The 1,153,433-nt window shown below is 37.0% G+C and overlaps 1 protein-coding gene across 13 annotated transcripts; it reads left to right on the top strand.

Annotated features, from left to right (window-relative positions):
- Positions 1-375,963: 375,963 nt before the first annotated feature.
- GRIK2 (glutamate ionotropic receptor kainate type subunit 2) lies at positions 375,964-1,117,955 on the top strand. Of its 13 annotated transcripts, none has more exons than XR_015132343.1 (19): positions 375,964-376,313; positions 381,426-381,830; positions 664,462-664,629; positions 668,520-668,777; positions 720,187-720,368; positions 728,081-728,134; positions 732,088-732,261; positions 845,399-845,542; positions 849,366-849,473; positions 868,685-868,798; positions 900,016-900,222; positions 956,959-957,182; positions 990,162-990,280; positions 993,886-994,103; positions 1,077,229-1,077,454; positions 1,100,338-1,100,588; positions 1,112,025-1,112,111; positions 1,113,688-1,113,822; positions 1,116,251-1,117,955. XR_015132343.1 is itself a non-coding variant. In XM_086316362.1 (18 exons), the coding sequence occupies exons 2-17, from the start codon at positions 381,716-381,718 to the stop codon at positions 1,113,805-1,113,807; spliced, it is 2,682 nt and encodes an 893-aa protein (XP_086172488.1). In that variant the 5' UTR covers positions 375,964-376,313; positions 381,426-381,715; the 3' UTR covers positions 1,113,808-1,113,822; positions 1,116,251-1,117,955. The 13 variants fall into 13 exon arrangements, 10 of the variants coding, with proteins under 10 accessions (XP_086172488.1, XP_086172489.1, XP_086172495.1 ...); XR_015132344.1 differs by having other exon boundaries at positions 1,113,688-1,113,826; positions 1,116,251-1,116,528; XM_086316362.1 differs by lacking the exon at positions 1,112,025-1,112,111.
- Positions 1,117,956-1,153,433: the final 35,478 nt, after the last annotated feature.

Here is a 1,153,433-nt window from a genome sequence, read left to right as displayed (position 1 = left end):
GGACTGTAGGCCTCTCTGTCCATGAAATTCTCCAGGCAAAAATACTGGAGTGGGTTGCCATTTCCTCCTCCAGGGGGATCTTCCCAAGCCAGGGATTGAATCTGTCTTATGTCTCCTGCATTGGCAGGCAGGTTTTTTACCACTAGCACCACCTAGAACTCAAATTTTTATTCTCCCAGCTTCTTGCAACTACTCAAAGCACTACTTATCAGCTAATTTCTGCTGCTTTACTGACCAGATTCACATTTCTTGCTCCAAAGTCCCAAAGACTTGAAAAATATCTCAAAGGGGAAAACTATGATCTAATGGCATATAATTATTTATAAAAAATAAAACATCAGGGTAACATGTTAATCAAATCTTAGTCCAGAAAGGAAGACTGAGCAGCCTCAGAAGGAGATTTAAACTAAGGAAAGACTACTACAGGTCATAATTCATATGAGAGACATCAGGTTACCATTATTTTACCAATATTAGAATATTAGATTGCTATCAAACAAAACACTAACTGGGGGGAGTGAGGCTCAAGAGGAAGAGGATACATGTATACTTATAGCTGATTCACATTGTTGTACAGAAAAAACTAATACAACATCGTAAAGCAATTATCCTCTAATTAAAAAAATCCTACAGTAAACTATGATGGAAAAGAATATTTAAAAAAGAATATGTACATAACCAAATCACTTTGCTATATCACAGGAATTAAAAACCATGTAAATCGACTATACTTCAATAGAAATAAATAAATAAACATTAATGAAAAGAGTCTGGGTAGGTTATCTTAATAACCCAATGAGATTTAACAGGCATTTTTCAATGCCTTTTGTAAGAAACATTTTCTTACTCTTGAATAAGAGCTATCCATTATGGTTCTTGATCCTATTTCACTTGTTTTCAATGAGAAAAATCACTTTTTTCTGTAGCAAGTTCTCACAGGAAGGCTTGCTTAGATTCCACTTCCTCTGCAGGAAAAGCAAGAAAGTCCCTACTGCAGAGTGTCCTGACAGTAATTTTTGAGACCTGCTTTTTCTGACCTGTTAAAAACAGTGGCTTCTGGGTAGCTCAGGTAGTAAAGAATCTGCCTGCAATGCAGGAGACCCTGGTTCGATTCCTGGGTCAGGAAGGTCCCCTGGAGAAGGGATAGGTTACCCACTCCAGTATTCTGCCTGGGAAATCCCATGGACAGAGGAGCCTTGTGGGCTCCATGGGGATCACAAGAATGTCAGACACGACTTAGTGATTAAACAACAACAAAAAAACAAAAAAGACCTGTGCTCACTAAATGCCAGTAGCACCACTCTGCCAGCAGTGACAACTGAAAGCTCTCCAGACTTGCTGAGTGTGCCCTGGGGGATGAAATCACTTCTAGGTTAAAACTGTTGCCTTAAAGAAATTTTAAACTAGTGGGAGACAACTGAGAAGTTGATTAATGCTCTATATAATGCAAAAAGTATGGTGAATGGGGAATGCAAACATTATTGGAAAAACAAAGAAGAGGAATACTTAGCTGACTCTTAGATCCACAATGGGTGCAGATATGGTTTTGGTGGAGTCTGAGTTAATTTTGAGCTGAAAGTGAGATTTTGTTCCCTCACAAGTTACAGTCAGTATGTGTAGCAAGAATTGCATGAGATCTGAAATCAGACTGGGTTCAAACCCCAGCTCCATCAGGGCTAGCAAGGTGAGTTTGGATAATTGACTTTTTACCCTGATATTCCTTCAGGGGAAAATCAGAATACCTTCTTCAAAAGTTGTTGTACAAATGGAATTAGGGAACCATGGGGAAAGCTTTGCTCAAGACCTGCATGTAATAAGCATTCAAGAGATACTAAATATCAGTTATGTTGTTGTTGTCAACGTTGTTAATAATCCTGCAGAAATTCTCTGAACAGATCAGATCAAATCAGTTGCTCAGTCGTGTCCGACTCTTTGCGACCCCATGAATCGCAGCACGCCAGGCCTCCCTGTCCATCACCAACTCCCCGAGTTCACTCAGACTCACGTCCATTGAGTCAGTGATGCCATCCAGCCATCTCATCCTCTGTCGTCCCCTTCTGCTCTTGCCCCCAATCCCTCCCAGCATCAGAGTTTTTTCCAATGAGTCAACTCTTCGCAGGAGGTGGCCAAAGTACTGGAGTTTCAGCTTTAGCATCATTCCTTCCAAAGAAATCCCAGGGCTGATCTTCAGAATGGACTGGTTGGATCTCCTTGCAGTCCAAGGGACTGTCAAGAGTCTTCTCCAACACCACAGTTCAAAAGCATCAATTCTTCGGCACTCAGCCTTCTTCACAGTCCAACTCTCACATCCATACATGACCACAGGAAAAACCATAGCCTTGACTAGACAAACCTTTGTTGGCAAAATAATGTCTCTGCTTCTGAATATGCTATCTCTCAACAGGTTTACTCTAAAAGCTATCAAGTCCCCAGGTTTGGAAATAAACAGTTCTATTTGGAGGGTGTGCCTGGGGTGTGGTCAGGTTTCCAGCTGCCTCAGTTTTCCAACAGGGAAGTCATTTGGAAAGGTGCATTTGGCTCAGACTCCAGCTGAAGATCTTGGCTACAGGGAAGAATCCTGTGAAAATCATTGGAGAGGTGAGCGATGTCTATTAAAAAATACACTGTCTTGTTTTTCCACACACTTCTAAAATAGAGAGATACCAGAAGCACTTTAAGAAATATGAAAAGAAGGCCTGAATGTTACACTGAAAAGAGAAATTCAGAGACTCAGTGAGTATATATACCAGATGAGACAACCATATGAGATCTGCTGCTGCTGCTGCTAAGTCTCTTCAGTCATGTCCAACTCTGTGCGACCCCATAGACGACAGCGCACTGGGCTCCTCTGTCCCTGGGATTCTCCAGGCAAGAATACTGGAGTGGGTTGCCATTTCCTTCTCCAAATCTCTGAGCTGACTAAATCTACGCTGTACTCACTTACCCCAAACAAGCTTTCTGAGTATTTCTTGGTTTGTTTTAACTGGAACATAGCATATTACTCTTTAAAACACTGAAAGAGATCTATCTTTCTTTTGTAACTCAGATCTATGAATTACAATGTTTTTATTCTATGCAAAGTATCTGGGAAAACTAGGTATTTTATGTCACTGAGTAACATGAAAAATCTATAACCATAAACAAATGACACAGTGTCCTATGTGTATAAGGTCTAGATATACATACTGGCATATCCTTTGGGACTGGTAGGTTTTCACAACAAACTCTTTCATACCCAGGAGCTACCTGCTTTCGTTGTCTGTTTATAGTTCTTAGATAGACTACTCTTTTGCTGCTGTCTATTGTAATAAGTAAAGTAGATGGATTATTTCTAATAAATGGCATGCCTGTATTAAATATGATTGATCTATTATGGAAGTGATCTTTATCAGTTTGCATATGATTTTCATTGGTGACATCTGGCAGTCAATGACTTTGCAAGACTGAAGTTGTTGTAGTAGGTTGCTCCTGTTTACCTCATGGTCTAATTAAGCTCTTGAAAAAGCTACATTATTTTAATGACAGCAGACAGATACATTAAATAAATATTTTGGGTATTAACAATCTTATTCTGTGATTTGACAAACAGGATGGCCCCAAAATAATGCTGGACGATTACAAGGGGCCTCTTCTAAACTTAGCTTCTATGGTTCCTTTCCTAAGGGAATGATGACTCTCTTTCTCCAGCTGGAGGGGCTGCAACTTCTTATGAGCTCAAGGTCCTGAGATGTTGGCTTTCCTAGACTACTCTTTTTTAAAAAAACTTTTTATTATGCATTGGAGTATAGCCAATTAAGACAATGTTGTTATAGTTTCAGGTGAACAGCAAAGGGTCTCAGCCATACCCATAAATGTATCAAATTTCCCCCAAACTCCCCTCCCATCCAAGTTGCCACATAACATTGAGTTAAGTTCCATGTACTCTACAGCAGGTCCTTGTTGGTTATCCATTTTAAATATAGCAGTGTGTGCATGTCCATCCCAAATCCCCTAACTATCCCTTCCCCTCATCCTTCCCCTGGAAACAATGAGCTCATTGTCTAAGTCTGTAAGTCTCTTTTTGTTTTGTAAGTTCATTTGTATTTATTTTTAGATTTCACATGTAAAGGATGTCATATGATATTTCTCTTTCTCTTCCTAGACCACTCTTATACACAACTGACACTCAGACTCCCTAGATTTAGGTCTGTGCTGTTCAGTATAGTAACCACCAATCATATATGGCTGTGAAGGACTTGAAATCAGGCAAACCTGAACTGAGATCAGATCTGCTGAATTATACACTGTATTTCAAAGTCTTTGCATGAAAAACAGGTAAAATATTTTAATAATAATTTACTTCCCATTAGGTAAACACTGAAACCGTAATATTTTGGATATATCAAGTTTAAAATAGACATTAAAAGTAATGTCATTTATTTTTTAAAATGTGGTCACTTGACAATTTAAATTTCAATATGTAGTATGCATTAAGTATTATTGGATAGTGGTGCTCTAAGCAGTCTGTTTATTTTCATTTTTCCACTGATAATATTGCTCTTACCTTGTCCTAGAGGAAGGACCCACAGCACTTGTGCAGAGGGCCTTAGTGTTGGTATGACACTCTGAGATTTATGTATTCTTGTGTAGAATTTGTGGATCAACTTGATCCTTTCAGTCTCCACTTCAACCTCCCCCGACCCCCACCCCCACCATTTCTACTCATTTTTTTTTTTTTTTTTAAAGAGAGTTCATAGAGTAGCCTTTATTCTAGGGTCAGTTTAGCTCTACTTTTTATTTTTATTTTTTTTATTGAAGGATAATTGCTTTACAGAATTTTGTTGTTTTCTGTCAAACCTCAACATGAATCAGCCATAGATATACATATATCCCCTCCCCCTTGAACCTCCTTCCTATCTCCCACCCCATCCCACCCAATCCAGAGCCCCTGTTTGAATTTCCAGAGCCCCTGTTTGAGTTTCCAGAGCCATATAGCAAATTCCCGTTGGCTATCTATTTTACATATGGTAGTGTAAGCTTCCATGTTACTCTTTCCATACATCTCACCCTCTCCTCCCCTATCTCCATGTCCATAAGTCTATTCTCTATGTCTGTTTCTCCATTGCTGCCCTGTAAATAAATCCTTCAGTACCATTTTTCTAGATTCTGTATATATGCATTAGAATATGATATTTATCTTTCTCTTTCTGACTCACTTCACACTGTATAATAGGTTCTAGGTTCATCCATCTCATCAGAACTGACTCAAATGCATTCCTTTTTATGGCTGAGTAATATTCCATTGTGTATATATGTATATATACCACAACTTCTTTATTCATTCATCTGTTGATGGACATATAGGTTGCTTCCATGTTCTAGCTATTGTAAATAGTGCTGCAGTGAAGAATGGGATACATGTATCTTTTTCAATTTTGGTTTCATCAGGCCTAAGAGTGGGATTGCTGGGTCATATGGTGGTTTTATTGTAGTTTTTCAAGGAATCGCCATACCATTTTCCATAGTGGCTGTACCAATTTACCAACAGTGTAAGGGTGTTCCTTTTTCTCCACACCGTCTCCAGCATTCATTGTTTGTAGACTTTTTGATGATGGCCATTGTAGTTTTGATTTGCATTTCTCTAATAATGAGTGATGTTGAGCATCTTTTCATGTGTTTGTTAGCCATCTGTATGTCTTCTTTGGAGAAATGTCTGTTTAGATCTTTTCCCCACTTTTTGAATGGGTTGTTTATTTTTCTGGCACTGAGTTGTATGAGCTACTGTAGGATTATTTTGGAAATTTATCCTTTGTCAGTTGTTTCATTTGCTATTATTTTCTCTCATTCTGAGGGTTGTCTTTTCACCTTGCTTATAGTTTCCTTTGCTGTACAAAAGCTTTTAAGTCTAATCAGGTCCCACTTGTTTCCTTTGTTTTTATTTCTGTTACTCTAGGAGGTGGGTCATAGAGGATCTTGCTTTGACTTATATCATTGAGTGTTCTGTCTGTGTTTTCCTCTAAGAGTTTTATAGTTTCTGGTCTTACATTTAGGTTTTTAATCCATTTTGAGTTTATCTTTGTGTATGGTGTCAGGAAGTGTTCTAATTTCATTCTTTTACATGGAGCTGTACAGTTTTTCCAGCACCATTTATTGAAGAGGCTGTCTTTGCCCCATTGTATATTCTTGCCTCCTTTGTCAAAAATAAGGTACCCATAGGTGCATGGGTTTATTTCTGGGCTTTCTATCTTGTTCCATTGGTCTATATTTCTCTTTTGTGCCAGTCTTGATGACTGTAGCTTTGTAGTATAATCTGAAGTCAGGAAGGTTGATTCCTCCAGCTCCGTGCTTATTTCTCAAGACTGCTTTGGCTATTCGAGTCTTTTGTGTTTCCATATGAATTGTGATATTTTTTGTTCAGGTTCTGTGTAAAATGCCCTTGGTAATTTGATAGGGATCACACTGAATCTGTAGATTGTGTTTGGTAGTATAGTCATTTTCACAATATTGATTCTTCCTACCCAGGAACATGGATATATCTCCATCTGTTTATGTCATCTTTGATTTCTTTCATTAGTGTCTTATAATATTCTGTGTACAGTTGTTTTGTCTCCTTAAGTAAGTTTATTCCTAGATATTTAATTTTTTGTTGCAATGGTAAATGGGATTGATTCCTTAATTTCTATTTCTGATTTTTCATTATTAGTATATAGAAATGCAAGTCATTTTTGTGTATTGATATTGTATCCTGGAACTTTGCTAAATTCACTGATTAGCTCTACTAATTTGCTGACACTATCTTTAGGGATTTCTATGTACAATATCACGTCATCTGCAAACAGTGAGAGCTTTACTTCTTTTCCAATCTGGATTCCTTTTATTTCTTTTTCTTCTCTTATTGCTATAGCTAGGTCATCCTGAGCTGTGTTGAATAGTAGTGGTGAAAGTGGACACCCTTGTCTTGTTCCTGATCTTAGGGGGAATGCTTTCAGTTTTTCACCATTGAGAGTAATGTTTGCTGGAAGCTTATCATATATAGCCTTTACTATGGTGAGGTAGGTTCCTTCTATGACCATTTTTTTTTGGAAAAGCTTTAAGATCATGGCATCTGGTCCCATCACTTCATGGGAAATATATGGGGAAACAGTGGAAACAGTGTCAGACTTTATTTTTTGGGGCTCCAAAATCACTGCAGATGGTGATCGCAGCCATTAAATTAAAAGACGCTTACTCCTTGAAAGGAAAGTTATGACCAACCTAGATAGCATATTCAAAAGCAGAGACATTACTTTGCCAACAAAGGTCCGTCTAGTCAAGGCTATGGTTTTTCCAGTGGTCAGGTATGGATGTGAGAGTTGGACTGTGAAGAAGGCTGAGCCCTGAAGAATTGATGCTTTTGAACTGTGGTGTTGGAGAAGACTCTTGAGAGTCCCTTGGACTGCAAGGAGATCCAACCAGTCCATTCTGAAGGAAATCAGCCCTGGGATTTCTTTGGAAGGAATGATGCTAAAGCTGAAACTCCAGTTCTTTGGCCACCTCATGCGAAGAGTTGACTCATTGGAAAAGACTCTGATGCTGGGAGGGATTGGGGGCAGGAGGAGAAGGGGACAACAGAGGATGAGATGGCTGGATGGTATCACTGACTCGATGGACGTGAGTCTGAGTGAACTCCGGGAGTTGGTGATGGACAGGGAGGCCTGGCGTGCTGCGATTCATGGGGTCGCAAAGAGTGGGACACGACTGAGCAACTGAACTGAACTGAACTGAATCATAAATGGGTGGTGAATTTTTTCAAAGGCTTTTTCTGCATCTATTGAGGTTATCATATGGTTTTTATCTTTCAATTTATTAATATAGTGTATCACATTGATTGATTGAAGAATCCTTGCATTTCTGGAATAAACCCAACTTGATCATGGTATATGATCTTTTTGATGTGTTGCTGAATTCTGTTTGCTAAAATTTTGTTGAGGATTTTTGCATCTATGTTCAGCAGTAATATTGGCCTATAGTTTTCTTTTTTGTGTTGTCTTTTTCTGTTTTTTTTTTTTTTTTTTTTTTAATCAGGGTGATGGTGGCCTCATAGAATGAGTTTGAAAATATTCCTTCCTCTGCAATTTTTTGAAAGAGTTTTAGAAGGAAGGCATTATCTCTTCTCTAAATGTTTGATAGAATTCTCCTGTGAAGTCATCTGGTCCTGGGCTTTTGTTTTTTGGGAGATATTTGATCACAGCTTCAATTTCAGTGCTTGTAATTGGGTTGCTCATAATTTCTACTTCTTCCTGGTTCAGTCTTGGAAGATTGAACTTTTCTGAGAATCTGTCCATTTCTTCCATTTGGTTATCCATTTTATTGTCATATAGTCGTTCATAATAGTCTTTTATAATCCTTTGTATTTCTGCACTGTCTGTTGTAACCTCTCCTTTTTCATTTTTAATTTTGTTGATTTGTTCTTCTATGTTTTTTTCTTGATGAGTCTGGCTAAAGGCTTATCTGTTTTGTTTATCTTCGCAAAGAACTAGTTTTTAGTTTTATTAATCTTTATTATTGTTTCTTTCATTTCTTTTTCATTTATTTCTGTTCAGATCTTTATGATTTCTTTCCTTCTACTATTTTGTTGTTGTTGTTGTTCTTTTTCCAGTTGTTTTAGATGTAAAGTTAGGTTGTCTATTCAATGTTTTTCTTGTTTCTTGAGGTAGGATTGTATTGCTATAAACTTCCTTCTTAGAACTGCTTTTGCTGCATCCCATAGGTTTTGAGTTGTCACGTTTTCACTGTCATTTGTTTTTAGAATTTTTTTTAATTTCCCTTTTTATTTCTTCAGTAACCTGTTGGTTATTTAGAAACATGCTGTTTAATCTCCATATGCTTATGTTTCTTACAGTTTTTTTTTTTTCTTGTAATTAATACCTAGTCTCATAGCATTGTGGTCAGAGAAAATGCTTGCTATGATTTCAATTTTCTTAAATTTACTGAGCTTTGATTTGTGACCCAAGATGTGTAGACCAAGATGTGGTCTATCCTGGAGAATGTTCCATGTGCACTTGAAAAGAAGGTGTATTCTTCTGCATTTGGATGGAATGTCCTGAAGATATCAATGAGATCCATCTCATCTAATGCATCATTTAAGACTTGTGTTTCCTTATTAATTTTCTGTTTTGATGATCAGTCCGTTGGTGTGAACGGGTGTTAAAGTCTCTTACTATTATTGTGTTACTGTCAATTTCTCCTTTTATGTCTGTTAGTGTTTGTCTTTTGTATTGAGTTGCTCCTATGTTGAGTGCATAGATATTCACAATTGTTATGTCTTCCTCTTAGATTGATCCCTTGATCTTTATGTAATGTCCTGCCTTATCTCTTGTAATCTTCCATATTTTAAAGTCTACTTTGTCTGATATGAGGACTGCTACTCCAGTTTTCTTTTGCTTCCCATTTGCATGGAATATATTTTTCCATCCTCTCACTTTCAGTATATATGTGTCTTGAGCTCTGAAGTGGGCTTCTTATAGACAGCATTTATTATAGGTCGTATTTTTGTATCCATTCAGCCAGTCTGTGTCTTTTGGTTGAAGCATTTAATCCATTTACACTTAAAGTAATTATTGATATATATGTTCCTGTTGTCATTTTCTTACATATTTAGGGTTGATTTTGTAGATCTTTTTTCTTCTCTTGTATTTCTTGACTATGTAAGTCCCTTTAACATTTGTTGTAAAGCTGGTTTGGTGGTACTGAATTCTCTTAACTTTTGCTTTCAGAAAAGCTTTTTATTTCTCCATCAATGCCAGGTACTGTAATCTTGATAGTAGGTTTTCCCTTTAAGTACTTTAAGTATATCCTGCCTTTCCCTTCTGGTCTGCAGAGTTTCTGCTGAAAGATCAGCTGTTAAGCATATGGGGTTTCCCTTGTATGTTACTTGTTGCTTCTCCCTTGATGCTTTTAATATTCTTTCTTTGTGTTTAGTCTTTGTTAGTTTGATTAGTATGTGTCTTGGCATGTTTCTCCTTGGGTTTAATCCTGTATGGGACTCTTTGTGCCTCTTGGACTTGACTATTTCCTATTCCATGTTGGGGAAATTTTCAACTATAATCTCTTCAAAATTTTTTTCCTACCCTTTCTTTTTCTCTTCTTCTTCTGGGACCCCTATAACACAGATGGTGGTGCATTTGACATTGTCCCAGAGATCTCTGAGACTATCCTAAGTTCTTTTCACTCTTTTTACTTTATTCTGCTCTTCAGAAATTATTTCCACCATTTTATCTTCCAGCTCACTGATTTGTTTTTCTGCTTCAGATATTCTGCTATTGATTCCTTCTAGAGTATTTTTAATTGCAGTAATTGTGCTGTTTGTCTCTGTATGTTTATTGTTTAATTTTCTAGGTCTGTATTAATTGATTCTTGCATTTTCTCCATTTTCAAGGTTTTTGGTCATCTTTACTATCATTATTCTGAATCCTTTTTCAGGTAGTTTGCCTATTTCCTCTTCGTTTATTTGAACTTCTATGTTTCTCGTTTGTTCCTTCATTTGTGTAGTATTTCTCTGGCTTTTCATTATTATTTTTTTAAACTTATTGTGTTTGAAGTCTCCTTTTCCCGGGCTTCATGGTTGAATTCTTTCTTCCTTTTGGTTTCTGCCCTCCTAAGTTTGGTCCAGCGCTTTTTGTAAGCTTTGTATAGGGTGATATTTGTGCTGAGTGTTTGTTTGTTTGTTTGCTTTCCCTCTGATGGGCAAGGCTGAGTGAGGTGGTAGTCCTGTCTGCTGATGATTGGGTTTATACTTTTTTAACTTTTACTTTTGTTTCTGGTGGGCAGTAAGGATAGAGTGGACCATTTTAACCTGAACAGACATTGAGCTGATTTGAAGCTGGGATTTAGCCTTTGCAAACACTCACTTTAGACATTGGTTGTAATTCTTTGTTTTCTCAAATGAAGACCTTCAATGTTTTAATCTGTTTCTTCTTTTTGTCATCCAAACTCTATGAAACTACTGACTTGCCTGCTAAGCCTCTCAGCTTCCAGCTAATGCTTCCAAGCGACTAATGCCTTCAGGTTAAGAGAGGTTCCCAACATTTGCTTCACCTTTCAGCTTCCCTTACTTTTGGAATTGTTTCCTTTCAATGTTTACTTTGGCAGTACTCCCATGTCTTCAGACATGATTTCCATGTTTCTTCCCATTCTTCAGGTTATTCTCAGTTTTGTATCAGTCCTGAATAACAAGTTGATCATTTGCTGGAAAAGATGCTTCCTCATGGTTTGGAATTAGAAGGGTAAAGTATAACACAACTTTCTCATCAACTAGAGAGTATGTTCCATGAAGGCTGTCTCCTGCCTTTCAGCTCTGCTCATATTGGCTATACTTTCTCCTGCTTCAGGGCCATTGTATCTGCTGTTTCCTCTAACTAGGGTGCTCTGTTGCCTTTCTTCATTTTACTTACACACACCCATTTGGAAGGTCTTAAACAATGTTCCACTTCCAAGTCTTTCTTCACCTCCCAGGTCAGGTTATATTTCCCCACATTTTTCTTTTAGTAATTTGCACATGCAAAATTATTAAATTAATTGTAACTTAATGTGTGTCTTACCCAGACAGAAATTAGGTCTGCTTCCTCAGACCATGCTAGCACAATGCCTGTCATACTGTATAGATGGTCTGAAAATAAATGAAATCTGTACTGGCATACTTTAAGCTCAATTAATATTTCCCAAAATGCATTCTAGGAAAAAGGGGTTTCAAGGTCAAATAACTTTTGGCAACATGCCATAGGGTATCTGCCTTTAAGAAAATCACAATAGGCACTAATATATTTTTAAAAGCTTAGAAATTTCATAGGAAATAAAGCTGTTCAACTTGCTTATTCCTGAATTTAACACTTAAAAAAATCTTGAATATTTATTCTGCAGAATGCACTTCAAAAATAATCTGGTTAGCTAGTTTGTAGAAATGAAAGTCAGAGGGTTTTTAGGTTTAGGAAAAATAAACTTCGTCCAGAATTAGTCAATGTATTACAAATTCTAGATGAATTATATGAAAATCAAAGAGGCTCAAAGGTCAACTGCATTATAGCAATATTTACAGGACTGGAGTTGAGCTGGCTTGAACAAAAGATTTGCTTCTAGTTGACCATAATCTTTCTATGTAGCTCCACAAGTGGCACAAAACAGAGAGGTTTCAAACACTGATCTCATGAGACTGCCTTCACGAGCTAAAATTGAATTGCGTATATTGCGTTGACTATTTCAGTTCCACACAGTTCTTCTGCAATCAGGAAGACACAGCCAACAAGTGGCATTTCCCAGATTTGTGCTGATACTTAGTTAGTTCTTACATCAGTGATGAATGATATAAGAAGTAAAATCAGATGCAAGTGGCATTTCCACTTGTAAATAAAACAATTTTCTTTTTCAGAGTATTTCCAGTGGCTAGTTGTAAATTGAAAATGGTTTCATCATTAAGCAAGTAATAACTAATTTACTTTTATTCCTATTGTTTTTCCCTCTTCCCTAGCTCTCCCCCAGCTCCTTCCTTTATTTAATACATTTGGAAATAATCACTAGAAACACGCCATAATTATGCTCCGTATCTATATAACTGCCCCTTCACTAGTCCTTCAACTGTTTTTCTTCTGCTTCAAAATATACTTCCCCCTTCAGATTCTATGCTGAATCCCCTCTCCTGCCCTCTACTTCCTTCTGTTTCATCAGTCCTTTGTCCCTCTCAATCCTCACAGTTCTTTTCCTCTTTATCATAAAGAGGCGGTTGTCTCTTTTCAGAAATGGTGGTATGTTTAAAACATAATTGAACAGTTGGAGATGTAAAAATGATGTGGGGACATCAAAATCAAGCTGAACACCCATGAAAACTGTGATGGAATTAATCTGAGCCTCACAGCCTTTCCATTAGCTCCTGTTTGCCATAGAATCTGTCCTTTAGAATTCTCAACGGTATCTTGCTTCAGGATGTCAGACAAGCTTTTTCTTCACTATCACCCAATGCTTGTGGGCTGTTGACTTGGCCAGGTTTTATTTCTATCAAGTATTGTTACACAGAGTTTGAGATGCAGGGATCTATGCTGGATGGATCCCATTATCCCTGATGGATGAATCTAAACTCTACATGTCTTCTTCCATGACAACTGGACTTCAATCTCCACTGTGTTTTGGACATGTTCTAATGATTATTCCAATAGAATCTTACATTCAGTATATTCAAACTGCATGTGAACATCCATAATACTTCTCTCTCAATACTTGGCATATGATAGGCACTCAAAAAAAATTCCTGTTCTGTTTCTTTTTGCATCAAACACACTAGTTTTCATGATTCTTGTCATTTTTTACATGAATGATACTATATGGTGAGTTATCTACACTTAAACATTCAGCATCTTTCCTCTAGTTTCTATTTTTCTCTCTGTTTTTTCCTTCAACAGTATTTAAATAACTCTTATGTGTTTAAGGAAATATGTTGAGGTATAATAATTAGGAGGATACAGTTGAGTTCATCATAAATTTACAGTCTGGTAGAAAGTCAAGGAGAGAAACAAATGATAAATTAGCAAGTGCAGAGGTAAGCACAGGAGCACAGACGAGGACACTAGACCAACTTGGGGGAGTCATAGAAGCTCACCAGAGGAAAGGAGGAGGACGAGCATGCTGGGTTATGAAACACAAGTAAAAATTATCCCAGAGAAAGGTGAGGGAGGTGAATGGTGACAGGAAGAGCTTTTCAGGAATTGGAAGTAAATGTGTGATGTGAACATGCCCCATTATGCTTTAGGATGGGCAAGGTTTGGGGAGATAAATAGGAGAGTTCACAGGTCAAGATGATCCCTGCATACCATGTTAAAGGGTCCATCTTGAGGGCAAATTACCAATGATGGTTGGCATTGGGCAGGGCTATGTGACTGCTTCTGGCCAGTGGGCTATAACAGAGGGTGATAGTGAAAAGCCATTGATTGTGCTGTTTTCCAGTCTTTGTTTTCCTGCCATATCAGGTGGAGAAATGGGGTCTTTCAGATGGTGCAGTTGGGAAAGTGAAGACCTCACTAGCCTGTATTGTTGAATTACTGTAAAAATATCAGTTATTCTGGGGGTTGTTCTGAATTGGAGCAGATAGCCCTACTGAGATATTGGGATCACTTCTTACCACAGCAGAATATTGGCTGTCTTGTTGGATATTCATTCACAGAACATCTTTCCCTCTATGTAATCTAAAATTGCTGCCACCTTCTCAACCATTTTATATATTGTTGCTCAGTCCCTAAGTCATGTCCAACTCTTTGTGACCCCACGGAATGAAGCATGCCAGACTTCCTTGTTCTTGACTATCTCCCAAAGTTTTCTCAAATTCATACCCATTGAGTCAGTGATGCTGTCTAACCATCTCATCCTCTGCCACACCCTTCTCCTTTGCCTTCAATCTTTCCCAGCATCAGGGGCTTTTCCAATGAGTTGGCTCTTGGCATCAGGGGCCAAAGTATTGGGGCTTCAGCTTCAGCATCAGTCCTTCTAGTGAATATTTAGCATTGATTTTCTTTAGGCTTAACTGGTTTAATCTTGCAGTCCAAGGGACTCTTAAGAGTATTCTCCAGTACCACAGTTTGAAAGCATCAATTCTTTGATGCTCAACCTTCTTTATGGTCCATCTCTCACATCCATACATGACTACTGGAAAAACCATAACTTTGACTATAGGGACCTTTGTCAGCAAAGTGATATCTTTGCTTTTTAATATGCTGTCTATAATTGTCATAGCTTTTCTTCCAAGGATTAAGTGTTTTTTAATCACAACATAAAACTATCTTTCATTTGTTTATTGCATATATTTCTTTTCCAGAATACAAACTCTGCAAAGCAATGACCTGTTTGTCTTGCTGAACTTTGTAATCCAGAGTCCAGGTCAATGCTTGGTACATAACACAAGAAATATTATTTTAAACTGAAGATGATAGTTTTGCAGAAAAAGTGAGCAAAGAGCACAAAACTCACTCAACCATTTTGTGAATTCTTTACAAAAAGAGAGATTTGATTTGATTTCTTACATATTAATGCACACTGAAGGAGAGAGTGGAAGGTATTTTATAGATGATTTCAGTCAGGAAAAGATTCCTGAGCACCTCTTGGGGTGTGAAGATAACAATAAGGGAGCTCAGATTTCAATTAACTTGAATCATTGCTGTTGTCATTATTGATTTCACACCTTGTGATAGTAATAACTTATGGTCACAGATTTGGGGACTTTTAGTATTTTATGGTTTGTGTGTGTGTCTCGCAGGTGGCCCTTTTGTTATTTGTTTCACACAAGTACATTTTCATTCCTGATCTCTGTTACTGCAAGAAATTTTGCCCCTATTGCTCCTATTGATTTTCCTAAATTAAGATATCAAGTTACCATGACAGATAGCAGTGCCTGATATTTGGAGACTAGATGGTGATAAATAAAGAAATGTCTTAGTTTCTGACTTGTGAGCCATGAATTTTGGAGGAAAATATGAGGTCATTAGGCAAAACGAATTAGTGGCATATGATGATCACTAAGAAAATATGATGAATGCTCATTGAAACAATAAATCTGTAGGAAATGTTAAGATTTAGCCATTAGTCTAACAAACAGCATTCTCTTACTGATATGTTTGCAGGGATTACAAAGTATTTTCCTAGCATTCCTTGCTGAGCTTGAATTCTTGCTGGTAATAAATTATTGAATCACATAGAATTTGGTTTGAGTTTTATCTCTTTCACTCATCTGGGTGATCTTGGTCAAGTTTCTGAACTTTATCATGGCCCATAGTTGTAAAATAAGTACTCATAAATTGTTACACTAGGTTACAGTAATAATTAAATGATTTGAAATAGTAAAAGACTTAGCAAGGACCTGGACTAAATGATATTAGCAATTGCTTTGGGGATATCATATTTGAAATATTACCTGATTTTTTTTTCTTCTCAGTGATCCAGTGGGATTCTTCAATGGAAAGGCCAGTGTTACAATGGGAATGTCTTTTTGTCTCTTTCTGGCATAAAGAGAGAATAGAGAAAGTTTTTGGTGCTGGGAGAAGGAGAATACTCTATTAGATTATTGTTCACATATATTCACCTGCCTTTTCCCCATCTCCATGGATGGAATTTACATCACTACCTCATTCATGTTGGATTCTGTCATGTGACTCAATTTGGCCTTAAAGTAGGGGGAAAGTACTTTGACCAAGGCAAAGGCTAATGAATATGGCATAAGCACAGCCTTGAAATGTGTCCATGTGGTTGAGCTTCAGCGCTTGCAACATGGTCATGACAAGAATGTGTCCTGGTTAGTCCACTGGGCCAACATGCATGAGAAACAGGATATGGTGACTGGGATCTAACTTTCAGCTTGGAGCTAAACCAGCCAACCCTGACTAGGTCCCACGAGCCCCAGCTTCTAGCCTGCAGAAGCACTAGTGGAAATATATGATGGTTTTTTAAGTCACTTAGTTTTTGAAATGACTTGTTCGTAGTATTAATGTGGCAGTAGATGACTGATAAAAGGAGCCAAAGAGAAAGAAATCATAAAAAGAGCCAGGATAAGAGGTAAAGTCTTAACTATTCTTTTCTCTGGAGAGAAACTCTGGGAATAGGGAGAGGCAGGTAAAAATACCAGGTATATTTGAGTGAACCCCAACATTTCAGACTAATGCTTCACTTTCTCATGTGTACCTCAGAACATTTGCAAGCCTCCCAGAGAAGTTTTCTTTCTAGTTCAGAGTAGCATCCAACATGGTGCAAGAGCAGTGAAGTAGCATCAGTGAAAGGAGGAGCAAGTTAGATGGTCCTAAGATTGCTCTTTAAGCTACTCTGAGATTGAATGTGACACACTGAATGTGATCCAGAATTTCCATATGTTCCAGGATGGAACTGGTGGGCATGAAGATGCCTAGGGAAGGAATGAAAGAGATATCAGAATGACAGGAGAAGATGACAGAAACCATATATTTCAGCCACAGGCTTCAGTACAATGGCTACCCAAGCCAGAAGGGGCTACCCACCTATCAGTGGATGGTTACTGTGGGCACCTGGTATCCAGACAGGACTGGGGACGTCGTCACAGTTTCCTGTGAGAATTCGGAGAACAGCATAAGAAGCAGCAGCTCCCTACCCCCGAAGTCCTGTGTATCCTTCTGCTCAACTATATCCCCACATATAACTTTAGGAAATGAAGAAAACTCTGATTTTTTTGAAAAAGGTTAAGAACCTGAGAGAAAATATTTATATTAAGCTGGAAGAAAATGTGTTCTGTACTGTCATCATTAGGATTTGAGCTGTAGAGCAAGATAAAGTCAGTATAGTAAATAAACACTTTCTTTTTTGCACACCTCAATGTTAGCATATATTTTGGTTTCAGTAAGATATTGTTACTTATCATCATTATCATCATATTTTTCTTTTGGAAGGATCATCTGATCTAATTCTTCCAAAAATGCTTGAAGCCTCTTAAACACCATCAGAGACAGAGCATTTATCTCACTCCATTTCTGAATAGCTACAGATACTAGAAAGGTTGTCCTTATACATAACTAAAATCGATCTTCCTGTAGCTTAAGTGAAGTGAAAGTTGCTTAGTCATGTCGGACTCTGCGACCCCATGGACTGTCCATGGAATTCTCCAGGCTAGCATACCTTCTCCAGGGGATCCTCCCAAGGTGGGGATCAAACTCGGGTCTCCTGCATTGTAGGCAGATTCTTTACCAGCTGAGTCACAAGGGAAGCCCAAGAATACTGGAGTAGGTAGCCTATCCCTTCTCCAGCAGTTTTCCTGACCCAGGAATCAAACCGGGGTCTCCTCATTGCAGGCGGATTCTTTACCAACTGAGCTATAGCTTATAGCCTGTAACTTATAGCCATAGCTTTGTTTGTCTCCCATGGAGTCACTTAGAAATTTATATTCCCACATCCACATGACACGTGGACTTATAGATAATAAAAGAGAAAATAAGAACTGACTATAAAGTTTTAAATTTACCCATAGATTTAACCATGTTTCTTATATTTAATTACAGTTCATGATTATCAAATAAAAGTTTTCCAGAAATGAGAACTGCCACATATTGGATCAGGAGGTTAAAAAGTTATATACCAAATAAAGGATCAGGGACATTACTTTGGCAGAAGTTTAAAGTTTATGCAAAAAAAAAAAAAAAAAAAGAGCTAGGGATCTAATTGGTTAAAACACTAGTGTGATATTGAAAAAGCAATCGTGCTGCTTTAATGGAAGGACAGTATCCCACTTGATAAAAAGTAATTGTTTTAGTGTTTTCTGTGTTGATAGTATCATGCATAATCATCTCAATATCCAGTCTTCATCCTCAACTCTTTCCTTTCCTTCAACTCCGCTGCTAAGTTGCTTCAGTCGTGTCCAACTCTGTGCGACCCCATAGATGGCAGCCCACCAGGCTCCCCTGTCCCTTCAACTCTACATCCAATCAAATACTAAGTTCTGTTATATCTACCTTCTTAAAAACAATCAATTCTTTCTTTCCACCCCCAATGCTGCTATCTGAGTTCTCACCACCACTGTCTTTCTACTGGGAGTCGTACAACAGACTTCATGCTGGTCTCTTTCCTATCAACTGTTTTCCACATTGAAATAAAAATGATCTTTCTCAAATGCCAGTATGATCTCATCTCTTTTGTATTTATTCCAAGGCACATTGAATCTACTCTTACCACAATGAATCCTAATCTCTTCACACTTCTCATGCTGTGAATTCCTTGCTGGGCTTAGTGCAATTTTAGTGATTAAAGGTAGGTATTTTTCATACATGACTTTTAAAACACAAGCCCAGTATTCTACTAAGCTCACTCAAAATGAATGATAGTCTTCAGTGCTGGGGGAAGATCTGGTGGAGCTGGACTTACTAAATTACAAATTAAATGTAGGTCTCAAGTGGAGACTTGGATGAATTTTTAAGGGCAATTTTAACTAGATTTTTTGCTTAATCCTATAATAAAATTGATTTCATTATCATATGTGAGACAGTGAGATAGTAATGTCATTCTTGTTCACTATCATTTTTGTTTGATCATTTTTTCATGAGACAGAAACATTATAAGCACAGTTCTCAAGGAGGGAATTATCTTGATTTAAAAAAATACTTTGGGCTGTATTTAATAATTTGATATAAAAAATACTTTGAGAGATATTTGCTCTGAAGGTGAGATCTTTGGGAACCAGTGTGAAGCTGGCAGTAAGGATGAAGAGTTGGAATCTATTTTACATAATACAATGAAAAAAATTTAAAGTTACTCCTTAAAATTTAAAGGATTGGTTGAGTGAACTGAGAACTCCCAGATGTTCAAGCTCAATTTATAAAAGGCAAAGCAACCAGGGATCAAATTGCCAACATCTGTTGAATCATAGAAAAAGCAAGAGAGTTCCAGAAAAACATCTACTTCCACTTCATTGACTATGCTAAAGCCCTTGACTATGTGGATCGAAACAAACTGTGGAAAATTCTTAAAGAGATGGGATACCAGACCACCTTACCTGCTTCCTGAGAAATCTGTATGCAGGTCAAGAAGCAATAGTTAGAACCAGATATGTAACAACAGACTGGTTCCAAACTGGATAAAGAGTACATCAAGGCTGTATATTGTGACCCTACTTATTTAACTTATATGCAGGGTACATCATGTGAAATGCTGGGCTGGATGAAGTACAAGTTGGAATCAAGATTGCTGTGAGAAATATCAGTAACCTCAGATATTCAGATGACACCACCCTTATGGCAGAAAGTGAAGAACTAAAAAGACTCTTGATGAAAGTGAAAGAGAAGAGTGAAAAAGCTGGCTTAAAACTCAATGTTCAAAAAACAAAGATTATGACATCTGGTCCCATAATTTCATGGCAAATAGATGGGGAATCAATGGAAACAGTGATAGACTTTATTTTTGGGGGCTCCAAAATCACTGCAGGTGGTGACTGCAGTGCATGAAATTAGAAGACCTTGTTCCTTGGAAGAAAAAACTATAAGCAACCTAGATAGTGCATTAAAAAGTAGAGACATTACTTTATTGACAAAGGTCCATCTAGACAAAGCTATGGTTTTTCCAGTAGTCTTGTAGGGATGTGAGAGTTGGACCATAAAGAAAGCTGAGCACTGAAGAATTGATGCTTTTGAACTGTGGTGTTGGAGAAGACTCTTGAGAGTCCCTTGGACTGCAAGGAGATCAAACCAGTCAATCCTAAAGGAAATCAATCCTGAATATTCATTGGAAGGACTGATGTTGAAGCTGAAGATCCAATCCCTTGGCCACCTGATACAAAGAGCTGACTCTTTAGAAAAGACCCTGACTCTTGGGAAGATTGAAGGCAGGATAAGGTGATGTTTGGCTTCACTGACTTGATGGACATGAGTTTGAGCAAGCTTTAGGAGTTGGTGATGGACAGGGAAGCCTGGTGTGCTGCAGTCCATGGGGTGGCAAAGAGTCAGACACGATTGAGTAACTGAACTGACTGACTTAAGAGCAAAGATTTCAGAATTATTTTTAAAAACTCACTCATCATTCATTTTATATGGTTTAAAGAAGTTAAGTTATGGTGGTTAATCATGTAAGCTTTGCACTTAAGTTAAATTCAAGAACCCAAACTTTCTAGTGGTAGGACTTGAGAAAGTTATAAACTTTCTCAATTTTTTAAACTCTCAGTTCAAAAGTATAAAGTGGAAGTTATAACACCATCCAAATCTTAGGGTTCTTATGGGAGATTAGATAAAATAATCCACGTAAAGCAGTCATCATGTTACTTGACACTTCCTAAGCACTTTCTAAAAATCTTTATTTTCTCCTTTTTACCTTTTTCCTTTTCTTATTTTACTTTTGCCCAAGTTCCCAGAGTGAGTGAATGGTTTTACATTCCTAACAAGTTCATTCTGGATCCAAACTTCAGTGCTACTTTATTATGCACTTCTGTTTATTATTTGTGCTACCAATCACACATAACAAGGAGGGGATTTTTACAAATCTCCTCAAGTAGCTCTATAATCTCTTTATTGGGTTTGGAATTATTATTATTATATATATTTTTTCTACTCAGCCTGCTACCTCAACTTTATTATTTTTTTTGCAAGAGCATGTATCTTTTCTTTGAGGATTCACTCTTTTTTCACCACCCGTTATACTGGATTTGGTGGGGCTGCCAATTTTAGCATTTTGGTCCCATGGCCACAAATGTAAGCATGAGATCTATTACAGGATTGTATCCTTTCAGATACCATCATGATTCTGATAGTTGGACTTGTGACTTAAGTTGAAATATTGTAATAAATAAATAGTCTGATTCCATACTTTTGGCAGTTGACAAACTTTTCAGCCTACCCCTTGCTCATCCCTTACACCTCGCATCTGGACATGATGTTAGGAAAGGACTGGGGTTCTCCTTTGGTGCTGATGGGCAAGCACCTGCCCAAGCATGGGAACCCTCACTCCAACCCCACTTCTTAATCACAGCAAAAGCTTCACTCTTTCAAGTGAAGTCAGTCCCCTTCACTCTCTCAAGCCATTTTCTGACCAGTATGGAAAGTCTGCCCTGCTCTCTCTAGAAACCCTTGCTACAGAGTAGCAAGCCTTCTTTATACTCTTGTGGTGTTTGTGTTTATGTTTCATCAGTCTTGACTTGATTTAAACTTTAGGTAAGGATCCATACTGCCTCTGAAGAATGGCAATAACAGATTAAGTAGGCCTCTTGGTCCTCTTCAGTTGTGAGCTCTAATGAAATGATTCTATCTTCCAGTTGTCAAATCTCCAAAAACATGGACAGGTAGGAGAGAACAGAGCACTGAAAGAAAGCAGGAGAGTCAGTGAGAAAGTCTAAATGGTACAGTTTTAAGTCCTAGAATCCACCTCCAACTTCCCAGTTACATGAGTTAATAAATCTTGTTTTGTGGCTAAAGCTAATTTGTTTCTTTCAGTAACTTCCCACTAAATCCTGCCTTAAAGGAGAGAACTTTGTTTTGAAAAACTGTTACGCTCCAGGTATAAAAGATGACACCCCAAGGACCTGAGAATTGAAGGCAGTTTTAGAAAAGGAGGTGATAAAATACTTTTTGTTGCTATGGCTCTTTGGTGTGAAGGAAGATGAGAAAATTATGATGCCTCAGGAAGATGTGGAGACTTGGAGAACCCTTCTCACATTGTTAGAATCTTAAAATTGCTGTGTGATTCTTCCTCATGATCCCTGATCTTTGGGAAGGTGTTCAATTCTCATTAATGCTTTCAAATATATATATGTGTATTTGGCTGTGTTGAGTCTTAGTTGTAGCACATGGGAACTTCAGTCTTAACTGCAGCACGCGGGCTCTTAGTTGAAGCCTGTGGGATTTAGTTCCCCAACCAGAGATTGAACCTGGGCTCCCTGTATTGGGAGCTTGGAGTCTTAGCCACTGGACCACCAGGGAAGTCCCCTCATTAATGCTTTGATGTAGCTTTTGAGGCAATGGGTGGAATGGCTGTTGAATATCACATTTGATTTGCTGAGGAGTGAAAGGTTGTCTGCCTGTGAGAAGGCAGAGGTTATATGTTCACTTGGGCTTGTCCAGGCCGTAGAATAAGGGGAGGGGTTTTGTTTATCTGTAACTCAAGGGGTAGAGGATTTCATTCACTATAAATACAGTTTATAGTGAATAAGTATGGGTCTAGTTTGTAGGCAACACTGTTGGAGTAAGTCAGTATAAAAGCTTCATTGTTTTCCCCCCCAAATCTTATGTGTATCATTTAGTAATTATATTTCCTCTACGCACTAAGTAGTAATATGATGGCTTGCAAAAGCTCATTTTCTTTATGTGCCTAATTGATGTCCATGTCATAACTTAGGTACTGTGGAAAGCTCACTCATTATATGCTCAAAAATAGATTTAAGTAAAGCAGTACAGGCAAAAATTTATTACTGTAGATTCTAAAAAATAAGTCCATAATTTTAGTTTTGGTTGTAATTCGTTTGCATTGATTTAAACTAAGGGCTCATTAACTTAGTTTTGCCATATTTTTGCAAAGTAGAATATCATAGTATATTTATTAACACAGCATATTGTATGAATTTTTCAATCTTTGTATAAAGACTTTTTCATTCTTTTGTATAAGTAGAGAAATCACATTATTTATCTAGGCTTATAAATTAACATTTTTCAAACGTATTTAATAAGCATATAGAACTATTAGAATTGCAGAGTTAGAAGGGGCCTTTAGTATCATCATGTTTCCTTAATCTTTACATGAGGAATCGAGGCTGGGGGGAAATTAAGTGTTTTGCCCAAACCACACATGTGGGACTAAAACCAGAAAACAGATGTGTGGCCTTTTGTCACATCTTTTTTCTACCATGCCATTTTCCTGTCTATAAAAATGAAGGGGATGAACTGGATAATTTTTATGGCTCTTTTTAAACAGTTAAAAGATTATTTATCTATTTATAGCTGTGCTGGGTCTTCGTTGCTGTGTGGGCTTTTCTTTCACTGTGGCGAGGGGTACTTCTCTCTTGTTGCGGTGCATGGGCTCCTCACTGCGGTGGCTTCTCTTATTGCTGAGCACGGCTCTAGCGTGAGTGGGCTTCAGTAGTTGTGACTCCCAGGCTTTAGAGTACAGGCTCAATAATTGTGGCACTCAGTTGCTCTGAGGCAAGTGGGATCTGCCCAGACCAGGGATCAAACTCGTGTTCCCTGCATTGGCAGGTGGATTTTTAACCACTGAGCAACCAGGGAAGCCCTATGGTTCATTTCTCCTCTAAAATCCATTTTATAAAGAATCTGAGGATTTTCTTAATTTCTATACTTGTACCAAAGCTTCTAAGTAATGGGCAACAAATAACTACTGAACTGAACAGAACTGAAATATGTCTTGCGGGGCAGAGCAGCTCTCAACAGGCTTCTCCAATCCAGGAAACCACATAGCTTTTAGTCACTCCATTGCCTGCCACGAAGTAGAATACTTTCTCTGGTTGCTCACATTATTACAGCACTTTGTGTAAAGTGCTACATTTCAGAAATAAACAGTTTCAACTAAGAAAGGAGATGTAAAACCTTATGAACTCAGCTCAACAATCAAGGAACAAGGTTTTACTGAATTCCTGCTGTGTGTTTAGCATGGTGCCAGACACGAAACCAGATAAAAAGGAAGTGTGAGCTATGGACCCCAAGTTTAGTGGCATCATCCAGGAGAGGGGATAAAGCTATCTTAGAAAAAATAACAGAAAAATGGTGCTTCATGTTGTGTGGTTATGACACCAAGTGAAACAAGATTTCCATGAAGAAAGAATGACCTTTATAGCTCCCTAGTTCTTTATACTTTTCTTAGGCATTTTATGTCTTCCATCCTCTAGAAATAAAGTTGAGATCATTAGGGTGTGATATTCAGGGATTTAAAAATAAAGATGAAGAATTTTGACCTGATAAGGTAAAGAAAAGAAGTCATTAATGAGACTTCCCTGGTGCTCCAGTGGTTAGGACTCCATGCTTCCACTGCAGGAGGCATGGGTTCCATCCGTGGTTGGGAAATTAAGATCCTGCATGCTGCAAGGTGGGGCCAAAAAACAAAAAAAGTCATTAATATGTGTTTGTGTAGATAAGTGAGTTGAGGAAAGTGTGGTATTAAGATTAGCGTCAGGCAGTGGTATGCAAACTGGATTGAGAGACTGCAAGCCTGAATGAAGGAAGTGAGACCAGTTTCAGTAATCTTTGATGATATCATGTGGGTGTGTAATGTGATGCGGGCTGTGCAATAGTTCCAAAAGTCAGTGGCTAACCACAATAAAGCTTTATCTGTCTTTGTATTGAACTAAGTGTAGGCCAGTAGGGGACTGAATGCTACAAAGTCATTTATAAACCCATGTAATTTGTGAACTGTGGGTTAACCATCTTTAACTTGGGGTCTCAAGGTTACCTTAGAGTGTACACAACCAACAGACTGGAGGGAGGGAGGTGAAGAGAGAAGAGACAAACTATCTCTGCTGATGTGGCTAATTTCATGAAGTCACGGAGAAGCAAGAAGACCTGGGAATTGTAGTTTAACAGTGGGACCAGGAAGAGGAAACTGGTTTGTAAGTTTCCCTCAGCTTCCCTCTGTGGGTCTCTAGGAAATAAAATTTGATAAACAGAAAGGCACTAATATTTACTAAGTAGGACATAAACTGTGAAATACAGCAATATCTTCCAAACTTGCTTGATAATACTGATCATTTGAGATACTTACTATCTCAAATGTAGGGATTTGTAGATACTTACTATCTCAAACGTAGAGGATTCAGGGAACCCTCTGAATCCTATTCTCCTGAAAAATGGTCCTAGAATTTGTGTTTTCACTGTTCTAGGCAATTTTTATCACTAGGCAAAATTTGAAAACCCTGCTTTACACAAATACAACCTTATTTGTAAAAGCTGATTTTATTCTGCACTTTATATCTTAGGTTATTGAACTTAATTAAGTTGCTCAAAGTCACAAAACTGGGGTGTGGCAGAAATGGGACCTGAACTTGGTTTTGCCAGACTCTATGACCTAAACACTAAAATTGTCTTTTATCCTGCCTTCCCATGAGAAGCCATTTTAACTGGAATTATTGAGAGTTTTAGACATATATGACATATTTTCTAGTAAATGCTATAATATTGGATTTTTATTTCTATGTTTGAATGATAGGATATAATCCATAAACAAAAAATCATGACATTCAGGTCCCAACGTCTTGTCCCCTTAATTGCAAGAGAAGCCTAACACATATGTAATACATGTTCATAGTTGCCATTTTTTAATGGATCTCAAAAACTAAGAACAAATTGAGTTAGTTTCATGGTGCCTGGAAAGATAGGTGTGGCCATTTGCAGGAAAAATGCCTCATCATCTTCAAGAGTGGGATAAGTAAGGCTTCGATCAACTGACCGGATCAAGTCAGCCAGTGTTGACGTTGCGAAGAGTAGAACAAACACATAAACATCCCAGAGCAGGAATACGTCACCTTAGTAATCACAAGTGCTCCCTGAAAGTAGAAATGTGAGTGAACAATCTTCAGTGATGAAAAACTCAAAGGTAAAGAAAATTTGCCACTCAGAGAGAAAAAAAGAATATTCTGTTTCTAGGTAAAACTGAAACAGAAGTTGAAACAGAAGTTGTTAAACTCTAAAATAGGGTGTGGAAATGTCAGCAAGAAATAGTGATTGCTAGAGCTGCATGGGCAGGGTGAGAGCTCATCACTGGTCAGGTCAGATCTTCCTAACTTTCCAGTGGAATATCTAGGTATTCACAAGGGATGGTGGGAGACTTGAATGATCAAAGGATGCTGGCTAGGAGAAGAAGTAAGATCAATAAGCTAGCTTTGGGTGCCACAGTTGAATGCACAATCAGTGCACTGTGCAGTTTGAGCCAGCAGACAACATAGCAGTGAAATGATCACACCAATACACCAAGCACTGTGTGGGCAAATCCTATCAGGGAAGGATAGTGTTACAAGCCTCCACACCTGCCTGCATAAGATTTTTTTCCCCTTTTGGGGACTGTTGAATTGCTTATTTTATACATAGCACTTTATACCTCTTACAGGGCTTCCCTGATAGCTCAGTTGGTAAAGAATCCACCTGCAATGCAGGAGACCCCAGTTCAATTCCTGGGTCAGGAAGATCTGCTGGAGAAGGGATAAGCTACCCACTCTAGTATTCTTGGGCTTCCCCTGTGGCTCAGTTGGTAACGAATCTGTATGCAATATGAGAGACCTGGGTTCAATCCTTGGGTTGGGAAGATTCTACCCACTCTAGCATTCTAGCCTGGAGAATTCCTTGGACTGTGTAGTCTATGGGATCTCAAAGAGTCAGACACAATTGATTGACTTTCACTTTCACTTTCAAAATTCATATGTTGAATCCTCCCCACCCCCTATGCTTCATAATGTGACCTTGTTTGGAAATAGGGTCACTATGTGTGCTAAGTCATTCAGTCATGTCTGACTCTTTGCAACCCCATGAACTGTAGCCCACCAGGCTCTTCTGTCTTCTGATTCTCCAGATTCTTGCCTGATTTTTGCCTTCTTCCTACTCTAGTAGTCTTGCCTAATTCTCCAGGCAAGACTTCTGGAGTAGGTTGCCATGCCCTCCTCCAGGGAATCTTCCCGAACCTGTCTCCAGAGGCTCCTGCATTGAAGGTGGATTCTTTACCACTGAACCACCGGGGAAGCAGGATCATTGTAAGTATAGTTAAGATGACATCATACTGAAGTAAGGTGAACCCCAAATTCAAAATCGTTAATGTCCTTATAAGAAGCAGAAATTTGGACAAGACCCACATGCAGGAAAAATGCAATGTAAAGTTGAAGGTTGAGATCGGGGTGATGCAGCAAAAGTCAAGGAATACCAAAGATTGCCAGTAAACCATCAAAAGCAAAAAGAGAGGAACAGATCTTCTCCCATGCAGCCTCCAAGGTACCATCCCTGCTGATATCTTGATCTAGGAATTCTAGACTCCAGAACTCTGAGACAGTAAATTTCTGTTTATTCTGACACCCAGTTTTTAGTACTTTGTCACAGCAGTCCTAGGAAACCAAGGCAGGGGCTATAAAAGGCAATGAGAAAACTAAAACTAAATACAAATAAAAATCCCCCCTTAGGGCACTTTGAGAATTGTAGAATACAGTTTGCAGTGTGGTATAAATGAAAAATCAGACAGATCTGTGTTCAAATATTGTTATTCTTGTGTTCTGGGTAGGCATTCTTGAGCAAGTTATTCAGCTTCTCTGAGCCTCCATATCTTTATCTAAAAAATGAGGAAATAGTGTTTAATTTGTTTGGTTTTTGTAAGGATTAAATAAATAGCTCTGTTTCAATTACTGTCTCAAAAATGTAACTTCTTCCATTCAACTGCTTGACACATTATTTCACAACAAGCCAGTGATTTATGGTATCACTTCCATTTATAGGAAGGAGGTTAGGCTCATGAGTCATTCAGTTAATAAGAGCTCTTCTAACTTTATTTATTTTATAAGCGCTCTTTTAAAACATAGACTTGCCATCTAAGTCCAGGGCCACAAATACTATACCTCCCACCTCCCTGGGTTTTCTGCCCAGTGAAGAAAATATAGTATATGTTGCATTTGCTTTTTGTTAGTTTTATATAATACACATATAAAGATATATATTATGTAAATATATATCATATATATTTATTTTTTATTTTATATTCCAACTTGGACTTGCTTGCTGGGCTATTTCCTTGATTTCTGAATGGTTTCATCATAAAGTTCTTGGTTTCATTAGAAGTATGACTCCTTCATGATTCAGAGGTCTCCAGAAAAATGATTAAATATGGATTAATATGGCATCAAACAGTTAAAATATCAAGATTATATTTAATGTATAAATATTAAACCAAATGAGAAAACCACACATCAATTATCTTTTACAGAAAAAGGCTTTTGTTCTATCCAAAATGCAACAAATCATGGTATATCAGACATCCTTCTATGATTTAAAATTTGATATATATTTATTTGTCATTTCACTATAATATCTGAGGATACAATATTTTTGAGTTTTTACTATGAATTGTTTGCTACTCCAAGAGAAAAAATAAAGTTAAAATCGAATTAAAAAACCTTTCTACTTCATTTAAAGAAATAATTTTATTATACATAACCCTCATGGAACTATGGTATTAATGATTTACCTGTCGATTATGATCTCTTTAGGAACCATATATTTTAAAAGAGCGTATACTCATTGCTTCTCAGTAGAATTGATAAAAGGAACTTGAACAAATTGTGTGTATAATAAGGTTTTCTGATGATAGTGCAGATCACTCATGTTAAGCATTTAATTTGTAAGTATTGTATTTGCAATATTGTATTTGTATTTGAAATACAATACAAAATATTGTATTTCTTTCATTGATCCTATAATTTTTATTTTGAATATGCAAATATTTTACTCAAACTGGGAAAAAACAGTAGTTTTATTCTTACATTATGATTGTATAATGATATTAAACCCCCAAATGTATCTATACTGAGTAAAATTTATGCATCACAATGACAGAGAGGAAATGAATGATTTTGAACACTGTTAGAAGCTCTGAGGACTCAGTGAGGGTTGAACTGAATGGCATAGTGGAATATGGGTGATCATTTCCAGTTATGGAATATCCCTTGCAGTTCCAGGATACCAAGACTCTTTAAAGGAAAAAGAAATGCATGAGCTCAAATGTTGGTTCCCTAATGTTATACAAAATCCTGTAAGTTGCATGAGCTCAAATGTTGGTTCCCTAATGTTATACAAAATCCTGTAAGTTAAGGGTTGGAAGTTTATAACACTAAGTTTGGAAGCAACGCATTTGGTGAAATTTATCCCTGATGCCTTTTGTAGTTCAATCCTAAACTTCATTTAGCCTACAAAGTCCATATGGGCAGTTTAAAGACTTAGCTTAACATTCTGTTTTTAGAGTATGTGAACCAATACATTTGGACTATGAATCACCATTTGGTAGTCTTTTAATTCTAGGTGACACTTTGTTTCCTCCAAATAAGAACCAAACTTCAAGAGAAAAATTTCTCTGACAAATAATAGCAAATGCATGTTAGTAGTTTTATATCATTTTGCCTTTTTAAATAATTACCCTTAAAATCCATCATGAATCCTGCTTACTGTGCTTGGGGAAAAAGGACTCAGAGGTCTGAGTACTTGCCAGGTATGAGTATATCCGACACGAGAGAACTTTTGCCTTATTTTTCAAAAATGACTGACATTTAAGGGGAAAAAATGAATAGAATATAAATTCTGATATTCAGACAGTTGTTCTGGTAGTCACTTTTTTTATTTTAAATTTTAAAGTAAAAACAATCCTATAGTCATTGTTCCATTTGGGACATTGACATTTGATAATAAAAGTTCTGTCTATGCCTCAATAAATGACATATTCTGTAAAAGGAAAAGAAGTCTTAAGATCTTCAAAAGCTTCATATTAAAGTATACTTGGCAGTATATTTATATGTGGCATTTTATAATACTTTATGAATCTATACCCTCCAGGCATCTTGGTTTTAAGGACCTGCGGGAAAATTTATTAATTTCTTTGGACCTTGAGCAGCAATTTTAGAAAATTAATCTATTCACACCTTCTTGATGGTATGGCATAAAGGTTCAGAATACTGACTGTGGAGTTAGGCTACCTGGATTTGAACCCTTATTAGTTTATTATTCGGAGAAGGCAATGGCACCCCCTCCAGTACTCTTGCCTGGAAAATTCCATGGATGGAGGAGCCTGGTAGGCTTCAGTCCATGGGATTGCTGAGGGTCGGACATGACTGAGCGACTTCACTTTCACTTTTCACTTTCGTGCATTGGAGAAGGAAATGGCAACCCACTCCAGTGTTCTTGCCTGGAGAATCCCAGGGACAGAGGAGCCGTGTGGGCTGCCGTCTATGGGGTCCCACAGAGTTGGACACGACTGAAGTGACTTAGCAGCAGCAGCAGTAGCTTATTATTAACTGTGCAAACTTGTTAGCCACATCATGTAAGCTTTTCCGTAACCTCATCTGTAATGAGGATATCACTGGTGCCCTTTTTCCTAAAGTTTCTGTGAAGATTAAATGAGGATAAAGCATATAAATCAAGTTCTCAGCATAGTGCTTGGCATATAGTAAGTGCTCACACATATGTATAATACTCCCTCTTTCAAGCCAAGAAGCAGGGGAGCCATCAGGGTGTACAAGAGTAAAGATGGAGGCCCCTGTGGTCTGTATTTCCCTTTGCCTTTTCTTATTTGTACTACCCCGGCGAGCTTCCCGGGAAGCCACAGCAGAGATGCCAAGTAGAGCTGGAAATGAATTCAAAAAAATCTGAGGGCTGCATTTGTGTGCAGTAACCACAAACACAACACTGTTGTTCATGTAGAATGAGAGAACGCCACTTAGTCTCCCAGTAGTAAAATTATATAATTAGAAGAACTGTTGAACATTTTTACAAAATGGAAGAGAGTGTCATACAAGATCTAACAGAGCTCAAATTGAAATACCCAGCTCCAGTAATGTGCTTCTAAATTTAGCTTGGTTTCTTGCAATCTGCATGGCTCATCTTCCAGCAAGAAGATTAGCATGTGCTCATAGCCATAAAACTGGCAGATATTTAATTTATAGTAACTGGGTTTTTAAATTTAAATATTAGATTTAATAGGCTAGATAAAATGTAACAATTATGTATGCAAAAATTGAGTCCATTGTAATTCATTCAAATAATGCTTACAATACAGGATAAAGAAATAAAGGGAAAGTAAATCAAAAATACCCCACTTACCTTCTTTAGTAGTTGCACAGTTCTTCAGAGCAATCAGTTTTATGGCATATTTCTTATTTAACAGGTATACTTATCTAGGCACACTATGTAGAAGATATCAGAGAAAATAATTGAATAGGTTATGATGGGTGTTGAGATCTACTCCATTTGGTTCTTTATTAAAGTATCAGAAAAAATATGATCAATTAGTTGCCCAAACCAAACTTTAGGAGCTACTTTTAAATTCAGACCCATCTTCCTAGACTTTGGCTTCTCCTTTATTTAAATTGTTAAGCAAAAACAAAACTCACGCAGCAGATGTTTTTGATGTCCCATGTCATATTCTCTCAGCTAATTTGTGAGTTCAGTACTGGGTTGGGGGAGAGAATTCTAACCTCCTGAAGGTCCTCGTCCTTGGTGTGCACATCCTTTTCCAGTCACTGAATCAAACACTAATGTAGATGCTGCTGTGAAGGGATTTTTACAAATGTAGTCAAAGTACAGATCAGTTGACCTTAAAATAGGGACATTATTTGATTTCGTCACATGAACCTTTTGAAAACAGAGTTTTCTCAACTGGTGGCAGAAAAGGAAGTCGGAGAGATGTACCCCTCCTAGCTTGGAAGAAAGCAAATGTGCGTCTTGTGAACTGCCTGCCTAGGGAGGGTCTGTGTGGAATGAAATATGGGCAGGCTCTTATACCCAGGAACAGTCTCCAGGCAACAACTAGCAGGAAAACAGGGACTTCAGTCCGACAACTGCAAGGAAGTGCCTCCTGCTAATGACGAGTGAGTTTGCAAAAGGACCCAATGTCCAGATGAGAACCACAGCCCCAGCCAACACTTTCATTTCAGTCCAGTGAGGCCCTGAGCAGAGAATCAAGTTATGCCTGGACTTTTGACCTTCAGAAACTGTGGACAAATTCATGGGTATTATTATTATTATTTAAAAAAATAAATTTATTTTAATTGGAGGCTAATTACTTTACAATATTGTATCGGTTTTGCCATACATCAACGTAAATCTGCCATGGGTGCACATGTGTTCCCCATACTGAAACCCCCTCCTGCCTCCCTCCCCATACCATCCCTCTGGGTCATCCCAGTGCACCAGCCTGGAGCATCCTGTATCATGCATTGAACCTGGACTGGCAATTAATTTCACATATGATATTATACATGTTTCAATGCCATTCTCCCAAATCATCCCACCCTCACCCTCTCCCACAGAATCCAAAAGATTGTTCTATACATCTGTGTCTCGTTTGCTGTCTTGCATACAGGGTTATTGTTACCATCTTTCTAAATTCCATATATATGCATTAGTATACTGTATTGGTGTTTTTCTTTCTGGCTTACTTCACTCTGTATAATAGGCTCCAGTTTCACCCACCTCATTAGAACTGATTCAAATGTATTCTTTTTAATGGCTGAGTAATATTCCATTGTGTATATGTACCACTGCTTTCTTATCCATTCATCTGCTGATGGACATCTAGGTTGTTCCATGTCCTGGCTATTATAAACAGTGCTGTGATGAACATTGGGGTACACGTGTCTCTTTCAATTCTGGTTTCCTTGGTGTGTATGCCCAGAAGTGGAATTGCTGGATCATAAGGCAGTTCTATTTCCAGTTTTTTAAGGAATCTCCACACTGTTGTCCATTGTGGCTGTACTAGTTTGCATTCCCACAAACAGTGTAAGAGGGTTCCCTTTTCTCCACACCCTCTCCAGCACTTATTGCTTGTAGACTTTTGGATTGCAGCCATTCTGACTGGTGTGAAATGGTACCTCATTGTGGTTTTGATTTACATTTCTCTGATAATGAGTGATGTTGAGCATCTTTTCATGTGTTTGTTAGCCATCTGTATGTCTTCTTTGGAAAAATGTCTGTTTAGTTCTTTGGCCCATTTTTTGATTGGGTCGTTTATTTTTCTGGAATTGAGCTTCAGGAGTTGCTTGTATATTTTTGAGATTAGTTCTTTGTCAGTTGCTTCATTTGCTATTATTTACTCCCATTCTGAAGGCTGTCTTTTCACCTTGCTTATAGTTTCCTTTGATGTGCAGAAGCTTTTAAGTTTAATTAGGTCCCATTTGTTTATTTTTGCTTTTATTTCCAATATTCTGGGAGGTGGGTCATAGAGAATCCTGCTATGATTTATGTCGGAGAGTGTTTTGCCGATGTTCTCTTCTAGCAGTTTTATAGTTTCTGGTCTTACATTTAGATCTTTAATCCATTTTGAGTTTATTTTTGTGTATGGTGTTAGAAAGTGTTCTAGTTTCATTCTTTTACAAGTGGTTGACCAGTTTTCCCATCACCACTTGTTAAAGAGATTGTCTTTTCTCCGTTGTATATTCTTGCCTCCTTTGTCAAAGATAACGTGTCCATAGGTGCGTGGATTTATCTCTGGACTTTCTATTTTGTTCCATTGATCTATATTTCTGTCTTTGTTCCAGTACCACACTGTCTTGATGACTGTGGCTTTGTAGTAGAGCCTGAAGTTAGGCAGGTTGATTCCTCCAGTTCCATTCTTCTTTCTCAAGATTGCTTTGGCTATTTGAGGTTTTTTGTATTTCCGTACAAATTGTGAAATTATTTGTTCTAGCTCTGTGAAAAATACCATTGATAGCTTGATAGGGATTGCATTGAATCTATAGATTGCTTTGGGTAGTATACCCATTTTCACTATACTGATTCTTCTGATCCATGAGCACGATATATTTCTCCATCTATTAGTGTCCTCTTTGATTTCTTTCACCAGTGTTTTATAGTCTTTTGTTTCTTTAGGTAGATACATTCCTAAGTATTTTATTCTTTTCATTTCAATGGAATGTGAATGGAATTCACAATGTGAATGGAATTGTTTGCTTAATTTCTCTTTCTATTTTCTCATTATTAGTGTATAGGAATGTAAGGGATTTCTGTGTGTCAATTTTATATCCTGTAACTTTACTATATTCATTGATTAGCTCTCGTACTTTTTTGGTGGAGTCTTTGGAGAAGGCAATGGCACCCCACTCTGGTACTCTTGCCTGGAAAATCCCATGGACGAGGAGCCTGAAAGTCTGCAGTCCTTGGGGTCGCGAAGAGTCGGACACGACTGAACGACTTCACTTTCACTTTTCACTTTCATGCATTGGAGAGGGAAATGGCAACCCACTCCAGTGTTCTTGCCTGGAGAATCCCAGGGACTGGGAAGCCTGGTAGGCTGCCATCTATGGGGTCGCACAGAGTCAGACACGACTGAAGTGACTTACCTTTAGGGTTTTCTATGTAGAGGATCATGTCATCTGCGAACAGTGAGAGTTTTACTTCTTCTTTTCCAATTTGGATTTCTTTTATTTCTTTTTCTGCTCTGATTGCTGTGGCCAAAACTTCCAAAACTATGTTGAATAGTAGTGGTGAAAGTGGGCACCCTTGTCTTGTTCCTGACTTTAGGGGAAATGCTTTCAATTTTTCACCATTGAGGATAATGTTTGCTATGGGTTTGTCATATATAGCTTTTATTATGTTGAGGTATGTTCCTTCTATTCCTGCTTTCTGGAGAGTTTTTATCATAAATGGATGTTGAAATTTGTCAAAGGCTTTCTCTGCATCTATTGAGATAATCATATGGTTTTTATTTTTCAATTTGTTAATGTGGTGTATTACATTGATTGATTTGCGGATATTGAAGAATCCTTGCATCCCTGGGATAAAGCCCACTTGGTCATGATGTATGATCTTTTTATGATCTTTTTTCCCCCGAATTGTTTATCAGGTAGATGCCCTCTCTCTTCCTCTTTTGTTTGGTTTGGTGGGCATTTGTCCTGTTCCTTTACCTGCTGGGTATTCCTCTGTCTCTTCATCTTGTTTATATTGCCTTGTTTGGGGTGGCATTTCTGTATTCTGGCAGTCTGTGGAGTTCCCTTTATTGTGGAATTTCCTCGCTGTGGAGGGTGGGGGGGTTGTATGGGTGGCTTGTCAAGGTTTCCTGTTTAGGGAAGCTTGTGTTGGTGTTCTGGTGGGTGGGGCTGGATTTCTTCTCTCTGGAGTGCAATGAAGTTTCCACTAATGAGTTATGAGATGTCAATGGGTTTGGAGTGACTTTGGGCAGCCTGTATATTGAAGCTCAGGGCTGTGTTCCTGTGATGCTGGAGAATTTGCATGGTATGTCTTGCTCTGGAACTTGTTGGCCCTTGGTTGGTGCTTGGTTTCAGTGTAGATATGGAGGCTTTTGCTGAGCTGCTGTTGATTAATGTTCCCTGGAGTCGGGAGTTCTCTGGTGTTCTCAGGATTTTGACGTAAGCCTCCTGCTTCTGGTTCAGTCTTATTTTTAAAGTAGCCTCAAGACTTCTCCATCTATACAGCACCATTGATAAAACATCTCCTTTCGAAGACAATGGGCTGCCTTTCTGTGTGCCTGATGTCCTCTGCTGGCATTCAGAAGTTGTTTTGTGGAATTTACTCAGTGTTCAAATTTTCTTTTTATGAATATGTGGGGGAGAAAGTGGTCTCCCTGTCCTATTCCTCCACCATCTTCAGACTGCCTCTCCATGGGTATTATTTTAAGCCTCTGTTTCTGGTAGTTTATTACACAGCTATAGAAAACTAATACTACATAGCCTTAACTGCTGCATGTAGTTCTGTGTGAGCCCAGGCTCATCTCTCACTGGCTTCATCCTTTCTTCAGAGTACATTGTGTATCCATGCTCTTCCCACCTCAGGGTCTTCTCCAATGCAATTGATGCCTCTTTGGCTCTGTTCAGTCACATAAGCTTGTAAGGATGAGGAACTTAGTGCTTTGGTGGTGGTGGTAGTTTAGGCACTAAGTTGTGTCCGCCTCTTTTGTGGCTCCATAGACTGTAGCCCGTCAGGCTCCTTGTCTGTGGGATTTTTCCTGGCAAGAATACTGGAGTGGATTGCCATTTCCTTCTCCATAGGGATCTTCCCAACCCAGGGATCAAACTCAGGTCTCCTGTGTTGCAGACAGATTCTTTACTGACTGACCCCCCAGGGAAGCCCTTAATGCTTTGGGGGAATGACTAACTCAGTGGAGGCTAGAGTCAGTAGAGAAAAGGTCCAGTGTTCTTCAAGCAGACATCTATGTTTCCCAGAAGTGCTGGGATGACTGTATCAGTGACCTCAACAGGTACCATCTCATTAACTAGTCATTCCCTGTCTCACTTTGCCTCCACAATAAGTTTACTTGCATACACGTACTCATTTTAGCCTCTTTTTTCTAGAAAATTCAAACCAAGAGATTTATAAGCCTTTAGGTGAACTAGATAAGACATAAGTAGACCTTATCCCCCCTAGTATAACATCTTTAAAATATTAGCAAAAGATGGAGTATTAAAAATTAAAAAAAAATGTTTCTTGAGCCAATCACAAAAAAGAGAATAAAACATTTGGTTTGAAAGAGTCAAAATCATGAGGTTGTGTAAAATACCCAAGAATCTGCTGTGTAATCACTTGTATCAAGTCCCCCAAAATGATTATTACAATTCATTTCATGTGACTAATGTCTTATATTTATAAAGTTCCTTTATATATATTATCTCTTTTATTTCCCACAGCAATCAGTATTATTATTTCTTTATTTATTTATTTTACAGTTCTAGTGATCTTGGTCTCTTGAATAGCTTGGATGGTATTGTTTTTGAGCAATATATTCACATAATTGTTAATTTGAAATTAAAAAAAATGATTTAACTGTGTATTTCAAGTAAAAATTTAAATGCTTATTCATTTCAAAATCATTTCATCATTCAATAATGGTCAGTTTTTTGTTCCCTGGTTTGCCAATTCTATAACAGTTAAAAATTCTTTAAATAGAAGTAGCATGTAACTTCATGGAAGTTGTACTATTTTTATTGTGGGCAGTCTATTTCCTTAATATTGATTTTACAGTTTGACTTACTAATATTTACTCAGTTATTTTTAAGAAGTTAGTTCTGTGAGATTTCTGTTTGGAATAGTGATGTTCTTTAGAACTGTGAGTTTTTAAACGATTCCTGGGTCTTAAATTCTCTGTATTCTGAAGCTCTGTCATTATTTTCAAGATGAATCCTGTGTGATTGTATTTTGTGAAAGTGGCCTAATAGAACCTATAAAATCTCTTTGGGAAAATTAGGCATTCTCTGGAAGATCATTTCTGTTTCTACATTATGTTCTCTGAATTTCTCTCGCTTAGTTCTTTGCTGGGATTTTTTAAAAAAACGTTTGACAGTCATTTCCTGCTGATTTTTCAAATCTCAAAGAGTAGTCCTCTGTTTGAGGTATCACAGTTGGTTGTCACAAAAAAGATTTTTTATGTCAGAATTGGAAGATTATGACTGCAGGCAGGGGAAAGTAGCAAAGGAAACAGAACTCAAACCAAAATCTTCAGTGGGGAAAAATACAAGGAAACATGTAAAACTGGTTCCAAGTTTTCAACTACATTTCAAAATTATATTTCAATTATGTACCCTATGATCCATCATCATTCATGAACTATGCAAATATGTATGGTTTGGGATTAGCGTTTTCACCTTTACTAGGATGTTTTTGTTTTTAGAGATTCTGTTTATTTATCAACTGCTCTCTTATGATTTAACCTTCACTAGTGTTAACAAAATAACTACTTTTGAAGATGATGCTATTCTTTAAAATATAAATCAATCCATATATATATATATATATATATATATATACACACACACACACACACACACATATACATACATGCATACACCTATAAGTGCCCTAAACAGCTGAATGCTAAATTTTGGAGATTTTCATGCTTTTTCCAAGTGGCAATTCCTTTTCCCACTCTTGCGTTTGTAATAAGCCACTGTTGTCTACAGCTAGCGGGGAAGGCAATGGCACCCCACTCCAGTACTTTTGCCTGGAGAATCCCATGGATGGAGGAGCCTGGTGGGCTGCAGTCTATGGGGTCGCTAAGAGTCGGATACGACTGAGCGACTTCACTTTCACTTTTCACTTTCATGCTTTGGAGAAGGAAATGGCAACCCACTCCAGTGTTCTTGCCTGGAGAATCCCAGGGATGGGGGAGCCTGGTGGGCTGCCGTCTATGGGGTCGCACAGAGTCGGACACGACTGAAGCGACTTAGTAGTAGTAGTAGTCTACATCTAGAACTGTGACTAACATGTTCACAGGTAGCCAGTAGCTACCCTGCCTTATCAATTCTTTGGCATTCCGAAGAATTGATGCTTTTGAACTGTGGTGTTGGAGAAGGCTCTTGAGAGTCTCTTGGACTGCAAGGAGATCAAACCAGTCAATCCTGAAGGAAATCAGTCCTGAATATTCATTGGAAGGACTGATGCTGAAGCTGAAGCTCCAATACTTTGGCCACCTTATGCGAAGAACTGACTCATTAGAAAAGACCCTGATGCTGGGAAAGATTAAAGACAGGAGGAGAAAGGGACAACAGAGGATGAGATGGTTGGATGGCATCACTAACTCGATGGACATGAGTTTGAGCAAGATTCCAGAGCTGGTGATGAACAGGGAAGTCTGGCATGCTGCAGTCCATGGGGTCACAGAGTCAGAAATGACTCAGTGACTGAACTGAACTAAACCTTGTCTTATAACTGACTGTACACCTGGACGAGTCTTTTGGGGGGCCTGCACTCTTATACCCTCGTATATCATTAATTAATGAATCATGTGCATTCTTGACTCTGTTGTTTATGAACAAATGATCATTTTCTCATGATCTGTGATCAATTAGCTGCCTAAATTGTTTCACCTATAGTATTTCTCGCTTTTAGTGTGTGATGTTGTATGTATCTTTATGCTCACAAAAATTTTCCATGTAGTCAGATTAAGATTATGGTTCAACACACCTTATTGTGATCATCAATTGGTGTACTTATAAATTAAGCCTCTTTTATTGCTCTGAATAATAGACACTTGTATAAAAATAAACATTGATGACACAGGAAATAGTCTTCATGTCTCCTTACAGGCAGTGATTACCAAAGTTGATCCTATACTTTTGAAGATGGTGGTGGTATGGTTAGTCACTGAAATGAATAGGAGGCAAGGGTCAAACTTAATCTAGAATTAAAAATAGCATCACTGAACCCTGAAATCTATATTGCTGTGTTAAAATGGAGCTAAATCAATACGGAGCCCCAATTTGTCAGATCCTAGTGTCAAGGTAACAATCAGAGGCCCTTCCTTTTGGAAGACTGATTTGGGTTCAGGGGATATTTGAATGGGGTCCAGAAATTCACGTATAAGGTGTACTCTTCTCGTTGTCATTCTTTTTCTCAGAAAGGGCATTATCTACCAAAATAGCTTAACATAAACAAATAACTTTCACACTTTAAGACCAGGCTACATCAATATCTTGCCATTTCTTTTAAAATTAGCAGCTGTATTTACAGCTTTGTCAGCTAAGTAATCAAGTATGTAGAAGTTTAAGTATGGAACTTTATCTGGCATGAGAAGATTAATATGTGCTTTGCTAATAACTACATTTAGCAGGATGGATTTCTTCAGGAGTTCTATTTGTCTATTGTGCAAATTCACAATTACATTCCCCAATTACCCTAGACACTGCTGTCATTATTTTTCTTCTCTAGAGGGCTTCAAGTTTTAATTCTTGGAATTAATTATATTGTAAATTACTTTATAAAAGAAATTTGGACAAATTTTCTTATTTTGGAATAGCAACATAAATTGGGATTTTAGCAAATATCTCTTTTTTAGCCCCAACCAGCTCTTTTATCTTAAGCTTTAGAAAAGAAACATATTTCTTCCATCTCTTGTTAAGCACATGGAAAGTTATTCGCTATAATTCAAATATTCAGTGAGCACTTACTATAGCTATCAGTTCAATTCAGTTGCTCAGTCATGTCCCACTCTTTGCCACCCCTTGGACTGTAGCACGCCAGGGTTCCCTGTCCATTACCAACTCCTGGAGCTTGCTCAAACTCATGTCCATCGAGTCAGTGATGCCATCCAACCATCTCATCCTCTGTCATTTCTTTATCCTCCTGCCTTTAATCTTTCCCAGCATCAGGATCTTTTCAAATGAGTCAGTTCTTCACATCAGCTGGCCAAAGTACTGAAGCTTCAGCTTCAGCATCAGTCCTTCCAATGAATATTCAGGACTGATTTCCTTCAGGATTGACTGGTTTGATCTCCTTGCAGTCCAAGAGACTCTCAAGAGTCTTCTCCAACACCACAGTTCAAAAGCATCAATTCTTCTGCACTCAGTTTTCTTTATGGTCCAAATCTTACCATCCATACATGACTATTAGAAAAACCATAGCTTTGACTAGACGGACCTTTGTTGGCAAAGTAATGTCTCTGCTTTTTAATATGCTGTCTAGGTTCGTCAGAGTTTTTCTTCCAAGGAGCAAGCGTCTTTTAATTTCATGGCTGCAATCACCATCTGCAGTGATTTTTGGAGCCCAAGAAAATAAAGTTGGTCACAGTTTCCATTATTTCTCCATCTATTTGCCATGAGTGATTGGACCAGATGCCGTGACCTTAGTTTTCCGAATGTTGAGTTTTAAGTCAGCTTTTGCACTCTCCTCTTTCACTTTCATCAAGAGGCTTTTTAGCTCTTCTTCACTTTCTGCCATAAGGGTAGTGTCATCTGTATATCTGAGGTTATTGATATTTCTCCTTGCAATCTTGATTCCAGCTTGGGCTTCATCCAGCCTGGCATTTTGCATGATATACTCTGCATGTAAGTTAAATAAGCAGGGTGACAACATACAACCTTGACATACTCCTTTCCCAATTTAGAACCAGTCTGTTATTCTTTGTCTGGTTCTAACTGTTGCATCTTGATCTGCAAACAGATTTCTCAGGAGGCAGGTAAGCTGATCTGGTATTCCCATCTCTTTAAGAATTTTCCAGTTTGTTGTGATTCACACAGTCAGAGGCTTTGATATAGTCAATAAAACAGAAGTAGATTTTTTTTAGAACTCTCTTGCTTTTTCAATGATCCAGCAGATGTTGGCAATTTGATCTCTGGTTCCTCTGTCATTTCTAAATCCAGCTTCAACATCTGGAAGTTCTTGGTTCACATACTGTTGAAGCCTGGCTTAGAGAATTTTGAGCATTACTTTGCTAGCATGATAGATGAGTGCAATTGTGCAGTAGTTTGAACATTCTTTGGCATTGCCTTTCTTTGAGATTGGAATGAAAACTGACATTTTCCAGTCCTGTGGCCACTGCTGAGTGTTCCAAATTTGCTGGCATATTGAGTGCAGCACTTTCACAGCATCATCTTTTAGAATTTGAAATAGCTTAACTGGAATTCCATCACCTCCACTAGCTTTGTTCATAGTGATGCTTCCTAAGGCCCACTTGGCTTCTCGTTCCAGGATCTGGCTGTAGGTGAGTGATCATTCCATCATGGTTATCTGAGTCATGAAGATCTTTTTTGTATAGTTTTTCTGTGTTTTCTTGGCACCTCTTCTTAATATCTTCTGCTTCTGTTAGGTCCATACTGTTTCTGTCCTTTATTGTGCCCATCTTTGCATGAATGTTCCTTTGGTATCTCTGATTTTATTGCAGAGATCTCTAGTCTTCCCTGGGAGAAGGAAATGTCAACCCACTCCAGTATTCTTGCCTGGAGAATCCTGTGGACAGAGGGGCCTGGTGGGCTGATGTCCATAGGGTTACACAGAGTCAGACATGACTGAAGTGGTTTAGCATGTATGCATGCACTGGAGAAGAAAATGGTAACCCACTCCAGTATTCTTGCCTGAGAATCCCAGGGACAGAGGAGCCTGGTGCTCTGCCATCTATGGGGTCGCACAGATTCAGACACGACTGAAGTGACTTAGCAGCAGCAGCTAGTCTTCCCCATTCTATTGTTTTCCTCTATTTCTTTGCATCTTTGCATTGATCACTGAGGAAGAAAAGAAACATATTTCTTTCATTTCTTGTTAAGCACATGGAAAGTTATTCACTGTAATTCCACAAATATTCAGAGAGCACTTGCTATATCTACATACCAGGTATAGTTTCAGGAATGAAAATAAATAAAACATGGTCCTTGTTGTCAGTTAGCTCACAAGGAAGAAGGGAAGGTACGCATTGGCAGAGTGGTTTTAAAGCTCAGAGGAGTGAACATGTACTTCTATATATAATATTTCTATCTAATCTTCAGTAAGAAGTTTCGATTATTTTTATCTGGCCTTAGAGGATGTGTATGAGTTAGACCGACAGAAAAGGAGAAAAGGGTTTTTCAAACAGAGAAAATAATATAGAAAAAGTAAGAATGGTAGTTTTAAAAGAGGGGTGTGTGGAACAGAGAGAGTTGTATTAGAAGAGCTCATTTCCAACCCTGCTAAAATTCTTATGTGTTCAATAGGATGAATAGAGTAGGCAAATAATTTTTGAAAGGAGTATCATGACAGTTCTGAATATCTGCCACAACTCATTCCTCTTCTGGTCACCAAACTGAGAACCTATTTTGCATTAGGAAGATCACACACTTTGAAATCCTACAGATCTATCACTTGTTAGTTTTATAGCCTTGAGAAATCTAACCTTTTTGTGCCACAATGGTCCAACCTATAAAATGGGATGACTATAGCTTTACAGGGTTAACTGTGAGGGCATAATTAGAAAGCATATGTAAGAATCTTGGGACACTGTAGATGTTCTGCACCTGTTAGTTTCAGTCTCCTCTGTCCTCCAGCTCATGTGCAAAGCACAGAGGTATGAAGGTATGCACTTGTTTGCAGAATACTGATCAGAATCTAAGGGCTGAACTGTAATATAGATAAGCTTAAAGGTTGGAGTATAATGCTGAACATTTGTATTACACTTTATGAAGCATCTGATTATTATGAGAGTTCATATTTCTGACATTATATCCAATGGGGAGTTTATCTGTTATTGTTATATAACAAACAGTCTCAAAACTTCTTGGCTTTAGATAGTAGCCTGCTGCTGCTAAATAGCTTCAGTCGTGTCCAACTCCATGCAACCCCATAGACAGCAAGCAGCCCATCAGGCTCCCCTGTCCCTGGGATTCTCCAGGCAAGACTACTAGAGTGGGTTGCCATTTCATCCACCAACGCATGCATGCACGCTAAGTCGCTTCAGTCGTGTCTGACTCTGTGTGACCCTATGGACAGCAGCCCATCAGGCTCCTTTGGCCATAGGATTCTCTAGGCAAGAATACTGGAGTGGGTTGCCATTTCCTTCTCCATATATAGTAGCCATTATTACCATTATTAGTTAGAAGCTTTGCTGGTTGGTAATATTGACCTGGTCCAGGTTCCACTGAACTTGACTAGACTTGCTCATTGCTCTGTGGTTGCCTGGGTCAGATGGCCCTACTCACATGTCAGGTGGTTGACTGGCTTTTAGGGATGACAGAGGTTATCAGACCAAGTGTCTCTTGTCATCACTCAGGGCAGCTTAGGCTTGTTCACAGATGGCAGGATTCCCAAGAGTGAGGGGAACTAGGCTGTACATTTTGATAAGAGGACCAGTCACATCACCTTTGCAAAGAAGCCTGGGTATAGGGAATAGAGGAGAATTGTGGCCATTTTTTTTTTTCAATTTATAGCAGAAACTATTTAAATGTTTTAGAATGAACAATAGGATAAAATTTGTAACTAGAGTAATTCCTCTAACAGCAGTGAGGAAAATGAAAAGGAGGGAAAGCAGAAAAGAAGTAAGAATAGCTTTGAGAAGATTTTCGCATTATACTGGGAAAAATTATCATATGAATATTCTGTGTTTCCTGTACCCTCGTAAAGGAGGAAGAGGAGATCTATTTTGACCACTTATTTTGTTCTTCATTCATCTTCTCTGGGGAGATTTTTGGCAATATCAAGCTCCTTCTGGACTGTTGTGAGACAGAAGAGTAAGAAGAGGTAAAGAATGCTGGAGTTAGGCAGGATTTCCAAGTCCTTTTTTTCTGGTAGTTTGGGAGAGGGTAGCATCTTGGAGTTGTGGGTGTGAGAAGTCAATGGAAGAGAGAATAAAGAGTTGTATAAAAATTGTCATGAATTGTATTCCACTTTCATGGTGTTCAAGAAACATCAATGAAAAATGTCATGTGTCAAGTACTTTCCATTTGTCCCTTCAAATTCTCTCTTTATCCTTCTCTAGCCTTCTCTCTTACACAAGCCTGATCTAATATGGGTCTCACTTCTGGATGGGCAATGGGAGCCTTGCAGGCAGAAGGAGTGAGGAGAGTGAGATTATAGCATTTATTCCCTCTGTCAGCCAGCCAACCAACTAAGATAGTAGAACATCATTATACACTTTCTGATTAGAAATTACTCTTCTTCCCAAATCCATACTTTTTATTCCAGATAAGTTGACTATTATTCATCTAGGTTTTAAAAATATATATCATATTTAATCTTATAGCAATTCTTATGGGGAAGATAATACTACTTTTATTTTATAAACGTGGAAAATAAAAAATTCAGAGATTAAGTAAGTTATCTACCATCCAAGGTTTTATTTTCCTTTTTAAAGCCACTTTAGAAGGGAATTTTTGTATCTAAAATTGATTTGGGGGTTATATAAACTTTCAGTAAGCTAGGAAGAGACAGTGGTCAGTGTTGAATTTTTTCCCCAGTCTTTATTCAGGGAATTAAGGTTAAAATTATTCTTTTAACCAGTTAGCCAACATTTCTATAAGAAAATTTAGGTAGGTAAACAAATGGAGATGGTAGAAAACTGTCTCATTTTCTTTAAAAAAAAGCAATTTTTCCATTTTCCTTCTTAACTGCTTGTATATAGGAAAAGTCTAAACCCACAAACCAGGCTATTTTTTCTTAATCCGTACAATAGTAAATTTTCACTTGTTTGGAAAAGCTATTCTTGTGACATCTAAATGTTAAAGAATTTCCTAGGTCTTGTGGAAGTGCTTATACAAATTCATGTAAGTAGCATCTGTAATGTACATGAATGCTTTTTAAACATTCTTTGTGCAGTTTATAACAAATTTAAAAACAGAATTGTTTTACAGGTCCCTTTTTCATATATAAGGTCATATCTGCTTCAATCTGTAACTTATAATGTCATCTCTATCTATATCTTTCCTAATAAGTATTTAAATCTTTACTCAGAACTTTTCTTTTTGCCATTCTGGACCACTATATGCTATTAACATTTGGGAAGCTCAAGAGGTAAATTGAGAACAGCTGTGGAATGATTAATATTGATGCCTCGGGTGTAACGTTCTGTCAGCCTTGTGAGTGGCAGTAAATCAGCAGAAAAGTGGGATTGAACTGTATCTTTTCCTGTCTTGTTGCATATATTATCATAGGATAAGACTGACGAAAATGGATATCTCTCCCCACATTCTCTGGCTAACAAGTGCCAAAGAAAATCTTCTGTACTTAAGGTATATTTGACTATATACTTAGTTATTTTGATATTAATTAATTGATATGAGTTAAATTAATATGAAATATATATTAATTTTCCCATTTCAAATTGCCTAGCATGGTAATTGGTTTGCAAATGATTTCTAACTCCTTCATCAAAGATGGAGGGTGAGTAGTTATTTTTCACATTCAGGCATTTGATTTCATTTCAATTTGTTCTGTTTCTAAATGCAAGTGATATTCAAAGTGCTGCCTCACAGTTTTCAAAACAAAATATCTTTAGACTAGTACTAATGGCTAACTCTGCCAATATAGGTGAGAAACAATGCCAAAGAAGGTCCCATATGGTGCAATTGTCAAGGAGAAAGGCAATTGTCAAGGAGAAAGGCAATTGTCAGGGAGGAAGACAATTCTCTATCCTTCTAGGTTCTTCTGCCTGCTCTAAGAATTAAGTTGACATGAGACCAAGAGAATCAAACAGAAGTGTAATTACATGTGTGCATGGGAGAGACCCAGGAAAACTGAGTAACTCACAGAAATGGTGGAAATTTAACCTCAGAAACCATCTTCAGCTAGAGACAAAGGAAGATGTTGGGGATGGTGACGGGATTTCATTGGGGAGAAAGGCAACTGACATGGAGATGGAAATCAAATGTTTAGTGAAGTAGTATTTGCTGCACCCTGCAGAAACAATGGGACACAGAGTGGATGTTGATCTGCATTTCTCCCACCACGAATGTGCTTGCTCAGTCGCTCAGTCATATCCAACTCTTTATGACCCCATGGACTGTAGTCTGCCAGGCTCCTCTGTCCATGGGATTTTTCAGGCAAGAATATTAGACTGGTTTGCCATTTCCTCCTTTAGGGGATCTTCCTGACCCAGGAATCAAACTCCTGTCTCCTGCATCTCCTGCATTGCAGGTGGATTCTTTACCACTGAGCCACTGGAGCAGCCCTTCTTCCACCACACCTTGTCCATATTCTTTGCAGCTATATCTGGTGATAGCTCTATTCCTGAAACAGAGCCTTTTTCTGAATCTTTAGGCAGCTAAGGGGGAGGTAAAAAGAAGACTTTCTGAGTTTTTTGTTTCTTAAAAATAATCAGCCTCTTGTAACTAAGTGAAAATTGCTTAGTTGTGTCCAACTCGTTGAGACCCCATGGACTATACAGTCCATGGAATTCTCCAGACTAGAATACTGGGGTGGATAACCAGTCCCTTCTCCAGGGATCTTCCCAACCCAGGGATTGAATCCAGGTGTCCCACATTGCAGGCAAATTCTTTACAAGCTAAGCCACCAGGGAAGCCCAAGAATACTGGAGTGGATAGCCTATCCCTTCTCCAGCAGATCTTTCTGACCAAGGAATCGAACCAGGGTCTCCTGCATTGCAGGCAGATTCTTTACCAGCTGAGCTTCCAGGGAAGCCCTAATCCTTATATCCAAGAAACACATTTTGGGGTGGCAAAGTTTGCTCCCCTACATAGACAGTTTCAAAGATTAACAGTGTAGAAAACTACTCTTAAGAGTATTTCACCCAGCAAGTGATGAGTTTTAAAATGATGTTTCATTTATATTGTAATTATTGGACTCAATGCTATTAGCATTCAAATTGTCACTTCTTCATTCTAATTCCAGATATTTAGGATAATCCTCTATTTTAGTCTATTTATCTCAGAGTGTTACAAACTGACAACTTCTTCTGGATATTGGAGAAGAAATAAATGGAAGATAAATTTTCCTATGAGAAATTAGCCCTTAGACTATTTAGTCCTCAAACCAATCTGCTAAAATCCTGCACATGATATGTTCCAGGAATCATGTACCTCAGTATCACCATACAGTCAGACTATATTCTGGTATATTTTGAAGTTGAAGCAATTCCATACAAATCTGCAAGTCCACTTGCCAGTGCAGAAGACTCAAGAGATGTGGATTTGATCTCTGGGTTGGGAAGATCTCTTGGAGGAGGAAATGGCACCCCACTCTAGTGTTCTTGCTTGGAAAATTCCATGGGCAGAGGAGCCTGGCAGGCTACAGTCCATGAGGTTGAAAGAGTTGGACACAACTGAACATGCACATTACATTTTATAGCAGAACTGCTCCTATACTACACTGGAAAAACATACTTTCAGCTCTCTGGCATAGGGAATTTTGATCATAATTTCCGTACTGATCATTACAGAATCTCATAAAATATAGAAATTTCTCTATTACTACAGATGGGGAAAACAACTGAGTGCTGTTACGGACTGAATGTTTTTGTCCCCTCCCGGGGGAGCCTGATAGGCTCTTGGCGTACATGGGGTTGCTAGGGGTCGGACACGACTGAGCGACTTCACTTTCACTTTTCACTTTCATGCTTTGGAGAAGGAAATGGCAACCCACTCCAGTGTTCTTGCCTGGAGAATCCCAGGGACGGGGGAGCCTGGTGGGCTGCTGTCTCTGGGGTCACACAAAGTCGGACACGACTGAAGTAACTTAGCAGCAGCAGCAGCCACCTTCAAATTTATATGTTGAAATCCTAACCCCACAGTATGATGATATTAGGTGGTGAGGCCTTTGGAAGATGATTAGGTTATGAATGTGGAGCCCATATGAATGGAATTAATACTTTTATGAAAGAGACCTCAGAGCTTTCATACAATGAGAAATTCCAGTCTATGACCTAAAGGAGGGTTCTCATCAGAATCGATCCATGATCTCAGGCTTGCAGCCTCCAGAGTGTGAGAAATAAATTCCTGTTGTTTATAAGCCCCTCAGTCTATGGCACTCTATTATAGCAGCCTGAGTGGTCTAAGATGGAAATTAGTTCCTAAAAGTGGGACTGCTGCTATAAAAATATGGATGTGGCTTTGGAACTGGTAATGGGTAAAAGCTGGAGGAATTTTGAGGTGCATGCTAAGAAAAGCCTTAATTGCCATGGGCAGATTTTAAAAGATGATTCTAGTGAGAGCTCTGAAAGAAAAGAGGAAAGCCATAGAGAGAGTTTTCATCTTCTTAGAGAATATCTAAGTAACCATGAACAGAATGTTTGTAGAAATATGGACAGTCAAAGCCCAATCTGATGAAATCTGGAACAAAAATGAGGGACATGTCATTGGAAACTGCAGGGAAGGCAATCCTCATTGTAAACTGGCAAAGAACCTAGCTGAATCATATTCATGTTTTAGAGTTTTGTGGAAGGTAGAACTTGCAATTGACGAAATTAAATATTTAGCAAAGGAGATTTCTAAAAATAAATGTTGAAGAAACAGCTTGGTTCCTCTTGACTACTTAAAGTTGTGAGAGGAGAAAAATGAACTAAAGATGAAATGGCTAAATAAAAGGAATTAGATACTTAAAGAGTTGAAGATTCTCAACTTGTCCATATTATGAAAAATGAGAAAATTTTTCAGAAGAGAACACTAAGGGTGTGATAGGTTGGACAGGAGATTAGAGTGGGTGTGACCCAAGGATTTAATCAACCACCCCAACAAAAGGCAGGAATAGAGATGAGAAGATAACTGCAGACACATTGCCACCTGGGGCTAAAGGAAACAGAGAAAGAGGACAGAGAAAGACCCTGCAGGATCATACCATAGAACCATTCAGCTGTGAACTTGAGCTACTCTTCAAGTGATGGGTACAGGGCCCCAAAGCTGCTTCAGAGATTTGAAGCTGCCTTTCTGCCACTCTCACCACAAGCCTGAAGTGCAGTGAGATGGAGAGAGCACCTCTCTCCACCTTGTTTTCAAAGGATGAGACTAACGCGCAGTGAAGCCATGGGGAAGGGCAAGCCAATGGAACCCCCAGGAAGTACAGACCCCATCCTGACAGAGAACAACATGAACGTCTTGAGACCTGACCAAGTTGTACCTTTAAATTGCAGTCAACAATCATCTCCATCCTGTGTTTATCCTCAACGATTCATTTCCAATGGAAGTTTTCAATACGGATGTAGAAACAGTGTTACTCTGTGTTACTGTGATAATTGGCATTTTGGTATGTGGTAACTTGGTTGTAAAAATGCTTGCCTCTTCTCTATATCTGGCCCTTTTCAGGGTGACTTTATAGATCCTCACACCAAGAAGTGGAGTCTATTTGGTCTCTTTAAAGTAGAGTGCTATGTCTTGCTTTGGCTGGAGAATGTGGTGAGATTATGTAAATTTCAAGCATAGGTCTTGACTGTGTCTACTGGTCCTATTGGTTCCCTGTCATAGTCATAAGAACAAGTCCAGGCTATGTTGCTGGATGATGAGAGACACCTTATCATTGATACACAGTCAGTGTTCAGTAAAATGTATTTATAAGTAAATGACTTCTAGCATTCCACAACATTTTATCCTTGTCCAGTTCTGGTCATTTATTGTCGCTCTGAGTGTGGTAGAATATAAACTTCAGCTTTACCAATATTTGTTTTCCCTCCCCTCCCTACAGGAGAATTACACTCTTTCATTCTTTAAAGTCAGGCTTATCCATGTGACTAGAATGACCAAAGATATATGACTGGAACTGGTATGTGTTACTTTCAGGCAGAAGCTTTAAAAAACAGCTTTTGTTTTGTTACATTCTCTTTTCCCCTCAACATTACAAAAGGCAACTGCTCCATAAAGGGACAAATCCATCAGCCTGAATACCAGAGTAAAGATGAAGTAGAATAGATGTCCATCCACATGTGAATGGATAAACAAAATCTGTATCCATTGAGTGAAATACTAGTCAGCAATGAAAAGGAATGAACTACTAATACATGTTCAGGAAACAAAATTTGCTATCCCCAAATGTCTCTTTGGAATGTGGATTATTTCATGTTGAAACAAGTCAAGGTCCAAAAGACTTAGGAAGAAACTTTGACCTTTCCCCCTAACTGTCTAAAAGAATATAGATAGAGAACCTCTTCCGGGAAGGAAGCTATCACCATGGATAACCACTGGTAAGAACTAGGTAAAGTAGACAGGGAGGAACTTAGAAAAGTCTTTAAAATTCTTCTCTGTGTCCCATTGTCTCTGCATGGTCCAGGAAACATTTACCAAACATTTGCTTTTTCAGCTCCATGTGAGTTGCCTTCCTTCACTTTGAAGTCCCAAACTACTACCTCCAACATCCTTTTTTGTCTTTGTTGTCAGGTTAAGATGGTGTTTGAAGTGAAGGCTTCAGTCATTTTGATAATTTTCTGTTTTCCTGTGTCTCTCCCATGTATCCATGCTATCAAACTTCTGTGTGATTTTCTCCTGTTAATCTATTACTAGCGCAATGAAAATAATTTAGAAGGGCAGAGTAAAACTTCTTTTTCCTGACACATGCAACAAAATTATGCAATGGGAAAGAAGCTGAAATTTCTAAAACTACACAGACACAGTGTAGATCTGTGGCTGCATGGGACTAGAAGCGGGAGTGTTGTAAAAGTGGAATGTCACAGTGATTGCACGACTGCAAAATTTACTAGAAATCACTGAACTATACATTTACAATGAGTGAATTCATGGTTTACAAATTTTACTTCAAACTTAAAGCAAATTTATATAAACCAATTGTTCCTGAATTATAGATGTATATCTAACTACTTGCTAGATATTTCTATCTAAATAGCTCACAGATACTTCAAATTACACAAAACTACATTATCTTTTTCCTTTACACATCACCCCAAATTATGTTTCTGAACAGATATTAACTGTGGTATTGGCATACAGAAGGTTGCTCAAGTTAAAAGTATTGGTTTCCTTCTAAACTGTTTATTCCTTTTACGACTTTATGTAAGTTGTCAGCTATTAATTCGATCTTTTGAAAACCTCTTGAATAGCTCTTCAGCTCCTCTCATTTCTCGCTTTTATTCACTTACCTGATTACTTTTTCCCTCCTGTCTGGCATTACTCTACATGCTTTTAATTCTAATGTTACAAAATGTTCAAATACTTACTTTTTTAAGGTCTATTCAGTGGCCAGAGGCTCAAGATGCTTTATAATGAAAGGATAAAAAAAGTTCATGATAAATATTACATTTGCTTTATAAGTATATCATGGTTTGCCCTCCAGAGATCATTTCACTGAAAAAACTACATAAGGATACATTCTAAACTACTCAATATATTTAACTACTTAAAATAAAAAAAAAATAGTTAAATACCACAGTATTAGTCATTCTGCATATCCTTAAGTGCTACAAAAGGTCAGCTCCTCTGAACGGGATGTTTGGAGTGGAACATAGAGCATCAGGGTTTTAAGGTCTCAGAGTCAGGGTGACCTTAGTACTTAAGCTGAACTTCAGTTTACTCTGTGATGGGCATGCACAGCCTACAGCTCTTAGACCACTTGAGCTATTTTCAGTCTTTCAATTCATTTAGAACACTGAGTTTAGAGTGGAAAATGCTTCCAGAACAAGATCCTGAATAGAGACTGCCATTAGACATACAGGTGTGGCCCAAAATGGGGGAAGGGATGCTGCTTCTTTGGAAAGTACAGGGCTGCCATCTTTTTAGGGCCAGGATAGGCTTGATCCCTGAGTCAGGAAGACCCCCTGGAGAAGGGAATGGCTAAGCACTCCAGTATTCTTGCCTGGAGAATCCCGTGAATAGAGGAGTCTGGAGGGCTACAGTCCATGGGGTCGCAAAGAGCTGGCTAACTTTTGTCGTCTAACTTCCATGTTAGTCATGCAGCTGGGTCAGGGCGTTTAGAGCACTGAGCAGCTGTGTGCTCAGAGATGTTAGGTTTGTGAAACTTGGGTTTCATTAATAAAATATGGTTTTTAGTTTTTCTGTTTTTCAAGGGCTGAAAGAGCTGTGTGTGCATGTGTGTGTCTGTGTGTGTTTAATATCTTCTTTTTAAGGTATTTAAATAGTTCTTAAGTGTGCATTTACATCTTGAGACCTCAGAATGATATATTGAATTACAATTTTGTTTTGAGTTTATGTGCCCTCACTTTGAAATGATTCTGACAACCTTCTTCACTTGTTAAAAACCCTTGTTAAAAAAAACCCTTAGGCAAGATCTCAAGATATTAAAAAGGTTGAATATCTTTTCTTCTGTTTATTAGTCATTTGATCCAATTTGGGCTTTAATCTTTGGTTGAGGTTTCTGGTGCAGTGTTTCTTAAAATAGAACAGGGCTGTAGAAGCCAGTGAGGAAAAGTGAGGGGGGGTGTGCCCTGGGGATATAAAAAGAGGAGAAAGAGTGGGAAATATTACCAGACCTAATGTCCAGCCTTTCTTCTGGAGCTGTGGGGACCACTGCATCCTAAGGGCTGGATTCCAGCCCCTCTCCTCCTCTGCTTCTCCCCCAGGTCCTGATTCCTTCTCTTCCTTTAGGATAATTTATTTTACTCAGGACTTTCTTCCCCAGTTATCTTATCTAGAGAGACTTCATCATAAATAACAGAATAAATTCAGGCCTGGACCCAGGTCCTCTTCTGGGTAGAGCAGAATCTGAGGGCAAAGTGTAGACCATGACTCTAATTTAATGAAACTCAAGTAATGCAATAAACAAAACAGAAGTTGAACAGATATTCTCATTTCTACTCTAAATTATACTTGTTACCTCGATTTGGCTGGCCAGTTAGCCAGGAGGTCTTCCAACCAGGCGGGAAGTGGTAAAAGCAGTTAGTAGATTTTATTTAGCTTTAGCACAGTGCTGGCTCCCCAAAGGCCCTCAGCCACAAGGTCTTCATAGAGAAGATTTTAAAACTCTATGAAAGAATGCAAAAGTATCTGAATCAGTATATATATATATATATATATATATATATATCTTCTTCATAGATATGTGATTAGTATTGAAAACAATGTCAATCTCAGATAATTTTATAAATTAAATAAAAATCAATGAAAAATTCAGCAGCCCTTTTGGAAGAACTTAAAAAATTTCTAATTATCCCTCTAAATAACATGCTTCTGTTTCTTCTGCTAATAATCAACTCTATCAAGACAGTAGATACAGACTCCCAACAGTGCATGATCAGGATTTAACTCACCAAATTCTACCCTTCCTTCTTTCTCCTACTCTAAATTTGATTGTTTATTGGAGTTTTAAATAGTATATTTTTGCTTCCATTTATTGATCCTCCGAGTTAATCACTGCAGACTTCCATTTGTATAATATGACACCATTAGGCCCTTATGATTTCTCTTTACCTTCCCTCCCCATCGTATTCATCTCCTACTGTTTCTGAGACATAGCTACTGTTGCAAGATCACATTTAATTCAGTTCTACAATAAAAATTAATCTTCTATGCTATCTCTGAAGGTTTTTAAAAACTAAATTTTAATTACTTTCTAGATTGGTGCCTAGAATAAAGCCAATGAATGAATGAAAGCAAAAATCCAACAGACAATGTTTATATTTTTAGTAACAAAGATTTCTAAGGGTTACAAATTTTGGTTACGAATCCCAAATGATGACTTCTGCCTTCCTTAAACTAGAATGTTTCTAGCCACCAAGTCAAATAGACTGTTATTTTTCACTTTTCAAATAACTGTGTAATATTATATCATGTTTTATCTTCTTGTACACCCTTTCATCCTTCTCCACTCTGAAATCTATACATCTTTCTTTTTTTTACTGTCAATTAAAAAAAAAAAAAAGAGTCTTTGCCATATCCTTGAGTTTTACAGCCTTGCAATCTTAACGCCTGTTGCATGAAGTAACCCTCTTTTTCTAAGAAATCTGTCTTTCTTGGGGTCTTTTGGTTACAATCTACATGACTTGTTCTCACACACTTAGATTATCCTGGAATTTCCCTTTACTTCTTCCTCAAGTGGATTCACCACTTCCCGAACAGTTCTTTTTGTTGTTGTCATTGTTAGAAGTACAACCTCAAAGAAGGATGTGTGGGAGATAAACTTTCCCGAGTTTTCACATGTAAAGCAAATACTTGCTTCCATTCACTAACCCTCCACGCAAAAACAAACAAACAAACCACAAAACACTGCACAGTACTAGCAGGAAATGGTTGATTGTCAAGAAAGGCTGGGTGTTACTTCTCTGTCCTTCAGGGGTTTCTTTTTTCTACTGTTCTGAAATTTGGTTGGCCAGTGAAGAGTGACTAGCCCCAGAGCAAAACTTAGATATCCTCAAGCTTACAAGAGGATAATGTGCACCAGAAAGGAAATTCAGTCCTTTACAATGAGAGCTAATACGATTGCTATTGCTGCAGCTAATAGACACTTAGGCTGGTCAGTTCATTCTCTTTCCTTTAAAGAAGATGATTTGGAAATTGCATGTAGCTTGGAGAGCAGCTAACTGAACTTGCAACCTCAGAACTATAGGAAGAAGATGACAGAGATAAACCTCTCTGAACAGGACCAAACTTCCCTGTCTAAGAATGACTTCTTGAATCTGTAGACAGAATATCCTCATGTCTCTCTAAACCCTTTGCCTATATTACAGTTTCCCTTTAAATTCTGGTAACATCAAAGTTTGCATAAATTTATTCCTGATTGCCCTAAAAGCTTGAGGCAATGTGGCTGAGTCAAATGGAACTTTAAAATCTTAATCAAATATAGTAGTTTGATATTAGAAGATAGGTCTTCTCAACAAATACCAGTTATTTGTATAGGAGTGATAAGCAAGAGTACATCATGAGAAACGCTGGACTGGAAGAAGCACAAGCTGGAATCAAGATTGCCGGGAGAAATATCAATAACCTCAGATATACAGATGACACCACCCTTATGGCAGAAAGTGAAGAAGAACTAAAAAGCCTCTTATTGAAAGTGAAAGAGGAGAGTGAAAAAGTTGGCTTAAAGCTCAACATTCAGAAAACTAAGATCATGGCATCTGGTCCCATCACTTCCTGGCAAATAGATGAGGAAACAGTGGAAACAGTGTCAGACTTTATTTCTGGGGGCTCCAAAATCACTGCAGATGGTGATTGCAGCCATGAGACGCTTACTCCTTGGAAGGAAAGTTATGACCAACCTAGATAGCATGTTCAAAAGCAGAGACATTACTTTGCCAACAAAGGTCCATCTAGTTAAGGCTATGGTTTTTCCAGTGGTCATGTATGGATGTGAGAGTTGGACTGTGAAGAAAGCTGAGTGCCGAAGAATTGATGCTTTTGAAGTGTGGTGTTAGAGAAGACTCTTGAGAGTCCCTTGGACTGAAAGGAGATCCAACCAGTCCATTCTAAAAGATATCAGTCCTGAGTGTTCATTGGAAGGACTGATGCTGAAGTTGAAACTCCAATACTTTGGCCACCTCATGCGAAGAGTTGACTCATTGGAAAAGACTCTGATGCTGGGAGGGATTGGGGGCAGGAGGAGAAGGGGATGACAGAGGATGAGATGGCTGGATGGCATCACTGACTTGATGGACATGAGTTTGAGTGGATTCCGGGAGTTGGTGATGGACAGGGAGGCCTGGTGTGCTGCGATTCATGGGGTTGCAAAGAGTCAGACACGACTGAGTGACTGAACTGAACTGATAAGCAAGCAATGAATTTAAAAGTTTGAAGTTCCAGAGCTACCTATAAGGAAACCCAGGAAAATATTATGATTAAGGAAGGAAGTCTAAAACCTGGGGGAAAAAGTCTTAATTAAATGCATGGAGATTTGAGATTGGAAAGAAATCATTTAGAGGAATCTGAAATAAAATTGCAGTAATTAATTTATGCCTTCAGTGAAGAATTTGCCTTCACTGTAAATAGTTGCTTTCATTTTTAATGACTCATTTTTATTTACAATTATAACTGCAAAGCATCTATTTTGTATATGACTAGAAAGACATTTATCTGACTCTTCCCTTCCTTTCTCTCTCTTTCTTTCTCTTTCCTCCCTCTTTCCCTCCCTCCCTCCTTTCAACAAATTCTTATTGAATGACTACCTTGTGCCACAAACTGTGGTAAGTACTATATCTCCTGGGATTTTTCCTCTTCCAGAAAATAATTTGATCTGTGTTAACAAGAAACTATTATAGTCTAATCTTGTCAAAAGGGTATATAAAAGATGTAATGCTAAATGCATGGACCATGTAGTTATTTTATATATCTAACTGATTTTAAACACACATACCAGCTACATGCCAGAAGGATTCCAATATCAAATGTAAATAAAATGAATCTTTGCTGTTAATGAGCATGGATATCACTATATTTGGAAATGTCATGTTATTGGGGAAAGACTTGATATTTTTATGCATGTTTTTTCATTTTTTTCTGTGCTTCAGAATAGTGATTAAAAAAAGTGTTTGGCAAAAGACACTGAGTTTTTAATCTGAAGTTCCTCATAAATAAATGATCTCTTTTTTTCTAGCTTTTGAAAGATCCAGTTCCATTTCTGATAAACTTCTCAGAGTTTTCTACCTTACCATCTGTGACATGAATGGAGAAAAAAAAATTATATTATCTATCTGTACACTTCTATAATTTTGTTTTGGCTTCTAATAGTGCAACATTCTGAAAGCATGAGTTTCATATTTCCTTTTGTAGGAGAACTAGGATTTTACTTTTTAAGTTGGAAAAGAAATGCTGCTAAGTATATTTTCCTATTTTCAAATATGTTCTATTAGCTTTACTTAGCTTTTATAGTTCTGTGGTTATATGAAGCCACCAAAGCACTAGACGCTTGTAAAAAGGAACTGAGTGGCAGTTAATTAATGCCTCATTTGAATTTTAACAACTATGCCAGTGGAAAGTGCACTAAGAGGTATTCTAAATGAATGACATGAACAGGTGTTAGAGCTTTTAGATGACAGGTGAGGTGCAGTGTTTCATTGGCTCTTTTCTAATGTTTAGCAGAAATTTTCTAGTCTGTTAGAGAAATATTAATTGATTACCAACTTTACACAAGTGATTAATTTGGATGCTGTTACGAAAAGGTAAGAAAGATAAAGTCTGAGATTTGAACAGACCAGGGAGAAGGAATTGCAAAAGTAACTGTTACATATCCTGGGTCATCCTGGATATCAAAGAATTACAAAGGGAGCAGGAGAATCCTTGGATGAAGATATCTTTCCTGGATGGGAAAATGAGAAAATGCTTAAAGATGGGACTCTAAAAGGAGAAGAGGATTGCATAAAATGATATATAGAGGTGGATATTTCTCCTAAAGTTGCTGAAATGTAACTCAGCAAATCAAATGGTGAAGTATAAGAGCAAAATAGACATTTGGATACCAGAAAAATTTTGGAAATTCCCTGTTCCCAGGCCCTTGTTCTAGCAAGGATGGAAGAATGGAAGAAGTCATTCAAAACTTGTTCCTAGTCTTAGTGAGAAAGCATTCAGTGTCCCACCGTTAAGTCTGATGGTAAAGTTTTTTTGCAGGTGCCTTCTTCAGGCTCAGGAGGGGCCTTCTATTATAATGTATTAAGGTCAGGAATGGATGTTGAATATTTTGGTATCAGTTGAAATGATCAGATTGCTTTATCTCCTTTGTCTATAAATATGATGGATTATGTTGACTGATTTTTGAATGTTGAGTTAGCCTTGTATTCCCAGGATAACCCTACTTGGTATTGAGGCACTATTCTTATATATTGCTAGGTTCCTGACTTATTTTCAGTGCTACCTATATCATATATGTCCATACGTGACCAGAATATGGTCAGTTTTTGTAAATGTTTCCTGTCTACTTTGTACAACTTGGTTAAAATTTAAATGTAAATGTATGGTGTTAGAAAGTGTTCTAGTTTCATTCTTTTACAAGTGGTTGACCAGATTTCCCAGCACCACTTGTTAAAGAGATTGTCTTTAATCCATTGTATATTCTTGCCTCCTTTGTCAAAGATAAGGTGTCCATATGTGCGTGGATTTATCTCTGGGCTTTCTATTTTATTCCATTGATCTATATGTCTGTCTTTGTGCCAGTAACATATTGTCTTGATAACTGTGGCTTTGTAGTAGAGCCTAAAGTCAGGTAGGTTGATTCCTCCAGTTCCATTCTTCTTTCTCAAGATCGCTTTGGCTATTCAAGGTTTTTTGTATTTCCATACAAATTGTGAAATTATTTGTTCTAGCTCTGTGAAGAATACTGTTGGTAGCTTGATAGGGATTGCATTGAATCTATAAATTGCTTTGGGTAGTATACTCATTTTCACTATATTGATTCTTCCAATCCATGAACATGGTATATTTCTCCATCTATTAGTGTCCTCTTTGATTTCTTTCATCAGTGTTTTATAGTTTTCTATATATAGGTCTTTAGTTTCTTTAGGTAGATATATTCCTAAGTATTTTATTCTTTCCGTTGCAATGGTGAATGGAATTGTTTCCTTAATTTCTCTTTCTGTTTTCTCATTATTAGTGTATAGGAATGCAAGGGATTTCTGTGTGTTGATTTTATATCCTGCAACTTTACTATAGTCATTGATTATTTCTAGTAATTTTCTGGTGGAGTCTTTAGGATTTTCTATGTAGAGGATCATGTCATCTGCAAATAGTGGTAACAATAACCCAGTGTACGAGACAGCAAAAGAGACACTGATGTATAGAACAGTCTTATGGACTCTGTGGGAGAGGGAGAGGGTGGGAAGATTTGGGAGAATGACATTGAAACATGTAAAATATCATGTAAGAAATGAGTTGCCAGTCCAGGTTCGATGCACGATACTGGATGCTTGGGACTAGTGCACTGGGACGACCCAGAGGGATGGTATGGGGAGGGAGGAGGGAGGAGGGTTCAGGATGGGGAACACATGTATACCTGTGGCAGATTCATTTTGATATTTGGCAGAACTAATACAATTATGTAAAGTTTAAAAATAAAATAAAATTTAAAAAAATTCATCCAGAAAAAAAAAATAAATAAAAACTTCAAAAAAAATTTAAATGTAAATGTATATTTGTTCATTAGGTTATTTGCTATGTTACTCACATTGATGAAGTCTTCCATATGCATTTTTTGGGTTCTATTTTCTCAATTACTGAGAGAGATAAATGGATTTTTTTGGTAAGTTATTTACAATTCCTCTTTTTAAACAAATATATACAAATATCCAGGGTAATTGTTTCAAATTCTTAAGAATGGTTATTTGAGCTGTTGCTTCTTTGATTTATTGCCAAGCTAGAACTTGGCAACGTAGGACCATAGGAGTCCTACCCACAGGTATGTAGGGAACATTTCAGAAGAGCAACCTCATTCAGATGCATGTCCTAGATCCCGTATGTGTTATCTAGAAACAAAACTGAACCTGAGAGTAGGGCAGGATGAGGCAACAGGGTGACTGGAAGTCTCACGGCTGTTGTTGGGTCACTGGATCTGAACTTGGAATTGTGTCTCCATCATGTGTACCAGCCTCACAAAATATATTACCTGCATATGCCTGGTTAGATACAGGACTGGCATAGGGCTGCATCTGCCAGTAAAACCTATGGAACTTAATAATATATTTAGTTTTAGGAATCAGGATTAGATAGTAGTGAGGAAACCAGAGCTGATAACTAAACTTTAAAATTATTTATTTAGTTGCTAAACACATATTGAATCAAATCTTCCAAATTTTTTTCCTCTTTTTGATGAATGTGTTAAATTTACCCTCTCTGCTCTGTATCTACAAGTTCTAGTCTGTACAAAGGATGCAGAATGCATGTATTGATGCATACCTGTCAGATGGCTGCCTTTTTTTTCATGTCAATTTTCTTTGTTTACTGTGATTTGAACATTATTTGTAAGTTCCTAAGCCTGATCCAGAGAAGGCAATGGCAACCCACTCCAGTACTCTTGCCTGGAAAATCCCATGGGTGGAGGAGCCTGGTAGGCTGCAGTCCATGGGATCGCTAAGGGTCAGACACAACTGAACGACTTCACTTACACGCATTGGAGAAGGAAATGGCAACCGACTCCAGTGTTCTTGCCTGGAGAATCCTGGGGACGGGGGAGCCTGGTGGGCTGCAGTCTATGAGGTCGCACAGAGTCAGGCACGACTGAAGTGACTTAGCAGCAGCAGCAGCGGCAAGCCTGATCCATTACTTATGGCCTATTTCTGAGTCTCTACTGTCTAGGATGACTTGATGGATTTCTTCCTGACAGAATGAATTATGTCATATGGTCTATTTTCTCTTGCTGTGTTGAGCTGATACTGGGGAAAAATGTTAATATTTTCAAAGCTTGCACCAAGGGAAGACTGGGTATTGAAAACAAGATGAAATTCTACTGAACTTTTCCACAGTGGGTGAGGAACTTACAATAACAGGGTCTAGAAAAAATTTTCTATAAATAAAGTGTTTGGATTTGTAGTTCTGATAACTTCTATGAAGTTATGAAAATATATTGTAATTTCAAACTTCTTTCTTATCGATATATAAGACTGACTTTATGTTTTGCTTTCAAGCTGAAAATTGAAAGGTGGTTTCAAAAGGAGAGTGACTGAATAGCTGATATGTGAGGCTGTTAAAGCATTTTATTTTAACATCTTGCAGTTCGTTTAATTGAGTACTGTGACTATAGACTTCACTTATTCAGGATTTCTGTTTATTAGGAAGCAGTCTAGATGAAAGTTCATTTTCACATTAGTTGAAATGTAAATTTTTAAGGAAATAACATAACTATGGGAAACTTTGTTACAAAGAATTTTTTCAAAAAATTTGTAGGTTTGTTTTATAATTATTAATTTGTATTCAAAGATATATTTATTCATTTGTCAAAACACATTAAACCCAGTTCAAATGATATATATTTAAAATAAGTTAACTTTCAACAAATTTGGAAATACTTTCAGCAATACTATACATTTAATTGTCAATGTACCTCTAATTTTAATAGTGTTATATTTCCTGTGTGTCATCATCAAGTTTTGAATTAAACATCTGATGCCCACTCTGTCAATTCTCTTCTTATGCGTTTCTGTGACTTTCAAAGCTTAAATAAGAGCTATGAAATAATTTTGATGTGCCTTTTCTATTTTTGTGAAAATAAAAGTAGCACTCTTTCCTAGCATCTTAAGGCTTCTCTACATGGGATTGGAGGTGGGAGTGGGAGTATTCTTCAAACTAAATTGTGGAAATTCTAGAGTTTTCTAGGTGCCTGGTCAGCATTAGTCAGGGGAATGTGCATCATTTCAATTCTGTAAGTTCAGCAATAAAGTATCTACCGATAAGAGGGAGGAAATATGCACATAAATACAGCAATGGATATAGTCCTTCATTTAAGTCTATATTCTTTACTGGAGTCATATGTGCCAACTACAGTCTAGGAGAGCCTGGGAGGTTAACGTCTTCTTCATGTCCAGTTAGGCAATCTTCTGAAAACTGTTTCATTTGGGAAACAGGGTCAACTTAAATCAATTAAGATCACAGGGATAAGATCTACTTCAAATGACCAACAAAACAGATCAAATAGTTCAAGGTGTGATATCCAAGATATAAGAATTTTCTTAAAAATAAAATCTTACAAACAAAAATCTATACAAGAAAGATATAATCAATGTGCACTTATGAATCAGCTGTTATACTACTGTAAACAAGATGGCAATTTAACAAAAGCATGATACGTGTATTGGGAGAATGGGGAGGGAATGTACATGTGTGTGAGTGTGTGGTTTATGCTTTGTCTGTGCATTTTCTGTGGATATTATCCTGATTTTTCATCATAAAATATCGATATTATAAATAATTTAAAAATTAATAAATAGTAGTTTCAGATTCAGTTCAGTTCAGTTGCTCAGTCATGTCCAACCCTTTGCAACCCCATGAATCACAGCACGCCAGGCCTCCCTGTCTGTCCATCACCAACTCCCGGAGTTCACTCAGACTCACGTCCATCGAGTCAGTGATGCCATCCAGCCATCTCATCCTCTGTCGTCCCCTTCTCCTCCTGCCCTCAATCCCTCCCAGCATCAGAGTCTTTTCCAATGAATCAACTCTTTGCATGAAGTGGCCAAAGTACTGGAGTTTCAGCTTTAGCATCATTCCTTCCAAAGAAATCCCAGGGCTCATCTCTTTCAGAATGGACTGGTTGGATCTCCTTGCAGTCCAAGGGACTCTCAAGAGTCTTCTCTAACACCACACTTCAAAAGCATCAATTCTTCAGTGCTCAGCCTTCTTCACAGTCCAACTCTCACATCCATACATGACCACTGGAAAAACCATAGTCTTGACTAGACGAACCTTTGTTGGCAAAGTAATGTCTCTGCTTTTGAATATGCTATCTAGGTTGGTCATAACTTTCCTTCCAAGGAGTAAGCGTCTTTTAATTTCATGGCTGCAGTCACCATCTGTAGTGATTTTGGAGCCCAGAAAAATAAAGTCTGACACTGTTTCCACTGTTTCCCCATCTATTTCCCATGAAGTGATGGGACCAGATGCCATGATCTTCATTTTCTGAATGTTGAGCTTTAAGCCAACTTTTTCACTCTCTACTTTCACTTTCATCAAGAGGCTTTTTAGTTCCTCTTCACTTTCTGCCATAAGGGTGGTGTCATCTGCATATCTGAGGTTATTGATATTTCTCCCGGCAATCTTGATTCCAGCTTGTGTTTCTTCCAGCCCAGCGTTTCTCATGATTTACTCTGCATATAAGTTAAATAACCAGGGTGACAATATACAGCCTTGATGTACTCCTTTTCCTATTTGGAACCAGTCTGTTGTTCCGTGTCCAGTTCTAACTGTTGCTTCCTGACCTGCATACAGATTTCTCAAGAGGCAGATCAGGTGGTCTGGTATTCCCATCTCTTTCAGAATGTTCCACAGTTTATTGTGATCCACACAGTCAAAGGCTTTGGCATAGTCAATAAAGCAGAAATAGATGTTTGTCCGGAACTCTCTTGCTTTTACCATGATCCAGCGGATGTTGGCGATTTGATCTCTGGTTCCTCTGCCTTTTGTAAAACCAGCTCGAACATCAGGAAGTTCACGGTTCACATATTGCTGAAGCCTGGCTTGGAGAATTTTGAGCATGACTTTACTAGCGTGTGAGATGAGTGCAATTATGCGGTAGTTTGAGCATTCTTTGGCATTGCCTTTCTTTGGGATTGGAATGAAAACTGACATTTTCCAGTCCTGTGGCCACTGCTGAGTTTTCCAAATTTGCTGGCATATTGAGTGCAGTACTTTCACAGCATCATCTTTCAGGATTTGAAATAGCTCAACTGGAATTCCATCACCTCCACTAGCTTTGTTCATAGTGATGCTTTCTAAGGCCCACTTGACTTCACATTCCAGGATGTCTGGCTCTAGGTCAGTGATCACACCATCATGATTATCTGGGTCATGAAGATCTTTTTTGTACAGTTCTTCTGTGTATTCTTGCCACCTCTTCTTAATATCTTCTGCTTCTGTTAGGTCCATACCATTTCTGTCCTTTATCGAGCCCATCTTTGCATGAAATGTTCCTTTGGTATCTCTGATTTTCTTGAAGAGATCTTTAGTCTTTCCCATTCTGTTGTTTTCCTCTATTTCTTTGCATTGATCAATTTCAGATTACCACTTAGAAAGATATAAGCATTGCTGTGATTATAATTGTTGACTTGAACCAGATTTGCTTAGGTTAGGATCCTGACTCCATGACTTACTGGCTATGTGACCTTGGGCCAAAGTTACTTGACCTTTCTCTGCCTCAATTTCCTAGCTAGAAAGTAGGAATAACCGCCTTATAGTTTACTACAAGGACTCAATGAGTTAGTATAGTAAAGTACTTGGAAAGCTCTTGGCATGTTGTAAGCATTATGAAAGCAATTGTTCACTAAAAGAAACAATATATTCTTAAATTACAGAATAATCAGCTAAGAGAGTTGACAGAGGTTTCTTTTTTTTATTGGAAATTTTAAGAGGGGGATATACTGAGTTGGGATACTGAAAATTTTTATTGTAAGGCTTGTAGTACTATTAGACTTTTAAAGCTTTGTGAATGGTAGTTGGATAAAAATAAAAATAGGAACAATTAAAAATTGAACTTTAAAATAAATATTTATATTGGAATTCATTGGAAATCATCATAAGCTTGTGAGGAGAAGCTTAATTTTTTATTTGTAATTTTTTTAACAGACCATCATGGTAGATTGTTGGCTCAGTAAATACTGGTTGAATGTTTAATAAATAGTCCAGTTGGCTTGTCTTCCACGTGGAAGGAAGACCTTCCTTTCCCCCAAGTGGTGCAACCATTCTGAAGCTATGGACTGTAACCACTTAAGATAGATGATACGACTATCTCAATTCTACATACAGCAATGCGTTGAACAAGTCCTCATAATCAACAGCCACATTGGAGTGGATCTTGAAACTGGTGCTACTTCTAAAAAAAGGACTGAATTGGGAAAAGCTTGGAGGTTGATGCTGTAAAGACTTCACAGCGTATGGGTGGCAAGCTGAAGAGGAAAGGCACACCAAAAACCAAAAGCACGTCTAGATGATTACACAAAAGGACTTCCAGAGGATGCTGGCACTGAGCAATGAAAACCTAGGTGACCTCTGTACTGATGACTAGGGGTCACTTGAACACAGGAAGGTTAGGTGGCCTAGTTTCAGAAAATAGGAAGTCAATTGCAAGGATATTTTCCTGAAGGCAGGAAGAGACCCTATCCATTCAGCTCCACATGTGTGCTTTATACAGGTTTTGGGTAGTAGCATGATAGATGCTACCAGGCAGAATCTGGGACTTTGATTAATTAAGCAGAAGTGGCTAGAACTTAGGGATCAGAAGTTTGAGGAGTCTACTTTCAGAGATTCCAAAGTTTAGAATTAGGAAATACTATTAGGTTAACTCTATGAATGTGCTTATGTTTCTCCAACATTTTGTTATGAAAAATTTCAAATATATCGTAAAATTTTAAGAATTTTTAAGGGAATAGTATTCAATCGTTACTTAGCTATGAAAAAGCGATTTCATTTTGCTTACCTAATACACCTTGACCCAGTGAGCTTAGGCTGGGTGTTTAATTGATTTGTTCTTTGGCCTCCTAAACCCCACAAATCCAAGTATCATGTCCAGTACCTATGAGTATGACTGGCTATGTGAAGTACAGAGAATCATTGTAGGTAAGATAGTGATGCACAGAACAAAAAATCTATCCAAGTATATTTCATTTCCTGTCACATAGACCCAGGTAATAAGAATACTTCATAAAGAATAAAATATAAACCAACAAAAAACTTGATTCTTTGGAAAGGAAAATATATTTGCTTATTCAGAAGTTCTGATGCTTTTATGAGAGAAGCCTTTAGTAGATCATTATTTTGACTTTCTTCATATTTGCATAGATCATATTTTCTCATTATTTTCATTTTGTGAAAACAGGATTCCTGAAGGAAGCGGTAGACAGGCTAACAATGAAATGGTAACTGATTTGAATGTAAAATAATCTCTCATGATTTTCCCATGCTGGTAGATAAAGATCAGGTTGGAGATTTTCAGCCCAGAAAAGAAGCCTTTTGTGCATCTCCCTAGTCTATTAATCTTCCACATTAGTCAGTATTCTTTAAATCAATTGAATCACTTTTTTATGCCTGCCTAGCGATGGCTTCTTGGAAACTATAATAATAATTGAACTAGGACAGACATCTTGATTCAGGAAAAAAAAAAAAAAACAAAGAAAAAATGTCCAAGCTCTGGGCCATGCTGATGATTTCTGTGAAATGGATTTGGGTTTAACACAGTTAAGTCCTTTTTACCCTGGAATATTATTAGGTGATTTAAAATAATTATAGCAACATTTATGAGAAACTGTTGGCATTTAAGCTTATGAAATTGCTTTTTAAATGTGCATAGAATGTAACGCCTTTGTTCCTCAAGCTACAAGCATTGAACCAAAACTAATGACTGTAAGCCACTCAGCACCACACCTCCACACCTGACAAATTGTGATTTGCTGCATAACTTAGTGGTTGGGTAAATTTGCTGTAACTGGAACACACACACCCACACCCACACACACCATGTACTAAATTCTCTCATTGGATCTTTTCTTTCAGTGTGTTCTGGAATCAGTCATCTTCCACCTCTTTAACCAACAATGTTTTTAGCTAGAAAAGTACAAATTTGGAAGACATTATTACATGTTTTAAAATATTTTCAACTATTATCTTTAATAGAGTATCATGCTTTTAAAATGCTATGATTTTCAACTATACTAGTCAATTCTTCTTTTATCTTTGGTGCCATTTGGTTTTTCAGCAGATGGCTATAAGGGCAGATGGCCAATTAACTAAATATAGAACTATAGAACAGTTGTGCACTTAAAATAGTTGATCTCCTTTACTGATATGTGAAGGCTTCCCCAGTGGCTCAGCGGTAAAGATTGTCTGCAGTGTAGGAGACATGGATTGGCTCCCTGGGTCAGGAAGATCCCCTGGAGGAAGGAATGGCAACCTACTTGAATATTCTTGCTGGGAAATCCCATGGACAGAGGAGCCTGGTGGGCTGCTGTCTGTGGGGTCACAAAGAATCAGACTTGACAGTGACTGAGCACGCATGCACTGATACGTGGAAAATGTTGGCTTTTGGGGGTCTAGTAAGGGTTTGGGGATGTTAGAAGGAAAGTTCTAGAGTGATGATGAGGGGCTAAGGGTTATATAGATGACAACTTCTCAACTAGATGAATATGTCTGATGTGACAGAGAGATAAAGTTATGTAGAAAGATACAACATTAGTGCCAGTTATTTATAAAGTTTTTTCTTTGAATGATTACTATGGACGTTATAAGCATTTCATAGTTAGACTGTGCTGTAAATGGGCAATTAAGTTCACCTATGAGATCTTTAAGGATCATTCCAGCAAATCCATTTCTGGAATTACATGTGGAGAGGCATATGAAATTAAAGGATTTGTTATATTCACAGGTTCTGGAAGAGGTAGGCCCCCATGTACAGGGGCTACACGGGGAGAGGTCAAGGGAGCAGGCTTAGCCAGGGAGATGGGGAGTCGGGAGAGACTGAGAACTCGGGGGCAAGTGCCTTTATTGTGGATGGAGATGGAGCACACAGATAAAAAGGCATGAGGAGATTTCGTGGGTCTGTTTGAATGTCGCAGGCCACAGTCAGGAGACGGCACGAAGGGGAAGATGGGGCAGGACCAGCCTACACAATAGTTCACTTGGTCCCTTGCATGAGCTGCTCACAGCCTGTTTGTGGGGATGCTGAAGCAGCAGGAAAATGTGAAGTTTTAAAAATTTATTACAGTCACATAGTATTGTTTACAATGATTTATATAATTTATCCAAGCTCCTAAATGTGTAAGTACTGTTGTATACAACATAGCTTTTCTTTTTCAGAATAAACTAATTTTCAAGAAGAGAAATGCCTTTATTTCCCCCAGCAACATCAAGGAATCATATATAGATTTTTGAGATCATTAAAAAACCTAAAGCTGCTTCATTTTAACACTATTCATGAAACTTTTTCCTAAAAAGATACGAGGTAGCAAAATAATGGCCCCTCAAAACTGTGCACATTCTAATCCCTGGAAGCATAATGAGTATGTTATGGTTGCCAGTGGAATTAAGGTTGACTTTATGGCAACCCACTCTAGTACTCTTGCCTGGAGAATCCCATGGAGGGAGGAGCCTGGTAGGCTACAGTTCTTGGGGTCGCAAAGAGTCAGACATGACTGAGCGACTTCAATTCACTTCACTTCACTTCACTTTAGGATAAGGAGATTAGTCTGAATTATCCAGGTGGGCTCAGTATAATCATAAGAGGAAGCACGAGTCAGAGGAGTTGGGTCAGGAGTTGGTCAGCAGTATGGCCCTGGCTGGCTTTGGAGATGGAAGGGGGCTTCGAGCCAAGGAATAAAATGGATTCTCTCCAAGGTTCTCCAAAAGGAACACAGCTCTACTACCTGGATTTTAAGCTGGTGAGACTCATTTTGAATTCTGACTTCTGGAAAGGTAAGAAAATTCATTTGTGTTGATTTAAATTGCCAAGGTGGTGGTAATTTGTTACAGCCACAGTATGGAAACTAACACAATGTAACATACTTCTTTCTTTCTTTTTTTTTTTTTTTTAACTAAGAGCATTAACTCTGGATCCTCTTCAGAGCTCTGATGGTGGTGGTGGCTTAGTTGCTAAGTCATATCTGACTCTTGTGACCACATGGACTGTAGGCTGCCTGGTTCGTCTGTCCGTGGGATTCTCCAGCTAAGAATACTGGAGTGGGTTGCCATTTCTTTCTCCAGGGAATCTTCCCGACCCAGGAATGGAACCCACGTCTCCTGTGGCTTTTGCATTGCAGGCGAATTCTTTACCATTGAGCCACTAGGAAAGCCCATCAGTGCTCTGAAGGATGCTACAATTCTGATGTTGAAGCTGTTTTCTTTCCCTCCCAGACTTGGCAGCCATCCTTATTTCCATTAGTGTGCTGCTCCTAATACCTGCCAACAACATTGTGGCTCAGACAGTGAAGAATGTGCCTGCGATTCAGGAGACCTGGGTTCAATCCCTGGGTCAGGAAGATCCCCTGGAGAAGGGAATGGCAACCCACTCCAGTATTCTTGCCTGGAGAAGCCCATGGATGAAAGAGTCAGACATGACTGAGTGACTGACTAGCACTTTCCTAATACCTGCACTCTTGATTCCTGTGCAGCCTGGGGGCATGGTGGTTCAGGCCAAATATCCTTACAGGTCTTCACTCTGCCACTTGAGATCTTGTGAGACCTTGGGGAAGTGCCTTTACCTCATCACACCCCAGTTTAAAAGGCAGACAAGAACTAGCCTGTGGGAATGAGGTAGATGATGTCTGCTGACAGGCACAGGTAAGGACCTAGTAATCTCATGGCTGGTTATGATGAAGCTACAACCAAACCCAGAGGTCTTCTCTGCCTCATTCACCTTGGGGATGGGCACCTGGGTCTATGTGAATGACCCAGGGATTGAACCTGTGGCTCTGGCATCTCCTGCATTGTCAGGCATATTCTTTACCACTGCCCTACCTGGGAAGCCCATGCTATACACTTTACTCCTAACCTTATCCTTCCCACTGAATTTTTCTGAAGTAGAATTTTCCATTTTTTCCAAGTCACTGCAGTAAATAAATGCAGTATTTATTTGAGTATCAAAAGAACAAACATGCTTATTTTGCACTTTTTTCCAACACAAGTATGCCTACCCTTGTGTAGGGATAAAGTGGACTCTGTGATAAATCAGAAAACTATTTCTTTGGACTTAAAATAAGCTTCAACTTTTTAAAATTTTTAAACTTTCAATTTTTAATGTGCTGTGACTCATTAATTATTCTATTCATTTAAAGATGGCTATCTAACTGGCAAGAAAGTGTATATCAGAAATAGCTAATCTTTGCCATTCACTCCTCAAAATTCCTCTGCATTTTTCTCAGAATACAGACTCTTTATGAGCACATATCATCTTTTTACACCTGCCCAATGTTTATAATAATCATTTTTCTTTCCCTTTTTGGTATCTGTAGGTCTCTTTAAATTTTGCTTTCAAAATAGTTTTTCTATCCTCTAGCTTGCCTGCAGTTTGTCTTTCTTTGTCATTTGGATTTTGTTGTCTATATCTGAGAAGGAAATATTTCACAGATAGAACTCCAAATTATGAATTGTCACGATAGTCAAAGCTTAAGGCCATGAGGATTAAAAGAGTAGGGTATGAAAGGTAAGAATTTTGTAAAAAAAAAAATTTATGTTTACATACACATATGCATGTACACATATATCTGTGTACATACATACTTGTGATTTTTACTGTATAAAATTAAAAATGGCTTGCAAAACTGTCTCATAATTGATTTTTTGCCTCATGACCCTAGAATGCAATGTGAAACTTTGTAGATTTCAAAAGGACTATTTTGGACACTCATGAGAGATTCGGAAAAGAACTCAGAAGGCCATTAATTTTAGCTCTGACCGTGCAGCTATGCTATGTATTAATCTTCTCTGTCATTTTTCTTATCAAACTTATGATATCACAGACTCTAAGATAGATTTTTAAAAATCTTTCTCTCACTCTATGTCCCAGGCAGGTGGCTGATTCTTGATCTCAAAATATATGTCATTTTTTATGATGAGTAACTACTGACTTTTTTTTTCTTTTTGAGATGTAATTGGAGATTTAGCACCTTCTTCCACAAAAGAGTTTCTCAATATAGCATTTACTTTTATCTACTATAGAAAGCTAGGCTGAAATCTGGGGGAAATAACAGCTTTCTCTCTATTGAACTGTAAATTTTATTGGTACTATGAAGTTCAAAATTCTTGTTTTAGTTCTTAACAAACAATATTGTTAGTATCTATGATTTAGACAACACCACCCCCCCCTTTCTCTGTTCAAGAACCCTACAGACATAGATGGTATGAATTATATCTTCCATGGACTTTATATTGAAATACTTGTTAATAAGAATATGTTTATTTCCCTTTTAGTTATCAGATCATTTAAAATTGATGCTGTTGAAAATTCCAGGTAGTTTGCTTTTGATTGACACACTCTGAGGTATCAGGGATCTTAGGAATTATATTTCTTTTCTTTTTAATTTAATTTTTAAATTTAAATTAATTTATTTATTTTAATTGGAGACTAATTACTTTACAATATTGTGGTGGTTTTTGCCATACATCAACATGAATCAGCCATGGGCGCTCATGTGTTCCCCATCCAGAACCCCCCTCCTATCTTCCTCCCCATCCCATTCCCCAGGGTCATTCCAGTGTACCAGCCCTGAGCACCCTGTCTCATGCATCAAACCTGGACCAGCGATCTGCTTCACATATGATAATACACATGTTTAAACGCAACCCTCTCAAATTATCCCACCCTTGCCTTCTCCCACAGAGTCCAAAAGACTGTTCTTTACATCTATATCTCTTATTGTCTCGCTTATAGGGTCATCATTAGCATATTTCTAAATTCCATATATATGTGTTAGTATACTGTATTGGTGTTTCTCTTTCTGACTTACTTCACTCTGCATAATAGGCTCCAGTTTCATCCATCTCATTAGAACTGATTCAAATGCATTTTTTAATGGCTGAGTAATATTCCGCTGTGCATATGTACCACAGCTTTCTTATCCATTTGTCTGCCAATGGGCATCTAGGTTGCTTCCATATCCTGGCTATTGTAAACAGTGCTGTGATGAACATTGGGGTACACGTGTCTGTTTCAATTATGGTTTCCTAGGTGTGTATGCCCAGCAGTGGGATTGCTGGGTCGTATGGCAGTGCTATGGAGAACAGTGTGTAAACTCCTTAAAAAACTGGAAATAGGAGTTAGATTTCTTTAGAGGACAGCATAGTTATCCTATATTGCCCAAGGCATTCTCGGTCAACTTATTTTAAGACTTGTGAAGATGTGCTCACTCATGTTTCAAAGGGACAGATGTTTGAATTGTTCTTTCCTTGGTGGTATTATTTAAAGATCTTATTAAATAGCACATCATCTGCAGTAGGACTTTAAAAAGCATTTTTATGCAGTTATGTTCTAGATAATGCAAAAAAGTTATTAAACATTGACTGTCTTCTAGGATCTTAGTGATATTATCATTTTAGGGTGTCTCTTAGAGACTAATTTTTCTCTAATAAGGGGAGAATCTTGTAAGAAATCTGAGGTTCCTTTAAAATTCTGTATATCCTATATTTTTTATAGGGATGTCCTAAATTATGTTGTAGGTAAGCTAGAGGCCTGTTCATAGGTTTCTTAGATATTGGAATCTACATAAAGTCCTCTCTATATGGGTCTCTTGAATAATTTCATCTCTGGAATTCCTTCTCTGGAAGGAAATGAGCTTGTGGAAGTTTTTAGTCATTACCTTTACATGTATAATTCTTGTCTCTGTAGCCTTTGCTTTCTTATCCCTATTTAATCTCCTGTTGGTGCCTTTATATTCCTCTCCTCCTTAGCCACTCATATTTTCTTCCTCAGGCGCTAGTTGGGTGGATGCCAAAGAGGTTATAATGGCACTGCTATGGGTTGTTTTCATCAGTGCTACTCTTCATTTGGTGGTTTAGTCACTTAGTCGTGTCCAACTCTTGCTACCCCATGGACTGTAGCACACCAGGCTCCTCTGTCCATGGGATTCTCCAGGCAAGAATACTGGAGTGGGTTGCCATTTCCTTCTCCAGGGGATCTTCCTGACCCAGGAATTGAACCCAGGTCTCCTGTATTGCAGGCAGATTCTTTACTGACTGAGCTATGAGGGAAACTCTTCATTTAGAGAAAAGAAAGGTAAAACCAGTATTTCTAGTGGGTAGACCAAAACAGTCATCTGAACTAGTGCAGGCTCAGACCTACTGAAACATGTAGTTATGAACTAACACAATCTTAGAATATTTGCACTAAAAGAGCTTTAAATATTTTTTTCTAATAATATACTGTAAAAATTATGTATAGAGATTCAGGCCTTGCCTAAGATGACACAATGAGTTAGTGGTAGAGATAGACTGTACACCTAGATCTTCAGACTCCCATCACAAAGTTACATGAATTTGTAAATTACTTTCTATTTAGAATTGGCTGTCTAAAATGTGTCCACATCCATTATTTCAATCCCAGTCAGTGATATACATCTTAATAAGCAAAACTGGATATTTAAATCTCAAACCTACTTTTGGACCAGTTAACTCTAGCTAAGCACCATGTAGTCCTGTGTATTGGAAAGTGGACCGGTTTGTGCTATCATACTCCTCTCTGCTCATGTTGATTCCAGCCACTTGTATAAGCGAAGGAAATGGATGGACTATGGGAACTGTTCCTTAAAGCTACACGTAGTTCTTCCATGTATTATAAAGGAGATAGTCAAGGAGAAAAGAAGTTAATTTCTGTAATCAGGAAAGTAATTTATCTAACCAGGAAATTACTTACATAACTAATTGGATGAAAATTTAGACTTCTAATGTCATTTCCACTCAAGAATATACCTTAGAACTCAACCAACAACTTACTGGGTGTATTAGTTTTCATTGCTGTACAATGAATTACATATTTAATAGCTTAAGACAATATTCATTATTATTTTACAGTTTCTGTAAGTTAGGAGTCAAGGTATGAATTGGCTCTGTTTAGGGTCTCACTCAATTAAAATCAAAATATCAGCTGGGCCTGTAATCTCATCTATGTTTTGGAGTCCTCTTCCAAGCTCATTCAGGTTGCTGGCAGAATGCAATGACTTGCAGCCATAGGACTGAAGAGCTCCGTGCCCAGACTGTACGTTCAAATGCAATTCATATATGACTATTTGTTTCTCCAAGGCCAGAAGGAGAATTCTCTTGACTTCTCCTGTCTCAGATCTCTAGACTCTCTTTTTTAAAATAACAGGTATGTTGGATTAGGTGAACCTCACCTAGGATAATCTCCCTTTTAATGAATTTAACCTGATTAGGGACCCTAATTACTTGTGCAAAATCCTTTCACCTTTTCAATATAACCCAACGTAGTTATAGGTGTGATATCCTATCAAGTTTGCAGGTCCTGTGCCCTCAAAGGGAGTCTTGGGGATCATCGTAGAATTCTTCTTCCCTACTGGGTAATAGGAGAGTCCCTTTGTATTAAAATATTGAAAACAGCAAACTTATCACATGAAGGAAAAATTATTTTTCTAGCTTTTTTCCTCTTTAATTTTTAAATGATGTGTTTTTCTTACAGGAGATTAAGATATAACCCTAACTCAGAAATGGAAAAAACAGTCCTGCAGGCAGATTTAGTGAGCTGAGCTCCATCTTCATTGACCAGCTCTTTTGGAGTATTGTTACAGCTTGGGGATGGTTGTTTCCAACTCCAGTTAAATACATAATAGATTATATTCCAGGTTAAACAATTAAATGACTCCTAAATTGCACTGTTTGAGCCCACTGAGCATCTCTGGCAGGTATGTGATTTGATTCTAAACATGATTTCACCCCTTCTACCATTTTGCTGGGGCTTCTCCTTTGCTCTTGGATGTGGGGTATCTTTTTTTGGTGAGATCCAACATTCTCCTGTCAATGGTTGTTCAGCAGCGAGTTGTAATTTAGGAGTTCTTACAGGGGAAGATGAGCACACGTCCTTCTACTCCACCAGATGGAGAAGCTATATATAGTCAGCAAAAACAAGACTGGGAGCTGACTGTGGCTCAGATCATGAACTCCTTATTGCCAAATTCAGAATTAAATTGAAGAAAGTAGGGAAAACCAATAGACCATTCATGTATGACCTAAATCAAATCCCTTATGCTATACAGAGGAAGTGACAAACAGATTCAATGGATTAGATCTGATGGACAGAGTGCCTGAAGAACTATGGATGGAGGTTCATGACATTGTACGGAGGCAGTGATTAAGATCATCCCCAAGAAAGAGAAATGCAAAAAGGCAAAATGGTTGTCTGAAGAGGCCTTACAAATAGCTGTGAAAAGAGAAGCAAAAGGCAAAAGAGAAAAGGAAAGATATACCCATTTGAATGCAGAGTTCCAAAAAATAGCAAGGAGAGATAAGAAAGCCTTTCTCAGTGATCAATGCAAAGAAATAGAGGAAAACAATAGAATAGGGAGACTTGAGATCTCTTCAAGAAAATTAGAAATACCAAGGGAATATTTCATGCATAGATGGGCACATAAAGGACAGAAATGTAATGGACCTAACAGAAGCAGAAGATATTAAGAAGAGGTGCCAAGAATACATAGAAGAACTATACAAAAAAGATTTTCATGACCCAGATAACCACGATGGTGTGATCACTCACCTAGAGCCAGGCATCCTGGAATGTGAAGTCAAGTGGACCTTAGGTAGCATCACTACAAACAAAGCTAGCAGAGGTGATAGAATTCCAGTAGAACTATTTCCAATACTAAAAGATGATGCTGTGAAAGTGCTGCACTCAATATGCCACCAACTTTGGAAAACTCATCAGTAGTCACAGGACTGGAAAAGGTCAGTTTTCATTCCAATCCCAAAGAAAGGCAATGCCAAAGAATGTTCAAACTACCACACAATTGCACTCATCCCACATGCTAGCAAAGTAATGCTCAAAATTCGCCAAGCCAAGCTTTACCAGTATGTGAACTGAGAACTTCCAGATGTTCCAGCTGGATTTAGAAAAGGAAGAAGAACCAGAGATCAAATTGCCAACATCTGATGGATGATAGAAAAATCAAGACTTCCAGAAAAACATCTCAGTTCAGTCAGTTCAGTTCAGTCGCTCAGTCGTGTCTGACTCTTTGTGACCCCATGAATCGCAGCACGCCAGGCCTCCCTGTCCATCACCAACTCCCAGAGGTTACCCAAACTCATGTCCATTGAGTCAGTGATGCCATCCAACCATGTCATCCTCTGTCATCCCCTTCTCCTCCTGCCCTCAATCTTTCCCAGCATCAGGGTCTTTTCAAATAAGTCAGCTCTTTGCATCAGGTGGCCAAAGTATTCGAGTTTCAGCTTCAACATCAGTCCTTCCAATGAACACCCAGGACTGATATCCTTTAGGATGGACTGGTTGGATCTCCTTGAAGTCCAAGGGACTCTCAAGAGTCTTTTCCAACACCAACAGTTCAAAAGCATCAATTCTTCGGCACTCGGCTTTCTTCACAGTCCAACTCTCACATCCATACATGACCACTGGAAAAACCATAGCCTTGACTAGACAGACCTTTGTTGTCAAAGTAATATCTTTGCTTTTTAATATGCTGTCTAGGTTGGTCATAACTTTCCTTCCAAGGAGTAAGCGTCTTTTAATTTCATGGCTGCAATCACTATCTGCAGTGATTTTGGAGCCCAACAAACTAAAGTCAGCCACTGTTTCCACTGTTTCCTCATCTATTTGCCATGAAATGATGGGACCAGATGCCATGATCTTAGTTTTCTGAATGTTGAGCTTTAAGCCAACTTTTTCACTCTCCTCTTTCACTTTCATCAAGAAGCTCTTTAGTTCCTCTTCACTTTCTGCCATAAGGGTGGTGTCATCTGCATCTCTGAGATTATTGATATTTCTCCCAGCAATCCAGATGACAATATACAGCCTTGACGTACTCCTTTTCCTATTTGGAACCAGTCTTTTGTTCCATGTCCAGTCCTAACTGTTGCTTCCTGACCTGCATACAAATTTCTCAAGAGGCAGGTCAGGTGGTCTGGTATTCCCATCTCTTTCAGAATTTTCCACAGTTTATTGTGATCCACACAGTCAAAGGCTTTGGCATAGTCAATAACCAGAAGTAGATGTTTTTCTGGAACTCTCTTGCTTTTTTGATGATCCAGCAGATATTGACAATTTGATCTCTGGTTCCTCTGCCTTTTCTAAATCCAGCTTGAACATCTGGAAGTTCACGGTTCACATATTGCTGAAGCCTGGCTTGGAGTATTTTGAGCATTAGTTTACTAGTGTGTGAGATGAGTGCAATTGTGTGGTAGTTTGAGCATTCTTTGGCATTGCCTTTCTTTGGGATTGGAATGAAAACTGACCTTTTCCAGTCCTGTGGCCACTGCTGATTTTCCAAATTTGCTGACATATTGAGTATAGCACTTTCACAGCATCATCTTTTAGGATAATTCTGCTTTATTGACTATGCCAAAGCCTTGACTGTGTGGATTACAACAAACTGGAAAATTCTTAAAGAGATAGGAATACCAGAGTACCTAGCCTGCCTCCTGAGAAATCTGTATGCAGGTCAAGAAGCAACTGTTAGAACCAGACATGAAACAACAGACTGGTTCCAAATCAGGAAAGGATTACATCAAGGCTGTATATTGTCATCCTGGTTATTTAATTTATATGCAGAGTACATCATGAGAAATGCTGGCCTGGATGAAGCACAAGCTGGAGTCAAGATTGCCGGGAGAAATATCAATAACCTCAGATATGCAGATGACACCACCCTTATGGCAGAAAGTGAAGAACTGAAGAGCCTCTTGATGAATGTGAAAGAGGAGAGTGAAAAAGTTAGCTGATAACTCAACATTCAGAAAACTAAGATCATGGCATGTGGTCCCATCACTTCATGGCAAATAGATGGGGAAACAATGGAAACAGTGAGAGACTTTATTTTTGGGTGCTCCAAAATCACTGCAGGTGGTGACTGGATCTACGAAATTAAAAGATGCTTGCTCTTGGTAGAAAAGTTGTGACCAACCTAGACAGCATATTGAAAACAGAGACATTACTTTGTCAACAAAGGTCCATCTAGCCAAAGCTATGACTTTTCTAGTAGTCATATATGGATGTGAGAGTTGGACTATAAAGAAAGCTGAGTGTCGAAGAATTGATGCTTTTGAACTGTGGTGTTGGAGAAGACTAATGAGAGTCCCTTGGACTGCAAGGAGATCCAACCAGTCCATCATAAAGTAAATCCGTCCTGAATACTCATTGGAAGAATTGATGCTGAAGCTGAAACTCCAGTAATTTGGCCACCTGATGCAAAGAACTGAGTCTTTGGAAAAGATCCCGATGCTGGGAAAGATTGAAGGCAGGAGGAGAAGGGAATGACAAAGGATGAGACAGTTGGATGGCATCACTGACTCGATGAACATGAATTTGAGTAAGCTTCAGAATATATTGATGGACAGGGAAGGCTGGTGTGCTGCAGTCCATGGGGTCACAAAGAGTCGGACATGACTGAGTGGCTGAATTGGATTCAAATTGCATTGGTAATGGAAAATCTATTTGATCTGAAAAACAGAAATGGTAATAGAATATCTATAAAAGAAATAGTTTTAGGTTTTTTTTCCTCCCAAACACCATTTAGTGATTTTGAACATTAATCCTGTTATAGGCTTGTGTCTATATATCCTGATCAATTTTCCTCTGAGAGTAGAAAGAAGTTTTTTTTCTCCTCTTTTGATATCTCTTTATAATACCACTACTAATGCTTTGCCATAAAATTAGTATATGGCTTCTTGTATGGGCGTATCTTAAGTTAGGTTCTAGTTTAAGAAATATCTCCCTACATTTGGTTCCTAAGCTATTAAGATCTATTTTTTGGTTCTATAGAACACACTGGCTAATAGGAAAAAAAAATGAATTATTTATCAGTAAGTGCCTTCCTCAAATGCCCATACTTCAGAGACTATATGCTGAAGCAAATTGTTTATATTTATGAAAAGTGCTGTGTAAACCATGTAAGTATAGAAAAAATATCAATGTCAACTGTAGGTTTACAATTTGCTTCTATTAGATCTGAACAAACTTTGGAGTGTGTACATTCCATAAACCTTGCTTTAAAATAGTTTTTTTTTTTTTTTATTAGTTTGTCATCCAAAGTTCTCATTGAAGAGACAAGTTTTAAGGATTGGTTGAATAGTTTACGTCGTAGAGTGGGGGTGAATGGGGTTATGTGAGGTCAGTTTCAAAAGGCTCCTTCTCTCTCCATTTATCTGATGACACACAGATTTGTAGTTACCGAGCCAGAGGGTCAGAAGATGTCTCACCATCTCTGTGAATACTCTGGTCATATTAGTCCATCATCTGCCTATCACTCAACCTTTTCCAGCTCAGGCTTTCCACCTGACTCATCAGAAGGGACTCAGCAGCAAACTGCAAACCTCACTAAGATGCTAGCAACATTATTTCCACTCTCGAAAACTTTGAACTTGTTTCATTTTGGGGATTGGTCCAAGTCCCTCTCACAACCAAATGGGAAGGGGCATTCACATTCCATTTACTCAGTACAGCAGACTGACCTTCACTGTGGATCTTATAAAAAAAAAAACAAAAAAAACTTTAATGAGAGCCCAGGGAGGCACAGGATGGCTCGAAGGCCATTTCTAGTAATAGCTTGGCTTTTTAAGGTCATTTCTTGCTCATATAGGTTATAAGGTTTTAGCTTTCTTTTAATATATGTTCTGATACTTGGGAGAGATACTGAAAAAAATCTCCTTCCCTTTTAGGAGTAAGACATTTTCAGCAGTTAAAAATGTGTATTTCTGGGCTTTATGGCTGTATGAAACTTATTAATTATAATACTTAGGATCTCATTTATTTAACAATGTTTCTTACCAGTAAATTTCAGTTGAATTTCACTTTACTGTTCTCATTCTTATTCTAATAGGTTTAGAATAGAAATTGAAGGAGGAAGATCAAAGTTTAATGTGCTCTTCCCTCTAAAACAGAAATATATTTTAAAATAAAGATTTGGATATTGCCAAATTGTTTTCCAAAAAGCTGGCAATAATTTAGACTTTTATCCACAGGCGTAAAATATCTATTTCCCTGCATCTTAGCCATTTTTAAAGTTTTCACCAATTTCATAGGTAGCATGTATACACTGCTATATTTAAAGTGACCAGCAAAGACCTACTGTAAGGTACATGGAATTCTTCTCAATGCTATGTGGCAACCTGGATGGGAGGGGAGTTTAGGGGAGAATGGATACATGTATATGTATGACTGAGTCCCTTCACTGTCCACCTGAAACTATCACAACATTGTTAATTGGCTATGCACGTCCAGTTGCTCAGTCATGTCTGACTCTTTGTGACCCCAGGGACTGCAGCCCACCAGGCTCCTCTGTCCGTGGATTTCCCAGGCAAGAATACTGGAGTAGATTGCCACTTTCTTCTCCAGGGAATATTCCCGATTCAGAGACTCAACCTGCATCTACGTACATATCCTGCTTTGCAAGTGGATTTGTTATCACTGAGCCACCAGGAAGTCCAATCAGCTATACCCTAATACAAAAAAAGTTTAAAGTAAAAAAACATTCATAGGCAGCAACTGAGAATAACATCACAAAGGCTCAAAGATTTGATACAAAAAGCACGTTAGAATGTTGAGGTGCAGTTGAAACAGAAGTGTGTGGAGGTGGCGAGAAATGAGATTAGATATGGGAAGAAATCAGATGGTTCTGGGTGATGTGAGGTGTGAGCTCACGTATGATGTTGAACCAAGGTTTGGGACTTTATCCTGAGGGAATAAGAATCATTGAAGGGTTTGAAGTGGAGTTGTGTAATCAGATATCATTTTAAGGGTCATTTTGGCAGCTGTGAGCAAGATGTATTGGAGGGGTTTCCAGATTGGAAGCAGAATTTTTAGGAATTATTACTATATTCCATATGGAAGATAACCTACACACACACACACACAAGCACACATACACACATACACATACATACACATACACAAACATCCACACACACAACCAGCAAGGTTTAAAGAAAATCAGAATGGTAGCTGAGGAAATACTTATTTTTGCCACTAAATTATTTTGTTGTTTTTTAACCTCTTTAGTTTTTATGTGAGGTTTGAAGTTATAAATCTCAAACATATTCTTAAAACAGGAATTCTTGACTCCATGGCAACATTAAAATCTTGTGCTATTAAATGTGAAAATTTTCCCAAGAAATGGGTTGAGGGCATTATATATTTTTAAGGATCTTATGGTATATTGAAAAAAGAGATACAGAAAGTACTACCTTGGTAGATTGATTTTTTTTAAATGGCCTTAGTTTTCCACTCCTCCCTAATGTGCCTTTTGCGATATGACTTTACATTGAAAGATGGGGTCTATTTTTCCACCCCCTGTATCTGGGCTGGCCATGTGGCTTACTCTGGCCAATTTCATGATATGATAATATTTAGCTCTTAAACCTAGACCTCAAGAAGGCTTCTGCTGTTCTCTTCTGTCTTTGGGGACTCTGCTACCAGAGGTTAATCTGCTGGCATGTGAGAGACTGGTTGTCTTAACTAAGATTATTTTAGACCAGCCTGTTTCCATTTGACCTGCCAACAGACACATGGTTGAATCCCACTGGGCCCAACTGAAATCAGCAAAATCAGTTAGCCAACCCATAGACTTTTGAGCACATATGTTTCTTATTATATGCCACTGAGATCTTATGCTTATTTGTTATTCCTATTGTACAGATAAATTATAAAACCAAATTAGAGTGAAAATTATAATGATATATCACTTTTATGATTTGGGGAGACTTTAGGCAATCCAACAAAATAAAACAAAATTGAACCCATATTCCATCTTTTAATTCTAGATTGTGCATTTCACCTCTTCCTGCATCTAAGTGATTGAATATATTAAATATTTCCTTTGGAATAAAAATTATAATCAACATTATTCAATATCTATAACTAATTAGTACATTTCATTTTTAAAAGATAATTTCATTTATTTTAGAAACCTGAATATATACATTCTAAAATTGAAATTGCAATCTGAAATGCCTATAGAGGCCAGGCATGCATCATGATTGAGTGACTCATGCTTGGTATAAAATACTAGGCAGTATGGGAGATTTGGCAGAGTGAAGGACACGTTTCCAATCCTTTAGGTATTACATTCGATTTTTTAAGAATACTTCGCCAGCCAAAAACAACATACATGTGAATCAATTCAGTCCACAGGCTACCAGTTGATGACCTGTACTCTAAAATTTTGATTTCTGGCCTATGTTCAAGCACTGGCTCAAGCTTTACCTTTAATAGGCTTGAAGCTGAATTTTGTGACTAAAACAGTAGGAATGAAGGGTGAGTTGTTTTTTGTCTTTTACTTCCTCCATCAGTCTTCCTATAGTAATCAGTATATGTTAGGTTGGTTCCAGCATCTTTCCTTTTTATTATTCATCCAGATGGAATAGAAAAGAACTAAGTCTTCCAGAAAAGTAGGTAAAACACCCTCATTCTGGAAGGCCTATCTCTGGTTAGTACCTAGAAAGAATTATTGTGGCTGTGGTAAGTCTAAAGCTCACCTTCTCTCTGGTATGAAGAAGAGGTCCACTGAGGTACTGAGCTGGCACAAACTCACAGTGCCTTGTCACAGCTATCACAACCTACCCTGATGTAGATCTTGCAAGCAGACTCCAAGAACTGGCTCTTCATGTTTTTCACACAAGGTTTCAGGTTAGCTACAAGACATTTTTCTCCCTGAATATTACAAGAGGTAAAAACAAACTTTGATTTAAATGTCCTTGTCCTCTTGAGTATGGTTCAGAGATTCAGGAAAATTGAATATCCAGCTTATTTAGAGTGAATTCATTAACAGTATATTTCAGAGTCCTTGCCATTTTGTTCCCTCTATCTCTCTCCTCACTCCTCACATACATACATGCATATGTATGCTCACACACACAACAGCTCTGAGAGTAAGAGAGATTTTTCAAAAGAAATTTTAAAAGTGGATCCCCTAAAAAACACTTTCAGAGCTATGAAGTAGGAAGATGCAGAAAAGAAATGTTGAAGAAGAAAATTATTTTGCAATTGTGTTAGTAGTTTTAATTGCAGAGTACGCTGGAGAGAGAATAATGGTGGCCACAATACCTAGTGATTTAAGAAGCAATGTGGTAGGGTGCTGGTTTTCAAATGCTCCCGTGGCTTCTCATGGTTTGCAGAGAAAGGATGTTGTTAGCACAGAGTGTAATAGCTACTAAGTAAATAATTGTGTGTGGCATGTACGTGGTCAGTCGTGTCTGACTCTTTATGACCCCATGGACTGTAGCCTGCTAGGCTCCTCTGTCTAAGGAATTCTCCAGGCAAGAATACTGGAGTGGGTAGCCATTTCCCTCTCCAGTGGATCTTCCCTACCTAGGGATTGAACCTGCATCTCTTGTATGTCCTGCACTGGCAGCAGATTCTTTACCTCTTGTACCATCTGGGAGAGTAGTAAATATAAATGTTACATGGTTGACATTGTTGATATAGACCATGTAACAGAATTTTGTCACAGAATCCAGGTAATCCAGATATAATTTCTCTTAATTTTATCAACTCCAGTTTGAGTAACCTTTTTATTCTTTGAGTTAATTAAAAAAAAATAGGTAAAACATTTACTGCATCTATCAATAAAAGTCTGTTACCTATGACATTTTAGTTTTTATTTAGTTAACTCTGTAGAAAGCAACTTTTGAATCTCCTGGCTGATTATGAGCAATTTATTCATTTATTTACTCATTCAAATAATATTTATTCAGTGTTTTAGGCACAGTGCTGGGCACTGGAAGATAGTAATAAACTCATTTTCCTGTTATTAGGGAATTTGTGTTCTAGTTGGGAAAAATATATCATTTAAAAATAATTAATAAGTAAATGAATAAAAGGACAATTTCAGATTGTGAAAAATGTTATAAAGGAAATAAAGATAATATGAAGGAAAATAAAGAAATGGGAATTGGAATGATTTCATTAATCCATGGTGAAATAAGTCCTCTCTGAACAAAGTAATATTTTTGCAGTCATCTAATGTTTAAAAAGAAACCACCTAGAGATCAATTTTCAGTAGTGACAGATTAATTTGTTTTCTACCACCCCTCCCACTGGGAATAATTATAAAGCTGGAATAAGTAAAAGCAGTATATTTAATGGCATTAGAGAGATAGCAAGATAGTGAAGATGTATAAGGAAATACCTAGAACTGAGTCCAGTACTTGGCATTGGTTTTCCCCTTGAGGCATTTGCTAATTCATAAGTGGCAGCTGAGAAACTGAAGTTAAAACCGCGGCTTAGAGGATAAATTGAGCTGAGATTTTAGCAGTTTCTGGGTATTGCTAGTGTTTGGACCTCTCTGAGGTAGAGAGGCCCTGCTAAGCATCTCTTAGATGGAAGTTTTTAGTTGGAACCCCAAAGTGCTGATACCTAGTAGAAAGCGTATGCTGTAATAAACAGCTCCCCAAATAATGGAGGCCCTGTCTTAAATTAGCTCAATGCCTGATTACATTATGGTGATCTCTTACTAGCCTAGTTGTGTGCCCAACAATTGTATATCTTCTCTGATGAAAGATAACATTATTCAGAAATTTCACAATATTTAGCATTCAGTCTAAAGTAACTAGATGTATAGAAAGATAAGAACTGAATGAAAGCCAAGAGAAAAAAGTCCTTGTATAGTATTGTATATGTATTGTACATACCTTGTATCAGATCAGATCAGATCAGTCACTCAATCGTGTCCAACTCCTTGTGACCCCATGAATCGCAGCACGCCAGGCCTCCCTGTCCATCACCAGCTCCCAGAGTTCACTGAGACTCACATCCATCGAGTCAGTGATGCCATCCAGCCATCTCATCCTCTGTCGTCCCCTTCTCCTCCTGCCCTCAATCCCTCCCAGCATCAGAGTCTTTTCCAATGAGTCAATTCTTCGCATGAGGTGGCCAAAGTACTGGAGTTTGAGCTTCAGCATCATTCCTTCCAAAGAAATCCCATGGCTGATCTCCTTCAGAATGGACTGGTTGGGTCTCCTTGCAGTCCAAGGGACTCTCAAGAGTCTTCTCCAACACCACAGTTCAAAAGCATCAATTCTTCGGTGCTCAGTCTTCTTCACAGTCCAACTCTCACATCCATAACATGACCACAGGAAAAACCATAGCCTTGACTAGATGAACTTTGTTGGCAAAGTAATGTCTCTGCTTTTCAATATGCTATCTAGGTTGGTCATAACTTTCCTTCCAAGAAGTAAGCATCTTTTAATTTCATGGCTGCAATCACCATCTGCAGTGATTTTGGAGCCCATAAAAATAAAGTCTGACACTGTTTCCACTGTTTCCCCATCTATTTCTCATGAAGTGATGGGACCGGATGCCATGATCTTCGTTTTCTGAAAGTTGAGCTTTAAGCCAACTTTTTCACTCTCCACTTCATACCTATAGAAGGTTCAAATATTGAAATTATGATATTATCAAACTTGGAATTTACAGTAATATGATTAATATGTTTTATAAGTTAAAAATACAAGTATTTTGATAGAGAAGTAGAAATTATAAGAAAAATAATTGGTAGAATTTCTAGAAATTTTTGTCTGAAAAGGCAATAACTGAAATTAAGAATTTAAAGAATGGTTTAATATCAGATTACTCACAGCAGAAGAGAGAACTGATTAACTGGAAGATAAATAAGAAGGAAATATTCAGACTGAAGCACAGAAAGGTGAAAGGATGGAAAACATAGAATACATATGTTATATGAAACATGGTGGAAAATTTCAACATATGTAATTTTAGTCCCAGATTGAGCAGAGAGGGACAGGATTTGACAAAAATTACACTCAAACAGATAACTTCTAAAAAATATTTAAAGTACATTTGCTGCTGCTAAGTCACTTCAGTCGTGTCCGACTCTGTGTGACCCCATAGACGGCCACCCACCAGGCTCCCCCGTCCCTGGGATTCTCCAGGCAAGAACACTGGAGTGGGTTGCCATTTCCTTCTCCAATGCATGAAAGTGAAAAGTGAAAGTGAAGTCGCTCAGTCGTGTCCGACTCTTCGCGACCCCATGGACTGCAGCCTACCAGGCTCCTCCGTCCATGGGATTTTCCAGGCAAGAGTACTGGAGTGGGGTGCCATGGCCTTCTCCAAAGTACATTTAGAAAGCCGAAATCAGCCCTAAGCTGGATGAATACAATGACAACTGTACTTCGAGATGATGTAATCAAACTGCTGAAAAACCAAAGAGGCAATATTGTAACCAGTTAGAGAAAAAAGACCTAATATCTTCAACAGAGCAATAATTAGACTGACAACGGAATGGTCTCTTCAAAATACCAAGAGAAAATAATTTCCAATCTAGAATTCTCTACTCAATGAAATATCCTTCAAAAAATAAGCAAAATTAAGACATTTTCAACAAAAAGTGACAAAAGTTGTCACCAGCAAACTCAAGCTAGAGAACACTAAAGGGTATTCTTTAAGCAAAGGAAATGATCATAAATGGAAGCATAGAGCCACAGGAAAAAATACAGAACTCTGGAGAGGGAAAATGTGTGAATATATGAATATTGATGGGAAAAAAACAGCATTGTTTATGAAAGCATGAAAACAATCAAGTACTTCTTGTGCAGTATAATTATTTTATGTACACGTCCTCATAACTGTGTGTGTCTTGCATATTGTGGTATGTAGTACATACATATATATGTGTGTATACATATATTCTATATAGTGTGTGTTACCAAAAATCTGTTCTAGTTACTATGCCTTCAAAATTTTGTGGCCTAATATGATTGCAGAGAAGGCAATGGCACCCCACTCCAGTACTCTTGCCTGGAAAATCCCATGGACGGAGGAGCCTGGTAGGCTGCAGTCCATGGGGTCCCTAAGAGTAGGGCACAACTGAGTGACTTCACTTTCACTTTTCACTTTCCTGCATTGGAGAAGGAAATGGCAACCCACTCCAGTGTTCTTGCCTGGAGAATCCCAGGGATGGAGGAGCCTGGTGGGCTGCTGTCTATGGGGTCGCACAGAGTCAGACACAACTGCAGTGACTTAGCAGCAGCAGCAGCAGCAGCAATATGATTGCAGCATATATTTTGCTCACAATTGGGGCATGGGTTGGCAGAGATAGTTTAGCTCTGCTCAAATTGGAATCAGCTAGAGTGGCTCAAAGGCTGGGAAGCACGATCATCTGGAGGCTTGCTCTCATATCTGGCAATTGATGCTGGTTGTTGGCTGAGACCTTTCCTGGGGCTGTTGACTTTGCCCCATATGGCAAATAAGTTCCAGGAGGAGCTGCCTCACACGTGCACACACACACACACACACACACACACCCCTAATGAAAGATTATTAGGTTATTCTATGTAGAGGAAAACAGCAGTACTAGCGTCCTGAGGTAGGAATTACTCAGTGTGTTTGAGAGACAGAAAGGAGAGCAGTGAGACAAAATAGGGGACACAGTGATATGAGATATTGTTGCGGCTGGTTATGGGATGCAGGTGAGAGTGTTTCCACTTCCAGTCAAGAAAATGGTACCACGGGTGGTATCTGGTGTACTGGCTTGTGCAACCCCACATGTATCTCCTACATAAGGATTCCCAGGAAGAGGAGATAATGTGTTAGATAATGGGATATTTTCTTTGTGAACATATGTTAAAAACTGTATTAAAAATTTATCATCATGAACATTCTGATTTCTGTTTTTAAAAACACCTTTAGATTTAAGAACAACAAAGAAGTGTTCTGAGTATACCATATTGGGTAAATAACCTGGTCCTTTATTATACTAATTCTATACAACGTCACATGCCAAACATATTGTAGTCATCACTGAAATCTCACTGGGGGAGATGTCATCAGCCATGATACACTAAGGATTCGACGATATCCTAATCTGAACCCAAACCATGGAAGATTACTGACAACTCACTCTTAGTAAAATATACTACTTTGTTTTAAAAAGAAATAATCCATCCTAAACAAAAATAATGAAATGATACTGGAAAAAGCTTCCTGCCGCTACCCCAACTCTTTCACCCTCATCTCACTTTTAGGCCAAGCAGCTGAAGAGACTTAAGACCATACTACCTTCAACATAACTGGACTTGAAATATCAGTATGGAGCAAAAGAAAAAAAAAATTGCAACAAAAAGAATAAAGTACTTTTTCCTTCCATAGGGTCTAACTCTGTAGACTTTAATTGGATTATTAAACCCAGAGAAAAAGGCCCTTTAGCTGCTTTCAAAGTGCATCGACAGACACACTTTGCAATTGTTCGGCTTAAACGCCTTGCCTTAATGGCTTTAATAATACATTAAGTTTTCTGGCATGAGATAAATTCCTTCAGAATTGTCCAATCCAAATAAACAAAGAATTACTGGAGTGCCCTGGGGCCATAATTTGATTTACAAACTGAGAGAGTCTTGTCTTTTGTGGGATTCCTGGTGTTAGAACAAGATAACGTTCTTCTTCCCTGGCGAGTCCATTTTGGGGGTCTAATCTGTCTTTCTTCTGCCTGGAATCTTCATTCCTCTCTCAGGATCTAGCCCAAGGAAGCTTGAGAATCCGGTAGGAATCACCACATAGATTTTCCAGTGAGTTCTCAGATCTCCCAGGCTAGTCACTCTTTGCTGTGGGGTCCTGCAGCAAGTAATTCTTAGAGAACATTTCATTGCTTTGTAATTCATCATTATTCTTTACCTAGGTGGTCAGTTCTTAAAGAACAGAAACTATTGGTTCTTCTCTTTCATTGAGGGCAACTCTGTCCATGGGTAGGCTGCAGTCCATGGGGTCGCTAAGAGTCGGACAGGACTGAGAGACTTCACTTTCACTTTTCACTTTCATGCATTGGAGAAGGAAATGGCAACCCACTCCAGGGTTCTTGCCTGGAGAATCCCAGGGACAGCAGAGCCTGATGGGCTGCCGTCTATGGGGTCGCACAGAGTCGGACATGACTGAAGCGACTCAGCAGCAGCCTCAGCACCATTCCAGGCGCACAAAGGTGGCCTGAGAGAAGCCTGCTGAACCAGGCTCTGAGCTCCAACATGCAGTTACACAATCTTCCCATAGCCCATGCTTTTTGTTACAATATCCTTTATTAGCCATGACATGATCATTGAGTTGCAATGAGTATTAAGGAAAAGTACAGATTGATTATCTGACAGAGCAAAATGTCATGACACTTTCAAAATGATTCATTGCAAACAAAAGCAGTCAGATAAAACACTATAACTGAAATCCATTTTTTGAAGTAGATGTGTTGACAAAAAAAATTATCCTGGATTATCCCCCCACAATAAAGCATATGTTATTTGATTTCCTGTCACAATTAGGGGAATTGATATGTAACATGTAACACTGTTCAACTTGTGTTCTTTTCCATCACCCCCTGGTTCAACTGACTCTCAATACAAGTAGTTTGAACTAATGAGTATATTATGACAGTGAAAATGAAAATTATTCCAGCTATGAAAGGTGCTTTGTGCTTCACGTTAAAAATGAAAAAAGACAAATAGATTATTGATAGACATCTGCCTCTGGGGTGGCAATCTTCTGTATATTGTTTCACTTTATTTTATGAGGATTAGAGCTAAGTCTAAATGCTAAAAGATTTTCATAAGAATAATTTTTATAGTCACATGAATAAAGTAATAGAGCTACAACAATCAAAATGATGACAAATACTGATTCTTATTTGCAAACAAGCAAGCTTTTAATCTATTCAAAATAGAAATAAAAGTTTTGCTTACAGTATAACATTTACTTTATTAGTTTTTGTCTGAATATGGCATTACTTTTGAAATTATTTTTAAAATTTCCAACAAAAATAAAGAGCCACTTTAACTTTATAGTGTACCATAATGTACAAATAAATTATGTTGGTGTAAAAGGAAACTGTACAAAACAACTGGTAAATAGTTGAATTGCAGGTAGGAAAGAAAAACCCAACACCAACGAAAAGCAATGTGGTCATAATGGCCTGAACAACGGAAAAAAGCCAGCAGGAAGTACAGAAGGGCACTAAAAGACAGTTACTGGCTAATACCCTTGTTGTTACATTAAATTGAATGTATATAATTTGTTGCATATTTAATACAGTTTATTATAGTTGAATCTAACCATAATATTTTATTAATTGTATTACAGGCATGACTATGTTAAAGAAATAAAAAGTACATGCATATATCCTTTTGGTAGTCTAGTTAAGACTGCTACTTCTACTGTTAATTCTTTTCTCAGAGAACAAAAAAAGTTACATTGTGAACACATTCCCTGCCACTTACAGAATATCCTTAGGTGTGAATTGGCTGGGTGTGCACCAACTGAGCTGTAGTACACACTACAAGTCTGTGTGTGTGTTAGTTGCTCAGTTGTGTCTGACTCGCTGCAACCCCATGTACTGTAGCCCACTGTCCATGGAACTCTCTAGGCAGGAATACTGGAGTGGATAGCCATTCCCTTCTCCAGGGGAATCTTCCTGACCCAGGGATCAAACCTAGGTCTCAAGCATTACAGGTGGATTCTTTAGCATCTGAACCGCTAGGAAAACCCACACACTACAAACTGACTTCTAAGCACACTGCATCGATTTACACTCCCACTAGCTTTTGTACAGTTTTGGCTTCTCAACAACATTGACATACTTGGTATATCTTTTTCATTTTTAGTCTTTCTAGGAGTCTAGAGTTATATCTTCAGAGAAGGCAGTGGCACCCCACTCCAATACTCTTGCCTGGAAAATCCCATGGACGGAGCAGCCTGGTGGGCTGCAGTCCATGGGGTCACTAAGAGTCGGACATGACTGAGCGACTTCACTTTCACTTTTCACTTTCATGCATTGGAGAAGGAAATGGCAATCCACTCCAGTGTTCTTCCCTGGAGAATCCCAGGGACGGGGGAGCCTGGTGGGCTGCCGTCTATGGGATTGCACAGAGTCGGACACGACTGACGAGACTTAGCAGCAGCAGGAACAGCAGCAGAGTTATATCTTACTGTGCTTTCAATTAGTATTTTTTTAAAACAGAGATAACGCTGGTAGTAATATGGATTGCACAGGGGAGAGGACATAATGGCTACAGAATGAGCAGGCCTTGGAGTTTGGCCTTCCCATAGAAGGTAATAGCAGAGTACCTGAGGTTGAAAGGCAGGATAACTAGAAGGATGATAATACCATTTTTGCTTTTAAAAATCATTTGTGTGAGTTCTCTTAAGTTTTATATCCATGTAACTATTTCATTTTTATATAGCTATGATTATTACAGGAATATTGGCATTGCCATTTTTAAAATGGGGATGTAGCCAAATAAATGCTTTTGGGGAGAAGATGATGAGGGTACCTGAGTTTGAGGTATAATGAATACTTCACATGGGGTTACCATGGTTTTGGACATCTCAGATAACCATTCCCAGATCATTAAAAACTGTAGTTTAAAAAAAAGGTAAGGTTTAATTCTTACAAGCCATGTTGTAATAATAAATCAAAGTAGGCTTTGAAAAAGATATCAAAAACCATTAAAGGGATTTACAAAAGAATAGCTTTCTGAAAGGCTAGGTCTGTACGCTACTACCCAATTTTTTTGTAGTGTGTTTTTACTCTACTAATGCTGAATTCTGCCGATAATTACATAAATTTTACGTAGAGCTAAAGTCAAATTTTGGGAAAAGGGTGAGTTATTTGGTAAAGTGTGGTTAGATGGGCATTTTCTGAGAGAATTGTCTGTTACAGGAATAGATGTTTGGACAGAGTTCCTAATTTTTTCAAAAAACTTCAGGAGAATTTATCCACACTTTCATAGAAAACTCAAGCAGTATTAAAATTTGATTGTTCTTTGATTGCCACTAATCAGCCTATTTTTTTTTTTAATTTACTCACATAAATGAGTCCTTAAATAATTAGAGGAATTTCAAGTAATATACTTACATACTGGCTCTACACATAAATTGAATGTTATCTCCCCTTTCTCAACATTTATTCCTCTATACAATATTTTTGGGGATTTTTAAAAACTTATTATTATTTTGGCCATGCCCACAGCATGCGGGATCTTCCCCAACCAGGGATCCAACCTGTGTCTCCTGCATTGGGAGCACGAAATCTTAACCACTTGACTGTCAAGGAAGTCCCAGTCCAACAGTTATTATGTTTCTTTGATTAGAATGGTTGATGCTTTAAACTAGAATTGATGCTTTTCAAATGTGTGCTGAAGAAGACTCTTTGAGAGTCCCTTGTTCTTCAAGGAGATAAAACCAGTCAATCCAAAAGGAAATCAGCCCTGACTGTTCATTGGAAGGACTGATGCTGAAGCTGAAGCTCTAACAATTTGGCCACCTGATGCAAAGAGCTAGGTCATTGACAAAGACCCTAATGCTGAGAAAGATTGAAGGCAGTAGGAGAAGTGGGTGACAGAGGATGAGATGATTCGATAGCATCACCCACTCAATGGACATGAATCTGAGCAAACTCCAGGAGATAGTGGGGTACAGAGGAACCTGGCATGTTACAGTCCATGGGGTTGCAAAGAGTTGGACACAGCTTACTGACTGAAAAGCAACTAACTAGAATGGTATGCCCATGAGAGCAATCTACTCTCTACAATATGGCTAGTTACCACCTGTTGAAAATAGGCATTTTGTTTGAGATTTTGAATATTATTGGGTTAAAGAATTAAATTTAGAGATAAACTATGGTCCTTGTAGTTGAAAATTTTACTTGAAAGTTTGCCTTGAAGTTTAGCAGGTTTATTCTTCTCTCGTTCACCTTTTGAATTCCTACTGATTTTTCAAGGCTGAATTAGTTGGGCGCTAGGAGAGGTAATTACTGAGTAATGAAATCCCCACAAATATTTAGAACTTACTGCACTAAAGGTTTATTTCTCATTCACATCATAGGCTAGTGATGGTCTGTGGGAATTTTATCCCATGTAGCTAAGATTTTTGAGATCACCAGGAAAAATGGGTTGAGTGCTTGGTACTTGTGTGCATTTATACATCATTAGAAGGATTCAGTCAGAAACAGCTATTGAGTATCCTTTCTTATTATGTGGTCATTAAGAAAAAACTAATAGGAAGTGATATTACTTAAGATAGATAATTTTTCTTAGGTTTTCATGTCCATAAAACCAGCCATCAGTACAATAGGGCAGTGTCATCATGGATGATAGTGACCAAGATGGTCTTAAGTTTCCCCTCAATTTGACATAATTTTATACAGACTTCTTCCTGACTCCAGGCTCCTGACCTTCCTTTTCCTAGAGCACTTATATTAGAAAACTTGTAATTGTGAATTCTTTCTCCGCCTCCTTGAGATGGAAATCTACAATTCAGGACTCTCTTTCTCAAGGACCTGGTGTCATTCCTCTAAAATGAAATTATTAAAAAAAAATATGGTTCCCTAGATTTTAGTCTCTATGGGAGGTAGGAGCCTAACTTCTATAAGTACCAACTGGCAGACACAGATGGCCTAATCTTATTGACCGCCTCACCTCAATGTCCTTCAGTACTTTTCCACTAGCTCACCCCAGCACTTAAAAACTCTCCTAACTTTGGTCCAGGGACATTGAATGCAACCTCTTATCCATATTGCATTAGTCTTGAATAAAATCTTCCTTGCCTGTTTAACTCCTTCCAGTGTGGTTTTTCTTTGTCAAGGGTCTCTGTGCTTAATCACCCAGTTATGTCTGACTCTGTAACCCCATGGACTGTAGCCTACCAAGCTCTTCTGTCCGTGGGGATTCTCCAGGCAAGAATACGGGAGTGGATTGCCATGCCCTCCTCCAGGGGATCTTCCCAACCCAAAGATCGAACCCAGGTCTTCTGCATAGCAGGCAGATTTTTACCATTTGAGCCACCAGGGTAGCCCACTGTGAAGGGTAGCCAATACACAAAATACAGAAGTGAATTTTAAATAAAAGTGATTTTTAGCTACTAATTACCCTGTAAACTTTGTTCTTATGGTGGCTGTTCTGTATTTTGAGTATACTTTTCTTTTTCTATGAATTTTAACATCTAAAACCACAGAAAAAAATATTTTTAAGCAACAAAGGGTGTTTCTTTTGAGAACATTAACCACCATCTATATCAATCTGTCATTATTACAACTCATTCCTAAGGAGATTCTCAAGATGAAGTCAAAACTTTAATTAAAAACATATTCAAATTAAGATGTTACTTATAATAGCTAAATTATGATACATCTCACAAGAAAATACCGATGATATGTTGTTAAAAAATAAGACAGGAATCAAGTGGCATAGTCAGTACTGGAATGTAAAGAGGGGCTGTGTTTACTTGACTTATTATAGTGATTTTTCCTTCTTTATATTTTTCTGTATTTTAAATTTAAAAAGATTACTGTATCAAAAATAAATATTACTTTAAAAGGTCACCATAAAACAATTTTATTGACTTAAACCTCTAAAAGAAAACAACCAAGAACTTTGCTTTCCAGGATTATAGATTGAGAAAAAGTGAACAATACATTGTAATTACAAGGTTTTAAGCAAACTTTCTTTTAGAATTAATGCTATTCCCATTTGCTATTTGAAATGTTTCTCTACATGAATATTCATAAACTTTAGTAATATAATTATCTACCTTTAAAATTCATATTATAGGATTTTGAGAACTATGATGGCTTTTTATGTAAGAAATTACTGATTTTTTGTATGATGAGGTAGATTTCACTTGATAGGGAAAACTACTTTTTAGTGACTCCTAAATGAACATTGTTAGTCATTCTGAAGTTTTTTTTCTGTTATATTTATTTTCCATGGCACAATACTTGTAAACTAGAGCATCACATTTCTAAGGTGCTGAGCCTTGAGTATTTTATCATAAAGTAATTAAATATAATTTCTAGTTATGCATAGAGAAGGTTATGAACTATTTCTGTAGTCTCAGAAGATTTATGTCCCTGACTTCCTCAAATGTGCCTGAAGTAACACAAGTCCTCATAGCCTAGATTTACTGATCCCTTTGTCTCTTTGATCCTCCTCTGTGAGGCAAGGTTGTTTCGATGGGCAGATTGGCTTGTTCTGGGCTTAAAAATGTCTGTCTTTCCACCTGGAATGGGGCCCTTCTCACTTGTAGAACTGTGACTTGTGAAAGAGACTGAACTAACCAAAACAAATAGGGTACTTAATCTTCATTTGTCAAAGCTGTGGGTGCTCTGCTTCTTCGATTTACATAATGAAAAGTTTAATAAATTTCTGCAAGATTCAGTTTCTACAAATTTTCTATTTTTAGGCTGTGCAAATAACTTTTTATAACCTACTTGATAAGAATGATGAATAAGAAAAACATTTCAATGTTTATTTGAATCTGCTATGAAATAACCCTATTTGTCATATTCATGTATTATTTTTTCTCCCTATTTATCTATAGTAATTTCTGAAATATTATAAGATGGCCATGTGTAATTTTGTAATGATAAGGAAAATTCAGGAGATAAGCCTCTGTTTTATACAATTAAATAGATCCACCTGCTTCTTAAGAAATTTTCTTAAAAACACGTATAAAGTTATTTCACACCTTAAGTAAAAGCTAAATTCTGTCCATTAGGAAATATATACAGTTACTAGACTTGTATTTGATTACAAACTATGATCTCTTTCCTATCCACCCGCTTTATTCAATTTCACTGATAATTTCCAAAGGTGGTCCTGGAAATTTCACAAGTTTTTGAGTTTGAAGCTACTCTGTACTCTTTCTTCTTTGATTGACATGATTTTTTTTTTTTTTTTGCCAAATGATTAATTTTGTCCTAGGTAACATTACTGTCAGATGGGATCATAAAGTAATCATTTATAGAAATTACCTAGGTTAGATTTCAATGTTCAAAACTACTGACCATTTGCTAATTGCTTAATAGATACATATTACTATACTTATCTTTAGGAATCAAGGGACTGTGATGCTTGGTGGGTACTATAGAAAGATAATTCATGGTCCCCTATGTTTGAGAAATACAGTTTCTTCTCAAAAGAACTGTTTTCCCCTAATTAATAGTATCTAAAGTGGTAAATCAGCTTAGCAGGAAGAGAGCAGGGAAGAAAATATTTATTTTTTCTAAAATAATACATGTTCTTCTTTATTACTTTCATCACTTAGGGTCCTGGCAGGAAATAAATGGCACACTCCACTCTAGTAATTAGGCGCAGTTAATGAACAGACTGTTTGTAACGTGTGGGCAGAATTAAGGTAACTCAGCAATGCTAACCACCACAGGGATCCATGTGAAGAGGAGTGATTATCAAAATCCTAGGAGAACTATAACTGAAAGACAAGGGGATCAGCAGGAGCTGTGGGCTTAGACAGAAAAACGTAGCTGCTGCTAATAGGTTCTTAGCAGAGGGGGGACCAGGGAAATAAATACCCGCATCTCTCTTTCCTTCCACCCTCCGATAGCCTGTTGGTGCTTCTCACTGGCCAAACCCAAGCAGAATCCAGAAGGCAAGGCATAGAGGTCAGCTTCCTGAGCACACAGGAAGAGCACACAGGTGGAGAAGGATGGAAGACATGTCTGGTGAAGGGTGGAGGGGAGAACAAATGGAGCAGATTCAGGACCACATTTACAATTTGACCATAAATGTTGAGATACTACAAAAGTAATAAGGTTCCTTAGTATTTCCATGAAGTAAATAAGATGGACTTGACAAGATTACATAGTTCAAATGTAAATGGCTTAATATTAACTTGTTCAAGCAATTCTGGAGCTACATTTGAACACTGAACAGTGCTGTGGTTAGGGGCACCCACCCTCCTGCAATTAGAATCCATGTATAATTTATAGTCAGCCCTCTGTATATTCAGTTCCCCATCCTTGGATTCAACCAATTGTGGATGGTGTAGCACTGTAGTATTCACTATTAAAGACAATCTGCATGGGCCCAAGTAGTTCAAACTCATGTTGTTCAAGGGTCAACTGTATTTTAGAATAATGTCCTAATAAGACATAAATTGTGTTTTACACACTCAAGAGAGTAGTACTTGATTCACTAATGATCTTCAATTTTCATGAGTTACTGTGATTTTTAACTTAAGAACCATAGCATTTTTGGGGCAAACTCATACACAGCTCCTCAGATTTAGTGGGGTCCAGGGTTAGGGTTTTATGGGTTTTACTAACACTAGTAAAGACTGAGTGTTACAGGTACATATTTCATACAACTCACCATTTCCAAGGTCAATAACTGTTTGGCATGCCTCAATTATTATGCAGTGTTGTGCAGAAAATTTGTTTTGGATTGGCTTGTATGGCAGTCTTAAGTTGTACTTGGCAAATTGTGATTAAAAACAAAGGGACAAATCTTAGATTATAGAAATGAGTTAGTGCTATGCTCAAGAGAATCAGATTAATAGTTAGTTTTCAAATGTTTCTTTAATTATTGAACACATTCCTTCTATAATTTAATTTTAGAACTTCAAATTGTTTTACTTAGAAATCATTAATTGATAGCAGTAAATGGATATTTTACTTAACTTTCATGTTTTCAATATGAAGAACAAGTAATAATTTTATTACTAAAATATTCATAAAGTATTATCCAAGCAACACTTAACACAATATTCAGGAGAAAATTGTAACTATCAATTGTTGAATTTCCCTGGTATTTTTCTGGACAAGTTGATTTGCAGATTAGAAAAACACTGCATATGCAATTCAATATTTCAGGGAATTGCAATACATTTATACATTAAACTATTTTTTTGTCTATAGAATCTAGCAGTATAAAAACACTTTAAATGCTTTCAAAGGTATGAAAAGCATACTTTTATGTGTTTAGAGTTAATGGTAATTTTTTTCCTTCTGCCTTTAATGCAAGAGGAAATCATTATAAATCTTTTCTAAAGGTTCTATTTAGTTTTTCTTTCCTTTGAGCACAACTATTTTTTTCCCTCTGAGGTAGATTTTAGTATTGTATTTTTCTAACCTTTTTGTAATCATAAATAGTCAAATTTTTGATAAACTTCTAAAAACAATCATTCTTACATGAAGTAATTTCTGATAAACCAGCCACTGCTATTGTTGGGCTATGGGTATACAAGCTGGTGAAGGACAGGGACGCCCGGAGTGCTGCAGCCCATGGGGTCACAGAGAGTCACACATGACTGAGTGACTGAGCAACAACAACATATAAGATGGAGTTTCTGTAGTCCTGTTGACAAAAGTACCTTCAGCTGTTATCTGTCTTGGCATTCCATATCCTCCTTTCCTTCTCCTATCTACTTTATGAAATTTAGATGCATTACGGTTTTCCGCATGCAACTTCAAAACTCTTAGTTGATAAAGTAAAATGTGATAATATAAATCACATGATAAAAATTTCTAAATTACTCTAACATTCATATTTACATTTCAAAACCCATTTTAATGCTTTAAACTGCCTTCATGCAACTCTTCTGTGGCTTTTTACCCCATCCATTCCCTATTCATTCATATGTTTGTAAACATTTATTGAGGACCCACAGAATTCCAGTTGAGCTATTTCAAATCCTAAAAGATGATGCTGTGAAAGTGCTGCACTCTATATGCCAGCGAATTTGCAAAACTCAGCAATGGCCACAGGACCAGAAAAGGTCAGTTTTCATTCCAATTCCAAAGAAAGGTAATGCCAAAGAATGCTCAAACTACCACAGTTGCACTCATCCCACATGCTAGGAAAGTAATGCTCAAAATTCTCCAAGACAGGTTTCAACAGTACATGAACTGTGGACTTCCAGATGTTCAAGTTGAATTTAGAAAAGGCAGAGGAATCAGAGATCAAATTGCCAACATCCTTTGGATCCTTGAAAAAGCAAGAGAGTTCCAGAAAAACATCTATTTCTGCTTTATTGACTATGCAAAAGCCTTTGACTGTGTGGATCACAACAAACTGTGGAAAAGTCTTAAATAGATGAGAATACCAGACCACCAGACCTGCCTCTTCAGAAATCTGTACGCAGGTCAAGAAGTAACAGTTAGAACTGGACTTGGAACAACAGACTGGTTCCAAATAGGGAAAGGAGTACATCAAGGCTGTATATTGTCACCCTGGTTATTTAACTTATATGCAGAGTACATCATGAGAAATGCTGGGCTGGATGAAGCACAAGCTGGAATTAAGATTGCTGGGAGATATATCAATAACCTCAGATACACAGATGACACCACCCTTATGGCAGAAAGAGAAGAAGAACTAAAGAGCCTCTTGATGAAAGTGAAAGAGGAGAGTGAAAAAGTTTGGCTTAAAACTCAACATTCAGAAAACTAAGATTGTGGCATCTGGTCCCATCAGTTCATGCAAATAGATGAGGAAACAATGGAAACAGTAACAGACTTTATATTTTTGGGCTCCAAAATCACTGCAGATGGTGACTGCAGCCATTAAATTAAAAGACACTTGCTCCTTGCAAGAAAAGCTATGACCAACCTAGACAGCATATTAAAAAGCAGAGACATTACTTTGCCAACAAAAGTCTGTCTAGTTAAAGCTATGATTTTTCCAGTGGTCATGTATGGATATGACAGCTGGACCATAAAGAAAGCTGAGCACCGAAAAATTGATGCTTTTGAACTTCAGTGTTGGGGAAGACTCTTGAGAGTCCCGTGGACTGCAAGGAGATACAACCAGTCCATCCTAAAAGAGATCAGTCCTGGGTGTTCATTGGAAGGACTTATGGCATCCAGTCCCATCACTTCATGGGAAATAGATGGGGAAACAGTGGAAACAGTGTCAGGCTTTATTTTTCTGGGCTCCAAAATCACTGCAGGTGGTGACTGTAGCCATGAAATTAAAAGACACTTACTCCTTGGAAGGAAAGTTATGACCAACCTAGATAGCATATTCAAAAGCAGAGACATTACTTTGCCAACAAAGGTTCGTCTAGTCAAGACTATGGTTTTTTCTGTGGTCATGTATGGATGTGAGAGTTGGACTGTGAAGAAGGCTGAGCGCTGAAGAATTGATGCTTTTGAATTGTGGTGTTGAAGAAGACTCTTGAGAGTCCCTTGGACTGCAAGAAGATCCAACCGGTCCATTCTGAAGGAGATCAGCCATGGGATTTCTTTGGAAGGAATGATGCTAAAGCTGAAACTCCAGTCCTTTGGCCACCTCCTGCGAAGAGGAGGGTGACTCATTGGAAAAGACTCTGATGCTGGGAGGGATTGGGGGCAAGAGGAGAAGGGGACGACCCAGGATGAGATGGCTGGATGGCATCACTGACTCGATGGACGTGAGTCTGAGTGAACTCTGGGAGTTGGTGATGGACAGGGAGGCCTGGCGTGCTGCGATTCATGGGGTTGCAAAGAGTTGGACATGACTGAGTGACTGATCTGATCTGATGCTGAAACTGAAACTCCAATTCTTTGGCCACTTGATGCAAGGAACTGACTTATTTGAAAAGACCCTGATGCTTGGAAAGATTGAAGGTGGGAGGAGAAGGGGACGACAGAGGATGAGATGGTTGGATGGCATCACCGACTCAATGGACATGAGTTTGAGTAAGCTCCAGGAGTTGGTGATGGACAGGGAAGACTGGCGTGCTGCAGTCCATGGGGTTTCAAAGAGTCAGACATGACTGAGCAACTGAAATGAACTGAACTGAACTGACCTACCAGAAAATGAACAAAGCCCTGGGAAATCAAAAGATGAATTAGATGCAATTCTGCCCCCTCAGAGTCTAATGGTTGAATTAGACATATAAACAGATAATTAAAAGACCATGCTTTCAGGGCCATAACAGAGCATGAACATGGAACAGGGACATAGAAGAAAGAAAATGGAGTAGTGAAATTAGAGATCAACTGCATCTGGGCAATATAGGAAAAAGTGAGTACTCCAGAGAACTCAAAATGTATCTTGAAGGATGAATAGAAGTTTCCTAAGCACAAAGGGCTATGACATGCAGTCCAGGCAGACAACACCAAAGTCCTGTGTAAAAAGTGGAGGAATAGGATCTGCTTGAGGAACAGAGTTTAACTTGGCTAAAGGATGAGCCATGAGATGGGGAGTAGTGAGAGGCTGAGATTGAAGATGTAGGATGTGCCAGTTTATGAGGTGTGAGGATTGGGGAAGAGATGATTATCCTTTAAGATTACCTTTATCCCTATCTCTTCCACCACCATTTCATCTCCTCCGAGTTCCCATTCAAACTACATCTCAGAAACTGTGGTGAAAGCAACACAATTTACTTTAAAGAAATTAATAGACATCTCTTTAACTCTTCTTTAGGTATCTATCTGATAAATCTTAGAGTTTCAGAGTCAATGGGTTAAAAGAGGGATCATTCAGTAGGACTATTTCTCCATAAATCATACTGTTCAGTCTACTTTTCTCAGATGCTTAAATTATAAAATGGAGGTAATAAAACATATCTCACCAGGCTATTGTAAGGAACAAATGAGAATATATGTGAAAGTCTTTAGTAACTGGCAAAGTACTGTCTCCTAATGGTATTTTATTTAAAGTGGCCCTGGATCCTGACTTTCTATTTCTTGCTATAAATCTTCATTTTTCCCTTTCTGTAACAGTCTTTTTCAGGGTTTTTTTCCCCCACATCTCCCTCCTGGAGAAGGAATTGTTATTGGTGCTCTGCAAACAGATGCTGAGATTGGGTATATTGGGGAAAAGTTGGTTCATGGGGAAATCTCTGTGGTGATACTTTATAGGAAAGTGAGAAAGGCCCTTCAGACTTGTTCCCATTTGAGGCAACAGGCCAACCCTTGGTACCTGCATCAGTGAGTCAAAGGCTGGGAGCCGCCTCTGGTTGAGGCAGTTCCCACCCTCCCAGCCAAAGGCATTCCAAGCGAGCAGGGAGCTCTGCAGCTCTGCAGCATCAGTGACAACCCCAGCAGCCGGGACATGATGCCTCTGGACTGAAGAGGGTATCTGGTCAGTGCACCGCAGCTCACACCCACATTCTCTTCCTCCATCTGCTTCCAGGGTGAAGTCTGAGGTGTAAGCTTCTTCGTTTGTGAAAATATAGGGCTCCCAATTAGAGGATGTTCAGGGTAGCCCTCAGTGAAAAATCAGGGAGACTCTAATCTTGAGGGTCCTTTGTGTTATACATTCAGGGGTTCCCAGAGAGATTTTCAATGCCAAGTTGTCTCTTTACTACTCACTTTTTATCTTTGCTTTTTAAATTTACTAAACGGTTTTTGAAAGAAAATTTTGGATAATTTTATGCCAATGAGTTTTATAGAAAGTACATTTTTTTTGAACATTTAATTTTGTATTGGGGTATAGCCAATTAACAATGTTGTGATAGTTTCAAGTGAACTGCAAAGGGACTCAGCCATACATACAGATGTATCTTTTTTTTTTTTTTTTTTTTCTGCTTAACCCAAGTCTCCCAACACTGGTTTTGATTGTGGAAAACTCTTTCCCCCCACATTTATGTATCTTCATTGTCACATACACCTAAAGACGATTTAAATTTGTGTACTATTTTTTACATGAGGAAACCAACTTTTAAAGCAATAAGCATAGCATAATGCAAAATTTTAAAAGATTTATATACATATACACATATATATATGCATAGAACAAAAACTAGAAAGTCATACAGTGAAAAGTAATTATAACTGTATGATAAAAATTATTAGTAATTTGAAAATGTTTACTTTTAAATAAAGCTTGCATTTCTTATTTTATTTGAAAAACTTTTATAATCATAAATAAGCAAGAAAAATTGTTGAAAATTGTATAGTACTTTATAGTATATACATTATTACATGTAATCCATTTAACTTCTTACCATGTCAGACGATGGAAGGACTTACAGGGATTAATTTGCAGATGTGAAAACTGATTATTCATAAAAGTTCACATACATGTTCACTCTACTATTATGTTGTTAGGATCTGTCCTATAACTTGGGTCTTATACTTCCAAAGCCAGTGCTTTTTTCAGAAGGACCATATCCTTCTTCCCTCCAACTGTCATACATCACAGTAATTAGTATTCTTATTATTTTAACTATTAGATACATTTTTAATAGATTTACAGTCTTCTTGGTTTGTTTCACATGTAGCATGATTATCTTCTCCCTACTTAAAAAATTAAAAAGACCCATGGTTACAACAGTCAGCAGAAAATTATTCAGGCAAGAATATTCATTAAATTCAGCTGACTCTTTTTTCCCAAGTAAGTTAACTCAGATCTAAGTCTTCAGGGAAGTATAAAGTTAAGTTTTTACAGAAACTGTAAGGTATATTTCATAACTCACCTATTAGAATATTTTGAATATTACATCTTGCTCATAATGTAGCAATTTAAAGAACTTAAGAATCTCTACTTTTTAACATTTTATGTATAAATTTTATATTGCCTCAATATGTCTTGTGATTTTTTACTAAAGTGATGTTTTATATTAGATATGTATATTAGATTCTAGCAATATATGAGAAATTTGGTTAATCAACTTGGTTAGTTTTCCTTTAAGATCTGTGCTTGAGGAGACATTTCTCAATGAAAGCTGAGGTAGTTCATCCAGAACAATATAAAATATTGATAATAGGATTTATATAAAATAATTTGAGGGCACAGTTAGTAATATACTGAATGTTTGTTTTACTGAGAGTTCAAGTATCAAGAGTCTCAAGTATCAGTACCAAGAGTTCAAGTAGCACACTGAATACAAACTAGATCTTTCTTTACTTTTGAACATAGGTGGGTGTGAGCAATTCTCTGTGGTTGTAAATGGAAAAATATCTACTTTGTACTAAATATAACTAAGACCTTTAAGAGGAGACCATGAGTTCTCTGGGCATTTTGAGGCTTTTTGAGGAGAAGCTGGCCAAAGAGGTATTAGTAGTTTTGAAGCAGTAAGAGGTTTTGAGGTGATAGCAGAAAGTGAGCAGTCTTTCAGGAGACATAGCGCTGAAATATGTGGAATGTCAGGAAATAATTCCAGGTGAGGGAACAGTGTGACTGAAGACACGAAAGTGGGACTGAACTTTGACATCTTTGGTTGGCAAAGACACTGGTCTCACAAGTAAAGGCACTCAAGTTGGAAAGTAAGATTAAATAAATGAGATGAGAATAAATCAGAGAGAACCTGAACACCAAACAGAAGAGATGAGATTTAGAAAATGTGAGGAAATAATAAAAAGTGCTTGAGTAGACAAGTATTGTGTGTGGTACCATCTACATCACACAATTAGTCTAGCAGTAAAACTAGCTAGGTTTTGGCAACATAAAATTGAAATTAGAGGACCAAGATTTGGCTGGTGGTGTCAAAAATTAAGAAGGGATGTGTATGAGATTATAAAAGTTCAATAAAAGATTTTCACTGATCAGACATAGGATATAAATCTTCATTTATAATATATTTTTTCAGTTACTTTGAACATCTTCTTTTTTAACTTCTATAAAACACAAAGAATTTAGACCCAGAAGGGCTAGGAATTAGTAGTTATATAGTATAGTGATGAGAACTGAGTCTGTAGAGAAGGGAACTGTTGGTCCAGGGCTATACAGATGTAGTGGATTTGTTGTCAGGAGGCCTGGGTTCAAGTTTGAGCTTTGCTGCTAACTATCTTCATGACCTAGGGCTTTCCAGGTGATGGGAAACAGTCTGCCTGCCAATGCAGGATACACAGGAGATGTGGTTTTTGTTTTTTACTTTTTGAGCTTTTGTGTGTGTGTGTGTGTGTGTGTGTGTGTAAACAACCATCCTGCTAGGTCAAGCATTCTGACAGGCCTCAATCACAATTTTTGGAAATATTTTTAGAGGTTCAAATACTTGTTTGGGTCTGAGAGAAAGGTTCTGATGCTCTCTATGGCTCATTCTTCTAAATCTGACCTATTATCATGTAAAGTTCTTTGGGAGCTATTTTGTATTTTATTGTACCAAAGTTAAAATTCCCATAGCGTTTCAGTGGCCATAGCGTTTCAGTGGCCTTCAGGTGGCGCTAGTGATAAAGAACCTGACTGCCAATGCAAGAGATGTTAAGAGATGCGGGTCTGATCCCTGGGTCAGGAAGATCCCCTGGAGGAGGGCATGGCAACCACTCTATTATTCTTGCCTGAAGAGTCCCATGAACTGAGGAACTGGCTGGCTACAGTCCATAGGGTCGCAAAGAGTTGGACATGACTGAAGTGACTTAGCACAAAAGTTTCTTTTTCCTATTCTCTCTTGAATAATAAATATATACTAAATAGAAAGGAGTTAAGAGACAAGAAACTTTGCAGTTTTGAAAAGCATGGTTCTAGTCATAAGGCAGTATATTCCAGGTGGGAAATAATGATGACAATTATGAACTTCTAGTTTGATCAGAGAAATGACTACTGTCTGGGCTGGAGATAGCAAAATTGTCGCCGATGAGAAATAAAATTGGTTCCATAGATAGCCTAAGGAAAAGCTGAGAAGGCAAGTGACTCCAGTTATGGGTCTAATAAAGATACTGGAAAGGAGTAATGCAGGCTATTATGCTTGATATCTTGTATAACACAGGTTAGTGTTCTTGCATCCTTTTGGCTAAAGTTACATGCTTTATAACTGACACTTTCAGTAGCCATGTTTTTAAAATCATATTGACTGTTACTTCTAGATCTTTTATCTTTTTGAACTTATTGAAAATGGGATCTTTACTTCATAATTTTTACTGTTTTTTTATAGTAAAAAGTAATTTTTTCATATTTACTTGGTGACTAATCTCACTAGTTCTCTTATTACAAAATTTTAGAGTTGATTTTTCAGAAGGTTTAAATAGGTAATCATATTGTATCCTACATTCACATACATATAACTCATTATTTCCTTTTTTTCTTATGGAGACATTTCTTATTTCCTTCATGAGAATTTTCAAAAAAAAAAATACAAAAAAATTTATGGTGTTACTTGTAGGCATGCTGTTTTTCTTCCTGGATTCAATGAGAATTACTACCATTTCAGTTGAGAGTGACCCCATGGACTTTTAGCCTGCAAGGTTCCTCTGTCCATGAGATTCTCCAGGTAAGAAATACTGGAGTGGGTAGTCATTCTCTTCTCCAGGGGATCTTCCTGACCCAGGGATCAAACCTGGATCTCCTGCATTGCAGGCAGGTTCTTTACCATCTGAGCTACCAGGGAAGCCCTATATTGGCTATTAGTTGATCACATACCTTTTAAAATAGCCTTCAGTTCTATCAGTTAGCATTCTGGTAGATCCATTAAGATGATGATATAATTTTTCTTCTTTGACTTATTATATTTCATTAGTTACATCAAAATAATTCTGTTAATATAACTATAGTAATATAATTAATTATATAATTAATATAATAACATTTATGTGTAATGTAATTAATAATTATATTAATAGAATCTCTATGTTCTTACTTCACTGAACTGACCCATACTTACTTTACAGAGCTTGAATACTATTACTAGAACATCATTCACTTCTGGCTTGCTTACTATTTTTTTTTCTCTCCCTCTCAGTTTCCTTTGTTGGTTTCTTCTAATCTCTTAATGTTTAAGTGCTACAAATAAATCTGATTTATTGCTTTCTACTCTTGAACCTATGTAGTCTCATGGCTTTAAATACTATAAATATGCTGAAGATTTATAAATTTATGTCTCCAGTTTTGATTCTTTCTCAAGCTCCAAAATGACCACCCACTCCAGTATTCCTGCCTGGGAATTCCCGTGGACAGAGGAGGCTGGCGGGCTACAGTCCCCAGGGTCACAAAAGAGTTGGACATGACTGAGCAACTAAGAAACAATGCTGAAGATTTATAACCTTGTATCTCTAGTTTTGACTCTTTCTCAAGTTCTAAACATGTTTCTCCAGCTGCCTACTTGTCTCCTCTTAGACATCTAAATTCCTCTTGTGTGCAACATGTTCAGAACATTTTTTGATCTTCCCCTTCAAATTTGCTCAGTTTATAGCCTTCCCAATTGCAGTTGATAGTAGCTTCATCTTTCCAGGTGTTGAGGACAAAAACCACACAGTCACTGTCACCTCCTCTCTCTCCAATACATCAGCTATGTCTGACGGTTGTATTTTCAAAATATATCCAGACTCCAACCACTTCTTACCACCAAGCCAGGTACCACACTGATGTAAGCCACTCACTTGCCCAGAATACACAATGATCTCCTGTATTCCCTGATCCCATCCTTTCCCACTACAGTCTACTCTTAGTACAACAGCCAGAGAGATTCTTTTACAATGTAGATCATCTATGTTATTGCTCTGCTATAGTCCCTCAAGTCTCCCCATTTCACTTGGGGTAAAAGCTAAAGCCTTTAGCCTGGAACCCTAGAGGATCTGGCCCTGTTATTTCTCCGAGCCCAGTCTCCAACTCCTCCCATACTTCACTCTCCTCCCACTCCACTGGCCTCTGTTGTTCCTTGAGCCTCCCAAGCATAATCTGGCCTTAGGGCCTTTGCTCTGGCTGTATCCCCTGCCTAGAATGCTATTCCACAGAGTGTCCATAAAGCTAACTCCCAGGTCTTCTTTATGATTTTGCTCAAATGCTATCAACTCAGTGGAGGTCTCTTCCTGAACATTTTATTTAAAATGGCAATCCACTCCTGTTCTCATCACCCTAATCCCTTTATCCAACTCTAATTTTTCTTTTCCTATCTCATTTGTCACTAACGTACTGTGCAATGTACCTGTTAATGATACCAGTGTGTTGCTGTTGCTCAGTTGCTAAGTCATATCCAACTCTTTGTGACATGGACTGTAGCATGCCAGGCTCCCCTGTCCTTCATTGTCTCTCTGAGTTTTCTCAAATTTATATCCATTCAGTCAGTGATGCTATCTAACCATCTCATCCTCTGCCACCCCCTTCTTCTTTTGCCTTCAATCTTTTCCAGCATCAGGGGCTTTTTCAAATGAGTTGCTCTTCACATCAGATGGCCAAATATTGGAGCTTCAGCTTCAGCAACAGTCCTTCCATCAGGGTTGATTTCCTTTAGGAATCCCCTGCATAAAGTAATTTCCATGAAACAAATATCTTTGTTTTATGATGATATACTCCAAACACTGAGAATTATGATTGTATTATAAATGCTTAATAAACATTTGTTGAATGAATTAATAGATGTATTGAATCCCACTTAATTATGTCAGATACTTTCTTTGATTAATTACAGGATATGATTTACTAACATTTTGCTTTGGATTATTGTATTTATGTTAGTGAGATTGCTATTTTAATATATTTGGGGGGGGTGATACATCTACTCTGGTTCTAATATCATTATAATAGCTTTTTATAAACAATCAACAAGTTTTCAAGATTTTTCTACACTGAAGGAATTAAAATAGTCTAGAGAATGATCTGTATTTTGAAGAAAAAATTCTTCCCTAAAACTGAGTTTGGCTTCTCTTTGGACATCTTGTTCAATTTCTTTCAGCTTTTATCCTAGAAAATTATTTCATCAATGATTCTAATTTTAATATTATCATAGTATTGCTCATAATTGAAAAATCTGTTTCTGAAGTTAAATCTCTCTTCTGATTCCTTATGTTAAATGTTTGTATTATTGTTTTTGATGAACTCATAGCTTATTTCCCCAGCTGCACATTGGGTTTCCAAAGTATAAAGAAGGTTATCATCCTGGCTTCTTTTGAATATAATTCACTCCAATGTCTGAATGTAGCATTTCCCCAATTAAAAGTATTGTGACAACCAGAACTTAAGTTTAATGCGTAAAATGTTTTATATCAAAATGAAAAATAAAAGTCAGCTTTTATTGATTTTTATCTTTGGAAGGGATTCTAGAAATCATGTTGGCCAATGGCCTACCCACCATTTGTGTGTGTGTGTGTGTGTGTTTATGAGGAAACCAAGCCTCTAAGTAACTGATTTGCCCAATAACACACCTATAGAGTTAACATATAGAAAAGAGGATATTTTCATTTGTTTGTAAAATTCATAACTTTTTAAAATTAAGAATTCATCAAAATGTTACATAGATAAAATGATGAAGATGCGCAATGTAGCATTTTAACAGATGGTTCTTTTTGACATAGTGTGTTAGAAAAGTAACACGATGACATTCTGCATTTGCTGGAGCAGACAGACATTTTGCAAATGTTAAGGCAGCTTATATTTAAAAATACTGAAGAACTGAGCCTGGGAATTCTGACCTCAGTCAAAGCTGCCTAGCCTAATTTCTCAAATCAGTCTTCTTTACCACTGGTGCGGACATTTGACAATATCTACAGACATTTTTGGTTGTTATAGCTGGGTTGGGGGGAGATGGTGGTTGCTACTGGCATCACTAGGGCTCACTAGTGAGTACTGTCAACATGCTACAGTGCACTGGTCTACCCCCCACAGCAAAGAATTGTATGCCCTCGGCTATCAATAAGGCCAGGTTGAGAAAATCTGACTTGTGGTGATGACTCTAACATTGATTGTGCCAGTTCTGTATTTCCAGGTGTTTGTAATCACTTCAAAATGAACATTACGTTGTATTTTTTAATGAGAACATGTTACCCAACTGTGTTCTGTGAAACATAAGTCCTATTAGATATTCTGTGAAGAAACAGCCAAATATGCTTGGGAAACAATGCATATTATAGTGCCCTTTTAGTGTTCTTCATTGGAAGGACTGATGCTGAAGCTGAATCTCCAATACTTTGGCCACCTGATGCAAAGAACTAACTCATTGGAAAAGACCCTGATGCTGGGAAAGATTGAAGGCAGGAGGAGAAGGGGATGACAGAGGATGAGATGGTTCGAGGGCATCACCAACTCGATGGACGTGAGTTTGAGCAAGCTCTGGGATTTGGTGATGGACAGGGAAGACTGGTGTGCTAACAGTCCGTGGGGTCACAAAGAGTCAGACACAACTGAGTGACTGAACTGAACTGAACTGAAAGTTCCTCAGCAAAATCCAGCATATTAAAAGCTCTGATATGTCCTGCAGTGAAAATCACTATAACATTGCTTCACTCATAATATTCTAGCTTTATTATATCAGTGCAATGTTTTGACATAAACTCTCTATGCATTCCTGAGAAGAGGCTTCAAGAAATTCAATCACTATGCTTCTCAGTTCTCAAACTTCTTTCATATTTGATCGCATTGGATTCTATCAATCATTCTATAAGATATAATTCTAAAATAACCTCAGCAATCCCCCAAATAATCTTCCTATCCTAACATATCCTTTCTCCTTCATTTCTTAGAGCAGTAAAGATTTTATGTCAATTGAGATGAATTTATTATTACTAGAAATAGACTATTCTTTTAGAAAATACACAAAATGCAAAGAAATAAAAAAGTTCTATAACTCCTTCATTGTTGACATGTTCTTATATTTTCAGTTGTTTTCCTGTCAGTATCTTTTAAATAAAATAACAATGTAAATGCTTTTTATAAACTTAGAGTCTTTTTAAGTCAATACCTTTAATATTCTAGCATTTTCTTTTAGTACTATTATTACTATCACATGATAACAACATAACATGGATAGTCAAGTGTCAACTGGATAATTGCTATATATTTCATTACATAGAATGTGATGCTTTATTTAAGGAGTCCTTTATTAATGGGAAACTATTAGTTTCCTTTTTTGCCTAATTTTCAGTATACTCTAATTAACAGCTTCATACATATCTTTTCACATATTCTTAATCGTTTCTTTAAGAAAGTTGCTAGAGATGGAATTATTGTATCAGTAGGTAGGGAAAAGAATATTGTCATGAGAGTGGTGACAATGTTGATAGGTATATTTTAAGGCATTCCTGGTGAAAAACTGCCTTTTAGAAAGCCTATACAACTTTAACATTTCCAACACTAGTTTATAAAAGTGACATTGGGCTTTTTATTTTATTTTGGAAAGAACACTTAATAAGAGATCTATTGTCTTAACAGATTTTTAACTGTGTAATATTAATACATTATTATATTTTACTGTTGCTTGGATTTGGGTCTCTTTCTTTTCATTCCCCTGCTGTTAGACTTCCCTTTTGGCTTCCTGGTTATCATATTGTTTTATTCACCTCCATTTCTTTGTTCATGAAAACTCTGTCTAAATTCTTATTTCTCTAAAAAGTCTCCCTATATCAATCAGCACCAGATTCCATATTTCAGTTTGACATGCCTTATGTTGTGTTTAACTGCATCATACATGCATGTCTTAGCTATTTCACCAGGTTGTTAGCACTAAAAGAGTACAGATCCAAACACTCAGTATGACTCAGTCTCTGTGTTAGGCTCCAAGGCCATGGGAATAAAAAGCCCTTGTTCTTGAGCTGCATACAGTTTATAGAGAAAATAGAGAAAAGGCAGACTATAGAAAGCACTATGACAGCAGTAAACAGAGTACTAGAGGAATATAGAGTGGGATTTGGTGCCAGGAAAAACTTCCTGGGTGAAAGGTCCTCACAGGGATTTTTAAAGGATGAAAATGAGTTCTGGGTAGTGAAAGATAAGTGTGTGAAGACATAGAAAAGTCTTTGTGCTGTGACCATATATGTACATTTGTATGTGTATACTATGTCAGGAAAAGATGTGAAAGAGCATTAAATGTACATGGAGGAGTAGCAAGAAACGAATCTGAAGATATAAAGAGAATGAGGACAAAGTCAGAAGGGCTGTATGGGTGCTACTAAGATATTTATGCTTCATCCTGATGATGCAAGGAGTATGGAGGGTGAATTGACTGAGGCAAGGATGCTGGGAAACCATGTTTACAGTTCTTTGCAAGCCCAGGGTACCAAGTGAGGGACTGGTCCCAAGCCTATGTGTGTGTGTGTGTCTTTTTGATTTGTTAAGATTCCTGGACCGATCATTTAATTTTCTTGATCCCTAGCATCCTAATCAATGATTATGTTCACAATTATACTTCTAATACAAGACTTAGAATAATACAAATGGGAATGGAGCATACTGTTTAGTGAAAATTGTCTGAAGTAATAGGGAAGTTATATTAATAGTTTCCCTCCTCCTGTTTGGCCTAAGTATGTTTTAGATGTGTGTATGTCCTGCTACTTCTACCTTAAGCTCAGTTAATGAGGTTGTGATATGTAAGGCTGCTTTATTGAATCATTTGAGTTGCCTTGGGAGACTTTTTCTTGATTATGCACAGGAGAGAGATAAATAGAGTTAGATAGACAAGAATGACCTCTCTCGGAGAAATCATATTTTTGTCAGGAAATGAAAATCATTTTTATTCTACTGAGATAAAAGGAAGTTTTGTTTATGAAATGATTTAATATTTAGAAATCTAATTATAGCTTTTAATATAAAACTTTGGATTCTCAAAGCATAATAGTAATAACAATAGACACCACTGAATTCTCTTTCTTGCATAGGGATTTCTGCTCAATTTAAGAACTCATTGTTTAACAATGAGGCTTAAAATCACGTTTATTTGCTGTCTTACTCATATTTCAACCAGATAAAAGACTCTGCAATTTTATCATGAGAGCTTTTTTAAATGCAGAATGAAGATGCCGATAGTAACTTTTCACACTTTGCCAGCTACGTCTACCTAGTTAGAATAATTTACTACATTGACAAAGAGTGCTCGGTAACTGGAATCACTCAGGAGAAAAATATTCTTTAAATTCAAATTGCTATACTGTAATTATAAGTAAATTGTATTAACTTTCTTTAAAGAACCTTATTAAAAGCCTGAAGCAGACTTGTCATCCCATGAGGTGTTTGCTTCTCACTTTATGGATGGAGAAACTGAAGGTAAATGATTTACTCAGTCAAGGGAAATGATTATGTGAGACCTGGTATTGAGAAGAGGTACCATTTTTAAATGTATATATATTTATTTATTTTTGTCCTTATTGGTTATTTATTTTAAATATAGCAGTGTGTACATGTCATTCCCAAACTCTCTAACTATCCCTCCCTGCAGGTAATAAGTTTGTTCTTTAAGTCTGTGAGTCTGTTTTGTAAATAAGTTCATTTATATTATTATTTTTTTAAGATTCTGCATATAAGCCATCAGTTCAGTTTGGTCTCTCAGTCACGTCCATCTCTTTGCGACCACATGGACTGCAGCATGCCAGCCTTCCCTGTCCATCACCAACGCCTGGAGCTTGCTCAAACTCATGTCTATCGAGTTGGTGATGCCATCTAACCATCTCATCCTCTGTCGTCCCCTTCTCCCACCTTCAATCTTTCCCAGCATCAGGGTCTTTTCCAATGAGTCAGTTCTTCACATCAAGTAGCCAAAGTATTGGAGTTTCAGCTTCAACATCAGTCCTCCCAATGAATAAACAGGACTGGTTGGATCTCCTTGCTATCCAAAGGACTCTCAAGAGTCTTCTCCAACACCACAGTTCAAAAGGATCAGTTCTTCGGCACTCAGCTTTCTTTATAGTCCAACTCTCACATCCATACATGACTACTGGAAAAACCATAACTTTGACTAGATGGACCTTTGTCAGCAAAGTAATGTCTCTGCTTTTTAAGCATATAAGCCATATCATATGATATTTCTCTTTGTCGTATTTCACTCAGTATGACAATCTCTAGGTCCATCCATCTTGCTTCAAATGGCACTATTTCATTATTTTTAATGGCTGAGTAATATTCTATTGTATATATGTACTACATCCTTATGGATTCACCTGTCGATAGACACTTAGGTTGCTTCCATGTCTTGGCTATTGTAAACAGTGCTACAATGAATATTGGTGTACATGTGTCCTTTCAGACCATGTTTTTCTCCAGATATATGCCCAGGAATGGGATTGCAGGATCATATGGTAGTTATTGAGTTAGACAATGCTGTGGTCCTAGTGTGATTAAATTGACTAGTTTTCTGTGATTATGGTTTCAGTGTGTCTGCCCTCTGATGCCCTCTTGCAACACCTACCATCTTACTTGGGTTTCTCTTACCTTGGATGTGGGGTATCTCTTCACGGCTGCTCCAGCAAAGCACAGCCTCTGCTCCTTACCTTGGACGAGGGGTATCCCCTCATCACCGCCCCTCCTGACCTTGAATGTGGAGTAGCTCCTCTAGGCCCTCCTGTGCCCACGCAGCCACCGCTCCTTGGACATGGGGTAGCTCCTCCAGGCCTCTGCCCCTGGCCTCTGGAGGGGCATAGCTCCTCTCGGCTGCTCCTGTGCTGTTGCAGCCTGTCACTCTCGGCTGGCACCCCTCACCTCCAACGTGGGGTAGCTCCTCTTGGCTGCCGCCCCTCTGGCCTGGGGCCCTCCCAGCTTCTGCTCCTGACTTTGGAAGTGGGGTAGCTCCTCTCGGCCGTGCCTGTGTTCCGTCACAGCCGCCCACACTTGTGCTTGAGAACCCCATGAACAGTATGAAAAAGCAAAATGATAGGATACTGAAAGAGGAACTCCCCAGGTCAGTAGGTGTCCAATATGCTACTGGAGATCAGTGGAGAAATAACTCCAGAAAGAATGAAGGGATGGAGCCAAAGCAAAAACAATACCCAGCTGTGGATGTGACTGGTGATAGAAGCAAGGTCTGAGGCTGTAAAGAGCAATATTGCATAGGAACCTGGAATGTTAGGTCCATGAATCAAGGCAAATTGGAAATAGTCAAACAGGAGATGGCAAGAGTGAATGTCGACATTCTAGGAATCAGTGAACTAAAATGGACTGGAATGGGTAAATTTAACTGAGATGACCATTATATCTACTACTGCAGGCAGGAATCCCTCAGAATAAATGGAGTAGCCATCATGGTCAACAAAAGAGTCCGAAATGCAGTACTTGGATGCAATCTCAAAAACAACAGAATGATCTCTGTTCATTTCCAAGGCAAACCATTCAATATCACAGTAATCCAAGTCTATGCCCCGACCAGTAACGCTGAAGAAGCTGAAGTTGAATGGTTCTATGAAGACCTACAAGACTTTTTAGAACTAACACCCAGAAAAGGTGTCCTTTTCATTATAGGGGAATGGAATGCAAAAGTAGGATGTCAAAAAACACCTGGAGTAACAGGCAAATTTGGCCTTGGAATACGGAATGAAGCAGGGCAAAGCCTAATAGAGTTTTGCCAAGAGAATGCACTGGTCATAGCAAACACCCTCTTCCAACAACACAAAAGAAGACTCTACACATGGACATCACCAGATGGTCAACACAAAAATCAGATTGATTATATTCTTTGCAGCCAAAGATGGAGAAGCTCTATACAGTCAGCAAAAACAAGACCAGGAGCTGACTGTGGCTCAGATCATGAGCTCCTTATTGCAAATTCAAACATAAAATAAAGCAAGTCAGGAAAACCACTAGACCATTCAGGTATGACCTAAAGCAAATCCCTTATGATTATACAGTGGAAGTGAGAGATAGATTTAAGGGCCTAGATCTGATAGATAGAGTGCCTGATGAATTATGGACTGAGGTTCGTGACATTGTACAGGAGACAAGGATCAAGACCATCCCCATGGAAAAGAAATGCAAAAAAGCAAAATGGCTGTCTGGGGAGGCCTTATAAATAGCTGTGAAAAGAAGAGAAGTGAAAAGCAAAGGAGAAAAGGAAAGATATAAACATCTGAATGCAGAGTTCCGAAGAATAGCAAGCAGAGATAAGAAAGCCTTCCTCAGCGATCAATGCAAAGAAATAGAGGAAAACAACAGAATGAAAAAGACTAGAGATATCTTCAAGAAAATTAGAGATACCAAAAGAACATTTCATACAAAAATGGCACAATAAAAGACAGAAATGGTATGGACCTAACAGAAGCAGAAGATATTAAGAAGAGGTAGCAAGAATACACAGAAGAACTGTACAAAAAAGATCTTCACGACCAAGATAATCACGATGGTGTTATCACTCACCTAGAGCCAGACCTAGAGCCAGACATCCTGGAATGTGAAGTCAAGTGGGCCTTAGAAAGCATCACTACAAACAAATTTGGTGGAGGTGATGGAATTCCAGCTGAGCTATTTCAAATCCTGAAAGATGATGCTGTGAAAGTGCTGCACTCAATATGCCAGCAAATTTGGAAAACTCAGCAGTGGCCACAGGACTGGAAAAGGTCCATGTTCATTCCCATTCCAAAGAAAGGCAATGCCAAAGAATGCTCAAACTACTGCACAATTGCACTCATCTCACATGCTAGCAAAGTAATGCTCAAAATTCTCCAAGCCAGGCTTCAGCAATATGTGAATTGTGAACTTCCAGATGTTCAAGCTGGATTTAGAAAAGGCAAAGGAACCAGAGATCAAATTTCCATCCTGATCATGGAAAAAGCAATAGCGTTCCAGAAAAACATCTATTTCTGCTTTATTGACTATGCCAAAGCCTTTGACTGTGTGGATCACAATAAACTGTGGAAAATTCTGAAATAGATGGGGATACCAGACCACCTGATCTGCCTCTTGAGAAACCTATATGCAGGTCAGGAAGCAACAGTTAGAACTGGACATGGAACAACAGGCTGGTTCCAAATAGGAAAAGGAGGATGTCAAGACTGTATATTGTCACCCTGCTTTTTTTAACTTCTATGCAGAGTACATCATGAGAAACACTGGGCTGGAAGAAACACAAGCTGCAATCAAGATTCCTGGGAGAAATATCAATTACCTCAGATATGCAGATGACACCACCTTTATGACAGAAAGTGAAGAGGAACTCAAAAGTCTCTTGATGAAAGTGAAAGAGGAGAGTGAAAAAGTGGGCTTAAAGCTCAGCATTCAGAAAATGAAGATCATGGCATCTGTTCCCATCACTTCATGGGAAATAGATGGAGAAACAGTGGAAACAGTGTCAGACTTTCTTTTTGGGGGCTCCAAAATCACTACAGATGGTGACTGCAGCCATGAAATTAAAAGACACTTACTCCTTGGAAGGAAAGTTATGACCAACCTAGATAGCATATTCAAAAGCAGAGACATTATTTTGCCAACAAAGGTTCGTCTAGTCAAGGCTATGGTTTTTCCTGTGGTCATGTACAGATGTGAGATTTGGACTGTGAAGAAGGCTGAGCACCAAAGAATTGATGCTTTTGAACTGTGGTGTTGGAGAAGACTCTTGAGAGTCCCTTGGACTGCAAGGAGATCCAACCAGTCCATTCTGAAGGAGATCAGCCCTGGGATTTCTTTGGAAGGAATGATGCTAAAGCTGAAACTCCAGTACTTTGGCCACTTCATGTGAAGAGTTGACTCATTGGAAAAGACTCTGATGCTGGGAGGGATTAGAGGCAGGAGGGAAAGGGGACGACAGAGGATGAGATGGCTGGATGGCATCCCCGACTCGATGGACGTGAGTTTGAGTGAACTCTGAGAGATGGTGATGGACAGGGAGGCCTGGCGTGCTGCGATTCATGGGGTCACAAAGAGTCATACACGACTGAGCAACTGAACTGAACTGAACTGATGGTAGTTATATTTTTTAGTTTTTTAAGGAACTTCCATACTGTTTTCCACAGTGGCTGCACCAGTTTACATTCTCACCAATAGTGTAGGAGGGTTCCCTTCTGAGAAGAGATATTATTTCTTAGAAAGGCTTCTAGGACTTGACTCAGATTATTGGTCCAGACTTACCCTACCTTCCTACATAAAAATGCCTTGGTCTACATGTGCTGTCAGAGGCAATCTGGCAAGTTTCAAAGGGTCTCTTCTTTGATCAGCCTCAAGGGTCAAACAATTGACATCCCAATAAAATCTAAATGATAGGTCACCAAGTGTGTTTTGAAAAGAGATTGTGAAGCATTTCCTATTTGTCATATAAATATCTAAGAAGCACAGATATCAACTGAAGTTTAGTTATATATACTTATATACTTATAAGAGACTGATATCTGATGTATCAAAAAGGAAGGAGACATACAGATTTACTGGCATTTAAGCATTCAAGACGGAGAAGGCAATGGCACCCCACTCCAGTACTCTTGCCTGGAAAATCCCATGGACAGAGGAGCCTGGTAGGCTGCAGTCCATGGGGTCGCTAACAGTCAGACACAACTGAGCGACTTCACTTTCACTTTCCACTTTCATGCATTGGAGAAGGAAATGGCAACCCACTCCAGTGTTATTGCCTGGAGAATCCCAGGGACGGGGGAGCCTGGTGGGCTGCTGTCTATGGGGTTGCACAGAGTCGAACACGACTGAAGCGACTTAGGAGGAGGAGGAGAAGCATTCAAGACACTCAGTCATGTATGTTTTCCTAAAGAACTAAGGAACCACTAAGGTGGTTCATTGCAGAAATATGTTTTCTACCTATAAATAAGCATAGTAACATATTGTTAAATTATAATAGAAGATAATTTCCTATTTATCAATTTATTTTGGAATTTTTAGTGGTTCATTTACCTTGTCTTCTTTGCCATCCCCAAGGACTCATGCAGAAAATGTTCTTCTTTTCTGTATACTTTGGAAATATTGTTGTACATGGAGAAAAATGAACCATTTAATGCTTCAGTTGCATTAATAATCATTAGCAGCAGAATCTAACCTGGCAACTCTGACAGTTCCGGTCTACAGCTAGAATCTACGTCTCGGATGAAATGTGCATGTCTACCTCCTCTCATGCCCCTTAATGATCCTTGCATGACTAATACACAGTGACATTTAAGGAGCACTCATCTAAAACTGCTCATGTTCATTTTGAAAATATTCATCTGTGGCATATTCACCAGCAAGAAGTGCAGCTGAAAAATTGTTAACCCATTCTTCCTCAGTATTATGGGATCTGGCTTTCTGATCACATTCTGCTGACATAACCAATGCAATACTATAGAGTAAGGTATTTAAAACATAATCAAAGACATTATTAGAGATGCAGTCTATAAAATAATAAGAAGCTTTGGGGAGGCCTATAACATAGGGATCCCAGAGTAGAAATCAGTTCAATGGGAAATAGCCTGAGGAGATCATGTAGGAAAATGATTAGAATAGTGATGTCGGTACTGAGATGAAAGGAGTCTATTGGCTGGTTGGATTGCTATATGATATAGTTTATTTGAAAATGTCTAATGTTTGTACAAGTTAGTATGGCAGCCACAGGTCTCAATCATGAGGTTCTTCATGTTGTTTTAGGATAGTATATTTGGAAAAATTTTGCGAGTGAAATTGTTCCATTTGACTTCATTGGTTTTGCTAGTAGTGATTCTCCTTTGAAACTTTCCAAGTCTGTGTATTAAGCTAAGTTTGTCATATCTTTCTCTTCTATATGCTAGTTCTCATTTTATTTGTCTAGCATCTTTATCTAGCTTTATCCAGGACTGCAGAGAGAAGAATAGGGAAGGGGTACTCAATAAGGTATCTTGATTGTCTTTACCACTAGTTGAAGAAATTTCCAGCATTCTCTCAGGTATGACCAGGCTTCTTTTGATGGGAAGGAAGTTCATTACTCGTCAAAAAGGCCTACTAACTTTGTATTTGTCAATTATTTGTTGCAACATTTTTCTGCATATTTAGTTTAATTCTGTGATCTCTAGCTCCTGATTCCCAGTAGATCTGGAGACTTACTCAAGCACTCCTTCCTGTCATGTTTCCACTCAGTACGCATCTCAGTTTTTGAATTGTAGTACCACTTTTTAGCATATTTACCTTTCTCTTGTCCTTGATTTTCTTAATTCCAGTAGTATTCCCTGTGCCTGTGGAGGTTTAAGAAATCAACAGGAATTTGCTAAGCAGATCAGTGAATGGTCTTTGTCTGATCATGATGGTTTCTACCGTTAATCTCTTGTCTCCAGGCAGGTGTGGTTGAACTCAGCCACTGCATGTACCTGTGATCTGACCCAACTATACTCTGCACTAAAAACACTTCTGCAGTCAGTTTTCAATGACTTGCTCTGTCCCACTTAGAATGTGGTAGAATCTACAGAGGAAGTTTAAATGCATCTGGCCAGCAGTACCATCTTCCATCTCCAGCTTCAGAGGCAGCTAGAGTTTGCTATTCTACACACACGTTTGCACAGCCTTTTGATATGTTAAAGAAAGATGATGGAATGTTGAAGGGTGTTTTCATTCTTCATATATTTTTGTGTTGATGTGTGTATGTTAAAATTATGGATCTTCAAACATTTTCTCTTTTCAAATACACTCTATTTGTTAACCACTAGGCTGGTACCAAAACACGAAATAGTGATTTACATTTTTATTACTTTTTTTAGACATTGAGACAGTAAGTAACAATGTATCCTTCTTATAGAATGTCACTTTTAGGAAGATGTTATGATCAGCAATTGCATTAAAAAAGCAAGAGTCAGTAGAGATGAGAGTACATAACAGGGATATGTTGAGTCACTAAAAATCTGTATATACTCCTTTTATGATTAATACAAAACAAAGACAGGTGGATGAGAAGAAATGAAAGCTAGAGAAAATCAGCACACGTGCTGAATGAGAAAATGTAGAAGATTTAGTTGAAATTTTAAGTAAAGTTTTGCAATTGAGGAGAGACGACATGGAAACAGATTTAAAAGGAAATTAAAGTGCAATTGTTAAAATCAAGAATTTAGTGCCATGAATAGAGATGGAGAAATACAGCTGGGAGGGGGGAAAAAGAGTGAGGAGGAAGTAAAATTAGTCACAGATGTGAGTACTTAGGGAATTCAATACTTGTTGATTTGCTGTTTGCAATGATGGTGGATCCATAGGTTGAGCAATCAGTGTTAGGGTTCAGAGCTATGGAGGAAAGAAGGAGAAAGAGAGAAAGCTCACTCTGGAAAAGTGGTTCTCAGTTTTGGCTACACATTGGGGTAACATGCGGAGTTATATACATTACTGATTCTTCGGTTCCCCCCTCCTTTCCCCTAAGACTCACCTACTGGGCTGAGTTTCAAAAACTGCAACTCATTCTATTGTGCGGCTAAGATTGAAAACCACTGCTCTAGTTTGTACCAGCCCTGCAGGTGGCGCTAGTGGTAAATAACCCGCCTGTTAATGCAGGCAGACCTAAGCAACACGATTTCCATCCCTGGGTTGGGAAGATGTCCTGCAGAAGGCCATGGCAACCCACTCCAGTATTATTGCTTAGAGAATCCCACGGACAGAGAAGCCTGATGCGCTACCGTCCATAGGGTCGCAAAGAGTCGGACATGACTGAGCGACTTAGCACGCACGCACGCCCTGGGGAGGAACATCTGAAATGTGCCACTCTCAGGACACAGTGGAATCGGGACCACGGGGATATGTGCTAGTCCTTACCCAGTGGCCTCTGGGCTCCACAGGACCCAGTGATCAACACTGAGGACTCTGCAGTGGGCGAGACCTTGTTTCGAAGATTGGCTATTTTATGCAGTTTGGCTCTTCAGTTGCTGTTTCTTGGTGTGTCATTTTTAACTAAATAAAGTCATAGAGTTTGGCATCAGAAAAAGAGAGAAGGCTAAGATAATGTTTTAGGAAAACAAATGAAGAATATTAGTTAGAATTCAGCACCTTGTCAGGACTCAAAAAGTACTTGAGAGAGGAAAGTAAGGATATACAGAGAAGGAAATAGAAAACTAGAATTGGAAGCCACTTAGACTGGGAGCACAGCATTTTTACCAAGAAAAAAATAAGAAAAAAGTGAAAATTAAGAGAGTAGAATGTGCAGCTGAAAGCAGAATCATCATCGAAACTTAGGTAAGGTTCATTTAATTATTCATTTAACAACTATTTACTAGCACCTACTACTATACATAATTCTGGCACTGAGCTTGGTGTTCTATATACAACAGTAATCAATAGAGTTGCTTATTTCAATCCAGCTAAAATTTTAGTAAAGGAAAGAGGGGAGGGTGGAGAATGTGAAATTCTTCTCCAGGACAAGAATCTGGGCCTCATCAAAGAACATTCTCCAGCCCCAGGTGGGATTTCACAATTACTGTGGAATATTGACTACTTTGTGTTTTCCCATTCTTTTGCTCTCTGAATGAGAGTGTTTATTGCACTTACTCTGTTCCTGTTCCACTACTGTCTGCAGGGAATATATAGTGAAGACAGTTCATTTTTAAACTTTTTAGTGTTTCGAGCTTATTATACATCACCAGGAAATGCTAAACACTGAGCTTGATACTGGGGCCAGGTGCAATGCTGAGTAGCTTCCATAGCATGATGGATAAGCCCAGGGTCTGTGTGAAAGATGATGAATAGAATATTTGATTACAGGAGGGGCAGAGAGTGGTAGTCATTAGTCAGATCAGATCAGTCGCTCAGTCATGTCCTACTCTTTGCGACCCCATGAATCGCAGCACGCCAGGCCTCCCTGTCCATCACCAACTCCCGGAGTTCACTGAGACTCATGTCCATCGAGTCAGTGATGCCATCCAGCCATCTCATCCTCTGGCGTCCCCTTCTCCTCTTGCCCCCAATCCCTCCCAGCATCAGAGTCTTTTCCAATGAGTCAACTCTTTGCAGGAGGTGGCCAAAGTATTGGAGTTTCAGCTTTAGCATCATTCCTTCCAAAGAAATCCCAGGGCTGATCTCCTTCAGAATGGACTGGTTGGATCTCCTTGCAGTCCAAGGGACTCTCAAGAGTCTTCTCCAACACCACAGTTCAAAAGCATCAATTCTTCGGCGCTCAGCCTTCTTCACAGTCCAACTCTCACATCTGTACATGACCACAGGAAAAACCATAGCCTTGACTAGATGAACCTTTGTTGGCAAAGTAATGTCTCTGCTTTTGAATATGCTATCTAGGTTGGTCATAACTTTCCTTCCAAGGAGTAAGCGTCTTTTAATTTCATGGCTGCAGTCACCATCTGCAGTGATTTTGGAGCCCAGAAAAATAGTCTGACACTGTTTCCACTGTTTCCCCATCTATTTCCCATGAAGTGATGGAACCGGATGCCATGATCTTTGTTTTCTGAATGTTGAGCTTTAAGCCAACTTTTTCACTCTCCACTTTCACCTTCATCATGAGGCTTTTTAGTTCCTCTTCACTTTCTGCCATAAGGGTGATATCATCTGCATATCTGAGGTTATTGATGTTTCTCCTGGCAATCTTGATTCCAGCTTGTGTTTCTTCCAGTCCAGCGTTTCTCATGATGTACTCTGCATATAAGTTAAATAAACAGGGTGACAATATACAGCCTTGATGTACTCCTTTTCCTATTTGGAACCAGTCTTTAGTCATTAGTGCTGTATACCGATTATTTCTAGTTCTTTTCTCTTCTCCGTCACTCAGATGTCATGATTGATTGCAGCAACAGCGTTACCTATCTTGACTAATTTTGGAGGCTTTTGCAGAAACCTCCTGAGAGATAATGGTGGCCATTAATAGGGTGATTGCAATAAAAATGGAAGAAGTGGTGTAACTCAAGGTATACACTAAGGATAAAAGCACACCTGCTAAGTCGCTTCAGTCGTGTCCAACTCTGTGTGACCCCGTAGACGGCAGCCCACCAGACTCCCCTATCCCTGGGATTCTCCAGGCAAGAACACTGGAGTAGGTTGCCATTTCCTTCTCCATAGAAGCATACAGACATTGCTATTAATACTTAGATATGGGGAGGGAAGGAAAGGAAGAATGATGGGTTGTGTATTATTGCTGTTTATTGCGATCAGAAAGAAAGAAGGAGGGGCGACACTGAGAGGATAAATGTTTAGCTTTAGACACATTAAGATTGAGATTTCTGTGAAATATCCAAGTATTAAATGGATATGACAAATATTAAAAAGCAGCTGGATATATGAGCATGGGGTTCTCAGTAAAGATTCATGCTGGAAACCTAAGTTTCCAGGAGAAAAACATATGAATAGTATTTTTTTTTCTTTTTTAAAATTTATTTTTAATCAGAGGATAATTGCTTTACAATGTTGTGTTGGTTTCTGCCATATATCAACATGAATTAGCCATAGATATGCAGATGTCCCGGATTCCCTGGTGGCTCAGATGGTAAAGAATCTGCCTGCGATGCAGGAGACTCAGCTTCAGTCCCTGGGTGGGGAAGATACCCAGGAGAAGGAAATGGTAAACCATTCCAGTATTCTTGCCTAGAGAATCCCATGGACAGAGGAACCTGGTGGGCTACAGTCCATGGGATAACAAAGAGTTGGACACGACTGAGAGACTAACACACACACACGTCCCCCACCCCAACCTTGAACCTCCCTTCAACCTCCCACCCCATCCCACCCTTCTAGGTTGTCACAGAGCACTGGGTTTGAGCTCCTTGCATCATACAGCAAATTCCCATGATAATGTGTAGGTTTCAATGCTACTCTCTCAATTCATCCCACCCTTTCCTCCCCTCACTGTGTCCACAAGTCAGTTCTAATGACATATATGAACCGAGAGCCTATATACAGTGTGGAGTAAGTCAGAGAGAGAAAAACAAATATCGTACATTAGTGCTTATATATGGAATGTCGAAAGATGGTGGCCTTCCGTTGTGGCTCAGATAAGAAAGAGTCTGCCTGCAATACGAGAGACCTGGGTTCATGATGAACCTATTTGCAGGGCAGCACACATGAATAGTATTTTAAGTCAAAATACACAAGATCCCATAAGGTGGGAAAGAAACTTGAGCCAGGACAGAGTGTGGAGAATCACCAACATTTATAGGTTGAGTTTGGGGGAGAGGAAATCTCAAGAGGAGATTGAGAAGGAGTGACCAGGGAGGTAGAAGAAAACTCAAAGAGTATAGAGTCCCGTGCTCAGTGGGGGGATGGAATTGTCACCTCTGATGAATGCTCCTGAGAGCTTTGGGAAAAAGAGGTGTTCACCAGAATGGTGGGGGCAGAAACCAGACTGAAGTGGGTTGAAGAGTGAAAGGGAAGTGAGAGAGTGGAGGCAGCACAGGTAGTGCTTCTTTAGAGGAATTCAGCTATGAAGGAGGTAACAGAATATTTTGGGATTGAGAGAGTTTTGGTGTTTTTTGTTTTTTGGGTTTTTTTTTTTAGATCCATGATACTGCAGCATGTTTGTATAAAGATAGCACTGCTTTCGTACAGAGGGGAAATGCTAACATAGAACAGGGAGGAATTGACTAAAGCAGTGACATCCACCAGCTAGAGGGTGGGAACCTGATCACACAAGGAGGGACCAGGACTTGATAGGAAGCAAGAAGGAAAAATTGTGCACATGCTGAGAAGATGAAGCAGATCATTGACTTTCTTATTTTCAAAGAGTAATGAGGCGAAGCCCTCATACTAGAGGGAGGATGAAGTATGTATGAAATAGTTCTTGGTGAATTAGAAGTAATACTCCTTGAGAGAAACATGGTAGGACTGTCAGGCATTAGTGAGCACCCACCTGTCTGTGGTCATGAATTTAAAGTGAAACCGGTCAGCTGGGTTGAGTAATTTTTCTTGAGGAATGTTCAGCTGCTTATCTGTAGGCATAGATAAGCCAGCTTATCCATCAGTTTAATGGAGGGAGAAAGGAGTAAGGGAATTGAGAGTATTTGCAAGGCAGGGAATAAATATTGGATCTTGAGTACCTGGGCTGGGTAGGAGGGCAGCAAATGTAGGAGGGGACTGATGGAAGATGAAGTAAGTGGTGACACTGAAAATGATGGTAAGTGTGTGGTTGAGGGAAAGTTGTGAGCTAAGAGTTAAAATAGTCAATAAATGATTGTGCATGAGTAGGGCTTTGGCAGATGATTGCAACCAGTGTGGGGATAGAGTGATATATCTGGTTAGCAGGAGCTCAAAGGAGCAAGGATTTTTGTTAAGAGTCAGGAAGAGATGAGTGAGGGGAAGTGAAAGTTGCTGGGGAGGAGCACAGGGTAAGATAAATAAAAGAGCGTTTCCTTAACAGGGATTCAGAGCAGGTGTTCTCCAAACAGAGATTTTTAACAAGAGGTGGAGTGTTGCAAGAAGAGCCTGAGGATGAGGGGGCTGGATGGCTCCAGGGGTCACAAGTGGGAGGGTTTGAGATGGGGTGGGGGGAAGCAGAGATGGGAGATTGGATCACCTTAGGGACTTTGTGGGATGAGAAAATGCCTAACAATGTAGAATTGGGGAGAGAATTTGGTGGCAATGTTACGTGAGTAGATTTTTTTCTATGTGTGTATGTTATAGTCATTCAGTTGTATCCAACTCTTTGAGACTCCATGGACTGTAGCCCACCAGGCTCCTCTGTCCATGGAATTCTCTAGGCAAGGATGCTACAGTGGGTAGCCACTTCCTTCTCTAGGGGATCTTCCTGACCCAGGGATCGAACCCAGGTCTCCTGCATTGCAGGCAGATTCTTTACCGTCTGAGCCACCAGGGAAGATCCCTCTTTTTCTATAGTCGTCCATTATATCTGCATTCTGGTTGCCTATTTGCCCTCAGCATTATTTTTCCGACCCTAATTTGCCACCTGCTTCTGTTAGGTCTTCCCTTTTGCTAGGGGAAGACCTGGAGTTTGCAGTGACATACTGGCATTGCTTCCCCACACTAGATGTCACTGTTGCTCGCCTCCTCATTTCCGTCTTTCCACAGCTTATTCAGTGTGACCGTCAGGGTGGCAGCGATCATTCCTGGGCCACCCCGTGCCTTACCCACACACAGACACACATAAGATTTAATAAGACTCTGGTGCTTACAAAACCACTGAGATGTTAAATAGCTTAGGGTTAAACAGAACTTCTTCTGTGTGTATTCTAACAGGCTTATTATTTAGTTGTTTCTCCCCCCTGCATTTAGGAATTAAAAGACTGAGTAAGAAATTAGACTGAAATTCTTTGCAGAAAACACATCTACTTCCTCCTGTGAAAATATGGCATTTCGCACTTACATTCAAATTTGGTTAATGAGCTGCCTCCTCACCCTCTGGTGTGGGGAGCTGGAAACCTGCCGTGAAATTGTCCTCAGGTACTTCTGATACCTTGATGTGCACTAAGGAAATATTTTGTCCTGACCTTGGGTGTGGTGTTACCACACGAGGGTGTCTGCTGATGGTCTGATCTAGGGGGACAGCACTGGATGGCTGGTTTCTTAGTCCAGAGAGGAGCACAGAAGACCCTGTTGGCAAAAGAAAGTCCAGGCTGATGTTTGGAAAAATGGCAGACTCTATACACTTTTTTTTTTATTGGAGGATAATGGCTTTACAATGTTGTGTTGGTTTTGCTGTACAACAATGTGAATCAGCCATAATTTTATATATATATATAATTATATATTTAATAATATACATTATATATATATATATATATATATATATATATATATATATATAATTTTCTCAATCTTGAGCTTCCCTTCCCCTCCCATCCCACCCCTGTATGTCATCACAGAGTGCCAGGCTGGGCTCCCTGTATACACTCACTTGTAAGCCCCTTTTATTAGCCAAACCAGAAATTGCTGGCAACTGTGGAGCCATTTTTTTTTCTCTCTTTCTGGCACCTACTCAAGAAATGAGAGGAACTTTCAGAAAGAGGAATGAGGTGTAGCTGGGAGAGACCATTATCTTTTTGGGTTTCCAAAGCAGACCAAGCATCCATTGCTTCAGTCAGGCAGGCAGATAACTGGTATTTACTGCGTAACTTCAACGTGTCAAATGTGGCTTAAGGCACTGGGAACATCTACAGAGCTGGATTGGTTCTTGCTTGCATTGAGCTTAATTTCACTGGTACCTGGGGGAGAGAGAAGCAAACATGCCAAATTTTTTCCAGAAAGCAGCTTTGTAGAAAATAAAGCAGAGTGATGGGATTGAGAGTCCTTGGGTGATGGTGACATCTAAGCTGAGAACTGACTCAGGACATAACTAGGAAATGATCTGAGGGTTGAAGGTGGTTTGTGCCGCAGGAAAGCTGACACGGAGGTCCTACAGCGGGAATTTGGTGGCTTGTTCAGGGAAGGGAATGAAGGCTGGATGGGCCAGCATGCAGTGGGTCAGCCCTTTAGCAATGGGCAGCTTTGGACTGTCAACCCTACTTTCAAGTCAATAATTTGAACCTTCAGGATGCTTCTGTCTTCAGTCAATTCCAGGTCTAAGGTGAGGAATGGAGGTAGGGCTGGGCAATGCAGCAATGGAGGAGGAATAGGAGGAAAACATCGTCCGGAAGAAGCCGGGGGAATCCAGTGGTGCTTCTCTGTTGCTTCTCTCCTTGTCTAAATGATGAGGGTGTTGCATCTTGTAATAAACTTCCTGATACTGTTTTCAAGGCAGAGTTGAGGTTTTGTGTTTTGCTTTTCCTTTCATTTAATGTGACAGAGGCCGGAAAACAACCATGCCGACAGCACCACTGCCACCGGGAGATTCCAGGGTCTGATACCTAGGGGGAATGACTGGGTCTTTTGGTGAAATCCCTGAAAGACCAGGGGAGAGAATGATAATCCGATCTGTGTTAACCTTTCCAACATAAATTCCAACAAATCTACATGTGGGAATACAGGAGAGGCTTGTGGTGATGAGTGGTGCTTTGGGGCCACACATATAAGTGGGGACAAATGTATCATCAGATAATAGACTTACTGACATATAGGCCTCCATCATTTGTAAGCTCTTCTTATGTGTTAGTACTGTGCTCCCAGATTCTGAGATTAACTCTTATGTTAGTCCTGTGAACTCAGTGGTATCAGAACACACATTGCATAAAGAAGAAGGGTGTGATGTAGAACACTTAAAATCACATGACTAGAAAGCGGCAAATTAGAATTAAAACCCAGGGGCTTCTGTGTTGGTCCAGTGGCTGAGACTCTGCTCCCAACGCAGAGGGTCTAGGTTTGATCCCTGGCCAGGGAACTAGATCCTGCATGGTACAACCAAAGATCCAACAAAGCCCTTGAAAACTCAAATAAATATTTTTTTAAAAAGGACTTGAAATCCAGGTCCCTAGTCTTAATAATTATACTATGCTGCCTCTTAAAGTTTTTTGCTAGTGATGGGTTTCTCAAGTGACATTTTTACTTACATACAGTTGGACATTTGTGAATTTTTCTGTTTAGTCTCTATAAACAAAGCTTTAAGAGCTGAAAGTATTCGTTTCCATGATTTTTAGTAGCTAATCTTCTGTTATGCCTACTATATGACATATAACACAACCACAATATTAATTTTGAATAATTCTGACTAATCTATCTCTAAAGTGATATTTTACACTGGTGACTTTGAATTATGAGGCTATTTATTATACAAATAGTCACATGAAAGACTGGGTAAAGTTTTGTTCATACTTAGAACAAAACTACTGGAGCAGCGCTGACAGCACTTAACAATAAGTAAACCCTCTTTTTATCAGTTAGTGTTCTTTGTTGTAAGCATCGGAAGCTGATTCTCTTTAACTTCAGCAAAGAGAGAGCTGCTGGCAAGCTATCAGAAAGCTCACTTGTTTGCTGAGATGCCTAGAGACCGTGTAAATTGCAGGAATGCAGGTTCAAGCAGGAGGAACCAAGGCCAAGGTCATGCTGCAGAAATAGCCTGGTGAGGACATTCCCCCTGAACTCTGCTGACTACCACGCCTCCCCTGGCCACCACCCCAGACAGCGGATGCTGCTACTGGCACTGGGAGACACCTCTTGGAATGAATTCCAACCTGTCCCTGTTTCTTTCTTTCACTTGCTCACAATTCAGGCAAAATCATCAGATTGACCAAGGCTGGATCACCTGTCCTACCTGTCTGTGGCAGACAGAGGCAGTCTCTCACCTGCTAGGATTTTCAGAGAAAGATGAAGAGTTGCCTTTTACCAGTTATAGGAAGGGGTTTCAGATGCTGGACAGTTAAAAGAATGGTATATATCTATTAAACTATAAAAGTAACATTTTAGGATTAAGGGCTCCCATAGAATTTTTCAGGTTTCTTGAAAAGGCAACATAGTTCTGGAGAGAAACTACTTTCCTATATAGTATAGATTTCGATTATCTCAAAATAGCTGCTGAGCTGGGAGGGGTCACTCACTCTGCATTTGCATACAGATGATCTTGCCAGCCATTGGGTTTTGTGTTGAGAATTCCAATATGACATTCAGCAGTTATTGGAACAAAGACCGCGTCTGCGTCTTCCTTCCATTTATTTCATTTATCTCTGATAGGCTTTGTGGGAACAGTTGTCTCTAATCCAAGCCATCAGAAAGCCTTTTACACGTTCCTTCTGGCGATGTCTAATTTTCAGTGTTCTTGGAGTAATCAGTTGGCATTTTTTGTTAATTGAACTCATTCAAGAGCAACTCCTCCTCGCAAAGGAATGTTATGTTTTTGAATTTTATTGTTTTGCTCAGAAATTAAGCATTTTGTATCACCATAATCTGAAACCTATCCTGCCAACCTATTAGTACCATGATGAAATTGATGTGGCAAAGTTTTAATTCATGCAGTAATTTTAGCATTTACCCCTCTAGCTTTAAAAGCACAAAGACCAGAGGACATGCAAAAGGCCACATGAAATTTTTAATATAACACGTTCACTGTCATTTTGCTGCAGTGTTTATTCTCATGTGATAGAAGCTAGTCAAATTGGGTCTATAAAAAATGAATTAAATGCCATTATTAAAAATACAGACAAAATAGTAAAATTAACAGTGCTACATGTTATGGAAACTGTAACTGTTAGCAAAAGGCATTATAGGAAGTGTAATAGCATTAAAAAAAAGAAACCTACTTGAAGCAACCAAGCATTAATCTTGTCCCAACAAGGGCACTCAGTATAATCTAGACCTAGTGAGACTGGATTCACAAATTATTTATGCCCCACTTGACAGTAGAATCCATGAAACTTACGTGATACTAAGAAAAGTAGATTCATCCTATCCAGGATCCCTCAGTACTCCTTCAGCTCATACCTAACAAGCCTAAATTCATTTCTGTAGTTTGTAAGTATGCTGTACAGAGAAAATCCAAAGAGTCAACCTCAAATAGACCTCCTTTGAAAAAAGATCAAAGTATAGTACAAATTAGAGAAGAAGAATCCAGGATTACCATCTACAGAAAGTGAGTATGACAGTCAAGCCAAAAATTCTTACCTGTGGATATTACAGAAAATAAAAGGTTTTCATTGGGAAGAAAGTCAAAGAGTGTAAAAATATTTTATTCTTTTTGCACACACTAATTAGTTATTGTTTCTTGGCATTATGTTAACTCTTATTTTATTTTTCACATGCCAGTCACGGTGCTAAGCATTTTGTATACCTTATCCAATTTGATCTCTCAAATAGCCCCATGAGGTAAGCATCACTAGCTCCATTTTATAGTTAAGGAAACTGAGGCTTTAAGAAGCTAAACTGGGACGTCCCTGGTGGTCTGGTGGTTAAGAGTTTGCCTTCCAGTGCATGGGGTGCAAGTTCAATCTCTGGTCAGGGAACTAAAATCCTACCGGCTTCTGAAACATAAAACAGAAGCAATATTATAACTAATCCAATAACAATTTAAAAAATGGTCCACATTAAAAAAAAAAAAAGAAGCAGAAACTCCTTTGAAAATAAGCAACTTAGTATCTGGACCCTGTCTAGGATTCAGTGTCTATACCTTTTAACCCCATGTGCACAACTGCCCTGAAGTATACTCCTTCCTTTAATGCTCATAAACTACTCAAAGCCATGCCAAGTCTCACTCTATGCTACTTGAGGGCAGGGATAACATTCCACATTTTAGACACCATGGTCACCTAGGACAGTGCCTGACTTCAGTTCACTTCAGTCGCTCAGTCGTGTCTGACTCAATCAACCCCATGGAATGCACCACGCCAGGCCTCCCTGTTCATCACCAACTCCTCGAGCTTGCTCAAACTCATGTCCATTTAATCGGTGACGCCATCCAACCATCTCATCCTCTGTTGTCCCCTCTTCTCCTGCCTTCAATCTTTCCCAGCATCAGGGTCTTTTCAAATGAGTCAGTTCTTCACATCAGGTGGCCAAAGTATTGGAGTTTCAGCTTCAACATCAGTCCTTCCAGTGAACACCCAGGACTGATTTCCTTTAGGATTGACTGGCTTGATCTTGCAATCTAAGGGACTCTCAAGAGTTTTCTCCAACACCACAGTTCAAAAGCATCAATTCTTTGGTGCTCAGCTTTCTTTATAGTTCAACTCTCACATCCATGCATGACTACTGGGAAAACCATAGCTTTGGGAGATGGACCTTTGTTGCTAAACTAATGTCTCTGCTTTTTAATATGCTGTCTAAATTGGTCTTAACTTTTCTTCTAAGGAGTAAGCATCTTTTAATTTCATGGCTACAGTCACAATCTGCAGTGATTTTGGAGCCCCCCAAAATAAAGGCTCTCACTGTTTCCATTGTTTCCCCATCTATTTGCCATGAAGTGATGGGACCGGATGACATGATCTTGGTTTTCTGAAAGTTGAGTTTTAAGCCAACTGTTTCAGTCTCCTCTTTCACCTTCATCAAGAGGCTCTTTAGTTCTTCTTTGCTTTCTGCCATAAGGGTAGTATCATCTGAGTATCTGAGGTTATTGATATTCCTCCTAGCAATATTGATTCCAGCTTGTGCTTCATCCAGCCCCGCATTTCTCATGATGTACTCTGCATATAAGTTAAATAAGCACAGTGACAATATACAGACTTGATGTACTCCTTTCCCTATTTGGAACCAGTCTGTTGTTCCATGTCCAGTTCTAACTGTTACTTCTTGACCTGTATACAGATTTCTCAGGAGGCAGGTCTGGTGGTCTGGTATTCCCATCTCTTTAAGACTTTTTCACAGTTTTGTTGTGATCCACACAGTCAAAGGCTTTGGCATAGTCAATGAAACAGAAATAGATGTTTTTCTGGAACTCTCTTGCTTTTTCAATCATCCAATGGATGTTAGCAATTTGATCTCTGCTTCCTCTGCCTTTTCTAAAACCAGCTGAGCACCTGGAAGTTCATGGTTCACATATTGCTGAACTCTGGCTTGGAGAATTTTAAGCATTACTTTGCTAGCGTGTGAGATGAGTGCAGTTTTGCGGTAGTTTGAGTATTCTTTGGCATTGCCTTTCTTTGGGATTGGAATGAAAACTGATCTTTTCCAGTCCTGTGGCCACTGCTGAGTTTTTCAAATTTGCTGGCATATTGAGTGCAGCACTTTCACAGCATCATCTTTCAGGATTTGAAATAGCTCAACTGGATCCATCATCTTCACTATCTTTGTTCATAGTGATGCTTCCTAAGGCCCAGTTGACTTTGCATTCCAGGATTTCTTGCTCTGGGTGGATGATCACCATCATAGTTATCTGGGTCATGAAGATCTTTTTCATATAGATTTTTTGTGTATTCTTGCCACCTCTTAATATCTTCTGCTTCTGTTAGGTCCATAACACTTCTGTCCTTTATCGAGCCCATCTTTGCATGAAATGTTCCCTTGGTATCTCTAATTTTCTTGAAGAGATCTCTAGTCTTTCCCATTCTGTTGTTTTCCTCTATTTCTTTGCATTGATCGCTGAGGAAGGCTTTCTTATCTTTGCTTGCTATTCTTTGGATCTCTGTACTCAAATGGGTATATCTTTCCTTTTCTCCTTTGCCTGATCCTCTCCCAAAAGAGTTGAAATGATAAAGTTGTTGATTTTTCCAGACTTGCAGTAAACTCCCAGTAATAATCATTAGAGTCTCAAAAATCAGACTTCATGATACTAGATTTGGGGTTCAGTTTTGTAATTAGCCCACATAGGCAACCTCTGTAGGGAGAGGGTGCAAATTTTGCTGGGCTCTTAAAATTGTGACTAAAGAAAAAGTCCTGACAAGGTTACACTTGAGACCTTTCCTCCTAGGATAAAAAGAGTATTCTGTCAAAGCTGTACTGCTTTCTAAAATGTTAAGCAAAAACAAACAACAACAACAAAAAAAACTGGATCTGGTTGGGATCCATACATAAACAAATTCTATTTCATTGAGAAATGTCAGTAGAATGGGATAAAAGAAATGATATATATTTTCTTATATTTTCTTAATATGCTTCGATTTGACCAAGACACATTAGTCATATCTTCCCTAGTTTGTATCCCATACTTCTACTTCAATATATGAATGAGTTATTTCATTTGTTTTAACTTGTATAAAATCTCAAATACTTAAAATCCATTAAAAACAAACAAACAAACACATCCCCACATTCCAGCCCTCCCAGTTGTTCATTTAAAAGCAAGCCCCCAAAATCAGTTCACAGGAAAACATTATTTATTTTCCACTGCAAAATATTCTCAATGAGAACAGGGTTATTTTTATAGTGATGTTGAAAGTCTGTTTCTCATGAAATCTGAGAAACAGATACATAGGACAAATGGATTATATTTGATATAGAGTCCTGAAGTTATTGCAGGGACTCTTTTATTGTGTTATAAACCTGTCTTTCAGACACTGTGGGATTGCTTGAGGGCATTATATTACGTCATATTACATTATTAACTTCAATGTTTGAAAGTGTTTTGAGGAGATGAGATAACCTTGCCAAGAAAGGAAGGGAGGCGTATATAAAAGCTCAGCACTTAGAGAGGATATCTGTATTCAAATATGAACATGAACCATCATATCCACTGTTTTTCTGTATCGAGAACTCTACCTGGCATGAGGCATCAGCATTACATATCAGTGGCATCAGTTGAAGTTTAATTTCAGTGGAGATGAAACTTGCATAAGGAAAATTTTCTTGTTAAGATTGCTGGGTTTATTCTTTTACTGTGACAGCAGATTGAATAGTGTCTCTCACTGTGTTGGAGGACTACTTTAGGTGATAATTACATGAAGGGAAGCATATGTGTCATTTTACATGGGACCATCTTGTTGCCACTGTTCAAAAAATCCATAACACATATGTTATGCATGCATGTGCTACAGTACAGGAATATAATGATGAAAGCAACTTTACCCCTGCCCTAAAGGAGTAGGTGAAATGAGATTGTCAGAAAATTTCAGTTTAATAGAGTTTGTTGATGATATACCCAAAGTGCAGTCAGAATGGTGAGGTGGGACCTCTGTCCATCCTAAGGATTCAGAAAATCTTCCTGGACATCTGAATTTTAAAGGATCATAAGGGCCAAGTTTTTTATCAACAAAGATAATTATTATGGAAACATGACATTTTACTTCCTTCTATATAAATAAGGAGGGTTATTTTATTTGTTTTTCTTATCCATTGTTTGTTCACATTTCCAATAAAACATGATACCCAGGTACAATAGAGTTAGCTTCTTACCTACAGGAACACAAGCTACTAGTCACTCCTAGTTACATTCCATTCTCAGAACGAGTGCAAATATCTCTATTTCAGGGTATAAGGCAGGGATAGGAGAAAAGAGAAGTTTTTTATTTTTTTCTCCAAGCTGAAAATACTTATCAAAAAGGAAGCCAGCATAGTGGGGAGTGTGGGAAGGACATTAGGCAAAACATTTCTGACATTTCTGCCCATTATCGTTTGGTTTTTGTTTTTTCAGTTCAATCACTATAGGTCTTCTAGAGTATTTCTTAGTATCTCAGCTTTCCGAGAATAATGCATTATTTTCTGTACTATTCTTATCTCTTCTGAGGGAACTTAGAACTTTAAATCCATCAATCTATGTCTGAAAGTTGCTGAGACATGCTTGTTAAATGGCCTAATTCTAGCACGAAGAATAAATCCAGGTAACCTTGTATCTGCTCCTGTTTTCTGCTTCTATTATGTTCATGCACGAATGTAGTCTTTTGTCAGTGGTCATGTTTTGCGATCCATTCCAATCACCAACCTTTTGAAATGTCTTTCTCCCTTTTTCTCTCCTCTGATTCCTCCCTTCCTTTCCCTTTCTTTCTCTCTTTCTTCACTTTTTATATATTGACTGTATGTCAGATATTATGCAAGGATTTGAGGATTTGATAGTAAATAAGCAGATGTGGTTCCCCACCACATTAGACTTCCATGTTTTCGGGGCAGATACTCATTTTAACAAGTAACAGCAATGCAAGGTAGAGTATGATATCGTCTATATGGAAGTAGAGACTGATGGGAAAAGTGAGGGAAGAGTGCCCTTAAAGAGGAGTGTATTACATTCAGACATGAAAGGTGAATAAGATGTTTAGACACTAGTCAGGCAATTTACCAATTTTTAATCATTAGTGGATTTAAGCACTGATATTCATCGACTGCTTACATTACAATAAGAGGGACAAACCAATATTATACATCCTTTGAGTGAAGAATAAAGCACAACTTATGAGGTAGTCCTGGGGGAATAAACACTTGGTTCTTATTGTTTTTAGATCCAATTACCCAGTTACAGCAAACATGGAAGCCAGAAAGTGAAAGTGAATTCGCTCAGTCGTATCCGACTCTTTGCGACCTCATGGACTGCAGTCTACCAGGCTCCTCCATCCATGGGATTCTCCAGGCAAGAATACTGGAGTGGGTTGCCTTTTCCTTCTCCAGGGGATCTTCCCGAGCTAGGGATCGAACTTCCCGAGCCAGGGATCGAACCCAGGCCTCCCACATTGCAGGCAGACGTTTTAACCTCTGAGCTACCAGGGAAGCCCTGGAAGCCAGAGGATCATGTTAATGATACAACAAAAATGCAATCAGAATTATTCGGAATGTGGGGCACTCTGCTAGACAGCCAACCCATTTTCTTCAATTAATAAATTGCAAAATATGGAAGAGCTATCTGAGATTAAAAAAGACTTCAGAGCTGTATCAATTTATCACAATGTACTAAACTTCTGTGGCTCTTGAGTCACATAAAGGAATTATAAGTATAAATAATTTTACATATATGGAAAATATGAGGCAGTTGGATGCTTGATCTCTCCTGGATAGTTTAAGATTTTAATTAATTTTTAAAATACAAAATAGTGATGTAGTTATGGTGAAAAAAGTCTTTATAATTTAGAGGTACATATTGAAGATTTCACAGATTTTACAGAAAATGTAATGGTTATAATCCCAGCTCTTTGAAATTTATTGAGACTAGCATTACATTTATTTGATAAATTTTGTAATTGTTCTCTGTGAGCTTGAAATTAATATGTATTCTGCAAATGATGAATCTAGTTATTTATTATGTTTATGTATATAAAGCTTATTAATTACATGAATTAAAGTTTTCAGTATCTCTACTAGACTTATTTAGACTTACTTGTCTGCTTAATTTTTCCTGTAATTGCCTTGATTTTTTCTCATTATATGTAAAGACAATGTCTCTGTTTTTTCAGGATTTTTATATATTTTAAATATATAAAGTTTTATAATTATATATTTATACGTTTTAATATATTTTCTGAATTTTTATGTGTTTCTGAATCTTACTAAGTAGTGACCTTTTATCTTAAAAAAATTTTTTTTGAGTTTAAATCTATTTTGTGTTATAATAAGAGAGGGACACCAATTTATTTTGGTTAGTGTTTGAGTGATCTATCTTTTTCCATCATTTGTCTTTCAATATATCTGAATTCTGTATCTTTTTTCTTTTTTTGTATCTTAGATGTTCTTTAAGAGAGCCAAGATAGACATCCAATAAATTAGTCATGATATTTGTCTTAAGTGGAACATTTTTTCATTTATATTTATTGCAATTATTAAAGTATTTGATTTTATTTCTACAGCCGTATTTTTTTATTACCTTGCTTATTCTGTATTTTTTCTTGATTCTTGCTTTTTTTTGGATTAGTTTATTACTTTAAAATGATTATCCCAGAAAATTTAGCATGCATATTTTTCAAGTCTAAATTTAATCAGTTTTACGCTCCCCCTCAAAAAAAAAAAAAAAAAAAGGGCCTTAAAATCCTTAAATTCAGTTACTTCTTTCCTAATTTTATGTTATTATTGTCATCTATTTTAGTTTATCTTTTTATGCCACTGCTGCTGCTGCTAACATTATTATTGTTTGATTATTATTGTTAAACATTATTATTGTTTAATTCAGTCAGTATATATTTTAAGTAAAGTAAAGTGAAGTCTCTCAGTCGTGTCCGACTCTTTGCGACTCCATGGACTGTAGCCCACTAGGCTCCTCCATCCATGGAATTTTCTAGGCAAGAGTACTGGAGTGGGTTGCCTTTCCTTCTCCAGGGGATCTTCCCGTCCCAGGGATCAAACCAGGGTCCTGCATTGCAGGCAGATGTTTTACTGTCTGAGCCACCAGGAAATCTATATATTTATATATATTTAGATTTATCCAAATACTTACCAGTGTGTCTCTCTTCTTTATTTTCTCTTGCTTCTCAATCTTATTTATTCTTGTTACTCAGATCATTTTTTTTTTCTGATCTAAGAATCAATTTCCTATTGGCTAATGTGTATCATTTATGTTTAACTATAGTAAGTTTCTATAGATAAGCAAACCCTCATGTTTTCATTATATAATAGTGGCTTATTTGTCCTTTTCTTTGGTAAGATATTTTTACTTGATTTAGGATTCTAGACTGATGTTTGCATTTTTTTCTCAATATGTTGAAAGCATTCCACTTGCTTCTGGCTTGTATTGGTGCCATTGAAAAGTCTGCTATCAGTATAATTGTATTTTCTTTAAAATTCAGCCTATCTCTTCCTTCTGTTTTAAGATTGTCTAATTTTTTTGCAGATTTACAGTCATTTCACTAGGGAATTGGTATCTTTTTTATTCATCTTGCTTGATATAAATTAAGACAGGAGAAATGTTAGACTTTCTTATTTTCTCTTCCATGTTTCTACATTAAAAAAAATTTCTTTTTAAGTCTCTTTGTCTTTCTGTGCTGCAGTTTTCAGATGTATTGTACTGTCCAATTAAACTCATCTATTAAATCCATTTATTGAGTTTCAACTTTCAATCATTTTTCATTTGCAGAAATTTTTTGATTATTTTTCGAATATGACTGGCCATTTTATACTCTGTTGTTCTTTATTTACTTTACTGTTCCTTCATTATTTTTGAAAGCATAATAAACATACTTATTTTATATTCTATATGATAATTTCAACGTCTGAACTGTGTACTTGTTTGATATGTCCTATGTTTTTCCTGTGGCAATTTATTCCTGTGTTTTCTGATTTTGGCTGATAGTATTTCTTGGAGTTTAATCTATAGGAATAATTTGAGACCCAGGATAAATGTATGTTCATACAAAGAAGAGTTGTATTTTCTTCTGCTAGTTCTAGCCCAGAAACACTTGAAATTCTCATCTTGAGGTTTTTCAGATTAAATGAGCAGTATGCATTTAAGTAAAACCCATGTGAGGCCTGGATTATGGTTAAAAGTTCTCAAGGGTGTTAACCTTTTGCTCAGAACCAAGGCAACTCTCTTTGCAGTCACTCTCTGAGGGGTAGGTGGTTGGATAGAATTGTTTCAAGCTCACTCTCACCTTTCCCCTGAGATTATAGCCATTTGAGGTCCAGTTTTATGGTGGGAGATCTTTTGACATTCTCCAAGTTAGGAGACCCTGAGTTTTTTTCTTCTGTCTATATTCTCTAATTTCAAAGTCATAGAAACCGAGCAGAAAATGTATCACAATTTGGCAAATATTCACAAGGTGAAAGCCAAGTTTTATCACTTTGGTTTTCTCCCTCCAGTATTTCCTACTTTCTTTTCAACTCATAGATAAATTTAAGATTTTAAAAAGACGTTCGATCCATACTTTTTCTTCATTTCCCCCCCTCTTTTTTGGTTAGAGTTTCTATCAGGGTACTGAGTCCACCAGATTGTTACTAAAAAGTGAGTTGTGGTATCAGTAACTAGGGGCATTCTTGAGAGAGTATTTCAGAGGATTGGTAGGTGGTTTAAGCCAGGTGATAGCAGATTAAGGAGCGAGCAGAGGGTGAGGCTACATGGTGGGAAGGGAAGGAGTCCAGAACTGTAGTCTCTATTTAGGCTCATCCCACAGAGTCGGACATGACTGAAGCGACTTAGCAGCAGCAGCAGGTCCCCTCTTTCTTGCTCACTTTCACACAGTGCACATCTCAGAGCTCTACCAGGATGGGGGCCACAGTATCTATTATACAATCTTAGTCTTTTATTCATAAAAGATTCAAATAAATTGAATTAATTAAAGATTCAAACATTAAGGGACTTTTAGAGCCCATTGAAACCAAGTTTTATTCTTTTAATTTATTTATTCAGAGCCAGGTAATAAATCTTGGTATGATTTATCAACTTCACTGATTACTAGAAAGCTGCAATATTTTCTCCAATATTTGACTCTTTATTACATTCCAGGCTTATAATACCTTGTGTCAATCTTGGGTCTCTTTTGGCTCAACTGGCCTTTTTGGAAGCCATTCTACCTCTGACAGGAGGTGCCATTTCCAGATATGTGGATTCAGCATAGCTGAATAGAATAGGCAGCCCAGCAGGAGCAGCAGCAAACCATAAAATCCACAATTTTAAAGTGTCAGGATAAGTATTTCACGGACCCATCCTGTTACTCTAAAATCAGATCAACTGGGAGCATACTTTCCAGCCAAATTTTGACAGGTGCAGCTACTGCCACGGCTCTGCTGTTCTTTCTCTAATCTGCCCATCTGCTCCCAGGATTCCTCTGTTTCTCTTAGAATATTCCCTCTTCTTCTTTCTGTAGCCTCATATCCTCCACTTTATAGTTTAAGACAAGGTCCACACAAACAAGTCAAAACAGACAGGAACAGAGCTATTATTATGTAATTAGAGCAGTAAAGCCAGCCAGTTTGAATAATTCCATCTTGCAAATTGGTTTTCTTGTCTGTATTAATTTACCCAGTATTCTCTGAATTTGGGGGGATTTTGCTGGCTGTATATAAGCAAATGAGATAACTAATTAAGCTGTTAATAATGGATAAAAATGTTTAAATAAATTTATTAATATAAAAGTTTTCCATGAGCATCATCTAAGTACTAAGTACTATCTTTCCTTCATAGTAGTTAACAAAAACACTATTTTGTATTTTTCAGAGTTTATTAAAAGAAATATTTGTTAAATCTTTATCATCTTTAAATTTTGGTATGAATTATTAGGTTAAATTTTTAGTAGGGATCAGAAGAAAATAATTTCACATTGCTGGTTATATCCCTTACAGGATATACTAGAGATAGCTTACAGCCTGTACAAAAACAGGAGATGAGCTAGATTTGGCTGATGGGCCAGAATTTGCTAACCCTTAGAACAATCATAGAAAAGATTTATTATTCTCTTTTTTCAGAAGAAATGGACCAAGAGAAATTAGGTCAAGAGAACTTAGGAGCAAGAGAACTTAGGTAGCAGAGCTAGAATTTTTTCTCTTATTTCACAAAAGCCTGTGATTCTCCCTTTCTCAGTTGTACAGGTTCCTAGGAGGTATGGGGACATAGACTGCAGCGTTATGTGGAAAGTTGGGGAATTGGGGACTCCTAAGGTAAATGACATCTGTATGTCTTTAAAATCCTGTGTCTATAAAACCTGGTCCTCTCTTGAGTTGGTGACTCATGTGACTGGTACCTCCCTACCTCCCTGAAAGCATATCTAGCCAGGCTGATTCCATTCTAGATCTTGAGAGTATGAAATGTATTTGAAATGCAGTGAGTGTCTCCCACACCCTTTTCTCTTGTTAGTCAGCCACCTTTGGGTTCTTAGATTCTTTATATTCTTTCTAATATCCTGGTAAATCCCTACTTAAGGAGAAATATCATTATACTAAATTGTTAATGAATGAGGAGGCTAGTGATGTTCCCCTTCTCAAGGATTTGTATTTTTACTTGGGACAAAGCCCTGAATCACAATATTTAATATCCTAATGCTATATCTATCATCTATGGGTAATGTAGGTATGGAGAATATTTTTGTGGGCCCCATAAACAGATGTCCATACTTTATATCTTGTCATGAAATTGACATGAGCCAATGTTCCTTAAACTATTCCTCAATTTACTCTTAAACTCTTTCCCAACTTGCTGGAGTCTTTAATCTTTTTATCACTAAAAAAAGGTAGGGTCTAAACATATATATATATATATATATATATATATATATAAGTGTGTGTGTGTGTGTGTGTGTATTTCAATGGCATAATAGTTTGTATTTTAGTAAGCATCATATTTGCTAGTTTTATACTATCGTACAGTAAACACATCTATGAAGAATTCATAAGATCAATAAAAGTGCAATTAAAAGGCAGAAATATCAATGGTTCACACAATGTAGAGAAATATCACCCAGACATTTTATAACATTTACTTTCCCATTGTCAAGAACAGAGGTAATATGTGGAAGTATGCTGACAGGAGGATAGTCTGTGTCTGTGTGTGTATGTGTGCACACACACATGTGCACGTGTATGCTTATATGTGTGTAGAAAAATGACACTGTATCACATCAATTAGCTACTGTTAGTAACAGACTGCCCACAAATTATTGGATTAAAATAACAACCATTTATACACTGATGCTTCTTTAGTTTTGGCTAGGTTCAGCTAGTGATTCTTCTGCTGATCCTGTCTGGAGTCATTCCTGTGTCTGCAGTCATCTGGGGTTTCACTTGTGGCTGGATGGTCCACAGTATATCACTTGCATGTCTGGGGCTCTTGGCCGAGGTTGCTTAGTTCTCTTCCATGTAGTTTCTCCAGCAGGATAATTTGATGGGAGTCTTCCAAGAACATGCACCAACATTTTAGCACTTATTAACCCTCTGCTTGTGTTATATTTGCTGTGTCTTACTGGCCAAAGAAAGGCATGTGGGCATACTGAGAGTCAGTGTGGGAGCAGACTACACAAAGATGTGGCTACCGGGAGGGGGGAATTTATTAGGGGGTTTTATGGTAGAGATAAGATCTCCCTCCAAAATGTTATGTTGAAAAAAGTTGATGATTCTTACTACTGCAGAACAAATGATCCATAATGGATATTTCACAACTTTATATAGCTGATTTTAAGTATTGCTCTGTTTAATGTTCTGTGCTATGGCATTCTGAACAATTAAAATTATTTTCCTAAGATGTTGTGCCCTTGCAAGAGGGTAGAGGACATGGAGTGAAGCTACATTATATTTCAGCAGTATACTATGATGCTCCACACTGCTTAGGAGAATTTTGGTTAAAAACATGGGCTTTAAGGGACTTCCCTGGCCGTCCAGTGGTTAGAACTCAGTGCTTCAAATACAAGGGGTCTGGGTTCAATCCCTAGTTGGGGGACTAGGATCCCACATGGCACAGCCAAAAAATTGAACCACCCCCCAAAACCGTGAGCTTTAATTGCAAACTCTGCCATTTGCCGAACATCAGACAAACTAAGCCTCTCTAAATTTTGTCAGCCATAATAGTTGATGGTAAGAGTTTAAAGGGCCCTTACATATACTTTTCCCAGTGACTGGTACATATTAAATCATAAAAAGTTTATCTATTATTATTATTTAATAGTAGTAGAGAAAATTTTCACTGTGTATTCAACCTGGATTCTTCAATAACTCATCATCCATGTATCTGCTTAGTCTTTTCTTTACCAATTTAGAAATAATGAAATTATTGTTATACATATTATATATAGGTGCCACCATCACAAAAGACAACAAGCAGTTTACTTCCAGTTGGCTCCCTTTCCCACTGTATCTGCTGGTTTGCGTAGAGAAACCTATGTTATATCCCTTGCAGGATATACTAGAGATAGCTTACAGCCTGTACAAAAACAGGAGATGAGCTAGATTTGGCTGATGGGCCAGAATTTGCTAGCCCTTAGAACAATCATAGAAAAGATTTATTATTCTCTTTTTTCAGAAGAAATGGACCAAGAGAAATTAGGTCAAGAGAACTTAGGAGCAAGAGAACTTAGGTAGCAGAGCTAGAATTTTTACACATCATTCTCCTGAGATCTTCCTGAAATGAGCTAATATTATTTGGGGATCATAAAATTTTTGTAGATATTTATATAACCCTATTTCTTTTCATTCTACCTTTTATTAAAAAAAAACACCAAGGTGACAGAGTAGTGGAAATCTGAGAATTTGGAATCAGGGAGAGCTGTACGGAGATCTCACTGCTGTCACATATAGCTATAAGACTCACATATAGCCACATATAGCTATATGAGTTCAGTTTTTCACCTGTAAAGTGGGAATGATAATATAGCCTTAGCTGGATTGTAAAAATTAAAAAAGATAATATTTATAAAATGGCTAGGTCAGAACTGGGCTAAATAAATGGCTTCCTTTGCAATAAATTTAAAAGTGCTTTTGCAGGATTATGTGGATTCATTATCTAATCACAGTCTAAAAATCAAGCTTTATGACACCTTGGTGTATAAGAATATTTCTGCTGCCAAAGCTATCACTGTAAGTTTTAATCAAAGCTTCTGGATAACTGTGATTACTTTGCATTTCTGTGTCAAGATTGCCTCGGGACATATCCAAGAACAAATAGCCTACTGTCGGGTGGAAATATGGAAACAGACTTTGGAACGCTCGCATGCAGCTAGCTCACCACGACTATCTCTCAGACACTTCAAAACTACTCCAAAAAACATAAAAGACAGAAGGAGCCATCAGGGAATATTTATGGAAAATAATCAAGAGAAGACAAATTAGCTTTAGAAGTGTTCTGTAATAATTTTCAACTTATATGCCTTTTCAAATGAATGTGATAGTTTTAAAATTTTGAGGGAAACTGTACAGAGCAAAACAAATACCTGAGCAAATTAAACAAAACCTCATTTCTTTCCCTAAAGATTTGACCTGATTATGTTCAGCTCATTTTAAAGTGACATTAACTCTTTAAAACCTTCAGGTTCCTATTTAATAAACTGCACATCTTCACTGCAGTTAATAGAATCTTAGGGGACTGATGTTAAAGATCTTTCTAAAAACATCAGGATTCTGGCCATGGTATAGTGGGTGTGGTGGGGCGGGATTGGGGGTTGGTGAAAGATATAATATCTACTTTACTAACCAATTTCATGTTTCCTGGTTCCCTTTGGTCCAGACTGGCTGGGTGTCTGGGAGTGCAGCCTGTAGAGGTCACCATCTCTTAGATACAGAGCTGAGTGGAGGAAGGGCTCAGAAGGAATTTGAGGGCAAATTAGGTGAGCCAAAAACCAGCACAGGAAGCCTGACACATGAAGACTTATCTTTTACCACAAGAAGACTGAAGATCAATGGTAAACATATAAATTATTTCATATTGTGTTAGAAGAGGATGAGAGCCAATGGGGGAAAAAGTAGAGGAAGTCGAGAGAGACAGAGATTGCCAGATAGGATGAAAAGATCGGGTTGCAGAGTTAAACAGGATGTTTAGGATATGTTTCCTTGAGAAGGTGAGAAAAACTTGAAAGAGGTGAGGAACCAACCACACAGCCTTCGGGGGCAGAGTGTTCTAGGTTGAAGGAGCAGTAAATGGAAAAATGCCCCAAGGTGTGTTGGGCAAGTTCAGGGACCAGCAGAGGCCAGTGTGGACAAAGCAGTGGGTGAGGAGGAGGATGGTAGGAGAAAGGTTCAGAGGGCCAGCTGGAGCTGTGTCATGTAGAGCTTTATGGGCCAGTATAAAGGTTTTGGATTTACTCTGGTGAGTGGAGGGCCTTGGCAAGGTTTTGAAGAAAGGGACACTGCATAACTTCAATTTCTTAAAGATCCATCTGGCTGCTGAGCCAGGAATAATCTATAGCAGTGGTCCTCAACCTTTTTGGCACCAGGGACCAGTTTCATGGAAGACAATTTTTCTAGAGACCAGGGTGGGAGGGGGAGATGGGATGGTTTCAGGATGCTTCACGAGCATTACGCTCATTGTGCACTTTATTTCTATTATTACATCATCTCCACCTGAGATCATCTGTCATTACACCCCAGAGATTTAGCACTCCTGCTCTACAGGGATGAAGGTGGAGGAGGCAAGGGTAGCGTTCAAGAAACTTGTTAGGAGGCTTTTGCAGTAATCCTGACGGGAGATGATGGAGCCTCAGACTGTGATGAGCTACCATCATCTCATCATCTCATCATCTCAGTGTTGTATTCTGAGATGATCAGAAGTGTCATATCATGAAGTTATTTTGAATGTAGAGCCAACAGGATTTCCTAATGGAAGTCAGTGAGGACTGTTCAGCACGTTCATTTTTGTTAGTCTACCAGTGATTCCGAGTTTCTAATTATCGGCTGAGCAATCAATTATAATCCTTCCCAGCTGCTCAAGGCAGCACAGTGAATCAGACAGTGATGCATCTGACCTTCCAGGCACACTGGGATTGAAGCAGAAGGAGCCAGAAGGGGCAGGATTTGAACATGCAAAGGTAACTCCCCATGTAAGGAGGAATAGTCTCACAGACAGTGAGGGACTGATAGTTCACAGAGGTGAGAATGAAAGTTGGGGTTCAGAATGCTTTGTGTCTCCTAAAGCCTTTTATTTACTCCATCACAGTTTATAGGGTACTATTCTTTCTTCACTGCTACTGTAACTTTTATGTGAAAGAAACCTGAAGAAGCTCTAAATTTCAGTGGACATAATTGAATAAGTCACTCATCCAGAGCTTAGTGCAGCTTTTGGCCACCTCAACCCTAAAGTTTCAAGATTTAAGAAATCCTTTATTCTATTCAGAGAAGGTCTAATTCCTATTGACCTAATATCTATGTATTAGTTTGTTTCTTAAGGCAAACATTTAGGGATATTAACTAGTCATTCTCTTTAATCTGTTCAGTACCGCTGGAAGAAGGGTCACCAGTAGGTCTTGACACTCACAATTCCTCTCTTGCTGTGTGGCCTTCCATATCTTGCCCTTGTTGCTGCAGCCTCCTCCAGGGGACCATTTTTGTTGTTCCTGTTGTTGTTGTTCATGAAGTTTTCTAGTTTCAAGCAACAAAACGAAATCTGACTATTTTAGCTGAAAACGAATTGACAAAAACACTAAAGGATTAGCCTAGGAATAGCAAGCAACAAGGCATTTGTAGCAGGCAGTGCAGCCGAGGTCACGTGTCAGAGCAGTCTGTTTGGGTTTCCTGCTGGAGACTTCTATATTCTGCCTGATGACTGGAGCTGACATGGCTCTAATCTGAGTTTCTGCATTAGACTCCAGTCACTGGAGTGTGCATCACACCCACAAGACTTCCAGTCCTCAGTGGGAGCACCAGTTGGCTAACCATAGATTATATACATTCACTCTCTCTGAGGGCGTGAAGTTCCTGGGAATCAGAGGAGGAGACTTCCCTCATAAGGTACAATTAGGGATTTTCCTCCATAAGAAAGTATTTGGATGCCGGGTAGCAAAACATAGTAATGAAATGAAATAATGCAACTGGAAACATTTTAAAGGAAATACATTTGCATAGCAATGCATAATGATTTGGATATGCCTTACATTTGCACTAACAGACTCACTCCGTACTCTATCCTCAGATACTTTTCTATTTAAAATGTTATTACTGTTGACTTGGAAATATTCTCCTTTTTAAAAATAAAACTTTTCAGAGTTCTTCACTGTTTATCATCTTCCGCTCTTCTTGCTCAACTTTTATTTCTTCCAGTGTGTAAGCATTTCTTTTCTTCCTTTTTTTTTCACTTCATTTCTTATTGACTTCATATCCTCTTTCTCCCTACTTATTTGATTGAAAACATCTTGCTGATATCTTATTTTCCTTTCTTATACTGTTATAAGAAATGTACTGGTAAGCACACAACTGAAGTCATGTATCAATAGTTCTGTTTATTTTCAATCCCACTTCACCATTAACCCTTTCCCCATCTCCTGACTTTGACCGTTATCACTTTCAATATTTTCTGCTATTTCCCAGATATCCAGGGATTCCAAAGAGATTGCAGTTAACCTCAGAAAGAGTACATGACTGAGAGCATGTCCTCTGGAATCAAACTGTTGCATGCGTGCCAAGTCACTTCAGTCATGTCCGACTCTTTGTGACCCAATGGACCATAGCCTGCTAAGCTCCTCTGTCCATGGGGTTCTCCAGGCAAGAATACTGGAGTGGGTTGCCATGCCCTCCTCCAGATAAAACTGCTAGTATCAGTACTTTATTGGGTTTTTAAGAAGTTTAAATGAGTTATTACTTATTATGTATTTAGAACAGTGGCTGTAACACAGCATACACAGTGTAGGTGTGAAGCTGCTCTTGTTATTATTACTATTTTCAGTATCAAAGTATATCTGTTCTCAGTCCCATTATTCCAGAGCCTCTGTCTCTGATTTCTGAAGTATTAGGAGGATGTCCTTAGCATCATGTGTTCATGGATTTAAATGGTTTAAGTTGTGGTCTCCTTCCAGGAAACATGTCTCTATTTCCACGGGAGCCTTATAGAGCTATAAATATCTTATCCAAAAGAGATGTTAATGTCTTTTTGGTACCCCAGTGAAGGTGCCCATGGGCCTTTAAGCCTTTTGGTATTCTTTGTAAGCAACGTAATGTCTAAGAGTTTCCTTTCTAGTTGGATCTTTTAAACTTCTAGGTATCTCGTTAACCCCAGATGGTAACATTTTATTTTGAAAATTTTCAAACACCAAACCAAGTCGAATGAATTTTGCAGTGAATTCCTTAGTTCTACTACAGATTCCTAGAATCTACACTGTACGTTTTTTCTATTTTGTTCATCATTAGATTTAGTTGTATTAGAGGAGCAACATAGAAAGTGGGAAAGGATGAACGTTACATTCAGAGACCTATATCTGAGTCCTTTTGCTTGGCTTAGAGATATATTCCTACAGTTGATTTCTTAAATTCTTTGAGTTTAGTTTCTTTAACTATAAAGTGTGAATACTAATACTGACTTTAAAGTATTACTGTGAAGTTCAAATGACACAGCTTATGTATATAGTAAGCACTGCTGCTGCTGCTGCTAAGTCGCTTTAGTCGTGTCTGACTCTGTGCGACCCCATAGACGGCAGCCCACCAGGCTCCCCCATCCCTGGGATTCTCCAGGCAAGAACACTGGAGTGGGTTGCCGTTTCCTTCTCCAATGCATGAAAGTTAAAAGTGAAAGTGAAGTCGCTCAGTCGTGTCTGACTCTGAGCAACCCCATGGACTGCAGCCTACCAGGCTCCTCCATCCATGGGATTTTCCAGGCAAGAGTACTGAAGTGGGGTGCCATTGCCTTCTCTGATAGTAAGCACTAGATAAACGTAAATGTACTTTTTCCTGTATTTTTTTGCATAGTTTATTTACTGCAATCATTTAAAAAACAATTACACTCCAGATCATTGGCTTTTCTTTAGTGTTTTTCATCTTTCAAATTCATGAAAGAAATGAGACAACAATCATGTTTTATAAAAAAAAAAGTTTACACTAGCTATTGTGGTAACCTATTGTGGGTTAATCCTTTTATTTATTTATTTTTTTTATTGAATGATAATTACAGAACTTTGTTGTTTTCTGTCATACCTCAACATGAATCAGCCATAGATATACTTATATCCCCTCCCTTTTGAACCTCCCTCCCATCTCCCTCCCTATCCTACCCCTCTAGTTTGATACAGAGCCCCGGTCTGAGTTTCCTGAGCCACACAGCAAATTCCCCTCGGCTGTCTATTTTACACATGGTAATGTAAGTTTCCATGTTAGTTTTTCAATACATTTCACCCTCTTCTCCCCTCTCCCCATGTCCATAAGTCTGTTCTCTATGCCTGTTTCTCCATTGCTGCCCTGTAGATAAGTTCTTCAGTACCATTCTTCTAGATTCCCTATATATGTGTCAGAATACAATATTTATCTTTCTCTTTCTGACTCACTTCATTCTGTATAATAGGTTCTAGGTTCATCCACCTCATCAGAACTGACTCAAATGCGTTTTTGATTATATACTTTCATGACCTTTAGGTGTTCTGTTTAGCTGTTTGCAGTCTTCTCTGTAGTTTCAAGTGAGATTTTATTGTTTAAATCTCTTTTATTTTCTTGGCATGTGGCTGACATTTATGTCTGTGCTTCAATATTTGAAACACATTGCCTCTGTTAATTTTTATTTTTGGTATATCCCATATCTGTGTGACCTTTTCCAAATCTTTTATTTCTGCTTAAATTTCCCCCCTTATTTCTGTATGTGTGATCTGGGTTTATCAGTGCCTGCATGCTTATTTTCTCCAATTCGCACTGCTCATTTTTACTCCATCCATTCTTCTTTGCAGTGTTTCTTGATCTTATTCTTAAATTCTACAATAAGGAAGCACTTAAGTCATTTCTGCCTAGCTCCTTTTTCTATTTGGAAAAATGCAGACATTTCTTCCATCAATCAAGCTACTCCTCATGCATATTTATATGTTATTCTTACTGGCCTTGTAGCATTGTGGTATCATTCCTTTTCTAGTTCCTTCCAAGTTTTCAAGCCACATTATTGAAAGATGTTCTTATCAGTGAATGTGATTCAGCTTTTCATTTGTTATTAGTTTTTATGTGCTCCTGCATTTATCCAATCTGGTCTTTACCTTACTGGATGTACTGATTTCTACTTTTCCTTTGTACAAAACATTTCAGAAACAACCAAATTTAAAAAGCCTTTTGAATTTATTATTAGCAGGTTATTATTTTCAATTTACATTTTAATAATATATTCCTTTAAAAGATGCTTCCTGGTAGCTCAGAGGGTAAAGCGTCTGCCTGCAATGCAGGAGACCCGGGTTTGATCCCTGGGTCGGGAAGATCCCCTGGAGAAGGAAATGGCAACACACTCCAGTATTCTTGCCTGGAAAATCCCATGGATGGAGAAGCCTGGTAGGCTACAGTCCACGGGGTTGCAAAGAGTTGGACACGACTGAGTGACTTGACTTTGCTTTTTAAAAGATGGCTTACTGTTTGATAAATTCTAATGGCTATGATAGCTTATATTTCCATTTATCTTTATATGCCTCACAAGTATTTTATTAATAATTGTACTTGTGATAGATGTTTCACCTGTAGTTATAAACCAAATAAGTGTAGTTAACATTGTAATTATTTGGCATCTTAATTATAAGAAACAGGTATGAGTCCAAAAGTAGATAATACAACCCCAAGTTTGAGAAATGCAAAAAAGTATCTCAGAAGATGTAAAGATGAAGAGGTACTATGTTCAGCAAAGTTCTCTAATCCTAGTGCTCTGTTCTTACTTGAATTTGGTGGGATTTCTGAAGGTTAATCCCACTGTGGTTGGGAGCCCTCCTAAAACTGTGACTCTGAGGAGTTTCTTACTTTGATACTAATCCACACTCAACTTCTAATAATGTCTAAATTATCTTTATGTGCTCCCACTATTTAGTGGCTTTGTGTGTGTGTGTGTGTGTGTGTGTGTGTGTACTCAGTCGTGCCCAACTTTTTGTGACCCCATGGACTGCAGCCCACCAGGCTCCTCTGTTCCTGGGGTTTCCCAGACAAAAATACTGGAATAGGTTGCCACTTCTTACTCCAGGCGATCCTCTCAATATAGGGATCAAACCTGCATTTCTTCTGTCTCCTGCACTGGCAGGCAGATTCTTCACTACTTGGGAAGATGCTTCACTACTTGGCCACCTGGAATGCTTAGTGGCTTCTACTCTTAGATTAAAAGATTAAGCTGCGATTCTTTACATTCACTTGTCTCTCCAGGTTCAGGGGGTGGCAGTTTGCCCTGCAATCTCATTTCTCTGTTGGGTCCAAGAAAAGTCATAGATTTTCAGTTTGTTCGGTATTTTTCTTGTAAGGATGGGAGTGATGACTTCCAAGCTCTTTGCATGTTGGAACTGAAGCTGGAAATCCAGGATTGTTTTTCAGCAGATGGTGCTGGAACAATTGAATATCAATGTGAAACAAAAAAGAATCTTGATTCATACCTTGCATCCATTTAAAAATTAACTCAAAGTAGATCATAGACCACAATGTAAAACCTAAAACTATAAAACTTCTAGAAATAAACATGGGAGAAAATCTTTGTGATTTCAAGTTCAGCAAAATTTTCTTAGAAATGATATCCAAATCTTGATGAATAGAAGAAAAATTTGATTTCATCAAGATTAAAAACTTTTATTTTCCATAAGGCACAGTTTAGAAAAATCAAAAGATAAGTCACTGAATGAGTAAAAATATTTTCAAATCCCTACATCTTTTATGAAGAACTAGTATCCAGAATCAGAAGATGATTGCTTCTTGGCAGGAAAGCTATGACAAACCTAGAGAGTGTATTGAAAAGAGGAGACATTACTCTGCCAACAAAAGTCCATATAGTCAAGGCTATGATCTTCCCAATGGTCATGTATGGTTGTGAGAGCTGGACTGTAAAGAAGGCAGAGAGCCAAAGAATTGATGTCTTTGAACCGTGATGCTGGAGAAGACTCCTGAGAGTCCCTTAGACTGCAAGGAGATCAAATCAGTCAATCTTAAGGGAAATCAACCCTGAATATTCATTGAAAGGACTGATGCTGAAGTTCCAGTATTTTGGTCATCTGATGGAAAAAGCCAACTCATTGGAAAACTCCCTGATGCTGGGAAAGATTGAGGGTAGAAGGAGAAGAGGGCATCAGAGGATGAGATGGCTGGATGGCATCACTGGTGCAATGGACGTGAACTTGGGCAACCTTTGGGAGATTGTGAGGGACAGAGAGGCCTGGTGTGCTGCAGCCTGTGGGGTCACAAAGAATCAGACATGACTGGGCACCTGAACAACAGTATCCAGAATATAGAAAGAAATCTCATAACATAATCATAAATTTTTTTTTAAAAATTAATTTAAAAGTGAGTAAAAGATTTGAATATACACTTTACCAAGAAGATGGATGGCAAATAAGCATTTTTCTTGACAAAAATGCAAATTAAATCCACAAAGAGATAACACCATACACTTGTTAAAATGCTTAAAATACAAAAATAAAACTGCTATTACCAAGTACTAGCAAGGATGTGGAGCAACTGGAACTCTTAGGCATTGTTGTTGTTCTGTCGCGAAGTCATGTCCAACTCTTCGTCTTCCCAGGGATTGCAGCACAGCAGCTTCCATGTTCTTCACTGTTTCTCAGAGTTTGCTCAAATTCATACCATTGAGTCAGCGATGCTGTCTAATCATCTGATCCTCTGCCTCCCTCTTCTTCTTTTGCCTTCACTCTTTCCCGGCATCAGGGTCTTTTCCAATGAGTTGGCTCTTTGCATCAGCTGGCCAAAGTATTGGAGCTTCAGCATCAGTCTTTAGGCATTACTGATATGAACATAAAATAATATAGCTACTGTAGAAAATAGTTCTCCAGTTTTTTATGAAGTTTAATATAGCACTTAAAATAAGGTCTGGCATTAGTACTCTTCCTAAAAGAAATAAAAAAAAAATTATACACTAATGTTTATAGCAGGTTTATTTGTAATAGCTCCTAAACTAGTAACAACCAAAATGCCTGTGCTGTGCTTGGTCACTCAGTTGTGTCTGACTCTTTGCAACCCCATGGACTGTAGCCAACCAGGCTCCTCTGTCCGTGAGGATTCTCCTGGAGTGGGTTGCCATGCCTTCTCCAGGGGATCTTCTCAACCTAGGGATCAAACCCAGGTCTCCCGCATTTCAGACAGATTCTTTATCATCTGAGCCATGAGGGAAGCCCACCAAAATATCTAGCAGCTGATAAATGTATATATCAACTGTGGGACATCCATAAAGTAGAATACTAAGCCATAAAATGAAATGGACTACTGATACAGGCAATGACGTAGCTGACTCTCAAAAATACTAATGTGTTGGGTAAAAGGAGCCTCTGGGAGACAGTGAAAGGAAAATCTGGCATGCTGCAGTCCATGGGGTAGCAAAGAGTTGGACCTGACTGAGCGACTGAATGACAACAACACTGAATGATTCCATGTGTATGATGTTCTGGAAAAGGCAAAAGTGTGAGACAGGCAACAGATCAGTGATTGTCAGATAATAATGGGTGTAGAAGGAGAGTCTTAATATGTTTGGGCTGCCATAGCAAAAATGCCATAGACTGGGTGGCTTAAAAATGAAAGAAATGTATTTTTCATAGTTCTGAAAGCTGGAAAGTTGAACATCAAGGTACTAGCAGATTCAGTGTCTTTGCTGTGTTCTCCATGGTGGTAGTGGTTGGAGAGTTCTGTGGGTTCTGTTTTATAAGGGCACTAATTTTGTTAATGAAAAACACACCTTCATTACCTAAGACCTCCCAAATACCCTATCTCTTAATACCATCAAGTTGGTAGCAATGTACAAGTTTTGGAAGGATCCAAACATTCAATCTATAGCAGGAATTTTATGGAGTGATGAACCTGTTTGTTGGTTCTGTGAGGGTTATATAATTCTATGCAGTTACCAGAACTGCCTACAGAACTGAACACTATAAAGTATGAAGTTTGTTATATGTGTAAATTGTACATCAATAAATATGACTGAAATAAAGAAGTAAACAATCTATGAAATTAAAGCCAAGAGTTAGTAAAAAAATTTTAGTATAAAATACACATCATATCCTGATGTGTGATTGTTGCTGTTGACTGAAGAATAGCAACAACACATCATACCCTATTTATCATCTTTATTTTCCAAGTATTGTCCTTAGGGCAACACATTTTATACATGTAATTCATGGGGTTCTTTTTCTCCCTTTTGTAATGCCACCAGTCTTCATATTTGAAGAGATGATATTTACTAAAGAACTGTTAATATAGCAGCATATCAGGATCTTTTTAATTAATGAAATTTACAGTAAATATGTATTAATAGATTTCATCTGCTATAATCTATCTGAACAATAATGATGGTCTCACATGGTTCTAGGTTTATAATTTCAAATTAACCATGAAACAAGACAGACTTGATTCTGTATGCCCAGTGTCTATAACGTTGAGAATGCACATCCATTTATTTTGCTTCTACTATTTTATTCAGGAAGCATTATTTTAGGGCTTCATGTGTGTAATTTTTAAATCATACTTCTAAAGCCAGGGGTGTGAAAAAGCACTGTAGAATCTATTGGGCCTTTTATTTAGTTCTGTAATTCTAAAACTTCATGATACAGCGATGACTCTTTTGGGGAGAAAAAAAAATGCATGTACCTGTAGAGTAGTTAAGGATTAAAGCAACTTGAATTTTCCTTTTTCTATGATTTTAGGGTGTATCAAGACTTTTCTAAATCTATATCTCCCATTAATATTCTAATTCAGCAATTCAGTTTCACCATAAGTGGTTTGATAATTGAACAATTTTTCACCCGTAGGTTCTGATTTAAAGTAGAGACAGATTATCTTTAACAACAAACTTGACCAGTTCTCATGACTTCTCTACCATGGGAGTGAGACTGAAAGTGAAAGTGAAGGTTGTTCAGTTGTGTCCGACTCTTTGTGATCCCATGGACTATACAGTCCATGGAATTTTCCAGGCCAGGATACTGGAGTCAGTAGTCTTTCCCTTCTGCAGGGGATCTTCCCAACCCAGGGATCAAACCCAGGTCTCCCACAATGCAGGCGAATTCTTTACCAACTCAGCTATGAGAGAAGCCCATGAGGGAAACAACTTATAGGAATTAATTAATCTAATAGAGTATTTATAGCCCAGTTTCATTAGTTTCTAGTACCACAAATTGAGTGTTATAAATCGATGAAGGTAAAAGAGGAGACTGAAAAAGCTGGTTTAAAACTGAACATTCAGAAAACTAAGATCATGGCATCTGGTTCTATCACTTCGTGTAAAATACATGGGGAAAAAATGGAAACAGTGGCAAATTTTATTTTCTGAAGCTCCAAAATCACTGTGGACAGTGACTGTAGCCATGAAATTAAAAGGCGCTTGTTCCTTGGAAGAAAAGCTATGGCAAACCTAGACAGTGTATTATAAAGCAGAGACATCACTTTGCTGACAAAGGTCTGTATAGTCAAAGCTATGATTTTTCCAGTAGATATGTATTGATGTGAGAATTGGACCATAAAGAAGGCTGAGCACTGAAGAAGTGATGCTTTCAAACTGTGGTGCTGGAGAATACTCTTGAGAGTCCCTTGGACAGCAAGGAATTTAAGCTAGTCAATCCTACAGGCAATGAACCCTGAATACTCTTTGGAAGGACTGATGCTGAAGCTCAAGTACTTTGGCCACCTGATGGGAAGAGACAACTCATTAGAAAAAGCCTGATGCTGGGAAAGATTGAAAGCAGGAGGAGAAGGAAATGACAGTGATGAAATGGTTGGATAGCATCATGGACATGAGTTTGAGCAAACTGCGGGACATGGTGAAGGACAGGGAAGCCTGGTGTACTGTAGTCCATGGGATTGCAAAAAGTTGGACACAACTTAGTTACTGAACAACAACAACAAGCCACAAATTCAGTGTTATAAATGGAAGAAACTTATTGTCTCACAGTTCTGGAGGTTAGACATCCAAGATCAAGGTGTTTACAGGGTTGCATTCCCTTCTGGGGGCTCCAGCGATGGACCTGTACCAGACCTCTCTCCTAGCTTCTGGAAGTTGCCATGGTTTGGGACAGCATAACTCTAATTGTCACATGGTGTTCTCCCTGTGTGCACGTCTGTATCCAAATTTCCTCTCTGTAGAAGGATTACCTAATCCTGTATGATTTCATCTTATCTAATTATATCGCCAATGGCCCTATTTCCTAATAAATTCACATTCTAAGATACTGGGGGTTAGGAGTTCAACATATGAATTTTGTGGGGAAGATACAATTCAACTTATACACCTGTATTCTGACACTTGATGTCAGAGACAGAGGTTTCAGTGAAGGGCCAGCCAGCTCTTCTGACATATGATTTCCATAATATGACTGCAGGCTATTGTAAAAAGTAAGGAATGAACATTAGTAGCAGGCCATTCCACTGATTTGATTTGATTTCATTTGAGTTGACTTTTTACTGAAGTATAGTTAATGTGCAATATTATGTTAGTTTTGGGTGTGCCATATAGTGATTAGACATGTAAATATATTATGAAATGATCACCATGATAAATCTAGTAACCATCTGTCAGTATACAAAATTATTACAGTATTATTATGAACTATACTTCTTATGCTGGCTTCCCTGATAGCTCAGTTGGTAAAGAATCTGCCTGCAATGCAGGAGACCCTGGTTCGGTTCCTGAGTTGAGAAGATCCGCTGGAGAAGGGATAGGCTTACCCACTCCAGTATTCTGATCTGGAGAATTCCATGGAGTGTATAGTCCACTCTTGCTCTCACTTTCACTTATGCTATGTATTACATCCCCATGACTTACTTATTTTATAACTGGAAGTTTGTATCTCTCAATCCTCTTCACCAGTTTCACCTAACCCTCCATCCACTCCTCTCTGGCCACTGCCTCTTTATTCTTTGTATCTGAGAGTCTGTTTCTGTTTTGTTTTTTAGATTCTACACATAGGAGAGATCATATGCTATTTATCTTTCTCTGTCTTATTTCACTTAACATAATACTCTCTATGTCCAAAAGATTTCATTCATTTTTTATGACTATTCATTAAAAATTTTTTTCCCTCTCAACCTCTATGTATTTATCCATCTCACATTTTCTTTATCCATTCATCTGTTGATAGACACAATTGCTCCCATATTGTGGCTCTTGTAAATAATGCTGCAGTGAACATAGGAGTTCATATATCTTTTTGAATGAGTGTTTTTGTTTTCTTTGGATAAAGGCTCAGAAGGCCACCCCACTGATTTTAGTGTTTAGAGGAGTCTTTCCAACTTCTTTTGTTAGCATACCTGCTTAACAAATAAGTTACTTTGATTTTTGTGGTTTGTGATATTATATTCCTCTTACTCTCTTTGAAATAAGCTGTTCTTAAAGCAATTACAGAGACAGATCAGATCTTTATGACAGAAGGTTAGTAGCTAATGCTTATGTTTCAATTTGTCCTTTGTTCCAACAAAATGATGAAAAAGATTAACTTATACCTTTAGAAGATGATTTTGTCATATAACAGTTTGCTTTGTCCAAATTCCTTTTCATTCCATGTAGTTATTATTATTAGCTTCTGGTCATTAAATCTTTTCTCCTCTCTCATTTTCACAGCATGATGTAGTCTTGGTCCTTGACTATAAAGGTTTGATGAGAAAAAATATAGGAAAGAAAAATTTAGGAAAGCTCACATGCTAGATGTAAAATGTCAACCACACTTTTGCACCCCCTGCTTTGGTTGGCATTTTTCAGTCAATGTGCTGGGTGTTATTTCACTGCTTTTATTTTACTTTTATTTCTTTATTCTCATAGTAGACATTTTCTCTTTTTAAAAATTCTCTTTTCATATAATATTTAGAAATATTGTTTCTTTATTCATTTTATATTACTCAGAATTATTAGTTAAAAATATTTCCTCCATGTTCTCATTGTATATGTTGCTATTATCTATTTGCACATATTTTCTTTTACTCTTTTCAGACTTCTTCAGTTTTTCAGGTGGAACTGACCTCTACTTTCGGTTACAATGTAACTTCAGACAGGAATGACTACTCTACTACTCTCTGTGTTAGATCAAAACTGAGGGTTTGGGGAAGCTATTTTCAGAAAGTAGGCACAAACAGGATCTTTCACTGTTTTAGGTCTGGTAGTCAGACAGCTAGAAAGTCACTAAACATCATTCAACTGAAACAGAAGGAGTCATTGCTCCCAGCATTCATTCAGGTCATTCACAATGTCCACCCCGCAAAGGGAAGCTGAGTATTGCTTCCGTGTAAAACAGAAAACTAAATGAACGCTGGTCCACTTGAGGATTCTGTTGTTGTTGTTTTAATATTTATTTATTTGACTGCACTGTGTCTTAGTTGCAGCACCTGGGATCTTTGATATTTGTTGGGGTATGTGGGATCTTCAGTTGCAGCATAAAGGATCTAGTTCCCTGACTAGAGATCAAACCCCACCTGCCTGCGTTGGGAACACAGAGTCTTAGCCAAGGGAAGTCTCATGGATTCTCTTTTAAAACAAAGGCCAAAATAGATCTTTAGTTTCCTGGAGAACAAGAACCATGCAGTTTTTAATTTGATGTGGCACCTAACCCTCTAAGAACTAGATCAAACAATTAACCATTGGTTCTGGAATTCACATTCTTCTGGATTGTTTGACTCCTTATTCACATAGACTCAGTAGAATTTGACTGTGAGGTTCTTTATTTAAGATCTTTATCCACTTCTGTATTTTGGTTTAAAAAACAAGTCAAAAACCACTGAAGTGTTAGTGAAGACTTCCTCTAGTGATGAAGAAGAATCCCCTATCCCCACTCGAGAGGATGTCAAAGAGGCACATTGGAAAAGTAGGGGAGGTTTCAAATCCTGCTCTTGAGATCCCAATGGCTCCACAGGGATGCTTCAGGATGGTGAAATAGCAAAGTATTCGCCACCCAATAGTTAAAATTTTAACTGCCCAAAGAACTCACCATTTTTTCCATTTTGTATAATGATGTATATCAAGTACATTACATGATATATGTTATAAATATGTGTCATATAATAGAATTCTATATTGAAATATAAAAAATTAACTGCTAAGAATGTTTATATCATATATGTGCCTTAATGTTTTGGGGTGAGAGCAAAAAGGTCTTCTCCTAGACATCTTTTTGAAAAGGAAAGAGATGAAATCTGTTCCTTTCCAATCAGCTTGTAAGTTCCCTGAAACATTTCTTTATAATTTTTATTACTTTTTTCTTTGTTATTTGTTGATTCTCTGTGGCCAGCACATTGTAGGCCTCCATAAATTTGTATTCAATGAGTAATTGAATGAATTGGTGAATATGGGCCAATAAACGTACAAGCAAAGACCCTGTAGTATTTTGTTTTGGTGGCCGACTGGCCGCAAACAGCCTGACTTTGGACAAGACAGCTAATATGGAAATAAGAGAGTTGTACTAAAGTTGAGCTGTACTAAAGTTGCAACTTTCTCCTGTCTTGTTGGGAATTTGGAAGTTCTATTCTTGCTCTGCCCTGATTCTGAGCATCAATGGACTAGTATACATGGGGTAGCAAATAGGCCGGGAGATATTACCCTTTCATCTTCTGTTATAAAAGTTAGCATTTTTGGATTTTTGACATTTAGCTTAGTCTTTGTGACCGTGCTTTCACTGTAGCTTCCTACAGGATACATGGGACAAAAATCTAGTACAGCAGAGTCCCATCTGATTGCCTGTTGTGAGTGCAATAATAGAATTGGTGAGGAAATTACTCTTTTTCTTTTAACTATGTGTAGGCGCAAAACTATAAAAACTATAAATAGAGAGATAAAGAATAACGCAATTATACAACTGCCAAGGAGGTATATGTCATATCAAGAACGAGAACTGGTGTATTTTTCATAACTTTTGGCTGTATGTGTGTGTATATATACATATATATATAGGGTTTCCCTGGTGGCTCAGTGGTAAAGAATCTATCTGCCAATACATGAGATGTGGGTTCAATCTGTAGGTCAGGAAGATGCTCTGGAAAAGGAAATGGCAACCCACTCCAGTATTCTTGCTGGGAAATCCCATGCACCAAGGAGCCTGGCAGGCTGCAGTCTTTGGGGCTGCTAAAGAGTCAGACATGACTTAGTGACTAAATAATAATAATATATATATAAAATATACATATAATGTATGATAATATGATATGACAATTTTTATTTTCCATTTTGATTAACAATTATTTAACAGACCACTATGTGTAGGTCAAATATGAAAAATGGGTTAAGATATACACTTTGTGTTCAAGAGGCCCTGGAATTCAAGGTATTAATAGAACACAAATAATTATAATTAAGAACAAATAAGAAAAATACCAATAGTTTATATGGAATTGAAGAGCAGAAACTAGTTCATGTAACCGAAATTCATGAAAAGGGTGACATTTAAGATGGACATGAAAGGGTAGGCTTTTGTTTGGTGGGGAGCAAAGGGATTGGAGAAAGAAGAGCATGAGCAGAGCTTTGCTAGTGGGGAAGTGTTCTTATGTTTTGAAATAGTGAATATTTGAATACTCACTATTTTGTAATTGTTGAATGCATCTAGATCTAAGTTCACTTGGACAAGTGGTGGAAGATGAAGTTAGACAGGGTGGCCTTACTGCAGAAGGGCCTAAATATTAGTTGAAATATTAGGTGAAATATCCCAGACTTCATTTAACTGGAAATGTGGAGCCACTGAAAGAGTCTGAGGAAAAGAAGAGTAGGTTTGGTGCCATGGTATAAGAAATGTGGTCTGGCAGATATGATGGTGGGGAAAGATAAGAGGTGAGAGGTTGAGAAGTATTATATCATTGCAGTACTCTGGCACCTAGATTATTGAGAGAGGATTGGAGATTTAGTAAGAATGTAAGAAGTATTACCTAGGGTCCAGATAGGAAACAAATGACACATTCAATTTGGATCATGGAGGAGAATTTAATAAAAGTAGTTTTCAAAGGTATGACTAGTTATGTGGGGGGAACCATAAAGGATAGATAACACAGTTCTTTGGGCCTTGTTAAAGCACAAACCATCACCATTGCTAGGTCTGAAGTGGTATGAGACAGAAGCTTTATCAGGACCAGGAGAAAACTCTGCAAAGCAGAAAGCCTTTGGGAGAAAGAGGCAGCCAGTTCAGAGTAATTTTAGGGAAAATATCCTGACCTTATTCTCCTCCCTACTTCTGCTTTCTCTTGAGATCTCCCATCTTGACCAAGCATGAATGGAAGCCAAAGGTCAACAGAGCTGTTAATGTCTTCCATTTGGGTCAGCCTCCAGGGCACACAGCAGGATGGATGGTGATCTGGAGGGCAATTGAAAGCTGTCCTGTGTAGTTATAGACCAATGCGGGCACTTTAGCTGAGATGTCAAGCAGAGTTGAAAATGCGATTTGGAGCACATGGTAACATTGGGCTCAGGAGGAGAGGTTTGAATTGCTGAAGTTATGAGAGTGGATGAGATCATGGGGAAGGAGAATATACAGAAAGATGAAATAAATTCACAGGATAAAACTTTCAGGAAAAACTATATTTTTGCAGAGGAGAGAGTGAAGAAGATGAGGATTGAAAGGAAACAAAACCATGAGGAAAGAAGAATGGGAATCAGGAGAAAGAGGGGGATCAGCAGAAAGAGGCAGAAAGGAAGCCAGGGGCAGACAATATTTTAAAGACATGTTTTGCAGAAATATTGCCATTGGCTCTTTGCCAGTGTAAGGTAAACAGTCAGCTTTGTTCCTGATGCCCAGAACTTCCATTGTGGTTGTGGTTTGAATTTGGGAAGATATGAAAGAGAATAACAATCAATGATTGTGGTTAAAGTGAAGGAGTTGAAGCTAAAAATGAATAGTTATATCCTCCCTTTTCCATTTGATTCTGTTTTCTTCTTAGTCTCACTACTTCTCTTATTTCTTTTTTCCTCCTTTGCATTTATTGAGCATCTATAATATACTAGACACTTAACTTACAGCATCCCATTTCAAAGCAACGGAGTCAAGTAGATACCCACATCATACATGAAAGAAAGTTTCAAAGAGCTCATCAATTTGCTCATTGTCATGCATTTAGTAACAACTCTTGATGAAGGTGAAAGAGGAGAGTGAAAAAGTTGGCTTAAAGCTCAACATTCAGAAAATTAAGATCATGGCATCTGGTCCCATCACTTCATGGCAAATAGATGGGGAAACAGTGGAAGCAGCAACTGACTTTATTTTTCTGGGCTCCAAAATCACTGCAGATGGTAATTGCAGCCATGAAATTAAAAGACACTTACTCCTTGGAAGGAAAGTTATGACCAACCTAGACAGCATATTGAAAAGCAGAGACATTACTTTGTCAACAAAGGTCTGTCTAGTCAAGGCTATGGTTTTTCCAGTGGTCATGTATGGATGTATGGATATACGGAGAGTTAGACTATAAAGAAAGCTGAGTGCTGAAGAATTGATGCTTTTGAACTGTGGTGTTGGAGAAAACTCCTGATAGTCCTTTGGACTGCAAGGAGATACAGCCAGTCCATCCTAAAGGAAATCAGTCCTGAATATTCACTGGAAGGACTAGTGTTGAAGCTGAAACTCCAATACTTTGGCTACCTGACGTGAAGAGCTGACTCATTTGAAAAGACCCTGATACTGGGAGGGATTGGGGGAAGGAGGAGAAAGGGACAATGGAGGATGAGATGGTTGGATGGCATCACCAACTCAATGGACATGGGTTTGGGTAAACTCTGGGAGTTGGTGATGGACAGGGAGGCCTGGCGTGCTGAGGTTCATGGGGTTGCAAAGAGTCGGACATGACTGAGTGACTGAACTGAACTGAAGTTCATTTTCAAAAGCAGAACACTTGGGCTCCAAACCTGTGTACTCTTTTCATGGTATCAAGCACTGTATTTGACACATAAGAGTTATTCATCCATTGGTTGAAGAAGGAATGAATGAAGTGTGGCATAGAATACTGCCTAAGAGATAAGCAACCTGGGTTTCCAGTGCTAGCAATGCTGTTAAATACAATGCAACTTCTCTGTTTAAAAAAAACCCTCAAACACTTGCTTTTAACTGTTCTGAGAATAATCATGTCATGAAAACACTTTCCTTAGAGAAAGCTACTATGTAAATATTAGATGAATCATGAATATTTTCCATAATGCAAATATTGGAGGTGGATTAAATATCTTCTTTGTAAGATCTTTAAAGTACAATATCTTTATCATGTCATTGTTACTGATTTTGCCTCAAGGAAATGGATGACATAATTCTAGATGCTTTGTCATGTGCCATGTCCATTTTTCAGTTTACAGTATATAAATCAAGATACTGCCAATTACTCACAATGTGATCATAGTAAATTGTTGTGAAATCAGTGGCATCTAAGAGTTCAGGCCAGATGATAATTCAGAATCCTGTGCAAATAGGAAATGATGAGAGCCCTCTGACTAATGCCCTTCCTCAAAAGAAAAATGAAAGCACCCACTGCTCTTCCTCTTTGCTGAAAAATCAGAACTGAGCAATCTGGTCTGTTCTTGAAATGTTTGCCTTAAATAGGAAGTGTCCATATTTTTTTTTAGCATCCCGCCAACACAATTAACACTTAGCCTTCCATTCATGAACTTTTGCTATATTGTCAAGAGAACACCGTCTGTCTACCATATAACATTTTGTAATGAGTCTGTGATTTTTTTGATATCAAATGCATTGAAATGACAGAAATTATTGGCTAAATACCTTGATCATCTTTTAAAACTTGTAATTCAGCCAGTATATACATTTTCTCATTTTTTCCCCTCCATAAATCTGTTTCTCTTTAGAAATCCCTTCAGTTTTGTGTAGTTCTCCATAGTGCTGTCCTCAGACTACTTGAGACATATTGTAGATAATTAACATCCCCTCACACTTGTAGAAAAGTGACATGTTTTTATAATCCTTATAGCACAATCAGAATATGATAATTAGATATGTTAAATGATTTATTTAACATTGAGATTAATGTGGAATTAGTGGGGTGCAAAGAATGACCCAGTGTCCAAATAATAAGTCCAATGCTCTCAGTTCAGTCGCTCAGTCGTGGTTGACTCTTTGTGACCCCACGGACTGCAGCATGCCAGCCTTCCCTGTCCATTACCAACTCCTGGAGCTTACTCAGACTCATGTCCATCTAGTCGGTGATGCCATCCAACCATCTCATCCTCTGTTGTCCCCTTCTCCTCCCACCTTCAATCTTTCCCAGTATCAGGGTCTTTTTCAATGAGTCAGCTCTTTGTATCATGTGGCCAAAGTACTGGAGTTTCAGCTTCATTATCAGTCCTTCCAATGAATACTAGGACTGATTTCCTTTAGGATGGACTGGTTGGACCTCATTGCAGTCCAAGGGACTTTCAAGAGTCTTCTCCAACACCACAGTTCAAAAGCATCAATTCTTCTGCACTCAGCTTCTTTATAGCCCAACTCTCACATCCACACATGACTGCTGGAAAAACCATAGCTTTGACTAGACAGACCTTTGTTGGCAAAGTAATGTCTCTGCTTTTTAATATGCTGTCTAGACTGATCATAGCTTTTCTTCCAAGGAGCAAGTGTCTTTTAACTTCACGGCTGCAGTCACCATTTGCAGTGATTTTTGAGCCCCCCAAAATAAAGTCTCTCACCAATTCTCTAAAATTCACCAATTAATCTATGTTCAGAGCACTATATTCTTTCATTACAGCCATAGAATATTCTCCATAGAATATTCACCCACTTTTGGACATACCAATCCATTGGTTAAAATGGATGCAGCTCTGCAGTTGAAAAGGTCTGAGGTCTTCTGGATCTCTCATCTTATTTTTGTGTTCATTTACAGACACTTTCACAGTTAGATTTTAATTCCCTTCTGTTTCTTCTATTGCATATCTTTTAGTAACTTCAAAAAAAGCTCCTTCAAGGCAAGAATGAAGTCATTCTACATATTGCTAAAAATGAAAAACTCAGTATTACTTTAGAACTTTTCATCTATGATGAATTTTGAGGGAAGTGTTAGGAATCAAGTGAGAGCAAATTTTTCAAGCAAATAATGTTCACATATGACTGAAAAATGAAAATGCAAAGAAAGTCTGAATGATTATGACAAATTTAATGCAGGGATTAAAATATCAAGGAAATAAGAAAATGATGTCTTTGAAGTAGTAGATCCTAAATTCATTTCATGATAAAGAAATCCATTCATTTGATCAAAGATGTTAATGTAAAAGGTTTTAGAGTACGTAAAATGAAATTTATTTTCTCCTGACCTCATAGTCTCCTAAATTATCCACATGAATAACTTTTGTAACCAACCAGCTTATTTATTCAGCAAAAATAGCTTTTAAAGGGTTTGTGTTGGGATATTCTATCTTCAATGAGAAGCTATGATTATTTAATGTAGTATCTAACACAGACATAGTGAACTGGATGGTTAGTTGGGATCCAGACAAAAGGAGAATTTGGGAATCCTATGTTTGTTTTGTGAGCATAGTGATATCACTGTTATTTCTGGGTGAGTCAGTATTTTCTTAATATATCAGGCTTATTATCATCATGTAAATGAAGCGAAGTCACTCAGTCGTATCCAACTCTTTGCGACTCCGTGGACTGTAGCCTACCAGGCTCCTCTGTCCATGGGATTTTCCAGGCAAGAATACTGGAGTGGGTTGCCATTTCCTTCTCCAGGAGATCTTCCCAACCCAGGGATTGAACCCGGGTCTCCTGCATTGTAGGCAGATGCTTTACTGTCTGAGCCACCAGGGAAGTCTTTATCATCATATATATACATTGAATTAAAAAGCAGATGATTTCTCTCAACTATCATGCGTCATTTGGAAATAGTGGCAATTATCTGCTTGTTTGAAGCTGTTAATTGATGTATTAAAAAAACAATTAAGTGCCTTCTATGCCCAATTGTTGTGTTTGGCATGGAGATTCAATTCATGCTACTAGCCCTCCTGAGCTAACAATCTATGGGTCTTTCTGGACAAGATGCAGAGCAATGTAAATTTTGACATAAAGAAAATTGAATTGCAAAAGAAGTGAGGAACAAAAACTTAGAGATACTTGAAATTTTATCTGAAAAGTTCTTTTATTTTTTTCTGGGAATAATTTGGAGATGTATTTGATTGGGGGTTGGAAGATTCTAGAAGTACCCTCTGCACATGCTTTCTCTGTGTGGTTTCTTCACTAGCAGTACTTGCCTCTTCTACCTCAGGATCAAGGTGTTAGGTAGTTAGAATAGGAAACAAGAGTCCAGGATGGTGGTGGCTAAAAGACAAGGAAGGGAAAAGCCTGCGAGAATAGAACAAAGGAAGGTCCGAGAACCCGAGTGAGGACCTCAGGTAGAACAAACAGCACTCCTGGCTAGCCCAATTTACATAGGGCAGGCCCAGGGGGAAGGAAAAGACACATAAAAAGAGGACCCAAAGGGCCAGAAGTCTCTCTCTCTCTCCCGCGCTGGGGTGCTCTTCTCTTTGCATCTTTGGGTCGACATGCCCTCAACGCCTCGAGGATGGGTTTTCCTGCTAGCTTCTAAATAAAATAGAGCTGTAACACGGAGCTGTAACACTGATTTGTCTAAGAGCTATAACACAGTCTGTCCAAGACCTGTGAGCTGTGACAGGCTGAGGGCTTTAATGTCCGTCACTCCAAATCTTTGTTGTTATGAGACAGAACTGAGGAGCATACACTTGCCTGACAAAGGGAAGGGATTGTGTGAGTCCACTCACAGTGTGAGTGAACACACTGTGAAAGCGTCATCTGCCTAGACCGTTAGCATTCCATTCTAGAGCCAGTGAGTGACCTAAAGCACATCTATTATTACTGAAGTTTACATTTGTGGGTAGGGTTAAGGTGGCAAGGGAAGAAAAATATCACAGAGGTTTAGGGACTCTAGTCTTAAAACTTCTTCTGTGGAAAATTCTGAAAAGAGATGGAAATACCAGACCACCTGATCTGCCTCTTGAGAAACCTGTATGCAGGTCAGGAAGCAACAGTTAGAACTGGACGTGGAACAACAGACTGGTTCCAAATAGGAAAAGGAGTATGTCAAGGCTGTATATTGTCACCCTGCTTGTTTAACTTCTATGCAGAGCACATTATGAGAAATGCTGGGCTGGAGGAAGCACAAGTTGGAATCAAGATTGCCGGGAGACATATCAATAACCTCAGATATGCAGATGACAACATCCTTATGGCAGAAAGTGAAGAGGAACTAAAAAGCCTCTTGATGAAAGTGAAAGAGGGAAGTGAAAAAGTTGGCTTAAAGCTCAACATTCAGAAAACAAAGATCATGGCATGCGGTCCCATCACTTCGTGGGAAATAGATGGAGAAACAGTGGAAACAGTGTCAGACTTTATTTTTCTGGGCTCCAAAATCACTGCAGATGGTGATTGCAGCCATGAAATTAAAAGATGCTCATTCCTTGGAAGGAAAGTTATGACCAACCTAGACAGCATATTAAAAAACAGAGACATTACTTTGCCAACAAAGGTCTGTCTAGTCAAGACTATGGTTTTTCCAGTAGTCATGTATGGATGTGAGAGATGGACTATAAAGAAAGCTGAGCACAGAAAAATTGATGCTTTTGAACTGTGGTATTGGAGAAGACTCTTGAGAGTCCCTTGGACTGCAAGGAGATCCAACCAGTCCCATCCTAAAGGAGATCAGTCCTGGGTGTTCATTGGTAGGACTGATGTCGATGTTGAAACTCCAATACTTTGGCCACCTGATGCGAAGAGCTGATTCATTTGGAAAGACCCTGATGCTGGGAAAGATTGAGGCTAGGAAAAAAAAGGGATGATGGAGGATGAGATGGTTGAATGGCATCACCGACTCAATGGACATGGGTTTGGACGGACTCCGGGAGTTGGTGATGGACAAGGAGGCCTGATATGCTGCTGTTCCTGGGGTTGCAAAGAGTTGGACATGACTGAGCGACTGAACAGAACTGAACTGGACTTGGTTTCTAATTTCACAGAAAAGGGCAACGTATTTATGATCAGAATTAATTAAATGGAGGTGGGACCAGAGTGTTGGTCTCAGGAATGGGAATACCGTGTCTGTTCTAGGACCACACTGCCCTTCACAGTGATTGGCAGAGGCAGTGTTGAGGGAAGAGAAACTTTAAATAGCTAGGATCATGGAGCACAGAGCTCCTTTCCATCTTTTCATGGGATTTATTTTCTCTTTCTGCATCTTCATCTCTGAAAGACAAAGTCTTTTTTAAAATTTTTAAATGAAAAAGAAATTTATTTTAAGCTACAAGCATGCCTTTAATTCTTTAACCACATTCAATTCCAAATTAGAGGTTCAGCTCTGCAAAAAGTGTCTGGTGTTCCTTTTTTTTTTTTTTTTAAGAAATTTTAAATTGAGGTATAATTGATGTACTACCTACAACACAATAATTTGATATTTATACATATTGCAAAATGATGACCACAAGTGTGATATTATCCATCACCATATATAATTACAACTTTTTCTTCTGATGAGAACTTTTAAGATTTACTTTAACAACTTTCAAGTTTTTAATACAGTATTATCAATTATACTAGTCACCATGCTGTACATTATATCCCCATGATGTATTTATTTTGTAATTGCAAATTAGTACCTTTTGATCCTCTTCTCTCATTCTGCCCAACTCCTAGCACCCACTTCCAGCAACCACCAATCTGTTTTCTGTATCTATGAGCTTGATATTTTTGTTTAGATTCCAAATATAAATGAGATCATATGGTATTTGTCTTTCTGTGTCTGACTGACTTCTCTTAGCATAATCTCCTCAGGTTCTGTCTGTGTTGTTGCAAATGGTAAGATTTCCTTCTTTTTTTAACTGGATAATAGCCTATATAATCACATCTTCTTGATCCATTCATCCATCAATGAGCAGTTAGCTTGTTTCCATATCTTGGTTATTTTAAATAATGCTACAGTGAACATGGGGGTGCATATATCTTTTTGAGTTACGGTTCTCATTTTTTTGGATAATACTAGAAGTGGAATTGCTATATTACATGATAATTCTATTTTTAATTTTTTGAGGAAGCTCCATACTGTTCTCCTTAGTGGCTTCATCAATTCACATTCTCACCAACAGTGCACAAGGGTTCCTTTTCCTCCACACCCTCCCTTTCACTGGGTACTTCTTGCCTTTTTGATAATAGCCATTCTAACAGGTGTGGGATGATACATTATTGTGGTGTTAGTGTCCCTAGTGGCTAGTGATGATGAGCATCTTTTCATGTACCTGTTGGCCCTCTGTATGTCTTCTTTGGATACATGTTATTCAAATCTTCTGTCCATTTTTTACTGGATTTTTTTTTTTTTTTTTTTGCTAATACGTTTTATACTCTTACACACTTTGGATATTAACTCCTTTTGGGATATAAGACTTGCAAATATTTTCTACCATTCAGTAGGTGGCCTTTTCATTTTGTTTATGGTTCTGGCTGTGCAAAATATTCTTTTGAAATGTAGATCAGACCCTGGCCTGGGAGGAGAGACAGTCACACATTAGTTACTAGTTACTTATGGAACCTCAGACTAGTTTCTGAATTTTGAAGGGCTTCAGTTTTACAAATCTGTAAAATAAGAGCTTGAATTAGAAGATTTCTAACATTCTATTTCACTTAAAAATGCCACATTGAGTTATGTTTTTATTTGGTGTCAGTAATGTTGTGCATTAAAAAACATCATTGTCTCCTAAAATGTTTACCTAAAAATTAATCAGCAACACAGTGTGGGAGGGATTTGATTAGATTCAGGAGGTCCCCTGGTCCTGGTAAAGAAGATTGTGACTTAAACATGTGAAGAAAATTAGCAAATGCTGCTAGCCTAGGACTTATAGCATTTAAATACACAACTCGCCCTGAGAGAAGTAAAAATATTGTTTCAAGTCAACTTTCTGGGACAATCTGAATGTCTAAGTTACTTTCTCATAATAAAGCTTCCACAAATTAAAAAATATTCTGTTTTTTGTTGACACCAAAGCATTCTCTGACAGTATTACCTGTTGCATGTTGTCTCCTCTATCGGAAGTGTAAACTCCTGGAAAGACAAGCTAGAACCAAACACAGATTTGTATTCTCTACAGTGCTGCATTCTCTACTGCCTTCCATATATTACATGCTCAACAAATATGATTGAATGAATGATGCTACGGTAAGTGAACTGGTATTGGAATATAGCTTGAAGGAAGACCTGTGGGGTAATGAGGTAAAACATAAATCAATATCCATCATCTCAGTCTGTCTACTGCTAAGATCAGCATTTTAAATCAGGTTTTGGAAATTTGGAAAAGATGAAGAGAAGAAGAGGACTGATTTCAGCTTTGAGGGAATAGGCTTTGTGAGAATAATCTCAAGGTGATGGCATTACCTAAAAAAGAACAGATTATTTGAAGAAATAAGGATAGACTACACTCAATTAGGTGTGAAGGCATGCTCTCATCACCTTTTATAAAGGTGGGCAAAGTTAAAATTTGGTTAATGGTAAATATTTTTGGAAATGATTTGAATTTCATGTCATATATTAATTCATTAGGCTGAAAATATGTCACTAAAATCATGTGCTTTCAGTTTACACCATGCTTTCATAATTATTATTTCATTTGTTTTCTTTTGATTCTCAAAAAATATCCAGAAAGACAGGTAGAATAGATACTCATTTCATTTCAGGAAAAATAAATCTGCAGCTCAGAGAGGTTTTGCACTTTTTCCAAGGACTCATGATAAGCAAGGGGAAGATGGAACCAGAACACACATTTCCTGACTTCACCGTAATATCCTTTGCATTAGGTCACTCAGCCTGAAAGGTAAGAATGGAGTCACTTCTTGTCTAAAAACTTTAGGTTCTCAAATAACATGCAATGGCTTCATGCACAATTAAATGTTACGTTTATATCAATCTTTTGGATCACACCTGGTTAGTATTAACAATGCCTTATATTTGTATAATCACCCTAAATGTACAAAGCAAGTTTAAAGACATTGTTATGAGATCTCTTAATCTGAATTCATGTTCCTAAAATTCACTTGGTTCTAAATTTTTGAGGATAAAGTTGTGACAACAGTCCACACTGCAATGCTGATGGGTTAATTTCCTCTTTCTACCTTTAGATTTGTAAGGAAAGGCACTTTCTCTCCCTGGTTTGCCTCCTTACTTCAGAAGATGAAGCAGGAACCCATTGAGATAAATGGCTTAGGTACACCATATGCTGTGTGGATCATAATAAACTGTGGAAAATTCTGAAAGAGATCGGAATACCAGACCACCTGATCTGCCTCTTGAGAAACCTGTATGTAGGTCAGGAAGCAACAGTTAGAACTGGACATGGGACAACAGACTGGTTCCAAATAGGACAAGGAGTACGTCAAGGCTGTATATTGTCACCCTGCTTGTTTAACTTATATGCAGAGCACATCATAAGAAACGCTGGGCTGGGGGAAGCACAAACTGGAATCAAGACTGCTGGGAGAAATATCAACAACCTCAGATATGCAGATGACACCACCCTTATGGCAGAAAGTGAAGAAGAACTAAAGGGCCTCTTGATGAAAGTGAAAGAGGAGAGTGAAAAAGTTGGTTTAAAGCTCAAGATTCAGAAAACGAAGATCATGGCATCCGGTCCCATCACTTCATGGAAAATAGATGGGGAAACAGTGGAAACAGTGTCAGACTTTATTTTTCTGGGCTCCAAAATCACTGCAGGTGGTGACTGCAGCCATGAAATTAAAAGACGCTCATTCCTTGGAAGGAAAGTTATGACCACCCTAGATAGCATATTCAAAATCAGAGACATTACTTTGCCAACAAATGTTCGTCTAGTCAAGGCTATGGTTTTTCCTGTGGTCATGTATGGATGTGAGAGTTGGACTGTGAAGAAGGCTGAGCGCCGAAGAATTGATGCTTTTGAACTGTGGTGTTGGAGAAGACTCTTGAGAGTCCCTAGGACTGCAAGAAGATCCAACCAGTCCATCCTAAAGGAGATCAGTCCTGGGTGTTCATTGGAAGGACTGATGCTGAAGCTGAAACTCCAATACCTGATGTGAAGAGCTGACTCATTTGAAAAGACCCTGATGCTGGGAAAGATTGAGGGCAGGAGGTGAAGGGGACGACAGAGGATGAGATGGTTGGATGGCATCACTGACTCAGTGGATGTGGGTTTGGGTGGACTCTGGGAATTAGTGATGGACAGGGAGGCCTGGCATGCTGTGGTTCATAGGGTCACAAAGAGTTGGACATGAGTGAGTGACTGATCTGAACACAGTATGAGCTGTCTAAGCTGGCTGAAAGCAGCAGTTCAGGCAAAAAGAAAAACTAAGAATTTCAGTTGTCTGCTGGAGCACCCAAATGGAATTAGCAAGAAACAGATAAAGACTATAGATAATAATTATATTCTATCAAAAAGATCTCGAGCAGACATTTCCTGAAGTTATCATCAAAAAAGGAGGAAAAGGCTAAAAGTGTAATTTTCTCCTGTATCATTTTTTTGCCACTTTAGTGATTAGAATAAATTAAGCAAGTGAACAAAGAAAATTACCTACTGGGTCAATGAAAATCAACTTGTTTCCTCAAAGGAATGGTAATGTAGATGAGTTTTTTCCCTTTCTAATTATGAAATAATCTTTAATGAGCCTCTTACTAGAATAATTCATATACTTACCCAAGCCTAAAATTCAGTGAATATTTGTGTAGCTCTTCCATTGCATGAGGCACTGATTGAGTGTTGCCTCCAAAGAATTTGCAGTGATGTGGAGCTTCACATAGTATTAATAAATAGCTCTAATAAATGCTAGAAAACGATAGTCTTGATTCAAGAGATATAGGAAAGAAACGATGGGAATTCAAAAGCAAGAGAGATTATTTCTAGATAGAAGAAATCAAAGAAAGCTTTTTGGAGGAATTAGGCTTTGGCTAAATTAGGAAAATTTCACATATTTGAATATGTAGAGATGGTAGGGGCATCATTAAAATATTCTAGGTGAAAGAAACTGTGAAAAAAAAAAATAAGGATCCCACGTGCAGCAAGAAAATCACAAAAAGTCTCAGATCACACACAGTGAAGTTTAACCAGGGCACAGGGCCTGTGAAGATTAGTGGGAAAATAAGATTGGAAAGGTTGGTTGGAGGCCATCAGGAATGTGGATTTATTCTGTGGGCAGTGGGAAACCAGTCAAGGTTCCTGAGCTGGGAATGAAATGATCAGGGTTCTACATCTGGAAGATTCATTTGGCAGTGAATCATATAGTGTGCTAAAAGGGGGAGAGACTGGGAGGTGGGGATTCCAGTTAAGGAGTATTACAGTAACCTAGGAAAGTGATGATGCATATCTGACTTGGGAGAGGCACTAGGTATGGGGAGAAGTGGGTAAGTCAAATATACTGTGTGTTCATTCAATTAATATGTACTGGACACCCCAGATTCTGCTAGATTCTGAAATAACCCTGGCAAGCAAAACAGAAATTGACTTTGACTTCATAAGATTTATGACATAGTAGTGAGCAAGAAACTGGAGTCCATGGGGCCGCAAAGAGTTGGATATGACTGAGGGACTGAACTAACTACTTAACTAGTGGGCAAGGACCTATTCAAACAATTGCAAATAATTATGTAATTGCAATCACCGGGCTATGAAGGGAATAAACTTGGTGCTACAAGATCATGGATTAGATGATCTGACCCAGGGAAGGGTTCCCTGTGGAAGTAACATTAGATAAAAGGGTAAGAAGTACATACAAAATAAGGGGGGAGAATGAAATAGTATTCTAGGCAGAAGGACTAGCTTATTCAAAAGCTCAAGGTGAGGGAGAAACTGGTGTTATATTCAGGCAACTGGGTGGAGACCCGTGAAACTGAAGCAGAGGATAAGAGGGAGAGCAGTATGAAAGGAGAGGCCAGATCATTCGAGGTCTCAGAGGTCAGATTAAACCTTTGCATTTTACCCCAAGAATGAAGGACTGAAAACAGTAGAGACATATGACGCTGCAATCCCACTACTGGGAATAGTTTCCTGAGAAATACTGGGAATATGGTTTCCTGAGAAAAACCATAATCAAAAAAGATACATGCACTCCAGTGTTCACTGCAGCATTATTTACAGTAGCTAGGACATGGAACCAACCTAGATGTCCATCAACAGATGACTGGATAAAGAATTTGTGGAACATATACACAATGGAATATTATTCAACAATAAAAAGAATGGATTTGAGTCAGTTCTAGTGAAGTGGATGAACCTAGAGCTTGTTAGGTTAAGTAAGCTAGGATGAACCTAGCTTACTTCACATAGAGTGAAGTAAGTCAGAAAGAGACAAATATCATATATTAATACATATATATGGAATATAGAAAAATAGTACTAAGGAACCTATTTGCAAGGATGGAATGGAGATGCAGATATAGAGAATGGACTTGTTGGACACAATGGCGGAAGGAGAGAGTGGGATGAATGGAGGAAGTGATATCGACATATATACACTACCAAATGTAAAATTCATAGCTGATAAGAAGTTGTTATGTAACACAGGGAGCCTAGCCTGGCACTCTGTGATAGCCTAGAGAAGTGGGATGGGAGAGGGGAGGGAAGTTCAAGAGGGAGGGGATTTATGTATAATTATGGCTGGCTTGCATTGTTGTAAGGCAGAAACCAACACAACATTGTAAAGCAATTTTCCTCCAAATAAAAAACAACAACAACAACAGACATTTGGTTATGATCTAAACTTAATACTCTTGTCAGATAACATGGAGAATGGTCTTGTGGTGGGTAAAACAGACCTGGGGGGACTGATTAAGAGGATATTACATGAGTGAGGTGATAGTTTGAACAAAGTTGGTTGAAGGGTATTACACAAGTGAGGTGATAGTTTGGGCCAGGTTGGTTGCAGGGCAGAAGAGAAAAGTATTAGTAACTTATGTAAGTGAAAGTGGAATTGCTAAGTCATGTCTGACTCTTTGCGACCCCATGAACTGTAGCCCAAGGTCTCTCCATCCATGGAATTTTCTAGGCAAGAGAACTGGAGTGGGTTGCCATTTCCTTCTCCAGAGGATCTTCCCTACCCAGGGATTGAACCCGGGTCTCCTGCATTACAAGCAGATGCTTTTACCATCTGAGCCATGAGGGAAGCTCATGTAAGACCAATTAATAAACTGTATGTGGGGTTAGAGAAAGGGAATTATTTTTGTTGTTGCTGTTGGGGTTTATAAAGCCATTCAAACAATTAGGGGGGAAAACTATGATTTTGGATTTCAGATGACAACATAAATGTCCTTTGAGACATCTAAGTGGAGAAAGCTGGTGGGCTCTGGTTATTTGGGCCTAGAGCTGGAGATAATTTGAGAGTCATCAGATGGATTATAGCATGAGTAAGGTGAAATCACCAGGAAGATCAACAAATATGTAACTATAGAGAGCAAAGAGAGGGATTAAGCCTGGCATGTGAAGATATTGACTGTAGTGGCCAGTGTGGGGAGAGGGAACCAGTGAGTTAAGAAAGAGAAGGAAGGGCCAGAGGTTTTTGAAGAATTAAGTGAGGGGTGTCGTGGAAGCAAATCAAAGAGAAAGGAATAGTGACAAGCACTGTTGAGTGTCAGATAAAGTATTTGTCTCTCAGTCGTGTCCACTTTTTGCGACCCCATGGACTGTAGCCCGCCAGGCTCCTCTGTCCATGGGATTCTCTAGGCAAAAATACTGGAGTGGGAGCCGTGAAAATATCCAGTGAATTTAGTTATTCAGATGCCATTGCAGACCTTAGAAGGTGGCACTTCAGTGGTCTGATTTTGCCACAACAGATTAAAATCAGATTAGAGAAGTTTGAGGAGAAAGGAAATTGATCAGTGAGTTAGAAAATCCTTAAGAGAAGCTTGAGTATGAAGCTTCTTAAGTATGAAGTATGAAGGAGATGAGATAAGCTGTTTGTTAGAAAGAGGAGTAGAATGAAGAGATTAAAACCAAAATGTTACTTCCTATAGAAGGTAATTTGTATAACTTTGTGAAAAATATTAAATATTTAATACTGTCTAAACAAAATGACTGAACTGACCAACTGAAACAAAATAAAAAAGCAAAATTTTGTAAAAGCAAAGATAGAAAATAGTCTGTTCATGAGGGGTAATTTAGTTAGTACACTTGAAAGTTAAATTTTACTCAGGACTCCCCAGATACTTAGGCAAATAGGGAAAGACAGTGATATGTATATGCTTCATTCAATTCAGTTCAGTTCACTCGCTCAGTCATGTCCGACTCTTTGCGACCCCATGGACTGCAGCACGCCAGGCCTCCTGTCCATCATCAACTCCCAGAGTTTACTCAAACTCATGTCCATTGAGTTGGTGGTGCCATCCAACCGTCTTATCCTCTATTGTCCCCTTCTCGTCCTGTCTTCTTTCTTTCCCAGCATCAGGATCTTTTCCAATGAGTCAGTTCTTCGCATCAGGTGAACAAAGTATTGGAGTTTCAGCTTCAGCATCAGTCCTTCCAATGAATATTCAGGACTGATTTCCTTTAGGATGGACTGGTTGGATCTCCTTGCAGTCTAAGGGACTCTCAAGAGTCTTCTCCAACATCACAGTTCAAAAGCATCAATTCTTCAGCACTCAGCTTTCTTTATAGTCCAACTCTCACATCCATACATGACTACTGGAAATCTGATAGTAATTATAAAAGCAACTAATATTAATGAGTGATTTCTGTCACATGTGTAGTGTCTCACTTAATCTTCAATAAGCAGGCAATGTAGGAGACTCAGGTTTGATCCCTGGGTCAGAAAGATTCCCTGGAGAAGGAAATGGCAAACCACTCCAGTATTCTTGCCTGGAAAATTCCATGGACAGGGGAGCCTTGTGGGCTACAGTCCATGTGGTTGCAAAGAGTCAGACACAACTGAGCACACATGCATTCAAAGCCCATAAATTAGTTACTACAATAATATTCATTTTCTGTATGTGGACTCCGACCGAAAGATGGTACATCTAAATGGCTTCTTTTAGAGAAGATGGCTGTTCCTTTTGGTTCTAAACTCTAAAAAGAATTGGTCACGTGGGGTCTTACACTAATGAATATCGAGGTGGATTGGAATTTTAACACCTATGTTCTGGTTCTTACCTGCTGCCTATAACAACAGCAGATGCAGTTCCCCGTGTCTGCTAAGAAAATTTGTCCAGGTTCTTCCTACACTCAGTCTTTAAAGCCCTCGCTTACCTGTCCTATAGGGTTTCATTCTTGTCTCCTATACATACTTCTCCTTTGCTGAGCTTCTTAGTTATTGGTTACTTTCTGAGACAGTCAGAATGAGGTTTTGTTGTTGTTGTTTTAAATTATAATAATAATATCTATTATATAAAATTCAGAGAAATCAGAAAAATATAAAGCAGAAATCAAGGATCACTTGTAATCTCTCTACCTCTACATAACCATTGACAACATTACACAACCTACTGTCCTTGTTCTCTGGATTTACATGTGTTTTACAAGTATCATTTGATCTATGCTCTGTGCTAGATACTTTGTACTAATATTTATACAGGTGAAAATATACTATAAATAATGTTTTGTAAAATGCTCTTTTTACTTACATTTTTGGGATAATTTCCCAGGGTATTAAATATTTCTTTTTGAAACAATTTAATCTTATTTTGTCAAAAGGGTGAACATTTTGTATTTACCCAATTCTATATTTTTAGGCATCCAGGTTTTCTTCCCACTGTTTTGACAGTTATGGGTGATGCTGCTCTAAATGTTGCATATAAATTTCTGTGCATGATACTTTTCCCCTAGAAAAAAATTTAGAAGATAAATTGCTGTATGAAAAGAAATTTTAAAATTTAATCTGCTTATTTGGGAAAAATTGGCTCTTCTCCAGGGTACTGCGTCTTTTTTTTTTTTTATTGAAACCACTTTGTTTAGTTATGGTTGACATACAAAAAGCTGTACATATTTACTGTTTAATATGTCACGAGTTTGGACCATGAAGCTATCACTATAATCAAGGCCATAACCTTACCCATCACGCCCAAAAATTATCTCCTGCCCCTGCTATTTATTTTTGAAATATTTTTTCTTTTGTGGGAAGATCACTTAGCATAATATCTATGTTCTTAGCAAAATTTTAAGTATGTGATATTGTGTTGTTAATTATAGGCCTTATGTTATCCAGAGCTAATCATCAAGTGTAACTGAAACTTTGTAGGAGGTACCAAGTTTTAGATTAAATCTGAATGCATATAGTAAATAACACAGTGCTTTGTACTTAGTAGTTCCTCAACAAATGATAACTATTATCATTTAAGATGAGCAAACTGTAATATGACACTGAACTTAATTATAAGGAATATTTGCATAAAATGGGAATTATTTTCAAATTAACCATTTTACTATCTAATTTTCTTACACAGAGTCCATGTTCTTCTTGGAATAAGGAATAACCATTATTCCTATATAATGATGATGATGATGATGATGGAAAACACTTAGGTTTTTTCCCTTATGTAGCAGACACTGAATGAAACATTTTATTTGTAACATGTCATCAACCTTTACATGCACAGCCACTATTATTATACCCATTTCACAGACGGGGAGGTTGAGACTGTAAGGCAATATGTACAAAGTTACATAAATTTTAAGTGGCAGAGCCAGGCTTCAAAAAAGGTATTCTGATGCCAGAGTCTGCACATTTCACCACTGTTCTATGAGAGAGAAGGCAAATAATGTGAATCTACCGCAAGAACCTGTGATTCTCTTTCTTGTTACTGAAAACATAATTAATGCTGACTTCAAAGTTAGTCACTTGCAGTTTATCTGTATCATGTTGAACAATAATTTTTCTGTATCATTTTGGGAAATAATTTCTCTCTCTCTTTTGTTTAAATTCGTTCTCAGGTTTCTCATGTTTGTCATCCATTACTGCTATCATGCTGTAGTCTTAAAAATGATCTCATACATCACTTAAGGTTTCTCAGAATTTGCAATTGTAATTTAGTAGGAGCTAGCATTTTAATTCAAACTCTTTTCTAAGTCTAATGACGGCATTTTCAACCTTAGAAAGTTGGTCGGGTAAGGAAATTGGTGAGGTGGGAAGCCTTTCTGAACAGGAGGTAGACAGCTACACACAGCGCCCACTCAGAATGCCAGCCCTTAACTTTGGTCTCTTATTTCTCTCTCTCTCTCCTTCCCCAACTTCTTTCCTCAGCTATTTCTTGAGAGCAATTTAGGGAAAGTGTCGTTAGGAAAGTAATAAAAATGAATGCACCAATGCTTTTGGAAGCAAGCAAAGTGATTGAGAAGTGATGTTTATGTTCATTACTTTCTCTCTCTCTCTTTTTTTTTTTTTCAAAATGATGGCTTTTGGCTTCAGAACCTTTGGTCCACAGGAAAAGCATTATGCTAGACTGGTTCCAATGAAGAGGAATGGAGACAGACAGCAACAGTGGGAGGGCAGGGGTGAAGCAGCTGTAGATATTAGGAACCTGCACTGTGCTTTTGTTTTAACCCTCTGTGTGGCTTAACGACACTGTGTGGCTCCGAGTTGACAGCTCTTAATGGAAGGATTTCCTTCAACTAAAGGAAAATGTTTAAGAAAATGATGGATTTTTCTCCCTCCCATTGGCTGTGAAACTAATAAAGTTTTTGCCTTGATTGCTTTTTCAAGAAGAAATTGGGAGTGGAAATTACTCAAGGACATCAGCTTTTATTGATTTTTCTCATTTCTTTCTCCAGGTGGGTGGAGGATGATTTTGTGAAGTTGGGAGACATGCAAGTAAATATATAGGGCTTCCCTGGTGGCTCAGAGGGTAAAGCATCTGCCTGTGATGCGGGAGACCCAGGTTCGATCCCTAGGTCGGGAAGATCCTCTGGAGAAGGAAATGGCAACCCACTCCAGTATTCTTGCCTGGAGAATCCCATGGACAGAGGAGCCTGGTGGGCTATATAGTCCACAGGGTCGCAAAGAGTCGGACATGACTGAGCGACTACACTACACTACACACACTACTGAACAGTGGTGAAGATGGACAGAGGAAGTTGGAATATATATGCAATGGCCCTGATAATGTCTAGAATCAGCCATATGTATGTGTGCGTGTTTGTGCGCCCAGTTGTGTCTGACTCTTTTCCACCCCATGTACTGTAGCCCGCCAGGCTCCTCTGTCTATGAGATTTCCTAGGCAAGCTTAGTGGAGTGGGTTACCATTTCTTCCTCCCCGGGATCTTCCTAACCTAGGGTTCGAACCACATCTCTTGAGTCTCCCACATGAGCAGGTGAGTTCTTTACCAGTAGCTCCACCTGGGAAGCCCAGGACCTTTCAAACCAAGTTTTGACTTCTACTACAACGAACGTCCCAACCAAACAGACCAGCCAAAGAATTTCACTGGACACAAGGGGCAAATTGACAGTTTTAAAATGTTATCAGCAAAAGTCTTCTTCTAAAATTTAGAGAGAAATTATTCATTTACAGTTATAAGCTTAGGCTCAGCAATATCATAAATGACATGATTTATGACCCCACTGTAGTTTATCTGGTATACCTTAAGGGTTTGCTGGTCCTTGCCTGTATTTTGAGACCATGGAACTAACCAACTGAGCTATATAGCTCAGATAGCTCACTGATTTTTAGTGAAGGGAGGTAGCTGTAAAAGAGTTTGAGAATTAAATTCTTGTTTCTGGTTTTTTTCTAAGGTCACTATGTTCTTACTTTTTATATTAGTTTGTACAGTGTAAGAGGAGGAACTGAGGTAGAAGTGAAATTTGATTCCTTCCTTCAGCTCCATAACAGGTGGACCAGGAGGAAACAAAAAACTTTCATCTCTGTAGTATCTCTAGTTCCATTTTGACAACTGGGTTCACTTTTGAACTATTTAAGTCAAAAAGAAGGAGAGCCATGATAGGCTTCTCTGAAATGCGGATTGAAAACTGAATTTTCAGCCTGTATATGTGATCTGCCAGTTTGGTTTCCAAACAGCTTCTAAAGTCTGCCTCCTCCACGCATTTTCCCCTCCCAACCCTCTAATTCTAGCTGCACTAAAGAAGTACTCCAGTCTTCCTCTCACGATCCTCATGGTGTTGGGGTTGATAATCAGGGTATATAAAATTGTGAGGTCAGATAGGAAACTGAGACTAAGGAAATCATTTTCAGTTCTCTGATATGGCCTTGTTGCGTGAAACTTGAAAAATTTGTGAGGAATTCTGATGATAGATGGGGGAAAGAAAACTTCTAAAACAAAGTGTGTGTATACCACACACACAAAAAACAGTGTAAACAAGAAAAGAATGCAAAATAGTGCAACAATACAAATCTTTCAAGTTCACTGGGGGCTCTTTGAGCTGCTTCTGCTGATGCTTATACAGATTCTTGACCCTTGAATGTGTCCATGCTTGTCCCGGTGTGGACACGTAGAAATATGTTTGTAAATTTTTGCCAAGCAAAGGCAAAGGAGGGGAGCCATCTGGTGTGGGAGGTGCATGCTGGTTAACTCCATCAGGAAGCAGGTGGCTGAGCTGCAGGAGCTTTACAGAGAACTAGAGAACTAGAGAAAGGGCAGACTTCCTTGGTGGGATGGACACTGAGACCTCAAAGTAAGAGAAAGGCACTTATAGACCCAGGAGAAAGAAGTTCAGAAGGAGACACCACTTCTTTTGTTCTATTTTCACATCGGCTAGCATTCAATTTTATTCGGCAAGCATTTATTGAGTGCTACCAGATATAAGACTCTGTGCCTTTTGGGAAATAATATGAAGAACTGTCATGGAAAAGAAGGAAGAGTAATTCTATGGGGAAGAAACAGTTCTAATGGGCATGATGCCTCATAACTCCCTAAATGCCTGAGAGACTGTAACACACACTGTGCAGATTCTTTCTGAAGCTGAACTTCTCCAGGAGGCAATAGTGTATATACACAAGTCAAATAAAACTAAAACCTAGGTTTGTTTTAGAAAGGGATATTCATTTATCTTAAACACATATGTATTCTTTTAGGTGTGAACTCGTTGTCTCTTTTTCTCACATATACACCCCTCCTTCTCAAATACAATTTATTTTAACCATTTGATATTTGTTACTCTTAAGTTTCTGAAAGGTTGGAACAAAGTAAACAATGAGTATTGAGAGGGTTGCAATAATAAACACAGAACAAATGTAGAAAAATTAGAAGTTTATATAGTTTTCTATATATTTTAATAAAATAAACATATTTATATTTGTAATAAAATTATAATTGAAATCATCGATCCATTCATTCAATAAAAAGTCAAAGTTCAGAGAAATTGAATGACTTGCCCAAGGTCATACAACCCATTAGAGGTAAAATTGGGGAATAAGTCAATTCACTTGCTTTTTAATCTAGAGGTTATAAAAATGACAATGTTGCTTCTTTAATTTGAGAAAACAAAATATATCATATTGGAACATGTAGGTGAGCTTTATCTCCACGGTGGGCTACAGTCCATGGGGTCGCAAAGAGTTGGACACGACTGAGAGACTTCACTTTCACTTTCTTTTCTTTAGTATTGTCTGGGAGACTCACTTTGTTGTTGTTGTTTAGTCCCTAAGTCATGTTCGACCCTTTTGCAACCCCATGGACTGTAACCCACCAGGCTCATCTGTCCGTAGGATTTCCCAGGCAAGAATACTAGAGTGCGCTGCCGTTTCCTACTCCAGGGGTTCTTCCTGATCCAGGGATTGAACCTGCATCTCTCGTGTCTCCTGCATTGGCAGGTGGATTCCTTACAACTGAGCCCTCAAGGAAGCCCCCAGGAGACTCACTAAGACTCAACAAATTCCTTTTTTGCCTTGTGTAGTTGCCCTTCTGCAATGTCTGTGCTTCTAATAAATTGTTTTATTTTTGAAAATATGTGCAGCCTCTAGTCAGTAATCATTTGATGAAGCTTTAGCATTTATTCTTTCATATTCTACTGACAGATTAAGTTTTCAATTATTTTCTAAATTAGCTGTCTATTCATGGTTAAGCTTTCTGGAATTGCATTTTGACTGAGGCTGGATCTTTGCACAATACTCTGCCAAAGTTTAGCATGATGCTTCAGCCCCAAATCACTGAATTCCTAGGCTATCCCACACAATGGATTATATTGTCATAGGGAGTGCCACTTCAGAGAAAATCAGAAAGAGCCAGAGCATTCTTGAGTAAGTTTCCCAGTAATGTAGTATGACCTCCTCTCTTTAAATCTAGAATTCTGTGGTGTAGAATCTTCACAAAAATTTATTTTGATAACTTGTCTGTTGTGAGCTGGGGGAAAATATTAGAGGGAATATTTTTGATATGATAGAAAGAATGTTAATTCTTGGTTTTGAGGATAATTGTAAGATATATATATATGTGTGTGTGTGTGTGTATATATACATATTCTTATAACAGTAGAGATTTTATCAGGAAAAAATGCAGAAAAGCTAAGGAGGTGGAATCAGTTTCAGAGTAGATTTTAGTTAGTTTTGACAGGAAAGATCTGTTCTTGTCTGTATTTTGTTTATAACTTGTTCTTACAGAGACACATTATGTGAACAATACTTTCTGGTGATACACTGGGTAACTGTAATGAAATCATGACACTGTTGTCCTGATAGGCTGTAAATAGTCAGTAGGGCCCTGGTGAAAACAGCAGTTTATTTCTGCTACTGAACCCTTCATGTGCTTTTGCCCTGTACATCGTACCTTTGCCGTGAGTCTACCAACCACAGGTTAGAATTCTTTATGCACAGGTACTTTGATACTAGATTTAAGGCTTTGCAAGCAATTCTTTAAAATATCCCCTATGCCCCTTTAATGGCTAACATTTATTGATTGCCCATTGACTTCCCTGGTAGCTGAGTCTGTGAAGAATCTGCTTGCAGGGCAGGAGACTTAGGTTTGATCCCTGGGTGGGGAAGATCCCTCAGAGAAGAAAATGACAAACCACTCCAGAATCCTTGCCTGGAAAATCCCATATACAAAGGAGCCTAGTGGGCTGCAGTCCATGGGATCGCGAAGAGTCAGGCACGATTGAGTGACTCACATTTTCACATTTTTCATGGCATTCAAGGCATCATGCTAAGGCTCTTAAAGATAAATACCATTTATAATCCTCCCAACAGCCTTGAAGACAGCTACTTTTATCTCCATTTTACAGATGAGAAACCTAATAGTCAAAGAGGTGAAGTTACTTGCCAAGGTCACCTAACCAGTAAGTGGGACAATTAAGACCTGAAATTGTAACACCCAGAGATTATGTCCTCTGTCACTGTGCTCTGGTACCTCACTGCAGATTCAGATGGTCCTGCTCCTTCACTAGAAAACTTTACTGGTAAATCGAGAGCTGGTGATGCTCTTTGAGATTGATCTCTGTTGTCAGTGGGCTCATAAAGACGGATGTTAAGTAGGAAATGAAGATAAGATAAAATCCATCAAGGCTTTAGAAAGGGGCTTGAGAGCATCTAGTGACTTATGAAAAGGCCAGCGACATTAGCACCACCTGGAAGTTTGTTGGAATTGTGAACTCTCTGCCTCCCCACCCAACCAGCCTCTCAATTAGAACCTAATTTGATGGTTTTCACATACTTGGACTGCATAAATTTCTAGACTCTGAAAGAGTCTGCCTGGGCTGTTGAAGCCTGAAGTGTTCATTCTGCCCTTTTTAGTCAAAGAAGCTCAGGTTTGACTTTTTTCCCTTTCATTTCAAGCTTTTGTCAAATCTGAGACTCCAGTATTTCACTTGAACAGTACATTTTGCTGCTTAAAAAAAAAGTTAAAAATCACTAATGTATACATGATTATGCAACTTATAAATGAGGAAACTAAAGTTCAGTGAATGACTTGCCCCAAACAAATTATGGCAAATCCAGAACTGGAACCCAGAATTCCTGCCTTTTGTTTAAATGTGTTTGAGCATTGTGTTGTATGGGAATGGGGAATGGCTTTAGAATCAGAAGACCAAGGCTCTGCCTTGGTTTCAGCTTCAACATCAGTGTTATTGTCACCCAATTCCTAAAATGTCTAATGTTTAAAGCAAGTTTAAAAATAATATGAAAATAAAGGTGAAAGAAAGTGAAGTCACTCAGTCGTGTCCGACTCTTTGCGACCCCATGGACTGTAGCCTATCAGGCTCCTCCGTCCATGGGATCTTCCAGGCAAGAGTGCTGGAGTGGATTGCCATGTCCTCCTCCAGGAGATCTTCCCGACCCAGGAATCGAACCCAGGTCTCCCTCATTGCAGGCAGACGCTTTATCGTCTGAGCCACCAGGGAAGCCCTTGGAAAATAATGCGATGGGTAAAAAAAAAAAAAAAAAGAATCAAATAATACACAGGAGTCTAAAACAACGATGAGTCTCCTTTCTTGCCTGTTTCCACCACTGGTCTGTGCCACACAAGCAAGCATCAGTGGTTTTTGTTTTTTACTTCTTTCAGTGATTACCATTTAAACAATATACTTGTAGGTTGATTTCTAGTTTGACTACTAGAAAGTATTGATTTCCTTTATAAAAGATGAAGGGAAAACATAAGTCAAAAAACAAATATCAGGGTTTTCCTGGTGGCTCAGTGGTAAAAAATTTGCCTGCCAATGCAAGAGACAGGTTCAGTCCCTGATTTGGGAAGATCCCACATGCAGTGGAGCAATTAAGCCCAATTGCCATAACTCTTGAGCCTGTGCTCTAGAGCCTGGAAGCTGCAACTGTTGAACGCCATGTGCCCTAGAGCCCGTGCTTTGCAAGAGAAGCCACCACAATGAGAAGCCAGCAATGCAACAAAGGGTAGCCCACACTTACCACAACTAGAGAAAAGCCTGTGCAGCAACAAAGACCCAGCACAGCCAAAAATAAATAATACAATAAATAAAATTCAAAAAATTTTTAAAAAGCTACCAGGAAACTATTCACTTTCCTCCTATTTTTTTTAAATTATGTCTTATTTTTAATTTTTCCAGTGGTCACCTTTATGACTTTCAATAACATATTCTCCATTTATTCATTTAACCACTTTAGAACATATCTTTTAATATTTTTCATCTCTCCTGTTATGAACTTTATAATGAATATTAATAGCTATTCTTTGTAAGTTGATTCTGAAATTTCAAAAGCAAATTAATGTATAGTAATATTATAGTGCAAATGTTGTTCATACATGTAGCAGACAGACCCTAGGATGACTACCATGTTTCTGTCTGGCCCTTGAGTGTAGATGAGACCTTTGACTTGCTTCTAAAAATAGAATATGGCAATGGTAATGGATGTACTAGGTAATATAATCTCTTCCATGATTACATTAGGGTGTGTAGCGGGCTTCCCAGCTGCTGCTAGTGGTAAAGAGCCTGCTTGCCAATGCCGGAGACCTAAGAGACTTGGGTTTGATTCCTGGGTTGGGAAGATCCCCTGTTATAGGAAGTGGCAATGCAATCTGGTATCCTTGCCTGGAAAATCCCAAGGACAGAGGAGTCTAGTGGGCTACAGTCCATGGAGTTGCAAAGAGTCAGACATGGCTGAAGTGACTTAGCACAACACACACTTGAGAGAGAGAAGATACTTGGTTTTCTTGGAGAGTTTTGGCTTCATTCTGCTCTGAATCTAGGTTCTTCTACCTTCAATGAGAGGTTTTCCAAAGGACAGAAAAAAAACTCAAACCCCAATTTAGGGTGAACAGAAGTGAGGGGACATGAGCTGTGAAGTCAGGAAGTTGAGGTGTCAGAGGTCAGACTAAAGTCCTTCTGTCCATCTGGGTCCTGGCATTTGGCCTGATGTGGCTTTAGTGTAGTGGCAGGTAGAGGGCCTGCCCATCAGAAGTCTGTGTCCTTATCAAACAATTTCAAAACTTTGCTCCAGTAATGTATCTGAGCAATGATTACCAGTGTACAGCCCAACCATTAGGTGAGAAGTTGGTTGTACTGGGACCAGGTAATGTCCACACAGGCCCAGTTAACCCAGACCTGGATTAAATAGTGTTCCCTATCATTAAAGCCCTTATAAACTTGAAGGCGAGGGGAGGTGGGCATGGGTTAGGCAGACATGAGTCAAATATGTACAGTAAATTATAATAGATGTTATGAATAAAACTGTGTATGATATAAGACTTAAGGGACAAAGGAGAGAGAAATTGAATGTCTTAGGACATAAGAACTCTGAGAGTTGGTATGGTGGTTGAGCTGAGTGTTGACGAAAGCACAGAGGCTCATTCTCACGACACATTGTATTTTTCTTCTGGAGCACTAACAAATTCTAATTTATTAACTATTCATAAAATTAAATTTCTTAAAATTGTTTTTCCTGCTTGAGACTGTAAGCTCCTCTGGAGCTTTTGTTCACCTTCATATACACAGAGTTCTGTGATTTTACTCCACACTGTATATATTCAGCACTTTAAAACATTTTATTATGGAAATTTTCAAAGATACAGAAAGTAGAGAATGTTGTTCGGTGAACCCTCAGGTACCTATCACCAGCCTCAATGATTTCCATAATTTTTCCAATCTTATTTCAACTATAATCTACTCATTTTTTTTTGCTTAGGTATTTTAAAGCAAATTCCATGTCATTTCACCTAACATGAATCTCTGACTGAAAAGAATATTTTAATACAAGAGCCACATAATTATAATATCTAACTAATTAATGATCATTTCTTTATATCATCCAATACCCAGTACATACTCAAATTTTCCTAATTATCTCAAAAATATCTTTTTAGAGTTATTTTGTTGGAATTAGGAGCAAAATAAGATCAACCTATTGCATTTGGTTATGATGTATCTTTTATTCTGTCCCATATTCTGCCTTTGGTTAATTGCTTCTTTGGGGTGTCATTTAGCTGGTTTTTCTGTTCATATGTTTCCAATAAACTGATTGTTAGATTGAGGAGCTTGATTAGATGGAGTTTATACTTTTTTGCAATTATATTTTATAGGCAGAGATGAATATTTCCTAATGTATCACATCCATATCATGAAGCATGTAATGTCTGATTTTTCCATCATTAATGCCCCACCATATTTGGAAAGATTTATTTGAGGAGGTTTCATTTGAACAAGAGTCTTGAAAGAGCCTTGGCCAAGGGGTCAAGGAGAGTGGGTTCTTCCCAATTGAAGGGAAAAGCAAACACAGAAGCTTAAAATCATCACACAAGGGCATGATGTGAAAACTAGCAAATTCTGCTTTTCTTTTTATCTCAGATTTAGAATTGATAATGCCTTTCAATTTTAAGATTGAATTTTAAACTCAATTTCATTCACCATTACTTTCAGGATAATTACTTTTGAGACTGGGACATTCTGCACTCTTGCTAAACATAGATTTTGCTATTTAAGTCACTCTTAATAATAAAATTTTCTTTTTTATGCCTTAATGGAGAAAGTTTACTATTTTAATCTTGAGAGATATTTTCTGGCCTGTGGTGTGGAGGTCATCTCTGACACGAGAACTTCTAGTTTGATATCATTGTCTGATCATTTAGCAGCACATAAATAAAGCTCTTAGCAATGGAATTTGCTAAATTTTGCTCAATTAAATCTCAGGTTTTCCTTTATGAAGTCATTGACTCTAGAGATCAAGAAAGATATTTTACTGAATGAAGAATACTGTAGAATTTATCAGGAACATCCTGACATGATGATATATCAATTTTATTAAATTAGAGACCTTGACATTTGGTTAATAGGAAACAATAGAACCTGATAGGAAATCTAATTATTGGCAGTGATAGGAGAGGCTGTCATTTAATTAATGTCTTCAGTGGATGCTTAGAGTTTAGTCATGTTGCTCATTTACACTTTGGAAGGCTGAGGACTGAGGTTAGGAGGTCAGTCCATTTTGTGTAGAAGAGATATGTAGGTTCCTGTGAGAAAGATTTCTTCCCTGGAATATCTCCTCTTAATTTTGCTGCTGATGACTGAGATTTGACCACTAGTGAACAGTTGCTCATTGCTAGAATGAAGCTACTCGAAGCTTGATTTTGTAATAAGCTTTACTAGTATTAGCAACTTAGTGTGTATTAGTTTTGGTGGGAAAGTCTCTCCTTGAGAGGATAAGCAGATGTCAGTAGAATAATGAGACAAAAATGGTCAAAATGAAGCAAAAGGGAACTTTCAAGGAAAGTGAGGCTCAGGAGAGGGAAAGTGACCCAATGAGTTGGGCTGTGAGGTCATTGGATTGAGATAAGGTCTGCCAATCCTTGAATGACAGTAAGTCAGGCTAGGCGTGGTCACAGGTGGGTGTGTTTATTTTTATGGCTACAATGTTTAGTTGCTAAAACTGGCAAAAGGTGAGAGTTGAAAAGATGAGCTTCATGTATCTGATAATTTGTCATGCTGAGAAAGTCTATGTTAAACATAATGTATCAGCACGTATAATAATGTACGGTTTGCATGATATATTCTATTGTAGCCCAAACTATTGTACGAATTCTTTCTCTAAGCTGGGGACAAACAGAGGAAAACTACCACCTGGGGTGGTATATGCGTCTAGAGTTCTAGTGGGTATAAACAAAGGGGCTTTGTTTCTGGGAGTATTTGCCAAAATGGAGAGATGAAGCCATAAGCAAGAGAATAGCCAAGGTCAGAAAACTAGGATTGACAGGATTGTGTGTCAAACCAAGGTGTCAGCTAGTTCATGAGAGTCACCCATTAAGGAGAACTTGGGTCTGGATGCCCGGTATGTCCTCAGTGGCATATGCTCCTGGGACAGACGCACTTGCTATAAAGAGACATCATGGGGAGTGTCCCAGGAATTCAGCAGTGTTTTTTTTTTAATGTTAGTATTCAGGAGAATCACACATGGGTGTGTCAAACAATAAACAAAGTGAATGTCACCTAGAAAAAACAAATTCACAAAGTCACTTAAACACTCAATTTAAAGTGTAGCTGTGCTTTAAGTAATGACTTATCCTATGTTCTGTTCTGAATTGGTGTTTGGGGACATTAAAACCTCCCAAACAAATAGCCATGGAATACATTTGGTGGTAGAAGAAGACGAGTTATTTCTACAGATCGGTATTTGAGCCAATATTTTTCTTAATTATAAACATAAAATGTGACTAGAATATATTCTCAAGCTATTCCACAATCAAATGGGTGCCATGAATGTGTGAACTTCACAAGTAAATAAAGTAAATGTGATTCTGAATATGCATGTCTGTGATATAGAAGTAAAACTGAGCTGTTGGTAGAGCAAATTGGCAAAGAAGGTGAGACAGGGGGTGACTAGGGGATGCCCTAGCCTCAATAGTACCATTTCAGAAGAGAATGTTATATTTCAAGAAAGGATGTTAGGTGTCAGCAGTGATTAAAATATAAAAAGATACTGTCAACTTCTTTGCCCAGGGTGGCTTCCTTCAGGAACCTCATAAAACTCGAATGGTAGAGACAGAAGATAAAAGACAGGGGGTCTCTCATGCTGTATTTTTCTCTGCTCCTTTGTGTGTGGCGGTCACTGATGGATAACATCTTCCATGAGCTAACTTCCTGTGTTTCTGTATCCTGCTTGGCTATGCTTCCTTCTTACTACAGAGCTGCCTGGTCATTTATTCATCCAGTAAACATCTATTGCACACCTTCTATGTGTCACATATTATGTGCCTGTTGGGGCTAAAAGATATAAAGAAGACACAGACCTTGTTCTCCAGGAGCTCACAGTCTAGGAAGCTAGTTTATAGCATATTCCTTAGAAGGACAACTGCTTGATGTTGCCTGTTTCAGATAAAAATAGAAAATATGCTATTCCTTTTCTCTCTTTTTCTCTCCTGTCTCCCTGTGATGCTCACCTTCCAATCAGCAACAGTTATATCTTTCCCAGCTTCTGTCAGTGGCTATTTTTATTTTTATTCTAGCTAAGGCACCTACCCTCCTTGGCGCCTCCCTCCTCCCTTCTTTTTTGCTCCTGATCATTAGCTCCTAAAGATAAGGTTTTCTTTACTGAAGCAAGTGGACCACTGATTTCAAAGTTGCTTCTTTCTTCCCTACCCTTTCAAACACATTTTTAATATACCAAACACATTTTGTTCAAAAAGCATACTTTTCGAAGTGCTTTTTTATTATGATCCCTATTCACCAATTGTATAGATCAGGGGTACCTGATATTCTGAAAAAGATGTGTGAGGGCTTGTGTACTCAATTCAGCCAAGGAAGCCGCCATCACATTTAGAGGAGTTTTATAAATTTCTACTATCACTGCCTCTTTTAAATGAAGGCTGCCTTGACAGAAGGGAAATTCATGTTCTCAGGGATTTGATGACTTTCTCAAAGGCCAGTGTGTTAAAAGCTGAAAAGAAGAGCATACACTATAATCCACCCAGCTTTCCACAGAGGAAAACAAGATGGATGTGTAGCTACTTCCCTAAAGTGGTAGACATCTGCTCACTCAGTCTTTGGTCTATTATTTGTTGTTGGTAAGACACTGCCACCCCTGTGCTGAGATTTCAGTTGATAGTCTCTGAGTGGTGTTATGTTGGAACCTGCTTAATGAAAGCAAGCACTCTTTAGCTTTCACTGTATCTCAGGGAAAACAACCTTAAAATATCCAAAAGAAAGTTTATTTTTAAAGGCAAGGGAGTCTAATATTTTCCTTTTTGAGAGCCTATACTGTTGTGAATTCTTCTTTGACTTTGTTTGGTTGTAATGGCCTATGCTGCTGCTGCTGCTGCTGCTGCTGCTGCTGCTGCTGCTTCTAAGTCACTTCAGTCATGTCCGACTCTGTCCTACCCCATAGATGGCAGCCCATCAGGCTCCTCCATCCCTGGGATTCTCCAGGCAAGAATGCTGGAGTGGGTTGCCATTTCCTTCTCCAATGCATGAAAGTGAAAGTGAAAGTGAGGTCGCTCAGTTGTGTCCGACTCTTAGCGACCCCATGGACTGCAGCCCACCAGGCTCCTCTGTCCATGGGATTTTCCGGGCAAGAGTACTGGAGTGGGGTGCCATTGCCTTCTCCAATGGCCTATGACAAGATGCCATTGTTTGAATGTCCTCAAGTTGGACCGCGTATCTACAATATTCAGGATCTTTAGGACCTAGTATAGCCTCTCCACATCCTTTGAACATCCTATTAATGAAAACATAATTCATCTCCAATATATCACTATCATTGAGCTTAATTATAAATATATCTGAAAGCTTCAGTTGAATCAACTGATTCAATGGAAACTACCAAAACCTATACTTCCTGTAAGTTAGGTATTTATAATCTGATATCCTTTCAGTCTTCCCTGCTAATGCATTAATTTTCTTCTTTTGATGGTGTAACCTTTTCTCCAGTCAGTAATCTAGAGGTGATGGAACAGTATTTTAACAACTATCTCTTTTTTTTATATTGTATCCTCCAGAAAATGTGTGTCTTACATGTCTACTCTAGATAGAGGAGGAACTGGTAAAATATTAAGCCTTCTATTCTTGTACATACTCATGCTCTGCATTTTTAAGAACAACACTCCTCCCTTTTAAAACTTTGACTTAGGGGGAAAATTTTTTTTAAATCTGTACCATCAAAACTTTGGTAAGTTGTGGAAATATTTCAAGCTTAAACAATACGCTTTCAAATGAAAGCTTATGAAAAGCTTGTGCTAGTGCTAAGTTGCTTCAGTCATGTCCAACTCCTTGAAACACTATGGACTGTAACCAGACAGGCTCCCCTGTCCATGGGATTCTTCAGGCAAGAATACTGGAGTGGATTGCCATTTTCTCCTCCAGAGGATCTTCCTCACCCAGGAATTGAACCTATGTCTCCTGCATTGGCAGGTGGATTCTTCACCACTGTGTACTCAGTCACACAGTAGAGTCCGACTCTTGGCAGCCCCATGGACTGTACTTCTCTGTGCATGGAATTGGCCAGGCAAGAATACTGGAGTGGGTTGCCATTTCCTTCTGGAGGGGATCTTCCTGACCCAGGGATCAAACCTGCATCCCCTGCATTGGCAGGGGGTTTCTTTACCACTAGCATCACCTGGGAAGCCCATGAAGAGCTTGGTAGAGTAAAATAACTGGGAGAAAAAGACTTTCAAGTACACTTTGGAATGCAAATCTGGAAATTATAAAAGAACAAAGATTAGTAGAGCGATGTTAAATATTTTTATTTTATTGCAGGTATAAACTAGGACCACTCATGTATTGAAATATAGCCCTTAGTTCGTGGTATACTTTTTGTGGTAAACTCAGGGAAAGCAGCACACATATGTGTTCCGGTTTGTGGAGTACCTCTCCCAGAGGAGTGACTCAAAATATTTAGCCACGACTCTCCAGAAAACAGAGCCCGGAGTGAAATATTTTGCCGTAACATCATTCTAGGAAGCGGGGCAGTAGTGAGGCAAAATGGAAGGAGAGGCAAGGGAGGAGAATCAGTCAGTGCGGGGTGGTTCATTACCAAACTTGCATGACAGTGAAAAACCACAGCGAGTTGTGGATGAGACGAGCTGTGGAGCCCACTGCACTTCAGAACAGTCTCAGAGAGGGAGGAAGGGACAGGAATCTGGCAGCTCCTTATTGTCATCTTCTGCACTTCTGGGTTTGCCTCTTAGAAGCTAGATCATATGTCCCATGGCACGGCACTTTACATGAATATGGAAGAGTGGGAAAAGTCAGAATCCTGGGTTGGGCCTGGGGCCTGGAGCTGTGGCAGCTGCTGCCTCAGTGGTGGAGCAGAGGCCGGCATAGCCCAGCCCTAACACAGGGCAAGGTGTGGTGCAGAAGCAGCCATGTGACCTTGGACACTTTTTTTCTCTTTAAATCTTTTTTTGGCTTCAGAGTCCTTACCTAAAATGAGGGGTAGTGCATGTCTCTCTCAGTTCCAAGTCTTATGAGCTGTCACTAAAATCATATGATGTTGGCAAGGCATGCCCTCTTTAGGCTCATTACTGTCTTCAGGCTCGTTTCTGCAAATTGAAGAAACTGATACAAGGTAGAGAAGATACTTGGTGGTGCAGTGCAGACTGGGGCTTACAGGCAGAAAGATAGAAATGTATTAAAGCAGATACAGATAAAATATTTTTTAAAAATCTTCTGAAATGAATATGATTAAAATAATCACTGCTACATGAAGCTGATAAATATAAACATATACAGGGAACAAGAGTTGAAAGAGACAAGAAACTCAATGCAATGTCTTTGCTTTTTAATACCACTCATTCTCACTGTCTTTTGCATAGGTGCTAGAGGCATTAATTCCAAAGCTGCTTTTCTTAGGAGCAGAAGTGTTGGCGGGTCAGCTGGTGAGGGCACCTCTGCCATTGTTTGGCAGCTGGGTGCATTGGCCTAAAATCCCTGCAGCCCTTCTCCCTGAACTGCTGCCTCATTATGTAGGAAGCTGTCACTTCAACCCTCAGGTTCTGTTCTTTGAAACAGCCACTGATGGGACATCATAGGTTTGGCCCATTGCTCATTACATATTTATGTTGAGGGGAGTCTTCAAATTAGCTTTTAGTTTCTCATTATCATTTAACATTTCCTACTTCCAAGTGAAATCAGGGTAGAAAGATGGAGAAAAATTATGCACGGGTACTCTTATCTCTTTCTATTGTTGAAACTCCTTGGTTTCATCTTTCAAGCAAGGGGACTAACAGGAATGATAAAGTAACTGCCCTGAAGTTGTTACAGACGTTCTTGCCTTGCTTTGATTTCACTGTTTAGGCTTCTCAGTTTCCCAGCTTCTTACGGAAACAGGTACTTTAGCATGAAACCAGACTATTGCTTCTTCTAAACTCTGAATTTGTTTGATTTTTAACATTTTATACTTATTCTTACAACTCTCAGCTTCTCTCCAGTCATCCACTGAATTATTTTTAAAGTAAGCATATTTTTAAAATTTGCTCTTGTTCCCTGATTGTTCCTTTTTCATTAAAGCTTAGTTTTGATTTACAAGGTAAAAATTCCTCTGAGAATAATAATTGTGTGTATATAGATTATATATATAATATGTGTATATATATAATTTATGTGTGTATATATATATATATATATATATATGCATGTGTGTGTGCTCAGTCGCTTCAGTCGTGTCCAACTCTGTGTGACCCCATGGACAGTAGCATGCCAGGCTTCTCTGTCCATGGAATTCTCCAGGCAAGAATACTGGAGTGGGTTGCCATTCCCTTCTCCAGGGGATCTTCCTGACCCAGGGATCAAACCTGTATCTCCTGCATTGGCAGGCAGATTCTTTACCACTGAGCCACCAGAAGAGCCCAACATGAATCAGAATCCCAATGAGGATACTAGGGCTTAGAAAGGTTTGGAAATCTGCTCAAAATTATAGAATCATGCATAGAGAGGCTTGGAATCCATCCCAGGGGGTCTGATTCTAAGCACACATTCTTAGCCATTTCACATTCTGCCTCTTGATACTAAAGGACAGAATTATTTTCCAACAAAATGTTTTGGTTTCTTGCTGAGGGGAGGGTAGTATTCTATTTTGGTTTATCTATGATTGTGATTTATTTCATTAATATGAAAAAATAAGAACTAATTAAGCTAGACATAGAAAACACCACTACATAATTATGGGAATACCCAGAAAATTTGCCATATTCACAAGAGATAAGTACTAGAAATAATGCATTTAAAATTTTACTTTTATCTGTAAATTGCTGTGAAGTTGTTCTGTGTGTATGTATTTTAAAGACTAGAAGTATCAAATTTTTACTACTCTATTGTTGATTCTAAAAAAAGCTACATATATGGAATCAGTCTTGTTAAAACAAACCAAAATAACACTATAAACAATTTTAAGTACCTTATATTTTAAAAGCCCTGGATTCAAATCTGAAACTGATATACCATTTTTATTAAAAATGTCTCAATGCTTTGTTTTTCAAGGTCAAAAATTTTCACGACTTAATTTTCAAGGTTTATTTTCATGTGAGATTCTTGCTATGTAAGGAATTTTTCTTTCTTTAATTTAAAGAATGTTTACAGTAAAAGAGATTTTGATTGCTTTGTCCCTCTGTGTCCTTTTCTAAACATAATTTTGAATAGCAGATGGTTAGATTCAGAAAACATAGGATTTAGTTCATTTCTTTGTCATTACTCATAGCTTGAAATTTAGAAAACTTGAATTCAGGGAAAGAAGGAAGATAATCAATTTATAGTAAATTTGATCTCGCATTTCCCACTCTGTGTGAGTAGGATTAACCATGTCTTTATAGTGTCGAGATGCATTTTACATCTATTCTAGGCATTTGAAATGTTTTGGATCAGGTTGTTGGCCTGCCCTCAAATTATCACATACTTTTCAAGCTGCTTTGACTTCAGAGGAGCTCAATGAGCTCTCTCTCATTTTTGAAAATGGAAATGAGGCGATGGTTTAAAATATTTTAAATTTCTTCTGGTTTTGTCAGTCAATAATACTTATTTCAAAACCACTCTCGGATGAGCGATTTTCTTGGTGGCATAAAGTATTGAGGGTGAAAGTGAAACTGTTACTTTCATTTAATGTTGCTGTAATATACAAAACATGAGATCTGCTATTATCCACCTTTTTCAGAATGCATTAGAGACAAAGTCAATATCATCTGTTCTGGCATCTATAACATCTCATCTCTTTTCTGAATCCTTTTGCCATTTAAGAAACAGAAGTGATACATTCATTCTTTTTTAAAGTGAGATAATTGACATAACATTTTGTAAGTTTAGGAGATATAAAGTATTGATTTGATACACTTATACACTGCAGTCTGATTACCACCAAAGCATTAGCTGACACCTCTATTGCATCCCATAATTATTTCTTTTTTTTGTGATGAGAATAATTATGACCTATGCTCTTAGCAGTGTGAAGGATACAGTATTATTGGCTATATATAATCACTACACTGTGCATTGGGTATCCAGAACTAATTTATCTATTAGTTGTGAGTTTGTAGTCTTAGACAAGTTCTCCCCAATCCCAGTTTCTGGCAACCACCATGCTATCTCTGTCTCTATAAGTTCAGCTTTTTTAGATTCCATGTATAAATGATATCAAACAGTATTTGTTTTTCTTTGTCTGACTTATCTCACTTAGCATAATGTTCTCAAGCCCCATCCATGTGGTTTCATGTGGCAAGATTTTCTTCTTTCTCATGGCTGAATAAATTCCACGATTTCCTTCTTTCTCATGGCATAGGCAGAAATTGAACTGTGATGTCGGCGTAATAAGAACCTCAGCCAATCATAAGGGAAGCTCTGGACTGAAGTGGCTGTTCACAGTTGTCCCAGGTTAGGCCATGTCAAGCCCCCATTAGATGTCAGAAATCCAGGGAAGAGGTATCGCCCAGGGGACTCTCTGCAGCTGATGGGGCTGACAGTGGAATATGCTCACAGTTAGGGTAACAGGATCTTCCTGGATAGGAATCAGGGTAGCACACCACAGTATCCACCATAAAGACCCAAAATCCCTCTTAGAAAGATATTTCAGTTAAAAACACACACACACACACATATATATATAAAAATTATATATATAAATCTAATTATTAACCTCAGAAGAATGTTTGCCCATGAATCAAGAATAAGCTTTAATGGAAAAGAAACAGAGAACAAGAAAAAACTTAAAATTGTTTACTTAAATAAAAACCATTCATTGGATGACTGAAGAGTAAAATAGACTTGTGTGAATACTAAGCCTATTATTTGGAAGATAAACTTGAGAACACCGAGCTAGGCAATAAAAAGTTGAACAAAATATTAGAAAAGCTAAAATACATCAATGAATATTATAACTGATATGATATTCTTCTAATGTGAAGTTTAAAAATAGGAAATAAAGTTGAGGGAGGAGAGGATATTAATGAGCCATGAAACAAAAAACAAAACATCAGTGCAGGTCTGAAGAAATAGATAGTTTTTAAATGGAAAAAGTCCATTAAATTCCAAGTGTGTTTAATAAAAAACAAAACAAAACAAAACTGAGGAAAACCTCCAAACCACACCTAGATACAATCTGGTGAAATTTATAACCCATAGGACAAAGAAAATTCTAAAAGCCTTTTGGAGAAAAAAAGGAGGTCACTTGAAAGGGATGAGAACTACTCTGGCATCAATGGAAAGCAGATGATCACGGAACAATTTTTTCAAAGTTTTGAGGGTTCTTAAAAATTTTTTTTATGCTAGAGTACTGCTGATTAACAACTTCAGTGGACAGCAAAGGTGCTCAAGCCCTACATATACATGTAACCTTTCTCCCTCAAACTCCCTTCCCAGCCAGGCTGCCACATACAAGCAGAGTTCCCTGTGCTATACAATAAGTCTTTGTTGGTTATCCATTTTAAGTATAGAAGAGTGTATTTTAAACCCAGAAATTTATATCCAGCTAAATTATCAGAGAAATAAAAAAATAATTTGAACACAATAGTACTTGGAACACTTACTGTTCATATACTCTACCTGTAAAGTATCATTCTCAGGGAGTAAGTACTTCAGTAAAATGATCAAAACAATAAAATGAATACAATAAAGATGGAACAGGATACAATAAATAAAGGTAGGCAATTATATCTAAGAAAAGTGAAATTCGGGAAAAAGTTGAAAGAGAATTCAGAACAATAAGATGCCAGTTGCTTGTCTTTTAAGGGAAAGGAATTATAATTATTTCACCTTAGGTCCAGTCACACCACTTACTACTATCATAAATAGTGGGAAGGTAATGAACAATATCTCATAGTGTGAATCAAAAATTTGAGTCTTCAGTGTGCTATTTAAACTTAAAAGAGAAACCATTAGAAGAACTACATATAATAATATAATGAAACAAAGTGTAGAAGTGGCAGGAATTATAGAATATAGTATAAATTCATCTTTAATAAAAAGTATCAGACATTATATTTATAAACTATAAAAAAGAAGCTCAGTCACATTATGTAGAGTTGTGATGGCAGTCTCCCCAAAAACCAAAACACACACAATATAAAGTGGTCATTTTTGGGACCTAGACTTCAGAAAAAAGGGTAAAGGGAGATGTTACTTATTTTATATTCTTCTGTGTAATTATTTTTTCTATCATGTAGAAATTATATTCATTATATAAGTGAAGTGAAGTCACTCAGTCGTGTCCGACTCTTTGCGACCCCATGGACTGTAGCCTATCAGGCTCCTCCGTCCATGGGATTTTCCAGGCAAGAATGCTGGAGTGGATTGCCATTTCCTTCTCCAGGGGATCTTCCCAACCCAGGAATCGAACCCAGGTCTCCCTCATTGCAGGCAGATGCTTTACCGTCTGAGCCACCAGGGAAGCCTTCATTATATAAAACCTAGTCTAAAAACACTTATATGAATAGAATATGAATGTACTGATAGATTTCTCTATATTAGAATAGTATCCAGCAATTGGTTTACAAAAATATATGAGGGCAGTAACAAAACAACTGCAGGTCTAAAACCCACAGTGTAAAATATTCTATTGAGTGGATTTAATGTAAAAATGTGCACACTGACTAAGCCTTTCAAAAATACTTATAATTATTGATGCAACAAAGAGATTATTCAATATAAGGTTATCTAATTTATATAAATTAAATCTTGCTCCCCAACACTTTTGGGGGGAGGTAGAATGGGCAGAAGGCCACAGTTCCTTTCTTATGTAGGTTTCCCTGGGAATCAGACTCTGGGACAGAGATTTGCATGCAAGTGATGTATTGGGAGTGCTTTTGGAGAAAACACCTGTGAGGGAGAGAGGACAGATGGGTTGGGCAAGGGAGGAGCTGAACTATCATGAAGTTGCAACACTCAGTGGGCCCCATGGGGATCTCTGGGACTGTCATGGACGCTCAGAGTTGTCCTACCTTGAGTCAAGGGTGCTGGGCTTTTGTATCCCCACACTGCTTAATCACTGAAAATAGGTTGCCCCCAGTGAGGGCATAAGGTTGGGTGAAGACACTCTCTTTGGTTGAGGGTAATGCTTTCCTGATGGCTCAGATGGTAAAGAATCTGCCTGCAATGTGGGAGACCTGGGTTCTATCCCTGGGTCCAGAAGATGCCCTGGAGAAGGAAATGGCTTTCCACTTCAGTATTCTTGCCTGGAAAATCACATGGACAGAGGAGCCTGGAGGGCTACAGTCTATGTGGTCACAAACAGTTGGACACAACTGAGCAGTTAACATTTTTCAATGCTTACTTATAGCGAGACTCAGCTGTGAACCATTGTTGATGAGCACTTCTGGCAGCTGTAGAAGTAAGTGTCTCAGTTGGTCCTAAATGGATTTGGATGGGATACCAAAGCATCGCCTTCAGGACATCAACTTCAATCTGGTTTCTGTGCTGGTCCCTCAGTCCTCTGGGAGTGTCTCCCCCATTTGACTGCCTAGATGATCACTGTGAGTAAGAATATCAGGAAATCTGGTCATAACAGGGTCCAGAGCTGTGTCAAGTCTCAACCTTCAGTCTCGGGAGAGTGGGAGGGCAGTAGGCAGTTCTGCAGATGTAATGAATGGTGAATGCTCAGGGTTTGTTATGTCTAACAAATCCTAATATGTTGGATCTAGATGTGAAGAGGAACATTCAAGTCTGCTACAACCTACAAATTTTGATCACAAAGATACTGATGTCCAATATATATCTGAAGTTTCAATAACCTTTTTCATGAAATGGAAGAGTGGAAAGTGGTAATTATAGTAGACATGACGAGAATCAGATCCTTTATAAACATTTTGAATTTTTGTTTTATAGATTTTTTACTGAATTCTGTGGGCTTCCCTTGTGGCTCAGCTGGTAAAGAATCCACCTGCAATGGCAATGTAGGAGACCTGGCTTTGATCCCTGGGTTGGGAAGATCCCCTGGAGAAGGGAAAAGCTACCCACTCCAGTATTCTGGCCTGGAGAATTTCATGGACTGGAGAAGTCCTTGGGGTCGAAAAGAGTCAGACATGACTGACTTTCACTTTCACTTTACTGAGTTCTGTATAAGGTACAGAAAAGATGTCAGTAAATTTTTGCATTTCTCTTGCAAGTTATTAATAAGAACCATGATTTAGTGTGTGTAGAATATACTATTGCATACATGAATAATTAAAGACCATTAAGTCTGGAAAGAATCGCACAAATCACTGGGCGCTGCCTTCTTATTGCAGATGTCTTGTCTTAAACCAGTAATCCAGAGAGAGAGCCGTATGACTCACCCACAGTCACATAGTGACCTGCTATTTGAGACAAGACTCAAGTTATGTAAGCTGCCATCACTGCTGGACCAAATTTGTGTTTGTCTTAATATTTGTATCAGATCTCTGTGTGATTAAGGAAAGTCACTTGTTCTTCTGGATCCCAATTGCTTATAGAATTAAAGTTGTTGTATGAATTAGATAATCATCAATTAGTATCTAATTATGAATTTTATTGAACCAAGAAGTGATCCTTTCCTTCATGTTTAGTATGTGATAGCATATTTCAGTAATTCTAAGATTCCCATTTTTTCATAATTAACACCTTTGAAGTGAAAATGTGGCATATAGTTGATGGCATAGCATAGTTTAATGTCCAATATCTGTTTTTAAAATGGCATATAAAATAATTGTGTGCCATATACTTGATAGTGCCTTACATTCAGTGAGATACAGTATAATAGAAGCAGACATCCAGAGTAGCACAGAATTAGTAGCAAAGTATTGGCTTAAATATTGGCTTACAAAGTATTGGCAAGTGTGGTGATGCTTGAGTTCCTGCTGTTTTGCCAGGTTGCCAGTATTGTTTAGCTTCTTTAGACCTTAGTTTCTTGAAAATTAAGCAGTTTGGCAGCTTTATCTCTAATATTCCTTCTAGTACAAACATTCTATCATTTTTGAGGATGATGACAATGATGATAATGACAATTGACACCATGACTGAAAAAAGGGATGATATACCTGCAAGTTGACACATTCAAACCCAGTAAACCATAATTATCTGACTCTGTCCTTCAGTCTAGGCTTCCTGGGTGATGCGGCAGTAAAGAATCCTCCTGCCAGTTCAGGAGACACAGGAGACTCAGGGAAGATCCTCTGGAGGAGGAAATGGTGACTCACTCCAGTATCCTTGTCTGGGAAATTCCATGGACTGGGGAGCCTGGCAGGCTGCAGTCCATGGGTCACAAAGAGTCAGACATGACTGAGCATGCATACACCATCCATCAATCTACTCTATTTCAAAAATGATAGGAGATAGCTTAATTTTTGACTGGTTAAAGGCCTATATATTCGTGCTACCAAAGAGGAATGATTTCATACAATGACTCATGGATGGCTTTCCAAAAAAGTGTGGTTGCCTAAGTTTAGTAAAAATAAAATGTCACTGAATGCTATTTTATATCCATACAGTTAAGTGCATGCATCAGATCAATTATATATTGAATATCATGAGAGACTAGTTTAAATTTCAAACCTATCTTCTTAAATGTATTTTTAGCTTTCATTATTCCATGCTTTCAAATCCTGTGGGTTAATGCCATTTTGGTTAGATTCTTGATTACTCTTTAGAACTCTATCTGGGTTTAGGATATAAAAACAATAATTTTAATATTCCCAAGTAAACTGCTGAAAGATGCTGTGTGTGTGTATGTAGGATCGGGGCTATCTTTATTCCTTTGTCTACTACTTGCCATCAGTCTTTTGTAAGCAGTAAGTGAGAGTGGAAGCTGTCATCCAGACCTCAGTGTCTACTTCAGAGCCTTCAGGCAGCACATTTCCATTCACTTTTCTTAAGCACTGAGCTTCTTTCTGTCCTCTCCTGATAACCAGAACTTGACTTTATCAGCACCTGTCACTCCAGCCAGTACACAGATTTTCTCATTACACTTGTCTGTCGTATCATTTAAAAGACTTAGCTATGATTATAGCTTGCTTTCAAAAACACTTCCTTCTGATCATAGCTGTTTATATCTTCTCATGCATAAAAAATATGTGGACATGAAGGCCCTATGGCAGCAGAAAGAGTGCCCATAAAATGCGGAGGATACAGTCTAGTATTAATGCACCAACTCAAGTTAATAGAGGTAAAGCTGAATTTTCCAGACTACCTTTATGCTCTTGTATTCAGGAACTGAAAAGAGTCTGTTAAGTAATGCATGTGCAGCAGTACTTTGTACAAAGCGATTATGAAAAATGTGCCTTCTGAGTTTTTCGCCTTAATGATAAATGTGATCCAATCAAACCATTAAAATGACTTAAATGCAGCTGAATGTCATTTGTTGCTTGCCATAGTGCTTTAAGAAAAAATAGTCATTATGAACTCTTAAAAAGGTCTTAATTGCTTTATAATCTATGACAGCTCTGGGTGACTGGCAATAGTCATTTAACTTTTGTGGAAATTATGAACTTTGGAGGTCTAAATGTCATGTCTGTATGAGGGTACAAAAAGTGTTCCACTTATTTTTTCTTTTTTTAAAAAAATTATGTTTTTATAATCATCTAGAAAGATCTGAAGAAGTTAGAAGTTGAAATAGCCTAATGACTTGTTTCATTCAGTCAGTATGGTCTCCTGTGCTCTGACCTAATTTAAGACATTTGAGGTCAGTCATCATTGACCAAATAGATGAGGTAGTCTTGGCTCTATTATCTTCTGGGTCAAAAATAGTTTTTATTGAGAAGAAAAGACTCTGGTCAACAAATGTGCCACCCCTAATTAAAACTTTTATATATGTAAGTTGTAGAATATAGTGTTTCATAGATTAGAAAAGAGAGCAGTAAGATCAAAATCTTTGAGAATATTATATAGAACAAGTAAATGGAATATCATATCATTCAGTTCAGTTCAGTTCAATCGCTCAGTCATGTCCGACTCTTTGCAACCCCATGAATCACAGCACGCCAGGCCTCCCTGTCCATCACCAACTCCCGGAGTTCACTCACACTCACGTCCATCGAGTCAGTGATGCCATCCAGCCATCTCATCCTCTGTTGTCCCCTTCTCCTCCTGCCCCCAATCCCTCCCAGCATCAGAGTCTTTTCCAATGAGTCAACTCTTCAAATGAAGTGGCCAAAGTACTGGAGTTTCAGCTTTAGCATCATTCCTTCCAAAGAAATCCCAGGGCTGATCTCCTTCAGAACGGACTGGTTGGATCTCCTTGCAGTCCAAGGGACTCTCAAGAGTCTTCTCCAACACCACAGTTCAAAAGCATCAATTCTTCGGCACTCAGCTTTCTTCACAGTCCAACTCTCACATCCATACATGACTACTGGAAAAACCATAGCCTTGACTAGATGTATAATTCAGCTCCATAATGAGTATAAAGATAGGATGATTTTCTTTATCATTAATTTGCTCACTGATTTGGCAAATACTTATTGAACTTCTATTGTGCTTAAGATGTTAGAATGTATCTTTTGGATGTTGGTAGTAATAATCATTTAGCTTTTATTTTTTTAACTGGGTTGCCATTTATAAAATTACACACAGCATCTGGTATTTTTCTAAAAAGTTTCCCCTTAGATGAATAGGGGTAGAGCAGACTAAGGTTTTCTCTGAGTCTTGTTATTCAGTGAGTGAAGAGCAGTGAGCAGCTGACAGAAGAAGGGCACCCTGTCTTTAAGTGATTCTCAGTGAGGACAAGGCCAGAGGATAAATGTGATCCTTAATTCAGATAAGGAGAGAAGACACCACAGCAGTTTTTCAAATAGAGTTGGGTCAAAAGAAAGCAGCTGACACAGTAAGAACATGTATGGCCCTGGAGCCTTGAAATATTATATGTTTCAAAGTAAGCTTTGATCTTAGATCTATAGATCTGTAATGATTTTATATCTACAATATTAATAATTTTGTCAAGCAAATAAAATTTTAGTCACTGTTATGTTTAGGGTTTTTGCAATTATAAATCTTGCTCCAAGTTGCAAATAAGTCCAAATAAGAAGAATATCAGGAGTGTGTGTTGAAGTTGAGGAGACCACATATGTTCCATGTATGCTACCAGAAAAAAAAAAAGAATTGTTGCTTAAAACTGACTCTTTAAATTATGAAATATAAGTCATATTCTAATATACAAGCTGGTAAGAAACATATTTATCCATCAAGAGAGAAAATAAAACAAAGGGACCCCAGGTGCTTTAGCATCCTTCAACTGATGATGTGTTCTAGTCGAGATGGTCAAGCCTGGAAGATATTGGTCCTACTCATTTGCTCATGTTGACTGTTTCCATTTGCTCTACATTTCTTGGTACTCATGTTTCTTATTATGCTTCAGTAACATAATACTTTGGCAAGAACTACCGCATCCTATGTCTTTGAAGATTTTGTTTCAAGTATTTGAAATTGATGTCATTAATGCCTGGACCATTGTCTGGCATGTTGTAAGCATTCAGATGCTTCTTTACTTAGTGGATCAAATCGTGTCTGTTGACTCAGTTCTCTTTCTTTCTCTCTAGCCATCTCCCAGGGACCCTGCCTGTCCCTTAAAAATCCTTAGACCGTTAATTCTCCCTATTCCCTCTCAATTTCTGCTCCATCACAACATCCCCTCTCCCCTGCTACTTTAGAATTCTCTGCACAGATGGTTCAGCAAGTCATCAATGTTCCAGAGATGGGTAGTGTTGACTGGGGCTTCCAGATAATTGCACATATGTGCTACCCTGCTCTCTGTTTTACTTAGCGTAGGGCAGCTCTACTGTTTTTTCATTTCAAGTATTTGTGCAAACTGTGTTTCAATATTGAATTTCATTTTGTCTATCTTCAATAAAAATTAAATTTTCTTGATTATTGAGGTTATAGGCAAATGAAATATTAGTTGAGTTTAGTTTGGTTTCCTAGATTAAGCGCAAGCTTTGTAAAGTTCAACCATCATTATAGAAATTTGTATTTCTCCTAATACTGAGATTGAGGATAGATTTTAAATTATTTAAATATTTAATTTAAATTTTTGGTTTTCTATGTATATTATGTAAAGTAATATTAGCAAAAAGTAAGACTTCCACTCCTATGCATGGTTCACCACTGTATTATAAGATAACTTATTTTTACATGTTCTAAAAAGCCTCTTGATGAAAGTGAAAGTGGAGAGTGAAAAAGTTGGCTTCAATGTTGAGTTGAAAAAGCTCAACATTAAAAGCTCAACATTCAGAAAACGAAGATCATGGCATCTGGTTCCATCACTTCATGGGAAATAGGTGGGGAAACAGTGGAAACACTGTCAGACTTTATTTTGGGGGGCTCCAAAATCACTGCAGATGGTGACTGCAGCCATGAAATTAAAAGACTCTTACTCCTTGGAAGGAAAGTTATGACCAACCTAGATAGCATATTCAAAAGCAGAGACATTACTTTGCCAACAAAGGTCCATCAAGTCAAGGCTATGGTTTTTCCTGTGGTCATGTATGGATGTGAGAGTTGGACTGTGAAGAAGGCTGAGCGCCAAAGAATTGATGCTTTTGAACTGTGGTTTTGGAGAAGACTCTTGAGAGTCCCTTAGACTGCAAGGAGAGATCCAACCAGTCCATTCTGAAGGAGATGAGCCCTGGGATTTCTTTGGAAGGAATGATGCTAAAACTGAAACTCCAGTACTTTGGCCACCTCCTGCAAAGAGTTGACTCATTGGAAAAGACTCTGATGCTGGGAGCGATTGGGGGCAGGAGGAGAAGGGGATGACAGAGGATGAGATGGCTGGATGGCATCACTGACTCAATGGACGTGAGTCTGAGTGAACTCTTGGAGTTGGTGATGGACAGGGAGGCCTGGCGTGCTGTGAATCATGGGGTCGCAAAGAGTCGGACACGACTGAGCAACTGAACTGAACTGAACTGAACCAGGGCAAAAACAAAAATACAAAGAAAACATTTTCATAGAGCCAGTATTCTAAGCTCAGAATTCATCATGATATCACCATACATTTCTCTGGACTCTTGATAACTCATGAATGAAAGAGCTTGGAATCTCAGGGAGAGTTATTTTTGTCATTTTATTTAGGAAAAACATGCTATTGGATAATTAAAAACTTCATAACAATTCATTTAAAACTATGGACTACATATGATGTATGATCCAAGTGTCTTACAGAAAAAAACGTTATTACAAAGTAGCCTACATTCTAGCAAAACATATATGAAGTAAACAAGGATTAAGAATGAAGAAAAGAAAGCTCATATGTTTCTTTCATTTCTCCCTCACCCTCAACTCAAGAGGCAGAGTGTATGCTAAGAAAGAAAGCTGTGGAATAGGAGCTCCACCGCTATCCACATCACCATCAATTAGGGATTTGTTTGTTTAAGGATTATAATACTTCCGGAAATTACTACCTGGAAGATTTATCTTTTCCAGTTTATAAACCAAAGTCCCCTGCTTCAAACTTTGCAGAACACAGAATGTGATTAAAGTTTTAAGCTAAATGAAGCAACTGGGAAAGAATTTCTGATATTAACATGGTCAAAAACCTCTCTTCATTTTAGCCTTTACTTCTTGCTTACATGTTTATCAACACAAGTAAAATCAAGTGATTTGAGGTCCCAAGTTTTAGTGTATCCCTTTTCAAAACAGAAGCTCTTTTAATCCCTCCCAAATACTGTTAACTTACTGAACAATCTCTCCAAAATGTGTGCCGTTCTTTGGCTTATAAATGACAAACCTGAAGTTATTGGTCAATATTCCATGTGAGATATAAGGAGGTGGTAGTGGTGGGTTGTAAATGCCTATGATAGTTGAGTTTTGTACAAGTGAGACGGGCTTCCCTGGTGACTTAGCAGTAAAGAACCTGCCTGCCAATGCAGGAGATGATCCTGGGTTTGATCCATCCCTGAGTAAGGAAGATCCCCTGGAGAAGGAAATGACAACCCACTCTAGTATTGTTTCATGGGAAATCCCATGGGCAGAAGAGCTTTGTGGACCACAGTCCATGGGGTCACAAAGAGTCAGACATGACTTAGAGACTAAACAGCCCCAACAACAACGAGTGAGATAGCTATGGTTCCTATCCTCAGAGCTTACAGTCTAGCCAGGAATATTAAATATATCTTGACATCAAGGTTTGGTTACAACCATGAAAGATTATGGACCCATTAACTGACTGCTGCTGCTGCTGCTGCTGCTAAGTCGCTTCAGTCGTGTCCGACTCTGTGCGACCCCGTAGACGGGCAGCCCACCAGACTCCCCCGTCCCTGGGATTCTCCAGGCAAGAACACTGGAGTGGGTTTCCATTTCCTTCTCCAATGCGTGAAAGTGAAAACTGAAAGTGAAGTCGCTCAGTCGTGTCCGACTCTTCGCGACCCCATGGACTGCAGCCTACCAGGCTTCTCCACCCATGAGATTTTCCAGGCAAGAGTACTGGAGTGGGTTGCCATTGCCTTCTCCGTATTAACTGACTAGTTATTCCATTTAAACTGTTTAAAGCTACTTGCTCTGCTTACTTCAGAGAGATGAAATGGACTTACACGAAGTCCATTGTATGTCCTTGTAAGGGGATTCATTGGTCTGTTCACCATGTTTAACATGGCTATGCTCACAGCACGTTTCAGGAAGTATTAACTCCCTAATGCTCACTATCTATCAAAGCTTTGGTTGAAAGAAACTGTATTTAAGAGGGATTGAGTTAAAAAATATGCTCTTTATCATCCTTTATATACCCTGTCTTGGATGGAATCAGTACAATAGGTTGCTGTCTGTGTGGACTGCATTTTATTGCTCACCTTCCCCTGTGGAGTTTGTATTGATTCTCACTTCGGCACAATGCCATTAACTTATGTTGAAGGATGTTGCAGTAAACAGCCTGATGAAATGCATTGCTATGCACTGTGAGGGTGTTGTCCATTTCATTTATACCTTGTCTTCCAAGAAAGCCCAGGGGGATTTTCCTGCAGGGTTTATGGACAAGTATTTGTACTTCTTCCTATCAACTAGGTTGTCTTTATTTCATTATCTATGTCAATTAAATAACTACAACTACTTTCTGTCTTCTCATTTGATGCTAGGTTTGTGGTTTATGTGTAATAAATATATAGTATTTTAAGACATGCATTAAAAAAACATGCATTCTTTCATTTTCTTTGTTTCTTCCTTACTTTGTTTTCCCGTCTACAATTCGTCTTATCTTGCTGTATGATACATACCTTAGTAAACCATCTTAAACTGTTTAAGAACAAAGAGGGGTATGAAAAATAAATCTAGTGAATAGCTAAGCAATTAGCCTAGTAGTATTTATCATAAAATAATTCCACTCTATTTTAATCCATGATGTCTACTTTATCATATATTTAATACTTTCATATACTGAGCTCTGTTCAGGGCAGTTCATTTTGTTTTGTTGTTGTTTAGTTGCTAAGTCCTGCCTGACTCTGTGACCCTTGGACTGTAGCCCATCAAGCTCCTCTGTCCATGGGATTTTCCAGGCAAGAATACTGGAGTGGGTTGCCGCTTCCTCCTCTAGGGGATCTTCCCAACCCAGGGATCGAATCTGGGTCTACTGCTTGGCAGACAAACTGTTTACCACTGAGCCACCTGGGACACCCTTCATTTTGTTTTTTGCCCAACCCAGGGATCAAACCCACATCTCCTGTGTCTCCTGCATAGCAAGTGAATTTTTCACCCACTGAGCCATCAAGGAAGTGCTTCATTTTGTTTGCCCATTTGCAATACTGTATTGACTCAGAAATTTCACTGCTTGAAATTCATCCTAGGAAAACAAGGATAAGTACAAAGATTTAACTATAAAAATACTCAATGGGTCATTTTTTATAATAGTAAAAATTGGGAAACAAGCTAAATATTTAGATATAGAGGGTAAACAGCAAACTGAAGTTTAGTACTGTCATGGAATACTTGCAAGCAAGATAATATTATGGTTTGTTTATTGACATGTTCACAATTTAGTAAGTGGAATAAAGCAAAGAAAATGTACAAATGGTCATATTTATGTTAATACATAGTTAGCTGTGATTCTCTCCTTAATTATTTAGGGAGAAAATAATGGTTTTCAATAAGTAATACCCAACATCTATGTTATGACCGTGGAACATCTTCTTACAAATAGTAATAAAATGTTTTTTTTTTTCACTTTGGTTCCTTCTTCACTGATATTTCCAAGAACACCTAGGGATGATTTCTCAAGTTGAAAGGACCCATCCTGCTATTACTAGCCATGTTGCAAGAGTCAGAATTAAGCCACTCTGCATTGAATGCTGGTTGCTTTACCAGGTTTCCAACAAGGCAGGAAGCAGGTGTTGCCCCTGTGGTTTGTCAGCATGAAATGATAGGGTTGGGGCCAAGCCTCCTGCTCTTTCACCGCTCCCTCCATGGGTGCACATCCCTGCTCAGCCCAAGGATCCTCTGGGTGTGAGGGAGGAACAGTCTTTATTCAGTGTTCTTTTCTTCAGCCAGAAATTCTCAACAGGAAGGTTGGTTCTGCTCACAAACTTCCGATCCTTTTAATGTTCACTCATAGCCCTGTTTTCAAGGCAAATCCACAGTAGCTGGGTCCAGAGGGTTTTTCAAGTTGTCACAACTGTAAAATCAGCTCATCACTTTTGTCCAGCACTTAGTTCCTATTGCTACGGATAAATTATATTTCTTCAAGTACAAACCACCACTTTTTTATACATGCACATACTTTGAAAAAGATTTGGAATGGTGTTTATCACAATGACATTGTAATTTCAGTTTTAATTGTGCTTATCTATGTATTTTAGTTTTTCTACAAACCATACATTACTAAATAAAATCTTCCACTACATCTAAATCCATTTACTTCTTAAAGTTAGAAAAAATCTTTATATTATAGAAACTTTAAAATATACACAAAAATAGAGAACACAGTATTATATAATTATCTCCAATGTACTCATCACCTGGAGACAAAAATCATCATTTATTTTCATCATTTTTTATCACTATTATACCCAACATTCTATTTTGCTGAGATATTTAAATTTTCCTTGCCTTTATCTCAATGTTCCTTAATGTTTACCATGTAGACATTTTATTATTTTACATATATATCTTAAAAATTGAGTTTGACTTCTTCTTTCACGTCCCACCTTGCTCTTCATAACTTTTTTATACAGAGTAACCATGAAAGATTCAAGAATACTGAGATAAAAGCTCGTGGGAAAAGCAAGGTATGATGTGATTACAGCAACAAGAGTGAATCATCACAGCAGTGTGTGAATTCTAACCAGAAAAATCTTGGCTAATGCTCATCTATTTGCCAGTACACAGGGTGGGATTTTTTTAAAATGTTCTTTTCAATATTGTAGTTATTTTGTTTATCAGATCACCAGTTTGTGAGTAGACTGCAATTAGAATATCTGTTCTTTTGATTTTTAACATTTATCACAATTTGCAAGAATATATTCACGTATCTTTTCATGGTATAACACTGATCACTTGCTGAACAGTGAACTCCATGAAGACAGAGTGTAAGTCTGTTTTGTTCGTCAATCTATAACACTTGACCTATAAGGGGGTTTCATAAATAACGACTATTGAATGAATAAATGAATGAGAGGAAATACTACTGTTAACTGTGTGTTGAGGTTAGTGTTTGTCATTCACTACTGATTGAATTCTTAACTTATTCTTCCAGCTTTGACTGTAGAAAAACAGACTGGGTATATATCAGAGATCAAGGCCCTGCTAAACTTTCTGTCACTTCATTTTGATAACTTACCAGTAGGAAGAAAGTGAGTTCTTTCAGCTTAAAAGGAACTAGACAAAGGGGGGAAAAATTAGGGCAGATAATTGGAAATGCTATAAACAATAAACTATATTATATAGAAAAGATTACATTAAAAATATAAAAATTTTTATATTTTTAATATGTCTAAGAAATAGTAAAGAAGCTATGTGATTTTAAAAAGCTGTAAAAGTATAGTGTTGTTTATACTGAAGACATGAAGTTTAATAGCAATAATTATTTTAATGTTTCCCAAGACATGATTGCAAGATACGAATGTACCATAGGGCTTGAGAATCACTACTGACATAAAAGTTAAATTTATCATTTAAAAATGGAAGCAATGACCTTGAGCATGGTGAGTGAATTTTGTTGTTTTGAAAATACCATAAAACCTCATTAATTCAGAGTCTATTTAATTTGGAATTGGCGATCATTTGCCAAGACTGACATTTCCTTTCGTATTACATTGAAGAAAATTTTAACTGAACAGATGAATAGCTTAAAGAAGATGATGGGAGGTATTTAACCTTTATGAAAGAGACAACATAATTTTAGAAGACTTTAGAACACTGTTCATATGTAAATGCATGCTATTATTTATGAATTGATTTTTGTCTGTTTATTAAAGCAAGCCTAGAATAATTTGTTTTTACAAATATAGATTTAGTTACTTTAGCATACATATAATAATTCCAACTAATTATTAAAGACAGTAAATTGTAGATGCTTATTATTCACTTATCTATTAATAGTATTTATAGAGTGTAATCATGTGCAAGGCCATTTGAAGGGGACAGAGACAGACATAATCCCTCCTCTTGTGGACTTTATGGTCTACTGCAATGTTTTTAATGTTTGATTGAATAGCTTTATTAGAAAAATATTTTTAGAAGCAACAATTAGCATATGCATCAGTTCAGTTCAGTCGCTCAGTCCTGTCCGACTCTTTGCGACCCCATGAATCACAGCACGCCAGGCCTCCCTGTCCATCACCAACTCCAAGAGTTCACTCAGACTCACGTCCATCAAGTCAGTGATGCCATCCAGCCATCTCATCCTCTGTCATCCCCTTCTCCTCCTGCCCTCAATCCCTCCCAGCATCAGAGTCTTTTCCAATGAATCACCTCTTCGCATGAGGTGGCCAAAGTACTGGAATTTCAGCTTTAGCATCATTCCTTCCAAAGAAACCCCAGGGCTGATTTCCTTCAGAATGGACTGGTTGGATCTCCTTGCAGTCCAAGGGACTCTCAAGAGTCTTCTCCAACACCACAGTTCAAAAAAATTGCATGCCTGTACTATTTTACTAATTTACCAAGTGCATAAAATAAATACATTTTGATGGGATGAAATAAAAAGAAACATAAAAAAAACATTTTTAATAATGGAACCTCAGATACAGCCCATGTCAACCTGCTACCCTTGTGGGAATCTCAGCCCAGTAGGTGAGATAGACATTGAATCATTAGAAAGAAAAATGTTTGTATAATTTTAAATATAACAAGTTTGTGAAGAAAATACAGTGTTATGGGAAGGGATAAAAGGGAGATCTAAGTTAGACAGTAATGTTGGAAAGAGGAAGTGTGTCTTCTGAGGAAGACACATTTGAGCAAAGGTCAGAATTAACCAAGTCAAGTAGGGTGGGCAGAGCATTCCAGGATGACAGTAACCCAAGCTCAGATTTGTTGTGGTAGCAAAGAATTCAGTGCATTTGAGGAGCTGAAAGAAGTCACTTTGGCTGGAACACAAGTACTGAGAGTATGTGTGGCAGATAAGTGAGGTTAAAGATCCTGGAGGGCTTATAATAAGAAATTTGGACTTTTTGTCTAAGTTCACAGACAACATTTTGAATGGTTTTAGGTAGGGGATTGTCATAATCTATGTTTCAGAAGTAGATGTTGGGCTTATGACACCAAGGTGTTAGTCCCAAGAAGCTGAGTGGTTGGTGCTACATTTATAGAGATGGCCAAGAGTGGGCAAGGAATGTCCCGGAGATGGAAAGTTCTACTTTGGATATGTTACCCTTGAGACATTATACTCAGAAGATCAAACCAATCAATCCTAAAGGAAATCAACCCTGAATAGTACGAATTGGAAGGACTGATGCTGAAGCTGAACCTCCAATATTTTGGCCACCTGATGTGAAGAGCTAAATCACTGGAAAAGACCCTGATGCAGGGAAAGATTGAAGGCAGGAGAAGGGGGCGACAGAGGATGAGATGGTTGGATGGTATCACCGACTCAATGGACATTAGTTTGAGCAAACTCCAGTAGATGGTGAAGGACACAGAAGCCTGGTGTGTTGCAGTCCATGGGGTTGCAAAGAGTTGGACACGACTGAGTAACTGAACAACAAAACCCTTGAGACATTATCCTTATTAGACTGATGCTGGCTGTCATCACAACTAAACTTCAAATTTCATTGGCTTAGAAACATAGAAGGTTGTTTTCCTGGTGGCTTTTGTCTGTCCATTGAATGAAGGATTCAGGCTATTTCCACCTTAAATCTCTCCATAATAGAAGTCCTTAAATTCCTTTGAATTACCAGTTGGTGGAAAAGGAAAGAGAGTAGAAAGAATGAACACTTGCTTCTTCTTACTCTTAGAACAGAACGACTTCCAGTTCCCTCTGTTCATGTTCCTTTGGGGGAGGAGGAACTAGTCATATGGCCCCACCAAGACTGAAAGGGTTGAGCACTTCTAACAGATGCCTGTTACTTAATGGACATGAACTTGAGCAAACTCTAGGAGATAGTGGAGGGCGGGGAAGCCTGGTGTGCTGCATCCATGGGGTCACAAAGATCCTCCCAGGGAGGACCTCCACCCATGTATACTATTTCCTCTGAGTCCATTCCCAGGGGCACGGGTCCTGACCTGATCACTCCTCTTCCGCTCCTACCCAAGTCCATGTGGATCTTTTTCACAGTCTTGGTCATACCAAGTCTTTCAACCAGTTTTCGGTTAGTGTTCAGTGAGAGTTGCTCCACATGTAGATGTATTTTTGATGTGTTCTTGATGAGAAATGAGTTCTGTGTCCTCCTAGTCCATCTCCTTGATCTGAATCTTAGCTTATATGATTTGAATTCATAGTTGTTTTCACAATTTATCTAAATGAATGTACTTTACTATATACTATGAAATACAGTTTTTAACTGTTATACTGAGTATCTTTTACAGTTTTATGTTTTAAAAGGTAACACAGCATTCATTACAAAGCATAGGCATTAACTTTTAGATTTCATTTTTTTTCTTTTGAACTTTTTTTTTGTATTGGGATATAACTGATAAACAATATTGTGATAGCTCCAGGTGAACAGCAAAGGGACTCAGCCATCCATATACATGTATCCATCAGACTTCATTTTCAAATTAATGAAATTAAAAAATTTAACATTGGAATAATCACCTTGATTTTAGCCATAAATTTCTACTTAAATTTATGGGATTGTTTGGATGCTAAAAAATAAACACATAAGTAAATGGAATCCATAGAGGCATAAAAGTGAATAAAAGTAAGTGGATCTTTCATTAAACCATCAGTTTAATTTAATTTTTTAAAATACCACTACTTTAGTTTGTTAAAGTACAGATCACACTGGGGTAAATTTAGAGCAGAGATTAGCAAACTCCAGTCTGTAGGTCAAATCCAGTCTGACACCTGTTTGTATAACTCACATGCTAAGAATAACTTTTGCCTTTGAAAACAGTTCAAAAATAGTTACAAGAAGGATATTTTTGACATAAAAATTTTTATGAAACTCTAATTTCAGCCTAAACAAATAAAGTTTTATTGGAACAAGGGACTTCAGTTATGTACAGTCCATGGCTACTTTCATGCTATGTTGACAGTTAGTAGTTGTGACAGAGATAGGTAGAGTCTAAAATACTATCTAGCTCTTCACAGAAAAAAATTTGCCGACCCTTGATTCAGAGTACAGAAGGGAAGTCAATTGCTATTGAGGATGATCTAAGTAATATGCTGAAAACAAAAAAGACACAGAGAAAGGCCTTCAGGAAATATTATTTCCTTTCCCATCCTTTTCTCTATCATTTTTCATGTTTTTGTAGAGTCATTTGAGGAGATTTCAGAATATTCAGAGCACACTCATACTGTTGAATTCAAATACATTTGCTTATTATGTTTACTTACTAGGAGAGCTTTATATATTTGAATTTGGATTAGAATCACAATTTTTTGTTAAACATCTTAAGTATATAAAAGTGTTCTAAGACAGACTGTTGTAAATTTATAAAATGGTTGTAGTAGGCGTTTAATAGCAGTATTACATAAAGGTGACATCTTCAGTTCACAGAATTTCCCTTGCATTAAAATTTGCTGTCTTTGAAAATCCAAGTATTTGAGGCAAATATGGAAATTCAACTTTGTCTTAAATCTTTTTTTTATTTAATATTTTAGAATTTTGGTATGGTGATCAGATTAGTTGAATATCTCAGCACTAATATAAATTAAATCTAAATAAAATTGTCAAGCAAAAAAGCATAATAGAATAAATATATTAATATAATACTATAAATACTGCAATAATCAGGAACTCTGTCTTTTAACTCTTGTATTCTCCTTTGAATAGAACAAAAGTGTTTCATTTGTATAATGTAATGTAGTCAGTTAAAAAAATTGAACATCCATTTTTGACAAAATATTTGATCTAGTTTTCCATTTTGACAGAATTTAATCTAATTTATACATATTTAAATTTGAAAGTTATGACCAACCTAGATAACATATTCAAAAGCAGAGACATTACTTTGCCAACAAAGCTCGGTCTAGTCAAGGCTATGGTTTTTCCAGTGGTCATGTACGGATGTGAGAGTTGGACTGTGAAGAAAGCTGAGTGCCGAGGAATTGATGCTTTTGAACTGTGGTGTTGGAGAAGACTCTTGAGAGTCCCTTGGACTGCAAGGAGATCCAACCAGTCCATTCTAAAGGAGATCAGCCCTGGGATTTCTTTGGAAGGAATGATGCTAAAGCTGAGACTCCAGTACTTTGGCCACCTCCTGCAAAGAGTTGACTCATTGGAAAAAACTCTGATGCTGGGAGGGATTGGGGGCAGGAGGAGAAGGGGACGACAGAGGATGAGATGGCTGGATGACATCACTGACTCTATGGACATGAGTCTGAGTGAACTCGGAGTTGGTGATGGACAGGGAGGCCTGGCGTGCTGCGATTCATGGGGTCGCAAAGAGTCGGACACGACTGAGCGACTGAACTGAACTGAACTGAAATTTGACAGAAAACTATGCTACTATAAATTTTAATGCCAAGGGCTTGAATTTTGATTCAAATCATTACCTTGTGATTAAAAATAATTTCTGTCCTGGTAATCATGTAACTTTCTTCTTAAACATTTCATTTTTTCCTTTTTGCATATATCCTTGTTTTGGGGGAATGGCACTCATGGTTAAATACCTTGAAATGCACATTTCTTTTAAGGTAGCCTGAAAAATAATATCCAAAATGTCATCCAAGTGTAAAGATGTAAAGAAAACAAATTTCTCTGCAGTTGTGCATTATAATGGAAAAAATAAACTCCTCACTCCCCGGGATTGCCAAAAATATTATTTCCTCTAGAACATCAGCTTTAAATATTTCATGGAGATACTTCTATGCTAATAGAAGAAAAGCTTAACTCATCAAGAAGTTAAGAATAAAACTTACTGCATATATAAAATGTATATATTATAAATATATATGTGTATATGAATATATATACATATATACATATGTACCAGTTTATGTCACAGGTGGTAAAATACATGAAGTCAATCTGCTTTATAATATTGTATACATTTTTCCTGAGTGTGTGTTTGAGAATGTGGTACAGCTGTCTCTCAGGTTGATGAGAAGGAAAGCATTTCTGTGTTTGTGGAAAGAATACAAGAGGAGATGTGGTCAGAGACAGACCTTTAATCATGTCTAGGGTTCTCCATGTGAACAAAAGAGAACATTAATTTTGGATGTTGGTATAGATATCAGTCCTGATTTGTCCAGCCTGAAGCCTTGAGACAGGTGTTTGTTGTCATTAATGAATTTTTTCTTTTCATGTTTGCCTTTTGTGAAAGGATGGGAGGGATCTCACCGTGTCTTTCTACTGAGTATAACTTTGCCCATTATTTTTCTTATTACTTTGAGGTTTGAGACAAATCTAACTAGATTTCTCAGCTGTAGCTAAGATTTTGTGCTCACTCATATGTTATTGGCAGTGGGTGAGAAGAGATATTAGATATTCCTTAGTTATGTGTGAATAACTGAGCAGCCTCAGGAATGTGCAAACGGATTTCACCGTGGTCTCAGAAAAGTTCATGTTGATATTTATTTGTAATAAGATATGTATATATAAGGCAACTACATTTAGCCATAATAACAAATGAAAAAGGAAAAACAAAATTTCTGCAAATGGCATCTGTCTCTCTTTAAATATAACAGTAGTTTTTAAAGATTTAATTGATTACCAGGTCTGACAGTTGACACTTTCATTCCTCTGAGAAAACTTGTTCTATCTCTCCAAGGTTATCTCACTCATCAACATTACTATTTGGACCAACTAGGTCAGATCTGCTCTTTCTCTTAAAAACAACTTCTTTGTACAAAAATGCTCTCTTTGAGCGATTAAACTTCCATTCTTCTTACAGTCTCAGCCTCATGCCTTTTCTTTTCTAGTAAGCTTTTTTTTTTTTATTAGACTTGGCTCTTGCATTTTACAATATGGCCTCATGTTCTGAAGGCTATGCCATCATTTTTCCTTATAAAGTCCACAAAAATTAATGCAGCTTAGCAGAAACTAGATTTTCACAAAAATGGATATGTACTTACTGAGTATAAAATAGTTTTAGTTGATACTCATAGAAACAAAATACCGTTGATACATTTAAAGGAATGTAATAAGTTTTGAAATAATACTGAAAAACCTACTTCAATGATTACTCTTCTTAAATCTTTGAAATAAGGGTATCATTCACTGATTATATTTTTTGAGATAATCAAGCAAATGACCTTCCCCTCCATCAACTACCCAAATATTTAATTTCAGATTTTATTTTAGAAGATTAATTATTCTTAATTTCTTTTGTATACATTATTAGTAGCAACAACCCTTTTGGAAATGGAAATCTTTGTTTTTCATATATAAGTTAAACATATATCACTTTTCTTTTTAGTTGCCTAATTTTTATATCTTAGATTTATTAACCACAGGTGGGTAAGTATGAAATATAATGCAAAAGAAAACTCAAAATAGGTTCTCATTTTCTGGAGGTTGGAGTAATGATATTTGTAGATTTTCTCAAAAAAAAAAAAAAACCCTGAATATTTATAGCATACATCTCTATACTGCTTCAAAAGTAAGTTCCCATAGAAATCCTATGAGATATTATTATTTGGTCCAGTTGATACATGAGACAGATTCAGGGAATTTACAGATAATGTCAATGTCCCACTTGTATCCCTTTGGCTTTTATCATTTCTGTGCATGCCAGCTTGCTTTCAGATTGACAATAAATGTGACCTTTTGCCTTTCCAGCAACCACAATCAAAGGGCCCACAGAATGTCTGATTTATCATAATGGAATCCCACATGACATTGCTTGGATCAAGGGAAGCACTTACAGGGTTAGAGGTTCAACAATGAATATATGACCTAGGGACCCATTAGTTCTACTATTAATGCATCACCCAGAAGATGCTGGCCTAATGGAATGCTGTTCTTTAGTTTTTAAAGGCATGGCTATAAAGCCAGCTGGGGATGAAGCTTTGAGGAGGTGGGGTGCTGCTTTCAAGAGGTATTATGTACTTTGACTTTCTTGCCATTGTATGACTCTGTGTCCCTGACAGAAAAAGAACTGAGGGATGTAAGTCAGAGTGGCCCATCAGTTTGATTGCAGAATTTGTGATTCCTCTCTCCACAACTTTAAACTCTGCTGGATTAGAGGTCTTGGTTTCCAGAATGGGAAGTAAGTCCTCTGAAAACAGACGTGGTGAGTGTTCCATTCAGTCTTAGCCAGGACTACCATCTGGTAATTCTGCGCTTCTCACAGCAGTAGTAGTTGTTGTTCAGTCGCCCAGTTGCATCCAACACTTTGCAACCCCATGGACTGCAACACACCAGGCTTCCGTGTCCTTTACCATCTCCTGGCGTTTGCTCAAACTCATGTCCATTGAGTCGGTGATACCATCCAACCATCTCGTCCTCTGTCGTCCCCTTCTCTTCCTGCCTTCAGTCTTTCCCAGCATCAGGGTCTTTCCCAATAAGTCAGCTGTTTGCATCAGGTGGCCGAAGTACTGGAGCCTGACAAGCAGGCAAAGAAAGAAATTACCATACTGGCAGGATAGCATACCCTGATTATCAAGAGGGGATAGAGTTGCTGGTAGCTAATGAGGAAAAGAAAGAGCATGTCTGAAACCCAGGGGATTCAGTGAGATGTCTCCCATGCCTGATAACTTTGATTATACACTGCAGCAGTCACATTCTGACACGGTTATGAGAATCAGGACTCAGACCCCTCAGGGATAAGAGTCTGGGCTGCCCTACCAGGCAAGCAACCTAGAGAAACTGAATTGCTGGATGAAAAGGAAGAAAAAGGTAGCAAGAATGATAAAGTACATAGGGCATATCAATTATGGTCTCAGAATCAACTGGAGCAGTGGGAACTGCTCATATTCCTAAAGTCATTTTACAAAAGAAATTGTGAACCAGTGATATGATGGAGTGACCTTCATGATGTATGAGAGAATCTGAATGGTGCAAGGGACAGAATGTAGCAAGATACCACAGGTGTCATACTCACAGCCCTTTGATGATCACTACTTCCACGCACCCTGCAAAATCTTCAAACTAGTAGGATTTGTGGCTCTTTGACTGAGTGTTTACTCTGATCAACTGATCCTTCTCTGTCTGTTCTAGAGGAACACTATCATAGAATTAACATCTCCTCCCTCCATAAAAAAACTCCCAATCGATGTCTGATAGAAACTGCTGTTTAAATACCCCGTCTTCCTCATCCTGGAGTGAGGTAACTCTGAGGGTATCTTCTTTACAGTCTCTCTGAGTTCCAGAAGGAAATAGCTCCAGTTGCCCACAATGATAATTTGATTCATAATTTGTTACTCCTTTTTATAAATGTTTTTATTTTATATTGAAGCATAATTAGGTAACAATATTATGTTAATTTCACGTGTACAACAAAGTGATTCAGTTTATATACATGTATCCTTTTTCAAATTCTTTTCCCATTTATTACAGAATATTGAACAGTGTTCCCTGTGCTATACAGAAGGTCTTTGCTAATTATCTATTTTAAACATAGCAGTGTGTGCATGTCAGTCTTAAACTCCCAATCAACCCCTTCCTCTCACTCTCCTCACCTAGTAACCATTAGTTCATTCTCCAAGTCTGTGAGTATGTTTCTGTTTTGCAAGTAAGTTCATTTGTATCATTCCTTTTTTTAGATCCCCCATATAAGCGATATCATATATTTGTCTTTCTCTGACTTTCCTCACTTTATATGGTAATATCCAAGTCCATTCATTTTGCTGCAACTATCATTATTTCATTTCTTTAAATGGCTGAGTAATAGTCCCTTATATGTATGTGCTATATCTTCTTTATCCATTTATCTGTTATTGAACATTTACGTTGCTTCCATATCTTGGCTATTATAGTGCTGCAGTGAATGCATTGGGGTGCATGTATTCTTTTGAACCGTCTTTTTCTTGGGATATATGCTTTTTTGTGCAGGAGATAGTCAAGTACTATGGACTTGAACTTTGTAAAAAGAAAATAAGATATTCAGCACAGTCATAATTTTTCTCACTCCAGTGCCGACTTTAAAGGAGGGATAATTTAAAGGATGGGTCAATTTCCAATTCCTTTCTTGTACAGAGTATGGCAGAGTTTGGCTGATGTGCTGATTCTTGTGAGAGAAGCAGATTCACTGCACCTCTTTCCTCTGCACTTTGGAATGTTCTGGAGAAGATTGGTGGATGGAGTGATGGCCTGAGGGTGAAGGGAGGGAAATTGGAAAGCAGTGTGCAGACCAGGGGAGCTGCATTCATGAACAAAAGGAAGAGTGATTTTTAACCATTAACATTAGAGAGAAAATATGGAGAGAAGGAAAATATAGGTTGAATTTTTGAGAGCATCTTTGCCTGTGTAGAGAATATTGAGAGTAGCAATGATGGCTAGAAAGGATTTTTAAGGCTGGTTCACTATGCCTTTTGGGCTTTCTTAAGGGATAAATACAGATTTGAAATAACTTTTACTTACTTTTATTTGTTTGCCTATGTTTCTTTGATTGTGGCACCCTGCTAGACGAGATCACAGCAGATCGCTGTAATTTCCAGGTTAGAAGTAATTATAAATACTTGAGGAAATACAGTTCAAATAGACTTCATATTAAGGTTAGTTTGTGGACCCTCTTATACCTGTGAGAGAGGCTTGTATTTCTGATGAGGCAGCGAGACTGCCCCTGGGATGAGGGGTAAAGGAAGAATAAAGAAGAAAGCAAAGCACATTTAATTTACAGAAAATATCAGGAGGAAAGGTCCCCAAACTCGTAAAGCAATTTTCACTGCTTCCAGTTTCGGTCTACAGCTAAGAGCTCAGGTATCACTAGTTCAGGTGTTGGAGGAGTCAGGGGAAAGCAACAGTTGAGCCATTTGCTCAGGCTACTGTGGTCCTTGTGGAGGGGGAAAGGTACAGCGGGTGCCCACCAGGGGGCGCTTGCTTGTGCTGTGCTGTCAACGGAGGTCCTCAGCTCAGCCAAGCCTGTGTCCTGCAAATGGGGAATTTCAAAGTGAGGAGTGGTAGTGTGAGAAGCTGAGCTGGTGTGGAAAGAGAAACAAAAGAAGGAGAGAAAAAGGAAAACAAGCTCACCTTGTTGGCTTACATTTTTTTTTAAAGATAAGGACCAGTTTCAGAAGGAGTTTTAGAGTAAGCTTGTAAGATGTTGTTGAGGCTCTAAAAGGATGCTGCTGGCAATGCCTTGGAGGGAAGAATTGCAGCGAAGATTTGCCACAGGAGGTTGAGCCGAGTTGTTCAACCAGGGAACACTGATTAGAAACTCAGTTGGACTGAACACAAGAGGCATGTTTGAGATAATTAAAATCCTTGTTATTAATGGATTTTCTGTAAGCTTCAAATTGGTGGGGAAAGAAAAAATGGATCAGACTTTGGAGAATGCATGAGGGAAGAGAAGCCAGGACCCTGAAGTGATTTTAGTGATTCCTCTGAATAAGTTAAGAAAAAAGAATGCTACACAAAAATGTAAAGGTCAGAAAAGTTGTGCCTGAGAGACACTGTGACTTTGCTAGAAGTAGAAATAGGGAAGAAATAGAATTGAAAACTATGGTCAGAATGGCAGTAGATCAAGAGGAGAATTCAAAGGATGTCTTGGGAGAGTCAATTAAACACACTGTATTAACAAAATGAGAGTGAGAACATACTATAGAGTAGGGTGGCATTGCTATTCTGATTGGCAGAGAGAGATTTAAAGGAATAGCTGAGGACAAGAGTGTCATCTTGGGAAGAGGAGGACAAGAGAAAAATGGTTGTTTAGAAGAAGCCAAAAGAATAAAAATGGCAATGAGAGAAGCCAAAGTAAGATTTTAGTTCTCTTAAGATATTTGAAAGACCACAGCAGCAACTCTTGTTTTCTTTAGAGAGCAGGGAAAGCCAGTCACTGAGGTAGATAGAAACAGAACACAGAGTCGGAGTGTAGCAGTCCTTCCACCATTGCATTTCATCATCTGTCCTCTTCTAGGCTTCAGAAAGGTAGCATGCTAATGCTGCTGCTGCTAAGTCGCTTCAGGCGTGTCCGACTCTGTGCGACCCCATAGACGGCAGCCCACCAGGCTCCCCCGTCCCTGGGATTCTCCAGGCAAGAACACTGGAGTGGGTTGCTATTTCCTTCTCCAATGCATGAAAGTGAAAAGTGAAAGTGAAGTCGCTCAGTCGTGTCCGACTCTTAGCGACCCAATGGACTACAGCCTACCAAGCTCCTCCGTCCATGGTATTTTCCAGGCAAGAGTACTGGAGTGGGTTGCCATTGCCTTCTCCAGAAAGGTAGCATAGAGCTATATAAACATGCAAATAAAAAAATTAGCAACTCCTGTTCTCCAGAGTGAAGAGACCAGAGAACTGGAAGGTAACTCAAATGGAAAGAGGTATTTCTAGATCCCATAAGAAAAACTGAGTCAGTGTTAATTTATACATATAAGTGTCACTAATTTATTACATTAGAGCAGGAAGAAATTACTTAGCAATGTCTGCATGACTGTTTTCTCCGTTGTATGAGAAGTGAGGATATGGGGATACAAGAAGAATAAATGAGAATTATTTTAAGTTCTAACTTCACACATGAAGATATATTTTCTATGAAATCTCCTTTATGGCCACAGCATATTAAAAACACAAATATTTTGAGCTTTTAGGAAAAGTTGCCTATTTAATATATTCAGTTTAGAATGACAGAGCTGATGCATTTTGGAATCATTTTGAATTTACACATTCAAAATATGGATTTATTTCTAATTTAATATTTAAGCTATTACTATTATGCTTTTCTACTAGTCAGCACTGTTTTTTTTTGTTTAGTTGCTAAGTTCTGTCCAATTCTTTCATGACCTCATGGACTGTAGCCCACCAGGCTCCTCTGTCCATGGGATTTCCCAGGCAAGGATACTGGAATGGGTTACCATTTCCTCCTCCAGGGGAATCTTTCTGACAAGGGATCAAACACGCATCTCCTGCATTGCAAGTAGATTCTTTACCACTGTTCCATGAGGGAATCCCAGTCAGTACTAACTGCTGCTGCTAAGTCGCGTCAAGTCATGTCTGACTCTGTGCGACCCCATAGACGGGCAGCCCACCAGGCTTCCCCGTCCCTGGGATTCTCCAGGCAAGAACACTGGAGTGGGTTGCCATTTCCTTCTCCAGTGCATGAAAGTGAAAAGTGAAAGTGAAGTCGCTGAGTTGTGTCTGACTCTTCGCAACCCCGTGGACTGCAGCTTACCAGGCTCCTCCATCCGTGGGATTTTCCAGGCAAGAATACTGGAGTGGGGTGCCTAAGGACCTCCCCCAAAAGTAATATCTGTTTCATCCATGTGCTCTTTGTACTTGTAAACCCTTTTCTTCACCCCAATTATTCTAATGAAGTAAGTATACACAATATGCCTCTCCTTCCCTTTGAAACTCCTTCTTGAAAAGACAGGGCTGAAGAATGGGGAAATTCCTTGCCATGTAAATATGTTAGCATTATGCTTTAATTCTCCTTTGCTCCAAGTTCTCTGCCCAGGTAACATGAAAAGATGATGGTTTAACTGGGTAAAGGGGCATCTGAGGCAAAGAAAAATGGGTATTTTGAGATCTAATTTACAGGTGGAAATAATAGGCAGGTCTTAAGTAGACTAAATTGGGAGAGGGGAGGAAAGACATCCAATGTAAGACTATATGTTTAGCCTGTGTAACAGGAAAGGGGTTGGTGCCATTTACTGAGATGGGAAAGATTAGGAGAGGGGGTTATGTTAAAAGATTGGTCTGGAACATGTCAAGTATGAGATTCCTGTTGTATATCTAACTAGAAATACAGGATGTCTATGAGAAGAGCGTGGTGCCAGAGATAAAATTTTGGAAGTCAGTTCAAAAGCATCAATTCTATCTGTGGAGCTGGAATAGATTACAGATGGTGAGGCTAAATACAGAAAGATTAAGAACAAACCTCTCGGGACTGAGCCTTAAGATTCTCCAATATTTAGATGTTTGGAAGAAGGATGAAGCAGCAAAGGAGATAGAAGATAGAATAAAAGGAAAATCAAAATGTGTGACAACATGGAGGTAAAGGGAAAAGTATTTTAATAAAAAAGGGAGTGTTCTGTGAATTCTACTAAGAGGCTAAGGAAGAGAAGACCAGAGAGATGGGCTTGGATTTGACCAGATGATGGTTTATTGGTTGCCATATAAAGAACAGTTTTGATTCCACTGTGAAGGAAACCAGAATGATTGAAGAATGAATCAAAATTGAGGGAATAAAAAGGAGAGCAGATTTTTGAGCAGTTCTGCTGTGAAGTGGGGGTCGGAGATAGAATATTAGCTACGTTAGCTATCGGATTAAGGAGAAAGTTTATGTTTTAAGGAAAGTATGTCCTAGAACATATCAATGGCAGATGGGAATGGCATGGTCAAGAAGAAGGAATCAATAATGCAGGAGAGAAAGAGATGACTGCAGAGGAAAAGCCTTTGAGAAGGGAAATGGAAGTGGGATCTGGAGCACAAGCAAAGGATTGGCAGGCCATGTCTTCCATTATAACAGAAGACAAGGTAAAAAATAAGGGTAAGGATACAGTTAGATTCATTGATTTCATTATGAGAAGACAAAGGAGTTCCTATGGGGGAGAGGGGGGAATCTGCATGTGACAAAATCCAGAAGAGGTTCCAGGCAAATGTCACTTTGATCACACTGGCCAAGTGACGTGCCAGTTCCTCAGGGAAGAGGAGGTGACCTGGAACTGATGCTCACACCTTAGAATACACTTTATGTAGTTTCTTTAGAGTCAATTTAGTCATTGCCAACAAATCCTTTTATCATTGTCAGAAAATCTCCAAATAAAGAACTCTTCTATGTATTATTAAAAATAGATCCAGAGATCTGAAGGACTCCCATCTTTCCGCTGGAGTCATGGTGTGGCACCAGGAGGTGCCAGGAGGAGTGGAGGTTCTTGTGGAGGTGTGGAGGTCCTCTGTCCTGGTGTGGATGACAAAGGAAGTTGACTTGTCTCAAGGAGCTGAGTTACATTTTGCATGTGAAATAATATTAAAATAGAAGGTGGAGAAGAAGAATAGCTTAAAACTTACTAAGTACTGGCACTGTGTGGAACACTACCCTGTTTAACCAGTATTCTATGTAATTCTCATAACAGAGCTCTAAGGTATGTTTTGGAAAGGGAAATGACAACCCACTCCAGTATTGTTACCTAGGGAATCACATGGACAGAGGGGTCCGGCAGGCTATAGTCGATGGGGTGGTAAAAAATTGGACCTAATTGAATGACTAAACAATGGCGACAACAAGGTAAGGATATTATATTCTTTTCACATTTGAGGAAACTATGGCTTAGCAAGGGACGTGTACAGCTAGGGTTTGAACTTAGACCAGTATGATTTCAGAAGTGGCAAAGTGTGTGTATGTGAGTGTGTATGTGTGCTCATGTGTTCACGAACTAAGCAGCTTAACAAATGTTGCCAGATTTGAGACTTATAGAGCAGAACATTTACAGATTTTGGAATCTGATTTCTCTGGAGTTCAGACCAAAAACAAGAAGAAATAGACAACAAATAAAGTAGAAGTTAAAGTAAAAAGGAGAAGAAAAATAATATTGCAGAATTTAGGACTGGAAACTCAGAGAAAAGTTTGGTTCTAGTCTTATGTAAAAACAGAAAACGGAGAACAAGATGGCTAGATATAGATGTGGCCATATAGGCACAGATACTGTTACTGATTCTTAGAACTATAAAATTTCTAGCATGGGCTATAACCTCACACAGCAACCCCAATGAGTTTTCTTATTTACAGAGAAGGAAAGAGAGGCCCATGGAGGGGCAGTGGTTTTCCTAAAGCCAGAGAGAATTAATATGCAAGAATTCACTCCAAATCTCTTGCCTCTCCAGTGCTTTTCCCTTGTATCATGGGGCCTCCTGTATGCATAGATAGAAAAAAAATGAGGGTGAAAAATAAAACATAAATAGTTAAAGAATATAATTAAGAGATGGTGAAAAGGCTAAGAAAGGAAAACCAGAAACAAACAAGAGAGTAGATGCAACTTACATATACGAAAACATATCCAAGTAAAGCATATTGACAGTTGTAAGAGAACCGTGGTCAGACTTATATCAATGCACCAAAGAAGAGGGAAAGCATTGAAAACATTACATAAAACGAGTTCAGAGATCACTAAAGAAACAGAATTGGGAGAAGAGTGTCAAAGTCCATGAAGCAATGGAAGAAGAAAAAGTTTTCACTGAAAAATTACAGAAGTTATGGTGGGTCAGAGATATGCTGAATTTTGGATGTTTGAAAATATTCTTATCTAACTCAGATGGAAATCTTCAACGATGTATGGAAAATGTCAAATGACTATTGAAATAATAACGTTATTTTAAAAAGAATATGGCAAGAGAGAAAACCTTGATGTTGGTAAATGTAATTTTCCAGTCGTCTTTTTTTTTTTTCCTAGTAATCCTGCTGCAAATGTTCTCATGAATAGTTTATTGGATGACACATGCAGCACAGTGGTATACCATAAATCAGAAGGAAATGATCAGTGAGTAGCAAAATATGCTATTTGAGGAAGGTAGGGAGAACACTTTAGATTAGAGAGACTGTGCTTTTCTCCTCAGGACCATGCTGAGATATGTGAGAACATGACATTCAAATGAACCCAGGGTTCCCACACAGTAGTGATGGGAAAAGATAAAATGATAGGCAGAGTGGGATAAATGATCTTTCTTTAGTGGGTGGCCCTATGTTCCTCCTCATAAGGAGACCTGTCACATTTATGCTAAGCTAAGTTACAGTGAGAGGCTTTCAAAAAAAAAAAAAACAGTTGTATGGGCTTTGCTTGTCAGATGACGTTGTCTGGGCAGCTACAGAAGGATGGACGAGAGCATGTGACAGACTGTAGCAATGGGGATAGTATTAAAGATGAAAATTAGTAGAGCAGTAGGCAATAAATCTTTAAAAATACTTTTATTGTTCTTTGCATGCTTTATAACTTACTAGTCTCAATAATAACATGGGTTTTATAGTTATAATGTGGTAGGATAAAACATTGAGCTATTGATTTATGGCAGGTATAATCACAGGTTTTTAATTTGAAAAAAATAGAAAAGTCCACCACAAATGACAACATACTTTACAATATGCAAAATATTTCTCTCTGTAGTAAAACATGCTAGTTAAAAAAAATCATAAACTTGGATTAAGCTTGAAGCTAGACATGGTACGTTTAAAGATTACGTTTCTAAGTAAAGTAAATGCAACAAAGAAAATGAAAACATAGATCAGGTATTCATATTTTTATATCATGTATTATGTTAAGAAAGTTGAAATGTGCTATTTTTATTTTGTTGCATTTTCTATCATTTGAGTAGAAATTCTTTTGTTAGAGAATCAGTGCTTGTGTTTCGTTCTCTTAAGGTATAGTCTAATTAAAACTGTCATTCCTACATTCTAAGAACATTTAGATTTTAATCATGCAATTGTATAGGGACTTATTTTTAATACTGTACTTCCTAGATAACTGTGTTTCCCTCATATTGCTATCCTGGTTAAAATATACACACACCTGTTGGATTTTAATTATGAATCTTAGGATATTCCAAAAGGAATATTTTAAAAATATCATCTGTAGCGCAATACTCTAGGATTCTTTTTATTCTTTGTTTTTAATTAAATTCCCACAAGATAAGTGTATTGAGAGGGATATTCAGTGTTTATTCTTACTTCATTTTACACTGTTCCCTGTTTTGTGGGCCCAGAATCCTGGGAAATAAACTCCCCTAATTCTTTTGTTGGTATGATTCCAGTTTTTATCAATGAAAGTCACTTGATAAAATTTGAAAGTTGTAAGGAAAGTAGAGAATATTGTTCTTCTGCTAATAGTAATAAATAGATATGTGTGCTTCAGTAAATATGACTTTTGAGAAAACTTTCAGTTGAGATATAACATATATCCTGTAAGGTGCATTAATATTAAGTTTATGGCTTGATGAATATTTACTTATATGTGTATTTATTTATGTAATCAACACCCTGTTAAAGACACAGAATATTTTTAACACCCAAGAAAAATCCTTCCTGTTACATGTCAATCAGTCTCACTCTCTAATCTCTGAGGTGACCACTCTTCCAACTTCTGACACCTTAGATCATCTTTGTTTGCTTTTGGAATTCATATAAAGTGATACACACAGTATCTACTCTTCCCCAGATTAATTGAAATATAATTTACAAACAGAATTATAATATATTTAAAGTGTTGATTTGATATATGTATGTGTTGTCATCAACCACTTCACATATTTACTTTTCTTTGGTGAAAACACTTGTATTCCTTCTTAGGAAATTTACACAATACAGTATTATCAACTATTGTCACTATGTTATAAATCAGATCTTCAGACCTTATTCATTTTATAATTAAAACCTAGTAACCTTTTACCAACTTCTTTTTTTTCTTTTTTAATTAATTTATTTTTTATTGAAGGATAATTGCTTTACATAATTTTGCTGTTTTCTGTCAAACCTCAACATGAATCAGCCATAAGTTTACATACATCCCTTCCATTTTGAACCTCCCTCCCGTCTCCTTCCCCATCCCACCCCTCTAGGTTGATACAGAGCCCCTGTTTGAGTTTCCTGAGCCATATGGCAAATTCCCGTTGGCTATCTATTTTACGTATGATGAGGTAAGTTTCCATGTTACTCTTTCCATACATCTCACCCTCTCCTCCCCTCTCCCCATGTCCATAAGTCTATTCTCTATGTCTGTCTTTCCACTGCTGCCCTATAAATAAATTCTTCAACACCGTTTTTCTAGATTCCATATATATGTGTTAGAATACGGTATTTATCTTTCTCTTTCTGACTCACTTCACTCTGTATAATAGGTTCTAGGTTCACCCATCTAAGAACCGACTCAAATGTGTTCCTTTTTATGGCTTAGGAATATTCCATTGTGTATATGTACCACATCTTCCTCATCCATTCATCTGTTGATGGACATCTAGGTTGCTTCCATGTTCTAGCTATTGTAAATAGTGCTGCAATGAGCAATGGGATACATGTGTCTCTTTCAGTTTTGGTTTCCTCAGGGTATATGCCTAGAAGTGGGATTGCTGGGTCATATGATGGTTTTATTACTAGTTTTTAAAGGAATCTCCATACCATCTTCCATAGTAACTGTATCAATTTACATTCCCATCAACAGTGCATGAGTGTTCCCCTTTCTCAACACCCTCTCCAGCGTTTATTGTTTGTAGACTTTTGGATGATGGCCATTCTGGCCAGTGTGAGATGCTAGCTCATCGTAGTTTTGACTTGCATTTCTCTAAGAGTGAGTGATGTTGAGCATCTTTTCATGTGTTTGTTAGCAATCTGTATGTCTTCTTTGGAGAAATGTCTGTTTAGGTCTTTTCCCCACTTTTTGATTGGGTTGTGTGTTTTTCTGGTATTGGGTTGTATGAGCTGCTTGTATATTTTGGAAATTAATCCGTTGTCAGTTGTTTCATTTGTTATTATTTTCTTCCATGCTGAGGGTTTTCTTTTCACCTTGCTTATAGTTTTCTTTGCTGTGCAAAAGCTTTTAAGTTTAATCAGGTCTCACTTGTTTCCTTTTGTTTTTATTTCTGTTACTCTAGGAGGTGGGTCATAGAGGATCTTGCTTTGATTCATGTCATCGAGTGTTCTGCCTATGCTTTCCTCTGAGAGTTTTATAGTTTCTGGTCTTATATTTAGGTCTTTAATCCATTTGAAGTTTATCATTGTGTATGGTGCTTATCATTGTTGTATGGCTGCGTGGCTCTGGAGTGGTGAGCAGCCAAGAGGAGATATCCCACATCCAAGGTAAGGAGTTGCTGGAGCAGCCTTGAAGAGATATCCCATGTCCAAGGCAAGAGAAACCCGAGTAAGATGGTAGGCACTGAGAGAGACACCAGAGGGCAGACAGACTGAAACCACAATCACGGAAAACTAAACAATCTAATCACATGGACCACAGCCTCGTCTAACTCAATGAAACTAAGCCATGCCAGGTAGGGCCGACCAAGATGGATGGGTCATGGTGGAGAGTTCTGACAGAATGTGGTCCACTGCAGAAGGGAATGGCAAACCACTTCAGTATTCTTGCCTCTAGAACCCCATGAACAGTATGAAAAGGCAAGAGGATAACACACTGAAAGATGAGCTCCCCAGGTCGGTAGGTGCCCAATATGCTACTGGAGATCAGTGAAGAAATAACTCTAGAAAGAATGAAGAGACAGAGCCAAAGCAAAAACAACACCCAGCTGTGGATGTGACTGGTGATAGAAGCAAGGTCTGATGCTGTAAAGAGCAATATTGCATAGGAACCTGGGATGTTAGGTCCATGAATCAAGGCAAACTGGAAGTGGTCAAACAGGAGATGGCAAGAGTGAACGTCAACATTTTATGAATCAGCGAACTAAAATGGACTGGAATGGGTGAATTTAACTGAAATGACCATTATGTCTACTACTGTGGACAAGAATACCTTACAAGAAATGTAGTAACCATCATAAGGAAAAAAAAAGAATCCTAAATGCAGTACTTGGATGCAATCTCAAAAACGACAGAATGATTTCTGTTCATTTCCAAGACAAACCATTCAATATCACAGTATTCCAAGTCTATGCCCTGACTAGTGATGCTGAAGAAGCTGAAGTTGAATGGTTCTATGAGGACCTACAAGACCTTTTAGAACTAACACCCAAAAAAGATGTCCTTTTCATTATTGGGTGCTGGAATGTAAAAGTTGGAAGTCAAGAAACACCTGGAGTAACAGGCAAATTTGGCCTTGGAGTATAGAATGAAGCAGGGCAAAGGCTAATAGAATTTTGCCAAGAGAGCGTACTGGTCATAGCAAACACCCTCTTCCAACAACACAAGAGAAGACTCTACACATGGACATCACCAGATGGCCAACACTGAAATCAGATTGATTATATTCTTTGCAGCCAAAGATGGAGAAGCTCTATACAGTTGGCAAAAACAAAACCAGGAGCTGACTGTGGCTCAGATCATGAACTCCTTATTGCCAAATTCAGACTGAGATTGAAGAAAGTAGGGAAAACTACTAGATCATTCAGGTATGACCTAAATCAAATCTATGATTATACAGTGGAAGTGAGAAATAGATTTAAATGCCTAGATCTGATAGAGTGCTTGATGAACTATGGACAGAGGTTCATGACATTGTACAGGACACAGGGTCAAGACCATCCACAAGAAAAAGAAATACAAAAAAAAGCAAAATGGTTCTCTGAGGAGGCCTTACAAATAGCTGTGAAAAGAAGAGAAGCTAAAATCAAAGGAGAAAAGGAAAAATATACCCATTTAAATGCAGAGTTCCAAAGAATAGCAAGGAGAGATAAGAACGCCTTCCTCAGCAATCAATGCAGAGAAATAGAGGAAAACAATGAAATGGGAAAGACTAGAGATCTCTTCAAGAAAAATAGAGATACCAAGGCAACATTTCATGCAAAGATGGGCTCAATAAAGGATAGGAAATGGTATGGACCTAACAGAAGCAGAAGATATTAAGAGGTGGCAAGAATACACAGAAGAATTGTACAAAAAGATCTTCATGACTCAGATACCACGATGGTGTGATCACTCACCTAGAGCCAGACATCCTGGAATGTGAAGTCAAGTGGGCCTTAGGAAGCAGTACTATGAACAAAGCTAGTGGATGTGATGGAATTCCAGTTGAGCTATTTCAAATCCTGAAAGATGATGCTGTGAAAGTGCTTCACTCAATATGCCAGCAAATTTGGAAAACTCAGCAGTGGCCACAGGACTAGAAAAGGTCAGTTTTCATTCCAATCCCAAAGAAAGGCAATGCCAAAGAATGCTCAAACTACTGCATAATTGCACTCATCCCACACACTAGCAAAGTAATCCAAGCCAGACTTAAACAGTACATGAACTGTGAACTTTCAGATGTTCCAGCGGGTTTTAGAAAAAGCAGAGGAACCAGAGATCAAGTTGCCAACATCTGCTGGATCATTGAAAAAGGAAGAGAGTTCCAGAAAAACAAAACAAAACAAAACATCTATTTCTGCTTAATTGACTATGCCAAAGCCTTTGACTGTGTGGATCACAGTAAACTGTGGAAAATTCAAGAGATGGGAATACCAGACCACCTGACCAACCCCGTGAGAAATCTGTATGCAGGTCAGGAAGCAACAGTCAGAACTGGACATGGAACAACAGACTGGTTCCAAATAGGAAAAGGAGTACATCAAGGCTGTATATTGTCACCCTGCTTATTTAACTTATATGCAGAGTACATCATGAGAAATATTGGCCTGGATGAAGCACAAGCTGGAATCAAGATTGTCAGGAGAAATATCAATAACCTCACATATACAGATGACACCACCCTTATGGCAGAAAGTGAAGAAGAACTAAATAGCCTCTTGATGAAAGTGAAAGAGGAGAGTGAAAAAGTTGGCTTAAAGCTCAACATTCAAAAAACTAAGATCATGGCATGCGGTCCTATCACTTCATGGCAAATAGATGAGGAAACAGTGGCTGACTTTATTTTTGGGGGCTCCAAAATCACTGCAGATGGTGACTACTACCATGAAATTAAAAGAGGCTTACTCCTTGGAAGGAAAGTTATGACCAACCTAAACAGCATATTTAAAAGCAGAGACATTACTTTGCCAACAAAGGTCCATCTAGTCAAGGGTATGTTTTTTCCAGTAGTCATGTATGCATGTGAGAGTTGAACTATAAAGAATGCTGAGCACTGAAGAATTGATGCTTTTGAACTGTGGTGTTGGAGAAGACTCTTGAGAGTCCCTGAACTGCAAGGAGATCCAACCAGTCCATCCTAAAGGAGATCAGTGCTGAGTGTTCATTGGAAGGACTGATGTTGAAGCTGAAACTCCAGTACTTTGGCCACCTGATGTGAAAAACTGACTCCTTGGAAAACACCCTGATGCTGGGAAAGATTGAATGCAGGAGGAGAGGGGGACGACAGAGGATGTGATGGTTGGATGGCATCACCAACTCAGTGGACATGGGTTTGGGTGGACTCCAGGAGTTGGTGATGGACAGGGGGGCCTGGAGTGCTGCAGTCCTTGGGGTCGCAAAGAGTCAGACACGACTGAGTGACTGAAATGAACTGATTGTGTTAGGAAGTGTTCTAATTTCATTCTTTTACATGTAGCTGTCCAGTTTTCCCAGCACCATTTGTTGAAGAGGCTGTCTTTACCCCATTGTATATTCTTGCCTCTTTTGTCAAAATAAGGTACCCATATGTGCATGGGTTTATTTCTGGGCTTTCTATCTTGTTCCACTGGTCTATATATCTGTTTTTGTGCCAGTATCATACTGTCTTGATGACTGTAGCTTTGTAGTATAATATGAAGTCAGAAAGGTTGATTCCTCTAGCTCCATTCTTCTTTCTCAAGACTGCTTTGGCTTTTCAGGGTCTTTTGTGTTTCCATATGAATTGTAAAATTTTTCTGTGAAAAAAAATGCCTTTGGTAATTTGATAGGTGTTGCACTGAATCTGTAGATTGCATTTGGTAACATAGTCATATTCACAATATTGATTCTTCCTACCCAGGTACACGGAATATCTCTCCATCTGTTTATATCATCTTTGATTTCTTTCATTAGTGTCTTATAATTTTCTGTGTACAGTTCTTTTGTCTCCTTAGGTAAGTTTATTCCTAGATATTTAGTTCTTTTTGTTGCGATGCTGAATGGGATTGATTCCTTAATTTCTCTTTTTCATTTTTCTTGTTAGTATATAGATATGCAAGTCATTTCAGTGTATTGATTTTGTATTTTACAACTTTGCTAAATCCACTGATTAGCTCTAGTAATTTTCTGATACAATCTTTAGGGTTTTCTATGTACATGTCATGTCATCTGCAAACAATGAGAGCTTTACTTCTTTTCTGATCGGGATTATTTTATTTCTTTTTCTTCTCTGATTGCTGTAGCTAGGACTTCCAGAACTATGTTGAATAATAGTGGTGAAAATGGACACCTTTGTCTTGTTCCTGATCTTAGGGAGAATGCTTTCAGTTTTTCACCATTGAGAATAATGTTTACTGTAGGTTTATCACATATGGCCGTTACTATGTTGAGGTAAGTTCTTTCTATGCCCATTTTTTGAAGCGTTTTAATCATAAATGGGTGCTGAATTTTGTCAAAGACTTTTTCTGCGTCTATTGAGATGATCCGGAGAAGGCAATGGCACCCTACTCCAGGCACTCTAGGCACTCTACTCTTGCCTAGAAAATCCCATGGACGGAGGAGCCTGGTAGGGTGCAGTCCATGGGGTCGCGAACAGTCGGACACGACTTCACTTTCACTTTCACTTTCATGCATTGGAGAAGGAAATGGCAAACCACTCCAGTATTCTTGCCTGGAGAATCCCAGGGACAGAGGAGCTTGGTGGGCTGCCGTCTATGGGGTCACACAGAGTCGGACATGACTGAAGTGACTTAGCAGCAGCAGCAGCAGCATTGAGATGATCATATGGTTTTTATCTTTCAATTTGTTAATATGGTGTATCACATTGATTGATTTCTGTATATTTAAGAATCCTTGCATCCCTGGAATAAACTCAACTTGATCATGGTGTATGAGCTTTTTGATGTATTGCTAAATTCTGTTTGCTAAAATTTTGTTGAGGATTTTTGCATCTATGTTGATCAGAGATATTGGCCTGTAGTTTTCTTTCTTGTGTGTTGTCTTTGTCTGGTTTTGGTATCAGGGTGATGGTGACCTCATAGAATGAGTTTGGAAGTATTCCTTCCTCTGAAATTTTCTGAAAGGGTTTTAGGATAGGCATTAGCTCTTTTCTAAATGTTTGATAGAATTCTCCTGTGGAGCTATCTGGTCCTGGGTTTTTGTTTTTTGGGAGATGTTTGATCACAGCTTCAATGTCAGTGCTTGTAATTGGGTTGCTCATAATTTCTATTTCTTCCTGGCTCAGTCTTGGAAGATTGAACTTTTCTAAGAATCTGTCCATTTCTTCGAGGTTATCCATTTCATTGCCATATAGTTGTTCATAATAGTCTCTTATAATCCTTTGTATTTCTGTACTGTCTGTTGTAACCTCTCCTTTTTCATTTCTGATTTTGTTAATTTGATTCTTCTCTCTTTCTTTCTTGATGAGTCTGGCTAAGGGTTTGTTAATTATGTTTAAATTATCAAAGAACCAGCTTTTAGTTTTATTAATCTTTACTATTGTTTGTTTCATTTATTTTTCATTTATTTCTGCTCAGATCTTTATGATTTCTTTCCTTCTACTAATTTTGGTTCTATTTTTGTTGTTGTGGTTCTTCTTTTTCCAGTTGCTTTAGGTGTAAAGTTAGGTTGTCTATTTCATGTTTTTCTTGTTTCTTGAGGTAGGATTGTATTGCTATAAATTTCCCTCTTAGAACTGCTTTTGCTGCATCCCATAGGTTTTGAGTAGTCATCTTTTCACTGTAGTTTGTTTCTAGAAATCTTTTGATTTACTTTTTGATTTCTTCAGTAACCTGTTGGTTATTTAGAAGCATTGTTTAATCTCCAAGTGTTTGTGTTTCTTACAGTTTTTTTCTTGTAATTGATATCTAGTCTCAGCATTGGTCAGAAAAGATGCTTGATATGATTTCAATTTTCTTAAATTTACTGAGGTTTGATTCGTGACCCAAGATCTGGTCTATCCTGGAGAATGTTCCATGTGCACATGAGAAGAAGGTGTATTATTCTGCATTTGGATGGAATGTCCTGAAGATATCAATGAGATCCATCTCACCTAATATATCATTTAAGACTTGTGTTTCTTTATTAATTTTCTGTTTTGATGATCTGTCCATTGGTGTGTATGGGTGTTAAAGTCTCCTACTATCATTGTGTTACTGTCAATTTCTCCTTTTATGTCTGTTCGTGTTTGTCTTATGTATTGAGGTACTCCTATGTTGGGTACTCCTATGTTAAGTGTGGGCAGCTGCGACTGGCGCACTTAAGCGCGACTGAGAGGAGCCACCCTATGTCCGAGGTCAGGGGAAGAAGCTGGGAGGACCCCATGCCCTAAGGGCGGCAGCCAAGAGGAGTTACCCCACATCTGAGGTCAGGGGCAGCGGCCGAGAGGAGCTACCCAAGTCTGAGGTCAGGGGCAGCGGCCGAGAGGAGCTACCCAAGTCCGAGGTCAGGGGCGGCAGCCAGAAGGAGCCACCCCATGCCCCCATGCTGGAGACCAGGGGCGGCGGCCAGGAGGAGCTACCCCACACCCAAGGCCAAGGGTGGTGGCCCGGAAGAGCAACCCCACACCTGAGGCCAGGGGCGGCGGCCTGGAGGACCAACCCCACGTCTAAGGAGCAGTGGCTTCGTGCACGCAGGAGGGCCTAGAGGAGCTATCCCACGTTGAAGGTCAGGAAGGGCGGCGGTGAGGAGATACCCCTCGTCCAAGGTAAGGAGCAGCGGCTGTACTTTGCTGGAGTAGCCCTGAAGAGATACCCCACGCCCAAGGTAAGAGAAACCCAAGTAAGACGGTAGGTGTTGCAAGAGGGCATCAGAGGGCAGACACACTGAAACCATACTCGCAGAAAACTAGTCAATCTAGTCACACTAGGACCACATCATTGTCTAACTCAATGAAACTAACACATGCCCGTGGGGCAACCCAAGACGGGCAGGTCATGGCGGAGAGATCTGACAGAATGTGGTCCACTGGAGTAGGGAATGGCAAACCACTTCAGTATTCTTGCCTTGAGAACCCCATGAACAGTATGAAAAGGCAAAATGATAGGATACTGAAAGAAGAACTCCCCAGGTCAGTAGGTGCCCAATATGCTATTGGAGATCAGTGGAGAAATAACTCCAGAAGGAATGAAGGGATGGAGCCAAAGCAAAAACAATACACAGCTGTGGATGTTACTGGTGATAGAAGCAAGGTTTGATGATTTAAAGAGCAATATTGCATAGGAACCTGAAATGTCAGGTCCATGAATCAAGGCAAATTGGAAGTGGTCAAACAAGAGATGGCAAGAGTGAATGTCGACATTCTAGGAATCAGCGAACTCAAATGAACTGGAATGGGTGAATTTAATTCAGATGACCATTATATCTACTACTGTGGACAGGAATCCCTCAGAAGAAATGGAGTAGCCATCATGGTCAGCAAAAGAATCTGTAATGCAGTACTTGGATGCAATCTCAAAAACGACCGAATGATCTCTGTTCATTTCCAAGGCAAACCATTCAATATCACAGTAATCCAAGTCTATGCTCCAACCAGTAATGCTGAAGAAGCTAAAGTTGAACGGTTCTATGAAGACCTACAAGACCTTTTAGAACTAACACCCAAAAAAGATGTCCTTTTCATTACAAGGGACTGGAATGCAAAAGTAGGAAGTCAAGAAACACCTGGAGTAACAGGCAAATTTGGCCTTGGAATACGGAATGAAGCAGGGCAAAGACTAATACAGTTTTGCCAAGAAAATGCACTGGTCATAGCAAACACCCTCTTCCAACAACACAAGAGAAGACTCTACACATGGACATCATCAGATGGTCAACACCAAAATCAGATTGATTATATTCTTTGCAGCCAAAAATGGAGAAGCTCCATACAGTCAACAAAAACAAGACCAGGAATTGACTGTGGCTCAGATCATGAACTCCTTATTACCAAATTCAGAATTAAATTGAAGAAAGTAAGGAAAACCACTAGACCATTCAGGTATGACCTAAATCAAATCCCTTATGATTATACAGTGGAAGTGAGAAATAGATTTAAGGACCTAGATCTGATAGATAGAGTGCCTGATGAACTATGGACTGAGGTTCGTGACACTGTACAGGAGACAGGGATCAAGACCATCCCCATGGAAAAGAAATGCAAAAAAGCAAAATGGCTGTCTGGGGAGGCCTTACACATAGCTGTGAAAAGAAGAGAAATGAAAAGCAAAGGAGAAAAGGAAAGACATAAGCATCTGAATGCAGAGTTCCAAAGAATAGCAAGAAGAGATAAGAAAGCCTTCCTCGGTGATCAATGCAAAGAAATAGAGGAAAACAACAGAATGGAAAAGACTAGAGATCTCTTCAAGAATATTAGAGATACCAAGGGAACATTTCATGCAAACATGGGCTCGATAAAGGACAGAAATGGTATGGACCTAACAGAAGCAGAAGATATTAAGAAGAGGTGGCAAGAATACACAGAAGAACTGTACAAAAAAGATTTTCACGACCCAGATAACCACAATGATGTGATCACTGACCTAGAGCCAGACATCCTGGAATGTGAAGTCAAGTGGGCCTTAGAAAGCATCACTACAAACAAAGCTAGTGGACGTGATGGAATTCCAGTTGAGCTATTTCAAATCCTGAAAGATAATGCTGTGGAAGTGCTGCACTCAATATGACAGCAAATTTGGAGAACTCAGCAGTGGCCACAGGACTGGAAAAGGTCAGTTTTCATTCCAATCCCAAAGAAAGGCAATGCCAAAGAATGCTCAAACTACCACAAAATTACACTCGTCTCACATGCTAGTAAAGTAATGCTCAAAATTCTCCAAGCCAGGCTTCAGCAATAGGTGAACCGTGAACTTCCTGATGTTCAAGCTGGTTTTATAAAAGGCAGAGGAACCAGAGATCAAATTGCCAGCATCTGATGGATCATCGAAAAAGCAAGAGAGTTCCAGAAAAACATCTATTTCTGCTTTATTGACTATGTCAAAGCCTTTGACTGTGTGGATCACAATAAACTGGAAAATTCTGAAAGAGATGGGAATACCAGACCACCTGACCTGCCTCTTGAGAAATCTGTATGCAGGTCAGGAAGCAACAGTTAGAACTGTATATTGCCACCCTGCTTATTTAACTTATATGCAGTGTACATCATGAGAAACGCTGGGCTGGAAGAAGCACAAGTTGGAATGAAGATTGCCGGGAGAAATATCAATAACCTCATATATGCAGATGACACCACCCTTATAGCAGAAAGTGAAGAGGACCTAAAAAGCCTCTTAATGAAAGTGAAAGTGGACAGTGAAAAAGTTGGCTTAAAGCTCAACATTCAGAAAATGAAGATCATGGTATCCAGTCCCATCACTTCATGGGAAATAGATGGGGAAACAGTGGAAACAGTGTCAGACTTTATTTTTCTGGGCTCCAAAATCACTGCAGATGGTGACTGCAGCCATGAAATTAAAAGACGCTTACTCCTTGGAAGGAAAGTTATGACCAACCTAGATAGCCTATTCAAAAGAGAGGCATTACTTTGCCAACAAAGGTCCATCTAGTCAAGGCTATGGTTTTTCCTGTGGTCATGTATGGATGTGAGAGTTGGACTGTGAAGAAGGCTGAGCGCCAAAGAATTGATGCTTTTGAACTGTGGTGTTGGAGAAGACTCTTGAGAGTCCCTTGGACTGCAAGGAGATCCAACCAGTCCATTCTGAAGGAGATCAGCCCTGGGATTTCTTTGGAAGGAATAATGCTAAAGCTGAATAATGCTTAAACTCCAGTTCTTTGGCCACCTCATGCGAGAGTTGACTCATTGGAAAAGACTCTGATGCTGGGAGGGATTGGGGGCAGGAGGAGAAGGGGATGACAGAGGATGGGGTGGCTGGATGGCATCACTGACTCGATGGATGTGAGTCTGAGTGAACTCTTGGAGTTGGTGATGGACAGGGAGGTCTGGTGTGCTGCGATTCATGGGTTCACAAAGAGTTGGACACGACTGAGCGACTGAACTGAACTGAACTGAACTGATGTTGGGTGCTTTGATATTTACAATTGTTGTATCTTCCTCTTGGATTGATCCCTTGACCATAATGTAGTGTCCTTCCTTATCTCTTGTAACCTTCTTTATTTTAAGATCAATTTTGTCTGATATGAGGATTCTTTCTCCAGCTTTCTTTTGCTTCCCCTTTGCATGGAATATATTTTTCCATCCTCTCACTTTCAGTCTGTATGTGTTTTGAGCTCTGAAGTCGGTTTCTTGTAGACAGCAATATATATGAGTCTTGTTTTTGTATCCATTCAGCCAGTCTGTTTCTTTTGGTTGGAGCATTAAATCCATTTACATTTAAAGTAATTATTGATATATATGTTTCTATTGCCATTTTCTAATTGTTTGGGATTGATTTTGTAGATCTTTTTTCTTCTGTTGTATTTTTGACTATTTAAGTCCATTTTAACACTTGTTGTAAAGTTGGTTTGGTGGTACTGAATTCTCTTAACTTTTGCTTGTCTGAAAAGTTTTATTTTTCTACAAGTTTGAATGAGATCTTTGTCGCGTGCATTAATCTTGGTTGTAGATTTTTCCCTTTCAGCACTTTAAAGATATCCTGCCATTCCATTCTGGTCTGCAGAGTTTCTGCTGAAAGATTAGCTGTTAAGCACATGGGGTTTCCCTTGTATGTTACTTGTTGCTTCTCCCTTGCTGCTTTTAATATGATTTCTTTGTGTTAGTTTAATTTTTAATTAAATTTTAAATTAAAATTTTAAATTAAATTTAATTAATTAAAATTTAATTTAATTTTAGTTTTAATTTCCTTTGTGTTAGTCTTTGTTAGTTTAATTAGTATGTGTCTTGGTGTGTTTTTCCTTGGTTTTATCCTGTTTGAGACTCTTTGTGCCCCTTGAACCTGGTTGACTATTTCCTTTTCCATGTTGGGGAAATTTTCAACTATAATCTCTTCAAATGAATTCTTTTTAATGGCTGAGTAATACTCCATTGTGTATATGTACCACAGCTTTCTTATCCATTCATCTGCTGATGGACATCTAGGTTGCTTCCATGTCCTGGCTATTATAAACAGTGCTGCGATGAACATTGGGGTACATGTGTCTCTTTTCCTTCTGGTTTCCTCAGTGTGTATGCCCAGCAGTGGGATTGCTGGATCATAAGGCAGTTCTATTTCCAGTTTTTTAAGGAATCTCCACACTCTTCTCCATAGTGGCTGTACTAGTTTGCATTCCCACCAACAGTGTAAGAGGGTTCCCTTTCCTCCACACCCTCTCTCCAGTTCTAATGAGGTGGATGAAACTGGAGCCTATTATACAGAGTGAAGTAAGCCAGAAGGAAAAACACCAATACAGTATACTAACGCATATATATGGAATTTAGAAAGATGATAACAATAACCCTGTGTACGAGACAGCAAAAGTGACGCTGATGTATGGAACAGTCTTATGGACTCTGTGGGAGAGGGAGAGGGTGGGAAGATTTGGGAGAATGGCATTGAAACATGTAAAATATCATGTATGAAACGAGATGCCAGTCCAGGTTCAATGCACGATACTGGATGCTTGGGGCTAGTGCACTGGGACGACCCAGAGGGATGGTATGGGGAGGGAGGAGGGAGGAGGGTTCAGGATGGGGAGCACATGTATACCTGTGATGGATTCATTTTGATATTTGGCAAAACTAATACAATTATGTAAAGTTTAAAAATAAAATAATAAAAAAAAAAAGAAAACGAAAAAAAAATCTCTTCAAAAATTTTTTCACACCCTTTCTTTTTCTTTTCTTCTTCTGGGACCCCTATAATTAATTCAAATGTTGGGGTGTTTGATATGGTCCTAGAAGTCTCTGAGACTGTCTTCAGTTCTTTTCATTCTTTATACTTTATTTTGCTCTTCAGAATTTATGTCCACCCTTTCATCTTCCAGCTCAGTAATTTGTGCTTCTGATTCAGATATTCTGCTATTGATTCCTTCCGAAGTGAAGTGAAGTCACTCAGTCATGTCCAACTCTTTGTGACCCCATGGACTGTAGCCTACCAGGTTCCTCCATCCATGGGATTTTCCAGACAAGAGTACTGGAGTGGGTTGCCATTTCCTTCTCCAGGAGATCTTCCCGACCCAGGGATTGAACCCCGGTCTCCCGCATTTTAGGTAGACGCTTTACCATCTGAGCCACCAGGGAAGCTCTATTGATTCCTTCTAGAGTATTTTTAATTTCAGTGATTGCGCTGTTTGTCTCTATATGATTTCTTCAACTCTTCTAGGTCTTTGTTAATTGATTCTTGCATTTTCTGCGTTTTGTTCTCAAGGCTTTTGATCATCTTTACTATCTTTATTCTAAATTCTTTTTCAGGTAATTTTCCTATTTCCTTTTCATTTATTTGGAGTTCTGTGTTTCTCGTTTGTTCCTTCATTTGTGCAGTATTTCTCTGCCTTTTCTTTTCTTTTTTTTTTTTTTGAAGTTATTTTGTTTGAGATCTCCTTTTCCCAGGCTTCAAGGAAAGTTGAATTCTTTCCTTGATGAAGGTTGAATTCTTTCTTCCTTTTGTTTTTTGCCCTCCTAAGGTTGGTCCAGTGGTTTGTGTGAGCTTCGTATAGGGTGAGATTTGTGCTGAGTTTTTGTTTGTTTGTTTGTTTTTCCTCTGATGGGCAAGGCTGAGTGAGGTGGTACTCCTGTCTACTAATGACTGGGCTTGTGTTTTTGTTTTGCTTGTTGTTTAGATGAGGTGTCATGCGCAGGGTGCTACTGGTGGTTGGGTGATGCTGGGTCTTGTATTCAAGTAGTTTTTTGTGTGAGTTCTCACTATCTGATACTCCCTAGGGTTAGTTCTCTGGTAGTCAGTGTTCCCACTCCAAAGGCTTGGGGCTTGATCTCTGGTCAGGAATGAAGATTCCACAAGTGGTTTGTTATGGCATTAAGTGAGATTAAAACAAATATCCAAAAGTGAGAAACTGAAGATGAACCCCAGACAAATGGCAGTTACAAAATGAGGCAAATAATAATTAAAATAATGAAATGTACACATATACATATACACCCATGGGAAAAGTGAAAACAGTCCAACAAAAAACAAGTACAGTAGATTGATCTGGCGAAGAAAGGAAACCAGAAATTATATCTACCAGTTAAGAACAAAACTATCTTAAGCACAACCTGGAAAATAAAACTAAAACAAGGTGCCAAGTGGGGAATAAAGCAATGGAAACTAAACTAACAAATATGTTGAGAGGAAAGGAAAGAAAGAATAGATATGCAAAGTTAAATAGGAGTAGATGAAGAAGATTTACATACATTAAAGATTAACTGCAAGGGGAAAAGAACAGTAGGAAAGGCAAACAAAGGAATAAAATACAATAGGTTTAAAAAATTAAAATCATAAAAAGGAGAAAAGATAAGAAAACAGAAGAGGAAAGAAACAGCGGGGAGGTGGGGGGTGGTAGGGAAACTCCACAGAACTGCAAATCCCAATGTAGAGGCAGAGGTTTATAACAATAGAAAATGTGACTGAATATACACACATATATATACACCCATAAGCAAAGTCAAAACAGTCCAACAAAAATAAAGTACAGTAGATTGACCTGGCGAAGAAAAGAAACCAGAAATTATATCTACCAGAACAAAACTAATTAAAGCACAAACTGGAAAACAAAACTAAAGCAAGTTGCCAATTGAGGAATAAAGCAATGAAAATAAATATAACAAATATTTTGAGATGAGAGAAAAAAAAGAAAGAAAGAATAGATATGCAAAGATAGAGGTAGATAAAGAGGATTTATAGGCAATAAAGATTAACTGCAAGGGAAAAAGAACAGTAGGAAAAGCAAACAAAGGAATAAATGTGGAAAAAATAATAATAGGTTTAAAAAATTAAAATTAAAAAAAGAGAAAAGAAAAAAAGAAGAGGAAAACTCCACAGAACTGCAAAAGCCAAAGTAGAAGCAGAAGTTTATGACAACAAATAAAAAATGTGACTGAGGAAAAAAAAAAACTCAAAAGCTTAATTGGATTTCTTAGTGCCAATAAAATTGACAACTACAATGGGGGGAGGGGTGGGGAGAAAGTCCGAAAGAATCTACAGAACATGTCAAAAAAAAAAGAATAATAAATATTTTTCTTGAGTCTCGGCTGTCAGAGTCCTTTCCTGTGCTGGGAATCACAGTTCACCTTACCTCCCTAGGATGCCCTCCAACACTGTGCTGATCTCTGGACCTGCTGTGGAGGCTGCTCAGATTCTAATCTGGTCCTACTCCTGTGTGTTCTTGCCTCCAATGTCCACAGCTATGAGAGCTGGTGCGTTTTCTGTTGTGGGAGCTCTCAATGGCCTTTTATATATTCCATAGGCACAGAGTCTGCTTAGTTGATTGTGTGGATTTAATCTGCAGCTTGTACAGCTGGTGGGAAGGTTTTAGGTTTTTTTTCCTTAGCCACACTGCCCCTGGGTTTCAACTGTGGTTTTATTTCCACCTCTACATGTGTGTCGTCCATGGGCTTTAGCTCCTGAGGCTTCCCTGGAGGGCTTGGGTTTGCCCTGTGAGGGCCAGGTGTGGAGGTGGTGCAGCTGCTTGGGTCACAGGGGTTCTGGCAGCACCAGGTACTCAGGGGGGTTGGTGGCCAGGGTAGTAGGAAATACAGTGCTCTAAAAAGATATGGCAACCAGTCTTGGCCAATATGCTCCAGTATTTTTGCCTGGAGAACCCACTCTCTAACAGAGAAGCCTGGCAGGCCACAGTCCACAGGGTCACAAAGAGTCGGACACAACCGAAGCGACCCTGTGCACATAAACGCAAGCCTTTTTTTTCCTGTGGCAGCTCTGCCCCAGTGAGAGTTGAGCATGAAGGTAGTGCAGCTGCTTGACTTGTGGGGACCCTGGTGGCACCAAGTGTGCAGAGACACAGACTGCCTCCACCACAGGAGTTATGGCCCTATCAGGGTCTTTTTTCAAGTGTCTTATAGCTGGCAATCAGATGGCCTCTTTGGCTAGTCTTTCTCCGTTGCTCCGCCCATTCAGGCACTTAGAGGGCTCCCTTGCCTGGGGTCATTCTCCATTGTTCAGTGGGTCAGGCACATAGAGGGGACCCCCTGACTGGGGTCCTTCCCTGTGGATCAGAGCATCAGCCACTTAAAGGGGCACCCTGGGTGGGGTCCTACTCTGTAGTTCAGTGCATCAGGCATTTGATGGGCCAGCCTCTCTATTGTTCAGCTGCTGATGCTGGCATGTGGGGAGAGAGAGGCTATGGTGATGGCCCCACCTGCTACGTGTGACTTAGCAGTATTGCCTTGCTTTCTGGCTGCGTGGCTTTCCTCCATCTGCATTTCCCACCATGATCTCCTCCCTCACATTCTCTCAATCCGTTTCTCCTCAGTCAACAGCAGCCCTTGTCCTGGGATTGCTCCACAATCCCTTAACTCCAGCTCCCAGCTGCTGCCCCTTCCAAGAGAACAGTGTTCCTGTCCGGGGTATGTATGGCTACAGCAAGGACTGTCTGTTCTCATTCCATTTAGACCACCCCATATCAGCTGTTTCACTCTTAACCTTAAATGTTTCTGCTCTGACTCAGACAATTGCCCTGATGTGGGGATTGGACTCCTGCTTCAGTTCCCGCATCCACCGAGGGCAGGTCCAGTCCTACTAACACTCCTGTTTTTCCCCCTAGTTCCTTCATCCTACAGAGTTTTGCTTGGTTCTATATACTCTTTCCCACTCGTCAGGTAATCCTGTCCACTCTCAGCTGGTGTTCTGTATGCACTTCTGTGTCTGAAGCTGTATTCCTGATGTATCTGTGGAGAGAGATGTATTCCACGTTCACCTACTCCTCTGCCATCTTGTTTTCTCCTACCAACTTCTTATTACCCCAATCTGCCAGCCCCTGACAACCACTTTTCTACTCTGTTTCTGAGTTCAACTTCTTTCATTTTGTAGATTGCACATATAAGTGAGATCATTTAGTACTTTCTTTTTCTTTCTCTGACTTACTTAGCATAATGTCCTCCATGTTCATCCACGTTGTTGTAAATGGCAGGATTTTCTTATTTTTTAAGGCTAAATGATATTTCATATTTTATATTCACCGTTTTTTCTTTATCCATTCATCTGTCAACAGACACTTCGGTTGTTTCCATTCCTTGGCTATGTGCTCCAAGGAACATAGGAGCACATATATCTCTTCAAGGTCCTGGCTCCATTTCCTTTAGGTGGGTACCCAGAAGTGGGATTGCTAGATCATATGGTAGTTCTGTTTTAAACTTTTTGAGGAACTTTCTCCATACTGTTTTCCATAATGACTATACCAGTTTATATTTCTACCAGCTATGTACAAGATCTCCCTTTTCTCCACATCCTCACTAGCATTTATCTCATCGTCTTGATAATAGACATCCTAATAGTGTGAGGTGATTGTTCATGTGGCTTTGACTTGTATTTCCCCAAAGGTTAGTGATAGTAAGCAATTTTCATGTACCTTTGAACCATTTGTTTCTCTTCTTTGGGAAAAAAAAAAAACCCAAAACATCTATTCAGCATCCTTTACTCATTTATTTTTTGGCTACTGAGTCATATATGTTCTCTGTATATTTGGACATTAACCCTTTATCAGACATGTGGTTTGCCTAGCCTTTAGATAGCTATGACCAGTGGAACTGCTTTCTGGCAGTTTCTGAGTGAGCACTAGTAGTACACATGAGATGTAGAAGGAAATTTCCATGACCTTTATTTTCCTTCCTTCTAGTGTAGTTTTAAGTATAGAATTCTCTGTTTAATCTCATTCTGCTTGAAATGCCTAAAATGATTTCTGTTTGTTAACAGAAATGGTTCCAGGATATAGGATGTCAGAGATAGAAATCTGAGATTATTTATCTCACTTAGAGGTGCCAGATAACATACACAGCACCCAGTTAAGTTTGAATTGCAGATAAACAACAAATAATATTTTAGTACAAACACATCCCATACAATCTTTGTATTTTTATTGGCTAAACCTGTCAGCCCTAATTAAACCTAGTTAGGAAAAAAGCAGTGATACTTTATTATCAATAGATACTACCAGCTCATGGGATGCAGAGAAAATACAGTCCCTTTGTTTCCCTGTGGTTTCTGAGAGTGAAGCATAGATGAAGGCAAGGTCTTGGGAGACCAAGTAGGGTTTTAATGGTTTTGTCAAATCTCAATTTTCCATGTAATTGCTGTAATTTTGAATGATTGAGAATTCACCCCATAGAATAAGATAAAAAAAAAAGGCACTATATCAGTTAAAATTTCTTTTGTTTCTATTGACAGTAAATCCAACCTGAAACAACTTCCTGAATCATCAAGTATATTCATACACTTAACTAAAAAAGGCTGGGGTCAAGGAATGGAGACAAAGATCTAGAAAATGAACTTGTGGACACAGAGGGAGAATGAGAGAATGGGATGAATAGAAAAAGTATCATTGCCATATATACACTATCATGTGTAAAACAGGTGGTGAGAAGTTGCTGTATAACACAGGGTACCCAGCCTAGTGCTCTGTGATGACCTAGAGGGGTAGGATCAGGGGAAGAACGGGAGGCTCAAGAGGGAGAGGATATGTGTAATTATGGCTGATTTGTGTTGGCACTAGTGGTGGAGAACCCTTCTGCAAATGCAGGAGACATAAAAGACAGGGGTTCTATTCCTGGGTCAGGAAGATCCCCTGGAGAAGGAAATGGCAACTGACTCCAGTATTCTTGCCTTTGCCTCTTCAGCTCCCCCAGTTCTCATCATTTACAGAGACTCCTTAGATCACTTCAGAGCTTTGCAAACGAACTTTAATATTTGCCTAAATAATACTCAGTGTTTGCCATATCTCTCATTGAGCTTCTCTGGTGGCTTAAGCAGTAAAGAACCTGCCTGCAATGCAGGAGACCTGGGTTCAATCCCTGGGTTGGGAAGATCCCCTGGAGAAAGGAACAGCTACCTACTCCAGTGTTCTGGCCTAGAAAGTTCCATGGACTGTATAGTCCATAAGGTTGCAAAGAGTTGGACCCAAGCCCATTTCGCTTTCACTTTCACTTTCATGCTAAGGAGACCTGATCATTTCCTGTCTCTACCTGACTTTTGTCTGTTTATTTTTTTAAATGTTAGAACAATTTATTAATGTAAAATTGGAACACCATAAAGTGCATGCATCAAATAGGTACAGTTTCAATATATGCGTTTATCACCCCCCAAAGCTTCCTTTAGTTCCTTTATAATCCTGCCCCTTCCCCTCTATCCCCAGACAACTTCTTTCTTGCTTTCTATCACCATAGATCAGTTTTAATTTTCTAGCTTTCACTCAAAAGGAACTGGACAGTGAGCATAGGTCCTTTTACTCAGCATAATTATTTTTCGTCCATCATGTTCTGTGCATCAAATGCTAATTCATTTTTATTGCTGTAAGTAATCCAGTGTGTGCCCACACCACTTTGTTTATACGTTTACTTACTGATAGACACTTGGGTGGTTACTAGTTGTGAACTATTGCAAAAAAAAAAAAAAAAAGTGCCATTATGACTGTTCATGTTCAAGCTTTTGTATGGACATGGGTTTTCATTTTTTTTAGGTAAATACTTATTAGTGAAATAGCTGGATCACAGTATAGGTATATTTTTAAGTTCTTAATAAGCTGCCAAGTTGTTTTTCAAAGAGGTTGTGCCATTTTACATTTCACCAGCAGTGTACTTATCATACTTGGTGTGGTATATTTAATTTTCAGTTTTGTTCGTTCAGTTGCTCAGTCGTGTCTGACTCTTTGCAACCCCATGGACCACAGAATGCCACCTCCCCGTCCATCACCAAATCCTGTGGTTTACCCAAACTCGTGTCCATTGAGTCGGTGATGCCATCCAACCGTCTCATCCACTGTTGTCCCCTTCTTTTCCTGCCTTCAATCTTTCCCAGCATCAGGGTCTTTTCAAATGAGTTAGCTCTTCATATGAGGTGGCCAAAGTATTAGAGTTTCAGCTTCAACATCAGTCCTTCCAATGAACACTCAGCACTGATCTCCTTTAGGATGGACTGGTTGGATCTCCGTACAGTCCAAGGGACCCTCAAGAGTCTTCTCCAACACCACAGTTCGAAAACATCAATTCTTTGGTGCTCAGCTTTCTTCACAGTCCAACTCTCACATCCATACATGACCACTGGAAAGACTATAGCCACCTTTGTTGGCAAAGTAACATCTCTGCTTTTTAATATACTGTCTAGGTTGGTCATAACTTTCCTTCCAAGGAGTAAGCGCCTTTTCATTTCATGGCTACAGTCACCATCTGCAGTGATTTTGGAGCCACCAAAAATAAAGTCAGCCACTGTTTCCCCATCTATTTGCCATGAAGGGATGGGACCGGATGCCATGATCTTAGTTTTTTGAATTTTGAGCTTTAAGCCAACTTTTTCACTCTCCTCTTTCATTTTCATCAAGAGGCTCTTTAGTTCGTCACTTTCTGCCATAAGGGTGGTGTCATCTGCATATATGAGGTTATTGATATTTCTCCCGACTATCTTGATTCCAGTTTGTGCTTCCTCCAGCCCAGCATTTCTCATGATGTGCTGCATATAAGTTAAACAAGCAGGGTGACAATATACAGCCTTGACGTACTCCTTTTCCTATTTGGAACCAGTCTGTTGTTCCATGTCCAGTTCTGACTGTTGCTTCCTGACCTGCATACAGATTTCTCAAGAGGCAGGTCAGGTGGTCTGGTATTCCCATCTCTTTCAGAATTTTCCAGTTTATTGTGATCCACACAGTCAAAGGCTTTGGCATAGTCAATAAAGCAGGAAGAGATTTTTTTTTCTGAAACTCTCTTGCTTTTTCGATGATCCAACAGATGTTGGCAATTTGATCTCTGGTTCCTCTGCCTTTTCTAAAATCTTCTTGAACATCAGGAAGTTCACAGTTCATGTACTGTTGAAGGCTGGCTTGGAGAATTTTGAACATTACTTTGCTAACATGTGAGATGAGTGCAATTGTGCAGTGTTTTGAGCATTCTTTGGCATTGCCTTTCTTTGGGATTGGAATGAAAACTGACCTTTCCCAGTCCTGTGGCCACTGCTGAGTTTTCTAAATTTGCTGGCATATTGAGTGCAGCACTTTCACAGCATCATCTTTCAGGATTTGAAATAGCTTAACTGGAATTCTATCACCTCCACTAGCTTTGTTTGTAGTGATGCTTCCTAAGGCTCACTTGACTTCACATTCCAGGATGTCTGGCTCTAGGTCAGTGATCAAACCATCATGATTATCTGGGTCATGAAGATCTTTTTTGTACAGTTCTCCTGTGTATTCTTGCCACCTCTTCTTAATATCTTCAGCTTCTGTTAGGTCCATACCATTTCCTATCCTTTATTGAGCCCATCTTTGCATGAAATGTTCCCTTGATTTCTCTAATTTTCTTGAAGAGATCTCTAGTGTTTCCCATTCTCTTGTTTTCCTCTATTTCTTTGCACTGATCACTGAGGAAGGCTTTCTTATCTCTCCTTGCTATTCTTTGGAACTCTGCATTCAAATGGGTATATCTTTCCTTTTCTCCTTTGCTTTTCACTTCTCTTCTTTTCACAGCTGTTTGTAAGGCCCCTTCAGACAGCTGTTTTGCTTTTTTTGCATTTCTTTTCCATGGGGATGGTCTTGATCCCTGTCTTCTGTACAATGTCACAAACCTCTGTCCATAGTTTGTCAGGCACTCTGTGTATCAGATCTAGTCCCTTCAATCAGTTTCTTATTTCCACTGTATCTAACAAATATTAAGTAGCATCTCACTGTCATTTCAGTTTATATTTTCATAATGATTAATCATGTTGATCATATTTTCATATATTTATCAGCTGTTGATATATTATCTTCGATTATTATCTTTGGTAAAAATCTCTGTTCAAATTTTCAACCCATTTTAAAAAATTGGATTGTTTGTTACATTTTGAGAGGTATTTATATATTGTAAATACAAATCCATTATTGGGTTTGTGCTTAGTCGTTCTGTTGTGTCTGACTGTTTGTGACCCCATGGTCTGTAGCCTCCACCATTTTCCTCTGTCCATGGGGATTCTCCAGGCAAGAATACTGCAGTGGGTTGCCATGCCCTTTCCAGGTGATCGTCCCAATTCAGGGGTCAAACCCAGGCCTCCCACATTGCAGGCAGATTCTTTACCATCTGAGCCACCAGGGAAGCCCAAGAATATTGGAGTGGGTAGCCTGTGCCTTCTCCAGGGGATCTTCCAGGCCCAGGAATGCAACTGGGGTCTCCTGCATTGCAGGCAGATACTTTACCAGCTGAGCTACCAGGGAAGCCAAGTCCCTTATTAGATTTATGATTTTTAGTATTTTTCTCTTGATATGTGATTTGTTTTTATATTTTTATTTCAGTGTCTCTCAAGGAATAGAAGTTTTTAATTTTGAGGAAGTCCAGTTTATCAGTGTTTCTTTTCAGGATCATGCTGTTAATTTATCTAAGAAGTCTCCGCCCAATCGAAGAAAAAATATTTTTTTATGTTATATTTCATTCTAGAGGTTTATGGTTTAATGTATTACATTTAGGCCTATGATTCATTTTAAGCTAACTTCTGTGTACAGTGAAAGATGTGGATCAATGTTAATTTTTTTTCATATGAATATCCAGTTGTTCTAGCACCATTTGTAAAAATCATTATATATAATGACTTTCCTGATGGCTCATATGGTAAAGAATCTGCCTGCAATGGGAGAGATCAGGGTTTGATCCCTGGGACAGAAAGATCCCCTGGAGGAGGAAGAGGCAACCCACTCCAGTATTCTTGCCTAGAGAATGCTATGGACAGAGGAGCCTGGTGGTCTATAGTCCATGGGGTCACAAAGAGTCTTATATACCTGAGCGACTCACTTTCACTTTCACTTATCTTTGAATGTTTATTCAAGATTAGCTGTCTTTTTTTTTTTTTTTTTAACATTTGTGGTTCTATGATAGCACTCTATTCTATTCTATTCCATTCTGTTCTATTCATCTATTTCTCTATCTGTATACCAAATCACACTGTTCTGATTATTACAGCTTTAAAGTAAGTCTTGAAATTAGATAGTATTAGTCCTCTAGGTTTTCATTACCAAAGTTGTTTTGCTTATTATAAGTGCTTGTTACTTCTGTGCATTTAAAATTAGTTTGTCAATTTCTAAAACCAAGTGTCTGGAGATTTAAATTGAAATGACATCAAATCTACATGTCAATTTATAGAAAATTGATATCTCAGCAATATTGGGTTTCATAATTCATCAATATAGTTTATCATTCTGTTTATTTCAATCTTCAGTTTCTCACAGCAGTGTGTTTTTGCTTTCAGTGTATAACCCATGCACATCTTTTGTTAGGTTCATCCCTAATTATTTCAAATTTTTATTACTACAGTATTGCTTTTCAATTTTAAAATTTTTTCCAAAATATGTCTCTTTAGTTAAATTATTAAAATAGTTATTATTTTGAGCAAAATGTATGCTCCAGAAAGAAGCTCCTAAATTTTCTGAGGGAAAAAGCAGTAATTTTCTTATATCTCTTCCAGTTTCAAGTTTTTGATTGTTCACTGCTTATATAAATACATTATATTTTCCATATTTATTTTGTATCTTCCAACCTGGATAAACTCACTTATTAGTTCCCATTTTTCTAGATTCTATAGGATTTTTTTTACATGAATGATGCTGTCATCTGTGAATAAAGGAAACTTTACCTTTTTCAAACCTGAATACAATTTTTTTCTTTTTCTTGAGAGAGGAGAAAGCATATAGTTTTTCACCAGTAAGAATGATGCTACATGTAGGATTATTTGTAGATGCTATTTATCAGTGTTGAAGAACTTCCCTTCTATTCCTAGCTTGTTGGAGGCTTTTAAAAAATGTTGAATGATGGTTGAATTTTGTTGAATAAGTTGTTCTGTATTAATAGGGATTATGATCATATGATATTTTTCTTTTTTAGTTTTCTATTATGATGTTTTATATTTATTGATTTTCAGATGTTAAACAAACCTTGCATTCTGGTTTACATCCCACTTGATCAAAATGTATTATTCCTTTTTTATGTTTTGGGTTTCGTTTGCTAAAATTTTGTAAATAACACTATGTCTATATTCAGGAGGGGTATTTTTCTCTTGTACTTTCATATAATATTTTGTTTTGCTTTTAGGTCAATGTTGGCTTTATAGTATGAGTTGGAAAATATTCCCTTAGGTTTTCTGAAAATAATCACCAATGAAGTCATTAGGAATTGGAATTTTCTCTGTAAGAATGTTTTTAACTACAAATTCAATTTCTCTAATAGATTTAGGGATATTCAAGTCCTATTATAGATTGTTGGTAGTTTGTATATTTCAAAGAATTGGTCCATTTTATCAAAATTGTCAAATTTATTAACATAAAATTATTCACTATATCCCTTTATAGTCTGCTTAATATCCAGAGAATATGTAGTGATACATATCTCTCATTACTAATATTAGAAATCTATGGCCTTTTTAAATGATCATTATTGCTAGGGACTTGATTAAATCTATTTCTCAAAGAACTTTCTCTTGGTTTTATTGATTTTTCTCTATTATTGTTTTTCTGTTTTCCATTTCATTGATTTTTTTTTTTTGCTTTAATTTTTATTATATTTTAGGACTTCCCAGGTGGCCCAGCAGCTAAAGCATCTGCCTACAATGCGGAAGACCTAGGTTCAATCTCTGGGTCGGGAAGATCCCCAATGGCACCCCACTCCAGTACTTTTGCCTGGAAAACCCCATGGACAGAGGAGCCTGGTAGGCTACAGTCCATGGAGTCGCAAAGAGTCAGACACTACTGGGCAACTTCACTTTTCACTTTCACTTTATTATATCTTTTCTTCTGCTTACTTTAGGTTGAGCTTACTGTGCTTTTTTAGTTTTTTAAGACAGAACTGAGATTTATTTGAACTTTTTCATTTATTCTAATAAAGATACTTCATTGTATAAATTTCTTAACCTAGTACTGCTTTAGCTTCATCTCACAGGTTTTATATATTCTCATTTTCACTCACTTCAAATATTTATAATTTGCCTTTTGATTTCTTCTTGACCTATGGTTGTGTGGATACATTATTTACTTTAAAAAATTGATAGTTTTTTAAAGAAATATTTCTGTTGTTATTCAGTTGCCAAGTTGTGTCCAACTCTTTGCAACCCCATGGACTGCAGCAAGCCAGGCTTCCCTGTCCCTCACCATCTCCCAGAGTTCCCCTAGGTTCATGTCCATTGAATAGGTCATGCCATCCAATCATCTCATCTTCTTTCGCCCTCTTCTCCTCCTGCCCTCAATCTTTCCCAGCATTAGGGTCTTTTCTGATGAGTCAGCTGTTTGCATCAATTGGCCAAAGTATTGGAGCTTCAGCTTCAGCATATGTCCTTTCAATGAATATTCAGGGTTGATTTTCTTTAAGACTGACTGGTTTGATCTCCTTGCTGTCCAAGGGACTCTCAAGAGTCCTCCAGTACCACAGTTTGAAAGCACAATTCTTTGGTGCTCTGCCTTCTATTGATCCCTAATTTATTTATTTGGTGCTCTTCTAAAGTTTGATTATGATGTGACTCTCTGTAGTTTTCCTTTGTCTCTTACGTACTTGAACATTATAGATGTTCTGAATGTGTAGGTTTATACATTTAATACATTTTGGGAAGTTTTTCTCCAGTATTTTCTCAAATAACTTTTTGCCCTTTCTCTCTATTAATGGTTGGACAATTGAATTACAGAGATATTAGGTCACTTGAAGTTGTACCACAGATCACTAATTCTCTCATTTGTTTTTGAGTCTTTTTATGATTTCTTTTTCATTTTCAATAATTTGTATTGCTATTTCTTTAAATTTTTCTTTGAAAAGTTTAGTCTGTTGTTACTCTCATCCTGTGCATTTTTTACATGTCATATATTAAAGTTTTTATCTCTAGAATTTAATTTGTATTTTTTATATCTTTTGTGTCTCTGTTTGAAATGCTAAATCTTTATGTAGCTTTTTATCATGTGGAATAAAGTTTTGATAATTCTGTTAGTGTTCTTGTCAGTAATTCTAACATCTGTGTCAGTTCTGGGTTGAGTTTATTAGGTTTTTTTTCTCATTTTTTCCCATGCTTTTGTATATACATAACTTTTTATTGCATAATAGACCTTGTAATATTACCTATACTAAATATTTTTTTCTATTATTACTAATATGAATATTCTTGAGCTTTGTTCAAAAATGAGGTTAAGTTATTTGAGAACACTTTGATTTTTCTGGTTTAGTTTTAAGATTTGTTATGTGAGGTCAAACACTGTTTCATCTAGGGCTAATTATTTACTTTAAGGAGGTAATATCCTTCAAGTAAATCTACCAAATATCCTGTGAATTACCAAGTATCCCAACTTGACTTGTGGGAATAGTCATTTATTTAAGGCTTTGTCTGTTTGTTGTTTTCAGATAATTTATTCTCTAGATTCAGGTAGTTTCTTTAGTTCAGTTCAGTCACTCAGTCGTGTCTGACTCTTTGCGACCCCATGAATCACAGCACACCAGGCTTCCCTGTCCATCACCAACTCCCAGAGTTCACTGAGACTCACGTCCATCGAGTCAGTGATGCCATCCAGCCATCTCATCCTCTGTTGTCCCCTTCTCCTCCTGCCCCCAATCCCTCCCAGCATCAGTCTTTTCCAATGAGTCAACTCTTCGCATGAGGTGGCCAAAGTACTGGAGTTTCAGCTTTAGCATCATTCCTTCCAAAGAAATCCCAGGGCTGATCTCCTTCAGAATGGACTGGTTGGATCTCCTTGCAGTCCAAGAGACTCTCAAGAGTCTTCTCCAACACCACAGTTCAAAAGCATCAATTCTTCAGCGCTCAGCTTAGCCTACATGAACTCATCAGTACTTTGAAAAGTTGAGAGGAATCCTCTTCAGAACTCTGGAGTTCTTTTTCTTCATAGCTCTCTCATCTCTGGTTCTCTGTGCTGTGAATTCTAGCTGCTTTGGTCTCCATGAACTCTCAACTCCATCTCCTTAATAATAGACTCTTCCAGACTCTGTCTGGGTTCCCCTTTCTAGGTCACAGCCTAGAAATGTTGTGAAGACAGTAGTTTGAGCAGTAGTAAGGTTTATGTCTTTTGTTTCCTAACTCCATCACTTTTTTTCATTGCCTGATATCTGTTTTTACTGGTTTCAGTTCTTTCAGATTCAGTCTCTATATTTTCATATTGGTCACAGTTGGAATTCCTGATCAGTTTCATGATTGCTTTGCTTTTTTTCTTCTGATTCTATTTTATTTCTCTGTACAGCAGAAACTAACACAACATTGTAAAGCAACTATACTCCAATAAAAAAAAAATAAAGTCAGTTCTATGATTGCTTTTTAACAAAATATATTTAGATCTAACCCATTGGAGGAAGTTTGGGGTTTTTGATGTTGGAGTCTGAATACTTTATCTTTAAGTGAATGTATTAAAGAATTATCTATTAATGTTTGAGGGAAGGAAATGGCAACCCACTCCAGTATTCTTGCCTGGGAAATCCCATGGACAGAGGAGATTAGCAGGCTATAGTCCATGAGGTTGCAAAAGAGTTGGCCATGACTTAGCAACTAAACAAACAACTAATGTTTTAACAGCTGGTCATTTTAAAACATGCTGGGTGATGAATTTGTGCCACAAATTAGTATACTCTATTTAAGGTTATGTGATAGTTTCTGCGTAGCTGCTACCCAACTCAAATGACACTATATAGAGATAAGGTAAACAAGGAAATTGTAAAAGTATTAATATCTTGAAAAATAAAATTATATTATGCCTCCACCTAAAAGAAACCAGAAAAAATGCTAATTGTTTCACCAACTATCATTCAAAGTCATTATTTTTTTAAAATTTAGTCAGAAAGAGTCCTATATTTAAGAACTCTTTTATAACTTTGAGAAGAGTTTTAGGTAGTGTTAGGATTTAAGTAAAGACAAATCAACACCATCCAGTTAATAAGGGAAATAAATAATAAAGTCATATGGATTACATTTACATAGTCCTCGGAGTGAAAAGGATTAGTCAATTTAACTTGGTGAGCTACTACATCATTTTCTTCAAAGAACTAACATTTTAGAAAAATAATGGAAGACAAATGGAGAGCTTAAGTATATCTGAAATGATGAACTGGCGCATGCCAAAAAATAATTCAAACTTTATATAATTATACCTGACTTCAATTAGGGGTGGTTTGTGAGGAGAAGTAGGCCAAGTGTAAATTAAATGTGTCCAGTGAAGTGGCTCCCAGCTGGCACTTCCTAATAAGCATTGCATTGTTCTGAAGGGTAGGCAGATATACCTTAATTTATGTCACAAAGTGTTGATTGAAAGAACTCTTAGTCTACTACTTTTAAAAGTTTTAAAATGAATTTAATACCACTTTAAATAGAGTTGGAAAATGGAAAGGATTCTGATATAAACTGATTCCTTGTTACTAATTCATAGTAAAAAAAAAAGTGAAAGATCTATTGAATAACACTTTTTAATTAGTTTTAATGGTAATCCTACTTTTAAAGAAACCCTAGAAAGTGTGGAAAAGATCATTGAAAAATAAGTAATATATGCTTTGATGATAATGTTGTTTTCTTCCCCAGGATATATTTACCTACTCATAAGTCATTTAGAAATACAAATAAAAGGGGAAGAAATGTGTACTTTCACCTCATTGGCTCTGTTCACAAGAGGCAGTGTGAAATCCATTGGTCAACAAGGGATAGGTCACCTTATTTAAATTAACTTAAGAAAAGATAAATTTTCAAAATCTTTACTAACAATCGCTATGTGTTTGCAGATTTCTGGTCTTTAATAAAAAATGAATCATGAAAGTTTTTATTTTACAGAATTGCAAAAAGATATCTTGAAAAGTTAAATAATTGAAAAAGTGATGCAAACGTTTAATATAGACTAAAGGTAAAGGCAAGTCTTTTTATTTTCAGCATTTTCTTAGCATTTTCTCTGCACTTGGAATATTGTATTAATAAAAGTGTATTTTGCTTATGACTTTGAACAGAGAGCATTTATAATACTGAACGAGAGAATTAATTTATGTGTGTGCATAGTCATTCTGTTGTGTCTTACTCTTTGCAACCCCATGGACTGTAGCCTGCCAGGATCCTCTGTCCATGGAATTTTCCAGGCAAGAATACTGGAATGGTTTACCATGCTCTCCTCCAGGGGATCTTCCCAACCCAGAGATCGAACCCAGTTCTTCCACATTGCAGGTGGATTCTTTACCATCTGAGTCACCAGGGAAGCCTGAAAAAATTTATAAACAGGGCCAAAAATTTGAACAGACATATCACCATAGAAGATTTACAGATAGCAAATAAATACATGAAAAGATGCTTCTTGTCATTAATCATTAGGGAAATGCAAATTAAAACTACAATGAGATGAAACTGTGCATCTTCTAGAATGGTTATCCAGTGTTGGGGAGAATGAGAAGAAATGGGAGTCCTCATATATTGCTTATGAGAATATAAGGTGGTATATCCAATTTATGAAGCAGTTGGGAAGCTTCTTTAAAAGTGCAATATCCACCTGCCATATGATCTAGTAATTCCACCCTTAAGTATTTATCCAAGAGAAATGAAAGCATATGTCAGTTAAAGTTTTTTTGTCTTTATCTTCCTGGGTCAAAGGACATATCAATTATTTACTCAAGGAGCATCTTAGTGCCATTTCTTCAAGTTTCAGTAATCCACAGGCTAATACAATAAAGGCCTAATAGTCCTATGCATGGGAAGGAATTTGCACCATAGGAGAGAGATTCTAAAATTATGTATTTCAGATTGTATAGAGAACAGGTGGCAAATATACCCCTTTTTCTATTCCAGAGACAGAAAGAGAAAGCAAGCTTTGCTCCGGAGTATATAGAATGTAAGTGAAGCCTCTCTAAGGAGGGGAGGGAAGGTCTCTAGGGTCATTATTGTTTGGAATGGAAATGAATGATGTCTTTAGGGAGAGAGAAGGGGCTTTTCAGGTGTCTCAGTGGATAAAGAATCTGCTGCAATGCAGGAGATGCAGCAGACACGAGTTCGATCTCTGGGTTAGGAAGATCCCCTGGAGAGGGAAATGGCAGCCCACTCCAATATTCTTGCCTGGAGAATCCCATGGACAGAGGAGCCTGGCAGGTTACAGTCCATAGGGTTGCAAAGAGTCAGACATGACTGAGGCCACTGGGCATGCATACACGCAGGGAAAGAAGACTTCACATCTCTCTTGTTGTCTCCATTTTTAAAAATTTATTTTTAATTGAAGGACAGTTGTTTTGCAATATTGTGTTGGTTTCTGCCATACATCAATATGAATCAACCATAGGTATACATACGTCGCCTCCATCTTGGCCCTCCTCCTCCCTCCAACCACCTTCCACCCCTCTAGGTTGTCACAAAGTACCTGTTGGAGCACCCTGAGTAATACAGCACATCCCCACTGGCTGCCTGTTTTACATATGGTGGTGTATGTGTTTCCATGCTGCTGTCTCCGTTTGTCCCGCCCTCTCCTTCCCCTCAGGTCCACAGTCTGTTCTCTATGTCTGTGTCTCCACTGCTGCCCTGCAAATAGGTTCATCAGCACCATCTTTCTAGATTCTATATATATGCATTAATATATGATATTTGTTTTTCTCTTTCTGACTTGCTTCACTCTCTATAATAGGCTCTCAATTCAGTTTAGTCACTCAGTCGTTTCTGACTCTTTGTGACTCCATGGACTGCAGCACGCCAGGCTTCCCTGTCCATCACCAACTCCCAGAGTTTACTCAAATTCATGTCCATTGAGTTGGTGATGCCATCCAACCATCTCATCCTCTGTCATCCCCTTCTCCTCCTACCTTCAGTCTTTCTCAGCATAGGGTCTTTTCAAATGAGTCAGTTCTTTGCATCAGGTGGCCAAAATATTCATCCATTTCATTAGAATTGACTCAAATGCATTCCTTTTTATGACTGAGTAATATTCCAGTGTGTGTATGTATACACACACACACACACACACACACACATACACCACAGCTTCTTTATCCATTCATCTGCTGGTGGGCATCTCGGCTGCTTCCATGTCCTAGGTATTGTAAATAGTGCTGCAATGAACACTGAGGTACATGTGTCTTTTTCAGTTATCCTTTTCTCAGGGTATATCCCCAGTAGTGCTACTTGATTATCTCTTAATACAAATACCAATGTTCTTAGCTCACAGACAAGTGAAAGTTTTCACTGAACATTGTTTCCCAACAATGTCCATGTACAACTTGTATTTGAATGCTCATGGCCCCAAAGTGGACACAAACGTCCATCAACAGATCAGTGAACAGCAATCTTGATACATCCACACAATGGAATATCAGTCAATAATAAAAAGAAACGAATGACTGAAATACACTGCCACATGGATGAATCTCAAAAATAATTGTGCTGAGTGAAAAATGTCAGGCCAGAAATATCATACTGGATGATTTCATTTATATATAATTATAGAAAATGCATTTTAATTTATAGAAACAAAAAGATCAGTGTTGCATGGGGAGAGAGACTACGATGGATAGAAGGGAAAGATTATAAGAGTACAAGGAAACTATCATTATTATTTATTTTTTGGCTGCAGTGAGCAGCCTGTGGGATCTTAATTCCCTGGCCAGGAATTGAACATGTGCCACCTTGCATTGGAGGCACAAAGTCTTAACCACCAGACCACCAGGGAAGTCCCTATACTCATTATTTTGATTGTAGTGATGGTTTTATGGGTTTATCCATGTTTCAAAAACTATAAAATTATACAAGTTAAGTATGTGAAGTTTTTATTACATGTTTTACCATGGTACAGTTGAAAAGATTTGAAAAACCAGCTCCTCTAAACTTTAAAAAAAGTATTTCTTTCAATTTCTGGTTTATGTGTACATGGAGTGAGAAAAGAACATGAAATAGTCTTTTCTACTGTACGGGAGATTATAAAGGCCACAGTGATTAAATGCCTCAGGACCACACTTAACCTGGGGGCTGTAGCTGGACCATGGTGATCTCAGTCTGGGAGTGGTGTAAACAGAGGAAATGTCTCCAGTCCATAGGTGAAGCTGCTCCAGTGCTAAGGTCACACCTGGGGTTTGTGATTAAATTATGGGAGAAGTGGCTCGTTTGGTGGATTTGTGAGACGAGAACTGATTTTCAAAATGCAGTGGGTAGCATTGTCATGTGGAGAAGGCAATGGCACCCCACTCCAGTACTCTTGCCTGGAAAATCCCACGGATGGAGGAGCCTGGTAGGCTGCAGTCCATGGGGTCGCTGGGAGTCGGACACAACTGAGCAACTTCCATTTCACTCTTCACTTTCACGCATTGGAGAAGGAAATGGAACCCACTCCAGTGTTCTTGCCTGGAGAATCCCAGAGATGGGGGAGCCTGGTGGGCTGCAGTCTATGGGGTCGCACAGAGTCGGACACGACTGAAGTGACTTAGCAGCAGCAGCAGCACTGTCATGAGTCTGAGAGGCTGAAAGGCTGAAAGCCAAAGGGGTTTATGGTCACATTATTCAGGGTCAGGAAAATGTTAAACCTTTCTTGGCTAGTGCTGGCTGGCTCACACATTTCAAAAGGTGATATGGTGTGAGAAACATTAAACCTGAAGGTGAGGCAGGTTCTGTAGATCAGGATGCTGCCAAAGAATTTAAAAGTATCTCTAAAGTGTTACAGAGAAAGGGTTATGTGGAAGAGCAGGTTTTCAATATGGATGATGCTTGCTGATTTAACAAGGACATTGGCAAATTAACCTCTAAAAGTGGTGTTTGGGTTGACAAAGATTTTGTGATCTGAGGCTCACAGGAGGCTAACCTTGTATTTCTCCCTGGAGAGATAGTTCAGTGTTGGTAGCAACTTAGTTGTTGCTGTGCTGCGCTCTGTCATGTCCAGATAAGAATACTGGAGTGGGTTTCCATTTCCCCCTTCACAAAATCTTCCTGACTCAGGGATCAAACCATTGTCTCCCATAACTTTGCATTGCAGACAGATTCTTTACCCACTGAGCCATCAGAGAAGCCCAGCAACCTTATAGAACATCAGTTCAGTTCAATCGTTCAGTCGTGTCCAACTCTTTGTGACTCCATGAACTGCAGCACGCCAGGCCTCCCTGTCTATCACCAACTCCCAGAGTTTACCCAAACTCATGTCCATCAAGTTGGTGATGCCATCCAGCCATCTCATCCTCTGTCGTCCCCTTCTCCTCCTGCCTCCAATCCCTCCCAGCATCAGGGTCTTTTTCAATGAGTCAACTCTGCATCAGGTGGCCAAAGTATTGGAGTTTCAGTCTCAGCATCAATCCTTCAATGAACACCCAGGACGGATCTCCTTTAGGATGGACTGGTTGGATCTCCTTGCAGTCCAAGGGACTCTCAAGAGTCTCCAACCCCACAGTTCAAAAGCATCAATTCTTTGGCGCTGTGCTTTCTTCACAGTCCAACTCTCACATCCATACATGACCACTGGCAATATCACAGCCTTGACTAGACATACCTTTGTTGGCAATGTCTCTGCTTTTTAATATGCTATCTAGGTTGGTCATAACTTTCCTTCCAAGGGGTAAGCGTCTTTTAATTTCATGGCTGCAGTCACCATCTGCAGTGATTTTGGAGCCCCCCAAAATAAAGTCAGCCACTGTTTCCACTGTTTCACATCTATTTCCCATGAAGTGATGGGACCAGATGCCATGATCTTAGTTTTCTGAATGTTGAGGTTTAAGCCAGCTTTTTCACTCTCCTCTTTCACTTTCATCAAGAGGCCTTTTAGTTCCTCTTCACTTTCTTCCATAAGGGTGGTGTCACATACATATCTGAAGTGATTGATATTTCTCCCGGCAATCTTCATTCCAGCTTGTGCTTCCTCCAGTTCATTGCTTCTCATGATGTACGCTGCATAAAGTTAAATAAGCAGGGTGACAATATACAGCTTTGACGTACTCCTTTTCCTATTTGGAAAGTCTGTTGTTCCATGTCCAGTTCTAACTGTTGCTTCCTGACCTGGATATAGCTTTCCCAAGAGTCAGGTCAGGTGGTCTGGTACTCCCATCTCTTTCAGAATTTTCCACAGTTTATTGTGATCCACACAGTCAAAGGCTTTGGCATAGTCAATAAAGCAGAAATAGATGTTTTTCTGGAACTCTCTTGCTTTCTCCATGATCCAGCAGATGTTGGCAATTTGATCTCTGGTTCCTCTGCCTTTTCTAAAACCAGCTTGAACATCAGGAAGTTCACGGTTCACATATTGCTGAAGCCTGGCTTGGAGAATTTTGAGCATGACTTTACTAGCGTGTGAGATGAGTGCAATTGTGCAGTAGTTTGAGCATTCTTTGGCATTGCCTTTCTTTGGGATTGGAATGAAAACTGACCTTTCCCAGTCCTGTGGCCACTGCTGAGTTTTCTAAATTTGCTGGCATATTGAGTGCAGCACTTTCACAGCATCATCTTTCAGGATTTGAAATAGCTCAACTGGAATTCCATCACCTCCACTAGCTTTGTTCATAGTGATGCTTTCTAAGGCCCACTTGACTTCACATTCCAGGATGTCTGGCTCTAGGTCAGTGATCACTTCATCGTGATTATCTGGGTTGTAAAGATAGTTTTTTGTACAGTTCTTCTGTGTATTCTTGCCACCTCATTTTAATATCTTCTGCTTCTTTTAGGTCCATACCATTTCTGTCCCTTATCGAGCCCATGTTTGCATGAAACGTTCCCTTGGTATCTCTATTTTTCTTGAAGAGATCTCTAGTCTTTCCCATTCTGTTGTTTTCCTCTGTATCTTTGCATTGATCGCTAAGGAAGGCTTTCTTATCTCTCCTTGGTATTCTTTGGAACTCTGCATTCAGATGCTTATATCTTTCCTTTTCTCCTTTGCTTTTCACTTCTCTTCTTTTCACAGCTATTTGTAAGGCCCCCTCAGACAGCCATTTTGCTTTTTTGCATATCTTTTTTTGGGGATGGTCTTGATCCCTGTCTCCTGTACAATGTCACGAACCTCATTCCATAGTTCATCAGGCACTCTGTCTATCAGATACAGTCCCTTAAATCTATTTCTCACTTCCACTGTATAATCATAAGGGATTTGATTTAGGTCATACCTGAATGGTCTAGTGGTTTTCCCTACTTTCTTCAATTTAAGTCTGGATTTGGCAATAAGGAGTTCATGATCTGAGCCACAGTCAGCTCCTGGTCTTGTTTTTTTTTCTGACTGTATAGAGCTTCTCCATCTTTGGCTGCAAAGAATATAATCAATCTGATTTTGGTGTTGACCATCTGGTGATGTCCATGTGTAGAGTCTTCTCGTGTTGTTGGAAGAAGGTGTTTGCTATGACCAGTGTGTTCTCTTAGCAAAACTCTATTAGCCCTTTCCCTCCTTCATTCTGTACTCCAAGGCCAAATTTGCCTGTTACTCTAGGTGTTTCCTGACTTCTTACTTTTGCATTCCAGTCCCCTATAATGAAAAGGACATCTTTTTTGGGTGTTAATTCTAAAAGGTCTCGTAGGTCTTCATAGAACTGTTCAACTTCAGCTTCTTCAGCATTACCGGTTGGGGCATAGGCTTGGATTACCGTGATATTGAATGGTTTGCCTTGGAAACGAGCAGAGATCATTCTGTCGTTTTTGAGTTGCATCCAAGTACTGCGTTTCAGAGTCTTTTGTTGACCATGATGGCTAATCCATTTCTTCTAAGGGATTCCTGCCCACAGTAGTAGATATAATGGTCATATGATTTAAATTCACCCATTCCTGTCCATTTTAGTTCTCTGATTCCTAGACTGTCGACGTTCACTTTTGCCATCTGCTGTTTGACCACTTCCAATTTGCCTTGATTCATTCCAGGTTCCTGTGCAATATTGCTCTTTACAGTATTGGACCTTGCTTCTATCACCAGTCACATCCACAACTGGGTATTGTTTTTGCTTTGGCTGCATCCCTTCATTCTTTCTGGAGTTATTTCTCCACTGATCTCCAGTAGCATATTGGGCACGTACTGACCTGGGGAGTTCCACTTTCAGTATATCCTATCATTTTACCTTTTCATACTGTTCATGGGGTTCTCAAGGCAAGAATATTCTGTGCGGTCTGTTGCAGCCACCACGCTTCTGTGTGGTCCCTTACAGAATATAACTACTGTAAATAGTAAGAATCAACTGTATGTATTTAATCATTTTTATTTTTTCTCCTACCAAATTGAATTTCTTTGCTACTTTATGTCAGTGGGTAATCCTTTCTATAACTATTAGATATTTATTTCCCTAAACAAATTTTTGTACAACTCTAGTCAGTTCCATGTGTAAATAATCAGAAACAATGGATACTTTCAGACTCAATGCATGAAAAAATCAAAATACACAGACTATTAGGTAGTTAAGATTTAAACATTTCCTCTCTAAGGCCATATTCCAATCCAACCAGGTGTGTTTCTAGTAACCCAGGAACATGGCTTGGGGAGGGGGTTGTCCTTGTAAACACTGTATTATTTTTAGAGGCATAGAATTCTATCATATACTTGGGTTTGAAAGAACTAGAACACTTAAAACTAATGTCAGAGACTTCTTGAATTAGAGTAAGATTTATATGTGTTGAATGTGAGGAACGTGATTTAGTCGAACTGCTAATAAGGTGATCAGTTTTACTATACTTTTTTTTAAAGACTGTATGAGTAAATCAGTGTTACTATTCCTGAGGTAAATTGTTATGGTTATTTCATTTCCTTTTTTTATATTTAACAAGTATTCTTTATAATCTTGTCTCATACAGCCAAGATGTAAACAATCTACATCATAGAAAGGTATAACTGTCATTAAACAGGTAAGTAAGATCACGTGGTGTATTAAGATGTTAAGAAATTCCATTTTAGTTTTTCAAGCTTAGTATTAACCATCTGGTAAGTTAGCTGCAGAACTAGCCATATGTTTAAGTCATTTCTCTTATTCTGTGTGTATAGTTTTAAAAACAGTCTTTAGCTGCTGTTGTCCAAAAACCCTGCAGAATGTATCCCAAGGTATTTTCTTAATAACAAAGGATAATTATTTTGAAGGAGTTTAGTTGTAGTCATCAGTAAGGAAATATCTTCTTTTATTACACTGAATAATTTTAAAGCGATGGCTTTATATCTGCTTTCAGCTTTTAATTATTCAATGAATTTAGTAAAATTTAGAGACTTTACATATATAATATATGTAAAACTAAAGCATATTATTTTCTTTTTCTAAGAGTTTCTTCTAATTATGTATTTGGCAAGTACAGGCTTTTTCATTTTGAACTTGGTTGTTAAATTGACTATTTTTACTTTATATGGAAACTTTTATTAGTCTATTGCCAAGAGCATAATGTTTGATTTATTGGCTTCTAGTTTTGTTAACTTTAATATAGTTATCATTTATAGATGCTAAGAAAAACAGTTTAAATTATTTCATTTGAGCACACCCATATTCATAACAGCATTATTCACAATAGCCAGAGGTGGAAGCAACCCAGTATTCATCAGCAGATGAATGGATAAACAAAGTGTAAGATGTCCATACAATTGAATATTATTCAACCTTAAAAAGGAAGGGCATTCTGATACATATTACACCGTGGATGAACTTTGAGGACATTACTCTAGGTGAAATAAGCAGTCCCCAAAGGACAAATACTGTCTGGTTCCACTTATATGAGGTGTCTCAGATCAGATCAGTCACTCAGTCGTGTCCGACTCTTTGTGACCCCATGAATCGCAGCACGCCAGACCTCCCTGTCCATCACCAACTCCCGGAGTTCACTCAGACTCAATGTCCATCAAGTCAGTGATGCCATCCAGCAATCTCATGCTCTGTCGTCCCCTTCTCCTCTTGCCCCCAATCCCTCCCAGCATCAGAGTCTTTTCCAATGAGTCAACTCTTCGCATGAGGTGGCCAAAGGACTGGAGTTTCAGCTTTAGCATCATTCCTTCCAAAGAAATCCCAGGGCTGATCTCCTTCAGAATGGACTGGTTGGATCTCCTTGCAGTCCAAGGGACTCTCAAGAGTCTTCTCCAACACCACAGTTCAAAAGCATCAATTCTTCAGTGCTCAGCCTTGTTCACAGTCCAACTCTCACATCCATACATGACCACAGGAAAAACCATAGCCTTCACTAGACGAACATTTGTTGGCAAAGTAATGTCTCTGCTTTTGAATATGCTATCTAGGTTGGTCATAACTTTCCTTCCAAGGAGTAAGCGTCTTTTAATTTCATGGCTGCAGTCACCATCTGTAGTGATTTTGGAGCCCAGAAAAATAAAGTCTGACACTGTTTCCCCATCTATTTCCCATGAAGTGGTGGGACCAGATGCCATGATCTTCATTTTCTGAATGTTGAGCTTTAAGCCAACTTTTTCACTCTCCACTTTCACTTTCATCAAGACACTTTTGAGTTCCTCTTCACTTTCTGCCATAAGGGTGGTGTCATCTGCATATCTGAGGTTATTGATATTTCTCCCAGCAATCTTGATTCTGGCTTGTGTTTCTTCCAGTCCAGCGTTTCTCATGATGTACTCTGCGTATAAGTTAAATAAACAGGGTGACAATATACAGCCTTGACGTACTCCTTTTCCTATTTGGAACCAGTCTGTTGTCCCATGTCCAGTTCTAGCTGTTGCTTCCTGACCTGCATACAAATTTCTCAAGAGGAAGATCAGATGGTTTGGTATTCCCATCTCTTTCAGAATTTTCCACAGTTTATTGTGATCCACACAGTCAAAGGCTTTGGCATAGTCAATAAAGCAGAAATAGATGTTTTTCTGGAACACTCTTGCTTTTTCTATGATCCAGCGGATGTTGGCAATTTGATCTCCGGTTCCTCTGCCTTTTCTAAAACCAGCTTGAACATCAGGAAGTTCACGGTTCACATATTGCTGAAGCCTGGCTTGGAGAATTTTGAGCATGACTTTACTAGCGTGTGAGATGAGTGCAATTGTGTGGTAGTTTGAGCATTCTTTGGCATTGCCTTTCTTTGGGATTGGAATGAAAACTGACCTTTCCCAGTCCTGTGGCCACTGCTGAGTTTCCCAAATTTGCTGGCATATTGAGTGCAGCACTTTCACAGCATCATCTTTCAGGATTTGAAATAGCTTAACTGGAATTCTATCACCTCCACTAGCTTTGTTCATAGTGATGCTTTCTAAGGCCCACTTGACTTCACATTCCAGGATGTCTGGCTCTAGGTCAGTGATCACACCATCGTGATTATCTGGGTCATGAAGATCTTTTTTGTACAGTTCTGTGTATTCTTGCCATCTCTTCTTAATATCTTCTGCTTCTGTTAGGTCCATACCATTTCTGTTCTTTATTGAGCCTATCTTTGCATGAAATGTTCCTTTGCTATCTCTGATTTTCTTTAAGAGATCTCTAGTCTTTCCCATTCTGTTGTTTTCCTCTCTTTATTTGCATTGATCACTGAAAATGGCTTTCTTATGAGGTGTCTAGAATGGTCAAAGTCATGAAAATGAAACAGAATGGGGGTTACCAGGGGCTGGAGAGAGGGCAAATTAAGAAATTGTTTAATGAGTATAGAGTGCCAGTTTTACAAGAGCAAAGTTCTGAAGATTAGAGACCTGAAACTACACACGTGGCAGCAGAAGATGTTAGAGTACAAGGGAGCAAGCACAGGATGCCTGTCTGATTCTCTTATGAACTTGCTGAAAACTTTGGGTGATCACTCAACAAATCTCAGTTTCTTCATGTGTTGAAGAAGTAGTATGGACTGGGCAGTTCTTGAGATACCTTCTGCCTTTAACATTCTGTGATTTTGATCTGCTGCCCATGCATAGCACAGGAGAGACATGGCTTACTAGAAGTTCATTTGAAAAAGTGACACGACTTTCAAAAAATGCTAATTTGAACTTTGATTAAAAAGAGAGAGATCTGAGTGGATAAGGACCTTGGGTTCCATGCTGGGTATAGATAAACTGAAGTAAGGAACTGACACATATTCGTTTGGGTGAAAGTGAAAGTCCTGTCCAATTCTTTGTGACCCCATGGACTATATTGTCCATGGAATTCTCCAGGCCAGAATACTGGAGTGGGCAGCCTTTCTCTTCTCTGGAGGATCTTCCCAAGCCAGGGATCAAACCCAGGTCTCCTGTATTGTGGCCAGATTCTTTACCAGCTGAGCCACAGGGGAAGCCCAACAATACTGGAGTGGGTAGTCTATCCCTTCTCCAGGGGATCCTCCCGATCCAGGAATCAAACGGGTCTCGTGCATTGCAGGTGGATTCTTTACCACCTGAACAATCAGGGAAGCCCTAGTTTGGGTGAGAGAAGACTAAAGTGAAGAGGCACGACGACTCTCAGAAAATCCCCTGGAGAAAGGATTCATTATCTTCTGGGAGTACCATGGGGCTGAGCTACATGCCGAGGATTAAATTCCAGAGAGGCAAGTGCTAGGAAATATTAATATCTAAGATTAAAGAGGTGAAATCATAGGAAATATATCCAATAATATTGTAAAAACTTTGTATGGGGACATGGTAACTAGACTTATTTGTGTGATCATTCTGTAATGTACAAAAATATCAAATCACTGTGTTATACACCTGAAACTAATATAATATTGTAAGTCACTTATACTTCAATTTAAAAAATCTAGGTAAAAGCTGGGTAATATGCAAGACAGAGTTCTGCATGCAGATCTATGACATATTTGTCTGGATAATTCATTGTATTATCAAGAATTGTGTCAGTTTCTATATATGTATCTTTGTATGTCTATGTGTATGTGTGTTTGTGGTTTTTACTAGAGAGTGAGCCATGAAAGTCTAAAAGTGGTCCATGATCTGCAGGAAAAAAATGGTTAAGTAGATAAAATATGCTTGGGAATATTGTTTCCAATTTTTTATACATACTTTTAATATTGGGTGAGCAATTTATCAAAATTTGCAAAAATTTAGATAATTATAATTTAAATTTGTAGTGTGTTTCATTCTCTTCTCATTACTTTAGCTTCCTGCAGAACTAAATAAAAGCACTGACCCTGTTCAACATCACACAATTTGCTCCAAAGCTTGAGCTTTGCTCGAACTGCTGAAATGTGTCACAACATAGAGCCTTGCTTTAAGGGGAGTTTCATAAACCTTTAGAAAACTTGCTGTTCATGTTTGTCTAATCCCATAAGAGCTGAAAGGTCTCAGAATTTTACTGTACATGAAGAAATAAAAGATGGAAAAGACCCATTTGGCAGCCTGGTCCTGGGCGAATGAAGGATTACTTTCTCAATAGCCCTGGAAATAATTTTCACTTTAACTTTAGAAGTGTTAAATCACTGAACTTGAACTACTTGCCTTAGGAGACCATTTCAGAGAACAAATAACTGCTTGGGTTTATCCCAGTTCTATATTTAAATTATCATATAAAGCATTCTAAGCACTAAAGACTAGATAAATCCTGATCAACATCAGTAGCTTAGATTATCTTGGCCAACTGTGTTACTGATCCTCTTACTCTTCAAATTTTCATTTCAAAAGCAATAAATGTTATCCCTCTACATAAGAGGAATCCACAAGTATTTGCAGTACAAAAAAAAAATGCTTCTTAACTTTTTAAAATTTGGTTTGAGAATTTCCCTTGAATTGCCCATAAATTGGTGGCAAAATCTGTACTTGAGCTCAAAACAGGCCACAACAGTCTTGATTTTGTTTCAGGAAAGTAGCAGGAACCTGATGTTGCTATTCACAATGGATGTAGCATCCTCTCTATTGTCATCTAAACTTTTATCTTTTCCTCATGGGGTTGGTTTGGTATGAGAAGCCAGGATGTCAAAGCCACTTCAGTTCTTATGTTATATACTTAGCATTGACCACCATCTTCTTTTTTGGTCTACTGCCTTTCTGAAATCTACTGACTATTATGCCTGCAGCCACATGACCAAAATGGTTTGCTGTTGATCTGAGAGCAAAATCCCAGATTTATATAGGCTCTTGGATTTATATGGACATCAAGGCTGTATATTGTCACCCTGTTTATTTAACTTACAGGCAGAGTACATCATGAGAAATGCTGGACTGGAAGAAACACCAGCTGGAATCAAGATTGCCGGGAGAAATATCAATAACCTCAGATATGCAGATGACACCACCCTTACGGCAGAAAGTGAAGAGGAACTCAAAAGCCTCTTGATGAAAGTGAAAGTGGAGAGTGAAAAAGTTGGCTTAAAGCTCAACATTCAGAAAACGAAGATCATGTCATCAGGTCCCATCACTTCATGGGAAATAGATGGGGAAACAGTGGAAACAGTGTCAGACTTTATTTTTCTGGGCTCCAAAATCACTACAGATGGTGACTGCAGCCATGAAATTAAAAGACGCTTACTCCTTGGAAGGAAAGTTATGACCACCCTAGATAGCATATTCAAAAGCAGAGACATTACTTTGCCAACAAAGGTTCGTCTAGTCAAGGCTATGGTTTTTCCTGTGGTCATGTATGGATGTGAGAGTTGGACTGTGAAGAAGGCTGAGCGCCAAAGAATTGATGCTTTTGAACTGTGGTGTTGGAGAAGACTCTTGAGAGTCCCTTGGACTGCAAGGAGATCCAACCAGTCTATTCTGAAGGAGATCAGCCCTGGGATTTCTTTGGAAGGAATGATACTAAAGCTGAAACTCCAGTCCTTTGGCCACCTCATGCGAAGACTTGACTCATTGGAAAAGACTCTGATGCTGGGAGGGATTGGGGGCAGGAGGAGAAGGGGATGACAGAGGATGAGATGGCTGGATGGCATCACTGACTCGATGGACATGAGTCTGAGTGAATTCCAGGAGTTGGTGATGGACAGGGAGGCCTGGCGTGCTACGATTCATGGGGTCGCAAAGAGTCGGACATGACTGAGCGACTGATCTGATCTGAATCTTACTGCGTTCCTTTTCCTTGTGAATTACAAGATTTATATATCGCCTTTTCTTTCTCTTGCCTTCTCTTAGATTCTCAGCAGTCTAGTTTCTGGTCCATTAAAATCATGTCCTTATTACCAGTTCTAAGTGTATAATCTCTTTACTTATCCTTCTGGTGTTCCTCATTGACTTTGTTTCTTTTTCTCCCTTGAAATCATACTTCAGGAACTAGAGGTATAGTTTATTCCCTCATTCTTGTGCTTTATTTTAGATGGATATTTTGACCATTGTCTAAAGGTTTTTTGCTTTAACTTATTCTAATTACTGGGCTTCCCTAGTGGCTCAGATGGTAAAGAATCCACCTGCAGTATAGGAGACCTGGGTTCGATTCCTGGGTTGGGAAGATCCCCTGGAGGACATGGCAACCCATTCCAGTATTCTTGCCTGGAGAATCCCCATGGACAGAGGAGCCTGGAGAGCTACAGTCCATCGGGTCACAGAGAGTTGGACACAACTGAGAGACTAAGCACATAGTACATCCCAATTACTGCCATTTTCTGGGAGGTTGTTTTCTTAAGACTGCTACCAGTTGTTCAATTTTTCCCTCTTTTTTATGGGGTAATTTGTGTTGGGAGAAAGCATATGATTGTAAAGGGTGTGTCTTAGATATGACTAGTGAATCTGGCACTCAGCCTTGTAAAGTTAGAAATCCAGTCTCATATCTGTATTCCAAAGTGCTAAGAAGCTGGCATGTTGAATCATGTAAACAGACCTCACAAAAGACCAGTATATAAAGCAAGAATACAGCTATATTACTTTAAAATGAGTATATAACTATTCAAAAAATCGGGTATATCTCTGGGCCTGACTAGCCCCTCTCTCTCTATAGACAAACAACTTGGGATTAGTGATGGTATAATTAGAGCAAGGGGTATGAGTTAAATGGGCTTGATGTGTAACAGCAACCATCTTTGGAAGCTAATAGTGTCCAACTATATAACAGAAATACTCTATCCAGATCAGATCTATGTTTATGCCTGCCTGGAAAGGTATTTTTGTCTCTTGGTAAGTGTTTGTATTATCATTGTGGATGTTTACCTCTGTGACAATCTTTTTGTGCTCTTATAGCTGTCTTAACCTTGAATGGCATTTTCTAAGCTCAGTTATATCGATAATGTTGATTAGGTTATGCTCAATTCTTGCTGGCCAGATGAGTAAGTAAGGAAGTGTCAGTCCCTCAGTCGTATCCAACCTTTTGCCACCCTACAAACTGTAGCCCTCCAGGCTTCTCTGTCTATGGGATTCTCCAAGCAAGAATACTGGAGTGGATTGCCATTCCCCTCTGCAGAGGATCTTCCTGACCCAGGGATCAAACCCAGGTCTCCTGCATTGCAGGCAGATTTTTTACTGTCTGCTAGCCAAAGACTGTTTTTATATCTTCTGTATTTGCTTTCTTAGTTTAATTATTGGAGGAAAGTCCCAACTACCCTTCTTTTCCTCTGTGTTCTTAGATGACTTTGATAACCATCCATTTGATCACATACAGATTTGTATTTTTTAAATGCATGCCATGCTATATCAAGATTATTATTTTTATTTTTGCTCTGAAAATAATATCAGTTCAGTTCAGTCACTCAGTCATGTCCGACTCTTTGCGACCCCATGAATCGCAGCACGCCAGGCCTCCCTGTCCATCACAAACTCCCGGAGTTCACTCAGACTCATGTCCATCGAGTCAGTGATGCCATCCAGCCATCTCATCCTCCGTCGTCCCCTTCTCCTCCTGCCCCCAATCCTCCCAGCATCAGAGTCTTTTCCAATGAGTCAGCTCTTCGCATGAGGTGGCCAAAGTACTGGAGTTTCAGCTTCAGCATCATTCCCTCCAAAGAAATCCCAGGGCTGATCTCCTTGAGAATAGACTGGTTGGATCTCCTTATATGTGCTTCCAATCTGTCTCATGTCTACTTCTAAGCACCTGGCAAATATCCTTTCCTATTAATATTATATTCTAACATCCTGGAGGCCTAAGTGTACTTTGTACATTGGGTAAAATAATGTACTTAAGGAAAACTAGAGGTTAAAGCAGCAATTTGAGCTGCAGCATTTTACTAATTTATGAGATATACCAGGCACTGTATTAGAAGCAGATGTGAGCATGTCATCATATTTGTCTTGGCACTCAGAGTATCATGGAAGAGGTGGATTTTCAGCTATCATGGAAGGAGGGCAAAGGCTTCTGAGAAGTCATATTTGAGGTTTGTAAAAAGCAAGTAGAATTTTCCTGTCTGACAGTAAGACTGATGGAGCACACTGCTCATGTGTTTGGGGGAGTTGAGTTTGGCCGTAAGTGGGATGCACAACAGGAGATAAAGGTGATGAGAGAAGAGAGATCAACAGGTGATTCTAAAGGATCTTTTCCATGCTGATGAAGGATCTTGACCTCTTCCTATAGGCTAATGGAAGCAGTTGTAAGAATAGAGCTAGAAATTGAGAGAGAGACAGAGCTGGAGACATGGAGTTGGGAGAAATCATAGATCACTGAAGCTGATTCCAACCAGAGACAGCCAGTTAGATACAGAAGTAAAGAGGTTCAGAGAGGCCAAGAATCCTTCCCTTGGTGTGGTCATGGATTCTTGTTTGGGAATGAATTTAGACACCAAAGGATATATAATAGATATAGGGACTATCTACGCAAAGCAGATATTCTAGAAATCTCCACAAGTGTCCTGTTGAAAGGTAAGCCTTCCAACCAAGTGAGAAAAACCAGGAAAGTTTCTCTCCACCTCTTGCCCCACAACTCCTGGGTCATGTTTGGACTACAGACTTGCAAATATAAGTCAAACAGTATAATGACTTTAGCTGTAAAAATTGTCATTCTAGCTATTAATCCATCATTAATCCATCTGATTAATCCATCAGACCTCTGACACTCATTTCTTTTTGTTATTTCTAAACTTTGTCATTTATTTTTAATTTCTTGCCTTGTGTTTCTTTAGTCACATAATAAACATTCTTTCCCATCAACTTTATTTCTTCTAACTCCTTTGCTTTTTTCTTTTGACATCACTTTGAATAGGATCTTCACCCTTTATAGTTTTCACATGTCCATCTGTTGCTCTTTGCAGAAGATTCCTTTCCTGGTTTCAGAGCATTCTTTCAGTGTCCTTTTGTATATCTTTATATATGCTCTGTCCTTTCCCTTGCCTCCAGCCAAATAACCATCCCCTCCTTTTTCTTGCTCCTTCTAGTAAAGCCTTGTCTAACACTTTTCCCACTATTCCTTTTCTTAAGTAATTTGCTGGCCTCTGTAAGTCTCCTTTTAAGATTAAAGCTTACTTTGAAAGAAGTCCTTCCTTAATTTATCTCTTAGCACACCTTTATCAATCTTAGATACTACTTCTGAGAACGTAGTCACTTCTGAGAAAATGTCATATTTGGACATTTGTCTAGTTTGAGATGTTCTTAACTTAAAAGAAAGTGTTGTTCTGTCATATTCAAAAATCTTTCTCATGCTTTTTGATTTTTAAAATCTGTTAATCTATTGTGTGTGCATGCTCAGTCGCTCAGTTGTGTCTGACTCTTTGCGACCTCATGGACTATACCTGCCAGGTTCTTCTGTCCGTGGAATTTCCAGGTAAGAATACTGGAGTGGGTTGCCATTTTCTACTCTTCTATCTGTCATGAATAGAATTCTAATTGAAAAGGTTTGAAACCATTCAATTTCTAATTGAAAATATTTGTCGAACTTATAGGTCCTGATACTATACCATATGTGCATATACATTTGTCGTGTGGAAAGGATTCATAATTTTAGCTATTTCTTGTAGAACTCTAAGATGAAAATAAACAAGCTTATTTAAGAGTATAAGGATCAAGATCTTACCTTCAGCCTCTACAAGGAATAAGTTCAGTTAGATTTTTATATGAACTTAAAGTAGTTGTGTATAATTGCTATTGCTCCTTTTATCCTTACCCTGTCTGATTAGTATTAATATTACTTTTTATTAACTTACTGATCATTTTCAAGAAGATTTTATGTTTATGGACTGTCTTCCCATGAAATTAGCTATTTTATAATGATTGTGAATGTAGCTCTCTTTAAATTTGTTCTTTGAAAAAAGTTTTTTTTTTTTTTCTTTTTAAGAACAAAATCAGAAACAGGAAAACGGGAGCTTCTGGCAGCCTAGAAGCAAAGTGTGTAATTTTCTAGCCATTCAGCTGCCACCTGCCCTGCCACCAGAGATTCAGTCTAATTATACTCGTTGATCTGAGCCAGCCACCAGAAGAGACATGATGTATGTGAAAGGGGAGGTTCTTTGAAGAGTTAAAGCAATCTTTCTTTAAAAGCTGGTTCTGTTTTTGCCTTGATGCTTGCTTTAACTGCTTCTTCCTGCCCACGACGTAAACCCAGATTCCATCCAAGTAGGTGACGGAGCGGAAGCTGAAGGTACTCACATTAATCAAGAGGAAGTTTAATTTTTCTAGCCTTCAGTTCCACCAAGTGACAGGGTGATTTTTACTCTTCTCTTCCAGAATCCTAATGTGCTGAATGATATTTAGGGTTCACATTCCTTAAAGTATCCTGATGTCAGTCTGACAAATGACCATGTCTTCTGTAAGATGCCAGGGTTTGGATCATGGGTGCTTCTGGCTAATTTTCTTTTTTCCAGCGAAGGGGAAGGTTTGGTAAGTTTTCACCTATCCCAGGTAGTATGGTTGACCAGGTAGTAAGTTGACCCTTTCAAATCAAGTAGTTCTCCATTTCTGAATAAGTGTCAGAGGCTCCCATGGCTCCCATATCTATCCTTATCTGACATAGATATGGATACTACAAGTTTATCTTGGTGGCGTTTCACTCAATATTTTAATTCACATAAATTGAATATTGGGAAAGTGATGTTATATGCATTTAGTGAAAAGTTAAAGTGAAATTTGCCCAGTCATGTCTGACTCTTTGCAACCCCATGGACTATACAGTCCATGGAATTCTCCAGGCCAGAATACTGGAGTGGGTAGCCTTTTCCTTCTCCAGGGGATCTTCCCAACTCAGGGATTGAACCCAGGTCTCCCGCATTGCAAGCAGATTCTTTACCAGCTGAGCCACAAGGGAAACCCTTATGTATTTAGATTAAATGTGTATTTGTTGGGTAATCAGTTGTGACTTTTGAAACTATTTTATTCAGAATCTAAGTAAATTTAATTCATGGTAGTGCCTCTTAAGATACATAGAGTAGGCCTTTTTTTTACCATTTTAGTAAAATCAAATACAAACAATTTCATATCTTAGTTTAATGTCCAAGTTTCTTTAACTTTGGAACAAGTGATAGTGTCATTGCTTTATAAAATAATGCTAATTTTGTTATTCTTTGGATTAAGTTTTAAAACTTCCTTGTTTTAAGAAAATTTAATTTACTAATTATCTAATTTTCCTGGAACTTTAAGTTTAAAGCTCCAATTATTCCTGTCTAGAGACTTCAGTCAAAGCTCTCTTTGCTCCTGCCTCTTTTCATTATGCTGACTTCAATAGATCATCTGATTCTACAGAAATTAATCATTTCCACTTGATTCAGTAGAAATCAAAGTATTTCTCACCTCCTCACTATGCACTATTTTCCTAAATTACTCTATGTAAATATGACTTGCTATACATTTTATAAGAATACTTTAATAGTAAAATCAAGGATGTGGTGGGCAGTGCTGGATGGTGTATTTGTTTTCTAATACTGTGTAACAAATTACCAGAAACTCAGTGGCTTTGCAATAATATCCATTTATTAGCTCAGATGTCTGTAGGTTAGCATTCTGGCTCAGGGTAGCTGTGATCAGGGTCTCACAGGCTGAAATCAAGACATCAGCTGAGGGCTTCCCTGGTGGCTCATTGGGTAAGAATCCACCAACGCAGGGAACACAGGTTCAATCCCTGGTCTGGGAAGATTCCACGTGCCTTGGAGCAACTAAGCCCATGCGCTACAATTACTGAGCCTCTGTGCAGCAACTACTGATGCCTACATGCCCTAACGTCCACAGGCCACAACTACTGAGCCCCCGTATTGCAACGACTGAAGCCCATGCATCTAGAGCCTGTGCTGGGCAATGAGAGAAGCCCCTGCAATGAGAAGCTGTGTACCACAACGAAGAGTGGCCCCAGCTCAACTCTTGACAGAACTCAGTTCCTTGAGGCGATAGCCTGAACTCCCCATTTCCTCACCTGTCAGCTGGGGTTGCTCTAATCTCCTGAGGTTACCTCCTTCCTTGCCTAGTGTCCTCCTCCATCATCCAGCCAAGAAAATTGTCTTGATCTCTCCTTGACTTCTCAGTTTCTGACATTTAGACCTGGTATTTAAGGGCTATATGATCAAGTTAAAACCATCCAGATTATCTTCCTTTAAGTCAGCTGATTTGGGTCCTTAATCACATCTGCAAAAATCCCTTCATAGCAGTACTTACACTAGAGTTTGATTGTGTAACTGAGAGGTATGTCCACACGGGAGGCTGAGAGTCTGGGGGACTGTCTTAGAATTCTGACTGCCATGGGTGAATAACCTAATTTTATTCTCTCCTACTATGTGCAGTATAGAAGTTGGACAGCCACATACTCTTTTCCAGCTTCCCTTCCAGGTAGGATAACTGGTTGACCTGGCCAATGGAGCGTTAAGAGGGAATTCGCTGAAAAGCAGCTGAGAAACCTTTGCTTTGCTGATAAATAGGTACTTCGGAACTTTTCCTTCCTGTATGGAATGTAGGTATGATGCTTGGGGCTGCACTGGCCACCTGATGACCATGAAGTGACACCCATGTATAACAAGCCATCTGTGTACAAGCATGTACATGATTCTTTTGATGATCAATTGATGATGTTCTTATTTGATAAAACAATAAAAACAATACACAAAAAGATGATGGAGAAAAAATTTAAACAGTCCTTGAGGGCATTATTGAGCTACTGTGTCAGGATTAGATCTTTGTACTTCCAGACTTCTTAATTTTAGGAGACAATTGTGTTTACCAACAAAGCTACTATTATTTGTGCTCAAAACATCCCCAATGATAAAAGGCAAAAGGATATATTAATATTTATGAGTAGTTACTAAGTATCAGCTGTGGTATAAGATGTTTTTTACATTATTTCACTAATCTTCACAGCACTTCTGTTAGGAAGGAATTAGTATTACTCTTGTCCAGAGCTCTCCTGTCACAGAGATAGCAAGTGCTGGAGTACAATTTCAGGACAAATCTGTTGGGTTCCAAGTGCCCATATTTATTTCACTAAATCACGCTGCATCTCTTAAAGGTTTAGTCCTGTTCTTGAGGGCTTCTTAATCCTCTTCCTTCTTAGTGCTTCATCATGATAATTTTGGTATTTTGTATGTTTATAGATACAGAACAATAGCGTTTAAGTATTTAGAAACTCTACGTTGTGGACTGAATTGTCTCTCTCAGATTCACATAACTGAAGCCCTAACTCCCAATGTGATGGCATTTGGAGATGAGGTCTTTGGGAAATTATTAGGTTTTTAGATGAGGTTATAAGAGGCTTCCTGGTGGCTCAGAAGATAAAGCGTCTGCCTGCAATGCAGGAGAACTGGGTTCGATCCCTGGGTCAGGAAGATCCCCTGGAGAAGGAAATGGCAACCCACTCCAGTACTGTTGCCTGGAAAATCTCATGGACAGAGAAGCCTGGTAGATTACAGTCCACAGGATCGCAAAGAGTCGGACAGGACTGAGCAACTTCACTTTTATTTTCATGAGGGTGGAGTCCTCATGATGGGATTAGTCTTCTTATAAAAAGAGACACCAGAGAGCAATCTCTCTCTGTCTTGCTTTCTCTCTCCCCTGGCTTCCCATCTCTGCCATGTGAGGACATCATAATAAGGTGGCTGTCTGCAAGCAAGGATGCAAACTCTCACTTACACCCAACCTTGCTGGCATATTAATCTTAACTTCCAGCCTCCATAACAGTGAGAAATATTTTCTATTGTTTAAATCTCCTAGTCTATGGTATTTTGTTATGACAGCTGAGCAGACTAAGACAGGTGATACTGGCCAGGTCCCACTGTTCCTGCATTAGTGTCGCCAAAGCCCACCCTCAACTTTGGATATAGTAGATGTTGACTATACTCTTCAGTCCTTGGAGATTTCCAGGCCTTTTTATCTTTGCTGTATAGCCAGATGAATTTAAATCTCTCACTGGGTGCAGAAGAAATTGCTGAAGACAAGAAAAAGTATTCAGACATCTATCTTTTCAGAAAATTTATGCCTGCTTGGTGACTGTTCTTTCAAGTTAGTCCTCTGGAGAGAACTCTACCCATTGTGAGCATTTTAAAAGGGTGTAACTCATTTCTGTAAACACCTGATCTCTGCCCCTTAAACCACTCTATTATTCATGTTTCTTCTAAAGGAAGATCTCTCGGGTCATGAAACTTCAATCTAAATCTTGAATTTATCATAGCTGTGCCATCCTTGCAATATATCCTCAGAAGACACCAAGCAATGTATATAAACATGATCACTAGCTAGAGCATTGAACTCCAACCTTTATCTTATCTTTTACTCCAGTAAAGCTGGTCTAAACTACAAGTGAGCCTCAAGAACATTTTTACCTTCATTCTGTAAAGGGACCAGACTAAAAGTAGAAAAAGGGTATCTCCTTCCACTAGATACATATATGGTTTTGCCTTTATTTTCTACTCTAAAAACAGGAAGAGAAATTTGGGAAAGACCAAAAAAGGGACTTCATCTCCCACTGGTAGAAGTACCCCATATGTGTCTCCTGCCTTAACACCACTCTAGTCCCATGTCTTCCTCATTAAAAGGTATTATTACTCCATCTTCCTCCTTAACTTCCTCAACTCCATCTTAAATGGGAGTGAATGGAGAGGGTTCTGCAGAGGCAGATAGAAACAAGTCCCTCTCAAAGAGTGCTTCCATTCAAGTTCAGTGTGTAATTCCACTTACTAAAAGCTGTACTTCCTTACAATCTGGCCTCATGGTCTCCTTAGAGCTGCATTGTGTTCATCTCTTTCTTCTCAACCCAGGGACTGAACCCAGGTCTCCAGCATTTCAGGCAGATTCTTTACTATCTGAGCCCCCAGGGAAGTCCAGGAATACTGGAGTGGGTAGCCTATCCCTTTTCCAAGGGATCTTCCTGACCCAAGAATTGAACTGGTGTCTCCTGCATTGCAGGTGGATTATTTACCAGTTCAGCTACCAGAGAAGCCCAAAAAACTTGCCTAGTATCCCATTTATATAACTCAACAAAGGTCTGTCTGGTCAGGGATATGGTTTTTCCAGTGGTCATGTATGGATGTTGGAGAGTTGGACTGTGAAGAAAGCTGAGCGCTGAAAAATTGATGCTTTTGAACTGTGGTGTTGGAGAAGACTCTTGAGAGTGTCTTGGACTGCAAGGAGATCCAACCAGTGCATTCTCAAGGAGATAAGCCCTGGGATTTCTTTGGAAGGAATGATGCTAAAGCTGAAAATCCATTACTTTGGCCACCTCATGCAAAGAGTTGACTCATTGGAAAAGACTCTGATGCTGGGAGGGATTTGGGGCAGGAGGAAAAGAGGACGACAGAGGATGAGATGGCTGGATGGTATCACTGACTCGATGGACGTGAGTTTGAGTGAACTCTGGGAGTTGGTGATGGACAGGGAGGCCTGGCATGCTGCGATTCATGGGGTTGCAAAGAGGTGGACACGACTGAACGACTGAACTGAACTGAATAAGTTCAGAGATTCTCTTGTTGAATAAAGGGGTAGGTGGTACCCTAGATATTGGAGCACTGTTGGAAATAACTGACCTAGAGATTAGAAAATGTGACCAATATCTCCTTGTCCAGGCCCATACGCCTAACATGCAGATAGGAAATAAGTCGTGGGGATGGAGAGAAGACTGGACCTGATCTTTGGTAGGTCTGCAGCTGTGTTTTGCCTTACTCATTTTGATAGAATTGGTATGTACCATGTGTAGGCAGAGGCTAAATCCTACAGAGGTGTGAAATATTTTTCCTCTGCATAAAATATTTTCATTCAGTAGCTTTTTGGTATCTAGATAGCACTCCTGGCCTGCTTTAGTCAATGGTGGAGAAAAAACGAGACGTGAAAAACTCCATTTAAGCTCCAGCTCCTCCTTCATTTGTATCCTTACACATACCATAAGGAGAATCAAACCAAAGGCATTCTTTAAGAATGAGAATTTCAGGAAGTCTTATTGTGAGTTTCTTAGGGTCACACAGCTTTCTTGCCTGGTGCCCAGGCAGAGGGTGAAGAGACCAGTGTTACCTGCTCAATCCACTTCCAGGCCTCTTTTACAACCTCTGAGGATCTGTTGATTTCCTTGCTACCAGCTCTGTTTCTGCACATGAGTAATTGGGGGCAGAGGCTGACCCTGCTGTTGTATAGAAGTAATTGACGACAGTAAATTTAGCCCTTTGTATTGCTCAGGTATAGAGAGTTCTTTATTTCACACTACCTCGTAAATTATCCACCTACAGCTGGGTCCTGAAATTGTCTTTCTCAACTTCAGTTAAAGTTCATGGAGTTTGATGTGTGGATTTAGTATGGGATTAATTCCAGAGCCATGACCTTAGACCTTCTTACACATGGGTATTTCGTGTATGGTATTTCCTATTAAGATACAATCTGATTAGAACATAGATGTTTCTCCAGAGGTATTGATTGCAAAAGCAGTTCTCAAATACTTGTCTCAATTACCACTAAACCCTCTCCTTTCAAAATCCTATTGATGTGGACTGTTTTTGTTTTTCCTTTGATGATTATTTAACTTTGATTTTCACATCATTTTATATTTAATCAGTCATATGTGAAAACATAAGTGAAAGGAACCATGTGAAAGAATAAAAAATTAAAGGACAGGGCCACATTTAGAGTTATCTATTATAAGAAAAAATACATAGACAGGAACTAGTATTTACTTGAATTTCTATCATGTTGATTGTCCAATTGCTAAACCAGCTCACTAACATTGAGCTGAGTCTCAACTGTATTGCCTAATAAATGATATATTTTTGTTGTATAAATTAAGATATGATAGCCATACAAAGAAAACTGCACTGGAAAGTAAACCTTTAAAGCAAAACTATATCCCATGGTACCCTGTTTAAGGCCAGGATTGATAATTCCTAGGAACTTAGCCTAGTTTTGACCAATCTCAGCTCAGTTTTCCAATGTTGCTCTTTTTGTTGTCCAACTAAGTTACGTCTGACTCTTCACAACCTCATGGACTACAGCACACCAGGCTTCCCTGTCTTTCACTATCTCCTAGAGTTTGCTCAGATTCATTTCCATTGAGTCAGTGATGCTATAGAACCATCTCATCCTCTGCCACCCTCTTATCATTTTGCCTTTGATCTTTCGTAGCATCAAGGCCTTTTCCAATGAGTTGTCTTTTTGCATCAGGTGGTCAAAATTTTGGCTCTTTAGCCTTAGCAGCAGTCCTTCCAAAGAATATTTAGGGTTGATTTCCTTTAGAATTGACTGGTTGGATCTCCTTGCAGTCCAAGGAATTCTCAAAAGTCTTCTCTGGCACCACAATTCAAAGACATCAATTCTTTGGCACTTGACCTTCCTTATGATTCAACTCTCACATCTATATATAACCGGAAAACTGGAAAACCATAGCTTTGACTATATGGACCTTTGTCAGCAAAGTAATGTCTTTGCTTTTTAATATGCTGTAGAGGTTTGTCATAATTATTCTTCCAAGGTACAAGCATCTTTTAATTTCATGGTTACAGTTACCATCCACCAGTGATCTCAGAGCCCAGGAAAATAAAATCTGTCACTTCTTCCACTTTTTCCTCATCTATATACCATGAGGTGATGGGACTGGATGCCATGATCTTCATTTTTTGAATGTTGTATTTTAAGCCAGCTTTTTCGTGCTCCTCATTCACCTTCATCAAGTTCTTCACTTTCTGCCATTAAAGTGGTATCACTGCATATCTGAGATTGCTGCCCTTACCACTAAGTATAATCCCTATCTCTGCTTAGATAATTGGTGTGCCAGTTATTTCTTTGCTCATCATTCTGTTGTTTTTGTGGATACACTGAAAAGAAGAAGCTGTTAGTTCCAAATCTTTAATCACAAACATGCTTATCTCCTATAGAATTTAGGTATTTAAATGTCTGTGCTTATGCCAGGTATAGGAATAAAAACAGAACATTAGAATCTTGGAAGTTACCTGGGAAATTCTATTTGAACTGCTCTAACTCTGATGGAAATCTTAGAATCCTTAAAATGGAAGGCAAATTCACTAGTAAATCGGAATTTCTAAATTGTGTGAACAATCTAATTTTATGCCCTTAAGAGATTATAGATTTCCTTAGAATGTCCTATGAAATTCAGTAGTCAGTGGCAGAGAGCAGAAGATATGAGTAATGGGCAAGGAAAGAATGATTGCCAAGACACAACCAAAATAAACAGTAAAGGAAATGTCCATGTTGCAAGAACTTAGGGACCCGTAAGGAGAGACTTGTGGAACCCTCATGGGTCAGCAAGGTCATGACAATCCAGGATAGAAGTAGAGAGTTCGAATAAGATTTATTCTATATTTCATGTCCTCTGTGACATGAGGGAAAGAAGGAATGATAAGCAAGCAAAAAAAAAAAAAACAAACCTGTGAGATAATTACATAAATACTTCAGTGGAATAATTGCTAGAAAAGCAAAGGGGATGCATGTATATAGCAATGTGATGCAGCATTGTTCTTCTGCTTTAAATAATACATCTATAGACTCTATCTCTATCTCTGTGCCCTTTACTTTCCAAAAGTTCTTCAACAAGTAGCTTAGCCATTATAATTATCAGTTTCTTTACCTGTAAAATAGAGATAAACATGTTACCTATCTCATGGGGTTATTTACAAATTAAATGTTAATGCATATAAAGTGCTTAACACAGTATCTGGTCAATGTTCTATATATGTGAATTGATATTTATTAATAGTTATTATTTTGATTCTAATCATTTTAACTTGGTCCCACATCAAGCTTTGGCATCCATCCTATAACAAGAGCTGGCAGTTGTCTGATATGGAAACCTCTATCAATAGTTTCAAGTTCAGCATCAGTCTAACTACAGGTTCTGCTTGATTTATTTTGTTTATTCATGCATTTATTTATTCAACAGATGTTTATTGACTCTCTGTCCTTGAGGAATTCTATTCTAGTATATAATATTATGATAAACAAAAAAATATATCAACAGAGAAGATAATTTGGCTGAATGATAAGTACTATGAAGAATAATCAGGAGAAGGAACCAAAGGTTGGTGGGGTGGGGAAGACTGTTCTATAGAGAGTGTGTTCAGGGAAGGCCTTTCTCAGCAGATGATGTTTGAACAGAGACTGAATGAGGAGATGAAGATGTCACAGGAAGATCTTTTAGGAAAAAATTCCAAGTGGAGGAAATGGTAGAAATAAAAGCAAATAGATGAGAAAGTGTTTGGTACATTTGAGTTTTAGAGATTTAGAATCAATATTGAAGCATCTAGACCACAGGGAACAAGGATGCTTCTGGGATGAGAAGGGGCTGGGGAGGCTGGGAGGGCAGATGGCCAAGGCCCTGAAACCTGTGATGAGGTGTTTGGATGGTTTATACCCAGCTGCCTAATTAAGTTGCTCTCGATCACCTCAAAATCAATTCAAACTCTGCATTATCTTTAAATAAGCCTTTAACAATGTTTTTGGAGGGTAAAAACTGAAATACCATTGTGGTTTTAATATATGCCCTTCATTAGTTTAGTGCTTTCAATAACCTACTATATAAGAATGTTGCAAATTTAGGAGCATTAAAAGTGTTTCCTTGTTGATTTCACCTAAGGGACCCAGTGCCTTAGCCTCCTTCCTCCAAACCATCAACACCTTTCTTCCTGGCCACAGGAGAGACCAGGTGCCGTGGTCTCTCTTGGTTCCTCAGGTACACAGAAGATCAGCATTCAAGCTACAGGCATAGGCCTGAGTTAACTCCTAATGCCAGAAGGATTTCTGTTACTAACAAGATACTTGCATTCAGTTTCAGACTTTTCTCTGACCTCCCCAAAGTGAATTTAACCTACATATTCTGGTCCCAAGGTCCCAAATCCAAAAATATCATCCTGAAGAAATACTTATGTGCTCTAGTAAAGATATATAATGATGGAAAAAAAGCTTTATTCTGTAGACCAGAAGAGCCCAAATATGAACCTAAAATGGAATCATCATTGCATTCACTTTGTACCCAGAGGCTTTGTGACCCATCCTTTCAGAGTCCTATTCACTGCAATGCAAGATCCACTCTCACATCTTCCTAAGGTCCAGTAATACCGTCTCATCAAAATTTATGGACCCAACTTAAAGTTACTCTAGTTGCCTCTCCAGGATTAGATTTACCCCTAAATCTGAGAAGCTGGTCTCTAAACCAGAGATATCATTCCTTCTCATTCAACACAGATTTACTTGGTCAGTACCATGTGCTGCATACTGGGGGCTTCCAAAGTGGTGCTAGTGGTAAAGAACCTGCCTGCCAATGCAGGAGATATAAGAGACATGAGTCTGATCCCTGGGTCAGGAAGACCCCTGGAGGAGGGCATGGCAACCCATTCCAGTATTCTTACCCGGAGAATCCCATGGACATAAGAGCCTGGCAGGCTATAGTCCATGGGGTTGCAAAGAGTCACACATGACTGAAGCGACTTAGCACATGTGCTCTAGTACACAGATGTGCTAGATGCTCAGGTTATAGCACTTAACAATATAGTCCCTGATTTAGTCATGTCTGTGGTAACGTAAGTGGGGAAATTCCAAAGATCAGGCGAGTTGAGAGCTCTGAGTGCAGACAGCAGCATGTTAATGTAGGTGGTGTATCTATTCTGGGACCTGGGTGAGGAGTAGAATTTAGGTACATGTGAAGTATTGTATTGGGAGGGAACTGAGCTTGAGGGAAGGTTGTATAATTCTGTAGTGATGACAACTTAAATCTCTCTGTATATTATGTGAGAAATTACAGATTGTTCATACATAAAAAGAGTATGCATTCTTTCCCTAGAACATACAAGTTATCATATAGCATAATTTTTTGTAACAAAGAGTGATTTCTTCACATTATATTTCAGTTGGACCCCTGGTGTCAAATTGGGTAAACTTTAAAATATCTTGGCAGCTTGATTCTAATATCTAGTAGGAAAACTTCTGGAGGGAGACTGGTATTCCTGAATTTCTATCAATGTATTCTTACCACTGCATAATCATTGCACCACATGTTCTTCCATTTTATAGGCTATCTAACCAGCTCCCAAAGATAAAGCACTGAAATAGTTACAGAGGTTGTAAAATCAGAAAACTTAGGTACTCTTTCCCATCATACTGCTCCAGAATTTTTTTTTCTTTTTTTCTTTTAGAAGGGTTGAGAATCCATGATTGTTTGGGGTTGTACTGATGAGGTTGAGAAGAGTGGCTGAAGCATTGAGTCTGTAGAAGGAAGATGAGTGAATTTCTCTTATTGGGCTTCTTCCCAGAAAGAGTCATCTGGCAAGTTGGCAAATACAAAATCCAACAGCCATGTGCCAGATGTGCATGGCTGCTGTTGAGCCATCTGCAGCTTGCTTTTGTGCCATATGCCACTTTTACATTTGCTTGATTGGGGTATGAAAAGCAAAATTCACAATACAATTGTTTTTACATCATTCTTGTAGATGTAATCAGGAAGAAAAAAAGAAAGAGCTAATATCCAGCAAGGTTAGGGAGTGAGCATAGCATCGTTGGTACAGAGAAAAATACTGCCAGGATTGCTTTAGGGTCTTAACTCAGAAGCAACCTTTGACTACACTTTGAGAAAACAAATGACAAAGAGGCTCTGTGATTCTGACTCTTTGGTGGCTTGTTAACTTGAGTCATCTTCCAGGCCATTTTTTCTTTTCTATTTTCTTCCTCTTAATATGTTCCATCCATTTTACTTTTCCACTTGTCTATGGATAGCAACACTACTATACCAAATGCAAACCTAGCCAATTGTTTTCTCTTTATTGAAGATGGGCTGTAGTTGAGGTTTTATATTTCTGAGTGGTTGGCCCACTTGGCACAGTAGTACAACACAGAAAAAAAAAAGATTGCCTTGCAATTTGAATTCCATAGGTAATATAATAATGTCATGGACAGTATAAAAGCAAGAAAATTGATTATGATATGCTTACATTTCATAACTAGAAAATATCTTCTTCTTTTCTTCCCAGACTTTTCCAAGACCATCAGCCATTTGTGACCATTTATTAACATGTTTGCTTTTTGCCAGCTTGGAATCTAGATGTGACTGAACTCTATTCAACACTTTTCTGAATCAAAGCCTAGAGTCTTAATCAAGCTAACAAATCACTACACTTCCTAACTGAAATGGTCATGACACTCCGCTATTTCCAGCAGCTGATATTCTTATTTTGGATATAGCATATATATATATATATACTGTGACGGTATGTAAGCCAACAGCACACCTAAAATTAAGGTAGCTTATTCTTTTTAAAATCCTGTAACTATTCTGTTGTAGTGTTAACGTCTGAGTGAAATAAGTAAACCTGAGAGGCCTTAAAGATACATGAATAGTTAGTTGACATACGGGGAAGAAATTCAGAGGAAGTAGCATGGAAGCTATATTAAATCCACATTGTTTAATTAGAGCTAATTTAATATTTTGGGCTTCCCTAGTGGCTCAGATGGCAAAGAATCCACCTGCAATATGGGGAACCTGGGTTCGATCCCTGGGTTGGGAGGATCCCATGGAGGAGGGCATGGTAAACTACTCCAGTATTTTGGGGTCTATTTTAAGGATTTTCTTCTGTAAGTGTTTTAATAAATGTTCTTGATGATCAAAATGACTACAGTTTGTAATGTTTAGTATATTCATGTCAGTCTAAATTGCCACTGATGTTAAATCCCATTTTAAAGTTTAAAATGATCATGAAGAGACCCTTTTAGATGTTTGGCATTTAAAATTTGGGTTGAGAGGCATTCTGTGATATCCTGATGGACTGGCTGTATTAGAAAAATTGCAGAAAAAATATGATCCTAACATAGAATGGTGATGGGGATTCTCTGTGAGTGACTAAGTTCAGATTCCTCATCTGAAAAAATAGCACGATGGAGCAATTTATTTGAGGTCCAATTCAGCTCTTTAGAGTGTATGATTATCACTTGCTGTATTTGGTTTCCCATCCCAAGGCTATCTTCACGAACACAGAAAATTGAGAACAGATTATATGTAAAGGTCAGCAGCATCCATGGAGAATTGAGGGGAATATGAGAAAACATTACTGAGGCTTGAATATACTCCAGGAAGTGGGTAGGATGCTCTTCACATATTATTTCTATAATCCCCTCAGCATACATATTAGAGTTTGTTATTAACTTAAACCACATGAAATTGCCATCTTTATAGATAAAAAGCTGTGGAATATCAGCAGTGCCATATGGGCCATCCTAAATGTTATTCTCTCTATTTTACAGATCAAAACACTGAGGCCTCAAGAAGATAAGTAACTTGTCCAGCTACACAGCTACTAAGTGCCCACTGGAATTTAAACCAGTCCACATTTTAAAATACTATATTAAACACTGCTTATAAAAGCTGGATAAATATAGTTTATTATCAGCTATTTCCATTTGCATGTAAATAATACCCCAAAACTTTTTCAAATTGTAGTTTTAATGGATTAAATATGCCCTACCACATACTTTTTCTTGCTGGAAAGCCCCCTTCTTTTTCTATTCTAAAATGCTGTATATTAACTTTTGACAAGGAAGTGTAGAATACAGCTACTGTATCTCAAATGCCCACAATTAACATATTAATAAGGTAGAATTAACTTTGTATATAAGGTTGTAAAATAATTTATTTCCTTTAGTCTTAAGCTTAAATTTCACTGATGGTCCTTTATTAGAGATTGTGTGTGTGTGTGTGTGTGTGTGTGTGTGTATGTGTATGTGAGGTATCATTGTGCTTTAGGAAAAAACACATTTCTTTCCTTATGACTAGTTTCTTGTATCTAACATTTGGTAAGAACCCTTAAGATCTACCCTCTTAACAAATCTTTAAGGGCACGATACAGTGTTCTTAACCACAGGCACAGCTTTGGATGGCAAATCTCTAGATTCTAAGTGAAACTCTATATCCATTGAATTGCAACTGTCTAGTTTCTTACACATGTTTTTTTTGTTGTTGTTTTTTCATATTTGATTTGGCTTATCTATGATTAACACATGTTGGATGCAGTTCCACCGGGTGGGCAAAGCAGGCAGACTCTATGTGGCTAAAAATATGCCTCCTTGGGCTATGTTTAAAGCCACTGCATGTGTCAGAATTTGAGTTTGGCAGGCTTTGGCATTTAACAGTCCTAGCCTGCTGTGAAGAAGTAAACAACAGAGAAGCCAATGTACAAGGGTCATCTTTGGCCAGTTTATACAGCAGTGGTTACCCAGGTATGTAGCTGTAGGGAAGGAAGCAGGGCTCAGCAGCCACTGATGAAATACTACCTGTTCTTCAGCAATCACTGTGCTGCCAGAGGACAAAAGAAAAGGGCCACCTCTCAGAAGTCAGGAGCTGTCCCTTTAGTCAGAGTTGCTTCTCTATTCTCTGTGATCCTATGGGATGAGGCCTATGTCCTTAGGTATTCAGCCCCAAGTATGTGCCAAGTATGTGCCATGCATAGTGCTGGGTGAGTTACATAACCAGGAGTATTCTTCACATACAGGTGCTCAACAAATATTTTTGAATAAATAAATGATCCCTAATATTCATAACAATATTAGAAGGTGGATATTGTTATGTGTACGTTAGGGTCCCACTTCCTAACACCATTGATTTGAGTGGGCATTTGAGATACAGCAGCTGTATTTCTGTGTCTCAAATGCCTACCAGTTGCATTTATAGGCTTCCCTGGTGGCTCAGTGGTAAAGAATCCACCTCCCAATGTAGGAGACGTAGGTTGAGTCCCTGGGTTGGGAAGATTCCCTGGAAAAGGAAATGGCAACCCTCTCCAGTGTTCTTACCTGGGAAATCCCATGGACAGAGGAACCTGGTGGGCTGCAATCCATGGGGTCACAAAGAGTCGGACAGGACTCAGCAACTAAATCACAACAGCTGTATTCCTAGTTCTTTGTCAAAAGGTAGTATATAACAAATTAGAATAGAAAAAGGAGGGGCTTTCTAGTTAGAAAAATTGTCTGGTGGAATACATTTATCCCATTAAAAAGAGCTTTTGAAAAGACTTTTAGGGTATTGTTTATATGCAGGTAGAAATAGGTAATAACACACTACATTTATCTAGTTTATAGAAGCAGCATTTTATATAGTATTTAAGAGTGTGGACTGGGTTTAGATCTAGGGTGGATAATTTCGCTGCCTCTCTGTGACAGGTGAGCACTGACACAGGAACATGTAGTGGGAAGATGATGTCTCTTTAAGCTGATGACAAAAAAGAGGACTGAGCCCTCATGTACACAGTCACCTTGCTCCAAACATAGTGTTAGGTCTTGGTTTTCACATCTTCTCATATTCAGGCAGGCAAAACTGTGTTGGGGAAAAGTCATTCATTTTGGAGTCAGACCTGAATTTGAGTCCTGATTTGTCAGATGGTACACATAACCTCTTGTGTCTTCAGTATCAGAACCTGTAAAATGGGACCAATAATACATATCTCACAGTGCAGTTTTGAGAATAAAAATTTAAAATATCACTAGAGCAGCTAGCAGATGATTTGGCTTGTAGTAAAATGCTTAACAAATGTTAGTTTCCATCCCTACTTTTTGAGCCTGCATTTTCTACATCAGGGCTTTCCATGATGCTCATTTTACTACAGTTTTGCCAGTATAGAAATGTTCAGAGTGGGGGTTGCTGAAGAAAATGGTTTGCTTCTCCCTAGCCCCTTTTTTTTCCCCCAGGCATAGTCTTAAAAATGGGTTTAGCGATAACATTTCCTCAGAAGCCATGGTGGTGGTGGTTTAGTTGCTAAGTCATGTCTGACTCTTGCAACCCCGTGGACTGTAGCCTACCAGGCTCCTCTGTCCATGGGATTCTCCAGGCAAGAATACTGGAGTCGATTGCCATTTCATAATATCCAGCAATAGATTAATTGGGAGGCTAGGTTATTCTTCTTACTGAAGAACACAATAGAACCGGGGGAAAAAAATGGAATGGAAGTAGAGAGATCAATGCACACACGAGGACCTAGAAAATCCCAGTTTTTCTTCATGTGACATAAGCAGCTTGTTTTAGGGGTGAGAGAGAAGCTTGGCATAGGATAAGGTGCTTTCTCCCAGTAAAAATATGCTGTCTTTGAGATGATGTCAGCAGGTAGAATTCCTGGCTCTAGAAGAATGCACACCAGACATCTTTATCCCCTGTTAGGAAGTACTTATAGTATGATTCATATTAATATTTATTTATTCACTTGGAGAAATGTTTTGCTCTTTGTTTTTATATTTCTGGATGCTACATATATTTTTTTTCTCTTTGAAAATTCTAATGACCATCTGCAGCACTGGGAACTAGAGAAGTTATTATGACAGCTATATTTCAGATTCACTTAAGATTACTGCTAAAGTGCATGCATTAGCTTTTAAAAATGTGGGGCAGATTCTAAACACCTATGCAGTAGCTTTTAAAACAAAATATGTCCCTCTTAAATGCTGGAAATTTCTCAAAAAAGACAGGAACATAAAATCTGTTTGGCATGTTTCTTTGAGAATATTTTTCAGGGTGTAAAATTTTAACTTCACTTAATTAACTTTGGTTGAGACAAAACCATTCTTTTTCCTCCAGTAGTTGGCTTCCTTCATGCTCTGTCAGATCAGATCAGATCAGTCGCTCAGTCATGTCCAACTCTTTGCAACCCCATGAACCGCAGCACACCAGGCCTCCCTGTCCATCACCAACTCCCGGAGTTCACTCAGACTCATATCCATAGAGTTAGTGATGCCATCCAGCCATCTCATCCTCTGTCATCCCCTTCTCCTTCTGCCTCCAATCCCTCCCAGCATCAGAGTCTTTTCCAATAAGTCAACTCTTCGCATGAGGTGGTCAAAGGACTGGAGTTTCAGCTTTAGTATCATTCCTTCCAAAGAAATCCCAGGGCTGATCTCCTTCAGAAGGGACTGGTTGGATCTCCTTGCAGTCCAAGGGACTCTCAAGAGTCTTCTCCAACACCACAGTTCAAAAGCATCAATTCTTTGGCGCTCAGCCTTCTTCACAGTCCAACTCTCACATCCATACATGACCACAGGAAAAACCATAGCCTTGACTAGACGAACCTTTGTTGACAAAGTAGTGTCTCTGCTTTTGAATATGCTATCTAGGTTGGTCATAACTTTCCTTCCAAGGAGTAAGCATCTTTTAATTTCATGGCTGCAGTCACCATCTGCAGTGATTTTGGAGCCCCAAAAAATAAAGTCTGACACTGTTTCCACTGTTTCCCCATCTATTTCCCATGAAGTGGTGGGACCAGATGCCATGATCTTCGTTTTCTGAATGTTGAGCTTTAAGCCAACTTTTTCACTCTCCACTTGCACTTTTATCAAGAGGCTTTTGTGTTCCTCTTCACTTTCTGCCATAAGGGTGGTGTCATCTGTAGCCACTAACAAACACTAACAACCAACACATTCTTCTGAAAGCTCTCTTCTTCCCTGATCTGGGTTCTCTACCCTAGCATGGCTCTTTTTCTATTCCTCTGACCTGTTTTCTTTGTTCATTTTTCCTTCTCCAATAGTGTGTCTTCTTTAAAAAATTTATTTATTTTAATTGGAGGCTAATTACTTTACAATATTGTATTGGTTTTGCCATACATCAACATGAATCTGCCACGGGTGTACACGTGTTCCCCATCCTAAACCCCCCTCCCACCTCCCTCCCTGTACCATCCCTCTGGGTCATAGTGTGTCTTTAATCCTATTCTTTTCTTTCTGCATCCTCTGTTCTTTAGTGAGCTCACATCTTCACATGACTTCAATGATCATCTCTAAGTACTGATTTTCAAATATCACTGTCAAATATCAACCATTTTCCAGTTCTAGTCCACATATCCAATTCTTTGATTGACAATACCCCAGAAGTTCCAGTGGCACCATAATGAAATCATTTCCATTTTTTGATACTGGCATTAAGAATTAAAACCCAAAATCTCAGTTCCATACTTGATTCCTTCTTTTTCCACTCTACTTTCAGTTATTCAGTTATCATATTCTGTCAAAACTTTTAATCTTTTCCTCTTCATTATAGTCATTATACTATATTTAATCAATTCTAACATCCATATTTGTTCAAATGTTAACATCTCTGAAAGTAGAATGTGGCATACAATTGATAGTATTAGGATTGTGTTAATTAGCCATGCTTTGTTAATTCACAATAGCACATAAAATAATGATGTATCTTACAACTGACTTGATGTCCTACTTTTTATAAACTCCTATTTACCATTCTCTTGAATTTTGATAACTGTTTTCTCAAACTCCATTTATTCTTTTCAGCACCAGAATATTCTCCTTAAAATATAATTCTGATCAGTCACTCTCTTGTCAAGAACTTCTTTATCCCCATTAGAAATTATACAAATTCTGTGTCTTGTCATTCAAGGCCCTCTTGACATCTTATCTTCACATCCCTCCAATAGTTTTGCCATTTCGTATGCAAACTGGAGTAGTTGTCAAGTACATGCTATAATGTCTTGTCTCTGTTCCTTCACTAAAGGCAGTGTTCTACTTCAGATGTTGCATTCTTTCTTCCATCTGTTGATGACCTACCTTGATTAAAGTAAGTTTAAATGTCACTAACACCATGAAACCTTACTGATTTGCCCAGTCTCTCTCCCATGATACTACCATTCCTACCTAATAAAGGAGGAAGTTAAGAAATTAATTGAAGAGTTGTCACTCAAAGGTCAGGGACACTGACAAAGATAGGATTTGAGCCTAGATCTTTTTGTTGTTGAATATTTACTTATTTGGCTGAATCGGGTCTTCATTGCAGGATGTGGGATCTTCATTGCGTCATGTGGGATCTTTCATTGCAGCTCACGGACTCTCTAGTTGTGGCATACAGGCTCCAGAGTGAACAGGCTTCTGCAGTTGTGGTACATGAGCTTAGTTGCTCCTCATCATGTGGGATCTTAGTTCCCCAACTAGGGACTGAACCCATGTCCCCTGCATTGCAAAGTAGATTCTTTACCACTAGACCACCAGGGAAGTCCCTGAGCCTAGATCTTTCCTTGTTGAAATAATACACACTCTTTGTTTACACGTGATGCATAAGAAATAAGCTGAGGAAAACAAGGAAAAGAAGTCCAAGCCTCTGTTTCTTGTGTTATAGAAGTAGAAGCCTAGTAATAACTTTGACTTCCCTGGTGGCTCAGGTGGTAAAGCGTCTGTCTACAATGAGGGAGACCCGGGTTTGATCCCTGGGTCGGGAAGATCCCCTGGAGAAGGAAATGACAACCCACTTCAGTACTATTGCCTGGAAAATCCCACGGACAGAGGAGCCTAGTAGGCTACAGTCCGTGGGGTCTCAAAGAGTCGGACACGACTGAGTGACTTCACTTTCACTTTTTATAATGACATAACCTGAGATATTCTATTTTCAACTGGGTAATTTATCAATTACTATGGGGAGAACTTCCCTGGTGGCTCAGATGGTAAAAAATCTGCTTGCAATGCAGGAGACCCAGGTTTGATCCCTGGGTCAGGAAGATCCCCTGGAAAAGGGAATGGCTACCCACTCCAGTATTCTTGCCTGGAGAATCCCTCCAGAGGAGCCTGGAGGGCTACAGTCCATAGGGTTCCAAAGATTCAGACAGGACTGAGCAACTAACATTTTCTTTCATGAGGAGAACTTAGAGCCATAACATTCAGTGTCTTTTTATATATCTGGACACAGAATCATAGTAATTGATATAGCAGAGAACTACATTCAACAGTGTTGCCAGCCATAGTCTTTGCTAAGCAAAAAGTAAATAAATAAAATTAAGGGATACACTAAAAAGATAACATGACAAAACAATAAAAAGGTGAAATTAAACAGAGAAATAGATACACGTGCATACATATGCAAAGGATAAAATGTACAGCACAATTTTCCCACAGGAATAAACTGGCTCCTTTGAATTGAAAAGCTCAATTTCTTTCCTTTATTTTGATATTAGTCAGTCTTCTCTAGAGAAATAGCACCAACAGGATATGTAGAGATATGGATCTAAAGAAATTGATAATGAAAGACTAGCTCTTACCATTACGGGGGTTGAGAAGTTCCACCATCTACCCTCTGCAGGTTGGAGGTCTTGGAAAGCCAGTGTTGTTGTTTCAGGGCAAATTCAAAGCAACTTCAAGGCCCTAAGAACCAGGACCACCAATGTCTGAGGGCGGAAAAAGATGGGTGTTCCAGCTCAATTCAAGCAAATTCACTGTTCCTGTGTCTTTTTGTTCTAGTCAGGCCCTCAACAGATTGAATAATGCCCACTCACACTGGACTCAGTCTACAGATTCAAATGCTAACCTCTTCTGGAAACACTCTTACAGAAATTATGTTTTGCCAGCTATCTGGACATTTCTTAGCCTAGTCAAGCTGATCACACAAAATTAACCATCTCAGTCTCCATACAGAAATCAGGCAGCCTTTCGAGATCCCTGTTATAGGATGCCTCAGAACAACTTCCTCTGTCTTATGCTGAAAGCTTGGAGCTCTTTTGTCCAACTCTACAATTATGTGTGGGGAGAGGAAGTCAGTGAGCTTAATTCAGGATCAGTTAAAGTACTCTGCACTCAGCCTTCCAAATCCAAAGTCCAGAATCTATTTTCTCTTAGAATCTGCTCTATAAAATCTCTCACTGCAAACCAAGCAGCTCATATAAAATCCATCACTCACATGCAGACTTACCACCAGTATAAAAAACAAAAATCAGCTTTTGCTTTTCATTTTTTTTTCAGATTTTATTTTATTTTTAAAAAATATTTATTTATTTTTATCATTCATTTGGCTGTGTCGGGTCTTTTTTTTTAATTTAATTTAATTTTATTTTTTATCTTTACAATATTGTATTGGTTTTGCCATATATCAAAATGAATCCGCCACAGGTATACATGTGTTTCCCATCCTGAACCCTCCTCCCTCCTCTGTCCCCATACCATCCCTCTGGGTCTTCCCAGTGCACCAGCCCCAAGCATCCAGTATCGTGCATCAAACCTGGACTGGCGACTCGTTTCATATATGATATTATTCATGTTTCAATGCCATTCTCCCAAATCAACCCACCCTCTCCCTCTCCCACAGAGTCCAAAATACATCAGTGTAAGGAAACAATTCCATTCACCAATGCAACAAAAAGTATAAAATACTTAGGAATATATCTAACTAAAGCTTTTGCTTTTCAAAATAGCAATTTAATTGATGTATAATTTTTGTGAAAAAAGATCCATTATAAGTGTAGCATTCCATGAATTTTGACAAATATAGCCATCACCACAATCAAGATATAGAAAATTTCCATCATCTTGAAAGGGTTCCTTATGCCCCTATCCTGTCTGTCCTCACCTTCTTCTCTGGTCCCTAGCAACCACTATAATTTCTGCCACTATATACTAAATTTCTTGTGTTGACACTTTCATATAAATGGGATCATATAGTATTCTTTTATATCTGGCTTTTTTGCTCAGCATCCTGCCTTTGGAGATTAAATTATGTTGTTGCATGTATCAGTAACTAGTTTCTTTTTCTTGCTGAATCCATTGTATGGCCCTATATGCTTACCCATTTACTTACTGATGGACATTTAGTTTATTCCCACATTGTGGCTATTACAAATAAAGTTGTGTGAATATTCTGGAACAAGATATTTATGAACATATGTTTAATTTCTCTTGAATAAGTGCCTAGAGATGGAATTTTTGTGTTTTATGGCATGTTTAGTTTTATGAGAAACTGCCCCAGCTTTTCTAAAGTGGCTGTATCATTTTGCATTCCAAGTAACAATATATGAGTTCCTCTTCAAAACTTGGTAGCAAAAGTCTTTTTAATTTTGTCCATCTTGGTGAGTTTGTGTTGAATTTTATTATAGCTTTATTTTTCATCTCCTTAGAATGATGTTGAGCATCTTTATTTTGCTTTTTGGCCCTTTATTTACCTTCTACTAGGTTGCTTACCTATCAAGTTATATAGGAAACACTTATTTTCTTTACTCACCACTGGGAATACTTGTGATATGTGTGGATTTTCCCCCACACTGACCAGTTCTGTGACAACAGCTGAGTTTCCTAACAATTCAATTCTGACACTAATTATAGTTAATGAATACCCCTCATTTTAAGGGCTCAATCTCACAAGACTGCTCCCCACTTCAGATACCAATCACAATCAGTGGGTTCCAGGTTACCTGCAACTTTTGTCTCACTTGGCTACAAATCAGAAGTTCCCATGATCCTCTTCTTACTGTTAGTAATTTGCTAGAGTGGCTCACAGAACCCAGGTAAGCAGATTACTTACTATTGCTTATTTGTAGCAAAGGATACAAATGGATAGCCAGATGAAGAGATACATAGGTGGAGATCTGAATGGGTCTTAAATGTAGGAGCTTCAGTCTCTTTGTAGTTGGGGTGTGCTATCCTCCTGGCACAAGGGTATGTTCACCCACTCTGTACTTTTGGAATTTTTAATGGTGACTTCATCACATGGACATGATCAATTATTAATTAAATTTCCAACCCCTCTCCCTTCTCCAGAGAATGGGGTTCAGAGTTGAAAGTTCCAAGCTTCTAATCATGTCTTGGTTCTTTCTAAAACCCCCATCCAGAAGCTCACCAAGAGTCACCTCGTTGGAACAAAAGTTGACCCGATAACCTACAAATTTCAAATAATTTAGAAGCTCAATGTCAGAAACTGGGATCAAAGATCATATATGAACAGAAACGGGGGGCAGAGACCAATATATATGTATTATATATATATATATACACACATGCATGCATACATATTTATTATTTCACAAATTGTAAGTTATTAACATGACTACAAATCTTTAGTCATATACACAATATATATTTAATAATGACTTTTGAAAAGAAAGTTTTAAATTTTGATACAATCCCATTATCAGTTTTTCTTTTTTGACCTAAGAAATATTTGCCTATGCGAGAACAAAGACTTTTTCTTTTAGAACTTTAAAAATTGTAAAATGTAAAAATATTTACAGCATTGGTTACAGAGTATCCACTCCCATGTTAAATTACCTTGACCCCTTTATTCGAAATCACTTGGTGTTATATTAATGAGTTTATTTCTGTAGTATATATTCTATTCTATTATTCTGTATGTTTGTTCTTATGCCAGTATCATACCTTCTTAATTACTCTACTTCTAAAATAAGTCCTCAACTTTGAACTTACAGTTCTCTTTGTGTATAGACCCGTCACTCTTCAGTCCATTCATTTCTTGGCTACCAGAGTTAACTTTGAAAAGAATGTTCCTCTGCCATTTTAGAATCAACTTGTTGATTTCTACAAGAAAGCTTTCTGACATTCTAACTGAGATTGTGTTGAATGTATAGACCAATATGTGTAGAAATTACATCTTCAGTTCAGTTCAGTCACTCAGTCGTGTCTGACTCTTTGCAACCCCATGAATTGCAGCACGCCAGGCCTCCCTGTGCATCACCAACTCCCGGAGTTCACTCAAACTCATGTCCATCGAGTTGGTGATGCCATCCAGCCATCTCATCCTCTGCTGTCCCCTTCTCCTCCTGCTTTGACTGTGTGGATCACAATAAACTGTGGAAAATTCTGAAAGAGAAGGGAATACTAGACTACCTGACCTGCCTCTTGAGAAACCTATATGCACGTCAGGAAGCAACAGTTAGAACTGGACATGGAACAACAGACTGGTTCCAAATAGGAAAAGGAGTACATCAAGGCTGTATATTGTCACCCTGCTTATTTAACTTATATGCAGAGTACATCATGAGAAATGCTGGGCTGGAATAAGCACAAGCTGGAATCAAGATTGCTGGGAGAAGTATCAATAACCTCATATATGCAGATGACACCACCCTTATGGCAGAAAATGCAGAAGAACTAAAGAGCCTCTTGATGAAAGTGAAAGAGGAGAGTGAAAACGTTGGCTTAAAGCTCAACATTCAGAAAACTAAGATCATGCCATCTTGTCCCATCACTTCATGGGAAATAGATAGGGAAACAGTGGAAACAGTGTCAGACTTTATTTTGGGGGGCTCCAAAATCACTGCAGATGGTGATTACAGCCATTAAATTAAAAGATGCTTACTCCTTGGAAGGAAAGTTATGACCAACCTAGATAGCATATTCAAAAGCAGAGATGTTACCTTGCCAATAAAGGTCCATCTAGTCAAGGCTATGGTTTTTCCTGTGGTCATGTATGGATGTGAGAGTTGGACTGTGAAGAAAGCTGAGCGCCGAAGAATTGATGCTTTTGAACCGTGGTGTTGTAGAAGACTCTTGAGAGTCCCTTGGACTGCAAGGAGATTCAACCAGTCCATTCTAAAGGAGATCAGTCCTGGGTGTTCATTGGAAGGACTGATGCTGAAGCTGAAACTCCAGTACTTTGGCCACCTCATGCTAAGAGTTGACTCATTGGAAAAGACCCTGATGTTGGGAGGGATTGGGGGCAAGAAGAGAAGGGGACGACAGAAGATGAGATGGAGGCAGTATGTTTTTCTGATTCATAAATTTGGCATATATTTATATCAGTTTAGATCATTAAGTTTTGTCCAAAATGTTTTACTGTTTATAGTGTACAGATATGGCATGAATTAGTATTTTTATTAAAATTTCTCTAATTACTTCATGTTTAAATATAATGAAATAGTAAAAATTAAAAGTTCAAGTTCTAGTTTTTCATTATCAACAAATACAAATGCAGTCAATTTTTTTATAGTCCCCTTGTATCCCGTGAACTTGCTATTTTGCTTGTGAATTATAATACCGATAATTTTTGGTAGATCCTTAAGGACTTTCAGTGTGCACAACCATTATTGTTGTTTTATAGTATGAATGGTTTTTACATATTTTTACCTCTTTCCATCTCTTCAGTTCCTTTTTTTCCCTTTTTTGCATTATTGCACTGGCTATAGCCATTGCTTCATTGTAAGCAATGAAGAGGAGGAGGCCAATGTCTTTCTATTATAGCTAGCTGCAGGCCACTAAATTTTTGCAAGTTCTTCTGAGTGTTCCATCTTACCACACATTTAGTGAGTTGCTGTCTCTCACTTAGGGTCTTGACCAACATTTCTATTATGTTAATATTGTAATATAAGAATTATTCAATAAAATTCACTAAATGAATAATTCCAGTGAAATAAAGCATATAATTATTTATAAAGATAATAAAAATGTGTTTGAAAAAATCAATATTTATTTAATCTTTAAAAATACAGTAAGATTGGGTAGATGGTTTCTTAACTTGATAAAATAAATTTATCTCAACCTCCAAACCGGTGAAATAATTAATATGTCTATTACTGACCCCTCTCATCATTATTATCTAACTTAGTCTGAAGTTTTCAAGCTCAATGAATAGGTAAGAGAAAGAAATGAGAGATATAAAACTGAAAAGCAAAAGGTAAAATAATTCCTTTTCTCAATAAATAGTGTATTGATATCATACCTGAAAAATCCAAAGAATCAAAATAGTTTTCAACAAGTAAGAAAACCAACAATATTGCTGAGGATTGTTTTTGTAGAAAAATAATAACAAAAAGTAATAGTATTTTTTTGTAGTTACACAAAAACCAATTTGAAAATATAATTGAGAAAAAGATTTAATTACAGAAAAAAATGTAATATTTAGTAACAAACTTATAAGAAATATAAAAGACATAGACAAAGAAAGCTCTCAGGTGTTAATAAGATACCAAAATTATAAATGAGAAAAGAAAAGGCATTTTGGTTCTTGTATGGAAAGGCAAAATCATGAGAGTATTACTTTCTCTAACTTAATATGGGAAACATTTAATTTTAATAAAATATTAACAATTGTCTTTTTAGAATGCAAAATATGATTCTGATTTTTAGTCAGATAAGAGAGTAACAGTGAACTGGTTATGTTACAGATATTGAAATAGCATAAACACAATAGAATTTAAAACAGTTGGCAAGGCAAATAGACCAGTAAGACTAAATAGAGTCTAGAAAAAGGTACAACTTATTAATAAATGATTTTAGCATATAATCAAAATCATATTGTATTCTGATGGTGAACAGATTAGGCTGGAGCAGCTAAATGACCAGCTTAAAATTTTTCAAAGATTTAAATATAAAAAGTGAAAGTAGAAATACACTAGAAGAACCATGAAAGATTTTTTAAAAATTCTTGAAGAGAGTCTGTTACAGATAATATAAAACACTTAAACCAAAAAAGAAAGTATATATGACTTTATATAAAATAAAAGAAATATGAGGAGATTAAATGGATTAAAATAAATACAATAGACAAAGAGTGGAATTTCTGAGTACATATAATTTTCCTAAAAAATAAATTTTAGAAAAAGACCATTAATCAGTAAATGTGAGACAAGACCATGAAGAAACAGTATATAGATGGATACATGAGAATTAATCTTAAATATATAAAAGGGCCTAAATTTACTATAAGGAGAAAATGTTCATATGTAGGATTGGCAGAGATTTTTTTTTAAAAAATGGATATGCTGTAGATGAGAGTGCAAAGAAACAAGGACTTACAGTTATTGTTAAAAATATAAATTGGGACAGTTCTGTGGAGAGCAATTTGTACTGTCTATCCAAGTGAAAAAAAATACATATATGCTTTCACCACTGATATTGCTTCTTTGAAATTCATCCTCAGGCTATACTCATACAGGTCAAAATAATCTATGCCTAAGGATATTTTCTTCAGTGATACTGCTTCAAGAGGGTGGATATGAGCTAATTTTCTAATAATAAGACACTACTTATTTTAATTACTGTATATCCAGGTAGCCATTAAAGAAGATGAAACGGTTTTATGTATATTGAAATAGAATGAACTCTGGGATAAATTATTATTATATAATCATGCAATATTATTATTATGACATGTTAGCAACCTGTTGAACAACGCACATAATGCCACGTTATTCACAGCGAATGGAAGATTACTCTTCTCTGTATGTGCTTTGTACATTTTGAATTTTGTAACATTTGAATATTTGATGCTCACAATGACTACTTGAAATCCATGATATAATACCCAGTTTACAGATAAGGCAACTGAGGCTCAGAGAGGCTAACTAATGTGCCCAGTACCATAGGATCAGTAACTCATTTACCACCTGGAAACCAGGTCTGTCTAACTTCAAAGTCAATGATAACCAAGGTTTGGCCAAATTCAACTGAGCATCACATTTAACTAAGTTTAAATAGATGTTAACCATTTCTCCACCTCATTGAGCCAAATAGCACAACTTCTTCTCTTTAAGTACCAACTTTGATATAAATTAGCTAACTTTATCGCTACAGTTTGTGATTTTATGTACATGAAATCTTGTTCTCCTGAAAGATCCAATTAAGATTACATAAAGGTTTACAACAGTCCTGTTGTGTAAATGGTTCAACATTCCAACAACAAACTAGATAAACATTTTGCCAATCACTAATTAAAACACTGGCTCTAAGTACAATAACCTGGAGTCAGTTTGCATTCACATTTCTATTAAAGGCTAATGAATGCACAGCTAAACTAATTTAGTCAAATTGTTTCTTCATTGTGTTCAAAGTTAAAACTAACAATTCAGCTTTAGCCCTGAGTCTTTTAAATTATTTTTTCCTCCCCTATTGAGTAAAAGTCTAATTAAAAGCTTTTAGTCTTTCACATTGTGCAGGCTGCTAAGTGATATTGTTTAGTCTGCAGGGATTCAATTATTACTTGGCTTTAAAATATACATCTCCATGAGGATTTTTTTTAAGCCACTTTGCCTGGAAGGTTTTGTGGTCTAATATTTAATTTGATAACAAGATTATTGAATTGTGAAACAAAAGAAAAATTATCTTTGGTGTGAGATTTTACTTGGTGTGCAGTTTTAACTCAGTCCTAAGATTTACTGACGGTTTGCTATTAAAGTTCAAGTTAGGTGGAATGGAGATGTAAAAAGTCTCCAAAGTAATATGTAGTAGGTATGAGTTTAACTCTGCAAATTCACAAACAGGACTAGTTTGCAAGGCCTGGTACAAAATCAAAATGTTGGGTCCCTTGTTCATAAACCAGGAATTTCAGTATGGCAACAACAAAGCTTTAAACCAAGCACAAAGCCTTTTTGACCATGGATCTCTAATGCGTGCCTATGAAGCCACCCCTGGTCTCAAGTGTAGAGTGTAGAAATCTCACATTATGTTAGGAGGGTTCAGGATGGGGAACACATGTATACCTGTGGCAGATTCATTTTGATATTTGGCAAAACTAATACAATTATGTAAAGTTTTAAAAAGAAAATAAAATTAAAAAATAAATAAATTAAAAAAAATGAAAATGATTCCTCCAATCCCATTCTACTAGATGATGGAGAAGCCCACATTCTTCTAGCTCCCCAGTTTAAAGGTTGGAGGTCTCATAGACTCTGAAGGCTCCTGGTCTGTAATTTGCAGTGGTTGTCACTGAAATGTTTCTGGTCCAAGGCCTCTCTTCTGTTCCTGTTGCCAAAGATACCTGACTTGCCTGGGCACTTGGTGCCTAGCATTCAACCTTTTTAGCTACACCAAATTCATGATCCAAATCAATACATTTTGAGAGTGAACAAGGGCCATACTGACCTAACTGGCTGATAAGGGGGCCTCTCTAGGCCAACCGGACTGTGTAGTCACCTTCCTGTAGCCATTTACTCCTGAAGTCCAGTTGCATCTCCAGGCACTAGATGGGACTAAGGTGGGACTTCTATACTTAGCACACCTAAGAACCTGCACACCTCCAGCTTCTCCATGAGTTTGGGGAAACTCTCCCTTCTGCCACCTGATGTGTAAAACTTGGGGTATTGTGTTAGTTGCTCAGTCGTGTCCAGCTCTTTGTGACCCCACGGACTGTAGCTCTTAAGGCTCCTCCATCCATAGGATTCTCCAGGCAAGAATACTGGAGTGGGTTGCCGTTCCCTTCTCCAGGGGATCTTCCCAACCCGGGGATTGAACCTGGGTCTCCCATGCTGTGTGCAGATTCTTCACTGTCTGAGCCACCAGGGAAGCCCTCAGCATATAGAAGACAGTCAGTTCAAATTCATCTGAAATGCCTATTATTTTCTTCCATTCCCCTTTCTTTACTCAAATAAAGTAGTCAGAGATAGTTTTCACTTGAATCTTTCTAGTTATTTAACTTTCCAGTGAGACATTTAGGCTATAGGTAGCCAAAAATTTTAAGTACTGTACAACCAACCAACTAAACAAAACCCCAAGTATTATTGAAGAATGATTTTTTTCTTAAATAACAAATGTATAAATGTAAAAAAACAAACTAAAAATGTGAAAATATTTTTGTAGAAAATGTTTCTTGAAAACATAACCATTTCCCTGTTTTCTAAAAACATGTATGTTGTATATAGTAGATTTGTTCTTTGGTTGTGTAGGGTCATTGTATGAATTAGAATGCTATGCTATGCTATGCTAAGTCACTTCAGTCGTGTCCGACTCTGTGCGACCCCATAGATGGCAGCCCACCAGGCTCCCCTGTCCCTGGGATTCTCCAGGCAAGAACACTGGAGTGGGCTGCCATTTCCTTCTCCAATGCATGAAAGTGAAAAGTGAAAGTGAAGTCGCTCAGTCGTGTCTGACTCTTAGCGACCCCGTGGATTGCAGCCTAACAGGCTCCTCCGTCCATGGGATTTTCCAAGCAAGATTACTGGAGTGGGGTGCCATTGCCTTCTCCGATGAAATAGAATAGAGCTGTTTAAAGCATATGCTCTGGAGTTCAACCACTTAGATAGGAATCCAAGCTTAGCTGTAAGACCTTGGACAGTTTACTTAAATTCTTTGTGTCTCAGTTTTCTCATCTGTAAAATACAGATACTAACAGTTCCCATGTCATAATACTATGGTGAGCATTACATCCTAATGTAAATATAAAGTACTTTGAACAGCACTCTCCAGGGGATCTTCCCAATCCAGGGATCAAATTCAGGTCTCCCACATTGCAGGTAGATTCCTTACCATCTGAGCCACCATGGAAGCCCAAGAATACTGGAGTGGGTAGCCTATCACTTCTGCAGGGGATCTTCCTGACCCAGAAATCAAACCGTGGTCTCCTGCATTGCAGGTGGTTTCTTTACCAGCCGGACCAGGGAAGCCCAGTCAATAAATAGGAATACCTAGAATTAATACATTATACTTGATAAAATAACTCAGAGGCATTTATGCCTCCTTTAAATGATCCCATTTTGTAGTTATAAGTTTGCTTTAAAGTAAAAATAATGTGTCTGTATTTCAAATATTAGACATCACTTACTACTATTCTTAAAAATCATATACATCATAACACCATGTTGTTCCTTTACTGAATACCTTTACTAGTTGTTTTCTAATCATGTGCCCATTTTTCTTAGAGATGCCTAAAGTGAGGAGATCAGTCCTGGGTGTTCAATGGAAGGACTGATGCTAAAGCTGAAACTTCAGTACTTTGGCCACCTCATGCAAAGAGTTGACTCATTGGAAAAGACCCTGATGCTGGGAGGGGTTGGGGGCAGGAGAAGAATGGGACGACAGAAGATGAGATGGCTGGATGGCATCACCGACTCAATGGACGTGAGTCTCAGTGAACTCCGGGAATTGGTGATGGACAGGGAGGCCTGGCGTGCTGCGATTCATGGGGTTGCAAAGAGTCGGACACGACTGAGCGACTGAACTGAAAGTGAAAATAGGTAGGTTCAGAGTAAAACTGAGGGGCACTCGTAATAGTAGAATAGATTACTGATTTGAGTTGATTAAAATGTTTTGTTTTTTGCTTCTCTCTAGATGCTTGATCATACTCTGAATAATTGAGATAGCTAATTAATGGGCCACTAAGTTAGCATTATAATATCTCACAAGTTTCTTGTGAAGATGAAATAATAGATTATATATGGAAAATTTTTTATAGATACCATAGTGATACATACATTCAGCGTTTTATTATTGCTGATTCACATGTTAATATTGTTAAATGTAGAACTCTAAGAAATATTAAACTTATATGTAATGTTCAATGCAAAACCCTACAAAAATTTAAATGGCATTTTTTCCACAGAAATAGAAAATAATTCAAAATTCTGTATAGAATCACAAAAGACCCATCATAGCCAAAGCAGACTTAAGAGCAAAGCTGGAGGCATCACACTTCTTGATTTCAAACCATATTACAAGGACATAGTAATCAAAATAGTATTGCATTGGCACAAAAATAGACATGTAGATCAACTGAACAGAACAGAGAGCCCAGAAATAAACCCATCAGTAGATGCTCAATTAATTTTGACAAAGGAACCAAGAAAGCCAAGAATATGCAACAAGAAAATGATAGTCTTTTCTAAAACTAATATTGGGAAAAGTGGACAACACATGCAAAAGAATGAAACTGGAGCACTCTCTTACACCATGCACAATGCACAGATTAACTCAAAATAAAGTAAAGACTCAAACATAAGACCCGAAACCATGAAACTTCTTAAAGAAAACATTGGAAGAAAGCAACTTGATGCCCATCAAAGATTTTCTGCATTTGACACAAATAGCAAAGGCAACAAGCAAAAATAACTTCAATTGCTTTCCCTTTATACATTCCATTTCCTATTCAGTGTCCTTGATCTGGGCTTTCTTTTTCCTATTCAGTCACTTCAGTTTTTTCCAAAACTCCAAATCATGTGAATAAAGCCAGAAATGTTCAAGTTGTAATGTACATACAGTTTACATCTTATTCAAGCACAGGTTCCATTAGCATAATGGATCTTTGAAGACCTTGTAACCCTTTTATACTCACACAGTTGGAGAAAACTCACTTTCCCAGCCTGTTAGAAGCCCCTCTCCTCTGAAGTTGGCAAGACCTCAGACAACAATGTACACAGCCTTAATTTCAACATAATCTCATGTTTCTCATTTAAAGCTTATAATGATAGTAATTAAGTAAAAATTGACTTTATTGTGTTTCCCACTCATTGCCAATGCCACCTTAACCAACTTTTCAAAGAAAAAGAGAAACAGAGAATCCTGCAATGGTTCCTCTTATGGTAATTTTTACACAACCTTAGTTTCAGTTACAATGAGATGTGACCTTCAGATGGAAACCTTGAGAGAGCAGTTAAAGGCCAAAATGAATTCCCCTTGTTACCCCTACTAAATTGTCAACTTGGTAGCATTACGACTGTCTCAATAACAGTTAAATTAAAAGTGTAATTGAATGAGATGTCAGTACAGAAGAACAAACTGGTGAAACTTTCTGTTTAAACTCAATTTTCAATAATTTCCTAAGTTCTTAAGTCTTCAGAGAGCTATCATTTTGCTGGAGAAAAAAAGATCATATTCATGATTGTCTAGTTAGGTTTCATTTGTATCACTTCAGTCCCTTAAAAAAGAATTTTGTCTTAAACAGTCACTTACTGTTTTCACAGAAAACAGCCTAGCTTTCTCTAAATTTTTCATAATTGCCTTTTGAAAGTGCGTCCCTCCCCCACAGGAAGTCATGGCACTATTTGAGATTCTGAAATTCTTTAAGTCCATAGTAATGATGTCAAAGAGAAGGACTTCATGAATACAATAATATTTTTTTCCAGAGAAGCACTCCTCAATTATCTTCTTTGTCTCATCCCCTGCCCCTGTCTGTCTTTTACTGGTCTGAAATCTGGAAGGATCTATAAAAGTTCTATGTGGTCACCAAGGGGCCAATGAAACTAATACAGTTGTTTAAAGTTCTGGTCCAAGCCAGAGGCAGAGCTGAGACTAGAACTTAGGCCTCTACCACTCTTTTTGTTAATCCAAACTTGCTGTATAACAGGTCAATAAATAGAGAGATGAGGTATTGCAGAAATAAAAAGCAACTTTATTCAGAAAGCCATCAGACTGAAAACATGATGAGCTAGTGTCCCAAAGAACCACCTTGCCTGGGTTAGATTCCAAGCTTCCCTTGTACTAACAGGGGGAGAGGTATGGCTGGTTATTGCAAACTTCTTGCTGCAATAATCCTTCGTTCTTGTAGCTGTCTATGTAGGTCTGATTACAATGGTCCTATAAATCTCCAACAGGACAAATGCTATTTTCTGTTCTGTAACTTTTTATATGAATGCAAAAGTGTTATCCCTTTAAAGGTCATGTATATAGGTAATATTCTTTTACAGAATATTTGCATTTTTACAGAGTGCAAAGCCAACATGACTAAGCACAGGTAATAGAGCACAAAGGTTAGAGCTACAGGAATAGATCCAATATGGAGTCAGGTTTATTCTTCTCTGTTATGTTTTTATTAAACCAACTATAAAATAACCATGGATTTTTTTTCTTTCTCACCATTCCTTCTCTGTGCTTTTGTTCTTTTCTACTTGAATCTATCAAGACTGATAATTTATTTCACTTACATTTATATTGTATACTCTTCATGTTTTTCAAGACTTTTTGGATCTTCCATTTCAAAATATCTGTTGAATAAATGAATAAATTTAATGAATGAATCCAAAGAGAAATTAGAATGCAATGAATGAAGTAGGATTGAAAATTTGATAGGCCTATCAAATCATAGGAAATATTGATAATCCAAAATTTACAAAGATTTATACCAAATTTTCTAAGAGTTTCTTCAAGCTCTATATTTAGCTATCTGATCTATTTTGAGTTTTTTCCTGAAACAGTTTATTTTTAATATTTTCTTTAAAAAATATAAAAGAAATTAACTCTTTAGGTCAATAAAGCTCTGGAAAACAAGGTTATTTTAAGTTAACTTTTGTATATGGTATGGACTATATAATATGGTGTGGGATCCAAAGTCATTTTGTAACATGTTTAATATCCAGTTAAACAACCACCATTTATTGAAAAGACTATTATTTCCCTTTTGAATGGTAGTGACAATTGTCAAAAATCAGTTGACTATAACAGCAAAAGATCAGAAACAGAAATAAGGAAACAATCCCATTTATCATCACATCAAGAATATAGTATTATTCCTATATAGTACCTAGGAATAAACCTATGTAAGGAGACAAAAAACTTGTAGTCCAAAAACTATGACACTGATGAAAGAAACTGAAGATAACGCCAACAGCTGAAAAGATATGCAATGTTCTTGGACTAGAAGAATCAATATTGTTAAAATGACTCCTACCCAAGCAATCTATAGATTCAATGTAATTCCTAATAAATTACCAATGGCATTCTTCACAGAACTAGAACAATTTTTTGTTTTTAATTTGTTTGGAAACACAGAAGACCATGACTAGCCAAAGCAATCTTGAGAAAAAAAAACAAAGCTGGAAAATTCTTGCTTTCAGAATAATTACCAAGTTATAGTAATCAAAATAGTATGGTACTAGTAAAAAAACAAACATATAGATCAACAGAACAGGATAGAAAGCTCAGAAATAAACCTACACAGTTTTGGCCAATTAATCTGCAACAAAGGAGGCAAAAATATACAATAGAAAAACACAGCCTATTCTGGGAAAACTGGACAACCACATATAAAAGAAAGACATTAGAAAATTCTCTAATACCATATGTAAAATAAACACAAACTGCATTAAAGTTGATAGATTTTTAATGACTTATTGAATGGTTAGTTTTACTCTTTCATTTAGATTCATTTTAGTAAATTGTTTTTTTCAGAAAACTTTGTCTAGAGTTTCACATTTTTTAGCAGGAAGTCACTAATAGTATTCTTTTATATTTAATTTTTTTACTTTCTGTAGTTATGACTCTTTTATCATTGTTAATATTGTTTGTTTTTTCTTAATAAATCTTATAAATTTGTCAACTTCCTTAGATTTTTCAAAAATATAATTTAGATTCATTCTATACACATGGTTCAAATTTAGTCTACTGATTTTTTCCAGCTTTATAAATATAGTTCTTAACGCAACAAATTTTATTCTACCTTTTTTTCTCTAAGCAGTTAAGGCAATAGGTCAGACTTTCAGGAACATTCAGCCTGCATTCCATCGTTTTGCTATGTTGTAAGTTTATCGTCATTCTTTTCCAAGTATTGTCTAATTTCCGTTACAGTTTTTACTTTTTTGCTCATAAATTGTTTAAAAATGTTGCTACTTTTTTTATTTCTTTTTTTTAAATTTTATTTTATTTTTAAACTTTACAATATTGTATTAGTTTTGCCAAATATCAAAATGAATCTGCCACAGGTATACCTGTGTTCCTCATCCTGAACCCTCCTCCCTCCTCCCTCCATGCACCCTCCCTCTGGGTCGTCCCAGTGCACCAGCCCCAAGCATCCAGTATCGTGCATTGAACCTGGACTGGCAACTCATTTCATACATGATATTATACATGTTTCAATGCTATTCTCCCAAATCTCCCCACCCTCTCCCTCTCCCACAGAGTCCATAAGACTCATCTATACATCAGTGTCTCTTTTGCTGTCTCGTATACAGGGTTATTGTTACCATCTTTCTAAATTCCATATATATGCGTTAGTATACTGTATTGGTGTTTTTCTTTCTGGCTTACTTCACTCTGTATAATAGGTTCCAGTTTCATCCATCTCATTAGAACTGATTCAAATGTATTCTTTTTAATGGCTGAGTAATACTCCATTGTGTATATGTACCACAGCTTTCTTATCCATTCATCTGCTGATGGGCATCTAGGTTGCTTCCATGTCCTGGCTGTTATAAACAGTGCTGCGATGAACATTGGGGTACACGTGTCTCTTTCCCTTCTGGTTTCCTCAGTGTGTATGCCCAGCAGTGGGATTGCTGGATCATAAGGCAGTTCTATTTCCAGTTTTTTAAGGAATCTCCACACTGTTCTCCATAGTGGCTGTACTGGTTTGCATTCCCACCAACAGTGTAAGAGAGTTCCCTTTTCTTCACACCCTCTCCAGCATTTTTTTTTTTTTATTTCTAATGTCTTTCTTATCTGGTACTTGGTGTTCATTTATTCATTCAAGTTTATTCCTCTTCGACAGTTTCTCCTCCCTATAGAATTAGATATCCTAACTCTTTATCCCCATCAGTCTCCCAGTGATCTTAATGGTTTTTCCACTTTAAACAGTGTTGCACAGGTGTTAAGACCTGTTTTTATACAGACACTCTATCTTCCACTCTGCCTCAATGCTTGACTTTTCTTCACTCTATTTAGTTGCCAGTTTCTAACATTCCTGTCCTTATTCTGCATATTATTCTGTGGGCTGCTTTAAATCCTAGCCCCACTCTTCTTTCTTATATACATAGGTACAGTCCTGGGATTTCTTTCCAGTGGATAAGAAGTTGACTTGCAGATGTCAGTTATTACCAACTTTCCAGGAATTTTCTAGTTCTGTGGATTTCCCTTTGAGCACCTGGCCACACCTTAACTCTGGCCTCGTAGTGTTGTTTATTCCATCCCATGGAGTGAGAAGCAGTAGTGGCTCTCTTTTCCTTTGCCTTAGCTGAATACTGAGCAGAATACTGAACACTAATCCCAGTTCTCTTGGCCCCTTTTCCTATCTTCAATGTATTTAAGGGCAACTGAGGTGCATTTTTGTCAAATGCTAAAGAAGTCATGTACTGGCTTCATTGTCTCTTCTGTTCACAGGAACGTTTTCCTGTCATATTTAGCATAATTCAGTGATATCTCTCTACTTGAATGGTCATCTTGGAAAAAATAAAAGGCTAGTATCTTGATTTCCTTCATTCCAGTAACCTCAAGTCATTCTGCTGAACAAAAGGCTTTTAAAGTTCCACTCCTGATTAAACACCATATGCTGAGAAACAACTCTCGTAGCGTAAATTCTATGAGATCTTCCCTTAGTTAAATACCTATTATTGGGTTTTTCTCCAGAATTCCTCACCAACAGAGGATATACTGATTTGTTTACTTCCATATGTTTATGGTTACCCAAGCCACTGCCTTGGCAAGAGAGCTGAGGCAAATTTCTGGGTTATAATTCCTTCAGGGTTATATTCTTCCTCAAATTCTACTGACTCCCTACCCCACCAAGATTATTTTTAATGGCCTGTAAACAGAGCTGCTGAAAAATGCACCTACATCTTTGGTTGCTTAGACTTATTATGAGATAAAGCAGTGAAACTTCAGTTCAGTTCAGTTCAGTCGCTCAGTCGTGTCCGATTCTTTGTGACCCCATGAATCGCAGCACGCCAGGCCTCCCTGTCCATCACCAACTCCTGGAGTTCACTCAGACTCACGTCCATCGAGTCAGTGATACCATTCAACCATCTCATCCTCTGTCGTCCCCTTCTCCTCCTGCCCTCAATCCCTCCCAGCATCAGAGGCTTTTCCAGTGAGTCAACTCTTTGCATGAGGTGGCCAAAGGACTGGAGTTTCAGCTTTAGCATCATTCCTTCCAAAGAAATCCCAGGGATGATCTCCTTCAGAATGGACTGGTTGGATCTCCTTGCAGTCCAAGGGACTCTCAAGAGTCTTCTACAACACCACGGTTCAAAAGCATCAGTTCTTCAGTGCTCAGCCTCCTTCACAGTGCAACTCTCACATCCATACATGACCACAGGAAAAACCATAGCCTTGACTAGATGGACCTTTGTTGGCAAAGTAATATCTCTGCTTTTTAAGATGCTATCTAGGTTGGACCTAACTTTCCTTCCAAGGAGTAAGCATCTTTAATTCCATGGCTGCAGTCACCATCTGTAGTGATTTTGGAGCCCCCAAAAATAAAGTCTGACACTGTTTCCACTGTTTTCCCATCTATTTCCCATGAGGTGAGGGGACCGGATGCCATGATCTTCGTTTTCTGAATGTTGAGCTTTAAGCCAACTTTTTCACTCTCCACTTTCACTTTCATCAAGAGGCTTTTGAGTTCCTCTTCACTTTCTGCCATAAGGGTGGTGTCATCTGCATATCTGAAGTTATTGATATTTCTCCCGACAATCTTGATTCCAGCTTGTGCTTCTTCCAGCCCAGCGTTTCTCATGATGTACTCTGCATATAAGTTAAATAATAGAGTCAGCTAGTAAGATCACCCGCCATTGCCCTTTGATATATGGAATTTGGCTCAGGTATGGAGGTTGTGACTAGAGTATGACCATCCACATGCATATTCATTGTTAGTGATGACTTAACACCAGAGGTCCTAATTTGTATGGGAAACTCAGGCTTTCACTTTCAATCAGATGGCCTCACCAAAGCTTTTGGCCTTTATACTTATTTTTTGTCTTGACTCAATCTCTATACTCCCAAACCTGGGATCTGGGTCAATAAGAACATTGCAGAGTATGGTCAGCAGAAGCTACAGCAGGGTTCACACTGGAGAGTCTAGGTCTTGACAGTCTGTTCAAGGTGTGCACCCTGAGCTCTAAGAAAATGTGGAGACCTGGAGGTGACTTGGGCTGGGAATCTAATCACCTAATGGGTTTCTTCTGATTTCCTTGGCTTTCCCCAACTGTTCATTAATAAAACAGAACTAAATAATGGAGCAGTTTAGTGGTTTGAAAACACCTTTTCACACAAAAGCTCTAAGCCCCAGTCATTTTTATTTCTTTATAATTGGTAGAGCATTGCCAGCTGGTGTCAGATGGTAATGGTCCAGCACTGGACTCACTGTGCTTGAACACTCTGTGCCCAAAGTATTTGAGAAAAACTGGGAAGAAATGAAAGCTTCCCAGGTGGCACAGTGGTAAAGAGTCCACCTGCCAATGCAGGAGACACAGGAGACACGAGTTTGATTCCTGGGTCAGGAAGATCTCCTCGAGGAGGAAATAGCAACCCTCTCCAGTATTCTCACTTGTACAATTCCACAGACAAAGAAGCCTGGTGGGCTACAGTCCATAGGGTCACAAAGAGCTGGATGCAGCTGAGTGATTGAGCATGCACAGGAAGAAATGAGAATTGAGAATTGGTAATTCCAAAACTGTCCTCTCCAAACTGCTCAATAGTTTAAGTTGTGGTTACTCATGTTTCTTCCAAGTCCTATAGAAAATAATTACTTCACTTAATTAAAGTAATACTTCTGGATAATTGGTATCCCTAATTACCTCTTGTGTTAATCAACAAAAAATAGTAATTGACCCTGAAATATCTAGGACTTAAGTTGCAATTTTATAAAATCCCACAGAGCATAGCGCAAAATAAGTTTTTTGTTATCATAAACCATGGGTATGTTTTAAATATTTTAGAATGGAAAGAAGAGATTCATTATCTTATCTTTGAAGATAATGAGAAGGGAGATTGTGTATGTGTGTTTGTGTGTATGTGTGAGTGAGAGTATGAGTGAGAGAGTGTGACTGTGAGTGAGAGAGAGAGAGAAAGAGAGGTGTTGGATTCCAGAAGACTCAAGAAAAGGACAAAAGTGGGGAAGTCTCAAGATTAGAGCCCAAGAGTGGCCCGCAGAGGGGCAAACACCTCAAAAGCCCGCCTACTGTTTACTGAGTCCTCTGGACCCTACATACAGGTACTCATTGCTTCAACAAAGATTTCTGCACTCCACATGTGACTAATGAGAAGCAAAGCTGCCATATCTGAATGGGCTGCATGCCCATTTTCAGTCATAGGCAGAAGCAGTCACTGAAGAGGACTGTGAAATCCCTAATGTCATGTGCTGTGTTTAGTCCCTCAGTCATGTCGTGACCCCATAGACTGTAGCCCACCCAGGCTCCTCTGTCCATGGGGATTCTCCAGGCAAGAATACTGGAGTGGCCTGCCATTCCCTCCTCCAGGGGATCTTCCCAACCCAGGGATCGAACCAGGGTCCCCCTCATTGCAGGTGGATTCTTTACCATCTGAGACACCAGGGATGTTATGTAAGTTCCTGGAAACTCTGCATATCTCAGGGAATTGGGGGTGCGAAAGAAGAATAGAGATATTAGTCAAAGTTTGTTGACTTAAAGGAAAAAGAGAAGTGCTTTAGTTTTTGCTTACTCGAGATTTTCGTCAAGATTCATATTTGCTAAAGAATGGCAACGTTTGTATACTAGAAAAGATCACACTGAAAAAGAATAGATACATGTATATGCATAACAATAACTCTGCTGTACGCCTGAAACTAACACAACATTATTAACTATACTCCGATATAAAATAAAAATGTTAAAAAAAAAGATCACAGAAACTGCTGACACTGTTGTCTTAATAAATTAGGCCTACTTGATTATTGGCTGGCAATGAGTGAATGGCCAATTCCTGAAATTTATATATTCCTCTACTTCCTAGTGTTTTAGTTAGCTCTGAACATCATGGATGACATAAGTAAGTCTTTCTTTTTCGGTTACATTCACATTTCATTAACGTGCCTCCGTCTTTAACCACCATTTTGGGGATTAAGTTGGCTGCTGCTGCTGCTGCTGCTGCTAAGTCGCTCCAGTTGTGTCCGATTCTGTGCGACCCCATAGACGGCAGCCCACCAGGCTCCCCCATCCCTGGGATTCTCCAGGCAAGAACACTGGAGTGGGTTGCCATTTCCTTCTCCAATGCATGAAAGTGAAAAGTGAAAGTCAAGTCGCTCAGTCGTGTCCGACTCTTCACGACCCCATGGACTGTAGCCCACCAGGCTCCTCCGTCCATGGGATTTTCCAGGCAAGAGTACTGGAGTGGGGTGCCATTGCCTTCTCCATTAAGTTGGCAATATCTATCAAACTTGGAAATGAAAATGAACAAACAATACCCAATAATTCTGTGTCTAAACATATACTCTATAAAAACACTTGAAAATGAGCAGAGGAGACAGATACAAGTATGCTCATTGCATGACTATTTCCTCACCAAAAAGATGGGGAAATAAATATTTAATATCCATTAATAGGAGAATGAATGAATCATGGTATATTTATCAAATGAGGTACATAGTAATTCAGATGAATGAACTAGATTCAAATGTACCAGTATGGGCAAATTTTTAAAGTATAATATTGAGTAGAAAAAGCAAGTTACATGGTTTTACCATTTATTTAAGCTTTTAAAATGCATAAAACAATACTAACATCGCTTATGTATTACTGAGCATATAAATAATATTAAAAATGAAAAACTCAGGTGAATTGGATACAGAGTGATTTCATGAGAAGTTACTTCCAGTGAGAGAGAGGAGAAAATGAAACTATAGATTGAATACTAAAGGGACTGCACTGTATCAGAAATATTTTGTTAAATTAAAAATAAACTCTGTGGTAAATAACATAAAATGTCAACATTTATTGTTTATTTCTGGATGACTATTTAGAACATTAGTGTACATGTAATCTACATTTAGTACATTAGTGGCTTAGTGTTCATTACAATATTTTTGCCCTTTATTTTAGAATTTTATATAAGTTAAAAAATTATCCACTGGTCTCCCTCATCTATAGCAAGTCAGGACAATCTAATATCCTGTATTAGATATTTATTGTGAATTTTCCATTTTAAAATCTCTTTGTGAAACATGCATGTGGACAATTAACACAAGCTGCAGTCACCTAATGCTTTATCAAGGACAGACTCTATGCTGTGTGTGTAGCAGGAGGGGAGGGCCAAAGGGAGAAGAGGTGGAATTTCACTGGGCATTTTGGAAGGTTTCTCAGAGGTGGGGCCATCTGTATTGGACTTAACTGAAATCTCCTTCTTCAGGTAGAGCATTCTACGGAACAGAGATATGAAAACTGCAGAGTGCCCTCAGAGAACAATGAGACATCTGCCATCCCCGGAGAGAGGAATTCTCACAGGAATGGCTGGGAAATGAGGCTGCAAGCAGGGCTGGAATCAGACCTTGAGGGAGCCATCATTGCCAGGGAATGTACACAGTGTCGTGAAAGGAGTGGGAAGCCACCAGGTTTTCTAAGGGGGTGAATGCTGTGATTTAGCCTGTATTTGGGGTAGACAATTGAAAAAGTTTAAAGAATTAAAATAAAATACAGCCTCAAAGCTGACAGATAAGTCAGAAGGACGAGGTTAGAGTTAGAAGGACTACGTCTACCCTACATGGTAGTCATAATCTACAAGGACTGCTGGTTAGAGATAAAGAAGGCCAAACCAGGGGAGCATTTACAAAGTGAATCACAACGTAACAAAGCCCTTGTGGATGGATCATCTAAGGCTGGGAGCTGACGGAGAGGAACAGGCAAAGGGTTGAGAGGAATGAAGAAACGAGCTTGATATCAGTGGAGGGGAGGATTTCTAGGAGAGGATGTTAATGTCAACAGTTCCGTGACTTTAAAATAGATAAAATTTCAGTTGATGATCTCCTAGACAGCAGCTCCAGTCTGGTGATGAGAGAGGAAGGCAGGCTGCAGGCTATGTCAGATTGAGATGGACTTCTCATTCTAGAAGTACAATGGTAAAGAGAAGAAGAAACTCAGGGTAGTAGTTTTAGAAGAAAGAAAATTGGTTCATAATTGCATCTGAAATTTATTTTCAGATCCATTACATAATATCTGCCTTTCAGATATATAATATACACAACACCAAAATTATAATAAGATGCGTTATTTGGGAGCTTTCAATAAAGGGAGGCATAGCAGAGTTCTGACTTTTAGCAAAGGACCTATGAAATATCTCATTATGAATTATGCTATTCATTTCCTCTTTCATTTATACCCAATACTGGATTGAAAGAAGCTTTCATAAGCAATTCTATCAGAATAAAGTTCAGGGGTTTATGGGACAAAAATAAAGCATTTTTAGACAAGGATATCTTCTTTTATTTTTTCATTCCTTGCTGGATGAGGTTTCCACAGCTTGAGGAAGTCATGTTTTGGGAAAACAAAAAGTTGTGCTAATGAGAATTCTTTGCATTTCCAAAGGCTTTATAACATGTAATACAATAAAGAGAAGGCAGGCTGTCCAGGGAAAGCATTGAGTAAATTGCATGTTGTGGAGGAGTGCTTGGGGAGTTTTGAGATGCCCAGAAATAGAACTGTTTCTCAAACTTTCTAGGCAGCCCAGGTGCCACCCAATCCAGGACTAGGTTTTCTCTGTGCACAGCTGGGAGTGGGTGGATCACTTGTACCCACCCAAGCTGTGAACTGAAGACCAATTTTTTGAAATTGCCTTAGTTAGAAAGGATTCTCTTCCTCGATTCACCCACCAGTCAGCCTCAGGCACTGGATGTTTTCTGTGTCTGGAACCACTGAGGATAGTGAAGGTCCTCTCCATTCCTTTTCAACAGATCCAACCCCATGGTTTTAATATTTTACATTTCATTAAATACACTGGCATCACCGATGCGAGGTTCCGGAAGATGGTGATGGACAGGGAAGCCTGGTGTACTGTAGTCCATGGGGTTGCAAAGAGTCAGACAGGACTGAGTGACTGAACTGAACTGAACTGAATCCTGGCAGCCGGAATTCTAATCTCTGTGTTACAGAGGAAGGACACAGAGGCTCAAAGGGGTTGAAGGAAATTATCCTGACTGTCAAGAGGTGATTGGGAAGCTCAGATCACAGGGAAGGTTTTACCCTTTATTCTTTCAACTTGGGAGAGTGTCCGTGGAAACCATTCACTCCTTCATACACCTCACGGAAGAACATGATATTCCGGTCAATGTTTGGTATTCTCCTTGGTCCTTATACGAATAGTAAGGTCTCTGTGGTCCAGGGGCAGAAACAAGCAGCCCACTTTCCTCTTTGACATCTGGGTTCTCAGGAGGTTGGTCTTTTCTAACTTCATCTTGTCATACACTCATCTGGGCAAGTGAGGTGGTGTTAGTGGTAAAGAACTGCTCTGCCGATGCAGGACAGGTAAGAGATGTGAGTTTGAGCCCTGGGTTGGGAAGATCTCCTGTAGGAGGGCATGGCAACCCACTCTAGTATTCTTGTCTGGAGAATCCCATGGACAGAGGAGCCTTGCAGGCTACAGTCCATAGGATCTCAAAGAGTCAGACATGACTGAAATGACTTAGCAGGCAACGCAAGAGCCAATCATTCTCACACCCACTGTAAAGGCTTGTGGGTAAGATGGTTAAAAGTGAGTCTGAAGCTTATAATACCTGGGTTCAAGTCCCAGATCTGTACTTCTACAGTTCCTCTGCTCGCCATTTTCTAGAAAAATCCGGACAAGTGCCATGTGGTCTTCATACTGCCTATGCTCCCTGGAGTGTGCAAGGACAGTCAGCAGAGCAGACAAAAAGTAAGTAGAGCCCTTCTTTATTACTTTTCAAACAAAAATAAAGCTTTTCTAATAATCCATATGTGAATTAACACTGGATCCCACACCCTTGACATCTCAGCCAGTAACCCAGGCCCTTGAGGCCTCCTGAAGGAGAAATGGAAGTTTCTCAAGGTGGAGGTGTTGACAGGGCTGCCCTCACTCATTTGATTTTACCATCTCGTGACAAAAGTCTATTTGCCGTTTACTGCCACCAAGGTGATTATTTTAATAAAAGCAAGAGCTGGAAATTTTATAATTTTTAAATACTTTGCAGTGAGAAGTGGAAAAATCTATTACCCACAGAAGTTTGCCATTAATCTTGTAGTAAAATCTTTACAACAGTTGTTGAAGTGTAAAAGCTATATATTTTTATTTCATGAAAAGATAAATATTTTAAATTTGCTAAATATTTTTGTGAGGGAAATGGTTTTCAACAGTATGCTGTCTAGGAGCTATCAAAAAAAACCACCAAATCTGTCCCTCTCAAAGGTAAAGATGACATTTAAACAATAAATGAGAAAGAAAATGCTACGTATTAAAAAAAACTCACTACAATGAGAGTCCTTCAAAAATGAATATTTGCAAATGTTTCCACTGCTGTGTGATTTTATTACTGAAAGTAATGTGTCACCTATAAAAACTCTTGTATTAATAAACTCTACGTACTTACAAAACAGGAAAACTGAATTTCTTAACCTGTTTTTAAAATCTTCCAAATAAAGTTATTCAGTGAATTTTGAACTACTTTGTTTTTAAAAAATAAGGGGAAATACCTTCCAATTTGTATGTAAGAGCATCTGATTACCATCAGGGAAGATGGACATTTTGCTATCTGAATTTTGGCAAAAAAATTTATGTAATTGGTGGGTGGCAGTGAGTTTTATGATTTTGTAAACATAGCTAGTGATGCACTTTTATCAAACTGTGTATACTTTGGGGATATCTTTTCAACTAAATAGCAAATAAAATCAAGTACTCATAAACTGGACTTAAAAAACCAGAGCTTCTTCAAATAACTGAATCATAAAGTTGAAGCCAATTAAAAAATAATAAAACATTTTACCATATTTATTTACGCAATAGTGTAAAAGGAACAATAAAAGTTATCTTATTAATTAAAATTAATGTTTATAATTATTTAATCTCTCAGTTCAGTTCAGTTGTTCAGTCGCATTCAACTCTTTATGACCTCATGGACTGCAGCAGGCCAGGCTTCCCTGTCCATCACCAACTCCTGGAGCTTACTCAAACTCATATCGGTGATGCCATCCAACCATCTCAACCTCTGTTGTCCCATTCTCCTTCTGCCTTCAATCTTCCCAGCATCAGGGTCTTTTCCAAGGAGTCAGTTCTTCACATAAGGTGGCCAAAGTATTGGAGTTTCAGCTTCAGCATCAGTCCTTCTAGTGAATATTTAGAACTGATTTCCTTTAGGATTGACTGGTTGGATATCCTTGCAGTCCATGGGACCTGCAAGAGTCTTTTCCAACACCACAGTTCAAAGGCATCAATTCTTCTGCACTGAGCTTTCTTTATAGTCCAACTCTCACATCCATGCATGACCACTGGAAAAACCACAGCTTTGAATAGATGGGCCTTTGTTGTCAAAGTAATGTCTCTGTTTTTTAATATGCTGTCTAGGTTGGTCATAACTTTTCTTCCAAGGATTGTCTTTTAATTTCATGGCACAGTCACCATCTGCAGTGATTTTGGAGCCCAAGAAAATAAAGTCTCACTGTTTCCATTATTTCCCCATCTATTTGCCATGAAGTGATGGGACCGGAGCCATGATCTTCGTTTTCTGAATGTTGAGTTTTGTTTTTTTTTTTTTTCTTTCCGAATGTTGAGCTTTAAGCCAACTTTTTCAATCCTCTTTCACTTTCATCAAGAGTCTCTTTAGTTCTTTGCTTTCTGCCATAAGGGTGGTGTCATCTGCATATCTGAGGTTATTGATATTTTTCCCAGTAATCTTGATTCCAGCTGTGCTTCACCCAGCCTGGCATTTCTCATGATATACTCTGCATATAAGTTAAATAAGAAGAGTGACAGTATACAGCCTGGACATACTCCTTTTCCTATTTGGAACCAGGCTGTTGTTCCATGTCCAGTTCTAGCTGTTGTTTCTTGACCTGCTTACAGATTTCTCAAGAGGTAGGTCAGATGGTCTGATATTCCCATCTATCTAAGAATTTTCCACATTTTTTGTGATCCACACAGTCAGAAGTTTTGGCATAGTCAATAAAGCAGAATATATGTAGATCCACTTCTTAACACAGAACACATTTTAAAGGATGACATAGAGATTAAATGTTCCTATCTAACAGCATGAAAAGGAAAAAAGATAGGAACATTTAATCTCTATGTCATCCTTTAAAATGTGTTCTGTGTTAAGAAGTGGATCTACATGTATGCAGAATACATGTTGAAAAGCTTTTTACGATTGAGCATCGGAGAAGGCAATGGCACTGCACTCCAGTACTCTTGCCTGGAAAATCCCATGGATGGAGGAGCCTGGAAGGCTGCAGTCCATGGGGTCTCTTAAGAGTCAGACACGACTGAGCAACTTCACTTTCACTTTTCACTTTCATGTGTTGGAGAAGGAAACAGCAACCCACTCCAGTGTTCTTGCCTAGAGAATCCCAGGGACGGGGGAGCCTGGTGGGCCGCCGTCTATGGGGTCGCACAGAGTCAGACACGACTGAAGCGACTTAGCATAGCATAGCATAGTAGTAGTAGCAGTAGTTGCTCAGTCATGTCTGACTCTGTGACCCCATGGAATGTAGCCCACCAGGCTCTTCTATCCATGGGATTCCCCATGCAAACATACTGGAGTGGGCTGCCATTTCCTTCTCCAACCACTGGGAATGCCTAGTTATAAACTTGCTCAGAAAATGCAGTCAGGCCCTAGCGGTGGGAACTTAAATTATATCCTTTCTCTATGGGGATGCTATAGTAAAGGTCTGCTGAGTCTTGCTCCTGGAAGCTCACATTAGTAATTACTCTTCTCTTCAAATCCCTGATGTCCTGATACACCTCCAACCATACATTCTTCCAGCTACTCTTGGTGGCACGTTTGTTGATGTGTCCTCCCCAGCTGCAATAATTATGTAGTGCCCTTAGTAAGTTAGGTTTCCTCCAATCCCTAAATGCATGTTGATTTTCACTGCCTGTTTCTTTGACCTTTGTCTTGAATATTCCTCAAGCTGTTCTAAAACTTACATCACAATTCTAGTTTGATAATCCTCCCTTGTGTCTATGTAGCATTTCCAGCAGTAGTATTCACACACCAGCTAACTGCCTTATTCAATCACAGTTGCTTGTCAGAAAACAAAACAAAAGACAGGTATAGGGATAACAGCAGAGATATAATGTCGATTGTAGGACTCACTCAATTTAGAGTAGAAAACTCATTGTCTGAATCTGTGGCTCAAGAGGGCACAAAACAATCTATTACTCTAATTCTTAATAACTATAAAAAGTCTTTTTATTAACATGAATTCAAAACTAAAAAAGTCAATTCAATTGGTTCAGCCTGCTGCTGAATTGTACTCTTCATAAAAATCCCTTTGATAAAGCTCTATTTCATGTCCACTTAGAACAGGGAACAAACTTTCTTGTAATCAGCAGGGAAACTCTGGATATAGACGTCAACTAAAACTGTCGATTTCTCTTGGGTGTAGACCATGTTTCACAGTTGTGTATTTTTTATTTTTTTATCTATTGCCTGTATTCATGGTTCAAAGCTAGATGAATAGTAGAGCTTCAAGAGATACTTGCTAAGCTGTGGGTTGAAGTTGGTTGGTGAAATGGAGCAGTGAAGCTTGTAATGCAAAATTGCAAATATGGACTGCTAAACAATTTAATGTTATTTTGAGTTCTGAATTCGCCTGTATCTGACATTTCCATAGTATATACATTTCAAGATATGTGCATGTGTGCTCAGTTGTGTCTGACTCTTTGCAACCCTGGGGACTGCAGCCCACCAGGCTCCTCTGTCCATGAGATTTTCCAAGCAAGAATACTGGAGTGGGTTGCCATTTCCTTCTCCAGGGGATCTTTCCTACCCAGGGAGTGAACCTGCATCTCCTAGGTCTTCTGCATTGCAGGCAGATGCTTTACTGCTGAGCCACTGGAGAAGCCCACATTTCAAGAGTGCATATTATTTAATCTGTGAAAACATAATTCAGAGATGAAAAACAATGACCTCAGTTTCTTACCTCAGTGCTTTTAAGAGTCTTTAACCACTCTTTGATCTCAGTGGTGGAAATCTCTACATCAGTCTCTAAAGTTGATGTACTTTGAGCAACACTCTCCAGATTCTGCCTCAATTTCCTGATTTCTCCGGAAGGAAAGTTATTTAGGTTTGTCCCTCTTTTTTGCTCTCCCCTGCTCCTTCTCTTCATTCCAGTAAAACTGAACTCAGTTAGAGGGCTATTGAAAGAATGTTTTTCTTCCCTCTTGGCTCCTGCTTAAAAAGCATAAACAAGTACACAAACACTGAAAAAGTGAACAGTGGTTATTAAGTATAGACTCCAAAGTTATAATGTTGGAGCTCCTCTGAGAGTTTAGCTAAGATTTGATAAATTGAAGCTCTAGACCTTTCCCTTGGCTCCCTCTGGTTACCTTTTGGTTTCAAGCACTAGACTGAAAGGATTGATTCCTAGATATCCAGATTACTAAACTCACTAACTCTTGTGGAAGTTCCCAAGGCTTGAGTGCATTTTCTTATAGTAATATAAACCCAACTTAAAAATATATTCATATATATATCTTCGTTCTCTTTATAGCTCATTCTCCCATTTTAAAAAGTGAATGTGTGAGGTTCTCCTTCCTCCCAACTCTGTCTTTCCCTACAGAGCATCAGATTGAAGGAATGACAGAGATAGCACATGGCACCTTTATTACACTCCTTTTATTACCAAGTATTAATGTTTCTCAAATATTATTTTGTTAAACAGTATTATTTTCTAGACCAGTTTTTGCCAATTATTTTCCATTTCTACAGCTAATCTTGGATTTCATTTAAAAAGAGCAAAGAAATGGCATATTTTTAGTTAATAGTCTAAACACGTCAGCCTAAATGAGGTTGAGAGGACTGACGTATTTATTATGCTTCTTGGGTGGGGAATTGGTGCTAACAGATTTCAGGTGCTTACAAGAAGGCTGCTTCAGGCATGCACACACAGGCCAAACACCATGAGTCAGTGATGCCAGAATGCACTGCAACAATTTGATAACATTTTCATTAAAAGCAACAGAAAGAAAACATGCAAAATATGATACACTGAGTAAGCCTTTTCTCCTCATAAAAGGCCACAAAAATTGAGAATACATCCCTGGTGCAGACTTCAGACAGCTTGAAATAAATTATAGGACAACATTAGTTAGGTTCATTTTAACTCTCATCTGAAAATATATTTTCCATCCTTTATTTTGGTTTCTCTCTATCTTCCTTTTCTCTCTCTGTGAAGTATGTGATTTCTATGGTTTCCAGGCAAAAACTGATCTGAACCTTCTACTACCTTAGGAGAACATAAAGTGAGAAATTATAATAATTTTAGCAAATTATTATTAAAATCAAGTCAATTATTGTTAATATAGAGAATTAAGAGAGTTCAGGGATAATTTCTGATGAAAGTAAAATCTTTGGAAATTAGGAGAAGAATTTTTGTTTGACTTAATTAAGATGGACCTTAATGTTATGGTTCATTCACACAGCGGTAAAACAGTGATGCTAGTTAGTCTTCACGGGGCCATGCACGCACACATGTGCACATTATAAGGTGCGACTCTTCCAGGCAACAGTCTTGAGTTGTAGGCTCACTTGCTCCTCCCTAGTCTAGGGCTATGCCATAGGTGTGTGTCCTCCTTTAGATGTGTTTATCTAATTAGCGGTGAGTGAGTGAGTGAGTGACGTCGCTCAGTCGTGTCCAACTCTTCGCGACCCCGTGGACTGTAGCCTACCACGCTCCTCCGTCCATGGGATTTTCCAGGCAAGAGTACTGGAGTAGGTTGCCATTTCCTTCTCCAGAGGATTTTCCCGACCCAGGGATTGAACCCGGGTCTTCCGCATTGTAGGCAGATGCTTTACCGTCTGAGCTACCAAGGAAGAATTAGCAGTAGAAACTTCCAAATAGATTTTTTAAGTCCTTGAGTACTGAATATTATATTTGTTTGTCTGCTGTACTCAAAATGCATACAATATCTAGTAGCAACATCTTGAAGTTTTTCCAAATCTACAGTTATGTCTTTCTAGTGAAGCAAGGATCAGAAGACCTTCACACAAATCTCAACAAACTGCTGCCCTTATATCAACTGCTCTCTTTCTTACACTTGCAGAATCACAGCTGGGTCTCCTTCTGAAAAGATAGCACATAAAATTGTACTAAATATGCATTAAATTACTTTGCAAAATGATAGTGGCATCCATTATAAATCCTGTGTTGGAGGAGTTTAATCAGCTATTTAAATTTTCATCAGCATGCAAGTCAACATGCAAGTTCTTGGCCAAAGGCATTCTATTTACCACGTAAATATTTGTTGATTAAGAAAAGCACAGGCCCCTACATTCTTCTATGGTTTCAGAAGCACACAAGTATTTCTCAGGAGCAATAAATAAAAACATGAAATTAAAAAAAAATTAAACTTGAATATTGATAAGGTGTTTAGTTGGCAACTACATTTCCTATGAATAATATGCCACTTCACAGTGATTTAATATTAATATTTTTCAGGAAATCAAGTTTCAGAGTAGAATTGGAGGGCACAGAAAATTCTAGTAATTGTATTTTAGAATAACAACGCTAATAAATGTGAAGCAACCTATTTACTGATTGTATCACACATTTTTATCTTAGTTTCTTCTGTGTTCAATCTTTTGTCCACCAGACCACTTATACCCAAATGGCAAGGAATGGAGTATTTGAGATTATAGTATTTTATTTTCTCATTTATTTTCACATTTACCTGACCTAAGTTACATTCAGGGTATGGATCTATATTGATCAGCTTCAGAAAACAAAACTGGTACATTTTCCATCTGCTGGGTTCCAGGGAAGGGGTCGAGAGGAAGGTGTCTTCTTGTCCCCATCAAAGTAAGTCCTTCATTTACAGAGCCCTAGCTGTCACACAAGTGCTGGAGGGAGGAACATGAGAAAGAGAGCAAGGGAAGGAGGATAGAAGGGAACTAAACTCACCTTGAACTTGGTAAGGACTGACTAGTTCCTAGATTACTGAATGAATTGTTTTACACATTTCCCTAAAAAAATGTATTATTCTGAGATGAGAGGCAGGAATGGTGATTCTTTATAGAAAATGGAAATGGGACTCCCCAGTGAAAAAAGAGGAAAAGCACCATACTTGGATATTATGGTTTCGCTCTTTGGATGGGAGTTTGTAATATCAGAGATGTTTAAAATCTCAGTTAAGATTATATTTCTAATATCTAGCAATTAATCTGACAGATGGAAAACAATAAGGTTCTAAAAGACAGTAGAAGATCATTTAAGAGAACCTCTCTTTCCATTTATAAGAGATAGTTTAAGCAATAAGTGTGCATCCTCATAAAACCATGTGATATTTTGTCTACTCTGCTTTATTGTATCCACCAAAATTTAAATCCAGTGATGAAAAGAATTTTTCTATTTTGTTACCTTCCTTATTCCTGTAACCTGGGATGGTGTCTGAAACACCATGTTCATTGAATGAGAGGGTGAATGAATGAATTAATAAAAGTGTGCTTAGGAGACTAACAGAATGAAGTGGAGGCAGGTGATTTTTTAAACTGGAAGCACAGTGCTTTTGCCAGGGTTTCTTCTATGTAGATCAAAGCTGCTGAGTTCAATTGTTAGGGCGACTATTGCAAGGTCAGAGATTTGAGTGAAGACAATAGTGCTTTTACTCAGTTTATGAGCTGTTATGTGATACTCTCCCCTTTTTGAAGATGTCACTGCTACTGCCAAGTCACTTCAGTCATGTCCGACTCTCTGTGACCCCATAGACGGCAGCCCACCAGGCTCCCCCGTCCCTGGGATTCTCCAGGCAAGAACACTGCAGTGGGTTGCCATTTCCTTCTCCAATGCAGGAAAGTGAAAAGTGAAAGTGAAGTCGCTCAGTTGTGTCCAACCCTCAGCGACCCCATGGACTGCAGCCTACCAGGCTCCTCCGTCCATGGGATTTTCCAGACAAGAGTACTGGAGTGGGGTGCCATTGCCTTCTCCAGAAGATGTCACTACCAGCATCTATATAACTGAAAGGAATTTTAAAAAGTTATTGGCAGCTAACGCACACTTCCATTAGTCATGCATAAAGTCTTACCCTTGTTTTTACATGAAATTTTTTGCAGGGATTGGTTAGCAAACTGCCCTTAAGACTGCGTCACTCCGAGCCTTGGCTCCACAAATCTGTAATGCTACTTGACCCACCATTGTTAAGTAGGCATATGACCCTAGGCAATTCATTTACCTTCACGGGGCCTCAAATTCTTCATACAAGGAGGGCAAGTTAGGGTGTTCTGGGAGAGCGCCAAGGTTCCTTCCAGTATAATAGTCTATGAATTTACATTTTAAGATCTACCTTCACTGCTGCTTGTAGTCTAGATTATATGCCTATGTCACACTTGAGTGTATTTTACAAGTGTGTCTCTTGTTCCCTTTTCCCCTTAGTAACTTGCCATTGTCATGCATCTGCCCCTCCTCAACTGGGAATTGAGGTGGGTGGAGCTTCCATTCCCACAAGCACAGATATGTCAATCACTGAGGCCAGCGGGTGAGACAACTATGGGGCTGGTGACTATCTTTCCATTTAGTGTCGACAAGATCATAGGTAAGTCATGTCAGTATTCAAGAAGTTGCAAATAAGGTATCTCTTCAGTCCATATCTCAAAGCTACATGGAACACAGATTACTCATTTTCCTGCTGTGTGTTTGTCTGTATGCATGTTTGCTTGTTGAATGACTCTGAGTGTATGAGCCACTACCAGCAGAAAAGAAACGAAGATATGATCCTGAGATAGAAAACCATCAATTCTTTCATAAATGCAGACACTCTTACAAGCAAGACGAGAGCAAGTGTTTTCAGAACCACAATAGTACCAATTAGTTCACAAAGTATCTCGCTAGTCTGATGGGAAAAGATTGACTCAGAAATCTAGTCTGTTCTCTGGGGCAATGAGAAGTTTGTCTGTTCACAGTATCTTTAATCCTGCTCTCTGCTTCTATGTACTCCAGGATAATGGCTCTGCTACCAAAATCTTTCCTGATTTCGAGCCTCATTTCCTTTTTCTTCTTTCCATTCATTTCATCTTAATCATACACTTTTAAAGCCTCTTAAAATGTTCTCTTTTCAATGCATTTAATCACTTTTTCTATAAGTATTTGAAAGATGATTATAAAAACTCTACTCATTTAAACAATTTTAAGTTAATCATACTGCACACTTTCTTTTTCTTACCCCCTCCTCCCGCCCTCCCTCCCTCTCTCATCATATTGAGAACTGTGAGATTCTCTTGGCAATGATTTAAAGTTTATCTGGTTAATCTGAACAGCTGTTTATCTGATATTTGGAAGCTCACTGGAGCAATATCCGGTTTTCAAGGTAAATAAACTTACCCCTTTGCCTCAGAGTTGTCGGACGTTTTGGACGTTTTGAATTTTCAAAATCAGTGTCTTTGCCAACTCCCCTTATCCAGTTTTATAAACTCATCATCATCTGCAAACTGTTATCAATACCCAGTGTGCCAGCCTCCTGGGAAATAAAGGGTAAAGAGATTTAAAATATTGTCTCAGACTTCAGAGGAAAGGGAGTTCATGAACATGAATATATTTTTAAAGTCATACACTGGTAGCATATTCTAAATGTTAAATTAATGAGGGAAATAATAATTACTGCAGGAGTTCAGAAGGAAAGATAGGGGCAAGTGGAAAGCTCCATGAGGAAGGAGGGCAGTGGTCTTTTAGGCTTCAGCCTCACAAATGGAAACCCAGTTATTGTGAAAGTGTTCTATCCACCACTAAAGGATCCACACACGGATTTCAGAAATGACACGGAAGGCAACATCCCTGGCAGTCCAGTGAGTAAGACTTCATGTTTCCAATGCTGAAATGACAAGGGTCACCTGAAATGGCTGGGGAATTTTTGTTTTTCTGTCCTGATTTTTCCTAGGGAGTTAGTTTTTTACTGAGTTAAGGAAAACTTTTCTCCTGTTTATGACTGGAGCTCCCTAATCCCAGTGTAGGATTACTCCTGCTCAAGACCTTAGTCCACTCTAGTTCCTAGGGTGTTTGCCTCCACTCTGGCCTCAGCACTGTACCCATTTCTTGAATTCCTGTTTTGTAAATCAGGAGGTAATTCTGATGCCTCAGTTCAGTTCAGTTCAATCGCTCAGTCATGTCTGACTCTTTGCAACCCCATGAACTACAGCACGCCAGGCCTCCCTGTCCATCCCCAACTCCCAGAGTTTACCCAAACCCATGTCCATTGAGTCGGTAAAGCCATCTAACCATCTCATCCTCTGTCGTGCCCTTCTCCTCCTGCCCTCAATCTTTCCCAGCATCAGGGTCTTTTCAAATAAGTCAGCTCTTCACATCAGGTGGCCAAAATTTTGGAGTTTCAGCTTCAACATCAGTCCTTCCAATGAACACCCAAGACTGATTTCCTTTCGGATGGACTGGTTGGATCTCCTTGCAGTCCAAGGGACTCTCAAGAGTCTTCTCCAACACCACAGCTCAAAAGCATCAATTCTTCAGCACTCAGCTTTCTTCACAGTCCAACTCTCACATGCATACATGACCACTGGAAAAACCAGAGCCTTGACTAGACAGACCTTTGTTGGCAAAGTAATGTCTCTGCTTTTGAATATGCTATCTAGGTTGGTCATAACTTTCCTTCCAAGGAGTAAGCATCTTTTAATTTCATGGCTGCAGTCACCATCTTCAGTGATTTTGAAGCCCAGAAAAATAAAGTCAGCCACTATTTCCACTGCTTCCCCATTTATTTGCCATGAAGTGATTGACTGGATGCCATGATCTTAGTTTTCTGAATGTTGAGCTTTAAGCCAACTTTTTCACTCTCCTCTTTCACTTTCATCAAGAGGCTTTTTAGTTCTTCTTCACTTTCTGCCATAAGGGTTGTGTCATCTGCATATATGAGGTTATTGATATTTCTCCCAGCAGTCTTGATTCCAGCTTGTGCTTCCTCCAGTCCTGCATTTCTCATGATGTATTCTGCATATAACTTAAATAAGCAGGGTGGCAATATACAGCCTGGACATACTCCTTTTCCTATTTGGAACCAATCTGTTGTTCCATGCCCAGTTCTAACTGTTGCTTCCTGACCTGCATATAGGTTTCTCAAGAGACAGGTCAAGTGGTCTGGTATTCCCATCTCTTTCAGAATTTTCCACAGTTTATTGTGATCCACACAGTCAAAGGCTTTGGCATAGTCAATAAAGCAGAAATAGATGTTTTTCTGGAACTCTCTTGCTTTTTCGATGATCCAGCGGATGTTGGCAATTTGATCTCTGGTTCCTCTGTCTTTTATAAAACCAGCTTGAACATCTGGAAGTTCACAGTTCATGTACTGCTGAAACCTGGCTTGGAGAATTTTGAGCATTACCTTACCAGCTTGTGAATGCAATTTTGCGGTAGTTTGAGCATTCTTTGGCATTGCCTTTCTTTGGGATTGGAATGAAAACTGACCTTTTCCAGTCCTGTGGCCACTGCTGAGTTTTCCAAATTTGCTGGCATATTGAGTGCAGCACTTACACATACCATCTTTTAGGATTTGAAATGGCTCAACTGGAATTCCATCACCTCCACTAGCTTTGTTCATAGTGATGCTTCCTAAGGCCCACTTGACTTCACATTCCAGGATGTCTGGCTCTAGGTAAGTGATCACACCATTGTGATTATTTGGGTCATGAAGATCTTTTTTTGTATAGTTCTTCTGTGTATTCTTGCCACCTCTTCTTAACATCTTCTGCTTCTGTTAGGTCCCTACCATTTCTGTCCTCTATTGAGCCCATGTTTGCATGAAATGATCCCTTGGTATTTCTAATATTCTTGAAGAGATCTCTAGTCTTTCCTATTCTATTGTTTTCCTCCATTTCTTTGCATTGATCACTGAGGAAGGCTTTCTTATCTCTCCTTCTATTCTTTGGAACTCTGCATTCAAATGCGTATATCTTTCCTTTTCTCCTTTGCTTTTGGCTTCTCTTCTTTTCTTAGCTATTTGTAAGGCCTCCTCAGACAGCCATTTTGCTTTATTGCATTTCTTTTTCTTGAGGATGGTCTTGATTCCTGTCTCCTGTACAATGTCACAAACCTCCCTTCATAGTTCATCAGGCACTCTGTCTATCAGATCTAGTCCCTTAAATCTATTTCTCACTTCCACTGTATAATTGGAAGGGACTTGATTTACGTCATACCTGAATGGTCTAGTAGTTTTCCCTACTTTCTTCAGTTTAAGTCTGAATTTGGCAATAAGGAGTTCATGATCTGAACCACAGTCAGCTCCTGGTTTTGTTTTTGTTGACTGTATAGAGCTTCTCCATCTTTGGCTGCAAAGAATATAATCAATCTGATTTTGGTGTTGACCATCTGATGATGTCCATGTGTAGAGTCTTCTCTCGTGTTGTTGGAAGAGGGTGTTTGCTATGGCCAGTGCATTCTGTTGGCAAAACTATTAGCCTATGCCCTGCTTCATTCTGTACTCTAGGCCCAAGTTTGCCTGTTACTCCAGGTATTTCTTGACTTTCTACTTTTGCATTCCAGTCCCCTATAATGAAAAGGACATCTTTTGGGGGTATTAGTTCTAAAATGTCCTGTTGGTCTTCATAGAGCCATTGAACTTCAGCTCCTTTAGCGTTACTGGTCAAGGCATAGACTTGGATTACTGTGATATTGAATGGTTTGCCTTGGAAACGAACAGAGATTATTCTGTCGTTTTTTAGATTGCATCCAAGTACTGCATTTCGGACTCTTTTGATGACTATGATAGCTACTCCATTTCTTCTAAGGGATTCCTGCCCACAGTAGTAGATACAATGGTCATCTGAGTTAAATTCACCCATTCCAGTCCATCTTAGTTCAATGATTCCTAGAATGTTGATGTTCACTCTTGCCATCTCCTGTTTAACCACTTCCAATTTGCCTTGATTCATGGACCTAACATTCCAGGTTCCTATGCAGTATTGCTCTTCACAGCATTGGACCTTGCTTCGATCACCCTCGAGTTTCCAATAATCAAGCTTCCCCTGGGCTTATGTGGATGTATCCATCCCTCCCAGCTACCCATCTCTTCCCTACCCCTCCAGAGAAAGAATTTTCTGTTGCTAAATAAACTTCTCCAAGATAATTTTCTAGTATCTCTTTCCAGATTTTCAAATACTGGCCACTTGTCTCCCTGCTCTTATGCTGTTGCCTGACACCCAGCTTCAAAGGATGTCTTGAAACTCAGGTATGGTCTAGAACTTTTGACTGGTCTGGTTCTATCTGTTTTTTCCCCTTGATCAACTCATTTACAAATTTGATATCTTCCTCTGGATCCACAGTCTCATGCTTTGAGTTACTAATGTTCTTATTCCCTGCCATTATTGTGCAACCTTTTAGGATTCAACGCTTGTCTAACCCTAGACAAGAAGTATAAGTAATCTTGAAGGCTTTGTTTTGTTTTGTTTATGACTCTTAGACTTGAACAAAGTATTGAAATTAATATAAGACCTAGTGCAAATTGAGGTGGGAAGTAGGAGGTTATTGAAAAATGGAGAATATCCTAATTAGAGGTAGGGGGAGAAATTTAAGGAAAATTAGAGAGGTAATCCTAGAGCAAGTTTGGGGAAGATGAAGCAGTTATGTGAAATAATAAATATCCTTTTTAGATAGTGGTTTTGATTGGAATAAAGTGTTGATACTTTGTTTATAATATCCTCTTAAATGGAGCTTCTAAAATTTTTAAAATTTGCAAAATCTCTAGAGATCTTTGGCAATACTGTTTCCTCAGAGTCAATATCTAAAGCTTTTATTGAGTTTCTATTTGTAGGTGATTCAAAATTAGGTATATTGTGTATGCAAGTACAGTCCTCATAATGCTTAGCATAGAATTGATTCTTGCACTGTTTTCACTATCACGTTATAATATTTTGGAAGCACAATTTAGGGATTAAATGCCAAGATTCCAATCTAAATCTTGCTTCTTAAAATAACACACATTGCTAATAACCTGTGATTGTCACACCAGTAACAATTTGTACAATACCATAAAGCATTATCACAAAGAACCCATTTTATTTGGCAGTTTTATATTTCTAAATGTACTTTGTTTTTTAAAATGTGAATATTTCAATTTTAAGCTACTGTGCCATGTGATGTTCTCCTTTTATAAAATTATTATTAACAGCACAAGCCTTGACTTTTAATTTAGCATGGGTTTAGCTTATAATTTTTAAAGCACTTTTATGACTAGAAGCCATTTTTCAGTGATAATTAAAATTATATTAAGTGAATCTTGTAAAATCTAACACCATAAACTGTTATGGTAGTGCTAATCTGATAAATCTCAAAAGCAATGAATGTCATTAGCACTTTAAACACATGGAAAACAAACATAAAGAAAGACACAGAAGCAAACATAATGGTAGTTCTTAAAGTTTGAAATAATTAGCAATAATGATGATTTATAAGCTGAGTATTTTCTGAGAGTCTTGCAAGTGGATTAGAAGTTTTAAATTATGTTGCTTTATTTTATTAGAAGAGGAAGAGTACCAAAATCATTTTGCTAAAGTATTTGCCTTTGAAGAAAAATGAACCTATAAATTGGTAAACTGAGCATTTACCTGCAAACAGAAAATAGAAGAAAAACTGGGAGGGAAACACAGCACATCTTTAATAAATACATATTAATTTTGTGAGCCTCCAACTTAAGCTTCAGACTTTCTCTAAGCTTCCCTGGGAATTCTGTTACAGGTTCAGGTTGGATATTATAGCCCAGGGAACCCATGAAACATGAGGACAACACTGAAGTCCTTTGAGACCCCAATACTCCTTTGAAGAGGAAGTATTAAGGCACCAAGGTTAGTGTAGCAGCATAGCTTAGAACCACATGTGGCTATCCTAAAACAGTCCATTTCTCCCTAGGGCCAGCTATCAGATCCAGACCCAAAGGAGACCATATCTTTACAATGGTCATTGAATTGTGTTTGAGAAAGCCCTGGACATTTAGGCTATAGAGCTTTCTACACAAAATAATAATTTTTCTTCTAAAATCAAAATGTGAGATCATTTTACACCCTCATCCTCTCAAACATAACAAGCATTAAGAAGGAGTCAGTCAAAAAAAGAAAAGGAATCAGTCATAATTTTGAAGTCTACTTAAATTTAGGGAAAGATCAAATGGTTTCCTTTGAGGAAAATTTTATTAAATTAAAGTTTACTTTATTAATGTTCAGTACCTTATGTATAATACAAAAAAAAAAATACCACAACAGATTTTTGAGTTGAAATTTAATTTAGTTTGTTCTCATACAAGTTTCTTTCTCTTGAGAATTGGGTTCAAAAAGTGCCTCCTCAACGTGGAGAATTTCAGTTTTAGGAGATGTGGATTTTGAAGCAATTTTGTGGCAGAAAATTGGGTAAGATTTAGGAGACAAAATAAGCCCCAGGGGAAGTTCATGGAAGAGACCAGAGAGGAGCGTAGACCTGTTGCTTCTCCTCACTATCGCAGTGTAGTGTCCCAGGTTCTGAATAAGAAGAAAAAAAATGATAACCCTTAGAGACAAGGCAGAATTGTCCACAGATTTATGAAAGATAATCATCATTCTGGGACAGTAACATCTTCTTCAGTTGTTATCTAAAAACAACATAGACTGGGTTGCTTAAGCAACCAAACTTCATTTCTCGTATTTCTGGAGATTGGCAAGTCCAAGATCAAGGTGCTGTCTTGATTCCTAGTGAAGGCTTTTGCTTCCTGGCTTGTAGACAGTCATCTTCTTGTCCTGTCCTCGTCTGACAAATGAAGAGAGATTGAGAGAGAAAGAACCTCAGCTTGGGGGCACAATTCAATTGATAGCAGACCATATATTTTTTTCTTTTATTTCTTCTTATATGTTTATTTCCTAGTCAAAGCAGAAGATAAAAAACACAGGTTGACTAGTTCGTCACTTGTGGAAGCACCTAACACCACATTATAGGAAGGGAAGTTTTATTTTTTCAGCTCTATAACACAGAGGTAGATAAAACAATGGTAATCAGCAATGCATGGGAGAGGATTTTTCAGTGTTGCCTTAAAACAGATATAAGAAGATGAGACAAACAACCCTAAGCCTTCCCTGTTAGGTAGGAAGCAGTTAAAAAGTGTCAGAGAGGACTTCCCTGGTGGCCCAGTGGTAAAAGATCTGCCTGCCAATGCAGGAGACCCGGGGTTCTATCCCTGGGTCAGAAAGACCCTCTAGAGTAGGAAATGGCAACCCGCTCCAGTACTTTTGCCTGGAGAATTCCATGGACAAAAGAGCCTGGAGGGCTACAGTCCATGGGGTTGTAAAGAATCAGACACAACTGAGCACACACAGGCCAAAAATATTTATAGGGCTTTCACAGGTCCCCTCATGTCATCAGTTCCCTAAACTCATTCCTACAGAGTCTTTAATTCCTCAGCAGTAAGTTTTTCACATGAGAGTATTTCAAGAACACAGTGGAAGTCGAGGAAGAACTACTGTTTTATCCCTGCAGTGTTGTTTTTGAAGTTAAAAGAGACCCATACTCTGACTTCCTTTCCTGGTTACGGGGAAGTATTTGAAGTAATCCACCCATCCTCTTTCATAGCACCCCATCTTATTTCCAAGAGGTGGATAGTCACATGGATTTGGAGAAGAGGTTTCGTTGGGTCACACCATTGACTAATTTTTCAGGAACATGGGCATTCAATCAGCTGAACTAATGCCTTATACTGCACCATCCACCTGAGTCAGCATAGATCAGGTGATGATTATATTTAAAAAAATACATTCTTTGGTATTTTTTTCATTCTTTAGTCTTACCTAATGTTTTCTTTTGGGGGAGTGACACTTTTTATTTCTTGACTTTGTGGGGTCTTGTCTTTTCCACAAACTACACTACACAGTAGCAGCTTAGAAAAGTAGAATATACTCCATGCTACTTCATTATCCATAATTGTCAGGAACTATGTTATGAGCAGTAAATGGCTTTGTGTCTCTATCTTCTTTAATTCCAGCCACCCTTACATCCATCCAGATGTGAGACGTTGCTAATTGAGCGGGTAAATTTTTAAACCATATCCTTGATGAGCAGGGACAACATATGTTAAAAACTGATGAACTCGGATTTACTTTTCCTTATGGAATTCAGCTTTGGATAGGAAATAATAAACCTGGTTTTTCCTTGAGATATAATCTGATTGTTAATAATAATAATAAATATGGAGGGTACTTACCATTCTTTTAAAGAATGTAGAGCAAAAAGCAGTAATCTTATTGGTATCAGCGCAGATTGGAAAGAGAGGGTACTTTGATTTTCATTTTCTCTTATTTCTTTGTGTTTAAATTCATGTGTTAGCCTAAAATCCTAAGTGTGACTATGAAGTAGAACTCCTTACCAGCTCTTGCAGGATATTTACCCTGAGCAAGAAATATGGTTTTTAGCCAATAATAATTAGATTTCTAGTTATCATGCTATAATTAACTCCTGTCCTGGTACAGCCTCTGTGCTGCAACTATCTCTTCTTGCTGTTCGGTCTTCCCTCAACACTGCTGGTGTGTCTCTTAGTTTTATCTTTGGGTATGTGGTTCATCATACTCCCAGAGTCTTTCCCTTTAACTATTCGTGGATGATTTGAGGTCTGATTTCCAAGTCATCTGGATTTCACTCAGGAATGAGGAGACTTGTGTCTCTCAGCATTGTCCCAAGGTGAGCTAGATTGGTGTCTTTAGCTGTAACATGAAAGCCAGGTCTTGGTCTCTTTGTAGTCAAGCTGAGAGATCAGGAAGGCACTAGTAAATTCCTTTTCAACCCTTTATTCTCAACACAGATTTCACAAACACATCCACTGAATTCACATCAGACTTGCCTGGCAAGCTTAAAAAAAATATCAATAACACCCAGGACCAATTCATGGGGTAGGAAGGTTGGGCAGGTGTGGGTATTTAATATGCTGGTGCTTCCAAGTGCAGCTAGAACTGTGAATCCTCTTTGGGGAAGAAAAGGAAGGCTCTTTCTTATATTGTGATATTCTGGCAGGTGAAAATGATCCATATCATTTGAACATCACTCTTATTACATTATTTACTTACTTATTTTCTCCATTAATATCTGTCCTAACTAGACCGTAAAAGTTTTATGAGATCAAGGGCTTCTCTATTTTATTTGCTTCCCAGCAAATATTGTCTAGTTTTCCCAGAACAGGGAGCAGAGATCAGGACACAGTTGGTGCTCAATAAATAACCATTGAATGACTAAAATATCACTAGAAACAGAAATAAGAGATGAATAGAGATTGTGAGGAAAACTTTGTCTAAATATGACCAAGGGTTATATAATAAAGCAAATCATATTAAAACATAAACACTAAAATAAATAGTAAAAAGATAGTCAAAAAACAGGAACAGATAATTTAAAGAAGAAATATAAAATGTATTAGCTATGAGAAAACAAAATTTAATCTCATTGTAAGCAAACATTTAAATTAACATATTAGTTTTATATTTGTTTTATATATGCGACCCCATGGACTGTAGCCTACCAGGTTCCTCCATCCAAGGGATTTTCGAGGCAAGAATACTGGAGTGAGTTGCCATTTTCTTCTCCAGGAGATCTTCCTGACCCAGGGATTGAACCCAGGTCTCCCGTATTGTTGGCAGATGCTTTACCCTCTGAGCCACCAGGGAAGTCTCTAGTTTTATATAAGCTTCTCTAGTGGCTCAGAGGGTAAAGCGTCTGCCTGCAGTGCAGGTAGACCTTGATTCGATCCCTGGGTCAGGAAGACCCTCTGGAGAAGGAAATGGCAACTCATTCCAGTACCTTTTTGCCTGGAAAATCCCATGGACGGAGGAGCCCAGTAGGCTACAGTCCATGGGGTCGCAGAGTCGGACAGGACTGAGCAACTTCACTTTCACTTTATCAAATTGACAAAGATTACATAAAAGTAATATTCATTGCTGAATAGGGTGTAGTTTGATAAGGACTCTCACACTCCAAATTAGTGCAGCCCTTTGGGAAAGCAATTGGGAGCTACATATAAAGAGCCCTGAGGAAGATAATTCCTGTTGACCAAAAAATCTCATTCATAGGATATATCTTGAGGAAATAAACATCAATTGTTTCACCCAATATTTGTAATCAAGGGCATTTATCCCAGCATTTTTCAAATAGTAGATTGGAAACAGTCTGTTTCTTAAATAGAGGCATTTAACTATATCACAATAGATCCTCATAGGAAAGACTGTAATAAAGCCATTGTTAAAATATTAATGATAGGAAAAAATGCTCCTATTATATTAAGGGAAATGGTTATAATAAAATGCCAGGCATCTTGCTTTTAAATATGTAAATTTGTAAAGCATTGCTGGGTGGTTAGCTTGATTTGTAATTATTTTTATAGTTTGTTCCTTTGTATTTTCAGAAGTATGTATCTGATTACACCTTGTATATACAATCCGGCCAGTAATAATAACAGTTTATGTAAAGTAGGTTCTATATGTGAAGACTCTATTCAGAAGACTTTCCTTGTAAAGCTTTGAAGTACACAGGTAGGGACTTTAGATAAGAAGTGATTAGGCAGTTTGCTCAAGGTCACCCAGCTCATAAGCTTGAGAGCTCATACTTCTACACAATTAAAAAAGTCAACACAGGGAACAGTTTTTGGTTCTGAGGAAAAGTATGTAAGAAACCACACTAGACAGAGTCCACCCAGGGTCTAGATAAATTAGAGTTCTGTGGCAGTAGAGGGCTTTTAGAGATCAAATATGATCTGCTTTTTTTTCCCCTTGATGAATAAAATTTACATTTGCTTTCTTTATTAATTTTTATTTATCTTTTCAGCCATCCCTCACAACTTACAGGATCTCAGTTCCTCAACCAGGGATTGAACCTGGGCCCTTGGCAGTAAAAGCATGGAGTCCTAACCATTGGACCACCAGGGAATTCCCAACATTTGCCTGGAGAATTCCATGGACAGGGGAACCTCGTGGGGTATAATCTATGGACTCTCAAAGAGTCGGACACGACTGAGCAACTAACACTTTTATTTTTCAACATCTATTATGCTACTTCAAAGCAGAAGCCTGGAGAGGTGATATGATCACAGAGACACTCTCAGGGCTAGGAAACTCAGTCCATTCCTTCTGGCCACTTTCCCCGGCCACTGCCGACCACCAGCCATCAGCTTCCCTGACAGCCTGTTGTGGATGCTGCTGCTTCTTCTGTCCTGGGGAGGACACCTTGGGAAATAGCCCATGTGTTCTTGAGTGAAGTCTAACCAAGAGCACTGGTGTGATTCCATGACTCTGACTGCTCGGAACAAAATAGGGAACCCCAACCTTAGTTCATGGAGTCTGTGTTTCTGCTAGAGGTGAGAGATCTCTTTATTAGCACACCCAGGGCAAGGCCAAGGACTCTGCTGTTTCTCTGTTAGCTATCCACATTTCTTCTATTAGCAGCATCAGAAAGAACTTTATGAGAAGAGAAGGGGGCTGGTGAGAATTAAATCATACTTCTCAGGGGCAAGGGAATGGGCAGACTGAAGAGTTGTTCATCACTCTGTATCACTGTGCTCATACAGAGATTGTATAAGTGTCATGTAGCAGTTTTATATCTGGTTTTTCAGAGATCGTCACTCAAGGGTATTGCCAGACAAAAGGGTCTGTGTCCAAGTAAACGCAAACCATCATCTCAGGCCAGTCCTTTGTCTTTACTCTCAGTGCAAATAAATGACTCTACAAATCTACACTTAAAATGTGATTGGTGCTAATATTTACTGGCTTAAAGATATTTCTGAAACTTCTATTTAGGTATCATTTTGTTCTCCCTATCTTAAACAAAATTGTTTTTTGATATTTTAATTTAAAAACATACCACAGGAACTTCTCCCAAGGTGGTGGTGAGATTTTCTTCATCGTGGCTTCATTTAATAAAGCATTTTGGGATAATGAAGGGTGAAAATCACAGGATAAATGTAAAAATTCTTATATTAATGAAGCATAACATATTATTGGACCCTTCATGGAATTTTCCATTGCCAAATCAAGGCTCATTATTCTGCACCTGAGCACCACAATCCCTAGAGTTCCATGGTATGTTTTAATAATAAGAAAAATGTCCCATTTTGTCTTATAAAACCTATTTTCCCTTTCTGATGGGCTTTGTTTTTTTTCCTCACTAGCTTTTAGTATGGCCTCAGAGATTCATGCTTTCAAATATAAATTCCCTTAAGACATATCTTTTTCAATTGTGTGGGTTGAAGCAGGGTAGGGGGTTGCTATTATCTGAAAACCAGATTAGCAAATCTTGCCAGAAAATTTGCATTGGAAGATGTGTAATGAAATATTTCCGACTTTGGGTTTATGATCCAAACCATGACATCTACAGCACAGACTTCATGGTATTTTAAGACTATATATATATAATGACAATCCTATCTTTTTAAATTTCTGTCATGGGCTGACATGTTGAAAAATGTATATTGGAGACCCTGTTAGGAAAGGCAATGATTTCCTACTGCCTTCATTCATCGTTCTCCCAGGATTAATTTCTCCCTACTGTGTTCTCTCACTAGACTTTGTGTGTGGCCCTCTGTCTGTTTTTGTAATTGCCCACAGTTTTCTCATTCATAAAATCATTTCCATGCTTGACGCATTGTTGGGGTTCAGTTGGATTGGGTGAATGGATTTAATTACATTGATAGAATCAAAGCATTAATGCCAAGTAGTGATTTCAGTTTATTCTATGAATGATAAGTAGTGATTTCAGCTTATTTTTTATCAGAGAAAGAACAAAGAGTATTTGAATAAATTTTAATATTAAATTCATTTACTATTAACTGTAAATGTACCTATTAAAATTTTTAAAAGAATCTCATAATGACCATAAATGTAAAACCTGAAGATTTTAAGAAGTAAAATCAGTAAAAAACAAACACATTTTTGACCAAGAGCCATAAAACAGGTTATAGTTAAAAAAAAAAAAAGAAAGAAAAAGAAATCAAGAAAAACTGAAAACATTAAAAAAAAAAAAACCACATATATACAACTAAACCTTTCTCCTCCTCCTAAAATAATCTCTGTCAGATTCACAATTCAATTCTTAGATCAAAGAAAATATCAAAACATGCTGAAAGACAGAATCAAAAACAAAATGGTTGTAGGATTTCTAAGAAATAAAGATACTATATTATAAATCAAAAGTTAAAGGATATGGCTAAGAATGTACTCAGAGAAAAATACCAGCATTAAACATTTAACTTATTAAATACAAAATTAAAAATATGAATTACTTAAATATCAAACTCAAGAAATTAGGAAAATAAAAATATACTCAAAAAATACAGGGAGAAGTAATGTTAAAATAAAAGTATTAGAAGAAAAGAAAGCAGTGGTATAAATAAATCAGAGAGCTAGCTTGAAAAAAAAATCTGGTTGAAAAAGTTAAGCTAGTAGATACTTCAATGAAGGGAAAAAAAGGAAAGCAAAACACAAATAGGAATGAAAAAAGGTAATATTCTCTTAATTGAGGGGAGAAGGCAACGGCACCCCACTCCAGTACTCTTGCTTGGAAAATCCCATGGATGGAGGAGCCTGGAAGGCTGCAGTCCATGAGGTGGCTAAGAGTCGGACACAACTGAGCGACTTGACTTTCACTTTTCACTTTCCTGCATTGGAGAAGGAAATGGCAACCCACTCCAGTGTTCTTGCCTGGAGAATCCCAGGGACGGGGGAACCTGGTGGGCTGCCGTCTATGGGGTCGCACAGAGTCGGACATGACTGACGGGACTTAGTAGTAGTAGATACTTTAAATGTTAAGAGATTTCTTTGCATATTTCCATATTAATCAGTTAGGGGAAAGTTCTGGATAAAATAGATTTTTTTCAAAAAAATAAAAGGACTGATCTCCTTTAGGATGGACTGGTTGGATCTCCTTGCAGTCCAAGGGACTCTCAAGAGTCTTCTCCAGCACCACAGTTCACAAGTATCAATTCTTCGGCACTCAGCTTTCTTTTATAGTCCAACTCTCACATCCACACACGACCAGTGGAAAACCATAGCTTTGACTAGACAGGCTTTTGGCAAAAGTATTATGACTACATTATAGTTACTAATTTTGAGGCTTGGGTATTTTCAATTTCTACCTCACATGTTTTATTAATATTTGTAGTTTTAACAAGAGAATGTATTTATTTTAAGCACAAGTAAAAATAAAATTTTAAACAGATTAATAGGAAGCAGTGCAAACATATTCCTGACACATACTTTAGGTTCCGTATAACAGAGATCCAGGACTACAAGACAGGCTGAAGAGTGTATACAGTATCTCTATAGTTTCTAGGAAGTAAAAAATGATAAATTATTTCTGGATAATAGATAGCAAAATGTTCAATATGATCTCTCTTATATGAGCTCTGAAATATGTTGCCTTGAAGGAGATGAACTTCAAAAAGTATTTTACTTATTAACTTCTGTCAATGGATATGCTTTAAAAAAGTGACTTTTTCTAATCTTTGTGATTTGCCTTTATTTTTAAAAAGTGACTTTTTCTAATCTTTGTGATTGTCTTTATTTTATCTTTAGAAACATTTATTTCTACTAATGTTTGAGAAATGTTCTCAAAGTAAATTGAGTATAAGGAATTAAAAAAGGGATTTAGTAATATGTCTTTTTGAAATGCTAATCACTGGAACATTTAAAAAATTTACAGCTCACATCAGTCTCCTGGTTACACTGAATAAATTGGAACATTTGCACTTAGCCAGTTAACTTCCTTGAGGAGGAAGCTTAGCAAGGAGCTATTTCTTGAAGTATACCCAAGTGACTTTATGCATTCTAAAAGATCCTGCAATTCAACACGATTAAAAGCAACATTGTATACTAAAATCTTATTCCTGAAAATAACAGCAGGTAATTATTTGAGAAAATACTAACTTTGAGACTGAGACAAGTCCAGACCACATGAAAAAGTCAAATGGCATATCTTCCTTCCTGCAGACCTTTGTCTCCCAAAGAAAACAGTAACAGACTTTCTCCAGGAGTAGTTCTCAGAATGCAATATATTTATTCAACATTCACCAAAACTTGTAGTACTCATCATGTACTCAACATTATTCAAGATGTGAGAAATACAGTATTGAGCAAAATAGACAAAAATACCCTCTTAGAGTTTATACTCTTGGAAATAAAACCACAGTGACACCATTTCTAAAATATGAATTAATTTTAGACTTAGACAAGTGGCAGGGGCTAAGTTTCTAAACTGTTTTGCTTAGAAATATCCTCCTATTAAAGGAATAGATTAAATCTTGGAGTTGAGTGATCTTTGAACTCCTCTGAAATGAAAGTTTCTTAAATATTTTAGAAATAAAACATTAATAACTTTTGAAATTAAAAGAATAATATATATGATATGATTAAAATTAGACTCAATATGGGCTTAATTGATATTTGAGTTTTGTTTAGTATATAAATTAGAGATACCAAGGGAAATTTCATGCAAACATAGGCTAAATAAAGGACAGAAATGGTAGGGACCCCACAGAAGAAGAAATTAAGAGGAAGTAGCAAGAATACACAGAAGAACTATACAAAAATTATCTTCATAACCAAGATAATCACGATGGTGTGATCACTCACCTAGAGCCAGACATCCTGGAATGTGAAGTCAAGTGGGCCTTAGGAAGCATCACTACAAACAAAGCTAGTGGAGGTGATGGAATTCCAGCTGAGCTATTTCAAATCCTGAAAGATGATGCTATGGAAGTGCTGCGCTCAATATGCCAGCAAATTTGGGAAACTCAGCAGTGGCCACAGGACTGGAAAAGGTCAGTTTTCATTCCAATCCCAAAGAAAGGCAATGCCAAAGAATGCTCAAACTACCGCAAAATTGCACTCATCTCACACGCTAGTAAAGTAATGCTCAAAATTCTCCAAGCCAGGCTCAGCAATATGTGAACCATGAAATTCCAGATGTTCAAGCTGGTCTTAGGAAAGGCAGAGGAACCAGAGATCAAATTGCCAACATCCGCTGGATCATGGAAAAAGCAAGAGAGTTCCAGAAAAACATCTATTTCTGCTTTATTGACTATGCCAAAGCCTTTGACTGTGTAGATCACAATAAACTGTGGAATATTCTGAAAGAGATGGGCATACCAGACCACTTGATCTGCCCCTTGAGAAACCTCTATGCAGGTCAGGAAGCAACGGTTAGAACAGGACATGGAACAACAGACTGGTTCCAAATAGGAAAAGGAATATGTCCAGGCTGTATATTGTCACCCTGCTTATTTAACTTATATTCAGAGTACATCATGAGAAACGCTGGGCTGGAGGAAGCACAAGCTGGAATCAATTGCTGGGGGAAATATCAGTAACCTCATATATGCAGATGACACCACCCTTATGGCAGAAAGTGAAGAAGAACTAAAGAGCCTCTTGATGAAAGTGAAAGTGGAGAGTGAAAAAGTTGGCTTAAAGCTCAACATTCAGAAAACTAATATTATGGCATCTGATCCCATCACTTCACGGCAAATAGATGGGTAAACAGTGGAAACAGTGGCTGACTTTATTTTGGGGGGCTTTAAAATCACTGCAGATGGTGACTGCAGCCATGAAATTAAAAGACGCTTACTCCTTGGAAGGAAAGTTATGACCGACCTAGACAGCATATTAAAAAGCAAAGACATTACTTTGCCAACAAAGGTCCGACTAGTTAAGGCTACAGTTTTTCCTGTGATCATGTACAGATGTGAGAGTTGGACTGTGAAGAAAGCTGAGCGCTGAAGAATTGATGCTTTTGAGCTGTGGTGTTGGAGAAGACTCTTGAGAGTCCCTTGGACTGCAAGGAGATCCAACCAGTCCATCCTAAAGGAGATCAGTCCTGGGTGTTCATTGGAAGGACAGATGCTAAAGCTGAAACTCCAATACCTTGGCCACCTGATGCCAAGAGCTGACTCATTTGAAAAGACCCTGATGCTGGGAAATATTGAGGGCAGGAGGAGAAGGGGACAACAGAAATGAGATGGTTGGATGGCATTAGCGACTCAATGGACATGGGTTTGGGTGGACTCCGGGAGTTGGTGATGGACAGGGAGGCCTCACTTGCTGCGGTTGAGTTCAGATCAGTTCCGTTCCGTCTCTCAGTCGTGTCCGACTCTTTGCGACCCCATGAATCACAGCACGCCAGGCCTCCCTGTCCATCACCAACTCCCGCAGTTTACCCAAACTCATGTCCATAGAGTTGGTGATGCCATCCAGCCATCTCATCCTCTGCCGTCCCCTTCTCCTCCTGCCCTCAATCCCTCCCAGCATCAGAGTCTTTTCAAATGAGTCAGCTCTTGGCATCAGGTGGCCAAGGTATTGGAGTTTCAGCTTCAGCATCAGTCCTTCCAATGAACACCCAGGACTGATCTCCTTTAGAATGGACTGGTTGGATCTCCTTTCAGTCCAAGGGACTCTCAAGAGTCTTCTCCAACACCACAGCTGAAAAGCATGAATTCTTCAGCGCTCAGCTTTCTTCATAATCCAACTCTCACATCCAAACATGACCACTGGAAAAGCCATAGCCTTGACTAGACGGACCTTTGTTAGCAAAGTAATGTCTCTGCTTTTCAGTATGCTATCTAGGTTAGTCATAATTTTCCTTCCAAGGAGTAAGCGTCTTTTAATTTCATGGCTGCAGTCACCATCTGCAGTGATTTGGAGCCTAAAAAAACAAATTCTGACACTGTTTCCACTGTTTCCCCATCTATTTCCCATGAAGTGATGGGACCGGATGCCATGATCTTCATTTTCTGAATGTTGAGCTTTAAGCCAACTTTTTCACTCTCCTCTTTCACTTTCATCAAGAGGCTTTTGAGTTCCTCTTCACTTTCTGCCATAAGGGTGGTGTCATCTGCATATATGAGGTTACTGATATTTCTCCCGGCAATCTTGATTCCAGCTTGTGCTTCCTCCAGCCCAGCGTTTTTCATGATGTATTCTGCATATAAGTTAAATAAGCAGGGTGACAATATACAGCCTGGACATACTCCTTTTCCTATTTGGAACCAGTCTGTTGTTCCATGTCCGGTTCTAACTGTTGCTTCCTGACCTGCATAGAGGTTTCTCAAGGGGCAGATCAGGTGGTCTGGTATGCCCATCTCTTTCAGAATATTCCACAGTTTATTGTGATCCACACAGTCATAGGCTTTGGCATAGTCAATAAAGCAGAAATAGATGTTTTTCTGGAACTCTCTTGCTTTTCCCATGATCCAGCAGATGTTGGCAATTTGATCTCTGGTTCCTCTGTCTTTCCTAAGACCAGCTTGAACATCTGGAGCTTCACAGTTCATGTATTGCTGAAGTCCGGCTTGGAGAATTTTGAGCATTACTTTACCAGCGTGTGAGATGAGTGCAATTTTGCGGTAGTTTGAGCATTCTTTGGCATTGCCTTTCTTTGGGATTGGAATGAAAACTGACCTTTTCCAGTCCTGTGGCCACTGCTGAGTTTCCCAAATTTGCTGGCATATTGAGTGCAGCACTTTCACAGCATCATCTTTCAGGATTTGAAATAGCTCAGCTGGAATTCCATCACCTCCACTAGTTTTGTTCATAGTGATGCTTCCTAAGGCCCACTTGACTTCACATTCCAGGATGTCTGGCTCTAGGTGAGTGATCACACCTTCATGATTATCTTGGTCTTGAAGATCTTTTTTGTACAGTTCTTCTGTGTATTCTTGCCACCTCTTCTTAACATCTTCTGCTTCTGTTAGGTCCCTACCATTTCTGTCCTGAATTGAGCCCATCTTTGCATGAAATGTTCCCTTGGTGTCTCTATTTTTCTTGAAGAGATCTCTAGTCTTTCCCATTCTGTTGTTTTCCTCTATTTCTTTGCATTGATCGTTTAGGAAGGCTTTCTTATCTCTCCTTGCTGTTCTTTGGAACTCTGCATTCAGGTGCTTATATCTTTCCTTTTCTCCTTTGCTTTTCGCTTCTCTTCTTTTCACAGCTATTGGTAAGGCCTCCCGAGACAGCTATTTTGCTTTTTTGCATTTCTTTTCCATGGGGATGGTCTTGATCCCTGTCTCCTGTACAATGTCACGTACTGCGGTTCATGGGGTCACAAAGGGTCAGACATGACTGAGAGACTGAACTGAACTGAATATATTTGAAAATTACAGAATTCATACCTTTAAAATACCTAATATTATTAGAGTATTACATATATTATATATACATATAAGAATAATTTTCTTAAGGTATTGAGTTTTTTCATTAAGTTTGGAATTTGAAATTCAAAGTTTTTAATAAAGGAACATTTTTGTTTTTATTTTTATTTATTTACTTTTGGCTCTGCTGGGTCTTTATTGCTGCATGGGCTTTTCTCGAGTTGTGGCGAGCAAGGACTACTCTCTAGTTGAGGTGCGTGGGCTTCTCATTGAGGAGACCTCTTCTGTTGCAGAGCATGGGTTCTAGCATGCTGGGTTTTCAGCAATTGCTGCTCCCAGCCTCTAGTGTTCAGGTTCAACAGTTGTGGTGCACAGGGTTTAGTTGCTCTGTGCCCTGTGGCATCTTCCCAGACCAGGGATCGAACTCATGTCTCCTTCATTGGCAGGCGGATTCTTTACCACTGAGCCACCAGGGAAGCCCCAGGAATATTTTCTAACATGTCCTTTTGGTCAATATGCTTCAATTACTTTATGAAAATATAACTAAATTTCTCAGGCTTCTATGCAGAGGTGGTTAGGGTTTACCTTGTTTTTTTGTAATCAGATTAGCACAAGTTAATATAAACTAATAAAGAACAAAATCTATTCTACTAAACTTTAGAACAAAACAGTTTGATACTCATGTTTTCTTACCATTTACTTAACATCTTCAATTACCCTCAACTCTTTCTAAAATAGATTCATATCTTTAAGAAACTGAACAGTCTAGATTTTTTTTTGTTGTTCTTTTCCTTCTTTTCCCACAGATGAAAGACAATGGTTATTTGTTGATGGTTGTAAGTTCAAAGTGCTTGACATATAGAGACTGGGAAGCTTTAAATATTTCAGCTGCACAGTTAGGACTTGCAATCATTCTACATTTAAATCTGTTTATACTAAATGCATTCTGAATTTCCTAATGTGCACTGAGAGACAAAGGTTGCTAAAAATGATTTACAGGATTTACAAAAATCATTTAATCATTCATCTTCAACTATCTTTATAAAATTTGGTTTTCACTTTTGGAGAAAATGTTTATTAGCATGTCTAAAGGTTTTTTTTCCCTTTGCTAGGTGAATTCAAACAACCATTACAGTCTGTGACTCTCGATTTGGTGGATTTTTTTTTTTTTTTTGCCTTCATGATCTTTGTTCAAGATAAATCACACGCTCCTTTTTGGCAATACAAAATTTGTTGATTTGTCCTGGTTGTTTTCTACTGGTATATTGGTTTCCTGCACTTTAAATGGGGGCCAGGCTCATTTACAGGATTGTTCTATCTTATGTCAAAAAGCAGATAACTGAGCAACATTAAACCATTGCTTTGATGCCAAAATGGTTTCAAGTAAGCACATCTTGTTTTATGGTGTAATATATGTATGTATAATCTGCATCATCACCGATAAAGGGTAACAAAGCATAGAGGAGTGATTCAGGAACAAGCGAAGAGTAGAATGTGACTTTTTTTCACCCCCAAAGAATATGTGGAATACAGTTTTATCACTCAGGTAAGTGAACTGTGTGAGAAATAGATGGTAGATGCTATTAATGTATCTGACAAGCAGTTTGTTTTCAGATAGCCTAATGAAATTAAATCACCTATAAGGTGACTCAGCTGGTAAAGAATCTGTCTGCAATGCAGGAGACCTGGATTCAGTCCCTGGGTTGGGAAGATCCCCTGGGGAAGGGAATGGCAACCCACTCCAGTATCTTGTCTGGAGAATTCCATGGACAGAAAAGCCTGGCGGGCTAAAGAGTCTGACACTACTGAGCAACTAACACTTTCACTTTCAAGGAAAGGCAAGGCACATTCTATTGAATTAGAAGTAGTGTTTTTGAATATATATATATATATATATATATATTTAAAAGATACTGTAAGTATGCTAATTATTAGATGATGATAAAATCTACTTCTGCCTGATCACAGAACCTAACACTTTGGTCTTGTTAGGGACTGAATGGTTGTTCCCTCAAAATTTATATACTGAAGCTCTAACCACTAATGTAATGGTATTGAGATGGGGCCCTTGGGAGGTAATTAGGTCTGGATGAGGTTATGAGCATCACCAATTGGATAACATCACTGATTAAATGGATGTGAACTTGGGTGAACTCCAGGAGATGGTGAAGGACAGGGAGGCCTGGCATGCTGCAGTTCATGGGGTCGCAAAGAATCGGACATAACTTAGTGACTGAACAAAAAAAGGGGTATAGAACATGTCAGATTTGCCAAGGATTAACATGTGATTTTAGGGTGGCTATGCCTTGAATATTACATTCACAATAATTTTCATTCCTATGTGCTAATTTTGAGTAGGACAGAAAGAGGATAGATTTGTGGCTTATGTGCTGGAAATAATTGGAAATAGTTCACACTTGTGAGACTTATATGTGAATTCCAAAAAAGAGGTTGAGTACTTCAGGGCCTAATTCAGGTGGTCTGTAAGGCTCTCTGCTCCATAACATTCCATGATCCCATTATTCCACTAGGGATGTTCTCCAGTCTTCACTCAGGAACCAAATGGATATAAAATATTCTTGGGTTACTTCATCTACTACTGAGAGTTATCACTTTATTTCATTTTATTAATTCAAAAGAAAAAAGTGAAAGTGTTGGACGGTTGGTCATGTCTGACTCTGTGACCCCATAAACCCACCAGGCTTCTCTGTCCATGCAATTCTCCAGGCTAGAATACTGTAGTATAGCCAGCCATTCCCTTTTCCAGGGGATCTTCCTGACCCAGGGATTGAACCTGGGTTTCCTGCATTACAGGCAGATTCTTTACCATCTGAGCCACCAAAGGAAGCCCAATTCAAAAGAAATGTAAGTGTTAAATGTTTGGAATAATTTGTTCTAAATTTACAACAGCAGCATTCCCACTTATTTGTGTGTGTGGTGTGTGTGTGTGCGTATATTCTAAGTGTGAACAGTGATAAAAATTGCTGAAAAGAGTCACCAAAACAAAGAAAAAGACAATGGGAAGGACTTCCCTGGTGGTCCAGCGGCTAAGACTCCAGATTCCCGGTGTAGGGGGCACGGGTTCCATCCATGGTTAGGAAACTAGATCCCACATACCACAACTGAAGATCACACATACCACAAGTAAAACATCCCGTGTGCTGCAGCTAAGACCTGACACAACCAAGTAAATAAGTGCTTAACAAAGAGACACTAGGAAATGCAATGTAACCATTTAGTTCATCAAACTGAAGAACTATCCACTCACAGTGGATGTCAAATGTAATAACTTAAGTCTTAGCAAGACTGCAGGAGACAGAGAAAAATAGGAATAGCAGAAGACGATGATATTTACCTTTGGAGATTAAAAATGGTAGTGGGATAATTTACTGACATGTGATCAATGATGATAGCATCCCCACATAACAATGAGGAGAGGGAGAGAAACACCCATTCAAACACTACAGTATTCTGAGGACACTTAGTGTAGGGCAAGTTAGGTTCTGCATGACTCAGTAACCCTCTAGGGATTCTTAGTGCCAATTTAAGACTAAAGCTCACCAATTAGAACAGCACAGCATTCTGGAATTATACAGTGTTGGGGAAAGCAATCTTTCTTACTTCCAAGAGCCAAAAATAGCAATATATTGCTGCATGGTTCAGTTTGTTGGTTGTTCATAAAAAATTTTGATTCATCAAGAAAATTTTAAAAATATTTTGAGAAACTTCTATTTTATAAAGCAGAGAGCTAAGTATATTTTCAAAAGACATTATTGATGAAAAGAACACTTTTTGTGGAGTCTGAAGATTCTTATATTGTGTCTTCTACTTACAAGTTAAGTAACTTTGAAAGTCATTTAACTTCTCTGAGCTTTCGTTTTTTTTTCCCCCTCTGTTTAGTGAAAATATTTGTTTTACAGACTTTGCAGAGTGAAGGAGAGGGTCCAAATCTAATTGAATAATGTAGGTTCTTTGAGTAATTGAAATGTATAAAGTATATTTGTAAGATTATGTTATCATAATTAAAATTTTTAAGGTTTGAAAGTATAGCTTAAAAGATAGACAATCCTCCCTTTTTCCAAAAACCTCATTTCTCATGCCTGGTAAATAAAGCATGACTGAAGAATAAATCAGTTACTATTGATTTCAGGGGCCAGAATTCTTCAAAGGAAAAATGAACCAAATACGTAAACAACAGGGGGATGACTTTATTTACATATTGGGAATGGAATTTGACTTGTAATTAGTTAAACTTGATTAAATTTCTGTTTTATACCTATCACAAGGTACCTTCAAAATAAATGCAGTTTTCAGCCTCCTCAAAGCATACAGAAGTCTAATTGATGCTCTGTGATATTAGCTTTAAACATGATTTTATAAAAGATCAAATTTGCATTTAATGGAATCTTAACACTGACACATACTTGTCAGAGATATGAAGGAGCTGGCATTTTTATAATACAGTTTCTGCTTAATAGAAGCTCTCCTAAGTGGGAACCCAGGAGACCCTCAGCCGGGTTTAGCAGCACTTAACTCCTTAAGGTGGCTCTGCCAGTTTCAACACACTGAATCTATCTCTAGTTATGTGAAAACATAGTTATTGCACATCTTTATGTGTACCTTTTTCATTTAACCAAAAGGATTGTAGTTTCATAAATACAGTGAATTTCTTATCAGCTTTGTCAGTGCTAAGCAGTGGGCTGGGGTAAGGTAATAAATCTCTGAATAAATTGGTTATTGTAGATGAACAGCATGATACATCAGGAAATATTGACTATTCATGTTTTCTTGCAAAATGAGATTTGTATCAAAATAAAGGACTTCTCCACCAAAGTCATGTTCATTTGAAAAATGAAAGAGCTTTATGCTTTTGTGATTGGTCACGTGTGGAGGCAGAATGGGGTGAATTTGTGTCATATCTTGCAGGCTTTCCAAACTAGAAATTTTTTGATGGAAGGACAGACCAGAAAATTTGCAAATTCGTTTGGAAAGGCATGAGGACAATAAAGAGTTATTTCTTTCTGGTTTTTCATTATAGAATTTGCTGCAAAGCAAAAATGGGGGAAAGCAGGATAGAAAACTTCTATATTTGGATACTTTCCACTATAGTTTTAAAAATATATGCTATTGAAAGACTGCTTTCACTGTTTTACTGATGAGAACGAAGCCTTTTTCAAAAGGTAAAAAGGACAGCAGGTGAATGGCATTAGGCCGTGTGGTTCCATGACTTTTGCTGCTGGCCTTACTAGTGTGCAAGGTAGTGATGGAAATAGAGCAGAATCTGTCTGCCTGCCCTGGGGGCTCTTCCAGGTACTTCACCAACAGGAGATTCATTTGAGTGAATTCGTTGTAATTTGGGGAGGGAGGTTTGGGCTCACTGTTCATTCACCACTTCCTGTAAACTGCCTTGGGATCTGTTTCAGTGACTGGACATTTTGATGGGAGCCCAGTAGATAGAACAGAAAACGAGGTAAAGGAGACTGTGCCTCTGGAGACCTGTGGCTCAGACACATGTTCCCAGATCTTGTCTCCATTTAAAAAACTGTCTGTTGTATATAATAGGCTTTTCCTTGATTTGGGATTATAGAAACCTAGGATACAACCCTGTGATTTCTCAGCTATAGTTGCCAAATTTTCCTACCTGGGTAAAACACTCCTGCCAGGTAGTGATAGCCTGATGGGGAGTGTCATGAGATAATGACTCTGATTGGGTGATGTCAGGAGACATCAAAACCATTGGAATGCTCAGGAGATGAGCTTCTTGTGCTCCTTTAGGCTGGAATGTGAGCTCATCTTCAACTAATAGTGGGGATTATGTGGTAATAATAACTAGTAGTAGTTATGGTTCAAAGGAATGAAGAAAGTGAAAAGGGGTGAGTCACGTGCTAGAGGGAGTCTTGGGGGTGGAATCTGCAAGCACGTGTTCCTGGCTTTCAGATGGCGAAGTCCTCCATAGAGTTGTTGTGTAGTGGGAGGGATATATGAAACTGGATCATGAGGTGGTTCCTCAGAGCTGAGGTGGAGTGGAGCCAGGGCCAGATGTGGGGCTCTTCCTTGAAATGGGGGAAGGCAGGACTTCCCTCACTGTCCAGTGGTCAAGGATCCACCTTGCAATGCAGCGGACACGGGTTTGATCCCTGGTTGGGGAAATAGGATCCCATGTGCTGTGGAGCAACTAAGCCCATGGTACAACTACTGAGGTGGCATGCTCTGGAGCCCGTGTGCCACAGCTTAGAGAGTCTGTACACTGCAACAACAGATCCCAAATGACACAACTAAGACCCAATGCAGCCGAATAAGTAAATAAACATTAAAAAAAAATAGGGTAAGAAGGGGGTTGTGGGGGGAACCCAAGAAAGCCTCCAAACCTAAGCACAGTGGTGACTCAACTCCACATGAGGCTGGCTGGCCTGGTTGTCTTGTCTGGTGCCCAGTGAAACAGGAATGAAGTGAGATCACGGAGTTGATGTCAACCCAAACACAAAGGATTCTATATTTTTAATTATTCTTCCGTGTCTAAGCTTTTGCATTTTAATTTGTCATGCTTTTTTCCACTTGTCCTCAAAATACTTTAGAAAAGCTGAAACTCTGTTATCTAAGAAGTTGCATGGAAGGAGTGTACTCTCCACTTTTCAATCCAATGATACAAGAGAATGAAACTGAAAGAGGACTGGGACAGAGCCCATGGTGGACTAATAAACTTAATACACCCAAAAGTTTCTTTGAAGTCCCATGTCTTAAAGTCCTTATAAAATTGACATTATGTTATATTAAATAGTCATACATGCTTATTTTAATATAAAATCATGTGTCAAATTTCTTCCCAGTTATAATCCCAACACAGCACCACATTGCTGCGCTGTTGTTTAATTGCTAAGTCATGTCCGACTTTTTTGTGGCCCCTATGGACTGTGGCCCACCAGGCTTCTTTGTCCATGGAGTTTCCCATGCAAGAATACTGGAGTGGGTTGCCATTTCCTCTCCTGGTTATAATCCCAGTACAGCACCACATACTTCTGGCTACATGGATTATAGTTCTACAAGCATGGGGTAAAATTTCATCTTTTATCCCTTCTGGTTTTCTGACCTTAATCAAATTATTTACCAGTTCTAAATCTATGTCCTGAATAAAAAAGTCAGAGTAAGGACATTTCTGAAGTTTGCTCTGAGTATTAAATGAGAAAATGTCTATAGCACTTAGTAGGCCCTCAACACATGACCCTAGTACTAGAAGTCATTCTAATGAGCTTCCTTCCTGGGGAGGACTACTATCTCTACAACAGGGTATTTTGGGAGGGCAGAATGTCAGCCAATCTGGGACTGGGAGGATATGGCAGTCAAATAGCTGTGGGTGGGCACTTTAGTAACATGATATCCACAGATTAGGCTAATTCTGTTCTCAGGTAGAGAATCTGCCTGCAGTGCAGAAGACCTGGGCTTGATCCTGGGTTGGGAAGATCCCCTGGAGAAGGGAATGCCAACCCACTCCAGTATTCTTGCCTGGAGAATTCCACAGACAGAGGAGCCTCGAAGGCTACAATCCATGGGGATGCAAAGAGTCAGACATGACTGAGCGACTTACACACACACACACACACACACACAGGAACCAATATAATTTCTAACTTCTGCCTTTGCCCATACATGTTATTTTGCCCACCTTCCCTTATCTGCTAGAGTGTTCTCAGATTTTCATCTTTTAATGGCTATGAAAATTTTGAGGTCCTACTCTAATTGAAGAGTAAATTTTTAGCTTCTATTATTGTCATCTTCACCATCACATCCAAAAAAAAATAAATAAATTTTTAGCGCTTAATTTTCTTACTGCAACTAGCAAAAGCACAGGGGTTATTATGTTACTTTGTATATACGGGTAGATTCACAGAGGTAGGACCTTGAGCCTACCCCCACCTTCACTCTCTGACCATTGAGCCAAGAAGGGCTGGGGAAACCTTTATCTTTGACCCTTCACTAAGCTTCAGTGTGCTGTTATGGGGCACTTCACCAGATTCTAGTAATTGTCCCTTGAAGGAAGAGGAAAAAAAAAGAACACTAGGATGCCTTTGAATATAAGTTGAAAATGAGGATGTGTTATTCTAGAAGTAAGAGTCAGAGTACATGGGAAATGGCTCCGATGAGTGTGGAACTATTCAGCAAATACAAGAATGGAAAAGCCAAAGGGCAACTCTTGTTTGAGATGATTTTAATGATGGGGTTTTTAAAAACCAAAAATGCATCATATTTATCTATATTTCCTCTATTTCCGTTGCCTTTTCACCTAACAAAGAAGGGCCAAGAAGATTTGTGGGTACACTCACCACATTAATTCCTTTTATAATCTTAAAGATTTTTCACATCTTTTATACTTTTGTTGTTCTCCAGTCAAGAATTGATGCCTTTGAACTGTGATGCTGGAGAAGACTCTTGACAGTTCCTTGGACAGCAAGGAGATCAAACAGTCAATCCTAAAGGAAATCAACCCTGAATATTTATTGGAAGGACTGATGCTAAAGCTCCAATAATTTGGCCACCTAATGCAAAGAGCCAACTCACTGGAAAAGACCCTGCTGCTGGGAAAAACAGAGGGCAAGAGGAGAAGGGGGCAACAGAGGATAAGATGGTTGGATGGCATCACTGACTCAATGGACATGAGTTTGACAAGCTCCAGTAGATAGTGAAGGACAGGAAGTGTGGGGTGCTGCAGCCCATGGGTTGCAAAGAGTCAGACACGACTTGGTATTCATTCAAAGTAACATAGTACTTATTCACAAAGCAAGTTGGACTGTAGACATCTAAATATGTTTTCTTGCCTTCAGCAGTTTCTTCTGTGCCTAGTAAAAGATTTAAATGCATCTAACTATGAAGCCGGAGAAGGCAATGGCACCCGACTCCAGTACTCTTGCCTGGAAAATCCCATGGATGGAGGAGCCTGGCAGGCTGCAGTCCATTCGGTCGCTAGAGTCGGACACAACTCAGCGACTTCACTTTCACTTTTCACTTTCATGCATTGGAGAAGGAAATGGCAACCCACTCCAGTGTTCTTGCCTGGAGAATCCCAGGGATGGGGGAGCCTGGTGGTCTGCCGTCTATGGGGTCGCACAGAGTCGGACACGACTGAAGTGACTTAGCAGCAGCTATGAAGCAAAAATAGAAAGGCTTGGAAGCTTGCAAGGACTGAAGAGTTTGGTCAAAATTAGCCATATACAAATTGAATTTATTTGACTTATTAGAGCTGCTCTGGACAGTGAACACAGTTTGTTTACAGTGAGGAGTTACCTAACTCTGAACATATTGTACATGGTAATTAGAAACTGTCTGAGAAAACCATAGTCTGCCTGCTGCAACCAACACAAAGACAGCCAGAAACAGTTGGGGAAATGTAGGGACGAGGTGGGGTTTCATTTTATTATCAAAGAAAAAAAAAAAAAACTCCTCAGGAATCTTAACAACGGAAGTGAATATCTCACACTCAGGGAATAGATAGCAGAATACAAAATTACAAGTGTTTTGACTCCAATACTGTTCCCACTTCTTCCAAGACCAGAGATGGGAAAGAGACAACTGAAGCAAACAAGCCATTCTGAGAAACAAACACTTTAGAAACCCTACAAATATGATTATAATCTAAACTTATGTTTGGCTTTAAAAATTTTTTAATATGTCAAATGACCTGCTTCAGTGATATGCTAATCCCACCAATAAATAACCCCTATACCCTCTTATCGGTAACATACTCAAGCTGACCAGCAAACATATCTCCAAACCCCTGCGTGTATATGTGTGTCTTTTAAACCAAAGCTCGAGGGTTCAGGTGACTACTACTGCCATCACGGGCTTCAATTGTTAAACCAACCAGTATCAGTCTCCCCAGAAGGGTGAGCAGGGCACATAGAAGCCCTGAAGTGGTAGTGAGGGAATAACAGCCCCAAATAGCCAAATTTTCAAGCACCACCTCCCCAACCCCCACTCAAAAGAAGATGCTTATTTCTACCCAGACTACTCACCCCAAATTTGACTCCCTGTGACCAGAATGGTATTTTTCTCTTAATGAAAAAAAAATACACATTTATCTTCATATCCATATAAATACTTTTTTTGTTTCTATGTTAAAACATTAAAATACTACTCTGCTTAGTGTTATAATGGAGGACCAAGCAACAAAACCTTTTCTTTTTTTTTTCAATTTTTATTATTTTATTTTTTTTTATTTTTAAACTTTACATAATTGTATTAGTTTTGTCAAATATCAAAATGAATCCACCACAGGTATACATGTGTTCCCCATCCTGAACCCTCCTCCCTTCCCATACCATCCCTCTGGGTCGTCCCAGTGCACCAGCCCCAAGCATCCAGTATCGTGCATCGAACCTGGACTGGCGACTCGTTTCATACATGATATTATACGTTTCAATGCCATTCTCCCAAATCTTCCCACCCTCTGCCTCTCCCACAGAGTCCATAAGACTGTTCTATACATCAGTGTCTCTTTTGCTGTCTCGTGCACAGGGTTTTTGTTACCCTCTTTCTAAATTCCATATATATGCGTTAGTATACTGTATTGGTGTTTTTCCTTCTGGCTTACTTCACTCTGTATAATAGGCTCCAGTTTCAACCACCTCATTAGAACTGATTCAAATGTATTCTTTTTAATGGCTGAGTAATACTCCATTGTGTATATGTACCGCTGCTTTCTTATCCATTCATCTGCTGATGGACATCTAGGTTGCTTCCATGTCCTGGCTATTATAAACAGTGCTGCGATGAACATTGGGGTACACTTGTCTCTTTCCCTTCTGGTTTCCTCAGTGTGTATGCCCAGCAGTGGGATTGCTGGATCATAAGGCAGTTCTGTTTCCAGTTTTTTAAGGAATCTCCACACTGTTCTCCATAGTGGCTGTACTAGTTTGCATTCCCACCAACAGTGTAAGAGGGTTCCCTTTTCTCCACACCCTCTCCAGCATTTGTTATTTGTAGACTTTTGGATCGCAGCCATTCTGACTGGTGTGAAATGGTACCTCATAGTGGTTTTGATTTGCATTTCTCTGATAATGAGTGATGTTGAGCATCTTTTCATGTGTTTGTTAGCCATCTGTATGTCTTCTTTGGAGAAATGTCTATTTAGTTCTTTGGCCTATTTTTTGATTGGGTCATTTATTTTTCTGGAGTTGAGCTGTAGGAGTTGCTTGTATATTTTTGAGATTAGTTGTTTGTCAGTTGCTTCATTTGCTATTATTTTCTCCCATTCTGAAGGCTGTCTTTTCACCTTGCAAAACCTTTTCTTTTAAGGTAGAGCTAACTATCCATTTATGGGCTTCCCTTGTGGCTCGGCTCGTAAAGAATCCCCTGCAATGCGGGAGACCTGGGTTGGATTCCTGGGTTGGGAAGATCCCCTGGAGAAGGGAAAGACTACCCCCTCTAGTATTCTTGGGCTTCTCTTGTGGCTCAGATGGTAAAGAATCCGCCTGCAATGTGGGAGATCTAGGTTCAATCCCTGGGTTGGGAAGATCCCCTGGAGGAGGGCATGGCAACCCACTCCAGTATTCTTGCCTGGAAAATCCCCACGGACAGAGAGGCCTAGTGGGCTACAGTCCCTGGGGTTGCAGAGTCAGACACGACTGAGTGACTAAGCGCAACACAGCATATTCATCCATTTATACTGAGCTTGTCAGTGCATTTAGTCCCAAGCAAGGGAAGCACTACACCAGGAGATCTACCTGGAGGGCATCCAGGAGGCACCCACCAGCAGGGCATTTTCCTACCTGATTTCCCACCCTTCCTTCTCCCCTAATTCTTACTTTTAATAGAAAGTTGGTCATAACCTTGTAAGTAGTGGGACTTCCTACCAAGAAGGAAAATCCTAACTTAACCACAGAATCAAATCCCCCACCCTCATTTCAGCTGCCTCTCAGAGAAAGCCCTTCCCTTTCCTTCATGTGCTCTCTGTCTGGATAGCTATGCCTATTGGATAAACATACCTGATTAAACAGAAGCAGTGATTATGTTTCCCTATCCCCCTCCCCGTTTATATTGGTCTTTAGAAACGTTGGTTCAGGAGAAGTGGGACCTGAATGTTTTTGTTGGCTAAAGTTGCCATAACAAAATACCATATATTGGATGACTTTAACAATGATTTATTTTCTCATTGTTTTGGATGCTGGAAGTCTGAGGTCACTGTGCCAGTATAGTTGGGTTTTGGTGAAAACTCTTCCTGACTTTCAAACAGCCACTTCACCGTGTCCTCACATGAGAGAGAAAGAGAGGGTTAGCTCTGTGTCTCCTTATAAGGACATGAATCCTATCATGAGAACTCTCATGACCTCATCCAAACATCCTGCTGCTAAGTCACTTCAGTCGTGTCCGACTCTGTGCGACCCCATAGATGGCAGCCACCAGGCTCCCCAATCCCTGGGATTCTCCAGGCAAGAACACTGGAGTGGGTTGCCATTTCCTTCTCCAATGCAGGAAAGTGAAAAGTGAAAGTGAAGTTGCTCAGTCTGTCGGACTCTTTGCGACCCCGTGGACTGCAGCCTACCAGGCTCCTCCATCCATGGGATTTTCCAGGCAAGAGTACTGGAGTGGAGTGCCATTGCCTTCTCTGATAATTATCTCCTAAAAAGTCTAGTCTTCAGGGGGACTTTCCTGGTGATCCAGTGGCTAAGACTCTGCACTCCCAATGCAAGGGGCCTAGGTTCGATCCCTGGTCAGGGAACTAGATCACATATGCCACAACTAAAGATCCTGCCTGCTGAAACTGAGAACTTTTGCAGCCAAATAATTTTTTTTTTAAGTGCAATCTGCAAATGACATCACAATAGGTATATAGAGGTTACAGTTTCAAAATACGAACTTTGGGAGGACACAATTCAGTCTGCAGTGTCATACAGCTCTAGGTTCAATCATGTCCCTTTGTCCCTAAAGTTGAGCCTGGCCCTGGAGAGCAAGGCATGCTCGGGACTCTTTTTTGCCTGGTGTTCTGGGTCAATGCTGAAGCAGCCTTGCTGCTGGTTCTCTTCTGAATATTTTTGTAAGAGATTTTATTTTTTAGAGCAATTTTAGGTTAATAGGAAAATTGAGCAGAAACTACAGAGGTCCTATATACTCCCTGACTCTCTACACACACACAGCTACCCTCACCATCAACCTCCCTCATCAGAGTGACACCTTTGTTACAACTGATAAACCTGCATTCACATCATAATCGTCCAAAGTTCATGCTTGCATTGGGCTTTACTCCTGGTTTTGTATATTCTATGGGCTTTGACAAACATGTCATGACACATTTCCACCATTATAGTATCCACAAAATCATGAAATGATTACCACAATAAGTTTAGTGAACCTTCATCATCTCAAATAGATGTAAATTTACAGAAATAGAAAAAAAAAACATTTTTCCTTGTAATGAAAACCCTTAGGATTTATTCCCTCAACAACTTTCACATATAATATACAGTAGTGTTAATTATATTTATCATGTTGTGCATTACATCCTTAGTATTTATTTATCTTATAACTGGAAGTTTGGACCTTTTGACTACCTTCATCCAGTTCCCCTTCCCTTTCCCCCCTGCCTCACAAATCTACTCTCATTTTCTACAAGTTTGTTTCTGAAATATAATGCACCTACAGCATTCTGTTCATTCCTGGGACACATTATTGTGATTTGATATTTATACACATTTCAAAAGCATCACCACTCCTCCATGTCTTTTCATAATTTTTTTTTTTTCTGCTGAAGAGGGTACCATCTATAATTGTCTGGATTCCTCCTTTTGACTGTGAGTCTCTTTATGCCTAGATATAGCCCCAGGTGTTCTCTCTTGAAGTGCCAGAGTCTCCATCTCTGCTACTAAGATCTTGGTCCTCAGAACTTGAGTTCTGTCAGCCTTCTTCTTTTTACTCATTTGTCTCCCATCTTAGATCCATGTTCCTTTCTACTGTATAGCTTGGTATCTCATTGACAGCTGTCCTTGGGTAGGTCCCTGGCTTCTGCTAAACTCACCAGTTTGGTTGGCCTTCCCTTGTGTGAAGTCTTATCTTTGCCAGAGCCCTTGGCAGTTGACAGGCAGGGAATAGCAGTAATGCTATAGAAATATTTATGCATTTGCCCTTGGCAAAACTCAAGCCTCTTCTAAGTAGCAAACTGGAATCTTGACCCTGGGCAGAGAAATATGCAATGGCATGTGACTCTAATAAAAAAATTCATAAACACACACACGTATGTGTACACCAAAAAACTAATATATTAGGTAAGGTAAGTTATTAAAATATGTTTTTCTTATTTTCTTTTCAAAATGGGATTGTTAGAAATTTTTAAAACTTATAAATTAACACTGTTTCTCTTTATAAAACAAATGATTTACATGCAAAATGTATTACTTTCCCTTCTCTCTCTCCCCCTCCCATCCTGGAAGTTAAACAGGAGAAAGTCCAAACAGTGAGGAAGAAAGCTGGTAGCTTCATGGGTGCCTATAATGTAGCAAATCAGGGATATTTCTGAGAGCCAAGGCTTGACTCAATATCATTAACATGATCCGGGCCTATTTGGTTCAGTTCTTTTATCACCATCTGTAATTGTACTCTTTTTTTCCTCACAGAGAAATAAAATGGTGTGATGCAGAAAGAACTCCGTTAAAAGCACTGGAACATTAACTTTTTCTTAGTTTCCCTGTACTGATATAAATGACATAATTGCATATTGTGTTTGAATCCACATGGGAAGTCTGAAGGAATGTTGTGAGAATTCATCTGCAGGTTGTTTAAGCTCTATGGATATATGAAAAGGCACTATATTGGGGAAATACTGCAATGGTAACAAAATGTATTGTTTAACAGATGGAAATACGATGGAGGGGGAAGGCGGACTTAAGAAAGCACAGTGACGGGTCAGGTAAAGGAGATGGCTTTAACCACTGATGTCTAAAGCAACCTCTTTGCTCCCTCTTTGATGAAAGTGGAGACAGTGCCAGGATTTTATGAATGTATGTCATAATTACATTTGAGTATACTCACAATAATCTGTTCTTGACCCATATCTGAGAACAGTTTGGTAGTTGTTTCTTTTCCAAAGGAGTAGTTGAAATCTTTTTTTTTTCTCTTTAAGTGTATGGCTGAATTCATTGTTATAGAACTACAGATGATTTAATTTAACATGAAATGAATGAAAAATGGTCATACTCCCAACTTGATTGCGCTCAGCATTTTAATAGTGGAAGAAATGTCTTTTTACACCTAGAATTAAACAAGATCTGGGGGAGAAAAGGCTTCGAATGCAGGGCTGAGGAAGCAGCATGCTGTCTGTCCCCAGGGAGAAAAGAAATCTGTCCTCATTTTGAAATAGCTTTTGGCTATGGCTCAGAACCACTCAATGGGCAGCTTTAGAAATTGTAGTACTTTCTTTGACAAACAGAAAAATCACTGTATGTCTGTGTACTCTTAAGAGAGACAGAGAAGGTTGAGAAGTAGATGCAGAAATTTGTTATGTGCTTGTAACAAGCACCCATACTATGAAATATCCCTTTCTTTTTTTTTTTTTTTTTTAATTAGGAAACACTATGCATTCTTCTGTAAATATAGCTTTATTTTTTTCTGGAAAGTTTCAGATTTCAGTTATTTTGTTTTATATTGAGATCATGTGTTCCAATTCTACATTAAGGAATTGCTGTTGCTAAGTCGCTGCAGTCGTGTCCGACTCTGTGCGACCCCATAGACGGCAGCCCGCCAGGCTCCCCCGTCCCTGGGATTCTCCAGGCAAGAACACTAGAGTGGGTTGCCATTTCCTTCTCTAATGCATGAAAGTGAAAAGTGAAAGTGAAGTCGCTCAGTCATGTCTGACTCTTTGCGATCCCATGGACTGCAGCCCACCAGGCTTCTCCATCCCTGGGATTTTCCAGGCAAGGGTACTGGAGTGGGGTGCCATCACCTTCTCTGAAGGAATAGCTAGATGCATATAAATTAATCAACATGTTAAATATACAGGAGGACTTTCACCACAGTCTTAGTTTTTTTTTTCTTCAATGCTCATCAATCTTTAAGAATATCTCATTTTGCAGAGAAGTGAATTGAGGGTACACATCTCCTTTTTCTATCAATGATATCTTTCTTTTCCACACTTGACAGTTTAATCTTAGATTTCCCTCACCTATTCTATTGCAGGCAATAGAAAGTGTCAAACTTAAAATCAAGTTTTGAACTTGAAGAGTTTTCATAGGGTTAGTGGAGTTGAAAGTTAGGATTCTTTTCTGTTTAAAAGCTATGTCAACCAGGAAAATACAAGAATCAGCAATTGTTTTATTTGTTTTCTGCATGAAACACTGTAAGAAAACTGACATATAAATAAGACATTTCAACAATATGTGAGATAAAGCCTTGAAAATTAGTTTAGTTTCAAAATGTTTCAGAGTTGTCCTTCTGGAAAAAAAACTACTTTTATAGAAAATAGGGCAACACTATTTTGAAGATGCACTGATGGTACTGATGTGAAACCAAGCATATTATCAAAATATACACTTGGCCAGGAGAAGGCCTCCTTTTGACCTAGTACCTTTCATTTGCAAAATGGTATTTCTTTCTTATTAAAGTCACTCCTAGGGAGTAGAGTGAAAGAGTCTGAACTTCAAAAGTAAGCAAAACCATGCTCAACAAACATGAGTAGACTGAGAAACTGAATACCCTTCAATGCCAGTCGCTATAACTTCTTTGCAGGATTGCTTTAGGAAGAGTTAGTGAGATAAATATGCAAAACACCTATTGGAGTGTCTCCATATAACATATAGTGGGTTGGGCAAAAAGTTTGGATTTTCCCATAAGATGGAATGGAAAAAAGTGAATGAACTTTTTGGCCAAAGCAATATTTAACAACAAAAAAAAATTTTTTAAACCTTCTTCAATCTAAAAACCAGTACAAGGACAAAAAAAAGTAATACTGTAAGTTTGCCATCAGATTTTATAGGGGAAACTTGAATATGGAACTCCTGCCAGGGTTACACAGTGATAAATGAGTAATCTTGGGGAAAAGGAGAAATAATTAGAATGTAAGAGCTGTTCCAATAATTTTGTTTAAGTGACAGCAAAGGGGTCGATGCACTGCTGATGTATGCATTAAAAGCCCTGGCTCTTCTGAGCACAGTCAGATGGAATCACTATCTTCTAGAATTGTCCAGTTACTAGCAAAATAGAGGCTTACTTATGAAACTTGACCATCTGCAGTGATCATTCCTTGTATCTGATTATTAAATTCTATCTCAGAAGAAAAAAATCAGTTTTAAAGTTTATAAGTCTGGGGAATAATTTTGTAATATTTTAGCTAGTAATTATGCATGGACACAAAAAATATGTGATCCATAGTATACTATATAATGTGGTGCTTTAGATGTTAGAAATTATAATTTTTACAATTAAATTATTTATATTTTTCAAAATACTTGTGGGATAATAAGACTTCTTCAGTAAATCTCAACTTAATTGCATATACAAAGACTTTTTCTAAATAAGGTCACATACATAGGTCTAGGTAAATATGAATTTTAGGGAGATACTATTTAACCCAGTTAGAACTGGACATGGAACAACAGAATGGTTCCAAATAGGAAAAGGAGTACGTCAGGCTGTATATTGTCACCCTGCTTATTTAACTTATATGCAGAGTACCTCATGAGAAACACTGGGCTAGAAGAAGCACAAGCTGGAATCAAGATTGCCGGGAGAAATATCAATGACCTCAGAAATGCAGATGACACCACCCTTATGCCAGAAAGTGAAGAGGAGCTAAAAAGCCTCTTGAAAATGAAAGAGGAGAGTGAAAAAGTTGGCTTAAAGCTTAATATTCAGAAAACTAAGATCATGGCATCTGGTCCCATCACTTCATGGGAAATAGATGGGGAAACAGGTGAAATAGTGTCAGATTTTATTTTTCTGGGCTCTAAAATCACTGCAGATGGTGATTGCAGCCATGAAATTAAAAGATGCTTACTCCTTGGAAGGAAAGTTATGACCAACCTAGATAGCATATTCAAAAGCAGAGACATTACTTTGCCAACAAAGGTCCGTCTAGTCAAGGCTAGGGTTTTTCCAGTGGTCATGTATGGATGTGAGAGTTGAACTGTGAAGAAAGCTGAGCGCTGAAGAATTGATGCTTTTGAACTGTGGTGTTGGAGAAGACTCTTGAGAATCCCTTGGACTGCAAGGAGATCCAACCAGTCCATTCTGAAGGAGATCAGTCCTGGGTGTTCATTGGAAGGACTGATGCTAACGCTGAAACTCCAATACTTTGGCCACCTCATGCAAAGAGTTGACTCATTGGAAAAAACTCTGATGCTGGGAAGGATTGGGGGCAGGAGGAGAAGGGGATGACAGAGGATGAGATGGCTGGATGGCATCACCGAACTCAAAGGACATGAGTTTGAGTGAATCTGGGAGCTGGTGATGGACAAGGAGGCCTGGCATGCTGTGATTCATGGGGTTGCAAAGAGTCGGACATGACTGAGCAACTGAACTGAACTGAACTTATTCAACCCATATATCCCAGTTCTATGATTTTCTCTAGAAATGTTTATTACTTGGGTCCAAATGCTAAATGAGTTTAATCAGGGTGATAGTCATAAAAATTTTTATGGTACCACTTCCTGTACACATTAACTTTAGACACAAATTATTAGATTAGTGTTTTTAGTGATTTTTGCTAAATGAACAAAATTTATCTCTTTTTACAGAAATATTTGTTTTCAAGTTAGATTATGAGTTCTGAATGTTTCTGATGATTTTGAATGAAAGATAAACACAAAGAACTATATTTTTTTGCAGCTCAGTTTTTGATTTCAGAAACATTTCATCGTCTGGATAATGGTCAAACTCTGGAGGCCTGGGTACTGCTCTCATTTCACCAGTGACTATGATGTGATCCTGGGTCTGTCAAGAAACCATCAGGTTTTTAAATTTTTCATCTCCTCACAGATTTCAAAATATTAATAAATCTCTCCTCCAGAGTTTACAAATAAGTAGACAGAAGCATATAGGAATTAACTGAGTTACAAAGACATTATATTTAAATAGAGGTTCAGCTGGTGGAACTCAGTTCAGTGTTGTTTTTGCTATGCATACAATTGTTCTAAAACTTTTGCTTCTTGTTTCTATAAATGACGAAAATATATCCTGTGATTGTTCTTGTGCCTGCTCAATCACGTTGGACTCTTTGCAACCCCATGGACTGTATCCCACCAGGCTCCTCTGACCATGGGATTTTTCAGTCAAGAATACCTGAGTGGGTTGCCATTTCCTTCTCCAGGGGATCTTCCCAACCCAGCCAGGGATCCAACCCATGTCTCCTGCACCTCCTGCATTGGCAGGAGAATTCTTTACCACTGAGCTACCTGGGATCATGTAAGAATCAGATCATGAGAGTCCCTTGGACTGCAAGGAGATCAAACCAGTCAATCCTAAAGGAAATCAGTCCTGAATATTCATTGGAAGGACTGATGCTGAAGCTGAAGCTCCAAAACTTTGGCCACCTGATGGAAGAACTGACTTATTGGAAAAGACCCTGATGCTGGGAAAGATTGAAGGTGGGAGGAGAAGGGGATGACAGAGGATGAGATGGTTGGATGGCATCACCAATTTGATGGACATGAGTTTGAGCAAGCTCCAGGAGTTGGTGATGGACAGGGAAGCTTGGCCTACTGCAGTCCAGGGGGTCACAAAGAGTCAGACATGACTGAGTAACTGAACTGAACTGAGCCACCTGGGAAGTGGTAACTCTTTTTAATGGTTATTATAAGTATAGAATGAGGAGAAATAAATGAAAAATATTTGCGAATTCTAGATCCTCTTCCCTTATGGCTGAGACCATTTTCCAACAATTCTGGTTTCTGACACTTGGACCTTGACTCTGAAGTCCCTAGTAAAGTACATATAAACATGAAATCTATGTCTTAATTTAAAATTAGTGAATAGTGGAAAATATTATAGAAATTACTACATTTCTTCTGTTTTATCCCCCAAAATAGCAATTTTAATTATCAGCTATCATCAGAAATGTTTCCATATCACAGAGTCTCTTCTTCTGTTTTCCTAATTACAGTATGTATATATATATATAGTATTGTAGAAAGTTAGCAATTTGTCAGCCTAGAATAGCAAACAGAATATCAGGGACAGTGTGTTTGAGCACATTTCCAGTTTGTAAGCAAGTCTTGGTTGGATAGCTCTGTTTGTGAAGTAGAAATAAGGTCAACAGACTCTTAGTCCCTACAGTCCACAGAGAAGACTAAATCTGCTTCTGATTCTTACATGATCAACTGTATCAATAAAATATTGATACAGTTAAGTGATGCATTGCTGTTCATCTCTTTGTAGTCAAATTTCATGTATATTTACAAAGGGACACTGATTTGGAAGCAGATCAAGACAGTTATCTTAATATATTAAAAGTTGTTGGTACAACAGATTGCAAAATAAGTTTGTTTTCCACACTTTCCATTTGTATACAGAGTTTGGACCTACATTTTGATTCTAGCCTCTAGGCTATTTATTTTCTTTCCATTTTAAGCTTAATTTACAGAACTAAAAACAATATAGTTTACAGATCCTAAAAACCGAATTCTATTACCTCTGTTGTGTTCTCTCCTACAGTGCATGTCCAAACAATCCCAACAACTCAAACCAACAGTCTGTGTGACCCTTGGGTTGGAAGGAATGTGAAAGGTAGGATGTCAGCAGTGTCCATATTCTTAATGAATGTCAGCCCTTGAAGCTGGGCTCACCTGCAATAAGAGATTCAAAAGCTGCTAATTAGCATCACTACTTTAAAGTAGAAGAGGAAAAATCTATTGGAATCCTGGTCAGTTCCTCTACAACAGCTTTCTACAGCCTGGATGACCTCTCTAGACAGGGCCCGTTATGGAGACAATAATTATGTATCTAACAACTTCTTTTGTGATGAACTGAATTAATCAGAATGTTTCACTGCAGAATGAAAATTAAATATAAAGCCCTATTCAACATTCTGAACCTAGTTTACAAAGTTTGCTTGAATACAAGCCAACATACAAGTGAACAGTATCCTAGCATTGGAACAAGCCAAGAACACAAAGTTCTTGGAGAGTGCTGGACTGCTATACAGTCAGAAAGTTAGTATAAGCTCTGGAAGGTATAGTTTCTTTCATAGAGGGAACAGCTAGGAAGGTATTATCATTAAGGACAAATGGTTATTACTACTACTACTACTACTATTACTACTACTACTAAGTCACTTCAGTCGTGTCCGACTCTGTGTGACCCCACAGACGGCAGCCCACCAGGCTCCCCCATCCCTGGGATTCTCCAGGCAAGAACACTGGAGTGGGTTGCCATTTCCTTCTCCAATGCATGAAAGTGAAAAGTGAAAGTGAGGTCGCTCAGTCGTGTCCAACCCTTAGGGACCCCATGGACTGCAGCCTACCAGGCTCCTCCACCCATGGGATTTTCCAGGCAAGAGTACTGGATTGGGGTGTCTTTATTTTTAGTTCTCACTAATTGCAAGAACTACTCTCTTGGCAAAGGATAGCCTTTAGTTTCTGTTGAGAACACTCTTAAGGGATCAGATCAAATTCTGTTTTTTTTTTTTTTCTTGGACTCTAACAAAGGCTGAGAAATGCCCTCTGCTTGCTTTTAAGCTGGCTTCCCCTCTGAGAGGCAGCTGCTTCTGGTTTCTGGCTCCAGATGAATCCTTCACTCAGGGGGTTGCTGAGGAAGCAGATCTGCTCAATCTGAGTTGCTGCGTATTCTCCAGCCCTCCATATTCCCAGCCTAAGCTGCTGGGCTTTACCCCTCACAGCTTAGTAACAACATCTGAAACCCTCAGGATAAGAGTGAGCTGGGCAGATACTGCTTTGTTCTGGCTGCCTCTTTTCTTGTACCAGCAAGAACAATAAACTACAATGTTGTGAATCCCAGTCTTGCCTTCGCTATTTGTTTGTCCATAGGCAAGTCACATACCTTTCTATATTTTAGTTTTAGTATCCTTAAAATAGTAATTATACTTTTGACAAGATTGTTTACAGAGTCCATATGTGATATTTTATGTGAAACATTTTGGAATAGGGTAGGACTTATATGGGCTTCCCAGGTGGCACTAGTGGTAGAGAACTTTCCTGCCAGCGCAGGAGAGGTAAGAGAAGTGGGTTCGATCCCTGGGTCAGGAAAATCCCTGGGAGGAGGGTATGGCAACCCACTCCAGTATTCTTGCCTGGAGAATCCCATGGACAGAGGAGCCCGGTGGGCTGTAGTCCGTAGGGTCACAAACAGTCAGACACGACGGAAGCAACTTAGCATGTACGCATATGTGCACAGGACTTATATAAATAGCTGTTTTTCCCCTCTGAAACTTTTTATTAAGCTTCCAAGAAACACGAGAGATTAATGGTAGGTGGGGAATAGTCCTGAGGATTTGTGTTGGCAGTTCCTTCGTGATATGACCAATTAAGATGCTGTTTTTTGAAGAAGCATGTCCCTGCGTGCCTTGTCTCACCCAGAGTGGGACCCCCTCTCTACCTGTCCGTATGCCTAAGGATCTTCAGAGTTTCTTCCCTCCTTAGTTGCAGGTGGGATGGGGAGTCTAATAAGAAATATTTTCTAGTACAAAGCCTCTCTACTAGATGCCAGTTGTGTGCCAACATATTCCAACTTTTATAACAGTGCTTTCTACAAAAGAAGGAGCAAGAATGTCATGGTCTTGCTAATAGAAGTGACTGTGTGCCTTTAGAAATATCTTGCAAAGTATATTGCCTACATTTTTCCTCATTGTTTTGTCTTTATTTCCTTAAAACATATACAAATACATGCTAAGATAATTAATAAATAAGTAAATTAGCTAGGAGTTGAAGAAGGACTTGGCCAGTTAGAGATTGGAGAGGTGAGGGGACAATGATAGTGAGGAAGATGAGGGGAGACGGTACAAAGTAACCTCAAGAACCTAAAACTTAAATTGGTAGGAAGGGTGCATGAGAATCCTTGGAATTCTCACAGATTTATAGTCATCTAAGTAGAGTACTTGAGGAATACTTTGGTCTTGGTACTATTTCAGTAGTCCAGGCAGAAGTGAAATGACTAAGTGAGCAAATTTTGACACTGAGAAAGTTGGAATGCATTATGTGTAGAAGATGCTAAATGGAAATAGATTTACACATGAAGTAATAAACTGACTATAAAAGTAGAAGAATGAGTCATTGCAGGTGACTTGGAGTCTCATTGATGTGTTGAGTCTGGATATGGTCACATCCAGAATGAAGAGGATCAGTTGTATGTTTTACATGCCTAGTGAGATGGAAAAGTGCATTGGAGGAGGTATTTAGATCGCTCTGCCACCTTTTCCTTTCTAGGGGGTGAAGGGGTATCTTCTCCAGAAAAAAATAGCAGGCAAAAGCCTTGAGAGTTCAGAGGTCTGGCAATAATGACCTTCTCTGACCCACACTTTCATACGCAGAAGTTAAAACAGGCATCCAGAACAACCCCACACACTCACCACAACCTTAGCACCATACTATGCCTTGGAGATCATTAGGCTTCACTCCCATTTGCCTTTTCTCCCTTTTTATAGCGTCTTTGCAAGAAGCCTGGGGCTTCCAGGTTATTCTGTATCACTTCTCATCTCTACATTGCTGTGTTCATCTCCAAATCCCAAACATTTCCACTGTTCTTAGTCTGGACTCTAGGTATCCAGATGTAGAACGATCCTTAACCCACAATGTGACTCTGAGTAAGTATGTTTGTTTAGATTTCATCATCTGAAAAATTATGTTGTTGGACTACGTTGGTGGTTCTTAGCCTGGGGTTGAGGGACTCATAAGCCTTCAGTGGGCTTCAGGTGCTATGTGCATCTCTTATATTGCATGCAAGATTTCGAGGCTATGTGCCCAAGTGTACATTTTTTTCCGCATACCAAGATCTGTGACCCTGAAATGGAGTAGAAGTCCTTGAAGTTCCTTACAGTCCTAACTTCATATGATTCTAAGTTTTGAAGGTGGATGGCAGAAGACAGGCTGATGTTGCCCTGCCACAATTAGGAGGCAGTCTTAGTCCTGCCACATCCCAGTTGTTCACTCCTCTTTTCTCACTTTGGTTTATTATTGCTTGTAAAATGAAGGCACTGAACTAGATTATTCAAACAGTGTCTTCCAATTGAATGAATACATGTAATTCAAACAAACCAGATCAACACAAAGAAACAAAACCTGGTAGAAAGCTTGGAAATTCAGTGATCTCTGCTGAGTCCTCAGGAGTCAAAATCCCAGACATGCTAATGTGCTAAGAGCATTTTGAGAAGGAAGATGGAGAAGCGGTTTCTTCATTCAATTCAAGCTGAGGGACTCAGCTACCTTCTCAAAGACGGGAGATCAGGGCTTCAGGATGACTGGGAATGACTTTCTTCAGAGAGACTTGGGATCTGATATCTTAAAGTTTAACTTCATAAATCCTGACATAGATTATGGAAAAGATTTTACAGTTTTGGAGAATTTATTTTGAAGGTTTAAATGGGTGTGTATAGGCTAAAGTTCCCCTGTGAGTCCGCTTTTCTCATTAGAATCCAGGTAACATTTTATTTAGAAGGAAAAACAGAAATACAGTATACTAACGCATATATATGGAATTTAGAAAGATGGTAACAATAACCTGGTGTACGAGACAGCAAAAGAGACACTGATGTATAGAACAGTCTTACGGACTCTGTGGGAGAGGGAGAGGGTGGGAAGATTTGGGAGAGTGATATTGAAACATGTAGAATATCATGTAAGAAACGAGTTCCCAGTCCAGGTTCGATGCGCGATACTGGATGCTTGGGGCTGGTGCACTGGGACAACCCAGAGGGATGGTGTGGGGAGGGAGGAGGGAGGAGGGTTCAGGATGGGGACCACATGTATGCCTGTGGTGGATTCATTTTGATATTTGGCAAAACTAATACAATTATGTAAAGTTTAAAAATAAAATAAAATTAAAAAAAAAAAAAGAAAATGAATTTGTCACAACTTGCATAATTTTGATTTGTTTCACTTTTCTCACAGCTCTCTCCTCTTGCCCCTCATTCCCTTTCCAGTGCCTGTTATTTCTGTCTTTATGAGTGTGTCCTGTTTGCTCTGGAAAAGAAATTCACGACCAGGTTGGAAAAGAAATTTACAACTACTTTCTAAGAACACACATAGCACTTAGAGGACGTTGTCTGATGCCACCTCTCCTTCCCCAGAAACAATGTGGTCTTGGGGACAACAAGGTGGAAGTGGGAGCCTGAGCCCAGGAATCCATTATTCTTTCATTCAGCACCTACTACATGCCAGAGCCTATGCTTATCACAGTCAGATGAGGCTCACTCCCTACTCTGCATTCTCAGAGTCACAACAAAACAAGGCTGGATCCTTCCGCCCAGGGATTTGCTGCAGAATCTACTCTGTGTCCAGTGTTTCGCTCCTCCCTCCCCTGGAAGTGGGGAGGCCAGTCCTGTGATGACAAGGAAAGTGTCTTTGGCCAGTAGACAAGTTGTCTTCATTACTCCTGTGAGGCAGTGGGATTGAATGGGATATTTTACTGGGCCTGGCCCGAACTTGGCTGTACCTCGAGGGCCCATTAGGCTGCAGGTCACAGCAGCTGGAGCCCAGGCGCCCAGAGCCGGTCACGCGTCTGTGCTGCCCGCTCCAGGAGGCACAATGGAGTCATTGACTATTTATTTACTCCGTACAACAAGGCCGCTGTTGACTTAATTACGGGAGCCTGCCTTTCACCCTAGGGATCTTTAAATGACTAACTGGACGCTACATTGCCACTAGCTCATCTCTCCTTAACTTCTTTAAAACCCGAGGGTTCCCTGCCTGGGCGTGGGCAATAGGCATGCAGGAAACAGGAGGGCCTGGAGTGGTGACCCACCGAGTAGACTGGTGGTTTTGCTTGAGAACCGGATAGCGTTTGTCGGGAGTAAGTTTTTGAGAGCTTCAGGGCTAGTCTGAATCAGGCGCTAACCCCAGGGTGTGGAGGGACACAAGGCCGCGTCAGGAGCCGACAGGCAAGGACTTAACTCTACCAGGACTGCAAGAAAGGAAGCAACAAAAGGACACAGGCTTGTCTCCAGCTCAGACAGCCAGTCCCTTGGGGGTGCAGGGTCTCTCTACTTCCGGAGCTTAGGAATCAGAGACTGGAGTGTCCCCAGGGATGAGGGCAGCTCCATGGGTTCTCACCAGGCCCTCTCCTTACACAGCCAGTTTGAAAACTGTCTCCCGGCTCAGCGCGCCCGGCCTGCTGCCGCTCATCCTCAACTTAAACTTCCCAGCGAATCCCGGCTGCTTGCCAAGTTTCTCTGGGGGCAACTTGCGAAGTCTCTGCTCTAGTTAATATTGTAGGGCCGAGGATAAAATAGCGACGGTATTGAATAGATGTTGACTTTTCCGACCCAGAGGAGTGGAAATCGGGGATTGTTTGCAGAAGCTAATCGTTTCTACTCAGAAGCAGGGGGAGCCGGGTTTGCTCGCCGCCGGCTGCCCGTCCCTGGACGCCGGGCTTCGAGAAGTCTCGGAAATTTAGGCACCCCCTCCCCAACTCGGGCCTATTTAAGAAGTCTACTGGAGGTTTTAGACCGGCGGCCGCCAGGCCTGGAAGGCTCCCCTTGGCTTCTTTCGCCAGACTTTGCGTCTGAGACCAACAGTTCGGCGCCCACCAGATCTCGAGCCCAACTTCCTTCTGCGATTTGGATTGGGAGGTCAGGGATCTGGGAGGAAAGTAGTCGTCTGCCACTGAGGCTCCAGACGGGCTCAGAGACTGTCCGCTGACTCTTCTGCCCCCAGCCCCTGACTCTCGGGATTGTCTCTGTTTTTGGAGATGGAGGCAGGGAAATGGGCGCCGTGACGGCAGGTACCCGTACGGGTACCCGGGGGAAGCCCATTGGCAGGGTGCACTTGAGGTGGAGGTGGGGGTGAAGCGCAGGTCAAGGTTTTTCTCATAGGGAAATGACAAAAGTTGGACTAAGAGGGCCACTTTGGAGACTACCAGCTTGCTCCCCAAATCCTGGCAGCAGAGTAGATCCGTTGCTATGGTTTCGGAGAGGTATAAAAGCCACCACCCAGAACAAAACGCGCGCGAGCTCCTTCTACCTGTTGTCTACCACCCAGGGCCAGGCAAATCCCTTGGCGATTTGCATCACTCCCTAACCAAGCATCACGTTTCCAGTCGCCCCATCTGAGTAGGCAGGCGTATATGGTGGGGGAAGTCCAGGCCGGGGAGTTCATTATGTCCAAGTGTGTGTGCGCGCCCAGAATTTTCTCACCTTAGCTCCTACGGTCCAGGGGCGAGCGCTGCGCCCTGGTGGCCGCGGCGGCCCGGAGCGTGTAGGGACCGCGGGGAATAGAGCGCGGCGCCTTTAAAGCAAGAGGCGAGGAACCCCCGCCAGGAGGCGTGTCTGTCTCCGCCGCTGCCGCGGCTCCGAGGTCTTCGTCTCCGCCGCCGCCGTCACTCGCGCTCGGCGCCCGCGGCTGCGCTACTCTGTCCGGGAACCGGGGACTTCCCGCCCGACCTCCTCCGGCTGCTCCTCCCCGAGGACCACCCCTCCCCCTCCCCGCCCACCTCACCCCCAGCGAAAGGTAAGGGCTTCCCTCGGGTGGGCTCCGCTCCGGGCTGCCTCCGGAGACGTCTGTTCCCACGAGGACAGGAGAGACCTGGGGTGGGCGAGGGGCATTTTCCGCCTGGAGAGGAAGAAGGCGCGGTGGAGCCCGGTGCTCTCGGGGCACCCGCTGGACCGACTAGCTGCGAGTGGCTTTGTCCCGCTCGCCTCAGCCAATTCCCGTCAAGGATGCAACTGGCTCGGTTGGCTGCAGGCGCTCGCGTTCTCCCCATAAAATAATTTAATAAGTGGACGTGTCAGGAAGTGGCCTCAGCTACTGGGACTCACGCGAGGCGAAGAGAGACAGATGGCAAGAAGCTGTGTGTCCGCCTGCGGGTCTGACCAACTCCCCAGCCTCCCTTCCATCCGCCCATTCATCTATTAACCCTACTCCTTAGTTCGGTGCTGAGGAAGTACAGACATTGATTTTAACCGGTGCCAGTACTAAAAGCCTCTGAAAAAAACTCGGAGAGTGTCCCATTAGGGTGAGGGGAGTGGTGTTACCAGGGTGGATCATAAACGTCAAGAACTTTTAATGACTCTCATTCTCTGATATTTTTACCTTCAAAGAGTTCTTTACTAAACCAGGGGACCTAGCTGAGGCACCTTAGAAAATGATTTCCAATTTAGGGACTAGGAGAGGTTAGAAAACTTAACTACTACTATCCTGATGGTAACGCACAGATTATCTTCTCTCATTTCTTCATCTTCATGCTGTAAGTATCATGTCAGCAGAAATTACCTTATGGATTGATGGTTATTTTAATTTCACAACAGATCATGATTCATTTGAATCTTAGTTTGTAGTTTAGCTGCTGAAGATAGGCACTGATATTTCAATCTTGATTTGTATAAGTTCATTACCTTGTAACTTTTTATATAAATCATTCCTGTAACAACCAAAGCAGCTTCCAGTGGCCCTAGGAATTTATTAAACAAACAAAATGAAACACACAGAGGGAAGGTGTTAGACAAATAAATGATGCTAGAAATCTTACCTGTTTTCTTCTATTTAAACCCATTAAAGATTACACAGTTCTGAAATTTTTTAAAAAAGGTTTCAGGTCATGTGAATCTATTCCAATTCAATTTCTTAATTAAGATACACTTCTTTTCTCATCTAAAAATTAATTAAGCTCTAAATATCATTAATCATCAATGCAGCAGAATGTTGGTGTAACAGCTGAAATGTGTTCAGAATCACAAGGGATTGCATAGCATAGCACTCATAGGAAGGGTGAAGTGCAAATATGCAACAGTGTGGTTTTAACTGATATCAGCTCTGACATTATTCTCTGGCACCTCTAATGCCATGGATGAACAGGCTGTTTATTTTAGCTTAGCTGCAATACAACAGGCCACATGCATGGAAGAATAGGTCAGGTGTTACTATAAGATGAGGGTTTTCAAATGTCACATATCAGCAGGACTTCAGTGACAAGTCAAGTGGAATTCTTAGAAAAAATTCCATGTGAAAAATGAAATATAGATATAACATGAAAGAACCTTTGAAAAACACCTTTGAAATTCAAGTTATCCTGGGATATGTATTTGCTATTTCTTGCAAAAGGTAGAGGCATTGTCTTTTAAAACCTTGTGCTGTAAGGATTATTACACATTTGTACATGCCCCAGCAGGTGGCAGCTAACTAGAATAAGATTCATTTTCACTGGGAGAATAGAAAACTAAAATTGCTTCTCAAGTAATAGTGCCCAAGAATAAGAGGTCATTAGTGTCAGTAAATATAAAAATAGAGTAAAAGATGAAGCTAATGGCTTTTTATTGTTGTTATTGGAACAAGCTCTGGGTGAACATGGAATGCATTTTGTTCTTTGCTAATTTATCATGGGCTTGATATCTTTCATGTCAGCCTTCTATCTGTGTGGTTTCTTTTTTCTTTTCTTTTTTAGGCTTACTTTTAGACACAGCTGCTCTGTGTGTGTGTGTATATATGTGTGTGCGTTTGCAGTTTGTCATCACTGCTTTGACCTTGGAACCTACAGAGCTTTGGCTCCTGGAAGTAAAGGTTGCCATATGGTTAAAATGAGAGAAAAAGCAATCAAAACCATGGAATAAGGTGTATGAACCTCAGAACTACTAAATATATATGATTGTCTGACACCACTAGGGTTTTTTTTTTTTTTCTTTTGAGGAGCAAATTACAAATTTAAAAGAAGAGTTAAATATGATCAGTAAATACTATATAATGACTCTATCAATCCTTCATATAGACCCAAAATTATGATGCATGGTATCAGTATTGTGGAGAAACTTGTAATAACTTCAGAATTGCCATACCACATCTTCTACACCATCAAATCATTTTGTTCTAATATTGGGGAGGTAATTGTAGGGGTTTTATTGTTGTTGTTGTTTTTGCCCCGGAAGCAAGTGAAGTTTAATGAGAAAGAATGACAATTAGACCCTGTAACGGATGGAAATCTGAAGGTGACAAATTCGAAAGCGATAACTAATTATACATTTTAGAAATGTCTTTAGCCACTGAACACTGACAGAATTATTCAGTATTCTGAATTTTGGTGGTCTTTCAGGCAACTTTCTGTACTGAGAAACAAGTAGTTTAGTGCTCATGAGGGGACTCACAGTTAATGTAAATGAATGGCTTTTGTAGTAGTATGCTTTGGAAAGGGATGGCTATTGGCACATCCTGGGTATGCTAAGCAATCCCCATTAAGTCACACTGAAATATACACACAACACAGTTGACAAAATAGTCTTCTTGACAATGTGAACAATGTAATAATTCAAACTCCCAGAATCTGTATAGTGGAAATACGCACACTGTCGCTTCCAATGGTACATTACCCATTCAATGTACTACTTTCACTGTACTGCTCCAAAAGAAATCCACGTCTGGAGCGCTGTCCGCGGTACTGAAGAAAGGTCGTCTCTTGTCTTGCAGAAGTTCAATTGGACAGGTGGAGTTGCTGTCTGTGGTGTTGAAATCTTTCAGATTAGCTGATGGATGTAAATGAACCTAATTTAGCATATGTGCAAAACTGGTTCTTTGGGGACCAATTAATGGTAAGAAAATTTTGCGATAGACTTTTTACTGCCTAATTTACTATGTAAGAACTTCATGAATCTGGAAGCTTGATCTTTCAGTACAGCTAGACACCCAATAAATAATCTCACAAAACCTAAATAGTTTCGGATGCTAGTTTTAAGTAGAAAAGTTACAACTGTAATATCAAATGCCATTATGTTAACAGAATATATGAACAAGGAGTTATGGTACATTTTGTTCTCGCAAGTTCCATTAAATGCTAACTATACTGCAAAACTGCAGTATTTTGATTAGCCACATCAAAACGTACTATTTTTAGGTAGAAGATATCAATTATATTGACATAAAAAATAAGAATATTTATTTTTGCCCTGGCAATCATTATTATCTCTCCTAGGATCAAAAATAAAAAGGACAAATAGAATGGAATAAATGAGACAGCAAATACAAGACAGGGTATGTTAGGCTGTACATGCTTTACAAGAGATATTTTAAACATGGACTGAAGGAGTCGCTAGATACCCTTGGTTTTAGCACAAGGTGTTCCCTTTAAAGTGCTCAAATAGTCAGATTATTTGATTGAATTGCCTGCTACACTGCAGAACTAGCCATTCATGATATTTATTTTTGACACTGCAGATATGCCTCCATTAAAAAAAAAAAAAATCAATGCCCACCTAATGCCTTTGCAGAATGTAGGTTTATTTTCAGATCAGCATTTTATACTATCTTAAGAAAAATAGATTTAAAATAGATTTAAGAAATCTTGCTATCTAGAAGAAATACTTCTCATATCACTCATTTAAAAATTAGGTATTCTTCAAATATGATATGATCTGATAACTTTTTCATAAGGGTTAACATTATGTCCTCTTAGTTGGTTATGAAAAAGATATTACTTTTAAGATACAGTTTCAGCAATTTGCCTTTTGGGCTTCCTACCACTTAAAAATATTAATATATAGTAATATATTTATCACTGTCCAATTTATTTTCACTTACTAATGTAACTATTATGGTTGGATATTTTACCTATATGCATCATAGAGGACAGCTAAAATACAAAAGAAAATATAATTATGTACTTTTTTCCTTGAATAAATTGTGAAAGCCAAGACAACAGTCACTGTCTGGGGACTCTGATTATTCTGATCAGAACACTAAAAAATAAGGCATTTTTAGACAAAACCATGACACTCAATGCCACTTAAGCTACAATTCCATATTTCATGTCTTCAAGAAAAAGATATTCAGAAAATCAAAGTGAGAGGAAATTTGGGCATAAATTATTGAAGCCTTTGGAGTTTGCTGCACCTTTTCAAATATCATTGTATTTTAATATATTCACAATTATTTTAAGATAAGGTAAAAAATGGGTGGGGAAATATGATTCCTTCATTTTAACATTTCCTCCCTAAAAGTCCACTTGCAGAAATGTATTTTTATTACTGCGTAGTAATCAAAGAATGTCTCACTCAAGTTTTTAAAGACTATCTTTACCTCTCCAATAGTATTTCAATCTATATTAATGCCTAGGCAAAATTCTAAAAGTATAAAAAGACCCTTGTTCAGCCTAAAAACAAGTTACATTTGCAGTAAATTTCTCTGTTTTAGACCACTTCTTTATTCACGACTCCTAGGCAAAGTGACTTTGACTTAGGTTGTCATTTATTAAAATTCATCAGTTGATGTAGGAAGTCCACTTGCATAGCTCAGTCACTATCTTAGTAAAGACTTTTACTGGAAATAAAAGCACTTGTTTTTCCCCACGTAAATAAATCCAACTTCCTCCTTGCAACTCAAGGTGGGCGACCAGACTGGTTGCATAATAGATATTGGGAAGCTCACTGGCAGGAAGCCTTAAGAGGCAAGCAGCTATCTCAATTTTTCTCACTTAATCTTGGCTTCACGTCAGAAGCTGTGCAGCAGTGCAGTGGAATAGGGCCTGGCGAAACCTTTGCGAGCAAAGCGCCTTTTGTGTTGGGACCGTGGATCGCTCCCGGCGCCTCGGCGGTTTCCAAGGCTGGATTTCCTATTGATTTTCCTCCTCCTCTGCTTCCCCAGGCTCGCGCGGCCGGACATTGTGGGTGTGCGTGCTGGCTTTCTCCCGGATGCTCCCCGAATAACATGGATGTCCCACCATCCCTTGCAGTGGAAGGTTGCTCCTTGGCGCAGTGAGTGAAGAACATGCAGCGATTGCTAATGGGTTTGGGAAGCGGAGACTCCTTCCTCTCTGTGACCATGCCGTGATCGTGTCTGCGGCCACCACTCGACGCATCCTCATTCCTACCCAAACCGGGAGCCTAACGCTAGATCGGGGAAGTGGGTGCTGCGCGTGTGGACACAGAAACACCATGAAGATTATTTCCCCGGTTCTAAGTAATCCAGTCTTCAGGCGCACCATTAAACTCCTGCTCTGTTTACTGTGGATTGGATATTCTCAAGGAACCACACATGTATTAAGATTTGGTAAGATTCCCCATCCCTCTCCATTGCCGGCTCAGAGGCAGCCGGATGTAAACAGGCGTGTTGGCTCTGCTAGGCGGGTGGGCTCGGTGCATTTCGACCTGTTCCCTGCTCCGAGGCTTTCCGAGGTTTGAAAGGACCCACTTGTGCTTTTCATTTCATTTATTTCCCCCCTTTTTATTAAAAAAAAAAAATAGCCGTGGGAGGATGCGGCGAGTGTCAGTGTGTGGTAGTGGTCGCTGCGTTACCTCCCCATGGTAGCCAGTGTCAGAGTCGGTAATGACGCTGGGGGTACGGCCACCGCCGCTGCTCCCGCTTGTCTCCCCGGGAGCCTCCGGGCTTGGCTCGCAGTTCCTTCCCCAAGAACGTGAGCGGCTGGGGCTACACGCCTCTCGGATTGCCCCAGCTGATGAGTTAATATCTGGTAACTCTTTGGCAAGTTGGCGCCTGTCCGCTTCCGCGTGGGACCTGGACAGGTCCGCAAGTGAAGGGCGCTAATCTTTTTGATTTGTCATCAGAGACAGCCTTTTCGGTTAATCTCTCCATTTTCTCAATGCCTGGTGCCTTTATGGATACGCGGAGCTTTAAAAAATACTGTTGTAAGGTTGAAAGGTACTTAACACAGGGAGGCTGCTGTTTGAGTGAAATAGCGTCATAAGGAAGGGTTTCTGTCTGTTTTTAAGTTGTGAGTCTTCTCACATCTTGCTCGCTGTGCCTCCCGGACTAATACATGATAAACAGTGATGATAAAGGCCGAGGGAATCTGTGTATGGGAGCCTAAGTCTGCACCTTTATTTCACTTGTAGCATGATTTAAACAAAAAAGAAAAAGCTAAAATGGCAATTATATATTAGGGGAATCCATTGTTTTTCTTAAGGAATCAGGTTTCTTTAGGGCTCAAAGTAAAATCTAAACATGAGACTCCAGTGGAAAGGTTGGCCAGAAGATTTACTTGGAGGAAATGAAGCGTGGGCAACACTCAGCCTCTCTCCACTGGCCAATGGAGTTTCAGTAGAACTAGTCAGGAAAAGTTTCCTTAAGTAGATAAGAGCCAGAGAAGAGAAAGCCAACAGGGTAAAGGCTCCCACTGTGGGCACCTCCTCTGACACTTCAAGTGGATTTAGACCAAAGAGTGCAGGAAACCATATAATCCTGAGTATGTGTCTTTGAGATAAAAGCAGATACATTAAGTCACTCAAATTTAAATCAAAGAGTGATTGCCTGCATTTCCCATTATGTCAGCAGCATCTTCTCTCTTGTCTGTTTCTTATACGCTTTTTCTATAAGGATAAAATTTATCATCTATCTGGGGCTTTGTGGAACCTGGGTAGGAATGCTTTCACATACTGAGAAAGGGAACCCTTCTTTCCCTCCCCCACCAATACATAGACACACCTGGAGCCCACAGGACTGATAATGAGAAAAGACAATAAGTGGATTCCTACTGTTGTAGTTTTCCTGCTTTCTGCATGCCTTTAGATGGTACTTAAGCACGTTGCTCTTAGCAACAAGAGTCCACAGGAATGCTTGTTTCTTTGGATGAAATTAAATGGGTCCCTGTATCATTGGAAACGTGTGTTCCGTTGCTCTGCTTCAAGCATTGTAAGTGCCACAGTTTGGTAGTTTTGCCCAATATTTTGAGTAGTACAACCTACTTATTTGGAATACTGAGGTGTCTTCTGAACTGTGTTTGTGAATGAGTGTCTTAGTGTGTTTGAGGACTAAGAGGTGGGGAAAGAAGAAAGCTGGGAGCCGGAAAACGACCACCAATACTCTAAAGATTTAATTATTGCTGCTCTGGTCTTGCAGCATAATATTTGCTGAATCATTAGATTGTTACATTCGCTGATCATTTCATATCTTCATATTAAAAATCTTGGCGACTGTAGCAGACTGTGTAGCAGCTTTCCAAAAGAGCTGACACACACACAAAAATACATTTTCCTAGACCAGTGCTTACTAAGAATGTCCGTAAGAAATAGGGGAGTAGGAAAACACCTTCACACCTGTGCCTTGCTACCTTAAACCAACTGACCAGTTTCTAGATAACCTGTTATTTTCTCCATTAACTTCAAACATCTTCCACGCGGAGATCCATTTTCTCTGGTTTGTGACTCGAGTTGAGTGGTGAAGGATTGTGTACATTATAACCATTGGAACATTTCCCTGATGGAGATATTTTGATGCAATGGCGGGAGTTTTATTTTCTTCTGGGAAAAACATGTTCTGAATGAAGTGGAGGTTGGTTGCGCGCGTATGAGCCACTCTTGAGAAATGTTATTTTCAACTTCAGCTGAAAAGGTGAACCAGAGGCTCACCACTGGCCCGGAGCCTTGGAAGGGAAGGGACTCGCTAGTGGAGCAGCTGCCTCTGGGGCGCGGGTGAGAAGGTGGCCTCCAGCCCCTTCCCCCTCCGACCCTGGTGTGGCCTCTGCCAGCCGCTCGGCGCCTCTGCAGCGGCACTATGGCAACCGCGGGCCCAGTTCGGCTACCGCCCCATCCTCAGACCCCTTTCCCGTAGGTGGTGGAAAACCACCTTCGTGGGCTTTAAGCAGTCCTTTCCCGGTTTTCCCCGTTCCCACTATGACGGTGACTTGACCCTGCATCCTCCTACCAACGGGTGTGGATAGGGGAGCAGCTTAGGGTACTGTGTTACTTGCCAAGTCCCTCGCTACCCCCGCCCATCTTCTGGATGGATGATCAGTCTCTCTCTCGCTCGCTCGCTCTCTGTCTTTCTCACAAACACACTCGCTCGCGCGCCGACAAATGCACTCTCGGGAGGCACGTCCACCACTCTGGCACAATGACTCCTCTTTGGTTCCCAGAAAAACTTCCTGCAGTCGCGTGCGCCAGCGCCTGTATCCCGGCGCCCCCTCCCCCTCGCCTGACCTAGGGCGGCACACCCGGGCCTGCTTCTCCGAAGATGCTTTGCAAACACCTCTGGGAGACCGTCTCCCGAGCGCCGACTCCAGGGAGCTTTCCCGAAGCTTTCGGGCAGCCCGGAGCGATGGGGGAGCAACCTGAGGATCAGCCTAGGGTCAGCTCCTCGCCCGTGGGCGGGCCGGCGTTGCGCCTCGGGTGGGTCATGGCGGATTCCCCTCCCAAGATCCTGGTTTGGCCCCGCCTGCCTTCTCCTGGGCGACCACCCAGCGGGCGCGTGCACATGGTGGAGCTTGGACAGTTAAGAGGGTTAGTTTCCCCGCTCCAGGTTAGGTCTAACGTTCCGGGGTCGGCGTTTCCATGCGCGGAACTGCCACGCCCCCGCGGGCCCTCTCTGGTGCGCTTCGGCCCCGCAGCCGGCGGCGGGGGCGGGCCATGTAAACGAGGCACCTTTGTCTCCCCGCAGCTGCGGCCCGGCCCAGCCGGCGGTTGGAGGGGCGCAGGCGGCATCCTTCCGTCCCCGGGGGCGTGGGCCCCACTGCCTCGTTCTCCCGAAATGACAGTGGCTCGGAGGTACTTGAAGGTTTCTTTTGTTACTTTCGCCACCCTCTCTTCCGGGTCCGCTCGACCTCTGCTCCCCGGAAAGCAAGGGGAGGAGTAGAAGCCAGCTCGGGATTGGGCTCCGCGCAGGGCTAGCAGTCCCGTCCGGAGTGTGGGGGGCAGGGAGCTTTGGTATCCTCTAAGGAATCAGTCCCCAAACCATCACTTGTTTAGGATCTTTGAGGTCGAGTTGATCACATTCCTTATCTGAAATGGCATTTCGAATGCCAAGAACGAAAACGTGAACCCAAACTTTCTCCCAAACTCGTGGGCAGCTTCTCCAAGACTTCTCTAGGAAGAGCTGAGCTGGTTTGTGGTAGGCCACTAATTCCCTTCAGATGTCGACCTAGCTTTTCTCTTTGGCGTGTTAGTAGGGCGGCTTTCTTAAAAGGCTTTCCCAGCTGAGGTCTTCCCAGGACGCGCTCGGACTTCTTGGCACACTGTGCGCTGGCCCTGCGTCCATGCACACGCGTAGCGTCTTCCTTGTGCCCAGGCCGAAGGTGAAGGCCGCCAGCTCAGGGACAGCCCAGGTTATAAAGCCCACAGGGTGAGAGGGAACGGAATGGATTCCTATGGAAATCCCCCTACTTAGTGGCTAGTTCATGTGCTCCCAGATATAATAATTAGCAGCAGATGTACTACATCATAGAGGAGTGTAAGCGAATTGGCTGGGCTTGGAAGCTGCCACTCTCTACAAGTTCTTTGAAAGAGATTTTTCTTCCTTTGGGAGGTGAGGTGGGCGGGAGGGAGGAGTGGCCTTACATCTGGAAGCTGGAAAACGCTCTTGGGAGGCGGGGATGGGGGAGTAACAGCGGCTACTGAGTGAAACAGATAAAGCCCGAACACCTGCTCAGCTGAGCTCTGGAAAGCAGGGGAGGGGAATCTTTCCAAGAATCGCCAACACTACTGCCGCACTAAAAAGAAAAAAAAAACCAAAAAACCTGTTTTTGACATAAGTTCCCACTTATTCTTAAAGCTTCAAAGAATAGCTCTGATGTGATCCATCAACAGAGGCACACTCATTTCAGAAAATGACTTTGAAAAATGATCTTTCCGTCCTCTAGAAATAGCACCCCTTCTCCACCCAGACACGTGGAACTCAACACGTTTTCTGGCGTTGTGAGGTTGTCTTTATGCAGGGGTTTGTATGTCAGTAGGCATTTCTCCAGAAAGACCACCTTTTGCTTTTTAACTTAAGTGTCATTGCAGTGTGTTCATTCCCTGAATTCTCAAATGACACTGTTTCAACATTTACTCAGCACAGGGAAGTTAATGCTCCCACACAAAGGAGGAGCGTAATATAGACCAAGCATGGGATGCATCATTGATTATCAGGGCCTTTTCAAGTCTATTCACCTTTAAATAAAGGGTTGCCTATGATAATGATGACATAATCTCTGATTTTCTTTTAATTATGAAAATTTCTGATAAAGAAGATGCCTTATTCTTTTGTGGTAGAAAGTCAAGTGAGAGAAATTTATTTTCCTTCTGTTCTTAGGATTTTACTGTGTTATTTTAGCTCCAGTTCCGTTTATTCTTTGGAAATTATCGATGTCCATTTTGACATATCAGAATAGAAAGTAGGTTACTGTCTTTGAACTGTACTATCCTTACGTCACTACATCATTAATCTGCATTAAATCATTAATCTACTGCATCCATAATACCTGGGGTTTCTGAAAGATCCTCGGTTTTCCTCTGTAGGATGGTCTGAAATATTGAAATGGAATTGTTGATTGTTTTGCATTTGGGTGGTGAAGCTTTATCTTCTAAATGGGTTTTCAATTTGTAATCCAGTTCTCAAGGTACTAGAATTGCTTGAAATGAAACTTAAACCCTAAATCTTAGCATGAAAGGTAAGGTCAAAAGCCCTTGAAAGGGAAGGAAGTAGGTGCTCATCATCCTTATTGACTGGTCTAGATTAAACACTGAAGAGGAAGATTTCAGTCTGATAACGTCATAAGGCTTCCTGTTTTTCCTTGCTGCTTCTGCTGACAATTTTGTAAGGTAATTAAATTGGCTGATTGAAGTCAGGGGTGGTCATGGGGTGATAAAGACCATTTGGATTTAATGGAATTTAAAACAACAGAGCACTGAACACAACTCTTACCGAACAAGAATTTTAATGGCCCATTCTGGGTGCTGACTAAATAGAACGCCCTTAAAAAGTTTAATCGAAAGGGCAAGGCAGATTAGCTCTATATAGTCTTTATAGCTGAAGATTGTGGAGTTAAAATTATACCTTTAAAAGACTCATTAATGCATTTTCAAGATTTAATGTAGGTTAAATAAGCTTTCTTCAGACCTTCACCATGTACTGTGAACCTAGGTTTAGGACCAAGTTTTAATAAGGAAATACCTTTAAGAGCTCACTTTATACATGGAACTATATGTGTTTTTTATTTCAAAAGTAAAAGACATTTAAAATTCTTTGAGAGGATCCAGGGTGTTGAGGGTAAGTGATGATGAATCCTTTCATTTCACTAACTGAAAAAAGCAAATTTGAGTTTTCTTTAAACTTTTTTTTTCTTTAAACAGAACTTATTTGTACTAGAGAAACTGCAAAAATAATTTAAAAAAATGTTCTTCTGCAGTTTCAGTGGAGTCCTGGATACTTGACCTTGGTCTTACGCTGTCTTTTTAATTCTTCCCTTGTTTTTCTTAATGAAACTTCTCTGTTCAGGTTACCATACTTTAGTGCATTCAGGTTCCTTCTGCCCCTGAAAAGGACAGTTCTTTGGTTTACACTGAGAACACGTTTAGTGACAGTACCATGGTGAAAGTCAAGCCTCAGTCTCTTATGAGATTGTCCCTTCCAACTGCTTCTTGCCTTGTGAAATTGTCTTCCCAAAGTTGCCTTTTCCTTTGATTATTCCAGAAAAACCTGAAACCCAAGTTTTTACTTAAAAATCTCCCCAATTTAGATTGTACATATTTTTAAAAAATTGTTTAAAAAATTCCAAGTTGACCAAATCAAAAGCACTCAGCTAGATGGGAGGTGGCCTCAAAGTCACCAGTTTTCACCCTCCTGCCTACTCCACATTCCCACTCATTCATCCCTGGATTACTGGCTTATTTGTCTTCTGCCTCACACCTTTAGAGCCAAACATTTCATATTGCTGTATTTTCAAAGTGACAATTAGCTTATCAGATAAAACTAATACTGTAAAACTGAGTGGAAGGTTAGAGAAGACCCTTAAATTTTTTCTGCAGGATTTTTCGTTTTCCATTTTTATTTTCTATTTGGGCTTTGAGGCTCTTCTCCATTTACCGCAACATTCAAATATAGCATTTCCCTATTTATTGATTTGAGCCCTTCATTTTCTTAATTAAAACTAAACATTCTTTTAATAGAGACAGGTTACTTGGACAGCAGAGTTATGTGTAAAGATCTAAAAGGATCTAGGAGGTTGTGGGGTTCAGATATTTTCCTCACTGATACATGTAATTCTATCTATCAGTCTTTTTGGTTTAGCATTTGCCCTCTCCCATGGCCTTGTTTTAAGATAAGTATATTCTGGACGGGAGAGCACATGGTCCCTAGACTGTAAAGTTAGGATGAGTTTATTAGATCAATCGATTCTGTCTGTGGCAGAGATACTCCGATACAAAAGAGAATTCCAGGTGCCTAAGGGAGTGCTGAGTGATTAGCACTGATTTGAAGGGGAGGCTGAAAAAAGAGGGAAGTCAAATACTATCTTATACACAGTCATTTTTAGATTAATGCCAGACATCTCGGTGATTTGTAAATTAATCGTTTTGCTTGTATTAGTCCAAATCTTTGAGCATACGCGATGGTTTTAAATAAGATGTCAGTGATATTCTTATATTGGCATATCTCCTCCCAGTGAAAAGGATCTTTAAATGCTTTTCACACCCTTTTAAATCAACAAGGCACTTTACCATCATTGAGCTAAAGCAAGTATTTGGAAGGTGTTGTCTCTAATTCCCATTTCTGTCTACAGCTCTGCCTCACTCTTGAGTCCTCGACCTATTACAATGGAAATATTGCTCAGCTAAAGTGATCAAATAAGCAAAGCAGATGTTAAAGAAAAGTTCTGCTTCAGTGTCACCATAGGCATTTGGTTTATTTTATGTTGTCTTTTATATCCCGCTTATCTTTTTAGCAACAAATAATTCTGTATTGTTTATTATACCTTTTAGTGCATTCAGGCCCCCGCTTTGTCCAGAAGAAATGAAATGAAAACTCTCTCAAGATGAAGGAAAACTATAGAATTGTATAATATCTGAGCTAAAGGGATCTTTAGAGATCAGATCTGGTATCTAAGGTTTAGACGTGAGTTGCCAAAGGCAATGAAATCGCTTGTTCTGGTCACAGCTAGTTAATGTCAGATTTTAGATCAAAATGTGAATATCCTGACTGCCGGATAAGTAATGTTTTTTAGTGAATTATGCTATTCTTCTAGGGTAGCCTCTGACTCTCTTTGCTTTGTATTAGTTTTAGGAAGAGTTACTGGTTCCTGTCACTTCCCCAAGACTTTTGCCTGCTTTGTTTCTTCTACCTTTTGTTTCAAAGAACAGTATCCCATGAGTTATCCATTTTCTTTATCTCTTTCTGTAGCTCCTTCCATCCCCTTCTCCCATACCTGCCAAAGTCGAAGTCATCTTCTTCCTTGTCCAGAACTTTCACCACACCATTTATTTAGCAAATAATAATTGAGTACATATGACGTACCAGGCAAATATCAATAGAAGTCTAAGATCCAGATTCTGACCTCAAAGATTTTGTAATCCCATTAAAGAGAAAAGACATATACATATTAAAGTGTCATTTGAGTGATACAGAAAATATATACAATAGTTGTTTAAAGGAGATTTCTATAGGTTTGTATTTTTAAAGGCGGGATAAGATGCTGGCTGAGACCTGTTAAAGGAAAAAAAAAGTGTGATAGGGAAGAAGAGAGGGAAATGTATCATTGGCAGAAGACTCAGAACAAGAAAATAGTTTAGGCAGAAGTTAAGAAGGTGAGCTTTGGGACATGGAGTAGACTGGCCCTGTCACAGGATAGATAAGGCCTTGCTTTTTCAGAGCTTTAATATTTAGGTTACAGGGTTTGTACTCCTATTTGTTACCCCTAGAAAGCCATTGAAGTGAAAGGATGGGCTTGACTTGGTCTGCAACACGCAGTCAAGTGGTTTCTCAGTCTGCAGCTTACATTTTATGAAGAAGAAGTGGATCTCTTTTCTCTGTGTTATTGAAATGAAAGCAAAGAACCCACCCTTGTCCTTGAGCATTGAAGTTCTGAAAAAATTCTTTGCCTGGGATCACGAGTACTTCTTAAGTGAAATTCTGAAATGAAATAAAGGGGTATTTTTTTAACACATGGCCATATCAAATGATTAAGCAGAGAAAAGTTTCCTTAATCTAAGGGAGATGCATTGGAAGCCACCTTAAAAGTACCATTAGCGTCTTTGAGGAATATAGTATATTGTCTCCAAGGCATTCATAGTGTTTCTAATTTTAAGAGATTTCCTTTACTGAAATTATATATGTGTGTGTGTGTGTGTGTAATCATTGTATCATTTTATACAATATAAAATTATTTATCAGAATTTAAAATTAAATTAAAATTTAAAGCAATTTTAGTAGAATGCGTTCATTGTAGTGATATTTTCTAATTCTACATGAACTCAGGACCCCAGACCTATTTGAATTATGAATTTTACTTTTTACTTTGTCATCTAGTGAAAAATAATTAAATCTCACTAGGCCTTGATTTATATTTCTGTAGAATGGGTACTTGGTTTCCATCTAACTTCCAAGGATAATATTGGAATTAACAGAAAGATGCATAGAACCCTGGGCTTATTGGTAGAAAAGGACTTTGGGGACTGAGGGTGTAGTCATTCATTTACTGTGTATGGGTAGAGCAAAGTCAAATTTGTTATTACTCATGTGCATTTCATTCAACTTCTTAAACTGTGCATAAAATGTTTGTGATAGTCTGTCTTTTCTAAGACTTCCTTGCATTGCACCTGAAGTGATCATAAACATGTTTAAAAGGTTTATTGACTTTTAGAACCAACTTTCTACTATGTTGGTAGTTAGATAGAAGAGAAAGTCCACAGTTTCTTTTTTCATTTTTGTATATCAGGCATTTAATTGGCATTATCCAATGTCCACAATAAAAGTAGGAAATAAATTACCACTAAAAGCAAAAACGGCTCAGCTGGTAAAGAATCCACCTGCAGTGTGGGAGACCTGGGTTCGATCCCTGGGTTGGGAAGATCCCCTGGAGAAGGGAAAGGCTACCCACTCCAGCATTCTGGTCTACAGAATTCCATGGACTGCATAGTCCATGGGGTCGCAAAGAGTCAGACACGACTGAGCAACTTTCACTTTCTTTCACTTAAAAGCCAAAATATTGTAATAAGCAAAGAAATTATGTTAAATCCAGTGGTTTAAGATTAGTTCACTTTTCCACAGCTGTGTATTTTTTCTCGTTTAAGTTTCAAAACATTTTCTGAAAAGCTGTGCCTGCTTTTATGTATACTTAATTTTTTTTTCCTTCTATCCATCTGCCTATAAAGAACTTTTAGCTATTATTCATGCTTTGTAGATACACAAGTGACTGTACTTGATCCATTTGGAGCAGTGATTCTCAGCTGACAGGAGTGGAATAAAGGAGGGGCAATCTCAAAATTTTATGATAACCTAAAGGAAAAATGGACTGAATGCAGGTTGAAAAATGTCTTAAGTCTTGTTTGTGTGTTTTCTGGAAGCACATCTGCATGGTAGTGGAAATGATGTTGGAGTATGTGAAGTTGCAGTTGAATTCCTGCTTCTGGTGGGTGAAGGACTGAGCACTATTCTATTCTGTAACCTTTCCCTGAGGGTTCTGTGTTGATCTGTTAGGGAGCCTGCCTGGAGACTAGGGCTGATGTTTCAATCACTCATCCTCAGCTTGTTCTCTAAGATGCATTTATCTTCCTCTTGCTGTTCCATGCATCAGCTGTCCTTTTAAAAATCTGGATCGTTTTGTCTCCTCCAAAGGGTCTATCTTAGATGGGGATTCTGCACAATAAATTCAAGCATTGGCAAGGAAATTTGATCAGATAAATGATTCCCAAATCTTGTTTCACATTTAATAATTTAATAATAATAATAATAATAATTTTAAACATTTAATAATTTAAACTCTTGATTCCCAAACCTGGAGATACTGTGATTTAAAATGTTTCATTTTTCACAACCGCATAGTTTCACAACTGGATAGTTGTGCTTTCACTTTTAAAAATATATTTTTAAAGAAAACTCTTAAGGGATACACTAAAAAAACACACACACACACACACAAAATAAAACTCCCAGGCAGGTAGAAAATCAATCACTGAGCTAGATAATCCTAAAGAGATTTTAACCTTAAAATTTATAATTCCTCTGTTTATAGTGGGTGGGTACATTAACTTTCTGGATTGGTAATCAATAATCATGACCAGGCTGTGAAAAACAGTGAGTGAGTTTTGTAGATAAGGGTGCGGCTTGGATATTTTATCATTCCTTGCAGAACACACAGTGTTGGGCTCCCAGCACACCACGGATGGGCTGACTGATCCTTTAAAACGTAAGCATTTAGAATATTCACATTCACATAACCAACCCCACAGCCCAAAGGGATCTTAAGCAGGTGTTGTTTTACAAATAATGTCTAAGATGATGAATAGTTGTGGGACCTTTCCCCCTCAACCTCCTACTAAAGTCATCCCTAACAGATCCTTTTAAAATTTTGTTTTCAAAAAATCTATCAGAAAAACATTGTAGCAGGCATCTGTTCTAGTTAAGAAGACCCTAACTTAGTTGCCATGAATGAGTACATGGAAATGGCCCAGAATCTGGGCAGAAAATAGAGCCTAGCCTAGATGGTGTTCATTAGAAATCTCTTGGACTAAACTACATCCACCCTTACCCCACCTTCCCATTGCTGTGACTATACTGTCCGTGTCATTGCTAGGTCATGGTGCCAAGAGCTGAAATCTGTACACTGCTTTTGGAATGAAACCAGAGTGCTTGTATATTTGTTTCAGGTGGACATTGTCAATTATATACATTTCTTTAGTATTAAAACTGATAATATTTGTATCTGTCCAAATTATTGGTAACTAAGAGCTTTTCATATTAATTACCAATTAGGTAAGACACAAGTTTATTACGTATATTCCAATAATTTAAACTGCAATATGGGAGACTTTATACAGAATTATGTATAGGAGATACCTTATTGATGGTACCATTAATAGTAGCACAATTATAAATTGGTTAGAGATTTTAAAGTATTGAAATCATCATAATTAAATGCTAATGATAATTTTAGGATATGAATTGGGGAAGCTCATTGAGTTAACTTTAGTATTCCTCAGAAGTTTTTATTTGGACTTAGCTGTGTTTGTCACTATATGTTTAAATATTGTCAATTATTTTAATTAATGGAAACATGTAATTTCAAAAACTTGTATTTGGTGGTGTGTAGTTCTCTGGAAGAAGAATGAAAAACCCTTTTATATGGTATGAATTTCACAGATTTTTTTGTTGTTGTTATCTAATTTTTTTTTAAATTTAAGTATAGTTGGTTTACAATGCTGTGTTAGTTTCAGGTGTACAGCAAAGTGATTCAGTTTTACATTTGTATATGTATATTATTTTTCAGATTATTTTCCTTTATGAGTTATTATATTGTTCCCTGTGTTATACAATAGGTCCTTGTTTATTTTATATACAGTAGTGTGCATTTGTTAAACCAAAACTTCTAATTTATCCATTGCTTCCCTTTGGTAACTATAAGTTTATTTTCTATGTCTGTGAGTCTATTTCTGTTTTGTAAATAAATGTCATATGGTATCACTTATATGTGGAATCTGAAAAAAATGATATAAATGAAATTATTTACAAAACAGAGATAGAATAGGTTTTCATATGTATATTTATACAATTATAAGTCTAGAATTATTCTGTCTTTAATCTTTCCATTTGTGGAGTATAAATATATATATATATACATACACACACAGGATATGAAAAAATGCATATGGTAGATAATAATACATTTATATTTATTCAAGGATACTCATTTATTGGCTTTAAATAGGGGTTTCTGACTTTACTAAACTTTACAGCCACAAGAAAGTGGTAAGGGAAGTGAACTGCTCAAAGTTCTTTGAATTTTGTACATCTTTTATTGCCTAGCAGGTCGCCAAACTGCATTAGCATTTTGAATATAAACAAGGATAGAATCTTAGCTAAGATTTCAAAGTACCATATTTTCTAAGTGAAGTGTGGATAGAATTTTAACGCTGAAATTTGTTTATTGTTCTCTTGTACTGTGTATGTTATAAGGGCACTGAACTTGAATACAAAAAATTCTCTACATATTAGTAAGAAAAAGCTGTATTTAGTATAAGTAATCTCTCTCTTTTGGTGCTATTGTTCAAGAAAGAGATAAAGCTAAACTTATCAGAAAATAAAGTAAGGCTTTATACTGTAATTGTAAGGAGGAAGCCAAAAGCTTCCTATCAACTCTTTCAATTTTGCTTCTATTTTTGATTCAGATATTCAACAAATATTTATTCAGCATTGGTATCTAATCCAGTTCTTCAATTATTGACATAATACAATAATGAAAAGCGAGATATAACTGAAGCTTCAAAATATGAAAATTTCCCCCAAATATAGTTATTACAAAATACATTATGTGGAGGTTCCTAATGATACTGTTTTTTTTTTTCTTATAGGCAGCAAGATCTATATTTTTAAAACTCTGTACTATAGGCTGTGTTTCAATATTTTATCTCCTTACCTTGTTAATTTTGAAGAATCCACTGTATTGACTTTAGGAAATTCGGGACTTCCCATGTGGCACAGTGGTAAAGAGCTCACCTGCCAATGCAGAAGATGCAAGAGATGCAAGTTTGATCCCTGAGTTGGGAACATCCTCTAGGTAGGAAATGGGAATCACTCCAGTATTCTTTGGGAAATTCCATGGACAGATGAACCTGGTGGGCTACAGTCCATAGGGCTGCAAGGACTCAGACATGACTGAGCACACACACACAAAGAAATTCACATTTAGTTTGATATAACTTACCAAAATGTATACGCTTGGAGATTTTTTTTTTGCTAATATTTAGAGTTTGTACTTTAATATATATCATGTAATCTATTGCCTATTTGTAATAAATACCTTGGTATTTAATTCTGTACTTGTACAAGCAACCAGTAATCCTATTTGTTATTTTTTCATTCATTCATTCTTTGAATCATTCATTTAGCAAACATTTCACTGCTTACCTTTTGCCATTGGCTTTAGGACACTAAGAAGTTCAAAGTCTCTGCATCAGGACTTCTTTGGCGGTCCAGTGGTTAAGACTCTGTGCTTGCACTGCAGAGGGCATTGGTTTAGTCCCTTATCAGGAAGCTAAGATCCTGCATGCCATGGACACGTCCAAAAAAAAAAAAAGTCTATGTAGATCTCATATTCTACAGGTATAGGTAGCCACCTAAAAGAAAATTGCAAACGATGTGACAAATGCACACAGTAATATGTAAATACATAATCTAACATGAAGAGAGGAATCTGACTACATCTGCAGGGAAAGATTTCTAAAACCTGTTGTTTGCATCTTTCATTAAGACTTGTGATCTACTAAGGCATTTACTGCGGCTTCCCTGGTGGCTCAGGGAGTAAAGCGTCTCCCTGCAATGCGGGAAACCTGGGTTTGATCCCTGGGTTGGGAAGATCCCCTCAAGAAGGCAGTGGCAACCCACTCCAGTTTTCTTGCCTGGAGAATCCCATGGATGGAGGAGCCTGGTTGTCTACCGTCCATGGGGTCAAAAAGAGTCGGACATGACTGAGTGACTTCATTCACTCACTCAAGGCATTTACTTGGACATTCCATTCTTGATATTAGCTTAGCTATTAGAGTGGCTGTGTTGTATGTGTTCCTTCTCTCCACTGCTCCATCAGAAGTCTTCAGCTGGTCTGGGCCTCCTGTCTCAAATCATAGTGATGCCATTAATGTTTTTCATATATATATATATATATACACACACACACACACACACATATATATATATACATATACCCACATGTATATACTCACACATATATGCATGACACTTACACATACACATTTGTGTGTGTGTGTGTGTGTGTATAGAGAGAGAGAGAGAGGGAGAGAGAGAACTAGTGTAAATTAAGTGTTTCAGTACTATATTAGTTAGAATGTAGATTCAGTAACATAAACTTCACCCTACCTTCTAGAAAGACAAAACTAAATGAGAGATATTCTCTTGGCTCTCACATTCAAGTCAGGGATGGCATGGTGGATCTGCCATGCCATCTGCAGCCTGCTGGGGTCTATGTTACTTCCAGCTGTCTCTTCTGGCATCTATATCTGGCATCTGGTGTGGCCTTTCTCATAGTCTAGCCATCTTGTGCACCTTCCCAAAAGCAGTATGGACACGTCCTGGATGTTGCACACTCCATTTGATCTCATAACTTGTGGACAGGACCTTAGGCACATGGCTACATCTGTGTGCACAGGAGGCTGGGGATTGAAGCCATATTACAGGAAATGTGCCCAGTTGAAAATCTCAGGGTCTATTCCTGTGGAAGACATGGAGAATGAACATTGAAGAACCACTGATAGTCTCTGCCACAGGCGTCCAATTATACATTTTAGAAAGCAGCTCAGCTCTTTAGAATTTTTAACTGTGTGAGTGTGTATAGTTATGGAGTAATGCTTTGTGGTACATTTGGGAAAATATGGAAAAGTGAAAACGATCTCTCATAATTGTGCCATTCACCTAAAACCACTATTGTAATTTTGCTTCTATTTGCTCGCCTTTTAAAATGAAAATATTTGGATTGAGTATAAAAGTGATGCATAGTTATTGTAGAAAATAGAAATATATATATATATATATATTATATATATAAAGGATTAAAGATCACCCATTATTTCACCATAAATGTCATTCTGAGATTTATCTCCTTGACTCTTTACTGTACATGTTTTATTAATTTATTTTCACAACACTTTATTGTGAACATTTTTCTATCTTCAAGTATTTTTTGTATCCAATTTTTAAGTGTCTGACTTTCCACTGTATAGATGTCTGTCATTAATCAACCAGCTCTATTATAGGGTCATGAATTTGGGCTTGAACTAAGCATATCTTAGTTTGAACCTGGCTCTGCTGTTTTTGAGTTGTGTGATTAGAATATGCTGCTGAATCTTCCTAAGTTTTAGCTCCTTACAAAATGGGCATGATAATAGTATTCACCTATAAAGTCATTCTTGGGATTAAAAGAGATAACACACATATAGTGCTTAGTGAAGTATCTGCTGTATAAGAACCTAAGTGTTAATATAATCAATCAGTTGGTCAATCATTTAATTGATTTTGCAACACAGACTATTGATTTCTGTAATTGGTTCAGGCTCATTTAGATCAAATGCTTCTGCATCTTACTCTCACAAGGATGATCCCCCGCCCCTACCCCAGAGTTCTATGGAGCTTTTTTCAGGCCAGTGGGCTGCCCTTCAGGAACAAGCAGGGCCAGATGATCAGCCAGGACCCAGTAGACCTTTAGAGAGGTGAATAAATAGTGGAGTATTTCTCTACAGTGGCAGGCCTCCCTCCCCCACCCCCACCACCTTCTGAAGATGATAATGGCTCTTCAGCAGTGGTGATGAGGTTGGGCAGGAGAGGAGCAGCCGCAGTTGCACAGCAGTCCTCTCTTTGCATTCTGATTCGCTAAGCAAATTCCAGGTGTTTTACTTTCTAATCACGTTATCATCCCCGATGCTTAATTATTTTCTGTAGGGAAATAGAGTTGTTTGGGGTTTTCAGGAAATTAAATTGAACTTCAAAAGTCACTTCCACATAGCAATTAACATTCTGAAATGGGTAATTCCTCAGGGTTTGTTGCTAGGTTTACCCAGGTTTTTCTTTAAAGGGTATACTTTTAAATTGTCGATTATTTTTTTTTCTATGTATTTCAGATCATATTTTTAAAAACTGGACATGTTAAGGCTTCATAAATTTCTAGTAAATGGTATATAAAAATGTGTGGCTGGAGCCTTTGAGATAGATTAATGGTATGATCTACAGAGTGGGACGTTGGAAGTAATTATCCTGGGTTCTCTATTTGAGAGGAGCCTATAGCACTGAAAGGAGATCCCTTTGGCCTGCTCAGAGAGAAAGAAGTGGTTTCAATGTTAGTACAGCTAAAATCTGAGAACAGCTTACACTGTGTAAGAAGGTGAATTTTCACATGGCTAGTGGACACTGTCCATTTCCTTTAATAGAACCTTTATAACCTTGGCACAAATATTTTAATAAGGCAGAGATTCTAGAGATTCTAAGCATTGCCTCTCTGTGTCTTCCCAAATATTGCTTCTTTAGTTACCCTGATGTACTCTTTTTAATCTTTTAGGTTGCCCATAAGTTCAATATTCTTATCTGTCTGCACACAGATACAGCTTCAGTGAATTTTAAATCTTGATCATTCCACCTTCCCCTAAAAGCGTGGAGGTGCAGAGTTCTAATTTAAAAATTGTTATGTATTAGCCTTTGGGAGGAGTTTACAAGTTATAAGAACAATGGCCCATTGCTGTGGTGATGGTGGTTTAGTCCCTAAGTCACATCTAACTCTTGAAACCCCATGGACTTTATAGCCTGCCAGGCTCCTCTGTCCATGGGATTTTCCAGGCAAGAATCCTGGAGGGGTTGGCCTTTTCCTTCTCCAGGGAACCTTCCCAACCCATGAATCGAACCCACTTCTCCTACATTGCAGGTGGATTCTTTACCACTGAGTCACCAGGGAAACCCATCGCTAATAACCTACTATTGACAGGAACCTGATTCCACACTGATCTGCAAAAGGCATGTGTTTTTCCCATGGACCATGTGGTTGGAAAGACTGGAATTCCAGGGCCAATTCTACTACTTAGAAAGGTGTGTAACCTAAGGAAATAACTTAATCTTTGAGTCTCATTTTTCTTATTTAAAATATAGAAATAAGAGTAATAACACCTCATGTGATTTTTGTGGGGCTTAAATGAAATAAAGTCCTTGGATTTGGGGAGCATCCAAAAACATCCCTTCCCTTTTTTTGTCATCCCGATAATGTGAGTGTGGAAGAACAGTTGAACAATAGGTTAGCTCTGTCCTACAAGAGCCTGTCTGTCAAATGCAGAGTTCTCTGTGTTTATTGACTACTAGTTTCAGCTTCTGTGCAGCTGAGATACAAATTCAGCCCTAGGTTTTTATCCACAGATCTGAGAGGAGGAAGGGAGGCACCTGTAATTATAGCAGCAGTGATGGGCTGCATTTGAATTGCATAGCGTGTTAAGGCTTTTCTCAGCTGCTTGGCTTGGGTATTGCTATAGCGATTCTGGGAGTAACAGACAATATTTTAGCAAGTATTTGTCTTTCTATTATCCATTCTAACATAATCCTAGAATCTCCACAGACACACAAGAGTTCTTTTGTTACTCTCTGGCAGCAGATAAAAGGGCCTATTTTTATAAAGTGGTCTGTGCAGAGTTTAACAGCCCTGTTAGGGACTGGTACCAGACTACATATGGAGGGTAGGATAAAGATAGGTTTTCCACTGATGTTTGTAAAATTGTAGATTCAAGTTTCCATGAATCAAAATATTACTCTATGGAAGTTTGAGACTGAAAGCAGTGCAAATGCTTGTCTGTCGTGTTTCTTTTCCTTTCTTGTAGTTTCATGTCATGTGGGTTAGCCAGAAAGGCAGCTGTCCCTGTGGTCTTTCCACAGGGGCATGATGGAGTCAGTTGGGGCTTTCTTTGAGGATGATGGTCAGGGGAATGAGGGAAGGAGGGGGAGGAGATTCCTTTGTTCCTTCTGCTAATCCCCTTTCATCAATAACCATTTGTTCCTCTTTCTTCAAATTCTCATAATGGAAATGGCCGTGTCCTCAATATCAGTTCAGTTCAGTCGCTCAGTTGTGTCTGACTCTTTGCGACCCCATAGACTGCAGCATGCCAGGCTTTCCTGTCCATCATCAACTCCCAGAGCTTGCTTAAACTCATGTCCATTGAGTCAGTGATGCCATCCAATCATCTCATCCTCTGTTGTTCCCTTCTCTTCCTACCTTCAATCTTTCCCAGAATCAGGGTCTTTTCTGTTGAGTCAGTTCTTCACATCAGGTGGCCGAAGTGTTGGAGTTTCAGCTTCAGCATCAGTCCTTCCAATGAATATTCAGGGTTGATTTCCTTTAGGACTGACAGGTTTGATCTCCTTGCTGTCCAAGGGACTCTCAAGAGTCTTCTCCAACACCACAGTTCAAAAGCATCAATTCTTCAGCACTCAGCTTTCTTTATAGTCCAACTCTCATCCATACATGACTACTGGGAAAACCATAGCTTTGACTAGACGGACCTTTGTTGGCAGAGTAACATCTTTGCTTTTTAATATGCTGTCTAGGTTGGTCATAGGTTTTCTTCCAAGGAGCAAGTGTCTTTTAATTTCATGGCTGCAGTCACTATCTGCAGTGATTTTGGAGTCCCCCAAAATAAAGTCTGTCACTGTTTCCATTGTTTCCCCATCTTCTTGCCATGAAGTGATGGGACCAGATGCCATGATCTTAGTTTTCTGAATGTTGAGTTTTAAACTGACTTTTTCACTCTCCTCTTTCACTTTCATCAAGAGGCTGTTTAGTTCTTATTCACTTTCTGCCAAAAGGGTGGTGTCATCTGCATATCTGAGGTTATTGATATTTCTCCTGGCAATCTTGATTCCAGCTTGTGCTTCGTCCAACCCAGCATTTCACATGACATACTCTGCATATAAGTCAAATAAGCAGGATGACAATATACAGCCTTGATGTACTCCTTTCCCTATTTGGAACCAGTCTGTTGTTCCATGTCTGGTTTTAACTATTGCTTCTTGACCTGCATACAGATTTCTCAGGAGGCAGCTAAGGTAGCCTGGTATTCCCATCTCTTTAAGAATTTTCCAGTTTGTTGCGATCCACACAGTCAGAGGCTTTTGCATAGTCAATAAAGCAGATGTTTTTCTGGAACTCTCTTGCTTTTTTTCAATATCAATTGAATGAGAAATAGCTACGCTAAACAGCATCTGCAAAATAACAGTTATGAAATCTAGAAGAGAATGAGCCCCCAAACTCAGGTTATTTTCCATTTTCTCTTATTCATTTGAGAACTTCAGTAACAGGGTCACCCTGACATGCCAAGGAAGTTTCAAATCTTTACTGAAAAATCTTGACTGTGCCATTTATAATGTACTCATGTCCATAAGACTTCTTTAGCCTTTAAGAGCAGAGAGGAGTCTCAGTTAGTTACCTAAGCTAGAAAGAAGAAATCCTCTCATACAACTTACGTTGTTTTTCCTCTGACTTACCTTACTCTGACTCGTTCCTTCCCTGTGGACAGCTCTGATGCCTGATCTTTTTTCTTCTTCCTCAGCCTAGGCAGCAAACTGTTTTTACTCATTCTCTTTCTTTGTTCTATCACATGATCTATTCTTTATAGTAGTATAGGATCTTTTCCTATCACCGTCCCACCTTTACAGGACTCACTTCCATTTCCTTTTTCTGATAAACATCCTATTCTATTCTGTATATCTCTTTCACTCTTTGTCTAGTTAATGGCTCTACTAAATTACCAAAATCTCATACATGCCTGTGCGATGGGGCTGGGGTGGTGGGGAGGGTATTTAGGCTCACCAGTAACATAGAAGGATGGCTTAAGTTCTGAGATAATTAGAGATCATACAGGTACCATGAACACATTTTATAAGTTCTGAATCAATACACAGGTGTGACAGGTAGGTTTGGACTTAGAGGGACCATGGAATAGTGTGGTTGAACCTGGGACATGTCTCACTGCAGTTTGCACAAATAAATACACTTGTTTAATGGTTTGCATTTTGTGTACACTTGCACACACCATATTTATTTAATTCCTATCATAAGCCTAAAAAGTAGGGACTCTTAGTCTCCTTTTACAGATGAGGAAACACGCTGAGAAAGGTTAAATAGCTTTTCCCAAATGGTCCAAATAATGAGGAGTTTGAAGCTGGTTTAGACTTCTGACAGTAAATCTTCTGATTCTTTCATTTCAGTAGATGTTGGTAGAATTTAGTTGAATTTTGCGGTTCTGTGATCGAGATATGGATTCTCCAAGCCCACTGTTGGACCTAGAGCAGGCAACACATGCTGTAATGAGACTATTTCCTTCAGCATGAAGAACCATCACTCTTCTGCAATAACTCTCAAGCAGCCTTTCCCAGCTCTGCTTTACTTCTTATGGAGAGAAAATGCATAGAAGAACATGAGTTATTCTAATTTCTAGAGTGTGGACCCTTGTTAAGATAATAATGGTGAAATTAAAAATAGTGATGATGGTTATTATTTATTTAATGTCTGCTACATGTCAGACACAGAAGAGGTACTTTTCCTATGTTATCTCATTTAAGCTCACAGCGGGTCCAAGACCCCCATTTTATTGTACTTATTTTTTAAATTTTCATTTGAGTAGATTTACAATGTGTTATTTTCTGCTGTACAGCTAAGTGAACAAGTTGTGCATATACATGTATCCACTTTTTTCCCATACCGGTCACTGCAGAGTATTGAGTAGAGTTTGTTGTTATTCAGTAGGTTCCTTTTACTTATCTATTTTATATGTAATACTGTGAATATAATTCCAATCTTCCAATTTATCCTTCCCTCTTTTTCTCCCTGGTAACCGTAAGATTGTTTTCTGTATGTATGACTCTGTTTCTGTTTTGTAGGTAAGTTCCCTTGTACCACATTTTTAGATTCCACATATAAGTGATACGATACAATACTTGTCCTTCTCTGTCTGACTTACTTTACTCAGTATGACAGTCTCTGTGTCCATGAACGTTGTGGTAAATGGCATTATTTTGTTCTTCTTATGGCTGAGTCCATTGTATATATGTACCATGTCTTCTTTATCCATTCCTCTGTTGATGGACCTTTAGGTTGCTTCCATGGCCTGGCTATTGTAAATAGTGCTGCAGTGAACATTGGGGTGCATGATCATTTTGAATTATGGTTTTCTCCAGATATATGCCCAGGAATGGGATTGCTAGATAATATGGTAGCTCCATTTTAAGATTTTTAAGGAGCCTTTATACTCTTCTCCATAGTGGCTGTACCAATTTACATTCCCACCAACAGAGAAGGAAGTTCCCTTTTCTCTACGTCCTCTCCAGCATTTATTTTTTTAGATTTTTTTGATAGTGGCCATTCTGACTGGTGTGAGGTGGACACCTCATTGTATTTTGATTTGCATTTCTCTAATAATCAGTGATGTTGAGCATCTTTTCTTGTCCTTTTTGGCCATCTGTATGTATTCTTTGGAGAAATGTCTGTTTAGATATTCCACCCATTTTTTGACTTATTTGTTTTTTTCATATTGAGCCTCAAAAAATTTGAAAATTTGGGGGATTAACTCCTTGTCAGTTGCTTCATTTCCAAATATTTTCTCCTGTTCTGTGGGTTGTCTTTTTGTTTATGGTTTCCTTTGCTGTGCAAATGCTTTTAAGTTTAATTAGGTATCACTTGTTTATTTTTGTTTTTATTTTCATTACTCTAGGAAGTGAATCAAAACAGATCTTGCTTTGATTTATGTCAGAGAGTGGTCTGCCTATGTTTTCCTCTAAGAGTTTTATAGTATCTGGCCTTACATTTAGGTCTTTAATCCATCTTGGGTTTATTTTCATGTAGATGGCAATCCACGCCAGTATTCTTGCCTGGAGAATCCCCCTGGACAGAGGAGAGCCTGGCAGGCCACAGTCCATAGGGTAGCACAGATCATACATGACTTAGCATGAACACATGCACATGGTCTTTGGGAGTGTTCTAATTTCATTATTTTACATGCAACTGTCCAGTTCTCCCAGCCCCACTTATTGAAAAGACTGTCCTTTCTCCATTGTATATTCTTGCCTCCTTTGTCATAATTTAGTTTACCATAGGCATCACCTCCATTTTAGAGATAAGAAACTGAGGCTCCAAGGATGAGTTCTGAAAGTTTAAAGACCACTACCTTGCTGAGTAATATTTGAAGTTATTAGTATCATCCTGGGTATATTTTCTGATTACTGAGTAGCCAACTTCAGTAAGTAACACTTAAGTACAAGTAGGGCTTGCCAGGTGGCACTAGTGGTAAAGAACCTGCCTAGTGGTAAAGAGATATGAGAGACATGGATTCCATCCCTGGGTTGGGAAATCCCCTAGAAGAGGGCATGGCAATCCACCAGTATTCTTGCCTGAAGAATCCCATGAACAGAGGAACCGGCTGGAGGTAGGCTACCGTCCCTAGGGTCTGAAAAAGTTGGACACAACTGAAGCGACTTAGCATGTAAGCACACAAATACAAGTAATGTGTCCTAAATACATTCTCGTTCTTTTTGAAAGCATCCTTGGGCCGTTTGTGCCACCAAGTTTCCAAAGAAAAGGGAGTAAATATCTGCTGAATATTCTTTTTTAAAAAAACAGAATTTTTAAGAAATAAGCATCGACTCTCACCTGAATTCCCTTCATTCCATTGGTAATAACTTAGAAAATATTTTGACAGAAAATTTAATGATGGGGTTAGAACCTAAGGTATGCAGGGAGAGGCAGGATACTTTGTGACAGTCTATGTTTTAAGTATCAATGGTGCTTTATATGACATTAAAAGAAGTTGCTCCTGTTATGAATACTTAATTTGAGTTAAATTCCTGAATGTAATTCCAGCCTTGTTATAGAAGAAATAATTCGCATACACAAATAACAGCAGTTGTGTACTTAGCAAAGGCAGGCTGAATGCAAATCCTGCATTAGGAATGGCAGTCCCACCTTTGAGAATTCAGGAGAGGGCTCAGATAATCAGCACAGGCTCTTACCCAACTGATTAAATTATATTTCCTCTGCTTTTACTGGGGAGGGAAGGGAGAGTCTAAAGATTATGAAATCAATGCAAGCTGCTCTTGAATTGTATTATTTGCTTGAAATCAGGATCCAGATTCTTCTCATCACCTGAAAGACAAACCGTATTTTCCTCCTGGAGTCCTTCAGAAATTCCCAGAGTATGTTCAAGTATTACATGAATAATGCATTTTACTTACTACACATTACAGCACTTAACAAAGGTTATGGCCAGAATCCCCTCCTCGGGGAAGCTAATTTGGAGCATCATTATGGCTCTGACTTCTCCATGTTTAGCACTTTTATGACCTACCTGATGAAGTCCTCCTTTCTTTTTCAGTCTTTTTAGAGAAACACTTCATTTAAAATTTCATTGAGTATATTCTTGGAAAGAAAGAACCTCAGCCTTCCATATTTACTCCACCCTTACTCCTGAGTAAAAAGACAAAAGGAAAAAAATAACAGAGGTGCTTTTGAATATAAATTCAATATAGTGCTCACAAATATTTCTTTACCATTGAAAATCACAGGACATGATTTTAATGTCAGGTATATATTTCTCCCTGAATTCTTCAACATTAGAACATGACCAGGAAAACCTCTTAGAACTCATAATGGAGTCTTTCTGTATTTTCCTTGAATTGTTTTTCATATGACTCTTATGGGAATTCATATGAACCGTCATGCTGCCGTAGTACCTCAGTGTCTCTTGGTTTGATTACTACATGGGATGTGTCCTGCCAGAGAGCAGATGGGCTTGTGTACTACTGCTGCTGCTGCTGCTGCATCGCTTTAGTTGTGTCTGACTCTGTATGACCCCATAGGCGGCAACCCACCAGGCTCCCCTGTCCCTGGGATTCTCCAGGCAAGAACACTGGAGTGGGTTGCCATTTCCTTCTCCAATGCATGAAAGTGAAAAGTGAAAGTGGAGTCGCTCAGTCGTGTCCGACTCTAGAGACCCCATGGACTGCAGCCTACCAGGCTCCTCCGTCCATGGGATTTTCTAGGCAAAAGTACTGGAGTGGGGTGCCATTGCCTTCTCTGTTGTGTACTACAGTACATGCTAAATATAAAAAGTCTGAAGGCAGTGCTGACTGCCCAGCTAACTCCACCAGTGGACTTAAGTCTTTGTGCCTTACTCAGTCCACAAACCCCAAGACAAACCCTTGGCCATGTTGAACCCTCTTAGTAGGGGTCTCTAGCCTCTGGGATCTAATGCCTGATGATCTGAGGTGGAGGTGGTATAATAGTAATAGAAATAAAATGCACAATATGTATAATGTGCTTGAATCACCCTGAAACCACCCATCCACTCTGGTCTGTGGAAAATTTGTTTTCCACGAAACTGATCCCAGGTGCCAAAAAGATTGGGGACCGCTGCTCTTAGATACTTCAGGTTGGAACTAGAGAATTCCTCAATGACTCTGGGGAGCACAGCTGAGTATCTTTTCCAGTCTGGCTTAGTTTTGAATATCTAGAGAGAATCCCATTTTACTCACATGGGTATGCTAGATAAACTTGTTTTTAGGTATACTTTAAAAAGCCCTATGGGGTATCCCTAAAAAGAAGAAAAACTAAACTTCTTCATTTTTCAGGGCATTTGGCCAATATGCATATGAAAAGATGTTCACATTTACTCTCAGTCAGGGAAAGGCAATTTGAAAATAAGCGATCTATCTCTTCACACTCATCAGCCTGGCAGAAATAGAATAGAGCTTTTGCATATAGTGTTGGCTGGGCTGTGGGGGAAAGGGTACTTTCATACATTGCTGGTGGAAATGAGAAGCATTACAGCCTTTTTGGAAAGCAATCTGTTAAAATTAAATATATACACACAAGCAGTATACTCCTAAGATCTTATCCCATATACATAAAAGCACTATGTGCAAAGACATAAGTAAGTGGTTCTTTATTTAAGTGTTGTTTGTTTTAGCAAAAAAAAAAAAAAGGAAATACAGTAAGTTTCTATTAAGAGAATCATTGAATAAATTATATATTCATGCCATGTAACATTTTATCTATATTAAGAAAACAAAGTGGGACTATAGCAGATGATTTAGAGGATTTTCTAAAAGATATTGTTGAACAAGAAAACAATAAGTAAAAACATAGATATAAAATACGTGTGTAAATATGTGTATGCATGTTATGTCTGTGTGAGTATTCTGAATGAGTCTGTGTGTATATGTGTGCCCACGCCTTGTTAGGTATAGCTCTGTATGAGATTATATGACTCCAGAGAAGAACTACTGATTGTTGAGATAGATCCCTGGAAAAGAAAAGGCATGGATATATGTGGGAAATATGGATGTGAATGGGAAAACCAAAGGGAGGAATCAGACAAAAAAGGAAATGAGGAAAAATGAAAGAAGCAACATGAGCATACTTGATGCATTTTTGTAAAATTATGTGTCATTCTATACGTGAGAAAATAAAAATGGAGAAATGAAAATATTCCCAATTACCACCTAGCATGCAATTATCTCAACATTTTAACAACTTCCATATTCAAACTGAAGCATACTGACTGAATGTCAGCCTCTTGATCCTTCTTCTTCTTGCTCATTGAGCTTTTTTTGAAATCCCTGCATATTCAAGATGAAATACCACCTTCACTCATCTTTTTGAGATCTCATTGCACTCCTAAATAACTCTCTATTTTGGAAGTCACTTATTTGTCTGCTCTTTTTTTGTATGTGAACACATATAATTATGTATGATTATCTGAGTAGCTAGAAAACAAACTTGTAGGCAGACTCTAAGCTTTCCATCTATGATTCCATACCCTGGTGCTCTTATCCTAGTAGGCAGTCTGTCAATATTTGCTGAGTGAATAACTTTGAACCAGCACTATTCAATATTTTTTTTTTCCCCTGGAAAAGAATGTACCTGAGCTCCCAAGTATTTTTACACACTGATTGCAAATAAATGACCAGGTTTGAGTTACAGTAGTATTTTCTGTCTTTGAATTCTGTGAGGAAATATAGATCTGAAATGTTTTGTAAAATTAAATGATTCATTTAAAGTTAATTGATCAGTCTATTAGTAGGTTGTCTTTAGTCTATCAGCCAGTCAGTTCATCTGTCGTTCATTCATTCATTCAATGAATGCCAACAGTTTGTAATTAAAAAAATATTTATTGTCTTTAATCTGTTGTACAATTTCTGGGATAATCTAATAGGATGTAGAGGCAAATATATAGTATTTTTAACCTTTAGGGCAGTGGTGCCCAACCTTTTCAGCTCCAGGGACTTGTTTCATGGAGGACAACTTTTCCAAGGACTGAGGAAGTGGGCAGGGATGGTTTCGGGATGATTAAAGTGCATTCCATTTACTGTGCAGTTTATTTCTAATCTAATGCTGCTGCTGATCTGACAGGAGGTACTGGTCTGTGGCCCAGAGGTTGAGGACTCCTGCCTTAGGGTTATCTACCTAGGATGTGATTTTAGAGACATCTTTCACTCAATACATTCTGCCATGATTCAGTTTTCTTTAATTAGATCATTAGGAATTAGTACTTCTGTTGGAAGTGATACTCAGTCTGTATTTTATCATCTATAAACAAAAATGTTGGGACTTACCTGGTGGTCTAGTGGCTAAGACTCCCAAATCTCAATGGAGGAGGCCAGGTTTCAGTCCGTGGTCAGGGAACTAGGTCCCAAATGCTGCAACTAAAGAGTTCATATGCCACAACTAAAAATTCCCATATGCTGAGACCAAGACTTGGCACAACCAAATAAATAAATAAAAATTAAAAAAAGAAAATAAATAATTTTTAAAAAGTCAGTGATTTTCTTTTGTGTGAACCAAACCTACACACAATAATGATTTCTGAATATGAATCACTAATGTTAAAAAAAAAATCAAGGGTTCTCTTAAGCCTGGTGATTACCTTGTTGTTAACTCTGTTGGTAGTTATGCCTTGAAAATACTTTCATACGGTTTTCATTTGTTAACAGGCAGCTTTATGTTTCCCTCCATATTGAAGTGAGGAAAATGCATTTCACTTCCGATGCACTATTTTTATAGCATTGAATAAGAAGAGCAAAGCTGAGAATGCCTTTTGTCAGTCGATTGTCAACACAAAAGAAAAAGCTTAAAGCTTGGGTCACTACAAAAAAAATTAATGTTTGGAAAATAATTTTTAAAATATTGGTAGGCTGATAGTATCACTTTTTATTGATTTCTTGATTTTTAAAGGCTTATGGTGACTTTGATAAGATACAAGAAAGTACATTGAAATTGAAGAGCTTCTTGTACTTACAAAAGAAAATTGTTAACATGATCAAGCAAAACTTCCACTTTTATAAAGAATCAAGCAGGAATAAAAATCCATGTGTTAGTGTTTTTTTTTTTTTTTTTTAACAAAAAAGCAAATATAATGAGAATCCATAAAACCATAGAATTTAAAAATAGAGGGTAATGTAAAAATCGTTACTTCCAATACATTCATCATTTCTGCTCATAAGGAATGGGAATGTTAGTCACTGACTGGAGTTAGTCTGCATTGGACTGCGTCTCCTACTTCCCAGTCTTGTGTTCTTCCAACACATCACAAAGTCATTCTCTCAAATTTACTTTATGATTCTTCTTTCTCCTCTCAAATTCTTAGGTTTCTCATTAAAATTTGCTACATTGAAATTCCAAGAATAACCTTGTGGAAAATCAAGTGACTTCTTACTTACCAAAAATTAAATGTATATATTCAAAGCTCAGTTTGCATCTAAAATACTAATTTCTCTGTGTGTTTTCATTTTGTTTTAAGTCATGTTGGGAACAGTAAAAGTCAGGCTGATCTTGTTGACCCCAACAGCAACTAGTGGGAATGACACATATGGACAGAATCAGATCTTTTCTAGTTGAAATGCTTTAAAAGTAGTTATTTGCCTGTTACTTCTAATTTAAGCCCCACAGGAATCTTGGTTTTGTAAGTAGCATGTTAAGAAGATGGCAGTAGCGCAGGTTAAGGAGAGAATTCATATAAGATCAGGTAAAATGATATCCTGCTTACTCCTGAATAGTTCATTAACACTTTAAAGAGAGATGTGTTACCCATCCTAACTATGTATGCACGTCCTTCTTCCCTTATATCTTGACCAGGTTAGTTCACAGCTTCAAGTCAGAATGGTTGCATAAGGACCTCAGAGCTCTGATAATAGACCAAGAATTACCTTGGCAGAGAAATGAAGAGTGGATACTACTGAGAGTCTAAAAAGGAAGTGTTAAGTAGATAATTAACATCTTTCCTCTCAGTGGCAACCTGGAAAAGTTCTTGGTCAGGAGCCATAAAAAGATCTCAGGTCTATAAAAAGGGAGACAAAGATAATAAACTTCCTTTTATTATAAGGAGAGTTTTGCCTTATGTGTGTGCACTTGGAGTGTTTGTGTATGTGACCTAAACAAGCTTGTGTTATTATTTTCCAGGGTAGAGCTTGTCAGTAGCATCAGTTTGGCCATTTGAAAAATGAGAACACATGTCATTGCTTTGTTACTTGGCCTGCAATGGATACCTGATAGCTCTTGATATAATATTCCTTATAAAGAGGAGCAATTTCCAACACTCAATCAGGGTGAGGGGCGTAAGGCTTCCTGCGCATGCCAGCACTGCCCATTACGTGTATCCCATGTATGTTTTCTCAAATGTGGACAGCTGGTACTAGGAGCCCTGTAACTGCACCATGTTCATATTCTCAACAAAATACAATTCCTTATCAAAATCAGGATCTCCATTCTCATCTACTTTCCACATACAGGAAGCTAATTGTTCATCTTGAGCAACTGTTAAGGAATTAAAACTCTCATTCACAATTAAGAATCTTGTGTCCACGTAATTTTAATTTTTCTCATTTGATCCTGTCCTGCTTGTCTCCAGACACACCATACTCTCATAATTCTCCCCACTTTCCCAGAGCCTCCTTCTGGGGCTCCTTACCTATAATTGAATCAGGCCTATTTTTCCAACATTTTAACATTTTTCTCTTCTGCTTCCTCTAGGAAGAGTTGCTTTATGAAGCATTCATTCAGCTAATGTTTATGGGGATCCTGCTCTATTGTCCCTGTCCTAGGTGCTTACTAGAAAGATAAGGTCCTCATTCTCTTAGAGTTTATATCCTGGTGTCCTAATCCCTTGGGCCTTTCTTTAATTGTTCTGATAAACTAATTTGTATTGTGGTGTCAGTCTCAACATTTCGTGCCCAGATAACACTTAACAAAAATTCACTCTGTAAACATTAATTCAACACCTAATGTAATGCAGTAACACAAAGATGAAAAGCTTCAGTTCCATATTCTGATAATATTGGTGAGGAGATTGGTACCTATGTATTGAGGGTGAGATTTAAAAATAATTGTGCACTTCTCTTTTGCCTTTTTGGGAACGAAACTCATCCTAGTCTATGACGAGATCCATCTGCTTGGGGTGATAGGAGTGGGTGATGATTAGAATTTGTTAAGAAAAGACCATGAGAATATTCAGTTTCTGTCATTCAAGAGTAGGATTAGAGAACGCAATTATAATCACACAACCTGGGCTATTTTCTTGAGACGAGATCTTCTAAGTATCTTTTTCTTCCCAACAAAAGGAGGAGAGAAATTTCTCCACTATTAAGTCTTTGATGAGCCAGAGAAGAATATATGAAACAGAGGGGGAAAAAAAGACACCCCGCTTTCCAGACTCTATTATTTTAAGGATGTGGTGGAGGAGGAGAGAGAAAACTGTATGACACAGTGAGCCAGGGGCACAGACTCTCAACGGACTCCAAGTTGAGAGCTGAGAGTCTTTGCTTACAGGGTGAGGTGACCTGAGACAGAGGCTGTGTTGGATCATGGGGCTGGCAGAATCCCCAGTGATCTTTCCTGTAAATTGGAGGCAATAATAACTATTCTGGGTGCTGTTATATGGGCCACATGAAAAAAGTATGTGAAGTGTCCAGTGAAGTACCTGGCATCTAGAAAATTCTTGGGAGGTACATGTTGCTTCTAATTCTTAACCAGTTTGTCTTCTGACAAGATTGAATCATTTAACTTCTTGAGGTTTAAAAAGACTAGAAGAATAAAGACTGTCCCTGCTTGCTGTTTTTCTAGCTGTGTGACCCTGAGAAAATTGCTTAACCTCTTTAGCTTCAACTGCCTCATCTCTAAAATGAGGATAATATTAGCAGCTACCTTGTAGGATGGTTATGTAGATTAAAAGAGACAACGTATAAAGTGTGCTTAGCCCAGTGACTTGCATGCAGTAGGGATGTAATAAATGTTTATTATGCCTGAGAATAGAAATTTATATTTTTGTTTCTTCTGTGTTTCTATGTGTGTGAAACTTAGCTTCATTTTTCTCTTCATCAGAAAGTACATATCTAAGGTTTTTTTTTTTTTCCTAACTGTTTTAACTGGTTTTGGTATGCTGAAGAACAAGATATACAGCTTTCTGTTTAGAATTCTACAACAGAGCAGGGGGTCCTTGGGGATGAGAACTTTTTCGCTCTGAATCTAGAGGTGAGCTGTGTGATTAAAAGAGAAAGCTCTACATTCATTTATCCTCTATTGCCTGTATTTGCAGTCGCCCAGTTAATGATTACCAGTTGCCTATGTAAATTACTCCCTGGAGAAGCTTAAGGAACACTTTATGAGTCGTGCAGGCCAGGAATAGATCTTAAAATTGTGACTAGAGATTACAAGTCCCTCTTTACTATGCTGGAAGAAACAGTGCATGACCAATCACAGAAGCTCCGTGGCCCCACATTTTACTGTGGCCCACTGATACAGGGGTGTGTAGGTGTTTTGTAGATCACCCTTAAATATGGAATAACATCTGTCTGTGGGGTTTCTTTTAGACACTGGCAGGCAAACAGCACAAAGCTAGTTTTCTATGCTTGCTCCTTATTCAAGTGGGTGAGATAGGCCACTGGCCACAGAATTCTAGAGGCTTCAGCAGAAGCTCCAAGAACTCAGAGAGTCTGCCACACAATACATGTCCTGGGATCATTTGTGGGGGACATCCTATAATAGCCCTGGGCACCTCCCTAGACTTGGATTCTCAGAGAAGTTTCCCTTTTCTCAGACAAACTCAAAATAATAGAATCTAGAGCTGGAAGGAATTTGGGTATCAGCGGACAGATAGTTCAAACATCAAGTACCTTGTAGGTGGCTGATTCTGTAAATGGAAGAGCTAACGTGTAGACTCCACCCCCCACCCCCCGCCACTGATTTGATTTTTTAATGAGAAGAGACAAGAAAAAAATGAGTCATTTATATATTTTTCTTTCTGAGACATTTTTGAACCTTGGGTAAAATGTTACAGCTCTGTTGAATTTTGCCTAGTGGTTTGATCATCACCTTCTGGATGTGGAGATTTAAAATGTATTCTTTCCCTGCCACTTTCTGGAATGAGATAAAGCCTTTCCCAGGTGAAGGGGATTTTCCTAACCTCGCTGCAATTATTCAATTTATCACATGCTTGATCCTTGTGGAGAGCTGTCCTTTTTTCTCGAGGGTCTGTCCAATGTGTCAGTCTGAAGGCATCACCACAGAGGGCATAGTTCTTTCCCCAGCTGGTCATTGTGATCACTGAAGGGAAAACAGAAACCACAGGACATAAACAATATTTTGCTTATTTCTCTGCAACTACCCTGTGAGGACCCTGAGTACTTGGCAAATCTATTTTAGCTCCTGAGGAGGAATCTGAGGAGAAAAGAAAATTCTGTCCAGAGAGACTTAGGTTCAAACTGAGCTTGCATTTTCAAAGAAAATAATAGATCACATAGTCCCAGCTCTTAGAGTTAAAATTGTTTCTTCTTTTTCATCAGTGCATTTTTTTTTCCTGTGTAACAGTTTCTAGATCAGATTGTTGAGTGCTTTCATCCAGATCCATGAATGTACTTTCCTATTCTTTTTCTCTTTGAATAAATATAGTGTGACTCAGCAGCAGGAATGATGCCTTGTGCTTATTGCCCCAATAGCTGTTGTGCACCGTAGGACCACTCTGGGCTTTGTCTGATGCTGATACTTCCTACTGTTCAGAGCAGGGATCGTTCCCTTCAGGATTCTTGTCTTTACCTATCCTGCTTGAACTGTGCCAAGAACTGGACAGTTTCCAATTTCATTCTGAAGGTACACAAGTGATTTTTATTTATGTATTTATTTTTGCAGCAAAGGAGGGCTGAAAACAGATGTTTTAAATCAGGGTGTAGCACTGGTCCAGCCACCCCTACGCCAAATAAGCTGCTCACACAGTTTTCTCTTTGTGCTCACTTCTCCCCAGCGTGCTGGGGCCTTCTGGGCCTCTCTTTCTACTGTCTCCCTTTTCCATCGCCTCTGTACCAATGGTTCAAACAATTTCCTTTACATGCGTGGTTTCTGAATCTCTGTCTCTAGTCCTGTCTGCTTTTCACGCCATCGTAATTTCCTCTGGAACCTCAGAAGTCACGTGTCCAAACCAAATTCATTTTCTTCTTCCAAGAATCCCCGTTATTCTTATTAATGCCAGTGACATTCTCCAGTTACTCGGACTCAGAATATTGGACTTGCCTTTTTATGTTTTTTCCTATCCGTACTCTCAAGGCTAAACCTTTTCCAAGCCTTGAAGACTTGATTCTCAGAGCCTCCTGGATCTGGCTTAGTCACAGTTAGGTACTCATTATTTTTGTTCACATGGATGATTAGAGTTGGCTCCCAATTTGTTTATTGTCAATCTTATTTCATATAGAAATATTTTTTTCATATAGAAATATTAAAATGTGTTGCACTTGATTTTTTTAATGTTAGGATTTATTATTTATCCTTTTCAGGATTCAACTTAAGGTTCTTTGTAAGTATGATCTTGCTTGGTTCTTTTCAAATAAGATTTGTTAATAGATTCTATGCAGAATTCTTCAGAAGTAAAACATTTGAACAAGTTGATGTTTTTATATAATACTTAAATGTATATGAACAAATTTTTCTAATTATTAATATTTATTCATTTTTATCAGATAATTATTTTCAAGCTGTGTTTTTGAAGGCTGTTATATCTTATATTCCTACAGTATTTTTTGAGTGTCAGAACATTTCACAAACAGAAAGCTTGGCTGAAATGATGATGGCTTTTTTTCTCTGTACTGAACTCTTAGTGACATTGTTACTTTTTTTTTTTCAGCTGCAAGGCTATGTACAGAGGCTTTTAGCATTTGCCTTGTGAGAAAAAGTTCTGTGGCAAAGCTTGAATAGAGTGGGGGTGTGGTGAATAATTAGGTTTCTTCCATATTTAGAGCCTATGATTTATGTTATCCTAGCTCTTACTGGAGCAAGATTTTTATGTGGGAGCAAGTACTAGTCTACATGAAGAGTATGTAATTTGGAGAATTGGTATCTTCTGCAGATTTTCAGATTCTTCTTGGTTCATCATGTATAATCGTTTCCTAGAACTAAATAACCTGATTTAAGATTTAGTTTTTCTTGTTCTTTAATAATTAGAGACCTTTGGCAGGGAGTAAAAATCAGTAGTAATTTAAAGTAAAAATAGTCCCAGATTATTTAAAATTATATTCCGAGTTTTTTCTAAATTGAGATTATAAATGGGTTATTGTAGTTTTAAAGTTTAGTAGTTTCTCTGTAGTTTATAGTTGTATAGTGTATAGTTTCTCATATAGTTTATAATTGTACTATATATCGCATGTAATTATACAATTAAATACTTCAGATTTAGCTACCTATATGAACATATATATTATATTTTTTGAACAAAATTTAAAAAATAAACTCAGTGTCATTATTGTAGCCAATAGTTAGCAAAGAAATCTCCCAAACTTACATAGGACTGAAGGAGATACATATCACTCTACTGTCTCTTAATGCTGGTAGGGAGTAAACAGACCACATTTACTGGCTTATTTCCATTCTCAGAAAAATCTTCAGCTTGATTCCATTCTCACGTAAGGAAAGGCATTAGCAAAAATGTCACTTTGCATTCCTTCTTGAGACCTATTTAGTTAATGGAAGTCTTAGCAAATAGGTTGTTTTTCCTTTTATTGATAATGGTCTAGCTGCATAATAGAAACATAATGTGATGAGCATCTGATGTACTTCACAACTGCCGAAACCCATGCCAATAAGGGCAAAAAAAGATTGTTCCATTTCTATTGATTTCAAAGCCCCTTTTAATATTCTCTGTTGCTATACAGTAAATATTGTGATTAAAAATTTCCTACTCCATTTCTCTGTTATTTCTGTTATTATGCCTTCAGGAAATTGTAATTTCATAGGACATTTCTTAGGAATGTGAGATTGCTATAAATAAATGGGTACACATACTTAATATGTGAGAGAATAAGGAAAAGCCCAGCCCAATGATTTCCCATTTTCCCAAAGTGTCTAAACTCTCCATCTTGCCATCTGAGTAGGTTTGGCCAACTAACATTATCTTTCTAAGTCTCAAATTCTTATCTGTAAAATAAGGAAAGATGTTTATAGGAATAATGTATTGAGTAGAATAAATAGTAGAAGTAAAGAAGTTAGCAACGTGCCTGAAACTTTCCCCTTTATTTCCTTTCCAGCTCACCTCCCAAGTTCCATCCTTCTTTAAATAGCTTGTGTTTTCATTGTGAGAGACAAAAACATTCTGAAAAGGAAATAAAATTCAGAGCCGTGGGCAGAGAACATATAAAGTAGTGGGGAAAAACTTGGCATGAAACCCCATAAACTCTAGTAGTTTTCTGATTTTGACACAAACAGCTGTAAGACCTTGGTTTGTTTGATCACTTCCATGTCTCCATTTATCCATCATGTGAAAGTTTACCTGGCTTTGATTAAGTACCAAATTTGTTATAGAGGCAGTAAGGATTATTGTAATTCTAATAAGTTACTGGCCCTTGTGGATTGAAGTGATTAGGAAGGTATCATGGAAGAAGAGGGACACAAAATGAGCTTTCAAGGTTGATGGGGATGTGGCTAGTGCAAGGGAAGGCACTCATTTGCTGTTGTATTGACCTTAGCCAACTGAAAGGTTTTCGTTTTTCACAGAATGACATAGTTGGTCAGAACAATTTATTCTGAAGTGACACTGGCCATTAATAAAATTGCTTTAATTCTTTAGATAAGTTTTATTTGAGAGATTTGAGATTACAAAGGCTGATCTATCCTGTGATTAGGTCCATTATTGCACTTATAAATAAATATTTGTTAGGAACTCCTGGATGGAACATAGATCTTTCCAATACAGGGTCCTCTGGAAAGACCAAAATAATGCAGCTGCTTTGTGAGATCACCATCCACAAACATGTGATCAGCATCTTTTTTTGTCCCTGGCACACTCTTACAGGGAGTCCATATTTGTGATTTATAGGTATATGACATCACTGCTTTCCAGTAAATATATATAAAGTAACATTTAAAAGTGACATGTTATATGTTATTAGTGTTTTTCTCAGTAAACTGATAGAATAAATTATGCCTTAAAATAAAGTCACAAATAAGGGCACTTTGAGAGTTGTCACACACAGATAGAAATTGAATCCCTGGGAAAAGATTCAATTGCTTAAAGAGGGCACATCTATGATTACAAGAATGTATACACTTTAGTAGTTTTATTGATTTTTGTGAAAATAACAGTGACTCTTGAGGTTGATGATAGAACTAATGAGGTTTGACATATCTGTCATCCTGGCTTCATTTGCCTTGCGTCCCAGTTTTGTCTCAGAACATCTAAGCCTGCGATATAAAATAGGCCATTTATATCTTAAACAAAAATTGTATCTTAAGCTTTGTTACTTTCAGCATACAGCTGGAGCTTGGTAACCACTTTGTCAGTTGTACTGAGTGTGTTTACTTCCTGAAAGCGGGTCTCATTGGGTTCTTATGTTTATATCATATGCATTATTACTACTGTTCATTGCTCCATGGAACCTATCTCAGAGATGGGCTCACTTATATTTGTTTATAGTTTGGCTACCAATCCCTTACCCAGTTAATTTTGTTCTAGAAAGCAGTGATGGTTTCACTGGATACCCATGGAGCAAAGTAACATCTTTATGCAGTGGGAACATCTTGGGACTTCTAGCCTTAGAAGGAAGCCATAGTTCTGGCAGCCACTTAATGTTGACAGGCTCCATTAGATATGTATTTCATTTAATCCTCACAGCAACCCTATAAAAAAATTATCCTTAATCTCATATTTTAGATCAAGAAACTAAATTTTAAAGCCATATTACTTAAATTCATGCAAATAGACATTTGAATACATGATTTTCTGATTTCCAAAGACTTGGGCTTTTCCCATTATGCTCTACTGACTGTAATAGATATTACTCTTCTTTTCAAATTTCCTTGTTGAAATTATTATACAGGTGAATATGCATTTATTTTAAAATGGAAATATACAATAGTTTAAATAACAAAAAGAAGAAAAAAATTTCTGCAATGTAACTTATATTATGTAGTTATATCTATTATGAGATTATGTTAAGATGGGAATTTGGCTCAAAATTTTGGGTTAAATGGTTATACCTAGTTACCTTGAGTTAAAGGCAATTTGTAATGAAAAGCAATATTCTGCTTTAGGTGGAGTCTTGAGTAAAGAAGATTCTTGAAGATTTAGAAGAGTCCTGAGTAAAAAAGATTCTTGATAAATGAATTATCATTCATTTTGTTCATGAAAATTAGTGAGACTCTGGGATTAAAAACTACAAATATGGCAATAATGTTTTTATTGAAAAAACGAACATTTCAATGAGATTATGAAAATGCTATGGAATGAACAAATGTTAGTCAATGCCAGTGGAAAAAACAGCTTCCAAGAAATACATTGGATTTATATATATATATATATATATATATATATATATATATATATAAAATCATATACAATTGCAGGAAAAATGATGGAATAACAAATAAAAATGACCTTTTAATGGAAAAGTCCTTGAAAAAGACTCTATAAAACAATAGTAAATAATAAAGGTGAAATTAGATACAGAGAAATTGAACAGAATTATGTACAAGACACAGCATGGAGCAAATCTTATTTGACAGGGGTCAACTGATGTCAACAGAAACTGGAGGGAAAAACTAGATTTTATGAAGAAATGAACAAAGTTGCAATTTGGCTCAGTGCATTAAGTTAATCAGTAATTAAAATAATCCTGCTGAGACACTCGAATCTCTATTTCTTTACCCAGTGGTTTGAAGCCACAAGAACCCTAGGACAAATGCTTGCACAGTCGATCTGGTTAATCAGCCAGTTCTAAGACTGGTCAACTTTGAAGGAAAATCATTTGAGGAAGATTATTATGCCCAGTTGGAAGTAACTGGACTGAGGAACTGAAAGCTGTACATCTTTCTACCTGTTTAATAAAACTGGAACCCATGCAGGCTGTCTAACAACTCTATTTCCTAATTCTTTTCAGTTTAAGAAATTGAAATCGATGATCAGATTCCAAATGGGGGCCCTTCTCTGCAATAGGACATATTGACACATTTACCCATATTTCTGTATGAGAGCCTAGAACAGCTCAAAGCTGTTTTCATAGACTTATAATGTGTTACTTCTGTTGTCTATCCCAACCTCCCTCCAACCCCCAAATCTCCAAAGAACTTTAAGACCCAGGGGTCATCAGACTCAAACCTAAAGATTCATCTTCTTTGCCAGATTCTATAAGAAATTCTGTGTTTTGGTTTGGTTTTTCAATTTTACCAAAGATTCACAGTGGGGAGAGTGTTAGACTGCAGGACATGCAGTTGTCTTCTATTTTTCAGGCCTAATACCTTTATATGCCTCTAAACTCAGCCCTTTCCAAAAGCACTCTCCCCACATAGCGCTTCTCACCAAGTGACACTTTCTGTGTAGTCTAGTGTCTGTCTCCTGTCTCTACAGGATTTCTGCTTTTGAGGGAATTGACCCTGGCAGTTCCTTAGGCTGGTGAATCAGATTCTATTTCTATACTGGAAAATTAGGGAAAAGAAAAATAAGTGGCCATAGTTTTCTGTATTTCTAGAAGGTCTCCAGGTTGTTTTTATAGTGAGAGAACAAGATCATTTTGGTTTGTTTGTCAATTTGTTTCTGTTTCATTTTAACACTGGAAATGCCTGTGCCACATGGTGTTACCAACTTGAGGAAGTGATTTACTCCTACAACAATGGGTCACCAGTAATTGTGCCTGATTGGGTATAAGACCTGGGAAAGCTTTATGAATTAAGAAGTCTCTATGGCCTCATTTTGTTGCCGAAACTACTGAGTGCACAAAAGTGATTTGGGAAACTTCTTATAGTAAAAGGATGGCAATACTTGTCTCTTAGGAGATGCAAGACAAGGATGAGCAGAGAAGAGTTTTTCTAATTCTTGGGAGAAGGGTGACTTCAAGAGGTAAGAGTGGGTGAGGATAATTTTAAAGAGGAAAGCAACATTGGTTAAGATTCCAGGGTCTGCTGGATGACAAACAAGGATGGCATGGAGCCTGGTTTAACCATCGATCTGTCTTGAAGCTTGATAGTTGCTTGACACACTGCCAGATTTCTTGAAAGACATACCAGAAACTTATGTTTTCTATATAGTACCATTAGACTTAGAAGGAAGTATAAGACAAAAAGAGTGCTGAAAGGACAATTAAAGGAGAACTCTTTTGAACCTAAAACTAGGGTTGGCAGACTGTTTCTGAAAAGGGCCAGATAGTGAATATTTTAAACTTTTTAGGACATACAATTTCTGTAGCAAGTACTCAACTCTACCTTTGTATGTGAAAGTCATAAATGAATAGACACAGCTGAGTTTCAATAAAACTTTATTTGCAAAACCAGATAGTAGATAGATTTGGCCTGAGAATGATACTTTTTACCTTTTCTGTTGACTACTTTCCAAGATTTCTGATATTAAGAATATTTACCATGCCTGGTATTAGCAGGTCATGAATGAACTAGCAAACTACACAAGATACTTTCCAGTTTTATTTTCTTATTGCAAAGAGTTGGACATGACTGAGCTACTGAACTGATCTGAACTGAATGTTTATAATTGAATTGGACATGAATACTTTCAATTTTGCATTATACTGTTTCATTTTCATCACTCTTTTTGATGTAATAGGATGCATCACAGAGTGATCAGGTTGAGATTTATTAGTCCCATGTCTTAATATCTAAAGTTGGAAATAGGCCTTCAAGAAAAGGCACAGTTGAGTGCACTTAAGGAATAAGGAATAAGAGCCAGTAACTTTCTTTGTGGGGTGAAAAAGTGAATAGCATCAGTAGTGTGTGTGTGTGTGTGTGTGTGTGTTTAAGAATCAAACAGCTCACTTGACAGAAAATGAAAGGAGGAAAAATGTCTCTATATATGGAAAATACTATCACAAAAATGAAATAATTGAATTCCAATTTACATAGAGAAATACTATCATATAGAAAAGTTCTAAAAATATCCAATGATTGATGGAAAAAAGCAGATTATATTAACTATCAAAACAAATTATGTGGTTGTATTATGATTATTCCTCAAGACAAATGAGGGAATATGTGTTTCTGAGTTTTAATAAAGGAATTTAATGTTGTTCAGCTTTATCTTCTGAGATGAAAACAAAGCTAAAATGGGCAAGTAAATTTTGGAAACATGGAAAATATTTTTGACAACCACTTTAAAAGTGATTATTATTTATTATATGTCAATGAAAATTATTCCCGACATTTTAATAGGATGAATTGTTTGAATATGTGCATATTCTTGGAAAATTCCAAACTAAAGACATATAATAGTTTTCCCTCTTTCTTGATTACTTGCTCTAGAAATGTGATTGCTGTCAGGAATGATTTATACTTTATCAAGTGTAATTTGGAATATCTCAGTCTGAAAATGTATTCATTATATATTTTTTTAAATTGTGTTTTCCTTTATTTTTTTAATTTTTATTGGAGTGTAATTGATTTACAAGGTTGTGTTCATTTCAGATGTACAACAAAGTAAATCAATTATGCATATACATATACGCACTCTTTTTTATGTTCTTTTCCCATATAAGCCATTACAGAATATTGAATAGAGCTCCATTTGCTATATAGTAGGTGCTTCTGATCTAATTTATATATAGTAGTATGTATATGTCAGTCTCAATTTATCTCCCCCAATTTATCTCTCCCCTACTACCCCTTAGTAGCCATAAGTTTGTTTTCCACATCTGTAATATTCTGCTTTGTACGTAAGTTTATTTGTATCTCTTTTTTACATTACACATGTAAGTGATTTTGTATGATATTTGTCTTTCTCTGTCAAACTTACATCACTCAGGATGACAATTTTTAGTATCTCAGGCTGAAAATGTATTCATTCTTGAATTACTTTATTATTATTGTTTAAATAAATTAATCATTTTATTTTATTTTTAAACTTTACAATATTGTATTAGTTTTGCCAAATATCGAAATGAATCCGCCACAGGTATACCCGCGTTCCCCATCCTGAACCCTCCTCCCTCCTCCCTCTCCTACCCTCCCTCTGGGTTGTCCCAGTGCACCAGCCCCAAGCATCCAGTACCATGCATCAAACCTGGACTGGTAACAATAACCCTGTGTACAAGACTGCAAAAGAGACACCGATGTATAGATCAGTCTTATGGACTCTGTGGGAGAGGGAGAGGGTGGGGGAGATTTGGGAGAATAGCACTGAAACATGTATAATATCATGTTTGAATTACTTTATTTCCACCTCATGGAAGAACATATTTTATGTTCTGAGATAAGGTCCTCCAGATGAAAGTTTTACTTGTTTTATTCATATAGTTATTACTTTTATAATTTTTACAAATATTTTACATTTATACTAAATAATGTATTCAATTGAGTAAAAATGTTTCATCTCAAATGAAACCTTGGCAGTTTGACCAAGGTTATGATTATAGAATATTATGGGTTATTTGTAATATGTGTTAAGGTTTCTGAACTAGAAAAGAAAACATTGTTTTGTACTAACCTCTGGTGTCTTTAGGGTTTTAATTTTCTTTTAAGGGTGGTTCAGTTCAGTTCAGTCACTCAGTCATGTCTGACTCTTTGTGACCCCATAGACTGCAGCACACCTGGCTTCCGTGTCCATCACCAATTCCCGGAGCCTACTCAAACTCAAGTCCATCGTGTTGTTGATGTCTTCAACCATCTCATCCTCTGTTGTCCCCTTCTCCTTCTGCCTTCAGTCTTTCTGAGCATCAGGGTCTTTTCAAATGAGTCAGCTCTTCGCATCAGGTGGCCAAAGTATTGGGGTTTCAGCTTCAACATCAGTCCTTCCAATGAACACCCAGGATTGATTTCCTTTAGGAAGGACTGGTTGGATCTCCTTGTAGTCCAAGGGACTCTCAAGAGTCTTCTCCAACACCACAGTTCAAAAGCATCAATTCTTCAGTGCTGAGCTTTCTTTATAGTTCCAACTCTCACATCCATACAGGACTACTGGAAAAACCATAGCCTTGACGAGATGGACCTTTGTTGGCAAAGTAATGTCTCTACTTTTTAATATGCTGTCTAGATTGGTCATAACTTTTCTTCCAAGGAGCAAGCATCTTTTAATTTCATGACTGCAGTCACCATCTGCAGTGATGTTGGAGCCCAAGAAAATAAGGCTCCACTCACTGTTTCCACTGCTTCCCCAAATATTTGCCATGAAGTGATGGGACTAGATGCCATGATCTTAGTTTTCTGAATGTTGAGTTGTAAGCCAACTTTTTCATTCTCTTTTGCTTTCATCAAGAGGCTCTTTAGTTCTTCTTGGCTTTCTGCAATAAGGGTGTTGTCATCTGTGTATCTGAGGTTATTGATATTTCTCCCGACAATCTTGATTCCAGCTTGTGCTTCATCTAGCCCAGCATTTCTCATGAAGTACTATGCATATAAGTTAAATAGATAGGGTGACAATATATAGCTTCGATGTACTCCTTTCCCTGTTTGGAACCAGTTAGTTGTTACATGTCCAGTTGTAACTGTTGTTTCTTGACCTGCATACAGATTTCTCAAGAGGCAGGTCAGGTGGTCTGATATTCACATCTCTTTAAGAATTTTCCATATTTTGTTGTGATCCACACAGTCAAAGGCTTTGACATAGTCAGTAAAGCAGAAGTAGATGTTTTTCTGGAACTCTCTTTCTTTTTCAATGATTCAGCGGATATGGGCAATAGGATCTCTGGTGCCTCTGCCTTTTCTAAATCTAGCTTGAGCATATGCAAGTTTACAGTTCTTATACTTTTAAGCCTGGCTTGGAGAATTTAGAGCATTACTTTGCTAGCATGTGAGATGAGTGCAATTGTGTGGTAGTTCGATCATTCTTTGGCATTGCCTATCTTTGGGATTGGAATGAAAACTGACCTTTTCCAGTCCTGTGGCCACTGCTGAGTTTTCCAAATTTGCTGGCATATTGAGTGCAACACTTTCAAAGCATCATCTTTTAGGATTTGAAATAGCTCAACTGGAATTCCATCACCTTCACTAGCTTTGTTCGTAGTGATGCTTCCTAAGGCCCACTTGATTTCACAATCCAGAATGTCTGGCTCTAGGTGAGTGATCACACCACTGTGGTTATCTGGGTCATGAAGATCTTTTTTGTATAGTTCTTCTGGCTCTAGGTGAGTGATCACACCACCATGGTCATCTGGGTCATGAAGATCTTTTTTGTATAGTTCTTCTGGTTCTAGGTGAGTGATCACACCACCATGGTTATCTGGGTCATGAAGATCTTTTTTGTATAGTTCTGTGTATTCTTGCCATCTCTTCTTAATATCTTCTGCTTCTGTTAGGTCCATATCATTTCTGTCCTCTATTGAGCCCATCTTTGCATGAAATTTTCCCTTTGTATCTCTTAATTTTCTTGAAGAGATCTCTAGTCTTTCACATTCTATTTTTTTCCATTTCTTTGTATTGACACTGAGGAAAGCTTTATCTCTCCTTGCTATTCTTTCAAACTCTGCATTCAAATGGGTATATCTTGCTTTTTCTCCTTTGCCTTTAGCTTGTCTTTTCTCAGCTATTTGTAAGGCCTCCTCAGACAACCATTTTGACTTTTTGTATTTCTTTTTCTTGGGGATGGTCTTGATCACTGCCTCTTATACAATGTCATGAACTCTGTCCATAGCTCTTCAGGCACTCTATCAGATCTAATCCCTTGAATCTATTTGTCACTTCCACTGTATAATCGTATGGAATTTGATTTAGGTCATACCTGAATGGTCTAGTAGTTTTCCCTACTTTCTTCAATTTCAGTCTGAACTTGGCAATATGGAGTTCATGATCTGAGCCACAGTCAGCTCCCAGTCTTGTTTTTGCAGACTGTATAGAGCTTCTCCATCTTTGGCTGCAAAGAATATAATCAATCTATTTTGGTATTGACCATCTGATGATGTCCATGTGTAGAGGCTTCTCTTGTGTTGTTGGAAGAGGGTGTTTACTAAGACCAGTGTGTTTCTTTGGCAAAATCTGTTAGCCTTTTGACCTGCTTTGTTTTGTACTGCAAGGCCAAATTTGCCTGTTACTCCAGGTAGCTCTTAACTTCCTACTTTTACATTCCAGTTCCCTATAATGAGGAGATCTTTTTTAGTTCTAGAAGGTCTTGTAGGGTTTCATAGAACCGTTCAATTCCAGCTTCTTTAGCATTACTGGTTGAGACATAGACTTGGAAAACTGTAATACTGAATGCTTTGCCTTGGAAATGAACAGAGATCATTTTGTCATTTTTGAGATTTCACGCAAGAACTGCAATTTAGACTGTTTTGTTGACTATGAGGTTACTCTATTTCTTCTAAGGGATTCTTGCCCACAGTAGTAGATATAATGGTCAACTGAATTAAATTCGCCCATTCCCATCCATTGTAGTTCACTGATTCCTAAAATGCAGATATTCACTCTTGCCATCTCCTGTTTAACCACTTCCAATTTACCTTGATTCATGGACCTAACTTTCCAGGCCCTTATGCAGTATTGCCCTTTACAGCATTGAACTTTACTTCCATCATCTGTCACATCCACAACTGGGTGTTGTTTTTGCTTTGGCTCTGTCTTTTCATTCTTTCTGGAAGTATTTCTCCACTCTTCTCCAGTAGCATATTGGGCACCTACTGACCTGGGGAGTTCATTTTTCAGTGTCATACCTTTTTGCCTTTTCATCCTGTTCATGTGGTTCTCAAGGCAAGAATACTGAAGTGGTTTGCCATTTCCTTCTCCAGTGGACCGCATTTTGTCAGAACTCTCTGCCAGGACCTGTCCTTCTTGGGTGGCCCTACGTGGCAGGGCTCATAGTTTCATTGAGCTGGACAAGGCTGTGGTCCATGTGATCAGTTTGCTTAGTTTACTGTGATTGTGGTTTTCATTCTGTCTGCCCTCTGAGGGATAGGGATAAGAAGCTTATGGAAGTTTCCTGATAGGAGAAACTGACTGAGGGGGAAACTGGTCTTGTTTTGATGGGCTGGGCCATGTTCAGTTCAGTTCAGTTCAGTCGCTCAGTCATATCTGACTCTTTGCGACCTCATGAACTGCAGCACACCAGGCCTCCCTGTCCATCACCAACTCCCCGAGTCCAAGTAAACCCATGTCCATTGAGTCAGTGATGCCATCCAACCATCTCATCCTCTGTCATCCTCTCCTCTTCCTGCCCTCAATCTTTCCCAGCATCAGGGTCTTTTCAAATAAGTCAGCCCTTTGCATTAGGTGGCCAAAGTATTTGAGTTTCAGCTTCAGCATCAGTCCTCCAATGCGTATTCAGGACTGATCTCCTTTAGGATGGACTGGTTGGATATCCTTGCAGTCCAAGGGACTCTCAAGAGTCTTCTCCAACACCACAGTTCAAAAGCATGAATTCTTCGGCACACAGCTTTCTTCACAGTCCAACTCTCACATCCATACATGACCTCTGGAAAAACCATAGCCTTGACGAGACTGACCTTTGTTGACAAAGTAATGTCTCTGCTTTTTAATATGCTGTCTAGATTGGTTATAACTTTCCTTCCAAGGATAAGCATCTTTTAATTTCATGGCTGCAATCACCATCTGCAGTGATTTTGGAGCCCAGAAAAATAAACTCAGCCACTGTTTCCACTCTTTCCCCATCTATTTCCCAGGAAGTGATGGGACCAGATGCCATGATCTTCGTTTTCTGAATGTTGAGCTTTAAGCCAACTTTTTCACTTTCCTCTTTCACTTTCATCAAGAGGCTCTTTAGTTCTTCACTTTCTGCCGTAAGGGTGGTATGGTATCATCTCCATATCTGAGGTTATTGATATTTGTTCTGGCAGTCTTGATTCCAGCTTGTCCTTGCTCCAGCCCATTGTTTCTGATGATGTACCCTGCATATAAATTATATAAGCAGGGTGACAATACACAACCTTGACGTACTCTTTTTCCTATTTGGAACCAGTCTGTTGTTCCATGTTCAGAGCCATGTTCAGTAAATCTTTAATCCAATTTTCTGTTGATGGGTGGGGCTGTGTTCCCTCCCTGTTGTTTGACCTGAGACCAAACTGTGGTGGAGGTAATGAAGATAATGATGACCTCTTTCAAAAGGTCCCATGCAGGGACTGCTGCACTGAGTGCCTCCAACCCTGAAGCAGCCCACTGCTGACCCATGCCTCTGCCCGAGACTCCTGGACACTCATAGGCATGTAGGGTCAGTTTCTTGTGGGGTCACCTCTCCTTTCTCCTGGGTCCTGGTGCACACGAGGTTTTGTTTGTGCGCTCCAAGAGTCTGTTCCCCCAGTCCTGTGTAAGTTCTGGTGGTTCTATTGTGGGGTTAATGGCGACCTCCTCCAAGAAGGCTTATGCCATACCCAGGTCTGCTGCACCCAGAGCCCCTGCAGCAGTCCACTGCTGACCCATACCTCCACAGGAGACACAGTTCTGGTTTAGTCTCTGTGGTTTGGGCATGCATTTTTTGCCCTTCCCAGGTCTGAGCAGCTAGGTGACCAGGTGCTTGGTGTGTTCATTGTCCCAGGTGTGCCATGTATCTTAATCACCTCCCTTGTCCCAGCCACTCGGTTTCCTGGGTATACAGGGAGAGCACTGTCTCAGGTGTGCAGTATGTCTCTGGAGAGCTGATCTTAGGCTGAGACCCTCCTAGGGATGTCAACCATCCAGGTTCTTAGGAAGACATGGTTAGCAGCTGGGAGCCTGCTCACAGTTTGCTGGAAGATGCTGCTGTCTTTGCGGCTGAGATTGTAGCAGCCCCTTGCCTTCTGGCTCTGGCTTTAGCAAGCCTGCCTCTCTGCCTCTGAGCGGGGAGGGCTCGGAACCCAGAAGGCTAGCTCTCCTTTGGTATTAGCTCAATCCTTAGTTCTGTGAGCCAGGCTGTGTGGGGGCCAGGCTGTGCGTTAGTTAGGTTGTTAGGTTAGAGCTTTTTTCAGGAAAGTTCTCTTTTCTGCAGTTGTGGTTAGATGTGTATTCTGTGTGTTTTTTTTTTTTTTTTTTAACGGTGCCTTCTGAGATTCCAAAACTCCCCACAAACCTGCCTGTGAGAAGGTTTCCTACTGTATGGAAAAGGTGATAATGATCCAAATTTACAAAATCCCTTCCATTTTTATGTGAAGTTTATCTTAATTGCATTTTCTTACGGAACCACATGCTTTGCTCACTAAGAATTTCCAGTTTGGGAATTTTGGTCCTTCTTTCTTATTGAAAATCTCTGCTTTTTCAGATTCCAAAGAAAGGTGCCAACTTGACCCACATGATCGATGCTACTAAAATCTTCATTAACTCTTGTCAGTTAACTCACCCTCCTCATGTCAATGCTCAAACCTTGAGCATTGGCCCTCGTGGATGGAACTTTTTTCTTCAATGTTCTGTTGTTTTCTTACCCTGCAGTAAGCCCTCAGGATCCCTTCACCCTATCTGCTATGTATCAGTTGCCTCTACTTTGCTGTATGCACTTCTCATCCTGTTGGGAACACACTAATCCTGAGACTTGAACTTCTCAGACATTTCTTCTTCTGCTTTTTATATTACCCCAAATGTGACAGCATCCCTGGAATTCCTTCTAGTGCAGGGTACCATTCCATCAAGTCCCTAAAAATCTTGGAACTAGGAAGCAAGCTCAGCATAATCCTTGATCTCTACTCTTTTGCTCTCCTCTCCATAACTTTAAAATTTGGTTTAGTCTTCTTCATTGTCTTTCTCTTGCCATTTTATTTGGAGACAATACTCAAATGATGACCCTTGACTAACCTGGTATTAATATTGCATTGTTTTCACCTACTACAACCTAGTGGCATTTGTCTCTATTCAGTTTTAGCCCGTTTGACCTGCCTATCATTGTGATTATATTTTCTATTATTACATGAAAATATATTTTCCAGAACATACTCTCTGTGAACACTACATCTTATCCCATCTTCTTTTCCATTCTCTTCTCCCTCTTCCACCCCCATAATGAACTTCTTGTTTATCTCCTCCCCCGAGTCCTTCTGTCCTTCTCATATGCCCTCTACGTCTTATTCATTCTGGTTCATCTGCTTAAATGTTCAGCTTGTACTCCAGGGACAGCCATATCAGAAGGGCACTTGCCACCACTTTAGAATCCATTGTTCCTTTGATCTTTTTACCAATTTCCTTTCATCTTTCCAAAGCACTAGTTATTCTCCTGTGTCTGTTTTCTCTTTTATAACGGGCCAAAAATTTTAGTTGATGTGGGCCTTGGGACCACATGAGTGCTGACTGACTAATTCTACAACAAATTCTTGTAATTTTCTGGCAGTCAGGTCATAGCCACTTTTTCCATCTCTAGCTGAATCATTCACTAATGTAGCTGTGATAAACCTCTCCAGAGTTCAAGGCTTGTGGGGTTTTTCCTGTAACAACACACATAGAAACTATTGCGGTGTGATTTTTCTGTCTCTGAATGAGGCAGAAGTATTTGCTTTCTTTAAATTTCTGGACTTTTAAAGACTTAGTGAATAACATATATAAACACAGTTTTACATTTGTAAGATCTTGGTATTATTTTCATTCCACGGGCACATCTCATACTTTACCACTTCCTCTGTGTCATTTAACCTGGCCTCCGACTATAATCTCCTTGCTCACATTTCAATACTAGTCTCTTCTTTGTGACATCTTTCCACTTAGCACTCAGCTTGTTTCTTTTGGCTTTGCTGAGTAGAATCTTTATTTTGGATAATCTGTCCTAAGAGATTCTATGGTGCTGGCATCTTCGATAGTACTAAACCCAATGATCTGTGTGTAATTAGGTAGAATGTATTTTTGCTGAACCAAATTCAAATGAATGATAAGCTTTGCAAATTTAGAAGTATGCTCTTTATAGCACAAGGTTGTGGGTTTAGTAGTTATTCATAGGACTTTTTTGAAATTCTCATCTTTTTGATATATTCAGTTCATTATTATGGAGAAGGCAATGGCACCCCACTCCAGTACTCTTGCCTGGAAAATCCCATGGACGGAGGAGCCTGGTGGGTTGCAGTCCATGGGGTCGCTAAGAGTCAGACACGACTGAGCAACTTCACTTTCATTTTTCACTTTCATGCATTGGAGAAGGAAATGGCAACCCACTCCAGTGTTCTTGCCTGGAGAATCCCAGGGACGGGGGAGCCTGGTGGGCTGCCGTCTATGGGGTCGCACAGAGTTGGACACGACTGAAGCGACTTAGCAGCAACAGCAGTTCATCATTATACTTCATTACAAAGAATACAATTCTCTTTACATAGAATAAAATTATACAGTGTTATGATAATAACAGATATAAAGTGGCACTGATGTTTGTCCTCATCATTGATGATATCTTTCTTTTGTACACTAAGGAGCTTATGGTTTTAAAAGCATAAGATGGTCTGACTTGTAAAAGAGCTTAATCACATTCGGTAATCAAGCTCCTTGTTGGTAAGGCATATTTCTGAATCAGCACTGGGAAAGGAAAACAGATGATAGATCACTCCCCTCGCTCTCAGAAAGGTTAACTTTATTTACTTATTTATTTTTTTACAGATCATTTTTCTCATTATCTCTTTGGGAGAATCAGTTCAGTTCAGTTCAGTCACTCAGTCGTGTCCAACCCTGTGACCCCATGAATCACAGCATGCCAGTCCTCCCTGTCCATCACCAACTCCTGGAGTTTACCCAAACTCATGTCCATCGAGTTGGTGATGCCATCCAACCATCTCATCCTCTGTTGTCCCCTTCTCCTCCTGCCCCCAATCCCTCCCAGCATCAGCGTCTTTTCCAATGAGGGAGAATAATTTCATTTAAACTAACCATGTATTTTAAAAATTGTCCTTAAAAGTCCTGAACCTTGAAGGACAACTAGATTAAATGTCAAAACACTTAAAAACACTCTACACACATGACAATATTAGTATTTTTGTGGGGAATTTATGGAAATGCCACCCATGTCTTACTAGAGTTATAGAGTCACTTCAGTCACCTAGTTTCTTTGCTCTTGGCCAGACACACTACACATGGAAAATACTTTATACATATGCCACAGTGGTTTGCTACCTTCATTCTCTCCTCAGTACATCTGAGTGATCTAACACATTATGTTCAATAAGAGTAGCTTCCTGAAGCAGCGATTTCTCACTGCTGTAGAAGAGGGCCAAAGGAGAGTCAGAATCTTAGAGACTTGGAGGTAAATTCTCTAAAAAAGCTTTTCAAATGTCCTCCAAAGAAGTTGTGCCCCTTTACACAAATTTCCAGTGGAAAACTATTAGTTATAAATTTTATCTCTTCCCAGGTAAATATATTTGAATTAATCTGACCCAGTAATTCTTCAAGAGTCCAATTTTTTGCTCTTTAGGTAACATCCATTTCAAAACAAAGGTTTACCAAGAGATCTGTATTTACTCTCTTGATATTCTTGAGGAGATATTCAAGAGACAACAAGTCTCTTGGGAGTTCTGATTAGTAATAGTATAGATAGATAATTTGGGAGCTGTAGTCATATATCTTACTTGTTTAGGTTTGTTGATTACCTAACATATTTGGATCTTTTAAAACATATGTAGAAATGTAAGTTTCACATATTTCTAGAAATCTATAGATTGCATATAAAAATTAGAAGAAACTTTCCCGCCATGTAGTTCAGTTCTGATACCTTCTCTAGGAAACCTTTCACAGATAGATTTTCATCTGAGGTCATCTTGTACACATCTATGGATGGGACATTACTTATTTTTTAGAGCCCATTATTTATTGGCAATTCATATTGTTACAAAATTCCCTAAATCCCCAGACTGACATCTGACCAAATAAGACTAATCCCAGTTGCATGTGAACAGCTGTTTAAATATCATTTCTCTTTAATTACTTAAGATTTTTTAATTAAACCATTTGATAGCATAGTTCCCAGACCTCTTATCATCCTATCTTTTGCCTTTAAATGTTTTTTCAATGTCCCATTTAAAAATGGACTTCTTAGAAGTGAACCCAGTAATCTGGCACAAAGTATATAATGTGACCATGATGTGAGCATGGCTGTATGTACTATACTTTAGGCTTCTATTATTTTAGGGAGCCTGATCAAGCATTGGCTCATTGAATTTGTGGTCATCAAGAGGCATGGTTTAGATTTAGTTTACCTGGTGTGCAATATGTTGTGGTTATTTTGTCTTACATAGCTCATCCTCAAATTCCTTAACAAGAGTTTGGACATTGTTCTCTATTTCCAAAATGTGAATATTTTATATTTTATGATAGCTCATTAGTCAAATATATTTTTTATATTAAGTATTAAGTTTTTCATATATCAGCACCAAAATAAACTGATAACTGTGTTTTGCATGAACATCTAAGCCTGAGATTTGAAGCACTGTTTAGTAAGTGATTTATAAATAAGGAGTTAAATATCCATGATGTTTAATTAATCAGAACTGCATGGACCAGTCCTTTCCCCCAAATTGTACTAACCAGAAGTTAGTAGGCAGTAAAGTAATCTTTGGGGAATAAATTCATTTCTGAGCATCATTTTCTTTATCTGTATAATCACATGGCTGGGTATAAAGTTTATATAGTAGAGAAACACTTCCAAAATGTATTTACTTTTTTAAACCTGATTTTTCTGTTTTATGAGCCAGTTTGAAGTCTGAGATGGGCAGGGGAAGAAACAGGCTCTGCAGATAGCTACAGAAAGATTATCAGGAAGTTACAGAGATATCCTGAGAGAAGGGAGCAGACATAATTTCTCTCTTCCCCCAGACATACAGTTGTGTACTCACTTAAACAAAGAGATGTAAGACTCAATAGCTTGGACTTCAGCTAGAAGTTAAGGCTAAAAGCTCTTCATAGTCTCAGCAGAGCCTGAGGACATCCCTGGCTCATAGTATGGTCTGACTTCTCAGGTTCCTCATGAAATGGTCCAAATAATCAGAAAAGGAGAGCTAGGGTTAATAGATTACCAAGGTACAGTGCAGAGTGGGAAGTGTACTGTGAAAATATTTGCATCCAAGTGCTTACATTTCATTAATTATTTTAAAGTTGTATATTCTAAGAATTAAAGTTTACTTAAGCTTCTTAAAGCTTTGGAAGACTTAAATATATAACTTTCTTATTTATGGAGATAATCAAACCTCTTTTTTTTTTCTCTTTCTCTCTAACACAAACACACACTCTAAAGGCAAAAGCAAGCAACCAACTAAAAAACTAGATTTGAAATTGTTTGATTTTCACTTATACTTAATTCCTGTGAATACCTGACAAATAAGTGCATATTTGCTTACATCAAGGGTACCAAAAATTTTAACCAACTTTCCTTTGCATGTTTATATTTGACTGACCCATGTGTAATTACTAATATTTGGCCATTTTTGACATATGAAAATAAATTTCGTAAGGTTCAAACAAAATAGAGAAATTAATGATTTTTAAGATAAATGATTATGATTAAAATCAGTATAATTATAATCAGTATAATTATGATTAAAATTATATATTAGATTATGCTTTTTATACTCAAGGAGGAAAATAAAGCTGAAAGTTTTAACAATTTATCTAGTGAATACTTAGCACCTACTGTGTACCGTGTACTATTCTAATTGTTGATATTACAATAGAAAACAAGTCAGATATGTTTTAATCCACTGCTATCAAAGAGAAATTACTCTCTTGCAGTGACAACAAGAGTTAAAAGAATTGAAATATAAATACAATGTCAGATTTGGATAAGTAATTGCATATCATATACATGACATTGGCAATCAGGATTCAACTGAACCTGAAAGAGATCTCCTAGGTTAGGGTAGTTTACTGACACATTAATATATTTTTTTTTACCATGTTCAGAATAAATATTATTCTTGATATGTAAAGAATCATACTTATTTCTTGAGAAAGATGTCATTTTTATATTAATGATGTTAACCATAATTCATATAATGTCAGCAGTTAGAGAAATTACATATAAAGCAGCAATTTAAATTATTCAGTTGGAAATTTAACACAGGAAATGGTTTGCTTGTTTGTTTGTTTTTGTAGAATTCAAAGGGCTAATGGTAGATTGGGAAGAGTACTGAGTCTAGAGAAACTGTGGGTTCTCATTCTGATTATTATTCTACCAGAGTGACTAATTCAACTGCAACATTTCAAAATCCTCATCAGAAAAATGATACTGTGAATAAATGATTCAAAGTCCTTTCCAGTTATAAAATACACAGTTCTTACTCAGGTGCATGATATATGAGAGAAAAAGACTGAAAGAGTAGGTCAGTTTATAGAAATAAAAGATTATGAGTATTGACTGTCTTTCTTATTCTGAATAATTATTTGTGGTCGATGCTTTAATGTGGTGATAGCCTCAAGATATGCAATATGCTACTGGAGAAGAGTGGAGAAATAACTCCAGAAAGAATGAAGAGATGAAGCCAAAGCGAAAACAATGCCAAGATGTGGGTGTGACTGGTGATGGAAGTAAAGTCTGGTGCTGTAAGAACAATAGTGCATAGGAATCTGGAATGTTAGGTTCACGAATCAGGGTAAATTGGAAGTTGTCAAATGGGAGATGGCAAGAGTGAACATCGACATTTTAGAGATCAGTGAACTAAAATGGATTGGAATGGGCGAATTTAATTCAGTTGACCATTATATCTACTACTGTGGGCAAGAATCCCTTAGAAGAAATGGAGTAGACCTCATAGTCAACAAAAAAGTCCAAAATGCAGTGTTTGCATGCAATCTCAAAAATGACAGAATGATCTCTGTTCATTTCCAAGGCAAAGCATTCAATATCATGGTAATCCAAGCCTATGCCCCGAACAGCAGTGCTGAAGAAGCTGAAATTGAATGGTTCTATGAAGAAAATGGCAACCCATTCCAGTGTTCTTGCCTGGAGAGTCCCAGGGATGGGGGAGCCTGGTGGGCTGCTGTCTATGGGGTCACATAGAGTCGGACACGACTGAAGTAACTTAGCAGCAGCATGAAGACCTACAACACCTTCTAGAACTAACACCCAAAAAAGATGTCCTCTTCATTATAGGGGACTGCAATGCAAATGTAGGAAGTGAAGAGATACCTGGGGTAACAGGCAATTTGGCCTTTGTGTACAAAATGAAGCAGGACAAAGACTAACAGAGTTTCACCAAGAGAACACACTGGTCCTAGCAAACACCCTCTTCCAACAATGCAAGGGAAGACTCTACACATGGATGTCACCAGATGGTCAACACTGAAATAGATTGACTGTATTCTTTGCAGCCAAAGATGGAGAAGCTCTAACAGTCTGCAAAAACAAGACCAGGAGCTGACTGTGTCTCAGATCATGAACTCCATATTGCCAAGTTCAGACTGAAATTGAAGAAAGTAGGGAAAACCACTAGACCATTCAGGTATGACCTAAATCAAATCCCATACGATTATACAGTGGAAATGATAGATAGATTCAAGGGATTAGATCTGATAGAGTGCCAGAAGAACTGTGGACAGAGGTTCGTGACATTGTACAGGAGGCAGTGTTCAAGACCATCCCCAAGAAAAAGAAATACAAAAAGGCAAAATGATTGTCTGAGGAGGCCTTACAAATAGCTGAGAAAAGAAGAGAAGCTAAAGGCAAAGGAGAAAAGGCAAGATATACCCATTTGAATGCAGAATTCCAAAGAATAGCAAGGAGACATAAAGCCTTCCTCAGTGATCAATGCCAAGAAATAGAGGAAAACAATAGAATGGGAAAGACTAGAGATCTCTTCAAGAAAATTGGAGATACCAAGGGAACATTTCATGCAAAGATGAGCACAATAATGGACAGAAATGGTATGGACCTAACAGAAGCAGAAGATATTAAGAAGAGGTGGCAAGAATACACAGAAGAACTATACAAAAAAATCTTCATGACCCAGATAACCACAATGGTGTGATCACTCACCTAGAGCTAGACATCCTGGAATGTGAAGTTAAGTGGACCTTAGGAAGCATCACTACGAACAAAGCTAGTGGATGTGATGGAATTCCAGTTGAGCTAGTTCAAATCCTAAAAGATGATGCTGTGAAAGTGCTACACTCAGTATGCCAGCAAATCTGGAAAACTCAGCAGTGGCTACAGGACGACAAAAGGCCAGTTTTCATTCCAATTCCAAAGAAAGGCAATGTCAAAGAATGTTCCAAATACCACACAATTGCACTCATCTCACATGCTAGCAAAGTAATGCTCTAAATTCTCCAAGCCAGGCTTCAACAGTACATGAACTGTAAACATGCAGATGCTAAAGGTGGATATAGAAAAGGCAGAGGAACCAGAGATCCAATTGCCCACATCTGTTGGATCATCAAAAAAGCAAAAGAGTTCGAGAAAAAACATCTATTTTTGCTTTCTTGACTACATTAAAGCTTTTGACTGTGTGGATCACAACAAACTGTGGAAAATTCTTAAAATGTGAATACCAGGCCACCTTACCTGCCTCTTGAGAAATCTGTATGCAGGTCAAGAAGCAACATTTAGAACCGGACATGGAACAATAGACTGGTTCCAAATTGGGAAAGGAGTACCTCAAGACTGTATTTTGTCATTCTGTTTATTTAACTTATATGCAGAGTATATCATGTGAAATGCTGGGCTGGATGAATTACAAGCTGGACAAGATTGCAGGGAGAAATATCAATAACCTCAGATATGTAGATGACACCACCCTTATGGCAGAAAGTGAAGAAGAACTAAAGAGCCTCTTGATGAAAGTGAAAGGTGAGAGTGAAAAAGTTGGCTTAAAACTCAACTTTCAGAAAACTAAGATCATGGTATCTGGTCCCATTACATCATGGCAAGTAGATGGGGAAACAGTGGAAACAATGAGAGACTTTATTTTTCTGAGCTCCAAAATCACTGCAGATGGTGACTGCAGCCATGATATTAAAAGATACTTGCTCCTTGGAAGAAAAGTTATGGCCAACCAAGGTAGCATATTAAGGAGCAGAGGCATTACTTTGTCAACAAATGTCCGTCTAGTCAAAGCTATGGTTTTTCCAGTAGTCATGTATCAATGTGAGAGTTGAACCGTAAAGAAGGCTGAGCAGCAAAGAATCGATGCTTTCAAACTGTGGTGTTTGAGTCAGTCTTGAGAATCCCTTGGACTGAAAGGAGATTAAATCAACCAATCCTAAATGAAATAAGCCCTGAATATTCATTGGAAGGACTGGTGCTAAAGCTCCAATACTTTGGCCACCTGATACAGAGAGCCAACTCATCAGTAAAGACCCTGATGCGGGAAAGATTGAGGGCAGGAAGAGAAGGGGCTGACAAAGGATGATATGGTTGGATGGTTTAGTGACTCAATGGAAATGACTTTGAGCAAACTTTGGGAGATGGTGTAGGACAGGGACGCTCAGTGTGCTATAGTCCATGGGTTTTCAAAGAGTAGGACACAACTCAGTGACTGAACAACAGCAAAAGCAACAATAGGATATTTTAATATAAGTTTACTTTTTTGAATTCCTAAATTACCTTTTTTATAGTAACTTTTTAAGTATGAAAGTAAATATTAAAATTTGCCTAGGAAATAAAATAAATAATTATTCCAATCATCCATGTTCACATATTTTGGCCATTAAACCTTTATTTTAATGCTATATCATAACAACTGAACAATAAATCAAAACATCTTAGTTTTAGAAGAAAAACTAATACATAAGAAAGTTGCATCATTTATTTGGTGAGAAAAATGGAGGCTTACTTATTAAATAACTGTTTATCAGATATTTGAATGCCTGTTAAAATATAAGCAAACAGAGCAAATACTTGAAAGAAATACATTAAATATCATCATTAGTATAGTGCTTCGTAAACTCATAAGGGAAATCTTTAAGTATTAATTAGAAAAATCGACAAAGGACCTGAAAGAGAACTCACATACTATGAAATATAAATTCTTTTAATAAGAAATAAAAATGACATTGGTTTACTATAATATTTTAAATCTCATTAGTAATCAAATAAATGCCAATAACAAAAACAAAATACAATTATTTACCCAATGAAGTGGTAATGAGTGCATTCCTTGTTTGTAAGAGTATAAAATGATGTTTACTTTTTATTTAATGTTACTCTATATATTTAATTTTTTAGAGTATTACTTTATAATTGAAATCAACATAAAACATAATTTAGCTCTAGGCATCCTGGAAGGCAGGGCAACAAGAAACACTTAGCAGTAATACTATAATCTGATAAATGAAGACATCTTTTTAAAAGGGTTTTTTATAAGAAATAGTAATAACAGAATGGACGGTGGCCTTAGTGGCCTTATTGGGAACACTTTTGGTTATTTTTAGATTTTTCACTGTAATAATTCAAGGATTTAATATTAAAAAGCAGGGTGGCTGGGATTTTGTGAAAACAGTATTAATTATCTGAAAATATCAGTTTGGGGTGGCTAGTTCAGCCTTTTGACATACCAGCTATCTTAGCAGCACTGTTTACAAAGCTTGGATAATGATCAGTTTAGGGGTAAATCTTTGGGGTAAATGCTTCAGTCAGTCAGTCAGTGAAGTTGCTTAGTTGTGTCCGACCCTTTGTACTCCCATGGACTGTAGCCTACCAGGCTCCTCCATCCATGGAATTTTCCAGGCAAGAGTATGGGAGTGCGCTGCCATTTCCTTCTCCAGGGGATCTTCCCAACCCGGGGATCGAACCCAGGTCTCCCGCATTGCAGGCAGACGCTTTACCATCTGAGCTACCTGTGGTAAATGCATAGAATACAGATATTCTGACATTGAAGGAAGATCAATTTGATTGAACAGATTGAGGGAGTTTTAATTCTGTTATGATTATGAAAAGGTTGACATATTCTATCTAGTCCTACATTATGAATTTGTATTCAGTCATGCAAAGATGTACTTCCTAACAATATGGTGAAAATTTACTTAAGAATTTTGAAATTATGTGCTGAATGTTTGTGTGTATGTATATGATTTAAAAAGAACCTGCCTGACAATCCAGGAGACCTAAGAGACATGGGTTTGATTCCTGGATCAGGAAGATTCCCTGCACTAGCAAATGGCAACCTACTCTAGTATTTTTGCTTGGAGAATTCTATGGATAGAGGAGCCTCGCAGGTTACAGTCCACGGGGTCCCAAGAGTCGACACGACTAAGTGACTCACACTTTTGCTTTCATATGATTTATATATAACATTCAGAATTTCTTCATTTTTGCTTCAATGCTTATGCCAAAAAAGGCTTATTACATATACAAATATTTTGTCAACATACCTCACATTTGAGTATTTTGAGGTCCTCAGGAAGTTGAATTACTGTCATTTTACTTGGATGTTTAGTATATCAACAATGCCAAAGTGAGGAAATTTAAAAAATTATGTTATTGATTAACACTTATTATAATGTATATTTAGATTTAAGATGAATTGCTTTAATGAATATTTTTTGAATGAATAAAAATAATAAATTTTCTGCAAAGTATAATTAATCAATGAAAATAATGGCTGTTTTAAGTTGAATTATATAAACTGAGAGGCTTTTAGTATTTTTGTTTGAAAATTTATTTAAAATGTCAGTGATAGTTCTACCACTTTGAACATATTCGTTAATCAAATAATTCTTTCCATATTTCAGATGCCTTTAATAAATATTTCAAAATGTGGAAAAGAACTATCTGATAGGAAGACTGTGAACGTGATTTTCTTTGTAAAATTATGTATTTTATTTTTGGCTGCACGGGTCTTTGTTGCTTGCCCTGGCTTCTCTGGTTGCAGGAGCAGAGCTGACTCTTTGTTGTGGCATGCAGGCTTCTCTCTGTGGTGGCTTCTCTTGCTGTGCAACAGGCTCTAGGTGAGCGGGCTTCAGTAGTCGCGGCTCGGGTGCTCTAGAGTGCAGGGATAGTAGTTGTGGTGCCCTGGGTTAGTTGCTCAGCAACATGTGGAATATTTCTGGACCAGGGATTGAACCCCTGTCCCATGCCTTGGCAGGTAGATTCTTACCTACTGTGTGGCACCAGGGAAATCCAAACATGATTTTCTTGAAGCATGGAGACTACTAATACACAGGTAAAACTTTGGAAAAGAGCTGAAAAATGAGAACATTTTCTAGTTTGGACAAAAGTCTAGGGAAATTACAATTATCCTGACTTTCACTCTGTTCTTTATAAATTGCTCTGGTAAATTCGCTGTTCAGTACATTTACTAATAGACTCCATAATATTTCTGAGTCTATTGAAAGCCATCCTGGAACTCAGGTAAGATACGTAATGGCTTGGAGTTTAGTTTCATTTGGGTTAATGTAATAATATTTATGGGGCCTCCCACTTGGCTCAGCAGTAAAGAATCTTCCTGCTGATGCAGCAGATGCAAGTTTGACCCCTGGATTAGGAAGATCCCCTGGAGAAATAATGGCAACCCACTCCAGTATTCTTGCTTGGAAAATTCCATGGACAGAGGAACCCAGCAAGCTACAGTCCATGGGATCTCAAAGAGTTGAACATGACCTAGTAACTGAGCATGCATGCACTGCTACTTATTACTGGTGTGATGTTTGATGAAGCATTCAGTGTCACTGGGCTGAAGTTTTCTCAGTATAAAAAGAGAGGATATACTACTTGATAATCTTTAAAGTGGCTTTTAGGATTTTGGTTTTGATCCCATGACAAGATCTGTCTCCTTTCCCACTCCATCTTTTTGTGTATTCTATACTTCAGCTAGATTTCTCTACTTCTTACCAGTCTCTAAACCGTTATAAACCATCTCCCTTTGTAGATTAATTGTGCAATTTTTTCACACACTTGTCCTATGGAAATTCTGCTTAACCTTCATGGCTGAGCTCAGTCATCTTTCATTGCTTCCTTAATTCCTGATGCAGAAAAATTCTTCTCTGTCTGCTCTACAATAGTACTTCTTGGTTTATACTTCTCTAATAGCCCTTTCTATATTCTTATCATCACTTATTATTTGTGTGATGATATATTTGAAGACAGTGGTAGAATGAGTTTCATTCCTATTTCTTTGATAGCTGCTAGCAGCTCTTGAGAGGAGCCTGGTGGGCTGCAGTCCATGGGGTCGCTAAGAGGCAGACACGACTGAGCAACTTCACTTTCACTTTTCACTTTCATGCATTGGAGAAGGAAATGGCAACCCACTCCAGTGTTCTTGCCTAGAGAATCCCAGGGACGGGGGAGCCTGGTGGGCTGCCGTCTATGGGGTCGCACAGAGTCGGACACGACTGAAGTGACTTAGCAGCAGCAGCAGCAGCTCTTGATTGTATCACACAGTTAGTGAATTAGTCATTTCTTTTGAGATATGTGTTTCAGTTGTTTTGTAGTTAGCCAAACAAAACTGTCTTTCTTAAAGATTGCATGGAATGGTTGGAAAAAAGTACAGAATAAAATCTGGATTTGTACTCCATTGTTCAGTTGCTAAGTCACATCCAACTCTGTGACCCCATGGATTGCAGCACCCCAGGCTTCCCTGTCCTTCACTGTCCCCTGGAATTTGCTCAAACTCATGTCCATTGAGTCTAATGCATTCCATATTTTAACTTAATTATTGGATGAGTCTGGATAAATTATTAATTTTTCTGAAATCACATTATTTGACTCTGATGATGAGTGCTATGTACCTCTCAGGAATTTTTTTTAAAAGAGAAAAAAATAATATATTTAATGTGACTGACCAGAGGATTTGCCCTGCAAATATCAATTTTATTTTTATTACTCTTTTAGTAAATGTTAGAAATTTTATTTTTCACTGTTATTAGGTTAGTTCTTCCTTCCTATGGAGGTACTCATGATATCCAATATTACCTATTAAAGTGTAAGACAAAGTATTCACTAATATTCAAACTACTATCCAGTACTTTACTATGAATTATAGCTTGAAATAATATTTTTATTAATTTTGAACATTATGCATATAAAAATAAATTGTTGTTTAGTTGCTGAGTCACGTCCAACCCTTTTGCGGACCCCATGGACTGTAGCCCATCAGACTTCTCTGTCCATGGAATTATCCAGGCAAATTCTTGGAACGGGTTGCCATTTTTTGCTCAAGGAAATCTTCCCAACCCAGGGATCGAACTTGAGTCTCCTGCATCTCCTGTATTAACAGGTGGATTCTTTACCACTGAGCCATCTGGGAAGTCCATAGTAATAAATACCCTCCTATTAATCAAAATGGAGGACAAGTTTCTTAAGAAAATGACACAAAGGATAAAATGGTATTTTGAAAAATATACATAGAAGCAGAGCATATGGATATGCAAGCATAGCATACGGGTTTCCATATGTTAAAACGCTTTCTTCAAAAACGTGGCTATAGTATTGATAATCAGTGTGGTATGATGCCCTGGTTTAATTAAAGATTAAACTACTAATTAGCAATAGTAGAAACCTTTCTAATGCTTTAAGAATAACTTTTTCTTAAAGCAGTGGTTCTAAGCCTGGCCTTGTAATCACCTGGGGAACTTTGAAACACTTCCAATGCCTGAGGGCTCACCCAGAGGCATTGTTATTTAATTGATTTGGGATTTCAGTGCAAACTAGAGTTTGGGGATTTTTTTTTTTTTTAATTTTCCAAAGTGTAGCCAGAGTTGAGAACTATTGTTCTCAAATATCAAATAAGACACAGCTTTTAAGTTCCTCCAAGATAGCTTTACTCTCTGATATATATATATATTTTTTTCCTAAAAAGGTGGCAATGATAGTATGAAAGATACGTTTGCTCAACACCTAAGTTGAGTCATCTAAGCATCAAAAATTGAAGTGCCTTCAAGCAGAAACTAAATAATGCAAACTGTTTTTTTATTGGAAAGCAGGTTAGGATTCCATTTCAATGTGCTTCTTTATAGCTTTCCCATTTCTGAAAAATGGTGTTATAGTCCCATAGTAAAACAACATGGGCTGAAGAACGTGGTGCAACACTGAGAATACTGTTTGAGTGTGGTCAGTAGAAATCTCACCGCTTAATAGCCTCAGCTTCAACAAGAGATTGCACTTCAAACTATATGATTAATGAAAATAAAAGATGACAGTTTTATTTTTGCAGTAAGTTTGCATCTTTCAGTTACTATAACAATGCAGTGTTCTATAACATAGTGCTAAAAATCCTTTCTGTTTAGGATCCTGCTTGTGATCTGATGTACCAACTTTCTACATATTAAAGTTTTCAAAATCTATTTCCCTCTCTACATTTCAGTGATCTCCAATAGACAATGTTATTATTCAACTGTAACCTGCTATTAAGATCAGAATAAGAAATAGGAGCTTCAGATTTCTTTTAATCCTTTTTTTGTTTTTGGTCCCTTCTCAGCAGTTTCTTTTTTTATTCATTTTCAGATTTATCCATCCCTGGCAATTTCAAGCTAGAAAAAAACAAATTAAGAAAAAAAATTAATTGACTTTATTTGCTTTAATGCTGCCAACCCATATTATCTGCTTTCTTAAATGAGTTTGGAACTGCCAGCTTTAAGGGTATTACATTACATTTTGGGTTGCTGCCAGCATATCCTGAGCAAATATATTTAAATCAAAGCTAAGCTGCTTAAATATTCATGTTATGCTCTTATTATGGTTTAGAGAGATGTGAAACCATTTAAGATTTGCAAACCTGTTACATGGCCAAAAAATGTATTTGAACTGTCAGAAATATGCTTTAAATTGATAATGTTAACCTAGTTTAATAAGGAAAGGTTTCCACAGTCTTATTAGTTGTGATGCATTCAAAATGTCTAATTTGTTTGTGATTTTCCAGTCACTAGAGCAATACAAATGTAATCTTTTTCATCAGAAATACATACTGGGAATGCCCCCAAAAGGTTATGTTATTAAATGTGTAACCTTCCAGTCCATGTGCTCTATGTCTATACTTTGATGTTATCTGCACCCCTTTAGCACATATATGTTAATTTTATTGCATTGAATTTTCCTTCATTCACATGTTTCTTTGAAAATATACAACTGAGAAATCTTTAAAGCATCAACTTACTTCCCAGTAACAGGCTTAGAGGAGTCCTAATTTTTTGAACAAAGCATAAGATCTAAAATGGGACATTATTAGGAGATACTCAACACCAAATCACCATTACCTGAAACAATAAAGTAAGTCAAGGAGAAGCTGAACTCACCTTTGTATGAGGGGGCAAAATTGAGTTATTCCTATTGCACACTGAAGCAAGCAGACATATTTCACTGCTGCCTCCTCCCCCTGCCCCTTCTCCTCCTCCTTCATGTCTTCTCAGATTGATAGCATTACCAACTGCAGATTTAAAGCATCTGATTTTACATAAAATAGATTTGTTCCTTTGACTTTCCTTCAAGACAGAAAAACACTGCAGAATTTTAAAAGTCCAGGATACCAAAAGCTATTTGTTTATAATCATAGATTTTAATGACAGTGTAATAGCCTATGATTTATGGGAGGGAGCATTTTTAAAGGAGTTTGTGAGATCCAATATAAATTCATGAGATACCAGTGAGAGTTGCCAGTGTCCAACCTCTAGCTGTCACATAAGTATGGCCATGCATGCTAGCTCCTCACATGCTAGCTCTTCCCGGCAGGGGGAGGCCTGGAAAGCTAGTGTAGCTGTCCTAGACAAACCACTGGTGCTGAATGATGCCTTCTGTTTAAATGTCCGCATTTCAACACAGGAGACTAACCAGCTAAGGGCAGTGGGCATGGCCATGAAAATGCTCAGTGTAATGTGCCTGATACTGAGAATTTCTAAAACTAAACCCAATCAAATTGGAGGATAATTGCTTTACCATGTTGTGTTGGTTTCTGCCATACATCACCATGAATCAGCCACAGATACACATATGTCCTCTCCCTCTTGAACTTCCCTCCCACTTTCACCCCATTCCACTCCTCTAGGTTGTTTCAGAGCACCAAGCTGAGCTCCCTGCATCATACAACATTGAAATATTTACATTACCATATGTCAAATAGATAGCCACTGGGAATTTGCTGTACAAACATTAGGTTTTACTGAATTCTGCTCTATATGTCGTAGTGCTAGAGAAGTTTTAATACATTTCTCTATGGAGAAACCACTAGTATTTTTTTTCTTCCATGAGCTCTACTGAGGCAGAGCTTGGAAGGATTACAGTAGCATCAGCTTTAGTATTTCGTAAAGAGGATGAATTTGAATTTTTTTCAACTAAAGTGTAGTTGATGTGTCTTCCCTGGTGTCTCAGATGGTAAAGAATCTGCCTGCAAATGGGCAGATCCTTTGGGGAAGGAGATAGCAACCCAATCCAGTATTCTTGGTTGGGAAATCCCATGGATAGAGGAGTCTGGCAGGCTACAGTCCATGGGGTTGCAAAGAGTCGGGCACAACTGAGTGACTAACACTTTCACTTTTCATAGTTTATGTACAAATGTTATATGTTTCACATGTACAGCATAGTGATTCACAATTAAAGATTATATTTCATTTATAAGCATTACAAAATATTGGCTGTATTCCCTGTGTTGCACTGTATATCTTTGTAGCTTATTTATTTTATACATAATAGTTTGTACCTCTTAATCCTCTACCCGTAACTTGGCCCTCCCTCCCTCTCTCTTCCTACTGGTACTACTTGTTTGTTTTCTGTATTTGTGAGTCTGTTCCTTTTATGTTGTATTCACTAGTTTTAATTTTTGGATTCCGCATATGAGTGATGTCATACAATATTTGTTTTTCTCTGTCTGACTTATTTACCCTCTCCCTCTAAGTCCATCCATGTTGTTGGGAAAGCCAAAACTTCATTCTTTTAATGGCTGTGTAGTATTCCACTGTGTATGTTTGTGGATTGGCAATTGTAAATAATGCTGCTATGAGCACTGGGGTGGCATGTATCTTTTTGAATTAGTGGTTCATTTTCTTTTCAAATTAATACCCAGGAGTGGAATTTCTGGTTTTAATGGTAGTTCTATTTTTAGTTTTTTGAAATATCTCCGTAGTTTCTTAAAAAAACAGTGGCTGTACCAATTTACATTCCCACCAACAGTGTACAAGGGTTCACTTTTCTCCACATCCTCACCAACATTTGTTCTTTGTAGTCTTTTTGATGATAGCCAAGGAGGAATTTGATGATAGCCAAGGAGATATAAATTTGGTGAGCTCTGAAGATTTTTAGACATTAATCTACATTTTTTTGACATTCAGTGTTATTCTACCTTAGAATTCAAAATCAGATCAACAACACACAATCATCAGAACTATTTTTAGCTTTTTCAATTAGAAGATATGTTTTTAAAGTGTGAACTCATTCCCTGCTTGTGAACAAGAGTGAACAATTGCTCTGTTCTTAAAATAATATGGTGACACTGCTAAGTCAGAATGAAAATGCTCTGTACAAAATGTACAGACTGCTGTATTCAAACTGGATAACCGGTATAGACCTATTGTATAGCACATGGAACTCTACTCAGTGCTACGTGCCAGCCTGGATGGAAGGGTGTGGGGTAGAATAGATACATGTATATGTATGGCTGAGTCCCTTTGCTGTTCACCTGAAACTACCACAACATTGTTAATCGTTTATACCCCAATGCAAAATAAAAAGTTTAAGTTTGAAACAAAAAATGCATTGGTAACCTAAGGATCACTTTAAGGTAACCTAAAGGAAATTTTGGTTTTAATAATATATTAATAATTTAGTATACTTTTCTGATTAAACATTTTCATTATAGAAATTAAATATTGGTATCACAGAAAGTTTGGAAAATAGAAACAAAAAAAAGAAAAAAAACTTCATCTATAACTTTACCCCTTAACATAATTATTAGTAAATTAGTTTATTTTCTTCCAATTTTTTCATGCATTTATTTTTTATAAGCAATTTTATATTCAGCTTTTTCACATAAGATTATACACATTTCCCCATGTTACCACAAGGTCTTTATAGCCATTTGTTTTTGGTTTTATTTCTTAAGTTAAAAATATTATGGCTATTTTAAATTTGTGGTCAGTTCCATATGATTAGAGGTCCAGGATTCACTCCAAGGTTAGGATATAGCTCTAACCATGGAACCTCTTCTATATAAAAACAGAATGAGGAAAGAAGCTGTCCAAAAAGCTAACAGAAAGCTAATAAATGGAGGAGGAGCAGCCCTAGGTATGTCAGTTCATCAGTGAGCAGGTATCAGTGATAATTGGCATTGATATTTTAAAATTAAAATTATTTCTGCAAATTGAAATTACTGGACTCACTGGATGTTCAAGGATGTCTGAATAATTAAATGGTTTGTTTTAAGCTTAGTTATACTCTCTTAGGGAGCTTCCCAGGTGGCACTAGTGGTAAATAACCTAACTGCCTAATGCAGAAGATGTAGTGTGGGTTCCATCCCGGGATTGGGAACACCCACTGGAGGTGAGCATGGCAACCCACACCAGTATTCTTGCCTGGAGAATCCGCATGTACAGAGAAGCCTGGGGGCTGCAGTCCATGGGGTCACAAAGAGTCAAACGTGACTGAGCAACTGAACTGAACTGAACTGTGGTTAAATTTATACTTCCCAAGTTAATTTCAGTGGAATATAGACATTTGTGGAATTCTTATAAATTGAGGGCTCAATAATTTTTCTGAATTCTTGTTTAGTCGTCCACCTGCCTGGATAATACAGGTAGGTAATAGTTTGATTTGAAAGCTTCATATAAACATGATAAGCCCACATTAATCTTGCAGTCCCCTGTATATATATTAAGGGTTTAGTAGGAAAGAAATTATGCTATTTATAACTTAATAGGATAATTTATGTTTGTGTGATCTGCTTGTACTACACTATTTCTGATTTTGGATGTGATTCAACAAAATCAGAATTGCAATTCCATAAGCACAGGATATGCTCAATATATAATTGATTAAATAGCTGGTAGTTTATCCTGGATTAAGAAATGAAAACTTTAAAGCCTGGGGCACAAGACAACTGAAACCTAAATGTTGATTGTTTCAAGGAACCAGATATACGATTTTAAAGAGGTCATGTAACGCTTTTGGGTTTCTGTAAATGGAGTTTGACTGGACTGTCTTGAAAACCCGTTCTGGATCTGAAATGATTTTTAAATGCAGACTTACCCTGGTATCTGAAGTTTCAACCACTGTAATAATCTCTCTGGATTAAGGTATTATCTTCAGGAAGCTTTTATTAGCATGTAACATATTTCTGTGAAAGTGGTCTATTATCCCAGTAGGACCCACTAACACATTAGCTCAGCTTATCAGATGAGCTGGCTGCCATTTATCAGAGAGGATATCCCAAAGGGGTGTTAGTGTGGGGCCTGACACAGAACACACCCTTAAGAAACACTCCCATTATTTGAAAGAGGAGATAATTTGGTATGTTCATGAACTTGATCTGGAATACAAGATACTTCTAATATAGGGTAGGTCTTGGGGGCTTTAGATACTTTTAACTTGTTGAATATTGGCAGGAATAGTTGCATATTTTTAAAAAGGAAAAGAGGGATGCTTAAGGGGGCATGTGCATTTGACAAGATAATAAAGGAAATCTTCATTAACATCATGATTTTTGATTGTATATGGCCTGAACTGATAGAAAAGACTGTCATGAATGCCTAGAACCCAGAAATGCTTTAGTAGAATCCAGAATTAGATACTGATATATTTTCAATTTGAGGAAGAATATTGCCTGTGGAAATATTTATACTCAAACTTGCCTAGGCTGAATATTATTTGTCCAAGAAGCTACTTAATACTGGAGCTGTGTGGGGAGTGGAGATACAGGCTCCTTAGTTACAGTTGTTCAGAATATCAAATTCCAATAAGCAGAAGAGTTAAGTTTAGTCAAGTCAGTTATCTTAAATAAGCATTGTATCCACTGTGTCTAGACCCGTATTTGGCACATAGTAAATGTTCAAAATTTTGTTGAGAGATTGCAAATAATAATTCAACTTCAAATGTGTATTTGGTATGTGAAATACATGCATTTGTGTGTGAATACAACCTTAATTTGGAAAAAAATTGAGGTTAAAGAAAATCTATGACCAACCTAGACAGCATATTAAAAAACAGAGACATTACTGACAAAGGTCCATATAGTCAAAGCTCTGATTTTTCCAGTAGTCATGTATAGATGTGAGAGTTGGACCATAAAGAAGGCTGGGCACCAAAGAATTGATGCTTTTGAACTGTGATGTTGGAGAAGACTCTTGAGAGCAAAGAGATCAAACCAGTCAATCCTAAAGGAGATCAGTCCTGAATATTCATTGGAAGGACTGATGCTGAAGCTCAAGCTCCAATACTTTGGCCACCTGATGCAAAGAACTAACTCATTTGAAAAGACCCTGATGCTGGGAAAGATTGAAGGTAGGAAGAGAAGGGGACGACAGAGGATGAGATGGTTGAATGGCATTACCAACTCAATGAACTTGAGTTTGAGCAAGCTCTGGGAGTTGGTGATGGACAGGGAAGCATGGAGTACTGCAGTTCATGGGGTCACAAAGAGTTGGACACAACTGAGCGACTGAACTGAAAGAAGAATCCCTCATAGCTCAGTTGGTAAAGAATCCACCTGCAATGCAGGAGACCTCGGTTCGACCCCTGGATTGGGAAGATCCGCTGGAGAAGGGATAGGCTACCTACTCCAGTATTCTTGGGCTTCCCTTGTGGCTCAATTGGTAAATAATCCACCTGCAATGTGGGGGACCTGGGTTCTATCCCTGGGTTGGGAAGGTCCCCTAGAGAAGGGAAAGGCTACCCACTCCAGTATTCTGGCCTGGAGAGTTCCATGGACTATACAGTCCATGAGGTCACAAAGAGTCAGACACGACTGGTGACAGATTACAAAAAAATACAAAAAAGTTACCTAGTGTCGTTCTTATTTTATAGATCTTGGGTTTTGCATTATTGTATGAGACTTTATTTTTGGTTATGTATATATTTAAATCTAAATCTTAAAAGCTTTTAAATTTTTTGGGCTTTGAATCAGATAAGAAAGAAAATGAACTTCATAGATATAAATATAACAAACACAATGTTAGAGAACAAGCTCAGAGTTTAGAGGATTATTGCTGGATTATTTGGGGAATACCCAAAACATAGTGAACTTAATCATCTAACTGAAGCAAGCTATGATAAAAATGTGGCTTTTGGCTTAGCTGATTTGTTGGATTAGCTAACTGCTAAACAATTCTAAAGGGAACACTTTGGTGTTTTGTTTATATATGTATGCTTAGGAGAAGCAAAGTATATGAGTGAGTAAAATGACATGCTTATTAAGGTGTATGAATGTGAGAGTTGGATTGTAAAGAAGGCTGGATGCCAAAGAATTGATGGTTTCAAATTGTGGTGCTGGAGAATACTCTTGAGACTCCTTTAGACTGCAAAAAAATCGAACCAGTCAATCTTAAAGGAAATCAACCCTTATATTCATTGGAAGGACTGATGCTGAAGCTGAATTTCCAGTACTTTGGCCACCTGATGCAAAGAGGCGACTCATTGGAAAAGATCCTGATGCTGGGAAAGATTGAGGGCAAGAGGAGAAGGGAGTGTAGAGGATGAGATGGTAGGATGGTATCACTAACTCAATGGACATGAGTTTGAGCATACTCTGGGAGACATGAGTACATGTATATGGAGTACAGAGGAGGCTGGCGTGCTGCAATCCACAGGGTCACAAAGAATAGGACACAACTTAGTGACTGAACAACAACAACATTAAACTGCAGATATGTAATTGTCAGTAATTAAGCCATGCACAGGGATTTATGACTATATTCTGTGTGTATATCTGTTTTTTACCTTGTGTACCTAATTTTAATGTCACCACTATTATAAACTAGTTAATTGTAATAGTATATGGGCAACTTGATGAGACATCAGCACATGTTAATCAATTTGTACTTCTTGGAGTCATTTATTGATTACAAACAAATCTTGATATCTGTAATGCATATTTAATAGAGAAATTGCTTTTGGAAATTCCTGTAGGATGGTATCAAATATAACTTAACAGTATGGCACTTAGATCCTCTGAGGTTTATACATACATGTAAGATTATATCTACAGTATATACAAATCTGTGTATAATCTTTATTAGCTAACATAGTCTATCCATATTTTACTCTTGCAGAATATTTAATTTTTTTCATAGCCAATCCTATCTTAATTAACATTTTGCCTTTCAATTTCTAGAAATAAATGCTCATTTTGGTCTCTGAATAGACTCTTTGGTCTCTTGAACATAACCAAATTTTAGTTAGAGTTACTTGCTAAATGCTCCAATGGGTTCTTTCATCCTTTTTGGTGAATGAGGAATTTTAAGTACATTAACATTTAAGGTTTTTGTGCTTCATGAAAGGTTATTCCTTTGAATGTTTTATCCTATTTGACAAGGCTGACCTGGAATTAGAATTTATTATAATTTCCTTGCTTGATTAAATAGCAACTTCTGGGATGTCACAGAATCCTGTGGCTACTACTCTGAATGAAAGCAAAGGTGAAGAACACCCAATGTGAGAGCAAGGTGTTTTACAATAAGTTTAAACCATCAAACCTTTCTGTAGCACATTTATTTAAATGATGAAACTGATAGAACTTGAAATTAATTTATTTTGAAAGGCAAAAAAAAAAAAAAAGCAAAAACACTTAAACCAGCATTTAAAAGCCTTTCATGAAAAATAAGTATTCCATAAAAACACACTGTATATTTTTAAAAATTAAAATATAGATGTCTGTTATTTAAATATAAAGGATTATTATTGAAGTGATCAGATTTAATTATTTTTGTTCTATACTCTATCATTTTTCCCTTCTGGGAGGAGATTTAATTTTTTTAAGAAAAATTCCAGAAAAATCTTAGTGAAGTGAAAAGTGAAAGTGAAAGTCACTCAGTCGTGTCCAACTCTGCAAAACTGTGGACTATACAATCCATGTAGTTCTCCAGGACAGAGTATTGGAGTGGGTAGCCTTTCCCTTCTCTAGGGGATCTTCCCAACGCAGGGATCGAACCCAGGATTCCTGCATTACAGGCAAATTCTTTACCAGCTGAGCCACCAAAACATCTTAACATTAAAATAAATGTTGTTCATATTTTGATTATGCAGCTGACGTATCCTTTCAAATTATGTTTGTGAAAAGTTGTGAATCAGTCTCATTTTAGCCTGGTTTGCTAGATAGTTCCTTGATAGGGCTCTTCATTCATTTAATTCAGTGTTTCTGATATTTCTCCATTTTAACACACAGAAAATGATCAGATTACCTATGCCTGAGTGGGATAAATGGAAAGATGAGGATGCTGGTAGATTGAGATAGCTGGCCCAGGCCTAACAGTGCCCCTGCCTCCTTCAGGGCACCCCTTCCCTGTGCATCAGTTGAGAGGCTCTGATGTAATTGACACTCACTGAGTGCTGACAGGCCTGGGTCTTGGCAGTGTGGGTACAGAGCTCCATCAGGGTCGGGACCTTTGTATTCTATGCCTACCACTGTGGTGATCATTTGGTAAAATCTGGCTCACTTCTGCTCTGTAACTAGGTTGAGCCTGGTGGTGGCAGCCTTTAAACAAAAGGTAGGGGTAGGTCTTTGTCAATTCCCTATGAGAACTACTCATGAAAAGCTAGAATATGGTTGATATTGGTTAAAAAATGTAAACTGAATCTTTTTTGAAATTACAAACCCTAATTTTTAAAAAGTACAGAAGTACAAAGTGTCACAATTCTCATTTTTTATTTTTTCTAAAGTTGGAGGCCTGATAATAGAGCCTCTGTGCTCTTCCTGGACACGGGCTAAGCCACCCAATAAACCTTCTTTGCAGGAATGGATTTTTCTTGACCAGAAGCAGAAACTGTCAGCTCACATGTAATGAAAACTATCCATGCATGATTTCTAGCCCAATTTGGCAGACTTCAAGGGTCCTTTGAAAGGCAGCTGACATTTCTGATGATCACCTAAATTGAATTGAACCTTTAAATGTTGTCATTTTAAAAGCATGTGAGACTCAGTCCAAAGAGGAAAAAGAGTAATAGCCATATATTATCATTTCTGTTGATGTGGAAGAAACCATTTAGTCTTCCATTTAGAAGTCACAAATACATTTACTACACATGTTAAGAAAATCCATCATGATATATTCTTACTGAAATAACTTTCCTAATCTTTGTCAGTGAAATTCATATTATAGTTCTGTTCATAAAGAGACTAAACATTTTTTTGAAAGGCATAGCTTATTTGGGCATAATACTGATGATTACTCCTACAGATGGCTCTTAAATATGCAAAAAGGGAACTTTACAGGAAATTTCAGGTGAATTGAACTATGAATTTCAACTATATTGGACCATTTCTGGTGGTCAATGAGCAAGTCCCCAGATATAGAGGCTTCCTGCAGGGCATCCTTGATGACTGCCTGTTGTATTCTTGAACTTTAGCGGGGTGTTCTGCTTTGAAGTGTGGAGATCACAGACTGCCTGCTCTTATCCTCTCCTGCCATCCTCCAGATTCTGCCCCTGCTTTTTCTTCTGCCACTTCCTTCTCTCTCTCTCTCAGTTTTCTAGATGTGCTGCTGTAACAATTTCAAAACCATAGTTAAAATATCACTTCCTCTGTGAAGCCTTTCCTAACTTCCCTCCAGCTTTGTATGCCCAAAGCAGAGTGTCACTGTGCTCTCCCTGGGGCCTTTCAGGTCTGTTTGTACATGGACACATGCCCAGAGAAGGAGAGGCATTCCTCTAGAGCAACCATTTTGTAGATCTAAGAGCTTATATAGAACATTCTGGTAATATTAATGTAGAGAATAGGTGTAAGCCCTCAACTGAAAGTTTTCTTTTTGAGTAGAAGAATAAATCCCCAAATAAACATTATATTCATAATGTAACACCGGTTTAAAATCAAATTTGTAGCAACAAGCATTCTTAATACTGACAGGAACTGCTGCAAATAAACTAGAATATTCCTTTGCAGTTGGATTACTTTTTTGATGTAGTAAAAATGATAACAGCAGATTAACGCTTTGGCCCAATTCATCTAAATAGAGAGGTAAATACCTCTATTTAAATACAACACCATCCTGGAGAAATTAGCATTTAATCTTTGAACTGTAGGGGGTTATCTCCATGTAGAGAATCTTCAATTTTCACCATTCAATTCCTTCATATTCTCTGGAAGGATACCTCAAAGTATTAAATATGGGTTCTCAAAGATCAAATTTTGTGTTCTTAGGAGCCTGAGAGAAAGCAAAAGGACGTTTCTGACAAGTCAGTTTTTGGGTTTTTTTTTTTCCTTCCAAGAAAAGTCAAGTTTTTAAAAATTTTGATTTCACAACAAATTGACTCCTGTAATTCAATTTATGTAGGTACTTATTTTATGATGAGAGTTACAGGCAACATATAACTGTTCTTAACAGCAGTACTTTTAGTAACAGTGTGTGTGGGTGCCCACTCTATGGATTACTGTAGACATTTAACAGGATGATACCGCATGGAAATATAACTGGATAACACAATGTAGAGATGAAATGACAGCTTTTTAAAAAAATATTCTTTAATTAGGGCAAAAGGTAGTGAATTTTTTCAGTTACTAAATCCTGGAGATGAAGCCATGTGGACTCACACATGTTGTCTCTGGGTGCTTATATTAGTTTTCTGTTACTGACATGGTATATTAACTTACAGTTCTGTAGGTCAGAAGTCTGCTATGGGTCTCACCAGATGAAAATGAAGGTTCAACAGGACTGAATTTCTTTTCAAAGTTTTAGGGGTTAATGTTTCCCCTGCTTATGCCAGTTGTTGGCAGCATTCTGTTTCGTGTGGTTGTGGGGGTATCCTGCTTACTTGCAAGCTGTCAGCTGGTGGCTGTTCCCAGATTCTAGATGCTGCCACATTCCTGGTCTCATAGTCTCCTCCTCCATCTTCAAAGCCAATAATGGCTGATCAGGTCTTCACATTGCATTTTTCTGATGCAACCTTGTAAAGTTCTCAACTTTTAAGGATCTGTGTCATTAGATGGGCCCACCAGGGGGACCATGATAATCTTCCATATCTCCTGGTCCACACTGTTGATCATGTCTACAAAGTCCCTTTTGCAATGAAACATTATGTGTTCACAGGTTGCAGGGATTAAAACATGGACATCTCTGGGAGGCCATTTTTCTACTGACCACAGTGCTGAAGAAAATGATCTTAATAGTTATCAGTTGCCAAACACTACTTAGCATTAGGGGTTACTGGGATAATACCAGTTTGGGTTAAATTGGGCTTAAAAAAAAAGGACTGAGTTAAAACTTAGTTTGGCAAGTACTAAAGCTCAAATCTTTTGAAATTCTAATACTTTTTCTACAGAACCAACATATTAGAGTATTCTGTTTCCTGACATTTCTAGCTATTCTCAAGAGGCTGAAAATTGCTTCTCAAGTCTGTTTGGTTTTGAATCTCAGTTCTGACTTCCTAACTGTGTGATAGTGGGGAATCTTGTAACCTTGTAACCTTTCTATGCCTAATTTCACTTAGGTAAACTTGACATACTAATAATATATATTTGGGGATGTTTAATGTTAATATATTGTTCAGTTAGAATTATTTGTGCCTAGCATTGTATAGAAGTTATGTATAATTTTTGTAGGACCATACATTGCTACTAAGTCATCCCAATGCCCATCATTTAATGTCTTTTTTCTGATATGACAACGTGCTTTATCTGAAACTGCATCCAAGTAATTTTTTTTTTTATTGATGGCTGGTTGGAGAGAATCATGAGAAATTGTTGTTCTGAAGTTGACAGCATATTTTCTATTTCTCAGGAGAAGGTTGAATTCACCTAAGAGGGCAAAATGCCCCTTTGTTTTTAGAATAGAAGGTCACTGGGCTTTTTCTTTTGGCAAAAGTAAAGTCAAAATGCTCTTCTGAAATAGAGATATTCAAGATCTTGAGCATTAAATTTTCTCTGCTTTATTGTGTAAATTGTAGGAACAAATGGATATTAGAATTTTTTTTAATTGTAGGTAGAGGTGCATATTAGAAATTATCTTTCTTTTTTTTTCTTTTTTTAAATTTTATTTTATTTTTAAACTTTACAATATTGTATTAGTTTTGCCAAATATCGAAATGAATCTGCCACAGGTATACCTGTGTTCCCCATCTTGAACCCTCCTCCCTCCTCCCTCCCCATACCCTCCCTCTGGGTCGTCCCAGTGCACCAGCCCCAAGCATCCAGTATCGTGCATCGAACCTGGACTGGCGAGTCGTTTCATACATGATATTATACATGTTTCAATGCCATTCTCCCAAATCTCCCCACCCTCTCCCTCTCCCACAGAGTCCATAAGACTGATCTATACATCAGTGTCTCTTTTGCTGTCTCATACACAGGGTTATTGTTACCCTCTTTCTAAATTCCATATATATGCGTTAGTATACTGTATTGGTGTTTTTCTTTCTGGCTTACTTCACTCTGTATAATAGGCTCCAGTTTCATCCATCTCATTAGAACTGATTCAAATGTATTCTTTTTAATGACTGAGTAATACTCCATTGTGTATATGTACCACAGCTTTCTTATCCATTCATCTGCTGATGGGCATCTAGGTTGTTTCCATGTCCTGGCTATTATAAACAGTGCTGCGATGAACATTGGGGTACACATGTCTCTTTCCCTTCTGGTATCCTCAGTGTGTATGCCCAGCAGTGGGATTGCTGGATCATAAGGCAGTTCTATTTCCAGTTTTTTAAGGAATCTCCACACTGTTCTCCATAGTGGCTGTACTAGTTTGCATTCCCACCAACAGTATAAGAGGGTTCCCTTTTCTCCACACCCTCTCCAGCATTTGTTATTTGTAGACTTTTGGATCGCAGCCATTCTGACTGGTGTGAAATGGTACCTCATAGTGGTTTTGATTTGCATTTCTCTGATAATGAGTGATGTTGAGCATCTTTTCATGTGCTTGTTAGCCATCTGTATGTCTTCTTTGGAGAAATGTCTATTTAGTTCTTTGGCCTATTTTTTGATTGGGTCATTTATTTTTCTGGAGTTGAGCTGTAGGAGTTGCTTGTATATTTTTGAGATTAGTTGTTTGTCAGTTGCTTCATTTGCTATTATTTTCTCCCATTCTGAAGGCTGCCTTTTCACCTTGCTAATAGTTTCCTTTGTTGTGCAGAAGCTTTTAAGTTTAATTAGGTCCCATTTGTTTATTTTTGCTTTTATTTCCAATATTCTGGGAGGTGGGTCATAGAGGATCCTGCCGTGATGTATGTCGGAGAGTGTTTTGCCTATGTTCTCCTCTAGGAGTTTTATAGTTTCTGGTCTTATGTTGAGATCTTTAATCCATTTTGAGTTTATTTTTGTGTATGGTGTTAGAAAGTGTTCTAGTTTCATTCTTTTACAAGTGGTTGACCAGTTTTCCCAGCACCACTTGTTAAAGAGAAAAAGCAATTTATAGATTCAATGCAATCCCTATCAAGCTACCAACGGTATTCTTCACAGAGCTAGAACAAATAATTTCACAATTTGTATGGAAATAAAAAAAACCTCGAATAGCCAAAGCTATCTTGAGAAAGAAGAATGGAACTGGAGGAATCAACCTACCTGACTTCAGGCTCTATTACAAAGCCACAGTTATCAAGACAGTATGGTACTGGCACAAAGACAGAAATATTGATCAATGGAACAAAATAGAAAGCCCAGAGATAAATCCATGCACATATGGACACCTTATCTTTGACAAAGGAGGCAAGAATATACAATGGATTAAAGACAATCTCTTTAAGAAATTATCTTTCTTGTTAAGAAATAAAAAAGACTTTCTCTTCCAGAACTCTCCATGAATAGGAAACCAGAATTTCGGTAAAGAAAGTCATGATGAAGGGCTTGTGACTTGAATGGGGACTGGATGGGACATGGGGAATGGCTAGCCTGTCTGTGCATCATTGGGACAGCTGGGACTGAGGAAATGGTTGGAGTCTGAGCCTATAGAGCTTGGGGACATTAATATCTACAGTCCAATTTCAGTCTCTGTTTATGATTTGAAATTTCCCAAAGACTAGAGAAATGTCTCATTCTACACTCTGGTGTACTTTTTGTCTGTGCTCTGGGGAGTTAAAGTCAGGCCCTTGCCAGAGTTTTTTTTTTTTTAATTAGAGGATAATCGCTTTACAGTGTTGTATGGGTTTCTGCCATACAGCAATGCGAATCAGTCGTAACTATCTATAACCCCTCCTTCATGAGCCTCCCTCCCACAATTCCCCCATCCCTCTCTTCTGTGTCATCACAGAATGCTGGGTTGAGCTCCCTGTGTTATACAGCAACTCTGCACTATCTGTTTTACATATGGTAGTGTATATATGGCAATGCTACTCTCTGAATTCATCCCACCCCCTCCTTTCCTCACTGTGTCCACAAGTCTGTTCTCTACATCTGCATCTTTGTTCCTGCTCTGCAATTAGGTGCATCCACCTTTCTGTGTTTTTAAGGAATTTGTTATGAGGAAGTTAGCTAGTATAGCCCAGGTGAGTGCAGAATGGAGAAGCAAGGGGTTAGTGCAGAGGAGCAGGGTCAGGGATTGGACTGGGCTTCTGCCCAAGGGGATAGTTAACATTTGTCCCTGATTTAACAGCCCAGCATACATCCCACAGTGATTCCCACAACCGTGGGGGACATGGTCAGTGAAAGGTGAGGATGGGCCGGGAGAACTGATAAGTGGGTCCTAGGGGGAAGAAGATGTCTAGCAACTTGGAACACCTGGGTTAACTAAGGAAAGGACTCTCTTACATAAGCAAGAGTTGAAGAGTTGAATAATGTTGAAGATTATTGTGTTAAAATAAGCAAATACCTTCTTTTTTATTGATGCCCTAAAACACCATAGATTAGCAGTTGGGTGTTTTAAATATTTCAGACATTTATCTTTTTGGGAAAATAGCTATCAAAATATTTTGTTTGAAATTTGAATGAAGTAGAGCAATATGACAAATCCTTTCAATGACTATTCTTTTAACATAATTTAATAATTTAAATAATGACATTTTAAAAGCAATGTTTTAGAGACAAAGTCTCCACAATCTGTAAGAAGTCACATGCTAAGTCTCTTCAGTCGTGTCCGACTCTGTGTGACCCCATAGACGGCAGCCCACTAGGCTTCCCTGTCCCTGGGATTCTCCAGGCAAGAACACTGGAGTGGGTTGCCATTTCCTTCTCCAGTGCATGAAAGTGAAAAGTGAAAGTGAAGTCACTCAGTCGTGTCTGACTCTTAGCGACCCCATGGACTCCAGCCTACCAGGCTCCTCCGTCCATAGGATTTTCCAGGCAAGAGTACTGGAGTGGGGTGCCATTGCCTTCTCCACAGAAGTCACATAAAGTGTATGAATTTTAGAAAAAGAAGCCATAATCTATTTCTGAATATTTTTGTTTGGTATTTGTTGATCACAGTATTACTTGATAAATACCTTTTTATGTCTGTGATGGTTAAAAGAAATTTGTCTTTAAAGATGGTTAAAAGAAGCTATCTCTTTAAAGAAATTTGTAGAACTTCCCTGGTGGCTAAGACTTTTGTGCTGCCAATGCATGGGACCCAGGTTCATTCCCTGGCTGGGGAACTAGATCCCACTTGCCACAACTAAAGATCCTGCATGCCACAGCAAAGATTGAAGATCCTACATGCTGCAATTAAGACCCAGTACAAATGAATAAATGCAAATTAAAAAAAAATATGTGATGGAAAAAAGTCATTTGGTTTTCCTAATTAAGAACTGTAGACTGTCTTGATGCCAGTTATAATGGTTGGAATCAGAATGAAATTAGAAGAATGTAAATTGTATTTCATGTTGACATTGCTTATCTTTATATCAAACTAGAAAACTCAGTTTCCACTGGAAATATATACCTGGCCTTTTGGAGTAGTTCTTAAAATAATTTTTGAGATAATGGTTTAAAATTCCATATCTCTTTCTCAGGGAACCACTTCACATACACATAAGATAGGAAGGTTCTTATAGGTACCTCCATGAATTTGCCTCCATTCAAGGACTTTAGGATTCTAGCCCTCACCGTACAGATGGAGTCAGGTTATGGGCACAAGGCAAAGAGACTCCAACATATGTAGAGAACAGTATTTTCTAAGGTTGGTTCTGAGGAGCAGTAATCCCACTGAATATGGCTGTGTTAGTCTAAAAAAAGGCTCATCTGGGATACTGAATTGGATTATGACTTTTCCTTGATGTAAGAATTCTCATCTCCTTCAAAGCATTAATGTGTAGAGTACATCTCTCAGAGGAGGTAAGCTAGATGGTACACAATGTTTCACAAGATTATTATATTACCCGCTCATTTTTTTGTGAGGGTGTTTCTATTTTTTTTTTTTTTTTTTACTGGGAATCTACTTAGGTGAGGTGTCTGTGGATAGGATTAGCAAAGGAGCACGCATGGACAGAGCACCAGCACCAGTTTGGAAGCTGGCAAGGAAGACAGCAGGCAGAAAGCAGACTCTCAGGAAGAAGAGATATCCTACACAAGATCAGGTCAGCCTAGAGAGAAGGTGAGTGTCCTCAGCAGTGGTGGAGTTTAGTAGGTCATATGCAGTACAGGGATGGATGCATGAAGCCCGATGAAGAAAACGATGCAATTTAGTGCTCCAGATTTCAGACATTTTTTTGTGTTTTTTTTTTCTTAGGCAGGAGATAGTGTCAGTGAAACAGATATAAACCTTGCCTGTAGTTAAAGGCAATTGCATCGAACTGTATTAAAAATTTTTACCACACCCTTTTGGAAAAAATAGTTTTTGGTGACTTCTTCAAGGTAGAACAGCATAGGTCTTTTAAAGGGTGGACACCTGGCAGAGATGGGATATGTAGGGATGTTAGATCATTAGCTTTTTGTAAGCCAATTTTGATAGCAAGACTCTTAAATTCTTTCTCCACTGTTTCATTACCTATAGCATTTTTATTGTCCTGAAATGCATAATGGTCAAGGAGTTGATGTCTGAGAACAATGGATCTTGGATTTTCTTGGAGAACTTATTGTAAAAGTATATTTTCAAACTTCAGATTTAGAGAATCTGACCTAGTAGTTCTGCAGTGGGATTCAGGGCTCTCCACTTCTGATTAGCTACAAGTACAATTGAGATAGGAGGCCCAGGATCACTCAGACCACCACAGAGGAAACTGTCCTAAAACCTTTGGGATAAGAAAAATATCCCTCCTATAACTGAGGAATATCAAGCCAGATACTTGGGTTATTTAAATCAAAGAAATTCAGACATATTAAGATTCCAGTCAGGTCAAGTATTTAGCAACGTTTCTCAGCAAGAAAATTGTCCTCAATTTGGAGAAAAAGATGAGATTAATTCAAGTCTTATGGAGGCTGAGTGCTGTTTTGACTAGAGGGAGACGATATCTAAAAGCATGAGGTCAGATCATCTTCCCAAATGAACTCAAAAATAAGAACAACAACTATAAATCAAAGACAGGTTTTATTTAAATCTTGGCCTCCAATCAATGTTGTTGTCATTGACACTCTCTGTTGTTATGGTTCACACTTATTCAGTTGTTTCCAAAATATTTGCTTCTGTCATTGCCAGTGTTCTTAATTTGTCAAATTATGTCTTTCTGGGTCATGGTTTCATCACCTTGAAAGCTCTTCAAACTTCATCTATTCATTGAAATTAAATTGACCTGTTATTAAATGTATTTTGTTTACCTCAGAGAAGCACAGTTGTACTTCATAAATGTATCAGATTTAATACAATATTGATTATTATGCTTCTATTTTATTTACTTTTGCATAAAAGGAAAACAGCTAATGTGCAATTTGTACTATATTTTTATAACTTGATTAATATCAGCATGCTATTATTATTAGTAGCATTTCAGTGAGTTGAACAACCCTAAAAATAACCAAAATTTAATAGGAAGTTCTTTGTGTGCTGCAGGTTGTAGCATCCATTGACTTTACAATTAGTAGAAGTTTCTGCATAAATAAAACCATTTAGCGTTAGTAGAAACATCTTTGTTGGTTACTTTGAAATATTAATATTTAAAAAATAAAATCCGCATCATCAGCTCAACTTATCATGCCATGTATATCATCTTTCATTTGTACATTTTTGAAAATATAACTCAAGATGTCAAACTTTATGGAGAACAAAGGAGGCATAAACTATTTTAGGCAACTGCAAAAACTCTGAAAGAGTGAGTGTGCTTTCAGAATGTTTAGAAGAAAACCCTTGCAGATGATGAAGGTGAAATCTAGAAATGTTCACTGTTGGCTACTTGCTGTTGACTATGCAATTGGAAAGATTTACTTATTAACTGATTAGAATTTAAAAGATGGATGAAATGTAAAGGTGCTTTTAAAAGCATTAATTGCTTTTATATAACGTATAAAAATAATTTCCTTTCTTTTGAGATTTGATCTGAGCACTTGCTATACTATACATACACACTACTTGTGTTAGATAATGCAAGAAAATGAAATGTCTGTTCATTCACTTCTGATCTGGCAAGTTGCATATCACGAGATGTATTTTATACCCTTTTCCAGCAATAGAAATGTGCTTTTATTGTATAAAGTCATTTTTTACTGTAAAATTTTAAACAAATTGGAAATTTGTTAAAATTGAATTGTTTCTGGACCAGAGAAAATGCTATGGATGGGGAATACATATAAATAATTTAAAAGTGTATAAGAGAAGAAGCCAAGAATTCATTTACATGTTTGAATAAAGCCAAAGTTTCATTTAATTATACAGCAGTGGGCTTTACACATGTATTTTTAGTCAAGTTTGTAAAACTGCCAGATGCTAAAATAGCATAGATGGGCCAATTATGGATTGTGTTTTATTAACATAATCAAAAATTTTATAAAAGATAAAAAGCTTTCAAGGTTTGGATCAGAGACAAGGTTTTCAGTGCCTCTGAAGAGCCTGGTAAAATGCACAATGATTCATATGTAGAGTTGGGCAAGCTAGAGTCTTTCATCCTTATTTTACTAGTTGACAAAGTCAGGGTTCTCACTCCCATTACCTAATATTGACCTTACCTGGTATAGTGGGAAAGGGGCAGGGGAATTCCTCTGGATGGCAGGAAGGACACTGCCAAGGAAACATTTTTACCCTGAATGATAACATTTAAAAATGTCTGTCTCCTGAGACGTCCCTGGTGGTCCAGTGGCTAAGACTCCGCACTCCCAAATGCAGGGGCCCAGGATCAATCCCTGGTAGGGAACTAGATCCCACATGCGGCAAGGAAGACGGATGATTTCAAGTGCTGCAACTAAGACCTGGTGCAGCCAAATAAAAATATAAATAAAAACAAATAAATGTAAAAATTATTAAAAATGTCTAACTCTCTGTTCCTTTATGTATCATTCAAGTTCAGCAACAAAGTAAAATGTAAACATATAAACATCAGGCTATTAGTTTACATACTGAATATACATAGGAACCCTCTGTAGTGAAAAGTAATCTAGATTATTATTTCTTATATGGTCCCCAGTATGTGCTGCTCCCATAATCCTTTCTCATTTTTTCTACATTCCTTCCTTTAGTTCAGATTCACTTTCTCTTCCTCTACTAAAGCTTAACTTTTCATGAATATAGTCAATTTAAAAATTTCTGTTTATACTGGAGGACTAGATCAGATACAACTCTGAGTTCTAATTCCAGATAACTTTTTATAGTCTTTTTACTCCATACCTTTTTATAGTATGCTTTACTTGGACCAAGAATTTCAGTTGCTATTCATGTGAAGTACAATGGAAATTCTAGGCAGATTTTGGCATATATAAATTTTTTAAAAATGTTGTGCTTCTCTGGTGGTTCAGTGGTAAAGAATCTGCCTAGCAATGCAGGAGACATGGGTTGGATCCCTGATCCAGGACGATCCCACATGTGCCATAACTATTGAGCCCATGTCCTAGAGCCCAGAAGCCGCAACTACTGAGCCCATGTGTTGCAACTACCAAAGCCCGTGTGCCCCAGAGCCCATGCTCCACTATGAGAGAAGCCACCACAATAATAAGCCAGAGCATTGCAGTAGAGTAGCCCCCGCTCACCTCAACTAGGGAGAAGACCGTGCAGCAATGAATACCAAGCAGAGCCATAAATAAATTAAAAAAAATTAATTTTAAAAATTGTTGAAAATGTTCTAGACAAAAAAATCTTTTAAATGGTGGATGGATACCTCTTGTGGTTTTTAGTTTGCTTTGGAAACAAGTGTGAAAACCCATTCCTTTTTGAACAGGTAATAGGACATGTTTCTCTGTACAACTGCCCTTCCTGTTGCCAATGTAATGGAACGGGAAATGGACAAGGTGGAGACCTTTTGCAGATAGGTTCAAGGAGATGTCTTTGAACCATAATAATCCAGCAAACTGTAATATGCTCTTTCAAGTTCATGGAGAGGAAACCTTCATATGTACTAAGGTGCTGTATATAATAAACCCATCTTTCCTCACTTGCTCCTTCTCTCTACCTCCCCCTCCCTACACAAATCACTTACATTCCTCTAGTTGAACAACAGTGAAATGCAGACCATGGGGTGAGGAGTGAGTATGCCAGAGGACTGCTCCAGTCACAGTGATGCCATTGGAAGGCAATAACTGGAAATATTTAAATAGAATTTGGATAGCCCAGTTTCAGAAGTGTTGAAAAGTAGATCTTACCACGAGTGAGAAGTTTACCATCTGTTCTCTGATCACCCACCAACTAGCACATTCTATGGTTGTAATCCCATACTGGAGAAAATGAGGTTTAGTCAAGACTGTTGGAACTTAAGATTTCAGATTTCTTGATCCATGACCTACCCTATTTTAACACATGGGATGCTATTTATCATTTTTATAAGATTGAAATAATGTGAAAATGAAAAAAAGGGAAAACTGTTACTGGCATGCAAGACAGGACAACTATCTTCCTCACACTCCTTAATGCAAGACCCAAGCCAGCCAAGGAAATTACTTAAAATAGACAATATCACTTATTTTTTTTTCTTTCTAGAAGATGTAAATTCACTAGGCCCATTTATCTTAATAGACTGTCCAAACATAATTTCTGTTATTACTGGTGAAGAACTGATGTGATTGATATATAATAAAAACCAATGAGTTACACATTTATAAAAGCAGGTTCAGCATCTCTGAATTCAGTACATGGTGGGATATAAAACCTAGAATGCTCTTGTTTTAACCATTCAGTATTGTGTTCACTTTCCATCCTTTACTAATAGCTTGAATAGATTCTACAACTTTCCAGTCATTTTAATTCCTTAAAGTCCATCCAGTTTAATAGTCACTTTCATTTTATCCTGTGCCATCTTCCAGCTGCACACTTGAGGAGGCTCATGGTTTCTTGGAGTAGCACAGTTACTGAGAGTATAGTTTGCTTCTAGACACTTCTCTTTAGGATCTGGCTCCTCCAGGCTTCAAAGGATCAAGAGGCAAAATGATGAATACTCTCTTTTTTAAAAAATTTTATTTTATTTTTAAACTTTACAAAATTGTATTAGTTTTGCCAAATATCAAAATGAATCCGCCACAGGTATACGTGTGTTCTTAGGTCACTGCTGTTCTTGTTTTTTGATCGATGATCAGTGATTCTAGGGCTAACACTAGCTGGGTGCTCATGCCCTCTGTGTGGCCGGTCCACACTCAAGTTCTTTAGAGGCTCAGGGGAGCCTTCCCACTGGACAGGCCCTTAGCAAGGGAGGCTTTACTTCTTCCACTTTCCCATGTTAGCTCTGTCTCAGCAGTACAGCAGCTTGTTTCTAGGGTCCCCTTACTGGTGGATAACTCTCTTGAGTAGAGTATCAGCAAAATGACTTGAATTCGGCTCTTTTCTCCTGACCTGAGGGACACTCCTACATGTCTGCAGGACAGTGGGTGGATTGGGAACTGCTTTACTCTAGCCCCTCTCTCTTTGCTCTGTCATCTCTTTCTATGTCTCTTTTCCTTGCTCTGTTATATATGGGAACAATCAGGAAGTTTGTTGTCCAAGCAGACTAAAAAAGATCATGACCCGGATAATCACGATGGTGTGATCACTCACCTACAGCCAGACATCCTGGAATGTGAAGTCAAGTGGGCTTTAGGAAGCATTACTATGAACAAAGCCAGTGGAGGTGATGGAATTCCAGTTGAGCTCTTACAAATCCTAAAAGATGATGCTGTGAAAGTGCTGCACTCAATATGCCAGCAAATTTGGAAAACTCAGCAGTGACCACAGGACTGAAAAAAGTCTGTTTTCATTCCAATCCCAAAGAAAGGCAATGCCAAAGAATGCTCAAACTACCACACAATTGCACTTATCTCACACGCTTGCAAAGTAATACTCAAAATTCTCTAAGCCATGCTTCAACAGTATGTGAACTGTGAACTTGTAGATGTTCAAGCTGGATTTAGAAAAGGCAGAGGAACCAGAGATCAAATTGCCAACATCTGTTGGATCATTGAAAAAGCAAGAAAGTTCCAGAAAAACATCTACTTCTGCTTTATTGACTGTGCCAAAGCCTTTGACTGTGTGGATCACAACAAACTATGGGAAATTCTTCAAGAGATGAGAATACAAGACCACCTGACCTGCCTCTTGAGAAATTTGTATGCAGGTCAGGAAGCAACAATTAGAACTGGACATGGAAAAACAGACTGGTTTCAAATAGGGAAAGGAGTACATCAAGGCTGTATATTGTCACCCTGCTTATTTAACTTATATGCAGAGTACATCATGAGAAACATGGGCTGAATGTGAAGCACAAGCTGGAATCAAGATTTCCAGGAGAAATATCAATAACCTCAGATATGTAGATGACACCACCCTTATGGCAGAAAGTGAAGAAGAACTAAAGAGCCTCTTGATGAAAGTGAAAGAGGAGAGTGAAGAAGTTGGCTTAAAATTCATTCAGAGAGCTAAGATCATGGCAGTTGGTCTGATCACTTCATGGCAAATAGATGGGGAAACAGTGGAAACAGTGTCTGACTTTATTTTTGGGGGCTTCAAAATCACTGCAGATGGTGACTGTAGCCATGAAATTAAAAGATGCTTGCTCCTTGGAAGAAAAGTTATGAGCAACCTGGACAGCATTAAAAAGCAGAGACCTTACTTTGCCAATAAAGGTCTGTCTAGTCAAAGCTAGGTTTTTCCAGTAGTCATGTATGGATGTGAGAGTTGTACTATAAAGAAAGCTGAGTACTAAAGAATTGATGCTTTTGAACTGTGGTGTTGGAGAAGACTTCCTTGGACTGCAGGGAGCTCCAACCAGTCCACCCTATAGATCAGCCCTTAATGTTCATTGGAAGGGCTGATGTTGAAGCTGAAACTCCAATACTTTGGCCACCTGATGCGAAGAGCTGACTCATTTGAAATGACCCTGATGCTGGGAGGGATTGGGGGCAGGAGGAGAAAGGGACGACAGAGGATGAGATGGTTGGATGGCATCACTGACTCAATGGACATGAGTTTGGGTAAACTCTGGGTGTTAGTGATGGGCAGGGAGGCCTGGTGTGTTGCAGTCCATGGGGTTGCAGAGTTGGACATGACTGAGCGACTGAACTGAACTGAACTGATGCTGGGAAAGATTGAAGGTGGGATTAGAAGGGGACGACAGAGGGTGAGATGGTTGGATGGCATCACCAACTCAATGGACATGAGTTTGAGTTAACTCTGGGAGTTGTCGATGGACAGAGAGTCCTGGCATGCTTCAGTCCATGGGGTCGCAAAGAGTCGGACAGGACTGTGTGACTGGACTGAACTAAACTGAAAAATACCAATTTTACTTCTTGGAGGAGCCTTCTTTTGTTAGGTGTCATTCTGTTTAAAATAGCCCTCACACATATAAGCACTTGCTTTGAAAGGGGAATTCTCCCTTTTTTCAGAAGCCCTTTCATCATGTTGATTATGAAAACCTCCTTTCTTCCCAACTGCTCTTCTTATGTATCCTAAGGAGGGAGAAAGAGTAGGGGAATAGAAAGATGGGTTCAAGACCTGCAAGAAGGACTTCCCTGATGGCTCACTGGTAAAGAATCTGCCTGTCAATGCAGGGGACATGGGTTTGATCCCATGTGCAGGTTTGGTGCAGGAAGATCTCACATGCCTTGGAGCAACTAAGCCTGTGCAGTTGAGCCTGTGTTCAAGAGCCTGGGAGCCACAAATACTGAGCCCACGTGCCACAACAAGAGAAGCCATTGCAATGAGAAGCCCACACAGCACAACAAGAGATTAGCTTGCTTGCAGCAATGAGGTCCTAACACAGCCAAAGAAAGTAATAAAACCACATTCATATTAAAAAAAAAGACATTCAGGAAGGTCATTGTCTTCAGACTCAGTGAGTCTGTTCTCAGTCTGTGAATTTAGTAATCAATTTCAGAGAAAGAGTAGATTCCCTATTCACTACACTCCTGCACAGTGATACTAGACTGTACAAGAAAAATAGGAAGAAAACAACAACTTCTCAACTTTTTTTATTAAACGACAATAGCCAATATTCAACATCTTTTTCTATCAGGAATTTTATAGAGGTGAACACATTTAGTGGTTTGCATGATCTATAGCACAACCATGATGTTATCAAGACCGGTATGCTTTTGGGAAGAAATTATTAATTTGACTACCAAAACTCAAATATAAATGCTATCTTTGGGTGTATTCTTTTTATATCATAATGCAAAGTGATAGCCGAGGGCTTCCCTGGTGGCTCAGATAGTAAAGAATCTGCCTGCAATGTGGGAGAGCTGGGTTTAATCCCTGGGTTGGAAAGGTTCCATGGAGGGAGGGCATGGCAACCCACTCCAGTATCCTTGCCTGGAGAATCCCCATGGACAGAGGAGCCTGGCAGGCTATAGTCCATGGGCGGCAAAAAGTCAGACACAACAGAATAACTAAGTACAAGGATGCAACTGGTTTCTTTTCATTGCACAAAGACATGGCTGTATCAGTCCCATATTTTCACTTTCTTCTATCGTATAACCAGCATGTCCTGTTTGCATGTGCACTGGAAACAGGCCTGGACTGGACATCAGTCCAGAGTTCAAATCTCAAACCAGAGTTCAAACCTCAGTGGTTCCCTTGGCTGAAATTTGGTTCTTCTAATTCAGCGTATCTGGGTTCGATCCTGGTCAAGGAACTAGATCTAACGTGCCTTAACTAAGAATTCCCATGCTGCAACTAAAGATTCTGCATTCTACAGCTAAGGAGACCTCATGCCACAACTGAAAAAAAAAAAAAAAAGCCTGCATGCTGCAACTAAGACTCAATGCAGTTGATGCAGCCAAATAAATAAATAAATAAAAATAAGCATGAAAACTTAATGACTTAATGTGAATGGTCACCTGATTTTACTATGGCCCTAGTAGCCTGATAATTTCATAATGATTTGATGTCTATGACTTTTACACGACTATGTTAAAATAGACCTTTAGATTCTTTCAGCTAATTATTTTGATTACTGTCATACAACAACTTAGATATATAGTGGTAAACATATCTTACAGCTAAATACCAATCACAACAATGACTTTAAATAGTATAAAGAGTAGTATATATGAAACTGAGATGTTTTGAATTTTAAGTCTCTATGCCTCTTTCTAAAATTGAAGTTGGCATTGAGATTTCTGTCTTAAAGTTATTGAGAAGTGATATCTTTCTTGAAAGTATTTAGTTCTTAATTTATTAACTCGATAGCTTAAAGATCATTAAAATTTTAAAGTCGCTAATGTAATTCAAGCATAGCATATCTGTGGGTTTTTTTTTTTTTTTTAAATTGATGTATAGTTAACTCATAGCTTCCCTGGTGGCTCAGATGGTAAAGAATCCACATGCAGTTAAGGACACCTGGATTGGATCCCTGGACTGGGAAGATCCCCTTAAGAAGGGAATGGCTACCCACTCCAGTATTCTTGCCTGGAGAATTCCATGGACAGAAGAACCTGGTGGGCTACAGTTCATGGGTTTGCAAAGAGTCAGACAAGACTTTAGCAGTTAAACAGCAACAATGTAGTTGACTTACAATGTTATATTAGTTTCAGGTGTACAACAGTGATTTGATTTTTTTAATATGAAATTATACAAGTTTTGGCTATATCCCTGTGGTGTACATAAACATCCTTGTAAATTCTTTATTTTGTACCTAGTAATTTTTAACCTCTTAATCCTCTTCACCTATTCTGGCCCTTTTCTAGTCCTCTCCCCTCTGGTAACCACTAGTTTGTTATCTGTACCTGTGACTTTGTTTCTAGTTTTGTTATATTTTGTTTGTTTGCTTTATTTAGTTTTGTATTAATTTGAGAGAAATTCTTTTTACTTAGTATGTTTCTTTTTCATTAATAATACAAATTTAGTTTATTTTGTATATACATGAGCAGAAAAGAGGCCAATATTGTAAGCATTCAAGTTTAGCTATGTGTTCCATATGAATCAATTGTTGTTGTTCACTTACTCAGTTGTGTCCAACTCTTTGTGACACCATGGACTGCAGCACACCAGATTTTCCTGTCCTTCATCTTCTGGAACTTGCTCAAACTCATGTCCATTGAGTTGGTGAGGCCATCCAACCATCTAGTCCTCTGTTGTCCCCTTCTCCTCCCACCCTCCATCTTTCCCAGCATCAGGGTCTTTCCACTGAGTCAGCTCTTTGCATCAGGTGGCCAAAGTATTGGAGCTTCAGCAACAGTCTTTCCAATGAATATTCAGGGTTAGTTTCCTTTAGGATTGACTGGTCTGATTTCCTTGCAATTGAAAGGACTCTCAAGAGTCTTCTCCAACATCACAGTTCAAAAGCATCAATTCTTCGGCACTCAGCCTTCTTTATGGTCCAACTTTCACATCCATACAGAATCATAGTGTCTATAAAGATATTTTTTTCCAATAAAGAATATTTCCCTATTATCATACAACATTTGAAATATAGTTTTCTCTGAAGATACTTAGATATTTGGTTTATATTGCTAAACATATTTATTGTTATTTATCCTAGATTATTAGTTACAGGATATGTTTTCCATATAGCAATGGTAATTGCTCTTTATTAATATCTTTTTTTTTTTTTTTTACTGTAATCTAGATTTTTCCTAAGTCTTCTCCTTAGGAATAGCTCTCCTTTTGGAAATTTTAGCACCCAAAATTGCCTTTTCAAAGACATCCTTTCCTTTGTGCTTTATTGTTTTAATTTGTTTTTGCTATAGAGATACAATACTGTTTGGAAATATTGATACTGAAGATTTTGTTCTGGTAGTTTTCAAAATATCCAGGGTTATTTATTTTGACTTCAGTATTCAGTATAGAGTCCTTAGAGACACATCACAGATTTTCCATACTGAATACGTGCATTTAAAATAAATGCATCTGTAACATATTTACAGAAATGTAAAGCTACTGTTTTTTGTTTTATTTTGTTTTTTTCCTTTAAAACAGGAAAGTCTCCTATAGCTTGACTGACAAAATGTATGGCTTAAAGTCTATTCAAAATTCATGAAGTTTGTGCAGACCAAAATTTATTTTAAGTGTGTGAATAAGAAACAGTTTCCATTTCAGGTTCTTTTTGAGCAGGCACAATACATAATTACAATTAGCTGATTGGCAGCTTTTCCTTCTAGTGATTTTAAATCATTATGCAGTTTGTTGCACTGTCTGCTTTCAAAGTTCTTTGATTGCTAATTTTAAAGATTGATATTCATTTCAAGATAAGAAATGTTATATATTCAAAATGGAAAGCAACAAATTGTATTCATTTTCAATTTTTTAGTTTAATAGAAATTTCAGAATAGATGTGAGGAGGGAAGAGAAAGAGAAAGAGGTTTAATAACTAAAATTGAAACTGCCTCTAATTGATCATATCTTGTGTTTATTCAGCCCATTTTAAGGAAGTTCTTTCATTTCTGCATGATTTTTTACAACAGATTTTCTTGGTTTTATTTCTGAAACTTCAGTCCTATAATTAAACAGAACTTTTAAAAACGAGTTTGAGGCAGACAAAAAACAATTAAATTTTTTAATAAAAAAAAAAAAAACGTGTTTAATTAAGAATTTGATATACTACCTCAGAAAAGTGGATTAAATAATTTATTCCAGCTTTGAGGTTTCATTTACTCACTGCTTCTTTTAGGAATTTTCAGGTTTTTAGACAAGTAGCACCCCAGTTTTTCTGTATTCCTGTTTCCCTACCCACAACATGGATTTGGTAAACAATTAGAATGCTTCTTTATTTTTGAGCAACATAGATAGCACTCTGGTTCGTCTGGCACTATACATTTCTTTCAGCAAACAAAACCGGAATTAGAACTGAACTAAAAAGATTTCAGTGACTGGTTTTGGTATACTCTACTTCCCATCTTTGAGATAGCTTATATTTTTGTTTCAGAAACAAATAACAACTAAATCATTTGGTTCTGTTACTAGTTGTGATTCTTTTTTTTTTTTTTCTGCCCGTATTTCCAACCTACTGAATGCCCTTAGGTTTGTAGTACATTTTATTTGTCTGCTCTGTCATAAAGGAAAGAAAGCACTTACATTCATAGCTTTGAGGAATAGATGTGATCGATCACTAAATGGAAGGCATAGAAAAGTAAGCAGCAGATGTTGCCTTTCTCATGTTGCCTTGTTTTTCCGTATTACAGATTAAACTTTTTTTTTTTTTTTGTGGTTCTCAGAGCTTTTATTTTTTTTTCTTTTAAATTTTATTTTATTTTTAAACTTTACATAATTGTATTAGTTTTGCCAAATATCAAAATGAATCCGCCACAGGCATACATGTGTTCCCCATCCTGAACCCTCCTCCCTCCTCCCTCCCCATACCATCCCTCTGGGTCGTCCCAGTGCACCAGCCCCAAGCATCCAGTATCGTGCATCGAACCTGGACTGGCAACTCGTTTCTTACATGATATTCTACATGTTTCAATGTCACTCTCCCAAATCTTCCCACCCTCTCCCTCTCCCACAGAACAGATTAAACTTATATACAATTTTGTAGGAATATTGGGCTACATATACTCCCACTGTTTGACAACTGAAACAAAACAACCAAACCTTGCTGTCTAGCTTTTTTAGTTTGTTTGTTTTTATTGGAATATAATTGCTTTGCATTGTTTTGTTTCCTTTTGTCGTACAACAATGTGAATCTGATATATGTAAAAATATAGCCCCTCCCTCTTGAATTTCTCCACCCCCCACCATTCCACCCCTCTAGGTCATCACAGAACTCTTTTTTACTTATCAGCTAAATGGCTAATAGTCCAGTTCTTTCAATGACTCCTCTTCCCTACGTTGTCCTACTAATGAATCCTGAATGGGGTGTTTGCAGAAAAGGTGGTTGCAGAGTGGGTTTGACATGAGGGCATAGTGAAAAAGAAGCAAAACCATCTTTGCTGCATCAGTGCACCCCCAAAAGATCTGTGATTATTTGGAACTGAGTTCAGTGTTACTGTTGGACTGTTCATTTAAAATAATCTAGTTGACTGAATAAATAATTTAAAAAAATTGAGATTAGGACCTTTAAAATTTATTTACAATTAGAATGGAAATGTCCTAATCATCTGGAAATGAAGATTTCAAACTGCAAGGGCTTTATTTCTTAAGCCATGCAGAGTGTTAAATGGGATGCCTGTTTGAGGAGGACCATGATGACCAGAATATGGAGAAACTTTTAGTACATATTTCTTACCTAGTGTTAGTCTTATTTTTTTTTAATATAATAAATGTCCTAAAGATTTATCTGGTCAATTAAAATATTTGACTTATTATGAGAAATTTGGCTTGAATATTGTGCTTTGCATTTTGCTGTTGATTTTTCTGATAATATACTATGAAGGCATTATGGTTCTAAAAATCTTATTTCTATGATAATCATGTTCCAAGACCCTTACCCTCTATTTCATATTCCTACTAAGCTTTTACACATATCACTGTTACATCTGAGTCAGTGAAATAAATTCAGATTCCACAGGAGAAAAATTGAAGAGTGGCACGTTTTCTTCACTATGTGCTTTCACTGCCTAAATTGCATTGTGCAAATTGGAAATTAGATAACTTTTGTAGGTAATGCAATTAAAAGTAAAGCTTTCTTTAAAACTGTTTTTAAAAAGCTCACATGATGCTATTTATCACAGTATAACAATTATAAATTTTGGGAAACCTGAAAAATAAATCTTCATATCAGTTATTTCTTTCCTACTCTTGCAACTGACCGATTTTTCTTTTTCCCATAGTCCTGTGCAAGCAAACACTTGAGTGCTTCATTACATGAATCATTTGTGCTTCCTAGATAACCAGAAGATGTAACATTTGTGTTGATCAATTATAGGAGACTTCCCTTGAGGCCTTAGAAAAAGAATTCTTGAAAGACATTCTTATCTGCTTTGCCTGATGTCTCTGATGACTGATAACACATCTAAAGCCTTATATGTGTTTGAAGTTGACACACATTTAGGGAAGGTGTATTGTGCCCTAGAGAGTTGATGCTTTCCTTCACTGACTAGAATTTTATCATCCTCTTGTGTCTAGTGAATTTAGAAAAGCCAACTTAATGGGCAAACACATAAGTAAATGTGTTATTTTTTTAACATCAAAAATATACTGTATTTGCCTGAGTCCATCAAAATGATATGTTAAAATTGCTTGTGAAATGTATTAGATGTAGTTAAAAGGAATTATTTTGGCTGAGACAAAAGGAAGTTGTAGACTCTAACCTTTAATCAGTTTAAAAGTTGGAACACATTTAAGACGTTTATAAATAGCTATTTCATCACTTTAGTGCCTTTGAAAACGTTTGTTTCTGTTTTTGCTTTGTTTGTTTTGCCATGTTTCTGTTAGATTTTGTGTTATACTATTTGAAGAATTCAGGGCCTCTCTTCCTATCACTTTTCTTTCTATCAGCAAAAGGAAGGAGAGAGTTGCAGAAAGTATTCAGTAATCTTCTGTTGATATATGGCACTATTTGTGGATATGAAATATCTTATTGACAAAATTTATACAGCCTTGGAATTTAAATCTAAAAAAGGCAATGTTTATGTGGATGAATGGACTGTGAGAAGAAGATATATGAGAATGAAAACCATTATACTTAAATAAATGGACTATAATTTTGTTGTCTATACAGATTGAGTACAACAGTAGTTGAATCTTAGAGGAGAATATAAAGGATAGATACTTTTAGATGCAGAGTGAAATATATAGAAAGGAGTTGTGACAGTACTGTATTTGATCTGCCTAATATGGAAGATTTTGCAGAAGGACAAAATAGATATGTCATAAATGAAGTATTTCAACTTTCTTTAAATCATCAAAATATATAAGGTCATGCTATCTTTTTATTTCATCCAACAAATATTACAACTAACCCCTGGAATACCTAACAATTAATTTAAAACATAACTACAATGGATTCAGCTATTATGTGCTCTCTAGTAAAGTTAGATTGAACTATTAGAGAATAAGTAGCTATCTATATAGTTATATTATTTTCATTCATCTTCCATTTGAAATATACTCTGTTACAGAATGATTTGTTCCTCTCCACACCAATCTTTTGTTATTTTTACTTTTATTTTTATTCATTTTGAGGGCTTCCCTGGTAGCTCAGACGGTAAAACGTCTGTCTGCAGTGCAGGAGACCTGGGTTCGATCCCTGGGTTGGGAAGATCCCCTGGAGAAGGAAATGGCAACCCATTCCATGGACTGAGAGGCTCCTCAGAGCCTGGTAGGCTATAGTCCATGGAGTTGCAAAGAGTTGGACATGACTGAGTGACTTCACTTTCACTTGGATTTTGGGCTTCCCTGGTAGCTCAGATGGTAAAGTGTCTACCTACAATGCGGGAGACCCGGGTTTGATCCCTGGGTCAGGAAAATCCCCTGGAGAAAGAAATGGCAACCCACTCCAGTATTCATGCCTGGAAAACCCTATAGACTGAGGAGCCTGGTGGGCTACAATCCATGGGGTCGCAAAGAGTCGGACATGACTGAGCGACTTCACTCACTTTGAGGGCAGTAAGAAGTAGAGAAATGCAAATCTTAGAAGAGATAGTCAGCTTTTTAAGAAGAGTTAACTGGTAGGGACCTTTCCGCTGGACAACTAGCTGAGAACAAGTTGTAGAAGGCATATTGTAGTAATTAAAGAAAAAGGCTCTGGGGTCCACTAAAACTTGATTTGTATCCTAATTGTATAACCTTAGTTTTTAAATCTTTAATGTGAATGATTGTAGTAGCTTCCTTATAGGACTGTTGGGAGGGTTGCCAGAGATAAGACATATAAAGAGCATGGCACATGGAAAGAGTTCACTAAATTTAATCTTATTTATATGGTAATTATACTTTGGTAGAGGAAAGAAGAGGTGAAACTTTAGAATAGTGGCTCTTAAACACTCCTGAGAGTGTTTAATTTTTTAATGTTTATTTTGATGATCTATAAAAATAATTCCCTCTCTTAACCTGATTAACCACTGAGATGACCAGATGTTAAACATACAGAATCTCATTCACATTATTTTCAAACCAAGTGATGTCAAGTCAAGGCTGTATGAGTAAATTGTTTTACAGTGGTTCCAGGAAGACAAAGTGCTGAGATCTTAGATCCCCACCCAAGGTGTAGTAGTGTAATCAACCTAGAAGAAACCATTCCATATTCAAATATCCAGCAATTTATCACAGCAAAGCAGCAAACTGTGATTAATTAAAATTTACTATTTACTAATTGTAGAGGTTTTAAAATGTTACTTTGTAAAATTTTTAACTCTTTATGGACTAAAAGTTTACCAAGATTCCACATGGTTTATGTTTGTATGTGTTTAAGTAAACTTGTAAAATAAATTAAGACTAGGAGTCTGTGAAAATGTTCTTTAAAGGAAGTGATAGCAGTTCTTAAGTTTGAGACACCCTTGAGAGCTTGGAACTCACACTTAGAGGGCACAGTTTATAGTGGTATGCTCAGAGTAATGATTAATACCAGTCACCACTGGGCTCTGGATTATTAGAAGGGAAGAGTCAGGGGATAATAGAGAAAGAAGTGGCAAAAGCATTGCCAGAATGCTGGCATTGATGAGGGAGAATCATGAATGATGAGGGTTACTAAAAGGTGAATGTTTTATATTTCAGAATCTGCCCACAGCTGGCCCTTCTTCAGAGCCTGGCCCACCAAACAATTCTTCAGATTATGTTCCTCATCCATTATGATCTCCCTTCCTCTGTAGCTGTTCTTTGATTGGGTGGCTAATGATGAAACACGGACTCAGGGCAGGATTCAAGCATGTTGGCTACTTTTCAGTCCATTCTATTGGCAGTATGTGAACCCTAGCCATATGGTGAGGCAGGGCATTTACACTCATTCTAGAGGTTTATTCATGTTGGCCTGCTGCAAGAAATTAGCACCGTTCACACTTGTTTAGCCTTAATAAAAATCTTTTTAGCTGAAGCACAGGGATAAGGTCACCATCTGCCACATAGAAATGCTAATATTAAACGAGCAACAGGGGGAAGGAGTCTTCCATTCTTAGGGACTCACAGAAAGAACTTCAAATAGATTAAGCACTAATTGATTCCCCTCTTTACCAGTTTAGACCATAATTTGCATTTTATACTGTCAATTGCATTATAATAGCTGTAGAATCTATCAGTGTATCATGCTTGCCATTCCTGAAAATAGCATAACAGGTGGCTTTAAAAAATATGAATGTGTTTAAAATCAAATACCTACCGTCTGTGCCAGACACTGCTTGAAATTTAAGCTGAGATGGCTGAGTGAGCATCTTTGATTTTTGTATCATAGAGTTTGGGTAGATTATGGACTATGAACTAATCTTTACTAAAAAAGTACATTTTAAATGGGGCTGTATAATGTGGATGGGATTTTGTAATTAATAAGTCCAATGAAAATCAGGAAAAGTTAATGAAAGTAGTATTTTAACCCAGATTTTTACAGTTTAGAGTCCTTAAAAATTTCAATGAATTCAAAACTCTGATTCTATCACCAGAATTTAATTGAGAAGAGAGCTAGAATATTTAAATGAGACTCTGTTTTATCTTTATATCCTGTGTATTTTAGTGTATTTTATTTGTTCAGTATTTTCTATGAACAAAACACAAGACTGGAAGAATAATTAAAATGATTTTAAATAAAGTCAACATGTTGAGATTTATTTTAAAAATTACATTATATGCAAAGGAATAATCTTTTAAAAAAATTGTGTTTTTATAACTTCTGTTTTAAAGGTGGTGTTAAAAATTGAAGCCTGAGTACAATATTTATGAATGTAACACATTTTGCCTCATTCTACCTGCTTTAACTAATTTGGTCATGGTTAGCCTTTTGTATGTTACTTGAAGCAGTATACTCTAAATTTGCAAACATATATTGGTGTTTTTATTGAAATGGATTATACTGTCCATTGCTACAAAATCAGCACTTTTTCAGTTGAGAAAAATGAGATACAACAGGGCATGTAAACAACCAGCAAACTAAAAGCATGTGTAATCATGAATGAGAAAGCTGATAGTATCTTGTCCTCATTTTATTTTGGTTTTAAAAATTTGAACTTACCCAGCAAAGGTTCGTCTAGTCAAGGCTATGGTTTTTCCAGTGGTCATATATGGATGTGAGAGTTGGACTGTGAAGAAGGCTGAGTGCCGAAGAATTGAGGCTTTTGAACTGTGGTGTTGGAGAAGACTCTTGAGAGTCCCTTGGACTGCAAGGAGATCCAACCAGTCCATTCTGAAGGAGATCAGCCCTGGGATTTCTTTGGAAGGAATGATGCTAAAGCTGAAACTCCAGTCCTTTGGCCACCTCATGCGAAGAGTTGACTCATTGGAAAAGACTCTGATGCTGGGAGGGATTGGGGGCAGGAGGAGAAGGGGATGACAGAGGATGAGATGGCTGGATGGCATCACTGACTTGATGGACGTGAGTCTGAGTGGACTCCGGGAGTTGGTGATGGACAGGGAAGCCTGGCGTGCTGCGATTCATGGGGTCGCAAAGAGTCGGACACGACTGAGCCACTGATCTGATCTGAATTACAAAAATTAGAGAGAGAATGTCTAGACAGAGCCAACCTCTCACTCGTTGTTGTGGTCACTAATCTCATTTATTTGACCTTATTTTTTCTGTAACCTTTACTTCTTAGTAGTCTGTACCATTTGTTCTAATTTTATTAGCAGTCATCTTGTGGATATCTGTTTCAAAGGTGCTCTTAAGTGGTATTTGCTGGACGGTTATAACATATAAGTATTCCCTTCTTGGTGAGTGAGAATTTTTTCTTTATATTTTAAGGTTGATATGACTTTGGCATAGTTGAAAAATTAGCCAAGTAAGTCATTTATCTTCATGGATATTTATTTATTTATATTCATCATAGATATTTAACATGTGTTTGTACAGAGGTCTGCATACAGATTAGAAGACCAAAAGTTTGGGTTCTGCAAAATAACAATTTCAAAAATTAGTTGAAAAAATAATGCTAGTATTTTTGAGTTTCCAGTTTTTACTGAAAAAATTATTTTAATTCTAACTTCAACATATTTTATCTTTGGCTAACTTTGACTCTTTTCTTGCTTGTTAAAGTAATAAGTAATTAACAGTAATATGTAAATTAACTATTTAATGAAATATGTTATGAAATTCATTTATCCACAACAAATGTCAACTGTCAACACTTACATGTCTTTTTAATTTTTATGTTTAGACACTGAAAAATGTTTCACTTTGTGAATGAAACTCAAACATTTTTCATTTTGAATGTTTTTGACCTTCAGGTTATTTCTGTGGACAGTACCTTGAATTGTATATTCTGAAGTTTTTTATTTCAAAATATTGCAATTTTGAGGGGAAAAGTCATATTGTATTCAACAGAGAGAAAGGTAGAATTTGCCAAATCTATTAAAGTTGTAGATCAAAAGAGAATCAACAGAGAATCCAACAGGCATCAACAGAGAATCCTTCCTGACCATACCCCAGGCAGGTTCAATCCCCTCCAGGTAGTTTTGCCAAATTTATAAAGATGAGTATAGAAAAGATTTTATTCTCCAGGTCATCCCATAGAAGGATTTCTGTTTATTCTATGGAAGTTTCTTTTCTACAAAGTATGAACCCACAGGGGAAACTAAGCTTCTTCATCAATGTCCACAAACCAACCATTTAAACCAGTTATTTTCAATAGTAGTAAACGTAAGCTGATTTTAGGACAGGAAGGAAAGGAGGGTCTATATCACATCATTACAAATGACTTTAAATTGGAACCTTAGCTATTAATATCTATCTATCAGGAATTTTGTTTTTTCCAAACTTCATAGCATTCCACTGGGCTCCCCTTTCCTCATCTTCATGTCTTCCTATCTAATGTCCTCTTTCTCTTTTGCCAGGGGGAAAACCAGTCTCATTTTCTTATTATAAAACAAAGCTCATTCTCCTACCTTCTACAAAGGCCAACTGATTATGGAGTACAACTTGCTTTTTAGAAATAGAATATTTTTTATAAATAGAAAACAATGAAAAGACAAGGAAGCAGAAAAAAAGAAAACTTAAACCTTTCTTAATCCCACAGTCCATAGATAACTCCCTGATCCTGAGTGTGTCATACATACACACACACACACACACACACACACACACACACACACATATATGTATTTAGATTGAAATACATAGTTTTCCCCCCTTTCCATTAATCACATGAATGAACAGTATGTTGACAAACAGGAATGGCCATTGGCAAATATAAAATGATTCTCTGTGAAAATGTATTTTCAAATTAGAAGACAAATCTGTTTTTAACCTTGAGATAATTTGATGTCCAAATAGCTCTATTTGACTCTAAAGTTCATGAAATTAAAAAATAAACTTAGTGACACACTGATTTTCTTTAACATAACTGAGGAAATATATCATTCTTGTATATTTCAAGAACTGTCTTTAGTTGGGCTGAGAAACTAATAGCATAATTTTTGAAACCTTATTGATTTTAGGAAAGGGAGTATGTAAGCTGTTTTTGATGCTGGGAATGAATGCATAAGGCTATTTTGCTATTATTAGTGTCATAATTGTCAATTAGCAATTAATTAGTTCTTATTCCACAAGTAGAAGCTTGGAGTCTATCCTTGGAGACAAAGAGAGAAATCTCTAGCTATTGGTAAACTAAATCTTAGAAGGCGTTGCTACCAAGAAGGCAACATTCATAAAACAGTGCTGTTATAATTTATTTACAACTTTACAAATTACAGATTATTTACAAATGGACAGGTTACAAGTTATAGAAATTAAAAAAATTATTTACTATTCAATTAAAGTTTGTACTTTTTGTACATACAGATTTGTTTCAAATTATTTTTGAGTATTAAATATACAATATTTTCAGGTAAATACAATTTTATTTCTTTCAGTTACAGGTGGCCAAATTAACCTAAAATGTGTTTCTAAAACGTTTCACCATTTAGAAGTGCTTGGTTTGGAGTTTAATAGGTGAATGAGTGTAGATATAGGTCTTTATTATGTGCACCTGTGAAGCCAAAGTACTAATATTTTTATTCCCCTCAGCTAGTTAAACTTCCTTCCTTAGATACCCTCAAGTAACAAAGATAATTGAGCACCCATTGTACTATTGGCACACCTGAACTCAGCACTGAACAAATAAAATGAATTGTGCTCCGTCTTCTCAATGGATTCCCCAATTTTATCAACAAGCAAGGCAGGGGTTGTCAGTGATACTTCTTTGGTTGACATATGCTGCCCTGAGTAAATTGGGGTTCAAATGGGCAAATCCTAATAGCCTGGGCACTTCAGGTCTCCGAAATTAGATGGTGTCAGCTGGATGTTTAAAGGTGTGTATTATTGTAAATGGAACAAAGGGGAAGGCATTTTTATACAGAGGAATCAATATGAGCAAAGGTCTGAGGGTAGGACACAGCAGCATCAGGTCCTATCAGAGGAGAGTGTGTGAGGCCCGAACAGATCAGTTTACAGAGATAAGAAGGAATGAGATTAGGAATGGCTTTATGATTTAAACTAAGGACTGTGAATTATAGCACCAAATTTATGGACAATCTTTGAAGGGTTCTGAGCAAAGGAATGGTATCTGATTTGTATTTTAGGAAGATCACTCTGAAAGCAATGGACTTATGTATGTTTTTAGTGTTGAAGTGAAGTTATGGGGGTTTAGATACACTTGAAATACAGAAACAGAGAGAGATGTGTTAGGAGACTGTGAGAGTAATCTAGATGAAAAATAAGAAGGCTGAACTAAGGTAGTTGGAGTGGGAATAGGGAAGTAATGAATGGGATGGTTGACTCAATATAACTTAGGGACTAAGTGGAAAGTGATAAAAGATGGGAAAGCAAGACTTTAAAATTATTCTTTATTTATTACTTGTATAAAGCTGTTTTTAATGTTCATGAGAGAAGTTTTTGCTTGTTATTTTAACAAAGTGTACAACCAACACCAAGAATAATTTTGTATTTAGTAGTTTCAATAAACAATTATTTACACCCAATATGTAATTCTTGTATATTAGCTGTGTCATATACAGATGTTTAAAGAAAAATAGGTTTACAAATATATTACAGCAATTCTTATGTTTTTTTATTATTTTTCAAAAGCAGTAGTCATAATTTTAAAATTTTATTTTTTTAAATAGATCTTAAACTGTTACAGAGTTCAGAGTGAACATTTAATTTTTTATGAAATTCTACTTTCTGAGGCTTGTCCTCAGAGTTTTTATTGTGACAAAGGCTGTGCTGGGCAAGAGGCAATGACATAACTTTCAGTGATTTTTACTGGGTTGATCAAAAAGTTCATTCAGATTTTTCCATAACATCTTATGGAACATCTATCAAAGAAAATTGGTTAAGTAAGCAACCGTCACTTCTTTAAGATTATTTCTGCAATACAATTAGCAGTAGGTGTAGAAATGCCACTTCTGAACCTCGGGAGTCCATACCAGCTGAGATGCTTTCCTAAGTGTCATTCTTGCCTATTTAGATATGCCTTTTAAGCAGAGTGTCACCTTTAAATAACCACCTTAAAAAACCCTACAGAACTGATATGATTTCTATGACTGTTTCTTTTACTGTTTCCTTGCATCATTTTTTGTTGGTTTACTTTCCTTCTCTCTTCAACCAAAGAAATATTTAAAATAAGAAATTAATATGGACATTCTGCCAACACATTACTTAGGTTATAATAAGATATATTGGGCAGCTATTTAGAGTGTTTTGAGGATTTTCTCAAGTAAAGGAGAATGTGTCAGCATTGGCTTATAACCTGAGTTTAATTTGTTTATTTTTTATAGCTTTGCAGTCAACCTTATATCATTTACATCTGATATTCCATGAGCCTACTGATTGCAAAAGACAACAAAGAGCAAAATGAGAATTTTAGCAGCGTAGATATTAGTCCCAGTTGCTTGGCTCTTTTGATAGCACATATGAATTATTCACCATCATATTTAATAGCATATGTTATACTCCTTAATGCATCTATAACCATCCGCTTCCAGAGGGAAAACTGTCCTGCTGCCTGTGGTTTGTTTAGTTTTTCAATAAAAGCTGAAGAGAGCATTGAATATTTCCCAGAAGACCTACTACAGCTTGAATATTACTACTTTAGCATATTATCCTCCATTGTATTTTCTGAAAAGATTTCCTTGGGAATCATCAGATTTTAAAAATAATTTTAAATACTTTATGCTTTTTATTTATGCTAATTAATTTTTACACTATATTACTATGACATTTAAAGTACATATATATGTGTGTGTATGTACACACACGCACAAATACACACACACACATATATATATATATATATATATATATATATAAAATGTATAGGACATGAGAAGTTTGTATTTAAGTCTTTGACATCAGTTAATGATATCTGGTTAGATAATGTTAAGATAACATTCAAGCAACTGTCTTAAAGGGGCAGTAAAATTCCCATATTGGGATTTTCTCAGGCAACAGAGAAGTTTAAAGTAAAGTATATTTCTTTAACCTAGAACAAGTACTTCTGGTTTTCCTTGACTATTTCTGTTAGAGTTCAATGCTTAAATAGATTATACAGTTTTAGACAAGTATGAAATTATAGGTGCAGAATTTATGAGTTCAAAATGCTTCTTCTATTATTGACAAATAACTTAATCACTGGGAACATTTATCACTTTTATTGGCGTGGCTGACAGACAGCAGACTGTTGCTGTCTTGCAGGAATCAGGCTGCAGAAGCATGTCATAATTCAATTGAAACACACATCTCGTATCAGGAAAACGAAATAGCATCAAATAACCTTGACTTTACATAGGGTGATGACAACAACCTTGACTAAACACAGATCATTTGCTTCAGCAAAAAGAATAGGTCTAAATATCCATGTACTAAATCTTATATCTTACTCTAAATTATGGAAACTAGTTATAGTTTTAGAAACATATATTTTGAAGGTAACTTAGCAATGAGATAATTCAGTTTCTTCATTTTATAGATGAGAACATTCAAGTCCCTAGAAATTATATGATCTTCCTAAGATTAAGTTGGTTATAATGCATAGGGATGTAATTGAAGATGCATAACTTCAGGCTAGTTTAGTATTGTTTTGCATTGCATTAAACTTAATTAATTTTTAGGCATAGTAAACTAATTGGAAAGACTGGTAATTTTTCTTTAATCTTTCAAACATAAGTACTTTCCTTTTGTAGGAGTTTTGTGTATCTTTAAAATATTGAATCATTTAGTGAAGAATACACTTGTGGCATTTTGGGAGAATTTGCTCTGTGATATTTATGTGAAATATGGCAATAACCTTGTATATTAGTCATTTTGTTTCGGTCATTAATTCTGAAAAGTAATTCTTATGGAATTTAGAGAAGGATTTGCATCATAAATATTAGTAGATTTGATTATAACAGTCAGAGAGGTTTTATAGGGATAAGGCCAATTATGTTGAAATATACTTAGGTGATAAAACATGAATATAAAAAGAAAGTCTTTAATATGAATATTTGTTTTAGAAAAATAACACAGTTACAGCTCCTTTTCTGCATAATAGGCAAAGAAAAGCTATAGTTCTTTTGAACTATAATATGTGATCCAGAGGAGCTTTATATTTTCAATTTATGCTGCCATTTATCTGATTGGTAAAAAAGAAAAATGTCTTTAGCAGACAACTGTTATGCTACTTTGTATTTAGTAAAATAGCTTTACTTTATTTGAGGGTGGGGCTGGTGATATGTATGTAAAGCATTATGATATGAAATACATGGATTGCTAGTTAAGACTTTTATGATTATCTGGAACTCAGTCTATCAAGCTCTTGGTAATAAAACTTATGCATGTTGATGAGCTTTACTCTTGTATCAAAGTTTCCCCCGAGAGAGATGTTGCTTGGGGAAAACTACGCCCTAGTGTTTTTAGTCTCCTTTTCCCTAAAAAAATTAACAGATAAAATTCATGTTAAAATAAATAAATAAATAAAAATATCCTTGAGGTAAAAGGTAAAGTGATGTCACCAAGGAAATTTTCAGCCTGAGTGGGTATGGAGGAAAGAAGTCTATGGATCAGCAGTGACTGAATATTTATTTATGAGGCTGGCTTCTTTGTGGGGCATGCAAGTATTACCACTGGATTAGCATGATGGGAATGGAATTTTGAGGTGTGGTAGGTAAATCAGCAGATTGTGGAAGGCCTACCAAATTAAAAGGTTTTTACTCCAAGCTACAAGTAAGAGGAAGTTACTAAGGCATTTAAGCCAGAAACTTGAATAAGGTAGTTTGCCCAGAAGATACTTTTTGCGTTTATTCTACTTTTATCCTTGGAGTTACATTGACCAACTCTTTGGGTGGTGAAAGAAAAACAGATTAGGAAAGAACCCTGATGATCTATTAGATCTTTGCTTGTACTTTTGTTTATTGAATCTACAAGTGGACTTCCAAAATCCATTTCATCAATTCTGTTTCCAAGTTTTGCTAGTAGTAAATCAAAATATAGCTTTATCTACTAACTATGAAGCCCTCAAGAAAAATAGGAGCCAGAGTTTATGTGTAGGTAATCTGCTTATAATCCTTGCATACATGGTTTTTAGTAGTGGTTGTGAGATATTTTAATTTACTGATTCCTCTCTCAAAGACTGTAAGTATAAAATAGCACCAAATCCTGAGAAGGGTGTAGTTCTGTGGAATTAGATTAAGTCTCTAAATATTCTGTCTAGATATTTGATTATAACACATTAGACTCCAAAATCAGGCACCCAGGGCTTTTTTTTTTTTTGAGGAGATGGAGTTTGTCTTTAATTCCCTTTCATTTGTAGAGGCAGTTTCATAGATGAGGGTGAATTGGAGAGGAAGTTCAAACTGCACAGATGACTGCTTATTCTGACTTTGTAAAGTCAGTCTTAGGTTCTGACGAAGTAATTTTTTCCCCAGATGCTTAGTAAATTTAATGTAATTGAACATTTAACCAGTAATGCTTTAGTCTTTTACTACAGTAGTAATGTAGTTATGCTCGGGCTTCCCAGGGGGTGCTAGTGATAAAGAACCCACCTTCCAATGCAGGAGACGTAAGAGACAGAAGTTTGATCCCAGGGTTGGGAAGATCCCCTGGAAGAGAGCACGACAACCCATTCCAGTATTCTTGTCTGGAGAATACCATGTACAGAGGAGCATGGTGAATTGCAGCCCATAGGGTCGTAAAGAGTTGGACGTGACTGAAGCAACTTAGCATTCACAATGCAGTCACCCTTAATATTTCTTGCCAGAATTGGGTTATAGTACGCCAGGAAGAACCAGAGTGTTTCATGGAAATAAATTCTGGTCCAAGAGGTCAAAGACACTGAGTATTCTAGGACTGACTCTGCTTCTGACTGACTTTACAATGTGCTTGTCTCCCTTCCTCCTGAGCCTCAGTTTTCCATTTACAAACTGGAGGTAATAATGTCAGTCCTACCTGGAGCATAGCATTATTGTAAATATAAAATGGGATGATGCATGTTAGTGGGGATTGTCATTATTTTTTTACTTGTATAAGAGCACATTATTTTATAATATTAGAAAGCTATCTGATAATAAGCAACATGTAAAACATAAACTGCTGAAAAAATACATTGTGAGGTATACATAGTAAATCACATGAGTTATACAACATAAACTGCTGAAAAATACAAGTGACTTACACATAGTAACAGTCACACTGTGACCTGTCATGTAACTTACACATAGTAGCCCCTCCTGTTTTGGATCTTTCATTTGTTCACTTAACTATTTCTTATGCTAACTATACTATTTGGTGCTCTAGGTGCTTGGGAATACAGCATTAAATAAAAAAAGACAAAACTCTTTGCTTTCATGGAGCTTGCCTTTTGGTAGGGAAAAAGCAAAATTAGGGAGAATTTTTTTCAGAATTATATAGGAAAAGACACATTAACAGTGATAAATGTTATCATTTAACTACAGTAGGCAAAATACTATTTAAGAAAGTCTGATTTGGATCTTTTAATTCCAAGGAATGTACAGTTCAGTTCAGTTGCTCAGTCATGTCTGCCTCTTTGTGACCCCATAGACTGCAGCATGCCAGGACTCCCTATCCCTCACCATCTCCTGAAGTTTGCCCAAGTTCCTGTACATTGCATCGGTGATGCCATCCAGCCATCTCATGCTCTGATGCTCTCTTCTCCTTCTGCCCCCAATCTTTCCCAGCATCAGGGACTTTTCCAGTGAGTTAGCTGTTAGCATCAGGTGACCAAAATACTGAAGTTTCAGCTTAAGCATCAGTCCTTCCAATGAGTATTCAGGGTTGATTTCTCTCAAGATTGACTGGTTTGATCTCCTTACTGTCCAAGGGACTCTCAGCAGTCCTCTCCAGTGCCACAGTTTGAAGGCATCAGTTCTCATCTTTCTGTTTAGACTGTATTTGAAAGCCAAATATAAGGGAGCTCTAAATAGACATGAGTCTTAAAATATTTTAGGCTTAGTTACTGCTCCTAGTAATATTTTTATAATATCTTTTGTCCTTATAAATAATCATCCTGCCCTGTATTTAGCCAAATTATTCTGACTTAACTTTGGTTGAGGAATGTAAAGCATGCATATGAAAATCTTTAAAGTCTTCTCCAGTAGTAGACATATAACTTCTATAGTCTATGACCCACAAAATTTATGTAATCTCTTGACAGGCCATGTGGGCAGAGGATGTGAAAGAGGTCATGGATCACGATATTTAGAAAGCTTTTGATTTCATTCTGTGGGAAAATATCTTTATCAATAGAAGAAAACAGTGCCTGTTATTATAATATAGCCAACTTGTTGCAGGTGTTTACTCAGTTGGTAGAGATGAATTCGGCATGAATTTAATCTGAATTATTGTTGGGAAAATTATTATTTTTACTTTTAGTGCTTGTTTCAGTTAATACATTTATTGATGGATGGATGTCTTATTAGTTTTGGGGGAACCTGAATTCTAATTTTGGTTTTATTATATGCAACTTAGAAGCCACTTTTTCTTCTCTTGGCTTGTATTTCCTCATCTAAAATAAAATGATCAGAGCAAATAATGTCTAAATATTTTGAATTAAGCTCTTACATTCACACTTATACAAACTTTTAAAAATCCTTCTGCTTAATTTTCAAAATGATTTTCTCAATATTATGTTCCTGATAATAGGTGGATTTATCTTTTCTCTTTCACAAGAGATCAGTGCAGTTCAGTTCAGTCACTTGGTCATGCCCAACTCTTTGCAACCCCATGGACTGCAGCACACCAGGATGCTTCCCTGTCCATCACCAACTCCTAGAGCTTGCTCAAACTCATATCCATCATGTAGGTGATGCCATCCAACCACCTCATCCTCTGTCATCCCCTTCTCCTTCTGCCTTCAATCTTTGCCAGCATTAGGGTCTTTTCCAAGGAGTCAGTTCTTCACATCAGGTGGCCAAAGTATTAGATTTCAGCTTCTTCGTCAGTCCTTCCAATGAATATTCAGGACTGATTTCCTTTAGGATTGACTGGTTTGATCTTGTATTCCAAGGAACTCTCAAGAATCTTCTCCAACACCACAGTTCAAAAGCATCAATTCTTCAGCCTTCAGCTTTCCTTATAGTACAACTCTCACATTCATTCATGACTACTGGAAAAACCATAGCTTTGACTAGATGGACCTTTGTCAGTAAAGTAATGTCTCTTCTTTTTAGTATGCTGTTCAGGTTGGTCATAGCTTTTCTTCTAAGGAGCAAGCATCTTTTAATTTCATGGCTGCAGTCACCATCTGCAGTGATTTTGGAGCCCAAAAGAGTCTCTCACTGTTTACATTGTTTCCCATCTATTTGCCTTGAAGTGGTGGGACCTGATGCCATGATCTTAGTTTTCTGAATGCTGATTTTTAAGCCAACTTTTTCACTCTCCTCTTTCACTTTCTTTTTTTCCTCTTTCACTTTCATCAAGAGACTCTTTAGCTCTTGTATGTATAGCTCTTTATATGTATAGAAAATATGTAAATATAATTGCTGAATGTTCCTTTATAATGAGAGTTAGAAGAAAAACTAATTGGCAGGCTATAGAAAAGAGAAGCTAACTAGTATTTCAAGAGGTGATTAGTTTTTAGAAAGCTAAATTTAAATCTGCTTAGCACAAATTTGTCTAAAATAATGTTGAGTATCTATATTTTAATTAGAATTATACGACTGTTACTATTTTGAACACTACCACCACTGGATATGATTTTAAATATAAACCTACTTACAGAATATCCCCATTCAGCTGCGGTTCCAAATATTGGTGGTATTTTGAGACACTTCTGTAGAAACCAAAATTGTGAAATCACCATTTTTGCCTATTATGATAACATATTGTTTTATTTTCTTGCTAAACTTACTAAGTTATTCTCTTTTGTAATTAAATTGTTGAAGTCAAAGAAGTCTTCTTAGAGGCTCTTCAAATGACTGGCTATGTGTCTTCAGGCATGTGGTACTCTTTCATAAAGTTCTCATTTTCCAAATATGTGGTATGATTTTAGAAGACTCCAGATAAACCCAGCTACCCATCAGGACAGTGTTATGGACTATGGAATACCCTCCTTAGGGCTTTTGTTCTCTAAATGAAGGTGAGAACGTTCATTTGTTCTCTAAGTGAATATACTATTGGAAGTATATTTTGTCAATTTTGAAAATATAGTATTTTTTCCTCTGAAAGATTCAGTTTCAGTGTTATAGTTACTCGAGAGGAAAAATCTTTAAAGGGTGATGATATTCTTACATTGCTATAACTGAAACTTGAATATAAATATGACAATCTGGTTAACAGTATGCTCAGCGACATGCAATTTCCATGAAGAGACATAGAGCAACAATAGCAGCATGGTTTTCATTTACAAGGAAATTTTGCTCTATATGGAAGGAAAAAAAAAAAGGATGTTTGCAGAGATGACTAACAAAATAAGCATTAAATAGTAATGTGTTTGGAACTTACAACATGCTATGAGCTATGCTAAACATCTTATGGGTCATCTCTCATTAAATAATCAAGAGTCCTGTGAAGTGTAACTATTGATAATTCCAGTTTGCAAATGAGAAAGAAGAGACATAGAAAGCTTAATGTAGATCTCCAAAATGATAGGACAGACTCATATTGGTAAGAGTCAAACTCCAGACAGTCTGTGCTTTTAACCTTCCCACGAACCTGAACCCACGAGGAGTATGCTCCAGACAAGACTTATTACAGAGGTTCAGAGGAGGCAGTGGTTGTTCAGGAAGGCATTGTAGAGGAATGAGACCTTACCTTAGAAATGTGTTTTATATCGGTCAGCCCAGGCTGCCATAACAAAATGTCATTTATTGAGTGACTTAAACAGCAGGCATTTATTTCTCACAGTTCTGGACTCTGAGGCCAAGGTGCTAGCAGGTTTGGTTCCTGGTGAGAGCTCTCTTCCTCACTTGTAAGCATCTACCTTTCCATTGTGTCCTAACAGGGAAGGGGAGCGATGGATAGCGTAGGGCCTCTTATGAGGGCAACAATCCCATCATGGGGTCCACCCCCATAACCTCATCTAAAACCCACTGCCTTCCAAGACTCCATATAAAATATCAAATAGCATCAAATTTGGGATTAGGGCTTCAACATATGAATTTTGGCATTCAGTTTGTCTTGAATAGAGGATTACTATAAGATAAAGGTTGACGGAGATCATGGTCACACTGATTTTTAACAGTTTATTTTTAAGGGCACTAGGTATACTGCTTTTTATTGATATTTGGCCTGCCTCTAGTGTAACTTTTCTACCAAGGAGAATAGGAAAACTACAGCATGGCACCCTTAGGAAAGTGGTGACAATGACAAAAACAACAAAAACAAGAACATCATTAATATAGGCACTGTGATAAGTGCTTCTTATAAAAGGTTTTTTTTAATCTTCACTTTCATTTCTAGTAATAGGATGAACTGACTGATAGAAAGAAAACATTAGCCACACATTCATATACCCCAAATGCACATCTTAAAAAACAAAACCAGGGACATTCTTGGTGGTCCAGTGGCTGAGACTGCGCTCCCAATGCAGGGGACCCGGGTTCAGTCCTTGGTCTTAGAACTAGATCCCACATGCCACAACTGGAAGCTCACATACTGCAATGAAAGACCCCACATGCCACAACTAAAGTACGTGCATACGCAACGAAGACCGAAGATCCCACACGATGCAGCTAAGACTTGGTGCAGTCAAATAAATAAATAAATAAATGTGTGTGTGTGTGTGTGTGTGTGTGTGTATGTAAACCCAAAAACAAAAACATGATTGTGGAAAAGTAAGAGAAATCTTCAGAAATCAAACAGAGTAAGAAAGTTGGCATCTAGAGAGGCCTGCCACTTCCGGGGACCCTCTCACTTCGCTGTCACATGTGTGAAGGTCAGGGGGACAGAATCTGGACACTAGTAATGTTGGGATTGGATGGAAAATGTCACCCAAAACCTGTGAACCTCAGTGGCTACTTTCTTGGAAAGTTTAGGAAATAAAGGAAAATCAACTCCAAAAAACCTCTGTCCAAATAAGAAATGTGCATGTCTTTTTTTTTTTTTTTAATTGGAGTATAAGTGTTTTCCAACACTGTGTTAGTTTCTAGTGTACAAAACTGAATCAGCTGTATGTATACATATGTCCCCTCCCTCTTGAGCCTGCCTCCCACCCTCTCTCACCCCTCCCCTCTAGGTCATCCCAGAGCATGGAGCTGAGCTCCCTGTGCTATAAAACAGCTTCCCACTAGCTGTTTTACACATGGTAATGTATCATTTTAAAGCTTGTTTCTAAACAACAGGGAAAAGGAGAAAAGTTTCATAATCCTCTGGGGCTGGGATTTATACTGACAGTCTCTGTGGCCTGAAAATCATCAATTCAGACTACAGTTAAGTTGTTCTGCACTGTTCCCCAGGCACATGGAGGAAGCAGATACAGACCTGCTCTATGTAGTCTAATGTGTTCAATGATTCCAAAATGTTTTAATTATTAAAAAAAAATTCGAACTTACAAATATTGAAAGAGTAGTACTGGGACTACTCATATACTTACCACTTAGATTCAACATTTGTCAGCATTTTGCCAAATTTTCTCTATATCTGTCTTTTTTCTCTCTGTTTCTACTTTTCCATTTTCTGGCTCATTATTGAAATATTTGAATGTAAATTACAGATATTATAACACTTTACCTATAAATATTTTAGCATACATCTCCCCCAAATACTTACATACAACACTACTATCTTCACTATTTCTAAGATAATAATTTTGTAATATCATCTCATGCCTAGTGTATATTCAGATTTCCATGAATGATGCTAAATCATTTCTATCATTGTTATTTTCATAGGCTTCTATCATAGTTCACATATACATATTATACACATATATGCATATGTATAATATATACATGTATTAACTGAAAGTAAGTTCTAAATGCATATTAGGTAAAAAACTTTTACTGGAAAAAATTACTTCTATTATGTATTTCATATTGCATTTCTTTAGGAGGTACAAGAAGTTAAAATATTGCCCTTAGACTAAGATTGATCACTTATTTAAGGTGGTGATTACCAGATGTTCTTGTAGTTGTTTTCATCTTTGCCATTAGCAAATTATCCTTAGGATGGTACTTTGCCCCATATTGAATACCTTGATTCCAAAGGACTTTTTACTTATTAGTTTCAGCATCCTAAAATGATACTAACTGAAGTAATTACTTTGAGAGTTGATATTAATTAGCTGATATTTAACATTTGCTGATGTTTTTCTGTAATGCTGACTTTTCGTTTATCAACTGAGAATGAACTGCCATTTGTCCTAAAAGGTAAATGATTTTTTTTCTTTTCTGTTGCCAGTTCTTAGAGAAAATTATTGACAAAAGAGTCACCTCCAATAAGGACAAGTAATAAATCTCTCCTCTTCCGCCTTTTTTTTTTCCTATCTTGAGCATCACTATGGACTCATTTTTAAAAATTTATTCTATAAGTTATAATAAATTACAGTTATTGTTCTTTTGAAGGCCACTTTGTCCAAAGCTTTGTCTTCTGTCTTCTTGACCTGCCCTCATTTTTTTTTTTTTTAACTTTCCTATTTGTATAGCACAACATGTCCTAGGCTATGCTTGTACTTTCTCTTCCCCAGACCTGGAATTAGGCACTTCTCCAGGGAGTCCAGAGTAATGTCCTTTAAAGACAGACAGTTCTTTTGGATAAAAAATAGACAACATATATGATAAGATGAGTATCACTGGAGACAGCAGAGAAAACAAATTCTAGAATCAGAATTTCAAATAATATTAATAATTATCATATTCATAAAACCAAACATTTTTACTGTACTAATAGAAATAAAAGTGAGGATTGATGGTTTAGTAAAACAAGACTATCAAAAATAAACTGGTAGATTTGAAAAAGAATTAAATAGAACTTCTGGAGAACTTCTTAGAATAAAATATGTGTACTTGTATTTAGAAGTACAATAGATAGTTTCAATAGTAGATTAGACATAGCTAAGAGAATTAGTAAACTAAATTATCTGCAGAATTATCCAGAATATAGTACAGATGTTAGAAAATTTCAGATATAAAAAACTGGTTAAAAAGGTATAATATACATTTCATCAGGCTGCTTGAAGGTGAGATTATAGAAAATAGAAGAAAGGCAAAAAGGTAATAGATAAGAAGTTTCTGGAAATATTAAAGACACAAATCCTTAGATTCAAGAAATCCAACAAAACAGAAATTCATACCTAGACATATAGTGAAATTCCACAATATCAAGGACAGACCAGAAAAATCTTAGGACCAACCAGACAGAGAAAAAAGATTATCTACAAATGAAAAAAATTCAACTGACTGATAACTTCTGAATAGAAACAATGGGAACCAAAAGTTTACGAACTGATATCATCAGATTCTAATAGATAGTAACTCTCAACAGAGAATCATATACTTTGTAATATTTCTCTTCAGAAACATGGGCAAAGCAAAAATATTTTCAGGCCACAAAAATTGAGACATTTCTACTGTGACCTATTAATCATCACCTAATGAAGCAACTTTGCAGCAGCAGCAGTGAAATTTTAATGAATGTAATTTAGGGAAAAAGAGACTTAAAGTGAAGTTCGGGATGCAAAAAGAAATTATAGAAAATGGTCAACATGTGCACAGGAGGTCTAATTTGTAAAGGTATAGACAAGAACTAAAATACTAGACAAAAGTAGCATTTAGACCTGAGGCATCGTGACTGAAATTAAAGCATCTATTATCTTCATATTGTTTGATTACAACTAGATTATATCAACATATATGCTATAATTTCTAAAGTATGAAAATAATATAAATAAGTACGTAGGGAAAAATGGACGAAGTGAATCTATAGGGACAAGCAGGCATCTAGTCAGGAGGTTGAGGGGATTTCGGTCCTTGCTTGTGCACAACATATTCTTTAAAAGTATATGTATTAGAACCTCTGAGGTTTAAAAACTAAAAATTATTACCTTTACAGATTATACTGTCTGTAAGACTAAGTAGTATTCAATATAGAGAATTTGATATACCAAATTATATAGTTCACAATACATCTTAATACATTTTAAAACAAATAATATTCTATATTATTTAATACCTTATAAATATATATAAAATATATAAAAATAGAATTATCTTGTTGTTTCTTTAGTAATTGTCAGTATTCTGATTGGGCTTGCCTGGTAGCTCAGAAAGTAAAGAATCTGCCTACAAAGCAGGAGACCTGGGTTCAATTCTTGGGTTGGGAAGACCTGGAGAAGGAAATGGCAACCCACTCCAGTATTCTTGCCTACAGAATCCCATGAACAGAGCAGCCTAGCAGGGTACCGTCCATGGGGTTGCAAAGAGTCAGACACCACTGAGTGACTAACACATTCACTTTCACAGAAATTGTTAATGTTCTGATTTACCTTCTTTCAGGCTTTCTCCTAATTTATCTATTATGTAGTTTATAATATATAAACATATTAATATATTTGTATATACTATGTATTATATAATCTATCATGTAGCTGTCTACCACCTACACATCTACCTATCTATATACCTATTTATCTGAATTCCCATTTATTAATTGTATTATTCAGCCTTTAAGATGCAGGTAATACTGGATTGGTTTCCATGCATTGTGGAAAGTTCATTGACTTCCCCAAGGTGTTTGAGTCTTGGGCATGTATGCATCTCTGATTATTTTCTTATGACAAATATCTTAATGTGGGATTATTTAATAAAAGTTTGGGGATGTTTTAAGGCTTCTGATTCACATTGCCAGTTTACTATAAAGGTTTTAACAGTCTGGGACTTTCCTGTAGCTCAGATGGTAAAGAATCTGCCTATAGTTCAGGAGACCCAGGTTCCTGGGTCAGGAAGTTTATATCTCAAATAGAGTGAATATACATTTCACTTGCAAATACTGGGAGTTTTTTTTTTTTTTACAAAAACGTATTTTTTTCTGATCACATTTTTCTAAGTAAATATTTTTACTGATTTTATTCTCTCCTCTATATTACATACTGATTTAGAGGCAAAATAGGATGGGAAAGAAAAGATGTTTGTTCGTATTTTGTATTTCTGGACTTTTCTAAGTAGAAAAATAAAATAATGAAGTGTCTGCATGGCCAAAAATATTCAACCTGAAAATAAAGCAGTTTTGGGAACAGTGTTGTGACAGTGTCTATGATTTACTTTGGAAGTGTGCCCGTAGCTCCCATTAGTAATAATGAAAGTTAATGACATGCGTTATGGGATCAGACAATGGTCTTTAATATTTGTAGCTACTTGCTGGGATAGAAGCTATTTTGTATTGTCAGTGGGTGTCAGTTTGTAATTACAAATTGCACAAACATTATACACGGTATGTATTTTGCCAACAAGGATTAACTTGGCATCTAGAAAAATGCTTCCTTTCAGTGCCTAAGAAAAACAAAATCTGTGCCTTTTAAAGTAACACAGTTTGGAGAAAAACTGAACACCCATGAAATATAATTTATCATTTTTAATATCAATGAAAAAGTGTGTGTTTTTGGAATTTTTTTTTTTTAAGTTTTAAGTGATCATTCACTATCATTAGTGCCCAAATGATGAGTGCACTTTCAATTTCAAAAAAAGATCTGTACTTATCCTGAGCTTGGAGATCACTTACAATTTGGGCATATATATATATATATATATATTTTTTTTTTTCCTCCCAACTTAATTTAGCTGATAACGTAAGAATTTAAAGAGAGATTGATCAAATAAACCTTTGAAATAGCTTCAATCATGCTTTAAGAAATAGCTTTGTTACTTGATGGCCCCTGGTTTTATGTTTGGTAAAAGGGACCAAGTAGGTTAAAATGTTTTTAAAGTAAAAACCACACATTTTTCAAGAGGCTGCTGCTGCTACTGCTAAGTCACTTCAGTCGTGTCTGACTCTGTGTGACCCCATAGACGGCAGCCCACTAGGCTCCTCTGTCCCTGGGATTCTCCAGGCAAGAATACTGGAGTGGGTTGCCATTTCCTTCTCCAATGCATAAAAGTGAAAAGTGAAAGTGAAGTTGCTCAGTCATGCCCGACCCTCAGTGACCCCATGGACCTGCAGCCTACCAGGCTCCTCCGTCCATGGGATTTTCCAGGCAAGAGTACTAAATGGAGCTAATTCACTCTCTTCTGCCCTTCTCACTCACTGATCCAGCTAACTCCCTGCTTTTCAAGTATACCGAATTCCTTTCCTCCTCAAGGCTTTCATCTGTGCTGCTTTCTTCTCAGTGTGTTTTCTTTTATTCACTCAACTTTTTATTTTCCAATAATTTGCTTCCTTGTGTGAGCCAGTTTAAGAAAGCTACCCACTCTGTTCTTTCTCCTTATACCCCCCCATTTTGCTTCCTTCATACACCTTGCCTCAACTTGGGAGTCTGTATTCACCTTTCCATTTGCTTATTCAGTCTGCACCTCCTGCATTAGATTATAAGTTCCATGGTGTCAGAGATCATGTTTAACTTTTTAACCATCTTCTTATAACATCTACCATAGTGCCAGGCATATAGTAAATGCTCAATAAATATTTTGTTGGCTTAATGTAATGTAAATAACAAAGTAAAATGAATGAGTAAATGAATGAATCAGAAATATATAAATATGGGGGTTGATTCTACTCACATTTTATTGAGCTTTGTTGAAATAAAAGGTTTTACACCGTAGGTTTTCACATTTTAAAATGGAGTAATAACATTTTTGTCCCACCAGATGGGTGTATGAAGTTGAAAAGAATGCTGAGTGTATTATTGCTTATTCTTTTTTATGTACCTAATATCATAAAATTTCATACTTAATAGTAAAGATTTATCCTTATCTAAAAGTTCCATATGTTCACATTCATAGGTAATTGAAAGTTAACTTTATATTCTGCATTTTAAAAATGTTATGAAATTTTACTTTCAAATAAATAGAAATTTATGGCTAAAGTGTTCTAAGTTATGCTAATTGAATGTTCCAATTTAAATGTTAAATGTTAGTTATTTTTATAAGTTCATTTTTATTAATAAACACTGTAATAAGCACTGTAAAGATGGAATGTGTTTACAAAAGACTTTGATATGTGATGATAAAATTTGCTTTAGAAAAATTTGGTGGTATTTGAAATAGCAATACTATTTTCTTTCACTTACCAAATGCAAATGTCTTGGTCAATCTAAAAGTAAAATATTCTGTTTTCTTTAGCAGACTTCATGCATTTTTATTGATATGTTAGTACATTTTATAGCTGTCGTAATATAAAGGCTCTATTTGTTTTAGAATATTCAATTAATTTTGTAGCAAATAAAACAGGATTGTATTGTTTATAAAAGTGGCAATGATATTTACATACATTTTAATGTACTTTGATTCTGTGATTGCTTTAAGTCTCCTCCCTTATTTTTATGTTTTCTTTTTTTTTGTTTCTTTCCTGAGAAAATCAATTAATTTTACAGAAATGTATTGTTCATGCACAGTATTTGATAATTCTTCTCATATATGTCCTAAAACTTTTTGGTTTCAAATTGAACTATTTTTTTGATGCTTGTAGATTTACAGCCATAGTATAAGCATATACTCTATATTAAGATCCATTGGGGTTGGAACTGTGCTTGGCATTTAGTTTGTGCTCAGTGAATATTTATTTCCTTTCTTAATTAATGAAGGGACAAAGTGAACTGGTATTTCCTTTAAGTATCAGGGAAGGACCAGATTGAGTATTCTACATTTTCATGAACCCTGTGAAGTGAAATAATTTTACCTAGCAAATAATCTATGTCATGGTAAACTTTGGATTAAAGGCCTTCAAGTAAATTCTGTCCTCTGTCAAACTGTCAATATGAATTAGCTTTATATGCATAGAAAGAGTTATGTTTTTTTTTTCCCCAAGAAAGCCAATTATCTTTGCATGATGAATTTTTAAAAAATTGAATAAGTCTAGGAATTCTAAATTCTTAACTAATTGTAGCTCTGTGAATATATGATAAATTGGAATTTATGACTCAAAAATATATGGGATTTTCATAGGAATATTTTTTTTCGTGGTCTTTATTTGTATTGTTGAGATTTGGAGTGATCTGAGTTTTCTAGGTAACATCATTGTTTTTGTGAAGGACTACATTTTTTGGAAGAGACACCTGACTTTTAGGTTAAGGCAACTTTGCAAAAAAATGATTATACATAGCTCAGTTGGTAAAGAATCTGCTTGCAATGCAGGAGACAGGTTCTATTCCTGGGTTGGGAAGATTCCCTGAAGAAGCAAATGGCAATCCAATCCACTCCAGTATTCTTACCTGGAGAATCCCATGGACAGAGGAGCCTGGCAGGCTACAGTCTATCAGGTTGCAAGAGTTGGACACGACTAACACCTAAAACCACCACTTCTGGTGATCGGTTTTCAACCTGATCTTGATGAATTTTAATATACTTGATGAACTTCCCTCTGCATAATTCTGAATGAATTTAGATGGGTAAACTAGATGCTAGAAAAATAAGAGTTTGCTTTTCTTAACAGTACCCTTATCCTGTATGATTGATGGTAAGAGAGTAAATAGAAAAAAAAAAAAACACATCTCTGAAACACTAAAATGTATTTTTGAAAATCGTTGTCCCTCAAATGCTTTTATTCATATTTATTGGCATTTAGGTAATTGGTTCTTCATGTTATTGATTCATGCTGCATATTTTAGTAAAGAAGTATAGTTTTTAGTATCCAAAGCCAGGGTTTGGATCATGTCAACTGTATGACTGAATCAGGTTGAAAATATCTGTAAATTGAGTAAAATAGTATCTAACTTTCAAGGTTTTAATGTAGAGTAAAACAAGATATATCAGATGTTTAGATCACTGCTTGGTGAGGTGCTTGCTTGATAAATGCTAGTTCTTGTTATCAATACTTTACAGGCTCTGACAACTGTTCTAGAGTGTTCTTTTATCAAAAAATAAGAGATTGTTGGAACTTCCCTGGTTGTCCAGTGGCTAAGAGTGCATTACGAGTGTAGGACACCTGAGTATGATCCCTGGTCAGGGAACTAGATCCCACATGTCACCATTGCAGTTTTCTTGCCTGGGAAATCCCATAGATAGAAGAGCCTGCTGGGCTACAGTCCATGGGGTTGCAAGGAGCCGGACATGACTGAGCATAGCAAAACACAGCTGCAATGAAGATGGAAGATCTCGCATGCCTCAGCTAAGACCTGGTGCAGCCAAATAAATAAATAAGTAAAAAAAGAATTTTTTTTTAAAGAATCAGTACCATTTTAAAAATTAGAGATTTTTGTATATCTTGAGATAAATATGATGTTGAGTTACCTTTTAGTGTTAATAAAAGGAATGTTTTCTCAGCTTAAGGACCAATTCTCTTGACAATCATGTAAGTACAGATTTAAAGGTAAACAAAACTGCCCAAACAGATTCAGAATCATAAAAAAGCAATTTTAATAAAGGAAGACTCGGGGAAAAATCTCAAACACATCAATCTGCATCTCAGCATTAGCATATGATTCTGCGTAAATGTATTTGTAAATAAATTTTTTTTTTATTCCATTAAATAGTACTACTTTTCTAGACATCTGTTTTTAAATAACTTAAAGAGCTAACTTGGGAGCCTGAGAACTGAAGTAGTTTTATTGTTTTATTTTTTCTAGACTCTGCTGTTAATTAAAAATTAAGAGATCAGTTAATGTTATGCATATAATATAAAATTTGAAATTATTATAGTAGACAATGATTTTTATCAAACTACTTAATACCAATTATCTTGCTTGTAATTTTAGATTGCATAATTACTGCAAAGATACTTCAGTACAACGTATGTCATGTTTATTTACTCAATGACCACACTTCATTGTGTCTAGACAATATTCTGATGGGCTTTACAATCAAATTGACAAGTGAGGCCTAACTCACAGAAGGGCCTTGTGTGCTTTAGGTGATACCATACACACATAGGAGAGAAAAGTGCTAAGAAAATTAAAACCCAAAATCCAAGGGGCAAGTGTCGGAAAAAGCCCCTGAGAAGAAGGAGTCAAAACATAGGGGAAAGCCTGGAGCTTGTAGCATTATTGGAATCTGGGGAAGACCAAGTTTTAAAAAGGAAAAGAGTGATCAAACATGTCAAAATCTATAGGAAAGTCAGCTTCATTAGGTATTGCCATTCTTTTTAAAAGTATAGAGTGATAATTGTCAACTCTAATGAGAACGATTTCAATGGAGATTGGGGGTTTGGGGGAAAAGTACGATCTAGTCCAAAGAAGATTGATCAGTAGAAGGTGAGAAAACAGGCACAGTATTATCAATGGGTATCAGTGGGAGGGGAAGAGGGAGGAATAAAAGGAAGGAGGCTCTTTGTTGTCCAAAAATCTTATCAAGTTTTGAAGATAATTTAAGTCATCATTTTTGGTAGAAATCCCAACTTCAAATGATTAACTGGAAGTCAAATCAGTGCTATTGTTTACGGATAATACATTTTACAACTAGTTTTTCTTGAAAGGTGACCCAACAAAGTATATTGTTCTAATTTTGACATTTTTTTTCTTGGACACTTTGCTGAGATTTTTGATGCAAAGGGGGGTGTTTAGTAATTTATATATTTTCCCAGTTTAAATTTGTTGCATTTGTGTTTCATGATAAAGTGTTCCCTCTCTTTACATGACTTGTAGGAAACTATGTACTTTGACTCTCCTCAGTGTTTAATTTGTAAAATTTTGGCCTTGCTTAGGACTTGCTTTCTGTCAAACTCTATACTTTCTCCCATCCTAGAGTTCTAGGCTAGCAGTAGGCTGTGGGAGGAGGAAGGGAGGAGGAGAAGATAGGCTTATCTAGAAATGCTGGATGGAGGATATCTGGAAGCCATGAAGAAAGCAGTATGTAACATCATGGTTTAACCTAGAGACTTCTATAAATTATAAAAAAAAATGAGAACCAGATAAGCCTAAATACTACTCTCTTTATTTCAGAGATGAACAAATTAGGGATTGTGTGTTGTGTGTATATGTGTGTGTGTGTGTGTGTATAAATTTTAAAATGGGATATAAATTCTAAATTTCCTATTTATCTGGTCCCATTTAAATTATTGCATTGATCCATGGAACAACTCAAAATATTGCATGGTTTTTTATACACTTCCTTGAGACACAGACAAAATACATTTAAAAGGTTGTGTTTAGCAAAGGGATCATTTATTTTACATAAGTATTTTACTCACTTATAAGGATATGAATCATGTACCAGGTGAGTGAATTATACTTCAATATGTGTATGTTTATGTGTGTGTGATTTAAGACATCACTGTAGAAAACCTGGAAACTGTAGAAAAGTAAGAAAAATCCATTATTCCATAATTGAGACTTTACTATTATAACAATTTTTAGTAAAGTTTTCTTTTAGACTTTTTTCATTTGAAATGCCTTTAAACTAAAAGGAAAATTTCTATTTGTGTTGGTCATACACAGGACAAGAATAACAAAATGAATTATACTAGTTTTGTTTTTATACACTGTGCCAGTAATTGAAAGCCTGGATTTAGCAACTGAATCTTTAGTTAGACAGATATTATATAAAAGTACTATGTTTTGTTGTATGTTGCATTGTAAACTATCTTAAATCCTTTGTGGAGTTTAGGAGGTTATGCATAAAAAAATAAGGTAAATCTAGCAAGAAGTTGCCTATTAGTTTCATAGCCCAAGATACCCCTTCTGTAAGCTATATATTTCCCTTATACCATCAGAAATTTGCATAAAAAAAATGTGTCTCTAGACACAATCATAGTGAGTTCCAGAGAGGAACGAGAAATGATTAGTTTTTGCAATTCAAATGTCATACTTGCTAAGTCAGTATTTTCTTAAGTTGGTATACTAGGCATATATATGCTTGCTTTAGGGACCAACCTCATTCGATAAAGTGCAGCTCTAGCATTAAGTTTAAAAATACTATGTTTATTTAATCTTTGGTGGATTTGATATCTCAGATTGCTTAGGACTGCATTGTTTTTATTACCCATATCACTCAGTTAGCATACATTTTCATGTTTTATTTTCTGTACAAGTTTTCCATTCTGATTTGATGTCTTCTAGTACCTGGTACATTTTATGCCAAGAGAAGTTCATTTATTGCTGCCTTTGAAAATGTTGCTTAAACTGATGTCCTTTTCCATTGACTTATGGAAGTTTTTCTACATTAATCAGCTGGCTATTGTTTTGTCCTTCCTTATAAGAAAGTGAAGAGTGTTTTCAAACCTTGACTTAGCCTGCTGACTCTCTCTCCTTCAATGCTTCTGTTCTCTGTGACTTCTGAAGTTATTAGCAATAGCACTAAACTGAAAATGTGATTGACTTTATTGTAGAAGACATGGAAAACCAAAATAATAGTACCAAAACAATATCATTCATATTCCATAGACATTTCCTTACTAAATGCATGTGAGTCCCCACAATTTGTTGATCCAACTTCACAAAGTCCCAAGTGGATTAGTAACCAATGTATTAATAGTAGCTAATGTACTAATTTAAAGAGAGAAGTAGGGGAGGGAAGGACAGTCAGCTCTCACTTCTCTAACATAAGACCTTAAAGAAAATTAGATTTACACAGTCTCCTGTATGACTACTTGAAAAACTTAAAAAGCAGAAGACTTTATTTTTTGTCTGAAAAATAGAGCAAAACGAGTGGCAATCTGTAATCACTCCCTTGATAATTTTTTAAAAAACTATGTTAAAAATAAAATTTTAAAAAGCACTTAAAGGTTTTAAATTAGGATACAATATCCTGTTATTGGAAATAGCACAGTATAAGTTAATAATCAAAATACAAACCTTTTTTGAGTACCCACTATGTGCTAAGTATTGTAATAGCCCTTTGTCCAAACTAACCAATTTAATGTGCATTTTCATTCAATAAAACATTAAAATATTGACTCATTAATGGAAAGTCACTCAGTCCTGCCACTCTTTGCAACCCCATGGAATAGTCCATGGAATTCTCCAGGCCAGAATATTGGAGTGGGTTACCATTCCCTTTTCCAGGGGATCTTCCCAATCCAGGGATCAAACCCAGGTCTCCTGCATTGCAGGTGGATTCTTTACCAGCTGAGCCAGCAGTGTACAATGAAACATGTATTATAATTATTTTCGTTTTACAGATGAGGAAGATAGTGTGTACTGAAATTCATTGCCTTCTCCTTGGTCACACAGCCATGAAGAGGGAAAACTGAGGTAAAAGCTGGGGCAGCCGATCCCATGCCCCATGGGCTGAACTCTCCTGCGGCTGCTGTCTAGTTAGGAACATTCTTCCTGGGAATTAGGACTCAGTTCAATGAGTGGGATTTTTTTTTTTTCTTTCCAATTGAGAGAAAATGGGCTTAATGTTTCTTTCTTTTTTTTTTTAAATCTTACTTTCATATGAAAATTCGAAATCCATATTCTTCTCATATGTATTATTGTATGTCTGAATGATTCCAACAATATTTATTTAAAGTAATTTTTAAAAGAATTCAAATATTAATATTTCTAAATATGTGATTTTGGAGAAGACTCTTGAGAACCCCTTGGACTGCAAGGAGATCCAACCAGTCCATCCTAAAGGAGATCAGTCCTGGGTGTTCATTGGAAGGACTGATGTTGAAGCTGAAGCTCCAATACTTTGGCCACCTGATGCGAAGAGCTGACTCATTTGAAAAGACCCTAATGCTGGGAAAGATTGAGGGCAGGAGGAGAAGGGCACAACAGAGGATGAGATGGTTGGATAGCATCACCGACTCAATGGACATGGGTTTGGGTGGATTCTAGGAGTTGGTGATGGACAGGGAGGCCTGGCGTGCTGCGGTACAGGGAGGCCTGGCGTGCTGCAGTTCATGAGGTCGCAAAGAGTCAGATACGACTGAACTGAACTGAAATATGTGATTTTAGAACTGACATTTTCAACTTTTATTTTTGTGTACATTAGATAAATATATACTTTCAAAAAGAAAGTTCCATGAAAATGCATTTAAAACTATCACTTACAAATGTTTTCATTTTCATTTCTTGACTGGAAAGACTAGTGATTGATAAACCTCAATAGAGCTTTTATTTCTAATTTGGAAAGAAGCTGCCAATAACATTAGCTCCTGATACATTTTAAATGTTACTAAGAGTTTCATACATTTTAAAGTCTCAAAATGCACACCTATGTGCATATTTTATAAGAGCTATGGGTAAAGACATGAGGAATATTTTGCAGAAATGAATCTGATACAAAGTGCATCTTAAGCTTTCATACCAAATAAATCACTTTACTAACTCAAGATTTACCTAAGTAAGGTTGGAATCATTAGTGGAAAACCTATGTCCTTATTATCATTAAAATGATATTCACTTGAATTCTTCAGACTATTCTGTATGGAAAGTAGTACAGACAGCTATGCAACTTTCTACAGACCTTGGAAGCAGCTGGGACTACTGCATTCCCATGAACTCTTTAGTATATCCAGTTAAACATGGCTGACTTTGAGAATTTGATATGACTTTTTTAGGGATCTTGAAATGATACACTGATCCTAAAAATTCATTCAGAAATTCACATTCTTTATGTTTATAATTAATTAGTTTGAAAAATATCTTCTTTGAAACTACACATAATAACTGCTTTGGAATAGGGGTCCCCAACCTCTGGAATCTAATACTTGAACTTCTGTGGTAGAGCTGATGTAATAATAATAGAAATAAAGTGCAAATAAATGTAATACTCTTGAATCAGCCTCAAACCACCCTGCCCCCTCCTGGTCTGTGGAAAAATTGTCCTCCATGAAACTGGTTGCTGATGCCATAAAGGTTGTGGACAACTGCTTTAGAGGTCTTTGTTTTAATAAATTATGGAACTCCAAAGAGCAAAAGAGGCTCTTGATTAGTTGGTTTTAGAGATATAACTTATTGTCTTAGAGACATATCTATTTGTTCATGTATGCTTATACAGACTAATGATATTATTCTATTCATATATTAGAAATATTTCCTAATAAAAGCTTTATCAGATTTTTCCTATCAGAATTAAGGCCAAGTTTCTTTTGAAATGTCAAAGATTGAGAAATTAGGTTTAAAAAATGTTTTAAAGCTGAAAAAGATGAAGATATGGCTAATTTATACAATGGAATATGGTTCACTGGGTGTAAATATGAATGGACTGCAGGCAAAATAAAGATGAATAATAGAATTATTGGGCATTATGTAAAATGAAAAATATAAGTTGTAAAGGACAGTGTATAGTCCCATTATTATAATGCTTGAAAGTGAAATTGAAAGTCGCTCAGTCATGTCCGACTCTTTGCGATCCCATGGACTATACAGTCAGTGGAATTCTCCAGGCCAGAATACTGGAGTGGGTAGCCTTTCCCTTCTCCAGGGGATCTTCCCAACCCAGGTCTGCCGCACTGCAGGCAGAGTCATTACCAGCTGAGCCACACAATGCTTGAATACCATCAAAATTAACCTCTGCGTATTTAGTAACACACAAATAAGTGTGAAATGATATTCAAAAATGTGGCAAGAAAAATGATAAATACAAAAATCAAGATAATACCCCTAGTGAGAAGGCTGGGTTTAGGGGAAAGGAAAGGTAATGATACCATCCCAGGATTTAACTTAATGGTGGGACCACAAGAGTTAGTTTTATTATCATGGTTTATAACTAACAGCATGCATTATTTTGGAACCACCAAATACTACATAAGAAAAACCTGAAAGACAATAGTTAATTTTCTACCTGTTTGCCATTGTATTTGCCTTTGAAGAAACTAGTGAAGTGGAGTATTTAGGCAATTAAGTTGTTATGTTGACATGAATTTTTTTTTCGGATACAACATCCTGTCTTAAAACTTCATAGTTTGCTTCACTATTTAATCTTCTTTTCAAATGGAAGACCATATCAGAGAAAATTAAAGCATGTAAGAGGAAACTAAACTTAACAAATATTTACTGAGTTCTCACATTACTTGTCAGATGACACTGGATACTATGACGTCCCAGAATGAGGATGATGCATTTAAGGATCTTGAAGTTCAGTAGGTACAAAAGACTGAATGTATCTGAGTATAATTCCAATTAGCACAACTTCTGAAAACACAAAATCTTAGGTAAATTTAAATGAAAGGAGTTCTTGAGACTACCATTATTTAAAAAAATGTGAATAAAGCAAAGCTTTATATCAGAGCTTGTATAGAGAACATGAGGCTTTTTAATATTGTCAGCTTTTTTTATTTCATAAGCTTGAATAGTCCTCTTTCTTAGGAATTTCTTTTGTAAGTTATTAAAATGCTAACAAAATTATTAAAACCTAAGTTTTAGATGGTGGTGGTTTAGTAACTAAGTTGTGTCCGACTCTTGTGACCCCATGGACTGTAGCCCTCCGTCCATGGAATTTTTCAGGATAGAATACTGGAGTGGGTTGCCATTTCCTTCTCCAGGGGATCTTCCCAACCTAGGAATCGAACCCAGGTGTCCTGCACTGCAGGCAAATTCTTTACCAACTGAGCTACCACGGAAGCCAAGTTTATGTAAGTAGGGGCAAATGTCTTAATTCCATGAAATAACTGTGATATAGCTTATCCCAAAGGTACATTTGTAGCAGAGACTCTTGGCCTGGAAGCCATTATAATTTATTATCACTTTACAGATCCTTTTTCTTCTCTAATAATCAGTTTGGTATGTTGAAAAGAGCATCAAGATTTAGAGAGACTTTTTTTGAATTCCATCTCTGACATTTTCTTCCTGTATGACTTAATGATTTAATTTCCCCAAGCTTCAGTTTCTTCACCAACAAAGTGGAATTGGTAACACCTCCCAGTCAGAGCTATGAGGACTGCATTTTATGATGTATACAAAGCACCTAGCCAGCTTGACCACAGTGGCTGTTACTTGTTTATATCCACCATAATGCCACATAGGACTTAAAGCCTCTTAAAGATAAAGCCTTCAGTGTATGCAAATCTATTTTTTTTTAAACACTGAATTATGAATTCTCTAGTCCTGGAACATTATATGTGTCTAGTGGACTGAAGTAATAAATGAATTAACCGTTAAAAAAAGTTGAAGGTCAATGATGTTGAAAGACTTTCTAATTCAGCCACGAGAAAATAAGTTTTTAAATAAAAATGTGCAGTTATCTTTCTGCCTTGAACTGAAAGCTTAGGAAGAAGTTATAGAGAAGCTTTGACTACCTTATCTGCAGTCTAGGGGGAATGGGCCCAGAGGGGAAATGATCCAGGTAGAGGAATCTGGGAAACTTTCCATCTGCTTCTGAATTAGATATTAACCTTGGCTTTGCTATTTAGTTTGAAGTCTTGCCTGTAAATTCCAAAACATCAAGGGTACTTATAATCAAATAGAAAGCAATGCATGCATTCCAAATGATATTTGAATTATTTGCAATTTGGTATTTTCTGCTCTATTGCTTTGCTCTCTTAGAATGAATTATAGGAGTCAACTGTAGAAATGTCACTACTGTGTGTACAGCAAAGTGCAAAGAATATAGTTTACATTTCAATCTTTTTATCCTGTCTATTCCGTTCAACCAAGTTTCCAAAAAGGAACCATTCATGAAGTATTTGAAATTTGCAATGCTTTGCTAGTTGTTTAGAAACACTTACAAATCTCTTCCAAATCTATAATTTATTTATAATTAGCTGGCTAAATTTTCTCTCATAATCTTTTTTATTAATTTATAAATATGCACTTCAGTTCAGTTCAGTTAAGTCGCTCAGTCGTGTCCGACTCTTTGCGACCCCATGAATCGCAGCACGCCAGGCCTCCCTGTCCATCACCAACTCCTGGAGTTCACTCAGACTCACGTCCATCAAGTCAGTGATGCCATCCAGCCATCTCATCCTCTGTCGTCCCCTTCTCCTCCTGCCCCCAATCCTTCCCAGCATCAGAGTCTTTTCCAATGAGTCAACTCTTCACATGAGGTGGCCAAAGTACTGGAGTTTCAGCTTTAGCATCATTCTTTCCAAAGAACACACAGGGCTGATCTCCTTCAGAATGGACTGGTTGGATCTCCTTGCAGTCCAAGGGACTCTCAAGAGTCTTCTCCAACACCACAGTTCAAAAGCATCAATTCTTTGGCGCTCAGTCTTTTTCACAGTCAAACTCTCACATCCATACATGACCACAGGAAAAACCATGCACTTAATTCCTATTAAATAAATGACTATCTCAATTTTTAAAGAGGTAGAGGTAAACTTATGGGCTTCCCTGGTGGCACAGTGGTATAGAATCTGCCTGCCAAGCAGGAATGCTGGTTTGATTCCTGCAACTGGAAGATCCCCTAGGGAAGGAGATGGCAACCCACTTTAGTATTCTTGCCTGGAGAATTCCAAAGACAGAGGAGCCTGGCAGGCTACAGTCCATGGGGCTGCAAAGAGTTGGACATGACTTAGTGACTTAAACAACAAAAGCAATAGGTAAACTTCTTTCAATAACATTAACGTGTCTTTTTATTTATAATTTCTTAAAATCAATACCCATGACCTAGTGCTTAGAAGCATTAGGCTTCCCTGGTGGTTCAGTGGTAAAAAATCTACCTGCAATGCAGGAGACACAAGATATGTGAGCTCTATCCCTGGGTTGGAAAATTCCCCTGGAGAATGAAATGGCAACCCACTCCAATATTCTTGCCTAGAGAATCCCATGGACAGAGGAGTCTGGTGTGCTTCTGTGCTTGGGGTGGCAAAGAGTAGGATATGACTTAATGTCTGAACAACATCAAGGCTATTTTGAGTCTTTGTAAGCAAATATTTAGAAGGTTTTGGCAACTATTTGGCTGTTTTGAGGTAGGAGGGGGATGGTGAAAGAAAAAGATTTTTCAAAAATAAATTTAGCTTTACAACTTTTTTTCACATGTTTAAATAATAGCTTATAATTCTACTTACACCATAGTTTGTAACAGTGGTTTGCTTCTTTAACAGCAAAGTTATTTTAGAATTGCTCAGGCAGACCTGAGAATTTTAATCCTAGGTTATTTGGAAAGTAAACATCTAAATGTTTTAAAGGAATATTGATAATAGACAAACTATGATTTTAAAGAAAGTAATCCTGCAGTTATCTGGAACTTAGCCAAAAGTGAAAGAGGTATACATCCTGAGAAGTTGCTTAAATCTTTTCTTTTCAGACCTGCTTTCTAGGAGCAGGGAAGACTTATCTCACCACTAATTCGCAGAACTTACAAGTTTGGGGTTGTTTCTCTATTATCTGGCATACTTTAGCTGAATTTCAAAAATTGTATTAAATATTATCTCTTTGTAAAAGAAACTTAATTAGCTATGGCATTGCTATATTGACTTATATGATTCCTTTGGGTATCAAAGATTGCATCTTTAATCCTGTGATATCTTCTGTAGATTACCTATCTTGGCCTAGAGAAAATGACATTTCGATGTTACCCAGCAATTCATAATCTATGGATGTGTGCATGTGCAGGGAAAAATATATGTTGAAAATGAACTTTCAACATATTTATCAAGCCATTTGATGCATGAATATAACATATGATAATATATTATTATTTCATACATGGAGAAACTTGTACATATATCTAGGCCCCTTGCAGTTAAGAGGAAGGAATAGTTAGTTCAACTCTAAATTCCAAATAAAATCATGGGAGCAAAGTTATTTAGTAGTACAATCAATATTAGTTTTAGGGCTTCCCTGATGGCTCGGTGGTGAAGAATCCACCTGCCAACTCAGGAGACTCAGATTCAATCCCTGGCCTGATGGCTCAGTGGTAAAGAATCTGCCTGCCAATGCAGGAGACTCAGGTTTGATCCCTGTTCCGTGAAGATCCCATATACTCCAGAGCGACTGAGCCCATTCCCCACACAACTGAAGCCCCTATGCCATCGAGCCCATGCTCCACAATGAGAGAAGGAAGCACTGCGATGAGAGGCCTGTGCACCACGACCAGAGAGTAGACCCCACTTGCTGCAACTAGAGAAAAGCCCAAACAGCAACAAAGACCCAGCACACGCAAAGATAAATAAATAAAATTATTTAAAAATACTAATTTCATTACCTACTAACTTACTCCTCAGTGTGTTCCCTGGACCAGGAGAAGTGATGTTTCCTTGAAGCTGCTGGAAACACTGATTCTCTGGTTCCCACCCAGACTTACTGAATCAGAATCTGAATTGACAAGGTCCCTAGTTAATTCATATGTGCAAAGAGGTTTGAGAAGCACTGTTCTTATAGATACTTAAAGGTTTTGTGGCACAAAATTGTTACTCAAGAAATGTGAAGATTATTTAAATGTTAAAAGCGTAATTAATATCCACATTAAAACATGTATATACAAGTTATATTGTTTACAAACTGGACAATTACTTAAGATGGGCTATGCACAAACTTTTTAAACTGATAAAATGTACAATAAAAATGTATTAGTTTATTCAAGATTGACTCTTGTTAATATTTGAAAAGACAGACTGTAAACTATGTGAAAATCAATAATAATTGATTTAATAGTCATTCAATAATAATTCCAGGTATGAGAACTAAAACTGTATACATAGTTATTGTTCAGGTGTTAAATTGTGTTTGACTCTGTGACCCCATAAACTGCAGCATGCCAGGCTTCCCTATCCTTTACTGTCTCCTGGAGTTTGCTTGAACTCATGTCCATTGAGTCTGTGATACAGAATGGTACCTATTTATATTGGTGTGATCATGGCATCTGTTCCCATCACTTTATGGGAAATAGATGGGGAAACAGTGGAAACAGTGTCAGACTTTATTTTTGGGGGCTCCAAAATCACTGCAGATGGTGACTGCAGCCATGAAATTGAAAGACGCTTACTCCTTGGAAGAAAATTATGACCACCCTAGATAGCATATTGAAAAGCAGAGACAGTACTTTGCCAACTCTAGTCAAGGCTGTGGTTTTTCCAGCAGTCATGTATGGATGCGAGAGATGGACTGTGAAGAAAGCTGAGCACTGAAGAATGGGTGCTTTTGAACTCTGGTATTGGAGAAGACTCTTGAGAGTCCCTTGGACTGCAAGGAGATCCAACCAGTCCATTCTACAGGAGATCAGCCCTGGGTGTTCTTTGGAAGGATTGATGCTAAAGCTGAAACTCTAATACTTTGGCCATCTCATGCAAAGAGTTGATTCATTGGAAAAGACTCTGATGCTGGGAGGGATTGAGGGCAGGAGGAGAAGGGGACAACAGAGGATGAGATGGCTGGATGGCATCACCAACTCAATGGACATGAGTTTGAGTGAACTCTGGGAGTTGGTGATGGACAGGGAGGCCTGGCATGCTGCGATTCATGGGGTTGCAAAGAGTCGGACACGACTGAGTGACTGAACTGAACTGAAAGTGAAAGTCACAGTTGTGTCCAACTGTTTGTGACCCCATGGACTATACTGTCCATGGAATTCTCCAGGCCAGAATACTGGAGTGGGTAGCCTTTCTCTTCTCCAAAAGGATCTTCCCAATCCAGGGACTGAACCTAAGTCTCCTGCATTGCAGGCTGATTCTTTACCAGTTGAGCCACAAGGGAATATTTTAGCTAAAATTGACAGGTAAAACTGTATTTAATCTATTGATGAAGTAATGTGAAAGGAAATGGAATATTGCCGTAACAATTGAAATTATGTCTCATTTCATCTATTATGATAATATCATTAAGGAAATGAGAATAATGGGTTAGCTGTATATGGAACTAGCAGAGTTGTGCATATAAAGAAAAAGGTGAACAAGGCTAACAGTCATGACATGTTAGTCTTATTGTGCTATATGCAACCCCTGGCATGACCAAGTTTTTTCTCAGGTTTAACAAAGAGTGCAGTCAAGGATTCTGCCCTGGGACTTCCTTGGTGGTCTAGTACAATACAGGAGACTTGAGTTTGAGTCCCAGTTAGGGAACTAAGATCTTACACGCCTCATGGCCCACCCCCCTCCCCCGACCCGCAAAAAGAAAGGATTCTGGCCTGGAAGGAAAAAAGGAGGTTTATCCTGAAAGACTGCACCTGAGTGGGTGTGATTGTAATATTCTCAGGATTCAGGGGGTGGGAATATAGTTTGCAGCAGTTCCAATTTCATCATCCTCTGAAGGTCTTCTCCAGCTTCTTTGTTCCCCAGCATAAGTGCCCTTGTATCCTATTGGCTCACAGTCTTTTTGTTTGGTTAGGTAAGGTTATAATCTGAGAGATGGGGAAGAGTAGATCTTTAAACCACAGCAATAAAATAGGGCTGGTGTTAACAAAAAATATAGTGAATTCCAGGCAGGCAATGAACATAAACTACCCAGTAGAGTAGGATTCATAAAAATAAAATAAAATAAAATAATTGACTAAAAAATGCAATACTCTGCTTGCCTGGTGGCTCAGTGGTAAAAGCATCTGCATGCCAGTGCAGGAGACGTGGGTTCACAGGTCCAATCCCTGGGTCAGGAAGATCTGGAGAAGGAAATGACAACCCGCTCCAGTATTCCTGCCTGGAAAATCCCATGGACAGAGAAGCCTGGTGGGCTACCGTCCATGGGATCGCAAAGAGTGGAACACGACTTAGCTACTAAACAACAACAACAGTAATGCAAACGATGTCATGACCTTCTCAAAGCAGCTTATGTACTAAGTGGAAACATTATTGGAAATATGCAGGACTTTTTATAAACATCCAGTTACTTGGCCTTTGAAAAGTTGCTCTGGCTCTGGGTAAATACCTTATGGGGCTAAGAATACTGATTATAATTACCTTGCAACAATGGTTTACATATAATCAGAAATTATTTATTCAAGTAAGATATCATTACAATTTAATTCACAGTAAGCCTCATGCGTACATTTATGTAGTTTAATGGGGGATGTACTGGATAAAGATTTACATGACCTGGTTCCTTGACCTTTAACTATCGAGTTATTTGGTTTCTGCTGTCGTTTAAAGGAAGCTCTGGGGGAAGATCTTTAAGATCTTTTCCAATTCTGTAAAACCTTATGATCAAATTGGTTCAAGCGGCACTTGTGAAGTTAATATTAAGTACAGTAAAATTCCCTTTATATAGAGAAATATTAATGTAATCATTATTTAATGTTTATTTAAAATGTATATGTGTGGCATAGCTCAATGTATTATTAATAAGCATTTTTGATTTCCAAGAAGTTTACAAAATATATATACATTCTAATAATTTAAATTTATGGTTAGAAAGACACAAATAAAAAAACAAATTATTGTCTCAAGATTTCTCTGCTTTGAAATTAGCAAAATGGAATAGAAAATGGCAGTGCTCATTTCTTATTATTTCTGAATAGTTATACGGTGAAATGACCTTGAGATATTTTAAAGTAATCTTACTCATGATTAGCTTATAGATTCGTTTAAAATGTTTCATTGAAAAATGTAGTGAATTCTTAATGAAACCACCTCTGATCAATGATTGGGTTAGTATCATAATTCCTGACATTTTGGACACATATAACAGAGAGATGTAAACACTATTGGTTAAATAGTAAAATGGAACTGGGTAACTGCCCAAGAAAAGGAGTCTATAAAAAGTTGGGCCTTTAAAGAGTCATTTGTGGGGTTTCCCGGGTGGTCCAGTGGCTAAGGCTCTATGCTCCCAAGGCAGGAGGCCCAGATTCCATCCCTGGTCAGGGAACTAGATTCCACATGCTGCAGCTAAAGATCCCATGTGCTGCCAGGAAGATTAAAGATCTAACATGCCGCAGCTATGACCTGGTGCAGCCAAATAAATAAATAAATAAATAATGAATACACTTAAACAAAATAAAAGGGTCATTTGCTAAAGCTGTGGTTCCTAAAATTATTTTTGTTGAATATGTCTGTTTGTAAAAACTGCATATATAACACATGGCATACATAAAATATCTTTAAGGGTATAATTACATTTATTTATGAGTAATATATGCTTGTCTTACATTGTGTATGGTATAAAATTTGCAAGGTAGAAATATAAAAGAAAAGATAATGGTGAAAAAACAGATTTTTTAAAACGAGTACTCTCATTCATGATATAAGCTTTTTTTTGTTATGACTAAAATATAGAAATGAAAGAATTCTAACATTTTTGTGAAATAATGCATTAGAAGATGAATCATTACTTTTTAGAAAATTAATACTTTGAAATACAGAAATTGAAAGTCTAGTTCTAAAGTGTATTTGTTTTAATGGCTAATTCAAAACTGAAAAATGATTCCTCACAACGATATATAGATCCAAATGAAGAAAGAAATTTGTTGGCCAAAAATTTACCAAGGCTTTTACTGAAATCCAGTTGATGAATTTCTGTCTCAGTTGAAGTTAATCAACTATGCTTGTAAACTAATCACATAGTATTAGATTTACATATTCTTTTTTTCTTAATATATATATTTTACTGAAGTATAGTTGACCTGCAGTATTTCAGGTGCACAGCAAGGTGATTCAGTTACGGTTATTTTGTTCAGTTGCTAAGTCGTGTCTGACTCTTTGTGACGCCACGGACTGCAGCCAGGCTTCCCTGTCCTCCACCATCTCCCAGAGTTTGCTGAAACTCATATCTGTTGAATTGATGATGCCATCCAGCCATCTCATCCTCTGTTGTCCCCTTCTCCTCCTGCCTTCAATGTTTCCCAGCATCAGGGTCTTTTCCAGTGAGCTGGTTCTTCACAATGGGTGGCCAAAGTGTTGGAGCTTCAGCTTCAGCATCAGTCCTTCCAGTGAATATTCAGAGTTGATTTCCTTTAAAAATGACTGGTTTGATCTTGCAAAAATAATACATGCATATATGATTCATATATAATATATATATAATACAGTATACATATATTATTTTTGAAGTTATTTCCATTATAGTTTATTACAAGATATTGACTATAGTTCCTGTGCTATACAGTAAACCTTAATTATAGTAAACCTAATTCTAAAAATATCTACTTTTAAAATTAGAAATCTAGCATTCTATTCATACAAAGTCAAACAAGTGAAATCAAAATGTCATAAAATTTTTAGGCAAAAATTCATAAGATTTCTAAAATATGTATATCATACATACTATTTATATCAGTTCAGTTCAATCGCTCAGTCATATCTGACTCTTTGTGACCCCATGGACTGCAGCATGCCGGGCTTCCTTGTCCATCACTGACTCCTGGAACTTGCTTAAACTCATGTCCATTGAGTTGGTGATGCCATTTATATATATACATATATGTGTATGTATACTATTTATACATATGTATCACTGCAGATGGTGACTGCAGCCATGAAATTAAAAGACGCTTACTCCTTGGAAGGAAAGTTATGACCAACCTAGATAGCATATTCAAAAGCAGAGACATTACTTTGCCAACAAAGGTCCGTCTAGTCAAGGCTATGGTTTTTCCTGTGGTCACGTATGGATGTGAGAGTTGGACTGTGAAGAAGGCTGAGCGCTGAAGAATTGATGCTTTTGAACTGCGGTGTTGGCGAAGACTCTTGAGAGTCCCTTGGACTGCAAGGAGATCCAACCAGTCCATTCTGAAGGAGATCAGCCCTGGGATTTCTTTGGAAGGAATGATGCTAAAGCTGAAACTCCAGTACTTTGGTCACCTCATGCGAAGACTTGACTCATTGGAAAAGACTCTGATGGGAGGGATTGAGGGCAGGAGGAGGAGGGGATGACAGAGGATGAGATGGCTGGATGGCATCACTGACTCGATGGACGTGAGTCTGAGTGAACTCCGGGAGTTGGTGATGGACAGGGAGGCCTGGCGTGCTGCGATTCATGGGGTCGCAAAGAGTCAGACACGACTGAGCGACTGAACTGAACTGATATAAAAGCTTTTCTACTACACTTAATAAAGTCTTGAAAAGAATTTTTAAAACTGATGGAGAAATTGGAAAACATAAACTAAATGAAATTGGAGCACTGAATATTAAACAGAAACAAACTAGATAAAAGGAAAAGCTCATCATAGAGTCCAGTTGTTTTTTCTGATTCATATCAGAATTATCTTGGAATTTTTTAAAAATACAAATGCTCGGGTATTGCTTTGTTTCTCTAATGCTCCAGATATGTTTCTAATGAACAGCTGTGTTTAGATTTACATATTCTTAACTAACTGGTTCAGAATCCTGTGAAACATTTCACACAATGAAAATATTTCGAAACATCCAGTTTTACTACATTCTCTTCACAGTAATAACTGTTTTCAATAAACCACCATTTTTTTCATTTTGCCATAATCAGCAAACCTTTGTGAGACACAGGTGGTATTTGTGATCATGCCCCTCAAAACTAAATACTATAAATATTCACTATGTTTTAAAAGCCTTGTTTTCAAATAATTATTTGTTTTGACAACATTCTGTCACACTTGGAAAACTTCTGGCTTCAAATTCTTTGTCATAATATTTTGACTGTGATTAATGTAAACAATGACTTTATGTGTCTTGCTTTGCTAATTCTAGTTTTGTTTTATATTCTATTCAGACTTAACATACCTTCATTTGTTATATAGTCTTTACATAGAGTATTATTTTTTTAAGGAACTCATTTAATGTTAAGGTTGTAAATTCTCTAATGCAATTTTCTCTTAATGGTTAATACTCGAAATTAGAACATGCTGTATTTTATTGAAATAGTGTAACATCCCAATCTGAGACATATTAGAGTTATGTTTGAGTCAGCTGTAGTAGCAATCCTACCACTTAAAAAAGAATGAAAGTGGTGACAGAATACAGGTCTTTTTCAGGGGAACAAGATCATGATGATAAATTGTGTCTCTAACAAGGATACACAGTATAGAATCACATAAGGCAGTGGTCACATAGCTTTTTCAGTGTTTTGTTTTTCAGCTTTTCTGGGTAGATTCATAGAAACATTGAAATTCTGAAATGACATATTTTTTGAAGACATCTTGAAATCTTTAGTTCCTGAAAAAGATGAAACAGGGAATGTTTTCTTAATGGTACACTGATCCCTTATAGTTTAAATAACCTGAAAGGATGCTGTCTATATTTTATATGCTGTTCATTTATATGGATATAGCTATAATAAAATATAGACTTTCTTAGATTCAGTTAGAAATTTGGCTGCCTTCCCAGCAAAAGGCAAGTATATAAAACTGAATTTCCTCATATGTTAAGCAAGTTGGCCTTCTCAACCCTTAAAATATATATGTATATATTTCAGTGATAACATCTTTTTACTATATTTGATAAATTCACATGCAGAAGAACAAGATATGTTTTGACTCTGATAATTATTTTATGTAGTCTTGTGTTCCAAGCTAACCTTTTTTATGGAACAAATTGGACAGATTCTTAACTCACTATGTAAGCAAAGGCCAATTGCTTTTTCCTGGAATATGTATTTTATCCCCTGTCCTTTCTTACTGAAAATATATGAGGCACCTACTTTTATCATTTTTTGCTTTTTATTTAACAAATCTGCATCTATTATAGGATATGTTATAATACTATATGGGAGATTTTGTTGGAGTATATGAAGATACGATGAAGAGCCAGCCTGCTGCAGGGGAAAGAGAACAGGTTTAAAATGAGATAGACTGAAAGTTGAAACCTGAACTTATCACTTGGTACCTGTGAAACTTTAAGAAAGTTGCTTACCTTGAGTAAGTCTCAGTTTGCACATCTGAGAAGTGAGATTAAATGTTAAAGGAACTACTTACAGTATATGAAAAGGGATCTTCATAGGAGATAGTCTAAAAATTATGTATCTTACTGTTATGAACTCTGTTATAAATTCAAAGAAAATTTTAACCTTTTTAAATATTTATTGAAATATTAAATATGGTATTTATCTTCATCTTTAAATCCAAGCATTCTAAAAAAGGTTTCCAGTTGTCAATATATTGTACTTTAAAATGGGCAGCATGATGAATTTTAGTCAAGAAACATTCAAGTGGGCAAATACAATTTTGACTTTTAAGTCTCCACTTTAATTACTGAGAATGTGTTGCCTTCTAGCAGATATCAGGTCATACTTATTAGCTTCCTCTGAAGTATCGCATGTTACTGGTTGTGATTTTACCCAGTGCCTTTCTGTTCCTCAAGCAATATTTGGCTACTTAATGAAGAATCTTATTAACAGGCTAAAGATACCTTAAAAATGATGATGTGCTCAGTCATGTCTGACTCTTTGCAACCTCATGGATTGTAGGCTACAAGACTTCTCTGTCCATGGAATTTTCCAGGCAAGAATGCTGGAGTGGGTTACCATTTCCTACTTCAGATCGTCTTCCAGACACAGGAATCAAACTGGCATCCTTTATGTCTCCTGCATTGGCAGGTGGAATCTTTACCCACTGAGCCACCTGGGAAGCCAAAAGATATGTGTTCAGTTCAGTTGCTCAGTCATGTCTGGCTCTTTACAAACCCTTGGACTGCAGCATGCCAGGCTTCTCTGTCCATCACCAACTCCTGGAGCTTGCTCAAACTCATGTCCATCAAGTTGGTGATGCCATCCAACCGTCTGATCCTCTGTTGTCCCCTTTTCTTCCTACCTTCAATCTTTCCCAGCATCAGGGTCTTTTCCAAGGAGTCAATTCTTCGCATCAGGTGGCCGAATTGGAGTTTCAGCTTCAGCATCAGTCCTTCCGATGAATATTCCCAGGACTGATTTCCTTTAGGATGGACTGGTTGGATCTCCTTGCAGTCCAAGGGACTCTCAAAAGTCTTCTCCAACACCACAGTTCAAAAGCATCAATTCTTTGGTTCTCAGCTTTCTTTATAGTCCAACTCTCACACCCATACATGACTATTGGGAAAACCAGAGCTTTGACTAGACAGACCTTTATTGGCAAAGTAATATCTCTGCTTTTTAATATGCTTTATAGGTTGGTCATAACTTTTCTTCCAAGGAGCAAGCGTCTTTTAATTTCATGGCTACTTTTGAACCTTGGTGTTGGAGAAGACTCTTGAGAGTCCCTTGGACTGCAAGGAGATCCAACCAGTCCATTCTAAAGGAGATCAGTCTTGGGTGTTCTTTGGAAGGAATGATGCTAAAGCTGAAACTCCAGTACCTTGGCCACCTCATGTGAAGAGTTGACTCATTGGAAAAGACTCTGATGCTGGGAGGGATTGTGGGCAGGAGGAGAAGGGGATGACAGAGGATGAGATGGCTGGATGGCATCACTGACTTGATGGAGATGAGCTTGGGTGAACTCCAGGAGTTGGTGATAGACAGGGAGGCCTGGCGTGCTGCAGTTCATGGGGTTGCAAAGAGTCAGACACGACTGAGTGACTGAACTGAACTGAACAGTCACCATCTGGAGTGATTTTGGAGCCCCCAAAATGAAAGTCTGTCACTGTTTCCATTGTTTTCCCAACTGTTTGCCATGAAGTGATGGGACCAGATGCCATGATCTTAGTTTTTTGAATGCTGAGTTTTAAGCCAACTTTTTCACTCTCCACTTTCACTTTCATCAAGAGGCTGTTCTTCTTTGCTTTCTGCCATAAGGTGGTATCATCTGCATATCTGAGGTTACTGATAGTTCTCCTGGAAGTCTTGATTCCAGCTTGTGCTTCATCCAGCCCAGCATTTCACATGGTTTACACTGCATATGTTAAATAAGTAGGGTGACAATATACAACTTTGACATACTCCTTTCCCAATTTGGAACCAGTCCATTATTCCATGTCCGGTTCTAACTGTTGCTTCTTGATCTATATACAGATTTCTCAGGAGACAGGTAAGGTGGTCTGGTATTCCCATCTCTAGGAACTTTCTATAGTTTGTTGTGATCCACACAGTCAAAGGCTTTGGCGTAGTCCATAAAGCAGAGATAGATGTTTTTCCGGAACTCTCTTGCTTTTTCGATGATCCAATGGATGTTAGCAATTTGATCTCTGGTTCCTCTGCCTTTTCTAAATCCAGCTTGAACATCTGAACATTCTTGGTTCAAGTACTGTTGAAGAATTTTGAGCATTATTTTGATAGCATGTGAGATGTGTGGAATTATGCAGTAGTTTGAACATTCTTTGGCATTGCTTTTCTTTGGGATTGGAATGAAAACTGACCTTTTCTAGTACTGTGGCCATTACTGAGTTTTCCAAATTTGCTGGCATATTGAGTACAGCACTTTAACATCATCATCTTTTAGGATTTGAAATAGCTCAACTGAAATTCCATCATCTCCACTAACTTTGTTCATAGTGATGCTTCCGAATATTGATTCCAATAGTCATAGTACATGTAAGACTCTCACAGTTAGGAATTGACTCCTGGTGTCTGTTATCTTCTATATAATTATGTGATTATTTTAAATTGTAACCTTTTCAACCTAAAGCTAATCTTCTTTACACATAAAAAGATAAATTTTAAATATCTTAAAAAGAGCCATTATGTGTGTTTTTTAGACAACAAGTGTTTTGAGTTATTAAGATTGCAAGGTAAAGTTTTTATTGGAGTGTGTTGTCTTGTTAAGATAAATATGTTGGCAATAAAGTTTTTAAAAAGTACTATAGCAACTGTTTAATTGTTGTTAGAGAAAATAGTTACTGTTATGTACTCCAGCATTTAATGATACTTTTGAGTGTGATGAAAGCCTAAAGTATCTTGATTAGTTAAAAAGATGGAGATGGCTTTGAGTCCTACTTACTATTTAGGAGCATTACTTTCCCATGTACTCTGAACTTTTAGTGTATATAATCTTTTTGTTGTTAAATATATTGTCAGCTAATCAGCAAAGATATATTTCACACTTTTTTTGCAGTATATGTTATGGTAGTTATGCAGAGCACAAAGATTGTAAGGCAAAATAAGTAGCTTCCCATCACATTGGAAAGGCAATAAATTCTCTGCAAAGAACAGATAGCAATATTGGCTGATATATGAGTAAGTAATGAACAGCATTTCCCAAAGTATTCTATGAAATGTTATTTCCTTGAAATGCTATGAGGAAAATATTCTATGGCCAAATGTGTTTGGGAAATGTGGCCCCATATATATCTCTTTTAGAGATTTACAGTATATACTTCAGCATATTAAAGAGTTTGAGAAGCCGTGCAATAGAGAAGCCCTGCAATAAAGGAGCCAGTAAAAATTATTTGGATAAGCAATTTTCCAAGCTTATTTTGAGCATGTCCTGAGTATCTCCTATAGGAGCCCACTTTAGAAAATACTCTTTGATTTAGAATCTAATTAATCCAACAGAGCATCCCCTTGCAGGATGGGAAAGCTTATTTTCTATAATGAAAGATTTTAAAACAATCATATTAAAAACTGCATTATTGAGGGCAGTAGAAATTGTTACAACTTTTTGGGAGGGAAATTTGGCAAAACATGCTAAAATATAAACTATTAATGCCCTTTGGAAATATATTTCTAGACATTTACCCATGTTTGAGAGTTTTTAATTGGCTAAGCCTTGCCTCTGAACTAAGGATAATCTCATCAGCATGCCATTCAGTATCCTCCACAACATTTCCCAGTGCACCTTGAGATATAACAGCATACACGAGATGTGCTGCTGAGATGAAAAGTAGAGACAGATTTATGGAGACTGGAAAGGTTGGAAAAAGATTCATGGAGCAGGTGGGACTTAAATCAGCCTCAGTGGATGGGCAATATTTTGATATAAGAGATATCATTCTACAGTTGATACTCTAAACTCCAAGTCCAAAATGAGCAGTTGGCACATTGTGAAGTTAATGAAAGTTTTTTTTTTTTTTTTTGGCTAATGGTGCTAATATGAAGCATTCTAAGAATTTTATTACAACTTATTCCACAAAATCATTGCATGCTATGAATGTTACTATTTCCTTTTTAAATGTATATAGGAAGACTGAGATTTCATGTAATCTTCCTTGGGTTACACTGCTAATGTATGTTGGAGATTCAAAACTCCATCTCCTGACCTGGACAGGTAGGATAGGGGGGAGAGGGAGGGAGGTTCATGAGGGAGCGGATATATGTATACATACAGCTGATTCACTTAATTGTATAGCAGAAACTAACACAATATTGTTAAGCAATTATGCTCCAATAAAGAAATAAAATTATGAAAAATAAAAAGTATGCCCCTCTCCAGAACAGAAACAAAATGCCATCTCAGACCGCATTTTAGTCATTTTGTTGTATTGGTAAAGAAACTTCATCTAATTAAGCTCCAGAATACAAAATACTTTCTCTGTCTCATTCTTGAGGGAAAGTATGATTTATTTTCTGCAACCCACATTCTTTGATTGAGTTATTGATAGGATATAAAATCATATAAAAATTATGAACCACCCCTGTGACTTGAGTTGCAATAGTAGATATGAGTAAAAATTATCAAAATATTTGTATAATTTTGAACTTCTTTTGATTCACAATGGAACCAATCATAATGCTTATCTGAACCTTTGTATTTGACTTTCTCGTAAGGAATTTTAGAAATTCCTATTTCTGTAAGGTGCATCTGGAACAGTTTTGATGACTTGCCTATGTTTTTCTTTTAGTGCAATCAGCTAGAATTGATATTGAATTTTGGTTTGTGATACAAGATAAGCTCTGTATTCTCTACAGCAGAATATATGAGAAGGATATCTGCCGAGGACCAGCCCCGGCTGATCCAGGGTATTCGAAGGGGAGACAGCGTTGGCGACCTATTCAAATGGTAATTAGAGATATAAAGAGTAATAGAGTGAGGATAGCTCAGTAGGAAAATTCAGTGGAGAAAAGAGGCTGAGTAGCTTGGTTTACGCGGAAAATCAATATAACCCGTGACACCAGGTTAGCTCTGACCACGGAGGCCTCAGGCGCCCTCTCGAATAGCGGAAGGTGCCCCACCTTATACACCTTCTCGAGTGGGTCTTAGAAGCCCAGGCAAATAAGTGGTCGCAGAGGATATCCACGCTCCAGATGGAGACTTCAGCCGGAAGTTAAAGGAAAGAATGACATGGGGAGACCAAGCATTGGTGAGCAAGGCCCGTAGCTTTATTTTTAACAGGGGCTTTTATACCCTAAGTTACACATAGAGGATAATAGGGGATGCAAAGTCAGCAGTCTTTGATTCTTATCAAAAACCAGGGTTTCTTTCCTGCAGATTTATCGTATACAAATGGTTTAGGTGATTTACATCATCTTCTGGCCAGAAGGCCTACTAACATTTTATGACTCTTGACAAGGACTTATCAACAAAGACTTATTTTCTCTAAGAGTAATTATTTTAAGGTTTGGTGCCATCTTCCGAAGATAAAATTGCATTCCTATAGGGCGGATGTGTAATGGGTTTACAACAAAGGAAAGAATTTATTACCTTAAGGGTCTAAAGTTACTAACACCAAGGCCACTACTTATTTTTTCTACATACCAACTATATTAATTAATTCACATTCAAGGATACAATTCAGGGGATGTGAAAACTTGGCAACAGGCATTGGCTCATCAATGAAATCCTTTACTAGTTTATTCTGACAGTTTCTAACTCTCTGAGAGGCTCTAAGCTATTTGAATATCTTAAGCTTCCCGTGCCTCTTGAGGCTGGGAGACTGTAAACAATTTGTATGCATAGCTGTAGGAGTCCGGGTAAACTTGTCAGGCGAGTTAGAGAGCCATCTGAGGGGTTTGGATTTAAACACTCCTAATTGCCCAGGAACTTTATTAATTGGAGCTGTAAGTTAACTCTTTGACAGAGAAAGCGAGATGGTGGTAGGGGACAGCCCCCAGTAAAGTCAGAGGTGAGAGCACAAAGCAATAAAGTAGGCAGACTCTGGTTTTTTTGGGGGAAAATGCTCGAGAATATCCGGGAGGACTCCTGAGGCTCGATCCCGCCTTTACATATGCCGAGCCTCCTTCCTCATGACCTTTGTCACGAGCGGAATGCCTCACCGGCTCCCGGCAGATATCTGTCTGAAAACAATGACTGAAAGACATAAATTGCCTCAAAAGTCAAGGAGCCTATGAGGATTCCAAAGTTATTCTGTCTTTTAAGTCCAACGTTATTAATAAACTATTAATGATGAGTACCATGTTTAGAATACTAAAATAATGAGAATTTTTGAAGTTACTATTTTCTATAATATATTATTATAAATGGAAGAAAGATTTTTTTCATCCTACCAAATTCTAAATAGGTATCAATATTTTTCACACTTTTTCTGAATTTTCAGAGTTAATTGGATAACTGCTGTTTTGCAAAGAATTTTTTCTCTAACATTAAGCATTTTTTAATGTTTCTATATTGTTTCATACACAAAATTAATACATGAGCTCATAAGCACCAGAAATAATATGTACAAAGGATGGAGTAGCAATTAATAAACTGCTAGTACATGTATGTTTAATGTTATAGGTGTTATATAACCAAATAAGAATAAGAGGGGGATTTCTTTAGTAGTAAAGTAGTAGGCTCAGTAGTAAAAAATGCTTTAGTAGTAGTAGTAGGCTCAGTAGTAAAAAACGCACCTGCCAGTGTAGGCGACATGGGTTTGATCACTTGTCCAGAAGATCCCACATGCTACAGGGCTACAAAGCTCGTGTGCTACAGCTGCTGAGCCTATATTCTAGAGCCTGGGAGCCACAACTACTGAGCCCAGGTGCCACAACTTCTGAAGTCCACATGCCTGAGAGTCTGTGCTCCACAATAAGAGATGTTACCACAATGAGAAGCCCTCAGACTACTGCTATTAATAGAGAGTAGCTCCTTCTTGCTGGAGAAGGCAATGGCACCCCACTCCAGTACGCTTGCTTGGAAAATCCCATGGACGGGGGAGCCTGGTGGGCTGCCGTCTATGAGGTCTCACAGAGTTGGACACGACTGACGCGACTTAGCAGCAGCAGCAGCAGCTCCTTCTTGCAGCAACGAGAGAGAAGTCCATGCAACAAAGAAGACCCTGAACAGCCCTAAGTAAATAAATACAAAATTTTAAAAAAGAACAGGAAGGAAAAGGAACTCAGGGAAGACAGTACAATTGAAATACTGGTTATTTTATGTTTCTTCAATTCTCAAATCTCACTGGATGTACTAAAAAGATCAGAGGCGTCTTATTTATCTGGTATCCAGATTCATTTGGCATTTTGTTTACAACTCCTTTGAGAGAAAGTATATCTGCTAGTGAACAGTCGAAATAAGAATTAAAAAATGCAAACAACCAAGTGATCACATAGACTAAGGGTAAAACACAACCTCCCAGATATTCTCAGTGTACATACTGTGCAATGAGAAATGACATTATGACAGTACCACTGCAGAGCAATGTCTTGAAATCTTATACAAAGCTGTTTTATGATTGTTTTCATGGGAAATATGTTGTTATGGTCAAAGTTTTCATAATTACTAATTAATGTATGTATGATGTGCCATGCATTGCTATACCATATTTTACATCAAAGAAATTTAGTTTTTAGCAAAAAAAATTTCAAATTTAGAAAGAAAGCTTAAATAAAAGCAGCAAAACTGTAATATTTGATATGCTAGTTTTTCGTTTTTCACATAATTCATATGGTTTTTCAGAAAAATAAAACTTCTAGATTAAAAGATATATACCCAATTTCTGTAGTTTCTCTAAAGAAATGAAAGCATAAAATTACATTTCAAAGATAAAAGTTCAATTTCTAGTAGCTAGAGTTGCCACATCTATTCTGGATGAGAAAAGGAAACTTGTATAGACAAAACATCATCCAGTTTTACTATAATAAGCTTTGTGTTTTAATTTCAAACTAGTTTACTGGGATTTATTAAAAATAAAATTATCTAGACAAATCATTAATTTTATTAGCCAATCAACAATTATGAGATTTTTTTTCCTGTGCGTTTCCAGAAGTATTATTTTATAGAACCATTACAAGTGTCTTCATGTAAACCTTTGTGGGTTTTTTTGATTACTTACTGTATTTCTGTTCCCAAATCTTTTACTACATTAATTGGCGGCACAAAACTGTTTTCCATGAGTGAAGTTTTAATTCTCAATTGCTCAAATTGAAGTGTAACCAAGTTAAAAATTTGGTAAAAAAAATGAATAATATATTGATCAGAAATTGAGTAGAGTAGAATTGTTTTAAGATAAAATTAAGTGAAATAAAGTAACTAAGGTACTTTTAATTTAAAGCAGTTATTATACAGAGGATAAATGTTGTTTAGTTTTCTTTTTCTTTTTGTTTGTTTGTTTTTGACTGTGCTGGGATACCCAGGCCCTTGGCAGTGTAAGCATGGAGGCCCAACCACTGGACCACCAAGGAATTCTCTAGCTTTCCTAATAGTACATTAGAGTTCTCCTGAAATAAGCTGTCATGTGAGGTAAAATAACTACTACTTCCCTTTCTTTTTTTCTGGATTATGCATTTCAGGGAGATGATAGGAAATAACCACATAAAAAGAGCTCAGCTTTGTTTTAATCTACATATAAAAAAAGAATCAAAAAATTTTTGAAAGATGCATTATTTAATTTTGGTTTATTTAAATCAAAGGTAAAGTAAGACATTTAAAGTAAGACAGTATATTTTATATTTAATGAGATTTTAGTGATTGTGTTGGGCATTTTTTTTTATGAATACTCTGAAGGTATTATGGAGAAAGTATCCCCTTGGTTGTATCACTGTTGATTAGATATGTACCTCATATGTCCTTAGGAGCTATCAGAATTTTAGGGCTAAAAGACCAGTTTGAAAAAAACTCCCTAAAAACGAATTACTTAGGATCTTTTGCAGCAATTTAAACCATAAAGTTCATTTTGCTCACTTTCTTAAAAGCACCTGTCATCTCTAATGTCAGGGCTTTGTCCCAGTTGATTTTCCCGCTTGGAGCACCAGGTTCTCTCCCCTTTCCCACCACTTTCATTTACCTAATCACTGTTCATCCCTTAGATAGCTTTGTATTAGTCTGGATCAGCTAGATTATGATTCATTAAAAAAAGGAAAGACCAAATCTAAGCGGCTTAGCATAACAAGTTTTTTATTTCTGAGTCATGCAAGCCTGCTGTTGATAGAGGTCACTGTCATGGGCTGTCGTGTCCTTCATGTGATGTCTTTGTCTTTTAGTTGCTTGCATTCTTATAGTACTTCTATCTAAACACATGATTTTGCAGTAGGAGGACTACAAAGAAAGAATGCATAAGAAATTAGGCAAAAGCTTTTAAGTACTTCTTTCTGGATGTGTTAATTTGCTCACATATCCAGGAAGGAGAATGCTGGTAGACATTAGTAATATCTACCAAACACAGCTTAAATAAAACATTTGTGTATCTTTTCTTTCTTTTCTTTTTTTTTTAAGACAAATAACATTTTTACTTTTATTTGCATTTATTTTTTGCGGCATTTATTCCCGGGCCATAAGTTTTTGTTTCTTCAGTTTCTTCTGGGATATCTTTTTCTTCTGTGCAACCTCCTCTTCTGGTTTAGGAACAATCTGTTCTTTTTCAGTAAGGATCATCTCAGTGTGGCAGGGAGAGCTCATGTAGGGGTTGATCCGACCGTGAGCTCTGTAAGTCCTGCGCCGCATCTTGGGGGCTTTGTTCACTTGGATGTGCTCAATGACCAGAGAATCTACATCTAAGCCCTTAAGTTCGGCGTTACTCTCTGCATTTTTGAGCATGCGTAGTAACAATTCAGCACTCTTTTTGGGCCGCCGACCCTGCGTCCAGCCCCACTGTTTGGCATGTGCACACCTACCAGCTCCACCGTTGTAACGACGGAATGGCACACGTTGCTTCTTTAAAGTGACATCCTTCAGATACTTGGTGGCTTTTTGGATATGCATACCCTTTATGGCCTGGGCAGTTTCACGAGTGTTCTTAAAGTGAACACGAAGATTTGAACCTCTTGATTTGCATGATTTTGTGGGGTTTTCTGGGTCAAGTGAATAGTGCACCATTTTTAGGGGTCACCTCAGGCAGCTTACCGGAAAAGCTGTGTATCTTTTCTTGACCACCGAACTCTCCCCTGATCTTCTCCAGAAGCTCTTAACATTTGTCCTTTATTTTTCCATTACCATAACAAATTGTTTCATTGTCTGTTTTTTTTCTATCTAGACTGCAAGATCCGTGACCTTCTAAGACTTCATCAATTTTTGCTAACAATTTTATTCACAATAACTGGCATATGATAAACTGCATATGTATGTTGTTGAATTAATGAACTAACAGTTTTCCATGATGTGCAGTCTTCCAGTTAGAATGCTAAGTGATTAAGTTGGGTCTGTGTTAATTTCTTTTCACTCTCCCATGGTTTCATATCTGATAGTATGCAACAGGCAAATTCTTTCTTAATGGATGAATCAAATATTTTTATAAATATTATGTTTGTAACACTATTTGAAGAAATCTGAGGATAGAATTCTATTTGAGTGCAAGTAAAAAGAAACTAACGTCTGGTAGCCAGAAAAGTTGTCCCCATTTCTTTGCCACAATTAGCAAGGCACTTTTTGTAGATCTACTGTGATACAAACTATACTAGGAACTTGCTGAGGGAAGTCAGAGAAGGGGATTCAAAGATGAATAAGGCAAGATCTCTGACCATTGATTGGGACTAAGATGTAAATACAATTAAAACTTGCAAAAAGCAGTATAGCATAAGTGATAAGGGCTGGGACTGTGATTCTTAGATCAACCATCAACAACATCTTCAAGTTAAGAATATTAGGAGGGGTTTTATGGAGAAAGTAGTATTAAATCTGAGCCTTAAATTCTTGAGCAGGACAGAAAGCCATTCCAACTATGGAGAAAATATGAATGCTATTTTATAAACACATTAATTCAGTAGTTGAGATAAACATGGGTAATACCCGTCAGTATTCTCAGTTCTTTTCTTCTTGCTGTAAAAACAGAAAATAATGTGTTTTTTTAAAAACTCTTTTAGTGTCAGCTAGACCCATGGGCTAATTCAGAGAGCTTAGTTAATAATTACCCTTTTGCTTTTTAAATGTCTGATACCTTTAAAGTGCCAATTCCTGAATTTCAGAGAAGAGCAAGCTGTTGAAATCATTCATATACTTTCATTCTCCAGTTTTGATTTCTTTATGCTTTAGGATGGGTCAAGATTCCCTGTTTTATTACACTCACTTTATACAAAATGTGTATTGTGAATTTCAAATATGACATGAGTGAGCAACTTTATGAAAATAATATGTGTGTGTAACTGCTGCTGCTGCTGCTAAGTTGATTCAGTTGTGTTCTACTCTGTGTGACCCCATAGACGGCAGCCACCAGGCTCCTCTGTCTCTGGGATTCTCCAGGCAAGAATACTGGAGTGGGTTGCCATTTCCGTCTCCAGTGCATGAAAGTGAAAGTGAAGTTGCTCAGTCGTGTCTGACTCTTCACAACGCCATGGACTGTAGCCTACCAGGCTCCTCCATCCATGGGATTTTCCAGGCAAGAGTACTGGAGTGGGTTCCATTGCCTTCTCCAGTGTGTGTAACTACATGCTGCCAATTCTGTTATATCCGGGAGGACTATCAAATTCACATATTAATCAGGTATACAGTTTTCCACTTTCTTTTCTTGAGCATCAGCACTGATTTAAGGACCATATAATATGATAAATAAAAGAGAGGAAAGCAAATACCACCAGTGCAGTAGAAAGTGTGATAGAGTAAAATAAAGTACAGCAAGATGCACTGAGACTGTGGAGGTTAATGTGCATAGCCAGAAGTTGAAGCTGGGATGATGGCTATAAAAGCAGCAGAGTAGAAGTGATTCCCTAGATGTGTGCATAGACTGACTCCTCTCTTAGACCTTCTTGTGGACTAGTCTCTGCATATGACTCAGTCCCTGTTGCCTTCCAACATTATCCCTGACTTTATTTCAGAAAAGAGAGCTTTATTAACTCTGATCTTTATTCTTAGTGGGTAATGATTGCTTCAATGTTCACTCTTCTAATTTTTGGTTCAACAAATTTATATACTTTTACAAACAGATACTTATTGACAGGGTTTTTAAAAACAGAAAAGTATGTGGTCATATTAAGTTAGAATTTCTAGTAATCAGGGTATATATATAAAACTATGCACAATTGCTTATTGTTAAACAAGAAAGAAAATATGCATAAATCAACATGTTTCAACTCATTTGCTGGATAATCTTGTTCAGTTCAGTTCAATTCAGTTGCACACTCATGTCTGACTCTTTGTGACCCCATGGACTGCAGTATGCCAGGCTTCCCTGTCCATAACCAATTCCTGGAGCTTGGTCAAACTCATGTCCATCAAGTCGGTGATGCCATCCAACCATCTCATCCTCTGTCATCTCCTTCTCCTCCTGCCTTCAGTCATTCCCAGCATCAGGATCTTTTCCAGTGAATCAGTTCTTTGCATCAGGTGGCCAAAGTATTGGAGTTTCAGCTTTAGGATCAGTCCTTCCAATGAATATTCAGGACTGATCTCCTTTAGGATGGACTGGTTGGATCTTCTCGCAGTTCAAGGGACTTTGAAAAGTCCTCTCCAACACCACAGTTCAAAAGCATCAATTCTTCTGCACTGAGCTTTCTTTACAGTCCAACTCTCACATCCATACATGACTGCTGGAAAAACCAAAGCTTTGACTAGACTGACCTGTGTTGGTAAAGCAATGTCTCTGCTTTTTAATAGTCTAGGTTGGTCATAACTTTTCTTCCAAGGAGGAAGTGTCTTTTAATTTCATGGCTGTAGTCACCATCTGCAGTGATTTTGGAGCCCCAAAATATAAAGTCTGTCATTGTTTCCATTGTTTCCCCAACTATTTGCCATGAAGTTATGGGACCAGATGCCATGATCTTAGTTTTCTGAATGCTGAGTTTTAAGCCAACTTTTTCACTCTCCTCTTTCACTTTCATCAAGAGGCTCTTAGTTCTTCACTTTCTGCCATAAGTGTGGTGTCATCTGCATATCTGAGGTTATAGATATTTCTCCTGGCAGTCTTGATTCCAGCTTGTACTTCATCCAATCCAGCATTTTTCATGATGTACTCTGAATATAAGTTAAATAAGCAGGGTGACAATATACAGCCTTGATGTACTCCTTTCCCTATTTGGAACCAGTCTGTTGTTCTATGTCCAGTTCTAACTGTTGCTTCTTGACCTGCAATCCAAAAACATGAAGGGAGATGCTCTGTTACATTCTCTCACCTTACATGTAGCAGAATAAATAATGGCCTATATATTTATTAGTACTAATTTTCTAATTCCACACATTTATCTATAGAAAATCATTCTTCTCTACAGACCTTTCTCAGCTTACAATGGGTTGATGTCCAGATAAATCCATTGTAAATTTAAAATATGAGTCAAAATGCATTTAATATACCTAACCTACCCAACATCATAACTTAGCCTCACCTACCTTAAAAGGACACTATTAGCCTACACCTGGGCAAAGTCATCTAACACAAAGCCCAGTTTAGAATAAAGTGTTGGCTCTCTCATGTGATTTATGAATACTGTATTGAAGGCGAAAAGCAGAATGGTTGTGTGGGGGCAGAATGGATGTAAGTATAGCGATTGTTTATCCTCAGGATTGCATGGCTGATCAGGAGCTTCAAGTCCCTGCTTCTGTCTAACATCGTGCGAGAGCATCACACTGTATATCACTAGTCTGGGGAAAGATCAAGCTTAAAAATTTTAAGTACAGTTTCCTCTGATCATGAATCACTTTGGCACCATCGTAAAGTTGAAGAATCATTCAGTTGAACCAATATAAATAGGGAACTGTCTGGAAGTGGGTGAGCTTAATTTGGGGGACATAGACTCAGAGTTTAATGCTCCCTGTAGCTTCTCATGACACCCAGAAAGGATAAGTACTGAGCAGAGAGGTAAAGTGTTGCAATTTTTCATCCCTACACATGGATTTTAGCACAAGTTAATGGTTTACAGGGAGTAAATGGAGGAGTGACCCTCCTTAGGCTGTGGGCCCTGTAGAAGGCTGAGTCCTTTCCTGGGGTTCAGAGAAGGCAGCTTCTATTAGTACGTTCCAGTGGGTACCTGCTGGTGTTACAGACCTGACCTATGTCCTGTTGCCTCAGGCGGTCCCAGAGTAAAGGCTTTCGGCTCTCTTTCTATTGGGGTCAGCAAAGTGTGGCCTCCACTCTTTTCAAGTGGACAGATCAAAGACACCAGATATCTGACACATCAAGGACGGCAGAGTGGCCAAGTGTGTCCCTCACTCTCTAATCTGAAGCAAAAACAATCTGCTCAGCTTCTCAGAACAGTTAACTGTAAAACAGTCACACACTGACAACTACTGTATTATGATCAAACTCAATAGACTGATTTTAGCTTAGAGGTCCGTAGACTTTACCTCCTTCACAAGAAAAGAAAGGAAGTGTCCTTACAAAATGGTGTCTGCTTAAGAATTCACTAAAGCTCTGCAAAAGAGGGTGGTCTCAGCGATCTTTTATCAAGACAGATCTATTACAGTGACAATAGAGTTAGAACTGCAGTTTGGAATGGAAATGGACTAAAAAGTCAATTTTTACTCAATTTTCAATTATCATAGGTATGTTTTCTCAGAACATGTCAACCACTTTGATTTTGTAATTTTGATGAAGGCCAGGCTTGCCTGTTTGTTTCCGACACTTTGTGGGTAATGTCAGGCTGTGCACAGAGGTATTTCTGGTGTTCTTCAGATTTTATTAGGAATAAATGCCAATAGTGGTGACCATCTTAAGAGTTCATTTAAGGACAGGATTTCTCATTCTTTAGAGGCACAGTCCAATAACATTCTGTAGAAAATAATAGAAAAAGAGGTGCTGTTTTCCTCATTCACCCACTCTCTTCTAAGGAAAATTTAGCAAGTAAGACTGGTGGGTAATTATGTGCTTAAACTTTCCCTGTAGAACAAGACTTTATTAGAATCCTTTAAGTAGTTAATTCTTCCAAAGAGCAGTTTTAATGACAATGTCTCCCAACAGAACATGGAGAGGTGATATGGAGTTGGGAGGTATGTGGGCTATGGTATCAGATCACTGATTTGGTGTCCCAGTTGTACCACTCAGTGTGATGGGTCATTCTGCACACCTTCCTGAACCCTCCTTTACCTCAGTTTCTTCAGCTGTAAAATGTGAATAATCATAGAGTTCTTGTGATGAAGATTAGATGAGCTAATGCATATGGGAGTGCATAGGAAGCACTTAGCTCACACCTAGTAAATGTTAACTATGACACTATTACCTAATTACATTTGAAATCTGTGGGGCTATAGATTTTGAAATTAGAATATTTTAGATTTTGTAAGTTACATATACTTTGTATTATGGAATACCCGCTTTAGGTTCTGGGACAGTGGTTCTTAAACATTTTTTGATATTTCTGCTGTAGAATCTCTACAATATTCATGCTTCATGCGATGAATAAAAGTTATAAATAGTCTTGTGTCAGTTCAAGCTTCATTTTGCTACTAAAGTTACCAAGAAAGTATTTTGTTAGAGATTGTTTTAGATTTTTTAATTTCAGGTGAATATTTCTCAGTGATAAAAAGGAATTAAATTGGGTCATTTGTAGAGATGTAGATGGACTGTAGATGTAGATGTACAGATGTAGATATCTGCGTGAAGAGTGAAGTAAGTCAGAGGAAAGCAAATATCGAATTTTAACACGTGGACATGGGAGGGAGAGGGGTGAGAACTGGGAGATTGGTATTGACCTGTGTGCACTCCCATGAGTAAATCAGCTGGTGGAAAGCTGCTATATAGCATAGGGAGCTATAGAGAGCACAGGGAGCTTGGTGCTCTGTGGTGACCTAGAGGAGTGGGATGGGGGGAGGGAGGGAGACCCAAGAGATAGGAGATATATGTGCACATATAGCTGATTCATGTTTTTGTATAGCAGGAACTAACACAACATTATAAAGAAACTATACCCCAATTTTTAAAAAAGGAATTGTGGATCTATATTGTATTTTCTTATATTCCTTAGCCAAAGCAGATCCAACAACAGTATGGCAAGCATCCTAGAAAGGACATGGACAGAACCATTTTCTGTGGTTCTTAAACTATTGCTGACTCAGGCCTCTTGGTAGGGTAAAGCTGGCCTGTATGAGGGTCTTAATATTCAATCAGGACTGAAAAAAACTTACACCTGGAATGAAAATATCCTTTACTAAAACCTCTCTGCTGGATTTTCAGAAATACATTCTTACAATCTGGTCTTGCTTCACTACTTCAGAGATTTTCCTTTATAAAAGACAGGCAGGTCTGCCTCCAGCTGGATCTCATGTTCACAGAAGCATCTTGCTTTGGGTCATCCCATTTTCTTTCAGAAAGCTTCTGGGCTCTACTGATACCCATGCCCAAGGTTCCATGCCTACATTTCAGGTCCCACATTGTCCCATCTTGCTCTCCATAGGCTAAGGTAATGCCTATGTATGCTTATGCAGAAATTGAGGTTTATTTGAAAATTTGATTCAAAGTCAAAGTAGATAACAAAATGCCAAACTACCTAATTCTGTTATGTCCAGAAACCATAACTCATTTTCTTTCCTCTATTCTGAATATTCACTCTATGATGATGTTTCTAATTCATGGCATTTTTTGGTTATGAAATTTAAGCTATGGAAAGAACTTTCTATACTACTCAGCTAGCATTGAGACTAGTTAGTTTGCTAAAGCATGAGGTTGGGTGATGCTATGGCTTAGTCTCTGAACATTTTCTCTTAAGGGCAAAATTCATGCATTTCACTTGGTCTGATTAATGGTACAGATGGAATGTTAAGCTAGATTTCTTTCTCATCAACAATAAGTGGAGTGCCTAGGAGCCCCATGCCTTTTTAAATTGAACTTATATTATTATTCATTTACCTTGTTTCTCCATAAATTTCACAGTTCTCTTAGGGTTTACTGAGGATGGCAAAACTCAAAGTTCACACAATTCAATTTATCTCCTGTTTTTTTTTTTTTTTTTAAAGCCTCCTTACAGAAGAACACCATCAGCGAATTAACTTTGTAAAATTTTGACGTTTAGAAAAACAATGGCTAAACGAAGGCATTCCCACCCAATAATTCCATTATAATCTCCAAGGCTCACCATTCATTAATTGCTTTTTTAATTGCTTTATGAGAAATTGTTGTTGGATAGGACTTTCTCCTTTTTCTTTCTAAAGTCATTGACAGTTGGTAATTTGCTTACTAGATAATTTAGTATAATTTACATAATTTATTTGAGCATTCACTAATAATTTCAACATGCTGAATTCTGAATTGCCCTTGTGATATAGTGTTCTTTGTTGATATATTTTTGATATTAATTATTTCAACCATTTATTCAACAAGTTTTGAATGCTTATGATGAGCAAGTCATTGATCCAAGTACTGTGGAATATATTAAAAGAGTTGTTGTCCTGAAGGAGCTTATATTCTATTAGTGATAGAAGACTAAAATAATTAGAATTCAAGGTTGAAAGTGATAAGTGCAGCTGCTGCTGCTGCTAAGTTGCTTCAGTCATATCCGACTCTGTGCAACCCCACAAACAAGGACTGGGCAAAGTCCCATGGGAATTCAGGAGGCTGGAGATAATTTCTGGCTTGGGATTTTAAAAATGGTTTAATGGAGTAAAATGCATTAAGTGGCATATCAAAGGATAAGTGCAACTCATTTTTTAAATTAAAAAGTCAATTAAAATATTATCTTTATTTGCCTATCCAGAGAAGACAAAGAAATAATAATGTTGTTGTTGTTTAGCCACTAAGTCCTATCCGACTCTTTGTGACCCCATGGACTGCAGCCCACCAGGCTCTTCTGTCCATGGGATTTCCTGGGCAACAATATTGGAGTAAGTTGCCATCCCCTTCTCCAGGTGCTCTTCCTGACCCAGGGATCAAATCTGCATCACCTGCACTGAAGGCAGATTCTTTACCACTGAGCCACCAGGGAAGACCACAGAAATAATGATACATTTCTATAATCAGATTGATATTAAAATATTCAATGACCAGTGTAATGTGTACACTGACAATTCAGAATAGATGTCTGACTTTTTAGAACGGACAGCTGCCATCCTCTGTGTGACACTGGCTGAATGTGAACCTTATCTACAATGGAATATATAATTAAAATAAATAATGGAAGATGCCTGCAGCATGTTGTTGCATAAAAAAAGGCAAGTCAAACAGCAGCATACATAGCATGATTTATCTGTGTAAAATTATATACATATGTTTATAACTGGAGAATTATCTGAAAGATGTTCAACGAAAGTTGACTATTATTTCATATGATTTTTATGTACACTTTGTGTTTATCTATTTTCTTTGAATTATTGGGCTTCCCAGATGTTGCTAGTAGTAAAGAACCCACCTGCCAACACAGGAGACATAAGAGACTTGAATTTGATCCCTGGGTTGGGAAGATCCCTTGGAGGAGGACATGGCAACTCACTCCAGTATTCTTGCCGGGAGAATTCCATGGACAGAGGAGCCTGGCAGGCTACAGTTCTTAGGGTCGCAAAGAGTCAGATATGACTAAAGTAACATAGGATGTATGCATGTATGAATCAGTTTAAAAAAAAAAACAAGTAATTTAAAAGTCATTTTGTCAAAAGTCATTATGGGCACTGTTTTAGCCATCAGTGATAAATAATTGAAGAACACAGCAATTACAAGGAAATTATGGCTATATTTGTATATTCATGAATCCAGTTTGGTGAAAGCAGAAAAAGTATAAAAAAATGATGAAGAAAATATAAGTGACATGAAGTTGGAAAACTAATTGTTGGAAAATCCTAGAAAGCCTTAAAAAAATACAGATTTGACTTTATGTGACTGACAAATGCAGAAAGGGGAAATTGATGTTTTGAGCTGAGTCATGATCACTAAGGCTTCCCTGGTAGTTCAAACAGTAAAGAATCTTCCTGCAATGCAGGAACAAAATTCCTCATTTAAAAGTTATTCTAAAAACAGTCTTTAGAAGAGATTTTTGGTGAGCAAAGCTGGAATTAAAAGGGGTAGTTAAGAGGTTAATGCAGAAACCTACAGGGAGGTTGAAGGACATGGAATTTGACAGGGATAGTAAAGATGCATTGGAGAAGGAAATGGCAACCCACTCCAGTGTTCTTGCCTGGAGAATCCCAGAGACAGGGGAGCCTGGTGGGCTGCCATCTATGGGGTCGCACAGAGTCGGACACGGCTGAAGTGACTTAGTAGTAGTAGTAGTAGAGACGCAAAAGAGATATGGATACTACAATATTTTTGGAGAGAGGATGAAGGGAACTGACCCATTATCAATGTCGGGAAAGCAAAGGAAAGGAAGGAGCCACTAAGACTGTTGGTGTCAGCCTAAACAAAGAGTACAAAAAGCTACAGGTTTATGAGAAAAGTTCAGAGAAATTAGAGTGTTACATCTGGAAGTACCATTTATTTCTTCTCTCTAATTGCATGTAGGAAAATGAAAGGGAGGTTAGGTGACTCTCATCAAAAGTTGCACAGTTAAATGCTGAGTTTAAATACATTGAGTTTGAAGTGCCATAGGAAATTCAATTGGGACATCTGATAAACCCATTAGAAATATAGTTTGAGAGCTCTGTCAAGCCCAGTATTTCCTTTTAGTAAAAATTAATGACCTCTCTGTGGTCCCATAGAATTATGCATAGGTATGCCATTTTACTAAATTGTATTTTGTTTATTCATATTATTGACTTCTATTTATATGTATACCTTGGGAAGGAAGGGACCATACCTTATTCATTTAAGAAAATGTATATAGTTCTTAGTCCACTGCCAGTCCTGCAGGCACTCAGAATTGTTTAGATGAATAAATAAGAAAGAAAACAAGGAACATATAGATTCAAGAATCTTCCATCACTGTGGATAGTGACTGCAGCCATGAAACTAAAATACCCTTGTTCCTTGGAAGAAAGGCTTTGACAAAACTAGACAGAGTATTAAACAGCATAGACATCATTTTGCTGACAAAGGTCTGCATAGTCAAGCTATGGTTTTCCCAGTAGTCATGTATGAATGTGAGACCTGGACCATAGAGAAGGCTGAGCACCAAAGTATTTATGATTTCAATCTGTGGTGTTGGAGAAGACTCTTGAGAGTCCCTTGGACTGTGAGGAGATAAAACCAGTCGGTCCTAAAGGAAATTAACCTTGATTATTCATTGGAAGGACTGATGCTGAAGCTCAGTGATGACAGGGAATCCTGGTGTGCTATAGTCCATGGGGTTGCAGAGAGTCAGACAAGATTGAACAATAACTAGTAGTTGTAATAGAACCTATGTGGTGAAAGTACTCAAGTAAAACCATATAATTGTAAAAGAGCTTCCTTTGGTTGAGCTCTCCCACCCACATGTGTATAAGTATAGAGGTATATTACTGATTTAGTGGAGACTTCCAAATATATATTTATAGCTCTGATCTCTTTCCTGCATTAGAGATAAGCCAAACTGCATTCTAAATAGCCCCCTAAGTCAAAAATTCCAGCACTGAATGAATCATGCCTCTCCCTATTCAGTCTGTTCTTCCCAAGTCCTGTTTTGGTTCTTGGCACCACCATGAAATAGAAAGCTAGCAGTCAACATTTCCTCATAAACATTAATCTGATTCTTCTATTAAATGTACTTCTTGACCATCTCATAACTGTATCCCTCCCTCTGCCTTCATATTCTCCTTCTGCTTTTCATTGATTCCAGTTCTCATAACTGATCAGCTGGAACATTGCAGTAACCCATCAACTTGTCTTCCTTGCCTCTAGTTTTACCTGTGCCCTCAACCCCCCACCATTAGAGAACAGAATTATCTTTATAGAACACAAATATAATTTTACTTATCTCTTAAAAAATACTGCAATGGTTCTCAGTTGCTCAGATGACAAATCACACACCTCTGTGGCAGGGTGCCTGCTATGTTTTGGTCTCTCTAATTTCATTACTATTTTTTACTCACCTTTCCAACTATACTAACCTAATCACAGCTCAAACACTCCACTGCAATTTTGTACCTCATTAATTTCTCTCTTTGGGAATGTTCTCTCTTCTACTCTGAAGAATTCTTATTTCTTTTTCAAAAACAAGCTTAATTACCATCTCTTCTGAATAAATGTTCTCTGACCTCTTCTGATAGAATTGACCACTCTCTTATGCCCTGAATGTACTTCATACCGTGTATATTTTCTATCATACATTATTGCATTTACATGCCTATCAGAGAGGAGTTTATACTGTGAATTTTCAGAAAGTAGAGACTATCTTAGTCATCTTTTAGTCAGGCACCAGGTGCAGTGCCTGGCAGATATTGAACACCCAATAAATATTTATCAGCTTCTGCATAGAAGTTTGCTGATGACTAGAGATTATTGTTATTTTTTTAATTCAATTTTTATTTGTGACCTTAATATAATGCTTTTAGGAGATAGGTAAAGGGAGGTAATAGACTTTAGTAGTTTAAAGGATTAGAGTGAGAAGACTCAGAGTCAGTAACTGTAGTTTAAAAAAAGAACAGGATCGAATTTCAAAGGAGTATCAGAGTTCCAAGTCCCAAGATATTTTGAATGGGAAAATGTAAAAGAGAGTATGGGCTGTTGGAAAGAAACCAATATGAAAATATATTTGAGTTTTTAGAATATAGCTCTATGTAAGGGGAAATATGATTATACATGAGGAAGAAAGGATGAAGGTGAAGAAGGAGAGAATTTTTTCTTTCTTTTTTTTTTTTTTAACCACAGCTTAGGGTGTGCAGGATCTTGGTTCTCCAACCAACTTGATGGAACCTGCATCCCCTGCAATGAAAGCACAGAATTTTAGTCACTGGACCACCAGGGAAGCCCAGGGCTTTGTCTTATATCTTTGTATTTTTAAGGTTTTTCAGATTATATTACTCAGTGTATTTACATAGAACTGTAATAGAGGAATGAGTTAATATGAGGAAAGGAAGAAAGCATGGGAAAAACATAGAGAAGATATTTTGAGAGTTCAGTTGAACTTCGCTGGTGGTCCAGTAGTTAAGACTCCATCTGCCAATGCCCTGGACATGGGTTTGATCCTGGTTGGGGAAGATTCCACATGCCAAGGGGCAACTAAGCCCTTGCACTGCGACTACTGAGCGCATGCACCTTAGAACCCATGGTCCACAACAAGGAGACCTACCACAATGAGAAGAGTAGAGAGAGTGTCCTGCAACTAGAGAGTAGTCCATGCTCCCCACAGCTAGAGAATAGTCCCCGCCTCACCACAACTAGAGAAAGCCCACATGCAGCAATGAAGACTCAGCACACCCAAAATAAATGTATAAAGAAAAATTAAAGTTTTTTTTAAAGAGTGGATAAACTGAATAAATTAATATTTAAGACAAAGTGAACAATTAGGTCCACCGCTGCTGCCAAGTCGCTTCAGTCGTGTCCGACCCTGTGCAACCGCACGGACTGCAGCCCACCAGGCTTCTCTATCCATGGGATTCTCCAGGCAAGAACACTGGAGTGGGTTGCCATTTCCTTCTCCAATGCACGAAAATGGAAAGTGAAAGTGAAGTCACTCAGTCGTGTCTGACTCTTCGCGACCCCATGGACTGCAGCCCACCAGGCTCCTCCATCCATGGGATTTGCCAGGCAAGAGTACTGGAGTGGGGTGCCATTGCCTTCTCCCACAATTAGGTCCAGCTTATCTCAAACCTTTCCATGAAATTGTCAACACAGATCTTTCCTCATCCTTGATTTTAGCACACTTACCATCCATAACCACATTGGGAAACTAATTTATTAATTTGAGGTCAGATTGTAAAAGGCTTTAAATGCTATGATAAGCACTTCAGCTTTAGTCTGTTCTGTAAGGCAGAGCACTTCCTATTCCCTGAGTGTCCTCTTGCAAGTGATGCCTGAGTTGGATTAAGTTTACCTGGATATAGGGAGTGAGAAAATCTCCAGGAAGAGCAATTAAGAAGCAAATACAAGTATCCAAGCAGAAACTGCTGGGTAGGGACTAATTCATCGTGAGAACAAAAAGAAGCATTGATGTGAATTTTATCAGAGGAGAAATAGAAATTGAAGACTATTTAGCTTGGAGTCTAGACAGGAGGCTTCAGTCAAGTCTAGGAAAAGGAGAGGATGGTACTTTTTTACCTTGTTATAACCACCCTTTTGAATGTCTTTTATTCTACTCTGGAAGGTAGCATAGTGCATATGAAAGGATTTTTAGTTCACGAAATGGTTGAGAACAGGCAAACCCGTTTGAAGACTTTATATGGGCTTCTTAAATAGCTGAGATTTAAGAAGTAAATCTTAAACCTCACAACTTGCCAGCCGAAAGTGCTGTTAGGCCGTTCATGCATCCATGTACGGTACTGGAGAGATAATGTGAATTGTGCTCTGGTTTTGAGTGTGAGTGTCTAACTATAAGAGTTCAGTGATTTTACTACATGACAGCTGTTGAACCACTTATTTCCATCATGAAGGAAATTAAACATCTGCCCTCACAGTTAATCATAATCTGTTACTATCAAGTTGTTTCTGCCACTGGAACTTATTTATCATAGTTCAGTGGCATTTCTGTGTTTATTTTGCATTTGTCCTTTCTTAGTTAGAAGTTCTGCTTTTATATTTTTTATATTCTTATATCATTGCTTCTCTTTCTTTTCATACCTTCTTGACTCATTGACATTAAGGAAAAGAATTTACAGATTCAAGAGGCAATTCTTATAAAAAGACCTCATGCAGATCAAATAGATTCACTTTTCCTGATTATCTAAAAACAGTTGATGGTGGTAAGCTAATCAGAAGCATAAGCTGTGATATAAATCAAGGTTTAAATTTTTTCAAATATAATTTACACAATTATTTAGCAGTACTTCTTGTCTTAGGAAAATAACTTGCTTTGAAAGACATATCCTCACAATTTTGTATCTCCTGCTATTAATGACTGACATAAGATTTCTTTGATATTGGTTGATTAGACACTGGTATTCAAGGGCACTACTGAATGCTTTCAATTTATGCCTTAATACAGTTCAGTTCAGGCAGTTTGCAGTGTTCACATGTTTGAGGAAGGAATCACTTTTAAGATGCTGTTTCTAGATACAGTGTTTAGTTTTTTAACCAAAAAACATTAACTCTACATGCCAGTACTAAGATGAGTGATTGTGAAGTCAATTCAAATTATCTAAACCATATGTAAAAGGCATCTGTATTTTATGCTGGTCTTACTTTTAAAAGATCCCCACCCAATACAATCTGTGGAAATCCTTGTGAACACTGACACAGATGGATGACTTTACATATAAAATTCCACTTAATGATTTTATTTATAAGGGCTATTCTTAATAATATTCAAGGGAGATGGTCTCTGTTTATAAAAATTCCTTTGAAGCGTATTATTCTACAGACCCTGAAAAATGGTAGCTTAAATCTTTGAGTGACTAAATCATTCTAAAAGCACTGAAAACAAAACAAAACTTGCCGATTAAAACATGACCAACAAAATTTTAGATAATCAGGAAGAGTAAAAGATTGCCATTACAGTGCTGTTTTTTTTTTTTTTTCAAGGCTTTTCATTTTTCTTTCCCTTTTACCCCTTACTCTAAACCAGCGGATTTATAAGCCATATACTTGAACAGCAAAACGATTTGCCATTTGGTAGAATTGGCTGACATTTCATTTTTTCTGGGCAGATTGCAGATTAGTTTGACATTATTTTGCTGGGTTCTGAGCTACATCATTAACATATTGCTTATGACTAAAAGTGAAGTAGTTTCATTTTGTAGCCTAATACCCCACATTTTCTACAAGTAGCAAAAAAGTATGATTTCTCTGAAAATAACTAGGTATTGCTCCAGTGTTGTAAAAGAAAAAAAAAAAAACAACAGAATTCTATTAATGTAACAAATGTATCACTAAAATGGTGTGTCAGAGGAGAACGAAAACCTCCATAAAAGCATGATGTGTTTACTGTTGATATCTCTAAATCTTGGCTAGAAATGAGAAACTTTCATGAAATATTGGGCTTAAACTGAGATTACATCAGTATGGTAGCAATATCATACTTGTCAACTAAAGGAATATAACTGCCTTGTTGTACCACATGAAAATGAAAATTCACTTTTTGAACTAAAGCGTAATTCATTTCCTGTGTGTGTTGGGTAACTTTTTGTTTTTAATGTAAAGAAACTAAGAGCCAGGCAACTGTACTGCAAGATGGCTTTGTTTGGGGAACCTAGGGAATAACAAAGTGCTGATCATTTTTTAATTAAAGTCGAGATCAAATAATTGCCAATGTTATTATTTCACTTTTCAGTATATTTGCTCACATCCCATCTTTCCTCTACTGAATTAACTCTAATATATAAAATAAATAGGGCCACATTGTACAATTGTTGTTGGGTTCTCATCTATGTAAAAAGCAATTGTAGTATTATAGTGGCATATGACATGGATGAGCTATGGTGGACAGCTGACTTGCTATGATTTTTTCCCTTTTCTTTCATAATGCTGACATATTTTATGAAGACAGAATATCTCGTTACTGTAAAATACTGCTTTTACTGAAAGTAAGCACCTAAATAAAGTATTGTGTAAATGTTTTGGTCACACATACTTCAGTATTTAAGCAAAACATCAAACCAATTAGTAAGCCATACTTCAGAGATAAAGTATATAGTCTGTTGGATTTTAATATATTTTTCCCCCAGTTACATTCATGGATTTATTTCTCCCTAGTTGCATGGAAGTAGGGACAAACTACTATAGTTTGAGGGACAAACTATAACATGGTCATCTAAGATAAGTTATACTAATAACCTCTTATTAATTCCATTTCCCATTTGTTTCCTTGACATTTTGAAAGGGTAAACGAGATTGTTTTTTGTGAGCTGGCTTTTAAACCCCCTACTTTTTTTCCGATACTGAAAGGTGTTCAGGAATGATGTTCATTGCTTCAACACTCTATTCAGGTTGTGCATCAAAGATGACCTGATTTTTGCAGTGCCTTAGATAAAATGCTATTATACTAGGGAAAAAAATACATTCAATTTTCAAGAATGATTTTAGGCCCATCAGGCACATCTCCTTTTCATTTTAGTATGCCCATCTTCTAATTCACTCTGTATGTAAGGTTTTACCTGAAGGAGCTCTATACATTCAATTTTCTCTAGGTGCAGAATCCAGCATAGTTGGAGTGGGATAAGAAACACACCAATGAATAAGGAAAAAACCTTAGAGAAGACATTTATAGAAATTATAATTCCTTTGATTATAATTATCTTTTTCATTATTAGATTTATTCTGATTTATATTTTGCTTTAAGATATAACATGCTTTTACTCTGGTTTATTGTCTTTAATGCTTTTGGTTAGATATTTATCAGTCTCTGGATTATAATCAGATTATTATTATTATGAATATCAAAATTTTTCTTCCATGAAAAGTCACTCATACACATTCATCTAGATTCTTCCAATGGGTAATGATTCTTAATTAAAAAGCCAAAAATTTATTTTAGTTTTAATCAATGCCACATTACTACAATGTAAGTGAGTTCAGCATTATTGAATTTTATCTTCATAATGAAGAGTAAAAAGATAAAATTCTAAATGCATGGCTTTGGAAATGAGTGGTATGCTGTTGGTCTGTTGTAGAAGTGGATCAAAATACATGGAGGTATCTCTTTTAGGTTCCTGGAGTTTTATTTGGTATATTATTCTGATAGAACTTGAAACAATATCCAAGTAGGCCAGAGAAGTTACAGTACTTCTGAAACAGATGTGCTTATTCCTGTCAAACACTTTTGGCTCCCCACATTTGACCAATTGCTATAGGTGACTCAGTGGTAAAGAATCTGCCTGCTAATGCAGGAGATGCAGGTTGGATCCCTGGTTTGGAAAGATCCCTGGAGAAGGAAATGGCAACCCACTCTAGTATTCTTGCCTGGGAAATCCCATGGACAGAGGAGCCTGGAGGACTGCAGTCCATCGGCTTGCAGAGTCAGACATGATTTAGCAGCTCAACAATAACAAAGAAATTCAGGTTAAATATGAACATTCTTTTCAGTAAGAACTAAAAAGGAATTTATAATATCTTTATAGATATTTATAATAAGATATTTATAATGCTATACTATGCTATGCTATGCTAGGTCACTTCAGTCGTGTCCGACTCTGTGTGACCCCATAGACGGCAGCCCACCAGGCTCCCTGGTCCCTGGGATTCTCCAGGCAAGAACACTGGAGTGGGTTGCCATTTCCTTCTCCAATGCATGAAAGTGAAAGGTGAAAGTGAAGTCGCTCAGTCATGTCCGACTCCTAGCAACCCCATGGACTGCGGCCCACCAGGCTCCTCTGTCCATGGCAAGAGTACTGGAGTGGGGTGCCATTGCCTTCTCCAAAGATATTTATAGTAGATATTATATAATTTATATATATATATATTTATAAAAGATATTTATAATATCTCTTATTTCCATTTGGGGGGCAAATCAACAGAGACAGTTTTGTTTTGCTTAATGAATATTGGTTGTAGCTAGAGTGAGTCCATTGCTATTTCCTCAAAAACCAGCAAACAAAAACTAATGGGCATTCTGTGACTTGTTTTTATGTCACAAAATGAGAGTAGTTGTGTTTTTTGTTTGGTGTTTGGTTTTTTAAGCAAATCAGGGAGACAGTATTTCAGGGAGTGACAGAGGCAGAAAGCAATGCCTTCTTAGTGATTTCTTTATCTATTTTTCATAATTTGTGGCCAGATGGGCCTTTGTGTCTCGGAGAGAGGGTTATCATCTTGGCAAGGTAGAATCGCTTGAGAGGATTTCAAATTGTCCTATAAACTTATTTTAAAACACACTTACTATGTCTCTAGTTTGCTGTTTGATTGAAGAAACATGCCTAGAGTCATTGACTGACCTCCACAAATCATCAGTCATGCAGCTGGAGAAGGAACTAAAGACTCGTATTTTCAAGTGCACTATTTTACATATGCCACTGCCATTGAACAAAACATTTCAGCAATGCTAGAGGGAATACCTTACCATGAGCAGTCATTTTAAGCACATGCCTGTCACACTAAGGTTTTCCTGAAACCATCTGCATAATATTGTTTTCTTCGTATTTTCTGAAATATAATAGAGGTGAAATGTTCGGGTTTAGACTTACTGCAATGAAAGCTTCAATAAAAGGAACTACTTATTACCATAGAAACAAGAAGATATGCACAAGATCAACAGTATTTGAAACCAACAAGACTCTTGATAACAGCACATTATAACCTAGCATCCTTTGCTTACAGAATAATTTCAGTTTTGTATTTTTACTGAAAAACATACTAGTGGCTTTTGTTTGCAAAACTAGGATTCTCTCAAGATGCTGTGATGCTCAGCTAGATTATTCAGGAAATATTTTATATTCAGAATCGATTAATCTAAGCTTAGTGACAGGAACTGGACTCCCAGATGTACAAATAGATAGAGTAAAAATTACACTGATCTGTGTTGTTATTGTGACATTGTATATTATTTGACAATGCTAGAGAATATGCTGGGCTTACCAGGTGTCTCAGTGGTAAAGAATCTACCTGCAACATAGGAGACAGGGATTTGAACCTTGGGTCAGGAAGATTCCCCCAGAGAAAGAAATGGCAACCCAGTATTCTTGCCTGGGAAGTCCCATGGACAGAGGAGCCTGGTGGGCTATAGACCATGGGATCGCAAAAGAGTCAGAGACAACTTAGCAACTAAACAACAGCAGAGAATATGCTATCTCCCTGGCTTAATTTTTCATGTAATTAAAATCATTTTCAGCAATTTTAATATTTTAAAGTTTTCACCAGTCATAATAGAAAATTTTGTGATGAGTAATCCGGGGTTGGGGAGATCCCCTGGAGGATGTCATGGCAACCCATTCCAGTATTCTTTGCCTGGAAAATCCCATGGACAGAGGAGCCTGGCAGGCCACACAGTCCATAGCATCACAAAGAGTCAGACGTGACTGAAATGACTTGGCACAAATATATTCTTGACTTTTTAGACATGATACATTAAGCACACTTAACATTTTTCTTGACAGTCTGGGCTTATAATTAAGACTATTGATTATAGTAATTTACTGTGACCCATAGATATCCTCAGTACATTTTGTTTATTTAGCCCTGCTTGTGTTTACTCTGGGTTTCCCTGTTGGCTTAGCAGGTAAAAAATCTGCCTGCAGTGCAGGAGACCCAGCTTCAATCCTGGGTTGGGGAGACCCCCTGAAGAAGGAAATGGCTACCCACTCCAGGATTTTTGCCTGGAGAATCCCATGAACAGAGGTTACAGTCCATGGGCTCGAAAAGAGTCAGACACGACTATGTGACTAAGCATGCATTTATGCACGTGTTTACTCTAAATAATTCCAGACTGCCATAGTGCATCCCTCCTATCAAAGGTAATACAATTGCTGCCAGTGCTCCTTCTTCATGTTATTCAGTTACTTACTGCTGCTGCTGCTTAGTCACTTCAGTCGTGTCCGACTCTGTGCAACCCTATGGACTGCAGCCTGCCAGCCTCCTCTGTCCGTGGGATTCTCCAGGCAAGAATACTAGAGTGGGTTGCCATGCCCTCTTCTGGCGGATCTTCCCGACCCAGGGATCTAACCTGGGTCTCCTGCATTGCAGGCAGATTCTTTATCTCTGAGCCACCAGAGGAGCTCCCATTTACTTAGTATTTCCCATCAGTTTGAATATATTAGAAATGTCTACAGGACAAGAACAAACAAGCTCTGAGCAAACATCTAAGACTTTTTCTGTGATTAAAATGTGGGTGTCTTGACGAATGTTGTATAAAATTTATTTCTGGTGCCCGAAGGTCTCTTTTATCAACTTCTAATTCCAGATGAATTTCATGTGATTGAGAATGCTGGATGGCTACCTTAATGATAAGTAGAGTTATTATGTTTTGAAAAGTATTAGATACAATATTGCACAAATGAAAAATCGGACATGTAGAAAAAAGAGTTTCAGGGATCATCTAGCAAGTCAATTAAATAATATTGAGTCATTCAACAAATAATCATTACTTAGAGGCAGAGATTGAACTGTCACTTCATACTAATGGTTAGATAATTATTAACAGAGACTCTTGAAATTAAAAATGAGAGTTTTTGAAGGGCAATTCACTTGTGTTCTAGAGAGTAAATATAACCTTTTATTTTATTTACTTTTTTTATTACACTAAATTGTAATAGCAACCATACATAACAGAAATATATAAATCTTTGGTGAAATAGGCTCTATACAGAAAAATACATCCCTGATAGGCACATATATTAAATACAAATTATTGCAAATCAACTCCAAATTCTGGAACATGAATAAAGCTATTATGAAAATGGAAGAAAGGAAATAATCTGAGTACTTGAAGCCTTTTATTTAAAAGTTTTTAAATAACTAAGAAGGAAATTGAAATTCTGCAATGACTATAATTTATCATCTCAGATTAATTACCATAGGGTTTAAATTTAATTCTGGGGTCTTAGCAACAAAGTCATTTGCTTATTAGGAGGGGTAGTAATAAGTTACAAACAGTCTCCATTTCTTTAAGTAGGTTTTTGGTGGTCATCCTCTTCTTTTCCCTAATGTTATCTCCCAAATACAGTAAGGATTTGTCTCACACTCTGCATTCTAGATGGATGAGTTGCAGAGAAACCCATAAAGAAAAATTCTCAATGTCCTAAGTCATGTCTGTGCATAAAAAATAATAATGTCTTAGCTGTAAGTTTTTCCTCATATCTTAAACACAAGAAATTCTTAGAGCTTTGAATTTCAAAAAGTGGCAGCAGCTTTATTTAGAAAATAGTAGTTAATTCCTATGCCTCAGTTTCCTTGCAATAAATTACAGAATTTTAGCTACATGATCTTTAAAGTTCCTGCCAATGCTAAGATTCATTGAGTCATATTAAAGATTGGAGGATGAGTGTGCATCCATTGATATTTGGCCTTTGGATCTGGTCTACCTGCCAAGAAATATTTATTTTCTTGACAGCTTGTCATGAAAGGTCAGAGATTCTTGGCATTTTTTTCACCTGATCTTTTAATATTCATTCAAGCATGGCTATTTTTCTGTGGTCAAAATTGTGGTCTGTGAATATGTACACCCTTTTTTAAACTCCATTTTATTGGATTTTGAGTCTATTCTGACAATTTGTATTGGAGCGTATAAGAAAGTCTGTTGATAGTGCAAGTGTCAAATTAAGAGCTTTTTTTAAGGAAATGGCAAAGAATTTAATGTTTGAAAAGTTATGATACAAATTTATGAGACAGCGTAAATGCCAGGCCTTTCTGACAACTGGAATCATCTAAAAGGAAACTAACTGCCTTTTGTGGTGTGCATTCCCTATCAGTGGGTGTATTCAAGGAGCAGCTGAATGGTTACATAATGGAGATTGTCAAAACTAGTGAGTGGGAGACTAGATGACCTTGTCTTGAGGTTCTTAATTTTAGTTTTGACTTAAAATTCAATTTAAGTTTCTATGAGTCCCAAATTAAACATAATTATGTTGATCTGGGAATTTTGCTTGAGTAAGGATTCCATGAAGAATTAGACTCAGAACATCTGTCTTTTTCAGCTAATGCATTAGGTAAGTTGTCCTGATATTCTACAGTGATATATTAGAGTCATTAATAAGCCAGGTTTTCAACACAGAGCTGACTAGCATAAGCAAGAAAAAGAGATTCTTGGGGGATATCTTTGGTTTGCAGAATTGAATGAGGAATTGAAATCAAACCTTGGGCAAAGGTGGAAACTGCAGCAGCTCTGCCTCAGTTTCAAAACTCTTCTGTTCCTGTGTGTCTGTGTTTGGATTCAAATTTCAAGAGAAAATCGATGGGCCTAAATTAAGTTATAATGCTCTGTTGTGAATGCAGGGAGTGGGAAGGAGATTGGTAGGTGAAGAAATCCTGGGTACTGTGACTGCCACCCACACCAGAATCAAGATCTAGTAAGAATATTGATTGAAAGTAGTATTTGGAGACAGGGATGTGTTAAGAGTTGCCAAAAGGAAATGAAACCAATTGGTGTCTTTTTGGGGGCTCTGAAGTGCTCTGACACCACAGCCCTTTATGTCTCAATGCAGAAAGGAATTCACAGAGAGGCAAAGTGATAGATAAGAAGTGATTTATTAGAACAGAACACTTGTAAGGTTCATAAGCAGCAGCCAAGCTTTGCACTACCCTGAGTACTTAGTAGTTTACATTTTTATAATCGGAGAAAGAGAGGGAAGGAGGAGAAGATCTTCTTTGTCTTCCTTGAGTAGACGTCCCATTTCCATCATCATTTCCTCCCCCAGGTTGGGCAGGGAAGTCTCCTTGTCATCACCTATATGGTCAGGCTAGGACTATCATAGCATGTTGGAAAAATATTTTCAGTACAATGAAGATCTTCCATTCTGAAAAGTCGCCTTTCCATAAATAATTGTGTGTGTGTGTGTGTGTGCGTGCGTGCATGCCCAGAGCCTGTTTTTAACCATCTGCCCTTAGTAACACCATTGGGCAGATTGTAGGCCTTGTTTCCTATTGTTGTTTTATTGTTTGGGGGGCATTGTGCAAAGAACATGTCTTAGGGGCCAAAGAACATGTTTTGGGGGTTACTAACTCACTGAGCTCACTGGGCAGGATATATGTCTCATGCCACCATTGTTTTATTGTTTGGGGGCCTATTTTGTGCTTCTATTGCATGGTTTTATTGCTAAGCAAGCCTGCTTGGTTTTGTGGTTAAACAAACCTGCTTGCTCAAGTAATCATTAACTTAAAGTAGTCTCCCATGTTTTTATACTTACAATCTCCTAGTGCAATTAACTATTTAACCACCTATTTTGTCCTTTCATTCTGTCCCTATCAGAAAGGATATGATCTTTATTAAAGAATTCGTTCTTTTTCTGTCTTCCCAGTGACATCCAAGTCTTGAAGTCAAAGATTATGTCTTTTTCACTGTTAAACCCCAGCTCCTACACCAGTTGTTTGGGCATAGGATTTTGTGTAGTAAATGTTTGTTAAACAAACAAATGAATGCTGTGCTGTGCTTAGTTGCTCAGCTGTGTCTGACTTTTTGCGACCCCGTGGACTCCAGCCTGCCAGGCTCCTCTGTCCATGGGGATTCTCCAGGCAAGAATACTGGAGTGGGTCGCTAACTTAATTTAAGTGATATAGCTTAGAAATTTACTGGTCCACTCTCAGTAGGTGAAAAGAATACAATTTAGCAAACTATTTTCTCAGAGACCCTCAGAGGCTATTATAATACATGTTGATCACACTGGATAGTGAAGGAAGTTCAAGCTTTAATTTCTTCTTCCCTTTTCCTTTTATTTCCTTTTATGTCTTCTTCATAGCTCTCTCCCTTTCTCCTTCCTCCCTCCCTCCCTCCCTCCCTCCCTCCTTTCTTCTTTCTTGCTTTCTTCTAGTATATATTCATTGTATAGTCTTCTAATATATACTCATTGTATAGTTACATATCATAAAGACAATGTAAATTCTTTCCCTTTATTAACAAAATCTAATTATACATAATGATATCTGAAATATAGCTGTTCTGTTTGTATTATCTTAATAGTTGAACACAGCAGATGGACTGTTAGAGTCTTTGCCAAAAAGACTTCGATTCTAAGGTGTTTTTACTGTTTCCCATGTTTCTAAGGAAACTGTAATAATCAAGCCTCTCATCTAATTTTTTTAAGCTTTGATGAAATCCAGTTCAAAAGTAGATGTAATCACAGTTTGTAATGAGCTTTGGGAGATTTTTCTTGTAAATTTGAGGAATAAAAGAATCATAAGAGAAATCCAAATGCTGTTAACGAGGCTGGAATAATTGTTGAAATCAGAAAATAGCTATCTTAAAATAAATTGCATATTTATAATGTTCATTGTATCCATGTTTGAATAAATATTACTGGCAACTCAGAGTTCTTTGGATTTTACAGGCACATAATCTGTATAAATGCTTCCATATCAGCAGCAAACATACCTAAAGAACAGTCACCATAGCACGAAGATTGTGTTTGATGTACAGAATCTAGAGAAGCAGTAGCATCTTCCTTTAAAACACATTTCTTTCTGTCAGCAAATGTACACAAAAGATAATGGTTTATACATTTCAAGTATTATGCATAAATTCAAAGTATTTACAAGTCAGCCATTTTTAGACCTTACTTGCAAATAGCTGTTTGGGATCATGAGGCATTTGAAGCTTTTAAAATAGTTACATTGTTATACAATAACTATTAAGAGTGTAAATGACCTTAAAACTCAAGCAGAAAATTAAGTAAACTATGAAACATTAATGTCTTCACATAAAATAAAAATTTAGTGATATCAAGAATGCTGCATTAGTAACTATACTCCTGTTTTATTTTTAGAATATCATCAGTGGCTGTTTGATTTACAGATTGTCATATGTTTAGGTAACTACTGATTTACTCAAAACACATTGTTATAGGAAGGGTAAGAAAATACAAATAATCACTGGGATGATACTGTCCATAAATGAAGTTAAGCTACACAAGAAAAAATTGTATTATATGGAGAATTGGATTATCTTCTGATTGTCCTTATGGGATATATGTTTAGAAATAGGTAAGCTCAGAGCCATTTGAAAAACAAGCAGACAGAAAACAAACTCCCAAAATGATAGATTTTCTGCTCACCTGGAATAAATCAATTCTCTAAGTGCAAAGAAGAACATCCAGTGCAGGCAAAAATCAATGTGACTCCATGAGGAATGCTTCTTGTTGGATTAATCTAATTTTCTTTTGTGCCAGAGTGACAGACTTAGTAAACCCACCTAAAGTCAAAGTATCAATGTAACTTGATATAGTGAGGCTTTTCTTCTGTTCTGAACTATTCCCAATTAACAATCTGAAAAACATAAACTTTTCTACCAATATTCAAAAGAACGGCAATAGTTTTGGCCAATGGGAACATTTCAAATAAAACCTACCAGAATGATCATCTAATATAATCTAAATATGATCTCAACAACACCACCATCAAAATAATAAAGTGTAACTGACATTTATTCAGCCCTTATCATATTCGAGGTGTTATTTATTCCATGGTGTTTGCATATATTAACTCAGTTATTCTATTCAAGAAGAAGCATTAGGTGATGTTTAAAGTCAGGAACTCCAGAGTCTGGATTCATACTCTAGTTATACCATTTAACTTGTGGCTTTGGGTGAATTATACCACTCTCTGTGCCTAGGATTCCTCGTGTGTGTTTGTGTGTGTGTATGTGTGCACACCTGTGCATGTGTGCTCAATTAGTCGTGTCCAACTCTTTGTGACCCTATGGACTGTAGCCCACCAGACTCATCTGTCCATGGGATTCCCCAGGCAAGAATTGTTGATAATAATCTCTAGTCTTTAGAGTTGCTGTAAGCATTAGGTGGGCTATCTTTGGTAAAATGATTAAACAATGGCTGATCCTCAGCCATGCTACAAGCATTGTTAATTAAATAAAAGAGTAACCCAAACAGAATAATGCTTAGTAAGGAGTTAGCGAAAATACTGCTTTTCATGATGAGTTCCAAACAATACTCAATGATAGAAAATGATTGAGTAAGCAGAGTATAATATAGCAGAAGAAGTGCTGTGATCTCAGTGGGACATTGGTGAAGCATATGTCAAGAACACAGTGCTGTAATTACTTAAAATAAACACACTAGGTTGTGTTGATAGAAAAGTGTCAAAACAGCCTTGACACTGGGTTAAGTGCTTTCACCTCTTTTCGGTGTATTGTAACTAATTTAGTTTTCTCACCTCCCTCCTTCTCTTCTTCTTTTTTTCCCTTTTCTTTTATTTTAAAAAATAATTTGGAGAAAAATGAGATTACCTGGGAAAGACAATAACAGTGTCTTTATTTTTGAAGAATATGCTGGAGAAAATTAACAGAGTTTAGACTCTCTGAATAGGATATATTGTATTCTAAACAGAAGTTTAAAGCTTTCCTGTTACATGTCATCACTGATGACAATGCAGGATGGGCTCTGCCTTTTGATTCACTGAACTTCCGTGTTTGTGTTCCACTGAATAGGCTTGCACTGCACCCTGGGGAAGGAACACTTTTATCCTGCCTTGGAAGTAAAGTGTGTGTAAGTCAATTTGTTGCACCCTGTAAGACCTGCACCATTGTTGAGGATCCTGTATGAATCACCACTGAAGTGCTTCGCTCTATAATATCTCCTCTCAGTTATTATTTTATTTTGGATTCATACCCGTGATATACTTCCCTCTTTCGATGCGCTATGGATTTTTTTTCCAAAGCAACTTGCCTTCTTTGAGTGGCCTCCTCTACACCATGCTCTGTGCTTTTATACATTTCAAATAATTTAATCTTTAAACTGGATCTTTGATATAGCTATCATGCTGCTCATTGATTGGCAAAATAGGTTCAGAAAAGTTATCTTGCTCCAGGCTTTCCAAGGCAGTGGAGGAGCTGAAGTTCAAACCCTGGCTTTCTCACTGTACAGCCTGCACATTTCTTCCAAACCTGTTGAGTTGCACTCAAGGGGTAAGTATGAAAAAGTGCCTCCAAATATAGAGTGTTCATTGTTCAGTCACTAAGTCGTGTCCGACTGACTCTGAGATTTCGTGGACTGCAACAAGCCAGGCTTCCCTGTCCTTCACTATCTCTCAGAATTTGCTCAAACTCATGTCTGTTGAGCCAATGATGCCATCCAACCATCTCATCCTCTGTCACACTCTTCTTCTCCTTCCCTCAGTCTTTTCTAGCATCAGGATCTTTTCCAGTGAATCAGCTCTTCACATCAGGTGGTCAAAGTATTGGAGCTTCAGCTTCAACATCAATTCATAGAGGGTTTGTTTGCTCTTTTTTAGGAAAAAAAAAAAAAAGGTCACCCTATGGTAGATCCCACAGATGTTTCCTGTTTTTCTAGGTAATTTGTTCAAAGCTAAATTAACATTTATTTCTTTGCTTTTCCTTCCACTTGAATTTTCTCTCCTCTTGAATTTTTTAAGTAGGACACCTTTCAAATTGTTTCTTAATTTAGATTATAATTTCTGTATTCTGTCTTGGAATCTTTAGCTGTGTCACTGGGGAGATATTCACAGATGACTGGCCTTTTTCCTGACTAAGCAGGTTAGTGCTGCTCTGATTTCCTACCTCCCAGGTATACAGAGACTCTGATGTATCATCTCACAAAACAAAGCCAAGCAGTGCTTCCTGCATGTTGTCATTTGAGTCTCTAAGGGCCTATAGGCCATTTGCATTTTTTTTTTTTTTCAGTTGGAGTTGCCTAAAGTGGCTTACTTTAAGAACAGATTTCTTGAAAGTTTACTGTTTTCTTTTAAAAATTCTATGTATATTTTCCACTTTACTTAATAATACAGATGTTTTTGTTGAAATATAAAAATAATGTGTTCCTCAAGCCTTCCAGGAAATGTGCCTAACCAGATCTGTGAACCATGTTTATCCCGCAGATAATGTGTCACAGCACAAGGCTGAATGTGCTAGGGGCAGAAGTACCCCACTTAGAAACACAGACCTTAAGAAGAGCTCTGTTTCATCTCAGAAGCTGCACACCTGAATTATGGAAGCCTTCTGAGAACACATGACACTGAACAATATAAAATGTGTGTGTGCATCTTTGTACTCCATCGACACTTGGCTCAATTTTGGAGGATATGGAAAAATAGACCATGAGTTTGTTACATAAATATAGAGCTAATATATGTATAATAGTCTTTCATAAAGCAATTTTTTACTTGGCTAAGATTTTCATTAGGGTTTAATTTAAGATAGTATAACCATATCACTCAGTTCTTAAGCAAGAAACCTTGAAGTGTTTCTCAAAGAGACCTCTAAAGATTTATTTAGAATTTATGTTGTGTTCCTTTCTATCATTAGCCTGATTACATATCTGCAGTTTTTACTCCTTTTCCTCTTCCTTCCTATTTTCATGAGATCAGAATTCTTGTTTATCTATACCACCCTTTAATTCTCAATATTTTTTTCTGAATTAATTTCTCCAGCTTTCTCATTTTCCTGTATCTGATGCCCCATCCATCTCTCTCATGCTGCTGAATCAAGCAAAGCCTCTACCTTATTTAAATGTATTGCACATACTTTTCATGGTTATTCAGTTCTGGATTGTAGGCTCTCAAAAGGCACAGATTACTTCCATTCACTTATCCTATGGACAAGAAGGATATCACATTGTGATAATAATAAACATGAGAAAAATCTTATATGGAATAAGCATCACATCATTAAAAACAATCATATAAAATAATGCAATTTCCTCAAATAACAATCAGGAAAAAACATGATAAACATTTGTCTTAAACCAAATTTACTTACTTTACCTGTTACATAATAATCACCTCTAATGATTAACATCATACTTTAAGAAATGTTGATGTTTTATGTTGGTATTTTGTTTAGGAATTTTTTCATATCTCCACTCATATTTTTTTTTTCTACTGATTGTTAAAGTTCTCAAAAGATCTTCTCCTTCATGTATTGAGAAGGATTATAGTACAGCAATTAAGGGCAAAGACTGGAGACAAACTAAAGGTATACAATCCTGATTTCACCACTTATCAGCTGTGAAACCTTGAGGAAATCATTTAATCTTTCTGTGCCCTACTTCAGAATATAATAGCCTCCTTGCACAGGATTGTTGTGTGGATTAAATAAGTGATATATGTTAAAGAATTTAGAACAATGCCTGACTCATTGCACCTGCTTTCATGCATATTAATTAATATCATTCAGGGATATTATTTTGTTATCTCCTGAGCTGAACTTAACAATTCCATGGCATCTTTTTCATATCTTGTGGCTTTTCTGTTTTTAACTCTCATCAATTTTTGCATCTCTAGCTCATGTCTTACTTAGGAAATAAACATCTCTTTTATGATATTTCCAATTTTCTCCTGTAATATGTGAAATTATTGAAAGCAGAGGGAGAGCTGAGTATTCTAATCATCCTCTCCAAATTGCACTTATTGGTTTGTGGTATGTATTGCCTACTAGCAATTTCTTTCAGCATCACCATCATCTTGATCATGATCATCATTTCATCATAACTAACATTTACTGAATGCTTAGGATATGCCAGGAACTAATCTAAGCACTTTACACTTATTGAATTATTGAATCTTCATAAGAGTCCCAGGAGGTAGGTAATATTATCCTTAGTTACAGATACGAAATATTGTAGTGGTGTCATCATTTCTCCTGCTTCTTTTTTACCTTTGCATTGCTTCAGAGAACCGCTACAGCTGAAACACCCTCACATTGGTGATCCACCCTCCCTTCCCTGCTTTGAACCCTTATAAGAGGACAAATGACCACTGAGTGGATAATGTGTTTCTCGTTTCTCTTATAACAGTTTTGAGGATTCATTTAGGGAACATTAAACTGCAGGGGAGTGTGAAAGAGAATGGATACATGTATATGTACAGCTGAGTCCCTTTTCTGTCCACCTGAAATTGTCACACCATTGTTGATCAGCTGTACTCCAGTACAAAATAAAAGTCTAATACTTGAACACATGGATCAGCCTGATTTGGTTTTGGCAGGTACTAAAATTAGAGGGACAAGGGTATTTGGAATAAATTGTGACAAGGAAGGAAAATGAGTTGCTGTGTGAGGTTTCATGCAATGCCTCCTGGATTGATCAAATGGAGAAATACTGAACTGAAAAAAAAAGGGGGCCTCTAGTATTGCTCTCTGGTAGATGAGGCCAGCCTGGTGGGGTGGGAGGAGAAGGCTTGGCACTTCACAGAGACAGATGCTTGAACGGATTTTGCAGGTGGTTTTATGCTAGTTCATGGTGGGCTCTTTGGCAGATCTTTCCCTTGGCTCTTTTAGCTCAATCCGGGCTTGAGGTGACACTGTGTGTCTCTGATTGCAATGTATGTTCAATGACCTTACCAGTATCTTTCCAGCTCACATTAAAATATATTTTTTATCTGCTTTTTTTCTGATTTTAATACTGTAAGTTTTTTTTTCAATTTAAATGTTTAGAGAGCCAGTTTATGGATGAAACTGCCTTGATTGCCGTATGAATCTTCCCTTAAAAGGCTAGAGTGAGAATAGGTTCTTAAATACCTGCTCTTGTTGGTTTCATTTAAAATCCCAGATGCAACATTTTAGACTGCAGTTATAGAAGCTAACACTTGCTGGGTAGTCACTGAGTATCAGTGTTTCAAGTGCTTTACTTAATCTGTAGCTTTTCATTCTCACAACAATCCAGTGGGGGAGGAACTATAGATATCCTCATTTTACTCATGGAGAAAATAAAATATGGAGGGGTTAAATAACTTGGGCTTTTCTGGTGGCTTAGAGGGTAAAGAATCTGCCTGCAAGGCAGGAGGCCTGGATTTGATCCCTGGGTTGGGAAGATCTCCTGGAGAAGGGAATGGCTATCCACTCCAATATTCTTGCCTAGAGAATTCCATGGACAGAGGAGCCTAGCCTGAGGCTACTCAGGAGGTGGCCAAGTAAGATTTGTAGCCAGGTCTATGTCTTCAGAACCCATACTCTTAACCATGAAGACACTGCCTTTTGGACAGTCATCTCCAGGCAAGGTGCTTCTTTGTACAGACTATTTTCTGTAGCTGTCAAGCACAAAGCGAGCCAAAAACTCTCTTGCAGAGACATACAAAACGATAACTTGAACTTGTTTTTCTGTGTTCTCTGCTTTTACCGGCTTCAGAATAGGAGACCTAAGTTTTTTTATTTTAATTAGTCATATTGAAATACATTAAATAGAATCTGTGGCGGCAGCTGTGTATTCACACTGTGACTTGAAAACTACATTCATTGATATCTTTTTAGTCTTTTTTTTTTTGGAAAGAAATCTATTGTCCATTATAGTTGCTACTGCTCTGAACTCTTTTGATAATTGTCCATGTGAGTATCTATGCTGTCTTCTTTGAGGAAAATGACAATGGCATACTGTACTTCACAGGTGCAAAAATGAAATGATTTGCTTCATCATTTAGTCTGCTTAATTTACAGCTTTTTATGTTTAATTATGTCTATTGTTCATAGATTGGATATTGAGGATCCTACAAAGATGATATTTTGAATCAGCTTTGTAATGTCATTGAGTAGGTCTTACACTGCAGGATACGTCAATCTTTTCTCCAATTGTGACAGTTTGGATATCCTCAGGGGTTCCGAGCTGTCTTCAATTATGCCAGCTGTCTGAATATGGAATGTAAATCTACTCTTACAGTGGGGAATTAAATATTATTTGGCCCAATTTTACCTTTCTAGTTAAAAGTGAATAGCATGTGCCTGCCTGTGCAGTGAAAGTAGACAGATGCAGTGCGTGCAAATGTGCTATGGGTACAATTTCCCTTTCTAAGCATTTATGGTTTGGAGAGAACCCCCATCTGCCACTAAGTCAAGTAACCTTGGGTATGTTTCCTTACCTCTCTGGGATTTTATTTCCTTCCCTCTAAAAGGAAGGGGTTATCTAAATCTTTTGGAAGCCATTTGGGATTGAGTTGTATTTTGTGATCTTGGGAATTTTATTAGTCTCACCTCTATACTGTTCCTGCTCCAATGACCTGGGGAAGCCTCAGGTCAGCACCCACCTAAGGCTCACCCATGACACTATAGCTTTCTTGAGAACAGACAACTGTAGCTAAATCACTGTGATCTCAAATTTCTCCCTACCCTGTTCCCATTAGGGGTAATATAATGTTTCTTGGCAGCTTGTCCAGGAAACATTCACAATGAAATGTAATCAGAGTATAAGAATTTCCTTTTGAGATTGGTGAACAGTAAATTTCTAGCTGATTGTTAAATGTGTTGTTCCCATTTGGAAGAACTTCCCATAGCATCTACAACTGGGTGTTTTAGGTGGTATTCCTGGTTGTAGAGAATAAGATGATGGGTTGTGTTCACTTTCTTAAGTCCATAAGGTGTGCCTTAGTTCATCTTTGAATGCCACTTTAAGTTATGCATAATTTATTATGCTATTCCTTTTTATCACTATCCACAGGCATGGGAGACCTAGAGATTAGGGTTGTGAAAATGAACGTCACTCAGTCATGTCCAACTCTTTGAGACCCCATGGACTATACAGTCCATGGAATTCTCCAGGCCAGAATACTGGAGTGGGTAGGCTTTTCCTTCTCCAGGGGATCTTCACAACCCAGGGATAAAACCCAGGTCTCCCACATTGCAGGTGGATTCTTTACCAGCTGAACCATGAGGGAAGAGATTAGGGTTGGGGTGCACAAAATTTTAGGGGAGTAAGAAGACAGGGTGGGACATTCATAATCCAGAAGCCTAAATCATTTTCAGTTAGTCATTGGATATACTTATATCTGGATCTGGCTGAATCCCCATTATGTTCATTCATTCATTTCATACATAAGAATTTATTGTGCACCCATCATATGATGGCATTCTTCTAGGCCCTGAGGACACAAATGTGAACAAGACAGAGAAAAACATTTGCTCTCATAAGATTTACACCAGGAAGAGTTCAACAATGAGATATGAGCTGACTTTCACCCAGGCATCATTGTTATGCCTACTGATGTAATTCTTTTGGTCTTTATTTTGCTTCTTTTTTGGTTGTTGGAATGCTGTCTTGTCACAAAAGCCAAACATATTGTTCCAATGTAATAGACAAAATGTGATTATGTGGTGGCCTCTAACTTTCTGATACTGTGGCAAGGATTATGAGTTGTTAAGATTGATGTAAAGCTTCAGCATCAAGCACAGAGCTGACTTAAGGTAATTAGTGAATCATAAATGAAAAATATTGGGTGAATTTTAGTTTGGTCTATCATCAGGTCAGTTGTGCTGGGGAGTACTTGGGAGGAAAGGAGGTGTATGGAATTTTTTCTCAGTGCCATGGCTGGAGGGGAGGAAAGAAAGACTATTTACTGTGTTTTAGAAAAGAGAAGTGCTTGGAAGTGGGAATAAATTCATAGTGCATGGCACAAATTGTATGTTCATCTCATTTGACAGTTGAAAAAATTTGAGCTGGTATATTTCAAATGAATGATCTGAATTATAGAGAAATTTAATCAACCATTTAGATGTAGAAGGTTTGAGGCAATGAAGTTTAGCATTCTCTTCTTTCTGGTTTTGAGAGGATAGTCCTGAGCTTTCACCCAGAGGATGTCTGTTCTTTACTTTTTTGGTTCTCTTGAAATATATTATGTGTCTCATGCAGCATCATCTTCTGCATATGCCTTGGCTGGGTTTTTTTTTGAAGTAAAACTTAGGAATCCCCTTTCATCCCCATATTTTCTCCTTATTGTCTAGAGGGAAAACAATAAAAGGGTTAGAGAAGATAATCATGAAATTCTTAGAGAGTGGCTCCTCCCATCCAAAACTTGGTCCTGTTCCTTTTTGGCATTACGTATGGGTGGGAAATGTCCAGTGTGTACATTTAGCTTTGTTGGCCTTTGGCATGCTTCATTGCACATGATGCGGCACTAATCGGATGCTCTGCCCGGCACAGATGTGTCTAACCTGCTGTCTGTACACCTGAGAATTGGAAAGGTGATGTGCTCAGCATTCTGTTGTAAGCTTACTTCTCTAGGAACTTTAAAAACCTCTAATGAAAAAGCCTCTCCTGCCACCTGAGGCTTCCTTCTACTCTTTCACTGGTGTTCCAAGATGATCAATAGGAAATACTTTCAAAACACTCTGCTTGGAGTTCAAACAACTGGACTCTGGTAAGTCTGGGCAGTCCTGCACAGAAGCACACTCTGTAACTTCCACTTATAATCATATTGGAAATGTACATGATCAAATTACTTAAACCTTCAATGCTATCCTTGTGAACTGCTCATTCTCACCCATTCAATAGTCAAGGTCAGTTATCTGTCAGGCACTGAAGGGAAATACAAGATGTCTTCAAGGAGCTCCTGTTTTTGGAAAGGAGAGAGAAAAAGAAAATAATTGATGTATGATATTGTAAGCACGATAATTGAATTATATGCAGGGTACCATAGGTATCATATAACAATAGATGCTTATAATGATTATCCTTCATCATTAGGAAGTGGCTAAATGTTTCCAAAATTCTTAGTTAAAAGGTTGAAATTTATCATAGACAATTCAAAATGTGTTAATCAAAGGACTATATATTGGTTGCAGAATTTGTCATTATTTTGAATATTTTATTTTCTAAAAATTTCTGATGATTGAAAAATTATTTTGCTTGTATCTGGCTATAACCTCAGCATTTACAACATTTCCTGGCACATAGTACAAACTAAATAAGTATTTAATGAATGCATGAATTATCCTGAAATGAAAAAAATACCACCATCAGAGTTTGATTAGAGAATCATAGTAGAAATGGCCATAGGGAGTTTAAACTCAAAGCCTTAGTCTGTGCACAGAACTAATAAGGCCAAGGACAAAGTTTTCTTTCTTGTATGAACAAGTTAAAATTTGTGTCATGGAAGGCAGCAGGGCAAAGATATTTGGGAATTGAGTTAAAGCAATTAGGTTCTGCAGCCATAGATCAAATTTTAGAGAACTGCAAGGAGCCACAGGATTCTAAAAGTCAAAGTAATACAAAGAAAGGCTAAAACAGAAAAAAATCAGAAAGTGCCTTAAACCTTGTCAGGAGATACCCTAAATCTCAGAGGTCAGTTCATGCCTGCCTCCAATCTGCCTGCTGACAGCACAGCTGCCTCAATGGACTCATATGGTTTGGGCCATTTTCTTGTCTCAAACTGGTAGGTTTGGATGGGCTCCTGACCAACAGACAGCTAACCCATTCTTCTACACCTTACCTGGCTTAAGAATCTGAGGTGTGTATATCTATGGAGCAGAGACGAAATCTGCTAGTGGGAGGAGCTGAATCAGGAAAGCCATGGCTGAAATTATGAGGGAGAAGTCACAAGGCAAAGAACAGAGTTATGCAGAGACCCCATGTGAAGGAGATCAGACAGCCCCTGAGAGACAGACACTGAGGGAGAGGACTGCCAAATCTCCTGAAGGCTTTTCATTCCTGGTACTCATGTCCTTAGAATTTCACACCTGTTCACCCCCCGCCGTCCCCTCCCCACCACACACATCCAAGATTTTTATTGCTGTTGTTGTTGCTAGAGGTAACTAAGGTAGGATTTTGTTCTTTCCATCACATGCAAAAAGCCAATTAAATTATTCACAAATGCTAATTTGTTGTTGTTGAGATGTTAGGTGGGATTAAGAGAACTGTGTGGACAGAACATTTCCATCACTGTATTTGAATGAAAACAATTCAAATCTCCTAATTGCCCTCATGTCTACCCCTGTCTGGGTTAGCTGGCCTCTCAGACTTGCCCTACAAACTCTATTATATATATATATACACACACACACATATATATGTACACATATGTATATATATACATATACACACATATGTATACATATATACACACATGTATATATATATACACACAAATATACATATACATATATGTATATATATATATAATAGAGTTTGTAGGGCAAGTCTGAGAGGCCAGCTAACCCAGACAGGGGTAGACATGAGGGCAATTGCTATGGGGTCGCACAGAGTCAGACACGACTGAAGCGACTTAGCAGCATATATATATATATATATATATATATATATATGTCACTATCATGGAAATAAATATAGCTTCACAGTTCTTTCTTAATCAGACTCTGCATGCTCCACTAGATAGTAAGCTTTGAGGATTAAGGTTTTGAATTATTTATTGTTCTTTCAGTGTCCACTATGGTGGTGGTGGTTTAGTTGCTCAGTCATGTCTGACTCTTTGCAACCCCATGGACTTTAGTCCTCCAGGCTCCTCTGTCCATGGGATTTCCCAGGCAAGAATACTGGAATGGATTGCCATTTCCTTCTTCAGGGGATCTTCCCAGCCCAGAGATCAAACCTGAATCTCCTGCATTGCAAGCAGATTCTTTACTGATTGAGCCACCAGGGAAACCCAGTGTCCCATAGTGCCATGAAAATGCCCAAACTGAATACATTCTTGACACACGATTGCTGAAAAAAATCTGTAGTTGGATATAGAGAGAATACACTTTGTTATTTAATATGCAGGCTTAACTATTGAATCTTTCCCCAAATCAACTGTATTTATATGTAGTCACTCAAAGTGAAAGGATATTATGTGGTAGCACTATGATATAACTGGGTAATCAAATAACTGAATAGAAAAGACAAGAGAATACAATGAGTTGCAACTGAACTTCCATACTCATTCCTGACCATCTTGTAATACTAATTGTTGAAGCATTATTGAGAAAAATTTCAATACTGAATACTGAAAGTGTGCTGCTTGTTGTCTTTTACTGTTCTGCAGCTGCTGCTAAGTCTCTTCAGTCGTGTCCGACTCTGTGTGACCCCATAGACGGCAGCCCACCAGGCTCCCCCGTCCCTGGGATTCTCCAGGCAAGAACACTGGAGTGGGTTGCCATTTCCTTCTCCAGTGCATGAAAGTGAAAAGTCAAAGTGAAGTCGCTCAGTTGTGTCCAACTCTTAGCGACCACATGGACTGCAGCCTACTAGGCTCCTCCATCCATGGGATTCTCTAGGCAAGAGTACTGGAGTGGGGTGCCATTGCCTTCTCTGCTTTTACTGTTCATTAATTGCTAATTTGGATTTTACTATTTCTGTTGTGGTAACCTCTTTAACTTTTATGCTAATGAATCAAAGCAAAAGCCCTCTTAGTCTTCAAAATAAATGAGCTTCTTACACAGTAACTGGGCTCTGCAGAGGTGTGCTGTGTTGTGTCGTAAATAGAACTAGTTCCCAGCCCCACTCTACTGTAATTACAGGGTCCTAAGGAAGCTTCCCCAGAGAAGGCAATGGCACCCCACTCCAGTACTCTTGCCTGGAAAATCCCATGGATGGAGGAGCTTGGTGGGCTGCAGTCCATGAGGTCGCTAAGAGTCAGACATGACTGAGCGACTTCACTTTCACTTTTCACTTTCATGCATTGGAGAAGGAAATGGCAACCCACTCCAGTGTTCTTGCCTGGAGAATCCCAGGGACGGGGGAGCCTGGTGGGCTGCCGTCTATGGGGTCGCACAGAGTCGGACACGACTGAAGCAACTTAGCAGCAGCAGCAGCAGCAGCAAGGAAGCTTCCCAGGAGGCTCAGTGGTAAAGAATCCCTCTGTCAATGAAGGAGATACAAGAGATGTGGGTTTGACCCCTGGGTTGGGAAGATCCCCTCTAGTAGCAAATGGCAACCCCACTCCAATATTCTTGCCTGGAGAATCCCATAGACAAAGGAGTCTGGCCAGCTACAGTCCACAGGGTAGCAAAGAGTCAGACACAACTGAACACACACACACACACACACACACACACAAAAGAAAGGTTAGTGGAACAGATCCTCTTATGGATCCTCTTATGGCAAACAGTATGCATATCATGGCTCTCTTAATTTTCAAAAAAGCATCTGGCTCAGTAGTTCTTGGCTCCTCTTTTCAATGTCAATTTGACCTATTTGCATTATGAGACACATAGATATATTAGAGTAACTTCTATGTCTGGAGGGATTTGGACTTCAGGGTTAGTCAAGAGAAAGTCACATCCATAACTGCAGATTTTCATCTAAAATTTAATGTGATTTTCTTTTTGTTGAGTACATTCTTTTTCGTGCTAAGAGTATTTAGAGTATATATTCATTCAATCCAGCATTATAGTATTTTGTAAAAGTTTCAATATTAATTACCTCAATAGTGTTACTTTTTCAATTATATTTTCATGCATGTGGAAATAAACATCACAAAATGCTTTATTATTTTGGCTGCATTATTTGATTTAATTTTCACTCAGCTATTTCCACTGAGGTAAATACAAACGGAGAATTTTGGGAAAGTGTCTTTCATATGGGTAATAAATATCTGACCAACCACTGGAACACTGTATTAATATAACAAAGAAAACAAAAATAAATTAGTGAGGAAGAAGAGAGAAAATAGGAGCAATGCTATGAATGGAATATTAAACACTGAAGTTTTTAGTAATTGATTATAATATTTCATGTTAATATTTTATCAGAATGCACTTGAGTACATCTTTATTTTTAATAATATGTATATAGCAGATATAACTCCAAATTGCCAATGTTAATCATAAAAACATGACACTTTTGAAAGTTATGCAAAAGTCTGTTCTCTATAAAGCATTTTAATAAGAAAAGTTTAATCTCTGCATTTAGTTTTCATATTTTAATTAGCATATTTATCTAATATGATATATTTCTTTATAGAGTTGATTTGTCCAGAAATACTACTATTACACTGTGTGATATATTGGTAATACTTTAAAATTTGTTTAATAGATTAACAACTCTTCCTTCACAGTTCAGTTCATTTCAGCTCAGTCACTCAGTCATGTCCGGCTCTTTGCAACCCCATGAACTGCAGCACGCCAGGCCTCCCTGTCTATCACCACCTCCTGGAGTTCACTCAAACTCATGTCCATAGAGTCGGTGATGCCATCCAGCCATCTCATCCTCTGTCGTCCCCTTCTCCTCCTGCCCCCAATCCTTCCCAGCATCAAAGTCTTTACCGATGAGTCAACTCTTCGCATGAGATGGCCAAAGTATTGGAGTTTCAGCTTTAGCATCAGTCCTTCCAAAGAACAGAAGTATTTGATGATAAAAACAAAACAAACAAACAAAAAAAACCTTTGTTTCAGTAAGAAAGGAAAAATGTCAGAAGGAAAATGCTTGAACTGAAGAAGGCTATCACTGATAACAATAGCTGCCATTGTGTGCTTGCTAAGTCTGTTTAGTTATATCCGACTCTTTGAGACCCTATGGACCATATCCTGCCAGGCTCCTCAGTCCATGGGATTCTCCAGAAAAGAATACTGGAGTGGGTTGCCATGCTGCAGGAGATCTTCCCAGTCCTGGGATCGAACTTGCATCTCCTGTGACTCCTGCATTGGCAGAAGGGTTCTTTATCATTAGCACCACCTGGAAAGTCCAGCTGCCATTGACTGAGAGCTTATTCTGTGCCAGGCACCTTTTTAAATGGTTTATGTGCAGCCAATTGTTTATCTTCATTACAAACCTATGAGATTGGTGGTGGTGTCCCCAATGCACAAAAGAGGTAACAGGTGTGGATAGTTTAAAGCTCTCGCCAAGATCACTTAACTAGTAAATGGTGGATTGAGTATTTAAATAGGATTGTTTGATGTCAAACCTCAGCCTCTTATCCACAGTACTGTTTCAGGAACCTGCTTCAGGGTGATATTTTGAGGATGATAAATGACACAATGAATGTGTGGTACTTTACAGTGGATTAAAGTAAGAAAAATTCCAGTATCATTAGGGTTTGGAAAAAAATGTAGAATCTCTAAATAATTTTTGAGTTAAGCATTGTGTTTTTAAATTGTTTTAGTCTATTTTAAGCCACATTTTTCTAAAGGAGACAGTTTTAAAAACTTGAAAAATTGACTTTGGAGTTAGTGCAGTCTAATGTAAGAAATATGTATATAATATAACAAAACACACACTGTTAATTATTTTTTCTAGATTTCTACTGACCTTAAATTTCTTGATTTATATTTTTAGACTACAAGTACCATGAAAATTAGAGATGATTCTCCTGACTCCAAGGCAGAGTAGGATCCTGAAGTATTTTCTATTGCAAATAGGTAATAGAGTCAAAGTTAGGAGTCATCTAATTTTGGTACTAAGGGCAATTTAAGAAAAATATACCTGTCAAAATTATCAAGCTAGCTCATGGTTTATATAACTCTCTATTAACTGAGGTATTTTGTTAACCAGGCTCATATTTATTACGTATGACAAGGATGTTAAAGTTTATTAATTAGTTACTTAACTATGGGACTTTTAAATATTTAGCCTCAGTTCAAATAAAATGGATTTTTCTGTTTGTTACTAAATTATATAGTTATGCTACCTTTCTTTATTCAATATCCAGTTTTTCATATTTCATTCCTTACTCCTACACTCATGGAAGATGGCAGAATAATTCACCACCTAATCAGAGAAACCATACAGTAAGAAGAGAGATCTCTCAGTTTTTCTCATCTACAATAGAAGATTTCTACAGGGACACTACCTTTCCTTTCCCTTCTAATCTCAGAAGAGGAATGTTTCCCATTTGCTTTCAGCTATCTGTGCCCTTGGGCTTCCCAGGTGTTGCTAATGGTAAAGAACTGCTTCCAGGGCAGGTAGACTTAAAAGACTCAGGTTCAATCCCTGGGTCAGGAAAATCCCTTGGAGGAGGGCATGGCAACCCACTCCAGTATTCTTGCCTGGAGAATCCCATGGACGGAGAAGCCTGGCAGGCTGATGTCCATAGGGTAGCACAGAGTTGGACACGACTGAAGCGATTTAGCATGCACATACCTGTGCCTGTAGGTAGCTCAGTGGTAAAGAATCCGCCGGCCAATGAAGGAGACACAGGACACAGGAGACGCGGGTTAGATCTCTGGGTCTGGGAGATCCCCTGGAGGAGGAAAAAGCAATTCATTCCAGTATTCTTGCCTGGAGAAATTCCATGGACAGAGGAGGCTGGAGGGCTACAGTCCATGGGGTTGCAAACAGTTGGACATTACTGAACGATCAAGCACACATGTTCCTGTACCCCTGATTTCTCTCTCTCTTAATCCCTCTCTACATCACACAGTTACTTCTATTATTTGATTTCTTAAATATCTACTTTCAGCTTAAAAATGTACTCAAGATTTCCTTATCCTTAAAATTCCATCCCTCAACACTTCTTCCCTGTCAAGTTACTCTCTCATCTCTCAATTGCCCTTTAGTAGCAAATTATAGCAGTAGGTTTTCTATCTAATTACTACCCACTCCTTCCTTAATCCTTTATTATCTGGCTTCTACCCACAGTACTGCAGTGAAATCATTCTTACAAAGGTCATCACTTCCTTCTAAATAGCAAATACCACTTCCTATTCTCTGTGCTAATTCTAACTGCTGAAAATCCTATAGCATTACTATCCACTAAACCTTCTGCATTCAATAAGTGTTCTTTAGATGCCCGTTATGTGCAAAGCCTTGACTTTAGAAGTTGAATAAGGTCCTCCTTGACCCACCTGGAGTTCCCATTTACTTGAGGGAAACAGACGCAAAAACAATTACCATACAGGGTGATGTGTGCTCTAATGAAGTTTGCTGAGTAAAACATTGTGGGACAAAGAGCGGGGGAATTTCACAGGGTAAGTGGTATTTGAAAGGGTTAGTGGGTGGGAATTCCAAGCTATTTAAATAGTACAAGGAAACACTGAGTTGGGGACAAGCATAGCATGTTTTGGAAACAGTGTGGTTCAAATTTTTAATGCCTGGGAATGGTATGGGACTGTGTATAGTACTGGGAAATTGAAAACAGTTCAGGGACAGACTGTATAGATTTGAAGCTTTTCTCTATTGCCTCTGTTCTTTCTCTTTGATTCTTCCTTTCCTTGGTTGACTCCCAGTTTTTTAGATTACTCCTCAAAAATGATTTTTCCATGATATAGTATTGTTGCGGGAGTTTGTAATTTCCTTGATTCTGTCTCATTGCAACAAAAATTTGAAGCAACAGACGGACCAGCGTTACAGCCCCGTGTAATTTCCTCAGATGGATCAGTGTTACAACCTCATGTTACAGCTCAGTTTTATTTAGAAAGAAAAGGAAAATACATCCTTGAGGTATGAGGGCGGACCAACCCAAAAGACATGAAGAGAAAGCCCCTGGCCCAATTTTGGCTCCTCTTTTTATATATTTTTTCTCCTCCCCGTGGGCCTGCCCTATGTAAATCGGGCTAGCCAGGAGTGCTGTTTGTTTTACCCGAGGTCCTCCGGTCCTCTGACCTTCGTTTGTTCTATTTTTGTGGGCTTTCCCCTTCTTTGGCTTTTAGTCATCGCCATTCTGGACTCATTTTTCCTATTCTAACTACCTAACAGGATCATCTTATATCTTTGCCCAGGTAACATTTTGTACATCATGTCCTCAACCATTATATTAGGTACATGCCACTTACTAGCATCTGTAATCTCTATCGCTGACTTCTCTTCTGACCACAGATGTGAATGTTAATCTTCTGTTGTATGTCAAATTTATCACATACTAAATATGGTCAGTGGGTGGTGGTGGTATAGTCACTAAGTCGTGTCCAACTCTTGTGACCACATGGGCTGTAGTCCACCCATCTTCCTTGTTCATGGTATTTTCCAGGCAAGAATACTGACATGGGTTGCCACTTCCTTCTTCAGGAAATCTTCCCAACCCAGGGATCAAACTCATGCTTCCTGCATTGCAGGCAGGTTCTTTACCTGAGCCACCAGGGAAGCCCCATGGTCAATATCAACGTATACTTAATATTTAAAGTATTTGTGTTCTTTCTGTATCCTTTATCTCATTCAGTGATTGTTGGCTTCCAGCTTCCTTTTGGTTTCCAAGAGAAGGACCATGTTCATTTTCCTTCCTTCCTCTGGATAACTGATTAAACTTTTTTTATTTTTATTTATTTATTTTTTTAGGTTGTATAACATTTTTTTTAAATTTTATTTTATTTTTAAACTTTACAAAATTGTATTAGTTTTGCCAAATATCAAAATGAATCTGCCACAGGTATACATGTGTTCCCCATCCTGAACCCTCCTCCCACCTCCCTCCCCATACCATCCCTCTGGGTCGTCCCAGTGCACTAGCCCCAAGCATCCAGTATCATGCATCGAACCTGGACTGGCATCTCGTTTCATACATGATATTATACATGTTTCAATGCCATTCTCCCAAATCTTCCCACCCTCTCCCTCTCCCACAGAGTCCATAAGACTGTTCTATACATCAGTGTCTCTTTTGCTGTCTTGTACATAGGGTTATTTTTATTTTTTAACTTAACAATAATGTATTGATTTTGCCATATATCAAAATGAATCCGCCACAGGTATACATGTGTTCATTTTAATCAGTCATACTACTAAAATACTTGCTGTATCTGATTCCTTATTTTCTTCTTCACTTAGTTGTGTCATTATTTTCTAAACAATTTTCTAAGTATTTTAATCATTGTTTCACTACCTGAAGCCTCTTCTTCAATTTGTCTTTTATACTGGAGTAAATAATGTAAAACTGTATACAGTATGGTTTAAATCAATTAGCTTATTTTCTTTCTAAAGTTTTGCATATTACTCAATTATGTACAAAATAGAACCCAATTTTGACATTCCAGTCCAGAGGCTCTTTAATAGTTTTTCTGCCACCTGTCTTTTTGGTCTTGAAATCCCTTGCATGACTACCCTACTCTGTATTTTATCAATTCACTGAATATTCTTTTTTACTCTCTTGAGGATTCACTCAATATTTAGTAGGTCCATCTCCTTGCCTCACTTGCTCATGAACTGAACTCCCATTTTCCTTTAAGGACCAGTGTTTTTAGGACCTCTTCTGTGTACCTTATTTCATAGCTCAAATTGGAACCACTTGATTTTTTGCATTTACTTAGCATGGTTTGGACCTCTGATAATACCGATGTATTCTATTTTGTTTTAAAGTAGTTAGTTTATCTGTTTCTCTAATGATACTTCAATTTCTTAAGTGTATATTTCATATATTTTTAGTTATATTTGGGATATTCTTGTCTGGAAAATCCCATGGACAGAGGAGCCCCCTTAGGCTGCAGTCCCTGGGGTCGCTGCGAGTCAGACACGACTGAGAGGCTTCGCTTTCACTTTTCACTTTCATGCATTGGAGAAGGAAATGGCAACCCACTCCAGTGTTCTTGCCTGGAGAATCCCAGGGATGGCGGAGCCTGGTGGGCTGCCGTCTATGGGGTCGCACAGAATCGGACACGACTGAAGCGACTCAGCAGCAGCAGGGGTATTATAATGATACCAAGTAGTTGTACTACTTGAACATTATAATGTGAATTGAAATGAAACATCCTATTCAAGTTTTAGTGTTCTTTGTGTTGACCATACATATTTCAATTATTTAGAGATTAAGAGTGAATGTGGTATATTTATTTGACTGTAAGCATTTCAAGGACGGGGATTTATTTATAGCTATATTCGCAATCAACTACTCCCAAGAATTTTGGACATGTAATACTGTTCAAATATTTATTGTTTAATACCTACATCCTTAACTGCCTTATAATTTCAGTAACGATGAGGAAGATACAGCTTCTTTGTAAACCATGCATATTTATGATTCTTTTGAATCTCTTTCCCTCTTTCCACCAAATAATCTATTTGATTTAGCTGACTCTACAAAAAAAGCTCTAAAAAAAGTAGACTTTTTTTTTTATTACCACACTAGTTTCTTAATTTGAACTGGAATTTACCTATGTGCTTCAGAATCTCCTTCATTAGACTGAGACATCACTAGTCAGTAGTTTCAGTGTGTGTTTGTGCGTGTGTGTGTATACGTGTACACATGCACGCATACACATGTATATATGAACAATGAGAGATGTGATTTATGATGTTCAGATGAAATTCTGAACTTCTGTTGCTCATTTTAAAACTTTAAAAATACCTATAATGCATGTTATTTTTGCTGAATAATCACCCATTCCATTCTTCTGTCATTTCATAGAAGACAAAGGGATTCATGTGAACAACACAATCTTGGCTTATGCCATCCTTGAAAATTTTTATTAAACTTTAAGCCTCTCATTCTCATTTAATAAAAAAAAAATCAGAAATGTGATTTTTCAGAAGTAAACTTGTCAAAGTTCATCATTTTTCTTAAATTTGATAATTCTCTTTTAATTTGAGTATAAAGCTAATTTAATTGGGACTACTACTATATTTTGAAGTGGAAAAAGGTATTAAGTTATCTGGATGAGATATGTATTGGTTACCAAATGTGTATGTGTCTTCACATTTGTAATCTAGTTTTAAATAAGATGGGACTATGTGAATTGTCAAGGTACTAGATTGTGAGAGTAACCTTTGTTTTTTTGAGGACAGAGCATTTAAAAACTGTTGTGAGACTCCTGAGTTATTTTTTTCTCCTGCCACAGTGATCATAAGCTTCTTCTTAAGATTGTAGAACCACAAAATGGACCCATCCAAACCTCTGAATCATTGCTTGGATTGATGTTGCCTTACAGAGCTTCTGGACCTGCAGCAGACTTAGAGTGAGCCCAGAGACTTTGTTTTAAGCCACAGATTTCTTGAAATTTATTACTACAGCTCAGCATGGCCTACCTTGATTAATATATGAAATGTGGGACTAATATGGTACTCTGCAGGAGTGTCCTGGACTGAGTGAGGGAATAGATATAGAGAATAAAGCACAGTTTATAACAAAGGTTAGTGACTAAAGGACTACATTAGTTTAGTTCAGTTCAGTCACTCAGTCATGTCTGACTCTTTGTGACCCCATAAATTGCAGCACGCCAGGCCTCCCTATCCATCACCAACTCCCAGAGTTTATCCAAACTCATGTGCATCGAGTCGGTGATGCCACCCAGCCATCTCATCCTCTGTCGTCCCCTTCTCCTCCTGCCCCCAATCCCTCCCAGCATCAGAGTCTTTTCCAATGAGTCAACTTTTCTCATGAAGTGGCCGAAGTATTGGAGTTTCAGCTTCAGCATCAGTCCTTCCAATGAACACCCAGGACTGATCTCCTTTAGAATGGACTGGTTGGATCTCCTTGCAGTCCAAGGGACTCTCAAGAGTCTTCTCCAACACTACAGTTCAGAAGCACCAATTCTTTGGCACTCAGCTTTCTTCACAGTCCAACTCTCACATCCATACATGACCACTGGAAAAACTACAGCCTTGACTAGATGGACCTTTGTTGGCAAAGTAATGTCTCTGTTTTTTAATATGCTATCTAGGTTGGTCATAACTTTCCTTCCAAGGAGTAAGCGTCTTTTAATTTCATGGCTGCAGTCACCATCTGCAGTGATTTTGGAGCCCAAAAAAATAAAGTCAGCCACTGTTTCCACTGTTTCCCCATCTATTTCCCATGAAGTGATGGGACCAGATGCCGTGATCTTAGTTTTCTGAATGTTGAGCTTTAAGCCAGCTTTTTCATTTTTTTCCTAATGGTAACCACATTAGTTACCAGGTACGAAACACTGTGGTATGGTGGTTTAATCTCTAAGTTGTGTCTGACTTGTACCCCCATAAACTGCAGTCTGCCACACTCCTTGGTCCATGAGATTTCCTAGGCAAGAATACTGGAGTAGGTTGCCGTTTCCTTCTCCAGGGTATCTTCCCAACCCAGGGATCAAACTGGAGTCTCCTGCATTGCAGGCAGATTCTTTACCAACTGAGCCACCAGAGAATGCTCTCAAAACACCACATGAGAAAGCAAGAGGGAGCAGGAGACAGGAGTCAGGGAGATGAGGGAGAGTCTAAAAAAAGGAGTTCAAAGGAAAAATGGACAAAGCCTGTGAACAAAGCAAGAATTCTGGAAGGATTTTTCAACTTGATGTTGCTTCATAGCAAAGGAATAGGTCAGTTTTTTGGATACACTATTAGAAAAGTTGGTTACAGATTGTGACTTCAGAGTTAGTCCTCACAGCCCAATATTTAGACAGTTTGTGGGTAGCAGGACTCACCCTCATTGGGTAAGTGTCAAAAGACTGGGATATATTCCTTCAATATTCCACATTTATTTATTGGTCCATTGTGGATTTTACCTTAGTAATATTTCTTACTTATAATTTTATATTACATGCTACTGAATTGGATTTTGCTATTTAATGAATTTATGGGCATATCAGTACTTACTCTTGTTTGTAGTAAGAATGTCTTTTAGGTTTTTAGGGTCACTAAAAAATTTCCATCTGACTGTAATTATTCAGGTCATATGTTATTTCTCATGCAGGAATAATATTTTCATGATCTAAACAATATTAGTTCCATCTTTTAACTTGGTTTATCATTTGGAAACACACTGTAGATAATTAGAGACTGGATATTACAAAAAATAGTGGTAATTAAACAACCAGATAAATTCTTAAAACTGAACACAGTGATTATTGACAAATGATTTAAGAGACTTTATTTAATTCTAACATAAATCATTCAGACATCTCTAATTTGGTAAGATAACTTGATACCCTTTGCAGCAGTAAAATTGTTTCTTTTCTCAAAGCAATGAAAAAAGAAGTCTTAAATGGAAAAAAAATACCCCATGAAATTTCACTATTTTAAAAAATTCATTTCAAGTCATGTTGTTATTACTAGCAGTCTCATGCTTATTATTTCTATTCATTTCTTATCATCAGTGTGTTAGGAATTTGAAGATAGTATTTCTGTGATAAAAAAACCGAATGGCTATTTGGATGTTGTTCAGCAATGGTTTTTAAAAGAAAAATCTGTTTTAAGGATGCATTATTTTATTCTTTATATAAAAATGGTAAGGATATTTGAAAAATATCTATTATGTAGTATTCTGAAGAATGTAAACTTGGAAAGTAATACTGTCCATTCTATAGGAAATAGGAAATAAATGTGGACTTTAGTTATATAAGCTTTTACTTATCATTCACTGAAGATTTCAGCTGTGAGCCAGGCACTGGACTAAGTGAGAAAAGAACAAAGATAGCAACCTGGAAACAGATCGTTTGTATACAGCTTCATTAAAGTGTGGGTATTCTTTTGCCAAAGGATGTAAGCATTCTAAAGACACTGTGGGTTGGGTATTTGAGATAACTAGGCCCAGGGTGAAGATCAAGGAAAGCTCATTTGAAAGATGCAACATCTCAGCTGGCTGTAAAGTATGAATAGTTTGTGTTGAGATTAAGAGGGTTCTGTCCAAAGGAAATCATGAGGAAAGAGTGGCACTTCAGAGGAATTTTAAGTGGTTAGTATGACTGGAACTTAGGATGCAAGCAAACTGATAGGAGGGAAGGATAAATATATACACAAGAGGCAGACAAAAATGTTAACCGTTATACTTTTTGCTAAATAATTAAGCTCTTATTTTGAAAATGACAGTAAGTCATTAAATGCTGTAAAATAGAGAAATGTCTCAGTCAAATCAATGTACGTGAACATTCACTTGGACAGCAGTAAGAATATAAGCAAAATCAGTAAGTAAGTTTAGATAGACCAGTTGAGAAGGCAGTATCGTACAAATGAATAATAAAGAAAACATGGACTATCAGAGCACTGATGTAAGTGCAAAATAACGAATGTGTATAAGAATATACAGATGGAAAAACCTCTTGAACTTCGGGACTGAAACTGGTATCAGTAGGGATGAGGGAGAGGGAGGACTTGGACTTGGGTATTTGAGACTTGTGTGGGGGTCATCACAGGTCTTAATGTTTTACAAGATTTTAATTGATTTTTGATTGATTTCTTGATGTCTTACAAGAAATTTAGAAAAAAAAATACTGAGTGAAGGTAAGAGTTCAGTTTTGGGGTCATGTAGCTTTTAAAATCGGAGAAGGCAATGGCACCCCACTCCAGTACTCTTGCCTGGAGAATCCCATGGATGGAGGAGCCTGGTAGGCTGCAGTCCATGGGGTTGCGAAGAGTCAGACACAACTGAGCGACTTCACTTTCACTTTTCACTTTCACGAATTGGAGAAGGAAATGGCAACCCACTCCAGTGTTCTTGCCTGGAGAATCCCAGGGACGGGGGAGCCTGGTGGGCTGCCATCTATGGGGTCGCACAGAGTCGGACACGACTGAAGCGACTTAGCAGCAGCAGCAGCAGCAGCAGCTTTTAAAATGCTGTGTGACACTAAGTGGAGGTGTTCAGTTAGCAGGTGGATATCAGAATAGTTAGAGTTACTTGAGGTGGAGACAAAGATTTGAGAATCATCATGGTAAAGGGATAGTCAATTATATGGTTTGAATTATAATGCAGAAAGAGGGCAATAAATCTGTTCTTGAATGAGTCTGATTGGATTCAAATCCCCAATTCCTTAATTACTCTGTGACCTCAGAAATTCAATTAATCTTTTAATATATAAGTGTCTTCATCAGTAAAATGTGTATGATATAGTAGTAAAAATGTGAAATTTTGTAACAAAAGTAGTATATTCCTGAGGAGAGTGCACAGGCGAAGAGAGCTGGGGCTGTAACCCTGGGAACAAGCAGATGAACAGTGTGCCAAGAAGATTGACCAGGAAGGAAAGAACAGTAACTGGAGAAAACAGAAGATCATTATGTTAGAATACAGTTTCAAGAATAAGAAAATAATCGTAAGTGCTAAAGGATGTGGGGAATTCAGTATTATAAGCTCATATATATCTTCCATATTTGACAACTAAAGGTCATGGGTGATATTTTTTGGAAGTAAAATAATTTTACTGGGGGGTGGGTAGAGAACAAACACCAGAGTAAAATATGTTGGTGTGTTGGTTAGAAGTAAAAGAATAAAGATGAGTGTTAACTATTGCCAATTCATTTCTTCAACATAAATTTGTTGTAAATAAAATGTGTAAAGCATTGTGTTGGGGTACAGTAATGAGGATGATCTAGTCCTTAAGTCAATAAGTTTTTAGGCTTGTAGGAATGACAGTAATTAAATAACTGCTTGCCTATTAAATTTCAATTATAATTTTTATTGCAGTTGAGTTGATTTACACTATTGTGTTAGTTTTTACAATTTTAATGTTATAAGAGAGTATTGCTTTGCACTGTTAAGAGTGGGTACCTAGGGACCTGATTTAGTCTTAGAGGTTAGGATGCCTTTCTTAAAGAAAACTTTCTTGGGCTGAGCATGAAAAGAAAGATAGGAATTAACTATATAAGAAAGCAAGGGGAAAGAATATCCTGCAGAAAGGATAGGATGTGTGACTGCTCTAGGAGAGAGAGTATGGGGCATTTGAGGAGCCAGGAGTAAGCCAGAGAGATGAAACAATGAGAGTGAGGAGGGAGTGGTGGAAATCAGGGGTGGGGTAAGTCAGATATGTAGAATATGATCAACACAAGTGCCAGAATCCTGTCCTGTATCCCAAGCTTGAAGATGCATTGCTGAATGGTTTAAACAACAGAGTGACGTGGTCACATTGAGTTTCAAAATGATCACCCTTGTTACATTTTGTAAAAAATATTGAAGGAAGAAAGAATAGATCTGAGGGGACCAATTAAGAGGCAATCCGTATTCTAGGTGCAAGATGATGGTAGATTATTATTTGGGTGGTGGTTGAAGAACTGGGGATAAATTGAAGGATTCAAGGTATATTTTAGGAGGCAAAATGGAAAGGTGATTTACTGGATAAGAGCAATTGGTAGAAAAGGGTACCAAAGATGATTTCTAGATTGTCACTAGCACTGGTTGAGGGTTGAAAGTAGGCAGACTTTTGGAAGAAGATGGTCAATTTGGTTTCTGACATTTAGAATTTGAGGTGTCTGTGTGTTATGCTAACAGTGTTAAGACAGTTTAATATGCTGGTTTGGTAACTCTACAGTTGCCAAGCTACAAGTGTTGATTAGATTGTCTTTGTGTGCAGGACAGATGGAGGCGCTAAGGCTAAGCCTTGAGAATCCGTGGCGTTGGTTACTTTTGAGGAGTATGTTGCAGTTAGTAAAACTTTGTCATAGAAGATGGAGGCATAAGGTGAAATGTGATATTATGGAAACCATTGCAGGGGTGGGTTTCATGAAGGAATATACAGTCAACAATATCATAAGCTGCTGTACAGTCAAGAAAGATGAGAACTGAAAACTATCCATGAATTTAGCAGCTTGGTAATCATTAGGACCTTAGTGAAGACAATTTGGTCTTTGGTATTAGAAAATTTGAAATTCGAGTGGAATACACATGGGGATATTATTAGAAGAAATCTGTTTATGAAAGAACAGAGAGATGTATTTCACAGTAGCCCCTGGGTTGAGAAAATCCTCCAAAGAAGGGAATGGCTACGCTTTCCAATATTCTTGCCTGAACAAAGAAGCCTGGCAAGCTACAGTCCATGGGGTCACAAAGAGACTCAACTGACTGACTAAATACACACATAAGGATAAATGGTGAAGAACATAATTTTTTAAAGATAATATTGTTTGTGCATATATTTTTTCCTTGTATTAATTATCTTAACTGTTTTTGAACTAAGTTACACTAGCAGGGGTTCACCTTACCTTGAATTTAGTAGATATCATCCCCACTAGCCTGGAAGAAGTGCAAAAAGTCATAGCATAGCTTTGTACCTGTTTTATTCTAATCTTCCAGCTCAGTGTGGAAGGGAGAGTGTCTGTTCTATTGTCTTGTGTTCCTTACAAAACAGGTTTCAGAAGTATCCACAAACTAAAATGATTTAGATCTGATATAATTTCCTAAGAAAACATTTGAGGAAGCTATGATTCTGATTTTTATTTTGTGTTTAGTGCTGTATTCTCCAGGGTAGTATCTCTGGCATAATGGAAAGAACATCAAATAGTTCAAGTACTTAGCAGTTGTTTGGTTTGGGCAAGCTTCCTCTCTCAGCCCATTTTTTTATCTGTTAAATGGGAACTGTCATATCTGTCTTTTGGATTTTTTGTTTATCAAATGAAATAGATAAAATGTTGAGTGCTGTACACTTAATAAATGATATTTTCCATCTTGTTTTGAAGATGGTGCTTTCTGTATCATATTGATAATTACCTTTCTATTTATTTGAATCCAAATGTCAGTTTCTGGTCTCTGTGCTTATTTTTTTATTCCGTGTAATCATGATTTTAAAATAAAACTAGTACAAATAAGAAAGGGGCAGTAAAGCTTTCTGGACTACCACAGTTGTGGCTGCATCCTCTCTCCTAGCAAATTCACCAAGAATATCTTTAAGGGTAGCTACTCCTACCAGGTCTCAAGGCCAAAAAAATTTTTATTTTATTTTATTTTTAAACTTTACAATATTGTATTAGTTTTACCAAATATCGAAATGAATCTGCCACATGTATACATGTGTTCCCCATCCTGAACCCTCCTCTCTCCTCCCTCCTCCCTCCCCATACCATCCCTCTGGGTCATCCCAGTGCACCAGCCCCAAGCATCCAGTATCGTGCATTGAACCTGGACTGGCGACTCGTTTCATACATGATATTATACATGTTTCAGTGCCATTCTCCCAAATCTTCCCACCCTCTTCCTCTCCTACAGAGTCCATAAGACTGTTCTATACATCAGTGTCTCTTTTGCTGTCTCGTACACAGGGTTATCGTTACCATCTTTCTAAATTCCACATATATGTGGTAGTATACTGTATTGGTGTTTTTCTTTCTGGCTTACTTCACTCTGTATAATAGGCTCCAGTTTCATCCATCTCATTAGAACTGATTCAAATATATTCTTTTTAATGGCTGAGTAATACTCCATTGTGATATGTACCATAGCTTTCTTATCCATTCATTTGCTGATGGACATCTAGGTTGCTTCCATGTCCTGGCTATTATAAACAGCGCTGCGATGAACATTGGGGTACACGTGTCTCTTTCCCTTCTGGTTTCCTCAGTGTGTATGCCCAGCAGTGGAATTGCTGGATCATAAGGCAGTTCTATTTCCAGTTTTTTAAGGAATCTCCACACTGTTCTCCATAGTGGCTGTACTAGTTTGCATTCCCACCAACAGTATAAGAGGGTTCCCTTTTCTCCACACCCTCTCCAGCACAACAAAGGAAACTATTAGCAAGGTGAAAAGGCAGCCTTCAGAATGGGAGAAAATAATAGCAAATGAAGCAACTGACAAACAACTAATCTCAAAAATATACAAGCAACTCCTGCAGCTCAACTCCAAAAAAATAAATGACCCAATCAAAAAATGGGCCAAAGAACTAAATAGACATTTCTCCAAAGAAGACATACAGATGGCTAACAAACAATGAAAAGATGCTCAACATGACTCATTATTAGAGAAATGCAAATCAAAACCACTATGAGGTACCATTTCACCCCAGTCAAAAATATTTTTAAGGGCAGCTGTTCCTACTAGGTCTTTAAATCTTGCGTTGATTTTCATCCTTGGTCCTTTCCCCTCCCTCCCCCAATAATGCCATATCCATAATTTCCATCTGCTTATATGCAACTGTTAAACACTATAGAATAGAATAATAGAATCTTAGGTATGAAGGATAGGGCAGTGCACTAGTAGGCAGGACATCTATCATTAACTGTATTTTTTGGTACCATTAAGTAGCTTAAAATATCAATAATAAATTATTGTTGACTTTAAAAAGCTTCAAACACATGTTCTGAGAGGAGAAAAATAATTTGTTTTTGACTGACAAGATAATTTTCTTTATAATGAAGGGAAGAACATATTTCCAATAAACATCTTGATAATTTAGCTTTGTTGAAACCTGCACTGTCCTGTACTGTGATGTGTAGAGCACTGGTTTTAACAATTAAACCTCAGTTGAATGTTTTCCAAGGTTGTACTTAAATACTTAACATTATCAGAAGAATTAGTGTTTTTTGAAAATGTTTTTCTTACACAATTTCCCCTCCATACGACTTTTGCATTATGTAAAGTTTAAAAATAAAATAAAATTAAAAAAAAAAAACAAACAAAAAAATAAAAGTTAAGAAAGCCTAAAGATCGAAATTTCTAAAGTTCAAAGAGGTTTCATAAATTATAAATGAACAAATCTAAAGGTATTAAATAAGTTTTTAAAAAAAATCTTAGAATTTAAAATGTATCGTATACTATCTTATATAAATTGTAAAGTTTAGAATGCATTTTTACTTACATTGTCTAAGCACCCCTCTTTCCCATCAATCCTATGCAGCTGACTTGGAGAGTTATTATTCTTGACTGTATGATTTTAGCAAATTTTAGCCTTTAGAACATTTCCTTTTATCACAAGCCAAAAAGCTTAAGCTTTAACAAGGAAAACGTAAAATTAACAATATAAAAATTGCAGTGCAGGAGATATAATATTCAATATTTCTATTTTAATCTACTATTTATGAATATTACCATAAAAACTTCATTATTTGCTCAACATAGATATCCTGGATCCCTTCCAGCCTGAATACAAAATAAGACACATTTATTTTATATATCTAAATGATTAAAACCGAGCCCCTCATTGGGCTAATTGCTAGAAATTGTATCCCCTTGAGTCATTCTGAGCTCCTTTGGAGAAGTTTCTAGTGCTCTCCCGCATGAAGCCTTGGTGTAGGTATTTCAGTGTCTTTCTTACCTATTACAGCAATGCTCCTCCACTTGCAGTGACCCCCATGGAATGCTTTCTGTTTTGCACAACTCTCCGTCACGGTAACCTCTGATGGATGCTAGCCATAGGGTAGAATGGCTCTGGCTCCTTCTTGGCCACTTTGACAAGTTTGCATGTGTCTTTCCCACTGCTTCACAACAAAACTAAACTAAAATCACAGACTTAGGTAAGGTTGGGGCATAACCTCTAGGATAATATGAGGTGGAATACTTAAATGTAGCATCAGTTGGAACTGGAGTGATTTTTTTTAAGAGCCAAAAGCCCCAAGTTGACTTCAGATTCCCTACCTGTGCCTCTTTGTCTAGCTTCTGTAATAACTGACCTCCCCACTGGCAGGAGTCAATTTTTTCCTCAATCTAAATGTTTTTCAGACATCTGCTTGCCTTGGAGATTTGACCAAACTGTTGCCACATTTATTACTAGCTACTGGAAAGAGATAAGACAGCACCTTTGATCTGTCTAACCCCCATGACCTTGATCCCCTGGATTACCTTCTTCCTCTGATAGGTTACTTTCAGGAAGATTTCTCAGCCCACACCTCCATAGTTCTAACATGATAAATCCTGGTCCAAAATATTTCCTAAACTCTTGATTGTTCAACCTTAAGTGACACATGCCTGGGACAATAGCCTTCTGATCCATGTTGTACTTTACCCAACATTGTTAATTCCATTTACTCTGTAGAGGAAGGGAAGTATTGGGACTGTCCTTTCCCTCCTGCAGTTTTGTCATCTCCATTCTCAGTATCCTCCTGATTTCTATTCTCTCAATAATATATTATTTCATGTAGGAAGCTACCTAAATCTAGGACTTTAAGATTTAGGGGGACTCTAGCTAACAGAGTTTATAGAGTCTGGATTATTCTGAAGGACACACCAGTTACATTACTAAACAGAACACTTTTCATCTCCATCTGGAGTATCTGCACTTGATTTGCCTACAGTGTTCAGGCCTCCCCGAAAGGATGTATATGAATATCTGAATAAAAAGTAGGGTCTCCTGGCATGGTCCTTCTGACTACAAAAGATTAGTTGGTTCCCAATATAATTCTGCCAATTTCTATCCTAGAAGGCAGAAAGTACTGGTAATTCTTACACAAATGTTCCAGTTTTTGTGAAGAAAGTTTTGGGTTCAGACTTTGCTAGTCAGTGTAATATGTTTCTAACATAATTCTCTGATGTTTCTACTTTGAAGAATTTCTACATGGATATTTTTTCTGAAAAAATATGCTTTTCGTGTATCGGTCCTTTGGAATATTCAGTTCATCTGTCAAATATGACAATGGTGACGTACATTCAATCTTGCACCTCCTTCTATAATAAGAAAATCATTTAATAAAGATGATCACATTGAATGCATAAAATGTAATGAAAGGAACTCTTGAAAGGACTTTTATGCCAATATTAAAACATCTATCTTTTACTTTCTTTAAGGGATCAGATTTAATCAGTTCCTACCTGTGTCAGAAATCAAAACACAAATGTCCTGTCACATGAAAACATGCCAATGTTTGTAACTGTATGTAATACAAATCATAATCATTCAGTGTATATTTTGAAGTCTTTAAATTTCATCTGATGGCAGAATGATTACTAAATTAAACTTCAAATATATTAAAATAAATATCTTCTGAGGGCATAATATTACATGCTATTTGGAACTGCAGCAAATGCTACAAACACCTTTCCTATATTCCTTTGCTTTCACATTAAAACATCCACCTCTATGTTCCTTCCCCCTTAACAGGTATACCATTTGCCTACACATTTGAATGATTTTTTTCTCCTAAACATTTAAAAAGTAAATCATACGTTCCTTAGAACTTTTTTAGGGCCACGTAATTTTTATTTGAAGAAATTAGAAGGTAATATATTAACATGCTGCTGCTGCTAAGTCGCTTCAGTCATGTCCGACTCTCTGCGACCCCATAGATGGCAGCCCACCAGGCTCCCCCGTCCCTGGGATTCTCCAGGCAAGAACACTGGAGTGGGTTGCCATTTCCTTCTCCAATGCATGAAAGTGAAAAGTGAAAGTGAAGTTGCTCAGTCGTGTCCAACTCCTAGCGACCCATGGACTGTAGCCCACCAGGCTCTTCCGCCCATGGGATTTTCCAGGCAAGAGTACTGGAGTGGGGTGCCATTGCCTTCTCCTTTCAATTATCTGTGACATAATCAAAATCATCTGATTATTTTTATCCCCTGCTCTTATTTGCCACTTTGAAATCAGTCTTTTATTTACCAATAAGAATAAATAGCACAAGAATTTTTTGTCTTCAAATCTGTGAATTTGTATGTATATATATATGTTTGTGTGTGTGTATCTATCTATCTGTATTACATAAAAAATTCCCTTGGGAGACTCTTTTTGCTTGGGTGCTAAAAAAAATCATCTATGTCTATGATTTTTGGTATATTGTCAACTTGAAGGGCAGAAATTGTTTACCTAGGAACATATATTTCATTGTACTTTCTGAGTGAGCATATTGCACTATGCTCTGTACTAGGGACCCTAGATATTATTGATGGTAATAGTGATGAATCACTTTATAAATTCTTTATACCTAGGTTCTTGTTCATTCACATTCTTACTTGAAATTTCTACCTTCTTTCTTAGCATATTGTAATAACCTTATAAATTATTTTTTACCTCAAAAATGTTATTTTCAATCCATCCTATAAAATAAATGCCAGATTAATATTCATAAACACAACCTTTCACTATCTTTATCCGAAGACTTCAGGGACTCTATTGTGTTCTCCATTTCTATCAAATCTCAACAGTGGCATTGTTTTTTATTGCTTAATTGTTTTATGTTTTCCCCTTATAACATATATTTTCTTCATCAATCTCACATTTGGGCTAGTGAAATAACCTTCTGTTTTCATGATCTTACTCTCCAGAATCATCTTAAGTCCAATTGTAATGCTGCCATCTTTAGAGAATTCCTGAATTTTCTAAGTAGGACTCAGACCTGCTTAGACTTCTTACACTTAAACTATTTACACTTCAAATGATCTTCCTCCCATCACTTCTGTTGCATTTATCACAATTTAGAAACAAAGTTGGTGTTTGAGATAGCTACCTACTTGGAAAAAAAAATTTCTTCAATAGAGTTACAATTCTACCTGCTCGAAAGGTACCCAGAGATATTTTGTGGAAGAACATGATATATTCTTTTCATAATATCTACTTATTGAACATCACCATTCTTTCGTTCAACTCAATATTTAACTGTGAAGCATAATTAAAAAAAAAACTTTATCTCTTACAGGTAAAAACTTTTATGCTTCTCTTGCAGTTGTAAAGGAATCTGGGCAAATTTTACAGAATATACATCCTCTATCTTAATAGACCAAAAAAGAAGTACTTTTGTTTCTATCGTTTTTTGTCATATTAATAAACCTATACATATATGTTAATTTTTTATTTTCAGACTATTTTATGTTATTTTTCTTTTGATTTTTTAGCTCTCAGTACTGTATTGTGAGGCATGTTTCTACTCATCCTATATTCAGTTTGGCAGAAAAGACTAATGCTAAGGTTATCTACATGTAGAAGTAAAGTTTCTTTGAGGAAAACCTTTCTCATGAGTAGGAGAAAGTAGAAGCAGTATACTCCTCTAAAATGAGTGTGGCTAGTCTCCCTTTTCTATATTGGAGGGAAAAGTAGCTCATTAGATTATAAATTAAGAAATAAATAAATTTACTAAATGGTATTAAGTGTCTTTGAGTTACTATGAATCCCAGAGGTACCTAACTTGCAGTCTCTGTTTCTTAAACATATGTTGCATAGTGATACTTCTATGCTATTTATAGCTACTATGTTCAACAAAAGCTTTAAAAAAGTATATTTGCTAAAATATGCTTTTGTGGTACACAGCCCACTATTATTTGTACTTGTTAGTTTCTGTTTTACTTACATGTAAGGCTAGGTTTAAACCAAATGTGAAAAATTTTCCTTGTTATTGACCAACTTCTCCTGTCCTTTTTTATGTCATTAGGTCATCTGGCCTATGTTCCACTCCTACATAGATACTGCTTTTCACTATTTACTAAAAAATACTGATTGTAGCAATAAATCCTGGTTTGAGCTCAGACTGCTTTTATGACAATTCCTTCTTCTGTTTGTGTACTTTACTAGACTATCCTCTACGACAAAGGCTCCACCTGTTACCTTTATTACACAGAAGTCTTATTATTGCAGATGTTTTAAAGGAGATGCTTAATAAAGGTAATTTGAAGGTATAAATAATGCTCCTAAGAATTTTAATCTTTTGGAACTTTTAGAGTGCAATACAAATGCCAACCATAAAATTTCTTTTTATAACCTTGTGATCATTTCTATCACTCTTAGAATAGGTTAAAATTTTCCTTCAGGGCATTTTTGTTTAGGAGATTGCTTTCAATTATTTATAATTACTTTTAAAGATTTGTTTATTACTCTGATAACGAGCCCATGAATTCACATATGAAAGTCTATAGAAAACACTGTAGCACAAAACTACATTATTCTATAGCAATGAAATTCCTCATACATCAACTATGCTCTTTCTCAAAATGAAAATCAATTTTCCTGGAATTCTGTCTTTCAACAGACTCTTACAGAGCTGGAGTAGGAGGTAATTACAAAGACAAGGGCCCTCCATGGAAAAGGCCTTGCTTTGAGAGCCCTGATATTCACAACTGTTACTAGCTATGAGTATGTACCAGTGAAGGAAAAGCTTCTCTAATGTGAAAGGAACATACATTCTGCATAATATCCATAGTTTTTTTGTTTCTGAGCCTTTTGTAATAGATCTAGCTCACATCAAATTTAGCTTCTCAGTTTTAATTTTTCCTTTAAAAATATACATTTTGGCATTAATGGAAATTATTTTAAAAGATATTTAAATCATAAAGTAAGAGAAAAATAATACTGAATAAAATGCTTAAAACTTCATAATAAGATGATTTTTAAGAAGCTGCACTCTTAGTGTTATAAATAAAGCTTTCCAAATAAGTAGATATTTAACTTTATGATTCAAATGGAATTGCATTCCAATCACAGTTTATTTTATGGATGCTACCTTGAAATATATATGGCAAGTAATAGCCTTAGTAAATTCATAAAATACAAATGGTATAGATCTGATTAGCTTAACATTATTGCTGAATGCTTTTAAATGTATTTAGTGTGTTTATTGTCTGCTTGCAATGCAGGAGATAGAGGAGATGTGGGTTCTATCCCTGGGTTGGGAAGATCCCCTGGAGGAGGAAATGGCAACCCACTCCAGTATTCTAGCTTGAAAAATCCCATAGACAGAGGAGCCTGGAGGGCTATAGTCCAAAGTGTCTCAAAGAATCAGACACAACTGAACAGCTAAACACATACACACACAGTGTGTTTATAGATGATATAGTGATACATGTCTGCAATTATATAATCTTTATATGTACTGTCTTACTCTATCCCATATTGTTACCCAAATAATAGGTGGAATATTCCAGTGAATTCTTCATATTCTTGTGTGTGCTGACATTTCTGTCCAAAGAATCATCAAATATTTTTGTACTTAAACAAAAAACACTGCTTATCTTTAAAAAGTGTTAGAGTAAATCTTCAACTATACCCATTCAGAAGGAATAATTCTAGAAAGACGAGTAAATTGTTAGATAACAAAGATTAACCCCATAAGCCTGGGTATTCTTATTTTAAATATCCTTGTTGGAAATCTTTTTGAATTACTTTCTTTCTTGCCTTCTTAAATAAATAGTATACTGAGCTTGAGGCAAACATTTCTTATTGATTCAGAATAACCTTCATGAACTTTATTGTGAAGCAATAAAACTTCAGTTACAGGTAGTGATACAGATGGAGTGGAAAATGTAGCCAAATGGATCCAATGCCTGAGACTTGCAGAAACTGCTTAATTATGTTCTTCCTCAGTCGTTGAATATAGTGTAGTGATTCAGAACAGAGTCCTTTGAAACACATAGATTTGAGTTTGAATCTGAGACTTTCACTTCCACAATCTGTTGTGGTTTAAGAAAGCTTATTTCACCTCTGCAAAATTTGTTTTCTGAATGGTAATCTTAGAGTAATAATATCAACCTCGTAAAGTAGGCATAAGGAATAAATGAGATGATCTGTATAAATCAGTTAAACTCACTTACTGGTATGTAATAAATACTAGACAAACTATGATGTTCTGTAAATAGCAATGTGAGAATTAGGGAAGGACAGGTCAGAATAAAGAAGATGGAAAGTTACACTTGGATGCTTAAAAGTCTGCTATTGTCTTTTTCTTATTTTCTGCTGCCACTTACTGTCTTACTTTGAAAGTCTTTTATCCGTTTTGAGTTGATTCTTCCTTGTGGTGTAAAATAGGGGTCCAATTTCATTCTTTTGCATGTGTATCCAGTTTTCTCAGTACCATTTTTTGAAGAGGCTATCCTTTTCCCTTTGTATGTTATTGACTCCTTTATTATAAATTAATTGACTAAATATGTGTAGATTCATTATTGGGATCTCTATTCTATTGCATTAATCTATATATCGGTTTTTATGCTCATATCATACTGTTTTGATTAGTAAAGCTTTGTATTATAGTTAGAAACCAAGAGGCTGAAGTGCCTCTAGTTTTGTTCTTCTTTTCTATAATTGCTTTGGCTAGTCAAGGTCTTTTATGGTTCCATATATATTTTAGGACTGTATTTTCTATTTCCATGAAAAATGCCTTTGGAATTTTAATGGGGATGCATTGAGTTTGTCCAATGCTTTGAAATATCAACCTTTCAACAATAACAATTCTTCCAATTCATAAGCATAGAATATCTTTCCATTTTATTTGTCTTCATATTTTTTTTATGAATGTCTTATACTTTTCAGTGTAAAGATCTTTCACCTCTTAGATTAATTTCTAAGTATTTTATTCTTTTTGATGCAATTATAAACAGGATTGTTTTCTTAATTTCCCCTCCTCATAGTTTGTTCTTAGTATATACAAGTGCAACTGATGTTTGTATATTAATCTTGTATCCTGAAGCTTTCCTGTGTTTGTTTATTAGTCCTAAAAGTTTTTTTTTTGGTGGCGTCTTTAAGATTTTATGCATATAACATCACGGCATCTGCGAACAGTAAGTTTTACTTCTTCCTTTCCAGTTTGGTTTCCTTTTATTTTATTTTATTTATTTATTTTTTGTCTGATTACTATAACTAGGATTTCTAATACTATATTGAATAAAAATGGCAAGACTATCCTGTCTTATTCCTGATCTCAGAGGAAATGCTTTCAGCTTTTCACTGTTGAGTCTAATGTTAGCTGTGGGCTTGCATATATACCCTTTATCATTTAACATACATTCCCTCTATAACAAGTTTGTTAAGTTTTTATCATGAAACATGTTGAATTTTGTCGTGTTTTTTCTGTATCTATTGAGATAATTATATTATTTTTATCTTTCATTTTGCTAACATGGTGTGTCACAGTGGTTTGTATATTTTGAGCTGTCCTTGCATCCCTGGAATAAATCCCACTTGATCATTTTGTATGATTCTTTTCATGTACAGTTGTACTAGTTTGCTTATATTCTGCTGAGGATTTTTGCATCTGTTTTCATCAGGAATAGTGACTTGTAATTTTCTCTTTGAGTTGACTCATTGGAAAAGACTCTGATGCTGGGAGGGATTGGGGGCAGGAGGAGAAGGGGACGACAGAGGATGAGATGGCTGGATATCATCAATGACTCGATGGATAAGAGTTTGGGTGAACTCCGGGAGTTGGTGATGGACAGGGAGGCCTGGCGTGCTGCAATTCATGGGGTCGCAAAGAGTCTGACACAACTGAGCAACTGAACTGAACTGAACTGAATTTTTTCTTATCTGGTTTTGGCACAAGGGTATTGCGGGCCTTGTAAAATTAGTTCAGGAATTTCGCACCTCTTATATTTTTTGGAAGAGCCTGAAGACTGGCATTCATTCTTCTTTAAATGTTGGGTAGAGTTCACCAGGAAAGCCATCTATTTCTGGACTTTTCTTCATTGGGAGGTTTTGATTACTGATTAAATCTCCTTACTAACAACTGGTATGTTCAGGTGTTATATTTCCTTGCAATTCAGGCTTAATAAATTGTATATTTCTAAGAATTTATCAGTTTCCCTAGGTTGTCCAATTTGTTGGCATATAATTGTTTATATTGGACTTAGCTGGTGGTTCAGCTGGTAAAGAATTTGCCTTCAATGCAGGAGACCTGGGTTTGATCCCTGGGTTGGGAAGATCCCCTGGAGAAGGGAAAGGCTACCCACTCCAATATTCTTGCCTGGAGAATTCCATGATTATTTATATTAGTCTCTTACAATCCTTTGTATTTGTGTGGTATCAACTGTAATGTCTCCTTATTAATTTTTTTAAAATTTGAGTCCTCTTTTTTTTTTTTTCTTGGATAGTATAGCAAATGGTTTGTTCAGTGATTTTATTTTTCTTGTTTTTAGCTCTGGAAATATGTTTATTCCCCTGCTGCATACCAGCACTCTCTCCTCTACCATAAAGAGTTAGAAACCATTCTGATATCCATAGTTTTGTTGTAGCCAATATTTTACTTTAAATGTTCATAATATAATGTGGCATAAACATTTTAAACATTAACATTGAACTGAAGCTGAATTCATTTTATGATTAAATAGTAGAATAGGAGATGCCATATGAGGAGGCCAAGGTTAGTTGTTTTATTTTTTGCTTAGTAATTAAAATCTCTATGTGTTTCCTTTGGAGTCACTCAAGCATAAATGAAGGTCAAGATTCTATTCAATGCAATTCAAAATTTATTGCAAGATGTTTCTCACAAAGAATCTGTATTATTTTCTACTGTAGCAACTGTGTCGTTTTACTTGGCCTCAGTTTCTTCTTTTAGAATCATTTAAGTTAGATGGTTAATGTGTGGTGGTGGTACTGCTCTGGTAATGGTGGTGGAAGTCTTGTCTACTAAAGGATTATGACATGAAGAGAGTAGGAAGACCTCAAAATTTATTCTAATCCTCTTCTGTAGAACATGTGTATGTTTTAAACTTGATGGGGACAAAGACAGTTCAAGGAAACAAAGCTATTAAAGGCAGCCACAATTCTGAAGATGTATATTCCTCTTTGATAATTGTGGTGAGAATCAGCTCTAGTACTCACTCTGTTCCGTGATCCGTTTCTTTTCCTTTTAGAGTTTTTCTATCATTTTTCACTCACACATGAGTAAATTGCAGACTTAGTTTTATTTATTTCTAATCTCTAGAGCTTAGCACTGTTCCTGGCACATTATGCCATAATGTGTGATAACCTTGTGGTGGAGGTATTTTTGCCAAACCTGACTTCTATATTTTATTTATTTATCTTTTTTCAGGGTGTTCATTTATTATAGATCACTTTAAACTTTGTGGGACAGGACAAAGATTCAAATAACATTTCAATACAAACAGCATTTATCAAATTTAAGTTGAGAATTAGGAAACAACAAAAGCTAAGGAATGTCCTGCCTCCTAACTTGGTAGAGTTTAAAAGCTGGCTCTAGAAGAATGTCCTTTAAGTTATAAAAGTATTTTGCCAATAAAGCTAAACTCTTACTGGACTCAGTAGTTAGTTTCTTCCTCTAAAGAAAGTCGTGTAACTTACAGGCAGTTCCCATCATGCTGTGTTTGTTTCTCTGAATATACTGGAATTTTTAGTTTGTACTGTGAAAGTTAGGTTTTGATTATTCCTGTTATTAAGATTATGTATAAAACTATATCATAGAACATAAATTGAAAGGGAATATTATTTTAGAGGAAGAATAATAGATGTTATGGAAACCATTTATTAAAAAAATAAAGGGGTAATAAGAAGTAACTGCAGATTTAATAACAGCAAAGATGTGTTTTAAATCCCATCAGGGCAACTGTGGTATGAATAAGCTGTTAAAATATATGTATGCTTCTGATAAGTTCTAATGTAAAAGTGTTACCTCTTTATTTTGTTAAGAAGGAAAAGAAAACATGTAAGTAAAGAGTTCCATGCTAAATTTTTGGATAGAAACATTACAGAACAGTGAAGAATTGGAAAGTAGGCAATGTATACTTGAAGTGTTTCACTGTCATTATTAAATCTTAATCACCATATGTTAGGACTGCGTAGTTCCATAGCAGTACAGGGCTTAGTTCTGTAAAAACAATACAAAGCACACTGCTAGTGTCGCACTATAAAACCTGGTTTACTGTATGTTTTAGTGGAGAACAATGTGAATCTAGAATGCCAACTTTAAATTAAAAAATTATAATCTAAGATGTAATTGTACGTCAGATAATCATATTAAATACTATCATTTTTCGAAACAGCTACTAAATTAGCTAACAAAAGGATTTCAGATATGTCATTTAGGATATGTTTATCTTTACAAACAGTTCCTATATTAATTTCTTGAAAATGCTGTTCTTTATTGTATACTGGGGGAAATAAGATTGAAATGAATACCTCTGTTATATGAAGAGTTGACTTTTCAAAGACAAATATGTTGCACCTATCATTAGTTAATATTATCACATAATTTATTCATATTTTAGATAATTTTATTATTTCTTATGTGCAATATATGTTATAATATTTTTATTATTTTCAAAGATGAGAGAGCAGAAAGAAATTGTCCCTAAGCCTCAACCAATTAAATTCTCTCATTATAGATGTTGACAACACAATATTATACTAGGTAGTCTTAGGTTAATTCAGTATATATGTGTGTAATACTTTTCTAAGTTTTTTGTTAGCAAACCAGGCTTTTAATTAAATACAGGTGAAAAAATTAGACAATATCTAAAAAAAGTTTCAGTTAAATAAAAGAAAATAAATGTGTACAGTAGTATAAAATGTAAATGATCATACTATAAGCCCATAAGCTGTATATTATTTCCATTCAGGAATTTTGGTGCATTTGGGAAGTAACCATTCCATATTAGTAAATAGGTCTTTATTTTGCTGGTAATTTGAGAAGAAACATAACAGTATGTGGCTTTTTTTTTTTCCTTCCTTTTGGTTGGTTTGCTTTTAGTCAAATCATGATTTCATGTAGAAAATATAAACAGTATCCTGTTCTTTAATTCCATTAATTGAACATATTTCTGAGGCTTTCTCAAAGACACAGTAATTTTGTTTCTGTTTTTATTAAAACCATTAAGCTCTGGCTTTATAATCGTCACATAGTAAAGCAAACGATTGATTATGGGCTTTGCAGCTGGCCACATTTTGCATTATATTGTCTTAAATTAACATCTGTAGCCTAGTCTGTGTGTCCTTTCATTATCATTTTCATTTCATGGCCTCACTTGGCATTAAAGGCTCCTTTTCTGTGTAACCTATGTCAGAATTTCTATGTTTCCACCTCCTCTGCTTTCAATCTAGAGATTTGTCTGGAAAGGCTAACTAATAAACAGTTGTCATTCTGCTAAACAACCAGAGTATTTGAATCTAAAATTTGTGCTTTAGTAGGGCAAATTACAGTATAATAAACACAGGTGGTTTGTTGAGCATATCAAATATCCACACATGCTCTCCAAGGTGCTCAGTTACCACTGATAAGGAATACAAAAACGTCTCACTTTGTACTGGTAATGCCAGTAGGCATTGGCAGGGTTTACAAGGGAATCAGTAATTCTAGGGAGTACTTCAAACCATGCTTCTTGCTCTAAATTTTGTGAACCTGAAGGAACTTGTAATCTGTAGGAAATCTTCAGTTATTGCTGTAATCATGGTAGCATTTGTAATATTTATGCAGTGATAATTGTTAAGACATCTAAACCTGATATACCACTAGGATCAGTATGAATTATAATTAATCACCATTTTTGCCTTCTTTTTTTGCCCAGAGGAATTATTTAGCTTGGGTAAGTATGCTTCACCCCTGGTATTTGTGTGTAGGAAATTGACATGTTTATCAAGATTTTTATATTTATCTCCAGGGTGAAACACACTGGGCAAATACCTGTCATGTAATGCACAGAAATTAATTTTTATGTTAACTTCCCTGGTAGCTCAGATGGTAAAGAATCTGCCTGCAATTTAGGAGACCTGGGTTTGATCCCTGGGTCAGGAATATCCCCTGGAGAATGCAATGGCAACCCACTCCAGTATTCTTGCCTGGAGAATCCCATGGACAGAGGAGCCTGGTGGGCTATAGTCCATGGGGTCTCCAGAGAGTCAGACACCACTGAGTGACGAACACTTTCACTTTCTAATGCTAAATTAAACTCTTTTGCTATTTTCCTACCAGGACATGAGAAATACAAGGTATTTAAGAAAAATAGCATTTATATATTATTTTACTGTGCAAATGAGGAGGATTGCTGCCTAACAGACAGCATGTGCTATGTCACTTCAGTCGTGTCTGACTCTTCCCGATCCTAAGGACTGTAGCCCACAGGCTCCTCTGTGCATGGAATTCTCCTGGCAAGAATACTGGAGAGGGTTGCGATGCCCTCCACCAGTGGATCTCCCCCACCCAGGGATTGAACCCGCATCTTCCTCAGCTCCTACATTGCAGACAGCTTCTTTATTCTGAGCCAGCTGGGAAGCCCTCATATTTAGAGTACCTGAACTTAAAATTTTTGGCTACTTGTTTGTTTTTAAGTTTGGCTTTTATCTAAGAGTTTTGTTGGGCAGGTATAGTACTAGAGAGTCACAAACAAGAGTCATTGCAAAAAAAAATCTCCTTCTGCTATATGAAAAAAAACTACATTCTATAAATATATAATGAACACATCCTGTTTTTATATCTGGCAGTCTAATCAGCTTGTTTTTGGAATCAAATGATGAGAATTTCAGCCTTGCTTAAGAAATGTCTTTACAATGATGTTTGGGATTAGAATATAGGTGTTTTAAAGGTGTCATTAAAAATCAACTAATAGGTTGCTGATTAGATTTTGTTTGCTTGGTTACATATGGGTAAACAAAAAATGAGGCTAAATGTAACTTTGCATCTGACTCAAGGAGTTCTTAAAGGAAGCTATTTAATTGGCTGTTTTGCACTGTAAAGAAATAGCTTTAATTAAATTGATATATTTAGTATAGGTCAGCAATATGTCATTAAAAATCCATATAAATGATAGCAAGTAACATGATATTGTATGCTTTTAATAGCATAACATTTTTTATGAAAAGAGTCTCCAGATCATAAATATTAATCAAATAATATTTCAAGTAATCCACATATTCACAGAAAGCATAATTTTCCTTTTAAATAAGACAATAATCCACAGTTCAGTTCAGTTGCTCAGTCATGTCTGACTCTTTGTGACCCCATGGACTGCAGCATGCCACGGTTCCCTGTCCATCACCAACTCCTGGAGCTTGCTCAAACTTATGTCCATTGAGTCGGTGATGCCATCCAACCATCTCATCCTCTGTCATCCCCTTCTCCTGCCTTCAATCTTTCCCAGCATCAGGGTCTTTTCCAAGAGGTCAGTTCTTTGCACCAGGTGGCCAAAGTATTGGAGTTTCAGCTTCAGCATCAGTCCTTCCAATGAATATTTAGGACTGATTTCCCTGAGGATTGATTGGTTTGATCTTGCAGTCCAAATGATAATCCACAAGTGAACCTCAAATTAGAACATATATAATAACTCGATGAGCCTTTAACTAAACCTAGATAAAGTTTCAAATTACAAAATAAAACCAAATGTTATATAAAAACATTCAGCAAAACAGGAGCCTTGGCTGTTTAGGGTACATGTGACTAAGTCTGTCTCAAACTGTATTGTGAATGAAAAACATAGGTCAATATAACTGATTAGAAGAATGGATGATTTATTAAACTTTGTTTCCTGCTATATGATAATGAAGTTAGTAAAGTGTTAATTAGATCTCATTTTGTCTTAGAAAGAGATAAGTCAATGTAATATATTTAATCTCTTGCTTGTAATGAAGCAGCCTTGAGAGAGAAGGACCATAGGAAAGCTACCATTAATGTGATGAATGGACAGAAAGCTCCTGTGTGTGGGCTGGGATATATAGCTAGAGTGGGAACAGTTACAAAAGGTCTGAGTCTTGATCATGAACTTGACTTGCTGTAGCTGACAACTTGTTCGTGTAGTATGGATGAATGACACCTCTTAATCCTACTCTTCACCTCAGGTACTCCCTAAAAAGATAAACTGGGACCTGTTTTTTATCCAACAGTGCATTTCACTAGGGCCAAGGGATACACTGGTTCATTTCTCCACAACATTAAATAGTCTCCTTTCCCTCTTTTTGTTTTTTCTTGGCTTACATAAGATATAAAGACAAGATATGTGTGGGTCTACTTCTGGACTCTGTATTCTGTTTCACTGACTTACAAGTCCATTGTTATGGCATTGCCTGTGTGCTTAGTCATGTCTGACTCTTTGCGACCCCATAGACTGTAGCCCACCAGGCTACAGACTCTTCTGTCCTACTTTCCAAGCAAGAATACTGTAGTGGCTTGCCATTTCCTCTTCTAGGGTATCTTTCCAACCCAGGGACCTCACCCACGTCTCTGCATCTCCTCCACTGGCAGGCAGATTCTTTACCAGTTTGCCACCTGGGAAGTCCCAGGCTTATATAAAAGTATGCCTAATTTAGAAGAAACAAGCTGGAGGACTTGGGAGAACTGAAATAAATGCCCTGTGTATTAATTGAAGATATGCTAGGAACGGCATCTGGTCCCATCACTTCATGGGAAATAGATGGGCAAACAGTGGAAACAGTGTCAGACTTTATTTTGGGGGGCTCCAAAATCACTGCAGACGGTGATTGCAGCCATGAAATTAAAAGACGCTTACTCCTTGGAAGGAAAGTTATGACCAACCTAGATAGCATATTCAAAAGCAGAGACATTACTTTGCTAACAAAGGTCCATCTGGTCAAGGCTATTTTTTTTCCAGTAGTCATGTATGGATGTGAGAGTTGGACTGTGAAGAAAGCTGAGCGCTGAAGAATTGATGCTTTTGAACTGTGCTGTTGGAGAAGGAGATCAGTCCTAGGTGTTCTTTGAAAGGAATGATGCTAAAGCTGAAACTCCAGTACTTTGGCCACCTCATGCAAAGAGTTGACTCATTGGAAAAGACTCTGATGCTGGGAGGGATTGGGGGCAGGAGGAAAAGGGAATGACAGAGGATGAGATGGCTGGATGGCATCACCGACTCAATGGACGTGAGTGTGAGTGAACTCTGGGAGTTGGTGATGGACAGGGAGGCCTGGCGTGCTGTGATTCATGGGGTCCCAAAGAGTCGGACACGACTGAGTGACTGAACTAAACTGAACTGAGGAAACATCCCACAACAGCAAGTTGTATCTGAACTCTGCCTATGCATTTTCTACATTATTGTCTAAAATGAGAGGATCAGAATAGGTTTCAAAGTGAAAGTCAAAGTCAAAGTGAAGTCGCTCAGTCTTGTCTGACTCTTTGCGACCCCATGGACTGTAGCCTACCAAGCTTCTCCGTCCATGGTATTTTCCAGGCGAGAATACTGGAGTGGGTTGCCATTTTCTTCTTCAGGGGATCTTCCTGACCCAGGGATTGAACACAGGTCTCCCACAATGCAAGCAGACGCTTTACCCTCTGAGCCACCAGGGAAGCCCCCAGAATAGGTTTGGCACTGTAGTATTTCATTTTGTTTGAGTCTCTGCTCTATTATAGAACATGATAAGCTAGAAACCAAACCATCATGGATTGGTTTGTGCACTGATGCCAGAAGAGCTAATCAGAGTCTGGCATATGGGGCATTTGAACAAGAAAATTGGTGTTAAGTATCTGGTTCTGTGTTTGGACTGCTTCAGAACCTGGTGGATTTTGCTTGGTAATCTTAGAGATAACAGGGAGCAGAAAGAGAACAGCTGTGGCCACTCTACCTGTAACTGGGCTAAATTACCTGCTTGGTCTTCCTACCTTCCCCATGTGAAAATTCATCTTTGGCTTCTTGGATGTTTTTCCAAACTTCTTAAAAGTTACTTGATGAAGAGTTATTTCTAGTTTTGGAACAAAATTGTTACTGATATAGTGCATTCACATTCAGTGAATATTTATTGACTATAACTGTATGTCAGGCAACATATGGATTATATTCATTGAGATACAAAATAAAATAATGGGTAAGAGCAATTTTGAAGCCAGATCACACAGGTTCAAATGACAACTCCTGCCATTTACAGTGTAGAAAATGAGTTAAACTGCAGGCATCTAGATTCTATGTGCTTTGTTTTCCTCATCTGTCATTGGGCACCTTAATAGAAGCTAGCATGATTGTTGTTCATTGTTCAGTCACTTAGTTGTGCCCAACTCCTTGTGAACCAATGGACAGAAGCATGCCAGGCTTCCCTGTCCTGCACTGTCTCCTGGAGTTTGCTTAAACTCGTGCCCATCTAACTGGTGATGCCTTCCAACCATCACATCCTCTGTTCTTCCCTTCTCCTCCTGCCTTCAATCTTTCCCAGCATCAGAGTCTTTTCCAATGAGTTGGTTCTTTGCATCAGGTGGCCAAAGTATTGGAGTTTCAGCCTCAGCATCAGTCCTTTCAATGAATATTCAGGGTTGATTTCCTTTAAGATTGACTGGTTTGATCTCCTTGCTGTCAAAGGGACTCTCAAGAGTCTTCTCTAGCACCACAATTCAAAAGCATCAGTTCTTCGGTGCTCAGCCTTCTTTCTGGTCCCACTCTCATATCTGTAGTAGTAGTTGTTTAGTCACTAAGTCATGTCCGACTCTTGTGACCCATGGACTATATAGCCCTCCAGGTTCCTCTGTCTGTGGGATTCTCCAGGCAAGAATACTGGAGTGGGTTGCCATATCCTTCTCCAGAGGATCTTCCCAACCCAGGAATCAAACCCAGGTCTCCTGCATTGCAGGCAAATTCTTTACCAACTGAGCTACAGGGGAATCTCAGCTAGACTGAGCTGTCTGTACATGACGACAAAGTCCATAGCTTTGACTATATATATGGACCTTTGTCATTAAGGTGATGTCTCTGCTTTTTAATACACTGTCTAGGTTTGTCATTGCTTTCCCTCTAAGAAGCAAGCATCTCTTTTATTTTTTGGCTGCAGTCACCATCTTCAGTGATTTTGGAGCTCAGGAAAATAGAATCTGTCACTGTATTCCTTTTTTCCCCTGCTATTGGCTATGAAGTGATGGGACTAGATGAAATGATGTTAATTTTTTTGAATGTTGAATTTTACACCAGATTTTTCACTCTATTTTTTCACCTTCATCAAGAGGCTCCCTAGTTCCTCTTCACCTTCTACCATTAGACTGGTATCATCTGCGTATCTGAGGATGTTGATATTTCTCCCAGAAATTTGATTCCAGCTTGTGATTCATGTTAATATGATGCAGAGTGTTAAATGAAAGAAGTAACTTCATGTTTTGGAAGGCACCAGTATTCCCAGTCCTTAGCTTTCACTTCTTTTTCTACACTCTTTTCTGAGGTTATCTTATCTAACACCTGTGACTTTAAATACTATAAATCTAATGTCTCCAAAATTTAAATATCAATTTATGGATTTCTCCTCCAAATTACAGATTCTTATGCTCAACTTTCTACATGACATTTCAAACTGAACTCCTGATTTTATCCTCCTATGTGAGAAATAGACTTAAGGGCCTAGATCTGATAGATAGAGTGCCTGATGAACTATGGAATGAGGTTCATGACATTGTACAGGAGTCAGGGATCAAGACCATCCCCATGGAAAAGAAATGCAAAAAAAGCAAAATGGCTATCTGGGGAGGCCTTATAAATAGCTGTGAAAAGAAGAGAAGTGAAAAGCAAAGGAGAAAAGGAAAGATATAAGCATCTGAATGCAGAGTTCCAAAGAATAGCAAGAAGAGAAAAGAAAGCCTTCCTCAGCGATCAATGCAAAGAAATAGAGGAAAACAACAGAATGGGAAAGACTAGGGATCTCTTCAAGAAAATTAGAGATACCAAGGGAACATTTCATGCAAAGATGGGCTCAATAAAGGACAGAAAGGGTATGGACCTAACAGAAGCAGAAGATATCAAGAAGAGGTGGCAAGAATACACAGAAGAATTGTACAAAAAAGATCTTCACAACCCAGATAATCACAGTGGTGTGCTCACTGACCTAGAGCCAGACATCCTGGAATGTGAAGTCAAGTGGGCCTTAGCATCACTACGAACAAAGCTAGTGGAGGTGATGGAATTCCAGTTGAGCTATTTCAAATCCTGAAAGATGATGCTGTGAAAGTGCTGCACTCAATATGCCAGCAAATTTGGAAAACTCAGCAGTGTCCACAGGACTGGAAAAGGTCAGTTTTCATTCCAATCCCAAAGAAAGGCAATTCCAAAGAATGCTCAAACTACTGCACAATTGCACTCATCTCACACACTAGTAAAGTAATGCTCAAAATTCTCCAAGCCAGGCTTTAGCAATAGTGAACCATGAACTTCCTGATGTTCAAGCTGGTTTTAGAAAAGGCAGAGGAACCAGAGATCAAATTGCCAACATCAGCTGGATCATGGAAAAAGCAAGAGAGTTCCAGAAAAACATCTATTTCTGCTTTATTGACTATGCCATAGCCTTTGACTGTGTGGATCACAATAAACTATGGACATTTCTGAAAGAGATGGGAATACCAGACCACCTGACCTGCCTCTTGAGAAATCTGTATGCAGGTCAGGAAACAACAGTTAGAACTGGATATGAACAACAGACTGGTTCCAAATAGGAAAAGGAGTACGTCAAAGCTGTATATTGTCACCCTGCTTATTTAACTTATATGCAGAGTATATCATGAGAAACGCTGGACTGGAAGAAACACAAGCTGGAATCAAGATTGCCGAGAGAAATATCAATAATCTCAGATATGCAGATGACACCACCCTTATGGCAGAAAGTGAAGAAGAACTAAAAAGCCTCTTGATGAAAGTGAAAGTGGAGAGTGAAAAAGTTGGCTTAAAGTTCAACATTCAGAAAACGAAGATCATGGCATCCGGTCCCGTGACTTCATGAGAAATAGATGGGGAAACAGTGGAAACAGTGTCAGACTTTATTTTTCTGTGCTCCAAAATCACTGCAGATGGTGACTGCAGCCATGAAATTAAAAGACGCTTACTCCTTGGAAGGAAAGTTATGACCAACCTAGATAGCATATTCAAAAGCAGAGACATTACTTTGCCAACAAGGGTCCGTCTAGTCAAGGCCATGGTTTTTCCTGTGGTCATGTATGGATGTGAGAGTTGGACTGGGAAGAAGGCTGAGCACCGAAGAATTGATGCTTTTGAACTGTAGTGTTGGAGAAGATTCTTGAGAGTCCCTTGGACTGCAAGGAGATCCAACCAGTCCATCCGAAAGGAGATCAGTCCTGAATATTCATTGGAAGGAATGAAATTGAAACTCCAATATTTTGGCCACCTGATGTGAAGAACTGACTCATTGGAAAAGACCCTGATGCTGGGGAAGATTGAAGGCAGGAGAAGGGGACAGCAGAGGATGAGATGGTTGGATGATATCAGTGGACATGAGTTTGAGTGAACTCCCGGAGTTGGTGATGGACAGGGAGGCCTGGCGTGCTGCAGTCCATGGGATCACAAAGATTCGGAGACAACTGAGTGACTGAACTGAACTGAACTGATTTAAGAGGCTCCTACTAGTCCCCCTGTATCTACTCTTGCCCCCATTCTGTTTCTTCTGAACACAACATAATAATTTTTCCAAAGTGTAATTAAAATCAGAGTACTAGTCAGCTGGGCAAAAAACAAAATCCCTACAACCACCTGTAAGGCACTACCTTAGCATCAGTCCCCTCCATGACTTCTCTGCCCTCGGCAATGACTCCTCTCTCCTTTCCTCCTTCAGCTTCCATGACCTTCTTGTTCATTTTTGGACATGCCAGACATGCTCCAGCCTGTGGGTGTTTGCACTTCGCTGTTTCCTCTCCCCTGGTGCTCTTTCTTCAGACAGTTGGATAGCTCCCTCTTGGGACCTCTCCCAGGTCTGTGTACCACTGTCACCTTCTCAGTCAGCAGCTCCCTGATCATCTGTTAAAATTACCAGCTAGCTCCTAGCACTGCAAATTTTTCTTCCCTGTTTTCTTTTCCCTCATAACAATCTCTACCCTTTCACATATTGTATATTTTCCTTGTACACTTATTTTTTCCTCCAGCAGAATGTAACTTCCAAGAGAGCAGGGATCTTTGCCTTTGTTTTTTTGTTCTCTGCTTTATCTTAAGAGCTTACAGTACTGCCCAGGACATATTGGGCATGTCACAAATATTTGTTGACTGTTTGAGTTAACTTATTCTGTGAGAATTTTCTGAGCACTAAACATACAGCATTGAATTAGGTGCTGCTTAGAATAAAGAGAAGATAAAAATACTGTATACCTTCAAGAAACTTAAAATCAAAGTTGATAAATAAAGCATGCAAATATCTGCAGTATAAAACAATACAGGGGCATAAAAAATAGAAGTAAAATGCTAAGGGGAATAGGATACGCTTTTTAAAGAAATTGTCCTTTAATATGTAATGGACCCTTAATATGTAGCAGGATTTCAGCTAGAAGAGATGAGATGGGTATTAAAGGATTACTAAGACAGAAGGAATGACATGAACAAATCGATATAACAATGGGAAAGGTAGATTATATAGAGAATAGTATGCATTTCAGTTTGAGAAGTGTGTGGAATATACACATCAAGGGAGTGGGAGATGTCAGTTATGTGTAGTAGATGCTTTTTCATATACCCTGACAAAGATGTGGAGAAAAGGGAGCCTTAGTACAGTGTAAGAATGTAAACTGGTACAGTCATTGTGCAAAACAGTATGGAGGTTCCTCAAAAACTAAAAATAGAACTATCTTATGATCTAGCAGTTCCACTCCTGGGTATATATCTGGAAAGAAATGAGAATGCTAATTAAAAAAGATATATGCACCCCAATGTTCATAGACTTATTATTTACAATAGCCAAGATATGAAATCAACCTAAGTGTCCATCAACAGATTAATGGATAAAGAAGATGTAGTATGGATATACACACACAATGGAATATTACCCAGGCATAAAAAAGAATCAAATTCTACTATTGGCAGTGACATGGATGGATCTGGAGGGTATTATGCTTAGTGAAATAAGTCAGACAGAAAATCACAAATAATGTTATAACTTACATTGGATTCTAAAAATGGATGAATAAAATATCTTTTCTTAGATTCCTATGAGGGTCTTTTCTGCCTTATTACCATCATAGATGCTTCTTGTGACCTATTATTTACAATCAACTGAGTGCATTGCTGATCCTTGCAAGTCAAATGCCCTTATACAATCTGCCCTCTTGTCATCAGCTTCCTCTTCTGAACTGTGATGTACTAAATGAAGTGGACTTCCTAGATGGCTTTCAAGGATCTCTATAGCAATGAAAAGAACCTACGATTTTTTTCTGTTAGATATTTACTTGTGTGTTTTCCATGTAGAATAGTATTATCATAAAGTAGACCATTGTTTATTTGGACAGCTGGAGACAGAAAAAAAAAATAAACTAGTTTAGTGAAAACGTATGCAACTGGACTTTTTTCTCCTTTCATTTCATTTGGTTCTTTTGTTTGATGTTGTATGTCTCATCCATGAAAGATGCTACCATCCTAGAAAGATGAGCATTTAATTGCTCTCATCAAACATGCTGCCTAATAAATTGCTTACTCTGGCACAGGAAATTAGAAGTAGTTTTAATATGAGCAAAAGTCTTTTTATATGGCAGATTTTTATATGATGTAGATGTATATAACTAGATTTCTTTATATCATATGCCATCTGTCATTGAATATTGGCATGATAGTTGCAGCTGATGTTATTATAGGCATAAATGCAATGATAAATAGATCTTTTTTGAATGCCTGTTGTATTTTCCAAATTTTCTCTTAAAGAAAAAAATATAAAATATTGTAGAATTTTGACATAAATCTGTATTTATAATGTAGAGGAATATCTTAATTCTACTTCATTTGTAATATATATTTTTGCTTTATTGAACTTGGTGATGCAAAGCAGGGCACTTAAATGCAATATGAAAATAAATTGAACTCTCAGTGGTTTTTCCCATCTACTCAAATATAATTCAAACTATTTTCTGGCATTAGTAGGATTTGTTTCTCTTTCTCTAGATGAAGACTTTTCTATAAGGCAACCCATACTTCTCAAGTTTTCAAATAAAAACAGTCTACGTTAATGTAATTTCACAGCACTTTTTTTCTTTTTAATAAGGATACTAATGAAGTCTGCTGCTTTGCTCAACATCAGAAAATATTTTCTTAAATCAGGAGACAGTAGCAAAACTAACATTTAAAACATGCCATAATAAATCCAGATACAGGAAACTGCTTGAGGAGCACAATCCAGACAAAGTCAAAGAGAGGAATAATTCCTCTTTGTCAAGTGAATCAGCATCAAAGCTATTCTGAGCTGCTTCTATGCTGCACTGTTGTTTAAATTTTTACCATAGTTTTAAAGAAGATAGCAGAAAAAATTCAAAATCAACATAATCATTTAAAGTTATAACAATGTTACTTGGAAGACACAAAGAGAAAGGGTATTGACATTATGGACCATTTAACAGGGTGTTCAAAGATGTTTAATGCAATAACAATTTAGAAACACATGCACTTATATGTCAGAAGTTGCAAAAATGCAAGACCATGGGGCTTGATTTTTATATAATAAGTTACATGCCCCAAACTTCAATAGATGGGGAGCTTACTACATGAAAAATGAGTATGATCAGTAAACCAACATTTTTCATTTTCCTAAGCTCTAATAAGGATCTTTTTCATTTGAAAAGTGAAGTAGAGAAATCCTCCATTATAATTACTTATTTCTCATCTACATAACTAATTTAACAGGCTTATAGTAACATCCTGATAATCCTTAGGCATGATTATAATATAAAAAAATGGAGTTTTTTTCAAAAATAATCAGCATTAATAAATTAGTAAGATCTTGGAATTTCAGAAATTTATTTCATAACTGCCATCACATTTTAAAATAATTTGTTGATTACAGGGCTCTGTGTTTATTTAAACTCAAATGCAGTTTTTTTAATAAAATTAATTTTAAAATGTCAAAATTGTTTGTGTTTATATATGTATGTATGTTGAATGTCTAAGAATGTGAATCTCCTCATCCACTATGATAAAATGAATTCCTGCATTTATATACTCAATTATATAATCATTCAACAAATAGTGTCTACTGTGTCCCAGGCACTATGCTATCACATAATGATGAATGAGGTATGTATCCTAATCTCATGCAACTCATGAAAGAGGACACAATTCAAATAAAGAAACAGACAGTATAATAAGGTAAATATTACATAAGATCCTCATAGGATAGTCTCCAGGTGGCTCAGGGGTTAAGCATCTGCTTGCCAATGCAGGAGACGCAGGAGATATGGGTTCAATCCCTGAGTCAGGAAATTGCTTTGGAGAGGAAATGCAACCCACTCCAGTATTCTTGCCTGGAGAATCCCATGGACAGAGGAGTCTTGTGGGCTACAGTCCATGGGGTCACAAAGAGACACAACTGAGCACTCACACACGCCCTGCTTGCAGTAGAACATGCACAGTGCTGTCTGGTATTGAGTACCTAGTGAAATGGGTGCTCCAGGCAGACAGTGTAAATGGCCCCATCCATGTGGTAGACAGAAAATGATAAATAACATTCAAGCAAAAAGGATAAATTTGGTTTTTGTTTTCTAATAATATCAAGGGGGGAAAAAGACACCTAAAGCAATAACAATGTGAGTTGCTGTGATAATGCAGTGAGGGTTTTAGAGTTGGGGTTTAAGTCATTAGTGCTAATGCTAGGCCCTAACAATCAGATACTTGGGTTTTAATTCACAATCTGGAATAGGAAACAATTGATCAGGTCAGTTCATGAATTTAAAACTGAGATCTCCTCATAAAGCTAAACTCTGGAAGGGCTAAATCTTCCATAGACTAGGAGCTAAAATCTCTACCTGTGCAATCACAGAAAGAAGTAGGAGACATAGCTCTGTCCAAGGCTCTGAATGGAAAACAAAACAAAATGGGAAAAAGAAAGCATTTTTTAAAAAAAGAAATCAAAGCTCAAAGCTTGTTTCATACAGGACGTGATATACAAATTTCACTGTCTTCATGGTGCAGGAATTTTGACCTGGACATTATATCATAAAAATTGACCTTACATGATAAAATCCTTTGGATATCTGGTAGAATCAAATGCAGATGCAAAACTACTCTGAAGGAATACTTCCAGCCCAGTTGCTGTACACAGCGTCCCACTGAGGAAAAAACCCCTCTTGTGATGAGCTCTGTGACTCTTCTCACCACCACTATAAAAATCATCCTCTTTGAGTGACATACATTATAACAAATAGGAGCATCAGCATCCATGAGAACTTGAGATAAAATGACAATCTGAAAAGGGCCATAAAATATCAGTTCAGTTCAGTCACTCAGTCGTGTCCGACTCTTTGCGACCCCATGAATTGCAGCATGCCAGGCCTCCCTGTCCATCACCAACTCCCGGAGTTCACTGAGACTCACATCCATTGAGTCGGTGATGCCATCCAGCCATCTCATCCTCTGTCATCCCCTTTTCCTCCTGCCCCCAATCCCTCCCAGCATCAGAGCCTTTTCCCATGAGTCAACTCTTCGCATGAGGTGGCCAAAGTACTGGAGTTTCAGCTTTAGCATCATTCCTTCCAAAGAACACCTAGGGCTGATCTCCTTTAGGATGGACTGGTTGGATCTCCTTGCAGTCCAAGGGACTCTCAAGAGTCTTCTCCAACACCACAGTTCAAAAGCATCAATTCTTCAGTGCTCAGCTTTCTTCACCGTCCAACTCTCACATCCATACACGACCACTGGAAAAACCATAGCCTTGACTAGACGAACCTTTGTTGGCAAAGTAACGTCTCTGCTTTTGAATATGCTATCTAGGTTGGTCATAACTTTCTATCCAAGGAGTGAGCGTCTTTTAATTTCGTGGCTGCAGTCACCATCTGCAGTGATTTTGAAGCCCCCCAAAAATAAAGTCTGATACTGTTTCCACTGTTTCCCCATCTATTTCCCATGAAGTGATGGGACCAGATGCCATGATCTTCGTTTTCTGAATGTTAAGCTTTAAGCCAACTTTTTCACTCTCCTCTTTCACTTTCATCAAGAGGCTTTTGAGTTCCTCTTCACTTTCTGCCATAAGGGTGGTGTCATCTGCGTATCTGAGGTTATTGATATTCTCCTGGCTTATCTCCATAAAATACAGAGATAAGCAAAATAATGGCAAAACTCTGTGTGCTTTATTTACCTTTGTATTGTCAGTGTTGAGGATAATTCTAGAATTTGATGGATGGATTATTATGTTTAAAACAAAGAGATTCAAAGGAAAACAGAGTTATTAGTAGTAATTTTTTTAAAAAGAAGAGAAAACAAAAAGTTAACAGGCAAAGTGGAAAAAAATGAAGTCACACTTTCTGGAAAGGAAAATTATAGATGTTAAAATTTAAAGACATAGGAGATGGGTATAGGGAAAATTAGACAAAATCATGCTCAAGAAGAAAGATCTGAGAATAATTCCTTAAATGAGGCACAAGTGAAAAAGAGATAGAAAATATGGGAGAATGAAATGATAGAATCTATCTATCTGAAATAAGATTTCTAGAAGGAGTTGATAGAATAGGGAGGAGATAATTAAGAAGCTAATGACCGATGGATTTTGAGTTAATGAAATATATGAATCCCCAGATTGAAATCCACAGAGTTCTGATCAGATTACATACAAATAAATCCATTTTTAGACATAATGAACAAATGAATTAGAATTAGTTGGACAGCAGAGACTTTAAAAACAACATTGGAGGCTAGAAAACAAGAGAATGTCATCTTCAAAGTGCTGAGAATAAATAATTATCAGACTAGAATTCTAATTCAAAATTGCTAAATTAGTAATGAACATTGAGGCTAAAATAAAGACATTTTTAGGCAAAGACTGCAGACATTTCTATTTTGCAAAGACACTCTCTGATCTACTGAAGAGTATACTTCAGAAAGAAGAAATTGAAACTGGGTAGAAAAAATGTGAGACATAAGCAGTGGTGAGCAAAGAATTGGTGAGCATAATAGGCAAATGTAAATAATTGATGGCTTTAAAAATAACTTTGGGGCAGCTAACAGAATGGTATAAATAAAATATAAGACAGGTATAAGGGTATTGTTAGGGGGAAGACCTGTGCATAGGCATTCTCAAGTTTTTGTTTAGTGGAACAGAGTAGAAATTTCCTTAACTTACTATTTTGTTAGGGTAAAATATGCATGCAACTTAAAATAGAAGGGCTTCCCTGGTGTCTCAGCTGATAAAGAATCCACATACAGTGCAGAAGACCTGGGTTTAATCCCTGGATTGAGAAGATCCCCTGGAGAACAGAACAGGTACCAACTCCAGTATTCTGGCCTGGAGAGTTCCATGGACTACTATCTATGGGTTCGCAAAGAGTCGGACACAACTGAGCAACTTCCACTAAAATAAAAGAGCAATTAGATTGTAAATAGGTACATCTTTAAAATTAGTAGATGAATTTACTAATTTGTTAAATTATGAACAAAAAAATTGATTAAAAAATTAATCAGGCCATTCATAAGAAAAAAATATGTAGAAAAAAGTATAAATTAAAAAACAATCTAAGCAGAAAATGCTGTGTATGTAAAAGCCTGAATGTCAGGGAAAGCAGTTATGTTTGGAGCCGTAAATAGTTCTACATGGCTGAAAAGGAGGTTGTTTGGGGTACACAGTCGGAAAAGGATTAGGGTGTAAGGCAAGATGAGGTTAGAAAGCTGACCGGGAGTCATAAAAGTCATCATGTGTGTGTGCTTTGTCGCTCAGTCATTATCTGACTCTTTGCAATCCCATGGCATGTATTCTCCAGGCAAGTGTACTGGAGTGGGTTGCTGTGCCCTCCTCCAGGGGATCTTCCCAACCCAGGGATTGAACCCAGGTTTCCTGCATTGCAGGCAGATTCTGTACTGACTGAGCCACCAGGGAAGCCCAAAGATCATCATATTCCATTTCAAAAGCCACACGAGTTTTTTTTGTTTTTTTGTTTTTTTTTAATATAAGTGAAGCCACCAGATTCATGTGCATTGAAAGACCAATCCTGCTGTTTGCAGCAACATGGATGGAACTTGAGGGTATTTTGCTAAGACAGAAAAGTCAAAGAGGGAAAGATAAGCACTGTGTGATACCACATAAATGTGGAATATAAAAAAACCTGTATTCATAGAAACAAAGTGTAGAATAGTTACCAGAAGCTACGGTATGGGGAATTAGGGAGATTCTGGTTAAACCACAGCGGTTCCCAACATTTTGGCACCAGGGACCTGTTACATGGAAGACAATATTTCCACAGATGGGGGTGGAGGGATGGTTTGGGGATGATTCAATTCCATTACATTTATTGTGAACTTTATTTCTATTATTATTACATCAGCTCCACCTCATATCATCAGGCATTAGATCCTGGAGGTTGGGAACCCTTGGGTTAAAGGATACAAACTTACAGCTTGTATTAATAAATATTAATAAGACGTTAATGGAGATCTAATATACAGTGTGATGATTATAGTCAACTGTATTATATACTTCAAAGTTGCCAAGAAAGTACATCTGAAATTTTCTTACCACAAAAAAGAAAACTATGATTATCTGACATGATAAAGGTGTTAGCTAAAACTTCAGCTATAATCATATTGCAATAAATAAAGGAATTAAAGCAACAGCATTGTACACTTCAGACTTACATAATGTTACATGTCCATTATATGTCAACTAAAAAAATAAAGATCATTCTTGCCACAGTAAATACTCCTTGGAAAAGAGAGACTGGAAGCAAGAATACCAATTAGCCGAGTGAAACAAAAATGTCCTGATGTTAAGATGGTAGCTGTGGGAACAAAGGCAGTTACAGGTTGGAGAAACAAACAAAGCTGAAGAACTGATATAACGCAGAAAATGAAGTGGGTGGTAAAGAGGGAGGAGACATAGTAGGTGGAACCAAGGCTTTTGGTTTGAATATTATAGTGAAGATTCACTGAGACACCAAACAGGTAATTAGGACTTGTTTTAATGGCTGCTAACTTGTCAGAAATTTGTGAGGCCATGTTGGGAACATTTACACTCCAGGAATTGGCACAAAGTATATTCAGGCTTGGTTTTTATTTTCAAGTGTCTGACTGAGATTTGGATGTTATTTCTAGTTAGTTTTATTTGGATGTCTACTGATAAGACATCCAAATAAAAGTGTTTGGTAGATAGCAGATTAAATGTGTCTGGAACTCAGGAGAAAGGTATGTTGGAGACAGAGATTTCGGATTTGGATCTTGTGGGTAACTGAGTTGTTTATTTACTAACTGAATTTGTTTACATATTTGAAGAGAATAGTCACAATAACCTGGACCATGGTAACTTGTTAATATTTTTAGTGCTTCAGAAAGGTAGACTGATTTTTCCTTGGCTTTGAAACATATGAAAAAGTGAAAGTGTTAATCATCCAGTCACTCTATGACCTCATTGACTTAACCCACGAGGCTAACAAATTCTTCTTATCATATCAAGTAAATTGTGATAGACTATACTAGTTATTAGCTTATCATCTGCTGCTGCTGCTGCTAAGTCACTTCAGTCGTGTCCAACTCTGTGCGACCCCATAGACGGCAGCCCACCAGGCTTCCCTGCCTCTGCCTGGGATTCTCCAGGCAAGAGTACTGGAGTGGGTTGCCATTTCATTTTCCAATGCAGGAAAGTGAAACGTGAAGATGAAGTCGCTCAGTCATGTCTGATTCTTAGCGACCCCATGGAATGCAGCCTACCAGGCACCTCTGTCCATGGGATTTTCCAGGCAAGAGTACTGGAGTGGGTTGCCATTGGAGGGTATCAGCTCCAAATCCATCTCCCTCATCTCCCCATTTTGTGATACTGAAGCTGGACCCTATAAATATTTCTCCTTTGTCAAGTAACTCGGTGTTAGATTTTGTCAATAGAGTACACTGGGGACTATTGTAAGTTAGAGCACAGGAAAGGGCTTCTCTACTTTTTTTTTTAAATTGAAATATAGTTAATTTGCAATACTGTTATTTTTGGGTGTACAGCAAAGTGAATTGGTTATATGTATATATGTTGAATTTTTTCCATTACAAATGATTACAAGAGATCGAATATAGTTCCTATACTACATAGTAAATCCTTAGTGTTTTATCTATTTTATAAGGTTAAAGCATCTGCCTGGAATGGGGGAGACCCCGGTTCGATCCCTGGGTCGGGAAGATCCCCTGGAGAAAGAAATAGCAACCCACTCCAGTACTTCTGCCTGGAGAATCCCATGGAGGGAGGAGCCTGGTAGGCTACAGTCCATGGGGTTGCAAAGAGTCTGAAAAGACTGAGCGACTTCATTTTCCTTTCACTTTCAGTGTACATTTGTTAATCCCATGCTCCCAACTGATCCCTCCTTCCTTCCCCTTTAATAACTAAATTTGTGTTCTATGTCTGTGAGCCTGTTTCTGCTTTGTAAACATGTTCATTTGTACTGTTTTTTAGAGTCTACATATATGGCATATCATGATATTTGTCTTTCTGACTTATTTCACTTAGTATGATATTCTCTAAGTCCATCTGTATTGTTGCAAATGGCATCATTTCATTCATTTTTATGGGCGAGTAATATGTACCACATCTTCTCTATCCATTTGTCTGTCGATGGGCACTTTTAGGTTGCTTCCATGTCTTGGCTATTTTAAACGATGCTGCAGTGACTGTTGTGGTGCATGTATCTTTTCAAGTTAGAGTTTTCATCTTTTCCAGATATATACCCAGGAATGAGATTGCGGCATCATATGGAAACTCTATGTTTAGTTTTTAAAGGAACATCCTTACTGTTTTCCAGAGTGGATATACAAATTTACAACAGTAGTATGGGATATTTCCCTTTTCTCTATATCCTCTCTAGCATTTATTGTTTGTAGATATTTTTGATGATGGCTGTTGTGATTGGTGTGAGGTGATAACTCACTGTAGTTTTGATTTGCATTTCTCTAACAATCAGTGATGTTAAGTATCTTTTCCATGTATCTGGGGACCATCTGTATGTCTTCTTTGGAGAAAAGTCTATTTAGATCTTTTCTTTCTGTTTCTAATATGACACTTCTTAGCATGCATGTGGGCATAGGCATGCAGGAACCCAACGCTGCTGGCCCTTCAGTGAGTTTTTCCCCCTCAATTTTTGGAGAACTTCTCCAGCACACCAGTGGTTGTGGGTTGACTCTACACTATGCCACCCAGCAGGTAACTTCTTGTGTACCAGCTCTGGCCCACAATGCTCAAGGGAACTCTGATGTCAACACAGATTGTGGCTTCCAATGAGCCAGCTCCAAGCTGGGATACCCCAGGCAGACCTTTCCTAGAAGTCTGAATATCAGTCTTGTGGCAAGGGAATGGAAGAGCTTACAATGTGGACCCTTTTTTAGATTTTATCTATTAGCCCTAGATGTAGAGCTTTCTCCCTAAATTTTTTATTTGTGTAGATTTCAGAAAGTTGATTTTCTAAGGAGGTGTGCTTTGGGGGAAGGACTCATCAGCAGAGACAGTTACTGGGAAGGCTAGTAGACAACCTTTCCAGCAACCAAGGGAATAAGTCCTTTAGTCTTGAAAGTCTTGAAAAGGAATCTAGAACACACAGAGCAGAATTGGTAATACATATATTTTTTGTGTTTCATAGACAAAAACTGTATCATCCATCTCTTTTTAGCAGGAATGACCCTGCTTTGCAGCATTGTCCATCAATAAATTTGTAGAATTGAAGCAAAATCATATGCATGATCCTGGGATAGTGGGTATAAAGAGAAGATTAAGACATGGTATCAGTTTTTAATGACAATTAGTGTCAGACTGGGAGACCAAATTATAAGTTTTAAAAGGAAACAGTATAAGTGAAAAGAAAATGTAAGTAACAGTTTGATGTAGCAGCAGAACAGATGCCACAAGGAATTATATTACATGATTAATCACCAAATGAGCCACATTAAATCTTTGCTGGAACAAATAAAAATAAATTACTAAATTAATGATATAGACAATTATTGCTACAGGAGTTTAGTTGGAGTGGAAAGTTGGGAAAACTGAGCAGTTGGAGGTAAGGTTGAAAGGCTTATAAATAAGGAATTTAAACCGTTTCTTCCAGGATCCTAGAAATGTTTGAAGGTGTTGACAGAAGTATTGTGAAGACCTTAGTGAGAAATTGGGCTGGCAGTAGTGTAGTAGCTTAAAGTAGGATACTGGGGATGGTAGACCACTAATAGGCAATTTTCAAAGTCTAGACTTAGGTGACAGAGGAGAGATGGAAATGGAAGCAACTCTCTTTATTGGAACTTCCTAATTCTCTGCTTCATGTTGATTTTTCCTTCTCATCTGCCCCAGGCCTTATTGCTCAACATATTTTGGTCTTTGATAATTTGCTATAATATACTCATCATAACAACAATAATTGAGGTTTGTATATTTATTCACATCTTACAGATTGCTTTCAGTACTCATCTGACTCTTCCAAGAATACCATGAGGTGGGCAGGACAGGAAATTTTATCACCATTTTTACATATGAAAAGTAAAGTCCAGTTGCTTAATATTATTACTCCTTTCTTACAACACTATAAACTTCTTCAAGCTACAAAGCTCATTTCTATCCTAGGATAGTGTCTTAAATATGAAAAGCCGTCAACAGATTTTAGTGGGAAGAGTGGGAACTCATACTTGAGGCACTACGATCTCATAAAATTAGGTATTATAGAATATGCTGCCAAGAGATGACTCCAAGTAATATTAAAGTTGACTTTTTTTCATTTTTTACTTCCGAATGAGCAAGGTTTAGTCTTTGAATAGATGACAGCTTCATATGTTACAGCAGGTGTAATATCACATTTGGGAAACCTTTTTTCTCATGCTATAGGAAAATATTACAGAAAATACAGATGGAATGCTCTATATAAGTATTTCTCTAAAATGAATACAGCCCTCTCCTAAGAAAAATATATCTATATTTCTATATACTCTCATCACATGAACCAAATCTCAGGGAGGTAAGGCATATATGTAAGAGTAACATTACATGGGAGCATACATTAACTAGCTCATAGTTTCTGATAATCATAATAGGTGATTTTCTTAATTTAGTAAGTTACTTCCAGGTGGTGCTAGTGGCAAAGAACCCACCTGCCAATACAGGAGACATAAGAGACATGGGTTTGATCCCTGGTTCGGGAAGATTCCCTGGAGGACATTGCAACCCACTCCTGTATTCTTGGGTGGAGAATCCCCATGGACAAAGAAGCCTGGCAGGCTACAGTCCATAGGATTGCAAAGAGTCAGACATGACTGAATCAAATTAGCACACATGCACTTTTTTAAAGATACCTTGAGAAGAAAACAATTAGATGACAATTTAGTAATAATAATAGAGGCAGATGAAAGTATGGAAACAAGCATTGGAATGAGCTTTGATGTTCCACCTTTTTATTTCATAACAGCATGAGAAATTCAAACAGTGATGGAGTAGGTGATTTCTGAATTTTCTTTAAAATATTAAATACTTTTTGTTCAGTTATTATTTAATATATAGCTGATACTGGTGACACAACAGAGAATAAGAAAGATATTTGTCCTTCTGGATCTTTTATACTGGTATTGTGTATTTGACTGATTTGTTGTATTACAGCTTGAAGTAGATAGAGTTTGTGCTTACAATACAAGTATTGTTTATTTAAAAAAAAAAAGCAGAACTATGAAAATTGGCCTGAGGCTAGGAAGTATAGCGTATGTTTGAGGAAAAGTTAGCAGTGTATTTTACTTGGGTACTGGTTTAGAAGGTCTCAGAAAAGAATTTCAGTTAAGACACAACAAAATCCACTACCAAAGAGATCTTAAAGAGGAAGAAAACAGAAAATTGATTTATCAGTTAGTCCTTGGTGTCTTCTGAGTAAAATTCAGTGCAGTAGCAAGGCAAAGCCAGATTGAAGAAATTTACAGTGTAGGTCGGTGGTAATAAAGTATAGGCAGCGGCATATGGGTTATGTTTAAAGAAATATTTGTAGTTTATAAACATGGGTCAAGGAAAATAGGGTGGTGAGTTACAGAATGGCAGGAACATTTTTATGTTGTTTTGAAGGGAAAATAGAAAATATTGGTAGACAAAGAAGCATATGAGAATAGATTTGGGCAACATAATGATGTCTGGAAGCTAAGTCAGGGCAAACTTGAGTGGTTAAGCTTGAGGAAGATAGAAGTGAAAGAAAGAGGAAGGTGAAGATGCAGAGAAACAAAGTATTGTTTGAACATCAACAGACTTTTCAAAATCAGGAAAAGCTTGAAATAGTTATTTTAGAGAACATGATGGGGAGCTAAAAACAAGGAAACAAAAGGGAAAAAAGGAAGAAAAGTCAAGAGAATGAGAAGATAAGCCACAGACAGAAAATATTTGCAAAAGACAGATCTGAGAGAGAACTGCTTTCCAAATCAGACAAAGAACTAATATATCTTAAAAATAAGCAGGCAACCAAATTTTAAGAAGGGCCACTCCAGTGTTCTTGCCTGTAGAATCCCAAGGACAGGGGAGCCTGGTGGGCTGCCATCTCTGGGGTTGCACAGACTTGGACATGACTGAAGCGACTTAGCAGCTGCAGTAGCAGCAGCAGAGACCTTAAGAGGCACCTTACCAAATAAAACATACAGATAACAAGAATGAAAAAAATCTGTCACGTAACTTGACATTAGGGAAATTCAAATTAAAACAACAGTACAATACCATAACCCTCCTATTAGAATGGACAAAATCCAGAACACCAGACCATCAAGTGCTGATATGGATGTGGAGCAATAATAACTCTCATTCAATGCTAGTGGAAATGCAGAATGGAGCAACCATTTTGAAAGACAATTTAGTGGTTTCTTTCAAAACTATATATAGTCTTACCACATGATCCAGTAATCATATTCTTTGGTATTTACTTAAAGAAACTGAGACCTTGTGTCCACACAAAAGCTGGTGCACAGATACTTATATCAGCTTTATTCATAATTGTCAAAACTTGGAAGCAATGAAGATGTCCTTTTAATAGTGGAATGGATAAACTGTGGTACATCTGGATGATAAAATATTATTCAGGGTTAGGAAAAAAAAAAAAGATCTATCAAGCCATGAAATAACATGGAGGAAACTTAAATGTCTATTAACCAAATGATGAGAGTCAACCTGAAAAGGCTATGTACTGTATCGTTTCAACTACATGATATTCTGGAAAGGGTGAAACTGTGTAAAATATTACTTATTGTGAGGGGTTATAGAGAGGGGTAGGGTAGCAGGGCGGAGAAGGCAATGGTACCCCACTCCAGTACTCTTGCCTGGAAAATCTCATGGATGGAGGAGCCTGGTAGGCTGCAGACCAGGGCGTCGCTAACAGTCGGACACGACTGAGCGACTTCACTTTCACTTTTCATTTTCATGCATTGGAGAAGGAAATGGCAACCCACTCCTGTGTTCTTGCCTGGAGAATCCCAGGGACGGGGGAGCCTGGTGGGCTGCCGTCTGTGGGGTTGCACAGAGTTGGACACGACTGAAGTGACTTAGCAGGGTAGCAGGGATAGATAAGTGGAGTATAGAGGACACTTAAGGCAGCAAAAATATTCTGTATCATGCAATAGTGATGGATCCATGTCATTATAAATTTGTCCAAACCCATAGAATGTATACCACCAAAAATTATTTCCAATGTAAACTATGCGTGCATGCTCAGTCGCTTCAGTCATGTCCGACTCTTTGCGACCCTGTGGACTGTAGCCTGCCAGGCTCCTCTGTCCATGGAATTCTCCAGGCAATAATACTGGAGTGGATTACCATTCCCTTCTGCAGGGGATCTTCCCAACCCAGGGATCAAACCTGGGTTGCCTGCATTGCAGGCGAATTCTTTACTGCTGAGCCACTGGGGAACCCCCAATGTAAACTATGGATTCTGAAAAATTATGCTGTGTCAATGTAGGCTCATAAATTGTAAAAACAAAACAAAACAAACACCACTCTGGTGAGGGATGTTGATAATAGAGGAGGCTATGCATGTGTGGTGGAGAAGGAAATGGCACCTCACTCCAGTACTTTTGCCTGGAAAATCCCATAGACAGAGGAGCCTGGTGGGCTGCAGTCCACGCGGTCGCTAGAGTCGGACACGACTGAGTGACTTCACTTTCACTTTTCACTTTCATACATTGGAGAAGGAAATGGCAACCTACTCCAGTGTTCTTGCCTGGAGAATCCCAGGGACAGGGGAGCCTGGTTGGCTGCCGTCTCTGGGGTCGCACAGAGTCGGACACGACTGAAGCGACTTAGCAGCAGCAGCATGCATGTGTGGGGATAGGGGGTACACCTGGACCTTCCTTTCAATGTTGCTATGAACCTAGAACTGCTCTGAAAATAGCCTTTAAATATAGGGAAAAAATAATAATGACTGACACTCAGTAATGTTCTCTAATAGGCAAGAGGTTTGGAGGCTGGTATCTGGGGCAAGGGACTTTTCCTATAAAGAGCCAGGTTTTAGAATTTGAAATTTAGAATTTGAAAGCCATAAACTCTGTTGCAACTATTTTACTCTGCTTTGTAGCATAAAAAAGCCTTAGACAATATGTAAGCCAAAAGTTGATGTTATATTCTTGCAAAAACAGATGGCAGGTTGGATTTGACCTAAGGGAAATGGTTTGTTGATCCAGATGATGCCAGCCTATTTGGTTACCAAACTAACATGACTTTATGGCATCCCTGAATGTACAAACAGGAATTTCCTGGATATAAAAACAAGAGTACACACTTAGATTTATGTACGTATGTATGTAAATATTTATATGTATGTATGCATATGTATTTTCATACACATGTATACATACCAGAAGTCATCTGGAATCTCTAATTTCTTGAATTTGAATAAGATTGGCCTGTTATAGAGGCCTTCTATTCTTTTGGTTATCTCTGATTTTCTGTCTACCAATTTCTTCCCTCTGTGTTTTGCATTCCTTTCTTTACCTCTGCCCTGGGGTCAGCCTAACTGGAATTCACAACTTCTTTTCCTTCACACTGGAGCTCCAAATCCATGAATATGAAAACATTGTATGAAACACTACTCTTCTTTCACTCAAGGTCTGTGAATCTGTTCAAGTCCTTGCATCATGATTCACATAGCAAACAATTTCAAACTTTTAACTAATTTTAGACATTTATCTTCTTACAAGGCCTTCTGTCATCATGCCACCAAGAGCTTCTCAAATCAGTGGCCAATTGACCCAGACAGCATTGTTTTTAAACTGATTATTTTTTTCCTTTTTGTCTGTGTCTTTTCTGTTCACTCTCAGGCAAAATAAGTGAAGGAAGAAATAATTGTGTTGCAGAGAGAGAGAGTCGGGTATCTTTTTCATTATTTTCATTTCTATCAACTACCATTTCCTGGAAATTCACCTTTTCATTTGAGAGGCTTAATTTATTGTAAGCAGTATCAGGCTTTATTGTTTTAAACTAGGTTCTGGATTGCTAGACATCTGATTTATGTTCCTCTGTGTGATTACCACAGCTCTCTATGGTTGGTATTGTCCTTTCCATTAAAAAAAAAAAAAATGACAGGGATAATTGAGGTGGATCAAGTGATGCGATTGAAATGAAGAGCAAAAGTATATTTTTAGAAGTAAGTGAGTGGAACTTAGTATTCAGTGTCTCTGGGAGATGGGCTTGATGATATTCTAGGTTAAGATAAGAGATAATTAATAATACCCAATTCACCTTCTGCCATCTCACTATAAAAGTACTCACAAAAACCCTTAAATAGAGGCAATATTTTAACTGTAAGGGAGGTGGGAACAGTGATTAAGGCTCTTTTAAGTCTCAGGAGGGCTTTCCTTAAGAAAAATGCATGTGGTTTCTGAAATGCAATGACTAAAGTGGATGACTCTTTCTTGAAAAGTCTTTAGGTGATTTTAAGCAAATCTCTATCAAACCTTGTGTTGATTTTAGTGTATGTATAAAAAAGACAGTGGTTGAATCACTATCATAGTAGTGAATACTGAATTAGAATATCAGGCTATTGGAAGGTAAAGTGTATGAGTACAGGGATTCTTTTGACTGTTTATACAGTGCTCTAGTCCCTGGCATTAAGTAGATCCTGAATACTAGTTTGTTGAATGAAATGATTTAGAACATTCTCAGTTTTAAAACAATATGGAGGCAATGGGATCTGTTTTGGTGAGAAAAGTGAGAAAGTGAGAAAAGTGAGAAAGCATTATAAGTTTCAGAGCAAGTTTAGTTTCCTGCACTGTTCCCACACCTGCCCTATCTGTTGTTCCACTGGCATTATCCTTAGATCCATATTATAGCAAAGATTTTTTCCATCTTCAGTATAAGATTTGTTAAAGAGCTATTAAAGAGATAGTATTTAAGTATTAATGTAACAAAGATGTCATCAGGGCCACTTGGTCTTTTCCAATAACTTTAGGGTTCTTTGGCAGGGGTGGGGATGGCATTTTACCCAGTCATCTCTGGCTATAGTTGATTCCTTTGAATTCTCCCATTTTTCTCAGGTGTTACAGCTGCTACTGCATTCCTCTAATATGAAAAAAAAAAGTCTCCATTCTTTGATCACCCCAAAATACCACCCACATAAAGACAGAAAGTATAACTGAATTTACTGAGTGCTTAAATGAGTATAGGGAATGGCTATCCACTCCAGTATTCTGGCCTGGAAAATACCATGGACTGTATAGTCCATGGGCTTGCAAAAAGTCGGACAGGACTGAGTGACTTTCACTGAAACTGAATGAGTAAAACACATGTAGTAAATTTGAATAGAATATTCAGTTCAGTTCAGTCTCTCAGTCATATCCAATTCTTTACGACCCCATGGACTGCATGGACTGCAGTGACTCCATGGACTGCAGAATAGAATATTGCATCTCCCTATTTTTAAGTTATGTGGATAATGTTCTCTTTCTGTCCTCCTGCATTTTCACTTATTCTGTCCTGTTTGTATCATATCAACTTGGCTTACACTTGGCTTCCTAATTGTTCTAAGCGCCTTTTTTACAACCTTTTTTCCTGGTTCCCTTGTCCTTGTCTCCAACCCTGATTTCTTACTTCTTAAGCAGAATAGCTTTGTCTCTGCTCATCCTGGTGGTGACATAGTTTGGTGTTTAAGGATGTGAACTCTGGACTGAGATCTCATTGGTTCTGGTCTTCCTCTGCTTTTCATTAGCTGTCTGACTCTGGGAAATAGTTTTAATTTTTCTGTGTCCTGGTTTAACTTCTTATATGATGTTTGCAAGGCTGTGACAAATTGATAAATGCAAAGCACTTAGAAAGGTGTGGTATGGTAGAAAACTTTCACTAAATGTTAGCTATTATTATTATCTTGCTTCAAGATCTTTCTTAAAAGGAAAAAAAAAATAAAAAAACAAAGTACCTTGTCAATGTATTTCACTAAACAGAGACAGATATACCCACCACCAGTAGTCAACATTAATGTAAAATTATTTCCTCTCTGCTCAAGAAAGCAAATTGTACTTCTTTACTCTAAAACCAGAAGCCATTATTCACTCATTTTGATCAGTTGGTTTTCTCTCTCCTGGGGAAACTGATCATCATATATTTATTTTTTTATGGGTGAATTCATCTTTTAGATTTTCTATTGCTAAATGTGGAAGCTTGTTAAACTCACTTTTATTGTATGTAGGCAGCTTATAGGATTTTAGTGACAACTGAGTAGAATAAGAATTTTTCTTAAGTTTTTCTAATGACTTAAGACATCAGTTAATACTTCATAAACAGAAATTATTTCATTCTTTCTCTCATCTAAAAAAATTGAATTATACTGATTTTCAGAGGGGCAGAATCATGAATGCTAGGCTTTTTTAGAGATGGAGGGTAGCTTAGAGATAATACAGTAGTGTGTCTCTACATTTTAACATGAATATTTGGGGTCCATTCGTTAGATGATTTACAGAAGGTTTTGGGTCTCTGCAATAGGATTGGAATAAAGCACCTCTGAATACTATTGTTTCTGTACTCTTCCTTATTAATATTATGTAACTCTAGAAAAAAACAAAAAAAGGTAAACCAGTAGTGTTTACTTATATACAGAATCAGTATAGAAAGAACAATCCTGCTTTCACATGTCTCCCAAAGTGAATATCCAACAGTAATGTGAATTTATTACTAATTTGAATTTTTAAGTGATTCACATCACATTGGTTGAGTCTCCACTCAAAGGAAATTATCTTCCAGAATAAGATGGCTATCGTATTTCCTATGAAAAATGCTCAATCTCCTTCTTGTTGAATATATTCTACTGTTATATTCATTTGCATAATAGATGTCTAGAGCATTATTTCAATATATTAACTTCCTTTGTGCTGCTGCTGCTGCTGCTTAGTCACATCAGTCGTGTCTGACTCTGTGCGACTCCAGAGACGACAGCCCACCAGGCTCCCCTGTCCCTGGGATTCTCCAGGCAAGAACACTGGAGTGGGTTGCCATTTCCTTCTCCAATGCATGAAAGTGAAAAGTGAAAGTGAAGTCGCTCAGTCGTGTCCGACTCCTAGCGACCCCATGGACTGCAGCCCACCAGCCTCCTCCGTCCATGGGATTTTCCAGGCAAGAGTACTGGAGTGGGGTGCCATTTGTGCTAACCAAAGTCAAATCAATAATACAATCCCCCAATCTCAATGATGTTACCATTTAACTGAAAAATAATGGATGTGAACCTAAGAGTGCAGTGCAGATATTCAACATATAGCTCATCATTATCAACTGAATGGAGCAGAATTTCATAAATTCCAATATGTTCACATCAAGCCAAAGTAGACAGAGTTAGTTGATTTAACTGGCTTAATCACAGCTACCTTAGAAGCAAAGTGGATATTTTATTAAAGATCTGAGGAAAAGGGTTAGAAACATAAGTTTGTAGATAAGACAGGATCTTGTAGACTGTTGTGGGACAGAAAAATAGCGTAAACATAATTTTGGCAAGCAGAATTTTTGATTGGGATACCAATGTGCATATGATAGGAAAGAAAGAGTGGTTTAATTTGGGGGGTTGAGTGGGAATAAGGCTGAAACTATTTGTGGAGAAACTTAAACACCATGCTCAGCAAAATCTGCATATAATTTTATATTTTAATGTGCTTTGCTTTTACTCTCTTTTGGCAAGACCTTCCTTCATAAACTGAAAATAACTCATGAATGAATTATAGCCAGTATCTCTTCATGTTTTAGAAGCTCCATGAATTTATAATGAATTCTATTCTTTGTATTCTCTATTTGAGTGATGAAAGGGTCAGAAGCACAATTTATAGGTTAAATGATATTAGAGAACTGTGCATTGTATGACATATTTCATTAAAGCATAGGCTATGAGCTGGGGTTTTAACAACCAGGAATTTCACACATCTGACCAGCAATCTTGTTCATAATTACTTTTATAATTGCCAAGAATAAGAAAAAAAAAAACTGTGTGCATGCATTTTTTAAAGTTTTACAATTGTAGTTTCTCTTCAGAGTGCATTATAGTTGTCAAGGGATGCTATGTTGTATAAAATGTAAACATAAGGTATAATAATTAGTTTTTTAGCACTTATGTAAACTTTAAAAAACTTATCTATAACTAAATGTCCTGAAAAGATATAGTAGCATTGTACTAAAATTGGAATTGAAATCCTTTTAAGGATGTATCTTTGTTAGTAGAAAAGGTTAGTTACAAATTATCCCAAGAAAATTTATAAACCCTTGAAGCCCCTGCTTCTCATTCAAAGGTTAATTGCTACCATTTGAAAACTTGTCTTAGAATCTCCCTGTTCATAAAATTAAAATATAAGTATTTTAAAGTGAAAACAATGTTATATGTAATGTGTAATTATAATATGACACCAGATGCATGTGGATAACGCAGTAAAATCCAACGGATGTATTGGTAACTGACAGTAAATCAATTAAAATTTTCAGACATCTCCCAGTTGCTTTCCTAGAGCCATGCTGTTTCTTGAGCCTAGTTTATTTTTCTTAATATGAGTACAGTTGCTTTTTATTTTTAAAAAAGTGTTATTAGAGTATAGTTCCTTTACAATATTGTACAGCAAATTGAATCAGCTATATGTATATACACATCCTCACTTTTGATATCCTTCCTATTCAGGTCACAACAGAGCACTGAGTAGAGTTTCCTCTGCTGTACAGTAGGTTCCCATTATCTAGGGGAACTTAGTTTAATATACATAAAGTTATGGCAGAAATAAAGAACAAGGCAAGACAATGTATAATTGATACATGACACAGATTTTAAGTGTTGTTAAGGTTTCAGTTCAGTTCAGTTCATTTCAGTTCAGTCGCTCAGTCGTGTCCGACTCTTTGCAACCCCATGAATCGCAGCACGCCAGGCCTCCCTGTCCATCACCAACTCCCAGAGTTCACCCAGACTCACGTCCATCGAGTCAGTGATGCCATCCAGCCATCTCATCCTCTGTCGTCCCCTTCTCCTCCTGCCCCCAATCCCTCCCAGCATCAGAGTCTTTTCCAATAAGTCAGCTCTTCGCATGAGGTGGCCAAAGGACTGGAGTTTCAGCTTTAGCATCATTCCTTCCAAAGAAATCCCAGGGCTGATCTCCTTCAGAATGGACTGGTTGGATCTCCTTGCAGTCCAAGGGACTCTCAAGAGTCTTCTCCAACACCACAGTTCAGAAGCATCAATTCTTCGGCGCTCAGCCTTCTTCACAGTCCAACTCTCACATCCATACATGACCACTGGAAAAACCATAGCCTTGACCAGATGAACCTTTGTTGGCAAAATAATGTTTCTGCTTTTGAATATGCTATCTAGGTTGGACATAACTTTTCTTCCAGGGAGTGAGCGTCTTTTAATTTCATGGCTGCAGTCACCGCAGATGTAAATATTGCCTTTAAGAAGAATAGAGATTTTCCAAATTTTCTAACGCTCATTTTATTCATTTTAGTCAGTGGCCAAAGGGAAGTTTCAGACAGGAGGATGATAAACTATGCCATCTCAAGGGCTGTTAGAAGATAAGAAAATTGCTTAATTAGCCACATAATGATAGTTTAAAAAGCCAATAATTTATTTAAATATGTAATGACCTATTTGATAATGAACATTTTCCCTGCTCTTTACTTAGCACTGTATGATAGTTTAATTTCCTTATGATAATATATAACATTTAAAAATAATATTGAATAGCTTCCTTTTTTAGGTATTGATATAATTATGTGCAGATTTCCCACGTGGTGCTAGTGGTAAAGAGCCTGTCTGCCAGTGCAATAGACTTTAGAGATGTAGATTTGATCACTGGGTTGGGAAGATCCCCTGGAGGAGGGCACAACAACCAACTCCATTATTCCTGCCAGGAGAATCTCATGGACAGAGGAACCTGGTGGGCTATGGTCCATAGGGTAGCAAAGTTCAGTTCAGTTCAGTCGTTCAGTCCTGTCTGACTCTTTGCCACCCCACGGATTGCAGCACTCCAGGCTTCCCTGTCCATCACCAGCTCCCAGAGCTTACTCAAACTCAAACTCAAGGTCGCAAAGAGTTGGACACAACTGAAGCAATTTAGCATGTAATTAAGCATACTAAGTTTTCAAAACAATGTGTGGCTTGAACCTTGATGTTTAAGCTGCTGCTGCTGCTGCTGGTGCTGCTAAGTCGCTTCAGTTGTGTCCGACTCTCTGCGACCCCATCGACAGCAGCCCACTAGGCTCCCCTGTCCCTGGGATTCTCCCGGCAAGAACACTGGAGTGGGTTGCCATTTCCTTCTCCAATGCATAAAAGTGAAAAGTGAAAAGTGAAAGTGAAGTCGCTCAGTTGTGTCCGACTCCTAGCGACCTCATGGACTGCAACCTACCAGGCACCTCGGTCCATGGGATTTGCCAGGCAAGAGTACAGGAGTGGGTTGCCATTGCCTTCTCCATGATATTTAAGCTAACCCTACAAATTTGAAGAAATGAAAAGAATAATATGTAGTAAAAGGGGAGAAGTTCACCATTGTTAATGATCTTTGGAATCTTGTATAGTTACTGGATGAAACAATCCCATTGATTTGTCCTCTCCCTTCTGGCTGTGTACCATTCTGTCAGAGATAAGGTGTCACGATTTACATTTTTGAATGAATTCCTATCTTGCATTCTCTCTGAGCAAAATGCATATGTTGTGGCTGAAATACAATGGAAAGGTTTGATATTTTTATGCAGAAGACCTGAGTTTGAGTCCTAAATCCATCACCTTTCTCCTGTGTGATCTTGAGCAAGTCACTTAATTTCTCTGAATGAGACTCTAATTTTTCATTTGAAAACTGGAATGGTATTAATACTTTACTCACTCATAGTAAATATGTGCTTGATTATGAGAACAGTGTACCCTTTATCAAGTGCTGTGGAGTCATTAGTTCTTGTATTATTTTCCCTTTCTTTTCTTCCCTCTCTCCCTCCCTCTGTGCCTCCATTCCTTCTCTCTTTCATTTTCCTTCCAATAGCTATCCATATTGGGGAAGATTCTAAAAGAAAAAAGAATAGCTTATATAGTGTTCTTAAATTGCTAAACATTGGGTAAAACATTAAAATGTCTTTTAACTCAAATTTTCACTGTTTGTGCAGATATTTAGGTGTCCTCTAACTAGAGGATGACTAGATACCTCGCATAATTACTTTGGTATAAGTTGAAATCAGAATTATTTATTCCTAACCTTTTCCTCCAAGCTTGAACAAAAGTCATAGAAAATGATTTTGTAGAGCAGCTCATTAGCATAATAATTTCATAGGGTAGAAATATAATGATTGGATTATTTCAAATACATAACCTCTTTCTATAAAGGAGAGCTCAATTCTTATTCTTGGGGAAGATAATAATTTTCTTGTGGATGTGGCATGAACAGGAAAGGCAGCAGGCTGACAGAAATCCACAGTTATGATTTATGCTGTTCAGTACAGGGTCAATGGTTAATTAAGTCACCACCAGTGGAAATTTGATCATGGATGAGGTCTCTAACTTTACCCGTATTACTGGGCTCTCAGTGGATGACGCAGCTAAGTCATTATATTAACTTTGCTTCCTCCAGACGGGTACATGATTCAGAGGAAACTGGCAGGGGATTTAGGATGTGAGGTTGTAATATTACTTTCTAGATATCATTTCAGAAAATGCACATTCACCTCAGAACCAGGATTTGTAAAGTTTTGTTTGTCATGCAAATTAATGACATGTTGTCATGAGTAATTTAGGTGGCAAGGATTTCATGGGTACTTTTATTATTCATTGATTCATGACATGATTCACTCATCTCCACAAATAGTCACTGAGTATCTGTTCTGAACTAAGCACTGTGCTGGGCATTGGGATTAAGGAGATAAAAAGAACAGCATCAGCCTTGACATCACTCAGGTCCTGGAAAGTCCTCAGTTCACAACCTGGTAAATTGAGGCAGAGAACATGTAATTGCCAAGTCCATAACTAGCATCTCCGATTGAGCCATGGCCTGGCTTGGCACTTACTATAACTATGATGCTTTTTAATTTTTTCTGTCAATTCACAGAAGCATGATGTAGTATAATTAGGTTTCCTATACTTGTACTGCACATAAATAATTAAATTTAAACAGCAGACACCAGGGGAAATGTAGGTGCATTTATCTGCAGGCAGTGTAAATTAACAGCCCAAGAAAATCTTTCCTTGCTTTAGAGGAAGGGTATCTTTGTTTATGGGCTTCCCAGGTGTTGCTAGTGGTAAAGAACCCACCTACCAATGAAGAGATGTAAGAGACGCATGCTGATCCCTTGGTCAGGAAGATCCCCTGGAGGAGGGCATGGCAACCCACTCCAGTGTTCTTGCCTGGAGAATCCCCATGGACAGAGGAGCCTAGTAGGCTACAGTGCATGGGGTCCTAAAGAGTTGGACACGACTGAAGCGACTTAGCATGCAGGCACATTTTTGTTTACATTTGTACCATTTTCTTTGTATCTTCATTCTGTGAGTCTGCCCATAAATAACCTTGTCTCTTTCCTCTGAAGTGTACTTTGTGACACATTTTTATGCATCAGAAACAGGTATGTGAGAAGAAAAATAAACGGCACTTTTACTCAGATTAGGACTTTGGGATATTTTGTTATCCTCTGACAAAAGCTAAATACATATTCATAGCATCCTACAAGCATAGTGGAAATTCCATCTCTGCCTCTAGACTACCTTCAACTAGGTCATACCAGGCAGTTAGGCATATATATTGGTTCTTATGTGTCTATGGGGAGGAATCCATTTTTGGATGTTGGGCTGGGAAACAGTTTAGGTTGTGGCTTATGTATATTTATAGTGCTTGCATTTACTCGCTTGCGGTTCCCCTGTGTGAATTGTTGTATTGGTTCATTTTGACAGTATTGAATGAGGCACAACGTTTTAACCTCTTTTCTCTTGTAATTATATAAACATGTACACTGTACATGGTGACCTGGGAATGCTGATCAGAACATCTGTTATGATAAATGGAACAGTGAATGAGAGTTGATTTTTGAATTGTAAAGTACTAAAAGTCACTCTTCTGATCTGTGGCTTTATGCAAATGATAATGTTTGAAAATGTTGCTGAAACCTGTCATTCTTTAACTTACCAGAGATAGAGAGTTTGCTTTGTATTGTTCTCACATGGCTGCTGCCCGGCTAGGGAAGTATTTGTCTTTCTCGGAATCAATTAAGTTAACCTTTATAGCAACTTACATAGCAGTTTAAGCATTCTAGAGCCTACAGGAAAGTGCTACCTTAAAGTAACCAATAATGTTGGGATAACCTCAAGATATTCTTGGCAAAGGTCCTTCAGGGTACAATCCACATTACTTCCATATGTCCTTGGTCAATTTTGGGCTAAGAAGCCAAGAGCCATGGGATAAAAATTAATAAAATGAATATTACTCTCATTATCATTCTTCTAAAATGAACAGTCAAAGAAAACTCTAGGTTCAGTGGCAGATAAAGAGCTTACCTTACATGAGAACCTCTGCCCATTCTTTTGACTCCTTACAAACCTTCACTACATTGTGATAGCCAGTCTCAGGAGAATTATCAGTTATCTTTCCTATTATCATCTTGGCTACAACTAGAAGACTTTTTTAAAGTTACTTTTCCTGTATTTGTTTTTCACTTATTTTTAAATATATTTTTTTCCCATTTAGTTTACAGTTGTCCTCTCATTAAAAAGGAACAATTTTGATTTTGAATTTGCTTAGCATATTTGAGGCTGGGGACAAAATTTCAACTGAGTCACTACTCAAAAACATATTGGAAAGTGCTGTTCTGAGGGATGCAGGTGGTGGTGGTGGTTTAGTTGCTAAATTGTGTCTGACTCTTGTGACCCCCTGAACTGTAGCCCACCAGGCTTCTCTGTCCATGGAATTTTCCAGGCAAGAATACAGAAGTGGGTTGCCATTTCCTTCTCCAGGGGATCTTCCAGACCCAGGCATTAAACCCATGTCTCCTGCATTGCCAGAGAAATTCTTTACACTGAGCCACTAGGGAATCCGGCAGATGCAGTGGGTGCAGCTTTGCCAGTGCCTGGTCGGAATCATTTTTCTAAAAACAGGGCATTTTCAGGCTCAGTTTTCAAGGTCATTGTTCTGTAGAGATAAAATGGTTCATCTCTGTAGTGAAGGGCTAAGTTTGCTAAATCTATATTTGGATAATTTCCTATGATTGGAAATGTTCTCCCTTTAGCTTGGGTTCTATCCAGTCCTAAGAATCCAAAATTGTATAATCTTATGTCCTAAATTACTCCATCCTCAAAAATCATTTCTTCTATAAAGGTATCTCAGATATATAAAAATTTTTTTTATTTCAAGAAGTCTGGGAAATATTCATTATCTATATTCCTATTATTCATAGATATTCTCCATGAATATTTTGGTATATATCCTTCCAGGCTTATATATATGTATTTTTGTCTTTATTTATCTGTTCAGTTCAGTTTAGTCACTCAGTCATGTCTGACTCTGCAACCTCATGGACTACATCACGCCAGCCTTCTCTGTCTCTCACCAACTCCTGCAGCTTGCTCAAACTCATGTCTGTCGAGTCAGTGATGTCATCCAATCATGTCATCCTCTGTCGTTCCCTTCTCCTCCTGCCTTCAGTCTTTTCCAGCATCAGGGTCTTATCCAGTGAGTCAGTTCTTTGCATCAGGTGGCCAAAGTTTTGGAGTTTCATCTTCAGCATCAATCCTATCTCTGCTTTTTAATATGCTGTCTAGGTTGATCATGGCTTTTTACCCAAGAATCATGCGCCTTATAATTTTATGGCTGCAGTCACCATCCACAGTGATTTTGGAGCCCCAAAAAATAAAGTCTGTCACTGTTTCCATTGTTTCCCCATCTATTTTCCATGAAGTAATGGGACCAGATACCATGATCTTTGTTTTTTGAATGCTGAGTTTTAAGTTAGCTTTTTCATTCTCCTCTTTCACTTTCATCAAAAAGCTCTTTAGCTCCTCTTTGCTTTCTGTCATAAAGGTGGTGTCATCTGCATATCTGAGGTTATTGATATTTCTCCTGGCAATCTTGATTCCAGCTTGTGCTTAATCCAACCTGGCATTTCACATGATGTACTCTGCATATACATTAAATAAGCAGGGTGACAATATACAGCCTTGAGGTACTTCTTTCCCAATTTGAAACCAGTCTGTTGTTCCATATCCGATTCTATCTGTAGCTTCTTGACCTGCATACATGTTTCTTAGGAGGCAAAGGCTTTGGCATAGTCAATAAAGTAGATGTTTTCTTGGAACTCTCTTGCTTTTTCAATGATCCAACAGATACTGGCAATTTGATCTCCTTTTCCTCTGCCTTTCCTAAATCCAGCTTGAACATCTGGAAGTTCTCAGTTCCTATACTGTTGAAGCATGGCTTGGAGAATTTTGAACATTACTTTGCTAGCGTGTGAGATGAGTACAATTCTGTGTTAGTTTGAACATTCTTTGGCATTGCCTTTCTTTGGGATTGGAATGAAAACTGACCTTTACCAGTCCTGTGGACACTACTGAGTTTTCCAAATTTGCTGACATATTGAGTGCAGCACTTTAACAGCATCATCTTTCAGGATTTGAAATAGCTCAACTGGAATCCCATCACCTCCACTTGCTTTGTTTCTAAAGCCCATTTGACTTCATGCTCCAGAACATCTGGCCCTAGTTGAGTGATCACACCATCATGGTTATTTGGGTCATTACGCTTTTTTTTTTTTTTTAGTTCTTCTGTGTATTCTTGCCACCCCTTCTTGATATTGTCTGCTTCTGTTAGGTCCATACCATGCCCATCCTTTGATGAAATGTTCCCTCGGTATCTCTAATTTTCTTAAAAACATCTCTAGTCTTTCCCATTCTGTTGTTTTCCTCTATTTCTTTGCATTGATTGCTGAGGAAGGCTTTCTTATCTTTCTTTGCTATTCTTTGGAACTCTCATTCAAATGGGTATATCTTTCCTTTTCTCCATTGCCTTTTGCTTCTCTTCGTTTCTCAGCTGTTTGTAAGGCCTCCTAAACAACCATTTTGCCTTTTTGCATTTCTTTTTCATCGCAATAGTTTTGCTTACCATCTCCTGTACAGTGTTATGAAACTCTGTCCATAGTTCTTGAGGCACTCTGTCTACCAGATCTAATCCCTTGAATCTATTTGTCACTTCCATTTTATAATCATAAGGGATTTTATTTATGTCATACCTGAATGATCTAGTGGTTTCCCTTACTTTCTTCAGTTTAAATCTGAATTTCGCAGTAAAGAGTTGATGATTTGAGCCACAGTCAGATCCCAGTTTTGTTTCTGCTGACTGTGTAGAGCTTTTCCATCTTCAACTGCAAAGAATATAGTCAATTGATTTCTGTATTGACCATCTGGTGATTGTCCATGTGTAGAGTCATCTCTTGTGTTGCTGGAAGAGGGTGTTTGCTATGACAGTGTGTTCTCTTAGCAAAACTCTGTTAGCCTTTGCCCTGATTCATTTTGTAGTCCAAAACCAAACTTGTCTGTTATTTCAGGTATCCCTTAACTTCCTACTTTTGCATTCTAGCCCCCTATAATGAAAGGACATCTATTTTTGGTGTTAATTCTAGAAGGTATTGTACGTCTTCATAGAACCGTTCAACTTCAGCTTCTTTGGCATTAGTGGTTGGGGCATAGACTTGGATTATTGTGACACTGAATGGTTTGCCTTGGAAATAAATAGGGATCTGCAGATAAATATTTAGATATAAATCTAGATGGGTTCTCAGGTGGCACTAGTGGTAAAGAACCCACCTGCCCAATTCAGGAGCTGCAGGAGACCGGGTTTGATCCCTGGGTCAGGAAGATCCCCTGGAGAATGGACTGGCAAGCCACTCCAGTATTCTTGCCTGGAGAATTCCATTTATAGAGGAGCCTGGTGGGCTATAGTTTATTCGGCCACAAAGAGTCGGACGTGACTAAAGTGACTAACACTTAACACTTATTGATAGCATAGCTAAGTTTTATTGAGAATCATTGTTGTAAGAGTTTTTATTTATCCTTTCACTTAATTTTCTCTGAAATCCTATGTACTTGATAAAGCCAATAAGATAATATTTTTTTCCAATGGGCTAAACTGAGCTATGAATCCAAGCAGGCTGACACTGCTGCTGCTGCTGCTAAGTCACTTCAGTCGTGTCCAACTCTGTGCGACCCCATAGACGGCAGCCCACCAGGCTGCCCCATCCCTGGGATTCTCCAGGAAAGAACACTGGAGTGGGTTGCCATTTCCTTCTCCAATGCATCAAAGTGAAAAATGAAAGTGAAGTCGCTCAGTAGTGTCCAACTCTTAGCGACCTCATGGACTGCAGCCTACCAGGCTCCTCCGTCCATGGGATTTTCCAGGCAAGAGTACTGGAGTGGGGTGCCATTGCCTTCTCCAGGCTGACACTAGAGATGTTATTTTGAACCATTACATAATATTGCTTCTTAAAAACTTGCTGATTTTGTACTTGCTATTTCATTAGCAATGTATCCTGAATGTTTTCCCATGTCAATAAATGTACATCTACCCAAGAATCTTAATGATTGCACACTATTCCATTGGTGGTTTATAGTACTATATAGAACCACTCTGCTGGTGATGTACATTTAGATTGTTTTTAGTTTATTTCCTTATTAAAAATGATATTGCTATGAAGTTCTTTGAACATGTATAATTTCTAGTATAATTTGTCTAACTCTTAAATATCTTTGCAGTTTGCCTTTCTGCTGATAAAATTTGCCCTACAGAATTATCTGATCAAAGATTATTCCTTGATTCTGCAGGTCAATAAAATTATATTAGTGAAGGAATTATTTATTGAGCATGAACTATGTGACAGGCACTCAGCTAAGAGCTGAGGATTCAACTCTAGCAATTGCTTGAGTTTATAGGCTAGTTATTCCCACTAACTTAATAATTTTAGACACAATTTTAAAAAGCTTTACTTGATGGTTTACCAGGGTATGTTTAGGAGTTGTAACAGTTTTCAGTGAAAAATTTTTGCCCGTGTGTGTGTTTGTGTGTGTGTGTGTGTGTTTAGGGAGAAGGCAATGGCACCCCACTCCAGTACTCTTGCCTGGAAAATCCCATGGACAGTGTGTTTATGTTTTGACTGACTCTCCATTCTGAACACCCAAAACGGAATAATCTACAGCTGGGTCATTTCATTTGACCATAAGACACATTGTTTAGGCTATAGAGTCAGTTTAGGCTACATAGAGTCAGTGTAAACATTTTTGTCAGTGACATATGGCATTATTTGACAGTAGCAGGTCACTATGTTTTCTCCCCTACTTTGCCTCTAGGTTAAGTAGCTGCTTGGCTTTTCTTCAGATCCTGCTTTTGTATAAGTCTTTGTGGGCGTGTATCAGTTTTGCATGCATACCCACATATGTGAACATTGTTTCTATATTAGATCTCATTATCAATGAGCTTAGTCACATTATCTGCAATTAAAATTTCCACAGTGATCTCTCAAGTTAGATTTTTGGAAAAAGAAACTTACTAACTTTAATACTCTATTTACATATTTACGTTTTCCTTGACGTATAATTGTCTGCAATATTTTCTTTCTACATCTGCTTTGAATTCTTTCAGTTTTTAAATTTGTCAGGAAATTAAATCCATTACTGAATACTGAAACTAGTTCTGAAAAATTATAATTTTTATATAATTTCCAATTAGCCTTAGAGATACAAGCTTCTATTCCACAGGCTGTCCTAATTATAAAAAATAATTCATAAGACTACTTTATAAATGGCTTTGGCAAATAAGAGAGGCTTTCTAGGTTATGTTAAGAGAATCACAGGGGAAGGGACACAGTCTGATCCACATTATTCTTGTAGTTGCCTGAGAAAAGGAAAATAAGTATTGTGCATTTGGTCAATTTCTTTAATTTTTCTTTTATATTGTATTGATATACATATTGCATTAGTACTTGCAATACTCATATTCTCTCCTCACATTAGTGGTTTATTCTTCAAACATATATTAAACACACATGTATGCCTAGCACAGAGTTAAGTCCAATGAGTCAAAAATGAGTGAGTTCCATACACATTGAACCATATACAGGAACAGAAGGTTATGACTATAAATCTAACTGAGGGAGTTTGTGGAGAGGTAGGCTTTACAACAGAGATGATGGGGTTTTATTAATGGTAACATGAATCCTAAAATTTTTAATAATCTCCAAAGATTTTATATTGGATTAATACTATAGCTTTTAAAAGAGAAACAAAATATTTTTAAGGATTTAAGAAACTTTGCCCCAAATGTGTAAACAATTCTTTTCTTTATTATTTGTTAATCCTCTCAATTAAAAGAAAATAATAAATGCAAAAACACACAGCTCATACATAACAGTTGATAGTCCAGCTAATAGCATAAAGAAGATTTTTTAGGAAATTATGCACAATAAATATGTAAAGGAGAATGGAGGGATTTTCTTAATGTTATAGTCCAGATAAATAATGTAAATTATTTTGCATGTAATATCAAATTACATATTTAGGCTGCTTCATGGGTTATACTATTATTATTAAATTGATTTCTGAGTTTTAAAAATAATTTGCTAGCCATTATTTTATTACTATTTCTAGATTAAAACTTAAGGAAATTTATTTTAATACCTCTAACTTAGCCTTATAACATTCAAATGCTCTTTGTAAACTCAAAACATACTTGTATCTATATTTTTATTGACTGGATTCAGTAATATTTTGATGCAGAATTTCTCAAATCAATTTTTTTTTTTTTTTGCAAATGAAAGTGAGGCTAGCATGTAACCAGTCCTTAACTTCTGACAGAATCAGTATTGCTTCTCAATTTACTGAGCAGTTCTTAAGCAATCTTAGAATCAGGAAAGTTTTCTGAACCTCTGATCTTCAAGATCATTTCACCCAGCCCTTCATTTTGCAGAGAAGCAAACATTTGTTTAGATAGTGAATGGGGTTTGCTCATTCAGTCACTTTTGCCTTTTCTTTTAGCTGACCCATTTCTTAAAAATCAATATAATTAAGTGTGTGCTTTGGCCTCAAATCATTGGTGTTATTCATACTGTTTATCTGGTGATTGTTCATGTGGTTGCCTTCCCTGTTATCTCAGTTTGATCTGCTCTATTTATATCTCGATATTATTCCAGCATCTGCCTTCCCAATCAGTGTGTATTCCTTCTCGGTCCTAAATTGCTAACATTTAAGTAGCCATTTCCCAATTTTCTTCTCAGTATGTAGTACATCTACTTTAAAATTAATATTATTTGAATGTGTAACTCTGCGGTCCTCCCTACCATTTAAAGGATCCATTTGTAGAAAGGAAAAAAAATCAACACCTATTTTCTATACACTAGCAAAAATTATGCTGGAAACAGTAGGAGATTTGTAAAGTTAAAAGCATATTTATTTTTAAAATCAGGAAGCACATTTACATGCCTGAGCATAACCAATCTCTGTCCAATAGAACTATAATGTCAGTTCCTTCAATGTGATTTCAGTTTTTATGAGCCATCTAACTCATGTTCTTTATTCTTATCAGCAGCTTCATTTCCCCAAATGACCACTACCGATTTGAGTTGTATTGATTATGATAGATGTGGAAGAGATATGCAAGATTAACTTTCATAGCTTCTATAGTTAAAGAACTGCAGAGTACTAAAACTGCAGAAAAGTACAGGACATTTTAAAGAAAACATTTTCACTGGTCACATGTCTGTATATTTTTTGTTTACTTGAAATATTGACAAAGGTGTGAACTTGTATGCCTAGATGAAATTACACTAGTAACAGTACAATTCACAATGTTATTGTCGCTATAAATGATGTCTCAAAATTCTGAAGCCAGTCCTGTAATTAAATTAGAAATACCCACTGCTTTATGGCTCAAGGGAGTCAAAAACAAGTAAGGAGTGTCTCTCAGTGTGAGGGAAGAGATGAATCACTGCTCCTCCTCTTGGAAAATTCATTCATTATACCATACGCTTTCCACACAGTCCTTTTCCGGGACCTTTGACCTACTTATTAATTTTTCCATGGCATGTCAGTCATTCAAGTCCATGTATGCATGTGTTCTTCTGATTACACACACTTAAGCAACCTGGGTGGTATCTATCAACTTCACACAAAATCAGTTTCAGACTGTTATAGTCATATTTCATATGGGTGTGAAAAACTCTTAAGAATCTGTCTTAGAAAACTAAAAGTGTTTATCATTCAGAAAAAGGAAAGCTGTTGTGAAAACTACCAGAAATTAAAGATAAAGAGTGGCAATCTCACCCAGCAGGAAGCAGTACAGCATAGTGATTAAAAGCTGGAGCCTAGATTAAGGTCTTCTGTGACTGAATCCAGTATCCATCACTTTCAGACCATGCAACTGACCTTAGGCAAGATTCTTAAGATGCTGGACCTGCTCCAAGGTCTTGCTAAAGTAGAGGACATTAGACGCATTAAAGTAAGTCATTTGGCCTAAAAAAGTAAAATACCTTGTGAGGCAATGGATCATAAAAGAGAAGGAATTCTTAGGCTTACCAATATGAAAGACTTAAATATCAAAGTTATATTCAGAATTAAAATATAACATATTAGAGCAATGGGTAATACACTGAAGACAGAAAATGTGATTCAGCTACATTTCTTGATGTCATTCTATTTATGTTTGCAAATTATTTATCATGATGCCTGATATAAAATATAATCTTAATGAATGTTGACTATTAAACGCTTTCACCCTTCAGAGTAGCATGGGTTTAACATGTTTCATACTGATTTAACTTTCTTTCTTTTGTAATTTAAGTATAGTTGATTTACAATATTATATTAGTGTCAGATGTACAACATAGTAATTCAACATTTTTATAGGTTATACTATTTTCAGGGTTATTACTACATAATATCCATGTATCTTTGTGCTCTGCAGTATATCCCTGTTGCTTATTTATTTAACATGTTAGTTTGTGTCCCTATCCAAACAGTCCATCCTAAAGGAAATCAGTCCTGGGTGTTCATTGGAAGGACTGATGTTGAAGCTGAAACTCCAATATTTTGGCCACCTGACGCGAAGAGCTGACTCATTTGAAAAGACCCTGATGTTGGGAAAGATTGAGGGCTGGAGGAGAAGGAGACGACAGAGGATGAGATGGTTAGATGGCATCACCGACTCAATGGACATGAGTTCGGGTAAACTCCAGGAGTTGGTGATGGACAGGGAGGCCTGACATGCTGCGGTTCATGGGGTCACAAAGAGTCGGACTGAACTGAATCCCATATACCGGTCTTGCTCCTCCTCCCTTCCCTCTTCCCACTGATAACCACTATTTTGTTTTCTATACCTGTGAGTCTGTTTCTGTTTTGTTATATGCATTCATTGTTTTCTTTTTTTAGATTCTATGTATTATTGATAAAATAGAGTATTTGTCTTTCTCTGTCTGAATTATTTTACTAAGCATAGTATTACCCAGATTCACCCATGTTGTTGCAAATGGAAGAATTTTATTGTTTTTTATGGCTAAGTGATATTCCATTGTGTGTTTATATAAACACAGAGAGAGATTATTTAATTTATTTTTAGTTGGAGGATAATTGCTTGATAATGTTGTATTGGTATCTACCATTCAGTTAAGTTCAATCACTCAGTCATGTCAGTCAGTGATTCTTTGCAACCCCATGGACTGCTGCATGCCAGGCCGTCACAAACTCCCAGAGTTTATTCAAACTTATGTCCATTGAGTCAGTGATGTCATCCATGTCATCTGTGTCATCCCCTTCTCCTCCCACCTTCAATCTTTTCCAGCATCAGGGTCTTTTCAAATGAGTCAGTTCTTCACATCTGGTGGCCAAAGTATTGGGAGTTTAAGCTTCAACATCTGTCCTTCCAATGAACACTCAGGACTGATTTCCTTAAGGATGGACTGGTTGGATCTCCTTACAGCCCAAGGGATTCTCAAGAGTCTTCTCCAACACTACAGTTCAAAAGCATCAATTCTTCTGCACTTAGCTTTCTTTATAGTCCAACTCTCACATCCATACATGACCACTGGAAAAACCATAGCCTTGACTAGACAGACCTTTGTTGGCAAAGTAATGTCCCTGCTTTTGAATATGCTGTCTAGGTTGGTCATAACTTTTCTTCCAAGGAGTAAGCACCTTTTAATTTCATGGCTGCAGTCACCATCTGTAGTGATTTTGGAGCCCCCCAAAATAAAGTCTGACACTGTTTCCATTGTTTCCCCATCTATTTCCCATGAAGTGATGGGACCAGATGCCATGATCTTCGTTTTCTGAATGTTGAGCTTTAAGCCAACTTTTCCACTCTCCTCTTTTACTTTCATCATGAGGCTCTTTAGTTCTTCTTTGCTTTCTGCCATAGGGTGATGTCATCTATATATCTGAGGTTATTGATATTTCTCCTGGAAATCTTGACTCCAGCTTGTGCTTCACCCAGCCCAGCGTTTCTCATGATGTACACTGCATATAAGCTAAATAAGCAGGGTGACAATATACACCTTTGACATACCCCTTTTCCTATTTGGAACCAGTCTGTCATTCCATGTCCAGTTCTATTTGTTGCTTACTGACTTGCATACAGATTTCTCAAGAGGCAGGTCAGATGATCTGGTATTCCCATCTCTTGAATTTTCCAGTTTGTTGTGATCCACACAGTCAAAGGCTTTGGCATAGTCAATAAAGTAGAACCATACATCAACATGAATCAGCAACAGATATATATATATGTCCCCTCCCTCTTGAAACTCCCTCCCACCTCCCACCACATCCTACCCCTCTAGGTTGTCACAGAGCACCAGGTTGAGTTCCCTGTGTTATGTAGCAACTTCCCACCAGCTATCTGTTTTGCATATGATAATGTATTTGTTTCCAGGCTACTCTCTCAATTTGTCCCACTTTCTCCTGCCCTTGATGTGTCCATCAGTCTGTTCTCTATGTCTGAGTCTACAGAGAGAGATTGTGTGTGTATGTTGCTGTTGTTTATTCACTAAGTTATGTCTGACTCGTTTGCAAACCCATGGACTATAGCCCACCAGGCTCTACTGTCCATGGGGTTTCCCAGGCAATAATTCTGGCGTGGATTGCCAAAACCTTTTCCAGAGGATCTTCCCTACCCAGGGATTGAAGCTCCATACCACTGAGCCACCTGGGAAACCATATTTATCTATCTATTTTACTTGTCTTTACTCATTAATCTATTAATGGACATTTAGTTTGCTTCCATTTCTTGCCTGTTTTAAATAATGCTGCTATGAACCTTACGCTGACTGTGCCTTTTAAATTTAGTGCTTTTGTTTTCTTTGTTGAAATGCTCAGGAGTGGAATTACTGGATCATATGGCAGGCTTATTTTTCATTTTTTGAAGAACCACCATACTGTTTTCAATAGTGCCTGCACAGATTAAAAATCCTACCAACAGTGTATGAAGGTGTCCTTTTCTCCACATCGTCACCAACATTCGTTATTTGTATTCTTTTTGATGACAGCCATTCTGACAGGTGTGAGGTGAAGCCTCATTGTGGTTTTGATTTGCATTTCCTTTATAATTAATGTTGTTGAGCAACCTTTCATGTGCCTGCTGGCCATCTGCCTTTATTAGAAAACAGTGTATTGAGGCCTTCTGCCCATTTTTAATTGAATTCTTCATTTTTTTTTAATGTTAAGTTGTATGAGCTGTTTATATATTTTGGATGTTAACCTCTTATCAGTCATATTATTTGTGAATATTTTCTCCCATGCAGTAGGTTGTCTTTTTGTTTTGTTACTGATTTTCTTTGTTGTACAAAGGCTTTTATTTTTTTTAGGTCCTTTTTTGTTTTTAATTTTTTTCTTTATTTCTTTTGTCTTATGAAAGATAGAAGATAGATTATGAAGAAGTTAGTAATTAACATGGAGCTAAAAAAGTGGTTATTGAAAGATTTTAGAAAATAAATAGCAAGATTAAAATTGTCTTTTAGAAATGCTGCTATTGTTGCAGTGTGGAGAAACTACTGAAAAAAGCCAGAGTCAGGGAAGAGCTCTGTGGAGGATCCAGTAGAGAGGCAGGATTACAACGTGGAAGGCATCATGTATCTGACTGAGTCAAACAAAGTCTATGAGAAGGTTTACAGTGATGTTTCTTAGAGGTGCCAGAGACCTACCAACTGTTAGCTGGAATGATTAAGAAGATCATTCTTAGCTAGCTTAACAACAGTCAGAGTTTCCAGTGAAAGTATTCATTTGTTTATGATCTGAGTCTTCCTCTTTAACTCTCCCTCCCACTCCTCATTTTTACCACTGACTTAGACATAGAACAAAACTGAACGTGACCTAAAGGTAAAGGGAAAAGAAACATACTTCATATATCTCTGTAGTGTTAATAACTTGTCTTGGCACATTAGAAACTAAATAAATTAATATTAAGAAAGCATTGATAGAATCAGCATTCAAATAATACTAATTAGAGAATTAGACCAGCTATAAGTAGATGATGTTAATCAGGGACACATGAAAATTAAAAAAAAAAAATAATGCATCACCAAAACAACCTTTTTAATGCAAACTTAAGATGAATCAGCAGTATGATATTGCATCTTAAAAAAAAAAAACACTCTTTTTTTATATATGCTACATTAATTTGGGCTTCCTTGGTGTCTCAGTGGTAAAGAATCTGCCTATAAGGCAGGAGACACAGGTTTGATTCCTGGGTGGAGAGAGCCCCTGGAGGAGGGCATGGCAACCCACTCCAGTAATCTTGATGGAGAATCCCATGGACAGAGGAGCCTGGCAGGCTACAGTCCATAGGATCACAAAGACTCAGGCATGACTGAAGTGACTGAGCACACACAGACATTAATTTAGGGAGTTGGCAGTCCCATTATAGTTTGCTTTACTTGAATTCACAGGAATGTGATTAAGAAATGGACTTACATTGAGCTGTGGATACACCAGAGTATGTTTACAGAAAAAAATAACTAGAGAAATGAATCAATCATAACAGTCATATGACAGACAATTAAAAGATTTAAGTTTTAACCTGGCTAGAAGGAAACACAATAAGAAGTTGGTATCTATTTTCAAATTCTGAAAGCTGATCACATGAAAGCTGGGCTTTAAATTTCTTGAATCAGAAAAAAATGGTTAGAAGCTTCTGGAAAACAGATGGATTAATGAGAGAATTTTGTGCTAGAACTTTCCAAGAGAAGAAAGAAGCTTTAGATGGCAGCAAGTCTGCGATTCCTAGAGACCTATGTGTAGTATTGGGCTTCCCTGGTGGGTCAGATAGTAAAGAATCTGCCTGCAGGGTAGGAGGCCTAGGTTTGATCCCTGGGTTGGAAAGATCCCCTGGAGAAGGGAACGGCTACTCACTCCAGTATTCTGGCCTGGAGAATTCCATAGACGGAGGTGCCTGGCAGGATACAATCCACGGGGTCAAAAAGAGTCAGACACAACTGAGCAACTTCTACTTTCACTTTCACTATATGTAGTATTAGAAGCAATTTGAGTATCCAGAGGATGGATAGATGAGGTAATTTATCAATTGTATCATTCTTAGACTCCTATATCCTTTACGTTTACAAATAATGGTACAACTTTAGTACGTAGTAAGCATTCATGGACATCACCGGATGGTCAACACCAAAATCAGAAATTATATTCTTTGCAGCCAAAGATGGAGAAGCTCTATACATCAGCAAAAACAAGACTGGGAGCTGACTGTGGCTCAGAACATGAACTCCTTATTGCCAAATTCAGACTTAAATTGAAGAAAGTAGGGAAAACCACTAGACTATTCAGGTATGACTTAAATCAAATCCCTTATGACTATACAGTGGAAGTGAGAAATAGATTTAAGGGACTAGATCTGATAGACAGAGTGCCTGATGAACTATGGATGGAGGTGTGTGACATTGTACAGGAGACAGGGATCAAGATCATCCCCATGGAAAAGAAATGCAAAAAAGCAAAATGGCTGTCTGAGGAGGCCTTACAAATAGCTGTGAAAAGAAGAGAAGCAAAAAGCAAAGGAGAAAAGGAAAGATATAAGCATCTGAATGCAGAGTTCCAAAGAATAGCAAGAAGAGATAAGAAAGCCTTCTTCAGCGATCAATGCAAAGAAATAGAGGAAAACAACAGAATGGGAAAGACTAGAGATCTCTTCAAGAAAATCTCTTCAAGAAAATTCAAGGGAACATTTCATGCAAATATGGGCTCGATAAAGGACAGAAATGGTATGAACCTAACAGAAGCAGAAGATATTAAGAAGAGGTGGCAAGAATACACAGAAAAACTATACAAAAAAGATCTTCAAGACCCAGATAATAACGATGATGTGATCACTGACCTAGAGCCAGACATTCTGGAATATGAAGTCAAGTGGGCCTTAGAAAGCATCACTATGAACAAAGCTAGTGGAGGCGATGGAATTCCAGTTGAGCTATTTCAAATCCTGAAAGATGATGCTGTGAAAGTGCTGCACTCAATATGCCAGCAAATTTTGGAAAACTCAGCAGTGGTCACAAGACTGGAAAAGGTCAGTTTTCATTCCAATCCCAAAGAAAGGCAATGCCAAAGAATGCTCAAACTACCGCACAATTGCACTCATCTCACATGCTAGTAAAGTAATTCTCAAAATTCTCCAAGCCAGACTTCAGCAGTATGTGAACCGTGAACTTCTAGATGTTCAAGCTGGTTTTAGAAAAGGCAGAGGAACCAGAGATCAAATTGCCAACATCCTCTGGATCATAGAAAAAGCAAGAGAGTTCCAGAAAAACATCTAGAGTTCCAGAAAAACATCTATTTCTGCTTTATTGACTATGCCAAAGCCTTTGACTGTGTGGATCACAATAAACTATGGAAAATTCTTCAAAAGATGGGAATACGAGACCACCTGACCTGCCTCTTGAGAAATCTGTATGCAGGTCAGGAAGCAAGTTAGAACTGGACATGGAACAACAGACTGGTTCCAAATAGGAAAAGGAGTACATCAAGGCTGTATATTGTCACCCTGCTTATTTAACTTATATGCAGTGTACATCATGAGAAATGATGGGCTGGAAGAAGCACAAGCTGGAATCAAGATTGCCGGGAGAAATATCAATAACTTCAGATATGCAGATGACAACACCCTTATGGCAGAAAGTGAAGAGGAACTAAAGAACCTCTTGATGAAAGTGAAAGAGGAGAGTGAACAAGTTGGCCTAAAGCTCAACATTCAGAAAACTAAGATCATGGCATCTTGGTCCCATCACTTCATGGCAAATAGATGGGGAAACAGTGGAAACAGTTTCAGACTTTATTTTTGGGGGCTCCAAAATCACTGCAGATGATGACTGAAGCCATGAAATTAAAAGACACTTACTCCTTGGATAGAAAGTTATGACCAACCTAGATAGCATATTCAAAAGCAGAGACATTACTTTGCCCACAAAGGTCCATCTAGTCAAGGCTATGGTTTTTCCTGTGGTCATGTATGGATGTGAGTGTTGGGCTGTGAAGAAAGCTGAGTGCTGAAGAATTGATGCTTTTGAACTGTAGTGCTGGAGAAGACTCTTGAGAGTCCCTTGGACTGCAAAGAGATCCAACCAGTCCATTCTAAAGGAGATCAGTCCTGAGTGTTGATTGGAAGGACTGATGCTAAAGCTGAAACTCTGATACTTTGGCCACCTCATGCGAAGAGTTGACTCATTGGAAAAGACCCTGATGCTGGGAGGGATTGGGGGCAGGAGGAGAAAGTGACAGCAGAGGACGAGATGGCTGGACGGCATCACTGACTGGATGGACATGAGTTTGAGTAAACTCCAGGAATTGGTGATGGACAGGGAGGCCTAGTGTGCTGCGATTCATGGGGTCACAAAGAGTCAAACATGACTGAGCGACTGAACTGAACTGGGCATATTCTGATGAGTTTAGGGAGCAGGGCATTAAAAATTAAACTTCCTTTTTGATGGAGAATATATTCCTTAGTCTGCACCACTTCTTATTGTCTCTCCAGTATAGGCATTTAACTTTGCAGCCCCAGACAAAAGGGCACTGGGGCTCAGAGGGAAGGCTGTTCTAGTGACTGCATTTGACTCTGGGATGGTTTTGTGTCTTCCAAACTTTGGATGTTGAGAAGTTGGTGCAGTGGTAATACAGATGCTCATCATTCTCTCTGGAACTTTGGATAGGTGAGGTCTGGGGCATGCAGGACAGGATCCATCTAACTTTGAAGTAATGCCACATTCCGTGGCAGATTCCCTAAGCTGCAGCTACTCAGGAATCAATTCAACCAGTACCCACAGAAGACTCTTAAGGACCATTCTTACTAAAGTTGTTGAACAGGAATCTGGGTTTTTATTCCTTAGACCACCCTCTTCTTGGACCTGCTACTTCTGTGACTTAGATGAGGCCAACATTCTTTTAATAAAAATTCTAGAAACTGGCATATCTTCTAAGAGGATAACAAATGATGTGTCATTCACAACATCAATTCCTTTATTAAAGTGAATGAGTATAAGACACTGATTGTACCTACTTTAAGATTGGATCTTTTTGAACAGTCATAGAAGTTAGATGTGACGTTGGCTGACACATTTATCACAGGTTTATGAGTCATACAATCCTCAGTAGTGGTTAAAATTGACCTAAATGACAAACAGTTTGGATCAGCTTCAGCAGTTGACTAATATAAATCTTTTGTTTCAAGTCTTGAGTAATGTTCTTTTGTGAGTCATAGTCTGTGATGGAGAAAGTTGCTGTATTGTGAGTTCTGTGCAGATGAGGGATTCCTTACCATTTGGTCCTCTATATCTGCTAAACAAAGTGGGACAGCTATGGAAAACTTTTCCAACTACTCATGAAAAAGAAGCCTATTCTACTCTATCCTGTTTCTTTTTTTATCTAACAGGCCACTTATAAAATGATGAAAACTATTAACTTTTAGTATAAGCTTGGAGAAAGAATCTCAGGCATATTGTTTGAGACAGGTAAGGTGGTCTGGTATTCCCATGATTTTAAGAATTTTCCACAGTTTGTGATTCACACAGTCAAAGGATTTGGCATAGTCAATAAAGCAGAAGTAGATGTATTTCTGGAATTCTCTTGCTTTCTCTATGATCCAGTGAATGTTGAAATTTGAGCTCTCGTTCCTCTGCCTTTTCTAAATCCAGCTTGAACATCTGGAACTTCTCAGTTTATGCACTTTTGAAGCTTAGCTTGGAGAATTTTGAGCATTACTTTGCTAGCCTGTGAGAAGAGTGCAGTTGCGTGGTAGTTTGAACATTCTTTGGCATTGTTTTTCTTTGGAATTAGAGTGAAAATGACCTTCTCCAGTCCTATGGCCACTGCTGAGTTTTCCAAATTTGCTGGCATATTGAGTGCAGTACTTTCACAGCATTATTGTTTAGGATTTGAAATAGTTCAACTGGAATCCCATCACCTCCACTTGCTTTGTTCGTAATGATGCTGCCTAAGGTCCACTTGGCTTCACATTCCAGGATGTCTGGCTGTAAGTGAGAGATCACACCATCATGGTTATCTGGGTCATGAAGATATGTTTTGTATAGTTCTTCTATGTATTCTTGCCACCTCTTCTTAATATCATCTGCTTTGTTAGATCTATACTGTTTCTCTCCTTTATTCATGCCTATTTTTGCATGAAATGTTTCCTTGGTATCTCTAATTTTCTTAAAGTGATCACTAGTCTTTTCCATTCTATTGTCTTCCTGTATTTCTTTGCATTGATCACTGAGGAATTCTTTCTTATCTCTCCTTGCTGTTCTTTGGAATTCTGCATTCAAATATATTTATCTTTCCTTTTCTCCTTTGCCTTTTATTTCTCTTCTTTTCTCAACTATTTTTATAAGACCTTCTCAGACAACTGTTTTGCCTTTTTTGCATTTCTTTTTCTTGGGGATGGTCTTGATCACTGCCTGCTGTTCAATGTCATGAACGTCTATCCATAGTTCTTTAGGCACTTGTCTATCAGATCTAATCTTTTGAATCTATTCCTCACTTCAATGTATAATCATATGGGATTTTATTTAGGTCATATATGAATGGTCTAGTGGTTTTACCTACTTTTTAAAAAATTTATATTGAACTTGGCAGTATGGAGTTCATGATCTGAGGAACAGTCAGCTCCCAGTCTTGTTTTTGCTGACTAGATAGAGCTTTTCCATCTTTGGCTGCAAAGAATATAATCAGTCTGATTTTGTTATTGACCATTTGGTAATTGTCCATGTGTAGAGTCTTCTCTTGTGTTGTTGGAATTGGCAAAACTCTGTTGTTCTATTGGGAAAACTCTGTTAGTCTTTGCCTGCTTTATTTTGTACTCCAGGTCCAAACTTACCTGTTACTCCAGGTATCTCTTGACTTCCTACTTTTGCATTCCAGTCCTCTATGATGGGAAGGACATCTTTTTTTGGTGTTAATTCTAGAAGATCTTGTAGGTCATCATAGAACCTTTCAATGTCAGCTTCTGTGGCATTAGTGGTTGGGGCATAGATTTGAATTACTGTGACATTGAATGTTTTGCCTTGGAAACAAACGAAGATCATCTGTCGTTTTTGAGATTGCACCCAAATACTGCATTTTGGATTCTTTTGTTGACTATGAGGGTTACTCAATTTCTTCTAAGGGATTCTTGCCCTCAGTAGTAGGTATAATGGTGATCAGAGTTAAATTCACCCATTTCATTCCATTTTAGTTCACTGATTCCTAAAATGTTGCTGTTCATTCTAGCCATCTCCTGTTTGATCACGTCCAATTTACCTTGATTCATGGACCTAACATTCCAGGTTCCTATGCAATATTGTTCCTTACAGCATCGGATTTTACTTCCATCACCAGTCACATCCACAACTGGGCATTGTTTTCACTTTGGCTCTATCTATTCATTCTTTCTGGAATTATTTCTCCATCCTTCTCCAGTAGCATATTGGGCACCTACCAACCTGGGGAGTTCGTCTTTCAGTGTCCTATCTTTTTGCCTTTTCATACTGTTCATGGGATTCTCAAGGAAAGAATACTGAAGTGGTTTGCCATTCCCTTCTCCAGTGGACCATGTTTTGTCAGAACTCTCCATCACAACCCATCCGTCTTGGGTGGCCCTACATAGCATGGCTCATAGTTTCATTGAGTTAGACGACAGCATGATCCATGTGACCAGTTTGGTTAGTTTTCTGTGATTGTGGTTTCCCTAGTGGCTCAGCAGTAAAGAGTCCGCCTGCCATGCAGGAGACCCAGGTTCAATCCGTGAGACAGGAAGATCCTCTGAGAAGGGAATGGAAACCCACTTGAGTATTCTTGCCTGGAAAATTCCATGGACAGATGAGCCTGGCAGGCTACTGTCCATGGGGTCACAAAAGTTGGACACAACTGAACGACTAACACACATACTGTTTGATGCTGAGGTTATTTGAGATGTGATAGCCTTTCCTAACAGAGAAGGCAATGGCAACACACTCCAGTACTCTTGTCTGGAAAATCCCATGTATGGAGGAGCCTGGTAGGCTGCAGTCCATGGGGTTGCTAAGAGTCGGACACGACTGAGCGACTTCCCTTTCACTTTTCACTTTTATGCATTGGAGAAGGAAATGGCAACCCACTCCAGTGTTCTTGCCTGGAGAATCCCAGGGACAGGGGAGCCTGGCGGGCTGCCATCTATGGGGTCGCACAGAGTAGGACATGACTGAAGTGACTTAGTAGCAGCAGCAGCAGCCTTTCCTAAATTAATACAAGCAAACAAAATAATTAAACCAAACAAAAACAAAACCACGAGAATGATTATCTTAGATTTTTTTTTTAATTTCAGAAAGCCGAACATAAGTATAAGAAAACAGTGAAAAAAGGAATAGGGAATTTGATTGTGATAAAATAGTGGTCTCTAGGTTCATGAAACTGTGTGAATCTTGGTACAAGTCTGTGGAAAGCACTTAATTACAGATTGCTAAGATGCTGCTTCAGGATCTTATAGTTCTTCTATGTTCTTTATTACCGTGGAATGTATTTTATTCACCAAATACTTTTCTGTGAACTCCTTAGGGTAGCAATTCTGTCTTCATTACCACATGGTTATGAAATGCTGCCTATAATTCTTATACTTCATAATAAAAAGAATAAGTCCAGGACCAAGCATCTTTTATAGCTGGTGCATAGCACAAGGTGGATATTATTTTGCATGGTAAGAGAAAAGGCCCTGTTCAGATCATGTGAAAAATTGCCCTTTTGTATGTCTAGGAACAGATGGAGAAAATATTTCACCTTTCAATTTCTTGTTAGCAAGTTTTAAGATCAAAGATATACTTTTAGAATAAAAATAACTGATTTCTTCCACAGAGAATCAAATTTGTAAACTTCTATTTTTTACTTCATAAAGAAAATAAATAAAATATTTAATTTTTCAATTCGTTGCTCAACTCTGCATCAGCAGATTACAGAGAATTGCCTTGTGCTTGAGTAAGTAAGGTTTCTTTTATCCAAGGCCTAGCCTACTTCCCATACTTTGAATTTGATCCTCTTTTGCTCCTGAGCTACCTACTTCATCAGTTCCCTCTCTTCTCTGCCTTTTAACTTTCTTTTTGTTTTGGCTCTTCCCCCATCACATAAATATATTGTCTTTCTCATTAGAAAAATAACAAATACATAAATGTCCTGAAATTTCATACTATCTCTCGTTATTGTTATGTTTTCTGCTGCCATTTAATATTACAGCTTCATTTTTAAATGTATTTTATCCACTTTTTTTAAAAATTGTAAGATTAACACAGGTTTATTGTTAACTATTTAAAATGTACACAAAGACGAAAATTAATCAAGTGTCTATCGTTTAAAATAAACCACACTAATACTCTGTTAAATGTAAGTGCAAATTGTAATTTTTTAATATAAATTTATTTATTTTAATTGGAGGCTAATTACTTTACAATATTGTATTGGTTTTGCCATACATCAACATTAATCCACCATGGGTGTACATGTGTTCTTCATCCTGAACCCCCCTCCCACCTCCCTCCCCATACCATCCCTCTGGGTCATCCCAGTGCACCAGCCCCGAGCATCCTGTATCATGCATCGAACCTGGACTGGCGATTTGTTTCACATATCATATTATACATGTTTCAGTGCCATTCTCCCAAATCATCCCACCCTCGCGCTCTCCCACAGAGTCCAAAAGACTCTGTGTCTCTTTTACTGTCTCATATACAGGGTTATTGTTACCATCTTTCTAAATTCCATATATATGCATTAGTATACTGTACGGAGAAGGCAATGGCACCCCACTCCAGTACTTTTGCCTGGAAAATCCCATGGATGGAGGAGCCTGGTGGGCTGCAGTCTATGGGGTCGCTGAGGGTCGGAAACGACTGAGCGACTTCCCTTTCACTTTTCACTTTCATGCATTGGAGAAGGAAATGGCAACCCACTCCAGTGTTCTTGCCTGGAGAATCCCAGGGATGGGGGAGCCTGATGGGCTTCTGTCTGTGGGGTCGCACAGAGTCGGACACGACTGAAGCGACTTAGCAGCAGCAGCAGCAGTATACTGTATTGGTGTTTTTCTTTCTGGCTTACTTCACTCTGTATAATAGGCTCCTGTTTCATCCACCTCATTAGAACTGATTCAAATGTATTTTTAATGGCTGAGTAATACTCCTTTGTGTATATGTACCACAGCTTTCTTATCCATTCATCTGCTGAGGGACATGTAGGTTGCTTCCATGTCCTGGCTATTATAAACAGTGCTGCGATGAACATTGGGGTACATGTGTCTCTTTAAGTTCTGGTTTCCTTGGTGTGTATGCCCAGCACTGGGATTGCTAGGTCATAAGGCAGTTCTATTTCCAGTGTTTTAAGGAATCTCCATTCTTATAAAACATTTTTGTCATCAGATACTTGCTATAGAGTAAAATGGCCAAATGCATAGTATTTTATTAATTATATGTACCATATTTATGAAAACAATTTGGTCCCATTGGATACTTAGAATGCTTCTAATATTATTCTTATGAACAAAATGAGTACTCTTGCTGCTAGATAAGATCAGATCAGTCGCTCAGTTGTGTCCGACTCTTTGCGACCCCATGAATCGCATCACGCCAGGCCTCCCTGTCCATCACCAACTCCCGGAGTTCACTCAGACTCACGTCCATCGAGTCAGTGATGCCATCCAGCCATCTCATCCTCTGTTGTCCCCTTCTCCTCCTGCCCCCAATCCCTCCCAGCATCAGAGTCTTTTCCAATGAGTCAACTCTTCGCTGATAAACCCCCCACATTTTCCTTAAGGTTGTATCCTATTAATAGAATTAGCAGATTCAAGTAGGTATTTTTAAAGCTTGATAAACTAAAAAATAGTTTTCAAGAAAGTTTGTAACAGTTTAGCTTTCTTTTGACTGTACTTTTTAATTATACCTCAGTAATTTTGACCTGTAAAAATTCCATCTCATTGCTTTAACCTTTCTTTTTCTCTGTTTTTGAACATTTTGAACATTGTGTACTCATTGAATATTTTTATGTAATATTTACTATCTATTCATACTCCTTGCCAATTTTTCCTTTGGTGTAATTATATTTTTTAGTTGTTATTATTTTATATTGAGGATACCAACCCTTTTGCATATGCTGTGTTTGTATTTGGTTTAACAAACTTTGATGTATTTTCTTAATTTTCTTTTAATCATTTTTATTAGTTTTATTATGAATTTTTTCAAATATTCAAGTTATAGTCAACAATATTGCCCTTATTTTTACTGCCTGTGTTATCAAACTTAGAAGAGTCTTCACACTTTTATGCAATTGCTTTTTAACATAAAATTTTATTCAACAATGATCTATGCATGTCAACCTACAGAAATCATAGCATTAAGTCTTAATAATATATATCCAAGAACCTAGGATAAGAAACAGAATATCCCTAGCACCCAGAAGCACATCATACCCTCTTCCTGTACCTAACCCCCACCACCATTTTTTGAACTTTTAAAAGAATTAAATCATACAGCAATATTCTCTTGTGCTTGATAACTCCTTTCAGCACTTTGATCATGAGATTCATCTCCTGGTGTTGAATGTAGTTGTTCACTGATGCATTTATCCATGCTGCTATGAATATTCTTATACATATTTTTTTCTACTGTTTAAACTTTTTAAAAAATTTATTTATTTTTTATTGAAGGATAATTGCTTTACAGAATTTTGCTGTTTTCTGTCAAACCTCAACATGAATCAGCCATGGGTATACATATATCCCCTCCCTTTTGGGGAAGGGAGGGGAACCTCTCTCCCATCTCCCTCCCATCCGACCCCTCTAGGTTGATACAAAGCCCTTGTTTGAGTTACCTAATCCATACAGCAAATTGCCATTGGCTATCTATTTAACATATGGTAATGTAAGCTTTCATGTTAATTTATCCATACATCTCACCATCTCTTCCCTTCTCCCCATGTCCGTAAGTCTATTCTCTGTCTGTTTCTCCATTGTTGCCTTGTAGATAAATTCTTCAGTACCATTTTTCTAGATTCTGTATATATGTGTTACAATATAGTATTTATCTTTCTCTTTCTGACTTATGTTACTCTGTATAATAGGTTCTAGGTTTATCTACCTCATCAGAACTTACTCAAATCATTGCTTTTTATGGCTGAGTAATATTCTATTGCATATATATACAACCCCTTCTTTAACCATTCATCTCTCAATGGACATGTAGGTTGCTTCCATGCTCTAGCTATTGTAAATAGTGCTGCAATGAACAATGGGATACATGTGTCTATTTCAGTTTTGTTTTTCTCAGGGTATATGCCTAGGAGTGGGATTGCTGGGTCATATGGTGGTTTTATTCCTAGTTTTTTAAGGAATCTCCATACTGTCTTCCATAGTGGCTGTATCAATTCACATTCCCATCAACAGTGCAAGAGTATAACCCTTTTCTCCACACCCTTTCCAGCATTATTGTTTGTAGACTTTTTGATGATGGCCATTTTGACCTGTGTGATGTGATATCTCATTGTAGTTTTGATTTGCATTTCTCTAATAATGAACAATGTTGAGCATCTTTTCATGTGTTTGTTAGCCATCTGTATGTCTTTGGAGAACTGTCTGTTTAGGTCTTTTTCCCACTTTTTGATTGGGTTGTTTGTTTTTCTGGAATTGAGTTGTATGTGCTTCTTGTATATTTTGGAAATTAATCCTTTGTCAGTTATTTCATTTGCTATTATTTTCTCCTATTCTGAGGATTGTATGTTCACCATGTTTATAGTTTCCTTTTCTGTGCAAAAGCTTTTAAGTTTAATCAGGTCCCACTTGCTTCCTTTTTTTTTTTTTTTTTAATTTTCATTACTCTAGAGGTGGGTCAGAGAGGATTTTGCTTTGATTTATGTCATTAAGTGTTCTGCCTATGTTTTCCTCTAAGAGTTTTGTAGTTTGTGGTCTTATATTTAGGTATTTAATACATTTTGAGTTTATCTTTGTGTATGGGGTTAGGAAAGTTCTAATTTCATTCTTTTACATGTAGCTGTCCAGTTTTCCCAGCACCATTTATTGAAGAGGCTGTCTTTGTCCCATTGTCTATTCTTGCCTCCTTTGCAAAATATAAGGTACCCAAAGGTGCATGGGTTTATTTCTGGGCTTTCTATCTTGTTCCACTGGTCTATATTTCTGTTTTTCTGCCAGTACCATACTGTCTTGATGACTGTAGCTTTGTAGTATAATATGAATTCAGGAAGCTTTATTCCTCCAGCTCCATTCTTCTTTCTCAAGACCACTTTGGCTATTTGGGGTCTTTTGTGTTTCCATACAAATTGTGAAATTTTTTGCTCTAGTTCTGTGAAAAACACCATTGGTAATTTGATAGGGAACTCATTGAATCTGTGGATTGCATTTGGTAGTATAGTCATTTTCACAATATTGATTCTTTATACCTAGGAACATGGAATATCTCTCTATCTGTTTATGTCATCTTTGATTTCTTTCATTAGTGTCTTATCATTTTATGTGTACAATTCTTTTGTCTCCTTAGGTAAGTTTATTCCTAGATATTTAATTCTTTTTGTTGCAATGGTGAATGGGATTGGTTCCTTAATTTCTCTTTCTGATTTTTCATTGTTAGTATATAGAAATGCAAGTGATTTCTGTGTATTGATTTTATATTCCCCAACCTTGCTAAATTCACTGATTAGCTCTAGTAATTTTCTGATACCATCTTTAGGATTTTCTATGTACAGTATTATGTCATCTGCAAACAGTGAGAGCTGTACATCTTCATTTCTGATCTGGATTCCTTTTATTTCTTTTCTTATCTGATTGCTGTAGCTAGGACTTCCAGAACTATGTTGAATAATAGTGGTGAAAGTGGACACCCTTGTCTTATTCCTGATCTTATGGGTAATACTTTCAGTTTTTCACCATTGAGAATAATGTTTGCTGTAGGCTTGTCATATATGGCCTTTACTATGTTGAGGTAAGTTCCCTCTATGACCATTTTTTGGAAAAGTTTTAATCATAAGTAGGCGCTGAATTTTGTCAAAAGCTTTTTCTGCATCTATTGAGATTATCACATGGTTTTTATCTTTCAATTTGTTTATTACAGTGTATCACATTGATTGAAGAATCCTTCAGGTCAGTTCAGTCACTCAGTTGTGTCTGACTCTTTGCTAATGGACCGCAGCATGTGAGGCCTCCCTGTCTGTCACCAACTGCCAAAGTTTACCCAAACTCATGTCCATTGAGTCGGTGATGCCATCCAAACATCTTATCCTCTGTCATCCCCTTCTCCTCCTGCCTTCAATCTTTCCCAGCATCAGGCTCTTTTCGAATGAAGAATCCTTGCATCCCTGTAATAAACCCACCTTGATTATGGTGTATGAACTTTTTGATGTTTTGCTGAATTCTGTTTGCTAAAATTTTGTTGAGGATCTTTGCATCTATGTTCATCAGTCATACTGACCTGTAATTTTCTCTTTTTGTTTTGTCTTTGTCTGCTTTTGGTATCAGGGTAATGGTGACCTCACAGAATAAATTTGCAAGTGTTCCTTCCTCTGAAATTTTTTGAAAGAGTTTTAGGAGAATAGGCATGATATCTTCTCTAAATGTTTGATAGAATTCTCCTGTGAAGCCATCTTGTCCTGGGCTTTTGTTTTTTGGGGAGATTTTTGATCAGAGCTTCAATTTCAGTGCTTGTAATTGGGTTGCTCATAATATCTATTTTTTCCTGGTTCAGTCTTGGAAGATTGAACTTATCTAGGAATCTGTCCATTTCTTCCAGGTTATCTATTTTATTGCCATATGGTTGTGCATAATATTCTCTTATAATCTTGTATTTCTGCATTGTCTGTTGTAACCTCTCCTTTTTCATTTCTAATTTTGTTGACTTGATTCTTCTCTCTTTTTTTCTTGATAAGTCTGGCTCAAGGCCTGTCAATTTTGTTTATCTTCTCAAAGAACCAGCTTTTAGTTTTATTAATCTTACTATTGTTTCCTTCCTTTATTTCCGCTTAGACCTTTATGATTTCTTACCTTGTACTAATTAGTTTTTTTTTTTTTCTTCTTCTTCTTCTTCTTTTTCCAGTTACTTTAGCTGTAAAGTTAGTTGATCTATTTGATGTTTTTATTGTTTCTTGAGGTTGTGTTTCTTGAGTCACTAAGTCATGTCTGACTCATGTGATCCCATGGACAGAGGAGACTGGCAGGCTATAGTCCATGGGATTCTTCAGGCAAGAATACTGGAATAGGTTGCCATTTCCTTCTCCAGGGGATCTTCCCAACCCAGGAATTGATCCCAGGTCTCCTACATTGTAGAAGGACTCTTTATCAACCAAGCTACAAGGGAAACATGTTGTTTCTTGAGGTAGGATTGAGTTTCTATAAAATATTCTCTTAAAACTGCTTTGGCTGCATCCCATCGGTTTTGAGTTGTCATGTTTTCCTTGTCATTTGTTTCTAGAAATCTTTTGATATCCCTTTTGATTTCTTCAGTAACCTGTTTGTTATTTAGAACCACATTGTTTTATTTTCATGTGTTTGTGTTTCTTACAGTTTTTTTCTTGTAATTGATATCTAGTCTCATAGTGTTGTGGTCGAAGAATATGCTTGATACAATTTCAGTTTTCTTAAATTTACTGAGGTTTGATTTATGACCCAAGATGTGCTCGATCCTGGAGAATGTTTCATGCACACTTGAGAAGAACATGTGTTCTTCTCCATCTGGGTGGAACGTCCTGAAGTTATCAGTGAGATCCATCTCTCCTAATATATCCTTTAAGACTTGTGTTTCCTTATTAAGTTTCTGTTTTCACAAACTGTCCATTGGCATGAGTGAGGTGTTAAAGTCTCCTACTATTATTGTGTTACTGTCAATTTCTCCTTTTATGTCTGTTACTGTTTGTCTTATGTATTGAGGTGCTCCTATGTTGGGTGCATAAATATTTACAATGGTTATGTCTTCCTCTTGGATTGATCCCTTGATAATTATGTAGTGTCCTTCCTTATCTCTTGTAAACTTCTTTATTTTAAGATCTGTTTTGTCTGATATGATTGCTACTCCATCTTTCTTTTGCTTCCCATTTGCATGAAATATATTTTTCCATCCTCTCAATTTCAATCTATATGTGTCTTTAGGTCTGATGTGGGTTTCTTGTAGACAACATATATATGGGTCTTGTTTTTGTGTCCATTCAACCACTCTGTGTCTTTTGGTTGAAGCATATAGTACATTTACATTGAAAGTAATTATTAATATATATGTTCATATTGTCATTTTCTAGTTGTTTGGTATTGATTTTATAGATCTTTTTTCTATAAGTCCATTTTAACATTTGTTGTAAAGCTGGTTTGGTGGTACTGAATTCTCTTAACTTTTGCTTGTCTTAAAAGTTTTTTATTTCTCCATCAATTTTTAATGAGATCCTTGCTGGGTACAGTAATCTTGGTTTTAGATTTTTCCCTTTCAGTACTTTAAATATGTCCTGCCATTCCCTTCTGGCTTGCAGAGTTTCTGTTGAAAGATCAGCTTTTAAGTGTGTGGGGTTTCCCTTGTATGTTACTTGTTGCTTCTCCCTTGATGCTTTTAATATTCTTTTTCTTTGTGTTTAGTCTTTGTTTGATTAGTATATGTCTTGGTGTGTTTCTCCTCGGGTTTATCCTGTATGGGACTCTTTGTCCCTCTTGGATTTGATTGGCTATTTCCTTTTCCATGTTGGGAAATTTTCAACTATAATCTCTTCAAAAATTTTCTCATACCTTTCTTTTTCTCTTCTTCTTCTGGAACTGCTATAATTTGAATGTTGGTGCATTTAATATGGTCCCAGAGGTCTCTGAGCCTATCCTCAGTTCTTTTCATTCTTTTTACTTTATTCTGTTCTCAGAAGTTATTTCCACCATTTTATCTTCCAGCTCACTGATTTGTTTTTCTGCCTCAGATATTCTGCTATTGATTCCTTCTAGAGTATTTTTAATTTCAGTAATTGTGTTGTTTACTCTGTATGCTTATTCTTTAATTCTTCTAGGTCATTGTTAATTGATTATTGCATTGTCTCCATTTTGCTTTCAAGGTTTTTGATTATCTTTACTATCATTATTCTCAATTCTTTTTTCAGCTAATTTTCCTATTTCCTCTTCATTTATTTGGACGTATGTGTTTCTAGTTTATTTCTTCATTTGTACTGTATTTCTCTGACTTTTTTTTTAAGTGTTGTGTTTGAAGTCCCCTTTTCTCAGGCTTCAAGGAAAGTTGAATTATTTCCTTGAAGAAGGTTGAATTCTTTCTTCCTTTTGGTTTCTGCCCTCATAAGTTTGATCAGTGGTTTGTGTGAGCTTCCTATAGGGTTAGATTATGCTGAGTTTTTGTTTGTTTGTTTTTCCTCTGATGGGCAAGGCTGAGTGAGGTGTTCTCCTGTCTGCTGATGACTGAGTTTGTATTTTTGTTTTGTTTGTTGTTTAGATGAGGCGTCCTGCACAGGGTGCTATTGGTGGTTGGGTGATCCCAGGTCTTATATTCAAGTGGTTTCTTGGTGTGAGTTCTCACTATTTGATACTCCCTAGGGTTAGTTCTCTGATAGTCTAGGATTCAGTGCTCTCACTCCAAAGGCTCAGGGTTTGATCTCTGGGGTCAGGAACGAAGATTCCACAAGTGGTTTGTTATGGCATTAAGGGAGAGTAAAGCAAATATCTGAAAACAAGAAACCAAAGATGAACCCCAGACAAATGGAAGTTACAAAATCAGGAAAATAATAATTAAAATAATGGAATATACACATATACATATATACCCATGAACAAAGTGAAAACAGTCCAACACATATAAAATACAGTAGATTGGTCTGGCAAACAAAGGAAATAAAAAATTATATTTACCAGTTAAGAACAAAACTAACTTAAGCACAAACTAGAAAATAAAACTAAAGCAAGGTGCCAAGTGGGGAGTAAAGCAATGAAAAGAAAACTAACAAATATGTTGAAAGGAAAGGAAAGAAAGAATAGATATGCAAAGTTAAAGAGAGGTAGATGAAGAAGATTTATATACAAGAAAGATTAACTGCAAGGGGAAAAGAACAGTAGGAAAAGCAAACCAATAAGTGTAAGTGTAGTAGGAATAAGTGTGGAAAAAATACAGTAGGTTTAAAAATTAAAAATTAAAATTATATAAAAGAGAAAAGAGTCATAATGGAAGAAGAAAGAAAAGGTGGGGGAGGGAAACTCCACAGAACTGCAAAAGCCCAATGTCAAGGCAGAGGTTTATAACAACAGTAGAAATTGTGACTGAATATGTATATACACATATATACACATATACACCCATAATCAAAATCAAAATAGTCCTACAAAAATTAAGTATAATAGATTCACCTGACAAACAAAGAAAAGCAAAAAGTATATCTACCAGAACAAAACTAAGTAAAGCACAACTGGATAACAAAACTAAAGCAAGGTGCCAAGTGGGGAATAAAGCAATGAAATTAAAACTAACCAATATGTTAAGAGGAAAGGAGAGAAAGAAAAGAAAGAATATATATACAAAGTTAAATAGAGGTAGATAAAGATGATTTATATACATTAAAGATTAACTGTAAGGGGAAAGGAAAAGCAAACAAAGGAATAAATGTAGAAAAAATAATAATAGGCTTAAAAAATTAAAAATGAAAAAAAGGAAAATGAAAAAAAGAGGAAAACTCCACAGAACTGCAAAAGCCCAATGTAGAGGTAGAGGTTTATGACAGTAAAAAAAAAAATGTGTCTGAGGAAAAAGAAGAAAAAAAAAAGCTCAAAAGTTTAATTGGATTTCTTAGTGCCAATAAAATTGACAACTACAACAGAGGGGTAAAAAAGGAAAAAAAAAAATCCAAAGAATCTACAGAACAAGTCAAAAAAGAAGAATAATAAATGTTTTTCTTGAATCACTGCTGTCAGAGTCCTTTCCCATACCAGGAATCACAGTTCACCTTACCTCCCTAGGATGCCCTCCAATACTGTGCTGATCTCTGGACCTGCTGTGGAGGCTGCTCAGATTCTAATCTGGTCCTACTCTCTGTGTTCTTGCCTCCAATGTCCACAGCTATCAGAGCTAGTGCGTTTTCTTTTGTGGGCACTCTCAATGGCCTTTTATATATTCCATGGACACAGTCTTCTTAGTTGATCGTGTGGATTTAATCTGCAGCTTGTACAGCTGGTGGAAAGGTTTTAGGTCTTTTTCCTTAGCCACACTGCCCCTGGGTTTCAAGTGTAGTTTTATTTCCACCTGTACATGTGTGTCATCCATGGGCTTTAGCTCCTGAGGCTTCCCTGGAGGGCTTGGGTTTGCCCCTGTGAGGGCCAGGTGTGGAGGTGGTGCAGCTGCTTGGGTCACAGGGGTTCTGGCAGCACTAGGTATTCAGGGGGGTTGGCGGCTAGGGCAGCAGGAAATATAGCGCTCTAGAAGGGTATGGCAACCAGTTTTGGCCAATATTTGGCCAAGGGTATGGCTCCAGTATTCTTGCCTGGAGAACCCCCCTCTCTGACAGAGAAGCCTGGCAGGCCACAGTCTACAGGGTTGCAAAGAGACAGGACTGAAGCGACCTTGTGAGCATAAACACAAGACTTTTTTTTTTTTGGCCTGTGGCAGCTCTGACCAGTGAGAGTTGAGTGTGAAGATGGTGCAGCTGCTTGGCTTGCAGGGACCCTGGTGGCACCAAATGTGCAAGGACTCAGACTGCCTCCGCAGCAGGAATTATGGCCCTATCAGAGTCCTTTTTTGAGCCTCTTGTAGCTGGCGATCAGAAGGCCTCTTTGGCCAGTCTTTCTCCATGGCTCTGCCCATACAGGCACTTAGAGGGATCTCTTGCCTGGGGTCCTTCTCTGTTGTTTGGCACAACAGGCATTTAAAGGGGGCACCCTGGTTGGGATCCTACTCGTAGTTCCACGCATCAGTCACTGAAAGGAGCACCTTGGGTGGGATCCTACTCTGTAGTTCAGTGCATAAGGCATTTGATGGGCCAGCCTCTCTATTCAGCTGCTGATGCTGGTGTGTGAAGAGAGAGGCTATGGTGATGGCTGCATGACTCAGCAGTAGTGCCTTACTTCCATGGCTACCTGGTTTGCTCTACAGGTGTTTCCCACCACAATCTCCTCCCTCACATCACCTCAATCCATCTCTCTACAGTCAACAGCAGCCCTCGCCCTGGGATTGCTCCACAATCCCTAAACTCCAGTTCCCAGCTGCTGCCTCTTCCAGGAAACCCACATTCCTGCCTGCGGTATGTATGGCTGTGGCAAGGAGTGTCTGTTCTCATTCCATTTAGACTGCTCCAGATCAGCTGTTCACTCTCAGCCTTAAATGTTTCTCCTCTGACTCAGACAGTTGCCCTGACTTGGGGGTTGGGCCCCTGCTTCAGTTCCCTCATCTGCCGAGGACAGGTCTGGTCCTACTAACACTCCTGCTTTCCCCTTACTGCCTTCATCCTACCAAGTATGGCGTGGTTCTATATATTCTTTTCCATTCGTCAAGTACTCTTGTCCACTCTCAGCTGGTGTTCTGCATGCACTTCTGTGTCTGAAGGTGTATTCCTGATGTATCCATGAAGGGAGATGTACTCCACATCCACCTATTTTTTCCACCATCGTGTTCTCCCCCTAAACTTTCAGTTTTTTATTGTTTTGTACCTCTGTCCATGGGGATTCTGTAGGCAAGAATACTGTAGTGGGTTGCTATGTGTTCCTCCAGGGGATCTTCCTAACCCCGGGATCAAACCCAGGTCTCCCACATTGCAGGTGGCTTCATTACCATCTGAGCCACTAGGGAAGCCCCCAAATACTGGAGTATATAGCCTATCCCTTCTCTAGGGGATCTTCCCAACCCAGGAATCAAACCAGGGTCTCCTGCACTGCAGGCAGATTCTTTACCAGCTGATCTACCCAGGGAAGCCCTACTATGAATATTCTTGTACATGTTTTTCTTTCTTCTTCTTCTTTTTTTTTTTTTTAAGGTGTTTGAACTTTTTGTTTTATATTGAGGTATAGCCAATTAACAATGTTGTGATAGTGTCAGGTGAACAATGAAAGGACTCTGTCATACAAATTCATGTATCCTACTACTACTACTACTAAGTCACTTCAGTCATGTCCGACTCTGTGCGATCCCATAGACGGCAGCCCACCAGGCTCCTCCATTCTTGGGATTCTCCAGGCAAGAACACTGGAGTGGGTTGCCATTTCCTTCTCCAATGCATGAACATGAAAAGTGAAAGTGAAGTTGCTCAGTAGTGTCAGACCCTCAGCAACCCCATGGACTACAGCCTACCAGGCTCCTCTGTCCATGGGATTTTCCAGGCAAGAGTACTGGAGTGGGGTGCCATTGCCTTCTCCAATTCAGGTATCCATTAGCCCCCAAACTCCCCTCCCATCCAGATTGCTGCATAACATTGGGCAGAGTTCCATGTGCTCTATAGTAGGTCCTTGTTGATTATCCACTCTAAATATAGCAGTGTGTACCTGTCCATCCCAAACTCCCTAACTATCCCTTCCCACCATCCTTCCCTCTGGCAACCATAAGCTTGTTCTTAAAGTCTGTGTGTCTGTTTCTTGTCTTGTAAGTTCATTTGTATCATTTCTATTTAGATTCCACATATAAGAGATGTCATACAACATTTCTTCTTATTTTGATGAACATAGATATACAGTTTTTCTTGGACATAAAACCTGGAGCAAAATTTTGGGCCACAGAGTTGGTGTAGTCTCAATATTAGAAGACTCTGACACATAATTTTCAAAGTAGATTGTTATTTTGAAGAGTGGTGAAGGATAGGAAAGTTGTAACCTGCTATCATCATGTGCTGACCATTTCTGTATCCTTATTTTCTATTTATGCATGCTAAGTTGCTTAAGTCATATCTGACTTTGTGCGACGCTATGGACTGTAACCTGCCAGGCTCCTCTCTGTCCATGGGATTCTCCAGGCAAGAATACTGGAGTGGGTTGCCATGCTCTCCTCCAGGGGATTTCCCCCATTTTGCACTTATATGACATTCAAATTAAAATTTGAACAGAGAAAAGTAGAAGATTCAGTTTTTTTTTTTTTTTTTTTTTGCTGTTAAATGACTTTAGGTTTGCATTTCTGGAATCAATTCTGTGTTCCTAATTAAGCTTAAGTACTTTTCAATTACTCAATTATTTTTATGTTCCATATATATGATCTTACATTTCTAACTGCATATTTTTAGTGAAGTCATCTTATCTCACGTTTTAGGAATTAGGAATTTTTGTGTATTTTGCCTGAATGAAATTTTGAAGAAAATTACTAATTTGTAGTGGAATAGGCAAGGGCTTTCAAGTCAGGCATGAACAGATTCTAATGTTGCCTCTGTCATTTGATAGCTGCATGATCTTTAGTCACAAGATTGTTTTCTGTAAAATTATACTACTTGGGATTGCTTTGAAAACTCAGTGAAATCTTAAACACTTATGTAGTGTTTGCTCTATGGTCATCACTGATTCTAAGTGCTTTGTTATGACACAATTTGCTCTCTATTAACAATTCTATGTACTAGCTCTATCATCATCTCTTTTTTTAGAGATGAAGAAACTCAGACTGAAGATTTAAGCAACTGCCCACTATGCCTGGGATGACAAGTGGCAGAGCCAGAATGTAAAACAGTTTGGCTCTGGAGTCCATGCTCATACCACTGTTCTCCACATACATGACATCTAATTTTGTTCTTGACACCCATTAAGTATTTGGATGTCAATAAATACTTATTATCCTTCTGCTTAGCATAACCCACCATGATTTAAAACATATTCAGAGTATAATTTCACAATAAGTAAGTTGGCTGTTCTGTAACCATACCATCAAATTAGTTGAAAAAATAAGCGATATATTTCCAACTAATATGCTGTAAAATGAAATATTTCCAATTCTTCCTGAATATAAATTTGTCCAATCACTGCGGTATCTTCTGAGTCCTAATTCCTCATATTTGGAGAAATTATTACCACACCATGACTTTCTTACTCATTTAGAATAGGTAGTGTGCTGATGTCTCCTGACATTCATGTGTCAAAAGACTTTTGATGAGGGATGAATTGCAAGCTGTGGAAATGTCTTATTCAAGGGAGTTTATTTGTGAATGACTGTGCTGAGAGCACATGGTGTGAAGTTTGAAAGGGAGAAAAATAAATGTTCATTATTTTTAATGTTTTGGTTTCCTAAAGACAGAGGTTGGAGGATGTCAGCTATTAGGTGCTCCCCCTTTCATTTCATTCACCAAACCAACAAGGAAGAGATTCTCTTGGAGACAAAGGTCTCCGGTCACTCACAACTGGAGAGAGAAAGAGGATATCAAGGCTGGGACACAGCTGAGGGGACTGGTCTGAGATGCAGCTGGTGGAAGGTGCCAAATGGAAAGAACACATGGTTAAATTATATTCCACATTTTATGACCAAAATTATTTGCTACAGTGTTATTCACTGCCTAAGGAATTTTCATGGTTTGGGAGAGCTGTCTTTCAAAAATGTCAAGTCTTTTCTGAAACAGGATGTAGAGTAAAATACATAGAAAATGCTACTTTGTTCTTTTTCTTGCAAGTCAAATGCTGCAATTTGCAAGTGAATAAGTATTTTGGGTTTTTAACATGGTAAGTTATTATTAAACTTAAAACTATTAAAAATTGTGCTAAGGAATTCAGATGTCTGAATTAACAGAGACAAATTTAATACAGTTTTCCCAATGCTAACCTTATAGCTTTGTATCAGTATAGAGGACTGATCATTTTGGAACTGTGTGCAGATCTTCAAGAGTTCAGTACTTAATGCAGGACCTATATATACCTAGGCCCTAAAAGAAGCAACTACTAAATAAAAAGGCAAAATCGTATTCAAATCATATAAAATTTTGATATCAGTATCAAAGAAATTTTGCCAGTGTGAATTTATGTTAAAGGGCATAAATTAAAAATTTTATTTGAATATTTGAAGTATTCATACTCCACATTCTTAGACAAATCACATATACTCTCACACACTCACACAAATTAAGTACCCAAATACATACATAAAAGTACAGATAAAAAAAGTACAGATTTTCTCCATCTTGTAAGAACTGTGTGATTTTTCCTTTCTTTGCCAGGTGGTATTTTTGAATATGTGGAATCTGGCCCAATGGGAGCTGAGGAACTTGCATTCAGATTTGCTGTGAATACAATCAACAGAAACAGAACCTTGTTGCCCAACACCACCCTAACCTATGACACCCAGAAGATAAACCTCTATGACAGTTTTGAAGCATCCAAGAAAGGTAAGTGATACATATTTAATAGTGTGTTTTCTGAAATTCAAATTTTTAGCTACTCTTAAGAGATTTCTTAATCTACAAAGTAATTAATAAGTCACTAGAAATATTTTCATGCAAATATTTCTTTTTGAGCTGCACTTACATTTTTTTTTTCAGAAAGGGTAAAGTGATATGATTACCTGCTGAAAGAATTTGCTTATAACATGAAATGTAGTTACATCTGGGTTAGTGAAGTTGTTTTCTTTTCCCCCAGTAATCCTTTTGTTTTACTACTAAACTATTCCTATTTTAAGAACCTACTAAAATAAAAAAAATACCATCAGTGGATTTTACCAAGGTTTACAATCCAATTTTACATGTTTATTTGCATTATGGGTTAATTCTACTTTACTGCTGTGGTCTTAATTTACTGAGTGTCTTGAAAGTTCTATGGTTCCAAGTGACTTAAAAATGTCAGCCCAATTTTAAAACTTATTTGGAAAAATTGGATCAATCTTTCATTTATGTTGCCTAGTTTTTAGCCACTTGATATTTCTTTTTGTAACTGAGAATAAATGGCTAATGATATAAAAATTGGATTACATGAAGAAATAACAAAAATACCTTATGAATATTATTTGTTATTTTATAAAGCTGTATTTTCAATATGAGTAGAAATATAATTTCTGAGATATGAGTTTAATACATATATTAAAGAAAGTAATAGAGAAACTACTGTCAAGACATTATTTTAACCAAACAGTTTAGAAATAAATATGTTTTGAGAGATGTTTTCATTGGCTTACTTTGTCTAAGTAGGTGATCTTTTCTTTTGCATAGTTAGCATTCATGAAATTAAATTCCATAAGGTAGATTTTCTCAAAGGAGTAGACTTAGCGTTTGTTCTAAATTCTTATTTTTAAGACAGTACTTGCTACACACACACACAAAAAAAGACAGTACTTGCTATTCTGTAATGCTAATACTGTTTTATTAGCTACCTTACATTGATAGAAATGTACATAATTACTTATAATTCTAACTCAGTACAGAGTTCTTCTAAATTCATTAATATTAATAGAAGTTGATAAGATATAATATTTCTTAAGATGAAAGTATCCTTCTTTTCCCCCAGCTAACTAGTGTTTATCAAAGCCTATGTTCTGCCTGCCCTTTGAATTCATATCTTTATGAATAAAAATAAGTTTCCACATTTCAGAACCATGTCAGGGTGATGAAAGGTTTTGAAGGCTGAAAAAGGGGGTAAAGGTTATTGTGAAATACGACATGTGTCATCATAATGGCAAAATAAGTCATTAGCTGCAAGACAAGAGTATTTGATTAGTGACATCATTCATGATTATTTCCATTAGGAAGAAGAAGCTCTGTCTCAAATGAAATAATTTAGACCAAAGAATATGGAATATGAGTACAGTATAAATAAAATATTAATAGATTTCCTAATGGTGACTTCAAAGTAGCAACATAAAAAAAAAGTAGACTAGAATGTTCTGATAACAAACATCTTACTACCTTGGGAATATCTTAGCAAAACTATGAGGTGGTAAACTCATTTGGTTTTTAGAATATTAAAAAATATTTACAAATTTTTCACTCATTAAAAATCCATTGGGAATCTAATTCCTGAAGTGACTTTTGCCTGAAGCTGAAAAAAGCTCAAATAAGTGTATGAATAACTTTCTTTGTGAGATACTTAAACGGTGGATGTCATGGTGTGGATCTTGTCTTGGGAAGCACTTGCTTGTTGACCTATGACTGCTTGGGTGGCACAGCAATATGTAAAGAGATAATATGAAGTGAAAGTCGCTCAGTCGTGTCTGGAATTCTCATCCCAAAATACTGAAGTGGGTAGCCCATTCCCTTCTCCAGGGGATCTTCCCAACACATTGGAGGCAGATTCTTTACCATCTCAGCCACCAGGGAAGCCCAAGAATACTGGAGTGGGTAGCCAATCCCTTCTTCAGCAGATCTGCCCAACCCAGGAATTAAACCGCGGTCTCCTGCATTGTAGGCGGATTCTTTACCAGCTGAGCTACCAGAGAAGCCCACTAATAAAAAGGAGAGATCTAATATAGTTTTGAATCTTATGAGACCTCAATAATATATGTGATACTGATATGATTTATTATAAAATACCAATTCATTTGGACATTGTTAAACTTTTTAAAATTTATTTTTCCAAGAATGTATGTTCAATGTTTAAATTTTCACTGATCAATGATCTTATATTTTTAATAGATAATACTGTTTTGCTCAATAAACTCTGATGCATTAGAATTTGAATTATTATTTGAATCATATATTGCTTTTGAATGACTCCTCTGATACCCCAAAACTCTATTTTTTCTTTGAAACACACTTCAGAAGCTCTGTATAAGCTAAAATAATGTTTTTAACTTTTCTTGATTTGTGACTTGTCAAAAATCTAGAGAAGGAAGATCTTTTATTTTCAGTGTATGTGAATTAAAATTTATGTGAGTGAAAAACTTGAGGCTCCAAACTTTCTACTGATTCAGAATTCTGATTATTACTTTAAAAGTAAGAATCTATATGTGTTCAAAAACTATATATTTATATCGAATTGAATTTTTGAAAAAAGATTAAACAAATGTGTTTTTTTCCTAAAATTTATTTATTAAATATGTCTGTGCTTAAGAATCCATCCATCAAATTGCATTTTATGTGGCAAAATCTCTGAAGGAAAAATCAGTAAATTTTGCACAGTAGAATGACAAATTATTTTGAAAGAATTAAGACTGAAAATCTAATTGATCCCTAAATTCCAGTAACAATAGTCATCTGTTATATATTTTAGTCATCCTTACATATTTTCAGGGATAGACAGACTGTTGCTTCTTGGAACAGACTTCCATATTTGAACATTTCTTCTCTTAAGTTGTGTCAGAATTCATGAGACACTTCTATACATTTGCCCTAATTCCTCCTTTTCCAGTCAAAAGAAACACATTTTAGCCTCTTTCACAGATCAGATTCTTCATGTATTTAAAGATGAGTTTCATGTTTCCAGTAATTATTGACTTTCTAGACCCAGACTTACCAGTTGCTTTAATATACCTTACACAATTTAAAGTCCTGTCACAGTTTTGCTGTTTCTGTCTAAATACCTTCTAATTTGTTTATGTGTCTCTTAATTACTATAATTATTATTTATGTGAATAAAATTTTCTACACATAAATATAAACTTAAAACTAATTTAGTACATCATAAAAGTCTTACAGTATCCAAAAGCCGAATAAATAAAGATGATTAGATATTTCTGTATTTAATTAAATACTTTGATGTTCTTCCTACTCAATGAGATTAATCCCTATGGACTCACCCTCTGTGACTCATGTCAGGTTTTGTATGGGCATTTGTATGCACAGCTTGACCTATATCATCAGATATTGCAGATACTAAACCATGTGCCCATCCATAGCTTTTTAGATGGGCCATGAAAAATACATGGATTCTGTTTCAGAGTTTGAAATTGTAGAGGATGACCAGAGAATTTGGGAAGGAACGTTATTCCCCTGATTTGAAGTATTTCCCTGAAGTATCCCCTGGATATGAAGTATTTTTGCAAAATGAATATTCACCCCTTAAATTCTAAAATATTCTCTCTCTTTCTCCTTCCCCTTCTCTTCCCTTGACATTATTTGTGGAGTTATTATATTTGAACATTAGGCTGTAGGTGTGTAGGTGAATTTCCCTTCTAACAGACTGAGAATATTTGGAGTTAGGCAAAATGTAAAATCAGCTAGATGTAGATGTTATATTAAGGGCAAACAAATCGTCCTTCAGGATGATGCCTTTGGGACAATGATAATGTGGTACTGTTGGCACACTGGCATCTCCTCTCATTACTGACAGACTTCTGTCTCCTCTGCAGCCTGTGATCAGCTGTCTCTTGGGGTGGCTGCCATCTTCGGGCCTTCACACAGCTCTTCGGCAAATGCAGTTCAGTCTATCTGCAATGCTCTGGGGGTTCCCCACATCCAGACCCGCTGGAAGCACCAGGTGTCAGACAACAAAGATTCCTTCTATGTCAGTCTCTACCCAGACTTCTCTTCACTCAGCCGTGCCATTTTGGACTTGGTGCAGTTCTTCAAGTGGAAAACTGTCACAGTTGTCTATGATGACAGCACTGGTAAGAAAAAATCAGTAGCCTTTGGGGCTATGCTTTAAATATAGATAATTTTCTGAAACTCATTTGAGATTCTTTTTGTGTTATTGTTTTTTGTTTTAAAATTAAGGGATAGAAAAACATTTGTAATCAAACACTAATTTCATATATCCAAATAAAGAACAACTAAATCATACATTTTTTTTCCTGTGTATGTGTAAAATAAGCACTTTTGTTGTGGAAATGATTAATTACTGTGAACTATAGTGTTGGATGAAGGATAGAGATAGTATGAAATATCGCATTGAAACATTTATTCAAACATTTTTTTTCTACCAGTTTCAGTGTATTTTCCCAAAGTGAAGCCTTATAATGAGCTGTCACTGAAGCTTATCAAGAAATCTAGAGAAATAAAGAAATTCAGAATTTTGCCTTAACATTTTCTGTAATTATTTATGTGCAAAGAATGTGTATAAAAAATAATAACCTTTCTATCTGTATAGCATGTTAAAATACCCATTGAAATTCTTAGAGTTTTGGGAACTGTTTATATGCATACATAAGGGCTTACTACATAGTATTTATTTTTGTGTCTTTAAATGAATATTTGCTGGCTAGAGGTTGTCTGTGCTTTCCTGTTGTAATGCATGTTATTTTTACATGAATGGTTATCTTGAAGTGTCAAATAAAAATAAGTCTCAGAAATACAAAGAAAGTAAAAAGTAAAATAAAGTAATAATTTCCTTGTAAGTTATATTGGTGAAGAAACTGCATACTATTTTATTACCTAGTGATAAGAAATTTCACATTAAGATGTTTATCACTGGTCTACAGGGAGTTACAGGGTTGGAGAAACAATGTAAATAATTTGAAGTTTTTTTTTTTTAAATGGGATAAGAAAGAGTAAGTCTAAATATACATTAATAGTGTAATTTTGTGAGCTTTCCCCAGGTGGCACAGTGGTAAAGAATCTGCCCATCAGTGCAGGAGACAGCAGGAGACACAAGATACAAGAGGTGCGGTGTGATCCCTGTGTCAGGAAGATTCCCTGGAGTAGGAGATGGAAACCCATTCTAATATTCTTGCCTGGAAAATTCTGTAGACAGAGGATCCTGGCAGCTACAGTCCACTGGGTCACAAAGAGTCAGACACAACAGAGCACATGTGCACACACACACACAAGTGTAATTTTGCACTTGTTAGTTAAAAAAGTAAAATTTTTATTTAAAACTTAACTTTAGAAAGAACACTTAAATTCCTAAAATAACCTAAGTACCTTTGATGTGGTTTTTAGCATAAAATAGAGTTACTAAATCTATTGCATTGTTTTATTCTAAATCATTATTTTCTGTCATTGATAAAGTTATACATGTCAAATTATGAATGGCAGGTTCTATGTGAATGGTTTCTCTGAGCATGTATAACATGATGTTCCAGGGCTAGCTCAGTTGCAAATTGGTCCACTTATGTTTACATGTGTGCTAAGTCACTTCAGTCGTGTCCAACTCTGTGCAGCCCTATCGACTGTAGCTTGCCAAGCTTCTCCATCCATGGGATTCGCCAGGCAAAACTAGGCAGGCTCTTTACCACTAGTGCCACCTGGAAAGCTCCACTTATGTTTATGAATGGTCATATATAGAGATATACAAAATATGAATATAAATTCATTGTGAATCCATTGTTGATTTACTTCTCCTTTTCTTCCTGTTATAATGCAGGTGAATTCTGACTAAATATTATATATCCTCATATGCACATGCACATACACATGGTCTATACACACATATATAATACATATATATGTATGTTAGATGTGATATTTTATACTTATTTATTATCTTAAAGCCCCTCATAGTAGAAAGAGGGTTGGCAAATGTCTGAAATATTTATGATATACCACCTTTCCTTACTATTCTGTGTGTATGCGTATGGGTTTGACATTTTTATTTCATATATGTGGTTCTTGAGTGATTGAAAAAAGGGATAATGAGATTTGTAATCAAGGTCACATCATAGTCTGGCAAAGCAGTGTTTCATATATAATTGATCCTTTGGTTGAGTGTTATTCTAAATATTTACTTCATTGAGACAAATTTAAACAGATATATATAGTCAGTTAATCAGATATATAGACTTTTAATGGAAACTTGACCTGGAGATTAAACTTATTAAAAAATTTAGTTACTATTTAAAAGAAACTTTACCACAGCTAACACTTTAAGTTGATATCAATACTTACATATTCCAAAAGTCTTTGATTATTTCAATATGAATGCTAAGAGTCATTATAGGATTATTCATAGAATAGGTATCCTTAAAAATCATCTGAGGGGAAAAAAAGCATGTTAATGCTTCATTTTATGCAATATTTAATCCAACAAATTTTGATTAAACATCTGCTACATGCCAGGGACAATACCAGGTGTGAGTATATGCCAGTAAAAGAAACAAACTCCTGGCCCTTCTTGAATTTCTAGTTTCTAATTCAGAACATGAAATTATTCATGTTTTTAGTATTATTTGTAGTGAAATAATTGCCTCTGTAGCCTCTGTATTATGTGTGCTCTTCCCTTTAATTTAACAGACTTTTGAGAACTTTGCTATTCTTGATTTTTTGTTTTTTTAGAGACTAGAGCTGAATCAAAGATACATAGAAGATTCTCTTTGAACTGTGTTAATAAATATATAGAAGTAGGCTTATTTTGTTTGTTTTGGTATGTTTAGAAGTCTCAAGGTGGAATTTTAACAATAGAACTCAACAGAGAAAATCTGTAAACATCCCAAGTGAACAAGATGACTATTTGATCATGTGGGAGAAAATCTGATGACAGCTAGGACTGTGAACTGAAATGGGAGAACATACACCTTATACCCAATGAGATAAACATTACAAACTTCATTATGGACTTATATATCTGCTGTTCATTGCAGCATGAAATGTGTATTTTATTTATGTTTCTTTTTTCCCTTTCCAGATTTATTATGTGTGCTCTTCCTCCCATTTATATTCATTTCTATTTTGTTGTGTTGTCCAGTTTGATACATGATAATTATACTTTCATCCAGTCTTTGTTCCCACCCCCAAAACAGATGGGATGATAGATGAAATATAGTGCTGGAGTAGGAGAAATTCTTAGAACGATGTTAACAGGAGCTGTTTATTTTTTATGATAATTAGCATTTGTTGTTGTCATGGATGAATGCTTTTAAACACCCTGAAAGTCTGTTATAGCTCTGAATGATGTCCAAAATGATGGAAGAGAATTGGCTTCAGAAACAAAGCTGTGTTTCTGTCAGTCATTTTGGAACATATGATTCATTTTAAATATAAACTAAAAATAAGTTGGATGGCTCTCAGCTTGTAAGCAATTCCAAGATAAGTTGTGAATATTTGCTTTAAAATTCCTGTGTTTCATCTTTGTTTATAGATCAGCAGTCCATTAACAAAGAACTCTGAACTGGTAAACAGAAGCCTGGGATTCTAGTCCCAGTTTTGTTACTAAATTACTGGTACAACTTTGGAAAAGGGAAGAAGGAAGTTGAAATGACTACAGAAAACAGCTATGATGCACTAGGCATTGAGGTAGCTGTTATTGTACATAAATTATGACACTTAATCCTCAGAGCAATTCTATAAAAACAGCACAATTCTAGGGATATAGGTTATCAGCTCACTATCCTTGCTTCCTCTGGTAGTTGGCTCTTCTGCCCACCAGTAGCCCAAGGTAGAAACCTGAGCATCTGCCTTGATTCCAACCTTTCTTCAGCCCCACAATCAACCTCTAATGGTTATTTAATTCTATACCTCTGATAACTCTTAAATCTGTTCATTTCTTTCATGCTTTCTAACTAATTCTTAAGTCAAAGTATTTCATCTGGATTATTACTAACAGCCTCCTAACTGATGTTCCTGCTAATCTAGTAAAAAGTAATTTTTAAAAATGCAATTCTGACTCATTATCCTATTAATAGTTTCTCTTGGTCTAAGGATAAAGTCAAAGCTTTTTTGAAAGTCTTACAAGACCTGATGTGATCTAGTTCCTGTAGCTCTCCAACATTTGAGTGTAAACTTGAATCTAAACCCTTCACTTATGTCTTTTAAATTGAGCTATTAAATTTCTTTTGGTTTTTGAAAAATACTGTCCTGTCCGCCTGTTTCTCTCATTCTGACTCCTGCTCCTCCTTCCCAGTAAACACTCACACACATGAACTTGTGTATTTGCACCCACACATTCATTTGCACCATTTGACTTAGATGTCACAAAGAAAGGCTGTCCTGACCCCAACTCCCAAGCAGGAATAGGTGTCCCTCAATACATTCCCATAGCATTGTGGTTCTCCTGTGACCCTTCCCCATGAGAACATCATTACATTACAGATGACTGTTCTTGGCTGAATTTTCCACTAGATCAAATACAAATCTGAATAGCTTGGAATCTAAGGCTGCCCGCCATTCTATCACTAGCACCTAGGTATTACCTGGCTAATGGAAATACTTGAATCAATATTTAAGGAATGAATGCATGAAAAGGTATTATCATATCCATTGTTTAGACAAAGAAGCTCCAATGGATTAAGTCATCTCTCCAAGGTCGACTCAGTTTGACAGCTTTTTAATACTTTGCCATCGAATAAGTAGATTCAACAATAATTTTCAGATATATAGATCTGATTTCCCCTATCATTTCAAAAATTTTATAAGTAATCTGGAATGAATTGTGCTTATATGTTAACAGCAGTTAAAATATATTTACTTGTTTACTTATTTGAACAATCATTATAAAGCATCTTCTGTATACCAGGTACAGATGCTGTGTTCAGCATGAGAGACAGGATTATAGGTAAAACTTTGTCTCTATGTGCTCAGAGTTGAGTGAGGGGGAGACAGAGCATGTGAGCAGGATACTATTATAGTGTAACAAGTGCAGATAGAGACAAGAAAATAATATTGTGACATTTTAGGAGATGAATATAGACATAAAAGAATTTAGGGGAGTGGAAGTTTTTAAAGCTGCATTTAAAGGTTTTAAAGGCAGAGGAGATTTTGGAGAAGGTGAGATAATTTTGAAATTATCATAAAGCACAAGAAGAAATGCGTCAACTAGAGAAGGGGCTTAAGGGCGTAACGTGTAAATGTGAGAATGCCTGGGAAGCTGGTTTGTCAGGGAATTGCAGGCACTTCATTACATGGATCATCAGGAAAAGGAAGATGAGGAAGAATGAGGGAGAATGTATACAAGGCCAATGTAGGAGAAATCAAGAAGAGCTTTTTCCTAGCTACTGTACTTTGGAGTTTGCATGTTATAGCAGTATCAGTCATGTCTGCCTGATGTGAACCTGCTTTTCAAACCACATCGAGTGCCTCAGGGATGGACACTCAGTCAGTACCTTTTGGAGGCAATCAAAAAGGACACAGAGAGAGAAATATCCATAGACTGGACTTTGGATTGAAATCTTGGTTCTGTTGTGTGATTTTCAGCAAGTTACTTGATTTTAAAGACATGAGTTGACAACATTTGTAAATTGAAGATGATGCATACATCAAGGGATTGTTGTCATGACTAGTGAGGTATGCAAAGTGCTTTATAGCTCCCATGTAGCCTAGCAGGAGCTTAAAAATGTCAACAGTAGAAATGCCTTGAGGACTTCCCTTATGGTTCAGGGTTGAAAATCTGTCTTCCAATGCAGGGGACATGGATTCGATCCCTGGTCGGGGAATGAAAATCCCACACATGCCGCAGGGCAAAAACAGAAGTCTGTGAGGTAACCAAAGACGTGGGCAGCCATGGGAAAAAAAAAAAAAAAAAAAATGCCATGTGCTGTGTTCTGTTTATTCCTAACTATAAGAAAAAGAAATTATCGTCAGTCCTACATTTTAAAATATGAGGATATTTGGATGTAGAAAGTTGAGATTAATCTGCCCAAGGTTTCACAGCAAGTAAATGGTGCTGTGTTATGCTTACTTGCTCAGTCATGTCCTACTCTGCAACCCCATGGACTGTAGCCCACCAGTCTCCTTTGCCCATGGGGATTCTCCAGGCAAGAATACTGGAGTGGGTTGCCATGCCTTCCTCCAGGGGATCTTCCCAACCCAGGGATTGAACCCAGGTTTGAACCCACATTGCAGGCAGGTTCTTTAAAGACTGAGCCACCAAGGAAGCCCAAGTAAATGGTAGATCTGGATTTTTGACCCAATGCTATCAAGTGCAGAACTCACTTTATTAAATATTGTGACATAATGATAGTTATTATGTTTTTATTTGGTTCATTTTGTTGTTACTATTTTATTTTAAGAACAGGAATGACATAGTCAGAACTTCTTTTGGTAGTTTCTCTGATTACAGTGTGGAGAATGCTTTAGGGCTATTCAGATAATATGGGGAATAGGATAAGACCAGAAGCAAGAGAATTTCTGAATTAGTCAAGCTGAAAAAAAGATAAGTCTCAATTAAAGAGTTTTTGATGGAAGGCTATTGAAATAGAATTCTGGGAAGATTTAGGAGATACAAATTGTAGGACTTAGTATGTAAGTACACAGAGAAGGAATGGAGAGAGAGATGGTAAGAATGACCACTTCATTTCTGGTCTGGACTACTCATCAATGGCACATTTACCTAAAAGAGGAAAACAAGAAAAAAAAATGTGGGAAAAGGTATAATAAGTCTTACTTTTAACACATTAAACTTGAAGCACCTTTGAATCATACAGTTATATTGGAGACAGAAATCCATCTTGAAAAATAGAAGTTTAGTATGGGCATATAATGCTCCCATTGGCATTCCTCTGCTCTCCATTTGGACTTTACTTTGTGATAGGAGGAAATGAAGACAATTGACGAAAAACAGAGTCATGGTACAAGAAAGTTCAGAGTTGTGCTACTGAGTAGGCAGTCATGAAGACGCATAGAGACCTGAAAATAATTTAGGAGAGAGAATGTAAATTTTGAGGAAAATCAGTAAATTTTTAAGATGTTAACATTAATAAACTTAACTTTCATTAATTTTATGATATGAGTATAGAAATAAAGGTCAGGACCTTTATCCTAAGCAAAAGCAGAAATGATTTCTTTACTAACTTTATTGACCTGAATGAACTTTATTTATAGACTATGTTCTAGATACTCCTGTGTGTGATTAGAGTTAGTTTAAGAAAAATGTGAAGTCAATTAATGGGGCTTCCCAGGTGGTGCACTGGGTGGAAATCCACCTGTAATGCAGGAGAGGCAGGAGACAGCAGTTCAATACCTGGGTCAGGAATATCCCCTGGAGAAGGACATGGCAATCCACTCCCATATTCTTGCCTGGAGAACAAAGAGTTGGACATGACTGAAATGACTCAGCATGCATGCACGAAGTCAATTAACAGTAAAAATTATTTTATTTTGGGGGCTATCTTTGTTTAAATAGAATAAATAAAATTATTCAATAGATGCTAATGTGAAGAATATGTTTTTAGAAGTTACTAACTTTTGAATAATATAACAATTCCAGGGAAGCCTGTTATAAAACATATAACCAAATAAATTTAATTTTATTTCAAGGACCGGGATAATTTGAACCTAAGATGATTGACTATATGTTATATGTTCTAAGTGCAGAGCCTTCAAGTTCTTTAGTTTCAAGTGGAAATACAATTAGCAATTATGAGTTAAACCTAATTATTTGGATATAGGTGATTACATAGCATGGCATATTACTGCTTCCATCAAGTTGGTTCTGTATGAACATAGGTTCTTTGTTTAAGCTTTATATAAAGCATATAGGCTTTATTTAAGCAAGCCTTGAAATTATTTGGAATATTATTATTAAACTTTGGTTACATGGTAGTATTTTAAAACATGTTCATAGAACTAATTCTTTCTCTGAGTTTTAAAATCTTTAAAGTACTGCCAACTCTAAAAGACAAGTATACAATTTCTAATCCATAACCATCATACATTTCATATTTCTGCCAATAGTGGAGTAAATACACATGTATGTCTACAGTGTCTACAATGATCATTAATATTTGCCAGTATTAGAAAATAAACAAAAGAATAACATAAAATAAGAATAATTTCCTGGTGATAGCCAAACACTGCCAGTTTTCTATATTTAAATCTGGAACATATTGGCATGAGCATCTTGGTAGTTACTTTTCTCCTAGCCTTTTTCTGGTCTTATCTGTCTCTCTCTCTATTCTGTGTAGGAGAAAGATAGCACTTAAATTATCTTTCTGATGTATTTGACAATTTTGACTGCTCCTTTCTTTAGTGGAAGAGTAAAATTCTCCTAGTTTGGCCTCTGTGCCATCATTCTCTCCTTGTTATCTGCTTCTTTTCAGCTATTTATTCCCATTCTCATACTCTTAAACTCTTTTTTTTCTTTCTCTGATCCTTAAAAGCTCATGTCATTCAAGGTTTTATTCCCAGGTTCCTGTTTTGTACTTGTTTACCTCGCTCTCCCTGAAGCCTTCCATCTGGCTCATGTCTTTCTTTGCCTGTATGCTATAGACTCACCACTGGACACCTCTGATAGCTTCTGGCAAGTGCCCTACTCATAGATCCAGTCACCCATTGGTCATCTTTTTGTGGATATCTCACCCAGCATAACAAAAACAAACGTATTGCCTTTATTCCCAAACTTGCTTTTCCTCCTGGTTTTCTGTCTTCATCTAGCTAGATTCCTAGTGGTCGTTCTAGATTCTTGTTTGTCCTCTCAAGCCTCATTTCTAACTGATTACTTAATACCTCTCATTTTTATCTCACATTTCTCAAATTTACCTCTTCCTCCATCCCAACCAGCTGTCTTAGTTAATATCCTTATTCTAAATCACCTAGACTATGTTCTGTCCTCTATTCAAGTTCATATCTCTGATGCAGACAAAATGGCCTTTTTAAAAAGGACAGTGTGGTGCTGTCATGCCCAGGCATAAAGCTGTTTGGTGGTTCCTCTTTTCTGGGCAAGATGAGTTCTAGATCCACAGCATGGCATGCAAGGCTTTCTCGTTGGCACTCTCATGCCTCTGATTTTCTTTCCCTGGTCTTTCCTTTCTCCACACTTATGCTGCAGCTCTCCCTGAATAATTGTAGTTCACCCTTAACAATCATCCTCTGTTCTGTCAAATCTCTTTGCTGTGCACAAATTGTTCTCTCGGCTTGTTATGCTCTTCTCTTTCAGTGATCTATTCACCACCTCCAGGTGTACCTTAAAATATTCTTACAAAGTAAATTTGTGAAGTAACCATCCCTAACTTTTCCTGACATGAGTTCATAATTCTATTCTTTGTGCATATGATGCAAGAGTTTAGTTGATAATATAGTTCATCATCAATTTTGTAGTATAATTATCAACATGTTCACATGACCCATGTATTTTATGTTTAATTTATCATTTGTTTACTTCTTCATTTTTTAAAAATAATTTATTTCTTTATTTAGTTCACAAGTAATTATCAAACATTTACTATGTGTCATTATTGTTCTAGGTACTGGAGACACAAGAGTGAACAAAACAGACAAAACTTCTTTGCCTTGTGGAGTTTGCATTCTAGTGTAGAGTGATAATAACAAAATATGTCTGTATATAGGATCAAATGTGATGTGTTATGGAGAGAAATAAAGCAATGGAGGCATGTAGGGAGTATTGCAATGTTAAGCTGCATTGTCAGAGGAGATCATATTTAGAAAGTGAAATTTGAGCTTGGGCTTGAATGAGCTGAGGAAATATGTCATGGGAGTGTCTGAAGAAAGAGTGTTTCAGGTAAAAAGCAAGAAGGTAAAAAAATAACCAAGGGAGAAGAGATAAAGAATTTTAAATAAAGCAGGGTTTTTTTGTGTGTGTTTGTTTTTTTAATTTTAGTTTAGAGAAGGATGTTTTCAGAAACTGAAAACTGAAGGAGATTTTTATGACATCTGTCATTTTTTAATGTGTGTATATGTGTTTATGTACATATATGGCTACATATGTATATGTTCCATTATGACATGTTCCATATGTCTTAGCAGTGGTAAGTTATTTATTTAAAGATAACTCATTGTAGAGACTTTCCCACATACAAGCTTATTTGTATATGAGTTAGTTAGTAGTGGTTATGGCCCAGAGCTGTGTTGTGGTCTCATTTGCTCAGTTGTGTCTCTTTGAGACTCCATGGACTGTAGCCTGGAAGGCTCCTCTGTCCATGGGATTCTCCAGGCCAGACTACTGGAGTGGGCTGCCATTTCCTTCTCCAGGGGATCTTCCTGACCCAGGGATCGAACCCACATCTTGCATCTCCTGCATTGGCAGGCAGATTCTTTACCACTAAGTCACCTGGGAAGCCCATGGTCCATAGCACTAACCCTTAAAATAGTGATAGGATTCATTTATAATTGTAATAAGACTTCAGGGAAAGAAGAAAAAAATGTAAGTTTGACATATTCGCTTCTGCAAGGTGTAATAGATCGTTTATCAGATACTTGATTTAAAATAAATTGGTTCTGTATCAGAAATACTTTTTAAAAATTGAGATCCTGAATGGGTTAAAACAATGATATTCATTGTACATCAGGTGAACATGACTGCCTTCTGAAATAGTTTTTTGTTTCCTATTCAACATTCTGTAAATGTTTATCTTGTTTTAAATATAAGGTATATAAACTGTATTTGGGGGCAAAGTTCTCTAGAATCAAACATTTTGAAAAGCAAAAAAGAGTTCACACCCCAGTTCTACACAGGCTAATTGTGCATCATTATTTTAGAATTATTCCAATTTGGAGGTGGCATAGTGTCCACTCTGTTTGTATTTCAGTGATATAAAACGAACCTTGAGAAATGAATTTTTTGTATAAATGCATTAAAAATGTACTAAATCTATCCTGTCATACATAGAGCTTTGGTTAGTGGAAGCTAATGATGATGCAAAACTAATATACACCTTTCCTTGCCTTCATATAATAACCAAAGGTATTATTTTACTCATCACAAGTTCTTGCATTTCTATAAACTCAGTCATCTTCCTTTTGATAAAAGAAAATTTATTGTATAACAGATATTAAAATTAAAGTCCAAAGCTCTGGTTCTTAAATTTAATTGATATCAAGTAATGGGATTTCCAGGGCTACTGTTAAAACTAGAGATTTCTAGGCTAACTGCTATTACTCAGTAACTCTAGGGTTGTACTCAAGGACTTTCAATTGGAATAGGACACATAACTAATTGTGATAGGCATTACTAATGTTTATTAGTATGTGACTAATTCTACTTATAGACAGAGAGAGATTGAAGTCTCACACCTAATCCTTGGATTTAGGTGTGACCACATGGATTGTTTTAGGTGATGGAAAGTGGGCAGGAGTGTTCCTCATTTCTGGGTGGAAGCGTTTAATTGCCTGTACTGTTTGAAGTATCTCAAAATACTGAGCTAAAATATCAAAGAGACCTGCCTTGGGAAATTATTTAGATCTATAGCAGACCTTGCTTTTATGTGACATAAAATCTTGTTCTGTTAAATTGCTATGGTTTGGGAGATAGTTTTTCCTATACCATAACCTAGTCTAGTCATTCTCAAACTTTAGTGTGTATTAAAATCATTAGGGAAATGTGCTAAACCACTACTTGCTGGCTTTACTCCCAGCTTTTGATTTAGTAGGTGTGGGATGTGGCCTGAGAGTTTTTTCCTAATAAGTACCCAAGTGATCCTGCTGGGATCAGCATAAGAAACATGATCCATCTAATCTTGAATATTATGCAAATTATCATATTTTGAAAAATAATTGATAGTAAGTCAAATTTGTCAGTATAACAAAGTCATAATTTTGTAGATAAAAACAAATTTTAAAATTTTAAATAAAACTAGAATGATTTGTAGTGATTTAATATTGACAAAAATTATTAATCACTTATTAAAAATATATATTCATTGTCTGAACTTCCACATTGAGTAGTTTTAATTCTGCTAAATATGTTTGTCCTTGGAATATTTTAAACGGCTTTGAATTAATATGAAGTAATATGGAGGAAGGATATTGTAACATAAATATGATAAAAATTTTCAAGTGTAAATTAATATGATTTCAAATAATCAAGCACTGATAGATAAAATATTTTATAATATCTATTTCAGAAAATTTACAAATAGTTTTGCTTTTTAATTTAATTTTAAAAAGATTTTGTATAAAGTGATATTTGCAGGACTGATGAGTATGATTTGTCAATTAAGCAGTTTTTAAAAATCTCCTGTTCCATTTTCACAATGAACTTTTTATGCTTTTATCCAATTGCAATAACAGTGTTGGCATTAAAGAAAGAAACTTAAGTCAGCCCTTGAAAGCTTAATACTAACTTGTTAATTACCCTATAACTACACAATGAGAAATGCTGCTGCTAAGTCGCTTCAGTCGTGTCTGACTCTGTGCGACCCCGTAGACGGCAGCCCACCAGGCTCCCCTGTCCCTAGGATTCTCCAGGCAAGAACACTGGAGTGGGTTGCCATTTCCTTCTCCAGTTCAGGAAAGTGAAAAGTGAAAGTAAAGTCGCTCAGTCATGTCCAACTCTTCGCGACCCCATGGACTGTAGCCTACCAGGCTCCTCCCTCCATGAGAGTTTCCAGGCAAGAGTACTGGAGTGGGTTGCCATTGCTTTCTCCAACACAATGAGAAATGAAAGTTATAATTCCCTTTTCTAAAGGGTGGTTGAAGGTCAAGGAGCTCTTATTGGCATATTGAGAGACCGAAGGAAATGATGCAATATTTTTCTTATAAATACAATCAGATGTCATTGGAAACTCAGCCAAGGAACTAGATCAATGTTTAAGCATAATCTGTAAAATTTGTTTTTTATCTGTTTTTAAAGGAAACACCACCTATTATATATTAAGAAGTAACCTGATGCTCAATAGCAAAAAAAAACAAACAATTCAATTAAAAATGATGAGAGGGCCTGAACAGGAGACAAATAAATAACCAAGGGTTACATGAAAAGATGCTCAACATCACTAACAATCAGGGAAATTAAAATCAAAATCACAGTGAAATATCACCTCACATCTGTTGACAATAAATAATAAGTGTTGGTGAGGATCTGGAGAAGAGAGATGCTTGTGCACTGTTGGTGGAAATATAAATTGGCACAGCTGCTATAAGAAACAGTACAGTCGTTCCTCAAAAAACTTGAAATAAAAATACTGTATAATACAGCAATCCTACTTCTGGGTATCTACCCCCCAAAATGAAACCATTATCTCAAAGAAATATCTGCTGTTCATTGTAGCATTATTCACAGTAGCCAAGAAATGAAAACAACCTAAGTGTTTGTCTAAGGATAAATGGATAAAAAGATGTATGAAAGTGAAAGTGAAGTCGCTCAGTCATGTCCCATGGACTGTAGCCTACCAGGCTCCTCAGTTCATGGGATTTTCCAGGCAAGAATATTGGAGTGGGTTGCCATTTCCTTCTCCAGGGGATCTTCCTGACCCAAGGATTGAACCCAAGTTTCCTGCATTGTAGGCAGACGTTTTACTGTCTGAGCTATATGTATGTATGAATAATATACACATGGATACTATTCAGCCCTGAGAGAGGAAAATGCTAACATTTCCAACAATATGGATGGACCCTGAGGCCCCTATAATAAGTAAAATAAGTCAAAGAAAGACGGATATTATATGATCTCATTTACATGTGGAATCTAAAGAAGCCAAAGTCAGACAAACATAGAGTGATAATTACCAGGGGTTGAGGGATAGGGAAAATGGGGAGATATTGGCAAAAGTGTACAAACTTCCAGGTATAAGAAAAATATGTTCTGGAGATCTAATGTATAGTATCATGACTAATCTTCACAATGGTGTATTATATTTTTGAAAGTTGTTAAAAGAGTTAGACCTTAAATGTTTTCACCACCCACCCCCCCCATAAAGAAAAAATGGTAAATTTGAGAGGTAATGGAGGTATTAATGACCCTAATATGATCATCGTTTTACAATGTGTACATGTATGAAGTCATCATGTTGTATGGCTTAAACTCATACCAAGTTATATGTCAATTATATTTCAATAAAGTTGGGGACAGAAAGAAGTATATAGAAAAGATATTTGTATTTATATGTTGTTGTTCAGTCACTAAGTCATGTCTGACTCTCTGACACCATGGACGGCTGCATGCCATGCTTCCCTCTCCTTAACTGTCTCTCAAGAGTTTGCTCAAACTCATTTCATTCAATCATTTCATCCCCTATCATCAATCTTTACAAGCATCAGTATCTTTTCCAATGAGTCATCTCTTTCCATCAGGTGGCCAAAGTATTGGAGCTTCCGCTTTATCATCAGTGAATATTCAGAGTTGATTTCCTTTAGGATTGACTGGTTTGATGTCTTTACTGTCCAAGGGACTCTCAAGAATCTTCTTCATAGAATTTGAGAGGGTAAATTCTTTGGCACTCAGCCTTGTTTATGGTCCAACTCTCACATCCATACATGACAACTGGAAAAACCATAGCTTTGACTATATGCACCTTTGTTGGCAAAGTTATGTCTTTGCTTTTGAATACACTGTCTAGGTTTGTCGTAGCTTTTCTTCCAAAGTGCAAGTATATTTTACTTTCATGGATGCAGTCACCAGCTGAAGTGATTTTGGAGCCCAGGAAAATGAAGTCTGTCACTGTTTCCACTTATTTCCTATCTATTTGCCATGAAGTGATGGGACTTGGTGCCATGATCTTCAGTTTTTGAATGTTGAGTTTTAAGCCAGCTTTTTCACTCTCCTCTTTCACCCTCATCAAGAGGCTCTTTAGTTCCTCTTCACTTTCTGCCATTAGCGTGATATCATCTGCATATCTGAGGTTGTTATTTCTTCCGGCACTCCTGATTCCAACTTCTGCATCACTCAGCCCATCATTTTGCATATTGTACTCTGCATGTAAGTCGAATAAGCAGGGTGACAATACAAAGCCATGACATACTTCTTTCAGAGTTTTGAACCAGTCCATATTTCCATGTATGGTTTTAACAGTTGCTTCTTGACCTATATATGGGTTTCTCATGTGGAGGGTAAGGTGGTCCGGTATTCCCATCTCTTTAAGAATTTTCCACAATTTGTTGTAATCCAGACCAGTCAAAAGCTTTAGCATAGTCAAAGAAGCAGAAGTAGGTGTTTTATTGGAACTTCCTTGTTATTTTTCTGTGATCCAGTGAATGTTGGCAATTTGATCCCTGGTTCCTCTGCCTTTTCTAAATCCAGCTTGAACATCTGGAAGTTCTCAGTTCATGTACTGTTGAAGCCTATCTTGGAGGATTTTGAGCATTATCTTGCTAGCACGTGAAATGAACGCAGTTGTATGGCAGTTTGAACATTCTTTGGCATTGCCTTTCTTTGAGATTGGAATGAAAACTGACCTTCTCCAGTCCTATGGACACTGCTGAATTTTCCAAATTTGCTGGCATATTGGGTGGAGCACTCTCACAGCACCATCTTTTAGGATTTGAAATAGCTTAGCTTGTATCCCATTACCTCAGCTAGCTTTGTTTGTAATAATGCTTCCTAAGGCCCACTTGATTTCACACTGCAGGATGTCTGGCTCTAAGTGAGGGAACACACCATCATGATTATCCAGGTTATTAACTCCTTTTTCGTATAGTTCTTCTGAGTATTCTTGCTACTTCTTTATCTTTTCTGCTTCTGTTAAGTCCTTGCCATTTCTGTGATTGTGCTCATCCTTACAAGAAATGTTCCCTTGGTATCTAATTTTCCTGAAGAGATTGCTAGTCTTTCCCATTCTATTGTCTTCCTCTATTTCCTTGCATTGTTCATATTAATAAGGCTTTTTTAAAATCTCTCTTTGCTCTTCTCTGGAACTCTGCATTCAGCTGGGTATTTCTTTCCCTTTCTCCTTTGCCTTTTGCTTCTCTTCTTTTTTCAGCTATTTGTAAGGCCTCCTCAAACAACCACTTTGCCTTGCATTTCTTTTGCTTGGGGATAGTTTTGGTCACTGACTCCTATGCAGTGTTATTAACCTATATTCATAGTTCTTCAGGCTTTGTCTTTGTCTACTATATCTAATCCCATGAATCTAAAGAAGCCAGATCTATAAGGCCTTTCACACACTGTCCAGATCTTAGCTTTTACACTTTTGACAAAGAATTCTTTATGTCCTTACCTTATATAAAGATCAGAGAGTATTTACAGAGGCTGTTGGTAAGAGAGATACACAAAATATTTTTCTTTTTTTTTTTCTCTTTTTTTTCTTTTTTTATTTTTAAACTTTACAATATTGTATTAGTTTTGCCCAACATCGAAATGAATCCACCACAGGTATCTTCTCTGCCTGTTAAAGCAATAATTCTTCAAAGTCTGGGTTTTTTGTTGTTGTTGTTAGAATGGAATAAATCTAAGTTATATTGGACAGATTTCACATGTGCATTGACCAAATGTGATATCATTTATATAGTTGTATATATTAATTTTTTCTCAATACTGTTTATTGTTGTGTAACTTATTGCCACTGGTTTGGAGATTAGGATAGGCTCTACAAGACTTTGTAGAACTAATATTTTTTGCAACTCTGTTGTTTGTTAGAGACAGACTTGAAACATGTGTGCAATGTTTAGTTATAGTTTTCTTAATACACATATGTAACACCATAGTATTGTAGTCAAAACTTGTAAAATTTTTAATTGTGATAAAATACACATACTGTTTACCATCTTAACTATTTATAATAATACAGTTCAATAATATTATGTATATTCACATTGCTGTAAACCAATCTCCAAAACAATTTCATCTTACAAAACTGAAACTCTATACTGATTAAGTCACAATACCCCATATCCCCTCCCTTTAGTCCCTGGCAGCCAACATTATGTTTTCTGTTTCTAAGAATTTGACTACACTGGATACCACATATAAGTAGAATCATATACTTTTTATAGTTTTGTGAGTGGCATATTTCACTTAGCATAGTATCTTTGAGGTTTACTCATGTTGCAGTATGCAGAATGCCTTTCCTTTTTTAAGGCTGAATAGTATTCCATATTCCATCATTCGTGGTTTCTATATTTTGTTTATTCATTCTTCTGTCAATGGATACTCTAGTTACTTCTTTCATTTGGCTATGGTGAATAATAACATGTTCTATGAACATGAGTCTATAAATATCTCTTCAAGACCCCTTCTTTTGGTTATATATACAGAAGTTGAATTAATAGATTATATGGTTAGAGACTGAATAACAAAAGGTGATTAGTCTGTGTTTAATTTTTTGAGGAAACACCCTACTGTTTTCCATAGAGAATACACCATTTTACATTCCTTCCAACAGTGAATGCAGGTTTCAATTTCTCTACATCCTTACCAACACATTATTTTCTGTTTTTGTTTTTGATAGTAGTCATCCTGCTGGGTATGAGCTAATATTTTATTGATATCTCATTGTGGTTTTGATTTACATTTCCCTAGTGAAAAAGTTGGCTTAAAGCTCAACATTCAGAAAACTAAGATCATGGCATCCAGTCCCATCACTTCATGGCAAATGGATGGGGAAACAGTGGAAACAGTAGCTGACTTTATTTTTTTGGGCTCCAAAATTACTGCAGATGGTAACTGCAGCCAAGAAATTAAAAGATGCTTGCTCCTTGGAAGAAAAGTTATGACAAACCTAGAGAGCATATTAAAAAGCAGAGATGTTACTTTACCAACAAAGGTCTGTCTAGTCAAAACTGGTTTTTCCAGTAGTCATGTATGGATGTGAGAGTTGGACTATAAAGAAAGCTGAGCACCGAAGAATTGATGCTTTTGAACTGTGGTGTTGGAGAAGACTCTTGAGATTCCCTTGGACTGCAAGGAGATCCAACCAGTCCATCCTAAAGGAAATCAGTCCTAAATATTCATTGGAAGGACTGATGCTGAAGTTGAAACTCTAATACTTTGGCCATCTGATGTGAAGAACTGATTCATTTGAAAAGACCCTGATGCTGGGAAAGATTGAAGGCAGGAGGAGAAGGGGACAACAGAGGATGAAATGGTTGGATAGCATCACCAACTCAATGGACACGAATTTGAGTAAACTCCCGGAGTTGGTGTTGGTCAGGGAGGCCTTGCATGTTTCAGTCCATGGGGTCACAAAGAGTTGGACACAACTGAGTGACTGAACTTAACTGAATGGTTAATTATGTTGTACATTTTTTTTTCATATTCTTGTTTGCTTTTTGTATATTTTATTTGGAAAAATGTCTATTTCAGTTTGTTGCCCATTTTTGTATCAGATAGTTTGAAATTTTGTTATTGAGCTATAGGAGTTCTTTATATATTCTGGAGATTACCCCCCTCATTGGATACATGATTTATAAAGATTTTCTCTCAACTCATGGGTTGACTTTTAACTCTGTTTATTGTATTCTTTGATACACAGAAGTTTTTGATTTTGTAGTTTTATTTATTTTTGCTTTTGTTTTATGTGCCTTTTGTATCACATACCAGAAATCATTGCCGAATCTCCAAATGTTATGAGCTTTTTACCTATGTTTTTATAATTTTGCATCTTAAATTTAGATCTTTCTCCATTTTGAGTTAGTTTTTGTCTGCTGTATAAGGTGAGGATCCATACACTTTTCTTCTTTTGCATGTGGATATCCAATTTTCTTAACACTAATTGTTTAGAAGAATCCTGTCTCTACTGAATGGTCTTGGAATCCTTGTTGAAAATCATTTGACTATATATGTGAGAATTTATTTCTAGCCTTTCTATTCTATTTCGTTTGTCTGTCTTTGTGCTACTACCATATTGTTTTGATTTATGTAGCTTTGTAATACCTTTTGAAATTAGGAAGTGTGAGATCTCCAATTTAGGTTTATTTTTTTTTATATTGTTTTAGCCATTTTTGATCTCTTGAGATTCCAAATGAATGTTAGGAGGAATTTTCTAGTCCTGAAAAAAATGCCATTGGGATGTTGGTAGGGATTGCTTTAAATCTGTAGATTGCTTTGGATAATATACTTGGAATTTCTAAATTTAAATCTAGGCAAATTTGAGTTATATTAAAATATATTTGTTGATGATACCACATTGATTTTTAAATATATTGGCCTAGTTGATAGACAGTCAACTAACACAGACTCTTTATGGATTCAGATTTCAAAGCAGTACATGTGGTGGTTCAGCTAAGTTTCACCATTCTTCTTTAATTTGGGCTAACTTCTTCATCACTTCTCAGTGTTAGATCGAGGGAAGTCATTTTACATTAGCTCCTATAACATCATACTTCATTTGAAGATATAGTTGAAGGAAATTATTATTTTAAAGTCATTTTTTTCTTTGTAAACTTACTTTATACTGATGATACATACTGATTAAATAAATTAATTTCTAATGAAGCCCTTTATTGGCCAAAGAACAATCAAATGTGAGTAAAACATTTCCTATTCTTCAAATATTTAAAATCTGGTATTGAAAGTAAATTACAAGGCAGTATGTTAAGTGCTAAAAATGTCACGTAAAAAGTATTATGACAAAACAGGAAGTGAGAGCAAGGAGATCAGCTTGTTAGAGATAGTAAATATAGTTGACATTTAAATTGAGTCTCAAGATATATGAAGGTTAGGTAGGACAAGAAATTCCAAAGGTACAGACCTGTGAATGAGTGTGGTGAATTTGTAGCATGGTGACATGTCTACTGTGTTTGAAACAGAGAGTATGTCAGCTAGGAATGTCTAAGAATAAGAACAAGTAGGTCAGAAAAGATCATGAAGAGTCTAGTATGCCCTGACCTCAGCAAATAACCATTTAAGAAGTAACCCTGTGGAGACAGCCAACCCTGGAACTTGAAATGACTGAATATAACTGGACAGGTTTGAGGTGTAAATAGTTTCCCAGGAGCAACACTAGAAATAATCTTGGTTTTAGCATCATAATGTTGGTTAATAGTCAATAAACTTTCCAGGAGAATTGGTGTAATTAATTTTTAAATAAGTAGATTTTTAAAAACTATGTAATATATTTTAGAACATTAAAAGTTATTAAGTTTTATAGTTATTAAATACTATTCACCAAATGTACTTGGCTCTGGTTTTAGGCACAAATCAGAATTGCATTTTCTCACAAACTGTGAAGCTAAGCAAAGTCATGTGATTTTCTTTAAGTGGTGAAATGTGAGCAAGAATACTGAATCATTTCTTACAGGAGGCTTTAATGATCAGTTTGTAACATTTTCTTCCCCATGCCATAATGATGATGATAGCAATGTCCACACAGAGGTCCTAGAGCAAATGCAATGTACCGAGCCACCCTACCAATCCATGTTAGACAAGTTGTAGGAGATAGGAGTAAACTTGCATGTTGTGAAGCTGCTGAGATTCAGGTGCTGATTTTCTTTTTAATCACAAAATCATTTGGTTTATCCTGACTACTAGAAAACATAAGACATATTGACTGCAGAAAGACTTTATTATATGCAAAAAAGGAAAAAGAGTCAAAATCCACCACCACAATCTTACCGAAAAGAGGTAAGGGCCATTAACTATTTTGGTATTTACCTCTTAAACTATATTTGTTATTATGTAGAAGCTTAATTCATCACTTCAATTATAAACTTAGTTGTGACAGATGTTCACTCTTCTAAAGTTATATACTACTGGTCTCCCTTCCAGGAGATTAGCTTTTCTGTCAGTAACTGTTAGATTAGGATCCAGCTTGTCATCATAAAGCTGTAGGTTTTTGTCTGCAAGTGTGTCAACTGGCTATCATCAATTTCTCCCTTAAATGGAAGACATGATACATAACTGAGTTGTTTTGAATTCACATGAGACAATATGAGTAAAATAAGTGTCACATAGTAAGCTCAACAATAAATACTAGAGGGGCTATTTTGTCTTTCTGAAGGTTTGTTTATTAAACATTTTAAATATCTATTAACTTTAAGATATAAACTATTTTCAAAGAAAACTGGAGCACAGTAGCATACTATATACATTCCCTAAGCAAGTAAATTTTATGTTGTCCTTTAAGAAATTATGAACTTGATTTATTGAAAATTCTCTTTATAGAACTGATTTGATAAATTGCTGATTTTTTTTGCACCATTATCTATAAATCATCCTGAACTTTACTGCTCTTGACTAGTCTGATTTTCCCTCTAAGAATTTTGAACATAATTCAGTATTTTTAAATTGCATTAATATATACTGATTTTAAACATGGGTCATGCTTTTCTTCTTCACTGTCTGTCCTAAAACTAGGGCCCAGTATGAAAAATTCAGCTTTGTTATGGAAGCCTTATTACATATTAATGATATTTGCAAATTCTTTTTGTGATAAGACATCTCACAACTTAGTGCTTTCAACAGTATTTTTCTGTTGTTGCCACTTCTTTTCAAATTGCATTAAAAAAAAGTAATGTGGGACTTCCTACTCATCTCATAAGATTTTAGTTTATTGCTTCTCTCCTCAATAAGTCTTTCCAGGGAATTTATCTTCTTTAGCCCCGTGTCTTCACATGGAACAGAACCTAGTAGATGGTTATAGGTATATTTGTTGAATGATCAAATGAGTAAATACTATACAGTCATGGGATCTAAGAATCTGTATTGTGACACAACTCCATGTCCCACTTGGATTTCAAAGGAAAAGCTTTTGTTACTTTCTTCATAATTCAGTTATAATTCTGTATGTCTAGTTCAGAAAATAAGATTTGCTTAAATCTACCTCCTTGTTCTTACCTCTTGTTCTTGTTCTTACCTCCTGGCCTTATATGAAAAAGTATAAAGTAAACATAGTTACAAAAGGGCATAAGGAAATCTTCATGGGTGATGGAAATATTTATGTTGATGGTAGCTGTGATTTCTTGATTCAAAACTGATCAAATTTCATACTTTATATATATGTACTTTAGTTCACTTTAGTTATACCAGAAAAAAATTGAAAACAGAAAACAAAACAAGAATAACATATCAAACTGCTTTCTGTAATAACTACAATGTTTTTGTAGATATTCTGCCCCTACATTTAAGATTTGTGAAAGATATCACTATAGAAAATTGAGAAAGACTTTTGAAATTCTTTGTAAGCAAAATATATTACATTTCTTGCCAGAGAGAAATTAAACATGCTACATTTTGTCTCTGCCAGTGCTATCTTAAAATTCCTAATCTTCAACCAAGAATATATGGAAAGGAGTGAAACAGAGACATTTAGAAGGGAAATTATTCCATCACCATTAACACAGAGAAGAGACAGGGAAGATCTGACACATGAGAGATAAATATCAATATTGATCATCATGACAAAATTTCTATTGAGAACTTGCTGCATGAGTGTTATGGTCTGCGTACTTAGCACACATTCCTCATTTTCTACTTTCACAACTCTCTTTTATTGTTCCCATGAATTCAAGTGTGGAATCTGAGTCATAAAGACATTAAGAAACTTTCTAAGGTAAAATACTACTAAGTGTCAGACTGGGGATCTGAATTCCAAGTATTGAACCCAGCACTCAGGTTCTTCATTACAATTCCCTACCTTCTCACAACAGTCACAAGTAAGGAAAAATCAATGAACCACAAGTGAGGGGTGACTGACAATGAAAGAAACAAACTTCTGTACATACTGGCATGTGAGAAGGGACTTGGCATCTGAAGCTAAATAGGAGTCTGGGGTCCATAAGTGAAAGTCACTCAGTCGTGTCTGACTCTTTGTGACCCCATGGACTATACAGTCCATGGAATTCTCCAGGCCAGAATACTGGAGTGGGTAGGGTAGCCTTTCCCTTCTCCAGGGGATCTTCCCAACCCAGATCTCCCACATTGCAGGCGGATTCTTTACCAGCTGAGCCACAAGGGAAGCCCAAGAATACTGGAGTGGGTAGCCCATCCCTTCTCCAGGAGGTCTTCCAGACCCAGGAACTGAACTGGGGTCTCCTGCATTGCAGGCAGATTCTTTACCAACTGAGCTATCTGGGGTCCATAATTAACTCTGAATATCTCTGCATGGCAAAGCTCCAATGTAGACAGTTTTCTCCAGACAGGGAAGTACTAAGACCTCCAGAAATTACTAAACTGAAATAATAATATGATCTTTGTAACTGTTGTACTGTATACACTTTTGAGGACCCAAAATTTTCACTGGAAGGACTGATGCTAAAGCTGAAACTCCAATACTTTGGCCACCTCATGCGAAGAGTTGACTCATTGGAAAAGACTCTGAGACTGGGAGGGATTGGGGGCAGGAGGAGAAGGGGACGACAGAGGATGAGATGGCTGGATGGCATCACTGACTCGATGGACATGAGTTTGGGTAAACTCTGGGAGTTGGTGATGGACAGGGAGGCCTGGCGTGCTGCGATTCATGGGTTCGCAAAGAGTCAGACGCGACTGAGTGACTGAACTGAACTGAACTGAAAGTTTTCACCAAGGCTATAGAATGTGTACATTAAATCATGATTTTGTTTTATGTGACCAAGAAACTTTTGTCAGACAAACAAAAATAGGAGATAAGCAGAGATGAGTAAATGATATATAGTATCTCTGTTTTACAGCAGATAAAGATTAGATAGTGACCAGGACTGTCACTATAAAAGGGATGCATAATGCCCCTGTAACAACTCACTCAGTCATTTTTTTTTTTTTAACTTAAGATGAATAGTCTCTGCCATATTATAAAAGGGCAGGCAAAGTAAAGTTAAATAATGGAAAATCTACCTAAATGGTTGGAATACACATCTTATGGATGAGGACAGAAGGCATTCAGCATGAGAAGAAGAAGGTGGAATTACCCATCACTGCGATGTGCTAAGTGCCATTCTCAAATATCCATTGCTGAGGCCAGAGTTTCTTGTCCTTGGTACTGTTGACATTGAGACCAGATAATTCTTTGTTGTGGGGAGCTGTCTTGTACCTGGTAGAATGTTTAGAAGCATCCCTGCCCTCTACCTGTTAGATGTCAGTAGAGTTCCCCACCCCCTAGTTGCGATTAGCAAAAGTATTTCTAGGGACTTCTCTGGTGGTCCAGTGGCTAAGACTCCACACTGCCAATGCAGGGGGGCCCAGATTCAATCCCTGGTCAGGAGATTAGATCCCATATGCTGCAACTAAGAATTCATATGCTGAAAGTAAAGATCCAGTACGCCACAACAAAGATGGAAGATCCTATGTGATGCAACTAAGACCTGGGCAGCCAAATTTCATACATGCACATATACACACACTGAGAAATATATATGAGCATTGCCTTTAAAACTATTTTTTAGTGTTGTTTCTTTTAAAGTTATGAGCCAAGATACCATACACCATGCTGTTCAATATCCTTAATGCAAACACAGACTTATGTGATAAACTAAGACTTGAGTTCAATGCTATAAATATTATCAACCATGTGATCCTATGTATTTGCTATTTGAGGTAATAATAACTATACTTCAGAATCATTTTTATTTTTAGAGAAATTGTAGAAGGGACTAAACATTCTAAATAATTGCTGGAATCATTCTCTTTCCAGAAGCTCCTTTCTAACTTCTTCCCAACTTTCATTTCCCCCCGACAGTAGGTCAGGTCTGGGAATATAAACAAACAAGTAAAAGAATAATTGTGCCAGAAACTGTGATACATATTTTATTTCTGTCATCTTGTCTAATCCTTTCAGGCAACATAGGGAAATCACAGGGCTCATAGAAGGTGTAAATAAGTTATGTAGCTTGCCCAAGGTCACACATTAATTAATACTCACGTCTGGTTGGATCTAAATTCATGCTTTGCCATTTTACCATTTTGCCTCTGGGCCACAGTAGGTTGAGGTGATATTAAAAATGTCTAACAACCAATTTCGTCAAGCAGTAACCAACAGCTGGTACAAATTGGAGATGTTTACTAGCTGATAATTAGCCCTGGATTTCATAGCTGACCCTAGTCCACATACACGTACAATCCACATTCAAGCTTCTGCCTATATTTTCCTACATTGTTAGAACTGAGTCTCCTTCCTAAACCACTCTGGACATCTGCCCCATAATGACTTTGGGTAATTAAAGTTTATAGCAAACAAGCAAATACATTTACGATATACAAGGCAGGAGTCACCATGCTTTAGGGTAGGGTCAAGGATACCAGACCACGTGTCAGCCAAGAGTCAAGGCTAAAATAGTCAAAGATAAAACCCACAGTACCAGCCCTATATCACTTACAGCTGACACTAGTTGGCCGAGAAAGGGAAGAAAAGGAGTTTATACTATGTGGGAGGTAGATGGTATCAGTTCAGTTCAATTCAGTCATTCAGTTGTGTCCGACTCTGCGACCCCATGGACTGCAGCATGCCAGGCCTCCCTGTCCATCACCAACTCCCAGAGTTTACTCAAACTCATGTCCATTGAGTCAGTGATGTCATCCAACCATCTCATCTTCTGTTGTCCCCTTCTCCTCCTGCCTTCAATCTTTCCCAGCATCAGGGTCTTTTCCAGTGAGTCAGTTCTTCGCATTAGGTGGCCAAAGTATTGGGAGTTTCAGCTTCAGCATCAGTCCTTCCAATGAATATTCAAGACTGATTTCCTTTAGGATGGACTGGTTGGATCTCCTTGCAGTCCAAGGGAATCTCAACAGTCTTCTCCAACACCACAGTTAAAAAGCATCAATTCTTTGGTGCTTATCTTTCTTTATAGTCCAACTCTCACATCCGTACTGGAAAAACCATAGCATTGACTAGACAGACCTTTGTTGTCAAAGTAATGTCTCTGCTTTTTAATATGCCATCTAGGTTGGTCATGGGGAAGACAATGGCACCCTACTCCAGTACTCTTGCCTGGAAAATCCCATGGACGGAGGAGCCTGGTAGGCTGCAGTCCATGGGGTCGCTGAGGGTCGGACAGGACTGAGTGACTTCACTTTCACTTTTCACTTTCATGCATTGGAGAAGGAAATAGCAACGCACTCCAGTGTTCTTGCCTGGAGAATCCCAGGGATGGGGGATCCTGGTGGGCTGCTGTCTATGGGGTCGCACAGAGTTGGACACGACTGAAGCGACTTAGCAGCAGGTTGGTCAGAGCTTTTCCTCCAAGAAGCAAGCATCTTTTAATCTCATGGCTGCAGTCACCATATGCAGTAATTTTGGGATCCAAGAAAATAAAGTCTGTCACTGTTTCCACTGTTTCCCCATCTATTTGCCATGAAGTGATGGGACCAGATGCCATGATCTTAGTTTTCTGAATGCTGAGTCTTAAGCCAAGTTTTTCACTCTCTTTCACTTTCATTAAGAGGCTCTTTAGTTCTTCTTTGCTTTCTGCCATAAGGGTGTTGTCACCTGCATAAGAAGATGGTATAGAGAGCTGGAAATAGCCAGCCAAGGGGGTCCTCAGTATCACGTCTGAGCAGAGACCATGCCTTAGGGCTTCAGGTGAGAGCAAGCAAGTCCAGAAAAAATCCGTTTAACATCCCTCAGTCTTGTGGAAGTAAGTCTCCTGCAGTTAAAATTGCAACAGGGCTTCCTGAGAGATCCAGACTGTTTCCTTTGACCAAAGCAATCTGAAAGCAGGTTGGGCCCCCTTTTTTAGCTGAATTCAGATACTTAAATTCTCTTCAACCTTCCTTGGAAGGCAGAATTTTTCAGATCACAACTGAGGAGAAAAGGCTTAATATACCAATAATCCCACCAGGAGAAACATGTTAGAAACCAGTTAGTAAGGATGTCAGTATAAATGACCAGAAATATGTCTTCCTCTCTTTAGCTAGAAGAAGAAGAAAAAGCCTACAGTCCCCTTGGTTCCTGAAGCACTGGAGGGGTCATCAATGAGAGGGAAAAGACAGGAGGGGAGACTTTGGGCACAGATAAATTTTATCCATTTTTCTTTCAGTTTAGCCTTCAACTGCCCCCTGAAAAAAATACTCAGTAGACAAAGAGAAGCTGTACCAAAAATTGTTTCATCTCCTAAGTGGATGTGCTTAGGGACAGCTGATGCAGGGGCAGGATGCATTAATGGGATGCCAGCTCCAGCCCTAAGACAAATTGACAGTTGGGAAGCCAAGGGTCTCTTTGAGGAGACTCCAGCCTGCACCTCACAGCACCCGCTGCCCTTCTTTGCTCCATTAGAAATAATCACTTCTAAGTGGCCCATCATCAATGTCAGCATGATTTTTTTTCACATTTACTAAAAGCTTTTCCCTTGGCCCACTTCAGTTTTTTTTCGTTTCTAGGTAACTATTTAATTCCCTTCCCTCTTTATTTTGCCATGGACTGACTTGAAAAAAATCTGATTTGTAATGGGGCTTACAGACTGACTTCTTTTTCCTTCTGTGCAGCCAGCCCTAGCTCTTAGTAACAGCCACTGCATATGCATTAACCAAAAGGCCCATTAGTGGGACATTGTTTTGCACTTTTGTAGACAAAGAAGAAAGAGACCTCCAGTTGGAATGAACTCTTTTTGTATTTCTTCTTGGCAACAAATAGCTTCCTTTTAAATTCAGAAATGCAGTGTCATTGAAGCCCTAAATTGCTCTCATCTAAAATGTTTTACTCCCATCTTCACTTTCAGAGATTATGATCAATTTTCTTCCAGAATGAATTATTCAAATTGAGCCCAGTCTTCTGAATCCTTAGAAAAGACAATGTCTTAGCACTTTGGGTCCTACTCACTTATCACTTGGCACATTCTGCCTGGTCCTGGCAGACATTCTTTTTTTCAACATATAATTTATTTTCCCAAACGGACTGCAAGCTTCTCAAGAATAAAGATCATTCATTCATTCAACGAATGTTTTTGAACATCCACCAAGTTCTAGACATGTTCTAATTACCGAAGTTACATCCAAGAAGTAATCAGACAAAATTCCCTGCCTCCATGGAGTTTGTATTCTAGTGGAATGAGACAGAGAATAAGTAATTAGTATCATAAATATGTCAATTATAGAGTAAGTTAGCAGGTCATAAGTACAGCAGAGGGGGGAAGACAATGTAAGAGGAATCTGAAAGTATAAAAAGAGAAGACTACAGTTTAAAAATAGTGTTGTCAAAGCAGATGAGAGTAAGCCATCCAAATAAGTAGGAGAAGAGCATTACAGGTAAAGGACATATTCTACAGAGGAACTGGAAGAAAGGTGTTGCCATCAACTAACTCTGGGAAGACTGTGAAGGGGACAGTATGTATGGCTATGGATAAGTCAAGTTCTGGGGGTTTGTTAATGGCCAGATATGTGATGATGTAGGCAATGGGATAAAGAAGACTAAGAGTCCAGCAGGGTCTTCACTGGATTGTTCATTTGAGAGTAGTATTAAAGCCATAAAACTGAGATCAGTAAAAAGACATTAGAAGATGACAAAAGATGGTTTGTAAGACAAGAGGAAATCCAAGACCATGGAATATCCTGGAAATCAGTAAAGATATCCTATCAAGGAAGCAGGGAGTGATGTTGCTGATATATCAAGTGAAATGCAGGCTGAAACTTGACTGGGGACCTCAGCAACCTGGAGATCCTTGGCAACCTGGACAAGGATAGTTTCCATGGAGTAGTGGGAATAAAAACCTGATTAGAGTGAGTTTGCATGAAAGTCAGAGGTGAGGAATCAGAGGCTGTGAATATAGGCAGCTCTTCAGTTCAGTTCAGTTCAGTTGCTCAGTTGTGTATGACTCTTTGCGACCCCATGGACTGCAGCACGCTAGACCTCCCTGTCCATCACCAACTCCCGGAATTTACTCAAACTCATATCCATTGAGTCGGTGATGCCATCCAACCATCTCATCCTCTGTCATTCCCTACCTCTCCGGCCTTCAATCTTTCTCAGCATCAGGGTCTTTTCTAATGAGTTAGCCCTTTCTAGGAGCTTTCTTATAAAAGAAAGCAGAGGGATGAAATGATACCTGGTGAGGAAATTAGTGTCAAGAGAATATTTACTTAAAGTTAAATAACAATCAACTTGTATTCTACAGAGAATAAGCCAGTAGAGAAGAGAGAATTGATGATGCAGAGTTGAGAGGAGAACTGTGGCCGATAATAATGATATGAAGGAAGTGTGATTTTCCCTAGCAGGAAGCATAGCAGTCTCCCAGAAGAGACCAGATTTGTGATTCCTTTGATGACCCACTTGGCAGCTAGACCTCCAGGCCTTCACTGTCAGCTGGTTCTTTTTATTTATTTTTTTATTGAAGAATAATTGCTTTACAGATTTTATTGTTTTCTGTCAAACCTCAACATGAATCAGCCATAGGTATACGTGTATCCCCTGCCTAAAACCTCCCTCCCATCTCCCTCCCTATCCCACCCCTCTAGGTTGATACAGAGCCCTGGTTTGAGTTTCCTGAGCCAAACAGCAAATTCCCATCGGCTATCTGTTTTACATATTGTAATGTAAGTTTCCATGTTACTTTTTCCATACATCTCACCCTCTCCTCCCCTCTCTCCATGTCCATAAGTCTATTCTCTATGTCTGTTTTTCCATTGCTGCCCTGTAAATAAATTCATCAGTACCATTTATCTAGATTCCATATATGTGTGGTAGAAAACAATATTTTTCTCTTTCTGACACACTTCACTCTGTATTAATAGGCTCTAGGTTCATCCACATCATCAAAACTGACTCTATGCTTTCCTTTTTATGGCTGAGTAATATTCCATTGTGTATATGTACCAGTACTTTATTCATTAATTCATCGATGGATATCTAGGTTGCTTCCATGTTCTAGCTATTGTAAATAGTTCTGCAATGAACAATGGGATACATGTGTCTTTTCAACCCTGGTTTGCTCAGGATATATGCCTAGAGTGGGATTACTGGGACAAATGGTGGTTTTATTCCTAGATTTTTAAGGAATCTCCATATCATTTTCCACAGTGGCTGTATCAATTCAAATTCCCAACAACAGTGTGAGAGCATTCCCTTTCTCCACATCTTCTCCAGCATTTATGGTTTGTAGACTTTTTGATGATGGCCATTCTGACCAGTGTGAGGTGATATCTCATTGTGGTTTTGATTTGCATTTCTCTAAAAATGAGTGAGTGATGTTGAACATCTTTTCATGTATTTGTTAGCCATCTGTATGTCTTCTTTGGAGATATGTCTGTTTAGGTCTTCTGCCCACTTTTTGATTGGGTTGTTTGTTTTTTGGGCACTGAATTGTATGTTCAGTTCAGTTCAGTTCAGTCACTCAGTCGTGTCTGACTCTTTGCAGCCCCAGGAATGTGGGGTTGAAGTGTTTGAAGTCTTCTTTTCCAAGACTTCAAGGTTGAATTCTTACTTCCTTTTTGTTTCTGTCCTCCTTAGGTTGGTCCAGTGGTTTGTGTAAGATTCTTTCAGGGTGAGATTTGTGATGAGATTTTGTTTGTTTGTTTTTCCTCTGATGGGCAAGGCTGAGTGAAGTGGTAATCCTATCTGCTGATGATTGGATTTTTATTTTTGTTTTGTTTGTTGTTTAGATGAGGACTGATGATGTCCTGAGCAGGGACTATGGTTGGGTGATACCAGCTCTTGTATTCCAGTGGTTATCTTTGTGTGAGTTCTCACTATTTGATACCCCTAGGGTTAGTTCTCTGGTAGTCTAGGGTGTTGGAGTCAGTGCTCCCACTCCAAATGCTCAGGGCTTGATCTAGGGTTTTTTTCCCCACAGCTCTCCCAGGAATCATGAATTGAAGTCTGAGAAAGCCAATTCTTTAAATGGCTGGCATGAAAAAGATTTTGATCAGTTACAATACAGCAGAATGGGGGAGACTCCTTGCCTGACAGTAGTCTCCCTCCAAGTTCCATACAGTGAGTGAGTGGGAGGAAAAGGCACTCTTCATGAAGCTCTACTACGTCAGCTGGTTCTTATGATTGAGAGCCTTAGGATAGAGTTTATGTCTGTCCTGGGGATGAAGGAGAGAAATAGACAGTGAATGAATGTAAGAGCCAAAAGTACTGAGGAAGAGACTCCGTGTTACATAACCAAGAAGAGAGACGTGGGGATTTGAGGAGTGTGGCCTGTCTTGTGATGTAAACCTCTCTACTGTCTTTCCTGATAACTTTTCAGTAGAATCTGCACTTGCAGGTTTTCTTTTGAAACTACAAAAATGTGCTGAGAGTTGCCTCAAAATTGTAACAGATTTATAGAATGAAAGCAGAACCTACCTGTGGAAGGATACCACATCCAGGTTACATAGTGAATTCCTTCTGCCAGAATCCTGTCATCATTGCTTGGCTCAGCTCTAATTATTTAGTATTAGGTGACCCTAGTGGTAATGAACCCACCTTCCACTGCATGGGATATAAATGATGTGCATTCAGTCCCTGGGTCAGGAAGATCCCCTGGAGGAGGGCATGGCAACCCACTCCAGTATTTTTGCCTGGAGAATTCCCATGGACAGGGGAGTCTGGCAGGCTACAGTTCATAGGGTTGCAAAAAGTTGGACATGACTGAAGTGACTTAGCATGCAGGCATGTCACTAACTTTGATCTTTGATTAGTATGAAAACTGTGCCTAAGGAACATTGTATGACAAATCAGTGATTCTCACTCCTACTTCTTATAAAAAGTTAACAGTTTTCAGGTTGCCTCTGACTTCAAGGTGCTTACTTAATGTCCATTTCTTCTGTCACATCTCAAGTTCATAGGTTTCCTTCAATTGTCCCAAAAGGTCCAAACACATTTTCATATTTCATATGCTAAGAACATTTTAGATTTGAGTACATAAACTGCAGAGTCTGTGTTCTTCCCAGGAAGTCTGATACATGAATTTCTGGTAGAGTAGGAATTTTTGGTAGAAACTGATTCCATCTTTCATGTAAATGGCTAAATATACTTCTTAAGGCAAATCATTATCTATGTATTTTGACAGGTTTGGCAAAAAGAAACAGAACAGCTCAACCTAACTGAGCTCATTTTACCAACTATTCTTAAGAACAGTTGCTCATGAGAAAAATATAGTTGTACTGAGTACAGATTCCAGCTCTGTCATTTATTAGTTAAGCCATTTTCAACTGGCTCAAATCCCTGTGCCTCTTTTTCATGTGTAAGAGGATAAAAGTACCTCTCGGAATTTTTGTGAAGAATTAGTAAAACATTAATTTTGTGAATAGTAAGTGATTATAAACATTATCAAATATCATGATCAAAACTCCTCTGAGTTGTGAAAGCATGAAAATAGTAATGTATAGTTTATTTTTTATTTTCTTTTTTATGTTTAGAATGAATCCCAATGTGCCATAGAGACACAAATAAAGGAGCAACCAGTAGTGATATCAAGATAACATTGTACTGATAAAGAGTAGGGACAAAGAACACTGTATAAATATCCAAGTGTGTGTGTTTTTGGTGTGTGTGGGGGTACTAACTAGACTCTGTATTTAGGAGTTCCACATAGAATGACAGTCTAGGACTACTGCTTACTAACAGATATAAAAGAGACTGTGTCATGCATATGCTTGTGATTTGAGAAAGAAATAGAAGAGTCTCCCATCTTATTAAGATGAAGTTCTCCTTCATCTTATTAAGACCAAAAAGTTCTTAGATGATTTATGGGAAGTGGGAAGGATTTGAAAAATAATAGAAGTGACAAATGATAATCAGAGGCAAAAATATACATTTAAGATAATAACTGAAAGAAAATATAAAGTTTAAATTCTAAAAATATTTTGGTATAGAAATTTTAAAATAGACTTATACTTAAGTACCAAGGCAGATTTTATGTTTGTATAACAAATAAATGGCAAATAGAATAGTTTTACTCATCAAACTCATTATGGGCAAATAAAATTCAACCTGCAGAACAATTTGATGGATTCTTTGGTACCATTATCACATTGAAATTGGAAGTAAAGTACTTTGGAAATACCTGGAAATTAAGTCACACTTTAAGAATTAAAACTATGAAATCAAAACATAATGAATGAGAATGAAAATTTGCAAAGCCACCTTAGAAGTCAGAATGGCTCCTAGTTAGCAAGATTTGATTATATCCTGTCTGAAGGTACCTGATACATCTGAAGAAAGAATATGGCCATCAGAGAGAAGATAAGTTAGACATTTGCATTCTTTAGACAAAAACAGGAAAATGCAGATGACACACCTAAAAAATGTTAATGGAAAATAGATTGTTAGTTGATTTACTACCAAGAAGATGAGACATCTTGCACTCTGGATGTAAAGTTTGAGTACTGACTTTGGAGAGAGATTCCAGGGTTGGAATTTGGTTTTCTGACTTACTAGACATGGGATTTGAACATAATAACCCACATTTCAGTGTCTTCATCTCATCTGCAAATTGGGACTGACAGCAGTACCTCTTCAGAGTTCTTACAGATAAAACACAAACCTGCAATTGTGCTATCTATGATTATTACATTCATTGGACCAATTACCTTTGTTCTGATCCCAAAGTGATATTAAGTAAACTTCAGATTGCTGTATGGTTTTTCATGTAATTTGAGAATGCTTGGGTTATGCAATTCAAGTTTTGCCATGCCTGTGACAAATACATTTCTCATTATAAATTAATAGATTGGATTATATTTCACTCTCATGATCTTGATTAATGTGAGTGCATTATGCTAGCAACGTGGCATTTGTTTCAGAGCAACCTAAAGGTCTTTTGAGCTAAAGTCAATTTCAAAACTTCAACATATATTGCCTCAGTTAAGGATGTGGTTTAATTCAGTGACAATTCTTCTTTATAAGAAATTCTATCTCCAGAGAAGTGGATAATAGAGAATGCTTACAGATACATGGCAAGATGTTACCAAAATCAAGGAAAAGGGGAGAGTGTAGAGAAAAAAATGTCTCCTGCTATTCTCTCATTTATGCTAATAGAGGCCAAAACACAAAACAACTTCCTTTCCACTAATATCTTTCACTATTTCAGTGTTCCCTAGTATATCACACACAATTGCATCCTTGCGTAGACAAAGTGATGTTTTAACCTCAAATTTTATTTATATAATTTGCCTTACTTTACTCAGTGTTTCCATAGTGATTCCCCTAGCTTCCTCATCCTCAGAGGTGGAGTCAAGGCTAATATTCAATCTTTATGGTAAGTCAGTGCCCCTGGCTACAGTTCATTAGATCAAGGGCTAACACAGCTGGGCCAATTAGATCCTCTCTCCAGGAATTTTGAATTGGAACCAAGAGAGATTAGCTGGTCTCTGCCAGCTGCTGTATATATAACAAGTAAACTCAGGAGTAAATCTGAAGCGTGGCCATGTCTCCTGTGTGAACTGTGAAGAGGAGAAAGCTGGTCTCATTGGAAAGATCAGAATGAAGCAGACCCGCACAAAAAATATCAGAAGTGAGAGATGATATCTTAATAACCCTGCTTCTACTTGTTTCTGATTCTGAGGAATGACTGATTTCTCACCTGGGGGTTTCATGAAACTACCTAAATTTTTCTAAAAAATCTCCATTTCTGCTTAAGCCAGCCTGAATTGTTGTTGTTTTACTACTCGAAACTGTGAAGTTTCTTTACTTAGGAAGTACATTCTTAAAAGGTGCCCTTCATAACTGGTTTTTGTCTATTACTGGTCCGGCTTTACCTCCCACTAGGTTACAGCTCATATTCAGTTTTCTAGTAGCAGCTACCAAATAACTCATGGATTTTGAACTGCCCATACTCTCATAACACTTTCCATACTTCCATAAATTTTCTACTTGCAGTTTCCTCTTCCTACAAGTAATCCATCATTTTGCACCTGACAAATGGCTATCCCCACCACTTCCATTATACTTTAGAGTCATATTATTATATAAAATTCATTGTAGAAAAATGATTTGCATGTCTATCATCCTATAGATGATAGACACTATCATATAATCTCTGAGATGGCAAATATCTACTGTATATGGTTTGGTATTTCACTTCTGCCAATTCAAAGCACAAAAAAAGTGCTGCCATATTTCTGATATATTCTCATGTTTCAGTCTTTCATAAGATGTTCAGTGAACACAGTTGCTGGAGACATTGGTGGTTAGTGGTATTCTTTTCTGGGGCAAAAAGATAAAACCTGAGCTTCTCCAGAGTCACATTCAACTTGGCATTCCCAGCAGCACACAATAGTTCAGGTAATTATTGTTAGTCATGGGCCCACCTTATAAAGTTTCTTAAGCTGTTTCATCATGTTAACTTTAAGTCATGTGGCAGGATAAAAACTTTAAAGTGGCAGGATAAAATCAGTAACAGCAGCATCCTGGGACAGAGCCAAAATAAGAACTATGAAGGACCATTTGCTGCTTTATAACCTCACTGACCTGGACACAAGTAGGAATTAGAAAAAACAGCAGGCTACCTAATCAGCCACTGTCTAGAGAGCTGAAGTTGAGATATCACAAGCTGAGAGAACAGGTAGAGAGACAGAAGGATGGTGCACATCTAAGCAGGATCATCTTGAGACAAAGGAACCTGCAATGTGGCCATCAGAAATGAACAATGAGGTGAGCTGGTCTCTCTAGGGGTGGCTCAGTAACATTGTCAGGACAGCAGGCAGTCAAATATCCATGATGAAGGATGAATGAATGATGCTGTGAAGTAAGAGGAGGACTGCTCAGAACTCCTGGTTTGCCCAGGACATCCTGGGTAATGCTTATTATCCTGGACTAATTACTATGCACTCACCACTACCCCCCTTAGATTAAAAGGGCCCCAGTCTGATTAAAAAATTATAAAGTGACTTTTAATTGTAAATAACCACTGAATCAAAATAACACCAAACTGGTCACAAACCAAAGTGCAGTCATCATTTTTAAAGAATTTCTAAAACACTGCTGTGACATTTCTGGGTTGCCTTCATTTGTGTTGTTCAGTCAGAATCCCTTTGAGGACATCTTCCTAGCCTCTGGTTCAGACGAGGTTGGCTTTCTTTCCCCATAACCCAATAGTGCATCCTTCCTTTGTCCCTCCTACTCCCTCCAAATAACCCCAGTGCAGGCCAGACAGAGTCCTTCGTAGGATTTGGATAGAACTTTTGAGGCAGATCTCTTTCTTGAGTGTGATATTCTGTTGGTCATGTTTATTAAGTGGTAACAAAAGTAACATAGAGGAAGAGAAAACTGAGCAATAAAGAAAGAATTCCTGTCTCCAACCAGGCCCAGAGTTTATTTTCAGTTATAGAGGCAGTTAAGTCTCATTTTTGCTCAGTATAGTGTGAATTAGATCTGCATATATTACCAAAAGACTCCTGACAAATACAACGGCCTTCTCATTAAACTGTCCAGCTTTTTACCTGCCCTATCTCGTTACACCAGGCAGAGACCCACATGCAGCAGGCATATGAAGAGGAAAAAGAAAAATTAAATGATAGGATAGATCTAGAGCTCGGTGAGCCTAGGACAAAGCCACTTATCATGACTCTTGTACCTGCTAGTGAGCACAGCACTTGCTACCGTTGCTGGAAATCAGCCTCTAAGGTGCTTATGTTCTCATGAACTGGTGCAAACAAATTCTAATAGCAGTAAGAAAGAATGAAAATGCAACATTAATTCTATTGGCTTCCACAAACTGGAACATTCCAAATAGAAAATTGACCTTTGCACATATTGAACTTATACCAAAAGGCTTTAGAGACCAAAGGGTTTTAGTTTTGATGTGGTCAAAAGCACTGTTTGCCTTTTAATAATGACATAATTGCTTTTTCTCCTAGCAGCAAAAGAAGAAATAGGAAAAACATATTCTGGCATCAGCTAAAAGAGTAATAGGCTGCAGCCCCTACCTTCCAGGGAGCAGTGATACACTACATATAACACTTCAGTTCAGTCCATTTTCTAAGATAGGCTGTTACCAGGTAGAAGCCCTGTGGGTGTGATGGAGCTTGTCTTACAGCTTAGATCTAGCCTCAAGCCCATGGTAGGGGTTCTGGCATTCTCTGTCCACTTTGTCCCCATTATCCCTTGATAATTGTGTCCCCCATTTTGAACTTGAGACTTCTGTGTATAGCTCTGAGACTCAAGTAGGATTACATTGTGCTTTCTCTACTCTTATTGAAACAATTTTCTCTAGATGAACTGGTTGTGTAGAGGTATAATATTTCCCTTTACTTGCCTGGAGGATCACAAGCCACTGATATCATTTGCCTCATGCTTTAGAATCCTTTAAGTATTGAGTCAAGCCTTAGGACTTCAAATTTCAGTGGCCTCTGAGAGTATTTCCTCTTACCTACCCTCATAGTATCCACAGCTGTGCTAACTAAAATTGTTCTATATTAACTAAAATTCATAAGTCAGTCACAAGATTTATTAAATACATATCATAGGGTATGAATCGCTACTGGCTAAACCTAGATATATAAATATATAAGGGAACTGCCATTTATTTTATAATAATCCATTTGATAGACAATAGCTCAATTCAGTCTATTAGAAATAGTAAGAGTTAACAGCTTTTTATATATATTATATGGTCAACTTGATAAGATATCTAATAAATTGAATGTGAGGTGTGCTAGAAAGAAAGGATTAGGATGACATCAAGGTTTTTGTCCTATGTAATTGGAATGATAAAGAGTTGCCATCATCATAAGTGGAGACAATTGGAGGACGAACAGTTTTAGAGATGGAAGAGATGAAGAACCAAGTTTGGAATGTTTTTTAGTATTTACTATACATCAAGTTTGGAGAAGGAAAATGGCAACCCACTCCAGTACTCTTGCCTGGAGAATCCCATGGACGGAGGAGCCTGGTAGGCTGCAGTCCATGGGGTCGCTAGGAGTCGGACACGACTGAACGACTTCACTTTCACTTTTCACTTTCATGCATTGGAGGAGGAAATGGCAACCCACTCCAGTGTTCTTGCCTGGAGAATCTCAAGGACAGGGGAGCCTGGTGGGCTGCTGTCTCTGGGGTAACACAGAGTCAGACACGACTGAAGCGACTTAGCAGCAGTAGCAGCAGTATACATAAAGGTAGAGATTTTGCTTCCTTCAGGAGTCTCTAAGAACACCCTTACCTTTAACATCAGTTTCAAAGTTTGAGGGTCTACAAGATCATCTTCACTTCTGATACCAAGTGCCGTTTTAGGAGTCCCCAAGATTACCCTCAGGTTTGATAATTCACTAGAACTCACAGAATGACCAAAAGCTGTTATACTCACCATTACAGTTTATGACAAGGATACAGAATAAGATCAGCTAAGAGAAGAGGCAAATGGGGCAGAGTCCACAAAAGGTCTACCTTCAGGTTCCAGTTGTCTTCTCCCAACAACAGTTTTGTAGGGAGTCTTAACTTTTCCAGGAAACAATGAGTGGTAATAGTCATGGAGTCATGCCAACCAAGAAAGCTCACACTTGATGTCCAGAGTTTTTATTGGGGTTTGGTCATGTATACATGGCCAACAACCTGCTTGACTGACCTGTAGGTCTCCAGCCTTTCTAGGGGTTTGCTGATACCTCATGACCCAAAGGCCTTAAGATAAATTAATTACATTGTTATATATCCTGTGTGGCTCAAGTCCTCTGGATAAACAAAGATACTCTTCTTGGGGCTTAGAGATTACCACCCAGGAGCTAATTGCAAAGGCCAGACCTCTCTGTGGGTAATGTTAATATTTTTATTATGCAGTTGTCAAATAGGAAAGTGAATTTAGGAGTCTAGAATTCAAGGAAATGGTAAGAGATATAAATTTAGAAATCATCAGCATATAGATGGAGTATTAATTAGGTTCCTAGCAGGAAGCAAACTTCCCTTACATGCTTGAAATGAAGAGATTTTGATAGACACCACTCACAACATAACAGGCACAGTTTTGAGTGCAAAGATGGCCTGTTGAGGCACACATGTAGCAGGAATCTCTGAGCTCCAAGAAAGTGGTTACCAGAAACCAGTGAGAAGTGTTAACATGCTACAGGCACAGTGATAAGTGATCTCTGTTCATTAGCTCATTTGATTTTTTAATATGATTATAATTACTATAATCTCATTTTCACAGATGAAAAATTGCATGTTTAAAAAATTTAAATATCTTTGTCCACAGTCATTCAGTAGAAAGTTAATGATGTAAGATTCAACCCATGTCTGCTTGATGCAGACTTCCATGCCACAATACAGTTCAGAAATTTGGCATCATGATGTCACATATAAGATTGACCTATGGGGGACTTTCCTGGTAGTCCAGTGGCTAAGTCTTCATGCAACCAATGAGGGGGGCCTGGATTCAGTTCCTGGTTGAGGAACTGAATCCCACATGCTGCAACTAGGAGTTCACAGGCCGCAACCAAAGATCCAGTGCAATCAAATAAATAAATAAATGTTAAACCTATGAAAGGGTTTCAAAAGTGTTTGAAATGGTTCCAACCTTTCTTCAAGCCTATCTGCTAAAGGATATTCAGGGTATTCTAGCTAGTGATTTACCACTTAGGCCTTCCTGGGCCTCTGCTTTGCTAGATTAATGTTTTATGAGCCTTTGTGTTATGAGCTTTACAAATGGGAGCTGAACATAAAGAAAAAAAACATCATCGCCAGATACTCCTTGGAGGATACATCAGGACAGAGACAAATTAGATTTCCAGGGAAACAATTCAGTTCAGTCACTCAGTCATGTCTGGCTCTTTGCAACACCATGGACTGCAGCATGCCAGGCCTCCCTGTCCATCACCACGTCCCACAGTTTACTCAAACTCATGTCCATTGAGTCGGTGATGCCATTCAACCATCTCATCCTCTGTAGTCCACATCTCCTTCTACCTTCAATCTTCCCCAGCATCAGGGTCTTTTCATGGCAAATAGATGGGGAAACAGTGGCAGACTTTGTTTTGGGGCCCTCCAAAACCACTGCAGATGGTAACTGCAGCCATGAAATTAAAAGACGCTTATTCCTTGGAAGAAAAGTTATGACCAACCTAGACAGCATATTAAAAAGCAGAGACATTACTTTGCCAGCAAAGGTCCATCTAGTCAGTTGAGTTCACTTCAGTTGCTCAGTTGTATCCTACTCTTTTTGATCCCATGAACTGCAGCATTCCAGGTCTCCCTGTCCATCACCAACTCCTGGAGACCATCGAAACCCATATCCATTGAGTCAGTGATGCCATCCAACCATCTTATCCTCTGTCATCCCCTTCTCCTCCTGCCCTCAATCTTTCACAGCATCAGGGTCTTTTCAAAGGAGTCAGCTCTTTGCATCAGGGAACCAAAGTATTGGAGTTTCAGCTTCAACATAAGTCCTTCCAATGAACACCCAGGACTGATCTTCTTTAGGATGGACTAGTTGGATCTCCTTGCAGTCCAAGGGACTCTCAAGAGTCTTCTCCAACACCACACTTCAAAAGCATCAATTCTTTGGCACTCAGCTTTCTTCATAGTCCAACTTTCACATCCATACATGACCACTGGAAAAACCACAGCCTTGACTAGACAGACCTTTGTTGACAAAGTAATGTCTCTGCTATTTAATATGCTGTCTAGGTTGGTCATAACTTTCCTTTCAAGGAGTAAGCATCTTTTAATTTCATGGCTGCAATCACGATCTGAAGTGATTTTGGAGCCCAGAAAAATAAAGTCAGCCACTGTTTCCACTGTTTCCCCATCTATTTCCCATGAAGTGATGGGACCAGATGCCATGATCTTCATTTTCTGAATGTTGAGCTTTAAGCCAACTTTTTCACTCTCCTCTTTCACTTTCATCAAGAGGCTCTTTAGTTCTTCTTCACTTTCTGCCATAAGGGTGGTATCATCTACATATCTGAGGTTATTGATATTACTCCCAGCATTCTTGATTCCTGCTTGTGCTTCTTCCAGCCCAGCGTTTCTCATGATGTACACTGCATATAAGTTAAATAAGCAGGGTGACAATATACAGCCTTGATGTACTCCTTTCCTATTTGGAACCAGTCTGTTGTTACATGTCCAGTTCTAACTGTTGCTTCCTGACCTGCATACTGGTTTCTCAAGAGGCAGGTCTGGTGGTCTGGTATTCCCATCTCTTTCAGAATTTCCCACAGTTTATTGTGATCCACACAATCAAAGGCTTTGGCATAGTCAATAAAGCAGAAATAGATGTTTTTCTGGAACTCTCTTGTTTTTTCGATGATCCAGCAGATGTTGGCAATTTGATCTCTGGTTCCTCTGCCTTTTCTAAAATCAGCTTGAACATCTGGAAGTTCACAGTTCACATATTGCTAAGGCCTGGCTTGGAGAATTTTGAGCATTACTTTACTAACTTGTGAGATGAGTTCAATTGTGCAGTAGTTTTAGCATTCTTTCGCATTGCCTTTCTTTTGGATTGGGATGAAAACTGACCTTTTCCAGTCCTGTGGCCACTGCTGTGTTTCCCAAATTTGCTGGCATATTGAGTGCAGCACTTTCACAACATCATCTTTCAGGATTTGAAGTAGCTCAACTGGAATTCCATCACCTCCACTAGCTTTGTTCATAGTGATGCTTCCTAAGGCCCACTTGACTTCACATTCCAGGATGTCTGGCTCTAGGTGAGTGATCACACCATTGTGATTATCTGAGTTGTGAAGATCGTTTCTGTACAGTTCTTCTGTGTATTCTTGCCACCTTTTCTTAATATCTTCTGCTTCTATTAGGTCCCTACCATTTCTGCCCTTTATTGATCCCATCTTTGCATGAAATGTTCCCTTGGTATTGCTAATTTTCTTGAAGAGATCTCTAGTCTTTTCCATTCTGTTGTTTTCCTCTATTTCTTTGCATTCAGCACTGAGGAAGGCTTTCTTATCTCTCCTTGCTGTTCCTTGGAACTCTGCATTCAGATGGGTATATCTTTCCTTTTCTCCATTGCTTTTTGCTTCCCTTCTTTTCACAGCTATTTGTAAGGCCTCCTCAGACAGCCATTTTGCTTTTTTGCATTTCTTTTCCTTGGGGATTGTCTTGATTCCTGTCTCCTGTACAGTGTCACGAACCTCTGTCCATAGTTCATCAGGCACTCTGTTCTATCAGATCTAGTCCCTTAAATCGATTTCTCACTTCCACTGTATAATCATAAGGGATTTAATTTAGGTCATACCTGAATGGTCTAGTGGTTTTCTCCACTTTCTTCAATTTAATTCTGAATTTGGCAATAAGGAGTTCATGATCTGAGCCACAGTCAGCTCACAGTCTTGTTTTTGCTAGTCAAGGCTATGGTTTTTCCAGTAGTCATGTATGGATGTGAGACTTGGACGATAAAGAAAGCTGAGTACTGAAGAGTTGATGCTTTTTAACTGTGGTGTTGGAGAAAACTCTTGAGAGTCCCTTGGACTGCAGAGAGATCCAAACAGTCCATCCTAAAGGAGATCAGTCCTGAATATTCTTTGGAAGGACTGATGTTGAAGCTGAAACTCTAATACTTTGGCCACCTGATGCGATGAGCTGACTCATTTGAAAAGACCCTGATGCTGGGAAAGATTGAAGGCAGGAGAAGAAGGGGATGACAGAGAAAGAGATGGTTGGATGACATCACCAATTCAGTGGACATGAGTTTGGGTGAACTCTGGGAGTTGGTGATGAGCAGGGAGGCCTGGCATGCTGCAGTCCATGGGGTCATAAAGAGTTGGCACAACTAAGTGACTGAACTGAATTGAACTTCGTGTGTGTATGCATGTATATCTGTGTGTGCTTATACACAAGTGCACACTTATATATGTCAAAGTGAGTTTTCAGGATTTGGAGGTTTCAGTAGAGAAACAATATAGCATTTTAATGAGTTGCTTCTGGCAATGTATTTACAAAATTCTTAAATGTGTTTATGGGACTGTAAGTATCAGAATTACTATTTGGATTCTACACATTTGAATACCTGGTTCAGGGTTGAACCGTAAGAGGCCTGGCTTCAGTAGAGAGTGTGGTGCCTAAAATGTATGATCTGCCGTGTATTATTTTCCATTCTGAAGCATAGAAAGTTTTTGCCATTCATAAAACAATATCATGGATAGGATTTGATGACACTAATAAATAAAGAGATTGTAATGTAGGGAAGACTGATGCATGATGCCACCATGCCTGCCTACCCCACCACTAAGGTTCATATCCCTTCCTGATACATGTCCCTGATCACAGAAGTGGTCTCGTGCACCTTCTCAACACACTGCTCAAGGTAGCCACTGATAATCAATTGACTCTGGAATGTAAATTGAAACCATTTACCAGTTGGTTTCTAGTACATCAAGCAAAAGTGTTTTTACATATTTTCAGTCTTGAATTATAAGGCTCTGTCACTCTTTTTAATTAATATTTTAAAATTTTATTTATTTTTAAATTGGAGAATAGTTTCTTTATAATGTTGTGTTGGTTTCTGCCATACATCAACATGAATCAGCCATAGGTTTACACACATTCCCTCCCTCTTGAACCTCTCTTTCATTTTCCCACTCCATCCTACCCTTCTGGATTTTCACTGAGCATGGGTTTGAGCATCCTGAGTCATACGCCAAATTCCCACTGGCTATTGATTTTACATTGAAACTATACTTTTCAGTGCTACTCTCCCAATTTGTCCCTCCTTCTCCTTCCCCAACTGTGTCCACAAGTCTGTTCTCTATGTTTGCATCTTCACTGCTGCCCTGAAAATAGGCTCATTAGTTCTATCTTTCTAGATTTCATACATATGCATTCATATATGATACTTGTTTTTGTCTTTCTGACTTACTTAACTCTGTGTAATAGGCTCTAGGTTCATCCACCTATTGGAACTGACTCAAATGCATTCCTTTTTACGACTGAGTAACATTCCATTGTATATGTCTACCATCTTTATCTAGTCATTGTTGATGGACATCTAGGTTGCTTCCATGTCCTGGCTGTTGTAAACAGTGCTGCAATGAACATTGGGGTACATGTGTCTTTTTCAGTTATGTTTTCCTCAGGGTATATGCCCAGTAGTTGGACTGCTGGCTCAAATGGTAGTTTTATTCCTAGTTTTTTAAGGAATCTCCATATTGTTCTTCATAATGGCTGTATCAATTTACATTCCTACCAACAGTGCAAGAGGATTCCTTTTTCTCCATACCCTCTTCAGCATTTATTCTTCGTAGATTTTTTGATGCTGGCCATTTTGACTGGTGTGAGGTGATACCTCATTGTCATTTTGATTTGCATTTCTCTAATAACGAATGATGTTGAACATAGTTTCATGTGTTTATTAGCCATCTGTATGTCTCCTTTGGAGAAATGTCTGTTTAGATCTTCTGCCACTTTTTGATCGGGTTGTTTGTTTTTCTGGTATTGAGCTGTGCAAGATGCTTGTACATCAGCTCTGTCATTCTTTAAAAATATAGCAAATTTCAAAAAGAGAGAAGTAAATAGCTGTCTGTATGGTTGAAAGTGAAAGCGAAGTGAAAGTGTTAGTCCCTCAGTCGTGTGTGACTCTTTGCGACCCCATGGACCCCACCAGGCTCCTGTGTGCATGGAATTCTGCAGGAAAGAGTACTGGAGTGGGTAGCCATTCCCTTTTCCAGGGGATGTTCCCAACCCAGGGACTGAACTTGTTCTTATTCCTGACCCAGGAATTGAATCCAGATCTCCTGTATTGAAGACAGATTCTTTACTGTCTGAGCTACCAGGAAGCCCCTGTAAAGTTAGTGTTAGGATTTAAGAGTTTTTCCTCCAGGAAACCAGAGCTCTAATTTTGCTTCCATAGTGCTCTCTCCCTTTTTTAAGAAGATGAAAACCACACTTGAAGTTTCCTCTCATCTTTTCAAGACCCCCCTGTTTTTCTAGACCACCCTTTTCCTTATTTTCTAGAGTCTCTGAGCTGAACAAATTCACCTCACTCCCAAGGAGGGAAGGGCTGACAAAAATTTGGAGACAGTGTTTTTTTCAGTGTCAATCTACCTCTCCTGTCAAAGTCATTTATGATTTTCTTACAATGATTGGCTTCCTTCTTTTATACTTACAACATTAACATACGTTACAAGGTCCACATCTGGTTTACATATTCTATTTAGTTTTTTTTTTTAAACAGTCTGTAGCACCCACAAAACATTCAATAACAATAACTCCCTGAAATGTTACACTTGGCCTTTCCATAAATGGTCTTTTCCCCACTGAAAAACACATTAGTGGTGATTGGACATAGATGAATCATTTCTATGCAGTGCATTTTGGGTGAGGGGAGTCTGGCCTATACACAGACCACATTCACTGAGATGATAAATAGGCGTGATGAATAAGCCAGGTGGCAAAGCTCTAGTCTGTGTGGCTACTGAAATGGATACGTCAGTCCAGGCGGAAACTTGGGACTCCCTTCCTGGGGCTGAGGGAGGCTGGACCTGCAGGGAAGGGATGTGATTGATGTCATTAGAAGCAAGTGCCAGCTGGAGTGTGCATAAATGCTCCTTCTGGATTCTCCTTAAGAATTAAATTGATGGCAACTTCTGAAAAGAGCATCTCAAACCTCTGTCCCCTGTAAGCTTAAGATAAACCTTGATTTTAAGTACTGTGAAATAGCTGAAAGTAGAAAAAGCTTTAAAAAATGTACTCTCAGTGAAGGAATTAGAGGGGATAGAATGTTACTCATCTACCAAAATAAAGGGATAATTGCAATGTGGTGCTCTTCTTTGTTAGAAGATTTTCAGGAACCCATCTGTGCAAATTGTTTCTATTTTATTATCATTACATCAACTAATTACATTAGGGAAAAGGGGATATTTTAATTAAAAGACTGTTTTAAAGCGTTGCAATTCTACCCTCCCATAAAATAACTGAACCAGGTGCCAAATTTGTTAAAGTAAACTACATTTATGAAAACTGTTGTTTGGAAATTATTTGTGTTAACCATATTTTAAACAAAGTAGATTTTGCCCTTTTATTTTATCTAGTAGCTGGGCCCTTTTATTTCTCTTCTGAACAGAGCACCCTAGGCCAGGATCACATATGTTGTTGTTTAGTCAATAAGTCCTGTCTGACTCTTTGTGACCCCATGGACTGTTGCCCACCAACCTCCTCTGTCCATGGGATTTCCCAGGAAGGAATACTGGAGTGGGTTGCCAGGGATACTTCCAATCCAGGGATTGAACTCACATCTCATGCTTGGCAGGCAGTTCTTTACCACTGAGCCACACGGGAAGCCAGGACCACATATCAGTTCAGTTCAGTCACTCAAGTCATGTCCAGCTCTTTGCGACCCCATGGATTGCAGCATGCCAGGATTCTCGGTCCATCACCAACTCCCAGAGCTTACTCAAACTTATGTTGATTGAGTTGGTGATGCCATCTAACCATCTCATCCTCTGTCGTCCCCTTCTCCTCCTGCCTTCAATTTTTCCCAACATCAGGGTCTTTTCTAAGGAGTCAGTTCTTCACATCAGGTGGCCAAAGTACTGGAGCTTCAGCTTCAGCATCAGTTCTTCCAATGAATATTCAGGAGTGATTTCCTTTAGGATGGACTGGTTGGATCTCCTTGCAGTCCAAAGGATTCTCAAGAGTCTTCTCCAACACCACTGTTCAAAAGCATCAATTCTTTGGTTCTCAGCTTTCTTTATGGTCCATCTCTCACATCTATGCATGACTACTGGAAAAACCATAGCTTTGATTAGATGGACCTTTGTTGGCAAAATAACATCTCTGCTTTTTAGTATGCTGTCTACGTTGGTCATAGCTTTCCTTCCAAGGAGTAAGCGTCTTTTAATTTCATGGCTGCAGTCACCATCTGCAGTGATTTTGGAGCCCAGAAATATAAAGTCTCTCACTGTTTCCATTGTTTCCCCATCTATTTGCCATGAAGTGATGGGACCTGATGCGATGATCTTTGTTTTCTGAATGCTGGGTTTTAAGCCAGCTTTTCCACTCTCTTCTTTCACTTTCATCAAGAGGCTGTTTAGTTCTTCTTCACTTTCTGCCATAAGGGTGATATCATCTGCATATCTGAGGTTACTGATATTTCTCCCAGCAATCTTGATTCCAACTTGTGCTTCATCCAGCCCAGCGTTTCTCATGATGTACTCTGCAGAGAAGTTAAATAAGCAGGGTGACAATATACAGGCTTGACGTACTCCTTTTTCTATTTGGAACCAGTCTGTTTTTTCCATGTCCAGTACTAACTGTTGCTTCCTGACCTGCGTACAGATTTCTCAGGAGGCAGGTAAGGTGGTCTGGTATTCCCTTCTCCTTAAGAATTTTCTGCAGTTTATTGTGATCCACACAGTCAAAGGTTTTGGTGTAGTCAATAAAGCAGAAGTAGATGCTTTTCTGGAACTCTCTTGCTTTTTCGATGATTCAGCAGAGGTTGGCGATTTGATCCCTGGTTCCTCTGCCTTTTCTAAATCCAGCTTGAGCATCTGGAACTTTTCAGTTCATGTACTGTTGAAGCCTGGCTTGGAGAATTTTGAGCATTACTGTGCTGTCTTATCACGTATAAACTATCCCAATTATTTTGAAGAGCTTACTTTTTTCCTAAATAGGGAACTCTTTTGTTTTACAACAAAATAGTATTAACTTGTGTATGATGGATTGATTAAGGTAATCCTTTCTGAAATTGGCAGTTTTAGACTGTGATATGTTGTATAGGAATGCTGGTGGAGGTAGGAAGATCAATAGGGATCCACAGCAGAAAATACATGACCAGTATTTTAATTAAAAGACATTCCTATTGTTTAAGCCCCTTTTCCTTTCAATAAAAAGCTCATCTATGTATATTAACTTAGAGGGATGCCATCAAATAATTCATATTAAGTTCCCAAGTAAAAATCCACTCTTCAGATGTCTTGAATACATCTCCCATTTTGTCAACTCTCTTATTCTTTCAAGGTGTTCTGAATAATAGAATTCACAGAGGAGTTTGTACCTAAATGTCAAATAGTAAGGAAGGCAGAGGATCTAGAATGGAGATATGGATAAAAGAGAAACAATAGCACTGGGCAGAGTAATGAAATCTTAGAAGCCAAGAGAGATCTCTACGCACCTATTCAGGAGATGATGGAAAGCGGAGGGTTCAGGATGGGGAACACATGTATACCTGTGGCGGATTCATTTTGATATTTGGCAAAACTAATACAATTATGTAAAGTTTAAAAATAAAATAAAATTAGAAAAAAAAATAAATAAAAATCGCGATTCTTCTTTCAGTATTCAGACAACTCTCTGGATTTCTTCTCTTTGATTAAAATGTTGAACCATTTTTATTCCAAAAACTGATTGTGAAAAGCATTATAGAACTGTATCTCATGTGGTTAAATCTCTGTATCTCAACTGTATCTCAAACTGTATGTCATGTGGTTAAAGACTGAATAAATACTATTAATCTAATCATTATATTTATCCATGAAACAATGTCTTGCACATAGTAGACATGCAGTAAATACATGTTGTATATATAAATGAAGACAATAATTCTCTTGAATTTAAGAAGGAGATGGCAAGTCCTACTAGCAACAGCTATTTTTTTAAAAAAATTATCTCTTGAATATTATTCTTCAGGGAAGCTGGCAAACTGAAATCTGTTACATTCATGCTAGCAGGGATGTATATGTGTGAAGAGAAGTAAACATTCATTGTACCTGGTGGCTCAGTGGCCTAGCCACATGAGTTCTCAAGACACTTGAAAATAGTTGGCACTATTTATACTTAAGGTGAGCCCTACAGATGCTATTTGTGGATTTAATACTTCTGAAAATTTCTACTTCCAAGTCAGTTGAGCTTTTTCAATTCAGAACTGTTGAGCTAATCTCTAACTGTATAGCTGCTTTTTCTTTGATAATGAGTTTATCTCAACAATTTTGATTGATATTTTGATGTTGTTAGGTTTTCAGTCTATATCAGTGTCAAAATAACTTCTAAGAATAGATTAGTAACCAGCACATTTAAAAAATAACTATATTCTTTCCTTCTTAGCCCAGATAACAATAATAAAAACCCACTACTTATTGAAAGTCTAATATAAGCCGGTTCCCCTTTGGTGTTTTATGTATTAATTTATATATTGATATAGGTTATATGGTTTTACCCTCTAGTAGAGAAGAGGAAAGCAAAACAAATCTTGGATATCTTGCATAAAGATTCACATATAGATTTTTTGAACTGAGATTCACACTCAACTCTCAGGGTATTCCTACTCTGATAGACTAAATATCCCAAATTTACATTTGACTCACTCAAAATCTTGTGAGATAAGTTAGCGAAGGGTAGCTTTCTTTTCTTTATTCACCTAATGTTGGTATTAGATCTGTCTGTGTTTATATAAATAACGAGAATAATAGAAATGTAGAACTAAGAATATTTTAGAAGTAATCCAATAAACATTTATTTGATGCATGAGGAATGAATTTTTTTTCTTTCTCTCTCTTATTCCTACACTCAGTTGTATTTATAGTTTTCTAACTCATTCTGCCTAGTTGGAAATCATTTTTAAATTATTTTATTGTCTTATGCTACTAGTTAATATAAAATACTTATATTCTATTAAATTGCTCTGCCAAAGTGGTTCAAAGGGTGGCTCTCAAAAGACACCAAAAATTGGATCTAACTTTGGAAATTGACCACACTCTTTGATAACCAAGAAAATCATCTGGAGCGATTATTAAAAATCCTCATGCATGAGTTGTATCCCCTGAAGATTCTGACTTTGTTATTTAGATTGTACTCAGCTTCACAGATTACTGTCATTCATTCCAAAGTTTGGAAGTCACTGCCTTAGAGCAAGTCTATTCTATTTATAAAAAGTTGTTAAACAATGTTACTCTGTGTGTGTGTGCTCAGTCGCTCAATTGTGTCTGATTCTTTTCGGCCCCATGGACCGTAGCCCACCAGGCTCTTCTGTCCATCGAATTTTCCAGGCAAGAATACTGGTGTGGGTTGTCATTTTCTATTCCAGAGGATCTTCCTGACCCAGGGATCAAACTCGTGTCTCTTGCATCTCTTGCACTGGCAAGTGGATTCTTTACCACTATCCCACCTGGGAAACCCAAAACAATATTACTATCCTTTAAATTTGTATTATAACTTAGTTGTGAAGTAACCTTATGTGCAAAGAAATGCATAGCATTTTATACACATTTTAGAGAATTTTATAAGTCCACTAATAAACACTAATACAATTAAGCATGTGTTATAAACTCAAATATTCGTTTTCACCTTTGTACAATTCAGTGTTAACACCTGTACTCGTTACATACATGATTCCCTACACTGAATTATATTATGTTCAGTGGGTACATTTGATGTCAATTAATTATATAGTATTTATTTTACTATTGTTAGTAAATACTTAAACTTGTAAAACAAGATAATTATATTGTGTAATTTATGCAAATATTATTTGCAGAATTTTAAATATCAAAATTCTAAACTAACTTACAATAAAGTAAATTTTATGGGACAATACTTTAAAATCAAAAGTTATTAGGTATATTTATGAATTTATATATTTTTTATCTTTCATGTCCTAAGGATGAAAATATTTAAAATTAGTCATATTAATTTTATTAACTATGTTGAAACATGTTAACATGTATATAGCATTGTATATCTAAGAGGATGTATTATTTAATTAAAAACTGAATGAAAAAATTCCAAAATTTAGATTTTATTCTTTATATCTCTTACATTATTTTAATATACAGTATATTTTTGTCATAATAGAAAGTGAAGTCTCTCAGGCATGTCTGACTCTTTGTGACCCCATGAACTGTAGCCTACCATGCTCCTGCATCCATGGGATTTTCCAGGCAAGAGTACTGGAGTGGGTTGCCATTTCCTTCTCCAGGGGATCTTCCCGACCCAGGGATGGAACCCGGGCCTCCCGCATTACATGCAGATGATTTACTGTCTGAGCCACCAGGGAAGTCATAATAAGATACTTTTTATTCCTGTTTCTAAACAAAGTTATACATATACACCAAATTACTAGACCACTACTTGTAAAAAAATAAATAAATAAAAAAGAAGCCATCGAAGTTTTTAATAACAGAGAATAACTGCATTAAGTATATCTACTAAAAAACAGTGTTTAATTAATTAGACAAAATAGAACAGTAGTCACTGACATAATAACCTGTAAGACATTCTCACAAAACAACTATTAATGTAAAATAAAGCCCTCTCTCTATATATATATATGCAAATACATAAGAAAATATATGGAAGATAATATTTTAAGCCATCAACCATGACAACCCACTGGGAGTAGAATTAGGGTACAAAGAGAGACCATTTTATTCTATAGTCTTTTGTGTATTTAAATTGTTTACATTTAACTAATAGTCATGTATGTCTTTCATTCTTTAAGATATACCCTAAGATTTTGAGAAGTAATATTAACAAAAATGGGGCTTCCCTGATGGCTCAGAGGGTAAAGAATCTGCAATGCAGGAGCATCAGGACAAGCAGGTTTGATCCTTGGATCAGGAAGATCCTTTGGAGGAGGAAATGACAACCCACTCCAGTATTCTTGCCTGGGAAATCTCATGGACAAAGGAGTCTGCAGAGTCCATAGGGTCACAAAGAGTCAGACATGACTGAGCACATGATGCATTAACAAAAACAACTGGCAATTAGGAATTCTGAAGCAGGAATTTCAGTGGCCACGTCATGAAATGTACATGGTCAAGAAAATCATCACTGTAGTGTGTTTTGTGATTTCTGTGATCCACTGTGATTTTTCTCTAACATTCTTTTTTTTTTTTTTTCATTAAAGGTCTCATTCGCTTGCAGGAGCTCATCAAAGCTCCATCAAGATACAATCTTCGACTTAAGATCCGTCAACTACCTGCTGATACAAAGGATGCAAAACCCTTACTGAAAGAGATGAAAAGAGGCAAGGAATTCCATGTCATCTTTGACTGTAGCCATGAAATGGCAGCAGGCATTTTGAAACAGGTAATTGCTAAATTATTTAAGTTAATTTCTTTATTACATTTGAGTTTGAAGTATGTTTTTTGTTTGTTTGTTCTTGTCCACATTGCATGGCATTTGAAAATTCCCCAAACAGGGGTTGAACCTGTGCCACCTGAGGTGGAAGCACAGAGTCTTAACCCCTGGGCTGCCAGAGAAGTCCCCTGGTTTTTGATTTTTAAATGAAGTTGTTATTGTTACATGGTCAGTTTATAAAAAAGTCAGAGAAGTCACTTTGATATAAATTTTCTGATAAAAAAAATCTGACAAATGCTTTTAAGTAATTGTCTTAAAGGAAAGTAATATAGATAGTGATGATCTTCAAAGCAGATTGAAATTCTGAGATTAGTTTCAAATGGCTAAAATACTGTTTGTTATTGTGAATATTGATTAAAGCAATAGATATTTCTATTTTGTGCTGAAATGAGGGAATAAACTTCAAAGCAAAAATAAGAGAAAAAACATTGTTCTTTACCTGACATGTATGCTATGCTGAGATGCCTTACGCATTTGATCTTATTTAATCATCATCATAATCAAAGGCTTATGTAAAAAGTGATTATATAATGATTATGCTGAAAATAATCAAATAATTATGTAAAAAAAAAAACAAAAACAAGTGATCTGTAAAGATGGTGACTAGTTCCACTTTACAGATGAAGAACCTGAGTCTCATAAAGGTTAAGTAACTTACTAATTCCATTAGCAAGTGTATAGCAGAGGGATTTATATTTCTCCTTAGTGATGTTAAGAACTATTCTTTCCAGAATAAAGCATTGCCTACCTAAAAAGATAATACTAAATCAACTAAAGGAAACAATTCATAGCAGTAAAAACTTCTTACTATGACTTCAACACTATTCAAACCTTACAGTCCACTGAAAAATAGTTATTATTAGCTCATATATAAGGGGATTGATGTAGGGGGTTAAATCGCTAGTACTAAGCTGTACTATCTAGTAGAATCTGAATTTGAACACATGTCTTTGGACTTTGTTTTTAAGCTCTTTTATACATGGTGGCACCGGAAATAAGTCAACTGCCTTGATAAAATTTAGGATAGAATATCTCTACTAGAAGGTTATGCAGATTCAGATGTCAAATTATATCTCATAAAATATAACTACCAATAGTAAATGCCTGTTATAACATGGTTAGTTTATTAAGCAGATGTTTGTCCAATCTTCCAATATGGATGTTGATTTCACTATAATAAAATATTTAATTGGATTTGGAAAATTGCTCTAGTGTTATATTTGAGTAATAAAGAATGTAAGCATGGTTGTGGTTGTTTGGTTGGGATTTTTGGAATAAAATGATATAATAAAGTTAGCACTGGAATTTAGAGTAGGAATTTATTTTTCATTTAATAAAAAATTTTGATCATGTTCATAATACACAGACTTGGAAAGAATACCTTTCCTTTATGCCTGGAGTGGGTAGCACTGTACTATTTGTCAGTGACAGATAGTATGCTTTCTCTAGACTTCCAACAAGTATCTATGATGATCAATTGTCTTTTCTCTAGAGTAATTAACTCTGACTTATTTTGGTGTTTGAAAGGTGAGAATATCCATCACTTTTTAACAGAATTTCCATTCTTTCTTTTATTGATTTATCCATTATTTTATATTTGCTTTCTGATGTGTAACCTGCTATTTTGGAAAATGAAAACAAAATTAAAGTTGTATTCAAAATATATTAAACAGTAAAATTATGTAATTTTAACAAGATTAGTAGGTGAAAAATCAGAACAAAAGTAAAATGAGAATATGAAAGTTAAGTTGAAGTCAGAATAACACTTTCACATAGAAAGCATGCTTTTCGATTCTATAACACTGGCAGATCACATATGGTGAGGTTATTTTTAAAAACTTACCTTGTCCCAGAAAGCGTTTGTCTCATATATGGATCTCAGTTAGTCTAGAAACCAATTCAAAAAGAAAGTAAATAGCTTATTTTTTGTAAATGTAGCAGTACATTTAATAGGACTTCACTTTATGACTTATGAAATTGTTCTGAGATTCCTCAACACTGGCTAATGATGAACTCCAAAGAAATGGTTTAAGAGTTGAATAACAGGCATAAATGGAACTTTCAGCTTGTCTGGTTTACTCCAAGAACAAATATTAGGAATATCCATACAAAGAGATTTTTGTTTGTTTAATTTAAACTAACATAGCTCTTACTAAATTTGGAGCAACTTTGAATTTGAAGTTTTCCTGCCTTAAAGCTTTAAAAGTGAGTGAAGCCTGGGCCTGGCTAGATTTCCTCTGAGGCAGATTCAGGGCACTCATTGTTATACATGCGTTAATAGCAAGAGATTCCAGTCTTCTCAGATTTGCCAAAGAGAATCCTCTATGGTAGGGGCAAGATGATGTGCAGTAAAATCTCAGGAGGACATTCTATCACAAAAAGAAATAGCAACCAAGAACTTTGAAGTCTATATCAGAGAATGTGAAATCAAATTTTTTAGCCTGGAAAATGTAAAAGCAGGAGCAAAGAAACTGCTGCAGCAGCAAGAAGTAAAATAAAATAAAATTTCAAGAAAGATGTATAAAGTCTACCACTGCAATTGTTAACCTTAAGCTATGTAACTCATGGGCTTCCCAGGTGACTTAGTGGGAAAGAATCTGCCTGCCAAGCAGGAGACATGGGTTCTACCCCTGGGTTAGGAAGACCCCTGGAAAAGGAAATGGCAACCCATTCTAGTATACTTGCCTGGGAAATCCCACAGACAGAGGAAGCCTGGAGGGCCACAGTCCATAAGGTCACAAAGAGTCGGACATGGTTGAGCAACTAAACAATGATGACACTAATGTCCAGATATAACGTGAAGGATAAACTGGCTGCAAATTGTGTGCCTGAATAACTGTGTGTGTTAATTTGTCATATGATATTGTTAACACTACATCAGTTAAATGTTGGGGAATTCTAACAATATTTTTATTTTGGAAAAGTTAATCTGTGGTGTTTCTTTCCAAGAGGGTGACATGGCTCAAACAATTTTCTATTGTGGTCTCTCTTATTTATCCATAAGAAGAAGATGATTTTATTCTTTTTCATGAGATCTGAAGTGTGCATATAGTTCATTCAAATATAGTACTAACAAGACCTAAAGGCTTTAAATAAAAGAAGATAGAGTGCAAGTTCTTTTTAAATTCCCGTTGGAAATTACTAGCTCACCTTCCGAGAGAGTATCCCAGTTGTTCACTTTTGTTCATGTTATAGCTAAACTTCTCTACTTAGATCTTAGTTCAAAGTCCATAACTGACTCTTGTTTTCAGTATCAAAGACTTAAGGGAGATCAATGAAAGGCACACACAGTCCTCAGTTATTCCTTACAGTTTTCTTCTCAAGAAGACGAGGAAGAAACCTCCAGCTGGTGCAGAACACTGTCTCCTTAACTGTATCCCACTCTCCTCCAAAACACAATTTCCAATATTGGCCTGAGATTCCCAGGTTTTCAAATTATCAAGGAGGAAACAGCCAAAATTTTAGAATGTATAGATTGTAAAATGAATCTATATCTTTGGGAATATAAAATATACTACTTTATAAAAGGCATAGATTACACCGCATATACCAGCTCCAGGAGTTAAAGACCTGGAGTTCATCTTTACATGCTCTCTCAATTTGTTGGCTAATTTATTCATTCTTATTATGTCTTAGTTTCTTCACCTGTAAAATAAGTATGATAATAGGAGCTACTTCATAGGTTTTTTAATGAAGCTTAAATTGATTAAAATATGCAGTGTGCTTAGAATAGTACCTAACACTTTTTAGGCATTATGTAACTGTTATTTATAGTTATACATCTGAATTGCTATTTCTTTCATATATCTCTCTATATATTTCTATGACTATTGAATTCATAAAGTAAAAAATATTGACATGGGTGATGCTGAGCTATCACTGAGTAGTTCTGAAGTTGAGAAACTTTTACTGCATATCCATCAGGAACAATGAATACCTTCTACAAAGATAATCTTGTAAATTTTTATTTATAAACATTTTCTCTCATTTTGCTTAAATGCAAACTTTACCAGTGTTACTGGCTCATATAATTGTTTATTTTTGGCTCATATCAGATCAGATCAGATCAGATCAGTCGCTCAGTCGTGTCCGACTCTTTGGGACCCCATGAATCGCAGCACGCCAGGCCTCCCTGTCCATCACCAACTCCCGGACTTCACTCAAACACACGTTCATCGAGTCAGTGATGCCATCCAGCCATCTCATCCTCTGTCGTCCCCTTCTCCTCTTGCCCCCAATCCCTCCCAGCATCAGAGTCTTTTCCAGTGAGTCAACTCTTTGCATGAGGTGGCCAAAGGACTGGAGTTTCAGCTTTAGCATCATTCCTTCCAAAGAAATCCCAGGGCTGATCTCCTTCAGAATGGACTGGTTGGATCTCCTTGCAGTCCAAGAGACTCTCAAGAGTCTTCTCCAAAACCACAGTTCAAAAGCATCAAACTTCGGCGCTCAGCCTTCTTCACAGTCCAACTCTCACATCCATACATGACCACAGGAAAAATCATAGCCTTGACTAGACGAACCTTTGTTGGCAAAGTAATGTCTCTGCTTTTGAATATGCTATCTAGGTTGGTCATAACTTTCCTTCCAAGGAGTAAGTGTCTTTTAATTTCATGTCTACAGTCACCATCTGCAGTGATTTTGGAGCCCCAAAAAATAAAGTCTGACACTGTTTCCACTGTTTCCCCATCTATTTCCCATGAAGTGATGGGACCGGATGCCATGATCTTCGTTTTCTGAATGTTGAGTTTAAGCCAACTTTTTCACTCTCCACTTTCACTTTCATCAAGAGGCTTTTGAGTTCCTCTTCACTTTCTGCCGTAAGGGTGGTGTCATCTGCATATCTGAGGTTATTGATATTTCTCCCAGCAATCTTGATTCCAGCTTGTGTTTCTTCCAGTCCAGCATTTCTCATGATGTACTCTGCATATAAGTTAAATAAGCAGGGTGACAATATACAGCCTTGACATACTCCTTTACCTATTTGGAACCAGTCTGTTGTTCCACGTCCAGTTCTAACTGTTGCTTCCTGACCTGCATACAAATTTCTCAAGAGGCAGGTCAGGTGGTCTGGTATTCCTATCTCTTTCAGAATTTTCCACAGTTTATTGTGATCAATTCAGGAAACATTATTTGTTTCCTAAAGGCTGTACATCCAATTCAGCTGTGCTTGTGGAGGGTAGGGGAGGGTGTTCCCCACACCACAAACTCATTGTCCTACAATCCAACTCAATTTTGACATTATCTATCCAGAGATAGCATCAGCCTCCACAGGTTAAGGGCTTAGTTCTATTAACATAAGACCGTCTTTCTCCCCCCTCCCCCACCACCTCAGATGCCAACCACAGATCCAGGTTATCACCTATGCTTCTGACCCATTGGCTACAGATTGGACGTTTCTAAAATCCCCTTAGGTTTGTTTAGGAGAAGGCAATGGCACCCCACTCCAGTACTCTTGCCTAGAAAATCCCATGGATGGAGGAGCCTGGTAGGCTGCAGTCCATGGGGTCGCTAAGAGTCGGATATGACTGAGCGACTTCCCTTTCACTTTTCACTTTGATGCATTGGAGAAGGAAATGGCAACCCACTCCAGTGTTCTTGCCTGGAGAATCCCAGGGACGGGGGAGCCTGGTGGGCTTCCGTCTGTGGGGTCGCACAGAGTCGGACACGACTGAAGCGAATTAGCAGCAGCAGCAGCAGGTTTGTTTAACTTGCTAGAGCAGCTCACAGAAACATTTTTCTTACCAGATTCCCAGTTTATTATGAAAGGATATAACTCAGTAACAAGCAGATAGAAAAGTGCATAGGTCAAAATATGGGGAGAGGAAAAGGAGCTTCCATGCCACATCTGAAAAATCTACTCTCCTTGCATAGTCACATGTTCTTCAATTTGGAAGCTCTCCAGATCCTCTCCTTTAGGTTTTTATGGAGGCTTCAGTACATAGGCATTCCTGAGACTTCCCTGGTGGCTCAGACGGTAACGCGTCTGCCTATAGTGTGGGAGACCTGGGTTCGATCCCTGGGTCAGGAAATCCTCTGGAGAAGGAAATGGCAACCCACTCCAGTACTCTTGCCTGGAAAATCCCATGGATGGAGAGCAGTAGTAGGCTACAGTACATGGGGTCGCAAAGAGTCGGACACGACTGAGCGACTTCACTTCTTCAGTACATAGGCATGACTGATTGAATCATTGCCTTGAGGTGATTGAACTCTATCTCCAGCCCCTCTTCCCTTCCAAGAGTTAAGGGGGTAGAGGGGGACAGGACTGAAAGTTCCTACTTTCCTTTAACAAGGTTGCTTTCCTGACAATAAGCAACCCCCTCCTGCACCTGCAATCTTTAGGGGATTTCCCCAAATCACCTCTTTTCACATAAACTCAGTTGTGATTTAAATGTGCTTGTCAAAAATAACAAGGCATTCATTTCACTTTTATGGCTCTGAAGTAATTTCAGGAAATGAAGAAAAAAGACTAACTATAATAACAAAAGTTGTTCCCATTGCTTTTATCATTTGGGAAATTCCAAGAGTTTCTGGAGCTCTGTGCCAGAAGTGGGAATGAAGACTAAATACATATTTTCTTATTATAAATCACAATATCACACTCTCTAAGTTCCTTTCCTCTGCTAAATTCTTTGATGCCAACTTTCACTAACAAATGTTTCTCCCTTTTTAAAAAGTAGATTTTATATGTCCCCCCAAATTTTCAAAAAGCATCTATCTTTTCTTGACTGATAGATATTAATTTGTAGAAACACAAATTTTATTAGACCTAATTGGTTAATACGCACCTATGAACATGGAATGCAGAGGATGTAGCTAGGGCAGCCACTTAGTAAACCAATTTGAGTAGTTAGTTGTTTGTAGAAGAGTGTTAGATGCACCTGAGAATACTTGTTTACTAAGAGCTCTTCATTCAGCTCAAAAAGGCATCATTTTTCAACTATCATCACCAAATACTGTTCACTGATAAAACAGCTATTTCAAATGCATTCTCTATTTTCAGAGAGGAAATTGATGCTTATGACTGGAAGTTCTACTCCAGAAGCCCTTGTTTTAGGAATGATGGCCTAAAATTGACAAGGGCTGTAGAAGTGTGAAATAAAATATAGTAAATTTCAATTGGTCTATTAATTAAAAGCAAAAAAAAACCACTTTATCTGTACAGTGGTGATTTACCTTTGCTTCATTAATACTAAGAAAATGTCTAAAATGCTAAAAAAAAAATTCTGTTGGTATTGTACTTTGAAACACTCTTTTCCTTACCGAGTAACACTTTTCAACAAAATAAAATGTGTTCCTTATTATGATATTTGTAGTAGGGACATTACAAACATAACGAACTAGGACGTGCTAATTTCAGGTTTTGTTTCAAATTTAATGCCTCTTTTAATATGTAAAGCTATAAGCCTTACAATTGCAAATATTCAAATAATAGCTTTTCTATCAAGAGAACTAGTTCAGAAATTCCTTCCTAACCACTAATCTTCTTTAACTATGGAAAAAAGACTTAATTTGACCCAATTTTAATGTAACCTGAATATTATACACTGATTCTTCATTATATATTAACTGTTTTCTTCTCATTTGTCTTATTGACATAATGTATTTCATGTAATATGTACCTTCAATGTTAATATTTTAATATTTAATTTTTTACTTCTTAGGCATTAGCTATGGGAATGATGACAGAATACTACCATTATATCTTTACCACACTGGTAAGTAATTTTTGAAAAATATAAACATAATATTCTAAAGTTTCTTATAATGAATTTCAGGCTGAAAAATGGGTTTTGAGTGGGAAGAAGTAATATAATGGCAGCACTTTTATAGTTAGAATTTATTTTATTTTGATAAAACCCAAGAGGAATTATCATCACAGATAACTAATGATTCTTGGTGGGAAGGTGATGATTTTAAAATAATATAATTTCAGATATCAATTCAAAATAATGTGTCTTATTTTTATATTGCTTAGAAGACTTTCAGGACATCATGGATTTTAAGATTAGTTTGCTGAGAAATCAATGTTTTAGAAAAGCATAAATTCTTATGTTGTTAGCTCTATTGACTTAACAAAAATCACATTTATTTAAGCTGCTCCTTTAGTAGATTAAATTTCTACTTTGTTTTTGCATATGTTAAGTTGGATTTTTTAAGTATATATGAGCTAATTTGCACATAGCAAATTGAATATTACCTTTATCTTTTGTCTTTAATACTCACTACACAGTTTTTTCTTAATATGCATGCAAACCTGACTTTTGGTTTTTATCAAACCTACTTACTCTTAGCTCTATTTCTTACCAACACATTACCTGGTTTTCCATTCACTGTGAAACTGGTGTCTGTCTCTGTCCCTAGTTCTCTCCTGCCCGCCTCCCAGTACGAGAGTATTCCAAGTTTGGGCCTGTATCTTATTTTCTTTTATCTTCTTCAATTATTTTCTTCAAAAGTGGTATGTTTTTATAGATTTAATCATTACCTTTGTTCAGCTGAGATCTAAATGCCCATCTGTAACATTCCCGAATTGTTGTATATTGCTGCATTGCAGAGCATTCCTAATTGTTGTGGCTTTAATATAATTTCAAGTTATTTAAACCTTAATGCATTGTCCTCTCAATTGACTCATCTTCTGAATTCTCAAAACTTCTATTATCTTTGACTCCTGTATCCCCAACAAATTCTACTGATTTTTCCTCTGTAGTGTCTCTCAGTTCAGTTCAGTTCAGCCACTCGGTCATGTTAGACTCTTTGCTACCCCATGGGCTGCAGCATGCCAGGCTTAGGGTAGTGTCTCTAGTCTGCATCTTCTTGCAATCACTAGTATCACCAATGCTCTTTCATTGTTAACTCAAAAGTTTTCCAGTTGATCTTCTTGCTTTTAGGAGTCTTAAATTTATCAGAACAAATTATTAAAATTTAGTTGACCACAGTAGCTTCTTATAAAAACAATTCTTCTCCAATAAAGATGCTTCACACAGTAGGTTGTATTTTACCGGTAAATACTAAGGTTAACTCTGCTGTATCTCTTTATTACTTCTTACCAGGTGGCTTTTTGCAGCCCATGGGAAACTTAGTCATGGGCTGATGGAGAATGAGTAGGAGCCTTCACTTGTCAGCAAATTATATTTCAATGCTTTGGAACTCAGTTATACCATAATCATAAGATTTTGGGAAATCAAAAATATCTCTTAAAAAGGAAAAAAAAATGGGTAAAAAAAAAAACTAGTATATATAGAACTCATTAGCTTATAATTGAGGGCCTTTTATAGTTTGAATCTAACCTAACTTCCCTACTTTGTTTTGTTGCTGTTCTCCTTTATGATTCTCTTATGGACAAAAATGGTTTAGTCTCCTGAGTAACTTTTATATTTTCTAATTTTTGTGTCTCTACTGACATTTGGTCTCCTTTTGCCTATCAAAAGCATGGCCATTCTTTAATGGCAGCTCAGATCCCATCTGCTCTATGAAGCTGTTCCTGACTATAAAAATTGATTGAAAATCATTTGTCTTGCTTCTGACTGCTTGCACTTGTGCTCTTTTGTCCCTTAGCATATATTGCATTGCTGTGTGTGTGTCTATATATATAGCCATACATATAGCCGTATATATAGCCAAAGAGAGAGAGACTCTCCTTGGCTAGACTGCAAACTTTGAATATTAAAAACCTGAAAGTTCCTTATTTTTTTCACAGCACACAGCAGAACTCAGGCTAGTGTCAGCTTCTCTTCAGTGAATTTAGTTCCTATATCTAGTCTAGGGCTTCCTTTGTGGCTCAGCTGGTAAAGAATCCACCCGCAATGTGGAAGACCAGGGTTGGGAAGATCCCCTGGAGAAGGGAAAGACTACCAACTGCAGTATTCTGGCCTGAAGACTTCTGTGGACTGTATAGTCTATGGGATTGCAAAGAGTCAGATACAACTGAGCAACTTTCACTTCACTTAACTTCATCTAGTCTGTACAGTTGTCTGGGTCTAAGGCAAGCTATGCCCAGCCCAGGCCCGATGGCATTGATCTTGCCCTGCCTAATTCTCAGTGGTTCTCATTATTGATATTGTTGTCCTCAATATCTAAGGATGACTAATGCTAAGTCAAAGAGGGCAGAAGTCCCACATCTTGAATGTTCTCCCAGTGACATCTGACTGCCCTGACAGCTTTAACCTTCTGTCTCCTGGGAAACCCAAAGGGCAGATCCAGAGCATTCACTGTATAGAGAGTGGAAAGGGCAACCACAATCTAAAGGGTTATTTGTAGGGCAGTTGCTGAGTAGAGTGGAACTATCAGAGTTCTCTAACCAATAAGCCCAGTTTTGGTGACTTTTTTCCCTCAGCTTTGATATAATAAGCTAGAAGCCATATATCATAACTTATTTCTTAAAAATAAAAGGCAAGGCAAATAACACAAAAATGACAATCATCAAAGAAGTAAGTTATGGAAATACACTTATAGTCAGTTCAGTTCAGTTAAGTCGCTCAGTCGTGTCCGACTCTTTGCAACCCCATGAACCGCAGCACACCAAGCCTCACTGTCCATCACAAACTCCCAGAGTCCACCCAAACCCATGTCCATTGAGTCGGTGATGCCATCCAACCATCTCATCCTCTGTCGTCCCTTTCTCCTCCTGCCCTCAATCTTTCCCAGCAGCAGGGTCTTTTCAAATGCATCAGGTGGCCAAAGTATTGGAGTTTCAGATTCAAAATCAGCCCTACCAATGAACACCCAGGACTGATCTCCTTTAGGATGGACTGGTTCGATCTCCTTGCAGTCCAAGGGATTCTCAAGAGTCTTCTCCAACACCACAGTTCAAAAGCCTCAATTCTTCGGCATTCAGCTTTCTTTATAGTCCAACTCACACATCTATACATGACCACGGGAAAACCATAGCCTTGACTAGACAGACCTTTGTTGACACAGTAATGTCTGCTTTTTAATATGCTATCTAGGTTGGTCATAACTTTCCTTCCAAGGAGTAAGCGTCTTTTAATTTCATGGCTGCAGTCACCATCTGCAGTGATTTTGGAGCCCAGAAAAATAAAGTCAGCCACTGTTTCCACTGTTTCCCCATCTATTTGCCATGAAGTGATGGGACCAGATGCCATGATCTTCATTTTCTGAATGTTGAGCTTTAAGCCAACTTTTTCACTCTCCTCTTTCACTTTCATCAAGAGGCTCTTTAGTTCTTCTTCACTTTCTGCCATAAGGGTGTTGTCATCTGCATATTTGAGGTCATTGACATTTCTCCTGGCAATCTTGATTCCAGCTTGTGCTTCCTCCAGCCCAGAGTTTCTCATGATGTACTCTGCATACTTATAGTCAGTTAAATGCAAAACACAAATGCATAAAATTTAAGGGCAAGCTATCCCTAACATAAAGAAGAAAGCTTGTGCAAACTTTACAGAAAGTTTGTAGAAAAGCCTATTGTTCCATTAATGGAATTGGAATAATATATATATATGTACATGTTTAAGTAGAGTATATATATGTATATGCACATTGACAAAACATGACAATAAGTGTATTTAAATCTTGGTGATTTGTGACATTAAACATCATTTGAAGCACTGTGGTGTTAACTATCCTAAGGGGAGCAAGAATATATGATTATTTCAATTATACTTGCCTATGGATATTTTCTCTTGATATTAACACAATGAAATTTTTCTTTTAGGACCTCTTTGCTCTTGATGTGGAACCCTATCGATACAGTGGTGTTAACATGACAGGGTTCAGAATATTAAATACAGAAAATACACAAGTCTCCTCCATCATTGAAAAGTGGTCCATGGAACGGTTGCAGGCACCTCCGAAACCCGATTCAGGTTTGCTGGATGGATTTATGACGGTATGAATACCCACTTTAAAGATAAGTTTGTGTAATTCAAAGTAATATTACATAAATTATGAATCCTCTGGATCCAAACTTTGGTTTAGTTATCAGTGTTAAAGGCATGCTATCAGAAACACAGTTGCAAATAATTCTATTAACAAAAATTATCTTAATCTATTTTACATGGTAATTTAGACTTTTATCCATGTATCTCAAAAAGCATTACAACTACTGTTAAAATACTACAATGTAAGGGATTTCTCTAGTTAGTTAGTGCCATATATAGGATAAATTAGAGACTTGAAAAGAAGATATTAACCTGAAAGTTATCCTCTAATCTTAACTACCAATATACAATTACTCTTCACCATGTTGATTTCTGATATCTGATGTCATATAAATGACAAAATTTTCCCCTGAACTTACTGTTTAAGTTTCCAGATTAACCAGTAATCACACTTGTTATTTTCAAGTCTTAGTTTTAAACCTAAAATCTACATTAATGCATAAACCATAAAAGGATACATTCTTATGTAACTTTAGTTGCTTATACCAGTTCTCCCAATGAAAATCTAATGCAATATAGGTACATAATTTCAAATTTTCTTATAGCTATGTTAAAAAGCATACACAAAAGATGAATTTCAATATTATTATTTTATTTAACCCATTATACCAAAAAATGTCATTGTTTATACAGTCAATATAAAATTATGAGTGAGATATTTTACATTCTTTTTTTTAACTAAGTCTTTGAAAGTTGGTTTGTACTTGGCACTTTATCTGTTAGTTCTGACTAGTCACACTTCAGGTTCTCAATAGCCAAATGTAGCTACTGGCTATCTTATAGGACCAAGTAATTTTATACTGTACTATTTAACAAATTCTAAATGTCTGATAAATTCTCATTAATCTATTTTCTTTAGACAAAGTTACTGCTGTAATTTAGAAAATAGCTCAGTACTTTGGCAATATTTGTATTTCCTAGGTCATTAAAAAGTATCTTTCTAAATGGAAACTTTGTAAGCAGAAACATCCTCTATCCTGATGTGTGGAAAAGCCTTTTCTATTATAGTTGCAATGTTCCCATTAATTGTTTCAATGGGGCTTCAAAGTATGTTTTTAATGTTGTAGCAAAATAAGGGAAAATTTGTTATTTCTTTTCCCTTTGAAGAAGATTTAGTAATACAAACTGAGTTTCTTCACAGAGACTGTGAAAATAAATAAAATAAACTACTAGAATTTGAAAATGTCTTATATCCACATTAATTAAAAAAAAAAAAACTTATGAGGAGAATTCTACTCCTTTGTATAAAAATAGGTGATTGACTAGTTCTAGTATTTGGTTTTATCTTAAGTTATATTTGAGAGACTTTATTGGGAGGAAAATACATAACCTAAAAATGAAGGTATTTTTCCTCTGAAGTACATCCAGATTAAAAATAAAATACAACTAAGAATTAATTACAAATATTATAGTTTATCCCCAGTTTTAAGATGGTGAATCAAACTTTTGGCACCTAATAGACAATGTTACTTTTAAAAATTAGAATATATACTACCTTTTATATTATTTTAATCATGTATATATTTTTCCATATATGCTTTCTAACTCCTTTTACCTTTCTTTAATTTCAAGATGGATTTTGTTATTCATTATTCAAAACGTTGTTGAATGGTTTTAGGTAAAGTATATTAATAAGTATCATGACAGTCTTAACACTTTCATACTTTAAGACTTCCACTGATGTGTCCAAGAATTAGTGTCCTTTTTTATATATATCAGAATCACAAAAATTATCCAGCCTTACTTTTGTACTCTCTGTATTTCTGTATGATTCCTGTATGGTGCTACATGTCATCCCCTGAAAATTCAAATAACTTAAGTAGACTATTGAAAGAAGATAAATTCAAAGGAAGGTAAATTAATTTCTTGTCTAGAAAGGTAAGGGCTCTCAGAGAGAATTGATTTTCATAAAATGGATCAAAAAGACAAGAGTGTTAGGATGAATGCAGTTTGGGTTTTTTCTTTCTAGTCCATTCCTCAGTTCTGCCCTTCTTCTGTACTGACAAGTAATTTAGTGGGAATGGAAAAGTGATAGAACAAAAATGCATTGATGAGAAAATGATTAGCCTATTTATTGAAAATTCTGGGCATTGTATATAATCCATAGATATTGACATCTTCAGAAGAATTTTTAATGCCAACACTCTCTTCTTTGTTGTAGTCATGAAATAACTTTTCAAATAGATCTTAAATAAGAAAAAAAAAGAAAGTATAAGAGATAATTGCCTCTTTATTTATATATTTTTATTTGAGTTTCTGGAAAATATAAGTTTCATCAGAAGGCTTAAAGGAGAACATTTTTTAAATGAATGACTGAAGATAAATTTCCCTATGTGAGCATTTTCTGGAAATTTTTTACCTAAAAATGTCTGCCAGCTATTTATGTTTTTATATTTATAAATAGAGCATGGAACACAAAGTATTTTGGAAATAAACATAAAATTTGCTATCAAAATAAAGACCTTTTAAAATGGATGCAGACTGATGACTTTTTTTTTTTTGCAGTTTTCCTTTTGGAAAATTGACATTATCTTTTAAAATATTTTCATTATATAGTATTGTATAATATAAAAGATTATATATAAGATATTTTATTATATGAAATTAATTAATTATAAATAGTGCAGGCTTATTAAAAAAAAACAGTATGAGATCTGTATAAAAATGTTGGTATATTTATACCTTGTATGAGTATTCTTTTTCTTTTCCATTTAAGTTTATATTGTAAGCATTGTCCTAGTTATTAAAGGAAAAGAAATTAATAAGCTATTTGCTCTGTGAACAGAGTAAGGAAATTAAGAGGATTCTAGTTAGAAAAGAGAAGAATTATAGCCTAGCATTGTAAAGTTGGCAACATTCCCTTTAGTCAGTTCATGAGATCTCAGTGTTTATATATCCCTTGTTCTTTTTTTTCCCCCTATGGTCCCATTAAGAAATAGATTATCAGCAAAATCCCTAGAGTTGGAGCAAGACCTATTATTATCAGTATCATAGTCATTTGTCACTATGTAAGATCACAGTGCTTAGACTTTCACTTTCTTTATATGTGAGCTATAAAAAGGAACAATGAATGAGATTCATAAGAATTTTTCTGGTTGACTTAGCACCTTAATTGACCCCTGGGCTAAGTGTTTATCTGCTAAGTGACTTGAATACAAGACTATTTCTCCCATAGTTGTAGTTCCTTCTTCAATGGTCTGGGACATCTTGTTAAAGGTATTAATGTTAGTAGTAGCTCAGTAGAACTTTATCTTTATTTGGTATAAACCCAATCAGGAAACCAAGTCACATAGTACATCCAAGCCTGATCTCATCAGGAAGGAAGGAAGCCCAACCCTCTTCCTTCACACAGATAAGAGTTTTGTTTTTAACTCCCATCACCTTTCTTCCACTCTTCCCCATGCCCACAAACTGCCAGCCAGGTAGTGCTTTAAGGATCTTCCCTAAAGGACATGGCTACCAACTCCTTGGAGAATCCAATGGACAGAGGGGCCTGGCAGACTACAGTCCATGGAGTTGCAAAGAGTCAGACGCAGTTGAGCAACTAACACAGACATGAACCCACATCCTAAAACCCTTTCTCTACTGCTCATCCTTTATTAATTATTTTACATATCCATCCCCTTGGGAGTGGGAAAGTCCCCTTCAGTGAACATTATCACTGTCCTTTACCCCATAATCAAATGGCATTTCACCCCATCTTCTGACCAGATGTCTATTTTCCCAGGCACAATTACCATAGGGTGGGAATTCACTTTTTTGAACTCATCAGAGTTTGGCAATGGTTACATTCATCATTGATTTACTGAGTTTCCAGCAATCTTAGGTTAAGATAATAAAATCTAGTACAAACACCTCAAGGTAAATTTTAAATTCAGCTATATCCTGGAACTCCTTCCCAGTGCTCCCAATATGCCATGCATCTTTTTTTTGTTTCTTAATTAGAGGATAATTACTTTACAATACTGTGATGGTTTCTGCCATACATCAGCATGAATTGGCATTAGGTATACATATGTCCCCTCCCTCGTGAATACGCCATGAATCTTAATAATTAACAAACCTGTAATCCAGGTAGCTTACAAATACCATTCTTAATGTTGATATATAATACTACATGTGTTCCTTGACAAGGTTGCAACACATACATTATTATTGCAACACATATCAATAATGACTGTTGATTGGCTTTGTCATTCAAATTACTATAGGGAGGTTATTGATTTTGGAAATTGAAACTCTAAGATATTTACTTCTTCATTTTCTTTCTCTTCTCTTCACATCCATCCAACAATCAAACACTGTCAAATTTATTGTATCAATATCTTTCTTAACTGTATTCTCTTTCCACCCCCGGAGCTATGCCTTGATTAAGGACCCGATGGTCTCTCCCTTAGCTGTTGGAGTCGTCTCCTCACTGAATTCCACTCCTAACATCTCTCCTACACTTACCTTTTTCCTAGTGTGATCTTACCAAAACATTACCTGTGACTCCTTGTCATTTGCTAGGTGAAATTTTGGCTCATTTGCCAAGCCTTCAAGGCCTTCCATGATCTGGCTTCTGCTATTTGTCCAGCCTCATATTTGCCTACTCTCTGTTCTTCCATCTCACCATCTCACCCTGGCTGAATCAGCAGTGCTGATACACCTCCTTATTTTAGTACAGAATATCCTCATCATCTGAACCACTTACCCCTGTTTGAATGTCTGGTGTATTCCTCCTCACGCTGTAATTTTCAGGACTTAGGTAGCATTTTCTATGAATTTACTCTGAGTCCTCTAGATATTTCAAGCATGTGCACCTTTATTTATGCATTTGATATACAACTTCATGTTAAAATTTAACTCTGGGACTTTCGTTTGTTTTCAAGTCCCTTTCTCAATAGATTGTAGGCTATTTCAAGGCCAGAATTAGGTTTTGTCTGTCATTCTTGAAGGCCCTAGACTAAGTTCAGTAACCAATGCAAAGCAGGGGCTCATCATGAGGGATGACTGTGTGCCTGAATAAATGTGTAGGTTAATTTATTTTAATCATGCTGCATATGTATTCTAATCATTTCCCCAAATGTGTTCTGGAGAGCTTTTTTTAATCTACCTACTAGTATTTTATTATCAAGATATACAATCACTTAGAAAATCCAATTAGGCTAGTCTCAATTATTTGCTAGAATAATACTTGAAAAGACAAAAAATTAGAAGTGCTTTTGATTAAATAGTGAAAATTTAGTGAGTTAGAGTAGTTCCCATTCTCTTTTACAAAAGAAGGGAGGATATTTAGAAGGGAGGTGAGTCTTTATGTATTTAAATTCCAGTGTCCTCCTAATTAAACATTATTTCTTTATAAAAGCAGACCATGATCCATAAACTGTTATTTCTTTCATCATTTGATTTACTTAAAACATAATGACCTGCATATACCTCCACAGCAGGGAGTTAGGTCATGAAATAAGGGGGCACAAATGATCACTCTGTTGCTGTACAAAGATTTACCTTTAGAAAAGTCAATGAAAATAGTACTGCAGAGAAATAAAGAATGAATGGCAGGCTGTCCTTTGTTGCTAGAATTACAATCTGCCTTAGCTGTTGTCTGCTTGTCTTAATTAGTTGTAGCTACTTTATTTGATTCAGTTGAAATGAGAATAAATACAGGACTTTGCCAGACAATGGGTCAAACTAACTTGCCATTTTTTAATCAATGAAGACATTTTCAAAAGGGTGGTTTTATTTCATATGCCACTACAATATCAAAAGTATAAAAAGTAACACAATAGTGAATTAATTATCCTTTCTTTGATCAGCTTTATTCATGAGTATGTTGTACACAATACTCTGGATTTTATACCAGGAACTCAGGGTAGTAATGAAGTCAGTACTTCTGTTTCCTCAAAGAACTTAGGGAACTGACAAAATCAAAAGACTGTGGATGTCTTACTGATCGCATCTCGTATCTTTATCAGTACAAAAATCATATTCCAACTTTAATTTTTAATTTCAAACTGTATTTCTTTAGTTGTTCTAGTTCCTAAATTCTCTTTCAAGTTCTTGTTAAAATCCCTTGTTTTCCACACTATTTTGTGACAGCAAGGACAAATATATATATTTACCAGGGACTTTAGATAACTTCTTAGCATTTTGCTGAAAATGTGTAACATTTCACAAAGTTTATTTGCATAACTGATATTTTCACTCTGGTCTTTACCACAGAAGAAATGTTTTGTGGTCTGTATTATAAATGAATATGGCAGAAAATATTTCCATAAGATGTTTCAGGGTATGTAATGAAGTCATAAGCACAACACATTTACATTTGTATATGACTGATTTAATGAATAATAAAAGGACATGAGTATGTGGCATGAATAAGAGAATGGTCTTGTATTTCTTCACTTTATATACCTATTAATCTTCCTTTATATACTAAGCTGCAAGTTGAATCTGAATATAAATAATTGAGATGACTTGGCAACCTCCATTTTCCATTAACATGGAAGATTCCATTTAATTGCCTTTGTTCACTGGCACATTAAATAATCAGCATTTATATACAGCTGATAGAGAGATGAAGTTTCCATTTTAAGTAACTGTTTTTTACATGAAAGATGGCAGTAATGCACTTCCTTCATAGTTGTGTTATTTTTTAGGTCAATTTTAAAACCTTCCACTTGGAAAAAGTAAGATTGAATCAAAAGACTTGCTATCCTGAAAATCAAAATTTATCTTCAAAGCATTGATCTGAGATCACGTACTACAAACTTGTAAAGGATTAATAGACTTCTGTTCACAGTTTTCCTCAGCTCTTTATTGTATATTTAATAGCTACATAGTTACTTATGTATGTAAATAATCACAGAGGGTATGAGGAAGTGTATTTAAACAAAAGTCTGTGTTGTTCAGAATGAGGGTCCCTCAAGTGATAGTCAATGACAAGAATACCTAGAGAAGATGATGGCCAATTTTCTGACAAGAGGGCAAAGTTCAACATTCCAGAGTCTGGAAATTGCAACATTCTGAGATTTATGACTTCACATTTGTACTGATCATCAGGATAGAATTGAAGCAATGAATGTAACCTTGAAATTAAGAAAAAAAAAAGAACAAAGAACAAGAACTTCCAAGCAGATCTTAGAGGTAAGGAGTCATCCAATTTGGGAAAGCAAATACAGTGCCCACTACAAAGGGAATGTGCGTGCATGCTCAGCTGCTCAGCTGTGTCCAACTCTTTATGACCCTATAGACTGTAGTACACCAGGCTCCTCTGTCCATGGGATTCTTTAGGTAAGAATACTGGAGTGGGTAGCCATTCCTTTTTCCACAGGATCTTCCTGACCCAAAGACGTAACCCACATCTCCTGCATCTCCTGAATTCCAGGCAGGTTCTTTATCCACTGAGCCACCTGGGAAGCCAACAAAGGGAGGTTCATGACATTGTACAGGAGACAGGGATTAAGACCATCCCCATGGAAAAGAAATGCAAAAAAGCAAAATGGCTGTCTGGGGAGGCCTTACAAAGAGCTGTGAAAAGAAGAGAAGTGAAAAGCAAAGGAGAAAAGGAAAGATATAAGCATCTGAATGCAGAGTTCCAAAGAATAACAAGAAGAAATAAGAAAGCCTTCCTCAGCGATCAATGCAAAGAAATAGAGGAAAACAACAGAATGGGAAAGACTAGAGATCTCTTCAAGAGAAATAGAGATACCAAGGGAACATTTCATGCAAAGATGGGCTCGATAAAGGACAAAAAAGGTATGGACCTAACAGAAACAGAAGATATCAAGAAGAGGTGGCAAGAATACACAGAAGAACTGTACAAAAAAGATCTTCAAGACCCAGATAATCATGATGGTGTGCTCACTGACCTAGAGCAAGACATCCTGGAATGTGAAGTCAAGTGGGCCTTAGAAAGCATCACTATGAACAAAGCTAGTGAAGGTGATGGAATTCCAGTTGAACTATTTCAAATCCTGAATGATGATGCTGTGAAAGTGCTGCACTCATATGTCAGCAAATTTGGAAAACTCAGCAGTGGCCACAGGACTGGAAAAGGTCAGTTTTCATTCCGATCCCAAAGAAAGGCAATGCCAAAGAATGCTCAAACTACCGCACAATTGCACTCATCTCACACGCTAGTAAAGTAATGCTCAAAATTCTCCAAGCCAGGCTTTAGCAATATGTGAACCATGAACTTCCTGATGTTCAAGCTGGTTTTAGAAAAGGCAGAGGAACCAGAGATCAAATTGCCAACATCCGCTGGATCATGGAAAAAGCAAGAGAGTTCCAGAAAAACATCTATTTCTGCATTATTGACTATGCCAAAGCCTTTGATTGTGTGGATCACAATAAACTGTGGGAAATTCTGAAAGAGATTGGAATACCAGACCAACTGACCTGCCCCTTGAGAAATCTGTATGCAGGTCAGGAAGCAACAGTTAGAACTGGACATGTAACAACAGACTGGTTCCAAATAGGAAAAGGAGTACGTCAAAGCTGTATATTGTCACCCTGCCTATTTAACTTATATGCAGAGTACATCATGAGAAACGCTGGGCTGGAGGAAACACAAGCTAGAATCAAGATTGCTAGGAGAAATATCAATAACCTCAGATATGCAGATGATACCACCCTTATGGCAGAAAGTGAAGAGGAACTAAAAAGCCTCTTGATGAAAGTGAAAGAGGAGAGTGAAAAAGTGGGCTTAAAGCTGAACATTCAGAAAACGAAGATCATGGCATCCGGTCCCATCACTTCATGGGAAATAGATGGGGAAACAGTGGAAACAGTGTCAGACTTTATTTTTGGGGGCTCCAAAATCACTGCAGATGGTGACTGAAGCCATGAAATTAAAAGATGCTTACTCCTTGGAAAGAAAGTTATGTCCAACCAAGATAGCATATTCAAAAGCAGAGACATTACTTTGCCAACAAAGGTTCGTCTAGTCAAGGCTACGGTTTTTCCTGTGGTCATGTATGGATGTGAGAGTTGGACTGTGAAGAAGGCTGAGCGCCGAAGAATTCATGCTTTTGAAGTGTGGTGTTGGAGAAGACTCTTGAGAGTCCCTTGGACTGCAAGGAGATCCAACCAGTCCATTCTGAAGGAGATCAGCCCTGGGATTTCTTTGGAAGGAATCATGCTAAAGCTGAAACTCCAGTACTTTGGCCACCTCATGCAAAGGTTGACTCATTGGAAAAGACTCTGATGCTGGGAGGGATTGGGAGCAGGAGGAGAAGGGGACGACAGAGAATGAGGTGGCTGGATGGCATCACTGGCTCGATGGACATTGAGTCTGAGTGAACTCCGGGAGTTGGTGATGGACAGGGAGGCCTGGTGTGCTGCGATTCATGGGGTCGCACAGAGTTGGACACGACTAAGCGACTGAACTGAACTGAAGAAAATAAGCAATTGCTTTTTTTTTTTTTTTAAACTGGAGTTGGTCCTCATGTTAGAATAAGGCTAACAGCAAGTTTAACATATTGTTAAGTGTCCTGGATTAGAGAAATGGATTGGAAAACAGTGGAAGATAAAGCTGGAATAAAAGTTTTACATATCAATTAATCAATTATTTTAAATGTACACTATTTACCATATAGGAGTTCAGAATAAAATCAACATAAAATAGTAGTTGAAATTATTAAAAACAGAAAGTAAGAGATGACATTGAGGGCCTATAAATAATAAGAAATATTACTCAGATACATATTCCTAATAAACTGCAGAAAATTCCTGGGGAAGCAAGGGTAATTGTTATAAAAGACAGTATTTCTCTTCACTGGATCTGTTTCTAAAATGGAAAGACAGAGTGGATCTATTTATAAAATGTACAAAATATGTTTTCTGGCTATTTTGCTTTGAGAGTAAAATACTCGGCTACATTCTGTAATTGAGTATAGAGTACAGAATGAGAGGTAGGAGACTGGTCATAAGTACTATCAAAACTATGTTTTCCTGTATTATTCCATTTTTATTCATAATTTTAGGAATTTATTTTAGGCATTTTATTTTTCCTTTTCATAATTTTGGAATTTATTTCTAATAAATGTTAAATGTAATATTGATAAAAGATATCTTGGCCTTACTAAATCTTTACACAATAAAGATTTAAAAATAATAAATAGTAATATAAATTTTCATTTATTTAAGTGCTCATATTTATATGCCTTATATAAAAACAATATAACATGTATATTAAGGATTTATATAAATTTCTATCTAGATGCTGTTGAATCTAGTATATATATAGTAAGCTATATATTTTTATTTATTTACTAGAAAGAGTGATACTGGCTGAAATATTAATAGTATAATTAGCATTTATAATGTATTACCTGAAGATACTAAATATATATAAAATTTTGCTAGATTTTCATTATGAAATGTTAACTATAAACTATTTATTTATAAATACTTGACACATTAAACTATAACCATAACCTGCCATGCTCTTCAGTCCATCATATTCTCCAGTCAGGAATACTGGAGTGCATTCTCCAGGGGATCTTCCCAACCCAGGGATTGAACCCAGGTCACCTACATTGCAGGCAGATTCTTTACCAATGAGTAGGCAGTCTACTAAACATAACTGTAAAACTATTCGTTTATAAAAAACACATTTAACTATAAAATTCATTAGTTTTGGACTCAATGTGCTGTGCTTAGTCGCTCAGTCATGTCCAACTCTGGGACCCCATGGACTGTAGCCCGCCATGCTCCTCTGTCCATGGGGATTCTCCAAGCAAGTATACTGGGATCTTCCCAATCTGTGGATCGAACCCACATCTCCCGCATTGCAGGTGGATTCTTGAGCATCTGAACCAGCAGGGAAGCCTTTGGACTCAATACTTCTGCCAAATTTTAACTGATTTTCCTTCTTCACTACTGTGATTTGTAAGAAACAAATTTCAGCTTTTTGTGTCATGCTCAATTTTAGAGGATTTTATTTAAAAATTGAGATAGATGGAAAATATTGCAAAGAAATTGACAACCTTATATAATAAAATTTACATTGTATATAGTAAACAACTATTATAACTGATATTTTCCATATAAATATATACCATAGTAGATGTTGCCCTCTTTTTTGTTTTTAAATTACCCTGCTTTGTATCTTTGGAGAAGGCAACGGCAACCCACTCCAGTACTCTTGCCTGGAAAATACCATGGACGGAGGAGCCTGGGAGGCTACAGTCCATGGGTTCGTTACCAATGCAGAAATTCTCTTGCTTAATCCAAAAAAATTACCTGATTCTGTTAGTAGAAATAAGAGCATACACATATTAAAGTGTGAATATTAAGAACCGTAGGAAGTATAAGAGTCCTAGGAAATTTGATCCAAGCAATGACTTTGCATATAAACTTTGAATCTAGTTCCTGTTGCATGGTATCATTTGTATTGACAATCTCTGTTATAAAATAGCCTAATTGTGAAATCTATTTAGTGCTTACTACATCCTAGGGCTATTATTGCCTTGTAACAACGTCATGGGGACAGTTGTAATCCTCATTTTACAGATGCATATACATAGAATATTAGATTATATACAAAGGAACATCCCAAGACTATAGTCAGAAGCATATAAAAGAATCCTTAAGCATCCAGAGGTAAAAGTTTTGTGTGTATGTGTGTGTGTGTGTGTGTGACTCAGTCATCTCTGACTCTTTGTGACCCTGTAGACTGCACCGGTCAGACTCCTCTGTCCATGGAATTCGCCACGCAGGAATATTGAAGAGGGTTGCTGTTCCCTTCTTCAGGAGATCTTCCCAACTCAGGGATCGAACCCAGGTCTCCTGCACTGCAGGCAGATTCTTTACCATGTGAGCCACCAGAGAAGCCCGGAGCTAAAAGTTAGGCATGATTAAGTCAAAACCAGAAAAGAATGTTACATGTATTGTTTATTCTTAAACTTTAATATATAGTGCTACATACCACTTCGGGTTGAGATGATGTAGTTGGTCAACTAAATTCTTTCATTTCCTTCACAAATAGATTAAACCAAGAGAGAACAGAAGCCAACATCTGAATCCAATTTCTAACCCTATCTAATACTGTTATTTTAAGCAAGTTACTTAATTAACCTCTTTGAGCCTCACTTGTCAAATAGAAATAATAAATTTTAGTGTGTTGTCCTAAGGATCGAAGATATAATGAATTAACATAGAAAAATATTGTAAACCTATCCAACTTTTTATAAGTATAAGCTGTATTATTGCTTCCTCTTAAAATCTCAATGCCTTACAAATATAAAACAAATTTTGAAACAGTGCTTATAGCTTAATTAATTCAATCATATTATTTCAGCATCTTTTGTTATCTCTTATATACAGCAGCACTGTAATAGATATGTGGTGTGTGTGTGTGTGTCTGTTGGATGGTTAATTGGCATGGAAACCTTGAGAAGCATTCACACAGAATCTTCTTAGTACTAGAATCTACTAGTCTTTTCAAAAAAATGAGCCCAATTGTGAAAATTTAAAATGCTCTATTTGAATGATACATCTTTATTTAACATGTTTTAATATCTAGTTAGAAGTTTATGAAATTGTATGTGCCATTTATTTCCTATGTCAGGTCACTTCTTTTTTAGGTTGAGAAGATGGCTTGTCAAGCACAGAATTAAAGGATGGGTTTTTACTTGAGATTTTTATGCCAATTATAGAAGACTATGAAATCACTTCTGTTCTCATTTTAGGACAAAATTTTTGGAATCAGAATCATCTGTCTATTGATACCAAGGTCTGCTTATTAAATCTTCCTTTGTAAACTTCTGCTAACCATTTAGCATCTTTGAGCCTCAATTACCTTATCTATTTAAAGCAAACAGTAATGCCTACATCAGAGAATCACTATTAAAATTAAATATATAACTTTTCTACTGCTCAAAGACAGTGTCTAGTACATAGTAAGTCCTCCAAAAATGTTATTTGTTTACTTTAAGGCAAATACTATCTCTGCACTTTAACATAAGTGCTATTTCTATTCAGGGTAAAACTCACATTCTCAAAGTCTATTGATTCCCTGTTTGTACATATATAACAATTGAATTAGGATTCAACTGTGTAAATACTAGCAGCTTCCCTGGTCGGTCAATGGTAAAGAACCCACCTGCCAATGCAGGAGACGGGGATTTGATCCTGGGTTGGGAAGATCCCCTGGAGAAGGAAATGGCAACCCACTTCAGTATTCTTGCCTAGGAAATCCCTATGGGATCACAGAGAATTGGACAGGACTCAGTGGCTAAAACAACAAACAAAAAGTCTAAATACTACTTTGAAAAAAATCTAGGAGTAGGTAGCTGCTTACTTTGATGCTCTGGATGAGATGAATGAATGACATGTATCATCACCAGTTTTTCTACCAAATTATTGATGTTTATTTCATCTCACTGCTACCTAAGTACTTGTGTTTAAATTAGAAAGTTTTTTTTTTAAAGTGTAGTCCATACAATTTTGTGATATAAAAGCCTAAGAAATGGTCAAAGATCTACTCTGAAGCACTAATTTCTAAGATATGCTTAGCCAACTCTTTAAATCAACATTAATAAATCAAAAGAATATTTCAGACAAAATGAAATGAGAGTTTTAGGGTGAATATGCCTAAGGGATATTAGGAATTCTCTTGCTCTATTATGCAGAGAGGAAATATTATGTTGATCTTTCATTTGCCTTTCTAAAAGAATTCATAAATATTTTATTCATTAATCTTCAGATACCCTGTGACCAAATTGAACCAGAAGGGAAAAGTGAAATTATTGAACAGACACAGATGTTGAAATGATACCAAATTGATCCTTCATGAAAGTCCTGTATATTGTTACTCATTCATACATTCTCCAAATAGTTATTGCATACCTATATATGTGATTTGTGTTAATAAATCATGTGGATGATAAGAAAATGTCTATATTTAAATGTATTATATATTATACGATATATGCACCTGAGGGATTATCAACTAAGTAAGAGAAGTAAAACATAGCCTTAAATAATAAAAAAAATGCTGACATATAATAAGGAATATTTTTCAGAAAACTGTGTGTTTGGAAGGGAGTTAATCTACCTTGTGTTAAGGATGTAATTAAAACTTCACATAAAATCACAGCTTCAGAAGGGTTACATACCCAAGTTAACAGGAAGAACTGTTCTCTTTCTTTGCAGTCCCCTCACTGGACGTTGTCAAAAAACCACCATCTTGTGATGAACTCAGGAAACTGAGAGACTTGATCAGGCTGATCAATCCAATTGATGGAGCCACAGGCTCCACTGTGGGATGCCCCACTCACATGGGCCCTGTTCAGGCTGGAGCATTCCATAGCTGCTCCCCGTTTGAGGCACTGCAGAAAGTAGTAGAGCAATCCTGGTGCTGCTGCTGTCTTTGGGGTCTTTGTATTTCTGCTGAAAATGAGGCTGGCAAATGATCATCTCTATTCCCTCATGAGTCTATCGCCTCATGTGTTAGGGGCTATTTTTGCCAATAATCTCTCCCCATCCTGTCTGGTCACTCACCTCTGGAACTAGGGCTCAAGTTCATTCTCAGCTTGGCCTGCCTTCCCACTTTCAGCTTTTCAGTTACTTAACTCTTTAATTTATGCAACAACTTGTACCCGAGAACCTGCCTATATTGCCAGGGTGGCTGAATTTATAGCCCCTGTCAATAGTCACCAGCCCTCCTTCAGTTCTTCCAGGCCTTGTCTGGACTGTGGCCTCTCTCAGCTGCGAGTGTTTCCTCTCATCTGACTGCACTAGGGTAGCCTCCATCTCAGAGGGTATTCTAGATTGTGATCTTGATTGTTTTTCTCCTAGGAGTTTCTTTGACTCTTTTGCAAATGTTCCCACTTCCTTCCCAGCAACTTTCAAACCCTCAGTATTAAGGAATGGAGAAAAGAGTGGTCTCTATAAAACCAAATGCACAGTTGCTATGGCTGCCACAGAGATAGTGCAGAGTGGGCTATCGTCTACTTCAATACCTTTCTTTTAAAAAGTCACTCAGTGGATCTACTCAGAAACAGAAAACCTATACCAAGAGAATTTGATGTTTCCATCATTCAACATAGAGCTAGATTAATAGTTATTATATCATTATTCCATCACGACAAGTAGTGGACACACCTGCTGCATGGTTGTAAGAATCTGTAACAGTGGTGTCTTTGGGAAGTTTGGTGATGTTGAGAAGGGAGTTTTGAACGAGGTGGTGCTTGAGCTGGATCTTGAATGTGAATTTGAACACAAATAGCATTTTGATAAGATTAGATGAGAGCAGGAGAGCCATGTTAGAAGAAGAGAATGGGAAGTCATGAAATGTTTTAGAATGGGACTGTGCAATAAGAGTAATATTTACATTTACTATATATCCATTCTTTGTTAAACATTATGCTATTTGTGGTAATTGGAGAAGGCAATGGTACCCTACTCCAGAACTCTTGCCTGGAAAATCCCATGGATGGTGGAGCTTGGTAGGCTGCAGTCCATGGGGTTGCTAAGAGTTGGACATGACTGAGCGACTTCACTTTCACTTTTCACTTTCATGCATTGGAGAAGGAGATGGCAACCCACTCCAGTGTTCTTGCCTGGAGAGTCCCAGGGACAGGGGAGCCTGGTGTGCTGCTGTCTCTGGGGTCACACAGAGTCAGACACAACTGAAGCGACTTAGCAGCAGCAGCAGCAGCAGCATACTTGCCTCACACTCTCTCTGATTCTTACCAAAGTCATGCAAGATAAGCATTGTTTTTCGCTTTATAGATGATGGACCTGAGCTCAGATATGCTTAATATGTTGTCCAAGGACACTGAGCTCAGGTCTAGACCTTTCTAACTTGATAGCTTGTGCTCTTCCTGCTCCACCTTAAAAGGCTCATCTGGTGGCTCTGAGGGAGTGCATTGGACTTAACACAGTACTAGGCAGGAAGCTGTAATTCAAGTCAGCAGTAATAGTGACTAAAAAGTAGAGCAACGAGATTTCAAAGGAACAAGTGAATGGAGATGCCTTTTTGAGGTCAGTAAGAACAAGGAGACAAAAAATGCTTTTCAGCTTTTCAACTTAGGTGACTGGGAGAACAATAGAGTTTTTAACAAAAATGGGGCCATCTGTAGGGGAAGTTGGCTTCGAAAGGGGATGGCATTGTCTACAGACCTATAGAATTTGAGATAATGGGAGGAGGACCTGGTGGAAAGTTAGAAGCCACAATATTGTTTCCTATTGAGGTAATGCCTCAGTTTCTTTCTCAGAAATAGAGGGAAACATCCTAGTTCTATGGGTAGATGTTTGCAATCCTAAAGATATGATCTAGCCAAAATTTTTGGCCATCTAGACTAAGCAGCCCTGGAGGTGAGAAAATTTAAGTCATATCGAATATCAGTAAAGAATTACTGCATCTTTTAGTGCTTTTGTTTCTCAGTAGTTCTGCCAGAATAGCCTGAGGCTCTACAGCGAATACATCTCAGGTTCCGGCAATGTGCCTTGGGAAAAAAGATGTTAATTTGAATTCTGGTCCTGGTTTTCAAGGAAAATATTACTCCTGCTAAATGTTGCCTTTAAAAATCAACTTTTCAGACTCTATTCTCAGCCTTTAAATATTTATTCCTCTCTCTAAATCCTTTACTTTATCAAAGGGAAAAGGGAAATGAATAAGTGATAAATTAAAGACTGTGAAATGCTTTTCAAATATGAACTTCTCTAGCCCCTAAGGCAGGTGCACATGAATTTAACTGACAAAAAGTCATGCCCAGTTTTCCAGGTCTGAGAGCCTGCTAGACTAAAATTTAAGTAAATTTGAACAATCAAAATCACAATAAGATAAATACAAGTGTTACTCACTTTTAATGTTGTTCACTTTTAAAAGTATTAATGAATATTTTGAATATTAAACATTATTTAATTTTTATCAAATAGATTATGCATGCTGTAAAGAATGTATAAACTTAAAAAATATATACGGAAGAAAATTGAAATATCCTGATCATTAACACACCAAGCAAAGAGAATGACAACCAACATTTTTGGGGTGGGAAACTCTTTTAACTTACCTTCCCTTAACTGATTCAGGGGAGTAACCAAAGATTTCTATATATCTATTGGCTAAAATGAACTGATGTTCATAGCATCCTAGAAACTAATTCTGCTTCTGTGTTTTCCTCCCACAGTTGGGTATTCATAAAAAGGTCATTAGTGTTTCTTCCAAAGCCAATTTATGCTTGCCATGCTTATTAATGACATAATTCAATTAAATATTATCTAAAATAATAAAACACAAGGGCATTTTCAATTAAAAGAAACCAAAACTGGAAATCATGAATAATCCATTATATTTGGGGTTCATGCAAATCAGAAGAGGGGTTCCAGTCAAGAAAATGACCTCAACTCTACCTTGATATATTACGGATAAATGTATAATTAGGTGTTTTACATAAAAATGAATTTTAAATTATATATTTAAGTATATATTTAATCAAGCATCTTAATTAACTGGCCAAATATTAGCTTTGCTTACTTTGGAAAAGAGGCCATCGCTGTACTTATTTCTTAATTTTCCTGTGAAGTTGTACATACTTTATTAGAAATAAGATCATATGGTATATGTTTGCATGATATTTTCTTAGAGTTGAACTAGTATTTATTTAAAATCTGCTATGTGTCAGGCACTGTTACTGACATATAAATATGGTGATAAACTAGATAAAGACGGAGTTTACCTTCTATTTGGCAAAGTAGAGACTACATAAAAGAAAACAAGCTAGGGTACGGGGGCAGGGAGTGATGAGAGCTGTGGAGAGTTCTTTAGCTAGGGTGTTGGAAGGAGATGATGTGTGGGGTAGGCCTAAATAATGAGAAATAGGGAACCATGCAGATATTTCTGAGAAGCAGATCCTAGGCAGAAGGAAAACTAAGTGCAAACTCCTTGAGATGGAAACAGTAAGTTGTATTTGAGGAAAAGAAAGGTGACATTTCAGTAAGCTGGATGATTTCAAGTAACAGGGAAAATGATAGAAGATTTGGAGAAGTGGTCATGACACATAACAGGTCACTGAAGGACATGAGAGTTTGGATTTTGATCTAATTGCAGTGGAAGCCCTGGAAGACTTCAAGGAAGGGAAGGTGGTGATATGATTCAGGCACTGAGATGATGCCTGTGGCGTGTGTGTGACACTGAAGTAGGAGGAGTTAGACATCTGTGTTAGTATTGCTGATGCAAGATGCTGATGACTTGGGCTCAGGTTTGAGCTGTAGAGATAAAATGATAGAATTTGAGTTAAAATCTGGAGTGATGTCAACAGGACTCATTCATGGGGAAATGAGGGGAAGCAGCAAAGGTAAGGAGGAAGTAGCAGCTGCTCTGTGTCCTACTAAGACCCATATCCCTCTGACTTTATGGTTCAGGGTACCCATAAGACTTGTAGCTGCCAGTACCTGCTTCTTGGTGTCTAAGGACTTTTTCAAGAAGGAATCTCTACTCTTGTGTCTAGCAGTCTAATACTGGGCAGTTACTCCCTTTCCCCATGGCCCAAATAAACTCTTAACCAGTGAGAATGAATGTATAAATATCCCAGCTTCTTCAGTCTTGGAACAAGATAATTCTGAGACAAATCCTTTTTATAATTTCTCAAAACGTCCCTGTGAGATCGAACTCCATTTGCATATATGGTAGCTGACTTACTTGCCATTTATTAGTTGCTTTCTCTTCCCTATCATATATCATATATCATATATCATTCTTCCCTTTCTTACTGGTAGTGCCTGCAACTCCCAGGTAAGCCACTTGTACTGAATCTTTATCCCTGAGTCTGCTTCTGTGGGAACCCAAACTGAGACAGCAAATTCTTAAGTTTTGAAAGTCGGAGGGAGTTGATGGAAATGGAGCCATATATGGAAAATAGAGGGCTTCCTTCCTTCCCTAAGCTACCAGGGAAGCCCTCTATTTTCCATATATGGCTCCATTTCCATCAACTCCCTCTGACTTTCAAAACCTAGAGTTCCTCTGTCTCAGTTTGCCTGGGAAATCCCTTGGACGGAGGAGCCTGGTAGGCTACAGTCCATGGGGTCAAGAAGAGTCGGACACGACTGAGCGACTTCACTTTCACTTTTCACTTTCCTGCACTGGAGAAGGAGATGGCAACGCACTCCAGTATTCTTGCCTGGAGAATCCCAAGGATGGGAGCTTGGTGGGCTGCCATCTATGGGGTCCCACAGAGTTGGACACGACTGATGTGACTTAGCAGCAGCTGGTGGCTTAGATGGTAATGAACCTGCCTGCAGTGCAGGAGACCTGGATTTGACCCCGGGGTCAGGAAGGCCCCCTAGAGAAGGAAATGGCTAGTCACTTCAGTAGTCCTGCCTAGAGAATTCCATGGACAAAGGAGCCTGGTGGGCTACATTCCATGGGATCGCAAAGAGTCAGACATGACTGAGCAACTAATACTTTCACTTTTCACTTTCATGGAAAATAGAGAATATTTAAAAGCTGATTTGAGGGTGAAATAATCAGAATACCCTTTTGATGCATTGTTTGAATTATTTTAGATAGTCAAGTGATATTTTGGTTTGTTCAGCATTGTATTCGTTGTGCCTTAACAGTGTCAAACACATAAAAGACACTCAATATTTATGTAATGAAGGAAAGGATTATTTGGGGGAATAAATAATTTGGGGATGGCAGATGTATTATGAGGGTAAAACTTAGGTGAAAAGTCAGAATTGGAGTACAGATTTGTGGTCAACAGGACATGAAGTGAAGTGAAGTCGCTCAGTCGTGTCTGACTCTTTGTGACCCCATGGACTATAGCCTACTGGGTTCCTCCGTCCATGGGATTTTCCAGGCAAGAATACTGGAGTGGGTTACCATTTCCTTCTCCAGGGGAACTTCCCGACCCATGGCTCAAACTCAGGTCTCCCGCATTTGTAGGTAGACACTTTACCGTCTGAGCCACAGGACATAAATAATGCTTAAAGCCAAGAGGCTGGATAAGATCATCTAGGAAGATGGTGTAGACAGAAAAGTATCAAAGACTGATCTGAAAAGTAAGGAACCAGTAAAGGTGATTCAAGAGAGATGTATAGGAAGGTAGAAGGAAAACAGAGAAGAATCTGATTTCTTGGAAGCCTAGAGAAGAAAGCATTTTGAGAATGACAATGGTCAATTGTGTCATATGATGCTCCTGACACTGTTCAAGTATGATGAGTTTAGAGTTGTTCATTAGGTGCAATGCATATGTACTCACCTTTATAAATGGGTGTTGACTTAACTGATCACTAGTTGCTGGGAATTTTTCTTATTTTTTGCGTTAAAAATTCTTTGCTATTATGTTTTTATCTTAAACTTTTTATTTATTTTTTTAGGCTGTGCTGAGTCTTCTTTGCAGGCTTTTAAAGCAGGCTGTGCAGGCTTTGTTGCTCTGCAGAATGTAGGGTCTTCCCAGGGATTGAACCCATGACTCCTACATTGGCAAGGATGTCAATTGGCAAGGAGAATGTCTCCTACATTTTCCACCACTGAGCCTCTAAGGAAGCCCAATTTATCTATTTTTTTTTAATTGGAAGATAATTGCTTTACAACGTTGTCTTGGTTTCTGCCATATGACAACATGAATCAGGCATATCTATATATATCTTCCCTCTCTCTTGAACCTCCATGTCTGTCTCTTTTCATAATAGAATAGTGTTACTTGAGTTGTTGTTCAGTCACTAAGTCATGTCTGAATCTTTGTGATCCCATGAACTGCAGCATGCCAGACTTCCCTGTTCTTCACTGTCTCCTGGAGTTTGCTCAAACTCATGTCCATTGAGTCGGTGATGTTATACAACCATCTCATCCTCTGTTGCCCCCTTCTCCTCCTGCCCCCAAACTTTCACAGCATCAAGTTCTTTTCCTGTGAGTCAGCTCTTCACAGCAGGTGGCCAAAGTATTGGAGCTTTAGCATCAAAACTTCCAATGAATATTCAGGGATGATTTCCTTTAGGATTGACTGGTTTGATCTCCTTGATCAAGGGACTCTCAAGAGTTTCCTCCAACACCACAGTTCAAAAACATCAATCCTTCAACACTCAGCTTTCTTTAGGGTTCAACTGTCACATCCATACATGACTATGGAAAACCCATAGCTTTGACTATGGGACTTTTGTCAGCAAAGTGAGGTCTCTGCTTTCAATAAGCTGTCTAGGTTTGTCATAGCTTTTCTTCCAAGGAGCAAGCACCTTTTAATTTCATGGCTGCAGTTACCATCCGCAGTGATTTTGGAACCCAAGAAAATAAAAGCTGTTACTATTTCTACTTTTTCTCTATTTATTTACCATTAAAGTGATGGGACTGCATACCATGATCTTAGTTTTCTGAATGTTGAGTTTTAAGTCAGCTTTTTCATTCTCCTCTTTCACCCTCATCAAGGGGTTCTTTAGTTCCTCCTCCCTTTCTGCCATTATCATCTGCATATCTGATGTTGCTGATATTTCTCCCTGCAATCTTTATTCCAGATTGTGATTCATTCAGCCCAGCATTTTGAATGATGTACTAACTCTGCATACTCTTGGAGGGCACAAACAAAACCTTGTATGCAACAGGACCCAGGGTAAAAGGGCAGTGACCCCACAGGAGACTGAGCCAGACCTTCCTGTGAGTGTCTGAGAGTCTCCTGCGGAGGCCTGTATCAGCAGTGTCCTGCCATGGGGACAAGAGAACTGTCAGCAGCAGTCCTAGGAGGTGTGTGTTGGCATAAATCCTCTAGAGGTCTTCAGTAGCCTTACCATAGAGCCTGTAGACTCCAGAACTGGGTCACCTCAAGCCAGACAACTAACAGGGAGGGAGCAAATCCCCATCCATCAGCAGGGTACTTTATTAACCATTTAATGAGCATGGCTCTGCCCACCAGAGCAAGACCCAGTTTTCCGCACAACCAGTCCCTCCCACTAGGAAGCTTACAAAAGCCTCTTATCCTCATCCATTAGAGGGCAGACAGAAGAAGCAAGAATTACAATCTTACAACCTCTAGAGTGAAAACCACAATCACAGAAAACTAACCAAAATGATCAATGGATCACAGCCCTGTTTAATTCAATGAGGCTATGAACCATTCTGTGCAGGGCCTTCCAAAATGGATGAGTTATGGTGGAGAGTTCTGACAAAACACGGTCCACTGGAGAATACAATAGTAAACTGCTCCAATATTCTTGCCTTGAGATCCCCATGAACCATTACTTTAGAAGGAACAGAAAAATCTTTATAGACTGTGCATATGTTTCAAGTGGTGACAAAGGAAACATAAAATTTGGTAAAATGTATCAAATTGTATGTAAAATAGAACTAGTGACAGTTAATATAAGAATTTGCTGTTTTAATATGCTACCAGTGTAAGACAGCAATCATTTATAATTGCCAACAAATGACAAAGTTAAATGCAGTAAAAAATATCTTGCATATCAACTAGTTTTACCATCTACTTTGATGCTCTTTAAATATTAAATATTGAATATGCAGTTCTTTAAACTGCATTGTTTCTGTTTCTTTAATGAGCTATTTAAAATAAATTTGTTAAGAAGTACAATAATAGAAAAAGAAATCAACAGGGTTAGGGAATATATAAGGAGATATGCAGAATTCTAATATTCTTGCTGGTGTTTTATTCAATATTTTGCCTTCATCAGGATGTACCCACAGGAACACAGCTGGACAGAATGTCTTTCTATGATCTTTAGTGGCTCTGTAGTACCCCATAAATGACTCAGCTACAAATCAGTGAATGTGCTTCAGGCTTTGATTTTTGTTTTTAGTTCAAAGATGAACACCATGAGGACACCACCCAGAGTGAGTTATCATGTTTTGTTTCAGATCTCCTATAGTAGAACCTGAATTATCTTGTTTTTGTTCTACTGAATATCTCCTATGCATGATAGTTATAAATTAATAAATCATTTTTAATATATTAGAGACTGTTAACCAGAATGTAACATTAAAGTAGGTATCCCCACCCTCTAAAAAATATAATACCACCCCAAGACTTGTCTGTTAGCATATTTATTATTCAAAAATTTTGTTTTCTCATATTGTTATATATTTGCAAACATGTACCTATATTACACAAAAAATTAGTTTTTAATTTTATAATTAAAAATATATCCAATATGGTTTCTGTTTTGGTCCTCTATGAAACAAGATGATTAGATGATTATTGGCAGATATGTGAGTAAAGGATAAAAAGGAAGGAAGTCTTCAGATTGAGTCTTCAGATTGAGATGCAGGTCTGAAACTATGAAAGGAGAGAAGGGAGTTAGAATTGGATTGGAAGAAGCTCACACTGCAATGCACAGTCTCTTAGCCATCCTGAAGGGGATTTCTTTAGTCCGAATTTCCCTCTAGAAGAACATCATGCAGGAATGGTGTGGGTCTATGAAGCCTGCCAAGCTCAGTCTTTGGCCGTGAGCAGTCCAGCAGAAATATGTTCTGGTGAACAAAGTGTTGCATAAGAAGGTGCAGAACCTGAAGGCTGTTAATCAGCTATCCTCCCTATAGCATTTTGTCTTGAAGGGAGATTTGAGCAGGGCATCTCCACTGCCTTACACATACAGATATTGGCCTTTTAGTGGAGTTATTCCCAAAGGGATAGGTTTTCTTCCTTGGTTTCTTTGCTTTGTAATGTCCACCCATAACTCTATGAGCTGGGAGTGTGATCGGGCTTCCCAGGTGCCTCAGTGGTAAAACATCTGCCTACCAATGCAGGTGACTCAGTTTCGATCCCTGGGTCAAGGAGATCCCTTGGAGTGGGAATGGAAACTTACTCTAGTATTCTTGCCTGGAGAGTCCCATGGACAGAGAAACCTGGTGGGATACAGTCCATAGGGTCACAAAGAGTCAGACATGACTGAGCGACTGAGGATGCATGCATGCATACACATACATGTTATCAGGTGAGAGACCGAGGATGAACTGTGTAGCTCCATCATAGTCTTAGATTAAAAGCAGCAACAGTTAAATAAATAAATAAATCTCTAAACATACGTCCTGATTATAGGACAATATAAGCTTTTATGTGTTTGCAAATCAATAAATGTGTTTTCATTTGACACATAATACTATGAACAAACTAATTCAAAACTGTAAGATGACTATCAGGTTTTCCCAGTGGCTTGGGGTAAAGAATCTGTCTGCAGTGTGGTCAACGTGATGCAGTAGACATGGGATTTGATCCCTGGGTTGGGAAGATCCCCTGGAGGAGGGCGTGGCAACCCACTCCAGTATTCCTGCCTGGAGAATCCTATGGACAGAGGTGCCTAGCGGGCTACAGTACATAGGGTTACAAAGAGTTGGACATGACTGAAATGACTGAGCGTGAGCACAAGAGGATTATTATATTTTAATGAGGAATGCCCAGCTGTGGTCATAAAACAGGAAAACTTGTAAGTAAGCAGGGAAAATAGTGCAATCAGATTAGAAGGCACATATATATACTAATGAGTTAATTGAGAATAGCCATATTACTTACAAATACATTAAATAAATTCAAAGAATTGTGATAATATCACATCTCTGAAATTGAAACTCCACAGCACAGGGAAAGATGAACAGGCTTTCTCATTGAGCCCTGAAAGGAGCTCAACTTACTTTATCTTAATTAATAGGCCAGAATTTAGTTTTTGGCCAACAGTCTTTGAGTCACAAAAATTCACAAAGATTGAAGTATTCCTAGATGATAATTTATTATAGTTACTTTAAAATTATCATTGTGCAGTTATGTTTCTTAAAACTTAATAAGTTATAGTGAGTGTTGATTATGTGCCAGGCATTGTCCTTCAAAGGAACTGCCAAAATAGAAGGAAAGCAAAACAGATGTTATCCCTTCTTTTGTTGGTTAATTGAAATTTCATTTATTCACGCCCTAGAAAAACAGAATATGTGTTTTTCTATTGCTTTTCTACATACTGGGGATACTGCAATAGGTAGACAAAGCAGATAAAATAAATTAATGAATAATTAAATAAACAAGCCCCAAAATAGAACCAACAATTGTGTAATATCCCTTTTTAGACAGAATCTTTTATTCTGTATTTAACGCTACTAAATTCTTTAATAAAGTTTATTGTAGATCCTACAACTTGAGATATAGAATGCTTAAAAGTCAACTTAGATCTCCATAAAGAATAAAGTCAATCTAATTTATTTGATGAATTCTATTACTGAAAATATTATTGAAAAATAAGCTGAGATAAGAATAATTATACATTCTTACTTTGTAATTATATCTTTAAATTCTATCTTAATTATTTCCTGCTAAAATTTTTATTTTAAGAAATTAAAATAAGATATAAATTGGATAATACAAATCTTTAAAATTAGTTTCATTAACAGTTTGATATATATTCTTCAATAATTTATAGTCATAAACTCACCCACAGATATATTTTTAACATTAATTTAATTTACCTATACATGATATTCAGTAGCTCGGCTTTTTCATTTAATATTTATCAATTTGTTGTTCTTTTTTTCTTTTATTTTCCTTATCTTTCTTGATTACTACAGAGTGTTATATATAGGTACAGAATCTATTGATCGTATTTAGGTTGTTTCCAGCCACTTAATAAATGTTCCTATGGAAAAAAATTTTTTTTATTTATAAATTTTTATAAACATTTCTATTACTTCCTTAGGATAAATTCTTAACAATGGTACACTTAATCAAAGTATGTACATTTTTAAAATTTCCATGTGTATGTCCACATAACTCTTCAAACCTCATATAATGGTTTTCCAGTTTTCCTCTGTTATGGATTGAATTATGTCTCCTAAAAAATATATATTGAAGTCTTGACTCCTAGTACCTCTGAATGTGACCTTATTTGGAAATAGTTTTTGTAGATATAATCAGGTTAAAATCAGGTCACTGAGGATGGGTGGCAGTCATTTGATATGACTGATGTCTTTGTAAGAACAGGAGAATTTGAACACAAATACACATAGAGAAGAACATCACATGAAGAAACTTGTGTTGTTTTAAGCCATCTCAGTTTGTGGTAATTTGTTAACGTAACCCTAGGAAACTCATACAACCTCTGATAATATTTGAGAGTTCATTCTTATTCATATTCTTCTTAGATTGAGCATTCTTACTATTTTATTCCTTTCATCAGTCAGAAAAATAAAATTTAAAAGAGACTTCATGAAACGTATTATATAGAAGACAGAGAATTATTATGTCATTTATAATATAAGAGTATGTAAGAATGCACGCTCAGTTGCTTCAGTCATGTCCAACTCTTTGTGACCCCATGGACCATAAGGGCCAAGCACCCCACCAGGTGTCTCTGGGGAAACCAATCATTTATATGTATTTATTTGGGAAGCCCACATATTTATTTATAGGGGCTTCCCTGGTGGCTCAGATGGTAAAGAATATGCCTGCAGTGCAGGAAGATCCCTGTTTGATCTCTGGGTCAGGAAGATCCCCCAGAGAAGGGAATGGCTACCCACTCTAGTATTCTTGCCTGGAGAATTCTGTATATATTTATTTATACTTTATCTAAATATCTACCAATTAACCTACCTTTAATCCTTTTCTTTGTTTAGTAAAAAAGATTTAAGCAGCTGTTTTCCAGTTAGTATAGAAAAAATGCTGTAAATTTGAAGGAAGGGAAATTTCCATTAAGTAAATAGGCTTATGTATCATCCTCTCAGCTGAATAACTGGCAAGGTCTAGGTATTTAAGCTGATGGCTCAAGTAGTAACTGGATTGTAGGGTGCAAACCTTATGTTTGTGATTTCTGGCTAACCTCTTATCTCTTTGCTTCAGGTCTTGGCAAAGACCTAGGATGGCAAAGAGTCATCTGCTATTTCTATGGGATATAAGGCAGAGAGTTCTTGTCATTGATGTTCAGCCTTTCTCTCAAAAGAGCTAAAATATGCAGAGTTAGTTCTGGAAGGGAAAGAGCTGCCTGACAGTGTCAATTCAGGGATGTTCTGGGTTTATCCTTAGCCTCTGGGGATTATATCATGAGAGGCAAAATTTTCTACAAAACATTAATCAATGCCACTGTCAGAGAGAGTTGGTCCTAAGTTGATTTGATCAGGATGACATTTATTATGTTTTAAGCATATGAAGAGCCCACTGTGGAATCCTCATTTCAAAGTACTTTCAGACAGAGAGTATTTTAAATGCCTTCTCTTGGGATGATGAGACAGTGCAGAGTGTGAGACAGTAATGGTGAAATGGAAGAGCCCAGGATTTGCAATCAGGTACCTGGATTCTAGTCCTGGCTTTGCTGCTTATGTGCAATGCATTATTGGAAAGGTGACTTGAACCTATGTTTTCTCATCAGTCAGATGGGCTTATAAAGTTCACCACAAAAGCTGACTGTGAAGGCCAAATGAGACCACGTTTCTGCAAACGTTTTGGGAATACCTATAGTTAGATATAAGGGCTTCCCTGGTAGTTCAGATGGTAAAGAATCTACCGTCAATGCAGGAGACCCTGGTTCAATTCCTGGGTCAGGAAGATCCCCTGGAGAAGGGATAGGCTACCCACTCCAGTATTCTTGGGCTTCCCTGGTAGCTCAGATGCTAAAGAATCTCCCTGCAACATGAGAGACCTGGATTCGATTCCTGGGTTGGGAAGATCCCCTGGAGGAGGGCATGGTGGCCCTCTCCAGTATTCTTGCCTGGAGGAACCCCATGGACAGAGGAGCCTGGTGGGCTACAGTCTATGGGGTCTCAGAGTCAGACATGAATGAGTGAGCACACACACACAGCTAAATGTATGTAACATATATATATTACAGGGGTAATTAAACTTTGTGATCTGTAATTATTTCTTCTCTCTTTATAAACCTTTGAGCCATACTTAATCTATAGATGAAAAAATAAAATAAAGCTCTTTAATAACTAAAATTTTGTTTGATTGAGGCTGACTCTAGGCAGAAGAGTATTATTATTAAAGATGGCTCATAGCCCCTCCTATGACTCAACCATCCCACCCATCATGGAATTCCTTAATTTCCATGTGGGCTCATTCTAAACCTGGGGTCAATGCATTCACGGGAGCCAAACTGACAAGTAATATTCTTGAAAAAATTATCCATGCAGATTTGATAGCTGGAAAAACTAAGTGTAAATCTGCCTTGATCTACCTGTTGTCAACTAGGACCCTATATACTGCCTGAAAATTGGTAGGCATTTTGACAGTTGAGTTGACACTTGAAACAATTTTGTGCCACTTGGCCTTCTATTCCTAATGTTAAACCAGAAAGAAAAGAAGTATATCAGTGCCATCACAGATGTAGACTTCTAAGGGGAGGTTCAGTCTGCTGATGAGAGTTCTGGTTAGTTGTGAATGGGGAAGATAATTTTAAAGTTCCTGGTTATATGCCACTTCCTACTTAACTCATAACAGGTACCAAAACTCTAAACCATGTAACTCTTTTAATGAAGATCATAGAAACTGTCGATATCTATTTCCCTACCTAGAAACTAAGATGAAACATTCAGTTCAGTTCAGTCGCTCAGTCATGTCCTACTCTTTGCAACCTCATGAATCACCACGCCAGGCCTCCCTGTCCATCACCAGCTCCCAGAGTTCATTCAAACTCATGTCCATCGAGTCGGTGATGCCATCCAGCCATCTCATCCTCCATAGTCCCCTTTTCCTCCTGCCCCCAATCCCTCCCAGCATCAGAGTCTTTTCCAATGAGTCAACTCTTCACATGAGGTGGCCAAAGTACTGGAGTTTCAGCTTTAGCATCATTTCTTCCAAAAAACACTGGTAAACCATTAATATATACATATGTACATATGTATATATTAGGAGACCCACTGCTGTCTTATATGGGCTATCTGCATGTTTATTGTAAATAAACCTTGATATTTTTCTCTTTCTTTGTTATGTAAGCAAGTTAGCCACCTGTGGCATTTGGCTGTGGATATTTTAGGAGAATACTTCTTCTCTTGGAGTTTATTTACTGTGGAGAAATATTGGAATATTTCTATTCCTTTGCCTCAACCTCCATATCTGGTGAATCCCTTTTGTTGTCAGCGAGGTCTCATCTTAAGTCTCATGCTTCCTCAGACACTCCCTGGCCACCTGCATTGCAGACATATTCCCTCTTAGTTGCTGTAATATCACCTGCTTCACTATCCTCACAATGTTTCTTTGTGTGTTTACTGTTTGATGCCTCTCCTCTCAGTGGATGATCCATGAAATCAAGGATCTTGCCTGTCTTGATTATCACTGTAGCCCCTATCTCTAGAAAAAACTTTATTTATTAAATGAGTGAATGAACTTCAGTTTCATCATCTGAAAAATAAAGATAACATCAACTTCATAAGTTTCTTAAAATAAGTATGTGAAACCATGGAACAGGAAGCTGTGTAAAGTGTTTACTTCAGTTCCTCATAGGGCTTCCTTCCTGGCTCAAATGGTAGAGAATCTGCCTGCAATGTGGAAGACCTGGGTTCGATCCCTGGGTTGGGAAGATCCCTTAGAGCAGGGCATGACAACCCACTCCAGTATTCTTGCCTGAAGAATCCCCATGGGCAGAGGAGCCTGGTGGGATACAGTCCACAGGGTCTCAAAGAGTCAGACTCAGCTAAGCACAGCAACATACAGTGCCTTGGAAGCACTCAATAAATGCTGATTGTTGAGAGAAATGTAGACTCATATTTTAAAACATCTATCCAGAAGAGAAATGTTGGAGCATCAGAGTAAAAATGTTATTTTACTTTCTGTGGGAGAAGTGACAGAAATTGATCTAAAAAAGGTAAGGATGATTTAAATGAGTGTATTTAGACTTGTATCCAGTTTCTTAGCCTTAGGATGATTGTGAAAACTGCCTTGTTTTACTTATGCTGTTTTTATCTAGCTTGACTTTGGCACCTGGTTGAGGTTCTAGTCACCTTGAGGATTTTAGTCAATGCATGTAGCCTTGCTGCTGTGGCTATGTGGACAGCCTCAGATGGCCACCCATCCCTTATGAGTGTCATATTTGTAGGAATTCTCTGAAACAGTAGGAATAACTGGGGCAATGTTAGGAATTCACAAGGGAAATACACCTCTTTTCTAAGTTGGCTCTTATGATTGCACCTATTTATCGCGTTTATGCATGTGTGCTCAGTTGTGTCTGACTCTTTGCAACCTCATGGACTGTAGCCCACCAGGCTCCTCTGTTCATGAGATTTTCCAGGCAAGAATACTGGAGTGTGTTGCCATTTCCTCCTCCAGGGAATCTTCCCAACCAAGGGATCAAACCCACATCCCTGCGTCCCCTGCATTGGCAAGCAGATACTTTACCACTCTGCCACCTTTTGCTATTTTTTTTTTGCATTGGCAGCTTATTTGGCTGCTGAATTTTAGAAGATAAACTATGAATGTTTATGACTAACATTAGAAAGATTTAAAACATTCTTTACAATAAATTCAGTGTGATGATGAAATTCTGACTGTATAGTAAATATGATGCCAAATATATTTTAAAAAACCCACAAAAGAATATTTTAAAATTATCCTGAGCCTACATTTTGTCCATCTGTGTCCTAAATTTGGTTCCATAATTTGAGATACAAGAAAATTTATAATTTTAATATAAAATATGGAGAATAATATTCATGACCATATGCTTATAAATGCTCTCTCTAAATATGTGGTAGTAATAGTAATTATTAATAAACTACATAATGCACTGATTTGCATTAAACAAGAAAATTGAAATTAGATACCTTTTTCCTTATTTATACTTTACTTCCTTGGGAAGGTGGCAGCTTACATCCAAAACCTCTGAAGCAAAGCATCCAGATAAAACTTCTTTAATGCTGTGATGAGAATTTGAATGTCAAAGTACACTATTGACTTACATGTTAAGATCAAAAGAGGAAGTGTGTTATGTCAGCTAAATCAGAATCAGTAGAAAATTCCTACTTAAGGCCTGAGCTCAAAGTATCATAACTAAAAATGTATGGTGGCATTTTCATGTATTCTGGGCATGCATATCAACAACAATTGGCCAAAATATTACATGATGAAAGCTAGCAAGCAGGATTTTTTTTTCTCAAAAATACTAGACTATGGAATCTGTGGGAGAGGGAGAGGGTGGGAAGATTTGGGAGAATGGCATTGAAACATGTAAAATATCATGTATGAAACGAGATGCCAGTCCAGGTTCAGTGCACGATACTGGATGCTTGGGGCTAGTGCACTGGGACGACCCAGAGGGATGGTATGGGGAGGGAGGAGGGAGGAGGGTTCAGGATGGGGAGCACATGTACACCTGTGATGGATTCATTTTGATATTTGGCAAAACTAATACTATTATGTAAAGTTTAAAAATAAAATAAAATTAAAAAAAATACTAGACTATGGCATTACACTTGACATTTAGTAAAGCTTCTTATAGTTGTTTCTATCAATATTTCTACAGCAATTTGATAGTAAGATGGTATTTATTTTGCTTTCTAAATTTTCTTCAACTGCTAAGATATGAACTATAAATAAGTTATCCCCTGGATAGGTCAGATTAATCACTCCAAATGACTGAGTAAATTTGCAGCCAAGCTGAAATTAGAATTTTCAATCATGATTAGAAACATAATTGAAACTGAATGAAGTCAATCATAGAAAAAATTATATTTAGCTCCTCAACACAGTGAAGTTCTTTTGTTTAGGCCAAAGGATTATAGTTAATTGCTATCATTTAGAATCTTTTTCTGAGAAGGTGATGGCACCCCACTCCAGTACTCTTGCTTGGAAAATCCCTTGGATGGAGGAGCCTGGCGGGCTACAGTCCATGGGGTCGCTAAGAGTCTGACACGACTGAGCAACTTCACTTTCACTTTTCACTTTCATGCATTGGAGAAGGAAATGGCAACCCACTCCAGTATTCTTGCCTGGAGAATCCCAGGGACGGGGGAGCCTGGTGGGCTGCCGTCTATGGGGTTGCACAGAGTTGGACATGACTGAAGTGACTTAGCAGCAGCAGCAGAATCTTTTTATTCTGTGTGTGGTTCACTGACCAGGAGCCTTAGTATCAAGGCAGAAAGATAGAATCTCAGACCTCACCCTAGACCTACTGAATCAGAATCTACCTTTCTAATAAGATCCCCAGTGATATGTATGCCCACTAAGCTTGGAGAAGTACAGATTTAGAATATCACTATATATTTTCTCATTTTTTTTTCTTACAAGTAATAGACACAAACTACTTAACAGGTGGACTGCAATTAAATTTTGTAATGAAATATCTAATATCCAATAGACTTTCTGTGTCTATCTGAGGATGAGAAAGCCAAATTCCCAAAAGTGAGCTATGTAATATATATTTTATTTTCTACGAACGAGGTGTTGATATTTAATTACTAGTAAACATTTAAAACTAAATGCTTTGTTCAGGTGATAAACTGGTTTTGGACAATAAGGTATCAGGGCTGAATTTTTATTTTTATCACCATGACACAATATTGTCATACCTCTGATGCTACTAACTGACTACGTTCCTACTCAAACCACACTGTTCAGCAGCACATTGTTCACATCTTATTTACAGTTTCCAACTGGACTTTGAGTAAGGGCTGTTGTCAATTCACATAAAAGACACAGTAATTAAGTTAATCTTATGATCAGAACTCCTTTTTCTCAGATATTTTATGTGCTTTCTCTTAAAAATAGAGTTCTTCGAAAAACTGAGCCTATCTCTATGCTAATATTGGGCTGAGTATATAAGAAGAACATATTTCTAAGATGTTTGGTAAAGAGTAGAAAACAAAAGTCCTTCAGTTTTCCATTTTGCAATGGAAACCTGTTACAAAGAATAAAGAAAAGGGGAGTGTGGATGCAGTCCTCTGAGTGTGGGAGGTAGGCTGTAAGAAAAAAATATGGCTGTGACTAAAGGCCACTATCTTTTAGGTTGTGAGACTATCCATTTAAAAATAAAAATTACACCACTTTTCTACTGAGAGTAATGATGTCTGTCATCACTGCTGATTTGTATGCATGAAAAAAAAAAACCTCCTGACCTTTTCTTCTCTAACTTTTATAACTCATGTGAATGCTGTTTCTTTAAGGACTTATTAATTGGAGCTATTTCTTTCTTGATAACTCAGAATATTAACTTCCTCCAGGTAATGGAATTTGTAGAGACTGCCTTTTGAGAAACCTATATGCAGGTCAGAAAGCAACAGTTAGAACTGGACATGGAACAACAGACTGGTTATAAATAGGAAAGGGAGTACATCAAGGCTGTGTATTGTCACCCTCCTTATTTAACTTATATGCAGAGTACATCATGAGAAACGCTGGGCTGGAGGAAGCACAAGCTGGAATCAAGATTGCCAGGAGAAATACCAATCACCTCAGATATGCAGATGACACCACCCTTATGGCAGAAAGTGAAGAGGAACTAAAAAGCCTCTTGATGAAAGTGAAAGAAGAGAGTGAAAAAAGTTGGCTTAAAGCTGAACATTCAGAAAACGAAGATCATAGCATCTGGTCCCATCACTTCATGGGAAATAGATGGGGAAGCAGTGGAATTTTTTTGGGCTCCAAAATCACTGCAGGTGGTGACTGCAGCCATGAAATTAAAAGACGCTTACTCCTTGGAAGGAAAGTTATGACCAACCTAGATAGCATATTCAAAAGCAGAGACATTACTTTGCCAACAAAGGTCCGTCTAGTCAAGGCTGTGGTTTTTCCAGTGGTCACGTATGGATGTGAAAGTTGGACTGTGAAGAAGGCTGAGTGCTGAAGAATTGATGCTTTTGAACTGTTATGTTGGAGAAGACTCTTGAGAGTCTCTTGGACTGCAAGGAGATCCAACCAGTCCATCCTAAAGGAGATCAGTCCTGGGTGTTCATTGGAAGGACTGATGCTGAGGCTGAAACTCCAGTACTTTGGCCACCTCATGCAAAGAGCTGACTCACTGGAAAAGACCCTGATGTTGGGAGGGATTGAGGGCAGGAGAAGAAGGGGACGACAGAGGATGAGATGGCTGGATGGTATCACTGAGTCAATGGACATGAGTTTGGGTAAACTCCGGGAGTTGGTGATGGACAGGGAGGCCTGGCGTGCTGCGATTCATGGGGTTGGAAAGAGTTGGACACAACTGAGTGACTGAACTGAACTGAACTGAGGTCAAGGGGATACTTTATGTACAAATATGCAATGTCATAGTGTAAGTTCTTTTTAGTAAAAATAAATAGATGTTACTCAGTTAATATGTTTTAAAAAAAGAAAATCTCAAAATGGACTTTATTATCTTCTAGAATGAGACCAGTTAAGTTGAATAGATACTCAGTGAAAGGTGAGAAATCCATTTCCTTTCATTGAAGCTACTTTGACATTTTCATTCCAGCTACTTCTCAGTCTAAGGCTGCACGCTGCTGCTACTGCTAAGTTGCTTCAGTCGTGTCCAACTCTGTGCGACCCCAGAGATGGCAGCCCACCAGGCTCCCCCGTCCCTGGGATTCTCCAGGCAAGAACACTGGATGGGTTGCCATTTCCTTCTCCAATGCATGAAAGTGAAAAGTGAAAGTGAAGTCGCTCAGTCGTGTCCAACTCTTAGCAACCCCGTGGACTGCAGCCTACCAGGTTCCTCCGTCCATGGCATTTTCCAGGCAAGAGTACCGGAGTGGGGTGCCATCTGAGCAGCTGTTTCTTTCTAGTGTCCATATTGGTGTTTAAACCATCTCTTAGGTAATCGGAACCTTTTACTTTTTTTTTTTTTCCTAGTGATTATGATTAGAAATAAGCAAACTTATGGTCACACTTGTGACAGAGAGAGTTAAGCCCTCTTATCCTTGTCTTTTATAATATCTGTCTTGAAGCAAAGAGAACAACTTAGTTGTCCTTTGTCACCTTATCTTCTCTTCTCTAAAAAGTGAAAATGGGTTGAGGATGAATTATAGAGTACCCTAAAAACCTTTGACTTAAGGATTGTTCTCTTTCCTTTATACTAGATTAAGTTAAAATTAGAAATCTCTTTTTATTTAAGCTGTCAGATGAAGTTTATTTCTTTCAAAATAAGCTTACTTCTTAGTGAAATAAATCCCCCTTCTTTTCTTACATTGAAACACAAAGAAATGTCTGATGTATTTTACAATATTTGTTTGCTATTTACAGAGGTCAGTATGGAATCATGGTAGGTTGCCAAGGCATTCCTTCTAAGCTGAAAAGCACTTTAGCTTTGCCCAGTTTCCTGAGATGTTTCTCTTAACTGTTGGAAAGTTATTTTTAGTATGAGGAAAATCATCTCCAAAAATAAAGAATTAAAAAATAAACTTGGACAATAACTATTGGAAATACTTTCCATAAGACTTTCGTGACTTTTATTTGTTGAGTCATTAGTAACCGGGAATGAACATCCTTTTTGATGTCTTGACTCCCACACTTTTAATAAACTGATCTTACTCCACATGTCTTTCTCTAAAGAAGAGTGTTTAATTAGCACTTTTGATTTTTTTTTAATTGGCTTTAAGAATTTATTTTAGAGGAATACTTTCAAAAATAGTATTTGATGTTAACTTTTCAATTTCTCTTCTCCATCGGGGTTTTCAGCTGGATGCTCAGTTTAGGGGTGGTCACACACGACTGCTGTTTCGTTTTGGTGCAGCATCTGTTCTCAAGCTTGATCTTTACCATACACGATGTCTAATTTCACTTTAACTCGTCTTAATTCTTTTCACTGTGTCACAAGTCCTGTGTTTTGTTTCCATTTTGTTTCTTTTTATCCTTAGTGTGGTTCACCTCTGCACTTAAAATTCTTATACAAATGATTATTATCATTTTTAATACCAAATCACATGAATTGATTTTAAAATAACCTATGATATACATCAAACTAAGCAATATGATATTAATACAAACCATTATATTAATTTGAAATATTTTACAAAGTTTAGATAGCAATTATCCTGTAAAGTAATACATTAAGATCCAAATGTCTGACCCATGTAACTCAAAACTAATATTAAAGCATACTTTGAATGGCTTCACTCTTGACCCTAATATTATTGTATTTCAATGTTTATATTTACTTACAGGGTCTTATAGAAAAGGTTCCCTGTAAGATTTTACTTACAGAAAATGAATAATATAATTTCAGACAAAAATATCATAAATATGGGCTTTGCTTGAAACGTTTGAGGTGGAGTTTAGGAATTTTTATAAAAATTTTAAGTTTCCTGTTATTTTCTGTTTCACTTCAGAAATATCACTGTAACTCTGACATTTGCTAGACTCTTTTTGTAAGCACACACCAAATGGAGAAGTATATATACCAGTTGCTGCTGGTGCTGCTAAGTCGCTTCAGTCGTGTCCGACTCTGTGCGACCCTATAGACGGCAGCCCACCAGGCTCCCCCGTCCCTGGGATTCTCCAGGCAAGAGCACTGGAGTGGGTTGCCATTTCCTTCTCCAATAAATGGTCCTATAATCTATCACTGTCATTTATGGTGTTAAGTGCTTATGGAAATATAACACACAGCACAGGGAGATAAGGAGGGCCCTTCCAGAGATTTTGGTCTGGTCTGAAGGAAGCCCTCACATGTGCTCTGAGGCTGAGCTGAGACTTGGAGGATGAATTCCTGGCTGAAAAGAGGAAAGGCAAGACTGAGCAGGAGTGTTTTAGTCAGAGAAAGTGACTTATCAGAAGTCATGGAAATGTATAACAGTGCAGCATATTCAGGAAACTGCCAGTAGTTTACAATGATTTACATGGAGAAATTTAAGATTAAATCAGCATCTTTAATTCTACCAAGAATAAAATATAATCTGAAAACTGTCCATATATGTTTAAGATATGTAGAAGTTTTAAAAATTCCTTTATGAAGGAAAATTATTTCTAATGTAGCTGCCAAACCAGCACAGTAGCAAGTGAAGGAAGGAAGCTGGGAAAAGTCTGAAAATAAAGTGTTGAAATTCAGTAATGAGTGTGAGAGAACCATGGAAGGGGAGTGCTGATACTTTGGTTGTTATTTCAATTTTATTCATAAACCAACTTTGTGTTCTTAAACAAATCATGCTTGTTCCTATGTTTCTTAAATATACAATATTTGATCTAAAATAAGTAAGTTGTATATAACATGAGTGTGTGTTTTAACAAAATTGTGTTATTCAAGTTAAAAATTGATTGCCTTTGTTGGAAATTTTGAAAGACTTCTTGAAACCAGTTCTCCTAACTCAATTGTTTCCCTATCCCAGCCTCTCCACCTGCTCCTCTTCTCTACCCGCATTTTGCTGTCTTTCTACTTTTTCTTTCTGATATAAACTCCTGAGCTCATATGGATAGAGCTAAGACTTTATGAATGCAGTTTGAAAGTTATTTGCCCAGATCATTTCTAATGTTCTTTTAGACAATCTGTTTCATACCTTAATGGTGTTTAAATAATAATTAATTAATAGTGAAGGGGAGAAGGGAATAATGTAAAGAGATCATTTGGGGGCGGTGACAAAGAATACATCTGAGTTCAAATAGTTGTTTCCCTTCAGCAGAGGGAGGAGAGATAGACAATAATGGAAAGGGCAATAGCCAAGGTAAGTTTAGAAGTTCTGATATTCTGAATGATTTAGAAAGTCATTGAAATACTATGAAGTGTTAGTTGCTCAATCATGTCGGATTCTTTGTGACCCCATAGACTGTGGCCCTCCAGGCTCCTCTGTCCATGGGGTTCTCCAGGCAAGAATACTGGAATGGGTTCCAGGGCATCTTCCTAGACCCAGGGATTGAACCCAGGTTTCCTGCATTGTAGCCAGATTCTTTACCATCTGAGTCACCGTATGGAACCAAAATAGTAGCCATAAATTCCTATTCATTGATTACTTATTATATTCCTGATATTTAAAATATTTTGGTCTTGTTTAAATATCCAACCTTCCCTAGGGTAGATACATGAGTTCCTATTTGCAGAGAAAGCAATGTGAGAAAGCAGGTTAAAAAAATGGACTTATGGATTCTACTGACAACCTATGGAGAGGCAATGCTTTTGTACTGGGGCCCTCATGCATATTAAAGTTAATACTCATAGCCTATGAAACATTTAAAGTAGGCACAATTATTCCCATTTTATAGCTGAAAAATTGAGATTCCAAAAGGTTAAATTAATTGCTCAACATGAGGACATCTGGCTTCTTCTCCGGTGCCCTTTCCTCTCTGTATTTTACTGCCTCCTAAATCTCCACAGGAATCATTTTCCCCTTTCTATCAGCCTTCAAAAGCTTGTTGATTGCTCTCTAATTATAAATACTTGGAGAAAAGTGTGTAAATTGATATGCAAATGATCTTTCCCCTTAGCAAATTAGCACTTTACTTCCATCTAATTAAGTAGCTTTGTGGAGGAAATGGATTTTTGAAAGAAGAATGGAAAGTGTTTGGATTTGTTCTAGGGGTGTTTCTGGTTTAGCAAGCCTTGTAAAAGAGGTATAGAAAAAGGAGTCGTGAGTGGGAGCACACAATGAAAGCAGAGAAGAAAAGACAAGAGGGTAAGATGAGATGAGAAAATATAAGCATAATGGCTGACAAACCTTCATGGGAAAGTAAACTGCCTTTCATCTTTCATCCTTTTCCTAATGGTAACATTTTTTAAAAGTAAAATAAAACTTTAATACTAACTGAGTTCAGTTTCCACTCATACTGCTGAGTGTTAACACTGACATATCATACATTGGAAATGGATATATTCAAGCTTAAATTACAAACTGTAAAGATTCAAAACCTGTGTGCTTTTAATTAGGAAAAAAATGATTCCTTAAGTGTATTACAAGGACTTTCCTTAGAAGAAAGGTAACTTATCACAACAAAACTTGTTAAAAGAGAAATTGAGGTGTGTTAACATTTTCAGTAGTTTATTTGAGCAGAAATCAGTTTGAATTGGGCAGCATCCAATGTAGCAGATAGAAAGGAGATGTGAGGAGCTGTACAAAATGAAAGACTTCTGTAGGCAGAAGGGAGCAGGAACAAGAAAGTTATACTAGGCAAAATGACAGTTTGGTTATGGCTTTCCCTTAGAAGGCTTCCCTGGTGGCTCAGAAGGTAAAGAATCTGCCTGCAATGCAGGAGACCTGGATTTGATCCCTGGGTGGGGAAGATTACCCTGGAGAAGGGAGGGACTGGCAATCCACTCCAGTGTTCTTGCCTGGAGAATTGCTGCCAGGCTCTTCTTGCCCTCCAGGCTCTTCTGTCCATAGGTCCACACAGTCAGAGTGACTAACTTTCAATTTTCATTCACTTTCTATTAGGGAGTGGCAGGAACCTGTTAAGCAGATTACCTAACTAGTGCTGATCAGGCAATTCCTGATTCACTGGTTTAAGATTTGTTTTCTGGAAGAGTCAAAACTGTAATTAAGCCTCAATGTGGTGTGGTGGGACTTAGCATAAGTGACTCCATTTTGGGCCTATTGTTTTGTTTTTAACACAATAGGATAAAACTCTGTTCTTATATATGTTTAGTGAGTTTAGGAGCGAGGAGTGTGTGTGTGTGTGAATGTGTGTGTGTGTGTGTGTGTGTTTATATAGCTTCCTTCCATAATGGTACTGAAGCATTTGCCTGAATGTTGTTATCTTCAGTATTTGATACTAAAGAAGAATTTGGTACATTTGTATTGAATATTTAAATATGTGAATTTGTTGTTGTTGTTCAGTCACTAAGTCATGTTAGACTCTTTGTGACCCCATGGATGGCAGCATGCCAGGTTTCCCTGTCCTTCACTATCTCCCGGAGTTTTTTCAAATTCATGTCCATTGAGTTAGTGATGCTATCTAACCATCTCATCCTCTGCCAACCCCTTCCCTTCTCCTTTGCCTTCAATCTTTCCCAGCTTCAGGGTCTTTTCCAATGAATTGGCTCTTTCTCATCAGGTGGTCAAGTATTGGAACTTCAGCTTCTGCCTCAGTTCTTTTAGTAAATATTCAGGATTGATTTCCTTTAGGATATGAAATATATGAATAAATAATACAAATTTAAATTTATCATTGAAAATAAATCAACTGATATTCATAATCATACTTTAAATCCATAATAATCCTTAAAAACTGGGATATGGATTTAGCAAAATACTGTATATATCTGGGGAAAGACTTTAGTCTTTGTTAAACTGTGCTATACAGGTTCATAAATATCTGGTTTCTATAACTCATATAATGTTATATAAACTTATATTAGCCATTCTTAATAATGCATTACTCATGGCTTATTTATCCTCTTGCCCATATTGTTTTATGAGGTATTGTTATCTTGTATGGACCACTCAATTCTTTTTTGGATTTACAGTGTTTACTTTATGTTTCATTCATTAAGACAAAATAAAAACAACTGCAAACTGATATTAATGAATATTCCAGCAAGGCTCAACTCTCCTGTTGGCAAATTCACTTATCTTATTCTGTGTGCTCTTTAAGAAAAATAAAGAGAAATCTTGTTTGTAATTTTCTAAGATATTATGATACATATGGGGAGGGAGAATGCACTGTAAAACAGCTAGAAAACAATTGTCAGATTCACGTTTACCATAGAAATTAGAAGAACAATTTTATTATAAGCATTTCTATAGATAATAGTGAAAATATCACACATCAGAGAAAAGGTCAGACATACAAGTCTTAAATTAAATGTTAAGTAGTCTTTTTACTATTCCTGAATACAATTCCTGAATTCTGAGAACAATTGAAAACACAGAAGTATTACAAATTATCTCCAAGCTAAAAATTTTTGTGAAGAAGGAGAAAAGATTGTGAGTTTCATTTTCCAACCATGGCCATCCTTCCCTCCCCTGTGCTGTGCCTCTCCCAGTGTATTGAGAAAAGTCCTTCCTAGATCATACTGCCAGTGGAGAGTTCTACTGTTTTGTAACAGGAGGGGACTTTGAGATGATCCAGTTCACCATGTTAAATAAGTTACTGAGGCCCAGAGAGGTAATTCGAGTTTGTCCTTTTATAGTGTTTAGAAGCAAAGATTTGATGCCAAGTCTGATACACAATCCTCAACCAAGAGAGGAATTTCAACACTGACAATCTATTTTCATGCTGTGATTAAAGTCCTCATTTAATTATATAATTTGTCTAATAAGACAATACTTCTAAAGAAAATACAAATTGATGAGCATATCTATAATGATTAAGCATGTAAAATATAAACAATAATCTATAAAGCATATATTTCTCTCAATATTTCCATCTTTTCTCCCTCAGCTCCATGATTTTTTCTCTAGACTTTCCCAAAACAGTATAAATACATATGTGTATATATAATATTTTCAATTGAATATATTCTTAACAAGCTGTGTAAATAAATGTGCATTCTGAAATGTGCAATATACTGTAAGACCTTTCTTTTCATGACTGCATATTGTCTCAAGCAGTTTTAATTTGTTGCATGGCAGATTTCTGGAATCAAATAGCAGCTGTTTGGGGAAAGTATTAAACACATTCTCTCCAGGCCCACTGGCTGTTGTTTTGCTTTCATATCTTCTCACCATAAACTATATGGCAGCTAGAGCAGAGGAGTTGTTAACAAAATGTATTTTCATTGCTAGCTAAACATATACATGACCTAGTGGTAATATTTGACTTTATATCATTTACTTATATCTGTGTATGTCTTACACCAAGGGACTAACACCCAATAAGAGAAAGAAAATGGGGAAAAATTAACTAAGTAACTGTGAACCATCAAATAGCCCAGATTAAATAATGAGCCTTCAACAGGCTGGAATAGAGTTACATTAAGTCTTTGGAGTTCAGTGGGCAGTTAGATGCACTAATGTCAGTGCTGCGCTGGGAAAGCATATATTTTAGTTGGAATTTTTGCGTGGAGGTGATTGCACATTACGATATGAATAGCTGTGCTAAATGCATGGAGGTTTTCTGCCAGCATAGGAGGCGATTAAGGCTCCCTCTACCAGATAACAGCCCACTGGAGGAATGTAATGGTGGTGAAGTAAAATCTGAAAAACAGATGATTTCCCATTTAATAGTCCATTGACTCTACTTCTAGAGCCACTGTGGTTATAGTGCTGCTCTTTATTTTCATTTCACAAAGAAGCACAAGTTGTTATGATATTTTTGAGCTCATACATGTCCAGAAAGAAAGGAAAGGAAAAAAGGAAAGAAAGATTGAGTGCAATTAATGCAAATGCAATTAATACAATGATTTGCTTTAAGCAAGATATTTCTGTGTTGGTTTTGTTTTCACTGAATACTTGTAGCTCAGAATGATTTTCTTTGTTCTCCCTCCCTCCCCACCCTTGCCACCTGAATCTTTCATACTCCATGAAGCTGCAGCAGGAAAGACACTCACTGTATAGGATGCATTCTCAATATCATTTTGAGACAGGCCCAGCTTGACACCTCCACACCCAACTCAAGAAAGTTGATGTTTTGTCAACTCAAACTGCCATTTGTATATGAAATAGCTAAGGTAATTTTCCCACTGAAAACATTTTCCCATTAATTATTTTTCTCATATCTTCTATGTGTTCTATAGTCACATAGGGTACAGGTGGAATATACCTAAGTATCTTAATTCCTCATTTGTTTAAGCATGGCAGTTAATTTGTATCTTATTAACTAAGATCATGGAATCCAGTCCCATCACTTCATGGGAAATAGATGGGGAAACAGTGTCAGACTGTATTTTTTGGGGGCTTCAAAATCACTGCAGATGGAGATTGCAGCCATGAAATTAAAAGACGCTTACTCCTTAGAAGGAAAGTTATGACCAACCTAGATAGCATATTGAAAAGCAGAAACATTACTTTGCCAACAAAGATCTGTCTAGTCAAGGCTATGGTTTTTCCTGTGGTCATGTATGGATGTGAGAGTTGGACTGTGAAGAAAGCTGAGCGTCGAAGATTTGATGCTTTTGAACTGTGGTGTTGGAGAAGACTCTTGAGAGTCCCTTGGACTACAAGGAGATCCAACCAGTCCATTCTAAAGATCAGTCCTGGGTGTTCTTTGGAAGTAATGATGCTAAAGCTGAAACTTCAGTACTTTGGCCACCTCATGCAAAGAGTTGACTCATTGGAAAAGACTCTGATGCTGGAAGGGATTGGGGTCAGGAGGAGAAGGGGACGACAGAGGATGAGATGGCTGGATGGAATCACTGACTCGATGGACGTGAGTTTGAGTGAACTCCAGGAGTTGGTGATGGACAGGGAGGCCTGGCGTGCTGCAATTCATGAGGTCGCAAAGAGTCGGACACCACTGAACAACTGAATGAACTGAACTTAACCAAATATTCTATTCAACTAATTTTACATTAGACTTAAGAATGTACAATTGTAGCATTATCTATTAATAATTCCTAGTATTTCTGCCCTAGGTCTTAAAAGTATTTTTTGGGGGCCACTGTATTGGTATTTGTCCTGCTAAACATTCTAGACTCTTTGTATTTATTTACTGATATCACTTTCCTCAGTGTATATCTATTTTCATGTACTTTTGAAAATAATAATGTTAGTCATCTAATATTTGCATAGATATGGAAAAATCAATCTTAAAATGGCCTTCTAGTAAAACAACTTTAAAAGAGGGAGGGAACATGTGTGTGTTGAACTCTGCTGCTGCTGCTGCTGCTAAGTTGCTTCAGTCGTGTCCAACTCTGTGCGACCCCAGAGACGGCAGCCCACCAGGCTCCCCCGTCCCTGGGATTCTCCAGGCAAGAACACTGGAGTGGGTTGCCATTTCCTTCTCCAATGCTTGAAAATGAAAAGTGAAAGTGAAGTTGCTCAGTCATGTCCCACTCTTAGTGACCTCATGGACTGCAGCCCACCAGGCTCCTCTGTCCATGGGATTTTCCAGGCAAGAGTACTGGAGTGAGGTGCCATTGCCTTCTCATGTGTTGAGCTCTATTTGCACACAAATAAAAATATAATTAAATGCAAAACTATGTTTTCATCCTTATTTTGCTGCTGGACAAAATGGGGTCACATTAAGAATTATTTTCAGATTGTACTACAAAATCTCTAAAGGCTCAATCTTAGTATTTATATTTCTTACATAGAAAATAAATTGTTTATACACCTAGGTAGGGGTAGCAGGAGGCGGAGGTGAAATGATGAAGGATGGTCAGAAGATACAAACGTCCAATTATAAAATGAATAAGCCCTGGGGATATAATATATGGCATGGTGACTGCAGTTAGCAATACTGTATTGCATATTTGGAAGTTGCTAAGAGAATAGATCTTCAAAGTCCTCATCACAAGAAAAAGAATTTATAATTGTATGTGGGCTCAGTCGGTAAAGAATCTGCCTGCAATGCTGGAGACCTGGGTTCGATTCCTGGGTTGGGAAGATCCCATGGAGAAGAAAATGGCAACCCACTCCAGTATTCTTGTCTGGAGAATCCCATGGACAGAGGAGCCTAGCAGACTACAGTCCATGTGTTGCAAGAGTCAGACACAACTTAGCGCTGTCTTTCTAGTTTCCTTTGCTTTAAAAATACCACTCATGCTAAGACTTGAGTAGAGGTTGATTAGTAAGAAGTCTTGTAATTTCTTAAATTACTAGCAAAATTGAAAAGTCAGAATTAACCATTTGGATAAGGCAATTATATCTAATATGCCCATTTATTTTTCAGAATGAGAAGTTTTAATAATGTCGTTTTTTAAACCAGGAAGTTTCTTTCAATTTACAGGTACTCTCAACAATTTAGCTTGTTTATTGTTGGTTCACTTTTTGTTGTCCAAACATTTGAATGTCTCCTTTTATTTTAAGGCAGGTTTTACAACAGCCTCACAGAAACAAACTTTTATTTTTGTTGCATGTTCTCATTTCCTTTGCCCACATTTCGGTTTTCCTTATCCTCTTTTTATAAATTATGCCTTTTTGCACTGGCCTTTCCATTATTTTAATTTCCTATCTTTAACTTTTTGTAACTTGCTATGGAATTCTGACATTTTTATATGTAACATATATATTGGCTAATACCAAACGTTCATTTTTCATCTATTTTACTAGCCTTAAAGAAAGTCTAGTATTATGTTGTATGCTTTTCAAGGAACTCAAAGTTTTCACTCACTCACTCACTATTTTCTTCAGATTTATTTTTTTCACAAAAATTAAACCTAGGTAATCTCTAAAAATATGATTTGAATCCATTTCTGTTTTAGTATACTTATTAAGAGGAGGGGTCAGTAATGTTTTTACTTCATTAAAAGTATTAGTAGTAAGGAATAAATGTGATGATGTTATAGTTGTTGGTGTTATCTACATGTTGAATATTTCTGAAAGATATATAGTAATTAGTAGCATTCCTCTTTTAAATAGAAAACATCTATGGTACAAGGAGATTAGTGACTATCTCAAGCTTTTACTGTTTATCGACGGCAGAACTAGACTAGAACCTATATTTAGTAGATCTTTCTATTAGCTTGTCCATTAAAAACACACATACACACACACAACAACTTTATTTCACCTACAGAGGGCTACATTTGAACTATGCTAATTTTGCCTTTTTTTTTTTCCATTTTCTTTTTATTTTCAGATCTAAGTACAAGTTGTGCATTTGACTCTACATCACCTGTTTGTGTTTTATGCTTTTCACCATTTTTATTACTGATAATATCATTTATATGAATAGTTAAAATGACTAGATGTGGTAACAGCTCATACCTATGGAAATTACATATGATGTTAATGAATCACAAGGCCAGTGTTTCAAACTTCATCTTTAGTTTCATTTAAAAGATTTCTCCTCTTCTTCAACCAAGTAGCTCACCTGGACTATGTGTATGGTGGAATGGATGCCTACTCTAAAAGCTACTTTTGGAATCACTTATTGTTAGGCAAATTGAGGACCAAAGAAATGAAATGCTTTGAAACAAGATGGGGGAGAGAAAGGAGTTTCCTAATTCAAAGAAATAAGTAGGATGGTAACCTCAGAGTCAGATACCAAGAAAGTGTGGGGCCAAAACCGACAGTAGAGAATAAACAATATGTGAGAACTAGCAATCTAAGATGTGATCAGTACAGAATAATTTTGGGAGGCACTCATTTTTACTACTAGGTCTTGTAAGGGGCCAGACCTTCTTACTCAGGGGTACATATACCTTGCACATAATAAAGAGATCATATCTAGAACCTTTATCCTTATACCAAATACTTATAAAAAGATGTGCTTGGTCATGCCTTGTTACAGGTAAGACGGAAAGTGTGGGTAGGTAGTTTAAATTCCTAGTCACTTTTAGAAAAAAGAACTCAAAGGCACTATTTTGAGTGGGGTCAGCAGTGTCATCTTCAAGTACAAAGGATAATAAGACAGCCAAGACTGAGAAAGAAATGACTCATATTCAACATTTATCTTTTTCTTTACAAGTCTATTGTTTCACAGAAACTAAATCTATGTAAACTGCAAAAGTAAAATTTTCATATACACACAGAGACAGTGTTTACCATTCTGTTCTAGACATATTAGCACTCAACTATGAGTCATATCGGCAAAATGACAAAATTTTCCACTGTAGCATCTAAGAAAATTATTTTAGAAATCACAAAAATAAGACTAGATTGCAAAGTGCCTAGCAACATTTTTTGAGTAAGCCAGTTACCAGAATCTTGAAGATGTATTTATCTCAGAAATATCTAGCAACTTCCTGCTTCCAAGAAGATATTTGTACTCCCAGGCTGTAGATTTTTTTACTATACTGTTATATCCATAATTATCAGATCATAATCCTAAAGCAGAGCAAAATCTAGTGATCAATCCATGTGATTCCTTCTTATTATAGCTCAGGAAGCTAAAAACTAAACTAGTAAGTGAATAATTAGTAAATAAAATCCAGTGAAATGTGAAAAACTCAACAGTACTTTTATAATAAATAATTAATAGATATAAATTTAAAATATGACATTAAATGTTGAGCAATATAAGAGAGCTAAGTTAAGAAGTTAAATTTCTTCCTTCTTAGTGAATTTAATATTTATGAAGAAAATATACATAGAGAATTTTACTATGTGCTATTAAAAAGCCTCTCTAACACTTCTCACTGTCTTTTTCTTATTTCACATTGTACAGTTATTAAATGTGTCTATAAAACCACTGACATGTTAAAATACTTTTGATAAAATTGACAGTATTCTCTCTCCTTTCTCAGCATCATTCCTTTCTTTTTTTTTTTTTTTTTTAAATTATTGCTTTACCCAGTTGGATGTAAACATGTGGGAATTGAGTTAATGTGTCATAGTTTAAGTAAATCTTTCACTTAAAATACTAAAGACAAAACTCTGACTATTAGAAAATTGGTTTGATTTGAGAAGAAATGGTTATGGTGAAATTTAAAGGAGAAAGTCAAGGGAAGGGAGACGGATAAATTAGAAGTCTGGGATTAACAGAGACACACCAATATATATAAAATAAACAAGGATTTACTGTATAGCAAAAGGAACTATATTCAATATCTTGTAATAACTTATAAAGGAAAAGAATCTGAAGTTGAATACCTGAAACTAACACAATATTGTATATTATCAATAGGTAAATGAGATGAAAAAAAAATAAAGTAGAAAAAGTCAAATTAGTTAAAATAGGAAGAAAGTGAATAAAGCAGTGAATATTCACTTTAAAATTAATACTATAAATTATCTTTAAAAAACTTTCTAAATTACATTTCAAATACCTGTATCATTTAATTGTAATCTTCTAAAGACATGGTAATTACTGACTTAAAACTACTCACAATGTAGTCTTTGCTTTTTTAGAATAGAAATGAGCATGTTATTATTTTCTGTTAAATTAGCATTTTTAATTCCAATAATTGTTTCAGGTTTAAACACTTGGAAGGCACTTTCAGCAATCATAAAGATCGTTACCATATCTGTTGCAAAAACTCATTTACAATATTTTGATCCTCTTGAGAAATACTAAGTCTGGGCCAATGTCAACTTAGAGAAAATTGGAACAGCTTAAAAGCAATTCTAGAATCATTTAGTGCTTAATATGTTCTAGGAGTAGAAGAATCAATGTCATGTTTAATCAGTTTAAAGATGTCATTCAGTAGAGAAAATGTCCTGCTACTGGCAAGTTACATTCCCACTGAAGTTAAGGACAGCACAGTCCTTTATGAAGAAAAAAATTGAGAGCATGTGTACCCTTCATATAGGTCAGTAGCTGTTGTCCTATTTAGACTGTCTTTACTTTGTAGTAACCCTCAATAAGTTAGAGTAGCCACCTTTATCTTAGGTCAGGTGGTCATATATTCTGTTGTGTCCTAGAATTCCTAGTTATTATAGTGTAATAGTTCATAATGTTCTCTACTATTCTCAAAAAAATGCCTCAGTTTAGGTGGTAAATTATGTGATCACCCTTGTCATATGTATAATCTTTATTTACCAGGCATAATGGAATTTATTGGATGCATAAAATGCCTGGGTGGATTTGGATGGGTGAGATATAACAGTTATAATGGTTGTGCTCAGTAACTAAGTCATGTCGGACTCTTTGCAACCCTGTGGACTGTAGCCCATCAGGCTCTTCTGTCCATGGGATTTTCCAGGCAAGAATACTGGAGGGGGTTGCCATTCCCTCCTCCAGGGAATCTTCCCAATCCAGGATCAAATCCATGTCTCCTGTATCTCCTGCATTGCAGGCAGATTATGTTACCTCTGAACCACTTGACATCACATCTATGATCAAGACATAATTCCTATATTTGGAAATTGTTGCCTAGCTGGAGAGAGAATAAACACTTCAGATAGTTAAGTCAGTATCTAATAAAGTGAGAGAGTAAGTAATGTGACCGATTAACATGAGCTCAGAGAAGTGGCAGATTTGGTGGCTGAAATGATAAGTAGCCATCCCTTTCTCTCCACTCTGACATTTTCTTATCCTATAGATAATCTCATTAAGGACCCCTGTGAACTGAGCATGCCTGTTCTATCTTATCTTTATCTTCTTCTTCTCTGTATATTAGTATATCTGCTATGCTCCCATCTCTTCTAGCATTAAATTCTATAAAAGTTATTTTAACCTTACTGTAAATTTAATGTATCTAATGGCTATTTTGAGACAATGATCCAGGCTTAAGGCTTTTCATAGATAATAATTGTTCATATATTAAGCTGCTGCTCTTATATCTAAAATATGTGGCCCTTCAAAGTGAATTTGGTCTGAACTTTTCCCAGAGTGGGGTTTTCCCAAAGAAACACTGTTAGGAAGATTTTTTGAGTAGTGATTGGCTCATATTTTGAAGGTTATCTGGTTTTAGTACCATGGGAATTCCATAAAATGTTAAATCTAGAGTCATCACTATTTCTAAAATATTTTATCTAAACCACCTCCACTAAATTTGAACTGACAATGACTTAGAAGAAATTTCTCAGGAAATTGAAGTAGGAAGTGATCGTTTATCTGTATTTGCCTTATACATCTATGAGGCAATGGATGCTTTGATTAATTTTTACTTATTTCTATACAGAAGACTTTTTTATGTCCATGAGTAAATCATCTGAGAAAAGATGCAGAATCTTTTTAAGTTGCTGTTCAGGTAGTAAAATCATAAGAATCACTCAATGATTAACTTTGGCTTTAATGCAGGTTTACCTTAGTTATATCATTATTTCTTAAATGTACAACTTTCACCTTCAATATTTATAAGGCCCCCCAGGTCTCTGATCACAATTCAAGAGAGTGTCACCTTGCACTTGTCACTGACAGTCCAAAAAGTGTTTTGATTTTTATATTTTTTAACAGGATATATTGCACTCACCTGATTATCCAACCCGCAAACAAAATTTATTCCATACATTCTTAAGGTAAATGATATTTGCTTTTGGTTTGCATGTCAACTACATAATGATTACATAACGAGTTCTCACTAAGGCTTATTTGTAGCAATGCTTTTTTGGTAAGTTTGATTAGCAAAGCTAAATCTTAAAGTCAACTTGTCAATTTTAAATGCAGCCATTAGTTTTTCAGGATTTTTAAAACAACACTAAGATATGCCTTAGATAATTATTGTAATTTTCTCTTCATAGGAGGATTTGAAGGATAATAATCCTTGTGTTTTGGATAACCTCTTATGCAAACAGTGTCCAGAAAAAAGATCTAATCCTCATTAAAAGTGGCTATGCTTGGTTAGCCTCTACATTTAATAGAAAATCAAGATTTGCTGGTGCAAAGATAGTGTCTGTTGATTCAGAAGATTATAGCAGTGATTTTTCTAGAAGCTAATGAAAGGTACTAAAGTGAATCAATAATCTTATTGCTACATGTTTTAAATGCTTAAAGAAAACTAGAATGCATAATATACATATGAATTGGTTATAGCTCTGTTTTGATAAAAAAATTTGTGATTCAGATATGCATACAAGCAGGAATCAAGTGTGACAGGAAGGAGCGTGAACATTTATAATCACCTGCTTTGATAGGAGGAGAAGGCAGTGGCAACCCACTCCAGTACTCTTGCCTGGAAAATCCCATGGAAGGAGGAACCTGGAAGACTGCAGTCCATGGGGTCGCAAAGAGTCGGACATGACTGAGCAACTTGACTTTCACTTTTCACTTTCATGCATTGGAGAAGGAAATGGCAACCCACTCCAGAGTTCTTGCCTGGAGAATCCTGGGGACGGGGGAGGCTGGTGGACTGCCATCTATGGGGTTGCACAGAGTTGGACACGACTGAAGTGACTTAGCAGCAGCAGCAGCAGAGGGATAGGAACCAAACCTATGACAGTTACACTGATGACTGGAGTACCTACAAATGGATATAAGAATTTACATTGATGGAAATTGGAACATATATCCAAAGTAACATATAGTCAAATATTTCAAGTAATGATTATATGCAACATACAGAGCCTATAAAATTATTTGAGTGCTGTGTATATTTAGCATTTTGTGTGCACAACTGTCTTCTCTTTGGTCAAATTGTTTGCCTATTACATGTTTTTTAAATGAAAAGATATAGATGATACTAAACAATAAGTTTGTTTTTTGACATGAAAACCTATATGGTTAATAATTTTATTTTTATAACATTTCCACAGCATAGGAACCAAGTTAGAAAAGGAGACAAAGTAATTTTATATTTTGAATCTATTATATTTACTGACCTGCCTGCCAACTTGTTTAGACAGAAAGCTGCTACTTGCTTGAAACAATCACAAGTATTAATTTTTAAAAATATTTTATTTAAACTGTTTTTATCTTTGTTTTTAGTATCTGACATTTTATATTTCTCAGATTAAATATTATCTTATATATGGTAAAATGTAAATATTATTTTTATGAATTCATTCAGCTATATACAATTACTTAAATATCTATTAAATACCAAGCATTAAGCTATATAGTAAGTGACTGCATCATTTTTCCCAGATATGCCTTATTTAACACAATGAGACAACTAATTCTGATTTACATGCTTTTTAAATTTATTCAAAGAAACAGGTAGCCCTTTAGGGAAAAAACACAGAAGAATGGATATTATTTCATCTTTCAAGTAATACTACTAATACAATCCTGAATAATGCAGTGTGTGTTAGTCATTCAGTCGTGTCCAACTCTTTGTGACCCCATGGAACCCACAAGTCTCCTCTGTCCATGGAATTCTCCAGGCAAGACTACTGGAATGGGTTTCCATTCCTTTCTTTAGGGGAATCTTCCTAACCCAGGGGTCAACCCTGGGTCTTCTGCATTGCAGAGAGATTCTTTACTGTTTGAGCCACCAATGAATCGAAAAATGCAAAGGTAATAAAAAATAGTACGAAGTATTTGATATGGGAATGCAGTTTAAAGAATAAAGCCCAATAGTGGCGTGTCTGAATTCTTGGAGTGCGTAAAAACCTTATTAAGAAAGTCAGTCTGCCATGATTCCATGTGAATGGCTTGGCCTGGCCCTCCTCGGCTTCTGGTCCAGCTTCCCACTCCTCCACTGGCTTCACTTGCTTGACCAGTACACAATAGGCATGTCACTTTCAACTTCATTCATATTTTAATGATTTGTCTGGCTGATTTCTATTTTTCTGAGTAAAATAATGCTGTTTGAAAGCTCAGTTTCAGAGCTATTCCTTGTAACTACCCTATAGTGAGAACCCAGTCCATTTATCATTGAGTTGTACAGAGAATACAAAATAAGCATCGCTAGAGAAGAGGTACTGAAGCAACTTAGCAGCAGCAGCAGCAGCAGCAGCAGCAGAGAAGAGGTAAGAGTGTGAAGTGAGAAGGTAATAGAGAAAAAGGGCCCTGTGGCTCCAGGCCCAGAATGGATAGCTTAGAAATATAAACCCAAGTTACAGCCTATAAATAATTGAGAGTTATCTATGTACATGTGGAGCATGTGTGTGTGAGTGTGTGTTGTTTTAATGGTAAGAATTGTAAACAAACTAATATCTAAAGCAAAAATGATAAAATATCCCATGTGTACACAGTTGTGAATAAATTGCCAAATGATACTTTCTCAAATGTGGCTGAATTAGGTTTAAAAATAATTTCATGAATTATTTAATTGAGATTATAAAAATATTTAACCTGAAATCCAAAGATATTTGAAATTATTCTACTTAGCACAAGTATGGCAAGTATAAGAGTTAAATGATATGAGTCAGAGAACTGTCATGGGTTAACGTTCAGATCATTGAATACATATTATGTGCTAGACACAGCACAAACCTTATGTCATTGAATTGTATAAACAACCTTGCATTAGAAATATTATTTGTATTTCCATTTGACACTTGAGGAAACCAGTGCTTAGATAGGAAAGCAACGTTAAGTTGCTTAGCAAGTCTTAGCAAGTCTTCATAATGAAGCAGCACAGCAAAGATCTTCATCCACATCCCTGACACCAGGCATTGTTTTTTTAAAAAAAAATGAAATTAAGTTAACTAAGTTAATAGAGTGATTGAAATCATGGACTTTAAAGAAAGTCAGACCTGGGTTTAGATTCTGACTACCACTGATGCATAGTAGCTCTGTGGACTCATTCCGTTTGTGCCTGGGTTCCCACATTTATGACATGGGGCTAACAACACATCCAGTAAGCACTCAATATTGCTAATACTATTAAGATAGATGCGTTACTTTAACTGACTCAGTTATCTATGGTAAATATAACTGTTGATATTCACCCAAATATTTTAAGTGATGTTTTGTCTTCAATAATATCATAACCTATCTGATCTTTTCTTTGTGATCCCAAGTAGAAGCTCATAAAATGTAAGAGTCCATTATCCTTTCTTCTAAGAAAGTTCCTATGTAAAAACAGGTACTTTATATCTATTGGGTAGTAATACTGCTAATGGAATATGAATACATTAAAACCAACTCTTGGTGATAGTCCTTTATTAACAGCAATTAAATATATTGAGCCTTGTTTTGCCCATTCTTTTAGCCACAGAACATTAAAGATGTATATGTTATAATTACAATTATTCTTTTTCTTCATTGTCCTGCTGAGGAATGTACTGTAATTCTGGCAGCCAGACTACAGAGTTGGCTTGCTTTCCTTGGATTGCAGATGTCTAATTGCAAGCAACCATTTCATTTTAAATGGCTCATTAAAGTAGAAACTATTTAGCATCAATAACATGGACCAGCATCCATGATTATGCATTTAATTAAAGAGGTATGTTCTTCACACTTTTCTAATTTTTCAATTAATTTATGCCTCGGTCTATACATACATATGTGCACATATACACACACACACATTCCCACACAATTATACAAAGCCTTTCTTCAATATTAAATTTTATTGCTTTGAAAGAGTTAAAATTCCTTGGTTAATTGTTCCACTGAGCTTGTATAGAAAGTACTAATTATAAAATTATAAAACTTATGTTATTTAATCCAAGTAGACTGGGTAATATACATATAGGAATTGATTTCCTGTTTATAAACTTTTCTAGATTAATATTTCACCTTAATAAATGTCTTTGTTCACTAACTATGATACTGTTTCTTGATTGTCATTTCAAAGAATTGAAAAATAGAGAAATACTTGTCAAATTCTGAACTACTGATTTTAACCAATCACTGAAATAGGACTGTGGAAAGAGAAAAAAGGAAGCAATTCTGATATCTCTCATACATAAAAGATCACTGAAGCATGGTTTTGATGTGGTAGTATGATCTGTTTTTCATATTGTAAAAATAGTTTTATGTAATAAACATTTGTTCAGAAACAGAAGTTTCAAATGTATAGATATTTTATTTTTAAGATAATAATAATGGTATTTTAAAAACCTTTGAAAGGTCTGGCTATTATCTATATTACAATTCTACTACCAGAAATAATGAGCTATGTGAACTGCAATTAGTTGACTATGAAGTTCATATATACATGATTATTTACAAGTTATTTGTAAATAGCCTTAGGGTTTTTTTTTAGATGCATAAATTTCAATAAGTGAAATGTCAGTTAGAAGCTCTGCTAATAATAGCCTTCCTCAGTGATCAATGCAAAGAAATAGAGGAAAACAATAAAATGGGAAAGACGAGACATCTCTTCAAGAAAATTAGAGATAGGGAACATATCATGCAAGTATGGGTACAATAAAGGACAGAAATGGTATGAACCTAACAGAAGCAGAAGATATTAAGAAGAATTGGCAACAATACACAGAAGAACTATGCAAAAATATCTTCATGACCCAGATAACCATGATGCTGTGATAACTCACCTGGAGCCAAACATCCTGGAATGCAAAGTCAAGTGGTCCTTAGGAAACATCACATTGAACAAAGCTAGTGGAGGTGATGGAATTCTAGTAGAACTATTTCAAATCCTAAAAGATGATGCTGTTAAGGTGTTGCACTCAATATGCCAGCAAATTTGGAAAACTCAGCAGTGGCCACAGGACTGGAAAAGGTCAGTTTTCATTCCAACACCAAAGAAAGGCAATGCCAAAGAATGTTCAAACTACTGCACAATTGCAATCATCTCATACGCTAGCAAAGTAATGCTCAAAATTCGCATAGCCAGGCTTTGATAGTACATGAACCGAGAACTTCCACATGTTCAAGCTGGATTTAGAGAAGTCAGAGGAACCAGACATCAAATTGCCGACATCCGTTGGATCATCAAAAAGCAAGAGAGTTCCAGAAAAAGCATCTACTTCTGTTTTATTGACTATGCCAAAGCCTTTAACTGTGTGGATCACAACAAACTGTGAAAAATTCTTCAAGAGATGGTAATACCAGTCAACCTAACCTGCTTCCTGAGACATCTGTATACAGGTCAAGAAGCAACAGTTATAATTGGACATGGAACTTAGGACTTCCCTGGTGGCTCAGATGGTAAAGCGTCTGTCTACAATGCGGGAGACCTGGGTTCGATCCCTAGGTCGGGAAGATTCCTTGGAGAAGGAAATGGCAACCCACTCCAGTACTCTTGCCTAGAAAATCCCATGGATGGAGGAGCCTGGTGCAGGCTACTGCCCATGGGGTCACAAAGAGTCGGACACAACTGAGTGACTTCACGTTCACGTTCCAAATTGGGAAAACATCATGTCAAGGTTATATTATGTCACCCTGCTTATTTAACTTATATGTAGAGCGTATCATGAGACATGCAGGGCTGGATGAAGCACAAACTGGAATCAAGATTGCTGGGAGAAATATCAACGACCACAAATACGCAGATGACACCACCCTTATGGCAGAAAGCAAAGAAAAACTAAAGAGCCTCTTGATGAACCGTGAAACAGGAGAGTGAAAAGCTCAATATTCAGAAAACTAAGATCATGGCATTTGGTCTCATCACTTCATGGCAAATAGAGGGGGAAACAATGAAAACAGTGACAGCCTTTATTTTCAGTTCAGTTCAGTTCAGTCACACAGTCATGTCCGACTCTTTGCAACCCCATGAACACAGCACAACAGGCCTCTCTGTCCATCAGCAACTCTGGGAGTCCACCCAAACCCATGTCCATTGTGTTGGTGATGCCATCCAGACATCTAATCCTCGGTTGTCCCCTTCTTCTCCTGCCCTCAATCTTTCCCAGCATCAGGGTATTTTCAAATGAGTCAGCTCTCCACATCAGGTGGCCAAGTATTGGAGTTTCAGCTTCAACATCAGTCCCACCAATGAACACCCAGGACTGATCTCCTTTAGGATGGACTGGTTGGATCTCCTTGTTGTCCAAGGGACTGTCAAGAGTCTTCTCCAACACCACAGTTCAAAACATCAATTCTGTACTCAGCTTTCTTTATATATAGTCCAACTCTCACATCTGTACATGCATGCATCCACACTCCATGCATCCATGACTTTATTTTGGGGGGCTCCAAAATCACTGCAGAAGGTAACTGCTGCCATGAAATTAAAAGATGCTTGCTCTTTGGAAGAAAAGCTATGACCAACCTAGACAGGATATTAAAAAGCAGAGACATTAATTTACCAACAAAGGTCCGTCTCATCAAAGCTAAGGTTTTTCCAGTAGTCATATATGGATGTGAGAGTTGGACTGTAAAGAAAGCTGAGCGCCGAAGAATTGATGCTTTTGAACTGTGGTGTTGGAGAAGACTCTTGAGATCGCTTGGACAGCAAGGAGATCCAACCTGTCCATCCTAAGGGAAATTAATCCTGAATAGCCACTGGAAGAACTGATGCTAAAACACCAATACTTTGGCCACTTGATGTGAAGAACTGACACATTGGAAAATACCCTGGTGCTGGGAAAGATTGAAGGTGGGAGGAGAAGGGAATGACAGAGGATGAGACGATGGCATCACCGACTTGATGGGCATGAGTTTGAGTAACCTCAAGGACTTGGTGATGGACAGGGAAGCCTGGCGTGCTGCAATCCAGGGTGTCACAAAGAGTCAGGCATGACTGAGTGACTGAACTGAACTAAACTAATAGGTAAATATAAACTAGGAAGTCTTGTATTAGGTTCTTTTTAATTTTATTAGAAACAACAACTTATTTGCTTCTGTATGATCGCAATATGCTGAAATACTATATCAGGTGTAATTGTGAGACAGTGAAGAAGTCTCTGTTGGTAACTCCTGATCTCCAAAGAGTGAAGAAATCAACAGTCAAGTGGAAGTAAAACTCAATATGTTAAAACATTTAGCAAGTATGTAACAATGAGATTGAGACTATATGTATGTGTGTGTGTGTGTGTGTGTGTATATATATATATATGTACATACAAAATAAGAATATAACAAAAAGTGTGTTAGTCACTCAGTCATGTGTGACTGTTTGTGACCCCATGCCCCACGGACTGTAGCCCACCATGCTCCTCTGTCCATGCAATTCTCTAGGCAAGAATACTGGAGTGGGTTGCCATTTCCTTCTCCAGGGTATCTTGAAGACCCAGGGATCAAAACCCTGTCTCCCGCATTGAAGGCAGCTTCACTACCAGAGAAGCACGCATAATATAAAACTTACTTCAGTTCTACCTTGTCAGGCAGCCAGAGGTGGTCTCATAAGTTTAAGCTCAGTTGATCTTTTTTAAAAATTATTTTATTTTAGTATTATTATTTTTAAATTGAAGTGTAGTCACTGTACAATGTTGTGTTGTTTTCTGCTGTACAACAAAATGAAAGTCAGTTGGTCTTGATGGGAGTTCTTTTACCTCCTCACCAGATGTTTATGTAGCATTCTCTTTTCCCACAGTGACTAGTGACATTAAAAAAAAAAGTTCGGAAAGATACTTTTTACCACCCAACAAAAAAATTATTATATAATAATTGTTATTAATACCTTGATATGTGCATTTGTGTCCCAACTGCCTTTGCCCCATTCTTTTTTTCCCCTCCATTCTTATTTTGAGTTGAAAGCAAGAAAAGAAACAAGTGAAAATGAGATTGTGAGAGAAAAACAGAGAGAAAGAAGAAAACAGGAAGATGAACATCAAGAAAAAAAGAAAAACCGATCATTCACTGCAGGGACAGAATCATGTAAAAAGGAGTAAAAATGAGAGAATCTATCAGCACTCGAGAGAATAAGACGGACGGAAAGTCTTATATTAAGAAGACTGAGGGAAAGGGAGGGTGCCCAAAGCGGATTCTGAAGTGTTAGTAAACTATGCTCCTCACATACTGCAATTTACTTGAATGTTCCTCTTCAAAGTGCTGTCATATCTTATCATTTCTTTGAAATGCAAAGCAGATGATTGATTACTATTCATCATTTTTCAACTTTCTTTACAAGCTACTTCGTCAAGTGTTTCTATGCAGTTTCAGTCTGTGTAGCTAACAAGTCTTAGAAATTATCCCAGCAGTGAAGAGAGCATGACATATCTTAAGGAAGAAACGAATTTAAACTAAAAGTGAATTGTGACTCTTTTATTAATAGATAATTCCCACCCTAACCTGGTTACCAAAATAAGTATTTTGTTTCCTTTGTTTATCATCCCTGCCCTGCATTACTGAATAGCTTTTCTGGAGAGGGGACTGCATATTTATGGAGGGCAGAGATGAGAAACAAGTAAAGGGAACAAAACACTTATTTTGGTAACCAGGTTAGGATCAGAATCTATATATGAAAGGGTCACAAAGGGTCTGGTGGTCTTCCCTTATGGCTCAGCAGTAAAGAATCCTCCTGCCAATGCAGGAGACACAGGTTCAGTCGCTGGGTCAGGAAGATCCCCTGGAGAAGGAAATAACCTACTCCCGTATTCTTGCCTGGAAAATTCCATGGATAGAGAAGCAGGCAGACTATAGTCTATGGGGTTTCAAAAGTGATACACGGTTTAGCAACTAAAACAACGCAACAATGGAGGTGACTACCAGGAAAATATCTTTGTGTTACCACCTAGAACTTAAGGAAGGAATAAGAATTAAATGTATACAAAATCTCTGCCAAGTTCACTGTACTTAGGAAAACAAGGTAGATACAATGATATGACTCATGACAATTTCAAAGCCTGTTGTAAATGCAAAATTTAAGTACAGTGCAAATTTAGAATTTAGAATGGGAATCTGGATAGACACATGACAAAAACATTCTTGTTTAGGGTTTCTTTTAGGAAGTTTGATAGAAAAGAACCTAAATTCACCTCTTATATAAACCACAGAATAGATAATGGTGTTCGAATATAGAGGTAAAAATCATGAGCCTCACATTGATATAAAATTGAACACCTGTTAAACATTTTATTTAACTTGCAAGGGAACCAGGCAGTATTAAAATCAATTAAAAAGAGAATCCAAAGAACATACATTTATAGACCAGGAATATGCAAATAAAGGCCAAGTTCTTTATTCAACAAGGAAGGAAAGTGAAGTCAAAAGGATCTTCTACCAAACAAGACATAATTTGTATGTGTGTTAAACACCTATAAATTTGCAAAGTTTTAAACTATCTTTCGTAGAATTATAATTTTGACCTGCCAAAGCCAAGAGTGCTATAAACAGTACACTGAGAATGGTGACTGCAGCCATGAAATTAAAAGATGCTTACTTCTTGGAAGGACAGCTATGACAAATGTAGACAGTGTATTGAAAAGCAGAGACATCACTTTGCCGACAGAGGTCTGTATAGTCAAAGCTGTGGTTTTTCCAGTTGTCCTGTAGGGATGTGAGAGTTGGACCAAAAAGAACGCTGAGGGCCGAAGAATTGATGCTTTTGAATTGTGGTGCTGGAGAAGGATCTTGAGAGTCCCTTGGGCTGCAAGGAGATCAAACTAGTCAATCCTAAAGGAAATCAACTCTCAATGGAAACAACAACTCAGTGGAAAAGATTGATGCTGATACTGAAGCTCCAGTACTTTGGCCACCTGATACAAAGAGCTGATTCATTGGAAAAGACCCTGATGCTGAGACAGATTGAGGGTAGGAGGAAGAAGGGGGTGACAGAGGATGAGATGGTTGTATAGCATTAATGACTCAGTCGACATTAATTTGAGCAAACTCCAGGTTGTAGTGAAGGATAGAGGAGCCTAGGAAGAGAGTCAGACACGACTTAGCAGTTGAACACCAACAACATAAACAATATGACATTTTCCTTTGAATTATAGATGTTTTCTCTCAAATAGTAACATTAAGAACCTAAAGAACCATAATAACACTAATTGCATCATCTTCAGATGAGTAGTAGCCTATCATGAACATTACAAAAAATAAATACCTTGATTACACAAATTATTGTATAAAACATTTTTCAGTTCTTGGTGTTTGTACACACACAATTTTGTTTTCCTAGAGTGATATCACTGCTTTATATTTTGGTTACTCCTTTTACATAGAACTTAATGTTTCACATGGTCTAATTAGTTGATCTAGTCTTCTGGGATTATGTTTTTCTGTGTTCTATGGATGAAACAAATTAACCTCCTGTTTGGATCTCGAATAGAAACATGTAAAGGTTTGATTAATGGTGGAATTACAGGGTCTGTTTTGAAGCAGAAGAAATGGTATAATTAATTAATTACACTCTATTTTTAGGAATTATCATTTTATTGAGATTGCATTAGATAATTTTATATATATATATATATATATATATATTTTTGCTTTGCAATAGAGTAGATACTTGTTTTTCAGTAATAGTTTAAAGATACTATGGGGGGTCTGGTTTTATATCAACAGATCACCTGCATATATGTATTTATTCTGTGGTTTAATTTCTTTTAACTTCAAATCAAATAATGCCTGAGGGACTTTATGCCAAGTCCAGAATTGAAAATATTCATATTCTGATTGCTTCTGTGTTTTCATTATCTTTATAATGGGAATCTGATTAGAATATAACAGTTGTTTATCTTTCTACTTTGGAAAGTAACATGTCTAAATGCAACCATCTGTCTTAAATTACTCTTTTAAAAAAGTCAACCAAATGTGGACTTTCATGTCCTTGCTGAAAATTTACAGTTACCTCCCTTACTGAGGTCTACTAGGCTCGGATCCATTTGGCCTCATCGGACTCTCCTTCCCCTATTTTCCACCTCCATTTTTGCTTTTGTTCTGTTTGTCATCCAGTTGTTAAGAGTCTCTTCTCTTACCTAATGCTGGCCCATATTCTTACCTGGAAAATCCCATGTGCAGAGAGGCCTAGCGGGCTACAGACTGTGGCGTCACAAAAAGTCAGATATGACTGAGTACACTGCTGCTGCTAAGTCGCTTCAGTCATGTCTGACTCTGTGCGACCCCATAGACGGCAGCCCACCAGGCTCCCCCGTCCCTGGGATTCTCCAGGCAAGAACACTGGCATGGGTTGCCATTTCCTTCTCCAATGCATGAAAGTGAAAAGTGAAAGTGAAGTCGCTCAGTCATGTCTCACTCTTAGCGACCCCATGGACTACAGCCTACTAGGCTCCTCTGTCCATGAGATTTTCCAGGCAAGAGTATTGGAGTGGGTTGCCATTGCCTTCTCCAGACTGAGTACACATGCACACATAATTACCAAGGCAGAGGAAATTAAGGAAGGAGAAAGGCTGGGGGGAGATGATGACTGTAGCTTTAATATCTGTAGCTTGAGGGCCTGGTGACCTCATCTGAGTGGTGCAGGTCTGATGTTCAGATGTGCAGTCTGGGGTGATTGTACTCATTGTGAGTGGTCATGAGTCCTTTAGAGAAAGACTTGTAGAGATAGAGAAGAATAGGGGATTTAATGAAAAGGCACCAGCATTTAACAGATAGAGGAGGAAGTCACTCTCAGTTGTCCTTTGTTCCTGTTGTGTTCAATATATCAGCATTCATGCATTAACTCAGAAATATCAGGATCTAGAAAAAAATAGTACCCTGGTGTAAAATGTGCAGAAACCATGACTCCATTTAATCTCTAGGTTTGGGTCATATTTTAATAAGAGTTTCAACTTTTATTGCTTTTATGTTAATTTTCACATCTGTCAGCAAAATTCCTTTGTAGGCTGTAGGTCTACTTTGGCTGTAGATGTGAAGTGGATGATACATCAAGGAAGAGGTTGAGCTAAAATCAATCTACTTCAGAATTGATTAAAATCAGGAAAAACTTCTGGTTTCAACAGGATATTTAGGATGAGAATAATTAAATGAGCTTTGGAGGCAAATGAATTATTGATTACTCAGAAATATCAGGTCTAAGAAGATAGAGATTTAGATGTATGACTTTTTTTTTCCTAGTAAAAAGTAACAGACGACTCCACTCCTCTGTAACTTAGAATTAAATGGTCGTGTGGAGGAATCAGAAACTTATCAAAACATTATAGACAAAATACAGTAAAGCTATGTAAATTCTTAAGAAGTTAGTGGTGCGATTTTCTACTATCTTTAGGATTTGTGCTTTGATGATGTTCAAATTTTAGTTTTGTATTTTTCCCCTGGAAATTGTTCTGATGTTCTTACCTGCCCTATCTTCACAGCCTGCTGGTCTGCTACTGTCTTTATCCTCTGAGATGTGGGCACCATTCACTCATTTATCTGTCTATTAATTCATTGGTAAATATTTATTAAGCAAAAGAGTCTCAAGGTTACCTTCTAGAGCAGGGTTTCTCGATATTGGCACTCTTGACAATTTAGATAATTATTTGCTTAGAGGGGCTGTCACGTTGGATGTTTAGCAGCATCCATGGACTCTTCCCAGTAGATGCCACTGCTGCTGCTGCTAAGTCACTTTAGTCGTGTCGGACTCTGTGCGACCCCACTAGCGCCTTCCAAAAATGCCTCTAGACAGTGCCAAATGTCCCCTTGGTGGCAGAATCACCATTGTAAGTTCTAGATTGAAGAAATAGACAGTAGAAAACACAATATTAGTGGTGATCAGTGCTATGAAGTACAAGTAACTGGGATTGTGGTAAGAGAGGTAGCAGGGCAAGAACTGTAAAGGTTTCTCATCAAGGACAGCAGGCAACGTGCAGCATGGACACACGAAGGCTTATTTCTTTTTTCATAGGCGCTTATCATTCACTGAGAGCCTTCCTATAGAATTGTCAATTAGGGCAAGTGCCTGATGTATTTGGAGAAGAAAATGGTGACCACTCCAGTATTTGCCTGAGAAATCCCATGGACAGAAGAGCCTGGCTGGCTACAGTCCATGGAGTCTCAAAAAGTCAGATACAACTTGGTGACTAAACAAAACAACAGCCTGATATATTATTTATATGATTGAATTATCTCTGATTCTTGACCATTTACAAAATGCCACAATCAACAGTAAGTGTTTTTTTTTTGTATATGTCAAGTTCTTCCACTGAATAGAACATTTATAACTTCAAATACACTATCACATTCTATTGATTTTGCTGTCCTATTTCTGCCATGGGAAACACGAAGATCAATAAGTCACATAGGCTCTCAGTGGGTGGTTGGAAGGTATACTTATTTGAGATTGTTCTGTTAATTTTTGTTTGTTACATTATTTAATCTATCTTAAATAATTAATTTAATTTGTTACATTATTTAATCTGTCATTTTTATGAATCTCACAATTGTCAGCATCCTGAATTAGGCTGTGACACTGTGGTAAGTGAAGAGCAGTGTCTGTGAGTAGCACATGAAAATCCCAGTTCAGGTTCTGTTATTAACTGGCTGGGGGACCTTGAGCAAATCGATTTACTTTTGGGTATCTTCCCTTCAAAGGAACTATTATACATATTTAAGAAATTTACTTCATAGTTTTCTATGAAAAATGATGTAGTAGATATAAGAGCATTTTGAATGTTATATTAATATATAATAAAAAGTGAAAAAGTGACTATGTTAGTTGCTCACTCATGTCTGGCTCTTTGCGACTCCATGGACTATACCCCACCAGGCTCTTCTGTCCATATACTGAAATATTTTATATGTATATATAAAATATTATATATACACACACACACACACACACACATATATATATATATATTCTTCCTCAAGGGATTATACATAACACTCTGCCACAAACTTTTGAGCTATTCTGCAGGATCTAAGACCCTTACCAAGGTAGAAGATTGTGACTAGATATAGATAGACAGATAGACAGACATAGATGTAGATATAGATATAGATACCAAGCAAGGAGAATGTGTAGTTCACCCTCAAAAAGCCTCAGTGGCTTTCAAGGAAGGACTTGTAAAGGCAGCATTTGGGGTGAGGGTTGCAGGGTGCATGACTTTCTTCTGATTGCTAGATGGTGAGGTGGTGGTGTTTCAGGAATCTTAACTATCAAACTTCTGGTTCCAACTAATCTGGGATCTACATACTTCTGCTCAGCATGTAGGCACCATCCTCTACCTGGGTGAGGATCTTAGATTCTGCAGAATAGCTCAAATTTCTTGGCAGAGGGTTATGTATATCCCTTGAGGAAGAGCTCTGTTTTATCATAAATTCTTGACTGTTTTTTCTTTGTTTCTTCATTCTCACTTCCCTAATGAGTGACTGCTCTTTGGAACTTAAAGAAGGCTTAGGAGACTAAAACCTTCTACAAACAATAAACAGGGTATAAGGGGAGTTTTTGTACCCAGGAGGGCCCTGCAGTGTCTGCTTAGTTTTAGTCCCTCCTTTTCTTTGGTACTTCTCAATCCTGAAGGGAATAGGAGTAGGACAAGAAAAGGAATAAGATTTTAGATAGGTTAATTATAAACTTGGAAGGGAAATACACTTTTAGGGGGCCTCAGTTTCCATGTATATCTTTTTAAAAATCAGGCAAATATATTAAAGGTAATTTGTATTTCTCAGATACTACTGAAACCAAGGGAGAACAAATGTCACTATTCATATTACTCAATGTTTCTTTGGATCAGCATCTTTAACTTTCTCAGCCTCCTGCACTATCTGGTAAATTTACCTCCAGTCTGCAGTCCATGGGGTCGCTACAGTCAGACACGACTGAGCGACTTCACTTTCACTTTTCACTTTCATGCATTGGAGAAGGAAATGGCAACCCACTCCAGTGTTCTTGCCTGGAGAATCCCAGGGACGGGGAAGCCTGATGGGCTGCTGTCTATGGGGTTGCACAGATTCGGACACGACTGAAGCGACTTAGCAACAGCAGCAGCAGCAGCTGCCATGTTTACCTTTTCCACAGGAAATTTACCATAATTTTCCGTTACTTGTGCCCTACCTAACAAACTACAATAAGACTCTTACAGCTTTTGTTCTAGGGCAGTGATTCTCGTTTTCATTACCAGACCTCAGCCCCCCAGGAGCCTTCTTAGACATTGTTTTCCTAACTGCTCACCCCATGAAATGTTAATGCTGCACATTTGTTCCAGCTCAACAACCAATTTTGCCTCCTGGGCTTGATGTGGCAAAGTCCTTCCTTCCCCACCTCATTGAGAAGACATGCTTTAGTGTTTCTAGATTCCAAGTTGGAATATACATTCCCAGGAGCTTTTTTTTTTTTTTTTTTTAAAGATTCAATCCAGTCCATATCCACTGTGGCTGTATAGTATGGGACAGTGGCTCATCTAATGGGATCTCATGTTAAACCCCTGCACTCCAGGTGGGTTTATCCTTCTCAAGGGATGAGTAACTTGATGAATAGCCAGAAGTATAGACTTATATACTATCCCAACAAAGAAGAGGGAGAGGTTTAGGGCTACAGTGGGAAATTACTGAGGATTTTATTGGACTTTTTTATGCTAGAGAATGGTCATAACTTCATGAACTTAATGTCTCTGAGAGATTCTTTGGCTGGAAAACAGCATTATATTCACTACTTCTGAGTTTTTGCGGGGATTAAGTGAAGTGGGATTGGTGAAATCACACCTAAAAGCTCTTAGGACAGTGCATGGCACACAATAAACACAAATGTTCTTTATTACTAATACCTAAAAACAAAATGGAAACAGAAAAGGGTAGGAGGCTAGTGCTCTTACATCAGACTACTGTGTTTTATACTTGTGCAGTGCTGATTTTTACTTTATTTTTTAGACTAGGCTGAGAACTTAACCTTTGCTCTTGTTTTTCTTTTATGTTGTTAGATTTGACCCCATGTTTTAGCCTGTCATCTGAAAATTTAATTGACTTTTGTGATTCTCATCCAAGATGAAATAAACAAACTAGAACTTTGGGGAAGGCAAGGTCAGGGCAAGGCACAAGCACACAAGTATCCAACTAGAGATTTCCCTTAGGACAGTGGTTCTTAACCTCCGCTATACAAATTAGACTGAGAAGTGACCTCAGTGTTGAAACTGTGAAATATTTACCAGGTGATCAGAATGTGAAGCATGGTCAAGTGACACTGTATATTTCAATAGTAAGGAATCCAATAATAACGTAGGCCATTTCGCCAAGATTTCTCCTTCTCCTTACAAGGGTATTACTAGACTTTTCACATAATTTCCTGTTGAAATCCAGATATAACTTGTCTACAGATTTTATCTATCAGAAAGAAATTTTTTCCTCTATTACCTTTAGGCTTAAAAGATTGGAACCCACAAATTGACTGGCAATAGACAGTTTAATCGGAGAAGGCAATGGCACCCCCACTTCAGTACTCTTGCCTGGAAAATCCCATAGACGGAGGAGCCTGGAAGACTGAAGTCCATGGGGTCACTGAGGGTCAGACTTCACTTTCATTTTTCACTTTCAGGCATTGGAGAAGGAAATGGCAACCCACTCCAGTGTTCTTGCCTGGAGAATCCCAGGGACGGGGGAGCCTGGTGGGCTGCTGTCTCTGGGGTCGCACAGAGTCGGACATGACTGAAGCGACTTAGCAGCAGCAGCAGCAGCAGACAGTTTAATAGGAAAAAAAATACTCTCACATGAACATATACACATGAGACTATAAGTATTATGATTAGTAACTTGATGAATGGCCAGAAGTGAAGTTTTATATGCATGTGTACTAAGTTGCTTTAGTCGTGCCCAACTCTCTGCAACCCTATGGACTGCAGCCCGCCAGGCTCCTCTGTCCAAGGTATTCTCTAGGCAAGAATACTGACGCAGGCTCCTCTAGGGGAGCTTCCTGATCCAGGGATCAAACCTGTGTCTCTTAAGTCTCCTGGATTGGCAGGCCGGTTCTTTAACACTAATGCCACCTGGGAAGTCCAGAGGTTTATATACCATCACAAGAAAAAAGGTAGAGAGGTTTAGAGCTTCAGTGGGAAATCATTTAGGGTTTTATTGGGCTTTTTTATGCTAATGAGTGGGAAGTCTTTTTCCAAGGCAGCTGAATTCACAGGAAACTCCCATAGAAAGGGGTTAATGGAAGCTGTGTTTTCTGGAGACTTGGCTGTAGTCAAATGAGGCAAGTTCAGAAAAAATTTCTTTCCATATCTTTTGTGTATATTTTTCACTTTATTTTCACTTTAAAATAATCTTTGTGCCTAAACTCTGATGCATTCATCTGATAGCTCTTAAAACCAGACAAATATAGTATGGTCCACAGCTGCATCAAAAAAAAATTATATAATTTTATGTCATATTTGAATGCTTACTATGTCCCATTTTTTGTTCAGGTAGGACAAATATTCTATCCAAGGTCAAAAGCTAATAAACAGCAGAGACAGGATTAACTCTAGGTTTACCTGACTTCAAGGTCAACATTTTCTATTATATTATGTTATTCTTTACATGGGAACATTTCTAGAGTTACACCCTTGAATAGGTGAGGTGGTGCTGGTAGTGGTGGTTTGGTCGCTAAGTCATGTCCAACTCTTGAGACCCCACGGACTGTAGCCTGCCAGGCTGCTCTGTCCATGGGAGTCTCCAGGCAAAAATACTGGAGTGGGTTGCCATTTCCTTCTGCTTATGTTAGATTCTAATTGGGTTAATAATGCATTGTAAAATTTTACTTGGGATGATTATTAGAGTATACCTTCTTCTATATCTGGAAATAGCAAATTGACTTTTTTTTACAGCTTTCAGTATCTTAGAGGGGCTTGAGCATCTTGTTTGAAAAATTTCTCAGTACATTGGGATGAAGTTCACTTGAGTGCAGAAACATTGAATTTAGACAGCCAAGTGCTGTCTTCCTAATGACTCTCTATGTTGGTCTTCAGAGGCCTCTTTCCATAGTCTTTTTCATCTTTTCCCATCTAAATGCTTTTCTCTTTGCCAAAGGAAAAAAGAAATAAAATTGGAACTCCGTGGTTTTCTATTCTTTCTGTCTATTCCCTGACAATAATACTGTAGGGGAGGAACATGTTTTTTCCTCAGCCCTTTTAGGTTCTGACAGGTTCTGAAAATTAAATGGACAAAGATTATAGGATAAAAGCATTCACGTTTATTTAATAAAAGTTTTACATGACATGGGAGCCTACATAAGGAAATGAAGACCTAAGAAATAGACTTGAGTATTTTTATGCTTGGTTTGATGAAGAGTGGGCAGTTGTGGAGGAATATGATAGGTTAAGAAGTATGAGGTAATTGCAACAGACTGAGGGAGACTTGGCAAGGCCTGTTCACTAGGTTTCTTCTTGGCATCCTTTTCTTTTCAGAGATAAGGATGCTCCTTCTTTCCAAGTAGAAGAAGGGCACCTCTTCCATGGAAGTTTTATATCCTGTTTCTGGGAAGAAGGTTGAGGTGAGGGGAGGAAGTCAGAGTATCCTTCCTGCTTCTGCCATTTAGTCACACATTTACTCACACTCCTTTAGCTTAAAATATAGAAAGGACAAGTTGTATTTGGGGGTAGCATATCCTGAATCCTATCAACATCAACCTTTCCTTTAATATTGATACAATGGGTCCTATGTGGTAGGTTCTATAATTTTCATAACTTTTTCCTTTCTCAAAAAATAAATTCAAAGTTTAAGTGGCTCTTAAGTAGAGCCTAGCCCTTATCACTTAAATGTAAGCATCTCTGTCAACTCTCAATATGGGTACATGACAGACGTTCTTCCTGAATTTCAGAATTATGACATGATCATGCTCACCATATTGCACATGAGAAATCTTACCCTGGGTTGTTTTGATCAAACTGTCTTCCATGTAGGCCTGGTGAAGTAACACATCCCTTCCACTTCCCCTAAGGTAAGGGGAGTAAATTTTGACCTCAGCTCCAACTTGCTACAATAGCGTTTTTATTCTCTGGGCTTGTCACTCTTAAGGGCACTTCTAACGGAAAGGACAAGGAGGTCCCTCAGCTGAGTTTCCTCTTAAATGTGAAACAGCATGGATTTATGCAATCAGGTAGCAGTGGCTGATGTTTGCTAAACCAAGTGTTTAATTGACTTATTTCTCATTTAGCTATACCATAAATTGAAGAATCCTTGTTTATTAAAGTTTATCATGCTTTTGTTAGTATATTAGATTAAATTTAATTTGGTATTCTATTTGTAAATGTTAATTTACTTTTAAAAATTAATACATTATTTTTAGTGATAAAAAAGGCCAATTAAGGCAAATTTTACAGTAGACATTATAGTTACTTTATTTAAACAATGCTTTAATCTGAGTCTCCTTGTAGGCAGGGCAAAAAGCAGGTAAAATGATTTATGCAATTTCTATAATTAAAGGAAAAGTATTTCTTTAATTCATTTGAAAAGAGAATTTCATGCTCTAAGAGAAATGTACTAAATTAGTGCTTAGATAAGGAACATCAAACAACATGGTCTTAAAAGAGTACATGCAACATTCTTTATAGAATTTATCTTTTTTCAACTTTTGATAAAAGATAAGAATATATCGACATGTTACTCAATTAAAGAATATCTACTGGTAATGAAAAGTGTCAAATAAGAGCTAGATTTTGGAGATCTAAAGTTTCAGTTCAGTTCAGTTTAATTCACTCACTCAGTCACGTCTGACTCTTTGCAACCTCATGGACTGCAGCACGCCAGGCTTCCCTGTCCATGACCAATTCCTTGAGGTTACTCAAACTCATGCCTATCAAGTCGGTGATGCCATCCAACCATCTTATCCTCTGTCATCCCCTTCTCCTCCCGCTTTCAATCTTTCCCAGTATCAGGGTCTTTTCCAATGAGTCAGTTCTTCGTATCAGTCCTTCCAATGAATATTCAGGACCAATTTCCCTTAGGATTGGTTGGATCTTCTCACAGTCCAGGGGCCTCTCAGGAGACTTCTCCAGCACCACAGTTCAAAAGCATCAATTCTTCGGCGCTCAGCTTTCTTATAGTCCATCTCCCACATCCATATATGACTACTGGAAAAACCATAGCTTTGACTAGACGGAACTTTGTTGGTAAAGTAATGTCTCTGCTTTTTATGCTGTCTAGGATTGTCATAGCTTTTCTTCCAAGGAGCAAGAGTCTTTTAATTTCCTGGCTGCAGTCACCATCTGCAGTGATTTTGGACCCCCCCCAAAAATGATGTCTGTCACTGTTTCCATTGTTTCCCCATCTATTTGCCATGAAGCGATGGGACTGAATGTCATGATCTTTGTTTTCTGAATGTTGAGTTTTAAGCCAATTTTTTCACTCTCCTCTTTCACTTTCATCAAGAGGCTGTTTAGTTCCTCGCTTTCTGCCATAAGGGTGGTGTCATCTACATATCTGAGGTTATTGATATTTCTCCCAGCAATCTTGATTCCAGCTTGGGCTTCATACAGCTCGGCATTTCTCATGATGTACTCTGCATATAAGTTAAATAAGGAGGGTGACAATATACAGCCTTGACGGTACTCCTTTCCCTATTTGGAACCAGTCTGTTATTCTATCGGAGAAGGAAATGGGAACCCATTCCAGTACTCTTGCCAGGAAAATCCCATGGACAGAGGAGCCTGGTAGGCTATAGTCCATGGGGTCTTGAAGAGTTGGACACGACTGAGCAACTTCACTTTCACTTTTCACTTTCGTGCATTGGAAAAGGAAATGGCAACCCACTCCCAGTATTCTTGCCTGGAGAATCCAGGGACAGAGGAGCTAAGTGGGCTGCCGTCTATGGGGTCGCACAGAGTCGGACATGACTGAAGTGACTTAGCAGCAGCAGCAGTTGTTGTTCCATGTCCTATTCTAACTGTTGCTTCTTGACCTGCATACAGATTTCTCAGGAGGCAAGTAAGGTGGACTGGTATTCCCATCTCTTGAAGAATTTTCCACACTTTGTTGTGATCCACACAGTCAAAGGCTTTGGTGTAGTCAATAAAGCAAAAGCAGATGTTTTTCTGGAACTCTCTTCTTTTTAAATGATCCAGGAGAATTTGGCCATTTGATATCTGGTTCCTCTACCTTTTCTAAATCCAGCTTGGACATCTGGAAGTTCACTGTTCACGTACTGTTGAAGCTTGTCTTGGGGAATTTGGAGAATTACTTTGCTAGCGTTTGAGATGAGTGTAATTAATTCAGTCTTAAATTGAAGAAAATAGGGAAAACCACTAGACCATTCAGGTATGACCTAAGTCAAATCCCTTACGATTATACAGTTGAAGTGACAAATAGATTGAAGGGATTAGATCTGATAGATAGAGTGCATGAAGAGCTATGGATGGAGGTTCATGACATTGTACAAGAGGCAGTGATCAAGACCATCCCCAAGAAAAAGAAATGCAAAAAGGCAAAATGGTTGTCTGAGGAGGCCTTACAAATAGCTGAGAAAGGAAGAGAAGCTAAAGGCAAAGGAGAAAAGGAAAGATATACCCATTTGAATGCAGAGTTCCAAAGAATAGCAAGGAGAGATAAGAAAGCCTTCCTCGGTGCTCAATGCAAAGAAATAGAGGGAAACAACAGAATGGGAATGACTAGAATCTCTTCAAGAAAATCACACATAGCAAGGGAACATTTCATGCAAAGCTGGGCTCAATAAAGACAGAAATGGTATGGACCTAACAGAAGCAGAAGATATTAGGAAGAGGTGGCAAGAATACACAGAAAAACTATACAAAAAAGATCTTCATGACCCAGATAACCACGATGGTGTGATCATTCACCTAGAGCCAGCCATCCTGGAATGCGAAGTCAAGTGGTGCTTAGGAAGCATCACTTCGAACAAAGCTAGTGGAGGTGATGGAATTCCAGTTGAGCTATTTCAAATCCTAAAATATGATGCTGTTAAGGTGTTGCACTCAGTATGCCAGCAAATTTGGAAAACTCAGCAGTGGCCACAGGACTGGAAAAGGTCAGTTTTCATTCCAACCCAAAGAAAAGCAATGTTAAAGAAAGTTCAAACTACTGCACAATTGCACTCATCTTACACTCTAGCAGAAAATTGCTCAAAATCTAAAATTCAAACGTACAATTTAGAGAATATATCAGAGTGGCTAGCTGCCACGTCATGTAGTTCCCCTCCTTGTGTTTGACAACACCCACATGGTAAACAGCTGAATATGATGGATCTGCTTTTCTACTGCTGATTACCAAGAGGGTCAGTGCTTAAAAAGCACCTGGAAAAGTTATGGACATTAAAAAAGCTGATTGGTATTCTTACCCTGGGGGATAGAGGCACATTTTATTAAGAATAGATGGGCATTTGGAAGTTACATGTAAAATTTAGGTTTTTTTTTAAACTGGTCTCAAATTTGATGGTACCACCTGCAAAACTGAAAATAAGGAAAGAACAATTTCTTAGCCATATCTCCTGTTTTTCTTTTTCTCTTATAAATGTCTTATTAAACCTTAGCTCTTCACCGTGCTTCCCAGGCAGCTATAATTCTTATATGTTTCCCAATTTCCCTCCTCATCAGGATCATTTACTATTATAACATTTTAATTTCAACGTTTACGTAATTTCTTTTCAATCCTTTCTGATTGAGCTATTTCACCATATAAAAATCTTAGGTCTTCCTATTTTCTGAATTTTTAAAATCTGGCTTGTTAAAACGTAGACTAAATTTTCATTGTATCCTGTAATTTTCACCTCCTAGCCACCCTTTCTGAACATTAATCTGAACTTTATGATGGCAAGTAATATTCATGGAATCTCATCTTTCCAGGTTTCCCACCAGCTTCTTCTTATTGATCCAGAGTGACTGTACTCCTTCCTCTGACATCTAAGGCATTAAATTGCTATGCTGACAGCAAACAAAAAAATAATTTGTTCAGCTAAATGACACTCCAAGGAGAGTTGAGCACCCTTTCTGATCATTTGTATAACTAACCACTTTAGTATTGGGGGATGTAAATGTGAAATAATCATCTATTTCAATCATCAAACCAAATAATCTATATCAGTCTCACAGATGGTACCATGTACAATTCACTCTTCTTTTACTGTAAAGTCCTGCTGCCTTCAAATTTCTATCTAGGCAGATAAGATAGATTTTGTGATTTCATTCTTCTAATAAAATAGTTTCTTCAATTAAAATATACACTTGCACTGGGGCATTCTAATATTGAATCCCTCAATTTCCCTTGGCAAATACACATGTACACAAGAGAAAGGACATGTACAACCAACCATATCCATTTTATTATAACACTCTGGCCATTGATACATAGCTATCTGAGGACACAGATATTTTCTATATCCAATTATGTTCTTTTATGAGCACCTTGGGCTTCCCTGGTGGCACAGTGGTAAAGAATCTGCCTGCCAATGCAGAAGATGTGTGTTCAATCCCTGGGTCAGGAAAATTCTTTGGAGAAGGAAATGGTAACCCACTGCAATATTCTTGCCTGAGAAATCCCATGGACAGAGGAGCCTGGCAGGCTTCAGTCCATGGAGTCATGAAGAGTCAGATATTACTGAGAGACTAAACAACAAATGTACACCTTGGGAAGCTCCCTAATATTTTTTTTTTTCTGTGTCACATCTATTATAATTTTTATAATCCTTATTAATATTTGATAATATTTTCCTCTCCTTGTACATTTTACTTCAAAATACTCTGAGTTAGATCAGCAATTCACCAGAGAAATAATAATCTCTATTATTTTCTTGGCCAAGACCCACCAATTTTGGCATCTTAAATCATGATTTTGCCATGATTTTGTCACCACCTATTTTACTAGCAACTCAACATTTTTTCAGACTGATGCTAAAGCTGAAACTCCAATGCTTTGGCCACCTCATGGAAAGAGTTGACTCATTGGAAAAGACTCTGATGCTGGGAGGGATTGGGGGCAGGAGAAGAAGGGGACGACAGAGGATGAGATGGCTGGATAGCATCACCGACTCGATGGACATGAGTTTGGGTGAACTCCGGGAGTTGGTGATGGACAGAGAGGCCTGGCATGCTGCAATTCATGGGGTCACACAGAGTCAGACATGACTGAGCAACTGAACTGAACTGAAATCATACATTAAATTGGAGAAAGAGTTTAAAACAGCATGTGGGTCCCAGGATCCCTTCAGTTCCTGCTTAAGATATTATGGCTTCTAGAAATGATTTGTATATTTCTCATGATGAATGATTTGTATATTTCTCATGATGACATCATTCATACCCACAGAACCAGCGAGCATGGGTAGTTGTCAGCAGGTGTGATAAATCTTGGCAGTTTTTCTATTATGTCCTGTTCACATATTCCAGAAAGAATGCACTTTCTATTTGGCCGTGTCAAGTCTACATAAAATGTATTCTTTCTCCTTGGTGAATGACAGCCTTTATCTGTGGCCCTCATTCTTTCTTGAAAAATAGATCTTTACTTTCTCCTAAGTCATTAATACCTAGTTTCTTGGATATTTTGAAATTTCTGTGCTTGATGTCTGTAGATTCATCAATGTATGGCTGTCTTTATTGAGTTAATAGTATACTTAAAAATAATCTGAAAATTAATATTAATAACACTTTTGTAATAACAATATAGACATTAGTGTTGATAGACACATAACACACTGTTGTTTGGGTTATTTAAATTATATCTGAATACTAATTAAATTCAGATGAAAATAGAGAAAAAGACTACTTCTATGGCTTTTTGAGGCCACAGGGCACAAAAGAGAGAACTGTGATACAGAATTTATATTTGAATATTACTAAACAACAATAATATCTTATTTTGTTCTGTGGCTGGCAGATCGTGTGCTGAAGAGGCCAGCAGCCAGAGTCTCTGCAGGGAGATTTCAAATTTTGCCAAGTCAGAAAGATATACCAGCCAAAGGGACCTGGCATTGCAATTGCTAGAATTTTTCCTAAAAATGTGAACATTTTTAGGAAAAATAAATAAAATTATATACCATAGCAGCTACCATGTAAAACTGGGAACAAATTCTGGTTGGGTTAACGTAGGTAATCGGATGATGTGAAAATGGAAAGTGTATAATATTTTTATAGGCAAAATAAGTAAATACTTTGGACATAGCTATTTCTTATGCTAAAAGTTATTAGAATAAAATAGATTATTATATGTTTTCTATTAGAAAAGGTCATAGAATACAGTCATAATTAATTAGGTTCTACCACTCTGATCAATTTAGCACAAAGCAGATAATTAAATAAAAATTATTTAGTAGTGATAAAATTTGTATTCTGGGAGTTAATCATTCTTGCTCAATTAATGGACAAATTAATGAAATTCTTGTACAGAATTAGGAAATTCTTGTACAACTAAAGACTTTAAGGAGGACATTAAATGTATTAATTAAACCATATGAAATTGCCATTTCTATAAGTCAAAAATGGTTGGTATCTATAATTTAATGATTCAAGTTAAATAGTTTTAATACATTATTTACATCATAAATGTTTATGTAAATTTATTCCTTTTGCCAGACTATGAGTTCCACTAGGTCAGAATTATTGATGTATCTATTGCCAGAATTTATCACAGAACCTGACACCCTGTAGATACTAAAAATGAAACATAAAAAATGTTGAATCGAAGGTATTAGTTGGATAAGAACTTGAGACTCTTCTTCAGGGTAACTGTCTCCAAAACTTTAAAAAATGTTAATTATGATTATGTTCCAATTCGCTACAATGTTTTATACATATATATAAAAACATACACATATATGTTGAAAATTTTGAAAGTTTTTTTTTTTTTGTCTAAGAAGATGACAATGGTTTAGAAAAATTCCAAAATTTTAGTCTAAAACTAGTTGTTAAATTTGCAATAAGTGCTTAAAAATAACCAGTGGACTAATTTAAATCTGGCTTTTTTGTTTTTCTAATTTTGTTTAAGGAAGCAAGTGTATTTCTAGTAAATAGATTTCAAGCTGAGACTGAGAGGTTATGTCCAGAAACTGGCCTGAAACCTGGGCTGATAATGAAGCCTCACATGTGACTTTTTTTTTTTTTTCCTATAGCTACATCAATGGCAGCACAGATTATTGTTTTTTGGACATTTATATGTTCCAGCTTCTGTGAAATGTTTTACTGAAATTGCTTAATTTAACCCATAGTTTTCTAGTTGTATTATGTTCACCAATTTGCAGTTGAATATGTCTAAGCTTAGAGAGGCTAAGTAGGGTGGAGTCACATAGTAGGTGAGTAGTAGGGCTGGAATTTGAGCATAAGTTTCTTAAAATCCAAAGCCCATATTCCATAATCACAATAAATAATGCTTCCTTCCTTATAAGAGCCAAATTTTGTGATGTGTCCATGATGCCATCTTTTTTTTAGCCCACCCCAGAAGCTCAGATAAATGGGTGTGAAAACCATTCAATCATATTCATCAGAAATTGAATAGATAGTAAAAGTATCAAACTTTTATCAGAATCCTTTCTCTTCTCAATGGCATAACCAATATTTCTTCCACGGGCACTGATTAATAGCACACAAGTTGCATGGCTGTTGCCCATATCTATAGCATCAGCTATAGTAACAAGATTTATCAATGTCTCAATGCTATGGCAAGAAAAAGCATTCAGGAAGAATGATGCAATTATTTCTCTATATTGCCAGGCTTCTGGTTTTTGGAATGTTAACAACTGAATGATCCAAGATGGAGTAGTTTTATAACTGCAAATAGTTTGGTCAAGGCTTGTGGACATATGATCCCTAGAATGGTGGACTTCCCATGCTCTATTTCACACAAGCCCACTGACTATTTCCTTCACTGCTTTTTCATTTATTTTTTATGACTTTACTAGACTTAACAGGCCAAATGTTTCAAGACTGTTCTCCAAAGGATACTGTCATTAATTTCAAGTTAATTTAAAGTTCTTTCACCATTATAAAATATTGTGAAACAGTGAAAAAATGTACTAGATTCAGAAGCAAAATATTGCAATCCCTTTCTTACTATCTGTAAATACACAAAGTCACTTCTATTTTATAAACATCTTATGTTCTTTTCTTTTTCATTTTTACTTTTTTTAAAATGGTAAATATATACAGAAATAGGCAAACTAGTAATAGCAAATCTTCATGAACTCTCTGTAACTACAAATATTATCAGTTCACTATGTTATTTTAATTCATTATCCCTTTCTATTTCTCATTCCTAAATATCACATCATTTTATTCACAAATATTATATTATATATCACTAAAAATTAAGGACTCTTAAAAATGTGATCTAATTAACAGTTTAGTACCTAAAATTAATGAATTATTCTTATAATCATCGAATACACAATGTTCTAATTTGTAATTGCCTCATGAATTCTATATACATTTTTCTTTACAGATGAGTTTTTAGATTGGGGTCCAAATAAGATCCATCCATTCAGGCTGACATTATTTCAGTCTGAATTTTACTGATTGCATCCACATGATAATCTCTGACATATTCATTTGTCCTCTGTATTTTCTATAAATTGATAGATAATTATATTTAGGTCAGATAGTTTGTTTTGGGGACAAAATTACTTCATAGGTAATATTGTAGTTTTCCATCAGAAAGCACTTGATGTTTGATTGCCTCTTGCAGTGTTAGAATGATCAGTGCCAAGATCCATTAATTCAGAGAGGTAAGATCAAGAGATTCTAGTTCTTTCATTTCTTCATCATTTATTAGCTGGAATGCTTCTGAAAGAAGAACCTTGCTTATGTATTTGGATTCCTAGTCATGCAATTTTCTGGAGGAAAGGAAAATAATAGTTGCTTACTTATTTCCTTTTACTTATCAGTTTCCAAATTAGTAAATTATCTCATTATCATCTATCAATACTAATCAGTTAGCTTATTTTTTATACTATTGCCAACTATAATTAATTATATTTACTATTTCAATCTATTTCAGTATTCTTAATTTTCAAGTTATTTTGTTTTGGCAATTGTGATTACTTCAAGAGAAGACTCTAAATAATTTTGAGTCAGACTTATTTTTCATCTACAACATCCTTTATTGAGCAATAACAAGCTTTTCCAGGTTTATCTTATTTTATTTTGTCCCAGTCCTAAAAGTAGCAGTTTATTCAAGGAGTCTGATTCCTTTTAGTAGGAAATGGTGTATCAAGAATATTATGGACTTTGGTGGTACTCATTGCTATTGAAGTACTATTGTTTATAAGTATCTTCTGTCTACTACAGAACTGGGAAATATTTATTTTGTTTAAAATTATGAAACCTACCATATGTTTATTTTGAGAATTCAAATTTACAACTACAGTATTTTTATTTATTTTCTTCTATTTTATATCTTTTTGTTCTCTTCCTGAAAGTGAGAATCTAGTTTCTTAATATTACCAGAAATTATAGAATTGTAATTTCACAGCTATTCAGCCATAAAAAGAGGTGAAATTTTGCCAGCTGCCATAACATGGATGAAACTTGGAGGTATTATTCTAAGTGAAATAAGTCAGAGGGAGAAAGACAGATACCATGTGATTTCACTCATTTATGGAATATATATATATATATATATAAATATAAAACACAACTCTCCACCACCACATAAATAAACCAAACTAAACAGAAACATACATAGAGAAAGCAGAGTAGTAGCTACTAGAGTAGAAAGAGGTGTGAGAGGAGGCCAAAAGGGGTAAAGGGGTTCAATTTTATGGTGATGAATAGAAACTAAACTTTTGGTGGTGAGCACACAGTTGTGTAAACACAAGATAAAGTATAATAATGCAAACATGAAACTTATATAATGTTATAAACCAATAAAAAAGACTATTCCATAGCAAATCACTTACTTTATTCTACATATTCAAATATTAATCTCAGAAACTATATTGAAACCTTCCCCCTTCCATCCTCCCACTGGTAACCACTAGTTTATATTCTGTGAGTCTGCTTCTTTTTTTTTTTTTATTTTCTAATTTGTTGTACATTTTAGATTCTGCATATAAGTGATATCATACGGTATTTGTCTTTCTCTGTCTGACTTATGTCACTTTGTATACTGCCCTCCAAGTTCATCCATGTTGTTGTAAATGTCAAAATTTCATTCCTTTTTATGGCTGGGTAGAAGGCAATGGCACCCCACTCCAGTACTCTTGCCTGGAAAATGCCATGGACCGAGGAGGCTACAGTCCATGGGGTTGCTAGGAGTCGGATACGACTGAGCAACTTCACTTTCACTTTTCACTTTCATGCATTGGAGAAGGAAATGGCAACCCACTCCAGTGTTCTTGCCTGGAGAATCCCAGGGACGGGGGAGCCTGGTGGGCTGCCATCTATGGGGTCACACAGAGTTGGACACGACTGAAGTGACTTAGCAGCAGCAGCAGTATTCCATTGTGTGCGTGTGTGTGTATATATATACACAATGTATAAAATAGCTGTCTAAATTGTGTTTTGTATATGATTGGTTGTCCCATCTCAAATTTGCTTAAGGAAACAAAGATACTAGAGTATAAGAGCCAGTACAACACACTGGGTATGGGATCTATTTCAGATTATCTGACCCACTTTTCTCGCTGACCTGGGGCCATTCAGTTGGCCACCAGGGAAGACCAAGAATACTGGAGTGGGTAGCCTGTGCTTTCTCTAGCAGATATTCCCGACCCAGGAATCAAACCAGGGTCCTGCATTGCAGATGGAGTCTTTACCAATTGAGCTACCAGGGAAGCCCATTCAGTTAGCTACTAACATTTAATTTAGTGAGCACTTACCATACACCTCGGAGAAGGAAATGGCAACCCACTCCAATCCACAGTGTTCTTGCCTGGAGAATCCCAGGGACGGGGGAGTCTGGTTGGTTGCCATCTATGGGGTCGCACAGAGTCGGACACGACTGAAGTGATTTAGCAGTACCATACACCAGACCCATGATAGCCACCATGATAAAAGCAACCACAGGAGTCATGATCTTTCTCCTCACAGCGTTTAAGGTCTCTTGAAGGAAACAAACAAATGCATGATTAATCTCCATACAGTGTGGCAAGTACTGTGACAAGGGAGGACAGGTTGCCAGATGAGCAGAAAGCAGAGGCTTCAGGTTGATACCCTGAGTTCTCAGGGAGATGAAACCTCTATTAACTAGGAACTGGGCAATGGGGAACAAGGATGGATGATCTGTTTGATGGAAGCAGCATGGGCAAAGGCTCAGAGGTAAGAAAATGTAGGTCCTGTGAGGAAATAAAGCATCATTCAGTATGGCTGGATCATGGAAATCATGGGGATAGAGAGAGTGGGACATGGTAAAAACCGGATGAGAAGAGGCTAGAACATAAAGGGTCTCATAAGCCACATGGAGGATGTGGACTTGATCCAGTCAGTAATGAGGTTCTTCTGAAAAGTTTTAAAATTCAGACTTAAGTCTGGAGAATAGATTTCAACAAATTGATACCAGAAACACTGGAAGATACAGGAAAACCTGGTTTAAACTCACTGTCCCTCATGACAGAGCTAGCATAAATCGTCTCTAAAATCACTCCTAACACTATATGAATCTCAAATCTCTTCTACCTAGTCTTGAGGCTACAGAGTTTTCAAGGTTTCCCCCGGTGGGGACATAATGAAAGGAAACTAGTTCTGTCTTCCAGGTAAACTCGTGTGTCATTTGCTGTCGCTTGTCATATAGATCATATAAAATATGCAAAAATAGTAGCTAATTACTGCAAATTTGAGCTTCCCAGGTGGGCCTGTGGTAAAGAATCCTCTTGCCAATGCAGGAGATGCGTGTTTACTCCCTGGTCTGGAAGATCCCCTGGAGAAGGAAATGGCAACCCACTACTGTACTCTTTCCTGGAAAATTCCAGGGACAGAGGAGCCTGGAGGGCTACAGTCCATGGTGGTGCAAAAGAGTCAGACATGACTGAGCATGCGCTGATGATTGTGAAGTATTCTGTTCTCTTATAGGTATACCTGTAGGTATACCTGACCTATTGGAAAACCTGATGTATGCAGTGAATATTATTCTAGGAAAGCGGCTTAGAAACATTGTTATAAGGGAATTATACTGTTTCAATTAGTTGTTGAACCTGAAGCTTTGAACACCTGGGGGAAAGTGTTTGTAAGAAATACTTTCTGGTGAGGGAGGGCAAGTAATACCACACTAGGAAGTTTTTATACTAGAGGCCATTTATAGGTGATGTACAGCGTTCTCCCTCCAGGTTTTGTGTTCCTTAATAACATCTGAGGCTAACATGATGCCATTCCTAGTTAGTACAGCTGCTGCACAGTTCAGACAAGACTAGCAGAAGAGGTAAGTTTCCCTGAGGGAGTAGTTAGAGAATTAATTAAATGGAGGAAGGCACTGGCTTATTTAGAAAAGAAATTAGAGTCAAGACCAAACACAGGCGAGAACAGAAATGAGCAAGAAGCAGGGGAGAACCAAGTTTGCTGTGTGCCCTTTGTGGCATGTGTGCCAAGTCCCTTCAGTCATGTCCGACTCTTTGTGACCCCATGGACTGTAGCCCACCAGGCTCCTCTGTCCATGGGATTCTCCAGGCAAGAATACTGGAGTGGGTTAACATACCCTCCTCCAGAGGGTCTTCCCAACCATGGGATTGAACACACCTCTCTTGCCTCTCCTGCATTGATAGGTGGGTTCTTTACCAGGAGCCCACCTGGCAATCTAGTGTCTCTGTCCTAAAAGAAACATGGAGATAATTTTTCTTAGGAAAATAAGCTTCCTCTTCCCACATAATGTATATTTGTAAAGGACTATAGCCTGCCAGGCTCCTCTGTCCATGGAATTTTCCAGGGAAAAATACTGGAGTGGGTTGCAACTTCCATCCTGAGTTAACTGAAAATACCAGAGAATTAGAACTTGTTAGACATAGTTTTTGCTATGGCACTTATAAAGAGTTCAATTCCCATAATCTTTAAATCAAGTAGATTGTTCTTAAGGGCAAAGATTTTTTTTTTTTTTTTTTGTATCTATGCACTTAATTTTGAAGATCCTGAAATCTTATAATTACTTGCTAAGGAACTCAAGTGACTGGTGTTCAAGTTTCAAAAAAGTTTGCTTTAAAAAGCTGATGGGACAGGCCATCAGGGAAGGAGAACAGAAAATATTTACCCAGTTATTGATACCACATTGCTGGGTTATCATGCTCTTCTTGCCTTTGGCTCAGTATATGTTCAAGTACGTTTTTACATCATTTATCAAAAGAAATGCATTTTCAAACAGGGAAACAGGTTTAGACTACAATTTTCTAACTAAACCAATAGACATTTATATAGTATCTATGTTATGGGGAAAATAAACAGGTTCAAAATATTAATTTCTTCCTGGAACATAAAATATAGTAAGTATGGAAAATCATGAATGTATTAATTATTAAAATGTAAACATTAAGAATCAGATGATTCTTATCCTATTACATATAGTGATGATGATAATAACAGCGAAGCTTTCATGAGTGTTTAGTCCAATGAAGCATTATTTCCTTTAAATTTTCAAACTGATCAAAATTAACTTATTTTCCCAACATCTGCTTGAGGTAAACACAATTTTCTTATTTATTGGTAGTGCATTGAGGTTGAGAAGGGAACAAATTGCCTAGGGTTGCATAGTTCAAGGTTCAAACAATGAAGTCTGTTTCCCATTCTATCTCACCATCTGAATTCTAAGGGCCTCTTTTAAGTCAAGGCACAAGCTCTGGAGACCATGCATTAAGAGAATTGACGTTTTCCCATGTATAGTTTGGTAGGACAACTCATGGTCTACAGATTGAAAAGAGCATTCAAGCGTTTTCTTTTTTGAATGTATCTCCTTTAAAAGTTTTATCCTTTACTTACTCCACTCTATGTTTCTGTTGTTTAGTCTCTAAATCATGTCTGATTCTTTCGTGACCCCAAGGACTGTAGTCCACCATGCTCCTCTGTCCATGAGATTTTCCAGGCAAGAATACTGCAGCGGGCTGCTGTTTCCTACTCCAGGGGATCTTCCAGACCCAGGGATCCAACTCACAGGTCCTGCTGCATCTCCTGCATTGCAGGCAGATTCTTTACCACTGAGCCACCAGGGAAGCCTCCAATACAGCAATATGTTTATAATTGGCACCTCAAATGTACATGCCAATTTCATCCCTGGAGTTGATAGGTAAACCCATTGTGTGAATATGAAAATGTAACTAAACTTCAGTAGGTTGCTTAAAAAGTATACTATATAGATAATATATAGTATTTTAATATTACAGTGTATTTTAGTAGCTACCTTGTTTTAGTCAGAGTCCATAATGTGGGGACTATTATTCATTTGATGTATTATCCTCCTTAAAATACAGTTTATGTAGTTCAAGGCATGTGCAGATTAAGTGCACATTGTTTATAGTTAAATGACTTGCTGATGCTCATGTATTACTCCCTGTTGGAAGACACTCCACTGGTGAAAACAAAATCTCTGCTGTTTGTTTAATTGTGCCATAGGGTAGAGACGAGAATGTGTCTAGGATCTAGGAGTGAGAGAACGCCAGCTTTAATAAGCATACAATGCAATTTAACAGTTCATAAAACAGTAAAATTTAATCCTGGACTGAGAGATTTATTAAATTTCACTTAGCAAAATGGAGTATGGGATACAAGAGCAAGTGAGAACTAAGTCAAATGATTTCAGGGGTAATAGATTTTATTACCTGATAAACTGGGGGGAGTATTCTTTTTTTTTTTCCAAGCTATTTCTTCTTAATTCATTCTTTGGAAATAATTGGCTTACATAGGAAAGCTTTTAGCAAACAAGATAAATAAATTGGGAACAAATAAAAGCTTTTGTTTAACTTTGTTTCATTTCAAAAGAATAAAACTATCCCACTGAAATCATATGGAGGTTGTGGCAGAAATATTTTAAATTATAAGTTAAAGTATTCTGTATTCAAGTAGAATTGACTGATTTTCTTTTCTTTTTTTTTAAGTCCATTTACAGTGCCCCCAAACTAAATGATGCTTGACAACACTGCAGTTTCAGATAATTTCATTTTTGCATATCAAGTAGCATACTAAAAAATTCTTAGGCTTATTTTCTACATCTATAATGATCAACTCCACTGAAGCTTTGTGATAAACGGACAATACATACTTTGTTTTCCCTAACTTTGATGTTATTTAAAGAAGTATTAAAATCTGAATATGATATTAAAGAATACAAGTTACAATTGTATGAGTTCCTTCAATGTAAGACCTAAAATTGGTGTTTTTTATTATTGTTGTTGGGGTTCGGAAAAAAAAATTATGATTAAAAGAAAGAGCCTTCCCCCAAGATGGAAGTATCTAGATTTGAATAACAAAAGAAGCAGCTAATGACTGCATAGACATTTAAGTGTGCTTTTACATACATTATGTCCTTTAAGCTCCCTTACACCATGGTTTACTAAGTGGAACAGGTACTATTGCTCCCAGTTTATAGCTGAGAAAGATGGGGTTTGGAGAAGTTACAGTTTACCAGGGGACATAGGGCTATTAACTGCAGAACAGATTCGGTGCTGGTCATTTGGGTTAAAGTTGTAAAAACACTATTAGGGTCCTTTGCTGTATATTAAACAGCAACAATTAATATCATTAATATTTGAGGCTTTAGATACTTTTATTTGCATTATAATTTCCCTAGTAGTTATTTCAAAATCTGTGAGCAACTTCAACAATATTCAGTTCATTAGAATAAGGTCTCTCTTTTAGTGACTACTAGCTAGATCACCACCACACTTAATTTTTAAACAAAAACACTTTAAATTGTTTAACATCCTTGAGTGAAGAGATACCTATGAAAGTTTTTATAGATTATTGTCTAAATTGAGTGAGATTTTAGAATTAAAAATATACATAACAGGGTTAACACAAACAATGCCTCCTGTGCTGTGCATCATTTTGAGATACTTGCTTAGTGAGTATAATTTTTGAGAAAGTTAACACTGTCAGCCAAAGTTAACTTTTCCTCTCTTGACTTTGATAGCCATGTGTTTACATCATCTGTACAGTATCTGTCTCATATGAGATACTTACTATATGTTAAACAGTAATGAGAATCAAGGGTCAGCTGTTAGTCGATGGATGCCACAGTTTCAGTGATGTGCTAGTAGTGAACCTGAGTAAACTCTCTTAAGTTAGTTAAATCCTCCCTAGAATTCATATACTGAATGTCTTCTTTTGACTCCATTTAGAAACATCATATCCATCAGTCTGGAGAGAAGTGTGGATCACCCATTAATCTTTTCAAGCTCACTTGCATGTGAAAATCACCTTAGGGCCAGCATCTCTATATTTTCTGGCTACAAAGAGAAGTAATGTCAACTGTTGGGTGGCTTTTTTGTTTTGACTGATACTCATCACTTGTAAGGGTTTCCCAGATAGCTCAGCGGTGAAGAATCTGCCTAACAATGCAGGAGACACCGGAGACGTGGGTTCAATCCCTGGGTCAGGAAGATCCACTGGAGTAGGAAATGTCAACTTGCTCCAGGATTCTTGCCTGAAAAATTCTGTGGACAAAGGAGCCTGGTGGGCTACAGGGCATGGAGTTACAAAGAGTCAGACACGAGTGAGCAACTGACCACACACACACACATCATTTGTAAAAGGAAGCAGGAGCATTTACATCTATGTGACTCTGATGGTTTCATCTGCCCTTCTTTTTGTTGTTCAAGCAACTATTTTTTTTTTTAAAACAAGTCCCCACAGGGAACTTAGCAAAATGATGAGAACACAAAATTGTGTAATTGTGGCCCCTTCATTTTTCTCAGAGTTCCTGACAGTACACATGCTCTTTCCCTGGTGGCTATGCTTATAGTCTCATTGTCATTCTGCAGTATTTCTCTCCTGACTCTAAAATCAGCAAACTTGTAAAGTACTTCACTAGAATAGGACTCTAAGAGTCTTTGCTTTTCTTCAGATTCACAGTAAAAATTTTTGTGGCCAGAATATTTCAGGGTTATATTTTTTAACAAAACCAGATGCAAAGGTTTTACCTAATCACATCTTTCCATGATGTTCTTATTTCGTTTCTTAATTGGGTACCTCCTAATCTTCCTCAGAAGGAGAGGGGATGATTTAGGTCTATATATGCCTCTGAATCTGGGTACTCAGAGTAATAAGACCAGTGTTTCCTGGGTCCAGTTTGATAAATGACTTAGTCTAAAATGGTGTCATTAGGTACCTGACTTGACAGGGTTTGAGGTTTGTCCAAATTCAAGACGCTAATTACAGCTTTCAGATCTGGTTAATATTCAGCTAAAAAGTAGATATGTCCTATGGGGCAGTTTCAGACACCCCTGAGATTAATCTAACAGCTAACTAGAGTCACCATCAAAGTCTAATCTTTTCATACATTCTGCTATTCTTTTCTGGCATAATCATTTGGATGAGAAACTTTGTTATGACTGAATCATCAGACATAAAACACTGGCTTTTAACTGTATCTCCCAGAGTCAGGCGGGCTGTCTCAGCAGCAGGTACTGATCCCAGCACTGTCTGCGAGAGGCTGCAGTGCCAGGACAAATCATGCTGGGGGTTCCTTGGAGACGCTCATGTACAAATGAAATAATGTTTCAAAGAACATCAAGGCCATCCTCCTGAGAAACAAATAATGACAAAAGGACAATGTAAAGATCGAGGGTCTTGGCAGAAAATCAAAGGGCTGTGCCTACTACTTTGATTCCTTGACAATGTGGTAAGAACATTGGAGTCACAGGATTTGTTTTTAACAACTGAGTGATTCCCTCAGCACCAAAGCTCTGGGCTGGTGTAATTGTCCTAATTCACTCAATCCTGAAAGAGACTGAATCAGAGGTTTCTAGAAATGGAATATCGGCCTTATTTAGTCACTGTCTGTTATTTGATCACTGTCAGTTATTTGAATAAATAACTCAAATTAGCTGGCTATTTGGATATATTGTTAATGCTTATGTATCCCAGAAGATAAACATTTCATTTCCAGTTTTTTAATGGAAGGAAATTACCACCCTATGATCATGCTTGGTTTATTCAACCAGTCAAAATCATCAGTATCTTCTACTCAAATCAATCCTTTTTGATTGAGAAGTCATATATCTCTGTTGCTAATAACTCTCAAACATCACAGGATTCTTTTCTCTTCCCACTAAAGATTTAAGAAAATTTCCAGATGAAATGTTTTGTCTTTTGTGGAAAATAATATATTATTGTTTCATTCACCTGAACCCATTTGAAACTAAAAGATGAAGGTTGATTCCAGAGCCGATTTTTTGAGCATGTGATTTTTACAGTCACACAGGACCCAATTATTAGAAGAGACATCTGCTTGTTTTAATGCTATGCTGTTGCCATCATGCAATTTTAGTGTTTGAGTATATGCCTTTTTTCTTTTCTTTTTTCAGTTTATTTTTTTTACTGAAGGATAATTGCTTTACAGAATTTTGTTGTTTTCTGTCAAACTTCAACATGAATCAGACATAAGTATACATATATCCCCTCCCCCTTGAACCTTCCTCCCATCTCCCGCCCCGAGGCCATCTATTTTTATGTCAAACTGGGCCCCACAAATCATATAACCAGTCCTGATTGCTGCTAGTACTGCTACAGACTTGTCACTTGCACAGTGGAAAGCAAAAACAACTTAGGAATTTTGTCTGACTTGACAGTGGGGAAGAGATAAACATTTACTTTTAAGCAAGGTCAAAGCAAATTTGGAAAATTACAAAAGTTTTAATTCTTGTATCAAGATGATGCTGTAAAAGTGCTGCACTCAATATGCCAGAAAATCTGGAAAACTCAGCAGTGCCCGCAGGACTGGCAAAGGTCAGTTTTCACTCTAATCCCAAAGGAAGGCAATGTCAAAGAATGTTCAAACTACCGCACAATTGCACTCATCTCACATGCTAGCAAAGTAGTGCTCAAAATTATCCAAGCCAGGCTTCAATGCAATACATGAACAGTGAACTTCAGATGTTCAAGTTGGAATTAGAAAAGGCAGAGGAACCAATGATCAGATCGCTAACATCCACTGGATCATCAAAAAAGCAAGAGTTCCAGAAAAACATCTACTTTTGCTTTATTGACTATGCCAAAGCCTTTGATTGGATCACACAAACTGTGGAAAATTCTGAAAGAGATGGAATTATCAGACCCCCTGACCTGCCTCCTGAGAAATTTGTATGCAGGTCAAGAAAGAACAGTTAGACCTGGACATGGAACGACAGACTGCTTGCAAATCGGGAAAGGAGTACATCAAGGCTACATATTGTCACCCTGCTTATTTAACTTATATGCAGAGTACATCATGAGAAATGCTGGGCTGGAGGAAGCACAAGCTGGAATTAAGATTGTCGGGAGAAATATTGATAACCTCAGATATGCAGAAGACACCACCCTTATGGCAGAAAGTGAAGAAGAACTAAAGAGTCTGTTGTTGAAAGTGAAAGACAAGAGTGAAAAAATTGGCTTAAAGCTCAACATTCAGAAAATGAAGATCATGGCATCTGACCCCATCACTTCATGGCAAATAGATGGGGAAACAGTGAGAGACTTTATTTTTCTGGGCTCCAAAATCACTGCAGATGGTGACTGAACCCAGGAAATTAAAAGACGCTTGCTCTTTGGAAGAAAAGCTATGACCAAACTAGACAGCGTATTAAAAAACAAAGACATTAATTTACCAACAAAGTCCATCTAGTCAAATCTATGGTTTTTTCAGTAGTCATATATGGATGTGAGAGTTGGACTGTAAAGAAAGCTGAGTGCCGAAGAACTGATACTTTTGAACTGGGGTGTTGGAGAAGACTCTTGAGAGTCCCTTGGATTGCAAGGAGATCCAACCAGCCCATCCTAAAGGAAATCAGTCCTGAATATTCATTGTCAGGACTGATATTGAAGCTGAAACTCTAGTACTTTGGCCCCTTGATGTGAAGAACTCATTAGAAAAGACTCTGATGCTGGAAAAGACTGAAGGTGGGAGGAGAAGGGGACGACAGAGGATGAGAAAGTTGAATGGCATCACCAATGCGATGGACATAAATTTGAGTAGGCTTTGGGAGTTGGTGACCAACAAAGAAGCCTGGCATGCTGCAGTCCATGGGGTTGCAAAGAGTAGGACACGACTGAGCAAATAAACTGAACTGAACTTGCTTTCCCTGACACCACTATTTCCTGTCTCTCTCTACCTGTGGTCTCCCTCTGATACTTCTCTCAGTCCTTAAATATCCTTGAACATCAGGATGCTTTTCTTTTATTCTACTTTTTTTCTGAATGTTATTTGCTCCTGCTACTAAGTCGCTTCAGTCGTGTCTGGCTCTGTGCGACCCCATAGACGGCAGCCCACCAGGCTCCCCCGTCCCTGGGATTCTCTAGGTAAGAACACTGGAGTGGGTTGCCATTTCCTTCTCCAATACATGAAAGTGAAAAGTGAATGTGAAGTCGCTCAGTAGTGTCCAACCCTCAGCAACCCCATGGACTGCAGCCTTCCAGGCTCCTCCATCCATGGGATTTTCCAGGCAAGAGTATTTGCTCCTAGGTTTTATTTAATCTTTCTCCATTTGTTGGTGATTTCCCAATTTAAATCCCTGGCTCATACCTGTAACTTGAAACAAATTCAGGTGTCCAACTCATCTGTCAGACATTTCTACTTGTAGGTTTCAGAAACAATTCAACCTTATCATCCAACCTGAAACCTCTTCTCTACTCATGGATATAAGCAGTGAAGTCTCTGTACCCATGGAGATTATGTTCTAACAGAGGGAAAGAGAACTACACTCTGTGTGTGCACATGTGTGTGTAGTCAGATCATGACAAGGGCTCTGAAGAAAAACCAGACAAGCTAAGAGAATAAGATGATTGTGAGGGCATATTTTTGATAGCATTTATGTACATTATTTTATCTTCAGTTCAGTAAACTCACTCAGTCGTGTCTGACTCTTTGCAACCTCATGAATTGCAGCACACCAGGCCTCCCTGTCCATCACCAACTCCTGGAGTTTACTCAAACTCATGTCCATTGAGTCAGTGATGCCACCCAGCCATCTCATCCTCTGTCGTCCCCTTCTCCTCCCGCCCCCAATCCCTCCCAGCATCAGAGTCTTTTCCAATGAGTCAGCTCTTTCCATGAGGTGGCCAAAGTATTGGAGTTTCAGCTTCAGCATCAGTCCTTCCAATGAACACCCAGGACTGATCTCCTTTATGATGGACTGGTTGGATCTCCTTGCAGTCCAAGGGACTCTCAAGAGTCTTTTCCAACATCACAGTTCAAAATCATCAATTCTTTGGTGCTCAGCTTTCTTCACAGTCCAACTCTCACATCCATACATGACCACTGGAAAAACCATAGCCTTGACTAGACGGACATTTGTTGGCAAAGTAATGTCTCCGCTTTTGAATATGCTATCTAGGTTGGTCATAACCCTCCTTCTAAGGAGGAGGCATCTTTTAATTTCATGGCTGCAGTCACCATCTGCAGTGATTTTGGAGCCCAGAAAAATGAAGTCTGACACTGTTTCCACTGTTTCCCCATCTATTTCCCATGAGGTGATGGGACAGGATGCCATGATCTTCGTTTTCTGAATGTTGAGCTTTAAGCCAACTTTTTCACTCTCCTCTTTCACTTTCATCAAGAGGCTTTTGAGTTCCTCTTCACTTTCTACCATAAGGGTGGTGTCATCTGCATATCTGAGGTTATTGATATTTCTCCTGGCAATCTTGATTCCAGCTTGTGCTTCTTCCAGCCCAGCGTTTCTCATGATGTACTCTGCATATAAGTTAAATAAGCAGGGTGACAGTACACAACCTTGATGTACTCCTCTTTCTGTTTGGAACCAGTCTGTTGTTCCATGTCCAGTTCTGACTGTTGCTTCCTGACCTGCATATAGGTTTCTCATAAGGCAGGTCTGGTGGTCTGGTATTCCCATCTCTTTCAGAACTTTCCATAGTTTATTGTGATCTACACAATCAAAGGCTTTGGCATAGTCAATAAAACAGAAATGGATGTTTTTCTGGAACTCTCTTGCTTTTTCCATGATCCAGCAGATGTTGGCAGTTTGATCGCTGGTTCCTCTGCCTTTTCTAAAACCAGCTAGAACATCTAGAAGTTCCCAGTTCATGTATTGCTGAAGCCTGGCTTGGAGAATTTTGAGCATTACTTTACTAGCGTGTGAGATGAGTGCAATTGTCAGGTAGTTTGAGCATTCTTTGGCATTGACTTTGGGACTGGAATGAAAACTGACCTTTTCCAGTCCTGTGGCCACTGCTGAGTTTTCCAAATTTTCTGGCATATTGAGTGCAGCACTTTCACAGCATCATCCTTTAGGATTTGAAATAGCTCCACTGGCATTCCATCACCTCCACTAGCTTTGTTCATAGTGATGCTTTCTAAGGCCCACTTGACTTCACATTCCAGGATGTCTGGCTCTAGGTCAGTGATCACACCATCGTGATTGTCTGGGTCGTGAAGATCTTTTTTGTACAGTTCTTCTGTGTATTCTTGCTATCTCTTCTTAATATCTTCTGCTTCTGTTAGGTCCATACCATTTCTGTCCTTTATCGAGCCCATCTTTGCATGAAATGTTCCCTTGGTATTTCTAATTTTCTTGAAGATCTCTAGTCTTCCCCATTCTGTTGTTTTCCTCTATTTCTTTGCATTGATCACTGAGGAAGGCTTTCTTATCTCTCCTTGCTATTCTTTGGAACTCTGCATTCAGATCCTTATATCTTTCCTTTTCTCCTTTGCTTTTTGGGTCTCTTCTTTTCACAGCTGTTTGTAAGGCCTCCTCAGACAGCCATTTTGCTTTTTTGCATTTCTTTTCCATGGGGATGTTCTTGATCCCTGTAACCTGTACAATGTCACGAACCTCTGTCCATCATTAATCAGCACTCTGTATATCAGATCTAGTCCCTTAAATCTATTTCTCACTTCCATTGTATAATTATAAGTCACTATCATACTACCACACAATTGCACTCATCTCACACACTAGTAAAGTAATGCTCAAAATTCTCCAAGCCAGGCTTCAGTAATATGTGAACCGTGAACTTCCTGATGTTCAAGCTGGTTTTAGAAAAAGCAGAGGAACCAGAGATCAAATTGCCAACATCTGCTGGATCATGGAAAAAGCAAAAGAGTTCCAAAAAACCATCTATTTCTGCTTTATTGACTATGCCAAAGCCTTTGACTGCGTGGATCACAATAAACTGTGGAAAATTCTGAAAGAGATGGGAATACCAGACCACCTGATCTGCCTCTTGAGAAATTTGTATGCAGGTCAGGAAGCAACAGTTAGAACTGGACATGGAACAACAGACTGGTTCCAAATAGGAAAAGGAGTACATCAAGTCTGTATATTGTCACCCTGTTTATTTAAACTTATATGCAGAGTACATCATGAGAAACTGGAAGAAACATGGACTGGAAGAAACATAAGCTGGAATCAAGATTGCTGAGAGAAATATCAATAACCTCAGATATGCAGATGATACCACCCTTATGGTAGAAAGTGAAGAGGAACTCAAAAGCCTCTTGATACAAGTGAAATTGGAGAGTGAAAAAGTTGGCTTAAAGCTCAGCATTCAGAAAATGAAGATTATGGCATCTGGTCCCATCACTTCATGGGAAATAGATGGGGAAACAGTGGAAACAGTGTCAGACTTTATTTTTCTGGGCTCCAAAATCACTGCAGATGGTGACTGCAGTCATGAAATTAAAAGACGCTTACTCCTTGGAAGGAAAGTTATGACCAACCTAGATAGCATATTCAAAAGCAGAGACATTACTTTGCCAACAAAGTTTCGTCTAGTCAAGGCTATGGTTTTTCCAGTGGTCATATATGGATGTGAGAGTTGGACTGTTAAGAAGGCTGAGCGCGAAGAATTGATGCTTTTGAACTGTGGTGTTGGAGAAGACTCTTGAGAGTCCCTTGGACTGCAAGGAGATCCAACCAGTCCATTCTGAAGGAGATCAACCCTGGGATTTCTTTGGAAGGAATGATGCTAAAGCTGAAACTCCAGTACTTTGGCCACCTCATGGGAAGAGCTAAAACATTGGAAAAGACTCTGATGCTGGGAGGGATTGGGGGCAAGAGGAGAAGGGGACAACAGAGGATGAGATGGCTGGGTGGCATCACCAACTCAATGGACGTGAGTCTGAGTGAACTCCGGGAGTTGGTGATGGACAGGGAGGCCTGGCGTGCTGCGATTAATGAGGTCGCAAAGAGTTGGACACGACTGAGCAACTGATCTGATCTGATCATAATCATCTTCTATTAGCCTCAATAATAATAAACCTGAGAGTTACTGTAACCTCCTTTCTTCTTGTCATCACTCCTTTCATCTCCTCAATAATCAATCAATGGTAAAGTCTACATCTAAGTATTTCATGAGTTAATTCATTTTTCTCTTTGTCTACCATAGGGTAGCTGATTATGAAATGCATGTGTGTATTGCTGTCCATCCTCTCTGATTTTCTTCTGACTCTAAATATGTTATGACTGTATTAATGTACTATTGGGTTTCCATGGTCACTCAATGGTAAGGAATACACCTGCCAATGCAGGAGAAATGGGTTTAGTTCCTGATTTGGGAAGATACCCTCGAGAAGGAAAGGACAACTCCTTCCAGTATTCTTTCCTGGGAAACCCCATGGACAGAGGAGCCTGGTGGGCTACAGTCCATGGGTCACAGAAGGGTGAGATGTGACTTAGCAACTAAACAACCATACCCTATTATGTAAAAGTCAAAGTGAACTCACTCAGTAGTGTCCGACTCTCTGTGACACTATTGACTGTAGCCTACTAGGCTCCTCCATCCCTGGAATTTTCCCGGCAAGACTACTGGAGTGGATTGCCATTTCCTTCTCGAGGGAATCTTACAGAGCCAGGCCTCAAACCTGGGTGTCCCGCATTGCAGTCAGAGGCTTTACCATCTAAGCCACCAGGGAAGCACTATTATGTAAATACAAATAGAACTGGGCACATCATTTGGATTTTAATAGTTGGCATATTTTCTAGGAAGAATAGTGGAGTGAATGATTCAACTATTTCAGACTGTGTTTCAGTTTTAGAAAGTGCATTGGCGTCCTTCTTTGCAAAAGCTACTTTGGTTAGTCTTAGAGTTATTCTGCCTAACCCAGAGGTAGAGACTTCATATACTGCTGAAAGAAGGCACATGAAAACAGAAGCAAGATATTTTTTTCCTTGAGGGAGGAAGTGTTTTCTTAGGAAATTAGCCCTTCTTGCTTCCTCTCCATGGAACAGAAATTAATCTTGTAACCCATTCTTCAGAGTCTATAGAAATGGCAGGTACTACCTTTAAATGAAGTTAATCTGGGTGTGTAATGATTAAAGTGACCTCTTATTTGGAAATTAGGAACATATCAATTTTGCGTTTTCCTATACATCTATTGAAGTCTGATTTCTCAAAAAGGTTCTATAATACATTTATATGGAATCCATTTTTTTGCATTACAAATATTGAGGGTAAATTTCAAAATGTTGTATGTGAGTTTAATTCCATTAAAATTTAAATTAAATGATTAAAACAACATTTTAAGCTATCTTTGTTTTGCAAGATGCATTGATTGGAATAAGTCACCAAATATTAATTTATAAATGTAAAGCATTTTCAATATCAAGAAATCACTTATTTTAAGGAAATGATAAAGACTGGCATCATTGAAACAACATTTTACTGGTAAAATTTATGTACTTATTCCACTTATGCTTAAAATGATAGCTCACTGATTTGGGACTTGATTTTAGAGAAAACTGAGAAAATCAATATTAGTAGATAATTTTAAGACCAAATAGCTATAGTATTAATTATAAATTTTAATAATTATTCTTGAATATTTTTTATAAATCTTAGGGTTCAATATGTGATATCATTGATAATATCAAAATAATGGTCCTAAACAGCTCCTGAAATATTTAAAACCTTCCTCAAAGTCATGCTTGACATATTGTGTATGTGTATTAGTCACTCAGTTGTGTCCAACTCTTTGTGATTCTGTGGACTCTAGCCCACCAGGCTCCTCTATCCATGGAATTTTCCAGGCAAGAATACTGCAGTAGGTTGCTATTCTGATCCCCAGGGTATTTTCCCGACCCAGGGATCAAACCTGGGTCTCCTGTATTGCAGACAGATTCTTTACCATCTGAGCCACCAGGGAAGCCCTCATATTTGACATAAATGAGCACATTTGGATTTATGTAAAATTCAATTGGGAGAAAAAGATTGGCTGTGCTTACCTCAAATATTTTTTATAACAAAGTCAGCTATACATAAAACTACTATGTTTGTTTGAACACATCTAGTCATACAATGGCACCCCACTCCAGTACGCTTGCCTGGAAAATCCCATGGATGGAGGAGCCTGGTAGGCTGCAGTCCATGGGGTTGCTAAGAGTCAGACATGACTGAGTGACTTTACTTTCACTTTTCACTTTCATGCATTGGAGAAGGAAATGGCAACCCACTCCAGTGTTCTTGCCTGGAGAATCCCAGGGACGGGGGAGCCTGGTGGGCTGCTGTCTATGGGGTCACACAGAGTCGGACACGACTGAAGCGACTTAGCAGCAGCAGCAGCAGCAGTCATGGCATATAATTGTCAAACTGTTTTTTAGGTAAATACAGCATGTCTTTCAGATCAGATGACTTCCGGGAGTATCATCTTCCAGAGCTAGTTGCCTGCTAATCACTTAGCTCAAGACAGAAAAAAATGCATATTAGTGCTTTTCCAAATGAGCCTCACACTTAGGGAGCACCACAGTAATTTTATTTAATAGCTTGGGGCTTCATTTGCAGGAAGCAGATACCATGTTAATTAACAGCACAATGCTTGTAGGAAAGCTTTAAGATATGACTTGATTAATCACTTTTTCCTTTTGATGTCCATATTTAGAAAATAATTCTTTATGTCCACTGATGCAGATGATGGCCTGACGGTTGTTTGTAGTTGTCCAAAACGGGCAAGTTGTCCAAAACAATGACAAGTCATCCAGGCAGCTCTCACCTGACAGTCTTGGGGCCTGACCTTTACTTTTGGTTGAGTTTACATGCATGAAGATGAAAAATCTGTAGTGGAAAACGTTAGGGAAATTAGAAGTGGCTCGTGTAAACAGTGAGTTACCTAGAATTCAGAAGAAAATACGCTTTAAAAAAGATAATTATTGGAGTGTAGTTGATTTAAAATGTTGTGTTAGTTTCTGCTGTATAGCAAAGTGAATCAGTTATAAATATACGTATATCCACTCTTAAAATTCTTTTCCCACGTAAGTCATTCAGTTCAGTTCAGTTCAGTTCAGTCACTCAGTCGTGTCCGACTCTTTGCAACCCCATGAATCGCAGCACGCCAGGCCTCCCTGTCCATCACCATCTCCCAGAGTTCACTCAGACTCACGTCCATCGAGTCAGTGATGCCATGCAGCCATCTCATCCTCTGTCATCCCCTTCTCCTCCTGCCCCCGATCTCTCCCAGCATCAGAGTCTTTTCCAATGAGTCAACTCTTCTCATGAGGTGGCCAAAGGACTGGAGTTTCAGCTTTAGCATCATTCCTTCCAAAGAAATCCCAGGGTTGATCTCCTTCAGAATGCACTGGTTGGATCTCCGTGCAGTCCCAGGGACTCTCAAGAGTCTTCTCCAACACCACAGTTCGAAAGCATCATTACAGTGTACCTAATAGTGTTGTTCCCTGTACTATACCACAGGTCCTTGTTAGTTATCCATTTTAGACATAGTAGTGTGTGTATGTCAATCCCAATCTCCCAGTGTATCCCTCCCCACCCCCCACTTTCCTTGGTAACCATGTATTTGTTTTCTATATCTGTGACTGTATTTCTGTTTTGTAAATAAGTTCATTAAACATGCTACTGTTAATAAAAACATAAAATTTGAATTTGTTTCAGTAAATCATACCTTAAAGTTATTGCAAGTTCAGTTCCAGACCACTGTTAAAGAAAAGTTATAGGAATTTAAAAATTTTCCAGTACATATAAAAGTTATGTTTCTACTATACTATAGTCTATTAAGTGTGCAATAGCATTATGTCTAAAAATACAAGGCACAACCTTAATCAAAATACACTTAATTGCTAAAATATAGTAACCATTATCTGAATCTTCAGCAAACTGAAGATTTTAATCTTTTTGCAGATTATCATAGCAAGTAATAATAAGGAAAACTTTTAAATATTGTGAGAATTATGTAAATGCAACACGGGCACAAAGCGAGTGAATACTTTTGGAAAATAGCACCAATAAACTTTCTGGATACAAGGTTGCCGCAAACCTCCAATGTATAAAGAGCATGGTATCTGCAACGTACAATAAAGTAAAATATGCCTAAAATTCTGCTGTTTATAGGCACAACACATAATTATCCACTATCATGCATGAGTACAACTGTGCCTTATGAGAGGTATAACCTATATTTTTCTATGCTTAAACAATTTATATCTTAAGAGTATCCATAATTGAAATTTATTCAGTAGCTGAAAATGATAAGGCAGAACCTAACACTAACTTGGAAGGGTATATTCTTAGCTTTGTTTTTTTTCTTTTCTTTTTAAAGAAACTTGAGACTATTCCACTTTTGATTAAAACAATAGAAATAAGTGCAATATGTGGGTTTGTGTTTATACATCAATGGTATTGAGAATAATTACCTCAAAGTTTGGAGCATGGATGGCAGACTCTAAATTGTTTTACTGAATGTAAGGCTATATGCTATAATCCATTACAAGAGGAATATATTATTTTATAGCATGGATATCTAAATTTTAACATCTATACTTAAATGTCAATACATATAGCTCTAGATAATAATTTAATAGTTTTACAATATTCAGTTATATAACATTAATTTCTTAGCTTTGAAATTCAGGCTGCTATATTAAAAAAAAAAAGTATAAACCGTGTGTTATGCATGTATTTGTATATACATCTGTGTGATCTTGTATTGTTGTTCAGTGGAGTAAAATTTCCAAAGAGAAATTGTAATGTCCCAGTTTATGCTTGACACTGATTTCCAGATTGTTTTCCGGAATAGTATTAACTGTTTTTTCTAGCACTCAACTATAGGTACTAGCACATCTTTATGCACCTATGTCTCATGAGGAAATTGTGATTTTTTTCTTACCTAGAAATTTTACTGACTCTTTCTCACCTCTGGATTGAAAAAAATAACTTCATGTCATCAAGAAATGAAAGCTGACTTTTCAATGATGAAAAGCTTTGGATAAAAGCTATCTTTTCAGTGATCTTTGTTTCATAGAGCACACTGCATTAGCTTAAGAGGAGTGGAGCTAGTCTCTAAAATAGATGTTAACTTGTGTTCTCTAGCCACTGCTATAAATAGCCACAATTGATGTTGTCATAATGTATCATGGCTTCAGAAAAGCAGAATCTCTCAAGTGTGCCCCTTACTGGATGATTTAAGCCTCAACTCTTCAGAATCTTTTACCCACACCATTAGCTTGTTAAAGAAAATTAAGTTAAATCATATCTGAAAAGTGCCTACACAATGCCATATGGTAGGAGTTGTAGAAAGTAATTAAATAACTTCTTTGTGAAGTATTTACTTTCTAACTTAAAAAGGCAAAACATCGTTCATGGGATATAGTTAAAAATCGACATAGTATGCCAATGTCATAACAGATATGCTTATTACCCAGTTTTTTCATATCTATAGTAAATTTCTCTCTTTTACATTCTGGTCAAGGATTGTCCTTGTGCTTCACCTAATTTCAAAGAATAAAGAAATAAAGTAAATTTTATTCTTCTGTTTTGCATGATGATGTGTATAATACCTTTGTATTGGTTTCCTTGAGAACAAAAGTAGTTGCAAATATCTAATTATAAAAAAGTCTGTCAAATTCTGTTCAACATTTAACATAGAATTATATTTATAATTGCAGTAATTTTCCCTTCAAAATATCTGTGGGTATTCATTCAAAGTATCTGTGGGTATTCATTAGGTGGCTTGTATTTACAAGGTGAGAAAGAAAAGAGAAGGCCCTGAAGGATATACATTTGGGGAAGAGAGGGACGGAGGGACTCGGGGTTAGGATTGCAAAGGAGCAGAAGAAATATTATCTGATGCTATGAACTCCGGAAACACAGGAGCCTACTCAGTGGTTAACAGCCTTGCACTGAGCCTCACTGTACTTACTCAGATGCCGACAGTGAGTTTTGAGTCAATGCATGCTTTATAGAACTCCTATAAATGAGCTAAGCTCAAGGAGAAAGTTAAATATGGAATGTCTTTTTATTTAAATTTTTTCCTCACAAATTTATCAAGTTTCTCTTTCAACTAAGAAGGAAAACCATTTTAAGCTCTTTTATTTTCAGAATGCTTAGGCTATTCTTTTTTTACTGCCTCATCACTTCTTAAATTTCTTTTTGTTTCTTCAGATGATCATTTTTTATGCCTTATAAGACATTTGTAGCATCCTTTTGCGGCTAATTTCTCTGTGGAAATGTTGTTACTTCTGGTTTTCCTCTGAGTCTCTGCCTCTCACCCTCTAGTCTTACTTTGGCTGCCATTATTCAGTTGTAAAATCCATCAGGTGAAGTTTATCAAACTGTCTTCTGAGTAGAGTGATATCACCTTCACCTCTTGCTCTTTGTCTACTTTGAATTAATTTCCTGAATGGCATAGGATTCAGCATACACAGAAAAAGGTTGTAATGAAAGTATTTTATGTCCAGGTTTGTGATTTATAATTTGTTTCATCAAGTATAAAACTCAAAAGTATAAATGTCAAGAGTTAACTGATACAGTTTAATCGGTCATTTCCAATTTTGATGTCAGTCTATTAACCTACTGACTAAAAGGGCATTGCAGAGGGTTAGTTTACATTTGGTTTAGAGTCCTCTATGATTTCCTTCTTAATAATGTTCTCAGCAGTGTACCATTAAAGTTTTTTGCTTCAGTTCACATTCTGATTGTCCCTGAACCTGTATAATTCACAGTAGGAATGGTAATGACTGAGACAAATTTTGGCAGGCAGAGTGTATACATCTTACAGTTGCTCCATTTTGTGTTTTTATTAGTGTAACCAATTCCCAATACTGTAGATATCTTAGTAGTTACCCCCAAATTTCCTACTATATTAAATGTTTCTCTACAAAGCATTAAGAATTATTAATAGAAGATAGTAATTATACATTTGGTGTATTTATTTAACATGATTATTACATTTTCTAGTATTTGCATCTGTAATATTACATATGGCCTCTTTTGCATATATCTTCCTATTTTTCTAAATTTATATCCCAACGCTGTGAGTAGATAGAAGTAGTAATCACATTTTGCCTTGAGGAAACCAAAGCCTAGACCTTCATTATTCAAGATTCTTTCAATTCTGATTGCCTAAAATTCCCTGAAAATTAGTTAATAGCAAAAGGAAAGCATGTTGAATCTCTAGCTCAGAAGTACAAGATAATCTGTCCTCAGATACAGTTGAATCCAGTTGGTTCCAGGTCATAAAGTCATAAACAAGCTAATCTCCATCACTCCCCCTTATTCATTTGCATTGGTTCCGTTCTCAGACAGAGGGTGCAGAGGCTCCATGAAAGTTCAAACACAGGGACAGAGCTTCAGGAGGAGGACTGTGTTTCTTTCCCGATGGTTCCCACAAAAGGCCTGGATTTAACTTGGCCATGCCTGAAGCAGTGGTAATTATCAGTAAGGCCTATAGTGCATAGGGCTAGGAGACTGGGTCACGGAAAAACTGGGAGGGGAAAAATATTCTGCTGTAATAGGAAGAGATGCTGAGAATGCATAACAATAGAATCCCATCAACATAGTTACATTATTTTAATAAAATCATATTCTTGGTCTTCCGAGTTCCATTCTCTATTCTTTCAATCTCCTGTTTAGATCAGTTATAAAATGAACTGATATATAACGACTCAACTTTAGGAGAACTCTTTAATATCTATTTCATTAAAGTACAAGCATATTTTAATTGTCTTGAAAGGAGATGTTAGGAATCCCAGGATATGAACAAAGTATAATCTTAAAAAGGACTTCTCAATGGCTCAGGGGTAAAGAATCTGTCTGCAGTGCAGAAGATGTGGATTCGATCCCTGGGTTGGGAAGATCTCCTGGAGAAAGAAACCAACTCCAGTATTCTTTCCTGGGAAATCCCATGGACAGAGTACCTGGTAGGCTACAGTCCATAGGGTCGCAAGAGTCAGATACAACATAGCAACTAAACAACAACAAATAATATTAAAAAAAAAAAAAACTAGTGAGAATTCTGGTTTGACTTTTTCCCTTGATCCTACTATCCTTTCCAACTTCTGCTTTCTAAGCTTTTCTCCACTCCTTTTGTTTGTTGAAGCTGTAAGTGCTAATAGGAAAATCTTTCATACAATACCTATTTTCTAACATATCAATAGATAGGCATTGCTCCAGACAAAATCAGATACCTCTCCTTTACCCACCATGGGGCAGTATATTAAGAATGTTGATTTGTTTGTCTAAATAATTGACCTCTCAGTCTTATTATCCAAACTCATAATTGTGTTTGATGTTAATCACACAATAATATTTATAAATGTTGAATGAGTGAATCAAACTAAAAATCACATAAAGACAAATTAAATTAAAAAATGTAATTGCAAAAGCATATGCTTATATGGGAAAAGGGATATTCATGAGACCCAAGAGTGGGCAAGCAAAGACATTTCCTCTTGGCAAAAAAAAAAACAATAATTAGTTAAATCAATGCACTTTTAGAGTAGGAATCAACCAGGTTATTAAAAGTAGTGAAGAGATAGGAAATCTTCACGTTAAGATCTAAGGTACACTGAAATGTGAACATGCAAATCAATTTATTATTTTTTTTCCTCAAAGACTGAATCCTACTCTAAATTGATGTTACTAGTGTTAACATTCTTGAGATTCTCACTTACCCCACTCTGTAATTATGACACGTTTAAAATCTTTATAGTTCTCACTTTTCTAAATTTATCTAATTTGATCCTTATAATGTGAGATACATCATTATTCTACTTATTTTAAAGATGAAAAAAATGAAGCTAAGAAAGATTGCATGATTTACAATAGGGACTAATACATTACAAAGCTAAAGCTGTAAGTCCCATTAAATTTCTGTGAAACTTTACTTTTTTTTCACATTTCTATGAGAAGACTTTACCACTGAGCCACCAGGGAAGCCCCTATGAGAATTTACTATTACAATTTTATATACAGAGCATAATGTAAAAAGCTAGACTCACAAGAAGAGCATAAAATTTGTTTTGGACACATATTGGTATGATTTATTTGGATATCATTTTATTTATTCAGAAATATCTATACCAAGGGCTTCCCTGGTGGCTCAAATAGTAAAGAATTTGCCTGCAATGCAGGAGACCCAAGTTCAGTCTCTGGGTCAGGAAGATATCCTGGAGAAGCAAATTAGTACCTATTTCAGTATTCTTGCCTGGAGAATTCCATGCACAGAGGAGCCTGGGGGGCTACAGTCCTTGGGGTCACAAAGAGTCAAACACGACTGAGCGACTAACATACACACATTGATATAAACTTCAACTTTATTCTTCAAATCATGCTTAAAATAGATCTTAACTATCATTTAATTTTTGGTTTGGGTAAATAATATATAAAGTATCAGGTTCTCAATTTTTGTAGGCATTTGGAACTAGTATTTACATGAACTCAAATTTCTGGTATATTTTTGGTTTGCGTAGTCTTGGGTCTCAAATTAGAAAGAATCAGTCTGTTAACAGTATAAAATCAATTTTAATTCATTACATTGAGAAAAGTAAATATAAACAATATTGAGGAATATAAATTTTTTAATGTAAGAAGCTAATTTGAGCTCCAAATATCAGGATAATTGGATGTACTGGACATATGCTGGAAGTGCAGAGAATACTTCCCCTTGATATTGACTCTTTTCTAGATCAGTAGCAGTTCCAAATGTAGTAAAGAAGCAGACACGATTTAACAGGACCTAAATTATTAAGGCCAGTGCATTGTTGCTAGAGAGTTCATTAAGAATCCCATCAATACAGTGTGGTTCATGGGCGCTAGTAAGAGCTTCGTGGAACATTTTAAAAGAGAATGAGATATCTCAATGGACTGATCTTAGTGGAAAAATTTAATTAGGTAAGAATAATTACATTAGTTAAATGAAACTTTTAATTGAAAACCTGTTGGCATTTTCTAACCTGCTTCACAGCTGTTTGTTAATCATTTATATTCAAAAAATGAAAAGTTTCTCTACATGGTATTTGAGAAACATCTAAACATCTTGGAATTTGTATATAAATGTTTAAAGTACTTTAGAGAGTGTGGCAGTAAAAACAAATAGGATTTTCTGCTTGGGAAATGGTGCATTTTAAAGATATGTGTAGGAAAGAAAGAAAATTATATAGAAAATATTTGAGATGGATATATATAATTCTTGGAAAGAATGCAAAGTAGTCATCTAAAGCTTTCGGAATTCTAACGTTAAAATTCCATGGACTGAATTTCGTACCTTATAAAGATATAAAAGCTTACAGAGAAATAATGTTGTTTTGTAAAATTATCTTGTTGACTGTTATTAAAGAAACTGCATCCGGCAAGAGTTCTTGCAAGATTGAAATTGTATAATAGAAAATTTTGTAATGGAAACATTAAGAGCCAACGAAAACTCTTACTCTCAAAATTAACACTTAGATTGCCTATTCAAAATAGGTGAAATTGCTGCCACAGTTTTTGGGGTAGCTTTTAAAGCCTAAGACAGAGAGTATTGGTTTGAGAAAACATAGACACTTATTTAAATTCACAAATTTACAGGAACACCAAACAAACAGATCCATTAATTACTCATTGCACTAATCCTAGACCAGGCCTTTTTTTTTTTTTACCTGAATCCCAGCAGCACTATCATCCAATACTGTTTCCTTTTCTTAATCTTCAAAGCTTTGCTGAACTTGAATTTTCTTCCTAACTCATCAATTTGACTGTAATACTGAACTCATTCTATTCTTTTCCCTTCTTCTCTTTATATTTCCTTTAAGCTCTTATTCCGTTTTAGCCCTCATGGGTACCAAATGCCATACAGGTAACTACAAAAATCCATATTCCTTTTAAAGGTCGTTTACCATGCAGTTTCTGGAACCTCCTTTTTTTCAACTAATCTGTAATACAGGCATCATTCTGGTTAGTTAAAAAACATGAAGAACGGGCATATCTATCTATATCCTAACTGTAAAGAGGAACAAAACATGATAAAATCCTGGGATAGTTTAGTAAATGACTTTGAATAACAGAAGGGGCTTTAGTTTTTCTCTGCAGAGTATCAGGAAACCAAGCTGGGTTTAATGTGCATAAGTTTTAACAGTGAAGTTGAAACAACAGAGAAACTATAATACAAGTATTGGCAGATTTTGTTGGATCAGGGAGGAAATGGATAGAGTATGAACACAGACAAATGATTGAAGAAAAGTTAACTTTGATTTCCCTTATTTATATATGTGTATGAAATGTTAGTATTAAAGTTTATTGAAAAAGTACAGAAAGCATAAAGAATTATGGGGAGGAGATGGATAAATTAGGATTATGATTGCATTATAAAGGCCAATATAAAATCAAAATAAAAGATGAGTTTTTCTAGGAGTGCAAATGTAAACTACAGGGCACCCGAAAATTCCCTGGTTCCTGCCCTCCTTTTACAGATGAAGAAACTGAGACTAGAAAAAACTGCAAGGCAGATTTGTCCAGGTTCACATTGCTGGTGGGTAATTATCTGTCCAACAGCAGTCCTTTAATTAGCAACAAAATTCAAGATGCTGTAATATTTCACCACTTATATTTAAATTCCAGACTTATCAGATATTGTGTGTGTTTAGGAACTTTTTTTTTTTTTTTTTGAGCACTGAATTGTGGCATTGTGTACACACCACATTTTATAGGGATCATGTTGTTGTGTGTTAATTTCCTTCCTGCTCCTTCTCCCTCCAGAACTTGATCTGCTCTCTTGAACAGCATGAGGCCTGTTCCCTCATTTAGGCTAACAGTGGGTGCAGAAGGGTTGAAACATTCTACTTTCTAAACCGGCTCCTTGTTCTGGATAGGATCCATCTTGATGAGATTACCGCTCTTCTGGCGATCGTCATCATCATCATCTAACACCTGCCTATGCACCACGAGCCAGGGATTGTGCAAACTGCTTTAATGTATTATCTCATGCCGTCTGTGTAGTCCAGGCAGCTGCTGGTAAAGAACTCCGTTTCAGAGCAGTACAAAGAGCCGGCAACACAGTAAGCATAATGGCAGCTGCAATGTAACTGGGAGAATTGTCTCTGACAATTGGCTCCCGACTGGGTCTGAGGGCATTTCTTCTTCCATCCCTCGGTTTCGTTACCAGCCACTGTGCACCTGCTCTGTGCCGGGCAGAGCGCTGGCTGCAGTGTGCCAGCTGAATGAGCGAACACCATCCTGCCTTCCATGTGTGACCCTCACCCTTGCTCAGAGGGGTGGGTGATTCTCTGTCTCATTTAGGCCTGTGTTGATTGTGGGAGGGAGCTCCAGAGGTCAGAGTCTAGTCCCTTCTCCACTACCCTTAATAGTCACATCTTCTAATAGAAGAATCAATATTTGTAACTGTTCTCTTGGAACTATCTGGTTTATAAAAGTGACTTTTTTCCCAACAAGAGACAGATATGGCAGATCATCAGTTTTCATTTCCAATTATAAAATGAGGAAACAAGGCAAATGGGGATTTAAGTATTTTTTTATTATTTGTTTTAGATAAAAGATCAAGACAATGAAATAGCCAGGATTCATAAACTTAAACTCCATGTATTAGACCAACCAGGCTGCTGTCTGTGCTGTGCACCATACTTCAGATGGGAGTTTAGAAATGAGCAAAATCTGAGATGCAGGAGTTCCAGAATAGATCTGCCACCTGCCAGCTAGTATTCAGATCTCAAAGGGGACCTGCCTGCACTTATTTAATGGAAAGATAAATGTGTTCATGAAGCTGTTACTATAAATTCATTTAGAAACGGGACAGAGGCTGCACTCACATTCCTCCCAGATTTGAGCTGCTGGCAGATTTGGTTCACTGTACCTCTGGGAGGGAATACATTCTAGCTAGATGGCAAAGTGTGATTGTTATTCAGAGCTTCCTAAAGCCTATTCTTTTATGGTGTAAATGAACTTTTGGGTTGAATCATCAACTTATTGAAAAATCCTTTTATACATGCCCATAGTAAAAAAGCGTGGGCGAAGCAATATATGGAATACTGTGCACAGTTTTATGAAGAGAGGTGTGATTATTATACAAAAGATGTTTGTGTCTAGAAAGGAAGATAAAATGTGGAAAAGTGTAAAGAATTTTATTAAAAGTAGAATTGTCAAGAAGGAAAGAAGATACAGATCAATGATCCTTCATTTGTGAGAATTCTAGATATCTATAGAATAAAATGAAATCTACAGTCTTCCCAGAAAAATGCATTATGAGTTTTTTAATAGCTGTATTAGAGTAAAATTAATGTATTATAGTTGCCATATTTAAGCTGTACAACTTGATAGGTTTTGACCTAAGTATATCCTGTGGTCATGTATGGATGTGAGAGTTGGACTGTGAAGAAGGCTGAGCACTGAAGAACTGATGCCTTTGAACTGTGGTGTTGGAGAACACTCTTGAGAGTCCCTTGGACTGCAAGGATATCCAACCAGTCCATTCTAAAGGAGATCAGTCCTGGGTGTTCTTTGGAAGGAATGATGCTAAAGCTGAAACTCCAATACTTTGGCTACCTCATGGGAAGAGTGTGTCGTTGGAAAAGACTCTGATTCTGGGACAGATTGGGGGCAGGAGGAGAAGGGGACAACAGAGGATGAGATGGCTGGATGGCATCACTGACTCGATGGATGTGAGTCTGAGTGAACTCCGGGAGTTGGTGATGGACAGGGAGGCCTGGCGTGCTGCGATTCATGGGGTCGCAAAGAGTCGGACACGACTGAGCTACTGATCTGATCTGATACACTCATATAAGTATCACTATAATCAAGATATGGCAAAATTCTTAGTATTAGTCACATATTATTTATGTAACTAATACATATATATATATATACTTTATATATATCATGTATCACATCACTCTTTAGTTACATTTAAATGTAAATTATTAAATACAATACTGGGTGTGTTTGAAGCCCGGATCAAGAGCCCAAGTATGTAAAAAGTGCTTAAGCAGAAAGACATTTGTATAAATGTAAATCTGCTGGCATAATAGAGAAAATAAATTGGAAAATGCTGTTTTACAACTTCTCCCAGGCAAAACTCAATGGAATGCCCAAAAGCGTTATATCCTAGGGGACAGAGCATTCCAAAAGGCTGCCTCCCTACTGGGAAGAAAGGTAAATACCTTTGATAGCTTTTGTGAAGAGAAGTCTTTAGTGTATTTAGTGTACTGAAGAGATTTAATACAGTGATGTTTGCTTCTGTGATCCTGTATAGTTCAAAACTGCTCATTTCTAACTAATTGCTTCATCCCTCATGCAAATAAAAGCTTTGTTTTAATTTTTTATAACTCTAGAACATCTATCCCAGAACTTTACAAAGAAAATGTTTAATGATGATGATTATAGTGATCAGAAACTGAAATAACATATGCACTTCCCCTGGACATGCTTGGTAATTAGCACTTAGTACCAGATTCTTCTGTAAATGAAATTTAAGTGCATAGAAATATTTTAGCTTTTCACGGAATCCATTAATATTCCTGTTTTTACTATTTGAAATGTTTCAATCATATATCGTAAATCAAAAGTATTTAGCAATGGTAATTCTTATCATTTTGAGAGCATCTAATCTCTCTGAGTTTTCAATTATTTAAAAATATGCAGTGGACTTTTTCCAAGCATAAAAGAAATGTAAGCGTACATACATTCACTGTTCCTTCAATGCTTTACAGTCTCATCAGACATGAGGCTACTTGAAATAGATGAAAAAAGTACGGGGTGACTAAACCGGTTTCTGTGGCAATAGCTCAACCATAGAAATTAGCATTCATCACTCTTCCACCTGCATCCCCGTTACATACTCCATGCCTAAAAGTAATTAGACTGGGTATAAGATAAACCCAGCAATAAGTTAGGGAGATGGTTAATGCATATTTATAATATATGAGAAGGCACTTGTGATCTCTTCAAGCCATCCATTTAAAAAGATCACTGTTGTTTTACTGAAATGTGTAGGGCTATAATGCACAGTTTTAAAGGTTTGCAAAACAAGTTTCTGGCTGATGGACATGCTTTGTAGGTTAACTAACTTATTTTGGAAAGAAAAAGTTCCAACTCCAGTCTAATCTGAGATAGGGTCTCAAGAGGGCTCATATAGCTGTTGATAGATGCTTGACCTAGTAGTGAAATAGGGAGGGCTGCACTTGGATCTGACTATACTTTCCTAGACTGCACTTCCTTCTGGGGTATATTCCCAGGGTGAACAGATATTCTAACTTTCCACACAATAAGTATGATCTATTTATATACAAGTAATTATACTTGACGGAGAAGGCAATGGCACTCCACTCCAGTACTCTTGCCTGGAAAATCCCACGGACGGAGGAGCCTGGTAGGCTGCAGTCCATGGGGTCGCTAAGAGTTGGACACGACTGAGCGACTTCACTTTCACTTTTCACTTTCATGCATTGGAGAAGGAAATGACAACCCACTCCAGTGTTCTTGCCTGGAGAATCCCAGGGACGGGGGAGCCTGGTGGGCTGCCGTCTATGGGGTCTCACAGAGTCGGACACGACTGAAGCGACTTAGCAGCAGCAGCAGCAGCAGCAATTATACTTGAAAGAGAGAAAATAGGATAAACTGTTTTCTCTTCCTTGCTGATTTATTTATTTTTTTCTCTGCTTAGCTTTTGTCTTAGCAGTTTAGGATCTAAATAACTACAACTTTTTCTAACCCCCTCCTATGGATTTTAATAACCAGATTGTACACATACTCTGTATAGATTTGGTTAATTCACATTTATGTTTATGTAGCTGAAGTTTTTTTTAGAGGTACTATGATGTGTAAGGAAAAAAAAATTAACCTGGAAGATTAATGAACTTTTGTTTGAATCTCAGCTCAGAGACGTGTTCTATGGGACATCATTTTCTGGTATTCAGCAGAGTCTCCAGAAATATGAGATCCACTGCTGTCACTTTGCCTTCCATTGCCTGTCATAGTTTCAGTGGGAATCTGGTTTAAGGGAGGTAATTGGTTATGGTGGTTAGGACAGTGGTTTTAAGAACTGGACTGTGTCTGAATCTTGTTTTTAAAATCTTTGTCTGAGTCTTAGTTCTGCCAGTCTTGTTATGATACTTTGGAGAGTCATTCTAAGAGCTAAGTTTTGGCTGAGTCTTGTTTCTCAAGGTGATGAGACCTTGAGAGGATTATTTCAAACTTGCTAAACTTCAGTTTTCTCTTCTCTGATAAAAGTAGTATCAACTAAAATATAGGGTCTACGTGAAATACGTGTGAAGAAATTGACAGTTGTGTGGCATAGAGTAAGTGTGCAGTGTAGCTTGTTAGTAATATTATTAAGATATTGACAAAGTAATGAACCCATGTATCTCTTTCATTTTTCTCCTGTTCTCTTCTAATCCTCCCATCTTTCCTCATATTTTCCCTCTAGAGAAGAGTCAAGGCAAAGGATTATAGAGTCAATATGAGAGAGTGGAAGACTTAGCCAGAACAGCTCGATAAAACTCTACAGTTTAGAGTTGGAAGTAGAGATGCCTCTTCAGCGTGATCTTAAAAGATAGTCTTGGACCTTTGCCTTGTGAAAATCTACTGAGCAGCAACTGTATAGAGTAAATCTACCTCTTTCACAACCTCGTTCCTGGTTAATACTAACCTTCTCACTAACCTATTATTGACTCAATCTCATACATCATTGTATTTATTTTTTGTGAATTTATATTTACCAACTCTCCACAATCTAATTTCCTTACTTTATAGTGAATTTTCATTATGTAAATATTTACTGTTTATCAAAAATTATATATAAAAATGTATTCAAGTACTTATTGATATTTCTTATGTTTTGAAACTTTAAATTGTTTTCCTTTACTAAAAGTTGAACACTGAACAAAAACCAGAGAGAAGGATGTAAACTCTGGGTAGTATTTTTGGATTCAGATCCAGCTCCATCTCTACATGCTCTGATTTTCAAACCAGTTGTTTAACTGTCTTCTGAGTTAACTTCCTATTTTATACAGGAATTAAATTCATCAGTGAATTTCCAACTGCATGATGGGCATAAGAATTAAAGGCAATGATTTAGGGCAAGTGCCTCACACAAAGTAAATACTGAATGAACATTACTAATGTTACTAAATTAAGGCAAATTGTCAAGCATATATGCATTCTTGTGAAAATAAGAAAAACATTTTTGATAAGCTGGAGCTTTCTCAAAATTTTTCAAAGTTGAAAGAATTGACATATGTACAGTTTTGTGAAGATAGTAAAGCTAAGTCTGACAGGATATGAAGTCTAAATGGAAAACAATTCCATATTATCACATAAAGCAACTAGTTTAAAAGATGAAAAAAGCACCCTAAGCAGATGAAAATATCATAGAGAGTAGTTTCAGAAGTTCTGTTTTTATTATTTTATAATAAATATAATAATAATAAATAATATTAAATAAAATATTTATTTTATTTTTATTTTTATTTTTATTTTATTTTATATTTATTTTTATTATTTAATATAATATTAAATAAAAATAATAATAAATATAATAAATAAAAGTTATTATTTTATAATAAATCAACATACTTTAAACTGGAAATTCAAGAAGATATTTAAACAGCAACTTTTTAACTATAATTTTTCTCTCCTATCTTTACCTTATAGCTTAATAAATATTGTTTCCCTTTTGTAATTACATTTAAAATCACAGATCTTAAATGGTTTTATTGTCATCTAGTATACACTATGATCCAGAAGCTGAAATTATGTACCAAAAATCATTTTCAAATTTTTAATTAGGTAAAATTCTTTCCTAGTGTTGTCATTAATAGATAAGGTTGCTAATTCTAAAATTTTCAAATAGGTCACATAAGATCATATAAGGCAGTAAGTCCTGGCAGGATAGCAGGAATATCATAGATTGTGTTCTTTTAGCTATTTTATGACAGTTTCATCTTGGAAATAATTGCAATGGTATTTAGTAAACCTCCATCTTAAAAAAAAAAAAAAAAAACTGTAAAAAATAAAGAAAAACAATAAAAATATAAATTTTATTCACTGCTATCTCCCAAGAGTAATCAGTAGTATCATTTTAGTGTATTTTCTTCACTTTAAATTTTTTTTATTGTTATGATGTTTAAGAATACTTTCTATGACCAATGAGGCTGTTTGAATCTGGGCCTCTCGACTTCTTAGTTGTATGACTTTGTTAGTTACATAACATCTCTCAGCCTTGGTTTCATCATTTGTAAAATGGATACAATATCAGTATTTTTGTTAAATTATTATTGTGAGAAATAAGTTCAATAGCATATATGTTAAGTACACAAATGCTGGAAATACAGTTCTGTATAATCTGTTTTTACACTTAGCTTTATATCACATGCAGTTTCTCATCTAAATGATTATTTTTTAAAACATGATTTTTAATGTTTACATAAAGTATCATTGTGATTTTCTGTTTCCTTATTTTGAACATTTATTGATTTATACTCTTTGTTATTTATTAAAACAAATACTGTGTGTAGCTTTTGTTCTTATCTTTTATTTTCTCAGGGCAAATTCCAGAAAGAGAAATTACTGGGCTAAAAAAAAGAAATGAATATTTAAAAAATTCCCTTGTGGTGCAACTTGCAAAATTGCCCTTTATCTTCTCTCTAGTAGTCTCTTAAAGTGTTCATATCTCTATACATTTGTTGATAGTGACTTTTAAAAAATTCATTTTATTTTTAAGTCAAACATATCTTTCATATCTTGTTAACTTTTTTTTATAACCACCAGTGTGGTGTATGAGATATGTCCTCTGAGTGTTAACTCAGGCCAAGATAAATATCAGCCTGATCCTCAGGCTCATGATATGTGCCTGTATCAACACCACTTCTCTAGTTTTCACTCTGCAGCCATCAATGTGTGAAAGTAGTCAGCTGGTATTTACCAAACGAAGGTTATGAATCTGAGCTATATTCCCCAAAGATTTATGAACTATAAAATGGTATTATTATTATGTTCTGTCATTGCACTGGGCTCTTTAGCCGCCTTCCATTTTATGTGGTTAAGTTCCTGAGGATCCATTTGCATGAAAGCTACTGTGTGTACTCATTTCGTATTGCATTGTGGCAAATGCTATAATCTACAGGGTTCCTATTCATTTTGGAATTCATTTCACAGCTCACTAATTGTGTGAATGAGAAGAGGAAATATATGCTTTTATTCCAAAGCATGCCAAGCAGATGGCCCAAAGTTCATTGCTACCCTCATTGTCAGAGTGGCTCTCTTCTGTAGGTAGTGAGCCTGGCATAGATCCGTCAAACACAATGTGAGGGGCCATTTAACACAGCGCTTGACAGTTACTGAGCCTCTGGTTTGCTATGACTTATAAACAGTTTATTTTTTATCATTCACCTCTAAAGTGGCCAGTCATTTGAGCAGGTGCAAACACAGTAGAATTCATATTCATTTTGCTTGAGAAGCCAAAATGAACTTTTATTCATATGGAAATTTTGGGAAAAGAAAACAGTACAGGGGATTAAGCTTAGTTTCTTGAAAAGGGATTAACACATGTATTGAGATTCAAAACTGTATCATCATTTCTGAGACTGAACCTTTTGAAAAGCTGAATTGCAGGAAAAATTAGGGTTTATCTTTAAGCTTTTTAGGTAAATCTCTTCAAATCTCTTGTTTCTTTCTATGAAAGGAAATTATTTACTCATTTACTTTTATACACAATATGTAATTTAAGGAACCATTAAAATGCTCATATTTGCATTCCTTGTGTATGTACGCACACACACACATGTGTACAGAGGAACAAAGAAAGCTAGAGACAAAGGGTGGGCAAAAAATTAAATAATGCATGTCTGCACACATTTCCTACTTAAGCAGAGATAGTGGGATGATATGAAATTGTTATCACTTCAGGAAAGGGAGGGTAGGTCAGATGTGCTAATGGAGCCCATGAAGGGATCTAATCACAGTAGCTTCTTTAAGAGAAACACAGCATGTGGAAATATTGTTTTCTCCCTTACATGAAGAAAAACTGGGTATTTATTTCTCTCACTGGCTCTTTATCTCTACTTACAAACCTCCTATCCTGGGTTTCACATGTATTGATGCCGCTTTTCCTTTTGTCTCATTTTAAGACTGATGCTGCTCTCATGTATGATGCTGTGCACGTGGTGTCTGTGGGCGTCCAGCAGTTTCCCCAGATGACAGTCAGCTCCTTACAGTGCAATCGACACAAACCCTGGCGCTTTGGGACCCGCTTCATGAGCCTAATTAAAGAGGTGAGTCAGGAGAAGTACCTCTGCTCTGTCTCACTTGTCCTCAAGTTGAATGAATTGAGATTATTACAGTTTCCCTCACAGGTAATCTTTTACTTGTATCTTTTAAATTAAACTTTCTTATTTTTCCCATACAAGCAAAATTAGCATTTTTACTAAATAATATGGAAGAAAGGGAAAAATTCCATGATAAATAAATGAAGTTCTACAAAATATCTATGATTGTGTGTACAGATGAGAACCAGTGACATATGATTTATGACATTTTTGCCCCTCACCTTTCGGAATCTTTATGTATGTTGTTGTTGTGTTGCTCAGTCATATCCAATTGTGTTACTTTTCATTTATGTGGAAAAATAGATATTTAAAGAATATTTATAGCATAGCTCACAAAATATGCAATGAATTTTTAACTTGAATGCCCTTTGCACTACACTAAATTACACCCAATTTGTACATTTTCAAGAATTACTTTATAGAGCTATGGTTGCTAAGTATAACATCTAGTTATTTTAATTGTATTAGCATTAACATAAAACAAAATATATAGAGTCATAAAAGTCCAAAGTTTACTTCATGTTGCATAGTATAACCATTTTTTGGCAATGTATCATTTCTAATTATTACAGTTTAACACCACGTATGCTCATAGTAAGGATAAAAATGGAGAATTTTTAAATGTCATACACAAACATGCAAACTCACACATTTACTTCACACACATATTCTTTCTATTCATCTTCTCATGAAGGAAATACCTTTGTCAGTTAAGGATATTTTTTATTTGATACAGCAGGAGTTTTTTATTTTTTATTAAAGTACATTTGATTTATGAGTTTTTATATGAAAGGTTAACTATGAATATTTAATCTTCACTATGCAAAGTCACAGCTGTTATTACCATATATAAGATTTTTCATTTATTGCTTAAAGGAAATCATCAGCTCATCATAGAATAAATTATTTATCATGAAAATAAAAGTGCAAACAGAATCATAATTAAGAATCATCAGGACCTTGGCAAAGAATATTCATGAGTTCCTTGTCTAATTATTACTGAACTCTGAGATAGGTGGAATGATAGTCCTGTAACAGCATATTGTTCTCTTATTACTCCACATTCTGCATTTACTTCTGGTGTAAAACTAAGTCTCAGAGGATTGCTAACAGAGCATATTGGTTTGGCTAGCTGAAGAAGAGCTTTTTCTGAATGAAGCACTTGACAATTGAGACATGTGTCAAACAGCCCTGTAAGAAACTGAATTCGCTATTGTATTCATTGTAGGGTGTTATTGAGGATCTTGTCCACTAAATCACATAGGGTCTCTCTTATGAAGACCAAAAAGATTTCTGTCAGGTTTCAGTACCAGGAAAATCTGAGTTTCTCCTGGGCAATTGATGTGTCTTAAATTATGGGTCTTGTATCTTGTATTTTCATCATATTTTCTTCTTTGCTTTGGTTGCTGGAAAGTTCAGAATTCAATTTGTGATTGGTTTTATTAGTTGCACAGTTTCCTTGATGTATATTTCCCTGTGCTGTCTTTAACCCAGATTTCTTTGACTATTCTGTACTTCTACTTCTGTACTTCTTGATCCCATTTATTTTTATACTACTATGGATTTTTGTTCACTGCCCACAGTTATTTTCTTTGGAAAAAATTAAGTTCAAAATGTTTTCCTTCCTTACTGGACAACTGTTGACACATGGTAACCTCAAGGATGCCCTTTTGCAATATGCACTGAGATATCTACTATAGTTTTTTAAAAAATTTACTTATAATTTATTAGCCTAAAATTGTTTTAGAATTTCTACACATAAGTATCCAAGGAACACAGGGAGCTTAGAAATATAGTAATAATTATATACATTTGTAATACTTTTTGAAATGTTACCCTTTATCTACTGGGTTTTACCTGTTTTGAGTCTCAGTATATATTCAAACATAATTATGAGTATATGTTACATTATTTAAAATTTTCACATGTAACTATTTTTCCAAGCTATTTGCAAATAACATATATAACATCTAATTTGGCTATATAGCCAGCAGAATGAGAAATCTTTTTGTATTAAAAAACCTAGATATTTGCTCACTCTTGAGGGATAGTCCATTGTGTATCTAGATTATTATATTCTCACCTCTTTCTACCTGAAGAAATGCTCCTATAGGAAGTGTACATTGATGTGAAGTAATTTCGATACATTTCTCCCAGTATCAGTTCAGTTCAGTTCAGTCGCTCAGTCGTGTCCAACTCTTTGCGACCCCATGAATCGCAGCACACCAGGCCTCCCTGTCCATCACCAACTCCCGGAGTTCACTCAGACTCACGTCCATCGAGTCAGTGATGCCATCCAGCCATCTCATCCTCTGTCGTCCCCTTCTCCTCCTGCCCCCAATCCCTCCCAGCATCAGAGTCTTTTCCAATGAGTCAACTCTTCACAAGAGGTGGCCAAAGCACTGGAGTTTCAGCTTTAGCATCATTCCTTCCAAAGAAATCCCAGGGCTGATCTCCTTCAGAATGGACTGGTTGGATCTCCTTGCAGTCCAAGGGACTCTCAAGAGTCTTCTCCAACACCACAGTTCAAAAGCATCAATTCTTCGGCGCTCAGCCTTCTTCACAGTCCAACTCTCACATCCATACATGACCACTGGAAAAACCATAGCCTTGACTAGACGAACCTTTGTTGGCAAAGTAATGTCTCTGCTTTTGAATATGCTATCTAGGTTGGACATAACTTTCCTTCCAAGGAGTAAGCGTCTTTTAATTTCATGGCTGCAGTCACCATCTGCAGTGATTTTAGAGCCCAGAAAAATAAAGTCTGACACTGTTTTCACTTCCCATGAGGTGATGGGACCAGATGCAATGATCTTTGTTTTCTGAATGTTGAGCTTTAAGCCAACTTTTTCACTGTCCACTTTCACTTTCATCAAGAGGCTTTTTAGTTCCTCTTCACTTTCTGCCATAAGGGTGGTGTCATCTGCATATCTGAGGTGATTGATATTTCTCTCGGCAATCTTGATTCCAGCTTGTGCTTCTTCCAGTCCAGCATTTCTCATGATGTACTCTGCATAGAAGTTAAATAAGCAGGGTGACAATATACAGCCTTGACGTACTCCTTTTCCTATTTGGAACCAGTCTGTTGTTCCATGTCCAGTTCTAACTGTTGCTTCCTGACCTGCATACAGATTTCTCAAGAGGCAGGTCAGGTGGTCTGGTATTCCCATCTCTTTCAGAACTTCCCACAGTTTATTGTGATCTACACAGTCAAAAGCTTTGGCATAGTCAATGAAGCACAAATAGCACACAGCGTAAAATAAAGCAATGTTAATTATTCTAAGTATAAAGTGTATGATTGAAGTAATGTAACAAAATGTATCCTAGATTCAGTTTCTTTAATTGTAATAAAATATTTATTTTGTATTAGTTTGATGTTAGGAGTGGTATTTTATAATAGTATTTCTAGTTGTAATCCCCAGTGAGATATTTACTATTTTAAGTTCTTACTTTGCTGAAAGAGCTTTGCTATTTAAAACATAAGCCACAAGTTTCTCATAAAGGAAGGTTATACCTGGCAAATGCAGTATTTAAAATGAAAAATTTACAATAAATTTTCCCTGGGACTTGGATAGCATATTTGGAAAAAACATCCTTCGAAGTTCAGAAGAGAATAAAATGTTAAATACTAAAAATGGACAGCAATGTAAATTTATGAGAAGTAACAAAAATAGTGTTTCTTTTTCCTTGTACAAAAACGGTTTATCTTCTCATCCTTTACATATTTAATAATCTATGGTTTTTGTTTGTTTGTTGGTTTTCCCCACAGGCACATTGGGAAGGCCTCACAGGCAGAATCACTTTCAACAAAACCAATGGCTTGCGAACAGATTTTGATTTGGATGTGATCAGCCTCAAGGAAGAAGGTCTGGAAAAGGTACTTGAAACATTCAGTTTATTTACTTTAATTATTAAATAAACATATCCTAATGAAGAAGTAAATATTTCCTATTGCCACATTTCATTGACTTTTAAATTTATTCAGTGACTCTAAGAAATGTGTTCTCAATTCATTACATTAGACATAATAATTGGCAATTAGAACTCAAGGATAAAGATGTCTTTTAAGATATTTTATGTTTTTATTTTCTCATCAGGTTTTTCTGATTCTTTGCATATAATGTATGTAATCTTCATTTAATGTAAGGTATATTAATGTATTAATATAATCCTAATTAGCTATAAGATATAATTAGAAGATATTTGGTGTAGTATGAGTCTTTATATATGTAACTTATAATCACATGTGCCTGCATAGACTTTCCCACTTATAGCAGACCATATAAAACGATTAAATACTAAAACATGTTTCCACTGCTGGGCCATATTCAAGAGAAATGTCTGAATTAATCTGCTCAAGTAAATTAGATATGAACATGAATGCTACACATTACATTGACTCTGTCTCCCTTGATTTTATTTATACAACTGAGGTGATGTACAGAGTTTGGGTGTGTGTGCTACTTTTAGAACATTTTAATAGAAGTTTGCTTATATTTTTAATATATGTATTTAGATATTTTTGATGGATTTATTGAAAGCTACAAATTAAAATAGATATTTTGATAAGAACTTTAGGAAACAAGTTTGCGATAATATGACTTTAAAGATATTGTTATATTTCATCTAACAATTGAACATGGAACATCACTCATAGATGGAAACTAAAGAAGGAAATTGAATCAAAATAAGGGGTCTTTTAGCCTGAAATGAAACAAAATATATATAAATGTTGATTAAATGATGCAGGAGAGAGAAAACACATATTTGTATGTGTTCATATGTATATACCTCTTGTACAAGACAAGAGGTATATCATGACAAATTGATGAGTAAAATTAATAGGAGTATTACCTCTTTTCATTGAGAGTTTGGTTTGTATCCTTTGTCAAGACCATGCAAAATCAGGAATCTTATAATAAACTGAAACTAAAATATTCGTGAGACTGTCACTTCCTAATTACCTTGCTTCCAAGACTGAGAACATTACTTGATACCCAAGGCTGGAATTGATAATGGTGAAGTTCAGTCAGCTCATATGGACTAATCTCAGTATTTACTGGGAATCCTATTACCTTATTCTTTGAAAGTACTCAGGTCACTAGGATGAGCCTCAAGCACTGCTTGTCAACACATTAACATAAAAATGGTGATGCTCTTCATGTTACCATAGACCCAGTCCTATCTTAGACTCAAAATAAAGAAAATATTAGAGGTTTCTTCAGGCTGAAATGTGAATTACAGAAATACCCTGAATGTAATAGTTACCAGGTATATGTTATGATCTATCCTATTGGTAAGCGGAGTATAATAATGTGAGTTATACATGTTGCCTTAACATTTCATCGATATTTCGTGTTCTTAACTGAAATTTGAAAATTTGTTTTGATAAATTAATTACACATAGTCCTTATCCTTAAGAGGCTCAAGAGGCTTTTTCTATAGAATGATCAGGTAACACACATTTGTAAGTAAATACAATGGAAAATCTGTTTCAAGTTTCAAAAGAGTAATAAAAGAATATTTCTGATAAGAGTATAATTAAGTATATTACAGCATACAAGGTTCTTAGAATTATCTTAGAATAATAGAGAATTTATAGATTAGTAGGAATTGAATAATTTCTAAAAGATGTAACAATATAGGAAAGACATGCATAATGTTTCATTTGATCATAGATATGTATGCTGCTGCTGCTGCTAAGTCGCTTCAGTCGTGTCCGACTCTGTGAGACCCCATAGACAGCAACCCACCAGGCTCCCCCGTCCCTGGTATTCTCCAGGCAAGAACACTGAAGTGGGTTGCCATTTCCTTCTCCAATGCATGAAAGTGAAAAGTGAAAGTGAAGTCGCTCAGTCGTGTCCGACTCTGAGCGACTCCATAGACTGCAGCCTACCAGGCTATTCCGTCCATGGAATTTTCCAGGCAAGAGTACTGGAGTGGGATGCCATTGCCATATTACGCAGGCCTTTTGATCCACTTGCTGGTGTTATTTAGTCGTTAAGTTATTTCTCACTCTTGTGACCCCTGCACTTTAGCCCACCAGGCTCCTCTGTCCATGGGATTTCCCAGGCAAGAGTATTGGAGTGGGGTGCCATTGCCTTCTCCCATAGATATATATAGATTTATACATATATATGTACACATACACAGTCTTCCCTGGTTGCTCAGCTGGTAAAGAATCCACCTGCAATGCAGGAGACCCCAGTTTGATTCCTGGGTTGGGAAGATCCCCTGGAGAAGGGATAGGCTACCAACACCAGCATTCTTGGGATTCCTGGTGACTTAAATGGTAAAGAATCTGCCTGCAGTGCACAAGACCTGAGTTCTGTCACTGGGTTGGGAAGATCCTCTGGAGGAGGACATGGCAACCCACTCCAGTATTCTTTCCTAGAAATTTCTATGGACAGAGGAACCTGATGGGCTACAGTCCATGGAGCTACAAACAGTCAAATATGACTGAGCACACATATGCATATATTTTCACTTGATAATTTATATGCACTAATATTTTATTTGATTTATATATGTATATATATATATGCATAGGGCTTCCCAGGTGGCTCAGTGGTAAAGAATCTGCCTGCAATGCAGGAGACCTGAGTTCGATCCCTGGGTGGGGAAGATCCCCTGGAGAAGGGTATGGCAACCCACTCCAGTATTCTTGCCTCATAAATCTCCTGGACAGAGGAGCCTGGAGGGCCACAGTGTACGGGGTCACAAAGAGTTGGACATGACCAAGCATGAGCCATATATATACACACACACACACACACACACACACACATACATATTATATACACACACACATTCTCTCACATACTGTAGAAGTGGGAAATAGAGCTAAAATGCTGGTTTGTGTCATACTGTGAACACCTTGTCAAGATATTTGCAATCATATTTGCAATGTATACATTGTGATTTCAAAGACAGAATAGCCTGGAGTCCTGTGGATTGCTTGGGAAGATATAGTTTGGAATAACTTTACTATGAAGCCATGAAACTCTTCTGAGAGTATAATTTAGAGTAAACAGTGACAGATGGTATTAACTGAACCTTCATCAGTGTTAGTTTAAAGAAGAGCAGACTATTGGGACTCTGTTTTTAAGGGATAATGGTGGTGCCTATATGGCAAAAGTGGAAGGAGCTAGTTACAGAGCTAGAAATCAAACACTGGAGAAAAAAAAAAAAAATAGGAAAGGAAATTTACTTTAGAATGAAATTGGCACAAATCTCCTGAGAAGACAAAGTCCTAAGAGTGGGTGAAGGTAAGCTATAGGGAAAAGGAACTTAGAGTTCACATCAAACTGTTTCAGAACCTTTGAAAATTAGTCATCAGCTAAAAAAGGGAAGTGGAATTTACTTTAGTCGGTATTTTAGTTTAGTCACTATTTTCCAAATAGTGGAAATACTTTGGAAATGCCATTATGGTTGACTTGACTTTGAAATTGTAGGAATGAAAAGTGAAAATTGCTCAGTTGTGTGTCTCTTTGTGACCCCACGGACTGTAGCATGCCAGGCTCCTCTGTCCATGGAATTCTCCAGGCAAGACTACTGGAGTGGGTGGCCATTCTTCTCCAGGGGATCTTCCCAGCCCAGGGATTGAACCCAGGTCTTCTTCATTGTAGGCAGATTCTTTACCATCTGAGCCACCAGAGAAACCAGTGAAATATATTCATTTTTTAATTTAGTAGACTGATTAATAGATCAAGGACTAAATTCAAACAGAATTGGGCTCAAATCCTTGTTCCACCATTTACTATTTACAAACAGGTTTCTTATTCCCTCAAAATACAGTGTCTCCAACTATATCATGGGTAATAGCAATATTTGCCTCCTGAAGGCTCATAAGTCTTGCTGATTTTACCTTTGTCTTTTCCTAAATAGTATAGTTACCAATTCATAGATGAAAAGACAGAGTTCCTACATTGATAGAGTTCACATTTTGAAAGGTTCAATAAATGGTAATTCAGGAGACTTAAATTACAATTCCAGTTCTATCACAAGTGTATGAACTTCATCCTTCCACCCAACTTCTCTATGCCCAATTCCCCATCTCAAAAAAAGCTGAGAGAAATGGACTTCCCTGTTGTACTGGCTGAAGAAAAAGATATCGTGGTCTCTAAAAGAACCTAAAAATACTACATTAATATGAATAAGGCTAGGAATTTTAACTATCCTCAATCCTATCTGCTCATGCTACTGCCTCTTTTTTGATTCTTATCATCTTTGACTTTATTTATTCATTTAATTCCCTAACAAATATTCGATAAACATCTATTTTATGCCTTTACAATGGTTATACTCTAGTGAAGAAAACCTGCCAATAATAAATGAATGCATAAAATTATAACAAAGGATTGGACAGTCATATATGTTAAAATAAAGACCTCTTGTTTGTATGTACAGTAAACAGATATATTTTGAATTGTTTTCTCAAATGTTAATCTTAGGATTAAAACAGTTAATGACAGTATAATACATACTTCTGATATTTGTGACTGTGGAGCTTCCTGTATACTTCTGACAAATAGAAGTAGGACATATTCATGGAACTGAACTTGGGGTTAAAATGCTACTCTGGATACAGCTTTCCACTTAGCTAGGAATCATAAATCAAAGTGAATTCCTTCTCCTTTGGCTCACCAGGGACCTTGGTAAGAACCCACCCCAGTTAGTCATGGTCTAAGAAGGGTCAGCCATGCTGCATAAACAAGCAGTCACATCTATTATTATTATTGGTTTAATTGGGGCAAGAAATAATGTCTTTACTCAAAAAGCCAGGAGTTAGATCAGACTTCTTTTGTACTGAAAGGGGAGGAGCTAAAGTCAAATATTTCCTGGATCGGGTCAGCTTCCAGAGGGGAGGTGCTAATTTCTTCCTTCCTGTAGTCATTCACAGATGTACCTGGTCAGGTATAAGAAAGGTCAAGAATATTGCATACACATCCAACCATGTCTGTCCAAAAAAGCCCTTGGGACATGGCAGTCCTTTCTCTGAAACAGAGGAAGAAGATTAAGAATATAAGACAGTAAATGACTTTGTTTTCCTCAGGCAATGCTAAGACAGTTTCTTTCTTTAAGAGCCTGGTATTGATCATGGCATCTGATCCCATCACTTCATGGTGAATAGAAGGGGAAAAAGTGGAAGCAGTGATAGATTTTATTTTCTTGAACTCCAAAATCATTGCAGACAGTGACTGCAGCCATGAAATTAAAAGATGCTTGCTTCTTCAAAGGAAAGCTAAAACAAACCTACATAATATATTAAAAAGCAAAGACATCACTTTGCCTCCAAAGTTCCATATAGTCAAAGCTATGGTTTTTCCCGTAGTGTTGTCTGGATGTGAAAGTTGGATGATAAAGGAGGTTAAGTGCTAAAGAATTGATGCTTTGGGATTGGGTGATGGAGAAGACTCTTGAGAGTCCCTTTGATAGCAAAGAGATCAAACCAGTCAATCCTGAATAAATCAACCCTGAATATTCATTGGTAGGACTGATGTTGTAGCTGAGGCTCCATTACTGTGGCCACCTGATGTGAAGAGCTGACTTATTGGAAAAGATCCTAATGCTGGGAAAGATTGAAGGCAAAAGGAGAAGAGGGCAGCAGAGGATGAATGGTTAGATAGCACCACCAACTAAATAGACATAAATTTGACCAAATTCCAGGAGATAAGAGGACAGAGGAGCCTGGAATGCTGCAGTCCATGGGGTTGCAAAGAGTTGGACACAACTTAGTGACTGAACAACAATTGAGATTAATAACAGTACAAAAAGGAAAATTACAATAAATGATTTTCCCAGCTTGAATCATTGTCCAAAGATCATGTTGTATATTTCACTTTCAAAATACATTTAGAATCCATCTACTTCCCTCCACATCCTTTGCTATAATTATAACCAGGAGACCCTTCACCTGGGTACTACATTGGAGATATACAAATTTATTTATAACTGACAATAAAATTAATAGATTTTTTAAAGGATATGTAACTATGATATGATTTACCATTGGAAATGGTTTGACTTTACTTATCTTGTACTCTGAGACTTAGCTATATTTTAGGAAAGACCAGTTTCAGATGGAACAAAAACATGACTAATGGCAATAGATATTAAGAAATATTCAGGTGGTTCTTAGAATATGATATCAAAAAGATTCTGTTTAGAGCAAAAACAGTTAGGAGGGTTTTACACAAATAGGTTTGAACTGAGTTGATGACAGTACATGATAATGGTTCATTTCCATTGCAAAATGAGCTATCTAAAGGCCATTAAAAAAACACTTAGACTTTAAAAACAATTCCTTCCAAGAAACTGTGTACAATAATAAGTACAATAATAAAATTGCTTTATTTTACCGCCTGATTGAATTTTCTTACTGAATGTTCTTTGTGACAACTATGTACATCATGAGCTTTCCAAGAAAAAAAAAAATCAATCTCTTGCTATTATATTTTATTTGTTATTTAAATGGATTTTTTAAAATTTTCATCTAAATAGAAATGTTAAACTAAAATCATAATTGTGTACGTCTCTTGCCCTTTGTGTAGCATCAGAATTTCCTATCTATTCTGGTTATTTTTCTGATAGTCTCCTAAATGTGATATTTAATATAGTAAAATAGAACTTAGAGAATAGAATGTTCTGTCTTCTCAGTGCAAAGGCCTAATAAATCCTTATTGAAATGTGGCTGTTTTATTAATATTATATTAATCTAGAAAAAACACAAAGATCAAACTAAGCCTCAGCATGCTTTTAGAATAAAATTAGCCCCCTTAGGGACAATCTTGAGAAAGAAAAGTGGCTATCAAGAGCCATCTTATGGAATATATGTTTGCCAGTTTCTACAAAACTAAAAATTTATATAAATAGCATAAATCAAGATGACCCATATTTGCAAACCTGTAAAAGTTTGAACAGAGAAAGCAATGGCACCTCACTCCAGTGCTCTTGCTTAGAAAATCCCATGGATGGCGGAGCCTGATAGGCTGCAATCCATGGGATCGCTAAGAGTTGGACACGACTGAGCGACTTCACTTTCACTTTTCACTTTCATGCATTGAAGAAGGAAATGGCAACCCACTCCAGTGTTCTTGCCTGGAGAATCCCAGGGACGGGGGAGCCTGGTGGGCTGCCGTCTATGGGGTCTCACAGAGTCGGACACGACTGAAGTGACTTAGCATAGTATAGCCAAAGTTTGAATTCATTATATTTTACTATCAAATAAAGATTCAACTTCTAAAATCTGTGCTTTCTGAATATTCACTACTTGCATTTTTACCCACTGGTAGAGGAACTGCTATCAACAATCCATAGACTTCTTGCTAAAAACTCAAATATTTTGATAATATATGGAAAGAGTGAGGATTAGTAGTGAGACTGTGCCTGTCTGAGTTTACAAACATATAACCTCAGATATGCAGATGACACCACCCTTATGGCAGAAAGTGAAGAGGAACTAAAAAGCCTCTTGATGAAAGTGAAAGTGGAGAGTGAAAAAGTTGGCTTAAAGCTCAACATTCAGAAAACGAAGATCATGGCATCTGGTCCCATCACTTCCTGGGAAATAGATGGGGAAACAATGGAAACAGTGTCAGACTTTATTTTGGGGGGCTCCAAAATCACTGCAGATGGTGACTGCAGCTGTGAAATTAAAAGACGCTTACTCCTTGGAAGCAAAGTTATGACCAACCTAGATAGCATGTTCAAAAGCAGAGACATTACTTTGCCAACAAAGGTTTGTCTAGTCAAGGCTATGGTTTTTCCTGTGGTCATGTATGGATGTGAGAGTTGGACTGTGAAGAAAGCTGAGCACCGAAAAATTGATGCTTTTGAACTGTGGTGTTGGAGAAGACTCTTGAGAGTCCCTTGGACTGCAAGGAGATCCAACCAGTCCATTCTGAAGGAGATCAGCCCTGGGATTTCTTTGGAAGGAATGATGCTAAAGCTGAAACTCCAGTCCTTTGGCCACCTCATGCGAAGAGTTGACTCATTGGAAAAGACTCTGATGCTGGGAGGGACTGGGGGCAAGAGAAGGGGATGACAGAGGATGAGATGGCTGGATGGCATCACTGACTCGATGGACGTGAGTCTGAGTGAACTCCGGGAGTTGGTGTTGGACAGGGAGGCCTGGCGTGCTGCGATTCATGGGGTCGCAAAGAGTCGGACACGACTGAGCGACTGATCTGATCTGATCTGATGTTCCAGAAAGAGAACATGTTTCAAAGTGCATTTAAAGAAACTTTTTTGTACAATATATATATATATTTAAAGAAAGAGTGGTAATTTCTGCATAAAATTTTACTGTTGATCTTTGTCTTGTCAGAAGAATCATTAACCCCCTCTGAAAAGATATCTGAATGGATTTACAGTCCAAAATTTATCTAAATCTGAAAATCTACATTAGATCACTGAGGATTTTTTTTTTTTTTTGTAAACACCTAATGCATAGCATTTGCTTCCCTGGTAGCTCAGACAGTAAAGCATCTGCCTACAATGCGGGATTCCCAGGTTCGATCCCTGGGTCAGGAAGATCCCCTGGAGAAGGAAATGGCAACCCGCTCCAGTATTCTTGCCTGGAAAATCCCATGGACTGAGGAGCCTGGTAGGCTACAGTCCATAGGGTTGCAAAGAGTGGGACACGACTGAGCAACTTCACATAATGCATAGCAGCTTTTATCTTTCTCTCTTTGATGACTCTTGGTACATACACCTTGGTCTCCATGGCAACAATGACCCCTAACTTTCCTAGGAGCTAAGATTTCTTTTTCCTGTCTTTAGGAAAGCAATGATAATGATGATGTTGACCAACAATCTCTACACCTGTGGTAAATGTGTCATTTGCTTCTTGAAAAGCAAAAATTGATCCTAGGAAGGACCCAAACTTAGTGTCTGTCTTTGAAGATGTTTACTGTTTAATTTGTCTGAGTTATACAAAGAATCATTACATGCCAAATTTCATAACTGTACTGATATTTTTCAGTTTGTGTCAGTGTATTTATAGTTATTATTTTGCTTCATAACTGTCGCAGAGTTGGACACAACTGAAGCAATTTAGCAAATAGCATGCATGTGTACTAAACATAATTATAATGCATTGATTTGAGTTCAAAGTCATCTCTGAAGTACTTTTTTATCCTTGCAAAACAATGACCCTTAATTGAATGTTATCACAGTTATATTTGAGTAAATTCATTGATTCAAATTGTATTTTAAAAATCAAAAGTATCACCTGTCTCTTAACTCTTTAATTATGTTTAGACTTTGTCTTAAACAAAAATAAAAATCAGTGGTGAAAAAAAATCCATGTTTAGATTATTCAGCCCTTTCTGTAAGATCATTATATACTCATTGATTTCCTGTTCTCATATTAATGCTATAGTTCTCAAATGGTGAAATTCCAGACTTATGTTAACTGGTTGATAGTTTTAGAAAAGTCATTAACTGAGGAGTTCTTTGCATTGTGTTACTGTTTTTGTTTAGTCACTAAGCCATGTCCATCTTTCTTGTGACCCTATGGACTGTAGCCCACCAGGCTCCTCTGTCCATGGCCTTTCCCAGGCAAGAATATTGGAGTGGGTTCCCTTTTCCTTCTCTAGGGCATCTGCCTGATCCAGGGATTGAACCAGTGTCTCCAGCAATTACAGATGGATTCTTTATCGCTGAGCCATTGGGAAGCCCTAACACTGGAAGGGGTGAAGTAAATGAAGGCAAAAACTGTCTACCTGTTAATAGTAGTGAAGTCGCTCAGTCATGTCCGACTCTTTGCAACCCCATGGACTGTAGCCTACCAGGCTCCTCAGTCCATGGAATTTTCCAGGCAAGAGTACTGGAGTGGGTTGCCATTTCCTTCTCCAATTACCTACCTGTTAATACATAGTAAGAAAACTGCTATATTGAAAAAACTCAGTGCCCACTATTCATGTTCCATGTAGGCTTGAGAAACCTGAGTTTGCAAGTTATCTAGAAAGAATAGATGCACTAGTTAACAGAGAAATATGCAGCCCACCAATTACACTGGTGCTTCCCTGGTAGCTCAGTGGTAAAGAACCAGCCTGCAAATGCAGGAGACACAGGTTTGGTCTCTGCATGTTTGTGTGTGTGTCTGTGTGTGTGTGAGAGAGAGAGTATGTAAATATATATATATATGTACATATATAATAATTATATATGTATTTATATATATATAATCTATTTATCTATTTATCTGTGATGAACAGTTAGATTGCTTCCATGTCTTGACAATTGTACATAATGCTTCGGTGAACACTGAGGTGCATTTATCTTTTTGAATTAGTGTTTTCTGTTTTGTTTTTTTGGTCTTTTTTTTTTTTTTTTGGGATATATACCAAGGAGCAGAATTGCTCATTCTATGGTAGTTGTATTTTTAGTTTTTTTGAGAAAGTTCCATAGCTTTTCCACAGTAGCTGTACCAATTTACATTCCCACCAAAGTGTACAAGAATTCTCTTTTCTCCACATCCTCACCAACATTTGTTATTTGTGTTCTTTGTGATGATAGCAGTTCTGACAGGTATGAGTTGGTATCTCACTGTGGTTTTGATTTGCATTTCCAAGATGATTAGTGATGTTGAACATCTTTTCATATATTTGTTGGTCATCTGCATTTCTTCTTCGGAAAAATGTCTGTTCAGTTCTTCTGCCCAGTTTTTATTTGGGTTATTTATTTTCCTGATTTTGAATTGAACATGCTATTTAAGGAACCCTGATGGCTCAGCAGGTAAAGAATCCACCTGCAATGTTGGAGACATGGGTTTAATACCTGGGTCAGGAGTCCCTACAGAAGAGAATGGCAACCCACTCCAGTATTCTTGCCTGGAGATTTCCATGGATAGAGGAGGCTGGCAGGCTACAGTCCATGGGGTCACAAAGAGTCAGACATGACTGAGAACTAACACTTATATATGTCACATATATATTAACTACCCTTATTGGTCATATCATTTGCAAATATTTTCTTCCATTCAGTAGGTTGTCTTTTTGTTTTGTTGATAATTTTGTTTCCTTTTCTATGAAAAATATTTTAATTAGGACTCATTTGTTTTTACTTTTATTCCCTTTGCTTTAGGAGACAGATCCAAAAATATATTGCTATGTTTATGTCAAAGATTGTTCTACCTATTTTTTCCTCTAGGAGTTGTATGGTTTCTGGTCTTGTATATAGGTCTTTAGTCTATTTTAATTTATTTTTATGTATGGTGTTAGAGAATGTTCTAATATCATTCTTTTATAAATCAGGAAGAATTTTTTTTTTAAAGCAACCTTATTTTTTGATAGAGACTCCACATTGTGCTAAGACTGTATATAATGTACAGTGTGGTTTCTCATGATCACCAAACAGGCCTTTAGAAAATTGCCAGTTATGCTCTTTGCTCAAGACATATTTGTCTAAAATTAAGTAAAAATTATGTATAATCAGAGAAGTTTTCCTTTTTATATTGTTCTGTGATGAAAAACTGTATCATTCTTTTCCTTATTCCCCAACATCCATGACTATATTGTTAGCAAATGCCAAGAGGAGAGTGTAAATAGAATTTTAATAGATTCTATGATGCCAAATGTTTTTTAGTAGATAAATTATTTCTTAACCTTAAATGAGCTTGACTTCATATATAACTAATATTTTACACCCTGCTGGAAGTGTTTGTTTTGTTTCTACCTGAGAAAGTTTTTGGTATACTTGTCAAAAATTATTATTTCAAATTCCACAGACAATTAAAAAACCTGTCCCACTGATTCTGCTCACAAGGAAAAGTACTAACATACATGTTTAGAAGAAATGTCAAAATGCTAATTACAGATGAGGCAAACAATTATATATCTCAGGAGAGGAAAGAAAACATTATCTCAGCCAAAGGAGTAATATAAAGTACAAAACAAAGAAAATTTATGCTGAGAAAACTGTCAGAAACAAAGATAAATAAGTAAAGCATCAACTAATTAATGAGATACTCAGATAAATAACTTTAAAATCATCTGAATATAAATGTTTTTCTAAAAAAAAAATAAATAAATGTTTTTCTACATGAGAAAATAAATCAAAGCAACAAAAGATAAAATGTAGTTTACCACACAAAATTATATGAAGAATTTTTTTTAAATCCTGAGAAATATAAAAAGTAAAGCACATTGTGTATATATAAAATTCTTATGAATATATATTTTAACATGATGGGTGGGAGGGAGGTTCAGAGGGAAGGTATATATGCATGCATACACCTGATTCACTCCATTGTGCAGTAGAAACTACGCAATTTATACAATTGCTTTATATAATATTGTAAAGCAATTATACTTCAATTAAAAAAGAAATGAAGAACCCATTGTATATCAGAAAAAAAAGTAGAAAATGAATTGTGAGGAAGTTTTATTATGCTATATATGGTCAGGTGGATCATAATGAACACAGTAATAGTTTTGAAAAGCTATATAGCAACATGTACTAACAATCTTGACTCATTTTTATTTTTTGGGGGGCTTAGTAATTCCAATTCTAGGAATCTGTTTTTAAAATACTAAAATATGTGGGCAAATATTTGTAAATAACTGTGTTTTACTAAAGACTTATTTTTAAAATTTATTTTTTCATTGAAGGATAATTGCTTTACAGAATTTTGTGATTTTCTGTCAAGCATCAACAGCCTTAGGTAAACTGTGATATGTTTATATAATGTTCCTATTTTATAATCATTAAAATTTTGAATGTAATTAATTTTTAATGCCAGAAGAAAATACTCATAATAGTATGGAAATAGGATATATTAATTTATATAATAATTTTGCTGGGAGAAATATCAGTAACCTCAGAGAGGCAGATGACACCACCCTTATGGCAGAAAGTGAAGAGGAACTAAAAAGCCTCTTGAAAGTGAAAGTGGAGAGTGAAAAAGTTGACTTAAAGCTCAACATTCAGAAAACGAAGATCATGGCATCCGGTCCCATCTCTTCATGGGAAATAGATGGGGAAACCGTGGAAACAGTGTCAGACTTTATTTTTCTGGGCTCTAAAATCACTGCAGATGGTGACTGCAGCCATGAAATTAAAAGATGCTTACTCCTTGGAAGGAAAGTTATGACCAACCTAGATAGCATATTCAAAAGCAGAGACATTACTTTGCCAACAAAGGTTCGTCTAGGCAAGGCTATGGTTTTTCCAGTGGTCATGTATGGATGTGAGAGTTGGACTATGAAGAAGGCTGAGCACCGAAAAATTGATGCTTTTGAACTGTGGTGTTGGAGAAGACTCTTGAGAGTCCCTTGGACTGCAAGGAGATCCAGCCAGTCCATTCTGAAGGAGACCAGCCCTGGGATTTCTTTGGAAGGAATGATGCTAAAGCTGAAACTCCAGTGCTTTGGCCACCTCATGCAAAGAGTTGACTCATTGGAAAAGACTCTGATGCTGGGAGGGATTGGGGGCAGGAGGAGAAGGGGATGGCTGGATGGCATCACTGACTCGATGGACGTGAGTCTGAGTGAACTCCGGGAGTTGGTGATGGACAGGAAGGCCTGGTGTGCTGCGATTCATGGGGTCGCAAAGAGTCGGGCAGGACTGAGCGACTGAACTGAACTGAACTGTAGCCCACTTATAAACACATTGCGACTCCCTCGTGTCTCAGATGGTAAAGTGTCTGCCTACAGTGCGGAAGACCCGGGTTTGATTCCTGGGTTGGGAAGATCCTCTGAAGAAGGAAATGGCAACCCACTCTAGTACTCTTGCCTGTAAAATCCCATGGACAGAGTAGCCTGTTGGGCTACAGTCCATGGGGTTGCAAAGAGTCGGACACGACTGAGGGACTTCACTATATAACACATTACAGTGTTTATCACTTGATCCTCACAATAGCTCTTTGAGGTAGACAAAGTTATATCCCCATTTATAGATGAGGAAATTGAGTCGGAGAGAAGTAATGTGCCCCAGTCCCCTGGTGATAATTGTGTAGATGTAATAGGATCCTGGTGATCTGACACACCCTTCCGAGTCTGGGAGATTACCTACAAGACTGTATTGGAAATTATGTAAGGAAAATACATATAAAGATAAAAGAATTAAAGAAAATACATTAAATCATTAGCTATGATTGACATGGGTATGTGCTTAGCTTCAAAGTTTAAATTGACGTTCTCCTTTCTATTTGTATGTTTTATAATTTGATATCAATAATATACAATCATTTTATGAAGAAGAGCAAATTTAAGAACTATTCAGAACATAAAACAGAAAAATGAGTAATACTATGATTTTCTATTGTTCTTTGTGATTTCTGAAGTACTTTTGTATTACTTCTATCTAATTTTATGCTTATAAGTAAAGTGAACTTATGACTTATCCAAACCATGACATTTTAAATTGTAAAGAGGGTTGCTATACCACGAAGATAACTGTAAACTTGAAGTATTCACATAAACCAACAGATAGACTCACTCTATTTAACATAACTCTTTGAGGTCAAGAGTACTTAGATATCTTTATTACATTTTGAAACTGAAAATAATGTTAAATGACTTGATTGAATAATATAATGAAAAAATTATGGTTCTGAAGATACATTGCAAGAAAAAGGATTGTCTTGATTTAGTCTATGGCTCTTGTGATTAAAACAAAACAAAAAGCCCCACAGGTGGCAATTTCTTCAATCAATAGAAATTTTTGAATCATATAGTTCTAAGAAACTTAAAAATCGGGGAATCACACAAAATTTTATTTGATTTAAATTGTTATGCCACTGAAATTTCTGAAATATTCTAATATTCTGTGTAGAAACCTGAGACTTATAAAGAGGGATACCTAATATTTGTGATTATAGGTGATCATGGATTCATGAGCCAGAACCCCTTCATCCAAAGAGTGCTAGAAAAACAACCAATAGAAAATGAACCTAGATTAGTAGGTTTAGATGAGTAAACATTTAGCTAATTTATTTTTTGTAAGTGTAATCCTGGAAGATAACAGTAAGTGAAATGGACAATGTTTTGTATTAGTGATTTGTTAGAAAGTTGAAAAACTTAGTGGTCAAGCTTGTCATTAGGCAGATGACACTGGGCAAATGATGCCTGCCAGTGCTTTGCTAACAGAATTATGTCTGAAAAAATCTAACTATTTAGCCAACAGTGGGGAAAGAAAAAGACAATTAAATCTAAGGGACAAATGTGTAATAGGTATTAATCATAGATCAGGATCAGAAAAGTACCAGTCACTGCAAAATACAGTCTGCAGATGTCTATTTAGCCAACAGGGCATTTTTGTTTGGGTTTGTTTTTTTTTTAGTGATTTTGAATTTGAAACAATTTAAGCAGGTCAGCAGGAATTCTAGGTTTGACCTCCCTTCTGTCCTCCACCCAGGTCCTCAGCAGGGCCTCTTCTAACTCTGGTGATGCCTTGTTAGAGATTTGAAAAAAGTACTTATTCTGGGTGTGCAGCCCAAGGCACACAGCCGAGCAGGTTGGGTTAGTGGGCCGCAGTTACTTTTCTGCCTTGAGATGTTTTTGAGATTTAGAAACTTCACATTTTAGCCTAGAAATTCTTACTACTGGCTTATGCCTTTTCACTTTACACATTGATATTACCCGTCTGGCCCCTGAAAACCTTTCATTATTGAATCGAAATTGTAATTAGTCTCTTTATGACATCAAGGTAGTCACAGTTTTAAAGTAATTTAATTGACCAGTATGTAATTTACTTTGGAAAGAATGCTGAATCAAGATTGTTTTCTTTTTTCCCCTTATTGTATTATTTGACTTTTTTGTTTTATTGACAAAAATACCAGAAATATATAGTTTTAGGTGGTAAGAAGAAAATTAAGTATTAGAAAATATGACAAGATTTTTTTACGTTATTAAATACATTTACATTGAATCCCCAAATGAGTTGTTGAAAAAAAATACATGGGGGTCTATATTTATATACAACTATTAGAATGACATTTGTTTTTATGAAGAACAGAAATTGTTAACATTTCTACTCTTGTACTACTCCAATTAAAGGAAGATAAACACCTTAAAAAGTTACTGATAAAGCTATACAAATGGAGAGATCCAAAAGAGCACATACAGTAAAATGTAAAGAAAATAGAAAAGATAATAACATTTAATTTGGATTTAAACCAATGAGATCTTTATTAGCATATTTAGGTAGGGGGTTCATCTGGTAAAGAATCTGCCTGCAATGTGGAAGACGGGTTTGATTGCTGGGTTGGGAAGATCCCCTGGAGAAGGGAAAGTCTACCCACTCCAGTATTCTGGCCTGGAGAATTCCATGGACTCTGTAACCCATGGGGTCACAAAGAGTTGGACATGACTGAGTGACTTTCACTTTCACTTTCAAATCAATGTCACTTTAAAAATAATTTAATTTACAGGCAGTTCCCAACTTATGATTTTTTGGCTTTATAATGGTGATAATGCAAAAGTGATGCATATTCAGTAGAGACCATACTTCGAATTTTGATCTTTTTTTCCTGAGCAGGTGATGTGTAGTATGACAATTTCTTGTAATGCTGGCAGCTCATTGAGCTGCAGCTCCCAGTCAGCCACTCCATCACTGGGATAACCAACCAGTACCATTACAACCATCCTGTTGGACATACAACCAGTGTGTTTTTCACTTTCAATACTGTATTCTATAAATTATATGATATATTCAGCACTTTATATAAAACAAGGTTTCTGTTAGATGATTTTGCCCAACTACCCCACTCCAGTGTTCTTGCCTGGAAAATCCCATGGACGGAGGAGCCTGGTAGGCTGTAATCCATGGGGTCGCTAAGGGTTGGACATGACTGAGTGACTTCACTTTCACTTTTCACTTTCATGCTTCAGAGAAGGAAATGGCAACCCACTCCAGTGTTCTTGCCTGGAGAATCCCAGGGACGGGGGAGCCTGGTGGGCTTCCATCTAAGGGGTCGCACAGAGTCAGACAAGACTGAGGCCAAGCTAGGATGTTTGGTAGGTTGTTATAGTGAATGCATTTTTGACTTAATATTTCAACTTATGATGGGTTCATCTGTAATTGAGAAAGCTCTTTATGTACAAAATTTTATATTAAAATAAATTAATAATTTATAGCTTTGTTTGGGTAATTGGCTAGGGACATAAGAAAGACAAATTTCATTACTGGTGACTCCCAGGTTTGAGAGGGTGAGGAAAAGTTAATGCTGATGAAAACACTGACTCTGTGTCTCCTTTGCTTCTGCTTTCTGTTAGTGGTCACTATTATTACATGGCATGCAATAGTGCAGATATGTAAACCACTTACGTAACTACTGTCTGTAAACCAATCTACATATACAGTTGTATCTTATGCTTTTATGTATCTCCAGAGGTCATTTTATAAACTGTGTTCACTGAGTATAATATATCTGAACACAGCATTTGGCTTAACCTTTCAGAGGGCATTATTAATATTAGGTGCAGTATTACAGTGCAGTGATGGTTCAAGAAGTTTGCAAAGGAGACAAGAGCCTTGAAGATGAGGAGTGTAGTGGCTGGTCATTAGAAGTCAGCAGTGACCAACTGAGAGCAATCACTGAAGGCTGTTCCTCTTATAACTACACGAGAAGTTGCAGAAGAACTCAGCCTTGACCATTCTATGGTTATTTGGCATTTGAGGCAAATTGGAAAGTTTGATAAATGGGTGCCTCGTGAGCTGGCAAAAAAAAAAAAAAAAAAAAAAAAAATAGTCATTTTGAAGTGTTGTCTTATCTTGAACCATTTCTTGATTGGATTGTGGCACGCAGCAAAAAGTGAATTTTATACAACAACCCACAATGACCAGCTTAGTGACTGGATTGAGAAGAAGCTCCAAAGCACTCCCCAAAGCCAAATTTGCACCAAAAAAAGGTCATGGTCACTGTTTAGTGGTTTGCTGCCAGTCCGATCCACTGCAGCTTTCTGAATCCCAGCGAAACCATTACACCTGAGAAGTATGCTCATCAGATGGATGAAATGCACCAAAACCACAACACCTGCAGACAGCATTGGTCAACAGAAAGGGCCTGATTCTTCTCCACAAGGCCTGACCACACATCTTATAACCAGTGCTTCAAATGTTCAATGAACTGGGCTATGAAGTTTTGCCTTATCTGCCATATTCACCAGGCATCTTGACAACTGACTACCACTTCTTCAAGCATCTCAACAACTTTTTGCAGGGAAAATGCTTCCACAATGAGCAGGAGGTTGAAAATGCTTTCTAAGAATTCATAGAATTCTGAAGCATGGATTTTTATGTTACAGGAATAAACCAACATATTGCTGGCAAAAATATGTTGATTGTAATGGTTCCTATTTTGATTATTAAAGATGTGTTTGAACCTGTTATAATGATTTAAAATTCATGGTCCAAAACCACAGTTACTTTTGCAACAACCTAATAGTTAAAATATACACTGAACAGAAGTGTAGTGATAGTAGAATACAAGTGAGTGTATTGTGTGTAGTGAGTGTAGTGAGTGTAGAATACAAGTGATAGTATTAGAATAGGTTATCCAGATGAGATTTTGCTGTAATCTCCTTTCTTGGAGTATTTTAAAAGCTTCAAAGGTATATTTTTAAAACTTCCAGAGGTAATTTGGGGTATGATTTCACCTTACTGGGGGTGCTGTGAATACAAATAAATGCCCCTTTTAAGTTGCCTTTACCTATTAATTTATCCTGGATCCCCAGGTCTTGCTCTTTTAGCTTTGTCCATATAATATGGCATGTTACCATCATAATGAGAGGATAAGATAGATCCATTACTATAAAAGATATATGCTGTTAATGAGTTTCCAGCCAACTATCAAGGTATCATCAACTGTAGTTTATCTTGGTGAATGAAAGTTTGAATGGAAAATTAAGCTCCCACACTGACTGTAGAAGTGCAATGGATCATTTTGTTCTTTAATGTCACACTTCGCTGGACACACTTCACAAAGCAGTGAATCATGCTTAAAACAAGCAGCCTTTACTTCAGCAACAGCAGATAATGTAGCAGAGGTGAATAATAAGTGTTAGCAGTCTTAACTTTCTCTGCAGTGCTCTCTCCAGGTGTCTGATGGATGATTTACAGAGTACATATGCTATTTTATAGATTGGAACTTGGGATCCAGCCAGTGGCCTGAATATGACAGAAAGTCAAAAAGGAAAGCCAGCCAACATCACAGATTCCTTATCCAATCGTTCTTTGATCGTTACCACCATTTTGGTAAGTATTAGTTTTCCCATTCTTTTTAGATAAATGCAGACAAACATGGAAGTGGATAGAAAAAGACATTATAATTAGAGTAGTAATGAACAGAATGTAATATATTTTACAGTTATTTAGCAGTTGCTGTATAATGGATGAGTCAGTGTTAATTTAGTCAGTTTTATTTTGTTAGCTTTTAATGATGTAAATTATATTAATGTTTGGGCTGCTTGTGTTGCTTAATAATACAGCTTTATCTATTACTGGGAATCTTTATGTTTCTACAAAATTAGTTGCTGTTGAAAAATTGTGAATGCTAACATTTTAAAAATACATGGACAAGCAGTTATATAAATATAGTTATGTGAGGAGCTGCATGTGAACTTTACTTCTGCTTTCATTTTCATTTCCTGCAAATAAATTTCAGAGGGCATGCCATTTATTTTTGAGATTTTTTTCTATTATAATTATGTTTTAACCTTGCTTTCAATTTAATTGTTTTCATCATGGCAAATCACTTTTACTTTACTAATCTCCCTAATGAAATCAAATGACAAGTGCTGTTTTAAGTCAGAAATATTTTCACTACCAACAGAATTAAATTAATACTGATAAGCTAGATATTTTTACCCCTCTTGCAATTATATGTTTTAATTAAATCACAATAATGTTCATGTATGCCTACTATGCCATTTGCAAATAAGAATTTTAATTTTAGGACAAGCAAGGAACTTTTATATAATTTAGTAAGTACTTTCACCTACAGAATAAGTTTATCAATGTTGATTTCTCCAGGTAGCCAGTAAGAATGTGAGATTAATGTCCAAAACAAACCTCCACATACTTTTAGCATTTACATGATTTCTAAATTTGATTTATGGTAGAACATCAAGCCAGGAGGAATTCATAATCTTGTCCTTTTACTAGCAATACAGGATGTTAGATCAAAACATGTCCAAACAAAACAGCTTGGGTTAAAGACTCTTGATAATGAAGCAAGCTGGTGATCATGAAATGATGGTGATAGAAGTTCATGAGGTGTTTTTTAATAACTCCTTTGCTAAGAACTTCAGTGAATACCTGCTCCACTATATCCAAACTTCTCTGGTCCCCTTTAACTTAATTTTGTATCCCCATCTCTTTTCAAAGCTAGCTCTCAAATCCACCAGCCGTGCTCCTCAGATGGATGTACGCACAGGACACTACTACGTTCTTTTTCTGCCAGTATATCTTGGATCTCATAACCCGCTGCTGGAACAGTTACAGTAACAGTGTAACTTCCTCCTGCTGACAACCTTTCCCCTTTATAATATATTTCACTGTCCATTGTGAAGATCTAATTCTGTCATTCCCTGCTTCTCTGCTTATAAGTCTTTAGTGAGTCCCTGCTGCTGTGCTGCGCTCAGTCGCTTCAGTTGTGTCTGACTTTCCGCGACCCCATGGGCCGTAGCTCACCAGCCTACTACGTCCATAGGATTTTTCCAGCAAGAATACTGGGACAGATTGCCATATCCTCCTCCAGGGAATCTTCCCGACCCAGGGATTGAATCCGTGTCTCCTGTGTCTCCTGTATTGCAGACACATTCTTGTCTGAGTCCATATCGGACATTAAAAAGGTCCCCTAATCTTGACCCTGTTATTCAAAGCCTTTTACTGTCTTGTCTTCTCTCATCTTTCTATCCTCATTTCCCATTTCTCCCTTTCAGAAATCCTGTATTTTAACTGATCTAGGGTAACCAGTTAGCTCACTACTGTGATTGTGTTAGCCCCGTTCCCTTTGTTTGCAATATGTTTCTCTCCATTCCTGAAATATAGAACTTGTCAGTACTTCATATTTAAGCTTAACACTATACTATTCTTGAATTATTTCATGTGTACAATATTTCTCCAAACATCACTGACCACTGCTTTGAGAATTAGGATCTGACTAAGTCTCTTGTTTTTATACCATATATGCCTCTACAATGCTCACAAAATAAAGTGTGCTGGGCAAGGGCATCTGTCTTCAGCAACTAGCCCCTGTACTACTTTCTCAGTTCTCCCTGATACAGCCAAACTCTCAAATGCATCACTTATTTTATGGCTTCAAATCTTTGCCCACTTCATTATGTTCTCCTGTGAAAAGTTTTTCATCCTTCCAGACCCACCTCAGTTTGCATGCACTCTGTGAAACTCTTTGATCTTTCCATTCAGTTGTGTATGTTTGGGGCAGGCAGGGAAGTGTACATGTGTATCATAATACTTTATCATTTTACTTACCATACATTACTTTTTTTAATGTTAGAAATTTTGTGTTTATCTGATCTCTATTTGGTATGAATATATACAAGGTAAGATTATACAATCTATACAAGATTTTGGTAAGAATCTATACAAATCTAATCAAATTTTACACTTTTTAGATCTCAGTGTCAGAGAAAAGTGCCTGGGGCATAGCAGGCACTCAATAATATTTGTCAAATTAAATTTTAAAAATTGGTATTTAATTAAGCAGAAAATTAGAGAGCATAAACACTTTTCAAATGACTGTATTTAAATATTTTTTCAAGTGTGCAGGTTATTGCAAACTTCTTGTCCAAACAAAGCAGGTGATTAGACTACCCATACAATTTCTCAGTTTTGCTTGATTACTCAAGAGTTATTTTGTAAGAAGTAGTCAAATATCTTTCTCACTAATAAACAATTTTATATTTGTTCATAAACAAGTGGTATTAAATCTTAATATCAGAGCCAGAGAAAACTTTTTAAAAATTATCAGGCTTTGGATCTTGGACATTTTTTTTTTTTGATCTATAATGATGTTTGAGACATATTCCTCAGATCATTACTCCATATAACCAACATGTAAGATCAATTCTGAAATACACTATAAGCTTCAGTTCAGTTCAGCCTCTGAGTCGAGTCTGACTCTTTGCGACCCCATGAATCGCAGCACGCCAGGCCTCCCTGTCCATCACCAACTCCCGGAGTTCACTCAGACTCACGTCCATTGAGTCAGTGATGCCATCCAGCCATCTAATCCTCTGTCATCCCCTTCTCCTCCTGCCCTGAATCCCTCCCAGCATCAGAGTCTTTTCCAATGAGTCAACTCTTCACATGAGGTAGCCAAAGCACTGGAGTTTCAGCTTTAGCATCATTCCTTCCAAAGAAATCCCAGGGCTAGTCTCCTTCAGAATGGACTGGTTGGATCTCCTTGCAGTCCAAAGGACTCTCAAGAGTCTTCTCCAACACCACAGTTCAAAAGTATCAATTCTTCAGCACTCAGCCTTCTTCACAGTCCAACTCTCTCATCCATACATGACCACTGGAAAAACCATAGCCTTGACTAGATGGACCTTTGTTGGCAAAGTAATGTTTCTGCTTTTGAATATGCTATCTAGGTTGGTCATAACTTTCCTTCCAAGGACTCTAAGCTTACAAATAATAAGTAGGTCACTTATATTTTAGACTATGTCACTGTGTTAGTTTCAAAGTTATTGTGATTTTCTTCAAAAGAAAAGGTACTTTATTATTTTATATCACTTAGTTGAAAAATCTTTTTCTGAACAGTCTGATCACTGAGTAGCCACAATTAGGAAAAGATTTGAGGAGATTATTTCCCTTATTTTTATAAGCTAGCTTGATATAATTTATTGATGCTTAACTTATATTTTTAAAGAAGTATGATCATTTGATTTATTTTATGGTTATTTTTTCCCTTTCTCTCTTCGAAAATCTCAGAGGAGATTCTAGCTATGTTGTAAATAATGATATCTTCAAAAAGAGAAGTTCATTTAATGCTTCTTGTTTGACATTTTTATTATGTGTCAAAAAAAAAAAAAAACAAACAGTGAAATATTCTAAAATTTGACCTTATCAATGTGCTTATCATAATTAGCTCCATTTCTCTTAGATTTTATTTACTTTACTTTTTATCATTCTTTTTGTATTTAACAAATATGTACTTAATGATAATGATATACCAGGGTTTATGCTAACCACTGTATTTAATGGACAAAATAGACATGGTCTCTGCCTTTATGAAACTTAGAAAATGGTAGAATTCATAAGGAGAACTAAACACACATACACGCACACACACAGAGACATACGCCCTTGTGACTAGATATGAAATAAAGATGCATGGCATGCTGCCTTTTACAGAATGATCAAGAATGACATGAAGGATCAGGTGTGGAAGGATGAATCAGGTTAGACTTCACTGCAGAAGGATAGAGAGCTGAAGTTTGAGAAGAAATTATCAAAGTAAAGGGAGGGGGAATGAGTATTCTCAGCAGATAAAACAACATATGCAAGGCCCTGAAGCAAGAAAGATCTTGAAAAAGTTACAAAATTCAAAGAAGACCATAATGACTGAGGCCAGTTTTCTATATGCTTCTCAGCTTCATGAAATACTGCTATATGAATATGGTTCATTACCAAAAATTAATAACACACATCTTTGGCATGCCTGCTAGGTACTTGACAATGTTCAAAGCACTACTCATCGATTTACTCATTTAATTGTCATAATAACCTTTTTTGTTAGACACCATTATCCATACTCTTTCACAGGTAGGAAAACTGGTATTCAGATTGTCCAAGTAACCAACTCATGACCACAGAGCTAGAAAGTAGAACAGTAGTTTTTTTAACCAATCTGTAGCCTCCTTGAGGAACCAATACTGTAAAATGAAATCTCCAGTGTCCCAGCTTGGAAAAGTCTAACAGCTATAGTTTATGACCAAAATAGTATCTTGACTGAGAATTGTTCACCCAAAGAAAGTTTCTCTTCCAGAAATACCACATATGCTAAAGTACCACGATACCATTATAGGTGTGTCCCCAGACATCTAGACATTTCCTCAGGGACCGAGATTTAGGTTACTCTCGCTTGGATGCCTTGATCTTCTTGTTTCTCTCCTCTCCTAATTTGGCACTTGGGTTTTTTTCAGCTTCTTTAAACCATAATCTCAGATCTTTCTGGACAATCAAGAGTAAAGGCGCTTAACTCACTTTTTCTCTTAAAAATTGAGATTAAGCATCTTGTTTACAAATATTTTTTACACCTCTTCAACAACATAATCTATGCCCAATACACTGAATGGGTATAGAATATAGTTATTTCATAGAAAGTGTTCATTTTCAGAAGCTCTAAACAATTTTTAAATTTGTAATTCCTTTTTTTTTTAGTTTTTAATTATATGGTGCTATATAATTTGGAAATTATATAGCCTCTTCTGCAGGAGGGGGCTAGACCTAAAACTCTAGTCTACTCATGCGATCTTCTGAATGTTCCTCATATTACCTCTCTGGTTTTAGAATTTCAAATTCAGTCGTTGTTAAAATTCCCTTGCTTCTTGTATCATTACAAATGGAATTTTAAAATTTCAACCTTAGAATCACATTTTCATCTATGGTGATTTCATAGATGAGCATAAATGAGCATAAAATTGTAAAATGGCTTCCCTCATGGCTCAGACGATAAATAATCCACCAGCCATGTGGGCCCTGGTTTGATCCCTGGGACAGGAAGATCTACTGGAGGAGGAAATGGCAACCCACTCCAGTTTTCTTGCCTGGAGGATTCCATGCACAGGGGGGTCTGGCAGGCTACAGTCCACGGGGTTGCAAAGACTTTGAAATGACTGAGTGACTAACACTTTCAATTATTAAAATATAAATTTATAATCACCAAAATCATAACAAAAATACTCATTCTGGATGAGATATAGAGAGCTTTTGAAGACCAATATGTGCTCTATTTTCAGCTTCTCAGCCTCATCCTGTTGGCCTTACTACCTTGGGTACACTAGCAAGGGACAGTATCAGGTGGCTGGATATTTATTTAAGTTCATAGAGGGAATGCTTATTTTCCCCTCTGTGCTCTGGGTTTTCAATTGATTTTTTCATGCCTGTTTAAATATGTTGAGTGCTTCCCACTCTGTGGCTCCTCTATAATAATTGATTTTTGTCCATCAAAAGATTACTAGCACTAAATGCCACTGTACATGTTCTTCCCCTGAACGACTAGTAGCACTTAAGCATACCAATGACTATGAAATTTGGTTACTTTTTCAGAAAAATCACTTCTAAGGAGATTCTTTCTTCCCAGTTGCTCAATGAATTGAACAAATGTGCTTGCATCTGCAACTTAGTCTTATTTTGTATTTTCCTAGCACTTCCTAAAAAGTTGTGTATTTCAGTGCTGAGTTTACTTGCTTAGGCTTATTAAGCTTTATTGTTGGAATACACAGCCTACAGGTGGCTTATCTGGAAGCAAACTCCCAAGAACAATGGAAAGAAGCACAGTACAAAAGAGAGAAGTGACCAGATATCCCCTAAATGGTTCTGCAGTTTATTCCATCATATCAACAAAAGAAGTTTTCTAAGGCTTCACATCTGTCCCTGCAATAGAGTTTTCCCTCTGATTCTTATCTTCCCATTGTCACAGGGTGACTGCCAAGCATGTAGTTCTTCTTAGAGAGTTACTAGCATTCAGGCTTGGAAACCCAGACACTGGTGCTTTACAAAGAAAAAGGTTTTTCATTTTTATCAATCCCTATACAGTTTCTAAGCAGTTTTAATGATGTGCTCTGGAGATGGTAAGATCAACATAATTTAAGGGAGATACAGTAGATATGCATGTACAAGTATTACTTAAATGTTTATGTGAGATGAATGCCTCATTCAAACTCAGGCTGCTCATACCATATTCAAAAGGAAGCAAATCTTTTTTCATCATATTTTTGTCTTCTGTTTCAGAGATTGTGCTTTTGTTTTCATTCTTGTTTTAGTAGCTTGTTGTATTTTATTTCAAATATATTCTCATATTCTTTAGACATCCAGATTAGCTAGATTAACATAAAACTATCAGTAGCTATATCACAGAGAAAGAAACATGTTCTTTCCCTTAATGACTAGTAGTATTTTAATGCACCAGTGACTATTTTATTTGTTTTAATGTGAAATTAGGCATACTTTTAAAAATCTTAGGGTCTCAATCTTTAAGGGCTTTGTAAGTGACCAGAACCTCATTGTTTTAGCACATAATCTCACATACACACACATACACACATCTGCTTCCTTCATCCTTCTTTATTAAATCTAATTTTAAAATGCTACCATAATAAAACCCTTAAGTGTTTTCATTGTTGTTATATTCTTTTCAGTTGTCAACATATTATCAATACCGTAATTTTGTTAGAGATTATTTTATTATAAATAACATATATATTTCATATATATTTATTATAAATAACATGTATATTTCTAGAAGAAATGATTGGAGAAATATGAATTTTTGGTTCAGTTTAACCACAGAAAACTACATGGAAATGAAATAATTTTGCTTTAATTTTCTCAAAGATGTCATCATGATAGTACCTTGTAAAAATTGTATAATCTAAATTTTAACTATGTCCTTGATCTGAGATTCAGATGTAACTACTCAGGACATATATCTAGCTGCATGTTAAAGATCAAACTCAACACGATTCAAACATCTTTCTTCAATTCAGGCCTCATTATATCTGTTTCTCCTATATTTCCAAGCTCTGTTTATGGTTCCAGTAATTTTATATTTACTCAGCCAGAGTGGATACCCTAGTCTCTTTAAATCCCATATTTATAATTTAGACATTAATAATTAATAATTTCTTTTTAGAAATTTCTTTCTAAAAAGAAAGACAGGATGAATCCATGAATGTCCTTTTCTAAGACAGTTTAACAAAGAATTGAGTCAAAGAACATTTTGAACAAGGGAGGTATGGTTTGTTCATGGGTACTGATGAATAGGATATTTATAGAGTCTGATTTGAGAGATATTGTATCCAGGTGCAACAGGAAAGAGAAGACAACGTCAAAATATCATGTATGAGATTTATCATGAATGCATTACATGTGGGGCAAAAACAATTGAGAAAGGTGAACAAGGACTTCAAGGTTAAAAGCCCATGAGGCGGAGTATTAGCATTACCACAAAGCATGATAAGGATGTTGGAAAGAGAGATAATGAGTTCTATTTAGTCCTATCTGAATGGAGATGTTGGCAGTAATTTTGTGTAGTCAAATCTTGATTATTCATGTAAGGGGATAATAAATTAGATTCAGAAATGAAATGCAGTTTGGAGATTAGCTAATAGGTGCAGTCTCCCTTCCCATCAAACCATTTACTGGAAGAGCGGTGAAATGGCACATTTGATTGATTGGAGCTTTGGCTTTTCTTTTCTTCCCTCTTTCTTCTTTCACTTGTGAATTAAGCTGATGAAATATTTAATGGCTAAAATACAAATTCCAGCAGAAAGACAGTAACAACCCAGATCTCCAATCTAAACCGATCAGTCAAGTGTAAGAATTAAATAGCATACCAGTTTTTTTTTTTTTTTTTTATAAAATGAATGATAATCACTAAGCCAAGCCCTCCTTTAAATCCATTTTGCTCTGACAGAAGCATCCTTCCTGAAATGTTGGTGAACAGCACAACCAGCAGAACTCTAGTCCTTTTTTCTTGACAGTTCGTTTCAATCAGCTGCACTGTCAGTTACAGTTTCAGGTGGTTGAATACTACATTTCAGAGAGAAAGATATTCTTCTCACCTTTCCAAATTCTGGGAGATTTTCTATAGACCGATTAAAAACAAAAACTCTCTAGAATGGTAATTAAGGCCAATAAAACTTAGATTTTTTGAACATTAGGTAAGTTCTCTGAAGTTATTCTTCTGCAAAGAGGTAAACACAGTTTGCAGCAGCAAAGAGTGTGATGATTGTGCCTGCAGTAGTGTAGTAAAGGGATGTGTGTGTGTCTGTGTGTTTGTGTGGTTGTGTGAGAATCAGGCATTAAAAAGCATGCCTTTCCTTAGTAGATTTGCAAAACAAAATAAAAGAATAACTTTGTAGTTTGCCTCAGAATGCACTTGAATTTTGAAAAAAAAATAAAAGGTAAATAATAAACATAATTTATTAAAAATTAAGGTAACAATTCTACCTCAATAGGCATGCTCTATATGCCTGCTGCACTATTTTGTTGTTTCTTTAAAACAAAAGCTCCAGATTATGATAGTTATTTATTTTCAATCCAGCATGTTCATGTGAAAGTGCCTTTATAATGTCTTGAGATGTCACAAGCAGGTTTGCTTCCCAGGCGAGAGAACACTGTATGAGCTCAGATGGAGACTCTTATCAGTACTCTTTGATCCTAACAAGCCAGTCATCTTTAGTATTGCCTCTTCTTGAAAACATTAAGCTGTTTTGATGGTAGCTGCTAGGGTTTTCACTTTTCCCTCCTGGTATTCTCACTTTCAATTGAGATAGCCTGTAGTGCACATTGGCTTTTGACATGCATGTTAATTAGGGATGGCAGAGTTCAGATTCTAGAAGCCATGATGAATTGAAGGAAATTTAAAGACTGGGACTCAGACAGTGGAAGATTTCTCAGCCCTACAGCAGTAAAAGCATGAGTCTGCCAAAAAAAGAAATAAATAATACTGTCCAATCAATGGACTGATAACATTCAACTGTGTAATTATTATTTATGCTTATCTGTTGCTTACAGTTGTTATTGGTCATTTCTTGCCTAAAGAATGGAACATTTTTTTTGATCTGTTAGGCTTCTATGTATTTTTCCAACTACATTTAGGGTAATCTGAATTATTAAAATGTAATGAAAGAATAGTTAAGTTTATTCTTAAATAATTCCCTTAAATATGACCCCTTTCCATTTTTAAGATCAAAGTTTATTACATGCATTTATAACATTTCTTTAATTGAGCTAAGAAAAAAATAACACAATTATTTTAGAATGACTAAAATGTGGTTTAGACCAGTGGTGGTATTATTAAAAGTGACATTGTCTGCAGGCCTTAGATAATATAAGTTATAAAACCAAGTACTCAGTAAACTTCAAAGATGTTAATGATACTGGATTCTGATTAAATCTTATTGTTTTAAAGTAACAAGATGGAATTTAGAAAGATGCTAACAATAACCCTGTGTACGAGACAGCAAAAGAGACACTGATGTATAGAACAGTCTTATGGACTCTGTTGCAGAGGGAGAGGGTGGGAAGATTTGGGAGAATGGCATTGAAACATGTATAATATCATGTATGAAATGAGTTGCCAGTCCAGGTTCGATGCACGATACTGGATGCTTGGGGCTAGTGCACTGGGATGACCCAGAGAGATGGAATGGGGAGGGAGGAAGGAGGAGGGTTTAGGATGGGGAACACATGTATACCTGTGGTGGATTCATTTTGATATTTGGCAAAACTAATACAATTTGTAAAGTTTAAAAATAAAATAAAATTAAAAAAAAAATATGAGCCAAATAACAAGTTTAGCTGACTTCATGATTACCAGATAAAAAGGGTAAGGAAGACAATGCCTTTAATCAAAAAGGATTTTCTGACTTAAAGGCAAATACAAGTCCTATTTTTTTAGGTTTACCTACACCAGTTCTCAATTCCTATCAATCAGACGTTTTCTTCTATATTCTTCAGCATGTCAAGCTACAGCTTTAAGTTCAGGATTCCTGATGAAAACACAGACCTGGCCTGATCTGTATGCTTGCTAACAAATGCTGCTCAATCTTCATAGTCTTTATGGCGATTACACATTTATAATGGTATATAATATTCCTTCCGTGCCTGCCACTACAGAGGAGAAAGTCTAATCTTTTAATTACTCCCCAATATTTACTCAATGGATAATCATCATCAGATTAACTTTTAGTCATGCAATGTGTAATTAAAAATGTAAATCAATAAAATGTAATTGTGGCTGACTACATTAACACTTTTAAAAACAGTTTAATAACAATTGGATGAAAAGAGCCATTTTTTGGTGTTTATATTTAACACAGTTGTAAGGGTTCTTTTCTATTATAGAAAAGCTATAATAACATACATTGAATTGAACTGTCTGATTAAAAAAAATGTGCAATAGGTAGTTTTATATAAAAGAAACTGTGCATTAAATAGCTCACAATTTTTAACTTCACAAATCCTAACTTCCCTAGGATTTGTGGTCCCCTTTTTTGTACCCCCTGCCATGAAAATAGGCTAGGATCTTTGAAGACTGTTTCCTGAAAGATCATCTTTTCTTCTCCTTTTCTGGAATGTAGATTCCAATTCTGGCAAGTCTTTCCGTTTAGTTCAGTTCAGTCGCTCAGTCGTGTCCGACTCTTTGTGACCCCATGGACTGAAGCACTCCAGGCCTCCCTGTCCATCGGCAACTCCCAGAGTTTACTCAAACTCATGTCCATTGAGTCAGTGATGCTATCCAACCATCTCATCGTCTATCATCCCCTTCTCCTAGCACTTTCAATCTTGCCCAGCATCAGAGTCTTTTAAGATGAGACAGTAAAAAAAAATAAATAAATAAAGTAACAAGATGAATGCAAATAAATACCTTAAAATGAATCATTTATATATAATGTAGCAACCTTCTGAATTTATTTTGAAAGAATGTATAAAACATATCAACTAAATTAGCACTTATATATGTATTTGGTATAATATTGATAAACATAAAATTCTTTTCTTTTTAAATCATCTTCCAATTATGAGATACATAATTTCTTTCATACCCATTAACCAAAAGTTAGCTAAGTTAGAATAAAGCTCTATAAATCTGTATTTTTTCTTACTGTCATAATAAATGTTTCCATGAAATTTTCCTAAATAATAAAATATAATATATATGTTGGAAGCAATTTAGGATAAACATAAGAACAACCAACGTTTTTCAGTGGGAAAAAATGCAAACTGTTTAAAAATCAGGACATGAGAATATTGGTTCTCTCTGTTTGGAGATGTCTGACCATGACTTGGCTCCTCACTTGGCAGATGGTCTGGAGCCCCTATACCAGCTGTCAAGCAGGAGACAGAGCTGAAGTTACTTTAGGAAAGCTACTTACGATGTTCCCAAGTCAGATCTAAATAAAAACAGACCTGAAGGAATAAAGCATAAAAGTCCTCTTCATTCAGAGCCTGTTTTCTGTTTAAACATGTTCTCTATTTTTCATCTTTAATCTACTGTTTCAGTATTAGTGCTCATTTTTATTTATTCTGGTATTAGTTTTACAGTGCTAACAGTTAGAATTGTCTGCAAAGCTATAATCAAAGTATTCACTAGATTCTGTTCATAATAGAAGTTATTCTGATTAACACTGTAAAAGATATGTTTTTTCTTAGCATTTCAATAAAATTCTCATTGAATATTAAAAAAAAAAAAACACAAAAAGCAATAAAAACAGTGATAGAATAAGCTAAAGTTAATAGAAGGCCAAATGCCATAATTTCAATAGAATATCTGTTATACAGAGCTTGTGAGGACAGACTGTTGACTGTCTTTTAAAACAGCATTAGTGGGCTCTACGGGCTTACCCGGTAGCTCAGCTGGTAAAGAATTCTCCAACAATACAGGAGACCTTGGTTCGATTCCTGAGTTGGGAAGATCCCCTGGAGAAGGTGAGATGGTTGGATGGCATCACCAACTCAATGGACATGAGTCTGAGTAAACTCCAGGAGTTGGTGATGGACAGGGAAGCCTGGAGTGCTGCAGTCCGTGGGGTCACAAAGAGTCGGACACGACTGAGCGGCTGAACTGAACTGAGTGGGCTCTACTTATGAGTTCAATGTGATTTTATGTTTTTTATGATATAAATATAGGAAAATAATTTATTTTCGAAGGTTTTCCTTAACTTGAGTCACTTTATTGAAATATTCCTGTATTTAAGAGTTTTACAGTTAATTTTCTTTAGTAGTTTTTAATTTATTTTTATTTCTTGATAGTTTAGCTATTTTATCATGCTTCTTACACAGAGCTCTAATTTCATCTCTTCCTTTACTGGTTTTCATTGCCTTTATCTGTTTTATTTTTTACTTGTATTTGATGAGAACTTTGTTATCTGTTTTCCTTGTTTCAATTGTACTTTTTATTATTAACTACAATATAGCTGTATTCTCAAAAATACTTTTTATTCATAGTTTTCCAACTATGAATAAAAATTATTTTTATTCAAAAATATTATTATTTTTCAAAATCGTGCTGTGCTGTGCTAAGTCACTTCAGTCGTGTCCAACTCTTTGCAACCCTGTGGACTGTAGCCCTTCAGGCTCCTCTGTCCAAAAGATTCTCCAAGCAAGAACACTGGAGTAGGTTGCCATGCCCTCCTCCAGGGGATCTTCCAGATCCAAGGATTGAACCTGTGTCTCTTATGTCTCCTGCAATGGCAGGCATGTTCTTTACCACTAGGGCCACTTGGGATTGAATGCTAATTATTATTGAATACATTAGTTATCTGTGGAGATTATTATTAATTTTTCTAGTTGTACTTTTCTGATGAATGTGTTAGTCAATTTCTGAATATTAAAATATTTATATTCCAGACATAAACTGTTATTGGATATGGTGAAAAATTATTTCAATGGACTGCTATGTTTGTTTGTTATATCTTGTTTTTAGGAACATCTGATAGTGACTGACCCTTAGTTGGGCTTCCATGGTGGCTCAGGCGGTAAAGCGTCTGCCTATAATGCCGGAGGCCCGGGTGCAATCCCTGGGTTGGGAAGGTCCCCTAGAGAAGGAAATGGCAACCCACTCCAGTATCCTTGCCAGGAAAATCCCATGGACAGAGGAGCCTGGCAGGCTACAGTTCATGGGGTCCAGAGTCAGGCATGACTGGGCGGCTTCACTACGACTTCACTAGGACCCTTAGTTACAGTATTTCACTATTTTGTTGGCTGTTTTTGTCAGGTTATGCTAACTGCATTTAAAAAGAAAGTAACTGGCCCACAGTATTTGCTGTGCTCTAAAGCAGTCCATATATTGAGGTTATTTGTTTCATATTAGGTCAAAACTAAAAATACTATAGTATTTAGATTTTTTCTGGGAAGATTTATTTAATAACTGATACAGTTTATTTTGTAGTTGTTGACATATTCATTTTGTCACCTCTTTTTGAGTCAATTTTATATGGTGCATTGATGCATATCAGGTATTCAAATATGATCATCATATAAATTTTATAAACTTTGTCTACTGAGTCACTTTCTCATGTAAAGTTCTATTCATCTTTTCTTTTTTTTTTAAATTTGGTTCATTAAATTTTACCAAAAGACATATTATTTTTGCTAAAATACATGCTTATAATTTAGCCATTTTTTTCCTGTTTTTTACTTCACTTATTTTTCTTTTATTTCCTGTTTTTCTTATGTTTTGCATAATGTCTTCCATTATTATTCTTATTATTTAAGTGTTCTATTTATTTATTTTGTTTTAAATAGTTTAATGACAAATTTATATAAGGCTGAGCTTTTCTCTGAAAAGTGCTTTGAAGACACTTTTAAAATAGAAGCTGCATCATACAGCTTAATGTTTACCAGAGTGCTTTGAAGTTATGCAGAACCATCATCTCTCAAATGACATCAGGCTTGAAATTCAGATAATAAAGGACTGTTTGAGGGGATGTGACTTTCTATCTAGAGGGTCTAATAAACACTTACATCTATATATCTATTCTCCATGTTATATAATTTCTGAAAGAAATCCTACAACCCGTAGTCCAGGTGACATCATCTTCGGTGCTAGCATTCTCAATCAGGAAGGAAAAGCAAGCTGTAGAATGAACTTTTGACTGATGCAAACTTTAATTGTGTTCTCTAGATTTCAGCATGATTAATCCAGAGTCACATTAATTCAATTTTCCTTCAGTTTTCTGCTAGGGTCAGGGCAAGGGAAGTGGGTAGTTTCCCCAGAAATGTGTTGGAGAATCTACCTAGTTGGTTGGCATGGAGTATGGACCTCTGAGCAAGAACTTCTGATGAGGAAAACAAAGCATTCCTTTCAGCTGCCTTTAGGAGACCAAAGCTTCTTGGTTTCCTGCAGTCTACATTTAGTGTCAGTTCTTTCAAAATGATAGTCAAGTTTCCTCATCAATTGCCTTATAAGCATATATTTTCAAGAATTATTTTTTAAAAGTCATGAATTCTAGTCATGTGAGTAGGACAGCTTGCCCTAGCAACATACTGATGCATTTTCTACATCTAAATGAGAAAATACACTGAATTTTGGATCTACATACAGTTTTCCAAGAATCCATTCTTTGTTTTTAAATAGAATTCATCATCAAAAACGAGTCCTCTCTTTTCACTCTGCTTTTCTACAAATTATTTCTTAGGAGCCATCTAGAACATGCTTTATCTCTCAAGTAGAAAGGAACCCTTTTTGATGACATGTTCACGCTCTTGCCCTACTGTGTTTACAACATTTACTGTGTGTGTGTGTGTGTGTGTGTGCTTAGTCGCTTCAGTCGTGTCTGACTCTTTGCAACCCTGTGGTCTGTAGTCCACCAGGCTCATCTATCCATTGGATTCTTCAGGCAAGAATATTGGAGTGGATTGCCATGCCCTTCTCCAGGGAACCTTCCAAACCCAGGGATTGAACCTGCATCTCACTCTTACATCTGCTGCAGTGGCAGGCAGGTTCTTTATTACTAGTGCCACATAGGAAGCCCTACACATTGTCTGCAACCTAGCAATTATCTTCCATATGTAATTTTCTGTACATATCTAGGTTCCAACGTTTAGTGAGACTTTGTTACTCTTACTTTTCACTGTTGGGAGTTTTTATATTTGCCCAAAACCTAATAACTACTTTGGTAAAGAATTAGGAGAGGGGCTGCCACTGCCTCCTTTCCACAAATCTTGAGCTATATTTACTTTGGGAGTAGGGCTCTAGTAGGTCAAGAATACCAGATATTTCAGGCTGTGGGAAAAGTATGTTTGAAGGCAGAAAACTGTAAACCTTTGTGCTCAGTCATACCCAACTCTGCAACCCCATGGACTGTAGCCCGCCAGGCTCCTCTGTCCATGGAATTTTCTAGGCAAGGACTGGAGTGAGTTGCCGTTTTATACTCTAAGAGATCTTACCTACCCGGGTAGGTATTGTGTCTCCTGCATCTTTTGCATTGGCAGACAAATTCTTTGCCACTGAGCCACCTGGGAAGCCAGCTGGAAAGCCACCTGGGAAGCCTATGTTTGAAGGTGCAGACATGTGAAAGAGCTTAGAGCATATGAATAACTCCCTGTAAGTAGTCCACTCCCGATGGAGCACAGCCAGTGTGTGAGAGAATGAAAGGTTGTTGTTGAATCATGCAAATACACCGGGATTCTTGGCCCCCGGAGGAGAAGAATTCAATCCGGGGCCAAAGACAAGGCTTGATCGCTCAGAGCTTTTGTGTAATAAGGTTTTATTAAAGTATAAAGGAGAGAGAGAAAGCTTCTGACATAGGCATCAGAAGGGGGCAAAAAGAGTACCCGCTTGCTAGTGTTAACAATGAAGTTATATAATCCAAAGAATATCTGGAGGTTGTAAAGACCTCATCAGACCTACTCCCATAATTTACATTTTAAGATAACACTGTCCTCAGGCAGGATACATCCTTGTAAAGACCAGGTCTACTCCCATAATTTACAGTTTAAGATAACAGAAGGTTTAATCCCAAGACTGTCCTTAGGCAGGATACATTATTGTTATATAATCCTAAGGAATGTGGAGAAAGAAAAAAAGTTTGTCTTTTCTTCCTCCTTGAGAATTCCAGACCCCTCTCTCCTTGGGGACCCCTAGACTCCCTATCAACCTGCCTAGGAACTGACTCTCTCAAGAAGTAGTGGGAAAGGTAGAAGGCAGGCAACAGCAGAGAAAAGGCCTTGTAGGCCTCCTAAAGGAGTTAAGACTGTCTGCTATTCACAATGAGACAATTTAGAAGGATTTTAAGTGCATGATTGATATAATCAATTTGAGATTTTAAAAAATCCTTCTTAGTATTGGAGATAGAATTGTGTGTAGTTCATGAGATAGAATTTAGTGAGACCAGCCAAGAGAATATTGCTAGAGTGAAAGATGGTAAGTTTCAAACTATGGCATTGTTCAAAGATGGGGGAAAGAAATGAAATTTCCAAGGCATATAGGGTGAAGAAAGGGGGATAAAGGGGAGTAATGGTTTGCAAATTGGAGTTTAAGAAGAGGTCAGAGGTTAAGAGCACCTTTATTTTTCTGGTAAATGTGGCTGGAAGCAGAATTGACATAAAATAGCAAATTGGGATAATACAATTGAATTTTAATTTTGAACATACAGCATTTAGTTTTTCTATGGTATATGATCTGGTTGGCAGTTAGACATGTAGTTCCATACCTAAAAGGAATGGTCTGGATTAGAAATCATATTTGGAGTTATCAAAATAGAGGGTGGTTTGAATCATGAATATTGGTGATACTGTTCATGTAGAGAACTCGTGTGTGTTTTTGGTGAATCTATACCACTGAACATTTTTTCTTTCCTGATGCTTTTGTTGCTTCTGTCCTGACACCTGCTGTATTCTGTTTGGCTTGACAAATATTTATAAATTCAGGACTTCCCAGGAATATAAACAGTCTAGGAGAAAAAAATATACTATCCTTTGAGTCAGACTCAAGAATACGTTACACATATTTGGAAATTGTGGTTGTCAGATGACAATCATGAGACCTTCAAGACCAGTTAAGTCCTGAATCGTGGCAGATACTTCCAACTTAACTTCCCTTTCTGATCATTAGTATCTGATACTCAGGTCCTGATATCTGTGGTTTTGAACCACACTTGATTTCTTGACATTGATTCCTAATTACTTCTCTTTATTTGAGATTTAAATGGTACTCTTAGTGACAAACTATATCGTAACTCCAATTAACTCTACTACAGCGACTCAAGAAAGAAAGATACAGAACTCTTTCCATGGTATAAAACACACACGTGTTTCATTTTCCTGGCATCACTAGAGTGAGTAATTTTTGCCTAAAAATCCAGGATAACACTTGATTCCCCCAGTTCTTACCCATTTATCAGTCAATGTATTTTATTAGGTCTACTACTCATAAGGCATTTATGCCACTAATTAGTCACCTAAATAAAAATGAATACCATTAACTAGGATCTTATAAATTTTATGTTCTGAGTTCTCTTAGTTTTAGTTCTATGTGGTCATTAATTAAAAGAAATAACTCATGAATTTCATCACCTTGTTTGAGTTAAACCCATATTGGTAAAAGAAACCAACTAAACGGATATTTTTTTTAACCACTTCATTTCAGAACTAATAGGAAAAAAATGCCTTTTTCACATAGCTGTTTGGAAAGCATTTCATATTATATGGAGAATTTTTTATACTGCGTTCAAGTGTAATTAGAGTCAAAGGCCATACATTTGATCATGTTTGTCATAGCTTTGTGCTCTTAAAAAGAAAATCTAAATTTATATTTCCTCTTTGGAACTTTTACATTTGCAATTGTTTGACAAATATGATACAGTCTGACCTTAGAAACAAAGCACTGCTTTTACATTATAGCTTACACTTTCTATGTGTGTAGCAATAGAATTTTTTTTTTGTTGTTACATCGGGTTTCCCAGGTGGTGTTAGTGGCAAAGAATCCATCTTCCAAAGCAGGAGACACAAGAGATGCTGATTCAATCCCTGGGTTGGGAAGATCCCTGGCATAGGGAATGACAACCCACTCCAGTATTCTTGCCTGGAAAATTCCAAGGATAGCGGAGCCTGGGACACTACAGTCCATGGGGCCACAAAGAGTTGGACATGACTGAGCACACACACACACACACACACACACACACATTTGGTTACATAAGAATGTTGGACTATACTCCACAATTCTGATAGGTATATGATACAGGCATGCCCTAAAACGACTCTGTGGTTCATAGATTTTCAGAAATACTGCTGCTGCTAAGTCGCTTCAGTCGCGTCCGACTCTGTGCGACCTCATAGACGGCAGCCCACCAAGCTCCTCCGTCCCTGGGATTCTCCAGACAAGAACACTGGAGTGGGTTGCCATTTCCTTAGTTAAGCCAAATTCGCTAGGTTTCCTTATCATCAAGTCTTTAATAAATTCATATGTATCTTGGATATCTCAAAGGGATGTGATTATGTAGAATTTCTAAATATTTTAAATTGCAGAGTCTTTTCTAGAAAATAAAACTTGTGGGATAATTTTCCAGAAGAATACACTGTGTACAAATACATTATATTTAAGTTTAATCATAATGATTTTTAGGTACTTGTTGATTTTTATGATGAAATTTATTTATGTATGAAAATCCTTAAATTACCTACCCCATCAATCCTCAGCGGAGGAGCAGACAGTTTCTATGGCTTGTTGACACTGGGTAACTGAGTTTAATACCTAATTAAGAAAGGGCTTTTCTGCAGATTGAAGGGATAAATGGAAGTCAGAAAATCTAGGTTTGAATCTTGAGTTGGCCACTTAGTAGATGAGTTACCTTGGGTTAGTTACCATAATTTAATAATGAGGATAATAAAATAGTATGCAAATTAAAGTGTGTAGTAGAGATAAAAATTTGGAAAATATGAACATAGTTCCTGGTACAAGGTTATCAGTAAGTGATAACTTCAATGGATATAAAGTAATTCAAAAATTAGTAAGTAATGAATAGTTCTCATTTTACTATTTTCCCATAAGGCTTTCTAGCATGTTTTTGAATATCTTCCTCTTAGAAACTGTCATTCCTCTTCTTCATTTCTCTTGCCTGAACAACTCTTAAGTGCTGTGCTCAGTCACTCAGTCCATTCCAACTCTTTGCAACGCTATGGACTATAGTCCACCAGGCTTCTCTGTCCAGGGAATTTTTCAGGCAAAAATACTGGAGTGAATTGCCATTTCCTACTCCAGGGGATCTTCGCAACCCAGGGATGGAAACTGTGTCTCTTGTGTTGCTTGCATTGGCAGAAGAATTATTTACCACTGCACCACCTGAGAACAACTTTTTCTTCTCCACATTTATCTAATTTATACTCATTGTACAGTCCATTTTTCTGCTGCCCTTTTCTCTAGGATGATTTATCTGACTACTTTGAGACATTTTTATGTCCCTTTAATGGGCACACCTAATGGTCCTTTTATCTGTACAACTTATTTCTTAGGCACTTCCATGAAAATTTGTATTATTAGTTTGCATTTTCCTGTACAAGTTCTGTATTTTCAATTAGATTAAAAGGTGCTTAGGAGATGCACCATTTTCCTAAAGCAGGGTATTTTCTTTTAAATGATGGATACTCAATAAACATTTATTGATTTTATTGATTACAAAAGGCAGCAGCTGAAAGTTATACTCACTGTTTATTGTGTAAAGAATAACTTTCAGCAGATGAATGCTAACTACTGTTAATCACTGATGATTAATCCTTATTGTACATGTTTTGCATGCATATTCAGAAACATTGAAAGGTTTGCCAGTATTTGATCAACTTTGGATAGGATAAGGGTAGAAACCCAATTAGTATTAGTTCTTCATTCTAATTCATTTTTTCTATCAGTGTATTTCAGCCTTTTTTGGAGAAGCATAAGTAGAGTTAGTGGATGGTTAACATTGGGTCCTCCTTTCTAAAACCAAAAAGTCTCTAACCTCTAATCATTTCACTAAATTATAAGAAACCAAATCCTAAGGTTTGAAAACTCTACTTTGCAGTCACTTAGCAAATCATATCTTCCTCCTTTTGGTTTGCTTTCTCTATCTCCCAAACATTCATCCAAATTCATCTAATGTCTAAATAGTAAGAAATTACCTAAAGGTAGACTATTAAAGAAAAAAAAAAAAAACCCTCAACTTAATTTCCTGCATCAAAATTTGTTTTAGGTAGATGCTTAAAAATAATCTTAGGAAAGAAAATGCCATTCTAAGCAGGATATAAATTCAAGCACTGATGATCAACAGTGATTATAGTTAGGTTGTATTTCAGAATTTTATAGGAATAAAGTCTGCTTCCTTACTGAGACTCTCATGATATTAATTCCCTGTATCTTTCTTGTCCCACACTCTCTTTTTACTTAAATCATACAAAGCTCTTTATTCTTTTCAGCATCTACATGAACAATTTTCTTGCTCTGAAATATTACCATCTAGACCAGTTTAAGACAGTAGTTTTCAATGCTTACTGCATATAGGACTAGCTACACATTTCAACCCAAAATACAAAACAAAAACAAGACTCTCTTACTAAAAATTGATAAGAATTTCAAAAGGGCACCAGCAGAATATTAAACCTAGCACAGATCTTCAGAGTTCTGGGTCCTGTGAAACTACACAGATCACACATTCATAAACTGCCCCAGCCATACATGACAATCATCTAGAAAGTTTTTGAAAAGTAATAATGCCAGGGTAGCATCCTAGATAATTGACTTCAGAATCTCTGGTGATGGAGCACAGACATCAGTATTATAATTTTAATTGTAAAATATTTAATTTAAATTTTATGTACAATCACGGCTGAGAACTGAATTCAAGTGCTATTTCCATAAGACTTCACGTTTACTTATCTGTTTATTTGTCCTAGTCTCTGTCTCTGTCACTAGACTGTAATGTTTCTTAGGAATAGGTACCATGTTTTCTTAGTCTTATGTTCATGACACAGAACAATGCCTGCAGCTTTATAGACATCTATTAAGTGATTGTTGAGTGACTGAATAAATGAATGGATAGAGTGATATGACTTGTTTATTCATTTTATAGATAATAAGGAAAAAGTAAGATAAAAACAGACTTATTGGTGATAATTTAAAAATAAAAAGAGAAAACATGCTCTTTGAAGAGATTCTGTTCAGTTCAGTTCAGTCACTCAGTCATGTCCACCTCTTTGTGACCCCATGGACTGCAGCATGCCAGGCTTCCCTATTCTTCAACTCCTGGAGCTTGTTAAACTCATGTCCATCGAGTAGGTAATGCCATCCAACCATCTCATCCTCTGTCATCCCCTTCTCCTCCTGCCATCTATTTCTCCCAGTATCAGGGTCTTTGAAGAGATTGGAATGGAGTAAAATACGAGATTTGAGAAATTATATCTAATAATTAATCTTCTTATAAACAAGGTGATTGACCCACACAATAGGCCCTGTAATGCTGTGCTTAGTGGGAAATTTATTTTATTTATACTATTACTCATTAAACTTTCAGTGTTGAGGGAAAAAAACAAATATAAGGAGATATATGAATTTTTGATAGAATTAAAGAAAAAGTAATCACTCCTGAGATATATCTATCATAGTTGAGAATTAAGGGAATGTATTTGTGGTGGAGGACTCTTTCTTGAACGTACTGTAGAGCTTGTTAGTGAAACTAGTGTCGTAAAGTAATGAACTGTTATTAGCTGTTTGTTAGATCAAAGTAATAGAATAAAGGTAACTATCCAGGCAGTTTACAATTCTGCCTTCTTCCCTTTCTGGTTGCACAGAGACTGAAGTCCAGCCAGAGGTAAAAATGCTCAGTCTTTTAAGGTCTTTTCTGAGCCGACACCCTTCCACAGGCACATATGTGACTTTCTAGGTTTCCTTGAATATGCTGGGGTTTTTCATAACCCTAATTGTCCCAAGTATCTCTTTCCTGAGCCTATTCTGTCCTTTCTATCCCAGGCTTTTTAGTTTATCTCTTGCTCCTGCAGTTTATTCTTGCTCAGAAGGTAGTGGCTAAGTGTATTCATCTTTAATGCTTATGAAAACATCCAGGAAGCAGCTTCAACCCTAGGAAGCTGCTATGTAGCAAAACAAAGACAAATCTTTGAGCTGATTCTTCAGGGAACCACCACAAGGGTAAAAACACAGAACTACTACATTATTTGAGAATAGGTCCACAGTGTTCCCTGTGGTGCTGCACGACCTGCATCAGGAATACGTTTCCATTTTCAAGGCTGCTGCAGCGCTGGGGAGTGTCAGTAGTAACTGGGTAAATTGATATGCCACAGAGCTCTCCCATCAAAATTCTAGAGTTTTCCTCTTCACAAAGCATTCTCTTGGTTGTTGTGAGTTTTTATTAGATTCCAGAGTCTAAAAAATTGATTTTAAAAGATTTTTGACACTTTTTGCCAGCCTATTCATTGCTTCTATGACTGATTTTCTACCATGGTAAAGTTGAATGGTTACAAATGTATTACTCCCAAAGCCAAAGATATTTACTATTTGTTTTTTAAGAGACTCTTTGCTGACCTCTGTTTTGAAAATTGGTATACAAAATTTGCATACAAATATTTCATTAGTGCATGCATGATTGATGCATTAGTGGATGAATGGATGGATGAACAATAAAACTATTTTACATTTATATTTTAACATTAGATTATTAAATGTAGATATCTACATGCATCTTGTTAAACGTCATCTAACAACGTGTAATATACTGTGTTAGAGAAGCATGGTCATTCATTGATCATCTTCAGAGTTGCTATTTTTACTTCTAGGTCACTATTCCATTTAAGAATGGTGATAGCCAGTTAAAATCAAAACATGCCAACTGAGAGCATATTTTAGTAATGAGAAAACATCCTTACTGTTATCATAAGCATTTTCTTCACATGTTTGCATTATTTATTATGTGTTCTTACTCTATCCATGGATGTTGTTTATTTGAGCAATGAGATAAGTCATGGTCAGATAGTTACAGTGAGTTGATAACTTATTTGTTAAAGAAATATCCATCTTCTTGGTATTGCTGTGTATGATAGTGTTTTTTCATCCTTAATCTCCCTTTTGAAAGCATGATTCTTCATTTGCCTTCTTCGAGCTTCCCAGGGCCAGATGTTGAGTTTTTTTTTTTTTTTCTTATATTAAGTTATACTTTCTACACTTTCAAAGAACTGACTCACCGCCCTCAGAATTCAACTTCATCAGCATCATTCCGCCACTGTTCATGCTGCCCAGTCATTTGCCTTTTACTTCTAATCAACTTTGTGGCACCTACTTGATTTCCACACTCTGTTAATTAGGTTGTTCTCTTATTATTTATTATGTAATTCTTTCAGTATGAGGGCAGTGATAGGACACAAAGAGTATAGAGGTCAGAAAATAGAAAGAAATAAATGATTCCTTGGGAAAATATAAACTGTTCAGTTTTAAGTTTTAATCTCCATAAGTTTAACATGATATTACTAGTATAAACATGTGTCTTTTTCATTTGGTTCATATGAATACTATTAAAAAGGTATTTTTTGCTAGCCCTTAAGTGGCATTAACAATATAAATATAAATTCATAAAATATAAATACTTCATAGGCAAGGATATTGTTACCCATAAACAAATGCAGTTTTAGCTGGCTTCTGCAAACACATTTTAAAAGAGTTTTGGTTATAAGGGTAAATTCCAAACCTGATTGGGGCTAACCAAATATCCATTTCTGTCTTTCCAAAGAAATGAATTGAGGGTCATAGATCCTGATACACACTCGAATGTTCTAAGACAGAGTCATGTTTCTCAAAAACGTACTCTCTAGTGATATTTTTCTTCTGGTAATTAACGAATCAAAGTAGCCACTAAATAATACAAAATTATTTAAAATAGATAAAAACTTTAAATTCATCACTAGATTGAGAGTTCCATAAGGGCTGGGATTTTAGGTATTGTTTTGTTTTGATTTTCATTGTTAGCCTGGAGCCTAAAGGAGTACGTATCACAATAAGAGTTTGATATATGTTTGAATAAATAAATAAATTAGTTATTATTCTTATCATTGTAATAGTAGGGGATATTTTATACATATCATAGAAAATTAATTTGCATCTTAGTATCTTTAATGTTTTTAAATTATTTAAGACAATGATAATCAAGGGTTAACACACATGAAAAAGATCATTTATATCTTTTTAGACAAGGGCTGAGGGATATATGAGTTATACATTTAAAAAGTATAAAATTTTATTATATTTAAATAAAACATTTTGTTACCCTTAACCTTAAACATATTTTACTTTTTCAGAACTTCATTTTGGGTTTATTCTGTGTCAAATCCCAGTCTAATACAGATAAAAATACATGAGTTATTAGGTTCCTTAAAACTGGGGTTGATAGTAGAAATGCTGACAAATCCTTATTACAGATGCCAGTGGAATGAAGTGCCTTTACCTCTGGCAAATGCTGATGTGGAGATTTAAGACTATGTGAAAAACCAGTAAAGTTGCCCAGGAGAGTTTTATCATATTATTCATTGAACTCAGTATGTGGTACAGTAATTGCTTCTGGTATCATTTTTCTTTTCTTACACGAGGTTATTATTTATCCTTGTGCTGTGTGAAACAGAGAAAGAGTCTAAAGGAGAGTCATAACTCGATGTAAACTATCTTGTGACACAGTGTAGCTGGAGATAGGAATCACAGCTGGAAAAGAGTGTCTTACTTCTCAGAATTAAATACGGGAAGAATGATATTAGACACTGTGGAGACACATAAATACTAAAAAGATGCACTCAGACAACATATTTTTTCCTAGTGATATGAAAACCTGTTTAAAATATACATTTAAATAGGCTTTTTAATCTCACACAGATCAACACATTTATTTGCCTATGACAGAGGTTTTCTTATTCTGATAAGTGAAGGAAATCAAATTAATAGGTAGGATGGTTACTACAAAAAGCTGGATGGGTGACATTTAAATAGCACAATAATTTTTGGAATTTTTGCTCTGCTTTTGTACCTTGTACATGTATGTCTTTTTGCCTTATGCACTTTTAAGTAATCACTAACGTTTATCATATTTTCTCCAATGTTCAGGTAAGGTTGTATGAAAAGTATAAATATTTTGGAGCAAAATTTTTAAATAGAGACAATCATAACTTAATAGTGTAAATAGGGGGAAAACACTTTTTAGACACTAATATGTTGCTTCCTAAATCTGTTGGGCTGAAGATATGCTATTCTTACAAATTATTATATTTTATTTTTATTTGTTTATCTGGCTGCACTGTCATGCAGGATCTTAGTTCCCCAGCCAAGGATAGAACCTGTGTCTTCTGCAGTGAAAGCAGAGCATCCTAACTACTGGACAGCCAGGGAATTCCCTATTTTTACAAATTCTTCAAATATTATGATAAAAATATGTGTTTTTATTTGGAAAGAAAATAATTTATTATGTAGAAAATGAAGTCTTAGGATTATATATTTACTTCTATTGTTCACCAATTTCATTTTGATTGCATTGTACAATTAATAAATGTATTACCATTTTGCATGCAGTATACTAATGACTAATCCCAGTTGATGGAAAAAGTAATAATAAAACCAGACCATACAAGTTAAGTTAGCTAATGAGCCCTGTATAATTATGCATTTATATGCAGTTTGGAAACCATCACTAGGAACTATTTAATGTGGGAAGTATAGTAGAAAGGTAAGTGATTCAGTAGTCCAATTGCCTAGGTTGTATGCTGGCTGTTGACCTTAGGCAAAACACTTGGCACCCCAGCCCTTAGTTTATTTATCTGTAAAATATAAAAATTAATAATAATATCACTGACCTCACTTGCCTGTAATGAGAAATAAATAAATTAATCCAAGGAAAAGCATTTAGAACAGGAATGGGCAGTAGTTAAACACTTGGAAAATGTTAGTGCTGTTACTTAGTGTCTGGAGCTTGAAAAATGGTCAACCTGTGGACTTTTAAATAAAAATAATACACATTTGTTTACTTATAAATCAGAAACTGACTGCAACCGAAATATGAATTTGATAATTTTTGTACCAAAATGCTTCTTTGTCCCGCATTCCACCAGCCAGAAATGTTCTCGCTGTTCCTTCCTCTTAAGGGGAACATGATATGTTCTTCTCAAGTCCCTAAACCCCTGGCCATTGGTTAGGAACCTGAGGATTTGTTACCACCATCCCCAAACCCCATAGAACTTAGCTGTCTTATAAAATGTTTCCTTCAAGTTCAAGTTGCCTTGGTTTCTGCAGTTGACCATAGCAGTCCATTTCCATTCAGTTCATTACACAGTCATTTATTTGCAACCCTGCTATGTGCCTGGTGATGTTTGGTGCTTTTGATGCAAATTTGCTGTATAAATGGCTCCTATCTTGCCATATAAATGGCTCAATTCTAGTTCAGAAGATATATATGTAAATCAGCACTCCCTACTCAATATGATAAATATTATGGTAAAAATTATTGTGGGGCAGCAGAAAAAGAGCTAACTGACTGTGCCTGAACTGTGAATACCTAGCACAAGAAAGCTGTTCAGCTGCAGGGCTTCCCTCTTCTCCCCAGGTAACAAGGGCATTTAACTTATGATCCACGAACATGTGTTATCCAACTTTAAAGATTAGAAGGCCAGGAAGTGTAGAGAGGAAAATGAGTATAATATCCCTAAGGGTGCAAGAGGACTATATCTGTCAGATTTGCAGCACTCTGTATCCCTGGGAAATACATTTTATACGTGATCACATAGTACCTAAAAATTAGTGTGTGCATGCTAAGCCGCTTTAGTCATGTCCAACTCTTTGGACTGTAGCCCTCGAGGGACTCTGTCCCTGCGATTCTCCAGGCAAGAATACTGGAGTGGGTTATTATGCCCTACTCCAGGGGATCTTCCCAACCCAGGGATCCAACCTGCATCTCCTGCATTGAAGGTAACCTGCATCTCCTGCATTGAAGGTGGATTCTTTACAACTGAGCCACCAGGTAACCCCATATAAAAATTAGACAGGATCCTAAATGTACTTTTTACCTTTTGGTAAGCCCAAATATCTAACTTTGAATTTAATTACATATTAATTTCTGATTTCTATGTGTTTTAACTAATTCCATTTAAAAATGCAGCGTATATGAAAGTGTGAAGTCGCTCAGTTGTGTCTGACTCCTTGCGACCCCATGGATTGTAGCCTACCAGGCTCTACCATCCATGGGATTTTTCAGGCAAGAGTACTGGAGTGGGTTGCCATTTCCTTCTCCAGGGGATTTTCCTGACCCAGGGATTTAACCCGGTTCTCGGATTTAACCTGGGTCTCCTATCTAACCTGGGTCTCCCGCATTGCAGGCAGATACTTTACCCTCTAAGACACCAGGAAAGCAGCATATGTGGGTGTTCCACAAATTACCTAAATAGTTTAGAAAGAAATGTGAGATTGTGGGAAAGTATGCATCTCAGAATTTAGAAAACCTGAGTGCAAATCTATCTTTTGACTCCTCTTAGGTGTTCTTTATTTCTTATCAGCTGTGTGGCCTGGGAAAATTAACCTCTTTGAAAAATGACGATTGTAAAAGAGTCCTAATGAAACTCAGTTGAACCATAGGGAAAGATGCTCAATATCATCTTTCTGTAGAGAATTGTGAAATAAGGAAACATTGAAAAATCACTACATACCTGTTAGAATGAATAAAATCCAGAAAACTGACACCACCAAATGCTGCTGAGGGTGTACAACAACAGGAACTCTCATTCATTGCTGGTGGCGAACTCCACTGGTACAACTAATTTGGAAGACATTTTGGCAGTTTCTAGCAAGACTAAATATACTCTTGTATGATGTAACAATTGAATGCACCTCTGTTTATCCGAATGTGTTGAAACTTATATCCATACAAAAACCTGCGCATGAATGTTTGTAGCAGCTTTATTCATAATTGACAAAATTTGGAAGCAACCAAGATGTCTTTCAGTAGATGAATGGATCAACAAACTGTGGTACATTCAGATAATGGGATATTATTCAGCACTTGAAAGAAATGAACCATCAAACCATAAAGAGATTTGGAAGAAACATAAATGTATATTACTAGGTGAAAAAAGCCAATATGAAAAGGCTACATACTTAGTATAGTATGAATCCAATTATATGACATCTGAAAAAGAGAAAACTGTAGACAAAAAAGATTAGCAATTGCCAGGGTTTGGAGGAGAGGGAGGCATTAATAGATAGAGCACAGAGGACTTTTTGGGCAGTGAAATTATTCTGTATGTTGCTATAATGGTGAACTACATGTCATTATATACTTGATAAAACCTATAGAAAATACAATCCTAATATAAATTATGTGTGTTCACTGATAATTATGTATCATTGTAGGCTCATTAAAAATAACAAGTGTATCAATCTGGTGGGGGATGCTGGTAAAGGAGGAGGCTTGGCATGCATGATGGCAGGGGGTATATGGGAACTCTAAACTTTCCATTTAGTTTTACTGTAAATCTAAAACTGCTATAGAAATAAAGTCTATTAGACTCCATGGAAAATTATTGCATCTAAAATAATGAAATAATATTAAGCTATATCTGCTATGTTCCTTTTGTTGAATTCTCAAAACAACTTAAAAGCATTGTTGAATCAACTTAGAGACAAGAAAACTGAGTCAGAAAGTTAATTTATCATTTATACAATTAATATTTTCTTTGCACATATTATGTGCCAAGTATTGTATTAAGCATGGAGATACTATAATGAATCAATGTGCATATGATATTCCAGGGAAGTGAGATGTGGAATAAGGTGCTGGTCTTTGAGCAGGACTTCTTTCACACAATGGAGTATCAGAAGAGCAGGAAAGTTAGAGTGTGCAAGAAACAGTAGGGATAAGCCAGGTCAAAGGAGATGGGAAGAGAGATGGAATTAGTCTTGTTTCTGAGATGAGTATGGGCAAGCTGACACATTGCTGTTGGTCCAAAACATCTTTTGGTGTGATGGCCTTTATGAGATGACTGATATTCTCCAGGGGTTGGGAAGAGGGTGATTGCTTGCTAAATGGATTGGCATGGGGGTCTCCTAAACTTTTTCACTTTGCAACATCTTACTCTAGAGAGAAACTTCCAGAGGCTTTGTCCACTGTGAAATAGGTGGACCTGTGAATAATAACTAAACTTCCCTGGTTTAGTTATAGGACAATCTGTCATATCATGTTCCACCCACTTCCAATAAAATATGCTGATAAGTGGATTTTCTTAGTGCTTGGTTAAACATACAGTATTTGATAGGGCCTGCTTTGTAAAGCCTTATAAGATTTGGCTCCTCACTTGCTTTTCATTGGGTTTCCCTCATAGCTCAGTTGGTAAAGAATTTGCCTGCAATGCAGGAGCCCCCAGTTCAACTCCTGGGTCAGGAAGATCCCCTGGACAAAGAATAGGCTACCCACTCCAGGATTCTTGGGCTTCCCTTGTGGTTCAGCTGGTAAAGAATCCACCTGCAATGGGGGAGACCTGAGTTCCATCCCTGGGTTGGGAAGATCTCCTGGAGAAGGGAAAGGCTACCCACTCCAGTATTCTGGCCTGGAGAATTCCATCGAATATATAGTCCATGGGGTTGCAAACAGTAAGACATGACTGAGCGCCTTTCACTTTCATTTGCTCTTCATTTTTACCTTGTTCAACTAATTCCCTCACCTACTACATGTGACTTCAATCATATTGATAGCTGTTGTCCTCTTCCTGATACACTCTAGTGTCATATTGATCTCAGGTTTTTACTGCTGTGTCCTTGGCTTGAAATGCTCTTCTTTCAGATTTTCAAATGGCTAGACTCCTTCTCGTCTTTTAAGTTCTAGTGCATGTTTCATCTCCTCAGAAAAGGTTTCCAGACATATTAGTCAATTTTGTCTTCTCTTATCTTGCAAGTACCTTGATATTTCATTCAATGTCTTATTGTACTAGTTTATGTTTTTATACGATTGATCAGCATCAGAAGTAATGGGTTCTGTTCATTTAGGCATTTATTATTGGTTTCTTCTTCTATACCATAAACTTCATGATTCAGGAATTATATTAGGTGCTCAATAAAATGTTGGATGAATGCATAATCACTTGATATGTGTTAGTTTCTTCATCTATCCTCTAAAGTAAGCTATTGTTTTTTCTTTTATAATTATAATGGTTGTAATGTTGATAGTTCTTAGAACAGAATGAGATAAAGAATGAGATAATGTATATATAAGTGCCTAATTCAGTTATTAGCACATGGTAGGCAATTAGATAATGACTTTTTTCATTCTTTTATCAATAAATCTCACTAAAACAGTGCACTTGAAATTAATTATTTGGTATAATTCAAATTGGAATATTGTAATCATATATTGTAATTAAATATAATATATTGAAATTATATCTTGGTATTATATATTATATAGTATGTAATCATTTTATATATTATTTATCATATGTGATATAAGATGTGGTATAATATATATAACATATCATTTTATTATATAATTGTGTTGATGTTATTATATTAAAATATCTCTTATGAGACATAAGTGTTCTCAAAGTAATATGCCTTCTTAGTGTCTCAACCTATGCTAATCACAATGAGAAAAAAAATAAAATTGACTGCTTTAAATTAATGTGGAATTTTTTCTCTTTACCAACTTATTACCAAAATTATAATTTTTGTAATAGTTTCATGATTAACTGACACTTCCTACCTTCATGTTCACTATTTCCAGGAGGAACCCTATGTTCTGTTTAAAAAGTCTGACAAACCTCTTTATGGAAATGATCGATTTGAGGGCTATTGCATTGACCTCCTCAGAGAGCTATCTACAATCCTTGGCTTTACATATGAAATTAGACTTGTGGAGGATGGAAAATATGGAGCCCAGGATGATGCCAATGGACAATGGAATGGAATGGTCCGTGAACTAATTGATCATGTAAGTCCCTTTTCTCATTCTTACTACCTTTGGAAGATGTTTATTAGATTTACCTTTTTTTGATGGTCAAGGGTTAATAAAGTCAAAGAACAGTGATGTATTTACTTTTTTGATAATGTTATTCAAAGTATATATTATTTTTGTCAAGCATAAAGAATATAAGGGATGAATATAATTCTATTAGAGACATGTGTCTATCTTAAATTAACTAGTAGTTAGTGGTTTAATATCTTGAAGTTTTGGTCTTGATTTATAAGATGGAATTCAGTTTTTTAATAATAAATTTCTTTTTCACTTTCATAATATTAGCTTTCTAATCAATGGAGAGAATAGGTGGTACAAATTCTAAATTTCATGATAAAAATTTTCTGTACTAGGATAAGATATTTATTGTCTTTAAAGATGAAAGATATCTGTACAAAAAAATCTAGAATCAAATACTATATAAAAATAAAGCAAAAATATTAAGCATATTAGAGCAGAATGACAGATATTTTATTTATTTATTTATTTTTAATTTGTTTATTTTAACTGGAGGCTAATTACTTAACAATATTGTAGTGGTTTTTGCCATACATTGACATGAATCAGCCATGGGTGTGCATGTCTTCACCATCCTGAGCCCCCCTAGATATTTTATTTTTTAAGAAATAATTCAGGCATTTATTCTTGGTCAGGAAAACATTATTTCATAATTTGTCAGTTGGCAGTGTTAATTAATTCGTCTATTTGAAAAAACTCTTTTAAACATCATAACATAATATTTGACTATGTGTTTTGTAGCATTTAAGCATATTTTGACATTTTCCTTAATATTAAGGCACATAATTATTGTAAAGAATTCTGCAAAGTTATTTAAATAATTTTCTTTTAAAAAACATTGTGAGTTGTATCCTAAATAAAAATTCTTACTTAATGGAAGTAGCAAATATAGGCAATTTTCAAAACATTTTGAAGATTCTTTGCCAGTAATTACAAAGTTCATCATCAAGAAAAAGAATAAAGGAGATCTGTCTAGCTATCTACCTATCTATCTGTCAAGAAAGGGATATTAGACAATGGTTAGGAACAGATTACCATTTTAAAATTTCTTCAACGTGAAGTCAATGAAAGTTGCTCAGTCGTGTCCAACTCTTTGTGACCCCATGGACTATACAATCCACAGAATTCTCCAGGCCAGAATAATGGTGTGGGTAGCCTTTCCCTTCTGCAGGGGATCTTCCCAGGTCTCCTGCATTGCAGGCAGATTCTTTACCAGCTGAGCCACAAGGAAACCCCAATTTTCTTCAAAATTTCAGTATATTTCTTCTAATGACTTGGAATTTACTCTGTAAGTTCCTGAACTCCTAGACTTGATCAGTTATTTCTCAAAAATTCTCCTTATATGGGACATTTATGTTTTAACTTTGTAAAATACATTGAAAGATGATGAACATATACATGATTTGGGATCAAATATAAAACCTTAAACTGTATGTTCAGTTCAGTTCAGTCACTCAGTTGTGTCCGACTCTTTGCGACCCCATGAATTGCAGCATGCCAGGCCTCCCTATCCATCACCAACTCCTGGGTTTACCCAAACTCATGTCCATCGAGTTGGTGATGCCATCCAGCCATCTCATCCTCTGTCATCCCCTTCTCCTCCTGCCCCCAATCCCTCCCAGCATCAGGGTCTTTTCTAATGAGTCAGTTCTTCGCATGATTGGCCAAAGTACTGGAGTTTCAGCTTCAGCATCAGTCCTTCCAATGAACACCCAGGACTGATCTTCTTTAAGATGGACTGGTTGAACCTCCTTGTAGTCCAAGGGACTCTCAAGAGTCTTCTCCAGCACCACAGTTCAAAAGCATCAATTCTTCAGCACTCAGCTTTCTTTAAAGTCCAACTCTCACATCCATACATGACCACTGGAAAAACCACAGCCTTGACTAGATGGACCTTTGTTGGCAAAGTAACGTCTCTGCTTTTGAATATGCTGTCTAGGTTGGTCATAACTTTCCTTCCATTAGTTTATATTAATATAACAATTACTTTCATAAACCTAACTCAAGATGGTTTAAGTAATTTACTGGTTTGCTTCTCTGTGAAGTCTAGAGGTAGTGTGGCTAGATTTGGAATATTAATAGTTCATTTCTCTTATCTTTTGCCTCAATTTAGTTCTCACTTCCTTATATTTGTCTTACTCTTAGACATGGGCTTCTCAGTAGGTGACAACAACAATTGCTACCAGCAGTTCTAGATTAACCATCTAGGTAGAAATAGAACACCCAGAAGGTATAATTTTATCAAAAACTCCAAATTCAGTTTTATTTGCCTGACCTATGTGTGTGTGGGTAGTTAGTCATGTCCAATTGTTTACACCTGTTTGGAAGGGTCCTCAGTCTGGGGGATTCTCCGGGCAAGACTACTGGAGAGGGTTGCCATTTCCTTCTCCAGGGGATCTTCCCAACCCAGGGATCAAACCCACATCTCCTGTGTCTCCTGCATTGCAGACAGATTCTTTACCTGCTGAACTATTGGGGAAGCCCCTTCCTGACCTTTGTGAGTGCTAAGTCACTTCATTCTGCCCAACTCTCTGTGACCCCATGGACTGTAGCCCACCAGGCTCCTCTGTCCATGGGATTTCCCAGGCAAGAGATACTGGAGTGAGTTGCCATTTCATAAACTAAATTCTGTGCCAATTATCCAATTCAGAGGGAAATGGTATTCTCATTGATTATTCTAGGAATATACTCACAAGAAACTAGGAGGTAGGGTCAATACCTTAATTAATTAATTATTAATTAATTAATTTTTTGGCTGCAACTGGGCTTAGTTGCAGCATGAGGGATCTTCGTAGTTCCCCCTGGGGTTTGTGGGACTTTAGTTCCCTGACAAAGGATCAAACCCACTTTCACTGCATTGGAAGGTGGATTCTCAACCACTGGACCACCAGTGAAGATTAAAACTATATGGAGTTGGGAAACTGGGTTTTTAGAGGAAAATTAGGTTGCTTATACTTGAAGAAAGTGGACTGGATGCTATACAGACCAATACAATGAATATTCACTATAGAGTTATATGAATAACTAACTTATGGGAGACTTTTATTTTAGTCAAAACACAAAAATATTATATCACTAATGCCTTTATGCCAAACCAATCCCTTTATGCTTTATATTTGTCATGTGTGCTTAATTAATGTTCTTTTATTTAAGTTTTTTGAGATTCAAAATTGATTAGAAGTTTTATGTTTCTAGAATTTATTTTTTCTTGATTTTGTACCTGCATGTTCCTTTAAGAGAACTATAAAGTAGAAAATGAAGGTTAGGTTATATGAATAGAGCTATAGCATAAAAGATAACTATACACCAAATGAAGGGATAGTAAGGAAGGTTTTATTATTTGATATTTATTTCTCAAAAAGTATTTTTGGTATTGAGTTGAGACCATTGATAAAGCTTTTAAGTTATTTAATCATTTTATTCTCAGTGTCATACCTGTCACTTCACTTTCTATTTTTTTCTGTGCTAAAGTACTATCCTATTTCAATATACCCTTTCTTGATACTTTCCTCATGACACGTACTGTTGGCTTAGCCTTAGTTTTTAATGTTTAGCATATGTCACATTAAACTAGAATGATGACTGTAGTCAGTGTATTTTTCCTTGTACCACCTCAACTTAGTTTGCATGTTCATGAATATGCTAATTTCAACATAAAGTAGTAACTGAACTACTAATCAACACCCTGAACTTCTCCCACTCCTTACTTTTCTTAGATAAAATTATCCTCTTTCAGAGCTTGATTACCATTCTCATTCTGAAATTTCTCCATTCTATATCTTCAGCCCTGAGCTTTCAACCCATATATCTAACTACCTCTGGTATATTTTCTATGTGAATGTCTCGTAAGCATCTCAAAGGAAGCATGTTCCAGGCTAAAGGTATTATTCATTTCTTCTGAATCTGTTCCTTCTGAAGAGTTTCATATATCAATAAGTGGCATGAACAGTTCAATAGTTTTCCCAAGCCAAAAATTTAGTATCATGTTTGCAATGTATATTAAGTGTGCTTCTTAAATGATTCTGAAAGCTACCCACTTCTCTCCAGCTCCATTATTACATGGATTAAGAGCCCCATATGAGAATCGTTTCCTTCTAATCTAGTGAAAGTGTCTTTAGTCACTCAGTTGTGTCCCACTCTTTGCTACCCCATGGACTGTATAGCCTGCCAGGCTCCTCTGTCCATGGAATTCTCCAGGTAAGAATACTAGAGTGGATAGCCATCCTCTTTTCCAGGGGATCTTCCTGACCTAGGGATCAAGCCCAGGTCTCCTGCATTGCAGGCAAATGCTTTACCATCTAAGCCACCAAGGAAGCTCTCTAATCTGGTATCTATTCATATTTTCAACTAGTCTTGTTTAAGAAAGAGAAATCTGATCATGCCCCTCCTTTGCACACAATCTCTCAGTAGTTTTCACTGTCCGAAGGATATAGAACCAACTATATAATATATTTACAAGCCCTAGTCCCTTGGACTGCAAGGAGATCCAACCAGTCCATCCTAAAGGAGATCAGTCCTGGGTGTTCATTGGTAGGACTGATGTTGAAGCTGAAACTCCAGTACTTTGGCTACCTGATGCGAAGAGCTGACTCATTTGAAAAGACCCTGATGCTGGGAAAGATTGAGGGCAGGAAGAGAAGGGGACGACAGAGGATGAGATGGATGGATGGCATCACCGACTCAATGGACATGGGTTTAGGTGGACTCTGGGAGTTGGTGATGGACAGGGAGGCCTGGTGTGCTGCAGTTCATGGGGTTGCAAAGAGTGGACACAACTGAGCGACTGAATTGAACTGCATTGATTATTGCTTATCTCCTGTAGAAATCTTTTTGACCCTTCAGACAGACCCTCAGACCTTCTCCACCCTGCTTTTTGTATTGGGAGGTTGTTCCATATAGAATAAATCAACAGAGCTTCCCAACCAAAGGTCCAAGTCAGAGAGGAGAGTAAGGTTAGGGTATTTATTTTGCTCCTTGTTCCATTCTCTGAGATAGTGTCTTAGATTGGCTTGTGTCCTCACATTGTATGCCAGTTTCTTGCAATCATGTCTGCTCTACACAAATCTCTGTTCTGCTCTCAGTTCCAGTTTATACCCTACATAGTTGTGTTTATTCTGATCTTAGCGGTGGTTACAGCTTAGCTGCTAATGGCTTTGGGTTCTTACACCATTCCTTAAAATTCCCTTTACCAATAGTTCTCAAAGTATATTCCATAGACCCGCAGAATCAGTATCACTTTCAAACGTGTTGAAAAATGCACATTTTCAGGTCCCACTCTAGACCTACCTGATCTGAAACTGGTGAAATCTGGCACTCTCTATTTTAACAAGCCTCCCTGATGATATTCTGATGTTCTCTGAAGTTTGAGAATCTGTTAGTCCTTTTGTAAATAAATCCTGCTCATGTATCCTCATATGAGTGTGCACCTATTTTCTGTTGAAATTCTAACTGACACACCTTTGTATATTTTCATCTGCTCTGCTCTCTCCACCCACATGTGGGCTTTTTTCATTGTTCTCCTTTGCCTCCAGTCTAGTTTTCTGTCTCCAGAGCCCTCTCAACTCCCATCTAGCTCACCTGATCCAAACTACTTTTGCTCAGCTTCAGAAACACTTCACCAGTGAGGCTTCCTCACTTGACTCCAGCAATTCCACCTGCAATGAGTTTCCACATAATTCTTATTGTATAACACCATTACATTTTAATTACCAACTTAATATCTATACTATTTACTTGCATGTAATTTGTATAGTGTTCTTGTCTGGGAAATCCCGTGGACAGAGAAGCCCTGTGGGCTGCAGTCCTTGGGGTCTCAAAAGACTCAGACATGGCTTAGAGATTAAACAATAACAAAGTTGTACAGTAGTTTTAATATCAATTGGGGCTATATGAGTTGCAAGTGTATGAACCTTGGCTAAATAGAGCTTATACAAACACATATTTTTTTAAAGCCCTGCATTACAAAAAACATTCAACAGTGATTTTCACTTCACTTCCAGGGGCTTAAAGCAGGCCATTGCATACATTGGTCTCTCTTTCACTGCCTTGTTATCTCTTGGCTTTACTCTCTTTATTGATTTTATTCTTAAACACTTTCTTTCTACATGGTGACAAAAAGGTGGCTCAAGTTGGTGCTAGGCCAGTAGTTCTCAACTCGGGGCAATTTTTTTTTTTTTCCAGGAGACATTTGGCAATGTTGGGGGACATATTTATTGTCACAATTTAAGGAGGCGGGAGGGGTGTTGCTGCTATCACTAGGGGTAGAGGCTAGAAATACTAGCCTCTGAATAATGTACTTAGGCCTTCAGAACAAAATGTTACTTGCTCCAAATACCAGTAGTATTGAGGCTGAGAAATCTAGGTTTATCTATTTCTTAGAGTCCTCCTTCTAAAAAGAGAGTGATCTCCTTTAGCCAAAGTTTCGGCAAAACCTATTTTTAGTTTGTTGGGGCGAGGGGGGAGGGGTGTCACTGGGCCAACTAGGACCATGTCCCCATCTGTGAACTAAGCCATAAGGCTGGGACCACAGAGGTGGTTAGTGGAATGGCCCCACCTGGATCGTATGTCCACATCTAGAATTGTGGGCTAGAGTCAGCCGCATCTGAATTATGGTACTTATCATTTGTATGTGAACTTGGGGTGCAGAAGCAAGTGATATTTATATTATACGGGATATGTGCCAATCCAGTTTTGTAGACTTTCTTGAATTTATGGTCGAGTAGAGGGGGCATAACCATAAAGAGGCTGTATTTATTCAGGTGTTGTGATGAAGAAATGTAATTACAAATAATATCTTCTTCCAACCCAGAAAATGTCTTCACAAAGATAGAAGAAAAAGAAAATAATATTATGGAAAAACATTAAACTGGAATGTGATGTGCACTGTAGGCAATTTGCTAAGAGATGGCAAAGACAGAAAAAAAATCAGCCTTTTATATAGCCAAGCAGACGCAACCCATTATAGTACATATGTGTTCTGAAGAGAAAAAATTAGTCCTCAAGAAGCCTTGAAAGTACTACTCATCACACATAGTTCATATTAAATTTGTTTGGTAACTGGAGGAAAAGGGGATGACAGAGGATGAGATGGTTGGATGGCATCACCGACTTGACGGACATGAGTTTGAGCAAGCTCTGGGAGTCGGTGATGGACAGGGAAGCCTGGCGTACTGCAGTTCATGGGATCGCAAAGAGTCAGAAATGCCTGAGCGACTGCACTAAACTGGGCTAACCATCTGTGTTAGATCATTATACTGTAGAAGAACGAGCTTCTCATACCTTTATGACAGCAGGTAGATTTTAGGCACTCATCCACAGAAATTTCCACAGAAATTTGGAATTAGGATGCACTCCTCCTGGGTGATTCTATTCCTTTTTTTTAAAATTTTTATTATTGGAATATAATTGTTTTACAATGTTGTGTTATTTTCTGCTGTACAACAAAGTGAATCTAATATGTATATATATACTTATATCCCTTCCTTTTTGAGCCTCTCTCCCATCCCTGGTGATTCTATTTCAAATAGTTACTTCAAAGGTCCTTAAAAAAGGCATCCTCTAGTGGGAAACCTGGCAAGAGGCTTACCTGACTTGTAAAGATTAATGCAGTCTATGGAGTTCCAAGGGCTTCCTTGGTGGTTCAGACGGTAGAGAATCTGCTTGCAATGCCAGAGACTTGGGTTCAATCCCTGGGCTGGGAAGATCCCTGGAGGAGGACATGGCAACCCACCAGTATTCTTGCCTGGAGAATCCCATGGACAGAGAAACCTGGCGGGCTACAGTCCATAGGGTTGCAAAGAGTTGGACATGACTGAATGACTAAGCACAGCAACAGCACAGTTTGGATCTCTGGCTGGGGAAGATTCTCTGGAGAAGGAACTGGAAACCCACTCCAGTATTCTTGCATGGAGAACTCCATGGACATAGGAACCTGGCAGGCTACAGTCCATGGGGTTACAAAGAGCTGGAAGCAGCTGAATGACAAACACACATATGGAGTTGCAAAGAATTGGACACAACTCAGCACTGAAAAACAACAAAGGTTAATAGACTGATTGACTAACTTTCACTTTTTCATAAATGTTAAAAAGAGAGAGAAATAAGACTTAAAATTATAAGTTTTCTTAAGTAAATATTCTAAGAAAAGGGGAAGGGTCTCTGATAATTTTCAGTAGAGAGGATTGAGTCTCTTATGTTTAATTTTAATTTGCCCTGACAGTTGAAAGTCTATTTTGGTAATAACTGCTTTTACCCACTTCTTCTCTCTCATTCATTCTTGAGAGGATCCTCAATGTATAGGGTTTGATATGATCTCTAAATTTATTTTAATCTAACCAGGGACCGTTCTTGATGGTGCAATATGAAGACAACCTCAGAAAGTTATTAGGAGAGAGTGGCTCCCTGAAGCCTTGTTAGTCTTTGGAAAATGATAAGCTTTTCCCCTTAAAACACCTTCCTCCCCCATCATTTCCAAAACAGGGCTGCACAGAAAGTGTCCTAGTAAGTACTTGGTGAGACAGATGTTGGTTCAGGTCCTAATTTTTTCACTATATATGCGTTGGTCCCATTGCTTCAAACTCTCTAAGCCTTAGTCTTCTCAAAAAGAAAATAGTTATAATATCATATTAATAATTATGAATTATATACACACATATGTTTTCTAATGCAGTATATGACAAATAATAGATAATCAAGAAACAGATATATAAGTTTGAACTAATAAATTCAAAGTTCGTCTCTTCTTATTCTGTTTTTATTATAGTTATGAGTATTACTTTTGAAGACTAAAAAGCATAACATTTAGGCACTATATAATGAGAAAGATGTAGGGATTATAGCTGCTATTGATATTAGTGTTATATTAAATCATAGTAAAATTAGTGTTGTTTTAATGTAAAATTTATTCATTGGAACCTTCAATGTTCCAATATCTCCGTGCTTTCCTACCTAAATGATCCATGTCTTGTGAATGGTAGTTTTATATTAGAATTAATTAAACATAGGGAAGAATTGATAGGAAATAAAATCCAATGTTAGATTACTAATAGGTAGGATAAAGGGGAGAAATGTTTAGCAGAGCAGGGACACCTAATTCTTTTGAAAATTTCTATTTAATATTATTTTTAAAACAAATAAATCATTATTGGAAAAGTCAAAATGTTTTTGGATCTTCTTATATTTATTGTATAATTTGGTCTTGTGTCAAATTTGAGTTAAATGTATGACTGAATGTTAAAAGGTTTATCTTCCTTGCTTTAATCCTTTAAACAGACATTTCTCAAATATATATTTTTAAAATAAAAATTTTCCAGAGTCATATTATTTGAATGTTTCATGGAATATATTAATAGTAGGTACTATTGCAGAGAAAATGAAGTAAAATCTATGCAGTTTTTCATTAACATAGATGACCTACTCTTTTTAGTATTTTAATGCTAAGAGGAATATTCATCAAGTTAGCCATCATTTGAGTTTTTATGATGATTGTTGGGCCATTCTATTTGAAATGTGCTGGGCAGCTATAAAAACTGAAAATTTTGCGAGTCACCAAACTGATTAAAATCTACATCAGGACACTTTTACTGTATCGGTTCATTGCTTCCGTAAATCCTCTGGTATTGAGGTACATGCATGGTAGTATTCATGTGCTTCAAATATACTGAAAATAACTAGGAGACACAAATAATAGGATGAGAGAAAGTGTTTAGTACTCAAGAATGAAAGAATGACATAAATAGTCCATAGTGTGCCACAACAAATGTTACGCTCAAACACCTTGCTCTTTAGAGAATATGCAATGTATTTTCCAAATTCTTTTCTTCTTATATTATCTTCCAAGGGCCCCAGTGAGAGTGTCTATTCAAGCTCCAAGGAACAAAATAAACAGTGACACATTTTCCTCAGGAAATTAAAGCATCACAGCTTTTTGTATAATATTTTATGAAATATTTGATCAAGTTTTTCATTATTAAAATCAAGCTTAGCTATTGAACCTGGCAGTAGAGATGAGTACACAGAAACTTGGTGATGCAACTATTGTAATAAGTTGAGCATACATTTACTTGTAGCTCTGGGCTATGAATTTCTTATGGCTGATAACTCATTTGTGGGCTCATGAGACAGCTGCTGTATGTTATTCATAAATCCAGCTAGAGTTATTCATAAGTTTGAAGGGAAACATCTAAGCTACAATAAACTAGCAGCACATATTATTATGGGATTCCTTAAAGGAGGCAAGGGCAGTTGCATTACTTTCCAATCTTGGATGATGTTTGCCTTAGCAGTGGGAATCTAGGAAGATGTGCTGGTAAATATCCATACATAAGCTAATAAAGCAGGATGTCAAGTCTCTTTTTGTGCAGGCTAAAAATAGGCCTCAGATCTGTCCCTATCTTCCAGTTTTACACTCGCCAACTTAGTTCAGACACTTGCCACCTTACAATGTCTTTATTATGTACTCCCTGCCTCTTCTTTAGGAATGTACCTACACATTATAGTCATATTCTTCTTTAATCACCAGTGTTTTCTCAAAGCCGGGTCACTCAAAGTACTGCAGAGATACTGATAGATTGTAGTATAAACTTTCAAATACACATGTAAGTGAAAGTCGCTCAGTAGTCCAACAAAGAGTCGGACTCTTTGTGACCCCATGGACTATATAGTCCATGGAATTCTCCAAGCCAGAATACTGGAGTGGGTAGCCTTTCCCTTCTCCAAGGGATCTTCCCAGCCCAGGGGTCGAACCAAGGTCTCCTGCATTGTAGGCAGATTCTTTACCAGCTGGGCCACCGGGGAAACCCAAGAATACTGGATTAGGTAGTCTATCCCTTCTACAGAGGATCTTCCTAACCCAGGAATTGAACCAGAGCCTCCTGCATTGCAGGCAGATTCTTTACCAGTGAGCTACCAGGGAATCCCAACATGTTAAATATACGTGTTGACATCTAATTTATTTCTCACTGTCCCCTGACACCTGATGATTCATGCAGTCCTTAAGCTCTTTCACCTTGTTCCCTGTTTAAAGTTTGCCTACAGGGTTCCATGTTGGAACTCTGATCACCAAGGCTTTTCCCGATCATTTCACACTTCTAAAGAGCCCACCGAAATTTTAAAAGCAAACAAAACTTGAAAGCATTTGACAGATTAAGAAAAGGATGAGAAAAAATAGGTTATAGTTTATAAAACAAGTATTACAAAGTGGGTAGTCTTTTAGGACCTAATTCCCTCTTCTTTTCCATAATTTTTATGACCAGTGATGTAATGGTTCCCAGTTGCCTGAATGCTTCCCTGCATGCTGGCTCAACAACACAATTGGTGTTTAACACTATCAAGGCTTTTATACTTCATAAATGAGCCTGAGAGGACCTCACTGTACTTTGCCTTGCCTTCTGATTGCTCTTTTATTATATACCAGGGAGGGAGTCAAACATTTGTTTATCAAGGAACTTAAGAAGTCTCCAGGTATTATCACAGATATGGGAAGCCTAAGTCAAGCCAGTTTCTACTAAATGGGAATTGTACCATAGCTTTTGAATTTTGATAGCATGATGCCTCAAGTTTGCATTCTACTGGAAGCATTCTGGTATTTCAGTTTTAAAAAGTTAGGCAAGGGTAATATTGTTATTGTTATTATTTTTTTAATTTGAGGAAAATCACTAAAACATAGAACTGTAAATTTATTTATAATTTCCCATGACACAAAGTGGCAACTGTTCACATGTTTGTTGACTTTGTTTTAAGTTTATTTTAGCATAAAGGTTATAAAACATAACAGATAGTACTGAAGTCGCTGTTGTTGTTCAATCACTAAGTTGTATCTGACTTTTTATAACCCCATGAACTGCAGCTTTCCAGCATCCCCGTCCTTCTCTATCTCCCTGACTTTGCTCAAACTCATGTCCATTGAGTCAGTGATGCCATCCAATCATCTCATATTCTGTTGGCCCTTTCTCTGCTTGCCCTCAATATTTCCCAGCCTCCGGGTCTTTTCCAGTGTGTCAGCTCTTTGCATCAGGTGGCCAAAGTATTGAAGCTTCAGCTTCAGCACCAGTCCTTCCAATGAATATTCAAGGTTGATTTCCTTTAGGATTGACTGGTTTGATCTCCTTGCTGTCAAGGGTCTCTCAGGAGTCTTCTCCAATACCACATTTTGAAAACATTAATTATTTGACATTCAGCCTCCTTTATGGTCCAACTCTCACATCCATGGGTTTCCTGGGTAGTTAGGCTGTTAAAGAATTTGCCTGCACATGTAGGAGACCCCAGTTTAATTCCTGGGGCAGGAAGATCCCCTGGAGAAGGGACAGGCTACCCACCCCAGTATTCTTGGGCTTCCCTGGTGATTCAGATAGTAAAAGAATCCTCCTGCAATGTGGGAGACCTAGGTTCCATCCCTGGGTTGGGAAGATTTCCTGCAGGAGGGCATGGCAACCCACTCCAGTATTCTTGCCTGAGGAATTCCATGGACAGAGGAACCTAGTGGGCTACAGTCCATAGGGTGTCAATGAGTCAGACACGACTGGGCAACTAAGCAAGCAAGCAAGCTCACATCTGTACATGACTACTGGAAAAGCCGTAGCTTTGACTATTTGGATGTTTGTCGGCAAAGTGATGTCTCTACTTTTAAATACACTGTCTTGGTTCATCATAGCTATTCTCCCAAGGATTCTTTTAATTTCGAGACTGCAGCCACCATATGCATTGATTTTGGAGACCAAGAAAATGAACTCTGACACTTTCCACTTTTTTCCTTCTATTTGCCTTGAAGTGATAGGGCCGGATGCCATGATCTTCGTTTTTTGAATGTTGAATTTTTTTTTTTTTTTTTTCTCTCTAATTTTATTTTATTTTTAAACTTTACATAATTGTATTAGTTTTGCCAAATATCAAAATGAATCCGCCACAGGTATACATGTGTTCCCCATCCCGAACCCTCCTCCCACCTCCCTCCCCATACCATCCCTCTGGGCCGTCCCAGTGCACCAGCCCCAAGCATCCAGCATCATGCATCGAACCTGGACTGGCAACTCGTTTCCTACATGATATTTTACATGTTTCATTGCCATTCTCTCAAATCTTCCCACCCTCTCCCTCTCCCACAGAGTCCATAAGACTGTTCTATACATCAGTGTCTCTTTTGCTGTCTCGTACACCGGGTTATTGTTACCATCTTTCTAAATTCCATATATATGCGTTAGTATACTGTATTTATGTTTTTCCTTCTGGCTTACTTCACTCTGTATAATAGGCTCCAGTTTCATCCACCTCATTAGAACTGATTCAAATGTATTCTTTTTAATGGCTGAGTAATACTCCATTGTGTATATGTACCACAGCTTTCTTATCCATTCATCTGCTGATGGACATCTAGGTTGCTTCCATGTCTTGGCTATTATAAACAGTACTGCGATGAACATTGGGGTACACGTGTCTCTTTCCCTTCTGGTTTTCTCAGTGTGTATGCCCAGCAGTGGGGTTGCTGGATCATAAGGCAGTTCTATTTCCAGTTTTTTAAGGAATCTCCACACTGTTCTCCATAGTGGCTGTACTAGTTTGCATTCCCACCAACAGTGTAAGAGGGTTCCCTTTTCTCCACACCCTCTCCAGCATTTATTATTTGTAGACTTTTGGATCGCAGCCATTCTGACTGGTGTGAAATGGTACCTCATAGTGGTTTTGATTTGCATTTCTCTGATAATGAGTGATGTTGAGCATCTTTTCATGTGTTTGTTAGCCATCTGTATGTCTTTTTTGGAGAAATGTCTATTTAGTTCTTTGGCCCATTTTTTGATTGGGTCATTTATTTTTCTGGAGTTGAGCTGTAGGAGTTGCTTGTATATTTTTGAGATTAGTTGTTTGTCGGTTGCTTCATTTGCTATTATTTTCTCCCATTCTGAAGGCTGTCTTTTCACCTTGCTAATAGTTTCCTTTGATGTGCAGAAGCTTTTAAGGTTAATTAGGTCCCATTTGTTTATTTTTGCTTTTATTTCCAATATTCTGGGAGGTGGGTCATAGAGGATCCTGCTGTGATGTATGTCGGAGAGTGTTTTGCCTATGTTCTCCTCTAGGAGTTTTATAGTTTCTGGTCTTACGTTTAGATCTTTAATCCATTTTGAGTTTATTTTTGTGTATGGTGTTAGAAAGTGGTCCAGTTTCATTCTTTTACAAGTGGTTGACCAGATTTCCCAGCACCACTTGTTAAAGAGATTGTCTTTAATCCATTGTATATTCTTGCCTCCTTTGTCGAAGATAAGGTGTCCATATGTGCGTGGATTTATCTCTGGGCTTTCTATTTTATTCCATTGATCAATATTTCTGTCTTTGTGCCAGTACCATACTGTCTTGATAACTGTGGCTTTGTAGTAGAGCCTGAAGTCAGGTAGGTTGATTCCTCCAGTTCCATTCTTCTTTCTCAAGATCGCTTTGGCTATTCGAGGTTTTTTGTATTTCCATACAAATTGTGAAATTATTTGTTCTAGCTCTGTGAAGAATACTGTTGGTAGCTTGATAGGGATTGCGTTGAATCTATAAATTGCTTTGGGTAGTATACTCATTTTCACTATATTGATTCTTCCAATCCATGAACATGGTATATTTCTCCATCTATTAGTGTCCTCTTTGATTTCTTTCACCAGTGTTTTATAGTTTTCTATATATAGGTCTTTAGTTTCTTTAGGTAGATATATTCCTAAGTATTTTATTCTTTCCGTTGCAATGGTGAATGGAATTGTTTCCTTAATTTCTCTTTCTGTTTTCTCATTATTAGTGTATAGGAATGCAAGGGATTTCTGTGTGTTGATTTTATATCCTGCAACTTTACTGTAGTCATTGATTATTTCTAGTAATTTTCTGGTGGACTCTTTAGTCATCATTTTCACTTTCCTCTTTCACCTTCAAGAAGCTTTTTGGTTCTTCGTCAGTTCAGTTCAGTTCAGTTGCTGAGTCATGTCTGATTCTTTGCGATCCCATGGACTGCAGCACACCAGTCTTCCCTGTCCATCAACGACTCCTGGAATTTACTCAAACTCATGTCCATTGAATCGGTGGATGCCATCCAACCATCTCATCCTTTGTCATCCCCTTCTCCTCCGGCCTTCAATCTTTCCCAGCATCAGGGTCTTTTCCAATGAGTCAGTTCTTTGCATGAGGTGGCCAAAGTATTGGAGATTCAGCTTCAGCATCAGTCCTTCCCATGAATATTCAGAGCTGGTTTCCTTTAGGATGGACTGGTTTGATTCCTTGCAGTCCAAGGGACTCTCAAGAGTCTTCTACAACACCACAGTTCAAAAGCATCAATTCTTTGACGCTCAACTTTCTTTACAGTCCAACTCTCACATCCATACATGACTACTGGGAAACAATAGCTTTGACTAGACAGACCTTTGTCAACAAAGTAATGTCTCTGCTTTTTATTTTTATTTATTTATTTATTTTTATTTTATTTTTTTACAATGTTTCCCCATTGATTGATTGATTTTTTTTTTTTGGCTTTTTTTTTTTTTCTAATTTTATTTTATTTTTAAACTTTACATAATTGTATTAGTTTTGCCAAATACCGAAATGAATCCGCCACAGGTATACATGTGTTCCCCATCCTGAACCCTCCTCCCTCCTCCCTCCCCATACCATCGCTCTGGGTCGTCCCCAGTGCACTAGCCCCAAGCATACAGTATCGTGCATCGAACCTGGACTGTCTCTGCTTTTTAATGTGCTGTCTAGTTTGGTCATAACTTTCCTTCCAAGGAGTAAGCATCTTTTAATTTCATGGCTGTAGTCACCATCTGCAGTGATTTTGTAGCCCAAAAGTATAAAGTCAGCCACTGTTTCCACTGTTTCTCCATCTATTTTCCATGAAGTAATGTGACCAGATGCCATGATCTTAGTTTTCTGAATGTTGAGCTTTAAGCCAACTTTTTCACTTCTCCTCTTTCACTTTCATGAAGAGGCTCTTTAGTTCTTTGCTTTCTGCCGTAAGAGTGGTGTCATCTGCCTATCTGAGGTTATTGATATTTCTCCCGTCAGTCTTGATTCCAGCTTGTGCTTCTTCCAGCCCAGCATTTCTCATGGTGTACTCTTCATATAAGTTAAATAAGCAGGGTGACAATATACAGCCTTGATGTACTCCTTTCCCTATTTGGAACCAGTCTGTTGTTCCATGTCCTGTTCTAACTTTTGCTTCTTGACTTGTATACAGATTCCTCAGGAGATAGGTAAGGTGATTTTATTCACTTTCTGCCATTAAAGTAGTATCATCTGCATATTTGAAGTTGTTGGTATTTCTCCCACAAATCTTGATTCCAGCTTGTGAGTCATCCAGCCCTGCATTTTGTGTGATCTACTCTGGGCTTCCCTGGTAGCTCAGACGGTAAAGAAGCTGCCCAGAGTTTGGGAGACCTGGGTTTGATCCCTGGGTTGGGAAGATCCCCTGGGGAAGGGCTTAGGAACCCACTCCAGTATTCTTACCTGGAGAATCCCATGGACAGAGTAGCCTGGTGGGCTACAGTCAGTGGAGTCACAAAGAGTTGGACAGGACTGAGCAATTAACACACACACACAGACTCTTCATATACTCACCATAAAATTTGTCAATTTAGTGATTTCCAAATCAATTACAAAAATATAATTACATTTCCCTCATTCCTCCTTACATGCAGTTATTCTTGTTTGATATTCTTTCAGGTCATTATGTATAAATTTTTAATAGTTTTAATATTTGATACTAGGAACATACCATTTTTATTTAACCAGTCCCTGTGGAGAGAGATTCAAGTTATTTCCAGTGTTATGCTGTGAAAATGGATGCTGTCAGAAGAGCCATGTCTTGTCTTGCTGTCTTGTCTTCTGGAGCACCTATGCAAGAGCTGCTCTAAGAGATGCACTAAGAAAGGAATTGTCAGAGTTTACCTATGTTTTACATTTCATTAGATACTGAAAATACTATTCTCCAAATTGTTTTACCGATTTGCATTTCTACCAGTAGTTTATGCGTTTCTGTTTCTCTGCAAAATCACTAACTTGAGATTCACACTATTTTAATTTGGTCAGTCAGGGCTTCCCTGGTGGCTCAGATGATAAAGAAAAGTGAAAGTGAAAGTAGCTCAGTCATGTCAGACTCTTTGTGACCCCATGGACTGTAGTCCATGGAATTCTCCAGGCCAGAATACTGGAGTGGGTAGCTTTTCCCTTCTCCAGGGGTATGCCCAACCCAGGGATTGAATCCATTGCAGGAGTATTCTTTACCACCTGAGCCACAAAGGAAGCCCAGATGATGAAGAATCTGCCTGCAATGCGGAAGACTCAGGTTCAATCCCTGGGTCAGGAAGATCCCTTGGAGCAGGAAATGACAGCCTACTCTAATACTCTTGCCTAGAGAATTTCATGAACAGAGGAGCTTGGTGGATTCCAGTCCGTGGGATCGCAAAGAATTGGACAAAAATAAGGGACTAAAACACAGTCAGGAGATAAGGAATCCCATTGCTTTAACTTGTAATTCCTCTATTAGTAGTCTCTTCCCCCACTCCTTCCATGTTGATTGACTTTTTAGTTAGTTTCTCCTCCTTTGATTTTCCCACTTACTTCCTTCACCTTTCCTTTTTGATATATAGTATTTGTTATACTTTTTGTATACTAATAATGCAAATATTTTTCCTGGTTAGAATATTGTCTTTTAATTTGTTTAAAGTATGTGTTTGTGTTTGTGTGAATTTTGGAATAGACTTTTTAAAGTTTGAGTTTGTTGATTTACTTATTTTTTCCCAGAGTTATGATGTTTTCCTTTCTTTGTTGGGGAAATCCTTCCTTAGGTACTCATTAAGATATTCTATTATTTAAGAGTCTTAACATTTTTGTTTTTCATATTTAGTTGTTTTACCACATGCAGTTTGTTCAGTAAGTCTACCAATATGGACTTAAGTCCACACTGGTTGGACTTATACTTAAGTAAAAGTCTGAATTCTTTCCACTCTCTTCATGAAGATATACAACCAAATAGTCTAAGTCAGACTTCAGTTCAGTTCCATCGTTCAGTCATGTCTAACTCTTTGCGACCCCATGAATCACAGCACTCCAGGCCTCCCTGTCCATCACCAACTCCCGGATTTCACCCAGACTCACGTCCATCGAGTCAGTGATGCCATCCAGCCATCTCATCCTCTGTCAGACATATTAGTTAATAATTTTCCTTTGGAAAAAAAAAAGCAGTGTAAAAAATTGATTTTTACTTTAAATGAGAAATCTTCTGTTAACTCAGACATTAGAACTAAGTACTTGGAAGAGTGCATGACATGTTAAGAAGGACTAATGTAGTTCTCTGTAACTGAACTATTTTCTCAGTGATTAAAACAGCAAGTTGTTGAAAGTGGAAATGTACTGTTAAGTAGTTCAGAGACAAACTATTGAGGAAGTTACTTCACAATCAGGAGATCATAGATTAGTACAAGTCTGATTTATACTGTATAATAGATTACTATTCACAAGAAATTATCCCATAGTTGATACTTACTTAATAGCAACTGCTTATTGAATATCTCTCCTGGGAAAGAGTGTTAACTACAGCATTATAGTATCTTTTAAATATAATGATTCTATTTTATCTTTTCTGTTTACTTTTGCAGTAACATTGACATTATCTTTAGAAATATTTGTGTTTTTTAAATATAAATTTAAAAACAAATTAAAAATTTTGATGTATTCTCAAGATTTTTTAAATTTCCCTAATTATTTCCCTAATAATGAACTCCTGGCAATTTACTATTTGGTTGTAATATTATAGTAAAAACCAGTCTTAAGGATTATTTTATTTTGTAACTATATATTATTGAATAAATATCCCCCATTTATTATTACTTTCTTTACTTTACTACTTTTTATTACTACTTTCTTCAAACAAGATTGTTGAACTTATAATACTTAAAATTTGGTAAAATGAATATTTTAGATATAAATATTATCAGAAAAAAATACCATAAGACATAATTAGAAACTTTAGAAGAAGTAAAAAGCTAACTCGGGATTATAGAGATTCCTATAGATTTATGGAGACTTCTATACACTCCTATATATAATTTTGCCTCTGACAAAACAGTGCATAGCTAATCAGTCTCACACTGCCGGGCATCGAAACTTTTCCTTGACATAGTCAGGAAAAGCTTCTTAAAAAAGAAAGAAAACTTTTTTTAAAAGCTTCTTAAATGAACAGGAGAAAACAGATTAGAATGAAAAAAGTGAAACTGAGGATGTGATGATGACTCAAACAAGTAAGTACTATATAAAAATGAAAGTAGAACAATAAGGGCAAAGGTATTCTGGGAGAAAATTGCCCACAGGAACAGATCAAAAATCTAGAATTATTTGAATTCAATAATAAGGAGTTTATATTTGACTCAGAGAGTGAATTTACAGTGACACTGTTGAAGCAGTAGACTGAAAACTTCATTTGTCTGTGGTATAAGGTGTTATTTAATCATAATCACTGACTTGCATCTATTATAAGAAAAGCAGAATAAATGTAACTGAAACAGATATAAAATTATTTTATATTAGGGTATAGTTTATTAACAATGTGTTTGTTTCAGGTGTACAGCAAAGTGATTCAGTTACAGATATACACGTATCTATAATTTTTCAAATTCTTTTCCTATTTAGGTTATTACAGAGTATTGAGCAGAGTACCATCTGCTATACAGTAGGTCCCTGTTGGTTCTCTATTTTAAATAAATGCGACTTTTTTTAAGGTGACCTTTTCTTTAGAACATAAAACAAATCTAAACAATAACAAAGTTCTAAACAAAAGTTAAAATAATTTAAAAAATACAACCATAGAATGAATTTTCTTAATAGAATAAATACCATTTTTTTAACTGTGCCTGGATTTTCCTTCCACAGGAGTTATGTGGAATTGCTTTTCAAAGTAAACTTGAATAGTGGAAATAATGCAATGGCCAAAAAATGATATTCTTCAGTATATCCCTAAGTGAAAGTGTTAGTCTCTCACTCATGTCCGACTCTTTGCCCTAAATAAAAATATAATTCAGTACTAGTAACTCCGCATTTTTCAGTCTGTCCTAATTTTAGCCACTGAAGACTAAAGATAAGTATGAATCCTAGGTGACATAGACACATAAATACATTTTATATACTTCAGGTAATACAATAATAGAGATATTTGCAAGATATTTGGGAAAATTGAGGGGTATATATCTAATCCTACCTGGAAGGAGAAGGATCAAGGAAGTTTTTAAGCTTAAATTGTGAGAAAATGACAGATGCTTTTTCCAATATACTATATTTAGCACTGCAGTTAATTTAATTTTAGAATGTAGTTCTACCTAAAAGATGTTAGTTTATATAACATCACACATGACTAAAAGAATGAACTTGGTCAGGTTCATTTAAGTGCATTGAAAAACAATTCAATTTAAGATAACTCTGATCTGATTAAGAATACTTTTGAAGACAGGGTTAACAAAAGATTTCTATATCTCTTTGCCAGATGGGTTTATTTTTATTAATTAAGAACAACCTATTGAGAATGCATTTATTTGTTAGTATGTAATTACACTAACATTAACCAATGTTGTGTTATGCTAAAGCATGTGTCTTCACCCATAGAATTTCCTAGTCATTTTTAATTATATTTAAGGTTTTCTGGTTCCTCAAGGACATTCAGTTTGCTAAAGTCGTTGAAGAGAAAAGTTTATTTTTCACATATTTAATTAGGATGATATTTTGGGTCAAATTTTTAAAATCAAGATTCAAGTTGGATTTTGGAATATCAAAGATATTGTATATGGGATGTATTCAAGTACAAATGTATAATCTATACTTCTTTATGTGTCAATTGTTTAGTATTAGACAATATAAAATATTTAGTCCTTATATTTTCTTCTCTTTAGAAATGATTATCTTTGATACCTTATGATGCACTATAGTTTTTTCTTTCACCTGAGATTAATTTTTTTTAGCAACATTTAGATTCCAAATATTCTCTCTGATGTCACTTTCTGTTATTCAATAGATATATCTTCAGGCTTTTCTCTCTGTTTATGATATAAGCTTTGGGATAATCTGTATCTCTAGGACTTAACACAGTGCCTAAGACAAAATAGATTTTTAATGTTGTTGTCCAGTTGCTCATTCATGACTCTTTGTGACCCCATGGACTGCAGCACACCAGGCTTCCCTGTCCTTTGCCAGATTCTTAATGAGGCTTTCTTAAATAAATTAACCCTATTTTCCCATCCATGTCAGTTTGACCAACTCCACCTACAAAACTACTTATAAATAGGGATATGCCTCAAATTAATTTCCCCAACACTCATATTCTGGCTGTCAACTTGCATGCCTTGTTTCCACCATGCAGGTGTCAGTACCTTCACTGAGGCAGGAATGATTTCATCTTCCTCTTGGTACGTCCCATAACACTCAACACACAGAGTAGAGATGGTTAAACAATATTCATAGAATAGATGGATGGGTATAAATGGTCCGTCTTGCCTCTACTCCTCTGTACACTGCTACTGCTGCTGCTGCTGCTAAGTTGCTTCAGTCGTGTCCAACTCTGTGCGACAAGTCGCTTCAGTCGTGTCCGACTCTGTGCGACCCCATAGACGGCAACCCACCAGGCTCCGCCGTCCCTGGGATTCTCCAGGCAAGAACACTGGAGTGGGCTGCCATTTCCTTCTCCACCTCAGTACACTAGCGAAGTGTAATAAACTTCACATCATACCTGTGATTTTATTCTAAGCCATAGCTCTCCTATCATCACAGATTCCTTCTGAAAAGGAAAAAAAAATTGGGGTAAGATTGTCGAATTTATGAGAAATTAAAAATGGAGAAATTAGTCACAGCTAGAGAGTAATAGATAAAAGCATTCTGAAATACTTTGTATCCCAAATGTAGGCACATAGGAATGTCAGTTTTAAATGTTTCTCAAGCAAATATTGTCAGATATATCAGGTAATACAAGATGAAATAGTAGGAGGGCATGTGTTATGATAAGAACCTTAGAAAAAGTAGGTAGCTTCTTGATTAGATGGATAAGTAATTAAGACACAATGATAATCTCTCAAGACAATTTCATTTTTATCATCTAAATTTGCTCCCTTTTTCTTTTTTACTTGATTTATTTTGGATTGAATGGATTTTCTTTGGTCTCAATCCTTTCTTCCTCTATTAGTCTAAAGTTACAACCTTTATTTACTTTTTATTATTTTAGTGGCTATTTTAGCAAGCATGCTTAACAAGCTGCCAATATCAAAACTGTGCAAGGACCTTAGAAAGGTTAAACTCTGGCATGGTCTTTATTTTAGTTGACCCACTGAGTATGAGTGTGCTAGGGCATGTTGCTTTTATACAAAAGGCTCACATCTGATCTTTCATTTCGCATTTTGTTTGAGACCCAGGCCTTATCTTTGAAGTTGGGCTTCTTAGCTTTGAAGTCTACCTCAGAGCTAGACTATGAGGATGATAGAGTTGGCAGTGTACTCAGCAAATGCCAGCTCAAAATCTCTGGCTTCGTATTTCCTTCATTTTAGTTTCAGAATTAAAACTATTCTTCTGATCATTTAATCCTTCTGGAAATGCAACTGGAGGGATATCTCCACAAACACTTAGTCCTTTTCATTGTATATTGGATTTCGGTATCGTCGATTTTATTTCTTTGGGAAATGACATTTTCCCGACCCCATTCCCAAACGAGAAAACATCAAAATTAAATACATAATATTTAATTAAACAAAACCATAGGAGTTATAAGAAAGAGCAATGTTGTTAATATCATTGAGAATAAACGTATTCAAGAAGAAGCCCAAAGGAGTTTTATTTCATTTATTCATTGAAGGACTGCTGCTTTTTTCTCTTCTGTGTGCCAGTCACTATCAGTGCCACAGAGATAGACTTGTGTGTCACAGTGTGTGTCACACTCCTCCCTTTAGAATGTGTAATGTGGTACAGAAACTAGATATGAATGTACAATTACCACAAGCGACTGATTAAAGAATCAGATGTCATGATGCACCCAGGAGGGCTGGGGAGTAAATCCAGCGCAAAGAGAGAATATCTAAGATTGGAAGCATGTTAAAAGTGTGTGGTGAGATGGCATTGTGAATGCGTCATGAAAGATCTAACATGATCAGAGTTGTGAATCAGAAAATGTGTTCAAGAAATGTTTTTGTATAAACACCAGTCACCATTGTAAAAGAAAACAATGTTTACAAATCAGTATAAATTATTTATTATCACTTTCTCCTAAAATATTATTCACTAGTCAACAACATCTATCAGTCAACAATTATGATGAATCAGTTGCAGGAATATGTATATGCAAGTGTGCACACATACACATGTAACTATTTTGTTTCATTTTCCTTGCTTAAAAAAGCTAATTAATGTTTTAAAATAGGGTATAATGATCTCTTACCTTGGGATCAACATTACAAATAAAAATGTAATCAGGTGTCAGTATTTAGAAGTCAAAATGTAAGGAAAAAATGCTTAGGCAAATCAATTAATTATGTAACTAGCAATATTAGGTTGAAACATAAAATTGGTATTTTTATACATTAAAATGAAATACCACATAAAATGAAATGCCACAGATTTCATTTGATTCCATCTATACATTTCATCTTATTATCATACCATTAAAAGGTTTGCAGACACTTTTCTTACCATGGGATTTAAATATATAACCTTTAAGGATTAATTTAAAAACAACATTAGGTTCTTTGCTTTAGAAGATGGATGTGGCAAAAAATTCTTTTCTGATACTTTCAAGTTTCCTTAAGACTCTAGATCTAATGAAAACTGATAACTGGTCTAAATGACCAAAATGTGGTTTCCTACAAAAACAAACGAAAAGCTTCATTCTTGAAGTATAGTTCAAGGCCCATCTTTTCGGACAGTGCCAGAGGCCTGTCATCATTGTTTAAACCTTGGCAAAGTTCAAAGAGAGCTCATCAATGCACAGTGAGAATTAATGTGCACCACTCATGACCCAGCTGAGACCCTTTGTTAAAACAGTCAATTCCTATGCTGTTTGTAAGGCTGTGCAGTTGTAATACCTGGATTCCTGCCAGGAAAAGCCATAGTAACCAAACAACTAGTGTCCTTCTGTTTTCAAATCAATCTTTCACGGTTTAAAGAATTTTTTTGAATTATGATGAATCTTGTTGCCAGGCAGTACTTGGTCATTCTAAGACCTGAAGTAAATGACGTTGCTTTTATGTATTTGCTAAGGTAGACAGATTCATTCCCATGCATCTCTTTACATAAATTATTTATGTTGTAGTTTGTCATAGCAGGCAAGGTTGAATTTTCTAATTAAAACAGAATATGTAATATGCATACAAATAATACTAATGTTTTGATGTGTTCTCTTTTTGTCTCTGTATAAGTCATGGTGTATTGTTTAAGTGTTTTTTAAGACAAGTAAACTTGACCTTCATAATTTTTTAAAGTAATTGTTGTAATAGTACAATTACACATAGGCAAACATGCATGTTTACATATATTTTATAGGCATGTGGTATATATGTCTATTAATTTATACAAGCAGTATAAAAATATGTATATGTATATTAATAATTTTAAAGGAATAAAAATATCTGAGTAAAAAAATAGGTATTGTTTGAATGAATTAAGATTCAGTGTTGTTGTCAAGGACAATTTCTCATGGTTAAAGTTCAATACGAACTTAGATAATTTAGTGGAGATTTGATCATGGCTTCATTTGCTATCCTCAGTGAAATCTATTCTTCAATTCATTATTCCTTAATACATTTTCATTCTATGTTGAAAGATAATCAGTCCATCGAATATATTTTTGTATTAAAAATGTTTTAAAATTACAACCAGTAGAATAACTGCAACGGGCCAGATTTCCAAATCCCCCTCTATTTATTATCATAGGCTGATTTTGAGCAACTTGCCTAAGTCCCTGAGCCTCACTTTTATTTTATTTTTTTAACCTGAAAAAGAATATTAACAAAGCATAAACTTCATGCTAAAAATTAAATGACATAAAACATCCTAAGCTCTAAGAATACGGCCAGGTGTATTATAAGCTTTCAGTAAGTGTTACCTGTCATTAGTAGTTTTTTTTTTTTTTTTTTTTTTCTGCTAGAAAGGATAGCAAGTATCTGAAATGAATGAAAACATAAACCCAGACATCTCACTGCCTCTTCTACTCAGTCTGCTTCCTATTGAAATTATCAATAGGATAAACAAATAAGGAAAAGTCCACATCTTCTCTGGAATCTATGGACAGGACCATCCAAATGTCAAATTTTATGCCTATTTCACCTAATACATCTGTGACAAGAGAGAAGGAAGAGGAGAGGGTTGGCACCGGATCCTACTCCTAAAACAAGCAGTGTGTGTCAGAATTTTGTGGAAAACCATGAAAACTTGCAATTTGTGTCCTTAATAGTGTATTTTTTAAACATGAAAAGGTTTTTTAAACAAAATGTACCACACGATTTTATTATCAGACGTTATAAACACTCTAAGACTAACTGGTCTATTTAATTATTCCTGCATTTTTATCTGTACAATGTGCTGGGATATTTTGACTTTGCTCTGACCTATGTTACCCCTTGTTTCCTTTCTCACAAGCCATTTATTATATTCTCTGTATCCCTACCCCTCCATCATTAATAATCTTCCTTCATTTCTATATTCTTCCTTGGCTGTTTCCTACAATGTTTGGCCTCTCTCCTGTTCAAATTGCTCTCTCTCTGTAGCCCTGTCCATGATGGCTACTCTGTCTCACCTCACTTATCTTGAGAGGCTATTTTTGTTGTTCAGTCACTAAGTCATGTCAAATTCTTTGCAACCCCATGGACTACAGCAAATCAGCCTTCCCTGTCCTTCACCCTTTCCCAGAATCTGCTGAAACTCATGTCCATTGAGTCAGTGATGCCATCCAACCATCTCATCCTCCGTCACCCCATTCTCCTCCTGCCCTTCATTTTTCCCAGAATCAGGGTCTTTTCCAATGAGCTGGCTCTTCTCATCAGGTGGCCACAGTATTGGAGCTTCAGATTTAGCATCAGTCCTTCCAGTAAATATTTGGGGTTCATTTCCTTTAGGATTGATTGGTTTGATCTCCTTGCTGCCCAAGAGACTCTCAAGAGTCCTCTGCACCACAAATTGAAAGACTCAGTTCTTTGGTGCTCCAGTACAAAAGGCTGGGTCAGATTGATAAGAAAGACTGGATCAGGCATCACGAGCTAAACACAAATGTCTGCAGTTTTTACCTACAGAAATTGTTTCTCACTTCAACTATGTATGGATTAAATGCCAGCTGAATATTCTGCTCCATATTTTCTCATTAGAAGCCAAGCTGATGGGGCCACTGCCATGTGAGCATTGCTGATTGATCACATCAGGCAAAGAGTGGGAACATGGTGAACTGGACACTGTCTCTTAAAAGTTTCTTCTTAGAAATGAGAGCATACTGATTCTCCTTTTATTCCATTAACCAAAGTAGCATTTGAGTATGCTCAACCTTGTGGCAAGAAAGGAGTATAGTCAACTATGTGCTCAGAAAAAGAAAAACCAGAATATAATTGAATACCTCAATACCCAATACCACTCTCCTTATTGCTGTTCCCAGTTCATGAATTCTCTAAGCTCCAGGAAAGCCATGCTTCTCTGAGGTGCATGTTCCTGGATATACTCTTCCTTCTCTTTTTTAAGTTATCCTCCACCCACTTCTTAATCACAGTTACTCATCCACTGTTAACTTTAACCACTGGATCACTTTAAGATAGTTGATTTTATGTCTTTATATAAATTCTTTTTGTCTTGTTTTTTTTTGTTTTGTTTTTATGTCTTTATGTCTTCAATGTCTTTATAGATGACCCATTCATCACCACGGACCCAGACTTCTTGAATTGTTCATTTCCAGGAGCCTTTTAGCCACGTTTTATATATGCCTATGTGCTGTACTTAGTCACTCAGTCGTGTCCAACTTTTTGTGTCCCCTTGGACACAATTGCATCACAATCATTATTGTGACTCAAAGTACACTAACTCTTAGATCAGTAATTCAGAAATTTAACTCCTTTCCTCTTACTTTTAGATAAATTTGACCCCATTACACTTGATTTTGACCCTCTCGAACCTATGAGTTGATTAATCATCTATTTGTTTTTCATATATCAGTTATTTCCTTCATTGTATTTCTCCATATCCAGCTTAGTTTCTCTCTTTTATTGTCACAGACATTCTTCTCTAGTACTGAATTTATTTTTCCTCTGTTGTTTTACAGAAAACTTGACCCTGTATTTGTGTCATTATCTTCTCCACTGGGCCTGACTCAGAAAAATAAACTCAGCTGGAGAAAATCAACCCATCATGAAAAGTGGAGCCTCTATAACTGATAGTAATCCCAAATGAGCTGTCAATTCTGTCACAACTGCTACACACTCTTTGTAGTTACCACATTCTCTTACATTCTACAACACTGTTCTTAAAGTTTCTTTCTGCTTCTCAAGTCTACCAGTCCCTCTCCAACTTAAACAGAAAACCTGCTCTCCTGCTTCTAAGAGAAATAGTATCATTAGATAAGAATGTCCTACCTCAATGCTGATCATCAAATTTACAAGCACTGCTCATTAACAGCTGTTTTGTCCTCTTGTGGGTTTGATGGAGAGATTGGTCCTTCTCAAGGATTATCTTTCCATCTTTCTTTTCCATTCTAGCTTGTGTGTTCAGGAATTTTTAGATCTAAGTTTCTTTCTCTGCTTTAGACATCTAAGCCTTTCACTTCTGATCAATTTACATTTGTGTTTTTAAAGGACCATGATTTCTCATTAAGAAAAATATATTTCAGCAGTCACCCAATGTTTCAAGTTACCCTCTGAGGCAAACGTCCTTATCATCTTTACCTTTCCTTCTTTATTTGGTTGTACAGTGCATCTCATATCTCACCAATAATTGTTTTTGAGCAAACATGTCATCAAAAATTGCTCTTATTAATGTTGCCAAGTTGCTAAATCCCATAGATATTTGTCAGGCTTTGTCTTATTTGATCTGTAAAAAGCTATTTATTCAACTTCCTACTCTGAAGCATTCTTTGCCACTGGTTTCCATACAATTTTCCTCATTTTCCCTCTTAGGTTACTATTTGCTATCTTTACCTCTTTGAACCATCTTGCCAGAAAGAATGTATATTATAATAAATTTAGGGAAAAAAACCCTACTCCTTTATTTCTTGTCAAGATGATGTAGAAATATCAGGCTTTGAAGACTCCTCTAAGACCCCAAAACTAATTAAGCCTCCTCCTTGATTAATACCCAAAACAAAAATCCATGCAAAATAAGCAGAATAAACCCAGCTAAAGCTATCAACCCCAGGGCCCTGATGCATAAGTAGAGCTTGTTGGTCTAGAATTATCCATTGATTAAAAATTGTGAGGAAATCAACAAGATGTTGCCAGTCAGACACTCTCACCCCATGCTCTCATGCGCTCTCACCCCATGTTCTGTAACAATGACTTTGCACAGTTATGTAACAGCTGAGATTACTTATAGCATTGCACATGTGCATCACAAGGTATTTGCTTGGTCATGGGCTACTTTGTGCAGTATGCCTGTATGAGCTTCACCATGAAAGCCCTGGCTGCTGCTGCATTGGGGCTACTACATTGGAGCCACATCATGGTTGTGGTATATGAGGTTATATAATGGCTATGTTATGGCTGCTTCTAAAGCTGCTGTGTCAGCCAGGATAGAGGCTGTGTTATGGCTTCTGTGCCAGCCAGGAGAGAATAGACATGCCTGCAGTTCCTATGGCTCCTCACGTCTTCTTCCAGCCTCTTAGTTCATGCCTTGCCTACCCTGCGTTCAGCAAACAGTGTGAACAACAAGACAATTGGCATCATGAACAGGATCAACAATACAAGAGTACTTTGTGTGAAATCTAAGTGTAAAGACATATTTACTGCTTGAAACCAGAACCTTGGATGTGGTTCATTGTGAAAGCAGCATTAAACTTCTGGCTGCTGCTGCTCCTAAGTCGCTTCAGTCATGTCTGACTCTGTGCAACCCCATAGATGGAAGCCCACCAGGCTCCCCCGTCCCTGGGATTCTCCAGGCAAGAACACTGGAGTGGCTTGCCATTTCCTTTTCCAATGCATGCGAGCATGCTAAGTTGCTTCAGTCATGTCTGACTCTATGGAACCTTATGGACAGCAGCCCACCAGGCTCCTCTGTACACAGGATTCTCCAAGCAAGAATACTGGAGTGGGTTGCCATTTCCTTCTCCATTACTATTGGAGGCTTTGGTTTATTTGAAAGTTGTGATCCTAGGTAAACAGAAAGGCGCAGATTCTGTCAGGTAAGTAAGAACTCTGTCAAGTTACCTGATTATTTCAGAACTAGATTCAAACACCAATATCACCAGGGGATGTGAAACTCAAACTATCCTTTTGAAACATTGCTATGGATTGGAAGATGAGAAAGGGATCACAGAATGAAAGAAATAATAGGACCACTTGAAAGGAATCTGTGAGGATACTTGAACGAGTGAGAGAGGGAATGAAATAGGTAAAAATGACCCAAAAAAAATGCAAGCTTATATTGAAAAAAACACAATAGAACATGGTTTTATCCTTGCAAAATACATTTTGTACAACTGTCAATATTTTATAAATAAAAAGTAAAGGCAAAATATCTTTTAAAATTATATACAATGCATGAAAAGAAATTATATAGTAAAATTATATATGAAAATATGAAAAATAAAAATAATGAATGTTTAACAAGTAGCAAAAATGTCATTAAAAAAAGTAGGCTAGGTATGCTGCTGCTAAGTAGCTTCAGTCGTGTCCGACTCTGTGTGACCCCATAGACGGCAGCCCACCAGGCTCCCTCATCCCTGGGATTCTCCAGACAAGATCACTGGAGTGGGTTGCCATTTCCTTCTCCAATGCATGAAACTGAAAAGTGAAAGTGAAGTCACTCAGTCGTGTCTGACTCTTAGCGACCCCACGGACTACAGCCTACCAGGCCCCGTCCATGGGATTCTCCAGGCAAGAGCACTGGAGTGGGGTGCCATTGCCTTCTCCGAGACTACGTATACTGAACATGAAAAGAGAATGAGTTAAAAATAGTGATTAATTTAATCAACACAAAAACCATAGATAAATAAAAAATATATACTTTTTGAAAGAATAGATAAGGGAAATGGAGAATAAATTGAGAAGTTTCATCATATGTTGAGTAGGAGTTCCAGAAGAAAACAATGGAAATAATTGCAAAGAAGCAATATTTAGAAAGATAATACCTGAGAATTTGCTGGAATTTTGGTAAAATATTTACCAATAAATTAAAAAATATACTCTAAGAGATAGGATAGGCTAAAAAAATGAATAAATTTACCCCATTGTGAACAATACAGAGAGAAAAAAAATTAAAGAACAGACTGATTTCTAATGCATGTAACTGACAAAGGAATTTAAGTATTCAGACTACAGGAACTTCTGCGAATAGGCAGTGAGAATGGGATAAGAATAGAGATATGTGTTTCTAAAATTTCAAGGCCACAGCCTCTATGAGCTGGGTTTAATGGTTTGAGACCAATTCCTAGGATCTAGGAGCAAATGCTTTTATCCAAATAGTGGGCAAGAAGAAAGATTAAGGGGCTATCTTTTGCTGTTGATGAATGGTTAGAGCCTAGAAAGCAGGAAATAGTACTGAGGTATACTGTCCAAAGGGTGAATTGATCAGGTAGAAGAAAGTGCATTATCATGAATTTAATACAGAAATCCCCATGGTTCTAGCTGAAAGGCAATGAATGTATCTGTGGCTGCTGCATTAACGGGTCTCATTGGTGAAAAAGATAATTTCAAACTAAGGATCTTGCTATCTAATATAGATCACTAGACTGGCCAAAAACATGGGAACTTTGAGTGATTAGCAAACAACCAACACACTGCTCAAAACTGAAAGTATTGATAAATGAGTCTTGCTTCCTGATGGGGAGCTGCTCTCCACCTCCATTCTCCCTGATCCCTCTCACCATCTCTCTCAATCCCAGTTTACTCAAGAATAAGAATTGGCAGAGATTGGAACAAAGTCTTTCTGTTTTCCAGAGAGACTAAAGACTGCAAACACCTGTTCGTGTATATTTGAGAACTTTGGTCAGGTAAGAAAATTTGTATGGCTTATTTGGATACAGGTGACCAAGGCACCATACTGCCTAGTCTCACTGGTATCATGAGTCATCCACATGCAGCTGATCAGTGTCAGGATCCACAATAAAGGAAGGAATCTAACATGGCCTTGTGTTAAGGGACCTTTGGACCAATTCAACATAGTGTGTTTGTTGCTTCTACATATGTATGTAATAAAAGAGTTTGCCTGTAATATGTCATTTCTTAAGGCCCAGAGGGAATCTTCCCAATCATAAAAAGTTACATGTAGAAAAGTTCTAGTACTTTTCAATCCCATGATCCTAGTGACCCCTTTAGACTGTAAGTCTTGGTGGCTGATGCTTTTGCCTCTTGGTGTTGTATACCTGAAGTTTTGCCTTAGAATTCTGAACTCATCATCTTCTAGACACGGCCACCATCTACATCCTTTTAAAAGCAGCTATTAGTTTGCAGCTAGACCACTGATGAAAATGAATGCCTGATCCATAGAAACCTTGTGACTCTGTGGCTTGATGGTCCTATTTTGAGGTAGGGGAACTTAGGCTTTAGTAACTAACAATATGGGAAGACTGAAAGTTTCACTTATCAAGTGGAAATAACGTATTGAAGAACTCAGCCATCCAGGCAGGAGTGACATCTTGGCTTTATCTGAAAAGAGGTAACTATACCTTTGGGGGAAATTTTATCCTCCACTTCACAGCTTAAAATAGCTGCTGACTAACCAGGGCCCTCGATTCATAGCAGTTCTTCTAAATGCCTAGACTTGATTCACTGACAAGTTGAAACGTGATGTTGTCTGCTGGGCTCCTGTGAATATCCATTATTAGTGCTAGCTAAATAGAACCCAAACTGGATGTGATCTTTCTTATAAGTGGGCAAAAGTCAAGGTCATTTTTATAACTGTATGACCCCCACTATTGCCAGTGCCCTATGTTTTAGTCCATTATTTTGGAAAACTATATTCTGGCAGACTAAATATACCCCTCTCTTCAGCTACCTGCCATGGACATAGATTCTGGATGCTGATCAGGAAGTTTGGGTCACTAATAAATCCAGAATCTATGGTTATTAATTGCTATATTGGTCTTTCTTGCTCATAGTTTAAGTCTCAAAGTATTCCCCGCATCTTCTCCTAACAACTCCATTGATCTTTTCTTCATACAATTCATTATGTTTTTATCATTCCTTTGGTATTTCTTGCTTCAAGGAATCTTATATAAATTCTGGGAGAGATCCCCATTCTGCCTAGTCTACCAGTAAATAGTGATTGATAGAGCCTGTCATATTGTTTCACAGATGAGAAAATAGAAACTTATTTTACTCTACTATGAGATATATTTATGTGAACTTTTAAACCAGTGAATGAATAGTAATTACCTTCTGAAGTCATGAATATCTAATGTTTTTATAATTTAGTCATTGTTCTGAGTTTTTATGTAGATATGGAAAGATTCAGAAATATAATCAAATTGAGTATTGTTCCCTCTTACTCCTGGAAAAACTCCATGGAGATATATATATATATAAAGCTAAGAATCAGTAGCTATGATATATAATAGTACTTTCTTCAACATGTTATTTAATATTTGATATCGGATACTTCATCAGAATTGTTCAGGATAAAATACTTATTATGAAAGGGGAGCTTATTATTCATTACCCTCAAATACATTGATTGCTTTTCAGAAATTAAAATTAAAGAGTCCTTTAACTATTTACACATTTCATGTTTTAAAATTATTTACTATCAAAAGAAAGCTGTATTTGTACTAAAGTTAACTGGTAAGTTGGGTCAGGTAGAACTTTTCATGTGTATCTCAGTCTTTATATTCTTAAATAAAATGACAACAAAAATTCTCTAGATTTAACTTATTATTCATAGTTGCATTTCATTTGATTAGTAAAAGTTTTCAAGGAAGGATACATATATATTTAAATGACACATATTTTTATTTCTCTTTGGAATAAATATATTTTCAGTAGATAAAAATTATAAAATTGAGAAACAATATAAAAAAACTGTTATTCTAACATGGAATATGCATTATTAACATTTTGCTCAGTTTATTTACATTGATTCTATACTTTCAAAACATTGTTTTGTACAACTTCTCAAAATGTACAAACAGAAAAGTAAAATGAAGTTTTATGTACCCATCACCAAGCCTCAAGGATTATAAACACATGGCCATTTTTATTTCATCTCTGCTCCTGCACACTTGCTTGCCACCTGCATTATTTTGAAACAAATCTTAAGACTTTATATCATGTTATGTACACTTTGGTATTTACCACTAAAAGACAGGAAATGAAATTAAAAAAAAAAATGGACACACTCTCATTATCACATAAGAAAAATATGACTCCTTAATGACATCAGGGACCCAACAATCAGTACTTATTTACATTTTCCTGGTTGTCTTATCGTAATTACTTAAATTGAGATCTAAAATGCTCTATAATTTGTGATTAGTTGGTATAACTCAAGATGCATATAATCTATAGGTTTTACGTTCACTATGTTTTTATTGAGTTGAATTCATGTTTAATATGTGTTTCTATATTCATTGACCATTGAAGGGATAGGCTACCCACTCCCGTATACTTGGGCTTCCCTTGTGGCTCAGCTGGTAAAGAATCTGCCTGCAATGTGGGAGACCTGGGTCCGATCCCTGGGTTGGGAAAGGCTCTCTTCCCCTGGAGAAGGGAAAGGCTACCCACCCCAGTATTCTGGCCTGGAGAATTCCATGGATTTTATAGCCCGTGGAGTTGCAGAGAGTCAGACACAAATGAGCGCCTTTCACTTTCACTTTCTCAGTGTTCAGGCAGTTTCATTGGAAACTTTGTAAAATGCTGCTTAATAATGTATAGTAATTCTTTCTAGTTATATTCTAATTTATTAATTATTCCCTTATAAGGCGTGAAAGCTACTCACAGTCCCAGATTACAGGTGATCTTGAGAAAATACCTTTATGTATCAGCCTGTTTCTGAATTTGGAAATTTTCTAAAAATTTGAGATGTGAAATTCTAGTACAATGGATAGATATAAGATCTAAGCAGCCTGGAAGAGTAGCCTGTTTTTCATTCAATACAAACATTTTTGCTTATGATTTCCATCAAGTTCTTCTACATCTGAAATTAGACATTTAATTCTATTGCATAAAGTTTTTGGCAACACACAAAAAGTCATTTGTTCTGGTTTTAGGGAAGTAAAAAGAAAGAGAAAGAGTTAGGAAAGAAGAAAGGAAGACAAAGAAGGACCAAAGTGGCGGGAGCTTAGATAAAACAATAAATGGAAAATTCTAACCTTTGTTTTATGGATCTATTTCTTAATATTGCATTCAGTTTTCTACTATCAAACACTACTGCAACTATAGCAGTATTAGAGAGATTTTTGTTTGCTGCTTTACAGGACTTTTCTTATTTAACCTTTTTGTTCAGACTTAACTGTGAGTTATTCAAGCATCCTTAAATATATGGGAATATGTTATTAACTTGTATTAACAAATATGGGAATAGCTTCAATTATTATTAATAAACACGGGGAAGTGGTATCAGCTCAATCATTACACCTGGATTATTAGGAAAATCAACTATTCTGAAAGGAAATTGCTGTTCCTCAGTGATATTTACAGAAAATCATAAAGCTATTTTTACTAATTGACGGATTTCTATAGGGCGTCCGTGATCACATAGGTGGATATAGGAGTAAGGTCATGTCACAGATTCAGAATTACTGTGGATAGTATTATTGACCTATTTTTCTAGTATTATTTATATAAAACTGAGTTACCACAAACATAAGGTTTTTCTTAAATATTTAATTGGTATTATAATATTTTAACAAATTCTAAGGCACAACTAAACAGCTCTTTTGCAGTTAATTTGAATAAAAGAATTTATAGAACCACATTTATAGCATAAATAGAAGAGCATAAATATAAATGGAATTATTTCCTTTTATTGGTAAAACCAAACAAGAGTGAAATGAGAGGTGCAATAACAAAAGTTTTCTAAATCTGACACCTTTTGTTTAGGGTTTGAAGTGTGTGTCATGTGATGTTTCTATATTTCCATGGGACTTTCTCAAGAGGATGATTTAGTGAGAGAAACTTGTGGGGGGTGGGGGGAAGTGGAGACATGTATACTACTCCTTCCACATACCCAGATCCTACCTACCCCAGAGCATTTGTAACTTATAAGTCCCTCTGCCAGGGAACTCTGATCAGAATATCTCAGGGCTTTATCCCCAATTTCACTGAGGTCTGGACTCAAACTTCAGGACCTTGGGGAGATTTCCTTTGCTCATCTTAGTCCCTTCTTCCCTAGTCACACTCTGATCCTCTTAACCTGATTTATCTTCCTTCTCAGCACTCTTCATGTTCTGACATTATCGCGTCTAATTGTTTTTTGATAGGTGGCTGTTTTCTTCACTTTGTCTGTCCTTGAAGTACTATGAGCATCTAGAACAGTTCCTATTACAAAGCAGTCATTCAAGAATAAATATTTGTTAAATAAATTGGTGAATTGCTCAAAAATAACTTGTTAAATAATTGAGTGAATGATTTCAGATAGATTTCAGGATTCCTAGTTCCCTCATACCTCAAACATTTTGAAAGTGAAAGTGAAAGTTAGTCACTTAGTCATGTCTGACTCTTTGTGACCCAATGGACTGTAGCCCACCAGACTTGTCTGTGGAATTCTCCAAACAAGAAATACTGGAGTGGATTGTCATTTCCTTCTCCATCAAACATTTTAACAAATATCAAATAAACAGTTAAAACCTTTAAAGCAATTAAGTAATGCAGATTTAAAGAATTTCACTGGAAATCCCAGGTGGCTAAAGAATCTGCATGCCAATGCAGGAGATAATGGGTTCCATCTATGGACTGGGAAGATTTTCTGGAGAAGGAAATGTCAACCCACTCCAGTATTCTTGCCTGGGAAATTCCATGGAGAGAGGAGCCTGGCCTGCTAAAGTCTGTGGGGTTGCAAAAGTGTCAGACATGACTAGGCGACTAAACAACAGCAACAAAGGAATTTCCTTAGTCATGGAAACCAGAGAAAACATATTACAAAGTATTTTTTATTAGAGTATCAATTATAAAGATATCTATATGCATTGCTGCTGCTGCTGCTCCTAAGTCGCTTCAGTCATGTCCGACTCTGTGCAACCCCATAGATGGCAGCCCACCAGGCTCCCCCGTCCCACGGATTCTCCAGGCAAGAACACTGGAGTGGGTTGCCATTTCCTTCTCCGTCTACATGCAATACAGGCTAGCTATTTAGATATATCTGAATATTTTATTGCCCAAAGTTCTTTCTTACTGTGTATATTATTATAACAGTCTAACTGTTTTGTTGTTGTTGTTACTAAGTTGTGTCCAGATGACACTAATGATGAGAACCCACCTGCCAATGCAGGAGAAATAAGAGATGTGGGTTCAATCCTTGGGGCAGGAAGATCACCTGGAGAACGGCATGGCAATCCACTCTAGTTTTCTTACCTGGAAAGTCCGATGGAGAGAGGAGCCTGGAGGGCTGCAGTCCATGGGGTCACAAAGAGTTGATATGACTGAAGTGACTTAACACACACATATTCTTTACCACTGAGGCACCAGGGAAGCCCTGTTTATCTGTTTAACAAATACTAATATGTGCTTTGTATTTGTTCTAAGCATATAACACAGACTTTTAAATGTAAGGAGTTAAGTAAATTTATAATTTAGATTTGACCCACTTAGTTAAGTTTGCTTAGTAATTCAGCATATGAGGTAAATCTATTTGTAAAGTAAGTTCTGGGAGAGAGGTATGTTCTACCTAGCAAAATGTTATCTCTCTTCTTAGATAAGAATAGAGTTTATCTTCTGTGTTTGACTCTTTGAAACCCCATGGACTATACAGTCTGTGGAATTCTCCAGGCCAGAATACTGGAGTGGGTAGCCTTTCCCTTCTCCAGGGGATCTTTCCAACCCAGGGATCTAACCCAGGTCTCCCGCATTGCAATTGGATTTTTTACCAGCTGAGCCTTTACCAGGGAAGCCCCAACAGTAAGGGAACACAGCCCTGCCCCTCAACAGAAAATTGGATTAAAGATTCACTGAGCATGGCTGTGCCTGTCATAACAAGGACCCAGTTTCCCTTTCAGTCAGTCTCTCCCATCAGGAAGCTTCCATAAGATTCTTATCCTTATCCATCAGAGGGCAGACTAAATGAAAAGCACAATCACAGAAAACTAACCAAACTGACCACATAGACCACAGCCTTGTCTAACTCAATGCAACTATGAGCCATGCCAGGTAGGGCCAACCACGATGGATGGGTCACGGTTGAGAATTCTGACAAAACATGCTCCATTGGACAAGGTAATGGCAAACCACTTCAGTATTCTTGCCTTGAGAACCCCATGAAAAGTAAGAAAAGGCAAAAAGATATGACACTGAAAGATGAACTCCCCAGGTTGGTAGGGGCCCAGTATGCTACTAGAGATCAGTGGGAAAATGACTCCAGAAAGAATGAAGAGACAAAGACAAAGCAAAAACAACACTTAGCTGTGGATGTGACAGGTGATGGAAGTAAAGTCCAATGCCGAAAACAGCAATATTGCATAGGAATCTGGAATGTTAGGTCCATGAATCAAGGCAAATGGAAGTGGTCAAACAGGAGATGGCAAGAGTAACCATCGACATCTGAGAAATCAGTGAACTAAAATGGACTGGAATGGCTGAACTGAACTCAGATGACCATTATATCTACTACTGTGGGCAAGAATACCTTAGAAGAAATGGAGTAACCATCCTAGTCAACAAGAGTCCAGAATGCAGTCCTTGGATGCAATCTCAAAAACGACAGAATGATCGCTTTTCTAAGGGAAACCATTCAATAGAGTAATCCCAGTCTATCCCCCAACCAGTAATGCTGAAGAAGCTGACGTTGAACAATTCTATGAAGACCTACAAGAACTTCTAGAACTAACACCCAAAAAAGATATCCTTTTCATTATAGGGGACTGGAATGCAAAAGTAGGAAATCATTATATACCTGGAGTAACAGGCAAATTTGGCCTAGGAGTACAAAATGAAGCAGGTCAAAGGCTAATAGAGTTTTGTCATGAGAACACACTGGTCATAGCAAACACCCTCTTCTAACAACACAAGAGAAGACTCTACACATGGACATCACCAGATGGTCAATACTAAAATCAGATTGATTATATTCTTTGCAGCCAAAGATGGAGATGCCCTATCCAGTCAGCAAAAACTAGACTGGGAGCTGAGTTTGGCTCAGATCATAAATTCCTTACTGCCAAATTCAGACATAAATTGAAGAAAGTAGGGAAAACCACTAGACCATTCATGTATGACCTAAATCAAATCCCTTATGATTATACAGTTAAAGTGAGAAGTAGATTCAAGGGATCAGATCTGATAGAGTGCCTGATGAACTATGGACAGAGGTTCATGACATTGTACAGGAGGCAGTGATCAAGACCATCCCCAAGAAAAAGGAATGCAAAAAGGTGAAATGGTTGTCTGAGGAGGCCTTACAAATAGCTGAGAAAAGAAGAGAAGTTAAAGACAAAGGATAAAAGGTAAGATATACCCATTTGAATGCAGAGTTCCAAAGCATAGCAAGGAGAGATAAGAAAGCCTTCCTCAGTGATATTGCAAAGAAATAGAGAAAAACAATAGAATGGAAAAGACTAGAGAGCTCTTCAAGAAAATTAGAGATACCAAGAGAACATGTCATGCAAAGATGGGCACAATAAAGGACAGAAATGATATGGACTTAACTGAACCAGAAGATATTAAAAAGAGGTGTCAAGAATACACAGAAGAACTATACAAAAGAGATCTTCATGACCCAGATAACCACGATGGTGTGATCACCCACCTAGAGCCAGACATCCTGTAATGCGAAGTCAAGTGGGCCTTAGGAAGCATCACTACGAACAAAGTTAGTGAGGTGATGGAATTCGGTTGAGCTATTTCAAATCCTGAAAGATGATGCTGTGAAAGTGCTGCATTCAATATGCCAGCAAATTTGGAAAACTCAGCAGTGGCCACAGGACTGGAAAAGGTCAGTTTTCAATCCAGTCCCAAAGAAAGACAATGTCAAAAGAATATTTGAACTACTGCACAGTTGTACTCATCTCACACGCTAGCAAAGTAATGCTCAAAATTCTCCAAGCCATGCTTCAACAGTTCATGAACCATGAACACCCAGATGTTCAAGCTGGATTTAGAAAACACAGAAGAACCAGAGATCAAATTCCCGATGTCCGCTGGATCATCAAGAAAGTGAGAGATTTCCAGAAGAGCATTTACTTCTGATTTATTGACTACACCGAAGCCTTTGACTATGTGGATCACACAAAACTGTGGGAAATTCTTCAGGATATGGAAATACAGACCACCTGACCTGCCTTCTGAGAAATCTGTATGCAGGTCAAGATGCAACAGTTAGAACTGGACATGGAACAACAGACTGGTTCTAAATCGGGAAAGATGTACATCAAGGCTGTATACTCTCACCCTGCTTATTTAACTTATATGCAGATTACATCATGCAAAATGCTGAGTTGCATGAAGCATAAGCTTGAATCAAAATTTCCGGGAGAAATATCAATAACCTCAGATACGTATATATATGTATACATATACATATGTATATGTATACCCCGCTCATGGCAGAAAGTGAAGAACTAAAGAGGATCTTGATGAAAGTGAAAGAGGAGAGTGAAAAAGTTGGTTTAAAGCTCAACATTCAGAAAATTAAGATCATGTTATCTGGTCCCATCACTTCATGGCAAATAGATGGGGAAACAATGGAGACAGTGACAGGCTTTATTTTGGGGGGCTCCAAAATCACTGCAGATGGTGACTGAAGCCATGAAATAAAGAGACACTTACTCCTTGGAATAAAAGCTATGACCAAGCTATACAGCATATTAAAAGTTATAGACATTACTTTGCCGACAAAGGTCCATCTAGTCAAAGCTATGGTTTTTCCAGTAGTCATGTATGGATGCGAAGTTGAACTATAAAGAAAGCTGAGCACTGAAGAATTGATATTTTTGAACTGTGATGTTGGTGAAGACTCTTGAGAGTCCCTTGGACTGCAAGAAGATCCAACTAGTCTATCCTAAAGAAATGAGTTCTGAATATTCATTGGAAAGAATGATGCTGAAGCTGAAACTCCAATACTTTGGCCACTTGATGTGAAGAACTGACTCATTTGAAAAGACCCTAATCCTGGGAAAGATTGAAGGTGGGAGGAGAAAGGGATGACAGAGGATGAGATGGTTGGATGGAATCACCAACTCAATGCACATAAGTTTGAGTAAACCCTGGAGTTGGTGATGGACAGGGAAGCCTGGTGTGCTACAGTCCATGGGGCCCAAAAGAGTCAAACGTGACTGAGCAACTGAACTGAACTGAACTGTCTCTCTTCTGATGGAAGATATACAGAAGATCTTATTATCATTTATTCTCTGTAATGTTTAAGGGAGTCTAACAAATGCACTTTGCTGGAGCAGCCTTGAAGAGATACCCCATGTCCAAGGTAAGAAAAACCCAAGTAAGATGATAGGTGTTGCGAGAGGGCATCAGATGGCAGACACACTGAAACCATACTCACAGAAAACTAGCCAATCTGATCACATGGACCATAGACTTGTCTAACTCAGTGAAACTAAGCCATGCCATGTGGGGCCACCCAAGATGGGAGGGTCATGGTGGAGAGGTCTGACTGAATGTGGTCCACAGGAGAAGGGAAGGACAAACCACGTCAGTATTATTGCCTTGAGAACCCAATGAACAGTATGAAAAGGAAAAATGATAGGATACTGAAAGGGGAATTCCCTGGGTCTGTCAGTGCCCAATATGCTACTGGAGATCAGTGGAGAAAACTCCAGAAAGAATGAAAGGATGGAGCCAAAGCAAAAACAATACCCAGTAGTGGATGTGACTGGTGACAGAAGCAAGGTCCCAAGCTGTAAAGAGCAATATTGCATAGGAACCTGGAATGTCAGGTCCATGAATCAACACAAATTGGAAGTGGTCAAACAGGAGATGGCAAGAGTGAATGTCAACATTCTAGGAATCAGTGAATTAAAATGGACTGGAATGGGTGAATTTAACTCAGATGACCATTATATCTACTACTGCAGGCAGGAATCCCTTAGAAGAAATGGAGTAGTCATCATGGTCAACAAAAGAGTCTGAAATGCAGTACTTGGATGCAATCTCAAAAGCGACAGAATGATCTCTGTTCGTTTCCAAGGCAAATCATTCAATATCACGGTAATCTAAGCCTATACCCCAACCAGTAACACTGAAGAAGCTGAAGTTGAACAGTTCTATGAAGACCTACAAGACCTTTTAGAACTAACACCCAAAAAAGATGTCCTTTTTCATTATAGGGGACTGGAATGCAAAAGTAGGAAGTCAGGAAACACCTGGAGTAACAGGCAAATTTGGCCTTGGAATACAGAATGAAGCAGGGCAAAGGCTAATAGAGTTTTGCCAAGACAATGCACTGGTCATAGCAAACACCCTCTTCCAACAACACATGAGAAGACTCTACACATGGACATCACCAGATGGTCAACACTGAAATCAGATTGATTATATTCTTTGCAGTCAAAGATGGAGAAGCTGTATACAGTCAGCAAAACCAAGACCAGGAGCTGACTGTGGCTCAGACCATGAACTCCTTATTGCCAAATTCAGATTTAAATTGAAAAAGTGGGGAAAACCACTAGACCATTCAGGTATGACCTAAACCAAAGCCCTTATGATTATACAGTAGAAGTGAGATATAAATTTAAGGGACTAGATCTGATAGATAGAGTACCTGATGAACTATGGATGGAGGTACGTGACATTGTACAGGAGACAAGGATCAAGACCATCCCCATGGAAAAGAAATGCAAAAAAGCAAAAGGTCTGAGGAGGCCTTACAAATAGCTCTGAAAAGAAGAGAAGTGGAAAGCAAAGGAGAAAAGGAAAGATATAAGCATCTGAATGCAGAGTTCCAAAGAATAGCAAGGAGAGATAAGAGAGCCTTCCTCAGAGATCAATGCAAAGAAATAGAGGAAAACAACAGAATGGGAAAGACTAGAGATCTCTTCAAGAAAATTAGAGATATCGAGGGAACATTTCATGCAAAGATGGGCTCAATAAAGGACAGAAATGGTATGGACCTAACAATAACATAAGATATTAAGAAGAGGTGGCAAGAATACACAGAAGAACTGTAAAAAAAGATCTTCATGACCCAGATAATCACGATGGTGTGATCACCCACCTAGAGCCAAACATCCTGGAATGTGAAGTCAAGTGGGCCTTAGAAAGCATCACTACGAACAAAGGTAGTGGAGGTGATGGAATTCCAGTTGAGCTCTTTCAAATCCTGGAAGATGATGCTGTGAAAGTGTTGCACTCAATATACCAGCAAATTTGGAAAACTTAGCATTGGCCACAGGACTGGAAAAGGGCAGTTTTCATTCCAATCCAAAGAAAGGCAATGCCAAAGAATGCTCAAACTACCACACAATTGCATTCATCTCACACCCTAGTAAAGTAATGCTCAAAATTCTCCAAGCCAGGCTTCAGCAGTATGTGAACCGCAAACTTCCAGATGTTCAAGCTGGTTTTAAAAAAGGCAGAGGAAACAGAGATCAAATTGCCAACATCCTCTGGATCATCGAAAAAGCAAGAGAGTTCCAGAAAAACATATATTTCTGCTTTATTGACTATGCCAAAGCCTTTGACTGTGTGGATCACAATAAACTGTGGAAAATTCTGAAAGAGATGGGAATATTAGACCACCTGACTGGCCTCTTGAAAAACCTATATGCAGGTCAGTTAGAACTGGACATGGAACAACAGACTGGTTCCAAATAGGAAAAGGAGTACGTCAAGGCTGTATATTGTCACCCTGCTTATTTAACTTATATGCAGAGTACATCATAAGAAACGCTGGGCTGGAAGAAGCACAAGCTGGAATCAAGATTGCCGGGAGAAATATCAGTATCCTCAGATATGCAGATGACACCACCCTTATGGCAGAAAGTGAAGAGGAACTAAAATGCCTCTTGATGAAAGTGAAAGAGGAGAGTGAAAAAGTTGGCTTAAAGCTCAACATTCAGAAAACGAAGATTATGGCATCTGGTCCCATCACTTCATGGGAAATAGATGGGGAAACAGTGGAAACAGTGTCAGAATTTATTTTTGGGGGGCCCCAAATTACTGCAGATGGTGATTGCAGCCATGAAATTAAAAGACGCTTACTCCTTGGAAGGAAAGTTATGACCAACCTAGATAGCATATTCAAAAGCAGAGATATTACCTTGCCAACAAAGGTCCGTCTAGTCAAGGCTATGGTTTTTCCAGTGGTCATGTATGGATGTGAGAGTTGGACTCTGAAGAAAGCTGAGTGCCAAAGAATGGACGCTTTTGAACTGTGGTGTTGGAGAAGACTCTTGAGAGTCCCTTGGACTGCAAGGAGATCCAACCAGTCCATCCTAAATTAGATCAGTCCTGCTGTTCATTGGAGGGTCTGATTCTGAAGCTGAAACTCCAGTACTTTAGCCAGCTCATGCAAAGAATTGACTCATTGGAAAAGACTCTGATGCTGGGAGGGATTGGGGGCAGGAGGAGAAGGGGACGGTAGAGGATGAGATGGCTGGATGGCATCACCGACTCAATGGACATGAGTTTGAGTGAATTCCGGGTGTTGGTGATGGACAGGGAGGCCTGGCATGCTGTGATTCATGGGCTCGCAAATAGTTGGACACGACTGAGCGACTGAACTGAACTGAGGTGACTGAACAAATGTATTGAAGAATGAATCTCTTTAAAGATCACTTCAAAAAAAATAAAGATCACTTTAATTTTTAACCTCCTCAGCATAGCTATTGTTAATCCTGTGATGGAGAATGAATTATTAGGAGCTTTGCTCCTGCTGCTGTCACGTCAGTCATGTCCGACTCTGTGTGACCCCATAGACAGCAGCCCACCAGGCTCCCCCGTCCCTGGGATTCTCCAGGCAAGAACCCTGGAATGGGTTGCCATTTCCTTCTCCAGTGAATGAAAGTGAAAAGTGAAAGTGAAGTCGCTCAGTCGTGTCCAACTCTTCAAGACCCCATGGACTGTAGCCTACCAGGCTCCTCTGTCCATGGGATTTCCCAGGCAAGAGTACTGGAGTGGGTTGCCATTGCCTTCTCCGTAGGAGCTTTAAGATGGATTATAATGCCCCTCACTTTTCCTTTTTGAGTTCATCCCACTTCCTTTAATACTACTACTGATGGAGCATTTATGTATCCGTCCAATTTCAACTCCAGGTTTTACAGGATTAATGTAAATTCTGGTAATGAATATCATTTATATTAACCCATTAGAGTAACAATGGGGCAAGTCAGTAAAATTATAGTACAGGTACACCGTATACATACTTTAACTGAAGAAGTTATTATATGTTTCCAGTTGTTTCTATGTTAATCTTTCCTGTGCAGCTGTCACCTGAGAAATGAGATTGTCATAAACACCTTTGTATCCTAAACTTTGCTCAGGCCTGGTGCATAGTCAGGTTTTGATAATCCTTTGTGAAGGAATGTTATTGCAAGAAATAGTCTGAATAAATTAATTCTAAATATTTTAAACTAAGTAATGTCCATTTTAACACTAACTGCTCATAACTGGGAAATTTAATAATATTGTTTATTTACAACTTTTATAATTTATCTATTATTTTAAAATAGATCCTGGAAAGTCTGCGTGCTTAATCAATTGTCCATTGAAGAATGGTTTACTAGAGCAGAATTATAAGTTCACAGTTCCATTAAGACGGCTCCTTGTAGTTTATAGTCATCCATTCTAGTGCTGGTACTTTTTCCTTGGTCCACCAGTTCTGTTCCCAGAGCATTTAAACTGGGGTATGAAAACAAGTTTAGCTGAAGATACGTAGGGGAAATATTAGCTTAAATCAATAAAAATGAATTGTATGAATGTTTTATAGGCTAAAGAACTAACCTGAGATTTTCAATGTCATGTTGACATGTTTCTAGTTTCTGGTTTGAAACTTCCATATAAATTTGTGTCAAAGCTGCAATTCAACATCTCTCACTTCTCAAGTACTTGTTGGATGAATATAGAATAACATTTTGAATAATATTTTAGGATTTTTTCCCTTGTGTTGTTTTTACTGTATGTTTAAATATAACCTTAGGAACTGTAGAAAGTAATAGAATGTCATTCCTACTTAAGTGATTGTCTTTTGCAGAATAAAATATTTTAACTCAAATCATAATTTTAAAAGATATTATTTTAAAATCAGGAAATCTGTAATACCAAAAATGCAGAAAGAAAATGTCAGAGACACCATCATTCAGTGCTTTGCTTATGTATATAATACATATACTAAATTCCACTTTGAAATATTAATATGCATGTTTCCAACTCTTTTTATTAGAAATTTAGTTTTCTTGAAACTCTCAATGTGAAAAAAAAAAACTTCAATTTCTGTGAACCTATTTTTTTTTTCCTGAGGGAGCTAAGTAAAGCTTAATTAATCCATAAATACATAAATTTCATGGAAATATTGCAGTGAGAAAAGAGGTAACAATTTTAGTATAGGAATATTAATTTCTAAACCATTCAATTGAGAGCTTACAATGAAATCAGATTCTGGATGGGAATGAATGGAAAACAAAATTTTAGAAAATTAACCACCTATCTCTCACCACCAAAAGAAAAATCATTGCTTTGGAGTCATGGCTCTTCTAAAGAATTATCGGTTGAGAAGTTCATTTTTCATTCTGTTATTAGTGGCAAGGTTGGTATCTTTAGGTTTCAATATCTTTTGAAATTATCAGCAGGCTTACTTAAGCACTAATAAAGTGACAGCTGCTGAAGCAGCAGCTGAATCTACTACTGTTACGGTTTAATTTTTGACTTTGCAGGGTTTTTTTTTTTTTGGCTGCTCCATACAGCCTGAGATCCTAGTTCCCAGCCAGGGACTGAACCCTTGCCCTCTGCAGTGGAAGTGCAATGTCCTAGCCACTGCATAACCAGAATTCTCTTAATTCTCTCTCTGTTGTCCTTAGTCCGATCTTCAGGTGTGAAATGATCCTTATTTTAAGAACTCATTTGACTACTTTACTTTCCATTGTGGACCTTGTGGTTGCTACTTCGGTGAAAAGCAACTATAAGGCATATTTTTCAAATATAAGCTTTTTTGTAAATCTAAAAATTGGATACTAGGTTGTATACAGTGTGTTATATATACAGTTGATGGAAGTTTAAACTTTGATATGAAATTTATACAAATTATACATCTCTCTTTCATGCTGCCAGAAATAGAGACCTAGAAATATCAGTGGTCTGAAGGAAAAGGAAGCAGGTGTTTTCGCTAAATATTTTTATTTTTATTACTGTATGGTCTTTATGACAACAATGATACAAAACCAATCTAGAAGAATTCTTTAGGAGAAAAATCAGTCAAAAGATGAACCTCAAGAATATTATCTTCTGTAAAGAAGTTTGGGGAGTGCTGGGGGTAGAGTTAACAATAGTTATAGTTTTATCCATTTATTCATCCATTTAAAATGTGTATTAATTTATTTATTATAAATTATGGCATCTGGCCCCATCACTTCATGGGAAATAGATGGGGAAACAGTGTCAGACTTTATTTTTCTGGGATCCAAAATCACTGCAGATGGTGACTGCAGCCATGAAATTAAAAGACACTTACTCCTTGGAAGGAAAGTTATGACCAACCTAGATAGCATATTCAAAAGCAGAGACATTACTTCACCAACAAAGGTTCGTCTAGTCAAGGCTATGGTTTTTCCTGTGGTCATGTATGGATGTGAGAGTTGGACTGTGAAGAAGGCTGAGCGCTGAAGAATTGATGCTTTTGAACTGTGGTGTTGGAGAAGACTCTTGAGAGTCCCTTGGACTGCAAGGAGATCCAACCAGTCCATTCTAAAGGAGATCAGCCCTGGGATTTCTTTGGAAGGAATGATGCTAAAGCTGAAACTCCAGTACTTTGGCCACCTCATGCAAAGAGGTGACTCATTGGAAAAGACTCTGATGCTGGGAGGGATTGGGGGCAAGAGGAGAAGGGGATGACAGAGGAGGAGATGGCTGGATGGCATCACTGACTCAGTGGAATGAGTCTGAGTGAACTCTTGGAGTTGGTGATGGACAGGGAGGCCTGGTGTGCTGCGATTCATGGGGTTGCAAAGAGTTGGACATGACTGAGCGACTGATCTAATCTGATCTGATTAATTAATTTGTTAATTAATGACTACTTTGTGTCAGGCACTGTACTTAGGTACTGGACATACAGAATTGTACAAAATAAAAGAAACTCCTTATTCTAAAGGAACTTCTATTCTATTACCGGTTGACAATGAGTGACATAATTGCAGGTATGATAAGTTTTATTAAGAAAATGAAAACATCAGTTCAGTTCAGTCGCTCAGTCGTGTCCAACTCTTCACGACCCCATGAATTGCAGCACGCCAGGCCTCCCTGTCCATCACCAACTCCAAGAGTTCACTCAGACTCACGTCCATCGAGTCCGTGATGCCATCCAGCCATCTCGTCCTCTGTCGTCCCCTTCTCCTCCTGCCCCCAATCCCTCCCAGCATCAGAGTCTTTTCCAGTGAGTCAACTCTTCACATGAGGTGGCCAAAGTACTGGAGTTTCGGCTTCAGCATCATTCCCTCCAAAGAAATCCCAGGGCTGATCTCCTTCAAAATGGACTGGTTGGATCTCCTTGCAGTCCAAGGGACTCTCAAGAGTCTTCTCCAACACCACGGTTCAAAAGCATCAGTTCTTCGGTGCTCAGTCTTCTTCACAGTCCAACTCTCACATCCATACATGACCACAGGAAAAACCATAGCCTTGACTAGACAGACCTTTGTTGGCAAAGTAATGTCTCTGCTTCATGGTCAGTAAATAAATGTGATAGAATGAATGGTCAGGAAAGATCCCTTTGAGTGACTGACATCAGAACAGGCACATACATGAAAGAAGAGAATAAGCTATGTGGAAGTGTAAGGGACAAGATTTCTAGGCAGAAGGAATAGCAAGTAGAAAGATCTTGAACAGAAATGTGTGCACAGGTTTGAAAATTAGCATGGGGACCAGAGTTGTTGGAACAAGAGTAATCCGACTAAGACCAGCAGGTGACTGGAACTGATACTGATGAGGTAGCCAGTGTGGTGTAGGCTGAGATTAGATTTTATTCTCCGTGTATTGGAAGTCAGTAGAAGATTCTGAGCAAGAAATGATAATTTGGTTTGTACATGTAAAAGACCAGAAAGGTCGTTCTGGTAGCAGGAGAAGAAACAGGAGAATGAGTGAGTGTGCCTGTGTCTGAAATTCACCATTTGCCCCCACGTGTGTCTTGCTGAATAGGTATTTAATGTATTTCACTCCTGACTGCAGTGTGCATGTATTTTTTCCCCCTCCTCCATGTTTTCTAAACCTACACTTAAAAGGATTCATCAAATCATCTTTTTCAAATGCCTCAGGATTGCATTTCTTTTGCTTACCCTATGCTCTTGGGTTCTATAGTATTTCTATAACTATGTAACAACAGTGTTGCACTCTATCATATAGAGTTATATGTATTTGGAAAATTTTGATCAGTTTTTTTTTTTAAGAAATGTATCCTGTTTGCAAAGCTGCAATAAAGTTGCATCTTATAGTCTATAGGCAATAAAGCTAACAATAAACCTTATTTAACATAAACCATATTCACATTCTCTGTTCATTTAATCTTGAGAAAAAGTTGAGTGTATCCAGTAGTTTCAGGGATCTCATTTTAACTTAAAAGGTTCTGATATATTTAATTTAAATTTCAGACAGATATAATAGAGTTTTGGGAAAATACAAGAAATGCTTTGTTAATGTGTGTATTCCTATGTAAAACACATGGCTTCTCCTGTGTATATTTTTCAAAATTAAAGAAATGCACATTTGAAAAAGAAAAAGACCAGAGAGATCTTTTAAATGAAAGAAATCAAAGATGACATAAACAGAGGGAGAGATATTGCATGTTCTTGGGTAGGAAAAATCAATATTGTGAAAATGATTATATTACCAAATGCAATCTACAGATTCAATGTGATCCCTATCAAATTAGCAATGGCATTTTTCACAGAACTAGAATAAAAAAATTCACAATTCATATAGAAACACAAAAGACACCGAATAGCCAAAGCAGTCTTGAGAAAAAAGAATGGAGCTGGAGGAATCAACCTTCCTGACTTCAGATTATACTACAAAGCTACTGTCATCAAGACAGTATGGTACTGGCACAAAAACAGAAATATAGACCAATGGAAGAAGATAGAAGGCCCAGAAATAAACCCATGCACCTATGGGTACCTTATTTTTGACAAAGGAGGCAAGAATATACAGTGTTGCAAAGACAGCCTCTTCAATAAATGGTGCTTGGAAAACTGGACAGCTATGTGTAAAAGAATGAAATTAGAACACTTTCTAACACCATACACAAAGAAAAATTCAAAATGGATTAAAGACCTAAATGTAAGACCAGAAACTATAAAACTCTTAGAGGAAACGTAGGCAGAACACTTGATGACATAAATCAGAGCAAGATCTCTAGAGTAATGGATGATTACCCACCTGCTAGAGTAATGGAAATGAAACAAAAGTAAAGAAGTGGGGCCTAATTAAACTTAAAAGTTTTTGCACAGCAAAGAGAACTATAAGCAGGTAAAAAGACAACCCTCAGAAGAGGAGAAAATAATAGCAAATGAAACAACTAACAAAGGATTAATTTCCAAAATGTATAAGCAACACATACAACCCAATGCCAGAAAAACAAACAACCCAATCAAAAAGTGGGGAAAAAACCTAAACAGACATTTCTCCAAAGAAGACATACAGATGGCTAACAAACATATGAAAAGATGCTCAATATCACTCATTATTAGAGAAATGCAAATCAAAACCACAATGAGATATCACCTCACACCAGTCAGAGTGGCCATCATCAAAAAGTCTACAAACAATAAATGCTGGAGAGGGCGTGGAGAAAAGGGAACACTCTTGCACTGTTGGTGGAAATGTAAACTGATACAGCCACTCTGGAAGGTGGTTATGGAGATTCCTTAAAAAACTAGGAATAAAGCCATCATACAACCCAGCAATCCTACTCCTAGGCATATACCCTGAGGAAACCAAAACTGAAAAAGACACATGTATCCCATTGTTCATTGCAGCACTATTTACAATAGCTAGAACATGAAAGCAACCTAGATGTCCATCAACAGACGAATGGATAAAGAAATTGTGGTACATATACACAATGAGATATTACTCAGCCATATAAAGGAACACATTTAAGTCAGTTCTGATGAGGTGGATGAACCTAGAACCTATTATACAGAGTGAAGTGAGTCAGAAAGAGAGATAAATATTGTATTCTAACATACATATATATAGAATCTAGAAGAATGGTACTGAAGAACTTATTTACAGGGCAGCAATGGAGAAACAGACATAGAGAATAGACTTATGGACATGGGGAGAGGTGGGGAGGGGGTGAGATGTATGGAAAGAATAACATGAAAACTTATATTACCATGTTTAAAATAGCCAACGGGAATTTGCCGTATGGCTCAGGAAACTCAAACAGGAGCTCTATATCAACCTAGAGGGGTGGAATGGGGAGGGAGATGGAGGTTCAAAAGGGAGGGGATATATGTATACCTATAGCTGATTCATGTTGAGGTTTGACAGAAAACAACAAAATTCTGTAAAGCAATTATTCTTCAATAAAAAAAGAAAGAAACAACTGGAAAAAACAATCTAAAAACCTTTCTGGTTTTCAGATGAAGAACAGATACTAATTGCACAAGACTGAAAGCAGGTATCATGCAACATTCTGACCGGGAGGATTCTCTACCATATTTACAGAAAATGAACTGTTTCTCTGAAAGTACACACAGAGGCAAAGCATTTGTTCACATTTATACGTTGTGAAGAATTTGGGAAAGTGTGCTACCACTGATAAGTGACATTTAACTTAATACACATCATTTTTTAACTAGCTTAAATGTCTTAACTAAAAACATTCCAATTTATTCATGTGCACTTACTACTTTAGTTATTTTACCCTTTTACTAAGCATTTCAGAAAACTATGGAAAAGAAAATGTTTAGAACTGGTTTTCCATTGTTAAACTGCAAGAACTTTCAGAAGTATGCATAAGATGTTTCACTGATCAGGTCACAAATAACATAACATTGTTATGTTTGATTCTTGGACTTCGTAATAAAAATTTCCTTAACATGATCAAATTTGGGGTCATTGTACCATTCATGAAGATATACTTCATTATCGAATTTTTGTATTATGGAATTAGAACTTACACCAATAAATTCTACCATTCTTCTTTGATCTTTAATGAGACATTAATCAAAGGACTGCTATTAGCTATATAACTCCACAAAAAGAATTAATCTGTTCTCCCTAGATGGTTAGTTCACCAGGAATTATATTAATGTACAAATAAATCTCATTTCTAGTATGAGATCAGAAAAAAGTTTAATTTTAAAATTCTCTGAGTGATTTCCTTTTAATTTTCTTTTAACATTTAAGTAACTTAAATTGAAACTGTTCAGCAAACATTTGCTAAGCTATTCCTTGGTGTCAGATTTGTCCAATACCCTAGAGATGTTAGATTGATTATGATCAAGGGCTAAATAAGACAGTTTGGAAGAGTTTCACATAGAATGATAGTAAATTAATCCTTATTAAATTAATAAAATAGTACTGCCTAGACATCTTTGTGAAATTTCCAGGGAGAGCTACTTTACCATTCTCTCAGTTCAGTGCAATGTGCTTTGATTGAAGAGAATGCCTGCAGGCTTCAAAGTGCTTACATTCTGATAATACAATGGCAACAATGTGTGCATTCAAAACTCTCATATTAGGTGACTTACCTGTGAAAAACTCAGAAATAACACAACAAAGTATTGTTGCATGTTAAACTGCATGGATAAGTTTATAAGTGCATAAATATTTGCTTAGGATAACTTAATGTGTACAGAATGTTCAGGGATGCCTACATTGGAGGAAAAGAATCAGAGACGTGTCATAGAATTTGTATAGTGGAGAAATGGGGAGATCATTTGGGGTATGGGAATATAGGAACTGTAGCAGAAGAATTAGTCATGATGTATTTGGATAATTGTACAGAAAATGGTGGGAAATTAATATGGTTAAATCATCTTTGGGATCAAACTGTTGAAACTCTCACAGTTCTGTTTTTTTCATCCATGGAAAAGAAATCACACTACAAATTTGGTTTATCTGTTGTGAGAATTGATGTAACTATTATGGGCAAAGTATGCAGTATAGTGTTGGCCCAGGATGAATCCATCTGAAGCTAGCTACTGCTAACATATTCCTTTTTCCTGCTATTATCACCCTCCTAATTCAGACCTTTGTCATCTCAGGCTCTTTCTTCAAGCTGTAATGCAAGTATAATTGTTTGGAAAGGTCTTCTGTGACCCAATCTGGTGGTTGAAGTGAATTCTCCCTTTCATTTGTACTATTCATGTGACACATAACAATTTAATTATTTATATTTCTTGTGATGAAATTGTTTTTAAAAATCAATTTTGACTACTGGCTCTTGCTAATCCAGGAATACTTCATTCTTTAAAATAAAATCAATTACTAAATCAATTTTCATTAAATTATATTAACCTCTCTCTACAGAGATTGAAAGTTCTGGGGTGATTCTGGTTTACCATCAAGGTCTTTTCTCCAAATGCTCAATCTTTAATAACATGATGTTTGATGGAAAAATACCACAGCTCTCATTATAAACATCTTTAATATAATAACATCTTGATTAGATTCCAAAATTATTATATTATTAATGGGTTTCTAATGAGGTCAGAGCTTATTAACGGATAATGCTATAATGTATAAGTAAGTGGTCATCTTTACTGCTGCAAGTTAGTTCTGAGGTCTCATTTTTTACATGGATTTTTAACATATCTTTGGTGTGCATTCAGTTCAGTTCAGTTCAGTCTCTCAGTCGTGTCTGACTCTTTGCGACTCCATGAATCGCAGCACTCCAGGCCACCCTGTCCATCACCAACTCCCGGAGTTCACTCAGACTCACGTCCATCGAGTCAGTGATGCCATCTAGCCATCTTGTCCTCTGTCGTCCCCTTCTCCTCCTGCCCCCAATCCCTCCCAGCATCAGAGTCTTTTCCAAAGAGTCAACTCTTCGCATGAGGTGGCCAAAGTACAGGAGTTTCAGCTTTAGCGTCATTCCTTCCAAAGAAATCCCAGGGCTGATCTTGGAAAAAGCAAGAGAGTTCCAGAAAAACATCTATTTCTGCTTTATTGGTGTGCATTAGATATGGCTTATTTTTGACAAGTGATGTTCAGTAAATTTTGTGTTTTATTTTTAATAGTTAACAACCTAGTTTTAATTAATCAACATATAACATGAATTCTACTAACTGAGGATATGGTTTAAAAGCTCTCTTATTTAAAAATAGTTAATAGGCATTTTAAAATCTGTTTTAGATTTATTGTAAAATTGTGCAGAAAGCAGAGATTCCATATATCTTCTTCTATCTTACTCCCTTAACCCTACAATTGCTTTTAATATCAGATACCATGAGTGTAGTACTTTCGTTACAAGTGATGAACTTTTATTGATATTATTAGCTAAAATCCATATTTTTCACTAAGGTTCATTCTTCTTTGGATCTTCCATTTTATGGATTCCTTTTAGTTTTATGGATTTTGATAAATGCGTAATGTCATATATCCATCATTACAGTGTCATACAGGATAGCATCACTGCCCTAAAAATGTTCTGTGCTCTACCTATTCATTACTGTCTCATCTCTGGATATCTGGGTACTCACTGATCTCTTCACTGTATTTATAGTTTTGTCTCTTCCAGAATGTCATATGTATGGAATTATATAATATGTTGTCTTTTCAGACTGGCATCTTTCACTTAGCAATTTGTATTTAGGGCCTTCTATGTCTTTTTGTGGCTTGATAGCACATTTCTTGAGGGCTTTCCAGGTGGCATAGTGGTAAAGAGTCCACCTGCCCATGCAAGAGATGCAAGAGTTGCAGGTTGGATCACTGGATTGGGAAGATCCTCCGGAATAGGAAATGGAAATCCACTACAATATTAATGCCTGGAAAATTCCATGGACAGAAGAATCTGGTGGGCTATAGTCCATGGGGTCACAAAGAGTCAACTGAGTGACTAACACACAGCACATTTCTTTAAGTTGCTGGATAATATTCTATTCTACACATGTACCACTCTGCATTTTTTTTAATTAAATGGTTAAAAGTATCTGTATCTTTTGTTTCAAATAATTGATTTATTTTATAATTGAAAGCATACTACACATATTTGTGGGGTTTTTTCCTTTAATAATTGGAATATAACTTTTTTTAGGCAGTGCTGAATAAATTTTGAAATTTGATGTATGCTTTGTCAATCATATTAATATAAGCCTATGGAACAACATCTTTGGAATAATGTAGTAAATTTGTCTTAATATATGTTACTTGAATTGTTTCTTAACTTTTGGTAATATTTTATGAATTAAAAAGTATTTTATAAGTTTAAAGCATATTCACTTACACATTTTATATGTGACAAAATTTTGCTTTCTATGTGCCTAGGAGGAGGGCAGGTTATGAAGTTAAGTGACACATGATAAAACTGCTGAATTCAATCACCAAATTAGGAATAAACCACCACTCTATGTTGTCCTTTTTTAAAAACGATATATAGATATATATATAAATCTTGTAATTATCACTTTCCTTTCCTAACTTGTTTATTTTTTCAGATGATCTTTACTTCCTTTTCTTCTGTCTTGGAGGAAGTGCTATCTCTTTTGTGGAAAACACTCTATTTTCTTGAACTCTGCACCTGACCCTCTAAATTCTGACACTATAATCTATCAATTCCCACCCTTGCTTCTGTGCATTCTTGTTTCCTTTCCAGTTCTACAAACTCTATCATGAATGAATGAATGATGTCTCCACGGTTCCATTTCCAGTTTCTGAGATGCACGTCTTAGTTAGTTTTAGTACAGATTCCAAAAGCTTAGTTTTATGCCCTTGGTTCCATTGCTAAATTCGCACTATGACAATGAACAAGTTTTTAACATCTGCGGTTTCACTTTCCATATCTGAAACTGGGACTAATAGTAGGATTGTGTAAAAATTAAATATAACACTTCAAGGAGCCTTCTTAGCACAATGCCTGTTGCATGGCAAATGCTCCAGGGATAAGTTGATATTCATTGACTTATGGATGTGAAATATGATTGTACTCTTCCCAGGACCCTGAAGATCTGTTTTTCCTTTCTGGTTGTTAGGAAATGTCTGTCTTTCTTCATTGCTACTATCAAAGGTATTCTATCCAAGCATCTCCCACGGCCCCCCACAACACACAAATGCACACAAACGCATACTCAGAATAATATTGTCAACAAACTTAGCCTCTTAGAGAAATTTCTTCCTTAAGTCCTCCAACAATCCCTGAGAAAAGGAAACAGTAAAGGGCCAACCAATTTCATTTTGTTGTACACCTTTCTATAGCTCTTTCAGATGAGCATTTCTATATATTCTCTGAAAGCTCCATATATTTATAAACATAAAAGAAATATAGAAATATAGGTTCCCATCATAGGTTGAAATAAATGCTTTGGTTATTTCAAAATATTATAATTATTTTTTGAAACACGTTAGAGCTTAAGTTCATCCCTGACAGATGGTTATAACATGGTGAGTGAAAAGCATTAGTAATTTAACATATTTAAGCTACCGTGGAAAATTAGCAACTTTGTGAAAATTGAAAAACTAATTTCCTAATGTGATTTAGGCAAGGCTGCAAGGATTTTCATTAAATAATATAAAACAAATTAGAGAGATAGAAACAAAACTCAGAGGCAGTAAACACAATCATATTAAAAGAGGATTTTCACGATGTTAACTGTTTAAAGACTAAAACATTTTAACCATACTAAATAGTTTTAAAACCAGTAAAAGAAATGTTTCCTGATTATCAGTCAAACAATTTGAGGTAGTTATTATTATTGTTTACAATTTGACCATAGTATTTGGAAAATCACAATTGATATTGTTTATAAAGTTCAATTTAAAAGTATTATGAGCTAGTTTAATAGCATAATAATTCAGGTCCTAAATGTATGATAGTTTTTTCAGTTTTTTCATCCTATACAGTTTTTATTTCTATATGTACTTGCCATAACTGCGGATTTGCTAATCTAGAATCATAGAAATGAGTAGCAGAGTAAATCAAATACTTCACTTCAGAGTGAAGAATGTTTTAAATGTTAATGTGACTGTTTTGAGACAATTCTGAAGTGTAAAGTCTTTGTTTTATTTAATATGATTGCTACTTTCTTATGACTTAAGAGCAATTTTTTTTCCTTTTTTATGTTTCTCTCTACAGAAAGCTGACCTTGCAGTTGCTCCACTGGCTATTACCTACGTTCGAGAGAAGGTCATCGACTTTTCCAAGCCCTTTATGACACTTGGAATAAGTATTTTGTACCGCAAGCCCAATGGTACAAACCCAGGCGTCTTCTCCTTCCTGAATCCTCTCTCCCCTGATATCTGGATGTATATTCTGCTGGCTTACTTGGGTGTCAGTTGTGTGCTCTTTGTCATAGCCAGGTAACATGCTCACTTTTGTGATTTTTTTGGCAATTGTTACCTCTTTTTTCTAACTAATAATTGTCAAAAGTCACAATCAATTTTACTTTTCTTTTTCTTTATTTCCCATGGAGTGCTGTAGAATAATGAACTTTTAAGTCATATAGCTTATTAAAATGTACTGTGATGCCTTTTGGGGCAGAAAGCATGCTGGTTATGTCAGTAAGCTATAGATGCATTAGAGATTACTCTTCTTAATCAGAAACTAAAAGCAGTTCAGATCACTATGATATAAAAAGTATTTCCTCATTTTGAAAATTTATCTTGGACCAGAGAGCAAAACAATGTTTTACTAATTTAAATTAATGAAATACTTATAAGAAAAACCAAAGTAATAAAATTTAAAAGGAGGTTTTTAAAAAAAAGATGCTGATTAAAAATAAGCTTTTTAAGTATAAAAACCTGTCATGATTTTCTATATAAAATGTATATATTTTTTTCACATAATAAACACATCACCACAAAAAATTACATTGTATTTGTTGACATGTAGGGTATATTTAAGCCACAGGATCAGAAACTCAATTGCCTAAGTGAAAAATGCATATGTTTATATCTTATAATGACTTTTAAAGTCTATGATATACCTCACTATATGTGGTTTTTGCTACTCTGTTGTCACTCTGGAAATGAATATTTATGGTCATTTTTTATTTCTGTTTACCTTACTATCAAATTTTCAACAGACAGATTATTTTGATATGGTTTAGTTTAGTTTTGTTTTTTTTTTTTGGTCTTGATTAAGGAGATTAAAACTATCCCTGGACTCAGAGCTCCGTTGTTACTCAAATAACTTTCAAAGTCAATACTTAGTGTAGTCTTTGAATATTTATTTTCTACCAGATATCAAAAAGAGAACTCTAAATCCAATTTTCACATTGATAATAACACTTAAAAAGTACAACTATAAATATTTTTGCTTAAATCCAAATTTAAGTATTAAATATGTGGGTTATTTTTTTTTCAATTACATTATGTAGGAGTCTTCTGATCAATTATCACTAAGAACATTTGTCATTCCTTGAACATTTTTTAACAAAGTCATATATTTTTCCTAGCAATGAAAAATGCTTAGCTTATTCAGTTAAGAAAAGAATAAAATTATTATCATATATTTATATTTTTATAATACACATATTTATGAAATGTATGTGTATATATATCTGAAATATATGTGTATATATTTACATATAAATGTTATATAGACTTATAATTTTCCACCTAATAATTTCAGTATTAATATATGAGTCCTTCAGAAAATTATTAGTTGTATTTGACTGAAAATCTGTATTAGAATCATATATTCATATTACATATGTAGTTATATGGTAGACTGAGTTAAAATTTTTATTTGAATTTTAGAGTGTTTCCCCCCAAAATGAGAATTTGGAGTATGAAGCTCATGAATTTTTAGGTCCAGTTTTTTCCATATCTTGTGCAAATAAAACCCAACCTCATGTTTGAGATTCTTTGGACCAATTACATCTTTTTTAATAGTGTCTAACACAAGCCGTCCTGGTTTATATGTGTTCAGAGAAATGAGTTCATGGATTACAGCTTAAATAATTCAATGAGTAAAGAACTCTGCAGCCCACCCACAGAACAAACAGTAATAAACAAAGATTCTGAAGTATAGAAAAAAATTTTTTTGATGTCTGCAGGTACACCTGTTCCCTCGTAATCAAATTAACAAAATTCTCAGGAAGGATATAAACAAAGCCTAGAGGAAAATGTCCTGAGATAGTTATGAGGCAATTGTGTGGGCATCAGTCAAGCTAAATTAAGTTCTAATATCAGTTTCCAGGGGATCTTAGCAGAGACTATTGAATTACTTTAAAATCAACTTAGAAATTTTAGATATTCCTAATATTCTGTGCCTAAATCTTCTAAAATTAGGTTCAAAAGCAAATACGGAGATATCTGAATATAATTCCAGCTTAAAAGTGTATTAGCAAATAGAATCGTGATATTGATTTGCACTTCTAAAATTTTCTATAGCTCTTACTTTGATAAACATGAAATCATATAATATGTGTAGAATTATGATAAGCTATACAAATTTTACACAAAAGAAATCCATCTATGTCCTTCTATCTGAAAACATACCATTAACTGGTATGCCATTTTTTAGTGTCTTTGACTTTTAGAATATACTGCTGAATTTTGTCAGTGATTAAATGAATGGACTTGAAAATGATTCTATTTCAGCACATCATTCAATAGTGAGATACAGTTTCATATAGTTTGAAAAATTAAGTTTAATATCTTCATTTATGGGTAAATTAACAAATATTCTATTAAAATAATATAGGGTATCCTCTATTAAGAAATATATTTGATGTTCTTAAAAAAAGTATACATAGTGAAAATCAATTCTTTACATATTATCTCAGAATATTTCCTTCAATTCTCAACATTGTTATCTCATATAAATATTGTCAAATTAGAAAAAAAAAACACTAAAACTCAAATGAAAAGAAAATTTCATGAATAGAGTCAGTTTAAATTCTAAACTGAACCTCCAAAACGAAATGATTTTGGATAACTAAAATCCACTTTGACATTGTATTGAACTCCTGCTACTGTGAAAGAAGTTCACGATGTACAAATAACAGCAAAATGTCTGAATTTCAATTGCAAAGAACTTAATTACCTTTCTAACCAAAATGGCATTATAATCATTTATTATCAATTCAAAATAAGCATAGCATTTTAATTTTATCTATGAATAAGCACTATATCTTATGCTATATAGAGATCACTGATGAAGTTAACATCATTATTGATGTCAAAATTAAAATCACATTTTCTTTATGCATATTCTTTGTCCTTATCCTCATAAGATAACAGAGAAAGACAAATTACATTTAAAAATTCTCAGATATCATTTTATTTCCACTGAAATTCACAAAAATGCAAAGTTCTAAAGTAATATTACTTCAACAGAATTCATATTTCTATAATTATTGAATATTATTTTATATGATATTTTGAGAAACTATGTAATAATTTTATCTCAAAATTAAAATATAATAAATGATTGAAATATCATTATAATTTTTAATTGGCATTACTTTACTTTTCTCAGTCACCAGATGACAGTGTCCCAGTTATTATTGTTGTAATTAATCTTTATCTTTTTAGCTATCAAGCCACACCTTCAGTTTGTTTTCTGTTTCCACTTTAATTATTCCATCAATCATTCACTCGATTAGTCAAATATCTCTTAAACCTGTAGTGAACACTGGACAATTAGGATTCCATAAAGTATTAAACATTAATTTATACCCTTCATCTATAGATTAATTTATTCAGCAATTATCTACTAGATACCTATAATGTTCTAAGAATTGTACCAGATGCTCAAATCCAAGAACAAACATGACTTGATACATTTATTGACTAAAAACTCTTAACCAATGTGTTTATTTGACACATATATTTTGGGTTTGAATGAAAGTGGTGAAAATATTTTATAGTTATCCAACATTTTAATGATTACATATATTTTATATATGTTTATCTAAAGATGACTTGTTAATGTATGTTTCACTGAAAAATATACAACTATAAAGGAAATAAGACATAAAGAAATTTGTTATTTATCATTAGAATACTAGATTTGAATCTTATTGAATATCTGTTGTATCACAGTATTAACAACATTAAATTTGTGATAAACTGATAAATGATAATAATTCTTAGATTTTTATATTTTTAAAATTAAATTTAAAGGTAAATCATGATACCATTTTAATATTTCCCTACACTTTTTTATAAGAAAAATTCTAAGAAATACTTGAAAATTCTCTAAATTTATTTTAGTATTAAAATCAAGATATATGATCTTATTTGTTTGTCCTGGAATGGCTTTATAGTCCATGATCTCTCACACAGTTGCATTATTGTTTATAGCATAATGGCATAATCAGCATGCTTATCTTAATTAAGTAAGAACTCTTATTAAAGAGTAAAAATGATGAGCTACTACATTCTAGCCATACAATGGCCTTACCCTAGGTATTCTAACAATAGTTCTTGGCTGACAGAGGATTAGGAAGAAATCTTGTCCGTGATGGACTTGCACTTAATCATATGTGCCCCTAAATCTTTTTCTCTTTCTTTCTATTCTTTTGTTTTCTTTAATCTAGGTATATTAGTATAGGGATGGCAATTAGTCATATAATAAGCCTACTTAGGGAACCCACCCTTTGCACTAATGAGAGATTATTTTTCACCTTGCTTCAAATATTTCCTTTTTAAAAAATATAGATAGTATTGATATGATAGGTCCTATTCATAAAATGAGTCAATTTAAATCCCTATAATATTAGAGAGTTTGAAATTTTCTTTTAGCTATAGTTGTTTCCAAGAAAACTAGAGCTGTTTAGAAATTTAGCATGTAAATCTTGGTCTGAGGTCCTTTGTAGTTTGGTATATAGATATTAAGAACTAAAAATTGAACCTAAGAGAAAGTAATAATGGCATATACATTTCCTTCCAACAGGATTGATGTAAATTTAATAATATTCACTAAGTATATAAGAACATTGCATATTTTATTCTGAAATTGGCATTTTAAAATTAGATACAAATACATTCTGAAGAAGAAAAATAATACTATACCAAATTTGGTAGTAAGGATATTATTATACAGAAAAATTTCTTAGGTTACTTAAATGAGCAAATGAATAGGACAAATATAGGAGAAAGAGTAAAAGAAACCAAGCAATATTGACTAACCTGGCCTTCTTATCAAGAATAGCAAATCAGGGACACTCAAACTGTTAAATACATAAGATTAGATTTTCTTAGTTAAAAAAGAATATAGGAATTTCTTATATAATTTTGTATTGAATTACTTTGCATGGTTTTTATGATACTAGAGTATTAAATATTGTATTGTTGGGTTAGGTTGCAGGGGAGCAAGGTTTAGTCTGCCTAGAACTTGCTCAAGGGTTTGTTGTTATTATTACAGTGACTGCCAGGACAGTCTTGATATATGTGTTGGCTCTAACATGGTCTGCAGTCACAAGATGACAAGGCTATTGCCTTACTGAGAGTCCTCATACTTGCAAAAATAGTCTGTATTTCTCCTGGAGCTCAGGGGTAAAGATGTTGTAAACATTAGTGGGGTTTTTGATGGTTTAACTGGGTTTGGAAAACCCTGTCCAAAGTGCTTGCATTAACAGCTTTGATTTTGGCTCCTGACTAGTGTGCAGTAGCTTTTATATTCCTGTCACAATGATGGGTGACATTTAATATACAGTGAAGGGCAACAATGAATTATTATGCACTTGGAAATGGATTACTGTTTTGGTGGGATGTTCAATGTTAAACTAACCTGCTGTCAGAAAGACTGTTGTCACACTGAAATGAAATGCCAATTTTGTTGCGTGCCTTTGCCACCAACTCTCCCACCTCTTACTAGAATATCATTTCAGGTTTACCTCTCCATAATTTTAGATATATTTTGCTTTTATTTTTCAGTAATTTTTAACTTAAGTAAATTGCAGAGAAGCCTATCTGTTGTTCCTCTTCCTATTTAGATTTTTTTTTTCTAGAATTTAATGAAAGTTTGGCTTGAAGTAGTCCTCTTCTGCTAGTATGCCTTTTACACCTGTGAAGTTATTATTATAGTTGATTATACTAATAAATATGTCAGTTATGAACCTATAAGTCACATTGAATAAAACTAAATGCACATTCAAATTATATTTCCATACAAGTTAGGGCTACTTCTGTGTTAACAGGCCTTTTTTTCACAATTGCTATTTGGTAAACTAATTATAAAATACTTTACCTCTTTATTTTTAACGGTTCCAATAATATTCATGGTTTTAAAGTATAAATGAAGTCACTAATGAAGAAAAAAAATAGTTTTTGAAACTGATAGAAAAAAATCAATTGAAATTAAGTTGAATCAGTGACTTTTTTTACCTATGGTGAATATTGTATCTTGACAATTGACACAGTGGAGCTTTTGACTGAAATTATCTGTATTAGATAAAGAACAGACTCTCAATCATCATAAAAGAAGATAAACATTTTCTACTTCTCAATTTCATAATTATGCTAGACATTTACAAGGATAAAAGATACGATAAAAAGTTGATAAAGACAAAAGTGATTTAAAATTAAAGTGATTTTTTGGTAATCTTCTGTAATCAAATGCTTGATGGCATTTTCTTTTAAAGATAATTATGCTTGACTATCTTTTACAATTTCCATATCTCTTCCCAAAGTATTTTTTCACATTTTTTTGATTGTTAGGACAAAATTAAGTATAAATGCAAGATGTTTGGTAGTCTATTTACACTTTTTGTATCCTATGGATAAATTATTTGTCTCTGTGTCTTTACTTGCCTCCATCACTGAATTGAATTCAAATACCCCTAAAAGCAAAAAAGCTCCCTCTGTCTAGTCGCTTAAGTGTGTCCATTCAATACCTATCTCAGACAATAAGCTTCTGAGAACTCTGGTCACCCTATGGTGATTTATTTCAATTTAGCAGTTGAAACAGTGCCTATCTCAGTAAATCATAGAAACTTATTTCGATAAGTTACAACGTATAGACTCACATTAAGAAACTTAAGAATGCTAAAAAAAAAAACAAACTCAGAATTGGATGTTTATTAAATTATTTTATTTGCTGCCAAAAATAGCACATCTCTGTTCTTAATGAATCCTTTATGGAACATGTAATCATATTTTGTATACTCATGCACACACAGATACTTTATCATATATGCACACATCCTGATGAGAAGCAGTACTTTGTAAGAAATTATGTTTTTCTTTGAAATATTTGGAAAAGGAGTATGGTAGCTTTTTGGCAGTTGCTACCATGTCCCTTGTACATTTCTCATTAGCTAATTCAGATAAAAAAAAACTAATAGGAGAAGAACAATACTCTCTTGCCTTATTTCTTTCTCTTTATTTTTTCTTTGCTCTCTTATCTTTTCTTTCCTTTTATGACCGTTAGAAAGAAATTCTTTGAGATGACTCTTGAGAAAGAGCCTACAAGATAAAAAGAACCCAGAATTTCACCAAGTAATACACTTCTATATTTTGCAATTTCTCAATAGCTCCTTCTCCCACAGCCACAAAGTACTGTAATTGTTTGTGAGAAGCTGTTTCACAGGCACATTTTGTCTGTGTTAATTCTCCAAACAAAATTGCACTTCTCTCTTTCCAGTGGTCCCCTTGGGCTTTGGGGAGGTTTCTCAGCCACTTCAGACAGGTCTTCACGATCTGAAACTATCCCAGAAAAGTCAGTATCTTTTTAAAATAATTTAATGATATTCATTATAAAATATTTTAAACTACAATGTCTTGTCAAATCAAAGCTCTCACACACACTTTGAAACAGTAGAGGCTATGCAGGACACCAGTGAAACAAAGATAGTGAGTAAGGAAATATTCTCTAGGAGCTTGTTTCTTTCTACATATTTGTACAATGACTGAGACTACTAGCTCAAAAAGGTAGTTGTCTTAAGTGCAGAGAAATAAATATTTTTAAATTTTAATCATAAGCATGGCATCTGAACTAGTCACATTTTTTACTTGGATGAAGCTGTCCCTTTGCTGTCAATTCCTTGGAGTAAGAGTTCTTTTACATGGATGTTTTCTTTTATAGTCTTGTACTGGGCTGGTGCATGATGTGAAGGAAGTAATTGAGAGAGAAAAAGGAGGAAAACTAATAAATACTACATGTCAACAATAGTCAAATTTGAGAACCATAAAGAGATTAATTTATTAGCTTTTTTTCAGTAAATATTTCTACGGCTTAAGAAATAAATAGGTATACATCATTCCTGCTCCCATGCTTCTCAAAAATTAGATTAGAGATGTTTTCTGTTTGTTTAATACTATTACTGTTATACTTTAAAAATTCTAATTTATTATACAGAGGAAGTTCTAGAGAAAAGAAAACAGATTTAGAAGAAATGAGAAAACAAAATTAAAAAAGGTACTTCTATCACTTGGGTCTATCTGCCTATCACATTAAAGTCATCTTCCACCTTTTCCTTCTAAAATTTCCGAAAAAGAAAGAAGACCTTGGCTACTTTTAAAAATATTTAAAATACTATTATTAACATTTGCACTATTTGTTAGTGGTATATTGCTTTATAATAACGGGTGATTCCTTAAATATGTCACCCTAATTAGGGTGAAAAACACCCTACATGTAAGAAGTGTGTATTTTCTCTTTAGATCTGAAAATAAGAAAGCTTTCAAAATATTTCCAGTCACTTGGGAATCTAAGCAGGAGACACAGGCCATACATGTGTAAATTTGCTTTATAAACTTACTCTCTAGAAATGCGAACTTTCTTCCCCTGAAAATCCCTAGCTGCCTACAGTGAAGAACTGAACCATGTTGCGAGCTTTCCTGGAGAATACAAAGTGCTACTGATATTGTTTTGATTTTTTAAAATAATTTATGGATGTTTGAGAAATATCATCAATATTAAATGAAAATGTATGGATGCAATTTTTAGTGGTAATTTATGACTTTATTTCTTCATGCTATGTAACCTAATGCACTCTATCCAAATAATTAATGAGTAGGAGATATAGTGTCATCAACCAATGTAACTTCATTCATTAGAGCATGTCACAACACTTTAATTGCTATAATTTTTTTACATTCCATTACATAATTACATCATTCAACTTAAATTGTTTTCATATCAATCCTGTTGGGTATATATATGTATATTTTTTAAGACAAAATATTGCTCTTTCAAATAGCAATAGGAATTTCAATGTGATATTTGAATGGAATGAGCTTGAAATCATTTATTTTATATAAAAATAGGATTTGTAAAACAAGTGACGACACAAACTATTCTGTTAGTTTTCAACACCTATAGTTTTAAATATTTTTGCTCAACCATTGCATACTAAGGTACACTGTAAAAATGTGATGTTATCTCTGTTAGAAATATGTGGATTTTATATCTATTTTAAAAATTTTGTTTGGAAGCCCCAGAAACTAAACTAATGACTTTATGACCCCCCCCAAAAAAACCTTATTAGTGAAGTAATTATACAAGTTATACACATTTGCATTTTAAAACTGTGATAATTCTATTTATCTAATGTACATTGAATTGAAGCAGAATTTCAGTTTTAATACTTTACAACAAATATAAAAATCATTCCCACTTCTCTTCCACCCCCAAATCTGGATATAACTTAATTTCCTGCTATTCTTTATGAGAGATGCTTAACACTAAATTATTTTAAAACATTACCCATTGTCATGTGGCCTGACTACTCCTGAGATGATAAAATGAGGTGAATAAATTTAAAATAGATTTTCCCTTTAATTTAATGGACTTGATATTTGAAGCAAAGGTGAAATTGTAGGCTTTGAATGTTACTGGCATGATAAACTTTATAAACAGAATAGGGCTACAACTGTCATCTAAGTTGGTTCAGAATATGCACCTGAATATTATTTTAACATAATAAAATTTAGGTAAGTGTTTCCCTGCTTCCCTTACTATTACTGGTACTGAAAATGCGGGTGCTGGGAGGTGTGTTAAACATAAGTTTAGCAATTCATTAGACTGACTGAAGGTATGTTTTGGAAACTGATATTACTAAGGTGATTTTACCAAAAGAAATGGAAAATTATGAAAATTTTGCTTGTAGAAGGACATGCAAAAACAATTTACATTCAGGGAAACATGTTGATTTTGAAATGTTCATATTACTGCTTCAGTTTTCAAATAGGGCTTCAAAATTTTTAAATTAGGAAGATATTAAAGATAATGTTTTAAGTCTTCTTTCTGCCAAAAAAATTAAAATGTTTATGTTGATTTTTAAAAATTCAGATATTTGAGCTGAAAAGAAAGATAGTGAATGCTTTCCAAACATACTTCAGTTGTTTTAGATACTCTACTATGTATATGGTGCATACACTTAAGTTTAAAATATTTTATTGATATAGTTGGTACACTAGATTAAATTTCAAAAGATATTTAATTGAAGAACAGAAAGCCCACCTGTGAAATTTTATTTAAAGTCACTTTATAGTTAAAAATTCAATGAGAAAACAAGCTTTGTGAGCCTTGCATGTTTATGGTAGCTTATTTGGTATTTTGGTATATTCCAGATATTTGCATATTATCTAAAGCAATTTAAATGTTCAATTGATGCTTAAAAAATAAAATGCTACCATTTTAATGCTGGCTTCAAATTCTTGTTAACTCTTGTTGATAACTTCATTTACTGAATGTCCTTTAAAAAAAATGCATAGTCTGTTTCATTTTCCAGTATAGGATCCACATAACCATGAGACTGATCAGAGGACAGTCTGCTTTGAGCTTTTTAATACAGGACTTTTCTTTTAAAATCTTTAGCAAGTGTATTGCAAGCTAAACACTTGCTTCTGATGTGTAAATCTAAGACAGAATCTTTAAACTGTAAATTATGCTCATATTGATTTTAATAGAACTACTTTTTAATATTTGGTACTTCACTTGCAAACATATAGCTATATTAGTAAGATATTGATAGAACAAACATACTTTCTGATACAATGTTGACATGTTAGATATTTTCCTTTTTATTCTCAGTTTAAAGCCACTCAGTTTAATTTGATTGAACAGTTGTTTTTTGAAAAATGGCATTTTAACTATTTAATGAGACAACAGAAAAGCCATTGTATAATTAAAAAATAAAGGTTCCACCTTTAAGTGTAGAAATCTATATTTTTAATCTTACATTTGTAAAATTAAGTCTGGATTTTATGGAAACCCAAAATAATGCCTTTCCTTCAGAAATCTTAAAATAACCCATAGGTGATTATAATAAGGTATTTTCTTATTCCACATAATAAAAACAGTCTGAGATAGTTTAAAATACAAGTAAGTTGTTGTACATCCTTATGACTTGTTTACTTAAAAAATATTCCTTAGAATAAATGTAGGTCATAAGAATCTGAAATCAGCCTATTGTTGAAGTTAATTTCCTACATCAAATATAAATTTCAAATGGAAATCAGTAGGAAGTCCTGCATTTTGAAAACATTTATTTTTTCTAGTAATCCCTTTATAGTTGATAGTGATATTTAGTATTTCTTGATTCCATTTTTAATACAACTAATTACAATTTAAATTTGTCATTATTAAATTACAAATCAATGAAACTGATCATTGTTACCATTTCATTAAACCCTTCCAAACCATTTAGATCTAGTAAATAATATGTTCAATAACATATTATTATAGCATTAATGTACAGATAATCCTTGTGCTTCACTCAGTGCCAAAATTAATTAAGGAAAAATGTAAGGAGTAGAATTTTAACATGAATGATTTGTATTATTCAGTGGTGTGATAAAAATTGTTTAATAACTGACTACACCAATGAGAGAGGCTTTGATTTGTCCCGCTAAGTCGCGTCAGTCGTGTCCGACTCTGTGCGACCCCATAGACGGCAGCCCACCAGGCTCCGCTGTCCCTGGGATTCTCCAGGCAAGAGTACTGGAGTGGGGTGCCATTGCCTTCTCCGTTTGATTTGTAGTTATTGCCAATTTTCATGGTATTAAATACTACCACTGTGGCTAATATCAAGTTACCAGTGGAGTCTCACTGAACATGGAGTTGGGAAGACAGGTGGAAAATTAATAGGTCTCACAAGCCAGTATGAGCTGCCTTCAGCATACTGCTAGGTATGTACCAGGTTCAAATGAAGGGGGAAGCAAAGGTCATAAAAATTAATAGCAAGTTATCTGGTTGGAATGTATTTATAGATATATGCAGGGTGTATCAGAAAGATGAGGATGATTTTGTTGTTCAGTTGCTAAGTTGTGTTGGACTCTTTGCAACCCAGTGGACAGATGTAGCCCACCTGGCTCATATGTGCTCCCCTATCTCCTGGAGTTTTTTCAAATTCTTGTTCATTGAGTCAGTGATCCTTATTTAACCATCTCATCATTGCCCTTCTTTTCCTTTTGAAGGCTAAAGGAGAAGCCACCCCCTTCTGCTTTAGCCTTCAATCTTCCCAGCATTAGGATCTTTTCCAGTGAGTCAGCTCTTCATATCAGGTGGCCAAAATATTGTAGCTTCAGCTTTAGCATGAGTCCTTCTAATGAATATTCAGGGTTGATTTCCTTTAGGATTGACTGGTTTGAGCTCCTTGCTGTCCAAGGGACTCTCAAGAATCTTCCCAATAACACAAGATTATAAAGCTAGCTGCAAAGGGCTTCCCTGGTGGCTCAGTCAGTAAAGAATTTGCCTGTAATACAGGAAATAGGGGTTCAATCTCCAGGTCCAGAAGATCTCCTGGAGAAGGAAATGGCAACCCACTCCATTATTCTTGCCTGGGAAATCCCATGGACAGAGGAGCCTGGTGGGCTACAGTCCATGGGGTCACAAGAGTTGGACAGGACTTAGTGACTAAACCACCATCAAAAAACTTCAAAAGAAAAAGTTAACAGTTGGGTTTTTATTAATATATTAGAACCTTTGAAGTAATTCTAAACTTAAATATCAATTTATCCCTTTAATTATGATTGGTTTGATATCAAAACCATTTGCATAATTTTTAAAGTCAACTGCATATTAAAATAACTAAGAAGAGAAAATGCACTGAGGAATATGTTAGCTATCTGACAGTCTCATGAAATTTGTTATTGTGGGTGCCAATTTTATCATCCTATTAGAAAACCTTAACTCTTTACATGGAAAATGTTTGATTGTAAAAATGGTCTTCCTTGCTTATAATTTTTAATCAAAAAATCTTAAAAGATACATTTTCTAAGAGTATTCAGTACTAATATAAACATCAATAATATCCTCTGAAAATTTAAGTAATAGGTTCAGACCTATGCTAGTAGGAACTATTTCATGTGTGGGTAATGGGAAATCTGATGAAACAGTTATGTAAATAAATAGAATCGTTGTTCTACAAGAAGGGCAAGATTGAAACAGCTGCTTAAATGCAGTATCAGGAAACTTGGTACCTTCTATCTCTGTGCTACACTATTCTTAGACTGAAGCTCTCATCTGTTTTCAGGGTGCCTGTCTCTAACCAGCCTGACTATCTCCTTCCTGTTTTGTTATTTTCTTTTTTTTAAACAAGTTAATGAAGCTTGTCTTTAGATGTATGAAAAAGAAGTGTAAATATTTCATATTTTAGAGGTCCTATATACTTTCTCTCTTCTCCTGGCAAATATTCTTGATACATGAAATCACCAAATTAATTTTGTATAGGAAGCATGAATTGTTACCCTATGCAAATTTTCATTCCTATAGAAAATACTCTGCTTTATTATTGATACAGAATATTCCAGCACATCAGTGCTTTCCCTAAATTTTCTAACAAAGGAAGAAGTTGGAGCCTTAAAAAATGTGTAGGCTCCATAGCACACTATAAATGTATTATACAATATTTTAGGGATAATACAAAATCTTAGACGCTAAACTCTTTCTAGAGGGAATAAAATGAACCCAAGAGCGTTCTACAACTGAGTAAGGTCAGGAGAATTGTGTACTACATCCTCTTCTTGGAGATTTGCTATTAGCAAATTAAAGGCTCTGAAAAGGGTTGCAATAAAAAAAAAAATTACATTGTGTTAGTTTAACTAAGCCATTTCCAAATATTTTTGGCCGTGGACATTTTTCTTCTTTTAATCTCTACCTTCTCTCTTATTGTATGTTCTCCATTAATAGCCAGGCAATTAATTTGCTGAATGAAAGGTGTGAAGAATTGCTTTAATGTACAAGTGTATTTAAATTTTTAGTTTTTATCATACCCATTCTGTATAGATTGAATCACCTTTACCAGACTGATTTAGTATCCATGCTCCATTCCTCAAGGAGTTGTTATCAGCTCTCATTTGCTTATTTATAAAGATAAGATTTTTTCACATCTATTAAGTGGAAATGTATTATATTAATAATTAGCATTGAAAGTTTTATAAATTATTTTTATAATTTTCCATTTTTTAATATTCTGCTTTTTAAAAGTCATATAATAAATGTGAAAATTTTAAGTTTTATTAGGTAATTAAAATCTTTTTTCTTCAGTTTAAAAATGTCTGATATTGTGACACTCATTATTACTTGTGAACTTGATTAGAAAATCAAGTTTTTCTATTATATTATCAGAAAGATACTCATTGAATTTCAAAAAAAAGTTCCCTACATTTGTTAAAAGTTATAAAATAATTAGGTAATTGGGAAAAATTTTTATTTTGGAATAATGATAAATTTACCAAACAAACTCTGTTTTTTATTCTGGGAAATTGTGAGTTGAGTGCAAACATGTATCTTAAATATATTCCAGCTTTGTTAATATTACTTCATGTGTTTAAGGAGAAAGTATTTTATAAAATAGTTGATAGTCTATTTTGTATTTATTGCAAGGATAGAATTAATTATCTATTTTTGTATATAAATGACCAGCACTCTCGAGGTAGATGAATTATATAGATTTTTAACTTGAGACATACTTTTGAGGCTACATATTTTTATGAGGGCAAAACCTTTTTAAAATTTTACTTGTTTAGCTTATGACCTATATTCTAAACAAGGCTGAATGGTCACTGTATTTTAAATTTAACTTACATATTAGACAACATCAAAAATAATTGTTAAGGCTCTAATTTAATATGGATTACAAGTACCATATGTGCAGAAAGCTAGAAAATAAGTAGTTAATTCAGCAGACATGTGAGCCTGAAGTGTTTAAAACTCAGCTACAGTGATATTAAAATGACCTGTCTTGGGACAAACAGCAATTTTTTTACATGCTTCTAGTTTTCTCATTGTATGCAGGTTGGACAGGTAGCAATTTTGAATGGCTCATCTTAAAATGAATGCAATTATTAAAGGATATGGTCCATCCTGCAAGATATTTGCTCATTTTAATCTTTTGTTTGCAGCCTTCTAGCTCCTCTTACACACTCTCATTTATATTAATAGAAAGTATTATAGGTTAGGTCTTAGCCTAGTTTAAATGAAAAATGCTATTAGATAAAAGCTTCATAAATGGCAGCTACACCATTTAATTTAGACCAAGTATTGTTTATTTGCTTTTTAGAATCAATGCAAATATAACATTTATTTACTTTATGATCATATGATGATATATATACAAAAAAGTCTATGGTCATAATTTATAACAAGATTGAAGTTATATAAATTCAGAATAGGTTTTAAACAACAATCCACCATGATTTTCAGTTCAGTGATCTTTTCATTGTCTGAAAATTATACCAGGTAGATCTATCAAAACTCTTTCTATGTCCATCAATTTATTAATAAGTAATACCATATTGGGAAAGATGGGCACAATAAAGGAGAGAAATGGTATGGACCTAACAGAAGCAGAAGATATTAAGAAGAGGTGGCAACAATGCACAGAAGAACTATACAAAAAGGATCTTAATGACTGGAATAACCACAATGGTATATCATTCACCTACAGCCAGACATCCTGGAGTATGAAATCAAGTAGGTCTTATGAAGCATCACTATGAACAAGGCGAGTGGAGGTGATGGAATTCCAGCTGAGCTACTTCAAATTCTATAAGATGATGCTGTTAAAATGCTGCACTCAATATGACAGCACATTTGGAAAACTCAGCAGTGGCCACAGAACTGAAAAAGGTCAGTTTTCATTCAAATCCCAAAGAAAGTCAGTGCGAAAGAATGTTCAAACTACTTCACAATTGCATTCATTTCACATGCTAGCAAGGTAAAGCTCAAAATCCTTCAAGCTAGGCTTCAACAGTATGTGAACTGAGAACTGCCAGATGTTCAAGCTGGGTTTATAAAAGACAGAGGAACCAGAGATCAAATTGCCAACATCCATTAGCTCATAGAAAAAGCAAAAGAATTCCAGAAATACATCTACTTCTGCTTCATTGACTATGCTAAAAACCTTTGACTGTGTGGATCACAACAAATTGTGGAAAATTCTTCAAGAGATGGGAATACAAGAGCACCTTATATGCTTCCTGAAAAACCTATATGCCTGTTAAGAAGCAATAATTAGAACTAGACATAGAACAATGGACTGGTTACAAATTGGAAAAGGGGTATGTCAAAGCTATATATAGTCACCCTTCTTATTTGACATATATGCAAAGTACATCATGAGAAATGTTGGGCTGGATGAAGCACAAACTGGAATCAAGATTGCTGGGAGAAATATCAATAACCTCAGGTACACAGATGATGCCACTCTTATGGCAGAAATCAAAGAAGAACTAAAGACTCTCTTGATGAATGTGAATGAGGAGAGTGAAAAAGTTGGCTTAAAACTCAAGATTCAGAAAACTAAGATCATGGCATCTGGTCCCATCACTTCATGGCAAATAGATGGGGGAACAATGGAAACAGTGAGAGACTCTATTTTTGGGGGCTCCAGAATCACTGCAGATGGTGACTGCAGCCATGAAATTAAAAGATGCTTGCTCCTTGGAAGAAAAGCTATGGCCAACCTAGACAGCATATTAAAAAGCAGAGACATTACTTTGCCAACAAAGATCTGTCTAGTTAAAACTCTGGTTTTTCCAGGAGTCATGTATGGGTGTGAGAGTTGGACTATAAAGAAAGCTGAGAGCCTAAGGATTGATGCTTTTGAACTGTGGTGTTGGAGAAGACTCTTGAGAATCCCTTGGACTGCAAGAAGATCCATCCAGTCAATACTAAAGGAAATCAGTCCTGAATATTCATTGGAAGGACTGATGCTGAAGCTGTAACTCCAATACTTTGGCTACCTGATTCGAAGAACTGACTCCTTGGGAAAGACCATGATGCTGGGAAAGATTGAAGGTGGCAGGAAAAGGGAACGGCAGAGGATAAGATGGTTGGATGGCATCACCAATTCACTGGACATGAGTTAGAGTAAGCTCCAGGAGTTGGTGATGGACAGGGAAGCCTGGCATGCTGAAGTCCATGGGGTTGCAAAGAGTTGGATGCAACTGAGCAACTGAACTGAACTGAACTAGCTTTATGTAGTTTATAGAACTCAGTTGAGCTAATGTACTTGAAATTTCTACAAAGAGGGGTATGAATTGATAATTTAAGTGCTTTAAATATATACTAAAGTGATTTCGAATTGAGTGGAAAACTTTCAGATGCTGAAGGAGGAAGCTACTTTCTTATTTTAAAAAGTTCACTTGGGATTGAGTTTAAAAGTTATTTATTGCTAGAAGTTGGAACAGTTTATTGGATGAATCAGATAGTTGAGCTTAAGATAAAAAATATTTTGAGAAATTAAAGAACTGATAGCTCAGATAAATGAACAGACAGATGGACTTCTTGGCCACCTTTCATGAGCATATTTCCTAATTTATTGGCTTAGAATAAGTAAATATATTTAAATGAATAAAAATGTAGAAGGAAAATTCATCGTTTGGAAAGATACAGTTTTCTCTAAAAATAAATGGCTATATATGTGTGTAGAAGAGTGTATATAAACACGTATATACCCTGGAGAAGGGAATACAACCCACTTCAGTATTCTTGCTTGAAGAGTTCCATGGACAGAGGAGCCTGGTTGGGCTGCAGTTCATGAGGTCACAAAGAATCGGACACAACTGAAGCGAATTAGCCCACATGCAGGCATGCATATGCATGCAAGTATATATTCATTCTCATTTGCCGCAAGTTAAAAACAATTCTTAATTGCATGACAAAACAAAATCTTATTTATATAAATGCAATATAAGAAGCAGTGAGAGAAAAAATTCTGATTAATTAGAAATGTTTAAAATTTTGAGAACACATAACTAATATAAATGTTATAAAGTGTGTAAGCTCAGATATGATTATTTTTAAGATGTGAATTGTATAAAACTCACCTATTATATGCAGTTACAGAATTTGAGAATTAAGCAGAATTATTTAAACTTTAGTATTTTGCAAAGAATAAAAAAAGCAGTATATTTTTCTATATCAAAGAACAAAAGAAAGACGTTATTTTAATCTAATACATAAGTATTTTGTATTTGTTAAATAGTTTAAAGTCCCTGTTTGCACTCAAAATTATTATATACAAGTTAAAATATTGTGAATTAACGGTACTTTCAGAACTCTTGGCCAATATAATTCTTATGCCATTTTCAAAATCCAAATGCTTAGGGAATTTTCTCTGGAAAAAATAATAGTATATTTTAGAAAATATTATAATTTTCCTTAAAATTATAAAATGTGTTCTAAAATTTTACATATAACATAGAAGGAACTAATATAAAGGAAAATAATTTCATAATTTAGTGATAGAGAATTCATAACCTGATTTATATTTTAGTGAACAGTTACTAATCTACTATTACTGTTTATTGCTACTTTCTACTAATCTACTTTTGTGTCCTACAAATATAAGATGTTTTTAAATGCATGCTTTCTTAGTTAAAGTTAACTAATACTCTGTTTTGCCTTTCTGACTCCAGGATTTTATTCTAGCATACAGTTTTAGAAGTTAAAGCTGCTTCCTCTGCCCACAAAATAAGACAAAAATCACATACAGGATAGGTGGTAATAAAGTAAAGGTTGGCTTTATACAAAATACATCTCATTATATAGTATGTATTTTGTATAACATTTCTAACAACCACATATTGCATTGATATAGATGTAGAGATAATAAAATATAGTAGAGCTAAAATAAATATATAAGTAATATTAGACATGGATAGTTATTTTCTGATTGTACAGTTGAAAGAAATGATTTTAGGGAACAAGGCTGGACAATATTAGTTTCAAGTTTAAGAAAAGGTTTAAGGAATTGTTTTGAGCAAACAAAAAATATATCCATAATCTGAATTTATCCCTCCTGTTTATATCCAATGGCAGATTCTAAGAAATTATTAAAATAATTGCACACTCATGCTATGAATTGATTTTAAAAATAGTAGAAACTCATAGGTGATCTTCCAAATCAGTGTAGCTTACTATAATGCCCAAAACAAGAAGCAAACTTGAATAGGCAGGTTGAATCATAAGGAGGGCTACAGGGTAAATTTTTAAACATAGGTATGAAGGTATCTATTAATGATAAGGTTCACATTATGTTATGTGTGTAAAGGTAATTAGAAAGATGATCCACCTTCTTATATGTATTAAATTTATAAAATACCTTTATCCAAACAATAGAATATATCATACTCTGGAGCTTGTTCCAATGTTATAAAATAATCTAAGGCAATGATTCTTTTTCTGGCATTAAATAAACGTGCCAAATGCTATTTTAAGTCTTGATATTCAAATTACATAATAAGTTATATCATTAATGTTTTAAGTTTTCTCAACCATTGTTTACATACAAATCCATTAAATGTATCCATATTTTTTATAATATTCAGATAATCTCACAGTGGCTATGAATCAATGTTGCTGTATATTCCTAGTCCTAAATTCTTAACTCTCTTTGTTTTAAAATAAGGAATGTTTTATTCATATTTATGAAAAGGTATTTTGATTGAGTCACTGGCAGCATTTTACTGTGAATATAAAAGCTCTAAACATATTAGTGATTCATGCATTAGAGCATAAAGTAAGTTAACCAGGTGCAAAACCCAAACTAATCTAATGTTTGCTTTGTTTTGGCCTTAAGTGAAAACATAACAAACTAAATTTATTCTTCCAGACTTAAATTGATAACAGAAGACAGATAGATAAAGATGGCATGTCATCAGCTCTTATTGAATTAAGCGGTTTGTAATTTTGTGAGATTTTTTTTTTTTGGTGATAAATATGTAACACGGTTTTATACATAAGGCACATAGCTCTAAATCATGTTGTATATGTATATATGAGCATATTATATATTGAAAAAACATGGCTTTCAGATGTTTTCATTTTCTTAATTTTGTAAAAATTACAGTAACCACCTAGGCTTGCCTTTTAATTAATAGATTTTGCCATTTATCTTGAGGGCTTCTCCAACGGCTTAGCAGGTAAAGAATCTGCCTGCAATACAGAAGGCACAGGAGACACTGGCTTGATCCCTTGGTGGGGAAGATACACTGGAGAAGGAAATGCAGTCCGTTCCAGTATTTTTGCCTGAAAAATCCCATGAACATATGAACTTTGTGGGCTACAGTCCAAAGGGTCACAAACAGTCATAATTAAACAAATGAGATGGTTGAGAGGTGAAAGAATGCTGTAAACATTCTAGCGAAATGATTGGATAACCATAACTAAAGAGAGTAACAGTAAAATACTGCAGACTCACAACACACACACACACCCATATACAGCACACACATGTTACCAGGTTAATAATTTTTCAGGTATCTTTATGCATTGTTAGATGGCATTTTTGTTTTGCCCTTTAGGGGATTCACTTCACCTGTAAGTATAGTGGTCCCTTAGAGCTAGAGAAGCAGCCAATCACTGTCTTTGCATTATTGCCCTCTTGTCACTGCCATTTAAATGTGAGGGCTATTTTGTCTTCCATCAGGGTTATAGTAAACAAGGAAGAAATGAGCTGGAAAGGAGAGGTCAAACTGTATCCAGAAAAATCAGAGCCAGTTTAGGGGAGTTGATCATACAAAAAAAATAGACAGGAAGGTAGAAGTAGTAATTAATACCCTCATGAGGAGGCTGGAACTGTAACAAAGTGCTTTAACTGGAGTTGCCCCTTTCTTGCCAATGTGGGGTGCCTGCCACAACCACAAAACCATTTGTCTCTGTGCCTATGGGTCGAGTGTTCAGATCTAATTAATTATTATAATGATATTTCATCAGTAGGTGTTTTATTTGTATTTATTTGATTAAATATATTTCATTATTGTAGTTCTGTTTATTTCCTATATATGTATATATCTCCTTATATATTGATATTTTCAGATATTTATGTATTTATCCATATATCCACTAAGTAAACAAAGGAAAATAACTATATTTTGATCACAGTAAAAATTTGTGCAAGCTAAACCAGTTTTCTATTCCTCTAAAATACAACCATAAGTAGTAAATGACAAATCTGCACTAAATTATACTCGGAGAATGACAGTTTTCAAAGTTCTTATCTAGATCAAATTTATGCAATTATGTTATTAGATCATAATTTAAATATGCATGTTGAAAGAAATGTGCCTAAATTGCATTACTTTGTAAAGTTTTTACACAAATTTGCTTATATATTTAAAGCCTACCTATTTGTCCTATTTGAATAATTACTCACATTATTGTTGTTTGGTCACTCCATTGTGTTGGACTTTTTTGTGACCCCAAGGACTGAAGCCCTCCAGGCTCCTCTGCCCATGGGATTTTCCAGGCAAAAATACTGGAGTGGGTTGCCATTTTCTACTTGAGGGATCAAACCTCGTCTCTTCTGCAAGCCTTCTGCATTGCAGGCAGATTTTTTACCACTGAGCCACTGGGGAAGCCCCAACTACTCATATAATATGTACAAATAGGTAGATAGTTAATGGACATAGTTTTGAAAGAATAATGAAATCCTGGACTATTAATATTGAAAGAAGCTGTAATGATGACCTGGGGCAGCCTCCTAACTCTACAGATAAAGACACTGAAGTTGAAAGATAAGATGTAGTGATGGTGACAGATAAGAATACTAATAGTAATGGAAAATTTTTTGCAATAATTATTTCTTTATCTATTTGTTCAACAGTGTCTGCACACATACAGTCTTATGTATTTGACATATATTTTAAATTTAAAACGTTTCTGATGTCCATATTTAACGGGCAAAATATTTGTGAATAATAAAATTAAAATGATAAAATTGAATGCAATTAAATTTTAAGATTTTCTTAAAACTTTAAATAATCTATAACATACTTCTAGAGTTGCAAAGGATGATGTTGAATAATGACTTCTGATTCTTGAGGAGTTAATATACATAAATTTTGCACCCCTGTGGCAGTATTTTGTAAATATTTCAGTGAATAGTTTAATACCATGTAGAGTATAAAAGTGGGACTCACTGTATTGACTGAAGAAAAGACCCATAAATACACATAAAATTTTATTTAAAGTTTTAAAGAGTTTAGGAAAAAAATATTTCTCTTCCTATAAATGTAATAAAAGCTATCTGGATAGTTTTAGTCTATCTGCTACTGACTTCGAATGTGCTATTTTATGAGATATTGAGTTAAAGATTGACCTAGACATCCTTTAAAGTGATCATTATTTGCAACTTTTTTGTTTAAACATTTTAATAAATATATTTAGATAATTGATTTTTTTACATTGACCTTATATTTCATCTTGAATCTAACCCAATGGAAGTCATTTTTCTTCAGAATCTGACATTTGAAGTGATGGTATCACACACTGTAAGTAATACTGAACAAAGTTCAGATGGAGGAGATTAAAATAAACATAGTATGTCTTCTCCTATGAAAAGATTTATTGTCCATTAAGTAAAAGTATGTTTTAATTAACAGACTGTAATGGAATATTTCAGCTATAGGAACAGCAATAGCAAAAATGTGGAGATGTTAATATGAATGTTTTATATGAGATATTTATTGGTTTATTTGAATAGATTATAAGATTTTTGTTGGGATATAATAGGAAACATGGGGTTCCCTGGTGGCTCAATAGTAAGAATCCGCCTGCTAATGCAGCAGATGCAGGTTCTATCCCTGGGTTAGGAAGATTCCCCGGAGAAGGAAATGGCAACCCACTCTAGCATTCTTGCCTGGGAAATTCCATGGACAAAGGAGCCTGGCAGGGTACAGTCCATGGGGTCGAAAAAGAGTTGGACATGACTTAGCAACTAACCAACAGCGATAGGAAACATGGTGAGAAGGCTCAGCTTTCTAAAGCTGTGAAAATTGGACAGAAAAGGTTGGAAAGCAATATTGATTTCTTGTAGGTTTTTGATGACAGAACTAACAATATTAAGGTCCAGGAAGATTTACCTGGTAATTATATGTAGGATGGACAAGAGAGATGGTGTTGGGAGAATCAAAAGTCAGGAAGACTTATTGCATTAGGGATAAATAAAGCCTAAGCTAAAATTTTAGTAATAGGGCATTGCAAAATGGAAATAAAGGACAAATTCAAAAGTTATTTTGATGAAAAATCCAGTAAACTTTGGTGATATGCTGAATAAAGACATTGAAGGGATGACAGATGACTTCAAGAATATTCATCTCGAGCTTGGGAAAATGCCTAGATTATTTTTAAAATCAGTTGAGTATAGACATTGGGTTGTTTTGGTATGGGAAAGATGACCAGTATGATTTTAGTTGTGCTGAGTTTGAGGTATGGCTTTACAACCAGGTGGAAATCTCCCATAGGCAGCTAGAAATACAGGATAGAGAGCTGATGAGATTTAACTGAGAATCAGATACATAGATGTTCAAGTTAATTTAAAGTCAATATAGGATTATACCAAGAATAGAGCACAGGACTGGAGTATAATGACTGTACAGAGAATCTTCGACATTATAATTTTTGCAATAAGGAAGTTACTTTGGTTTGGAGTGTGAAGTCATGTTATTGCTCTCATTTTTTTTTTTTTTTTTTGATCATCACTCTATTTGGGCATCCTCTGACACAGTGTTAACTGGCTAATATACTAAAATAGAATTTATCTACTTTTATCAAATGTGATCATGAATATAAGAATAACAGCTAATTCTTACTCCTTAAGATATATTTAATTGAACTAAGTATATTTTGTTGAATTGTGTTTATTTTTTAAAATCATCTTTCTAAATTGCCCACTCATATTACCTCCTAGTTTATGTAATAATGATTTCCAAATGTTTTGTTCCTTTCATTTCTTTCTTAATCATAGTGTAACTCCATCCAATTTCAAACCCTCACCACATCATATTACATTATGAAACCTTTTACATCTGAGCATTGAAAACACAATACAACCTTAACTAATATCCTGCTCATTAATGATTTGGAAGGTAACTAAAATTAACTATAACCATGAAAGTCTTTTCCTTAAAAACCAATTCTTGTAGTCCTTAATGTATGCACAATTAAAATATTCCAGTATGAGCTTGTATGATTCATAATCCAATGCACACACAGTCACTTCAAGTAAAACAAATTTAATTTAATGAATAATAAGAACTATTTCAGGATATGTGTTTGTTATTGATGGCTATCAACATAAAATATACAGTATCAACTGCTATAGGATATCAGTCATCTGTATTTGTCAAAATAAATTATTTAGTTTATATAAACTATATATTTGGAATGATCACAAAACTACTTTTCTGGCAAGAGATAGTGTTTAGAATTAATTATGCACCTAAAGTGGCCTATTTGGTAGTAAGGATTCAGAAAGCAAAAAGCAATTGAATAAATTAAAAAAAAAACCTGAAAGTAAAATGATACTCCTCGAATATAAGTAGATCACGCCCTTTAAGCAATTGGTCAGAATCAGTTTTGATTGTTGGTGGAGCCTACTACTAAGATACTGCTGTTTTGTTTGCTGTGGAGTAAAACTGTTAGTGTTTGAGGAAACTGTCTCTATCTTAGACTTTCAGGACCATAAAAGATAATGGGCAGGTTGAATTTTAGGATGACATGTGCATTTTTACAGAAGTTTCTTGTCAGGAAGCCCTGTGTTTTCTACAGATGTCAGAAAGAGAACCTAACAGCACTGTTGGATGCAGTATTTTCCCAAAGTCATATGGCATTATCTGATCATAATGCCATAATGATTGATAATATGCACACAAAAATATTTTAAGTTTACTTCTTGACATTTTCTTTTCCAAAATCAAAGTTAATTAAAAATAAATTATTTTGAAAAATAAGCATCTACCCTAGAACATTTTTTTCCTCTTCCAATATGCTAAATTAAATTCCCTTAACTTGATTTATGTCATCTCAAAGATACTGTGATGGTTCACAAAAATTGCTGAGGCTCCTGTTTTTAGTGTTTTTTCATGGATTCAAAAATATATCTTTCCCTGACAGTGTAAGACAAGCAATATTATATTTCGTGTTCAAAATAGCTAGAATTCAAGTGGTGATGGTAAAATTATAGAGAAAAGATAGTATTGTAAAAGTACTTTAAATTTAGGTGAATTTCAACTTTCCTTAAGGATTTCATATTTATGCACATATTATTACATTTTAACATTTATAGTGTATTATCAGGCTTAGTTGGGTGGCAAATTTAAAAACTGACATTCTTTCTTCAATATTTCTGAATAGAAATCAGAGAGTAGTTAATGCCTCTGTTAATCAAAATGTGATCTTTTGTTGAGAAATTTGGGAATATTTTTTGTGCTCCAGTGATATCAAGCCATTAACTAAATATTAATTTTTAAATGCTCTGAATGTGCAAGAATTGACTTTACAGAGTGCAAGATATAAGTATGCTAAAAAGTAATAAAATAAAAAGTCTTTTTCTATCCCTAACGCAAATCAAGCAGTTTCTCACTGCTATCACAGGGAACTGAATTAGAACATAAGAATTCCCTTTTCCTTTTTGATGAGATATGATAATGATTGGACACTGCAAAATGAGGTAAAAGGGACCTGATTTCACAGCTGACTCTAGCCTTCTTTGTATCTTGGGAAGATCTCTGATCTATCTAAATCTCAGCTTTTAATAATAATAATGACAATAACATTGTCATTCTCTCTGGTCATTTGTGGCAGTTCAGAATATAGCTGCGCTTGTTTTTGTAATTGGCAAGTATGACACAAACTGATATTATTGCTATTAATTCTATATTTCATTTCTAATAGTGTTTTATTTAACCTTGACTTATTTCAAGTAAATCAAGTGGTTCTTTGGTGCCTTGCTTTAAACTCTTCCTACTACAAGGCTACCTTGCTTTTCAGAGACTTTAAAAGTTCCCACATTATGCCTGCTCCCACAGGAGATGTCATCAAAATGGCATACTTTCAATAAATACACATGCTTTATCCCTTTCCTGGATTATAATCTGCTTTTCTGCCCAAGTATGGGCTCTCTTATAGCTAGCTCTCCTCAGGGCATTCCTGAATTAAACTAATGGTGCCTTCAACTCCTAGAAATGGAGTGACCTTAGCACCTCTCAGTCCATTTAGATCCAATTTCTAGAAATATTCTCACATTTATGGCTATTTGCTTTAATGCTGGGGATGGTTATGACACCCACTTCCATGTTCTGCTTCTCAAGTAAGTACCAAATACACTGGTGGCTCCATGCTAACCTGTATTAGTGCAAACCTATCCTAATCACCTCTTTTTACCAAGTATGTCATTTAAATGTTTCAATAAATTATATCATTTATGTGCAGTGAATAGCTGAACATAGCTGAAGTGTGGGGGGGTGATTCTTGGAAAATTCAGAATTATTGCTGAAAACATGGGCTATAGTTATTCTGTGAACAGTTTTAATGTATATTGATTTTTTATATAGCATTTACTTGCTTCTCATTTCTTGTCTAAACAATCCAGCATCACCTGTCACTTGATTATTTAAAAAAAAAAGGAGAACAAATTTGGATTCTGTAACCTTTCTTATTCAAAAGGATAATTTTATGTCCTCTTGAGAATTCTACATTTTATTCAGTAAAATGTATCAATCCTTGGACCATCATTTAAAATAGTCTATTTTCCCCACTAATCAAAGAAGTAATATTGAAGATTTGAATACCAAATTTTAGATTTTCAAATTATTTGGGTATTAAACTGAAAAGTATCAAAAGATCATTTGTTATTACATCCTCAGTTTAATTATATGCCCCTGAAAAAAAAAAAGCATAGTCAATATGTAAATAGTATATAGTGCTAAAACATTGTATTTTCATGCTAGAATGTTTATTTATACTTGATTTTGGAAATGGTTATGTCTATTTTATTAAAAAAAATTTCAGTTAGAACATTGTTTAATTCCCCTATTACAACCAGTTTAACCCCAAGTTTAAAATGAGGTGAAGAATTGCCATCTCAGTAGATAATTAAGCAGAGTAAAGAAGAGCAAAAAATTCATAATATCACAGTTACTTCTGGTGAATTTTCAAAAAAGATTTGTTTTGAATTTATGATGCAGATGAAAGCTGAGGATTATTATAACAATGATGAACTTTAGTTGAATTTAAATCCTGAAATATAAATGAGACACTTTGCAGAAAGGTCACTGCAGCTTAAAGAAGCAGCACAAAAATAGTATTCATATATGTGAAAGTATATAGCTCATTGGTTCAAAATAATATGTAATATAAAAATTAGTTGTGTTCTCCATATTGGTTGTGGTAAAATTTGCCTCTGCTATAAAAAGATGTTCAAATAAATGTTAAATTAGCATTTTGCATAATATGGTAAAAGTATTTCCTCAATGAGCAGATTATTTCATATATAATCTAAATTATTTTTGATATAAGACTCTAGAGTAAGAAATCATTAAAAGATTATACACTTTTAGTTAACATTTTGTAGCACTGTATAGTCTGCAAAGTGCTTTGCATATATTATCTCTCATACTTAGTTTAGTTTTTTTTGCTCTTCTTTAGAAATAAATCTTCAGCTCAGAGAGATTTAGCAATATGTCATCAAGTACAAAATATACATGTGGCTGAAACTCAAGTTTTATAGTCACCAATCCTGTAGGCATTCTGTTAGGCAATTTTTAGGCACTAAAAATATTTTGTTTATTTTAAAATATTTTATTTTAAAATAAATAAAATGTTAATAATGATAGTTATATTGATAAACAGCCTATCTAAAAGGCCTCATGAAGTTTTGATACAAAATTAGTATACAAAATGCCAATAGTAGAGCACAAGGCAATATGTAATATATAGAGATTTGAAATAACTAGGCTTTGGGAGAAAAGTAAGCACTATGGAATTTCAGAAAGGAGTAGCACAGACACACGGCTGAGTGAATCGACTGAAGGGAAGAGGATTTTTCTATTAACAAGAACAGGATATACAAAGACAGTGAGACAATTGGCCAGTCTACATAATAGTTTGAATAAGGTTAAACACATTGAGTCATATTATATAGAACATTGAAATGCAGAGGCATAGAAGGTTAAACCTGATTCAGTATTTAATAGAATTGATTTGTTCTAGACAACTGGAGTTGCACGGTACAAAACTTAACGTGAAGACAGTTTGCAAAACAAAATAGAGAAAATAGGAAACACATAGGAACTGAGTCCTAAAACCATCTACTCAGAACTGAGGTGAAAGTGCATGGATGGAATAAAACAAAGAGGCATTATAAAACAAAAGTTGATATGGCTTAAGTGTATCACATTTGTTTGTATTTAAGAAAGGAGATAGATTAAAATAAAATGGAAATAAGCTTTTAATCTCAACTCAGAGAAGTGCTGCATCATTATAGAGCTAAAAAAAAAATGTGAAGGAAAGTATGGTTGAATTTTTTGGGTTTTGTTTTAGGCATTTTAAGTGTAAGGTAATGGTGAGCTGCCGAAGTTGGAATATACAAAAATGGATGGAAATGCTTTGAGAGAAAATTTATGGCTATAAATTAAGAAGATTTTGTAATTATCAGCACAGGAGTTCAAGCAGTGAGTGTGTTAAGTCATTAAAGAGGGAGGAAAGATCTGAGAGCCATGATTTAGCCAAAAGGGATCTTCTGTTAGTGGAGCAGAGAGCAAATAATCAGAAGAACACATCACAGAGTTAAAAGGGAGGATATCAAAGGGCTGGCATTCAGTGAGAATTTCATTAGAAGCTGCAGAATGATTAAGTGATAGTCTTAAGGAAAAAGATGATGCATTCAAAAAGACTTTTACAGAGATGGAAGCATAGGGTGAAGGAGATATTAGGTATAGAGAAATAGGAGGATTATAATTTTAGATGTATAGCCTGAGATTGAAAAGGAAAGAGAGGTAAAAAGATCTTCAGAATAATTCAAATATGCTTTAGATGACCACTAGGTTTAACACCTTGTGCTAGAAATTGTAGGAGACACAAGATTAATCAGACACTGCATTTGTATGTACTCATTCACAATTAATAAAAGAGGGGAGATATGTATATTAAATTATAATGAAGAAACCAGGCTATCATAAATGTAACTTGAAGCTTTTAGAACTATAGATATGTAAAAATGAGCAGAGTACTTGAGTCATTCAAGTAGTGGTGAACCTTCTTTAACAAAGATAGCCAAAAATACAGTGCCTTGATTCAGAAAGCATTTATTTCTCCTACTGTGCAGCCTAGAGGAGTGTAGTATAAGGGTCATGGGGCATCTCTGTCTTCCTCAAGCCAGGGCTTCTAATAATCTGTAGTCATCACCATTTCCTAAAAGAGGAAGAAGGCAAAGAAAGTCCAAGGCAAATATCCTTAAAAAGAATTCTCAGAAGTTATATACATCACGTCTGTTCATATTGCAAAGGCTCTTATTTAGTTACTTTCAAGGGAAGAAAGTATAGTTTCATTAGGAGGGCATCAATGTCCCTAGTAAAACTCAGGCAGGACAGTGAACCAGTGTCTACCTTAGATACTCCAAGAAAAGATCAGGAAAGGTCAAACTTAATGATGGCAGTGAGTTGGAATTGAAGGGTGGGAATAGGGTTTGAATAGTGGAGGGAGTAGAGAGGGTATTACAGGCTAAAGGACAAGATGATCAAAGAAATGGGTAAGAATCAATATAGGATTTGGGGGAAAGTGGCCGGAGGCTGGCGAGTAGGAAAAAAAAACAGTAGAACACAATCTTGGAATGGTATTATGGAGCACAATGCAGAGGATCTTAAATTCCATGCTTAAATGTCTGGTATTTTGTATGTAGGCTGTAGACATGATTGAAGTTTTGTTTTTAATAGGGTTGTATCATTTAAAAAATTATTCTACATGACAATAAACTGGGAAGCAATATTTAGAGCTTTTAAATTTGGAATGCAAGGTGGAAAGACCATCTTGGAGACTATAGCTACAGAATCTGACAACCTGAACTGGCATTAATGCCAATGGAAATAAACAGGGAAGGAGGAGAGGAGGAAATGAAAGTCTTTCTGTAGGTAGACTGATTTAAATTGACATCTGTCTGGAGGTCAGTGTTAGGAGAAAAGGAATGTAAAGAACTGAAGTTTACTCTAAAGTGTTCAGGATAACTGAACTAAGGACTAAGAGCAGGACCTTTGTAACTTGATTTGGGAATGCCAGCAGGTGATGCTATTGACAAAGATGGAGAAGACAATAAAAGGGAAGGATTAGGGAGAAAGATTGTGGGTTTGTATTGAACATATTAGCATTGAAAAGTCAATTATCTGGCCACTGGAAATTCACTTTAGATCTAGGAAGTGATTAGGGTTAAATATAGATTTGAGGTGATTGAAATTTTTCTGATGGGCAGAAAAAAGTGTGGAAGTCAATAGAATTTTAAAAAATGGTGAATCAGAAGAATTAGAAGGAAGAAATATTAATCCATATTGACTCAAGATCTGTTGGAAATACAAAGGAAAGAGTTAAGCTAGCAGTTAATCTTAGATGGGAGAGGTAATTCACTTTAGGAAAAAAACAAAACACACTGGAACTAGAATCAGAGCTGTGTTGACTTGAGTGTGAGGGAGATAAGCAGATAAAGGACAGTGGAAGGCCAGTGAAGTGTGTGTGTGTGTGTGTGTGTGTGTGTGTATGTGTTGAAGGATAACTTACATCACACCATTAGAAGAATGTTACTGCATCAAATGGAGACAGAAGAAAAGCTTTCTGAGTGTCACCATGAAGAATAAATTGCAAATTCAATTAGATAGCATTTTTTGTTAAGCTAATTCTACCTCATTTGGGGCCACTGGAGATCTTCATGCTAAAGTAAAAAGCAGACAGAGTGGAGAAGGTGAAAGGTGTACATAATTTGAATTTAAGTATTAGTTTGTCATACATTTTTTCCTTTCTTTCAATTAAATTATATAAGAATCACTCACTGCGGTAGTTATTAGTCTCTTGAAACCAGTGTATTTCCAGATTTTTCCCCCCTACTTTTGCCATTTCTCTTTCCACTTTCCTCCCTCATTTCTCTTTCCCTGTCTTCCTTCCTTCCTTTCCTACCTTCTCAGAATGAAAAATATATGTATATTTTTGTATGTACATGTATAAATACATACACACATGGAGAGGAAGGGCAAAATCCTCCATATTTATACTTCCATTTCTGCAACCCCCAAAACTACATCTCCCTCTCCCCATTGAATGGAATCCCTTGAAGCACTTATAAAATTCAAGGGCTCATGGGATTCTGTGTAAAAATCAGAGATCTTGATTAGCCAGGTTTTACATGCTCAATCTCTGTGGTTATGTTTTTAGGATTTGTTATGTACAAAAACTAAATTCAGCTTTTACAGACCAGCTTTGTGTTTATAGCTGATATACTGTCAACAGTAGGAAAAGAAAAGTTTAATTTTCCAGGAATCAGAATAGGAGTCAGAATATGTATCTACAGGCAAAGTCACATTTTAAAATATTTATTGTTTAAAAATAGAGTTTATAGAACTTGTCCAAGGCCATGGAGATGCATGGTTCAGCTTCAGAGCCTGTGATCTGATTACTAGATCACTTTTCTTCTGATGAACAGCGAATTGTTTATGGATAGTTAATTGAAAATTAATAATATTTTTCTTTTTTAAAAAAGACAGTCTTGGATAAAGTTTGATGACCAACATTCTAATACTTTGAAGTACTTTTAAAAATGTATATAACTATTTTTACTAGGGTAAAAGTAATAAAGGCATTTAAATAAAAATAAAATGTTTACAACCAAAGCTAGTTCTACTTCAGTCAGACATAACAAATCAGATCAGAATGTTTAATTACTATCCAATCAACCTTTCTGTTCAGTGTGTCAGTTTAACTTAGAGAACCAAACAAAACATTCCTTCGTTTGTCAAGGATAGGCTATTAAAACAAGGGTGTTCTAAAAATTGCATTAGGAGGATGTAAATGGTTTGTTTGATCTTCTGAATTTTAATATGTCAGAAAGATTATTGTGAAGAAAATTGGGCTTTCTGAAGTGACAGATACATTATTCAAGTAACTTTGATTGAATGCAAGATTTTTTAATGCTTTCGTAAAGGGCACGCACACTAATTTTGATTTGTAAAAGAGTGGCTTTAAAATTTGAGATATTAGGGAAAATATTTTGTTAGTTTATTTTTTGATAGTACCATTAATTGAAAATTATATCTGGATTATAACTAGGATAAATTATGTGTACACATGACAATTTATAAAGTTCTTGATTTAAATTTTTAAAGAGATTTTGTTTATATTTCTAAAACCATCTATAATTGGTCTCAAAAATTAGATTAATTTTCTTTTTCTTAAAGCAGTGATTCAAATTAATTGTAGATTTGAAAACAAATAATATGTGGACACCCAGTCTCCATATGTATTCCTGCTTCTCACACTGCTTTGATATCTTGCATATAGCCAGCCTCTCTGAAACACATAATGAAGTCAGAAGCATATATAAGAGTGTAGTTCATTCTGATTTGGTTTTCTGTTTGGATTTGAGTTTGTCACACATAAAGATATAAATACATGGTACTGTATTCTTATATGAAAAATAATTATTCACTGATTACTTAATCTCTTTCACTTTGGTAGTTTCTATTATAACATAAAAATTCTCAAAGTGATTTTGTATCATTTCTCCTGTCTTTAACAATTTTTCCAGTTTTAAAAATGTTTATTTCATACCTGTTTTTCTTCTTTAATGAATTTCTAGTTTTTAAAAAAATTTTGTTAATCCTTCTCTTGATAAGCCTACATCTTAAAAATCTTTGTTTACTGATACACATTTTTCTCTTATGTCATATATGGTAAAGAAATGCTACTAGTCATCTTAATATGTAATCAGCTGATAAGGATAGGTATCTTTAAAAACTAGAATTTGCTGTCATGAATATGAAATTGTACTATAAAAATGCTGATTTCTGGTTTCTGCTTAATCTTACCTGTCTTTCTGTTTCTTTTGCAGCAAAAATGCTGGATAGAATGTCTTCTTACTGCCATTTAAATATATTCTTTTCTTCTGTCAATTACCACAGGTTTAGTCCCTATGAGTGGTATAACCCACACCCTTGCAACCCTGACTCAGACGTGGTGGAAAACAATTTCACCTTGCTAAATAGTTTCTGGTTTGGAGTTGGAGCTCTCATGCAGCAAGGTATACGATTCAGCCTGCTATTTCCCTTGGGCACCATGTCCCACTCTTTGCTGGGGGTGACAGCTCTCGCTGGCACAAGTCGCTTGCATGGGTGCCTCTCTGCATGTAACCATAATCCAGCTTCTCCATCTATCTGATGCATTTAGGCATTCTCAAATCCCATCCAAGGGAGATTCTGAGAAAATAATTAGCTTTTGCAATTGCACATAAAGTATATCATCTAACTTTCTTAACCTATAGTAGATACATTATCTCATAGATAACCAAGCTAACCTGATCCATTAGCTAGAAGCTGCGTTTAAAGCACCACTAAGACTGCATCTTCTTGAGACAAGAATACAGTGTATTGCTCCTGTTTCCTGTTTCATTTTGATGTAAAAAATTCCCTTTCCTATCAATTCTTGATGATTAGATGCCTTTGTATTGCATGATTAGTAAATCTACTGCATATAAATTTGTAAAAATAAAATATTTAACCATTTAGAGTTACCTTTACAAGTAAAATATTAGCTGCATCTGATAGTATATAAGAATATAAAGTATTGCATGCTCAGAAGTGCATGCAAAAATACTCTTATAATTATTTAAAAATTATAATATTAATGTTAAAAGTAAAGGCTACATTTCTTAGAAAATGACATAATACATGCAATATGTTTTAATGGTATATTTATAATTATGAATTTATTATTTTAGTCTCAGTTCGCCCAAGCTGATTTTTTTATTTTTGCTGCTGTGATTTCTTTTATTAATCTTTTAATATTTATATAAAGTTCAGTAAATTAATATGTCAGATCTACTACTCAATATAAAAGATTTCAAAACCAGACTATTTTATGCATTTAAAATGTAATATTTTTAAGTTTTAAAATTTTGTAAATAAATCAAAATGCCCTTTAACAACTGACAGTGACTGGATTAAGGAAAGAAAACATACTTATTTATAAGGGTTACTACACCCATATAAGGGTTTACCTTAAATTTTACTGGTATATTTTGATCCACATTGAAGAAATTCATTTGGCAATTGCATTACAGCACTGAAGAAGAGAAAATTTATTGTTGAATTATAAGCTGTTGTTAATAAAATAGATACTTTCCTTTTGCATGTTTAATATTATGCATAAATCCATTATTTCTGACTGTTTCATTTATAAACTACTTCCTAAACTAAAAGTAAATATTGCATATTAAAAGGAAAAAATTAACTTAAATTCATGTTGCAAGCAGTCCTACTAATTAGATAATTTTTGCTTTTAAAAATATGAACATCCAGATATATACGTATTTAAATCTGAAACTTGAAAGTTCAGAGAACTCTTACATAAACTAATTAAGTGTGTGGCATCTCTTTCCAAATAAAATGAATAATCAATAACTGTATTTGCCCTTTCCTACATTTTGGGTTCAGTGGCTTTTTTTTTCCCCTTAATTTATTTACAGTTGGAAGATAATATTGGAGTTATTTTAAAAAATATGAAAGTGAATAAAAATAAATCACATGAGACAGGAATCTCTTCCAAGTAGCACTGGATTATGTGATTTACCCAGGCACATTGCTAGTAACCTGCTAATAACTAACTTTGATAGCCTGGAACGAATTATTCTCATAGTAAAGATCTAACCATAATAAAGTTTTTAAAATTATTTTTCCTACCACTTTGAAAAATAGGATATTATTTTTATGTATAATTTATAAAATATTTGGATATTTTTGAATTTCTATATTGGTGAGATAACTTGATATTTATAAAATCTAGCAATAAGAAATAAAATTATATCTAATATCTCTAAAAATGATGACAAGCAATCCAAGCAATGAAAAATTCAAATGTACATTTGCTTTGCCACATAACTACTTCACTGCTGGTGGATACATGAAAGAGGAACCCATACTATTCTGGCTGATGCCCAGCTCCCCAGGAATTAGTGGGATATAGTGCTGGACATGACGTTACCTTGAGTACATGACAGTCAGCCCCTAACCAGGCTCTGATTCACTAGCCTAAGAGGTATTCACTTTAAGTCCTTGGGTAAGATATGAACTTGTGGTAATTGGGCCATTTTTGTCGAATGTCTCCACTGTTCTTTTCTTTCCCAGTCTTGTTTGACTTTATTGGTGGTGTTGTTCAAAAAAAAAAAAAGAAAAGAAATGGTAGACTGGGCAGCCAAAGCTGCTGATCATGGTGGGAATATTTTAGTGTTTCAGTGTCCAAGTGTGTGTCTGACAGGGCCTAGGAGCAACTACATCAGAAAGGTACTTTTCTGTTTTATTTTGTTTTGCTTTTCTTACAGAGTGGTAGGCAAGAGTCTGGAGCTGGAGTTGGCTGTCATGTCCAAGTCTGTCTGCTTTCTAAAATGTTGTTTGTTTGTTTGAAATTGGAAGGGTAAGATGAACTGCAGTATAAGATGGGCTGTTTTGCTAGAACCAAGTCATGATACCACTTCTTTTCAATGTTAGCATGAATAATTTGTTGTATGTTTAATGCATATAGAGATATGTTATCTTACTGGATTCATTATTATATTTAAAAATATATAAAACATGGAGTCCATCTTTGCTTCATTCCATTTTACTCAAACCTTATTAAAATTAATTTATTTGTAGACAGTGCTTTCTTGATTATAGGTTCAAAATGTTGAAGGGTAAATAGTAATATATATACATAAATTTTGTATACTTTTCTTATTAAAAAGTTATACATGCTGATATTTATACATTTACATATTAAGGCTATAAATAACATGGTAAAACTAATAGACTCAACTTAAAAAGTGTTAGAATTTTAATGTATAATCTAAATTAATTAAAATTAGTAATAATCAAAAGCAATATGTAATGATCAGATCTCATTCTCTTATTAATACCATGAGCAGGCAACTCCAGCCACATATTGTACTATAACTATGAAATTTGTATATGTGTGTAAAAATAAATTTATGCCAATTTAACTATTTATTCTTATTCTGATTTCCCTCACTGAAGCTAACTATAGTGACAGGAGACATTTGTTTATGCATAAAAAATAGTTTACTACCTATTTTAAAATAAAAACTGGACTGAAGCCCCCTGGCTCAAAAAATGTGGATAACTGAAATTGTTTTCGTACATTACTTTTTAAAATGGCAGTATAGACAAGATTTTTGGGCTTCATATACATGAATAATGAAACTTCTCATAAATAAAGCTTGTTAAGAAATGGATCAAAATGTACATTAAATCATTTCTTCTAAAACCTACTTAACTAACAAGAATGTGATAATCTATAACAGTAGTTTATAAACAGGAGAGATATTCTCCATTCTAATGCTATTTTTATAAAGGCTATCCAGTCATTAATATGTGATTCTTATTTTGTACTGTCTCAGGTAGAGCTCCAGTCTCCTGTCACTATATGTAAACACAGATGTCCTAAGAGACATGCTATCTGAAATTAGCCTCTGCTCTCCCACGGGGTTGTTCCTTGCTTACTAAAGTGATATGTAAATCTATGATTTAAGCTTTTATTACACAGTGATTCCATTCTTCCACTGTGACCAAAAGTACCTGACTGCTGATCAAATTCTCTGTATTCGTCTTACCTTTTCCCCCCAATCTTTGTTAGGTTCTGAGCTCATGCCCAAAGCGCTCTCCACCAGGATAGTGGGAGGCATTTGGTGGTTTTTCACACTTATCATCATTTCTTCGTATACTGCTAACTTAGCCGCCTTTCTGACAGTGGAGCGCATGGAATCCCCTATTGACTCTGCTGATGATTTAGCTAAACAAACCAAGATAGAGTATGGAGCAGTAGAGGATGGTGCAACCATGACTTTTTTCAAGGTAAGTCCTACTGGTTATCTAAAATTTATGTATTAAAATGATAGAATACAAACAAACATTTTCTTGTTAATGAATGTAAGAGCATAGGAACGTTGTTATTTGTAGAGAATAATCAATAGCATATTTCTCATGGGTTGGAGACATATTCAACTAAATATATGGTCATCAAGGCAAATAATTTTAATACTTGCAAATGGCAAGGAGTTGTTGCTTTATAAGTATTTCATCTTTGTTTGGAGGAAAATCTGTTCAGAAGTAACATTATTTTCCCCACCAAGGTTTTGTCATTGAATGTAACTAGACAAAGTACTATATCTACTGAAAATTGAATAGTGGGAGATTCAGACTCTACAAGGTGTGGATATTCCAGAAGAATAAAATGATTATATGTAAGAATGTTTTCCATATAGGCATTTCTTTCTGTTAAGATGAAACAGGTTTTACTTGTTGAGAGCCTACAGAAAAACAAGGAAAATAAGCACAAACAGTTCCTATTCGCTGGACAATCATCCATCTAATATTCTGGAAGGCGAAGAATCTCAAAATGGGCTACCCCATTGGCATGCAGTGGTTTCCAGTGGGGAAGTCTGTTAAACATTTAACGGAAATTATGGTGGCACCAAATTCCAGGCGCATAGCATCTTGTCCTCCTCTTTAATATTCAGATTGTCTCCTTACTTCCACTGATCTCATTGGGTCAGAGTAGAGCCAATGAGGAGATTCCACTTTAGGGAATCAGTATCATGTCATAATTTATTTTCTATTTTATTATTTTTATATTGTTTGAAATTTAGCAAATTTTTAAGCCTTGGTAGTTTCCGTCATTGTTCACACAAATGCAATTGGCAGTTCAAGTGTGCAGAAGTGGTAGATTGTTTTTCTCTTTAAAAAATAACTGACTCAAGCTATAAAATAAATTATTTCAACAAACCTCCAGGAAGCACCTACCAAGTACCAGAAACTGTGCTATACATTGGGTATTCTAGAGCAAATGATATCTAATTCTCACTTTTAAGAAACTTATAGTTTGTTGGAGATGGGATCAGTGATCATATAACAGGATTTAATATGAGTTAACTTGCCAAATAATTATATAATTTTCTTTGTAAAAATTCTTACCAAATTAAATCAGCTTTTGAGGGGGTTCTGGAGATCACCAATGCCTAAAGAATGAGATTTATTGAATGTTTTAGTCAAATACACATAATTCTTTAAATTAAATTGCTTTCAAAGAGAATATTTTTAATGGCTAGCTTAAAGATTGAATGCATATTTTACATTTAATTGGAAAATTATTATCATTTAATTAAATTTATTGAATAATCAAGTATGAGCAAGTCATTGAGATCAATATGGTGCTATTTGATTATGTTAATTGCAATTGATCATTTTTCCCAATTGAGTATTACATATTAATATTGTTTTTCTTATTAAAAAAACCTTTTTTAATGAAAAAAGAGACTAGCTGTTTAAAATTATAAATGTATATCATCAGTGTTAGTAACTTTGTAGAGAGTGAATATGTGGTGCATTTAAATTATCACAGTATTCGAGGGACTTTTGAAGTTGAGTTTGTACAATAATGAATATAAGTACTAATGCAAGTGGTCTGATACCAGAAGTAATTATTTTAGCCTCACAAATACTTCAAATTTTGTTTTTATTTTCTAGATTGCTCATATATCACGTTTCAAAGCTCTTGTGTATTATAGCAAGATACACCTCTGGGAAAATCACTGAAAATTTTCACCTTTTCCCCATCTTTGAGCTTATTTCTCCATTTCTTTTCTTTACAATCTTTCTAGTCTTCTGCTATGCTTTTTGTTGCTGCTGCTGTTGTTTTAGTTTAGTTGCTCTCTTGCAGTGTCATTTTACCTAACTTCACTTTTCTTTGCTTTTCAGTTTTCTTCTTAGTCTTTCATCTCTAGTTTTCCTTTCTCATACATGGGAGTGCCTCTAGCACCCAGAGAAAATTGATGTGAAACAACTTTCTGTTTCTAGCAGCACAGACTTTCTTTCTGTAAAATTGAAGCCTTTGGGAATGTGCAGTAGTCACAATAAAAACCATACAGTGATAATCACTAAGGTGACAATTATGTTGATAGTTTTATCACATGCTGACATCTTACTGTTGAAACTTGAAAAGGCATTAAAATTTAAAAGGATACAGTATTTAGTAAATGTTGATTTTTCTTTAGTTATTTTAGTGTATCCCTAAATGATACTAATTTCAGCTACATATTTTGGCTTGTTAAACTATATGCTTATACTAGCTATTGGTATGAATTTTTTTTCATATGAAAGCTCCTTTCCTGGTGTCTGCAATGCCAGAGACCCAGGTTCGATCCCTGGGTTGGAAACATCCCCTGGAAAAGGGAATGGCAACCCACTCAATATTCTTGCCAGGAGAACTCCATGGACAGAAGAACCTGGCAGGATACAGTCCAGGATGTCCCAAAGAGTTGGACATGACTGAGAGATGAACACTTTCACTTTCTATACCAGCTATTAGTATGAATTAAAAAAAAAAAAAATCCCTACCAATCTGGAATTTAAGCAATTGCACACCCATTTTGAAATTCTACAATGAATCAGAGACTATTGTGTATAGTCAATTTACATCTGATACCATTATTTTATTTCTTAATTAACAGCAATGCATACAAACACTCTAGGAAGCACCCTTAAGGCATTGACTTTCTAAAGGAATTTTCATCCTGTTTTTACTAATTGAATAAGACCCTGCTGTTAGCTAATTGTTCTGGAACAGCTCAGTTCCAAAAATTATTTTAAAGAATGGTAAAAATGTATTACTACAAGCAAGAGCTGGCTTAAGATATCTGGGCTTAAAGGAGGGGTGAGTGTTCAGTATTGCAGAAACAGAGTTACACAGTCATTCTACAGCACTGAATAATTCTTTTTCCAAAGAACATGCCTGACTTTGTTCATTGACCTTACATGTATACTGTTGTCAAGAAGATTTCATTCATTTCCCCTATATCCATTACACGCCACACATATTCTCTCCAGGGATAAATGTAAAGCAATGGCTGGGAAAATAATTCAAAACTGAGCAGACGGTGGTTCTTCATTGTAATCTCATGTAAAACAATAGAAAGCTATATGACATCGTCAATATGTTCACAGTCATATTTAGATAATAAAATAGCTGAGGGCCCAGGGATCTTATTGAAAAACAATAAAGTAGGAGTCAAACCATTCTTCTCAGAATCTAGGCACTTAGTGCAGCCAAACTGAAACCTCACCCCAACACAGTACAGAATGTTACCAAGCAACTAGCAAATGCTTTTCTCCTTGAAGTATAAAGATTAGGAGAATGAGTACATGTAGATTATCAGCTCAAAAATAACTCGGCTATAGCCGGTAGGTATTATGATCTCTTTTGAGAATCCCTAGATTTTCAAAGTGAATCATGTGTTTTACAAATGATGCTGAAATCACATTTCTGTGCAACTCGTGACTCGGGTTTTTCAATTTCTGAAATTTTCTCTCTGGGTTTGGTCTCCCTGAAATCTCTGGTTTTGTTACATACACTAATATAGTCTGTCTTTCCTAAAGATATCACAGGAAATACATGTCCTCTTTTATAGTTATTTAATAAATTCTGCCATATGTTGAAAGAACATTTAAGTAGTATCAAATATCTAATGTAAATCACTTAATACTTCTGAACCTATATTCTACAATTTAGAATAGTTAAGAGGGAAGGAAACTGGAATCAGAGAAACCTGAGCTTAATTCCTAACTCCACCATCTACTATCAGTGTTACATAGTTAGGTTTCCTTTACGGCACAACTCACTTTTTTTTAACCAAATTCTGTACAGTTATCTTTTGGAACAATGAAAATTGCATTCATTGATGCAACACCTGTGATGAAGGATTTTAGCTATGTTTAGAATATGCGTTTACTTTGAAAAATTTTCTATTCTATAGAGAGTTGGAAAGGTTTCTTCAAAATATGTAGCCCTCCATAGTATTTTCATTTTAACCTTAGGTTAAAAAATCAATTTATTCAAGAGTGTATGAAGGTTACAGAGTTAGGAATGCAAGCAAATGGATTAATCCATCTGGGGAGGGTAGTTTTATCTTTTGTTACTTAGTAAAAAAGAAGATATTATTTAGTTTCATTTTTTTAATGCATAGTTTCCCTCTTTAGAAGAATTCAAAGTACATTCTAAATGCCAACTCATTAATCTTGCCAGCAACCCCTATCAAGGTAGGAAGCAATTATCATTATGCTCATTTAACAGATGAGGAAACTGGGCCATGGAGAGGTTAAGTGACTTATTAATTATGAAACCAATAACCAAGGAACTCATAATATTGACAATAAAAGTAATAGCCAAAGACATCATGGCATAACCATCATTACTCAAAAGAGCTAAATACATTAGTCATTTGGGCTAACCCACATGACCTCAACTGTTTGATCATATTAAGTTTCTAAAATATTTGCCTTAAACCATTGGGGCAGATACAACTATAGCATGTTCTGTATAGTCTGCTACTTATTCTGAGCTTATCAGTTCAATGGTCTTCTAAAATTAAATTATGCTGGGGTGACAGTACAGGTTTTTAAGGCTGAATTGCTTGTGTGGCATGCCTGTAATGATTTTCTGAAAGCTTGACTGATTTTTGCTTCTTAAATGCCAAAAGAACATAAGTAGTTTCTGAGTCAAGGGATAGAATGTAAAAAGTTGACAGTTTACTGCATGCACTTAATAAATGGATTTAGAAGCATACTATTCATAGATCTTAATTTCTGCAGAACATAAATTCTGTTATTTTTATTGAGAATAGTGGTGCTAATGGAATTATAATATATTTACTATAAAGAGATTTATACATTAGAAAAGTAAATTCTTAACATGGCATCTATAGTTATTTTTTAGATCAAAAAGTGTTTTCTGAAATAAATGCTTATTTTCCCCATAAGTTGATGGTAAAATACTTGGGAATTTCCATTTTGCATATTCAGGAAATTGACCTAGAATAGTTTTTGGACGTGGCAAAGGTATTTAACATTAGTTTTGAATTTATTTTATTTATTTTTAATTTTTATATAATCAACATGCAGCATTGTGTAAGTTTATGGTGAAAAACCTATTGATTTGAGAGACATATGTATTGCAGTATGGTTACTACTATAGCATTAGAAAACATCTTAGTGACATCATAATTATCATTTCCTTTTTGTGGTTAGAACAATCAAGATCTAGTTTCTTAGCAACTTGGAAGTTTATAATGCAGTACTGTTGACTATAATCATATGCTTCACATTATATCTCCAGAACTTATTCTTTAATGACTTTGTATTTTATATGGCAAATTCTTAATTAAGCATGGTGATCACAAAAAAAAGGTTCAATAATTATTTGCACATGGATAGAAATTGAGTATGATTTTCATTATGTACCAGATTTACTATTTAATATATTCTAATGATTTCTACCATTATCCAGAAAGGATTCTTTGACAATATAATAATTGGAAAATTCATATGGTACTTTAGTAAGTACAGGGATTATTTCTTAAATATTTGCTCAATCTAAGGGTTTCCCCCTTTATTTAGGTATCACTAACCAGCATACAGCTTTGTTCACAGTTAATTTAACCTACTTGGAATCAATTTATGCTTAGTAATGATAGCCCCCTTTCTCCTCCTAGCAAAAAAGGTCTCAAATGTTATTTTTCTGTCTCACATGGGAAATATTTTCTCTATAACTATAAAATAATTTAAAGATAAAATATTAATATGAGAATAGTTATATTGGCAGCAAATTTTGTGATAAAAATGTTTGACTCATTGATAAGAGTATGCCTCCCTATGTATGCATCAAAAATTCTAGACCAGCAGTCCCCAACTTTTTTTGACACCAGAGACCAGTTTCACAAAAGACAATTTTTCCACGGACTGGGGTGTCTGGATATTTTCAGGATGATTCAAGCACATTACATTTACTGTACACTTTATTTCTATTATTATTATATCAACTCCACATCAGATGATCAGACATTAGATCCGAGAGTTTGGGGACCCCTGTTCTAGACCATAGCCCAGTAAAGTTAGTCATACTGACTACTTTATTAGAACCCCCAGTTAAAGCACTACTTTAAATCATGGGGCTATTTTTTTATCTAATGAAGTCCTAGAAAATATGGCAAACTATAGGACTAAATCACATGCATAGCATATGGAAATATGGTCTTGTCTGTGACAATCATATCATTGATGAATAATAGTCTTGGTTTTCTTATCAATTTTTCTTTTACAAAGGATAGTGTCACTATTTTGTTCTATTGGATATACAATCCTCTAAGTTGTAAACATCTTTAAAATATCCATTCGTGTACATCATTAGTCTCAACCTATCTGCACATTAGAACATTAGAATCACTTGGGGAGCTTTCAAAGAGCACTTCTTTCCAAGCCAAGTGATTAAACTTCCTTGAGGCAGGATCCTGGGCATCTTTTTTATAACCTCCACTGGTGATTCTAATGTGCAGAAAGAGTTAATTTGATATTTAAATAGCCCCTTGTTTATTGGTAATACTTGTTATTAACTAATTGCATCCACTTCTACTTCTTTCATTTTACAGTTGGCATTTTTCTCTTCTGCAACTCAGACATTGCAAAATATCAGACAAAGGCATGAAATGGTAATTCTGCTGACCACATTCTTACTTCTTTTAGATTATTTACATGAATTCTGTTTAAAGCCTTTTTCAACAGGTTTGCTGAGAATAAATAGTATAATTACATCTTCACTTTTGACACAATTCCTGGAGGCTCTTGATAGGTGTGCATAAGAACTGTCTTGTAGCTGGATGAAGAAGGTTAGAACTTTCTCCTTGCTCAAAGAAATATGGTGGGGTAAATCCTGATTTTTTTTTGTGTCCCTAACAAGTTGAGAAAGCATATGTCTTATGGGAACTGAGCAGTGAATATATTCACCTTTCTTTTATAGACCTTTATTGCAGTTTCTTCTGTCAAGGCGGGGATGGAGGGGCAATTAAAGAAGAGACCTATAACAGGGCATACTAGAGTCTTGAAAGGACTGTGTTAATACATGCGACTTTTCTGTTTTCCGAATGGGGAGGAGATTAAGAAGAGATGAAATACTTCACACTGTGTGTGTGCCTGCTCAGTTGTGTCTGACTCTTTATTGACACTATGGGCTACAGCCCACCAGACTACTCTGTGCATGGGATTCTCCAGGCAAGAATACCGGAGTGGGTTGTCAGTCCCTCCCCCAGGGGAACTTCCCAACCTGAACCATTTGAAATTTAGGCTCATGCAGTTTTCTTGCCTGAGCTTATTGTACAATTCTATAATATTTGGTGAGCCACTGTCACTCCTTTCCTTGTGGAAAAAAAATGTACCTACATTAATGGATGGGAATAAATTATTACATAATTAAAATTGAAGTCTTCCTTTGTGTCACTATAATTCTTCAGTATCCCCCTATGGATCTAAACTGAAGCAAAATGTTTCTCAAACCTGACATTCTGCTTTATCTTGGGAAACGGGAAAACCAGATAGTTTAAATCTTGGCCGAAATCTATTCTTGATAACTTGCTTGCAAGTCCTACCTGGGCAATTACTCTGTGGTTATTCAGAATAAATAGAGACTTCATTTTAAATTTTTTGTTTACTTAGGGTATTCAACTTTGGGGATAATTTAGTTTACTTTGAATTTTTTTCTACAAGCTTAGAAGAGTGAAACAAAACTTAGAAGTTTTGTATGATTGAAGACCAGCATATCTGAGTAGTCAGTTTAGATTAGTGATTAATACTATTACTGAAATGTTCATTTCTTCATGTTGATGTATTTTTCATCAGATACTTTTTTCTAGGAAAAAAAAAAAACTCAACACAGATTTTTGTAGCCATATTATTTCTCTGACTCTCCAAAATTATTTTTTTGTCTATTAATGATATCAAGATATTGATTATAGGTAATGGATCACATTAGTTTAAATGCTAATATTTTGTTTAATATTATATGGTTGGTATTTTTGAAGTGTTTTTGTATTCTTTTCAGTGTCTAGTATGGCTTTGATATTAATTAGTCAAGTTTGAAATATTTAAACCAAGTCTTTATGATGCATTTAATTTATTGGCAGAATAAAGAAGTGATTTTTACCCAAAGAGGTTGTCTCCTTCCCCCATCCTCATCTAACACACAATTTATTGTATGTGAGGCCCAATCCTATGTTTATTACAGGGATTTGCATAAGGCCTACAGAAAACCAACACCATTTTACTATGTTCCCATTGCAAGAAATAAAATGGTGCCTTTGAGGAAAGCTGCTTCATCAGACACTAGTTTAGCATGCCAAGTTACAGCTATCAATTGTGAAACAGCAGATGTGAAGGCTAGCTGGCATCAGAGCATATGAGTCAAAGACTTTCCTATGGGAAAGAAAGTGCTCCATTACACTTTATCTATACTAAGAAGAGAGGTTCTATCAAGCTGTCTGAAAATTAGAATATGATGGTTTTTATTACCCAAGTTCTGCCAGAGTGAATTCAGTAGTTAAAAAGTAAGCCATAACACCATTCTGGGAATTATAAGTGATTAGAGTTTCAATGTATTTAAACTTGGAAGGAGCGGCCACTTTTATTCTAGCTTCTGTGAAATATCAGAGACAAAAATTTAGTCTCTAATTGTTACAGTTTCAATATGTACCAATGAGGACTTGCAGCACTTGAATGAAAGAAAGAAGTCATGTATTCCACTGAAGTGTAAAGTTTGAGAAACAATGTTTTAATTGCCTTGGAAAGCAAGTATGTGGATCTCCTGTTATTCCAGGATAGCTGTGGTTCTCTCTCTCCTTTGCCTTCCCTTCTCTGCTCTGTGCAGGGACGACTCTTGCTGTTTGTGAGGTCAGGATGGCAGCTCAAACACTGCCTTGTACCTCATCAATCGTAGGAGAGAGGCCCCCCCAGGGAATGAGAAAACTTGAAAATCAGTTAATATAGTGATGTCGAGCTGACATGTCAAGTGCTGGATAATGGATAATAGTTGTCACTGTAAGAGTTTATAGCCACTGGTTAGGCAAAAATTTGAAAGAAATTCAAGAAAGACGCATTTCTGGACACACAAAAACTAGGCTTGAGATAAATATAAAAAAAACTATCATGTTTTATTTCTTAAAAATAAAGTGATGATTTCATATACATACATAACCGTATACAAGAATGATTTGAAAACAAATGTATGAACAAAAAATCCAGACTCTGTTATGTAAATTTTTTTAGGAAATTACATTTATTGGCATTGAGGCTAAGATCTATTAATCATGCTTACTTTTTTATGGGTTTTTTGGGGGGCATCCAACTTTAAAATATCATAAAAGACATATTATTCTAGTCCTCTGGATTGTCTGTTAATTAGAGTGACAACACTGAAACCTCTACTAAATCCAGAATATCTCTGGCAGTTAATGTTCTTGATTTTGCATGCACTGTAATGTCTCTTTGGAGAGAAGCTGTTCTTTCCCTGCAAATGGAATTTACACTAATTAGATTTTTGGTCAGCTGAATTTTCTTTTGTTCATTTGTACCTTATTCCTTTCCCAAAGTCTGAATAACAGTAATATCACTTTGTTCTTTGACATTAAGAGCTGATTTAAGACATCACATGATTGTTAAGTTAGTCCTTTCATTATATCATAAAGTAAAATGAAGTTTACTATTAATGCTGCTGCCAATGGTTATTCCCCTTTGGAAGCAAACATAATGTATGGTTTTGAGTCATTCTGACACTCAGTGATCTGATACTCAATTATCATGCATATTCACAAGGAGTAAAGAAGTCATAACTCATTCCTAGTTTTTTATATCCTTCTGCTTAACCCACACATAGATTGGAAAAAAAGGACAAAATAAACTTCAGAACTTGTTAATAGGCATTGGTAACTGCAAGCTGAATAATAGTGTCCTAAAAATATTGTTTTAAAAATAAAACTGGATTAAACATTACTATTAAATGTCTTAGTCAACTCATTTTTTTTCTTTAATATTAATGATCCTGGCAGTGTCTACAATTGTTAAAATCTCTAATGCTTACTGGTGAGCACTCTTATTGGACTCAAATATTCAGAGAAATTCTTTAATGGTAATAAATAAAGAACATTTCTGATGAGTGAATGTATGTGTATATGTGCAAACATATTTGAATGAATGAGTTATTTAGGAATAAAACATGCCAGCTTAATTGAAGTTAAATTATTGATGATTACATAATTTATTTTTCTTATAACCAGTTTCCATATGAAATCTGTTTTGGTAGGAAATGTTAACAGGGTTGGCGATAAATTGTACTTTTATATTTCCTGACAGCATTTGAATAATGCTTTTGATTGTTATTAGCCTATACTAGTGGAGTATAGTGAAAAGATTTGATTATCTCTAAAAGTAGGTGTTTCATTTATTAAATATTGTAATTATAGCTAATTAGAGGCTACACCATAAATTAGTTTGCTTTGTAGGTCCCTTGACTGTTTTCAGAACACTGTGAATTTGTGCCTCATTTTAATTTACTACAAAAACAATTAAGTACAGACCAAAGAAACAGAAAACAGTATTAATAATGTATATAAAGAGTTGTTGAGCCACTATAATGCATTTTAACATAATGATTAAGTGCATAGTCTAGATTGTGGCATGAAATCCTACATCTGCCTCCCACTTGGGATTATTTAGCCAGGCTCTCCAGGTTTCTATGTTCTTATAGGTTAAACTAGGGGTGTAAATTTGGGTCTCATAGATTGTTTACATAGAGACCTGAACATGTGACAAATTCCCATTATGTACTTACTACAATTCTTATGTATGGAATTTAATAGTTGAATTGTTAAACTCTGTAGCAGGTGAAACGATTTCCCCGAATATAAATGTTTGAATTCCTGGAAATATACCCAACTTACCTACTGTTAATGCTAGGATCTGACACTTCATTGCATTTTTGTTTCATTAATAATTTAATCTTGATTGTAGATTATTTTCAAATACTTATTTAAGGATAATCTTCTGGATTATTATTTCAGTTCTTGTACTGCTTAAAAAATAAAACTAATCATGAATGCATTTCCATCCATAACTTACATATAGCTTTTTAATTAATGGTTTATATTAATAGTTTAAATAATGGTCTTTTTAATTAACATGTGAGATTTGCTTTGACAAAAATTCATGTTCAGAATTTTTGCTTATATAGAAGAAAAACTCCCATTTTTAATTGTTCTTCTCTATAAATTTTAGTCATTGTATTTTTAACAAATTTCTTTTTCTCTTATGAAAATAATGTATATGACTCATAAGAATTTTAGTAAAAGAAGGGGAAAATGTCCCAAGTCCAACCTCCAAAGACAATTCTTAATATCCTGTCACAATGACCTCCAGCATTTTTTCTATAGATATATTTTGATCTTCTTGGCTTTCCTCTTATTTCAATATTAAAGATTTTAGCACTAATACAGCTACACAATTTCTTCTATTTTTACTGAGCACAGGTAATGGTGCTCTTTTCAGGAATACACTTTAAAGATTTAGTAGAATAAGGTTATGAGAATGTTCTTATGATATGTATAGAAATATTTTTTCTTGAGGCATAGTTTACAAAAAATAGTCTTTTGTTAATTTCCAAACCCACCCAATTTAGTCATTGCATAATTGTGAAGAATGTTCATATATAAATGCACATATACAGCAGAGAAATCATTTTTAACTGAAATATTTAAGAAATTGGGATGTTCATTTTTAATGTTCATTTCATTAAAATATTAGAAATTCAATGCTTTAAGATATTTAAATTTAATAATTTTTTTAAACAAAACTTAAAGTAACATCAGTAGAGAGATGATATTAAAAGTTATCTGTTTAGGCTTCCTAATATAATCTTGTCTTCAGACGAAAGAGGAAAAAAGATATGTAGTAGAAATAATCGTTAACGTTCTTCAGTTAAATTATATTAATAAACATTTAGAGGAATGATCATAGAAACATTTTTCTTTGTCTATTAGCTGTAGTTTATCCAGCCTTTCCATTTCTATGAATCAGAAAGATCGCTTGTTTGCCTGTGCCCCTCTCACAGAGTTAACGTTGAATGCATTTGGGTTGGACTTCAGTTTCTCATTGATACTCGGCTGCTCAGGACATGCTAGCAGCAGGGACCCCAGCCTGACGCCAACAAATAATTAGAACTTCACTGGGCAAATTCAGAATCCATGTTATCAAAATGGAATGAAGTGATGGCATAGTTGGCCATGACTAAGAAATGAACATGGTTAAATACAACCATTTTCAGGCCTGCCTGGAATATTATAACCCTTAGGCATATGTTTTATAAAAGATCTCATAAATAAATATGTTGGTGACAATTCCAATGATTATGTTGAAGGTGTTGAATATCTGACATAGATCCCCTTGAAATCCAGGAAAAACACTATTTACATTTGTAAGAAAAAAAAAAAAAAGAAGAATTAAGGGAAAAAAAAAAAAAAAAACAACAGCAACATTCCTTCTCAAGAGGCTAAATAAACTAGCCTTAGGTAAAGGGTGATCTTCCAAAGACAAAAAGACTTGTATCTGCATTTGAAGGTGTCTGAGAACTAATATTATGCAAACCAAAGTCTTCAGATCAATTTATGAAGACTTTGTCTAAATGAAGCAGTTGAGGAAGCATCAAGTCTGCCAGGCTTCACTTTCAGTGCTGCTCTTTGGGGTCAAACCATTGCAAGTTTTTGCTTCCTTTTGTTTCTACACTGATACAGTAATGTATGCCATTCTTAGTGTAAAACTCTTGTGGTTAGAAAAGCAAAATTAATTGTCTATTGAAAATAAAAGTGATAGCCAAACCCTAGTTACTTTTTTTTTGTATTGCCAGTAGACCCACAGTAGCTGCCTTATCCATCCTTATTGTTGTTGTTCAGTCACTAAGTCATTTCCAACTCTGCAACCCATGAACTGCAGCAAGCCAGGCTTCCCTGACTTTCACTAATTTCACCCTAACTCATTTGAAAAGACTCTGATGTTGGGAAAGATTGAGGGCAGGAGGAGAAGGGGACGACAGAGGATGAGATGGTTGGATGGCATCACCAACTCAATGGACATGGGTTTGGGTGGACTCCAGGAGCTGGTGATGAACAAGGAGGCCTGGCATGCTGCGGTTCATGGGGTCGCAAAGAGTCGGACACGACTGAGCGACTGAACTGAACTGAACCCTAAATCATCCTTATCAGAGTTTTTTTTTCTTTCCAAATCTCAGGCCTAATACATTGCTAATGATATTTCTTGAAAATAATGATACAATGATTTACTATTAGTAGTCATTAGAGAAGGAGAAGGCAATGGCACCCCACTCCAGTACTTTGCCTGGAAAATCCCATGGATGGAGAAGCCTGGTAGGTTATAGTCCATGGGGTCGCTAAGAGTCGAACACGACTGAGCGACTTCACTTGCGCTTTTCACTTTCATGCATTGGAGAAGGAAATGGCAACCCACTCCAGTGTTCTTGCCTGGAGAATCCCAGGGACGGGAGAGCCTGGTGGCTGCCGTCTACGGGGTCACACAGAGTCGGGCATGACTGAAGTGACTTAGCAGCAGCAGCAGTAGCAGCGGCAGTCATTAGAGAAACACTTGAGTATTTTGTCCTTGATTCTTTCTTGAATTTAGGAATATTTTGACAGTATCAGTAGTTTGTTATGAAACTCCTCAAATAAGTTTTACTGTCTCAGGCTAAGAAATAGGCCTGGATTTTTTTATTATGGTTTTTCATAAAATTGCAGGGCTGTTGATCACCTGAAATGTGGCTAGTGGAACTGAGAAATATAATTTTATTTTTTTAATGTAACTAATTTAATCGAAACAATGAAGCTGAGGCTGTATATTTTCCCATTAAATACAACATTATATTTTATTTTAAACTTTGTATCATGAATGATGTTGTACTGTACAGCAAGTGATTTAGCACCTGTGTAATTTTTATTGCAAATTAACACAGCAGTGATACAGTCAGCAGCAATGGAGTGACTCAGTTCAAAATGATTTCTTGTGTGTACTGGTATAACATTGTAATATACTTGTTTGAATAGTTTATGCAGATGGCATAAATTACACTGACATATAATCCATCTGGTATTTAAATTGAAATATATGCTATTATTTTAAACAAAAATAATGAAATTATCTTTTTAGTTTAAAAAATGCATATGGACAAATTTGAGGCTTCCCAGGTGGTGCGGTGGTAAAGAATCTGCCTGCCAGTGCAGGAGACACAAGAGACATGGGTTCAATCTGTGGGTCAGGTGGATCCCCTGAAATAGGAAATGGCAACCTCCTGCAGTAGTCTTGGCTGGAAAATTCCATGGACAAAGGAGCCTTGTGGGCTACAGTCCATGGAGTTACAAAGAGTTGGACATGACTGAGTGACTAACACACACAAAGGGGACTTAAAAGGAGTTTCAGAATTTCAGAGGATAAGTCATGATCAGATAATATTTAAATATTTTCATGTCCGTTTATGAAAGCAAAGTCTAAAAAAATCAAATGTTAGAGAAACTACTGAAGGAAGAGAAAGGGTTTCCTTATATAGCCACAAAAATGGAAAAAGACAATACTGACAATATGCTGAACAGTCACATTTAAATTTTCTTCACTGGTTCATTCATTCTTCTGTAACCAATTTTTATACCTTTTAATTATGGAATTCTGATCTATTTCCATGAAATATGCCTGTCTGGGATAGATAGAAGAGATATAAAAATTCTGACTCAGTTCACTGTTACAGTCTGAATATTTTGTAGTAATGACAACCCAAAGCCTATATCCAGGAGTCTATTCTTTAATGAGTTAAGAATTCAAAGTACATTGTAGAACTTATTCATGAAGCTCTGTGAAGGCCTTTTGTTAAAGATAAAATTTTCATCTCATATCTTATATTAGAGCCTTTAGATATGCATCAGAGTCTGAATAATTTGTTTTAGTAACCAATTATGTTAAAAAAAATGGAGAGGTATAAAATTTCTCTATTAGGGTCCAATACATAGCTATTTCATACAAATTTGATCAATATTTCTCCTGAAGGTAACAAAATTACATAGATAATGAGGGCACTGTGAATGCTCCAGGGACTCAGATGGAACTTAAAATCACTTTAATAGTTACACTAATAAGATTGAAGCAGTATAGCTTAACTAAGGATGAGTGCCTCTTTAATTTGAAACCCATTGCTGTTTAGCTCTTCCCAGTCAACTCAGTGCTTAACTAATTAAGCAATACGGAATATATGAAACAAGCCTAACTAATCATTTCCTACTTTTTTTTAAATTTACTCTTCCCTTAGCTCTTGGTAATCACAAATCTAATTTCTATCTCTACAGATTTGCCTGTTCTGAACATTTCATACAAGTCAAGTCATAACATGCAGCCTTTTGTGACTGACTCTATCACTTAGCATAATGTTTTCAAGGTTCATTCAGGTGTCAGTTTGGAGTAGTCCCCTCTTCTTCCATTCTTTGAAGAGTGTGAGAGGGGTTAATATATTCAATCTTCTCTTGAGCAAAAGAAAAAGAAAGAAACAAGAACTATAAAAGCAACCAGTAAACAATTAACAAAATATCAATAAGTACATACATATTAAATGTTACTTTAAATATCTCTTGTAGCAAATGAAACCTAGAGTGGCTACATTTATATCAGAAAAAAAAATAATGCTTAATTAATATACTCATGGGGCTTCCCCGGTGGCTCATGGTAAGGAAGCCACTTGCCAATGAAGGAGACATGGGTTCCATCCCTGGGTGGGGAAGATCCTATGGAGAAGGAAATGGCAATCCACTCCAGTATTCTTGCCTGGAAAATCCTATGGACAGAGGAGCCTGACGGGCTACAGTCCATGGGGTTACAAAAGAGTTGGACATGACTTAGCAACTAAACCACAACATTATTATATTCAGTGTTAAATGTTTCATTATTTTATCTTAGAAATTATTTCTGTACTCAATAATACCCATTAGCTAACTCAGTAATATTAATCTAAGGTTTAAGTTACCTAAATATCTTGGAAATTTTGTCAAACACACTACAGAATATAAAATTATTCATATACAAAGTTTGAGAGAGTCATAATTCATTTTCAAAAGTATATTTTTAATAATATTAAGCATTTATATAGGAATGAATTTAGTTTATTTGATCAGTAAACCATGATAACTTCATAAATTTATATTAAATATAATTTTTCTTGAGAAATCAAACCTAAATCTTATAACAGTGAGTTATGTCCTTGTATATTATATCACATTGACAATTTACGTAAAATCAGATAACCATTTTTGTTTGGATAATTATTAAACCAATCTTATTTGGGTTTTTATTGAAAATGACCTTTGAATAAGCATCTTTTAGATTATCACAATTCATGCATTAGATATTCTGTTTATTATTTTCTGAGTATTTAAGAATATTGTTTTATGTAAGCACTTATTTATTTCTATAAACTCATCAGAATAGTGTTTGTTTAAGTTTAAGAGATGCTATTTTATACTATCAACACTGAATCAATACCATTTCAATACCCTCTGAAGGTAGAAGTCATGAACTTTCTTAATGGGAGACACAGCAAAGAGTAGTATTGAAATGATTATTATTGTTTAAAAACTATTGTAGAGAATATGGTCACCTCAATGGCATAAATAATTATTTCAAAAAATATAATGTAAGTTTTACTCTCTAGTAGAATTATTTCTTTTCTTGCATCTGTAAGATACATTTGGTCTTAGTGCATATATTTAATCCAATACATAGTCTTTCCAGTTGTAATTTTAATAAATGTGTCTCATGCAAGCCCAAGTGAAATGTAAATTAAAGTTATGGTAAACAGTGACATCAGGGTTTGGACAGTAAATTCTTGATGTGAGAATGAGAAGAGAGAGACTAGAGTTGTAATAGAACCTCTATGTTTATAATCTTCTTAGGGCACAAAAAAAAGATGCAAGATCACCAGTGTAAGTTTATTAAAAAGATAAAAATCTGGGCCGTTTCCCCAGTTTACTGAATCAGAAACTCTTATCTTTGGATCTAGAAGCTTTCAGTTTTAGCAAATACTCCGAGTGATGCTTATGAATTCTTAATTTTAAAACCAGAACTCTTTAATAGTAGACACCTACTTTTAAATACATTTGTGCTTATAGTTGCAAATATAATATCTAAAAGTCCAACAACTTAGGTGCCTTTTGTAATGAAAGATGTATACTCAGAAAAATTCTATCTGGAAAAACTTGTTTGTTGACTTTTCTTGGCAATTTAAAATCAGTAGGATTTTTCAAACTGTTTGTCAGACTTAAGCTGTGTCCTGGTTTTTATTTCATTTGATCATGTTTTCCAATTATAACATTATTTGCATTAAATAATGCTTTTAAAGAATTAAGAATGTGATAAGACTGGAGTATATAAAATCGTTCCCAAGTGGCTTTTAAATCATCAGTTTTACTCAAAGCAAACTTTCAGAACACCATTCCTTAGGACACAATGTGAACCAAAAACTTTATCGTGATCAAGTGTGAGAAGTGCTGCATTGTGTAGCACTTCTCAGTGCAGTGTCACAGTAAATGTTGACATATCAAAGGCTCTGAGAAGTTATTTTATTTTATTTACTTATTTATTTTTAGCTCTATTGGATCTTCATTGCTGTGCATAGACTTACAGATTTTCTCTAGTTGTGGCCGGGAGGATGGCTACATTCTAATTGAGGTGCATAGACTTCCCCTTGGAGTGGCTTCTCTTGTGAAGCACTGGCTCTACGTACATGCGCCCAGTATTTGTGGTACATGGGCTTAGTTGCTCTGCAGTATAATCTTACCAGACCAGGTATCGAACCCATGACCCCTGCATTTGCCGGCAGAGTCTTGCCATTGGACCCCCAGAAAAGTCCTCTGAGAAGTCCTGAAATGCCATAGTGCAATCTGTTCCAATACTATTTAACCTAACCAAGGTCACTTAATATAATGGAGCTTGAAGAAATATAAAACTAAATTAAATTATGTGCATCATTAATTATTTTTTAAATTAGCCATTAAGATACCATATTTAAATTATACCAAATCAAATTCTGGAAGTTTTATTTAGTTATTGATTCTGTACTATAACTTTGATTACTTGCGTCTAGGGAAATGTATCAAACTTGACTTTTTGTAAAGAATTTTGCATAATAAATGCGTTTTTAAAAATATATGTGATACCAAAGGGTATTACAAAGAATTAAAATAAATGAGACATGCAACATTATTTATACTTTATTTCAATAAATGTTTTTTAAGCATATACAGTATGTGCTAGAAAATGTGCTAGATTCTAGGGATACTGATTAATAAGAGAGTTATATCCTGCCCTCCTGGAGATTAGTAACTTTGAAGAGAAGATAAATATTAAACACACAATTAGATATATCAGTTCAGTTCAGTTTCAGTCACTCAGTCATGTCCGACTCTTTGTGACCCCATGGACTGCAGCATGCCAGGCTTCCATGTCCATCATCAACTCCGGGGCTTACTCAAACTCATGTCCATCAAGTCGGTGATGCAATCCAACCAGTTCATCCTGTGTCATCCCCTTCTCCTCTTGCCTTCGATCTTCCCTGCATCAGGGTCTTTTCAAATGAGTCAGTTCTTTGCATCTGACTCATCTGACCATCTGACCATCTGCCCATCTGACCATCAGGTGGGCAAAGTATTGGACTTTCAGCTTCAGCATCAGAGCTTCCAATGAACATTCAGAACTGATTTCCTTTAGGATGGACTGGTTAGAACTCCTTGCAGTCCAAGGGCCTCTCAAGAGTCTTCTCCAACACCACTGTTCAAAAGCATTAATTCTTCAGTGCTCAGCTTTATTTAGAATCCAACTCTCACATCTGTACATGACTACTGGAAAAGCCATAGCTTTGACTAGATGGACCTTTGTTGGTAAAGTAATGTCTCTGCTTTTTAATATGCTGTCTAGATTGGTCATAGCTTTTCTTCCACAGAGGAAGTGTCTTTTAATTTCATGGTAATACTCACCATCTGCAGTGATTTTGGAACCCCAAGAAAATAAAGTCTCTCATTGTTTCCATTGTTTCCCCATCTATTTGCCATGAAGTGATGGGATCAGATGCCATAATCTTAGTTTTGTGAATGTTGAGTTTTAAGCCAACTTTTTCACTATCCCCTTTCACTTTCATCAAGATGCTCTTTAGTTCTTCTTTGCTTTCTACCATAAGGGTGGTATCATCTGCGTATCTGAGGTTATTGATATTTCTCCCAGCAGTCTTGATTCCAGCTTGTGCTTCTTCCAGCCCAGCATTTCTCATGATGTACCATGTATATAAGTTAAATAAGCAGAGTGACAATATATGGCCTTGATATATTCCTTTCCTGATTTGGAACCAGTCTCTTGTTCCATGTCCAGTGCTAACTGTTGCTTCCTGAGCTGCATACAGATTTCTCAAGAGGCATGTCATGTGGTCTGGTATTCCCATCTCTAAGAATTTTCCACAGTTTTTGTGACCCACACAGTCAAAGGCTTTGGCGTAGTCAATAAAGCAGAAGTAGATGTTCTTTTGGAACTCTCTTGCTTTTTCTATGATCCTACAGATGTTGGCAGTTTGATTTCTGGTTCCTCTGCTTTTTCTGAATCCAACTTGAACATATGGAAGTTCGCAGTTCATGTACTTTTGAAGCCTGGCATGGAGAATTTTGAGCATTACTATATATATATATATATATAGAGAGAGAGAGAGAGAGAGAGAGAGAGATTCAATTAGATATGTATTTAATGCTCAATAAAAAATAGCAGGTGCTATAATAGCTGTATCAGTTAAGGTTCTCCAGAGAATGAAAAAAATTATATGTAGATAATGAAGAAGATGAGTTTGTGTTTCTTTAAAAAAAAATAAGAGAAATAATAGTGGTTCCCAAATGCTCTGTGGAATCACGATTTGGAATGGACATTAGAAGTTAGAAGATAGGGTGAGAAAAGAAAGGCTAGTAGTCAGTACTCCTCACCAAAAAAGGTGCAGTAGACTAAATTGAGCAGATAAGCAAGAAAGGTGAAAGTTTGTAGTTGTGCAGTAGAATAACTTACTAAAGGAATGGAGGCTGCTGTAGAGGAGTGGATAAGATTTTTCAGAAAACAAGTTAGATCTTTAACCTTTTTTCTGTATAGCTGCTGGTATCATTTCAAGAATTAGAATGAGGTGAAAAGACAGCTCTCAGAAAGGGAGAAAATAATAGCAAATGCAATAACTGACAAAGGATTAATTTCCAAAATATACAAGAAGCTCATACAACTCAATGCCAGAGAAACAAACAACCCAATCAAAAAGTGGGAAAAAGACCTAAACAGACATTTGTCCAAAGAAGACATACAGATGGCTAACAAACACATGAAAAGATGCTCAATATCACTCATTATTAGAGAAATGCAAATCAAAACCACAATGAGATATCACCTCACACCTGTCAGAATGGCCGTTATCAAAAAGTCTACAGACAATAAATGCTGGAGAGGGTGTGGAGAAAAGGGAAGCCTGTTATACTGTTGGTTTGGGAATGTAAATTGATTCAGCCACTATGGGAGATGGTATGGAAATTCCTTAAAAAATGGCATAAAACCACCATATGACCCAGGAATCCCACTCCTAGGCATATACCTTGAGAAAACCAAATTGAAAAAGACACATGTATCCCACTGTTTATTGCATCACTATTTACAATAGCTAGAACAAGGAAGCAACCTAGATGTCCATCAACAGATGAATGGATAAAGAAGTTGTGGTACATATACACAATGGAATATTACTCAGCCATAAAAAGGAACATATTTGAGTCAGTTCTGATGAGGTGGATGAACCTAGAACCTATTATACAAAGTGAAGTGAGTCCAAAAGAGAAAGATAAATACTGTATTTTAACACATATGTACAGGATCTAGAAGAATGGTACTGAAGAACTTATTTACAGGGCAGCAATGGAGAAACAGACAAAGAGAATAGACTTATGGACATGAGGAGAGGGGAGGAGAGGGTGAGATGTATGGAAAGAGTAACAGGAAAACTTACACTACCATATGTTAAAAGGATATCCAATGGGAATTTGCTGTATGGCTTAGGAAACTCAAACAGGAGCTCTGTATCAATCTAGAGGGGTGGGATGGGATGGGAGATGGGAGGGAGGTTTAAAAGGGAGGGGATAGATGTATACCTATGCCTGATTCATGCTGAGGTTTGACAGAAAACAACAAAATTCTATAAAGCAATTATCTTTCAATAAAAATAATAATAAAAAAAGAATGGAGAGCACTGTGTCATAGGTCATAGTATCTTAAATGAGTGAAGGAGTTACAAGGAATTAGGTAGAGATGGTAATGAGGAGAGAGAGGAATTTATAAACCTTATAATGTGAACTGGGCTGCCTTGGAGGTTCAGATGGTACAGAATCCATCTGCAATGTCGGAGACCTGGGTTTGATCCCTGGCATGGGAAGATCCTCTAGAGTGGGGAAAGGCTACCCACTCCATTATTCTGGCCTGGAGAATTCCATGGACTGTATAGTGATGGCATCACAATAGTCGGACACAACTGAGCAACTTTGACTTTCATAGTGTGAACTAAATAGGAGAACATTTTAGATGATAGATATACTTGAAATGGCTTAGACAGATTTATTCTTCTGAGTTAAATGCATTTGTTGCTCGTAGTAGAAAATGATTGTAATCCCTTTCTGGATCTAAACATGTTTTTAAAAATCATGACAGTTGCATTCCTGCAGATGAAACATTTTCTAAGTCCCAAGTATTTATATCCTCCAAGACTTAAATCCATAAGCTTAGTTACCAGTTAGCTTCCTATCTTCATGCAGAGTATGACTTAGATGTCAGCATGTTAAGGATCAAATCTGATGAGTTGAAATTCTACACATACATCACAGGTGTTTCAAGTTTAACGGGGACAAGACTCTCTTAATTAGAGAACTGATGGTAGATGTATATACTTGATTACACATTTCCACCCCTAATTATGAAAAGTTTAGGAATAGTATGCCCACTTGTCTGTCATGTATTACCAAGATCTTAAAAAAATGTCATGTGTTACAGTCAGTTCAGTTCAGTTTACTCACTAAGTCGTGTCTGACTCTCTGGAGTCTCATGAAGTCCGACTCCGTGGATTGCAGCACGCCAAGCCTCCCTGTCCATCACCAACTCCTGGAGTTTACTCAAACTGATGTCCATTGAGTCGGTGATGCCATCCAACCATCTCATGCTCTGTTGTCCCCTTCTCCTCCTGCCCTCAATCTTTCCCAGCATCAGGATCTTTTCAAATGACCCTGAATGAATATAGAATTATACATTGCTGTTGAATTTTCCTTTTTTCTTGTCACTCAGATAGTAATCATAGGGTATTTAATTCTGATTGACAGCTGTTGGATACTTACACTTATCTTATTTTTTTTTCTCTTTAACTATTGCTCTCTTTAAGCTCATTATGTCTTCAATATCTTTGTGTCATATATTTGAAGCAATCTGGCAGAATGTGGACTCCCACTTCTCTTTGGTGACAGGAAACCCTAAAAAGTATATGTGGTTGTCTAAGTTGTATATTCTGTGTCTCTTACTCCTCTGAATATTTTACCTTCTCCTTATTCACTGAGTAAATATTCACTGAATCGCTCCAAAGCATCGGAGGCCGTAGTGAGTGCTTAGTCTTTGTCCTGCTGCAGTCAAGAGCAGAGGAGAGACAAACAAGTTACTTCACAAATAATGACCAATTAAAGCTATACCAGTTTCCAGAGAGGAAAACTGCATTTGTCAGAAAAGCATATAGCTGGAGATTGAGATTTGTTTTTTGTTGTCAGAGGGGTTTCTTTGAAAAAAAAAAAAAATGACATTTAGTATTTTTAGAAAGGGTTCCGGTGAGGTAGGCAAACATGTCAGGCAGGAGGAAATTATGGAACTGAGGCAGCCCCAAGCTTGGTATTTTTCATGCACTCTGTAAAATTCCCCTGAACTTCCCATTAAATTGCATACACTCTCCTTATGCTTGTAGCTTCTGAGATTGTTGAAAAGAGCAAATGTCTTTTGAAACCTTATAAGGCAACTTCACAAATGATTATTTTCAGCAGAATGAAGAATGTTTTACCATTGTTCACACTTCTCTAACTGTTTTGCTTGAATCTGAAGAAAATGGAAATTTCTTTCTGAGTGAAGTAGTATCTTAGAGGTCCCTAAGTAGAACTGGAGATTGCTATATTTCTAAAGTAATTTCTTATCTTAATGGCAAAAGAATTCAAAGAACTGAGAAGAAATATAAAAGCAATAGCAAGACTTACTCGGGTCTTTTAAAAACCATTTGCTCCTTTTCATATAATAGACTCTGTACGGTAAACAATCTTTACACAATAGTAAGTCGGCAATATTTATCTATCCCTTACTCTGTGCCACCAAAAAAAATACATGTTGTTTTTGGTCAATATCACTTTTTCAAAGATATGATATGTGTGCTTATATAATATCAGGATTTCTGAATTTACCCCATTTGTGTTTCTAAGTATATAAAAAAGATCTATCATGTTTCTATACAGTTTACTCTTGTTCCTCTGAAATAATTGTAATGCTACCTGAAATTTTTTAAAAGATTTGCCTTAGTTAAAAGAAAGTAGAAAGAGTTCAGTTCAGTTCAGTTCAGTCACTCAGTCGTGTCCGACTCTTTGCGACCCCATGAATCGCAGCACGCCAGGCCTCCCTGTCCATCACCATCTCCCAGAATTCACTCAAACTCATGTCCATCGAGTTGGTGATGCCATCCAGCCATCTCATCCTCTGTTGTCCCCTTCTCCTCCTGCCCCCAATCCCTCCCAGCATCAGAGTCTTTTCCAATGAGTCAACTCTTCACATGAGGTGGCTAAAGCACTGGAGTTTCAGCTTTAGCATCATTCCTTCCAAAGAAATCCCAGGGCTGATCTCCTTCAGAATGGACTGGTTGGATCTCCTTACAGTCCAAGTACCTTAACAAGATATCATAAACTCGGTGGCTTAAACAACAGATATTTATTTCTCACAATTCTGGAGGCTAGGTCCACAATCAAACTACTGGCCAGTTCAGCTCTGGGTAAGAACTGTCTTCTCGGCTTGCAGATGTCTACCTTCTTTCTATGTCCTCACACAGAAAATAAAAATAGAGATGGAATTCCAGGCAAGAATACTGGAGTGGGTTGTCATTTCCTACTCCAGGAGATCTTCCTGATCCAGGGATTGAAACCAATTCTCTTGCATCTCCTGCCTTGGCAGATGGATTCTTTACCACTAGCACCACTTAAACCTAATTACCTCACAAAGACCTTACTTCCAAATACCATCACATTGGGGGTTAACGTTTCAATACATGAATTTTGCAGGAACATGAACATTCAGTCCATAACATAGAGCATATAATAAATAAATTAAAATTGTATTTATAAAAATAAAAGATTATAAGCAGCAAATTCATCATGACCCTCTCATTTTTTTCGGGACAGGTGGTTTGGCTTAGTTCCTGGCCAACTGGTTGTCTCTACATCTTCTTGGGTCCTTAGTCAGGTAGCTTTCTATAAACCATACCCTTTAGGCAGTAGAATTGCATCTTAATCTATCATGCCAAACAGCAAACCAAGCTCCATTTTTCCACTTTGCCTGAAACACTTGTGTTCCACTTACAACATGAGCTGAATTCTCAGCTATCCCTGCCTGATTCCTGATGCAAACTCAACCAGTCTGGTGGAATCAACCAATCCACCCTCTCTACTCTGCTTTATATTTTTTGTTTCAACTTTATTAATATATCTCTCTTTTCTTAGCATCATGGACTTAGAATTTTGTTTTTATAATATCAGCATTGCCAGAAAATCCTGATATGTTTCTTAACTTATATTCTTATCTAAGAAAAATACTTTCTATACAACAGATTCACTAAAGTTTAACATCTTAGATACCTGAGAAAGACTAGCCCAGGCATTTATTTGGAGGTACAGGGATATAGAAGGTTAGAAGAACTTATGGTACAGTATCTACATCATCAACATCACTCAGCTCAAAAATCATCAACTGAGCATTTTTAATGCTCAAAGTCTACTAGACACTAATAGTCAATATACAGAAGTAAATGATCCTTGACTTCAAACTTTTACAGTGTAGTAGAAGTGTTCAGTCTTTTAGATTAACATACAATGACAGGGGAAATTATTATAATGATAATACACCCAGAGTTCTTTAGGAATTCAAAGAAATGATGGTTCATTCTATCATGGTAAGTCAAGAAAGGAGGGATATGGCAGTAAGTTTACAGTGGAGTTATCATTTAAGCAATACCTTGAACAAAAGTTTCAAAAAAAGAACAATGGAAAAGAAAATTCTTCTTCCTCTGGGATGAAATGGAAAGAGAAGAAAAGTGGAGGCTAAAAAGTATTTTGAAATGGAATTGAGAAAATAGAATTCACTTAAATTGTCTTGGTTTTCTTAGGTGAGTAGATAGAAGACAGATTTGTATGGTTAGTGAGAATGAGGTAGGGATCAAAACTAGGAGGGTTAGTTGGGTGAATGTTTGGATGGATGGATGGATGGAAACAAAGAAATATAGAAACTATGGAAGCAAATATTTATTGAATTCTTAGTTTTGCCCAGGCAGTGTATTATCACACCCCCAATTTCAAATCAAATTGAAAGAACAAAAGGGAACTGGAATATTAGAATTTGCAATGAAGTTAGGAATATCCATTTATAATTAATTTGTATCATAGTTCAGCAAAAATGATTGGTGACTGGTCTTTTTGATCCTTAGCCTTGCCTATTCATATAACTTGGGCCCACTCTCTTTCTCTTAGGGTGAAAATAACTCTCATGTCATTCTTCTGTGTCTTTCTCTAATGACTCTGTTTTCCAAATGGTTCTCAATGGTTGCCTCTGTCCTTGAGATTCTCCAGGCAAGAATACTAGAGCAGATTGTCATGCCCTCCTCAGGGGATCTTTCCAACCCAGGGATTGAACCTGTGTCTCTTATATTTCCTGCACTGGCATGCAGGTTCTTTACCACTAGTGCTACCATATAGGTAAAAATGAAATGTATGGAGTTAAGCTACAACACCATGATGTTTGCATTTATGGTTATTTGTACCATATATACAAGATCATGAATGATAGACTGAATAATCATCCATTTAATCTAAATGTGAAGGAAGGTAAGTTAAAGGGTGGCTTCTCTTTAGTCTCATATAAGTTGTAGATGTAATTTAAGGCAGGAAGGAGAGAAGTACGTCTTGGGAAGTGAAACTTGAAAAGGGCAAGAATGGAAATGCAAAAGCCATGGCCATTTTCTTATCATTAACTGCTATCATCACCCTTTGTGTTGTGTACAGGAATCAGCTACAGTGATAAAAGGTGCCTAGAATTACAAAAAGTGCAGATTACATACAGCAAAATGCTCCAAAAGATCCGTATGGCACCGTGTGCACATACCTTAAGATGTTGATGACCTTATAAAATGAATGGCATCTCAGCAGTGACATGTAAGACCTGGGGTCAGCATGAGAACCAGACCCCTAACTCTATGTCTATAAAGATAAATCTATGTCTTTATTCACTCAGATGTTGCTTTTAGAACAAAGAAGAGTGACGTTCCCTTGAAAAGAGAAAAACACCTCTAAAAGATAGAATCCAAATACCAAGGTGTCCAAGGATAGTCCCACCTGTTTAAATGAATTTAGTATTTTAATTGCTTTAGTACCCACTCTTCAGTCTCAAAACTTTTCCACTGGACAATAAATGGCCATCTTGCAAACAAAAAGCTTGAAATTTTAATTGGTTTAATATATGCCTGCTGAGACAGTAAAGAATCTGCCTGCAAAGCAGGAGAACACTGTTTGATCCCTGGGTTAGAAAGATCCCCTGGAGAAAGGTGGAGCAACCCACTACAGTATTTTTGCCTGGAGAATTCCATAGATAGAGGAGCCTGGTGGGCTAGAGTCCATGGGGCCCCAAAGTTGCTTCAGTTCAGTTCAGTCGCTCAGTCATGTCTGACTCTTTGCAACTTCATGGACTGCAGCATGCCAGGCTTCCCTGCCCATCACCAACTCTGGAGCTTACTTAAACTCATGTTCATTGAGTCGGTGATGCCATCCAAACATCTCATCCTCTGTCATCCCCTTGTCCTCCCACCTTCAATCTTTCCCAGCATCAGGGTCTTTTCCAATGGGTCACTTCTTCACATCAGGTGGCCAAAATATTGGAGTTTCAGCTTCAGCATCAGTCCTTCCAGTGAATATTCAGGACTGATTTCCTTTAGGATGCACTGGTTGGATGTTCTTGGAGTTCAGGAGACTCTCAAGTCTTCTCCAACACCACAGTTCAAAAGCATCAATTTTTCAGTGCTCAGCTTTATTTATATTCCAGCTCTCACATCCATACATAGTTACTGGTAAAACCATAGCTTTGACTAGACAGACCTTTGTTGGAAAAGTAATGTCTCTGCTTTTTCTGCTGTCTGGGTTGGTCATAGCTTTTCTTCCATGGAAGAATGTCATTTAATCTCATGGCTGCAGTCACCACCTGCAGTGATTTTGGATACCAGAAAAATAAAGTCCCTCACTGTTTCCATGTTTCCCCATCTATTTGCATGAAGTTATGGGACTGGATGCCATGATCTTCATTTTCTGAATGTTGAGTTTTAAGCCCACTTTTTCACTCTCCTCTTTCACTTTCATCAAGAGGCTCTTTAATTCTTCTTTGCTTTCTGCCATAAGGGTTGTGTCATCTGCATATCTGAGATTATTGATATTTCTCCCGGCAATCTTGATTCCAGCTTGTGCTTCTTCCAGCCCAGCGATTCTCATGATGTACTCTGCATGTAAGTTAAATAAGCAGGGTGACAATATACAGCCTTGATGTACTCCTTTTCCTATTTGGAACCAGCCTGTTGTTCCATGTCCAGTTTTAACTGTTGCTTCCTGACCTGCATACAGGTTTCTCAGGAGGCAGGTGGTCTGGTATTCCCATCTCTTTAAGAATTTTCCACAGTTTGTTGTGATCCACACAAAGGCTTTGGCATAGTCAATAAAGCAGAAGTAGATATTTTTCTGGAACTCTCTTGCTTTTTCAATGATCCAATGGATGTTGGCAATTTGATCTCTGGTTCCTCTGCCTTTTCTAAATCCATCTTGAACATCAGGAAGTTCAAGATTCATAAATTATTGTAGCATGGCTTGGAGAATTTTGAACATTACTCTGCTATTGTGTGAGATGAGTGCAATTGTGTGCTAGTTTGAGAATTCTTTGGCAATGCCTTTCTTTGGGATTGTAATGAAAACTGACCTTTTCCAGTCCTGTGGCCACTGCTGAGCCTTCCAAATTTGCTGGCATATTGAGTGCAGCACTTTCACAGCATCATCTTTTAGGATTTGAAATAGCTCAACTGCAATTCCATCACCTCCACTAGCTTTGTAGTGATGCTTCCTAAGGCCCACTTGACTTCACATTCCAGGATGTCTGGCTCTAGGTGAGTGGTCACATCATCGTGGTTATCTGGGTCCTTAAGATCTTTTTTGTATAGTTCTTCTGTGCATTCTTGCCACCTCATCTTAATATCTTCTTCTTCTGTTAGGTCCATACCATTTCTGTCCTTTATTGTGCCCATCTTTGCATGAAATGTTTCATTGGTATGTCTAATTTTCTTGAAGAGATCTCTAGTCTTTCCCATTCTATTGTTTTCCTGTATTTCTTTGCATTGATCACTGAGGAAGGCCTTCTTATCTCTCCTTGATATTTTGGAACTCAGCATTCCAATGGGTATATCTTTCCTTTTCTGCTTTGTCTTTTGCTTCTCTTCTTTCCTCAGCTATTTGTAAAGCCTCCTCAGACAACCATTTTGCCTTTTTCCATTTCTTTTTCTTGGAGATGGTCTTCATTGCTCCCTCCTGTATAATGTCACAAACCTCTATCCATAGTTCTTCAGGTACTGTGTCTATCAGGTATAATCCCTTAAATGTATTTTCCTGGAAAATTCCATTGACAGAAGCCTGGCAGGCTAGACTCCATGGGGTCCCAAAGTTGCTTAGATGCATCTAAGAGACTAACATTTCCACTTTTATACCCTTACATGCTCCGTCGCTTAGTTGTGTCAACTCTGCAACCTCATTGACTGTAGTCCATCAGGCTTCTCTGGTCAATGGAATTTCCCAGGCAAGAATACTGGAGTGGGTTGTCATTCACTTCTCCAGGAGACCTTCCTGACCCAGGTTAGAACCCACGCCTTCCTCATCTCCTTCATTGGCAGGCAGATTCTTTACTACTGAGCCACCTGGGAAGCCTATATACACTAAAGTTATGGTTTTAATCTGAAAAGAGTAAACTTGAGAAAGTTAATTAGCAGTTGTCTTTTGGTTGGTTTTCTCTCCATCCTTCCAAATTTCCTGCATATTGCACTATCATAGGAAACTCAAACTCAGATCAAAATTAACTATAGAAAATCAAGGTTATTTTTGCACACTACTTTAAATGTTTAAATTTTAAGCCTCTGTATCAACCTTGGGTAGACTGTTCAGTGTGAACTGCTGCTGTGTCTCTAATTGTCATTTTCTCATCATCATCTTTTAGAGTATTCATAAAAATTTTCTAGTACAACTGTAAACCTAGGATATCTCTCTACTGATTAACATATTATGCACTAATATGTGTCTGTCAATGCAATTCAGTATTATTGAGTTTCTAATATTACTAGACACTGGCTTAAATTATTATGATCTTGCATATTAATGTAATTATTGGGTTAATGATCAAAATATCTTGCTTGGTGATAAATTTACTTGAAATCACTCTTTGATTTCATATAAAGCAGGGCTAAAACAAATTAAATTTTTTTCATCTGAAAGTACCCTACATTTTCCTATCAATCTCAAAGAGAATAGGTTGTGTTGAATAATGCTGTCTTAGGAAAGCATAGTGGTTATTTACCTGCAATTCCTTAAATTAGGTTTGTTGATTTTTTAAAAAAAACTTAGGTTTCAAGTGTCAAATCCAAATCATATCCTGGTTTTATTTTCAGAATATCAACTTGAGAATAACCATAGTTTTTAAAAATTTGGAAGGCATGTTTGTTATATTGCTCATAACATGGCCATCTTTTGTCATTTATTTTGAGTGAAATAAAAGCAAATTAAATATTTTCATAGGTAGATCAAAACTGGGATTTTTCAAAGAAAAATCTTGTTTGTTCTACTTGTAGTACAACTACAGGAAAGGAACCTTTTATAAGTTAGAAAAAATAGTCAAGTTTCAAATGAGTAAAATTACCAAATTTTCTCAAATATTTTTAAAGTATTAATTTGACAGGTATTTATATAATGGGGAAAGAACAGAACAGGGATCACAGACCTTTGGCTCATATTCAGTTTTAAGTGGTAATCTGTTAACTTTAAACTGGCAAGTTTACCATCCCCAGTAGAAAAGTCACTTGGAAATGTGTGAAATGAGATGTAGTGTTTGGCTGCATCCTAACACAGAGGACAAGGGGTACTAATTTCCCTTCTTCTGTGTGAGGTAGTGCCTGGCTAGCAAAGAACTATCCCCCACAAAATGTGTCTTTAATAGCTTTCCTCTTGACTGGGACATTGGAACCCTTATTAATTTATTTTCTCTGGATCTCAGTGTATCTTAAAGGATACTTCCAGTGTTGAAATATTGCTCAGCAGTTATCTAGAAATAGTTAAACTGAAACAATTAATCTAGTAGAATCACAGATATCTTTGTGTTTTATGCACGTGCAAACACATCAAACACATACACACACATGCATATTTTCACTTTTAACATCATCTTCTCTGTAATGAGATTTGATCAAAGGCAACTCCATTTTGGAATCAATTCAAAAAGAATTAGTTTTGGAAGCAAGAAGGTGTCTTTTCATAAGATTATTTTCCAGAAGCCAATCCAAAAGTCAGACCCCAATGGAGAGGGAAATGGCAACCCACTCCAGTGTTCTTGCCTGGAGAGTCCCATGGACAGAGGAGCCTGGTGGGCTGCTGTCTATGGGGTTGCACAGAGTCGGACATGACTGAAGCGACATAGCAACAATAATGAAATTAAACTACATTTTTAGAACAGTAGTTTTAAAGCATCTTTTTTTCTTGAAGGAAACAACATGTTTTTTTCAAATAAAGTAGCATACTCTCTAATGTAGAAAATGTATGAAAGTTGAGCTCTTCAGTGTCCCATAGTTGCCACCTTCTCCACACCTTCCTCTCCAGAAACATAAGAGATGTCTCTATTAAACCCAAGGACTCCTTAGATACTATGGAAAATATATTGCTGTGAGGTAGAAGTCAAACTCAGTGACTAGTCAGATAATAAGCAATTGAAGTCAATTGTGCCAGACCTAGATAATCAGCAGTGGTAGGTTTGAAATGAATTTGATACTTCCTATTATCCAATATTTTGTCCTTGAGGACTGCTTTTCTGCTGTATTCCAGATTAGACATTGTTACATTGTTAGAAGAAATTTTGTTAATTTATTATAATGAAACATTTATCTGAAAAGCCACCACCATCTTTAATATTTCAGGTCCAATAAAATGATAAAGTCCTAACTCCTTCCAGCAGTCTAGAGAAGTAATTCCACATCTCAGTCACATTCTGGCTTTTTGCATCCTCTTTGAATAAAATGTGAACTCTTTCTTGAATTTTGGAGATTGATTGCCTTCTGATATATATGGACAGGTTTTTGATCTTATTCTGAAAACATAGATGTTAGCTACACTCAAAAACCAATCAATAAATGAGACTGATTTCCATTAGCCAATCTCTAGGACTATAATATGCATAATATTCTTATCCCTTAATAAAAGAAGCCAAAAGGTATCATTAGATGCCAAAAAAATGTGAATGCAAAGTGATAGCCCAGGATGAACTTAAAAGAAAGTTCTTAGAATCAATGCAGAGAGCATCCATTGTAATAGAAGAGTGTGGAAGAAAGGGGGAAAAGAAAATGGTAATGAAACAGAATGGAAAATGAAAAGAAAGGCAGTGCTAAGGTGCACATATGTTAGTATCTTAATTTATATCAAAGTGTATGGTGTATGTAGTATTTTTGCCTCCATTATATAATTACATCTTACACTTTCTGTCTAAAAATTGAAAAGATGTAATATAAACTCTATTGCATATTTTATACTAATGCTATTTTGAAACACGTGTCTCTCTTATAAGGTTCATGTCATATGCATTTTATGCTATGAGGAACTGCATATGAATATGAATTTATGCACTTTTATCTCAATGTCTGGATTTCAGTCTTACAAATTAGCAATTAAATTGAACTAAACGTACTTCTGATATGATTTAAATGTCATTTGATTCTTTTTCAGAGCACTCATGAATAGGATCATTTTATTTTAGTGGGTTACAATTATGAATTCAAAAAATGAAAACTTGATTTTTATTTCTCCAATTGACAAAGGAATACAGACCTCAGAATTTACAATAGAGATTTATATTTAAAATATAATTTTAATATTACTTTCATTATATTTTACTGTACGTGTGAGAATTATGCCTCATACTCAAAATTATAAAAGTGAATTAACAGTTAGTGAATGTGTATGGTTTGACTGGATACTTTACCTGAACAAACCACACATTAGTCAGTTTTCATATTTTCTGCATCGTTTGAACTTGACAGCTCTCTTTTGTCATCACACTAGCCTTGATAGTCATAAGGAGATATGTCATAAGGAGTCATAACTGTTTTAAATAATGTCCTGATGAAAATTTTTGAGGTTTATTTGCTTTCTCTATCAGACATGCTTGAGCATATATGCCTGTTTGTTCTCTCTTGTTTTGATTCATTGGTACTTCACTTCGCTGCCTGAGCTGGTGAGGCTGTGGAAGAGTACTATATCTAGACCTGAGTATGATATTATACCAGACTATTAGCAAAGAATCACTCTGTTACAATTCATGCATGAAAAAAAGTCAATGCTTATTGCTTGAATAAATGAATCTGTGAAAAAAAATCTGTTACATATATGAAAACACGTAAAAGCCATTTTCAGTTCAAGAACGATAGTCTGCTTATCACTATATGAGAGGTATATTGTTACTCACTCTATACTAATTTGGGGAAGCTCTTCTATATAAGACATTGTGAAGACAGATGTCTACATTCAGAGTGGCTGTATATTAGGTTGACTCTTTATAATCATAGCAAATGGAATAATAATGGTGAGGAAACAAAATAAAAACAGATAAGTGGTAATCCTTTATTAATGATTACTCCTCCAATAATTAATAATAATTCCTCCAAAATAATCACATAATTTGACTTCATAATTTCTATTCCATCTAAATTTTAAGCATAATGAAGATGGATCTTTGACAACTTTTAATAGTAAGTTTGGCTTGTATATAAATGTAATGAAAATGTAATTGCTTATTAAATTCCTATTAGGTATTTGATACTTAATATAAGACATACAGGATTAATTATATACTAAATCCTATTAATGAATTCATATTAAACACCACTAGCTTCCTGTATTATAGTTATTAGATACATATTCATTATTAGCACAATAAAATATAAAAGTAATAACATAGTATATTTAACTGCATAAGTATATATTGATCAAATTATACTTATAGATTTACATTTTAATATATTCATTTTTCTAAGTTCTAATCAGTATAGATTTGTAATGTACATTATGTCGTCTGTATATAGTCAGTGTAAATATTTTTTAATTTCTTGTTTTCTGTTTTCTACAGGCTTAATCTATTGCTTGATTCACATTCATTTCTGTGAAATGGTAGCATTAATTCCTTTTTGTTCTTGGGCTTAAAATTCTCTGTACCCTGATTTATAGATGCAAGTCCATAACTAGTTACCTTGGAAACTTATCTGAAGAATATATTCTCCTTATTCTTTGTTTTTATCAGATCATAAAACTGCCTTCTTTCTCCTTCATCTCCTTCAAATAACTAAGTGTTGTGGAAACTGATAATCTCAGAGATTATGCCAGTGTTACGGCTATGTGTATGTGTGTATGTGTATGTTTTGTGGATGATTTATAAAACTTGAGCATAATGACATTATATATATTAATGATATATTGCTTTACACTATTATTATTTGAAAGAGTTAATCATGTGACTAAAAATTGAAGTTTGAGAAAATTTATCTTATGAGTATTCTAACATCTGAATCTATAGTATGTAGTATTTCACCAGTGAGATATATGCAATATTATAATAGTTTGTATTAGATGATATGTTTGCAGTTATTTTTAAGTCTAATCTGCACTATGAGAGATTGCAGATTGAGATTTAAGATTGCCAAAGAGATTGCAAAATAATTCAATGAAAAATAATTTAGGTGTTGGGGCTCTACTGTCAATCTGCATCTCAGTTCCACCACATAATAGTTGTTTGACCTTGGACAAGTTACTAAATGCTCTGTAACTGAGGCATAATAAAAGTACTCACCTTATAGCGTTATAGTCATAAGGGATTTGATTTAGGTCGTACCTGAATGGTCTAGTGGTTTTCTCCACTTTCTTCAATTTCAGTCTGAATTTGGCAATAAGGACTTCATGATGTGAGCCATAGTCAGCTCCCGGTCTTGCTTTTGCTGACTGTATAGAGCTTCTCCATTCTTTGGCTGCAAGGAATATAATCAATCTGATTTCGGTGTTGACCATCTGGTAATGTCCATATGTAGTCTTCTCTTGTGTTATTGGAAGAGGGTATTTGCTTTGACCAGTGTGTTCTCTTGGCAGAACTCTATTAGCCTTTGCCCTGCTTCATTCTGTATTCCAAGGCCAAATTTGCCTGTTACTCTGGGTGTTTCTTGACTTCCTACTTTTGCATTCCAGTCCCCTATAATGAAAAGGACATTTTTTTGGCTGTTAGTTCTAGAACTTCTTGTAGGTCTTCATAGAACCATTCAACTTCAGCTTCTTCAGCGTTACTGGTCAGGGCGTAGACTTGGATTACCATGATATTGAATGGTTTGCCTTGGAAACGAACAGAGATCATTCTGTCATTTTTGAGATTGCAACCAAGTACTGCATTTTGGACTCTTTTGTTGACTATGATGGCTACTACATTTCTTCTAAGGGATTCTTGCCCACAGTAGTAGATATAATGGATGGAGGTTCATGACATTGTACAGGAGACAGGAATCAAGACGATCCCCAAGAAAAAGAAATGAAAAAAAGCAAAATAGCTCTCTGAGAAGGCCTTACAAATAGCTGTGAAAAGGGAAGCAGAAAGCAAAGGAGAAAAGGGAAGAAATAATCATTTGAATGCAGAGTTCCAAAGAATAGCAAGAAGATATAAGAAAGCCTTCCTCAGCAATCAAAGCAAAGAAATAGAAGAAAACAACAGAATGGGAAAGACTAGAGATCTCTTCAAGAAAATTAGAGATACCAAGGGAAAATTTCATGCAAAGATGGGCTCCATAAAGGATAGATATGGTAGGGACCTAACAGAAGAATAAGATATTAAGAAGAGGTGGCAAGAATACACAGAAAAGTTGTAGAAAAAGATCTTCATGAAACAGATAATCACAATGGTGTGATCACTCACCTAGAGCCAGACATCCTGGAATGTGAAGTCAAGTGGCCTTAGGACCATCACTACAAACAAAGCTAGTAGAGGTGATGGAATTCCAGTTGAGCTATTTCAAATCCTGGAAGATGATGCTTTGAAAGCGCTGCACACAATACGCCAGCCAATTTGGAAAACTCAGCAGTGGCCACAGGACTGGAAAAGGTCAGTTTTCATGCCAATCCCAAAGAAAGTCAGTGCCAAAGAATGCTCAAACTACTACACAATTGCATTCATCTCACACGCTATTTAAGTAATGCTCAAAATTCTCCAAGCCAGGCTTCAGCAATACGTGAACTGTGAAGTTCCTGATGTTCAAGCTGGTTTTAGAACAGGCAGAGGAACCAGAGATCAAATTGCCAACATCTGCTAGATCATGGAAAAAGCAAGAGAGTTCCAGGAAAACATCTATTTCTGCTTTATTGACTATGCCAAAGCCTTTGACTATGTGGATCACAAAAAACTGGAAAATTCTGAAAGAGATGGAAATACCAGACCACCTGACCTGCCTCTTGAGAAACCTGTATGCAGATCAGGAAGCAACAATTAGAATTGGACATGGAACAACAGGCTGGTTCCAAATAGGAAAAGGAGTACATCAAGGCTGTTTATTGTCACCCTGTTTATATAACTTACATGCAGAGTACATCATGAGAATCGCTGGGCTGGAAGAAGCACAAGCTGGAATCAAGATTGCTGGCTGAAATATCAATAACCTTGGATATGCAGATGACACCACCCTATGGCAGAAAGTGAAGAGGAACTCAAAAGCCTCTTGATGAAAGTGAAAGAGGAGAGAGAAAAAGTTGGCTTAAATCTCAAAATTCAGAAAACTAAGATCATGGCATGCGGTCCCATCACTTCATGGCAAATAGATGGGGAAACAGTGAAAACAGTGTCAGACTTTATTTTTTGGGGCTCCAAAATCACTGCAGATGGTGATTGCAGCCATGAAATTAAAAGACGCTTACTCCTTGGATGGAAAGTTATGACCAACCTAGAGAGCATGTTGTAAAGCAGAGACATTACTTTGTCAACAAAGGTCCGTCTAGTCAAGGCTATTGTTTTTTTCACATGTATGGATGTGAGAGTTGGACTGTGACGAAAGCTGAGGGTTGAAGAATTGATGCTTTTGAACTGTGGTATTGGAGAAGACTCTTTAGAGTCCCTTGGACTGCAAGGAGATCCAACCAGTCCATACTAAAGGAGACCAGTCCTGGGTGTTCATTGGAAGGACTGATGTTGAAGCTGAAACTCCAATACTTTGGCCACCTGATACGAAGTGCTGACTCATTTGAAAAGACCCTGCTGCTGGGAAAGACTGAGGGCAGGAGGAGAAGTGGACGACAGAGGATGAGATGGTTGGATGGCATCACTGACTCAATGGGCATGGGTTTGGGTGGACTCCAGGAGCTGGTGATGGACAGGGAGGCCTGATGTGCTGTGGTTCATGGGGTCACAAAGAGTCAGACACGACTGAGCAACTGAACTGAAGTGAACTGAATATAGTCTTATAGGACTTCCCAGGTGGTAGTGGTAAAAATTCTTCCTGTAAATGCAGGAGACAGTTTCAATCCCTGGGTCAGAAAGATCCCCTGGAATAGGAAAAAGCAACCCAATTCTAGCATTCTTGCCTGGAGAATCCCATGGACAGAGGTGCCTGGTGGGCTATTGTCCATAGGGCTGCAAAAAGTCACAATGGCACATGCACATGCATAGGGTTATAATGAGTTAATTCCTGTAAGCACCTAGAATATATAGCTAATGCATGTTACTTTGTTGCTGTTTAGTCGCTAAGTAGTGTCCAATTCATTTGCAGCCGCATGGGCCATAGCCTGCCAGGCTCCTCTGTTCATGAGATTTCCCAGGCAAGAATATTGGAGTGGCCATTACCTTTTCCAGAGGATCTTCCTGACCAAGGGATCAAACCCACATCTCCTGCATTGGCGGGCAGATTCTTTACCACTGATCCACCTAGCAACCCCAAATCACATTACAGATGCAACCAACTGACTTGAAAAGAATGAATCTTAAACTTAAGTTAAAACCTATGCTAATACGTTGCTGATGATCTGAAGAGAAACTTAATTTACATCCTAAACTGATAATCTGCATGTTAAATATCAATAAAATCAGATAGTGCACTGAATAAATACCATGCGTTTTTTACTCCCAATTTTGAAATCAAAGTACATTGACTTTTTATGTTTTTATAAAAGAACCTTAAGGAGCTTGTTAATTATTTTTGGATGTCCTTGCAAACAGCCCCCCTCTGTTGCACACCTCACACCTCAAAGTTTTTTCTACATGAATACTTCACAGTGGTTTTGATGTTTTCAGATTCTTGCTTTATCAAAGACATTTATTAATTGAGTCTTTGAGTGTGTTATGTATGTTATGGATTAAGAACATCAGATTTTTTAACTCCTCATATCACTTAGGGCATTTTTATTTCATATCACTTCTAGTCAATTCATTTGGGAGAAGAATGCAAGTGAATTCTGAGTTAGGAAAATTAGTTAGCTAATAAATTTTGGATTAACAATGGCTTTGTTCAAATAAGAAAATTAAATTATCTTAAGTAAGTAACATTTTATTTCATAAGAACTCACAGGCCTTTGTTTATCACTGATCCTACCTGGGAAAAAATTGTTTCACTTGAACCTCAGTTTCCTCAATACATCATGGAACTTAAGAAATTCTACCTTGCAGGATTCTTTATACCTGGGAGTTAAAAAACACACTTAATAGAGGGTCAAGCTGCTTATTGATACACAATAAATTTCAGAGTCATTATTTCCTTAGTGGGAGCCATGATTTTTTTAAAAGTACATTTGTTATTTTGGATTATTAGATTGTAGAAACAGACATTCACTAAAAATATGATTACAACAGACAGGGAATTTAATTCATGACTCCTCTTGAGTTATTAGAGGAAATATGAGATAGATTCAAAGAAATAAGGCATCTTCCAGGAACATTCTCCTAAATATATAGATATTTATCCTACTCTGTATTTCTTCTTTGTAACAGGAAACTATCACTTTTTTCATTAATTTAATTAATTATTAATGCAATTAATTAATAATACATTTATTAATCACAATATTTTTAGTCGTAAGGAGTCACCAACATGTGAATTGCCTCTCATTTGTAGGAATGATTTATTTCTGCCACACTGGTAAGATTACCTAATGGGTATGTGGCACTAGTGGTAGAGAACTTGCCTGCCAGTGCAGGAGACATAGAGATGTGGGATTGATCCCTGGGTTAGGAAGATCCCCTGGAAGAGGGCATGGCAACCCCCTCCAGTGTTTTTGTCTGGAGAATTTCATGGGCAGAGGAGCCTGGCGGCTACAGTCCATGGGGTCACAAAGAATCAGACACGACTGAAGTAACTTAATATGCATTCACTCTATACTGAATATATATGATGATAGGCCCTTTTCATGATATTATTTCATATAATTATTACAATCAGGCTCTGATCTTGATGCTCTTATTTTCCACACATAAAAGTAAGGAATTTAAAATCTATAAAATTTAACAAATTGATGAAAATGCAGATATAAATTGTCAGAGCTAAGATTTGAGCTGAGACCATCAATTCAAACTTCTATATGCTATAATTGTTCATTTTCTAACTCAAATTTCCACTTAATATTTCATTTCTCTGAAAATAATCAATGGGTTTGATCATTTGTAACTCTAACAAATGATATTAAACACATTCTAAAGTCTGACTACCTCTGAGAGGAAATGGAAGATTTGTATATGCAGACTTAGAAAATGATATGAATGTAAGCATGCCGTTTCAGATGGCTTTATGAAGAGAAATTGCTTCAAAAGTCTTATTCTAATTTGAGTAAATAACAGCTAAAGAGGGGATTTTTAAGTCTACTCCAAATTTTCAATAAAATCTTAGTATATTATTCAGGAAATAATATTATTTTCTTCAGGCCCAAGTTAAGTAAGCGACTATTGAAAAATGATCATCATGTAGGGATACATGTTTCATTGAAATTAATTTCTTATTTCTTTTCTAGATCTATCTAGTTTAGGGAATAAATTATAAAATGGAAGGTTTTTAAATACAGTGTTCACTCATTTCAATTGTAAATATGCACACCAAATGCCCTATGGTGAGTAAATAATAAATTAAATAAAATGAAGTAGCTCTACATTCAATAAAATGTTTCACTGAAGCTCCTGCAGGTGTGAGATGCATATGCTAAAGTGTAAACCACCATTCTAAAAACTGCTTTTGTTGATACATGCTAGAGTAATATTGCCAAAAATAATAATTTTGACCGCATTCTTCCTCTCTGTGGAGTCCCACTTTAGCCATTGGTGATAATGAATCTCAGTAATGTTTGTTGTTGTTTTTTTTTGGTGTGGACCATTCTTAAAATGTTTATTGAATTTGTTACAATATTGCTTCTGTTCTGTTTAGTTTCTTTTTGGCCATGAAGCATGTGGGATCTTAGCTCCTGACCAGGGATCAAACCCATACCCCTTGCACTGGAAGGCAAAGTTTTAACCACTGGACTGCCAGAGAAGTCCTTCAAAAGTCAAAGTCAAAGTGAAGTCGCTCAGTCGTGTCCAACTCTTTGCGACCCCATGGACACCAGGTTCCTCCGTCCATGGGATTTTCTAGGCAAGAGTTCTGCAGTGGGTTGCCATTTCCTTCTCCAGGGAACTTCCCAACCCAGGGATCGAACCCAGGTCTCCCACATTGTAGACAGATGCTTTACCATTTGAGCCACCAGGGAAGTCAGAGAAGTCCTTAGTCAATGATTATTAATAGGACTCTTTACTGAGTATTTCCCATGTGCCAGGCACCATGCAGAATGCCTAATGCATAATATATATTCCTTAGTTCTTCATTCTCATTTCATAGATGATGGAACTAAAGCTTGGAGAAATTTAATAATTCACCCAACGACAAGCAAATAGTTTGAAACTAGGGCATCTGACTCCAAAGCCCCAAATCTTATTTACTGTGGTTTCCTATAGCTTGCTACTCATTGCTTTTATTTTATAAAGAATAAAAATAAGGAAAAAATATGAATCACTTCATGACAATGTTAGAGGACTTTGATATATAGCTGCTTTTGAGCCCAGATTTCTATATTAGTGAACTAAAATACAATACTCAGAAGGATAATATATTTATTTTATCTACTTAATGGACCAATGGAAAATTAAAGGAAATTCAGAAATATACAGCAAATGTCATTGTAATTATTCATGGTGTTCTATTTAATGTCAAATCAATTCTCTGAGAAATAGAAATCTAAAAAATGTTTTATATTCATAATTATACTTTGGCAGTTGGATTAATGATAATAAAAATAAATTCTGTATGTCTGATTTTGTCATTATTGCTAGAAGTAATAGACAAGGCTCTGTAAACATGGTTTATAACTGACCTTAAAAACTCTACATTCTCCTCATATTTCTTTAATAATTGTATCAATTTGCACTTACAGAATTAGCAGTATCAAGTTATATATCATGTATCAGAGAGTCAGACTATTTTACTCAATATTGTAATCTAATTTCTGGGAGTATTTATGCACATGATAAACACCAATTATATAACTGAAGAAAAAGAGGATACATATATATGTATACAAACATATAATTTTACATTTATTAATAGAAATTATACTGCTTTTGAATTTGTAGAAATGGTAGAAAAATTTTTGCATTGAAGTCATTTAGCATTGTATTACTGTATATAAGATTCATACATTTGCAGTAACTGAAAATTTCTTATTTTTGTACAGATGTCCATATAATCAATAATGTTATTTTTATGTTAACTAAGAAATTAGGAGTCGATTTCTAGAAAAATAAGTAGATGCAAAGTAGTAGTAGATCAGGAAGTTTCAGAAATCAGCCATAAACAGCTTTTCCACAGAGATTCATGATGTTGTTCCCAAGGAAAGACAGTTACATGACCTCAGATTAGTCTCTTCCTTATTATTTGATTTTTTTGGATAAATAGATTGTGCTATGTCCTCAAAGTAAAAAGGATGATACATTCTAATATTACTGGAGCATTTGAAATGGCATAGATAAAAGCCTATTAAGGGGGGGGCATAAGATCACCATAAGCCTCTTGTCAATTTCCAAAGAATTCATACATATCAGAAAGGACTCAAAGGAAAATAGCAAAAAGGAACGATAATGAGCCCGTCGAAGCAAATGCTTAATGCATCTCCACTTCAGCATTAATTATACTGTATGTGGGTGAGGGTCAAAGCAGCTGAGGTCAATAGAGAGGATTCTGGTAAAGGCAAAAAGAAAAACCAAGCTAGTGATTTCAGGCAGATTGAAATTTTAAAAGTGAAACATAAAAGGTCGCAAAATCAGATTCAGTTTGCAGAAGCACAGTGGGCAAGTTTTAATGACTTCTCAGCAGAGCCTTTTAAGTGAAGTACTCCAGTTTGAACTGTCCAGACAAACTAGACTTTTTTATCAACAGGAAAATAAATGGAATATTCTGAAGATTAAATGAAATTATATAAGTTGCTTTATGGAGGGCATTTAGCTACTTTGATTATAGTATCTTTTTTGTAAAAAGGGTTTAAAATGTGTGCAAGTTTTACTTAGTACAGGTAATTTATATATCATTTCATATTACAAATATGCAATATGTAAATATGTGTACATATATATTTTTAGAGATATGACACTTTCTGTAATTAAATTGAGTACATATTTATAAGGCTTTAAAAATATTTCTGTAAATAGTATCCTCAGAGGTCTCCTTTTTGACAAATTCTGAGAGAGAAGCAATTAAGTTCTTTCCCTAACCATATTGACTCCATCAGGCAATCCACACCACATTTGAAAACAAGGAGGACAAGAAAAAAGAAGAGGAGGATGAGGGAAACAGGAACAGAAACACACATTTTGCTGTTTGATACAAATAGTTCTTTGTTAATTCTCTTGCTGAGGCATTTTCAATTTTATCTCAGGATTTCTTTTCAAATATATTTACTACTGTTTAATTCAATTATTTACTCAAAGCTTATTTGATAACGTACATTTCAAGGAGTAGAAAGGTTTCAAGGATTATAAAATATATATGGTCTGTGCTTCATAGCTTTATAATTAAAGGTAGCTTTAATAAGTGTAGCATAAATTCAGGCATTTTCTGGAATCTAGAATAAAATAGTAACCATGCAAGTAGCTACTTAAAACTTAATAGATAGCTCTGTACTGAAATTACTTCAATTCCTGACCCTTTTCCTTTAGAAATACCAACATATTTATTTATCTATAGATAGTTTTCCTTGAAAATAAATGTAATTGAATATATTGATACTGGCATATGTCTGAATCATATTGGAAATAATATATAAATATGTGTGTGTGTATATATATATATATATATATATATATATATATATAAAATCTTATTCTACTAAGCTAATGTTCCATTCTCTATATTCACATTGCCACTAATTAGTTCACTTAACCCACCTGGATTATTGTGGTCCCAATTGGACTTTCTGCCCATAATCATTCCCAACCTGTCAGTGATCTCAGGTACAACACCCACTTTTTGAGCTTCCCACATGCTAGGACACTTAGTAACATTTCTACCCTCAATTATTTGCTTTTGTATTTTTAACTTATAATTGCAGGATAATTGCTTTATAATGTTGAATTGGTTTCTGCTGTTCAAAGTGAATCAGCCCTAAGTATATTCTCTTGTTCCAGAATTACAGAAAATCATGATAAAAATAAACTAATGTTTTAAATACACTTTTGATTTTTTGGAAGATAGAAAGCACTCAATGTATATTAAATCTTCACAGTACTCTTGAAAGTACACAGCAGGAAAACAATTTAAATTTATAGAGGGGAAATTTTACCATAAACATATTTGCCTAAGATTCCTACCCTAGTAGATGATGAACTAGCAATGAAATCCAGGACTCTTGGTTAAAAATTCTTTATCTTTTTTCATTACAGTTAGGATGAAAATATACCCCAATTTCTCCAAGGAAGTCTTACCTAATATCTAATGTCTTAAATCAATCATTAATTGTGCCTTCTTTCACTCTTAATAGTGTCAATAAATCATAAGGTTATCATAACTATTGCTCAGTGAGAAATAAGAAAAAAATCAGAAATAGATTAGACTATACCAAAGTTATTTTGCTGTCAATGTTGATCAGATATTAGATTATGACCATTAATGATATAATACTCTATTTTAAATGACATAAAGGGTAGAAAACATATAAATATTTTAACTACTTTGGGATAGACTATTATTGTTTTATCTATTATTTAAACACTACTGAATTATCTATGACAAACTCTGAAAAAAGTGAAAGTTTTAGTCACTCAGTCATGTCCAACTCTTTGTAACACCATCGACATGTGTAGCCTGCAACTCTCCTCTGTCCATGAAATTCTCCAGGCAAGAATATTGAAGTGGATTCCCATTTCCTTCGCTCATGGATCTTCCTGACCCAGAGATCCAACTGGGGTCTCCTGTATTGTAGGCGGACTCTACTTCTGAGCCATCAGTGGCTCTAAGTGTTGTCTAAACAATATTAAGATGTTTCAACATGTGAAAATAGACCCATGATAGATCCAAACCAATCAAGTTTGATATACCATCCAGTGGACAAAATGGGGAATTTTGTCACATGCCATGTAACAGCTGAATCAGATTGAGTGAAATCAGAGAGATTCTTTCTGATTAAACAGAATTCCAATTAAGTTCAGTGCAGTCGCTCAGTCGTGTCCAACTCTTTGTGACCCCATGGCCTGCAGCACGCCAGGCCTCCCTGTCCATCACCAACTCCCAGAGTTTACCCAAACTAATGTCTATTGCGTCGGTGATGCTATCCAACCATCTAATCCTCTGTCATCTCTTCCTCCCGCCTTCAATCTTTCCCAGGATCAGGGTCTTTTTCAATGAGTCAGTTCTTCACATCAAGTGGCTGAAGTATTGGATTTTCAGCTTCAACATCAGTCCTTTCCAATGAACACTCAGGACTGATCTCCTTTAGGATGGACTGGTTGGATCTCCTTGCACTCCAAGGAACTCTCAAGAGCCTTCTCCAACACCATAATTCAAAAGCATCAATTCTTTGGTGCTCAGCTTTCTTTATAGTCCAACTCTCACATCCATGCATGACTACTGGAAAAACCATAGCCTTGACTAGACAGACCTTTGTTGGCAAAGTAATGTCTCTGCTTTTTAATATGCTGTCTAGGTTGGTCATAACTTTCCTTCCAAGGAGTAAGGAAGCCTTTTTATCCCATGGCTGTAGTCACCATTTGCAGTGATTTTAGAGCCCCCCCAAAATAAAGTCAGCCACTGTTTCCACTGTTTCCCCATCTATTTGCCATGAAGTGATGGGACCAGATGCCATGATCTTAGTTTTCTGGATATTGAATTTTAAGCCAACTTTTCCAGTCTCCTTTCACTTTCATCAAGAGGCTAAAGGAGCATTAGTCTGTGTTCCCTACATAAATTAATAATTGACTACTAAGCTAACATTTTTCTAATTTTCTTTGATCTTGTAACTTTAAAACTGGTGGTATGAAAACTGGGTGTTTTTTGATAGATGCTTATTTTGTAATTCACATATTTCTCTTCAGAAATGAACTCTTGACATTAATGAACTTGGCTCTTTTGTCCAGTTTCAAAGGTCTTTTTGGTTTAGAAAGTTATAATTATTGTTGCTATTTTATAGAAAATAGTGGACTGCTTTAATGCTGCTCAGCATCCTTTCAAAATAAGTCATTTAGAAACCGATTTCCAAATGTTGAACAATTTGACAGAAGTTGATGTTTGTTCAAATTTATTCAAGCCCAGTGTGTGTGTGTAATATATATGTGAGATGTGAAAGGACTATGTGTGTGGGTGCGTGTGTGTTTGTGGGGTGTGTGTGGGTGTGTGTGTGTAAAGGACACACAATCCTTCCAAAGAACATAGAGAAAATTGCTCCTGAAAATCCTATAATGGAAAGCACAGGGCAAGAATAACAAATCTATGGATGTGCCGGTTCACGAAATTATTTAAATATTTGTTTTAATACAAGATATTAACATAACTATTATCCCAGTTATATTGGCTTAAAATTTATACACCCATTTAGATAAGTTCATAGTATGTTTTATATAATATATATAATGTGTTATTAATACAAGAAGATATTTTAAGAAGAATATAAAAACTATAGTGTCCATGTATCATCACTGAATTAGACTAGAGAAAAATCCATAGTTAGCTATTTGAACAAAATTTTTTCAGCTTTGTTTCCTTCAACTATTATTGGAAATTCTGCTATAATACCATAATACTCCTTGATTAATTGAGTTCTTGAGTTATTCTAAATTTCTCACTGTACTGAAGTCCACTTCTAAAACCTTATATAATCCTGTCAGTGGGAAGTTTGGCAAAAATTATTTTTTTAATCAAAACTGCTTTAATCTTATTCTCTGATATTACATTAGATTTTCTGTCAGAAGAGGCCATTATAGTTGAAAGGAAAACTTGATAACAAAGTGAATAAGGCAAGATGTTTCAAATGGTGGAAAATAATCTTTTACAACTACTACAATCACGTTTATTTCTTTTCCATTATATTGGATAAGCATGGTCCAGTTGTTCAGTTTTTGTATATAGCCAAAAGATGTCAAAAAATTCGGTTTCTACTGAAATCTTTCAGCAGGACAATCTTCATATTTGCACAAAGGTACTTTCATTTGCTTGAGATGTTAACTTGACAGTGCTATTTTTCATAATTTCCAATATAAAACGGAGCCTCATCAGTGACAAGAAAGAGGTTATTAATGCTGAAGATTAGACACTGTAATTTGCATCTTCTTATGCTCTCATCAGAATGTCCTTGCTTCAGAAAGCAGACACAGAGCGATAGACTTCTTTAGCTGGCCTCGTGGTTTGTTTTGTTGCTTGGATACGCTCGCCTGCAGACCTGTACTGCTTACACTTACTCAGCAAGATTTGTTGCATGAATCAGTACTTAGAAACCCAGTTTCCTCCACCACTGGGCTATTTTGATAAGTGTTGCCAGTGGTAGAATTTGCCAATCTTCCAAATACCTTGAATTACTTTAAACCCTGGATTTAACTCTGTTGAAAACATTACTTTCAGACATATTTGTTTGTTCATATTTGAACTCCTTTTAAAAACACCTCGCTTGGAGAATTTTGAGCATTACTTTGCTAGCGTGTGAGATGAGTGCAACTGTGTGGTAGTTTGAGCATTCTTTGACATTGCCTTTCTTAGGGACTGGAATGAAAACTGACCTTTTCCAGTCCTGTGGCCACTGCTGAGTAATCCAGATTTGCTGGCATACTGAGCACAGCACTTTCACAGCATCATCGTTTAGGATTTGAAATAGCTCAACTGGGATTCCATCACCTCCACTAGTTTGTTCATAGTGATGTTTCCTAGGGCCCACTTGACTTCACATTCCAGTTGTTGCTTTAGGTGAATGATCACACCATCGTGTGATTTTCTGGGTCATGAAGATCTTGTTTTGTACAGTTCTTCTGTGTATTCTTGCCACCTCTTCTTAATATCTTCTGCTTCTGCTTCAATTGCACTCATCTTACACATTAGTAAAGAAATGCTCAAAATTCTCCAAGCCAGGCCTCAACAATACGTGAACCATGAACTTCCAGATGTTCAAGCTGGATTTAGAAAAGGCAGAGGAACCAGAGATCAAATTGCCAACATCAGCTGGATCATAGAAAGAGCAAGAGAGTTCCAGAAAACCATCTATTTCTGCTTTATCAACTATGCCAAAGCCTTTGATTCTGTTGATCACAGCAAACTGGAAAATTCTTAAAGAGACGGAAATACCAGATCACCTGACATACCTCTTGAGAAATCTGTATGCAGGTCAGGAAGCAACAGTAGAACTGGACATGGAATGACAGACTGGTTCCAAATAGGAAAAGGAATACGTCAAGGCTGTATATTGTCACCCTGCTTATTTAACTTATATGCAGAGTACCTCATAAGAAACGCTGGCCTGGAAGAAGCAGAAGCTGGAATCAAGATTGCCAGGACAAATATCAATAACCTCAGATATGCAGATGACACCACCCTTATGGCAGAAAGTGAAGAAGAACTAAAGAACCTCTTGAAAGTGAAAGAGGAGAGTGAAAAAGTTGGCTTAAAGCTCAACATTCAGAAAACTAAGATCATGGCATCCGGTCTGATCACTTCATGGCAAATAGATGGGAAAACAGTGGAAACAGTGGCAGACTTTATTTTTTGGGCCCCAAAATCACTGCAGATAGTGACTGCAGCCATGAAATAAAAAGACGCTTACTCCTTGGAAGAAAAGTTATGACCAACCTAGACAGCATGTTAAAAAGTAGAGACATTACTTTGTTGACAAGAGTCTGTCTAGTCAAGGCTATGGTTTTCCAGTAGTCATTTATGGACGTTAGATTTGGACCATAATAAAAGCTGACCCCTGAAGAATTGATGCTTTTGAACTGTGGTGTTGGAGAAGACTCTTGAGAGTCCCTTGGACTGAAAGGGATTCAACCAGTCCAGCCTAAAGGAAACCAGTCCTGAATATTCATTGGAAGGACTGATGTTGAAGCTGAAACTCCAATACTTTGGCCATCTGATGTAAAGAGCTGACTCATTTGAAAAGACCCTGATACTGGGAAAGATTAAAGGTGAGAGGAGAAGGGGACGACAGATGATGAGATGGTTGGATGGCATCACCAACTCAATGGACATGAGTTTGAGTAAACTCCGGGAGTTGGTGATGGACAGCAAGGCCTGACATACTGCAGTCCATGAGGACGCAAAGAGTTGGACACGACTGAGCGACTGAACCGAAAAAAATTCCTGGGCTTCCCAGGAGGCTCAGTCTTAAAGAATATGCCTTCCAATACAGGAGCTAGGGTTGGGAAGACCCTCTGGAAGAGGGAATGGCAACCCATTCCAGTATTCTTGCCTGGAGAATCCCATGGGCGGACGAATCTGGCAAACTACAGTCCATGGAGTCACAGAGTCCACGCGACTGAGCACTCACACAACCAAAAAATAACTAAGCAGAGTCAGCTGTGCTTTCTTTCTGTACTATTTTTAAGAAGTGTTTGTAATGCTACAATCATTAGTTTCATTATTTCATCTATGTAAAAAGCAAGAATTTAAAGGGAAACTACAGTAAACAACTAGGGTAAGAAATAGTACAGTTTGGGTTTCTTTCTCTTATTTAAAAGCATAAGTTAGGTTAGTCTCATTCTTCAGCTACACTATTATTAGTCTATGCAGACCCTTTGTTTTAAAAATACTCTTTTAATTTTATTTTGTTACCTTCTCAGTTCCAGTAAGCCCCAAGCCCCTATTCCTTTCTTTCTTTTTCCTCACAACAAGCAGATCTAATGTATATAATAGTTATATTTAATTGTGGGTATAACCTTTAAGAATATATGGTGGTTTTTATGTGTATCTTTCCATTTTAATATGTTTTAATTTATATTTGAAATTTGTCTCTATTACTTTGTTCTTTTCACTCAACATGAGTATAATTTATTTATTTATGTATTTTATTACTTCCTGCACTGGTTGGAATCTCCACTAAAACGGTGACTAAGAGTAGTGCCAACATTACCTCTTTCTTGTTTGTGAACCTAGATGGGAGCATTCAGTCTTCCATTCAGTGGTATATTATCTTCAGGGTTTTATTAAAACTTTTTATCAGGTCGATGAACTTCTCTGCTATTACAAAAATTTTGTTTTTAAAATTAGGAATAATTTTTCCCATTTTTTTTTTGCATCTTTTGAGATGATCATATGTGTAACATGGTGAACAACTTTTTTTTTTTTTTATTTTCTAATATGAAAGCAAACTTCTGTTCTTGGGATAAACCCTACTTCTTTATGTTTTATCCATTTTGTACATTGTTGGATTATATTTGGTAGAAATTTCTGAAGAACTTTAGTGCATATATTCATGAGGAATATTGGTCTACAGTTGGATATTACTGTAATGAGGATCTTAGAGAATAAGTAAAGAATATTACATCTTTAGGCTTCCTTGGTGGTTCAGTGGTAAAGAATCCGCCTGCAGTGTGGGAGGCCTGGGTTTAGGAAGATTCCCTAGAGGAGGACATGGCAATCCACTTCAGTATTCAGAATCCTATGGACAGAAAAGCCTGGTGGGCTGCAGTCCATGAGGTCGCAGAGTCAGGGAAGACTGAGCATGTAAGCAGTAGCAGCATTTCATATTCACTCTTTGGAAGAGTGTATTTAGAATTGATGTTAGTGCTATCTTTAATGTATGGCAGAAATTACTAGTGAAGTCACTTAGGCATAGAATTTTCTTTGCGGAAAAATGTTAATGACTAATTTTATTTTTTCGTAGATGTGGGCTCTAGATATCTTATTTTTAGTAAACTTCGGTAGTTTTTGCCTTCAAGAAATTTGTTCATTTAATCCATATTATTGAACTTATTGGCATAAAATTGTTTAAGGAAATAAAAGTGTGAGTCATTCAGTTGTGTCTGACTCTTTGCGACCCCATTGACTATAGCCCATAATATTGCCTAATTATTATTTCTTTTTATATCTATAAAATCTATAGTGGTGTCTATTGTCTCATTTCTGATGCTGGGAATTTTCTTCATCTCTCTCTTGTTCCTGATCACTCTGGCTTCAAGGTTACAAATTTTATTGACTTTTAAAAAGAGCTAGATTTTAATCTCATTGATTTTTTTCTATCATTTACTGTTTTCTAATTCACCAAATTCTTTTCAATATATTATTTCCTTTCTCTGCTTACTGTTGATTTCATTGACTCTTTCTACTTCTTACAGGAAAAATTGAAGTGATCGATTTAGTTTTTCTTTTCTAGTATATGTGTATGTATTCCTTTGTCTTCTCATATAGGGTTACTGTTGTGAAAACTTATAAATAGTTGTTTCTTTGTACTGATTTGATTTCCTTTTTTGATAGTATTTAAAATTTTCTACACTGTATAATTAGAAGTAGATTTAAAAATTTTTATCCTGCTTAGCATTCTAAAAGCTCTATTAATCTGACATTGTTTTTATCCTACTAACTAGAATTACATTTTTTTGTTTCCCTTATTTCCTGCTTCCCTTTTTCAGTTAAACCAACTGTTCTCAAAGACTTCTAATCATGTAAGCATTCTTTAGTTGTAGTTCTTTATACATTTATACATTCCTTAAATCAATATCACATTATACTACCTACTATTTCTAATTTCTTTTTTATATTTGCCTATATTTGGTCAATCTTTCTTTGCTTTGTGTGAATATCATCAATTATTTATTTAATTATATTGATATTTTGTTTGCTTTCTTATGTGTCTGTTCCACTAATTCTCTTCATTTTGGTCTCTCCTTTTCAGTGTGTCTTTAACAGTGTTTCTTATTCTCTTTAGAGCAGATATTTTTTCCTGTAATTTTATATTCTTCTGGAAACTTTATCTGCCTCAAGTTGTAATAAGAAACAGAGGAAGAAAAAAAGAGTAGTCTCTTGCTCACACTGTACAGAGTCTTTTAGGAGGTTAGAGAAAGGTGAGCTGTACCCCTGGACAAATCTACTGCCTTTGCAATCTGTTCTTATTTGTCCATCAGCTTCTCCTGACTGCAGTGGAGCATCCCTTGGGAGACTCTTTCTATACCTACATTCAAGGCCTGCTATTTCTAAGATCCACATTTCAAAGTTGTAACTTTAATCCCACATAATGAGTGAAGAGATGATTATTAATAGAAGCAATTCAGTTCTCAGAGATGAAAGCACTGTCTGTATCTGTTGCACATCTTCATTCCACTGGCCTCTGGTGTGGGGTTGTTTTCTCCATCTCACCTTGCTCAGCTGTCATTATTTCTCCTATTTAGAATCCTTGTAGAGCATGTTATGATATAGTCAATATGAAGGAACAGAATATATATATTAATGTGTATATATATACATATATATGTGTATATATGTATACACACATAATATAAAGTATTTATATTATACCCTATGATGATAAACAGCACCACCCCATTTTCTCAGATTCAAGTTTTCCCCTCCATAACAGAACTCACTTCTTTTTGTGAACCCAACAGCTTATCATAATTTTAATATTAGTTTATGGCATCAGTAATCTCTTCTTAACTTATATGGGAAAGTGCACATTTTCAACAGCTTGTGTTTATCTACTTTTTTGACAAGAACTAACAGATTTTCATGTGTTTTTCTTTTCTTTTTTTTTTTCAAGAATATGGATATGGACATTTATGAATCTTAATTTTATGTGTGTATTTATTTTTGGCTACACTGGGTCTTCATTGCTGCTTTCTCTAGTTGTGGTGAGCAGGGGCTACTCCCTGGTTGCGGTGCATGGGTTTCTCATTGTAGTGGCTTCTCTTGTTGTAGAGCACAAGCTCTAGACCCATGGGCTCAGTAGTTGTGACTTGTGGGCCCTAGAGCACCGGCTCCGTTTTTGGGGTGCATGGGCTCAGTTGCCCCACAGCATGTAAAGTCTTCCTGGACCAGGGATTGAACCCATGTCCCCTGCACTGGCAGATGGATTCTTATCTGATGTACCACCAGGAAAGTTCTCCTTTTTCTACATTTTCTTTACTTATGACATTTTGATAGTTACATTTGTATTGTCAGAGATAGAAATATTATATATATGTATAGCCCATTATATTGTAGGCCACTAACTATATAGTTAATGGCTTATAATTTACTCTAGGACATGACCATATCTATACGTATATAATGCGCACATATAACCGTACTCATATCCACAGTATATAATTATATGAAAGATGTTCATTAAAATGCTGATCTTTAAATGAAAGATTAATATATAATCTAAAATTGTAATATGTCTTTTTGCTATATATTTTGGATGGCATCATTTATAAATTAATCATATAATTTTATTTCTATTATAATAGTTAGGGAAATTCCACAAGCCAATCTATGAGCTCCAGGTCTAAGTATAAGTAAGTATTGGAACCAGGAATAACAAAAGAGGGTTTACTCAGTCCTATGGCAATCCACTCCACTGTTCTTGCCTGGAGAATCCCAGGGACAGCAGAGCCTGATGGGCTGCCGTCTGTGGGGTCGCACAGAGTCGGACACGACTGAAGCGACTTAGCAGCAGCAGCAGCATGCATCAGTTAAAGGAATAAATCTCTCCACTTACCCAATCTTTTCAGATAAATAAGCTTTATAATTTATATATTAGAGACTTCCCTGATACATTAATCTTTCTACTGGACTATTGTTTAGAATGCTAAAGCGTTACATTTAGTTCAGTCAACTATCTTTAAAGCTTCAAATATAGTAAATTAAAATGTCTTCTATCTTACTCAATTTTATTCATTTGTTAGGGCTACCAAAATAAAATACCACAGAGTGAGTGACTTAAACAGCAGAAGTTATTTTTTTCACAGTTTTGGAGGCTGAAGTTCTAGCTTAAGATGCTATTAGAGTTGGTTTCTTCTGAAGCCTTTTTTCTTGGCTGACTTCTCTTTGTGTGTTCAGCCAGTGTTCCCGCTGCGTGTATGCATTCTTCATGCGTCTTCCTGTGTCCAGATTTCCTCTCCTTATAAGGACAACAGTCAGATTGGATTAGGGCCCAACTTAATTGAATCATTTTTCATTAATCACTTCTTAAAGGCTGTATCTCCAATACAGTCACATTTTGAGGTACTGAGGGTTAGAATTTCAACATATAAATTTTGATGCTACAAAATTAAGCCCATAATACCAAAATTTCTGTGAAGTAAATGTTTTTGGGTAATAGTAATGTAGCCACCTCATGTGAAGAGTTGACTCACTGAAAAAGACCCTGATGCTGGGAGGGATTGGGGGCAGGAGGAGAAGGGGATGACAGAGGATGAGATGGCTGGATGGCATCACCGACTCAATGGACGTGAGTTTGGGTAAACTCCGGGAGTTGGTGATGGGACAGGGAGGCCTGGCGTGCTGTAATTCATGGGGTTGCAAAGAGTTGGACAGGACTGAGCGACTGAACTGAACTGAACTGAATGTAGAGAAAAAATAAGAATCATGTCTTAAGGAATAAAACAAAACATTTATTTTGGAGAGTAAATTACTGAGCAACTCCATGAAAATACATAAATCTAGCTCCTATTATTCTTTGGTAGAACTAATTAAGAGATATTAGTAGAAAAAAATATTTGATTTGGGAACAGATAACAAGACTTCTAGGCTCAGCATCATTTCTTATTAAACTAATGATCCTTATTAAGCTCCTGAGTCCTCTAAGTCTTGTCATTCTTTCTCATAATATGTTTAGTAGAGCAATGTTTGGAAAGATCAATTGAGTTATGTATATGCAAGTTCTACTATAATTGTAAATAATACATTATCATTTGATATTAAATCATTATTATTATCACTACCATTATTAAAAATTATCTTCAGGTTCATACAGCACATTTTTGATAAAAAAGAAATATGTGTTCCATGTGTCATTTTAAATGAAAATAAGTTGTATTAATTTTGTTGGGAAAATTTACATAAGGCTTTTCAGTAATTTGAAAATTATACAGTATCTGAATTTGGTGGAAATCAATGAATATTTGTTGAGTCCCTCTGATGTATAAAATACTGCCTTGGGTGCCGTGCATGATACAAATGTGAGAAAAACTTATTTCTGGCTTTTAAAACAATTGGTCCTAGTAAAACTTGTATGCTTATTTGAATATGGAAGTTTCCTTAAAGGTAAAACTCCATGAAGTGTGGTTACAACCTATGAGGAGGTTTGTAGAAATTCATGACCTTAACTGTTGGAGCAAAGTGGAGTGATCAAAAAATATATTTAAAGAAGATAATTGAAAAAGAGAGCTATTTGAGGGAAATAGACCAATTTAAGAATTCATAGTGTGAGTTTGAATGAGACATAATAAGGTAGTGAAATCAAATAACATTTGAGAAATAGATAAGGGAATGGTAAATGACAAAGACATTTAGAAATGAAGTTTGTAATCTACTAAAATATTCCTTTTCCTCCACCTTCACTTTGTGGCTTTATTTATCTACTTTGCATCATCAAAATCTGTATTCTTTTGACCCTCCTATTAGAATCTAAGCTGTATGAGGCAGAATATGTAGCACGTATTTTATTTTTCTCACAGAAAATAGCATGAGAAAATTTACACAAAATATTCTTACTATAATTTAAAAGTTGAATTTTATTAAAATATATGGAATGGACAGTTTTGATTCTAGGTGATAGTGAGGGAAGAAAGTAGAAAGAGGTAATCCCATATGCATGAACATAAGCTGGGAAAACAAAATTTTCTTGGGGAAAAAGTTTCAGTGGCTCTGAACTGGTTTGAGTTTAAGAGACTGGAACTACAAGTGATAGGCACTGTTAAATAAATAGACTCTTTCCTTTTTGGCTTACCAAGAGAACCTTAGATGAGAAAAGCATTCCATTAATGTATTGTTATTCATACTCTTAAAGTTTTCACCAAAGGTAAAGTTTGAAAAGGCAATAGCAGAAGGGAGGGATAAAAAGAAAGAAAGAAAATGACATCTTAAAATAGATTAGAGAGGTGGAACCATTAAACTATAATGTTATATAACACGAGAGAAGAGAGTGAATGTCAAGAAGACTGGGTAAAGAAAGTGAGAAAGCCATTGCTGTGTTTACTGTGCAAATAGGATGGAGTTATTTGAAAGGCTTTGGTCTTCCCTGGTGGCTCAGTTGGTAAAGAATCTGCCTGTAATGCGGTAGACCTGGGTTCGATCCCTGGGTTGGGGAGATCCTCTGGAGAAGAGAATGGCTACCCATTCTAGTATTCTTGCCTGGATAATTCCATGGAAAAAGGAGCCTGGTGGGCTACAATCCATGGGGTCTCAAAGAGCTGGACAAGACTGAGCAACCAAAACACATTTGAAAGGTAGAGATGGGAAGGACAAGGGAGAGAGAGCATAGTTTTTAAGTCAGGACTTGGAGAAGTATAATAGCTCATGATCAAGCAACAGCATAGAGGTGTGATACAGGGAAACATATTTCTAATAATACACAAGGTAGGCAAGAGGAATTTGAGGGAACTGACATGAATGGCTTCAGCAAAATTGGAGACAAGGTCATCTGATGCAAAAAACAAGAATGGGTTTTGATGATTTAGAAGTATATAATCATTTTCTATGGCCATAGAAAGAGGTTAACAAAAATGATAACCAACAAAAAAGACTCATGTGAGGTCTGTTTGTGGTGACCTATCATTAATAATACACTCTGAGATTTATTACTGATAGGTTAAATAATAGGTTAAAAATGAGGCCGTTAGTTTGGGGGGTTGAATTCTGGAAGTAGTGCTGCCTCTAAAACATAAAATACATAGGATATATAAATATTAGATGACTTATTTAAGATTTTACTTTTGGCTTTCCAATTGTAAAATGTTTTCTAACGGCATCTGCTTGCATGCATTCCAAGTCACGTCCAACTATTAGTGACCCTTATGGACTGTCCACTAGGCTCCTCTGTCCATGGGATTCTCCAGGCAAGAATACTGGAGTGGGTTGCCATACCCTCCTCCAGGGGATCTTCTCCATCCAGGGATCAAACTGGAGTCTTTTATGTCTCCTGCATAGGGTTCTTTACCACTAGCATCACCTGAGAAGCCCTGCTAAAGGTTCATTTCTTTTCTAAAAATGATTTTATATTCTGAGTCCAAGATAAACTTCTTATGAATCGTAGTGAATCTTACTGAAAGAGAGTGCTTCAGGATTTTGAAAAAGAACAAATTACTGTAAAACTATGAATAGTCAAAACCATTACTATCATATTATTACTTCTGAAGAAAATTTTTAGAATAATGCATTATTATGAGATACTGTGTTGTGCATGATATTTTATACATATTAAGTAGCATATGCATGCATGTGTATGTATACATATATATTTATAATGAAACATATCAGAAAAACTGATTTATATTATAAGTTACAGACGAGTACTTAGATCAAATTATTCAGAAGTAAGCTCACTAAGGATTGTTTAAATTAATTGAAATAAACTAGTCCAATCATTTATTTTGACAACAAATGTATATCTCAGCATGCATTAATCAGTTTTTGTTTTGGATATTTTCATGGTCATGTAGATGTGTCTTCTATGTTCTCTGAATACACAAAATGAAAAAGAATTAACAGATCCAGTTAATGAAACACTTTTAAAATTATGTAGTTCAGTATCATGGACTTACTTTTGTCCATCCCTTTGAACATTGCCCCACTTTGTCTTCATTGTAATGGCTAATCCTGGCAGGGCTTTTATATAAACTCTAAGTGTATTTGGTCTCCACTTGCAGTTACTTGAGAGATGTGTGCATCTCCAAAAAAAAAAGTAGTTCTATAATCATACACTATTACTGTTCCTAGTTTACTAACACTTAGGTCAATGTGATTTTTTTAAACATAATGGTACACTTCACTCTCTGGAATGCCTTCCACCAACACCATAGAGAAACTTCTTTTTTCCCCCAGTGGTAGCAGTAAAGGAAAGTTATAGATTGACCAAGCCTTTGAATAGAAGATAATGAGTTCCAGATTAATTACTATGTAAACCATTATATACAGAAATATTCATGTTTTTGATGTCTTAAGTTCCTTTACTGCGTTAATGACTGTCCTTCTGCCTAGACCTATTCCCCCGTCCTTGGCTTTACTTCTCTGAACATTCTCCCCACAACTATCTAATGTCTGTTATATATGGGTTTTGTGGGCAAATTCAGGAACATTGTGTATTATTTTAGGTAGGAAACTGTATTCTTGTAAGTCAAATACATAATTAAATATGTATATGCAATCTCCTGAGATAAAATTATTAAAAATAGGAGAGTTTGGAAATCATGAAAAGTTAGAGCAAAGCATGCCTGTGTGCTCAGTTATGTCCAACTCTTTGTGACCCCAGGGACTCTAGCCCATAAGGCTCCTCTGTTCATGGGATTTTTCCAGGCAAGAATACTGGAGTAGGTTGCCATTACCTCCTTCAGGGAATCTTCCTGATCCAGGAATCGAACCTACATTTCCTGCATCTCCTGCATTGGCAGGTGGATTCTTTACCACTGAGCCATCTGGGAAGTCCTGAGCAAGGCACATGCCTGTGTATTAGATTACTTAGCTTGAGTGTAGTGAATAACTACAGCTTTATGACAAATTAAGCAACATTTTTTTTAAATGGCAACGTTGCTAGGAAAGGCTTTAAATAAAACTTAATTTTAATTATTTTACTAATAATGCACCTTTTCTAAAAGTAACTAAGCAACACTCTAAAAAATTCTATGAGTCATTCTAATGGCATTTTCTTTTGTTCAAAATACACTCAAACATTTTTAGCTTCTCTTTTCCTATAGAAGGATTTTAGGAAATGGTTTATGATGTTTCCAGTTGGCTCTTTTGCATCAATTTTTAAGATAAAATTTTCCTTGACATCATTAAAATGGATATTTCATTAGTAGCATTTGCTCAGGCAAATTAGTTGGTTATGCTAGCAGTTCTGCTTAGTTTTATCAAGTCAAAAAGATGTCATCAGCCAAAATTTAGGACTGGAGTCAGTCAAACTGCCATCTCAAAACTTGTCTTTACCATCTGGTTTGATGCTGTCTTGACATAATATCTTTTTGATGGATGTAACAAAAACTTGCCATCAGCAAAGGCGGCATTCCTCAACATCTGCAGCTTCATTAGAATCAATAACAGGGTTCTGCTGGGGTAGCTGTGACACCTACGTCAGCAAGTGCTCAGTCTGAGAGAACTGGAGAGCAAGCTACTTCTTCCCATGGCAATTGCCCCTTTAGGAGAAGATTCACATTCTTACTCAGATACCTGCATTGCATCCTGAAGTTTCAAACCCCTGTGTCACCCTGGAAATGGATGTGGTTATTTCTCATCTATAGGCATTTATTCTTTAGCTTTCCTAACTGTTAGAAGGGCACCAGTTTTCCATGTCAATTGATGTAGTGGATTTTGACCAACCTCTTCAAACTGTTGCCTCTCAACCAGTTTGGAATATGAGGTACATTACACACATGGGAATGTGAGATACATCCCACTTAAACCAGGGCAAGAGTGTTGAGAATTCTAGTCAGAACACAAATCTTTCTTAAATTATCCTTAAAACATCTGTTCTTAATCTCTATCATTATCTTATTATATCCTCTGCAGATCAATCATCTAATTGCTTCTAGTGTGTGTGTGTGCTAAGTCGCTTCAGTCACACCTGACTCTTTGCAACCCCATGGACTATAGCCCACCAGACTCCTCTGTCCATGGAATTATCCAGACAAGAATACTGCAGTGGGTTACCATGACGTCCTCAACCTAGGGATTGAACTTGTGTCTTTATGTCTCCCGCTTTGCAAGTCTGTTCTTTACCACTGAGTCACCAGGGAAGCCCAATAGCGTCTAGATATGCTATGAATCGGGCTTTCCAGGTGGCTCTAGTGGTAAAGAACCTGCCTGCCAATGCAGGAGACATAAGAGACTCAGGTTCGATCCCTGGGTTGGGAAGATCCCCTGGAGGAAGGCACTACAACCCACTCCAGTATTCTTGCCTGGTGAATATCCATGGACAGAGGAGCTTGGCAGGTTACCGTCCATAGAGTCAAAAGAGTCAGACATGACCGAAGTGACTGAACACACACAGGTGCTATGAAATGCCCTCTGATTGTATATGTCACACTTTGTGTTTTAAGTCAATTTTTTCTTGGTGTCCAACTGAAATATCCAATTGAACATCATGTTACCCATACAGATGTTAAAGAGATTGTAGGCAGATTTAGTTTTTATATAAATATTTTTCCTCTAAATAGATAAAAAAATATTAAAAATAAATAAAACAATCTTTAAGAGGACTACATTATGTGCAAATCCTGTAGACTGTATCCATGAAATGAATACCATTTAGCAAAGGAAACCCCTCAAGAGATTATCTTCAATATTGCGGTTTGCTAAAAAAAAAAAAATTCTTAGAGCATTCATTTTGGAGTTACTTTTAAAACACAGTTATATACAGCACAAGAAAACCAGCTCCTTTTATAGTTGCTTTAAAACTATCCCTGCTCTCAGAACAACAACAAAGGAAGTGTACAGCTTACATTTAAACATTGTTTTACTCCAAATATGTTTTCTTCTTTTCCAAAGAAAATTTATCCCAATAGGTATGATAGTTTAGTTGCTCTGTCATGCCTGACTCATTGGGACACCATGGACTGTAGTTCTCTGTCCATGGGCTTTCCAGGCAAGAATACTGGAGTGGATTGCCTGGGTCTCCTGCATTGAAGGAAGACTCTACTGGCTGAGCCACCATTGTTAATGATGAAAGTATTTGAAAGGACATAGTATAACATCTGAAGGCATTTCTAGAAAAAGTACTTTAAAAATTCATCAAATTTAAGACAAAGTGACTATTTTGAAAATGCAAGAGTCATCTGGATTTGTTGATTGGATAATGTTCATTTAATAAGTTATTGATTCATTTTCTATTTATGGAGAACTGTGTGCTTTCTGTACATGGACACAGTCATATGGAAAGTAAAAATAAAGTGACAAATTCATTCTATTGAAAACACTAATACTCTTTATGAAAAAACTTTTTTATTTTCTAAGGCATGATAGAAAGCATGTCTGATAAAGAAAGATGGCTAAACAGAAAATACTGAAATAATATTGCACTATATTTTCTAATATTATTGTTGTTATTAATTTCCCAGCTATTATTGTAATAGAGAAGTGCTTTTTTTCATAAAATTCTTGAATTCAAAAGTGAGTACCAAATTATCATTACTTATGCATATTGAAGTTTAACTAGTCCTTCAGTTTTACTTTCCCTGATAGAGATTACATGGTTAAAAATATACTGTCCAGAGGGTGAGTAATCATACATATATATTAGAAATAAAAAGTCCATCTACATTATATTTACTGAATTTTAGTTTCTTTTCATATCATTTTTATATTATTTATTATGCAATTTTCCCTAATGATATTCATTAGCTTTCAGGTAGGAATTTGCTAATTTATATTATAATAAAATTTTAATGCCTATTAATGAAAGTGAAGATAAAGACCTAAAATTTTACTGTTTAGTCTTTTTAGAGGTTCATTGAAATTCTTAATCACATTCCTTAGGTTTAATATTCTTATTTTGTACCATATTTTCACTTGATGTTTCTTTTCTTTAACTAAATCCATCCATATCTAATTTCATGCATTTTTAGTCACAGCTGAACTCCCATGCCTGTGTATTAAGAAGGCTGAATTATGGTTGTTATTTTTTAAATTGCCCTTGAAACCTCAATCACATCCAAAATTAATTCAAAATTTTAAAAAGTGAGTTTTGTGAATGTGAATAAGTTTGTGTTTTAAATACTAGCATATACCTTTTTTTATTTGTTACAACCACAGTGTGGCCAAGGTGGTGTTCCCACATTTAAAGATTAAAGCTCTGTATACAAACAATTCAGAAAATTTTCTCGTTTATTATGAGTATAGTTAGACTCACATATTTATCCAAGCAATCCATATTGTTCTTTAATTTCATTGGCATTGTCAAGAACAATTCTCCTCTCTAGCTTTTAAAGTGAACTTTTTTCTATTCATTTTGAATGAATCTATTTGTAATAATTTCAAAAATCATTCACATATACTTAAATAGATAACATTTCAAAATAAAGTCCATAAACCATGATAAATAATTTTATGTACTTTGTTAAATGAATTAGAGGAAAAACAGATTTTCAGTTAAAAAGTATTAGTAGTGTTAGTCGCTCAGTCATGTCTGACTCTTTAAGACCTAGTGGACTGTAGCCCACCAGATTCCTCTGTCCATGAAATTCTCTAGGCAAGAATACTGGAGTGGGTTGCCATTCTCTTCTCCAGGGCATCTTCCCAACCCAGGGACTGAACCCAGGTCTCCTACATTGGCTAGCAGATTTTCTACCCTCTGATCCACCAACTGTAGGGTTTTCAGTTAAATAGTTATTCCTAATTTTAACAAAATTGACTGATTAGGAACACACATGAACACAAACACGTCCACAAATATTTTTTTGTAACTACACTTTTGAAACCTTACTTACTTGGAGTGCTTGTTTATTTTTAATACTATTACTACTTATACTTTAGTAATTCATTCAAAAATGTGGATATTCCTTCTGAAAAATAGTTGAAGTTTCATAGATTACATAGATTATCTGTGATCAAATAAAGTTTAAGATTGGACCTATTTAGAAAGAAACCTAGATCACTGGTATAGAAAGCTTGGCATGGTCTACTGTTCTTGAGTGATTGTGTCTGTGGAGAAAGAGAGATCTGGAATGGAGCTCCTGTTGCAGAGCCTACTGAACAAATTAAATCTTAAACATTAGCAAGCAGGAATAAAATGGAATAAGATCTGTAGCTACCTAGGCATGGAATGCTAAGTCAGGAACTTATTTTAAAAATAATGGTTCAGTTCCTCAGCCATGTCTGACTATTTGTGATCCCATGGTCTGCAGCACATCAGACTTCCCTGTCCATCACCAACTCCTGAACCTTGCTCAAACTCATGTCCATTGTGTCAGTGGTGCCATCCAACCATCTCATCCTCTGCTGTCCCCTTCTCCTCCTGCCTTCAATCTTTCCCAAGATCAGGGTCTTTTTCAGTGAGTCAGTTCTTTGCATTGGGTGGCCAAAGTACTGAAGCTTCAGCTTCAGCACCAGTCCTTCCAATGAATATTCAGGACTGATTTCTTTTAGGATGGACTGGTTGGATTTCCTTGCAGTCCAAGGGAGAGACACTCAAGAGTCTTCTCCAACACCACAGTTCAAAAGCATCAATTATTTGGGGCTCAGCTTTCTTTATGGTCCAAATCTAACATCCATACATTAGTACTGGAAAAACCATAACTTTGACTAGATGGACCTTTGTCAGCAAAGTAATATCTCTGCTTTTTAATACGCCGTCTAGATTGGTCATAGCTTTTCTTCCAAGGAGACAAGCGTCTTTTATTTTTTTATTTTAATTTTATTTTATTTTTCAACTTTACATAATTGTATTAGCTTTGCCAAATATCAAAATGAATCCATCACAGGTATACATGTGCTCCCCATCCTGAACCCTCCTGCCTCCTCCCTCCCCATACCATCCCTCTGGGTCGTCCCAGTGCACTAGCCCCAAGCATCCAGTATCGTGCATTGAACCTGGACTGGCATCTCATTTCATACATGATATTTTACATGTTTCAATGCCATTCTCCCAAATCTTCCCACCTTCTCCCTCTCCCACAGAGTCCATAAGACTGTTCTATACATCAGTGTCTCTTTTGCTGTCTCGTACACAGGGTTATTGTTATCATCTTTCTAAATTCCATATATATGCGTTAGTATACTGTATTGGTGTTTTTCCTTCTGGCTTACTTCACTCTGTATAATAGGCTCCAGTTTCATCCACCTCATTAGAACTGATTCAAATGAATTCTTTTTAATGGCTGAGTAATACTCCATTGTGTATATGTACCACAGCTTTCTTATCCATTCATCTGCTGATGGACATCTAGGTTGCTTCCATGTCCTGGCTATTATAAACAGTGCTGTGATGAACATTGGGGTACACATGTCTCTTTCCCGACCCAATCAAAAAATGGGCCAAAGAACTAAATAGACATTTCTCCAAAGAAGACATACAGATGGCTAACAAACACATGAAAAGATGCTCAACATTACTCATTATCAGAGAAATGGAAATCAAAACCACTATGAGGTACCATTTCACACCAGTCAGAATGGCTGCGATCCAAAACTCTACAAATAATAAATGTTGGAGAGGGTGTGGAGAAAAGGGAACCCTCTTACACTGTTGGTGGGAATGCAAACTAGTACAGCCACTATGGAGAACAGTGTGGAGATTCCTTAAAAAACTGGAAATAGAACTGCCTTATGATCCAGCAATCCCACTGCTGGGCATACACACTGAGGAAACCAGAAGGACAAGCGTCTTTTAATTTCATGGCTGCAGTCACCATCTACAGTGATTTTGGAGCCCAAGAAACTAATGTTGTTATTGTTATTTATTGTTATTGTTTCCATTGTTTCCCCATCTATTTGCCATGAAGTGTTGGGACTGGATGCCATGATCTTAGTTTTTTGAATGCTGAGTTTTAAGCCAGCTTTTTGGAGGTCACCATACGCCAAACAACAGGGACAGATCACAGCTCTGCCCATCAACAGAAAATTTGATTAAAAATTTACTGAACTTGGCCCCGCCTATCATAACAAGACCCAGTTTCCCCCATGGTCAGTTTCTCCCAGCAGAGAGCTTCCACAAGCCTCTGAAAACCACAGTTACAGAAAACTGAAGAAACTGATCACATGGATCACAGCCTTGTCTAACTCAATGAGACTATGAGCCATGCCATGTAGAGCCATCCAGGATGGATGGGTCATGAGGAGAGTTCTGACAAAACGAGGTCCCCTGGAGAAGGGAATGGCAAACCACTTCAATATTTTGGCCTTGAGAACTCCATGATCAGTATGAAAAAACAAAAAGAAAAAAAAAAGGTATATACCAAATATAAAGTTTGGACTAAGGAAAAATAAAAATTAATTATCAGTTTTATTGAGAAAGTTCCTAAAAGACAACCTCCAAATCTATGCTTTTCTAACTTGAAATGATTATTGAATGCTAGGAATTAATCAGAGATATAGCCACATGTGACCTATTTCTACTTGAAGGTACATGCAGAAGATTCTAATAGAGATTTGTATCAAAACAAAGAATTCTTGACAAAAGTAATTTTAATTAAATACAAAAGAGTTATGGGGAGAACACATGCAAGTTGTCTATGCCATGCCTTTGATAGACAGTGTTAAATAAAGCATGTAGTTATTGACATTCCTTCCTGGACGAAACCATGTGCTGGTTAATGGTGGATACCTACTCATTTTCCTTGTAAACTATCCTGGAATTGGTTTGAATTTAGCCTCTAACTGCTTAAAATATTCTTTTTGTAGCCAGTGGATTTAAGTTTGCTCAGGTGATAAAATGGGAATTGAACAGGTTGACAACATCTCTCTCTCTTTCTCTCTATCTCACACACACACACACAGACAAACCACAAATATTCTTACCATCCTTTTAAATTTAAGGTTAAATTTAGCTTTATTTAGGAATCACTTAATAGATACCTAAAATCATCATTTTTTTGAATTAACTTCAAAGGATGTTTCGTGAAAACTCTTCAACTATATCTTATGCGTATAATTCTGCTTTTTTTCTTCTTCTTTTAGTATTTCTACTGGATTTTTGTTGTTGTTTTCCATTACATATATTCATTTGCATAAGTATTTTTTGGTGTTCCTTTTATTTTTTTTTATTTATTTTTTTTTATTTATTTTTTTATTCTTCCAATTTTATTTTATTTTTAAACTTTACATAATTGTATTAGTTTTGCCAAATATCAAAATGAATCCGCCACAGGTATACATGTGTTCCCCATCCCGAACCCTCCTCCCTCCTCCCTCCCCATACCATCCCTCTGGGCTGTCCCAGTGCACCAGCCCCAAGCATCCAGCATCATGCATCGAACCTGGACTGGCAACTCGTTTCCTACATGATATTTTACATGTTTCATTGCCATTCTCCCAAATCTTCCCACCCTCTCCCTCTCCCACAGAGTCCATAAGACTGTTCTATACATCAGTGTCTCTTTTGCTGTCTCGTACACCGGGTTATTGTTACCATCTTTCTAAATTCCATATATGTGCATTAGTATACTGTATTTATGTTTTTCCTTCTGGCTTACTTCACTCTGTATAATAGGCTCCAGTTTCATCCACCTCATTAGAACTGATTCAAATGTATTCTTTTTAATGGCTGAGTAATACTCCATTGTGTATATGTACCACAGCTTTCTTATCCATTCATCTGCTGATGGACATCTAGGTTGCTTCCATGTCTTGGCTATTATAAACAGTGCTGCGATGAACATTGGGGTACACGTGTCTCTTTCCCTTCTGGTTTCCTCAGTGTGTATGCCCAGCAGTGGGATTGCTGGATCATAAGGCAGTTCTATTTCCAGTTTTTTAAGGAATCTCCACACTGTTCTCCATAGTGGCTGTACTAGTTTGCATTCCCACCAACAGTGTAAGAGGGTTCCCTTTTCTCCACACCCTCTCCAGCATTTATTATTTGTAGACTTTTGGATCGCAGCCATTCTGACTGGTGTGAAATGGTACCTCATAGTGGTTTTGATTTGCATTTCTCTGATAATGAGTGATGTTGAGCATCTTTTCATGTGTTTGTTAGCCATCTGTATGTCTTCTTTGGAGAAATGTCTATTTAGTTCTTTGGCCCATTTTTTGATTGGGTCGTTTATTTTTCTGGAGTTGAGCTGTAGGAGTTGCTTGTATATTTTTGAGATTAGTTGTTTGTCGGTTGCTTCATTTGCTATTATTTTCTCCCATTCTGAAGGCTGTCTTTTCACCTTGCTAATAGTTTCCTTTGATGTGCAGAAGCTTTTAAGGTTAATTAGGTCCCATTTGTTTATTTTTGCTTTTATTTCCAATATTCTGGGAGGTGGGTCATAGAGGATCCCAGAAAATTACTAGAAATAATCAATGACTACAGTAAAGTTGCAGGATATAAAATCAACACACAGAAATCCCTGGCATTCCTATACACTAATAATGAGAAAACAGAAAGAGAAATTAAGGAAACAATTCCATTCACCATTGCAATGGAAAGAATAAAATACTTAGGAATATATCTACCTAAAGAAACTAAAGACCTATATATAGAAAACTATAAAACACTGGTGAAAGAAATCAAAGAGGACACTAATAGATGGTGTTCCTTTTAAACTTTTGATTGTTTAACCTGTTGGTGTTGGTTTAACTGCTGTCGTGTCTGACTGTTGTGACCACATGGACTGTAGTTGACAGGCTCCTCTGTCCATGGGATTTTGTCTTGCATCTATTTTGCTTCATCCTACAGTACTTATTTTGGAAAGTTTATTTTGGTGTGTCTCTAAATCACTGCCTTAAATAATACCAACAACTAATTACAGAAAAGCAATTTCAGCAAAATTGTGTCCATTGTTAAAACTCACAGCAAGTTGCTTTAGTATGCAAGTTGCAAGTCTGCCTTAAATGTTGGGATAGATGTTTAATTACCCTAATCTCACTTTTCTCATTTTTGTGATGGCTATCCCAAAACCTATATCACAGGGACATGAAGAAGATTTAAATAACATTATGTTCTTAAAATGCTTAGCATAGGATTCACACAATAATAAGTTTTAAGTGGAGTAGTTTTAAGAAAAGTAGCAGAGAAAATACATAGCAATATCAATTTGAGCCTTCCTTTAAAGGATCCTTATGTTGATGGTAATTAGCCCATTATTTAAACTTACCTGCATGAAGATTAGATTTAGTACATTTTCATGATCAATCTGAATATTTCTTTCAGTTATTCTATAATAACTTCATATGTAGTTAATACCTTTAGAATTAATAAAAATGTATTCTCTAAATTTGGGGGCATGCTTCTTCAGCAATACTATATTTTTTATAATAACCTGGTGTTTCATATCTAATTGCTCACCACTTCATTAGTGCACTCTATTCATTCCTTCAAATACATATCAGATGCTTTTCTCTCAGTACCTGTGCTAGGTCTAGGGAAACACTTGACACTGTAACTCAACAGCCATCATGAAGAGTACAAAAAGTAACCAAATAATCATTAAATAGTATATACACTTAAAAATTGCAAAGGTTGGCTACAGTGTACTATGAGAACATAGAATGATTTAAAAATCTATTGGCTCAAATTGATTCCTTTTTATGGCTGAGTGGCACCCCACTCCAGTACTCTTGCCTGGAAAATCCTATGGACGGAGGAGCCTGGTGGACTGCAGTCCATGGAGTCTCGAGGAGTCGGACACGACTGAGCGACGTCACTTTGACTTTTCACTTTCCTGCATTGGGGAAGGAAATGGCAACCCACTCCAGTGTTCTTGCCTGGAGAATCCCAGGGACGGCGGAGCCTGGTGGGCTGCCGTCTATGGGGTCGCACAGAGTCGGACATGACTGAAGCGACTTAGCAGCAGCAGCAGCTTTCCATTGGAGCTTAGGTGAGTTTCCAGGTTGTGCTAGTGGTAAAAAACCAGCCTGCCAAGGCAGGAGATATAACATACACAGATTCAGTTCCTGGGTCTAGAAGAGCCCTTGGAGGAACGTATGGCAACCCACTCCAGTATTCTTACCTAGAGAATCCCATGGAGAGAGGAGTCTGGCAGGCTACAGTCCCTAAGGTCACAGAGTCAGACACAACAGAAGCGATTTAGCATGCATGCACACAATATTCCTTTACACATTTAAGCCAGTAACTTTTAACATAATTATATGTTCTAATAGAACACTGTAGCCAACCTTTGCAATTTTTAGGTATATATTCTATTTAATGACTATTTGGTTGCTTTTTGTATTCTTCATGACTCTTGTTGAGTGGTGGTGTCTAGTGTATCTCTACACCTAGTACTGGTATTGAAAGGAAGACACCTAACATATAATTGAAATGACTGATTGGACAGAAGAGCCTGGCAGTCTATAGTCCATGGGGTCACAAAGAGTTGGATGTGACTGAATGACTAACACACACACATGCACTCACACACACTTTCTATAAGTAGCTTCTAGTACCTACTGTACATCAGGCACTATTCTAAGTAGAAGGGGATAAAATGATGAACAAAACAAGGCAAAATTTTCCATCTTTGTGTAGTTTATCTCATAACAAAAGGAGCTAGGAACAGAACTAATACATCAATAAAAAATAGGAAATATGTAATATACTAGGCAATGGCACCCCACTCCAGTACTCTTGCCTGGAAAATCCCACGGATGGAAGAGCCTGGTAGGCTGCATTCCGTGGGGTCGCTAGGAGTCGGGCACGACTGAACGACTTCAGTTTCACTTTTCACTTTCATGCATTGGAGGAGGAAATGGCAACCCACTCCAGTGTTCTTGCCTGGAGAATCCCAGGGACGGCAGAGCCTGGTGGGCTGTCGTCTATGGGGTTGCACAGAGTCGGACACGACTGAAGCGACTTAGCAGCATACAGCATAGTGATTAAGTGCTATGGATAAAAATAAAACAGGAAGCACATCTGTGTTATCTTGGAATGGCATTATAAAGAGAGTAAATAAGGGAAGTCCCTTTGAAAAAGTGATGTTCGAGCAAAGATTGAAAGGAAGTGAAAGTGTGTATGAAATCTGTGTGAGGCACACAGATATGCAAGGGAAGTATCGTAGTATTAGAGAAAATGGCAAGTTCAAGCATTTGGGTTAGATATGGCTCCTCTAATTAAAATGTACCTCAGGTTAATGATTTATATAATCATTGATGTAATTACCTTATACATATTAAATTCATGATTATTGTGATTAAGTAGACTTGATTAGCCAATAGATGGAGAAATAATTCAAGTTGTTTCTCTCTCCTCCCTGTGGCCTGACTGATTTTTTTTTTCTACAAGTTAGAAACAAATAATCCATTTTGTGTATATATATATATATATATATATATATATATATACACACACACACATATATATGTATATGGTAACAGCAATACAGACATTATATAAACATCATTCTTAAAATATTTTGATAAGATTTGTATCATTTCCCAGTAAAGTTTAGAAATTCTGGAAAAGGTATTGGATGAAAGTGAAATGATGGTACTATTTTTTTTTAATTTATTTATTTTAGTTGGAGGCTGATTACTTTACAGTATTGTGGTGGTTTTTGAAATACATCACCATGAATCAGTCATGGGTGTACCTGTGTCCCCCCATCCCAAACACGCCCTCCCTCTTCCCTCCCCATCGCATCCTCCTGGGTGGTCCCAGTACATTGGTTCTGAATGCCCTATTTCATGCATTGAACTTGCACTTGTCATCTAGTTCACATATGATTTCAATGCTATTCTCTCAAATCATCCCACCCTTGCCTTGTCCCACAGAGTCCAAAAGTCTGTTCTTTACATATGTGTCCCTTTTGCTGTCTTGCATATAGGGTCATTGTTACCATCTTTCTAAATTCCATATATATGCATTAATATACGTATTTATGTTTTTCTTTCTGACTTACTTCACTCTGCATAATAGGCTCCAGTTTCATCCACCTCATTAGAAATGACTCAAATGCATTCTTTTTAATAGCTGAGTCCATTGTGTATGTGTACCACAACTTTCTTACCATTCGTCTGCTGATGGACATCTAGGTTGCTTCCATGCACTAGTTATTGTAAACAGTGCTGCAATGAACATTGGAGTACACGTGTCTCTTTCAATTCTGGTTTCCTTGGTGTGTATGTCCCACAGTGAGATTGCTGGTTCATATGGCAGTTCCAATTTTTTAAGGAATCTCCATACTGTTCTCCATAGTGGCTGTACTAGTTTGCATTCCCATCAACAGTGTAAGAGGGTTCCCTTTTTTTTCCACACCCTCTCCAGCACTTATTGTTTGTAGACTTTTTGATGACAGCCATTATGACAGGTGTGAGATGGTACCTCATTGTGGTTTTGATTTGCATTTCGCTGATAATGAGTGATGTTGAGCATCTTTTCATGTGTTTGTTAGCCATCTATATGTCTTCTTTGGAGAAATCTCTGCTTAGTTCTTTGGCTCATTTTTTGATTGGGTCATTTATTTTTCTGGTATTGAACTGCATGAGCTGCTTGTATATTTTGGAGATTAATACTTTGTCAGTTGTTTCATTTGCTATTATTTTCTCCCATTCTGAAGGCTGTCTTTTCACCTTGCTTATAGTTTCCTTCATTGTGCAAAAGTTTTTAAGTTTAATTAGGTCCCATTTGTTTATTTTTACTTTTATTTCCATTATTCTGGGAGGTGGGTCACAGAGAATCTTGCTGTGATTTATGTCAGAGAGTGTTCTATGTTTTAATCTAGGAGTTTTATAGTTTCTGGTCTTACATTGAGATCTTCAATCCATTTTGAGTTTATTTTTGTGTATGGTGTTAGAAAGTGTTCTAGTTTCATTCTTTTACAAGTGGTTGAGCAATTTTCCTAGCACCACTTGTTAAAGAGATTGTCTTTTCTCCATTGTATATTCTTGTCTCCTTTGTCAAAGATAAGGTGTCCATAGGTGTGTGGATTTATCTCTGGGCTTTCTATTTTGTTCCATTGATCTATATTTCTGTCTTTGTGCCAGTTCCATACTGTCTTGATGACTGTAGCTCTGTAGTATAGTCTGAAGTCAGGCAGGTTGATTCCTCCAGTTTCTTTCTTCTTTCTCAAGATTGCTCTGGCTCTTTGAGGTTTTTTGTGTTTTCATACAAATTGTGAAATTATTTGTTCTAGTTCTGTGAAAATTACTGTCGGTAGCTTGATAGGGATTGCACTGAATCTATATATTGCTTTGGTTAGTATATTCATTTTCACTATATTGATTCTTCCAATCCATGAACACAGTATATTTCTCCATCTATTTGTGTCATCTTTTATTTCTTTCATCAGTGTTTTATAGTTTTATATATACAGGTCTTTTGTTTCTTTAGGTAAATTTATTCCTACATATTTTATTCTTTTCATTGCAATGGTGAATGGGATTATTTCCTTAATTTCTCTTTCTGTTTTCTATTGTCAGTATATAGAAATGCAAGGGATTTCTGTGTATTAATTTTATATCCTGAAAATTTACTATATTTATTGATTAGCTCTAGTAATTTTCTGGTGGTGTCTTTAGGGTTTTCTATGTAGAGGATCATGTCATCTGCAAACAGTGAGAGTTTTATTTCTTTATTTCCAATCTGTATTTCTTTTATTTCTTTTTCTTCTCTGATTTCTGTGGCTAAAACTTCCAAACCTATGTTGAATAGTAGTGGTGGACACCCTTGTCTTGTTTCTGATTTTAGAGGAAATGCTTTCAATTTTTTGTCATTGAGGATAATGTTTGATGTGGGTTTTATCATAGATGGCTTTTATTATATTGTATATGCCTTCTATGCCTACTTTTCAGAGGTTCTTTTTTTTTTATCATAAATGGGTATGGAATTTTGTCAAAGGCTTTCTCTACATCTATTGAGATAATCATGTTTTTATCTTTCAATTTGTTGATGTGGTGTATCACATTGATTGATTTGCAAGTATTGAAGAATCCTTGCATCCGTGGGATAAAGCCCACTTGGTCATGATATGTGATCTATTGGATTCTGTTTGCTAGAATTTCGTTGAGAATTTTTACATCTATGTTCATCAGTGATATTGGCCTGTAGTATTCTTTTTTGATGGCATCTTGGTCTGGTTTTATTAGGGTGATGGTAGCCTCATAGAATGAGTTTGGGAGTTTACCTTCCTCTGCAGTTTTCTAAAGAGTTTGAGTAGGATAGGTGTTAGCTCTTCTCTAAATTTTTGGTAGAATTCACTTGTAAAGTCATTTGGTCCTGGGCTTTTGTTTGTTGGAAGAATTTTGATTACACTTTTGATCTTCTGGCTTGTGATGGACCTGTTAAGGTTTTCTATTTCTTCCTGGTGCAGTTTTGGAAGGTTATACTTTTCTAAGAATTTGGCCATTTCAAGTTGTCCATTTTATTGGCATATAGTTGCTGATAGTAGTTTATTATGATCCTTTGTATTTTTGTGTTGTCTGTTTTGATTTCTCCATTTTCATTTCTAATTTTACTGATTTGATTCTTCTCTCTTGTTTTCTTGATGAGTCTGGCTAATGGTTTGTCTATTTTATTTATTTTCTCAAATAACCAGCTTTTAGTTTTGTTGATTTTTGCTATAGTCTTCTTTGTTTCTTTGTCACTTATTCCTACTCTGAATTTTATGATTTCTTTCCTTCTACTAATTTTGGGATTTTTTGTTTATTCTTTCTCTAGTTGCATTAGGTGTAAAGTTAGGTTATTTACTTGATGTTTCTCTTGTTTCTTGAGGTAAGCTTGTAATGCTGTGAACCTTCCTCTTAGCACTGCTTTTACTGAATCCCATAGGTTTTGGGTTGTCGTGTTTTCATTTTCATTTGTTTCTATGCATATTTTGATTTCCCTTTTTATTTCTTCCATGATCTTTTGATTATTCAGAAGTGTGTTGTTTAGCCTCCATATGTTTGTATTTTTAATAGTTTTTTATCCTGTAGTTGGCATCTAATCTTACCTCATTGTGTTCAGAAAATATGCCTGAAATGATTTCAATTTTTTTGAATTTACTAAGACTAGATTTATGGCCCAGGATGTGATCTATCCTGGAGTATATTCCAAGTGCACCTGAGAAAAAGGTGAAATTCATTGTTTTGGGGTGAAATGCTCTATAGATATCAATTAGGTCTAACTGGTCCATTGTATTAGAAAATGATGGTTCTTTTAAGAGTTTCAAATGTTGATGATTTTTTTTTTCCTCACACCTATTTATATTTCAGAGTTTCAATTAGAGAGGAGCTAGAGATCTAGCACAGAGAAGGCAATGGCACCCCACTTAAGTACTTTTGCCTGGAAAATCCCATGGATGGAGGAGCCTGGTAGGCTGCAGTCCATGGGGTCCCTAGAGTTGGACACGACTGAGCAACTTCACTTTCACTTTTCACTTTCATGCATTGGAGAAGGAAATGGCAACCCACTCCAGTGTTCTTGCCTGGAGAACCCCAGGGACGGGGAAGCCTGGTGGGCTGCCGTCTGTGGGGTCGCACAGAGTTGGACACGACTGAAGCGACTTAGTCGGAGAAGGCAATGGCACCCCACTCCAGTACTCTTGCCTGGAAAATCCCATTGACAGAGGAGCCTGGTAGGCTGCAGTCCATGGGGTCGCGAAGAGTTGGTTACCACTGAGCGACGTCTCTTTCATTTTTCACTTTCATGCATTGGAGAAGGAAATGGCAACCCACTCCAGTGTTCTTGCCTGGAGAATCCCAGGGACGGGGGGAGCCTGGTGGGCTGCCATCCATTGGGTCTCACAGAGTTGGACACGACTGAAGTGACTTAGCAGCAGCAAAAGCGACTTAACAGCAGCAGCAGCAGAGACCTAGCAAAACTGTAATTAATTTTAATCCTAAAAGAAAGGGAATTATTTCCTCTGACTTCCTGTCATACATGCCCTCATCAATTTAGGTTACACCTCATCTGTCATTTGTCATGGCATTTGTCACACCATTTCATAATTCTTAGTTTACTTTTCCAGCATTTATGAGATATTAAGCTTTGCATCCACAGTGCTTGGTATGGTCTTTTTTACTAAGCTGGTACTCAATAAATATTGGAATGAAAGAACAAGTGAATGAATGGGTAAGCAAGTGAATGTTTCCATGTTCCTATAAATTATAAATTATTCCAAAGGCAAAGGAATGGATATCAGAATGTAATAGGTATATGCTGCAATCCTAGAAGAAAGTTGTTATGTTTCTCCATTGATTGATTATATAAGTTTGCAGCAAGAATAAAATCCTGATATCTCTAGAGAGTTTTATTGCTAATCAAAGTGACTTTATGTATTTTCTCATTTATTCCTCCTTAACATTTCTGTGAAATTGTTAAGCATTTTATTCAATATGGCCAAGAAATTGTGGTTCATGGTCTTCCATTGACCAAGTGAAGATGGTTTCTAGTTTTATTTAAATTTGACCAAATGACAGTAAAATCTATTTCTGGTTGCTTTTATTTATGAGAGAATAAAATATTTGACCATGAAATTTCAAGATATCTCATTTAAAGAATAAAATGCAATGGTCAGAAGAATCATCAGTGGGAATTCTAAACAGGGTAGAATGAACTATCAAATCCTGACTCATCTTCCTCTAAAGGATAACTTTACCAAATAACTTTAAACTTGCTGCACATCGTATTATGCTCAGTCATAATTCTCTGTCTTATTCCTCTGCTAACTTTCAATAATGTTAAGAAGAGCAGTTCTCCCTGTTTTATTGTCTTTCCCTTCAAATAACCTGTTTTAAGAGATTGCAGATGCTTTGAGATAAAACTGCCAGGATTATTCCAAGGACTGTCAGGTTTGCTAACAACCAAATGCTTTCAGATCACTGCATTTGCCTCAGATTCCACCTTTGATATGAACCACATATGGCTTCAGTCCTGTTTTCCTGAATTAACTCTAATTTCCTAGTGACCAAGGTCAGATGAGTCCAGATAGGGCTCAGCTGTTCTTACCTAGCACATATGTTCCAGTGTTGTTGGTAATTTATTTACTGTAATAAAAAATTAAAATGCAAATCTCAGCCAGATTCTCCTTTACCAAGGTCTCCCTTGGTATGGGCTTTTTCAAATCACATATTAGGAATGACTACATACTGACTTTTTCATAACAATATGAAAAATGTTATTATAGCATTTTTATCAAATATTTGTTAATATTAGAAATAAAATTGCTAATGTGGAATTTATTGAAAAGGAATACTTTGAGTAAGTGCCAATGACACCAAGTTTACTTTGGTAATTTTGAAAAATCATCAGAGATTACTGCCTCTTCTTCTAGTACTTCATCATATCCATTCATACATCAGAGTTCAACTAATTCTGCTATACATTATGGTTTAGGAGATAAATTATTGTTTCGTGAATGTTTTATATTTTAAAATAAAAATAAACAGGTTCTTAACATAAATGAAGTATATCTTTAAAGTTACTTCAAGATATTTTAGGTGCTATGCTACTAGATAAAAGGGCTTCCCTGGTGGCTCTGAGGATAAAGAATCTGCCTGCAATATGAGACCCAGATTCGATCCCTGGATCAGGAAGATCCCCTGGTGAAGGAACTGGCAACCCAGTCCAGTATTCTTGCCTGGAGGACCCCATGGACAGAGAAGCCTGGCAGGCTGCAGTCCATGTTGTCACAAAGAGTTGGACAAAAAGCCCTAAACAACAACTACTCTATAAACTTTTTTAAAGAATCTGAGTTGTAGCCAAAACCTCAAATATTATGTTTTAAAAAACATTACAAAATAGTACTGGATTTTCTTTGTATTATTGATGCTTTGTGGTCATAAGAGTTCAAACTAGATTAATATTAAAGATTTCTTGTCTTATTCAATAAAATAAGCTTTCCTCTAGAACAGGCATAAAAAGTTAATTTAAATTCTTGTTTCCAGGGGTCTCATAAACATTTTCTTACCATTTTTAGGGTATTGGATAGGTTTATAGGTCCATGAACACAAAATGGTCTCTGAATTTTATTTTTTTCTGGTTTTGCATTTACTTAAAAATGAATTGGGATAAATTGCTTTACAATATTGTGTTAGTTTCTGCTGTACCATGAAATAAATCAGCCATATTCCCTCCCTCTTGAACCTCCTTTCCATCCCTACATCCGATCCCTCAAGGTCATCACAGAGCACCCAGCTGAACTCCTTGTGCTTTATTTGAATTTTAATTTGTATTTGACATCGAGCAAAGGGAGTGGGGAGAATAATTCACTTGCATGCTAAACAATTTAAGTCAAAGATATTTTTTTAAAGATGGCTTTGAATTTGTAAAATATGTTGTTCACAATAAAAGTTCTATGCCAGTGGTACAAGAATAACCCTTACTTGATTGGCTTTCATAACATTTTAGATGGGATAGAAACAAAATTTCAAAGCACTGGAGAAGGAAATGGCAGCCTGCTCCAATAATCTTGCCTGGAAAATTCCATGGACAGGGGAGCCTGGTGGGCTACAGTTCGTGGTATCACTAAGAGTCAGACACTACTGAGCGACTAAACAACAACAACATTCTTCCACTAATATCTTACCAGTTCTAAATGTCTCTCTCTAGAATGCTCAGGAAAAATGTTGCCTAAAACCCATTAGTTATTGGAGATCTGCAAAGAGTCAGGTAATTTCAGGTTGCATAGTTTATCTTGAGTTCTGTCAGAAACTAAAGTTATATATGTTTACATTTGGAATCATCATCTATATATTTAAAAGCTTTTAAGTATACTGAATGTTATTTTTAAAGCCCAACATCTTTTGGCATCTGTGAAGTTTTTAAAAGTCTTTTGTTTCTTATTCTTAACAAGAATTTTTTAATGGGTTTGTTTACATTTCATACCCTCTGAAAACTGCTATGATAAAGAGACAGTGCCTTATGAATTTGTTTTATTGGTTTTATGCTGATATAGCAAAAACCAAGTCAACTTACAAGCCTCAGCATTTTGATAAAATAAACACTGCTAAACGTTGGCATCCTAAATCTGCCCAATGTAATATAGAAGGAAAAGTGTCCTTAATATGGGACACACACACATATACACACACCCCAAAAGAAAGAAATTTATTCTGGTGTTTAGAGTGGCAGTGTAGTTGTGTGAGAAAATCAGAATATTTTATTTCGAATATTTTAAATATAGTTCCCTGGTGGCTCACACAGTAAAGAATCTACCTGTAATGAAAGAGACCCAGATTCAGTCCCTGGCTTGGGAAGATCCCCTGGAGACAGAAATGGCCATCCACTCCAGTATTCTTGCCTGGAGAATTCCATAGACTGAGGAGCCTGGTGGGCTATCATCCATGGAGTCGCAGAGCTGGACACGATTGAGCAACTAACACTTTTCCTTTCATTGCTTTGATTTTACTATTCATTTCAAACAATATCTATGAGACTTGATTTAATTTATGTACTTAACTTTATATTACTGTGTACAACATAGCTGTAATGATAATACTTAGAAATATTTTTCATTTTTGCTAAAGACATTATTGTCTCATTATGAAATTAAAATTCTTCATTAAAATCATGATGTCATAAATCCTATCAGCAAGTTTCTATTTAAAATCTGCCTTCACTACTATTTTTTTTTTTTTTTTATGGTATCAAGTAGCCTTAGTATACTCACCTGTGAAGGAAAGGAGTGAAACAAGATGTTCTTTTTTTTTTTTAATTTTATTTTATTTTTAAACTTTACATAATTGTATTAGTTTTGCCAAATATCAAAATGAATCCGCCACAGGTATACACGTGTTCCCCATCCTGAACCCTCCTCCCTCCTCCCTCCCCATACCATCCCTCTGGGTCGTCCCAGTGCACTAGCCCCAAGCATCCAGTATCCTGCATCGAACCTGGACTGGCAACTCGTTTCTTACATGATATTTTACATGTTTCAATGCCATTCTCCCAAATCTAGACCACTTTCTAACACCATACACAAAAATAAACTCAAAATGGATTAAAGATCTAAACGTTAAGACCAGAAACTATAAAACTCCTAGAGGAGAACATAGGCAAAACACTCTCTGACATACATCACAGCAGGATCCTCTATGACCCACCTCCCAGAATATTGGAAATAAAATAAAAAATAAACAAATGGGACCTAATTAACCTTAAAAGCTTCTGCACATCAAAGGAAACTATTAGCAAGGTGAAAAGACAGCCTTCAAAATGGGAGAAAATAATAGCAAATGAAGCAACTGACAAACAACTAATCTCAAAAATATACAAGCAAAAAAAATATATATATACAAGCAACTCCTACAGCTCAACTCCAGAAAAATAAACGACCCAATCAAAAAATGGGCCAAAGAACTAAATAGACATTTCTCCAAGATGTTCTTATGTTTAATTTTTTTTCACTAATTCATTTTTTAACTTGACAAATTTGCCATTATCTTAATTCTTGCCTTACGGAAAATTTATAATATTTCATGCTTAGTTTATTACCTGGCTTTCATTTTTCATGTTTCTCTTAAATAATACATTATTCTAGACTATCCTTCCTAATAAATTTGGCATCAGTGGTGCCAACCTATATTCCAATTCCTTAGTCTTTTTTGGTGCTCTGTGTAGGTCTTCACTTCTCTATGTCACTGTTGCTGGAGGACCTTCAAAGACTGTTTTCATTTGGTTCAGCAGCTTATTCTCCATCCCTGATTTTATCTTGTCCCTTGGCAATGATCACCAGCTACTTTGTGGAATGAAGCTAACCTTAGTCTAAGAGGAGATTGAGAGGATATAATATACGATCAATCATTTAACATGCCCCATCTTCCACCTATGAGCTTTAGTTCACATGGCAACTTGATATTTCCTTATTTCTAAATAAGTGAACATAAACTTTCAGACAATACACAAATATTTATTACTTTTGTTTTTAATTACCTGCTTACTGACTTTAAATGAGTTCTTCCTCTTAGTATTTCACTTGTAAAGCTTTCATATACTATTTTTAACCTTAGAGATCCTATGGTCTTTTTTACTTTGAAAGTATTCAACAATTTTCTATTTTACTAGAAATAAAACTAGCTGAGTCTCCTTATTTCCTCCTTATGCATTAGATCTTAGAGTATTAGCACAATTCCATATGTATTTAATATATATATTTTGAAATAGGCCATTAGAGGTCAAGTCAGTCGCACTGTTTTAAAAATCCTCTTTTATTCTACATTTCACTTGAGGATTCCATTTTTTTATATCAGATTTTAATATGTATCTGATCTTTGAATGTGTTTTCTTTCAACAAAGTCAATTTAGAATTTTTCTTTGAATTTATGCAATATCTTTTACCTTGCTAAGGACATTAATGTCATTTTGTTTGTTTTATTATTTATCTTTATGTTTTATTCTTTATGTTAGAGACTCATTGCAAGCCACAGGTGCTTAGTTAAGGATGAAAAACTATGAGCTTCACTTTAGGGTGATGTAGTGGTTCATTTTTTTGTAAATCCATGATATGTGCCTTTAGATGTAGTTGTTATAGTACAATAATTAAGACTATGAACTGGTAGCCTATTTACCCAAGTTTTCCTCCTGCTTTTGCCAGGAAGAAGCCACATGAATTTAGGTGAACTATTAACTGCTCTGTGTTTTCATTTTCTAATTTTAGAATGGGGACAAAAATATCTACCACCTAATAGAAATCTTAAAAGACTTAAATGATTTAATATGTATAAATAATGTATAATAATATTTGGCACATGCTGAACTCTATATGTGTTAACTGCTATTATTACCTTTTCTGTTGTTATTGTTTTATTAATATTATTATTATCTCTTTAGAGAAGTTCAATTTTGCTTAAAAATATCTTCCTGGAGGAATTCAAAGATCGAAGACAGACGAGGGCTGACTGATCTCAACATTGGTTATAGATTCCAACATATTCCTTCTGGTTTCAGTGTGGCTTGCCTAGATCAACTCATCCAGTGTACTCTTGTTTGCTTCCCACAGAATAAAACCTCTTGGCCTTTGCTTGGGTGGGATGGAGCAATCACAAAGATAGTTGTTTTTAAGACAGTTTTCCAATATATTCTACTTTTGTTAGACCTTTAATCATTCTGGCTTTGAGAGGGATATAGAAATGCTAATCTCAGAAACTTTTGCAGGGGAAAAGGGGGCCTCAAAGGTTGATTAGCTCAATTGCAATTCATCTATCTGCATTGCTCCTTCCAAAATTTTGTTTCTGCTGCATTTCATCTGATTGTCTTTTGCCTTGTAGTTTCACGCCATAGGAGAGAATATTTGTTCAAAGATGATATTCAACCTTCCATCTTTACCAGATTACTTGGTGTTTTTTAAGAAAAATAAAACACAAGCACTGGGTAGTATTAAGCTCTTTTTAACAAATAGAGTAACAAAAACGTCTTACTACTGCATGGTGTTTTTACATGTAGTGTCTTATTTAATCCTCGCAAAAACGTTAGAAGTTTGGTAGATATTTGACTACCATATAAACTAAAAAGAGATTAGTTAGTTTGCATAAGAACATACTTTTTTAACAAGAGATAAAGAATTAGTGATCATTCTGACTTGGACCTACATCATTCAGAATTTATCTATATATTAGTTAAGTATAGGTAATCAATTATTCATGTGTGGCCATATTTATAGAGAAAAGTACATGGTAAACTTCATATTCAGCCTGTGTTTTGTTCAGATACTTTCTTCGTATACTTTATAAGCAATCTTAGCTGCTTTAAACTTAAGAGTTTCAGTGAAATTCATGTTGTTCAAGCCTTTTGTTTTTAAACTAGTGATGACTATACTATCTTCACTACTGAAAATGATAAAAGTAATAAAATTTCCAGGTGACCCTAAAGACTAGTTTTGTATTTTAACTTTCTATAAAAATAGTTTGAATTTAAAGGCATCGCATACCAACACATACATACATGCAATCTACAAAGACTTTAATCTTATCTCCCATATCTGGCTACACAGTGTTGTGTTTTATAGCCATAATTGATAGATGACTGTGCTCAGTTGGAAATTGTAGTCAAAGAATGCCAGCCAAACTAGCAAGCAAGCCATATAAAATGTGAGTGAGCAGCAGATAGTCAATATTTCTAAATTAAAATATTTGGGTGTTTATTATGAGAAACAAAACAATTTGGGTAACTTTTCTATCAAAACTTATTATCCCATATAAGAATACTAGGAATAGGTTTATTTTCTGTAGACAGGAAAGATGATTGAAGCTGTACAAAAATCAAAGACAATAAATTCAAGAAAACCAGAAGTATATTAAGAGATATTTAAGTAAAAATGGAAGATAGGAAGTTATTAATAAGGACCTATTGTATAGCACAGGGAACTCAATACTCTGTGATGGCCTGTATGGAAAAAGAATCTAAAAGAGAGTGTATATAAGTATAAACTGTAGCCTGGCAGGTCCATGGGGCTGCAAAAGAGTCAGATACAACTTATCGACTAAACAACAACAAAGATGTTACATTTTAAATTGTCAAGTAATGAACATGCAGTTTTGATACATGAATTTTTAGTATTACATCCATGGGATTGTGTTTATTATCAGTCACAGATTCACTAAATCAAAAACTGTGTCCAATTTTATTTTTTACATAAAATCTCTTTAACCTGAAGGTAAGCTCTGATTTTGATTTTATTTTGTATTTTGACCTCACTTAATCCAAAACATTAGGAGAAAATATTTTTTACCTTTGAAAGGACATGAACTTGTTGTAGCTAGCCTCATTATGTTCCTAATTTGGATAGCAAGATGTATCTTTGCAAAACCTCACTATTGGTCATAATTATTCCAGTAAGAATATCACCATAGTCTTAACTATTCCTTTCATTTCCCATTTCTACTCCAAACATTTGAATATTTTCCTTAAAAACAACTGACATACTGCAATTTGTTGCCCAAATTTGTTATCATGCCAATCTCATTCTGGGTACTCTAGCTGCCTTCTTTCAAGGACTGGCCTTTCAGCATGTTTTAACGTTCATTGGAGAGCAGAGGTTTACATTTTTATTGCTTCTTAGCTCTAAAGCTATACTTGTTTTTATAAAGCACATAATGCACTATTAGATATTTCCCCATCTCCAAATTAATTTTTTCTTTCCATGTTTTCATTGAAATAGTGCCATAATTTTTAAAACTATTATTCTGTACTAACCTTTAGTGGAAGGAATAATATCACGTTTATGTCCTGGAACATGTAGGACTAAATACATGCTTAAACTGCAAAAGACTGTATACCTATTTATTGGAAAATAGTTTCAATGTTTTATGGCAGAACAACCAATGAGGTGAAAATCCTCCTTGTGTTTATAATTGGAATATTATGTTTTGTGTTGGTATAAGAATGAAACTAAGGTAAGGGTTTCACAAATGAGCTTTCCATAAGCAGATGCTAACCTTTTTCCTGTTTATGTTTTACCAGTGCCTTCTGAACAAAACCCATTCCTTTCCTTTAGCAATAAGTCGTACTGAAGCCCTACTGAGAATTTCCAGCTGGATATAAAAACTCTTCTATTTTCTTGGTCCAGGAATCCTTAGTTAGTAAGACCTGGATGATTGATTTCCTGTTGTCCTGAGGCAGGTTAAAAGAAGTTCTATGGTGTCCAGATTGTGTCTCAGCAGAAATGTAGTCATCTTACTTGTAATATCCTTATTTGTAACAAATTCCTCTCGTCTCTTCAACTTATATTTGTATGTGTCCTTGGGGGATAATGTAACATCTGTCTTATAGTCAACAACTGAATTCAGGGGGAAAAAAATCTCTTACACTTTTATAGTGTCAATCGGTGTCCAGTGTCTGCATTTTCGAAATTTGATGTTATAGTAATGTTGAAAAATAAAATTGTACATATGAGATACGCATGTGAGATACAAACACAAAAATCCCTTACTAGTCTGTTTTATTCTCTCTTTTTTATTGCCTCCTATGATTTACTAGTTGTGATCTTTTGAGTCTTAGGGCATTTTTTATATGTTTGCTAAATAAATCTGCTCCACGCCTGGAAATACGATGAGGAATTGCTCAGAGAAATGTTTCTTCACAGATTTTGATTTTTTGTTGTTGTTGTTTAGTATCACTGTTACTAATAATACAATTATACAGTATTATGAGCAAACTAAATATAGTTAATTTCATCAAAATATTGTAGGGTCACATGGAAACTAAGGAATATCTTTCTTATGTATCCTGTTTTTCCCCAGAAATCAAAAATCTCCACATATGACAAAATGTGGGCCTTTATGAGTAGCAGGAGGCAGTCTGTGCTCGTCAAAAGTAATGAAGAAGGAATCCAGAGAGTCCTCACCTCTGATTATGCTTTCCTAATGGAGTCAACAACCATCGAGTTTGTCACCCAGCGGAACTGTAACCTGACACAGATTGGTGGCCTCATAGACTCCAAAGGTTATGGCGTCGGCACCCCCATGGGTAGGTTTCATGTCAGCCGCTTGCTCTTTGTTCATTAATCCTAGTTGCTGTGAGAAGGGAGAAAAAACAGTGCCTCCATATGCCGTTAGGAATTTTGCTTCAAACAAATGTATCTTGCTCTATTCTGTGACTGTATAAAAACAGGAAAATAGTTGGACATCTGCTTCTAAAGGAATAAGTTACAAAAGAAAAAATGATTTCTACTAAAATGGTCAGTAGACATTTTTACTATATCAGAGTTGAAAAACTCCACAACACCCCCCATAAAGGACCTTCTCTTTAATCTTACACTTAAAAAAAAGTTCGATGAATAAAATAAATTTTTTGGAACTTTATTTTTTTCGGATTAATGGTATATGAATATAGTATTTGATTTTGCTGACTAAAAGAATGAGCTGCAAATGGTTACTGTGAGTAATCATTTTATTTAAGAGAAATATATTTTATTTGAGAGTACTGGCAGATGATTTACCAGTAAAATACATAGAATAATTTACACTAGGAATGATTCTATTTAACATTCTTTCTTCTATATGATAAAACTAGTTTCAATAACAATCATGGAATGAAATAATAATAGTTGCCGGAAAAGACAATGAAAATTTACATTTATTGAGCTTAATATTTATGTATAATATATGGATATGTATATATTTATATGATAAGTTAATGAATGAATAAATACATAATATTAGAGTACATACATACATGCTGTGGGCATAAAAATGGCTCCCCCCAAATGTCCCTGGTTTAATCCCCCAAGCATATGAATATGTTACCTTTATTGCTAAAAAGGACCTTGCAGATGTGATTAAGTTAAGGACCTTAAAATTGGGAAATCTTCCTGGATTAACCACATCAGTTCAGTTGCTCAGTAGTGTCCAACTCTTTGCGACCCCATGAATTGCAGCATGCCAGGCCTCCCTGTCCATCACCAGCTCCCAGAGTTCACCCAAACTCATGTCCATGGAGTCGGTAATGACATCCAGCCATCTCATCCTCTGTCATCCCCTTCTCCTCCTGCCCCCAATCCCTCCCAGCATCAGAGTCTTTTCCAATGAATCAACTCATCACATGAGGTGGCCAAAGTATCGGAGTCTCAGCTTTAGCATCAGTCCTTCCGAAGAACACCCAGGACTGATCTCCTTTAGGATGGACTGGTTGGATTTCCTTGCAGTCAAAGGGACTCTCAAGAGTCTTCTCCAATACCACAGTTCAAAAGCATCAATTTTTTGGCGCTCAGCTTTCTTCACAGTCCAACTTACACATCCATAGATTAACCACGTTGGTCCAATGTAACTGAAAGAGTCCATATAAGAAGGAGGCACAGGTGTCAGAGTCAGAATTAAGAAGATACCACAACAGAAGTAGTGAGAAAATGAATGTGCATATGCTACTCCACCTGGGCTGCTGAAACAAAATACCAGAGACTGAGTGCATGAAAAACAGTAGTGAACAATGACACTATAATAGTTTTGAAACTTCTGCAAATTTTTCAACAACTGGGTCAAAATTGATTTTCATGTAACTGCGTTTAATAAATGGTATAGCCATATTTCTCAATGTATCCTCATTCATAATTTTATTGCTTTTAATTTTGAAAAGTTTCTTTCAAATCAACAAAGATGTATACTATAATTAGAAAGTAAGGCACAGATTCATAAAAAATTCCATTTCATGATAAATTTAGAAATTGCAATACTATCCATGTTTTTGTTTCTTTGGGATCATTTCTAACAACTTTCAAAAATCTAGGAAGTCCAAAAATTTCCACCATAATAACTTCAAAAAGTTTATTCAGATTCATTATAGCTAAAAATAGTTTGAACTGACTCTGAGAGAATTTTGAGATATTCACTCCTGTAACATTGCATAGCATTTATATGGTAGACTAAAAATAATGATTCCACAGTCACTGTTGAAATAAAGAAAGCAAAACAAAACAAAACTAGAAAGAATCTGCCTGCAATATGGGAGACCTGGGTTTGATCTCTGAGTTGGGAAGATCCCCTGGAGAAGGGAAAGTCTACTCACTCCAGTATTCTGGCCTGGAGAATTCCATGGATGGTATAGTCCATGGGGTCACAAAGAGTTGGACAGGACTGAGTGTCTCATTTTCACTTTTAAGCTGTATAATGAGGATTCTCCAGTTTAGTTGCCAAGTGGAGTACAATGTCTATTAAAGAATAAAAAATAAATATTTGCTAATTCAAAGTTCAATAAGTAGGGTTGTTAAAACTCTATAATAAGTGTTTAGAACTCAGATGAACAAAAGATATTTTACAGGGAGGGATGTTTTTTAATTGACTTGCCAGTGTGGGGTGATAGTTGTTGCTACTGTTGTTTTAAAATTCTCTGCACAAAATGAACCTCCTTTACTGCTCACACTGGGAACAGACCATCCAAAGCTTTGCCATTATTTTGCCAAAGTATATATAATTAATTCTAACATATAAAGATGATTGAGTTATCCTAATTATAATAAGCTTAAGGAACATGTCTTTTCAAAATGTTTTAACTTATATTCATGATAAGGATTGAGTTTATTGGGATAGTTTTGTCTTGATCATGTGTTCAAATTCTAGCATACTCCCTAGTTAGATCCCATATGGTTCTTTCCCTCAAGAATTCAACAGTTTCATGCATTCATGTACCATTTATTTGGAGTTTATGATGAACAACTTTGATAAATTTTCAAGCTTAGTGAAAGTGAAAATATTAGTCACTCAGTTGTGTCTGACTCTTGGCCATACCATGGAGTATAGCCTTCCAGGATCCTCTGTCCATGGGATTCTCCATGTAAGAATACTGGAGCAGGTAGCCATTCCCTCCTTTATGGGATCTTCCCGACCCGACCCAGGGATCGAACTCAAGTCTCTTGCAAGAATCTCTGGCAGATCTTTATGATATGTTAGAAAAGAGGCTGATTATATGCTCAAAACTATCATCACGTAGTATTTTGCACACTGATATTCTATATTTAGTTTTATCATTTGTTGTGATCTTGGACAAGTGACATGAAATTTACATTTTCTAAATTTCTCTTTTTTAATTAGTAAAACTAGAGAGTTAGACTAGGAAAACCTAAGGTCTATTTAATGCTAAATATGGTGTTTCAGATAATATGCTTGACAGATTCCTAGAGTTTGATTTAAAGTGGGCAGGAAACTATTATGTGAAGCAATATGGTTTGCTGATGTCTCAGAACAAATTTTAAAAATCAAACACCTTAAACACATATGAAGAATGGAAGCAGTGATTGATAGGTTCCTATTGCTTCACAGTTTCATTTGGAAAGAACTGAAGAAAATAAATTCATTTTGTTTCTGAAAGGAGTGAGATTCCTGTATATCCATACCTTCCCCTTTGGTTTACATTATGTGGAGGAGGACAGAGATTTTGGCCTTTTAGTTGTTGTAAGCCTATACAAGTTTATTACCTGCACTCCGTGGACTTTCAATTATTTGTTGAGCAAATGAACTCTACATCTAAAAACATGATGGTGCAGCAAGGTTTATAAACAGAGAAAACAAATAATTTTTGGAGCTAATGATCAGTGTAGCATCTTACATTATTCAATGTGATGACCTCATTGAACAAGAGTGATTCAGGGTAGTGAGAATTAAATAAGATTTGGGGAGGATATATAAGGATTTTGGAGTATGCGTGCTAAATCCTCTCAGTCAGGTCCGACTGTTTGTGACCCTGTGGACTGTAGCTCACTAGGCTCTTCTGTCCATGGAATTTTCCAGGCAAGAATACCGGAGTGGGTTGCCATGCCCTCTTCCAGGGGATCCTCCTGGATCTTCCCAACCCAGGAATTCAACCACATCTACTATACTGCAGGCAAAGTCTTCAAGGCTGAGCCACTGGGGAGGCCCTCTTTGGAGTATGGGGCCTGGGACATCTCATTTTGGTTCCTGTCCTCATCACTGTACAGGCGCCTGGGGTAACTCTAACTGTTGGAGTTAACTTGCTTCTCTTTGGAGTATAGCACAGATATTTTTCATGAATGTTAGTTACGCAATAACACTCATAATTTCAAATAATTAAAATAAAGAAATTTGACTTATATTTAATATAAAACCTTAAGCTTGAGAGTTTTTTGTTTACTTGCTTGTTTGAGTTGTAAATACAATGTATCAGTGTACCAAGACTGTGTCTATCATATTGTTCTGCTTTGAGGACATGCTTGCTACAAATCAGGGGCTTCCCTGGTGGCTCAGAGGGTAAAACATCTGCCTGCAATGTGGGACACTGGGGTTCGATCCCTGGGTCCAGAAGATCCCCTGGAGAAGGAAATAACAATCCACTCTAGTATTCTTGCCTGGAGAATCCCATGGACGGAGGAACCCGGTAGGCTACAGTCCACGGCGTCACAAAGAGTCAGACACGACTGAGCGACTTCACTTTCACTTTCACTTGCTACAAATCAATCAAAGTGAGTAGAAGTTGCTCAGTCGTGTCCAACTCTTTGCGACCCCATAGACTGTCCATGGAATTCTTTAGGCCAGAATACTGGAGTGGGTAGCCTTTCCCTTCTCCAAGGGATCTTCCCAACCCAGGGATCTAAGCGAGGTCTCCCACATTGCAGGTGGATTCTTTACCAGCTGAGCCACAAGGGAAGCCCAATCAATCAAAATAGTATATAATTCTCAAAAACTCACTGGGATATTTCGGATGTGAAAGCTATTTTAAAAAGGAAAGATAATAGTTGAATCAGTTCTAGGGAAGCTCCCTGTGATAGTTTATGGGACCTATACAAAGAGCAGATTTTTTATTCCTACCCTTGACAGTGTTTACTGTAAGATATTGACTTATAAGCAAAATATAAAACAACTTAAAATAATATATATACTTTAGTTTTAATGTAACTTTTTAAATTAACAAAAATACACAACATTTGGAATTTCTATTTCTTCTCATTCTAACCTTATAGATAAATTGAGATAACAAAACAAATTAAGCTATAAGCCTTAGGATATAGTCTTTTTTTTTTTTTTCTTTTATCTACTCAGCTCAGCTGATCAAATCAACTTTTGCCCTTCTGAAAAAGCTTAGTTATTGCAAAAAAATTGTCACTGATATTTGCCAGGTCACTTGCACAAGAAACTTATAGAAATCAAGTTGGATTATATATCTATGTGGAATCATCTTTGTAGTATGTAGTTAGTGTGGTGTAATAGTGTAATATATTAGTGTTTTAAATAGAGAATTTTTAAAAATTAGAAGCTAGCACATGATAAAGTTCTTTTATAAGGACCTTCTTGGAATTTTAATATAAAATTATCAGTATATATTTATACAAATTCAAAATATCTAATAATACTTTGAAATAGCAAAATTATAGACTAGGAAGAACATTTCACCATATTTTTATTTTCACTGCCAAAAAATATTGAATTTAAATTTATTAAAATGTCTCTTAATTAATATATTCAATATACACTTTATTTTTAGCCTAATTCTGAATAACATAACTACACTTAAAGGAATAAATATTCAAATCAGTCACCTGCAGGTATTACGATATCCTTTTTTTTCTCTTGTTCAGATAACTTGTTTTCTTCTGTTTGACTTGATAATATTAAGTTCTTAACTTAGTAAATTTTATTTTATTCATTCAAGCATAGCACAAAATTAAATGATTTTGAGTCTCCAATACATGATGAGTCTTATTAACTCATATAAATTCATCAAAGTAGTATAATCTAGAAAAAGGCATTTCACACTTTAACCCCTCAAATGCTTCTGAGGAAAAAAAAAAATCAGGCAGTAATTTATGATTTTTTATGTCATAGCTCTGCCAAAAATATAACTTCATGAATTATTACTTAAGTCATTAATAAATGAAATGACATGCAACTCTAGTACTTGAATGAGATTCTGACATACCATAAACTTTCAACCAACATCATAACCTGAATATCTCAACTCATTAATTAACATTTCCCTTTTATATAATCTTGTTCAAGAATAGTGATGATTTTTTGATAACTTGTATTTAATTTTAAAATTTTGTTTAATTATAAGGAATAAATTTTTAAAACTAATGTTTTTAGGTGTGAAAAATAAAAGGGTATTTGAATTTCTTTTCCCAACAAAAGTTAAGGAGATACTCTGTTCAAAGCAAAGCAATGCAGGCCATTTCTGGAAATTTAGATCGATACCAGAAATTCCTCAGGATTTTGAGTCTATACCTGCAGGAGCCATAAACTGAAATGAAAATTCTATTTTTATTAATATTGTAAATGTGATCAAAGAGGAACTCCCTTTCCCTTGCTTTTACTGTTACTCAGATTTTTAGTTACTGTCATAGAGGCATGTGTGGTTAAGTGCAGGAGGTTAAAGAGAAATACTATGTCTCTTCTGAACTGAGTATTGAGAAATATTTCAAAACTCATGCATATTTTCCGTTTTTTCCCCCAAAAATCCATGTGTCCTTTGAGCCTTCTGGGCCTCCTGTGATTCATCTAGGGCCCTGCTGTGACCATTCATCACTCTGAGTGTGATTATTACCGCCCAAAGCATGTTGTGGACTCACTGAATGACTCAGATAGAAGCTATTTAATTAGGGAAGCTCTGTTTACACAAAATACCTTAGTGGAGCAATCAACAATGATTCGAAGGTAAATGCTAAATAAGCATAAGCTGGCTTAATTAAGCTCATGGTGACATTAAATCCCTTTCATAGTTTTTCAGAATGCAGTGGTGCTATTTTAATGTGATATTTATGGTATGGTAGATTTTTGAAGTTTTGATGTTCTTATAATAAGTTAACTGAAATTCCTTTTCATCCATTCAAATTAAAACAACAAAAACTGGATGCGGGGTGGGGGGTAAAGCAAAAAACAAATCACAGCAGTTTTCATTAAGGAATACTAAAATGTGTGTGAGAGGTTGCAGTCTTGCTTGTTAATTCAGCATAGGTTATAATCTATGAAGTTGAATGGGGAGCATTTCTACTTAATGGCATTTTCAGCTGCCTTGTCTCCCTTCTGACCACCCATACTAAAAGCCTTCTTGGCTTCTGTCTTTGGAATTTTGAGTGCATAGTGCACTTTGAGGACTAGGCAGACTCAGCAGTTGTGAGCTGGTAGGAAAGCAGCAATCTAGAGAAATCCATTAGAGCCAGTTGGTGTTATTTTGCTTTGCTGTGTTCAGTTTGATAGAAATATTGTAAAGTGTCTGTAGGGTCCCATTAAAACTGTTTCTATCTTTAAAAGTAAGCTAGTGGTACAGTTCATCCATTTATTGGTGCTTCCACCAGTAAATAACATATGGGAAATACCAGTCAACTGAAAAGGGGATGCAGGAAATACTGTTTATGTGCCTATCATCCACAATGCTAAAATTTTCTATAACCTTATGTATCCCTACTTAACTTGTGGGGTTACATCAATAGTAAGTTTAAATAGTCAATGTATAATTATTTCTGTGAACTAAATCCACATTAAATTACTCATATCATAGAAAACTACTGATATGTAATATATGCAGAACTTAATAGGCAATAAAGAGACAAAGTAAAGATGAATGCAAAGATACTGACTTTATAAATGTCTCTTATTTTTTATATATGTCTTTAATACTAGGGTTAAATTTAAAGACAATTTTATCAGACACAAAATTGTTATATACATTATATTTCTATTAAATTTTCTATGTAAATATATTTACATTTTATTTCTATTATATTTACACAAAATTATTTGCATCTTATTTCTATTATATATTTATTTCTTTCATATGCAATTATAAATAAGATACATTCTTACTTCACAATTGGAATTTAATATTACCTTTGTAAACTATTTTCTAACATATTTTATATTAACAAATATAAAATAGCTATAGCTCTATTAATAATTCTTAAGTTACTTTTATCTCATTATAATGTCCTTCCACATAATCAGCCTAAAGTTACAATAGGTTGTATCGTGGACTCTTTATGTTAGAAGGATATCACTTAGACATGTGAACAATGTAAAATTTCTTTCTTGTATTTTCTAATGTTAAATGCATGAGATTTCACTGCTTCTTTATTTCTTGTTATTTGACTAAGTGAGAGATTGGGATCAGTACTAAAAAGAGGCATGTTGTTTGTTTAAGGCAGATGCCCATTTTATAAAAATAGAAATCAGTATGAGAAGCATGTTTTTCCCCTGTTTTGCTCACCTTCCAATTCTAGAATTCCCAATTCATCATACAATAAGTACTGTAATATTCATCATTATAGATGCATAAAATTGCTGGTCTTTAGTTCTTCAGCTTTACTAAAATGAATGAATACATTTGTCTTCATTAGTTGAACATAATGCACAAAAATTGATGCAAATTATTCATCTTTCTGCAGGTCAAACCTTCCATTAAAATGCATTCCATTTTTTCATTGCACAAGCAGCATAATTTTAATGTTGGTGAAGTGATTTTGCAAGTCTCAATCGAGATCTAATAATTTTCAGAGCCTAAATTAAACAAACAAACAAACAAAAAGCCAAAATACACCTGTATTTTCCTGGTGTATTTGCTACAGCCTAGATTTCATGTCACTGAAAACAGATGAGTCTTTGTAATAAGCTATGCGTGCTCCACAGACATCATCAACAAACTCTGAAAGCTAGAATCTAGGAAGTTTCCAGAGGGAATTTGATGAATTGTGAGCACCAATGTGAGCAGCCTTCATTAATATTGTAAATGTTGACCACATGGTCCCTAAACAATAAATACATGGATAATTCTCATGAAAACAGTTTGTCCTGATAGATTTTATATGCAAACATTAGACCATGAATTTATTTTGTTGGTGCCTTGTGGTGATTACTCCAAGGCCATGGATTCAAATTACATTATAGATTAGTTAGCCTGATTGACTGTGCCAGGCTGTCATCCTTTGGTTAGCATGACTAAGTAAGATCAATGAATCACTGGTATTAGGGAAAAGAAAAAAAGTCAAAGCACAGAAGTAAAATGTATAAGCACTAAATTCCAAAGATGAGTACCTTGCATGTGTTGCCCTACCATATTTTCTGTAATATGTGGCCATTGTAGACATGACTTAAAACAAATCTTTGTTCCACCTAAGTGTCCCAGGAGTCATAGGTGAAGTCACTAAGCCTCTCTAAGACTCAACATGGGTAGAATCATGTTTATATTATTGGATTAGATAATTTGATTTGATGATTGCACTGAATATCTGTGTTAGCTAACTGAATTCATCCAAAGAAAAATTAAGTTAACTTTTGTTATGACAAGAGGAGGGTTTGCAGTTTGGAGTGAGGTCCCACCAAAGTAAGCTGATACTCTTTCACAGAAACTAGAAGATGGGACATTAGATTCCTTATGATTGTATTTCTCCCCCCAATCCCCTCCCCCCCAAAAAAAAAGACAGGTCCCAAGTCCTTGAGGAAGACATTCCTTAAAACTGAAAAGTGGCTTATTTAGCTCCTAAAAAGATTTATATACATTTTGAAGCTATAGGGAAAGAAAACTTATAAAACACAATCTTCCAAGCCAAGTGCTCTAGAAAAGGGGGAAATAAGGTCTTGCCCTTAATTTTCAACATGGAGAATTAAGGTGCTTATATTTTTAAACTGATTTGTCCTTGCATGATATGAGTTCAATTCATTTAGTTCAAATTTAGACACACACAAACATGTGTAAATTAGACATGTCAGTGATCAATGCAAAGAAATAGAGGAAAACAACAGAATGGGAAAGACTAGAGATCTCTTCAAGAAAATCAGAGATACGAAGGGAACATTTCATGCAAAGATGGGCTCGATAAAGGACAGAAATGGTATGGACCTAACAGAAGCAGAAGATATTAAGAAAAGGTGGCAAGAATACACAGAAGAACTGTAGAAAAAAGATCTTCATGACCAAGATAATCATGATGGTGTGATCACTCACCTAGAGCCAGACATCCTGGAATGTGAAATCAAGTGGGCCTTAGAAAGCATCACTACGAACAAAGCTAGTGGAGGTGATGGAATTCTAGTTGAGCTACTTCAAATCCTGAAAGATAATGCTGTGAAAGTGCTTCACTCAATATGCCAGCAAATTTGGAAAACTCAGCAGTGGCCAAAGGACTGGAAAAGGTCAGTTTTCATTCCAATTTCAAAGAAAGGCAATGCCAAAGAATGCTCAAACTACCACACAATTGCACTCATTTTACACGCTAGTAAAGTAATACTCAAAATTCTCCAAGCCAGGCTTCAACAGTACGTGAACCGTGAACTTCCAGATGTTCAAGCTGGTTTTAGAAAAGGCAGAGGAACCAGAAATCAAATTGCCAACATCTGCTGAATCATCGAAAAAGCAAGAGAGTTCCAGAAAAACATCTATTTCTGCCTTATTGACTATGCCAAAGCCTTTGACTGTGTGGTCACAATAAACTGTGGAAAATTCTGAAAGAGATAGGAATACCAGACCTGACCTGCCTCTTGAGAAACATATATGCAGGTCAGGAAGCAACAGTTAGAACAGGACATGGAACAACAGAATGGTTCCAAATAGGAAAAGGAGTATGTCAAGATTATATATTGTCACCCTACTTATTTAACTTATATGCAGAGTACATCATGAGAAATGGTGGGCTAGAAGAAGCACAAGCTGGAATCAAGATTGCTGGGAGAAATATAAATAACCTCAGATATGCAGATGACACCACCCTTATGGCAGAAAGTGAAGAGGAACTAAAAAGCCTCTTGATGAAAGTGAAAGAGGAGCGTGGAAAAGTTGACTTAAAGCTCAACATTCAGAAAACGAAGATCATGGCATCTGGTCCCATTACTTCATGGGAAATAGATGGGGAAACAGTGGAAACAGTGTCAGACGTTATTTTTGGGGGCTCCAAAATCACGGCAGATGGTGACTGCAGCCATGAAATTAAAGGAAGCTTGCTCCTTGGAAGGAAAGTTATGACCAACCTAGATAGCATGTTCAAAAGCAGAGACATTACTTTGCCAACAAAGGTTCATCTAGTCAAGGCTATGGTTGATGATTTTATTTCAGATTGTCCAGCTATTATAATTCATTCATCAAAGTTTAATATTGAACTTGGAACAAAAACATCGTAGTGAGGAAAGTATTCCTGACATTATGGCTCTTACCACTATTCAAATGATTATCATGCAGATGAAAAAATTTTTAGGAAGACAGGGTTTCTAGAATGAAACTATTTCTGTTTTCATATTTTATATCAGAGTTTCATGATTTAATATGTAGCAATGTGACTACAAATCTACTTCACCAGTCACTTTGAACTAATATGTATGAAATAGGTCCGGAGAAGGCAATGGCACCCCAGTCCAGTGTTCTTGCCTGGAGAATCCCAGGGATGGGGGAGCCTCATGGGCTGCCATCTCTGGGGTCGCACAGAGTCGGACACGACTGAAGTGACTTAGCAGCAGCACGAAATAGGTCAGAACAAGTGGTAATAGTTTACTTTTTCATTATGTGCTGATAATATTTGCCTTTCTTATTCTTTTTTCACACAAGTCAAAGAATATTCAGAATAGTAATAAAAGGCAACTGGATAGAATATCTACTCTATAATTTGAAGGTTTGGTTTTTATTGATACATTTTGGAGTAGGAAATGGCAACCCAACCAGTGTTCTTGCCAGGAAAATACCATGGACAGAACAGCCTGGTTGATGGCAGTCCACAGCATCACAAAGAGTCAGACGTGATTGAGAGACAGCATGCACATGCATTGGTACATTTTGTGTGCCTCATATACTCATCTCCTTTGTGATCTTAGATGCTTAAATATTCTCCTGAGGATTCTACAAATATTCCTTTAAGTAGAATCCTTTTCCATAGAGGTCTTAACACTTTGAATTTTGAGGTCTACAACAGAGGGAAAAAAAAAAATAATCTCTATCCAATTTAAGCAAGTTATAGAATTTGAATATAGGTATTTAGCTTAATTACTTCATGGGAAATAGATGGGGAAACAGTGGAAATAGGTGAAAGGCAGCCAAAGAGAAAGAAGAGTTTTTGTCCCTATGATCTTCAAAATAATGCAACCCTTTTTGCATACAAAGTCAGCAGACTAACATAGTTCCATCTGTCACATGTTTCTATAATATGGTGTTCATTATAGTCATTCTCATAGTTGCAAAGGTTATTTAATACATGTGTTTTGTGTTACAGTAAAAACTCAACTGAGGCAGGATTCATGTTACATTGTTCATCCCTATATGACTAGCACCTGTGTATATATATGTAATGAGTAGAATCTATCACCTGTGTTTGGTACATGTAATAATTAATAATAAAAAAAATTCATACATGGCTCTCAAACCTGGGTCTCCCACATGGCAGGCAAATTCTTTACAATCTGAGCCATCAGGGAAGCCCTCATATAATTATTCAATAGGAAAAGATATATAGCAAAACATTAGAATACCACATACCAAATGTTGTACTAGGGTATCTGCTATGTGCTATGACTCCAAAGAAGAAGGATCCTGTATATCTCTGTGACAGCCAAAGAAAAGTGTACAAAGTTAGGGAAGGATGAGCAGCAGATTATCTGGTTGAGGATGTTCAACCAGAAAATTGGAGAAAGTATGAAAACAGGGCTCTCCAGAGAAATAGAACTTCATAGTTTGTACTAATGAAATACAGTCTGAGAAGTATACAGTCTGAGAAGTCTGTGATATGTTGAAGAAATGGACATAATTACGAATTGAGCTTGTAGTCTATAGACTTATTGTTTTGTTTTAGTCACTAGGTCATATCTTTTTTGCCATTCCTATGTCTGTAGCCCACCAGGCTCTTCTGTCCATGGGATTTCCCAGGCAGTAATACTGGAGTTGGTTGGCATTTCCTTCTCCAGGGAATCTTCCCAACCCAGGGACTGAATCTGCATCTTCTGCATTGACAGGTGGATTCTTTACCAGTAAGCCACCAGGGAAACTTGTTCAATAGCTTTAGAGCACCACTAAAAATATTTAAGCAGGAAAATGATGTTCATAGATTTCCAGTGTGGAAAGATCATAAGTTATCATGGAGAAATGATCACGTATAGCACTCATTTACTGTTCTGTGATTATGTTATGAGCTGGTAATTTGTTTTCAAGATGAGATTAATCTTTAATTTTTATGATTATCACTTGTGAGTTCTTCATACGCCTATCAAATTGAGATTTTTTTGATAGAATACCTTCAAATAAAATACAAAGAGTGATGACCGTAACTTTACGCTAGTTTAGCTTTTATCTAATAGGAAATCTGAAATGGGTCCCATGGAGTGTTTAGTTGCTATATATATTAAATTTTTCCTTTGAAATAAATATAATTATTGCATATAGATTAAAGATATATAGTTTGGGTTCATAAGAAATAATTGAAGGTAAAGTTGCAGGTATGCATGACCAGCTGTAAAGTGATTAATATTTTATTCATGTATGTAAATATTATGTTTGGTCTTCCCAGGTGGTGGTAGTGGTAAAGAACCCACCTCCCAATTGCGAGACACAAGATTGCAGGTTCATTCCCTGGATCAGGAATATCCCCTGGAGGAGGGCATGGCAACCCACTCCAGTATTCTTGCCTGGAGAATCCCATGAACAGAGGAGCCTGGTGGGCTATGGTCCATAGGGTCACAAAGATTCAGACATGACTGAAGCAACTAAGCACACACTCTTGCACAAATGAGTGTGCCAGGTATTCTACTAACAAAGCAGAAATAGCCCCTGTCTTTATGAAATTTACAGCCTGTTACTGTAAATGAACATTAAATAGTCCCAGAAATTATTTTTAGTTACAAACTGAGACAAGTTCTATAGAGGAAAAGAACAGTGATGCTATGGTATTGTTTAACAGCACTGTTGACTGAATACAGAATAAAACTGGAGAATAGCAATGTAAAATTGAATCTGAAATGTAAATATAAAATTTAACTTAACACTTCTTAAAAACAAATATGAGAGAGGCAGTGTCCTAAGAGATAATAAAACCCATCTTTTACTGAGAAAAAAAGGCTCTAAGAAAATGTGGTCTAGTTCCAATATTATTGGAAGATTTTATCATGGAAATAATGGTAAAAAGAGATAAAGCTCTAAAAGCACCCAAAATATGTTGTGCATTTAGGGCACCCAACTCTCATCTCAGCATAGGAAGCAGGGAGCAATTTCATAAAATATAACATTGCCAGAAGCACTGTAATTTAAGAATGAAAGTTGATGGTTCCAGCAGATAGCCTCAGATCTTTTGTGCTAACAGTTCTTTCACTTATTAAGGCACTGACCAAGGGACGCCTCTGATAGCTGATGGATGGCATAAAGATGTATGAACTTGTTTATCATCCTAACTTATCCTAGATGGTCAACACTAAAAATGTGAAACTCATATGTTTATGAACTCTGTGTTCTACTGAATTTAATAAGAAACTGAGAAGATGTCAATATCAGAAGTTATACCTTAACATATTTTGACTATATCATAATGGATTTTTATAATTGATTCAATGTTTCATTCAAAAAGCATTGTTAAATGCTTACTTTGTGACAGGTACTGTGCTAGATGCTGGATGAAAAAAGATGAATAATGGATGGTTGATTACCTATAACTGACAGGTAGCCTGATTTTAAGTCGTTATTTAAAGCACTTCAAGTATTTGGGTATGTGTCTTAGAAATATTTATCATATTAAACACCTTCAAAGAAGAGGAATAATTAAGGAATTATTGAAACTCTTTGAGTCAAATCATTGAAATTATATATACATAGTGAATATAGTATAGTCACATACCCATAAGATGTGTAAGCACTTCAGAAAGTGCACAGTATCTTGGAGAAATGACATGCTATGCTAGAGGAAACCTAAAATTATGAGTAGTCTATTTCGTACAAATATCTTCCCAGACCCAAAGAGAACAAATACCAGGATGTTACCTAAATCTCTGTAATACACAGCTCATAATATCATTATGATGAGTTGAATAACTATGAAATATAAAACAAAGGACACTAAAGTCCTTTAGGAAGTGGACAGTGGGGATTTGTTATTATGAGAAACATAAATACCTAGCCAGCCTATTATAATTTTAACAAAATATTTAAAGGATCTGGGTACCATTAGGAAAAATAAGACAGTGTATTTTCCCCCAGAATTGGTTTCATCAGTTTTGATATACAGATAGATTTAAATAACTCATAACTATTATCACTCAAATGTATTTTGTAAAGGGATTTAAAAGCCAGCTGTGAAGACATGTCCTAAAGTATTGTGATGTAGATTCTTATGAGCTGATGCTTCATGAAGCATATGAAGAGATGAATAAGAACATACAAAAAATATGTGACTTGATCAGTAGTCCTGTGATGAGTAAATTCAAAGCTAAGATCTAACAAGAAACAGCTTATTTTTGACAGAGAGAGCTTATGTAGTAACAGTAGTAATTACTGTTATTGAAGGCAGTGCTTTTCAAATTGAGATTAAAACAAAATAATTGATGGGAACATTAATAGATAGGAAGAAAAAATTCTTCAATAAAACAAATGTAATAATTTAAGACATTTTTAAACTTTATCCTTCATTGGAGAGATAGCAGCCTTTTATTTTGCTAATGTATAAAGTATACAAAAGATATATTTGTTATGGGGTATTCTTCAAGCTTATTTGAACGATGAATTCTTTAAAAGTGAAACACAGATGTACACTTCCCAAAAAAGAAGTGTATGGGAAAAAGACAGTTTAAGAAATATTGTTATAATAAGTTTTAGAAAGAGATTTTTTTTAGAGAGAAAGTGATTTTTTTTTCCCCTGACCTTAGTAATCGATTAAAGCATGCAGAAGCCTAATTTGAAAGTAAAGACATTTTTGGCAGGATGGATGGGAGATTGCTGGTATATGGATATTGTGATTTTAAAATATTTCACTAAAGCATGATAGGTATTAGAAAATTTGCTGTGCAACCTTTAAAGAAAAGCTTTATATCCATTAATAAGCCTCTTCAGGAGTTAAAAGTAAAGCTAATCCCCTTTCTTTAATCTTTTCTATATTATGTTTCCTGAATAAGATAAGGAAAATGTTTGGTACACACTTAAATTTGTATGTTTGTAAAGAGCATGAACAAAACAATCAAATGAGCAAATCGATAATTTATGTGTAGCAGATTTAAACTTTAGAACCAAAAATGTATAACTACATGTGTATTCTGTTCTATAAGAAACATCAAAGGACTGAAAGGAAGGGAAGGAGGGGGTGGAGGCGGGAGAGGAGGGAGAGAAAAGGAAAGGGAGTGGGAGGGGGAAGGAAGGAGAAGAAGGAAAGCAAAGCGACAATGTATGAAAAAAAGTGAAGGAAAGGTACAAGGGAGGTAGGGAGGAGGAAGGAGGGAAGAAAGTAAGAGAAGGGAGTCAACTCAATTCAGTAAACCCAGCAAGTTGGCTCAGAACTACTTGGTGAGATTTATATTGTTTATAACAAATCACAGTTTATTTTCCTAAGGAGCTTTTAGTCTATTTGTTAGGAGGAATGTTCATGAAATTATAATTTTATGTAAAGTCCTTTGATCAAAATTTAACCTTTGGGGACATTTGGAGAGTAATTTTTTTTTTTAATTGATGAATTCTGAATAGGTGTGTTTGTAGGTTTTATTTATGCACACATACATATTGCTGCTGTTTGTCGCTCAAAAGTGCCTTTATGTCTTCTTGAGTGTTCTTTTGAGCCCCAGGGCTTATGGAGGGACTTCACTATGTAGTAATCACATGTCTTTTTTCCTTCCTTCCTTTCTTCCTCCTTCCCTTTCTTTCTCTCTCACTCTCCTTTTCTTTCATGTAAACTAGAAACGGTTTTATCTGGTAAATGGGATCCTTCAGCAACTTGAAAAAAGACCATTTTTAAACATAATTGTTCCTTACTGTCAGAATGGAGCATATGTTTAAACAACCAAAGAAAGTCTCATTGTAAGCAGAAATACAAATGAAATAAAAACCAGAAATTGCATAGTGAAAATCAGAGAGCTAAATTCAGCTTTAAGAGGTATTTGCCTTATCTCACATGGTGTTTTTTAAAAAGTAACTTATATGCCAAAATCTTAATGTAGAGAATTTTAGACAAAATATTTCCTGGGATATAATAAAGGTTTAAGTATCTGGGAACCCTGTGTTGAAATTCCCACAGATTTTTAAATAAAACTTGAACTGAAAATTATCTTTCCATACTTGATGTTACAATTTTTCAGATCTTTTTGTCAAACTTGTTTCTTCACAAGTTACCTGTTTCCCTCTTAAGCATTTGAGGACTGACTTTTAGATGCAAAAGCATATGTTATATTAGACATATTTACAATTTCCTCAGTAGTTTTCTAATCCAATTTAAGAGCCCTGTTGCAAAGGTACTCATCTTCCTTGAAGGCAAGCTTATGGTACCTAACCCTAGCTTCTCACAGCTGCCACTCAATGGCCTCATAGTTCTTGTCTTGACAACCTATGGATTGAGGCTAGGTTCATACTTGAGCAAAACTTAGACTCTAACTAATGGCTGTTCACTTTATTAGAGCTAAGTGCATGATTATTCATGTTGAAAGAAGATAAAATATGCTTTTATTCATTGATCTTAATATCTCCTTGAAATTTTTCAACTAGATAAAGTTTCAAACCACTTTTGACTTTATTGGTATCTGCTAGAAATGCTTCCCAAGGAGCATCAAATAACACACCAAAGAAGTAATGTCATTATTGATGAATTATTAGTTTTTAAAATAAGTCAATAATAGAATGGCAAAGCATTGCAGTGATTTAGTGTCATCAATGATATTACTGTATTATTTCACCCTGTTAAAAAACTCAAACTGAGGTATATTAGTTTTTCAGCTTTTATTTGAACTGATTTCTATTTACATGTTGTGTTTACATTGGAAAACAAGTGTGGGGAGGTGTGCTAGCAACAGGACATTTTCATATTTACAATAAGTGCTGAGGATAAGCCCAACCAACAAGAAATCAAGATGTGTCCATCATTTGTTGAAAATTGGTTTACTTTTTTTTCTATCTGTACCTTATTTTGAGAATGTAGTAGAGAATATGGTGTTTGAAATATAGAATAAACATCATAATGCAATTCAGGAGTTTTGGTGAATTGGCAATAAAATAATACTCTTTCAATTTTGCTCAGGATGAAAAATGACCTGCCTCAAAATATTACTTAAATAGATCAAGAATTTTCCATATTTCAAAGTCTACATTTCATGTCAGTATCCTCCAAACATTTGTTTATATTCAGGCTATATTTTTATATTAGCCACCTATGGTCATTTCTATAAGTACTAAAAGTACAAAATTTGTTTCAGATGCTATTTTTCCAATGGAAGGATATATTTGATAACCTAAAGTGATTTTTTCTCAATCAATGTTTATGTTGCCCAGGACATACATGGTTAATCAGAATGGTAATTCAGAGTACACGTGACTTTAAAGCTGGTTCTAGACTAGATGTGATGAATTAATGAAAACTGGATAGCCAAACCAGATGACCTTCATTTATATTTTTTAAATACATGCCAGAGAAGACTAAATACACCTCATTGTCACTCTTACAGTCTGTTAGAATTTATAATCTACTTAGGAAAATAGATCACATCTTAAAAGGTAAATAATAGTGATACTTAATGACCTAAGCTGAGTCTCCAGTAAATGATCAAGGTAGAAAATAGTATGCACTAGGCTAATCCACTGAAATCTGAAGGGCTACGGGGAAGAATTTAAACTGAGCATCTTCATCAGAGTAGTATTTGGAAGAGGACAGAGGAAGGAAACTAAGGAGAATAAATTTTCCTACCATAATTAGATTTTGCATAGTTAAAAAAATAAATTAGTTCTAATTATAGGAATGGATAATGCACCTTTTAGGAAGATAGTGAAAAAGATATATAGAAGCCATGTACTTAAACATTTCTTCTACATAAATTGAGGATTACATTAAGGAAACAGCTTTCTACCTGGACTTGGTATATCTTCACTCCAACTTTTCAATTAGGTACTAACTTTTCATGATTTTCCTTGTATGGCTGCTTTTTAGCTTACCTGTTCTTGGTAAAAGAGCAGTGCTGAATTAGTCCTGTTATACTAATCAAGTAAAAAGAAGACATATAGTGCTGTTCCTTATGGGGCAAAATAGTTTCCAGATCAGGTTTTTAATTGCTCTTAGCAAAAATAATCTTTAGGTGTAAATGCAGGAATATTTAAATCAAGACAAAAATCACAGACAACATGGAATGCAAGGTGAAATCAGTATGTTTCTACAAGCAGAAAAAAACACTTATGGATGAATTTGTGCAGAAAACTGTAATGTGCAGTGTTTAGGGAAAGATTAGAGTTTAGGAATGATTAAACACTAATAACAGACTATTTTCTGGAGGAGAGAAAGCAATAAGACTGATCCTTTGGGACAGATGTTGAAAGATGCATATAGTTCAGTATTATTGCATGCTTTGGGGCAACCAATTAGAAAAGTTATTACTTATCATATAACACTAATGCAGATGAACATCTACCCCCATTAGCATATATACTAAATTTCATTTATACTGTTGCTTACAATTAAAATATTTCTTTCCAAAGTGCAAAATGATAAACAAACAACCAAAAAAAATCTTACAACGCGTCACCATGATGATTTTTGAATGATCCAAGTCTGTACAAACCATTACTTCTGGTATTCATCTCAAATAACAAATATAAATCATTACTATCTGCAAAATGTTAACCACTCCTTCCAGCTGAGCTATTTCAAATTATAAAATATATTGCTGTAAAAGTGCTGCACTCAATATGTCAGGAAATTTGGACAACTCAGCAGTGGCCACAGGACTGGAAAAGGTCAATTTACATTCCAATCCCAAAGAAAAGCAGTGCCAAAGAATGTTTAAACTACCACATAATTGTACTCATCTCACACACTAGCAAAGTAACACTCAAAATTCTCCAAATTAGGCTTCAACAGTACATGAACTGAGAAATTCCAGGTGTTCAAACTGGATTTAGAAAAGACAGAGGAACCAGAGATCAAGATGCCAACATGTGTTGGCAAAAACATTCCCCCCCAAATCTGCATCTCTTTCATTGACTATGCTAAAGCCATTGACTGTGTAGATCACAATAAACTGTGGGAAATACTTCAAGAGATGGGGAATACTAGACCACCTTACATGCCTCCTGAGAAATCGGCATGCAGGTCAAGAAAAAACAGTTAGACTCGAACATGGAGCAATGGACAGGTTCCAAATTGGGAAAGGAGTACATCAAAGTTGTATATTGTCAACTTGCTTATTTAACTTATATTATATGCAGAGTATAACATGAAAAATGCCAGACTAGATGAGGCACAAGCTGGAAACAAGATTACAGGAAGAAATATCAATAACCCCATATATGCAGATTACACCACAATTATGGCAGAAAGCAAACAGGAACTGAGGAGCTTCTTGATGAACATGAAAAAGCTGGCTTAAAACTCAACATTCAAAAAATGAAGATCATGGCATCTGGTCCTAATAGTTCAGTTCAGTTCAGTTCAGTCGCTCAGTCGTGTCCGACTCTTTGCGACCCCATGGACTGCAGCACTCCACGCCTCCTTGTCCATCACCAACTCCCGGAGTTTACCCAAACTCGTGTCCATTGAATCAGTGATGCCATCCAACCATCTCATCCTCTGTCATCCACTTCTCCTCCTGCCTTCAATCTTTGCCAGCATCAGGGACTGCTCCAGTAACTCAATTCCTTGCATAAGGTGACCAAAGTATTGGAACTTCATCTTCAGCATCAGTCCTTCCAATGAATATTTAGGACTTCCTTTAGGATTGACTGGTTTGATCTCCTTGCTGTCCAAGGGACTCTCAAGAGTCTTCTGCAACACCACAGTTCAAAAGCATCAATTCTTTGGTGCTCACCTTTCTTTATAGTCCCACTATCACATCCATACATGACTACTGGAAAAAAAAAAAAACACATAGCTTTGGAACTTCATGGTTCACGTATAGCTGAAGCGTGGCTTGGAGAATTTTGAGCATTACTTTACTAGCGTGTGAGATGAGTACAATTGTGCAGGAGTTTGAGCATTCTTTGGCATTGCCTTTCTTTGGGTTTGGAAGGAAAACTGACCTTTTCCAGTCCTGTGGCCACTGCTGAGTTTTCCAAATTTGTTGGCATATTGAGTGCAGCACTTTCACAGCATCACCTTTTAGGATTTGATAGCTCAGCTGGAATTCCATGACCTCCATTAGCTTTGTTCATAGTGATGCTTCTTAAGGCCCACTTGACTTTGCATTCCAGGATGTCTGGCTCTAGGTGAGTGATCACACCTCCTTAATTATCTGGGTCGTGAAGATCTTTTTTGTACAGTTCTTCTTTGTATTCTTGCCATCTCTTCTTAATATCTTCTGCTTCTGTTAGGTCCATACCATTTCTGTCCTTTATTGTGCCCATCTTTGCATAAAATGTTTCCTTCGTATCTCTACTTTTCCTGAAGAGATCGCTATTCTTTCCCATTATATTGTTTTCCTCTATTTCTTTGCACTGATCACTGAGGAAGGCTTTCTTATCTCTCCTTGATATTCTTTGGTACTCTGCATTCAGATGCTTATATCTTTCCTTTTCTCCTTTGCTTTTCACTTCTCTTCTTTTCACAGCAATTTTTAAGGCCTCCCCAGACAGCCATTTTGCTTTTTTGCATTTCTTTTTCTTGGGAATGGTCTTGATCCTTGTCTCCTGTACAATGTCACGAACCTCCATCCATAGTTCATCCAGTCCCATCACTTCATGGAAATAGATAGGGAAACAATGGAAACAGTGAGAGACTTTATTTTCTTGGGCTCCAAAATCACTGCAGATTGTGACTGCAGCCTTGAAATTAAAAGATGCTTGCTTCTTGGAAGAAAAGCTATGACCAACCTAGACAGAATATTAAAAAGCAGGGACATTACTTTACCAACAAAGGTAGGTCCATATTGTCAAAGCTATGGTTTTTCAGTAGTCTTGTGTGGATGTGAGAGCTAGACTATAAAGAAAGATGAGCATCAAAGAATTGATGCTTTTGAGAAGACTCTTGAGAGTCCCTTGGACAGGCAGGAGATCAAACCAGTCAGTCCTAAAGGAAATCAACCCTGAATATTCACTGGAAGGACTGGTGCTGAAGCAGAAGCTTCAGTACTTTGGCCACCTTATGTGAAGAACTGACTCATTGGAAAAGACCCTTATGCTGGGAAAGATTGAAGGCAGGAGGAGAAGGGGACGACAGAGGATGAGGTGGTTGACCGATGACAGACAGACTTGATGGGCATGAGTTTGAGCAAGCTCCAGGAGTTGGTGATGGACAGGGAAGCCTGGAGTGCTGCAGTCTGTGCGGTTGCAAAGAATCGGACATGACTGAGCGACTGAACCGAACTGAACAGAACTTGTTAATCATGACTGCTTCAAATTGTTGCAACTTAATCATGGGAAACACCATTTTTTGCACAACTTTCCTAAAAACCAAGGTTACCATTTGATCAAAGCCCTGTTTTCAGTGTTGAACGATTCCTAGCCATTAACTAAATATCCTTGCCCTCTCTGCATTTCTTTTTTGTAGATTTCTACTTACCATTTATTATTTTCCCAATTCTCTGAGTTGAGCCTGCATTTAGCAAGAGATATTTTCCTCTTTCAAAATAAAATGTATTTTAACCTTCAAAATCAGAAAGGCCACCACCTCTATTTATTTTGTTAAGCTTGTATTTTATACCATTTCCAGTTGATTTTTCCTGCTGAAAATAAATAGTGGCATATTTCACAGTATTTGGAAAGAGCTCTGTTCTTTCATCATGTTAACCTTTAATTATGAAATTCTGGTTTCCTGGAAAGCATTAACAAACTCTCTCTTTTCTTAGGTTCTCCATATAGAGACAAAATCACCATAGCAATTCTTCAGCTGCAAGAGGAAGGCAAGCTGCACATGATGAAGGAGAAGTGGTGGAGGGGCAATGGGTGTCCAGAGGAGGAGAGCAAGGAGGCCAGTGCCCTGGGGGTTCAAAATATTGGTGGCATCTTCATTGTTCTGGCAGCCGGCTTGGTGCTCTCTGTTTTTGTGGCAGTGGGAGAGTTTTTATACAAATCCAAAAAAAACGCTCAGTTGGAAAAGGTAAATGTCACTTTTTTGCAACTTAAAACAATTGTTGTTATAATAAAGCCAACTATTTTTTATCTTGCCAGCCAAGGGTAATACTTAGAACTGTGACTGTTAACGATCTTCTGTCACTCGTTATATACAAAGGTTCATAGAACTCAGGATTAACTTTGTGCTTTTAATTTAAAGGTAATATTTTTAATTGAACTGTTTCAGAACCAGCAACTATTTTCCCTCGTATTAAAGTCTGAAATTGGAAAAACTTTTGCTGTTTGAAGTTCACTGAGATTAGTTTACTGGACGAATATAATTAATGAAGTAAAACTCAGGAACTGTTATATGAAGAAATAAATTTTCTCTGCAGTAAAGTGCTTTAAGATACGATACTCATTAATAGTTTCAAGTTAGAAAGTAAATATAATTTTTATTTGAAGATTTTTGCTGCCAATACATTTCTATTTGAACAATCTCAAAGCACATTGTGGAAATTTTAATGGATATTCTACATTAATGAATATGTGAGAATATTGTGAGTTTCTTCTTTGCCACTTAATATTATTCTTAGTGCATCTTTTATTGTTTTGCACTTGAGTCTTCAGAAGAATATATATAAACCTCAAAATATTGAGATTATTGCAATTTTCCTTAGGATTTTAATATATTTAATCTTTGAACAAATATCTTTACATTCTATTCTTTAAAAAAATTTTGAACCTAGTTCATATTATACATTTCTAGTGCTATAATTCCATTAGTTCTATAAATATAAAGAAATCTTTCTGATATTATGTGCTACTTTTAATATAAATGTATGACTCGGAACATAAAATTTGGCTTTAAAATTTTTAAGCCTTTTGGAACTTAGTCTTTTAGCATATAAACATCTCTTCTGTTTATAACTGAAAAGCAGTTTTTTAGATCTTAATTTTTAGATGCTGCATCAGGTGAGATTATATTGCTTTAAATATTTAATGGTTTATAAACATTTATTGGTAAATATAAAAGTAGAAATATGATATTTCCTTCATATTTAATAATTTATGGTACAGTTATCTTTTCTGAAATCAAAATTCTGGGTACAGCATCCTTACATTTTACTTCACTTAATAACTAAATTCAATTTACTTCATTTAATTTAATTAAGAAAGGTAATTAATTCCTTGAAATAGTGTTAAATGACTATTCTGATAGTACCATTCTATGAGTAAAATAACCAATTAAAAAGTTTGAGAAATTTGGACAAGTATATGATTTATTTAATGGCTGTATCTGCTGATCTGACTAAATCAAATATCTTTTGCTACAGGTGTGACTGAAAATTAGGTCTAAGTACACTTTTTATATTATGATTTTATTACGATGTCAAAATGAGTTTGGGGCTCAAATCCTAAGAACTAATCAAAGATGAAAGTGATTAAGTCTTCAGTCTTCATATTTACTATAAGTTATCAACAAATGTGATATTTGGTTAGTTTATGCTTAAAATGAGTCCCAAAGTAGTATAAGGACCTTAGGTTGTCTAGTTAGAACTTCACATCATCCATATGCAGTAGTTTTCTTTCACTTATAGCTCTGGTTTAAAATAAAACATTTAAAATATGATAGTCTATTGCCCTTTTCTCTTTGTATCCTGTTTGTATGATTTCCCTGGGCCTTGTCTCTATGTACAATTATTTTATAGCTTTAAGGTGTTTTTAAAGGACATGGGGATTTACTTTTTGTATACTCACCTTTATTGTTCTTATAAATAACTAGTTTAGTTGAATTTTTCACATATCAACCAGTTCTCAATTTCTGTGGATTTCTATGACCTTCTTAAACATTAGAAAGTTGGAATCAATTGACCTATTTGGGCTGAAGCAGATAAAATATTATATTGGAAAAAAAGAGCTGTTTTGATAGGACATGAGCATATGAATCACATCCTCTGATGTCAACGTCTCCACAAAGCTTCCGTAATGAAGTTCAAATTCTCTAGCTTCTCAGAGGAGACATTTTAGGATCTCTCTCTGTTCATCTTTGTAGTTTCATATTTTGCTTCTCTCCAATTTGTGCTTGTACTATAACCACACTAAATTGCTTTCTATTTTCCAAGGCCAGCCAGCTTTTTAAAATACTCTTACCATTTGACCTGAGCAACCTTTGTCCATTTTTCTACCTGGCAAATTCCTACTAGTTATTTTAGATTAGGGATTCAGGACTAGGCATCAACTTGCCAAGAAAGGTTTTCCTAATCAACAGGTATAATGAATCTTGTACAGTTCAGTTCAGTTCAGTCACTCAGTCGTGTCTGACTTTTTGCGACCCCATGAATCACAGCATGCCAGGCCTCTCTGTCCATCACCAACTCCTGGAGTTCACCCAGACTCACGTCCATCAAGTCAGTGATGCCATCCAGTCATCTCATCCTCTGTCATCCCCTTCTCCTCCTGCCCCCAATCCCTCCCAGCATCAGAGTCTTTTCCAATGAGTCAACTCTTCGCATGAGGTGGCCAAAGTACTGGAGTTTCAGCTTTAGCATCATTCCTTCCAAAGAAATCCCAGGGCTGATCTCCTTTAGAATGGACTGGTTGGATCTCCTTGCAGTCCAAGGGACTCTCAAGAGTCTTCTCCAACACCACAGTTCAAAAGCATCAATTCTTCGGCACTCAGCCTTCTTCACAGTCCAACTTTCACATCCATACATGACCACAGGAAAAACCATAGCCTTGACTAGATGAACCTTTGTTGGCAAAGTAACGTCTCTGCTTTTGAATATGCTATCTAGGTTGGTCATAACTTTCCTTCCAAGGAGTTAAGTGTCTTTTAATTTCATGGCTGCAGTCACCATCTGCAGTGATTTTGGGCCCAGAAAAATAACGGCTGACACTGTTTCCACTGTTTCCTCATCTATTTCCCGTGAAGTGATGGGACCGGATGCCATGATCTTTGTTTTCTGAATGTTGAGCTTTAAGCCAACTTTTTCACTCTCCTCTTTCACTTTCATCAAGAGGCTTTTGAGTTCCTCTTCACTTTCTGCCATAGGGTGGTGTCATCTGCATATCTGAGGTTATTGATATTTCAGCCAGCAATCTTGATTCCAGCTTGTGCTTCTTCCAGCCCAGCGTTTCTCATGACGTACTCTGCATATAAGTTAAATAAGTAGGGTGACAATACACAGCCTTGACGTACTCCTTTTCCTATTTGGAACCAGTCTGTTGTTCCATGTCCAGTTCTAACTATTGCTTCCTGACCTGCATACAAGGCACAACTATTTCCACAAGGTGGTGTTAGATTTTTATTTTCTATTACAATGAAATGGCCAACATCTGCTGGATCATCAAAAAAGAAAGAGAGTTCCAGAAAAACATCTGCTTTATTGACTATGCCAAAGCCTTTGATTATGTGGATCACAGCAAACTGTGGAAAATTCTTAAAGACATGGGAATACCAGTCCACCTAACCTGCCTCCTGAGAAATGTGTATACAGGTCAAGAAACAACAGTTATCAGAGTACATCATGTGAAATGCCAGGGTGGATGAAGCACAATCTGGAATCAATTGCCGGGAGAAATATCAATAACCTTAGATATGCAGATTATACCACCCTTATGGCAGAGAGCAAAGAAGAGCTAAAGAGCCTCTTGATGAAAGTGAAAGGGGAGAGTGAAAAAGTTGTCTTAAAACTCAGCATTCAAAAAACTAAGATTATGGCATCCAGTACTATCACTTCATGCTAAATAGATGGGAAAATAGTGGAAACAGTGAGAGACTTTATTTTTGGGGGGGCTCCAAAATCACTGCTGATGGTGACTGCAGCCATGAAATTAAAAGATGCTTGTTCCTTGGAAGAAAAGTTATGATCAACCTAGACAGCATATTAAAAGGAAGAGATATTACTTTGTCAACAAAGGTCCATCTCCAAAAGTCATGGTTTTTCCAGTAGTCATGTATGGATGTGAGGGTTGGACTATAAAGAAAGCTGAGCACTGAAGAATTGATGCTTTTAAACTGTGTTGTTGGAGAAGACTCTTGAGAGTCTCTTGGACTGCAAAGAGATCAAACCATTAGTCCATCCTAAAGGAAATCAGTCCTGAATATTCATTGGAAGGACTGGTTGTGAAGCTGAAGCTTCAATACTTTGGCCACCTGATGCAAAGAACTGACTCATTGGAAAAGACCCTGATGCTGGGAAAGATTGAAGGTGGGAGGACAAGGGGGTAACAGAGGATGCGATGGTTGGAAGTCATCACCGTTTAGATGGACATGAGTTTGAGCAAACTCCAGGAGTTGGTGATGGACAGGTAAGCCTGGCATGATGCAGTCCATGGAGTCACAAAGAGTTGGACACAACTGAGTGACTGATTTAAAAGAAAACCATATGACTTTATCTGTACATCTCATTTTTTAAAAAAAGCTTCAGTTCAGTTCAGTCGCTCAGTCATGTCCAACTCTTTGTGACTCCATGAATCACAGCACGCCAGGCCTCCCTGTCCATCACCATCTCCCAGAGTTCACTCAAACTCACATCCATCAAGCCGGTGATGCCATCCAGCCATCTCATCCTCTGTCGTCCCCTTTTCCTCCTGCCCCCAATCCCTCCCAGCATCTGGGCCCATCACTTCATGGGAAATAGATGGGGAAACAGTGGAAACTGTCAGACTTTATTTTTTGGGGCTCCAAAATCACTGCAGATGGTGACTGCAGCCATGAAATTAAAAGACGTTTACTCCTTGGAAGAAAAGTTATGACCAACCTAGATAGCATATTGAAAAGCAGAGACATTACTTTGCCAACAAAGGTCCGTCTAGTCAAGGCTATGGTTTTTCCAGTGTCATGTATGGATGCGAGAATTGGATTGTGAAGAAAACTGAGTGCTGAAGAATTGATGCTTTTGAACTGTGATGTTGGAGAAGACTCTTGAGAGTCCCTTGGACTGCAAGGAGATCCAACCAGTCCATTCTAAAGGAGATCAGCCCTGTGTGTTCTTTGGAAGGAATGATGCTAAAAAAGCTTAGCTAACTTCAGAAACTATCTTCATTCCAAGAATATTTGCTAAAACAAACAAACAAAAAAGAATATTTGCTGCCCCTTGAGAAAGTTGGGAATGAGTTTTATCCATTTCAAACAAGGTCCATTCTTTCCTTTGTGAAGCCTCTGATGAGAGTTCTCCATTGAAAGTGAAAGTGAAAGTGTAGTTGCTCAGTCCTGTGCAGCTCTTTATGACCCCATGGACTGTAGCCTGCCAGGCTCCTCTGTCCATGGAATTCTCTAGGCAAGAATACTGGAGTGGGTTGCCTTTTCCTTCTCCAAGGGATTTTCCTCACCCAGGGATCAAAGCTTGGTCTTCCTCTTGGCAGGCAGATTCTTTACCATCTAGGCCATAAGGGAAACTTTGCTCACTATTTTATTCATATTTGCTGATTTCTGTGGGGGGTAGGGGGAGGAATCTCTCCTTCCGTATTAGATTCTTACCTCTTAATTCCTTTAGGAAAAAGGACTAGTGAGTTTGATGTATCTTCATATCTCAGGCAGTTCCTGTTGGCATAAGACTCTTCCTTTTTATATTTCTCTCTATTTTTCTCCTCCCTTCCTTTTTTCTTTCTTTACCTGTTAAATAATGAAACTGATTCCAGAAACTTAGGAAAGTTGATCATAAACAATAAAAAAGAGCTATGTTTTCACATAATTCAAAAGAAATATGTTTATAAAGTAAATAAATAATAGGTTTATTAGATGTTATATATTGTATTTATTGTGATAAATTATGTTGTTGAGCTCCATTCCTCTTCATTTTTCCTGAGAAAAATATTTTACTTTGTTGGGCAATATGGTTTAACACCTTAGTTAATTTATTAAAATTAGCTGTGAAATAGTCCTAGATTTTATTGTAAAATATGCATGTGAGTATACAGAAATTTATTTTATTTGCACTTAGGATTTGTGTCTTTAATTGAGATTTTTGGATTTTAAAACCAAAGTAAATATTTTTAAAATTATTCATTTAGTCAATAATTATTTATTGAGAACCAAGTGTGCAACGAATTTTATTTGCACTTTGGAAGTACGCAAGTATATATTATTCATAATTCCAGCTCCCATATACTTTATCTCTTACCTCTTTTTCTTTTTCCATTGTATTTCTTCTTTCTTTAATTCATAATATTCTAGTATTTTTAAAAAGAACAAATGAAAATTTCTATCTTTATCTAAATAAGCTGGTGGATATGATATACATGCAATCTAGTTGAAAATGAAGTTTATTTATAAAGTTTATGGATAATTAATATATTACCTTTCAAGTCTTATCTCTAATAATGATAATAAATTAGTGATTATTATTAAAGGTGAAAATAATATGTCTTTTATAGTATATATTTTGTAAGATATTAAAGGATCACACTTTATAGTCTTAATGACTATAATGTTTTTATATTTCTGAACTATTTTAGAATTAAGTGTACTATAAGAATGTTATTTTTAAATGAGGGCAGGTTAAACTAAAAAGAGAATATAATGCTGAAATATGTAGACCTTATAAAAATATAAAAATTATAAGTTGCATTCCTTTCCAATAACCACAAGATGGTGTATTATAATTTTTAAAATACTTAGTGGTTTTAATTTTGATGCAAATATTAATGCCTGAAGGACATATTGCTTTTCACATTTATTCAAACTTGTAAACTAAATAGTTGTTTTTCTTTTTTTGATGGTTTTCACCATATAACCTGGCCATTATGAAAGTTACTTAAAATGTTTTTCCATTTTAAACATGTTTGAAAAACAACTAATCAACATGTGCATTTTATAATTTTCTTTTTGCCTTATATTTTCCTTGCTTTTAAAAACATTAGTACTTGAGGTTCATTCAGTAAGCAATTCAAAAAATTGTTGCATATCTTAGGCAATTATCAATGCATTTCAGATAACATAGATTTGTTTGAAATAGTCTGTGTTTACCTTTAAATCTTACTTATAACTGAAAAAACTTGCTTAATATTTGTAATTTTAATTTCTCTGGTAATATATTTTTATGATAATACATTGATTTTTGTAAGTATGAGTTATAAGTTGCTGTAAGAATTTTTATAATACTATTTTATGATCATTATTATTAATTTATGTTGGAATTATTAATCATTTCTTAAATTTTTGAATATTTTCACTTTTAAAAGCTATATATAATTCTGCCTTCTTTTGATTTCCAATGAGAATGGTAATATAACTTACATAGTTGCACCTTTTGTTTCTGTGTGATACATCTATAAATAGATTTATTTCCATATAACTGAAATAGATTTGCCTGTACAAACTGTTCCTTATTGAACATCAGGTTGAATATGAATCTTTGCATTTCTTGATATGAAAATATAATAAAATATTCCCTTTCTATTATTTAAGCATAAAGAAAATACAGTAAATATATCTTAGAAATAAAAATATATAAAGTATTGCTGGATATTGAATTTCTAAGCTACATTCCGTGTCTTGGATACATGTTATGTGCTTTCCTGCAAGGTGATTAAAGTACATTTTAAGAGCTATTTTGTACAGTTGTTTTTCAGGACATAGTACATTTTAGTGTACATAGTTGTTTGTATTATAGAACACCGGTTAATCTTATCAACAATAATCTTTATATAATGTGGTGATTTTCAGTCATTGAAAATTCAAAAAAAGTGTTGTGGGTACATAGAATGTTCTTCAGTGTATAGTTGAATAGGAAATGTAGAAGGCAGTTGTAACTCATAGAAGGACAAATGAATGAAACAAGGCAATATGAGGAATAAGAAGAAAATCATATTGGTTTAATTTAAACTTGCAAGACTAGAGATTCTGTATGAAAGATTATTCAGAGGAAAAATACTTTTCAAAGCTGGCTGAATCTGTATTTCATGGAATCAGGAGAATTAAAACAAGTTGTTCATAAATCCTTATGCACAAATTGCTTCCAGAATGCTGAAGAATTAGTTCTAACAGAAGTAATGCTTCATAAAAGAATACATTTATTGGAGAAGATATATGAAAGCAAACATTGTCCTAAATTATCAGTAAAAATTTTATTACAATATTTACATTTTTCCAAATAATACTTACTTACAAACCATGGAATATTTGTACTTTTCATATAGGGAGTTTGTATTTAATATATGGGGTTTTAACTGTTAACTTTCTAAGTACATTTTTAATTAAAATCTAGCTATAAAGCATGTTGCTACTCAAAAGTTAAAAGTGGCAAATAAACTTTGGACAAAAGTGTATTTTGTCTTGTTTTTATATTACTGCCTTTCTCTGAAAGCAGAACATCTCTCAATTTCCACTAATAACCTCTATAGGGACTAACTGGATGGCTCAAAAAAAACACAACTTTTTATAAATAAATATAAAATAACACTTCAATTGCCAATCTTCCTTTTGCTCACTAAGTAGTTACAAATCAGCAAAAGGAGTTTTAAGTCATTTGTTTATGATAACTCATACTCTTTTAATGCCCATAATGTTTTAAAACAAGATTATAGCTGGTTTTCATAAATGACTTTAGAATTTTTAAAGTGGTACAAAGTTACTCTGAGAGCTATGCAAAGATTATTATCCATATTGAGCAGAAGAGGATAAGTATATCAAGGGTCAAGTATGTTTCTCAAGTTGAAATATGCCTATTCTGTTTACACCACAGAACACTACAGGACATGGAAGGAGAACATTTAGCTATTTTTCTTGGCAGGTTTTATCCCTGATGTTGTATTGACAAAATGTATGGAGTGGGAGTTTGAGTTAGATAAACAGACTGGGCTTTGATCGTGAGCCCTGTATAGTTATTTCACTTTCCTGGACATTAAGCATGAGTTTTGAAATTTAAAAAAAAAGAAAAGACTTGGAATCATTCTTCAAGTGTGTTCAACTCTGTGTTATATTAATCTTTCTATACATCTTTTAAATAAATGAATGGGTTACAAATACACCATAAATTAAAATGCTTTAGAAGTTAATATAGTTAACATATATAGAGCTTTTTGCATGTCTGGCATATACTAAGAAGCTTTCATTATAATATAATTATTATTTTTATTTATAAAACTGATACATTTTAACTGCTGTATTTTAAAGGAAAGAGAGCTTTCCTGGAATTAAACATTAGTTATTTGGATGTTACATACTTTGTTGAAAAATTGTTATTATTATGACTACTGGCAAGAATATGATTAACATTGCTTTTTCTTAAAATTCATTTCACAGCTGTGTTGACTAAAATGGTGTTGAAGCTTGTCAGACCTAATTTATTGATTTTTCTAACTTAAGTAAGGGAAGTGTAAAAATGTATAATGATGCCCCATTTTTCTCTGTCTCATTTATTTGCAAAATGCAATATAAAGTTATTCAGTAAGAGTCAAGGTTTCTGAGAGTATTTTAATCTTTGGTTTTGTTTATCATTGTAAAATAATCCAGGCTAAAACATAGGAAGCTTTGTCATTTTATTTATTAAGAAAAAATAATTTAGTGCCATAATTTTTCTGTCTGATTTATTATTTAGTATTCAAAAATTACCATTTGTTAAGAATAGAGTCCAGGTAAAAGAACTTAGCTGAAATTCAAATCACTGTTAGTGAGGCAGGCTAATATAATAACACACAGAATGGAAGTCAAGAGAACAGTATTCCTTTTTCAGTTAGAATATCAATGTGTACATACCTCTCTGACTAGTGCACAGCATATTTAAATTATATATGTATATATGTATATATGGACTTTTTAAAAAGAGTGCTGCTCTAAGACTAAGCATCAAGATCAAAGTTTATATATATAATATATATATATTATATATATATATTTGGACATGAGTACCTTGGCTAGTCATTTTTCATCTCTCATTGCTTCACTGTTACATTCATACAGCTTTAGGTAAATCTATACTTCTGATAGATAGCACTAGCTATTTGATATTTTTAAAAGACTGCTAATTAAAGAGTAAAATCAAAAGAAATGGGCCTTGTTAAATGACATTTATCTTCATTATTTAGAACACCAACATTTATATAAAATGTTGCATATTGCATCCAATATACTTTTTATTTCCCTTTAGTTATTATTTAGTTAATTTAAGTATTACCTAAAGTGGAGCAATTTTCCACAGGGATTAATTACAGTGACTGGATTTGTCTCTACTACATGTGATCTGGAATTCTTGGTCAAATGGCCTACAGCATCCGAAATTAATTAGAAAATGTCTAAGAATGAATGAGGTATCCATAATCAGTGAACAAATAATTTAAATGAAAAAACAAAACATTTTCGTTGAGAGATGCTAGTATATATTAGGACATTGCACTACAAAGTCTCTTATAAACAGTTTAAAGATGTTTTGAGTGAATGAGTGAAGTGAGTTTAAAGATGTTTTGAGTGAATGAGTGAAGTCGCTCAGTTGTGTCCGACTCTTTACGACCCCGTGGACTATAGCCCACCAGGCTCCACCGTCCATGGGATTCTCCAGGCAGGAATACTGGAGTGGGTTGCCATTTCCTTCTCCAGGGGATCTTCCCGACCCAGGGATCGAACCCAGGTCTCTCGCATTGCAGGCAGACTCTTTAACCTCTGAGCCACCAGGGAAGTCAAAGATGTTTTAATAGGCTTCAAATAGAAACTGTACACAAAAATGGTTGGAAATTGTTCTGAATATTGGAATATCATTTAGTTAATTTCAACCCACTCCAGTGTTCTTGCCTAGAGAATCCCAGGGATGGTGGAGCCTGGTGGGCTGCCATCTATGGGGTCGCACAGAGTTGGACAGGACTGAAGCAACTTAGCAGCAGCATACCCTTAAAAAATAAGACAGTAAGATATATAGCATAGTTTCCTCCTTACATAATATGTACTAAATAGAGATCTAATAATAGCATATAATATTTATGATTATTTCTCCAATTGGTATATTATTATATATTCAACATGAAAGTGATGAGTTTCAAAGTTTAAAAAATTAAACTTATTTTTCATCAGTTGCTATTTTTTTAAAGACATTGCTAAACATAAAGGATTTAACTAAAAAATGAAGTTTAAATATATCACTGTTTAATGTGGAGCATGTTTGCAACTAGATTTCTAATACTAAAAAAATTTATGTGCTTCTCAAAGTGCTGTCACATCATGTATCATATAAACATATTTATAAATTAGAAAGTCAAGCTATTAAGATTAAATTATTCTATAACACCACGAATGATATTCTTGAGAACATTTATCTGTGGACTATTTATGTGTTGTCTTATACATAAAAAAATAGCTTGTTTAAAAGGCAATGTACATTTAGACAAATTCATTATTTTTAAGGTTTCCAAACCTTCATTGTTTCAAGAATTAGAGATGTGTAATACAGGTTGCCTCATTAAATATAGTGAATTTTATAATGAGTTTAACTAATTTAAATGCAATTATACATGCTAACAGCTCAAAGATTTAAATTTTCATTTTCAGGAATCTTCTATTTGGTTAGTGCCACCCTACAATCCAGACACTGTTTAGTAAACTTTTGAAACTTACTAAAAGAGGTTTTTAATAATGGTTAGTATCCTTGCACCTTTTTTTCTTTTTGTAGTCTGTCATATTGTGCAGAAACATTTTTGTTGTTGTTTTCACCCTAAGGAACTTTCTTTGACACAATTTGTGTGTTTCTGTCCCTAAGAAGTGATTCGAAAAGCATGGTAGTTTTCTTTCTCTTTCTTCCTCCCTCAATCTTTCTCTCACTTCCTCTCTCCCTTATTTTCTTCCCTCTTTCCTTCGCTGTTTCTTTCCTTAAGTCCCCCACCCCCTTTTCCTCTCTTCCTCTCTCTTTTATTCTTTCTTTTCCTCCTCGCTCCTCCTCAGTTTCCTTCTTCTTCATTATAACTCTGAAAATTCCTGTCAAGTGCATTTAGGTTTTTCAAAATCTTATTCCATAGTTCAATAAAAGGACATGTGAAAAATTCTGATCATGATATGAATTAGGAAACACTATTTGTCTCTATCAAATGACAAGTTAGAAGTTTAAAAATCAGACATAGTAATTTTTTGGCGACGTACAACACAGAGAAACAGCTGTATTTCACAATCGTCTGTACAGTTTCAACTTCAGGTCTTACAGAGATCAAGATACAGAATTTACATTTTAAAGCTTTAAAAAATTTTTAAAAACTGTGTTTTCTTTAGTGATACAAATGAACCATACTTTATGGTATCATTAAATTTTTTAAATTTGTCAATATTGTCTCCAAATTTTTGCTCAAATCTAAAGATTTTCATAGTTTTGTGAAGGATTGGAAATATTATATAAGTAAGAAAAGAACCTACAGTTTCATGGTGACTGTATTAGAACCTAAGATAATACTATTTTTTTAGATAAAACATATTGATAAATAAAAAAAAACTGTCAAAGTCAACTTATTTAGAGAAAAAAGTTAACAAAAGTGGTAACATGATATTATAACCAAAACTACTGATTGACTGCTTAAAGCTTGCTTGATTAAATTTTTTACTTTCTAATGGCTTAAGAAAATAGAGATAGCCTAAAATGATAATGGTGGGATTACATGTTTACAATTTTCAGAGTTTATAAATTTGTAAATATCATTTACTTGAGATAATTTTAAATTATTTATGCTTGATTGGGGCAGGATATATGCTTATAATTTATATTAATCAGTATTACAAGTGTTATATTACATAAAATTGCTTTAAAAGAGTTTAAATGCATTTATAGTCTGAAGTTAAGTATAGGCTATTAATACAATTTGTCAATATTGTCTCCAAATTTTTGCCCTAACTAACTAGAAATAAAACTGAATCAGTTCATGGTTGAATAGTTATGTACATTTGTGAGATTTTTTTCCTGAGAAAATCAGTTGTTTAGACCACTCTATTACTATGGATAAAACAATATCTCTATTTTATCACTTGTGAAATCAATATAATCATGATATCTAAAAACTGAGTTTGCCAAAGAGAATGTTATAAATTTGGGAAATTTAGTTATTTTAAATGAAGGCTTATTTCAAACAATTCAACATTATTCACATCCTATAACATTTTTAAAGTGTCGATGGCATCAAGCTCTGACATTGTTATATTATCTAATCAATTCTTCTGTTAAATGTTTCAACAGAGAACCAAGACTAAGTTACCTCAAGACTATGTATTCCTCCCTCTTTTGGAGTCAGATTTTTCCATTTCTACAGTGTTGTCATCATCACCATCTTCATCATCATTTTCATCATGTTCTTAATAAGTACATCTAATAGTAGGTATTAAGCAACAAGAAACACTGTGTCCATATACTGGCTATCAGGTGTCATATAAATCTTTTAACAGAAATAGAATCTGTGAATTTCAAAACCGTATAATTTAGCACATAATAAATAATACATAGAGATAACTTGCAGTTAGTTTGGAATTCATGTGTAGCATTTAATCATCTCCCATGACAAACACTAATAAATTAATATTTTTATGAATTTAATGTTATTAAACAAATAACAAAGTTTTATCTGATTAATTAGCTCACTTGTACACAATGTATTTTACTAAGATTCTGAAAAAAAATTTTAAGCAATTGAATTACAAACATTATTAAAAAAGAATTAAAATGTTAAGGTCATGTATGGCTATTGTTAATTCAGTCAACATGCGTACAACAGTGTTGTGAGCACTTGATCTCTATTCTTTACAATTCAATGAGAGGGAAACATGGAAGCCCTGGAGGTCAGACAGAGAAACATGATAGTGAGGGGAAAGTAGTAAACTGAGTAGAAATAATAAGCCTGGTCAACTGGAAACTAGTTCCTGAATAAGTTAAAATTTGAGTCATGTCTGGAGGTAAGGGATAAAGCTGGACTGATGTGAAAGATGAAAGAACTCTGCTAAGTACCAGAGCAAAAAGAAACAAAGGAGAAAAACTTTGGCGGTCCAAAGAGAAGCATGTGTGTAAAGAGAAAAAAAAAAGAAGAGGAAGAGGAATAGGTTGGGGGAGAGATAAGGTAAAATTAACTCAGAGAGGTCATGATGAAAAAAAGAGATTTGGATTTCACCTGTTTATTGGACAAGAAAATACTATTAATAACTGATGTTTAAAACAATAGATTATTGCTGATAATTGTGAGAATTTCAGCAATAGCCAAGGCATAGATTTGGGATGATCACTAAGGAAACTCTTCAGCAACCTAAAGAAGAAAAATGAGAATATAGCCAGGAATGGACAAGAAGCTAACAGTGCAGGATCAAAATACATAAAATTGGGTATCAGAATATCTTGCTGGAGGTGCAGTTGTGAGCTGCAGAAAGTGAGTTATCCTCTGTCATATAGATGCCCAACTTAATTCAGTGTTAGTTTGTGTCACAAAAAGTGATATATGAAAAGTATTTTAAAAAGTATAAGGCATGTATATGGTATTAACCATTTTTATCCTACATTATTTTGGAATTTAGTTCAGTTCAGTTCAGTCGCTCAGTTGTGTCCGACTCTTTGCAACCCCATGGACTGCAGCACAACAGGCTTCCCTGAACATCACCAACTCCCGAAGCTTCCTTTTGGATTTTGGAATTAGCCTAAGATGATAAACAACAAAGAAGCATCACAAAATGCAAAACAAAAAAGACTTCTCATGCATATTTGATTAGGTTTATTTCATTATGTTTTCATATCACTTTTTGGAATTGTGTAAATTTTTCATTCTTGTCCACATTTTTAGTTGTTGTCCACATTTTTAGTCCTTGCAAAAAAAATAGCCTGAGTCTTAGACCATCTGAATGTTAACAACAATATGCAACTAGCTCATGAATCTGATTTATATGTAACTAACACATGTATCTCAATTAGATGGAAAGGGAGACTAACAAGTTTCTGTCTTATGTTTTCACTCTGTAATAGGAATTTGAGGAGTGTGTCATAAGTTCCAGATATATAGAATTTCTGGCAAATCTATTGCCAATGAAATCGGAATTAAAAAATATATATAGGGTCATTTTTTCTTCATGAAATAAATTATTTATCAGTCTCAGTTACCAAGTTGATGATACCAAAAGTGTAGTTAATATTTGTGCATGGATTTTTAAATGTGATACAATGTCATTTCATGATTAGGTCATATGTGTTTGTAATCTTCACCAATAGTTTTATAGGCATGATCACAAAAAAGATATAATGAATACCAAAAATAATTTTCCATATTTTATGTCTAAATGTGTGAGTGCTATTTTTGTTCTGTTTTGAAAGACAAAATGAAGAATCCATGTTTAAAGAAAATTTTCATATCTTACATTATGATCTAAAAGCCAGTATATTTTGTCTAATTTTTTTTAATAGCATGGATGGATTTCTGGTAACTGATTTATTTGTGCTTGTATTTAAATTTAAGGTAGATTATATCTTATCATGTTAATCAATTATATATCTTAAAACCTCATTCAAATTATGTGTAATGTATGCATTCCTAGCTGGCAGTTCACTATCAGGTGGAGATTTTCTTTAAACTTGCCCACTTTGATAAAATATTTTAATTATCATGTTTTGAGTATTAAAAGTGGAATAATTTGATATAACCATTATAATGGAATTTTTCAAAACTTCAAGGCTGCTATGTTGACAAGTCTGTTGAAACTGAATTTAATATTTTTCAGGACCATTGCACTTGATGTGTTTGTAATATTTCCTTTTCTGTGTTATTCTGTAGAGGTCCTTCTGTAGCGCCATGGTAGAGGAACTGAGGATGTCCCTGAAGTGCCAGCGTCGGTTAAAACACAAGCCACAGGCCCCAGTTATTGTGAAAACAGAAGAAGTTATCAACATGCACACATTTAACGACAGACGGTTGCCAGGTAAAGAAACCATGGCATAAAGCTGGGAGGCCAAACACCCAAGCACAAACTGTCGTCTTTTTTTCCAAACAATTTAGCGAGAATGTTTCCTGTGGAAATATGCAACCTGTGCAAAATAAAATGAGTTACCTCATGCCGCTGTGTCTATGAACTAGAGACTCTGTGATCTAAGCAGTTACAACGATCAGACTTGATTTATAAACATCATGGATCAACCAAGTTACACGGGGTTACACTGTTTATCATGGGTTCCTCCCTTCTTCTGAGTGAATGTTACATAACCATTTTGTGGCTGGTTTCAAATGCAGTCCAGGAAGAAATTACAGGTTCCTTTTGAGGTTCAACTGTTGCCAGGAGATGGAATATCAATGCCCCAAGGGTAACCAGAGGAAAAAAAATCATTAAGAATAAAAATACTTGGAATCAGCAAAAACTGTAGTGTTACAAGACACAGTTAAGTCTTCTGAACACCCAGATAAGAGGGTGATGATGTCACTAGCCCCCAGCTACTCAGTATAATGGTCATCTGAATAGACAATATGTGCTTATAGGATGTGAAGAAATGTAAAGCAAAACAAATCTGAATTTCATGGCAAGTGGAATATAAAGCAGATCTTCATCAGTGTCTTTCTTTCTTTTCTTTTTGTTTTTTTTTGACAGTCTGTGTCACTGATTGAAATAGAAGTGTCAAATTACCAAGGCAATAATGTTTTTTCTTATATTCACTGTGGCAGGAGATTTAACATGTATCTTTACCAAATCCCTACCTATTCCAGCCACCCTTTCCCCAACCTCACACCAAGAATAAAAAAGCAACAGTTGGTTCAGAGATTCTGAATTAAAATGGATGATGTTTTGCAATCTTTTTCTTAAGCTGTAAAAGAGGGCTGAGTATTGATAGTTCTGTGGAAGACTGCAACTTTCATTCTAACATTCAGACATGTTAATCCAAAACCTCCTTCCTGCTATAAATGAACTTGATGGAGCCTGGGCAGATCTCAGTGAAAGGAGAAAGGGGACTGGTCATCTAAAGAGAAGTATGTGTGGTGAACTCTGACGTGGACTGCATTTATCAATACAGTCACAATGTTAAATGAACAAAATTCTTGAGCAGTTTTTTTCAAAAAATGTTCAGGTTTATTTGTGGAAATGCAAGATTTCTATGAAAATAGTTTTTGTATGGAAATTTTTGTAATACTTTTTATCAACAAAATAAGAACATGCGTTCCTGTCAGGGGTGTGATGTCGAGCATGAATGGTAGTGCGTGTGCACCACCAACGTTTGGTGAAAACTATTTTTATCAAGAAAAAAAGGAGTCATAGAAGAGAAATATTTTCAAGTTAGATAATATAAAAGCTAGGTGCACTACCACCAGTGCTTACCATGCCACACCCCTGGTTTCCACGAGGCTGATAACATACTGTAATGAACAATTGTGTGTAAAATGGTAAAAGACACAGACCTCTTGACAACATTGTGATAACAGTTGAGTGCACACAGTTTGCTGTTTGAATCCAATGCACAAAATTTAAAAAATCATTAAAATTATGTCCATTTTACTTTCAGCTTTGACTTTCATTTTTCTCTAGTATGGGTAAATGAGCGCACTATTTGTTGTCTGCATGAAGGGAAGTTCACTTCCTGAAACCTTCCAGGTCATCAAGGATGACCACTTCAAAACTGCCTGGACAAAAGAAGAAGAAAGATCAGGCTAAAAGCTGGACCAGCATATAAAATGTAATCTTCAGGCTTAGGACAGTTCAAACGTGAAAAAGAACAGCTTTAGAGGATACAATCATGATCTTAGCTCTTGTGAGTGGACATTGATTATGTCCATAGTGTTGTTTAAGACAGTATAGTGATTATGATATTATATGTGAAGTTCAACTCATGTCCAATTTACGAATTCATTGCACATTGATGATTTAATTCAGCAAAGGGAGAGGAAGAGATAGGCTCAATATCAACAATAAATTAAAAACAAAACAAAACACCTCATTTTAACTAGAACTCTTATCCAAAAAAAAAAAAAAAAACAACATAAATTTCTAATAGCCATTACTTAAAAATTCAATTTCTAAGTGTTTTCAAAATTTCTAGAGTCAGGGTTAAGTTAAATTTTATATTTCAAGGACAATTATGTCCCAAAATTTAATTTTAGGAAGTTGCACAAGTTGCTGTTACAAATCTCAACATTTTTTTTTGTATTGGTAAATAACCTCAAATAACATAGCTCATAAAATATTCAGATTTTGGTCTGAATATTAAGCTTTTACTCAATTAGGTTCTAATAAGATTTTAAAGCACTTTTAAATTTCAATTCTTCATTATATTACAAACTTAATAGGCAGAAAATGATGACTATTTTTTAAATAGTCTGGAATAATTATTTATATCTTTGGTATGATCTGATAATTTAAGAATTAACTTAAAAAATTCAAAAAGTATAAAAGATTCTGCTGTATTTTAACTCCAAAGTTTATTTAGAATATAAAAATGATGTATGATATTCAACTTTTATCCATTTTCTGAAAGGTTTCTACATTACTGCCAAAATAGATATTGCTCTATTCATTGTGTACTTATACATATATGGAGTACTATTCTTAATTTTATTAAAATTTGGTTACTTTCAAAATAATTTCAACCTGTGAAAGAACATCTCTTCTCTGTGGAAAAGCAGTGTATTGGCATAAGATTATTTTCCAGTGTCTACCACTCAAATTGTAAGAAAAAGAGGAAATGCCTGTTCTAGTTGACAACATAACCTGATGACTCCGGATAATCAGTGGAGCTACATACATCACAAATAAACAACTGTAGCCACTATGGAACACTGCAGGAGGATATATTTATATATATCACCACTAAATAATGCCAATCAGATGAAAACATCAAGGATTTATATTCAGTATATTTCATAGATAATTAATCCTAACAGTTATGAGAATGCCAGAGATATATTTATATATTTACAACTGAATAACCCTAATAATGTGGAGAAGAAAATGGCAACCCACTCCAGTGTTCTTGCCTGGAGAATCCCAGAGACGGGGGAGCCTGGTGGGCTGCCGTCTATGGGGTCGCACAGAGTCGGACATGACTGAAGCGACTTAGCAGCAGCAGCAGCAACCCTAATAATTATGGGAGCACCAAGGAAATAGATTCTATTTTACAAACATGTAAAATGGATAAGGATATTTTATAAATTAAAATATTTCAAATATTTTTCACTTCAGTTGTATATTTTTAAGAATAAGTTTCTTGTTATTAAATGAGTTTATGTACTAAACAATAATGCTTTTAAAGAATTTTAGCACAGTGCTTCTAAATGTTTGTTTATTATGAAATATGAATACAGCCAATTGTGTACAATGCATATATATAAAGGGAATCATGGCATCAGATGTACAATAGAATCATAGCATCAGGCTGTAGTGTGCAGCAAAGATTGTCACTGGGTGTGGGCTATTCTATTCCAAGACTAGGCTTACTGACAGTCACTTCCAACACTGAGGTGTAAATATAAGCAGAATACTTCAATAGAGATAAGAGAGTGTCCAGCTCTTTCAGGAAAGAGCATGAAATTTACAGGAATAACTTCATTTGTTTCTGATCAAGGCAAGTAAGGTATGGAAAACAATATGGGCCAGGCTCACTTAGGAATTTTGTCCTCAGTTTAAAAGATGGTACAATAGCAGTTGGCTCAGGGGTAAAGAATCTGCCTACCAATGAAGGTGACTCAGGAGTTGTGGGTTTGATCCCTAGGTCAGGAAGATCCCCTGGAGTAGGAAACGGCAACCCACTCCAGTATTCTTGCCTGGAGAATCCCATGGACAGAAGAGCCTATTGGGATACAGTCCATAGGGTGGCAAAGAGTCAGACACAACTGAGTGACTGAGCATGCACACAGGCACAATGGCAAGGAGAACCTGGTCTTGAAGGTCTTGAGTGTATCTGTAATTTGAATCCTATTGCTATACTATTGACTTACTCTCAGAGAGCCCTTTCTGTTTGCAGCACAATCATTATAGAGAGATTTCTCTATTTTCTTGCCTTCTGGGGATTTCCTTAATTTCTCTACCATGTTGGATCCCCTGTTGCTTCTAACAGATGTTCTCCCTTTCCTAGGTTTATCTCTAATTTTGATGAATTATAAAGAAGGACTCCCTCAGAGGTCATTTCTTAATATTCCAGTCTAAAAAATGCTTTTATTCTACTCTCATATAAATAATTATTAGTTTTTTGGGGGTGTCTAATTCTAAGTTGAAAATAATTTTCTTAGATAAATTTGAAAACCTTCTTTAACTGTTTTCTTACTTCCAACTCACCCTGTGCAAATGTGAAGGCATTCAGATCTCCAATTCTTTGTGATTTTTTTTTTTATTCTCTCTTAAATTTTTTTTCTTCTGATTGTCCAGATTACCCTAAAATATTGGAGCTACTGAACTCCTGAGTGTACATCTATAAGATTTGCTTTCCTATTTCTCATTTCTGTCATCTTTATATTCCAAATTACTGAATTGAGTTTTTTCATTTCTACCAAATTATTTTAATTTCTATGAATTCTTATTTTATGAATGTAATAATTTCTCTTATATGTTTGAAGCAAGTAACAGTAATCTTAAGACATTTCCTTCTTCCGGAAAAGACCTCAGTTTTGGTTTTTTTTTTTCCCAGTTGCATTTTTTCCAAACAAGTTGCTTGTCTGGATTTCTATCTTCTGTATTAGAGCTTTTCTTCAGATGCTTATTAATTCTTCACAACCTGTTAATGATTAAGAAAAGGGAACTAAAGTCTGATTTGGGAGTTCTATGTGCACAACAGGGTAGGGGAGACTTTGCGTCTATTTAGAGTTTTACCACAGATAAGTCTAGATGGACTATTTATTAATGAATACTTTGAAACATCCCTATCTTTGGATCTTTCCTTTGATTTCCCCAGGAGTATCTTTTAATTTTCTTCCTGGAAATTAAGCCTCAACTGCCAGTGTTCTGCTAATCACTGGTTAAGAGCTTTTTTTTTTTTTTTGGTTAAGAGCTCTTGAGATCGCTACTTTCTGCATTCAAAATGACTAAGGTCACTTATTATCAGGTGGCTCAGGGGGAGCCTGGTGGGCTGCCGTCTATGGGGTCGCACAGAGTCGGACACGACTGAAGCAACTTAGCAGCAGCAGCAGCAGCAGCAGCAGGAGTAAAGAACCCGCCTGCTAGTGCAGAAGACATTAAAGATGAGGGTTCGATTCCTGGGTCGGGAAGATCCCCTGGAGGAGGAAAGGGCAACCAACTTTAGTATTCTTGCCTGAAGAATCCCATGGACACAGGAGCCTGGTGGGCTATAGTCCAAGGGTCACAAAGAGTCAGACATGACTGAGTGACTGAGCACTAATAAGCGTACATATAATTCAAATTTGACACAACACAAAGTCATAACATAAATGCAAGGAGATCTAGGTCACTTAATCACACTGTTCAGGATGGGGAACACATGTACACCTGTGGTGGATTCATGTTGATGTATGGCAAAACCAATACAATATTGTAAAGTAATTAGCCTCTAATTAAAATAAATAAATTAAAAAAGAAATAAATGAAAAAAAAATTTAGCATTCAGGCTTTCAACTGAACCTAGCATATTCCAGTCTGGAGTCCTTTCTTTTTTTCCCTTTTGAGAATAATTCCTTATTACTTTGATGGGTTGAAGAATGGTCTTGCAGGGGAGAAGAAGGAAAAGAATACAAGGATCCACTGTTTTCCAACTACATTCAAGAGGCCCTCCTTGTTGTATTTGCTCTCCTGCATTATCAGTTATTAATGCACATTGCACAGCTAGGTCCTGTGCCTTGGAGGATTCTGTGATGTCATCCTATTGGTTCAAAGCTTTTCACACTGACCACTTGGAATTCTACTTTTTCTAGTCTGCTTGATTACCCATCATTTGTTCATATGCTTTTCTCCTTCCAAAAATGTTGTTGAAACTTTCACCTTTCTTGTTCACTTTATTCTTGGAGTTTAATACTTAAAAAAACAAAAAACTCTCTACTGTAATTTTTATGGTTGAGTAGGGAGCAATTTTTGATACATGCACTCAACCCTTCACTCTTATTTTGATCAAGAACCCTGTCTTTAAAGAAAATATTGTGCCGAAATCCAGGATAGAAGCAAATAAAAACCAGAACTATTCTGGTTCAAAGATAATGGAGGTAGAACAGACTTTGCTCTTATCATTGTAAAGAATGTAATATTGCCCATGTTTTCTTCTTACCGAATGCTTTTTCTAACTCAATATGTAAAGGGGATACTTTTTTTTTTTAAGGGGATACTTTTACAATACAAATGAATTTCACAAAATAGATCCCAATAATATTTCTGAGGTGGAGAAGATTTTAATTTTCCCCTTGTGCTTGTCAAATAATGCTAAATTTGGAATCCAATGTAATTTATACCCCAAAGGCTTAGGTCTAATTCAAAACATTCCAACTTCTATTTTACAAAGCTCAAGAAACACGTTATATAGTAGATAAGGAACACTTTCTAAGCAAACCATGATGAACTGTAAGATATTAAGAATCCACTTTAATGTACTGCCTTACACAATACTGTGCTTTCACATTTATTGAATGTAATTAAAAAAATAAACAAATATATCCCTGCCTCTTTACAAAGGAGAATAGCTATTTTCATACCTTTCAACTAGATATTTCTATAATATCACATCATCAAAAATATAACACTCTCAATTACCAATTAGTTAACCTTAAGGTCAGTCTGTAGAGCTTAATATCTAATCTAATATCATTGATATACTGAAAAATCTAAAATCATAAATTCCACTCACCTTGATCAAAATTCATCAGTTAAAAAGGGAAATAAAAGACACACTACACAATGCTCTTTCCACACTATTTAAATTACATTTTAACATATATCTTGTATATCAAGGCTTCCTTGGTGGCTCAGCAGTAAAGATTCCACCTAATGCTGCAGATGCAGGTTTGATCCCTGGGTTGGGAAGATCCCCCGGAGAAGGAAATGGCAGCCCCCTCCAGTATTCTTGCCTGGGAAATCCCATGGACAGAAGAGCCTGGCAGGCTACATGTAGTCACAAAAGAGTCAGACGTGACTGAGGGACTAAACAACAACAACAATTATAGCCTTGTATCTCAGCTCATAATCTAGGGTTTTCATATATTAATACTTTAGAATAAATACTGTAGCTTCAGCCACTATAATCACATTTCCACCAGGAGGAAGAACAAAAGGAAATTTAAAAGGTCTTGTGCCTTCCTTGTAAGGATACATACCACAAGTTGTACATTAAGGTGGCAGAAATAATGATATGTTCACACTTAGCTGCAAGGTAGAATTGGAAATAGACTAATGTAGGCAGCCATGTGTCTAGGGGTTCTATTACTTTTAAAATGTATAAACAGACTTGAAGGGACATCTTTTGTCCTCAGTCAACAAAGGAAGAAGCATTTGGTAATTTCTTTGCAGAATACCTTTCATTTAGTTATAGACAAAGACCTAGCTTACATTAACCATTCCTTTGATTCCCAAGATATTCTTTCTCATTCTGTAAAAACCCAGACACCTTGATTAGAGTTGACTTGTTACTCTCTGCCCCACTACCATGAATCAATTAAACATGCACCCATTTGTTTATATTTAATAATTATTAAATCTACATTATAAACTAAGATTTGTGTTAGATGCTGGGTATGCAATATAATCAAAAAGAGACATGGTGCTTACTTTGGTAACCCAAAGTCTAGAAGAGGAGATTGACCTTAATCAAATGTGTTAAATATGTAAATACAATCTGAAAAGTGCTGTCACCAAGAAGTGTTCCTTTCTGTCAGATTCAGATGAATGATGAAAGTTCACTCACTTGATATCAAGTGGTACAGTTTAATACTTGAAAATGTGAAAACTTGGATTATATGTATAAAGGATGCACAGGGAAGCATTTATTGGTATCATGAAACACACTACTGGTTTGTGTCTTCTTCCCAGGACTACATAGCCTCTGTTGGCTTCAAACCATGGCACAAAGTAGGATTCTTCCAGGTCTGCAGAGCAAAAACTGAGATGTAAACTCTATTAGACCATTATTGTCATCCTGTTACTCAGGGTGGTGATGTCCCACATGCAAAATATGATACCATAACTTTACCTAAGTTTTTCTCTGACCATACAGTTCCTTCCCATAACCACACTTCACTCTCTTTCACACAGGTTATGGCAAGAAACTGTATGGTGTTTTATGAGAGCTCATAATAAAAGAACGTTTACTTAGACTAGAGAAATGGGGTAGACTTTCCTGAGGAAGTGGTGATTGTGCAGAAATATGAATGATGAGAAACACATACTTAGTAAAAAGTTTTACACGCCTGTGACAAAGTACATGTAAGAGTCATGTGATAGGAGAGGGCATGGCATTGAGAAACTGATTAGCAGCCAGTGTTGATGAGCACAGGGAAGGCACAGGGATATGTATCAGGATGCATTTAAAATATAGGTCAAAGCTGGACCTTAGCCAGGTGGTCAGTGACCTTAATAATTTGATCTTTATCCAAAGAGCAATGAAAACCACTTACATCTCTTAAGCAGAAACCAGATTGTTGGATAAGATCTGCATTTTGGAAAGAACACTCAGGCTTCAATTGGCAGTGTGATTTACGTAGGTACCACAGTGGTTACAGGAAATTAGTGAAGAAGTAATATCAATAAGTAGTCTGGGCAAGATGGGCTTCCCAGGTGGCTCGGTGGTAAAGAATCCATCTGCGTTGCAGAAGTCTCAGGAGATGTGGGTTTAATTCCTGGGTTGGGAAGATGCCCTGGAAGAGGAAATGACAACCCGCTCCAGTATTCTTGCTTGGAGAATCCCATGGACAGAGAAGCCTGGTGGGCTACAGTCCATAGGGCTGCAAAGAGTCTCATGCGATTGAGTACAAGCAGTCTGGGTAAAATACTATGTTAGTTTAGATTAAACCCGATTGGTTGCTATGAAGATCAACAGAAAGAGACAGAATATTAAAAATACTAAAGAAGAGACAGAGATATTAAAAATATTTACTAGGCAAATATTCACATAATTTCATTATAAATTCAATAATTAGTGAAAAGGTTGCTAATATTTTTGCCATAATTTATAATAAGTATTTTATATGAATTATTTCTTCCAGTTCTCTAACACTATGGGCTAGGGCTAATATTATTATCACTTTATAGACAATTAAACCACAGACAGGGGAACTTAAATAAATTTGTAAAGAATTACTGTAGTCGAACTGGGGCAGATAACTCTTAGTCACTATTCAATCAATACACAGTGCAAGTGAGAATTTCCGGGAGACAGAGGGATAGAAAGAGAAAGAACAAGGATGACATTCCAGAATGTCTTCTGAAGCTCTCTTTTTAAACTGGAATTTATATTACTAAGATATTTTTATGTTTCTCCTAAGAGTTCTTTCTCATCTTTTTCTCTTTCCTTTTTTTTTAACTGTATAATATTGACAGCACCTACTATAATTTACTGTCCAGATAGTAGGTATTTATTGTTTTTTTTCTTTCTAATCTGCATATTATGCTAGTATGTATATTTTTGCATTGTCATCTGGTACTGATCTGTTAAACTTTTTCTTGGATTTGCATATCTGAGCAGCCTCAGGGTATGTCAGTGTTCTGCTCTACAACACTGCCAAAGCCACTGTACCAATCAACATCTTAATCACCAATATGTAAGAGAAACTGATAATCCATTCCCTTTCACACTCTGGGATTCTGTCATATTTTTTTAAAATTTCGCTTTTCAAATGTGCCAAATGTCATTGTCATTTTCCTCTTGATTAGTAGAACTTTTACCTTCCCCTATGTGTATTCACATTCCTTGAAGTGTCTAGCTACTCAGGTCTTTTACCAAGGTTTCTATTGAATTATTTTTCTTAATGATTTCTAGAAGTCTATATAGCATTGATGTTATCTAATCTGTTATTTGATTTTATTTTCTGGAAACACCTCCCATTTGTTATTGATGTATTTTTCACTTTTCTTAAAGGCTGTTTGATAAAAAGAGGTTGCTAATCTTAATGTTGCCAAATTTATCATTCTGTTACTTTATTGTTAGTACTTGTGGTACCCTGTTTAAGAAATGTTTTCTTTAGTGATAACAATGAAATATCATTGTTCATATTCATCTATGTGTTTTTCTAAAAATTTTAGCTTTGTTTTATACTTTTAGTAAATTCAGATGTGTGCTTCCCCCCATCCCCATCTGTATAACTATTTTACTCCTAAATTTGTTACATGGTGTCTTCTCTAAGTGGTCTGCTATACTGCATCTGGAACATATTAAGATTTCCTATAAGCATCCATCCATTTCTGGATTTTATATTTAATTCTTTCTTATACTTTATCTTAAGGAATTTCTTGTCATATCACATAAATTTCAAAATCAACCATTCAAGATAAACATACATAGACACATTGGAACTTTAATCAGAATGAAATCAAATCTTTGTATCAATTTGCAAAGAATTTATTTCTTACTCATAGACATATATTTGTCTTTAATGTCCTTTACAGCTTTTGCTTATAGTTCTCACACACTTATTTATTCCCATGGGATTATAGTTTTTGTAACTATTATAAATGATGTCTTTTTAAAAATGTTGTAATTATACTGTATGTTACTTGTACATAGAAATGATTATATATGTATAATATATATATATAGCTTATATTCAATATATCTTACATTCAACCACCTTGCTAAATTCTCCTTTAATTTCTGTATATTTCATTCTAGGTTGTTTCGGATTTTCTATGTAAACAGCCACATGAAATGCAAATAATGAGTGTCTTCCTCTTCCTTTTGTTTTTCAGTTTCTTCATGTCTTATGGAGCTGTCTATGACCTCCAATACAATGCTGAATATACTAGGTGGCAGTAGACATCTTTGTGTTTTCCTGACTTTAAAGGAAATGTTTCCAACCTCTTTTGACCTTATTCATTTTTCCTTAGTCTTCCTAAATTGCTGCTTGAATCATGATTTCTACTTAAAAATTTCCCTTTCCCCTTACCATTTGTCTAGATCTCCACCTACATTTTGAAGACTGTTGATGTTCAAGTTACAAAGATACAGTATACCAACTGAACTATATTCTGTCCTCAGGGACAGACTTTGTGGTGGAGCTACAAAAGTAAACAAGTAAATGCCCTCAGATATTTTGAATTCATTGTGTGTGCACACACGGAAGCTGGATACTTATTATATTTTGCGAGTACTTTCTACCTAGCTTTTCCATTTCTCCAGTATTTTGCTTTTTAATTCACTCCTCACACTCCCAATAGAGTTTTTGTCTGGTTTTTGTTTGTTTGTTTGTTTGACAAAATAGAGCTGATAAATAATGTGTTTGCTGCAAAGAGCAAAATAGTCTTTGTTTTCTCTGTAACCTACAACATAAACAGGAGCTTTTTGACCTGCCATTTAGACATTGTGAACTCACATAAACTGATTCTAAACTGTCCTCTTTGCTCCGTTTTCCTTTCTGCACCCAGAAACTCTGTGTTCCAAATTTGTGTGGGTGCGTGCGTGCTCAGTCGTGTCTGACCCTTTGTGACACCACACACTGTAGCCTGGTAGGTTCCAGGCAAGAATACTGGACTAGGTTGCCATTTCCTAATCCAGAGGATCTTCCCAACTCAGGGATCAAACCCGAGTCTCTGGAGTTTTCTGCTTTGGCAGGCAGATTCTTTACCACTGTGTCATTTGGGAAGCCATGTTCCAAACATACCAAATAATTAATAATTTTGCTGCAAAATTTCTCATTTTCTACGCTTGCTGTACCTGAAAAGTTCTTATCTCATTCTCCCCCTACAAAAGTTTCTGCGTATTTTTCATGGTCTCCTCACAAGTAGAAATGTATCTAAGATCTCTTTTTGAAGTTTTCTAGGAGTTAGCATTAGTGTCTTTCACATAGTAAGTGTTCAATTATTGAGATATATAAACTTTCTTTCAGAAAAAAGTTTAATTTTTATTTTATAGCCTGAACAAATTAAACAAATAACTTTTTAAAGTTAGCTAAATTTCAGTAAGGGAAGTATAAAACTAGAATTTTAAAATATTCTTATGGCCGTATTGGCAACAGATACAGAACTCACGTACATAGTTCATTTATGACAGCTTCAAGTGCATAATGATATGTTTTAGGGATTTGCTTCCACATTGCCATGTTTGTATTTTGTTAATTATTCAGTCCTTCCTGAAGTAAATCCTATTTGTCATATGTGTCAGTAATATTTCTGTTAAGGCTAGTTGAGAGTCTATAGATCATGATTTATGATTGACTTCCTTCTAAAGAAAATAACTTGAAGCATGTTAATTCCACAAATATTTCCTCAAAAGTTCTTATATACCATTAACTAAGGAGTCAACAGGTAGCAAGGAGATTGGATTTTTCTGATAGAGGCTATGGTACAGTGCATAGGCAAATGTTGCACAAATAATTAGATCAGTATATTATTATATATTAAAACCAATTACCCAGTAGAGTGAGTACAGAACATAACAGAGAGTGTAATTTACATTCATGAGTAAAGATTGTCTTTGAGTAAATGAAATTTTAAGTTAAACTATGAAAATTGGAACTGAATAAGAAAAGAGAGTAAAGCTGAAAATTCTAGGAAAGGATAACAATAAATAGCATGGGTCACAACCATTGTAAATCAACTGTACTCTAACATAAAATAAATTTAAAATAAATAACAAAATAAAATAAAATATTAAAAATAAATAAGTAGCATGTGTGAAACACTGAGGCAAGGAGGATAAAAGACTGGTATAACCAAAGCACAGTGAGCAAGGAAAAGAATGACTTGAGAGTAAGACTGGCAGTTTAACATAGACTGTCTCATTAGAGGTTTTGATGCTCATGTAAAGAATTGTATATGTTTAGTAGTCAGAAGGATTAAAAGTTTTTGAATAGAGGAGTTATGTGTTCAAATTCAAGATTTTCATAAACAATATTGGCAGTTGTGTTTCCTGAAAGACTATCCAATGACTCTTCAGGACATTTATGAGCCTTCAACACTAAGATGTAGAAAATTCATGGATCTAAATACACAAAGACTTACTTTGCTGATTTTCCCAGTAAAAAAAAACAAAAAGAAATCTTATGTCTACTAGTAGAACAAATCCTTCCTGATTATTCAATAGGAAGCTAGGAGGCAATGTCTTGTGTCTTGTTCTCTTTCACATTATTTGTTTTTGTGTCTGTTGAAAATTTTCAAGGCTTAGACTTCCCATAAATATTTGTTGAAAAAAATAATGCATCTCAAAAAAATAACAAGGTACTAATTAATAATCAAAAATCTATTGGAAAAGAATGATTGGAAGGATGAAGGAAGCTGTTTTGGAGATCTGATTATAATGAGATGTTAGGAGAGTCAAGTTGAACATTAAAAATAAATAGTATTATGAAAATATAAAATATTAAATTCTAAGCTAGTAATAAGATCATATAGAAAGATGGGAGAAAACATGGGTTACTGTGAGTCTTTTAACTTTTAATATTGAACTACGGACTGAAAGGAAAATCAAGAAATCATCTAGAGACTCTGCCTTTCTTCTTTCTTTCTCACACACTCATCCTCCATGGATATTTTATACAACCACCTCATTGCTTATGTTACTAATGAGATTTCAGTGACTCTCATATTTATATTGAGCCTAGAATAATTCTCTGGTTGCCAGACATCTCTAAGTAACCAACCAAACATCTAGAGATTTCTTCCAAGTCTCCCTCTGTATTTCACATCCTGATTAGAATCATGGCTAAGCATCCTATTAGATGCTAAAAAACTGAAATCAAGTATATTACAACAAACAGTTCAAAATTCTTTGTAAAGGGTCCTCTTTCACAGGATTTTATGACCTTGTTGAGAATGTGTGGGTGTGTGCTAAGTTGCTTCAAACTCTTTGTGACCCTGTGGACTGTAGCAAGCCAGGCTTCACTGTCAATGGGATTCTCCAGGCAAGAATCCTGGAGTGGGTTGCCATGCCCTCCTCCAGGGGAATCTTCCTGACCCAGGGATTGAACCTGGGTCTCTTATGTCTCCTGCTTTTTGCCATTAGTACCACCTGGGAAGACCTAGGAGGTTGGGAAAAATGAATAGGGAAAGGCTCCTCAAGAGATCAGGTATAAGCTGCCTAGTGGAACCTCTGTGGCAAAGTATGTTGCTTGAGGTGGGAAGGCTTGCCAGTAGGGGGATATGTTTAAATATGGAAAAGAGGAACATCTTTTTGATGCTAAAGATGTTAAAGAGGAAAAAAGTTCACCTCACTCAGAAAACTGTGAAAGCTTAAAAAAGTGTTCAAAGGTTACCTTTCAGGCTATAAATACATCAGGGAAGGAAGAAAGAATCTAAAGATATGCCATTCTGAGACATTTATACTTACCTGTTAGACAATGGGCAGGCGTTGAAACATTAATGGGATGATTTGAGTATACTGGCATTTTAGGGAAAAGACATCACCTTAGTGGCAGGGTGAGAACTGGTCTGAAGGAAACTTAGATTGGAATATTTAAAAGAAAACAACAACAAAAAGAAATTGATGATTGTAATCCCTGTAAGGAAAGGGGTGGGGGGAAGGACAACACAATATAACAAAAAACCCCAGTAGATATGAGGATGACCAAATTTGAACAACTTTGAGAGAAATTAAAGAATTAAAAAGTTAAAAGATATAATTGCCTGTGGAGAAAAGGTAAGGGATTAACAAAAAATGACTCTCAGCTTTCTGGCTTTGTAGCAGCATCAAGGATTGTGTAATAGGATAAGAAAACATAAGATCAAAGGGATTTGTGACTTATCTTTCACACCTCATTCTCCATTACCTCATACTCAATTATATTAACCTCTACTATTAACTGTATTAACTTATCTCCCTGAATATTTTTTTCATTCCTCCAGTGATTATTTAGTGATGTAAATGTACTTGAGCTAACATACTAAGAGCTATATACTTGAGCTAACATACTAAGTGTTAGCCCCTATCTCTAACAAACTTGTAGGCAAATGTCCTCGTGACTATTTTTGAATTTATGTTCTTTCCACTACCTTTAATACTGCCTTACTTCATACTGGGTATGTTAACTATTTTCTTGCCCCCAAACTAACCTTCCCTTAAATAACTCAAAATTTCTGGGAGAATCACCTTTTTGAAAGCAGCTAAAACTATTTTCCAGTATAACACTAACAGTGTTTCTCCACTTTTCGGCAGTGAGATTCTTATGCCAACAGTCTGTATCTCTGTTTTCTTTGCATTTTGACCTTCTGCTGTGGAGTGACAAATGTTACTTCTACAAATGTATTTGAATGAGTGAGTGAATGAATGAATTCATGAATAACTAACAGAAATACACTCGGTTGGAGTTTTAGAGACACCAGTGAGAAAAGACGAACAAGTGTGGTTCCACAAGACTTTGATCTTTTCGTTACAGTTCAAAATCTAGTCACAAGTTTTGAAAGTCCAGAATTTTATTTTATCTGTATTAGAGTTGTAGATCTCCACAGAGTTGTTATTTCAGAAGCGGTACCTGTAAACTAAGGTGACATATCCTTACAAATACAAGTTGCTACACTATGTACAAATGTATGAAGCCATCATTTGGATCAGGACTGTCCAATAGAGCTCTCTGTATTGACTGAAATGCCATAGACCTGCACCATGCCACACAGTAGCCCCTAACTTCATGTGGTTATTGAGCATTGATATGTGCAACTGACAAAACTGAATTTTATTTAATTTTAATCGTGTCAAATATGTGTAAATAGTAACAGCTAACTTGTGGTGACTTTATTGTGCAGTGCAACTTTAGAATAAGGAAATTCTTCTTTTTCTTTTTTTTTAATTAAACTTTAAATAAATTTATTGGAGTGCAGTTGTTTTAAAACTGCACAATGTTTTAAAACATTGTGTTACTTTCTGCTCTACAGCAAAGTGCAATATTTATACATATATCCACTCTTTTTTAGATTATTTTCTCATAGGATATTGAGAAGAGTTCCTTGTGCTATAAAGTAGGTCCTTATTAGGTGAAATTTTTCTCCCAAGTTATTTATTGAATCTTATCTGAATTTAGTATAAAATTATATGTATTTTTTCACTTCAGGTTTTGCTTATGCATCTGGTTTGCCTTTGTCTTTTTTTTAAATCATATCTAATAAAATGAAATTGGATCTCTTTCACTGCCTCTGCTGCCAATCTCAGTTACAGAGAATCTCTGGTATTAAGCATTGTCTAGTCCAAAGCTCCATATCTGGCTCTCAACTCTATCACCCTACCCCTAGCAGCCAAATCTTTTCCACATGTGGATTCTTAGTGTGCTGGTCAGCATTACCCCAAAATGACTATTCATTTCAGTTCAGTTCAGTTCAGTAGCTCAGTCGTGTCCGACTCTTTGTGACCCCATGGACTGCAGCACACCAGGCCTCCCTATCCATCACCAACTCCCAGAGTTTACTCAAATTCATGTCCATTGAGTCAGTGATGCCATCCAACCATCTCATCCTCTGTCATCCCCTTCTCTCTGGCCTTCAATCTTTCCCAACATCAGGATCTTTTCAAATAAGTCAGTTCTTTGCATGAGGTGGCTAAGGTATTGGAGTTTCAGCTTCAGCATCAGTCCTTCCAATGAACACGCAGGACTGATTTCCTTTACAATGGATTGGTTGGATCTTTTTGCAGTCCAAGGGACTCTCAAGAGTCTTCTCCAGTACCACAGTTCAAAAGCATCAATTCTGCTCTCAGCTTTCTTTATGGTCTAACTCTTACATCCATACTTGACTACTGGAAAAACCATAGCCTTGACTAGACAGACCTTTGTTGGCAAAATAACACCCCTGCTTTTTGATATGCTGTTTAGAATGGTCATAAATTTTCTTCCAAGAAGCAAGCATGTTTTAATTTCATGGCTGCAGTCACCATCTGCAGTGATTTTGAACCACCCCCAAAATAAAGTCTGTCACTATTTCCATTGTTTCCCCATTTATTTGCCATGAAGTGATGGGCCCAGTGCCATGATCTTAGTTTTCTGAATACTGAGTTTTAAGCCAACTTTTTCACTTTCCTCTTTCACTTTCATCAAGAAGTTGTTTAGTTCTTCTTCACTTTCTGCCATAAGTGTGGTGTTCTGCATATCTGAGGTTATTGATATTTCTCCCGGCAATCTTGATTCCAGCTTTTGATTCATCAGGTCCAGCATTTTTCATGATGTACTCTGCATATAAGTTAAATAAGCCGGGTAACAATATACAGCCTTGACATACTCCTTTCCCGATTTGGAGCCAGTCTGTTGGTCCATATCCAGTTCTAACTGTTGCTTCTTGACCTGCATACAGATTTCTCAGGAAGCAGGTCAGGTGGTCTGGTATTCCCATCTCTAAGCATTTTCCACAGTTTATAGTGATCCACACAGTCAAAGGCTTTGGCATAGTCAATAAAGCATATACTTATGTTTTAACATGAATGAAAAATTGTAAGTGTAACTAGAATATTTGTTGGTTTGTCAGGTACTCTCTACCCTTTGAGAACAACTACACAGGAAACCAATTTTTTTTTTTTTTTTAAGGAAGTGATACAGGACTTGCTGTTGATACAAAACTCAGATTACAGGTACTGAGTTTTGTAAATCTGAGCAGCTTGGAGTATCAGGTTATCTTTTCCTCAGACTTCATCAGAGATCTCCACTCTGTGTGCCTGCCTCAGAAGAGATAGAGTTCTACTAGCAGACAGCAGGTCATCTCCTGGGAGACGGCTTAAGGGACACAGATTTTAACTTATTTTGGGAATCTCCATTTTCTATGGTTCAGCTTTGCTAAAATCCTTTCTCTTACACATATTTTCTCCTTTGAGGTAAAACAACTGTCACATCTGTTTATTCTCAGTCTCGTTTTCATGCCAGAAGGTGTCAGGTATCATCTTTATTTACAAGTTTCAAGTTCTTAAGCTTTTCTATGGCTTTTGTCGTGCTTACATACACAAAATTTCTCAAATGTTTCAACTTAGTTGAGTGATTAAATCACAGGACACTAGATTTAGTTTACCTGATGTGTCAAGTAAACTTAAATGATTTAACAAATGATTTAAAAGAAGTATAAGCAGAAAATTAAGCTTCATCTGTGGGGAACTTCTTTTCACCCTCTTCATATTTACCTTTCCCATTTGTAGATACCAGATCAAATGCAATATTGTGAGCAATACTTTAAGTTCTATCAAGATGGTCCAAATTCTCTATGAACCATAAATCTACACTTGAGAATAATTAACATTGATCTGGTCAGTAATTGGTGAAGAATATCATTATTATGCATCTCAAATATAAGTGACATCATAGTAGATTATTAAAAAATGAATTTTGAATTTAATAAATATAGTAATAAGGTTATTTCCCTAGAAATCTACTGCAATAAATTTCCAAAATTCAGTACTTTGGAACAACAAATTATGAAATAAAACAAATAAAATATATGAATGTGAACATATTTAAACTGGGTTTGGGCAGCTACTTATTTGTAAATATATGTGAATAAATCATAAATAACATGTGAATGAACACATATAAACACCAGAGCTTATATGACAAATCTATAAATCATTTTAAACTTACCTAGCATAAAACTCTCAGAACTTTTCAGGGAGTACCTTTGTTTTCCAGCTTTCTCTTCTTTAAGAGAATAATCCAAGGCATATCTCAAAAGAATACCATAAAAAAGTCAGACCAATGAAAATGTTAACCTTAATCTTCAAAATACAATAACTCTTTAAACCATGATGACCATCTAAATCCATGACACAACTGGGTTGGAGAAAGAAAATTACAATTAGATCAGAGAAATTTGTACACAAACTCTCTTGTATAAAGCTGAAAAAAAAAAAAACTATTCATGGGAAAACATTTTACATGGCAATACTCTCAGGTGTTTAATCAATGAAAAATTTAGAGCCATTACTCTGAAATGAATTCTTTATAAACCCTTATTAAAATTCAATTCTTGGTGTTTCTCAGTAGTGCTTCAGTAGTTTAGCTGCTTCATAGGAAATGCAATTAAAAGTTTACATTAATTTCAAAATATGGTAAAATTTTAATTATTAGTTTCCATAAACTTTTTAATATATTTAACAACAAAAGTTTTAAAAGTTTGAATATTTGCTACATACTTGTATTCAGGAAAGAATTTACAGTCAGTTTTGACTTATGTGAATTATGGTAATTTCAAATTGTTTTTAATGCATAATAATGGTGATCATTGTGTAGAATTTTAATTTCCTTCCACAGAAATAGGTAAATGATCCAAAATTATTTAATGACATATAAATATGGTGATAAATATAGTCATTAAACATTATAATGTAGAGTGGCATCATAATCTTAAACAGGAAAAATATAGAATGAAAATGTGTATATTCTGGTAAAAGTGAAAGACTCTGCTCAGGGAGTTAGAAAAAAAAATATACTGATGAGTATTTGAGAATTAGATTTCCTGGGATTTGAGAACTAGATTTCATTGTCAAAAAGTTGACAATTTTTAATTTCCTATAGCTGAAGTATTGCCCATTATAAAATATTTTGTGAAGTATATTGAAGCCATCAAATATTTTATTTTAGCTATCAGGTATGACAGAGCAAGAAAGCAGGTAAGACAAACTGTATAGCTTGTCATGACAAACTCAGAATAATTCCATTTTAAGAATATGGATTATAATTAATTTCTCCTTTAAAGTCAAACAGGCACTATAGAGTTAAAGAGGCATTACTTATATTGCTTACAGAAAAGCATTAAAAGATGATTCAAATTCTCATGTTATACTATTGCTAGGGCATTAATGAAGTTGTCTAATCAATTACAAATTTATCAGAAAATAAAACAGAGTGAGTTATGACAAAACTCTTATATTAAATATTACAGTGCCATGTATCAACAGTGTCAAATGTGTAAAAGCAATTGTTCTCTTGTTCACATGCCACAAAATATATTGTCTTATAATTTCTTCAAATCACTTGTATATTTATTAAGAATTAACTGTTAGTACATTGTAATTTATATGTAATGAAAAAATACTTTATGACTATTGCTTTATTTAATATTAAAAATTCATACAAGAGATTAAATTTTTTTACTAAAGATGATTTTGTAAGCCATATTGTATAGATGGAAAACTGTCAAGGGATGTTATGATGGGACATTAATAAGAAAGTATATTACTATGTGGAAAAAAGTTGTTTGAATATCAGCACCAAGAAATTAGTTGATGGTCAGAAAGACCTCTATTCTGATTCTAGAAGACAAACTTCAGATTTCATTCAAGTGGAGATCTATTTCGATTCAGTTCAGTTCAGTCACTCAATCGTATCTGACTCTTTGTGACCCCATGAATCACAGCACGCCAGGAGGCCTCCCTGTCCATCACCAACTCCCGGAGTTTACTCAAATTCATGTCCATCGAGTCAGTGATGCCATCCAGCCATCTTATCCTTGGTCATCCCCTTCTCCTCCTGCCCCCAATCTCTCCCAGCATCAGGGTGTTTTCCAGTGAGTCAACACCACAGTTCAAAAGTATCAATTCTTCGACCCTCAGCTTTCTTCACAGTTCAACTCTCACTTCCATACATGATACTGGAAAAACCATAGCCTTGACTAGACGGACCTTTGTTGGCAAAGTAATATTTCTGCTTTTCAATATGCTATCTAGGTTGGTCATAACTTTCCTTCCAAGGAGTAAGTGTCTTTTAATTTCATGGCTGCAGTCACCATCTGCAGTGATTTTGGAGCGCAAAAAAATAACGTCTGACACTGTTTCCACTGTTTCCCCATCTATTTCCCATGAAGTGATGGGACCAGATGCCATGATCTTCGTTTTCTGAATGTTGAGCTTTAAGCCAACTTTTTCACTCTCCTCTTTCACTTTCATCAAGAGGCTTTTTAGTTCCTCTTCACTTTCTGCCATAAGGGTGGTGTTATCTGCATATCCGAGGTTATTGATATTTCAGCCAGCAATCTTGATTCCAGCTCCTGCTTCTTCCAGCCCAGCATTTCTCATGATGTACTCTGCATATAAGTTAAACAAGCAGGGTGACAATATACAGCCTTGACGGACTCCTTTTCCTATTTGGAACCAGTCTGTTGTTCCATGTCCAGTTCTAACTGTTGCTTCCTGACCTGCATATAGTTTTCTCAAGAGGCAGGTCAGGTGGTCTGGTATTCTCATCTCTTTCAGAATTTTCCACAGTTTATTGTGATCCACACAGTCAAAGGCTTTGGCATAGTCAATAAAGCAGAAATAGATGTTTTTCAGGAATTCTCTTGCTCTTTCGATGATCCAGCGGATGTTGGCAATTTGATCTCTGGTTCCTCTGCCTTTTATAAAACCAGCTTGAACATCTGGAATTTTGTGGTTCACTTATTGCTGAAGCCTGGCTTGGAGAATTTTGAGCATTACTTTACTAGCTTGTGAGATGAGTGCAACTGTGTGGTAGTTTGAACATTCTTTGGCATTCCCTTTCTTTGGGATAGGAATGAAAACTGACCTTTTTCCAGTCCTGTGGCCACTGCTGAGTTTTCCAAATTTGCTGGTGTATTGACCGTAGCACTTTCACAGCATCATCTTTCAGGATTTGAAATAGCTCAACTGGAATTCCATCACCTCCACTAGCTTTGTTTGTAGTGGTGCTTTCTAAGGCCCACTTGACTTCACATTCCAGGATGTCTGGCTCTAGGTGAGTGATCACACCATTGTGATTATCTTGGTTGTGAAACTCTTTTTTGTACAATTCTTCTGTGTATTCTTGCCACCTTTTCTTAATCTCTTCTGCTTCTGTTAGGTCCATACCATTTCTGTCCTTTATCGAGCCCATCTTTACTTTGATTACTAACTACTTTTTTAGACTCTTGTGATACAACTGTGACTTGAAACTGCACATGACTGCAAGCTAAGGAATTTTCATGGAAGGTGTCTGATAATACCAGCATAATCAAATTTTCCACTTAACAACAAAGTTTATCATGATATATACAAGCAATCCTCAAGTTTTTTTTTTCTTTTTTCAATAAGTAACCCAACATAAATATTGGTTCAATTGAAACTAAAGAGAAATATAAAGTACATAGCGTACATAGGATATATGTACTATATATAATACATATGTATCATACATACTTATATATTGTGGTGTTGATGGTGGTTTAGTTGCTAAGTCTTGTCCAACTCATTGCAACCCCATGGACTGTATGTAGCCTACCAGTCTCCTCTTTCTATGGAATTTCCCAGGCAAGAATACTGGAGTGGGTTGCCATTTCCTCCTCCAGGGGATCTTCCCAACCCAGGAATTAAATCTTTATCTCCTGCTGGGCAGGGCAATTCTTCACCATTGAGCCACCTGGGAAACCCTTACATTATATACACTGCTGCTGCTGCTGCTGCTGCTAAGTCGCTTCAGTCCTGTCCGACTCTGTGCTACCCCATAGACGGAAGCCCACCAGGATCCCCCATCCCTGGGATTCTCCAGGCAAGAATACTGAAGTGGGTTGCCATTTCCTTCTCCAATGCATGAAAGTGAAATGTGAAAGGGAAGTTGCTCAGTTGTGTCCGACTCTTAGCGACTCCATGGACTGTAGCCCAACAGGCTCCTCCATCCATGGGATACTGGAGTGGGGTGCCATTGCCTTCTCTGATTATATACACTATATAACATTAAAAATTGATGAGGCTATGTTATTGTCAGATAATAGGATTCAAAACAGGAATGCATGTGCATGCTTGCTCAGTCACTTTGGTCATATCTGACTCCGTGACCCTATGGACTATAGCCCTCCAGGCTCCTCTATCCATGGGATTCTCCAGGCAAGAACACTGGAGTCAGTTGTCATGCCCTCCTCCAGAGGATCTTCTTGACCCAGAGATTGAATACAGGTCTCCTGCACTGACAGGCAGATTCTTTACTTCTGAGCCACTAGGGAAATCCCTCAAAACAGGAATATTACAAAGAAAAAGGTGGGTATTTCACAATGATAAGAAGATGAATGTACTAAGAAGATACAATAATATACAATGTGTATATATTATCAGATCTTAGAACTAAGGGGAAAAATAGAGAAATTTAGGCCATAATGACAGCTGAAAATAATCTAACTGAAAAGCATATCATAGCTAAAATCTTCATTTTAACGCCCTCTTCTGGTAACTCATAGAACAAATAAATAAATCAGTAAAGACATAGAAAATGTGAACATTATCAATCCATTTGACCTTTTTGTTAACACTACATGCAGAAGTTGCAAAATTCATGTTCTTTTAAATGTGCATATTGAGCAGTCACTAAAATAGATTCTATGCTGGGTCTTAAATTTTTTTTGATAAGATGAAAAGTATGTAATCTCTGATCACAAGAGTATTAAATTAGAAATCAAGACGACCAATAAAAATCAATGACAATTACCTAGAAAATCTGAAATAATTAAAAATTAACTAACAGGTATAAATAATCCATAAGCTAAAGGAGGAAACACAAAAGAAATTAGAATATATTTTATATTCAAAGGAAATGAAAACAAAATGTCAAAGTCTTTGGGACAAATCTAAAAAAGTCTTTTATGGAAGATTGCAATTTTAATTGCTTACATTATAAATAAACTTATGATCTATTTACATTAAGAAGCAAGGGGAAAAGGGCAAATAATATCCAAAAAATTAAAAATAAGAGATATAACACTGGAATTGAGGACATGAGAAATGAATAATCATTAGGAAAATATTTAAAAACCAAGAGCAAATTCTTTGACAAAACATAAAATATGTCAATTAAAACCAAGCAAGAAAACAAAGAAAGAACATACATGATTTAAAAATATTGCTAAAAATAAATAAACAAATAAAAATATAGCTAGATTTTTATACAATGAAGTTAATACAGGAATGTTATAAACTGCTTTACACTAAAATTGAAGAATTTTTAAGATGTAACATAAAACTATAGTAATTTAGATAATGTGATATTGGCATAAGGATAAACAAGTGAATGAACTGGACAGAATTGAGAACCTTGAAGTAGATCTAAACTTAATTTTGGACCAATTTTCTTAGTTAATTTGAGGAGTAAAAGAATTTCTTTAAATCGATGTTAGAATCACTAGAAATCCATATTAAAAATCTGTCAAACCTTAACTCACTCCAAACACAACAATTAATTACAGATTTATCACAAACCTAAGCATTAAACCTAAAATTATGAAGGTTCTAAGATAAAATATAAGATTATATTTGAGAGAACAAACATAATAGTAACTATATGTAAAAGAAAATATTAATGCTGTTTTATCAAAATTAATGTTTTCTGCTTATTAAAAGACACTAATGAAAAATGAGAAGACCAACCTCAGATTATGAGTAAAATATGCAAAATAATTATAAATCATTCAAGTTCTTATATGAAGAATATATAAAGGACTTCAGAAATCAGTAACAAAAATTAGATAAAGAAAAGAACAAGTAAAGGTATCAAATACATACATCATAAATAAAATATAAAAATGACTAAGTACATGAAAATCATCCATTTTTGTCCAGAAATTAAAAATTTACACATCACACTCATAAAAATAGCTACAGTTAAAAGAATTAAAATGTTGAGAAACCAAATTATAGTGTGATGTTGGAGAACCTAACATTCAAAATTTGTTGGTAGAGCTGTAAGAGACTTACTCCTTCAGTAAATCAGTTTTTGGAAATTTCTTAAACACTTAAACACACATTACCCTATGATCCAGTAATATTACACATTAGTATAAGACAAACAAAAGTATAAAATGTTCATATAAATACTTGGATAAGAATGTTTATAGCAGTTTCATTCAGAATAGTTCAAACCTGGAAAGAATGCAAATATCTATCAGTAAGAGGATAGATAAACCAGGTCTGGTATATTTATACAATAGAATGTTTCAAACTAATTAAAAAAAAAAAACTTCTGGTATGCAAAAACATGATTGAAACTCTAAAGCGAGGGGGAAAAAAGGACACAAAACAGTACATACCGTATGCTTCTTATTTATTTAAAATTCAATAGCAATCAAAAGTAATTTTTAGTTGATTTAGATGAAGAGCAATGGATATTCTCATTTATTGCTGGTGAGAATACAAAGTGCTCGAGTTACTGTGGAAGAGAGTTCAATAGTTTCTTGCAAAGATAAGCATAGTTTTACCATACAATCCAGCAATCACACTGCTGAGTATTTACCCTACTGATTTTAAAATTTATGTCCAAACATAAATCTGAACACAAATATTTATAGCAGCTCTGTTTATAATCACTAAAACCTAGAAGCAGCCAAGATGCACTTCAATAGTTGGGAGTATAGACAAACAATACTTTCATACAATGGAATATTACTCAGTAATAAAGAGGAGTGAGATATCCAATCACATAAAATAATGAGAATATTTTAAATGCACATTGCTATGCAAAAGAAGCCAATCTTAAAAGCTACACATTGTATAGTATCATATGATATGCATATTTGTATGGAATTTTGGAAAAGACAAAACTTTAGAGATAATACACAGAACAGTGCTTGTTGGGTACTTGGCAAAGGGAAGAATTAAACAAACACTGAGGATTCTTTAGGGGGGTAAAATTAACCTGACCATGTATCATGATCATGCGTTTGTCAAAATGCATAGAACTTTATACTACAAAGAGTACATCTTAATATATAAAGGCTTTAAATAAATCTTTAATTCGGTCTGCAGTCCCAAGATGGAACACAGACTCTGACAAAAGAATCTGTTTTAATGAATGAAATAACTTCACAGGGTTTGGTAAAAACTTGCTCATTTATGTGACTTTGGAAATGATTGGATTCTGTAAGATTAAGGGAAAAGGAATTATACAAAAGAGGTTAAAGCGTCTGCCTCCAGTGCAGGAGACCCGGGTTCGATCCCTGGGAAGATACCCTGGAGAAGGAAATGGTAACCCACTCCAGTATTTTTGCCTGGAGAATCCCATGGACAGAGGAGCCTGGAGGGCTACAGTCCATGGGGTCACAAGAGTCGGACATGACTGAGCGACTTCACTTCAGTTCATTCTAGCTGGTGAAGTTTTGAATTTTACCTCTCATTGAAAGTAACATTGGGGTACTTGTTGGAGTACTAGTTAACAATCCTGAAACCACTGTACGTTTAAGTGAGGAAGTAAGTGGATTTTGGATGTTGTGAATCAGACTGATTATTGTTGGAGACTGATTATTGTTGTTCAGTTCAGTTGCTCAGTCATATCTGACTCTTTGTGACCCCAAACTGCAGCACGCCTCTTCTCTGTCCATCACCGGCTCCCCAAACTTCCTCAAATTCATGTCCATCAAGTCAGTGATGACATCCAACAATCTCATCCTCTGTTAGCCCCTTATCCTCCTGCCTTCAACCTTTCCTAGCATCAGAGTCTTTTCTAATGAGTCAGTTCTTCACATCAGGTGGCCAAAGTATTGAAGCTTCAGCTTCAGCATCAACCATTCCAATGTGTATTCAGTACTGATTTCCTTTAGGACTGAATTGTTTGATCTCCTTGCAGTCCTAGGGACTCTCAAGAGTCTTCTCCAACACCAAAGTTCAAAAGCATCAGTTCTTCGGTGCTCAGCTTTCTTTATGGTCCAACTCTCACATCCATACAGGACTATTGGTAAAACCATAGCTTTGCCAGCTTTGCCAGCAAAGTACTGCCTCTGCTTTTTAGTATGCTGCCTAGGTTGGTCATAGCTTTTTTTCCAAGGAACAAATCTCTTTAAACTTCATAGGGCTGCAGTCACCATCTGCAGTGATTTTGGAGCCCAAGAAAATAAAGTTCATCACTGTTTCCATTGTTTCCCCATCTATGTGACGAAGTGATGGGAACCGATGCCATGATCTTATTCTTTTGAATGCTGAGTTTTAAGCCAGCTTTTTCACTCTCCTCTTTCACTTTCATTAAGAGGCTCTTTAGTTGTTCTTTGCTTTCTGCCACAAGGGTGTTGTCATCTGCATATCTGAGATTATTGAAATTTCTCCTTGCAATCTTGATTCCAGCCTGTGCTTCATCATTTTTCATGATGTGCTCTGCATTTAAGTTATTAAGTAGGGTGACAATATACAGCCTTGATGTTCTCCTTTCCCAGTTTGGAACCAGTCCATTGTTCCATGTCCCATTCTCACTGTTGCTTCTTGACCTGCATACAGATATCTCAGGAGGTAGGTAAGGTGGTCTGGTACTCCCATCTCTTGAAAAATTTTCCACAGTTTGTTTTGATCCAAACAATCAAAGTCTTTAGCGTAGTCAATGAAACAGAAGTAGATATTTCTCTGGAATGCTCTTGCTTTTTATATGATCAACACATGTTGGCAATTATCTCTGGTTCCTCTGTCTTTTCTAAATCCAGCTTGAACAACTGGAAGTTCTTGGTTCACATATTGCTGAAGCCTAGCTTGGAGAATTTTGAGCATTGCTTTGCTAGCATGTGAGATGAATGCCGTTGTACAGCAGTTTGAACATTCCTTGGCACTCCTTTCTTTGGGATTGGAATGAAAACTGACCTTTTCCAGTCCTGTGGCCATTACTGAATTTTCCAAATTTGCTGACAATTTGCGGCACTTTCAGATCATCATCTTTTACGACTTGAAATAACTCAGCTGGAATTCCATCACCTCCACTAGCTTTATTCGTAATGATGTTTCCTAAGGCCCGCTTGACTTCACATTCCGAGATGTCTGCCTCTAGATGAGTGATCACACCATCGTGGTTATCTGTGTCATGAAGATCTTTTTTGTACAGTTCTTCTGTGTATTCTTGCTTCCTCTTCTTAATATCTTCTGCTTCTGTTATGTCCATACCTTCTGTCCTTTATTGTGCCTATCATTGCATGAAATATTCCCTTAGTATCTCTAATTTTCTTGAAGAGATGGCTATTCTTTCCCATTCTGTTGTTTACCTCTATTTTTTTGCATTGATCACTTAGGAAGGCTTTTTTGTCTCTCCTTGCTATTCATAGACGCAAAGGGCTAGAATGATCTATGTGGTGGATAGATTCGAATTGGAGACATCAGTAGCATGTTTAGCTTAATACATATAAAGAAGGATCAGTAAAGACATATTTATGCTTATGTATATTATTTACACAGTTTAGTATACATAGATTTTCCCTCATAGCTCAGATGCTAAAGAATCTGATTGCAATATACAGGAGACCCTGGTTTGATTCCTGGGTTGGGAAGATCTGCTGGAGAAGGGATAGGCTACCCACTCCAGTATTCTTGGGCTTCCTGGGTGGCTCAGCTGGTAAAGAATTCACCTGCAATGCAGGAGACCCGTGTTCAATCCCTGGATTGGGAAGATCCCCTGGAGAATGGAACAGGTACCCACTCCAGTACTCTGGTCTGGAGAATTCCATGGACTGTATAGCCCATGGGGTCTCAAGAGTCGGACATGGCTAAGCAACTTTCACTTTCACTCTACTTTAATATGCACACATATTTCCAAGATTTGCCATCTAAGAGATTTAGAAAATAAGGCACTGCAATGATAATGAGCACATTATTAGAGACCAGATCTTGGTTTTAATGTCATTATCCAATAAATTAACTAGGGATTGTTGGTGAAATGGCTGATTCTAGGACTAGATCAAAGGATATACAAGGTAAACTGGGAAGCATATTGGAGTACCAAAAAGTAAAGACACTTATTGTTGTTGAGAAAACAACAGCGATAACAAAAGGGAAAAAAGGGCAATGATCACAGCGTGTCAAAGGACACAAAAGCAAGTCAAAAGAGCCCACAGTAGCAAAACTGGAACAAGTTGAACAACAAAGTAAATAAAATAGTATTGGATTATAATGCCAAGTATTAAATAAAATTTATGCATCTAAATGAAATAAATTTATGATTAAATAAGTAAATAACTATGGAAAATAGACAAAATCCCATACAGAATCATGCAAAATAATTTATGTTAACACTTTCTTCTAATGGAGGTGAGATTAACTGGAAGGAGTCAAGGAGAAATTTTACATCACAATATAAATGATCTGTATTTTTATTTAGGTTGCAGTTACATAGGTTTATATATATATGGATATATATATATATGATATATACAGACATATATGATATATATATGTGTGTTTGTGTGTCTAAACTCATTAAATTCTATATCAAGATCTATAATACTATACTTCTGCTTCTGGAAAACTGAAGTAATAGGGATCAGATTTTCCTGCCTACTTTAAAGACATAGGTAAAACATATGAAGTAATAACACTCAAGATCTTGAAAAGCAGATCAAAAGCAGATGACAGTGAAAACTGAGTGAAGGGAAACAGCAAAAGTGAATTGTATTATTTCCCTAGCTTATTGCCTGAAGAAGGATAAAAGATTGTGGCCCAGGGAGTGGCAACTGAGTAGATAGACCCCAACAGTCTCCCAGAGTCGAGAAGTTGGAACTGAGAGTTTGGAGATGCCAACACAGGTAGAGTTCACAGGACAGAGTTCTAAAAATTAGAAAATCACACACAGAAAGAAAATTAGAGATGTTTACAAAGGGTGCTTTTCAATTATTCAGCTGAGTACTAATGAAAAAATGTATATGAGGAAACTAGCGAAGGGTAGAGAAAAAAATCACCAAAGAGAATTAGAAGAAATAATATATAAAGTTCACACAGGGCAGCTGTTTCCAACAGATGAGACAGGAAAATCACAATTCAGGTGCTTGGTTAGAGCTGTATTCAGTATCTACAACCTGTGAGCCATATCTGACCTGTGATCTATTTTGATATTAATTTTGAGCTAAATGGATTTTTTGATATTAAAGATATATAAATAAACAAAATACACGCAAATGAAGAATTTGAGACAGATACCATGTGTGGCCCACAAAATATAAAATATGCACTATTTTAGATAAATATGTTTCTATGTAATTTGTTTACAATAGTTGTTCAGTAGTAAGGGGAAGTGAATCCTAGATTGTTGTTCAACTTGGTAATATTTACTTTTACAAAAAACTTACAGCTAATATCAAAGTTAATGGTGAAAGAATGAATGTTTTCTCCCTAAGATCAGCAACAGAACCAGGGTATCTGTTCTCCAACCTTTTATACCATCAATACGTTTTTCTGGAGGATATGATCATATTTTGTTTGTGCTGATGTTTTGCAAGTGTTAATGTATGTCAAAACTTGTCAAATCATACCCTTTAAACCTGTTCAGTTTATTGTTTTTCAATTATACCTCAAAAAAGCTGTCAGAATCTATATATCACACAGCATCTAAATTATATTGTGAGAAAAATATTATTTGGAAAATATCATATGAGTGATACATATCTCAGGAAATCTTGAGATTTTTACTCAGTGAAGAAGTGAAGAAATAACATATATCCTGGAAAAAAGGACAATGTCATCCTGGATTCTAGGTCCAAGAATTTCCCTAGCTATTTTCTGTAGCTTGAATGTTTGTGTCCCTTTCCAAATTCATAGGTTAAAAAGCTAATCTTCCATGTGATGGCTTTTGAAGGTAAGGCCATCCTGGGGTGATTAGATCATGTCAGTGGAGCCCTCACAAGATGGGATGGTGCCCTGAAGTTCTAATTTTTAGCTAGAAGATATCCATCTCTAAACCAGGAAACAAGTCTTCACCAAACACTGAATCTGACAGCACCTTGATCATGGACTTCACAGAATTAGGAACTGTGAGAAATGTTTCTGTTCTTAAGCCACCCAGTCTAGGGAATTCTGTTACAACAAACTGAATAGGCTAAGACACCACTGAACCAGAATGCTCTTTCTTTCTAAATATCAGTTTATATATTCCATCTCCCCACTTTAAGACTTTCACTGACTCTACATGACAAACTGGTTAAGAATGACTTATATTAGGTCCATACATTGTTTAATCTCTGTCTTTATCTCTTGCTAGCATCTAACTTCCATCTTCTGAAACACCTCATTCCTTTTCTCCACCCATGGCAAGCTGAGCTCTGAACATACTTCAGAATATGCTATACAATATCTTCCTCTAGTTTCTTTAAAATGATTTTTCTCTGCCTGAAAAAATTCTTCCTCACTATTCACATTTTATCTTCTACACTTCCTCCAGAGATCCTTCCTGGACCCTTTAGATTAAATTAGGTTCCTTTGCTTTGCTTGCTGTGCTAGGTCACTACAGTCACGTCCGACTCTGTGATCCTGTGGACTGTAGCCTGCCAGGCTCCTCTTCTGTGGGATTCTCCAGGCCAGAATACTGGAGTGGGTTGCCATTTCCTCCCAGGTTATCTTCCTGACCCAAGAATCAAATCTAAGTCCCTTATGTCTCCTGCATTGGCAGGTGGGTTCTTTACCACTAGTGCCACCCTAATCAGATTATTATCCTACTCAAGAGTTGTTGATTTCCTCATGTGAGAAAAAAATGCACACGGATTTCAAGTTACTTGATTTAAAAAAATCAAAACAACAAACACTAGCATGTTAGCATTACTCTTCACATGTAAATTACTATTTGCAGTCAATGTCCAACTTCTAATTGTATAATCAAAATTATATTTTGTTTTTAAACTAGTGATACTCACTTTGGAATCATCATCCAGGGCCAGAATGTAAAGATGATGTAATTATTTAAATAAAATATTGTAATATATGAATTCTGAATGTAATTGAAATATTTTTCTTCACAAAACATAAAAAGAAACCTAGAGTATTTTCTTACACAACAAATGTAAACAGCCCAGTAAACACTATTAATTATATTAAATGTTACTATACTTAATGTGATTAAAAAGAGAATTTATTAGCAAAATATTATCACCTCAGAAGTTATTTGTAAATACTACATTAAGGTTGGTGATGAATCTGTGCACAAACAAATGACATTCAGAGTAAATATAAGTAAAATTATATAGAACTGCCAGTATCTGAGAATCAGTTTCAATGTAAATATATTGGCTTATCAATTACAAACTTAACTATAAGAAGTGGAGTCAGTACAAGATATCTATTTTATTAGACCTATGATGATACATTCCTAAATTCACTTAAAACATGGAGATTTCTTTTAGGTAATTGAAAAAGAAATGAAAAGAGCTATACTGAATGCATGGTTTCACAGCAGTTGGAAAATACAAACTTCATGAGGGAAAAGGAAGAAAATTGCCTTTATATCAGAGAGGCCTTGGGGAAATCAGTGGGTCGTGTGTTTGTGTGAGTGTGTGTAAAATGCAGAGCAGCAGAGTTGGCTTGGGAGAGTGTGTGTTCAGGCTGACTTTGCACCCCCTTTTTTAAAAGGCTAAGGCTCACCTAATAGAAAAAATAAATCACAAAGTGTGCTTTTGAACAAATTTCTATTTTCCAGGTTAATTCTTTCTTCAGCTTTGGTCTATTTCTTAATCTGAGATGTTCCTGTGAATATAAACTTGACCTCTCTAGTGGGAAATGCAAACAGCTTTCAATTATTGAACTATCTGTAATAGAGATAAAACCTCCTGCTTAAACAATTAACTTTGAAAGTAGAAACCGTTCATGGTATCTTTAAATTGTTCTCTGCTCTGGATTGTCTTGTGACCAAAAAGACACAGTGTGATTTTAAAATCATCAAATATGAAACATTTTCTGTAAGTTCAAAAATCTAATATAGAGTTTTAAAGTAAGTTGTAAGGAGAAGACTATAAGGTAATTATGAAAATGATGGAAGAGAATACATTCTAATATACATATACAAGTGGTTGTGTTACCCACCAGGTTCTTGGACAATTTCATCAATAAACATTAATACAAGGCCAGACAAGACATTCAGACAAGGCTGTGGGAACCGTGTTGCAGCACAAGGGAGTGGAAACAAGTAGCATGCTCCCTTGCTCCACCCTTGAGTGGGTGTGGGGGCTGATTACTTAATATGATGCCAGATCCTGAGAAAGCCTCAGAGTTGCCACCTTGTGGTTGGAGGCGGTAATGCACAAACAGATTATTTTCTATCCTTGGCCCAGGATTCTGCTCCTGGGTTAAAACGAATCCTAAATACTTAACCCATTGCTGTGAGATCTGAGCCTAGTTGGGCAGACTTTACATTCCTCTTCTTCCAAAAAATATAAGGCCTTAAAAGTATTTTGACGCAAATCTTGCTTTGTTTCACTATTTATCAATAAATCAACGATGTAGTGTGGCAGAATTCCCTTTGCAAGACTCAGTTCCCTTGCTAAGGCATTTCCAAAAAGATGGGTGCTATCCTACAAGCCAGTGGAAGCACTGTCCAAATACATGGAGTAGGCTTCAGAGTGTCAGGGTCCCTCTGTGACATTTGGGTGAATATGGTTTGGTACCACTGGGTGGATAGATGCCTGCCTCACTTACCGCTCCTAAGTCTTGTCAAACCAATACTTCCTGTCAGATTTTGAATAGGGGGGAATTGAGGTGTTACCCAGGGATTGGCAGAGTCTAATGACTAGGTTTTTTAGGAATTTAGTAAGCAGTGTTTGAATCTCCCTAGGCCTTTAAGCATTATTGTCCCTTCCCAGAGTATTTTACCCTAGATTTTAATCTTATTTCTTTTGGGGGTATACATTTTTCTGTCCTGGTGCTGAGGTGTCCCAAACTACAGGACCCACCTGTTCTCTAATTTCTTGGGGACTATTTTGATGACCAGCAGTTAAGTCATCTGGGGCTACTAATAGATGTGTTCTCTGAATTCTCTTCATTTTTGGATTTCACCTTTTCCTAAGAATATACTAACTCCTAATTTATTTAGCAAATATCTTCCAAGGAGTGAGACAGGTCATTCTGGCATATTCAAAAAGCTGTGAGTAATAATAACAGATATGATTTCTGTGAAGAAAAGGAAACTCTCCTAAGTGGTTGGAAGGAATGTAAATTTGTGCAGTCACTATAGAAAACAGTATGGAAGTTCCTTAAAAAACTAAAAATAGAGTTGTCATATCATGTAGCAATCCTACTCCTGAGAATATATCTAGGGAAAACTAATTTGAAAAAATGCATACACCTCAATATTCATAGCATCACTATTTACAAGAGCCAAGATACAAAAGTGGTCCATCAACAGATGAATGGATAAAGATGCAATATATATACACTATACACACACACCACAACGGAATACTGCTCAGCCATTAAAAAGAATGAAATAATGCCATTTGCAGCAACACAGATGGACCTAGAGATTATCATACACTAAGTGAAGTAAGTCAAAGACATATTATATGATATTCCTTGTATGATACAAATGAACTTATTTATGAAACAGAAACAGACTCCCAGACATAGAAAACAAACTTAGGGTTACCAAAGGGTAAAGGGGGTGGAGGAGGGATAAATTAGAAATTTGGGATTAGCATATACAAACACAGAGAAGGCAATGGCACCCCCTCCAGTACTCTTGCCTGGAAAATCCCATGAATGGAGGAGCCTGGTAGGCTGCAGTCCATGGGGTCGCTGAGGGTCGGACATAACTGAGCGACTTCACTTTCACTTTTCACTTTCATGCATTGGAGAAGGAAATGGCAACCCACTCCAGTGTTCTTGTCTGGAGAATCCTAGGGACAGGGGAGCCTGGTGGGCTGCCGTCTATGAGGTTGCATAGAGTGGGACATGACTGAAGCGACTTAGCATACATAAACTGCTGCTGCTAAGTCGCTTCAGTCGTGTCCGACTCTGTGCGACCCCATAGATGGCAGCCCATCAGGCTCCCCCGTCCCTGGGATTCTCCAGGCAAGAACACTGGAGTGGGTTGCCATTTCCTTCTCCAATATATATAAACTACTATATATAAAATAAATAAAGTCCTACTATATAGCACAGGGCACTATATTCAATATTTTGTAGTAAACCCTAATGGAAAAGAATATGAGGAAGAATATATATGTGTGTGTGTGTGTGTGTGTGTGTGTGTATACACACAACATATAACTAGCCACTTTGCTGTACAATAAAAATTAAAACAAAACTGTAAATAAACTATGTGTCTGCTGTGCTCAGTCACTTAGTTGTGTCCGACTCTTTGCAACCACATGGACTGTAGCCCACCAGGTTCCTCTGTTCATAGAACTTTCCAGGCAAGAATTCTGGAGCAGGTTGCCATTTCTTACCCCAGGAGAGCTTCCCGACCCAGGTATTGAACCTATGTCTCTTGCGTCTCCTGCACTGGAAGGTGGATTCTTTACCACTGCACCCCGTAGGAAGTCCCCAGATCAACTGTACTTCAGTAATAATAATGATAGTAATAATAATAATAATAATGGAACCAACCATGCAGGCAAGGGAAGATGTAATTTGCCTTACCTTTGGCTGTCCATTAGCTCCCTTCACAGTACTAATGGTTGACGAGGGGGTAGCCAGCCTAGTCACAGCAGAGTAGGTAGTTCCAGTGTCCTTCTCCTACATGCCACGTCGAGGGTGACTGGAGGCTCTGCCATGTGATGAGGGTGGATTGAGTAGTATCTGAAGCCAGACAGACACTGAGGCTCCATCAATCTGTGTGCAGGGAACCTCTCACCCTAGAGATTCAAGAGGAACTGGGGCCAGTTGGGGTTATCTTGTGGGCATTCCACAGGAAGGCACTCTGGATATCCCCCCATGTTCCAGCGCCCTCCTTCTGACAGAAGACAAACTGTTTCTAGCCCATGTAACTTCTCGGCTCTGTGTTTGGTCTCAGCACTCCAGGGTCCCATGAATGTGGCTGGTGAATAACAGCATTTTTTTTTTATTAGCCTCCTATCCTTATTAGCCACCACTGTTAATTCTTGGCTATTACAGACCTTGAAGGCCTCCTCTACATCTACCCTCTGCAGGGCGGGTGGGGCCCAGCCTCAAGATTTTGTAAATCTATTCTGAAAATCAGGAATGAACTGGCTGAAAACATGCCTGGCCATAACAACCTCCCTTCTGCAGACTCATGGTCTGTATTGGTGTCCTTCCTGAATGCCTCTGTCACCTGGCTCAGGAAGACTCTAGTTTTCATCTTTCTCCTGTGTAACTTCTCAGACCTTATTATAAATTACAGGCTTCACCATACACCTTTCATTCCTTCTGATAAACAAGTAATATAATATGTCATCCTAGCCTAGCTTACGTGATCATCATAGTCCCAGTGTAGTTATGTTCTGGGATTGCATCCTCACCTGGCTGATAAATTTGGTTGTGTGGATTGGTGGCCAATAGGCCATTCATGTCTCCTTTGATCTTTCTCAATATAAGCTCCTTTTCATTTGGGGTGCAACAGGAATAACTACAATGTCTTGTCAGATCAAGTAAAATGTTAAACTCGGACTGAAAAATACATCCCTAAGCTTATCAGAGTATTCTGAGAATCTGCCAAACCTCTCCTTACAGATTTCTTGGTCCCCCATCAAAAAGGGGACCTACACTCAAGTAATCCCTCCATTCCCATCAGCTACTTCCTGAGGGGGTAAAAGCCATGTGGGATAACTTTGAACTTGATCAGACTACCATTAGGGAAAGCACTGGGGGCTCTGATTTTGGAGTTTTTGCTTGACAGGGTAAAATGGGGGTCTGGGGACTGAGAATGATGCTGAAGGGGAAGAACCCAGGGCCAGTGACTGAAGCTTGGTGTGCACATGGCTAGCTGGAGGCTGAGTAGGCATCTGTGAAAAGGTCTGGCTCCAAATCCTTTGCGGGCAACACAGGAATAGAGGCTACACACACACTATAGGAATTCCTCAGACCAAAGTCTTGATAAAGTTTCCTAAAGGTCTGCACCTTCAGGACATCTCTCCATCTTTGGGACTGCTTACAAAATAATTCCATCATTGTAAAATGGTATTAAAGTTAAGGGATCGAGTCCACGGGCACTTCTCCTTGTCACCTGGGGCCAGTCTTGATTACAACAGAAAGTCAGCTTATTCCTTTTAAAATCTTCTAATTTAAAGTTTCTTCAGTTGTCAAGAATCCAACTCAGAGGGGAGTTTTGGGACATTCCCTAGGTGTTTTCCAGGTTT

The sequence above is a fragment of the Bos grunniens genome, chromosome 9 (assembly GCF_055505025.1).
Source record: "Bos grunniens cultivar Pamir isolate PY7600 chromosome 9, Bosgru_T2T1.0, whole genome shotgun sequence".
Lineage (NCBI taxonomy): Eukaryota > Metazoa > Chordata > Mammalia > Artiodactyla > Bovidae > Bos > Bos grunniens.
Note: the sequence above shows the minus strand (reverse complement) of the source record. Positions and strands in the feature narration are given on the sequence as shown.

Coding starts and splice junctions, on each gene's coding strand:
- GRIK2 (XM_086316361.1), top strand. CDS start 381,716: ATGAAGATTATTTCCCCGGTTCTAAGTAATCCAGTCTTCAGGCGCACC. Junction 668,778..720,186: donor TGTCTATGATGACAGCACTG/GTAAGAAAAAAT, acceptor TTTTCATTAAAG/GTCTCATTCGCTTGCAGGAG. Junction 720,369..728,080: donor CAGCAGGCATTTTGAAACAG/GTAATTGCTAAA, acceptor TTTACTTCTTAG/GCATTAGCTATGGGAATGAT.